Raw genomic sequence first — 1,050,262 nt, 5'->3', positions numbered from 1 at the left:
GGGTTCTTGAGAGCTCCTCTTGCACCAGAGACCCCCCAAAACCCCACTGCAGCCCGTGCAAGTTCAATGTCAAACAATCAGTGTTAGTGCACAGGACAGCATCTCCTGTTTCACCCCAAAAATCATGTCAAGCTGCAGGCAGGAGGCCAAGATGCCTTCAGGACTCAGCGTGATGTCCATGGAAGTAAAACCAATTTCCCACTGGACAAAGCTGGTCCTGACGCTCAGGAATCCTTCTCCAGAGGATCATGAACGCATTGAGGAACAATCTCCTCAGCAACAGTTCTGGGTGTTCTATTTCGCATTTCCCTTGACAACACTGGCACTCGTCAATGGGAGAGATCTTTTTACTACTTGGAGACACTTTCAGTGCCTTTGGCTCAGAAGCAAAGCAGAGATAAGATGCTGATTTGTGTTCTGCTTCCTCCTCAGATTTGTCTTCACTGCTCCTAGGAGTAACTTGTCTGACCTTGACATTTTAATTTTGCTTATCTTTTTTGATCCCTTCTGTGTCTTTGACCTGAAATGCCTGGTTATAGAATAACTAAACATTCAGGGGTGTTTGTTGTTTTTTTTTTTTTTTTTTTTCCATGTACAAAAGCAGAGTTCAAATACAGCAGGAAAGTAAGATTTGTGAGCTTTTTTTTTTTGTGAAACAATCAGATTGTTGCTTCCATTCTGCTGGAAAAATTTACATAAAAATAAATCCTCAGTTAAAATTCACATACACTGTGTCCAAGGCACAATACTAAATAATAGCTGTAATCTGAACAGTTGTATCAGAGCTGAGGATGAATTACTTAGGAGCAAATTGAAGTCCACTTCATAATCTCACTGCAAACGAAACATTTATTACTTCATGAGTAAGTCTCACAAAAGCTCAGCATGGAGTTTCAGTATTTCTAGGAGCCTTACTTCGTGGCAGAAGCAAGAATTTGTCTCCAGTGTTTCAGTCCCCTGAGCAGCAGCAGGTGAAGCTCCAATGACGTTTAATGCCAGGATGCAATATCTGGAAAGTAGCACCCAGCAGCAGCCAGATTTTGCATTTCAATTCCCAGTTTTTGGGTGTCAATACATGTGATATGTCCCTGGCCTTCCTGAAACGCTGCTGATAAATCCAGGCTTTGACCATAGAAGCTGCTTCTCTCCCGCACAGCACAGGACGGCTCCTTCCAGCAATTGCATTCTCCGCTTCTGGAAACCAATAATGTTTTTCAGCACCTGATATTACATGGCCAATTTTTTTTTTTAGCATCTGAGATAAGTTGTTAAATTGCATGGTGTGGAACGTTGCTTCCTCTCTTTTGGGGCCCAATACCCCTAAGTGGCTGTAATCACTTTGTTATCGTGCAACGACTAATTGTTCCCTGTTGCCAGCTCCTATGATAAGACAAACCACTCGCCTGCCCTCCTTCCCTGTCCGCTTTCCAAGATTAACTACACTGGTTGCTTTAATCTCCAACAGAAGCCTTTCCTTCATCCTTCTGACCCTCTTGTTTATATTTTTATTTTTTAGCACATCCTTTCACATCTGCACCCTGAGACAAAGCGGCTGGAATTGCACATCCCAGCGTGAGAATAAACCGAGGATTCTCACCAGGCTCCCCAACTCATAAAGAACTAAATTTTCTAGAGCGACTGATTTTTATGTGCTGATTCTCAGCTGCGAAATTATGTCGGATTTTGGTAGCGTATTCCCCTTTTCTCAGGGTGTAGGGATGTAAGGATCTCAGTTACGGTTGCTTACCTGATTTTTTTACCTTTAACCTCAGTTTTCCTTTGTTTCTACAACTGGAGAAGGAATCATCACCCACGTCTGAGACAAAAAAGCCCTAATGAGCAAAACAGGCGTGAAAAAGGGAACAAATATGCAAATATTTCACTTTCCTTAGTAGCCCTTCCCTCCTGTATCTGTCCAACATAAATTCTGTCATAATTCACAAGTTTTCACTGGCATATAGGAAATGTTTCCAGATTCGCACATTCCGTGCTTTAGAAATTCCTAGTGTCAAGGGCTGTAGGATTTACTGTGATTCAGATGCACAGGGAACTTGCGTGTGTTATTTGCATTAGATGAGAAGCAACACAAAGAAACCATCTTATTATGGGGGGAAAACAATGTTTTTAGTATGATGATAAAATATCTTTATTCTTATGTTATGGGAGAAGACAGTTAAGTGCTTATGCTGATCCCACAGTTTACAAGAAAACATTCCTTAAGTTATCATCACTGTTAACATCGTACACACAGGCAGACACAGAAATCAGCTTCTCAAAAGCTGCGCTGGAGACAGCAGAAAATCAACGGCTGCGGTGTCAACAGCCCTTTCTGCCCAACATTTTTCTGCCTTATCTTCACACTGAGGCAGAGCAGCCAATTTACGGTCAGGAGGGCCGCGGTGACGGCTCCGCTCGGGCAGCACCGAGGCTGTAGAGAGACAGAAGCCAGGACTGGAGGGTTCGCTGCCGAGACTGCTCGCCTTTCCCTCGGCGTGGTGCCGCCGCCTCAGCCCCTCGAACCCCTACCCGCGGGGCTCCGCGCTGCCCGGAACCCACCCCAGATACCGGCCGGCAGCTCCAAGGTGATGACACCGCCTCAGCCAGGGGGCGCCTGCGCGATACGCCCCGTCCCCCGAGGCGGGCTCCACGCGCCTGGTGGCGTCATCACGCGCGCGCCGGAAGCGCCGTGATGCGGGGCCGGCTGCTGCGCGCCTGGCGTGAGGGGGTGAAGGCGGCGCGCAGGGCGGCGGGGCTCGCGGGGGAGCGACCGCCATGGCGGGTCTTGTTCTTCGGCACCGACCGCTTCGCCGTCACCGCCCTACGGGCCTTGCAGGCCGCCAGGTACAGCCCGCTGGCAGAGGGAACGGGCCGAGGGGGCTGCGGACTGCGGGGAGGGGGCTGGAGGCGGAGCCGTAAGAGGAGGGTGCGGGGGGAGGCACCTGAGAGGGAATGTCAGGGACTGTGGAGGGAGCAGCTGAGGACGGTGAGGGAGGGATGGGGAGTCCTTTTAGCGGCCTTTCAGTGCTAAAAGGGGCCGGTAAGAAAGATGGGGACAAACTATTTAGCAGGACCTGTTGTGATAGGACAAGGGTCGATGATTTTAAACTAAAAGGGGAGATTCAGGCTGTATATGAGGAAGAAATTGTTGCCCCTGAGGGTGATGAGAGCCTGGCCCAGGTTGCCCAGAGAGGTGATGGATGCCCCATCCCTGGAGACATCCCAGGCCGGGCTGGACGGGGCTCTGAGCAACCTGAGCTGGTGAAGATGTCCCTGCTCATGGCAGGGGTGGCACTGGGGGAGCTGGGAAGATCCTTTCAACCCATACCATTCTGTGATTCTGTGGGAGCTGATGATGGGGTTCAGGGGCCATCAGGGAATGAGCTGGGGTCATGGGTGCAGGGACTGTGGTTTGGGCAGAGGTTGGTAGGGAAGTGGGGGGGGAAGTGGCCTTAGGGTAGGACAGGGACCATGGTGTTATGAGTGGGTCGATGGAGAGGGATCACGGGGGGGCAGAGACTGTGGGGCTGGGTGAGAGGGGGTCTTGGATTGAAAGGGGGAAGTTGGGGGTTATGGGGGGTAAGGGGTGGCAGGAGTGGGAGGCTGGGCACAAGCAGATGATGGGAGCTGGAGGGGTAGGTGGTGTGGAAAGACCCAGCAACACAGCGAGGGGTGAAGATGAATCATCCGTTGTCTCTCCCTTGCTGTGCTTGTGCGAGGCCTTCAACGCCTTGTCCACCACAGGGAGCCCAGCGAGGACTTGCTGGTGTCCAGGCTGGAGGTGGTGACGCTGCCCTCCCACCTGCCCGGGGACCTGCCCGTGAGGAGCTGTGCCCGGGAGCTCCAGCTACCTGTTCACGAGTGGCCAGACACAGGACCCGTGGGGCAGTTTGACGTGGGCGTGGTAGCATCGTTTGGACGTCTCCTAAGTGAGGAACTTATTCTGCAGTTCCCATAGTAAGTGAGCTGACAGAACGTCTGTTGCTGCTTTGGTAGCAAAACTGGACTCTGGTTTTGAGTCAGCATCTGTGACTTGTAGCAGACGGGATCAGCCTCTTTCCTGAGTTCATCTGCTTTGCGTGAGCCCCGTTTCTGTTGCTGTGAAGTTCACAGTTCCTTAACACATTGATGTAGATCTATGAATAATTCATTTACCTTTATTTCTCTTCTTCATTTCTTTGTTCACTGAGAAACTGAAAGTTATTTGATGAGAATTTTCCTTTAAACATATATTTAAACCAATAACATTTCAGAACATCTGAAGAGTTAATTCTTAAAGTAGTTGCGATATAATAAATGTTGCATGCGCATTTACATATGGGTTCAGCTTTATGTACTCTTCCTATTCTAACTTTAAAGTATTTGAATTCAGTGGCATCCTGAACATCCATCCCAGCTGTCTCCCACGGTGGCGTGGTCCCGCACCAATAATCCACACGGTGCTTCACGGTGATAAAGTGACTGGGGTAACGATTATGGAAATAAGACCAAAAAGGTAGGTTAGTTGTGCTTCCCAAAACAACTCATTGCTTTTGTTGCCTCTTGAGACTTTAAATCATCACCACTTATGTCATCATTTAAATCATTCTATGTGGTTACTATTTTTTTTAATATGTGAGTGTATTTAGTATTAACATTGGAAATATTTAGAAACTTTCATCTGACCATAGAAGGCTTGCCACAAATACAGCATTTTAGTGAGTGTGTAATTCTCACTCTAGACTCTGGACCTGTTCTCTAATTTTTTGCTTAATTATAAGGAGCAGACAGAGAACAAACATTCACACAGCTAGATGGGTAGACTTGGTATGACATGACAGAAGAGATCTGGTTTTCATATTTGCCTGAAACCTCTGTAAGTGAAACCTGACAGGAAATTGTTGTCTAGGCATGAGAGAGAAATTACATGTTTTAGTTTCAGCACAAACTCTGACTTAAAAGGCTTGTGAAAAGACATTACCATAGTTTTCTTTCTTAGGTGCTTGTCTGATAATAGATCTCAGGAAACTGTGAAACAAATTTCATGTGAATACTTCAGGCTGTTTCTTCTGAGATCTTACACTTCCAAACTGTAAATGGTGCATTTGGATCAGTCTTAGCTTACTGAGGTGGATCTTGCTTGCCAAGATACATCCTGATATTATTTTCCCCATGTTGTCTTGTGAACCAAACATTATTTGATAATGTCTGAAAAATAAACTTTTAGAGAGGGGGAAAAAAGGATATTTAGCAACTGAGTTAACTTATTGAATGGAGACTTTTGAACTGTTTCTTGAGTTATAGCTTCTCCTCCAGTGAGCTGGTGTGTTTTTGGCTTTATAGGTTTGATGTTGGTCCAATTATTAAACAAGAAGAGTTTGCTGTTCCTCCCCGCTGTACCGCAAAGGAGCTGGAAGTGATGTTATCAGAGATGGGTGCAAGCATGGTAAAGCATCACTTCTGATAAGTACCTTGCTTTTAACGTGTGTGAACAGATTTCTTCTTAATCTTGTTCTGAGTTGACAGCAGTTGGGAAGAGGAGAGGGAGCTGGGAGTGTTTGTGAGAGGAAAGCAGAGTGATATGTGATAAGCTGTCAGTGCTGGTCCTGCGTGTTGCCATTCTCTTTCTATTCAGTGAAAAACTCAAGTGCTTTGTATGGAAACAGTGTAGTTTCTTATTTTATTTAAATAAATATCTGTTTTTTCATCTTAATAATTAGCTTTCATCCTTTTCTAGGATTAATGGCAGAGAGGAGATCATCCATAAAAGAATACTTGGGTTTTTAATTGTGATTCAGGAGGAAGGATGCCTTTGGTGTATTTGTATGCATGATACAAATCCTCTGAATGCACTGACCCAGTTTTCTAAAAGTTCACAAGAAAGCTTAACTGATGAAAAATTAAATACTGTATTTCTGTTTTGTATTTACTGTTAATAAATGTTCTCTGCTTAGCTTTGCTAATATTCTGTACAAAATTTCATTTTGCAGCTGATATCAGTTTTGAAAAACTTGCCTGAAAGTTTAAAAAATAAAAAAGAGCAACCAAAAGAAGGAGTAACATTTGGTAGGTACATAGCATACTTAATGCAACTTGTTAGTTTTTTCTTTTATCAGCTGGAAAACTTTCTTCTTATTGTGCTGGGTTATACTTTTTTAGATATCTTTCTCAGTATGAGCTCTTCACTGCCTTCTCTGGCTTCAAATTGTCATGCAGAGGGAAAAATGCTTCAGAGTTCTTCTTTGGATGTACTGTATTAGTCTTTTTTTTTCCTCTAGTTACCCATATAATATCAAAATCACTAGTCATGTCACAGAATCTGAGTTTGTTATTCTTCATGGTTGTAACGCAGACAAAAGTGTTGCAGCTGTGCTTGTAAATACACGTTATCAGTTTGCAGTGCAAAGGGTAAATAAGAGCACAACTGAGAATAAAGTAGAAATGATCCAAACTGAGGTTTTTACAAGATCTTTTCTCCAGTTGTTTTCTAAGCTACCTATGGCCAGATGGTAAACCTGCCATTGGTCAGGATAAAATCAGGTTTAAATAAGATAAAATAATACAGCTATTTGTTTGCAAAAAAATGCAAAACAAAATATGAAGTCTTTTAATTTCTTCCCCCCACCAGCTCCTAAAATCTCTGTAGCTAAGAGTTGTATAAAATGGGAAGAACAAACAGCTGCACAAATAATTCAACTGCATCGTGCAATAGGAAGTATGGTAAGACAGCAGAATATTTTTAAACCCTTTTCTGTCATGTGGCACATCCAAGTTTGGTGTAGATATTTTAACCAATGACTAAAACTCAAGTTTAATTATTTTAGCCTCTAGAACCTAGCATGTGTTTTAAAATCCCAACATAGTTTAGCATTAGCGATGGAATTAGTGTGGAGGAAAATTTCCATGAACTTGATCCCAAGCGCAAAATCAGCTGGATAGTTTTGTATTGTTTCCTTAGTGCTGGGATTTCAACTGGTGCATCTGAGGGGGTTTTAGAATGTTGTAACGACATCTTTGTGTGACAGTCAAGAGTGTAAACAGCTGCAGCAGCTACTTGCTTAACTCATTACCACACATGCTAGTGATTTGCTTGTCAATGAGATGAGGAAGAACAAGGAAAACTAGATATAATAAGAAAATTAATAAAACTGTCTTGTCTGGACAGATACCTATTTTTTTCTCCCCTAGTCTTATTATCACAGGTATCTTGCATGAGGAAAAAAGAACACCCTAGGCATTCACCTGGAAATCTTAAGAATATTCTCAATGTGTCACCTGCTTCTGTTTCCAGTTCCCTTTGCAGACACTCTGGAAGGGCACTGCTGTTAAACTTCTGGATTTTGTGGAAGTGGATAATATCCCTGGTTTTACTGGTATTTGTTTTAAAATTGATTTCTGAAGTTAAATTTTCAAAGATTTATTTGTAGATGATACACAACTGTATTAAACAATAGCTTTAAGTAGTGCGTTCTGAAACTCCAGCAGAACTAAGTCAGTCTTATGTACGCTTAGAGCGCAGTAAGTTTCTGTGTGCCAAGATAAGCATAAATGGGTTTTAAGGACATTCCTGCTTTGTGATTATATTGAGTGAGCAGCAGGTTTAGTCCTGAGAATCCTTAGATTGGAGGATTTCAGTCCTCTCATTAGTTAGGAGATCTTGTCTGGGAGTCACTGAGGAAAACTGTCCCTGTGTACTATCACTTAAGCCATTTTCTGTGATAGTTTGTGAGTCCGAGAGCTTGTGGGCTGAGCAGTGTCCCCAAAGCTTAAAGACTCTTCATGGATCAGGTGGGGAGCAGTGCCAGAGAGCAACTGTTCTGATTCTCCCCTGCCCATTTGGGTATAATAAACCACAAAATGCAATAAAATATTTTTTAGCAAAATAGTGACTCAAGATGATGATTGTGCTTCAAAGAGACATAAGTGTTTCGAACTGTTTTGTACTTGTTGGGATAATTATACAATACAATTTTGCTTTGCTCTTAGATCAAGTATTAAATGATCATGGAGCTGTTCCTGGTTCACTCCTATACCATAAAGTGTCCCAGACGTTGATAGCTCGTTGCAAGGTAGGTTTTTCCCATTTGTTTTGTCTTCATTGCCCTAAAGATGAGGTTTTTAGCATTTGTGTTACATAATTTTTGTCTTAATTATTGATAGTTATTCACTAAACTGCTTTAGATTAGCATCAGTCTTTTTATTTGACACCTTGAAGAACTTCTAATTGCCACTAATTGCTTTTTCCTTGCAAGTGAGAATTTGACTTGTAATGTAAATGTGATTATATTAAATAAAATACATTCTGTAAGCCAGCCCAGTGAGAGCTAAAGATAATTTCAAAACATGGAAGAAGCTTACTGCCATTTTTTGGTTTTGTTTTTCTCTTTAGGAAGGCTGGGTTGGAATCAAAACAGTCGTATTAAAGAAGAAGCTCACAGCAGTTGACTTCTACAACGGATATATGCACTCTTGGTTCCAGCAGAACCCAAGAACAGTTCATCAGGAATGCAGATTTCAGACACTCAAACTTAGCATGGCAAAAAAGACTCTGAAACAGAGGGAAATATTGGCACAGGATATAAAGCAATAGATGTATTTTAAAATGTGGAAGAAGATGGCTGTAAGTTAATAATAATAAATATTTCAGTGCCCATCTGTAATATTCAATTTGGTTAAGGGATTTCCTCTCAAAGTGTTTGATATTACTGTCATATACCTGTCTTCATTTTGAGTTCCTGGTGATACTCATTTCTCTTTCCCCCATCAAGGAAGAGAATCTCTGTGAATGCTGAAGATAGCGAATAAATCCCTCTTCCCACTGTTGAGTAATAAATTTATTTTTATACAATGTTTTTAGTTTCTTTTTGAGGTCTTTCTGGTATAATTTTCTTCAAGCACAAGTTGTGCAGAGTTACAAAGAAGCACAGGACTTCATTATTACCAGATTAAAGTAACTCTGATTTTAGTGTTTGCTGAGACTCTTAGATAGTCTGGTTTGATTTTTCTCATGGACCTTTAACCTACCTTTGTATCCCCACAGTTTAGCCAAGAAGATCTAGAGAATCTTTTCGTGTCTGTGATTGTTTTCTTAGAGTCAACTACACTTAGAACAGAACATCCCTGATCTCACTGGAGTTTAATGCCATATCTTTATATAATCCCATACACAGAGCTGTGGTTATGTGCCTTTGTCGAGGTTGTTTGCTTGGTGGGGTTTTATTCCATCTGATCAATCTGTGCAATCAATGGCAGCTGCTTAATTACTTGTGTCTTCCTGCTTATTTTCCTAGTGTGGTTTCAGTCTACAGGTATCTGCTCCCAATGTGTTGGAATTCAGTTTCAATCAATCTTTGATTCAGAAAGGGAGCAAACAGAATATTCTTAATTAATTCTAATCCAAGATTGTCTCATCCATTTCTTTTAGGACTGTCAGGTGCTTTATTTGGGCCTGTTGACATTGAAAATGCTGTAAATAGTAAGTGCTGTTTGATATCATGCAGGAGTGCCAGTTAATTGGTTTTAGTCACCTGCATGTGATGTGAGGACATCATTTTTTCCTTTTAAATTCAGAAAAGAAAAATTTACTGTGAATGTTTGCTTTTCTATACAAGTGACTTGTTTTAATCTTATTGATTCTGTTTCTCATCTATAAACTTGTAATTTACCTTGTTCAATAGATATTTTTCTTAGATATCTTTAGCTTTTCTGACAAATTTTTGAGAGGGGTTTGTACCTGATGATGAGTTTTTAATCTAATCCAAACTCTTCCTCAACATACCTTTGGTTAATGACATATATAGAAAGGAACGCTTCATGTAGAAGAACCCCAAAACTGATGACTCTTACTTTATTTTCTTAGAAGTAATGTAGCACTGTGAGAATAATGGCAAAACAAAGACTGACAGCACATCCTCTTCCACATGTTCTTTTGGCTCTTCAGACTTTTCAGCGTATTTTTGCCTTCTCAAACAGCTGTGTCTGGAACTCAAACCACAAGTCAGGTGTTGAATTAATGAGATTTATATCAAGGTGACAGGAACTTGAGGTACTTGAGTGTGACTCACTGAATGAAAGCAAAAAATCTAGAAAAATATGTTCCATCACATGGATTAAAATGTTTCTGAAGAAACATCTGTTAGAGCAGATGCTGCGCTATTTTTCTTTAATTGCCATTCAATGATAAATCTGCCTCTGACAGGTTTTCTGGAATACATGATCCCCCCGAGAAACCCAAGCCTATGAATCAGAGTCAAAAACTGGAAGCAACAGCAAGGTGGAAATTGGGCTCCTGTGGAGAATTCCTTTTGTCTCTGGCCACAGACTCCCGGGTGCAGTTTGTGCTGCAGAAGTTACAAAACTGGCAAGTTTGCTTCCAAGTAAATGATCTATTTTTGTGCTTTGTTCCCACCTCCTACTCCCACCTGCAAGTAAAGGTTGTGAAGTCATTTTGCTGGTATATTGTTGAGATTGATCTATGGAAGGTTAGTTACCACTTAATGCCAACAGAAAGGAGGGTGGGCAAGTGGGATGTTTTTATGTGTTTGTGGGGATGGTGGTTGAACTTGGGGTTTGTTTTTGGGTTTTGTTACATTTCTGGTCTCAACTATATGGCTGCTTGCCTCGTGTTTTGCCTGCTGGAGCTTCTGGGAATTTTCCATCAGTTGTTTTTAAAGAACACTCATAGGCATCATTGGAATTCAATATTTGCTTTTTGCTGAGGATAAGGACATTTTCTCTAAAGCTCCTTCCCCATAGACAGTGAAGTTTTTGACACTAATCAGCTGCATATTGGGGTCTGGCCTCAGGCATGGATTATATCAGAATTGAATAGCAGTGGAATGACTATACAAAAAAAAACCCAAACAACAAACCCACCGCCAGAACTTACAGATAAGTCTAAAATGCTTTATCATTTGTACTTAAAATTATGGGAAGTATTTGAGTTATCTGTTAGCATGGGTCAACCCAACTGTTCAGATGTATCAGGTCCCCAGGCACTGGAAAGTGAATTGTGGTTCATTATGACCTGAGCAATATGAAGGGTGAGATGTGACTCCTACAGAAAGAAGACAGTATCAAAAGTTCAGGCAACTTAAGGTTAAAAGTTTTTAGATGACCAAACTGTGAAATCAGCTGCTTTGTTCCTAGGAATGACTTCTGAGGAAAATTCCTTCAAGGCTCTGTAACTCCTTTACTTTTGTGAACCTGCTCTGACATCACGAAGTTTTAGCGAAGAACTATGTCTCTGTCCTTGGCATCTCCAAAATGACATGGAGCAAAGCACCGCTGTTATGACTTGCACATCGTGTGAGATCTAGTGCAGTTAGTCATTGCAGGTGGTAATTTCAGTTTTAACTAAAACATAAAGCAACAGCAAAGAATTTCCCTGCGTCTTTGGGAGAGTTTGAGGTGGCATGTGCACAGAAACCCTGTAGATGGTGCTCATTGCGTCTCTTTTAGGGAAAAACAAGGTTAGCTGGGCAGAAAACCATGAAAATCTGGTTCAGAATGTCTTCAGTTTGTTATTTAATACCAAATAATGTCTAAACCATATTGTAGCCAGGATACATATACTTGTAACTTAATCTTTTGATCTATGCAGCATTTGCTTTAAGGCTTCTCAGAATTGCTTTCTATGCAAGATGTTATCGAAGATTAGGCAGTTCTTTGTTCCTTAACAGTTAATGTCCTAGCTCTGAATGCGCACAACATTACTGCAGTTGTTTTATGAAGGAAAAAAGGCTAAGATTTTCTTTTTTTCTTTTAATGGGGAGTATCTTTGGCATGCTATTTTTGGCATGGTAAAGAAGCTTTAAAGGGAATTGGTGTTCCCCAGGCAGCTCTTAGCCAAAATGTCTCTTTGGAAACTTTACTTTCACCTAGCTCTGCAGGGATTTAACTTGGTAGGCAAAGAAAATCTGATTATTTTTGCAGAACAGACAAAACAAAAAAGGGGTATTCACTTATGAGGTGTGGAATAGCATGTCAGGGTTGACTCTGGGACACAGACGTGGTGATTCAATCCCCAGTACCACTGCTGAGGTCAAGTACAGCCACCCTAGCAATTGGAAAGTCATACTAGCAAAATAAAACAGCTGTCCTCTTCTCGGATGAGAGAGGAGAAGTAGCAGAGGTATTCGTAGACCCAGAGTCCACTACAGCTCAGTTTAAGACGGCTGAAGCCAAATTGCTGGTAGAACTGCAAAATGTTTGGGCACCAGAAGGGCTCTGGTGTTGGATAGGAATGATGTCATCTTGGATTTCAAATGTTCAAGGGAGTGATATTTCCTAGGATGCTGGTGACTCGCAGTTGGATGCATCTGTTTCATAATGTGAAACCTCACTACTCCCCCTGCTTCCTAGGAAACCTTTTTATTCCTGTTTTCTGCTGAGTAAATTACAAAAAAAAAAAAAAAAAAAAAAACACACAAAACCCAAAAAGCGTGAGTGACTACTCACAGCAGTATTTGAGTCTTTTTAAAAAAAATTGCTTGCAAAATCCCTGAATAATTTGAAGATTGAGACAGACAAGAATACCTCCTCTTTTGTTTATCCTAACTGCTGGTGCCTGATAGCTTCTTGGAAGCAATATTTTCCCTTTCTTAAGAACAGGAGGGAAAGGTCACCAGATCTATCTGAGGGCTGGAAACTGAGCGACCTTAGTGGAAGATGCTTTGCCTTTAGCCCCAAACCTGCTGATGCTGAGGAGCCAGGTCTCCTGCTTTGGGCTGTTTCTCGAGGTTGGTGGTCTGAAGACGAAGGCCGAGGGAGGAGCCGAGTCGCAGCCTTTCTGCATTCCTCCAGCTGATGCTCTCCTTTGATATGTGGGAGTGTGGGTTTGGTTTCAGGTTGCAGAAAGGACACTGACCATAAACATGAGCTGGAGAAGTCAGAACTGACATTGAACTAGAGCATAAAAATTGTGTGAGTGCTGCGTGCTTGGACATGCTGTAGCTTTTCTCCTAGATAAGACTTGTGTAATGTAGTTGGCATGGTGACTCATCAGTAATGACAAAGTTAGCACTGAGTGGTAGTTGTTGAGCCAAGGTTGTTTTCTGGTGATAGTGCTTAAGCACCCGTGTTTGGAACCTCTGTCTTGCTCTGTGTCCAACATATTCTGCCAGCAGCCTCCTCCAAGAGCTCAGGGGCTCTGGGAGTGCGGAAATTAGTTTGTTCCTCCAAGTCAGAGTTAAGCTGCAGTGGGGGACAGTCTGGGGGAAACACAGAGATCTTCTTTCTGTTTCATGAACAGGCAGAATTTCAGGCTGTAGAACTGTGACCATTTCATTCATGTTAAACAGCCATTTCTCCCCAAAAAGAAGAGCCCCGTACCTGCTGTGTTTGGCTCTGGCAAGCCCACATGCGGCACAGGGACCAGATCCCAAGCCTGCTTTCATCCGTGTATGTCTTGGGCTGGTCTGCAGAAGTCATTTGTGTTACTTCACTCTCCAAGTGATGAAACTAAGTTGGGGATTTGGCTGGCTGGATGCAGAGGAGGAGGGGAACAGAGGGAAGAGACATTTCTCTGTGAGTCTGCAGCACAAGCCAAGAGCTCTGTTGGAAGGTCCCAGCTAATGCTCCCCACTGGCTGCCCTGGCGCCAGCTCATGCCAAGCCGTTGCAGCAGACTAAACACAAAAGAAAACAGAGTCTAGATTCATTGGTATGAAGGGGATATGCCAGAGTGTTCCACAGCTCTTCCTTTTCTTCTTCTCTTTGATAGCTGTCAATTTGCATAAAAACACAGATTACTAAGGTTTGTTTTGTTTGGGTTTTTTACATTTTTAAGCTTAATTCAGGCTTATTCCTGCACAGCTCTGTGTTTAATGCCTGGGATGCCCTGCGTCACACCCAAGAACCTGTTCCAAAGCTTGCTAAATGCTACTAAAAATTCCCCGTAACATTGATGAGCTGTAGGTAAGACAGTATAGACCTAAAACTGGCTTCATACCCATAGGAGGGGATCGGGTAGGGGAGATAAATCCATACTTGAATGTATGTTTAAATTCCAGTTTTCATCCAGTCACACTGCCCAGATTTTTGTGATCTCTCAGTGAAAATTTTGATGTTGGAGGCTTGCTGGCTGGTCTGCACCCCAGACATTTGCTGCGGGTGTTTGGGTGTAAACAAAGGATGTCCTCTGTGCTGGTGAGGTCCTCAGCTCTGCTCTAGAAGTGGTGGGGGTTTGATAGGGCCGCTTAATAAGTCACTTAGAGATGGATCACTGTCTGACCACTTCTTTGGCCATCTGTATTTTGAGCTAAGAGCAGCTTCTTGCCCAACAGTGTCCTGCTTGCTGCTGCTGAGTCTGGAGGGAAGCTTGTCTTCTCCCTGTCCCTGCATCTCCCAGCCCAGCTCTTTTTTGCCTGGTTTCTTATAATCTTTGAAGCTCTCTTCCCAGCCCTCTTTCCCCCCATCTTATCCCACCACGGGAGCACTGCTGCTGCCTCCTTAGTTCATCCCTTGCCGTGACCTTCTGCTCTGCTTCTTGCAACATTACCGCAGACTCTCTGCATCTCAAGCTGGGGGAAGATTCCCTGACCAAAGCACACCATGGCCAAGCCTTGGACCTGGGGAAGCACCAGGTACCCACCAAACCCCTCACCCATCTCTGGGATCAGTCTTGCGTTGATAAAGCTGTGACCTGTTTGCAAACAGACAAGTGAAATTTTGTGGGTTATTCTTTGGTCAGCTCTAAGCCTGGTTTACTTGAGTATGTCAAACACAAAAGCAATGTAGCATTGTCAAAGTTACAAAATTACTTTTTTTATTAACCTACCCTATAACAGAGCATGGATTTTCTTGGCAAATAATGCAAGAAGCAAGAGAAAACTGTAGTTTTATCCGTATGGAGCCTACAAATCCATGGCTTCTCTGTGCTGTTGAGCATGTGAGTTCTTAGAAATGCAGCTTCTGGTAGTTTAGCTTGAATACAGTCATTCTAAAAGAAGCTAGAAATAAATAAAATACTTACATTTCAAGTACAAAACCTTGCAGTTGAATTCAGTATGAGGAAATCAGTTTATTCCTTTTTGTGTTACTGACTACTGTACAGGTACTTGGGCTGGCAAAGTCTGCAGATGCAGAACGGAAGAATGTTTTATGTACATGACTTAATTGAATTATGTGTTTAGTCTTCCCTTTACACTATCCTGTGAAGCTGTTTAATGTCAATCAGAAAGAAGATTTTTATAGATGCATTTATTAAGACATGAACCCACTACTGCTACTGGCCCCAATTTTTTTGCCTTATATCTTTCCTTTCTGCTGGGGGAAACAAAAAAAGTGCACTTTAATTATGTCTCAAAAATAATGACACCTACCAGCTTTGAATTAGATAATTAGCAGGTAGATGTTACTTTCAAATTTTATTTAATGAAGTGCGAGCAACTTTACCGAGGCTCCTATACAGCTCTAGTATGAGGGAGAACGTTAACCTCTCGTCGGTATCCTGCTTTGGGGAACTCGGCGACTCGCCGGTTGCCGTCGGTATGTGGGGCTCTCCCCCGGCAGAACCAGGATGGACTGCTGGCCCGAGTTCCTCTGGGACTGGAAGATGCTTTGCTCCGCCGCGCTCCTCTCCGAACAGGTGAAAGTCAACCCAACGCCAACATTGCTCTTCATGGTTCTGGAGGTGCCATCAGACGTGCCGTCGAAACACCTGCCCAGGGCGATTTCCTTGGCAATCCTCGGGTCTTGGTCAGTGACGGTGTAGATGCCATAGTTGTGCCCCAGCGGGTCGAGAGGAGCCAGCATCGTGTACTCGCTGGAGTCGTTGTTGGTAGCCATGGGGAGGTGGTTCACCAGGTACTCGTGGAGCATGCTGTTGACGCTCTCTCGGCGGCAGCTGCCTTGGGGAACCACCTTCACAAGCGTGCGGTCCACGCGGTCTTGGTCGAAGAGCATGCCGCTGCACTTGAACTCCAGGCAGGCTGCCGACACATCCGGCTGTGTGGGGTCACGGATGCTGCGGACATCCCTGATGCCGTAGAGCTTGCCGATGGTCCGTGGGTGCGTCCCACCCATGTTACGAGACCTTACGTTCACCTCTTGGGGTCCATTTATTTTTACTTTAATGTAGCAGGCTCTAAATTCCATGGGCTTGGGCCACCATGCCAGGTAGTCATCAGTCCAGCTCATGAGGTCATCTTCACTGAAAGGAACGGTGTTGTAGTCATATCTGTCTCCCTCTATCCTGTAAAACCTGAAGTGAGCAGCACTGTGTGGAGCTTCCTCACACTCTCTTAGGTTTTCATAGGCATAAATAGGACCGTTGTTCTCTTCTGGGGAATTAGGGCTTGGCTTGGCCATGTTGATGCTGAAGGCTGTTTTCTTAGTGCTGGAGTCCTCGTGGTCTGTTCTCTTGTAGTTGAGCTTGTTGAGATATGGCTGTGGGACCCCGATAGCGTTAGGGTTGAGTTTGGGAGCAGACGACACAGCTTCAAGCTCTTCTCCCCCCATGCTTGCTAAAATATAAGCTGCGTAGGCCTCGGGATTTTGCTCATCGCAGAAGGCAGGCACACAGGCACCGTTGGGACCGGTGACTACGCTGTCAAAACGGCCCCAGGCTCTGGGGTTGGAGGAGTACCCCGGTGTTGGCTCCGTGTTTATAATAGAAATCACAACCCCTTGGATCTGCTCGCTTTGCAGGAACCTCTCACTTCTGTAGGCTCGGACTTTGACATAGCACCGTCTGCTCTCTGGGACGTCAAGGTTAAAAAGCCGCCTTTCCTTGATCTCCATGTTCCCAACCAAAAACGTTCTCTCCTCCCTTTTGCGTCGTCTGCTTTTCTCAAGGTTGAAGTCCCCTTCTTCTTCCCATAATCCTGTCTCTGGGTTCAGGGACCAAAGCTTCATCTCTTGCAGGTGCTCCGGCATCTTGACCTGAGCAGCATCCAAATGAACCTTCACTTCTTCTGCATTAAGAGACTCGGTGCCCTGTTCGTCTGTGAAGTCCACGGAAAACATGCCGTACGTGCGGAGTGGGAATACGTCTCCTTCCTCATCTACAAAATTCAGGTCACTTTGAGTCACAGGGGCAGCTGAGATATTTCTTGGGTCCAGAAATGTCACGCTGGCTTTCACTTTGCCTCTGTAGGCTTCTCCATTTTTCCTGTAAAACGCATTGGGAGGTATTTCTAATTCAGCAATTGGATCATCTTCTTCTATTTCTCCCAAAGAAATTACATTGGTTTCAGTGGATTCCAGTGTAACCGGGGCTTTTTTCCTTAGGAGCTTGATCTCATGAAACACAGCGCCTCCGTTTTCCTTGAAAGGCAGAACTTTTGTTGTGTTCACAAATTTCTGCAGCCGATCAACAAAAGTTAGAACCAGTCTCTCTGTGTCTGCTGGGATTTGGATGGAGAAGGTTCCCTTGTAGCCGGTCATACTTACTCTCTTGTTCCCCATGTAGATGTGGCCAAACCTCAGTGGCTCACCATTATCTGCTGCTGTGGCTCTGCCTCGAACTGTTATTTTGGTCTCGGTGCATTTTTTGCAGCCACATTCTATGACAACTTTAGTGGGGAGCGTGTACCCGTCGCAGGAGATGTCTCTGGTTTCCATCTTGGACACTCCGCAGCAGTAGGCGATGTTGTCCTTGCACCGAAGTCCCTTATCCAGCTTCCCAGCACAGGTCTTTGCTGGGCACTTGCCCACATCGTAGTAGAAGGAGTTTGTTGCTTTTTGGAAGCAGTCATGTGGAAGCCGGATGAGGTGGCTTTGGGGTTGAGAGTCGCAAGATGCCTCTTGTCTTCCTGTTAAATAGGATTTCTTAATGAACAGCAGGAAATAATTGTACAGTCATCACTCTGTCGTCTGAAACCTTCAGAGCTAAACATTGCTTCAATAAAGGGGAGGTTTTCACAGCCATAAACCAGATGTTTTGCAGGATTTTGGTTAGCTGTATTCATCTGGCCCCTGTTTTGATGAAGCAGGTGCTCAGCTGTATCTGTAGGTACCTGGTCAGAGTATCCCGGCTCCTGCTCACCCACCACTGCCATCCACGCCCACCTCAGCTAGATGTTCTAGATGAGGAATAAATTTTTTTATACTGTGGGTGGTGAGAGCCTGGCCCAGGTTGCCCAGAGAGGTGGTGGATGCCCCATCCCTGGAGACATTCAGGCCAGGCTGGACGGGGCTCTGAGCAACCTGGGCTGGTGAAGATGTCGCTGCTCATGGCAGGGGTGGCACTGAGGGAGCTTTGAAGCTCCATTCTAACACAAACTGTTCTGTGGTTCTGTAATTCTGCAGCTGCCTGGCTTTTTGGCTATGGACAGACTAAAATGTGTCCCAAAGTTTAAAATAACAAAACAAAAAACCTAACCAAACAGAAATATTCACATGTCAGGCAGCAAGTGCAGCGAGAAATCTGCTGAAAGCAGCAGATTGAGCTTGGCAGGTCACCTACAATCCAGAGCTCCAGTTTGAAGAGAGCATCTGGTTCATAACCAGCTCACGCAAGCTTATCTGCTAACAGATGCATGAAATAAACTACAAATATTTTTCCTGCAACTTTTCTTTGCCACATGTATCACAGTTTCTAGTTTCTACACACCACCGCTGCCCCAGCTCCTTGCAGAGCATCAAGAACATTTTCTCTTACCTATGACAGCAAGTTTGGCCGATTGAGACTTCACTGAGCCCCCGGCGCTGCTGGCCTTGCAGAAATACTCTCCAGCCTGGTCTCTGTTCAGGTTCTTCAGAATCAGGTTGTTTTTATATTTGTATAAGGAGGGATCCAGCAGTGAGCCATTGTGGTACCTAGAGGCAGTTAAGGGGACAGAGGTTCACCGCCTGGCCAGAGCAGAGCCATGACCTAATCCTGCATCTGGATTTTGCCAGACCTCTTGCCTCAGTTTCCCCATTTATAGCCTAGCTAGGTGGCATCACCAAAAAATTATTCCTCTTCCCCTAGCAGTGCTGAGATGTGGGTGCTGGGCAGTTGGCAGACAGGTAGAGCTGCCAGTCATGCCTGCTGAGGTTTTTCAAACTCTTATTTGTGTGTTTTTCCAGTAAGTCCCTTGACAGATGAAATTACTGCACCTGCGAGAAACACCAGCTCTGCACACCTCAAGGGAACCATCATTTGCAGCAATTGGTTCTTGGTGTATTTAGCTGTTTTATAGCTAAAAAAACCCCAACTTTATGGAGCCGGTAAGGAGATAAAAATTGAGTTTGTGGGACAGCTAAGACTTTTACCTGATCAAACTCAAGTTCCTTACCAGAGGTAGCGGTCAGGGGCTGGGTTCCCGAGAGCATCGCAGCAGAGCGCCACGCTCTGTCCTACTCTCCTGGCTTTGTCCTCAGGGCTCCTCAAAATGTAGGGTTTGCCTGTGGGAGGAGGAAAAGACCATCCTGTTATTCTTCCCCTCCTAAAATCGCAGTTTTTATTTCTGATCACTGCATAAAGTCTTCTGTGTTTTCCCCCCTCTTTGGGGCTACCTGATCGGTGCAGCTGCACTTGGATTGCCAAGTTTCTCCTGTTGCTCTCTGGCACAGTGACAGTCGCTGTTGCGTATTTAGCTTTCTTTACTTTAAGGGTGTTTTTGCCATCAGGACAAACGCCTGGGATCCTAAACATGCCCCTGTTATCGGCTGTTGTCAACAACTTGAGTTTCTCAGCTTGCAGGTAGACCCGGGCATCGGCAGCGGGTGACCCGTCCTCGAGAGAGACCTTCCCGAGCAGCGTCACATCCTCACACATGCAGGCATCGCAGTCGGCGTTGACACGGCCCATGGGGCAGGTGATGTTGCAGACTGCAAGAAGAGGTAATGTGGGTCAGAAACCAGCCCCAAGTCTCCATAATGCTCACGGCACAGTCTCACGTCTGCTTTTAACTTAGATGCAATATGGCAGATACCGCATAAGGAATAAATTGTATCCAAAACATATTTTTACTGATTATCAACAGCTGTGCTTTAGAAACATAGGGATGATGTCGTTTTGAACCTGACAATTAGTAGAAGGCAGCCACGTGGATATAATTACAACTGGGAGCTCTTATTTACCGTCCCCAAAGGGATGAATTTTGGGGAAACTTGAATGCAGATCAGCATGTGAGCTCTTAGCTCAACCATGGCAAAATTACCGATCCAAATGCCTTAAACTTTGTAGGGTTTTGTTATCAACTTGTGCCCAAACATCACAACTTTGTTTTTATATTAAAAGCTGTCTCCCCTTATTCAATGTTATCCTGGCTTGGACAAGGCGCGAGTTAATTGCCAAATGAGCGCTATCTGATGGGTTTAATGAATGGTGTCCCAGACAGTGATCCTGAAATGTTTTCATTACCTATAGTGATTAATCCTAAATAATCTGTCTCTTCCCAAGGCAAGGGCTCAGATCATTCCTTTTACAATCACAGAGCATCCCTGTACAGCAGCTACCTGATAATTTTCTTATAGCTGGAAATAAATGGCAAAAATCAGGGAAAATCTGATACAACTTTCCTGGAGAACACATGGACTGTTTTGAGAATGATTTTTTTAAAAGGGATTTACAAGAATAATATGATTAATTACAAGCCCCTTCGGCAGGGGCTGTGGCAATTCAGCATTCTCAACTCTTCTCCTTCCTGGGGCCGATTGCTTGGAGACAGTCGTTTGCAATCGCTGCTGTTACAACAAGATTAATGAGATTTTTCCTCTGTCCCCAGGATCTTTATGAGTCCCTGATGATTCCCTGTATCTGGATTTCCCCCTTAGCTTGCTCTTTTGCTATCAAATCCCTTAGTACTTCCCAGCCCTGCTTGGGAAGGGCACCAGCATTGTGAAATTCTGGCAAGGGAGAGCAAAATGGCAGCAAAGGGAGCACAGTGCCTACACAGCGGTGAGATCAGGACATCACCCCCTGCCCGTGAGCACCTGAGCAGTCATGTCCGATGCAGAGCCGCCCTTCCTCCGTTGCTTCGTTACAGTGCACACCCCAGAGATGCTCAGCGAGGCAGGATCTGGTACGCTTCTGCACGCCCGTTTGGCCACACTTCCCCGAACATTCACTCCATTTTGACCATGGAGACAAAAACCTTTTTGAATCTTGCACCAGCGGACCTTGAATAACATCAGGGGTGTGTTACTGAGACGCCTGTTACACGTATGGCTGCCCGAAAACTGGCAATTGGTTTCTTAGCAGCTTCTATATAGTTCAGACTGTGCATTTGGATATTATGCACCACACGAGTTAAACTAACTCAAAGCACATTGAGGGAGCTGGGAAATAAAGCATGAGAAAGCATCTGAAGGCTTCTGACTTAATTCCCCGCAGGCTACCGTTATTCAGGATGATTAAGATAAACTCAAGGGGAGCAAAGTGCAGGCAGCTCATGCTTAGACTTGAATAACTTTGGCTTAAAGGAAATCAGATGCACATTGTCATTTAAATGCTGTCTGAGGAGCAATGCTCACCTGCATTTCAAAAGTGGTTAAATTAAAAAAAAAAAAAAGAAAAAAGGGGGTAAAATTGTTGGTATGATCATGTTGAATGTCTCTAACCATACTCCAACATATGTTCCCTATAGGGGAAGTGCGTGTCCTATTGCAAGCACCATTTTTACTGTGTGCAAAGCTTAAGATGCTACTGAGCAGGTTGAGCGTGTTAGGGGCCAGCTGATTTGTAAAACACAAAGAGGGTTTATTGAGAGTTTAATATGCGGTTAGATTTTTAAAGGAATCTCTTTAACTGGGTTACTAGATGGTATTAATTTAAGCTGCTTTGAGTGGATGAGATCCCCCTCCAAGCCTCTGGTTTGGGTTTATATTTTTAATGACAATGTTCTAATAATGTTTATGAGGATGTGCCTGTGACTAAAGTTCCTAAAAAATTAGGTTTCTTGGAGATGTGTGCCATGTCATCTCCCACACCTAATCTTCCACTCAATTTAAAATAACCCAGGTTGGCTTATTTCCTAGAAAGACAGATGGACACATGGTTGCACTGTTTCAGTGATGGTCCAAAATGAACCCCTGGCCTCCAAAACCAGGTGGCTGGAAAAGATAATTTAAATGAGAGCAGCTACGGGAGCATCATGTCTGGTTTGGAGCGAGTGCTTGGGTGAGTTTTTAAATCTATTGGCATGTCAGTATCTCTAGTTCAGCATCCCAAGTAGTACGTCAATAAACCTTATTTAGTGATTTTGGGGAGGCAGGGAGAGGTGGACTTTGGGACATGGTCTTGTCCCAGGATACAGGCCTGTCTGTACTTGCCCCAAGCGAAAACTTAATGTGTAACAAATTGAAGTGGGGTCTCAGTGAGTTCCTAAGCCTGTTTGAGATCAGCTTCTTCAATCTGCAGGGTGGGTGGTAAGAAGGGAGGACAGTCCTGTGAAGGAAAATGGCACTATATGGCTCTGGGCAGCACCTCGACAGCAACAAAAGCAGAAAGTAGAGGACAGGGAGAAGCTGAGGGGTCGAGCGCTGGCAGGGACGCGGGAAGGGACAGGGGCACTGGCAGGAACGTACTGCGTCTGGCGTAGGTGAAGGTTGGGTTCCCCCGGCGAGAGCTGCTCCTTGTACCTATGGGTAGAGGATATGTGGGGCGATTTGGGCAGGGTTTGTGTGCATGCTGCCCAAGCACCCGTCCCTCCTGCTGGCCCAGCTGCTCAACCCCAGTAGGTCTGGATCATGCTCTCCTGGAGGCAAAAGCTGAGTTTGCGGCTCACTGCTGCTAAGGGCAGACACTTTAGTTTCCAATGTCATAGGTCAAAAACTCAAAATTTTGTTTTATTTCTCTTTAGAGAAGCCAGAGTCACCCCTTGCTTTGAGAGCCCCAGCATCATGCCTTCTGCTTTGAGAGGGAAAAAAATTTCATGGTAGTTTTCCTAAAAATACCTCTCAGTGAGTGGAGGGGTCTTCTCCAAGTGTCCATCTTTTCAGTGCTTTGATGTTCCCCAGCAGCTAAGAGAGCTGCTGGGTGTGGGACGGGAGGCTGGGAAAGTCCCCTAATCCCTGGGCTATGGCATCAGCACATCTAACCTTTTCAGCACCTCCTTGAATTTAAATCCCAAGACCTGGTCAGTAAAGCTCAAGGGGTTGGGGTATCTCCTGGGGATTAACAAGCAGAGCAGGTAATTAACGCCCTATGGGCTTTAATCCTAGAGCAACAGTGTCACAAACTGCCCCAGGCGCGGGGGCAGGCTGGGGACAGGCGGGTTGGGACGTGTCTTTGCCCATCCCTGGGCTCTCCCAGCCTGGCGAGGGGCCGCGCGTGCCTCCCGCGGGACTAGGGGCTGTGCTCATGCGCTTGACCTTCACTTTTCCAGGAGAGGAGCCAACAGCGTGTGTCAGCGATAGCCAAAACCCTACAGGAGCTTGTGGATGATTAATATTTATTCCATTGCCTAAATGTCCTCATCTACTCAAATAATATTATTTAGGTTGTAAATTAAGGCTGAAAAACAAAGAATACGCGTGCAAACACCCCTTGTCCCGGTGAGGGAAATAACTTACTCTCCAAGCTGAGCATCACCAGTGGGCTGAAGGTTTTCTGTCCTATCTGGATCCTGCTGAGGGCTGGTTTCAGAAGCCTTTGACCTAAGGAGTCAATAAATTAGAGATTAAATTAGATTAATAATGAATTCATTAGAGTCAAGGGATTTGGGATCCTTAAGGTCTGGCTTTTAGATTTCTCTTTGGGTTGTGGCTGGTGAGAGCTGTGGGAGCTGTACAGGAGATGCCAAGTGAAGTGTGTGACAGAGATGTCCCACAACATCACTGCTGCTCGGGGATGATGCAAATTTGCCATTTCCCTTAGCATCCAAGAAAAGCTTTTTTTGGTGCTTTCTGTGTTGGTGCAGCTGGGATCAAATAATCATTTTATAGCTGAAGATATAAAATATATCCTGCCTTTCCCTGTGTGGAGAGAAGTGAACCTGAGGTGGATGAGGTTGGTTGTCGCCAGGGGACATAAACTGCTTTCTGCACTTGGTGTGCCTGGCAGGAGTTGCTGATTGTGACTTGTTCCCAGGGTGCTTACTGGGACCTGTCCCATTTAGACTGGGGAGCTAAGCCTGAAGCTGCCCAGCTCCCAGGGGCTCATCCAAGCTTCTGGGCACCTCCCCAGTGGCAAACTGACTCTCCTTGTTCCTATCCCTGGCTGCCTGGCCAGAGCACTTCAGGGCAAAATTCCTCTATAGCCTTGGAAAACAAACCCAAAGAACCTGCAAACATTTTCTCTGTGAGACCCACCGGCGTGGAGGGCCGGATTGCTTATCACTCGATGCTTTGGTACGTGTGACCCACCAGTGCCAGCGGATCCAGTTGCTCCTGAGCATCTTCTCCTGGAGAAGAGCTGTGTCACTGGTTCTTGAGGGCTCAGCTTGATGCTGGGGCTGGTTTGTGCTCAGGAGATGGATACAGCACTGACCGAGGGGGTTTGCTTAGAGCAGAGGGGAGCGGGGATGGGAGCTGGGGTGTGCACTGGACACCACGGGGTGTCATAGACAGGAGGCAGGGATCACAGAATCATAAAATCATAGAATCATTTGGTTGGAAGAGACCCTTAAGGTCAAGTCCAACCATAGCCTGAATCTAGCACTAACCCATGTCCCTAAGAGCCTCATCTCTGCATCTTTTAAATCCCTCCAGGGATGGTGACTCCACCACTACCCTGGGCAGCCTGTTCCAATACCTGACAACCCTCTCAGTGAAGAAGTGTTTCCTAATATCCAGTCTGAACCTTTCCTGGCACAACTTGAGGATGGTGCCAGCACGGCCAGTCTGATCACCCTGGTCACCCGGAGGCTGGCAGATGGGCTTTGCCTGTGCTCTGTGGGCAGGATGGGCACCAGCCCTCATCTGGAAGTTGCTTTACTGGGTGAAGACTGTACTGACCCAGACATATCGGTGCCAAGCCCATGTCTGCTGGCCCAGTGGCCACCAGCAGATGTGCCATCGTGCCAGTGGGCAAGTGACAGTGCAATGATGGGAATAGAAACGTTTAACCTTCACCTAGAATGGATGTGGCTCCCAGAAAGAGGAAGAGGATCCATCCTTTTGCAGTGACCATGGTCTCCAGAGATGAGCAGGGGCTGCTTGGAGTATCCACAGCCGTCCTGTGCCTTCCCCAGACCTGTGGAGACAAGCCCGGCTGCGTTTGAGGCTCAACCAGGGTCCTGCCACCTTCAGGGAGCTTCTCCCAGTCTGAACCAGCCCCAAACATGCTGCGGGGCTGCTTTTGCTCCCTGCTCACCCCCGGCAGCCCCCCACTTACCCCCAAGAGGGGAGCAACGGTGGCTCTGCATCCGCGTTCGCATCCCCTCTTCTTCTCACCATCACATCTGAGCCCAAATCTATTCTACAGAGCGCTGCTTTGGAACGACATCTCCTTAAAATGTCTTTTAACAGCTTAAATACTTCTGCAGGGATGTTCCCGCAGCCCACGCGGCTCCACGGGCTGTTCTGCCCCCCGTGTCAGCAGGAACATCTTCGTCCCCCCAGCCCTCTGCCTGCACGCTGGGCTCAGCGCAAGGATCACATCTTATCCCAGCACATCCCGGGAGCACAGCGAGAGGAGAGGCTCCCGAGTGGCTCTGGAAGCGGAAAACCCCACACGCAAGCCAAGCCTTTGCTGCAAATATGAACAAGAAGCCAAATATTTTCCTTTTTTTCTGCATGCAGAGCTGAGAGACTGTGGCTTTGTCTTGCTCTTCCCCAACTCAGTGACTTCAGATTTTGTTTTTAAGCTAGCTCCTCAGCCCTGCAGCGTCAAGCGTTTAATTTCTGAAGGTACCCATGGAGCTGGTGTTATCCCAAGTGATATCAGCTGGAAATCCAGGTGCTTTATTTTGTACACTCCAAATTAATGAACTTGGGGGGAGTGAAATGCTGCCTCAGCCTCTCAGTGCCTCACTTTACCCATAAAAAGAGGCTGACAAAGAGCAGCCGGCAGCGGGAACACCCCGTTATTTGTAAGCGGTATTAACCATCCCCTCTGAGACCTGGGAATGTGGCACTGGGAAATACTTTGATTACGGCTCAGCAAATCCCAGTCAAGCAAAAATAACAAGCAACACATGAGTGGTGTTTTGTGGGCTTACGGTGGGGTCGTGAACTCGCAGCCAGACAGTAACCAAGAAAAATTAATCTAGCCTGAAAGCCTGTTTCCCACTCGGCAGCTATTTTAGGAGCCAGCTGGGACTGGTTCGGTGCTGGAGTCCCTTTTTCCCTGGGACACACGATGCTGGGAAAAAGGGGGTTTAAGTGGCTGGATCCCAGTGGGGTGGAGGGTTCAGCATTGCCCGTGTCCTCTCTCTGGCAGGGGCTGGGGAAGATCAAATAGCCCCGTCCCCTTCCCGAACCCCCCACTCCACTGTCTCCATAACCCTGCCCCAAACCCGTCAGCGGGGACACAGGACATGGAGAACCATGTCCCCATTGATGTTTTCCAGCCCACAGCTTTCATCTGCCCATCAATTAATTTCCACCTCGCTTGCAATCACAGCCTCTCTTAATTATGCCGCCTTAATAACACAGCAAAATTATATAACCGCAAGCTGCGACGAAGGGGAAAAACTTAGCAGGGTTGGTTGATTTTTTTTTTTTTTTTTTTCCCTCTTACAAAAACCCATAAAAACCGCAATTAAGGAGAGTCTCGTCCTCTCGCTGTGGAGCCGCCAGCCGAGCTGCGGTCCAGGGGTGAGGCGAGGGCTTGTCAGCCATGGGTTAAGGGATTTGCAGCCGGTTGGGAAGAAGAGAGAGAGTTTGCAGCTTACCGAAACCTCCCCTGTGCCGCCGCCGAGCCGGACTGCGCGCGAGCCTCCCCGCAGCCCAGGCAGCGAGGTCGCTTATATAGCCCGGCGTGTAGCTTAGGGGATGGCAGCGAGCCACCGGCTGCCGAGCACAAACAGATCGGGCGAGCGAGGAAACCGCAGCTTAACAAGGTGATGGTAAACACAAACCCTTGGCGAAACAGCAGCTGCCAGGGCTGGGACAGATGCCACGGCGTGGCAGGGTGCTGGCAGTGACAGGGTAGGGCATGGGGTGGGCACTGCATCCTGGTGTGGGTACCATGTCCCGGTGTGGGTACAACAGAATGGTGTGGGTATCGTGTCTTGGTGTGGGTACCACAGAATGGTGTGCGTACCTCATCCTTCCAGAGCACCTTTAGGGGCTTCCCCTGGGTCCAGATCCCAAGTAGATGCTGCTGAGCACTGCAGAAGGAGACACAGTGTACAGGTATGGGGTGCAATGAGTTTTGGGGATGATTTTTTGGCTCTTGCCTGATCTGGGACACCTTTACCCCGACACTGGCTATGGCAGGGATCAAATGAGAATGCTGTAGGGATGTGAGGATGTGGGACAAGCCAGATGGATCGGTTTGAACACTTGAGGTAGCACAGAGCTGTGGAAGCAGGATCATCCTTGCAAATGTGACTGCATCTCACTCAAGCCATGGGGAGATCCAACAAAGCCCCCTAATGAGAGCTCCCCGCCTGCTCCTGAGTCATTTCAGCCCCCCCAGATCCTTCCTCCCCCTGCAGCCGCATTTTTCTCATGTAATTTGTGGCAGCTGGTCCTGGCTTGGAGCTTCTGGGCTTTGCAGAAAATGTGTGACCATGTGCAAGCACATACCACCCGTGAACACAGCCACAGACATGGGGGGGCCGTGCTGCCAGTTTGCTGCTGGAGCCTGGTGTGCAAACATGGGCTTTACACGTCAGGAGCCATTCCCAAAGGCTGGGGACGTGTCGGGGCTGTCAGTGGCGTGCAGGATGTGCCAGCCGTGCCCTGGGCTGCCTCTTAGTAATCCCTGCTGGCCCAGCTGCCAGAGGAACATCGATCAAGGTGTCACATAAAAAGTAATTGGCGGTGGCCTGCACCCGCTCCTGTGGATGTTTACGAGGGAAAAGGAAAAGACACCTGAGATGTGCCCAAAAAATGGCAGAATGTTTATCTGGTGGGCAAGGAGTGCCGTTGAGCTGGAGGCCCCTCACCTGTGACATAAACATGGAGCTCAGCTGTGTTTCCCTGCTGTGATGAGGACAAGATGTGGGAAAGGTGCTGAGACTGAGAGCAAAGAATTCATCTTCCCCAGGCAGCACGTACATCCCACCACGGCCGGCCCGTCCCTGGCCCAGCAGTGACACCTCGGCAGGCGGCTCCGGTCCCACCAGCTCATGCTGGCATCGACTTCCATGGGTCGCTCTGTGGGGTAAGGAAACGTGCTGCTCTGCAAAAGGGAAAAGAAGTTATTCTTTATGTTATGGAAAACAGGTGATAGCTCTAGCCCAGCACAGCTGCAGGTGTTTCTGCACAGGATTTTGCAGCCTCCTTCACATGGGTGTCTCCTCCCCAGCGTGGCTCCTGCAAGACCCACTCAGGGGACACACATGCAGCTTCAGGAGCAGGTCCGGGACACGTGAGTTCATGCAAAACACAGGTCTCTAGAACAGTCCAGCTGCATAATTTCTCTTGGCTTGGCCATCCCTCACTGCAGCTCCAGCACGTGGCTGATGCTGGATGGAGCAGCATGAGCAGAGCCCCAGATATTTCCAGTGCTGAGCACCACTGGCTTCTCCACAGGTCCAGGACATACTCTTCTCGCAGATTAACCCCAGAGGCCCTGCCCCATCTCACAGGATTTCTCCATGGTTTCATCAACGACATGTAATTACAAAGCTGTATGTAATTAAGCTGCCATGTTTAATACTTCTCCTCCAGCAGTATCAAGGATGGGCCAGCATAAGAGGACTTGTGATAACCACCTCCCTCTCCATGCTCCTCCATGGTTGTCTCCACTGCTCTTCTCATATCCCACTAATAAATTCAGAGGAAAACAGGCTACTGATGCTCATCCCAGTGAAAAAGTGCCTCCCGCCCTTTCTGATATGGCATCAGCAGTGTGACTGTCACCAAAAGCTGACTGCACCGCACCAGGAGGGTGACATGGATGGTGGGGCTGCTCTCAAGGCTGGGGGGTCTCTGAAATGTTCTGTGTGCTCCATGAAATACCCTGTGGGGTCTATGAAATACTCTTGGGGTCTGTGAACTACCTTGTGGGGTCCATGGAATGCCCTTTGGGGCTGAGGCCATGTTCCCTTCCCCGCCGGCTCCCTCCCTGCGCCCTCTTCACTCCGCCGAGGGGAGCTGACGGTTATTTTTCCCCTGCTGCGTGTTTCTGGGCTCGCTCCTGTTTACGGAGATGGAAGTTAAAATAACTGATTGATGACTTTGTTCCATCCCAAACACTTTGGGGAAGTTCGCGTGGTTTCGGAGGGTGAGCTGGGAGCTGGGATTTCATTAAGCACTTGGCTCCCGGCACTTCTACAGCCATGCTCCAGGGGTGGCTAATGTTGTTTTTTAAATCCTGTTTTGCTATCCCAGGAGCCGGACTGGCGATTTCCATGGTTTGCAGGAGAAACTTGGAGATGTGGTGGGTCCCCGGGGTTCACTCTGAGCTCTGAACCACCAGCAAACTTCGCAGCCACTGCAATATTGTTTCACTTAAGCCCTCCTCCATCGCTTCATCAGCACAAAATCGTGCTCCAGCTGCCTAAAAGCTTTGGAAAAGAGCCCAAAAAATGAACTACTGGAGTTTGTTTTTATTGTGTGGATGAGGATTTACAGGCTGTGGCTGGGGCAAAAGGAGTGAGCAGACCTTTCCCCCCCTGGAAGGATTTGCTTAGGAGCTAAAGCCTCAACTCTGGCTCAGCAGTGCTCAGCTCCATGAAACAGATGCAAAAAGCAGTGCAGAGGGGGGACAACATGAAAGGCAGGAGCAGCGAAAGATTTGTTATAGCTCTGGAGCTCAGAAAGGCTTTTCTTTAGCCTTGAAAGAGCCGGGAGCTGGGGGAGAGCAAGTTGTGGCACATGGGGTCTGGCTATGGGGTGACCCTCAAATATCTGCTGGCACCAGCACAACATGACTGACCCCCCAACATGTAAAACTGGGGGTGTCCCCTTCTCTGTGGCCACATATGTCAAGGAAAAAAGCTTTTCCCAGTGTTTTTATCAGGCACGGCCGTGATCTGTGTGCCTGGGGACTGTTACCCGCATGCCTGCTGCCCCCTCACAGCCCCACATCCCAACGCATGCTGGGGGTTCGCTGAGCACTGGGATAACCTGGAGCACGAGAGGGACCTGCTGGGGTTTCTCCCCCGGGTGCCATGTCCATCCCCGCCGCCTCTCCTTCTGCATCACAGCTCAGAACAGCAGAGATGGGAGATGCTCTCAGAACCCCAGAAGTGTCTCAATAGCCAATTCCTTTTTAATTACATTGCTGAGCTGAGACTATCAAGATAAGTATTCTGGCTTGTTTAGAAACTCTCTGTGAGATGGAGAAAGCCATTATTTTTGAACTCTCCATGAGTAACACACATCCCAGGCTCTGTGCCTGAAGCATTAACTCTCTGGGGATACTCGCAGGGTAGCATCACCGTGTCACGTGTCAGTACAACACCAATATTTCATATAATCACAGAATAGTTTGATTTGGAAGGACCTTCCCAGCTCCCCCAGTGCCACCCCTGCCATGAGCAGGGACATCTTCACCAGCTCAGGTTGCTCAGAGCCCCGTCCAGCCTGGCCTGGGATGTCTCCAGGGATGGGGCATCCAACACCTCTCTGGCCAACCTGGGCCAGGCTCTCACCACCCTCAGGGGCAACAATTTCTTCCTCATGTCTGGCCTGAATCTCCCCTCCTTTAGTTTAAAACCATCACCCCTTGTCCTATCACAACAGGCCCTGCTGAAATATTTGCTGGGAACATCTTGCTGGCAGTTGTGGGCTGGTGGCAGGGCCTGAGATGTTGCACAATGTCGGATGGTGATAGAAAAGCGGTCACAGGATGAAAATGGGTGTGATGGGAACATGGTGAGCTCCGAGCCAGGGCAGCACCTCAATGGGGACATTTAAACCACGGAGCAAGAGCAGGAGCAGGGCTCCAACCTGCAGCCCAAAGCCTGTTTGCTTTAGCTCTGGACAGGGTTTGTTGGACAAAGACCGTCCTGTGTGGAAGAACATGTTGCTTTGGGCAATTAATTGCTCCTGAAGAAATCTTTAATTTATTGCTCTTATTTACCGGTAATAGCTTTGGGCTTGGGTGCACTCGGGGATGGTGGGGAGGGCAGCCTCCCTCTGTGGGATGGTGGCCTCTGGTCTCATCTGGGCCTTTTCCTCCTGGTGTTTTTTTTGCTGTAGAGTATATCAAGGTGGGCAGGTTTGCAACTGATTTACACCAACACGTAGCAGAGGTGTAGGCTGTACAAGCCTCACCAGAGGATCTGGCGTTGGCAGCAAAATTGGAGCATCAGGCTAAAAGCTGCTTTCTGGTGTGTGGATGAGCCTCTACTTGGGATGGATTGAAAACACAAGGGATGGAACCGGGCGGGTGGTGAGCACTCCTCGTTGAACCCTGCATGAATTTATTTCAGGTTAATTATTGCACTGAGCAACGTGGGGCTGAGCCTGGGCTGGGGTAATCGAGGCTGATCCACCTCCGAGTTTCAGCTCGGAAAGAGTTTTCCAGCATCTGCGCTGGCAGAAGAGGCCATGGAACCGCCTCCCCTTCCCGGAGCGCCTGTGGTCACGGGGTGACCAGAGCCATAAAACATTTCACGACCTCATGCAACGTGCCGAGGGCATGCTCAGAAAAGCTGGTTCTCTGCAGAGCTAATTCCGGAGCTGCTGGGATTCCCCCCGGGGCAGTCGTGTCCGTATCAGTTTTCACCAGGGGGTAAATGGGGGTTTGGTGGGGGGCAGGTGCTGCTGAAGGGAAGGGCTGGAGCAGTGTGAGCAACTGGGACCAGATGAGATGAAAACTGCCTGGAGCAGGTTGGGAAGGCAGCACAGGAGATAAATCCTTCCTGAGACAGACTCGGAGCAATGCTCCCGGCGTCGGATCAAGAGCTGCCTCCCAGAAACACCTCCCCAGGAGTCCAGATCTGGCTGGGGGGAGGTAGAATCGTGGAATCATGGAACAGTTTGGGTTGAAGGGATCTTCCCAGCTCCCCAGTGCCACCCCTGCCATGAGCAGGGACATCTTCACCAGCTCAGGTTGCTCAGAGCCCCATCCAGCCTGGCCTGGGATGGCTCCAGGGATGGGGCATCCACCACCTCTCTGGGCAGCCTGGGCCTGTCTCTCACCACCCTCAGGGGCAACAATTTCTTCCTCATGTCTGGCCTGAATCTCCCCTCCTTTAGTTTAAAAACATCACCCCTTGTCCTATTGCAACAGGTCCTGCAAAAAGGTCTGTCCCCGTCTTTCTTGTCAGCCCCTTTTAAGTACGGAAAGGCCACAAAAAGGTCTCCCTGGAGCTTTTCTTCTCCAGCTGAACATCCCAACTCTCAGTGTGTCCTCCCAGCACAGCTGTTCCAGCCCCGGATCATCTTTGTCAGCACCAATGATCATCCTAAGGGACACCTGGGCCCCCAGTCCCAGGGCTCAGCTCAGAGCAGGATTCTTGCAGGAGGGTAAAATCAGAGGGGGGAAGCAGAAATTATATTTCTCTTGTTCATTTAATTCAGCATTAATAGCATCTCTCCCCACCAAGCCATTGATCCGTTCCTAAAAGCAGACGTGTCCCTGCAAAAAGCTCAACCAAGGGTGTTTTTAAGCCTTGAGAACTGCTTGGAAATGCGAAGTGCAGGGTAAAGAGGTGTTGGGGGACGTTTTTGCAGCTTCTCACTCCTGCAAAACCCCCATAACACTGTTGAGGGTCCCATGGGGGTTTCAGCTCCCCCCACATCCAACAGGAGAAACCAGCCCTCAGGTCTGGCCTGTATCTGGGAGGGAGCATCCAAAGGGAGCCTGAAACATGGCTCTGGGGCACACAATCCAATTTGGGAGCACGGAGAGAGGAGGATGTTTGATGTTTGGAGCAGTGCAATGGGCAGGCAGGTCCCACAGGGAGTAAAAAAAAATAGCAGAGGATAAAAGGGCATGAAAGGCAAAGAGGAGAGCAACTAAAACCCATCCAAAAACAAGGGCAAAATTGTTCACTTCCAGGGGTTAGTCACAATGAAAATACTGGGATTTCATAATTTCTTCCAGCTCCAGAAAAATACCCAGTTAGGGCAGTGAAAGCCCTGGCCGGGTCAGCGTGTGCTGGAGCCAAAGGGGACCCACAGCCCCTCCATCGATCCTGTGGGTGATTTTCCAGCTTTACTGGGGACACGAGCATCATGGGACCAAGGTGCTGGGTGAGAATTCCCAAATTAATCCCCCCAGCTGGGGTTTCCAGCCTGAGCAAGCGAGCAAAGCTGCTGTGGAAAAGACGCACAGTGGATTGAGTGATGGTGCACACATTTCAGGTTTTATCACTTGGTGGTGAGCAGTTGGGGTTTGGCACCAAAACCCACCAGGTTTCCTGGAGCTTGACCTCAGGCTTTGGTGTAGGGTGATAAATTCATCCTTCTTTTCTTACTAGTTTAGAGATAGGGAAAGGGGATTTTGCTCTGGTTGAGATATCCTGGTGAAAGACAGAGGAAAGACCCCCAGAGCTGCTGCTCCACATGGGAAGATGGAAATTCGGTGAATCTCTGTGTGTGATGCTCTGGACATCTGGGCTGCCCTGCCAGAGGTGTCCTTGTCCTTTACACCATCCAGCGTGATGTCCTGGGCTCAGGAACACCAGGAGCACCAGCCAGGGTATGAAAACATGGGAACTGTAGTGGGTTTGAGCATCAAAACCAATTTTTTTTCTCAGCACCCCTGTCCAATGGCATGATCCCCCCACAGAAGGGATTTTATCAGTGAGGGCTCTGATATACAAAGCTGTATCAGAAACAGCGCATTATTTCACCAAGAAACAACCGAAAAACACAGTTTGCCAAAGTATTGAGCCTGCTGGGTAGGAGAGATCCCTCCCTCTGCTTTAAATGAGGACTTTTAGGAGGAGGATGGGGTGACCCAGATTATCCCAACGAGGGACGGCAGTTATCGTCCCTTCTGGCAGCTCGGCAGAGCGGCCAGGGCCGGGTGAGCAGACGGAATGAGGTGTTGGTTTATCCCCTGAGCTTTGCTGCTCTGCCTTTTGCTGCAACGATTTTTCGGGATTTAGGGTGACGCTCTGTGATGGGTGATGCCCGGGGTTACTGCTCCACATGCAGCCCTGATGCTGTTGGGTTTTTTTTAATGAGAAGGATGAAAACTGGGAGCTTCACGACTGCTTGACTTGTGAACTTTGGGTAAGAAGAGAAGCCGTTCCAGAGGTGAGCTCATTTCTAACCCCGGGAAATGACTTCATGGACGCTGGTATTTACTCACAAAAACATTGCATGTCAGATGTCCCTGACTAGACTTTCTGTTTCGAGTCCAGTATGAGATAAAAATTTCCTTGGACAAGCTGCTCCTGAGACAATTCAAGGCTTGGAGGAGGAGAAGAATTGAAGGGGAAAAAAATCAGCATTAAAAACTCTGAAATCATGAGGTTTTTCTGAGCAAAGGGCAATTTTTGGACAACCAGCGTGGCAGAAGCACCTGCCTGGGTGACGGTGCTGAGGGTGGTGGGTGCTGCTGTAGGATGGTTCTGCTCGAATAGGAGCCGTCATTACCCCCCTGCAACGCCCAGCAGCAGAAATTTCTTTCAGAGGTGAAAAGACAAATTTTTCTCTCTTTCATGAAGCCAAGACCCCGTCAGTGATTTATTAGGATAAACAACAGCAGGTTCCCTGCCCCACATTTGCACTGGGTTAATGGAAATTAAATCTCATGCTGCTTGCCCTGTGTGAGAACCCAATTTATGCGGGATGTCTGATGAAAAACCAAATGCTTGTACTTCTGTTCCAGGTCTGCTCGTGCAAAAAATTGCCACTGGGGCTGTGCTACGTGTTGTGGCTTTCTGGTGTCTGTTTTCTCCAGCATCCTGGGATAATCTTGATGGACCTGGGGAGAAAAGTCCTATTTGGGGAGCCTGGAGGTGCTCAGACTCCCTGTGACCCAGCTCCAGGGATGTACTGGGGCAGCATCCCAAAAGGAGGGGATTTCGGAAAGAGCTGAGCCGGGGTGTATGGAAACATGCCTGCCTGCCAATGCTGTTTCCTAATCCTGGGGACTAAAAAACCTCTGATGGTTAAACCAGCGTTCAGAGACTCAGCTGAAGGCTGCTGAGCAGACGACATCCAAGTTGACCTTTGAGAAGATGACCCAAAAAAAAACAAAAGGAGAGAAAACACACAAGGGGGTTACTGTGCAAATGCCGGAGACAAACAATCATTTTAATAAGGGTCCCCACCCTTAAAATAAGACTTATGGCTAACGCATGCCAAAGACATTTCTGCGTGATGGCATGTGAAAAAAATCCTCTCTGAACAGGGACCAAAAGCTTTGTTGTGGCATGAGCAAGGCTTACAGTTCCCAAGAAAAATCCTGTCCCTGTCTTGCATCATACAGTCAGGGATAGACGGGACATTTCTAGACAAAAAGGCAGCCAGCCGGGAAGGAGGACACACAGGGAATACATTCCTGACTTGCTATTTAATTGCTTTCGTGCAGGTGCAAAGATCTAAACGAAAGGAAAAATAAGGATGACCAGGTGGGGCCAAATTAATCTCGGCTTCAAGCAGTAGTCTAATGCCAGAAGGAGGCAGCTGCTGTAATAAACAGGCTTCCACCCAACTTCTTTGTGCTTTTTGTGGTTTTTTGCCCCCCAAGTACTGGGCTTGTTCCCTGCCAGGTAAGGAGGTGATGAGGACGGTCCCCTTCCGTGTGACAAGGGTGGCTGAAGCTCACTACTTTTCTCTTTCCCCTTGGATGTAAAACTCTTTGAATGCATAAATTTCCCTCTGTGGTTCTGAGCAGAGAGTTTCCAGTCTGATCCCTTACATGCCAAAGTGGTGGAGGGTTTTGGGAACTCTGGTGGACGGTGATGCCCCAAGGGATGACGTGGTCCGGCACCTGCAGCCTCCCTTGGTCTCTCTGCTGCACAATTTGACTCTTAAACCCACAAAAGGGGAAAAAATCCTCCTTTTTTCACTTGTGCCCAGGAGCAGAGCAGCTCCAGAGATGGTACAACCCGTCACTCAGATCTCAGGCATTTCTTCTTGAAAATAAGTGAGAATAGGTTTAATGATGGAAAACCTCTTCCAGAAAGTGGACCCCCTCCTCTTGGGGAACACCGCAGAGCCAACACCATCAGCCTGTGGTCCCCCTGTACGCCATGTACCTCTTAATTTAATAAACCGGGGGACATGAAGGTCTGTTGGCGTGTAATTAAAGTCTCTGTGATACCCCTGGGAGCATGTTTGCTGGTGCTGGCCCTGGCGGAGCTTGGGACTGTCCCTTTGTCACCCCTACAGCTCTTCTGCTGGCCAGAGGAATGGGGTGTCCTCAGTTTCCCTCCCTGCCCTTGCATTGCACATCATATTTTCTAAGCTCTTGTGAGCTCTTTGTCCCTCCCAGGGTTTCAAGCTCTCGCTACATTACACAGAAAGAAATACAAACAGAACAAGGTGGGAACTGTTAGAGTGCAGGAAAAAAAAAAAAAAAGTATATTCATTAAAATGGCAAAATGACCCAAGTTTCTCCTTATTAATTCTTTCCTTACAGCATTTCCAATGCAGGCACGTACCTGTGTTCATCTGGGATGCTCCCACGGACCCAGGAGCATCGCTGGGGTGTGTGTGTCTGTGTGTGTGGCGAATCTCACGGTTGTCTGAGCAACGGGACGTTCATCACTAACTCCAGGGATCATTAACTCATTTTTCCTGTATTTATAGAAAACCGATGCAGGGAATGTTGGCACTTATCCCTGATGAGGCCACATTTGTCCACAACATCTTGAATTTTGGCCGATTCTTGCAATACAGTGGCTTTGTCATCATCCCTGCCGCCTGCTCATTAAACCTGAAATCGGGCAGCTCGTTAAAGCTGTGAGGGCAGGGGTGCCAGCCCCTGCCCATGGGTACCCACCTCCTCCAGCCCCGCTCCTGGTTTGCCAGTGCAGGGGATTTTTTTTGCATCAGCACCTCCAGCTGCCTGCATACGGCTGGGCTAAAAACCAGCATAGCTCCCTGGGCTGTCGGCAAAGGGGAAATTTTGCTGCTTCCAGGGGTTTTGGTGCAGGGATGTGATGCAAAGATGCGCTGGAGCATCCTGATTCGGCACCGCAGCAGTAGGAGACCTGCGGGGAATGACAAGGAGCATCTTCTCTTTGCATGAGAAATGCATACAGCAGGTACGTTCCGATCAGCTGGGACTAAGCCAGACCTGGGCATGGGTTTCCTCTTATTTCTCCCAGACTTTTTAACTGTTTTTTCTTTTTGTTGCTTGTTTTTGGGGGAAGGAGAGGGGCGGCTTGCTGTGAGTTGTTGGCATCTTCATCCCGCAGAGCTGGGGAGGCAGATTTGATCTCTGTTGTTTGTGTTATTCCTGCAAAGGTGAAGAATGCTTTACTTGGGTTTTGGCAAACCAGAGGGTGCTTGAAATGGTAAGAGACCGACCCTACCCATCGCTGGGACTGTTAACAGCTCGTGTCCCTGAGAGTTGGAAGTATTTGCCCTTGAAATGTGAATTGTCCCCAGGCTGGTTGTGCTTGGGGGAAAAGGGCAATTAAATCAAGCTATGGTGGGAAAGAGCAGTAAAATCAAGCCGTGGCGGAGCACCATGTGGCTCATCACCCCCAGCTACCCCCTGTGTGGGTGAATTTCTTCCATCACCTCACCCTCCTGCTTCACCTCCCCGAGGCAAAGGGACAGAGGTGCTGAGCTGTTGCTCCTGGGTTCTAGGAAGGTCCGAGCTCCACAACACCACTGTGATCCTCTCCCAAGAGCTGCTGTCAGTCCCCGGACAGTGTGGGATTCCCCTTCTCCTCTCCTGTCCCCTCCAGGTGCTCCCACACACAGCCCCAAATCCATCAGTGGAGGTGGAGATGGACCGTTATGGTACAACACCTTAAAAACCATGGGGCTTCTAAAAAGCCAAGTCCTGTTTGCAAAACCCCTTTGAAAGGGCGAGTCCTTGAACTGAGCACAGCTGCCCCGGCACAGCTCCGGTGTGACCATTCCTGGCGGGCAGTGGCTTGTCCCGTGGTCCTGGCCACCACTTCCCAGCTGCTCAACCGCTTTGCAAAGAGCTAAAAATATATACGTCTGTGTGAGCGATTGCCATAGATACGGCAGGGGGTGAGCTAAGGAGGGCAGCCGGGCAGTGTCACCGCGACGGGGAGGTGCTGGTGCCTCGGCAAAACGGGTGACACAGAGGGGATGGGCAGGGACATGATGGGACTGGCAGGTTGCTGTTGATACATCCAGTGCAGATTGGGTTCAGTTTTGGGCCCCTCATGCCAAGAAAGCCCTTGAGGTGCTGGAGTGAGTTCAGAGAAAGGAATGGAGCTGGGGAAGGGGCTGGAGCACGAGTGTGATGGGAACGGCTGAGGGACCTGGGGGGTTCAGCTGGAGAACAGGAGCTGAGGGGAGACCTTCTGATCTCTGAACTGCCTGAAAGGAGCTTGGAGCCAGGGGGGGTTGGGCTCTGCTCCCAGGAACAAGCACCAGGAGCAGAGGAAATGGCCTCAAGTTGCACCAGGGGAGGTTGAGGTTGGATCTTGGGAACAATTTCTTCCCCAAAGGGCTGTCGGGCATTGGAACAGGCTGCCCAGGGCAGTGGTGGAGTCACCATCCCTGGAGGGGTTGAACAGGTGTGGAGATGAGGTTCTCAGGAACACAGGGCAGTGCCAGGGCTGGACTCTATGATCTTGAGGGTCATTTCCAACCAAATGATCCTATGATTCTGTCTCCTCATTTCTCCTTATACTGAAGCTGCAGCACATGACACAGCCCCTAAGGGCATTCACTTCTGTTTCAGCAGGGGATGAGTGACAAGCAGCTCCCCACATTGCCCCATCACCCAGCCATGGAGGGAGACACCAACATCTCAACACGAGGCTGCCTTGAGCACTGGGTCAAACCCCAATTCACGCAAGCAGCGAGGGTCCGGGTGATCATCACAGCCATCTTCTTCTTGCTGGCGGCCGGCAGCAACGCGGCAGTGCTCGGCAGCTTGCTGAGGAAGAGGAGAGAATCCCACGTGCGGCCTCTGATCCTCAGCCTGGCGCTGGCTGACCTCCTGGTGACGGTGGCAGTGATGCCGCTAGATGCAGCATGGAACGTGACAGTGCAGTGGTACGGAGGGGACATCTCCTGCAAGCTCCTCAACTTCCTCAAGCTCTTTGCCATGTATGCGTCCGCCCTGGTGCTGGTGGTCATCAGCCTGGACCGGCATGCAGCTGTCCTCCATCCCTTCTCCCGCGCTCGCCGCCGCAACGGGTTGCTGCTCCGTGCTGCCTGGGTTGGCAGCGTCCTCCTGGCTTTGCCCCAGGTGGGGCTCGGTGTCGTGCCCACATGGTTTGACCAGGCTGGGGTGGTTTTCATAGAATCACAGAATGGTTTGGGTTGAAGGGACCTTCCCAGCTCCCCCAGTGCCACCCCTGCCATAAGCAGGGACATCTTCCCCAGCTCAGGTTGCTCAGAGCCCCGTCCAGTCTGGCCTGGGATGTCTCCAGGGATGGGGCATCCACCACCTCTCTGGGCAACCTGGGACAGGCTCTCATCACCCTCAAGGGCAACAATTTCTTCCTCATGTCTGGCCTGAATCTCCCCTCCTTTAGTTTAAAACCATCCCCCTCTTGTCCTATCACAAGAGGCCCTGCTAAAAAGTCTGTCCCCATCTTTCTTGTCAGTCCCTTTTAAGTTCAGAAAGGCCTGAATAACGTCTCCCTGGAGCTTCTCTTCTCCAGCTGAACACCCAAACTCTCTCAGCCTGTCCTCCCATCAGAGCTGTTCCAGCCTCAGATCATTTCTGTGGTTTTAAAGAAGGGTTTCCCCATACCAGTAGCCCAAACAAGTCCATCGCAGTCCACAGGCTCTACCACCACCGGATTGGTTTTGCTAACAAATCTATGTCTTTGCTGTGTTGAGTGCTCATTAATGCTTTGCACTTTTCTTATAGAACCTTAAAGCACCTTTTCATTGCAACACCATCAGGGTGTTACTCTAAAGGCTGGGAAAAAAAATGTGTCCACATGATGCCCTGTTCCAAAGCCTCTCTGAGTTATTATTTGGTTCTCCATTTCAGCTTTTTCTCTTCCACCTGCACACAGCCCCGGGAGGGAACTTCACCCAGTGCGTTACTCACGGGAGCTTCCGAGCGCACTGGGAGGAAACCATCTACAACATGTTCACCTTCACCACCCTCTACATCACCCCCCTGAGTGTTATGATCATTTGCTATGTTCGGATCATTTGGGAGATCAGTAAGCAGCTAAAGATCAACAAAGGTAAGAAGGTCCCAGCCCTTTCACGTCCACCACGACATTATGACTGAGACTGCTCCAGCCTTGAGTGTTGTTGGGTCTGTCCCAACACCCTTTGAAGGGTAACTCAATCAAAGGGTTTTACACAGACTTCTTGACCCTCATGTTTGCTGTCTTTTGCTTCCTGTGGGCCATGGACTAGACCATGAGATGGTTGCTCCTCTCTGGCAGAAGTGCAGTCATGGGTGGTTATGTTCTTCTGTTTTTCTCCCATCTCTAGGTATCTTTTTCACTTTCTCTGGTAGGTTTGATAAGAAATCAGAATGACCACATCTCCAAGGCACGCATGAAGACCCTCAAGATGACCATAGTGATTGTTGCCACCTTCATCATCTGCTGGACCCCATACTACTTCCTGGGCTTGTGGTACTGGTTCCAGCCAGCCATGATCCAGAAGATGCCAGAGTATGTCAACCACAGCTTCTTTCTCTTTGGCTTGTTGCACACCTGCACTGACCCTGTCATTTATGGACTTTACACGCCCTCCTTTCGGGAGGATGTGCAGTTGTGTCTCAGGGGCATTGAAACAGCCATTACCAGGCATGAGAGGCACAAACCCACCTCAGTCGCAGAGAAGAACATCAAAGATGGTGCTGTAAATGGTGGGGTGGCATCAGGGGTCTCCAATGGGACAACTGTCAACACGGCTTTCTGAAGAGACGTACCTGCAAGGAGATGTGAGGCACAGCTTTGGGGGCTGCTATGTCCCATGGGATTGCTCTGGAGACTGTCACAAGGAGGTTTGTCACCCAGCTTTGGTGGGTGAGGGTGTCTGGCCAGAAACTGGGAATGTGGCTCTTGCCTGTACTCAGGGTGAAAAACATTTTGAGGGTATTTATGGTCATTCTTCCATGTTCTGGCAGCCCCATGGCAACTAGAAAACCATCCTTTTTGTACTCTACGCATGCTCTAGCCCTAATTCTGGGATCAGGCATCTGCCACACTTCCAGCATTAACCCCTGGGAGGAGACACACTGGTTCCTCCACGGTCCAGGGCCATGTCTTCCAGGGGGGTCAATCTAGAAGTGCCCTTTGCACCTACACCAACGTGTGGAGCTGCAGAGATGCACACTGCTACGTGGTGGGCTGCAAAGGCACCATCACAGTCTTTTGCTCCATTTTCTCCATCTGCTGTTGGAAATGCTTTCTGGAAATTTTTACTCTCCTGGCTTGGAGCCTACCTGGTTCTCCCACAGCCATGTGCGAAGGCTTGGGAAGGATGTAAATCTTTGGGAATGACTAATGCAGGGATGTTAGTCCCCACTGGGCTGCCTCTGTGGTGGCGATGAAGAAGGTGCTGTGGGGATGCAGGGGTCTGGGCAAGAAGGGTATGAAGAACCACAGTGGGATGGGATGGAGTGGGATGGGGTGGAACGAGGTTTCTTCTCTTCTCTCTTTCGGACACAGACAGAAGGGAAAACAGTCACTGCTGCCTTGTTCTGGCACACAGCGGGTGGTGGGAACACATCCTTACATAGCTGACCAGGAGAGAGAGTATTTGGGGTAACCAGAGGGTGACACAGCCCAGCCCCTCTTGACTTTCTCTGTCCCCAACTCCTCTCCATGACATGACCTGGCAGTTCTCACACCACACATGAGGCTGATTGGACCAAACCCCACACTTTTTTCTCATTTTTTCCCCCTCTCTCATTTATACACATTTTCTTTATCTAAACGGCTTGACCCAGCGCCAGCACCTCCTCTCTGCCCCGAGCCACAGGTGATGCTTGGGTTGGCCCAACAAGGAAGGTGATGGGAACCACCTGTGGGTTTATCAGCACTCATGATCCTTTGTTGCATTGTGAGGGTGGTTGCTGGAGGGGATTGACTGAGCTATGGTAAGTAAAATGGATTTTTTAGTTTTTCACCAGCATACCAGAAGTTGCTTATGAAGGTAGAGGCCTCTTCTCTGAGCATGGGGCAAAGAGGTGGATTTATTGAATTGTGTTGTTCCCTCTGTGTGATTAGAAACAGTGGATTATTTATTTGTCCATTCTTTGCTGATTGTTACTAGATGCCTTTTTTTTTTTTTTCGCTTTGGAAGGAAATTCAGCTTTGAGACAAGTGGTTTTTGGTTTTTTTTCTTTTTGTTTTGTGAAGTCCTTGGGCAGCCCAGGAGCTCTGGATTTGGCAGGAGGCAATTCCTTGGGCATTTCTGTGGTAACTGCAGTTTTGAATGAGCATCTGGATTTCATCAGGATGGAAGGATTTTGTTTTAAAAACAATTCTTGACTTGCTGTGGTTGTGTGAGTAGGAAAGCTGGGAGATCTCTCCTCCCAAGAAAGCAAATCTCCTTTGGGCACTGAGGGGGGTTTCTTGACCCTGTCTCCAAGAGGGGGTGGGTCCCCATCAGTCACAAAGGATCTGGACCGGTTTCCCAGTGCCCCAGTTAACAAATTATTAGTGCTGGAGGGGTGAGAAGTGGTGTTTGCAGGTTGGCAGAGGCTGGGCAGGGAGGATGTGGGAAGCCACGGTGCTCAGGGGGATGTCAAGATGTGGATGAGTGTTGGGCACTTGCCTTTCCCCATGTGAAGTGTCATTTATGCTAAACATGCTGCCCAAGGAGAAAAAAAATAAATCAATTATAGCTGCAGGAGCCCAGACTGGCTGGTGGGATCAGTGTGAGCCCTTTAGGAAGCGTTCAAACTCCAACAAGATGCGTAATCATTGTTTGGCTTTCCTGGTTTTGTTTTGCTCGCGGTTAATTACGCAATGCTAACGAGAGCGGGGTTTGCTGCTGTCAGGCTGGCTCAGCTCGACCGATGCATAAAAAGAGTTTCTTGTAAGGTGGTGGGAATGACTTGTGGTGGGGAAAGCTAATTTATTCATCAGACACTTTTTTTTTTTCTCTGTTTGTATTACTGATGATTGCTAATGGGAGGCAGAGCTTGGAGGTGTGTTGGTTTTCTGGCAAGCTTCAAACAAGCAGAGAAATGTCTTTAATCTCCTGAAAACATTCTTCACCTGCTTTCTGCTGAGTGGGGGAGAACAGGTCCAGCATTGCTTGCTCATTTAAGGCCACTCTTGCATAGCAGCAGGAGAGCTCAGAGACCTTCTATGAGGAGCGAGAAGTATTTTTTCCTTCTGGGAAGGAGCCCCATGGGTACAGTGGGCAGAAGCAGGTTTGGCTTTAGATGAAGAGTAGGAAAATTGGGATGCTGGTATGGATACCTTGGTCTTTGGAGGATGCATAGCATGTCCCTTGGGATGCTTGCAGGCACTCCTGCCCATCTCTTGATACCTTCCCTCCTGTTGCTGGTGCTCAAGGTTGACATTTTTGGGAAGCCCAGAGAGTGTGCAAGGTGCCCTAAGTGACAGCTTTCAGGATAGAAAGAAAATGTCACTAGAAGAGCGTGGTGCCAAGTGCTGTGCCCAATGTAGGCCGGGCTGGGGAGTGAGCACCTCCCCAGGGGATCAACCGTGGTCTGGGTCCTGTCTGAGGCGGTTTGGATGTTCCTGCATTTCTGATTCTGCATTTCTTAAATCTGGTGGTACTTTAGAGAGGGAAAAGATTTTTACATCACTCAGAAGGAGCATGAAAACCAGAGCCTCAGGGGTTTTCCTCCTTTTTGTGGTGGTTCCCACTCTTCCCCACGTTGCCTCAAATGCTTAGTCTTCAGCAGCGCCTGCCTTCCTCCTCAGCTGGCTCCTGAGATCTATCCATGTGTACATAAATATACACAAACCCCCCCTTACATTTATAGATATGTTATCTATTTCCCATTATGGGAGAAAAAATTCTCTCACTTCTCCAAAATCTGCCCATTCTCTGTGGGCAACAGCAGCTGCCACACTCCTTGCAGTCACAGCAGGATCAGATTTGTCTGACCCAGTTCCTTAATATTCACTGCAGTAATGTCACAAACATCTTAATAAGCCCAGGTAAAATACACTCTGTATTTTACAACTCCTCGACCTCACCCTGGGCTCCCTGCTTCAGACACAGCAGTCCTTTGTTCAGGAGGAAATTCTGATTTATTCCCCATTAGCATTTTTATAGTACTGTGCACGTTCAAAGAGCCATGCAAGTGGCTTAAGAGTTTAACGCAAACCTTGGGTTAATTCATAATATTGTTAGTTACGGAGCACAATACTCACGTTAATTCAGCTGACTGCGTTGCGTCACGTTGGGAAACACGCTGAAATCAGCAGGGAGCGCAGCAAACAACTGTGTGAGAAGGATATTAAGTATTTTGCTGGCCTGCTAAGGTAGAATCCAAGCACCTTAAATAGCTTTATTTTCCCGTCCCCTTTGAGGATGTCATTACCCTGCTCTGCAGATGTGGAGCTGAAGCACTTGAGACATATTTGAAGCTTTCAGAGAAGGGCACAGAGCTGGGGAAGGGGCTGGAGCACAAGTGTGATGGTAGCAGCTGAGGGACCTGGGGGGTTCAGCCTGGAGAACAGGAGCTGAGGGGAGAGAGGGACACAAAGAAACGGCCTCAAGTTGCACGAGGGGAGTTTGAGGCTGGATCTTGGGAACAATTTCTTCCCCAAAGGGCTGTTGGGCATTGGAACAGGCTGCCCAGGGCAGTGCTGGAGTCACCATCCCTGGAGGGGTTGAACAGACACAGAGATGAGGTTCTCAGGGACATGGGGTAGTGCCACGGGTGGTTTAATGGTTGGATGTGATGATCTTGAGGATCTCTTCCAACCAAAATGATTCTGTGTCTATCAGGACTCAGCCCCTATGTACAGCCACCTCTTTCTTGTGGGTTTATTTGAACTGCTGAAGCAGAAAAAACATATATTTTTCTTCCTGGGGATACAGCCTGAGGCAGCTGGTGCAGATCAGCTTCCTACATGGATGCTGTTGCCCCACACTTAGGGAGAGAACTCAGCTGAAGGGCTTAAAATTAAATAAAAGCCCAAACAGGTATTAAGAGATGGTGCTGAATGGCCGCTGGGCATTCATTCCTCGTCCTCGCTCTTCAGAAAATTTCCTATGCAAAGAAACCTGAAGAAAAGAGCCATGAAACCCGGCTGCCTTCCTCCCCATCTGTGCTGAAAGATGTTTTCTTTGCAGATGTACAAGCTTTTTAGCAACACAACACCCTTTAAACAGCCTCAGATACCTCTAGCTTTTCTGCCTGGCACATTACTTACCCTCAACTGACAAATATGTAATGTAGGTTACATATAACACGCTGAGGTGGCCCAAAAATGGGCAAATATTCCCAGGAACCCTGTGCATGTCTTGAACCACAAGTATCTGCATTGGAATATCAAGGAATAAACTACCGTAAAGTAGCCGAATGTGCTGTGCTATAAATTGTTAGTTTATGTATATTTTAATTGCGAATCAACACTATAATTAGCGCATACATTTCTTGGGCTGAGGCAATGCAATGTGCTGTAACAGCGAGCATTATTAATGGGCTGTAAAAGGCAATGGGGAATTGAATTATAATGTTCTTGTTTTCAAGCTGTATGGTGAATAAATAAATTTGTTCTGGCAGCAAAATTAACTGGAATAAATGCTTCTAGCTCCAGCCACCAAGAAGAGGGGTTGCTGTAAATGAACTTGTTCTCAGCCTTGAGCTAGAAAAACCTGATTACCAGGTCATTATTTCTGGCAATTAGGTACCAGAACATCAGAGAAAGATTTTCTTTGAAATATTTCATGAACAAGGTAGTGATCATAGACTCATTTGCTGGGAATATGTGATGAGGTTTTTTTGGGGTGTTTTTTGGTGGTTAGGGTTCACTGTACAATGAAAACCTGCATTTATTAAGTCTACTACTAAAAGGTGGACTGCAAGCTACACAAACCTGGCTTTTCTTTGCCTGGAATCTCTGGGTTATCCATAAGGTTTATCCCATGCCTAGCTGCTAATTTTAGTCCTTTGTTCCTCTTTCAGTCTCAGGTAGTTGTCAAATCAAAGGACGTAGACAGGAGGGGGAGAGCGTTGCTCTCTTCATGTTGCACAACTAACTTGCGCATACCTATATGTGTTTTCAAACAAATCCCCACCCAAATGCTGTTCTTTGAGATTAGAAAAGATGAATCTGAGAGAGAGCAAGGTTTTACAAACTAGTGCTAAGCCAAACGGTAAAACTGCCATAATTCTGACCATAGGAATCTCAGCCTTTTTGTGAAAATTTAGTGTGAACAATTTATTTTACAGAGTATTCTGCACATGGAGAACTAAGTGAAATCTACATAAAGTTAACTGTACTACAAATGTTCACAGACATAAAACACAACCCCACCAGCTCTACTGCCTTTTTACTCCACTCCTTACAAGTGTTTCAGGAAATAGTTGGTATGTTATTGCTACTTAGTCCATTTGTTTGTAAATGGAGGCTGGAAACAATTCAATACAGGCAAAAATGTTGAACCAGAACCCCAAATCCTGGCAGCCCCAAGCCCAGAAAACCTGTTGGGTGGCAGCACGAGTGGAACCCTTCACCCTCCCTCATCTGGGTGCAGAAAATAAAAGTGAAAGCAGTTTGGCAGGAATAAGCCTTATTCAGTATAGATGCTGAAGGGCCTGACACCATCTGCACTGCCCACTAACCAGGGACAAGACACATCATGGCTGAGAGCACAAACCTTGTAGATGTTTTACAGGGGAAAAAAAAACACTAAAAACCATTTAACTTCCATTTTAGTTGTTGTTTTCTTTCTTGTTGTTTTCTTACAGTTATGCTCAAACACAAAAACTCCTGGTCAAAGCCCAAGTTAGTTTTAAAAGTGATCCCATCTCCACTGATACATGCTGAACATTACTAAATTCAGTTTCTGAAGACAAACTGATCATACTCCCTACAGGCTGCTTTGTCCAACATACAGAAAAATCCTCCTTCCCAAGTTGTACAAACACATCTCAGCCTCACAGAAAACAGTTACACCCGAGCACTTCCACACTTAATTTTCATTAATTTTAAATAACTTTTTCCCATGGACCTGTAACGATCAGTTCATGCTCAGCTGCACCATCGTGATCCTTTTCAGCTGTGCTGGGCAACCTCATGAATCACAGGAACACAGAAATCAGAACAAATAGAAAGATGCCATGAGGTGACAGAACTGGAAAGCTCCAGGCACCTTTATTTCCAGAGCCCTGGAGCAGATGCAATGCGTTGCAGATTGGCTATTTTTAAGGCACGTGGTGAAAAGAAAGAGTTTATCAATTTATCTCTCTGAGTCAAACATTCTGTGCCAGTAGTAGACAAAGGTTGGCGAGTTGCTGGCCCCTATCATGATGAGCAGCAGGACGTATAGCATCATCATCATGGCAAAACGGTGCGTGTAAAACCAGGAAGATTGATTAGAAGGCCTGAAAAGGGAAAAGTGCATTAACTCCATCAGAGATACATGAATTAGCAAAGAGTATCTTAGGTTTGGTTATTTTAAATGCTTAAGCTAACACAAAAAAAAAACCAGAAAGTTGTTCCACAGTTCCTGTAGCTGCCAAAGCCCAATTATCTGTGCACAATCTTGTCCTTTCTCCCCATGTTCACATCCTTCTCAGCGGTTTGAAGCTGTGACTGCCTGGCCTGTGCACACATGTTGATTAGCTGGGTGAGTGTTGCCACTTGGGATAGATAAGAGCAGAGTTAAAACCGCCCTGGTATGTTTTAAGAGCTACTCTAATCAGAGGTTCACTCTTCGTCTCCTGCCACAGATTATTAGAGCTCTCCAAGATACTAAGTGCTTACATGTTTGGTGTAAAAGCAAATTTATCTGAGCCTGGGAGTGTCAAAGAGTGGAACTAAGGCAACATGATGGTGTAAACCCTATTTCACAGGAAATAGGCTAAAACCAAATCCTGGCAGTGCAGCTTTTCTTTTTTTATTTTTTCCTGTTTTCTGTTGTTTTTCAAAAATGAGATGTGTTTATCTGCCTATCTCATCACCACTCTTACTGTGGGAATGGCAGGATGTGCAGTTCCAGCTAAAGGGCAATTGGACAGATTACACAGAAGTATGTTTTTATGAGTGTAAGAAGTGATAGCCCAGGCCAGTGAGAATAATATCTCGGGTCAGAAAACCACGCCCCTATGTATGATGTGTGAATGTGGAGCCTGGGCATGTGAATGAGTGAGTCGGAATGCCGCCCACAAGATATGCATGGGAACGTGACTGAAAACAGTCACAACATGAGTGTGGTGTGTTTGGAATAACATTTTTTGAAAAAACATCCAGACCCACATCTGTAAACCTATAAACTGAGAACTGGTAGTAAAAGAGGGCTCAGCTCTGTCTGGATCTGCTCTCACTGCTAACAAGAACTCTGTGCCTATGCATCTCTGCGTCTGTATGAATTGTTCTCGTCGCCGCACTTACCTCCTATGCTGTTTCTGTGAATATACTAGCAAGTATTTAACTCGTAAAAGCTGATTATTTGTGACAACAAAGTATTTCTGCGGCACATCACCCCCTTCGCTGTTTTTCACTCTGGCTCTTTTTCTGTCTATTTCTTCTGAATCTGAAGGGGAAGAGAAGACATGTTTGGGTGAAACAGAGAAGAAAAAAAATAGCGCAACTTCAAGTAAAAGACCAAACAACCAACACCCCCTCACATACACACCCCCCCTCCACAAGAGTGGGAATGAGATAACTGAAGACCAAGTCTTGGTATTCCCCTGAACCCCTAAGCATCCCAGAATAGACTGAAAGTTTGCTTGAGGCTATACCACTCCTAGTCATCCTCGGTATGGATGGCATTATGGCCCAGAGCAGGGTGGTACGGGGGTGGGTCTCCCATATGGCACTTGAAGAGCTGTGAATATTAACAGGGAAAGAAAAACAACATGGAAGGACTGATTGAGCTCTGCAAGCAGGAAGCAAAGCGGAAGGCCACCCTGAGCAGAGGCTTCCCAGACATCTAATAAAGCTCCTTCTTGATGTGTTTGTGATGCTTCTGTTCCATCATCACAGGTGAAATATCAAGCATTATGGAACGTGATTTCATCATACTACTGAAACTAGGAAAAACAAATGATGCTACCCAAATGTTTTCTATCCCTTACACCATTTTAAGAGAAGCTTCACAGACAACAAGGCTGTTGTGTATTTGTCGAGGGATCAATTGAAAAACGAATCACAGAATCGTAGAAGCTGGAGCCTGCAGTTAGCTTCTGCTGACAGGTATCCACACCCCACATCCTGCGCTTTTTATACAACAGCGTGTATGCACAAAGCTGATATTTGAGAAGAAAAGATGTATTATATGAGGTTATTCTTGCAATAGACCCACCTTTCTTTTTCACCTGACACTTTACATCTGGGTGGTCAATGATCTCGCAAACAGCCACGCAGCTCAGCACAGTGCCCAACGCGCTTCGCTGCCAACCGAGCCCGTGCGGGCTATAAAGCAGAGCCAGGCTCAGGTCGCTGGTGAGATAGGTACCTTCCCCAAACAGGGACGTCTGAAACAGAGCAGAAATACACCCAAAAATTCTGCAGTGCTGACTATCAACAACATAGAAGTGTTCCTTACTTTCAGACTGGCAGTTCTCTTGCGGAAGGTAAATGAAAAAAGGTTTTTCTGACCCATGTTGGGCCTGGTCCCTGCACTTTTTTTTGTCCTGGCACAACTTCTGGGGTGGGGCATCCCATCCCTCAAATTAGCTGCTTGGCACAGCCCTTGGTGTGGACAGATTCATGTGTTCCCGGATTCAAATTTTGTTTGCCAGCGTATTTTATATCAACATGACTGTGCTGCTGTTAGAGGCATTTCACTGATTTATTGAGACTGCCAACATTCCAATAATCCAACCTCCAAAAACAAGGCATGGTTTACTCGCATTTAAATCCATGCTTTACTAGAAAGGAGGGAAGTACTTTTCATTTGTGAATTTTTTTCGAATGTAACCTATTTAATAACTTTGAAACAGAGCATTTTCCATGCTGGCTAAAATTATTAATCCAGTAAGTCTGCTGCACCTGATAAACCCTTATTCATTAAAAATGTGGAGGAACACATGGTCCAAGTTGACTGGAAGGTTAAGTGGCTGTTGCGTCAAAGCTGCTTTATAGATGATACAAAAAAACAGGAGTCCCAACTGCCTCTCTGTTAAAATTGGAAGAGGTATAAGTCCTATGGGATGTTTGCCCCCTTTAACCAGGCCATTTAAAGAAGGCTCCATTTGCAAGTAGCACCTAAAACTTGGTTGATCTAAACTTGAGGCCAGGCAGAAAGAGAGAATCTCTACATTGCCTGCGTCACTATCCTCCTCCCCTGTGCACTGGGACTTTCCAGCTGTGGGTCATCAGACAGGTCAGTATTTTCAGAGAGATTACACTTCCTCACAAAGAAGCAAAGGAAAGATATAATTTGTCACAGCGGACAATGGGGTTTTGTGCCACTTTCAGTTTTACCCTTAGTCTGTACTAGAAAATGCAACACAACCATCCTCAAAGGCCCACAATGGAGTGAAAATAGCAGTGTAAGAACATCAGCACATTTCAAACCCCTAAAGGAATTTGGGCCTATTTTTAAAAAGCGTCCAAGAGAGGATGGTGACACCAGCAGGAGCCTCACCCTGTTCAGATGGCAGTGCAGGCCGTTGTGCAGGATGGAATGGAAGTTCTCAAGACGGCTCCCATGGAAGGCATAGATGAGGTCCCGCTCTCCCTTGGTCTCTGCAAACTTGGTGTTCATTTGATCACAATACACGATCTCAAAGAGGTAGTCCGGAGCAGGAACTGCAGCCCCAGACATCCCCGTGAGCTCTTGGATCTTCTCGTACTTAAAAACAGAAAGGAACAGGAGTGTTGGTTTGTGGGATTACATTGTTTACTGACCCTTAGCATTTCACATTGCTTTATGTATTTTGATTATGCTCTCTGAGTTAGAATTCAACACTGTCATGTTTCAGAAGGAGTAAGTGGACAGCAAAATTTCTGACAGTTTCTTGCAATCAAAGCTAAGTCCTAAATTTTCTCTCCAGAAAAAACAAACAAACAAACAAACAAACTACAACTTGAATTGTGATTATGAGTTAACTGATCATGTAAGGACGAAATCACAATTCTACTTTGGCTACTAAGACGATATATTCATCAGCTGATCTTGGAAGAGGAAAAAAGTGAAAACAGAAGTTGTTTTCATCTTGCTACTAATCTCTACAACTATTTTGATCCCTGTTATGGAAGTACCTCAGTGGCCCTCAACCTTTCCATTTTTGGGGCAGTACGTGGAACTACAAAGTTGTCCTTCTCCATGAGCTGCAGGACCTATCATTGTGACATTTGTGTTGGATTATCTTGATCTAGAACATGCACGTATATGCTATGTTAATGGGAGTAACCAGCTACAATCACTGCCCATCATCAACTACTGACAGTAGTAACTATTTCTTCCAACTGGTGTTCTTGAAAATTTTATTTAAAAAATCAAAATCAACAACCCTCTACACAGGAGAAAAATGCGTTAATGTTGGAACTGTCAAGCTCGTGAAATAACCAACTGACTTCTGGCATTTGTACAAGTTTGCCTTAAACCACAATTTTAATCAAGGCTTTCAGAATTCAAAACTTACCTCCTGTTTCTTAGTACTTTGTATCATTAACACCTTAGATGATAAAATCCAGCTAAACAAATCCCAGGTTCTCTTCTCCGTGTTTGGCACAGACTCCAGAAGTTCTTTCAGGCTTGGTAGAGCATTGGTATCTGCAAGCTGACAAGATGGGCATTTAGGACAAGCTCCTTCTTTTCATTATGATTAAACAGAGACCTCTAGTGAAACAAAAACAATATTCCACCCTAATGGGCTGTAAACGGAAAAGCAGTTTCTGTTCTGAGATATAAATACTGGTATCCAGTTTGTGGGAAAGTTTGTCACTTGTCCTAAAAACAGGTACCAGACAAGTTATAAAATATTTATATTTACCAACAATATCTGTAAGGGACACAGAGGAGTAATCAAGCGAGCTCTTGAAAGAAAAGAACCTGTCACAAGGCAGTATCTGCTGCTGGATAAACAGAGGGGCTGTTCAGGCCATGCAAAACACAAATCCTTCCAAATTTAATTTGAACTTCGTGTAGTGGAAGCTCTTAAAACGCTCTGTAACCCAACACGGGATTTGGAAGTTTCCATGTGTTGCTTTATTGGTCAGAATCCCAAACGTACTTTAAAACCTGGTTACCTTGACCACACAATTAATTCTGCCTCATTCCCAACCCTCAGGTGCTGCTGCCCTCCCCTCAGGGGCCAACCTCGGCCTGGGCTCCCCAACCACCTCTCCCTTTCACAAGCTCTTTTCTCCCTCCGAAGGGCAGCACAAAGAGCCCCGGTCGGGCTCTAACACCCCCGGGCCGGGGTCCCCGCCACTCACCAGCCCCTCGAAGTCCTTGGTCTCGCCGCCCGCGTAGCGGCCCGGGAAGGGCCTGAGCGCCGAGTCGCGCTTGTAGCTCTGCAGCGCGGCGGCGAACAGGCTGCACCGCAGGTCGGCGGCCAGCGGGTCCCTCCCCGCCGCCTCCCTCACTCGGGACGACGCCGCCTCGCCGGGGCCGGGTGGTGACATGCCCGGCGGCGGCGGCTGCCGCTCCGAGGAGGGGAAGAGATCCCGCTCGGGCGGTGTCACCCCTTCCGCCTCAGGGCCGCGGCCTCGGCCGCCGCTCCGCCCCGATAACGGGCGGTGGCTCCGCCCACCCCGCGCCGGGGATCTCCGGCCCCGCAGGGGAGCGCTGCGTCGGTTCCCCCAGGACGGAGAGGTGGGAGGGCTGGGGGGAGTGGGGGTTCCCCCTCGGGTGGAGGTCTGGAGAGGGTACGGGGGGAAAAGGGGGAGGGAAATGGCGGCTTTCCCTCAGGTGGTGACGGGCAGAGGGGCAAGGTGGGGGTGTGGAAGTGGCGGCTTCTAGATTTAGCTGTGGAGGAACACATTTTTGGTGAAAAACACAGAGCTCCTTCTGCATGTTTTTCTTTTCCTCTGTATGAATAACATAGAATGTCTTCAGTTGTCCTGAGTTGGAATGGACCCACAAGGATCATTGAGTCCAACTCCTGTCCCTGCACAGGACAACCCCACAGTTCACACCGTGTGTCTGAGGGTGTTGTCCAGTCTCTTCTTCAACACTGTCAGGTTTGGGGCCGTGACACCTCCCTGTTCCAGTGCTCCAGCATCCTAATGTCCAACCTGAACCTCCCCTGGCACGTTTTCCTGCCATTCTCTCGAGTCCTGTCACTGGTCACCAAGGAGTTCCGTGCCTTTCCTTCCTCCTCCCCTCTTCCCCTCAGGTGGTGAGGAGGTGGAAATGGCACCTTCCCCTCAGGTAGAAGCCAGGAGGGGGCACAGGGAAACGGCGCCTTCCCCTGTGGTAGAGACCTGGAGAAGGGTACGTGGGGCAGGGGGTGAGGAGGGATATGGTGCCTTCCCCTCAGGTAGAGGCCCCGGGGGGACATGGTGAGGGGTGGGAATGATACCCACCCCATAGCAGGAGAGCAGGACAGGTTTGTGGGCCAGGGAGAAAGAACATGGAGGGGGATCCTGGCTCCCCAAGCCCACAACACCAGCACGGCTTGACTGCAAGAAGAGGGATGGCAGTGGGTGGGGATGGCGGCCCTGCCAGGCTTGTGCCCCATCCCCTCCTTCGTGTCAGGAGTCCCAGGGCCTTGTCCCCACCAGGTTTGAACTCCCAGCTTGGGCATTGTGTTCATGCAAAACAGCAACACTGATTAGCCAGAACTGCGAATCCAGGGAGACTGCTTTTTGTGTAAAATCAGTGTTATGTAGCTCTGATTTTAATGAACATGTGATAGTCAAAAGCACCAAGATGCCATTACTCTTTAGCAGTTACCTTCATCATCCAAGCTTGTAGCCTCGAAGAATGAACCCAGGTCGGATTGAGTCATTTCCTGCAAACGGGTGTTACAGAGTTAAGGGAGAGGAATTTCCTCTTACCAGTAGTTTCACCACATTGAATTCACTACACTGCCTGAGATTTGGGCTCAATCTTTCTGAAATACTGGCACAGTGTTAGTTCTCTGAAGCATCCCTCCAGTTCCAAGGTGTATCAGAAGTCACCATCAGCAGGGTGGAGGTCTCCTCAACACAAACTCTGTTGGTTTCCTGCATGCAAGTTACTTAGATTGGAAATTTTGGAAATGTGTAGCTATATTAGATGTCTTCTAGCCCCTTTCTTCATTCAGGAATTGCTGTAATTTGCGACCTTATAACGAACAGGAACACCAGCTATATTAAATACCATCTAAGAGCAAACTAATATCAAAGCAAACAAAATGTGAACTTCGTTCCTGAGCACAGACTTCATATTCTTACTCACCCACTTGAATGGCTTGGGAGTATAAAGAGCTTTTGTAATTCTGGACAGAATCAGATAGATCGTAGACTGTGTACAGTTACATTAAATTGAAATTGGTTTCACAATTATGTATATAAATAGAATTGAGATGTAGGTTTACTTACTTGCTTTTTACTGTTTTATCAAAAATGCATCTTTCAATAACAGCTGCATGAACCAACCTGCAATACGAGGCCATCAATTTTGGGATAGCACAAATACTTGCTTGGGTCTGACATATTTAACAACAACATGTATGCAAAATTATTTTAAAGATACCTTTACATTACCCAATTTGCTAGATGCCTATACATGTTTTTACCTTGACAACATTAACCAGCCTGTGAGGTCCACAGTCTTTTTTCTTTCTTGATATATTGGTAATGGTTTATTGTTGTGCAGGTTTTGGATGAAACCTTGAAAAATCCAGATTCTTTCTGCTCTTTGCAGAATTTCTCACACTGATGGAGGTTTGTCGGAGTGTCACAACCAGCGCATTTCCAATTCTCCACCATTTTTTGTGCTTTCTTAGGCCGGGTAGCAGCCACGCTGTGCTTGGTCCTGAGGTTCTCCCCCATGGATGGGCGACTTTTAAGAAGAGTTCTGGTACCACACAGAGCTTTTTCTCAGGAATTATGTAAATTGGCCGAGCTTGAAATGCAGCCAGAGAGATTACTTTCCATATTTCTATATTCTTGAGAGGATGTATTTCACTTTATCTGATGTGGTGCCTTATTCTGCTGTAAATATCTGATATCTCTGACAGGCTGTTAGCAACATCGTTCAGTGATTCAGCCTGGGACATGTTTATTATCTTGCATTCTATTAAATTGTTCTGTGTGATCCTTTTGAAAATCAGTCGTTGCTGTCTAATTGGCTGATTTCATTCACTAATAGATCATTAGATGTAATAATTTTTTTGGCACCTGCTAAAGAACAATATTAGAAAATGGTTGATATGTTTCTTTCAATACCTTCAGTGGAATTTACATTGTTATTCTGAACTCTTGAACTGGTGTAATTCCTGTGCTGTCATTTAAAATACTACTTATTGTGGTAGAGAGGAGAGGAAGGTGATGTCCCTGGGATGGGCAGAGACACTTCTTGTAGCAAAAGGCATGTTGTTGTCTGGTCCAGGACCTTGATGGGTCAGACAGAGTGCTCTAGCTTTTATCCAACAGCACCCCCGGGGCTGTGATTTTGGGGCAGGACACATACAGGGGTTCCACTCTTGGGGCAGAGTGTCCTGCCTTGCAATTAAAAAGGGGGGACAGGTGATAATTCTTAAGAAGAAGCTGGTGAAATGGGATGGGAGAGTGTGAGGGAAGGAGTTTCCTTGGAACCGTGACAATTCTGGAAATGCTGAGCTCACCGTAAACAAGCAAAGGCATTTTGTTGTCTTGGCGTGAAGAAATTAACCCAAAATAGATCTCAAAGCATCACTGGCATCATAATAGTTAATGGAGATTCTGAGACCATCGATCCAAAACTGCTGCCTACCTTTGGGATTTCAAATGGATGGCACTTCCATTACGGCAAGCTCAGCTGTGTTAGGCCATGACGGATATTGATGAGATAACAAGTTTGCTGTATTGATGCTGACCGAGAGCGCTGTCTGCTCAAACTCATCTAACACCGGACTAAAACCCTGTTTTACAAAGTGGCTGCTAAGCCAGAGATGAAGTACTGAAAGCTGGTTTTAATGGAGATATGCCTTTGTGTGCTGGTGATGCTGAACATCAACCCGCTGTAGACTCAGGCCTGCAAAACGCCTGAAGGTAAGCCAGGATAAACTCGTCACTCATTTGAGGGGAAACACAATTCCCCAAAATGTCAGCTCCAGCACATAAGATCTTCCAGCCTTCTCCTCATGGAAGCCCCAAACCCAGAAGATCTTGTCTCATTTCATCCCATCCCAACAGCTCTGGAGTCAGACAAAATACGTAGCAGCCGCTGTTTTAGCTTGTGCCTTGCCGCTTTTTAATTAAGCGCTGCCAGTATGTGCCGTGGGCTGGAGGCTGAGATTAAAAAGCATCTTCCTGGCCCTTTTGAAAACAACCGGATGAGCAGCCTTCGAACAATCTGGTGTGCGCCTCAGCATCTCCCGACGACTGCATCGCACACTGCTGAGCCAGCTTGCCTGCTTCTGCTCCGAGTGCTTCTCCCTTACCATGCCTACTGGCTGAGGGCACATGCAAAGAGCTCTTTTTTTTTTTTTTTTGATAGGTGCTCTTCATATATATTTCCCTTTTCCAATGTTATTTTCCTCAACATAAAATCTGTCCTCGGTGCTTTGCTCAGATGCGGTGCAAAGATGGTTTTGTAAAAGGTTCTGAAAGGGTCATTGCCAGTGGAAGAGGTTGAATAACGCAGCTGTACGGTTCCTTATGAAATTGAAGATGTGATTATTTAAAAGAGATTGTAATAAAAATAGTTTCTGATGTTGGTGGATGCATTTCAGCAGAGAAATGTGGTTTAAATGTCTTCATTTAATTCCAGTGTGTTTAAAATTGATCTCATGGACCGGAAAAGAGATTTTTTTTCCCCCCTTAACTAGGGTCTGTGAAGGAAATTAATATAGGGAAGGGAAAATAGAAATACGATACTACACTCAGTGAAACAAATGCTTATGACTGAGGGGTTCGTTACTTGCCAGCACCACTGGAAAAGCCAGCTGCATAAGGTATGTTTTATTATAGAATTAACCTTGACCCAGGGTTCAAAGAGAAAGGTTAGTTGGAAATAAATCAGTTGTATGGTCAGGTCACTTCAAAGAGTCTAAAGCTGAGCTCGAAGATTACATGCTGTTTATGTGTATCCAGTTGGAATAGAACATATGGTAAAGATAATAGAAATAAACTATTTATCTCTTCACCCCCCCTCTTTAGGATTTTACGCCTTTTTGTCCTTTGCGTATATATGCTGCAGGGGGATGTTTTTGTCCTGAGAGATTTATTGAAAACAGAAATGTGGAATAAAATGTTCTTAAGTCAGCTGGGTGAAATAGTCTCGCCTTTAGCATTTTTTCCAGTTGCTCAGATAAAAATAAGAACTGTTTTGGAAATAGTCACATGAATGTGATGAATCATGTTTCTCTGTCACTTGTCTCAGCGGATTCATATAGTCGTAAGAAAATCAAAACAAAACGTGCTCAGCTCTGAATTATCATAGATCTAATCTAAAAGCAGCGCCACATTTAATTGTTACATGTGAGTTCCATGGATTTTAGATCTTCCCAAACCCCAGATAATTTGTGCAATATCCCAGCAAAATGGGCATGAATATCCCAGCTGGTGTAGGGAGTGGGAAATGAGGTTGGTTAAGCAATTTAGCCAAAACCACTCCTAATCGGTAGAAAAACTCAGATTAGTCCTCAAGGCTATGGGTGATTCCAACTCTTTTTGGGGGAGAGGGCCAGAATCTCACCTGGAATTTCCTGGATGACAGTTTGCTGCTTCAACCCATGAGACAGCCCCTTAAATTTGGGCCCAAGTTCCGTTACTCTTTTGCTCTTTCTACTGTAAGACAGCAGGATGAGAAAGGTGACGTGTCCACCAGCTTTTTGGGTCCAAGTTCAGCTTTGTGTACGTCACTACATAGGGGAAATAAAGGAAGTTTTCACTTCATCGGAGGGTGCAAAGTGCTGTCAGTTAATTCCTCCTAGATGGCAATTTTCCAGAGCTTTCTGATGGCTTATGTCTATGTAAAGCAGCCAGCAAAGCCCTTTACAGCTATTCAGGTGAAATTCAGGAGCAAGTCCACGAAAACGAGTAGAGTTTTGACTAAAAAACCAGCATGTGAGGACAGCTGGGCTTAGAGCGCATGGAAAGGTGAAGCAGATGCAGTCCTGTTGTCTCACGCACAGGTTCTCCTGATCTGAATCGCTGTGGCACATGATGCACAAGGAATTTTGTGGTGCTTGTGGAGAAGAGCTGGGCTGGTGGCATCATTGGCGAGCAGAGGGGCTTCTTTTCCTAAAATTAAAACCAGCTGCTGAGCCCAGACATGGTCACTCGGTGACAGTTTTGCTCCACAGATTGTTTTTTTCTCTAATGTGATACACACAGTGTGCAGATAGTAGCTCGTTTTTAAGATTTATAGTTGCCTGGTTTTTCCCATTAATAGGGAAATCTGATAATTATCCATTTTAAAGCAATTGCTGAACAATAGGAAGGAGTATGCTCGTTAAAAGTAAACATAAAAGTGAGCCGGATCTATCTTAGGGTGCTGAGCCTTTGATAGATTTGCTCCTTACAGCAGGCTTTGATCTACCACTCTAGAAAATAAACTCAGTGGGCGACTGGATATGGGATATGGAGCAGTTCACCTCCAGGTCATGGGCTGCAGCCTGAGCCAGGCCAGGATCAAGACCCAGGGTCAGTTTTGGCAGGAGCTGGGGACGGTAGCACCCCCGACATAAGAAATTTTAGACACTGAAGGTGGTAAAACACTGTCCCAGGTTGCCAGAGAGGTGGTGGATGCCCCATCACTGGCGACATCCCAGGCCAGGCCAAAGGGGGCTCTGAGCAACCTGAGCTGGTGAAGATGTCCCTGCTCATGGCAGGGGTGGCACTGGATGATGTTTAATGTTGTATCCAAACCAAACCATTCTGTGATTCTCTGATTCTAACTCATCCCTCCAGCCGACCCTTGGCAAGATGGGGATAACCACAAATGCTCTTCCATCACCTGCTCACCATGCTGCAGATGAAGCAAAGAGATGTGATGAGGATTTGTCTATGCCCAGGAGATGCTGGATGCTGTGGGTGCCCTTATGGGAAATGCAGCTTTGCCATTTTGGGGCTGGGGTCTGCAAAGGGGGCTCACGGCCACCCTGCTGTCCACCATGTGTGACACTGCCCAGCTCTCCAGAGGATGCCATGTACAACCCAGGGTATTTTTTTTGAAGTATTGCTTTTCTGTGACACCGACACAAATCAGAAAGGGCTGTTATCTCAGAAATATTTGAGGCTCTTTATCTCCTCACCTTTGGAGGGCTGATTCCAAAGGGAAAGTTGTACAGCTTCATTTGGGAAGTGGCTGAATGCAAGTGACTCCACGTAAGAGGCACAGGGCACATGCCAGGTCACAGATAAACTGAGCAAGCACTTGCAGCGGACTATCATAAGGTCTTCTGGCTATGAAATTTGAATTTCTGGCTATGAACCTCAGTCTGGGCTGAGAAGGAACATGAGAGATAAACAGAAATTAAATGTGAGAACTGAAAAGCTCGTGGTTTCTCACTGTTGGGGAAGTCACTTGAGTTTCTTTCTGATGGTTTCAAAAAGAGCAGAAGCAGGGATTTTCTTGCACTTCAGCTATGTCAGATTGGGGAGCTGGTTCTGGTTTATCTCATATAGGAGACAGCTGCCAAGATTTATCTTTGCAAAGTGTTTTGCAGAAGGGGAAACAGAAGTGAGAAAGGTCTGGTATCTTGCATAACTCCGGCCAAAATAATATTATCTGAAATAACTGGTTATCTGAAGTTTGGCCAAAGCCCATTCTGCATGAGACTCTCAACACCAGACTTTTAATGCATTTTTTCATTATTCAAATCAGTATATGGCAGATGTGTATTGTGGAAAGGCCACAAAGCCTTTTGGATTAGAGGTGAGGGCAGGGGAAGAGCTGTGAGATGGGCAGCAATCTGCCCAGCAGGAACTGAGGGAACCGCTGCATAGATGCAATTTCCCAGGACACAAGCCCGTGCGAGGAGCAGCTCGGTACCGTCAGCTCCAGGGGACAGTAGCGTCCTGGGGGCCTTGGCAGGTGGTAGCAGAGGAGGGAAACTGGAAATTAGAATCTCAGAATCATAGAATCATGGAATAGCAGGTTGGAAGGGACCACAAGGATCATCTGGTCCAACCTTTCTTGGCAAGAGCACGGTATAGATGAGCTGGCCCAGCTCCCTGTCCAGCTGAATCTTAAACATGTCCAGTGTTGGGGAATCCACCGTTTCCCTGGAGAGATTATTCCAATGGCTGATCTCATAGTCAAAAATTTCCCTCTTGTGTCCAATTGGAATCTCCCCAGGAGTAACTTGTACCCATCACCCCTTGTCTTTTCCATGGGATGCAAAAAAAATCCAAGTGTACGCTCCATGAACTGATGAAGATGACCAAACCCGTTTGCTCTTAGGACTGTTTATTCTCTGTATTGAACAGAGTGTATAGCTCTGGTGCAACTTCAGCACTGTGTGAACACTATGTAGGGACCTGCCCGAGCAATCACACTTCTGAGCTCTAAAATACCCAGAGAGGCCTGTCCACATCCTCACTCCTTCCTTAAACTTCTGCAATTCTCATCTCCATGGTGCTGGAGAGAATAAAGCGGCACTTAATGGCGAGTTTTGCTTGGAGTGGTCCAGCTTTCCCCTGCGTCCGAGCATCCCGTCTGCTGTGTTTCTCTTTTTTGTGTGTGCTGAAGGATGCCTCTTCGGAGTGAGAAAAGCAAAAGGAGGGTTTGTTGTGTTCAAGCAGAGTGTGTTGTGCCCGGTTTAGCTCTCCCCCTCCCAGGGAGGGGATAGTGCCCTGTGCTGGTTTCCTTTTGCCGGCTGATGGCAGCAGCGCATCTGCGGAGAGGAACGGAGCAGGCAGGGACAGGCAGCTCTGCCGGCTCACCTACCTCTTCCCTTTGCTCCTCATTGCCCCAGATATCCCAATTAAGAGTTGCACTGATGCAAACTGGTCATTGCCTCATCAAATAATTCGTGCACAGAAGTGTTATTTCAGAGTGGCATGGGAATAAATAAGTCTGCTGCTTCTGAGGGAAAAACTGCAAGAAACTTTCCTTGTCTGTACAACAACGATTTTCTGCAGCAAGGGTGATGAGAGCCTGGCCCAGGCTGGCCAAAGAGGTGGTGGATGCCCCATCCCTGGAGACATCCCAGGCCAGGCTGGACGGGGCTCTGAGCAACCTGAGCTGGTGAAGATGTCCCTGCTCATGACAGAGGTGGCACTGGGGGAGCTGGAAAGGTCCCTTCCAACTCAAACTATTCTGTGATTCTATGATTCTAACCCACTTGCTGATTTGTCCCCTTCATTCACAGCAGAACCGATGAATCACCTCCAAAAAATAAATGCCAGGCAGTGAGTTGTTCCTCCTGTAAAGATGGGACTGATATTTCCTTGGGAGGTGATGGTGTGATTCCCTCTCCTTCAGAGGGGCTTTGCCCCCCTGTTACTCACTTCTCCCTGGGATGTGTCAGTGCGTGACATTCCATTTAAAGGAAAAGATTATTTCCTGCTTGTCTTAAGCACAACTGATGATTTTAGGGGGAGAAGGAGGACAATACACTATTGTTATGTTGTTCCCCATCTCAGCCTGGCACTGGAATATTTAAGCTCTCCCATGAATTATGCAGCTTCAACCCCTGAGCCTGTTTTGCACTTCACACTAACCGGGCCCATAAAACAACAGGATTGCTCCCGGCATACATTATACCGTATAGGACATCTCCCACCGAGCAAGCTTTGTCTGCGCTGCCACAAAGGCTGTTGGGATTTTTTTCCCTGTCTCCAAGAGGGATAATGAGCAGGAGAGCTCCTGGCTTTAAAATATTAGTGGAAACAAGTCACCTGTGTTTTTTTTACCTGGTGCTAACTAGCTGTCCTCACCGCATCTCCCACTTACAGCTGATCCCATGTAGTTTCCTTTTTATCACACTGCCATGCCCTATAGCAGGAGAGCTATACAGCACTTAATCTACAGGAAAAAAAAAAAACAAAACACCGTATTTAGCTGACAGACAAAGACAAAACGAGCCAGGTCAGTAGTCTGCACCATCACAACAACAACCGTATTTGTGTGATTTAAAGAAGAAAAACCACGCTGGGTGATTGCGTAGATCAAGCCTCTCTCTGAGCAGTTTTGCACGGGCATGATCAGTGTCTGCAAGTGAGTATTAGATCTGATTTACATCTAGCTGAGAGTGGTCAGGTATCGATGAATAACCCAAAATAGGAATTATTTCTTTCTCTTGATTAGGAGTTAGGTACCTAAGATGCAGCAATGAGCAGGAGCAGAATCCTATAATGGCTTGAGGCTCATACATACCCCATCACACAAACCATATCCCTTTCTGTGTCCTTGTAAGAGATTTTTGTAGCATTTTAATGATGCTGCTACTCAGAACAGAACCCCTTTGGTGTCAGGTTTAGTCACTCCCAGCCATGCTGTGCAAAGCTTTCTCCTCCTCAAAGGAAAAGGAAAAATGAGGCAAGAGGGAAAGAAAAAAAAAGGGCCCCCTACCCCTTTGCATGCAGATACCTTTACACTCACCCTAAACTACAAAGGTGAGGCTCTTGATGAATTTTGGATTAAAAGGAGCAATATGCCTCCCTGGACATCTGGTCTGTCGTCAATAATGACATTAGGATCTGTCACATAGGAATTGCCATCTGTGATCCGGTCAGGGGCCTTTCAAAGGGAAGGAAATGGGAGGGTGGGGATCAAGGAATGATTTGCTGCAGGGAAAAGCGACTTGCAAGCTCCGGAGGTGCCTGTGCCCTTCCTTCAGCTCTGCAAATCACTCCATTCCTTCATTAGGTTTGAGGACAAAGGTAGAAAAATCTTGCGTCTTTGGAGAAATCTTGGAAAACCTTTGCTGGAGGGAGGAGATGAAGTGGGGACACTTCAGATTGTCTGCAAGGAGGTTGGAAAAAAAGGGCTATACTGAGATCTGAAGCTTCATCCAAACAGAAGATGAGGGTGATGCTCAGATGAAAAGAAGAGCCAGAGACCTAAAAATGCTGGGAGAGGTTTTCCAGCTGCTCTGTGAATTTTTTTGCATCATCTGGGTTACACCACCTGCCCAGCCTCTCCCAGACTGGAGCTCTTTGGGAATATGGGTGTCTCTGGAAACCCACCTGCTGCCACGGCTGCAAAAGCAATAACATTAGAACCTCCAGGGACCCAGGGATGCTATTTTCCACATGTTTTGTTTTTCTCTTTATTAGCTAGGTATAAACTTTCCCCACGGAAACCTAAGATTAATCCCATCACCAGCCCATCAGCTATTTATTTAAAGAGGTACATCCTCATCTTGTATTTTGGCCATCAATCCCCATTAGTTTCCCTATCTGGCTGATTGAATAGTCCATCGCCTGTACTAATAAGCACCCATTAGTTGTTCCACAGAGCTTTGGTTTTATTAGAAACAATTCATGTCAGTCTAGGCCGGATGAAATGCTTTTAGCTGGATTGTTTTGATTGCATTACTTGGAAGGTGGCACACGAGTGCCTGGAAGGTTAGAGAGATGCAGCAGCTGACGGAGCTGCTTTTGCACATATGCGATGCAGGAGAAGTGCCAATGATTTAGGACAAGAGGTGATGGTTTTAAAATAAAGGAGGAGATTCAGGCTGGACATGAGGGAGAAATTGTTGCCCCTGAGGGTGGTGAGAGCCTGGCCCAGGTTGGCCAGAGAGGTGGTGGATGAACCATCCCTGGAGACATCCCAGGCCAGGCTGGACGGGGCTCTGAGCAACCTGAGCTGGTGAAGATGTCCCTGCTCATGGCAGGGGTGGCACTGGATGAGTGTGGAAGATCCTTCCAACCCAAACTATTCTGTGATTCTATGATGTGATTGTGAACAAGGCGAGGATTTGCTGCAAGCGCACAGGGAGTGTATTTAAATCTGCAGAAGTGGCTCTTTGGTTTGCACCGTTTGGGTCAGTCTAGAAGGAATCTCCAGCATTTTGAAGCAAATGTTCCCATCACCTTCTGTCTGGCTTGGGGCTTTCAAACTCTGGTGGATCTCAGGACTTGTCATTCCTTTTTCATTCTCCCTCTTCATTCCTTGCACCACAAGCCCAGAAATTTCCCTTTTTTGCAGCATTTTGAGCTACAATAAGCTATTTACAAGCATTTTGGCTCACTGCTCTGAAAAAAAAGAAAAAAGCGTGGACGGCAGGAATTGCTACAAATCACTGTTCAGCTGCTCTTCATCACGCCAGCTCTGGCTTCCATCTACCCGACAGCCCCGCTAAAAGGATAATAATGCTTTAAAAATAATGCTTTAAAAATTAGAGTCAGCCAAACAACTACTTCATAAATTCATGGCCTTGCCCTGATCCTTTCCAGAAGTTTTTCTTTCAGATTGAGTCCACAGCAGACCTTGGATTCCTTCTCTTTGGAAATGCTGCTGCTTTTCCACTTTCCGAGCGCTCGCTGGGTCACCCAGCTATGCAAAGGGGGTTACCAATTACGTGTCATTAGCTCAACAGAAACAAGCCTCCTTTCAGGATAATCTTGTGATCTCTCCTTCAGAGAACATGGGATAATCTCTCCGTGATATTGTCTCATTGTGGGATTTTTGTCCTTGATAGATAAATCAGGCCCGAAATCCTATTAAGAGCGATTCTGCTTCCCCTGAAAAGAGACAAACTTGCAGGTAAAACATAGTCTTGGAAAACTCAAAAGAGACCCTTGGCTTTGTCTACCTGATGGGAAACAGCTCAATTTTGCAGCACCTGTCTCCATCTGTGCCACTTCTGAAAGCGACTGAAGATCTAACACAACCCTGGCTTTTCTAATCCCAATATGAAAGCACCAGAGCAGCTTTTGCCCCATACCAGGGACATCCCGTGGGGACTTAACCTTGCAGAAACGGGGATGCTGGTGCAGCTAATGAAGAACTACCTGAAAGGAGGTTGTAGAATGGAGGGCATTGGTTTCTTCTCTCAAGCAGCAAGCAGTAGGATGAGAGGAAATGGCCTCAAGTTGCGCCAGGGGAGGTTGAGGTTGGATCTTGGGAACAATTTCTTCCCCAAAGGGCTGTTGGGCATTGGAACAGGCTGCCCAGGGCAGTGGTAGAGTCACCATCCCTGGAGGGGTTGAACAGATGCGGAGATGAGGTTCTCAGGGACATGTAACAGTGCCAGGGGTGGGGGAATGGTTGGACTTGATGATCTTGAGAGTCTCTTCCAGCCAAAATGATTCTATCCAAAAAGCATCTTGGTGGACAAACTGGGAGGTGAGCTCTTGAGTTGATAACATGTTGCCTTCTTTTTTTCGCATTAAAAAATGTGGTGACACAGCACTGCTGATTTCCCATGAATAAATAAAATGAATAACAAACAACCCCAACTCAGATAAAAACCACCTCTGTCTGTAAAGATACCCACATCTTCTTTTGCCTGGGATTAAAGTGGAGTCTTGCTGAGAGGAAGCTTAATAATACACGCTGGAGGTTGGGCTCCAGGGAACCAGAAAAGGTTATTAGAATCTACATTCCCTTGAAGCACAGTTTTGTACCCTGCTTAAGTCACGAGTTTATTATTAAGAACAATATTTTGCGTTACTAGAGCTCCTTGAAAGCTTTGGAGCCCTTTGTGCGATGCGTAGCTGGTGGTGTGGATTTTAACCCGGTTTCTCCTGTGGTTGCTCTTTCATCATGATGGGGCTTGTTTTGACCTTTTGGTGCCTCTTCTTAGAGGCACAACAAATAAATAGAGAAGTTATTTTTGAGTACCGAATCTGAAAATGGCAACGAGTTGGCTGGATTCCCATAGCAGGTTCATGCCTCTTGGTTGACATGTAAATTTTTTAAGATGCAAAGAAATCCTGTCTTAGTAGCAGCCTCCCAGACACCACTGCAATAAATACAGACTCTGTTTAGCAATCCCTGCATGCTGTTCAAATCTAGGGTCTTTATGTCATTAAGGAAGTTATGACAATAGAAGAAAAACAGATTCATCAGCCATGAAAGGAGTTTGAAAATGTTGTTTTAAAAAAGTATGTAGATTTTATTTTAAAAGGGTTTAAAAATAAAGTCTCTCCTTTTAGAAATCTGACAACTCCAGCAAAGTCAAATTGCTTCTCAAGGGATGTTGACGGGAAGTGGGATCCTACCCAAGTCTGGGATCGATAAAAAAGGAAAGTAGTCTGTGTTGTCTTAGATTTTGGGGGTTTTTTATTTACTCAGAGCCATTCAGCCATGAAGGACTCTGGTCCCTGCAGTGCATCTGTTGAGTTTGTGGTGCACGGACATCGGTGTCTCCCTGTAGCTGTTTTTGCATCTGAAAATAGTGAGGGTGATCTAAATCTCTTGGGTTCTTTTCCTTCTTGGTATTTTGCTTTTGGCCTCCTCTGGCTGTTGGGAAGCAGGAAGGTGCTTCCCCCATGAATCAGAGGAAGCTGGTGTACAAGAAAAGATCTGCAGGCTTCTCCAGTTTTGAATACTTTTTGGGGAAAGTATGAATATATCTCATATATTAATATATCTCATGTAATAAGGCCCCTTCCCTTCCAGTGTTGTGTTGCCATGTCCCACCCGTCCTACACTGCCCATCAGCCATTTCCCTTGGTGCAAACAATAAAATTTAATTAGATTAATTTTGTTGGAGCTGCAGGAGGGTCTGGCCCATCTGCTACCAGTGAAACCACAAGAAGCTGGAAGAAACATCTTTCCTCCTCACTGCCAAAACCACTGGGTCTGTAACATCTCCTGTGTCACATCCTCGCCCCAGGACTGGCAGGAACACGTCCGATCTTCAAAAATAAATCCATCACGGGGGCAGGGAGCGGATGAAGCTGCTGCAGATATAAAGGTCAAATTATAAAGGCCATGTTAAAATATGCTCATAGGAAATGACAGCTTATAAGTGCTGTTATATAATTACTTATGTCAGGCAGATAAGGCTGGACAGCAATTATTTTTAACCAAAATCACGCAAGCAACTGCTGTAGGAACTTTCCTAGTTCTCAGCATTTCTTTTAGTTATCATTTTTGGGGCAAAACACGGAGCTTTCCAGGATGAACAGCTGTCTGAAAGGGTTGGTTTTCACTTTCTTCAGTCTGAAGGTGGGGATGCTGCCTTACTTATCTTTTTTTTCTCCCTTCTCATACAAGTAAAACCTATGCATTGTAGTCCACTGAGTCCATCTCGAGCTGCACCCAGAGGGATGCCCTGAGATGACCCAAAGCAAGAACATGGGATGGGAAACCGCGTTGTCCTTTTGCAGGCGGGTGTCACAGCCTTTTGCTCAAGCCTGGCACACAAAATCCAGGTTCTGTTGGTCCAGCATCAGCTTCCAGCCTCTGCATGGTCTATAATCTTCTCTCATGTTACCAGAGAAGCTTTCTTAGCCAAATATATTTCTCTGTGCCTTATGGAGAGATCTTGGGACTACATATCATCTTACTTAGTGCTTCAGTCTTGGCTTTTTGACCCATGCCTGGGGGTGCTGCCCCCATTCTATCAAGGTCTTTTGAACCTCAGCAGAGACGTTCATCATCCTGGGGCCTCAAGGAAGGTATCGATCACGTATGATGAATCGGCGCATGTGTCATGCAGGAGGAACGATCAGTTAATGGATGAAAGATGTGAGAGCTCGTACTCTCACCTCGGGTCACTGCTTGTTCCTCTTCCCTGATGTGAGGATCTTCCTCGGTGGTGTGGGACATGCAAAGGAAAAGGGCTGTGGGTGTTGGTGGCACCTTCTCCTGGGGACAGAGTCTGAGTGCTCCTGGGTGGCACCGCCACAATTGGATTTGGAGTGGAAGGAAAGTTAAATGAAATGCCGCTTTGGTCCATGGTAGGGAAACCAAGAGGGCCTGGTGCAGCAGATGACACAGGAGAATATCTTGATGAAATAAAGTCTTCCTCCAGTTTTCCACCAGTGCCCTGGGGATTGAACAACCCTTTTTTCTGCAACGCAGCCTTGACAGCTCTGGCCAAACCTCTTACCACCGCAGTATGAGCAGGGCAATGAATGTCCTTCCGAATCAGGTGGATTAATGGGGTTTTTATTCCACACACAGCATTAGTGTCATTACACGAACAGAAACTGCCAACGAGCGGCATTGGTAAAGATCTACAGGTTTAAATTGAATTTTCCCTCTCTCTACCACTCTCCAAATATCTTTTGCTTTAAAGCAGCATAATTCATTTCACCTCCAAGGCTAAAATGTCACATTATTTTAGCTTCTTGACTTGATCGCTGCATCCCTGAGCAGCGGGTTTGCAGCATGGAGAGGTTCTGGGTTATGTGGTCCGTAGGGACCATGAGGGACATGGGTGGGTGCTTGAGGCACTGGCACTAAAAAAATTCCCATGGCAGGATCACTTTGGAGCTCCACAGCTTTGGAGACAAAGCCAGGAAGGAGGAGATGCCATGAAGCTCTCGTTCATGCTGCTCTCCAAGCCTGCAGGAATTACTGCAAATAGTGATTTAGTAAATCTTTGTAACCCAGCGCAATATCACGCATCCCCACTGAGAGCTCTTCTGCATGAGATGTTATTCCGAAGGGCTGTTTCCGATTGATTTTTTTTCACCCCCTATTTTTTTTTTCCCCCTGTATGAATGTTTTGGAAGAAAAGCACATTATTCCAAATGCGATTAAGTCATTTGGAAGAGGATTATGGTGTTTTGGAATAACACCCTCTTATTCTAGAATGAGATCAGTCACACGGGGAGTTAATCAGAAACAGCTATTTTTGCTGCTCTGGGAAATCTCCACCAGCACCATGAACAATCAGACAACTGGAGTCACTCCCACTGGTGCCTTCTTCCACCCGTGGGATCTAAGGCCAGTCACTGCGTTATGGCTCAGTAATTTAGAGGTATAATTTAATTATTTCTGGACTTCTTGTAGCAGTGAAGACCTGAGAGTCCTCCGTAGGAATTGCAACAAATAGGTATTTCATGGACTGAAAATCAAGACAATTTGTAAAGAGCTGTTGCCTGACAGAGATGTTCGCTTCCCCAAAAGCCTCTCGGTTTATTTCACTGGATCAAACCACCCCGGAGGCATCTGTTTTCATACCCACAGCATCGCTTTTCCCATCGGCTGTGGGGCTGCATCTCTTACTGGTGAGCTGCATCCCTCGGCCGTGGACACAACAGGCATGAGCATCGCCCATAATGCTGCATCCTCTGCACGCACACGGCTCTGCCATGATGCAACAGCCCAGGAACTGTGGGCTTGCATATGCCACAAATTATTTTTTTCATCCTCTGATATGTATTTATTATTGAAAATTAAAGGGTTTCCTAAATTTTTATTTCTGAGCCAGGCCAAACACAGCTTAGGCAGTAAGCAATGCATATTTATTTCCAGCTTGAGAAGGAAAAATATAACTTATTTCGTTGTGTTTTTATAATTTCTTTTCTGTGCATATGCAAATTGCTGGTTTATTTGTGTGAGATTTATGCAGCTAAATGATGGGGAATTATAGATGCAATTCAGCACTTAGAAAGGAGAGAGACAATTGCTGCAATTTGCTTGTGCCATGCGCTAATTCCTTCAGAAAATGCTTTTGCTCGTTTATTTGCACCAATTTCTGCACCCCTAAGCAAGCTGGGGAGATTTTCTCCAGGGTCAATATACTGCAAATGGTATATATTTCTTTCTGCCTGTGCCATCACCTCCCCATAATGCTTTCAGGCAATTAGTAACAATAATGAAATATAGCTGCGATTTCTCAGTGCTGGAGAAACACAGCCAGTGCTTGTGAATCAAGCACATTTTCTGATCAAATTGGCCATTTAAGCATGCTGCTCAGGAAGCTTTAAATCCACCTCCATGGATCACTATGCGCTAAGCTCCATGTGGGGGAACTGTTGGAAGCAGATTTTTTTCCCTGCCAAAACTGGACTAGGTCTGCCAGGTGACGCTTGTGGGATTGGGGGAACCTCTCACCTCGGTGAGAGATGATGGATTGTGGATGCTCATGAGCATCATTCTCGCTGATCATAGAATCACAGAATAGTTTGGGTTGAAGGGACCTTCCCAGCTCCCCCAGTGCCACCCCTGCCATGAGCAGGGACATCTTCACCAGCTCAGGTTGCTCAGAGCCCCGTCCAGCCTGGCCTGGGATGGCTCCAGGGATGGGGCATCCACCAGCTCTCTGGCCAGCCTGGGACAGGCTCTCACCACCCTCAGGGGCAACAATTTCTTCCTCATGTCCAGCCTGAATCTCCCTCCTTTAGTTTAAAACCATCACCCTCTGTCCTATTGCAATAGGCCCTGCTAAAATGTCTGTCCCCATCTTTCTTGTATGATGCAACAAGGTAGTGGTTTGCAAAGCCAATGGCAGCAAGAACTGGGGCATTTCCCAGGTTCTCCTCCATGTATCTCCAGGGTAAAGCTGAGCAAGGAAATCCCACAGGGCCAGGATGCAGGATGGAGACAGGACACAGGGATGGAGGATCCAGAGCCCCAGGAACCAACCTGGAGGTCCTGCAAAAAGGACTTGTTGTAGTTAAATGTCACAAGACAGCTGGTGCCCAGCACTTCGGAGAAAGGGAAGTGATTTAGGTTTGGCCATTATCAGAAAAACATGTGCGGAGGACGGGGCAATGAGAAGAGCAGCCGTTTTCTATTAGGATAAGAGTAGGTCAGGTGTAGTTAAAACTGGGTAAATGGAGCAGGAAATGTGGCTGTATATTACTCACCCAAGATATATTGCACACATTAGCTTTTTTTGATCGGGTTATTTGGAGATTCGGCACTCCGAGTGGTGTTTTAGGGTGGCCAAATCCAGGCTTTGTACTCTATTAAAATAAATATATTGCTAGTGTTTAATAAAGTCACAGAGTTTCAATGTAACCGAAAGTCTGGGAGCGGTCTTGTCTAGAAGTCTGAGGTCTTAATGAATCCATGCCTGCTATGGGCTTTTGAAGGTGGAAGGTGTGATTTTAATATTGTTTATGTAGGAAAATAATTTATGAATATTCATATGATGATGTTACCAGCTTCAATGTGTTTCTGCTCTTGGGAACTTCAGTGGGTTTTCTATCATGGCAGAGCCTGTGCAAGGGCTGCAGGTTTTGCTGCAAGTGCTTGTGGCTACCCTGGCCTGTAGAAAGGCTGGTCTGAAATTTGGGTATGAAAACTGCACCTTATTTGCACAAGATTTAGGAAAAGGCACTTTTTTCTGTTAAAAAGCCACATGCAGTGTGGATGGAATTATTGGTACTGGGCAAGGGAAAATGTGTTGAACTTTTTTTTTCGATGCTTGAGGAGTTAAAAGTGAGTTTTAATGAAGAATGGTGTGTCCTCTCAAAAGTGGAGAAGAAGCTGCTAAGGCAGACAGTCATTATACAGTAAAATTAACTTGCATTAGATGGTTTTCTATAATAGAAAATAAGAACTTTCATCTCAGCTGTATCCTGTGTACATCTGCATTTACCTTTGATGCATTTTGACCCCCCCCTTGGTGCATGGAGAAGCTCTTTATAATTTCCCTGGGGCTCCTTGGGAATCCCTGGGATAAATAAGTGAAAAATACGTGCTCCTGGCATTGCAGTGTCCCTTTTTCCTGTCAGTGACGGAGAGCCGAGTCTGGGTACAATTGAGACACTTGGATCCTGCTGATTCCCTACCTGAAGCCTCCCAAATCCTGTTTTTTGGAGAGGAGCTGCTGTTACAGCTGGGGCTATTACTGCACATGCAAACAGAATCATGGAATAGTTTGGGTTGGAGGGACCTTCCCAGCTCCCCCAGTGCCACCCCTGCCATGAGCAGGGACATCTTCACCAGCTCAGGTTGCTCAGAGCCCCGTTCAGCCTGGCCTGGGATGTCTCCAGCGATGGGGCATCCACCACCTCTCTGGCAACCTGGGCCAGAGTTTTACCACTCAAAATAAAACAAATGGGGAGACTTACCCAGCTCCCCATTCCTTGTAATGCCACAGGGTGACGGATGGTTCATCATCTGCAGCCTCCAGCCCATCTGCGGGCAGTAAATCCTGCGGAAGCGCTCGGGACTGACCGCAACTTCGTTCCTTCTTTGCCTCCGACAAAGGTTTATTGTTTCGGCATGACCTGCTTTTAGGAGCCCCCTGAGTTCCAGCCATATATCTGTCCTTGATGAATCCTGAAGGGCTCTGGGACCCCGGCGGGGTCACCAAAAGGGTACAGCACGGCTGGACGGCAATTATCCCCCAGGCTGGGAAAAGCCAGGGCCAAGGCTGCACTGTGACCTGGAGCCTCTTAAAAAAAATCTTTGAAGGGTCCCAGGCAAAGCTCCTGGTTGCTCTGAATCAGCGTGTCCTCCCCCAGGCATCCTCTGCAAATGAATAAATAAATTGGTGTTTCTGCTTGATGATGAGTTTATTTGGACATCACATAGTAAACAAAATGCTTTACCCTGTCCCAGAAACCCCTGGGCTGGTGGGGAACATCTTTTGACTCTTCGGTAGGTGCTTTTGGGTGAAATCCTGCAGGACTGAAGTGCTGTGCTTCAGATTTGTGAGGTCATTAGTTTCCTGTTTCCCGGCTCCAGGCAGCTCCTGCCTGGCAGAGCCATTGAATGGGGTTAAACCTGAAAGAAATGGGCAAACCGTGAGTGTGCAAACTGCTGGGTTTGTGTTGAATGGGAAATGAGAAGCAAAACCTGGATGGTAACAGGCAAAATAAAACAAGGTGGTTTGAAACGAGAGGAAACGGCCTCAAGCTGCACCAGGGGAGGTTGAGGTTGGATCTTGGGAACAATTTCTTCCCCAAAGGGCTGTTGGGCGTTGGAACAGGCTGCCCAGGGCAGTGGTGGAGTCACCATCCCTGGAGAGGTTGAACAGACGAAGATGAGGTTCTCAGGGACATGGGGTAGTGCCAGGGGTGGTCTTTTCCAACCAACATGACTCTATGATTCCATGATTTGTATTTGTCACAGCTGGGGAGGGGACAGCCAGAGAGGTGCCACTGTCCCCTGCCCGATGGGCTGGAGAGGAGGCAGCTGCTCCGGAGGGAAGCCTCCACCTGCCTCCTCTTGATGCTCAGCAGCACTTTCTTTATTTAATCTCCTCCAAGAAAAGTAGCCCAGTTCCCACTCCCAGCCACAAGCAAACTCTATCTCTGGAATCGAGCAGCAGCGCCTGGCAGCCCCTTCTCGAGGCTCCACTGGGAGCAAAGGCTGTTGGCTCCTGTCAGTCCGCTAAAATGAAAATCAAAGGCAAAAGGTGCTGGTTTTGGGGGGAAGGCCACTGTCACTCCAGGGAGATGCCAGTGTGTCCTGTATGCATTAATGAAACACTTTCCTTCCAGTTAGGACTTGAAGGATGCTCATTGAAAATCAGGCTGCCATGGAAACTGAAGGTGTTTAGTCTTTTGGGAGTGTGTTGGGCAGAGGCAGGAGAGGTGCAGGAGTGGAAGAACAGCCTCTGCAGATGAGGCATTTTAGCGAAACCCTTGATGTGCCATCAGTTGGTACCTGTCTGTTGCTTACAGCAGCTAAGTGTAGGAGAGGAGGGTTCGTCTCTTTGCTGGGTGTTTTCCCAGCCCTGGGAACCTCCCTGCTCTCAGTGTGTCCCTGCGTGGATGTGACACACGGACCCTCGTGCCCTCAGAGGCTTTTGCGTAGCACCAGCATGGTGTCTGGAGGGGACCAGGAGCTGCGGAGGCACCGAGCATCCTTCTTTAGGCACCAGGTGGGGGATCTTCAGCTGTCAGAGCCCCCCTGGTCCCTGTAGGACAGGTGTGAGCACCCCAGTCCCCTGCACCCCCTCTCCCCGTACCTTGAGGATAAAGGCTGGGGAGGTTCAAGCATGGAGAAATAATGGAATTATTGCACTTCTCCGCTCTGTCATGTACCATTCGTTTTAATTAATGCAGCACATCCGCACTGTGACAGTGGTATTAATGAAGGTAGGGAGGTTATTGTGGAAAAGTGTCATCTTCCCACACCTTGTCACTTCGAGAGCTGTCCCTGAAACAAAGTCCCTCTCCTTCCCCTGCTCCTTCTCCCCATCTTCTGGCTCTTGCTGGGAGCATGTGGCCATGGGCAGGTGCTGGGGGCACAAGAAGTACCTACTAATGCATGTTTAATTAGGATAATTAAATGAGTTGTACTGGGAAGAAGGACCGGAGCGTGTCCCTGTTGCACACATGATGCAGCTCTTCGAGGTGACTCACACAACACCGCGCAACACTTGGCTGTGAGCACAGATACCGCTGGAGGTCATGGTTAAGTCTAATTAATTGCAAAGATATCCAGCACTTTCTGTTGGGCACATTTTTGCTTGGGCCCAACACAGCGTGGGCAAAGCTGGGAGCCGTGCAATGGCTCCATCTGAGTTTGAAGGCAAAATGCAAAGAAATAGGTGAAAATAAAAAGCAAAGCAGCCACCTTCCCTCTCATCAAACGTTCCTGAAATCGGCACGTTTGTGCAGAAAACTACGACATTTTTCTGAGTGGGATGGAAAATCCTCAGTGCCAGAGGACAGGGCTGTGCAGGTGCTTCGAGCATCACCCACCTGATCAATTAACTCAGTTTGGATTTGGATTCTAGTTAACACACTGCCAGTGTTTTACCACCATATCCAGAGCCATAATTACAGTGATTGCACGGATCAATTAGCAGCTGCTTAAAGCCATTAGCAGCCTAGCCAGTATAGCTCATAGCAGCCCCGCGTGTGGTCAGACTTCATCAGGTGGGACCTCTCCTTCTGGTTCCTGCAGCGGGCAGCCCCTGGAATTATTTTAAATCTGAATTTTAATCTTGTTTTCCTCATTGCACATCAGTAAAAAACTAGTGATGTCCCCAGCACGGTCGCTGGGCATCCCCAGCGCTCGGAGGCATCGGTGCGGATTCTCCGATGTCTGATAAAATCAGCCTCTGCCCGCTAAGATGCACAGAGTCAGGCAGGATGGATTCGCGCTGGGATGGCAAAAACCTGGTTTTTAAGGAAAAAAATATTTCTTTTTCAAAGGAAAAATCTTTCCATTTGTGCCTTGTTTGGCTGCAAATGTTTCTTTTCTTTGGGATTTTGACATCTCTTCTTGGGCTTGGCCAAAAGGTGACACTTTTGCTTCGTGATGAGCTGTTGAGTCAGAAATTTGTCCTTGTTCAGCACTGGAAGAAATACCCAAATCCCCCAAAGTCTGAGATTATCTTGAAACATCCATTTTCAGTGGGAAAAGCAAAAACCTTTCCTGGGGCCTCATCCAGGGGGTCAAGCAAACTGGGGGGAGAAGCAGGGGAGGAATGTGGATGTTTTCTCATACCTAAAGCCATAAGGGAAGACAGATATTTTCTCTGTGCCTCAATTTCCCTGTAGGAAATGTAAATATTACCTCTGCCTGCCCACATCACCCACGGCAGCTCTGGTTGAAGGATGGAGATGAAGTTCCAGGCTCTTCATGAAACCGCCTTGATGTCCTGGTGAGCACCAACACCTCGAATACAAGGTTTGCATTCACAATAGAAGATTCAGTGAATAACATCCAAAATACTCCCCAAAGAGGTAATTTATTTCAAAATGTCCCCCAAAAGTGCAGGTTAAAAATGTCCCAGGAGAAGCTAGAGGCTGTAATATTAATATTAATAAGTCATATATATATAGTATATAATAGAATAGTAATAATTACTAATAATGTATATAATGTAATAATTATTTATGTAATATATAATCTTGTAATATTCAACATCTCACATGCAGGGATTTTTTTTCCCTTTTTCCTTCCTTTGATGAAAGGATTTGCAAGGTTTAGTGGTTGTACATCCCAACCTGTGTGGCCCTACGGCCAAGGTGTCCTCGGTGGCCTGTCTGTCCCCAATGGGGAAGAACCCTTTGCATTTTAAAAATGTGAATAAATGGAAAGATATTTTCTTTTTGGCCTTTCCCGCCCCCACCCTGGTTTATGGTTGGTTTGGTTTAGGTTGTTTTGTTTTGTTTTGTTTTGTTTTGCGTTTGTTTTGGTGGTGGTGGTGGTGGTTGGTTGGTTGGTAGTGGCAGTGGTAAATATTTCTCATCTGAAGGATGATTTTCTCGTTGGGAAGCGGATCGCTCTGTGTGTGACTTATCTTGTTTCTACATCGACGTGCATGGGGTTTTATAGACACAAGTGCCCTTGTATCTGCTTGTGGTTAGTTGATAATGCAAAAACATATGGGCTGTCATGTACTTTTCAATGTATTCCTGTACTATAGAATACAGAAATAATCTGAGGGGTTAAATAAAAAAAAAACCTTGAGGATGGTATTGTTCGTGCTGGATAAAATCCTGTGAACAAAGCAATTGGCATCATTTCACTTGCAAATTGAGCAGCGAAGCAAAATACCGTTTATGAAACTGTAATTTATTCTTGGAAAATCAAGCACTTACAATGTCGGCTTGTCGCAGGTTAAGTTACAGAAAAGGGAAAAAATAGATTAATGATGAACGTGACAACATTTCAGGGCAAATCATCACAGCGAAAGCCTTTGAAAAGCTTGTATGCTCTCTGCACAAACTGGATATACTTTTTTCCCCCGAGAACATTAAACCAGCGATTGCCTTGGGGCTCGGTGATGCCGGCTGCAACCAAGCAAGGAGCAGCAAGACCCGCTGTGCCCCTTTGCCCCCAACTTGCTGCATCCCATTTTGGGGACCCCTCACCACCTTCAGAAGCCAAAAAGCAAAGTCTGACTAATATTTTTTTTTCTCCTTTCTGCAATTAGTCCATCCCTTAAGTATTCTCTTTCTTGCTGGTGTGTGTATTATAATCTTATGTTTTGGTGCTGAACAGACAAAGTCACCCCTGCAGTGGGGACATCACTGTTGCCACCACAACAGGGGCATCAAACCCCATCATCAGCTCCTCCAGAGAACCACAGGAGATGCTCCATGAAGATGGGTCTCCCAAAGTCTCCTTTCTGCCCTGGATTTTCCTCCCCATCCCTCTCAGCCCTTTTTCTTCTTACCAGGAGATCACTCCCAACTGCACGAACACCCTGGGAGTTGTTCAATGGGGATGGGAAGAATATTAATATAATTTGCACAAGATGAGGACAGAGCTCATCAAAATAAGTCAACAGTGATTAGGAGGTCTGGAGTTTCTGGACCATGTAGAACTGTAAATCCCAGATTGAGATCTCACTCCAGACTTGTGTCTTATATCTTTATTAAGGGAAATACTAGAAAATATTCCCAAACCCAGAGATTTCTGCACCAGCATCTTTGAAGGTCTCACCCCAAGCGCTGGATCCCACCTCTGCCTTGGCAACAGCGTCTTGGCAGGGAGGGAGGAAATTCCTGATCATCCAAACAAAGTTTCTGATAAAGAAATTAATTAAACGGCCTCAAATGTATTATTACCGGTGGTGACCGAGTCGTGACTGGTACCCGACACCCCATGGAGGGACGGGGCGGGTTGTCATCTTGAGGAGCGTTTGGGGCTCCTGGGGTGATGCGGGCCTGGGAGAGGTTTCATTATAATAAGATATTAAGATTTAATTCTGCCTTTTAACACTTTCAGATAGGCAGATAACATCTGTGTGAGCAGAAGTGCAGGTTTTTTACACACCTTTATATCCCCACAATGAGGGTTTTTTTGGGGGCAGGAGCGGGATTTTCCATCATTCGGGCTGAGCCATCGCTCATCTCCCCATGGCACTCACTGAAGGTGATGGTAAAACGGAGTTCGTGACCCAAGGAGCTATTGCCAGTGGTAATAGTGTGTCACGTATTAAGGGAGCATGTTTGAAACCACGTTAGATTATTAAAATTCATAGGAGTGATTTATAGAGGTTTTTAAAAACCAGCAGCTTGCCAATATAAATTGGCTTAGGAAAGTCAACTGTAATCCACCCAGGTCCAAATAATGACATTTCCTCCAATACATCCAAAAAGCTGAAAAGCAGAAAATAATATCCAGGCTCCAGAGATAAGGCGAGCACCCAAGGGAACGAGGACGCTGAAATATTCATGCGATCGCAGATTGGATGGTGGAAATGGCCCTTCCCAGCGGCTGCGTTTAGGGACTGATGAATTTAGTTACTCTACCTTCATATTTATCGCTCAATAAACAAGACAAGCTCCTTCACGATGCTGAGCAAGACTAATTTAGCTATTTTAGCGCTAAGGAAATGGCTTTCTGGGCAAGATGAGGGTTTGATAGGAAGTGAGTTTTGTATGAAATTGGAGATTTTTTAAAATTTAGCCGAGGCAGCGAGTGTTGGTGGGTTCTGTGGTGTGACCCAGGTTTGAGGATTAACCCACCTGGCCCAACCCTTGATTTTGGGGGACCCTGCACCGAGATGAGGCTCAGCCTGTCGGGACCACCCCCATCCGCTGATGAAGACGTTCCAGCTCTTGATTTTTAAAGATTATTTTTCAAGGCAAAGCCCATTGCTATAAAGGTTTTACAGCAGCCGTGCCGGAATTAACCGTGGCTTCGTAAAAATGTCAGCAAATGAAACAGTAATGCCCGAGTGGTATTAGCGCTAAAATGACCTTTCAGATAGTTAAGGTTTTATGGGATATTATAAATTCTCCCTGCGTTGGCAGGGTTGTAACTAGGACATTAATGGTAACATCTTCTCCAGTGGCACCTGAGGCAAGAACCTGGCGTTCGGAGCTGAAAATATCCAATGCATTTTATTGTTAGTATTTCTGGAGCTAAGAGCTGACATGTTTCCAGAAGAAATTTGAATGTGCGTGGTCAAAAGCAGAATTCTTTTATTAAAGATGAGTTTTGAACATTCAGGTAAGGGTTTGGTGGTTTTTTTGAGACTACTAATATTTCCAACAGCAAAAAAAAAAACCCAAGGTGATTTAAACACATCGTTTGGATTCTTTTATTTCCTTAGTTTCTAAGGCTTTAGATTAATATTGTCAAGCCTTTTTTTTATTGCTGTGAAGGGAAGGCAAGACCTTTTTTAATGAAAACCATGAGCTTTATACAGTACCTTGACTCTGCAGCCACTATTTGAAGCAACATATTCTGCTTAACTTACACGAGTAAGTGAGCTCTGATTTTTTTCTAACCTCTTGCGTTGCCACTGGGAAACAAAATCAGCTTCTATGCTTGTATTTATTATGAAGTATACGTTTAGACAATCCGTGCTGCAATTTAGCAGTTTCAGGAGCTTCAGGGAGTTGTCTGAAACATCTTCTCACTCACCTGCTTATTGAAACCTCTTTGGAAAGTGCTGCTGGACTCGGTCTCACTCATTTATTCCCCACAGCCTTTCGCTTTGACCATCGTTTGGCATCAGGAGGAGAGGATGGGGGCTGTTTCTCCGGTCAACTCATTGATAAATGTTTTCCCAAAGCTGCCCTTGCGTTGGGGGTGACTTTCTGGCTGCAGATGGTGAAAAAGAAGCAAGAAAAAAAACCCTAAAATGATCTGGAGAAAGCCAAAGGCATTGCAATATTTTAATTTTGGCAATGAATTGATGCTTGGAGTGAGCTGGACAGCCAGGTCCTGCAGCTTGAGGTCCATGGAGAGGCAGCAGCTCCAGCTCCCTTCCCTGTCTCTGCACAGGTAATGCCTGAAAACGCAGCTGAAACAGTCAAAAAATAAGGGAGATATCGTAATTCAGGCTGCCTCGGTCCCTGCAGGGCTGTGGCTGTGTCCCCATAGGATCAGCTGGCCCCCCAAAAAATCACCATTATCCCCCTAACACGGTGGATTAAAGAAAATGGACCCAGCATCAACACCCTCCTGTCCCCAGGCAGCACAGGGGACAGTTGTGGGTCACAGTCCCGCAAAGAGTCACCAGGTAAATGATGTCCTGTTGGCACCCGAGGCGATGGGAAAAAGCAGATGGCAGCACCAGCTGAGCAAGACCCAAGATTAATTGGGAATTAATTTGCACCTCCAAGCACGAGGTGTCACCCCAGGAGCCCCTTGTCTCAACCCCGTCCCCAGCTGCCAAAGAGCCACCAGCCGTCCCCAGCGCTCCAGCTGACAGCTCGGCCTGAGCTTTATGAGCAAGCCAGCAAAAAACCATGTAAGTCCTCAGCCCTTAAAAACTGCATTTTGGAAGCTGCTCTTTGGTAGGAGCCAAATTCACCACCCCACCCAGAAAGCGACAGTACCCGGAGCCACCGTGCGGTCCCCACGCTACCACCGACCATGAAGAAACCACCACTCAGGCTGAGCCAATCGAGCTCATTTATTCTACCTTTATTTTTCTTGTACAAGTAGCCACAGGCTAAAATCTAAACAGAGCAAACTACAAAAAAACCTGCATTTTATTATTATCTTTTTTTTTTTTTTATACAGAGCTAACAATCGTAGGATCAGTGGGATTTCAAATATCAAGACAGTTCAAAGTAAGAAAGGTAGAAAATAAACAGTAGAAAAGTGCTTTGTAATTTGGGTTTTTAATATTACTCTTAACGGTTGATTCCCAAAGAGGACTGGGACAAAGGTTTAGCATCGTCTTCACTATTGTTATAAACACAAAGACATTGCAAGTTTTAATGATGGAAATACGATCAAAGGAAAATCCCTCTTTGCTTTGTAAGTAAGACCCTGATCCAAAGCCCCGTGAAATTCGGCTTTTCCCCGACTCGCTGTGCTTTGCACCGGCCCCGTCCCTTCTTCGTACAAGATGCCGAAGCTCAGACTCTGGTCTCGGAATAAAACTGGAGCCGTTTCCCCGATTTCCAGTGTTTTGGTGCTGGGGATGCTGGTACTTCACACAAAACCACCTCCCTGCCCGCAGCTCCAGCACAAGCATCCTTCCCTTTTTTCTTTTTAATTTGATGGGTGAAGAAAATAAATGAGCAGGCATCAAGTTGCTTGATAGGATCTTTACTCTGCCTTCACCGGGAGGGATAGATTTCCAAATGCTGTTTGCACAGATGAAGTCAGTAAGTAGCTCCCACCCCGTGCCGCCACTGTTTATTTTCATAAGCTTTTAATTTCCTCTTTGTTTTTAACCGATCTTCCCAGACTTAAGTGCTGTCAGTCAGCTCAGAAAGGGCTCAGACACAGCACTGAGTCCCCCAAAATGCCATGGGATGGTTTTCTTGGAGAAATACCCCCACAGGCAGCAAAAAAATAAATCATCCCTTCACCATCCAGGATTGACAACACTTCGTAGCTTCTTTCCTCTTTTATTGCCAACTTAAAAATGTACAGTCCCTTGGTATAATCTTGGGTGGACGCTTTAAAATTCCCAGACTGGTCCAGCACTTAAAAATATTTCAGCATCTTTACAAAACAAGGAAGAAGAAAGATACGGCAGACAAATAAATACCTGAATCCAACAGCATGAACATACCCTGTCACAGCATAAAACTATTCCCTGTTCAGCTAAAGACAATGTGGATACTGTCCCTGAGGTAGCAGCCATCTCTGGTAAATGTGAGAACTCCAACAAGAGGTTGTGCCCATTATGGGTTACCAAAAAAACCAAACAAACAAAAAATCAGTTTTTGGATAGTTTATTCCTTGCTGTAATTTCATCTCACCATCACCAGAAAAGCAAGAGGGTTGCTGTTGTTTGGGTGGGGTTTTTTTTTGACCTGCCCAGAAAAGGCAGTGAGTTGAATTTGTGGAGTTATTTCCTTGGAAAAAAAATGCTAGAGCATGATATTTCTACCCCAAATGCAGGCAGTTGCCAGTGGCTTGTGCTGGATCAAACACCTGCCCATTATCCAGCACTTTTATCTCTGGATAAAACTCTCTGACTCCTCCCACCAAGAAAAGAGGGAAAAGAAAAACTTAAAAGAAATGTGGTAAGCTGTTGCTTAAATGCTTGTGGTGTGTAAATGAATTATTGAGGTGAAGGGAACGCCAGCGGCACGGGGACGCACACCCAGAGCAACGATGCTCCTGCTCAACCAACAGCCTGGACAAAGCCTGAAGGTGATCCCTTTGAAGAAGCCTCTGATTCCATGAAAAGGGTATGTGCTCATGGATGAGCATTTTTGACACCTGTGAAACCGCATCCAGACCACTGGCAGCACATGGGGACCTGCAGCCCTACGTCTACCCAAGTACAACGTGTTTATCCAAGTACAACAGGTCTGCCCAAGCACAACATTTCTACCCAAGTACAACATGTCTGAGTAGAGCACGTGTCTACCCGAGTACAACACATCTACCGAAGTACGATGTGTCTACTCAAGTACAACATGTCTGCTTAAGTACAACGTGTCTACTCAAGTACAACTGTGCCTCAAGCACAGAATAAAAACCTGGCGGTTTCCCTCAAACATGGGCAGCACTTTGGATGAACCAAGAACAGATTTGAAGCTGTGCTCCACACTGAAACCAAACACAAGCTGGGTTGTTTGGGTTCTTTTGTTGTTCTTTTTTTCTTCTTCTTTCACAGATTAAAGGCCAGACATACACCAGGTGATGTTTTCCCAAATTTTTAGTCGGCACAGCTTTGCCCCAGCCCGGCTCAGGCAAGAGAGGCTGTTGATGTTGCTTCTCCAGCGAAGTGGCAGCTAGAGATACTCCACAGGCACAAAGCCAGAATGTGCCGTTTTGAGAGGGTTTTTTTGCCCAGTTTTGTGTACTTGGGAGGCTTGGATAATTCAGGGAAGACCACGCTCCCCTGCTGGGTCTCCAGATTTCAGCCTCATCCCTTCAGGGACTGACCTGCCACAACTGGCTGCGGCAGGTACCAAAAGTACAGATTGACAAGAGCGGAAAAGAAACCCCAAAAAAGAGGAAAAGCTAAATATCTAAAAAATAGTCTTTAAAGATTTACATCCATTTTTACCATCTCAAACCAAAACATAATCTGCATTGGTTTAAGCCATCACATTTCTGCATAATAAAAAAAAAAAAAAGAAAAGAAAAAGCTCTATTCTGGAGATACTATCACATTTCAACTAGTCAAATGGCACAGCATTTCCCTTTAATAAAAGGAAGAAGTGACAAATACTTGTTACTATTACAATATCACAATAATATGATATTAAATTAATAGCATGTTCACAGCTCCAGGAGTCTGAGCTGAAAGCTAGTCTAAATTCTGAGTTCACTTTGGCAACAGTACTTATTCAATGTGAACGTCGGCGTTACACACACACACAAAATAAAATAAAAAGCTGGGCTGGACTGGGACGGCAAGAGGAGACTGGGATTTCTTTGATATTGGTCTGACAGCCCATTTAGTCTCTTTGGTGGGGTGGGAAGAGGCTATTTGGGGATTTAATGCATAAATTTAACCCTTCACATATTTTCTGTCCTGTAAAATGTTTGCAGGAGGAGGAGTTTTAATGGGACAGCATTTAACGAATGCCAAGCTTCAAGAGCTCCTTGCTCTCAAGGTCAAAGCTGTTACATCTGGGCCAAGCTGGGTGATGTGGTTGGGAAGGACCAAGTCCCACTCGCCAGCCCAGCCCCACACCAGGACACCCCATAGGAGGAGAGACGTTTGCCTTATTGTCCCGTATATTGTATTATTTACACCATTATCAGTAGCATCCTGTTGCCAAACAGGAAGGTGATGGGGATATTTCTGACACAAGGGACTCTTCCACTGGTACCATAAAAAAAAAATACTTTTTTTTTTTTTTTTTGGTTAAACTAATTTCCTTTCACTTTTCCTTCTGAACACGGTGACGTTTGACTTACCACCACCTATACAAAGAGTTCAAACCTTCACATTCACCCAGTTTTAACCAACCCACATGACGGGGAAAGGGCTGCTGCCCTCCAGCACCAGCTGGCCAATGTCCATGTCCATGTCCCCATGGATGACACTGGTCACACACTGACTCACAAGGACAACCCAAAATCCACGGTGGCACATTGGTGGTGGTCCCTGGAGGGTGAGGATCATGCACGAACCCTCTCTTTGGTGTCGGGAGCTCCTCTGCCCACCCTGGGCATGGGGAAGGGCATCCTCTGGTGTGGGCCATAGTCACCTGGGAACCCTCCTTGCTTCGTTCCTCCCAGGGAAATGAGCCCTTCTCAGCTCAGCCCATCCTGGGATGAGCCCTTGCTTACTGGAAACATGCTGGAGGAGCTGGAAGCAGCTCAGCAGCATCTCCAGGGGTTTGGGAAGTGCCGTATCAGGGTTTCCTTGTAGGTGCTCCTGATGGCTTGGAATGGAAAAGATGGTGATGATCAGGTTCCCACCTCCCAGGGGTGCATGATGCTGCTTGTGCCCATGCATGCCATCAATCATCCCATGGGGAATCAGCCTTGGGGAGACGGACCCTGAATACACTCAGGTCGGACCACGGCAGCCAAATTTGGCCCTGCAAGAGCAACAGTGCCAGCGAGCCACAGGGCACCGAGCCGTGTGGCTGCGGTGGCCTCAACAGTCTTTAAAGTAAAACAAAAAACCCACGATACGAATCTCCACCACACAAAGATCCCACCGGAGCCCTGCTCCATGCCTAAAAGTAAAGCTCATAACACCAGTGAAGCATCTTGGTGTGGGGCTGAGTGGGAGAGGCAGGAATTGGGGAGAGGAGAGGACACACACGCACACAAACACACACACACGCTTGAGGTAGAACATTGCTTTCAAGGTTTGGAAGTGCTTTACATGGAAACGATGACAAGAAAACCACCGAGGCAGCAGGTACCGAGCGTGACTGCTGAGGTAGGACCAAGCTTGTACTGACCAAGTGCTATGCTACTTGTTTTTTTTGTTGAAGACGAAGGAAGACGCAGGTATTTCTGCTTCCCAGAAGACATTCATTCCGGTTGAGGTAGGTTCTGAGTTCACTCGGGTTGTCTGTCCAAGTCTTTCAGTAGCCCTCAGGCAGGCATCCTTTGACACACACACTTTTTTTTTTACTTTTTTTTTTTTTCATATTATTTTGAGTCCATCAGCAAAAAAATTATCCTGAGAAATAGTGAAAGTGTACAAAATCATCAAATCCATGGAGAGACGGCCTTCCCAGGCCTCAATTTTTGGAGTCAAGTTAGAAGGATTTCTCTGAATCCAGTCTTCTGGAAATAAAAAATAGATCCAAAAAAGTAGTCCTAAAGCTGCTGATCAGGAAAAAGTCTGGGATGCCAAGAGGAGGCTCCAGAGTATTCCCAGTCTGTCAGAGATGGGAGAGCTTGCCAAAAACTCTGCCAAGGAGTTTTTTACGTAGCAGCCGCAGGGAAAATGCATCATGACCAGTCTTGATAAAGCCACGTCGGAAAAAACACCGAGAGGCCCCAGAGAGGTCAGAAAGATAAACTTCACAAGAGTCTCCAAAAGGCTGTATACACATATATATATTTATATATATATATATATAAAAAAATAAAGCAAAACAAAAAAATAACAATCAGACCGTAGAAATCTTCAATTGACCTGAGATTGACGACTCGTTGTAAAGACATCACCAGCCGTGGGTTTGGTTTCTGGTAACTCCTACAAGAGGGTTCGAGTCTTGGCAGTTTTATCCTTCATTGGCAGAACCATTGTCAGGAGCTGGAGGGCTGCCGCCATGGGGGGGGGTTTGAATGGGGTCTGGCTGCTCCTCGATGATGCTGAATTCATCCAGAGGGAGGGTGGATATCTGGGTGTCGTCATGGGTGGCTGGGGGGCTGTGAGACACCTGGCAAGAGAAAGGGACAATGCAGAAGATCAGTCGCACCTTGGGCTGCATCAGGAGCGTGGGCAGCAGGTCAGGAGGTGACTCTGTCCGTCTGCTCTGTGAGACCCCTGCAGCGCTGGTCCAGCTCTGGTTCCTCAGCACAGGACACACATGGACCTGCTGGAGAGGGGCCAGAGGAGCCACAGGAATGATCCGAGGCTGGAACAGCTCTGCTGGGAGGACAGGCTGAGAAAGTTGGGGTGTTCAGTTGGAGAAGAGAAGCTCCAGGGAGACCTTATTGCAGACTTTCTGTACTTAAAAGAGGCTGATAAGAAATATGAGGACAGACTTTTTAGCAGGGCCTATTTCCATAGGACAAGGGGTGACAGTTTTAAACTAAAGGAGGGGAGATTCAGGCTGGACATGAGGAAGAAATTTTTTACAATGCGGCTGGTGAGAGCCTGTCCCAGGTTGGCCAGAGAGGTGTTGGATGCCCCATCCCTGGAGACATCCCAGGCCAGGCTGGACGGGGCTCTGAGCAACCTGAGCTGGTGAAGATGTCCCTGCTCATGGCAGGGGTGGCACTGGGGGAGCTGGGAAGGTTCTTCCCAACCCAGCCTACTCCATGATTCTACGATAACACAGTGACAATGGTGGATCACCGATGCTCTCAGACACGCCACTGCACCTGCATTCCCTGGGCGTGATCCCGTTGTGTGCTGCTGGACGTACCGTCATTCCCTTGTCCTGCTGCTCCTGGGATGCAGATGTTGGGAATAACCTCTCCAGCTCGTTCATATCCAACTGCTTTCCATTCAAGTCCCGCTCATCCCTGTCCCTGCGAGCAGCTCCGTTCAGAACGAGGCCCGTGGCATTTCGCTGGCTCCTGGGGATCTGCGGGGTTGACAGCTGCTCCTGCACGTTTTTGCACATCAGCAGCCTGAAAAATCAAGAGGCAGGGCCTGAAGGTGAGCAAAGACAGTGTCTCCCCCAATCCTGAGTCTGTGTTATCCCTGCGCTATGTTCCTTCACTCCTTAAATCCCTCCTATAAAGTCATATAGACACCACCTGTGCAATTCCATGCCACAGGATGTGTTCCCCGAGATCTGCGTGGGAAACAGTCCGTTATCACAAAGGCATCTAGATATAAGGAAGAAATTCTTCCCCACGAGGTGGTGAGGCTCTGCCACAGGCTGCCCAGAGAAGCTGTGGATGCCCTACCCCTGGAAGTGTTCAAGGCCAGGTTGGACGGGGCTCTGAGCAACCTGATCTGTCTGAAGATGTCCTTGCTCATGGCAGGGGGGTTGGCACTAGATGATCTTTAAGGTCCCTTTCAGCCCAAACCATTCCTTGATTCTATGATCACACTGGGGGTGCAAAACCCCTGCGGGGCCACCCACACGGCACTATGGACCACCATCCTTAGCAAGTAACCCCTACCTTCCTCTGTACCCAAACATGAGGAAGAGGACGCAGAATATGATGCATGTGACACCGATGTGGATCCCAATGATGATGCCAGTCGTGGAGGTTTTATTGTTCTGCTCGTCCTTCATGCAGTCGCAAGGGGGATTCAGCACTGCCAGAAAAAAGAGAGAGTCAGTGGTGCTCTTTGCCTCTTGGTCCTCCAGCTTTTAGGGGGCCCAGAGCAAAAGCAGGACCCTGGGCTGTAGGCAGGGGAAGAGGATAGCAGCATGGGGGCCTGGGGGGTCACCAAGGCAGCTCCCCTGCTCCTGGTACCCCAGGAAAGCGGTCCCAGCAAGCACAGGACTGGAAGGTCCATAGAGAGTCAGCCCCATTACCTGGGCTGCTCTTATTAGACGCAATTAATGAATAAAAACAAGTCTGATGTTAATTTTTACAAACCCCTGTGTCTGAGGTGAGAGGCAGCTATCAGAGCAGGCTTGTACCTGATGGAAAGCACTGAGTAAGCAGATGCCAACGAGATTAATATTTACTCCAACGTAGACAGAGAAGTAATAACTGTCTCTGGAAGATATTCCCACTGGAAGGCTTAAAAGGCTTCCAAGATCAGCAAGATGTTTTTTTTACACATAGATGAATATGAAAGGTGTGGTCAGTTAGAGATTCCCTCTAGAGATTTCCCCTTTTCTGCCATGTAACACAGTGCTCATGCCCTGCAGCCCCTCTTTCCAAAGCCACGTGTCCTCTCTTCCCAGCACCAGGGAAGGTCAAAATATCCAAGAGAGCTCCAGGAGAGCAGAGATGCTCAGTGTATCCCATCTTGCTCGAGGACAGCAGCTCTTAGCTTATACATGGGGATGGTGCAAGCCACATGGCAGGGAAACCACCCTGAGCAGCACCAGGTGGTCCCACCCCTGCGGAGTTTTGCTTCATCATTTGTGATGCTGAAAATAAATGAGTGGCTGAAGATGAGATGCAGGGTAGAGCCCCAGGTGTCTGGGGAATGTGTCTGGTCTCACCACACTCCTGCAAAACGCTTTTCACAAACCACCAATGTCCCATCTCACCTGTCCTCTCCACAGTTTCCCTCAAGGACACGAAGCGGACAGTTGAGTTTCCATCCCCATGCTGGTTATAGGCGAGGAGCTTGACTTCATACACCACTGACGCATCTGTTTCGATGGAGACACAAGAAAGGTATTTCAGGTTTAATCATCAGCGTTTTCTCCCCGAGTTATGCTTATTTAGAAAACGCACATCTTGCCAAATGCACACAAGATGCTGCAAACAAGAACTGGGAAAGAGCTCCAAAAACTCAGGGCAGAGCCGCAGCATCTTCTGTTTAATAGCCACGCAACCCGTCATAGAATCATAGAATCATTTTGGTTGGAAGAGACCCTCAAGACCATGAAGCCCAACCATTAACCAACTGTATCATTAAACCATGTCTCTAAGAACCCCATCTCCACATCTCTCCAACCCCTCCAGGGATGGTGACTCCACCACTGCCCTGGGCAGCCTGTTCCAATGCCTGGCAGCCCTTCCTGTGAATAAGTTTTCCCAATATCTGATCCAAACCTCCCCTGGCACAACTTGAGGCCGTCAAGCTGTCACTGTACTCACCCAGGTGGGTAATGTTATATGCCGTGACGTTGCTGGGCAGCAGCACCGGACCCGTGTACTGGGAGAGGTGGACCTTGCGGTAATACAGCTTGAAGCCTTCGTGCTGGCCCAGCTTGATGGAGGGTTCCCACGTAGCCTGGACGGTGGTGCTGTTAATGACTTTAATAAAGAGGGATGGTATGGCTGGGACTGCAACAGAGAGAAAGACAGTGGGTTGCGCATGCTTTTTGACTCTGTGTGATAAAAAATTCCCCAGGAGCCGTTCCCTGTGGTCACCGCACCAAAGAATGTGCTAGAAGAGATTGAGAAAAATATCAGATCAGACCTGATCCTGGTTTAAACAGCTCTGAACTTCTTCTGGGAGCTGTAATGAGTTTCTAAGGGTCTCCTCTGTTCAGTTCAGTAAGGTAAGAGGCTACTTTCACATTCCAGTTGCAATCTGATGCTCAGCCCCCTCAGGTCAGGGCAAGAATGCAGTGACTTTGGCAATGCATTCCCAAATTCCACTTTTCTGCCCTCGCCCTTAGGGTAGTGAGGACCTTTCAGAGTGATTAATCCCCTAGGGAGGAAGGAACCAGAAGGGATGGAGCTGGAGACATCCCTCTTAAAAGCCTGCTAGGTACCTGCGCTGGCTTGCAGGGTGTGCAGGAGCTTGTTCTTCCCATTATGAGGGAGGTTTGTGACTCTGTGCTGGGGATTTAGGAGAGAATTGGGACATCTTCGTCCACCAGGACACTTATTGCTCCAGTCAATGCCCCTAAACTCTGCCCTCATTCTCAGGGTGGGGGTGTCACAGCCATTTAATCCCCAGAAAGCTGCCTGGCCCCATCCTGCCCCATCAGCTTGGGCTGAGAGGCAAAGACTTGCAAACCAAAGCCAGTTTTCTTCTGATGCAGATATCTGGGGTTTCCAGACGTTAATTCTACACACGCCCTGTCCCTGTACAGCGCTGGGGCACACAGGACCACATTTCCCCCAAAATCTCCTTCCTTCCTCTCTTCTGACCACACCAGGGCAGAGATGTGTCACAGCAGGACATTTCACTGGTTATTTTTTTCACCTCATTTCCACAAAACTCCCCATCACTGGGAAAGAGAAGGGTCTTCAGGTGCTGCTCTACGAGCTCGGCTAAACCCTGCAGCAAAAGCACTGAGCAGAACAGACCTGCTTCTTCAGCAGCCTCCAGGCTTTACGGCAGAGCTATTGTTCCAAACCCACGTGATTGCAGGCTCAGAAGGTCACAAATATAAAGATTCCTGGGCTTGCCTTGGACCGACACTGCTTTTTGTCTTTTTTTTTTCCCCAAAGCATCTCTAAAGGATGAGCCATGCAAACCTGGCCTTGATGGTGTCCTTTGGCAGAGAGTTCAGCACAACCATTTACTGAGCGATAGTGAAATGTGGCCACGTCAGTCTAAGACTGACAAGCTAAAAAGGGCATTTCCTCCACTTAACAGCAAAGGTAAAACTCCATAGCACAACTGTTTGCCTTTTCCCAGGCATGGAGAGCCTTAGCTTTCCCCCAAGGAGATTTAGGGGAAGGAAAAACATATCTCCTGGTGATCAGAATGGTCTGGGCGACCCTGTCCCTTCCCAAAGTGATGTTCTCCTGCAGGTTTCAGGGGCTTTGCCTGAAGCCCACCATACACAGTCAGAGGAACAAAGCCCTGCTGACTGGTGAGAATCTCCATGGGGATTCAGGAGGAAAGACTCAGCTGTCCTGGGGCAGGATATCGAGATCCCATCCTGCCCGAGTGCTGCCAACGGGAAACAAAAAAGGGTTGAAGTACTTTCTTCTTGCTAGGATTTATTCTGATGAGCATTTCCTCAACGGGAAGGCCACACTAAGCACCTTCTGGGTGCAAAACACAGAGCAATTTCTATTTATACCAGAACATACCATTCTTCCCAAGGCTGCATATTTTTGCAATCCAATTAAATACTCCTTTTTTTTAATTTCTAATTTTCCCAGTTCTCTCTGGGGCAAAACCAGGGATTGTCTGGATCCCCACTCTGAGAAGTCGGACTCTTGCTTCAAGCATCATGGGTGAAAACGCCACAGAAAGGGAAATCACATTAACCCATGGACAAAGAAACACTGATGTGGGCCATCCTGATTTGTGAAGTTGGCTTTATTTTAGGGCTGCAGAGCCTTACATTTAACAAAAACCACAAGAATCTCTCTCCTTCAAAACATGGAATATATAGTATTTATTAAAACTTTGAGTATATATATATATGCATAATATTGATTATATGTATGCACTCGCAGAATGCACGTGCTGTTTATAATGTTATTACACAAATAAGTGTATACAAATGGAGTATATCTGTGTGTGTGTTTAAATATAGGTACACACAGCAGCGTATATGTGCTTCACAGAAGTATATATAAGGCACAATACAGATCTACTATAAGTAAGGCATCTCCCTCACGCTAAGGACTGGGATACTTGTTTTCCTCTTCTGTGCTGTTTGGAATTTTCCCCAGGTCATTTCAACTTTCTTCTTGAAGGCGTCTTTAGCCGAAGATGACTAAAGGAACAGTCTTCATCCTAGAGAAATGTCAAAAAGTCCTGGAGAAAATCCTAAAAAGCATTAAAAGACAAGAACAAGGAGTGTGTGCTGCTTAATGAAGCAGAAAGAGTTTGAGATTTAAAATACCATGGCATTTGTGAAATGGCATAAAGGAGGCGAGTACGGAGGAGACAGGAGGACCTTTCTAGCAAGAGAGGTTTATGGAGGATGAGGTTCACTTTGGTGGTTTCTCTACTGCATCTTCCCTTCACCTTTCCATCTAAAATTGTCCCCAGCACAAAGGAAGGAGCACCGCACTTCCACAAAGTGCTGGAGGCTTCAGCCAAATGTATTCATAAAATCATAGAATGTCCTGAGTTTGAAGGGACCCAGAAGGATCATCGAGTCCAACTTCTGTCCCTGCACAGGACAGCCCCAAAATTTGAGAATCAGAGAATGTCCTGAGTTGGAAGGGACCCACAAGGACCACCATCTGCATTCTCAGCAGATTCCTGGCCCTAAGAAGCTGAGCTCCCCACTCGGAAAGGAGCCTTGCTCCTCAGGACCTTCACCCTACTATCGCTCCAGACAGTACCAGCATAACTTAGACCAGTCTCCAGCTGACAGATTCACCCACCATGTCCTTTCCATGCAAGGCAGGACACAGCAATGTGGTAACACGGAGGGTCCAGCCACCACGGGGCTTCACACACATTTCTGTGCACTTCTCATGCACGTCTTGCTGAGCTGGGATGACAATGCCAACACACGCCATGTCGGGAAAATCCAGTCCCTTTCCAAGGCTCTTAGCAAGAGATCCAGGGGCTGCCCAAGCCCAGGGGAACCCCAGCACTCCTGTGCACCTTGGGAATCATAGAACCGTAGAAGAGTTTGGGTTGAAGGGCCTTCCCAGCTCCCCAGTGCCACCCCTGCCATGAGCAGGGACATCTTCACCAGCTCAGGTTGCTCAGAGCCCCCTCTGGCCTGGCCTGGGATGTCTCCAGGGATGGGGCATCCAACACCTCTCTGGGCAACCTGGGACAGGCTCTCACCACCCTCATGTCCAGCCTGAATCTCCCCTCCTTTAGTTTAAAACCATCATCACCCCTTGTCCTATCACAACAGGCCCTGCTAAAAAGTCTGTCCCCATCTTTCTTATCGGCCCCTTTTAAGTATGGAAAGGCCATAATAAGGTCTCCTCGGAGCTTCTCCAGCTGAACACCCCAACCCTCTCAGCCTGTCCTCCCAGCAGAGCTGCTCCAGCCTCGGACCATTTCTGTGGCACCTCTGAGAAGGTGCAGAGTGAAAAGCCTTGGCTGTGAGATGAAGCAAGTCTGCAGTGAAACCTTAATTTGGTGACAAAAGCCACTGCATCCTCTCTGACCTGCTCTCTCCCCTGGGAGCAGAAGGCAACAGGCACCCGAGTGAAGCAAAACAAACAAATCAAGCCAGAACTGCAGCTTGTAAATATCTTTTTATCTTCCTACAAGATAAATGCAAGTTGAGGTTGAGGGATCTCAACCAGGCCAGCTTGTCCATCCTGAACAGGGAGCTAATTGCTGCAGCTTTGTTACACAGGACAAACCTTTTTTTGAAGGATAGCAGAGCAGGACAATGATGCCTTGAAACTTCAGAGAGCTGGGAAATTTATGATCCCATTACCAGATACCTAACTATTTCTGTCATGATTGAAGGTAATAATGACAAAAAGTCCTCGCTAGCCTGACCCAGACTTCTGCAGAAACACCAAGCTCTGTGAAGCATGGCTGGCTTCTGGCTCCAGTAGCTGAACTTAGAGCACTGGGTCAAGGAGTTTCAAGTTGGGCCTTAGTCCATCCTTCTGTCTCTAAATTGGAAGGAAAAACAAACTCCAAGGGTGACCGGTTTCCTGCACAGTACCAAGGAAAACAAACTCACAGGGTAACGACCCAGCAGGGCGAGAATTTATTGTCGTTGTGGCTTAAATGCCGTAGTAAACATCTGCAAAAGCTGAAAAAGGAATGAAAAATGGATCCCCCACCTAGAGCCAACACACTCTTTCATTTGATCCTAAATAATATTCTCACACCAAAGGTCCTCTCTGCTGCAAATTCATAATTTCTGAGTGTTCATGAGAACAATGCAATGCTCCTAAGAAATTAGTATCAGTATGTGAGACAAGCCAGTATTCAGAGGCGCTGGAGAGGTCCGAGTCTCTAGGAAAATGTTCCTAAAATGCCAGCTGAGAGATCACACTGGGGCTGTGGTTTCTGCCTGGTGCCTGTGTCCAAGGGTCCTGCATTAGAGCACCCCCTTTCTTACTGGAGAAGCTAACTGGTGGCCACATCCATGAGGCCAAGTCAGGGAAAAAAGCGTTGGAGATCACCCTGACTTCCCACTGAGCCAGAAGGCTGCTCCGAGGCAAGGACTTGTAGGTCAGGACAACTCAGCTCCAGTGTGATTTCCCCACGGTAAAACAGAAAAAAATTGAAATTCAGAAAAATATTGTATCTATCAAGTCAGAGCTGTGAGTACCAGAGCTGCCTGAGCAGGGAATCTGCATTTAGTGAGTGGTTTAGGAAAAGCCCAGAGCAGCTGTGATGCATGAGACCAGCCAGACTCGCACCCCACCCCACCCCAACATCAGCTACGTTTGAGGTGATTCTGCACTTAAAGCAATCAGTCCACCTCCATCTAACGACACAAGAGCTTTACAACATCCCAGAGCATGAGGAGGAGCAGGAACAAGGAGCATCAACACCACAGGCTACGTGCCAAAGCTCTCCAGGGTGGGTATCAGGGTGACTGGCGCTGCTGCTACGCACAGCAGGTTTCAGCATCTGATGATGGTCCAAGCGCAAAGTGTTCCTTACCTTCTCCCAGCGTGCTCACCACGGTGACTTCTGAGGCTTTGCTGGCACCCCGGGAGGTGTAAGCCTTTATGTAAAAGCTATAGCTGGTGGAGGGCTCTAAATCAGTCACTAGCTGCTGGAAGGTGCTCTTGCTAACAGCCTCCTGATACTCCATCTCTACGGGATCTGAAGTGCAAAGAGAGAGAGAACAGAGTGGCGTTAGGCTTTGCAAGAGGTAAAGAGACTAAACCAATGTTGCAAGCGGTAATTTTGGTCCCTCCTGTGGATACATATCTGCCCACATCATTTTCTGCTTACATTTCTGTGCACTTTGCAGAGACCGAAAATGGGCAGCAAGATCTGACTCCGCAGCTTCACCCTCCCCGCCCTTTTGGTATTTACAGCAGCATTACTGCCTCATCTTTGTCCTTCAGAGACATGGAGATGTTGGGGAACATGGGTGGCAGCACTGTCTACTGTCATGCAGACCTGGTTTACCTCCAGGGCCATGTTGCTAAATTATGGGAAGGCTGGGGATGCTCCGGGCAGCAGGTAGAGGACTGTACCTGCAGCTTTCCGAATGTGCAGCACGTAGCCGATGATCTCCTTGGTGTTCTGCAGAGGTTCTTTCCAAGACACCTGGATGGTGGTTGCAGAGACCGTCTCAGCCTTCACGCTCTGCGGAGGGCCGGGCAGCCCATCGGCCCACAGGACCGTGAGGCGAGCACTGGCTTGCGTGGAGCCGGCGCTGTTCTCGGCGATGCACTGGTAGATGGCTTCATCCGCCTGGTTGATCCCGTAGATGGACAGAGTGCTGCGTGGTAACATGAGAGGGACAAGCATTTCACCAAGTGCTCACCAGCAGACATCCCTCCCCTCCAGCCATGTACAGGAAAGACACAGAGATGTAGGAGAGGGGCCAGAGGAGCCACAGAAACGATCCGAGGTTGGAACAGCTCTGCTGGGAAGACAGGCTGAGAGAGTTGGGCTGTTCAGCTGGAAAAGAGAAACTCCGGGGAGACCTTATTGCGGCCTTTCCATACTTAAAAGGGGCTGATAAGAAAGATAAGAAAAGACTTTTTAGCAGGGCCTGTTGTGATAGAACAAGGGGTGATGGTTTTAAACTAAAGGAGGGGAGATTCAGGTTGGACATGAGGAAGAAATGTTTTCCACTGAGTGTGGTGAGAGCCTGGCCCAGGTTGCCCAGAGAGGTGGTTGATGCCCCATAGAACGTAAGAATAGAATCATTTTGGTTGGAAGAAACCCTCAGGATCACCAAGTCCAACTAAAGCCTAACTCTAGCACTAAACCATGTCCCTAAATGGCTTTAAGCAGAGCAGTACGTTTTTTATGCCTTTAGTACTGACCCCAGGCAAGGCAGCACTTCCCTCAGAAGTGGGTCAGGCCTGCACATTGAGCCTTCTGTTCCCTTTTAGAAAGGAATCTCCTGCAATCACAACCGCCTTTTTTTTGCGGGTGCTGTTTTTGATGAAGGATACAGGGTCCCCCTGTCGCCTCTTATCACCTGATGAAGATGTCCCTGCTCATGGCAGGGCTTGGACTGGATGAGCTGTGAAAGTCCCTTCCAACCCAAACTCTTCTATTTTTCTATGAATGGTCCCCATTCTGGCTCTGGCGGCATCCCCCATGCTTCTGTTTCCACAGAAAGCTTCCAGGAAGCTGTGGGTTGCTGATTTTGCAGAAGGAAAAGCCCAGGAGGTGGATGCATCTTTCCCTGGACCCCATGACTGGGCAGATTGTCTCGAGTTACAGAGACTGTGGGTCAAGTACAGCCAGACGGGGATACAGGGGATGGGGAACAGAGGATCTGAAGCCCTGAATTCATGAAGATCCCAGCCACACGACAGAGAGAGCTCTGTGGCAAGTGCATCCATCCACCCAAACCAGCTTTAACTGGCTTTGTTCCAGTACACACCAGTTGAGACCCATCCAGGCACTGCACACGGTTGCTGAGCCAAGTCCAATCAAGCACAGCCAGAAAGCCCTCTGGTGAGGCTCTAATTGCATTATAGCACATTAGAGCAGTCTTAGGGTAACATCGGGATTAGCTGATTTACCCGGCAGGGTTACAGCCTCAGCTCCTGCTTCTGCATTTTCAGAAACATGATGAGCATGAGCCAAAAGCCAAAGCTTAGGAGCAAGTCACAGGTTTTTGTCTGCAAAACCTCTCCAGCGCTTTTTTGATGTTGGTGCCTCAAAGTCTGCCCCCCCAGGGCAGGCAGAACGGTTCTTCCAGCCTGCGCTCGGGGACCTTTGCCCAAGCTTAGGGGCTGGTTTCAGCCTCCAAGATAAAGACAGACACTGGCTACGCTGGTGGAAAACATCTCCAAAGAAGGGGAAAACCAGCGATGTACCAGCTTGTGTACAACCAGAGCAAGTTCAGGGCCAGGGCAAGGGTTGCAGCTTTAAAACAACACCAGTAAATATTGACTCAGAAATGTTTGTGCAAGACATTACCTCTACCTTGCCATTCAGTGTACAAAACAGCTTTTCTTAATAACATTTGTTAATAAACAAGGGCCCATCAATGAAAGCCCTGCTCTCCCCAGGGCTTGCGCCCTTCTTCAGAAACCAAGCCAGGAACAACATGGTTCAATTTGCGTGGACAAAATGCCGCGCACCACCGCCTCCGCTTCCATTTTTGAGCATCACCCATATGCGCACCATTCTGGATTAATCCCTTTTTGTGCATCTGCAGTTCCAGTCCTGTCCAGTTCATTTGAACTGTGGTTTGCTTCTGGCTTGACAATGTCTGCGAGACAATGATCCCCACAAGCTTCAGCATCATCTTTCAGGCTTACGCCAAAGCCCACATGAGGTTTTTGGTTGCTATTTTTCTGTAAGACATTACCTGAGCCTAACCAAATCTGCATCCACTGCGTCCTTCTAGGGAAAAGCAAATGATTTTCTTCTCCCGTGGTGAATTCCAGGTGGATTTGGGACTTGACCGCACATGAGTAAATCCCAAGCACCCCTGCTGATGCAAGGGGCACTTCATGGCTTTTTGGGATTCATCATCAAAACTGCCTCTTATGTAAATGAAAAATTGTACATGGGAAGTTGAAATGATAAATAACTTGCCACTGGCTGCCTGTATGTCAGAACAAACATTCCTTCTAATTGCAGCAAGATATTGGTCTTCCTATATTAAAATCTGTTATTGCTGTTGTTTTAACATTCATATTTGTGCCTTGCAAATTATCAGGGCCGTGGTGAGCGAGCAAATGTTTAACAGTCATCTATTTATGTCCTGTGCCTTTGTTTCCTTGGAAACACTGTAAATGGAATATCAAATGTGATGGTTTCAGCTGATACGGTGATTTTAGAGAATCAGCCCTAAGCTCCCCTCATAGCCACTGGGCTCAACGTATCTGATTAAATGGAAGGAGAAAGGCAGAGCTGGGAGCGGGGGACAGGGAGGAAAGACTCGATGTGTGGCTCAACTGTGTCAACAACGGCTGATTCCTGCGAGGACAGATGGCAGAAGGCAGGATTACGCTGTCCAAAAGCTGTATGCACAGCTCGGCACAAAGCAGATGTGTGGAAGGAGCAGCAATTCCTTCTGCCCCGTCAATGCCGGGATTATTTCCACCCGGCCGCTGTGCATCTGGGCACCCTGGAACAGCCTGGTTGGGCTGGCACGCGAGTCAAGAGCAGCGTTAAGCTGCCCAAGCACAAAGTACCCCAGGAACGATGAGTATTTAGGCTCTGCTACCTCCAAGGGTATTTAATTTCTCAGCGCGGAGAGAGGAAAAGATGGGGAGCAGAGAAGAGGGGAGCCTGGTTGGAACCAGTGGTGCAAGGAGCCTGATGGCAACAGCATGATTGCACAATCAACGAACCATTTTGGTTCGGAGAGACCCTCAAGACAGTCCAACCGTTAACCCAGCCCTGGCACTACCCCATGTCCGTGAGAACCTCATCTCCGTGTCTGTCCAACCCTCCAGGGATGGTGACTCCACCACTGCCCTGGGCAGCCTGTTCCAAAGCCCAACAAATGCTGACGCTGGGGTCAAAGTTGTCTCTCTCCTGAGAGGATGAGTGGCTGAGCAAAGTTTATCTTGTGCAATATAGGTGATGTACCGGATGCCAGCGCTCCTGGAGCAGGACAGCATTTAGCCACTGGGACCCAGAGCTGGGCAGAGCCTTGGACATCCCAGCTGCCTCTCTGCAGAGGTGCCAGGGCCGCCGGAAACACTGTCATGCACAGTCAACTCAGAAGAAAAGAAATAAACTAATTTTCTGCAAAGTGGACATGGCTTGCTTCAGGCTTTGAAAAGTTCGCTTTCATTGAGATTTCCAAGGCTGCGTTTGGACGTATCGAGCAATAAGAGCCTTGGCCACCCATCACCACGTTATCTGGAACGATGTGCAGATAAGGGGGTCAATAAAACACCTGGATTTTCAGCTGTGTCTATAAACCTGGGTATGGAGCAGAAACCAAGGGTGGAGAAGTTGACGAGCAGAATGCTCAGTATCTAAACACCAGTTTCATGAGAATAAGGGTTTTCTCTGTCTGTCAGTCCCTCTGACACCTGCAGGCAGACTCTAAAGGAGGCTGTGAGCTCCTGCAAGCCCCAGCGTGAGCTCGGAAGGATGCTGGGAGCTGCAACGAGGAGGGCAAGCGCTGGCAGAGAGTGACGTGAATCCCAGCATCATCCCAGCTGACACCTCTGCTGTGCATCCCTTTTTATCTTTGCTGAGAAATTCTTCCCACCTTCACCCACTGCATCACCCCATGGATGCAGATGATGCGACACCACAGGGTCAGCATCTGATCCATCAGCTTTCTTGGATTTTGCTGCTTTTTGTCATTTTCTTTTCTTTTTTTTTTAAGGAAGCTTAAACAAAAGGAAAATATGTAGTTGCCGTGCGAGGAGATGCAGAGCGTCTCTGCGCATCAACCATCTGAAATATGCAGTGTCCTTTTATTTCTTCCTGTCAACAGGGAGAAAAAAAAAATCTGTCACTTTGGGACATCTGCTGTTGGAAAACTTTCCCGCGGGTGCCAGACCGGCAGCGCCGTGAGCACGTCAGACGAGGCGAGATGCCAGAAGGTTTTTTGCTGGTCACCAAAGCTGCTCGGCGAGCCGAGGGCTCCATCACATCCCTGCACAAAGCCCTGACAGGCATTGATGGAAGTGGGGAGAGGAGCCGCTGCAGATTCACACCCGGCTGGAGCTGAAACGAGACGTCTCGGCCGCTCGAAAGCCGCGGTGTTCCCAAGCTGTCTCCTCGTTCAGAGGCAAATCAGGATGAGTGATCTGACTCGGGTCAGGGGTCCGGGCCGGTGACCGGAGATCGGCTTTCCAAAGGCTCCTCTGAAAAAAGTCTGAGAACTGAAGGAAGCCTCTTCATCGCTTCAGCCACACAAAGAAGAAGAGGGGCCCATCTGGAAGGAGATCAGCCTGCGCGCGCACACGGGAGCACAAAAGAGGGAGTGTGATGAAATTAATGTGAGGAGCAGGCTGCAGCCAGCAGAGAGGGTTTTAAGCACCAGAGAGCCACCAGTGCCACATTCAGATGTCCCATGACCATGCTCTGCATGTGTCACAGGTCACGTTGTGCCATCCTGCACCCAACAAACTGTTCCTGGGCTGCCGGTCAGTGCCGTGCTGGAAAGGAACTTTTTCCCCTTCAGTCCCAGTTCTTTGCAATTTTGCAGAAATGCCCTTTAATTTGAAGGTTGCCTCGTACAGGCTGAGAATAAGGTACAAAGCTTGAAGAGTGACACTCACAGGTCCAAGAGAACACTGCAGATCGTCCCCAGCCATCTGTAGGCATGTTCTTACACTTCCAGAAATGAAATATCCTGCAGGGTTTCCCAAGTGAAATCAGGTTGTGTTATGCAGCAGAATGAACTCTATCCATACAAACTGCTTTATATGGAGGGATGCAGTTTCTGGAGGGATGTTGCACGGTGCTGTGGGGAACCACTGGTATCAATGAAAGATCCATCAGATCTCAGTCTGCAGAGCTGCTGAGGGATGCAGCTCCTTCCCGTGCCCCTGGGAGAGGATGAAGTCCAGCAGGATGGAGATCTGGCTGTACGGTGTGTTTTCTGCAAATGGGATGTTGCAAATGGCGTCGCATTTGCTACACGAGGCTCAGCAGCAGCACCATTTCATCCCAGCTAACACGGGTTTTGTAGAAAAAAGCTGCCTTGTGAATGACAGGTTGTAGTTTCCCTTGGTTTGGTACCAAAAGGGTTGTCCTGTCCCAAGTGCTTGCGCTAGAATTAAGCAACATGACAAATACAAGAAAAGCAAAGATGGAGGAATATTTTCCCTGATGAACCTTGAGCATTTGTGGCCCTTGAAGTGAGTCATTCCCAGAGCACTAACACAAGTGCAAACCAGTGTAGAAGAATTTTAAAAGGAGACAGTTCATAAGCAAAGGTCACCAAGGAAAGCAAATGCCACCTGAGCCCAGGTTCTAACGAAGCCTTTTTCCGGTGGAACAAATGAAGTCTCTTAATTACCATTTTGTAAATAAAATCTTCTTGGAAAATCAATATTTAGAGCCTGCCTTCTCTGAAGATGTTGGCCTTTGTTCCTTGCTATTACAGCAATATAAACCCCACAGTGTGATCTACTTCTAGGCTGAAAATTACCCCCCTGAATCTGACTGGGTCAAAGGAAGGAAAGCAATAAACCTTTCAGAGCAGTAATTTGAGTACTATTTCATGCTTCCTGGTGAATTTTGAAGTAATAGCCAAGAAAGTATGATTTTACACAAGCCCACAATTAACTCGGCCAGTAACTGCAACCTGCTTTCCTGACGGGCTGGTGATGCCAGGTGAGAATTTTGCTGGAAATGCTCATCGCACCTCTCAGGCATTTGGATCATAATTAATTTGAATCACCGCACGAACAACACAGACAAAACAGCATCTCTGATCAGCAGAGAGGGACAGGCCCTGCAGCTGCTGGACACAGCGATGGCTCCATCAAAGTCAAAAAGGCTCCATCAGCTCCTCCATCTGAGATCGTGGTCCAGCACAGCGTCACCCTGACAGCGACCGGCTCTGTCCCCAACCTGGGGATTGCACGGCACGACAGCCCCATCGTCAGTTCCTTCAGCGGTTTTTATTCACAGCTTTTAATGGAAAACCCCACAATTCCCTATGCCTGAGCCCTCATGCATTTTTCATTAACAATTATCTGCTGTCCCAGAACTGCTTTTGATTTTTTTTTTTTTGCTAATCATCGATTGGATATTTTGTTCCCACACAGCTGGCATTTTCAAAACATAACAACCACCTCTGGAGAGGGCTCAGCAGAAGGCTGATCTTTAATGCTAATGTGCCCAGAAACCGTCAACACATCAGGTGATGAGAATTCACATCTGAGGGACCGTGAGGGAGGAGGTATTTATCGGATGCTGCCTGGGAGGCTGATTTTACTGCGCTGAAAGGCTGGAAGTTGCTTAGCAAGTGATGCTCCTATGTCGTACCAGAAGCCACGTCCAACCTGCGGTGAATCCAGTCCTGAAGCTGCTGTCCCATCTCAACAACAGTGGGTTTGTGCGGTCCCTTGATCCTGAGGGTTTGCTTTCCTTGGGTTTGTAGTTACTGCATATCAGAGACAACACAGGGTGGCTTAGATGCCAAAGGGACCTTCGCAACTTTGTGAAGCAGCAGTTTGATGGACGGGTCCTCCCATCAGCTGAGGAGCAGAGCAGCATCTTGAACACCCCATGTACTGCAGGTCTGGACCTCACTTCTTGCTCTGTTCGTTTACAAGAACGAAGTTGCTCATAAAGACACATTTTGCAATCAATTAGCACATGATATGATTTGGGATGATTTACTCTTTTTTCTAAAAATCCCTTTGGGGGCACTCAGACCTTTATTGCCATATTAAGCAGAGTTTTAATCCAAATGAATTTTTCTAGGAAACCATGTAATCTAATTAAAAAGCTCGTAGTGCATTTTAGTAGCTTCATTACTAGTAGATTTGAGATCCATCTTTACATGGACAAATATTTTCCAAGTGCAATAGACTGATAAATCCAAGGCATAATCACAAACTGATTCTGCCTGGAACTAAGTGGGTTACAGCACTTAGTCACGCCCATGAGAATGAAACAAAGGACAACTTGAAAAAGCTCAGAGAAAAAAAACAAATAAAACAGTCGTTGATCTGTTTCCTCCAGTTGATAGAGGACTCAGCTTTGCTGTACCAGCGAGGGCATTTTTCAGACTGACAGTTTTGGAAACCACCAAGAATGGCCACTTGCCTGGAGTTGGGGGTCAGAGTAGATCAACGCTAATGCAAAAGAAGCCAAAAGTTCACCATGGTCAAGTAGGATGGCCCTAGGGCTCAGGTTTACAATGGCATTACTATAGCTTGAGAAGATGCCACGTGTCAGCTGAGCCCCAGGAACCGGCTGAGCTTCCCCAGCCTGTGCCAGATGCAATGTAATCTGAGCTCACGGTGGAAAAAAATGATGCTAAATTGCATTAAACGATTGCCATAAGAAAACAATTACAGCGGCGTTCACCAAGTCACAGTTCACATGCATGTGTAGTGATAGCTCCTGGCACAGGGACCTGGTCAGGAGACATGACCATGACAAAAGATCCTACTTCTACTTTCCTCCAGCAGTGAAGAGCAATGATTTCACACGGAAGATGTCTGGGCGAGACGCAGAGCGTGAGTCCTGTATTTAATGGCCACTTTAAAAGTCTTTGATCACTTCTGACCCGCCTGGAGATACACTAATTTCCCTTCTCCCATTTCTGCTCTGTTCATAGGGTAAGGGCAGCCAGGTCTCAGAATCCCACGCAGTGAGCTAGAAGACCACGAGCCTGCATTGAGCGGTATCTGCACACACAAAGTTCCCTGGAGCTCTACAAACTTCCAGCTCAGAGAACACCTCCAGTGATTGATAAGATTTTACTACAACTCACACCTTATCCTTAATGCAACACACATCCTTCCCTCCTTCATACAACAAACCTTTAAAAAAACCTCAAACCTGAAGACAAAAAGCCCTATTATACAGAAACTTAGAAAACTAAACCCACTTTTCTCCCCTGAGGAACAAGCCATGGTGCCTGCACAGCACTTCCCAACAGTCTGAACTGAAGGTCCGGACCCTCCAGCGAGGCTGGGTAGTTGCATTTCATGAGACACCGTTTTTAATACAGATAGCAGTTCTATGACACCACAGAGTACAATTCTCTACCAATAATTCAGGTTTACAACACAGGTACTATTATTTTGCAGTATATTGTTCCATGCTATTTCCATAGAAACTATATCGTCAACTTGTAATTTTCTCACTAAGTGCATCCCACCGTATCATCGCCTCCATACAAACACCCCCACCCCCTTGCACGAAAATGCAGTTATTTAGTACTCAGCGAAAACACTCTTCCCTGGTGAGATAAAAGGCTGAAGTTAGTGGAAGTCAGCTTCTACGCAAATATTATTTCAAATATATTTGCATTTGCACAGCCAGGGAGGTCACTGTTTGGGGGTTAAAGTGTGGAGTGATGTGGTCCCTGACAAATCCAGGGACAACACGTGGTCCTTCCAGAAATAGCCAGATGAGGATCAGGACAAAACTGAAACTTCTGACAGGTTTCTGTATCATCAGTCAAAGTCTAACACTGATGTCCTGGTACAATAAAGCATGAAGCACTGAATTGTAAGCCTAAAAAGTGCAACTAATAGGACTGGTGCAATGTTTTAGAATATCAAAGCTCAAGTCAAATCCACTGACTGGCTTCTGAACATGATCACCTTCTCATCAGCTCTTTGCTAATGCAGAAAGGAAACCAATATCTCCCCAACTTCCCTTTCAACTAGAGTTCAGATTGTTCAAAATAATGGCTTTTCATTCAAAAGCTGGGCAAGGGGGCATTGCATCAGTCTCTCTGGATCCCTCATGCCCATCTTGGCCTCGAGCACATCAGCCATTGCCCAGCACAACGGGGCTACGGTGACTGCAGGGCTTGCCCAGCTCCCCAGGAGGTGCTGCAGACCCCACCGCTCTCTGTCAGCCTTCACCCATCGCTCCAAAATGAACCTCCACACGCACCTGCCTCAAATCCGCTATCTGCGCAAAAGCTGAAGTCTGTATGAGCTAATTTGCTCTTTCATAGAATCATAGAACCATTTCGGTTGGAAGAGACCCTCAGGATCGAGCCCAATCATGACCCGACTCTAGCACTAAACCATGTCCCTAAGAACCTTGTCTAAATGCCTTTTAAATCCCTCCAGGGATGGTGACTCCACCACTGCCCTGGGCAGCCTGTTCCAATGCCCGACAACGCTTTCTGGGAATAATTTTTTCCTAATATCCAATCTAAACCTCCCCTGGCGCCACTTGAGGCCATTTCCTCTTGTCCTGTCACTTGCTACTAGGGAGGAGACCAATACCCTCCACGCTACAACCTCTTTTCAGGCAGTTGTGGACAGCGATAAGGTCTCCCCTCAGCCTCCTTTTCTCAAGGCTGAACAGCCCCAGCCCCCTCAACCGCTCCTCCCCAAGAGGGAAGGGACAACATCTTCTGGACCATCAGGTAGGTCCCGATGGACCATCATGTCAGTCCTCCACGTGTAGTAACTCCAGATTGATGCTGGGGAATGGCACAACCCATCTGTGTGTCTCACACTGCCCTCCACCCCCTTGCTGAAGAACCAGCAGCCACCGCACCAGGACTCACCTGTTGTTATTCTTCAGCTTAATGTGGTCACTGGTCTCCAGGATCTGCCCGTTCCTCAGCCAAGTGATCTGCGGGGGTGGTTCCCCTTGGGCCACGCACGTGAAGATGGCAGTAGTGCCCACGGGCCTGGAGATGGACTGGGGATGCTGCACAAACTCTGCAGGGGCTGCAAGGAGGAAGGAGAGTGAAAAAGTTATAATGATCCCACTTTGTCCTGGTACATAGAGCTTGAACTTCAATAAGTCTTGTCTGCCTGGGAGCACAGGATACTCAGCCAACCCACAGCGCAGGCAGCAGGTAACTATGGTTCAGATGGTATATCTGTAATTTAAAGAGTGGCTACAAAGACGACGAGACTCCCTTTCTACAAGGAGTCACACAGGGCAATGGGTGCAAGTTACTCTTGGGAGCTTCCAATTGGACACTAGAGGAAAATTTTTCATGACGAGAACAACCATCCACTGGAATAATCTCCCCAGGGAAGCCGTGTATTCCCCAACATTGGCCAGTTTTAGGATTCAGCTGGACAGGGTGCTAGGCCAGCTTGTCTAGACCATGCTCTTGCCAAGGAAGGTTGGCTCAGATGATCCTTGTGGTCCCTCCCAGCCTGGCATTCCATGATTCTATGATTCAATGCTGCAATTTGGTTGCTGTATGGAGAGCAGAGGTGGGTTCTGCAGGGTTCAGGCGAACAGCATTAAAGTCTAAGCCCCTTCACATCACATCTCCCCAGTGAAAGCAACCTTAAGGGTGCAAAATAATCCATATCTGACAAAGGTTATTTAAAAATGCATCCTGCCTGTTTGGGGAGCAAGCTGGGAGGTCAGAACCTCTGGTGGTTTGCACATACATCAAATGGAAAGTATACAAACCATTTGTAGTGCGTGGCACCACATGGGGCCATCACCCGGCAGAAATGAGCCCTCTGCTACAGAGACATGCAAAAATCAGCACATATTGACAATACGAAGAGTGGTGGGGAAGAAAAGCTGCAGCTCCATGCAGCAATATTGTATTTGCAGTTGCGGAGATCTGCTGTTTCACTGATGGCAGAGCTACAGCCTTGCCCAAAGGACCCGTATGCCATCGGCAAGCTGCTCACAAATGGAAAGTAATGCATACAGCATACAGTTTGCATACAGCAACCTGGCAGGTTGTTCCTTCCCAAGTAAATACCAGGTTTGCTGCAGACTCTCCTGGTAGTAATAGATCAAGAAGGTTTTTTTACCCCAGATCTGCACCTGGGACCCTTGGGGTCCCGCCAAGCCTGGCAGAAGATTCCGCCATGGCTGTAACTACTGCTCACCTCATAACCAAGTGTTTTCACCTTTAACTGTAACACCTTTAAACACAAAGTGATTTCCGTCCTTCCAGCAGCTCAAAATAGATTTAAAATCATTTATCAGAATAAACCAGCATATCAGCCTACAGAAAGCAGGGCCTGAAAGACACTGCTAAATAGGCTGAGTTTATTCAAGCAGTTACGCTTCAAAGGGCAGAGTGATAAACATACTCCAAGTTGCTGCTGAAACCTAAAATCAGGTGGAACCGGCAGCCACCGCAATGAAGACAAACAGAGGAGAGGCTAGGGCCTGTAATGAATTTACCAACTAGCATCACGTAATGGATGGCTGGTGTTGAGTTTCTCCAACAAAAGCAAAACTACCCAGGGAGACACACTTGGTGCCACTTGCTGGCACCTTCCAAGGAGGGGTTGGTAGGCTCAGAGATGCTGGGATGGGAGAAAGGAGCAAACTGATCCATGAAAATGTCTCGAGGGGTGGCCAGGCTATGAAAGACCTGAACCTTGTGGTTCATGGCCAAAAAAACCCCTCAGGGTTTGCTGCAGGAGCTGTGCCTGGGCAGAGCATCTCCGCGGCTGCAGAGAGGCCAAAGCACAGGGCAAGGTGAGTGTGTGTAAGAGCGAAGTCATGCACATTGTAAGTCCTGCAAGCAGGAAGACAAATTCATCGCAGAGCCCATCTACCTCAAAGGAGCCCCCTTTTGCATTTTTAATAAACAAAGGGAAGCGCAGCATGGCAGGTCTGACTTATGTTAGTGGGGTGTCTGCTGGCAGAGTTTACTGTCAGGCCACTTCTGCTGGCACTTGGCTCTCTTAATGAATCTGATCTCAGCAACCTAACGAACATGTGTTCTCTTGCTAAACTTCCCCAGGTGCCAACTGATCCCCTGTCCTTTTTCCCTCCTACATTTTTTCCTCCCCTCTACAGTTATAAATTAAGATAAAATTCAGGATGGGTTCAATAAAAGTTGGAAGCATGGATACATGGGGAAAAAACCCTCTTCCCTCCAGTGAACGGTCCTTTTGTGGTGTACAACAAGAGCAACTGATTTTCAAGAATTTCTGAACCTCCCGCCCCTTACTTTGTGCTGGCAGAGTTTTGCAGAAGCAATTATTTTGCAATGGCTGTGCACATCCCTGCTTTCAGCTGGGCTCACGAGTTACACAAGTCATACTTGGAGGTGCAGACCCATGGTATCAAGGAAGGGCCCAGATGCCTTCCAGCTCCTCGTCGCAGCTTCATTAAACATCTGGCCACTTTGCTTCACCAAACCTCAAACCCGCTGTGTGTTCCAGCAGAAACAAAGTTTAAATAAGGAAAGAAGCATCCGGTGTAACCCTTCTGGAATCACTGGCTCTCCTTATCCTCATTAGCCTGTATCAAGAGGGAGAAATTGGGGCAGTGTCGTGTGGGGACTCAGGGGTAACGAAGGTGCAGCTGCGGCCATGGGCTCAGTGCCAGTGATGCTATTCAGGACCCCAGTCCCTTGGGTTCCTCAGGCCCCTGCTCTCCTCTGCCATCCTCCTCTTCGCTGTCTCGCTAAACACAACTGGATCAAAACCCTGTTTAACTTGTTTAAAGTCTCTGGGGAGCAGGCGGCTGCTCCTTCCAACGGCTCCTGTCTTGTGCTGAGCTGTCCCTGCTTGGTGGCATCTCTTGCTGCAAGACAGGGGATGTGCCGCTGCTGTTCCTGGCTCTCTTCAGGCATTGCTCTGTCCTGTTCAGGTCTCACCCTCCTGTTTTTTTGGTACAAAAGGTGCAGCCCATGCTGCAACAGAAACCCATGGAGTTAAAAGGCTCCTTGTCTCCATCACCTGCTTCCGACAGCATCAGAGAAAGGATATAGAATCATTTTGGCTGGAAAAGATGTTCAAGATCATCAAGTCCAACTCTTAACCCAACACTACCTCTAAACCATGTCCCTAAGACCCTCATCTTCACATCATTTAACCCCCTCCAGGGATGGTGACTCCACCACTGCCCTGGGCAGCCTGTTCCAATGCCCAACAGCCTTTTCTGGGAAGAAATTGTTCCTAATATCCAATCTAAACCTCCCCTAGTGCAACTTGAGGCCGTTTCCTCTCGTCCTGTCACTTGTTACTTGGGAGAAGAGACCAACATCCTCCATGGTCCAACCTCCTTTCAGGCAGTTGTAGAGAGCAAGAAGGTCTCCAGCATCTCAATGTCTTTCTTGTAGTGAGAGGCCCAAAAGTAAACCCAGGATTCAAGGTGCCATAGTCCGGATGCCACCAGGGTCTTACCACAGGGACAGACATGGACCAGGCTGTACATGAACTGGTGTTTGTACCAGTGTCCCCAGATAAGGTGTCCCTCACCCTTCATAATTAGCAGAGCATCTTGTCAGGGCTCATCTCACCCTGCACGGAGGCACCGTGGCCTGAACACGTCTCCCCCTTCCACCCTACTTGCCAAAATGCCATCAGAGGTGGTGCAAGGAAGCATCTCTCATTCCTCCATGAAGATCTTAATTAATTAAGAACACCATTCAGAGCAGAGAATTCAAACCTGGCGAGGAGGAGCCAGCAGGATCCAACCCTGGCTTGTGAAGGATGAAGAAACCAGAGCATTGATTATTCAGGACTTAATGGGAGGGAGGGGATCATGCAGTTTTAATGAATATTTAAAGGCGTGACATTGGTATCAAAAAGCAATAACGCTTAATACCACCCCCAGAATCGTTAATGAAGTGCTACAGCGCATTGTCAAAGGGGACATCTCAGCTCAGTAGTGACCGGCCACCAGTGTGTCCCCCGAGGTAACAGGAGCTTTGCTGCCCTTGCCATGAATGAGGTGTGGGGCTTATTGCAGCACCTGAAAACTCACAGAGAAGAGGACGGGGGAGCACGGAGAGCCAATGGACAGTGCCAGGTGAATCCTTGCCCCTTGCTCCTCAGAATGAAGCCATCATTAATTCTCAAATAGCCAAAGTGGCACAGTGAGAGAAGGAGGCTGGGGTGAGGAGAAGGAAGAAAAATATGGAACACAACCCACTGTTGTGGAGCTCCAGCTTGCATCTTGCTGGTACAAGAAGTTCTTGATCCCCACGGATGGCTGATGGACAACCTCCTTGAGAGCTCTGTGCCTGTTTCCCAGGGGACATAAGCCACTGGCGTCTTTCTGAGGGGCTCAGGTACCCTGACTCACTCCAGCATCCCAACACACTAGATCCAAGTCCCACCTGTCCCCTGAGAAGTATTAATAAAACGTGGGCAGGAAGGGGACTGTTCCATGGGGCACGCAGACCCATATATATGACCTACATCTAAGTGACAATATTCAAGAAGCAATTGTACAATGTCCCCAGACACACAGTGTGAATTTTGGGGTTGTCCTATGCCGGAGTAGGAGTTGGGACTCGATGATCCTCGTGGCTGCCTTCCAACCCAGGACATTCTGCAACTCTATGACATAGCATGTACTGAAGCTGGTTTTGCAGCATGAATTTAGGTTTAGGGCAAAACTTAAGACAAACCAAGTATCACAGAGCCGAGCCTAAAACACAGCAACCGCGATACATCTGGGGCTGAATTCAACCCCGCAGCCCAGGTTTGCAACGCCAGCGAGCAATAACGATGGAAGAAATATCACGAAACCCAGCAGTGGCCGGATCTGCTGGACCAAGGAGCGTTGCCCGGTTCTGCCAGCAAAAAGCAAGGCGAACAAGGCAGTCATTGTCAGCAGAGCCTTCCAAAACACATCCCTACGACGGGCACTCATTTATGAGATGGGATCTCATTTTTCTGCATAGCTTTCAGGAGGAAATGAAGCGTAGAGCAGAGAACACTGGTGACCATCTGGCCATTCACAGCCCATCAGTTTGTTATGACACCAAACACATAATAAAGTACAAAAGCTTGCGCAGGAGGTAGAGAGAAAGCACTTTGATATATATTTTTTCTTTTCTTCTTTTTTTTTTTTCCTTGCCACCAAAGCCTGCTCTTCCCTTGCACCACACGCACACCCTCCATTTCAGCCGGTGACACATTCGGCCTTTCGACAACTCCCCCCATGAGACTTTCATTTGCAGCCCTAGCACAAAGCAATATTCAAATGGCTGTGCTGCAGATCTGAAGAAAAAAATTGAAAGTTTCTTGTGGGAGAACCTTTACAAAAGAGATCAAAGGAGCCTAAATGGCCAGGGGAGGGCAGGGAGGGAGGGAGGGAGGGAGCGGGGGATCAACGCCTTCTCCTCTGAAGGGAGGAGGAATTCCCAGGAAGATAATAAGACTCCGTTAGATGATGTGAAGGAGACCCTGCAATGCAAAAGGATGTTATTGCCGGAGAAAGAGCAGAGCCCAGCACCAGGACCCCTCTGCTGTGGTGGGGACAAGGACCAGTGGTGGCAGTGGGAGGGTGGACATGGTCTATGTCCCAGCCTCCCGCTAACTTCTTGCCTTATGACAGGAAACATCGCCTTTTCTCCCCCACTTTCCCACCTATAAAACGTGCCTCCTTCAAAAGAGGCTGGCGCAAGTTAATTTGTGCCTCCAGGCACTTGAAGGACTCCTGTGTAAAGGCGCGAGTACCTGGCCTGGTATAGTCCTAGCCCTGTGCTAACTTCCTCTCCAACCAGGCTTTTGATTGCCCGCTCTTGGTTTTTCCTCACTTTAGGGATGTAATTTGCATTGCTGACATCCTGAAAAAGATAAAAACCCTAAGGTCTGCCATGTCAGTCATTATTGGTGTTTTCTTCCCAGACAAACCTGAACAGCAATCACTTGTACCTCTCAGCTGGAAAATCCAGGCAAAAAAAAGATTCGGAGGAAGGAAAAGCTGCTTCCAGAGGGAGGGTGAGCAAGCCTGGGAGGACTCCAGCTGCCTGGCCGCAGTCTGCCACGAGCTTCCCTGGGGCAGGACATCCCCATGAAAAACACGAAGCGTTTTATGGATGGACAACAGAAGTTGGGGTCCTGGACACTGCAGCTCATGTCTAAGGGCTACTCCAAGGACACGTTCCACACCACTGCCAGCTTCTCTGCTGAGGCTGCATGCTGGAGCATCCCCCTCCCACAGCAACACTGGGCTCCCATGGCTCTGTGAGTACCACTTCAGAGAAAAAATTATCATCTTGGTTCCCTGGGTGAAAACCCATAGTAAATCTACCCCAGCACTAGACCAGCTGCTCAGAAGCTGATGTTCGAATCTCCAAAGAGGCTGAAAACTGCCCATCCGTAGTGGTGACAAGTTGTGCTACCTTTCCCCTTCTCATCCCATTGCTAAAAGGAGCAGCCAATGGTGTCCAATAACTGTATTTTTACAGCTTCATAGATTTTCCAAGCATTTTCTCTTGGCTCTGCCCACCTGCCTCCTGTACGTCAGCTTTGGGTTTAGACCTCTGCTATACGCACCATGACCTGCAGCAGCTCTAAAGGGTTTGTATCAGTATGGCAGGGTTGTTCCTAATGCCTGGGTTGGTATTTCTTAATAAGGGGACTTGTAATTGTGCCAGGGACCGTGGCTGCTGCACAAGCGATGCAGTGCTGGGTCACCACCAGTGACAAAGGGACCCATCAGGTGAGCACCAGGGCTGGAGTGGGGCACTTTCCCCATGACCAGCATAAAAGGTTCAATTAGCTCACTCCGGCAAGAGACGTATAATTTTAGATTCAGGATATCATCAGTCAATAGTTAATGAGTGAACTGATGAGAGCCCGAGATGCTTTAAGTGGACGAGCTTGAAGAGGAGGTGAGTGCCTGCAATCAGGGGGGATTAGTGCCATTCAGAGCACGCTGCCAGCTGGGTTTGACTTGTGCAACCCTTCCCTGACTCCCCTCACCATGGAGACTGGTCACACAGAGCACATGGAAGGGATTTGTTTCGTTTCTTGAGTGCTGATCTCTACTCTGGGCTGGATCACCCTTCACAAGCAGCATTTCCAGAGTGTTGCAGTGGGGAAGGGGAGGAACCTGCATTTCCTGGGCATGGACCCCAAAGGGGGCTTCACTCACATCATGGCAAGGGGCTCAGATGTAGTGTCAAGTACTAAAGAAAACAGTCTTGCTGACTTTTTGGAAATGGCTTTAGATTTACTTAAGCCATTTCAATTGGAGAGCAATACTCTGAGTGACATCCACTGGGTATCACTGCAGGAGCGATATCTACCATGCAGAGGAGTCCAACATGAGGACAGTGCCCATGTATCCTTACCAATAAGAAACATGCAGGAGTGAAAGATGAATTTGGCCAACTAATTCAGCCCAGGCTTTCTACTGAGACGTACAAGTACAGTAACAAGCAACAAGCAGTGCCTGCTAAACCAAATACATGCTTATGATGGAGTGGGAAACCATTGCAACCTGTGCAGCTGAGGCCTCAGTTGAGTGATGCCTGGTTGCCACTGACATACACCCACTTGGAAAGCCACATGTCTAAAAGAGATGTCCTTTGTCTGATACCATCACAGAATCGAGGAATGGTTTGGGTTGGAAGGGACCTTAAAGATCATTTTGTTCCTATTCCCCTTGCCATGGGCAGGGACACCTTCCACTAGACCAAGTTGCTCAGAGCCCCATCCAAGCCAACCTTGACACTTGCAGGGATGGGGCATCCACAGCTTCTCTGGGTAGCCTCTGCCAGTGCCTCACCACCCTCATGGGGAAGAATTTCTTAATTCTATCTAATCTAAATATCCCCTCTTTCAGTTTAAAACCATTACCCCTTGTTCTATCACTATGTACCCTTGTAAAAAGTCCCTTGTAAAAAGCCCCTCTCCAGCTTTCTTGTAGGTCCCCTTTAGGTGCTGGAGGCTGCTATAAGGTCTCCTCAGAGATCCTCTTCTGCAAGCGGTACAACCCCAACCCTTTCAGTCTGTCTCATAGCAGAGCTGTTCCAGCCCTCTGATCATCCTCATGGCCTCCTCTGGACTTGCTCCAACAGGTCCATGTCCCTCTTATGTTGGTGGCCCCAGAGCTGAACACAGCACTGTAGGGGGGGGTCTCACCAGAGCGGAGTAGAGGGGCAGAATCACCTCCCTGACCTGATGGTCATGCTGCTTTTGATGCAGTCCAGATGCTTTCTGGGCTCCACACCCACATTGCTAGGCCATGTGAAGCTTCTCATTAAGAGAGAAGCAAAGTCAGGATCTGTCCAACCAAACCCATCCCAGCGCCCAGGTGACATGTGGAGCCCATGGAGAGGGCACAGTGATGTGGTCATCACTGCTTCCTGAGTCCCGGGCTTGCTCACCTTGTACCACCAGCCTGCCCTGCGCCGTCCTTCGCACTCGAGTGCCAGGTTTGTTGGCCGCGCACACGTAGATGCCAGAATGCTGCACGGTGAGGTCTGAGATCATGAGATTTCCCGTCCCCAGCACCTGGATCCCCTCCACGCCGATCGGACGGCCATCTGAAAGAAGAGGAAAAGGATAAGAATCACGTGCTGGACCTTTGTGTGAAGTTCTCTAGGGCACAGCCCTTACTGAAGCCAGTCTAAGTACTCATGGAGTGGTGCCACGCTCTGTTACAGGGATTTGCCAAGTCAAGTGAATAGGTTTTAGCTGATGCTCTTAGCAGAACTGCCTTCTGGACAAAACACATGATCCTCAGTCACATTTGCCCAAAACTGTACTTTGTGCTGCTTGGAAAACCAAAGTACCATCAGAAGAAATGTGAGAGCCTTCAATTACATGTTCAGATTAAGACGAAACACCCAGAACATTTTCAATAGAATGGTTAAACCATGTTAAATCATATCAGCTTCTGTGAGCCATTGCCTGCCTGGGTTCTCACATCAGATTGAGCAAGGATCCAACCAGACCAACAACCTGTTCCCAACAGAGATGCTCTGGGAAGCAGAAGACCAGCCAGCCTACAGCAGGACTTCCCTGATGAACTGTCCCCGCAATTATGATTTCAGAATATCCTGAGCCTTTTTGCCTGCTAACCCTTGATAGATTTTTGTTGGCCGGATCCATCTCACTGCTTTTGGAAACTATGCAAGCACTGCATTTTCAGTTCCTTAGCTCTTGAACATACAATAGCTTAGAGTCAAGGAACCAAACTCTGAGCTGGGTGGTTAGATCTGCTCAGCTGCTCTGGCTTGGAAGGGCAACTGGAAAGGGCTGACTTCATCCTGAGTCTGTGGCAGGCCAAACCAGCTCAGTATCAGGGAATTAACCCTTTTCCAACAAAACTTGTTTTCACTGGAAAATTCCCAGCCAGCTCTAAATATATTGTGTTTCATTAGTATCAGGCCATTGCTTTTTATCATTGTGTTGGTCTGTGTTTTAAGAAGGTGGTGAGAGCCTGGCCCAGGCTGCTCAGAGAGGTGTTGGATGCCCCATCCCTGGAGACATCCCAGGCCAGGCTGAACGGGGCTCTGAGCAACCTGAGCTGGTGAAGATGTCCCTGCTCATGGCAGGGGTGGCACTGGGGGAGCTGGGAAGGTCCCTTCAACCCAAACTGTTCTGTGATTCTATGCCTGACCTCAAGCAGGCTTCATGCTTCAACACAGGCACTCAGGACGAGTTAAAAGTTATCTTGCCATCACATGCTTTAGATGTAATATCATGCTTTGCATAATAAAGAATATTACGAGGATATGGGCTGTTCATAACCAACAGGTTCTGGAATAGATTGGGAAACATGAAGGCAAAGTAGCACTCAAGGAGAGGGACAAATTAAACATCAACCAGAAAATGCCACTTTGCAACCTGCTGCCCAGAAAGCACTTGGAACCACACGGAAAAGCAAGTGATTGGATGGGGAGCAAGCGTCTCTGTCAGCATTAATCAGAACAGCACAGGTTCATCAGCTCGCAAGCCTGGGATGTGGAAGTCAGGGATCCTATTTCAGATTAACAGCTGGGAAACACCAGCAAAACACGGCCTGAAAGCTACAAAGCTCTTCACAAATGCATCTCCTGCCATGCTCTTTATGTATTAGTTTTCAGGAAATTTTTAAACTTCAAGGTTTTCTTGCTTCATTAGGCAGGCAATGCCAGACCACTTAATTATTTGCGTTGCAAAGAAAAATGCTCGAGTCTTGTAGAGAGAGAAAAACAACGTCATTAAATGATTAAATGATCACATAGCTGGCCAAGCCACTGCAGCAGTAAATGTCTCAGTCATAAAAAGGACAGTAAAACATGACCTGTCCCACATTTAATGAGCAGTAGGAAGGAACCATTCCTTTCAAACATCATTGGAATTGAAGTGTAAAAGAGGCCTGAATTAAATTCAAATTAAACTTGATTTCATCTTTTAAATTAGACCTTTTGGAAGTCCACATTTACAATAGGCATAAAAATCAAATCTCTCTCTCCAGGGAGGGACGGGACCAGTGAAAGATGTGGAGTGGCCACCCCTGGATGCTTCATCACATCGTTGCCTCAAGAAATACCACAGAAATGTGACTTGAATGTCAGTAGTTTTATTGTATTATTTATAACGTGCTACATAATTTAAGCAGGCAAAGACCCAGCCTGCAGCAGGTACTCCACACAGGCCAAACCCCAGCATCGACACGTCTCCAGTTGCCTCCCTAGCTCTAACTATTAATTAGAGGTGCTGGTGGTCTGAAGAAACGTCTCCTGTCAACCTAGCATCCTTCATCTCCTAGAAGAACAAGGCTCTCCCAGCTCAGAAATCTCAGGGGATCTGCCATTTGAGTCAGAAATCGTGGCCACCTCAAACAGTCAGCAGAGATTACCGTGCCAGATCATCCCATACACACCTCTTGCTCAGTTCCTCCCTTCCAAAGAGCACTGGAAAAGAATAATAAAGAAATACCTCCTGCTCCATCCTCCTCCTCACTCTGCTGTGCCTCACTCCACCTGAGCCATCCTGTGACCAGCTAGAAGGTCTTCAGCTAATATCAAGCCCAACTTAGTAACACTGACAACATGCATAAATAATACAGAGTATTTACACAAGAAATTCCTCGCATCTTGAAAGCTCAGCACTTTGTAGAAGCACTGTGCAGAGGGACTGACATCTTGCACCTGCTTTGTAAAGGTTTCTGTCTATTTTAACCCTTTTCACTTACACAGAGACCTGAAGAGTGGCTTGGATCAAGGGATCCAAACCCTGAAAATCCAGACTCCTGGCATCACTTGCCATCATCTCTCCATGGAGGAGAACCGAAAGACTGCAAAATCTAACACTAGTGTTAGTGCCCGAAGCTCCCAGGACTCACATAGGTTTGAAACTGCTGCCCACTTAACATGACCCTGTACGTCTTTTTGTGAAGTCAACAGCAGAAAATTTGAGGGAATAAAACAAGCCAGTCCGGGTGGAAATGTCTGACATTCTCCCCATTGAACCCCAGTTGATGAGGGCTGAAAAGGGAGGTTCAGCTGGTTATGAAGAGCAGATGGACAACGCATGAAGAAAGGAGAATGTTCTCCAAAGGGGAGATGCTCTCAAGGGATATCCTGGCTATGGACAAGTAGAGGCTTCCAGGTTGCCCACAGCAGTGAAATCTGGATGAAAGAGCCCTGGGGTTTGGAAGCCACGTTATTTATTTTTCCAAGGTGTATGTGATGCTTTCTGGAGCCTATTCTCCGCCTGCTAACCAAGTGATTGGCACACCGGCACTAATTACGGAGACCCGTTAAAACGTGCCAGGCGATATGAATATGCAATGACACGAACGTCTTTCTTTTATAAGTAGCAAGTAGAAAGAAAGTAACAACTTTCTAATGTTGATCATTTAGCTCTTTTGTGAATTCTTTGTATTGTGCCACAGTAGCCTTCCACTTTTTAGACACATGGGTCTCCTGCTCCAGCGGACACTGGGCACCGTGGATTAGCATATTTAGAGTACATTGCAACAGTTGACTATTCAGTATGTGAAGTGGTGAAATTTACTCTATTATTTCTAAACACTTACGGGAACTGCGCTCCTGTCAACCAGTCAGCCATCCAATGCAAGCTTCTGTGTCCAATAAGTTACCAATTAATTGGCTCCTACAATTGTTGTATAGTTTACTTCTTGAATGGCTTCCTCTTTAGTAATTTCCTTCCCATTGTGCGCGCCTTTCTGACAACTTCTGTATAACGCTATCAGATAATCACTGTCTTTTTCTCTCTCGCCTCACTTTTCTATATCTCTCTAAATAGTTTATTATTCTGCCTTGGTACCTTTTATGGAGGCCAGCTCAGTGGCCTGTCACTTAAAAGGTAAAGATACATTAAAATCGTCATTCATTCAAAAGGCTTTGCAGTAAGTGCCCAGGATATTCATTTGTGCGCACATACAGGTCCAAGTCTGAAGTGCGTCGCTCTGAAAGGAAAAGCCCTATCTTCCCCGAACAAACCCTCAACGATTTTACATTTCTCTCAGAGCCTGCTCTCTAATGAATGTTGACATTTCATGCACGGCAAGACACAGGAATTCTGTTTGTGGTCAGGGGGGGCTACAACATATTCCCAAGGAAATTAAATTCAAAATTGATCATGTGACACTCAAAAACTGGCCCAGAATTGGAAAGATTTTCTTCAAGCAAAATATAGCTGCCTTCCCCACTGAAAGCCAGCCAGGTTTTAGCAAAGCCAAAGCAAAACGTGCAAATGTTGTTATGGTTTGCTTTCCCCTGCACCAGAAAGCTGTAAAAGCAAAATTGTTCTTTTGCTCCTTTCTGATAGAAGAAATGCCAAAATGGCAAAACTGTGAGCAAAATGGTTTGGTGAGACCATCTGAAATGCAAAGACCCAGCATAATGGCAATGTCATGACTCTATTTTGACCAGGCAAGAAAGATGTTCACATATAATTGACCTTTTTTGTTGTTGTTTAAATTAAGTCAGGTTTATTGCTAAATCAGCTGCATCTCTCTAAGACTTTGTGGCCACGGATGCTTTTACTTTCTGGGAGTGGATGAAAAGGTGGTTTTTTTTTTTTCCAAGTTGACTAATCTAACTGGTTATTTAAGCTGAACCAGCTCTGCAGGAGGAAACTCTGGAAGAAGACCCTCAGATGGGAGGAAGCCACATGTACAGACGATGGATGCTCAAGACCAGTCCAGCATCAACCCCTCTCCCTCCTCCTAATCACACAGACGCTGAGACATTAAAACACTCCTGAAATGGCTACAAAGAGACGACAAACCCACCAACTCATCAGACAGCCTGTAAGCCACGTCGCTGTCGAGATGTAAACTAAACAAGAACTTGTGATGCTTCGGACAGGAAATATTCCTACTGAAGAGGAGGGATAAAAACAGGATCTGTTTCCCATTAACTAGCTCTAATTCTGCTGCTGTGCAGCGTGGAGAGGGTATTTATTTTGGCAGAAGGCAATGCTGAGCCCAGACCATCCAGACAAACATCGCATGGAGCTATTACATCTTCATTATTGCACTGCTCTATAGAGACAAGTGTTTTGAAGAAGGTAATAAGCACTTATAATTAAGGCAATTATAAAGTAGTTTATTATAGTTGAGCGCTAACATAGAGGTGCCTTGTGTCCAAGAGAACCAAACTAGTGATACAGCCTATCTGGGGAACTTTTAAAACAGCATCAATCTGACGGTTATGGCTCTGGAGGAAAAAAAACCAAACCACACAGCTAGTGGCAGACACGAGCTGATTTTACAAACCATCGGAGGATGTGAGCAGGAGGGCAAAGACAGAGAAATCGTGCGATTGATGCTGGATACATGTCTGTGTCCCCTGGCAGATGGCTCTGGGGTGGGAAGAGCTCGACCCTGACCCTTGGAGAGCCACAAGGATGAAGTCCACCTCCACCCCAGCAGCCTGAGACAGGATTATCCCTGTTTCTTCACCTCGGGGGATGCAGGGAGATTAGGATCCCAAGGTTATGTTACCTCGTGGACCACGCAGGTTTGGGACATAACACATTGAACCCAACCCCACAGTGTGCACAGGCAGAGTTACAAGCTCCGGAAGGTAAAACAAAAGCTTTGCTCCGCACAGATTTCTACAGGGCAATGGAAGTGTTGCTCTGGGCAAAATAGTTTCTGAGCTACTATCGCCAAGTTAGGGCCTAAAATAACTCTTTCAGACTGGGAGAAACATGGCGCTTTGCTTTTCCTCGCCTGTCTGACACCATTAGATGCTGCCTCTGGTTTCCTTGTAGATTAAAAAAAATACCATGTGTTTGTTTTTTCAGAGCTTCAGACACGCTACTTTAAACACTCTCTTTCCCCTCAAGTGTTTTAAAAACTCCCTAAACAGGCAGCAAGTTTCTTTCAAGGCTCTTTTACATGAAAGATGTGTTTGTGTATGATTTTGCTTCTCTAGGCCAACAGTGGTGATGTTTTTGATGCAGCTGAAGAAGACGCTGTCACTTGAGGAAAGACAAAATTATCACCTTTCATGAAACGTCTACGAGTTTAACCAACCCACTTCTCTATCGGGTGAAAATAAGATCTTGGCAGAGAGAAAAAACAAAGCGTAGACATGAGGATAAAAAGTACTTCAAGCCTACAATTAACTTCAGTGGGAACGGAAAGGGTGAATCACTTGTTGCATAAAATACGCAGTGGCATCTACCTATCGTCTATGCGATAGCAATGGAGAGGAGGAGGAGGAAGAAATCCTGGTCATCCCAGGGCTTACCTAGGCGGCTCCAGGAGACGATGGGCCGTGGATTGCCAGTGGCGATGCATTCCAGCACAGCGGTTTGATGCACCGTCAGTGTGAGGTTCTCCGGACCGACAAGAATCATGGGGTCCTTGTAAACACTGGAGCGGGAGCCTGCAAGGACAGCATCGGCGTTAAAAGGTACCCAAATCTCTCTTGTTTAAACAGAAACACCAAGGGCTGTGTGCATCCTTGAAGTACAAATGATGCAGCCGGCGTAATCGTTGATAAATTTGAGGTGCATGTGAACAAAAGAGCATAATGTTTGTATGACAGTCACAGTACCTGATATTCCTGGTTAAAATGCCTCAGCCAGCCAACACGGCCACAAGCAGCCCTGTTAATACCCAGATATGGGCAGCATAAAGAAGGAACAGTGCTGGGAAATGCAGTGAGCAGATGTGTAGGAAAAACATGGTACACAGGGAGAAAATAACCTGCAGGGCCCCTCGTGCAGACAGGAATGCAAATAAATGGAGGAGTTGCTTTCTCTTTCAGTATCTCAAGCCATAAAGCAATCCATGTGGTCCACAATGCCTAAATCTGCCTCTCTGCCAAGATCCTCTGTTGCTGCTGGTGTCATTTGCCCAAAAGTCTTGTCCTGGGGCACGGAGAGTGATGGAGGTTCCAGTCCCCGGCTCCTGCTGAGGATCTTTTTGAGAGGAAACTCAAGGAAACTTCTCTAATGACTGCAGCCCACAGGGTGGTTGTAGAATCATTTCGGTTGGAAAAGACCCTCAAGATCATCGAGTCCAACTGTTAAGCCGATCCTGGCACTAACCCGTGTCTTCTAAATCTCAACTCCTAGTCTTTTAAAACTGTCCAGGGATGGTGACTCCACCACTGCCCTGGGCAGCCTGTTCCAACGCCTGACAGCCCTTTGGGGAAGAAATTGTTCCCAAGATCCAACCTCAACCTCCTCTGGCACAACTTGAGGCCATTTCCTCTTGTCCTGGCATTTGTTCTTGGGGAGAAGAGTCCAATCCCCTCCATGCTGCCCTGCCTTTAACAGCACCCCTGTCCTGACCCACCCTGGTGGAACTGGGTGCAGGGAGATGATGCATCCCATCGCTCTGATGTAATCACGATACAAACATCACTCATGATGCAATTGCTAACTGTTCATTTGCACTACAGTAGCACCAAGTGGCAGCAACCAAGAATGAAGCCTGTTGTACACAATGATGCACAGACCCACGATAAAATAAAGCACTGGCACAATGACACTGGAAACCAGACAGGTACAGGATTAGCAAAAGAAACCACATTTCACCAGCCAGGGTAAGACCACAAGACAAAAACATCATTCTGTGTCAGGTACAGCATTTCATCCCTAAAAAGTGCCTTATCCCTTGGCCAAAGTTGCCTTCAGCCTTTACTCAGATTTCTTAGGAGCAGGAGAGGAGGTAAAAAATGAGATATTCTTAGTTTCCCATAAGTAAACAAGAACACTGATAATCTCTGCATTAGTCTCCTCATTTCCTAGGAGAGCCAGGTGATTTTTCAGAAACGCTGAGGTCAAGCAGTGTTTAAGGAATTCCAACAATCTGACAGCTGGTGCTGGCAAAAATGTTCCATACACCTGCGGAGAGAAACACTTGGGCTGGTGTCTGTCCCCGAGCAGGAGGGGGACACGAGGAGGGCTGGGGAGCCGAGCTCTGCCCTGGGCCAGGCTTTGCTGGAGGGATCATCCCAGCACACGGACTTTCCAGTGTCCGAAAAGCTTGTTATAGAGAAGCAATCCACCAAAACCTGTCTGCGAGGGTTTTCTTCTCCAAGAAAAAGAAAAACGTCTTTTCTTCCTGCATTTTTAGCATTGCACTTTGACAGCAGCTCAGGGGCTGAAGTCGGGGCATTAGCAGGGGGATTTCGCAGCAGTGCAAGGGCAAGCACAGATCAGAGAGGCTCGTTTGTTAATCGTTCCTAGAGGGGCTACATGGGGAGTGACAAAGCAACTCAGGAGTTGTGTCTAAATAGGCAAAATCCAAGAAAAATCACCATGTCAGTGTGACTTAAAAGCTGACTTTTCTCACTAAATGCATTTCACTGCAAGCCATAAAATGCAGATTTTTTGATGAGAACCAGAATGCACAATAAATTCATATGACTGGCTGGTTAACCCCAAGAGATCTGAAAAACAATACCTCCCCCCTCAGCACCTCGGAGTGCCTTTAAAACCCATGTAGATTTATTGTTCTAAACCACAATACTAAATGTTCACGCTTAGAATAATACGATATCATCATTGTATTACGCAGTGATTTCAATATTTCAGAACATAGAGAAATGAAATGAATTGTCCAAGGTCACCCAAGAACATCCGTAAATGGGAGTGGAGACAAAAGCAGAATTTATACACTATTCTATTTTGGGAATAAGAAATTTAAAAAATCACAGTCTTTGATTCATACTCTGAGTCCTAAATATGCATTTGGGTTTTCAGGTGTGGGAAACATTTCCACCGCTGGTCACCTTCTGCTGCAAAGGCCACATAATGGTCCCATTGCTTTGCTGCTGAGCAAAACACCCACGGTAGTGGCAGCTCCAGGGACAGCAGGGACAGGGTCCCCGCAGGGACATGGTGACCAGACACCAGCATCGTGCAAAGGCGCTGATTGTTCCCAACCATTGAGGAGGAGGTTTCCTTCTCTAACCAGAAAAGCTCTTTGCTGCAGGGTCGGGAAGTGAGGAGTGACAAAACGAGGGACTCGTGGCAGGCGAGTGCTGCTGTAGCACGACAGGGTTCAGGGCAACGCAGGGGGGATTTGTTTTGAAAGAGGAAAAAGGCTCTAATGAAGCACATGGTCCCCAGGGACCCTGCCAGCAGCAATCGTGGCGAGGATGGGGAAGTCCCCAGCACCGCCAGCGGTGACAGGGACTCTAGCAGGGACAGGAGCGTCACCAGCACTGTCTGTTAGATCTTGATCAAAAGCACGGCAGCAGAGAGAGCCGCAGCTCGTGCTGGAAAGGTGTCAGTGCAGGGAGGCAGGCAGCCCCACAGGAGCATCTCCGCTAAGCAGGCACTTGAAAATAATCAATCAGTAGAGCCAGAAGACGTGTCCCTGCCGCTCGCTGCCAGTGAGAGGAAGGAAAGTGCTGCCAGCAGGTTCCTCCATCCCCAGCAAGCAGCCAGCTTCCTTCTCCTCTGTGAGTTATTGCTAGAAAGGGTTCCAAGAGATCAGTTTGGGTCCCACAGGGACAGCTGACAGAGGATGGGCAATGGGTAGTTCAGCGGAGGGCAGCACAGCTGTGGAAAGGTGGTATTTGCACCCTGATCCTTCCCTCCCTGCGCCCACAGTCATCACTCCCATGTGCCATCTTCTGTGCTTTCCCAAACCGGCCAAACCTGCACACATGCAAAACGTGGATGTGGGTTGCTTTGGTTTGCCCCTATAGCTCTATCATGTCCTACTCCTGCCAGCACGAAACCAAACAGCACTTTGGTTTGGCAATTTTGGTCCCTTTTTTTGGAGAGGAAACCATACTGCACCATTATTTCTTCAGCTGGAGCTTCCAGAGGTGAAAACCTGTTTCGTTCACTGACTTCAAATGCGGATGGAGAACCAAGTCAAACTCAGCCTGGGGTGCTCAGGGCTTCTCCTTCTCATCTTTCAAAGAAAAGTTAGCCCGCTTCAGTTGCAGTGCAATGCTAACAGCCTATGGAACATAATTCCCCAATTAGATAAATAATTGATCACCCTTTGTGCTGCAATTACTTCCAGAGTGGGCAGATCTCATAAGGAAATGATGAATCTTCCACATTTCCAAAATAATTTATTTAATGTAAAGCTGCTGTAACTCATTTTCTCACCGTCCTCCCTCTACCCAGAAACTGGCACTAATGTAAAGGCAGAGAGACAGATTTATTTATCTGCTATCAAATGGACTGATCTGGCAGGAACTAATAAGAATCCAGAAGAAGGAAGGGGCTATGGCTGGACAGAGAGATGCTTCTCAGTGCTGTCAGCCTGAGCCTCTCTCTAACTGTCCTGCTCCAGACCAGCAACAGGAAGAAAAAGATGGAACGACAGTCAGGACCGCATTAGTGGTACTAACCTGACACAGTGAGCCTGGCCTCCCGGCTGAACTTCACATTAGCAATATTGGTGGCAACACAGTGAAAAATCCCACTGTCTTCTGCCCTCAGTCCCGTAATCTGGAGGACGCCCTTGGGAAGCAGCGTGTACCTGTGGGAAGAGAAAGGCAGAAATAAAAACCTGCAAAGCTGGACACGATGCCAAAGAAGGCTGCACATCCATGGAGCGGGGTGCTGGCTCCCCACATCCCGGTGCAGAGATGCTGATCCCACCCCAGCGATGCTGAGCCCACACTTTTCACTGCAATCAGTTCTTTATTTTGGGCACTATTTGAGCCTCTGGTCTTTTTTTACAGGGGGCATGTTCCCTTTCTTCATTTTCTGATGCATCCTTGAGAAAGGATGACTTTTGCTGGAAGGCTACAAAGTAGGACCTTCTTAGTTAAGCTGTGGAAAAGCTTTGGGATGTGAATCCAGCTGATGTGGGAGTTATCGCTCATCGGCCAGAGCACAGTGACCATGGACAAGCATCAGGGTAAACGTCTGCTCTTAAAACCTCAAATGCGTGGAAATGCACGTTTAAAATAGCCAGCAAGTAGGCATACATTAATATAAATAAGTATTTTATATATTGAAAACGTAGATATATGTAAATCATGCATGCACACACACATATATGTATACATACATTACACGTTGCTTGGCAACTGTGTGTTTAAATTGGCTGGTAGTAAGTCATTACACTGTGATGAGTTAATAATCCATTTCCGCCTGGAAGATGAAGAATATCTTTTTTCCATATCAGCATATGGTTAAGTGCCTATAACCTGCTCCCCGCACCGGGTTCCAAATGCGAGGCTCAGTGTCGGCGGCAGCGTGGCAGCAATCAGTTTTACACGTCCCGAAGTTGATTGCAATCTCTCTGGGACTTTAAAATGCCCATTGTTTTGGATGAATTATACCACAAGAAGCCTTCATTTTTGTTAACAATCTGCCCACAGCATTAGAAGATTCAATTCCAAAGCTATTATTCTGCCTTCAAAGCCTCCAAGTGCAAGACTCGGCATACAAATTTATATGCACTTTATACACAGAAATGCACAAAGCGTGATTAATGCAGAAATCCAATTCAGTTTGAGAAGCAACCCTCATCACCCAGACCTGTTGGTGTCAGAGATTAATCTACTGAGCTGACAATAAAAACCTTCCCCAGTAACTTTACTGCTACAAAAAGCCAAATCTGTTAAAAATCAAGACACTGAACACAGGGAAACTGCTCTGAGCCCATGTTCTCCAGGGCTCGGGCAAGCTCCCTGCCCCGGAGGAGATGCAGTGGGTATGAGGATGACTTGGGGATCTCTGGGTTGGAGAAAAGTCTTGGTTCCTCAGTCCTGGGGGTCCTTAGCCTTGGAGAAAAGAAATCCTGCTCGCTCTCAAATCCCTGCCACATCTCTTACCATCTCCACACCTGTGACCCTGGTCTCAACTGGAAAGGGGCAATAATGCACAAAAGACTTCAGGGGAACTTCAACAGTCCTGCAGCATCTCATTAGGATGCACACAAGGCGTCGGGCCCAGTTCTGCACCCCTGACTTCTTCTGACATCTTCTGACCAGTTGCTCTACTCCACACATCCCCAGTTTAGCACTTGTGTGAGTGAGGAGCTGTCAGAGGAGATCAAGTTTAACAAATTAAGCCTGTGCTGGGCTAAAAAAAGCTCAGATGAAAAACGCAAGGAAAAACAAAACCTGACAGTTGCAGTTTTCCACGGCAGGGTTGGGCCTCTTGGGTCCTTCTACCGTAAGTTCACCGTAACGCTGAAAAGGTCAAGCATTGTTCCAGCCCTCGTGTTTTCTCCTGCTTCCAAAGAACCCAAGCGCATTCTACTGCACAATTGACATTTTTAAGAATAGAGGCTTTCAGGAAAATATTTACAGCTTCCTGCTTTCTCCTGTTCCCAACGCATGGACTTCAATTGCCCGTTGAGGTGTGCTGCCACCGATTGTCCCCCGCCATCAGTTGTGCAGCTCCCGAGGTGCAGCTGGGACCGCCGGAGGCTGCCGGCACGGAGCACACGTTTCCTGCCACCTGTCCTCACCCGAGCCCCACCGCTGCTCAGAGGATCAAACCGTGATGAGGACTGATGAGGGACATTTCCCACACAAAAGGAGCAGCTTCTCAAACACAGGAAGAGAGGACGTGCTGTCCAGGGGCTCAGCTGGGGAAGGGGGGCAGCTGGGGGTTCTCTTTAGGAGGATGGAATGGGAAACATCAGCCCAGGGCAGCGAGGGATGCTCTCTGTGGTGTAATTCAGTACCTGCAGGAGTTCAGGACCTATGTGGAAGAGGCTAAGTCAGGGATCTGTCTTGGAAAGCATTGCACAAAATAGAGCCATGCAGGCATGAAGGATGCCAAAGCTACCCCGGCTCTGCTAGGACTGCTGGGTGAGTTCTTCATGCTAGAAAGTAACCTTGGAGGAGAGTTGATCAAGGGGGATCAATGCAAGACCTTGCCCACTCCAAAATCAACTAGTGGGCTTTATCTACCTCTCCTGGGAGATCATAGAATCATTTTGGTTAGAAGAGACCCTCAAGATCAGTGAGTCCAACTGTTACCCCAGCCCTGGCACCACCCCATGTCCCTGAGAACCTCATCTCCATGTCTGTTCAACCCCTCCAGGGATGGTGACTCCACCACTGCCCTGGGCAGCCTGTTCCAATGCCCGACAGCCCTTTGGGGAAGAAATTGTTCCCCAGATCCAACCTCAACCTCCTCTGGCACAACTTGAGGCCGTTTCCTCTCATCCTGTCACTTGTTACTTGGGAGAAGAGAGCAACACCCTCCATGTTACAACCTCCCTTCAGGTAGTTGTAGAGAGCGAGAAGGTCTCCCCCTCAGCCTCCTGTTCTCCAGGTTATTATTTCTACACAATGTTTGACCAGAAGGAGCTCAGACAACCCACAACATTAACTGAAAGAGTGTTCCATGGCTGAAACACCGGCCAAAACCCTCCGCCCCGATCAGTTGTGTCCCAGAACAACTGTGAGAGCAAGAGCAAGCCTGGCCACCTTTTCTACCTGGAGAAAGGACAGCAGTACATGGTTTGCACATGTCCTACCTTTCGTTATCTGTGTTGACTGGCATGCGGTTCTTTTGCCAGAGGATGACCGGCTCAGGTAACCCATGGATCTGGCATTGGAATCTGGCTACACCACCTTCCTCCACCACTGCGTTCTGAGGGTGGATGTGGAACTCGGACATCGCTGGAAGACACAAAGAGAGATAAAAATATTTACACGTGAAAACAGATCCACTGCCAATAACTTTGCATGACCTAGAAACACCCCAATTTGCCAGAGACAGCAAATGGGATCACAATGCAAGAACAGAAGGTTGGTTTGTAGCCAAACCTCCTGCATGGAGAAAAAAGACTGGTGGCAAGTTCTTGACATATGTTTCCCTCTGCACATTGAACTGATTGATTCAACGAGGACAGGAGACAGTGCTTTGTGACACACAGGCTCCACAGCAAGGTCTGTGCAGGGAGCAAGATGCTCTGGCACTTATCGGAGGTCATTCTCAACAGCACAGCAAGCTTTGGATCCAAGCTCACATTAGAAAAGAGATGCCTATTCTTTCTGTTGCTGCCAGTGTCTTATCTGCTGTCAATATCCTTCTGATGTGCATGGTTTGACTCCTAAACTCATACTGCTCATGTCTTGACCGAAGTTGCTCCCAGATACCCCGGTAAGATTTAAAGCCCTTGATTTCCATCTCTGGTACTTGCTCCAGCTCATTGCACACTCTGCCTTCCAGCACCGCAGAAGGAATGGCCACATCCCCATCCCATGGACCAACAGGCTCCAGAAAGAGACGCTGCCAAGAGCTCAGCAGATGGAGGGTTTAGGGTTGGCACCACCCAACAGTGAATGAGAAACCTCAGCGTGCCCATGCAGGATAAATACAGACCAGCCCGTCTCTGCACAGCCACAGCTGTAACCATCGTGTGGGAAGACTTGGGCATGCTGTTAAAGCTGCATAAATAATACAGTAATTATTACTATTAATTAATTGGAAGGTGCTGCCTGTTGACTCTGCAATGAACATATTCAAGGATAATAAACATCCCAGTGGTTATTTAGCTCATAATTCATTCACAGTGCCACACCTGTGGAAAGATCTCACGTTATCACACAAAATAAACTCCAAGAGAGTCTCCTGTTCTGCTACCCCAGCCCAACAACATCCCCCTCCACAGCAAGAAAGCCTCATCCCCTTTTACATGCATCACATATAATGAATGTACCTCTGCTAAGGAATAAGCTGCATTTGTGTCAGGGCAGCTTAATCATTCATCTGCAAACTCCAGTTGGGCTCGGGCAGATGGGAGATGGCCATTAGCAATCATACATTAAATATGTGTTGCATTAACCCACGCTGCTCCCCCAGCCACCGCTCTCAACCCACTGACTGCAGATTTGTTAAGCTGATCGAGTAACACGCAGTGAAGCCCCGATCCCGCATGGGTGTCAGGTTGGGAAGGGCAATCAGCCCCACATCGGGATGCACCAATGGGAGCAGGACCAAGAGGTAGCCATGCAATGCTCCAGTGTGATGGGAACACACCAGCACAAGGTGAAAGATCACGCAAAACTTTATTTCCCTTTCCCAAGACAAAAGATTGCCCAGAGAGGTGGTGGATGCCCCATCCCTGGAGACATCCCAGGCCAGGCTGGACGGGGCTCTGAGCAACCTGAGCTGGTGAAGATGTCCCTGCTCATGGCAGGGGTGGCACTGGGGGAGTTGGGAAGGTCCCTTCAACCCAAATTAATCTATTATTCTACAATAATGCAAATATCCTCTCTGGTAAAGGATGAAGCCCAATGGTGGAACAGCAATTTACCCAGTTTGCACAGATTTAGCCTTGAAATGAGACTGTTCGTGCCTCAGAGCACTCGGTGATGTGGGAAGGAGCCCAAAGGTTGCTGGGGGGGTTCTACCACACCAGGTGATTCCTCTTCCAAGGAACGCTTCAAAAAATGGGGGGTCCAGAGGTGCCCATGGTGGGAGAGCTCGAGGGAGCCTACAGGACATTTCAAAGCTGCCACTGGGAGGTTCAGACAAGGGTGAGCATCTTGCAATCAAAATTTATGAACTCTCACCAAGAAATGAAGAAAAGAATTAATGAGAAAGACACAAAGCTCATTAATACAGAAAAAAAAAAAAAACAAAACAAAACAAAACCAAATTCAGATGCCTGCAGGAAAATTCCTCTCAAATGTACAGATGCTCAGTGCTGAGGTTTTTCGGTGGCTGACAGGGTTGATAAGAAGAGGGAGGTGTGAATGAGAACAGCCCCAGCACAGACTTTGCTCTGCTGGCTACAGAATTCATCGCTGTTCCTTTCTTTCAATAATATCACCTCTGATAGGTAAAACTGCAGCAATAACCTCTACTCTTAAAGACACTAGTATTAATATTTATCATGAATAAAACATGGAAAGTTATAAATAATTCAGTTATGAGGATGTTAAGTAAAATATTGCTCTTCAATGACCCTATAATGTGGCTCTGAAGCACAGTTTTATGTTAAATGCTGAGGAAACACTGCGACCCTTGCCAAGACCAGCTGGCTTGCAGAAGATGCATTAAAAATTCATGTGCTGAGCTACAAAATGCTATTTTTAACACAGGTTTACGAGTTTATTTACAGTTGCAGAGACAAAAGCTCTTGTAGCACGTCCTGTAAAACAGCAAGAAAACTTGAAGGCGAGTGATTACCTGAGATGCTGTTTTCAGCTGGGAAATAAATCACTGGGTGTAAGGAGAAGGATAGAAACTGCTTTACAGGACATCGCTTGGAGGGGCTAAATCTCTCCTGACATATGTGAGGTTTTTATATATGTCCCAGCTAGCCATAACAAACTCATATGGTGGAGTGCTTGCTCCTGTTTGTCACTTGTCACCCGTTAGCAGCCCGGTGCTTTTTGTTTCAGCCGCCACGGAGAAGAGCCCGGGTAAGGCTGGCCAGCAGCCAGGGAGCTGCAGCTCATTTCCATGCTAATGGCCATCATCATTTTAAAAATAAATACATGCAATCACAATATTCACCCGCCAGCTCCTAAGAGGGGAGGTACCCTCTGATCCATCTGCCTGCAGATCTGCCGACTGGCAATGCCGCATCCATGTGCCAGCGGAGGGACTGGGGCTGCCCCTGGTCCCTTTTTGCTGTCATGGGACAAGGTGAGTGTCACCCTGTTCCCATTAAACTCCCTTCTGCCATCTCCATGTAGCATGGTACCGTCCACACACACAGTGAACGTAGGGTAGTCATCAAGCTATAAAATGGCATGTAAATTATATGCACACTCATTGCTCCATGTTGATGCTCTAAGCCACAGTGCCTCAGAGCTTCTACTATCATCACACCTGGATTCTGGCCATTGGTACACACAGACCAGTGAATAACAAAATAAAATGGGCTCACAGCAGACGTGGAATGGTCCCAGCAGCTCTCTCATGCTGCAGGTATGGGCGCACCTTCTCCCAAAGACATTGGCCAAGGCTACATCCAAGCCAAGTTGTCTATAGCCACACTAACACACGAGGGAAAGCAGTTACTCTTCATTTCTTCTTCCCCCATATTTATCATGGGGGACCTCAACTAGGATGAGGCTGGGTGACAGGTGAGGCTCTTCTCTAAACAGAACCCCATGGTTGGGATCTCCCACCACCAAACCCTCACCAGGATGCAGTCCCTGATGGCATTTCCTACAGACACAGCCCAGGTGAGCAGCAGCTCTTCTGCTCATCCATATTCACCTAGGATTTGTTCTGGTAAATGAACTTGCTGGGTCTCCTCTAATCAAAGCGCAAACACTCTCTCCATCCTAACAGGCCCCATGGAAAGGCCAATGGAATAAAAATCAAAATAGGTATCGAGTGAAATTTTCTTTACTCCATAAAAAACTAAATTGAAACCATTAGTGGCCAATCCTTTTTTGCTCAGTACCGCATTAGTGCTAAGCTGGAGATTGACCTAGATTTGATATAGAAAAAGAAAACATTAACTTGTTATGTCAAAGCAAACCCTAGGTCTGTTAAAATAATTTAAATGCAAACATTGTTATCAGATGCAGGCACAAGGAGAGGAAGAAGACTTGAAAGGTTCAGTGCCAAGTCTGCTGTTAGAAGAGTATTGGGGAAGCCCAACTAGTTCTGTAATCATATTGCTTCTTGCTTTTAAATTACTTAGGGAGAAACAGATACCCAGGTTAGATCTGACACAAGAGGATGCTGGGGAGGAGCTGAGCATCCTCACTGACACCGACACCAGGCAGTTCACAAACAACAGCCCACAAGTGAAGACCCTTTCTCCACATTTCTGCCACCAACCTGTTAAATTCACACCTCTTCCAGTGCAGACACATGGTTAAAATGCCTCGAAGTTACCAGAGTGAAAGGAACAAGAGCTTAATGGGGACATGCCTCCAGTAGCTGGGCTCCCAGACACCCCTGCTAAGGAGGACAAGCTTTGTTAGCTCTTTTCCAGCTGATGAAGGTGAAGCCTGGGAGGAAAATACTTTGCCCAGTGCAAGAGAACATGCCATGGGCAGAGCTGAGTATTTCCAAGAGTTGCTCCATCTTGATGCTGGTAATAGCTGCCCAGGGCAGTGGTGGAATCACCATCCCTGGAGGGGTTGAACAGACATGGAGATGAGGTTCTCAGGGACATGGGGTAGTGCCAGGCCTGGGTTAAGAGTTGGACTTGATGATCTTGAGGGTCTCTTCCAACCAAAATGATTCCATGATTCTATAGCTACTGATTTTCATACTGAATTTTCTAACTTACTAATGAAACCAAATTTCCCCCTAGGTCAGCAGAAGTCGGGGTCGTTCTTAAAACGCAATGACCACCATGCCAATTTAACCCAGACCTAAACCACTCTCAAATCTGGGCTGAGAGCTCCAGCAGAACCAAACCTCAGTATCTGTGAGCTTTATTCAGCCGCCATCCTCCTTGGCACTGAGACTCCTTCCCAAACACTTTCCCTGCCCCAAAGCAAGCAGAGGGATTACATCTTCTTCAAGTCCCTCCTAATCTGGGAGGCTTTCACCATTAAATTAACAACTGGCCAGGGAATATTTTCAAGACGGACATGAGGTGAAGGCTTAGCAGACACAGGTCTTGTATTTTGCTCCTCTCTGTACTCTGGAAACGGAGGATTTCTCTGCAAGAAAGAGTCAGCACAAAAGACAAGGGGCATACAGACACCACAAATCCCATCCTCTCCTCTCTTCCCCCCTTGCTTTCAAGCAGGGATGCTTTCCCAAGTCTTTAAGGAAAAAAAAAGACACTGCACCTTCTTTCCCTACATTTTTTCTTTCAAGATGTATTTTCATAAAGATTTTTTTTTTTAAAAAAAAAGCCCACGTCACAACAGCCCCGGTGGCTCCTCCAGCTGCAGAGCAGCCTCTGCGCCCGCAGCCGGCCCTGCGTGTCTAATGATGCTTTTGTGCGAGGTTGTTGCTGAACTGCCATGAGCCCAATTTCAAATGCGAGTTGCTTTGTGCATAGTGAAGCGTGAACAACAGCGCCGCCCATTTATCTATTTAATTCTTCAGGAGTAGCAGGAGCGGGGGCCTTCGCTCACATCTTAAAGAAAAAAACAAAACAAAACAAAACAAAAAATAGCCTTTTCTCTCAGCTTTGGAAAGGGAGGGAAATATTAAAGAGCAGCCGTGCTTCTCCCAGCACAGAGGAAAATCCCTTCTGCCTCTTGCCCACAAATCATAGGGGTAAAAATCCCAAATCTCTATTGTCTACGCTGGGCCTCAGATCTCCAAAGAAAATGGGCTGCAAGACTCGGGAGGGTTTGAAGCAAGGAAGACATTTTGGAGGAATGTAGCTCATTTCAGAGGAACCAAAATAGGTGGTAAGATGAGAGAGGGAAGAAGCCTCATCTCAATCTGTGCTGGGCAGATGAAGAAGGAAAGAGGGTCAGCCCTGTATGCTTTTTATTTGCAATATTTGCAAATAAATGCTTATTCCCCTTTTGCTCTGCCTGTTGTTTTCTCCCTCTGGAGCTGACACAACTGCTCAGAGCGGGGATGAAGGAAGGTCCTGGCTCTGCAGCCCCTCTGCATTTTGCATCCTTGTGTCTGTGGTATCATCACACTCAATCAAAGCTGCATGAAGTAATTTAAACAAGACTAAGAAGACACCCCATGAGATGAACTTCTCTGGTTGAAGAGCCTGTTTTTTGTGCCCCCCCTCCCGCCCAAAGCCCCTGGGATGGGGACGAAAGGGAGAGAACTGAGCTAATGCCTCACACAGCAGCTGCCCACGGGAGGAAACGTGCAATAGATGTTTTAGAAGAGAAAGAGAAAAAACAATCCACCGCTTCATGACTCAGGTCCACCAGGAAGCAAATTGCTGCCTGATCTGGGACTACAGCTTCTCAATTTTTTGCATAAGATGTCAAATGACTGCGAGACAAATCCAAGCTCAGGTCACCTCTCCACTGCACTGCAACAAGCAGCGCCCATGGACTCCACCAATCCATGATTTACTGTTCTGTTTTGGTACTTTGAGAAGTGGAAAAAAGCAGAGAGCCCTGAGGGGTTTGCTTCTGCGTGGGGATGAGAAATATCCTCCGAAGGTGGTGAGCATCTCTCCCCCACACACAGACTTGAGTTGCAGGGAATATGCTCAGGGGTCCCTGGTTGCCGTGCACGAGGGAAGGACCATGGCTGGGAGGAGGAGGAGGAGGAGGATGGGTCCTAGCAGGGACTTTGTTGTGGCACCTGGAAAAACTTCGAATGCCCATGCTGCAGCTCCACTCCTCTTCCTGGACCATAGAATCATTTCAGTGGGAAAAGACCCCTAGGATTGAGTCCAGCTGTTAATCCAATGCTGCCAAGTCCATCTCTAAATCACGTCCCTGAGAACCTCATCTCCGTCTGTTCAACCCCTCCAGGGATGGTGACTCCACCACTGCCCTGGGCAGCCTGTTCCAATGCCTGACAGCCCTTTGGGGAAGAAACTGTTCCCAAGATCCAACCTCAGCCTCCCCTGGTGCAACTTGAGGCCGTTTCCTCTGCTCCTGGTGCTTGTTCCTTGGGAGCAGAGCCCGACCCCCCTGGCTCCAAGCTCCTTTCAGGCAGTTCAGAGATCAGAAGGTCTCCCCTCAGCTCCTGTTCTCCAGCTGAACCCCCCAGGTCCCTCAGCCGCTCCCATCACACTTGTGCTCCAGCCCCTTCCCCAGCTCCGTTCCTCTCTGAACTCGCTCCAGCACCTCAAGGGCCTTCTTGGCATGAGGGGCCCAAAAGCGAGCACAGTAAAAGTGAACTGAGGCTCCTTTGAACATGCTCCCCATCACCAGCACATCCCAGCCTCTCCTGTACAACCACATGTGCCTCCAAGCCAATCTCCTAGTCCTAAAGAACAGTTAGTAGATTTATGGTATTGATTATAGTTCACTTATTGGAAAAACAACTACAGCACCATCAGTTGTTGACGGAGGGGTACTCTACCCTGAGTGGGAAAGATTTTTGTCTGGATAAATGCAGTCTGTGCACCATGCATGGAAACAACCAGGGGCCACATGCTCCAAGGGCTGTTTTAAACTGAAATATCTCCCAATTCCTACGAAGCTCACGAAGTGCTCCCCCCCCACCCCCCAGAGAGAGACTGTGCCCATACTGTATTGGTGCATCATGCCAGGGAGCATCTCCAACACCCAACATCCCACCACCCTCGCTATCTTGACGTGAGAGGATGGAGAGTACCAGCAGAGCTGCCTGTGCCAGAGGAAACCCCTGAAGGCAGCTGGTATTTAACAGCACAGAGACATTGCCCAAAGCCTGCCAGCTCAGCCCCAAGACGTCCTGTAAGGTAGCTGCAGCCAGAAATCATCCCAGTCTGAAAATATGGAGCATCAAGTTCTGGTGCATCAGCACAACACCCTCTCCAAAGCCCAGCAAAAACCCAGGCTGCCTGAGCCTCCTCGAACCCTTTCTGTAAACAGATCGGTCATTTTACCTTTCCTCTAAACATATTTTACATTTTAGAGAGACAGGCACAGAAGAAAAAAAGTGCCATCCACAGTCACAGCCCAAATCCAACATCAACCCTTGAGTACCAATGGCATGCTCTATCCCCAAGGCAATTCTTCTCATAAATCCCTTCAAAAGATGCATCTTGGCAATCCCATGGACCAAATTTCTCAGTTCCCTCCATGTTCAGAGCACACGGCAGCATCCCATCGCGTAACCCGCCACACAAAGCAGCACAGCAGACAGCCCAAGGCGGTTATTCATCTTCCAGCACCCTCTTGTTTTGCAGGGGAATTGATTCATAAACAGCCCCTTTAGCGCTCTCAAATAGGTTTCAGGGAGAGAAGTTGTTCCTGGCCAAGAGGGAGGCAGCGCTGGGAAAAACCTTTATCAGGGAGCGCTATTGCAGTAATTTTTCAAGATAAAATTGCTCTCCGGCTCATGACAGCGTTTAGTGTATCCTGAGGCGACCATTTGTGAAGCCAAACCTGTGGTCCTGCCGCCCTGCTGCTGGAGGGAAGTGGGGAGTATTAAATGTCATAAACAACTCTTAATTTGCCTGGGTGGATGGCATATGGGGCCAGCGATTCTGCAGTGCAGGAGGAGGTTATCTGTCATCATTACAGTGCTCCGGCATAAAGGCTGATGCTGGCCGGGCAACACCAGCCGCTGTCACACCTGCACGGTGGTACAGGTCACCACCGACAGCTCCTGTGTTTCTGCGGGGTGACTTCTTGAGCGGGGGACAAACCCCAGCATCACCCAAGGGTCCCCAGCCCCAAAGTGGCATCTCCAGCATCACAAGAAGCAGCTCCCTCCTGTCGCATCCACAGCTCACCTCGCTTCAGGCAGCGGCTTCTTCAGGACTTTGCCGTCTCCCAGGCTTTCCTCTGAAGCACAGTTTGCTCTTTGTAAAATACCTATGAATCATCCTCCTCAAGCGCCCCTGCAGGCCCCTGAAATAATGAGAAGATAAAGGGCAAGTTGTCCTGCAAGCCTTGGCGAGAGGCAGGCTCGGCGAGGGCAAAGCGGAGCGTGCGGCACGTTGGCAGCAGGCAGGTCTGTGCTGCCAGATCCTCACCCACAGCTCCTCCTGTTTCTCCTACTCTGACACACACAATTAAGACAAATTACATAGTTACCATTTTGATTTGTTGCACAATAGTAATGTTTTCCATCCCTCTCCCAAATATTGATGGAGATGATACAAGAGGATGCTCCCGCGCAGCCGGTTTTGGCCCTGGACCACTTTGTTCGCAGCCAAATGCTTCCAATATTGAGTGCAGACGAGCAATTTTGCTTTTTATCAGCACAAGGCATCATCCTGCTCCTCCACAGCCCTTGCAACACCTCTAGGTAGAAACATCCCTGCTCAGCCCTCCCTGTTTGAAAATCCACCAGCCATCCCTGTCACCAACGAGCACCCGCTTCGTTCTGGCATCTCTGGAGGCAGCAGTGGGACACAGAAAGGTGAAGGAAAGGAAGCTTTTCATCACGACTTGCCCACAGAAATGCCATCAGCTCTGCTTTCAGACAGGGAGTTGTCCTGATTTGCAGGCTAATGAATTTTAAATGAGATGCATTTTTTAATTTTTTTGTTGTCAGTCCCCATTTTTCTGCTAGCAATCACTCCAATAATAGCTTTAAATTTTCAGCATCTGTTTTTACCAGCTCTCTTGTAATTAGTTTACTAATATATTTCACTGCGCCTTTGTTATTTTCAGAGAATTACTTCATTCCCAGCTATCAGAGATAGTGCACTTCAGTCTATAAGGAGTTTGGCCTTTGTTCCCCCGTGGTTATTCACATGGGGGAAGATGGCTCAGTGAATGACAAGCCTTTCTATCACCACACATTCTCCATTTAATGTCTTTATACTGGCTCATTAATTACCACAGAAAACTCCTTTCCAAATGGAACCTGTGATTTATAGAAGACTTGGGCAAGGTGCCACTTTTATCAGGGCCGACAGCGAATGGCATCAGTGCTGGTAATTCACTCGGCATTTTCCCTGCTCCAGCAGTGGGGTCAGCCCCGCCACGGTGGGAGTTTTGCCCAGACAACGGAGCTCAGCAAGCGCTCAGTGCCGCTGAGCTGTGGCCGTCACGCTGCTCCTGCACGACTGGGATGACCAAACACATAGAGAATTAGGCTACAGCCCATTCTGCCTGTGTACCAAGGTGTCCCCTGTACAGATGGGGATGAGTGCCTGGAGGAGGTGTTCCTGCCCCTGGAGCTGCCTCCAAGATGATGTCCTGCATCTTTTGTGGCCTTTCCTTACTTAAAAGGGGCCGAGAAGAAAATGGGGACAGACTTTTCAGCAGGGCCTGTTGCCACAGGACACGGGGTGATGGTTTTAAACTAAAGGAGAGGAGATTCAGGCCAGACATGAGGAAGACATTTTTTACAATGCGGCTGGTGAGAGCCTGGCCCAGGTTGCCCAGAGAGGTGGTGGATGAACCATCCCTGGAGACATCCCAGGCCAGGCTGGACGGGGCTCTGAGCAACCTGAGCTGGTGAAGATGTCCCCGCTCATGGCAGGGGTGGCACTGGGGGAGCTGGGAAGGTCCTTTCAACCCAAATTAATCTACGATTCTCAGATTTTTATCACACCTTGTAGTCCAAGGAGGTGTGGTGCACACAACAAAGTATCTCACACAATGCAGTGTCCCATTGCACAGCATGGGCTGGATGGCAGGTTTGAGTCTCAGCTGTATCCCTCAGACTCTAAAATATTTTGGATTTGCAAACCTGCCTGCAGCACAGGGGAAGAGCTGTGCAAAGACACATAGATGAGGTTCTCAGGGACACAGTTTAGTGCCAGTGTTGGGTTAATGGCTGGACTTCATGATTTTGAGGGTCTCTTCCAACCAAAATGATTCTATGATTCCAAGACACAAGGTAAATGCTCCATGTAGATCCGAGGCAGCCACAGTAGGGGCGAAAGGCAGCTACCCCGGCTTCATGAAGGAATAATCCGGACAACAGTCTCTGTCTGACAGAAATTCACTTTAAATCCTTCAGAACAGCGAGTCTCCCACCACATCCATACTCTGTGCCGAGCATGATAAACTGCCCTCTTCTTTATTAACGAATGAAATAAGAGATGCAAACAGTGCACACGTTGACTAAAGAAGTTACTTAAACAGAAAAACAGTCACAAAAGGGTGGATCTGCATTGCTTGACTCTGAGGAGCCATCTCACACCCTTGCAAGGGAAATACTCAGCACCCCCCGAGCACATGAGGACGAGAGGAGAGGCCAAAGAACCTGAGCGCAGCAACGCAGCAGGTTGGGCCCAGAGCTAGCATTACTAACGACTGCTCTAAAGCTCCTTTCTCTTCACTTTAACTCTGAATTTCACTCAAATGCAGGTGATTTTCCCAAATGTTCCCATCCCTTGGTGATGAGCACGGCCACTGTGTTATGATGTTACTCAATCCAGATTGAAGGCAATAATATCAAAAGACATTAAAAAGGCTGAACTGCTGTGATACTGAGAAAATGCAGCTTCCTCCGAGGTCTGCTTTTCCTCCTAGCAGCGGCTAAGCCGTTAGCTGTCATCTCGTCCCTGCGGCTGAGTTACAGATATAAATTCCTGTTCGCTCCTTGGCAATAGCAACAGCTTCCTATTTTGCTGGCAGCGATCCAGGGGAAATTCAAGCTGAATTACAGCCATTCTTCAGAAAATAGGCCAAATCCACGAAAGCAGGACACATGACCGCAGACGTCGAGCTCGTCTTTTCTTTTTTTTTTCTTCTATTTATTTCACGGCGAGAAGCCCTGTTGGCTGAAAATAGCTTATCTCTGGAAGTCCCCCTTTCCGTTCACGGCTGCCGCTCCTGGCTGCCATCCAAACTATTACCACCTCAAAGAGAAAGTTCATCGTTCCGGCATATCAGACTCACTGTACGGGACGTGTGGTTTGATGTTTTCACCGATCTCTCTCCGGGAGCTCTGGAAGGAGACGGGGATTGTATTTCTGTACATGAGCCAGGGGATGTGAAGCTTTTTCCAGCACCTCTGCTGGGATGGTTGTATTTGGGCTTGTACCCCAGCATCGCTTCTCAGCGGACACACAGCAGCATGTGTACACGTATGTGCATGTATGTGCGTGTATGACGCAGCACAGGGGTAACGCAGGCTGGACTCCGAGAGCCAGGGTCCCTCCAGACACCAATTCCCACCCTTAAATTTCAAGTCGGGTCCATGTGAAGCATCCAAACGCATGTCTGCACCCACAGTGAGTCCTCTCTCCTCCCCATGTACCCCACAGCACCCTAAATACAACTGGGGGACACATCACCATCCCAAAACACGCACACAGACGAACACAAGTGAGGACACAGGAGAATGGGTAAAGACAAGAATCATAGAATCATTTTGGTTAGAAGACACCCTCAAAAACATCAAGTCCGAGTGTTACCCGACCCCTGGCACTACCCCATGTCCCTGAGAACCTCATCTCCACGTCTGTCCAACCCCTCCAGGGATGGTGACTCCACCACTGCCCTGGGCAGCCTGTTCCAATGCCCGACAGCCCTTTCCAGGAAGAAATTGTTCCCGAGATCCAGTCTTAACTTCCCCAGCGCAACTTAACGCCATTTCCTCTTGTCCGATCACTTGTTACTTGGGAAAACAGACCAACGCCCCCTGGCTCCAAGCTCCTTTCAGGCAGTTCAGAGATCAGAAGGTCTCCCCTCAGCTCCTGCTCTCCAGGCTGAACCCCCCAGGTCTCTCAGCTCCCTGAAGAAGTGTGGGGACATGGTCACATAGAGGAAAGAAGCAATGGCAGAGTTACAAAGCACAAATCTCACCATCTTTACCTTCCTCGTTACCACCAGACCATCACCAAAGTCAAGGAGCGCGGATACAGTCCAGAAAACACAGCTCTTCGGGGAGAGTCGGTTTCTTGTTGATAAGAAGCAGGAAGGCTTATCACCCAAACTCACAGCGACACCTCACCCCAGGCCCAGTTTATCAAACTAAATTCATTACCTTGGTGACCTTGCTTAAAAGAGGTAGCAGGAGGAGAAAGGTTGGTGCTCCCACCACCTGCTGTGCTGCTCCCAGCTCCGCACACCCTCACCGGCACATGCCGAGCAGGGTGGTGGCCAGTGGGACAACACTGCCTGCGAAATCCCCACCAGTGCCAAAGTGTCCCCGAGTGTCACGCCAAGGAAGAAAAGGGACAGAAAGAAAAGTTGCACTGAATTATTGCACGGCCATCACATGGCTCTGCAGTTTACTGTGTGTATGGTCACATCAGGTCGGGCTGTGCTGGGTGTGTTTTCTCTGTATAAGATAGTTTACAACAGCAGGTTTCTATAGGGTAGAAAGATAACTTCACTGTGTTTACAAAGGAGTGATGTCTCGGTGACTTGCCATCATCCAGTCTCCATACTGTATTACAACCAAGTACAGCATTTTCCATTTGCATCTATTACCAGCAAGGAGAAACAAACAAATCCTTACCATAGGGAATTTTTAAAATGAGCAGTCAAGCAAAAACAAAACTTCAGCTTCAAACGTTTTGCTAAGGCATTTAGATATATACTTCAGATATTGATTCTTTTTTTTTTTTCTTCTTTTTTTATCATAGATTAGACGAACACCAGTAACCTCAGGTGGTGCCTCTCTTCTCAAAGACCTTTGGTACTGTTTATGGGAACAGGATTCTGGTAACACGAGGCAGCAGCGATGAGGCTCGAGAAGCCTTTGATGAGCAGAATTCCCAAGGGATGCTCCCGGGCAGGATAACTATGAGCTCACAGGGCTACAAGGAGGGACTATCGATTTGCTGGCAGGAGAAGAGATGGGAAGAGTCTGTGTTATTTCCTACGTGGAATTTGCAAATATTTTACCCCAAATGAGTTTTAGGATGCACAAACACATGAGAAGCACAAATGGGGCTGGTCGGGGTGGGGAGGCTGCCAGACTCCCCATGCAGTGGTCCCATGAGTAGGGGACACAGATTTTCCTGTAGGCTTGTGGCAACCATCAGATAAACCCTCTGCAGATGCACCAAGTCCCTTATGCCCTCCATCAGCACACAACCACACTTCCAAACAACCCCTGGCAGCAAAATCCAGCATCATGGACAAAAGAGAAGGGAAGACCTTGACAAGAAACCCAGTACCCCATGCCCAGCCTGGAGAAGGACTCGGTCCCACAGCTCATGCTGAAGGGCTAGAAGAAAGGTTGGATGCTCAAACAGCCATGCAATCTGAATTTAAATATCAATATTTGCCTTCAAAAGCTCTTAGCGATGGGAAAGCCATACAAACCTGCAACTGCCCAGCAATGTGGCCATGTCCCCTCTGCAAAAGGTCCCTGCAGCCGTGGGAGAGGGTGATCTCCCCTGGGACCCCTGCATCCCCAGCCCTGCTCATGCACCTGCTGTCCCCATTCTGTTTCCAGCTGTATTGCCCATCCACATGCCAGGCTGATAATATTTAGCCACATAAGCTCCCTGTCATGATTAAATTTCATTTTAGTTAAGGTTTGTTAAGGTTTTGGGATGCGGATGCAAGTGTGGAAACCTGCCCGGAAACCTGCTCAGTGATGCTGAGTGTCAAGGAATGGCAACATCGCAAAAGTGGTGCGGGTTTTAGAGATCAGGTAGAGGTCAAACGGTGTGTCAGAACAGTGAGGGGTTCAGAGGGACATTCTTACAGACTTTGAGCTCTGAACTCAAGCTTTGCCCCTGTGTTTGCAGCACACTGGGGAAATCAGAGCCAAAGCCCCGCCAGCCTCATCTCTGGGATCACCTGCAGGGATGTTCAGCCCTTCCTGCACTGAGCGTGGGGAATCAGCCCTCCCTCTCCTGAAATGTGCATCTTCATCACAAAAAACACTTGCACCCCAAACTCAGTAACAAACATGTAATTGTAGCATAGACTGTTAGAGACCTGAAAAACTGCTGGGACACCCGAAATATCCAGGACAGCGATTAAATCTATCTCAACAAAACCTTGTGGTACATAATGGCTCCCCAGGAGACTCATTATAGTACTCTGATAACTTGTTTATGTGACCAAATTATCCAGGAAGAGATTTCAGATTTGAACGAACATGGGACCACACATGCACATACAGGGGAATATACCAAAGCCCATAAGATGCTCGCGTGGGACAAGGGAGAAGCATCCACATGGATGGATCTGCACCACCAGCAACTTCACAGCCCTCCCCACCACGAAACAAAACACATAAATAAAGAGAGCTCCAGGAACTAGCTGCGAGGGTGATAGCGCTGACAGAAAATGAAAGCAGAAGTGGGGTGGAAAAAAAAATCCAGCGCAGCTCGCTTTTGTGTTCTCACACAATGGGGCACGTCAGCTCTGAAGCCTCCGCAAGCCATCACCCACCATCTGGCACTGGGCTGGACACTAATGGGAGGCCCCGGAGCCCCAGCTGACTCCAGAGCCACGGGGGAAATCAAGCTGACAAGCTCCCCACATTAAGCCATCTAAATTAATGCAGATGCGTGGCCCGCTCACAAGAAATTTGGCTGGTGAACAGCAGCAAGGAGAGAGGAGTGAGCCGGTTGCAGCGTGTCACAAACCCCGCGCCAACCCAGAGATATGGCCCAGCCATCGAATTCAGCACGAGCCATCCTTGCTCATTTGCAAGACGAATTGTTGGCAAGGGGATCTGGAAGCGCAGCCTTTTTCTCGACTGCGAGATGCGCAACGCCGGCCAGCTGCAAATTCTGCAGCAGCGGGGACAGCCCAGATTAACACAGCCTGCTCAATGCATTGCTCTCAAAAGCAGCCTCGTTAACTAATGGTCCTGTAATGGCCTAATGGAGTAGATCAGCTGGGAAATTGCTGTGCACAGGGTATATGCGGGGAAGGGGATGAAGATGTTCCAGGTTCGACAGCAGCACCTCTGCCCAGGAACAACCCTGCTGATTTTGGCAGGGTGGACCCCAGAGGGATCATCACCCCAGAGGAACATTTACTGCTGTGAAAATCTGATTTCTCTAAGCACTGTGCTACAGAATGAGGGTGCCAGAGCCTGGAACTGAATCTGAATGGAAAATTCAGTGCTGTCGTGGTGAAGCAAAGGGCTGGCTCGGCACCTTGTCGAGGACACGAGGTCCAGCTCCAGACCCTTCCCTTGCCAGGTGTTGCATGAAGAGTGAGAAGATAACAAGTCACAGGAAATTTAGGGTGCACAGCACTCCCAAGGCATGGGAATGGGTGTTGGGGAGTACATAAAAGGGGACGGTAAGAAAGATGGGGAGAGACTTTTTTGCAGAGCCTGTTGCCATAGGACAAGGGATGATGGTTTTAAACTAAAGGAGAGGAGATTCAGGCCAGACATGAGGAAGACATTTTTTATACTGAGGGTGGTGAGAGCCTGTCCCAGGTTGCCCAGAGAGGTGGTGGATGCCCCATCCCTGGAGACATCCCAGGCCAGGCTGGACGGGGCTCTGAGCAACCTGAGCTGGTGAAGATGTCCCTGCTCATGGCAGGGGTGGCACTGGGGGAGCTGGGAAGGTCCCTTCAACCCAAACTATTCTGTGATTCTACTTGGGCAGTAATAGAAATGTCAACCTTCAGACAGGAATTTTTCATTTCTCCTCTCCACCACCTGCTTTGGATAACTTATGGGAACCCAGCTCTGCAGTGGTCTGACCTGAGGATCAGAGACATCAGTGTGACTTCAGAGGCAGGCGAAGAAGAGCCTGGGAGGATCACAGGTCCATCACAGGGGTGCAGGACCACACCAGACACTCTCACTGCTGCGGTTTTGCTGCGGTGTGCATCACACTGTGAGCAACACTGCCTGCCTGCAGCCAGGCTCCACTCGCTGCCTTGCACCCCAGAGCGACAGAGCCAAATGATGTCCTTGCTGGCATTTATAATACCTCTGGCCATGACTGCTAGCAGTAGTGCCAAAAATAGCCATAAACCTCCCCAGGGTGAACCCAGCCAGCAGAGACCTTTAGGGAATCGCCGCTGCACACCTCAGGCCAAACAAAACCCAAATCTTTAACAACTGAGGCACATTTCAGCATCTCTAGGGCACATTTCAGCATCCGCAGGGCCCATTTGAGCATCCCCAGGTCCAGCTGCTGTTGCACAGCCCAGGGAACCTCTCGGGGTGGCAGCGATGCTTTGCAACAAGCAGGTATTTGGGGATCCATCACTGTCGCTGACAGCTGAGCTCCTGCTCACAGCACCAAGGGTAAACCCAGACCCTTTCTAATGACTTTGGATTCATAACCTATTCCCACAGATAGAAAATTTTGTTCCCAAATGCACAGAGACCCACTCGGTAGCAGCTTGAGTGATTATGACCTCTGCTATCATTTGCAGGGAGGCACAAACACCCTCATTTTACCTAAAGGGGAGGGTGTAGCATATGGTAAGCGTGGGTTACGCTCAGCACCAGGAACAATGCTGGAGCTCTTATGCAGCTCGTGCCACCTCCAAATTGCGTTTCAGGTCTGTAATGTCCCATCGGAAGAGAAGTAGAATTTCTGTTGGGGTGAGAGAATGGGAGAAAAGCTCTCCGTGCAATTAATGTGCCTCCAAATTCAAGCTAGGTGAAATAATCTGTTGGTAAACACAAAGCACCACTGGGATAACAGCTGAGCAGAGGCTTATATTAACCATGCATCTTCAGATGAAAATATCACTCATCTACAAGGCATCACCATTCATTCATGCTCAATAAAATACAAAATGGTTACACATAAAGCTAATGGAAAATAAGAGAGAAATGAAAGTAAAGGTAATGCTGCCAGGCAGGAAGCACAAGAAAAAAAAAGGAAAAAACAACACCTTGAAGAGGCTGATTTAGCATTCTGCTTTAGGAGAAATTTCCAAAGCAGGTTTTAATATCTGATAAAACTTCACTGCTGGTTGCCACGCTGCCTGACAGAAGCACAGAAGGGGACTAATAGCCCTGGCATACAACATGATAAAACATTTTAAACTGCATAGCTTTACTCGCACTTGCTACTTCTAAGGAGGTTTTACGGTTCACTGCTATCCCTCAGTGTCCTACCAACAACCCCTGAGCACGCACAGCTCTCATCTACCCACCAGGCAGGTAGTTTTTCTAGCTTGTTCCAGTCAAATACTAGCACTTGGCTGCATCCCTGCAAGGAATGGCAAGGGGAAGGACCCCCAGGCTGGTGGCTCTGGTCTTCCCACCTCACATCTGCCCCTTTTTGGGATCTCCAGCACCCGTCCCGCTATAACATGGTCCATTTGAAGCCCCTCGTCATGCAAACCCTCCATCCGACCAGCGCTCATGAGAAACACTGGGGCTCAGTTTCAAATACACTTCTGCTTTATAGATGATCCCCAATCTAATAAAGAGGCAAAACATTATCTGTCTTGTCTTCTCCTATTTCCCAAGGAACAATAAGGCTGGAAACATCTTTCTGCTTCACTAATAAAACTTTTATAACCCCTTTCCCTGACAGCCCCTGAGCGAGGGTCCTTTTTACAGCAAGAATCCTGGAACAAGCAGGGAAAGGAGCAGCCAGATCTGTATTCACAGCCTGTCCGAGCTCAGGTGGTAACTAGAAAAACAAAGGCAACTAAAATGGGGTTTGTTGGCTGGTTTGAATCCTATTTTGTTTATTTTTATTTTTTTTTTTTTCAGTGGTCTAGTGCCAGTTTTCATTTCCTGGCAGCTGTCGTGTCATTTTTAGTTTGATTGAGTCAAAAACAGGTAAATTGGGCCACGGGGTGGACAGGTCTACCTGCACATCCCTTTGCAGTCGGCTGAACGGCCATGCTGAGGCTGCTGCCAGGACAAACTGCTCTTGTTACCAAACCGACTGCATGACAGCAGGAACAGAGCTCTTTTGACCTATATCTCCGCATTTCCAGGATTTCTAAACTGATACAGGCGTATGGGTAGAACCGCGGAGCCTACAGAGCAGGCTGTAGATACCTCAAGGTAGAAGATACCAACAATTTTTCTAAAAAATCACAGGGCCATCAGCGCAACAAATAAACCCAACAGGTATCAGTATTTCCACACTGCATTTCCAGCTGGAAGGAGGAAAAATCAGCACAAATCAGGCAATAATCTTTCTCCCAGCCTTCCCCAGGATGCTGCCCAATGCAGAGTAAAACTTCATAAATAAATGATCCCTCCCCATGTGGGAGACAAGCAAGAAGAGGCACAAACCCACCGACTCATGTCACAGCTCTGAGAAAGGACACGGTCGGCCCAAGCAGATAATTACCGGGATGCTCTAATTAGGAGGATGAAGAGGAAGAAAATGGAAGGGGAAAAAATTATCCAAAGTTATACAGCTTAATCACCCTGGCGGAGCCTTCCCCGATGGACCACTACTGCCTGCATCCACACATGGGAATCTTCTAAAATCGTTTCTAAATGCAAGAAACCTCGCCTGGCCATGAGCACAGGGTCAGGAAGGGGAAGAAAGCTACGGAGGAGGAGGAGGGTAGAAAACCTCAAAAAATAAAGAAAAAAAAGAAAAAGAAAAAAAAAATCACATCAATCAAGCCATGGGAAAGATTCCATGCCCCAGAAACCCAAGGCCAGGTTACTCATACACACAATCATAAGCTCCAAGAAGGAGAAGTCTTTCCTTTCATTCTACAGTTTTTTGTTTAATGTCAGAAATGGTTTTAATTAGTGTGCCTGAAGTTTGTGAGCAGCTCTGGGAGCAGAGAATCCTGCCCTGATAAGGGAAAGCTGAGTATCCCAGCAGGATTCGTCCCGGCTCCTGGGGACATCTCATCCCCCTGGATCCACACCAAAGCAAGAAGCAGGTGTCCACAAGTTTGCTCAGATCCTGGCTTGGCACATGGCAAACAGCTGGAAAAAAGCTCCTTTTCGAAGTAATATTAACCTTTCCCTATAATCCTTTAGCCCAAACCATGATAACAACCGCTCGTTAAAGCCGAGTCTTGTTTAGAAGAGCACACACCACCTCCCTCTACATTAAAACAGCAACTTGACCTCAATAAAGTATAAAACAATTAACTTACTAATTAGTCAACAAATAACTGTTTCACCCAAGTAGGTACTAAGTTGTTAGGAAATCTATTAGCATTTCCACTGTAATTTCATGCTTTGCTGATGATGAATAAAACAAGGTTGAATGGGAGCTATTCACATCCAGAGCACAATGCCCAGTAGCTGGATGATAGTTAGTGGGAAACTTCCTCAAAAAAGTCAAATGTCAAGACCAGAACCACTGGCCAGACGGTGTCACCGAGGCCACAGCAGCACCAAAACCTGGCAGGGATGGTGTGTGTGGCTAGGAGGAAAAGCAATGGCTGAGAAGCTTATAGGATGGAAGCAAGTTTTACCTGAATTTCCCATCCAAGGTGTAGGACAAGCTCATGCACACAAGTGGACCAGGCAAAAAAACCACAATATTTTGCTTAAATTGATTGTTTGAAATTCTCCCAGCCAACTCCACCACAGGCAACAGAAATCTTATCAAATCACCTAGTTTTTTCACACATCCCTATGTGCCACTGGGCTGTGGTCAACGAGTAAGGCCAACAAAAGCCACCAGCCCACACACACGCCTTCTCCGCTTCCTTCCAGAGAAACCTCGAACACAAACCAAAGCTCGGCAGCCTCCATGACGTTCTCTGGTTTACAGCATGCTGCCACCAGCCTGTCCACTTAACGCGGGCAATAATTGATGTGTCTGTACCGGTCGCAAGGATGAAGACTAGGGTCTCACAGGTGACATTCATCTACAAGATCCTCTTTCCCAGGTCAGGACACGCTCCTTGGTTGCATTCTGAAGACGTATCAGGGGAAATTTGAGAGTCTTCCAGCCCTGCCTGTCTTCTCCTGCGAAAACCCGGTGTGCAAGCCAGGTGGGACCCCATTATGAGAAGGGGCAAGGACACTGCCAGCTCAAATTCTTGGACGAGTACACTTGTCTCCAAAGATGTTCAGATACAGTGATGATAATACCAAAGGCCACGAAGAAGGGGCAAAGCACATAAGCTGCTGTTTAACAAGAAGTACCAAGACTTCTTTGGGTCTGTGGTCTCTTTTCTACCTATGGATGAAAAACCTAGAAAATGAGTGTGAAATTTGGATCCAATGCAGGGAATCAACTGGTACATCCAGCACACACAACTGTTTCATAGCCGTTTGCTGGGAAAGGGAAGGTGGTTGTAGACTCCAGCTGTCCCATTCCCAACAAAACGCAGGGATTATCAAACCCCATCGTAGTGGCCTCGTTGGGAAAAAAAAAATGAGTCATGATGCTCAGATCAGTGAAATATTCTGCAGTCATACACACATCTCCCCATCCAGGCATGGGCTGCTGTTTGCTGCACTTAACCAGCACTTTATCCACCCAAAACCCAGCATCCTGCTTAGCATCACCTTGTGAATCTCTTTTTCAGAGACCTTTAAACACAATACACCCAAACAGAAACAGGTCGACACATCCAACTGCCAGCAGAGTCCCCGATTCCACCCATATAACGTACACCCACAGAACACAGCCCCTGCCTTCCTTTCATCCTAATGTATGCCAGCTTCAGAAAAAAATTTGCATGTTAGAACAATTAGACGTGAAACATTACATGCCTTATCTCAATGATATTACATAATTGGATTTGCGGCGTACACAGATAATGAAAGTCAGAGCTTCCAGCAGCCAGAAATATAAATCATACGCTGGGTTTTCCACAGTTAAAGTTAAAAATATTTTTTAAGAGGCCCCAGCAAATACGTTGTTTACATTAAGAAATCGAATCATGTTATTAGGCCCTCCATTTATCTAGTAAAATCTTTAAAAAGCTCATAAACTCGTTACTTTATTAGTTCAGACTTATTATATGTATTTGAAGCAATACTCAGAGGTATTGTTAAGCTACTGCAGGCGAGGGTTACAGGTCTTATGTATTTTGGTAGTACCAGATGTGTGGCTGTGCTGGGGGGTGTTGGGAAGCTCAGAGCAAGCCCAAGTAAACTTTTTTGTGTGTTACTGTTCTCCAGAGACCTGCGGCACATTTAGCACATGGGTAGCTTTGCTTTTTCCATGGATAATTCTTCACCTGCCTGCCCACCCCTCCAACCCATCCTCCCCCAGGAGGAAAAGGCCACCTGAGAGCTGTCTGTGCAAATGCAGCTGTAATGCAGCTCCAGAGGTAATGATGCCTGGACTTCTTGCACTAATTAACCTAAATGAGTTCCTGCTCTGCATCACCGGAGCACCCACAGAGAGCGTGTGGGACCCTCGTGCAACTCGCATATCAGGTAATCACTTCCAGAGCTGCTCTTGCAAGCAATTCATCCTCACCATCCTCTTGGATCCAGAAGATTTATGCAAATAGCTTAATGTGTTAATTTACATATTTGATGAATACGCATTGTCATGCCTCATCGAAGTGACAGCAAACATCCTAATTACCAGCACACAAGCCTGACTGGGCTGTGGGATGGAAGGAGCTGGTGAAGCAGAGCTGTGCTGCCCCTCGTCTCCTCACCCATCACCTCTCAATAAACGTCGTATGTCAGGGCCCTCGGCTTTCATAGGGACAGGGCAAGGAGCATCTGATCCCAGAAGCCTCCCGGTCTTGCTAACACGTGCTTTGATCTGCTGCCTTGCACTGGCTGGTGTTTCTCCTTGAGCCCACTTGTGGGGATTTGCAGGAGGATCTCAGCTCGGATTGGAATAAACAAACCCATTCTCAGCGGCCGCAGATAAAATCCTTCATGGGACATCCCAAAGTATCCTCAAGGCCCAGAGTGTACAGCCACAGAACATCAAAATAAGACAGATTTCCCTCTCTTTTGGCAATATTGTCATTTTTAACTCATTCCCCTGATTTTTTAGGGGTTGCATCTGATACTGGAAAGCAGAAGGCTATTCAGAGTAGGACATGGGACCACAAGCCCTGTTACCAGCCTCCAACATGAGCACCCCCAGCAAGCCAAAAATCATTCTCTAGGGTCTTCAAGAGTCTTCAGTCACTTCAGGTAGCACTGCTCCAAGGCACCTCCGCTTCTAACTTAGAGTCATTTTGGTTGGAAGAGACCCTCAAGATCACTAAGTCCACCATCATCCATCACCTCGGCACATCCTTCACACCATCATCCCAGCACCAGTGGGATGTATCCCTGGCACACAACCTGCACGTTGAATTTGGCAGCAGGGGGGCGAAGGGCCCCGACAGCATGGTTTTCCCCACCGCCTCCATCCCTCTGCTTTCCCCGGGCTCCTTCCTCCCGCAGCAGCTGCACACCAGGTGAGCCGGCCCGCGGGGGAGGCTGGGCCAGGGGCTCACAGCCCCCTGTGACCCCCTAGCTCCTCTCCCCCCTTCCCTGGTGCCTGTCTGCCTTTGAAGCCCTGGCTAATGACAAAATGACATCCTGCTCCCCCCACCTCCCCCTGCCCACTCGACGGGGCCCCTGGCTTGACCTGAAGGTGTGACGGCTCCTCGGGTTCAAAGCAAGAGGATGCTTGGAGCTGAGACTTCGGAGGGGGGCTGCTGGGGGGGGTGGAGGGGGCTGCAGCAAGCAGCCCCACATCACCCCCGCTTCAGCTCTCCCCTTTGACCCCCGGACGAGGGAAAAACAGCCATTTCACAGCCCCAGGGGCAACGGCGCTAATGGACGGCACAAACCACCACGTTTTATCTTGTGGCCCCAAAAGACTCAGGAAAAGGCTGATTTTTCTCTCGCCTTTTTTTCTTTTTCCCAACTGATGTTAGCAGATTCAATCACTACATCGGGAGCTTTTACCTGGAAATCGAGCCCTTTCAGGCAAGCGGTCACCACGGCTCCCTGTGCCACCAGAGTCTAAATACTTTATAAGGTCTAATTATTGATGCAAGCGGACGGGGCACGGATCGCTCCTTGGCAGTGTTTCAGAGAAGGATCGGATGACACCTAGCTCCATGTTTGATATGTCATTAAATCAGGTTGCCCTTACCTGTCCCTCAGCTCAGACACAGGCAAAAACAGATGAGACTATTTCTTAAAGTGTTTCCTATCTCCTTTTTTTAAACAAACAAAAAGAAAACTTGAACTAAACTCTCCCAAGCAGACAGGGAAAATATTTTTAATCTCTCCCTCTGCAGCTTAACATTAGCAGACACCACAGGCCTAGATTTATTTAACGGGATGTACAGTATGAACAAGCAACCATCTACTATTAGAAGCCGGGGACGCAAAACTCCATCACTGGCGGCTGTAACCATCGTAAAGGGCCATTAAGGGAACTCGTCTGCCTAAATGCACATAATCAGCAAATTTATGGACTGTTTCTTCTGTTCCAGTGAGGAACTGGTAGAGGCAACAGGGACATGTGATGCTGACAGCTCACAGGCTGGGCTGGTGTACAAGCTCAGAAACTCCGAAAACCTGCAACAGTTTGGTGCACAAACGTGCCACGCGTCGCACGACGGCTCCGTCGCACACACACACAAAGCTGCCTGCTGCCAATTAACTGATTTCCCCAAGGGCTTTGGTATGGGTTTTATAGTGCATAACTAATACTGATAAGCAGGCATGATAAGGGAGTGTTATTACCCAACTAATGGGTCACTTCATCCACAAACACTTTCTGATTTAATTGAAAAAAGGAACGCGAGTTGCAAGCAGTCAAAACCTCCAGTATCATCTGTAACCAGCATTCCTGGAAGGGTTTTTTTTGCTCTCCCCTTCTCACCTTCAGTAGCTGGTGAACCACGGTAGATGTCCCAAAAACCATGTTTTGTGGCTACAGATTCACAGGCGAAGATCTCTGGATTCAATTCAGGCATGCAGCAGGGAAGTACAGCTCCCAGGAACTTCAAAGAGAACGGCATCCATCACTTTCTGCCCTTTGCTTATACCTACCTCCCTAGGTCTGACCTGGAAAGGAAATTCCTGGAATAACTTTCATGTACTTAACCCTTCGGAAATGGTAGGCATTAATAAAGCCCCTTCTCTGCATCCGCTTGCGGCTGATCGAAAAGAGATCTTTCCCAGTCATTAGCAGAAAAACACACTTCCACATCATCGGCATTCTGCTGGAAAAGAAGCGTGTTTCCAGTCTCTCCCGATGACGCTCCTAAAGAGCACAGCTACCATTACGCAAATTGCTTTAACGAGAGTCCGGCCTCCTGTAATAACAGCTATGGGACCAGACAGAAGTATCAGATGAACTTCTCAGTTACTGGGGTACTGGAAGAAACGAAACGACTTCTAATTCACAGAGAATAAAATATTTTCTCCATTTTCAGTTGGTCTAGCGCTCAGGGGTATTTTTGGCCATTCTCACCAATCCTGCGCTCGGTACCACAGGGTGCTATCGCATTAGAATTGAGAATTACTGAAGTTTTGGGGATTACATCTCCCCCTTGTGCCTACAAACTCTGCGAGAGGCTACAAGCTCAAGTTCTGCCGCTGTTTAAAACAAAAAGGTTGGGTTTTTTTAACTGGGAGAGATGGATCTTAGAGCAAAACTGAGCCCAGTCCAGCAGAAGATAGCAAAGGCTCGATGTGGCCCGAGTACCAGAGCATCGCTTGTGCCATGGCTGTTGGAGAACACCGAGTTTTGCAAAGATTTGAAAATAAAATGCTTCCCAGCCCATTCGTGAGTGCATTTCCCTTCATTAGCACTACGATCAACAATTTAGCAGGAGGCAGCTAGGGGATAGCAAGACCAATCCAAACACTTTAAACTTGAATTCCATCTAAATGAACCCGGTTTTCTCGGCTTTTAGCAGCGGCGGGATAACGTATGGCTATTAAAGAGCATGTCAAAGCCCCAGTCACACAGTCTGGGCATTCAGTTAAAGCTCAGGTCACAGATCTGTGCCCTGGGGCCAGGGGAGAAAGGCTCAAAGGAAGAGGAGTGGCCATCTGGTCCCCCGCTTATGCAGAGGTCACTGCTTTCTGTCACCCCCCCTGTGGCCTCTGACTTCTAGGACTCAAAGGGGGGGGGGTAAAAAAAAAAAAAAAGGAAAAATAGCCAGGCATGATGAAAGAGGGGCCCTGATGTGCTGAGACAACTTGCTAAAAGAGCTCTAACTCAAACCAGCCCCGCGCTCTGCGCAGTTAAAGGGGCAGCTCTCCCTGTCCCAGCACTCACCGCAACTCCAGCTCCCCCGTGGAAAAGAGCTGGGATGAAATTCCGAGCGCAATCAAAACCTACCAAGCCATCGGCTGTAACGGGGAAGCCCAGTGTAATACACATGAATGCAAGAGCAGCAGGATGGGGATGGAAAAGCAAGGGGCCAAGCAGACGCGCGGCCCGTTTGCAAAGCTGTCTGAAGTGCCGGATGCTCGCACATGCCTGGCAATGAGATTGATGCTATTCATGCCCGACGTGCTTGTTTCCTGCTCAGCAATAGCATGTGCACTGAGTCGAATCCGCTAATTGTTCCATCCGCGCCACGATTTGCAAACTAGATCACTTAGGAGCCAAGAGAAAATAAATGAGGTGTTTATTAGAAGGAAGGCTGGTTCCATATTCTTCATAAAAGCAGAACAGCGCTGATTCTCAGCGCCGTTTCCAAACCGCCTTTCTTGTTGAGATGTGACTTTGAGCTGCCGGGGCTTTTATTCCTCCAGAGATACTCATTCAGCAATCAAAGCAGAAAGGCATTATAGTAACTCTGCCATTTATTTTCAGAGTAAACAGGTTTCTTGTTCATTAATTACATGGGTCTTCAGATAACACACACAATTTCCCATTACCTGGACTCTGGGCAGTTTGTTCCCTGCATGCCAGAGCACTGTGGACTTTTTATCGAGCAATTCTGCTTCATTTTAATCTGTGATTTATCTGAGGGCCCAGCATTGGTGCCTGAAGGGTATTGTTTAAGTAACAATACTGATGTACACATTCCCACATCAAATGTCAAGGGAGAAGGGGCCTGCTCCAGAGGATGCACGGACTCAAAGGAAATCATTAAAAGCCACTGGCCTGCAGAAACTAAATCGTGTTCAAAAAGAAAAACTAACAACAGACAGGAAGCTACTGGCAACCAGGCATGGCTTAGGAAAGCAGCTCTGGGGGGAACAGCTTGGTTTCCCCTTACAAACTCTCATCATGGCCCAAATTTCTTTCTTTTAGGCAGTGACAGACATGAATTTAAATTCCAGTTCATACACACAGCCTCGGTGCATGGATCGGTGTTATTGGGTTTAATTCTCGTTTTTCCCAAAGCGGCATCACACCATGTCCCTTTCAAGGCACCGGCAAATCTGCCACCGGCAGTGGATGGAGTTGGGATTTCATCAGCCTTCCCCCCTCCCCACCAGCTTTGAAGCCACTGGAAATTAGTGCAGCCCCATCAAAAGCAACAACTCCAATTAAAAGCTGTTGAGAATCTTTCCTACTTCATATCCCAAATGTGCTCCTGTTAAAGCACACCCTCGAGCAGGCGCAAATAAGTCTTGCAGAACGCCACCACTCTGTGACAATGAGAAAAGCGATGCCTCATATTTGCTGAATATTCTTGTGTTTACTCAGGGAAGAAGTATTTATTTGTGGGATGCAATCACCACTGCAATTAACCTAGAAGCTACTTTTAAATTAAGGGAGTAATGCTATGTAAAAAGCTAATATGTAAATAATAAATAAATAACAATAAATAAAGGCTAATATGTAAAAGCGCAATGCGGGGAGAAAGCAAACACTTAATTTTGTTAGAATAACTTTTAAAAGAGCTAATAAAGCAAGACACCAGTTCGGGGAACATCCCACCTAACAATGGCCAAGTCAGAGGCTCAGCCTGGTTTTAAAGGGGCCTCAGCCCACACCTTACTGCTGCCCTAATTAGGGATGCTTTCCAAGAACGATCATCAGAGGAAAAAATGTCACCCTGCAGCATCACCAACGTTTTGTTGTGGGACTCTCCCAGCTGAAGCACTGACAGCTCAAACCACGTGCACAACTCCCAGCTACTACTTTTCATAAAACCATATAAGAGTTTGGGTTGAAGGGACCTTCCCAGCTCCCCCAGTGCCACCCCTGCCATGAGCAGGGACATCTTCACCAGCTCAGGTTGCTCAGAGCCCCGTTCAGCCTGGCCTGGGATGTCTCCAGGGATGGGGCATCCACCACCTCTCTGGGCAACCTGGGCCAGGCTCTCACCACACTCAGTGAAAAAAATTCCTTCCTCATGTCCAACCTGAATCTCCCCTCCCTTAGTTTAAAACCATCACCCCTTGTCCTATCACCACAGGCCCTTCTTCCCCAAGGCCAAGGCCATTTCGCGTTGACATGAACCCTCATGTGCAGTCCCTGTGGGGTCCACCAGCCCTGCAGCAGCTGGCCCGGAACCAACCTGGGCCGCGAGGTCCTAGGGACACACGCTGCTTTCCCCTATGAGACTCTTGGTGACACCATGTCCAGAAAGCAACAGCATCACCAGAAACATCATTTATCACTCAGTAATCAATAGACGCAGCTGTGTGTAGAGCAGTTGCACTGTGAATTCAAACTGCGGCTCCAAGATAAGGTGGAAATGCAGCAGATCCCATGGATCTCATCTCAAAACAACACAAAATACCAATGTATTTAGGGAAAAAAAAAACATTTCCAGTGTACTTCACCATAAGGATGGCAAAGAGGAATGAGATGCTAATTCATCTGCAAATATAATTAAACTCTGCAACACTAAGGCTTCACTGTTAATTTAGTTGCATGTCCATGTCATACGTGCAACAAATCAGAAACAGGCCTATTAATTTACAACTTTTCATATAATATATTAAGAATGTAGCATAAAATGGCAGGAATACAGGCAGTTCCATCTAAAACTCTGCAGTTGGTAAATTAAATCTATTTGCAGCAAAGTAAATTGAAATACACACTGAACTTATTACTGTGTCTAGTTTAATATCTACGAATGGGCTGGATATCTCCAGGTGAATATTAGCCTTATGCAGTGAAAAAAATTCGGCTGTTTCCATCTTTCTGCTCTCAAAATTGGGGCTACTTAGCCCCGACTGGCACTGAGGGTTTGGGGTGGATGGTGGAGTTGCCAGCACAGAAAAGTTTCAAAATTTGACTGTCCTCTAAATATTAATAGGAATAAATATCGTATTTCCAAAACATGGCAGTATCTTGTAGTGTCCCTGTAAGATGCCAGATACACAACAGGAAAAAATATCATGGTGTTTTGGCCCTTCAGAGAAGCATTTAGATGTCTTGATGCCCAGGGGACCGTCAAATGCGCTCAGGAGGTCAGCGAGGCCCCACAGGCTGTTACAGCCAAGGTCTTAGGGCACAATTCAAGGTTGAGCAGAAATCTGAGGGGGAAGGAAATACTCATGTAAAATGTTTTTTCCACCCAAGACGATCTCCAGGATCCCTTTCCTCCCGAGCCAGCAGACTCAAAGACAGTCAAAGTGAACATCTAACCAGGACACCCAGCCGAAGCTCTGCAATGATTTCCTAACTCTATTTAAAGAAAATCCAGATTAGCACATGAGAATACACTTGAATTTAATTTTCAGGAAAAATAAAAAAGTTCCCCTTTCCCCCCCGCACTCCGCTCTGTCTAACACGCTTTATTTAAACAGGACTCGCCAACAGCTCTCCCCCCACCCCCCTTAGTACTTTCAATCCATAATGCCTGAAAGGCTTTTTCCCTGGACCTTGCACGGTTTATAGGGTTAATTGAATGCACGCTGATCTACTAAGTGTCCATAAGAAGAAGCACCATTCTTTAAGATGTCATTTCTCCAGCCTGTCCCCTCCCCGGCCCCCTGGACAATGCTGGGGGGCTGTGCCCAGCCAGGCTTGGCCCCAGCAAGGTTATTGTTCCGTGGCCAGGGGGGCTTTGGAAAACAAAGCAAAACAAAAGAATCCCTGACATGCCTAAAAAAGGAGACTTCATGCCAGAGCTAACCTTTGAAGATTTATTCCCCGCTGCCCTTGTGACCCAATTCAACCTCCATTACTCAGGAATTCCCCAGACAAGCCCCGAAAGGCAGAGTTGGAATTTCGGACTTTCTAACTCATTTGTTTGTGAAGGACAGGGTGGTCTGGCAACCCCATCCAGACAAGGAACTCGTGTGCTGGGAGAGGCTTTATATAAATATACATCTGTATTTATAGATACTTTAGGTATTATATGTAATTATCATGACGATTCCCTCTCCCTCCACTTAAAATTGCAAATCCCCACCTTGCACAATACGACCGGGTTGTAATAGGCTTTTGTGCGGTTGCTTCCCTCAAGCCTTAGAATTCACCGCCTACTTTTGGGGCTGGAAACTGGGGGGGGGGGGGGCGCGGGGAAGGAAAAGAGAGGCTCATCTACATTATAAAACTGAAGCATGTTTCTCTTGAGAATATCTCTAGTGGGGTGAGAACTTGGGAAAGGCTCATTTGGGACATCTGTTCCAAAACACCTCTTGCAACAAAGCCTTGTGGGGGCTGTGGGGTGAGCGGGGTCCATGATGTGCTGGGCTGGGCAGATTTTAATGCAAGGCCATGGAGATGCATCTGTGCCTGGCAAAAAGTCAGAGAAACCCTAAAGGAAAGATGCAAGAGCCATAAAGTCAAGACAGACCCACCCCCAGGAGCGTTATCTCTGCGTTATTCTTCTGTCTGCAGATGGTTTTCCCCACACTGGGGGGCGGGAGGTAGGAATCCAATTTAACACTAAAAACATGGAGGAAATAGCTTGGGAAGGAGTCATAAAAATGTCACATACGCCTAGTCTCATTAGTCCAGCAAGGGACATGCCCCCCTACACCGCACAGAACACAAACCAAGGCACAGGGCAGGATTATACCAGGTCCAATTCAAACCTCTGAACACCATCTCTCACAGAACCCTGCCAAGCACTTTCCAGGCTTTCCTGGGGACAAATGTCACAGCCCCAGGGGACAGTCACAACCCACAGGAGCCAAGTTTTTGCAGGCACTGAGGTCTCGGACAGAAGCTGCAAACCTCTTCGGAAGATGCGCTCTCTCCTCCTACATGAGGTTTTTGGCCTGTGTTTTGCTCAAGGCTCACTAATCAGCCATGGTCACCCTTGGACCCTTCCTCCAGGACAGCCAGGGAGATTTTGCATGCCTCAGGTGCTGGGAACAATGAGGTCTCGCACTCTGGAGGAAGGGGGAAAATCCTCTCTCCCCATGGGTAGCATTTGGTGACAAAATGTGGCTGGATGGAAAATAACCGCCTGGCACTCTAGCTGCCCATGTCCTGTAAAAACAGTTACAAGCTGCCTGCAGAACTCCTCAGCTTGGGAAGAGCTCAGGTCAAGGCATCTCTGCCTCAAGCCAATATCTCCCAAGGCAGAGGAGAACCTCCCCAGGGAATGGTCCTCACTCCAGTTCCACTGCATTACGGTCAGCGGAGAAAAAGTCTCACCGTTAGAGCTGCTGAACACCTCAGAAATCAAAGTTTATCTGCAGGAGACCTCGGAGACATTTGTGTCAATGAGACAAGGTGCTCCACGCTCCCAGGGCACAAAATACTCCCACCGTTGCTTCCCCTTTCCAAAAGGCATGATCCTGCCCACCTGGCAGGAGCAGAGAGCACTCGCAGGCCATCAGGCATAACATGGAAATATTCCAGGCCAAATGGAGCTTATAGATTGGCACAGATGTGGCTCTTTGGAGAGCAGCGGCACCACTCACCCTCACCCCCAGGCAAAATCCCTGCTCTTCACTGACAGTGCCAGAAAGATTTCACCAGCTCTTGACACTCACAAACACAGAGAGCCTAATCGCTGGAGCTGGTTAAGTGCACTAATTAATGATCTTACTGCCGTTTGTGTGTTATAAAGCACTGAATTAGAATGGGACCTTTTGATGTTGGCTTTGAAGGCGCAGAAATGACTCCAGCAGAGCGGGTCTGAATTATTCTCCGGGCAGGGCACGCAGCCTCAGCAAGAGACCGAAGGCTTTCACACTCCACATCAGCTCTGCAACGGAGCTCTGGACTGTTTCACCGTCATCCTACCCCTCCTACTCCTTCGTGTCCCCTCTGAAAAAATGACAGTGATAGCATTCACCTGCTCCGCTGGCCCCTCAAGAACTCCCTCACTAATCTTGGCGCAGTCCTTTGTAGATCAAGGGCTGCTCTCAGCTGGAGCTGTGCTGATACAGGCCACCTGGAGGTCTGTCCCATTAAGGGGTAGGTGTTGCTCTGGTCCATGTTCAGTACCTAGGAAACAGGCTTGAGAAATGAGGTTATGCACACAGCATGGTGCTGCATGTGAACTAGTAAAAAGAGCTTTACTTCTGCCTAGTTGACGCAGTCCTGAGTGACTGGCTGATTATTCCATCTATATACAGTAAGGCTACACTGTAAATATGTCAGCATCGTGTCAAACAAACCTCAGAAGTGGTAAGTACAAGGTGAGAGTCTGGAATGTAAAAACAATCCCATTTTTTTTGTTGATATCTGCTAAATAGGTCGGCTAAATGTCTAAACTGTTAGAGGAAAGAGCTTCAAAGTGACCATCGCTTAGCACAGCACATATTTCAGGGATGTACGCAACACTGTACCATGCTAGCCAGGGAAAAGTTGTCTGCAAAATTCACTATATCATTACCCAAATCCTTTACCAAGTCACAGCAGGCATACTAGAAAGTCTCCTGGATTTCTTCTAAAACCTCTCTCCCTAGGAAAGACTTCAGAGGACATCAGCATTAAATCCTATGTAGCCACACCACCCCTAAAAAGCCCTGTAGACACAAAAGGTAGAGATGTCTCTCAAACAAACATAGTGTAGGCTGAAACACCCTCACTAAGCAAAACTCCATTAAACTCCTCACCCTTCTCATTAAGATAAATGAGGTCTGACTGTCACTTCACCTTGCCACCCTTCCACTTAAAACTGAGGAGGAAGCAGATGCTTAATTAGCATCCATCACGGGTGTTCACAGGTCTCTGTGTAAGCAGCAGGTCTCTGCTGCTTCTGCTTAGAAATCCTGGGTGACATCCTCCACCCCCTGCAGCCAGGCGTGCTGCTGGGGGACGTCTGCGCATCGCTGCGGGGGATGAGGGACAAAACTCCAGGCGCGAAATTCAGGCTTTGCTAGAAGCTCATCTGGAACCTCTACGTCTCAAGGCAGCCAGATGCCCAAGACAAACACCTACAAGGTCTGTAGACCTTTGTATCTTAAAGATTTTTCTAGCTCTGAGCCAAGATAGCTCATACACTCCAGTTACAGACCTCAGAATGGAGTGATTTTTTAAATACCCAGGGTTTAAGTCACTTACTTGAGGACAAGCAAGGTGACTCTGACACAACCTATAGGACTCAAACAATAAATGATGTATATACAACTAGTGGAAAGCTCCAGTCTCTTTTCAACCCCACAAGGACAAGTTGGATTTAACATGGCCATGAGCACCCCTGGTCCTGTTTCTTGTAGGAGAGACACAGATTCTCAGCAAGGAGGCAATGGGAGGGAAGCAGCTTGGTCTGAGGACATGACTGCACAAAAAAGCCAGTCTCCTATAAGCTCTGTTCATATCCCTTGTGCTTTCCTAACATTTTGCAGCACTCAGGGAAATCACAGAATCATTTTGGTTGGAAAAGACCTTTAAGATCAACTCCAACCATTAACCCAACACTGCCAAGTCCACCACTAAACCATGTTCCTAAGTGCCAAGTCTATGTGTCTTTTAAACACCTCCAGAGATGGAGACTCCACCACTTCCCTGGGCAGCCTGTTCCAATGCCCAACAACCCTTTCAGTGAAGAAATTTTTCCAAATATTGTTTAAGCTCTCCTTATTAATTGGTCCCTTTGGGAACTGGTGCTGAGCCCAGCCTGTTTGCCCACTTGGCCCAACATTCATGGAGGTCAGTTCTGCTGTGCCAGACATGAGGACAAGGGCCCAGCCTCAGGTGAGCTTCAGCTTCCTGCGATTTTGCCACATTTGGCCATGGTACATCTCATCCCCATAGTCTCTTTGGTCAAGTTGCTTTCCCCAAAACACTGCAGCCACCCAGAGCTACCCAGCTTCTCCAAGGAAGACAGGAAGAGACAAAAACAGCTCTTGGAGAAAAGCAGGAGGAAAGGGATCCTGGAAAGAAGGCACCAGAGCTGGGCTGCAATCAGACCCCAGAAGGACGAGAGCTCCATGTCCAAGGTGGACCCCCATACTGTGATGCAGGTGGACATCTCACGTCACCTTCTGAGCCACAGCTGTATTGCTCCTGTGACAGGAACGCGAACCAGAGCTTGCATCTTCTACTTCTGCTCACCCAGATCTCATGGATGAATCATTGCATGCTAACGAGGAACAAGAAACCCCTCAGGTGCCAAGATTGTCTATAATAAATCACACTTCAAGGTGGGGTTCAGCCATTCTTGTTCCCACCTGACAAGACACTCAGCGACTTTGCTCCAGTGAAAATACAGCAAGTCTCCAAGTGAGAAAGAGCAACAGATTAGAGCCCTTAGGAAAAAGATAAAATGGACTATTGGCTGTCTAAGAGTCCTTGATTTGAGGAGGATGAGATTGCGGTTCAATTCTATCAGCTGCTCAGTAGGTACATTTAATGAACTATATCGCTGGCGGTCTCTCAACTCAGATGGGGATTAGCATTAAAAACTGGGAGAAAACAAAGCAATTTGACGGAAAAACACATGACTGGAGCAAAGTGGGATGGGGACTATTTCAACCTCCACAATGTCATGGAAATTTGCAGCTGAACCTATTAAAAAGTCCAAATATCCCGGATTAAAAAACCAAAACCCCCAAAAGTCATCTTTAAGCAATTCTCCATTTCTTTCCCATTAAAAAAAAAAAAAAAACAACAACTCATGGTTGTGCAAATTGGATTCAAATGAACGTATTTACATTTGCAGGAGGAACCTGAAGTCAAGCTGTCAAAATGTCATTCTGTCACTCATGTTTTCATTGCACCCCGTCACAACACTGAGACGTTCTCCCCCCCGTCGTCCTCCTTGGACACAAGGGAATGAGTGGCAGGGAGGAAGGATGGCTGTCTCCTAAGGATGCTGGAGTGGAAAAATGTGATTTGCCTGTGAATTCTGGCACGCTGGGCTTTTATTGTCATTGGCTCCCAGCCAAGGGCTGCCAGGACACAAAAAGTCAATTTATGTCGGGATTTTCATTGACTTGCTACCCCTTGTTTCTTGTGGGGTTTTGGGGTAACGTATTACAAAAGCTGGAACTGGCCATATGTGGAGTTTTCACATAAGGGTTCATCCTAATTAAAACTATTCCAGGATGGAGAGTAAATTATAGCAGGCCAGGTTTGTGTTCATTGTGAAAAATAGTTTGTCCTTAATCTGAGACAATCTATTGTATGTCAAGGATTACAAAATTCATCTTATTTTCCTTAAAGAAAGGCCCGGGGCAGGGTGGAAAACAAAACCAACACCACACCAGACTTTAAAGCCAAAAGGTTTAGAGCCATAAAATCCTGCTCTTCTACGTGAAGTTTCTGAAGGCAGTAAAAATCTCCAGAATGAAAATAAGTACTATGTAAGACCAAGATTTACCACTTGAGGCTAAACATTCACGGGAAAGCATCAGTAAGTTATTACTCTTTGCTTCATAATAGGATGCTAATGGTGCGGTGGCGATGAGGATTATGTCCGCATCCGTCCCCGCACAAGGACAGGGCAATGATAAAAGGACCTAATCCCATCCTTTTTTGTTTCTCCCCAAAAGAACTGCTTTCAGGCCTTTTGGGTAGCAGGCCCAAAATATTTTGGGACTGATTTTCTCCTGAGAAGACAAGCGGGAGCTGCACATGGGATGGTGAGAGGAGAGCAGCACTTTAGGGGAGACACCCACACAACTCAAACACAGGAATTAATCTCCTTTTTAGCTACTACCTGGTAAGATATTCTTGCAGGATCAGGGAACAAAATAACCACAATCTGATACCACTCCTAAAGAGCAGGCATTGCTAAAAAAGCTGGAAAGCAGATCTGCAGCTCTGAGCACCGATGACAAGGTACATGAGGTGCCGATGGAAGGAAGAATGGTCCAGCAGCCCACGGCACAGACACATCCAAGTCAACACACAGAGGCAAGAGCTAAAATGGTCAATCCCACGTTTTTTACTTGGCCAAGGTCCCACCCAGGCGATCAGCAGGTCAGCCTCTGGAAACAGGGAGTTTGTCTCACTTAGTTTAACATTACCTCTGGGAGGAAAGCCATGGAAATAAGACACTTCAGTAGAAAAGCAAAGCAAATGATGGCAAAGCTGGCAACTAACGCCACTTCCAATAAGCCACAGGAGATGGACTAACCCCTACAGACCATCCAGCCACGTGAAGGATTTAATCTGTAATGAGGGAGGAACGGTGCGATGGGAGATCTCAGTTGCCTGCCATATTCTAGTGCTGGGGCTGGAAACCTCCCTATTTTTACAAACCAGCCCCCACCTCTGCCAGGGAACACAACTGCAGTCCAACAGCACTGAGAAGAGCTTAAAAAACACTGCCAAGCAGAAAATGGGGAAAAACCCTGTGTCCAACCCACAGCATGAGAATTGCATCAACTATCCCAAAGGATGTGCTGGACCTTCTGGCTGTGCTGCTGCCTCTCGAGACGCAGGTTTCACCAGCTCCCAGGAAAAATGCCCCCAAAACCAGAATTGCTGGGATGGGGTAAGGTATTCCAGCTCCTGTCTAGCTGCTTACCATGCCAGGGCAGTCTGCAGGCTTTGCTGGCTCCTGCACTGTGAAGAAAAGCTGCACAACATGATGCCTATGGTATCCAAAACCAGGAGACAACCCAAGGTATCTTTTAGGAATGATCTGTAAGCCCAGATTTTGCTTTCAAAACATAGCTGCTCTCAATCCAGAGATGGAAGCACATTAGAACACCACATGTTTTACTAATCAGCATAAAAAAATAAAAACATTTATTCTCAATACCCACATCTCGCCCTTTTCTCTGAACCAGCTGGTTTGGACCCTGCCAGAAGACTACATTAACCAGAGCTGATGTACTAACCCATCACTTCTCCACTCCTCTGAGATGTTCTCTTGAAGCTCATTATCCAAAACTTAAATTGCAAACTAGATACCTTCACCATGCATACCAGCAGAAAAAGGGGAAAAAAAAAGGGGAAAAAAAAAAATCATATAAAATTCACAAGCACACAATCTAATTAGGAAAAAAACTTCCAGTCCTGAAGCGTTTGTCAGTTTTTCATCCTGCAAAACGCAGATTAATCCCCGTTCCCCCGCACGCTGCCTGGGACCGTCATTATGCCGCTTCCACAACATGCCAGAAGTGATCAGCATTAGCCCTTCCTAATGTGTCTCCGAAACAATAGCAATTACAGAGTCGACCATTCATATCTAAAGGCTTACCAGCCTACAACTTCCCTCAGGAGGCTAAAGACATTTTATCGAAGCAATTATATTTATGTAGCATTAAAGTACTTTCTTTAAAGCCACGGCAGTTACCTTCCTGCATTAGAAGCAGAGCAGTAATGAGGAGCCCTCTCGTTCCATCCCAACCCCTCCAAGCATAATTTTTTGCCTGTTTAAAGATTGCTAAAACACACATGTTGGGGTTTCGGTTTTTTTGATGCCTTATTTTTAATGTTATTACACTCCCTTACCCGAGGGATCTGACATGCAGATTGGAGCCTATTTACATGACAAGGGACCAAAATGCAAGAAGCTCATCAATTTATTCAGCTTTCCCAGCTCTCATCATGTCATCAAGGACCTTGTGATGTCTGGCAATGCTGCAAAGCCCCAACTTTTAGCGTTTCACAGCTCTGTCAACCTTAGCTCTCGTTATGCTAGAAACATAACCTTGGTGTATCATAACAGCTAAAAGTCAACAGACAAGCTAAAGGAACTGATATTTCACTACTTTTTTAATAGCAAGAATTCAGAACAAGTGTTGTGATTTTTGGGAAAGACAACTCGACTCGGGTTTTGAATGCTGGAAGCTGTCAATATAGTACATTATTTATCTTCTACTTCCTCCCCCCCCTTTTCCTACAGGAAGCCAAGCAGGTCTCTAGAAATATTCCACCTATGTATTTCACAGCATGCACTGAAAAAAATCGAAACGCGAAGCCTTGATGTGACATCTCAAATCCCTGCCATTCAACAGCTGATCGTATTTTCCCTTCGAGCTTCACCAGCTGCACCCAACCCATGCGCCTGGCTTGTGTGGGGCTGCCGGTGGCAAGTTTGGCAACTGGGAACCCGGCTTGAAAAGACATCTCCTTTAAAGCAAATGCTGCACCAAGCTCTGACACTCAGGAGGGATTTTGGTTTTTTTTAGTGCTTGAAGTGCTAATATGAGGAACGGGTTCTTCGTGCTTGACCGACATTTCCTTGTGTCTGGGCTCTCCATCATCCTTCCCGAGATCTTGGCATTGGAGGGCAAGAGTTATCAGTGACCCTGCACGCTCCTTCTGGGGTAGGAAACCGTCAGCCTGAATTTTGAAGCAGGAAGAGCATCTTTGCAGGCACAAAAACTCCGTCCATCCCTCCTGCCTCCCTGTGCCCTTCTGGGGATGCCGCAGGCTGGACCGGCTCCCGGCCGCCTCACAGCCAAATCTTGTGCTGGCCGGAGGATGAACTTGTTGCCATGGCAGGAGTCGAAGCACGCGTTTCGCTGCCGGCACGGCAGCCAGCGGCAGCACGGAGCGCCGGCTGCTCCTCCACAACGGCTTTTTGTTGTTCCTTTCTCACCGAGGCAGCCCCCACCACAATGCACCCGTCCGTGCCGGAGCAGCCTGGCAAAATCCAGCTGACCGTAACACACGGGAGCAGCGTGGCTGTGGGGCCAACATCGCATTTCTCTGCTCTAAATTCCACCTCTTTCCTGCCTGTTGCAGGGCACGGCATGGGAAAGCAGAGCCCACGGCACGGGGTGAGCCCTCCGTTGCAAAGATGGGACATCAGGGGATGCTAAAGTTTTGAGGCAGGAGCTCTGTCCTATACAGAAAAAGAAATTTTAAGTGAGGGGAAATAGCACCACTCAAAAAGGAGGCTGTCTCCAGCTAATGCATTTCCTCGCTGCTGCTGGGATGTTTGTCACAGGACAGGCTTAGCTCAGCCTTTTAAAACTCCCTTACAGCTTTGATTAGCCTTGCTAAAACTAAGGGCATCTCTCATTCATGCGCTAATTAACGGCAGACTCAGAAGAGGTTGGTATCCCTCATCGCTGCAGATTTTTAACAAGGAGAAATACAAAGGTAGACTTAAAAATAAAAGCAATGCTCCTTCCTGAGCAGCAGTTTCAGGGCCTCGGAGATTACAAACCAGCCCTGCTCTGCGTGTCAGCAAGCCTTTCCAAAATAATGAGCCTGCTTCCGTCCCAAGCAGCTCCTGTTGCACTGGAAAAATGAGCAGAAAGGTATTATGGGCTCACACTCACCAGATGGATGTCCTGCTTTGTTCTCTGCTTACAGAAAACCCTACACATACAGTTTGGATTATCTTCATTGTAATTCTAATCACCACCTCTCTGTAAGGGAGGGAGGGAGGGAGGGATCCTTGCCACGGTCAGGAGAGCTAATTAAAAGTTGTGAGTCATCCAGACTTCTCCACACACTGGAAATGCTTTTGGAAGATCAGGTAATCTCTCTTTCTTGGGGAAACCTTGTTAGCAAAAGAAAAATTAAGCAGGGTCCTCTTGAGCAGGGAGCTGTACAAGAACAAAACCTGTTTCGTGAATCGCAGAATCACGCAAGCCGGGCTTTAAAACAGAATGGCTTGCCCATGTTCCCCAGCACAGGGACACAAACACCTCCTGTGCACCTACACTGGCTTTTAAAACTTGTCTAAGAGAGTTTTCCATACAAATATTCAACGCAGGCACCTCAGCCTTCCCCTAAAAAAACTTCTGAATCCTCTGGCTGGTTCCCATGTGGTTGGGTACAACGTCAAAGGTCTCAGCAAAGCCAGACCCACCAGCCTCACAAAAATCGAGAGCCGACAGTGATTCAAGGTCCACACCAAGCCCCAACTCCTCAACCCTGATTAACCACAGAGCAATCAGCGCTGAGCAGCGTGCCTGGGGGGAACTGGCCTCCCCAGACCCACAGCAGTGGAACGAGCTGCCCATGCTGATATAACAAGCTCTGACAGCTTCAAGCAGGGTCAGGACCCCCACACCAGCTCAAGAAATGGGCCCCCCAACCCAAAGGGGCTGGGAGATGCTGGGGAGCAGCGGTGCCTCCAGCCCCCATTCCTGGAGACACAAAGACATCAGGAGAGTTGACCAAGGTCGCACAGGATGGTGGTGGCAGAGCCAGGTTTCCCAAGGCATCAACCACGCCGCTTCAGCCAAAACGGTCAAGTCTGGATCCTTAAGACTAACCCCAGGCTCTGTATTTAGGATGTGGACCAGTCCCTGTCAGTTAGAGGCGCTGAAACTGAAGGCCAAGCCTTGACGAAGGTCTGGAGCACCCACAGCTCTCCCAAGGGACAAGGAAGCTGTTGTCTCTTTGGTTACCATAAAAACAAAAAAAAAAATATTATTTTTGTTGACATCCTTTAGATGGCCAGTCCAGCATGCAAGGACTTTTTCTTCTCTCCCTACTGCTGACCCCCTTGGGGGCCTACCTCTCCTTTCTCCCCAGGCATCAGGATTACTAATGAAAGAAGTGCTGGGACTCTCCCTCCCACTTTGCACATGCCTGTGGGAAACCATGGTGAGCTGGACATGGACGCTGCTCCGAGCAAAACATGTGCCTCAGCAAGTACCCTCACCTCAGCAGGAGATGCCACGCTGCGGACCAAAGGTCCACGGCCACATTGCTTGGCCATTCAGGGCAATGTCACTGCAGAGAGCTTGGGATGAGAGCAAAGCCCTGGACTGAGGCTGAATATCCCACTGCTGTCTGAGGAAGATGCTGAGCTGGGGAAAGAGAGGACTGCCACTTCCACCTGATCGTTGTGGAGGCGAGCTCAGTTCCAGAAATCTGTTTGGGCTCAAATCCATTAAGTCTTTGCTCCATGGGAAGCCCACAGGCCCCGGAGAACCCTCTGGCAAAAAGATGCTCCAGTCCATGTTCCTGCCTTTCTGCCCCTGGCAAATCAAACCAAAAATAGACATGATGTATTTTCTACTACCAAAACGATTTGCAAGCTGGTTTTAACTGGCGCAGCTTGAGGACCTGGACATTTGCAACCAGCTTGTCCCAAATACACATTGATTTCTTGTTCTATGTTAACACTTTGGCAAACCTGAATCACGTTTCTTCAATTCTCAGTGAAGCCATGAACCCAGATTACACACCCTTGGCTTTTCCTTGTCCCTCCTGCTGCAGCCAGGACACCCTCCTTGATGAGAATTCACTGTCCCCTTTGCCTCTTTGACACCTTCTCCAAATCAGTGTCCCTCTGCAGTGTCAGCAAAGCAGAGCAATCCCTGGTAGGGTGAATTGTGGCCTGAGGCGAGGATGAGCATCATCCTGCCTAGAGATATGGGCAGGGCACACAACATGCTGCACTCAAAAGCACCAGCCAATCTGCGGTGCTGCATGGCACCAGGACGAGTGACTCAAGAAACACAAGCTCCAGCTCCCGGCCAAAAAACATCTCACAGGGATCAACCACAACTTGATCAGGCAGCTTTGCTGTCCCTGCCCCTCCTGGGCACAGCAGGCAGGAAAACACTCTGCTTTCCCTCGATGAATAAGCACAGGAGGATCGATCGCCTGCAGCAGAGTACAATGCTGCAGCTGAAGCGCGCACACACCGCAGAAAAGGTTTTTCTGCCACCGCAACACCGCCACTCATTTACACACCAGCAGCCTAAAACTATCTCTTTTGTACACCCAAATTGATCCTCACTCTTAATTAGCCCTCTCAGTTGCAGCAAAATTTCATTTGTTTCTTCTAAATGTGACCCAACCCATTGTCCCTCTCCCGTGACCTGTGAAAATGAGTCATTGAGCTCAGTGACAGTGGTAAGTGCAAAATGCAGCATCAAAGGGACATAATGGGGGCCTCTTAGGACTGACAAAAAACCACCATTAATCAAGGCACGCTCAAGAGGTACCAACTTACTGAGGCATGTGAGCGGTGCGGGTCCCGAGTGCAGAGACTGGAGGCAGAGGGGTGTCCCCACCGCCCCGAGGACCACAGCCACCCCTGGGCTGGTGGGCAGGTGTGGATGGAACAGTTACCAGAGCATCACTGCTCTCCAGGCAGATGGTCTCTGCTCTGCAAGTCCTGAGAATTTGCCAAGCTGCTCTCCAAAGGAGGTTATGAAGCTGTGCTTTTCCAGGCAGCTCCTTGGTTTGGAGAACAGGGATGGAGCTTGTCTCGTAGTACCCAATGTGGTGCTTTAAACACATCCGTGGACCCTACAGCAACTGGGAGCGATGTATGGGACACCAGAGCAGATCAGGTGCTGGAGCAAGTTCAGAGAAGGGAACGGAGCTGGGGAAGGGGCTGGAGCACAAGTGTGATGGGAGTGGCTGAGGGACCTGGGGGTTCAGCCTGGAGAACAGGAGCTGAGGGGAGACCTTCTGATCTCTGAACTGCCTGAAAGGAGCTTGGAGCCAGGGGGCATTGGGCTCTGCTCCCCAGGAACAAGCGCCAGGACCAGAGGAAACAGCCTCAAGTTGCGCCAGGGGAGGCTGAGATTGAATCTGGGGAACAATTTCTTCCCCAAAGGGCTGTCAGGCATTGGAACAGGCTGCCCAGGGCAGTGGTGGAGTCACCACCCCTGAAAGGGTTTAAAAAGCACGGAGATGAGGTTCATAGGGACATGGGTTAGTGCCCGAGTTAGGTTAATGATTGGACTCTATGATCTTGAGGGTCTTTTCCAATTAAAATGATTCTATGTCCATCTGTATTTCCAGAGCTAACATGAGAGACAAACACAACACCATCCGTCCACCTGCACTGACCCCCTTGTGCCACCCCAGGACCCAGCCAAGGGAGGAGGCACAAACAGCCCTGACAGACCAGAGCAGTACAGAATCTGCAGCAAAATCACCTGGGGAATTATCCCAGGGACTGAGGTCTAAGAGCCCTATGGACAAACCTGCCCAGGGATAAAGCCAGGGCAGCCCCAGCTAGCTGCTGAGACAGCAGCGAGGCAGCCAAAATCAGGGCAAGGGACCCAGTTTAATTGGTGGGGGGCAGAGAGAGCTTTAACATCAGAAAACCAAAGCAAAGACCTCTGCAAAAAAACTCTGCAAAATTCAAACTTCTGCAGCAAATCAGCATGTTTAAACCCTCTCCTGCAAATCCATGTCATTAAACAGAATAACTTGGACTCGGCAAATCCAAATGACTCTCACTTTCAAGGTCCTGCATTCAGAAGCCCACAATGGAGAACAATGAGGGAGAGAAAAAGCCGTGGATCTTGACGCTGCATTCAGAAGGCCATCTGGTCCGGCCGGCACAGCCAGCGCTGGGAACGGGCAGCATCGTGGGTTGAGATTTAATCTGAGCCACTTACTGAGTGACCTCAGGCGAATCATTTGACCTCCTTTTGCCTCAGTCAACCCAACTGTAAAATTGGGTTTAAAGCAAGAACCTCTCTGAAAACCATATGCTGTGCCTAGGAGGAGTGGGGAGCAGGATCCCTTCCCAGCAACAGGGCTGGGACGGTGGGTACAGCCGAAAGCGGAGGGGACGAGGTGGCGGACGGAGCATCCGGCATCCCTCAGTGTTGGGGAGCTCCAGCCAACAGTTCTCCTGGGTCTCATCCCACCAGCCCTGGGAAAGCTGCTTTGGCCCCATACAGAGACTCACCCCTAAGATGGGATTTGTGGGGTTTGCCCTTGATAACATCTCTACTGCACCCAAAGTCCCCCAATATTGCAAGCAGGGTCCCCAATCCCAATCTCACAGCGGGCAGGCTGCTGCAGGCAGTGATAAGTACAAAAAACACAGCCCTGACAAAGTCAGGTATCTTCCTCTACAGCTTCTGTGCCCTTTCATTTATTTATCTACATATTTCACAGTATTCAGTAACTTTGGGTTACAACCATGACCAGAGCTTCCAGGCAAATGCAGTGATGCATTCCTTTAACTTGCTGGTTGCCCACCAGATCAAGAGAATTGATTGCTCTGGTCAAATACCCCCGCAAATCGATTCCTACTCACAGCCTTGCCAATGAACAGCAGCAGAAAATCAGCCCCATCTCACCTGGGCACCAGCCTTTCCCTGGCCCTGCGCCCATCGCCTTTGGGTAGGTTTGCAGGGAAGGGATGGCGCAGATGAAACACCAATCCCTAGGTAATCTGGGCCCCCAAAACCACAAAATAGCAATTTCTTCCCCACCAGATGCTCACAGGGGTGTGCAAACAATGGCACTGACAGTAAACCCATATTGGGTTCAGAGAGAGTAAAGTGAGTCACAGCTGGTGTATGGATGTAACTCATTGCACCGTGGTCAGCTGGAACCCTTGTAGGGCAGAATGGGAGTGAAAAGACAAATATAACCATCACACCATCACCAGCCTGCTGGAAAAACAACCGTATAACTAGTGGCATGACAAATCCTTAATCTAAGACAAGCCTAAGTAGATAAAGAGCTGCTCTAGGTGACAGAACCAAAGAGATCATAGAATAGTTTGGGTTGGAAGGGACCTTCCCAGCTCCTCCAGTGCCACCCCTGCCATGACAGGGACATCTTCCCCAGCTCAGGTTGCTCAGAGCCCCGTCCAGCCTGGCCTGGGATGTCTCCAGGGATGGTTCATCCACCACCTCTCTGGCCAATCTGGGCCAGGCTCTCACCACCCTCAGTGGAAAAAATTTCTTCCTCATGTCTGGCCTGAATCTCTCCAGAGCAGCAGCCTGAGGAACAAGCAGAGAGCTGGGATGTCGGGCATCAGGTGTCTGCACCAGTACCAACAGAGCATCCCCCATTAAAACCACAGGCAGGGAACTCAGGAGCAGCCTCGTGTTGCAGAGATATCAGAACTTCCTCAGCTGTGCTCCAAGAGTTAATTGAGACAAATAACTCAACAGTGCTACCATTAATGAAATTCTTCTGATATATTTCCCCTGAGCTTTCTATAAATGACTAAGTGACATTACTGCCTGCAGTGCAAACCCCCTATATGAGAGATAACATTGCCGGAGCGAAGGTTGGTGCATCCACGTTAGAAGCCTTGCGGAGAAGTGCAAGATGGTATTTAAATAACTATCACACTGCTAAGAAATGAGCAGCCAAAAGAAATATGGTCTTATAATGTGCTCAAGTCTCAGGATGAATCCAGGCTGTTAGATGCAGATGCTAAAATGCAGTGGGTGGTAAGTGACAAACTCTTTTAATCCCACAAATCTACTAAAATTCCTAGTAAAATCTCTCTGATCTCCCCCCAGTGATTCCTATATTTGTATATTTGTTTTGCAGCACACACAGGGCCAAATACTGTGACAGTACAGATGCGAGAGGCAGCATCACGTGAAGCAGCATGTCCTAGAGGCAGCCAAAAGAGCTGATGGAGGGAAATAACCCACTCACCCATCATATCCATCCCCTGGAAACCTCTCACAGTCTTTTTGCCTGACTTAATTCATTTTTCTTTCCCTTTTTTTTTTCTTCAGTTTTTTCCCCCGCTGAGACGCAATGCTACAAGCCCAGATCTTGCTGAGGGCTCACCAAGAGCTGTAAGCGTTTAAAGCACAGACAGTAAAGAAACATCACTGGCATCAGGACTGAGCCCTCTACTGAGTGTTTGGAAGAAAGGGCATTAAATGCAAGCAGAACCACAAATGGGGAAAACAAAACAAAACAACAAAAAAATTTGCTTGAGGATGGAGAAAACCTGGCATGCAAAATCAGGGGTTAAACTGCAATAAAACGCAAGCAACCGTTAGCCAAAAGTTCCTGGAGGTAGCAGGACCATGTCTTCAGAGCTGCAAACCGAGACCAGGGCACTTGCTTTAAAAACACACACCTTTCCCTCCAGCACGTGTTTCATACCATAAAACGTGTCATCACCAAAGCATCCCAGTTCCACCTGGAGAAAAAACTTCTCTTGATGTAAGCACAAGCTATAGACAGGACTCTGATGGCAATATGGACACTGTACATGAAAAACCAACAGCTAACCCATGTGTTTAAGGTCCACCTCAATGTTTTGAGCCCAGACTCGCAATCTGCATCCAAACAGCGGCATTGCCTGGGAAATACCTTGGTGACACCTTATTTAAACCTTAATTTAAAATGCTAACTTCATAATGAGTGGAACAAAACTGTGTAAAAACATTTCCCACTCTAATCCCGGTTTGATCCCCCAGTATGGCCTTCTTTTGTAATTACATCCCTTTGTGATCTCACTCTAATGCCTTGTATTGTGACCCATAAAATAATCAGCCCCCTTTGTCTCATCCTAATCCTTTTAGACTTCCTTCTTGTCTCTACACTCTTATAAATGCTGCCATTCTTTGAGCTCAGCAGCTCTTCCCACCACCCCAGAGCCTGGAAAAGGGGGCTGCAGGTTAAACCCTGAATATATTCTGTGCAGAAGAGCTGAAACGATGGGAAGATCTTTCCTGCTTTAAAAAACCCCACAATTCTCAACCTCCTTCCCTAGTCGCACGGCTTGGCAGGGAAACCAACTTGCAGGCACACGTATGCACCAGACATCCCACCTTTTTTTTATATTTACCTCTCTTTTACCTCTTTATATTTACCCCTTTTTTTAAATATATATTTGCAGGTGACCTTGAAACCCTCATGTTTGCAGGGTGATGACACTGGCCCCAGGCTGGGTGAGAGGAGATGCCGCTGCTGCTGCTGTCTGCGAGGATCGATGCAGAGAAGGGACGTAACATCTGCCTTGGCTGGAACATCAATCCCGCCCTCCTGCATCGGGGAAAGCGTTGAAGATGGGCAAGCACAGTGGGATGGAGGTGTGGGATTTGGGGCAGGATGCAGACAGGAAAGGGGTAATGGAGGATAAAAGGGCACGGGGATGTGTGGTACTATGCTTGGCTACAAAACAGTCCCCTCAAAAGCAAGACATGACAAGGAAAACATCTTTACAAGCTCAGATCTCTTCAGAGCTATTCTCAGGTCCCACAGTATTTCAAATATTCAGAGAATCATAGAATATTGTGAGTTGGAAGGGACCCACAAGGATCATCGAGTGCAACTCCTGTCCCTGCATAGGACAACCCCAAAATTCACACCGTGTGTCTGAGGGGGAAATTTGAGTAGGTCCATCTCACCAAGTTTCAAGAAACCTCTTTGGTTCTACATTGCACAATTGTCTTACTTTCTCCATTTCCTTTTTTTTTTTTTAATAGTACCAGATCAAACAGGGAAAATTGCTGCTCTCAGGCTGCATACGTGCAGAGCTTGATCCGATACCCAGTTTGATGGTGATTTCCAATTAGCGGTAACTGCTTGTTATTGAGTGATATAATCAATGGGTCTTACTCCACTGGCCGGGCTGTGATTTATGACGACGTGGAGCCAACTCCATCAAATTACAGTATTGGCAAAAAGGGCTGGAAATGCCATGAGACAACACGATCAGAGTCAAGTCGGGCCAAGTTAAGCAAAGGGTGGTGACGAGAAGAAAGGCGGCTGTGTTTTGGGGAGCTCACCTGCCCAAGGAGGGGACTCCGGTCATTATTATTGCGCAGAGGGTATCTTCATCCTCAGACAAAGGTGTGCATCAGCTTCTGGCATGCACAAGGGAAATAAATACATCTCCTCAAAGAGACCCACGAAGACACAGCCAAGCAGTGCCCCCAGAGAACACTCTGCCTACGAAACTGATTTTAATTAAGACAGCTCGGAGTCACGTGAAATTAGGAAACTGTCACTAGGAGAAAGAAAATATCTGTATTCGATAACCTGATCAGATTATAAAAACATGTTCCATTCCGCACAACCTTTTAAACTAACACACCAGGGTTTGAGCAGACAGAGAAAGAGCAGCCAAAAAAATTCCAACTGGCACGTTGGGCAGAGGGTGGAAATGCCAAGGGCATTCGAAGGAAGGTTACACTGCAAAAATATTATCAATCTGTTTAGCACCTGATCTGCCCATCCACAAACCTGCCAAACCTGCTGCTGCGCATCTTCAGTTAATAACAACAACGTACAGAAATTCCCCTGAATGTTAGTTAAAGAAGTTTTAAAAGTGCCCCCTCCATGGGGAAACCGCATCCCCATCGGGGCTGCACACACCGAGGTCTGAGAGCCGCATATTCTTCCAGTTAAATTTCACTCAATGCCAAGTGTTGAAGTAAATTTGAAACATAAAAATACGATAGCCAGCCCACATTTCCTGAATGCAAATATGTACATTCCTCCGAGCCAAGAAGATTATATTCCAAGCAATAACACAAAGCCGGGGTCTGTAACGGTGATACGAGACTAACAGCCTGCCTTTGAAGACAGCGAAAAGCGCAGCCAAGCTCTCGAGGGGCTCTGCTCTGTCAGATCCCTTTTATTCCTTGGTAGCGTGGCCTTGATCAACTTTCAAGATTTTTTGTTTGTGAAAGGTTTTTATTTCTCCTTTGCTTTTGTGTTCAGATGTCAGGCTCAGAGGGAAGAGAAGATCAGCACTGGGATGCGGTTTTATCCACTGGCAGTATTTACTCTGCTTTGCAAAGGTCCGCTTAGCTCTTGGGTTTGGTGTTTTTTTGTCAGTTTTTTTGGTTTGGTTTTGTTTTCTTCCAGACAGTCAGCACCTATTTCTGTGATGCAATGGTCCCCTCATTTCTAAAACAGGGACAATTACCCTCCTCCTTTCGTTTGACTTGCTTATCAGGACTTGGGGCATGGAAAATCATTATTACTTTTGTGTAACCGCCCTGAGACGTGGGGGCTCGAGGGTACAACTGTGATTTATTCTTAGGAGATTTCATCTTAGTTTAAGCCAAGTTCTAAGTGCAAGTGTGTGCTCCCGCGGTTCAGGCACAGTGAGGGAGCTCGCCCCGAGCAGCAGGTTACATTTGCCCACAACATGCCGTTTTATTCCCATTATCCGCAGGCACCTGTGGCATCGAGGCCAGCTGCCCCGCATTTTGTGCCGGCTTCACCCAGACCTTTTCTCAGGGCTGGCAAGAAACCAAGCCTGAAGCCAGAAGAGAGTCCAGCACATTTTCAACACGATCCCTTTTTTCATTACGATTCATGCGAAACTACGGCTACAAAAGGAAATGCTATTGAGGGACACGCAGCACATCACATACATATTGATGCAGGAGCTGAGATAACAGTGTTTATTGACAATCCGCTATCCCAAAGGTAATTCCTCCAGTTCTCATGTCTCCTGTTTACGGGTCCAAGAAGTTTGACATTGTGTTTGCGCATCAGCCAGCTCCCAGCTCACAAATGCCAAAGCCCTTCACCCAAAGCGCTCCAAGGTTTAGCACGGCAAGACTGACAAGTTGGAGATCCAGCTGCTAATCTGGCACAGACCCAAAGCCCTTGGCTCCTGGACAATGTCACTCCTTAATGCTACTGAAAAGCTAGGTTTGCAGATGGCCACTTCATGCACTCAGGAATTGTCACACACAAGGGCTGGAGTGTTCCCTTGGGGAGCTGCCAGCCGGCCCCGGCGCTGCGGGGAGCAGCCCCCCAGTTTGGGGAGTGGAGCCAGGGGACTCCAGCCCCAGGCTTTGCCATAAACTTTTCCTGCTTTGCACCAAGAAAATAAAAATCACAGTGCAATTTGCAAATGCAACAGAAGTGGTGACAAACGGCTTGCACAGAAAGAAGATTGGTAGCCAGCTCCCAGACAAGTTGGAGAACCCTTCAGTAAACCTTATTTAACAAAGCAGCATTCAGCCAGGTCTCAGGGCTGCACCAGACACCCGTCCTCCCACCCAAACATAAATTACACCCAGCAGCAACTTCTGGTTGAATGCAAAAATGATTAGCAGCTGCACCTCCAGAGCCTGCAGACATGCTGTGAGCAATGCTGGCCACCGACACAACAAGGACAAAAGCCACCACGACACGTCAGCTCCGCCATCAGTCCCTGGACAAACTCAAACCAGCAACCTGAGCCGGCACAACGGAGCGCAGCAGCCTCTGTGGCTGGAGACCCAACGGGACCAAGCGGATGCAACAGGCTGAGTCACAGCCTGCCCTGTAATTCTTCCTCCCGCACCTTTAAATTTAATTCCCTCTCTGACATTTTCATCTCTCTCCTCCTCCAGGCTCCCCCAGCAGACAATCTGTCTGGTGTTGTTGGCCTTGCCCCCAAAGCCACCGCCACACAGGGTAGTAAATAAGACCTTGCTGCCTCTGCACTGCCTACCTTAAATAACCAAACGAAAGGATCTGCGACCTTCCCGAGGTCTTTGCCTATGGTTTGGAAAGCGCTGCCTGCCAAGCAGAGCCCAGCCATGCTGCACAGCAAAGGGGCTTCCAAGCCTGCTGCAGGAGACACACAAACATGGGCTATTTAATGTCATTTACCCTTCTAAGACAGGGCATTTCCTGCTAGAAGGTGGCATTTAGTTTTCTCCCCCTGAGAAGGCCGATTAGCTCTTCTTTCACATCTGGACAGCCACACGGATTAGATGCCAGCCAGATCCTCACACCAGCTCCAGGTTCTTTTTTCTCTTTTCCTTCTTTAATCCTCCCTTCCCTGAACACCCAGCACCCACCATGCTGCTCTCCCACTTCCCAGAAAAGCCAGGGCCCCTTGCGGGATTGTCCCATGAGGTGTGGTGGGACAATGCCTGTACTTACTCGCTGCCTGGATCTTCGCCTTCCGGCTCACCACCAGCCCGTAGAGGTTTTGCGCCATGCAGTCGTACTCGCCTTCATCCGAGGACCCATCTCCCCGGACCCTCTGGAAGCGGGAGACGTAGAGCGACCCGTTGGCCAACATGAAGGCGTTCTCGCTGTCCACGATCATCACGCCATTCTTCCGCCACGTGATGGTGATGGGCTGGATGCCCTCCACCTGGCAGTAGAGGATCAAGGGTTGCTCCTGCACAGCTATGTCATCACTCGGCTCCACAACGAACGCCAGCTCGGAGGAACGGCCAAAATCTAAAATGAGGAGAAAACGACAGAGTTGTAGAATCATAGAATCATTTTGGTTGGAAAAGACCCTCAAGATCATCACATTCAACCGCTAATCCAACACTGGCACTCAATCATGTCCCTGAGAACCTCATCTCCATGTCTGTTCAACCCCTCCAGGGATGGTGACTCCACCATTGCCCTGGGCAGCCTCTTCCAAAGCCCGACCCCCCTGGCTCCAAGCTCCTTTCAGGCAGTTCAGAGATCAGAAGGTCTCCCCTTAGCTCCTGCTCTCCAGGTTGAACCCCCCAAGTCCCTCAGCTGCTCCCATCACACTTGTGCTCTGGACAGCAGCGCATCCATGAGAAGCAGCAAGAGCCAACAGCTACAGCATTAAACGCAGGATGGTGAAAACCTTTCAGACAGAGGGGGCTACAACTGGGCTCAAAGGTGGAAGTGTTTTGGAGAAACAAGCTTCCAAAGGCACAAGCACAGACCTTCAAGGCTGCATCTGGAGACTCATGAGAAGGGGACGGGCCAGGCACAGCTCTCTGGTGGCTGCCAAAGCCCAGCCCAAATTCACACCCCCTGCAGATTCCTTCTTCACCTCCCTGAGCAGTGGTCTCTCTCGGGGTGTCTCAGGCAAAGGACGGGACTTTTCAGTCCTTAATGAAGAGCAAGTTAAGCACTTAAGTAAAAACACACAATGTCCTGGTTCAGTGACACAAAAGGTTTCTCACAAGGTGATTATGCTAAATGACGTCCACAAAAGATAAGTTATTGCAGAATTTGTACCAACAACAGGCAAACCCTCACTTCCCATCATACATATACATCCTAATTTACTACTTTTGCCAACAGAACGTTTAAACACTATGTCTTTGGCAGGTTATGCTTCACTTGGTCCAGCACACCTTTTTAGGGTATAATTCACCATCCAGTCATCATTAGACGCTACAGAAGATGACAGAAATAGAGCTATTGTTTAAAAATTAGCCCAAAATACACGTTAACGTGAAAGACAAAAAAACTACCAGGAAACAGGGGTCATATAAATATTTGAAGGACATAAATGCAGGGATGGATGCGAATATGTCTGGGTTTTTTTAAAGAGGAAAGTAGAAGAAATTGCAGCAGAGTAAGAAAACCACGATTTTATCTGAATACGGGGCAAGTCTTTTGAACAGTTCTCTTGTGCAACATCCCCTTGGTGGGTGGTGGTTTCCAGCTGCTCAAACCTGCCATACAGCTTGTCCCCAGTTTCACAGGCTCAGGGGGACCAGTTCCACCAGGATCCCACCCCACTAGGCTCAAAATAGGGTGGAGGGTAGATCCTTAACGCATGGTAAAAATAAAAGAGGCAGTTATCCTAGGGAAAAAGCAGGGGAAAAAAAAATAGTCTGTCTTTTCTGCTCTGCAAACCCAGTGAGATTTTTTTTCTTTCTTTCTGTAAATCCCCATAGCTTTCTATGGCAACTTAAATTGGATTACGGGGGATAAACATTGAGTGCAACCTGAGCCGAGGCAGATGGACGGAGCAGACAAAGAAGGCAGGGGCAGCGCACGGCAGGTCAAAGGTATTGCTGTCAAGGTATGAGTGTGTGCAGGGAATGGACAAACCCCACTTAGTGACAGACACCTAAACCACACACTTTATTAACCCATTAAGTCTTAAAATGTCAGGCAAGCTCCAGCCATCTCGGTGATCTATCGCTCACCGTGACTTCTTTTTTATGAGATAGCCCTGGGGTCCTCTCAGCAAGTTAGGCTACAGCCAGCCAAACCCATCAATTACTTTTTTTTTAACTTTTTTTTTTTGTGTGAAAATTAAGGAATTAGATGAATGCTCTGCATTTTTGTGCAAAGTGGCCAGAGTCTCAACACCAATTACCACACCAGGGCCCTGTTCCCTGCGTGGGCGCTCATGGGATGAGGTAGCATAAGGACCTTCATGTCCGCACTCCCCATTGAACCTAAGGGGACTTTTGACTCCAGAAAGATTGAACAAGATTTCAGGATTTAGATTAACAGGTAATCAGACAAAAAAAAAAAAAATAATCCCTAATGAAATAAATGCCCTATCTTCCCCCGGCTCCCCTGTACTCTTAGATAAAACGGCTTATTATTATATGTACAATAAAAGGAAGAATCAACATAATTACATGCCCTTCCCACAATAGCTGTCATTATAATAACCATCATTAAGGCCTGTGATTGGAGATAATCATGTTTACCTCCATAAACATTCGGTCTGCATCCGAACTCCAGGCTGCGTGAGCAGCAGAAACGATGACACTCGTAATTAGGATGCACAGACACCAGGGTGGGGACAGACAACGGTTGGTCCTGGGCTCTCCTTGGGCTGTACTGAAGGGCTGGGTTGTGCCTCAAGGTGTGACAGTGAATTGGCTTGTAACCTGCAGGCACCTCACAGTGCCAGGAACACCCCAAATTCCTCCTCAATGGATGCTTTTCTCATGAGAGGCTTTTCTGACCTTGAAGAAATCCCATCACCACTCTCCTGGGGCTTCAGGCCCAGGAGACCAACTAAATGAACACATGGGGAGAAAGCATGCCTACCCCATCTGGGGATGCGGGAGAAGACAGGTTCTTTCACCCCAATGTGGGCTTTCCATGCAAACTCGGCAAAGTCTCACTTCTCCCCAGCTACTTAGATGCTAAAATATGTAGAGAGGCATCTGCTGCCCTTCAAAAATCCCTCAACCTTTCCCTGGCACCATGGGCACATGAGACATCCTAAAGTTGCCCATCTGCATCGTTAAATGCATAGAACTGAAATTGCCTGAGCTTTGGTCCCCCATCACAAATGAGTATTGGAAACTGGTGCAAAACCAGCCCAACCTAAAATCCACATGGCCAACACAGAGATGCTCCTGAGAGAACTGGGTGCAAGGTTTGGTAGAAACTCAGCACCTTGCACCTTTTTGGTCCCTTACTAAACACTCTCCTTCATCCATTTGACTGTAACCATGCAGGGAAATTCCAGTCAGCAGGATAATTCACATTAAAAATGGTTTTCAAGGATGGAGCTTTGAACAGGGACACTGGGATTTGACCTTCTAAGACTGAGACTGTGGAGCTCCAGGTCTTCAAGGCAGAGTTCAAAGGCAGAGCGTTGCCTCCCTGGGAGGCTTGGGATGAGAGACAAAGGGACAGGGACACTTGCAGAGGAATTTTTGTGGTGGGACAAGAAGGCTCCTAGCACAGCAAGGAGTGTTTGCTCTAAAAGTGAGCTCAGACGGGCCAGAGGGAGCAAGGCGGTAAGGGAGGAAGACAGGGAGTCAGCTTTGTTAGAATAAATCATAAAAGAGTTTGGGTTGGAAGGGACCTTCCCAGCTCCTCCAGTGCCACCCCTGCCATGACAGGGACATCTTCACCAGCTCAGGTTGCTCAGAGCCCCATCCAGCCTGGCCAGGGATGTCTCCAGAGATGGGGCATCCACCACCTCTCTGGGTGACCTGGGACAGGCTCTCACCACCCTCCATGGAAAAAACTTCTTCGTCATGTCTAGAGTTACAACAATAGTTAGCAGCAAGGCACAGAAACGATGCTGCAGATTTGGAAGTAAACGACACTCTGAAGGCACATGGAAAAAGTAGAAGTGCAATTAATTGAGAGAGACAGAGAAGTGACTAAGGCTGTGTGCATTCACTTGGAGACTCCCAAAGCCCCATCCCTCCCCAACGGCTGCTCATCCAAACCCAGCTCATCCCACAGAATGTCCCAGGTATCTCCTGAATGGCCCGTGATGCAGCACAGCTCACAGCTACAGTCTGCTCAGGCAGGATCTGTAAAACTCGGCTCATGGCAGCTTGAGTTTGTAGTTCCAGGTCGGGGTGTTATGCTGGCAGCTGAACAGCTGGTTTCAACCTCAGAGTGCTGCGCTGGGGAACGCGCAAGGGAAAATTGCTTTACTTTCTGCAAAAGGATAGAGGGAGGAAGCGTTATTAGCTCTGGCATAAAGGCCACGAGAAAATTATTGGAATTCCCATTCTACAAGTCTCCTTTTGAGAAACATTTACCGTCTCCCTAAGCAATACAATATGTGACTATATGTGCAAATATTTAACAAAAACTACTTCCCCTATTGATCAAGCAGACAGGCATACTCAGAGAAACCAATTAGCACTTGTGCTTTTGAACCAAGAGATTTATTTAGCGCTGAGAGAAAGAACTTCGAATTAATGGGAAGCTTAAAAGACACTTTGAAGTACATTTAAAAAAAAAATAAGTTTAATTATTTTTTACTTGACACTGTGATTCATGTTCAAAGCTTCAAAAGAACTTGCTCATACCCTAGCATTGTCCTTTTCCATTTGGGAAACACGATTTTGGCTTCCCCTCCTGCGCTTCTGAAGAACACAGCAGCTAATCTCACCGCTCTAATTAGCGGTGACATCCATCACCAAAGACCTCGGTCACATCATGGCGCATCCTCCTGGAGCCCATCCAGACCCAGAGCCACCAGAGCCATCCCTGCCCCGGGAAAAACACCCTCCTGAGAGACGAAGCCTGTGTTATTACTCCCATTCGAGACAGGGAACATTAATCACAGAGAGATGAAGTGACTTGCCAAGGCTCTGAGCTCATGGCAAGGCGAGATACTGCAGGAGCTGTCTGGTCCACCCTGATCTTCTCAGTGCAGAGACCAAGGCAGCCCCAGCTCCTCTCTCATTATCCAACAGCACGACTCCCACTTGCAAACAGCCTCTTGTGAGCAGAGATCTGCCCTCTCCTGATTTACCGTGTTTGTTCCCAGCATAACACAGGAAAAATCAGCAGTGACCCACTGGCGAGCCTTCCCATCGCCAAGAATAGCCACCCCGGTCCTGCTTCAATGGAGCCAAAAGAAGATGTCCCTGGAGTCCCAACAGCCTAAGAACAGAAGTTTTCAAGGTAGGATGCAAGTTAATATTAGGACCAAAAAGCTGGGTGCAGGTTGGGGCAGCCCTAAAAATATGGCTCATGTTTCTTCAGTGGTTTTGTTCTGGGTTTGGTTGGTTGGTTTGGTTTGGGATTTTTTTTTTTAAACCCTTCTGCAAATGAGAGGACATGGAAGGAAGAGATACCTGGACCTGAAAGATCTTTTCCGACAGATTATAGCACGTTTCAGGCTGATGAAATTGGCAGCCTAAAGCTCCAGCTGGGGGCCCCTTAAATCTCCTTGAGGCTGACCCAGACCCCAAGGAGCAAAGCACTACAGTGCAGTAAAGTGCAAATTAGCTCTTTAGGGCATCCAGAAAAATTTACATTTTAAGAAGAGGAGAATAGGCTGTAGCAGGCCCAACATCTTGCTGGCAGTAAAGTTTACTAGCTCAGAAATTTTTATTTCCTTTCCTTTCAGACAGGAGGTTATATAAAGCGATTTTTCCATCAAGGCACATAAACCACATCCACTCGTTAAGTGATCACAGGAGGTCCTCGCTGAGGATAACGCAGCCTCTCAGCCACCTGATGCAGAGCCCAGAGATGTGCCCAGCATTGCTGCTCTCGGTGGCGGCACAGATTTTAGCCAAGGAAGGCAAACACAGCCCGGAGAGGCAGAGAAGGGGCCCCAAATAATTTTCAGATGTCAGAGACCAGACCGGGCAAGTCCCAGGAGGTCACTTGTGAAACACAGCGTGGAAGCTGGAAGCGTTCACAGCACAAAGACCCTTTTCCAGGATGAACCCCGAGTCCTCTTGGGCTCCCCCAGCTCTCAAGAAAGCAGGGTAAAATGTGTTGGGATCGTGGGAAAGGGCAAAGACCTTTTCTGAGTTAATTGCCCATGGATGCTCCATCCCTAGTGCATCCCAGTGAACACGGCAGCAATCCCAGCTTAGGATGTGTCATTATTTGCATTCCCCACGTGTTTCACAGTCACAACCAGATCATGGTCCCACCACAGAGGACGTCAGTGATACAAATACAGAGCTGGAAACAACTGCACATGAGAGGATGGCAAAGGCAGCAGCGCAGATGGGAAACGCTGTGCCCAGAGCCAGGGTCCCCGCAGGCTTCAGCTCAAGCGCAGAACGGGGTTTCAACCCCAGCTCTGCAGAAAGCAGCAGGGATGTGGCTGTCCCCTTGTACAGACCGGCCACGTGGTTTGTGACAATGCTCATGGATCAGAGACATGGCAGCTGGGAGAAACACGAAGGTATGAGGCTGTTGAGAGAGTCATGGACACCCCAGCATCACAGTGCTGAAGCCACCAGCCAGCACAGCCCCATCACCCAGACCTCGAAATTCAGCTGGAGTCCCTGGCAGGCAGCACTGGATGGTGTGCAAGGAAAGGCAAGGTCCTTCAGGAGGAAGAGTAGTTTCTGTGCACATTAAAACCTTTGAAACTCTTAATCGCATCCAGAGGATCTGAAGGAGACACAGCACTCTCCTCCCCGCCATTGCCTTTGCCTTATCACCTCCCACCCCAAAATCCAGGATGGAGGAAAGCAAAGCATTGCCTCGCACCGATCCCTGCGTGCTTCAAATTCGCCAAAACACCAGCACTCGTTTCCCTTTTCACGTACTCTCAGGTTTCAGCAGCAAAAATCCTTTTGCAAAAGCATCTTCACAACTCAGAATCACCCGCCACAACCCGCATCCTCCTGACTCGCCTGTAGCTTCATCAACACAATTGCGCGCGCAAGAACAAAAACAAATAAAAAGGCAGCAAATCCTTGACTCTGCTCTGAAATTCTGGTTTTAAATTACCAGCACAGGAGCAGGTCTGGGTTGTGAAGTGACCAGGCTCCTCTCAAGTGGAGGGTGCGATCCAACGGTGACATTTGATATAATAGCAAAGCCAGATCAGTATGCCGGGTGCTTTTCTCAATGCGCTCGCCTATTTGCCTCTCTCTTCTCTTAAAGTGCAATTATTGACATGTTCTCCTCCTTAACCATCAGTTTTATATGCTTGCCAATGACTCGTGAACATCTGTAAACAATTATTTTTATTTTCTTGCAAAACCAAAATGTTGCATATTCTTTTGGAATAACGGACTCAGGTCGATTTTCATGAGCCTTGCTACATAATTTATTAGTTTCTAAACTCTGTAAAACTAAAAGCTCCAGTAAAGTTCAAATAAGTTTGTGATTTCAAAGTAATTTTGAACGGACTATTCCTGCTCCTGCCCAGTGTTATTCGGTTGATTTAAATGGGAATTCTTAATCTGTGAAGGGGGGGCTCCTGCATTGTTTTGTTAGGTCAAGTAAAAGGACAATATCTGGGGTCAGAAGCCCAGAAGGACAAAGCATGAAGGGAGGGGAAAGGCAGAAAAGCATCTTGCCCCATGTTGGGATCCCTTCCTGCTCCCACTGGAGCCAGTTTGTGGAGCAAGGGGCTGGCATCACACGGTGTCACTGCTGGGCACTTCACACGCTGTGACGCGGGGACTCTCCAGAAATGAGGAAATCAGAGGAAAAAAGTTCAGGTGGACAGAAAAGAGGGAGAGGGACTTTCTCATTTGGGAACATAAAACGAGAGCAGTTTTGCAGCTCTCTGTCGGGCAGGGCTGCTGCCGAGCTGCTCCATGCTGGCCCATGCCTGGCTGATGGCACCAGGGTGCATGGGGCAAAACTGGGATTGAGCAGGAAAGAGAAAAGGGGGGAACGGGGCTGGAATCATGAATCTGGGACCCTCTGCCCAGCTCCTCTCCCTGCCAGGTCCTACAGGAGCATAGGAGTTTGTGCTGTGCAAGGTCTAGAGCCTGACAGGTATTAGAAGATGAAGAAGAAGGTGGTGGGATGGATCCAGAGAGGATCAACCTGCCCTATTCCCCCTTCTATTCACTGGCTTTTAGATACTTCCAATGAATTTAATTTTGGCACTGTGGTGGCCCCAGATGTTTGCGTGTCACCGGAACAGGTGGCCGTGCACTGGCACCCAGCACGGGTCCCAAACGTGGGGCACGAGTGCGGGGTTGTGAGACGAGCACCCCATTCAATGGGCCGCCCGCTGCATCCACCACGTGGGAAATCCCTCCTGAGATTCTCCTGTTGAACTCCCCAAGAGAGACAAAGCCCAAATGTGGGCTTGAATTTCATAAAGCTTCTCTGAGTGTTACTAGGGAAATGATACCTGATACCCTCTACGTATATTAAGAAAAAGAAAGATGGGGTATGACACCAATTTAGGAGAAAGCAATCCTATTTTTGCATCTAAAAAAAAAAAAAAAACCAAAAAAAACCACAGGAATTAGTGAAAGCTTATAGCTTCAATAATTTAGAAGTTAAGCCTACTTAAATATAAATGACGACGTTTAATTCCAAGGCTGTTACTGAGCAGAGCTGGAGAGCCTCTCGTATCCAATGCCTGCCTTTGAATGCCGGGCTCAGCAATAACAGACAAAAGCTGTCCACCACCCAGAACAAAGAGCTCCAGGAAATTAAAAAAAAAAAAAAAAAAGAAAGAAAATACTGTCTCGCTGCTGAGCCTGCTCCCGCACGCTGACCAGTAGCTCCCAAAGCCCGGGCTGCCGGTCACCAGAGCAGCATTTTGGGGAGTTGGAAAAGCGGAGCATGCCATTCCACGCAGGTCCTGGCGCAGCGTCCGTCCCCTCGGCCAGGCTTTCTGCTCCGCCACTGAGCGACAGCGACGCGGGAGGGTTTATTAAATTCAGCAGAGTGCAGAAACACATTACCTCGCTGTTAACCGCGTCTAGAGCGTATAAACCCACCGAGGGGGGAAAACTCAGAACGGAAAAACTTTCGAAGTGCAGCCAAGCGCTCTTTGGTGGTGCCAGCAAAGCACACCCCAAAGTCAGGAGCCACTGAGCTGCCAAGTCACAGCACAAACAGAACAATTTGGACAGCAGCAGGCGATAAGCTAGACACAAACTCGACTTACTAAAGTTTTAGTTTCAAAAATTCACTTATTTTCCGTTCCTTCCCAAGAACTTCTCCAGCTATCCTCATTGCATTGCTGCATACCCAGGAATGCCAACAGAGTAACCATACCTGCCTCGTTACATCCAATTTGTGGATAACTTATATTTTCTGCAAGTTACACTGGCTTCTCCTCCTTGCCGTGGCTGCTACGAACCACGTGGCGAGATTTATTGTAGGAATAGCCCACTGCCCGGTTTCCTAAACACCCCAGCAGCTAATCTCTGATTAATCTAACGCACGCTTTTCTCCTTCTGACCAGGCTAGGTTGCTTGTATGTTTTTTAAACAATTCCTATTTTTCCTTATCTTTAAGACTGGTAAGTGAAGAGGAGCCAGGAGGCACAGGGATATTTTGCTGCAGAACAGCATCTTTCTCGGATTAGACCCACGCTTAAGCAGCATCACCAGTAGAAATATTGCAATTTATCATGTGCACAGCAGGTCCAGGGAAAAAGCCCTTTCATGTTTTTGTAGTTCAGTCCTGGTCTGGCTGGTGGTGTTACGGGCTGCAGCTGTGTGACCCGAGCCAGAAGAGCATAATACTTGTAGGTTTAAAGTAGCTCACCGACATCCCTCCAGCTCGCAGCCCACCGGTTCTGTTCTGCCGCTTTGCTGACAAACATGATGCGCCCACGTGGGCGCTGCCTCCCGCTCGCATCGCCCGGTGATGATTTCGGGTCTGCTCCCTGGGCATGGACGCTCAACCACGCCATGGCCACGGCAGCCACCCCATCCCTCCCCAACACCCGCCATGGGGGCCAGAGTGGTCACAGCCCCTCAAACACTCCAGTTCCCTCCACGCAAGTGAGGTGTCCAACCGAAAACACAGCTCTGGGGACACGCTTCGGGCTGACTGCCGGTGAAGGTGCTGGATAGGCTGATGGAGGAGTCTGCAGCCCAAAGCCACGACCCCAACGTGCCTCTCCGGAGGGCCGAGCCCCCGCTCAGGGACGCCGGAGGTGACCGAACCTCCGCGGCCGCGCAGCCCCACGCCGCCCCCGTGGCCATACGAGTGGCGGAGCCGCGCTCGGTCCCCTCCAGCCCCCGGAGCTGCTCGGCCCCGTTCAGCCGCCACGGGAGCCCGATACCGCGGGTGGGAGCGACCCGGGTTGGGACCGGCTGGGGATGGGTACGGACCGCGGCGTGGGGAGGGACATGAGGGACCGGCGACGAACGCCACCCTCGGCCACCACGGAGGTGACGGAGGGATGCGGAGTGCGGGAGGGACCGCGTACGGGACCGACCGAACAACCGACCGAGGGGCGAGGGTGGCGGGCAGCAGCAGCGGTGCCGGGCTCGGCGACGGCAGGTCCGTCCCCCCGCCCGCTGCCCAACCCCAGCCCCGGCTCTTACCTCCGCGGCAGCCGAGCAGCAGCAGCCCCAGCAGGCAGGCGGGCAGCGCGGAGCCCGGCGGAGCCATGGCATCCCGAGCGGGCGGGCTCGCCTCCCTGCGCCCCACGGGGAGGGAGCAACCCGCGCAGGAGGGAGGGATAGAGGGAGGCGAAGCGAGAGCCGCCCCCCAGTTGTAGGAGGAAGAAGGAGGGGGGAAAGGGTTTTAAAAAAAAAAACCAAACAAACAACAAACAAGCCAAAAAGCGGATTTCAGCGCTGCTCCCCTCCGCGCGAGCACGCCGCGCCGGGCGGGCGGGGGCGGCGCTGAGGGAGCGGGGCCGGCGGCGGGCGGGCAGCGCCTTGCGCCATCTTGCGCATCCGCCAGGGCGCCGGCAGCGCCGCGCAGGGTCCGGCCGGGCTGCGGGGCCGGGGGCGGCAGCGGCGGGGGAGGGTCCCTGCGTGGGGGCGCTCGGCGCCAGGGTTATGTGGGGACTGTGTGAGCGGTCTCACCGGGGCTGCCCTCGCTGGGGCCACTTAACGGGGTTCTCCCCTCACAGGGTTTTGCTCATGGGTCTCACCTCACTGGAGCCCTGTAATGGTCCCTCTCTTGGCACTCCCCTCATGGTGCTCCCCTCAGCAGAGCCTTGTCACCGGAGCCCCAATGGGCTCCCTTCTGAGGCCACCTCACAAGTCTCCCCTGGCAGGTGCCCTGTTGTGGTTCCCTCACGCCCAGCCCTGTGCAGCACTGTGGAATCCCCGAGCAGGAAAGCCCTCCAGGGATCCAGGCTGGTCCTGGCTGGCCCCATGATGCCCCAGGTGACAGCAGCTGGAACTGGGCCTTCCCACGCTGTGGTGGTGACCCATGGAGAAGTTTTCTTGCTTTCTGCCCAAGGGCCTCTCTCCTGCCCGTCACTGCTCAGAGACCAGGTCTTGGCAATGGTGTCCGTGTCTGCAGCTGCAAATGAGGGCAGTGTCCTGCCCTGGGGCCCATGTAGCTCTTGGAGGGGACCCAAAACTTGCCATTAAAACAAGGGAGAACACTGGTGAGACAGCACAACTTCTGGTTGGCTCCACCAAGCGTTTCACTTTGAGGCTTTGTTTTGAAGAACAAAGGCACCCACCAAGGTGGTTGGCAATGTCCAGAGGTGACTGGTGTCCCTAGGAAGCAAGAGAGTGTGATCGTAGAGCCATGGCCATGAGGGGATCCCATGTCTGAGAAGTCCCAGAGGACAGGAATCAAGAACAGCTTGGCTTGTTCCAGTGCTCTTTTCTTAAATGCCATTGTAAGATGACTTACCCAGGTCAGTCACAGAGATGTTGGACCAACCAGCTTACCAATGAAGATGCCCTTATATCTGACCCTGTCTGGTCCCTTGGCCCACGTTCTCTGCAAACACAAGTCCCTGTCATCATCGTCAGCAAAAGTCATCTCTTCAATGACAGTTCCAAGTCTGTTTTGTTGTTTGGGAAAACAAACAAACAAAAACACACTAAAAAGATGAAAGTGAATCCGAACTAATTTCCTTTTTTTTTCAGAATAAAAACCAGTTTTCTACACCTTGTAACTGTGCCCAGAAACCTGGTGACAAACCCTTTGTAAAGACAAGGGACATGTGGCTCCCCTGGATGGTGCACCCCGAGCACGTTGGAGTCGGCTAACGAGGAAAGAAGACGTCACTACATCTGCTCCCCATTAAAGCCTCCCTCATTTAGCAGAGGGCTGAGCTGTATGATGTTGCTTTCAGCCTGGGGAAGTATTTGCTCTGGCTCCGTCAGCCTCTCGGTAACATCTGAATTTCTGCGCTGTCCCTGACCTTTTGGCACCAGCCCTGCTCCTGTTTCCCAGCCGTCTCCCTGGCTCCTGCCGTGGGGCCCCCACAGCGTTTCTGTAACGTTTGCAGCCGTCATGGGCTCGCGGCAGCTCCTGAGTCGTTGCCGGCACCAAGGATGGCTTGTGGGAATTAGTAACTCCAAGGGAAATGAAGCACCATGTGTTTTACGGGGCTCATTTTCCCGACACCAGAGATTTCGGGTGCTTTTGCTCCTGTGCCCAGGCCATGGCCAGTGTGGCAGTGGCGGTGACCAGAGGAGGTAGCGGCGTGTTTAGGGCATCACCAAGTTCAGCCCCATGTCTTGCAAATGACACCAGTGACATTGCTAGTGTCACATTCAGAAATGACAAGTACAGGGCAGTCCTGCAAAATAACAGGACTCCCATGAAAAGCCAGGAGATTTTTAAAGAAAAATGGAGGGTTTGGGCTCTCCTTAGAGCCACCTGAGAGCAGAAATGCAGAGCACTCGTGTTTTTCTGTGCTCCTCCATAACCATGAGGGCTTAAAAAAGTTCCTTTGTATTGGAGGCAGGAATTCGCTTATCACACTGCAAGCAGAAACCGGAGACTTTAGAAAAGCAGCAGGATTACAGGAGCAAACCGAGCCCTGAAACGCTTCCCTGCAGAGAGGTTGTGGGGTGCATCCCTCCTGTAGAGGGGCTCAGCGTCTGTCCGTCTGTCCTCCCCCTCCGTAAGGTTCTCCTCCACAAGAGCTGGTGTCGCTCACCTCTTGCACAGCAAATTTCCATCAGCCCAAATAGCGCTCCTGATTTACGCCAATTAACGGCAAACTGAGGTTCCCCAAGACACCGTTAGTAGTTTCAGCGGATGAAGTGGGAGATTAACTTGTCTGAATTCACTCCATTTATTATTCGCTGTGTAATTGTGGTTTCCCTGTCTGCTAACAGCTCGGGAGCCTTTCACTTACGTACATAACATGTGGGGTTTTAGCATCGGTTTCGCGGTCAGTGAGCAACAGGGAGGGAAACCAAAATCCTGGCACCCCTCGAGGCACAGAGCCAAGAGCTGCCCCAGCAGTGGTGGGACAGCCCCAGGATGTGCTCCTGGAAGCTGCTTTCTCCAGCAGAAACCCTTTTCCCTCCACTTTTGACTGCATAAGGGCCCCCCGCAAGGTCCGTCCTTGCTCATTTGTGGGGTTACCTGTTGTTAGGGGCGAGACTCAAGTTCCACAGTCTGACACAGTTCCCTTTAAACACTATCAGAGAACACGATGCTAAGTGGAGATTTATTACCTCTGTAATGCAGATAAAATGAGATTTTATGGCTCCATAGTCCTGGCAGCATAAAGTAATAATGGAAACGATCTACTCGAGTCGGGAATGCATCCTAAGAAGAAAAGATGCATGGGAGGTTAATAGTGTGTCCTCGGGCACTGCCAGATATCCTCTCGCCAACCTCGCTGGACACCAGCCACCGAGGGCCTCGGCCCAGCCCACGATCCGAGAGAAGTCTCACTATTTGTTTGTTATTTTCCACATTAAAAAAATTCCTCAGCCATATAAAGCCTAAAACTAGACAATTTTTTTTTTGTCTTACAGGAATCAGTTCAAAACTGAGAAATGAGCACGCAGCAAGAAGTGTCTAATGAATCCAAATTGTGCCTGCACCTGAAATTCCTGAAGAATCCATAAGGTACCAGGGACCCACCACCATCCCACCTTACTGACCCCCAGGGTTATGGCACAAGCATGGAACCTGGTTCCCGTTCCCACCGTGAGGTACAAACATGCTGTGGAAGACGCTCCATCGCAGGTCTGACAGCTCCAGGGACTTGAGATCCATCCCAAATCCAGGGGATCAGTGTTCCACAACGCCTTTCTTGGAGTAAGAGCTGTAATAGACTGAACTGTGAGACAAATTCCACTCGTTTTTAGAAGTATTTTATTAATAACCCATTAGTTAAGGAATATAAGGACAATGTCTTCTTACACTTTAACACTAAAGAGTATTTGTGGAGTAAGAACAGTCTCTGAAGAAAGAAAGTTATAATTAAGTACAGCATGGAGCCAAACACAGACACAGTCTTCTAAGGAGATAAAGTTCTGGTTACACATCCTTATACACTGTGTAGAAAATAAAATGAAATTTAATTTTAAAATATTAGCAAGGGAATACAACAGAACTAGATGGTGGGTTTCTGCTGGACTAAACACCTCTTTTCTAACAAAAGTATTGATTAGAAAAGACACGATGATCCCTTCAAAACATCTATTTCTAATGAGATCAAAACCATACATAGTGCTCTATGGAAATGGTTGTTTTCTTACACAGCATATTTCATGGGATGATCTCAGGACTGTTAGCTAGTAACGTAAAAAAAAATCTCAAAACCTAAATTATAAATTATCTCATTTGAACTACTTAAACCAGAACTTTGCTGTCTGTTAAGTATGAAATCAAATCAACTACAAGTTGAGATTTTTATCCAAGTCATGTGTTTCATGTAGCAAGGAATTAAAAGAAACAGCAAGGTGAGAACTGTGACTCTCGCAGCAGCACGGGGAATATACAGGTAGCCAAATGGTAACATTAATACTACAAAATTATGCCAGTGAGACAAACCTGACATTTTAACAATGTAAAACAATATACACCATCAAAAAGTTGAACAGCAATAATCTTTAGTGTTACTGAAAGGAAGAAAAGGGAGAAAGGAGCTTGATGGGTAGGAACATATATTAAGTATGACGGGTAATTAAAGGTATCAACAGTTTGTGTGTCTGTGAGAAATATGCAAGAAAGCTACTTATTTCATGATAAAAAAATATATGCACTGGTTGTTTCAGCTTTACACATAAAATGTGCACTATCTGTCTTCTTCCATTCATTTCTAGCTGGGACTAGAGAGGTCCCACGTGCATTCAGGACAGGGAGGACCCCGACCAGGCACAGGCAAGTTGGACGAGGACACGCAGCACTGCGTGGACACGCATTTGTCCAGAGAGCAGCTTTGCTGCTGCCGGTCGGTGGTGATTTCTCAGCTCCAAGGGAACGGCCTTGATTTCTGTAGCTTAGGTCTGCAATACCAGTCCACGGGCACAGCAGTACTTGGACATCCCAACGCTCCCAGTTTCGCTCTCTGGTACAATTTGGTGAGTTGTAACAAGATCAGAATGAGCCTCAGCATCAGGAGACAAAAGTATTTTTGTGATGCATTTGTACTCTACCGCATCTCCCCCAAAGCTCTTGGAGCATGGAACTAACTTGGTGGTTTCATGATTGGCCCAAGGTGACCCAGGGGACCAGTGCCACACCGTGCCTGCTTGTGTTGGCTTTGGGGACAGGCAGGGAGGGCTTTTAGGCAGATCAGCAATACACACCCCATGGCTATAGGGTTGCTAAAGTCAGTGTGGACAGAGCAGAGGGTGCAGAAGTTCAAAGTAGTGCCCCCAAAACTGTGGCACGCTCCTAAATCAGGCCCTGGACTAAGCCTCCATCCTCACAACTCCCCACATGGAAAGCTCAGGGCTGGTACGTGACCTGCCCCAGTTGTACCCACTGGTGGCCAAACTCCCCCCAGCAGTGCCCTCCGGCAGCCGGGGTGCTGAGCAGAAGCAGTCCCTGGGCAGCCTGCCATGCTTGCAAGTGCGTGACTTGGTTCTGGAGGTGAAGTCTCCAGGGTTCCTCTGGAGGGAGGGTCCTTCTCCCTTTCTGCACATCAGCAGTGGCAAAGCGGCGTGTGCAGGGTCTGTTCTGTCACTGGGGAAGGACAAGGACTCTTGCATGAAAACAACAGTGAACTGAGGTCCAGCTGCAGAAATCTGCCCCCGCCCTCTGCAGCTGGAGGGTTTATACCTCTGCGGCTGCATCCGCTCCCAAATAACTGTGAATTGCCCTCATTGCCTGCAATAACACTTCGCTGCCTTATCTGTAACCCTGCTAAGTCATCAGTTTCAAAGTCTTGTGGTGATGAGTTCTGGAGGTTAATTACGCATTTCCTCTACCCAGTTATGATTTCTTGCCTTTTTGGCTCCTCGCTCTGGCACTAACTCCTGCCCAGCCTGCTCACCAGCACTGATTTCCAGTCTGTGTGCCAAAGCCTTTCAGAATCATGGTGTTTTGGAGCACAGAACAGCATTTTTGAAACTCTTCAAGATACCAAGCAGCAGCTGCAGCAATGGAGTAAGTGCAACGAGTGGAATTACAGCCAGTTACCAGAACAGGGTGTCATGGTGGGAGGAGACACTGCAGGATAGGGAATGGTGGAAGTTCCAATATCCTTCCCAAAAAACACTCCTCTAATGAAGAGCTGGAGCTCGGAGGGTTTGAGCGAGGATTGCAAGGACACGGGCTGGTCCAGCGCAGCTCCAAATGCAGGGCACACGGTGACATGGCTCTTCACAACAGAAGCGGGAACAGGATGCTAGTGGAGCAAGGTTGTCCTTGCTGCAAGCTGTGGTATCTCAGTCCAGATTTCACCATAAGAAAACAAAGTCTAAAGTCTTCTACAGGGTCTCAGGTCAGCAAACAGCTCCCCATATAGATTTGGGGGAATTCCAGTAAGAAAAGAGGGAGAAGGGCATCTTTTTTCTCTCTTTTTAAACAAACAGCCCAATATCCGAATCCTCCAGGAAGGCAGAACATTCACCAAACACCCAATGAACAGAATTACTGGTGCTTGCTACCTCCCAGTCAAACCAGAGGCCAAAGAACTGGTAGAGAAAAGTTCACCCAACACCAGAAGACTGGGCTGAGAGAAATATCAGCAGCAAACAGTGTCAGCAAGAGTCGTCACTGGATGATTTTCAAAGCAGACTAGTAGGAGACAAAAGATTTAATTTTAAAGTTCTGGTAGTCTCTGCTCTTAAGAGAAAAAAAAAAAAAAACAAAACCAAACCCAGGACTCTCAGAAGTGACCGGAAAATTTCCTGTTCATCCAAAGCCTTCAGCAAGTCCAATGCTTGCAGAAGGCTGAGAGCTTCCCTCTGGAAACCAAAATCATCTGAGCTGTCTCCACTTGGGCACAAAAAGAGAAACAGATATCCCCAAGATCACAAGTTACTTTTGCAATCATTGATTCTTTTTTCCCCAAGATCACAAGTTAATTTTTGCAATTACTGGTTCTATTTTCTCTTCATTAGTATAAGCTTCTTAAGGAAGGATGGATCGACACCCTGCCAGCTGGAGCAGTCTCCTTTGGCCAGCTCCTGCAAAACAGTCCTACAGAGAAACACAGCCCAACTCTCCAGCTGTGAGGAAGGTGTCCTACAGCAATGCTTAGAAACAAAGCAAGAGACACATCAGATCTGCAGCACTATGCATTAAAAAAGAGTCAACAACCAGTGCAAACATATTCTTTAGAAAAAGGCAGTATAAGAATAAGTTAAAACCTGTAATGGACTACAACAAAAGAGTAGATCTACTGCTTTTTTTTTTTCTCCAACAGACATGAGGTAGTTGTGTTGTTAGGGAGGAAAAAAATAAAGAGAGAGAGAAGTAGTAAAAATGCTACTCTATACCACACACTACTCCACTTTATAAAATTAAATAATATAAAGATGTTCCAAGGAAATAAAAATACATGTTGTACATTAAAAGGACAGACGTGTACCTAAAATATTAGGTACAAGAACCTATATAAATCAAAGTCCAGGTTGGTGAAAGGACCCAGACACTGAAGAAGGTTCTATATAGTACAAGTTGTTAGAGGCACTCGTAGAGTGTGTAATAAAAGGCCACTACATCAGCCTGCTAGTAATAGTTACTGCGGTAGCGCACAGAGAGAGCCTTATAATCCTTTTAACCACGGGAGGGCAGAAAAGCCTGGTGGTTCCAGCTCACTGAAGTTGTTTCACTGGTGTCCACCCCCTCGCAGGACTCCTGACAACGTCCATCCCAACGCTGCCAGGCAGCAGGTAGTGCCAAGGTGCTCCCTGGTGAAGAGACAGTTGGGAAGAACCACTCGGTGCACCCTGGCTCTTCCCAGCCTTAAAAGGTGTGTTGCCAGTCGCCTCGAGGATTACAGCGAAGTGACAGCCCCAGTCTAGCGCAGAAGGCTCTGTTCTAGCCGTGGTTTCATGTCAGACCTTGACAGATGGCTCAATCCTGCTCCCACAAAAACCGAGTTACTCATCAGCTTCAGTGGGAAGAAGATGGGCCCCTACTGAAACCACTGTTTCTTGAAGGCGATATGTACAGCTGAGAGGTCCGAATCCCGCTCTGATGAGATGCTGCACTTTCTGAGTTCCTGCTGGGCTCAGCGGGTCGAGGGCACGCAGCACCTCCCAGGGACAGGCCCTTGTTAGTGCTTCCAGCTCTCCCATGATCAAAATCAGATTAGTTCACTCTTTAATGATTGTGGACACATGCCATGTTCTCAGATGCTGAGGATGAACTGGTTAAACCAGAGTTACTACAGAGAGGGGACTCCTCCGGGGCTGGGGAAAGCGACTGGCACTTGACTGGCTGCGCATCCCCCACACCGTCCTGGATGGAGTCCGAATCTCCACTTTCCACCGAATCCAGACTTTCCCCATGCCTGTGGAAGCCGTTGGTGAGCCCATGGGTGCAAACGGCCTCTGTTTGGTTCACCTTTTTGTCGCTACATAATAGCTCGTCCTGGGCCTGAACCTTAGAATCGCCCGTGCAGCCCCCCAACACTGGGCGAGCGTCCTGCTGGGGACTGGGAGAACTGGGAAGAGCCAGCTCTCCAGAGGGGACCTCCTCAGGTTCCTGGTCCTCGGTTTCTGTCTCTTCACTCTCCAGGGTGTGCAGCTGAGACTCGTAGTCTCTGTCAGAGGCTGAAAAATCAGAATGGACAATGACCTCTGCCTCCACTTGGTGGAGGGTAGCTGGCGGGTGGCTTTTCTTTGCTTCATTCTGTTATCAAACAGAAAAAAAAAAGGAAGGTAAAGTAAATGAAATTCAGATAATTGAGGCTGTGACCCAACCAAGCACTGAAATGTGTCTGGTTTTAATCCCACAGAGTGCAATGGGATGTACACATGCCTCTATTAAGCATTATCTTGATATGTTTCTCAGAGCTGAAGTCTTAAGAAGCATCTCAAATTACCTCAGGATCATTATTCTTGTTTTACATTTGGGAAAGCGAGTCCCAAAGGAGTGAAGTGATTTGCCCACAGTTGCTTGGCAGGCTGGAGCAACCATTCCTCCCAGCCTCTGTCAAAGACCACAATTTTCTACATTCACCCATTTGTTTCCATTTTAAGGACCAGATACCTAGAGGGCAAGTGGGCAGCAACCTAGAAAACTGGCTTGAGACAGCTCATGACATAGACCCACAGCTCGATACCAGGGCTCCCTTCAATTCCCAGGTTTAATTTTGGCTGCATTTCACAAAATGTTCGTTAGAGCCTTTGTCACAGCTTGCAACCGTTTGTGTAAATTCAAGCACTTTAACTCAGAAAGAAACCAACTGGTTCTCCTCCGCAGTGTTCAAGTGGAGTTAAAGGCTACAGCTCTCCACAAAGCTGGCTAACAAGCAGGTCACTCTGCTAGACTTCAATTCTGTAATTTAACAGGCAGATTATTTTGGAAGCTCACAAAGAGCTCTCTGGGCAACAAGCGCTCAGATTCTGGGCTGTGATTTAGCAGCAAGAAGACAATTCAAAGTGTGGAAGTGAGAGATATCCCACGTGTAATTTGCGCTTTCTGTTGAAGCCAACTTTGTGCATCATTTACATATTTTAACACTTTTCTCCGTTTGTTGACAAACTCTGATGGGTTAGCTGTGCCGTAAATGATGCCCTGTAACTGGGTTGTAAAACATTGTCTTTATCCACAATGTTAATTACATCCTGTGTATAATTGATTTTCACACTGCTATCTAGGAAGGAAACACAGGTAGGTTACTTAGAAGTATTTGCTGGGAGTGGAGGGAGGAGAGCAAACTTTTTAAAGCAATAACCAAAGAAATCTCGTGGTACAGTGTCAACCTGAGCAGGTGTCAGCTCACTTGGTGGCACAGACATCACAATCCTTGTACAAACCCTCCCAAACACCAGAGGACGTATTTATTCTAAGGAAGCAATTTCAGAAACAGGATTTCCTCCCCATCTATGCACCCACATGAAGAAGACAAGTGCAGTGGAAAAAGCTCTGCCCTATCGGGAAAAGTTTAAATCAACCCTTGACCTTTGACCCCTTAATAAAAAAAAAAAAAAAAAAAAGAAATAAAATAAAAATCAAACAGCTTTTACTCAAATCCCACCAACCTCCCTAGTATACACTCCTATACACAGGAAAACAAAAAAAGCCCGTTATCAGCCAACTAAAGCTAGCTCAGAGGAGAAAACAATTTCTCCTGTGCTGCAAAAAAAGAGAAAAGGTAACAGGGAGCATAAATAGAAAAAAACACACCAGAATACATGAGTCAATAAAGCACTGAAGACACCCACCATCATGGCATCGTAAACCAGAGCTTGTAACAAAAGCTTCTGCCCGGCACTGGATGGGAGCTTCAGTGATCCGTTCACAGCAGAGAGAGGCTCTTTTGTGATGCTCTCCCCGTATCTGGCGATGCTGTTTGTCCAGGGCTGGTTGGCTGATTTGTTCCACAAAGACTGCAGGAGAAAAACGGGAGGAGAAAAGATCCAGTTATCACAGATACAGATTCTGCTCCTTGTAAGCTTGAAATCAGCAGCAGCTTGAAAAAGTGCAAGTTGTGAAAATACCACGGTGTTAGAAGATGCGACTTAAATACAGAGAATATTTCTAATGGCATCAAAATAACGCTCGCTGCAACCGTCTGGCACAGTCACCCCACTACAATGGGTTTTACTGCTCTGTTTACGTGGTCTGATGCAGAGCAAACAGATGAAAGTTGCCAGATGGTTCAAAACTGGTCTTATAAGGGGCTTTCCACCACTTCTCAAATTTTGAGGCCAGCAGGTACATCACGGCACAAGACATCATGTACATCTCCACTGAAATCAACTCCCTGCAAAGCTGCAAACAATGCAGAGCAGCATGAGCCTCCTGCAAAACACTGCAAAGCTGGAAAGGAACAGTGGAAATCTGGAGCAGAATGACGGCAGGCTTTGGCACAAGCAATGCTCTGCAGCATGGAGAAGGACCCTTGCCTGCATCTACCAGCACGTGCGCTCTGGCAAGAGCCGAAGATGATGCTACACAGCTCGCCCGGCGGTGCAGACACATTTCCTGCTGTCAGCTAAGGCTTGGGTAAACACTCTGCCATTCCCCATCAACACAGAGGCATAAAACTGGGGGCTTTATTTACTTATTTATTTATTTTTGCAACAGACCACCAAGCAATTCTTAGTTCAGCTTTAAGTCCCCTGGGCAACCAGTGTTACCTTGTTTGTAGATCTAATTAAATTATATGGGCTGAACACAATTTGTTCTGGGTTCTCTCAGCTTCCCCTTGCAATAAACTGTTGAATGCACACCTCTGTGCATGGGAAATGTGTGCCTTTAAGAGCTGAAGTTATTTAACAGCTCAGACTATTAGTTCACAGGCAGAAAAGTCTTTTCTTTCCAGGTTTTGATTTTATTGGGCTGTCCTGCATCTACCTGAGCTCGGCCTTGCTACTGACTTATATATGTATACATACAAATGCACGTACGCATGTTCTGATTTAAGGGAGTTGGTTATCTCGGCTTGTTACACAGTGCCTGGATTACAGCGAGAGGAGGCCGCAAAGCTGAAGTGAAGAGAAAATCCTGATCTGACACAACTGCCAGTGTGCACGTGCATACAGAATACAGGTGATGTGACCACGATGGCAGCACAGCGTGCAGGTTTATGGCACATCTACTCAAACCCACTAACCACCTATTTCTCACTGTCGGGAAAGAGAAACCCAGGTTTCTGCTCCACATACGTGGCCGCTGCTCACACAGGCCAGACCTGTTCCAACAACAATCACCATAGCACGAGTCGAACCGCGACGGCAAGGAGATTTCTGACATCAGCCTGACCTTGCGTGAGTCATTTGACCTCCTCATACCTCGGTCCATCTGGCTAGAAATTAGGTAGAAATACACAACCAGATGTTGTGTGTGAGCCAGGCATTCCTAAGTCAGCTATTTAGCAAGAAGCAAATGCTACCTCGCACTGTCGGTGCCAGCAGAAGGCACGTTAAAGTGCTCGTGGATGCACTGAAGGGCTGCCTGAGCCTTTCGCCTCTGCCCGCCCCAACTCCAGCACCAAAGGGACTCAACCCATTGTGGGAGGTAGAGCAGAGTCCAGCACCAACCCCATGTCATTGGAGCTTTGGAGCTCAGGATCAATTCCCCCAAAACACCATTAGCAAAAGGCCTACAGAACAGTGATGTCCAAGCCCAGTGCTGTGGATGTCAAGCATTCGCTCATTTAGAAGTGGATGCTGGAGGCAGCACCTTTGCCATTCCTCTCTCCACAATCCTCAGCAATATATTCTGAGCCAAGAATATTCCCTAATTGCTCCTTTTCTAAGTGGACAATCATTAAACTACACTTTAATAGCAAAGAAATCAGCCAAGCAATCGCAGACAGCTCACAATAAGGGATATCGCTACATGTGAGTACTCGAGGAACGTGTTCAATTTGCTCCTGCTGCCATCTGAACGGCTTTCTGCAGCTCTGTCGCTGACTGATGGCTTCTGTGCCTTTTCCAAGGAACATACGTTACTGAGCAAATACTGCCTAGAAATCTCAGCGCCGAATCTACACAAATATGCACACAAATGTGTGTCCTGTTATAGATGCTTCCATGCGTATTTGCCATCACAGAGATCTGAGCATCATCCGCACACACACACACACATGCAGAGCAAACTTGAAAACCTTCTTGCAGGCATCTTGTGAATACCAAAAAACATGGAAAGAAACAGGCAGCTCTGCTGCGATCCCAAAGGACCATCTGTTAGCGGAAATGTCAATCTGCCATGTTTACATAGGTTTTGATGACTCCGGGAACAGCCTGTTCAGCTCTGGCTGAAATTGGCTGCAACGAAGAACAAACTTGTTTTGTACCAGTTTGCAACTTTTCAGCAAACAGAACAAACCACCAGCCACACAACATGGCCTATATCCCACATGTTCAAGTACATTATGTTTGAGAGGGAAAAGAAAATAAAATCCCTCTTGGGGCTTAGTCTCTAAGGTTGGGCAGCGGCAATTAACTCAAGGTCTGTTTTCATCACAGACCTGAAGGTTTTGCATGCCTGAAAGCTTCTGTTTTTTTAAAGCAGTATCTTTCGGTGTAATAAATGATACTATTTCTTTCTACTTGATGGGGGCTAATGAATGGCCGAAGGAAGACAAGGTAATGTTCACTTGGTTTTTACAATAGAGGAATGAACGCAAGGAGCGTCAGCCTAGTACTAATTTAAAGAGGGAAAAACCCCTTTGTCAGCTCACTGCAAACACAGGAATGAAAACTAATAAAAACATCTTCCAATAAAAGGTGTTTCCATTACAGCTAAATCCTTATCAAAGCAAACAAGCCTTTTCATTTTAGCCTTTTTATAGAAACACTGACTAGTAAAAATGTGCCTAGATCATGTTACCTTCTCAGTGACAAGTAATGATTTCACGCAAATATATGAGCTGAGAATGAATGCATAGGAATTGTTTATCTTGAAACCTTCCCTGTTTTATGAGGAGGTTATTTAAACTAGCTTGAAATCCTCTACAGAACAAGGCTGGGGACATTTCAGATGTGCCTAAATTTTAAGGGTGTCATAGCAGAGGGAAAGGATTTGTTGCTGAATGACACCACAGCCAGCAAAGGGAGTGGAAAAGCTCCATGTCATGCAAACATCCTGGCATCCCTGCCCGCAGCTGCACCTCGAAACAAGACACAACACAACACAGACCTCTCCCCCAGCAGATAAAGCAGAATATCTGCTCCCTGTCAACAGGAGCACAGCTCTCATCTAAGACTTTTCAAAAAACACTGGGACTTTTTTTTTTTTTTTGCCAGAAGAAAAAACTTCAATAGGGAAATGACAAACAACCCGGGTAGATCCAAGTTCCCTGATGCGTTACAGCTTTTGCTCGCCGAGTCACGGGGATCCTTCATGGGAAACGCAGTCTCCACGGACAGGAGGCCCACAGAGAAGGAGCAGGCAACAAGCAAGGAAGGTTCCAGCTTGCAACAGGTTTTCAGTCTCAGCAAACGTTTCCAAGCCAAAACACTTGGGTTTGGCTTCATTCAATGAAAAGCTGAAGTCTTCCATGGAAAGCAGATGCTTTTTAACATTCTCCCCCACCCCCTAAATTGCTTGGCCCAAAAGCAACAGTGACAGAGACGTCTGGAGTGAAGCCATTTTATCATCCTCAGTCCATCTGCTGGGGGAAAGAGAGCTGCATCCCCACAGCCTGTGCGTTACTGTGTCATTTATAACACAGGCTATGTCGGGCATCGGTCTGAGGGTCACTTGGGAAGAGAGTAAGAGAGGAAAATCACATGTCAGCATATTTACAAATCTTTGTGTGTGACCACTGGGAAACACAAAGAAAGAAAGAAAAACGGTCTGCTAAACAGTTGAGTGTATGGCTCTGCAACCCAGAGGGGCCCCGTGCCCACAGCTCGGCTGCAGCGCACCTTGCTGTCCTGTAACAAGGGGCACGGTGGCCAGAGAGCCCCTGTGGGCTCCCCAGCAGCACAAGGACTGTCCCACCTTCCACCAACCAGCACCCCCAGCATTACTTGGAAGGGCTCAAGAGGAATCACAGCCCTGTGTTTGAAGGAAATGGTGATCTTGACTTGAAAACAGCCAAGGGGACTTCTCAAAACCCTCACCCGCGATTCTTTGCAGGAGTCAGTTCAAACCGCAGCGTTGTTATTCCTGCCCTTGGTCTCACTCTTCTCCAGTCCTCACACCTGCAAAATGATGTTCACTCACTTCTGACTGCGTATGGAAAGGGACAGTCCCTTCTTTGTGTTTGTACCTCCCCTGACAAGGCAGAGACTCCAAGCTCCACTGGAACCTTGGGCTGCCACGAGAACAAAAAATTATGAAGAATCATCCATGAAACACTAAGTAACGAGCCGGCGTGTGAAGAGCCTGTAGGCACGGGAGCAGCTCTCGCTGCCACTGCTAATGGCAAGGGCCACCCAGCCAACACAAAACGGGTCTCAGGAGCATAACTTGAGGATGGTGAGGCAAGAGCGCAACTGGAGAAGGTCACACAGGCCTGGAGGTGCCAGTTCCTCAGCATCACGACTACACAGAGCTGCCCAACAGTGGCAGCAGCGTCAGACTACGAGTCTGTCCCAGCCAACACCCTGAGCTCTGCGGTGACATGATCTGCTGTTAAAAGAAAGGGATCCTTGAGACATTTCTCACTCCATTTCTTTATTGACTAGGGCTACAAGTGATAGTACGTGACCTAGAGCACCCTGGGGAGCTTCTCCTTGCCAGGCTGGACAAGGAATTCCCTTCCACAAGGATCTTCTCTTTCATGTGGCTCTACTACATCCCTCGCTGTGGGTTTTCACAGCCCCAACCACACACACAATGAGAGAATAAAAGAGTAGGTGACAAAGGCAGCTGGTAGTTGTAAGGTACAAAGCTCCTGGCCATGCTGAAGCAGGGTCTGGGAGGGTTTTGGAAGTCCAGCTGAAATGACCACTGGAAGAAGCTATTTGCACTGTACAAGACAACCCAGAAAATCTACAACCCACTACTGGGCCTTGATTAATACCATTTTGTCTACAAGCAGGGAGTACACAGACCCCTGGCTGCATCTCACTCTCATTTACAGCTCTCATGGGGACCAGGCATGTGTGTGCTGGTCTGGCCATGCTCAGGAGTCCTGCCCAACTCTTTGACCGCCCAGCTGAGTAAAAATCACATCACCAGCCAGACATGGGGCCTCTTACCAACTGCAGTATCAAGATGTTTTTGGCCCGAGTCTTTTCACCCTTGAATACACACGTGAATACAGGGTGGATGCAGTGGTGCTCAGGGCTGGCTCAGGTGGCACTTCCAGCAGGAGCTGGGCAGGGGCGGGAGCAGTGCGTCCTGCACGGGAGCATATCTCCCTCCAGTGCCCGCTCCCAGCAACAACAGCCTGTTGCTCCCACTTCTCCTTCACCTGTCAGGTCATCCTTGCCGGGCAGGACAGGTGACAACTCTGCTCTCTGGGTGGCTGCGTGCAGCTGCTCCTCAGTGATCCTTGCCTCTCTATCCACATCCATCAAAAAAAAAAAAAAAAATCAAGCTCTTTATTCTGCTGGCAAAAATCCACAGTGAATTTAACTCTCCATGACATTTCCCCATCCAGTTAGGGAGGCAGAGCCACTACAGCCAGAATCATGAAGCTCTGATCTCTGAACAGAATTCTGCTGCCGGACACTGCCAGCCTCTGCGACAGATGCTGGGGTCCCCAAGCTCTCAGGCTAAGCCCCCAGCAGCCAGGCCTTGGCTCTACCCTCTCCAGCCCCTGCACCATGAACATTAAAAATCTTTGTGTAAACCTTTGCTGCTTTGGAAGAGAGATCTGGATACACTGACCCCAGAAAGGCCTCCCAAGGGAGGGTTCCAAGGAACCCTGACCTGTTCTCAGGATAAGTCACCATCACTGAAAACATTTGTTCCTTATTTAACAGAAAGAGCTGTAGGAAATTCCTCACACTCCCCAGCTTGGGCCCAGACAGGCAGCTACATTCCACAAAATTCATACATGTGGCTTCGCTGCAAACTGCCTCTCCTTCAGCTGAGTGCTGAGCTGCCACAGTACTTGGGGATGGCCAAGAGCAACAACTTCAGCTCACAGGACAATTAAAGCCAGTGGAAGATGCTGTGTTTCCAAAAGCCTGGACCTGTGCTGCCATGAGCAGCAAGGACAGGTCTCACACTTCGCCAGGTCTCCTGGACTCACCTCCCCCCCAGTGACACACAAATGCATCATTGATGCAAACACTGAAATCCCATGTGCTCACAATATATTTGTTTTACTGAACCTCCTAATTACTTTACATGCTCTCCCTGGGCTACAAAGGGAGACATAAACAGATTAACTAAATTAGGCCAATTAAAGGTTCCCTAATGGAATGAAATGTTTCAGGCAAGCTTGAGAGAGGAAATGGGCAGGGAGGAGTGAAAGACAATGAATGTCAGGCAAACCAAGCAGGGCAGGAAAAGACTACTTCAAAAAATAAACTTCACAAATAAAACACAATTTCACATTTTCTATATCTTCAAGGCTATTCCAGCAAATACACTGTTTATGGACAAAGCTCCTAGGCAAAAGAGTATCCTGGAAAGCAGAGCATCTACTCTGGACGTCCCACTTTCTCACACCACCTGTATGCCACAGCAACAGGAACACCTCAGCTTTTGCAGCATTAACTTGGGTAATGGCTGCTCTGGGAATAAGAGTCACTGTCCCAGGAGACGAAAAGGGGTGGTAGATGACATGGGGATCCCAAACTTAGATCTGACAGCCAAGATTAAGCCAGTCAGCTTTACAGAGAAGGAAATTCATGGCTTCCCAGCCCAGCCTGCAGCCAAGACTAACAGCACCTTGCAGAGCCAGGACAAGATCAGACCCCAGCTTTCCAGCAGAGACAAACCAAGCAACGGCTCCTGCCCACGGTGGGAGCCCATCCATGGTCCTCACCTTCCTTTTCCCATGGATGATGTCCTCAGGGAGGCTGGTGTGGATGAGGCTGTGCACTTCCGTCAGCTCCGTGATGTCCCCCAGGGGCAGGGGCACATCTTCGGGAAGCGGAGACATGAGGGACTCCAGCTCATGTGAATCCGAGGTGGCACTGGGAGCTGCCACCCCTTGCCTGCTCCGGTGGTAGTACGTGTGGTTGCTGGTTGTCTGGGGATCCAGGCCAGGCAAGGCCTCCCTGCGGGAAAACGAGCAAGAGTTGACATCTCAAGAGCCTCACCTTCCTCTGTCCCAAACAGCCACGGGCTGCCAGAGAACGTGACCCCTCTGGGCCATTTAGCCTGCTCTCGTGGAAGCAACCAGGCCCCAGACTCGTGGCTGGAGTCAGACCCCTGGAACAGCAGCGGGATTTGGGCTGAGTCCAACTCTCCTTCAAACAGCCTGTCACTCCCTGGGAAGTCTTTCATCATTTTCCCAACAATCCCTTTCCAAACATGCTTAGAGCTGTCCAACCTCAGAAGCAAAATACTGCCCACACTAACCTTATTGCAGCCTTTCTGTACTTAAAAGAAGCCTATAAGAAAGATGGGGACAGAATTTTTAGAAGGGCATGTTACAACTGGAAAAGGGGTGATGGTTTTAAACTAAAGGAGGGGAGATTTAGGCTGGACATGAGAAAGAAATGTTTTACCCTGAGGGTAGTGAGAGCCTGGCCCAGGTTGCCCAGAGAGGTGGTGGATGCCCCATCCCTGGAGACATCCCAGGCCAGGCTGGACGGGGCTCTGAGCAACCTGAGCTGGTGAAGATGTCCCTGCTCATGGCAGGGGTGGCACTGGGGGAGCTGGGAAGGTCCCTTCCAACCCAAACTCTTCCGTGATTCTAACAGATGCAGGTAATAATGTCACAAATAGTGGTTTGTTTTTTCCCTGTCGTGTGGTGTTTTTGTTTTGTTTTGGTTTTGGTTTCTTTTTTCTGGTTTGTTTTTTTTAAATTTATTTGAAATCAAACCTATTCGTCTAGCAATGCAAATTAAAGAGAAACTACTGAGAAAAATAAATCAGTGAAAAGCCTCCACTAAAGATGTTCCTTAGCCAGCTAGAAATGCCGAGCCTCAATCTTTGTATTAACCACTGTCACACACCACGTCCCCATCAGCCCAGCTGAACACGGGAACAGCTCACAGTGTCTCTTGTCTCCTTCCATACCAGAGCTGACACCCACCTCTGCTTGCTGTTGCGGAAGCTGGCACACATGCAGAAGAGAATGCAGAGTAGCCCCAGGCAGACTCCCACAATGATTCCGGTTACAGAGTGGATGTCCAGAACATCTAGTAGGGGAAGGACAGACACATCATTTCAGCTGCTATCAGGAAGAAAATATACAAAGTGCCTTATGTTTGGAGAAGCACCACCTTCACTAAAACCAAGAGGTGAAGCCTCTATACACATGAAGGAAGAAGATACTTAACAGTGACAATTTACAGCAGCTTAAAGCAAACCGCCATTTATGTATATTCATTCATTTCACGCTGCACAGGCCTAACAAAACGGCAGCAAGATGCAGGTTGCATGTGCCCTTACAGAGGAGCTGGGATGGGGAAGGGAGATGAAGCTGGGCTGCGGAAAGGGTTCTGGAGCTGTCTGAGGAGCTGCGCATCTGAGGACTCTGCTCTGATCCTCACACAGCCGTATCCTACATTCTGCATGGTGACATCAGGCAATTCTTTGGCAAAGAGAAACACCACAGTTGACAAACCACAGTCTTCAGCAACACAACTCGCTTCCTGCAATGGGACACTGGATAAAATTCATACCAGACAACTTCTCCCGGAGAGTGTGCACATCCTTAACATTCGAATACGGACCAGATCCCACAACTGTCTTTGCTCCCATCTTGAAGAAGTATCTGGTATCACTTTCCAGGCCATGCACTTCAGTGCTGAAGATATTTCCTGATCAAAAACAAGTCACAAGAGGTTTAAAATGTGCAGCTTCAAGAGTATTCAGAGGCTACAGTAAAGCAGCAATGGAACTCTGTTGGACCCTCAGCAGAGAGGTGTTTTGTGTCCTGAGCTCTAAGAGGTAATTCATACACTTCTTTGGTATTAATGAACTTGCTGCTTAAAGAGCTGATGATACAGACTGCACGTGGTGTGGCTGGCACACGTTCTCCTAGGAATTACTGGCTGCCAGCCTGTATCTGCAGGATGTTTGCTGGATGATAATGGCTATTTCAGCCCTAGACATGTATGATCTCATATCTTTCAGGAGTCATGTCCCTGGGTTCTCCTGTATGACCAGAAGCAAGGCCCAGCTTATCTCCAAGAAAGCTGGCAGCACAAGCTCTTCAACGTTTATCTCTATGTGCTCAAAGTGAGGAAAAATCAGGCAAATATCAAAGCCGGACTGACCATGCAAGGCTCCACAGGCAGGGAAGACAGCAGGAGGAGGAGGAGGACCTGGTGGGGTATTACCTCAAGGATGCTCACCTTCTCGCGTCAGCAAGGTCCACATGTCATCAGGCTGCGTGTTGTTGGCATTGTAGAGAATGAGGTACTCCACAATGATGCCGTTGGGCTCAGCGGGGGGACACCAGTGCACCTGGACAGCATAGGGGTTGAGTGGGTGCAGCCGCAGGTCAGACGGAGGAGTTGAGGGACCTGGTAGAGACAAGCAAAGACCCAGCTGAACAGCAGAAATAAGAAGAGCATCATTCAATCTGAAGGGCATGATGTTTGCTTTACGCCTTCTGTGAATCCTTCTCCGTGATGGCACGGTCACATTTGCATGCATGGTTAATAGTTGGACGTGACGATCTTTAGGGTCCCTTCCAACCAAAACAATTCTATAAAATGCTGTCATGCAGCTCAGTTTGAGACTGTGCAATGTTGGTCATATTTAAAAGAACATTCCTAGCACATCCTTGCTCCCTGTTGCTTTCTTCTCCACCATCCCCAAAGCCCTGCTTGAACCACAACTAATCCCAGCTAGAAGCAGGACACAACACTTCTGAAGCCCATCGCTGCTGCTCTGTGAAGCTGAATACTGGAGCAATCGCTGATGAGTAGGATTTCTCTGAACGTAGAGATAATCCCACAGTAACAGCAACTGTTGTCCTACTTCTTATTACATGCTTGTCTCTGTTTAAAAAGCAGCACTCCTTCATTTGGCTTGGGAAAGCTACCAGGATACTTAGTGGCTTTCAGACTTTTATGTACTCAGGGACATCAGAGCCTGAAGGTGATCTGAGATCACCACATCTCTCAAAAGCACACCAAGAGGCATTTGAGAGATTCAAGAAAAGCCAGGACAAATCAAGATTCAACTCCCACAAATACTCACGGTCAGGAAGGGTGAACCGCTCCACCACGCTGCCGAAGGGCCCATCGATGCCAACGCCGTTGGACTGCACAGCAAACTCATACCTGGTGTAGGGCTTCAACCCACTAATGAGAATGTCTTCATCCGAGCTACCAAAAGAGGACATGTGCACAGGGCCATGAACACTAGATGGTTCTCCTACCCACTTGTCACCTCGACACCTTACCAGAAGCACCGTAAGAGATTATCCTAACTCTTGGAGTATTTGATATTTCACCTGAAGTTTCACCTCCTGCAGTCATGTGAACATTAACAGTATTCAGGTCTCAAATACAGAGTAAAGTAGGTTCCCAGCCTCCAGGACCTTTTCTGATGCACTTGCTGAGAAAAACTTGAAAACACAGCCTGAAAACCTACACTGGAATCCAGATTTAAAATACATCCCTAAATTATTTTAACTCCTTAAACTCTTGACAATTTTTAAACCAAACTTGTGAGGACCATCTCACAAAGCATGAATGCTTTGAGACTGGCCATAATTGCACCTGGCTTTGTTATTAACATGGCAACTAGCGTATGAGGTCCAACTGGAGCAGAAAAGATGCAGAGATCAGCCAGTAAATGATCCCTTGGTATTTAAGTCATGGACAAGTCCAAATGCCACAATTCACCAGCTCTGAATGTATCTGTGAGCAATGCAGATGTTTCTAGCATGTAAAACACTCAGGTTTTGCTCAGCACTGGAACTTCCATACATATTCCTCCTGGCCTGTGTTTATTCCCGACACGAGCAATATGTGGCAGATGAACCCTTAGCATCCTGCTTTACCTTGTGTAGTATGTAACGAGAGATGCGTTTTTCAGGCCCCAGGGGCTGAAGCGCACGGTGTAGTTGACAATTTTGACTGTGGTGAAGTCAGGTTTCTTCCACCTGAGCCATATGGAAGTTGAGCTGTTGGACTCTGCATAGACTTGGACCGGAGGCAGTGGGGGACCCTTCTGCACAGGGGGATCTGTGGTCCAGGACAAAAAGAGAACAGAGATGTGAAGACATGCACAACAGTAAGTCTGGCAGAGCTGAGGATGGAGCCTGGGTCTTCAGAGCTTTTACTTGCTTTATAACACTGCACAAAGCCTGGCATGCTGCTAATTCACATTCTTTAAACTTTCTAACATAGAAGATGAAACCCAGGTTATCTGGCATTTCCAAGACCATCCCTGAGCCACTAACAGGGCCACAGAGGACACTGAGAAGGGACTCAAGTTGCGACAGAGGAGGTTTAAATTGGATATTGGGAACAATTTCTTCCTGGAAAGGGCTGTCGGGCATTGGAACAGGCTGCCCAGGGCAGTGGTGGAGTCACCATCCCTGGAGGGGTTGAACAGACACGGAGACAAGGTTCTCAGGGACATGGGGTAGTGCCAGGGTTGGGTTAACAGTTGGACTCGATGACCCTGAGGGTCCCCTCCAACCAAAATGACTCTGTGATTCTATATTTTGCTCCTTTATCTCCTTCCCAAGGCAATTCCTCCAACGCAATTTGCAATGGTTGTCAAGGAAGTTCCCTTATATCAGGACCTTTCCCATTTTGATATTGTCCCTCTTCAAGTTCATCTTCTGTAACTTTATCCTTCCTCTGAAGCCACATGCCAAGCAGAAGAGACAGACAACAAATGAAGGGCATTCCTCACCTACTGCTGTTGCAGGTGCCTTTTCTGTTTTGCCCTTCCAAACCGCTGCATAACCATCTTCGTGCTTATTGAATGCCACCAGCTTCACCTCATAGAGTTTCCCAGGAGCTGGAAAAATCAACCAGGGTTTGTCCGGGGTTATTTTTGTTACCAGCCCTCCCCCAGTTACACATGTTTTCTTTGACCTGAGCAGCTTTTCTCGCCATCCAAGAAGGCAGCTTGAACAGAGTTATATTTGCTAAAACACAGCAGGGAGTCCCCCTTCCACTTACAGGCTTTCCACATTCAAATACTGTCTCACTACTGGTGATATCACAGCTACTCTCTACTTCTACTCTCATTTTTTACAGAAATTATCAGCAGCAAATGGTCTTGCCCCAGCCTCCAAGGGTTAACCGGCGTCATGGCCTGTAGCCCATCATCTCGGCATTTCCTGATCCTTCTTCCCTGCAGACGACTCAATAAACCTATGCATGGTGACTCCTCTCTTCCCCATGGAAGTGGATGTTCTGCATAGCTTATTCTTGAAGAGGACATCCTCTCCTCCCATTTCTAAAGTCCCTTCTGATTTATTCATTGCTGTGAGGATCCTCCTTCCAGCAAGTCTTCACACATCCTGTTAAGTCCATGGCAGCTTTTGTTGCACAGTGACTATTTTGCCTCCACAGTAGAGTTTCTTGATTTGCAATTAGAAAAGCTCACACAAAACCCACACCAGAAACCTGAGGGTCCTCACCACACCTGGACCCACACTGAGCTGCAGAACAGGGTGCTTTCTCTCCAGGCAGCGCTGCCCTACTCCCAAATTCCCTTCCCCCTTTCCTCCAACTTTCCACCAGCTGAAATACTGCCCTGCTGTGTTAAATAACATGTGAGGGGTTTTTTTAGTGGAGATGTTTAATGGAGGAAAAAATTTGGGAGATGATACAAAGTTTTCACATCAGACATTTGCCAGCTTCTCCCTTCAGCAGCCCAGACTGGCTTTGGTTGCCTTGGCTGCAGTGCATTGATGAAGTTCGTTAATTCAGGATGTGCCTGTTCATTCCCTGCCCCGATAGATCACAGCTCGCTTTGCCAGACAACATAAGCAGAATAAAACCTTTCTTATTGATGCCAATTTTATTATTACTGCACTGATTATGCTCCCAAAGGCTAATGGTACCAATTACCGAAGGCCTTCTCTGCTCCACAACAAATGTTCACGCTCGGAATATAAAAACAGTTCAGTCGCGTTTTTCTCCCCAAAAGAATCCCAAAAGCAAACAGGTTTTTTTGTCTGCCTCCGAGGCAGCCTGATCTCCATTTCCATGCTCTTCAGCCACAGGAAAACATTTCAAACCTGCACAAGGGGGATGGGACCAAAAGGCGCTCAACTTCCAAACGCCTGGGACCGTGGGCTTGGTGGAACAAAGAACCAATAGCCCATCTGTCTCCAGCACACACACTCCATCTCCTCCTGAGCGTTTGCTGGGCTTCACTGGGACACAGGCTCATCGCAACAATGTGATCCAAAATGATGAGGAAGAGCTCACAGATGCAAAGCAGCTGTGGGCAGTTCCTGTTGGAGAATGAAGGAAAGGACAAGTCCTGCATCCCCATTCCTGGGTAGGATCAATACAGCAGCCACTTACAGGTGGAGCCAGAGGAGCTTTACTACAAGATCGAGCAATTCACATTCTGAAAATAGGGTTATTTTGGATTTCTCAGGCAGAGGCTTGGTTTCAATTTTTATACACAGGCCCAGATGTTCAAGCTCTTAGAACATGCAGACATAAAGCTCTATCAAGCTGTCAAGAAGCTAGTAGGCAGCATGAAAACAGATGTATTTCACTGCATTCCATCATACATTAAGTATAAGCAGAATAATCTAGTCCAGATCATTTCAAATCACTAATCTGGATGACTGTGTAATGTATCCAATATGCTAAATATGTTGTTTCATTCAGTTTTTCAAGGTGTTCGTGTTGGCCCAGTGCCATACGCCAGACTTTGCTGTGAGTGGGAAAATACCCTGATCTCCAGGGAGTCGCGCCGCGAGGTATGCGCTCTTCCTTCATGGGAACGTCAAAGACAGGATCAGATCCTTACTGCTTATTTTTCATGTAAACTACTGCCCTGGTAGTCACACACCATTACAGAGACTAACTGCTAGAGCACAGACAGAAATCAATGAGAATTTCTCAGGAAAAAGCCCTCCTGGTGATGCAGGACAGCCTCTTCTTGATTTTGTGGGCTCAAGAAATCACTTTATTTCTTGTGTACCTTTGAACAGCTGCCCACTACTCTCATAGGATTTCAGTACGCAACTCTCAGAGGAGATACAAGGCTTGTCATTAGCGATATCACTCTAAGGAGCCGTGGTTTGCTCCAGAGGTCAGCACGGCTTGGGAGAAAACTATTATTTTATTTGAGATGGCTAACATGGAGGCAAAATCAAGAAGCCAGATGTTGGGGGTGAGACAAAGGATGAGGAAACCTGCAAGATCACCTGAGATACAGCCTTGTAGTCCCAGGGCCCAATGCTGGGTTCTCCCGACACCACTTCCAACACTGGAACAGGCTTCCTATGGTGGTGGCCGATGCCCCACACCTGCCAGTGTTTAAGAGGCATTTGGACAATGCCCTTAACAATTGGCTTTAACTTTTGGTCTGCACTGGAGTGGTCAGGCAGTTGGACTAGATGATTGTTGCAGGTCCCTTCCAGCTGAAATATTCTATTCTACATAAACAGAGAACATTCTACTAATTTTCTTCTTTCTTCAAGCTCTTGACCCAATTTGTAGTTTCAGCTGTGCCACCTCTTCACAGCCCATCTCCCATGGGCCAGCCCCAGCAAATCTCACTCTCCCCACAGGCAGCACCATTCACCACACACAACTGCTTACCCTGATGTCAAGAGATACCCCAAGAGACAGTGCTGGGTATTTTGTTTGTTTTTAGAACAGGATTTTAGGAGAGGTTTCCACTGCTGTGCTTTGCAGGCAGATATCCATGAGCTGATAAATCCCCCTGGCTGATTCCCCATCAGCTTGGGCTTCCAACCTCTCCCAGGACTGCTACCCACTCTGCCTACAAAGCCCTTAAAGCAGATGTAAGTACCTGCACAGGGGAGCTCCCTGCCATAAACCTAAACCCTTCTAAATTCCAATCACTCCTCATTTCATGTCCAGACCCCCTGCCTTTCTCCACACAGACAGATTCCTGATTGTACGCGTGCAGGAGCGTGTCATTCAACAGTGTAAGGGGGACAAGAGACAAGAACCATGGCTGGAAGAAACCAGAAACTCTCTTCCTGACGCAACGATAGCCGACACACCACCGCCAAATCATAAGGAAACCATTAGGGCTTGATGGATGCCCAAATTTAAGGAAGTAATTACAGAAGAACAAGCAGCCTTCTCAGCAGCATTGTGCCAGAGCATTTGGAACCAATTCAGCCCACTCCCGCGTCCCTCCGCTAACTGACTTGCCAGCGGTTAGAGCAGCACATGAAGATGTTCACATGTGGTTTCCTCCACGCAATAATTACAGACCGAAATTCTTCAGAGAAACTCGTAACTGTTAACACCCTCTCAGTGGTAGGATGGCTGCAACATAGCTGGAAACCTACTTAGCGATGACACCAACTGTCTTTCCAGGTGCTGCAGCCTGACCTTTACACCACGTGCAATATATACACCAGACGTGTAAGATGAACCAGCACGGGAAACACTCGCCCCGCGGTCTCAGCTCACTGGGCAGTAACGGGGATGAAGCATGAAGTGGGGGATGGAAGACCTCTAAGAAGAAGAATTCTGTTTCAAGGATGCATCTGCCACGACTCTCTCCTCTCTCTCCATCCTGCATCAATGGGCAAATCAACTAATTAGTACAATTGGATGTTAGATCCAGAGCTCCTTATGGGAAACGCCAAGCACAGTTAGCCAGGCAGGTAGGCCTGGCTGTGGTGCAGACATTCACTCCTCTGTCCCTCTCCCCTTAGGGAGAGGCGGAGGAGAATACTGACCCAAAATTAGCATGTTGTGAATTAACTCATTTCTGCATTTTGACAGACATATTTCAATAGTGTTCAATTATGAAGCTTCTTAGAAATACACAGGGAAAGAGAGATCATTGTCCTGACTGGAGATTTTCATCTAAGCACTCTTTATAATGACACAATAAAAAACACTAATAGTTTCAGATCCACTTATCAGCGTATACTAAGTATATTAGTGGCCCCTGGTTAAAAATACAATCCCTGCTACACTGGTGTCAGAAATTTCTGTGTTTTAAACTCTCCTTAGAACAAGAGCCCTGTTTCAGAAAGTATTCTGGGTGCTCTTAAAAATGCTCACACGGTCCTGGTCCTACATATCTGCAGCCAAGTAGATAACTCGGCCTCTTGGAAACACCCTGGGACCACTATGAGGTGCCAGAGACAGACCCTGTGTTTCCACACCAACAGTTCAGAGGATGTAACCAGCTAACCTAGTCGAGTCAGCTCGTACTGCTTCACTTTCTTCTTCAGTTTTATGGGTCCTACATCCCAGCCCTCATCTTCAGCACCATCCAAAGGGCTTTCGTCACTGGACTCCTCCGGGCCCACCTCTCGGTAGTAGAGTTTGTAGCCAGATATCTGGGCATGGTTGGCTGGGGGCTGCCATGTTATCAGGAGAGACTCCATCTTCGCTCGGACTTTTAATTCTGTTGGGGCAAAGGGAACTAGAAGAAGAAAAGGAGAAAAATGTTCAGCTGCTTGTCTCCATTTCCCTGTTCGACTGAATCCTCCCTGAGCTGGGCAGTGAGGGAGGGGCGTCACGAAAGGCTGTTCTGTGAGTCGGATGTCTCCACTGTCAGACAGTGGTGCAGTTATGCTCTGCTATTGATTTACCAGCTAGGTGATACCTGAAAAAAAAAGGCCCGAAACCACTATGGGAATTTCTCAATGTATGCTGAGATACAGCCATCTCAAGTTGTGCCAGGGGAGGTTTGGACTGGATATTAGGAACAATTTCTTCCCCAAAGAGCTGTTGGGCATTGGAACAGGCTGCCCAGGGCAGTGGTGGAGTCACCATCCCTGGAGGGGATGAACAGACGCCGAGATGAGGTTCTCAGGGACATGGGGTAGTTCCAGGGGTGGGTTAATGGTTGGAATTGATGAGCTTGAGGGTCTCTTCCAACCAAAATGGGGACTGCACGCTTGCTTGCTTTTCTTTCTTTCTTTCTTGCGAATTTTCACAGCTGCACATGGAGGTAGGAAGAACCCACTCTCCAGGCAAGCAGCAAGATGTACAGGGGCTGCTCCACAGAAAACTAAAGGTGGGCACTCGGGTCTAACCAAAACCAACAGTTATAATTTCCTAATGAAAGCAAACATCTGATCATGACTCAAGTTCCCCAGTGTCCTGCACCCCCTCCTCAAATCCCAGGCATCACCCAGCTCCTACCGTGCGTCTGGTTGTCTCTGTCCGGAGTCCGATGCTGGGTCCACTCCGAAGGGGCTCCGTAGCCCACACTGGTGCTGGCTGCGATGCGAACTTTGTAGACTTTGTTGGGATGGAGCGAGTAGAGAGTGATTTGTGTCTCATTTCCGCCCACTTCAATGGAAGTGACCTGATCTGCTGAAACCAAGGCGAAACCCTTGAAAACACGTTTCTTTTCCATAAAATGGAAACAGAACCGAGTAGCCACAAAGCCCAGCTACCACCACGTGGTCTGCACGCCCTGGGCTGGCTTGGCTTTGCCCAGTGCGATCTCATGCCACCAGTTAAAACTAGAACTAAAGACTGGGCAGAGCTGATATCCCAACTGACAACACGCATTCATAACTACAGGGTGCCTTAAGCACCACTGAGCCTGCCTGGAGAGGAGCTGTCAGAAACCCTGATGCTGCCGATGTGATGGCAGAACACAAGCACAGCTGATGGTAAATTCCAGTGCTTTCACTGCTGTATTTAAATCCCTGCTTTAATTTGAGCCAGAACTGTCCAGCAGCCCCACTTTCTGCAAAATTCACACCTCAGCCCATGTCAGACGGAGGTTTTATCACTCCCTCTTCAGCCCACCCAAGTTCATAAGGGAGATAACAGGAAATTTAAACTGAGAATGGCCTGGGATTTTCACTGTAACAACAAATTGGTCTTGCTGAAGATTAATATTGCCTGTTTGGTGAATGTAGAGGTCTTGCTTTTCAGCTTCACCTGGTGTAAACTCAGCTGGGAACACTGTAACAAGGTATTGCTGAGTGTGATCCCAGACTGCAAATGTTTCCAAGGTTTTACAACACCACAGAGCCATGTGCAGACTTCAGGGCAAAAAACCAAGAGCCAGGAGTCACAGCGCAGACTGCTAATCCAGATCAAACACACGGGAACATGTGCAGCACTTCATCACAGGCCCAATACTTCTCTTAGTAAGAATCATGACCCTGGGAAGTGAAAAGCTCCAGAGCTTTGACAGTTTTAAGAGCAAATACTCAGAAGGATTTGCAAAGCAAGCACATGTGGAACTGGAACATCCAGGATAGGGAAACTTTACCATCCATGCTGAGGGCTTTTTAGAGTGTCTGGCAGTATAAATAAGACTGGATAAAACTCAGCAATAGAGCAACACAGCCTGATCAGGATACTTGATTTTTTTTTCCCCAAGGATCACTTCAATTAGACTCTATTTGTAAAGGAATTGAATGCATTTACCCTTCTTTCCCAACCAGCATAAAGCTCTTCCCCCAAAATACACAGTGCAGATGGCACCAAAGGGTTGCTCACATAGCTGTGACGTGACCATCAAGAGCAGAGCCAGGCTAAGACTGAGCTGTTCTCCCCTGGGTAAAAAAGGGGCTCCCCTGTTTTCAGCCTCAACATGACATGTTGTTAACACTGCTGGACCAGAAGACACAACCCCCCAAATAGTGTTTCCCTCACCTTCCTTGAGGGTGCAATAGTCAATCTTGTACTTGGTTATCTTGCCATTACTCAGCTCTGGAGGAGGCGGCAGCCACGTCACACGGATGTCACCAGGAGTCATGCTTGACAGGGACAGCTGAGGAGCAGCACTAGGAACTGGGCAAAAGCAACAAGGAGAAGTCAGCAAAGACCAGGACAGTCATAGAATAGAATCACAGAATCATTCTGGTTCGAAGAAACCCTCAAGATCACAACCTAACTCTACGACTACCCCATGTCCCTGAGAACCTCATCTCCGCGTCTGTTCAACCCCTCCAGGGATGGTGACTCCACCACTGCCCTGGGCAGCCTGTTCCAATGCCCGACAGCCCTTTGGGGAAGAAATTGTTCCCAAGATCCAACCTCAACCTCCCCGGCACAACTTGAGGCTGATTCCTCTTGTCCTGGCTCTCGTTACTTGGGATAAGAGACCAACACCCTCCATGCTCTAACCTCTAAAGACACTAAAGGAAAGAGCTCCCAGATTCAGACTTCAGTCTGGGAATCCCCATTCCCTGGAGAATCCCAGCTCTGTGCTGCAGGCAGCTTTCAGGCTTTCAACTCAGCTTCAGACACACACACGTGGGACGACACAGTTCGCTATGTTGGGAGTATTAAAAGCACATCATGTAGCCTGCAGCACAGCAGGGACTTGCACAGGCCGGCCAAAACCTTCCTGCCTCTGTCTAGTAGTCTGTTGAAAGATCTACATGTCCCTGTTGGGCAGCTGTTCCTCTGGCCCTCTGCCTTTACTGCTCACAAAATGCTATCTGATAAATAATAAAATCAACATAAACTACTGGTTCTTAAGGGATCCAACCTCCAGGCTGTTCCCACCCCTATAAATTGCAATAGATGTCTTTCTTCAGAATTAAAATCAAGCCTGGTCTAGAGTCAAGAACGGAGCAAAATCACATTAGCTACGTGAAAAGCCCAGGGGAGCTGACTGCAGTTCCTACAGGATTCTCATGGGCCCTGGTGTCAGCAAGGTAATTTTCGTGCTCTTCATCCCCCAAGCTGACCATCAGTCCAGGGTGCTTTGGTTTTAGTTGGTTTGTTGTTCATTTATTTGATTTTTAAAGGGCTTCTGACAAGAAGCTCTAGAAGCAGCAAGCAGGTTTCTAGGAGCTGATATGAATCTCCATAGCATATTCAGCACTCACCATGAAACTGGCCAAGAACATTTTTTAGGTAACAGTACCCATCTAATTCAACGCACCGTCCTCCAGGGTCTGAACAACAATGGAAGAGGATGTCCGGCTGGCTCCGAGCTGAGAATACGCGACCACGTAGAAGACATAGTTGGTGTTGGGTTCTAGGTCCTTGACTTGCAGCTCAGTGGTATCGTTATTGACAGCAAACTGATATTCCACGTTATCTGTTCCTAGAGCCAAGGAAACACTGATCAGCAGGTCAGTGAACTGCCAAGACATTCCTTGAAAAGTCACTTAACTCACAAGAGCCATACTGTAAATCCACTTAAAAAAAACACTGTTTTCTCCAATTTCCCCAGCAACTGCAGAAAACCCATCTCTTATGTGAATGCTTTGTTCAGAAACACACAATGCCTCAATGTTAACATGTCCATTTTGACACAAGCTCCTTAATCCATGCTAAGGCAGCTGAAGTTACCAGCTTCGTTTTCAGAGGAGCTCTGGCAACAGTTCAGCAGGAGTACTGGCTTGCTGGCTGTTTGGGAAGAAGGATCCCAAGAGACCCGAGTGCCTCACTTCAGATTATGCATGTGAATAATTTAGTGATTACCCATGTAGACAACGTAGCTATTTAATATCTCCATTAATAATCACACCCTTTGCATATAAAATCAATGCGTTGGAGGAAAAAGTAAAGAATATAAATTAATTCCCAGAAGGGCCTGGTCCCACTAGAATCCAGACAGCTCAGCTATGCGGACACGCTGCTGCTGGGCAGCAAGTTAACGTATGATAGACAATCCACAGGCACTGTCACAGGCTGATGCTGAGACAAGAGAAAATTCCTTTTCCTGCAATGGAAAGAGCTAAACTAACTAAAATTGTCACTAGCCAGGAGAGAAAGTCAACCTGTGCCTTGTGTCTTGTACCTGCAACGCAGCTGTGCTGCACAGGCAGGTGACACCTACCCACAGCTCGCTGGTAGTGCAAGGAGAAGCCGATGATCTGCTCGCTGTTGTACTCTGGCCGCTCCCAGGACACGAGGACCGTGGTGCTGGAGAGGGACACAGCTGACACCTTCTTGGGAGCGCTGGGCAAACCCTCTCGTACAATGACCGAGAGCTTTGCGGTGGCACAAGCCATGCCCAGGCTGTTCTCAGCCACGCACTGATAGTAGCCAGCATCTTCCAACCCAATCTGATTGATGACGAGGCTCCCGCTGCTCTGTACCTTCACCCGCCCGTTGGAGAGGATGGTCTCGCCGTTCTTCAGCCAGTGAATGGTCGGGGCTGGTTCACCCTCCGCCTTGCAGACAAACCGAGCTGTGCTGGCTCGAGTGCGAGAGATGGTTTCAGGAGCCTGGGAGATTGTGGGGGTTGCTGGGAGGAGAGAGGACAAATTAATGCAGGAAGGAGGAGGAAGAGATAGCAGAGCAAATCCCTTCTCCTCCCCACTCAGTGCTATGTTTTATTCAGTAGCAGCTTTGCTTACAAGATAGGATTTGCCAGGCAGACTCTAGAGGCTTAATTTAGACTCTGTCCAAAAGGAAAAATAAATTCTGTATCAATCATGTGCTGCGTTCCCTGATCCTAGGCTGTTCTCCCTGCTGGCTTCCACGATACTGAAAGTTAATTGCTAATACAGATTTCCATGGGGGAACCCTGAAGAACAAGAATAAGGCATAAAATGGTTCAGTAAATACAAGGAACTAAACCCCAAATTGAAGAGGTAACACTCCCACCAAGAGCTATCCCAATCCAGGGCCTCCTGGCTCCCATCTTACACAGTACAGGCCACAGATGCAACCTCTTGGGGATCTCCTGGACGCTGGTCCAGGGAACCCACAGCTACCTGGCCAGCGTTTCTACCTGCAGCATTTATCCCGCTCTCTACTCACCGAGGACGCGGAGCTCAGCTGCGGCCGTAACGAACTGCCTGGTCTGGGGTTTGTTGGCGCGGCAGACGTACACCCCGGAGTGATGGGGCTGGCTGGAAGGAATGAGGAGATTTGTCCGGCCCAGCACAATCACGTCTGTGGAAACAGGCTTTCCATCTGCAGGCAGAAACGGGCACAAATGTGGGAGGGAGCCCCAAGCTGCCCTTTAGAGGTGCTTGTAAACAACACGTCAGCTGGGGAGCAGAGAGACCCCCAAATCCCAAACTGCAGCCCACAGGAGGATTCCTGCTGGGACACTCCTCAGTGCTTGCCTTAGCATCAACCAGCCCAAGCCAAAACTGAACCAAGGCCTAGTTTAACCTGTAATAACCAAAAAAGCTCTGCTATGTATCAGAAGAGTCTGTTTGCCTGCAATGATACCTCCAAGGAATACGCAGGTTGAAGGGAAAACTATGCTAACACACATTTTGGAAAGGAACCCATGGCCACCTCTGGCACAAGTTAGCAGTTTGGGAGAGGCAGCCAATTTGTGCAGTGCCTGTGCAACACCCAGACCTTGGCTCTCTCCAGCTGCACAGTCACAGGTGTCTCTCAGCAAAAACTCTTCAGCTTAGGCTTTATCTGGAGACAGAAGCAAGATGTCCACCTCCACTGTGAGCAGCTGCACCTACTTAGCACCATCAGCAGGGAATGCAGCTGAGATCAGACCCTCTGCCCCCTCTATCCATTTTGGGAGCATCTTCAAATGGCCACACAGTTCAGCAGCTGCACGTTCAGAGGAGGAGAAAATCTGTGCACTCCCTGTCTGCACTGGAGAGGTTTGAAAATCTGACTCCAGATGGTGGCAATTTGCTGACACCACCAAGGCGGGCAGGAGGTACCTGGAGGTATAGTCCTTGGTGTTACCCACTTGACTAATTGTCCAGCAACCCAGGCTGCTCCTTAAGGAAGTCTCGGGAAGAAACACACCGGTACAACAAAGAATTGCTAGCACAGTTAATCCATCTTTTCTAATCTGAAGAGTCCACACCAGGAAGCAGAGGGGGAGTGAGCAAACACTTTAAAATAAAACATGCAAGGAACTGTTTCACCAGCCTTTCCTTCCTTTTCCCTCCGTTTGCCCCCATCCACAAAACTTTCATAATGGTAGTTAACTCTAATAACATCTACTAAGGGCATCAGTAGCTCTCACTAAAGCAATGAATAAGTGATCTAGTACTAGAAAGCCAAGTATTCATGATTGTAAAGTGCACGGGATAAACCAGAAACAGTTCTGCCAGAACATCTAATCCTTGCTGGTTTGATTTCCAAAGTTGTATCCTCTGAGATTTTTTGCTCCTTTTTTGTGGGGAAGAGGAAATATTTGTATACACTAAAACCACTGCCTGTGGACACGTCTGGGCTGAAGACCAACCACAATAAATGGTTACAGGGGAGAGGAGTCTTAAATCATAACGTGGATTTATGAAAATGGCCAAGAGCCTTTTCTAGGGGAGATTTGACTCCTGAGCTGAAAACGCCTTCAGTTGGAGCTTCTGAAACACGTCTGACGGTTGTGACACTCCGAAGCGCCACTAGCACCCTACTCGTGACATAGGCTATTGGCCCTGGGTAACATATGTCAGTCTGGCTCATGTGTAGACCCCTGACGAGACGAAAGCATCTTCTCGATCCTTCCATTATCAATCTGACCACAGAAAGATTTTTGAATAAAAACCTCCCAGCAACACTCCCAGCCACTCCAATGATTAACAGATCTTATCTGGTTTTATAATCCTGCAAGATAATACAAGTTTTTTCTCCAATGCAGTGGCAGATTCCACAGAACCCCCACTAACCTTTGAGTCCCTGGAGGAGTGGCACAGACCCGACCCCATCTCATGACCTTCACTGCTCAAGCTCAAACAATGAGGATGACTAATTTAGATCAAAAGGCATCCAGGAACTAGAACTTCATATATTTCACAGGTCAAACAGTTATGAAGTGAGCAGCGTGCTTTGTAACTTTCTAGATTTAATTAGTCATTCCAGTTCAGCAAGGACACCCTACACTGTGACGCCACCTGCGTCATTAGGTACTGATGTGACGAGCATACTTCCTGTCCCACAGATTCTTCCTCCTTTTAACAGTATTTTTTAAAATAAACTGTTCACAGGCTCCTCTTGACAACAAAAGCTTAATTCTGTCCCTCACGCTCACCCTGTCGTATCCAGGAGACGAAGGGGGTGGGATCAGCGGCCGCCATGCACTCCATCACCACGCTCTCCCCGGCCACCACGGTGGTGTTCTCCGGAGCGGCGACGATGGTGACATCTCCTCCTGCTGGCTGGGAACCTAGTGCCAGAAATAAAAAGAAGAGTCTGTCCTTCTGAATTGCCAAGTCCTTAGAAAACCACAGAACGTAGAGCCCAGGCACCTCGGTAGTCTCATGTGTAGTAAAAGCCCCTGCCTAGTTGGAAGAGAAAAGTGTGTCTTATTTCTACATTACTACATTATTTTCATGAAAAAAAAAAAAAAGAACAAAGTGGTGCCCTGCAGATTTCCTGTAATATTTCCTATAATCATGCTGGCCCTAGGAAGAATTATGAAGATTTTCACATGGAAAATAAGTAGAGTTTCAACCTAGCAACCTTATCAACTGTTCCTAAATGGATGTTTGTTAACTAGATGAAACAGCATGGCTATCCTCAGAGCAAGAGCAACACAAGGCGCTATAACAGCTCAGCAAGAAGCTGGTAACCTGGCTAGGGACATTCTGACATCCAGGTGCTGTCCTGTAAACTGCAACAAAGAGAGGGGAAGCGTCTGTGTCCAGGCACAGAGACTAAATCAGTCATGACACATCTGGAGGAGAGTGCGCTATTCAGCTCCTACACGCACAAACAGCCAACACGTAAACCAAGCAGCGTTTGCAGGTAGATCTATAGGCTGCGTTGCACAATGTCTTGAGAATGGGATGGGGATTTTTTTGCTTGAAATGAACCTTCTGCCTGCGTCTGCCCACTGCTGAGCAGAGGTTAAGGGAAGGTTAAGGAAATGCCTTTGCAGCAGCCAAATTTCTGTTGTCAGATGAAAACAACCCAGCGCTCGTGAGCCGACCAGACTGTTCGTGACCCTCAACAGTAGCAATGCTGTTCTTCCAGCTCTCCCAGAGATGTTTAACTCCAGGGGACGCTTCTGTTGTTGTCCTTATGAAGGGAAAGATAACTGCAGAGGAGTCACGTAGTACAAGTAATTCTTAGGCCTGCCCCAGGGGCTTCCATGATCTGGCAGAGAAAGTTGTCAGCAGCAGGTCTCAAACAAATAAAAGCAAAGACCTTTTTGCACAATACAAACCATCTTAAAATGCTGCAAAGTTCAAAAACCAAGAGGTTCAGACAAGCTCATGAAGGAGACATTTACCAGGACTGTTAAATACAAAGGTCTCACTTCAGTCCCCAGCCTGAGATGCTCCCACATCTCTGTCAGATGCTGAGGGAGGTGTCCAAGGAAAACACCACATTGCCTCCCTGCCCAGCTTGCTGGTTTTGGTTTTTCTTTTATATGCTTTCCTCTAGCATCTGCTGTAGTCACTTTTGGAGATGGCACTGCACTGGCTGGACCTCTGGCCTCACCCACACCGGCCATTCCTGTGACATCCAAGCAACACCCATTCTTACTTGATTTTTTTGTGAATATAAACCAGAGAAGCTTTGGTTTCAGCACGGCAGGAGGCCGCACACTGCTGCACCAAACGCGCCATGCTCAGCCCATCCCCAGGCTCGTTGCCATTTACTCCAGCACAGAACTCTTGCCAAAGAGAGCTGGTTCAACACCAAAATCTTCTTGCAGTCCACACAGACGTGGAAGGGATTTCCATCTGTAGCATGACATGAGCACAACTTAAAAGGAGCTGGCAAAATAAATCCCGGAGGCATCAAAGGAAAACAGGAGGGAGCTGGAGCCGGTGCATGTCCAGCAGATGGAAGCAGAGACCGAGGAGCATCTGTGATCCCTGCCCAGGGCAAGGGCTGGACCCCCCAGAACTCCAACCCCAGCCACAGCAGAGCAAGGTGAGGAACAGAACAGGGACAAGAAGAAACAACATCTGACTACGGATTCAGGGGCCTTGTTGAGACGCAGATCAAAGTCCTGGACGCTCTTAACTGCAGCATCAAGGCTTAGCTTGACGACTACTGAGACAGAAAACGCACGTAATGTAAAAACAGGCACAAGAGCTTCCACAACAGACATGTAAGCTGAAGGATCAGAGAAACGTAAGGCTCTTTGGAACAGCAGCTTTCTTTTAACTCCAGCTCCGGTTCAGCAAAGCACTGAAATAAATCCACAGGCAATCATTAGTCCTGCAAAACAACCGAGTGCAGGGACTCCAGTGAGACCCAGCTCGACGGGAAAGGCTGCTCAGCACGTTGCTAACGCGAGGCCCCGACCCTTTCTCTTACCCAATGCGGCAGCGAGAGATGAGGCAACATCAGAGGAAGAACATGGAGAAGGAGCTTTTCAACCAGGATTTGGAAGGAAACACATAAGAAGGCACCAGAAGCAAAAGAAAAGGTTTTTATAGCAGCCTTTACAGGACAGCCACAGTGCTGGAAAAACCTAAGGTCCTGGGAGCAGGAATGTACGGGGACAGACTTCCAGTTCACCCCAGAAGCGAGCTTCTGTACCTGACACCAGCAGCTGCCAGCATACCTGCTGGGCAGGACATGGCTGAAACGTGGCTGTGTGTGTAAAGCTGTCCTTTTCTGCAGTGCTAGGGGAAAAACATAAATTTAGAGTAAAAAAAAAGAACACCAGACAGATGGCAATATATTCCCTGCCAGATTTGCGAGCAGCTTTCTCTACCAGGCTTAGGGCAGGGGAAGGAAAAAAGCTCCTGGAGCCTGACTTAAACACCCATCTGTTGAATTCAGCTGCGCATCCCCCAGTGCCGGCTGGCAAAGGCACTTTACAGGTGAAAGAAACTTCACATGAAGGCACTTCCCCACATCTGAGATGATGTCACTTGGTCCCTAGACAGCTGCCAGGCACTAGGAGAGGGGTTTTATGCCCTCACTCTGAAATGGCCCCAAGAGCCTTTAGCCCAGCTCTGCGATCTGGTTTAACAGAGCCACCAAGAAGCAATACCATAAACCACAGCCTATATATTCACCTTTCCTTGGGACCCTGCATTTCTCCTGGCTGGGGAAAGAGCGACAAAATGCTTCACCACCCTCACCCTAGGCAGCCCCATGTGCTCCCCGCTGCCCGTCCTGCACCCTGGGTGCTCAGGAATGCACCTGTGCTGTCCCTTCTGTGGCACTAAAACCTTTCACAGCACTGCCATTTAAAACTTGAGCTTTGAGATTTTTTCACCCTTCTCCCAGTTTGATTTTGTCTCTCCGAGTAGCAAAGCTGCTCTACAAAAAAGCTTTGCACAGCCCGAGGCGCAACCCATGGATTCGTATCAAACCTTGCTATCACTGACAGTCTTTGTGGACTTTTTGCCCTTCTCAATCAGATGGATCAATTTTACTCTCTTTTACTGAAAAAAACACCTGTAGTGTGCCAAACACGGCTCTGGGATGACTCAGAGCAGTGCACTAGGACTGAGAGAAATCCTTTGGGCATGGAAGGAATTAGAGATGAAGGTTCTTCTGCACAGTTCGTCAACCTGCACACACATTCATGTTTGCACAGGGAGACACAGAGCAAGAGACAAGACTTACTGATAACCTGCAGAAATATTTCAAAATATTCCCCCAGGTTTTATTGTTTATGAACAACTCACTACAGCAGACTTCTCAGTTTATGTGTTTTTCCATAGGAAAAAGGAAAGTTTGGGCAAATTCAGGGGTTCCACTTTTTTGTACTGTTGCTCTCAGGGGCATTTCTCAGCGTCAGGGCCAGGCAGTGGGCAGGCACAGAGGAAACACAACAAATTTCTGATGATCGAGTGTAGTATAAAACCAAAAAGAGGTGGGGAGCAGAGCACAGGGAACCTCAGGACAGCAAGCGAGCACACCAGACACATCTCAGCACACAGGCTGCCCAACCTCTAGAAATCCAGTCTGCACCATTTCAACGTGAAAAGAAACTGCAAGCAGGGATGTGAAGGGAGGCACCATGGGGAGCTGCTTTGAGACAAAGCTCAAAATGTTTATTTGAAGTTATAGCTTGAGTTATAACATGCACGAGCGACTCCAAACTCCAAGAGTTTATAGCTTGGGTCTGCATCTAACGCATCCATAATTCATCAGCCATCCTTCTCCTGCCTCCCTGCTCTTGTTAGCACGTAGTATCAGCAAAGAACTCAGGCGGTGCAACAGGAGGAAAACGTTTTTTGTTCAGCCAATTTGTGATGGTCGTTTGCAGCGACAAGAAGACAACTTCTTGGATGGGGACTAACACCTCTCTCCTGACTCTGTAAACATCCAGCTTCAGCGAAAGTGCTGGAAGGTTAAACATGACTTGCATGCTGACACATTCAGCTCTTGGCTGTCAGCAGTTCAAGATTTGGAGATATCCAACCATCAAGCAACGATCCTCTGTTCTGCGAACTTTCTCACTCTCTCTAGAGGAGGAGCATGAAACCTTATTCATCCCCGCGAGCCTCCTCGGGGAATAGATTCTAGCACCGAGCAGCCGTTCATTAGAGAAAGTCAATGCTGTCACTGCTGTTATTCTGCAGACAATAAAGGAGCAAATTGCCCATTGCAAAAACGCACACCTTCAAAAAAAGCAGGCGCTGTGGTTGCAGAGCATGTCCTGCTCTCGCTCCCCAGCAATCTCCCTTTTCTCAGACAACTCACAGACCTCCCGGGGCTGGTCAGAGAGAAAGCTGCCAGTAACCACAGAGGAGAAAAAACATCCTCCACACCTGCCTTCCTCCTCCCTTTACACTTTTCTGGAAACTGATTTACAATTTATTGTTACCTCTGGGCTAGACCCAGGCCAGGAGATAACTAGGCAGGACACGTGTCTGTGTCCTAATGCTTTGGCCCATCTGCTTTGGGACAAAATAAGCAAGGTCAGATCACAAACCTGAGCACAGTTAGCAACAAGTAATTCTTCTTTTGTAACTGTTCTCACCTGAACACAGCTGCAATGCTCAGCTTTGCAAACAGGACCAGCTAAGCAGCCAGGAAAGCACCAGCACTGGTGATTTTTCAGAAGCAGATGGAGATGTCAAGTGCTGCCCTCCCAATACTCAACGATTCAGGCCTCCCCAAAGCATCCCAAGTCAAACACCACCTCCTCTTCTTCCCAAAACAGCTCTTACAACTACTCATCCTTTCCAAAAATTACCATTTTCTTTTTTGGGTTTTTCTTCCACCTTTGCTATACCAGTCCCTGTAGCAGTTTGGATCCACGTTCTGTTTCCCTCCATCGCTGAGGCTGGGGAGGGATGACTTTCAGTTGCAGGATTTCACCAAACATCTGGTACCGCTTTGATGGTTGTCAGCACTGAAAACTCCTCTGCAGAGAACCAGGCTTTGGTTCCACAAGCCTTGCAGGAGCTTTTAGATGTTCCTCAACAGGAACTCCAGCACTGCCCATGCTTGGGCACCAGCATTGCAAAAACTGTCCCAGTGCGATCAGGTAGCACCACTGCCCATGGCCTTCGTCATTAGAAATGCTCCTTTTTTCCCTTTTCAGGCAGCTGCAGCTGCCCAGGTCAGCACAAGAGTCATCTTGGAAGGGAGGCTGAAAAGGAACCCGCTTGTATTGCACAAGTGAGATCACACTGGCATGTTTGGTTTGGCTTTTTCTGCCCAATAATATAAATTAGCTCAGTAAATCAGTTTTGTATTATCTTTTTACCTCACATCCTCCAAACATTTTGTAAGCAGTTATTTATTTGTCCATGCAAACATTTAATTGCAAAGCTGAACAGGGAATAATTTATCTTCATGTTTGGGAATGGGGACAGAGTCTCTCTTCCTAGTTACTACATTAGTGCTGCAGCAGAGCAGCTACACATCATTTGTCATCTTTAAAGCAGCATACAAAAACATGCATAAATGATTAAAACACAGAAGTTCAATATTTTGCTTAGCGCTATTAAGAAACCTACACCTACAGCACTAGTATCTCAAACTACTATCACAAAGCTCCCAACAAAGTCAGCAAACAGATCTCAAAACACGTGGTGCAACCTACACTTGCAACCTGCTCCCATGATGTCCACATATTTGGAGAATATGGACAAAATGGAGAATTTAATAGATGAAATACACTTCTGGGAGTGTTCATTTACTACCTGGACACACTCCTCAGACCAGCGCCTGACACAGCTTTTGGGGTCTCTCCATGGAACGTGTTACATGCCTAGAGTAACGCTCTAGGAACTGCTTCTGAATTGGCTTTAACAGCCTGTTAAACATTTTCCCCAGCTCTGTGCCTCGTGTCTGAACGCCTGGGGAGCACAGGGACCCCAGTCCAGACAGAGGGGCCATCAAGCAGCCTTCTTTCACTCCCCTCCACTTCTTCATACAGCTGACAGATTCCAGTTCAGAAATTAAATCCTTTAATGTACCAGCTCAGCCAGAAGCTGACACCCTGAACTACATGTAACCAGAAGCCCAGAGCGAGGCTGAGCAGTGGCAGGGCTCCAGAAATCGCCTTGGATTTTTAGAGGGCTCTTCCCCCACCCCCAAAAACCTTTGCTCCTTTAGGGAATGGAGTTTTACACATCCAGAGTACATTTATTTCTGCTGCAAAGCAGCCGGAGCGTGCTTTGCCCACCACTCCACCTCCTGCAAAGCTACGAACATTGGCTCTCTGCGTACATGCATTTGGAACTGCTCTTCATTACGCCAGGAGGGACGGGAGCCAGCCAGACTGCACGACGAATTCCGGCTCGCTTCTCCAGCAAGTGCTTGGAAGCGCCTCCGTTTGTACCGCTCCGAGTGGGAGTCTGGCAAAATAAACAGGAGGTGCCCCACTGCACAGAGCGCTGCTGCTTCTCGGGAGAGTTGGGGTTCTCCTGCTTTTCTGACAGGGGCTGGAGACCTCAGGCCACGCGTCTGAATCCTCAGAAGCTGGCAGATACACTGCAAAGAGTTTCTGGGAGGCAGAAGAAGTGCACTCCACAAGCTGGAACGTGGCAGAGGCAATACCCTGCTTCCCCAAAAATAAGACCAGGTTGATATTAATTTTTGCTCCAAAAGATCCTTACTTTTGTACATGTGTAGCTGCCTGGACACTATTTAAATCGACTTATTTTATGAACTGTAACTATGGCTTATTTTTAGAGTAGGGCTTATATTTTGAGTATCCTCAAAAATCCTGAAAAAATCATGCTACAGCTTATTTTCGGGGTAGGACTTATTTTCAGAGGAACAGGGTAGGAAGCTCAAACCAAGGGTACAGAGGACACAGACCCAACAGGACTGTGTTGGAGCATCACTGATAATGTCACCATTTGAGATAATTATTGATAAGCACGCCTTTAATGATTCTTGGCACACTTTCACAAATCTTAATGCAAACTCCTTGAAGGAAGGCCCTCTGGACAGCAGGGTATAAACTTCCAGATCAGATGAGATGCCCCCTCCAAACCAGTGAACACCAAATGACCCTGGGGACCTGAGCCTGCCAGCCTCTGGGATTCAGTGGGAACATCCCCACATTTTAACCATCGTTACCCCAGCTCTCTTTGTTGCTTTCCTAGGCCAGCAATCACCTGCCAGGATGATGCAGGAGAAATCTCCAAGAATAAAAGCTGTGAGGCAGGTAAAGATCCTCTGTTACCTCTTGGCACAGAAATGAGACTGAGATACGGTCAACAGACGATTCTTCTGGCTCACAGGTCACAAGCCCCGAAATTCCCCATTGCTCAGTCTCTCATCTTGTCTCTGTGCCCGGAGCCATTTCACTCCAGGAACTTCCTCCTTGTGCTCAGAGGCTGATGTTTCCCAGGGGCTGACACGTATTTCATCAGATCTATTTGCAATTCAGATTTATTTGCGACATCAGATCTATTTGCAATTCACGTACATGTAGTGACAGCAGAGAGGGAACAGGTTGAGGCCCTGGGCTGTGCAGAAGGACACAACCTGCTTGCTTTGTGACCAGGACTTGTGCTCTGCCCCATTCCATCTGCCAGCGAGGGTCATTCACGTCACTGTCACGCATGGCTTTGAAGAAAGAAACATTACGGGAAGCCACCTCATAGCGTGGTCTCCCTGATGCCACGTACACAGAATGCTTCCCACAAGCTAAACTTCGAACACACAACATGCCGGGAGCCCACAGTAACACAGTCTGGCAGCAAACGACGACTGCCAACTTGGAAGGAAGAATGAAAAGCAGATGGATGCATCTGCATTAACTCAGGACAATGCAAATCTGTTTTTCTAGGAAAAATCTGGAAGGAAAGCTGGGCTTTCCACAGGAAAAGTTCATTAGTGATATCCATAGATGCTGAGTGCTGCAGAGAGCTCTGACCACTTCCTTATCCATCCTTTTTCACTTTTCCTGCTTCTTGCTCTCATCCACAACCCACGTGGCATGGGCCCTTGGCTGCACTGGAAACAGAGCAGGGCAAGAACATCTCTTAGTCACTGAAGGCAAACTCCCAGCCATATCCTGAGTGATCCTGGCATCTGAGATATCCAAGCGAGGGCTCAGAGCAGCACAGCTCAGCGCTGACTCAGCCTCCCCTGTGATCTGGGCCAACTTGCCCCATTCTTGTTCCTTAGCACCTCAGCCTGTAGATACCTGTGAGTCTTTGAGACAGAGACAAGTTTCCTCCATATGTCTGTCCCTCATCTAAAGCAACGGGACCATGAGCTTTGTTGTTTTTCTCTGGACACTCGCAACATCTTCTCTCCAGCTGTTAAGATGTTGTAAGCACCGCAGGGCACCACTAGCCCTTGACCTCAGAGAGCTACTGAGGCTCTGCTGTGACACAGACGATTAATAATTGACAAGTGCCATCAGGAAACCAACCACATCAACCTTCCTGTACCACGGGCCGTTGCAAGCTGCTGACCCAATTATAATCTCTATTCTTAGCTCCCTTCAGCCTCACCGTGCAGACACGGCCTGTTCAACAACCTCCAGGAGAGGCCGAGTGTGATCTGGGCAATGCAGATGTGCCAATGCACCCCAGGGTTACAGCACCACCAAAATACTCTTGGAGGAAAGCTGAACATAGACCGCCGCCTAAACCCTGCTTCAGTCAGAGACTTACTAAACACCAGCTCTGATTTCAGGAAGCCTCAAAAGCTCAGCAGATCTGGATTAAGACAAGATGCACATAGAGAACACTGGAGTATCACAAAACGTCCGTGAATCCTGCCATCCCTGGTCTTCAGGAGTCAGAGGCAAAGCTGCCTGTAACACACGAGCCTGGCCATACCTGACAGCTCCAAATATCGTGCACAGCCAACGGCACGCGTGGGAGAGACCAGGTGCCCCTCAGGACCTGGCAAGGGCTCACCTGTTCCCAGCTGTACATCCCTTGTTCTGCTCTATTATCCTTGACACCTCTCTTGCCACTCACTTCGGTGCCAACCCCGGGCTTAGCTGTTCTGCTTAATGGGAGGTGAGGGCTCTGAATTTTCTATCAAACCCTCTGTCACCGCAGGCTGCTAGAGCTGTCAGGAGCGTGGCACATCACAGTCCCACCGAACTTCACAGACAGCTGAGCTGAAACTCCCCCTCCGGCTCCCGGGAAGAAGCTGCTGACACTTGAGCTACGAGAAGCTTTCCCCCGGCGATGCGAGCGGTGTGATGTGTGCTGGCCCTGTACGAACTCCAGCCGGGGAGAGAGCTGTGTGTTTGGGTGGGTGCCTGACGCATGTCTGCACCAGCCCTTCACAAGTTTCACCCAAAATCTGTGGTCTCCATCCTGTTCCATGCGTGCTTAAAATCACTGGCACCACTAGGCTCAGGAAAAGAGAGATGGAGTGAAGGTTTACAGCTCAGTGCTAGGCAGAAGGTCACTTCTAGCTTTTAAGATCTATTTTTTAAGCTAGAAATGCAGTGTATTTCCTCCTTGATCTTGCCATCCTCTGAATTCCCACTCACCACGGTTCACTTAGCATTCTCTGCCACAGAAGGGGATCAAGAGCATTTTTCACAACCCGGCAGATACATTATGCAAACAGCTTCAGCAGATACCTGCCACACAGGATACCGGAGCTCCAAAACACAGAGTCCTCATGCCTGAGCTTTTGGGATGTCAAGTGGAGATCAGTTCCCCAATTAACTGCTGGGAAAGCGAGAGAGCAAAGAAAAACAGGATGCTACAAGAAGAGAAGGAAAAGGGACAAGAGCTCTGTGCTCCGCAGAAGAGGCACAAGGAACAGGGACACAACAATTACAGGCTGGAACTGGGATGCTGCCTTCTCCAGAGGTGAAGCATCACTTGCTGGTTAAACTGACAGCTCACAGGAAAAACACAGCTGCTTTATCCTGCCCCATGTTTTCTCTCTCTACACATTTCCATGACCCTCTTGCTCACCAGCAGCAGAGAGTTAAACAGTGTCCCATGCCCACAAACCCAGCTGTAGATAGAATCATAAAATAGCTTGGGTTGGAAGGGATCTTCCCAGCTCCCCCAGTGCCACCCCTGCCATGAGCAGGGACATCTTCACCAGCTCAGGTTGCTCAGAGCCCCGTCCAGCCTGGCCTGGGATGGCTCCAGGGATGGTTCACCCACCACCTCTCTGGCCAACCTGGGCCAGGCTCTCACCACCCTCAGGGGCAACAATTTTTTCCTCATGTCTGGCCTGAATCTCCCCTTTTAGTTTAAAACCATCCCCCCTGGTCCTATTGCAACAGGCCCTGCTAAAATAACTCTCCCTCTACAACACCACAGGTTCCTGCTGGAGGAAGACCGAGCCTGACTAGGTGGGACCATCACCTCACTCTGGTTAACACTGCCCTTCACCATCAACACCCAACGGAACCAGCACCCAGGGAGGTCAGACCAGAGCAGCACTGACCCGAACCCAAGCTGCCCTGTCCCCGTATCACTCGGTACCCATGTTCAAAACTGCGAGGGGAGCCCAGCACGTGCTGTCAGGCGGAGAGCCAAGCCAGCATCCAGCACGTCGTTCGCACATGCAGGGACTGCAAATCCACTTGTGGTAACAGCACGTCTGTTTCTGCGAGGTGGTGGCCAACTGCGAGCGCTGCTCACTTCATCAGCACCTTCCCCTTCATCCCCAAAGCTCAGCCCATGCAATAGCTATATTTTCCTACAGCCCTCTGGAGCAGGAACCACCCAGGTCCCAGCACCCAGAGCCAGGCTCTCCCTTGGTACCTGCAATATAAGCACCTACAGAACAAAAAACGTGAAGGTGTTTCAGCTGCCTCCGAGCTCTGTCCCTGTTATCATATTTCATACAAATATTTGGCTGAAAAATACATTTCCTGGGACACTGCTGCAGCAAGCTGCTACAACTGTCAGCGTAAATGATGTTCTGCCAACGGCAATCTCGCGGTGTCATCTCTAATAACACTGCACTAAATCCCAGCTCACCGGGGACGTGCTCATCTGCTGGAAGACTCTTCAGTGGCAGATTCAGTCCAGACCTCGGCGCTGCTGCCCCGAGACCCATTGCCCTCATCTGTCCTCCCCGCTCCTGCATTTATTGGATCACACGGAGCATGACTGCAATAGCACCACACAAACATCCCTGCACAGACGTTTTGTCAGTGCTGGGGGGAGGCTGTTGCACATTCAGATTCTTGCCAGCCTGCTCTGCAGCAAAGGTTTTACCCGTAGACCAGAGCGACGTGTCAGGGCAGTCACAGCTACTCCCCACGCACGGATCAGGAACAGGGTGCAGATGACACAAGGAAGAAAAACCTCCCACCCAGGATCAGGTACGTACCTGTGTCTTCCTCTGCAAGCACACCTGAGCAGACAAACCTCCAGTACCAAATGCCCATTATCACTCTGCAGCCTGACCTATCACTTCGCAGAGGGCAACTGCAAGTCTATTATATTATTCCTATTTACAGCAGCAGAAATTAAAGTGTTAAGGAACTGATTTGTAGCCTGACAAACAAGAGAGGAAAGGAGAACCCAAGAGTCCTGGCTCCCAGGGCCATGCTGTGTTGACTCCTCTACAATGACCATCCTGTAAATGTGAAAAAATAAACACTGTAGGGTTTTCAGCCTACAGGAAGGAGTTGTAGGGGTCAGGATCCCAAAATGGATGGTCTTGTTTTAATCTCTTGTACTTCTCCCAGTCCAGTCAAAACTCTATCATATTCTAAAATTGTGAAGATCTTTAACTTTATTTAGGTCACTTAGGGGGCACCACATCACTTAAATATATTCAAAGGGATTAAAAACCAAGGAGAAGAATATTTTAAAAAGCCCAGACACTGTGCAGCTAAAGATAACAGGATGAACCGCAGGAAAATGAAATTTGGGTTAGCTATGAAGAAGAGAGATTCCAGCAACCATTCAATAGGGAAGATGCAATGGGAGGTAGGGGGAGCCACACTCCTTGTGTCATATAAAACCAGAATGGATTAAATCCTTACAAAAACACACTGTGCTAGCAGAAGCAAAGCCTCTGACGGTTATTTGTGCCACGCTGAGGATGCAAGTCCCACTGCACCAAATGTGGGGCAAACACATCACAAGAGGCAGTCCCTGTCCCCAAGAAAACACACAAAGAGCCAGCATGTGCATGACACGGAGGGGAGAAGTGAAGTGATAGGCAAAGCGACCTGCTGAGACCACACAACATCACATTCCCCAAGCTTTTCTGCTGCTCTTCTTCAAGAGCTGCTTCACAAAGCATGGCAGTGCTTCCTTGGGTATGGCGAGGACCTGGGAACACAACCAGGACACGCAGGGAATTAACTCATTAAATGCAAATTCAGATTAGGGCTCCAGAGACTGTTTCCAGAAAAAAAGCTACAAGAAACAAGACATGGCCTCGTTGCACTGTGCACAGATGGAGCGCCTGGGAAAAGCATCCTGCAGCCAGCTTCTGACGCCCTTTTTGGCAGAGAGGGCTGCGGTGTTCACCCATCATCCTGCCCAGGTGAGGAGTAAACAAACAGAGCTTCCAGATGCATTCAGTACTCCGTCCGCCGAGGAGCAGCAGAAAACCAAGGGGAAAACCCAAGTTCTCCCTATTTCAACAGCAGGCTGTGTTTCAGGGCTGTGTGACCGCTATTCCGCTCTCCGTCTGCTCTCTTCCAGCAAAAAAAACTCCATGGCTTCCCCAGGGAACGTCTGGAAATTTGTACCATGAAGTCTGCACAGCCGAAACATCTGCAGCGCTTCCAGCACCAGCGTGCCCTGCCCCAGCAAGGCCGGCATGTGTTCAGGCACCAGCACACAATCCAGCCTTCCCCATGTGATGGCGAAGTCAAATCGTCAAGGGAAACGACACTTCTGGTGGTTTTAGGCCACGCAAATACAGCAGAAGGGGGTCGCGCTAATTGCTGCCTCTACTGGGAAAAGGCCTTTAATAAGGGAGATGGAACAATTCCCAGTCATCGTATTGGGAACAAGGACGAGGGGAGGGTGGGGGAGGAAAAGGACAACTGGGCAGAAGAGCCACAGGGAAACGGATTCTTTTGCTATGCACAGCCAGCTAAATCCAGCCCTGTCTGGCAGAGGCATGAACACGAGATGTTCCCAGGTCTGAGGGCTGGCAACCCAGCGCACATGGAAGTGTTTGCATTATACCCAGCCCCAAAACCTGTCACGAGCACCCAGACTCAGTCATCACCACACGGTGCTGTCACCAGGACACCAAAGCTGCTGGTACAGCCTCTGAGGAGGCACTCGGTCCTGCTGCACAGACATTTTCCAGGAGCCTTGGCAGTGCAGCAGGACCAGGAGGCTGCACTCCCATCTACACCAGCACAAACAACTCAATACATCAGCGGGCGGGAAGAAGAAATAGTTTAGTTACTCCTGCCTGCAGATACAGGAGGTTTGGTCCCTCAAATTTCTAAATAAGCTGTATTTCAGGCTATTCTTCTTTTGCGTTTGTGGTTCTTTTCCCCCCCTGTGGGATTTTTTGTTTGGTTTAGTTTGGTTTTACTTTTTAAAACTAGCAAAGGATTTCTGCCTGATCAGTTCACTCCAACTATTAGACTATCAGCTGCTTCTGAACGGCAAGGAAAAGACTCTTCAAGCCAGTCTAGGCATCCAAAAATGTGCCTCTGACGGTGAAGCGTTGAAACAAAAAAGGATCAATACCATGCCAGTCACTCATGGAGGAGTTTGCAGCCTGCACAGGTCACTGCAGTTTCCCATCTGTCTCCGAGATATTTCTCCCCAATTATAAAAAGCCCCAGAGATTTAACAGGCATGTTTTTCAGCACTATCAGCTCAATCTGGTGAAAAACTCAACCTCGCATATTTGTTTTTGCAGCCAGCGGGTGGTGTGGTGCTGCAGAAGTGAGATTTGGGCGAGAACTCCAGGCAGAAATCTGCTCAGGCCGGCTGGTGCTCCAGAAGGAACGTTTCCCATTTAACCTCTTCCCTCGCCTCCATTTGCAAAGCAGATTAAACACTGAAGAGTTACGAGATACAATTATGCAGAACAAGTTATGATGCCAAGGACAGCATATTCACCTTTGTAGCTTGATCAATACTTATCAATAGAGCAAACCAGACTCAACGCAGGAGCTGTCTCTGGAGCGTGGAACTGCCCACAGCAAGCGCTCCCCTCGTCTCCGCGCTTCATTAAGCACACAGAGGATCTGGCAGGGGCTGGCAATTAGATACGGAGCATTCAACCGCTCACGAATTCTCTGCAGATTCCACACAGATTACCTCCACGACACAATCCATTGATCAGAGGTGTATTCTCAGGCTCCACAGTTAATTACGCTCCCTGCTGATGGATGAACAGCAAAGCCATTTCTGTGAAAATACATTGGTAGCAGAACGCCAAGCAACGCTATCCGAAACAAAGAGAAAAAGGCCGGGAAGGATTTCAGAGCTTTCAAGGTTAAAGCTGGCTACAAAATAAACCGGGGTCAGCATGAACAGGAAGACAGATGTGGCAAGAGGGCACTGTCCGGAGAGAAGGGACAGCTCAGCCAGACTGACAGCCCTGGTGGGTTTGTCCGCTTGCAGGATGGGGATTACACAGTCCTGGGGAAGCAGCCAGGCACGCTGGAGTCTAGTGACCCCCACTGCACCTACACGCTCACGTGTCCAGACTCGCTCACCGCACTCCCGGTTTACAGAGAAAAATGCACTCAGAGATTGAGGCCCAGATCTGGAGGCAAAGGGCAGCTCGCACCCAAAGCCTTGTTCCAACCCTCTGGGTCACCAAAGAAATCCCAGCTGCGGGTGTTCCCAAATACCACAAAAAGATCTCTGGAGCCTACCCAACAGCTCAGCAAAGAGCCAGTAATATGGACACAGAATGTAAGCTGGATATCACTGTGCTTAACTTCCTCTGGACTCCACTTAGGCAACCCGGGGTCAACACAGCCCTGGCAACTATTCCAGCCTCCCAACTATCTCTCTTGCCAGCATGGGCAAGCATCTTCCTCTGTCCCTGCCACCCTTTGCTTGTCTTGCCATCCGAGGCCACCGGAGATAGAGGCACAACAAGGCTGCACTTCCCCAAGGTGCACACAGAGGGTCTGACCCCTTCTAGGAGCCTCAGAGCATAAAGGAGTCTAGGGCTGTTAAAACCCACCTGCTGTTAGAATCCACCTGCAAAAGAAAATCCCTTGGCACAGCAAGAAACAACCCCATTATTATTATAGTTGTTGGCTGCCTAGTCCTGGGGCTGGGCAGAGCAGCCAGCTGGGACTCCCAGGCAGCAACATGTCCCAACCCAGCCTGTTTGTCCCATCAGAGTAAAGAGAAATCTTTAATAAAATGCCTCCTCTGCAAGTTTTAACCAAAGCCACACCAGAAGGAGAGACTGTCACTGATGTTTCTGCTCAGGTTGCCATCATACAATGGCTATCTGGCAGGCACATGTTGAGCCCAACACACTCCCGCCTGTGCCTCACCTTTCAGCACACTGAGGATCGCATCGTTGCTGTAACGTTTTCGGGCGGCATTGGTTGCCACGCAGTGGTAAGCCCCAGCATCACTCTCCTGCACATCCACAATTTGGAGGACACCATTTGGAAGAGTTATAAACCTGAGGGACCAAAAGGAAGAGTGTGAGATAGGCCACGCCTTACCTGAGCTATTCATCAACTCAAAGCCCTTTCAGCCATTTTTTATCACCTGCAGATGTATCGTGTACCAACCCTGGTAACCACAGCAGTGTGGGACCAACAGACTTTTGAGCCACTCAACTGGCAGTTCTTAAAAAGCAGAAGGTACAGATTTATCTGCACACTGGAGTTTTCAAAACACAGGATCTGCTTTTGGGAGACCAGACCAACAAGGCTTTGCTGATACAAGCCAACTCTATAGTATAAAACAACCATAATACATACATACATATACATTTCTACATTCAGATTTGTAGACATCTCCAAGTGCCTTCACACACACTGCAGCCAGTTTCACCACTTGTTTTTCACAAAGACTTGACAGACAGAGAAAAAAATACATCACAAAGAAGTCTGAGCATCATCTTTTGCCTGTTGCACCTCAAGTAGGTGAAGGGACCAACACAGCTACATCTCCACGGCCCAACGCAGCCAGGACTCAGCTGCCTGAAGCTGCCCCATTCCTGGGTGGTGTTGATTTTGTTCTTCCAAGAGGTTCTGGTTTTCACAAGCTGACAAGCCTACAAATTGTCCCACATATGCCCATGGGGTGCTGCTGGCCAACACTTCCACAGAGTGAAATGGCTACATAGCTCATAACATGAACGCAATCCTTGCTGCATTCTACTGAACAAAGCAGATGATTAGCAATTAGCATAAAAGTAGGAGCTGGCTGTCAGCATCTCCATTTTCTGCCTGGATTCCTAGATGGCAGCCTCTTTATTCTTGAATACAAGGCGCAAAGCCTACGTGATCCTTTTTAATTATATATGAGATCCATTTTTAATTGCAAACCTCTATAAACAGAGCTGCTGTGCTTTGACAAGCATCTCTGGGTTATCAGTCTTCATTATGAAGAGGACATGTTCAAAGGCAATTGCTAAGGGGAGGGATAGCAGCTATTCCACGGGAACGGCACAGAGACAAGTTCTAACCATGAATGTCAGTCTTTCCATCCACAAAGATCCCAATAAGTATATTCCGTAAGTCAGACTGTGGTTCTCCAGCTACTGAGACAGCTGGAATGACATGAGCGAGGGTCACAGAACCAGGAGGATCGCAGACCATCCATCCTGTGCTCAAGCTGTGGTCACCACCAGCACACACCTGCTCCTGCAAACATTTATCCTAAATCTCTAGTAATGGAAATGCCTGCCCCGCCCTAAGCAGTCTGTTCTAGAGATAAATATCCTTCCTGCGAGTCTAGCATCTACCCTGGACCTCAGTCGCTGCAATGAGAGCTCATAAATTCTTGTCCTCTTCACAGCTGATGAAGAAACAGAGCTCTTCCAGTGACCATATTGTCTCCGCTGGCACAGTACCACAGCCTGACTCATGGACACAGACTTGCTGAAGCTCCCACGCACACAAGGGCAACAGCCCCACACCCCTAAAGCCACACTCTTGCTTCTTACGAAAACACTTTTCTCAGGATCGAGCTCCAGAGACTTCAGAGGAGGTGGTAAGCAGAAAGCCCTCATCAGGATGCCTCATCAGGACTCAGGAGAAAGAAGACAAATATTTGCATCCTCTCAGCTCTGTGGAGGAAAGGCCTCCCACTGCGATAATATTTATTTTTGTCGTGCATCTGCTATTTGAGTCTGTAATTAATATCAACATATTTCAAACACTAGGCGAGCTACAAAAAGACACTCCAATTATGTAGTACAGATTCACTGAGGCTGGGAAAGACCTCTGAAGATTGTCTGTGGTCTTTCCCCTCTCAGAGCAGGCTCAGCTAGACCAGGCTGCTCAGGACCATGACTGTGGTCACGCTTGGCCAACACATTCAGCTTCTCTTGAGAGCAGAAAACAAGTCGTCGTGTTTCTAAAGAGAGCAGGAGCGGAAGGCAAGGGAGAGTGAGGAGACGCAATCGACATGTAGCTCAAGATGGTCCCTTTGGTGAGACCAGCAAAAGAGAGATCTGCTTAATGCAGTCTGTCCTTTGAAAAGCACAACAGCGGTGAACATCGCTCTCCCAGGGAAGCAAGGAGGGAAGAAACGCAGGATTTCTCTATCCACGATTCCTCCAACTCTTCAGGCTGCCAGCAGCCCTGAACGAGAAGCCTCCAGGCAGCCTGCAAGGGCACTTTGCTCTGTTCCCCAGCTCTCTGCAAGAAAGCCAAGTTTGCCTGATGATTCAGAGCAGACAGTTGGTGCTAGCACTTCTTCCACACATCATTTTGCCTGCTCACCTTCACTACAGACTAAGCAGAAAACAAGAAACAAAGGACAGGCAGACAAAGGCTCTGGGAGAAACAGAACTGCTGGAACCTCAGCAGTCTCAGGAGTTTTGCCATTGACAGCTACAGCGGCAGGATCTCAGAGGAGACTGCCATGAACGGGGGCAAACGGCAGCCCCCGCCTGCAGCAGGTTGCTGGTTGTAGGTGTTCCTGCTCCAGCGGGGGGATTGGACTAGATCATCTTCCGCGGTCCATTTCAATCCCTAACATTTGTGATTCTATGGTTACAGGACAGCACATGCAGACCAGGGCCCAGCTACCACGGGTCCAGAAGACAGGAAGACTCTATGATCTTAAAGGTCTCGTCCAACCAAAATGATTCTATTATTCTATGATTCTAAACTGCAAGAGCAACAAGGCACAAACATGGAGCTGTTCCCCTCTCTGCTCCTCCCCGAGCAGACTCGACATGAGCTGGGGCAGAGGGGAGTGGTGTGTGTGTATGGCAGAGAACATTTCAGAGTTAACAGTCCAATTCTCTTTCTTACTTTCTCCCCAACAAAATGCTGGCACATCCTTCCTCACAGCCTGCTGAAAGTACACAAAAGAGACTGGGGCGCCGGTTCCCAGGACAAGTCAAGAACCTGCAGCTTTATTGCTGACTCTGCAAGTCCTTTTGCTCCCAGCTCAAGAGCCCTGGACATGAACGTGAGCCATGTTAAGGCACCCCTGACATGTGACAGGAATAAACTCTTCACACAGATAAAACCCTCATGTAGCCAAAACATGAAAAAACAACATTGTGATTGCAGACTAAGTGATCTGTAGGGTGTTTATGTGCAAACCTCCAGTTCTTAGCAAGTGTTCATCTTGGCTCTAGAGAAAATAAACAGCTATTTGGAGCCTGGTGTGAAACCCAGCCAGCACCTAAAACAGAGAAGAGATGACGCCAAGAGATGCAGCACACACCCCAAAGCAATGGCAATCTAGAGAAATCCTGCAAGCCACTTCTCAGCAGCTGCTGCAGATTTAAGACTGTATTTTTTAAAAGTACTTCTGAGTCAGAATTGCAAAATACTTCTGTGCCTGGCTTGCGTATGAAAGTTAGACTTTGTCCTGAGCTTCAGCAGGGCAGGAAGGGTATTCTGAAAACATCAATAAGCACTTTGGGTTGTCTAAGTATTTTTTAAGCTCAGTCTTCAGCACCTTCGAGGTGGCACCATGCCTGAGCCTGTACCCATGGACAAAAGCCAAAGAGAGTGCCCAAAGGCAAGATCAACACAAAAAAAAAGAACAAGAAAGTAAAAAAAATAAAGGCAAAAAGAAAACAAAAGAAAAAACAAAACAAAAACAACACTATGTCAGTTTGCCATGATTATTCTATCTCTCTTAAAAGAAATCATAAACACTGATTTAATACCATTATCTCAAGGGCTGTATCTACAGCCCCTGATTTTGTACATTCACCTAACTCTGCTAATCGGGAATATGAAATCATCATCCTGACGCCCACCTATCCAAACGATTGCATGTTCACAGGCTCATCAGATGTGTGCACAGGAGGGAGTCCACCGCAATCAGAGCTGGCCTGAGATCTGGTCCTCAGGCAGGATGGGGTGAGGATAACAGAGAGCACTGGTTGGCAGCCAACATTTCCTGGAATTCACTTAATTCCTTCGAAAGCCGGTTATATTAAATCCAACAACAACTAGACAACAGCAAAAAATCAAATCCTTCTGAAAAAGCATATTAGCTAAAACATGATTTAAAAAGCAAGATCTGCAGCCAGAGATTATGGTCTGGCTTTTACAAGGAAAACAATTTTCAGGCTGCCGGTGTTGAAAGCAATCTCTGAGCAAGTAATTTCACAACATCCATCGAGTTGTCTCATTAAAAAGCCATTGCCCTATCTATGGCACACTTCTCTCTGCAATCCCTTTTTTTTTTTTCTCCTTTCTTTTAATTAATTATTTTTTTTCTCATTGCAAAGCAACAGCCTCCTAGAAAGCTTTAGATGCCACACTTTCGACGCAAGGATCTAAGTGGTTATTCTTACAGAAAGAGTCATTGCTGTAAAATTATTCCTAAACTTTACCCCACCCCTCCTTCCTTCCTCTTGGCTTAACTTCCCTGGGAGGAAACGACTCCTTCTGCAGAACAGAAAATGAGTTTTTAAAAACTAAAGGACAATGCAGGCACAAATCCCGTGCAGGAGTGATGTCTGCAGACCAACTAACAGCTCATCCTCTTCTCATGTCTGTAACTGAGTTGCATTAAGGAAACGGCATCATGCTGCAGGACTCTCATCTTCTCCCATAAGAAAAGAAAATTCAGAGTCTTTTACTAGATGACCTCTAAACATGGGAATAAAACAAATGGAAAGACCTCCTGGGTTACTGAGCACACACTCTAAAGGAATCATTAGCCCTGAGCACTTGGTCCATCATGGCAAAGTTTTCAAAACAAGAGATGAGTAATAAAAAAGGGCTTGGTATTTTTTTTTTTCTTTTTTTGGTGGATTGGATGATGTTTCAGGGAAGGTTAATTTTGTTCAGGTGTTCTATCATCTCTCTCTTCATTCTACCATTTTACAAAGGTTTTCCACGTTATAAAAGGTCAGGTTTTGACCCAGGAAAGCAATCAGGGAATCACCTGGGTTCTGCTGGAACAGCTTCGTGGTCCTTCTCCCACGTGATGACAGGGGAGGGCAGCCCTTCGATGCGACACTCAAACCGGGCCATGCCATTTTCTTCCACTGTCTGCGACTCCGGCTGTTGGAAAAAGCGTGATAAGGCTGGGGAAAGAAAAAGTGAAGGGAAGGAAAGTTAATAACTCAGTGTTTTTGCTGAGAAATGCAAACCTGTTATGATGCATGAGTTAAGAGGAAGGATTTCTCTCTTGAAGATAGCCCAAAATGTAATTTTTCAATTCCCATGTCCTACAGACTCTCTGCAATTCCAGTAACTGTAAGGTTTCAATGTGCAAATCTGCTTTTTGCCTCATTTTCTCCTTTAGGGCAACCATGTGAGAGAAAAGACAGGCAATAAGCCGGTGTCAGCAGCTGCCTTCCTAAATTGCTTCCTTGTCTGTTCACTTGATCCATTTGGGAAGGACACGTAGAATGAGCAAAAGAAGAAGGGAAATGCCACAACCCAGAGAGACCAGAGTTTCCCCTTGCCTTGTGGCGTTCCCGCGGCCACAGGAAATTAAAACCAGGCAAGAGGAAGAACAAAGCCAGATGTCAAGTTACTTACACAAAACAACTGCCCACAGGCTGGAGAGTGGAGCAAACCCATCAGAGTTATGATCCTCCTTCCCCACAGTGATCAGCTTTGCCTGCAGAAACCAACTTCATCCTGCTCCAGCAGACAAGATGCAACCAAGGGGACACAGATACCTTGCTAAGAGGATGGGTTTCATACATGCCATAACACTTGTTTGCTCTCCAAAGCTCATCCCTGTCTATATGCTTCTATACTAGAGAGGCTGAGCTTGCTTTGGACATCAAAGACATCTGTCCTATCAACAGCATAACCAAAGGCAACCCAGTCAAACCGAGTTTTGAATATGCATGCAGGCTCCCGATGAGGACAGATAACTTGTCGTCTTCTTCACAAGAAGCAGCAGCTCCTGCTTTTAATAAATGTCTGTTAAACAACCTTTTCTGTTAAATCCACCCTGCAGTACAAATTCTTCCAGCAATGCTGTAACACAAGTGCCAGAAATCCTCGGCGTAGCACAATAAACATAAATTTCAGCCAGAAAACAGGTTTGACTGCTGGGCCAAGCACAGCACCATGTGTATAAGGACCCCAAGTGACCTGGTCCTTCCACACGATTATGTGCTCGTCCCACCATCACTTCCCAAGAACATCCACCATTGCTTTAGGTTTTATAGGACTCCAAAACAGGAGTTTTCTTTGCATCACACACATACAAATATACATGCACGCACTTTATTGCAGCGTTAGCTTGAGAAAGGATGTCTAGTTTTGAAAACTAACTGCTTTTACATGACCCATTTTAACCCTAGCGTATTCTCAGCTGTCATTAGTGTTTTTGTTTAATTTAAATAGTTATCACATGTTTAAAGCAACTCATTGCTCTCCGCAGCAGCTACAGACTGAATTCTCCCACAAGCTGTCTGCCAAGTCTAGTTTTTCAATTCAATACAAACGGCAATGAAAAATGTTTTCCTGGAAAAATTTGAAAAAGACATTAATATGTAAGGCTCCAATTCAGCCAACGGCTTTAGTATTTTCAAATATACACTGCAGCCCACTTTAACACAGAGTAATTTCTACAGATTGCAAGATCTTTGAAGCGCGTGTTAATAAAACTTGTTGAACCCAAGAAAAAGAAAATCCGTCAAATGCCAGCGCACATTCGGGATGGCACCATCAAAACGACCTTCTCCTGGCAGCAGATAACCTTAATGATCCTTCCTGTTTTTCTCTTTTCATCCTACCAGTGTAAATGAGAACACTTTGGCAGGCTCTGAAGTGTCGTGTACCTGGAAAGGTCATGATGGGATGCAGGAATCCTGCTAAACAGACAAAATCTGTAGGCATCTCCATTCCCTCCACATCGTGTCAGGTCACCTGTCTCTCTTCTATTCCTTATTAAGTGGCATCATCTCAGCTGACATGATGAAGTCCCAAAGTTTACAGCAGCTTTAGCTCAGACTCCAGAGACTGAAGAACCTGAGTGGCACATAGTGTGTGCATGGACAGCAATGCCACTGTCACCAACAGCAGTGAAAAGGCTCTGTAAATCCCAGCGGGCAGCATCCTGCTCTCTTTGCTCTTCCTACAGCTTCATGCCTGTGTATTTTGTACAGTTTGGTAAGATACACAGGATGTTCAGTGAGCCAGGCTCTGCACATTTTGGCATCAAATGCAAAGGTGTAAACAGGTGACGGTGTCTCCTGGGGTCCCTGAGGTCACCAGACACTAACCTGTCCCAAAGTAGAGGGTTGCCAACTATTTCTCCCCATCACCTGCCAGACCCGTGCCTGCAAGACTGAAATTCCTTGCTGAGAATCTGATCCTGCGCTTTACCTCCATCCAGCCCCATCCACCTGCTGTGCTGGGCTCTGGAAAGGCTCTTCAAAAGCAAAGAGCCAAGAAATGCACCCGTGACAGATTCCTCATTAGGATGTGGAGGAGCGTGACTAAACAGCGACCCTGATTAGGGAGCGCAGCATCCCTCCTGCTCCAAGCAGTATGCAGGACCGGCCAAGGCTTCCCAAGCAGAGGCAACAAAGGCTGGGAGCTCAGGGGGTGTCAGAGGTTCAGCCCTGGCAACCCCAAGCAAACCCTGTTGTGTCTGTTAGTAGCTCTTAGGGTGGGATGCAGAGGCTGAGCAGCTCACTCATCCTTTTTACAGTCTCAGATTAGGGATAGCGGGAATCGCTGAGGACAGGCTGAAAAAAAAAAAAAATCACCTCTGCAAGCTATGAAAGAAGCAGCCTGCAGCCTCCAAGGTGAAGGAGAGGACAGGGAACATGACCAAGGATTTTTTTGTGCACAGAAAGCAACAGGAAAACAAAGTAAGAACGGTGAAAAGGTTTCTATGGTGTAGGAGCAAACAAGAACCCTGGATCCCAGCACCAGCAAGGAGGCTCACCCAGACAGAGACTGCCTGGCCAGTCTCATGACTGCTCCATGAGCATCCTCTGCACCAGCTTGGGGCCAAGAGCACAGCACGATGTGATCCTTGAGTCCCTACTCTCTCATCCCAAGGGGTACCAGGGCAGAATGGAGGAGGCAGAACATGTCCAGAACCTAGAGCATCACCCAACCTTGGCTCAGAGCCGCACTGCAAACAGCTGATGCTGGGAGGAAAGAAGAGAATCAGCCAGAGCAAGGCAAGCCTGCTGTGGGAGGAGAGGACTGGAAAGCAGGTCCTGCCACTCTGACACACTGCACAGACGTGCGTGCAGGTCATGGCGAGAGTGAGACACGTTCCAACACATCGCTCACCCCAGGGCCACAGGGATCCTTAGGAGGGGCTGTTCTCCTCTCTAAAACACCTTCTGATGGAAGGGACTCTTTGCAGAAGTGCTGCAAAGTGAGAGGTTTTCACGCAGGGAGGCAGAGAAACAAGATGCTTGAGGGGAAAAAGGAACCAAAGATGACAGACACTAACATTATTTTCAACTCCTCAGCTAGGGTTTAGCTTGCAAAGCCATCCTGAGCCACAAAACACCTCCCAGCCCTGTTGCACTGATTACCCTGAACACCTTAATAGGCCACTCGGTAAAAATTATCCACTGCAGGTGAGAAGGTGAAGAGCATTACAGCAAATTGCCTGCAGCAACACGCCAAAGCACCAGGCTCTCTGCACCCACAGGAACGGAGCACACAGCTCCCTCACTGCTGACACGTTAAGCCCAGCTGGAGCCAAGCTGTGCGTGCCAAGGCTTTTAGTCCCGAGCCCAGGGGTGAGTGCAGGATGGTGAAACACAGCACCATTCCCCTCTCCCAGCAGCCTGATCTGTGCAGGAGGCCGTGAGCTTGGAAAGACTGGCAGGCAGCAACACTACACCCCAGGCAGAAAATGCCGTCTATGCGAGGAATTCAGCCTTCCGAAACAGGCTTGCTGCTCTCTCCCACAGCGCTGTGCGCCCAGACTCTCCACGTGCACATCCCCTTTGTATCTTTTACAATTATCAGCAGGTATTTTTTAAGATGGGGGGCAACTACAGCCCCCACTGAGATCACATACACCACCCAGACAGCTCATCTCTGAATGGGCCAGGGTGGGAGGTGGAAGGGAAACACACAGAAAGTCACAGAAGCGATTTGCCACAGCCCAACAGCACGGTGGAGGCAGAGCCAGAACAGCACTGGGACTGCAGGCCCACATGGCAGCGCGGGCCTTGTGCTGCCCCACTAACCTGGACTGGCCTTACTCCTGCCTCAACCCCCCAACTCATAACAGCATCTCCGAAAGTCACATCTGCAAATGGTCCAAGGCCTGAGTGTTCATCTGCTATAGGTTTTCCTGCCCAGTCCAGCTCTGCCTCCAGTCACCGGTCTTCATTCACCTACGTAGCTAATCCACAATAGCATAAAATCCATGAAATAAATAGTTACAATAAGCGTAAGTCCCAAGTCTGCCTTTCCTCAAATACCAGGCACTCCGCGTGTCATGAAGAGATGCTTTCCTTGCACAGAGCGGATCAGGAGGGCCCGTGGCCGTGGATTTCTGCTGCGGCCCATCCCTCCAGCTGCAGCAACACACCAAACCTGTGCTGGCTGCCAGCAGCAATACAACGTGGGCCCATTCCCTCCAGGCACAGCAAACATCTTCATTTGACAGCCACAATTACTCTAATTTTCTAGAACCTCCCTCGTGCAAAATGTTTAAGCTAAATTAACAGCTTTAACAAATCTTCACAAATGTAGTTATTAACAGATAGAAAGCTACACCTTCCTACGACTAAAATAACGCCCCTGGTATTTCCACGTGGGTGCACACAGGGTTCGGAGGAACCCACAAACCTAATTTACCAGCCGGAGCAGCTGCTCATTTCACCGGCACATCACAGACTCGCTACTCCTTGTTCACCACGGCCACCACCGTCACCAGGTGTGGATGAGGGACTGTGGATGGTTCCCCAGCTCAGGGAAGGAAATCCGACTGCTGGGCAGGGTGAATATATCCCACCTGCTGAACAGGTTTTCTTCTGCTGCCCTGTACGGATCAGCAGTGCCCAGGGCAATCAGCACGCAAAATAAGTCCATCTAGACATAAACAGCCTCGGATAGATTATGGTATTCGGTGACAGGGATTAAAAAAAAGGCCTTGACAATCCTCATTTGCACCAGCTGAATGCTAATGTAGCAAGTGCTTCTGCCCAACCCACAAAACAAATGAAAGGGAGAGATGCATTTCATTAATCAACTCCCTCGCTGCTCTCCATTCAGAAATGAATATGTTATGTCAGGTACACGTAGAAGCAGCACTTTGGCTGGGCAGATGGTAATAAAAGCAGACATATGAGTACGCACAAGAAGAGAGTTCACCTGAAATTCCCCGTTTGTGGGAGAAAATCAGAATTGGATGGAGAGATGTGCTGCCTACATACACTCCTCTGGAAAAATCCTGGGGGAGGGAAGGGCAATTTAAGGCAGACTCTTGGTTTTGAGATGTCTCCACTGCTCTCACTTGTGAGACACCAAATAATCAACCCAGGTCCGTAACAGAGGCACAAATCATTGCCATCTGGCAAGAGCCACGGTGCAAACTTCATCACAAGTCAGCCCTAATAGTGAATATATCCTAATTCAGGATATCTGGGATTGAGGCAGGAGCACACAAATAAATCCTCCTGGATTAATGACACTTTTTCTACTCCAGGTTTCCCACCTCCTCAGAAAAGTATCTGTGTGCAGGATCCCTGGCTCCACTTTCACAGCCCTTAGGGGTCCCTTCACTTAATGAAATACTGGAGCCACTTATTTATGTATTTATTACAAATCACTGAAAGGAGGGATGGGTGACCAGAAATCTGTGGGTGCTTCATGCTAAACATTTTCTGAGCAGAACAGGAGGGCACATTGCAAAGGTCAAAGATATTCCCCTGATCTGCAAAAATCTTCACTGGCCATCAGGAGTGCTGGTTTCTGCAGCACAGTGCTCACAGACCCAAACATGCACTTGGCCCAACCTACTGATAATAGAAAGGCACCACTGCTCACTTCATAGACACTGTATCTCAAACTCCCTGGAAGGCAGATGGTCTGTATGAATATCAGGAAAGGGAAAAAAAAACACCAACACTTACTTGAAAGTCTGACTGCAGCTGTTTGACTGGTGACAGCCCCTAGGGAGCTGTGAGACACACAGGAGTAGTTGCCCTCAGCACCATCCCTCTCGGGGTATTTACTGTCTTTCGCCACAGCCTGGGATGAGATGAAGAGCGATCCATTCGGAAGGATGTGGAGATTTTCCTGCTCCACTAGTGGAAACCCATTCTTCTTCCACGTGACATTGATCACTTGCTCCACAGGGGCCAGGTTACAGTCCAAAACCACGACTTGGTTGGGCTCCAGTATCACCTTTGCAGGACCAGCACTACAGCTCAGCTCCAGAGAATCCCCTTCCAAGAGCCTCCCTGCAAAGAAAAGACAGCGTTGCAGTGGGAGTTGCATTCCTCGGTTAATCACACCCCAGTTTACACAGCGAAGGAAGTGCAGTTCGGCAGGAGTGTGGTTGGAGACAACTAATATCAAGCAACGGTATTGGAGCCCAGCTTGGTACCCCAGTGCCAATGATCACAACTTGGTGGGAGCAGTAAGAGCTCAAGCCCAGCCGGGAATCCAGGGAGACAACGTCTCCCATCAATGTTCATGTAATGGGAAACTCATTTCAAAGGAAAGACAAGAAAAACACGGCTGAAAAGGTGACCCACTGTCTCTTGAGCATATTATCCCATCTAGATGAATCCAGAATGCGAATGGATGGCTGTATTTTCCCCACTAGAAAAGGATATTCCAGCTGCAAGCAGACAGCACCCACAACATGCCCTCAGACAACCTGCTCGCTGCAGCCGGAGCAGTGACCAGCTCAGCGGAACAGGACTTGGTCTGGCCCATTTCCAAACCCACGTACTCATAGGAGAGCTCCACCTCTGAAACAAGGCTCAGCATTTCCTAAAAGAATATTGCCATTAATAAAATGCATTTGCCGTTAGGGTTCTCCAGAGACGCTAAGTCAATGTTAGCTGGCAGCGCTGCTTCCACACACCAGCAATTTCAATCTCTGCTGTGCTCAAACCATCACCATCCACTCTTTTTATGGCTCTGCTCCAAATTATTTTGTCACTGCTCCAATCAGAAATGTTTCCTGCCTCTATAACAAGTTTATCAACACTGGATATGAACCACATGGCTCCCTGCCCGTCTCCTATCGCAGAAGGCTACAGATTAATTTTATAGGAATTCAAACACCCTATTAAACCTGCTACTACCTACTGCTGATAAAAGGGCTGCGTTTTAAGAGAGCGTGTGTTAAGCATGCAATTAGGGGCAATGACACGCAAAATTACACATGCAGGGAGATGGAATTATTTCAAGGCGTGTGCCGGGAACTGCAGGTGCCCCTGAAAGGAAGGGCCTGACCCTGCCCATGCGTGGGGTTGATTTGGTGCCTGCCCGAGTCCGCGAGGATGGGAACTTGTCAGGTTTGCCGTCATTGATGGTTTGCAGAACGACCACTGAGAGGCAGGTGTCACTGCATTGCCAAGCGATGCAGCCTCCATGCGACGGCAAGAGCTCGTAACTCCGGGAGCATCAAAAAGCCAAGACCAAGAAGCCAAGTGAAAACTCAGATGTAGTCACAATCCTCAGGGCTCACACGGAACGCTTGGCAGAAAACCATGATGAGGCCAAACACATGTGACAATCCATCACTGTCTGTCACTTAATGCAGCCCAGGGAGCCTGACCAACATCAGATTGATCGGACCTGTCCTGAATCATCCAGCCCTCCTTCTTGCCTCTTCGACCCAAAAATACTGTGTTTTTTGGGGGCAAGCCCTCTGCACATACAGAGGTTGGAGCAGCAGGGTCCAGCACCCAGACTTGGCATTGCAAAAGGCCCAGTTATGACTCTTGTCCTAAGATCTTCAAAGAACTGTATGAATACTCCCTGATTGAGGAAAAAATACCTTCCAGGCTCTGGAAACGTAGGAGGAGGTCTGGTTCAAAACACCACACTAAATTAGCAAGCCTGACAATGAGATAAAAGCCCCTTCAAGGGAAAGGATCAGAAGAGAGTAAAATTACTCCAAGCGAGATCAAAGACAAATGAAATCAGGAATGTTAAGTGCTTACAGAAGCTGCTGACTATTTCCAACCTCCACTCTTCATCATATAGTGACAGAAATGGATCCAACGCTGTTTAAACACACAGCCAAAGCTCACACAGTCTCTTGCTCACCTTCACACTCCTACCTGCCGGAGGTAACGCTGCAAAATAAATGGAGTGAAGAATACCCAGGGCAGCCACTTCCCTCACACGGTAAATACATCAATAATAACACAGAGATGTCTTTCTAAGTCAAAAAGCCTGACCACATATCAGTTCAAGGCAGGTGTTTCAGCTGCAGATCCGGGCCTTGGAGCTGGAGAGCTTTTTGCCTTTGGCTCCACCTGGATGCAGCTTCACACATTGAAGACTGGCAGAGCTGGAAGCTTTCAGCTCACAAATCTCTAAATTGAGGCCAGGGAACCCTGTACAGTGGTGCCCTACAATGGACAACATCATATATATAGAGGAACAGTGTGGTCTGTGCCCACCCAGTCCCAGGGAACCAGCAGAGTTCATACTAAGCCCAGCAAACTGCTGAGCTGTTCCAAGGCAGGCAGTAGCAGCCTCAAGATTACAAATGTTATGTGCAAATACACACCTACATGTAGATATATACCACATAAATGTGCATTCACAAACCCAGTTCCAGGGGAATGCAGGTGTATTCAAACACAGAGCATGCCCTGAAATGGAGGGTCTTTGATGGAGCAAGCTAAAAGCATTTTGTTGCACGAAAATGCTGTTTTCTGACCCAGGCTCTGCAGGGGTATTTTACTGTCTCCTGTGTTGCTAAGCCCTAGGCTACATTATGCATAAACACAGCCCAGGAGAAAAATGGTCATTTTCTCCCATCTATTTCCTCACTTTTGTCAGTCATTCATCCATCTCTGATGTCCAGGTCCAGTGAAGTAAATGAAAAAAATCTCCTGTTGAGTGGCATAAAAAACAGGGTGTTTCGGATGAACAAAGGTTGTAAAATCTTCAAGGCACAAAGCTGTCGTCTGCCCTCCATGAAGCACAGCCCCTGCCAGCAGCAGGCTCTAGTCCAGACATAAAGCAGGACTCCGAAAATCCAGGTTAAACCAGCCAACGTCTCCCTTCCCAAACCACAAATATCAATGTACAACCAAAACCAATCCTCTCACTTCGTCTCCGCTACACCAAACAGAAGCAGGAATAGCTCAACTCACTACTGAGCAAGGGGAAAAAGAATCGATTCTCTTGTTTTGGGGATTTCAAAACTACAAATAACCAGGTAAAGTGTGAGGAAGCAAGACAGCAAAGTTTGACAGATTGCAGACAATGCAATTATTTAGAGGGAGGACCAAACGTTTTCATACCCAAGGTTCCAAGCCCACGGATCTGTTAGGAGCTTCTACTCTGTGGCTGAGAGCAGCACAAACCCCCACTTGTCTCCTTTTATATTGGGTTATTTCCCTTCACTGGGATTTAACCACCTAAATCAAGGAAGAAAGACTTAGACAAGGGAGATACTTGTCCTGGTGAAATTTTGGCTATCAGCAGTAAACATGCCCTTGAGCCCTATTCCACAGCACGAGCAAATAAAAGGTTACTGTTCAACGGGAAACAAACAGCTTTGTTCAGAAGAGGAGTTGCGGTTTAGTAATTGCTTTAAAACCAAAACATACAGGCATAAACCAAAAGGGATGCATTTCTGTGGAAGCCACAGGCGTATCTATGATTCTTTTGTTTGTGCATCACCCAGCACAAACTGGAATGCGCTGATCCACAATCCCTCAGTAAAGTCTGAGTAAACTCACTGCCTGCTCCTGAATGGTGCATCACCACGTGCCACGAAGTGCTGTCGTGATGGTTCAGCATGGCCCAGCTCCAAGTGCAATATTGCCATAAACTTGTCAGATAAACCCAGCTTGGCAGCACAACTCAGGCTCTTCTCTTGCTGGTGTGAGAACAGCCCCAGCAGCTCCCGGTCACAGCCACAACCTTGTCACCAACCAAGCCACCACCCAAAGGGGCTGTCCTGAAGGCACATGGAAAGGTAGTACTGGAAGGACATGTACTATCTTCTCTTCAACAAACTGATTCAGTTGGGGGAAGATGAAGAGATTTAGGCATATACAAGATCTCAAGGCGCAATCATTCCTACAAACCCCAGCCCATTCTTCCAAACACTCAGCCCAGAAATTACGAGGCTTACACCTTCACCTCAGGGCAGAGGAAGCCCATCTTTAGCACAGCTGAGCGAGGCCCCAGGATCAGCTCAAGGACAGGACACAATCCAAAGCAGCTAAACCACCGACAGTTCCCATTGCCTTCACGCAAAAACCCTCAAAACACTCCCAACACCAATCAAATAAAGCTGTACCAAGCCAGACAGGACCCATTACAGCACAGGCCTTGGGAGATTAATACTTCACAGAGAGCAAAGTACAAGGGTTTCTAATCTGACACACTTCCAGAGCTGACATCACTTCTAGTTCTTGGCAGCCAGAGGTTTTTCCTGGGGAGCCGCTGTTGTGCTGCAGGTCCCGCAGCCTGGAGCCCGGCCAGCGCGTTTCCTATTCTACACGCACACATCTGGCACTTTGAAACTGGCTTGTGCACCTTGCAGAGCTCCGGCCAAAGAAAACCTTCCTGGGAGCAAGGAAAGTGGCTCAGGCGAGCGGCGTGGCCGATCATCGTGTGTGTTCTGCGGGATGTTGGGCGGTGAGGGGAATGGGCTCCTCTCTCCCCTCCGCGTCCCACGGGAGGTGGCAGGAATTCAAACTGCAGTTAAGCCGCTGCACTGTTGCCTGTCTTAATTTATGTATTTATTTTGGACACTGAACTTGTAGAGCTCAACAGCACAATTAATCTCATTTAATTGGGAGTGAGTAGCGCTGAAGAAAAGTGGAGTTGCTACTTCCAAAGGGTTTTCCTACCTCTCAGCAAGCCAACTACTGTGCCATTGTTCTGCTCAATATAACCTTCTGCCGATGCTCTTCAGACACTTTTAGAGCTGTAGAAAATCTTTATGTTCTCATTGTCTAATTCAAAGAGCAACCATACTTCAATGTGTTCCCATTAAAGCAACACAAAGCCCTCTTTCTTCTTGGAAACTTTATGTATTGACAGTTAAAAGTCAATAGTTTGGTCTCAGCCTGTTTTTTAGGGCAACTGCACTTGGCAAGTGGTGACCCAGAAAGAAATGTGGATGGAGGTGTCTGACAAAAGCCTGCATTCTGGGTGCTCAGCAACATCGGCCCTGAAAGCAGACACAGAGGAGCTCTGGGGTTGGAGCACCGGATTCCTGTGATTTCTATAGCATGGGAGGCTGAAAGAAGAGCTGAGCACCTAAACCCTCTAAGTGCATCACATCTTCAGACCCTCCTAGCACAGTAAACCAGGAAACATTCTTCCACTCAACCTTAATGAGGCCTGTGAGATGGAGGGGTCAAGATCCCTACAGTGCCTTCCCAGATGTTGCTGCAACTTTCCACTTTGAAATGGCAACACGAACATGCTGAGAATAAGAAAGTTACACCTTCATCCTGCATTTAGCCTCTCTGGAACAGAATGCTCCTAAAACTGCGTCCAGGACTGCTGGAAATACTGTTTTATTAACACTTGACATCCACGTACAGCAGAGCAGTTCAAGTACCAAGCAGTGCTCGCCAGTGAGAACCAGGCTTTTTTCTAACCCTGCATACATACAAGCAAGATGGTTTATTTAATAATGCAGTATCTCCCACTGCTGCAGGAATACATATCCAGGTGGCAGCAAGGGACTCTCAGATCATCCCGTCACTAAGCAGATCTCAGCCTTTCAGGAGCAGCTGGGTACCCGACTGGCACTGTGTGCAGTAAGAGGCTGTGCTCCCACTGTCACACCGTCCCTGTGTCACCAAGTAGGATATGGTGACACACGAGGAGTGATCTCCTCGCTCCCTGCAGAGACCCAGCGCCAGGGAAGAGTGTGCAGTGTCCACTGCATCACCTAGGCCTGGCCCAACAGCTACAGACAGCTGTAAAACTGCATTTTAGACAGAAATACTTAGGAACATGCTCTCAGGATGACTTGCATTGCTCTAAAACTTTAGGAAGGTCATGGTCCAAACATCCTTCTCAGCAAACATCCTTGAGCCCTACCAAGTGCCTTTGTCCAAGCAGGTGAGCTGTGCAGCCCTGAAGAGGCCAAAAGGGAGCCCAGGTACTGCAACAAGACCAGTACAGGGACTAAGCTGCCAACACAAAAATATCCTCATCCTGCAGCTTGGCTTCACTTAATCATGAAGATCTCCGCATCTAACAAATCTTTGCGGCTTTGGGATATCGATCCAACCCATTCACTTCACAGTGATCCATTATTATATTTTCACATGTATACAAAGCCCTTCAATTTAGAAGTTAAATAGATCATAATTTATTGATTTGCTGCAGCATGCTCCAAATGTAGCTCTCCCCGAAGAATGATGCCGGGCAAGAGCCTCTTGCCTTTGTTCTGTTCAAATACCCAGTTAAAAACAAGACAGCAGAAGGGATGGCATGAAAGAAACATTATCTAAAACATGTGCAATGCCACATTGCTGTTTATAGGCCACATCAGAAAAGCTTGATATTATCTAAAGCTGCAATTAAGGTAAATAGGTTAATGACTAGGCTCACTTAGCTATTATAAAAGCAAAGACTGCCAAAGCCCTGGGTAAATGAATATCTTTATCTGCAAATATAACATACCAAGTACCAAGGAAATAAATCAAACAGCTGAAAAGGTCTCTCAGTCTTTTTAAAGACACTTCAGATGCTCCTGGTGCTGATGCCAATTGCAGCTGCTCATTTCAGCCACCCAAGACCACTGGAGACACCAGCCCATGGGTGGTGTAACCCTGGAGACTCCACCCCAGTTCCTAGGAAGGACTAAATGCTCTCATGCTTCTGTAAAAGCATCAGGTTTGCCCAAGCATCTTGTTTGTATCTATAGATGACACCTACCAGACCGGGACAAACACAAACCCAGCTCACAGGATTGAGTTCAGTTTCATTGAGATGGGTGTTATTCTGATGTATCCCCTGCAAACAAATGGTCTAGAAAGGTGAAAACAATCAATGGCAGTAATAATTTATTCATCATGCTGAATTGTCAATGGCAATCGTAACGTTAAAGTGCTTGATACTTTCACGAAGGTTAAGCCTTTGTACTTTCTCCTGACTGCAGAAAGGATCTGATACAGCAGCTGAATTCCAGAGCAGGCCAAGATCTAGACTTGCTAAACTTGGCTTTTTTCAGGTTTTCTTCCCAGGGTGTCCTGCACTCCTGAGAGCAGAAGAGGGAAAGTGGTCCCTGTGTACCAGAATATCAGCACCAGCCTCTCTTGAATTGAAGGATGCTTAGGTGACTTAAAGACTAAAATCACTGAAAACCTCTTCACACCCACGCTGCTTGAGGGAGGGCTGAGCTGTTCCCGTCCCTTTCCCACCTGCTCTGTGCCCAGCACACCCAGCTTCGGGCTCTGCTCTATAAAGGTCTCTGAAGAAGTCTTCATCTCCTTGTTGTCATCTTTGCCTTCTCACAAAGCCGATGAACAGCTGAGACGATCGCTGCAGAAGCTGCTGCAAGTGCGGGATGGGCACGGAACTCAGGACAGAGCCTTGGGTTTGCACTCATGAATTTACAGTGTGAAGGCATATTAAAATTATAAGCTTGAACAAGCACACTAGAACAAGAACACATCAGAGGCCTGTAATTGGGCCCTGAAATACACTTAGTGAAAAATACAGACCAGCTGCAATGTTGGAAATGCTCCTAATGCAATCCATGGTAATTATTGGTAACAGACCATCAAACAAGTGCATTAATATGCTCTGATAGGAGAGAGAATCAGATGGACAGTCTGGCAGAGCAGCTTGTACCTGCAAATTATGTAAATGATTGGAAAGAGCAAAGCCCTAAAGCCCTAGAAACACTAACTCTAATGAAAGTTATTAAATGCTATTTTTGTTATCTGCTGGTATTAACATTATAAGGCCCATTTGCTGCACTGACTATAATTTTGCTGCTGAGCAGTGGTCTGAGCTGAATAAGCCTGATATTTGCCATTTTAAAGGACCACATCACACTGAAATGACTGGTGTAGGTTTGCATGATTTCACGGACAACACTTAAACACGTAACTGCTTCCTGCATTTCTCACCGGTGTTGGAAAGGAAACCCAGTCATTTTGCTTTTGTTAGATGCAGAAGTTCTTGATTTTATTTCATGGATCATATACACGTCTGACCTGCACACAATACAGGAGAGTCTGAAACAAGATCTCCTGTTACATTACCTATTTTTGCACTTGAACTATTCAAGTTCAGCGTATTTTTAGGATAGAATTTTATCTCTCCATGCCTGAGAAAGCTAAAAGTATGCAATATGATGCAAACTTCAGTATTTTGCCTCTTGAGAACACCCACTTAACTAGAAAATAATATTACCAGATAAAATACACAAAGATTCTTCACCCGTGAGCTACACTTAAAACTTTGAGCATAATTTGTAGCTCTTTTCTGGGTTAGTGGCTTTGTATATTCCAAAGATGCACAAATATAAACACATTAAACTGAATAATGTTCAGCTCCAACAGTGAATATTTCATCTGTCAATTCCTCAGCATTGTACAAAGAAAAAAAATTTAAAAAGCATCATACCTAATGTCAAACCTTTGGAAAAGTCAAGGCACAGAGGAATGAAACACTGTCCCCACCGCGGGTCTGAAACAAGAAACCAAACTTCCCAGCAAGTAAATCTCATCCTCTCTACCAGACAATTCTTCAGCCTTTGCAAGTCAAACTTTTATTTGCAAAATGCAGCATAAAGCTCTGGAGCAAACTGACAGAACATATCTTGGGCTATGCTTTGTAATTTCCAAAGAAAAACATCACCTGTCGTTTTATGTCATTTTTTTCCACACTGCAAGGCTGTTGAAACAGGGATGAAGAGCCGCCCTGGGCCAGTGGGTAAATATTAACCCTGTGATATGCAGCCTGAGGTTGTGACAAAGGGATGGCTGCTTGAGCTATTCCTAACGAGACAGAGACACTTCGAGTTTTAACAAAGGGCCCAAAGACTCATCCAGCTCCAAGGCGCAGGCTCACACCCCATGAGATCCAGTGCCATCTCCAGCCCTAAAATCACCCACCACAGCAATATGCAAAGAAGGAAGGCGACAACAGCAGCTGCTCTAATTTATTAGTTGTCTCTGTTCACGCTCGCCAGCCCCACACTAGGACGCGCTGCTCCGTTTGCAAGTAGACGGCAACGGCGAGTGCGACTCGAGGCAGTGGGAGAAACACTGCTCCATCACGTGTATTTTCTCCTTCGCAGGCTCCGCTTCCAGTTGTCTTGCCTGTCATTAAAAGGAACTTACAATGCGCTGTTGAATGATGTACTGTAATCAATACAAACAGCCGCAAGAGCCCCCAAAAAGGATGTGGAAATACAGCTCGGCAGCGATATTTATAAGTGCAGGATACCGCAGACCAGAATGGTCCCAACCCTCCTGAGTATTTCCACTATTTACACTGAGATCAGAAAATTAAAATGATATTTTACGCTTAATGGTTCGAACAAGACCTGCAAAGTCCTTCTCTCGGTCCCATTTACAACACAAACGCCAATGACAGAGCAGCAGATGGTCAGAAACACTCCCCTAGAATATTCAGGCGATTCAACTTGAATCCGTGCCCAAATCATTTAACTTTAATGGATTCTTTCATTAACAACCAAAGAAAGGGAATATGGTTGCCAGGACATTAAAATCACTTTTTCAATTATACTGTTATAAAATCGAACAAATTAGCTGTAATTCTTAGCCGGAGCCTAAATGGAAGCACAACTTTATGAAAGAAATGAAAATTGATTTGGATTAGTGGGCATCAAGGGCTTTTTAAACATTAACAAGATTCTTATGACTTCATGGCATGGATGGATTAGCTGGAGGTTTCACTGCTCTGTGTTCGGTACCTGCCAAAGCGCGGCAGCTGGCTTCACAGCATTCGTTACAGCGGGTTTTAATTAGACTAAGGGAAGAGGATGCAAGGATTGAAGCTGGAAACAAAGTTCTGGAGAAGCTGGGTGGTGTGCAAATTCACCTTTTGGACCTGGCTCAGCGGGGTCTTGGCAAAAACCAGGGAAATCAGAACCTCTGAGCTTTAGCAGTATGAGGACTGCAGGTTGCAGTGTTGTGCTTGGGACGGTCTTGCTTGAATGCACAGGATGCTTCACAAATACAAAATCAAAATCAAGCCCAAGATGCTTCAAGATGCTTCCTGCAAAGAGTGCACAACTTTAATGGAGGCTATTAAAAAATAAGCAAACACACACCCCCCCCAAAAAAAAAAAGCCACAAAGCCCCAAACCAGGTAAGGATAACAATGGAAGCAGCAGAAAGAGCAATTCAAAAAGGAAATGGGAGCTGGAACACTTGGTACCACACACAAGAGAACTACAACACACAGCAATGGGGTCACACAACGAATGAAGAAAAACGCCCTTTATGTTTTATAATATTAACATAACGAAAGAGACACTCACTGAACACAACTTGTGTTGATTCTACAGACCAGAAACCCTGTGATACATTTTAGAGAGCCATCCCCTGCCAGGGATGGGAGTGATTGGAACTGCTGCCCAGAAAAAAAGAGAGACTGAAAAGCAAGCTGAAGGCTTTCATACCTGCACTGGACAAAACCTTTTAATTTTTTTTTTTTTTTTAAATAAAGGAACTACTTGGAAGAAACCTGTTTTGACCCTGTGAGACGGATGGGATGTTCTAGCACAGACACTCCACCCCGAACATCTCCAGGACGATGTGGGGCCGAGAGCACCTGCCAGCTGGTAGGACTGGCCTCTCTGCAAGGTAAATGCAGCAGAATATTTCAAAACCATTTCATGACATTTTGCAACACAAAGCACTTTCGATGACTCCCCTTTATGAGTCAGCATTTCACATTTACTTATTTCTACTCTTTATCGCAACACAGCAGTTGACAATTTGCATCAGTGAAAGCTGGCTTGAAAAGTTAATCTTTCTTTTGGACAATCATGAGTATTATTTCTTTGCCATAATCATGCTGGTCATGTCACCCTGTATCTGGTCACAGGGTATTATTTTCCAATAAACCAAGAAGAGCTGTACCCTTTGAGCCAAACCTTGTAATTGCTGCGTGTCTCCATGTGATTGTTAGCAGTTTTCATGTGTAAGAGAACACATTTTAATCCAGAACATTTTGAGCTCCACAGGTCTTAGTGTTCTTTTAATGATCTAAAAATCAAGGCACCCTCTGGTTTTCTGTTATAATTGATGACAAGATTTGGCCTAGTAGGGTAGCAACTACATAGGCAAACATATCACATGTAACCAAGAGCTTTATCTCATCCATGGTAGTGATCTGAAAAGCCTGGAGGTAGAGTGCTTTAAGGACACCCCCAGATAAGACTATCACTGATGGTGATATTTCTGCAAGGCAAAGCAGAACGGGCTTCTCCAAAGTGATACATTAGGATGAAGGTGACTTAAGCAACATCCTTTTATTTTTGCATCACTGCAATTGCATAGGAGCATGCACACATCAAATTACTGTGCTTCTGCTGAATGGCAGCAAATGCCAGGGTAGGGAACAGCAACTTCCAGCTAAAAGCTTCAGAAGTTCCTGACCCAAACTGCTTGACCCAACTGACCAGCACAAGCAAACACATCCACCTGTACCTGTGAAATGTGCCCTCCAGGCTCACACTGCTCCCCAGGACAAAACCAGCACTTCTCACCACACTGTACACATCCCACCACCAAGAGGGATTTAAAAGCACCTGTTGGGCTTTCTGAATATCCATTTTGACTATTATCTACGAGAAGAAGCTTATTATAACTATTAGTAACAATTATACAACTATTATTTATGTTAATATATGTCAACAGAATAAGAATACTAACATACTCTACAGGGTATTCCACAGAATTAATGAGATCTGGTAGTGAGCCTAACCTCTCTGACATCTTGCTGATACTTATTTCTAAGCAAGCTACTAAATTCAGCGTGCATCTGCTCAGATAGCGCACGGCCTTGCAACTCACTCAATACTTGTAGGTGAGAAGGACACAAAGGCTTGATGAACAGAGGTTTGTGCCTTGCTCAAGGCACTGATGGAAGAGGGAGACATGCATTTGCTCCTGCTACTCGTGTTATCCAGCTGGTATCATCCAGCTTCAGGGACAGGCAGCTCTGAGCGGCCAAGTCTCCAACCACCCCCGATGTCTGATCAGTCCCCAAGAGCTCTTTGGCATTGACATATAAGTTCAAGTTCACCGTGCGATTGTAGTGATCTCTTGTTCCACCTTATCTCAACAAATTTCAGGTTCGGCAGTGCTGCAAGAAGGCAACTCCAGCAAGGCTGCTGTTCATAAAAGTTTTGCTAGTGGTCTTAGATGGAATGCAGGGCTTCCATCCTCTGACACCTCCCCATCACCCTCAGGTGACAAGGAAAGAGAAATAAATCCTCTCCAATGCCCTGGGCAGTCCCTAAGACAGTGAAATATGCCCCAAGATCCTCAGTGCCAGACACAGTGAGTACATCACAGGGGCTGCCGAGGCAAATTTTGTGTTATTTTGCATCCTGCCTCTTTTACAAGCTAGTACTTGGGAAGAACAGATAAGTGCCATCATGTCTGCAGCAGACCCTAAAAGCCCTAATTCTAGCGTAGTGAAGTCAGCAGCAGAATTCCCACAGACAGAGCAGAGGATTTATTCCTAGAAAAGTTGAGAACAAAAGCAGCATCTGTGACTCACCCATGAGACCCACAGCACACAACAGTGTAAAAATTACATTCACATGGACCTGATGCTGCTTCATGGAAAACTCCGGAGCCCTTCTGTTCACAGATCCCATCTCTGAGCACGCTTCTTGCCCTCTTTTGTTCTTTAGAGGATATTTGCATGGAAACAAGCGTTCCATTTCTCAGTTGCTCATCTCCTCCTGCTGTCTATCCTTCCCCAACAGAAGACAGACTTCCCAGAGAGCCTGTTTTCATGCAAATAGCCCTGACTGATGGTTATGGAAGAACAGAGCACGATCACCTCCCAGAGCTGGATACCCCATGTGCACAGAAACCATCTCACCATTTTGCCAATGAAAGCTTCTGTGTACGTGGGAAGTGTCCACTGGGAGATTTTTTAGAGTACCTTCCACGGAAAGTAAGTCTCTTCCTCTGAGACCATGTTGAGAAGGTCTAACTGTGGAGGATGACAGATCAGTCACCTCTGGTGTCCTCAAACCCAGCACTAACATATGGCTCCAGGGAAGCACAACCACTAACAGGAGACGGAGACTCCTTCAAAAAAATAACACAACAGTTACAGGAGGTTCAAATTCTGCTCTTGCCCCTGAATCTTTCTGTGATTTTTACACATTTATAAGCCTATTACCGCGGTTCCAGTGGACTGGTTATGTGGAAAGTCCAACCAAAGCGGGGAAGCTGACAGTGACCTGCTCCAGGGAGTGTGAGCCATAAAGGGCTGTCAAAGGGCAAAGAATACACTCTGGAAACAAAACCTCTTTGTTCCTCTAATTTTGTTCCAGTTAAGTCAGTTCAGCTGTTCCATATAACCAGTCAAAATCATTCAGCATTTCCCAAAGTATTTTAAGACTTCAAAGTTGTAGGTTTTATTTTGACAGTTTTAAAGCGCATAGCTTTTTTTTTTCTTTTCAGATTTTTTTGCATTAAAAACAAGGCTGTTTAATAAATTAAGCTTTACAACAACCACTGCCGTCCTGCTTTTATCATGGCTTCAATTAAAATATTGTTTCTTGAAGACAGCTAACGGCTTCTGAGAAAAAAAGAAAAGAGGGTGTTTCACTGAGAATGTTTTCAATAGACTCAATTTGTTAAAACTTGTGATTAAAACCAAACTCCAAGTAGGGAAGGCTCAAAAACGGCGACATTTTAAATTTGTCCAAGTTGCTGAACTCAAAACTTCACAGCCTTGAATGAACATACTCGCCTAAAAAGTAAACTCTCCAACGCTCACCAATGAGGAAAATGTAGGAAAAACACTGTCCAGAGCAGTGTCTGCCAGCTCAGCAGAGACAGCTCATCAGGAGCAGGTTGTTCTGGAACAAAACCTTTCTACATAACCCAGGCAACAGATCTGACGTTTTCAGCTACAAAAAACAGTCAGCCTGCCACTGAACTCATTACTGTGGGAGATCTGCCCCTCAAAACTGTTTTGTTTTCAGTCTCAGTGTCAAACCTGCTCTGACACCGATCGCCTCCCGTCAGGAAAGTGCTGGAACAGCTTGGGGACGAGACCTGTCCTGAAACCAAACCTGTCTGAACTCTCCCCACGTAACATGAGCTTCACACGGTGCCGCTGACATTGTCACGACACCGAACAGGAGCCAGGAGAGCAAGCGAGGGACTTGTGTCTTCAAAAGCAAACAAAAGAGGGTTAGGAAAAAGAACCACCTAATTAGCTGTTCGCACTCACTACTGCACTCCTCTGCAAAGCTGTAATCACAGCAGTCATTGTGAAGCAAATACACCTCAGAAGGCTCCTTATGAACAGCAGTGGGATGGACTGGGCTTGGCCAGCTTCATGGTGTCAGCAGCCCAGGCCCTAATCCCACCGTTTTGAGGCCAAAGCTCCACTCGCATGGTTCACAGTGCAGCCCACAACCAGCTGTGTCAGCACAACTGAGAAAGCGGGATCAAGCAGCCGTGGGGAGGGAGCTTTTAAGCCCGCGACGCTGCCAAATGCTTCGTATCACAGCCCTGCCCATTTGCATTTTTTGCCTTGGGTCCATCTGTAGCTTCCCATCCATGTAAAAGCTGCCCCTGGGGAGAAGAAAGGCCACTGTCCATTTGTTCAACACATCTCTAGTAGGTGGTAAAACTCCTAATGCTGATTTTTTCCATGCAATTCTGAATCCCTTGTCATCTGGGGCAGGGAAGATCAGAAATGGCAATAACTGGTCCAGCAGCCTCAATCAGTCAGTGCTGGATACCAGTTCGGTTCCCAACTTCTGCCACCCAGCTCCCAGCCCTCCAAGGCAGCAGCACATCCTCACCACCTTAAACACATACACACGCTCAATTCTTTTCTCAAATTCCACTTCAGACAAAGTGATCTTACAAAACAGGTCTCCAAATGCAGTAACGGTTAAATCGCTTAGTAATAACACATAAAGAATAAAGTACCTTTAAAATATGGTTAAAGCCTGTTCCAGAAGTCTTAATGGGCCATATTTTTAGCCCAGGAACAACCTGAAAGCCAGCACAGACATAACTGCAGCACTGAAACTATGTCACTGCAAAGCTATTTCATTACAAGCCACAGCTCCCTTTGAAAAGACAATTTCTTCCAAGAGCCCAGTGAAGCTGCTACAAGGTTTTCCAGCATGAAAATGTGCAGGCCAGCCAGAAATGAGCCAAATATATCATGTAAAAGTTGAGACCAGGAGAAAGAAACCAAGAAACACAGGAGATCGGTCCCTTCTAACAGCCGTGTCTCCGCAGAGGTCAGTGCCATGACTCGGAGCTGGAGCCGGGCCAGGGCACCACACGTGCATCTGCTGGAGATCCCACCCAGGCATCCTCAGACACATGCGAACAGCAAGACTGGCGGGAGCGGGAGCTCAAGCTGAGGCCACCCGGACTCTTGTCCCTCTCGCTACCTGCAGTGACAAAGTGCCTGGCACAGCCAAGAAGGTAACGGCTGGCAGGGCTGCTCAAGGGGGCACAGATCCTCCTCAAACAGCCGCTGTTTTCAGAGCTTTGTTCACAGTCAGGTCAGCACAAGACTGAGCCACCAACACCTGAAGGTGATAGACACGCGGAAGACAGAGACAAGACCAGGCATCCAGCACCACGACTTGCTAGAGCTCCAGGAGAGAGGCTGTGGAAAGAAAAGGGCAGATGGGGTACAAACCTGGGCCTCAACGAGATCCAGAGATGTCAGTGCCAGGCACTCTGATGCCATTTCTGCTCATTCCCAGGGATTTGAACAATCCAGCAGCCCCCACAGCAGCTCAGCCTCAAAGCACATTATGCTGCGACCATCTGTGAGTCCGTCAGGGCTTGTGAGCTCAGACAGGGCTGAGGAGAAGCACCAGCACAGCCCCCACCACCCAGGAGGGGACCTGCATCACTCTCCTGTTCCTTCTAAACAGGTCACAGCGATGTTCCAAGCAAATGTTGGAGAAACAGAGACCGTGTAACTCTAAGAGGCAGCGTGAGGTTTCAGTGGCTCTCAGACCGCAGAGAGAAACTGCACATTGCTTTTTTGGAAGCTGCTCCTCCCTGCATGATCCTGGAAAAAAGCTGGAGTACAAGAACACTCATACAGTCCTCATCTCCCTCATTAAGAGGAAAAGAAGCTGCCCAAGAATCTAAACTTGGCTTCTCCTCTGAATCAGCTCCAAAGCTATCTCAGGAAAGGCATGTTATCTCCCACCAGCCCAAACCACTCCTATTTGGTACAGAATAATAACGTCATTAGTGCTGAGCAATCACACTATTACACCATTGTTTTACATGGCTATAATTTAACAGTTCCTCACTGTTTGCTTTAGGAAATCTGTTCTTGAAAGGTCTATAAAATTATGAACTCTTGCTCCAATCTGAAAACACAGGCACAAGCAGGGATTTCTGTTCTTCAATAAATCACATCTCCCTACTAGTAAACACCAGCTTATAAGAAACATCTTTTGTTTATTGAAAGTAAACGTCATGTGGACATTTTAAACAAAAAGAAGGTGGGAGGTTGAGAGGAACAGACAGATTATGTTTTCCACTTTCACTTGCCTTGTGTCTAAACAAACAGTTCTTAACAGCTTTGTTTTCCAAACTAACTTTCTCCCAGTTGCTATGTGGAACCACAGAAAGGGAAAGCAATACTCAAGATGTGCAAGGATTACTTGACTCTGCACTGTTCTGGATACACAAGCCACTGGGAACGTTACCAGGAATAAGCAGTAGCTTTGTAAAAACTGGTTGGCTTTACCTACAAAGCAGTATTAGGAGGGCTCGCTCAGACCCCTCAAGCCATGCAAGGGGAGATGAGCATTTTGCTGAGCTTTTGTGCCAGATCAGCTTGTTACAGGACCCCACCTATTTCCTTCCACTCAGACACAACTGCACATGAACTTGGAAGATGACTCTGAACGCATATAACATCAGCTAAGATAAAAGGCCAGAAAAAACAGCTCCTACAGACTCCTTGGTGACCAGTCACCTGTAGCATCCAAAACCAGAACTATTACCTTCAACTGGTTTTGTTCGTGGTCATGCCTGTTCCCATAAGGTAAGGGCAGCACAGCGGTACTGACCCAAAGAAGATGCAAGAAATTATGTCAGGATAGAGTACACTCTGACGTTTCTCAATTTTTCATCATCTTAAAGATCAAAGATCTTAATCATCAAAGGCCCTTCTCATCCCTCTGCCTTCAATTGATGATCAAGGCATCAAATATTCCTTTGCTCCTTTTCCTTGCCTTCTTGCTACATGCAGTTTAGTGTTACTTAGACTGTGTCTGCCTCAGAAGTTCCTTCCCTATGCAACAGATGTGGCAACACTTTGTTAAAGCTTCAGGATGGGAATAGCTAGAGTTAACAATATTTTAACACCCAAAAAGAGGGTCACAGTTGCCTTATTTTGAGAATATCCATCTTGCTTTTTCCTCATTAAGTTAATGTGTGAAACTGCTTTATGCAGCCTCAGCAAACACCTCATCTTCCTTTTCTGGGTATCTCTGTCCATCTGTCACAACCCATCAGCTGTGACCTGTCCAGTTGTTACTTCCAGAGGTGGCCTCTGGTTATGCTAAGAGGTTGCAACCCTGCGATGTGGTCCATGGACCGCTGCCCCCAGCACAGCTCCACATCTCCGTCCTGTGAGATTGAACTGAATAGAAAAAGAGGGAAAAACCCAGCTGGTCAAAACCCTTCATAATTAAGATTGTTGCTAATTATGTGAAGGTACCTAAAACTTCCTTCTGAGGAAGCCATTAGGAAGTCACATACACAGAAAACAGGTCTGAGCCTTCCTCAAGGAGACAGCAGATGATGTTCAGCCAAACGGTAGATTCTACATATCATTAATCTGCTTTTACAGTCCTGATGAAAAAAGAACTCAATCTTGCAACCCGGATCTTCACAAGCGTTACCCAAAAAATGCACTCGCACAGCCACAGATGGAGTCCAGACCACGGCACCTCATTCATCCCATTTGGGTCTTGCGGGAGGTCCTGCAGCACCCGCACGGCATTAGAAGGTGCACGCAGCCCAAGCCAGTCCGCGCCAGCAGAAACAAACCCTCCGTGCAAGCCCTTTCCTGAGGCCTTTTTCTCCCACCCCTGCACAGCTGGCACAATAGCTAAGTTGCTCTGACAGCACATAGATCTCACTGCTAGTCGCAGCACAAATACGATAATTAAGCCAGAAATCTTCAAAGCCCTGCCACTGCCGTTGGTAATGAGATTCTATGGTTCACCTGAAAACAAAAACGGAAGGAGGAGAGCAGGTAAAGCCACCTGAACTTTTAACGGTGAAGTCATCCATCAAACAGCTTAGTCCAGCTTCCATCAAGACGTCCTTTCTAGCAGCTGGGAAGTTCACTTGAGTACAAGCCTTAAAAAAGAGAAGCATTTGTACAGGGAAACCAGCAGCATGACATATTTGCCAGTAAAATGCAAGCTATGAGCAGAGAAACTGTGATGTTTTAGTCAGTGACAGCCCTTTTATTTTGCTGTGTGCTGGCTTTCTCTTCTGCAAAAGGGACGAGATCACATCTCTATTTCTGCCTGAAATGCTGTCTGCAAAAAAAAAAAAAGGGCAAAGAACCCTTCTGCAGGGGTGACACTGCTCTGACACACATCCCAAAACATATTCACTCCTCAGACTGAGCTGAAAGCTTTCACAACAAACGAATCCCCTGGCATGTGATTAGAACTATTTATTGTACATTTTTCTTTCTTAAAGTTAAGCAAAGAATCTCCCTTGTTTGCTCACATTTTGTTGATAGGCTGGGCTTCAAGTCTGGAATGTCTCTTCAGGGTGTAAAGTGCCAGAATACAGATCAGACACAAAATGTCAAGAACGGCTCTGGTTTCAGTTCTACCAGGTACCTGACAAATCTGCACGCACAGCTGCTCTCTCTGCTCCTTGTGCTTTCCAGCTCTCTTCAAAAACAGCTAACCTGTCCCGTAAATCCCCAGCAGCGAGGCCTAGGTGTGCAACTTGTCACTCCAAGACGACAAGAACCAATTCTCACATGCTGTATCACTACCAAGTCACCTACCCCAGAGAAGTCAGGTTCATCAAACCCCTGCCAACTCTCCTGCATTTCCCAGGTAATTGCACAAACCAGGAATTCATGAAAAATAATGAACCAGCACACAGGGGAAGAGAAGACAATTCAGAACAGCAACAAAGAAAGCTAATTGGAAAGTATGTTTTAATAGTTCACTGTAGACAACTGTTGCTTCAAGCCTGCATCACTTTGAGAGAGGCTTCACCCCCCTGGGAGGACACAGGGTCAGCAGAGCCACACACGGCCCACGCAGCAAGGGAACACAAGTGAAAGGTGAGAGTGGCTTAGACCAGGAGTTAATTTTGCAGAGAACAGACAGCGTGGGCAGTCCAGACAAAGCACCAGACTCTGCCACCATCCACCACAAAGTCACAAAACCCACCTATGCTGCACTAGCTGCAGTATCTGACACTGGCTGTCTCCACGGGAGCGGACTGCCCCAGCTTTAGCCGTGCTCCGCTCCTTTTCGTTATCACTTAACCCACAAACGTACATTATCAGTACAGCCAGCCAACCAGCCTTCCTTGGACAACAGCAGATAGATAAGAGGGCAGGTTTGACAAGGAGACATCAAAAAGAACAAAACAGGAGATGCTAAACTGTACAGTTAAAGGAATGCCCACAGCTAGAAAATGCAATGATCTTACCAAGGACCTGACCATCTCAGGACCTTGCATCTTCCTGGAATAACTTCTCACCTAGTCCAGTTTTTTAAAACAGTTATCTGATTGTGATCTGGAAACTGTTATCATTGAAAATGCAAAGTGCACTCTTACAGCTCAGGGATTGTGTTAGGAGAAATGCAAGATAACACACGTACCCATGGCTGCTGTGATGTACTCGAAGGTGGAGGGAACAGGGAGCACTACCACCTCTTGAAGGGGGTTACGATCTAGAGTCAGAATGGGTGGGAATTTGCCCCCTTATTTCCAAATTGAAACTTACTTCTATCATAGCAACAGGAGGAAAACATTTCATAGCCTATGTTCCAAAATCCCTCACACCTACTTGGCTGTTTAACTTTCCAACATCCACTGTGCATTTATCCACTGTCAGCACAAGTTTCTCTTCTGAGCACATAAATCTTTCCTTTTTCCAAAGCTGCAGCCAGCTGAAACCTGACAGTTTGAGGACAAAGCAGTAAAAGCGCTGGCTCTGCTTCCAAATGGTGAAGGACATGCTTTCAACGCTACAGCACCCAAGCAGCAGAGCATCTGCGCGGACCGTCACACCACTCCAGAGCCTTCTGCATCAGCGGGGTCCCGGTTCAGACGCGACGCTTCTCCCTGCTGTCTCTGGGCTTCTGCTGATTTCACAGGGACACATCTGAAAACAACACCTGGACTTATCCTGAGATTTCAGCAAAAATGCCCAAATCATTCATTTTTTTCATGGGGAGGAGGGGATTTCCTCTGTGCATTAGACTGCTAGATGAGCACTATAGATGGTGGTTGCTCTGGACTAGGGAACACAACCTCATTTATTAATAAAAAACAGATTTATTTCAATTAAAATAGACTAATTACTGCTGCTCCCCTTTTAAAGAGGTCATGTGTGGCCCAGCATACAATATCAGCACAAGAGAAATCTTCATCTTCACAACCAGGCAATTTTGGGGCATTTTGAATAGCTCCTTCTCTAGTATAAGAGAGAAACAATGTGAATGATGCCTCTTCCAGTGAACCGCTTTCATTTTAGAGAATGTTGTGTGATCATTCTCATGTTCAGGTCAGTAACAGCCTTGCAAAATCTCTCTGACTTTATCCAACTTTTACTACTGCTGAGCAGGGATTAACATTAATTGAGCCCACCCCGTATTAGCCAAGGATTATTTGTTAGTCACCAGCCTATAATCGCTTGCATTTTCCAGCAGAGACCTTCGCATCGCTCAGATAGCTAGCAGGATAATCCAAGTCACATTTTCAATGCAATCTACATAAAAACGCACATCCACACCCTTGTCTTCCCCCTTCCAAAATACCCAATTAGTTCAGCTTAGGAAATGCCATAAAAATTAATACTGTGAAATTTCCAGTCTAACGAGTTTCTGGTGAGAAGAAAATATTACCTATGAGGGCAGCATTTTTTTTAAACCCAAAAACTTTAAAATGTATCAGCAAATAATCAGGAATTCTCATTTACGGGCCTGTACATACCAGGTACACGTCTCTGTATTCACACTACACCTGCACACACTCAGTGTAGACGCACCGTGAGCAGTGAGGCACAGCCATGTACACTGATATACAGCACCTACTCTCCCATCTCTACAAGCCTCTGCATCTGAAACACACACCTGCAACACTCTGATCCACAGCATCTGGACACCTCCCCCCCAAATATATTCATGCTCAGCCCCTCAGACAGCAATTTTAATACGTCATTTTACAAATTAAAAACTATGATGCGGACAGAGGGTTGCCTGAAGCCACCCTTAAGTGTGTCATGCAGCAGGGAACCGAACGTCTCCATCCTAAAGCCCAACAAGTCCTAATATTGGTTTCCTTTGTGGACACAGCTGGGCAGAGGCTAGAGACATTTACACAAGAAAATGTGTAAATTTTACACAAAACAACGCATTGTGTAGGTAACATGGAAAAGGGCAGAGGCATCTTTATCAGTGGGAGAGGGCAGAGCTCCACACGTTCCACATGTACTTGAAGCGCTGATGGAGGGTGTGGCCGAGATGTTTAGTGAAAGCTGCTGTAAGACTAAGAGAGTATTTTTCTATACAAGCCTATCAGTGTGATTCCAGCTTAGGCAGCATCCTTTCTCTTAAAAAGCTACATGGAAGCTGCACATACATGCCCCATCCCAGTTTCTCCTCTGGTTTTGTGTGTGTGAGCATCCTGCTGCAACACCCAAAATCTGCCTCAGCAACAGCTTGGCTGCTCACCAAAGAGGTGCTCTCAGACCTGAAGGTTTCTTTACCTCTGCTTGGCTCCAATCCCATCACATCTGGAAAGTCAAGTCCAGCCCCAGCTGGCTGAGGTGAACGACAGCTCTGCGCTGAGCTGCAGGGATCAGGTGCCCCCGGGGACTCACAAGGTCCAGATCTGAAAAATCAGGCTCTGAATCAAAGTGCCTAAGAAATTACCTCTGCTGAGCAAACACCTTACTCTGAGAAAAAAAGAGCTTTTAGTAACACTAATGTTAGCTACAGAAGGCTGAGACAAAGGAATGGAAAACAGATGAAAGACTGAAGGATTCAGCTTGGTAAAGAGCAGGTTACCAGGAAATTCCATCAACAGACACATACCCACAGGGAGGCTTTTCACACCAGCGCCTGTCTTCACATACACCTATAAAGCACAGCTGGGTAAATTCAGACTAAACGAAGGTGCACATTACTGAGCAGGGACATCAAACCCATTTACCGAGGGGCAGTGACAGACAAACACCCACAGAACTTAAGCCAGAAGTGGCTGTTGCTCTTTAAGAGATGCTCTTGTTCAAGCACAACCATTAAACCCGAAACACGAAATGTCCTCAGCTACCCGCGGTACACAAGAAGCCAGCATAACCTCGCTTGCCTTAAACCTACAAACCCATCCAAGTGCCTTGACTGGCATGAAAAACACAGAGCAAGAAGAATTATTTGACAGCTCAGCCTCGTGCCCGGATGCTGAAGTGTTACTGAAGCCTTTCACCCTGCACTTAACTCCCTCTGCTGCTAAAAAGAAAATCCTGGCAGCAGCCACAAGCGTGAAGTAAATGGGAAGCTATTCTCTGCCAGCAGCTGGGAGAAACTTCCTTCTCTCCTCACTTTGCACGTAAAGAAAACCCCACAATAGTACTTGAGATAATGCTGTTGGCCAGATTTTCAACTGACAGACTCTTGAGGAAAGCCTCCAGATACAAAGTCTGCTCCTGACGACCCTCTTCAGGCAGATGACATTTGACATCGGGAACGTACGGCTCATCTCCTCGAGGAAAGGTTCACTTTGTTTTCATTCAGTACAGAGAAAAGAGTATAAAGGGAAGGAAAGAAAAGTTGCATTTACTGTGACCTAGGAAAAACAGAGCTAAATAATTTTGATCAATATTTTGATTTCTCTGACAAAAGCAACAATCAGCACTGACATAAACAACTGGTTAGCAAGCCTGGGAGAGGGGAAAGAGGGGTAAATCAAAACAGAGTTTCAAGACACTTATCTTTCCATCACAACAATTGCCACCAATGACAGTAATTTACATGGCTAATAGGCAGTATTATGTTTACAAAATCATTCTTGGGAAAGAAGGACCTAAACAATTTTTGCCAACCCAGCAAAGAAGCTGGCATTGGATCAGATGCTAGCTTTCTTTTTCCCCCTTTTATCTTCTATGTGTATTTTGCCAAGATGCCTTGCTATGGAACATCGCATAGTGCATTCGCCAGCGCATCCAAACCCGTGGAGCATCTGATCGCCCTCCCGCGACAACATGAATTCTCTGACAGCAGGGCTGCTTCAGCCTCTATGGCAGGGGAAAATACCTATCAAGGAGGAAATAATGGAATGATGCCGTCAGCTCCAGATCCTCCAGCCTCCACCACACTTCTCACCCCACTGCTGGAGACAAAACAAGCCCCAGCATCTCATACAGGAGCCTTATCTCCCATACAGCGACAGGTCCCATACCAACACTGTGGGCTAAACCCCCGAACATCCGCCTGAACATCTGTTAATCGCTGCCCTCCCACACCCTTGTCTTTCTTTTGTTTGTTTTTGGTCACAAAAAGCCTCCTGTATCCTTCTCATGAGTCTTCTCGAGACTGTGCCAAGAGTCCAACAGGTGAGCTGGACTGGGAGGGCACAGAAATGGGCTGCAACTGGTCCAGTCCCCCTGGGTCAACACGAAAAAAGAGACAAAAAGGGGACAAAAATTTCCAAAGGAACATAAAAGCCTTCTCATTTGCAATAATGCACAAAAAAATTAGCAAACACTTGACTAGTTTTCTTTTAATATCAGGTACAACTCCACTTTTGCCTGGAAAATACATGCACCCATTCTGTAAATCAGATCCAACTAGCCATCTGAGACACAGTGCAAAACCTCAGGTGATTTTAAAGCTGATGCTTTTGATGAAGAAAATTTTGCCAAAACCCTCAGTGTATGCACACAACATGGCAAGGGAAATCCTTTCCATTAAGTAGTGACCTTTCTGGTCACACCAATTACCTTGATTATCCATCGACAGTCAATTTAGAAACTATCAAGGATGCACATTTCCCAGCACAGACGGTGAAACGTAAAGCAAGGCCTTATCTCATTCTCATCCCGCTGCCCACCTGGCATTGCTGCTGCATCCCAGGTTTGCCCCACCTCTCCTCCAAATTCTACCATCCCAGCACCTTTCCCCGGAGCTCCGTTTTAACTGCTTAATTTCCCAAATTCTTACATTTAACAACGTGCTAAGCCATCCCTACTCCAAAGGGAATGTGGTTCAAAGACCCAAGCAGGAATGAGAGCAGGGAATTCAGTCAGAATTAGGGAAGGAGCCACAGCAGATTGAGCACAAATGAGCTTCACACGCTGGATTTTAATTCTCCCACCAATTTGGGCTGAGAGCAACCTCTGGGGATGCTCACGTTTCATTAACACACCTTTAATATTAAAGACCTGTCTGCAAGAAATCCATGAGAGATCTTGAAAAAAAATGACATACATCAAAAAACAAGAAAGCGTATAATAAACCAGGTTATTCAGCTCAGCTGAATTTCATGTGGCAGTAACAAGCAAATGTGTTTAAAATGCAGATACAGACTTTTAAATAATTTCAGAACATCTGATATGAAAGTTTCAGCGGAATACAGTAATTGCTTATCACAAACACCACAGAGGGTGTTTATTACCCATGGAGATAACATGCTGCATCTGCTGGACTTTTCAGATAAAGCAGCCTGTATCACAACAGCAGGATCCCACAGATCAAGAGGAGGAGAGGACCTGACTCAGAGACACCAAAGGGCATCGGTGACAGGAACAAAAACACATCCAAGGGAGAAGCACCAAGACCTACACGCTCACAGCAAAGTCTCTTGACACCTGCAAATAGGGAAGTGCTAGATACACTCACACAAGGTCGGCAACAAGCGTTTAGGTTGTCCCAGGGAATTTCTCAGCAGCTGCAACTCAAGTAGGTATTTGCCATCCTGGAGGAAACTGCTGACCGGTTCTTCCCCTCCCTGGGAAGGCTCTGTTATTCTTCAGAATTGGGAAAATGCAATGGTGTTTCAAGGATTACTTCAGCCTATCAGTGAAAGTCAGGCAACCTAGGAGCTCTGTGTGGGGTTTAGCATCTCTAGAAGGGCTCAGGAAAACACAGCTTAACTCTGCTTTTTATGAAGACAGCATATTCAGTTCTAACAACTGGGGATCCTCTCACTGAGAAGCTGTTAAGTGAGAAAAGCAGAAGCGGCACTTGGAGGTCACTTACTCATAGGATTTTAATAAACGCAGAAGTGTACTTAGAGTGATAGTGTTATTTAAATGTCTACTGCTTGCAACAGCATCTTCCGCCCAGCTGGAACAAACAAGGAAACTGAGGCAGAGACAGCAAGTGACAACAGAAAAACAACAGAAAGAGCCAATGTCACAGTAGCTCCAAGTCCTGTGTTTGGAAAATGCTTTCCCAATAAGAAAGGAAAACAAAACAGCTACCAAGCTCTGTGATGTGAACGCTGGTGTAATCACAAAACAACAGCACATTTTAAAGCATGAAAGACTTTAAAAATAAAATTTCAAAAGTGGATACAAGGACTTGAGATTGTGATTTCCTGCAGCTTTGTGTCTCGTGACTGGATTACCCTGTCCTACCCAAACCAGGTGCAAACTCTGTTCAAAGCTCTTCCTGCAGTTGAGGCGCTTTGGGTTCCTTCCCAAGGTGGTTTTTCCAGTCCCTCCCCCTCAGCCCATGCAGAAACTGCATCTCTCTCCTCTACTTGACCACTTCATTTAAAAACTCTGAATTCTCCATATCCACTCTCACTATGACTGACCAGTAGGTCTAAAAATTATTCGGAAAAGGAAAGAGAGATGGACAGACAACCTGACAGCATGACTATGCAAGTCTCTTTTCCCTACAAAACCAGGCTAAAAATACTGTAGACAAGTGGGTCCAGTTCTTCTCCAAAAGAAATTGCATGAGAGTTGATTTTGGCCCAACATGCACTTGGCAAATACTGATAACAAGGATTTACCATATCCCCTCTAGTATTACAGCTGACTATAAAGCAAACATTTGCTTCCTACAGATAACAAAATTACTGCGATCGCTCTGGGTTTGTAAAGGTTAGGATTTCTGCCATCACCTAAGGCAGGTCTATAATTCTCAGTGTCCAAGCAGAAAATCCCCCACACATAACACTGGTCTCAGTTTTCCCTCAGGTACCCCCTCACCTCACGCAAAGATACGGTTTGGGATGGATTCCAACAGCAAATTACAATCAGATTAAATATTAATTCCTATCTTAATTATATAACCATGACTGGGTTTAATGGCCAAGCAGCCATTTAAACAGGAGAGGAACATGTAAATCGTGCAAGGAGCATCTCTTATGCTGCAAATGCTCCAACTCGTTCACAAGCACCTGGATTTTTCCCTGAGAGAACAACCAGGCTTTGGGAAAGCAGCTCCAAGAGAAGTAGAATTCAAACCATCCAGTATGCAATACAGTATCAGGAGTCACAAATTCATGAGCCAACATGTGACAACACAGCACCCTGCCTATAGTTGTGCACTGTGGCGATGAAGATCATATATGTGCTGAATACTCACTGATGGACTTCATTTTCATTGATGGATTTTATCCTCTCGATACCTTCGACAGAGAAAAGTGTGCAGCATCTCTATTTTTATCAAAAGATGGGTCCTGAGGACACCAGAGCAGACAAAGCAGCCACCCCAAGATCACAGCGCGCACTCAAGCAGGACACTCCGTGTGCCACAGCAACACAACCCACCCCAGCAGCTCCAAACCCAGGTGGCTCTGGTGGCCTCGATGCAGAGCCCTGTACCGAACCCCAGAGCAGCTGCCTCCAGCTCCAAAACAAGCTCCAAGCCTGCATGCAAGGAGAATCATCTCCCTTCTTCCCCAGGGAAAGGCAGATTGCCAGACTTGTTCTCTTCAAATTATTACTTGTGCCACTCTGAAGCTGCTCGCGTCCCGCCAGCGATACACCCACCCCATATGGGGCCCCCGGCAGCAGATCAAACTTTCTACAGCTGCCGGGAGAAAGTCTGCTGAGGAAAGCAGGGAGACATCAGGAAATTAGCAGGTTCTGCATCACTTTGGACTTTGAGGTAGTGAAAGGAGAGGGCACAAAAAAAAGGAGAAAAAAGAAGAGGAAAAAGTTTGGGAAAACAAAAGAGAACCAAGCCTGAGCAGTTTCTCCTCCAGACTCACACACAGGGAAACACCAGCAAGAACGTTCCCTGCTTTGGAGCAGCCTTTGCCACCAGGGCTCGCAGACAGGCTGTGACAACAGCTACAGCACCGCGGCAGCCAGCTACCGCATGAGAAACTGGCCCCAGGAAACACGGCACAGCCCTGAACTCGCCAACACAGCGTGCACGGGCGTGCGGCACTGTCAGTGCCCCCGTTTCTTGGGGACTGTAAGAAATTCTCCCTTCCCTGCACCGTTCATCCCGCCTCCTTGCGGCTCAGCCCACAGGCAGGCGACACTGCAACACCACAGTCAGCAGGACAAGCGGATCTGCAGGCAGGTGACGTCCTGACATCCCGTGAAGCGCGGGTGACGGCGGCAGCAGAGACACGCAATCCGCGAACAACAGCAACACCGACTTCCCAAGCAAAGGAACCAACCGCACGGGGTCACGCCAGAAAGAGGAACACGACAGGAAGGGTAAAAAACCAAATCCGAACTAAAATTAGGTGATGTCAAAAAAGGAAATCTGTTCTGCAGTGAGAGGACTCGACCACAAATCTAAACGCCATAAAGCTCAGACAGATTTCAGCTGATTGTGTGGATGGAAAGCTCAGCCTGCTTCCCACCAACACGTCCCCTGCCGAGAGCCCCAAGGAGAGCAACCAGCACAACTCCCTCGCCAGCATCAACCGAGCAGGGGTTGGGGTTGGGTTTTTTTTTTTATTAAACCCTTTCCTGCTACTGCAGGGAAAACAGTCTCAAAGTTAGACACACAGAAGGCTTTCAAAACACCAGATCACATCCCCAGCTAGTGTAAACTGGCACAGCTTCCATCAAACCCACAGAGGGGGGGACAGTTTTCCAGCCTTCTCTCCGAAGTATTTCATACCCAGCAAGGCTTGAACTTTGGATCAAAACACATGGGCTGCGGGATCAAATGCAGACTTTTCCCAAAACCACTTTAACCCTCTGCCAAATTAACTTCAGACTGAAACAAGTCCATGTTTTTCTTTTCAGAATCAAACCCACCTGTTGGAAAGCACATCCGCATGTACCAAGCCGCACGTCCACAGGCTGCGCGGACACACTCGCTACCTCTACACAATACACGACCCGTTGTTAGAAAACAAACAGAAACAATTTTTACAAGTTGCCTAATTACTTGCAAAAAAAATAAAAGGCAGAGAAGCCACAACTGCAAATTCCCGCAAAGCATTTGAAGTTTTCTTGTTCGAGTGGGTTTGAAAAATAACATAAACTCATAAACTCCACCACTCTCCCTTTTTTTTTTTTTTTAATCATTGTTCTCCATTACAAGCCTTGGGATCCACTTGGCTGTTTGCTCAAACACGCAGGAGATGCAGCTCCCACCCACACCAGCTTTTCCCATTCGGCTGCTGATGTGGTCACAGGCTGCCATCCATCTAGAAAAACCCACCCGCACCGATGACAATGGGTCATTTACATGGACCGTTATTCATTTCCACACAGCCACTGTAACACCGTACCTATATCGAATGATAACCTACCCCTTATGGGAGCTCACAATGCTCCGAAAAAAAGAAAACAGAAACAACCCTGCAGCCATCCACCACACTGTAATCTTCCCAAAAAAAGCTATTTTTGAAGCCATAAAGACTAAACATCCATTGTGCCGTTATTATGATCTGCCAAACCTGAATGCATTGTAAAAAGGAATTAAAGCATACAACGACACAGGGATGGTTCTTTTAAACAAGAGCAACTCCATGGCACATAAACAGCTCACATTTTTCAGTGCAGCTCCACCAGCCTTCACCTTCCCAGCAACGCAGACAAAAGCTTTTGCGGGTCTACGCTCACATGGGGAACAAACCACGCGCCCCAAGGTCCGCAGCTCCGATGCCCCTTGGCGCAAAAACTTCGACGGCAAAGGCAGAAAGTCAGTGGGGCCGGGCGTACGTGTGCCCGCGCATGAAGCCGTTTGCGTAACCATTGCAAAACGGGGGATGCGAGGAGCACGGGTACTCCTGGGTCACCTTCTTGACCAACGGGACATGTGCCCACCCAGGTGTCCTGTGCTGGTGGGAGCGGGGCGAGAGGACACAAGGGTCCCCACCGTGGCCCAGCCACACACCTGGGCCTGCTCCGGGTCACACAAGCGCTTCAGCCCCAGCCAGCCAGGCACAGCAGCCGTCCCTCCCGAGGAAACTTGTCGCCCGGGGGGTGACTGCTGCCCGCTCCCCCCAGCCGCGCTGAGGGCGGTTGTCTCTGGGGTACACCCTCTGTCATCCCTAGAAGGTGACCCCAAAGGAGGCACCATTCAGAAATGGGTTGAAGCCACGAGTGTGGCCACTGCCCGACACGGGGGTCGAAAAGCGGCCGAGGAAGAAAACGAGATGGGGGGCAAGAGGAGGGCTGTGAAAAATGGCTACAGGGGAAGTGCCCGCTGAGGGAATCAGAGGGCGACTAGGGAGAACAAGTCACTGAGGGAGGCACCGACTCGGGGGGGAATGGCCACTAAGGGGAAGGCTGCTACGAGGAGGGGAGACACGGCTGGGAAGAAGGTCGGGGCCGGGGAGCGCATCCCCGCGGGGAAGCGGCCGTTGCCCCGGCCGAGCAGGGCGAGGGCAGGTGGCCCCACGCGCGACCGCCCGTGGGATCAGGGACACCGACCCCCCCCAACACACCACATCCCCCCTCCTTCCTTACCCACCTTGCACAGACAGGACGGCCAGGGCGGAGAAGCAGAGACAAAGCAGGTCCTCCAGCGCCATGTAAGCCCCGCCGGGCGCCGGGAGCAGGGGCCGCCGCGGCCGCATCTACGAGGGGAGCGCGCTCTCCCGCCGCCCCACCGCCATCTTGTGCGAGCGCCCCAGCCCCGCGCTGCCCGCCGGCGCCGCCGGGCCCCGCTGCCGGGGGCGGGGGACGGCCCTGGGCTGCCGCTGCTCCGCCTTTGTCAGCGGGTCCGCCGAGCCGAGCCTAGGGGGCTCCTCCCGCCCTCCTCGGCAGCGGCGGGACCAACAGGTTGCTGCCAGCCCGCAGCGGGGGGAGCGGCCGCGGTTCCCGAGGCGGCGCGGCAGGTGCGGGGCGAATCAGCTGGGCCGGCAAACGGGGGTTATAAACATTTTATGGGCTTTTTTTATTATTTTTTCCCTTCTCTTTAGTTTGTTGGTTTGGGTTTGTCGTGTTGTTGTTTTTTTTTTCCTTTTTGCCGCAGGTGAGCGTGGAGGACACGGCGCTGCGACCAGCCGTCATAGAATCACAGAATCATTTTGGTTAGAAGAGACCCTCAAGATCACTGAGTCCAACCGTTCCCCCAGCCCTGGCACCACCCCGTGTCCCTGAGAACCTCGTCTTCGTCTGTTCAACCCCTCCAGGGATGGTGACTCCACCACTGCCCTGGGCAGCCTGTTCCAATGCCCGATAGCCCCTTGGGGAAGAAATTGTTCCCAAGATCCAACCTCAACCTCCCCTGGAGCAACTTAAGGCTGTTTCCTCTGCTCCTGGCGCTTGTTCCTTGGGAGCAGAGCCCAACCCCCCAAGCTCCAAGCTCCTTTCAGGCAGTTCAGAGATCAGAAGGTCTCCCCTCAGCTCCTGTTCTCCAGCTGAACCCCCAGGTCCCTCAGCTGCTCCCATCACACTCGTGCTCCAAGGGGGTGCAGGCACACAGACACTGGTGACCATATCACCTTGAGTTTGCAGTCCCACTGGGCCCCATTTCAAAGCACAGCTCCTTCAGGTGCATATCATTCATGGGGCTTCACAGGTGTCAAGGTCTAGCCTGTCCTTCTTTTAAAATAAAGCAAATAAAATACACTCTGCAGCCTGTCTGCACCCCATTGCTGCAGAGAGAGGCAGGACCCATCTGCCAGCCAAGCCATGGAAATGAGGTGGGGAGCTGAGGGGCACTGAGAGATGGAGAGTGGAGCCACTGCCTCACAAGCTTGGCTGTGTCCCAGACACAAAATCACACTGCACGTAAAGCCGCAGGTGCAGGTTTGGTCCTAAGGGTAAATTAAATGACACCAAGCCCTTCTTTTGGCAGCAACTGCTGGCAGCAAGCAGAAGGGCAGCCACATCTGGAACGGGTAGGAAGGACTCTGCTTTGGCTTCCAAAAGGAGAAGAGGCCGCCCGGTGCAGAGGGATGTTTTATCACAGTGGTGTGGAATGCAGAGAGGGCTCCAGCTATACAGAATATGAAAAAAAAAAATCTCTTTAATCCAGACCCTCCTATATATTAGCTTGTATAATGAACTGTAAAAACTTAAATGAAACCAGAAAGGGTGTGTGGTGGGAAGCAGGTTTCCTGTGTGAGTTACACAGCTGTACATCAGCACTTGGCCCTGTTAGCACAGAAAATCCTGGGATCCAGCAGCCCAGCACCAGACAGGCATCTTGCTGGGAAAGAGGGGGAAATAAAACCACAGCAAACTCACCAACCCTGCTCCTGCACCATCCATATGCTTACCTCCCTGCAGAAGGAAAAGAGGACAGCAACAGCCTTGCTCCCTCCTGCGTTACTCCAGCGTGGAGCTGAAGAGTAACAACCTCCACAAACCCTTCTTTCTCTCTGGACCTTTCCCACCTGCTCCTTTTTTGTGTGTGTGAGGTGGTTTTAAAGGAGCTGTCAAATTGCTTTAACGAGGAAGCTGTAGAGGAACATCTCCTCATTGTGTCTGCCGGTGGTTTCTTTCAGGCACACCCCTGCCCTTTTCTCCTCAAATCCCAGACATTTCTCCCTCCTTTTAAGTAAGAACACCTTCACCTAAAAGTCAGGCATAATATAAATAATGAAAACTACTTGTGATCTGCAAAATAGTGCAAATTCTGGCTAATGGCACATGCCTATGTGAAGACCTCTACACAGCTACCTGCCAGCAGGTCAGGATTAGGAGCAGGGAGCAGCTTCAAAAGACCCAGGTCTAATTCTTGTCTTTGCTCGCTGCCTGATATTACAGCATGAATTGATTCCTTCGTGGCACCTGTCTGCCTTCCTCCACATCAGTGGCAACAGGAATTAAACCAACATTTTGACAAACTCAAGCTTGAAGGAGCAGATAACTCCCTGTCTGTGAGTGCACAAAGAACAAAGTGACAGCATATGTGCCAGCAGAAGGGACATTCCTTCCCTAGGTATTGGCATTTCTGCCCTGATACTTAGGGCAAGCAAAAGCCCCCATTTATGTGCCGCAGACTCCCCAGTGTTCCCATCCCTGTCGGCAAGGAGTTTCTTTTTACCTTTCAATAGCTGCAAACCTCTGATACTTTGAGCTGAGAAAGTCTGAATGGCAAAGAGTAGCAGCAGCAAGCGGCTGGTGTTTGTAGTTCGGCCTTTTGTTCCTCCTTCGGGAGACATTCTTTCTGTGATCCAAAAGAGAAAATCTTTAGTGAGTCATGTATATGGGCAGTATAATGTATAAATACACATCTCGTGGTTTGTATAAGATCCCAGCAATGAACAGTTCATTAGGGAAATCCAGCAAAAGCTGCTATAAATGTACCTCAGCAGGAGCTTTTCCCACAGAGCAGCCTGGAGCCAAGGCAGGACCCATGATTTGGAAGGTTGGTGTAGATGCCTCCAAGGACAGCAGTAGGAGTTACAGGGGTTTCTAAACCAGAATTTCTTCAGGATCAGAACCAAAACCCACGCTATGCAGCCCATGCCCACTTCCAGCTGTCAGCTGTAGGATTCAGACAACCATGATCCAGTTGTGCAAGGCAGTAAACAAATGCAGGTAAAGAACAACACTTGCTTCCAAAAAAAAAGAGCTCCCTAAAATAAACAAAACATGAAGAACAGGGAAAAGCCATTTCACAGAGAAAGCACTGAGGAACAAGAAGATTCACAGCGCATTGTGTGTTTTTATTAAATAGGCAGCGGAGAATGGTGCAGTTCTAGGTTCAGTGTGAATCCTAGCACTGAAAATGCTGCCTGGCTGCCTCCCATGGGCCAAGCTCAGAGCAGCTAAAGCAAAAGAAATAAATGAAAGCTAATTCAAAGGCAAGGGAGATAGCAATTTAAAGCAGAATAGCTCATCCTCACGATGAGGATGTTCTTATTCCAGGTGAAGGTTGCTTTATATTGTCTTAGTTGAATCCACTTCACACTGTTTAAATTTGGAATCGGCACTTTCTTTGCAGACTAAGCATACCCCCTCCTCCCCCCCGACCACTGCTCAGGAGTAGCTGCTCAGACACAAATCCCCACACCGCCAAACACTCGAGTTCTAAAGTTAAAGCACATTGAAGCCTTTATAGATCTCAAATCCAGCCTTGCTCTGGTTTCTGGCCATCTTCAACTCCAGACAGGTCTGCAACGCTGAGGTTGACATTTTATGACGGATTTAAGCTGCTCTAATTACCAGAAGAGTTGGCTGCTCTTTCCTTTGTGACGGCATTAGTGCCTGAATGAGCCCAGAGCCGGGCAGAGGAAAGGATGATGGTGCTGAAAACTTAATTGGCAACAACAATAACAACAAGATCAGTCCCCTGCTCCAGCTCCCGGTGCAATCACCCGAGAGTTAGTGCCAACACAAGGCAAGCAATGGAAATATATAGACAGAGGCACGAGGAAGCTTTCAACGGCCGCACAGAGCTGGATCAGCTCAAACTCATTGGAAACCTGCAACCTTGGTCTTCTCAGGAAAAAAGAAGCGTCTCTCAGGGACCTTTACCACCAGGACTGGCTTCATTGCCAGGCTTCTTCTGGTCTGGCAGCAACTTTGGCGCTTGACTTCCAGATGAGAAAAGTGACGGTACCTCCTGTTCTGTATGTGCGAGCAATGCCAAACAGGAGCAGCTGGTTGCACATAATAACATGCATTGTGTAAGTGAGCAACACAATAAGCAATTTGCTCGACAACCCAGGGACATCAGGACAATTCTGTGTAACAGAGAAGAAAGAAAAGAGTGAAAAAAAACATGTGATGACCAAACCCTAAGAGACCCTCGGTATACTACACATTCATTTCATTACGCTCGCTCTTATAAATATTTATTACACAGCCCATCTCATCATTCTTGCAGGAATGGGTGTTGTGTTATTGTTATACTCGGGGAGGGCTTTGCCTCTGGTCCTGCTGCAGGCAGTCAGCAGTTGCCAAAGATAAATTGGGAGCAAGAGTGTGACAATAACTATGGAAAATGCTACTTAAAATGGGGCTCAGGGGCAGATATTGGCAGGTGCATCGTTAGGAGAAAAACGAATGGAAGAGGAAAAGACGGCAAGTAATGAGATTCGGAAGCTTGTATTTATAATATGTTCACGGCAAAAGGGATTTCTGCAAGCAAGGGCCCTGGCCCTGCAGCCAGAGCCGCGAGTGAGCAGAGACTTGGGCACCCTGGAGAAACCCGCACGGGTCCAGGCTGGGGAGTCTGGATTTCAGCATCATCTGCCCCTCTACCCTTGAAAAGCTATCATGTTAATAGAAAAAATTCTAGCTTTGGTAAAGCTTTGCACATAAAACTTGGAGTGGTTTTGGTTTTTTAGTTTTTTTTTTCAATTTGTATCGCTCCCTGGACATCCCCTGTGCTCTGCTCCTTACTCTTACTGGGACTTGTCACCCAGGTGAAGCTTTGCAAAATCAGATGCTATCTTGCCTTACACAGAGACACATCGGCTGATCTGTTATCCAAGATGAGCTACTTGGGTTGAGTTATGACAGTCTGATTTAGAAAAATATGCTGAGACAATCTAAGCTGTGCAGATTTTAGATGAAATTCATCTGTTTCATTTAAGTTGGTCTCCCTTGCTGTCACATGAGTCTTTTTTGTGTGTATTTGTTAACCAGCTTGTTCACCATCAGCTATAATCAAATAAAGACCCACTAGAAGCATCCCGACATGTTATAACGCAGTTGCAGAAGAACATCACTGTCTTGTAAACAGTGGCTATGAAAAATAATATTTGCTCATAAACAACATCTGTGGATTTCTCCCTATAGCAGTTACCAAATACCAATAAAAGTTTTGATCCCTAAATAGTCTAAATTTTATACGCTGCTATGGTACCTACTAACTAAAGCTGGTTTTAAGCATAAAGAACACATGTAACATGAAGGAATAGTACACGGCCGGGGCTGCCTTCAGAAACCCCCATCAGGCTCCTTTGTAGTGGGAAACGTGTTCATGTGCCAAAGCCAAGGATCTGTTCCGAAGTTTTACGAGATCTCTGGAGCTGGCTGTAAAATGCCACGCTGGGAGCCGCCTGGTGCACATCCTCATGCCACCCTCTTGTGGTTAACCCCAGAAAACCGAGCGCTGCTCCTCCGAGGACACCAGATTATTTTCGTATATGCCATCAGATTATTTTTGGAGCGCCCTGCTCCAGGCTGGAGAGCACACACAAGTAGTCAGATTCACCTTTGATCTTGGTGTCAACCAAACCCAGCTTAGGAGCAAAAGGTAAAGGGCTGAATAAAGCCATTCCTGCACTTTGGAAACTTTGGGATCTGGAGCTGATCTGGGAATGGGATTTCATTGCAGGCCAATACGCTGAAGGTCTGCAGATGTTCATGGTGGACAGATGTTTGACTTCTGTATCCCAGGCTGTTTGCTACTCAGAAACTGGGATCATATCCCTGCCTCTGGAGGTAGTTTTCACTATAAAATTCCGTCCTTTGCTAATATTTCACACAGAGAACCTGATGCTTTTATACATTTATATTCCTGCATCAAAAACCCTTCGTTACTTTTTATGTTCCAGAGAGCCCCACAGATGGGCACCAGAAAGGCGACCAGGCAGCTCCTGCACCCCCATAAACATAAAGAGTTTCAATACTGGTACCCAGAAGCGGCCAATTTGCACCAAAAGCAGGTTCTGGCTTTCAGAGCAGCCCTCGCTGTACAATGCTGGCTATTCCCATCCATCAGACAGTTCTGCAAACCTAAATAGATGATGTATTTATTTATGGATTACCGACCACAAGAAAGAGAAGCTTTGCACTATTGTCAACCTTACAGCATTCGGTCTGCTATAAATAATGCATCATTGTTCCGTGTTGGTTTATGGTTTAAGTTCCAATGAACATCACGGACCAGCAGACTCAGCAAAGATGAAGGCAGCTCGGGGTATTAGTAAGAGAAACAGTACCATCTCATGAAGAGTACTAGAAAAACAAAGCAAAAATGTCATGTTCTCAGAGTCATTTTAATGTCAATTTGTGCAGCCAAAGACCTGCTCTTACCTATAATGGAGAATCACATGAATCTATGATTATCTGCTGATTTTCACTCTGCTTTCTCCCAATTGTGAGCTAATTCGATTTCAGATAAACACTAATTAACACAAGAGGTCACCGCAGTGGCCAGCAGGCACCATTGCAACGTGGCATTCAAACACACCAAGAGATCAAAAGAGCCTCCACTGCTTCCTTTGAACTACCCAATTAAAATTTTCACAAATAAAACTATTGTTTTACATCTGCTTCATCCGGGGGAGGGGAGAGGGCAGAGAGCTAAGAGATCATTGCCTCTAATTGGGCTGTTTTCCCTCTCTTCTTAGAGATTTCCTCCATGTGGGTTATTTTCTCCAGACCAGTAGAAGAAAAGGATGTTCAGAGCATTTGCGATGCAGCTCTTACCCTGCAAGGCTGAAAGCAAAGCCGTGGGGAATCTGATTTCCCTCTCATGAGCAAAAAGGGCATCAGTGCCTCTCTTGGAAAGTTTGATTGATAGCCCTTAAGAAGGACTCATAAAATGTGTCTGTCTCTGGCTATTTAGGCAATTCCGTTTTGAAGATGAAGGAGAATATTAGATTAAGCCAACTGCTATAATAGCATTATCTCCTGCTTTTAAAGAAAATGTATTTTATGGCATATGTGCCCGAATGGAAACAACCTGTGGCTGCACAAGCCCTGGGCTCATGCTCTGCTGCTAATCGAGCTATGGTCTCCTTGGAAAGGGTTTTTTTGGGGGACCTGGTGTAAATATCAGACTTGTGCCACTATCCCACGTGGACCACCTGTGGGTAACAGAGAAACCGAGGCTGGGGCGGACCATGGGGTCTGAATTCCACTCAAATCCATCGGGGAGCTCACTTAAACTCAGAATTAAGGCAAATTAGCAGGAGTGTAGGGAGAAGGCTGCACAGCAGCAGTCTGGGCTGGACAGACAGGGAACATCAATCTTAGAGCTGTCAGCCCAGGGCATTCTGGAAAAAAACTAGATGGAAACACAGGTTGAGTATGTGGTGTTACCCGCCTGGCAGAGGTTTAGTAACCCTGAGCGCCGGGAGGCAGGTGTGTGTCCCGCAGGAGGGTGCATCCCATCCTCCAGCCACAGTAAAATCCGCACTACCACCATCCAGGAATGTCAGCAGAGAAGAAATACCCGTGACGGGAAGGGAATTGCAGAGCAGGTTTGTCTCAGATGAGGCACGTCACCTCACCTCGGCATCAGCCCGTCTGCTCGTCCTGGTTGGCTCCGGGGAGCGAGGCAGCTCGTGCCTGGCAGGGACCTGCTCCCTTGGGCACAGAGGAACCAATTAATTGATTATTCACCGTGGGTAGGAAATGTTATCTCCTCTCAGCAGCGCTAAAGGGAGAAAAAAGTCAAGCTGGTGAGCACAAAGGAGATCAGGCTGTGGCTTGTACTCACTAATGGCTTAAACTCACCTTCTGAGGAGTTCATTTATTGGTGCCAAATGATGGAAGGAGATCAGGACTCCCCAAATCCAGAGTAGGTGCTGTGAGTTTGTGCAGTTCAGCTCCTCACCCCAGCAAGCTGCCCATTTTCACGATGTTTGAACGATGCGCAGCTGTGCAGGTCGAGCTTCTCCCCTTACACCTTGTGCTAGTTTTTGGGTTGCATCTTCTGCAGCTCCGCTCTTGTACCTTCATTCACCAGCTGAGCTGAGCTGACCCTCCACTGAAGCTGCATTACCTTAAAATACTGATTTTCCCCTGTAACATACTCCAGGATGCTGCAAACAGTACATTGCTTGTCCCAGGATTTAATCAGATTAATTAAGCTGCACTTGTATTAATTTAAATTACAAGTATCTGAGGGCTCAGCCAAATCAAGTGATTTATGGGCCATATCAATCTAATTAATACTACCAACTCTTAAAATAAAAACCTAGTAAATGAGTTTATTATACAGTTGTAAGATCAACTTATTAGCTTTGGGTCTCTAGTGACATGGCCAATTTGATGGAAGTTTTATATCCTTGTTGGGAAAAGGTCTTCTTTTTTTTCCTTCCCACTTGCTGTATTTTTTAAAAAGTGTCTTCTCCAGGGCAGGGGGAGGCAGAAACAACACAAGCTCAGTTATCAAAACACGACTCAAGCCAAGAGGTCCCCAAAGTCTTGCCGTACACAAATAGCGTGGGTTTTATAACTGCGAGTGCCCACAGGAGAATAGTTTATCTGGCTTCTCGCAGGCAGAACCTTCCCTGGTCTGTGCACTCCCTGTTAAGCAGTTTGCAACTGGAGTTAGCCAGGGGATGGGAATGGAAAATGAATAAGAAGATAATTAAAAGCTTCTCAGAAGCAAATCTGGGGCAGAACGTGCTGCCTATTCGGATGCTGCAGCTCAGCAAGGGCTGGGCGGTGAGCTGGGAAGCCAAAGTGCCCAAAAATGTCACTTGCACAAGGACAACTTGAAGATGCAACAGGTTCCCTTTGTCACCACCATGTGGGATTTCAAAATGTATTGTGGAAAAATTTTTAAGAAGTGTTTTCCTGCAGAGAAGCCAAGTGCCGCGGTGAAGCCAATCACAGAGTACAGGAGACACCTCCAAGTGCCATTACCCGTCTCCTGGTCACTCTCCCCATCATCACCCTTGGCATCTTGGCTTGGTGTTGACCGGCTTTTCAGTAAGATGCTTTTTCCTCAGTCACAGAGTTCACGCTCAATTTCCTGAGCCATAAAACTGTGTCCCTTGCTTTGCAAATCCCCTCCTTGGAGCAAACAGCCGCGTGATGGAAAAAGGAGCAGGCTCAATCTCTTTACCCTTTGCTTACAAAATAAGTTCTTCAAACACATTTGTCTTATTGTGTTCAGGATAACAACCTTCTCGAGAAAAAAAAAAAAAAACGGAACCAGGAGGGCTTTTGGGGGGAGAAAATAGAGCAATTTATGGAATAATTACATAAAGACAACGCCATCCTGTGTGGTTGTCGCTGTGATTTATTATAGTTACACAGAAAATTGGCTGATTGGACCATAAAAGCTGGCTGCAGGCAAACCTGAACCCCTTTGCTTTCCTGCCCACACGCACAAAAGCCAATGAATTAGTGACGTTTGTAACGCACTTGCAGAAACAACCCATCTTTGCTATTTTAAAGGAGGTATCAGAGCAAAGGTGCTGTAAGGAGCAGTTGATGGGACACGATGGACTCATTTATTATTCCTGCTGCCAAGCCGCGGGCTGGCTGCCTTCTCGGGAAACTTCTGCAAACCTTTTTAGATTACAAACCCCATCACCACGTTTGCTGATGTGCGTCAGGGCCTGGGGGGACTTTATTCCATTCCATCCAGTGTCAGGTGGGTAATTCCAAGGATTTTTCGCAGTAACCCCTGCCTCCCCTCTGTGGCTGTCACACTTCCTACGTGCCCCCACTATTATACACCCTCTTTCCATCCACTGCCCCCAATTATCATTTTGTCGACATTCAGCTGCTTTTTCCATTTACCAGCTCATTTGGCTAAAATATCCCCATCCCCTTTGTATCAGATCAGGTGGCTTCTAGTGCTTTCCACACACCACTCTCATCTGAGTCATTTATATTTATGCTAAAAAAGAAAAGCATTTAGCACCCAAAGGCACCGTTAGCTGAAAGAACACTCTGGTTAGGAGGGGACCAGACAGGAGGAAACGTAAACTTCCAGCTCCAAGGGGGACAGGATTTGGGAATTTTCATTCCTGTTCAAAATGTAGGAGTGTAGGTCATCCAGGACTGGGAATTCATTCCTTCCAGAGATGTCTCATCATGGGAAAAACTTACCCATGGTTTATTTGTGGAACTGACGGACCATTGCAGGGTGAAGCCCCTCGGGTTTGTGCAGGTCGTGGGTCACATCGGTACCTGGAACGGGCAGGCTGAAAAGAAGCTGGAAGGCAAAACAGCAACAGCCTCTGGAAAAAGCAAGCCACAGGGTGATTTGCAGATGAGCAAAGCCCCGTGCGGGGGGTCGTACTTTACACTTTCTGAAACACAAACTCCTCTGCAGTAATTCCTGCTCACCAGTTGTTAAGCCACCGCTAATCTTGCTGCAAGCAATATTAGTTGTTGCTTCAGGCTGTGGGTTGAAGATCACCAGCTTCTACTGCAAAAAGGAGTAGAAGAAACATTTATTTTAGCTAAAACAGAATAACCCATATTTATCCTTCCCATCGGAGGAAAGTTTCTGCTGACTTCTGTGTGCAGAACCGCAGTGACCATAGTTTGTGAGAATATGGCAAAATTACTTGTTTTATTTAAAAATGCATGAGCTGGAAGAGGAAAGAACTTGAGGTACAAATAGATTTTATTAGAAATAAATATGTCCAGGAAAAGCGTGGGTAGGTTTTAATTCAGACTGTGGTTCCAAGCAGCATTTCTGCGTGTGGGCAGGGTCATTGCAGCAGGTCTCTTGTAGAGCAACGTCTGCTGAACCTGTGGCCACTTATCACAGAGACATTTTCCCATGAAAGCCTGGGCTAACCCAGGAACAGTGTTAAAAGGTGTAAAATGGCTGGATGGCACGGAAACATTTAAATCTGTCCTTTGCTAAATGTTAATGGAGAAACTCTGCGTAATGCAACCAGCCTCCTGCAGAGCAATCAGGTCTGGCCAAATAAAAGGATGAGAAACAAAAACTAGTTTCGTATAAAGATAAAAAGTAACTTTAACTTCAATGCAGCTTCAAGTGGTGCTAGAAATAGTTGGGTTTCCTTCTTGGACAACCTATATACATAAATCATAGAATCATTTTGGTTGGAAGAGACCCCCAAGATCATCGAGTCCAATTGTTAACCCAACACTGGAACCAAAATAAAATCACAAAACAATTTAGTACAAGATCATAGTCTGGTTGCAAAGAAAACTAAACCTCGGTGTAAATATAACAATGAAATTGGGATAATTGAAAACAATAATCATGAAAATCCTGTCTGAAAGCAAAGACAACCTGAGGGGCCGATGCTCTCGTAGTGACACAGCACAGGTTTTGGGAGCAGATCATCCCCTCCAGCATGTTTTGCGCCCTGTTTTTTAGGGTGATTTTGGGTGCGTTTGCACCTGCACATGGGCACGAAGCTGCTCCGGCCAGCACAGCTGAGACAACCCAAGATGCGAAGGACACGGGGCTGGGAGCCACCGGGGCTGCAGAGGATGCTCTGCTGGGACGGGGGGGCTCTGGGACCAGGATTGTTGCCCAGGAGCAGCAGCAGGGTCGGTGCTGCCTTCCCCAGTCCTGACAAACACGATCCCCAGCGGGAGTGGAAATTCCTCCTGACCCACAGAGCACACAGCGGGGAAGAGCGTAATCTCCATGATTTACAGGCTGCAGCTCTAGTTTAAAACACATTAGGCTCCAACTATTTAATTACTGGGCACTACCAAATCACAGAGACAGAGGAGTCAGTCACGTCTGATAATGCCAACATTTATCATCCTATTTATCTACTGCAGCTTCTGAGACCCATACCGAATCACTTTCCTGTATTAGCTAATAACGTATGAGTTTATTCCTTGTACCTCAGGGTGGCCCTCGATGGATATTACAGCACTACTGGCAGCACACATCCACCTAGGGATGGATAAACTAGTTTAGAGCATATAAAGAATTGTAATCATCAGCCAAGATTCAGCTCCAAATCAAAGCCTTTTCCCCTGCTGCCTCCTGCCCCCAAATACTAACTCTCACCAGAGAGTAAATGCAAACAGCACTCAGGCTTTGTCCAGTCAAAAGTTTGGAAACCTTCTGATATTTCATTAAATATTTACATTTTATGGTACAAGCACGGAGACAACACTGGCTCTTGCAGGACTGTTAGATACCACATCAGCCGCAAAAGAAATTCAGTAGGTGAAGCAACTTTGTCCATGGAAACATATTGGGTGTGCGAGAGGAGAGTGAGGAAGTGCCAAGCGATGGGTGAAGCCGCTCCATGTGCTCAGCCTGTTCCCAGTAAAGCCCCAATAAACCCAGTACGATCTTCCCCTGCTTGCTTTTCCTGATGAAAATGATACGCCTTTCATTTTGCTTGCTTGTGCTGCTTCCAATAAGGAAAACAAGTTGTAATTGCTCTATTTGGAAACATTTGAGCAGACCCACGTTCAGAATAAAATACTCAGCATTCTCTCAGCTTCGCACATGTGTCTGTACTTGAGCTGGGCATTAAGAAGGAAGAAGAGAGGCTTTCCCTGCTCCCAGAGAGCCCCAAAATAGCACAATAAACTAAATGTCCTTTTATTCCACAGCAGGTTTTTTTTGCTGGTGCCTTTTTCTTCTGTAACTACGATGGTTATGTCATTATTGCTTATATATTACAGCCCACCATATATATATAAAATCTGGTGGTTTATTATTAACTCCTACCACCCTGTATCTCATTCTACTATCTTGCCTTTGAGACTGAAAATGCTTATTTTCAGTTGTTACTGAAAAGGCAGCTCGGTAACAAACAGAGCATTGCTGGGAAATTCTCTGCTGCTCTTCCCAAAGTCCTCTGGAGTTCAGACACGGATCTGTCTTAATTGATAGTGTGGCCACTTAGGGGAGCAGTATCCATAGAAACTCAGGGGCCTGACAAGATGACAAACAACACTGTGAGAGCCTAATAATAGCAGAAATAATGAAGTGTGGCCAAAAAGAAAAAAAAAACAGCAATAAAAACAAACAAACATCAGCAAGAAGCGTGGTATGATACCTCACAGCATCAAATGGGTGGCACCAGGCTAATAAAAGTGGCTGGAGGAAGACAAAGCACAGCTGGAGGATGGAAAAAAGAAAGAGTCACAGAAGCTGGATGGGATTTCTGTCCCGGGGAAAAGCCCCAAGGTGGCTGGGGACACGGATATGAGGCTCTGCTCTCTGCGTACAGCTGTAAATCAGAAACAACATCACCGGGAGCATCTCGGGAGCGTGGCAACGCAGTCACAGGAGCCCGCTCGTGTTTTGGAAGAGTGACCCCACAGCATGGCGTTGGGGACAGCGCTTTGGCCACCGGGCACGTCCAGACAGGCTGGAGCCCTTGGGAACTGTGGCGAGTGGTCTCAGCCCCTTTTCGGAGCCTCTCATCGGGTTTTAATCACCTCTTGACCCGAGTGCGGCTCTTTCCGCTGGGCAGAGATGCCCCTCGCCGCACAACTTTCCCACACGCTGCGGCAGGAGAGCCCGTCGGCCACCAATTTGGGGCTGCGGGGCTCCCCGGGCTCGTTGTAGCACCATAACTCATTGTTTGGGGAGACCTGACCTTTTTCTTAATTAGCTTAAAACTGCACAATTGGAACAAAAAAAAAAAAAAAAGGAAAAACGAAAGGAAAAAAAAAATAAAAAACCCTCCGAAAAAGCCAGTCGCAAATCAAAAGAGGCAACAGTGAGAGCAAGCAATGTGTCACCACAAGTGTCCGAGTCAATGGAAACCTTGTTAGGTGGGGAACAAGGGTCTCTGCTAACAAGCTCTTATCTGTGTTTTTGTTTTCTATTGAAGGTGCATGTCATTAGGAGGAGTGTTAACAAGAGCTCTCAATAGCTTCATATGGCCAATGGCCTCTGAATATTCATGAAGGTGTGAACAGAATGTGGGAAAGCGGTGGAAGAAAAGGCAAGAAAAGCGGCAAGAGGGCTGATTGTGCCAGGAAGAAAGGACCTGGGGCTCTGTGGGAAAAATGGATCCTGAATCCCTCAAACAAGAGCGTATTCCCCAGGCAAAACCTGCCCTTCAAGCTGTGCGGATGGTATTGATGGAGCAAAAGATGTGGGATTCTTCTGAGCAGTGCTGGCAGAGGACCAGCTTCTGTCATTTTAGGTGACAGTGGCCAGGTTGGGGTTTTTTTAAACTAAAATCACAGAGGTTGCTGTGATTTTAGATTTTAAAAAAACCCAAACCTGGAGACCTGAGTATGAACAATGTGAAAACCAGGCGTATTTTCCAGTCCTGCTTCTGTCTGTGCAGCAATGCAAAAGCATCTCTTACCCCACACATCTCGTCCGTCCTCCTGGGGATGAGTGTCAGCATCTCAGGACTTGCTGCAGCCTCAACCATGGATGGTACAACCTCGTGGATGTTGCAACCTCAATATCCAGTGTTAATATTAATGCGCAAAACCCAGCAACCAGGCTGGCAGGATTGTGCTCCCTGCAGATCCCCATCGCTTCTCACCTATATTTGGAGATTTGAAATCCTCTCTCCAGGCTCATCAGGTCCCAGAGGGTAATTTTTGCTGGATGCCCAGCGTCGAATAGGGATGTGCTTATGGGGGATGGAGAAGATGGGAGGCAAAGGAGCAGATGTGGACACTGCTCCTGCTCACCATGCAAGGGAGAACAGCTCATCTTCACCCAAATACCTCCTACCCAGCATCTGCCTCCCCACCCACGCCTCCCGCCAGCCCCATCCCTAGAGAAACCCCAAATTTCCCTCCGGCAAGAACCCAGCAGGGCTGCCCAGGGCAGCCAGGTGGGGAAAGCAAAGGTGCTTTTCCTAGAAAACACTTTTTTGCTTTCTTCCTATAAAACACCTCTGTAGGTTTCGCAGCCACGGCTTCTGCATGATCAGGGCAAAGGATTCAGCCAGGCTGGTTTAACACAGAGCTCTGGCTCTGCGCGCTTTGGAGCAAAATTATACCGCAGAGTTGCCTCTTCTTGAAAGGCTCCAATCTCGCCTGTCAGTCCCAGATAAATAGTTTTCATTCAACAAATCAATGAATAGAAACAAAGTACGGGAAAATAATGTCAAGTCATTTCACTGATAACGACAGCTGCTGGGCTGCACAGGAGAAAGGGAGAAGCAGGAGGGGGGTGCGGGGGAATAGATTAAAAAAATATAAAAAGCAATGAATCACAGCTGGGGGGAAAATCATAAAACCGCAAGCCACCACTGCTCACACACAAACACACACAGTATTTACTCATCTATTTCTAACAAAACTTAAAGTAGAATAGAAAAGGAAAAGGGAAGAGGGGGGACGGTGCAAGCAAATTGTCAAAATCATCCTCATTAGGAAAGCAAAAGGGCTTTTTTTTCTGGTGCGGAGACCTGATGCAGAATGCAAAGCAGCGTGGCAGCAAGCGCTGAGTGAGTGGATGCTGCCCCGGCCCTGCAACACTGCTCTTCCCTGAGTTTTTTCAATGGGAAATTAAGCTGGGGGAAAAAAAAAAAAGGCAAAAATGGGTTTTGCAAGTTGGGAAGGAGGAGTTTTGGCTGCTCTGGGGCCAGCAGAGCCAGAGCAAACGGAGCTTTTGTGGAGCTGCAGACGAGGTGCTGCCAACCACCCACCTCACGACATTCCCACCCGGCTGTGGACATGGGAGAAATTTCCTCAGGCTCAACACCCACCTTGGACACGGGATGGACAAACCACACCAACCTGCTCCGGGCACCTCACCCATGGGTGATGCCTCCAACATCTCGCTCAGGGTCAGCCACAGTGCCTCAGCTGCGCCGAACTGCCCCAAAATCACCCAAATTCCAGGGCGCATGATTAAGATGACGCGCTACAAAATCCGCCTTTTAAGTCCCGAGCTGCAGCTGCTCTTTGCTGCATGAAATCTCCCTCCCGGGCCAGCGCTTCGCACCCTGCCCCAGCTGGGCACCTTCCTCGGCTCTCATGTTTCTGCAAGCTTTTGTCTGGGTTTTAAGTTATGTTTTTCAGCAAAACGCAGCTCGAAGGCAATGAACAGCTCTGTGCAGCCCCTGGAAGGCCTTCTCATGGACAGGGCAGTAAAACAGCCCTTGATGAGAACACAGACACTGCTGAGCAGTGACAGGAGCCAAATCCAACACAAAATCCTGGTTCAAGGGGGTATTTTGACCCTAAACTGTAACCTGGGTCACGTTGTACAATATGCCTATGTAGGCAAAATTTTGCCTGGAAGACAGCGCAGAGAAAGTTTCCAGAGCTCTAAACTGCTCCATTCCTGCAAGTTTGACTTTCCATTTCAAACAAGCTTTAAATTTTCAACTAAAACGCTGTCAAACATCACCACAAAAGGCTTAATTCAAAGCGCAACATCTCCGATTTCCTCTTGCCAGTATTTCACCTGCCGGAGCGGTTCTTTGCTGTTTGCTTTTAAGAGAGGAAATCCTGAAATTGGGAATCCCCCAGGAAATGTGCAGCCTGGCTGGCGGGCAGCCCAGTGACACCATGAGCTCACGGGCACACGTGCGATGGCTCTTGCCTGCCCTGGGGAGCCCACGTGAAATTTCTGCAGTTCCTTGTAGGTCTGTTGGCGTGGGCAGCTCATCTTGAGAGGACGCTCGTCTTGAGAAAAGACTTGACACTGGGGAGAATATGCAGCCGTTTAATCCCAGTTACCATTTGCATTTTCATTATGAATCCCTTAAGGTGAAGAGAGGGTTTATTTTCCCCAGGCTGTAAGTTCTTACTGGGCAGATTTTTCCCTTATCCTGTCCCAGATCAACACTATGACGCTGAACATTAAAAATAAACCATGATCTTAGCCCCAAAAGGACTTTGCTATGTCTTCACTCTCTCGGGTCTTGGAAACCTCCGTGGGCACACAGACTAAGGATTGGGAATGGTGAACCTTGTGTAGCTACAGGGCTCCAGCTGCACCACACTGGATGTGATGCTGAAAGCTGTTACCTGCAGAGGGAAACAGCTTTTCCAGAGCAAATATCTCAACACCACGAACCCCAAACCGGGAACCTTTCTGCTCTTACACAGTGGGATTCACCTTGCGCCAGCCAGAGTGAGTAAAGGTGACCAATTTTGAGCGTCGCTGCAGGGATCAGCCACCTGGAACAGACTTTCAGGGTCACCATTGTGCTGTGGCCACATGAAGCTCAACAGCAGTGCAGGGAAAACCTCTCCGTGCCCAAGGCTGGTGCGGTGCAGAGCAGAAGCGAACACTTTCCCTGACACCCGGAGTATTTTCTAGCTCCCTCCAGCAGCGACCAACAGAAAGCACATAAGCCCGCCAGCTCGCCCAATTGCAAATAAATCCCCCTTTTAAAATGCGGTGGAAAACATGTTTTGTTCCAGCCTGAAAAGGCCGTGAAGCGCTGGGGCTCCGGCTGCACCGATGCAGCGGGAGGGATGAGTCTCCATGGGAACTGTGCGCTGGTTCATCTCCAACGGGCGAGCGAGCGGCCTCAGGAGGTGCCAGGGCCGACATCTCGCCAAGGACGGGGGGAAACTGGCACTGAAAAGCCTGATGGGGTGAAGGGCGACTTGTGATGCCATGGACATTTGCTCGCGCAGTCCCTTGTCCGGCAGCTGAGGTGGGGCTGATACTGGGTCCCTGCCGCTCCCCTGCTCGCAGCCACCATCACCACCCAGGTCACCTCTCCTGCATCTTGCTCCACTGCCCATCTCCGTGCCCTTCCTCTGCTGGATTCCTCTGTCCATCTGCACGTCCTTCCTTCGCTGAACTCCTCCATGAGCATCTAACACAAGGCTTGGTCTCCTGTGCTTGGCAGAATTAAAACTGGAAAATAAAAAGCCCATGGCCAGTAGCTGGTGTGACACTCATGTCCTGCCTTGCATTGCTGAAGGCTCCTGGGGAAACTTTACGTGTTATGGTAGGGCCTATGCAAATCCCAGAGGGAGACACAACGCAACAGATCAACAAACCATTGGCTACCAGCTTATTTCTGAAAGCCACCAAAACAAATGAGTAAAAACATGAATTGTGACTGTCCTGCGCACCTCCAAACCTTTTGGGGTGGTACCAAGCAGAACCGAGGCCCAAGAGACATCTCTTCTCTTGGCAGAGCCTGTCTGCTACACACGGGTCCTTCTGTCCTCCTGCCACCTCCTCCCCCGTGGCACTTGGCCCACCTTGAAGCGGCGGTTCTGATGTAGCCGGTGCGAGAGCTCCGGCTGGTGGCTGCTGTGGCCACCAACAGCATCCATGGGGAAACGACAAGGAGAGGAAACGGAGTTATGTCAAGAAAAACCCTGACCTTCCCATTCGTATCCATCTACCTAACCACAAGGGACACGAAAAATCACAGACGCTTTTGCCAAACACCCAACAAGGATATAAAACGCACACGCGCATTTTTCATCATTGCTGCTTTCCACAGCACAATGAGAAGGGATTTAATTACACACAGACTCTGCTAACTCATGAAGATAGTTGAAAATAGAAGGAAAAAAACCCATTTAATTCAATTTATTTAGCAGCATCTTTATTGCAACAAAGGTTTTGTAATAAAACGCAGCAAAACTAACATCTCCACTTTACATGATTAAAAGCCATGTAGCTAGAAAGGTGGGGAAGGAGGGAGACCAATAAACCCACTGGAGTGAGACATGCAATTTTGTTAACACAAACAGCAGGCACTTCATGTTCTAAAATTAAACACCTGAACTTGTACTGTGCAGAACATCCAAGTAAAAAACTGCATGAAGATCTCACTTCCCCTTCCAAAGGAACAGCCTGGAGCCCCAGGAGGGGCACATGAAAAGTCTTTACAGGATTCTGGTGCTCAAGTAAACAGGCAATTCAAGGCAGTGTCCTCATCTGGCTCATTATTTATTTATACCCTATTATTGCCTCGTCAAGAGTTTAGCGTCACACAGCCTGCCCTACACACGGACACACACGGCAGGAACACGACCCGGTTCTCCTAGCGGGGAATGAGGGTTGGAGACCCCAGGCTCCCAGTTTGGAATTTGGTGCGATTCTGGGTGATTTGCCACACAGGCTCAGATGTACGGTGCTCCGGGGTTAACACATCGCTACACCATCCCGCTCCGAGAATATTTCCATAGCCTGTGCCCAAACGCCACTAGTAAGCATTTTCCACTCTAATATAATGAAGTTAGTTGATTTTCAAAGCTTTACTCAGCACTTTGAACTCATTATTTCACTAACAAGTTAACTGAGTTTATAAAAATTAAGCAGTTCTGGGTAGTTACTAGTTCTGCTTTGTTCTGAATAAAAAGAAATAATTGAAAACAAAGGGCTGGGGTAAGGGGTGCAACTCCAGTGCAAAGAGTGAAACCCAACAGCTTTGTGCACTGGACACTTGAGAGGAATTGCTGGAAACTGCCTTAAAACAGGGTGAAAGAACGTCCTTCCACCAAAAACAACCACAACCAACCCAAACACTGCAAATAAGAAAAAAACGCCAGCACCACCACTCAACAACCTCAGTATCTCATAGCTCAGATCCCCATATTTCATATATATTTCTAAAAATATATTAACTTGAAACATTCATCTCAGACACCTGTGCCACTAACATCCACCATGCGCTGAAGGCTCAGTCCTGCTCAGAGCAGGTGTCCCGCTGGGCACACAGCAGAAGGCTCCCCAGAGGGACAAACCAACACCGGCTTTGGCAGCCACAGGATGGTTCCTCCTCATGCGTTTTTGCTCCACAACGTCCCTTGTATGTGCTCACCCAGGATCTCACCAGTTCTGCTTAAAATTATCATTAGCCAAGATGCTTTTGAACCCACAGGAAGGGAGAAAGTATAATCCCAAATATCAAACAGGCTGCAAACCTCTTTTAGAGTGACAGAACCATCTCCTGGATCGCAGGTGACTCCAGAAGGACAAAGCCACCACTCTCCGCTCTCCAGTGCCAGACCAACACTTCACCATATGAGGTGCAGGACTGTTTCTGCCCCCCCAAAATAGTGATGCACCAGCCCTCAGCACTAACAGCTTCCTACCTCTGCAGTCTCAGCGCAACGCGTTTTGCCCTCCATCCCTTGTGCTGGGAATGGAGCCGCTGACGGCATGGGGCTGGATCACACCTCAGACAGGGCATCTCTCACACCTTCACCTACCAGCAGGCGTCTTTTGCAAGAACTATAAACTCTGACGAGAAATCCTCCCAGCATTTCCACAGGATGAGAGCATGGGGTCTTAAAGTGCTTAACTACTGTAAAAATTTAAGAAGAAAACTGCAGGAAAGAAAGAAATACATAATTTATGTTGCAAAATAGAGTACTTAAGTATGTTGTACTTTAATAGCTTTTCAATATATATATTTAAAACAGTGAAAGGATGCATTATTAAAAAGTTATTTGTCAGCACTTACAATCACATCTTGTGCTAAATCAAAACCCAGCCTGGTTTGCTTGCATAACATCTAGTTCTTCAGTTCCTAAAAAAGCACTGTTTGATGAAGGCCATTTTTGTTCTATTTTTTAAACAAAAGGATCAGTTTTGTCTTAAAAATCATATACATTTACATTTGAGGGTAATCACCTCTAGAAAAAGAACAAAAATACCCTGAAAAGCAAGTCAATTTAATACTGAACAAAATATAAACAACCTTGGAAAAGGTGATACTATCCACGTGTAATTTTATACATATATGTATATATGAACAGATATAGATATATGTATATATAATACAGCATTAACACGTAAGGAACACAACGGAATTCCATAGTAATAGCTTATAATTGTCTCTATTCACTGCCATGGTGTTCTAGTTCAAATCCATCAGACACGTAGTCATCCCTCGGTTGCTTCAGTCATAATTAATTGCCAAGAAGACATTACAGGAGCTGAGTTCCTTCCCTGCCACATCCTTCCCAAAATAAACTGTGAGCCTGCTATTGACCTGCTAATGGTATTTTAACTGATCCCCTTCACAATCGCTGTGATCTGAAAACCAGAAAATAGCCCAAACCAAACATCCGCACCTCGGAGGAAATTTGCTGTTTGCTTTGGCTCTTTTGTGTAACCCAAAAACCAGATCCTGTTCTCACATGCACATTTTACAACCGTGTAACTGCACCAGCTCCCACAGCTTTGGTGCACATGCCCAGCAGCCTGACTGAAAAACGATGCGGTTTGATACAATACAGCCAGATTGTGTTAAATCCCAGAGTTTCGGGATCAAGCCGAACAGTACAAAAGCGAGGAAAAGACAAGGTTACAACATGTGGAGCACTAAGAGCGTAAACACTGAGAGTGATTCCAGATTTTTAGAAGATGAAAAGAAAATCATGCTCTGCTTCTTTCTAGCACCAAAACAGAAAGAAAAGGAAGTTCTTAGGTTTCTAAGAAAACCATTAAAACTTACAGAGTCTCAGAGACAAGCCCCAAGGGGAGAATTTCCTGGATTAAAGAGAATCATTTTGCTATGGATTTCTATCTTAAACGACCTTTTGCAAGTTAAAAGTGACTTCACACACTTCTGATGCTTTTTAGCCAAGCCTGTTGCTTAGTTAAAACCTCACTAGCAAAAACACAACTGGGATTGCACATCCTTGAGGCTTAGCGGGGTTACCTGAAGCTCTACAGAAGGGGGTTTCTCAAATACAGCATCATCATCATGCTACACAGGAGTGCTTGAAAGGACCCAGGAATGGAGGAGTGAAAAGAGTAAGAGCCTGGGCAACAGTCCCTCAGACAAAGCAGGAAATGCACTGAAATATTTCAGGTTGCCTCACATGTAGTGTTTGTAAACCCTCTGCAGACCTTTGAATTTGAGTATTGAATTTTAAAATCCTAACAGCCTATATCATGCTGATGCAAGAAAAGAGTATTATAAAACCAGCTCCACAATGAACATCAGGGAAAAATGTTAGTGAGAAATGGGTTGCACTTTAAGCTTCTTTAAAATTTACAGTTTCAGCTCTTTAAGTTTGCATCTCAGAATAAAAGGTTGTTATGTCCATATCACAGTAAAGTATAATTTCACTTCCCCACTGAAATCAAGTAGAATCAGGATAGGATCTCAAGCTGCTGAAAGGAGGAAAAAAAAAATAGTATAATTTATCCTGGGGCTAGAAGAACTCATTGAACCTGACACCGCCTGAATCCAGAATTTGAATTCTTTAGGAGGCAGTTTAAAAGTCTTTCCTTCTTGAAAAACAATTAACATCTAGATAGATGTGTGACCAGCTTCTAAGCAGTGAGACACATCCCTTTCATGAATCATAAAAGCCATATGACAGCATTTAAAAATGTAATGTAGGTTGTAATTATTTGGGTAAACTCTTGCTGTGTAGTGAGAAAATCATCTAGTATTATTACATAAGATAACAAGGAGCACACTGTAAAAATACATCAATTATGTCATAATGCTTTTAAAAAGTGAAAATCTGGTGCTGTAGAAGTACAGTATTTTCAGTTTCAGCTTCTCCCCCAAGAGAACACCCATGGTACTGCATTATACCACAGACATTTGATTTTATTTACACCTCAAGCTTTAAAGTTATTAGGTCATCGTACTTTAATTTCCTGTATGGCACCAAATTTACTTTTAAAAAAAGTGTCTCTGTGTGTGTGTGTACGTGTGTGTACATGTGGCAGGCACCAAAATGCAATGTTCCATTCTATTTTCTCTATCCTACATCTCCTGGTTGGGTAAAGCAGCCAGCGGAGCAGAGTTCTGCAGTCAGTTAACTGCCTTCAGGGCAGCGATCCGGGAGCCCAGATTCTCTTGCAGGTAATACAGCAGATGAAGTTCATAGTGCTCTCCCGACTCGGGTACCCTTATACTGTGTCTCTCCTGAGGGTAGATCTAAAATATGAAAGTCGTAAGTATTCACAAGAGTCACAAGCATCAATATTTAAACCGGTCCCCAGCATCACATTCAAAATGTTCATTTATTTCCCTGGATCAATTCTGTATTTAACCTAATACAGCCCATCTGTCACCACCTGAACCCAGAAACAACCCACCGCACCCGCTAATCCCGCCGGTGCTGCGCTGCAGGGGACCAGCCTGGTCAAACAGAGGCAGATCCTGCCCAGAGCCATCACGTATTAATACATCGGCACGTTCCCAGTTCTGCGGCATGGTGTGGGTTACCTGGGCTACATCTGCACAGAAACAGCAGGGTTTAATTAAATGCATAACCCTGTTTCGTGCTGCACAAACACTGCTGTTCTGCCTCCAAACTGCAGATCTCCTTGGGAGCAGCCTTATCTGCTTTTAACTGCTTATTTGCCTAACACATTTTTTTTTCTACTCATAAAATTTTCCTTTTAAAAGAAAATGTTAGGCTGAAATATTACAGTTTTATCCTAGAATTACAAGTTACCCAGCACAGCGATGTTGGAAGTTCCAATTTTGGGCTCCTCAGGCCCAGACAGACACATGACTTTTACACCCTGGTTCTAGCCTTACCTGTAAGTCATACGGTTTCCCAGCTCTCACTAAAAAGCTGAGCAAAATACTAGTGTGTGCAAAGTGAACATTCTCATCCAAGAATCCATGTAGCAGCAGCAAACGGTTTGGTCTGAGAAAAGCAAGAGACAAACATTTCTGAACAGCATCCCCAAACCTGCCAGTCATGTCACAGTCCACACACATCCCTTCAAAAAAAATCAACAGGAAAAAATACTTGAAGACAGTGATTTCACTATTGTAAATTGCTCTGGATGGACATGTCTCCCCAACCTATTCTTTCCTCTTCTAAAAGTTTTTCCTGCATATGCATATCATGGTCAGACCTTTTATCTGTGTATCTTCTTTAGCCTCAGAGTATTTCCTAGCTTGGACAATACAAAGGCTTAACACTTGCTCAAAATCACTGCTGATTTTCAGCTCTTTGGCAAGAAAGCCCATGGTCTCAGCCTGCTCTGCAGACAACTGTGTGCTGGTACAGCCTTAGAACAAGCAGAAAGCATCCTGATCAACTCTTTTTTTCCTAGCTTAATTTTGCTCTGAAGTGCTAATCATAATTGAAGATATATTTGTCATTTCTTCAGACATAAAAGATAGTCTTTAATTACGGCTAATATAAAAAGGATTACGTGGAACAGCCTGTAATCATGCAAATGTTCATTCAAGTACTAAGTCTATTAGTGTTGGGGTTTGGTCCTTTTGTTTGTCTCTTTTTAAAAATGATTATTTAATACTGGCATTTGTGATTCCAGGATTCAGTTGCCAAGAACACGGAGATAAAAATGTGCTCGTGGGGCTTGAACTTTCCTGGTAGGAAAAGCCAAGGCAAAAACCAGAACCAAACTTACTCAGAAGGAAACTTCTCAGCTTGCATGGCCACCGAACCTAAGTAATACCCCTGCTCGTTGTGATCTGGGTGGCCCATGTAGCGCTCTGTGTAACCAGTGTCGTAGAAAATCCACAGCGTGACGGGTGCTCCAGCAATGGCAACCTGCAAGTTCAACAGGGCTGTCGGCATGGGGAGGGAACGGCAACACCTGTGCCCCCGAGCTGGGGACATCCCTCCCTTCACAGCTCCATCCCAGTGCAACTATAATTGCCCAAAACACACTGAGAAGTTTACAGCCCACAACCTGCAGTGGAAAAAGAAAAGCAATCCTCACTCTGCTTGCAGAGAGGCTTGTGAGAAAAAAGATCAAAGAGAAAACAAAAACTACCAAATAACTCTTCGCAAGGCAAGTATCTTTAAAAGCAAAACTATAATGATCCTTAAGGTCTTGAGACAAGTGGTTATTAAATCTCCCAGGAATTTTCAGGTCGGATCGAACAAAGCAAGAGCAGCCACAAAGGTCAAAACACATCCCAACAGCAATGTCCCGCTCTTACTGCGTCTCTGCCTTTGAGACTGTCCCAACAGCTGTCTGACCATTTACTGTAGTGGTCTAAAGTCACGAAATCACAAGAACGTCTTTTCAGTACTTCTCCCTATCCCCAGGCTGCCCTCCTGGCTGCTTCAGAACACACTGCTGTGAAGCGGCACAGGCAATATGACCTGAGAACAGATCAGCCTGCAAAGAAACTGTTCTCTTAGGGCAAGAAAGAGGGGAGGAGGAACAGATAGAGGGGTCCGTTTTTCAGTAGGATCATTTCCCTTAGTTGGTTCACAGCACAAAGAGCTCGGCTGACACAAAGTGGGCAACAGCTGAGACTATATAAGGTACTTCAGCATAGGTGACCTGAGATTGCTATAGCTATACCAGCACCAAGTTAGTGCAGGCTCAAGAGTCCAAGAGTTTAAAGGTCTCCCACACAGTTCCAGAGAAGGAATATCCTTCTGTGCTCAGCTGAACAGGGTGAACAGTTGTTCCTCCTCACGCCAGCTCATGAGAACAGTCTTGGTTATTCCCGTAAAAGGATATTTCAGTAAAACTGGCCTATCTAGACAGCCCCATACTCCTCTTAGGTGCCAGGCTTCTGGGATAGCAAGTGTGTTCTGCTCAAATGCACCCTGCTCACATTAATCCTTACAGACAACATCACAGAATCACAGAATGTCAGGGATTGGAAGGGACCTCAAAAGATCATCCAGTCCAATCCCCCTGTTGGAGCAGGAACACCCAGATGAGGTTACACAGGAAGGTGTCCAGGCAGGTCTTGAATGCCTCCAGAGTAGGAGACTCCACAACCTCCCTGGGCAGCCTGTTCCAGTGTCTGTCACCCTCACTGAGAAGAAGTTTCTTCTCAAATTTAAGTAGAACCTTTTGTGTTCCAGTTTGTACCCATTACCCCTTGTCCTATCATTGGTTGTCACCGAGAAGAGCCTGGCTGCATCCTCGTGACACTCACCCTTTATACATTTATAACCATTAATGAGGTCACCCCTCAGCCTCTCCTCTTCTCCAAGCTAAAGAGACCCAGCTCCCTTAGCCTTTCCTCATAAGGGAGATGCTCCACTCCCTTAATCATCTCCGTTGCCCTGCGCTGGACTCTCTCTAGCAGTTCCCTGTCCTTCTTGAACTGAGGGGCCCAGAACTGGACACAATATTCCAGATGTGGTCTCACCAGGGCAGACTAGAGGGCAAGGAGAACCTCTCTCTACCTACTGACCACCCCCTTTCTAACGTCACACCTTCACATCAGGTCAGGGTTATGTCTGGCTCATTTGGAGCTCAGGGAAGCAAGCACAGTGATGGTGCAGTCACACTACGCGTTTTGGGGTGGTTACACTCAAATAAGAACATCACAGTCTCCTGGGGAGAAAAGCTGCAAATTTGTATGGAAAGTGCAGCACTTAATTGCACAAATACAATTTTCTGATTTGAGGCATCTCTGTTAGCATTAATTATTGGGGCTGTACTGGTATCCCTGTCTCTGAAAAGCCAAGTCCCATAGCTGTACCAGTACAGACTCAACATGAATACACCAGTCCCAGACACCTCCCAGAGCATGACAGTGACAACAGGCTTACAGAGCAAGAGCATCTCATCCCCATGAAACACAAGTAGAGAGAACTGAGGAGACAACACAAGGTCACCCAATAACTTATAACTGTTTCTGCAACACCCATTGATCGCTGGTTTTAGAAGGTACCGTGACTTGTTAGCAGGCACTCGCCTTAAGGAGTGAATAGACTTTCAGATCTGTTGTCTGTGAAGAATCAAAAAAATAACCAAAACCTGGAAGCCTAATTAGAAATACCATTGAAGAAACTATTGCTAGAAAAGCAACTTCTCTCTGAAGTCACCCAAATAGAAGAAAACAGCCAGAAGACTCTGTCCTGGCTTGTCTAGAGCAAACTCAAAAGTCTTTGTGCTGTGAACACCCATGGAAGGTTACATGATTAAGGGAAAAATTCTGTCTGTACCACCAGAATAAGTACTCAATGTATGAACATACCCTGAAGATATCTGACCTCTGCATTAAAGCCATAAGAGAGAGGTAGCCTCCGTAGGACCAGCCGTGAATGCCGACACGATCCAAGTCAATGAAGTCATACTGGGATGCTAGATACTGCAGCCCTTCCACCTGGTCATCAATTTCTATTTGCCCCTGGCAGGGGAGAGAAAAAAGGTAAGTTTTGTTAGTTCCAGACAAAAGTTACATTCTCAGGATTTCAAAAGGTAAGATTTTTCTGTATTTCTGCTCTTTGCTGTTACAAAAGCAAGGCTGCATTCTAGCTCTGTGCATGTAAATGCCATTCCCAACACACAAAGCTGCACTGCAAAGCCAGCAGAGCCTGGCATGGGCCCTCCCTGCCTGGACACATGGCCAAACACCCTCACCCTCTCCAGCCTGATGCGGGAACTGCCCTAAATAGTAACCACGCTGTGCATAAAACTACCCTGCTTCACATGAGCAGCAAAACGTATCTGGTGGGAGTCAAGAACCCCTTATAAACCACTTTGCGTTATGCCTGCCAAGCTGGAGCTGGTTTGAGTCCCAAACTGGAGTTGATTCGCAGTCTCAAGCCCTCAGGTTACACCTTTCCCGCATTGAGCGTCTTTCCTGTCTCAAGTTCACACCCAGCCGCATGCAGTTTTGCTCCCCAGGCCCAGGCAGCATCACACGGGCAATGCTGAGCATCTGTACCACAACAGTGCTGCAGCTCAGGCAATGCCGGGACTCAAACCTGTCTCTGGCTGAAAATGAAGAGCCAGACTCAGAGCTCCACTTACCATCTTGTATTTAAAGGCTCCTTCAAACTTCAGCCCTCGGTGGCAGGACCCTCTGTTGTCGATCACAACCACCACGTAGCCTAAAGATGCCAAAGTGTTCAAACGGAAATACTTGATTCCTTTAAAGCGATTGTTCACTAGCTGTACCTGGAACAGAAGAGCAATGACACAACCACATACGTAATGGAATGCAGAGGTCATCTCTCAATCCAATTTCAGATTTTACTTATATTTACCTTAATTTAAATGTTTTATATGTTTTTATAATGTGAAGTTTTCAAGATCCCTACTCTCTTCTGCAGGATTTTCTCTCCCTGCTTGTGGTCTGCTATGAAATAAACTCTCTTCCCCCAGTAACAAGCTGTTCTGTCACAGATACGAAGAGCTGAACTGAGCTCCACTGCGGCATCAACGGGCAGAGAGCAAGAGGGGTGACCACTGACAGCACAACCCAATCCTGAGACTGCAGCTCTGCTCTCCACTCTGTTTTTTACCAGGAGAAAATATTTCCCTTCACCAAGTCTCATTCCAGCTGCCTTGGACCACAGCAGAGCACAGCAGAGTTGGGGGAACCAAGGCAGGTCGAAAGGCCTCACCTTGTACTCATCAGTGGGAAAAGGACAACTGGAGAGCAAGCTCCACTCATACACACACAGGGAAAAGAGAAACAAAGAACAGGAGCCCCTATGGAGGAGGCGGAGTTAGAACAGGGAATAGGGACTATTCGCACTCCCCTTTCTCCCAATTCCAGCTCTGCCACTCCACACCTGTTCTTGGACAAGTGGCAGCACCTCAATCTATGACCTGGAAATGATGGCTGCTTACAGCACCTTAATCCAGGCAGCTTCTCAAAAAAGAGACAAAATGCTGCAGAGAGCAGGAACTGCTCATCCAGAAGAGCAGCACAGTGATCCAGGCCAGCCCACTGCTCTCTGACACACCGCCCTCACCTGAGGCCCTCCATAGATGAAGAGCACAGTCGGGTACTTCTTTCCAGGCTGCAGATTGTGAGGTTTGTACATCATCCCATAGAGTGTAAAGCCCGTGGAACTCTCAAAGGAGAACATTTCTGGGGGAATGTAATCAGGAAGGGGGCCTGCCGGAGGAGGGAACAGAGAGTCTGGTTTAACAGGGAATGGATGGATAGGGCAGCCTCTGCTCCAACCCTGCCCCACCACTGATCTCGCTGCGATCCCAGTGGAGCTCTCCCATGCTTTCCAGTGGATGTGGCTGGGATCAGGCAGAGACCAGGAATGCCCCAGGGGGGCTTTCTCAGTCCCATCACGTTCCCGTCCCTGCTCTCCTCTAACAGGAGTAACTTTTCTTTCCTGACACAGCCATTACAAGTATCCGATCCCTTCCCAACCCCACTTAGGACTCATTGCATTAATACATGGAAAACAATGCCTTAGGGAAGGAGAGATGAAAAGGGACAGAAACACAATGGAGAAATAGAAGTGTAAGAGCTGTCTCACAAGGACATGAGTAGACAGAGACACAGAATTATTTAAGAAGTGTATATACTCCCAGAGGCAAAGAAACATGGTTGTTAGCAGGCATACAGCACAGAGTATAGCACTTAAACCCCTCCCTGATGCTAAAATTGACTTTCTACAGCTTCTACTGGTTCTGGCTGTAAAAACTTGTTAATTTCCACTCTAAAAGCCTTCATGGCCAATTTATACCCATTTTCTGGTGAGCTGAAAATGTAACTCAGGTACTTCCAAGAACTCCTCACACAAGCATGAGTTCCAGAGACAAGTCTAGTCACCCCCAACAGCAAATCTCAAGCAAGCATATTCTCGGATATCTTTCATTCTGTCATCCTGGTTGCCCTTCCAGTTCCTCGTCCATGCCAATACCTGCTGAATCTAAGATGGTAGCCCAGAATTCCTTCGTCCTGTGAGCTGCATCATCTTCAGGTCCTGTCAGCCGGTAAAGTGACACACAGTGAGGGTTCTTCTGATTACTGTACTTGCTGATGAACATGTCACAATCCTAAGGAGAAAAAGAACATTACCTTGAACTCTCCAGTGCAAAGGCACAAGTAAAAATGATCATTTCTTTCTGCATTTAGATCTTTCAGAAAAGCAATTGAACTGGGAGGCCAAATCTCGTTTCAGGCCCTCACTGTACAACATACAGGAGCACAAAACTCAGTGTAAAATCTACTTTTATGATGTTCAAATTCAGCCTTGTCTGCTGACTGATGAAGGACAGGACTGGTGATGAGCCCCAGCACACGCAGGGCCTCACAAGCAGGTACCTGGCTGACACAGCAGGCGTGCGAGTAACCGTGTTCTGTCAGCCGCTTTACTTCGCTGGGATTCTCATAGTTAACAACATACAAGTGATGCTCTAAAGGCGAGTCCTTTGTGCCTTGAAAGTACACCAGTTTTTTGGCTTCATCAACATAGATCTGTCAAAATGAAAACAAACACATCGCTCAATATTGTTGCTTGCTAAAACAATACCCAGTTCTACCATCTCCCAGTTTCCCCCTCTGTCTCCCCTGCCCCACTTCCATAAAATTGAGTTGTAGTCCAACAATATGCAAGGAATAAGCCAAATGACTGTTGTTACTGTCCACAACTCTGTCAGTTATGATTTGCACGTCACACCTTGTTGCTCAGCTCTCTCATGCAATCCTCTACTCTTCCCAGTCTATCCTACTGTTTGCTATGCTAAATAACTCTGTCCCTCATTCTTTGTCACCTCCCAACTCTTCAGGCCCTTTCCCAAATCACATCAGATATGAACCACTCTAGAAAGAAATCAAGGCAGCAGCTGACTGTAAACCGCTGCCATGTTAAATATTCCTCAGCTGTCCCTTCCTTTTGAGCAGACAGCAGAACAGATTCAAATGCAGGTCAGCTTGTACACCTCATTCTCTAACCTCACTTCTAATTACCATTTAGGAAGGACTTTAAAGACCTTTACAAAATCCAAATGAGTCAGACAGCTCTCCTTAAACTGCTGTTTGATTCAAATGATCAAAGAATTCATCCAGTTCAGAGCTAGAAAAGCAGCAGTTTGGGGAACTCCTTGTGCAAGCTTACAAGCAACAGGGAACAGAAACACTGTGTATTGTAGCTAAAAAGAGACAGGACTAACAGATTTATGTGGATCCCTCCAGTGACCATCGCTTGATTCCAGGACAGCAGTTGGACACCATCATGACATCCTGCTGCTCAAAAACACTGCTGCCTTGTAGTATTTCTGCTCCCTTCTCCTCTTTAAACATTGAACTTAGTGGGGAAAACTCCTTGTTGACAAGGATCCACACAGGAACATGCAGGACAAGAGAGCCAACTAATGTTGCTTGCGTTGCTTTCCCACAGTCAAAATCACAACCTGTGGTCTGGAATAGCATATCTGAGGTAGAGAAGGATGCAGGACATCCACACAGCAGGAGTAGAGACTTACATTAGATCCATGTCTGCCAAGCACTTCCCATTCCCCACTAGTGATTGCTATCTCCTCTTTGATGGGGCACTTGAAGTCACCTGCAAATAACCAGCATAGAGAGATTTTACACTTTTACATCTTACAAAACACACAGTTGCAATAATTCTTCTTCCTTCCAAGTTTTGTCACTAGACTAAACCCAAGAGCAACTTGTCTTGCAGAAGCCCCACACCTCCACCAGCTCCCCAGACAAACACAGTTATGTCATGCACCTGAGCAAGGCCAAACTTTGAGTGCAGCTCAGAAGCATGTGGTCCTTGATTTTTTTTTTTCCTTGAAACAACTCTTCCTACATCACCCTTTCCAAAAGCTGCCAGTGATTTTCTCCTCCTAACATCTCTGTCTATACAGCAATACCATGATTGTTTTTAGGAGCAGAGAGGAATTCTCTGCATAGTTGTCATTTCATAGGTTTTGCTGCCAAGCACACATGTTCATTTTAAAGGGACTAACATTTGGGATAGGGGGGCCCTCTATGGACCTTTTTACAGCATGTTCAAACTGTGCTCTTTGTCAGCCTCTCTGCTACCAATCTGCATGTAAAGGCTGTCAAGGACTTGGGTTTATTTGTAAAATCACGTCCTGAATCAGTGTGCATCATGTATTAGATACGCTGGACCCTGCACATCAGAGGGAGCCGTGTTATTGGTATTAATGTAATGATTAACCTCTGGCAAAGTCAGCACACAAACAGTCACAACACTGACAAGGAGAAGCCAATTAAGTGCATGTCACAGTATCACAGGGAGCTTGCTTCCCAGCTGATTTTTTTAAACTTTTCCCTCTAGTTTGCAAGGAAAAAATCAGGGTTAAAACTAAGGCATGCTGAATACAAAATAATCCCTGTACAATTTCAAGAGGAATGACGATACAGTGAAGCACTTCCCTGGACAACAGCAGGAGTTTCCAATTAGACAATGACTCCTGCCACCTGGAAAGGCATTTATTTCCTCCCCAGTCACCAGCAAATGCTCCAAAAAAGTGCAAGAGAATAATTTTACTTACTTGGAGTGGGGAGGCCTCCACATGACCTTTTATACTTGCTCTCCTTCAAAACCGAGATGACTTTGTACAGGTGCCGGAATCCCGTTTTACACTCAGAAGCAAAAATGAACTCGATCTCATCTTCGTGGGTTTGAGGGAAAACGTAGAAGATATCGTGAATCTATAGAGGCAGAGCAGGGAATTGTTATTAGCAGGACTCCGGCACTGAAGTTAACACATAATAAGTTATTTTTGTTGCCCAGCACAGATAACACAGTTCACACTAGCAGAGTACAACACTGTCCCTTACTGGGAGAATCGGTTATGCTGACGAGCCAGGGGGTGTTTACACACAGCGGCCACAAACGCTGTGCGGCTCCAGGCTTTTTGCTAGTCTAACTCTAAATTCTGCCCACCAAACTAATTGAGTTTTTCTGCACCTGCCTTTCTAGCTTAGATCCAGAGGTGGGTCCCACTCTGCAGCCAGCATATGAGTCACCCAGAGAAGCCGGAGTTCAGTGGCCTCCTCTGTCCGCAGCTGTCCAGAAGCCCACAAGTGAAGAGCTATTTAAAGAAAGATGAGCTGACATAATCTTTCCACTCATGAACTTGCCAACTCTCGCTTCAAGGGACAATGTTTTGAAGGACTCGGAAGCATTTATCCGTACAGTATGAGCTGCCAGTCAAAAGCCATTCCAGCCAGTAAAAATAATGGAGAAAGGACAACTCACTGCACCACCCTGAAACCATGCACACTATTACTAAGGAGAAAACGTAATAATAGAGAGCACTTGCTGTATAGAGACCATTCACTGCAAGGCTTTGTACAAATGCTTTCTGCTGAATGAGCAGACTTTGAGAATTCTTCACCCAACATGATGTAGACAGATCTTTGTTGGTCGAAGAATCCTTCATCTGCTGGCACTGCTGGTAGTGAACGGGCACCAAGAAGCCAAAGGATGTCAGATGGGGGACACTGCAGGCAAGGGGCTGCCCTGGAACAGAGCCCTGCACCCTGCTCCTAGTTCTGTCTGACCACTGTGCAGCCTCAAGCAAAGCAGTTTTGCTTTCACAGCTCAGATATCTGCCCTCTACATACTGAGTTCTCTACAGCAGGAAGCACAGAACTTGCACAACAGGAACACTCTCCTGGGCAGCACAATAACACCAACATTGCTCAAGTACTCCAAATAAGGTGTTGAACAACAAACAGTCAGAAGAGGCTGAAATTCAGATTCTTACATTTATCCAGATGTCTGTTGTCTCTTCATAAATAATGAAAGGTGTAACAGAATCTGGTACAGCATCGATAAGTTTCTGTCTTTCCATTGCATCATCTTCTGTGGGAATGAATAATGCAGGAGGGATCAAGACTATCTGAAGTCGAGTTTGGGAGCGATCCAATAAGATGGACCAGATGCTGTTGAGGAGACAGACATTAGAGAAAATAACATGCAACCATGAGTATTAGACTGGTGTGAAAATCTCAACAGACACTCATTAGCACTATGAATTTTGAGGGAGTCAACAATATTCAATTTCAGATTAAGCACAAAGCCACATGTAAAATTTCACCCTCATAAACAAATCTCTTCCGTAACACATTTCACTTCATTTCAATATTGCGTAAGCACTGCAGGTTCAAAAGTTTAATTAATTCTTTTCTCCCAGATTTGAATTGTGCTTCAGGGGAGGAAGAGAAAAGAAAAATCAGAGGTAATAACAAAGCAGAAAATTTTCAACTGAAATTTCAGGATAGCTGTGAAAAATATTGTTTTAAGTCTATAGCTGGCAGAGGATAATACTGGCAACTAAATGGACTGGCAGCAGACCCTGCCATGCTTCTGATGACTTAACATGTAGCTCTAACAATAATCTCACAAAAAGCAAGATAATGGAGCAAACACATCCCTGCATTTCTCCCACATTTGGGGGAAAAAAAATAATTAAAAAGGGGAAAGACATCTTTAGATTCAAGAACTGGAGAAGTGCAAACCTAGAGAAGCTTCTGGTGAGTTAGAAACATTGTACTACATCATCTACAGGGTTAAAAATGACATGCAAATGTAAGTAGCACTTACAGCACATTTTCTGATCAGTAAGTCTGGTCAGCAAGGATGGTCCAGTGGTTAGGGCGCTAGCCTAGGGCTGGGGACCTGGGCTCAGTTCTCTCCTCAGCCACAGACTTCCCGTGTGACCATGGCAAGTCACTTAGCCTCTCTGGGCTTCAGTTCCCCATCTGTAAAATGGGGACAATAGCGCTGCACTCTCTCTCTCACAGGGATGCTGAGAGGACACATACATCAAAGGCTGCAAGTGCCCAATATTGAAGCAGCAGGGCCAGGTACCAGAGAAAGAGGTAAGGAGGACTCTGCTTTGTTTTTTCTGGAAAAATCATCCCCTTTGCATGAAGAAGTTTGTAGCAGTTTAAAAATGAAAGCAGGCTTAAGCTTGAAGAAGACAGAGGCCACTACGTTCTGCTTCTAACTGCATCACCCCAAACCCTCTAAGCAGAGACAGGATTAACATACGCACTATTTTCCTTCTGGCGTCCACCCAGCTCTAGCAATGTACTCTACTCCTTCAAAGAGGATCTCGAACGGCTGAACTAGCTCTTTATCCACAACATCTGCAATCTGTTGACAAAGCAGCAATTCAGTGACACTGAGATGAACCCCCGCAACCAGTTTTCATGCACGATGAGGGTCTGGACACAGAAGGCTTCTTTTGTGCAGCTCACACAATTCAGATTGTTCAGTCTTTGCCACACAGGGGATTCAACACCATCTGTAGCCAGACACCAGCAGAGTAGAGAGCCACAAACTAACAGTACAGACACATCTGGGACGTGAGAAATCTGGATGCTGCTCACAAATCCATCACTCACCTTGGACAAGTCCCCTGAACACTAATTTTCCCCATGTACAGGAGAGGTGATTTGTACTGAGCTATTTCGTAAGGTGTTTCCATCAGCAGATGTTGAACATCCTACATGACATCCAGTTATCAATGTGGTTCTAATTCATATTATGCAGTTCTGCAGCCTGTCCCTGCTGGGACCAGGAACAAGTTCCAGTGGCACACAAAGGGTCGTGACAGCTTTCCCTGCCTTGCAGGCTGACATCAGCATCACTATCCCAGCAGGCAACTGTTGATGGCTGAAGCAGCTCAAGAGTAGAGAGGATCCCAATAATGTATGGCTGTGACTCTGTTTGGTAAGATTAATCTCCCAACTGTCTGAAGATCTTGGATTGAGCTATGAAAATTTCTGCACGTATTACAAAAATGCCAGGGTTCATCTCTTTCCATATGTTAAAGCTTTTGGAAGGTGATATATTCTCTTTGCAATCAAATTTTCCCAATATCTGCAGCCCGTCGAGATAAGTCACACAAGATGGTCTAACTATCCACACCTAGAATATTCTGTTCTTCATCTGAGTTCATAAACCAGTGGTGGGGAAGGAAAGCACAGCCTTGAGAAATAGGGCTGCACACACAGACAGCAAGGATCTGCACAGGAATGAGCCAAGTGCACTGCCTCCAGAGCTGTCATTAAGTTATCACAACCAAGAAAGTTTATTTGTACTGAACTGGAAAATTAATTTTACCAAAGAAAGTCACAGAAATAAAATTTATCTGCAAAACAAGCAGAACATAGAACTTACTCTGCCTTCCGCATTGATTGTCACTTCAGATATCTTGAAAGTGACCTTTGGATTTGCTGTACCTATAAAAGAAGGATGTTAGCAGTCAGGCATCAACTATTTGCTTCCAAGAGGGCAGACTTGAATGGTGGATTATTGTGGTGTTATTCCTACATAACTGGAAAAGGCAAACAGCAGAATGCTCTTTGATCAAATAGCCTACTTGTATGTGTGTGAGACAGCGCAGAACCTGGCAGGGAATAAAGAAACTGCAAACACGAGGCAGACTCAGTGGATGTAATCTGGCAAACAGAACGGATCAAGAACCATGCTACTGTCACAGGTAGTCTTCTCTCCCATGGTCAAAGGATGCACGTAATATTTGGAAGTAAATGCTCAGGAGTGATCATGATAGCAAAGCAAGCTTTGGTTTACTATTTGGCTGTTTTTCTTGAGATCATGCATAAAAAGTGATCCAGTGCTAAAAAGCATCTGTGAAAATTAGAGCAACTCACACTTAAAAACCTATTGCCATGATTAGTAAAATGAAGATTTCAGCAGTGAGGAAACAGTGAACCACTGTTATCTGTGAGAATCATGCTCTACTGAAACAACAGGGAAATCTCAGAAGAACAACGGTTAGATTGTTCCAATTTAAAAGACGTATAGGTAAGACTCTTAGTGACATGGTTTAGTGCTAGATTTAGGTTACAGTTGGACCTGATGATCTTAAGGGTCTCTTCTGACCAAAATGATTCTATGATTAATACGTTTCAAGCCTGCCCTCACCCTTTTACTGCTGAACCCTCCAGATAGTTTGTTGTTTAACAACAGATGGTTTTCCTGGTAGGCTGTCAGCATGTTCAAAGTCCAAGAGCAATCATGGAGATCAGAGTCCTTCAGAACTTGAACTACCAGGAGCTAAACAGAAACCCTCCCCAAAAAAATCAAAAGGCCAGAATTCTGTAGTTACTCCCCGAGAGACACGGGGCTGCCATGAGAATCAACGCCTCAACAACCCAGATCTGCCAGGATCTAAGACAGCAGCTCCAAAACAGTGACAATCAGATGGGGTTTCTGCCACCCTGAGACACCCAGACTTGGAGCTCTTAGTAACTATGTGGCTGGAATATCAGAATAGTCACCAGTGACTAATCTACCCACCACAGCAGCAGTTCCACATTTCCATCACCCAGACATGCATTCAAAAACTACTCAACACCTCTCCAACAACACCCTGCTCTAATCTGGGAGTTACCACTGCCAGGCACGTGAGATTAAATCTGTGTCTCCCAGAAACAGAGATGTAAGGTATCAGGGTCTCACCAGTTTTGGGGTACCGGAAGGAATCTGTTCGTCTTGTCTCCAGCATGGGTGATGTGACATGAATAATTTCCACCTCTGACTCATCATTTTCTTCATAAAGAATTTGAAGAAGTTTACCTCCATTCAGTGCTGTAAATGAATTAACAAGGCCTGGTCAGAACAGCTCTCATTATCAGTTACTGCAGGTAGCAATATTCTCTCAGGAGCACAAGAAGGATGGAAGGATGAAGAAAACTCCAACGAAGTTTGTGATTCATGTTTCATTAAGCAACACATTCTGAGACTCTTACAACTCCTGTTGTGAGACGTCTCTTCCCCCAGTAATCTGTACTCACAAGGCCACTGTAACACGCCCACCGCTACAGATAGTTCAGAATGAGCTGTAAGGTTCATGTGTAAATAAATGTAACAGGAAAAAATAACCCTGCTCTGGGCAGCACAGTAGGGAGGCCACTACTTGTGTATGTCAGACAGACTTACCCGGCTGCGCCTTCGGGCTCCACCAGTAGCCGGTGTATCTGTCAAACTCCTCCTGCAGCACAAAAGTAGCTACGCCAGCAGATTTTGGGTCCTCCTCAATATTGGCCAGTTCTAAAAAAAGACACAAAAGAATTAGTTCATGATGTACCACAGAACCAAACCAGTTCTGCATTATCCCAAACACGGCCCAAGTTCAGCCCCTGGGAACAACTGCATGATAATAAATGTGACTTCTCAGCAGATCTTTTTCTGTTTCCACCCTGCTCTGTTGATTTATTTAGGGAGGATGTAATCCCCTCTGTCCTGGCAGCTTCTTTTAAGAAAAGAAAGCCATCCTCTCTTCTTACTGCTTCGTCTCTCAATTTTTTATGTACTAGTCCAAGAAAGAAAATGTTCTCTCTACACAATTTCAGTGAATTGGAACCACAACTTTTAAGAAAATCAAAGAGAAAAAAAAAAACAACACAAACTCTCAAACCTTTCTGATCAATTTATACTGAAAATATCAAGATTCGGAAAAATTAAAATACCAACTAGAAGCAACAGACTTACATAACATCTCAACATGATGACACAGCCTTAGGGCTTCAATATTTTTCCTGTTACCCTGGAGGTAATTTAGCAGTGCTCCATAAATAATTATCATCTGAGAAGGAGTCACTGCTACAGTTTATTTTTAATGTACTTACATAATATTTTAATAGTTAACATTTAAATAAGCTAAAACATTATTATAAAATAATAGAAATTTTAATTTAACTAAAATTTAAATTATATAGTTTAAATACACAAAGTATGAGTGAAATACAAAATGCAGTGGATTTTTTTAAAAGCCCTTTATCCACAATCTCCTATCTTCCTTCCTTCAGGATACATGTCAGAAACAGAGCTGGAGGGGCTAAAAAGCGAGGACTGCAGTTACTGAGTATGAGGGGTCCGCAGAAGCCACAGTGCTATTCAGAAACTGTCTGTACTGTTTCTAAAAGGCACTGCAGCCTTATTTCACTGACAGAAACTTCCCTCCTGCTCTATTCCACCCACAGCTCCTCCACACAAAAGAAGTCTGTTCCAGTAAAAAGGAACGTGCTGTATTTCATGGGAAGAGCACTTCCATGTGGATTCAACAACTCATTTTGCCAGATTTTACAGCAGAGGGAAAAGAATCACCCCACAATCACCCCAGTAGAGGAAACACGTAGAATGTGACAAACAAGGTGGAATAAGCAGTGGCCGTTCCTCCAGATTTCAGAAGCAGCCCTGGTGCTGTTGCTGAGTTCAGTCTGGCACGAACAAGTGCAGAGGAGGTGCAGAGATTTTACTTCAGGATGCATTACCATTGTGCACAAACGTCAGCCTCCTTTCTTCCCTGGTTTCTATATTAGATATCCAGATGTCATTGCTATGGATAAATGCAATCCAATTTGGATCAGCTGGACAAAGCTTGGGATCCATCCGGATATTTGGACAACTGGTCTCTACCAGAATGGGTCTTAAAGGCTGTTGCTGTTTGAAAGAAAAATGAAAAGCACAGTAAACAATGATAAAGCACGGGCACTTAGAGAAACTAAAGTGGACTATCAGAAGGTTTCTAAGACCACAGTAGTGTGGACGCTGACTTCAAATACACAGGTTTACAATAGAGGACTCTACAGAAAAATATTATGCAGATAATTTATAGGGAAAATTGTGCTTCTACCATGGTTGCACAGATCCCTCCAGGGCCTCTTTCACCAGTGCTGAGGATTAGCCACAAATCAGAAGGCAGGTTGCCTAGAGAAGACTGGCACGCTCTTAAAAATAGCACCCTAAAAAGGGGCTGGCAGAACATACAATCTTGTCCTCAGGGTACAGTAAATTCTCCCTGATAACAGGGTTAGACAAACATTAGGCATTCGTTATAATAATAAGAAATTATTTCAGCTTTGAAGCCCAGCTACAGCACCAGCAGAGCAAAGACTGCTTGTTCTGCAAGTTGTACAGCCAAATCTTGTAACACACACACAGCTTGGACCCCTAAACCGCAGCCTGGGAACAAAAGCTGCCTCTGATGTGACTTCTGACTATAGAACACATGCAGCATCACAGCTTTGTGTTGCTTTTTATTGGCATTACAACTTACGAAAAATCAACAAAATCTGGTGTCCTGCCGTGCTGCCATGGTTTCTACCATTTCTTGTAACTCACCTGAGTTTCCTCTGCCACAGAAGTGCATCCCTGTGGAGGACTTCTCCACATTTCAAGGGTTATCAAGGCTTATTGCCATCCTAATGCAGCAATAACTGACAATCGCGCTTTGCTTTCACCCCGAGCCAAAGGTGCTTCTAGCAGTGGTACTGCAGGAAACCGGAGAGATGAGTAAACTCACCGTGAAGCCATGAGGGCCTCCGTCTTTTACATGATAAATTCCACTCCCAGCCTGAAACAGAAAGGTGCCGCTTTCTCGATGGTAATCGTAAGAGGCAATCCCAATGGTGCCAATTCGCTTCCTCTCCCGGAGCAACTCCTCTTCACGAGAGTACATCCCATAGTCCAGGATGGCCTGAATATGGGCAGAGAAGCACAATTAACACCTCTGCAAGTCTTACTACACTCTCAGAGCGTCTCCGTATGCCAGGCTTCCAGGAGCAGATGGCTGTGCAGACACCCTCCTCCTCCAGAATCCTGCTGGCGGCTGGAAACATGCTCCTGCTCACGCCTCTGCCACCAGCTCTTGCAGGTGCAGGTCACGATCGGATCCTACCCAACTGTAGATGTGATGGCCACTTCGCCCATAACAAGGTGGGCACTATTTCAAATATACACTTGTAAAAGAAAGGTCAGATCGAAGGTCTGTTATTTCTAGAACAAGCAGGAGAGTCTTTGCTAACTTTTGCAAAGATACACACTGACTAGGCTGGTGGGAGGAGAGTATAGCATAGATATTCTATCTGGCTGACAGTATCAGGAAATAACATAGGAAAAACCACACCTAATTGCACATGGGGTTTGTCCCACCTCCTCCAACCTGCCGTGGGGTGGGACTGGCATGCAAAGGGGAGAAAAGGGGACACAGAGTCAGTGGGAGAGGCATGCTCAGCTCCAGCATGAGTCACAGAGCCACTGACTGATCCTCAGGGGGATTCATCACTTCCCCCTGCAAGACAGCGATTACTGGAGACTACAGGCTCCTTCGGCAACCCTCAGGGTCTCACATCAGAGAATTAGATGCAAATTAGCATTTGCAATCTCTGCCGGCAAAGCAGGAATCATCTAGCTCACACAGTTTTTATGACGCACAAAGGCTGTAGCTCCAAACACCGATGAGAAAGCTGTGCTTGTTTTTGAGATGCCTGCAGAGTCAGCCAAGTACAAAAAGAACCTTAAAATATTTAAGACAATAAACTCCAAATTTTAACAATGGCTTATAGATGCAACTCGAAAGCCTGTGTACTTGCTAGGCTGCAAAGAAGTAAGAAGGAAATCAGGACCCACCGGAAAAAGATCCAATAGAGGCTTCCAGGAAAGCAGCAGGACAGCAGCTTTGTTTATGGTTTTGGGAATTTCAGAGTAGAAGAGCGTGTTCTCTCTGTTCTCCCCGGACATTGCTGTTGTGAAAGTGAGAAGAAAAAAAAAAACATGTATTAGCTTTCTGTTAATAATCCAAACACTCTCAAAAAATAGAGAGGAACAGTTTCACGAGCCCTTCCTACCAGAGAAAGTAGACAGTGTCTGCACTGCAGCTTCACTCTGGGAATTCCCAGCCTCACAGAAATGCAAGTCATGGAGAAGACAGAGAACAAAAAAGTGCATCCAGGCTTACCCTTTTATTTTATAGGCTTTTAAAATCAAGGAAAGCCTTTCTGCTAATTCTCTTGGCTCAAACACAGCACAATGCAGCTTGTGTTTCCAATAAAATACATCTTTAGGAAGGTCTGAATGTCCCTTTCCTGCTTCTGTCCCTTGGTGCTATTCGGATTTCTGAAAGCTCCTGCCAAGGCACAGGGGGTCAGCCCAGAGGGAGCCACATGTGCCCCAGGGAAGGCCAGATCTGACCTACAGCTTAGGAAGCCACACACAGGAAACCAGAGCTTGTCTCAGCTGAGCTCAGCCTTAATTCACCCTCAACCGGCTTTAACCCAGTATCGTTCAAGGACTATGATCCCCATCCTCTGAAAAGCGGGGAAAAAGGGGCCAGATCGGCAACTTTCTGACTGCACAGCACATGCAAAGACTCTGTGAATCACAAACCAGAGCTTAAGCACTAGCCTGAGCTGCAAGCAATGTGGCTAGAACACTGTTCCAGCTCTTAGGCCTTTGCTTCTTCCCTGACCCAGTTTTTCATGAAGTTATGTTCAGCTAGTGCAGCTTTTGACAGAAGCATTCCTCTACCACAAGGCCTGCTCAAAAAGCCACCCAAAAGGTTGCTCACCACAGCACTTACAGTGCCAAGTCACTTCAAGCACAGCTGCATCTCAGAAATGCAGATATATCAAATGAACTCTAATTAGTAAAATAATGCAGAAGTGAGGCAGAGGCCAAGAACAATAAACGACATTAAGTTCTTCATTATCAAGACAAAAACCATGGAGGAAAAACATTTAGTCTTTAAGCTGCCCCTGCCCTACATTGCTATTTGTTCCCTCCAGAATCCCTGGAAAAACCACTCCATCACCAGCTGAGGCACAAAAGACTTTAAAAATTCCATTTCTAATCTCCGTTTTGGAAAGAAACTACAAAGGAGAAAAAGGTTCTACCCATTAGTTGTAACTAAGAAAAAGGAGATCAAACTGACACAGCCTCTGGAGAGGGGACACGGTATTTAGAGTGAGAGAACATGGACCAAACAAACTTAACCTGTCTTCCCAGCCAGGGAACATACACTGGAGGACACTTCACAGCTCTTTTCCTTGACCTAAGGGGTCACCTCCAACCACACCATTTCCATGGGAGTTTACATCACAAATTTTAATGAGACATTAAAATCATGATCATGACATTTGTCCAGCCAGTTTGGCCTGAAATCCATTCTGATTTAACTGCAGGAAACATTCAGCTCTCAAGAACAGGTAAACCCAAACAGCTTCTGCAGTTTAGTCAAGGCTGTCACAGCAAGCTCACCCAGATAGTAGATCCTGTCGGAATGAGGTCCTTCAGGATCATTTTTCTTCACAAAAGTGAAGTCATGAGGGGCTTTTGCCATCATGTACCCATGATACTTCCGTGTGTCTGTGAGCAGTTTCCGAAGTTGGCTCCAGGAGTGTCTCTCCACATAGAAAGGTTCTAGTTTCGGCTGCTCCTCTCTCTGGACCGGCTCCTCATGGCCTGCGGTTTCAAAGATTTCAAGGCCCGGCTGTTCAGTTTCCATGGCTGCTGCCATGTTGCATGTTTCTGGAAGGAAAGAATAGCAGTGGCTCAGCATTGCCTTCCAGCAGCCCAGCAAACATTCAGACTCCCAAAACACACCACAGCAAAACCATTAGCTCATGGGGGGGATAAAACAGTGGAACGAAAAGGACAAGGAAGGAAATTTCTGCTCTAGAAAACAGGCTGCAATCACTCAGCCTTTGAGAATGGAATAAGAACTTCATAGAACGACACGGATTTATTGTTGTTTGCCTCTGCCACCTCCTCACATATCAACTACTCATTTCAGTTCATGAAGTGGATAAATTATTTCCTGTTAAGTTCCCACCTGCTTCTGCATGAATATCACTTCACTACACTGATAACAGAACAGGGGATGATGTAGCAAAATCTAGAACAACAAACCCCCCAGAAGAAACAACACTGGCAGTTGGTCTGGAAGCACCTGGCCATACACAATGGGTCTACACAACCTTGTGACCTTATTCCCATTATTTTCCTAGAATTTCTGGGGTTTGTTTGCATCTCCTTTCAAATGAAGCTCAGAAGGTTGTTTAAAAGTTTGGTTCCACCTTTGACAAGATAAATACAACAAAAACGGGTCTTTCTTTCATCTGAGCTATTTACAACACAAAAGTACAGCAGCACGAGTTAAACAGCCCTGTAGCACTGGAAGGCAAGTCCAAACGCACACCCAGAACACCGCTCTGCTCAGACACTGCAATGAGGCCTCAATCCTGAATCAGAAAACTCTAATCCAATCTGCAGAATTCCAACGAAGAACAATCTCCTTTCCCACCTACACCCAGATGTTGGTAGGTCTTAACTCGACCTACTTCTTACTCTCCCTTGCCTCGTATCCGCAGGGTGCGCCTGGGGCAGGTCAGGCCGGAGCGGGGTGAACAACCACGGGCCTGCCCTTGCCGTCGAGGCCGGAGGAAGCGAGCAGAGCCCGGGAAGGGACCCCACCGCCGGGAACGGAAAGCCAGGCAGCTCCGGGTAAGCCCCCTCTTCCTCCCACTCCACGGAGTACCAGCAGCTCCCCCCGCTCCCAGAAAGGTCCCTTCCCCCGGGGAAGCCAGGTCCCACGGGGCTCCTTACCCACCCGGTACTCTCGGCGCTCCGCAGCGGCGATGCTGCCGCGCCGCCCCGCCGGGCCGCTTCCGCTTCCGCCAGGAGGGGCCGCCGGGCCGCGCTGGGCGTGGTGGCGCCCCCTGCCCGTGGGGAGGAAGCGGCGCCAGTCGCACCGAGCACTGCGGGATGCGGCCGAGGGCGCCGCCTGCCGGCCGGGAGGACCGCTCTGCGGGGAGTCGAGGGGAGAGACGTGCGACACTCCCCGCGTGCAGCGGGACACGCACGTGTCTCCTCCCGGGACACACATTTAGCCCGTGCACGGGGACCCGGGAAACCCCAGGTGACACATGGATCACAGAACAGTTTGGGTTAAAAGCACCTTCCCAGCTCCCCCAGTGCCACCCCTGCCATGAGCAGGGACATCTTCACCAGCTCAGGTTGCTCAGAGCCCCGTCCAGCCTGGCCTGGGATGTCTCCAGGGATGGGGCATCCACCACCTCTCTGGGCTCGAGCAATGACAAGAATATGCTTGAGGGACTGGGTGTCCTACACAGTTGAAAGCTGCCAAGAGGGCTGAAAGCCAACAGTGCCTGAAAGAAGTCACAGTTCAGTTAAAACACCTGATATGTTTTCTCATGGACTCTTAAAACCACGCTTTAAGGTTTTAAAAGCAGCATTTCTTATCCAGTACTGGGGCTGGACCGGGGATGTCCCTCCATAGATCCAATGCTGACCAGTTGGTCGTACATGGCCTATATTGGCAGAAAAAATTACATATTCATAACAATTCTTGACAACCATTAACATATTCCACACCTGTTCTAACACAAGCTGTCTTTTAAGTAATGCTAAGCAACATTCGCATGTTTCTCAGTTACTTCTCAGCTATCATTCACATATTTCTCAGTTAACTGTTTTAAAATAATATGTCGTAAATCTATTTCAGTTTTAAGGATAGGGTATGGTTACTAAGTACAAAGATTCCATGGTTACAAGCTCTGCTTATATGAAGACTCTATGGTTACAAGGTTGGTTGATCTTTAAAGGTTGCTACCTCAATATTCTCCTAAAGTATTACTTAAAATTCAGTCTAATAATTAGAAATACAGGTATCAGTGAGGGACAGGGACTGGAGGGAACACAGAACAGCCCAAAGGGGCCAAAAGGGAGACTGTGGGTGCACCAAACGACACCCAGGGCTGCAGAGGGAGCGCCAGGACACAGTGAGGCCAGGCTTGCCCAGGGAAGGGGGAGCGCAGGAACCGAACCCTGGGGGACCTGGGGGTCCTGGTGGACAGCAGGATGACCATGAGCCAGCACTGGGCCCTTGTGGTGAAGAAGGCCAGTGGCACCTGGGGTGGATTAGAAGGGGGGTGGTCAGTAGGTCAAGAGAGGTTCTGCTGCCCCTCTACTCTGCCATGGTGAGACCACACCTGGAATATTGTGTCCAGTTCTGGGCCCCTCAGTTCCAGAAGGACAGGGAACTGCTGGAGAGAATCCAGCGCAGAGCAACAAAGATGATGGAGTGGAGCATCTCTCATGTGAGGAAAGGCTGAGGGGTGATCTCATTAATGGTTATAAATGTATAAAGGGTGAGTGTCACGAGGATGCAGCCAGGCTCTTCTCGGTGACACCAATGGTAGGACAAGGGGTAATGGGTGCAAACTGAAACACAGGAGGTTCCACTTCTCAGTGAGGGTGACAGACACCGGAACAGGCTGCCCAGGGGGGTTGTGGAGTCTCCTACTCTGAAGGCATTCAAGACCTGCCTGGACGCCTTCCTGTGTAACCTCATCTGGGTGTTCCTGCTCCGGCAGGGGGATTGGACTGGATGAGCTTTCGAGGTCCCTTCCAATCCCTGACATTCTATGATTCTATGAACTCGCCGGCCATTCCCGCCCTTCTCCCGCTGTGCGCAGGCGCAGTAGGCCCCGCCCACCGTGGGCGTGGTGCGCAGGCGCGCGGGAGGATTTCCACCCCGCCCCGGCTGAGCCGCTTGGGCGGGGAGCGCGCCATGGCGGGGGTCAGCCTGCGGCCGCACGTGCACTGGGCGCAGCGGCACCGCGAGCTCTACCTGCGCGTAGAGCTGAGTGACGTGCAGGTACCGGCGGGGAAGCCCCGCCCACCGGGGGGGTCAGCGGGAGGTTCTGTGGGGCCTCGCACCGCAGCGAGGGGGAACGGGGGAGGTCTGGGGCGAGGGTGCTGCCGCCTTAACGCTGCTTCTCCTCCCGCAGAACCCCGACATCGCCATCACCGACAACGTGCTGCATTTCAAAGGTGGGGGCTCCGTCCCGCGGGCGGGTCTCGGTGTCCCGGTTGCGGTGCCCGGTCCCCATCGCTGCCCTTGGTGCAGCGGCCGAGCGCTGTGCTGGGTACAGCACTGCACACACCTACAACCGTTCTGTTCCAGTGCCAGTAACAGCAGCAGGTTGTCTCTTGCCTAATAAATTAAAAACAACCCTCCCCATATTTAAATAGTGGTGAAATTTCCATATGTTTTTCCTGTCCTGCCTCAGCTGAACCGCGCAGAGAACTCGCGGCAGATTTTTCCTTCCGCAAAGACCTTTGTTGGTGACTGTTACCAAACCTCTGCACGGGGAAGTAGCGCTTGCTTTGGAAGGTAAAGCAGATATTTTCCTAAAATATGGGTTTGTTTCAGCTGGACAGCTGCACATTGCAGCACCATGGAGCTCGTGCTGGTGAGTGTGTCCAGGTAGCACAGAGGACGTGCTGTAGCTGGTTTTATTTGGGTTTTACCATTTATTTGGTGTTTCTTCTCCAAGTTGCATTGTCTGGGAAATGCTGCCACCCTGCTGAGACACAGCCAGGGCCATTTGATAGGGTGTCATTGCACATCGTGTTTGCTTCAGGATCAGTTTACGGCTTAGAAGGGTGGAAATTAAACTCGACGTGCAGGTTTTTGAAGGCCTTCTGGGGACAAGACGAGAAATGGGAGATGAACACCCTCTCCTGCAAGCGAGGACCCTTTTCCAGTGCCGTGCAGAGTTGCAGCAGCTTCAGCTGCAGACTCCAGTGACTGCACCTCTAAGGAACATTTTGGGCGGTTTGTGTCTTCCCTGTATGTGTGTGGTTTTCTCTCACCTCTCAGCAAGGCAGGAAAAGCAACAACTGCTGAATATTTCTATGTATAAAGTGTCATTTGCACATGGGGTGTGCAGAGCCGGCGAAGACCTTCATGCTGTTAATTCTTGTCTTCCAGCTCGGGGTCATGGTGCCAAAGGGGACAACATCTACGAATTTCAGATTGAGTTCCTCGAACCGGTTGAGCCTAAAGTAAGTATTTGTGCTTTACTAACTCTTGCAAAGAAAAGGTAATTTTTGGAAAACTCGAAGGGAAAACAGCTGTGCATGAAGTTCACAATATGCTTGTTTTAGATTTTCCTGGTGATTCTGTAAATGAAAGGCCATGATGCAAATTGCCTCACTGGAGCTAGTGCTCACATGGGTCAACTTTAATAGAAACAGGGCCTTACAGGTATCGGTTATTATGGTGGATTTAAAGCAGCAAAATGTGTTGTCTGATGCAGCCTTGACTGGAGGACATGGCAAAACTGCTGGTGCAGATTTCTTAGGTTGCTAGGCTGTGGATCCTGTTGCAAAATCTTGTCTTAGTTGCTGCTGTGGTCCAATAGGAGCTTGGCTGGAAGAGCAGCCCCTCCGTGTTACTCACAGGTGGCTGTGAAGTCTGGCTTTACATCTCAAAGCGGTTGAAAGCACAAGAAAGCTCTGAGCTCTGCTCCCAGGGCAGGATTTGTGCTGCTTATTCCTGGCTGCCCATTGGGGATGCTGCAGTCAGACTGGGAGCCACCGTTCGTCGAGGGAGTCGAGACCACTGGAGGGTGAATTCCTAGGGTCTGTCAGTGGGTTTCTTGGGTGGCTCCTACCAGGTATTGAGTAGCAGAAAATCCCTTGGTTCCAGGATCTGGTCACCAGTTTGTCATCTGTTCTGTAAAGCAGCAGCTGCCTGTTCCACAGGATGGGAAGGGGTGCTCACCACCGCCTGTGCTTGTCCCCTGTGCTGGCAAACACAGGCAGTGCCAGGAGCCAGCCCTGGAAGGGAAGCCCTTACCTCTGCAGAGCAGGCTCTTTCCAAAAATCTGGTCACTCTGAGTCACCGTGGAGGGGCTGGAGGAGAATCAGCTTTCCAAAATGTGTGTAACTACAGATGGTTGGGAGTCCAAGGTTTTGCAGTCCAAGGTTTTCTCTTTGATGTGCACCCTGAGTGCCTTTTTCTGGTGCCAGGGTGGCCACCAGTGGGAGATGGAGGCTCTGACAGGCAAGGACTGGACGATGGTAGCTGTAAATCACAGCTGCAGCCTTCAAATGTCCTGGGAGCATCCAGGCAGCCTTGACAGAACAGTGCTGGTATAATGTGCACAGTTGAGAGCTCAGTTCATGGCTGTTATGCATCATTTCCAGCTGGTTTGAGAGGCAGTTCCATGCAGAGCAACCTGGCTTTGCTTGAGGTGCGGGGGGATGCAATGGTGGCAGTAAGGTGGACGCCCACCGTGACAGTGCTGTGGGCTGTTACGTGGAGTGTGGCTGTGACCACACTGCCAGGTCCATCAGCTCCCCATTGTTTCCAGGTGGTTCCTAAGGTTGTTAGATTTTCCTCTTGCTGTAGCACGTGTCACATGGAATCACAGAATGGTTTGGGTTGGAAGGACCTTCCCAGCTCCCCCAGTGCCACCCCTGCCATGAGCAGGGACATCTTCACCAGCTCAGGTTGCTCAGAGCCCTGTCCAGCCTGGCCTGGGATGTCTCCAGTGATGGGGCATCCACCACCTCTCTGGGCAACCTGGGCCAGGCTCTCACCACCCTCAAGAGCAACAACTTCTTCCTCACATCCAGCCTGAATCTCCCTCCTTTAGTTTAAAACCATCATCCCTTGTCCTGTCACAACAGGCCCTGCTAAAAAGTCTCTCCCCATCTTTCTTACTGGCTCCTTTTAAGTATGGAGAGGCCATAATAAGGTCTCCTCAGAGTTTCTCCAGCTGAACACCCCAGCTTTCTCAGCCTGTCCTCCCAGCAGAGCTGTTCCAGCCTCAGATCATTCCTGTGGCTCCTCTGGCCCCTCTCCAGCAGGTCCATGTGTGTCCTGTGCTGAGGAACCAGAGCTGGACCAGCGCTGCAGGGGTCTCACAGAGCAGAGGGACAGAGTCACATCCTGACCTGCTGTTCACGCTCCTTCTGCTGCAGCCCAAGGTGTGATTGGCCTTCTGGGCTGCCAGTGCATGTTGTTGGCTCATGTCCAAACATGACGTCCCCTGTTTTGGGCAGGAACCTATTATGTTTACCAGTGGCTTGGGCAGCCGCAAGACACCTGTGCCACAGCAGTCTGTGTCATCCCTGCTTCCTTGATGGGGAGAGCTCAGGTACCAACTCAGCCTTGGCCCATGTTTCTGAGGACTTCCGCTGATGTTGGCTATCGTGTCTTCCCCTCAGCCCGTGTGCAGGGTGACTCAAAGGCAGCTGAACATCACCGTACAGAAAAAAGAGAGTAACTGGTGGGAGAGACTCACCAAGCAAGAGAAGCGCCCGCTCTTCCTCGCTCCTGACTTCGACCGCTGGTTAGATGAATCGGATGCTGAAATGGAGCTGAAGGAGAAGGTCAGTCCTGTGGACGCGTGTGGCTTGTGCTGCCAGCTACAGAGCAGCGGCAGCTGTTCCCTTGTGCATGAGCTTGTGTCCGTCATTTACCTGGAGGTGTCTGGCATGCTGATTATTACTCCTATTCCATACAGATCCCATATAGAATTGGTGAAACAGCTCAAATTGTAAGGAGGAGTTCCAAAATAGGTACGCTTTTGGCTAGAAAGAGCAGCAGCTCCAGTCTGAACTGGTGGCTTCGCAGCCTCGTGTCCTTGTCCCTATCAGGATCATATCAATGTGCCGTACAGAGCCCAGAGATGCCAGACCTGGACGTTGCTTGTCTGGAAATCAGGGATTTTCTGGGCTTTACTGAGCTGCTGGGCTGGTCCTGATGCTGCATTCCCACCACCTGGTGAGCTTGAGTGGCTTATTGCAGCAGGGAGGTGCAAGACTGGCTTGGAAAACACTTGAACAGGTCACGTTTCTGCAAATCTTGTTTTACAACAAGCACTGCCCTGTTCCCCTCCTCAGACACTGAACTTACCGAAGGGCTGCTGCAATGCCAGGAGCCAGAAAACTTGGGCTGGATGTTCTCAGTTCCCTTCAGGTCACTTGGTGGGTCATGAAATGTTTTAAGGAACAGCTCTGAGCAATATTAATAACTGAGAATTAACACAGAAAATGAGGGTTTGCAGCAAAAGCACCTAATTACTAGAATAAAATACATTCTGAAGGCAGGATAACTAGTTAACACCCTCTAGCTTTTACCATACCAGAATTTCTGGGTGAGGAATGTGCTGTTTTATGCAGGTGAAAATTTCAACCCTCTAGCAACTGGCTGCTTAGCTGAGTTTTAAAGCCACTAGCTTTGCAGTAGTATAGTTAACAAATCACTTGCTAATTACAGTAACAGTCTTTACAACCTTATCCTTCATCTTAAGGAAGAAGAAAAGATTAACAAAATGAAAATAGAATCCAGAGTCCCAAAAGACCGTAAGTAACTGTACCTTTCTAATGTATAAAGTGGGGTTTAGAAAGCTGCTGTCATGCTTATATGCAAATTTCAGCTCTTACAGGGCAATTTTGACCAGCTTGGTGCACCTTGGAGGGGGATCTTTGTATTGTGAGCTATTTAGAAATTTAATAAAAATACACTGCAGTTTCCAAGAAATTTAAAACATCCGACTAGCAAAACTCGAGTTCTAGGAGATGATGATAAAAGCAGGCAGAACCCCCAGTGCACACAGCAACCCTTTTATCATGATCAATAGCTTCACTTTTTCTTGGAAGCTTTATTCTCCCAGGATGCCTGGTTTGCAGCTGTACTCTTTGCAGCAGTGTTACCATTGCCCTCTGCTCACCCCATGTATTTATTCTATGATTGTAGCTTTCAGACACCTGAAGAAGGGATACTTAATCATGTATAATCTTGTACAGTTTTTGGGATTCTCCTGGATTTTTGTGAACATGACAGTACGACTGTTCATCTTAGGAAAAGGCAAGTAATAATATTTTATTTACATTGGGTTTTATATTGTTGTTTTGGTTTTTTAGTGTTGTTTTTAATACTTTCTAAATAGTGAAATCTAGAGGAAGACATATTGAGGAAACAAAACCTTAAAAGCATCACTGAAGCATGCAACAAAAGCCTCTCAAAAGCCATCACAGTGTCAAGGACAGGAAAATACTGTCCTCTTGTAAATCACAACTGCATGTTCTGATGAATGCTCCTTGTACTCTGCCAGGATTACTGCTAAAGAAATCAGTTGGAGCAAAATATGTTGCTCACTGCAGTGCTGGTATTTTTGAAAATGCGCCAGGCAGAATATTTTGTTTTGAAGCAAGAGCACTGTATTCTACTGAGGTACAGCACTATTGCTTTTTTTGTAAAGTAATTACTGAAATAGCTCTTGATCCTTCTGTGTGTGAAACGGAGCACTTGAGCAGCGTTTCTGGCTTAACTGCTGGAACTTCAAGATAAAGCCTATAAAGAAGTTACGTAATTATGCATAATGTTTTGTGAAATACAACTAGAATCCTGTTATCAAGATAACAGCTGCTGCACCAGCTTCCTGCACATGGAAATTCATTTGTTCTCTCAAAATGGTTTCCTTTGTCTTACAGATTCCTTCTATGACACATTTCACACTATTTCTGACATGATGTATTTCTGTCAGACCCTGGCATTAATGGAGATCATGAATTCCCTAATAGGACTAGTCAGATCACCGCTCATACCTGCTGTACTGCAGGTAATATTTTAAAATTCTTCTTGCTCTTCCCGTGTTTAAAGTAAATCTCTATTTTCCACAAGTGTTGAGATGCTCCTAAAGTGAGTGATACAACCTCACTGGCACTGGACTAGAGAATATATTATTCTAGAGGCAGGAGTCTTCCCAGTCTTGGCTTTCTTCTTCCCTTACCTTGGTAAGATAGTTCAGAACAGCAAAAGTGAGAAACAGCTGACAAAAAGTACATTATTTTGATTGGGTTGCAGTGCGCTTTTTATCCTGCTTGTGGTTGTTGTGCATAAAAATGAGGATGGATGATTTAGGACTTGGATTGCACCTAAATACAGAGCAAAAAGTGTGCTTGTCAGAAGCAGGTCATAGCTCAGCTGCAGTTAGTTGTGTGCTCAGCATGTGTTTGCGGTGTGAAGAGTGGGTTCTGACAGCAAGGACTTGCTCTTTCTTTTGATGAGGAGTGTGACTGTTCCTTAAATTTGTTTTTTTAAACAGATATTTGGGAGAAACTTTATTTTGTTTGTTGTCCTTGGAAGCTTAGAGGAAATGCAGAGCAAACCCGTGGTGTTCTTCCTGTTTTATTTCTGGAGTATCATTGAGCTGTTCAGGTTTGTGCGATTTTTCTTCTAGCAGATGTGTAGAGACCAATGTGATTGTTCCCAAGAACTCTTTAAAGAGGATTTTGATCTTTGTACCTTTTGGAAGAGTAGGACTAGTCTATTTGTCCCAGAGGGTAAAAGTCACAGACTGTCACGGTCTTCCTGTGTTGCTCCACCTCCCAAAAGCTGGGACAAGGCTGGAGTCTGAAAATAATCTTGCCCTGAACCTGAGGAAACCTGTTGCTTTTTTACCTTGAGGGTTCTGTTGCTTTGAACTTCCATGAAGTGAGCTGCACTATTCAAAATAAGTATGTTGAATGTAACATATGGATGTTACATTCATCTATATGGTCAGAATAGCAGCATTAGTTCCATAAACTGCTAAATAAGGGTGTGCCCATCATGATCCATAGGAACAACTTGAAGATTATGTTGTGTGGAAGTTACGTTGACTCTTCTGTACAGCAGATATATGCAAGACTAATTCTAGTAGCAGCTTCCATTTTAAACTGTGTGTTTCTTTACATGCTGAATTGATCTTAGGTATCCATATTACATGCTTTCATGCATCGGTATTGAATGGAAACCACTCACCTGGCTTCGTTACACCACCTGGATCCCTCTCTACCCTTTAGGAGGCTTGGCAGAAGGTATGTCCAAAAAAGACAATTTAATAAACAAGGCTGGGCAAATAACTCAATTTTTTGGTTTGGCTGCTGGACTAGAAAATAATATAATAGAACAACAGATAGACATTTGCTTTGAGCTGAAATCAATGCAAGCATTTCTGTCTTTCTTACTGAATCAATTTTTTTTCAATTTGATGTGAAAAAATGTCTTCCTTTTGGGCACTGGAAAGTGAAGGCAAAAAAAGGTTACCTGACAAAGTGACCAAATGTGTGCTGCTGTCCAATGCTTACTTGCCTCTGCTGATCCAAAGCAGTGTTTTATTTTGTTTGCTGGACCTGACTTGGTCAGCCTAGCTTGGCTTCACACCAGCTCACAGATGTTGATGTTATCTTGTAAATCATTGCACAGGACAGGCAGGGGCCAATTTCTCCCCTGAAAGCAGCAGAGCCTCTTCTGAGACAGGCACAGTGCTTGCCAGGTAGGGCTCTGCTCTGTGCGGGGCTTTACAGCAAACAGGTCTGGATTATTTTTATTTATTTAGGAAGCATATCAACCCTTCAGCTTCTAGCTGTAAGTAACATGCTGTAATCTTACCTGTCAGAACCTGTTTCAATGAGGCAGGAGGAGGTTTGTGCATTGCCCATCTCCAGGCACAGGAAAGGCTTCTCCTGTGTCATCACTGTGGGTATTTCTGCATGGGAAATACTGTGGGCGCTGCAGGTTACAGTTGCTTGTGAGAACAGTGTTTCACCAGTCAAGTTCACTTTTACAGCTAAACCACGCCACTGCCTGAGCTAGCTGCTTTCCATCATACTGTGTGTTTGAAAAAAAAACCCAGCTTTAAAATTGTTATAATTAATGAGAGCTAGCAAATAAGGGAAAATCCTGAAGAAGCTGGTGAGGACTGGGCAATTGTATATTTGATATGTGTTTGCTAATGATGATGGCCTTCTGCTTTCAGCCGTCTGTATTGTTCAATCCATTCCAATCTTCAGTGAAACAGGGAAATTTAGTCTGGGATTGCCAAATCCACTGAACGTCACAATCCAGTTTTCATTTTTGCTTCAACTATACCTTATAGCCTTGTTTTTAGGTAAGATCCTTAATTGTATTTCTCACTATTGAAATAGAAAGGCCAGTTCCCTCTAAATAAGTATGTTTTTCAAAGAAAATTAAATTTCTGCATCTTGGGGATCACAGCAACATAAAATTGCTTGAGGTGAAGAATTATCCTTGTTGCTTTTATAAATTTGTCGGTGATGGAGGGGAACACACCTACAATTAGCACTGGGTAGCCCTCCAAGAAGGAGACCTTGGTAACAAGTTAGTAGCTTTATCTACTGATCATTTGGGTTAAGAGAGTAATTTTTACATGTATTTATAACTTCAGTTCTTTAACATCTATTTATAACTTGCTTTTTGAGTGGTGGTTTGTTTGTTTGGGACTTTTTGTTCTTTGTTTTAAATTGGGTACAGCCATCTAGTATTAAAAAGTAGCAGTAATGTCCTGCCTAAACACTTCATTCTTTTTTACAGGAGTATTTGTAAACTTCCGTCATCTCTACAAGCAAAGGAAGCATCACCTCGGACCAAAGAAGAGAAAGATGAAGTAAAGGAGGACTGCAATGCTTTCTTACCTAACTTATGACAAGATAAGCCTCTAATTATTACGGTTTTACCCACTGTAATGTAAAGAATTTTGTAAAATTAAATGATCACACTAGATTTCATGATTTCATAGTGAATTCAGGTAGCATTCCCACACACTGTATTTTGTTCCTTTTCGGTGCATGGCATTCACCATTGAACGGTAACATTTAAACTTGTATCCTGTCAGCTACCATGTTAGAAAGAAATCCTATTATCTGCATATAATATGCTTATAAATGGTGGAGCAGCACTACATAGAAATAGTGTTTAAATTGGATATTTGCTCTTTCAGTACTGCATGCAGATAGGGTGTCTGATGTGGGATACACTGTTTGCTGGCCTGGGCTGTTCTGGTGCGCAGCTGGATGGCAGGAGGAGCAGGATCTGAGACCACTGAACAGCATTTGGATGTTTATTTTGGGGCTCGGCACATACGCCTTTTCTCCTGCAGCATATTGATGCTGCAAGAATTAAAACTGGAAGTAACTAATACTGATCTAAATGCTACCGAGTTAAGTTTGTTTCTAGTTTAGCCTTACGGAACAGGAACACTGTGTGGATCCCAGCTTTCCTCTAGGAACACGTCCTTATTCAGGTGGTGGGGAATGGAAGCTGCCAGTCTGTGCCATGGGCAGAGATGCTTTTGTAGTTGGTAATGCAAGCACTGGAACATAATAAAACAAGGAAGCATAGGTACCAGCTTCCACCTAGCATGTGAGCCCCAAAAGAACTCCAGCCCTCCCACACAAAGGGAAAATGGGGACCTGTCATGGAACACTGGGCTCCTCTGATAATTCGTGGCAGGGCTGTAGCTCCTTAAATTCATTTATATTCTTCAGAAAGGCAGTAAATATTGCTTTTCTACTTAAAACTTAGGAGTGCAGCTGAGAATTTGGTGTATATGCTTTGTTGGCTGGTAGCTGGTGGGATAGAATAGTGGGCCAAATAAAACCATGTATTATTTTGATAGCACGTATCAGATCTCAGTAGGAGAGATCCCACAGGGGACTTAAGTGAAGTGACCCTTTCCTCTGCTTGCTTTAAACAACACCAAAAAAGAGGAGCCCCCCCTGCCCCAAATTTCAGGTCATCTACTCTCTTACCTGGAAACCTTTGTTTCAGTTGACTTGATTTCAACATGCTCTTCTTCGCACTTAGCGTCCTGCCGTTAATTCCAGCTCCCTCTGGCCTTCTTCATCCATGTACAAAAAGTTTGTTCTAAAACCGAATTGTGGTTACAAACAGGTTCCCTCCCAACAACTGCCACTGCCCCCAGGGCAATGCCAGCAATCCAGAACAGGCACTGAAGCTGAGATTAGCTTAGTGCTGTCTTAGTATTTATCTTTTTCTACTGTAAAACAATATGAATCCTCCAGAAAATTATTTTCTGTATTGAAGGTAACAAACAGCTTACAGTTTGTGATGTGAGCCCAGTGCTTGTTGCTGTAAAGGAAAGGATATAGTGTTATAAGAAGATTTTAACAAAGGACTGGTAGAAGCTCCACGCTGCATTTCACAATTTGTGTTCTGTCAACAAGAGGCGTGATGAAACTTCTCTTTAGGGATACCCGAGACTCCCACCCAAAAGAGAGCACAGCTGATTTTACTCAGGAGAGATGAGCATTATTTACACACTTAGTATTTCACTACAGCACACACTGTACCTATGTTTGAACTATGTCAAAGGATTGAATTAGCTGAGCAATGGAACAGCAAGGATCACTTTCATATTTTAATTTCTCCACTGGGCATTTGAACTTCTGTTAGGAAATCCGTATGTATTCCTACTTATTTCTCAGTGAAACTGTGGTACTTAGTGCAAGCTGTCATGGATCTTATACTACTGAATTTTAGTCCTTCAGAAAGAATGTGTTTCTATTAATAAAGATTTACAACCAAATTTTGCTTTAGTTCAGTTCTTTCCCTGAATCTGAGAAGTTGTATAATTTATTATTTAATTCCTGTGATAAAGAGGTGGGAGCCAAGCCTTCACCCAGTCAATGTTTTAGGCTACGCAGTCTAGTTGCTATGAAAATGGAACAAATCCAACTTACATTCATGAAGAATTACTTTTTATTAACGTTACACAAATTAAAAAAAAACATGTCGCACAAGATTAAGTTACTTTCACAAGTGTAAGCACTGCACCGCCAGTGATAACTCCCATTATGGCAGTACAGACTGGCTTTCAATTTGGGCATAAAATGAGTGACAATGCCCTGAAATTAACTGTCTATCTGATCCTGCACAGTGATTCTCACACATTTTCTTTGGACTAATCAAGTTGGTGTTTAAAGTATAGTAGCTGCCTTTTAGGATACCTTTACCGGTGAGTTCAGTTACGTGTAACCACATCTTAGGGAGGCCAAAAGCCAGGAGCAGTCTGCTGCCTCTGATGGCATTTTCTTTCACTCCTCACATACACTGAATAGCATCCAACACAGTAATTGATTTTGGGACACTTACTTTCCACAGTTTTCAGGTCTGACTAAAGCCGCCACAAACTACCTACATTTATTTAGAGAGCGCTGATGCAGGTAAGGGACCCTGTTTTGATAAGAAGTTCTCTAAATAATAACTAAACAGGCCCTAGAAAGTAAACAGGATGAGAACATTTGAACCACTTGTGTCTTAATCTATAGAAGTTCTGAAAATGGTGACTTCACATCCTTTCAGTGCTGCTACTGGAAAAGTCCGTCTGCAGCGGAGCGATATTGTGATCATAGGCAGCATATTCCGATGCTCCGGTACTTGCCACTTTGAGCTGCTGAGCAGCATGCGTGAGCTGAAACGCTGCGTCGGGATGCGCCGTGTCGGGAAGGAGCGTGCACTCCCGCTCCAGCATGTCCGCCACACCTTTGAGCAGGTCCAAAAAACCAAAGGCCAGAGCTGCCTTTCGTAAACGATTAAGTTCCTGCGAAGAAGGAAAACTCCTTTTAAAGCCACTATAAGGCTTTACATAAAACACTGTTTTCTTCTTTTTTTTCATGGCAAGCTTATTCACTTATAAGGAAACTAACCTGAGCAATCAGTACAGCTGATGGAAACCACCCAGCTGCCCATGAGATAAAAAATGCTTCAGGGCTGAAGATGACAGTGGCACAACTAACAGTTGATTTTTCCCTTGATCCCTTCCTATAAATCTCCACTTCTCCCTTTTCTCTTTTGGACATTCAGCTCTTGTACCCACCAGTTTTGTCTGTCTCAGCTGGGGTTGACCTCCAACTGAGGCTTCACTGACTGCTGCCTTTAACCACAGTGCCCAGCAAAACGTGTAAATATATATGTATATATATATATGTATATATATTTACACACATTTTTCTTCACTGTAAACTGACAGTGCTTATATACATTTAGGCAGGGTATTCATTCCTGAAGTCTCAAGGGGCCACAATAACAAACTGCATCATCACTAAGCTTACAAGAAAAACCATTACCTCCAGCTACAGTCTAGATTATGGATTATTACGATGTGGCCAAATGTGCCTGGAATTTTGTCTTTCTCTGCTTCAGTTGTAGAAAAAATGTAGGAGACATTTCCAGACTCAGAATGACATCTGTGTTCCTGTTCCCCTCTGATCCCTCAGTTTATTTCTGCCTGGACAACAGCATAAAATCTGTGAGGAAGTTCACCATGGAAGTGGCAGGGATCAGGGATCCTAAGAGGCGCCTGTAAATACGACACATCTATGTCACCCTGCCAGAGAATGAAGTGACAGGGAAACCAGACTCCCTTGTCTCACCTTAACTAGTCTGTAAAATGGACTCAAGATGTTTCCTTTACAGAATCATCTCTGGTTTTGCAGAGCCCTACAAGCCTGCACAGAACATCCCACAGACAGAGATGGGATGTGTTCCTCTGTTAATGCGCCACTATCAGTATGGACCAAATTTGGGCTGGCCTGAAATGTTACTCACTTTATAGAAGGTCTGAGTTTTTTCAGGGAGTTTCCGTGCATTTCTCAAGATCTTCTGTACATCTGTCTGCAAAAAGGAAAAACAAAACAAAAACTTGGCAACTGCTGGGGAAGCGGCAGAAAAAATCCTCAGCTATTTATTGAGAAATTATCCTGACCGTTGACAAGACCGCAGCTCACAAAGGCTGAAGTATAAATGGTAATTACACTAAATCAAATAAACTAAGCCAGATGCTACACTGGAGACGCAGCTTTCATTAAACAAGCTATGCTTTCTGATTGCATTTTAATTGTGATATTTTAAAGAGGCAGCATTTATACAAATGAAAGGAAAGCAATAAAGCAATTACATTAAACAGACAAGACACACATAGAGTCCACTTTGCTGGTAAGATGGCTACTGCTGATCAAAGTAAATCATCAAGTCCAAAACCCGTATCATTACCTGGAGGCCACTCGGTTTAATCCACACGGTAACGTTCTGTGCGTAACTGCGCTTGTTCTTGGGTTGCAAGGGGAAAGGGCTCTTATTGTCATCCTCTCCGTAAGGATTTTCTTTTGCATCTTGGGGAAGAAAAGAAAATAAGAAGAACTTAACAACTAAGAGTTTCACACAAGAAAACACTGAATCTGTAAGAATTATTGAAATTATTGTGATTATTACCTGAAATAGGTCCAAGCTGTGCCATCTTCCCGAGCCATGGAAGGGGCTCAGGGCCCGGTTCAAAGAGTGACATCATGAGGTTTGATTTCTTCTTGCTGTCAGCTTGTGAATAGAGCATTCCGTACCACTCGGGCCTGTGGAAAAGAGCAAATCCCAAAGGTTGAAAATCTTGCATCCCTCTCTGCCTAGAATTTCCCCCTCTCACTGTATGGAGGCTCACTATTTGCAATTTATACTGACAGAACCACGTCCTGAATTAAAAATCCACAGCTTTGTCTGGCAGTGCAGAGTTCTGTACAGAGTACAGATATAAATACGCATAATTTATAAATAAAACATAAACAAGCAAAGTAAGAGATTTCTTCAGGCAGACATCCAGCGCCATACCCCAACTGGACGACAGCCACCATGCCTTCCACTTTCAGGCTGCCATGTAATAAAACACAGAAGTTGGGGATTTTCCCAGCAATCTGATTAGCTGAATTCTCATCTTCAGTGTCATCTGTGATCCCAGGACCCACCTCATCACCTTCTGGGGAAGAATAAAAGCAAAGAAAGGAACATAAGAATAAACTCAAACAAACTAGTTCTGTTTCTATGCCACCACCCTGTATCTTCTGCCATGCAAGAGTCAATTAATACTCTTGTGGAACAAACAGCCGATAAATGAATTGTTTGGGTGAAGTGGCATTATAATGTTATACAAACCACCGCACCCTACTAACAAAACAGAGTTACCAAAAAACTGCAAATAAAACCTCAGCTTTGAAGAAACTAGAAGTGAAATGAAACAACACCAAAAGCCTGGCAATGAATACGTGGCTGCTTCCGAACCAAAAGCACCCTGAATTTCCAGTTCTCCTCTCCTTTGCAATTTGTGGTCATTATAAGAAATGCACTATGTTTTAGTAGCTGGAATACAGCTGTGATTTAACTGTTAGTATCTTCTAAGGTGAAAGGCCTAGCAGGATAAAAGTGTTAATACACAGATGAGAGCATTTCTAGAGTTTTCATTCTTTTTTACTCAGAGAAATGTCACTTTCTCTTTGCCCCACTCCAAAGCCGTGACAAAAGGAAAGGGAAAGTCTTTCTTATCACAGGCTGATGCACACAAGTAGCTGCAAGTCCGTAATGTGCTAACCATCCTCGATGCCTACACCAGACATTTGTATAGACACATACACACTTGGCCCCAATGAGCAGCAATTAATGCTCAAGTACAACTGAGTAATCTAGTTGTGATTAAGATCAGATTTTTCACAACAACAAATAATTCCAAGAACCAATTAGATGCAGGCATTAAATATTCATCTTGCACCACACATTTCATGCCCCATAACTATTTTTAGCTTTAAGTTTGGCATGTTCTATTAATAATGATGCCATAAGGACACCGTTCCCTCTATTAACTTTCAAAAGAACACGGTATTCAAAATTGAAAGAGCTTGTGTTCAAGTTTTAATTTTAATGTAATCACACAGACATGTCTTTAGAGACATCTGGCATTTTCATACAGCATAAAACCTGTGCTTCTAGTCTAAACCACCACAGACATTACAAGGGAAGTTTACAGCGGTTTTTGCTAAAAGAAACAAAACTTGCTCACCTCTGTTAAGTGCAATGGGCAGCACCAAGTGTCTGGACAAGACAGGAGGGCTGGAAATGTCGGCTATATCTACAAACCCAACAATTTCTAGATCTGTGGGAAAGCAACAGGTTTAAGTCAGATTTGGAAACAGCTGAAATGTATTCAGAGTCAATTTAACATTTCCACTTCTTAGACCACTCAGTTTTCTGAAGCAGTGACTAGAGGTAGCACAACCTTGACAGTCACAGATACAAACATTCACACATAATACCACAGCACTTTAAGATGAGAACACTGAGAACATAACTTCTGTCACACACGTACTGCTGTCCATGAACCATGTTGCTGGACAAATACAGAATCTTCCACATTGTTTTTCACACTGTACCCAAACCATTGCCATTTTATAAATCCAAAAGGAGAGAAAACAAAGGACTAAACCAAATCTACCAGCTTTGAAACACTTGATTAAAGCCATGGAGGAATTCAGGGGGTGGGAACACCATACACTGCATTTTAATGCACACAGAACTACATTTCCTTCCTAATGACTTCCCACCTTTGGAATGACAGGAGGAACTCTCAAAACACAACACAAAGCCTCTCATCAAGACACACTGCATTCTCTTTTTCTTGGCTTTTGCTATTTTGCTGCAGACATACTCACTCCTATTTAAACAGTGTGCAGCTACAAATAAGAAGTGATCACAGCCCAAATGAGAAATGTTTTTTTCTCTTGCATATTTAAAAAAACCCCAAACAAATGAAGGCAAACTTGGTGGCAGGAATTTGTGAGTTGCAGTTCACTTCCTTGCAGAATTTTACCACTATCATGTCCTCATTCACAGGTAAACTGTGCACATTTTGTTGATGAATACAGAAAAAAAAAAAAAAAAAGGAAGTCTACAGGACAGATCCAGGAAATGAAATTCCCAGTGGAGCTAGAAACTCACAAAAAAGAAACTATCTGAAAACACATCTGGGCATATGATCTAGCCAAGTCACTCTTTTTGTATTTCTTGAACAAGACGAAGCCAGCAGGAACTCCCATCAGGTCCCTTGCAGAGTTTGCCACCCTGGGGTGTCACCAAGGGTACCAACCTTTAGCCCAAGAGCCACAGAACTGCCTGACTGGAAAGAACAACGAAACACACGTGGCCAAGTGCAATGCTGAGGAGCTGAGAGCAATATTGGTGCTGTGGTTCAAACTACATTCTTAAGGCAAAGCAGTGAAGTTCAGTGTATTCTCTCCAAGTTGTGTAACTAGCCGTTTGCAAGCCATGGGCTACGTACAGCCTCCCTGCTGTTCATGGGAGCTGTGTCCAGGAGTGGGAGTGCTGAGACAGGTTTTCTTTGCACAGTTTTAAAAACCAATTTGGTATTTGTATGAAGCACCAGGATAACAAACTATAAAGCCAGATATTTCAGAAATCTCAACCTTTACTTGTGCTGCCCCACCAATTCTTCTCAACTCTGTTTCTGGGGGATTCCTTGAAGAAGCCTCCAAAAAAATGCCAGTCTGTCTGAACTTATAATACAGGGTCTTTCTGATAAAAGCAACTCTAATACAAAATGCAGCCTCGTCTCCAACATACCTCTTCTTTTCCCCATGAAGTTTATGTACGAAGATACTCATGGAAAGCAGCCTGTGACTCTCTGCCACAGTCCTTGCCCCCAGAAATCAGCACCCTGAGTTTTTAAAGTTCCTCAATCCTCCTCCAGCCCTTTTACCAGGGACATGTGGCTGCAACAGGACAATGCTCTTGTCCCCTGGTGCCACATACACCAACAAATTACAGAGTCAGTAACTGATCCTCGCAGAGAGAATGTGCATGGAACAGCAACTATACAGGAAAAGAGGTGGTAGTGAAAAGGTAGAAACTGAATGGATTTAAGCAGAAAGCAATCAAAGATTGGTTACCTGTATTAATTGCTTTAGGGATGGGGTCTATTTCCTCATCTATAATGAAAGGCTCTGGTCTGGGAAATACTTGCACATCAGACGTTAAGTGGCCACACTTGAGAACAGCATGGAATGGTGTATAAGCCAAGTCTATCAGCTTTCTAGAACACAATCGGTTATTATTAAGGAAAATATAATATACCTCAAATGAAAATTGTTTGTCTAAAGCACATTTTTTCCTTTTAACTACAGTTAATCCAGTAGTTCTAACATTGCTAAATGACAAAACAAAGCAGATTATTATCACACTGATGGCAAACTAACAATAAACCTGGAAATGGGCACCTTCTATCTGCCAATTGTAAACAGATGCTGTGGTTTGTTACAGAATGACCAAAATAAATATTGACCTTAACCAGTGAAGGTCAAGACGAAAATACAGTAAACAAAATCATAAACTAAAAGAAAAAAGGATGAATTAGAATACCTATCTCATCAGATTTCTTGTTATATTTGTTTTCTCTCACAGATACTATCTGGAAACCTTCACTAAGGCATATTATCTACAAATTTACTCACCCAAACATAGACTGTACATTCTTCAGGCAAAGGGGTCCATCAATGGTGAAAATTTGCCCTTCCCCGTTGTTCAAATCTATGAGTCGTTCCAGGCAGTCTAAGGAATCTGTGCTTTGAAGCTGTAAAAAAAGTAAAGTGAAACGGTAGGGGTTTTTAAAGTTTTCTTTTTATTATCAAGTATGTTTTCAGAAAATATACACAACAGCAATAAGCACCTGATTGGATGATAAAATGATTTTTTGTTATCTCATTACTTTCTGAATAAACCAATAACCTTGGTCTCCCAGGAAATATACTCTTTATGTTGCATTTATATTAGACCAGATGCAGCATTTGGCCTAGCAACAAATAATCAGAATATCTTGAGTTGGAAGGGACTCATAAGGAACATTGAGTCCAACTCCCAATACACTGCTTTATCATGTTAAATTCTGCTTCGAAAGCAGTTTCAAACAACCAAAAATCTCAGAAGCTTTTGGTCTTCAAGAGCACAGGAACACCTTACTAGCATAACAGCATTTCATCGGTAATGCTAAGTTTCCACCTCGTTCAGGAAAATCTTATTTTTAGGAGTGAATGCAGATACAATTATTTTTGAGAAGTTCTTAGAGAACGCCCTCCATTTACTGATAAGTTTAGAATGCTCCAAACTTACCAGTAATAGATCATTTATTTTAAACATTGTTCCAGTTATTCTGATATGTAAACAATGCTTCAATCCATCAGCTTCATCAAGAGGATCATTTCACCTTGAAGGTGAAATACCTATTGCATGTCTAAGTAGAAAATCCCTCTGTGTTGGACAGAAAAATACAGGTGTCGAGTTAAAAGCAATGTTATTAACAAAACCTAATCTAATGAACTTTAGTCTATATAGGCTTCTTTTTATGCAATTTTTATTCAACAGAATTCTACCTACTCTGAAGATTTTTAAAGTGGGTACTGAGATTTTCAAGGGTACCTGAAGAGAAAGAAAACAGTCACCTTCCCTTCAAAACTAAGGGAAGCTGGTTTGAACGTTGGCTTGAGGACTTCAGAATTTTACTCACTCACATTTCTACATAAAGCTATTGTTGTTTTAAATGTTTAGCATTTCTTCGCAATAGAAGTGATTTATTCAAGAATTTAACTGTAGAATAAGAAAAGCCCCCAAATGCAATCAATGTAATGAATGCAGAAAAATAAAAACTGAATAATATTCCCCAGGGAAAACCTGACACGATTTATAAAGATTATTATAATAATGCAATAATAATTTTTTAAAAAGATACTGCAGCTACATTCCATCAAATAACTAACATTAAGCACCGGAATGTCAACTAAACTTTATAACTAAGCACAAGAACATTGAAGTATGTTTTGTGCTGACCTGCTCATCAGTTCAGAGAAGAACAATAATTATCCAACGTAACAAAGAAGAAGGTATGTGTTAAAGACGTCACCTCTTCGAGATTTGCCATGCACATGACATACAACTTGGATGGGAACGGGAAAGGCAGCGGAAACCTGTTGCTTTCACTTCGCTGGTTGTGTGTAGCCAGGGAGTGTCGCAGGGAGCCTCTGCCGATCCCCAGGCAGCCATCGGTGACCAGGACAACCTCGAATGACAGGAGGAGAGATGAGCATTTCTGAGACAAGACACATTTCTATCCACAGAGGACAACTATATGCCAGCACATTTCAGCAGCCTTCCCAGCAGCATGAACTTCTCTGCTGAAAATCCATGCTTACACGGGGATTTCCTCTGCTGAACCGGGGAAAGAATTGCGAGTAAAATTTCCAGAGACAGGCACACAAATGAGAAATGGAAGATTTAGCCACTGCACTTTCAGTTATGTACATGGTAAATATACATATAAATTTCATGGCTAAAAACACACCATACTGTGCACAAACATGGCTGTTTTTAAGCGTACACTAGAACTACAGTGATCATACAGTTGAAAAAGCAGCCTGCTGCTGATGGACTCGAGAACTTCGGGTTTATTTTCAGATGGAAGATTAAAGCCAAGTGTGACCATTTCTTCTGCAGAATCTGGAGGGCGACCCAACTCCCACTACAAGCTACAGAAGCCATACAAAAGGTAGTATTAATTACCCTAATTCTTTGCAAATATAGCTGCAGTATGCTCACATTTTGCAGCAGAATTATTAAAGCAAAAATATACATTTTTCCATTCAGTTGCATGTCCAAAGTCACTCCTTGTACAAACCAGCACTAACAGGTTACGCTGAATAATGGAGCTATTTACACTCAGCTGAGACTCAGTCATTTCCAGAGCAGTTAAGACAGCTGCTCTTTCAACACTGCACAGAAACAGCAGGCATTATTTTTGGCTGAGAGGTAAGGAAAAACAAATCCAATTGAAACTCAGTGTATATCTGCTACCTCCAGACTTGTATTCTCTCTCCATCCTCTCTCTCATTTGCAGTCTGTACAGTTATCATCTGAACTGTTGCTCACCCATAATGTTTTCCACTATTACAAGATTCTGTACAGGTCATTCCCCACTGCCTTTCATCACCCCATAACGTGCCTGACACACCTTCCCAGCTCACTGAGCTGCACAATTACTGAACTTCAATCCTAACCCAAAAAGCAACAGCCTCCTTGGTGTCTCAGAAAACTGAGGACCAAAATCAGTTTTTGCCACAAGAGACAGTAAATTCAGAAGGCTGAGAGCTGCAATGGCTGAACAGAGCACGTGAGCAGAGAGAGGCCAAATGACTCATCAGGGAAAGAAGACAGTTCAAAACACACTCAGCAGCAGTTCCATGCTTCTGCTTGAGACCTGGAACTGTTACATGCACTGGAAACCATCAGGTACTGGGGGAGAAAGGTTATTGTGTGTGTGATTATACCCCTTCCAAACTGAGTGAGGCTCCTGGGACAGAAGATAGTATTCAGATCAAATGTCAAGCCTCCAAAATAACACTCTTGGGCCAGATTTTATAATCCACCCCACTACATTAACATACCAGACAAAAAGCAGCCTCATTTTTTGCTGCTGAATGTTTTAATACAGACCACCTTCTGCTCACATTCCAGCTACACCCAAAATAATAATTCTTTGTCTTTCTGTAGCACCAGCGTGCCAGAGAGCATACAAAGTTTCCAAATTATATTTACATTTCCATCTGCAACTTACAGGGAGTAGAAAGTACACGTCAGATCCTAAGAACAGTGAAATCAGTCGTACCTGGCAAGGAATTGCTGCCCCCCATTCCTGCTGGACAATGTTACAAACCCCCAGCAGCGCTGACTCCAGGCAGGTTTTGTCATAATCATCCATGTTACTCAGGGCTTCCTGGAAAGACAAACACCACTGTAATTGCTGGCTGAAATATCACTAACACAGAAAAGTTATTCACAGTTCCGTTCTAAGTCAGTATATTTGCTCTGTATTGTAACATAATGCAAAGTGCTGTGTTCTTATCTATGACCTGGAAAGTTAAAAGAAAGAAAAAAAATAAAGGAAACAGTGAATGATATAATAAGAAAACAGTTAAAGCTGGCTCTGAAGGAACTATAATATTATAAACAAAGTTCCTTGGGAGAAAAAAAAATCTTCTGCATGTCTCAAAGAAACAGTAAAAATTTGATCTAATGTGCAACATGAAACATTTAGCTTAAAAAATCTTCCCAGGTGTCAGAACAAATTTAACTTCTTAAAGGTTCAAAAAATAGGCCACGAGGAGGTTGTCTCAAAAACTCTTTGGCAGAGAGAATAACGGAATCCAAAATTCATACCCACACCCCATTTCTATAACCATAAACCAGTTTTTTCTCTTTAAAATGAAAACCTCACACTTAACACAGCATTATAAGAAAGGTGCAGCTATAAAACTAACATGCTAGAGGAGCTTGGCTGGATTCTTGGCAAAGAGAATGCACTGGCATTCATATGCTAAAAGGTAAACATAACAGAGAATATCTTTTAAAATCTGCATGTCCCACAACTGATAAACCTAAAGCATGGTACCCTTGACAGTGACATATCATTTCTTCTTGATATTATATACAATGACCAGACATATATGTACATTTTTTACTGGGTCCAGAGACTTTCAGTACCTTACTGAATTTGTATGAAATTTCCATCTAGGGCTTTCTCCTTTCCATTTTCTTTCCACTTCCTATCACATCTGCACTTCCTATCACCTTTTTCTCATTCTTGCCCTGCTTCAACTGCACCTTCTCTACCAAATCACTTGAATCAAAACCTTGCTAAGCAGTCCTGTTTGATTCATCATTTATCAAGAACAAATTAACAACTACAGACAAAAACATGAACATCACAGAACTACGGGTGTTCTTAAGAGCTTCACCAGGCAGCCCTTTCCTCCACCCCCACTTTTAACTAAATAACCACACTCTCGTGGTTACCTGTAAAGGTGTGATTTGCAAAATGTTTCAAACATATTGATTTCACCCATCCTTAAAATGAGGATAAAACACTCAATTCAAGACATTGTGCAGAGGATGACAGGAAATCGCACAATTTCAGTGTCATTCTGAAACACGTCATGGGGGTTTGAGGGTTGTGATTTTACCTTGTTGTGGTTTTTGTTTCATTGGGTCTTGTGCGCGTGTGTTCTGTTTGTGTTTTGTTGGTGGTGGTTTTTGTTGGTGTTTTTTTTTTGTGTTGACAACTCACTGTTTTGGTGCCTTGCACACCCTACCTGCAGTGTGTTGTAGTCTCTCGTAAAGGGCACCATCAGCTCCCACAGTGACGAGAACACCACCAAGGCCGTGAACTCCAGCTTGTAGTTGGTGGCCATGTGCTCAAACAGCATGGTCAGCCCGTGGACCGCCAAGTGCTTCCTCTGGTACTCCTCAGACCCCTCCACCGACACCGGCCGCGTCATGGAGAGCGACACGTCCATCACCACCACCGTCGGCATGATGAGCAGTTCCTTCCCCGCTACCGTCCTGGAGAACAGCGATCCGCTGCGTGGAAAGGGAAGAAAAAAAAAGCCGCGTGTGATAATTAAAGTTATGAGGCGACGCGCCTCATCCTCTCACGCTGACCCCGCTGTGTGGTGGGGGAAGCGGCAATTACCCTTTTGCCCCTCAAAAAGGCCGGATTTAGTGCAGATTAACTCAGTGGATCTGCTTCTGAACCACACACAGGCTGTGAAGGCCAAGGCCGAGTCTCCACGGGGGAAGGGAGCAGCGGGGACACCCCGAGGGCCGAGGAGAGGCCGGGGACCGCGAAGGGGAGCCAGACCTCCCTCTCAGCCTCCCAACCCCTCCAGCCCGGGGACAGCTCGGGGTGTTTCGGGGAAGGAGGCGAGAGGGGGAAGGGAAATGTTGCCGCTCACCCCCGTCCCGCCGTGCCGCCATCGGTCCGTCCCAGAAAGCGGCTCCCCCGGAACGCCGAGGCCGAGGCGGGAAGGGGCCGGGCTCTCTGCCGGCCCCGCTCCGCGCAGCCCAGGCCGCCAGCTCGCACAGCGACAAGGGGAAAAACAGTGTTTTCGTCAGTAAAAGGAGAAGTCTGTAATACTGCACACACTAGGGAAAGCAGCTCATTAGATGCCGGTATTGTGGCAGAGTACTGCCACGATTAAAAAAACAGAATTTGTGGAAAAGTGTCCCAGCTGGCAAGCAAGCCTCCTTCTTCCAGTTCTGTAAATGTGGGAGTCAGTGTAAGGAATCTTTAACAAAGGGATGTTGTTTCTACAACTGATCTGGCATCTGACCCCAGTGGGGGGTAAAGGACTGAGAGACATCAGACTATGAATCCTTAATGTAAAACAAAGTCCCTTCGAACTAATCCTGGAATGCAAACTGATTATTTAAAAAGTTAAGCTAGGGGGAAGGGTAACCAGAGAGCCAGCAATCCATATTTTAAATAAATCAATAAGGGGATGCGGTTGTTAGAACGTCATCTGTATGAGATGCCTCAAGATGAAGCTACGTGTAAGTTTTCTTGGGATTTACTCTGCTGCTGTCTTCCATACTTACCGTGAGAATGGTCCATGTCTCACAGCTGGTGCTTTCATGTTGTGGTTTATAACAGAGATAATCGCCTGCCCTCATGCTGAGAATAACCTGTAGTAAGAGACAAAGATATTGGCTTCAGAGATAGACCCAAATTTATACAATGCTATTTAATCTTCTTACGGGCTGCAGGTATTAAACTGGATTGCCTATTCCTCCAGTAATATGTCCTTCACACCTGACCCTCTTTTGTATTAGGGCTGCGCTAGCAAAGGCATCGTGAAAGTGGGATTATTTCCATCTGCCTCTCTCTGCAACAGCATCTCCCAACTGGCTGTTAAGTATCAAAGAAGCCTCCTGCGCCACGCTTGACTGCTGGTACTCCTCTTCCTCCTGGACAGCATCTTTGGAAGGTAAGCTGAGGAGGTGGGTTTGGTTGCTTCAGATCTCCCATGACTGAGACAGTACAACCAGTGAGAAAGGAGCTGATCTGTAAGAAATAAAGCCAGTTTTTAAACAGGGGTGTATACATGTGTCTTCTGTGTACTTCTTTTTTACTCTCTTATATTTATTAGGAAAGGTAATTTTCTAATAATGTGCAGTTTGTTATACATATTGTATCATGCAATTCTGCCATATGCATGTTCATAACTCTTTTTACATATGAAAAGCAAAGCTTATACCATCTATTTATCTAGGTACTCCTATGACCCTCTATTACTGTTGCCTTAGTGATCCTCCCAACTATTTAAAAGAAGATAATAATGCCTGTCTTGCAAGAAATTTAGGCTGATTACTTCGCTGGGTATTATGCAAGAGGGTGTGTGCTAACTTGCATGAAGAGCTTATCTGAGAATGGCTTACAAAACTGATTTGCATCCAGCTCAAGCATAAAATGTAACACTTGCACTCTGGGAAGAAAATTAAAAATCCATGAAGAGTGATATTCTAAGGTAAAACATTCAACCAGTGCTGAAAGGTAAATTCTGTCCAGCCTCAAATCAGTGTCTCCGTCCTGTTACAGGTACAGGCTCTGTCACTCTGGCATTTACAATTTCTCTCCCTTTCAAAATGCTGTTCAAATAATTGTGCAAGGTACGCTAATTACCTCCTAATAAAAGGTGTGATTACAGTTCCACTTTGCCAGTTCTGATTTCTACAGAAAGGCTTGAAAAGATGTAGTCATAGAAACAAATGGATATTCGGCACCCTCAGTTTTACTAGACCCAAGTCTTCCTCCTGCTCTTCTCAAAGGGAAAGAAAAAAGCTCACCCCTGGTTTGTGTTCTGTGGAAGTGCAGGGCTGGAGAGCCACAGAGCAGCATCGCTGGGAACTATCGAGCAGTTTTCATCCTCCTGTTGAGTTTATTTAGGTGCATAACTGGTGTTTGGAGGGAGGTTTTGACAGCATGATCTCGTCTTCAGAGTGTCTTCGTTTCTAGCAATTTAAAGTAGGTTCCTTGACAGAAGCCATGTCCTCTCCTCCTGCAGAACACAGAATTGTTAATGGGTAACAACTGGATTCACGTAAAGACACAAACCTTAACAGCTCCTGGAAATGGGCATTAGTTGGAATCAGAATTCAGCTCAGATTGGACTGTCTTGGCCAAGTCCTCTCTATATTAAGCCAAACCTATGATTATGAATCAGCATAGCCTACAGTCATAAATTTTAAAAAAGACTGGAGCCTGACTTTACTTGCTTATGTCCCTTTCTTTTTATTGAAAAGTAGAAAAACTGTCAGTGAGGTAATGTTACCACACAGTGAGAAGCTGCAGTACTGTATTTTTCACACTAGGTTTTCTTTTGCAGGGTTGTACACTTTGTGTCACGCAGTTTCACATCTGATGCTTAAGATCAGCTGGAAACCCCAATGGTGGATATAAGAGCAAACTGCTGATCAAGAGAAGTCATCAGTGGCTTCTGGACACGGCTCCGATTTTTGAACCTTTAGGAAATGCATTTACCACGGAGAAGGCGGCTACAACGGAACCGAATCTTTTTCTTGCTTGCTATAGTGTTGGTCCTCTCTCTCTACCAGTTCCAGTTCAGCCCCTCTGCCTTTCCAGCGCGCCACACAGCACCCCACCCCACGGACCCTGAGAAGGTGGTTTCCAGAAACAAGACTGCTGTCACAGGCAATGCCACAGCAGCACCCAAAATAAGGCACTGTATATATGTGGATCCTGAGCCAACTGTGCCCATCACAACATCCATGGATATGACACCGCGGCAAGAAAATGTCAGTGAAAGCTACCCAGGTGAAAAGCCACCATACGAGTCCAAAGCAGAATATCCCCAGGACCTTTTCAGTGTGGAAGAACGGAGGCAAGGGTGGGTTGTACTTCACATCTTTGGCATGATATACGTGTTTGTGGCCTTGGCCATAGTGTGTGACGAGTATTTTGTCCCTGCTCTGGGAGTGATCACAGAGAAGTTACAGATCTCTGACGATGTGGCTGGAGCCACCTTCATGGCAGCAGGTGGATCAGCACCCGAACTCTTCACCTCCCTCATAGGTGTCTTCATCTCACACAGCAATGTGGGCATCGGTACCATTGTGGGCTCGGCCGTGTTTAATATCCTCTTTGTCATTGGCACCTGTGCCCTCTTCTCGAGGGAGATACTCCACCTGACATGGTGGCCCTTGTTTAGAGACATCTCATTCTACATTGTAGACTTACTGATGCTCATCCTGTTTTTCCTAGACAGTGTCATTGATTGGTGGGAAAGCCTCCTTTTACTGACTGCCTATGCCACATACGTGTTCACTATGAAACACAACGTGTACCTAGAGCAATGGGTGAAGCAGGAGCTGAACAAGAAGCTAAACGCTGTGCAGGCAGCATCATCAGAGCATATACGGAAGGTTGGTGTCCTTATTGTTCAGAGGGCAAGTTGGAAATAATTTGTTCTAAAGTAAACCAGAAAGAAAATCTGCATCTCCGTCACAAAGTGCATATTCAAACAAACCTCAGGATACAGGTACTGGTGAATAATTATGGTTATAAAATTAAGGGAATGCAATGTAGATAGTAGAGATTTTAAGAAACTGGAGAACACTAAAAGGGAGTTCTACCCTTGCAATATTGGTTGCAACCGCTTAACTACTTTCAAAGATGTGTGGGATTTTGCTCACTCTGTTGTTGTAAAGGGGTTTCAAGGAAACCACTTACAGGAACACATTGTTATTCTGGGAACATGACTGGACAATTCTGTGTTAGAGACGAAAAGAGACTCTGACAAGAGGCACTGAAGTTGGGTGTGTTGCTGGGACACTGGTGGAATCGGTCATTACCCAATCTGCAGCGCAGCAGGGGATCTGGCAGCCTTTAGCGACCATTGCCACCTCTCCCAGTCAGCAGTTGGCACTAAGATTGAAACACCCAGGTCCCATTTCCACACACTGACTGCAGCTGCAGGTGCTCAGAGAAACAGTTCTGTGTGTCACTGCTGCTCAGGCAGGGAGGGTTAGGGCTGCAACTACACGTTCCAGATTTGAGACCAGGTTCCTTCACTCCTTGTCTTTTGAAGGAAGAGCTGGCTGCTTACACAGAGTGTCTGAAGTTGTCCCTAAAGCCTGTTACTCTTTCAGACTGGCAGATCTGGCCAGGACATGCTTTCCAGAACACTTGGGATTTTGTCTTCTTGGGTGTACCTGCCCACTTTTTCCTCCTCTGTCCCTCCCACCTCTTCTAATGCCTCTTTGTCCTCTTGACCTGTGCTACTGCCAACTGTCAAGCAGAAACCATGGCATTTCAAGTTGTCCTCTGGCTTTTGACATGCTTTTGTCACTGACACTCACGCATGCTTTGCCTCTTCTGGTCTTGCCACTCCCTTCACATAATTTAAGATAAGAAAGAAAGAGGGGTGAGGATAGCTGAAGTAGTGCTGAACTGAGAAAGTCTTTTTCTTTCCTATTCCCAGTCTGTCTTTCCATCAGGGCTTGAGGCTGGGAATTACATTCCAGAGGGATACATGTGCAAGATACTGCAGCTGTACACATTCATCACTGTGAACATCACAAATTATCACAGATTGAATCCAACCCTTCAGAATGAAGGAAAAAACCCAGCACTTTAAGCTTATGGAGAACTCTCACTAGCACATAGTAGCATGACTGAGAGTTGCCAAACCTAACCCAGGGAAAAATAACTTACCTATATGGAAAGTAGCGCTGATCACTGAAAGAAAATATCCCTTTGCACCTTCCCTTTCTCTCTGCTGGAAAATGAGTAAGGATGCAGATGTTTGGGGATGTAGTCAGGGTTACCTATATCTACAGGAATCAGATGGTAGAAAACATTTGAGTCCATCTCCAGGTACCTTCATCCTCATGGAGGAGCTGTAAGTAGAATCCTGCTTCTCTTGGAGGCCACATGGTTTTAAGGAGAGCACATGGCTTTAGCTCTTCAGTAGCATCCTTGCACAGTCACCTGCATTAACTGTCCCACTGTCTCACAGCCGGTAGCCTGAAGAGCTCTCACTATATCCTGAAAAAGCAGGTGAAATAGTAGTGGTGTTCAATGGTTTTTGTTCTTGCTTGCATGCAGAAAAGCAGTGGGACAGTTGCAGATGACGGAACAAAGAAGCCAGCAGATGGGAGGAAGCTGCAGGTAGGTCTAAGCAACTTTACAGGGACCTGTATTTATCTAAGGACGGGTTGGCCTGCTGTCTCGAGAGCATGTCTCTTGCTACAAACAGCTCATATGAATGGAACTGCACATGAATTGAATGCAGGGGCTGTTTAAAACCCATGCTGAAGCTGCTCCAAGGGTTGGGGAGCTCAGCCTCTGCATAAATGCATCCTTGGGGCAGAGAGGAACCCACAGTTGAGGTGTTAGGAGGAGGAAACTGCTACTGACTGCTGTGTTCTACCTTTCCATAGCCCTCATCAGCCTTACAGCGAGGCAGCAGCTCAGCCTCCCTCCACAACTCGCAGATGCGCAGCACCATCTTCCAGCTCATGATCCACACCCTGGACCCTCTGGCCGAAGGTGAGCGAATGAGCCATGGCTGGGGGACGGGGGTTTGCAGCACAACAGTTTAACTGGGAATTCACCTTTTGGATGTAGGGGTGTTGGGGCTCAGGAGCTCATCAGAGGAGGCCACAAAGGTGATCTGAGGCTGGAACAGCTCTGCTGGGAGGACAGGCTGAGAGAGTTCAGGTGTTCAGCTGGAGAAGAGAAGCTCCAGGGAGACGTTATTGCAGCCTTTCCGTACTTAAAAGGGGCCGACAAGGAAGATGGGGACACTTTTTAGCAGGGCTTGTTGCAATAAAACAAGGGGTGATGGTTTTAAACTAAAGGAGGGGAGATTCAGGCTGGACATGGAGAAGAAATTGTTGCCCCTGAGGGTGGTGAGAGCCTGACCCAGGTTGCTCAGAGAGGTGGTGGATGCCCCATCCCTGGAGACATCCCAGGCCAGGCTGGATGGGGCCTTGGTGATGGGGTCAGTGCTGTTCCTCAGCTTCTGCTGTTCCTCTGGCAGCAGGAGCAGCAAACATGAGTTACGGGCTTCCTCCATCTCTTAGTGTGTCACATCTTCCTTCCTCTTATTAGCTCAGACTTCACCCCAACCTTGGAAGAGCAGTATTCAGTACTGACTGCATTTCTGAGAAAGAGCTGCTCAACCTATCAGTCTGATTTATAATGGGAAAATGAACACGGGGAGAGCTCATACACCTCCCGAGCTATGTATGCAGCCCCTCACAAGACATAACCTGAAGGAGCAGAAAAAGAAGTTAAAACTCCTGAAGAATTACCTCTTCGACAGTCGTTAAAATCCTGGCTGAGAACTGAAACACACAGCAGGTTCTAATTATGATGGTTAAGCCAGCCTGTACTTAATTTAGACTTACATCAAGCACCTCTGAAAGCTCACCTGCAACACCACATTGTCCTCCCTGCCATGGTGAACTGTGCCCATGGCACTCTGCAGGCAATGGGCCAACTCCCCATGACCAAGGGCTGATCAGCTCAGGACTAAGACACCTTCTTCGAAACTGCCCAGGGTGCAGAGAAGCCACATCTCCAGACACACTCAGGGTCTTTGTACACAAACTTTTAATGTGCTGCTTTGTATCAACTTTCATACAAACAGAGCATGGAGGTTAATTTTTCCAAGAAATGATGAAGCATGTTAAAAAAGGATGGGGTTTAGATTTTCTTTCCTAGCTCAGCACACATCCTGCCCCTCCGCTGCCCTACTTGTTCTAAAGAGATTATTTCTTGTCCATTCAAAGAGAGATTGAAGCTAAGCAGATCAACACCTCTTGTGTCTATCACAGAGGTTACAAAGAGGACTCTCCAGATCAAAATCCCAGCTGCACAAAGTGATCGAGGGAACAAAGGAGGCTTGGTAAGGACAGCAAGACAGATAAATGTCTGCTTTGGTAGATTTTAGTGAAGGCACCCATCGTAATACTAACAGCAGCCCAGCAAGAGCCAGACTCATCAGGGTTTGCCCCCAAAAGGTGGCATCAGCATCCCAAGGATGAAACCAAAAACTTATGAGAGGACATGCTATTGCCTTTACCATCAGACCTGAGGGACTGCTGCCACACCAGCGCCTTGTCACCCTTCCTGTCACATCTCTAAATGTCTCTGTGCAGCATCTGTCCACCTCAGGGCCGCACACGCTTCTGGGATGGGCTGGTGTCCTCAGCTTGGTGACACTCTGGGACCTCAGCAGGAGCTGTGGGGGCCTGGGGTTGCCAACCCAGGCCAAGGAGAGTGTTCCAGCACTGCCACGGCCAGCTCGGCCCAGAATACACTGCTGGGGGCTTTCAATGCAGCTGTGAGCCACTGGCTTTGCTGAAGAGGCACTTATTACTGTGACTTGTGAATACTGAATGAATGGAACTGGGGGAAACAGTTTGGATCTTCTCTGAAAGACAACTGCTCTCATTTCAGCTGGGCAGAAGGTGAGTTACTGTCTCAGTATGCGGCAGCCACTAGATGGAAGTGTCACCATGTGTACTTAAGCAAGTCTAATATTCACAACAGGGATGATACGAGGATTGGCTACAGTCTCTCCAAAAGGTTGTTGTTTCTTACATCCTTTACTACAATAACATCTAGTTAAGAGCAAAACCTCTGCCCCACTCCACACAGTCAGAACAGAGACAGATCCTTAGAAAAGATAATGATAAAGAAAGTTTCTGATATTTCAACAGCACAGCACTCAAAATCAAGGAGACTGTCCTGGGTGCTGTGCATCTTGTAGGAGACACTCCTTACCCTGAGAAATTCATCGCTAGAGAAAAAGGGAGTCTGGAGAAAAGGAATCATTTATGTATAGACTGAAAAAACAAAGTGCCTTGAGTGGCCAAAAAAATGAAGTGACTTCCACAGGATGACTCTGACAAAGGGTTTGAACATGAAAAGCAAATCAGGACTGCAAGCTCAGCCTTTGTGCTAGTAGTGCTGGAGCCCTTTGGTACCCTCAGGCCAGCTGGTGCCTGGTTCCCACTCATCACCAGCAAAGTCCTTTTGCAGTATGTGCAGCACTCTCTGTCCTGGACACACTTCTGTAATTAGGTTACAACATAAAAGATGATCCCAAAGCAATTTATCTTTCCTCAAGGGTCCTTGTTCCTTCTTGCCAATGCCTGTAGCATCATCACTTAGAAGCTGTGGTAAAGAACACTCTGCAAAAGAAGAAAGTTGGCAATGATTTCTCAGCAGTTTCTAACTTAACCTGCTGAAATTAGGATCTCTGTATGGTTTTCTTCCTTATGCTGCAGTTACCTTTTAGTTGGACAGCACAGAAGCCTTTTCAGGGCAGCAAGAGACCAAAAATGTGGAAAAAGTGCCAGTGCTGGGACCTCCAAAACCGAGTTCCAGAGGCAGAGGTCTTGGAAAGAAAGTAGAAGTCTGAAATACAAACTTTGTTTCGCTGTTCCTAATGCAACATCCCTTGTATGAAAAAAATGAGCTGTCTACCCTCCGGATGTCTCAGTTAACAAGCTAATCAGTCTGGAAATTAGAATAGAGCAGCAGGCAGCGTTGCAGGCTGGAGCTGAGCCGGGAGACTGAAGGCAGCTACAGTTTCTCCTGATTTCATTAGCATTCAATCACTTGTCTTAAGAGAATCGTGATACTAAGGAGTAAAAGGACTCGCGATTTTTTTTTCCCCCTCTACTTTTAGACAGCAGAATCTCCAAATCCTCCAGGTTCTATCCAAATTTAAAGAAAAAAAAATCCCTTCCTGCTGTTCATGTTGTAAGCTAGTCCTGTTAGATTAAATATTAGAGCCAAAGAATTAATTAAACATAAGAACCAAACTCCAGGTAAGCGCTCAGCTGCCACCTTAAGTCCAGCCTGGATGTTGGTGATCCACGGGACGGGAATCTTTCCAAAGAGCATCTCAGGGCCCCTGGACAGAAGCACGTCCTGTGTGAGGGGCTCTCAGAGGGAGAATTCCCAGTGCAGTGGCTGCTCCAGGGAGATCAGTCCTGGGAAGAGGACCACACACCCCAGGGCAAGCATGCTGCCCTGCTCAGCTAATCCCAGCACTAGCAAGGACTGAGCTGACACATATCCCTCCTCCCCATGCTGACCTGCAGATCTGGCCAGCTTAGAGCCAGCTCTTCCTCCCCTCTCTGTCCATCCTGCTTGAAATCTGTGTCAGAGGACTTAACACCTTTTTTAAAGAGGCTGATCTCATGAGAACTGGATAGCAGGCTGGACCTAATCTGTTTAATCCTGACAGAGAGATGCTCGCAGGCTCTACTGGTCCTGGCACTCTCAGCCTGCAGCCTCGCTGAGGGTAGGAAGCCAGGAGCTTGAATTTGTTTAATCTCTTCCAGGCTAAGCCTGACCGCCCTGACCCTGCTGACAGGAGCTTTTCCAGCAGCTTCTGGGAAAAGCTGGACAGAAAGATGCATTGCCCAGTGCTTAGAGGAGACTGAGAGCAAGAGGTCACTTTTTCATTGCCCTGCACTGATGGGTGCGCTCTTGCTTGGCATCAGCAGAAGAGGAACAAAGCAAAGTGTTTCACATCCCCCTGGGAGGTTTCAGTGTTGACAAGGAGCACGGAAGAGTCAGGGTCTTTAGTCCCAGGCAGCTTCTCAAAGGAGAAAAGCTCATTGTTTCATCTCTGCCCAGCCATTCCAGTGTTCAGCAGGAATCCCGGTTGGTGAAAAATGTTTCTGTCAGAGGGTAACATGAATCTCACCAGAATAGGCCTTGTCCCCAGAGGTCTTAATGTCTGAGCTGGTCCCAGCTACTGGACTAGACCAGAGTTTACTGATTTTCACAAGGTTCATCTCCCCAGTGGCAGATCTGCCTGCATGGCTCGGGGCCTTGGACCTGCTATTTCAATATCGCAGTGATGAATAAGGTGTCAGGGCCCTGCCCTTGAGGCGAATGACAGCAGCACGTCTTGGTTGCACAGTCAACAGTACAGCAGATTAAATCAGTGTGATAAAACTTTCAGAGGAAATTAATTTCCAGCCCTGCACACAAGCCAACATAGCACGGCCAGTTTCTTGTGGCTGGTGTCCATGTGCAAACCCCGTGACCCTCGGGCTTGGTCAGCGGCAGCTCAACAGAGAATACAGATGAGAACAAAATGAGGTTTTTCTTTCAGCTAATAACTTGCTCATTTCAAGGAGAGGAGGAGTTAAGATATTTGAGCACAACACCTAACTATAGAGACACACACAGGTTCCCAGTTCACTGTAAAACAACAATAAAGCAGCTCACCTAAGCAGAGCACGGTTTGCAGGGGAAGAAATCCTCAGCAGTCCCAGAAATACAGTGCTGGGCACTGCACTGGTGAAGATGACCTCTTGAGCAGCCTGGGCCAAGTTGAACCTGGATACTGGGAATTTAGATCAACTCCTGCAAAGGAAACACTCATGTATACTTAGAGAAATCAATCCTTTTCCAGATAAATATAAAAGGTTTCTATTTTTCGTTACCATTAGGTTGCCAGGCTGCAAGCAGCACAGTAAAGCCTCTTCAGTAGCCATGTGGCAGAAGGAAGGTGTCATTTCTAGCTTGTGCATAAACTAGCCTGAAAAAAAAATCAAGTAATTTGGGAACAGAATTATATTGCATCGTAACTCTTCCTGTGTTCTTTCTGCATTTGCTTTCTATGAAGTACAGATATCCCCTGTATTACTGCACTGGAAATTATTTCTCTTCCCCTTAGATTCTCTTTTAAATATGAAAGTATTAGTTACATGTTGAATTACTGGCATAACTGGCATAGTACTAAGTATTTAAATATAACAGCTATAATCAACTAGCAACAGCCAAAACCTGGGGGTGCAGCCAGAAAGACAACTCACAAGTCAGCATCGACCACAATCCATGCACAAAGAATGGGGCGAGAGAGTCTGTGTGTCGGGGGGCAGGTAAAGGGGGCTTTGCAAAGCTAACAAATGCATCTTTCTCATCCACAGCAAAATTTAAAGACAAGGTTGATGTCCTGAGAAACATCACCAAGGCAGAGGCTTTGGCTGGACAAGGATCCAAACCAGAAGGTGAGCACACAGGAGTCTGTGCTGTTTGCTTTGCAATCCCTCACCTTCCCAGCACTCAGTGCCCAAGAGCTGGCAAAGAAACACTATAGTCCAACACAAATTTTCTGTTATTACTGGTCACAGATAGCTGCTAATCGATGTACAGGAACAGCGGGCAATAAAAGCCATCCCCACAGGAGCCTGGAAGCAGTTAGTGAGATTCCAGCCCAACATAAAGTGCTACAGGGATGGAATGGTGTAAATTGCCACCAGAGGGGTGGAAGAGGGGAAATGAGGCCATTACAGACAGTGGCTGGGTGCTGCTGTGCTCCTGAGCTTTGGTAGAACCTGCAAATGAAGTCTTCATTAAAACAAAGTACTTCTGATTTAGCTTGGAAATTTAGCACATTTACAGAAGAGCATGAAACATTCCTCCAGAGAGAAAACAGACATTTCTGAAAATCTTCCCTCTAGACTTGCTCCCTAGCACAGTTGTGTGGCTCTGTACCGAATCAGCACATCCAGTTCAGGATAAGATACCCTATAACCATAGAATCATTTTGGAGATCCTTAAGATTGAGTCCAACCATTAACCCACCCCTAGCACTACCCCTTGTCCCTGAGAACCTCATCTCCATGTCTGTTCAACCCCTCCAGGGATGGTGACTCCACCACTGCCCTGGGCAGCCTGTTCCAATGCCCAACAGCCCTTTGGGGAAGAAATTGTTCCCACGATCCAACCTCAACCTCCCCTGGTGCAACTTGAGGCCGTTTCCTCTGCTCCTGGCGCTTGTTCCTGAGGAGCAGAGCCCAACCCTCCCTGGCTCCAAGCTCCTTTCAGGCAGTTCAGAGATCAGAAGGTCTCCCCTCAGCTCCTGTTCTCCAGCTGAACCCCCCAGGCCCCTCAGCTGCTCCCATCACACTTGTCCAGGTGTGATTCCTGGGATTACACGATCCTACTGACCTGACTACACAGAGGGGATCCCTTCCCCTAAATGGCAGCAGTCCCAGAAGGGTCCTTGCTGTGATCAAGCACAGAGTCAGGCATTGCCCCTCACCTCTGCTCTGTGTTATCCACATTTTACACAGCTCTGTACAGAGGTTTCCATGTTCCTTTTGGGTGCGCAGGTTAACACAGGAGCAGCACAGCAGACATTGCAGTTATTTCCGTGTGTGTGTCAGCAGTTTTTTATTTGCATTTCAATACCTACCAAATGATTAGGGATTGAAGTCTGGCACCACATAGCCATGCTCTACTAGAAAAAAAAAGGAAGCAAAGCTTTATGTCCTTTCTGGCCTTTAAGGATGGCTTTAATAAGCTCTCTAGGCTGAAACCAAGAAATGTCCATCAGCTGTAGATCAGATGATTAGCATTTCCTTCTTGTTGTACATGTGCCTCTTGCAGCAGTTTCAGATAGGTCATATGAGCACCAAGGGATCATTCTGTGCCAGATTCTGCCCTACTTCTAGTCATCACAATCCACATTAAACAGGAGGATAAACAGAAAACTGAAGCAGTCAGGCTGGGTTTAACATGAAATGCCACATGTTTTTGTATGGAGGTCAAATCTCCCTGCTGATCAAGGGAAGGCGACCGGTGTGACTGAAACCGTGTTGCTTCTTATCCCTTCTAGCAGAAGAGGAAAAAAAGGCACCGGGCACCATTCAGCTAACTCCTGCCAGTGACTCTGAGCCCAGCAAAGACAAACAGAAGGCAGACACACCGCAGGATGGACAGGTATTGGAATAAATACCATTGGCAAGAAGCACTCAGTCCAGATCGGACTTCCCCTGCACTTTCCTTCTTCCCTCTGCAGAGCTTTTGGGGTAGAACCCAATTCATTTCCCATAACTGGCCACTATTAATAGACTGTGTGTAGTGATGAGATATATTAAAGTGTTAGGTGAAACATTTCAGATAACAAAGACAAATCAGCTCCAAAATACGACAGCGACTAACACTGTCCGTTTTTTTTTCTCCTCAAATTACTCTTTTGAGGTCAGAGGGGGACTCCAGTGTAAGGGAAGACAAAGCATCTTCCTGCCCTTTGCTCATCAGTAACATTTTCATTTTGCTTCCCGGATGCCTCCTTTCAATTGATGTAATTTGCTGTTCTAATGAGGAAGGGCTTTCAAGGACACACAATAAATGTTTGATTTGTGTCAGAACCCCGTCTAAAAGTTGGTTCTAGTTAACCGATACCAATTAATTACCGTAATACACAGGCACAGCGATAGGGTGGGCCTGGATTTTGTCCCACAACAGCAAGATGCAGGCTGCAGCTGCCCCCAGCCACGTTACAAACCTGGCAAAGCCATGGTGAATAAATCCTGTGCAGCTCCTTATGCGAAAACATTGAAAACTTATTGGCTTTTTTTTTTTTTTCTCCTGATCTACAGCACTCTTCAGACAGCGATACGTCCTCAGACAGCAGCTCCGAGAGCGAGGAAGACAGTGATGATGACAGCGCAGATGATGATGATGATGAAAATGATGAGCCGCTATCTCTTGCATGGCCAGAAACTAGGAAAAAACAAGCAATTTACCTTTTCCTCTTTCCCATTGTCTTCCCTCTCTGGAGCACTATGCCTGATGTTAGAAACCCAGTAAGAATCTGTTTTCTTCTGCTTCTGGATTCATTAACTGCACTGTAGATTTCTCCTTGCAGAGTCCCCAGTTCTATTTTTCCATGTTGAGAGTCTCTGCGTACTCCAAGTGCTGTTAGTGCTGCAGGGAGTGCGACAGGAGCCCCAGCTGCGGCACAGCGTAGTTCAGACACTTAATAAACCACAGAAGACTTCCATTACTGGTCATCTAATCAAACTAATACAATTAGAGACAACAAGGTCCACACTAAAGCAATTGATTGAAGTATCTTGGGTGAATAACTTCCTTCAGGGATTGTTAACTTTTCTGAAAATTCTCCATGTTTTTCCTTTTCAAACTTGATTTTAGGACTCAAAAAAATTCTTTGTCCTCACGTTTTTTGGATCCATCATCTGGATTGCTGCATTCTCTTACCTCATGGTGTGGTGGGCTCACCAGGTGAGGGTTTTATTTTCTCTCTGCAAATAAGACCATTTCAGAACAAGCAAATAGAGAGAACAGTGTCAGTATGGCATTTTATCTGATGAATTACAGCTGCACCCATCCATCAAAACAGGAGAAATTTTGTTTTGTTAGAACCCAAAAGGGAATTTTCAATTTCATTCTTTTTGATTTGACAAAGAGTCATTCTTTTTTGAGAGCTTCCAAGGGAGTTCGTGCATCAGTGAAAAGTGCTGTCAACATTTATCTTAATACTGCCTTTTCACTGATGAATGCTTCTGTGCAGAAAATAATTATCCCTTACCTAATTAAAATTCTAGGAAAATACCAGTTCTGGAAGCTGCTAAGTGATCTCAGCTCTTATTGCCTTAATATTCCCCTGGCATTCTGGGAAATAAGACTTCACATCTTGTAGAACCAGGGCCACTATTTGGATTTAGTGATCTATTGCACAATCACAGTAGAGTCCATCAAGCCATAAATCCAAGGACTGTCACTTCCCAAGGCTCTTGGATCACACGCAGCTGATGTGAAATTTGCAGAGGGAAAGGCAGAAGACACCAGAAGGGGTGAAATTGGGACAGAACGAGTCGTGCTGTAGCTGCCTCGACCTTGCTCAGTCTTGGGAACAGTGCAATCAGATGCCCTACACTATAGAGCAAATCTAAAATCAATGTTCATGACGAAATTCAACTTTTTATGCCATAAAACAAAAAAAAAATGCTACCATGTTTAAGAAGATTAAAATATTTTAACTCAAATATGGCATGAAGCCTAAAAGACTGAACAGAGCAATTCCATGTTCCAAACCAAAACTAACAACCATACCCAACTTTGTGGTTTTTAGGTTGGTGAAACAATTGGAATATCGGAGGAAATTATGGGGTTGACCATCCTGGCAGCAGGAACGTCAATTCCTGACCTCATCACCAGCGTCATCGTGGCGCGGAAAGGCTTGGGTGACATGGCTGTGTCCAGCTCTGTCGGCAGCAACATCTTTGATATCACTGTTGGGTGAGTGTCAGTTCAATGGTGAAAGATGCTTTTCTTCTGAAATACAAAGCTAACTGGTTTTATTCCAACCGGGTCTTAATTGATCTCATATTAGCTGTAAAAGGCAGCTGTGTTGGTTTTGTTTTGTTCTTTAAAACCTCAGCTAGTCAGGAAACAGATTTTTTTTTTTTTTTTTTAATAACTTAGCACAACAGAGTGAACATTAAGTTGCATAGTTCAGGTCACTGTTCTGCAGCTTCAAATAACGGTATGTAGCTCAAACCAGAAAGAGTGCCATCTGCACCTAATCCTGAATCAACAGAAAATCATTGCTTTTTCAAGAGAAAAATGCAGCAAAGCTTTGGCAAAACCCAGAGATGACAGAAAGGACACTTCCCCAGTCACTCAGATGTGCAGATCCTGCACAATCCAGGCTCAGTGTCTGAATCTCATCAATAAAGCACCAGCACTCAGTACTTCACAATAGCACGCTCAGATGCTTAATTCTTAAGTATTATTTGAAAATTGATTCTTAGATTGCATTATGATAGTGCAAGTATTATCCAAATGCAGTTTTTGACACTAACAACATCAATTTTCTATTCATGCTGCATTATACTGAATGCAATTCTGCTTTTTTTATTTTTCTCTGCAACAGTTTAGAAATTGCTTAGTTATGATGCAGAAAATGAACTGCCTTAAACGATTTATTTCAATTATTTTCCTTTTCTTGCAGTTTGCCAGTTCCTTGGTTCCTTTTTTCTCTCTTCAATGGACTCAGCCCAGTTGCAGTCAGCAGCAACGGGTTGTTTTGCGCAATCGTTCTCCTTTTCCTCATGCTCCTGTTTGTGATTATCTCAATCGCTGCATGTAAATGGAAAATGAACAAACTGCTGGGGCTCACCATGTTTGCTCTTTACTTCGTGTTTTTGATCATCAGCGTGATGTTAGAAGACAAGATCATATCCTGCCCCGTCTCTGTATGACATTTGGATGCTTCAAGATGCATGGGAACATATGCTAAAGTCAGAAGGATTTAAGGTAGCAATTGTTCTATTGGAAAAAAGCAATCAGAATTCTAACAAACTTACTGAGAATAAAATATCTTTAACGTACTAAAAAAAAATAAATAATTCTCCAGTGGTATAGCATCCTCTACTGTTTTTCTTTAGGATCAGAAAAGATCAGGTAAAGTGACAGATGTCAAATAACGTTTAGGCCTTCACACAAAGTTTTCAGTACGGCTGAACCCCTCAAGTTAATGGAGCCGATTTTCAGCACAGAATATTCATTCATTATGTATTTTCAGGAACACACTCTAAATTACTTAGTAAATTGCTCAAACTCACCGAAATCAATGAACTTCACGTCAGTGGGAACGGAATTCCCAAACCCTGCTTGAAATTTTTGTGCAGACACAATCCTGTGTGTCAGGAGTGAACTCCCTCCCTCCCGCTGCGGAAAAGCGCCAAGCACAGTGGGTCCCCAGGTTTGTGCTGCAGCTGCTCATGCTTTTGATGAACGCCACGACAAAGGATCCACAACAGGTACCATACACATACCTCAAAAAAATGTGCACAGAGCATGCGGTGCACATCAGGGGAAAAGTTTTCTGCCAGCCCCCTTAAGACTGTGGGAAATGTATTATAACACTAGGCTTTCCAGGGAAAAGGCAAAGCACTAAATTATTTCTGCATGCAGAACACAGGATTTGAGAGTTGCACAGCACACCTGAAAACTACCCAAACAGCTCCTTTTAAACCTGTCCCTCATCTTGCAATACAGACCCTAAAATTTACGGTAAGTGCCACCAATGATGTCAAGTGGATTTACATCTTATTGTAACAAGACTAAACAGACCTGGAGTTAGAATACTGCATTACCACTAATAAAAACTAAACCCAGGAATCAGAGATACAACAAGAAGTTGTTGAACTGCTTGAGTTCTGTTTTCATCCTGACGCTAATCTGAATTTTACAGATTAGTGTATCCAGGACTCATTCTTATTGTTCACAGTCTTCTACATAACCACTACAGAAAACACCAACATCAACTATCAACAAACCTGAAAGGTTTATTGTTAACAACACCTCGTGTGAGCAAACAATGAGGTTGCAGACTTTTCTGTCATTCTAATCCATCTAATAAAATGTTAATGAAAATAACCAGGAAGATTTTAAACTTTTTATTGACTCACTGTAAAACTTTTTTGGATGAGACAGAAAAAAAAAAACCCTTAACATTGTGAACACTGACTTGCATATTTTAAAGGAACTACAAACCAAAGCAAACATCCAACATACTGGTTTTTGGTAAATAAAATTTAAACATTACATATTTACAAATCTACAACCATTCATTTTAAAAGTGCTGCTTGCAGACTGACAAAGTACCATTTTTAAACCCCAGTGAGATAATATCCAGAAATACCCCTCTCTCGTTACCATTTGCATCTCCCATCTGTTATACAAAGATTTTTACATGCAGGAATTTTCTCTTTCTTGGGGGTACAAGTCATTTAATTAGCCAGTCTAATTAATCAGGCTTTGACTGTATCAACAACAAACCTTCTCCAAATGGGAAACAGCAGTGTCAGAGAAACAGCACAATTTCTATTCACATTTCAGTATTTCATCTCTAGTAATTATTCCAGTGGAACCATAAGTAAAGCAAAATATATATTGCACTGCAAATGTAAAACCTTTAAGGTTTTTGACATAAGCATTATTGAGTACACAAAAGGAGAAAATTCAGTTCATACAAAATTTTAAATTGAAAATATGTCTCAAATATTTCATTTATCCATCTTTGCGGTATTGGAAAATATACTCAAATTGCTTTTCTAATAAAGGACAGTGAGATTTGAAAACTTTTTCAACATTGAATTTTATGATGCTTAAAAATTACCCACCTCAGGACCTACATTTTGAACATTATGACTTGAATGAAGAAATTTTTCCATTTGAAGTATATCGCTATTCCAACTATATTTTATTACAGTATTTCTACAGTGGACTGACTTGCAACAGACTTTATAAAGCACTTCGTTAAATATAATGATTTCACTTGCTGAACTACAACATGATATTTAAAAGCACAGCCAAACCAAGGTCAGCAATGGCCGGGAGTGCAGGGACAGCCGGACTGTCTGAAGGACGCACAGACAATCGTTCTCACAGTACTGTATTAATATCTACTCTTCTGATAATACTGGTGATGTTTGAATGAAGTGGCAAACTTGCTGGTTTTACAAGTCTGAAGCAGCTGGAAGTACTGACAATGAGGCTGGGACTAGAATGGAGAAGGTGGCCCGTGGATGGCAAGTGTCACATCTGTTCCTGTGCCAGCACACCCAGTTGCAGCGTCAAGTCCCAGTAAGGGAGTGGTGGTTAGAGACCGGGCTCGGTCGCTTCTGCCAGACTAAAATCAGGAGCATGAAGCTCACGTCATAGCCCAGAACCTCTAACGCACCGCAGCAGCTCTGGAAAACACACCTGCCCTCCTTCATGGCTTGAAGGTCCTTTTAGAAAACAGCGGCTGCCCCAAGGGGTGAGTGACACTGGGAACAGAACTGCCAAGCGCTGGGGACATGGGGACACCACCTACACACAGAACAAATGTTTAGATACACAGCAAGTGCTGTGTGCAACTTTTACGTGGTAAATACAGCGTACGTACTGTACAAAGCAGAGCACACATGCACACTAATAGGTACTTACAATGAATATGTTAAAAAAATAAGCAGGTGGTTTTTTTCCATGCTAGCTCAGAGGGATGAAGGGGTGTGTATCCACCTACACCGATACACTGCTTACTGTGTACCTGGGCGGAAAAAACGAGCTGCAGTTCATGCGCGAGGAATACTTTACAAGCGTGCTAGTACAAAAGAGAGCGTCACAAATTGTTAAAATAAATTAAATGTGAAAAATGTCGGTAAGTGTAGCATTGCTAGCTCCACCTCAGAGCGGGGGGATACTTTCAAAAAGGTCAGCTACATAATTAGCAGCAAATTAGAGGTATTACCCAACGAAAGCTGTCTCCAACAAGACTGCCTCTTGCAATTAGCATCAGCATACACCTGCAGCTCTACACATTTTACATCCCTTCTCCTTAGGGTAGCATCTCCTGACTACTTTACAGAGGTCTCGGAGGAGGTTACACGGAGCTTCATAGCAGCATTACTTCTTTAAGCCTCCAAGAGGCTCACTATTTCATTTAACAAAGTAAATGCGAGCCTTAAAGTTTCTCTCCTTCCTGCCTAACTAAATATTGCTGTATTATTACACTTGCAAACTAAAGAGATTTTTAAAAATACCTGCTGGTAGGCAGATCAAACTATAAAATCTAATGTAACAGCTGAGTATTTAGAAGTATTATAACAACAAGTAAAAGAAATTAGAATTGGAAACCCATTAAGATTACTTAAAACTATTTGTTAAAGCACGGTTTAATTTGTTTGGGGTGTTTTATACAAAGCAATGTCTGTTTTCCCACCTCTGTACAAGACTTCTGCCATTTCTCTGTAGTCTGCCTTCTGATGCAGAGTTGCTACGTAACTGAAAGCACAGCACAAGTTTTTAAATCTGTAGAGCAAGACAACATGAGTCAAAAGCCATGACTCCACCACAAGGACTGACATAGCATTTCTTCACAGAAAAAAAAAAAAGTTGTTTTGCCTGTAAAACTGAGACCAAACATTCCAAGTACATTTAGCTATGCACATTATGCCCCAATAAGCTACATTCTCTACGTATTCCTGGTAGCGAGTTCACTGTATCAACTTGAGTTTAAAGCTTTGGATGAGCATTATGTACGTGCCACATTTAGTGTGTCTCAAACACACTCACCCAGACTCTGAACACTGTGTGCTTATGAAGAAATTCTTGCAGGGTATTTGCTCTGTGTTACATCGGTAACGAGGCCACATCAATGAACAGCTGAGATGTATTGGTTCTATAACAATCTGTAAGACTCTTCAATATACCTTCTCTTTCCTAGGGAGTGAGCAGTGAAGGGGAGAGGAAGAGATTTCTATTTTACAGAGCCAGCGGGGCGTGCATTAGTAGAGTTTTACAGGAGTTTACCAAACCTTCCTTCCAATTGCTGTGGTAACATCTTTTTCATGTGTGCATGGGAGAAATCCTGTCTCTAGAGCACTGTCTAAGTGAAGGTGAACGTTTTCTACTCTGCTCGAAAAACAAATCACTCTCCAAAAAGTAACTGGACAAGTTACTATAAATAGCAGTGTACTGCAAAAAAAATTAGCACTGCATTGCTTATGCAGCAAGTCCATTTAAAATTCACTCCAGTAATTTAAAAAAATTAAAAAAATATCAACTTACTATAAACAATTTAAAATATGTATAATACAACTTTGTATGCTCTTCAAAACATCATGAATATTCTATGTAAACAATAGATTTTGAAGAATTTACTTTGCTCACATTAGTTTCAGTGCATTGTTTCTGTCCACCTGTTCTCTAATTTTTTTTTTTTCTTTTTTTTTAAACGAAGGGAATTGTAATATGTTGTCCCAAGTTAAAGAACTGATTTTGTTTAGAATCTTCCTTTCTACACACTGATTTGCAGAAAGGACAAGGGATGGGGAAATACTATTCAGCCCATTTTTCACTCTGTCCGTTTCCACAACTGTAGACAGGCCTAATTCTTCCCAGGCCTTCCGCCACCGCCTGTTCATACACACGTTCTTGAACACTGAAGACCGAGATGTTCCTTGGGACCGAAGTGGTTATTTTACACAGGTACAGATCGTAGACACCATCTCTTTATCTTGCTATATTTAAAGATATGGTTCTCCAAAAATCTTTCTGCATTCCATCACTCCAGTACTTGGTGGTCGATCACAATTATGAGTGTTCTTCACTTGATTAGCTGTGAGTCGATCATAGGCCATTTTGTACTCTCTGTCAAAAGCATCTGCAGAAACAGAAAAGCAATTTCTGTATGCTGTGCTCAAAGCCACAACCCAAATACAATGACGGCTACTACGCTTATCAGCTAAAAAATAACTGTAAAGTTCTTTTTATCAGTATTTACCATAGAAAGACACACATGAAAGCTACAGATTTTTTTGCTGTTGTTTGGAAGCTGAAAAACTAGTTTGTGTACATTTTTCATCTATGTCTATGTGAATAACTTAAAAACTTACCTATATCAATGTTATCTCTTCCTAGGGCAACAAGTGAAAGAAACAGTATTTCTCTGTACAGGCTCCTGAAATTGTAAGAGAAATGTCAATTTATATAACACAATAATATACCACATTAAAAATACATCGAATTATCTAAAGGTAACTTTTTTTTTTTTTTTTAAGTGGCATTTTGAACATGATTCCTGATTGCCACCTCCAAAATGTTGTCATTTCTGACCTCTGGAGAATGCCCTGGACTCCCCACATCGAGGTCACCCAAGTGCCACCAGAGTGAAACATCCACTTAATATACTCAACCAAATTTCACCAGATTTGACAAGCAGGTCAGGAACCTGCTTTCCTGCAGTCCCAGCTTACCTTGAAAAAGCAGGCAGATGAGAAAATAAATACCTTGTCAATACTCCAGCTCTTGAAAAGGCTTCTATATATTTTTTTATAAACAAAAATCAGTAAATCCAGGCAAGAAATATAAATTAATAAGAAATAATTTTCACTAATTCCACTGCTAATGGAAAAAACACTTCTTAAATGAGAGCTAACCTCTCTTCTTAGCTCCCCTTCTCTTCTCTACTAGAAACGACACTAATACACATATAATATTTAATAACAAAATATATACACTCCCTACTTGATTTGTCATCATTCAAAGGTAAGAGCAAAGAGCTGGCTGTAAAGCAGAAAGGGAGAAGAAAAAGTAAAAAACACTTTCTCCATTTTTTTTTTCTAAAAGAAGTTTGTAAAAGTTATCACAAAGAAGAAGAATATTTACCAGACTGAGTGATAAATCTGAGAACGCTGCTGAAAAACAGTGCTATTTTTCTTTAAAAAAAACCCACACTATAAAATACAATTGATATTACAATAGCCTTACTGGTGTCTAACCTCACTCCAATTAGGCTTGTTCATGTCCTTACCTCTGTCTTTTAATATGTGGCCATTTGTTCAATCTCTCCAATATTTGACTCATTGGTCCGTACACATCATTCATCTTGATGCTTTTCACCATACTCCGCAAGAGCTCCTGGTTAAAAGAGTCATCATCTTTCTGCAATAAATGGACCATTGGGTACTTCTGGGCTGAAAAACATGAGAAATGCTGTAAGAATAAATATATTATTTGTGTAACAAGTAGAAAGTTGTTAAAAAAAAGGTGGGAGGCTACACAAACTGAAAACATTGACATATATGTAGTGAGCAAAGAACAATAAACCAAGCCAAATAATATCAATGTAAAACACTAAAAGCACATAGGAGAAAACTCAACGGCTGTAATGGGTCATGAGCTGTTTTCAGGCATATGATCCAACACTGGCAACAAAATTCTTAGCAAGCGACTTCTAAAAGTAAGAAAACAAGCTAAGCGGATGAAGTGTCAATGTAAATTCAGTGTTTCACTGAAATATATTCCCTCTTATTCCTCCCTTTCCAATGAAGAAAAAGCCACTGGAGGTACAGGTTAACGATTTGAAACATATAAACTGGAAAACTAAACTTGTTCAAGCAGTTTACATCCACCCTTCCTCCCAAAACAAATCACACAAGCTTAGAATAGCAACACCAAACTGAACACTCACTCTCAAACAAAAGAGTGCGATTTTGACCTGCAAGACAAAAAGTAATATGATCAAAAAATCAGTTATATATCTCACGTGAACTATTCGCAAAGACATGTTTTCAAAACACATTCTTCAGTTGCTCAAAATGAAAGTTATTATTTATTAAAAAAATCAACAAACACCAAAAACCACCAGAAACAAAGCTTACTCTGAGCATTCCACAAAATATACAGAGGCTGCCGTGGATCCTGATGCAACTTCATATTGTCCCATAGCATCTGAATAAGAACATATTTACTGTCCTCCGACATACAGCTTCGTGGAATCTGAACAGGAAAATGCATACATAAAGATATTTTATTACAAAGTCATGACAGAGGACTTACGTATTTAAAAATATAACTTCATGTCTATAGGCCTCATGGTAAAAAGCTCTAATATTATAACTGTTGTAAAACCTGAGAAAGCTAAACCTGAATAGTGACACAGCTAACAGGTATTTTGTGTGTCTTCCTACAGCCTTAAAAAATCGTAACTTTCTCCTCCTCCTACTGCTTAACTAGTCAAATTGCAATAAAACCAACTAGAAACTTATTGTCTGTGTAACTGAGGATCATAAATTACAGCGTGACTAGTAAGAGCTAAACATTTACCCCATGCAAGTCCTGCTGAGCCAGAATTCCAGACTCACACATATTTTCCTTCAGTTGACACACATCCTTTACCAATTCAGGACTGGGCTGAGCATATTTTAAGACATATTTCTAAGAGTTACTGAATTATCTAATGATTTCCTATATGGGAAAATAAGCATTTCTCACATATCAGTATTTCCTATCCGCTTCTGTACCTTGGAGTTTTTATTACAGTGCTCAGAAGAAAGTATTAATCCCGGTAAGTTGCTGGGCAAGTCCAAGCGTCTGAAATACCACACCAAATTCCAGAAAACAATAGGGTGATGATCTACGAAGTCTGCCACTGTTATTGCATGATCACCTTCATTTTCAAGTAAGCTCTCAAGTTCTTTCCATACCACAAGAGGACTGAGATAAGGAACTGTTATAGGATCGGGACTGGGTAAGCGCCATTCTAAGCCCAAGGAATCCTATGGTAAAAAGAAAAAAACATCATTAGTTGGAATGTAGCTATTTTTACAAAGTCTTATGAATGCTTTTGTTCCCCACCAGACACACCAACATCTAGAAGTTACAACTAATATTAGCTTAAATAATAAAACCTACTATTTCTCATAATTTGGGATAGTTAATTCTGTTCTAATTTACGCTGTTTCACATTTCTCTATCACACACTTTGAAAAAATAACATTTAAGGTAAAAAAAAACTACACACTGTTGGTCCTTGCAAAGTAGCAGGCAGGCTACCAGTAGGAATGATATGGCTGATCTTCTGGTTTTCCTTCTCATCTTCTTCCAATGGGCCAAAAGCGCTGATACTCCTTGCTACAGGGTGACCTGGACATTCTGACCCTGAGGGATTTTGTCTTCTTCCCGAGGGGATCTGGATACTTCTGGCACAAATATTGTCATGCTGCTTAGATTTGCTAGGGGGAAAGAAAAAAAATAAGAATCTCAGCTTTTTGTTTTACTCTGAGTGCTCAAACATATACACAGTGCAAGTTTTATTTCCCCTTGTACTGATAAATTAACACAAATATTCTAAAAGAGCTCATACAATTTGCAGAATTACAGATGCCTACACGAATTGTTACGTAAGGGATGAAATGGTAAACACCACGGTGAAAAAGCACTATGTGGTCAACTCAGAGGTAAGGGAGAGGCAGCAAGGAGATACACTCTGAAAAGGAGAAACTGATTTGAGAGAGGATCTCATTCAATTAATTTATGTTGATGAGGAATACATGCACATCCACAGAGTAACTAATTTCTACGCAGAAAATGCAGATTTACCTATTTGAATTCATATCCTCTTGAACAGACATCACAGATGTAGTGAGGCCAACACTGGTTGCTGTGTTACAGGATTTCCCACTCTGATTTGCAAAAAGCGATGGGAAATGCATGTTTTCTGTAGAAGGGCTGGACTTCAGAAAATAACTGCACAGAGAGCAAAAGCTTCACATTAGCTAAAGAACAAACAAAACCCACTTCACAATTATGAACATCCAAAATCGAGGAAAATTCAAATCATGTTATTACCGTCCAGGTCGCCGAAGATCTCTGATTTCTATGCTTAAAAAAGGCAGAAATAAATTGCCACAGAAAGGACATGTGGTATTGAGATTTGAATCATCTGCTGTCCACCCTGCCATGATTTCTTCATCATGAACCAAACAGTCACAAGTCCGACACCGTGAACAGCTGGAGATGAGGACCTGCATGCGGCAGATAACAGAACTCCACTATGACACATTCTCAAAACTATTCTTCTTTTACAAAGCAGTTAAAATTAGAGCCAAAATCTTTGCCCTTAGATGAATGCTGCTCTCCGCTTGCATACAAGTTCAGATCTTCCCAGGCTTTAAATTTAAGTATTTCAGAAGACCTATTAAATCATAAATCGAAACTGCAACAGCAGATAGCTGATATGGTAAATGACTGGAATGAGCATTGCCTGAAAAACTTATTAAGTGAAGGTCTTCGTTCTGCTGTAGCAAGTAGACTAGGATCTGGAACTATGCTTGTGAAATAAATATAATTTAGCTAAGTGGCTTAGGTTATCCTTTTATGGCTTCCCAGAGTAAAACCAGCCAGTTATTAAAAAATATTTTTATTAACAATACTATGTCATTTGTATTTGGTTTGCAACCATAATAGTACAGGGGTATTTATGCACCTATATAAATTATTCTTAGAACTTAAGCACTCTTTGGCAGTGACTGCCAGTATAATATAAATGAGGGGAAAAAAGATGAAAATGACCAGTCATTAATCCAAACCTGATGTTAACAGTCAGAAGTACAATGATCTTGCTAGATGCTACAAGAAGAAATAGTTACTTATCTATTTCATATTTTTAAATGTATAGTGCTATTTCAGATCTGGTATTTTCACCTCAGACAAATTTAGCTGCACAAGGGATTTAGATGCCTGAATTCAATGGTATCCAATTCTCAAACTCTGAGAACTGCAGTTTAAGGACCAAAAACGTGACTGCAAAGACATTTCTAGAGCAAGATCTGAAATTATACCTAACTCTGTCACAGAAATATTTAATAGACTAATTTTAAGCTTTGAGTTTTAACAGAGATTCAGATAGCATTTATATTTGAAGACATATGCTTTTAAGTATCAATTAAAATCAATAAATCATCCTGTACCTCCATAGCGTAGTTCTGAAACACACTGGTACTACTTGTACTGCAAGAAGATATCAGCTCTGATTTGTCAGGTAAAGGGAACTTTGAAAGAGACCCTATTAACAGAAAAAACCCCAAAGTATTAGTTATTCAGAATATGTATTTTTAGTAAACTTTTTCTAGTCAAATAATACTGCAGTTATAAAATGTGTAACGGAAGATGCAATAAATCTGAAGCTGGAGTGTGAGGCTGCCATCTGCCTAGAACCAACAGCAGCAAAAATAAAATCTACAAACATAGAATTCCCATATGTTCAGTTTTCTTTTTTCAACAATTGGTAGCTTGGAAACAAATTTAACAGATTAAGTAATTCATACTCACACTTATTTTGTCCGGACTAAAACTAGGGAAGGATAAGAGTTGCTGCTTGTGACCGCAAATATGCCTGAGACTGCTCTTTGCCACCCCTTGGCCTCAGGATCCCTGAGCCCCTGGCCACAACGGCCTCCACTGCCCCTCTCCAGTTCTTCCACATCCCACAAACCAGGAGGCAAATTTAGACATGTTCTTCTAGGTGCTAAGTGGTGGCATCTAAATAAACAGATTGTCCTTCCACCCTGATTCTGCTTAACACACCATGCTCTAGAATAACAGTAGTACAGAAATTGGTGTAACGGTCACAACCAATTATATTTTTTTTCCCCTAATCTGGGTTGGATAATACAAAGTTTGACAATCAGCTTCAACTGCAGCTGGTAGAAAACAACAGTTTTCAAAAAGGGATTTTTACTACTTTTAGAAAACAAAACCAGACTAATAAAGTTACCTTCTGAAAATTTTTATAGATGTCTTCTGGAGTTGTACAGCTTGCACAAATAAGATAATTATATGAAAACTGAAGTACCTAAAGGGTCTCTTATTTTCATAGCTGTACCATACCAAAACTTATTCAGGGACAGGATGTTACTGTGCAAGTTATTCCACAAGAAAGAACAACCAAACCAAGGTTCTACAATAAGAATATCCATAGATATAGACAGATCTGTATGAGTAATAGTTTGCAGGCAGGAAAAGAAAAATGTTCTTTTGCCACAAAAAGGACTAACAACTAGGATAATCCCAAACTGAGAATTATGAAAGAACAACTGGGTTTTTTTTTTTTTTTTTGTTCAGATCAGTGAACGCAATGCAAAAGTTGTTGCTTACCACACTGGTCATATTGTTTTGATGAGCCATCGTGGGAAGCTGAGCTTTCTAGGCTTGTCCTGCTGAGGCCAATTCTCTTAATTTCTGATGTGGTATTTTCCTGAGGAGAAGCACTTTCAAAATCATTGCAGACATCTTCATCAGTTAGAGAAGTGGATTCTGAGTCCAGAGCTCCAAGAGATGAAACACTTGCTCGGTCTGAATTTTGATCCTGAGAGGAAAAAAAAAAACAATTCCACTGAGAAAAGGAAAGCAAAATTATTTCTAAAAATAACAGGCAGACTTACCTCTGTAAATTCAAGGCATGAACTTCTCTCCTTGAAAAGTCACTCAGCTCAGGTCTCTACTCAGAACAAATGTTAAATAACTACATGAGGATTCTCTTTAAGAGATTCTCCAAGTAAAATGACCTAAATGAAAACTTAAATATTTCAGTCCTATAACTTTTCCCCATCATGGCTATAGAAGTTATTAGCAGCCATAGGAATGCATTAGGATAGGCAAGGTGTCATCAATACCTTAGACAATTAGTCTCAGATTGTTTTTAAGCACATGAAAACAACACACTGCCAGCAAATGGCACCGTTTCATCCCCAAGGACTGTAGGTAAATAAGGGAAGGCAGATCAGTCTCCTCCACCCTGTCAGTGATTAAACCCTTACAGAGCTTCTTCCTTAATCTATAGGTACTTAGGTTTTGTGATGTGGGGGAAAATAATTATAAAAATTTACCTTTGAGGATGCAGCATACATTGTAAATTTTGAGTACCACTTGCTGGCTTTCTCTGCAACCCCTTTTCCAGCAGAAAACATGCTGCTCTTCAGAACATCAAACTTCGGTGTTAACAGCGTATCCAAGTTGAAGGACGGTGAAGACACAAGTGTTAATGCACCAGTTGCATCCTGGAGCTGTTCCTTTGCGGGACTGTTTGGGGAATAAGCTGGGGAGGACCAAAGCCTGTCTCTTGGCCTTTCTTCACTCTTTGTGTGGTAACTCTTGGATTTGGTAAGCCTGGATGGCCTTGGGGAGTTTGGGGGAAGGCTGGACCTCCTACAGGGCTGGATTACTGTTGGGCTTTTTTTATTAGCATTTCTGTCATCATAGGGTTTTTGCAACTCTATGCTTGGGGCACGACTCGACAAAGGGCTGCTCATGTTGTTCATGTACATGACTATTTCTTCAGCTAAATCTCGCCTTGCAGATGGAGTAGAAACACTTCTGTCATCATCATCCTCCTCATCCTCTTTCTGCTGTTCTGTCTCAGCAACCAGCAGGGACAGCGGATCAAATCCAGTTTCAACATCTGTCTTTTCAACTGGTTTTACTGGAAAGCTGCTCTTTCTTTGCAGCTTTCTAGATTTGTCACTGGAGGATTTCACTGCTGTAGATGTTTCAGGTTCTGCATCCAAGTCTTCCAGATCAAAGATAACAGGAGACTCTGTTTTATCTGTAAAACTGCAATCGAAAGCTGCATCTTCATCACTCGAATCTTTCTCCAGGCTTTCTCTCTTAGATCCTAAAGAGGAAGTTCTGATATTAAGAGTTTTTGGCCGTATGCTTTTCTGTAATGCACTAGATAGGATTTTGGCATCAGCTCCCAGTTTTTCAACAATTTCTCCAGGGTTTGCTTCCTGATTTACTCTATTTATCATGAGTCCCACTAAGCCATCTCCACTCAGGTTACGGTTCCTGCCTTCCCATGGTATCTCCCTTAGGTCAGGTTCTACCGCACTTTTATGTCTCTTTCTTAAAGATTTACTTTTTATAACTCCTGCTTCACTGGCATCCTCAAAAGATGATGTAAACAGCAATCCTATGGAACTCTCTGAAAAACAGATGAAACACGGTGCTTTATTTCTTACTATGCAAGAAAACTAACCAAATTACAAAAGAAAGCAAATTCACCTCAAACGGTTTACAACACTGAAAGATGGAATTCACTATGTATTGTGCTAGGGGTTGAAACCTTGAATTGACCATGGTCACAACTTTCAGGAGGGATCAGATGATAAAACATTTATAAGCAAGTCAAAACACACAACATAATAGTACTTCAAGAGAGATCATCAAGAAAAGTCTTGGATGTATTTAGGTTTCTCTTCCAGAGACATACTCCATAATTAAGAGGTTTGAAATCTAAAGATAGTAAAGGTATCTAGCAAATGGCAAAAAAGTGTAACACTTTCTAACCTGATGAATTAGAGCCAACAAAAGGAGTTACTGTCAGAAAAATCTCCACTGTTTTGCCAGAGCATAAAGATGCAGACTTTAAGGTATGATATTACAGTATTTCAGGCACAGTTGACACTATTAAAATAATCACATTTGACATTAAAGACTTGTGAAAATGCCTGACAGTTTCTTTTCATTATACTGCACAGAAACCTCTTGTCCATCCTGAAGGAATGTATTAGTTGCTGAAGGATATAAGAAAAAGAAACAAGACCTGGATTTTGTAAGCAGATATTTGCTATAGGAAAAAAAAATAATCTGGAAATGAAGAATATGCAGACATATCTCCCTGACACAGCATATGCAGAATCTAACCTAAACTCACTCCCACAAGTTGCACTGGCTACTGCCATCACATCAATTACGTTATATCTTAAGTTTTGTGGACAAAAGAACTCAAGCATGATACATAGAGCTCTAATTAGCAATTATTTATACAGACAAAACTGCACAAGAATCAAAATCTATTTTCTCTTCCACTCACCTGTGTTGGCATCTGTTATGGTATTGTCCACTGTACCGTTGAGCCGCACTATGCTAGAAGCGGCTTTGCCATCACTCGAGTTCTGATAATTCAGTTTAGGTAGGCAGTCACCGCTCCCTTTTGTGCTCTCCACTTCAGACACTGTATATAGAAAAGGACAGGCAGTTCTTCAGAATCAAAGCAACTTAATTTACATCTCAAGTTTCCATTACCTATTAGATGCTTTATGGAGGATTAAGTGACAGCACGTTGTACATATCCCAAGATACATGGGCTGATATCTACTTGGGCAGAGGTTTTCAAGCTGGAACAACTGACCTATGGATATTTAATTCTCAGCATTACTTTTATAACTGGAAGTTAGACTTGCTATCTCTCACAGACCAGCAAAAATTCACCCATTCTCCTCTTATGTGTTTTATAAAGAAAACAGACTGGTAGGAAAGGCTTTCCTGTAGATTATGCCTGTAAAGTGATTTAATTTTTTTAAAAAGACAGAAACATTAAGCTGTAATTATCATTAAGTCTTTATGTTACTCTTATCACTTACTTGAAACAGAAGAGAGAAAAAAAGAACTGCAATTTTTAAAGTTAAACCATTAGACATCCAGAGAAAAGAACTTAACACATGGACATCAACTGTCATTACTACACACACTCACTGTGAAAAAAAAAAAAAAAAAAGCTCCCTCACTTAGCTGAAATCCCTATTTATCCACAATGAAGCAGTTATCTGTGTTCACAAGATACATACAAGAACTGGAGTCACTCTCTCTCTTGTCCTCTTTTTGTTCTTGTATATCTTGAAGAGAAGCTTTCCCTTGCTTGGCTTCTTCTTTGAGTGATGTGTTATTGCCCAAGTCTGCAAGTCCCCCTATTGCAAGAGGGCAATGACAGAAAAAGATGAATATGGTAAACAGAATAAATAAATATGATCATTTTAGATGATATACAGAACTCCAAACTCAAGGACTAGTTCTAGATAGCTCTCAACTAACATCAAAAAATGGAGTAAACAACAACAACAACAAAAAAAAGAGAGATTGGGCAGAAGTTTCTGCCATTTATGAAACTGGCTATTGTATGTACTAGAATAATTATCACACAAATTTCAGGTTCATATTTTGCATCCATAAAGAACTGATACAATAAACAAAGAGCAGACTATTCTGAAATCGAAGACCAAAAAAACAAACAGTTATTTTTTTAAAAATTGTGCAAGAACTTTTTTTTCTTGAAGACTGTTTTTATCATCAAATTCACAACAGAGAGCTTTCTGGAATAATTTTCTTATCAGCATCAAAATAGGGATGTGAGTACTTTACCAGGAATGGCAGTATGTGAGGTGCTTGCTGGTAGCTTTCTCAATGCTTTTTTAAACTGTGCTATTCCTAAAACAACGTTCCGTATTTTCATCCATAGGAAATAGCCACCTCGATTGCTTGAAGGCCATGTACTTTCCAAAACAGCCTATTTGGGAAATATCAAAGTCAAATGAAATAATTTTAAAGAACAATCAGGTGCAAAATCATTAATGTAAATTCCAAATTGTGTTAAATTTGTAGTTATGAAGTAGACTTTTAAACCCACAAAAACAAAGACAACACAATTATTCTATCTTGTATTTCTTCCACTTACTAGAAATGACAAAATTACATCTGAATTGCCCCCTTATTTTATTTGTTTCTATTTGCCTGGATAAAAATGTGTTGGGGTTTTTTTTTTTTCCCCTTTCTTTCAAAAATACTTACCTTATTGTAGTAGCCATAAGTAATGGCATTAGGGTCAATACCAGCTTTCTGCATTTCAAAGAGCACTCGCACTGCCAGCACCGGCTGACCGTACTGTCCACACAGCTGCATGAGGACTCGGTAGCAGACCTAAAAACACACGTAATTAGCAGTGGGCTTCTGTAGTCAAACACATATTCCATTCCGTAAAACCACTGGGCTATTTCTGGAATTCTGGGGTTGGTTTATTTTACCTCATCAGGTGGATCTATTTTTTTGGTATGCATTTTTTGAAGCACATCATATGCAGTTCTCAGGGCCCTGACTTTGGAATGACAGACTTTCACGTATGCGGGAAGGCAGATAAACCAAAGACCATAGCAGTGACGTAACAAACATCTGGACCACATCTGTGGTATGGATGAGTACTTCTTAGCAATTTTATGTGCAGATTTTATTTCCTGTAAAGAATCATAAATATTGTTTGTGGATATGTGCACACAAGTGAACATGTATCATCTCATTATTCCTACAGAAACTGCAACATTACTATAAACAACATATTCAAAGTGGGAAAGAAAATGAACGCAGAGTGATACCAAAAAGAGTTGCTGTCCAATACTGCCCTCCTAAAAAATTGCATTTCCTGAAATTTATGTCTATGACTTTTGGTCTGCATTTTTGTAAGAAAAACTTGAGAGCTGGAGCCCCTCTTAAAGCCCCACACTGTGAAAAACGATCAAAAAGTGGGTGCAGAAGCCCAACAATTCGTGCTCGTGGAGAACAGCGTGAAGAACGTGAAAGGTGTAGGGACAGCACAGCCAGTGACAATCTGTGTACAGGGGCTCTGTACGATACAGGGTAGGCAAGAAGCACAGGTAAACACCTAAAGAACGATTAGTATGGCTACTCTATTAATAAAGAATCATTAGTCAGGCTGCAGCCACTGCCAGTTGTTATAGCCAAACTCTAGATGAACGCAGCAAGTTGACACTTTACAAAGCACCTCATGCCATACAAATGCCTGCGAGTACCTGTTTAGTTCTTCTGAACATCGGCAACGGGCTGTTTGGACTACTGGCTTTTGCGGAGAGTTTGTTATTTGGTGTTTTAAGAAATCCTTCAGGTCGCTCGAACAAATCTAGTTTTAATACTGGAAATCCATTATAGCTGTAAAAGAAACAAGTCACTTAACTCCTGCAAGGCAGTTCCAAAGTAAACACATCAAATAAGAGCAAATGAAATCAATTACACAGTTGCACTAGAATCTACACAGGAAACAGAAAATACAAGTCAACCTTTAAAGAATCCATTGACAAAGCAGTTTACTAAACCATCTGTATGATTTCATAAGCCTGCACAGTCTCTTAAACTATTATTTCAGTGTGAGCAACTTAAATTGATAAATAAGTTTGCCTGTCTTGCATTTTCTTTAATTAATGTGCCAAATGCTTTAGTATTGATTCTAGCTAATAAAAAAATATCTGTGTGGCTTAGTCTCTAGGGAGCATGACATGACAGAGGTTTATAAAATCAATATGAACATCATCAAACTATCTAAAAGATTAAATTAGATTAGATTTAAAAACCTTTCTCAGAATTAATGAAGAAGCTAATAGATAAACTCATTTGACATAATCACTAAATCAGTAACACCAGTTTTCAGATACTCTCTTCCCAAAGAGTACCTGCAGCTTGTATCGTTATCAGCAGCAACAGGCCAACAGACTGGGTCTGTTAATGCCAATTTTAACCTTAAAAAGCGGCAATTGCTAGCACAACGTGATGTGAATGCACAGTCAGTTTTGTTGTTACTGCTTGTGTGTACACATGCACAAAATCATTAAAAATTCAAAAGAGTTGGCACAGGAGCCATTTTACATACACATTTTTACTCAAGCAACATACAGGGAGAGGAAAAATCCGCACTTTGTGGCTGTCACGAGAAACTTGAAACAAAACTCTGTGAGAGCAGCGGTTACAATTTTTGCCAGTGTCCTCCTGTGTCTTTAGGGTACCTGTATTGTAGAGGGTGTTCTTCTCCATTTGGCAGGTGAGGGATCTCAGGGGGTGTTATGAAAACCGTGTGCTCGCTCTTGTATGACTCATCCAGCTCTATAAGTCGTGTTTCCCCAGTTCTGTCCATATCTACCTGGAGAAGTTATTGTAAAAGAAAAAGTAGATACCAGGGTTATTGTATCTTCTGCCATTAAAGCTATATGGTCATGCAGGGCAAAGACAAGGAGAAATCTTCCCAAACAAATGCCCCTGTTCTAAGGGCAGCAGCAGAGACCTGCAGGATCAAGTGGGAGAAAACTGTCCAACAATTTTACTTAAAGAATTTCATTCAACTGCTTGAGACAAAAATAAAGAACCAAAGCAAAATTCAGTTACCTCACACAAGATTCTGGGAAACTATGAACTATTTCCCTTTGAGAAAAAGAACAGACGAGCCTTTAACAATATTACAAACTTCCTACTGCTACTGCTCGCATGACAGATACCACCAGGAACAGAACAAATATAACGTGTTACTATGTTCCACCTGAGAGCCTTTACTTGCTATGTGTGCTGGTATTTGTATTGCTTTTCCTCTGATCTTCTGTCCCCAATTGTGTCTCCTCCAATACCTAAGTGCTGCTTCTGCTTGTGAGATAAGATGCATCTCCATCTCAGAGCTGGCACTATCAAAAACTACTTCCTAGTACACAGAACATGCTGTTTATTCACATATTGATCGCCCCTGTGCTCAGCTCAAATATTGCCACAGTTTACCTTTATAGCCATTATTTAAATGGTTTAAATGGCAACCAAATTACAGCCAAATGGTGCATTACTTCAAGGAAATGAATAAGCAACCTGTGGAACACAAAGATGTGGGTTCTTCGTGACTTAAGAGTTTAGCAAGAGAGAATTAATGCACAAAAAGAAGCATATTCCACAGTTCTTGTCCTCCAGTGAGGTGGAAATATACCAAGTAGTTTCAGCAGAATTCTTCAATATTTAAAATTTGATAAACATACAGAGAGATGTTCTTAATTACATATTTTACTACATGAGACAGATGGAAAGTATTAGCAAATAGAACCAGCCAAGCAACAAGAACATATGGCTCCTGAAAAGTAGATATAAATGAAACCTTACTTAGCAATTTAAATACTTCTAAGGATGTAGAAACCCCACAGTTACAAGCTTCACCAGTGACACAGAATAAAGCTAGTCATTTAAATATGTATTGAATTCACAATTCTTGAATTCCTGGAAAAATAAAAACTTTTGAGACAATTGCACCACATCTTTCAGTAAACAAAATGGGCAACTAATTATAATTTCTGCTGCTGCTCTCTGGGATAAAATAACATGTTGAGGAGATTAGTCTTCAGCTTCAACTGTTCTTAACATGTAGAAGAGATTAGTCTTCAGCTTCAACTGCTTTTATAAATTATCTGAGGAAAGCCTTAGATTATATTTTATACACAACTAATTTCACAGCACATAAAATTTGTCTCAACCTAGTGGTCTGTAACTACCCATAAGAAAGTGTTGTATCATCTTTCAACCCGTGACATCACCGTTCATGCATTCCCTTTCAGGTACTGGTTCACCTAGTGAAAGACATTAATATATAATATATAATATTAATATATAATATATACTACATAAGCTATAAAAATACTTGTAGTTTTACCAAAAGAACATAATTCTCTGATGAAGAACCTCAAAGTTCCTACCTTAGAGTATTACACTTACCTATGGCTCAGTATTTCAGAGCCTTACATACAGGTGAAAATTAGCATTTCTAATTTGTGCTCACCGTATGCTATTTACACGTTCAAGAATCAGAAGCAGAGAATGAAGGAAAGCCCAACAAAAAAGTAAAATGGAAGGTTACCATGACTAGAAAAAAAGTAAAAGGAAAAACAGAAATAAACTTGCACTTGAAATACATTCTGCTTGTACTATATATCAGATAATGTAAGCAACAGCCGAAGTTTAAAAGCTATATGCATATGAAGTCACACTTACTTTATCTACACAGTCATCAAAAAATGCAAGGCTTGCGTCCTTATCACTGACAAAAGAACACTCTTCAATGAAGCGAATAAACATCTGAGTTTTGGTCATCAGTGTGTAGAACTTCTGATGGGAACGATCTCGACTTTTGAGGAAACCTATGAAGTGAAATCAGAAGCAGGTAAGAAAACCTAAAACAAAGAAGCCCTCATCAAAAGTCAGGAAGCATTCTACCAACAACCAATAAACTTTTCGCTTTCCTTGCCACTACTAAGCAATTTTTCTGCATTTACATTCCTACCATCACTCACAACTCTAACACTGCAAATATTTTTATTCTTTAAATAAGAGAGAATTTAAAATAATAAATTAATGCATATAAAACAAGTTTCTGACTCTTCACCTTGTAGTTCAAAGAGAGAACTTGCATCTGTGGCTGTTTCAGAGGGTGCCTCTGTTATTGGCCTGAGATAAGACCTGTAACCTTTGAGTATTGAGGCCATGAAACACAGAAATGCTTCCTGGATCTCCAAATCTAACAGATGCAGTTTCTTCCCAGAATTAAAATCATAGTCATTCATTGCCAGTTCCATTAATGCATCTTCTCTTGGTCTCTGTTGCACTGTGAACAAAACCAATATCGTAATGTTTCACTTTTTTCCATTAAGTTTGGAACAGATTACAATATATGCTATTAAACTCAGTCATGACATGCGACAATGGATTCAGGTTGACCTTGTACAACTAGTGCATCTCTGGATAATACCAAAAGCAAGACACATTTACCTTTTCAGCACATTCGTTACTAAAGCAACAGAGAGAACCAGTATGGACAGGGCTTAAAAAAACCCTCAAAGAAAGCTATTTATAAAAACATATGAAAATTTATACAAGAGCTGATTAAAGAAGCATATTTTAGGGACAAACACACAGATATGGTATTTTTTTTTCTACAGTGCCTTTCATTTCAAGGTGTTCCATACTAAGGACCTATATACACAGAGTAACCCCACTCAGATGCAAAGTGGAACCTTTCAAACCCAGCACAATGAAAAATGCTGATAGAGAGAGAAATCGGGTGGTTTTTTTTTTTTTTTTTTAAAGTTCTAGCAAACCCCCTGGTCTTAAAATAGACACTCGTACAAAGTGCCAAGGTGGTTTCGCTACCGTCTTTCCAGGTAATATAATTACAGCCAACCTTATAGTGATATTATGTTTAAGCAATTTACTCTGTAATAGAATTTAAGATCAATACCACTCTTTTTATATAGAGAGTATAAGGTTTAAAATTTTTTTCTAAGGAAATCCTCACAGTAAAATATGCCAAAATTATGAAGCAATAGACAATTTTCATCACACTTCACATTTCTATTTCCAGGTGTTTTGTTTTAAAGAATTTCACCAGTATCATCCCTGTTTTTCTGCTTTCTCACATCAAGGTTCAACATTCTTTGCTTTGCAATATTTGAGGATTCTATCAACAACCAATTTTTTTTTCTCAGAAACGTCCAGCAATTGTGCTACACATTTCAAACCCCGATGTTTCTAAAACACTCGTTATTTCCATCTTAAAATTTTCAGCAAAGTACTATCAGCTTGAGTGCCAAAGTCCTCTCAATTGTCAAGACTTGAGCAGGCCTTGAAGACAAACCAAAGGTCTTTATTAGTTCCTGGCCTACTCTTTGCTTACTATTCTCATACAAGCTCTGCTTGTTTGTTTTTATTTTTTTTTGGTACAATGACATCATCAATACAAAGATATTTCTGTTGAGCATCACCTTATATAGATGGAAGTCTACTCCACCTCAAAGGCCCCTATATGGGTTCTAATCTCTGGACTTAAAGCACAGATTTCCCAATTCTGTACAAAAACACTATGTTTAGTGTAATGGGTGACTTAAGAAGATATTTAATTAGCTATATTTATCTGTTAATGTGGCACGCTATATGCAATGTAAATCTTACTATGCACTTGCACTCACATTCTGCCAGTTGCTGATATAAATTACTTAAAGTGTTCATCAGATTTTTACAAGGTTTCTTTGGCAAGATCTTCCATGCAATAGCTTTTTTATCTCCAGTTCTAGAAGAAAAAAAAACAAAGTATGAATATACACTAGAATATGTGTGAATATGTGTGCAGACAGGACTGCATTCAGAGGATTTTTCTGTCCCACCAAAGAATGGGAGAACATCATACACAATTTGCTCCATTAAAACAGGACTAAGAAGCATTGAAAAACAATCAAGAAAGGTCAAACTTGGTTTACTATATGAAGATTTGATCACTGCCATCCAACCAATGTGCCGGATTCCAGGAGCCACACTCTAGCACTGAAACCAATCCACTCAGAACTCACGAAAGGCAGATTAACAGTATTAAGCATCTGCTGTTGCACAAACAGCCACCACAAACACCATGTTCTGAACTGCAATTACTTAAACTAGGATGGAGATAATGGCTAGAATGCTCATAGTAATCTGAAATCAATTTGATAACTGCTTTGTGGTTAGTGCATATAGATTTGGACTTAACTATACCATTATAATGACAAAAAAAAATTACAATGCCCTTTGTCAACAGAGGGCACCAGCATACCTCAAGACCTCAAGACCCTACTGGTCACAAAGTTGCAAAAATTATAAGCGTCTGTTTAATACTTTTTTCCATACGATGAAATGGAATTAATCTGTTCCAAGAAAAAGCACAGGAAAGTCAGAGGCTTAAAACAAACAAAACCCTGCAAAGTTTTGCCAAAAAGCTAGTTTCTGCCTTTGAAAATTAATGCAGAAGAAAAATTGTTAATAAATACTTACTGAGAAATTGTATTGGTATCTAGGTCAACACAGCTAACGTCTGGTGGAGGGTCATAGAGATCAAAGTATCTTGAATCAATTCCCACGATGAAGGGGCATGGGGCACTTAACACATCTGCCAGTGCCAGGGGACAGAGAGGAATATATGGGCAAGGCCAATGGAAGGGAAATATCATCTTTGAAAATGTGCAGAGATAAAAACATAGGTTAAACTTGTATAATAATATAATCTGTGCAAGTATAAACCACACTTCACTAACTGCCACTTCAAAAGTATTTAATATGGTAGATGACTATTAGTGAAAAATCTAAGTACAGATTATTAAATAAAAATGCACTAATTTCTTTAAAATTCAATGTGTTCAATCTGTAGGAAAAATAAGCTCTTCTATATAACAACCTGTATATAGTATATGTAGTAAAACAATGCCTATAGCGAAGACAGGCAAGAAAATAACACGCATTTAAAATTCTTCTGCAAGAGAGAATACAGTGCTATGTGGGAAAATGAAGAACTCGTTGCATTGTGACGGCCAAACAAGATGCTTATTTACAGTACTTACAGTCAAAGAACAAACAGTTATTCTTTCTCTTCTGTCTTCATGGATATCATTAGCAACATTATTTTTTCCTCCCTAATAATCTTTATTTTTATTCTTATTTTTAAGTAACCTTTAAGGCTAACAGCACTATTACTAATTTCAGATTTTATCTAAAAAGCATTATCTTTTCTACTCAAAGGTGTATGATTAAAAGAATGTTACTTACAGAAACTAATGCCTCTGTCACACTAGTAAGGACAGAAGGTCGCAATGAATGGATGAGAATTTTATGTTCCGTCACAGCAAAGACCAGTAGAGTTACGGCATTTTCAGGTCCTAAATTCTGGAGTAGTGTAGAAAACTTGCCCCCGCTGTTACAGAACAGAAACACGTTGGTGAGTTCCAGGGAACAATAAAAAAATTTCAATAACAAAACAGAAACCAAGGCATTAGAGTAGGATTTTATAAACTTCAATCTGTAAATATTTCTTTTAAAGAAGATTGCAAGGCAGACTACGTGGTACACTTCACTGGTCAGCGAAGAACAGTTACTTCCCAGTAGTCATTACTTAATCACTCTCAACTATTTTCAGGACATGTGCATGATGATTTTTCTTTTTGAGAAGCAATTTACAGGGAGAAAACATGCATTTCTTTAATCATTATCCTGCGAGATGCGAAAGTTAAGACAGTCACAGAACCGCTTCAATTATCTTTCAATACAAAAGCTGCTCTATCTCGGGAGCCCAGGTACCAACTCCTAGAAAGGGGATCTAACAACCGCTAAAGTTATTTGAAAAAACACATATATTGTTCATTAAGTATCTATTCTTGCCAGGGCATAGGTCTGCTCACATAAATAAACTCCAGATACGCTAGCTACAAAAGGCACCAGACAAGGTAAGTTAATGTGCACGATCACAACTAGAAATACTGATCTTTTCCACAATGTAAGCCATAAAACATTTCACAATTAAACAGCAGATTCTGTACTTGCCTCAGTGGAAGGGGTGATGACACAGGCTGGCTAAGAATCAAGTTATCATGTGGAGATAGCTGGAAAGAAATTTTAAAATGCATTATTTTTATTCCGAACTGGAAATATTAGAAATTCTGCAACTATAACAAAAAACCCACCTAAAAATAAAATCTAAACTAAGCCAAACCTTCTATAGCCCAACTGTATTGCACTGCAAGAAGTGGGTGTGCAACGCTGTGCATCAGTATCTTTTAGTAAAAACCAGGTAAAGCACATTCTTCCTTTCTTAATCAGAACTGAATACATTGCAGATTCATAAAGAAGAATTTAAACTAGCTAATGCTGAAAAAAAATGAATCTATCAACTACTGAAAAATGATGTCTTCTATATTTTAAGTGAAGACCCGCAATTCATCCACAGATTTCAAAGGGCAGGGGCAATTCAGTTTCAGTGTAACTGTTCTCCAACCCCTTTTCAGTAACAGTAATAAATGCCACTTCCTTAGAATATTCCAGTACACCAAGGAGGATGTTTAACGTTCCATACTTTCTATAAGGACATAACCCAAGACTTCACTAGTGCACAGGCTACTGCATTAAGACTTAAAACTGCACAGCGTTCTCCAACAGGGAGTAACATCAGTTTGTAACAACTTGTTCAAAACCACAGGATTGGTAGAACAACTACAACCAGAACAGCGCTGTCTTTTCTCAGCAATAAAGTTTTTACACATCTCTTCCTATTTTGCCTCTTGGGAAGAAAAAAGAAAAAAATAAATAAATAACAATAACAACACTTCTCTTAAGAAGTCTTTGAGACAGGGATTTCCTCTCTCCTACAAACTGTGACACGGGTAAAATTTCAAGTAACAGATAACCCAATTGGGTTCCCCTTTGGGGAAACCAGGTAATAATGAATATATGCTTCACAGCTGCTTTTAATTCTATTTATTTACTTCACACTAAGCCTTCATACAGTTGTAAGAAGAAAACTGTTCAAAAGTTGTTGCAAAAATCAAAACAGATGCCAACTTTGAGTAGTTTTCCTTTAAATTTTTTTTTCAGAGTATATGGGGAAATTAAGTCCCAAGCTCACTAAATGGTATCTTGTAATACATTATTAAAGTCCTTAACTGAAGTGGCATCAGAACAAGGAGAAATCTGTAAAAATCAAGTGTATGAATTTCGGAAAAAAAATCCTGAACAAACAAACAAACAAAAAGATGTAACAAATATTTTCCATTTACAAACCTGTTCAACAGCTGTTCTGCCTTCACTTAAAACATGGCAATTAAGAAGAAATTGACACTTACCTGAACTAGAATTCGTGGCCTCTGAGGGGATGGAAAAGGAACTTTATGCATGAAATGGGAAATGTGTCTAGAGAAAAAGAAGAATACAGATTTAGTAGAAATGAGAAGCTTAAACTGCTTTACTTCAAGACAAATTTTGGCCTGTAAATTAAATTATTATACAAAACCAGTAAATACTTATTCAGAAGACCGAGAGAACAAAAAGCCAAACACCAAAACAGGCCTCAAATCCTACAGGGATGTTCTGACCTTGAAAAATCTTTTCTACAAGTGACAACCAAAATGGCAGGCCAGATTATCTTTCAGACTACGAGCTTGGTTCATGACACTGAAAAATAAGTAGCACTTTTTTTTTTATATTGTAAAGTAGAAATATCAATGTTTGACTATCACAATACCATTTTACAATCATGCTTCTGGCTTGATAAGTGCTATACCTCAGAGACAGCACTGGTTATTTGCAAAAACACACTCAGAACTGAGTATTGAGTCCTTGAGTTAATTAATTTTCTCCATTTCCAAATACAAAATGTTATGCAAAATTTCTGAGGAAAAAAGTGTTAAAGTTTTTCCAAACATTACAAATACAGGGAAATGTATTTAAAATGTAAGTTCTTGGTTTTATAAACTGCTTTAACATACAAAAGGTCTAAAAGTGTAGGGGTTCTACATAATACACATTTTCCCATTGAAAGAAACCACCTGCAATCAGTAGACACTCAGGCAGAGGTAATCCATCAGAAACTGCACGCTACAGCACATCCTTTAGTGGGATTTTTGCAACTTTTACCATGATTATGATGCAGACAACCAAATTTTGAAGAAATTCAGAGAAACCCACAAACACACACTGATTTACATAGAAGACTCATTCTATGTTTCTGATTCAAAGCTATATATTTCATACATTTCGTACAAGGATGGTGGCAGGCATAAGAAACATAGAGGAAACACGAAGGGCAAGGTCAGCTGCTTGTGGATGCAGAAAATGTTCAAATACGCATGTACGGCACAAACAATTTTCATTAGTATTAAAATAGCTGAAGAAACCAGGCTACTTACTATTTAACTTCATGCAAGGTAGTGTAGCTATATTTAAATTATCCACAGTAAACTGACCAGTTATTATTATTATTTATTATATTTGCTTCTAATTAGTTCGCAAAACTCAAAAACCAAATATAGTTCCCAGGTTAAAAAAAAAAAAAATCTTTTCATTATTGGAAATTGACCCTATCAGAATTTTAAAAGAAGTATAGTAGATACAAAGTGAAATAATGAAGTAGATAAACAATAACAAAAAACTCACTTAATCCATAAAAACCAAAGTCACATGAAGTTTAATATTAAAGTTTAATCAGAATACTGATGTGTAATGAAAAAACCCAACACGCAACCAAACCAAACCAATACTGCACTTGAAGTCTGATGTACTGAAAAGCTGTGTTAGACTAGAAAATGTTAAATGGCATTACATATCAGTTACAGATATCAACCTCTCCTTGGATGTGAGGACTTCCTCTGCATTTTAAAAAGGGAAATCCTTTATGTAAGAATGAAATGAAGTTTATTCATCACAAACAGAAGAGGATTACTAATGGGGGAAAAAAAAAAAAAATCAAATCCACTTTATTATCTCTCATTACATATCAGGCATTTGAAAAAATTCAGAGCTAGATATTTTTTTCTTCTACCTTAATGTATTAAAAATTAAGAAAGGATTTATAATTTGTTCTCCTAATCACTATGATAAAGGGTGTAAAGCTAATTTTAAAGAGCTTTCAGAGATACCTCTGCAGGCACTTAAATCACAAATAAAAATCTGGGCTTTTTCAGGAAGTAAAGATACATTTAATCAACAGAGAAAAGTGCTTAATCTGCTGTAACCATTATATTCAATGTTTGACTGAAATAAAAAGGATATTATAGGAAACTTAGAAGTAAAACAAAAAGCTGTCATCAACTGAAAGCACTGTTATGAAGTACTTACTTCTCAATGGGTAGAACATGTGGACCAGAGATGGAGTAACGATACAGAAAGGTAAGAAACTTCTTGAAAGCATCAAAGAAAGGCCAGTGAGAGAGCAGACAGATGCATTTATTCGTTTGAACTGTTCGGCATGTGTCTGACTTTCCCTCGGCAGCAGCTGTTAGTCCCAGCTGAGATTTTTGCTTCTCTGTGAGATTCTCTTCAGCATACAGTTCATAAAACTGAATAGCAGCACCATACACCTGCAAACAGCAAAGCTGAAGTCAGCAAATCTGTCTCCATCTTCAAAGCAATCGAACAACACCCAAACAGGCGAGGAAAATCAAGTTGGTGTTACTGTTTGAAAAGTTACATTAATGTACCATCTTTTGAAGCCATCTATTCTGGAATATTCTTATGGCTGTGAAAATCCAGACTGACTATTATTCATTTAAAACACTTAATGTCATATGAGAAAGAGTAATTTATGAAACGATTTAAGTGAGAGAAAAATTATGATTATACAGAGTATATAGTCAACTGTTCCTACAATTGCTTTTAAAGCTATTTTAGGAATTCTTTATAAGCAACTCAAAGCAGTATTCCTTTGACATTCAATTTACTTTTTAGAACAAGCATATACATGCAAGGTTGTTTCCACGCTTGCAATAAAAATGGTATACTTGCATGTATATGCACTCAGAATTTTTACAGCTCTGTAGTTTCAAAGACTAACATGATTGGAAAGCAAGGGAGAACACGTTTATATGATCAACTGTCCAGAAGCAAAATAAATGCAAGTCACTCTTTAAAATAGTCTTTGAACTAAGCCCAAACAAATAGATGCAAGTTTGTGAAAATATGCACCCTGAAAAGATAAACACCTGCATTTTTAAACTCAAATTATAAACCATGATTTTTTTTTAAAGCTTTTAGAATACCTTTTCTGCAGAAGCTCCAGTTAGTACAAATGTAGAAAAAACTGGGAGAGGGTATTTACTGTTAGACGGCCAACATTCAATCGTTGCACCCATAGGTAGACAAAAAAGAGGCACAGATTCTGGTAATGGAAATGATTCATAATCTTCTTCAGGATATCTGCATATTAAACCTATAAAGGCAATTTGTAAAAGGCAGTTATGTAAGGAATAGCAGAAACACATTTGTAATAGCTCATTCCATTTAAAAAAATGCCCAGAGAAATTGTGTATCAGCATATACTGACTTCAATAAACTTCAGTGAAGTTGTAAATAATCAGGCACAGCAAATAGCTGGCAAGGGGCAGCGTGCTCCCAAGGCCTGATGAGGAATCACCCATTAAAACGCTGGGCTGAAGTGCCACTTACCATTCTAAGAACTCTTTATAACTAATTTATCTATTTCTGTTCGCAGGTTCTGTGCATCTCAGCTATTACTGTAATAGCTCACATTCTTCACTAGTATGAGTAAAGATTTAAAATTTAGTTGAAAAAATGGTAACCTGAATAACTGAGAAATTAGACTGACGCTTTCAATTATAAAAGTAAGTAGTTCTTGCCAACTAGTTTCCTGAAATATCTGATATGTTAGATATTAGACAGATAATTTTTTTTTGTTTCAATAGAATCTAACCAATTAATTATGCTGATCTACCTCAGCTGAGGATTCAGCTAATGGGCTATCAGACTAATGTGTTTAGATTTAATTTTAAACATAGCTGTAAAACAGGAAGTTCATACAGGTCTTCAGTTACATCACATGGTTGTGGCAAACTATCCGTGCTCATTATGAACCCAGGGGACTCCAAACTGAGAATTAATACTGTGTGAAGAGATTTAGGATTTCTCTGCATTAGAAAACACAATCACTACACATTCTAATCTAATATACAGTGAAATATTACTAAGCAACAAAAACCGGTCATCAAGAAGGGCAGTGGTTTGGTTTGGTTTTTCCTCCCAAGAAGCAATATTTTGTGTAGGCTACTAACAGATGTGGAGCTTTTTAATATTTGTATTTATTTACAAATTCAGTGTCCACCTTTTAGCTAGTCCCAAACTACTGTTATTTACAGAAAGCAGCATCTCAAAGGGATATAAGTAAATTAAAGCTTAAGCCTGAATCATGCTCATGACATGCATGCAAACAATATCAGAGTTTTTGTTGTTGATTTAAAAAAAAGAAAAGAAAAAAAACAACACATTTCATTAGAGCCATAGCAAATCTAATTCTGTCTTATAAATAAAACAAAATAAAGATGATACGCAATGCAAAACACTTAAGAGCTCAATGCCACTGATGTTCAGGGCAGTGTGGAAATCTGCTCTATTCCCCAATATCCTCAAAATGTTTACTGAAGAAAGTGATTGTGAAAATTCATCAAGTAATTTTTTTAGTATTTTCTTCTGCATATATATATATACACACACATGCATTCTTAAGAGACAGTTCTTAGCAACAAAAACAGAGCTGAGAGACACACAGGTTTGTAGAAACCTATCAAAACACAACTGAGATTCCAATTAAAAGCAATTTTAAAACAAATGGTCATGATACATAATTCTAAGGCTTATGTTAGGACACTTTTAAAAGGACTCTCTAGGGAAAGATTCCTTTCTGGATAATGCCAAGATAGTGTCTTTGTCAAGTAACTCTTCAATTAAAAATGTATTACATCACAAATAAGCTTGTACACCCTGAATTGAAGTTAAAGCTAAATAGTAGTTACATACCAGCTTTATATGATATGGTGTTGGTTTTTGCCACAGACTTTTTATAACATAAATATACTGCTGAGCCCCACTGTAAAACAAAAGAAATTATTGCATTACGTGCTGAAGTATAAGAAAATAATTTAACAGAAAATAGTGGAGGAAAGCCTCCTCTCTTTACAAAGGACCATAATCTATACACAAAAATATAGAGCTTTAAAATATTGGAATTCGGGGGCTGCTATGCCATCCTTTCAGACAACGGCCACAAACAGATCACTGAAAGCAAAGCACCACGTTAGCTCTGAGCCACCGATCCACAGCAGGCACAGCCTGACCTCCCAAACACAACTGGTTTCTAGACTGAGGCATGAGACCTATAAATTCTTCTCCAAAACATTTGTGAACATAACTATGGAATTTTAAGTACAACTGTCATCCATATAAATATTTAAGCCTTTCTCCATTCCATTAAACTTCTGGCTTAAACGTGTATATAGGCAGATACATATACATACATGCAGGTATTTATATATACACACACACAGCGCAATGTTTCTGCTATTAACTACATTCGTGTATTACTTTAATACTTATCGATTTTCTTTTGTGCCTGCATTTATATTTTAATCACACTAATCTTTAGGGCAAATTCCTTATTCCATCTGTGATTTCATGGTCTGTAAAACACTGGCATAAAGTCATAGTTTTTGCAGCTTCTAAACAACAACTTCTTTAATGTTTTAAAATATTTCTGAAGTTCTCAATTTCTGGACGTGAGAATAAAGAACATTGAAAGCCACAGAAAAGACCGGCACCTTTTAAGGGCGCAAAGCTTTTAGGGATGGGAGAAAGATACAGCAATTTCTGTAAGACAGCACTCCCATAACGCAGTCCACACAGGGACTGGTAGAACTGAAAAATCCATTTGTTAATGTCTACAGACATTTATTTAAAAATAAGTGCAGATCAATTTCCATCACGATCTTTTTCGCATCATACTATTGCCATATGCAGCCAGCATCCTTGCCAGCACGCTGACTTTTGAGTCCCCTAGGAAACCCGGTACATAGGGCTGCAGATTCCATTAGGAGACAAGAAGATATTAAGTTATGCAAAACAAAGTGCTGTGATGCCTGCGCATTTTAGCAGGTCTGGCTTCGGAACCATATTAAGCATTAAGTTGTTAGATACACAATTTCCATCACAACAGTAAAATCAGCATCAGAAGTAGTCACATTTGTAAAACCTCCAGTTACACACATGGTGACACAGCAGGTCCTAAGGACTAATCCTCCAACCAGTCCAAGATCTGATGTATCTTTGGAGAGTGCTTATCAAAATTTTTTACCAGGTCCTCTGAGAATTGTCACAAATACTCCACAAACATCACATCATTGAATAACAACTGTTCAAAATCCAGATTTTGAATCTTACCATACTATTATTAAGATTCTTGTCAACCTTGCAGAATGTATGTGGCGGGGTTTCTCCTTTACTTGGTATGATTATACATATATCCGTAACAGCCAATGTGTTTTGTGTCATGTTTTCGGATGCTCTTCGGTAAGTGATGTACACTCTTTGTGACGACGCGCTGCCACTAATATTAGCAGGCCGACCATATGGAGTAGTTTGAATTACTTCACAACCTTGCTTTACTCTTTCTTTCCCATCATATAAAACCCTAGTTAAAAATGGGAGGAACAAAAGTCAGAAGGCACATAATTTCCTTTAACATTTGAATACTAATGCTATAGTAAGAATTATAACTGAACAGTACTAGTTTAGCAGCACCTCTCGTCCCGATCTCCGATTAAAACATTTTTACTGACAAGTTCAGGTCATGTTGTATCAAACTGCATTCTAATAGAAAAGCTTTGTGATTAAATTATACTAGTTTTCCTCATGTATAATTGCTTTTAAATGTTTTGTTTACCATAAAATAGTATTATTTTCAATTATATTAAAGATTCATTGCCTGATCCTAAGAACATCATACAACTCACCACTTTTCAATCTGTATTAAATACGTTAGGCATGTTATCTCAACCAAAATATATACACTGAAAATTATAAATGGTTTTGAAACCTCCAAAATGCAAAGGTCTAGACTTTTCACTAAAATGCACTCAGCATGCATTTTTCCTACCATATTGGGTTACAGTATGCTCAAGTCAAGCAATATCCTCCTCTTCAGAGTTTTGCCTTATATTAGAAAAGCATGGTACTTCAATAAATCTTGTTAGTCAAATAAAACTGCCAAAATCACTTACGGGAACAGAAAAACCACTCACCCCAAATCAGTAAGCGGGGGCTTATCCCTTCCTCGGCGATAACAAAGGTATATCTGTGGTCCTACAAGACTGCCATTATTAAGATCTGCAGACAGTCCTGAGGGAGTAACATCTATGCATTTATATCCCTGAGGAACTTCCTCCCCCAGAGATTTATTAATTACTGTTACATCTGTAACAGGTTCTTTTGGTTTAGCAATTTTATGGCAAGCATCATTGAAGTGGATTTCTTCCTCCAGTGGTTTTGAAATATCTGTTAATCCTGCGACAACAAAGTAGTCAGCAACACGAGCCCCTTTGTCTTCCATCTTCCATTACAAGACGTTCTAACTGGTAAGAAAGAAATATATATCAGTATTTTTAAAGGAAACTTAAGACATCAGAAAGATTAAAATTATGTTTATTTTTTAAAAACAGAAAATTAGCAATAATATAAATGAAAACACAACATAAGAATACAAAAGAAATTAGAGATCCATCATCAGATCATATAACATGTTTCATTTGTAAACATGATCTTTCCAATTTGGGATTCTGAGTCACAATCATGAGAGCTAATTCTTAAATCTTCAGATGGAAAACCCAAGTGGCCTCTACTTACATGCTAGAGCAGCTGAATCAACAGGAACAGTAACAGCAAAACAGTGTGCAAAGTTTTGCAAAGAGTTCACTAATGAAAGCTCGTGGCTAAGATAAAAAGCAGTTCTTATGTATTTTGCATATAGTCTGCTACTGTGCTCCTTTCACCATGACAATGGATCTTTAAGGCATGATCTGGAATTAATTCACTTCCTGAATATTAAACATTTATGCAAAGCTTGTCGTGATTATTCTAAAGATATGACTATAATATTCACAGCTACCTCACCCTGTGGGATTTTACATCAGATACCAAGGCCAGATCTTCATGGAGTACTTTTGCAAGCTAAAAGTTGATACCATTTTATTTCACAGTGTTTTGGGGCTCAGATCCTTGATATGTAACACATCGACAGCCAGCAATACACCAACTTTTATACAAGACATTTAAACCAAGTCAGCTTCAATGGACTGCAGACCACTGTGACAGAAAAACATTTAAGACCACCTGAAGGTTTTCATAATGAAAAGGAATACGGTCTTGCTGTTCCAGGCAAACTGTGCTGGAAAAACACATTATTTCTTCCTGGAATATATTGATAAAAAAATTCTTTACATATGAATTCTTTCTGTACAGTGCTTTTTTGTAGTATTTGCTACCAAGGTTGTAAATTAACTTCAGCACAGGACAAAGTAAGATCTGTAGGATGAAAGGATGGCCTTGCAAACAACACAGCGCACAACATTATCAGATGATTCAGATTCCTCTCCACCAGAGACTCCTGAATACCTTTGTAAGTCACTTAAACCCCATGTCTCATTTAATAGCTTGATCTTTCAAATAAAGAAAATACTTTCCACTCTTTCATGGAACACTGAGAAATGGGCTAAAAATGTTTATCTAAGTCACCCATATGTGCTGGAACCTTGCTAAAGGAGCTTCAGAAGTTTGCTGTCATGAAGTTCCAGACTTTTTAAACCAGACAAGCTATTTAAGACTTTTTTGTTGAATTAATTTTGTTTGGGTGTAAAATTTGATTGCAAGAGAAACTGTTACAACACAGGAGTTCACTACCACTCAGGAACTCAAGAAACAGAATTTAACACAGTTTGAATAGCGGGTACAGGACTTCAGTTTTCATGCTACCTTTATTCCACTTGCTTTATCTATTTCCCTTTATTTTTTGCTCTAGGTACCAAGTTTAAGCCTTACCCAACTTCATATAATCATGATTCTTGGATTTTACCAAGAAACCATCATTAAAACAAGCAAAATAAATCTAGACATCTCTCATTGGTAACTACGGAAATTGTGTCCCAAATTGATACTGTGCATTTAATCAAATTGTTCCTAGCTGACCTCAGATTCCCAGCATCAGTCCCTGCTCAAGAGGAATGTCAGCCTGTGCCAGATTCTCCACTATCAACCTCATCCACCAGTGCAAGAAAGGTCATTCCACCTTCCTGCTCTTATTTTGTAGGTTGGATGTGTTCTGCTGGAGTAACGGACCTGACGAGCTTCTACAATTGCAAGGAAACGAGTAACAGTTTTTACTTCAAGGTTATTTACATTATTCAAGGAAATGCCAAGAAAAATCTCCAAACTATCCAACCTTTATTTCTTTCTGTATGTTTAATAAGCAATATGGGACACTTTAGAACGCACGATTACTGGGAAACAATAATCAATATATAGTAGTGTAACAGTTTGTAAATAACTGTTCAGCTTGTTTTCCAAGAGAAGAGAGAATGCAGTTACAAACCTAGGTCTAATTTAACCTACATGCAATTACTTCAAAAACATCTGGAATATGTTACTCAATAAGCAGTATATGAGAGTAATAACTACAAACTCAAACTTCTCTTTGAGTGATGTATCCAAAGACACACAAATTGAATCACTGCATATGCTGCCTACTATTTCACTGTACATTTGGCTCCATCAAATCCAGAACAGGCTAGCAATAAATGCATGGAGAGAGAAAGAAGTTTCATAAAGCATCTTTAAACTCTAACATAAGGCCAAACACTAGCATCTTTTAGCTAACACCACTGAAGTTCTAAATATTTTCTAACAATTTTAGCAATCAAAAATTATACAAACTGTGACTGTTAAAACTGCAAGTCTTAGAACTTCAGTGTATTAGCAGCACCTTATTCAAGTTTAATTAGCCAAGACAGCACTACAACTAAACAGAAATACATATATACATTATACTGAAGAATCGTACCTGTCTCACAATTTAAGCCTCACTACTAATTATTTCATGTCAAGTTTATACCAAAAGTCTTAAATTCAAACATACATTTATTCCCAAAAGCACTTTCAGGAAAAACTGGGACAAGCTCTCCTCATTTAGAGCCAGTTAAAATTAGAATCCCCTACATACAAACACCTGCTATCACACAAATATGCTTCCTAAGGTTATAGCAAGTAATACACAAGTCAGGAAGAGTTTCATAATCTAATGCAGATTTTACAGAAGGGAAAAAATAAGCCTGACTGATGATGCATCATCCCTCAGATTTCGGCCTTCTGATACAAAGGCGTGCTGCTAAAAATGGGATGAAATGCAGAAGATATCAAAACAATTCAGTGGCATTTTATTCAAGCTGACTTCAGACTTTACTAGAGCTACTATGATACTCAAATTATCAACATCTGTTTACCGTGAGAACAGATTTATGCAAACTTTGTGTTAACAGACCCCAGAAATAAGGTATATAATGTGAGCTAATTTAGTGACAAGTAATTATTCTGTGAAAAGCAATGCCACACAAACTGATTAACTTGAATAATTTCTGTAGAAACTCTTACCATGAAGGTGTATCAGTGCAACTTTGATCTCACCAGCAAATTCAGAAAGAGCAGCACATACGCTTAGTTTGCTTCCAACAAAGTTTTCTATTTTCTATGAACTACTCACAATTGTCATACAGAAAGCAAATAAAAATGGAGAGGCATGATTTCATATCAGCTCACCTATTTTCAGACAAAATAACTAACTCTGTGTCCAAGCTTTTTGAACAGACCACATTTTTTGTTCAAATACTATAAGATGGGTGTACAAATCAGCTTTTTCCTTACCACATGACCAGAACTAATGCAGATGTGGCTTATATTCCATCTGTGCAGCAGCATGAGGCACGATACTTCATGAAGTAGAGTTTACTATAGAGGCACTGCACCATTTCCAAGGGAAAAAAATACTGATATAATTCATACAACCTGCTCCTACCCACAGACTTGTAGAGATAACCTGTAAGCAGGCTGCAGACCAGAAGAACTTGCTCTAGCAACACCAGCTTCTTTCGAGAAGCCAGCTTTCCCAGATAGCAAAAAGGATTGACTTGTGTGCTTTTTACATGTGCAAGAGATCCATGATGTGTGAAAGACAGCAGTAAGGACCATCTGATTCTGGTAGAACAGCTTTGCCAGTCCACGGCTGGCAGACACAAATACAACTGCCTTGTAATCTTTTAATATTCCTCATCTTCATTTCTATTGCTTCCTGCAGTTTCCTTTGAGAACATTAAATAGCTTATTAATTTGAGTTCCTTATAAGGCCCATTTGCTGTCTAAAGCAAGTGACATTTTACTTCATTAGCCTGACTCCAAAGAGATGTTGTTTGTAAACAAGGAATGAAGGTCTCCTAGCATAGGTTGGAAACCAACGCAGGGCTCTGCAATGCACCTTTTTAAAAATGCTACAAAGCTTTAATAAAAACGGCCATAATGTCTTTTTAAAGCTTTCTTCATATAATCACATCCCAAGAACCTCTTTCCTTTGAAGGCACCCAAAGAGTAGACAATGGACAGACAAATCAGTGATCAGTTTTTAAAAATTGCCAGTAAAGTTCTAACAGCCCCTAGCATTTCAGTCTCCTGTGTACTGCTGCATTATCCTGTTCAAGTGTGCTGCCAACACACAAATGTCAAGGCTAGCCATGCAAGAATAAAATGAAGTTAACTGGATCAGTCAGTCCCACTACAGCTACTCAGAACCATTTCTCAGCCATGACACTGCACAAATCACATGAGAGCTCAACAGTCTCAGGAACATGTGAATAACTGCAGTTACACAGGGAAAACCTTCACCCCACCCCTGTACTTGCAAGTTGCCTGTCAAAAGTGACAGAAAAGCCATTTTTCCTCAGTATTTTCTTCATAGTGAGCAAACAACTCCAGGAACAAAGCAGAAGTGCCTCAAATATTACAGGAATTCTCCCAAGTCTGAACACAAGCTTCTTGGAAATTCTACCAATGTTTTCCCTACCTTTTCATCAGGGCATTGCTTCTACACTTTGCCTCTCTTGCTGTCAGCCAGGCTTTAACATAGACTTCTTGTTAAAGTTTCATTCCCTATAGGAACAGTGAAAACAAAAATTAAACAATATACAATTTTGTTGAAACTTAGCTTACTGCACATTGTGCTGCACCAGCCTCATTAAATGAATATTGTGAATTGTTGTAGGAGTAACTTGCTAAGACAAGGTTACACGTCACTTAACTATTTTAAAAGTATTTCATGAAACCAGATTTAAAACTTCAGAAACAAAATATGAAGTTTTATGCTGCATTGATATTTTTAAGAAAGTAAACAACATGTAATGCTTAATACCGCCCGCCTGCCCCCGCCCCCAATACATTAAAGAACAGGTGAGCTAGCCACTTGGAATTATTTCAACTCTTCCACTATTTTCAGAAGATAAATACCTTCCATGTCTATTCAGAGGTGTCAGCCAGCTATCAAAGTGCTCTTTCAGCTCAATAACCTTTCAAAGTCCACCTCAAAACATTGTTCCTCTTTGCAAGATTCTGATATTTAAGCAGATCCTTCTCACTCCACCATCAGCAATACACATGTACTCCATCTAGCCACCTTATTCCAGTTTCCATTCTTGCCATTTACTGTCACAATTCACTGTTTTCCTTCAGATATGGCAAACACCAGTATAACCACTTTTAAACATTGACGTGACCACAGGCAGCTTGAGCTTGTGTTTTATACCCAGGCATGTGCAAGCCAGGCAGCCTGTGCTGCATTTAACCATTTTGAAGCAAGTTTTGCCCCATGGGATTAAGAACACCTCACTGGAGACTCGCTCAGACTTCCATCTCCAAGAACCACTCATTAGCACCAGCAAGACTGTAGTCAAAAATAAACCTTGTCTAAATGAGGCTTCTATTTGCCAAGACTCAGAGAACACTCCTAGAAAATTACTGTGAGACGACTTCAGAAAGCAAAATGTAACATAAGCAACACTGGGAAGAAACATCTCAGGAGGGTTTGTGCAAACCATGAAATATTTGCTTCCATTCCTGAAGGTGAGGGGGAAAATCCCTACACTAGATTATGAGAATTATATTTTTGGAAGCACAAAGTTCAAGGTTGCGTTCATAACCCCAAAGTACAAGACAACTTGTTTCAGATGATGCAGAAGCAATCAGCACCATTAGTTCATGACTCCTAGAGCAAGGAGATGGGATAAGAGCCTGGTGAGCGAATCGAGCCCCTGCTGCACATCCTTCTAACCCATACACCACTATGGACCAGTACCACTCACAGGCAGTTACTCTCCAGTAACTGAGTTCATACATTTTTACACACAACTACAAAGAGAATATGCAGCAGTAGCACTACATATTTCTGTCCAATGACTTGATCTGTAATATAAAGTTTCAAGGAGTGTCATAAATTATAATTTTAGGGATCACCTGCAGACCTCAAGTACAGCTGCAATACATCTAAAAAATAAGCAGCACTAATACATTAATATTTTCCCCATGGACACTTCAAAAACCATCTTTCCTAGTCAACTACCTGGAAAGACATTGAGGAGAGTTAAAGGAAAGAAAAATATATTTACACATCACAGAGAACACAGCGAGAACCACGGCCAGTGTACTTGCAGCTCTATTCTGTAGTACCTGCAGCTGGGGCAACATATTTACAACTAGTTTGTTGTCCTCCATCTATCAAATAAAAGATCTACTTGTTCAAGAAGAAAGGCATGAAGGACCCACATTATTATCCCAATACAACTAGGACTTCTCATAGCATTTTTATTTTTCAGTAGGACACTGCCTATACTTTCTTCACATTTCCTACCACTAAAGTTAAACAAATGGCAGTAACAGAGAAAGTTGCTAACAAGTAAGTTTAAAGTGATCAATTGCATTACTTTTTAGACTCTATTGCATATATCTGCACTCAATAATGTTAAACAACACAGTAATTAACAAGAAATCACTTGCCTCCACTAAGCTGCCTTCTGTGTTGCATCAATAGCAATACTAGTGCTAAGAAACATAGTGGCATATAAAAATGACAACCAAAAAAAAAAAGAAAAGCCCCAACATTATTCTGCTCCTGCAACACTAGACCAGAATTGTTATCAAGTTTTTTGCTGGCCCATTCACAATCATCTGTACTGACTCATGGTTAACCTGAGATCCAAACAGCTGAGGAGATAATCAAGAGAGCTCAGAAAACACGGTAACAAAGAGGTGCCTGGGAAACAGAAAAGTGCTGGATAAGAGCGCAGGGACAGAACACAAGACCATGAGTTTGGGAGCAGAAAATAGGCATGCAGGCCAAGAACTGCAATACCTACGAAGAAAAAAATAGGCCTAAATTCAGAGGCTAATCTAGATTCAGTGGGATGGCTGCAGTCAGTGAGCGAGAACTGGCAATCTAGAGTGCCAAAGCTTAGAGGAGGCAGCAGAATAACTGGCAGAGAGGGCGCGATAGAGCAGAATTCACCCTGAGGGAGAGATCAGGCATCTTCTACATCTTCTGTACCCTCCACCAAATCTTCCATTTGTTTGTTCTTTGTTGCTGGTTTTAGTCTCAATAAAATCAAAGCATTTACTAAGAGGGTCTAACAAGGCACAGGCTGCTTAGGTGATTGTTACAGTTGTGGCACAGCACAATCCCATGATATTCAACCCTAACAAAACAAAACAAACAAACAAAAAGAATTAAAAAAAAAAAAAAATCAAGTAAGTGATGTTCAAGTATCCCATGAGATTCATGGCAGAGACAAATCTTAAGAAGGCCAGTTTCAAAACTTCCACTTTCCTTTTTAAATTACAGTATTTATGGTCAAAAAGCACAAGCAAACAATGGAAACAATTCCTGAAGTACAATTGTGTTTGTAGGGAGGGATACAAAAACAATTTATAGTAAATGAGGGGGAGCGAAGCCAAGGTAAGCACTATAAAATGTAAATATTACTTCACCCAAAACACAGTTCAGGAGACCAGTTAGTCCGTGTTTTTTGTACAACCAGTTATTGTACAACAACTTTTTAAACAGAGAAGTGCCCCAAACAGAATGTTCTGTTTTCCTTGGTGCAGCAGATAAAAGCAAATGAAAGCAGTGAATCTTCCAATATTGAGCTTCAAAAGCAAAATCTGTCACCAAAAATATCAAAGTGCATCAACCAAGAGTGACAGAAGAGGACTTGTTTCACCCATCCACATCTGGACACACATGCCAACCTCAGTTTAGTTCTGAAGCCATTCTCTACCCAAATAAAAGTTTTGAATTCATGGTGCGGTGGAAGGAAAGACCCATGGGAATTGTTTCTAACACGTTTGTTACATTTTAAAATACACTTTAACTGCAACTTGGAACATTTGACATTTTTTTCTTTCTCCGTCCAGCAAAAATGTCCTGTAAGGTAAGAAAACTGAGCAGATGACATGTAGAGACTGCAACTGCCATTTGCAGATGATCTACAACACACTGGAAAGGTTTAACGGTGAGATAACACTAATACCTCCTGCATCTAGTAAATCTCTACATCCAGTTAGCAAAATGCTCATCTTCTACAGAAAAACAAGGGTGGATGTACTGCTACCAGTTGAGCTACAAATACATCTATCTACTAACACACATTGTTGTGAAAGTTTCCTAGCTAGGTTAGCTAGGGAGCAATATAAGGCAACATTAAGCTAGTGTTCTCACCTGATAATCACAGTAAATTAGTGTAATGACATGTTAATAGAACTTACTGCTTCAGGATTCCAGTGCCAGCTCAAAGTATCTCTTTGTAACAAACCAGACATATCTTAAGCCCTCTTCCTCATCTTCTGGAGCAAAATTATAAAATAATCACAGCCTTAAAAGAAAGGCTGGATCATACTGAGTTTGGAACAGTCACTTTATGTGCTAAATATTAGGAGAAAAGTACTCACAGAAGGGTTTGCTCCTGGCACTCTACGTAATGAAGTCTTCACTGTCCTGAATAGGAGTTCAGCGTACAAGGCAACTGTACAATTCGTTAGAACACTGCTCCAGTATCAGGGTTTAACTGGCAGTGCTGTGCTGAGCCTGATTACTTCTGCACTTGCAGGATCTGACCAGCATCACTTCTTTTGCTCTAATTTTACAGTCAAAATATCATGCAGACAAACTTGCTGACATACAGAAACTATGGGAGCTGGATCAGATCCTGGTTTTACTTGTACAGCTGAGAATCACTTCTTAGGCCCACAAGTTTCTTCTGAAGCTCAAGACAAAACCAAAAATCAGGAGAGCAGCTCACAATCCCCTTCTCTTTGTATAATGCTTGCACACAAAAAAAGCGGGGGTTTCCTCTTGGGACTTCTTCATTTGCCTATCTGTTTGTACAACTTACACAACACATAGCTTGTCAACTTTTACTTCAGATGGCTAAATTGAAATAATTTGATTAATTAGGATTAATGATTTTTTTTGACCCAAATTTTTAAAAAGCCAAATTTTTAAGTAAAAACCAAATAACGAGGATATAACTAGCTACCTTCTAACAGTCCTCCTTACTCTTCGCATCCTATTTTTATACCATAGTTCCTTCTTCTTTCACTGTCTGCCCCATGATTGTTTACTGCAATTTTTCTACCTCTACAGTTACTGTATCTAATACATGAAAGCACACTTTGAAAAGGTAAAAAAAAATACCACTTTAAAAAGTAAGGCCCACACTTTCTGAAGTCTGCCATTTCTACTTCTCCTCCACAGTTTCCTCCTGGTACTGTTTCTGAGCTCTTTAGGGAACTACAAAGGACTATTTCTGCATCATGGACTGCTACGAAAATGACTGCTATAGATCAAACCTCTCACCATCACTGACTCACATAGCTTTTCACTGTACATTTTAATTTTGACTCTGAGCTCTGTGGAGGCACTTTATAAGCATATATACATCAGCAGAGTATCTCCAAATCAGTCACAGACCAAGATTCCAGACCAGACATAGACTGAGGCTGGACTGAAAGACAGCAGAAAATATCCAAGGTTTACTATGCAATACAGCTAAGAACTGCATTCACTTTAAGTAATTACTTGGTCAGTGCCACTGTTAGAAATGATCGGATTTTAAATAGCTGAACAACTGTGATGCATTCACTGTTTATACATATTCATCTCCAACCTGTTAGCTATCCTCAGTTTAAGCAAGACATAACTGGCTTTAGCTTTGCTGCTTTTAGTATGGCATAACATTTCTATCACAATTTGTGCTTGCAATAACACTTATTTCTATACAGAATTGCTACATGAGGGAATTGATGCCTTTTCTGTGCTCTTGTCTAAGACCACCCAGCGAGACTACAGCAGAAAGATGAGAGACAAGAACAAGTCAGCCCTCCAAACCACATCTCTACCCTTGCTTCTCATGCAAGCTCAACATAAACTTTCTTCAAATGTGCTGCATCTTGACAAGGTTTGATTCTGGAGAGGAATTGTGGATTTCAATACATCACAGAGAAACCTGATGTAAATACTTTCTCTAACAAACAAGAGAATCATACTGGAAATACACCAATTCACATAAATTGCATCATATTTTGTTAAGGCACTTAAATAGAAATTATTTTGGTGTCTTTTTTAGTCCTTTCTCCCTCTTTTTAAGTAGTATTACAGTTTTTTTCCAGGAAACTTCAGAACAAATCCCTTAAATCCACAGCTACAGAAGTATCAATACCTGAGCTACTGGAACCATCTGTCAGACAGCAAGATACTTGGAAATCAACAATATCTCAAACATTATGTTTAAATAAGGTTACATTGACTCCTCTCTTTTAAAAAAATTCAATATAAATTGTGCAACCTTTTAGCCTCCAACTTTCTGGTCATACCGACAGCATATTTAAACAATAAGGTCAAAGTTGAGTAAAGGACAATGAATAGAAAGCAGACTTCCTACAAGTCTTTGTTTTGGGAGATATTTATGATTGAGAAAGGTTTTGACTAAGTAGTCATAGTACTATTCCCCTTCCACAACCTGCTGGCATTCCATCATAAGCACAGCTCTTTCTACAGCCAGTTATAAAAAACATTTCAACCAACTATGACTTGCAAAATTAACTCCAGTTGCTCAGAAGTATGATGGAAATTGAAAAGGGATGTTAAATATTTCAGTGACACTGCAAATTTCTTTTTCCACTTTTGAAACCTCAATATTAACAAATCCCATTATTATTATTTCAGCTTGGTCTAGATATCATCTTCAGTGAAGAGTCACAAGACACTTTCCTCTAGCTATCACACAACAGGAATTTACCTAGAAATCAATAAACTCTTCAATGCAGATTTAAAATTACCAGACTGGCTTCTGAACAGTGGTGCAGACAATTCCTTTGCAAGAGTGACATAGAACAGCAGTATTAGTGAGACACCTTCCTGAGACAACCTGATTCTCTTCAGAGCACCAGCTGGGCTCTGCTCTCTGCTTTCCCTTTCAAGCCAATAGCTTAAACAGGACCAGGTTATTTACATTGTTCCTAACGTTTGACCTGAATCAGCTACACTCATCTGAGCCCTATAGTATGTGCCAGGCTATGTCAATATTTATGCTTTTACTAACTAATAATTAACTCTGGCAAAGTAACTACAATATTGCTAATATTGCCATTAATACATATAGAAATTCCATTAAGCTCCATATCGTTGTTATATCTAAGTAAAAAACATAGAACAAGTCATTCACCAGAAACCTGCAACCACACAGCTACATACTCAAGCGTATGAACATCATCAATACCAGAAAAACATTTTTAACCAAGCCTGTATTTAAAAAAAAAAAACAACAGTCATAGTGCCTTTCGGCTTACTGGTTGCAGAACCAGACTTTTGTGTTAGTTTCTAGTAAATCCACTATTTAGAAGAGGCCATTGGGTAAAAGCCTGTTCTGTTCCAAAGGAGCAGAAGCTGCTCATAAATGTGAGGCAAGCACCTCATGCAGTTGGACCCTAATGCTCCCAGAATAAATAAAACATGTATATCACATAAGCTCTTAAAGCTATAGAAAAGCTAAATCTTTTTTGTTCTGTTTCTAAGCCTCCATGCAATTTTCCCCTTCCCCAAAAGCTAACCACAAAAATCTTAATGCTCTATTTTTGATAATTAAACCATTTCAATGCCAAGTAATTATTATGCCTAAAAAACTTAGCTTAATTTACCAGAGATGCAGCTCCACATCAGCATTCATGTTAAATGAGCTTACAGACTCCTCAATACTCTCAAAGCAAGTCTGAGTTAAACCAATACTCTAGATATATGACTAAAAAAAAAAAAAAAGGTGGGGGGGAGACTCTTACAAAGTAAGACTTGTATGCTAGACACAGAAACCAGAAATAATCCATTTACTCCCCCTCGGCCTTCCTTGGCTAGACTAACTCAATTAGTTCTCCTAAACCACCACAGATACTTGCCAAGATTAAATATTTGCATTTAATCATTCAGAAAGTGAAATATTACGTATTGTAATGTAACACTCTTTACGGAAACCTCTAGTTGAGCAACAGTTCCAGAAAAAATTGTGAAATGAAGTAAAAAGCTCCCCGTAACACCACACTTCTACTCAGTTAATTCAACAAAATATTAAACTTCAGAACTAAGTGCCAAATCAAGACCTCATTTTTAGCAAATCGACATTCTCAGAGACAGCAGATTTTTAAACACAGCCTGGTTGAAATTACTCCAGAATGGCCACCATCGTTAGTAAGTTATTAAACATTATCATCCCCTGGCCAGCAACTTATGCTACGTGCAGACGTCATGACAGAACTAAGATAAAAACGAAGTTTTTACCATCACTTCCAGCACGCCGCATTAACCCAGGTGCACATAACCCAGACTTGCGGGAGCCAAAAGGGCACAAGGCTGAACCCCACCTGTGCAATTCCAGCTGACGCAGCACACGTTGCATATTAAAATTACACATTTATTTGGGGAACACACACACACAGACACACCTCGGCCGGGTTCTCCCCGAGCAGCTCCTGCCTCTGTAACATGGCAGGTCAGCCCGCAGCGCTCCGCCGCCCCCAGGGCCGCCCGCCTGCACACGCCGGGCAGGGGCTGAGCTTCTCCGGCCCGGCCATCGCCGCGGCGGGGCCGACGTGGAAACGGAGAAAGTTTCCCCCCCGCCTCCCACCGCGGCCCAGCCGAAAGTTCCAGCCGCTCCCGCGCTCCACTCAGCGCCTCACCCGCGGGGCCCCCGCCCGGCACTGACAGCGGCGGGCGGGCAGACGCCCGTTCCCCGCCGGCCCAGGCTCGCTGTAGCGCCTGCTCCGCGATCTCTCCTCGGAGAAACGCGCACGCACACACACACGGTCCTCCACCCCCTCCCCGGCGCCCCACCGCGCTGACAGCCCGGCGCGCTCCCTCGCCGCCCGCAGCCCTCACCTCAGGCGGGGGCCGCGCTCCCCGGGCCAGGGGGCACGGCCGCCGGCGCCTCCTCCCCCTGGGGACGAGGAGCGGGAGGGTGAAGGGGGGGCAAAAGGGGATAAACGCGCTTGGTCCTTGGGCCCTTATCTCATCCTAGCGGAGCCCAACTCGCCTTCGCCGCCTCCCCGCCGTGTGGGCGTCTCAAGCGGGATCCCCCCTCCCCTCCGCACCGCCTCCTCGCGCCGCCATTTTGGCTGTCACGGGGGTGGTTGGTGAGCGGAGCGGGGCGGGCGCCGACTCGTGATCGCGGGAACGCGGTCACCCGGTCCTGCTGCTCCGCGGCGGGAGGCGGTGAAACCTCAGCCCCGCCGCCCCCGCGCTGCTAACGGCCGTGTGCGGCTGTCCCGCTCGCCTCTGAGGGCTCCCTCTGACAGGGCGGGCCCGGCGGCCAGGGGCCTCGGTGTGGAGGCCGCCGCCTCCCGCCTTCCCTCCTCAGGGAGCGGCGAGGCGCCGGCGGCTCCAAACCGTGAGGGGGGAGCGGGACCCCCTCAGTGAAACCTCCTCAGCACAGACCACGGGCTCGGCTCTACCCCCACACTCCGCCCTACAGCGTCTCCCCCCCCCATCGGCACCACCTTTTAATTTAAACACGAATTTAATATCCTGCCCAAATATGCCGGTTTTTTCGCTCACCTGCGGCGCCCGTCGGCAGGACCCGGAGGAGCTGTCGGCTGTCTGGAAAACAAGGGAGGAGAGAAAAGGAGGGATTTTCTGCAGGCTTGATGCAACCCGCACCAGGTTGTTGCATCAAAGACTAGGAGAGAACCCGAGACAAAAATAATCTTTTAAGAGCGTGGGGCTAAGATTAGTGCAGCGTGTCAAGATGTTGCTGAGGACAACAAAATGAGCCCTCCTGCTTGTACCGACACACAAATACTACTTTTCTGGAACTCTGTGTGAAACCCTCTCTTTCAAAGTTTTATACCCGTGTGCTATTTTTGAAGTGATGTTTAGGGATAGACTCCGACCATACAATTTTGGCTTTGAATTGAAGCTTCCCTAGGTTCTGGATGCTTGGCTCAAGAGCTTAAATGTGGCTCATTATGAAGAGACAAAAAATCATATCCAGTTCTGATTTTGGACTGTAAGTGCTTAAGTATGTTAAAACCTTCTGTATTGGTTTACCTCATCCCTCTGAAAAATCCAACCAAATATAAAAGCAAAAAGTACAAAATATGACCTTTTTTTCTCCTCCTAGGCTCTTCTTAACATGACTGTTTATAGCAGAAATCCTGCCTCCCATGTAGAAAACGGAGCAGCTGACACAAGCCAGTGTCTACCCATGCGGGAGCACCCATGTGCAAGCCTGCACATGCAGACACAGCTTCGTGCTGGCAGGTTTGATATTTGTGAGCTGAGTCTGTCTCTTTTTTTCTCAACAGACAGCATACTGACTAAGGAATGTGTCAAAGCGCCGTCCCAGGCAGGGACTACAGGAACAACATTGCCCATTCCTCGTATTTCTAAGTAAAAAGTGTTTCTAGCCACACCCATAACAGTGTTTTCTCCCTCAATATACATTAAGTGAGAGATCCAGAACCTCAGTATTTTTTTTTGCAGCACACTGCTCTGCATTCCGTAGCGAGCCCTTAGATTATATCATATACTGGTAGAAACTTTTCTAAATTCTTTGACAGTTTCTGGTATATTTTAACCCTGGAAATGTTTTTCAAATAAATAACAATAATTAAGTCCATCTTCTGGGTTCTGTTAGTAATTTTGATATTCAAGCTATTCTCTGCTTTCTGCCCTCGCTAGTTTTTCATGTAGGCATAATTTTTAGGCTTCAGTATTAACATCCAAGATTAATGGGTCTGTTCCTACTTCTGAGAGTATTTTTTCAGCTGCCTGTAAAATCTCCACACTGATGTACAAATAGTTCACCTCACAGAGTTTGAGTTCATAACCATTAAAAGATTCTTGACTATTTATAATGGAAACTTTGGTTTTACAGAAACGTAATTCTTAAACATTCTGTGGTGGTTTTAATACTTTTCAGATCATGTCATAGGTAAAACTTGGTGTAGATGTCTTTGATTTACTGTTTGTTCATAGCCCAACCTGTTTATTTCCCTCCACCATTTCTGTCCTTCTAGGACTTATCTGCATTTAATTGCTTATTGTGTCAATGTCAACAAATAGCAGTTGGGAATGCAGATCTCACCCTGCAAGGCCTGATACAAACACCAAACAAAATAGTTTCAGCCCAATCCTGCCCTCACAACTAACACAGCAGTTATCTCTGTCCTGTCTTTCTTGTTCTTACATCTCCCCCTTCTTCCCACCCTGTCCCACCAAACCTCGTCTGCTTTCTCTTGCTGACCTACCTGCTACTCACTCTCTCTCTCTCAGCTGTGCAACACCTTTAATTGCAATATTAAATTTCATTATTAGCTTGTCATTACCTTTATGAAGTCACCTTTCCTGACTTAGATCGAGCTGCAAAGCCTTCCTGTGTAAGGTCTGGAGAACAAGTCCTGTGAGGAGCGGCTGAGGGACCTGGGGGGTTCAGCCTGGAGAACAGGAGCTGAAGGGAGACCTTCTGATCTCTGAACTGCCTGAAAGGAGCTTGGAGCCAGGGGGGGTTGGGCTCTGCTCCCCAGGAACAAGCGCCAGGAGCAGAGGAAACGGCCTCAAGTTGCACCAGGGGAGGTTGAGGTTGGATCTTGGGAACAATTTCTTGCCCCAAGGGCTGTTGGGCATTGGAACAGGCTGCCCAGGGCAGTGGTGGAGTCACCATCCCTGAAGGGGCTGAACAGCCATGGAGATGAGGTTCTCAGGGAAAAGGGGTAGTGCCAGGGGTGGGTTAACACTTGGACTTGATGTTCTTGAGGGAGTCTTCTAACCAAAATGATTCTATGATTCTATGATCAATAAGTATAGTACTGTATTTACTCCTCAATAAGGGGCAGCGCCAGTGAATAGTGTTACTGTGCAGATTTACTGTGTACGCAGCTCCTGCAGGCTTATTGCACAGAAATGTGTCCATGTGTCAGTCAAAGCCTTTCCCTTCATGGGGACTTCAGCCCCACTTATACTTCAGCCCCATGTATACAGATACCAGCCCCAAGATCATTAAAACAACAGCAGTCTTCCCCTTAGTTCCAGGTAGTGTTGGATCACATTCTTCTTGTGCACAGTAAGTTAATTAAACAAGTTAACAGCTGCATCAAGCATGCTAAATGTGGTATTCTGCAGCCTGGTGAGTGCAGGGTGGAGCACCCTCAGCCAGATTTAGCTTGCCCAGGAGTGCGGCTGGGGAGATGTGCAGGGTTTCTATGGCCTGGCAACCACAACCTTTTTTTTGTTCCATGGTGCAACCCTACATTTCCAGCTTGTGGCACTAAAGCCATTTTCAAAGTATTGGTTTAGCTTATTTTAAGTGCATTTTACGTATGGGTAAACTCAAGCAAGGCAGAGGACAAGTGGCAGGTGGTCAGTGACTAAGCCAGGAATGGAACAGAGAACTTCCCTGTCCCAGGACATGGTTTTAGCAGACTTTGTCCCAGGATTGTGAGATTTGACTATTTATCATTCGTAAGGCTTCAGCATTGCTGAAAATCCCAAAAAAGCAGATATTACTATTTACAGTATTTCCTGGCAGAGACTGGCTTCCATAGGCAAAACCACTTCTGTATCTTAAGTATGCAATTTGGGGCTTAATCTGTCCATTTTCTTACCAGTTTCATTCCTTTTGAACGCTCTTGGCTGTGCTATGTGCACTGTTCCTTTACATCTATGGGAGGCAGAATGTGGCTCCAAAAGAACCCAACAGAACATCTTTCAAAGAGATATGGCATATCTGTAACCCGGGTAAAAATAACCCTAAAGGTAATGATAATGGATAATTATAAACCATGTAACTGGCAAAACAACACTGCATTTCAGAGCACGAATTGCTTTACCCTGACAGTAACCCACTTTACAGTGCAGTAATGGATTGACATCCGGAGGGTTACACAATGAAATGGAGCCTTTGGCAAGCTGGAATCACACTGGAAATGAAGCAACATCTTTGTGGGATTTTTTTTAAATATGCATATTTGAAAAACTGGAACTTATCCCTTTTGACATAAAGAGACCGTCCCTGCTTGGATTGATTAAATTCTAGGACAGATTACGAAATAATAAAGTACTTAAATATTATGATGCAGCAGTACAACAGTGCAGTTACCCTTCCTTTTACTGCTTCAAGTATAGTATTTCTGAAAAGGTTTTTGCACTCCAGGGAAACTACTGATTATAAATGATAAAAGAAGTAATAGAATATAACGCATATATGCAGGGAAAAAAAAAAAATAAAAAAGGTTTCAGACCCTCCTCCAGATAAAGAACTTACTGGAGCAGCTAAAAATATGGGGAAATGAAGTGAACACAGGGCCTGATCCACAGGCCACTGAACGCAGCAGAAGCTCTGCAGAGGGGATCATGAGGTGTCAAAGTCATGTATGTCATGAATTACAACTCACAAAATACATATAAAGAATACTGTTGTATGTGAGTAAGGATAAAGTCTAATTGCAGTATCTAGGCATTCCACTTGGATAAAATGAACAGATTTTTCTCCAGCAGGTAGATTTCCTCAGCAAGGATTTATTGCCAGTATTTATGTGAGAGTTCGTAGTCTCAGAAGCACAGAAATGCTGGGAAACACAAAGGAAATACAACGTGTCCAAAGAGAAGACCCAAACATCTCCAAGTAATTTCTATAAATAAAAATCTGATGCAAACTTGTCATCATTTCCCTTTCCAGTGCTGATTTCTTCCTCAGGATTTCAGACTGTACATCTGAGAATTTAGACTGTGCATCCTGAAGTTTCCCTCAGCGAAGGCTAAAACTATTCACAAGGCATTGCAGCAACTATCAGATATTGAATGATAAGAGGTGGCTGTTGGTATTAATTGGTGAGAAAACAGTTAACATTGTGCTTTGCTGCATTGCTGCATGTAAGGTTATCAAGTAAGTGATGCCATTCCTCTTCTGTCGTCAGTAGGCAAATAAATATGTACAGCTGGAATTTCTGGAATAGCTCTCCCTGTAGATACTGGAAGTTCCGAAACAAATATTTGCAGCAGACTTTTTGGGAAGAGATTGCTTGTGGATGGCCCAAGTCCTAATGCATGTACCAAAACCAACCTGTTGTTCCAGCACTGACCCATTTCAAGCATTGCTCTTATCGGTAAAGCAAAATAACAAAAGCCTCTCTTTGCCTCTCTTTGTGGAGTAATATCAGGAAGGAAATTATGCATGCAGATTTGCCAGCAAAAATACCAGTCTCGGGCTGTAAATGTACAAATACTGCTGCTTTGTTGCTGTTTTCAGCAGCCCTTGGTACCCTTAGGGGTAGGAGTAAGGACTGAACTGCTATTGCTGCTGCTCGTGCGTCAGCTGTAACAGTTCGACTTGGTCCTGTGCTCTTTGGCCTGTCTGGAGGTGGTTTCTGCAAACAGCAGACTTTTCTCTGGATCCGTCCCATTCATCATCCAGAGTCACACCGCCTGATTCTACGGTGCTGTGGGTACCTTCTCTCACATCAGATAGAAGCCCACTTGCCTTCACTAAATTCCTTAGTTTTTGCACTTTTATTTATCTTCAAATAATGCCTAAGCCAAGTAATTGCACTCCATGCATCTAAACTTTCCCCGCAGTTTTATCTGACTAAGATACTTCAGGCTCTAAACTCTTGTGTAGTCCTGCTGTTTAAAGTTTTTGTATTTTGTTCTAGAGATCATTTGTATAATGATGGGTTAAAGTGAAGTATATCTATCAGTTAACCACTTCTCAGGAATACTATTCGGCTTAATTAATGTTTATAGAACACCACTGAAATTCTCAAGAGAAGCAGCTATAGAAGTGCAAAGGATTACAATTACTTTATCTCACTTTTGAGAAAATGGCTAACAACATTTAAGATGAGATTCTCCAAGTAAAACTGATTTATTTGATTCTTAGACAAAAAAACATTCTGAAATCTGGATTTGTATTTACTGCTACCACTGTATGATAAAATTTCATTTTTATTTTCTGATATCCTTTGATATATCCAGGTACATAGCTTGCTTTAGTTCAGGAAACACTGTCTAACATACGTAAGTCAGGTTAAAATAAAACAAACCACCAAAATAACTACATTAATAAACTCAAAGACAATCCACATAACCATTTGCCTTTAATATTCTAAGTATTTGATCCATAAAGCTTGTAATTAAAATTATGGGATGATTTCCGTACTTATTTATAAGACGTCTCATTTACATAAATAGTCATTATCTGGAAATAAACCCAGGTCATTAAAATTCAGAAAACTGCCATATCAGACTGAGATTAGTCAAGATGTACCAAAGAGATTTGCGAGACTCCCTGTTTGAAACTGTTCTGAGAGAAAAATCTCTGCTCCCAAACAAGCTTAAACAGGACACCGCTTTGGAAACACAAGCAGGACTTCATCCACATGACATCACCAAACAGAACAGTTATTTTGGATGGTGAGAAAACATTGGGTCACTCCTCTCACTAACTGCCATGGAGGCTTTCCAAGAAAATGCATCTGACACGTCTGCACTGAAAATCTGACCCAGATTATAGCTGGTGTTCTCATAACACAGCTTTTCTGAAACTCTACAGCATTTCAAGATACATTTCAAAACAATTCTTTCTTCCAAAATACTTTCAGTACTTACAGTACTTTCAAAATTTTGCATCCAGCCAGAAAACACATGCAGAAAAGCAAAAGAAGAAAAACATGGCACTTCCATGTTTCTATTTGCAAGCTAGACCTGTCACTCCTCAACTATTAGCTAGAGAGCCACAGGTCTTTAAAAATACACCCTGGTTAACTAAAAGAATGCATCTCAGGCCCTACTGTCAGTGCTTTTGTTACTCAAGATCCAGAGTGTTCATTATTAGAATTTTTTCTGTGTAAACATAAAAGCAGCAATTTTTAAAAAGCAATAGCTACAGAATATATTTGAAAAATTCTGCAATTGCTCTGTTAAGTCAGACTTGTGTCTGCCCTTTTTCAGCACAAGATACTTCTTTGAGGTGTAAGTGAAAGCCTGCCTGAGTAAGGCAATACACCACAATCTACCCTGTTTGGACAATTTTCTTACTAATTTCTAGAAAATGGAGGCTGGCTCGAGTACTGAGTCATGAGGATTTCATCTCAATGTAGATATTTTTAGTATCTGTTATTTTATCTTGGGTACTCTTAAAATCTGTATCACTGCCCAATTCCTCTCCTAATTATCTGAAATTCTTTTATTCTATAACTACTTTGGAATGTTCCCTCATATTATTACAACTCCTGGCCTTATTATTTTGGGTCCTAATTATGCTCATCTATTGATTAGGTTAGGTAAGAGTGTGCTTGTTTAAAATGTGAGCAACTGCTGAGCAACAGGGACAAAACAAAGAAATGACATGAAATCTCACCGGTGAGTCACTGTGAATATAGGTCAGACCGAGCTTCTGCCCTTCTCTGAGCTCTCTGAGGGTTTGGTCCAGGGAACCCCGAACCTCAACACACCCCTCGTGCAGTCAGAACTCAAAATGATGTTTTATTCTTTTGCTGTAACAGCACTACCACTTCAATGTGAACATTTGGAGATGAACACTTTCATAGCAACTGCTGCACAGCCTGGAGGTGATGGAGGAGATGAGAGTGGGCATGAACCAAAGCACCTTGAGAATAAAATACAAAACCTATTTGTTTAACCCAAGCTACTCCAAATCATACTATGGATCTGGTCAGCTTCATCCGCTCAAGTCTCAAAATCCATGTGCCGATAGCAAGAGGGAGAGTGACGTATCTGATTAATACCTGGGGAACACCCTCCGCTGCAGCAGTAGGGAGCCCTATATGAGGGAAGAACAGTGGATTAATTAAACTGTTTGATCACCTCCTTGAAAAAGTATGACCAAATGTTGATGCAATGGAAGCAACCCAAATTATTCTATAATTCACGTAACCAAGTTTGAATTTGACTCATAATGACAGCACAAAACTATCTTAATATATGGCAATTTTTAAAAACTACGGTCTGACTCTCAACACAAAAAAGAATACTTCCAGTATAAATAATGAGACTGGAGGAAATGTCTCTGGCAAGTCAATTTGTTCCATGCTGCTGATGGTTCCTGTTAGTGACAACTTTTTTTTTTTTTTTTCAAGAAGGAAACAATGGGAAACAGATGCAAAAGCATTTACCAGAAGGCCAGGGAATGGAAGCTTTTCCAAATTGTCAAGCATGCAGAGTAGAGTCAATTTAAAGGAGAATTAATTATTTAAACTGAATTAATTTGACTAAAATGAAGCCCTGTAAAGCCATTTCACCCATCCTGCTTCTTCCTGTGTTACCTCTTACAGTCTAAATACTGATCTCTGTTTTCAAATATTTCAACTGAAAAAAGGCCTTACCCAGTCATAATAACAATATGTTGCTTTTTTAATATATTTACTGCATGCTTTCCAGGAACCTGCCCAAAGAATTTTGCTCACCACCTCCACATTCCCAACCTCACATCCAAACTCATACAAATTTAATCTCTGGGTCCCCTTTTTTCTTCCAGCTTTGTACTTCTTGTGATGTTTTCCCAGGTGCTTCAGGCAATTTCCATCGCTGCATTCATCAACTCAATTTTTGCCTGCAAATCTGTTCTTTGCATGAAGTCCCTCACATCTTCATTTGCAACTACTTTTCTCTTTTGCTTCATATGTTGCCGTGTCATCGCTTGCTTTTGGGTAAAGAAAGGTGACTGAATTTTAGGTCTACAACTTTCATATCGAAGTTCATTTTCTCAAAAGAATACATATATATATATATATATATATATATGTATATATAACCTACTTCCCCTGGAACCAATTGTCCCAAAGTGCTTCATTTCCTGTGAGGACATGGGCCTTAATGTCATAATACCCCAGATTTTTACCAGTAGAACAATGACTCAAGGAACCACTGTGCTCACTATCTGCATTTTCCAGGTCAACGCAGATTTGCAATGCCATCGACATCTTAAAAGTGGCAATAATGGTTACTTAGTGCTCTTTTTCCTTGAGAGCATTAAATGAAAGGAGGCAAACACCACAGAGCCATTATTGCTCTGAAACCTTTTGTTTCCCGCAGGAATATCTGTAACCATGTTCACCAGTGATGGGCCAAAACTGCCACTTTTAGGTTCCAGTGTCAACAGGAATCATTCCCAAACCATCCTTTTCTGTTGCTGCTAAGACCTTAGAGCACAAACATCAGTACTAGGATTTATGTAAACTTCTTTGTTTCTTCTATTTCATGGAGGAAAAAGAACTGTCTATTAAGCAATAAAGTTAATTGCCTTGGGTCCTACCTGGACTGGGAATGCATATAAATTTAAATGCATCAGTGTGAAAATCAGTCTCATGAAACCAGCTCAAAACCCTGAAATAGATTTAATAATGTTTTAACACTTGCATATAGTCATTCATACTAAAATTATAATTTACAGGAGCTCATAATGAATATAAATAGGAATTAAAATAGCTGAGGTGCAACAAAAAATGTTTAGGGTAAATGATTTTTAAATTGGCAGTTAAGAACTCTCTTCTGTAGCGTATTCAAGGCCTTGGAGGAGTAGAGTTGGTTGAGATATACCCCTCCTTATTTCATGGTGTACTAGAAAAAACGTATAAAACTTGAACACACAGGGGCCAAACTAACATCTTCACTCTGTCTGTTATACAAAGGGATGTGAAATGGTTGGTGAAGAATTTCACCACAGAAATATTAACGCAGCAGAGGCTAATTCACCTTTTTTTTTTTTTTTCCTGAAACCTGAAGCTGGCTCCTGACATCACCACTGGTGTAAAAGAAATGTGTTGCATGGACTCTCCCTGAACAACCATCCCAGTCAAAAGGGCAGGTCAAACTGGAAAGGCCAATGGCCAACAATTCATTAATGATATTTAAGTTAACCTTTATAGAGCTTCAGTAATGTAGCACTTCTTGAATTATTTTGTACACTGTCATTTTCTTGTCATGCAAGGAGAATGACTAATGTACATATGGAAAAAATTGAGGGAGTTCTTAGAAACCATAATATTTGCTCAATCATTCATAACCAAATACGTAAAGAACGACTCACCATATCGCTATTGCGCAGCTTGTATTGGATCTCCATAGTTACCCTTGGCATAACAAGTACAAAACCGAAGTGTCTTTGCAGGGCTGATAAGCAGACAGGAAGCAAATGAACATCTGCTACAACTTTAGATGGTTTTGCCTTCAGCGACCACTGAAAAACTTCAGGCTCTGCATTCCACGTACGCCTGGCTTGGCCTTTGACACCAACAGCTGCTGCACAGGACATGTAAAATGTTATACCTACAGAAAAGGAGGTGCATTATTTTGTAAAGGAGTATTGGGATATTTAATGGGATTTTTTTTTCTTTCTATTTTGTCTAGAAACACTGGATAGCAGACGCTGCAGATGGAGTTATCTCCTGAAAGTCAACCACTTCCTATTTTACAATTACGTTTTTTTTCGAACGTTCTGTTTTCCTTTCCAAAATGGCTTTGTTTTGCTTTGTTTTGTTCTGTCTTAAACACCAGAAATAATTGCACCATATGCTGAATAGCAATTACAATCATCATCATCATTGTAAGGAAACCATGTACTTCCCTGAATCAGGGCTGGGGCTTCCAGTCTGGACAATCTGTCTTCTTGTAGCATAACAGCATTTCTATAGTGTGGACAGCCAAAGAACAGAGTTATACAAAATAAATAGCAAACAATTTAGAGCCAACTATTTCTTTGTTTAAAGAAAGAGCTGTCAAACATCGTGTTTTAAAAATGACAGTGCAGATTCTCTGCTTGTGTACACACAGGAAACCTCTGCTCCAGTCATTTCAGCAGTTCTGCACCTACATCATATTTTTATTTGCATGGAAAACCACTAACAGAGAACAACTGATAGCAGCACATTTCTTAGAGTATTGAGGCCCATGTACTGTAAATGCTTCTTTAGGTACTTCCTCTGAGATTGTAAGTTTGCCTAGGAAATTACAACAGTTGTGATGAAATCGGATTTATCCGTATATGGTAGATCCTTTGAGCCTGATGCAACGAAATGAAAATGGGTTTCAGAGTAAAAACAAGAAAGATGAAGACATTACTTCAAGCTTACATAAGTGTAACCAAGAAGAGAATTTTGTGCAGAAATTCTGTGTTCTGTGCTTTGGAGTCATATGCAGTTTTTTTATATGCTCTATTCTTACACTGCAGATGGATGCTGCTTTGCCAGAAAATAAATGAAATACAAAGATGACTTCAAACATTTGCAGGAGCCATGCTGACACTCAAAATAAACATCAAGTAACTTTCCTAGTGAGATCATAAAAGCGGAGGCACAGTGATCAAAGCAAATGAAAACAAGACTCTTACTCTGTCCCTCATACAAGATGATTTCTCTATCTAGGACCAGGAGCTCACCTGGCACAGAGATGTTCTGATAGTCCATAAATGCAGTGTATGAGATGGATACTTCGGCAGTATTTAGTTAGTTAAATATGGGAATATCCACAAAGGCAATGGACTTTAATCCTTGAGACTGGAAAATTACTGTCTCAGGTTATTGTAATTGTAATGTAATAATAATGTTAATAATAATAGTAGTGATGGTGATAGCATATTCATTTTGGTAGAGCCCTACCATAATCCAAAGCATATTGCATTTGCTCTGAAGAGTGTACTCTAAAACAGGTTAAGAAAAAGAAAAATACTGAATGAATTTGTACTAGTGGCAAATATCTTAATAATTCTGTGATTTTGGAGGGGATTGATTGTATTAAGCCAAAAAGAGGAGCTGAGCATGAAAATAGGCTATATAAAGCAGGAATGGCTGCATTATTTGCAGGATCATAATGCTTCTGAATTTCACAGGGAACTGAATTTTTTAAACCGTATTCATATTAGAATAATTAAATATCTGTCTCAAACTGTGTGCGCATTGCATCTAACCAGCTTGGAAACAGGCCAGAACTTGAAGCAATTTTTAGGAGAACTGCAGAATCAATACATCAATTCCCATTAATTCGGTGTCAGAGGAAACAAATGTGTACCTGGCTGAAGTGTGTGCATTCCCTGCAGAGACTTACTAAACCAGGCATCTTCTCTCTACCTTCCTTCCCTGTGCCCTCCAAACATCAGAAACCAGGGTCAGGATGGCGGAAAGCTGGTCTGTCTCCAAAATCTAATTAAGCCAGTTTTAGTAACCCAGTATCCTGGCCGAGTTATACACAAACTCTAAATCCAAGCCAACCCATCCATGCACCAAGTTCCTTGTTGCCCCTGTGGTGCTCCAGTCCCTCCAAAATACATCTCTAGGGCTGAAAACATCTAGGCAAGCTGAAATGGGCCTTCTTTCAGTCTGTCAGAGCCATAAGATGTAGCTCTGCACAGTGGTGAGGCAGTATTAATGACTAATCATAACTGAGAGTGCATTTTCAACCACCGAGCTCCATCACATGTGCTGTACTCCAAACATCTTGCACATCTTGCTCACTGCACAGCTGGCTACTGAGAAAAATCTTGTCCCAGAAGGTTTGATCAAGCACAAAAAAAGCATTTTTAGCATCCAAAAGGTGCACGTGCTCACAGAGCTGAGAGTGCAACCTGTCTGACCACAGCTTTCCAGAGGAAGGAGCAGAAAAGAGGCACTGAGTGATGGGTTTAGCTCTCACGGAAGGAGATCCCTGCTTGGAATACCAACACATCTTTTCAGTCCCTCTCATTGTGACTGTTTGTGCTTTTATCAGATTTTCAGTTTGCTTCTTAAGCTACGGGACCAGATGGCTCCCATGCATAATGCACTGAATCATGGCAAGGCTTGAGGTATTTGTTATGTATAACAGCAAACGTGCTGGACCACGTTGAACTCACAGCATATGGCGCACGCTACATATGGATGGTACTACAGCAGGTATCTATATATACATGCAGTCAGAAGACTGGAGTATCTTTTCTTCTTGCAGGTTGTCAGGAAAATGACTGTCATACCTTCAACACAAATATTAATAGCAAGAAACAGAGGCAGCGCAGTGACACATGGTGCGGGGCAGATGCTTGGCGCTTCTCGCAATGCACGATGCCTGATGGCGAGGAATCCTGATGGGCCAAGGACAGGAGGCTCTGGTTCCCCCTCTGATTTCCCCTTGCAGCTTGTGATAAAACTGGTGCCCAGTGCTTATTGACACAGCCAATACCTGTGGGCAGTACTTCTGGCCATGAAGCACCTTGTGAAAAGGTGATAACCTCATTGTTTGAGAGCGTCTTTGCCTCTGGCATTGTTTAAATAGAAAAAAAGGTGATTTTCTCTTCACTTGCTTCACGTGGGTCTGGGGTAAATTCAAAATGTGGCACCCCTGTGAAAGCAGAGCCAGCAGAAGGGGTATTTGCAAACGCAATGATCGCTGCTCAGCGGAGGGTAAGGCTGTGGGGTTTATACAGAATGTGGTTTGTGCTTCAGTGACAAGACCATAAAAATCAACCTGTAGTTGTCCCTCACTGATATATCCTGCAAATACCCATTTCTGAGCGCTGAAAGACACTGAAATAATCAAAGATGGAGTTGAGATACCCGGGACACGGCTGTTTCAGAGAAGTCTGGATTGCTGTGCTGGGACTTGGTGCAGGTAGCACATCCCAGGTGGATGAGGAATGTCCCAAATAGCACAACCTGACACGGCGTGTGTGCCCAGGGTTGCACAGGGAAGGAGCACCCGGGCAGCTGGCCGCTTTCCCATGGCCAAGCTCCACCCCAAGTATTTTCTGAGATGAGAAAATTATCCTCTGGCTATTTTTCAGCCTGTTTTTCTTGGTATGTATTTGACATGCCCTCTGTGTTTGGAGCGACAGGACACCTCATCCTGGCCTTTGTAGACAAGCACAAGCACTGGCAAGCAGCAGGACACTCATCAGGAACTGGAACAGGGACCAGGAATGTCAAAATCGCAGCCTGATGAAGGTTAATGCGTGTTGCCACCACCTTTGAGGTCAGCATTGGGCTCACTTTAGCAATCCTATAAATAGCTGCCCCAGGTTGACCGAGAAGAGGATTTGGCTCTGATGGATCTTGTTTAGCATTCCCGAGAGACAAAAGCAGATTCTTTTTGTTTTTTTCTTCCAGCCTCTAACCTTGAGTCGGTCTCTGTGGGGAACATTAGTGGCATTTGCCACAAGAGCTGCCACTGTGAGACAGATGTCCTGCTGTGTTGCACAAACCGTACATACACGTTTCTCCACCCTGCAAACCCAGACATAATTCCACTAAAGACTCAAAACTAGGGAAAAGCACTCAAACCAACCTTCAGCCTAATTGCTTGAAAACAGTAGGACACCTAGTGGATTTATAGGGAATACCTTTGGGATTCTGAGCAACATTTTGTCATTTTCCTGGCAAAACCAACTATGAACATATTTATAGAGGAATCATTGAAATATCAGGGTTTCTGTTTAATAAATTAATCTTGTTATAGCTGCTACAGCCTCCAGTTTGCCTGAAGAAGTTATTGCACCCTATAAAAATCCAACGAGTATCATTTGAATGACTTGGAAAAAAATTATTACAGGGAACTGGATGGTTCCCAAACTCTGGGAACAGGAGGAGGGGTGTTCTGCCAGATCAAAGCCATCCCAGTTGTTCCATCTGACAGTTCTCTAATGATCTTAATGAGCAAAGTTTTATAGTCTCAGCCTGGCTCCCCGGATAATTGTGGAGCTTCACGAGGAGCATTGCCATGCTGAGCAGAGCCAGCCAGCCCGCTCGTTGGTTCAGGAGTGAATGAACTGGCCACTGAAATCAAAGTGCCTTCTCCATTCCCTGGGGCTGATCTTCTGAATCCAAATTGGAAGATGATGGGATGTGTGATGATGCTTGCACTGCTGTTGACATTGTCTTTGTCTGGTAACAACACTCCCATTAAATACACCAACATCAGGCAGATTTTGGCCCTAGATAGGAAATAAAACCCTGTGGAAGGGTGTATGAAGAGGAAGAAGATTTTGAGCTGTGCCTCAGAAATTCTATCTTGGCCAGCAGTTATCATGGAGCTGCCAGTATTATCTTGCTAATATGTCTCTGGAGGCAGCAGACACAGACAAGGAGATTTGTGTCACATCCAAAATGGATGCAGGAAGCCGATGATGTCATTTTGACAGTCATCACAAGAAACACCAAATCATCAGGTCTCTCGCATTTGATTCCCGCTCCCAAAGTGTGCTGCAAATCTTCCTTTCTGCTTACCGTCATATCGGACTAGTGAAAAAATGACTCCAGAAGATGGTTAATTTTTCTAGAGTTGCTCCCTTCCCACTCCTTCTTCAGTGCTAGAGATGCCTAGAGAACAGCAAAACCAGGATGAGGTTTGATTTTGGATAGGTCCCCATTCAGACCCAGGTATTTTTTTACTCCAGCTCCAGGGTTAGCAAAGAAAAGGCTGATTTATAGAAAATAATTTTGATTTGGTCAATTTCTTCTTATTTATTTATCTATTTATTTTCCTTAAAGCTGTAGAACTAGATAAAGGACATAGTAGATGCTGGAATTCAAGGGAGTTATAAACAGAAAAATTCCAATTGACTCCATGGATTTTCTTTACTCCTGCCTCTGTCATGGGATTACTTGAAAAATAAAACTTGTTCTACATCGTAGATCCTTTAATTTGATCAAGGGTTTTTAAAAGAGATTTTTTTATTTGTTTGTATTTCAGTGGATGGATTTTACATTTGAAGTTGTTTTGGTTTGGTTTGGTTTGTTTTTCTGACTGACATGTCAAGCTGGGGGCAGTGAATGCTAAGAGTGAGCTTTTCTCTGATTTAGCAGCTGGATTGGAAAGCTTGAATTACCTCTGCATAATTGCAATGATTCATGGATTGTTAGGAAATTGCAAAGTATTGATTGGATTTCCCCCTCAGGAAATATCTCTCCCCTAATAAAGCAGAGTATGTTCTGGGGCTTCACTTTTGCCCTTCCTGCTTTCTGCCCTGGAGAAGCCAGTGGCTCCTTTTCTCTGGGAAACAGGAATTTGGGTCAACAACCATTCAAGGGCAATTTTGAATTATTGCAATTTCCAATTCCAAATATTTCCCTGAGCTTTGCAAAGTTATGGGCTTTGGAAGGTGTGAACAGGGAATTCAGTGCCAGAAAAGCTTGGACCAGCAGCAAATACTGACCATACCTGTTTCATGTTCTTCTGTTTCCATGTCAAATACCACTGGTGTATTCTGCAAAGAGACCTTGTTGTGGGAATGCTACAACCATCAAATTTGGTGGCAAATTTTCCTTTTTATTAGGCCAGGATTTCTCTCAGGAGTCAGTGGCAGGAGAGAAGTAGAAGAACTAAGAATCAGGCGTGGGCAGACCTTGATGCTGAGCAGCTCAGAGCCAATAGCCCTGACACACATCTGTACATTAATGGTGCTGCCGAAGCAAAAGCTGGGGCTTTTTTTGGCAGCTGCTCTATGAATTTCGAGAACAGAATCATAAATACGCAGTTATGAGTGTGACCTCGGCTTCTTTTCTTCACTAAATTAGACATCAAAGCGCCAGCTGAGTATCACTCCCTGTCTCTGCTCCAGTTGCTTGGAACGTGCTCCCTCTGCAAATGGCTGTGTTGAAGTAACAACCGAAGAATTATGAGAGTGTGCTAATTCAAGCTTTGCAATTAATTTAGTGTTCCTGCAAGGATGACACTAATGGCAATTAATGCAGCAGAAATGCCAGTGCCGAATGACTGTTCTCACATTAAAAGCTGTCAGTTCCAGAGCACATGGTCCTCTGTTATTTCAGGCCTGGCCTCTGCTTTTTTGATCATGTATCATACGTACGGGAGGGGTCCCTGGCCATCCCATAACCACAGATGCACACGCCAGGAGGGGACACAAAGGAAGAGCAGGGCAGCCAAAACCAGCCCGTGCTGACAGCGACATTTCCTGAGGGTTTGCATATTCTCATCTGGGGTTTGCCTGAACAGGAACAAAATTAACCCAGGACTGAACAGAATATAAGACTTTAATTTCTGGAGCTCCCTGCTAGTCCAGCGCTATCCTCATGCCCTGCTGTTGGTTCACTCATGTTTAGGTGCAAAGTCCTTTGTGCCGTTCCATTTCTCTACACCATGATGAACCCAATTATAGATGATTAAAAGCATTTAAATGGGCTTAGCTAGAAATAACCTCCGCTGCTGCTCATATGCATGGCAATCTGCAGAAACTTCTATGTTACAATGCATGGTTGGTAAAAATACCTCTGCTTCATAATGTCTTAAGTTCAACAAGTGGTAGCGGCATAGCAATAAAGGGATTGTGATTTTTAGCTCGCCCAGCAAAGGCATTGTCCTCACTTTGTGCCTTCAAGTCTTGAGTAGGATGAGCCAGTTCCAGATGAGGTGCAAGAGGAAGTAACACGTATAGAAAAGATGTAAATAAAGAGTGTTTCCAGGCTCACAGAAAAATCCAAAACACAAAAAGGAGATCAGCTATTACAGGAGGATAACTAAAAATGCTTATATCTGTGTTATCTTTATTTTTTTTCAGAACTAATAGCATTTCTGGAGGATGAAACTTAGGCCTGAGAAATGTCAAGTGAAAATGAAGAGCTTTTTAACAACAAAGTTCAATGGAGAACTGCAAATAGGATGTCAGAATGAAACCTGAACTACAGGGTTACAAATATACTCCAGCCTCCACACATACACGTATCCATTATCGATTTTAGGATAACTTATGAGAAGGCTGGCAGGAGCAGGATGAGTGTTTTCAGCCTCAAGGTTTTGGGCGTTCTGTGTTCCTCTGGAGATAAAAAGGATGGATCCAAAGACACCGCTGACTCCTCCAGACCTTGCTGCTACACTATCAGAGTGCTTTTTGCTTCTGCGAGGTCTGGCCTCACACTGTCCTTATGGAACTGTCACATTATTCCCACAGGACATATAGAATAGCATCCAGGGATGCTTGGTGGGCTCCCGGAGAGTCTTTGCCAGCAGCGCCGTGCCGTGGTGCGACACATCACGGTCACACGTTGCATGTCTTTTTTATTAGTGCTGTTTTCTTTACTCAGAAGCTCTGAGGCGGTGTGAAGTATTTATTTTTAAACGCAGAGGATCACGTTATGGCTCATTATCTTTCCAGCAGACGGTAACTGATGCACAGCGGTGCCGCCGATGCCAGGGGGCATGTTCCCCGCACAGAAATGATAATGCAGCCGCTGACTGCGGTGATGACAAACAAACTGCTGCTGCTGCTGCTGGTGGAAAATGAGCAGTTTTAAGGGCTTTGGTTTAATCAGCTGGACACAAGTGCTATTTTTATCCTTTTCTATTCAGGTCTCAAGCCTGCGCCGAGGGAAGCCGATGACAAAGCTGGTGTCTCCACGGCACGGGGCCATATGAGGCAAACCAATCTGGGGAGGGAGATGTGGTTTGGCAGGCGCTCATGGCCTCTTTCACCTCAAGAGCCTGAAGAGCTCGTTGACATCTCCAACACCTCCACCTCCAGCGCCATCGGCTTCACTCGCCCCTCTTGGCTTGGTTCACAGGATGGGCCTGGGGGGCTTCACATGGAAGTGCAGGGGTTGCGGGCAGCCCTGGAGTAGGAGCCATCGCCTGGGTGGGGGCCCCCATGCTGTGGTGGGGATGGTGTGCGAAGTGCAGAGGTGAGGTGTGGTTGTTGAACTTTTGTGTGAAGGAGCCCGGGGGGGTTAATTTGGGCAGAGGAGGTCGTGTGGAAGGGAAAAAAAAAAAAAAAGAGGAAGGGAGGAAAACAACTAGGTTCCACCGAGATTTGAACTCGGATCGCTGGATTCAGAGTCCAGAGTGCTAACCATTACACCATGGAACCACGCTGCCCTAACATCCTCCCCGGCGGTACTAGTCGCTTCCCCGCCCGCCCTGTCCCCCTGCCGTGGCCGCCGGACGGGTGACGGGACGTGTCCGCGCGGCCTCAGCCCAGCCGGGCCGGGCCGGGCCGGGCCGAACCGTCCTCCCGCTCCGCTGCGGGCCCCGTCCCTTCGAAACTGGGTGAGCAGCACGGGCGGCTCTAACACGGAAGGAGTTTTTTGTCACCGCGGCGCTGCCCCGGAAGCACCTGCGTGTGGGCGGGCAGAGCGAGGAGGGCGGAAGCGCTGCGGCGGCTGCAGGGAGGGGCCCGGCTCCCGCTCCCAGACCTCGGCGCTCCCACGATGGGCACCCGCGACGACGAGTACGATTATCTCTTCAAAGGTAACAGCCGTGCCGCCTCATCCCCACAGCAACCGGAGGGGTCGCGTTCCCGCGCGGGGGGAAGGGGGTCCCGGCTATGGTGGGGGGTGCGGAGCGGCCTCCTCACGGCGCGACCCCCACCCCACCCGAGGCCGACCGCTCCCCGCTCCGCCGCCGCTCAACCCCGGCAAACGAAGGGGAGGGCGGGGAGAGGGGCCCGGGCCCACAGGCGGGTCCCGACTCCCCAAGGCGCCTGCGGGTCGGGGGGTGCTCCGAGCACCCCGTGTGGGCCTTGCTGGGCCGAATATCGCCAAACTCGCCCGTTTCTGGAGCTCGATCGGCGAACGGAGGCCCCAAAGTGCCAGATTTGGGCGGGTTTCATTGCGGCGATCCGGCCTGTGTCTTGTCCAGGGTTTCTGCTCCGGGAACAGGCCCGGGCTGGGCCGGCGAACAGAGGTCGACAGTGCGGATGCCCAGGGTTGATAAGGGCTGTTTCCTTTTCCAGCTGTTAAATGGGGCTGTAAAGTCAATGAGTTATATGCTCAGCGTTGGTAGATGATGCAGCTAATTTAATAAAGTGGCGTTATTTGCTGCATTCTGTATTCTGAGCCCTTGGTGAGGGCTGTTTCACACCCAGTGCTCTCGTCCTGTCCTGGCACCTCATCCCGCACCCAGCAGAGAAGGTCAGGAATCCCTTATTTTATAGGCCCGGTGTCCCTCTGTCAGCTCTGCAGCAGCACCCTGGGTTAAATTCTGCCCTGGCAACTCATCCCACACCAAGCAGAGAAGGTCAGGAATCCCTTATGTTCCAGGGCTGATGCCCCTCTGTCATCTGCGAAGCACTCATTTGGGTTAAAATGTTGCAGGTTGCAGTTAAGGACTCGGTTTTCACTCCCTGCGGAGTAAAACACCAGCTTGCCGTAAAGGTTCATAAAGCGTATTGTGAAACATGTACAGAAATGCTGATGCTTTCAAGTTGACTATCCAATTTTTTAAATCCGTTGCTGCAAAAGCAAGCAAAGCATTGTAAAAAATAGCTGTTTGTTGCAGTATGGCATTGTAAATTTGAGTTTAGGCTTTAGAGTATTGCTTGTTAGGTTGTGATGGTGAGAGACCCATCATGAAACTTGGGTAAAGGAAAGCATCACTGGTTTTATTTTTTTTGTACCCTTAAGTTCCTGTAATAACTTTGAGGAATTACCTTTTTTTTTTGTTGTTGTTGCCCATTTTATCCAATTGCCATGTGGAATGTGGTATTATCTCTAGCTATAGATCAGTTGCCTGTACAGCTGTTAAAATCAAATTGGGAAGTACCAAGAAGGGCCTCTCTGCTCAGCCTGCAGCATTGACCACTAGTTTAATTGTGTTAAGCAACCTTATTGTACGTATTTCATGTGTACAAGTTACCAAACCCATTGCGTTACTTGTACTTGTTCATGCAGTTCTGTCACTTTACTCATAATTAATGTTTTAGCCTGTGATGCAGAGTTTGTTGGGATAGGTCGTATCTTTTATTAGACCTGCTTCCTTATACAATTGGGAAATAATTGAGTTGGGATCGAGTTATATAGAAAAGTTCAAAGCTTTTTCTGTTTAGACTAGTTTATAGAAGCTCTTGGGAGTGCAGGGAATGGTATGAAAATGGTGTTGCGCAGATGAGCAATCTGGGTTTTGTAAAGCCAGAGTCGACTGCAGGAAGTTGATGCAATGTCACATAACTGGGATTAATGTGGCAGCTGAAATAACATAACAAATGCAGACTAATACAAATTGTGGAAACTTTTGCAGCTTCCCAAAGGTGATGGTGCTTCTCAACAAGCTGTCGCTGCTCTGGAATGATCTTGAAATTATTGTGCATCAGTCTCTGGAATTAATGCCTCATTACCAGAAACTCGTCAAAAAAGGGAAGAGGGAGGTAAAAACTCTTGGAAAAGGAAATGAGAACTCAGGGGGGACATTGAACTGATGTTTGAATCTGAGATAGAAACATCTTGGGGCGTGAGGGGAAACGTAGGCAGGACAGGCATACTCATTTTGAAAGGGATATTGTAGAATTAAGAAGATGGAGAAGGATATCACAATCAGAAGAGACCTGCTGGATTCATATCCCTTGTACTGATGTGATGTACAACTTTTACCAGAATTAAACCAGTGAGTGATAAGGGCAAATAGAGAAAGCATCGACTGTTTGTCATGATTTCTCTGGGTATCTGCAATGCTGCTTTTATTGAGCAGCAGGCAAAACCAGAAGGACAGAAAGTTCCACAGATGTATATGCAAATTTTGGAGTGGTGCATTGCCATAGACACTATAAATGGGTTTGAAAGGCTACACAAATTTATAGAGGAAGAAAAATGTCCATCAGGCTGTTTCAGTGCGGCGATTACAGTGGCAAGTCTGCAGTTACTGCTTGTTTGAAGATGCTGGGCTTGCTGGGACAAAGATTATCCTGTTTGTTCTGTCACACGTAATGTTTCCCAGACATCAGTTCATGACAGTCAGGTTGGGTGTTGGTCTGTGCAGACACTTAGCTCTCCTGGTTTTGTGAACTTGAAGGGACACTGTAGGTTGGGGGGACCAAGTTCAGGGTTTGGCTTGGGTTTAAATAATTAGGTGATATTCTCTAGTCTAGCTGTCTTTTGCTACTCTTAAGCTAAACTACCACGCATCTGTTTATGCGAGACCCCTGGTTTGGTCCTGTCAGCCACTGGCTGACTCTGTTGGTGGGAGTAAGCTGAGCCCACCTGTGCTGCTGGACAATTGAGTCTCAGTACCTGTTACAAAATACCTCTCTCCTGACGCTGTTGCAAAACTTCAGCATGTACTAGAGCCTAAGCCTAGCTTGTAAAAAGATAATTTCTGGTGTATTCTTCTTGTCCAGCTACACATCTCTGTGTTCTTCCATACTTTGGGGATTTAGTTGGGAGCAGTGTCTGTTGTTCCCAGCACCGCGCTTGAGGAAATGCAGGACCTATGAAGTCCAGTTTGTAGAAATCTTGCTCTAGTTTTAATGGGAGGAAAATATGATGGTGACATAAGGAAATTACTTTATTACTTAATAAATTAAGCCTGGCTTAAATGCAGGAACTTTTAACTCTTTTTGATTAATGTAGTTGCAGCAGATGAATAGTTATCACAGCAATGGCACTTGTAGATGTTTTCTGTGGACAAAGCTTCACAGGATTATGTCTGCACCTTGACCATCAGGAACTCTGGGTTTGGGGTCAAACTTCTCATTTCTGAACGTGTTCCTGACTTGTGGTGACATTCACCGTCTTGTTAGAAAAACTCCGATTCCAGCCATCAGCTTCCTACTTTGTATCATCTTCATTTCTCCAACTTTTTGCTTTGATATTGAGGAAAGGCTCTGAAACCGAACAAACTTATTGACTTGGCTTTTAGAAAACACATTTTTTTCCTTGAGTGTTTTGAGAAATTTGTGGGGAAAAGAGGTTTCATGACACCTATTGATTTTTGCAGAAGCAGCAAGCCCTGTGCCTTTGCTGTGTTAGATGTGTCCAGGCTCCTCATTTAGATGCCTCTTAATAGCAGAGCTCAATGCAGAGAGACAAGATTTTTCAGATATTCTAATCCCCTAGTGCTGGTGTACTTATTTTAAATTGTGGAATATGCAACTTGTGCGATAACTTTTACTGTAGACAATACAAGCCCGTTGTGCTGGACTTTCTATTTTCAGTCTGATTAGGTTGTCAGTAACGTATTTCATGAGATAGCTGAAATTTTCAGAAAATACTTTATGTTAGAGGTTAACAGAAGTAAAAATAGGATGAGTGAGCTGGAATGTTGGTGAAAAAATAATAATCCTTTCTTGACATAGTTCTCTAAATTGCTTTTCGTGCAACGTAGAGAATTGAATTCTTAGTTTGGTCTTCTACAGAAATAAAACTGGAAATACAGAATGGAATTTATACAGTAGCCTGGACTTCATGCTCTTCCCCCTTCCTCCACCAAATTCTTATCTTAAACCTTTGGGGTGCTTGATGCTCTGGATACTCAAGTGCATTGATTTAAAGCACATGCTTGTGAGTGCTGAACTGGCACATCACTAAACCAGTAAGAACAACCTGCCTGCTAGTGGATGGAAAAGAAATGAGAGATGTTTGGGGAAATGGCCAGTCTGTTTATAAGGAAACATTTGAGAGGTTGGCATACTTAGCTAGCAGAACAAAGCTGAGAGAAGATGTGGTTGCTTTCTGTAAATACCCCAGCATAAACACTGCTGGGAGGAGAAACTAATAAGCTAATGGACAATGCTGGCGCATGAACACCACCATCAGCTGACTGCTAATTTCTTCTGAAAATTAGAAGGCAATTTCTAACCATTAGGAGCGAGTTTCTGGAAGAAAAGCCCAATTCAAGTGTGTGCACAGGAACAATTAGCTTTAATATGGTACTAGATAATGTCATTTACCCCTCAGAAACTGCCTGGGAGAGTTTGACTCAGCCATGCAGGGTCACTCCTGTATTTCTGTGCTAACAATATGATACATGGGAACATTGTGTAGTATAAAATATCAAAATGAAGTTTTTGATAAGGAAAGCAACATTGAAATTAATAATATGAGTGGCTGTTAAAGCTGTTTCAGTTTGTAATTGTGTTCGAAGAGTGATACTTGCTCAGACTGGCAGAAATGCAGATAGTCTGAGGAGTCTCAGGCGCCTGCTGACATCGCAAGCTGCTCTTGTGGCTGTGTTCAAGAGGAGCTGCAGTGGCCTAATTAAGTAGAGGAAATAACTGACTTCAAGGAGGAAAGTCTAATATTTTCCCCTCTTAATTGGGACATATTAATCTGGTGCTGGAAACCATTCCGAATGTAAGCAGCATGGGATTCAGACAAGGTAAGGAAAAAGCCTGGCAGGAGAATGAAAATGATCAGTCTATTATTAAATGATTTAAAACTGTGCTTTGAAATATGCACTGAATGACAAAAATGTTTGAAGGGAGTACTTAATAGGTGTATGATGCAACCTGTTAAGAAAAGGAAATTATGTGTGTAGATTGCTTTCCTTATTCAGAGAAGATTTTAGCCACTGCCAAAGATAACACTGGGTGAGTGCAGGACCGATGTGTGCAAAGGGAGTTGACAACTCTGGCCTCCTAGGAACTTGTTAGTAACACATCCCAGGGAGCACAAATATGATGTCATCTCAAACTGTGGCCTAAACCTGCCAAAATAGCACTGCAGAGCTTGTTTGCCAATGAAAGACGAGAGCTATGACAGTTTGCCAGGTGGTGATGATGCAATTAGGTGCCCTGTCCCCTGCACTAAGTTTGTTACAGTTTAGCGTCTGTGCCAGCAAAGCTGTTGAGCAGTCTCAGGGCACTGCATGGTGCTGACCTGTCACCTAGGAAAGCAGAATCCTGTTCACATTCAGCATCTGTGCTTGTCACCTGCCTGCGCTTGTGACCTTGGTGAACAGAAGTGGTTAACAGAGCCACTCTCTGCTTTATGCAACTTGTGTAGCTTGGCTGGCTGCGTGCTGAGTCAGCTGGCAGAGGAAGCTGCAAAGATGTTTATTTTGATGAAGTATTCTCTACAAGGCCATGCTTGAAAACAGCATTTGCTGCAATTTTTATTTTATGGAGGGTGTTTAGAAGGCGCTTCTTTGCCCTTACAGTCAGAGAAAATCCCATTTGTCAGAATTGTTTTGCATTATTTAAATAGGAGGTGATGTCCAGAGGGCTGCTGTGTGGCGCAGCAGCAGATGGGAGTGTTTGTGCTGCTCGACTGAGACTCGGTGGGGGTTTCTCATGTGATTGAAGTGTGTTTGCTGGACTCATTCCTCTGTTGTACCATACAGCATCTTTAGCACTGTGTTGCAGTGTCTTAACTGTTAATGATGTATGTTACTGAACAAATATTTCTGTTTTTTTTCCCCAAACATGCATAGCCACAACATGTTTTGTCACCTGAGCACACACTCTTTTGCTTGGATTGACCTTGATTCACCACCAAACTCAAAGGTTATCAGCCTTTCTTCTCAAGGATCTTACTCATCCTCTTTTCCTCCATTTCCTTCTGTTTCCAATTCAGAACTTTATCTTTGAGGGTATAAGATCATCCCAAGAGGCTCCCATTGGTGTGGCTCAAGGGTGTGAATGTGTATCATCCGGTGGCCTTGGGTGTGAGTTTCAAGTTACACTTAAACTTGCACCTTTCAACTCAGCATTACAGGATATTGCAGCAAATCCTCGTGATGCTTCTTGCAGGAACTGGACTTTAGACCTTCTGTCCATCTCTCATCAGGCATAGCTGAGTCCTTCCAATTAGTTTGCTTGGCACTGGGCCGAGTCAGGCTGATCAGGGGAAGGGGGAGTGGATGGTGGTTCTAATTCAGAGGCCCAGCGATACCCTGGCATTATTTTAGAGTGGTTTTAGGCTCTGGCCTAAAGTGGCTGGGAGTGTCCACAGCGGTGATGGACTGCCAAAGGGCAGAGTGCTGTGGCTAGGCTGACATTTTAAACTGGCCATCAGGGTTATGGTGGTCTTGTGTTTTTTGGGGGTTTGATGGTTCTTTTTTCCATTTTCTGACTCTTCTGCAAAGGTATGAAGAGTATAAAACACAGGCAGGGTCTGCTGCCTGCCCTGTGTTTTGGACTTCTTCAACAAAGCAGATTTCAGTTGTGTGGTGTGGGGTTTTTTGGTTTTTTAGTTCTAGTGCTGTTACAAGGAGATGAAATCCAAACTGTCCCCAACTTTTGCAGTGACAGCTATGTACATTCTTCCTGGAGGACGAATGTTCTTCCATGTTGGGCAAAGGAGACTGAAGTGTAACAAGTAAAAGCCAAGGCTAATGTCTCTTCAAAATGCTGGTGAACGTGGCAGCTCTGGTTCTCCAGAAATGTCAACATTTGAACAGTAAACCCACGACAGAGGTGGCGTTTTTACCATTCTTTTATTTACTGTGTCACTCTGGAAAATAAATGTTTATTGCAGATGATTGTCAATATATTATCTACATTTGGAATCTAATTCTCATGTCATTTTTGTCTTGTAGTTGTACTTATTGGAGACTCTGGAGTAGGCAAGAGTAACCTTCTGTCTCGCTTTACTCGCAATGAGTTTAACTTGGAAAGCAAAAGCACCATTGGAGTAGAGTTTGCAACAAGAAGCATTCAAGTTGACGGGAAGACAATAAAGGCTCAGATATGGGACACAGCAGGGCAGGAGCGATATCGAGCTATAACATCAGCGTAAGTGAGAGCTTGTGTGGCTGAAGAGAGACTTTTGCTGAGGAGGGTAATTTTGAACACCTCTGATTCCTCAGAAACTGCAAGCGGGGGGTGTTGTTATTTTATCATGTAGTATCCACAACCTATGGGGGAAGGAAGATTAAATATTATTCAGTTCAGAAACTTGATATAGTGTGTCCCTGCACAAACTGATTTGCCTTTCAGTACTCTCGTGATGTGTAACTGGAGGCATTTCAAGCCTAGAGTGCAAGAGCTTTGAGAGACGTATTTCAATGCAAGTGGTTGATAAAGTAATATCAGTGTTCATGGAGGTGTTACCAGTGGTAACCTGAGACCAACAGTAAGGAAAGACTGCTCATTTTGCTTGCTTATTTAATCAGAAAAAAATGGCATGGCAAAAGTGGGATTTAAATGAAGCTGGAGGTACTTGTGGGGTGGGAGAACACAGCTTGGTTCTTCTTGAATGTGTTACTGTGCCTCTCTCTGGCCTGAAAGGAGGGCAGCTGTGGCCTTTTGTAAAGGGAATAGATGAGGTTGACGGTTTTTATGATCCAGTGAGTCATTCTAAAGTCTATCACTATGGGCCGTGCCTGTATTGCACCCACAGTGATGGGTGGGGGAGACTTCTCCGGGGTGGACCAGAGGTTGAAGGTGACAGTAGCTCCCGCAGATTCCAGAGCTTCATTTTTGGAGTGCAGGGTTCTCTGCTTACCCCCTGGACTCTGAGCTGTCCTGGCTGCTCTGGTGATGCTGTGCCATAACTCCAGCCAGGATGCACTACTTCACTGCTTCACCTCCCACCTAGCCTGCTTCTGGGTATTTTCTTGTATTGCTGTCTTAGTAATAGCTATTTCCCATTATTGTACAGTAACTTGTCACTTTTAATAATGTTTCTTGCCATTCTCTAATACGTCTCTTCACCCACAGGTACTATCGCGGCGCTGTAGGGGCATTATTGGTGTATGATATTGCTAAGCACCTTACTTACGAGAATGTAGAGCGATGGCTGAAGGAGCTGAGAGACCATGCTGACAGCAATATTGTCATCATGCTCGTGGGAAACAAGAGTGATTTGCGCCACCTGAGAGCAGTCCCTACAGATGAGGCCAGAGCTTTTGCAGGTTAGTGAACTCCAAATAAGTTCTTAACGTTAACTGTTTAGGGACCTGCCTCCTTGGTCTAAAAGAGTGCTGCTGGTGATGTTCCTCAGTGGCACATACTGGTGGTTGCCTCTTCAATTCAGTCAAAAAGGTGGTCTTGTAGAACATGCACGCTGATGTGGTTTCATGAAGCAGCTAGAGGCACTTGAAGATTTTAAACCAGACTTATTCTCTTGCCTGTGCATTGCTTTTCTCGCAGAAACTGTGCCTATGGCTTTAAGTTTGTGTTTCTTGTATCGTGGTAGTTTTGCCATCTTTGTACCAACTGATCTGGACCCCTATGCAGATGCCCATGGCTGAACATACTTTCATTAAACCAGCTTTCTGACTCTTGTTATGCAGTTAACATCTGTGAAAAGTAATTCTAGTTTTTGTAAATCTTACCTTGTTTTAGGCCAGATTTCTTTAATCCAGGAGTGTACCTGGGTTTCTTACATTAAGGCTTTGTTGTAGCTGCATTTGCAGAGTTTATGGTCAGTGAGGAGCCCTGTCTGCAGGTGAGGGATTGTCATGCCCCAATAGGGCTAGTCCTGCTAAATAAGCTGTGGTGACATACCAGCAGGTGGGAGGTGAAGCTCAATGAGGTTAGAGAAAATCCAAGAAGCTTCCTCACACAATTCTGGAAAGTGCAACAAATTCTCACTTTCAGTCATGCAGGAAGATGTGCCTCAAAGTAACACAGCACTGCCCTGATCCCTGTGCTTGAGGATGAGTGTAAATTCTAGTGGTGGTGTTGGGTGGTGTTGCTTTCAGATAATATAACGGGGAAAAACCCACAACTTTTAATACTTTTTCCTGTTACTTGTGTGTCGAATCAGGAGCACCACAAATATAATCTGGTACAGAAGCTCTTCCAGATGGGAAACAGATATGTGATGTACCCCTCTAATTACAGTATTTCTGTCCACACAGAGAAAAATGGTTTGTCATTTATTGAGACGTCTGCTTTAGACTCTACAAATGTGGAAGCAGCTTTCCAGACTATTCTGACAGGTGAGTCATCTAGTGCTTTGTGTTTCAAGGGGGAAGGGCAGAAGGCTGCTTGGATATGATGCAAATAGGCATTTCTTTGCTTACAAAGTGTTTAAATTTTGGTATTTAATAATTCTTCAGAGCCATAAGATTTGGAGTCCAGTTTTAAAGTGTGACAGTTGAAAGACCAGTCTTGGACTCAGGAGTGAATCCTTGTTCCCTTTGATCCGTGCCAGGTTTCTAGTCAGCCTCGTTTTTCACCCATTTGTGTAGGGTATAGGGAGTGCCCAGAGGATAGACTGCTCTCATGCAAACATCAAGTTAAAAGAGATGTTGTTTTTCAGAGGAGAAGTCAGTCTAGTTGGTTCTGTCTTTAATGGTGACCATAGCAGTTGCCAAGGGAAAACGGATGAAAGTGTGGAGTTCCTTTGAACAACATCGCTAGTCTGAGCCGCAGTGACTCCTGAGCTGCAGGGCAGCCACTATTACTGCGTTTAATAGTCCTGTCTGGACTTATGGCCTCTGTAACACGTGGTAGCAGTGGGTGCTGCATTTTTTATGCTATGTGGATAAAGTACTTTCTTTTTGTTTAAACCATTTTTAGATAGGTGAAACTTGTTGGAGAGTCTGAGACATTCAACTACAGCTACGTGGGGGAGCTTAACTGTGCTTAACAAAGGATAGGGTAGGAATTCACATGTTGGCGTGGAAATCACTGGCTGTCCTGTATTGCTGTCCACCCCACCAGCTGCAGCCAGGGCACAGCGGGACAGCAGTGCTGTGTGGGGGTTTTGTGCTTTTGTCATTCCCAGCTTGGGCAAATGCCTCTCCAGATCTCTAGTTTGGGTCTTCAAAACACCTGAGAGACTCCTCTGTTCTGGGATGTCTCTTAGTTCTAAGTGTGCCAAGAAATCTGTTTTTTTTCTGACTGTATCCAACGTGTTTCCCGGTTGCAAATTAAAAATCCTCCATGCCAATGTAGCGTGTGCCAGGCTACACAATGTGCTTGGTGTGAGCAGCAGCCCTGCTGCTAAACTCTGTGTCTCCTTTTATCAGATCTCATTGCTGTGACATTGGCACCTAGTTAGTTTTGAATATTTTTTTCTCTTTGCCGGCTAATTTAGACATTCTTTTAAAAACACACCAAAAAGGACTCATTACCCTTACTGCAACATGTAGGTGGAGAATCAGCTAGGAAGTTATTTACTGTAATGAAAGTATATTCTGTAGCATTTCTTGAGTCATTTGAAATGCTTTATGAGCACCCTAGCAGTGGAGCTGTTAAGCTGCTGGAGTATCATGTGCCTGTGTTCATTTGTTTCTTGTCTTATCCTTAGTTATAAGAGGTCTCCAGTAGGTTCTGTTTCTGTTGTGTTTTTTACAGTGGGTTCCTATGCAATAGTGCTCCTGTGCATATACTAGCAAAAAAGCGTGTCCATGTTGGATGAATAAACAGTGCGTGGGGATGCTTGTCGGCTTGGACTAGAACTCGAGTTTGTTTCCTCTTTAGCTGAACCACGTGGTTTCCTTTTAACTTCAGCATAGTCATTTGGTTGTAATTCAATATTGCACAAATTAAAAAAAAAGAGAAGTTATGTTAGCTTATACATTTACTTCCTACATGACTAACTGCTGGGGGTGGATGGCTTAAGGAGTGGCTGCATGCGATGGTATCTGGGATGCCTGCTGGATTTCCTCTTTTGTCTACCTACCTAAAGGCAACCTGTCAAAAATGCTCATGAATTTGGGCATGGATTTTTCAGGAGCAGACATTTTTATTGCTTACTCATAACTGCTAAAACCTGAAACTTCTTCCTTTCTGTATGTGTCCTTGGTAGCCCCTCTCAGACTGAACTTTGAGGTCAGATTCTGGATAAATGTGCTGTGTGTGGTATAGAACAGCCTTGCTTTCAGTTTTCAGTGGGAATCAGGGCTCTCAGATGAAGGTTTGTTGATTAACTTTCATACTCCTTCAGCACCAGCACTGATGAAACAGAACTAGAAATGAATCAGACATTGTTTATCTCCTCCCAAGGTGACTGTTGGGCTACCATAGCCAATATAAACCAGTCACCTGATTGTCCCCAGCTCCTCTTGGACCGTTCTGTTCTCTACCCGTGACAGATGAGGAGGTGGAAAGTTTCCTATGTGTCCTGGGCTCTGCTGTATTTGCACAGAGCTGTGTGACACCCAGCCGATAGATACGCTGCTGTCGCCATGGGGAAGCAGTTCCCCTCTTGGGCACAGGCAAGGCTATTTCTTTAGCTCTCCTCCCATGCCTCCAACAGCACCTTTTATTCCAGAAGTTATTTTGGATTCTAATTTGTGGATGTTTGTTTTTTTCTTCCTGGTTTAGTATTTCTGTAAGGGAGAGCAGTCTGTAATGGGAGAATAAGCGATTAAAACTTGTCCTTGGTGGACTCTGACAGATGGTTGAGGCTGTTGCTTTTCCACAAATGTCAATGTTCCCTGCATGTCGCTGTGACAGTATTTTGGGTAAAAAGCTCTTGGGTATGTGGACAGGATCCTTGTCCAGGAGGGTTTGGTTCAACTGTGCTGGAAGAAACACTTGTGCTGATTAGTGGGCATGTGGCTGGCTCCAGACAGGAGCTCCTGTTTCAGGGAGATAAAGATGAAGTAAATAATGCATTAGCAGCAGGTTGGCTCCATTTGGGCTGTGACTGGCATGTTAAGGACGAATGTTCTGCCAGTAAACTTCTCGATAACACTTCACAGGTGGCTTTTTCTGTTAATGATTTGCTTTGAAGGAAGGAGGGGAGCAGTCAGCTGAGGAATGTGGTTTCCAGAGTGACCCTGAAGAATCGCAGATAGTCTGTACAGGGCAAGGCTGCCACCAAGCACAATGCCTGCGGGTGGAACGCTCGCTGTCCTTTGAAGAAAGAAGCTGCTCAAGCCACCGGGCCTTGCCCCAGGCGTCGAGCGGAGGTGGCTGACAGAAGAAGGGGCAGGGCACGCTGCGGCACCAGCTCTGCCAGTATTTGCAGCGCTGGGAACGGCACCGCAGAGACATCCCAAGCTGCTCCCGGTGCTTTTCGCACAGCTGCTTAGATCTCTCCTGAGCAGGTGCTGCCACCAGGGGCTACAGCAAAGCTCCCTTCCTCTCCGTCCTGAATGAAGCTGGTCTGGTTGGGGCAGCATTGAAACCTTGTAAGAGAACTTCTCTCGGAGGTGTAGCAGGGTCTGCGTTAAGCCTCACCACACCAAAATTCTCACATTAAGCCCTTTTGAATAGACAGCTTTGGGCATGGGGAATATGAGTGCATATATAACCCTGATAGTTAGCACAGCCTAAGTGAGTGTGTGATCTGCTGTTGTTATAGGTGGAAGAAAGGGGAGAAAGCTTTTTCTTTCCGTATACCAGATGAGGTTTTGGGGACCTTTTCCATCTGTGGCTTACAGCAATGGTCACTATCCAAATTCTTCATCTGCAAGATGTCTAGACTTCAAGGGCTGATTGTTGTGCACACAAAGCTGCTTTGTATCATCTGGAAAATAGGAGAGACTGGTATTATAATCCTATCTACTCTGAGCATTCACAGCAGGATAAAACATCCTTAAAGTAAACTGGAATCTGGTTCTGTTCCCTGCCCAGCTCTCCGCTGTATCTGTTCCCACACTGCATTCTGCCATGGTTTCATCTCTAAGGAATCCCATCTCCAAGGAAACAACAGCACAGAGCATTAATGTTGAAAAATCTAGGGATTTCCTCTTCTGTTAGCTCTGTACACCTGAAAATGAACGCAACGCTAGTGCAGGCTGAGCAGACAAGGACTGGGCAAGCTCCTCCTGGCAGCAGTGTCACTTTTTCCCAGCCTTCTTACAGTGCAAGGCCTGTCTCGCGCAGTTACCAATTATGCAGTGATGCATTCTGCTGACTGTGTTCTTAATAAGGTCTCATTCAGTTACTGAGCAGAGCATAAATTGTGGTGTCTTCATTAAAAAGTGTGTGTCTTCATTAGCCTGGCATTCCTCCGTGCAGACCAGTTTCGGAGTAGGCTTTGCTGCTGGGCATTTTGCCCTGCTCAGAGCAGATCTAAGCTGCTCCTACCTCCCCTTTCACACCAGTCAAGCTGTGTGTGGTTGAAGAGGGTGCAGCCGATCAAGGGAAAGGCTGGGTTTAGCTGTTCAGGCTTTAGTCTAGGGCAGTATGCTGTGGCTGCACAAAGCTTTGTGCTGCAGAGGAGGTAGAAAGGGCAGCGAGCAACAAACTTGGGGCTGCTGCAAGTTGATCCAAGCAACACAGCTGGTAAATGTCCTTGCAGGACTGCTGGGCAGGCTGGGGATCACAGAAATGTACTCCCAGAGTCAGAAGGGATAAACCCTTCATCAGTAGAGAAATCAGTGCTGTTGAGATTGTTTTTAAGGCTTCAGGGCTGTTTACTGAGGGTCTTTGCTGTAAGATGAGGGTGTTACACAGAGGGCACCCTGTTCCAGTCCTTGCTTGGTGATGGACGCGTGTGACAGCTCATTTGGGGACTAGTCTGAACTTGTGCAGGAAGTTCTTTGGAAAAGCGAGAATTGCTGCTGCTGAAGGTGTTACTGGGGAGTTTCCAGTATCAATGGTAGCAAGAACCTTCTCCTGCACACACACACACAGGGCCAGGCTGATCCTCCTCTGCGAATTCCCACCTGGGGTTGCAGGTGGCTTTAAAGATCTGGTTGTATGGGATTCACTTAACCTGTGAAGTTGTTTATGTGTTAGACTGTTGGAAAGAAGAGTGAACTCGAGAAAGGGTGAAATAGGAAAATCCTTTTACGTGTGCAGCTCACTTGGTTGCCTTAGTAACTTGATCTGTAACAATGTGTGTGTAAAATCCAGGTTTTTGAACACTTTCAGTCTGAGCTGTCAGTTCGGGAGGCCCAACAGGCACATTTTTTTAATTGCCACTTGCGAAGACTGATGTTACTTGTCCAGTCCTTACATACAACACAGTATTTATGTGCAAGATTTTTATTTTGCCAGTGATCCCGCGGATGTGCAGCGTGCTCGGCCTCTGTTTGCGTTGGCAGCTTAAATCAGCGCAGGCTTGTTGCATCAAGGGCAAGGTTTTCTTCTTAGCTCCTCAATGCCATCTCTTCCTGATGTTGTAAGAGCGGGCACTTGGCTGCGTGCTCGGCCTTTGGCAGCAGAGATGACCTCTCCATGCAAGGTTGCTCCGTTTCCAGGACTGAAATGATGTCAGGGTGTGCGCTAAGCAGCAGCTCATTAAAATCCTGAACAAGGGCTACTCGCTAATGACAAATTTATAGGTGGAAAACACGTGTGTTGGTTTGGGGTCAGGCGAGGTGTGTGTTTGGACAGTCATTATCCAGCTGAGAAGAGACTTTTGGAGAAAAGCACTTGGACCTTTGCTTTGTTTGGCTGGAGTTGTTTGTGAGCTGCGCTCTTCCCCGCGTTGCTCCGCGATGAAGTGCGGACACCCTCGTCCTGCCCAGCCGGGGCTGCAGCGCTGCTGGCTTTGTTGCCAACGCGCTTTTCTGTTGTGCAAAGTAGAAGTTGTCATGTTGTCATTTCAGTCCGGCTTTTTGCTGAATCTGAAACTCTTTCCAACTTTTGTAAAACTGAGGTTTAGCATGCCTGTTTTGGGTTTTTTTCAACTTTAATGGTTTAAAACTCAAATTTGCAAGTAAAGTTCCCCATGTTCTATTTTTGGTGTGCTTTATTTCCTTTCTGGGGGTGAAGTGCTACACATACCATACTCTTCTGTGCAGCTGAAGTAAGTGCTGCTGTAGCTACTCTGAGTTTATGTACAGCACATCGGCGACTAACAAATCCCAGGCTTTTGGTGCGGCGTTCCCCACTTGGCAGCATGCAGGGAAAGGCGCAGGAGTTTAACCCACGCCCTGTGATTTATGCTGGAATTCCTTCATCTGGAGTCCATATTTCTTCTCTGTAGTTTTGAAGTTTAGCTACAGTAACACAGCAAATTTTGTCAAGGGTTTGTGTTCTGCTTAAGGGGCTGGGTCTCCCCTTTTGGGCCTCAATATTCAACCTTTTTTGACGATTTAAAACCACTTGGATGATAGAGAAGCTACTGTACATGCTGGGGATGCTGAGAGAGAAGAAATTGCCCTTGGAATCCTGTCAGAAAGAGAAGTTTTGATTGGTTCTCTTTAATCCTGTTGTTTGTGGATACAACAGCAAACGTGCGACTGCTGTCCTCAGAGCCTTAGGAACCATCAGGAGGAATTGATGGGGTACATAGTTTCTGATTCCCAGAAAACAAAAAAGGTGAATTCTATCCATTTACTAACTCTTATCGCTTGAAACAGTCATTACAAAATAATTTCTTTTGAAAAAATATAATTATTTTCTTTTCTGAACATAGAAAACATCACAATTGAACTTCTTGTGAATGTTTCTGTGCATTACCTGTACATTTCCAAAACTATGGGAAATCTTTATATATTTTATGCCTAGTTTCCCACCACTTTAACTTCCTGATGGCGTATTGCTGGTGTATGCGTAATGACTGGCTCTTTCTCGTCTTCCAGAGATCTATCGTATTGTTTCCCAGAAGCAAATGTCCGACAGACGTGAAAATGATATGTCTCCAAGCAACAACGTGGTTCCCATTCACGTCCCTCCAACCACTGAAAACAAACCAAAGATGCAGTGCTGTCAGAATATATAGAATTGTTCCTTCTTTCCTAAAAGGCTGTGTATATTTCCCCAGGTCGAAGATTTAAATATATTTGTAATTCTTGTGGTTACTTCCTTGTGTTTAGTTACTGCTTATTCCTTCTGAATTTCTCCATGTCTTGAACACTTTGATTTCAGTGTTTAGAAATCTATTGCTTCTGTGTGGCTGCAGTATTTTCCCAATGCCGACTTGTCGGTTTTGGTTCAGTAAATTGTTCGGAACTGATCTGATCTCTCTCCTACACGATGCCCGCTAGTCAGAGCACAGACACCTGTAGTGAGCACTCGACGATGTTATTCTGCTCCTTGCTAAGCAATTACTGTCAGGTTAACTAGGAAAATATCTCTGGGCAGGATAATCTTTCCTTGTCTTAAGGTGTTGCATACTGCATCTAAAGCTTGATGAAATGCCCGTGGCTCTGAAGTGCAATTTTAATGTAAGTTAATGTTTTTGGCTACATCTTCAGATTGTCAAGGATTTTTTTTTTTAATAGAATATTATGGGGGAGAAAAGAGAATTTCTTGCAAACAAGCAGCAGGGTTCTTGCTACCTGTGAATGAGCTTTTGTGGTTTGTTGCTGCTGCCGAGGAGGTGTGATGTGCGGTGGAGCCGCTGGTGAAGGACCCAAAAGCAAGAGCTGCGGAACCGCTGCGGGGTCACTCAGCCCCCGGAACCTGCAGCAGGTTTGTGCGCAGAGTTGGCTTCCGCAGTGCTGGTGCTGTCAGGATTTGAGGATTTTTCTTTCGTGGTGCACAGACCTGAAGGGTGTTATCATGTCTTACATATCACGTTTATTAATCCATGCCTTGGATATTAATACAGTCAGATGCTTGAGTTGATGAATCAATAACTTCCACAACCTGTTCTTAGTTTTCAGTTCTGTTCCATCCGATATTGTTAAATTATTCCAGTCTTTTGGGATATATTCTTGAACAAAACCACCTGGAGTAGTTTTCTCGCTGGATGCCTTCCTTCCGTGATCTGTCACTCAGTACAAATCATTGTTCGTTTTGCTTGTTCAGGACACGTGGACGGTGCCTTCTGTTGTATCGCTTGGTACACGCCACTCCCAAACAGTCATTGAACCCAGATCTGGGGGCTACAGGCACTGCAATTCTACACTAGTTAAAAGAACTGTTTGTCGTATAAATGCCTACAGTTATTTATACAATTACAGGGAAGTAAATTGATTGTAGGGGACGTTTCTCAAACCCTGATATGACTCACTGGGAACATCCAAATCTGGGTAGGCACAGCCAGCTGCGTTTCGTACCCAACCTTTCTGTCTTGCGGTGCTCATGATGTGTAAGGCACACGGAAGGCATTGCTGTAGTCGGTCACTTGGTTTTTTTCTTTTTAATTCATTTCTCCTCCTGGTATTAGTTCTGAAGATGCTATTTTGATCTGTTTGTAAATTACTTTGTATTTTATGCATGTACTGTACCTTGATTCATTATTTTTTTAGATTGATTTAAAATATATTCATCCATGATTCTAATAAAGAATTACAGGGGACGACTCTGTACGGTGTTGGGTGCACTTTTTGGGAGAACTGGGATTTGAGATGAACGTTTTTTACTTACTGGAACCCAGTAAACTTCTTGCAGCAGGCCGGGAGAAGATGCCGAAGTAGAAGTACCACCAGAAAGGGAACCGAAAAGTTTGTAGAACACAGTTGCTTTCTTCTCTTAGACCAGGCTTGCAGCGTTTTGGGGCTGCTGCTGTGGTTCAGAGCCAGTTTGGCAGCTTCAGGAAGCTTTTACACTCTGGTAAGTGTGTGGGTTTGCTTTAATCAAACCCCTGAGTGGCTTTTACAAACCTGTTTTGGTGGTGGCTTTTTGTTTGTTTTCCACATTGCTGACTGCGGGAACTGTTCTTGCAGCACTTTCTCCGGTCAGGCTGGAGCATATTTTGGAATTAAGCAAATTTACCACGGCAGCCAAGTTCTAAATTTATCAACTGGAAATGCAGGATGAGTTTCACTTCACTTCGTTTCTGATTCACTTAAGCAGGCAGCTCAACTCTGCTGTTGTGAGAGGTTTGGATTTCACACGGTTTAACGCAGCACGCTTCCTCTGCACAAAGGGCTGTGGGAGGCCGAGGCCGCGCAGCGTTTGCGTGTCGGACGTGCCGCTTCCTTCGCCTCACAACAAACAGGCCTGTGTGTAAGTCCTGAGCAGCTGTGAAATGGCCACGTGTGCTGTTAGACAAAGTAAGAACTCTTTTTTTTCTTTTTCCTCCACCAGATCTTTAAAATTAATAATCTTAAAACAGGCCTTAGAAATGCTGTGTGAAAATATTTTGTACTCACAAACTGCTGCAACATGGGAAGTAAAGTTTCCATGCAATAGTTTGTAAAGCCTTCATGAGCCATTGGCTTTGAAAACAAAATCAAATGGTTTATGTACAGAAATGTCACTTCTTACCTGTTCAAGCCTTTGCCTCCTGTTCTGGGGTTCTGTATGGCTTTTTCCTGACCAGGCAGTGTGGATCCCGGCTGTCCCTGCGCTGGGTGACACTCCTGGGATGAACAGGGGCTTCACCAACCACTTTGGGATTTTTACTGCTGGTTGATCATCTCTTGTGTAGTTGGCGTCTCTTCTCTGTGAGAACTCTGTATAATGCTGCAAAATTGGCTTTACTTGCCCAAAGCTTTCACCATCATTTACATATTTGAAAGTCCCAGCTTTACTGCAGAGGCTGTGCAGTGAGCAGCAGTGGTTCTGGTGTCTGGTGGGAGCTAAGGTTCTGACTTTTAAGTAGAAAGGACATGGAATTGTGCTCATTTAAAGACATTTTTATTAAGCCAGAATTATTTATTTTATCAGTTCAAACCTGATGAATTTCCAGACTTATATAGCTTTAAAAGCCTCAAATAAGATTACATGCTGGGCTTTGGTTGACAAGATTTCTAGACATAAGAAGGACAAGCAGTGAAAAGGTTTCACCATGTAGCAGTCTGCTGCGCTGCCTGGGCATCGTTAATTCTGAAGGTGTTTCTGTTGCAAATCTGATGTATTGCTGAGGCTCCTGGGCGCTGTCAGGCCTGCTCAGGTGGCTGCCACGTGTCCTCATAGTGGGGGCACTGCTGCCCTGTATCCTCCACTGTGCAAATTTCTGAGAAATCCTGTGGGTTTTGTTTGGGGGGCAGCCCCTTTGTGACCAGCCCCATGGCCTGGAGAACTAAGAGCTGAACACAGGCTGGAAGTTTAATCTGCAAATGAGTATGTTTGAGAAATACACACTGAGAGAAAGTCAATTTATTTTTGTACAAGGCAGAATACCTTTGCACAGTGAACAAATATATTACAAATCTGTCTTGCCTTAAAAAAGTATTGCCATTTTGGTGCCTATTTCCTAAGCTAATATACAAGAACGTACTTTGCTTGCTTGTTTTCCTGTTAAGCTCTATGCACATCAATGCATTTGGTTTGAAAAATCCAGCTTTGAAAAAAAAAAACTGAGCACATCTCTGCTCTCTGGAGTCTCATCACCAACTTTACAGCAACACACACACAAACATTGGCCAGGCGGCAGCAGAGCAGCTTGTGCTGGGTGTCAAGGTGGGTCCCGATCAAGAGTATTCCTTAGTGAACTGCCTTTTTCTTGGTATTTTTGAGGTAAGTCTTTCTAGTCACGTACATAAAATATATTCCTACTGGTGCTAAAAATAGACTACTTACATCTCAAATAAGGCTTTCCTGGAAAAGAAAATTACAGTTGCTGATCGGCCACTGCCCCCATGCACACATGCAGCATTTGTGTAACTATTGGTGCGTTATCCTGCAACGGGAAAAGCAGCTGCTCTGGGAGCCAGCGAAGCTCTGGCCTCAGCTCCACTGGCCCCTGCAGAGCTCAGTGTTTGCACAGAGGAGTCTGGACCCTGGCGAGGTCCCAGCTCCTCCAGCAGCCCCTGGCCCGAGCGTGTTGCTGCAGGGACACGGATGCTGGGAGTGATCCAGCACCTGGGCTGAGCCTGAGCCAGGATCAAGCTGCTGCCGCCAAGCTCCTCTCCACAGTCCCCTGGACCAGCAGCTTCCATGAGCGATCATGCTTTGAACAAATGTATTGGTGCTGGTTTCATTCTCTTCTGTTTCCATCGGACTGGCAAATGTGCAACAGATTTTTTTTTTATATTTAAGAGGCAATCAACTTGCTACTTCCATGTTTGCCTAATAAAATTACATATTTAGAATCAATATTACTTCATGCTCAAAATCTACAAGGAACAGCTTAACAGCAAGTATTCTACTTTCTAGGTCAATAAAGATTACTAAAAAAAAAATCATGGTGGCTTAGTCCAAAACATTACCATGGGCAAACCCCTTGAAAATTACTTCACAAACAGCTGCTGAAAAGGAAAACCCAGTTTCAGTCAATTTAATGACATTGCAGGTAAAAATCATCAACAGATAAAGTTGCACTACATGGTAATGCACATCAAATTAAAGGGTGTCACCAATGGCATGCTGCTGAGTGAGGCGGGATGAGATGGTTTGTAAGGATGGTCTAGAGAAAATGCGTCTCAGCTTTAGGAAAGGAAACTTAACCAGGGCGAGTCTGTGCAAACCTGCAGCGTCCCAAGGAAGTAAATGAAGTTTACAGCACCTAGATTTATCTAACAAAATAGAAGGTAAGCGGGGTGAGAGAAACTCAGGTTATTAGTAAAGATCAGTGGACATTTACCAAGATGTTCCGTTTTTAAGAACTGCACAGAACATGTTTCTGGTAATAGTCCTCACCACAAATACACTGGTACATAATATAAAGATGAAAATCTCAGTGCTAATGACCAAGCATGATCTGCACGTTGCATATGGTGATGGCAGCAAATGAGGTTTCTAGAAAGTGACATGGCGAGTTTCCCTGCCTTTGTTCAGAAAAATGTCCATTTCCATGTAAATTATATTCCCATGTATTCCTAGTCAATGCATTCCTAACAGTAAAAGGTTTCTTGATGCAGTTGGTAGAAATGTACATCTGTAAGTCCTTCTGCTTAGCACGTTTTTGTGTTTTACGTTACAGCAAAGCCAGGGTTAGAATACATGCCACGGAGAGATTTTGCCTGGAGCCATACAGACACCTTCCTGGGTGCTGTACTCCAGTCACACGTGGAGGAGGGTCTCGTTAGTTCCCATTACCCATTAAAAAAAAAAAAAGTCTTTATAAATAACCTCATGCAGTAGCAGTTGGCCCAAGCTGATGTTGTGTTATGTCAGGTCCTTGCATAAGAGAGTCTGAAGTCCTGTCAGCATCCTGCAGCGCAGAAAAGGATTGTCTTCTCTTTGCGTCCTCAAAGTTCATGTTTGCAGCACAGCGCGCCAGTGAAGTTCATCCTTTTAAGACTGCTTGTCCCAAGATGGCCCGTGCGTTGGGCTGTGCCTTACGGGGAGGAGGTCATAGTGACTAGGAATGTGACTGTTCCTAGGCAGGTCATATGGATTTTGGAGGTAACTGGCACTCCGACTGCGGGCGTCTTGGACCACACTGACAGTGGGCTCTGGGGAAGCAAGGAAAACAAGGTTACGGTAATGAGCAGCACTAACCAAACTAGTGAAGTGTTTTGGCACAAGCCCGGAACATCTGCTTTCCAAACTATCTCTTCCCCTCGCAGCGTTACTGGCAGCTTTACTGGCAGCATAGGGATAAAAAACACCAAACAGACCCAAGGGCAGGTAGTTCCCAAAGCCCTGCAGATGCCTTCAACAGACCAGCACTTATCACAGAACCATACAATACCAGGTTGGCAAGGACCACGAGGATCATCTGGTCTAATCTTCCTTGGCAAGAGCATGGTCTAGACAAGCTGGCCCAGCTCTCCCTATCCAGCTGAATCTGAAAAGTGGCCAATGCTGGGGAATCCACCACTTCCCTGGTGAGATTATTCCAGTGGCTGATTGTTCTCATTGTGAAACATTTCCCTTGTGTTCAATCGGAATCTCCCCAGGAGCAACTTGTACCCATCGCCCCTTGTCCTTTCCATGTGTCTGCTTGTAGAAAGGGAGTCTCATCATCTTTGTAGCCACCCTTTACAAACTGGAACGTGGTGATGAGGTCTCCCTTAAACGTTCTTTTCTCAAGGCTGAACGTGTCCAGTTCTCTCAGCTTTTCCTCTTATTGTGGCTGATCAGTCCTTGGATCATCTTTGTGGCTCTTCTCTGGACCCTCTCCAGCCTGCCAACATCTTTTTTTCATATAGCAGGGACCAAAATTGACCACACTATTCCAGGGGCAGCAAATAAATCACAAGCATAAGGAGGGAGCCTCAGGCCCCATCCGCAGGGGCTGGAGAAGCAATTTGGAGCTGTACCCGGCTCACAGCCACCACCCAGCACAGACCCCTTCCCGGACTCGCTCCCCAAATCACACTAATGCACAACCCTCCCCCCAGCCAGCACCGCCCTGCACCGTGCCAGGTCCCTGCTACTTGTGTCGGGAAAGGGGAGGGAGGAAGGGAATATATAAATATATATATCAAAATACATATAAAATATATATATACACAAATATATATAAAATATATAAATTGTCATCTACAATAAAACACAAACTGTTGGAATAGACCCTGTGCTCCCCACCCCGCTTACCAACTTCATAGATGTTTTTATTGGCAGTCGATGAAGTTGGCATTTCTGAATACGGGGACTCCCTGTGACCAGGCGATTTCATTTCCACGTAGCTGCTCTCGGAGTGTTTGCATGTTAAAATGGGGGGGTCTTTAATGGTGGCGTATGGGTTTTCACTGCTGTTCAGAGAACAAGTGCTGGAGCTGCACACAGATTCTTTCATATAATCTGCAAAACAAGAGCAGAGTGGGCATGTTAGGGGTGTCAGCTTGCTGAGGTTCATCACACTTGAACCTGTGCAGGAGGGTGGGGGGACAGGGGGCAGGGGGGCAGGCAGATCCTTGAAGCATCCAGCAGACACCCGCTGCGTGTGCTCTGGGTGTGTCCAGCCCATCGCATCCACAACTCACTAGCAGGAAAGAAATGAAAACCTGCTCCATACTGAAGGTTTTCCTGTAAAAGGTTCTAGTTGTCATTTACGGCAATATTTAATTTGAGGTGGCAATCCTTTCCCTCCCTCCCCTTAACTCCTACGGAGCTGATTTAAATCCCGCAGCCCCATGCACGTGGCCATGGCACGTCAGCTCTGCCAGTTCCTGGCCTGCTGGGCCAGCTACAGGGTTAGTGTCCCAGGGGCTTTGGCCAACATCAAATGCCTTATGTTTGAATGCAAAACATTTCCAGCAGGCTTAGAACTGCACCAGTGCAGCATATGCACGTACATCCCCTGAGAGCTCCAGTTTCTGGGTTTATCCAGCACCAGGAAAAAACAACTCCTTCACATTTCCTCTGCCATTAAGACCAGGAGGAGGCTGCTCCTACAAGCAGGGAACACTTGGGTTTCCGCAGCGGGGTACAGGCCCCCATCTGAGCCTTGATTTTGTTTTGCCTTTCCCCCCCACCCCCCGCATTGCTGTACATCTCCTGCTCCTCTCCCCTAGGCTGGAGAAAGCAGGAGATGGTGACGGAGGTGAACACAGGGAGTACAAGGTTGGCTGAGAGCTGGAACCACCAGGCTCGCCTGTCCGTCACCCTGGCTGGGGTTTGCCAGCCTGCTGCAAGGTACAGTGCCAGTCTTGCTTTAAAAATAAAAAAAGAAAACAATAGAGAATAAATAGGTCTTAACATTGACATTCAAGAACGTGCCATTGCTGCTGTGTGCATCCTGCTGGGCAGTGCCATTAATTTAGAATTAGAGCGATGCAATGAAAGATGAGGCATTTTCTTGTGCTGGGTTACAGTACAAAGGCAGATCCTGGTATATATGAAATACTCCCGGTGAAATAGCGGGACTTGCAAAATAGCTGCAATCCCAGCTGCCCCCGCTATCTAGTATGGGAGACAAAAAGAGAAATTCAGGTTAAGAAATAGACAGACAACAAGATATCGCTTCTCCTTTACAAACCTCATCTCTGTTCCTATCTGCCCCATCCTGCTAACTCACTTGTGTTTGCTTCACTCTGTGGTGCAAAACTCAGCTCTGGGGTTGTGTCTGTGTGTCCATGCGTCCCTGTGCCTGGTGCCCTCGGCTCAGCTGGGGGATGGTCCCGAGCAAGGAGTTGGGTCCTGCCCTGCGGCACACTATTGCATTTCTGTGTTCTAATTTCAGCAAGACAAACAAATCTTGAGAGGCCTCAGCTGTCTGGGTGAGCAAAACCAGCTTAGTAGGAAGCTCCACTGCAAACCAAACCAGCTGGACCATGCTGGGACCTTTGGGGACACGAGGGCTGGCAGAGGCCCTATCACCAGTGCAACCTTTATATAAAATGAAGAAACTCCTTGTCTGACTTCAGCCAGGGAGAGATTAACAATGCCTTGGCTTCAAAACAAAACACATCTGTTTTGGTACATTGCAGGAGGCAGGAACCAAAGCAACACAGGCTTTCCCAGCTGCTGGCAGCAGGTTTAGCCTCCAGCTTCACCAGCCCCATCCCAGTACAGGCAAATCAGTGAATATCTGTCCCGTCCTGTCCATCCAACAAGTGATGGAGCAACCCTGCAAGACCAAAGGTTCCACAGGTGAGCAAGCTCAATGTCATTAGCTTTTGCTACATATATGACTTCAATTAAGGTGCCACACAGCTTAGGATCTGTTAGCACTTAAAGGTGAGGAGAAACCAGACAAAAACTAACAAATTCTATAACAAAATTTAAATCTTTAAGCCAAAAATACCTGTGCTATATGGACTTCAGTCACTGGGAAGGTTGTACACGGGTAAAGTGTCTCATGCTGGAACCTGCTGGTGCTGCCAGAGCTGATACCGATGCAGGAGTATTTACTGCTTCAGGGACATCGCCCTGATGACAGAGACTCAGCCTTCGTTAAAGAAGGGATCAGCTCCACCTGCCAGCAAGTTTCACCTGCTGGTGGTTACTAGCAGTAGGTGGTACTCGTTAGGAGAACCTGGGCAGCACTAAAGTTTGGGGTGGGAGGATAGGGGGGCTGTTGCAAACCCGCTTCTCTGCCTCAAGCCATGTTGCTCATGGGGTGAAAGGCAGGAGCTCACCAAAATGGGTAACGTGAATAGGGGTGTGTGGCTTTTGGAGCTCTCAGAGTCCCCCACAAAGCACGCCCTGTCAGCACCACAGATGGGAGGGAACACATCAAAACAGAGCCAGCCAGAGATTCATAAAATGTAGATTATAAAACACCACTGGCTACTACAGCAAAAAAGAACGATGAGTGAGACATCCTGCTCCTGTGGTGCTGTAACACGCAGGTAAATGCTGGATTGGTTATGGGAGTGGGCACACCAGAGCTGGCACAGGCGAAAATACCAGCACATTCTATATTTTATTAAGTCCAGTTCTGCTACTTTTATCTGCCCAAGTTAAAATTCACCTGCACTGCTGCGAGCACCTCCCAGGCAGCCCCAGCCCTTCCCTCCCCAGGGAAAATCAGTGACATCCCACTGGTTCTGCCCAGACTCATTTGGCCCCTCCCAGCAATTGCCTTTCCCCAGCAGATATTGAGAAACAGCACATATAAGAGCCCGTTCCCGCTGACGTAAATGGGAACTCTGTGTCTAGCCAGAGATTAGAGCCTCTGCTCTAGATATAATATAATTTACGGAGCATCAGCGTATGTTTGGTAACATGCGATACACCAGGGAACCATTAGCCCACAAGACACAATATGCGCGGGATCGCAGAGAATTTAAAGGATGAAGAGGCATCTGAGTTACTTTGTTATTAAGGTAATTTGGGGATAATTAAAAAGTCTGGCATCAATTGCCGAATTTCATTTCATGAATTAACTGAACCCAGAGCGATGTGTTTAGACGTTCTCAGCCCGTTCACCACTAGGAGCTGTGGCGATGTCGCCTCTTTGTCCTCCCGCGTCCCCGCGGGGTCGGGCTCTCCTGGCGCTGCAAAGCTCAGCCCGAGCCCTGGTACAGCCACCAGCACCGCTGGGCCTCGCTGTCTCCTTCATCAGCTGTACTCACTACAGAAATATAGGGAATATGCTCTAATTTTGGAGTCCCTGTCTTCTGTGTTGCCTGGATACCAACCACCAGACCTTTGGAGGAAATTTTATTTTTGTTACTGAATGTCCCTGTCCCTTATAAAGACCAGGTTCCTGTCTCTTGCCCTAAATTTCCTCTGGCACGTTAATGACAAGCCTTGGTACCTACTGCCACATTTGAAGTGCTAGGGAAATATAATGTACACAGGTAAAACACGCTTTCCTACTGGTTAATCACATTTATGCATGGTGTTCAGCGTAGCGTGCCTTTCTGGCTGCTTTCATTATCCTGGCCAACCTTTGCTGCTGCAGGAACAGTCCTATGGCAACAGCTTATTGCTGCTTTTCAGTGTGACACAGTTGTGGGGACACATTCTTGTACAACAAACAAAGGAACCACACTGAACCAAGCCCCTGAGGTGAGTGCATTAGTGTTTCTAACTGCTGGGGTTTTGCTGGGAATCGCGCAAAAGGTTTTTTTCCTTAAAATATTAGTGCCTGAGGTCACGTTATTCCACCAGTGCATCAGCATTCATTTTAAAAAAAACCCTAAAAAAATAGAAAAGGACTCGACTGCAAGAAAAAGCTCAGAAGTGGTATCATCACTGAACACCACGCACAGGAAAGAAACTGCTCTGAGAACCTTGTGACTGTTCAGTCAGAGCTAAGAGATACTGATGGGAAAAGACATCATCTTGAAAATGCACAAAAGTCTATAAAAACACAGCATCCACCTGCCAAGTCTTTTTGCTGACAGAATCCAATTGTTTGGGACTCGGAGCTCCTTTTATCATAGAACTATAGAATCATACAAACATTTTGGTTGGAAGAGACCCTTAAGATCATCAAGTCCAACCATAACCTAAATCTAGCACTACCCCATATCCCTGAGAACCTCATTTCCACGTCTGTTCAACCCCTCCAGGGATGGTGACTCCACCACTGCCCTGGGCAGCCTGTTCCAATGCCCAACAGCCCTTTGGGGAAGAAATTGTTCCCAAGATCCAACCTCAACCTTCCCTGAGGTCGATGCCATTTCCTCTCATTTTTCTGAATAGCCCAGCTTAGGAGATGCTTCATCTCCATCATTCAGATGAATTTGGCTGGTCAGGGCCAACACAAATCCTTGCAGGGCGAGCATCGGCACATTGCCTGGCTCCTTCTGCTGGGACGCCCACTTGGGACTGAGAGCGCCCACGGTGCCATCAGAGCCAGAAAATCACCTTCAGACCAGGCTGTGGGAAACCTCAGCTGCCCATGGCAGATGCTTCTGAGAAATCTCAGCTGCTAAGGACCTGCAGGTGAGATACTGAGAACCCCCGGGGAGTGTGGGGTGTCCCTGGCACCCCGTCCCTGCCAGCGCCAGCCCTGCCTGCGGCTGAGAACACATCAACTTGTTGGAGTGGCTCTTAGGCCTGATTTTTCAATTCATAAGGAGATGTCAAGAAAATGGCTCAGGTCCTAAATAAAAACCAAAATATGCAGCAGCAGCAAATACATTTCACAGTTCACTGTCACTGTGATTCTTTTTCTCTTGTTCACACTGGTACCCACTGTCAGTGGGACTGTGTCTATGGATGGGAATTCCTACCGCGTATGTTTAAAGCAGCTTTTGAACATTGTCAACACAGTAATTTCGTTTAAACTAATCTTGAAATTAATAGTTCCATGTAAAGAAAACAACTAGCTACACTATAAGATTTTTTTTCTGAATAAGAGATTAATTGAAATAGCTGAAACCAGTGGATTGAGTCAAATATATATACATAACCCTTTAAATATTTTAAATTCAGCTTTATCAAGAAAGACTTGGTCCTGGATATTTGGTTTCCTTTGGTGATTCTGTGTGGTAAGGTGATATTTTAGCAATCATTGTATCACTTTGTTTTGCAAACATGAGCTATGAAGTTATTAAGTGTTTTCTAGGCCTGGCTATGAGCTGGTTATTGCTTTTTATATAGACTATCTTTCAATATTCCCTGTTAGTTCAGATAAAGGTCTTGCTCTGTAACACCTCGGCAATAGCAGACCAGTGGGTGTCCGGAAACCAGCTCTGTGTGAAGGTCCCATTTTCCCCGTAATTCAGCCAACAGCAGCTCGAGGATGTCACGGAAAGAGGCTGAGCAGCATTTATCCCCTTGGCAGCTGGAGGGACATTCCCAGCTGAAGTGTCCAGACACAAAAGCCTTGAATTCAGATTGAGGGCCTGAAACCTGCCTGTTCTGAGTGAGACAGACCCTTCGTTCCAGCTTCTGGACCACAAGTTCCACATGGCAAAGCCCAGCCTGGTCAGTCTGGAGCTTATGGTGGGGGAGCTGTGCTGACTCTATATGCAACGGGAATATTTTGCACATAAACCTGGAGGACAGCTGAAATCTCAGATCATTTGGCCTTGTGCTCATGACTCATCCCTGAGCCTTTTTTGGAACTGCCCTAGAGTCAATGCCATTAATTGCTTCGTGCTGGCGTGACGAGTTAATGTACTGAGCGAGGGCTTTTCTCAAGCTCTGCTATAAATCTCTTTCAGCACAGGCCACAGAGCAGGGTCAGCTTGTTTGCTAGAGCTTTGTTTAAGCTCAGGAGGACCAAGAGCCTTACAGAGCCATGACTTAGCAGGCAAACGCACCAGTTTATCATCAGCAACTGCCGCCAGAAAGCTGAGAGGTCCTAAAAGAGCTTTCCTTGGCCAGAGTGCTCCCCTTGCACCTCCTGTCCCCGCAGTTTCATACGCATACACAACCCTCCCTTTGTGTCTTCTGCTGCTTTGTTGAGGCAGGAGCCTACAGCCTTGGAAAGACTCAAATCCGTAATTTATGGGCCCCAGACATGTGGCTCGGAGTCAGGAGCGCTGCCAGCTGAGCCGTGCGGGCGGGTTGTGCCGGTAATCGCTGTTCTGTCCCTGCACGGCCGCGCTCCCGCGTGCTCGAAGCTCCTATCTCACCTCTTCTATGACACCCTCCTCAAACTCTTTGCCAGGGTGGCTGCGGGCACTGGATACCATACCTTTGAAGCTTTTTTCCATTATGTATGTGTTCTGACGTCTATCCATCCCACAAGCACCTGCATGAAAATGATATATAATGGAAAACAAATAAATATTTATGTAAATTGGATTGCTTTGACTACTGAGCAGCACATATTCTTTCGTCTCAATTGTACATCAAGGCCCACATTTAAGGAGGCTCTTAAGCACATCCTCAGCCGTAAGCATGCACTCAGGCTTAGTGGGGATTCCGGGCATGCCTAAATTTATGCATATGCTTAAGAGCTTCCCTGGATGGGAGGGCTTTCCTGACGCAGGGTACTGCTCATTACCAAGAACAGCTATCCATCAGGAGAACAGAAAAAAAATCATCTTCTAATATGTTTGTTACTGAAACACCAGGGTGGATTAGTAAAAGAAGCCTAAAGCACAGCCTTTCCAACCTGAGTCTGCAGGTTGCATCACATTAGTCTGTGACTAATTTTAGGCTTTGATTCATTCCTAGGTAGTACGTTACTGAATTCACAATCTTAGATTCCGAGGTGTGTACAATCACCTTATATAACTTTGCTGATAAATTCGCACAATTCAATAACTGATGTGACAATAGTCTGTAAGTGGCTACAACAGTCTGAAACTGCAGCAACCGAGAGCTCAGAGCCGACAGCAAAACCTTCTGCCTTCTGCGGCTCCATAAGGACTTGCCGAGATAGAATGGGATGGGAACCTTTTCCATTTTCACTCCTGCAAATTATTCGAGATACCAGTGAAAAGGAAAATCTAATATAAGCCTTTAAATCTTTTTAAGTATAGAGTCTAACAGTTCTTATTGACTAGCAAAATCAACACAAATTTCATTACTGAGATAGAAATGTCATTGTGGCTTATGGGATTCCCAATCGAGTAACTAAGTCATGCTGGTAAAAGAGCTCTGCAAACAGTATGTCCCGGAGGTCTCCCAGATATTTGTCCTTGCTTGTCCTCTGGTCTCTACAGAAAACGCTGTCACCACCACTAGCGATGCTGTACCGGTCCCTTTTCCATGACAGCTTCGTTTTTTTGCTAAATAAGGAAAATCACTGAATTAGATGAGAAGTGTCTTACAGGCACATCAAAGACAAACCCCTTTGATTCTCAGTGTCCAGCCCAGAGTGGAGGACAAGGGCTGGCAGTGCACGACTGACTCTGTGTTGGGCTCTTTCCCTTCTGGCCACAAATGAGCCCCCCAAAACTATGTGAGCACCTTCTGATTTGTTTTTCACCACTTGTTCTGAGCCACTTCCAGACTCAGCCCCTGAAAGAAGGTGTTTTAGTTTGAAGCTAAATTGTCTGCTGGGGTGAAGTCAGAATCTCAGCTGGAAATATTTTTCCACACCTCTTGGCTTTGAGAAAAATGCAAAATCAGCTCTAAATCAAACTTTGTGGCTTTGGTCCTCTGGAATAAATGCAGCTTTGAGACACTCAAGATGTGCTGCAAATCACACTTCAGTTTCTGCATTGAGGACTGCTGTTAAAAAAGACATTACAGATAAAACCAGTTTTGTCTGCAGCCCACTGTGCCCAGCACTCAAGCTATAAGCAAAACAACCTTTTCTAAACTCAGTAGATGGTTTAAGATTTTTGACTTGCTTGGAATATGAGCAAGAAGCTGGACTGTGTGATTCCTTAATGCGGACTGGACTTGAGTAAGAGAGATGAGTCATGGGGCAAACAATTCTGGTTCTGCAACAAGAGAGAGCAAATAGAAAATGCAAAGACAAGCCATTCCTGGGAAGGAGGGGGATTTGCACTGAGCAGGTAGTGACACACAGCAAAGGTGATGAAGCTGTCTCTTCTTGGCGCCACAGAGTCCCCAAACTCTGCTCTCTCAAACACACGTCCATGAGAACTATGGGTGAAAATGTGCTCACCACTAGACTCCAACTCCACCGGACAGATATCATCATCTCTCTGACAAAGCTTGATAAACTAATATTTGAAGCCCACAAGCAAATGTGCCAGCAGGAAAAACACAGGCTTTGTTCTGCTCCTTGCATTTCCCGGCTGGAAAGAACACACACCTGACAACTGAAGGCCTGCAAAACACGTGCAGTCTGGTAAGATCCACCCTGTGTGTATATACAGTGGATCTATATGTGTATGCTTGTATCTATATTTAGTATATATACATAGACATGCCTACACATATATAAGACTCATGTTTTTCTACACAATTTCTTCCTGTTAGGCTCAAAGAGAACCCCAGGGATCCCAGAGGGAACACACACTATTTAGGAGTTACGTTGGGTCCTCAGTTAAGACTAACTAGTTTTCCTCAGCATCGGGTACAGCAAGCAGCCCTGAGCCGCGCTCTTCCTGGGAGGCCGGCGCTGGATCAGGCGTGTTCATTCTCATCCTTCGTTTGCTCTGTCTCCTTGATCTGTGCGGCTGCGGCTCTGCATCTGGAGTAAGGACCACGGTGGGGTTTGAAATGGGCTGTCCTTCCAGCCCTGAGCCTGCTTGGTGTGAACAGCCCTCTCTCTGCTCCCTCACAGAACACATTTCTTTAATTTTCCAAATAAGATGTCTGAGGAATGACTCCTGGCTCTGCAAAGGCCAGTGATGCAAACCATGAGCAACCAAAAGGTGTTTCCCAAAGCTGTAAAAGTGCAGCCGGTGAGAGCGAGGAGAGCAAAGAGCAGTTAATTAAAGCACTTGTGTGCCCTTTACCTGTGTCATTGCCTTGACGAGATATACAATCAAAATAAATTACATGGCATTTCCAGAAAGCATCCTCTTGATCCTCTTTTAGACACAGATATGGAGATACATTGCTTGGAAGCGAGGAGCTGTGGTGCCAAGCAGACAGAAAAGGGCACAATGCCACCGACTGGCTGAGCAGTGATGCTCAAGAAACTGTGTCGGGCTTCTCCTGAGCTGCCGGCCACTGCTTCCGAGCAAGGCAGCATCTTCTCCTTGGGAGCAGCTGCTTCTGCTCTCCCTGAGCTGGGAAATCAAAGGGCAGTCTAAGCCTGGAGCCAGTGTGGCACTGGGAAGCAAAGTTTTCCCCAGCAGAAGAGTCCCTGCATCCTCACATCCAGCCTGGGCGCTGCCACAACCCTGAGCACGGATGCTTTGCTGCAGCTCGGAATAGAGAAGGTGCCAGCCAGGGACAGGTCTGCAGAGCATCCAACTTCGATCAGAAACACATTGCATAGGTAAAAAAAAAATATTACGAAAACTCCTTACGCTTGCAGGTTTTAGAAGATGACTGTCAGAGTTCATTTTCACATGCGTATTCTTACGATTTCCTTTCCCCTGATTATAATTCATATTTATGACACTTGAAACGTCTAATAAGCCCACAGATATTTTGGCACCACGGTCTCCGCTGGAGGAGTCGCTGGCTGGAGAACCAGGGAGGGTTTTCCATCCATTCTGAGTTTCTCTTCAACTTCCCTTTAAGTCCCTTTAGCTCACTGACACATCTGCTGTGTAACATTTTGTGGGGTCGCAGCAGTTGTCCACTGCTGGGTTGACTATTTTTAACTGAATCGAGCTGTGCACAACACTTGGCTGCTGTTCCAACGCGTGAGCTGGAGCATCTGTGCCGTAAATGCCGAGGCCGACAGTGGGATGAGAAGGTGGAACGTCTCTTAACTCTTCGGTACTTTCATGCCGTATGTGACCTTATTAGGCTTCACTTATATTTTATGTTTACAATCAAAAATTTAAATTTTTCACTTCCTTCTGAAATTGTCCTATATAAGTGCAATCTGTAGCTTTTACTGCACAGAAGTAAGACCATGAAATGAAAACGCTTTACAGATTCATGTAAAAATTGCCTTGATCTGAGCAAGAATTCAACATTATGAAAGTCAGCATAAGCAAGAATTTTTGGTAGTGAAAGGGGAGAAAAAATATTCAGTTTTTATCAATGGGTGTGAAACAGGCATTTTGCAAGAAACAAAGAGAAATAAAAGGAAAAAAGTGTCTGGGATGCAAAATGCTACAGAAAACATTGTGACTGTTTTGCTGGAGACCACTTAGCTGAAGTATTTATCACTTCTATGTCATTCTTACTGCCAAGGCGTTTAGCATCGCTTCTGCTGGTAAAATAAAATGCATGAACAAATGTGGCACACAGGGAGTTCAGGACACCGCAAGATAAAACCAAATAAAGCTAGTGAGCAAAGCAGTAAAACAATAAAAGGAAAATTAACTCGATTTAAGAAGAATCTGGAAATCCTCACCACCCCCAAGTCTCCATGTTACATACAGATAAGCACAGCAGCACTTCTGCAGTTTATTATAAAGAAAACATCGATGGCTGATAATGATGGCAAAGGCTTTGCGTGGAAGCTCGACAGTTTTGTGATTTTCCTGATGCAGGGAAGATTTGATCTGTGGTGTGTGACCAAGAGAGCAGTGACGAGATGTGATGCCTGGTGGGGCCTCACATTAATTCCTTTGCCGCCTGAGCTGCAAGATAAATGGCCTTAAAAATCCCATAATACCACTTAATACTGCACTTTCCCTCACAGTGCATATTTTCAGTAAGATATTAGTAATCCCAGCAAAGGGCAAATGCTTTCTGCCACTGACAAGCTAAACTTCAAATGCTTAGATAGGAAAACAAATAGCGTCCAGAGCACTAAATCTGGATAGGTTTTGAGATAAGAGCTGCTGAAAACCCTCTTAAAACTGAAGCCAGGGAGAATAAACTCAGAAAGGGCAATTAGTCTTCAGCCCTGGCTTGTTTGCACTGGCTGGTGGCTCAAAATTGCTTGAAAAATGGCCACCATGTCATTAACTGGGAGATAAGAGGGCGTTTCGCACACTCCAGCTCCTGCCAGAGGCTCCACAGTTCCATCAAGATGCCAGTATTTAGTGCTAAACTTTATTAAGCATGAAAAAAAATCCCAAATTTGAAATGTTAATGTTCTAAGGTAGTCCTTAAAAAAACATTTATAGAGTAGATGGTAATTCAACTGAGCAACCTAGGAAGGGAGACTGGAATGAATATTGACTCTGCCTTCCCAGTCTGTGTTTTATGGTAAAAGAAACAATTTTCAACTCCTGATCTTTCACTACTGGCAACGCTGATTGTGAAATAAAGACAACACCAATATTCTTCATTTATTGTCAAGGCCTTTAAAAAAGGCTGATTTGGATTTGGAATTGCTCTAAAGTTTACTAAAATGATTAAATTGTTTAAAAATTACTGACCTAGTTCATTCAGATAGGTGTAGGGTCTCCAGTCTGCAGTTTCTCTGTCAAGGATTTTGTTACTGAGCTGTTCAAAAAGTATGATAATGGGTTAATGCTGGAATAAACAGACAGTTCCCACCCCAGCCTTCAGCCCAATGGTGTCATGAATAAAAGTGGGAGATGACTTTTGCCTTGGCCTCACCATTTCAGTTCGTTATCTGTAGGAATTTGACAGCTGTTCACTAGCATTAGGGAAAATCACAAAGGGAAGTCACTTCACCAAGCAATGAACACAAGCATGCTGGAAAATACAGGATTTCCCAAAGTGACCAGTGACCACAACTTGGCTGCCTGTGTGGATGGAGTGACATGATGGCAGCTTCAAAATAACTGACGAAGATGGATGGAGCAAAACCACCTATAAAGCATGCAGACAGGAGCTGTTCGGAATAAAAAGGGGTTTGCCAATACATCTGGATATTGAGATAAAAGAGATGTAATGGCTACAAGAATTCTTTCAATTCAAGGAACTCATGGACTCCGCCGTGACAGGCTGGGGAGCCATCCAGCCCCTCTGCCCCTTGGTTCAGGTGGTGACCACCCTGAGAAGGCTTTAGGCTCAGGACATCTCTGGCAAAAGTTCCTCTGTGAAGTGGGCAATGGGAGCAGTAGGATGCCCCAGCCAGGCAGATGTTCTGGTGCAGCTTCCCAAAGCTGGGCCATGGAGAATAAATCTAGAAAGCTCTGCAGCCTCTCCCTGAGCTCTAGGGAAAGCATCTGTAAATACTCCTCTCCACCAGGAGCTTAGGACAACTACACTATATATTACAAGTATTGACATTTAGAAGATTTTATCTCATCGCAGGAACTGGTTTTCACTTTGGTGAAGATTCGTAACAAGTAGAGGCAAAACCCTGCCCTCATTGACCGAACCCTGCTGGTTGAATCCCACTGATTCAGGCTGCAAAAAGTGGTCTGATGTGCCTTTTTTTTTTACACCAAATGTAATCTGCCCTGGCTTAAACAGACACAGGAGAAACCACGGAGCACTGCACAGAGACACAGGAGAAACCACGGAGCACTGCACAGAGACACAGGAGCCGGCGCAGACGAAAGGCCTCTGCACAAACACACACACAATGTTGGGTCTCTCTCTCTACAAGCAAATGTGCAATATTTTTAGAGCTATTCAGCTGAAGCTTTTACACAAATAGGTTTCATTGTCTGAAAAGCAGGGAACTGTGCTCCAAATGGGCTGAACTCCAGCCTGGCAGAAAGATTCAGGACACAGAATAGCGCAAATACACCGACCACACACATGCACGTAGATGCGTGTGTATATATACACACATGTATATACATAGAATCATAGAATTCCATGTGTACACATATATAAAGTATACACACAGGCACACACACAGATGAATGCCAGCACACCGAGAGGAGCCTGTTTCACAGGCTCTGGCCCACTGTGGAGCCACCAGCGCCCACCTTGGCACAGACATTAATTCTGAGCCGTTCTGTGCCCAGCGCTGGGTGGGAGGTGAAGCCGGATGATCACAACGGTCCCTTGTGGCCCCACAGCACATGAATCTCACATCAGACACACCAGCAGCACAGCGACAGCAGTATCGAGTGCCTCGTCCTGCTCCTTCTCATTTTCTGTCTCTATATATTCCTGCTAAGGTAACGTGTCATCAGCTCATTAGGCACCTCTGCACCCGCTGCTCTCCTCAAGGACGTGCCCAGCGCAGAGAAAAACTTGATGAAGCTGGTTGCCAGCAATATTTCTCAAGCAATCATTGACTGAGAGCAGCAGCTGTGACTGCACATCCTCGCTGCCAGCTCGGGCTGTATCTGGTGTGTCCCCATTGACAACACTAGAGTCATTTCTTTATCATCCAGCAGCTCCCTGTACTCCCCCAAAACCGAAACCATCAACACCAACAGCAGATACACGGAGGGTGGGGCAGTCGGAGCAAACAAGAAACACAATGGGATGAAAAGCAGATCGGTTTGTGATGTGCTGACTGAGGAAGGACACAGATGCTCCTGGCCCCACACCTGCCGTGTAAATCAGCTCAGCGCCACTCACAGCACCGTCAGCAGAGCCCACGGTTCTTTTCTTCATTTCAGAACTTGCAGCAATACCATGAATGATGATTTTTTTCAATCCAGCTGCACCACTTAGATGACATTTATGAAAGTCTTTGAGTTTCTATTAAAAGCTGTGTTTTTTGCAGGATTTATAAATCAGCTCACGACCTAAAATTTGGCATGAAGAGCTATGGGCTAGAATTGATTTTTTTTTTTTTTAATGAAATGATTTGGGGACATTTCTGAGTTTTTCAGAATGCAGTAATTACAAAGAAATATGATTATAGCTGTCTCTTTGTGCTACTATCGTTTCTCAACACACTATAATTTGCTAACTTTTTTTAAGATAGAAGATACTTCAATTGTTAGTGTGAAGCAAAATTGCTTTTCTGGAGGGAAATAATACTTCACAGTAAATTTACCCAGTAAAAATCCAAGCTTGTAATTTTAGTGACTTGGTTAAACTACCTCACATTTGGCAACTTTTCCTTTAAGATCAATAAGATACTTGCTTGAGTAAAGCAAAGTCATTGTCTGCCCATCTGAAAGCCTGGATAGATCACAGCGGCGATGCCATTTGTCACAGCTCATGTTCCCGAAGCAGCCCTGGTGACGAGGGAAGTGCTGGCAGTCACTCCATCACACCTTCATCCTCCAGGAGAGCAACTGAGAAGAATTTTCCCATTAACTTCCCTGACTACAGGTTTCCATGGGCCAAGCCCATGTTTCTCAGTTTAAAATGCTCATCCTGAACACCCTGCAGTGATTCTGTAGTTGCTGTCTTCCTTTTCCTTGGGAATGTTTTAGTCACAGGTAGTCTAATGATGTTTCTGTGGTTGAATTCCTTTTTATTAGCTGGGTGACATCCAGTCAGACCATTTCCAGTGACCTCTCTTTTGCGGTTTCTAATTTTATGTGAAGTCCTTGGCAGAATTTAGAACTTCCTTTAATAGCTGTGAATCTACTGGCTTTAAAAATTCACGACATCAAATAGCAATTGATTTTTATGATGTGCGTAGACACCAGCAACACCCGGGCTCCAGCTGCGATGCTCTTCTCCTTTGGCAGGGAGTGAAGGTGGAATTAAGAGCTCTGCAAAAGTGCAAGGTGAGAATCCTCCATTTGCTTGTGACACACCAGCGTGGCAGCCTCATGCTTTATACAGAGTATTTTTCACATATTTTTGCAGCCTTTTGTGAAAGTGAGATATATTCCTACATCCATGCACAATTCAAAATCTCAAATACAGAGCTGGTGTGAAGTGCTGAGAGTGGTTCTGTGAATGGTCCCACTGAGCTCCCTCTGAGCAAAATAGGACCCCAGCAGCTGAAAATCTGCTCTTTAACTCAAGCAATGAGAGCTCTGATGTGAAGATACAGGTATGGAGGTAAGTGCGTATCTCTATTTGTCACTTTGACAAATATTGGAGCAGTAATTCTGTGGCACAATCTCACCTGAGATCAGGTATGATACCTTTGGTAACGTCTTATTTGCTGCTGCGCATATAATAAGAACAAAGGCCAAACCTACTTGTGGGACTTAATAGGCAAAGGTCAAATTTTGGCTTCACTTAAACTAATAGCATAATAAAATATTGATTGACTCCAATGTGGCCAGCATTTCACCCAAGCTGACTTTGCAAGCTCAAGAGCATTTACTTGTAGCAAGTGTTGGCAGTTAATATCCTGCACTGAGATGCAGGAGCCTCAACCCCAGAGCTGTTCTCCTGGACCTTGCACAGAGACAAAGCTCAGCTCTACCAGCTCCTGCTGGCAGCTGAGTCGGGCGCTAGGGACACAGGACTGGAAAGGCTTTGATCATTCAGCCCCTGAATCCAGCCGCCTTCTACTGCAAACACCCATGCACGTAATCACTTCGATAGCTGATCAAGCTCCATTTCAATGGTAATCAGATTTCTTTGTCCCATTAGTCTTGCTGGGAAGCTATTCCAAACTCTCACTGATCTGATGTTAGAAATCTCATTTCCAGCCTCGCTGCATTCATGGCCAGTTCATCCTCATTTTTTCTTGTGCCAGCTCTGTCATCTCACTTAAACAGCTCTTCTCCCTCCTAGTGTTTACCTCGTCGTATTTATAGATGGCAATCATACTCCCTCTCAGCATTCATTATGCTAGATAAAAGAAGCCAAGCCTTTTTTTAGTCTCTTCTGATATGCTCCCCCTTATCCTCCCACTTGCTCTTGCCTGCGTGTGCTGCAGCCTGAGCGCTCTGCTGGCACCGCTCACTGCTCCTGTACACAACAGGAGGATTTTAATGCCTCTGTTCATAGCTGCTGCTCAGCAGCTTCAAAGTTTTTACCTCCAGGACATGTGTAGGGTCCTTAGAAGTGGCCAAATGTCTGTCTGGCAGAGGGGGAAAGAGGAGAGATACCTTCCCCCTCATCCTGGAAGAGATGTGGGAAGGCTTGGCACTGCTCCCTTGTCTCACAAACCAGTGCTCAGTGCAATGCTGGACCTTTGAGCTGCTGCTATCGGCCATCTTCGCCCACCTTGCTCACCGCTGTGTGCACCCAGAACAGCGGCAGGGGCTGTAAACACAGCCAACAGTGCGGGACGGCTGCGCCTGGTGTCCTGACCCCGCTGAGCCATGACCGGGCTGGGAGAGGAAAGCAGGGAGAGCAGGGAGGAAAACAGAAAGAACAGATAGATGGCTGGGTGAGAAAAGAGAATAGGAGCACAGAAATGGGAGGAAAGAGGAAAGATAACAGAGTGGAGAGATCACCAAGGGAAAAGGCAAAGACACAGGAAGAGTGAAGAGGACAAAAGGAGCATGGGGAGCATACCAGAAAGTTTCAAACTGGAGCAGGGCTGCACATCCCCTGGCCCTGTTTTGCATTGTCCCTCTGCCCGAGCTCTGAAAGAAGTCCTGGAACAGCTCCAGCCCCTTGCCTCAGGGCACCATCTCCTTTGAGCACAACATGAATACATCTCAGGCTCTGGCTCAGCAGTTCAGAGATTCCTCTGCCTTTTTTTTTTTTCATTTTGCATCTGTGCGGGTTCCTTTGTGACCCCAGCTGGCACGATAAAGAAATGAATCCTCCAAGTACAACGTGTGCACATTTCCCTGCAGAAAGTGGGAATGGCACCAGACAAACCAATTTGGAAATGAAACTCGTTCAGAAGGCCATTAGGGGTTTTATATTCTCTTTTGTCTTAGTTGGCTGGAGAACTGCATGGACAGAAGCAGCATATTTTTGGCCATCCTCAGCTATTCAGCACTGCAAAGTATTCTCATGAATAAGTAAGGTGGTGAAAGATCTTAAGGAAAAGTCAGGCCATATATTTTGATAAGTGCCCTGAAAATACCAATTCCATTGGGTTTTCTTGTTTATATGTCAGGACAGACTGCTGGCCGACCACTGACAGACAGACCTACATCAGGGTGAGCAGCTTCCAGGTGAGTCCAAATGCATCACTTGGGTTTTAAACCTTTTCACCGGCTTAATATTTGAAGTAGCACCATGACAAGATGGCACTGCAGGCTGGGAAACCAGGAGAGGTGCTTGCTTTGACCTTTTCTGAATTCATTTAAATTACTGCAACAGGATTAGTGGTCCAGACCCACACTCACGGTGTTCATCCTACATTTGACATTATGAACGTTTGCACTTTCAATTTGGGGACCAAAAATGCACGATGCAAAGGGACCATCTACATCAGAAAGCATATTTACACATCTGTCTAAACTTCTGAGAAATCTCTGGAGCCAGCCTTTTTATTACATTTTAATGAGATTTTCTTTAAATAACCGAGAAATTACTTACAAGAGCACATGAAGACATATTTTTGCATACCCCATCTCGTAGAATAGTGTCTTTTTTGTCTTTTGTTCTCATGGCTTTCCCGTTAGCAGAGCTACATTTGGATTAGGGTGACACACTCTGCAAGCCCCATAATTTTTAAAGCTGACAGCCTCGATGAAATCAATTTTATTTCCTTTTTCCTCTGCTCCTTATCCTTTGCCCCACCTCAGCTTGTTAAGGCTCTAAAGGAAGAGCGGTCTTACCATTTACCGTATCTAGATCTATTGCTAAAGTGGTGAACTGAGTCACAGTGTAGTCCATGAGTGGTCCTGGGGAATCAAGAGCAACATGTGATAAATGAGGTACTCCTGGATGTTCGAGCAAGATGGTCTGAAGAACTCTGCTGGAGAACCATAAATAACAGCAGAGCTCTCAGAAAGCTTTTGGACCAGAACAGTGCTCAGAAGCACCTTGGATCCCTTCTTGCATCTATTTGCTTGTCTAAAAGTAGGAAATTTGTGTGGCTGCTGATCTGGGAAATAAAGATGTAGCGAAGTTAGATTACTGACTTAATGCTTCATCGATTTACTTTTGTTGTATTCATGCATAATGACAATTATTTAGTTATTTATCTTTTCTGAGAAGCAAACATACTTCATAGTTGCTAAGACACCGAGGCTTATTGACCCAGACAGGCATGTGCTGCAACTCCAGTGACCACGCACAGATTACGAAGACACACACACAGGGGAAAAGAGACTTTTTGTGTCTGTTAGAGCTGCCATGTCAGGAACTGCTATGCTGGAGTTTTAAATAATGCTGGCAGATAACAGGATCCAACAGGCATCGCTTTGGCTGATTTCCTTGAACTGATAAGAACATTGCGACAGCGAGGTGGGATAATATCTACCTTACTGGAGCTGTTTCCATCCAGATTACTGGTAAAGAAGCGTGAAGTCACACCACATGAGAGAGTGTGGTAGCTTGGATTGGAAAAACAATGTACACTGCCGCTACCTTGAGATATATCTGGGAAGAAAACAAGTCATCACAAAATACTTTGGCAGCCATAATGATTCTTAAGAAACTGAAAACATGCTAGAGATGATCAAGGTTAGAAAACCGAGTAATGGGTGTTATAGAGCATCTCCAGACGAAATCTGTCCTACATTATCATGGTGTGAAGCTCTTGACTATTAGCATTAAATATGAGATAAAAAAGCAAAGTATTTAATTAATACAGTGTTATCTTTTTGAAGATCTTAGAAAAGTAATTCCTAGCAGTCCAGCTGCTTTGCAGATGAGGAAAGAAACGCAAAACACAAGAAATGCACTGTCTGTAACCCGGTTTCTTCCTTAAACACACATAAGAGCTACTGATGAGAATAACCCCTGTAGTTATGAAACATTTAATTAAAACTTTGTTATAAAAAGGTAGTTAATATTAGAAATCAAGGTGCTATAACCATACTGAGGAGTCCAAAACATTTTACACAACTTTTTTTTTGTGCAAAGGCTTAGCAAAACAGAAAGCTGTAGCACTGAAAGGCAAACTCGGGTGGTCACATTGTTAAGTTTAGAGGCATTTCATCTATTTCCTTACTTTTACTTATGAACACATTTACCAAACAAAATAATTTACCAAGAAATGCATCATATTTATACTGGAAGTTCTAATGAAAACATCAATCCCAAGCTGGTTCCAGCTTAATAACAAATTGACAAATATTTCAAAGTAGCATCACAAGAAGGGATGAAAAATTTAAACCGAAACCGCATCATTTAAACAGCCGAGTCCTGTAAGAAGTAAATAAGTGGGTTAGTTTTATTAAACCATGGGCTTAAATTGTAGGCAGAAAGGTTAGTTATAGGAAACACCTTCACATGGCTAGGGTAACGAAGTGCTGGGGTGGCGTTAACAGAGATGGTTAACGAAGGCGGGCAGGAGATGGGAGAGAAGGACAGGACCTGCTGGCACTCCTACCCACTCACCATTCCTGCTTCTTGCAGTGCCCTCTGAGCTTCCATCCCTGTGAACATGCACTTTGCTTTGCTGACATCTTGTGGAGATCCAGATTGAGCTTAATTTACTGCAAAATATCCTGTTTTGAGTGAGTGGGTTTATCTGCAGGGTGTCTGTTACACAAGTGCCACAGCAGAGGGAACGGCACACACGTGCATGTCTGACCCACTATTTATTTTTTGCTGAAACACACAAAGCAATTTTTGAGGTCAGCTCTATTTTGTAGTAAGTGTAGAGGTTTTTAGTTCTACTTATTTTCTGAGGTTATTGCCAACAAAGTACCTCAGATCAGGGTGCGATCCCTCAGCTAAAATCTTTGCATTTAACTTCTTCCAGCACAGCAGCCAGGCTGCCAGGACTTTGCCATCTCCTCTAACTCTTGTGATATTTGCAATAGAATTAACAAGCAACAGATAACTCTGGGGTCTGCAAATGAGAACTGGGGCTGGAACCTGAGCACAGTGATCAGTGTCTGCCTATCACAAACACAGCTGCTCACACAGAGCCAGGGGAGCAGAACTCATCTACCCTTCTTACAAAATTAACTACAGACAGTTGAATCCACGTCTTTCTGCTCTGGGGGTGAGTGTTGACGGCTGAGTCACACCATTTCTCAGCTCTGCCTTCTCCTTCAGCAAAGAAGCAGAGGGACATTTCACTGCCTTGGCTGTGAGATAAGAGGGCACAAACTGATGGTTACCGAGAGCCAGCTGACATATTACGAGTTCACACCCAGCTTATCTGGCCATGGCTTGTTTCTTGCACCCAAAATGAGCCAAAGGAAAAGTCTGCCAGACTGCCCCGCTACTTAACATGGTGCTGAATTAATGAATCTGAGCTCGGACACAAGTCTGCATCACCAAAAATCTTTTCTTCCTTCACTGCATGCAGCACCATATACTCAGAATTACTCCTTCTACAGAGTTCCATTTGGTCGATACGTAAGTACCCGCTGAGGCTCACTCACCTTGATAGCACAGTTTGTTTTCTACACATCTACTCACGAAGCTCTTATAACTGTTGGCTGTAAATACATCAAATTCAAATCTAATGCTATCTCAGTTAAAAAAAAATAATCAAACAAAAATGAAACCACAACCTACAAAACCCCCTCTCTTCCCAAATATGGGAATTTTGTTCTGCTCTGAACAGTAAGCAAAGCCTTCAATGCCTAAAAGAAAGGGAATTATTTAAATTAAAACAAACCCCAAAGGTTATGTTAAGGTTAAGCTCGAGCTTCTGCCCTGAGCCAGGGCCGTGAGGTGACACCAAGAGCCCTGGTCCCTATCCTGCACAGGACAGCGTGGTGTGGAAACTAGGCACAAGGCAAACCAGGAAGAAAGGGAATAAGTAAGCACTCTGCAGTAAATACAAACCCAGGAATCTCAAGCTACAAAATGGAATGGTTTTCTTCTTTTTCTGTGCATCTTCTCCACCCACACGGAGTGTTGGTGGGGTGGCTGAAGACTCCAAGCAGGAGGGTGCACTCTGACACCTCCTACTACACCTCATCTGCAGATCATTGCTGTAAATGTCTTATCCAGGCTGCAGGATCCACAACACTTTATTTGTACCAAGCTTTGCTTAGGTTTTCGCTCTCAGCATAGGATTCACTCATACCAGAAAGTTCATGAAGGCTTCGAGGAGACCTCAAGCATCACTTCAGCCCACAACCAACCCTGTGTGAAAGTCCTGAAAGGAAATCTCTGCTGCTCTCTAACACTATGGGATAGTTTGCCCTTCTGTCCTCACCTCCTTGAATTAAACAGTCTGCACTTTAAAATCTTTTGTTGGATGCAATGTACTGTTCTCATGGTGAGGAGCAGCATTTTGATTCCAGGCTTATTTGGGAAAGTCTGCTCTCAGATCCATTTGCTGTGGTTAAGCTCTCCCAGCATGGGTGGGTTTCTTGCCCACTGTCTGCTGGGCAGAATGTGTGTTTTGCTGCCACATCCTTCATCCACAAATGCGAAAGAGTCCAAGGGCTGCCCAGGGGGTTCCCCTTTCTTATAATCTCTCTCCCACATATGAATGGATTAGCAGCATCAGAAGAGCCAAAGACATAAAGAGCAAAAACAGCCTCCAGAAATAAATTAATGTGCTGGAAGAAATTACTGCTGCCAGGAGCTAGGGATCCGTGTATGTGACTCTATTCAGAAACAACAACAGGAGTAAACAAGAAAAACAGCAACAGGGGTGATTCAGGTTAATCACAATTTTACACCTCATATAGGGCTGGATCCTGCAGTCATTGTTCAGGTGGAATTCCTGCCAAAGTCCATGGGTTTACATGGCATTATAGTAATTGGGTAAGTACACCCGCATAGTAGTCTGCCCTTAATCCACATACAGAACTCCAGGTGAAGGTTGAAGTCCCTGTTACCTCTGTGTAATACCACTACTGTCCTTCAGCATCCTCTGCAACGTCCAATTGCACACGTGCACTCACACCCCCATGTGTGGTTCTTGCCATCCAGCCATGCTACAAGTCTCTATTTCTTATTCAGGATCTTGTCCCCGTTTCCATCTCCCCATTTTCTGCTGGGGAAGATGCACATCAGCATCTTTTGCTTTTTTCCTGCTCTGTGGAAGTGAAGGGCTCAAACCAGCTTCGGTAAGGCCCAATATGAAAGAAATGGATTGCTGAAAAGTTCCGAGCATCTTTCCATGCCAGCGGCTGCGGTCTGCTCCCTTGGAACTCGAAGCCCCGCAGCCGCTGAGATGTGCCACGGTGCTTTTGCACGTTCACGGTCTGGCTCTTCAAATGATGTTGAAATGACAAATTTCAGGCCAAATAGTCCTGGCAATGAGCCAAGGAACAGACACGCCCTCTCTGGCAACACTTTCATAAGTTTCTTACATAAATGGGACAGCTTAAGCACAAGCCTGCAAAGCTAAAATTTACAAATAAGAGGCAACGGGAGGAGGTCCAAGGGTAATTTTTCTTCCCCATCTTGTAGCTATCAGAAGAAAGAATGCTCTAGTACAGGCCTGAGAGGTCGAAATATGACTTCAGGCAATGGTGTGTCCTGGGCAGGGAAGTCCGTCCAGGACGAAGCTTCCAGCTCCTGACCCTGAGCTGGCACAGAAGCCGAGTCAGAGGCAACAACAACTGCGTGGGCCTGGGGCATTCAGATGAGAAAGGAGAAAGAAAAAGGAGATGTGGGACTGGGACAGCAGAGCTGCAGAGCCAGCCTCAGCCTGTTTTGCGAGCTTGTATTTTGTATTCAGGAGGTTGTAACAAGGTGGGTTTGGTCTCTTTTCCCAAATAACAAGTGATAGGATGAGAGAAAATGGCCTCAAGTTGCCCCAGGGGAGGTTTAGATTGGATATTAGGAACAATTTCTTCCCCAAAGGGCTGTCGGGCATTGGAACAGGCTGCCCAGGGCAGTGGTGGAGTCACCATCCCTGGAGGGGTTGAACAGATGTGGAGATGAGGTTCTCAGGGACATGGGGTAGTGCCAGGGGTGGGTTATGGTTGGACTCGATCTTGAGGATGTTTTCCAACCAAAATGACTCTATGATTCTATTTACTCAGACTTACAGTTTCAGCCATTTAAAGGGAGTGAAGAAGAGAAGTGTAGTCAGAGGGCAGCAGCCCTGAGGAGATTCCCACAAGAGACAGGTCGGAGGAAACAAGAAGGAAGTAAAGCCATCTCCTATCTGGCATCCTATCTGATATTGGCCATAGAGGAATGAAGAGGAATGGCATCATTAAAAAGGACACCATGTCCTCCAAAGTTAAGCCAATCTGTCAAGAAAATCTGTCCTCCATAACAGTAGCAGAAGACAGAAAGAAGCAAGAAATGTGATCTCAGTATTACTTTTTTTTAAATCTTTAAGAGCTTTCCTCTTCCTCTCTCCTGCTTTCACCAGCTCCTGTGAAGAAAATTCACACCAGCTGTCTAGACGATGGGGACTGGTCTGCACACAGAAGTGAGAATGAATAGGAGGCCTCGAATCACAAACTGCAACATAGGCAGAAATAAAACCTTATGATTGACCCAGTCGGCCCCATTCCTCAAGCAAAAAAAGTCATCTTCTGAAGGCTTCACTAACAGAAAACTTGTCTGCACTGCAGTAGGAAGGCAGCCGGTTTTAAAAATAGAGTTGATGTATTCCATGCAGCATATTCTTGCCTAGGTATATCCCATATCTTGTTAACTTTCATATATAAAGCAGCTTAAACCAGTTTTAAGTTACATATGCTTTCCTGTCCCTGTTAAGTGTTAAAAGACCATGGTATTCAGGGGAAGAATTGTCATCATTTTTGAGGCTCAGTACCACATGTTATACATCACACAAGCTTATATTTCCCCAACATATGAGTCTATATTTGATTAACATAAAAAGACCCTTACCAGAAAGTGAGTAATCTGTATTAGTCATCCTCATGGCTGGAGTATAAGATACACTTGGCATGTCATGGCCCTTCTCCTTCTGTTTCCGTCGATACCACACAAACAGTGCCAGCAAGACCATAATAATTAGAAGAAGAATAATAATTCCAATGATTGCTCCCACTGAGTGCCTCTCTGATCCAAGAGCAGGGCTAATTTTAGTATAGGGGTTTAATTCTTCCATCATAAGAGCCGCTGTTAAAAGTAATTCATAACACACTGTAAATTGAATCATGCATTTCATTTCTGAATTACTATATTTTCAAAGCAAGTACATCATTGGAGGGTAAGAGAGAGAAAAAGAGAGAGAGTTTTTACAGATAGAGTTTCACTGTACCTTGATCACACCGGATTCCTTTGAAGCCCGGACTGCAGTAGCAAGTACCTGTGACATGGTCACACGTGGCATTATTCATGCATTCACACAGTTGTTTGCAACCATAGCCAAATGTTCCTGGTGAGCACTCTGGGAAGCCAAAGAAAAAGAATGTAAAGAATTCTACTTGTTTTTTTCTTTTAATGGCTGAAATCCTTGCCATGGAAAATCAGTAGAAAAGCCTCCCTGGTTTCAGTGTCTCTAGGATGACACCATAGTGTTAGATTATTATTTTAAAGCAGGAGATAAATGTATTTCATGTACAACTTGGGTTATTACTTATTAAGCTGTAACTTTCTGGAAAAGTTATATGAGACTTCACAAGGGTGAAACCAATAATATGTACAGAGACTTTAAAAGGCTTGATACATATTACAAGTGTTCAGAATTTAACAGAGCATGAGTTCAGAAGCTGCAGACAACATCTTGAAAGACCCCAGTGTTCTCCACCAGCTCTGCGTATCTTTTTTCATGGGGGTAGTTGCAAATAAAAGTTTTAATGTACCTTTATATGAAAACAATAGACTTTTACCAGACAAATTCTGTGTGCTTTTATACTTATCCCTACTAGTGCTAGAAGGTGAATATAACATTGTAGGAAGAACTACAGAACTGAGCATCTGAATGGTCTGATTTGCTCTGCTTCTGTACTAGGATTCCTGATATAGGAGGAATTTCTATCCTGTCTTTGCACTTCTATCAAAGACAAAATGATTGAATGTCCAGCTGAGAAATTTATTCATACAATTACCATGATGGGCTATTACAATAAATCTGTAGGCAGCTTACTATATGTCTTGAGGCACTATTGAATAATAAATTGAAAGAAACAACTTCTGTCAAATCCTACTTATTTCTATGGAGAAGGTGCGTTATTGAACGCACACACACTTGCTATGATTCCTTAGAATATATATTGCTTGTTTTAAGATATGACTTCTTGTGTGTCACCGCAAACGTTTGGCATAGCATGGCAATGTCTTCCCAATTTCAGTCTCTAAGTAACTTCAAGTAGCCAAATTTTAATATTAAGTAATGAACAGCAGCCAGCATCTGCATAAAGATTTGCAGTGTGTATTAAAGTTGTGCCTCTTTCTTTCATCTGCAGGTCCCCAAACAAGGAAAAATAAAATTATTACAATTAATGCTCATTCTGATATTAACCTGTAGCCTATTTAAAATGAATCAGGCCTAAATGTTGGGACTGCACTGCAGAAATGATGTCTGCATGTAGGCATTTCATCTACAGTGCAGTGAGTGCCCATCCAACAGTATTCTGAGAAGGAAGAAGTCTGAATGAAGAGATACTTTCAGACTAAATTGGAAAAAAACAAACAAATAAATACATTTATAGTCTGGATGGAGAAGAAAGCCTCAGGCTTTGTACAGAGGTCAAATTACAAATGTAGCTTGTTGTATAAATCTGCTATGATGCAATTCTGGTGTGGAACTTCTTAGTTTCCTATTTTATTTATGGTTGCAGAAAGGGTGTACACAAATTCACAGTACACTGGCCACTTACAGAGTTAGTGGTGCCATATGTAATCCCCACATGAACATGAGCGTGCAAATCTGGTCCTGAGATACAAGCCTTGCTGAATGCAAGTGTGCGCAAAAAGAAAAGATTTTCCTGAATTTAGGTACATGTACAAATACTCTCCTAAAGATCCATGTAGTAAGCTACAGTTAAGAAGCTTTCACTTGCAAATCTAGCAGGAATGTTACTGTATTACCTTCCTGCCAAATAAAGGAACAGAACCCTGTGGAATTAATGCTTTGGTAAGATGAGATGGATTTCACCCTGCATTTAGAACCCAAGTAAGTGTGTGAGAATTCTCTTTTGATTTACTATACTAGACAAACAAGTAATTATTCAACTACAGCACATACAGTTTCCACTATCCTAGTTCTTTGTTCTTAAAAAAAAAATGCGTTTGGCACAGCGTGCTAAATACGCCAGCAAGACATTGACACCAATTACAGTAAGATATGCCAGTACCCTTGCAAGGTAATTGAAGTTCATTGTTAAACACTTGTTCACTGCTCAAGTTAAACACAGATCCTTCCAAAAATGGCAAGCAAGTGGTTTTCCTTGATCTGCTTTCATTGTAAAGACGAATCTTTATTTGGTCCACACCTATAGCATAACAACTTATGCAAGAAAACCCCTATATTCCTAGGAAAGTAGAGAGCAGAAAGGACTTTTTGCTTCTAACTCTTTTGTCTTCCTTCATACCTAGGAGAACCTGATGCTGTTGCTCTTAACAGTGTTAGCAAGCCATGATGCAGCTTGTATTTTTCTATTAATTAGGTACAAGTTGTTCAGGAAGGCTACAAACAGTCAGGAGTGAGTGCTCTGACTTGTTTTTATCTCACCTAACTTTAGGCTAGGAATGAAAAGGTCTAATTTGCAGAGGATTCACTGTATTTCTTTACACTTAAGCAGCCCAGCCAGCTTCCCAAAGATGCCTTCTTCTCCCTATGGATTATACAAGGTGCCTGGGGTTACTGTCTTGCTGACAGCTCATTTAAGAGCCTATTTCTGCAAAGAATTCTCAAATATACCCTCACCGTAGAGAAAGAGAAAAATGATGTCATGCTGCTACTTACTTTGCTCACACTGTTTGCCTGTAAATCCCGTTCTGCAGGTGCACTGGCCAGTGATGTGGTCACAGTCCGCTCCATTCTGACACTGACAAACATTGGCACAGTTTTTTCCATAAAATGCAGCTGGGCAACCTTTCAGGAATCAGAATAAGGAAAGGCGAAGAAATCAGCTGAAACACAAACTCAGTTGCGTTATCAGCACACAATCTGTAGGCCTATAAATCTATGGATTTTCAGCCTCTGTATATTTAATAACATTTATTTGATCATCTAAATGCAGAGATACTATGACAGCCAATTTTCTTGAAGTAGTGTTTCTCATATCTTACAGAATTGCCTCTTACGTGCTTCAGAAGAACAAAAATTTGACCCATCTATACAAAGTACATTTTCAAGAAGTCAAAGAAGCTGGCTAAACAGAAAGTCTCTACAAGGCCAGAGATTAATAAACTACTTGTGAGTGAAAGAGCCTTCTTAAAAGGCTCACCAGAATTTGATCTCCTCTTTCATACAGCGCTGATAATTTGGCACTAGTAGGTTGAGAAATCTCCAACATTTTCCTAAATCAGACCACATATACTGGGGCTTTAACAAGCAGGGACATAGACTGTGTAAATTCTGACAATGAATCAATAATCTAAACGATCCGTTCCTCCTTTATCGAGTGCCAAAGGCATTAAAAAACCCTTGAAAAGCTTCAGGACTATTTTCTTTGGGGTGATGTGAAGTTATCACAAGAAGCGGGTGGTTTAAGAGAGAAGATTGCAATACTGGGAAGAGACACGAGGTAGCAGCACATCCTTGGACAGATGCCCTGGCACAGCAGTGTCTCAAAAGCTTACGCTGAGTGCAGTAGAGCCCGGTCCAACCGTGGGTACATCTACATTCTCCATCGTAAGGGCTGCACATCGCTCCATTGTGGCAGTTGCAAGAATGAAAGCAATCAGGGCCCCAAAACCCAGTGGGACAAGCTATGGAAATAAAAAAAGTTCATCAGCTGACCAAAAAAAAAAGCAATAATACTGTGTTAGTGCTGTGGAGGAACAACAATAACAGGAGAACCTGGGAGACAGCAGCAAAGGCAGAACTTTGCATTGCAGAGCGACTCCCAAGCAACGACAGGTTCTGCCAAGGTGGCGATCGCTCTGCAAACCTGGGTGCCAACCTGCAGCCTCACCCGTGCTGTCAAGTCCTGGCACAAGGGAGCTCTGCCCCATGTAAATCGGGTGTCGGGATCGGGTTTTTGCTGCATATGGGCACTGAGAACCTCTGCAACAGCAACTCGACACCACGCTACTCTAAACACCACTCTCTCTGCCTCACTGGCATTACCTATGAAGATAATTTTCTCAGGGTTTTAAGATATGGAGGTAATATAATTTTCCTTTTGATATTCTGAAATTCTTGCATAATAAAGCACAGCTATTCGTGGTTTACCTTTGCTATGCAATCAACTACTAAAATTATCACATCCATTTGAAGCATAGAGTGCTACTCAAATTACATAAAAATGTAAAGAAAACTTCTTACAGTGTGAATTCCCATCCACAAAATCAGATTGCTTTTGTTGATGGGGCTAATATTAAATTAAAATCTCCAGGTCTATTATATATTTCAACAAGTACAATATTAATACATTTTCAGAAGTTATTTTAAGCCTCCCTCCAAAAATGAATGCAGTAAGTTACAGTCATTAGTGCCAGACTAAAAGACCCAAAATGATGATAACCCTTCAATATAACAACTATATTTTTGCTTTAAAAAGCACTTTCCATTGCTTCCTATTAAAGACATGAATTAATAAGGCATGGTTCCCAGGAAACCTGAAAGTACAGAAACCGTGCCTATTTCCACGTATGCCATTGGCTCCAATTCTGATGATAAACGCAAGTTTCTGGCATGTGACAGACATCTCTAAAGCCAGAATGAAAAGCAAGAAACCTTCCCCCCCACCATGACGTAAATCAAACAAAAGCTCACTGAACTCACACAATGTAAAGCCGAGCAGGATTTGACCTAAAGTATACACACTATAAGCAATCTGAAATATTTTAACAATCCCTTTGTAAGCCAGAGCTGCAGGGTCCGTTAGCGTCTCCAGGACTGGCTCTGGAGCTAAAATTATTAATGTCTCCTTTGCAGCTCCGTCTCTGGGTCGTTCCAGGTTAACTGGTGCGAAGAAGCCCAGTATGGGACTGGGACAGCGAGGCCGGTTCCGCAGGAGCCTGGTGCGAGGCCAGGCTTGCGCTGGGAGATTTACACTCGCTTTACAAGAAGGAAACAGTCAGGTTCCCACTTTATTCTTCCAAAACACAAAATAGCTATCGCCAGGTCCTTCTGCCTGCTAACCTGGAAACTGCTGCTGCTGAACTGGCCTGCCTCACTCTGTAAGAAAAAAACCTCTTTTTTCAAGGTTAACAGAAACCAACAGTCATTTCCCAATTACACAGCTAAATATAATGAGGAATCTGTGGAGCTTTCTGTGTTATTTTTAAAATTTATTATTTATTTTTTATTTTTTTCCTATTTTTGAGCGACAGCAATATTCTGCCTGTGGAAGACACACAATAAGAGCAAAATTACAGCCGTCTGTTTTTATCCGATTCCTACTTTATCACTTGAAGTTTAATATATTTTACTCTGGAATGCTGTCTAATATGCTAGTTGTATCCTGAATATGAAGTAACATTTCTGAATGATAGGATATTGCTTCCCTCTGTGATCTATCTTCAATTACGGGATGCTCTCAGGAAATGACACTTTGGGATCAGCAAATGCCAATCTTCTACCTGGGCAATTTTCAAGAAGAAATCTCCATCCCTTCAAGCCCACATTGACTTTTACAATTAAATTACATTTAATAGAAATATTTCAGCTGCCTAATTTCTCAATTCTAGGGGCTCGGTACATGGAAACGTTTACTGGTTAATAATTTCTAATGTAATAGCTGAAATAAAATTATTTCAAAAAATAAATAAAATAGAATCCAGCTAGAAATTAAAAGAGAGCATGGAGTTTTCTTTTCTCATAAGAGCTTGTGACCTCCCTTTCCTGTAATAGAAGCTAGTAACAGCTTCTGCACATTCCAAATGCAGAAACTAATTCAAGCCAGAGCTAACTTAGAGTAATTAAAAGAAACAAGCTATAAAGTGAGTAAGGCACTGGCTACTGCAATACTTCAGGGATTTCCCCAGAATGTCTTTAACTCTCAGAAAACTCTGAACAGAAAAACATGTTATTTTAAAGCACAGGGTGGAAAAAAAAACTAGCACTTTGCTTACTCTGAGAGCAGTCGGTCCCTATCCAGCCTGGGAAGCACTGACACGATCCATCCATCGGATTGCACGTCCCGTTCTCGGTGCACTGGCACACCTCAGCACAGTCCTTCCCGTATTTTCCACTGGGGCAGACTGGGAAAACACAAGGCTGTTTACTGAAGGCTCTTCATAATGAATATGAGGAAGTTGTCGGACTTAACATTTAGCAATTACAGATAAAAATAATTACGACATTTTTCTTTGCTGAAGCCAAATGGGCAAAATTCTTCCAGAAAGAAGGAAAAGGCAGAAACTAATTCAAGTTCATTTTGTTTGCTTACATCCCAGGTAGAAGAGCAAAAGGAAAATGTCACCTCAAAATCTATTTTTCTGCTGGGAAATGAATGTACTATGGTTAGGACATTACAATTATTAAAGGGCATTATGGAAGGATGAAAGGAAGACAGAAAACACAGAGAAAAGGGGTTATTGGGAGAGGAAGAGAACAGTAAAGCTGAGGAGAATCCAAAGAGTAGAAGTAAACACAAGTAAGTGGTGGGAGGGGATTGATCTGGGGACTTGGCCAAGGGGATCCCTTGGTGCAAACCCTGACATACGGGTCTGCGCCCGCTCAGAGGATTGCAACCTCAACAACAAGAACAAAAGTAGGAAAGAACATTTTAACCTAAATATCAGCCTAGTGAAGAAGTCTCCAGCAGATGAAGAACAATGGGGACTCTTACTTTCAGGTCTGATCCCTAGAACCTGACTCCTTTGCATTGTACAACTGATAATGACAGTAATAACGGACCAAAAGCTGCAAACCTTAGTGCCTCATTTGCTGGCCAGACATACCGGCCATGGGTTTTGTATGGGGAGGCCGGCGCCCATGGAAGGGCTGGTGGCAGATAAGCTTACAAGAAGAGGCTGAAGGAGCCGTAGTCCTTTACCCTGCTGTCCCACGAGCACCACAACACACACCATGTGACACTGCAGAACTGGCTATACCAGAGCTCCTGCTGCATCCCTGTCCTGATTCCTTCTGCATCAAAGGGTGGTGAGTGAGGCAGGGGCCTTTGCTACTAAATACACTTGGCTTTGCTGGAGATCAGCTTTCAGCAGTCTCCCAGATTCAAATCATGCAAGTAGAGAGTAAAGCAGGAGCAAGACTGCCACTTCCATAAGTATTTTTACCATATAAACCTGGCAGAAGAGTGCTCCCACAGACAAAGTGCATCTCCAGTTGCTGAAATGTCACGCTTGTCTTTTGGCACCCATCCACCCACTCCTCTCCAGTACCCCTTGTTGTAGTAAGTGTTCAATAAGGTTGCAAATGTCGTTTCCAAGGATTATATATATGTTTGATAGAGAGCTGTCAAACAGATGTGCTGCATCCTAACAATATCAGTGCCTATTCCTGTTTGTCCACCTCACTTTCTCCTGAAGTTGGAAGAAAAGAAACTCTAAACCTTTTTCAGAGTCATCTTCTAACAGCCTAAGCACAGTGACATAAAACTAATAGACACGCAGATCTTCAGGCACCCACCAAATTATTGGAAATCTTTAACGTTAAAGTTGATGGAAAGCTCTGCTCAGTAATGAATGAAATGCTTAATTTCTGTGCTCTTATTGGCTGTGTTCCCTGACAAAAACAGATGTATTTTCAAAACAAGATAAAACATACGGTCCATCTTTGCAAAGAATGTAACAGATGGAACCGGACTTGTGTGCTGCTAAATAATGGTGATGTCAAAAAAGTGATTAAGGCACCTCCCTGAATTATGCAACTATTTTACCACTTCAGCCACTCTCACTTCCTCATCTGTAGTCTCTACAGGTGACCTCAATCTATCCTGACTGTGAATCAGTCTCAGATTGAAATTCTGAGCTGTGATTCATTTACTTTTGTACAATATGCCATCCTCCAACTATGGCAGAAACCTAAGAACGTGCATACTACGGTTTTCTGCATGAATTTCTATATACTACAGACTTATCTGTAGAAGTAAGTAAAGCTGGTTTTGGCTCTAAAAATTACGTACCAAACAAAATAGTTCTCTAACTGAAATGAGATAAAACTAAACACAATACACAGACACAATGAAAATAACAATACACAGACACAAAGAGAAAGAATGAGAAGGAAAGAAAAGCCCTCATATCACAGAAAGAGCAAAAACTGAAATGATCTGTCAGCCGAGCCTCTCATACACGCTACGCCATTAGTCAGTTCCAATGCTCTATACAGAGCAGTTCAATGCAATATTTTTATTGCATCTTTAAGATGGAGATAAATAACATCACTTAAATGAAGGCAGGATTTTTATATGTACAAAAAAAGTAGTTCCCAAAAGACTCACTTAAAATAGGAGCTGATATGCACCGCAACATGGAATACTAATGAACCAGGAAAGGATTTGTGATCCAAGCACCAATGCTGACAAAGGCAACAGGTCATATTTCATAACAGAAATGTTTTGGTTCCGCACAGTGTGAGCTACCAGAGGGGTTCCTACCATGTGAGCACCTCCTGTCTCCATGAAATATAAGAGCATCATGCCCTCCAGAATGGCAGCACAGAGAGATTACAAAGCCAGTCCTGCCCAAATTGTTGTTTCTGTTAGTTGAAGTCACCTGTTGTGGATTGACACAGGGACTCTCTTGTAAAGATGTGAGATCCAAATACAAGTACTTTTTCAAATGTCTCAAACGTTTTTAAACAAAGCTGTAAAGTAAGGACTAACACGGCTAATTCTCTGCGAGCAATCTCATTGTACAATGCAGATAGCGATGCTAATTAGCTATAAAAGCTCTGAAGTGGGGCCCCGAAAGCCCCTGTGGGATGTCAGGTGTGCTCTAGCAGCAATAACAACTTATTATCAATCCATCTTGCTACATGATTGTGAAAGATATTAATAAAACAGCTGCTTGGGTGTTTGATGCTCAGAATCCTTAGCACAACCACGTCAACCTCTGCAATTTCGGGGGTTGCACAGCTCCTCGTGTTCACGTGCTGCTGATAGAAGAATATTCCTGCTGCCAGAAAACAGACAGCACAAGGAGATGAAAATCCAAAAGTGAAATCTTCGTTTCACGTTTTTCTAATGGAAAACATTAATTAGCATTTTTCTTTCTACAAAATAAAGTTACATGCTAACTCATTATGACAAACTGCAGCACAAATTGATTTTAATTAGGACATGAATATTTTAAAATTAATTTGCTGGATAGATCAACATTTCAAAGTAAAACCAGAAGTGCTGAACATCTGAGCAAAAATAAAATAGTTTTCTTTAGAGGATAATTAGCCCTGCTTATGCTTTGAAATTTGGCTAACTTTTCACATAAAATGGACAAATTCACTGAAATATGTTCATTTTAATAAATTAATTGGTATAATGTTTAGTTGACTATACGGCACGGGAAAAAGAAAACATGCTTATATTTAATCTATGTTTAATGATTTTGCATAAGTGCTGTCTGCAATTTCTAACTTACTGAAAAGCAGGTCATTAAAAAGTGTCACTTCAATTTTCACAGGGATGGTGACTTCACAAGGGCAATAGCCACTACAAATAAGCTCTTTTAAATCTGTATGTAGAAAATACCCCCGGTAGTACACAGTAAATGAGAGCCTGCAGAAGACTCTAATGATTTTGTGGGCAGTTTCAGGCTAAGACTGAAAATGGAACTTGTGGTTAAAAGTGGACCAACTTTCAAAGGTACAGAAAGGGCACGGACATTAGGGGGAGTTGAAGCTACTCTTCACCTGTGAAAATGAATTCACTCTCACCATCTCATTGCAAATTTTTCTGTCTCCTGCATGTGTGTTTGGGTGTGCATGATTTTAGGTATTCCAAGTCAGGGCCCAGACAGTTTAAATAAGGTTCTGTGCATTTACTGGGTGTTTGGGCTTGTGTATCTGAGCTGGCCTTTACCTTAACCAGTACCTACATCTCCCACTGAAAAAGAGTGCCACGAAGGTACCATCGACATGTAGGATACGACAGGCTTAGCAAAAAGGAAAATGAAACCATTGCATGGCTGATTATTTACAGCAGGTGTCTCATTCCATATTCATTTCAATACAGAGCAGCAGACTTGTTTTATTTATGAAAGCAGGAGCACATCATATTTACAAAAGGTTGACTAAGTAACTATTTGCATTTTACCTCTGAAGTAAAGAATTTCTTGTGATCTAGACTGCTGCAACAAGGAAAAAAAGGCAGGAACCTTGTGATCCATCTCGCTGCAAAGTCACAGACATGGAAACTTAGGAAAGGAGGGGGCACTTGGGGGTCTTGGGCTCAGTACCTTGGTTGCAGAGAGCGCCGAAGAATCCAGGCAAGCAGTCGCAGTGTCCCGACACGTGGTGGCAAGGGCCGCTGCTGTGCACACACTGAGGGCACGGCTGGCTGCAGTGGTGTCCGTAAAAGCCGGGGGGACAAACTGAAGGCAAACCAAAATAAGCTGTCACAGGTTTTCAGAAGATTTCTCATTGCTGAGAGCTTTCTGATTCTCCCTCTGTCTTAACCCCAAACCAATATTTCTTCATTTATAAAAACACAATTTTTTGAACAGCTGAAATTATGAAGCCTGTTGAATTATTCCACTTCTAATAAAGTGCAAGCCCTGAGTAAAACTGCTCCTGTGGTTCAAATATTCACACCATCCTAACTCATTTAAGTCCCTGGCCATTTAATAATACAGCTGAGCTCTCTCAGCAGCCGTTCTCTCTCAAGACACTAATTTGAGTCTCTCTAGCCTGCTTCAGCTAAACTCTTTTACAAAACATGAGAGTTGAAGATGGTTCAGACCTCACAGCCCACTGGCAGACACGGTTAATACCTCATAATGTGTTCCACAGGCAGGAAAAGAAACACACGTGCACAGACAACAGAAACTCAGATGTCATTTTCTTAGGAAATTAAGCTAGGAAATCAGAGAAGGTGTATTAAGAAATGCTCAAAATTTTATGTCTAAACAAATATGTCAAAAGCCGATTTCTAAACATATTAGGGGTAATACCTGTGTGCAATTGGGACAGTTTATACATGCCAGTGCAGGAGCAGCACCCATCAGTGATGAACAGAATCTAAAAATGGTAATTACAGTAACAGCATACAAAATCACCTAATTTGCATCAGTAATCACACCAGATAGCTGAGTAAATTGGTCATGAACTGTGTGCTTGATTTGCTTAGAAGCTGGATTGAAATTATTATAGAATTTGTCCATAAAGTATAGGGCCAAGATTATGCCTCAATATCTCTTATAAACGTGTGTTGTTGCTTCTAAGCACATGTAGAATGAAAAACCACCTACCATCTAAACATTCACTGCTATAGATAAGCACAAAGAAATGTTAAATTGCAGTAACTGTAAAAATAACTCTATATGTTTTTATTTTTACTCCTGTCATTCTCTGTTATATAGTTCTGGCTCAGTGGTTACTGTATCATTCCGTTGTATTTTTTCACCAAATGACAATTCTTCCCTTGGTCCCCACGTTCACAGAGGGTGTCAAGTTCTTACACTACTGCAGCTTTCCAGCTGGAACTCAGCCGACAGGTTTGTCGATGACGCACTAGGTACAGAACAACCTGGATCATTCCTGGAGACACTTTGGCAGGCCTAAGAGTAGTAAACTATCCCAGTGTCTCACGGAAGCCTGATTACACAGAACAACCTGGCTGAGTATTATCTTCAGTACTGCCCTTTATAGGCTAAATTCTGTTTCTAAATGAATTTCCAAGAGAAAAAAGGGAATGATTCTGAGAGCAAACTTAGCAGGCTAAAGCTACCTTTACCTGCAGAAGTGTCTTGAGCCCCAGTCTCACAGAAGAGGTGGGAGCAAGCTGAATTCCATGGCCATATATTCAGAAGAGGCATTTCCCCAGTCGGGAGGAAGATTTCTCCCCATTAGTTCCTCAGCAAATATCCTCAGGGAGCATCCTGCTGACTGGAGTTGCAAGCTGGGGATATGGTTTGCCCCTTGTAGCCTACTTGACATCAGCTGATAAAACGAAGCTGGTTTCTGTCATCTCAGAAAGGTCAGAAACTATTAACTTCTGGAAGTTTCTCACTCTTAGGGTTTCAAATTTGTAAAACAATTTCTTCCTCAATTCCCTGAAGCTCTGAGCACCACATTTTAGCCTTGGAGAGAGGTTTTACAGCTACCTAGATATGCTGAAGCACCTGGAAATTGGGGTTTATAATGGAAATGCTTATAGGCCATTAACTACAGCAGTGCTAGAGGTCATCGTTATAATGGCTTTAAATAAAAACTGTCAGCTACAAATTATTTTTAGAGATGAGTGTGTTCTAGTGTCAAGTGTAACTGGTGAAATCAAAGGGGATATATGAATTGGGCATGCATAATGTCTTACAGGAAGAAGAGCTGCTGCAGAAAAGGAAGACAAATCCATTTCTTGTTTACACAGGAAGAAGGCCACATGTAGTGGATCAGTGAATAAGGGTCCCTAAGGGGCAAATGCAGCTTCCCAGATAAAGCAAATGAGGGGATTTTTATGTCCTTGGCACATTGTAATACGTAGCAGCAGAGCATCTGACAGGAGCTGTTTCAGGCTGCTGTGTTTCTTTTTCTGGTATAGAAGAAAACAGTGTCTTGTTATTTTGATAGCCAATGCTCATCCACCCGTCATTAAGTGATGGGTCATAGGTGGGTGTTTAATAGATATCTTATAGTTTACCACCACTTAATTGTAAAACTGTTTTTGCCCAGATCCTCTCAAGTTTGGTATGTAAAGGTATTGCTCCCTTCAGGTCACCTGTGACCCCCAGGTGCTGTGGAAGACCAGAAGAAGAAACACAAGGCACAACTCAAGACAGTAGAGTCTCAACTTCTTGATCAAGAAGCATTCTTTCAGGCCAGCGTTTGCCCTTTGGAGGTTATAGCCTAAAACAACTCAGAAACCTGTGGCTCTGTCTGGTGTTATAAATGAGCATTTCTACCTGCTTTCCTTTTAATACCCCATTGGGTGTTACTAGTTTAAGAGGAAAATCTTACTTCTCTGGCACAAGGGTCCTCTGTATCCTGGTGCACAGTCACAGGTGCCATCCTCAGGGGAGCAGGATCCCCCATTCTCACAGTTGCAGGAGATGGAGCAGTTTGGTCCCCAACGGCCCTGGGTACATGTATTGTCACAGTGGATGCCTGAGGATGGAGAGGGACACGTCAGATATCACACAGCTCACTCTGCTCAGTGATCAAAGAAGCACTTGGCTGGACTGATACCTCACAGTACATCACAGAGCAAACAAGGGAGCCTAGAAGGAAAAGAGCTATCCTTTTATCTACTTAACAAGTGAAAATTAAGAAAATGCCAAACAGGTGATTTCTGCAGGTGTTAGTAGGCTCCTGCTCAGTCCTTAGCACCATTAAAGAAACTCTGCATGTCATCTGAGAGATGAAGGTCAGGAATTGCTTTAAAGTCACAAAATATCTCAAACAACTGGTCTGGAAATACGCAGTTGATTGAAGACTGATTACTTAACTGGAGGACCAAAAAAAAGCAAAATCAGGGTTCTGCAAAAACCTGTCCAGTGTTTGGGTTCTTGAACATATGTAAATTCAGATTAAAGCAGGCTTAAAACACAGTGCTCTGAGTTATTGTGCACAACCCACACCCACCTAGAGCTCTGAGTTCCACGTTAACGAACCAAGTTCTGATGGAGTGAGTGGCCATATGTGAGCACCAGCACCGTTTGCATATTCGATAGAGACCTGCCAGTCTAGCTCTCAGTGATTCCTGGGGTTGTTGTTTGATATTTATTGTTATGAAAAGCCAAGCTTGGAAACACTGAAAGAAGCAGACAGTCAGAAAGCTTAACGTGAGGCTCCTGGCATTGTTTCAACTGTTTGTGTTTTAACCGGCGACTTTTATAAACAACTTTGTGCCATGACTTGTCGTGTACGCATGTAATCCAAGGATCTGATCCTGCACACCACTACTTACATCACAGGGTAAGACAGTACCAATACCTGCAATTAGCAGAGCTATTTGCATGATCAAGGGCTCCTCAGATTGAAAAAGCTTTGCAGGACCATGAACTAACAGAGACATGAAGCAGTGCCAGCTGCAGGGAGCAGTGTTAGCAGCAGCACGCTGCAGATACTGATAAATACAGCAAAAATGAATCACAGACCGGCTTAAAAATCCTCCTAACAACATTACCACATCGGGTGCCTTACAACTGTGCTGCCAAGATGTGATGGGATGTACACGGGCCCTAGCTAGACTTTCAACATGAAGATGGTTCTTTATCATCCATGCACATGTTCCCGCTGCATAATGGGATAAATGCAGACAAGGGCTCGGCCAGAGGTTGGATTAGTGCACAGCTAAGGAGAAATACAATCCCGAGTAATTTCCTCCACCTCTGATAACTTCATCTGGATGCTACAGGTAATGGACTGTATTTGTGAAGCTGTGATCTGTACAGTCACCAAACTTTGAGGATTATTAAATCAGCTAAAACTCATTATAAACACACTTACGGTGCAGTTTCAAGTTGGTTTTATAAATCTCTGAAGTTAATACGTAATAAATACTGCAGAGGCAAAATTTCCCTTTTCTGAAGATTAATCACACAATTATAATGTCCCTTTCCTAGAAAATCTTAACTGAGTCTGGCAAAAGTACAGTTTGAAATGGGTTTTCTAGTAATACATGATCATAGCTTTATTTATAAAGAGGCATGGTCCATGCTGTAGAGCTTAATAAAAAACACATTAAAATACAGTAAAAACATAATACAAGCTCAATTTCTTAGTATCTCAGTAAATAAATCTGAAAAAAAAGGCATGCAAAAAGAGACAAGGAACATCTGTACTAGTAAAATCAAGAAAAACAGTTATTTTAACATATTACTCCCTACTCCCTTTGAAATCAAATATACACTTGGATTACTTAAACAGTAAATGTTGTGTGTGTGCATTTATGTAATACAGCAGCCACAGTACTCTGTAATTAAAAAGTCATACAATAAATTGTAAATAAATAAATTTATTTCATATTTGTGTGCATATATATTTATAGTTCTGAGAGTTTCAGCACAAGCTCCCAGAAATGAAATTCAGACACAAATGTAGAAAAATGTGTATCTTCTCCTCCTGACAGCAGCATTAAAAATACAATTCCTTCATTGTGAATGAACTATTTATAAATGGAGACAATTAAACGGCATTATTTCTTGTCTTTTTTGGCAAACTTTGGGGAAGAATGACATTGCCTCCTTTCTCTCAGAAGGTGGCTGCATTAGAATGCCAGGGCTGTTCTTTGCAGCAGCAAAGTCCTTCCTTTAGTAATGAATAATGAGGGATGTCTTCCTGCTCCTAACGAAGGCAATGAGTCATTATGAAGCCGATTGTTGTAACAAAATGTAAAAGGGGGGAAAGAAAACCTTCTAGAAGACACCGATACCGATACCCATTACAGCAGTTATTTATTTATAAATTTTCAGAAGACAACTGAGAAAGTGCCACAATCAAGTTTTATTACTTTATATTACCCTAAGATAATTCTCATGCAAGACTTCATTTTTGGAGGTTCCTACACCCTATTGAATTGCAAATGTAAATCAGAAGTTAAAATTACATCTGGACATGTGTGTCTTATGGAATTGTACTATAAAAAGCACCTTAATTTTACAATTCCCTAACTTGACAGCATATGAAGGGGGAGTCCATCCCTCCCAGCTACTTTACAGTCAGAGTCAGCGAACCAGCAAACTTCTTTCATGTAAAATTTTAATATTTACTCACAAATTTGCTGATGAACATTTCCGATAAACAATTAGTTTTCAATTTTCAGAAATATAAAAACATGCTGAAGTTGACACATCTCTGTATTATTCCATGTTACAATAACAGATTCCTAATTTATGAACAAATTCCTTGTTTCACAAGCGTGCTGTAGAAATTAGAAAGACAACTATCAGAAGTCCTTGAAGCTGCAGGGAGAAGTTCTATACATAAACTCTACTGCCTAGATACCAGGAAAATTATCTTACTGCCTGAGGCTGTGGTTCACAATTGCAGATACTAGTAGGAAATTACACTTCCAAGACCTTCTTAAACAATGTTCTGGGGGTGAATTGTAAATGAAATTCATATAACATATAAAATTACAGTTATCCACTGTGCGTGGGCAAAGGACATTGGCACTTTCATGCAGCGAGCCAGAGCCAAGGTAAGAGCAGGATCTGCTGTGGGTTTTAATTCAGTTCATGAAACAGCAGCTGCAAAACTTCATGGATTTGGGCTACTGGATTTCTACAAACACTGTCTGCTCTCGGTAGGATTTCCTCTGGACTGCTCTGGACATGGATTTAACTCTGTCCCAGGAGCAGCTTTGCTCCCCCTTCCCCACAGGATCTTCCTTTGCTCACATGCTGGCTAGGAAAACCAGTACTAAGCACCTGGATTGCTGCGTATGGTGTGAAAAACACAATCTGGAACAAACTTAACCCACCAGAGCAGCCATGACTGCACTCACATGGGTTGTATGGTAGTAATATATATCATATATTGTAGTCTGGTTCTGCTGCATAATGGCTGGAGAAGTGTGTGTCTGGTGACCCCGATATAAGTTTGTGTCTGGCTTTCATGGAGCAGTGTAAAATTTTACCAGATTAAGTTGGTTCTGTGGATTAGAATTCACAAATCAGTCTGTGATGGACTCAGCCAACATCCATACAACCCTCATGAAAAGGAGTAAGAAAAAGGAAAAAAAAAAAAAAAAAAGCAATCAACAAACCAAGCCACACAACTGGGAGGTAAGGCATCTATTGAAGAGCTGCTTCATATACTGCTTCCATAATAATCTTTGATGGCTTCAACGACAGCTTGTCAAAGTAATGCAGATTTAGTACTGCCTGTAACTACATCACACTGAAGGACTTTGGAGGGTGAAATTCCTGAAAGCCAGACATCAGCAGAATTCCCTTTTTCCCCTCTCCAGCTTACTTGTGCAATTGCACTCGTGCTTGGGGATTACATCTCTAACTCTTAATAAAGCCCACCATTGTTTTTCTGCTTTGTCTCTAGACAGTTGGAAACTAATACTCCAAACACAACAGAAGAGCAAAAATGGATGGAATAAATAAGAAGCAGTGGCCTATTTTTGACCATTGCTATCCCCTTGACAGCAGCCTCTGCAGCAGGCCCTGCATGCTGCCCAGCATCTCATCATTTTTCAGGGACAGAGAAATTTGATAAATTATAGGATGTAGCTTCCTTCGTCCATGTACTTTAATTTTATATCTACCAGTGTACAACTGTAATTATTTCTCTGAATAAGATCTTGTGCTTTTTTTTTTTTTTAATAGTCACAATCTAAAGACAGATGCAACATCAATTAGCTATGACAGGAATGATTTCAGCAGACATTTGAATCCAACACAAACACTGTGCTCTCCTCCACCTGTCTTTCAACATGACGTGAAGTCATAATAAACTCTTATTTCTGGCATTCGAATAGCTTTGGAAAGAACTGCTTTTTGTGCATAAATAGGCTTTGGATTTATGCAGGCAATACCATGGAGGCCTGAAGTTTGGTGAGTCATGCTTGGCTTTGATCTGGAATGCCTGGTGGCTTTTGTCCCTGGCACTACTAATCATTAATGGTGGTTCCTCTACCTGTTGACAGTACATGGTGACAAAACCACAACAGTAGCAATACTGCTTCAATAGCAGAAAACAGCTTAATGATCACAACTGCAAGGCTGTTCTGATGAGTAATTGTGGAAAGGGGGCCAGCAAGCACTTGGTCGGACTGAAAAGAGGTTTGGGAATGCACCACTGAACGGGATCTCAAGAAGGGACGGCTCCCTCGTGCCACTGCCCCGCTCTGGTGTCCCTCACGAGGGACGATCCCTACAGCAGCTGTGGCACATCTGTCACCAGCCGTCAGCCCGGGGGTTCCAAGGCCTGCGGGTGCCAGGCCACGGGCAGAGTCCACTGAGCTCACCTGGATATCTTGCCTTGGCCTCCCAAGTTGTACTTTTATTTCCAGTAATGATTTCTACAATCATACGTTCATGTTTTCTTCAGCCTTATTCCCTTCTCTTTCGCCAGTACTCTTATTACACTCATGTTTTCCCTATAAATTCTATTTAAATCAGGTTTGTACTTGAGATTAGATCAGAGCACCTTCCTAAGTAGTGAATAGTTTGCTGCTTCAGCCTATAAAAGGTAAAAGAACACTGAGTAATAACATAAGAAAGAACTGTCCGATTAGCTCTGGATCCAGCTGTTCAGAAGGAACTACAACAGCATACGAACAAGAGTTCACAAAGAATCCTTGATGCTTTTCTGCCACTTTTTGCATCTTCATATTTATTCCCACCTGAGGCAAACCCTGAAGTATTTGACTCAGATCCAGTCAGAAACACCACAGGACAATTTGTGACAGCTCAGCATCTAAGGATGCTGAAGAACAAGAAAATCTGCTTGGGGAGGGCAGCAGAGAGAAGAAAACATAAAGGAATCTCTCATAAAATTAAATGGAAACATTAAGAACTGAAGCTGCTCATCTGGTCTGCAAAATAAGCTATGTTTTTATACAGCAAAACTATTCAACAGACGTAACAGCAGCCACATTCTCATTATCTATGAACTTTTGTGGTGTTCTCAAAAGGCTTTTAGAACAGTGAACTTGTTTTCAATTTGATGTGGAGGAGCCCTTACTTACCTTGCTAAGCACCATTCACTGGTGGGCTTCAGAGGGGCGACTGCGTGTAACACCCCTCAGTCTAAATGAAAGCTCCATGATCTGGTTCTAGATAATGAAGAAAAAGCCTTTCCCCGCAGCCAGTGAAAAAATTCTAAATTCTCTCTTCTCTCATCATGCATGGGCGATTTATGCACCCATTAATGTAAGTGTTTTTCTGAAAGTAATACACTTACAGCCTAATGCACCTCTGTGGAGCACTAATCGTACCCCTATTTTTAATTATCTAGAGGAAACTCCAGATATGAATCATCCAACTCAGGGAATTTATGCAATAAAAGCTTTTGAGGCAAGAGACCTACCTCACAAGAAACTAAGTCAAAATGTTTGCTAAAATTAAGGATCATCTGGTTCCCTTTGCTACGGGTATTCTCCAGGGTGCACTACTGCAGCAAGCAAAGTTGTCATTAGCAGAAAGGGCAGATCTTGAAGAAAACAATACGAAAAGGAGTCAAGTCCTATGTTTCAGACCAAGAAGGAAGAGAAATCTGGGAAAGGCAGATGAACAGGAGGGAGGAACTGAAAAGCAGGAGCCATCTATTGCTTTCTTGGCTTTTAAACGTCCAAGCCCTCAAGCTAAGCCACCAGCTAAAAACAGAATATCAAGAGTTGTTGTACAACCAAATGTGTGGGAGCCTTTCGTGTTCAATAACATCGACTGAAATTCAACTTTTTCTCCTTTGCGTAGAATGGGAAGGAAGATATTTACGACATTTGTCACTGCAAACGCTTTCACCAAGAACATATACACACCACGTTTTAGCTTGCTGGCTGTTTACTGAATGATCTTTCTTTTTTCTTCCCTCACACACAGCATGCCAGCATCCAGTATGTAGTCTGCTGAAATGTTCACAAATAATTTTTCACTGCTTCTCACCCACATTTATTTATAGGTGAATGTATTGTACACACAGCCAAGGTTATACATAGAATACCTCTGTGTTAAAATGGAAAATGGTTGAATATCTCTATCATCAGGTTTCATTTTTTAGAAACCATGAAATTAATATAAGCCAGGATGTCATCCAAGCTATATCTTTAAATTTAATTTAAAAGCTGTCCTTTAATAAGTGAAAATAACCCCCAAAATAAATACAAAGATAAATGAACCCGTATCTCTTCGGTGTTTATAAGACTAATACTGCAATAATTTGCATGCATGCTTAAGTTTAGCAGTAGGCTTACTGCAGGTTCTAATTATAGTCTGAGGGTCTGATCCAACTCCCACTGAATGAGTGGCAAAAATCCAGTTGATTTCATGAAAGGTGAAATATAGACTGAATCTGGCGCAGGACAAATACAACCAAACCTCTCTTAGATGAGAATCTGGAGCCCCCTAGATATCTGCCAAGGAATGCACAGACATAATTAATGTCAGGACATCAATGAAGTCTTTGATATAACTTCATAATTCATATTTTTTGAAATTAGCCCTATATCAGCGGGAACCATACTTAAAGGCTCCTGTCAAAGAGAGAATTTTTAAGCACAGCCTGACATTAAAATCTTATCAACTCACTTGAAATTAAGTCAATGAAAAATTAAAGCTAATTTCTAATAAGCTTATGTTACATTCATAGACTAAAGGGCACTTGTCGAATCCAGAGCATAAGCATACCTTTTCATATGGAAAAGCTTTTCACATTTGAAAGGCAGAGGCCAGAAGAGAGGCTAAAATGCACCATTTTAGACTGACTCTAAAAGTGTCTAGTTTTTCTCTCTGTTTAAAGCTAATGTCAGGATACAGAATAATCACAGAAATAAATTATTAATTTAAAAATCTGGGATAAGATTGCCAAAAGTGATAAGTGCAAAGTGTAGTTTTGATAAGGGAATTAGACATCTAGAAACTGCACGTTTAATAGGAACTTACTATTGCTCCATTCTGATACTTTAGGCTTTGTATTAGAAACCGTGAGAGTAAGAAACAGTCTGATTTTAATAAAAAGCCAACCCACAACACTATGAATTCTAAAATACTGTGGATCTCTCCCGCTAAAAACCCGTAGGTGCATAAAACAAGTCCTAGATTTTTCCTCATTTTAAAGATGCGTGGAAAAGTCAGCTACCAACTATATCAGTATGTTTTTGGAGCTGATCTATTAACGGCAATATTTTGCCATGGAATTATTTTGGCTTCAACTCAGTACAGCTGCAGATAGGATCTGGCCCCAAGATTATGAAGTGCAATGGAAGAAAAGTCATAGTAATGCAAACAAAATGCATTTTATGGGAAGCTAAATGGATTTATTTTTTTTTCTCAAAAGACAGACCAACTTTTGGCAAAGAACTCAGAAAAAGTCAAGTTAAAAATACCTTAGAGCTCACCGTCAAAGTGGCCACTGTTTCTTTAAAATTCAAAAAGGCCTTCCCTTGAGTAACAGGCTTATCAGTTTTACTGAATTAATGTGTCCACAGGAGGGAAGAAACATGTTTCTGTGGTTGAGTGACAGTGCAGATGTCACTCGCAGCCTGCAAATTCTCCTGAACGCGAAGGCTCATTCCTCAAAGCTCACCTTATCTGTGACCAGCCCAGGACTCCTGACCCCGTTAACTCGCTTATACAATCACTTGTGGAAATCCCTACAACTCGAGACCAGCACAACTCCCGCACAATATTTCTGGACATGATAAGAGACAATTAGGGTCTATGTTGCTCGCAATATATGAAAGTTATTGAGGTTGTAAAGGACAGCGCAATATATATTTTGATTTCCCGTATGTAACGGCAAAGAGGGAGGGTGCTCTTATGAGACATGAATGAAGCCCAAAGGTGAAAAGTACCAATGCAATAACAAGATGTTTCTTCGTTACCAGCATATATTATTATCATACCTGTATTTGCCGTCCTGCGTAATTAAGGAAAATCTATGAGGGGTTCTTTTATAATTAACTATGGGATGCACACTTCTCTATTCTCCATCTCACATCTACAGTACCATCCTATTTTCCCCACACACATTTAGGATGTTAAAATCTACTGAATAAACTTCAGCTTCAGATATTCAGAAAAGCTACTGAGTAAACTAGTTCAGCGGATAACTGAGATAGCATCGTGTTATGTAAAAAAGAATGTGATACAAAAAAAACCCAGACAGAACTAAGATTCGGATAAGACAGCATTTCAGATTAAAGGAATTCAGATAAACAGGATTTTCACTGACCTTAACATTTACAGGAATGGAATATATCCCCCTGCAGATTGCTTCTTATTTAATCCCACTGTAATATCTGAAAGGTTAACAAAATACACACTGCCACAATTAACTTCAAGCACATTGAGTCGTTCCAGGGAGGAAATGAGTTTGCTGTGCATAGCAGCCAGGCCTGCAGCTTTCCTTTCCGTGATCTGTCTGCGAGCGGGACGTCTGACTGTGCAAACGGACGGACTCGGGTCTCAGAGACAGGATGAGCAATGGCCACATCTGGCTCACCAGAGTCCTGCTGCCTGGCTTAGGTTGAGCACAAAGGCAGCACCTCCAGAAATTAGAGGACAGATCAGCAGCTGTGACCGATTTAATTACTGAGGGTCACAGTGAGTAACCCAGCTAAAGGCTATGGAGTAATAACTAGTTGGTATCTGTGAGGAAGGCATTTCTGGTGGGAACATGCTGCCTTGAGGAGACAGAACCCACCTGTTGGGGTTTGCAGTTCAGTTGGACCCCACACAGCTCAGCTGGAGCTGGAATTTCCAGAGCCACGCAGCCTCACACCTACCAGAGGAACGTCACCTCCCCAGCGTCTGACCCACCTCAGCAAGGCTACAAGGGCATTCAGTCCCTTTCTGTCCAGTTTCAGGTTATTTATTAAGTAAGAGGAGCCTAATTGAAATTTATGACCTTGTCACTGTCACTGAGCATCCAGGAGACGAGGCTGCGCCTGGGCAAGATGACACCATACCCACATCTAGGACCTGTTGGCTTGCACACTACTTCCAAGCAATGCTCCACCGCGCAGATTTCTGCACTTGCATTCTCTTTGAGGAATCAGTGTGTGCCAGGTCCCTAATTAACCAAATGCAATTAGCACTGAAGCACTCAATTTTCAAGCATTTTCATTTTAACCTGCGTGTACACAAAATAACACCTCTTCCACAAATGACTCGTGTGTCGGGAGCTTTAAGGCATCTGTGTGCACACATACACAGAGCTGCAAGCACAGAAGCGACATGTATCTAAAATGCATGGCAGATCTGGAGTAAGAGAGACCCTTATTAATCTTTAGAGAATAATCAGCCTAATGAGTCAAGACTTGATCCACCTGTGGGCTACATTTTTTCTTTCTAACCTAGCAATAGATATGAACATGTCTTCTTTTGATTTGAAGAGCACTATTTCTCTTATGAGGACATGCGTACGCAGCACTGGTGCAAGCTGGAGAACTCCAGTCGGTGCACGGCTGAGCCCTGATTGCAGCTGACATTTCCTTCATGTGGAAGAGAATTCAGCTCTGCACTGTGACAACGGGTCACAGATCTGATTTATCCACATTCAAACATGTTTCACTTTGCTTGTACCGCATGAGAACGTTTTACCAACATGGTTTTGGTCTTTTATGTACAAATATCATGCTTGACATTCTGTCTACAAAGCCGTTCGTGATACAACGTGCCTGTGTACCTGGCACTCACGACAGGGCACAATCATCCTTGGATCAGATCTAACTTCTGCCTTTGGCTGCACATGTGCAGTTCCCCACTGAACTGAATGGAAACTGTACATGTATGTCTCTAAGCAGCTTGTTGCCAACGTGCTTATTTATGTATGCAGCTGGTTTGTTCAGCTTTGTGATCTCCTGGTTGACATGTGGGAATCTCTTCATCATCTTCCTCTCTGCTGGGTGCACCCAGCTCCTGAAAATTACCCTTCCCCAGCCATAGACACGGAAGGGCATTGTCCTGAGTAATAGTCTCGATGGGTGCAGTTGTAACATCATAAAAGGACGGCACACTGCTATTAATGACAATGTATGCTACTCTTTATATGTCTTTTTGATTCTTTTTCCAATCTTCCTCCACGCTCTTACCATCTATCAGTCTCTGAAGGTTTATATCGGTAACATCTTGAAATTCACTTTAAAGAAAATGGGTTCAATCTTCTCCTTGATCTTTACATAGAACATGACATCAAGAGGGGGTCCCACATGTGGGATGAACATACAGACTATGCTATTTCAGATGAAGTTTTGTGGCTATTAGGATCAGAAAGCCACGTGAATTCTCTGTCTGGTGTGAGTGGGCAGGAAAACCTTCAGATGTTCCATGATCCTGAACTTTTCTGATCTTTTTCAGGCCATGCCTAATTAGTACCAAATTCAGAAAGCAAAAATTTAAGCCTGAATTATTTATCATGTCATATTTATAAAATGCACCGCAATACACATCATGGCCTAATTCACAACAACTACAGATAAGATTAATCTTTCTCCAATGCCACACTCCTTAGTATGAAAATATAATTATTTAGCAGAAGAGTTTCTTAAATTGTGTACTTTCAAACCGGTATGAACAGAATTTCTCCTGGTGTCTGGAGCTAAGTAAAGTGGAAAAAACTCTGGAAGCAGAATTGACAAAACACATGTTGGTTCTGTCTATCAGCATTTCCAGTGTGCACCTTACATGGCCCTGTCAACATCTCAACTCCAACCTGGTCTCCAATGCTAAAGTAATATTGTCCTCCCTAAAATGTGATCCTGAAGAAGTGAGTTCCTGAATTGCAGGGACACATGGAAGGATAAAGTGGTCAGTTTGCACTAAATCCCTTACAAGTTAATATATATTTATCTTGCTCAATATGGAAATTAAAAGATGGATATCCGAGAAACTATTCTTACCTTTACTTGGAGTAATTTGTATCTGCATTTGATGTACCTTTATAGATGTGCATGGGAGTAAGTATAGGGTATTTGTTGCAAATGCTTTTGAAAAAAAGCCACGTCTTTAGTCTGCATTGTCTGCGAAGTACATGTTCTGCAGTTTCTTCTGGAATGTTACATCCAGAAAGATGCATAATAAACTTTTAGAGTGTATAAATATATCTCTTTAATTTAGCATACTTTTAAAGACCATTTTCTCCCTTAAAGAAACTCACAATCACTACAGGAAAGCCTACCAGCTTTTTCTCTGATGAACATCAAGAATGCACAGTAGGGTTTTAAAGCCTGATAAATGGATATATTGATGGTAAAGAGGCTCAGAGAAAGATTAATGCAGTCCACTGAGTGAAGAATGCGAGCTGGAGGAGGAGATACTAGTGAGTTTATAAATTGGGTTTTCTTGTAGGAAAAACACCCTTCTTGGGGACACATGCCCAGTATCTTTGTAAAATAGCTTTGTTATAAGCAGTGTGTAGAACCTCCTATTTTTGTGTTTTATTTAATTCTTAAAAGATTTTTTTCTGTTGTACATTCTAGGTATAATTTCATGGCTTTTGCTTCATGCTTCTCGGAGCTGAGCTGCTGTGGTGATGTTCTCTCCATCAGAAATGGAAGGGATGCATTGGGTAAGGTGACCGTATCCCAGCTTTGGCTGCCTCATCAGCCTGCCTCACTCCACACATTCTTCCAACTTGTATTAATTCTTCCAAATGTATTGCTGTTAATATAAATGGATTTTGATTGTCAGTGCCACTGGTGGTTCTGGAGTTATGGGCAAGAACATGTTTATTTCCCTCCAGAGAGCTAAGGAAGACTAACCAGTATTTTAGGCAGCTAAGTGTGAAATACCGGTTGAATCAATAAGTTGTCCCCACTGCTGTTATGTGAGCTGTCAAAAGCTGGCAAAGAGACATATCGGACATACTGGTGTGGAGTCAAGTACAGGTCTGACTGTACTCCAGCCTGGACTCTCCGACTTCACTGAATATTCCTCTTTTCCTTTGTTCAATCATGAGATCTCTTTGTCAAATCAGCACTAATCTCCTCTCCATAACCACCCTTCTGTGTGACAAGAAGCATGGGAAAAGAGGAAAAGCATAAAGACAACGTTTTGTGCCAAACACGGGGTTTGTGTGATGGAGCAGCTGCAATAATGACTCTTTGCATTCAGAAAACTCCAACCTGCACCCCAGGTGTGATGGTCCCAGGATTCACTGTATCCCAAATGAACCCTTGCGGAAAGGGCTACTCAAGGAGAAAAGCTCTGCAGGATTTCCAGATGATCCGCATCCCTCCTGAGGATTCTTTTTACAGAAGGCTAACATCTGGCTCCACTTTTGGAGCCATCTTCAGCTCATCTGAATATAAATTTAATGAGTGTCAATTATTGTCACCATCATGAGGGATTTAAATATGGGTAAGTTCAGCTGATCTTGTCTCAATCTATTATTTAAAAGTTTGCAGTTACAAGTCCAGTGTTATAACTGATGCAAGAGCAAAGCAAAACAACCTACCAAACCCTCCCAAAAAACCCCAAACAACAAAACACCCAAAGGTTTACAAAGGTAATTGCTAATTTTACCTGTCCAGCCTGCAAGGCAGCAGCAGTAACCAGTGACAGGATCGCACCCATCTGCGTGGCTACAGTCACAACGTTCGCTGCAATTAAGACCATATGTTCCATCCTTCCAAAAAATATAAATACAAAAGTCTCTCAGTAATCAGTTTTTGTTCTAAAATGTGCAAAATCATCTATCATGTCCCTCTTAATGCTGAGTTGCATTTTTAAAATTAACAGAGAGAGGAAGACAGAAACAACTGAGTGCCTAACATTTCTATATAGTACCAAATGAGGAATCACTTTAAAAAATGATGTTCAAGAAAATGCAGATAACATGGCAATAGTTCTGGTAAAATATAATGCAAAGTATAATACATCTGCTTGACTGCTAGAACCCCAATCTGTTATTTAGACGTTATTTCCTTCAGATATCTGCAGACAAATGAGATACTGACCTACGGCACATTTAGAAGAGCTATGTGGGCTATGGCTTTACAGGGGATGCCATACCACCCCAGCTGCACTTACGGGACATGGCTGGTCACAGAAGTCCCCTTGCCAGCCAGGTGAGCAGAGACAAAAGCCATCAGCCGGTCTGCATGCTGCTCCGTTTGTGCAATAACACGTCTGGTTACAGTTAAGACCCCAACTTCCACTGGAACACGGAATAGAGCAATCCACTCCTTGCCACCCTACAGAAATGCAGGAGAGAAACAGCATTTGGGATGTTTTCTTGAAAAAAGCAGGGCAGAGATGGCAAGAAAGGCTGGTTGTAAACTGCAGCTCTTTGATTTAAAGACCAAGACCTGATCTTGGTGTAAATATAAGATTGACCCTTTAATTATGACCTCCTGACTTCATCCACCAGCATCTATATGTACGGAATGTTGATATAGGTATCCCTGTATTGGTTGTTTACCACACTCAGGTGTCTGGTGCCTCTCTGGTAATGCCTGGCAGGCTGGAGGCCTCCTGATCAACAAGAACGCAAGAACCCTGGCCTTCCACGCTGCCTGTTTCTTACCTCATATTTTTTTGAGAATGCTCTTTAATATAAAGAAGCTATTACATCTATAAAAAGACCAAGGCCATCATTTCTAGCCATTAAGCCTCAAATCTTAACTACCAGCCGCACAATGGCTTTCATTACACTGCAGCTGTACGTAATGGAGTTGAGCAGTAACTCATGGTTTATACATGCTCATTAAATGGAGTTCTACTGTGATCCATTAACTCATGTTTGAAATGCCAGATTTTATTGTTATTTGCCTCACTTCTGTTTTAGGGCTTATGTATGCCACACAGCCATAGCTCAGGTTGGTATTCTGTGGGAAGGTGCTGCTGCATGGGGTACATAAGGGACACTGTGTCATGGAACAGTACAAGGTTTCTCAGGTGATTACTGGATACATGGGCTGTGCTCAGTTCTAAGCACATACAGGAATTATGGACACATGTGGGAAGAAAAGAGGTTTGTCTTGCAATGTCTCCGAAGCAGGCAAGTCGTCTTCTTTCCCCAGATAAAGACACCCACATCCTGCAACCCCGTGCTGGCTCAGGGGACAGGAGTCCTGCAGAAATGGGGCAGCAAAATGATAGAGAAAAAAACCACAAGAGTCTGGGCATTGCTCTGCATCACTCTGGAGAGGAGCTGTGGCTCTGCCAGCACACTTAGTTCTGTGACCTGTTCTTGCGGCAGAGCAGTGAAGTCTGGCCCCTGTTCAGGGCAGAGACAAAACAGTCAAGCCGCTGTTGGGTTTTGATACTTGGGCAGATTGTTGAATTACTGACAGGCACAAGAAAATAGTGGAGTTACTGGCTGCACAGCTGTGACACTGGAAAAGGGGAGAAGGGTTGATGCCAAATTGCAGACAATTGTTAAATCTGAATTTTGTTTACCTTCTTTGCAATAGCACAGACCATCCACAGGGGAACACGCACCATCATTTTTGCAATTACAAACTGATGAGCAATTGGTTCCGTAGGTTCCTGCCATGCAGGTAATGGTGCAGTCATCTCCCTGCAAACCAAAAAAGGACAGAGTCAGCTGAAGGAATCCGAATTGCAGGAAATTCCCCTCTCTGCACAGGGAGGCTCTCTCTTCCAAAACAGTGAGCAGGGTGTTATGAGTTGATTGCTGAGTCTCAAGCACTTGTGCAGTCACCGCTGCTTCCCATGATTACGATGTAATTAGCGCTTTGATTGACTTGGGGGGAAGGGACAAGTTTCTGGCATTCATTCAGCAGGAGGTGGGGAAGTTACAAAAACAAACCTCCTAGAACAGATGTTAGATCATTAAGCAAAACATCACTTATGAAACACTAATCACAAAATATACAGTCTGAAACCATGCAAAGATTGCTCTGCATTTCTTGGAAAATATATTCTAAGAATCAGGTTGTTAAAAAGCCGAAGGATCTTGTACATGCTCATCTTCCACGGACTGACAGAGAGAAAAACTACATGGCAGGTGCATTAGACCTTTTTGAAGTGTAGCTGGTACCTGCATTTGTTTTCAATGAATTTGCATGAGATTGTGACTTCAGGAAGAACACCGAACAAGGAACGATGCGTCTATCAGAGAGAGGAGGCACATAGAGCAGAACACACAAACAGATCGCCTCACGCCTCTGTCTTATTTCTCCTTTAGGCGTGGGGAAAACAAGGGAGAGTAAATACTTATATGATACAGAAATATAGAATATTTCAACAATAAATTATGGTACGCTGTATGCACTGATGAGCTTGTTTGGCTGAGAGACAGAGTTCTTACTAATATTGTTCATCTGATACAACAAAGGAATTAAAATGTGAGCACAATTCTTTAAACCTACTTACTGTGTCCCATAGTCAGGTCTGCATAGGGTAGCACACACAAGGTTTTTTTGCTTCTTTTTCTGTGTGTAGTCCTGGCTTTCACATCACAAATTAGGTCCTAAATTTACTTCTTCAGTGAGTCAAACCTTAATAATTTAGTTCTATGTCAGAGAAAGCTATCCTACTCCAAAGTTAAATAGTAACTACATTGTACAGTGTGACCTATACCATAGCTCAGGGGAAAAGATATTGGTCAAAATGTACTTCTGCAGGTGAGAGGCTTCACTGTCTGATAGGAGGATCCATTTATCAGGAGATAAATGCACAAAATGTCAGGTTCCCTATGCCATGGCAAGTACCTCCAGGAGCCTGTATATCACAGCATCCGACACTGAGACAGTAAAAGGAAATATGAACAGATTTTTGAGCACTATGAAGCCCCATATGCTTGCTGTAGCAGTTCTGCCTAGCACCAGTATGACTCATCCTATTTTATACTAAAAACTTTGGTTTAGGGGGAAGTAACAGAAAAGGTTAAAATAAGTACCGCTCAGAAATAAATCCTACGAGTCTGTGATTTTTGAGTGAAAGCAGTGTTTGTAAAAGATGCTATCTTTGACCTTGGCAGAGTAAAACAAGTTCCCCTGAAAAGGCCTGGCAGGAAAAGGTGCTGTCTCGACAGCCAGAACATCCGAAGGCGGCTGCCCCTCATTACCCTGCCAGCACGGCTCCGGAATGAGCCGCGGAACCTCGAGCAAGCGGGACGGCAGAGGGACATTCAGCCTCCACGCCTAATCAATCCTCCGCCTTTCTCCTGCCTGTGACAATTAGACAGCCAATTAGCAGCACTTAGAAAGCTGTATCTTGTGTGAATGGAACTCCCAATTCATTTAATGTACAACACACAAGTGCTGGTATCGCTAATAATTTCTATGACAACTGACCTTTTCTGGATTTGAACTAGAAGTAAAAAAAGAAATTAAAAAAAAAAAAAAATAAAGCAAAGAGTAGAACACATGGATGTGGAGCTAAAATATCCCCTTGGGAACCAGATGAACTAAACTAGCATCTGGGCCCTGGGTGGAAGCAGAAGGCGGATTTCCAGCTCCTCGGAGACTCCCTGGGACCGCGGAGCAGCTCGTGTGACGTGTAGTTCTCCCTGGCCGTGTGCGCGATGGTCTGGTGCGGATGCACTGGTTTTCTGTAGGCTTGCTCTGCGTGGAGGACAGTTGGACACTGGGTATCCCAAAGAAAAGCTACAGTACACAAGCTATAATAAACATCAGTCTCTTTCATCCTTATTCAACACATCTTCTGGTTTTGGCATTTGCTTTAATATACTGTACTTTATGGACTAGCAGAGGTTGATGACTTTGGCTGTCCACCTTACAAGCACTTACTTTGCAAACAAACCTTAACTGAAAAAATAAGTGGCTTAATGAGATTTGTGTCCCTGGTTTTGACAAGTAAGACTTTCAGAGCTCTCTGAGCGACAACTGCCAAATACAGTTAACTTCTTAATTACATAAGAGGAAAATGCACTTGAACTATAGCACTGGCTCTAAGATTTTATTAATTATAAATGCACACCCCGTTATTAACATTTTGAACTTGATTTGGGAGAATGACCTATGAAATTAAATGCATTCTGGTACTTTTAAAGATATGTAAATTCACCTTGCTCTCACCACCTGCCCAAGTGAATAATGCTGCAGTGTATGCCTATGCAGCTGTTAATGAGTTATATATTCTGTTAAACTGATTTCAAATGTTGTGTATTGAATCTTCACTCTTGCAATATGGTACTTTATATTTCTGTCCTATTTAGTAAAATTAATCAACAGCTGTGCTCCTTATGTTGATTATTCTTTTTTCTATTAAGATTGGGAAGTTAATGAGAGTAGTGGAATGTCTGGATGTGGTATACATGATAGGAAGGAGTAGCTTATTCAATCAAACACATACCCATGAAAATGTTAAAGCTATATTAAGAAATCTAGCTATAAATAACTTGGTATTTTACATCTCTGTTCTCCAAGTCAGAGTGATCCATGTGAACATCACAAATTTTCAAAAGTGCTTAATTTTCTTCATAATTTTCACTTAGAAGGTCCAGTTTATCAAAATATAGCCCTGAAATCTATCCAATGTATTCCTTCCTGATTTCAGGGGTCAATTCTAACTTTAACATAACCAATGGAAAAAGTCTATACTGGATGTTGTGTCAGGGTCAGTGTCAGTAAAAGCCCCTCTTTGTGTTGAAGCAGGATGTTCCTGTTCTTGGTTTTGCCTTACACCTTCCTGGGCCCTGATTGGTGAGATGACACCTCCGTCCCACCCAGGACAGGGGTACCACATCTCCACACAGCTGCTCAGAACCTAACACAAGTGAGCCTTTTTATGCTTGGAACCCAAATCTCCTGGGAGTATCCCAACATAGCAAAGACACAGGATCCATGGCCCCTGGGACCCTAAAAAGTCATCTTTAAACCAAAATGAATGGTAACAATAATGCCACCAACACCACCTATATGACCTTCTGTACCTTTAAGTACTTCAGAAATACTACTGTCGCTGCAACTAAATGACAGACCATTCTAGCACCATGAGAGGTTGGGGCATATAGTTGTTATTGTTAATTCTCCCCTATGTATTGAGGGTTAGGTCCAAGGAACCAAACTCCATTAATAACTCAGGCTGCAAGCTCACATCCATCAGCATCAAATATTAATAGACTCACGAGGGCCAGAGCATACATCTTCCCGGCTGGCAGTCAATAATATGTCTTGTTTCTGTTCAGGGAGAGAGGAAGATTTTCCTCCACAAAAATTATTATGGTACAATATTAGTAGGGCTCAAAGACACACTGCTGCCTTAGGTGTTTGTTGTGTTAACAAGCTCTGGACGCTTCAGAAAGTGTTTTCCCTGGCTTAATGTTGCCCTAACAGATTAGATTTCTTGTTTCTGTTAAAAATGCATTCATGCTGTAAACAATATCAACTCTCTTTAAAATTATTTTCTGATGTTCAATACCAAGATTTGTATTTATTCCTGTGTGTTTTGTATCAGACCTTTACATCTCTGAAATGCATTTTTGAAGGAAAAAAATGGTATCCCAGACCATAAGGGGAGTGAATAACTCAGCAATGATCAACACCACCGAGCGAAGTCCGCACCCCTACCTGATCTGTCTCAAAGTTTGACTATTTAAAGATGTGAAATTAAGGATTTCAGAAGTCGCTACCATCTATGGGAATAAATTTGCCTCAGAGGGCTAAAGCCTGGTTCCACTGAAGTCGGTGGCAAAACAGAAAATCAATTTTTCAAGGCCTCTGCAATGCAGAAGACTAACAGGGCTGTTATTGAACTTGGCCTCAAGTTTGGATGCTAAAAACCTATGTGACGGGTTTGTTCGAGTGTTCTTAAGGTTTAATCTCTCAAGGTGCTGAAAATCCTCAGCTCTTGTGCAGATTATTAGAGGGGACTGACAACACTGAAAGGCAACATATTTGGACCTCTGGTAATCTGTAATGTGACTCCAACTAATCTGAGATTTTTAACATGGTTATCTGATCTCCTCCCTCTCCCCCTCCTCACCTGTTTTTGTGCCAGGCGAATTAGAGGTGCAACACCTGCCACCCGAGCAGGGAAGCTCGATTTTCCATTCTCAGAGCTCACAGTGCAGACATTAAATAGACGGGCATGGTGTGGCGCCATGTGTACGCAACGATAAACAGATCAGAAAGACAAAATGCAGCTGCTGTTTGTACCTGCTGTCTGTGTGTCCGGATAAGCTGATTGGTATGGATTTAGTACATAAAAGTATATATTTATAGGTACACACATTACCTGGCACACCAGTGTGCTGGTACACTGTGTCTGGGCACTGATGCAGATCACAGATACAGTCCTGTATATTTACTTATTTAATTGTGACATTTACAATTAACCCAAAGTGGTTCTCCACAAACATTCCCTCAAGGTAAACATATGGTATCCAGCCACACAAACTGTCAGAACAAACTAATTTCCCTAATGGTGTTCCAGTGGAAATTAACGTGCTCTTCACAAGCGTATTAGCCACAGTAGGAAACTTCCTACTTTTACTGGTCCTCTCCTCCACCCTAGAATCAAACAATTTATTCACGACCTTACTATACAGCATCTTTAGTTTTCCAGACATAATGATGTCCTCTGGCAAAATTCCTTTCTCCTCTGGGTGTTACTAATTACTCCCTGCAGATGCTATTATTGGTGCTAATGATAAAATGCAGAAAAAAGGTTGGGGAAGGATCTTGTGCCCCATACAACCCAAGTTTGCAGGTAATCACTGTTACTAAGAACTGACAGTTGTTCTTTTACCCACTTTGTAATGTTATACGAGGCAGCTGTGCTGCAGTTTGATATACATCTAGAATGGCACAATTAAACCACTGATGACCTTATTCAGTCTCCTTTTCCATTGTACTTTTTATGGGAGAAGACAGGATAAGGTGGAAAGGATGGGAAAGAGATTTCTTACGTTTAAAAAATTACTTTACAGCTTGTGACTCAACCAGATACACAACCATTGGTGCTCCTGAATGCTGAAGTCTTTCATTAAATCATAAAGCATTTCCAAGAGCCACCTGCAAAGCTTTCCCCAGTCTGCACCTCAGTGGCATCGCTGTCCCCGATCACCCTGTAAAACCTGGACATGCCAGAAGGACCGAGCACACCTGCCCATGGGAGCAGGGGAACTTACCGCTTTGTTTCCTATTGTCTTACAAGGATTTAGGAACATTTAGAAATGGATGTCAGCATTTTATTTCACCTCCGACTTTGTGCAAATATGCTAATTCCTACAGTAAAATTCACAGTAAATGCCAAGTTCAAAATTAGTCATCCTGCTAAAATTCTTAAATTTGGTGTTTGATCAAAAGTATGCAGCAAAACATTCACACACAAATAAAACAGAGACTTTGTTATGAAGAGATTAGTAAGTAAAATTACTATAGATAATGTCAATTTCAAGTACTTACAGTACTTTATTGAATACGATTTAAATTCATTTTACTGGTTATAGTACAAAAGCAAAGCTGAGAGGACTGACCGTGAGAAGAGTAAAAGTTACCACAAAGTAACTGTGGTTTGTTGTTTTTCAAATTGTTTGTACAACATCTGGCCAAATTCCATGTATTCCTATTTTATAAACCCAAATACATTTGCTGTGGCCGGTACTGGTGTAGCATGTGTTAGTCCCTCAGCAAAGGCACAGAAGAACCTGGGCCAGATTCTCATTTCTGGCCCATTGGGCCTCTGGAGCCTCATTCCCCGACCTGGGTTTTTCTGTTTCCCATTGCACAACCTCACAACAGTAGCAGTAGCAGTATATTTAGGTTATTTTTATTTCTAAACTAGGAGTATTCGGCCTATGGTCCCAAAGCTGTAGGGGCTTCAGAGCAAAAATTATCCATCCATCCATCCATCCATCCATCCATCCATCCATCCATCCCTCCATCCATCTCCCCCACCACATTGACCAGGGAAGCCTTTGGCCACAGCTTAGAAAAGCCTTTGCTTAGGATTTGGCTCCCTGGAGAATAATTTGTACCTATCAACACTGAAGAACTTGTGCAGCCCTTCAGCCTGGACACCGCGTATGCATGTATAGAGCTGGAATCAACTGCACAGAGCTCATGGTCTCCAGCACAGAAAATCCCAGCTGTGAGGGGTTTACTGAGCCAGGTGCAATGATTCTGTGATTCTACGATTCTATGAACTGTGCATCCGAGGAGCCAGGCATTGCACGTTGTCCTTTCAAACTGGGAATTCTGCAAAATTTTGCAAAAACTAGGTGTGCAAATCTCACCATTTCCCTGCCCTCCAGCATCTCACCATTTCCCTGCCCTCCAACATGCTCCACACATCCAAAAAGAACAAAGTTGCAGCACAGTAAAACTGATGATGAAGTGGACCAGTGCTCTGTAAGAACAAAGGTAGCAAATTCCAGATTTGTGAGGTTTTTTTGTGTCCGTGAAATCAAGTGAAGACAAATACAAATAAAATTTTCACTAAAAAAAATGGATTTTGCCTACTAAAACTCAGCAAACCTGAGTTGGATTTCTGTCAGTGAGCACTATAATCCCATCACCACCAGGGAATAGTTTTTAAGTTTGCAAGGAAAATACGCCCAATATCAGTCAGTTATCTGCAATTAAAAAAATCCATTCCTGTTTTTCAAGCCACCTAAATATGGGCATTAAAAAAAAAGAAAGAGAATTCAATAAAGACAGCAGGCAAGAGAGAGCACCCTGCCTTCCTATAAATCAGTGCAGCACTGTTGCTGGCAAAAAGATCCAGCCTAACTTTACAGCACTTGAATATCTGCCTGGTTTAGTACTTAGGACTTAACTGCAGAGCACTTTAGTGTCAGTGAGGCAATGAATACAGCATCATATAATTAAACGTATTCAGAAGGAAAGCGATGTGGAGAGTAAAAAAGATGATCACCAACCTCTGAACAAGATTTTTTTTTTATACAGTCAGCACTTTTCACCTAATAAAGTATCACAAACCACATTTATCCAGGAGGGACCTCTCCAAAAATAGGAGATTGAATTTAGACGTGGTAAAACAACTCCTACATAATTTCCTCGGGACATTTCATCTGGTGATGGCGCCTCATATCTGAGAGATCAGCCTCCCCCCACAGCCGCTAATGGAGTACGGGCATGCAGCCGTGTACGGTTCAAAAAACATGACGAGGTCGGTGTTCAGCTAAATTGGGTGGGTTTGCGAAGCTCGGCTACATGAGGCAAGAGACAAAAACAAACTCCTAATTCTGTTCACAGTGGAGCTGGGGAGACAGGTTACAGAGCAGATATTTCAGGTGGAAATGAAAATATCTATAATACATGGGTTTAGATTTGGTAAATGGGAGGATAGATTATCAAGGCAGGTCAGAATATTTTAAACTTAACTCTGGGGAAGCTATAAAGAGTCAAACATCTGTGGGGCTCACTGCTGTTACTATAATCAACTTTGATCAGTTCCCATTCGTAAATGCTGCAAAAAATATGGCTATATCACAATTAACTGGCCCAGGCATAATGTGTATTATTGCAAGTCAGTGGGAAGTATTTACATGACTGAGAAGTATACACTTTGTACATGTGCTCTTCGTGACGTACTCAACAAGCTGCTTCTGTCCAAACTGTGGGACAGAAACCAGCTAAGCATTAATATATCCAAATGCTAAATCACAGTCCTTGAATGCTGCTGGTAAAGATGAAAAAAGCTGTTTTCTTCTGCTTTTTTTTTTTTTTAAATGAAGACATCTGAATTGGAGCTATCACTATGGTAAAGGAAAGATTTTAACATACTGTGTGCAGTTCCATAATTTTCTTTCCCAGATTTGGGTGGAATAGATCAGTGGCTAACAGCAGCTGAAACCATTTGGAAATACAGAGAAGCATTTTGATGCAGTGCAGTGTACTTCAGAGTGGGAATTCAGAGCTGGCTATGACAATTCTGCACCCGTTATTCTATGGGAGTGTCTTTGTCTGGAAATCAGAGATGTTTTCTGTTCTGTCCACATAGCCCGAGTGCCACAGTCCAGGATCTGCCTTGTAGAACAACTGTGGCCTCCTGACTTTTTGGCAATAATAAATTTGGGCTCTGGCTGACAAGTCTGAACAGTTCTGCAGAAAGGACACTAGTAAAAACAGACAATAAAAGGTATCATTTATACTTTCAGCCTCTATGACGTCCTCTGGCAAGAAGATCCATGGTTTAATTATAAATACAAAGGAGAAAAATTAACTTTATGTTTGCTTCAAATTCACTGCCTGATTTTTAATTGGGAAACTTCTTACACTGTGATAAATAGCAAACACGCATTCCTTCTTCCCCTTCCTTCATGGTGTAAGGGACTCCTCACATATCTACCCTCAGTGACCCCTTTTCTAAGCAAAATCATGCGCTCTCTTATTCTCGTTTTATGGGAACCATTTCACAATTTAATTACACATTCTGTGAAAAGCACTATCTCTGTCTTTAAAACTGCTGTGCAATCATTTAATTGGTTGCCCCTTGTTCCTGTGTTATTAGAAACAGTAAATAACCATTTCTCGTTCATATTCTATGCACCATCCACAGTTCCATTGATCTCTGTCGTATCTCTCCTCAGCCACCTGTTTCCTGAGCCGAGTTCTAGCTTATCAAGTCCCTCTTTGTATAGAAGCTATTCCATATAAAAGGTGATCTCTGGTACCATTCGCTACTTCCATTATATCCTTTGTGAGCAGGAATCCGCCAAACTGTGCGCAGTAATTTGAGATTTAGATATATTATGGATTTATACAATACCACAAAAATGGTTTTTCCATCCTGTTTTGTTCTCTTCCTGATCATTCCAACTATTCTGTCTGGTGCTCTGGGTTCGCTTATTTTTTGACTGGTGCTGAGAATTCATTTGAGGTTTTCAGAAAACTATCCACTGCGATTGCCTGATCTCTTTCCCTGAATGGTGGCAATTAAATTAGAACTCACCTTTTGTCTATTTACTTCATGTTATTTTACTTTGCTCTATTACTCTGCATTTTTGAACACTGAATTTCAACCTACCCAGTCATTCCGTAACACGAAACCTTCCCCTTAATTTGCTACTAGCTTTGCGTTTGACAATCCCCATAGTTTTGCACTATTTGCAAACCTTCTTTTAGAATTCTCCTACAGCTGTACTATACAATTAAGGATAATGTCCAAGCGTAGGCTCAAATCTAAACTTTCCTATCACACAGACCGTCTGCGCTCACCAGCCTGGTCACCAGCTGCGACCTGCAAATTTCTGTAGCAGAAGCTGCCAAAAAAGTTCAGTACATCAGTGTCTGAACTCTTGTTCACACGGATGGGATGGCTGGAGTCCAGGAGGAGTTAAACGTGCTGCACACAGCAGGTCTCCTCCACTGCTCTCTTGCTAAGAGCCCTGGGGCCACAGAAGCAGCAACGTGGATGGCAAATCCGCAGGTACGGGGCTGAGGATGCAAACACCTGCGGTTGAACTTGGTTCTGAGCTGCATGAGCCACGTGTGAAAGGATCAAAGTGGGAAGAAAAAAAAAACACAAAAAGAAAATAAAGCATCTGAAAAAATAAATGTCAACATCAAGTTAATGGGGTTTGCGATGTACCTACTAAAAAGCTGGTAAATAACCTGGCAATCATACAGAGGCAGATAAACAGATATCTTGTCAAACTTTCACAGATATTCCTAAATCCAAAAACATGGTAAAATTCCAGTTGCTCTTTGGCACAAGAAAACACACCAGGATCTTCTGTTTATATACGTTTGATTGTAAAGGACAAAGTATTTTCCTCAGAAAAGCCAGAAAATAAAATGAAAAACAAACCTGTGACTTAAATCTTATACTTACATGGTTTTAATGAAGTCAGTTTGCAATTTGAACTACCAGGAGAGGCAGGTACCAACACTTTTATGCTCAGATCCACAGACAGTGTGGATAAAGATACACGCATTAAGAAGCTTAATAGATGAAAAGAGACACTGCTATTGGCAAGCAGTTTATTCCTCTGCAAAATTCAGAACAAATAACTCAGTATGGACAGAATATTGAACTCCACTGATTCTGAATGAGGCTACAGGAACAGAAATGCAATTTGACATAGCCACATTGCCAATTAAGGATAAAATACAGGAAATGTGTCAACTAGCTACAAAGGCAGAGGCATTCAGGATTTCTGTATGAAGTTGGTTCCTTTGGACCCACTTACGAAAACTTTGGAGTTATTCAGGTAAATAAAACTGCGGCAGAGCCCAGAAGTAAAAGTAAATATAAGAAGAGGGGGAGACCTGAGACTTGGTCATGGTTCTTTTAAATTATAGACACTGTGTGTGACTGAATAAGTTCTCATTAGTAGAGGCAGCTGGTGAGACAAACTCCACTCTTGTATGTCTGGGACCGTCCTACCAAAGATAGTGGTTGTGTTCAGGTAAACTTGGGCTGACAAAGGAGAATTTGAGCTGTCACAGAAAATTTCTGCAGCTTGTACATCAGTAAGAGAATGAGCAAACAGAATGAAACAGAAGTTGTTCATAAAAGGGTCTGAAAAATCCCATTGAATTCAAAGAAAGGGATACAGTTTCCACAACTGAGGGCGACCCACTGTGTCTCATGCACCCAGTGACCTTGTTAAATACTCCGGTACAATAGTTCACCTGCTCAAAAGCGCATGACAAACACTCTGAAGTGAGAGGAGAGCCTTCATTATGGCTCACGCAGCCAGACATCGCCACGGACACCGTCAGGGTTTAGGAAAACACGGGCTCTGAACGCTGCGGCTACCCGTGCTCCAGCAGAAAGGTCTAATTGCTCAGTCCGAGCGCCGGGGGGAGAGCACCAACCTGCCTAATGGGCAGCAAGAACCTGGGACGTTGATATAAAAATCCATAGGGGAGCAGCTTAGGCTGAAAGCCTGGGAATACCCAGGAGGCCTCCCCATAATGGTCTTCCCTGTCGGTATCTGAACACAGGAGATCTTCTGTAACATCGCAGTGCCAGAGGAATCCATTTGTGAGTTATTGAAATACCAGCTTTAGCCCACATCCAGTTTCTTTGCATAGAGGTGATGTTCATTGTTTCCCAGTCTCAGCTCAGAAGTGGATTGGCTTTTCAGAAAGGCACCTGCCATTTCAGAAAGACACAGCACGATCTGGTGGCTTGCAGTGCTTCCCAAGGGTGCTGTTCTGAAAGCTCTGACTACCTGTGCTGTTTGTCCCCACAAAAAATCCTACAGGGCCTTTGAAATGGATCATGCAGCCATGCAACCAAGCTCGACCTGAACCAACGGTTTGTGAAGGTAAAAATGGTAAAATGGCTGAGTCTCTCAGCAAATTTGCCAGTCACTGCTGACAGAAAGGGGGTTTGTGATGTACATACTGATCCATAGGGAGCTGGACTGAGATCAAACTCATTTCTTGCAGGCCGCTGCAGAGCCAAGAGGAGATAATTTCCAATTTATCATGACCTGGCCTGGTTCAGGCCTGGCAGCCTAGGGATGCAAAGCTTATAGTCTGTTATTAGTCCCAGTGGTCTACACACACACACAAAAAAGTACAGCCATTTTACACACATAAATACGTACTTTTGCATGTGTAGAGAAGTAGGCAAGAAAACTCAGAGGTCATCAATGAAAAGGGATATAAAGAAGCAACTCAGAGGCTGTTTTATTCCAGTCTATGAATATGCAAAAATCCTGACAGGTACAAATGATTCCTGACCAGCTCTATTTATGTGAGGAATATACCAAAACCTTGGGAATGAGACGTTTTGTTTTATGTTAATAAACTCAGACCTTCCGACATGCAGCCCAGCTGACAGAAAAACTTCTGTACAACTAGAATGTGACAGTTCTTTCATTTCAAGAACAATTTTCCAGCTCACTCTTAATTAGACTGTGTGGAACAGAGTGGTTTTTGTTGCCTACTTGAGATCCACTTCTTGTTCCACATCCACTTGTGAAGTAATTTGTAAGCTTAAAAATGATCAGCTGAGTTTTCCATCTAGATGAGTTATCTCCATCCAGAAGATACCAATAAAATGCATGTTTGAAGGACAGTGGACTCCTCAGGGACCAGAAGCAGCAAAAGGGGATCTAGGGAAGAGTTCAAAGGCTGGGAAACAATTTCATCCACGTCATGACTTAATATTCAGCACTTGTTCAGGCAAAATCCTTTCCTTTTCAGGGACTGCAATGCACAGTACTGTTAACCTGGTTGTGCAGGGAGGGGATTATGTGAATTTGAGGTCCACGAGCCCATTTGAGTGCCCTTTGTCAGCCTAAGTGTCAGAGGAGACGTGGCAGAGAGAGACAGGGTTACTGCAGTGAGGAAGGGATAGAAATCTGTGGAAAACAAGGCTCTTTTAGCTCCACTGCTTACAGGACAACTTGTTTTATTTTTATTATTAATGAATAATTCACTTACTGCCAGCTACAGCCTACACTGAAACCCACCTGCACAGTATGGATGCCTTTTTGCACACCCACTGCCACAACCGCTGGCCATTCACAGGGTTCTGGGACACGGGATTATGAATATAAATAGGAAACCTGTGAGAAGAAATGCATCTTCCTTGTGCATCTAGGTAATTCATGGAATGAGACTGGGCAAACTATTTCTGTTGCCTATAATACTCCAGTTAATTGGACAACTGCTGTGCCAGAAAACCTTCTCCCCACCTACAGCAAGTAAAATTTATACTGGTGGTTGATAACAAGAACATCTTGATAAAATGGTTGGATTTATTTTACACCTATAAATGAAAAGAGCTCTTAACAAAGGGGGGTAACTGATATGCTCAGTAAATCAAGGATAAAAGGACACAGGCGCTATTGAAGATTTTTTCCCCTCGTCTTTTCTTTTTAAACCTTTTGATGAGGTGCCCTGTTGCTCTGAGATGTGCTTCCACTGAAGTACTTTTGGAATTATCTCAAAGAGAAACAGATCATTTAAATAAGTTAAAGCCCCCCAAACAGATCCACTATCTCCAACCTTAGGTTCATTTTTTATATTAAGAGTTTTGTGAAATTTATAAAATAACTTTACTACTGAACCAGGGGCTTATAAGACAAAGAAGTCTCGTTTTCGCCTGCTTCCTTCTGAAGTAGTGAAGAATGATATATTCAGAATAAAGATGAAACCAAATATGTAGAAGAGAGCGAATATTCTGATACGTTTGTATTTATCAACCTTGAATGTTTAGAAAACACCTATGGGCAATGATTCTTCAAATTCCTCCAGACCTACCTGGATTTTGGTCCTTCAGGGAAAATTCAATTGAAGATAAGATAACGTGCTCCTTTCTATTTACTTTTTTGTTTGTTTGTTAGACAAGACACAGAATTTTAAAGCTGTAGGACAAGAGAGCAGGCTTTTTTTTTTTTTTTTTTTTTTTTTAACACAGAGGGAAGGATTGTTTGTTCTCTCCTGTATGTTTTCTTCAGGGAACAAGAGATGCTGCATGTGCCAGAAGGAAGCCAGTTGTGGCTGGAATACTCAACAGACTGGACCTGTAAGTTTCTTATGACTTCTATACATACTACAAAATTGTGGTCCTCATTTCTCTAAAAGGGTAAATTGGTCATTTTACTCCTGGGGTAGGTGTGGGGCAGACTAAGACTGGCCTGAGACCGTGTGCGTGGGTGTTTGTACCGACAGAGATTGAATAGCACTATAATAAACACTTATTTCTATTAAATGCTTGAGCTATTGTTTATTGTGTGTTACAGACGCTCTTACTCCAATGCATAGGCACGTATTAACACATGTAAACCTTGAAAGTGATTTGTACCCCTGTGGCAGAGAAAGTATTATGTTGAGAAACACTGGCATGCCAGACAAAATTAGGGACTTACAGACCCAGATTTAGTCTGTTTCAGTTCTTAAGTGCACAGATTCCCACTGAGCTCAGTTGGAGATATATATACATAAGTACTTATATAAGGATATATTTGAAAGGCATTATTTTCTTATAGTTTTAATTGCAATTTTGATGCAACGTCAACAGCAGATGCAAATGCCACAGATGCACAGTACTGGGATATATCTGGGAGAGTCTCAGGGAATCCAAGTGACATTCCAAAAGCTCAAAAATCTTTTAGTAAGAGGTCACCACAGCTATAGTTCCCATACTTTCCTGTACTGTGATTGGCTGTTATGGGATCTACCAATATAGTCAAGGAACAGAAAAATGTCAGAATGAATTCTTTCATTTTGGTGATGAAGTGCTAGCTTTGCTTGCCAGCATGCAGAGTTCAATAAAAGCAGACAGGTCTTCAAAAAATTGCAGCATAAATAGATGAACTCTTTAAAGTAATATAAGTTCTGTCATCTGGACGTGAAATATAGACCTAAGTGCCCGCCGAAGTAAAAGCTGACCACACATTCCATAGATAAGTGTTGAAGTTTTCTCAGAGTGTCTGGGGCTGAGAAATGTTTTAACTACATCTCTCCTTGCCACAATAGGCAGAGTGAAAGCATTTGAAGTTAAATCCATTTTTCAAAGGAGGAAAACAAAGCATTCATATAGAAATGAAGACATAGCACAGGATGAGGTCTCTAGATAGCCACTGTTTCCAGGAAAGTCGCAATTAGCTATGCAATGGAGAAGGTGAACTTAGTTGTATTTCAATAGCATTAATAATGATCTCAGTAGCTAGAACGCTGATAGGGACGTGCAGGGGGTCGGTTTCAAGATTTCCTTGTGAGACAGAAGGTCAGGATTCCTGTGGTCTCCTGTCATATTTAATTCATATCCTCTGGCCTTCTTCACCACATTTATTGAATTACAGAAATAAAATTCAATGAGCCAAAAACAAAAGAAGAGAAGACAGGGCAAATTCTGATTTTTTTTACATCCCTCCTGCACAACTGACTTCAGTGGGCTTGTAACAGAGCACCTGAAAGCAGAATTTAAAAGGAGGGGAAAGCATAAGTTGGTATAACCCCTCTCACCACCCCCATAATTGCATCCAAGTAATTTATTGCAAACAGTGGCTATTTGCATGTGGGAGCCAGGATCCAATTTCTACCAGTCAGGAATTTCCCTGTACACTTTTCAAGGCTAATCTTCATGTACTCGCTGTGTGTTTAGCAGATTCCTTCTTGCCACAAATGAGATGGCAGCAGAATGGCTTTTCAGAACCATTCTTAAGAAAAACATCACTGGCAATTCTTCAAATGGATACTGAGAGGCAATTCTTAAATACGTTACAAATACCTGTTTCAGGGCAGTGCCCTGTTGGCATGTTTATCATGATGATTCCCTGCAATCATCTTAATGAAAGGGATACAAGCCTATATCCTCCCTTCACAAAGAGATGCAACAAGCACAGGGTTTCCAACAGACCAGCAGCCTGGACTCCACTGCTGGAACACATGAGGAGCAGCTCTAGACGTGCTCTGTGTTTTTGGGGAAGATTTTGTCGTGTCTCCTCTGCTCCTATTATCCTATTTTTATTGTCCTGTTTGCTGCCTCCAAGAACTGAGCTGTTTTGGGTATGATTGTGGATCACTCAGATTTCTGAGCTACCTCTTCAGTCAAATCCACACTGTGGTTTAAGAGTTAAAATAGTGCAATCCCCTCATGTGAGCACAGTCATATCAGAACCTCACACAAATCACCTGTACCAGAGCCCAATAACATCTTTACAACAGTGTAATTCGTTTTCAGAGCTAGGTATGTGCAAATCCGGTTGTTGAGTCTGACCCAAAATATTCATCAAAAAAACACATAAAAAGTTGTGAAGTTCCATTCAAACCTGCAAGCTCACCAATATTTATCTTCGGCATTTGAATTTTTGGAAATGTCACAGCTAATAAATAATGTATTATTTTCTGATCTACAAGGTACATTTTTATTTAAAAACTTGAATCTGCTTAACTTCCAAAAATTAATTGCCCAGCTCACGTACATGTCCACCTATGGCATAACTGCCTTTCCACTTAATACATTTAATAAAGGTGACCAGATGCTTTGTGTTTTTAATGGCTTGTTCTGCATCCCAAACAAATGTCCCTGTTTTGGCTGCGATTGTAGATGATTCATTCTGAAAACCTGCCCAGCTGCCCTGACACAGCCAAGCCAGGGCACAGTAAAGAAAACAAACCATCTGTGCAAAAGAAGTGGGCTGGGGGAGTGATTTGTTCAGAAACAACTGTCATTTCTTGGTCACTATGTTTTCTAGGCATCCAGCAACCCAAAAGTCCTATGGGCCCAACCTTTCTGCCTTTGCACTTAGAACTGGCAGGTACATCCCATGTCCCATCATACTCCCTTCATTTCCCCATACTCAGAAACCCTTCAGCCTGCTCTGCTCTACAAAATTGTGTGTAGATCAAACGCGATTTGACGTAAAATGTAAGACGTTGATCCTGCTTTCATTTTTTCCAGTCATATGGCAAAATTCCTGACCCTGTAGCTGCACCAGCCAAGCCTCATGCTAGAAAAAGCAAGAGGGATGCATTGATGGCTTCTCTGAATAATTAGCTCTGCCTGGTTCTGTATTAGCATCACTCTGTTGTCAGCGCTGCCAAAGAGATCCTGCATTCAGGAACAGTTGCTTGCAGGCTACCCGAATTCAAGGGCAAAATCCTCCCTGCAGGCAAAGCTCCCAGTTGTCTCAGCAAGGGGCAGAGACATGTATTTGAAGGCAAAGCCTGGTCTTGAGAGTGTCATTGACACAAACCACTTCTAGTCTGGAGAGGGTTCTGGCCCCGCAGCACCTTTCGCACGTCCCGCAGCAGCATCGTGCGGCAGCACCGACTCCTTCTCCTGCGCAGACGATGGAGCAAATGGCACGGGCAGCTCGGGAGGACGTCGCCAAGCCGGGGTAGGAAGAAAAAGGTTCCTGTCAAGTTTTCTTTACAGCCTATGTTCTCTAGCATTTGAAAGAACCGTTGCAACGCAAGTCATCTGGCATGCATACGAATGACAAACATGCTTCAGAGGCAATAAATTAGCAATTTCAAGGCTTTACTTCCCCTCATGGACTAATTGCCAGAGATTATAGTATATTATGAGAGAGCAATGATACTAATGCCTAAATATGCTTCAGTGATTATAGAGCTATCCTCAATAACCAAGCTGTTTAAATGTCAATGCAAGAAAGCTCTTTATTATGAGATTAAATATTATTTTGAAGCAATGCAATAGGAACTTCCCAGGCTTCATGTCTGCAATAATACTGTCTTGGAGCAATATATATTGGGCAAACCATGCTTTTTAAAGAATGTGTACAGTACAGGGTCCCAAAATATTTTTGTGTTGCAAAATTGAACAATATTCCCGATAAGAAAGAGGATCTTGGTATCTTTTTATTTTGCATTTGTTACTAACATGCTGTTGCCTTCATTCCTTCCTCCACTTCATATAAATACTTGTGTGTTGCCACTGTATAGAGATGATAAATTCTTGTTAGTGTGAGTGAAGAATCAAACCCCAAAGCCCTTTTTTGTATATTTTCTACATCTCTAAGTACTAGTGTCTCACATAGATGCTTTTGATAGTCCTGCTCCTCACACCTAAATAAATCTGTTTATACATGGCATTGAGAGAATGCCTGGAAATCAGATGGAAGCTGCAGCTTCCAGGTTCAGCTGTTGACACACAGCAGAGGACAAAAATTTCCTTAAGCCAAAACTCCAGTTCCCCAGTTCTGGAGATGGCAGGTGGTGATCACAAACTCAGGTGTGGTTTTAAAAGGGAGGGAGGATAAAAACAATAGAGGGTAAAACTCATCTCGGAGGCTGCACGTTTCAGTTGGCTGCTAAATGTCAGTGGAAGTTCTTAAAATATTGGGAGTGTCTTTAAATTTGAAGCCAGATTTCTAGTAAACTCAGTAATTATAACAAATAATTACTCTAATGGTACAGAAAACATATAGATAAGCCTGTGGGGACAGATCATGTAAAATTAAGGACACAAACTGCAGAAAAACAACTACTAGTGAAGTTGTGGTGGAATGCTGTCTTGAAAATAATATTTTTCTTCAGGAAGTATTGTTTGTCAAGCATAGCCTGCAGATCTCTTCCATGGTGTGCTCCTGATGTAAGGAGGTGCTTCATATATGGATGACCAGAGAATTTACTAGTACGAATTCCATTATCCCCAGCTTAAGGAGCACACCTGGATCCATGTCCTAATGCTTTCTGCTGCAACCTGGCAATCATTCATTCTGAATTTTTTGTTGTTTCGTCTTGGCTGATTTCTTCAGCCATTTGATATCTCATCTATAAAACATGATGCTTGTTTACCTCAGAATGTCTGAAGCTCTTTCTGATGCTCGGGTAAAAGACACCTGCCATATATGTTCAGAAAAGGCATAAATTGCTCTATCATTTGTAACAGTTTAAAGGATCTTTATCTATTAAAGTCACAGTGTGACTGACAAGGAACATGCTGAAAGGCCATGAGAATTATTTTTCTGCTCTTCCAGGCAGACAATAATCTGACACCTTTTTTGTTACATCTTGACTTAAAATATATGACGGGAAACCACGTTTTTATCAAACTTAAAACACCAATGTTAAGTAAATAACCAGAAGTAATAAGTTGACACTGCTCCAAGAAGAATTATGTGGACTCAGAATGGAGAAAAATTACCTGCATTTGGCCACTTTTATGCAAATATTATTTGAAATCAGACTAAAGTCACTTACCATATATCCCGGTGCACACGAACACTTCCCTGTGACGCTGTCGCAATCTGCCCCGTTGTGGCAGGGGCAGGTGAGCTGGCAGCCCTCGCCATATGACCCCGGGGGACAGGATTCATTGCAGTAGAGTCCGGACCAGCCAGCCTTGCAGCTACACTCTCCAGACAATGGATGGCAGCTAATGGAGACAGACAGACATCAATGAGATGTGTCCCTAACCAGCTGTAGAACATTTCACAGGCAATGCCAGCAAGAGGCACACTAAGAACAAAGTAAACCTGGAAACTGTTGAGGACGGTGACATCAGCCGCCATATAACTTAGGAATGAACAGGGAATATGGTGCTAAATACCAGCTTGGCACATCGTTTCCAAACATCGGGAAACTGCCACAGCACTGGGAATTTTACACCTTGGAAGTTTAAGCTTTTATGTTCTCAAATCAATGTGACTTGGGTTACTGAGAATAACCACAACATGATTAATCTGTATTTTTGTATGGCATTTGTGTGTCATGTTACTTGGCTGTAATACAGTCAAAGATGTTTGGGGTTGGGAGAAATTCCAGTGGCTGGAGGAATGCAATCAGGAGAGTCGTAAGAGGAACTCGAGTCCTGTAGCACAATATTATCTCTATTCTATTCCAGTCTAGTCTGGTCTAGTCTCTTCCAGTCTAGTCTAGTCTAGTCTAGTCTAATTGTGTTTTAAAAGCGAGTGCCACTTTAGCAGAACTTTTCAACAGGGAGAGGTAGAAAGACAAGTGCTTTGGAAGTGAAAAAGCTCCTTGGAAAAAGACTTTTGCAGGGAATATTCAGCCATGGTGACCAGAACTGATCACTACCTGAAGCTTTGGGGTTTATTTGTGGCAGGAATCAACAGAAGCCCTGGGATTAAATTCCAGCTGTGGAGGGAAATGGGTCAAGTTCCTTTATGCTGCATAGTGAGGCAAAAAAATGGAGACAGGTCCATAGACAGGGGCCACCAGTGCCTCACAGAAATTTTATTTTCCTTTATGATTATTTATTACTATAGTTTAATACTGCAGACATGAGTGAATGGGTTTCTATAAAACTAATATCGTATATGTTAATTTTCAAGGTAACCTCATTAAATGTTATTTCCAAGTATGTTTCTGGCAATTACTGGTAGGAGAGGTTAGTCACATACTGTTGTGACTAAGAATGACCAAATTTTGTGAGTGTCATATGTTTCATCATAAATAGTGTTTTACTGACTAATTAAAACAATTCATCAGCTTAACAAACTACCATCCATGAAATTCTTCTGACGAAGCAGTCCCTCAAATTATGGTTGTTCACAAAGCACCTCTTAACATTCAGATGAAAATAATAAAAGCTCATTTTTCCCCCTCTGCATCTATTAATCATTACCTAATAGGAGCAGAAAGCTGAACATTAAAGAAATAGTTCAAAGTGGATTTGTTGTTTCTCTATTTTCACTACTACTGCATGTATCATATGGTTCCATGAGAACTGCATCTGTTGGCTAATTTAAATCTTTCAAAGGCAATATATGATCATGGCAGTTGAAATCAGTCTGTGACAACTCAATTGAAAATACTAAGTAAGAATTTCTACTCCAAGGATCCTTTGTCAAAACAGACAGCTTTTATGCATGGGATGCAAGCTATATATTAAGGACTAAAAGTCATCCTAACACACACTAAAATAAGAAGCAGGAACCAAACAGTCTTTGCAGAAGAGCCTGCAGGAGACAGAGGGCTTGGACTCCAAAACAAGGTCCAGTAGAAGGTTGAGACCGTATTCTGTCCCCTATAAAGCCCTTTTCCACTCTTTCGTGAGGCTATGAGTTAGCAAAAGTCCAATGCAGATGTTTGGATCCCTGCACCTATATAATCATCCCAATGAAGCAAGAACAATTTTGTTACCAGCCTGAGAAGATCAGAGTTTTGTTTTTCTCCTAGAACAAGCATTTGTAGTCTTCCAGTCCTTTGAAATACTTCAGAGTTAGGGTACACATAACAATAGTTCTGAGTAGGTAGAAACAACTGATGAAAAAGCTACATCAGGGGAAGGATAAATCTTCCCAAAGCTTTTAGCAAGGTAAACATTAGCACATGCCATAGTGTTATCGTAGAATAACAAGCAATGGACCTCAAATGTACACAGCTGGGTTTGAAATGAGGGCCCAGGCTGTGCCCAGCCAGGGGACACAGGAGGCTTGTCTCATACAAAGAACACAATGCCCTAAATCACAAACATTTGTTTGACAATTAAGGCACCTTGATGTAGTGTTATCTTGAAGATGGCTGAGATTTAGATGCTTAACCAAAATTCAGAAGATAGCTGTTCTCTTCCCATCCTCCCAGTAACTTACTCTTTCTATATCCATCTTTCCCATCTGTAAAATGATGTCTTTCTACCTTTGGAAACCCTTTAATGATCCGCAGCTGACATCACTAAACAGTACTTAGTTTTTATCTTAATTTTTTTATTATTAGCTTTTTCTGTTCTGGTGTCTATGAACTATTCCAGTAACTGAAGTCATCTGAGTTACACACTAAGTATATTGCAGCTCATGATGTGGAAATCGTATGTATATGCATGTGTGAGTTGAGAAAACTTCTCTCTTATATAGGTATTCTGTAAAAATCCATTCTGTTTAAACTATGTGCCTAGACCTTGGAAACTCATCTATCATCCAGCCAGCCAGTCATATATCCACTCTACCTAGTGAACTAAATGCTTGCTGCAGTGAAGTTAGAAAGTTTGAGGCACTTAAAGGCAAAGGTGTTAAGTTGAAGAACAGGAAATTCAGCTAGCAATGTGAATTATTTGTATAATTCCTCCCTTCCTTTTCTGAATGCACCTTTCAAGGTCCTGAGTGCATGTAACATTTTGCCAGCATGGGGTGCAGCATGTGTAAGGCGCTTCTCCGTGCCACCAATAAACTGAAATTAAGAAACTGAAACAATTTCTCTAGAGAAGGATCCCTGGATGCTATCAGTGAGAGAATGTGAGGCCTCCAAAGGCTCGCAGAAGGCAGACCCACCAACATCTGCCTTCCAAGCACTCGGTGTGGGCAGGAAGGCAACTTTAGACTCCTGAAAGCATTTGGCTGTGTTACACATTAGTATTTTGCACTGATTCTTAACAACTTCTATTTCTTCAAATCTCTTGTGTAACAGGAATAGTGTAGAAAACCCCAAACGAATGCAGGCAAGCATTCCTCTGGCTCTAGGCCAGGCAGAGTGGAAACTGGAAGGTGTTGACAATGCACAACATGCCTCGCGCTGAAGTTCCGAAGCTACTGTACACTCCCTGGCTTTTGAGCCACATTTACAGCAATAAATGATTTATTATTTTTTAAAATTTACTAGCTGAACTGAAAAACAAAAAGTCTTTGTGACCTTTAAATTTTTTAAGCATCTAATTTTGAGGAAATCTGAGGAAACTGGGTAATTTAACTTTCTTAAGGCAAACTGGGAAAAGAAATGCTTTAGACAGCACAGTCTGTTCCAAATTCTGAATTTGTTCTCCACACATCTTTCAGCCAAAACAACTTCTTCCCAGTGAGTTTCCTGACTTTCTGTTTATACACCAGCATCCGTCATCTCATCTTAATTAACAGCAGCCCTACTCCTCTTTTAACAGCATTTTCTGTCTTTTGGTGTTGCTACTACATTCAGTCTCCCTTATTAAAATGCCCTCTTGTTTTTAAAGAAATAGCCACAAGGAGACTGTAGGGTCACTTCTTCATTCCAGCACATCTTCTGAGCCAGCTTCATTCAAGCGCTTTATTGATTTAGGTCAAGACAAAACTTCATGTAAGGTCCATGGGGTTTGGTCCTTCCAAATTTTTGAGTGTTGAGGCAATAATTAGAGCCTGTGGATCTTCATCCATTTCAGGTGATGTTGTCACAGTAGGAAAGTGTCATGGCTTAAGAGGTCACTGTGTCTTCCACCCCTCCTGACGTCGTCTGTGACCTGAGAAGGACATTGCTATGTCCTACAGCTCCACACACCCACTCCACACGAGTATTCAAGAAGGGTGAGTTGCTGGGATTATTCCAGCTATTCATTTCCCTCTATGCTTTTCAGAAGAGTAAGCCAGGGTAATGCCTTTCTGACTTTTGTGGACTGTCTCAACATGGGCTTTTTGCATAGCGGAATTTTTTACAGGTGTATCCTTTCCTGCGGAAGGACAGTCCAAGTCACCATTGCATTCCAAATTACCTAATTCTGGGGTTGCTCAAAAGTCCTGTACAAAGTGCCTTTCACTGTGCTTTGATGCAGAAATTATTGGATGATGTTCTTCAGCTGTTACCATGCAGAAGGTTAGACTAGATGATCACATTGGTCTCTTCAAACATTAAAACAGATCTATGAAAATAGAAAAACTGATTGTGTAGCTCTTAATGTTTCTCCATAACCTGCTTCTCAAAGCCTCCAGAACTTTCTGTTCCAGCCACCTCTCCAATAACTAGATCAAATGAGTCAAAACCACTGACAGAAATAAGGAAGCTTCCCTCACCTTCTTTGAAGTGTTTATGTAATTATCCTGCACACTTAGGTATCGCCACAAGTAGCCAGAAGTTTAAACTGCTTCAGGGGAAAATAGATGGCTGTCGGTAAATGAATCACTCTGCAAGACCACTATTCCAGTAATGATAAAAATGTAGGAGAGGAATGGGAGGAGGTGAATGGGAAGAGAAGGATGCTGTATGGGACTGGTTCAACAATCATTAAGAATTGTGCAGAATATGGAGTGTCTCTGGAGAAGGTCATTTTCCATCAACTCGGACAGTCCTTGGCTCAGAAACGGCAGCACTCTGAGGAGCTCACCGTAGAGCAGAAAGCTGAAATACCACAGATGAATGTAAGAACATCTACAGATTTACAGCTTGCTGATAGCTCTTTGTTCCATAACAACAGTGATAAGATGGAGGAAAAAGGGAGATTTTATCAATGGAGAGACTAGACTCATTTATTAAGGAAACAGAGATACCATCTGAGCAGAGGATGCTGCAAGGAAAGCTGACAGAGCAGTGATGGGAGGGAAGGCATCAAATGTACCTGTCAGACAGCAACCAGGCAAAGGTCCAGCACACAGTGTGCAAGAATGACCACGTGCCCTGTCAGACAATTCGATCCTCCACCTCTTGGAGCTCTTCTCAAATCTGGAACCTCATCTTTCTTCACAGCTGGATGGTGCTAGTCTGTTCTTCCAGGAAGGATCTCCTAGCAAACCCCGGGAGCATCTCCCATGCAGTTCTTTGAGTAACCCAGGATGAACTCTTGCACCCTCAAACCCACACTCTTTCCCCACTTAAAATACTCTTAACAAATCAAGTGCTAAGCCGAGAAACAGCAGCCAAGTTCAGCTTTGCCTGTGTTCTGCAGTCCTTCCACTCTATTTCCACCTTTCTGGGAAAACGGGCACGCAAACATGCTTCTGCAGGCTGAGAGGGCAGTGAGGACACACTGTCAGATACCGTCCAAGAGCACATCCTCCCCCTCCAGTACACATGAAGAACAGCGTTCACTGAGGAGCAGTTTACTTTGTATTTACCACGGGTTTAAGTCATGCACGCTGGCAAGTACTGCACAGCAGTGCGACACGCAGGAATTTATACCTTAGCTCACCCTGCCGTAATTCTTGAGACATCTCCCATCCTCAGTACAACACAGCATCCACCCTTTGTGTGTAATGCTCAGCTCATGCCTTAGGGATGTTATTTTTTTCCAACAATTTCATAATACACAAAATGATCCAAAAAGATAGAAGCCTGTTATACAGAGCTACCTTGAACACTTTGGATCCTGGCTGTCAAGGCTGGTGGAGTTAGAGCTGTCTTTCTGTAGAGGACTCGTACCATCAGAATTACAAGGCTCCACTGTGAGCTCTGACTTCCAGTTAAGCAAAACCTCACCACTCCCAGTTGAACTTGAATTTGCAAGAAAGTTCACCTGTTTATTTCCAAGACTGAGACAAACAGAGTCTATCTCAAGCCCACAAACAGATTTGCCTGAAGTGTTTGTGTGTGTGTGAGGGTGCGTGTGTGCACGCACACAAATTAGGTGGTATCTCTTGCATACAGAATCGAGGAGAGTGTTTATATTTCAGCAGGCTGCAAGGGAGGTTTGTCATCATCAGCAAGACAGTCAGGTCCCTACCTGTCTGGTTTAAAATTGAAGAATGTCCGTATCAAGGGCATATTTTCTTGGGCATCAATTATCCCCACCTCTCTCTGAAGTAACAACTATGAAAATAGGGAAGAGTCTTAAATCCTTCCTTTTTTAAGGTTTATTCGAGGCATCAACAGGAAGGTAAATTCAACCTGTCTCATGTTAGGTACTCAAGTCTGTTTGTGACTCTAGGTTTTAGTAATGGGAACCTCAAGAATCACATCCTCAATAAAGCAAAAGGGAATAAAACATCGAAACCTGACCTTTTAAGTGGCGCTTATTCCAATTTAGGTATACTTCCCTGATATTTATTTTCCTGAATATTTCACACACACACATACTGAATGAAGAGCAAAAACAGGCACACGAGAGGAGATGTCTATAGTGACAATGTGAACTTCATTACAGTCCCATAGACTGACTTGGGAATATTGATTTCAGTCTATTTATACATCTGTCTCAAGTGTTTTCAACAAGGTAATTTGCCACAAGACATAAACTGAAGCAAACTAGGTTTCATTTTGAAAGTCCCCTTGCTGTCTATAGAACTAACAAGAAAACTCATGTCATAAAAAGAGCCAAAATTATGGATTTGAGTAAATATATCTGTATTTTCTAAACTTCAGTGGGTTATTATGCATACATATGGGCATAATATGATAGTTCTTATTCCTAAAAGACTGCAGTTACAAGACAAGGCCGTATGTCAGATTGTTTCAGATTTTGGCAGAACTGTTCAAATAGTTAACAGATTAGTAGCTGGCTGGACTGAGACTTATGGTTCCAAACCTGAGGTCATTTAAATCAAAGATTGTAATCTAGAGGAGTAGTCTGTGTTCTTAATCAAAACTACAGAGAAAAAGGAGTAGGGGTAGTTAATTGAATTTTTTCCTACTGCTTTTTTTGACCAGTCGCTGCACTAGTATATATAATATAATTTACATACCTGAGAGTGTTGGCAATATTGCAGGGACATCTCTTGTTGCATTTGAGGCCATAAAACCCTTCTGGACACATTCTTTCTTGACAATAAATCCCCTTAAATCCAGGGTCACACAGGCACGCCCCATTCACATGATAACACTTTGCACCATTTTGGCAGTCACATCTCTGCGTGCACTGAAAGCCGTATGTCCCGATAGGACACTCTTCTTGACACCTGCAACGAAATATGTGAGACAGGATCCAATTAAATCCCATAGTCTAATCTGCTTATGACTTTTACATGGGAATGTTTTTGTTAATGAATTAAGTACAAAATCATTGCTCATTTATTTAAGTAATAAACTGTGAACTGATGATATCATCGGAGAGATGTGATATCTTGGGCATGCAAATTGCTGTTAACTGAAAGTCCATTAATCTCTGTTCAATCATATCTTGCAAAATTTGCATTAGTTAATATTACCTTAGTTAACAAAGTGCATTCTTGTTTCCTGGACCTTGACAATTCCATTCATCAAGCATAAGAAATTGATATGGAATAAGATACTTTATTAAAAAAAAACCCTCATCTGTTTGTTTACTCTTTATTAGAGAAGGATTGTGCACCTCCTTTAAAAGCATACGGTCCTCTTAGTGATAACGAGGATTAAAAGAAAATGTGGTCTATAAGCAATATTGAATAAGGTGTTCTCCAGCAACCAATACTTTTACCTTCCCTCTACGTTGTCATTGCACCAGCTTCATACCAACTAGGAGCAAATATACTCCTTCGTCTTTTGTGTGTGTTCTAAGTAACTAAAGCTCGAATTTGCTTTTCATCTCTTACTCCATGGATGCTCAGTAGTGTAAAATCTCAAGATAAATCTCTTTCACGCTCCTTAGTGTAGTATCTTCTCCAAAACTGCCAACATTTTTAATATTTGATACACATAAAAATGGAACCTGCAAACACTACACACAGATTGCTTTAAATTGCACCTTCCATGCACCGTTTAAAATATTTCCCTACTGGATACACTATAAAATCTGCCAAAAAGTCTGTTTCATTGTCCTACACATCCAGTTTAAGTGTTCATATTTCCCACTTTGAAAAGCTCAACTAAGGTCCTAAAGAAAGCAACCGATTCTGTGCTTGACATAATTCAGTGGTTTCAAAATTCTGCAATGAGTCAGTACTACAGTTTACATGATCCACCGTGAAATACAGATACGCCTTTTCAGTTAATAAAAAAAGAAAAAGAAGTCCAGAAAAGCCCAATTCCCTTATCGCATGGATGCCAGATATTGGAAATTGCCTATCAGCATTAATTTAATCCTGAGCATTGATTAAAGTCTATACTGTAAACTCAGTGGATAGAGGCAATTGTTAAATGTCTTTCCGCAGGTCATTTCACAGCTGGCAGGTGAGAGTTAATATAATGATCAGTAATAAAAGATTAATGTGTGATGCAAGCCAGGCAAAACTGCAATGAACACAAGCAGTATATAAGAAGAGCATTACTTTTGCAGCTTCTGATGATCATGTTTTACTAAAAATAAATGCACAAAGCAAAAGGCCTAGCTAGTGATTTAGTTGCAGCAAGCATCAACACGGTTACTAGTTACACAATCCGTGTTCAAGAGTTTATAGGAGATGAAAAGAGAGAAAAGCATGTGACAAACAGGGAAGGAGCCCAGAGAACCCCCAGTTGGTGGTCCTGCAGCTCTGGGGGGTTCAGCTGCAGAGGAAATAACAGCAAAGAGTGGTAACATTAGGACTGAAACACTTAAACAAATGAAATGTGATGAAGAAGATATTAAGATGCCTTATGTCTTCAGCGCTGGATACAGCTCTACTAGTTAGCAGGAGAGCTCTGTACTCAATGAGATGAATACTTAGTCAATAGTGCACTATATCATTCTATATTTATAGAAGATGAAGCATTACCTAGCAGGGAGAGAAGCATCTGGAAATGAAATATTGACGACCTAATCCATTTACATAATTAGCCTTTTTCTACTAACAATTTAACCAACTTATTTATTTGGAGATCAAGCAGCTACCGCTAATGAATTTTATACAAAGAATACTAATAATGACTTCTCTGGAACAGAAGAATAATCACAGCAGGAATTAGCTTTCTACTTAAACATCTTTCCTTTGCAACATATCAATCTAATGTGTCCATAGCACCATTAACAACCAGATACATTGTTCAATTAAATTACAAAATGAGCTGCTAAGCCCTAGTTATGTTTCTTGTTTAATTTACATTGCTTTCTGCCTGTCTGGGGAGATTCGTATTATAATATCCACTGAACTTTAATATGTACTATAATTATTTGGGTTGGGATAGGATAATATGGCTGTCACCTGTAGAATTAATGGAAGCAATTTCACAAAATATCAAACACAAGACAGCCTCCTTAAAAGATGAGGTTAGTACATACACCTACATTTTTTCCAGCCAAATTTTTTTCATGGAATAATGCTGTAAAGTGTTTTAGTCTTTTCTGTTTGTTTGTTTGTTTCCTTTGGAAGCAGTGATCACATTTAGGTAGCACAGACAAATGTTAAAAGCCATTCAAAATACACCAACGTGGAGATTGCCATTCTGTTGATAAAAGACGCAGATACAAACACAACAGGAGAATGTCTGCTCATATTGGTATAACAAATGTGGTATTTATTCTGTTAAGATTCAATCTTTATGTTTAATGGCAATATGGCAAACAAAGCTAAAACAGTATGTTCGCTTTTCCTCTCAGCCACTGAATTCTTAGACACCCCATTCTCAGCTTCTAACTGTGCTTCTGCTATTATTCTTTTCTAGTTTGCAAAATATACATTTACATGACATATCCAGTCATTTCAGCAGAGCACAAAGCTGCCTGGAGGTATTAATAGTTCTTGCCAAGTTCCTGGATATTTAGTGCAGTGTCACGTCTTGGAAAACATGTAGGGAACAAAGTGTGGCAATTACACTTACGTGGAACTTTATGACCATTGCATCTCCACAAATATTTATCTAGCTATTTGTTATTATCTTCTACACAAGACGATGAACTGTGGAATTCTATAATACTTGTTGAAGATTTAAAAAGATGATCATAGATAGTGTGTTTACATTTGTATTGATGCTATTCACAATATCTGTTATTATTAGGAAATTTTTTTCAGTGCCTTGTAAAAGGTATAAGAAAACAAACACTGTTTTGCTGTGCAGCAGCACTCTGCTGTTATACTCGCAATTGTACTGTCACACTGCAAATTTGCACGAGATCCAGAAAGTAAAATAGACTTTAAGCTAAAAAGGTGCTGCCTAATCTGTCCCATTGTCCACGCTGTATGAGCACGTAACTAAGGAACTAAGGAAAGCAATTTAGACTTTTTAAAGATCTTGTGCCTGCTCCTGCCCTCGCTGAAATCAACAGGCAATCAACCGTGAGCTGGTGAACACCAAGGTAAGGGTGTGCACATTGGTTTGGAACAAACCATCAGAATACAGACTGTCTTCTTGCAGGTGGGACACAACTGCAGCTGAACAGAATGGGCCTGAGGTTTCACTTGTTGAAGGCTGATTAAAGGCTGATGGATAAATGCGCTTTAACTTTCTCAGAATCCGTTTGAAAGGGTGGAATTTCTGAGCTAATACAGTATTTCTCTGCTTCTAGAAAAGCTTTCTGAACCACCCGTTTATTTAACTTTCTCCTGTTGCAATTCTTCCTTCCGCACACTCGCACTTCTGCTCTTCTGCCTCTCCCTTCAATGCCTGGTTTTTACTTCCCTGCCCAGGAGAGGGCAAGTGAGCCATTCCTAAGGGTTTTGCTTGTGTGCAGACCTTCCCTTGGATTCTTTTCCACCTCTTCCTGCTGATCACACTTTATTTTCTCCCTGTCTCTGTCTTTCCAAGCTACATCTCTCTTTGGAGTCCAAAACTCTCCTATTTTTTTCCAAATATAGATCTAAAGAGCCCACACTCCCTTTGCTCAAGGACAATTCTTGTGAACGTCTGTGAGATCTGCCCTGTAGTGGCTCCTCTGCTCAGCCTCTCCTCAACTCACCTTAGAATGACAGTCACAGAACAGTTTGGATTGAAGGGAGCTTCCCAGCTCCCCCAGTGCCACCCCTGCCATGAGCAGGGACATCTTCACCAGCTCAGGTTGCTCAGAGCCCTGTCCAGCCTGGCCTGGGATGTCTCCGGGGATGGGGCATCCACCACCTCTCTGGGCAACTTGGGCCAGGCTCTCACCACCCTCAGGGTAAAAATGTCTTCCCCATGTCTGGCCTGGATCTCCTTCTCTAGTTTAAAATCATCAGCCCTTGTACTATCACAACAGGCCCTGCTGAAAAGTCTGTCCCCATCTTTCTTATCGGCCCCTTTTAAATACAGAAAGGTCACAAGGTCTCCCCAGAATCTCTCTTCTCCAGGCTGAACACCCCAAATCTCTCAGCCTGTCCTCCCATCAGAGCTGTTCTAGCCTCTTCTCTAGCCCCTTCCTAAGGGCAATCAGCAGCAAAACCCTTCACTTTTGACAGCAGGCAGAACTAGGTCTTCTGCTTTCTACTTGCCACCTCCTTTTCTCATCTCCAATGGTCCTTTCTCTACTTTTATGGCTGGAGTGGGTAAGTGTTGCTGTTCGGCAACTCCCCCACTGCCCTCTCCCTGTGCCACAGGCCTGTAGCAGCGCCAGCTCTTCTGCCACACGTCCTCCCTCGCGGTGGAGCAGGGACTCTGGCTGAGCTGCAGGCTGCTGGCTGGAGCTCCTGATGGCTGTAATGGCGTTGATTCAGCAGCAGCCAGAAATCAATCTGGCTGTGCAACAACCAAATGCGGAGACCCAGATAAAAAGGGCCTCTGTCAGCCTTCCTGAGCATGGCCAGGACTGGGGACTGGAGTTTGGCACCAATATTAGTGTTCAGGCTGCAGAGCTGCTTCCTTTAGTGAAGTTGTCTCCAAAAGGAGAGAAAGAGAAAGCTTTGGTTAGGAACAGTAATTATATGGTGCCCTATGGCTGAAATCGCTGTCTTCAGATGGAGAACGGAGAGACACACTGATGTCTTCTTCACTAAATTAATTTGAAATAATTAGTATTTCCATCATCTTCATGACATAATATCCAGAGCCCACTCCCATTACCGCTGTCGACAGAATGGAAACAAGGAACTTCCGCATTTAATCATAGAATTGTTTTGGTTGGAAAAGACCTTTAAGATCATTGAGTCCAACCATTCACCCATCCCTAGCACTACCCCATGTCCCTGAGAACCTCATCTCCGCATCTGTTCAAACCCTCCAGGGATGGTGACTCCACCACTGCCCTGGGCAGCCTGTTCCAATGACCAACAGCCCTTTCTGTGTAGAAGTTTTTCTTAATATCCAATCTAAACCTCCCCTGGAAAGAACGCAGCCTTCTGAACCCCAGCACATGCTGCAGGCTGGGCTGTGTGTGTGCTATGAAGACTTGTTGATTGTACAATGAAGCAAGAAATGCAAAATTCCAATGAGCTTTACCGCATAAAGGTATAATTGTAGCACACATCACTACACTGATCCCAGCTTGTTCCAGCTAATAAAGAAGGGAAGACACATGAGAAATGGCTTTAGCCCAGCAGATACAACGAGCTGTGCCCAGGGTGTCTGGAATCCCTGGTGACACTGTCCATCCCCAGCAAAAACCGCACAGAAAACCTTGTTTAACTGCAGCTTCCCCCCCAGTGTCAGCCCTGCTGGCAGGACTGGTTGGAAGGCTAAACCAACATGTGTTACAATCTCACCTTCATTTTGCTCTGCAGTCATTTTGCTAAATCCATGACACCTTTGTAAAACAATATTATCATCTTTTCTGATCGATTTATGGGTGGAGTCTCTCTTTTATAAATTTTGAGGATTTATCACCTTTTGTTGGTGTCTGAGATGGATCAGTGCTGCAGCAGCATAGAGGGACTGAAGGAAACATTAAACTGCTGCATTGCTTACTCTTGAGGATATTAATTTGTATAAATATAGTTCATTTACATATCTTGTAAACATGTAATGCTCTCTATTAAATTTATCACCGTAAATATCTAAATTAAATTTAATCCATTAAATTTTAAAAGTTATATTAAAAAAACCTGTAAATGGAGAGCACTGCCGATAAAAAGTAATGACATTGCCACATTTATAATGCCTGAACTGCTTCAGAAGGATGAACCTAATTGAAGCAATAGAAACACAACACCATTTTCCAGAGAGTAAGATTGTCCTAGAAGGGCTAAACATATTGCCAATCCACAGTTAAAACGAAAAGCTTTGTGGTTTTGATTTTTACCTGTCTCCTATGTAGCCAGCTGTACAGATGCATTTTCCTGTCACGGGATCACAGTGCCCTCCGTTGTGGCATGGACAGTCCTGGCTGCAGTTAATTCCAAATGTTCCAGGAGGACACGGCTGCGCACACACCAGCCCCTGGTAAGGTCACAGAAAGAGCAATATCTCAGTCAACATTCATAATGCAATAAATTTCTATATGCAGCTTGGATATTTATCATCCTTCTTGTGAAAACTAGACCTAAATATAGCGGCAATATTTCTTCTGTTTAAGATGGGCCAAACACAGTCTCAAAATTCTGCTACCAGAGTAAATGCCTGTGTACCCTACCTCCAGAAGGGATTTTTCTCACGGCTGTACAGTCGCTGCTAATTATTTTCTTTGGATCTCTCCTGTAAACTGCAGCTGGTGTGTCAGAAAATGCAACGGAGAATCTGCCTAATTCCTGAACACTGGCTGAATGCATCATCCAACATCCTCCCAGCTCCTTATCCCCAGCCTTGGAGATACATCTCAGTCCTCTTCTCTGCTGCCGCTTTACTTCAGTCCACCCCAAATCCTCGTTGCAAATTCCCTTTTAGTCCTCTCCTTCATCCGCACCCAAACCTCCATATCTGAGGTGTTTCCTTCTTCCCTTTGCTGCTTAACCACCCCTGAAAGTGAAGACAAGCCAGGCTGTTCATCAGGAAAATGGCTGGGCATGGGTTGTGTGTTTGGAGAATTTATCTGCCAAACTCAGGTGGTTTTGCCCCAAGTATCACATAAAGTCCCCTGCCAAGCATTGTGGCCTTACAAGGATTTCCCTAGACTTCCTTAGAATCGCTATGAATTTTTTTCTTTTTTTTTTTTAATGTGAGCAAACATAAAATCTGCGGCTGGCATCCAGCTGAGTTACTTGAGCCAAAACAAGTCTGGCAGTGCTGGGATCTGAAGACGGGGTCCTAGAATGGAAAAGGTTTGGCAAACTGCAGCAAGTGGTGCTGCTGCCAGAACCGCACAGTGTTTGATAGAAACGGTGGGGTTAGTCCCTATTATTATTTTTAAAAAGTCTCTCAGAAGGCTTATTTCCCTAACCCAGCCCCAGGGGCTCTGAGTTTTGAACAAGGTGCATATTAGACACAATTTATACAAAACATAAACCAGGAATGTAATGGCTGTTTGACTTCTTGGGGTTCTCGCTCAACAGTTTGGGAAGTTTAGCAATATCAACAACCCCAAAGTGAAGAGGCTGCTCTTCAATTTAGTAATAAAACAGATATTTCAAGCCTTTCCCAACCAGTGATAGGTGGTTCCTTGGCTGTAAAACAGACAGGTTGGCCTCAGTTCAAGAACTTTCGAATTACAGCGTTAAAAACTGGTGTCTCTGGACTTGAGTAGTACACAACACTATATATCTGGAAATGTAAGTATCCATTTATCTTGATAATAAATACTTTCTCTCTCCACATTTCAAAAAGAACAGGATTTCTATCAACAAATGATGAGAAAGCAATACTCTGTGATGCATCCCCCTGGAGCCAAGAGAATCTTTAGGCGTACTTCTTGCATTAATGTGTACTAAGGGAATCCAAAACATCCCTCTCTGGAGGATCAAATGTCAGACCAACGTTTCCTGCTGCTTATACATCTAATCAGCAAAGTTCACCCCATCAGCACCTTTTTTAAGGTCCTGAGCTCATCAACTTCTGCTTTTGACATTGTTTGATGTATTATTACTGGTTTGTAGTATAGAAATTATATTTTCCTGCTCCATATTCTCACACACCCCTATGTTTAAAATCCACAACAGAAAGAAAAATAGACAAAAATACAAATTACAGTTGCTTCATAAAGCCCAGAGGCAATGAGAAAAAGCGATTAGCAGAACGTGTTGTATTGACATGGCACTATGATGCCTGGAGAACGGGATCGGGGACCAAACAGGGTGTGTTGTCAGTGACGAATGTTCTGTCACCTAAGGAAAGACTGCTGAAGATCTAGGCCTTCACAAGTGTTTCTGAGAAGCATTCTAAGTGCTAAATTTAACTTTTCTCCCTACTTCCTAAGAGTTCTTGGAGAATTTAGTACTGCAAATGAGAAAGATGTATAGAATTAAACCCGTAAATTGTTAATGAGGCCCTAAAGCAGCCACCCACAAACACATAGAGTGGAAAAAGTCCAACACTGCGGTGTGCTGCAAGCCACGTTTTCTTGACTAGTTCAACAGTATCTGCTGTTAGCCATCATCCTCTTGGAGAAAAACCCACGACACAGTAAAATCTCACAGGATTCAGTTCGTATAACTTGTGCTTCTGGGAGAGTCTGCACTGGGTGGGAGGAAAGAAATATTACAAGTAATAAAAGAACCAGGCTTTGAAGATGGCAGATCCAAGGAAGAACCTAGGAACCTGAGAATTTCCTCCTATTCAACTTCCCCTTTCATATCCCATGGGCAACCAAGCCCCAAGGGAGCTGAGCTGCTGTTAAGAAACCTACCCTAGGAAAGGATAAAAGTCTCAGCTCCTCCAGCAGCAACAAAATGCAGGTGGATTTGCACTTGTATAAATCCAGGGAGAATTCTCTCCTTCCAGAATGATGGTATATTCAATACCAACGTGCAGGTTCAAGTCTCAAAATCAGCAAGTAAAATTCCTGATGTCAAAGAAAGACTATCCATGGTGTGAAATAAAATGAATGCTGTCTAGCAATCTCATCTCGCTTGCTTGTTTACAGCCCACTCATGTCTCACTTCCCAAACCATTCCAGACACCAAGAGTTAAAGATATAGCATGAAAAAACACAAGATTTCTCTCTCTGTGTACTGAATTACCATCTTTTCATTAAAACCCTGGAGAGACCCTTTATGCTTAAAATCTCAACATTTACAAGCTGAGTGCTTTTACTTATAATTTCAGTTTCTTTCCCTGGAATACTTGATGTCGTTCTTCAATTTTAAGTTATGCTTGTTTCAAACATCAATTGTTAACTCTAGGGTTTCTCTGGGGACAGAACAGTCAACAACACAGTTTTCAGGAAGGTCTCTCTGGGCCACTAAAAATGCAGAGAAGAAACTCCAGGCTGTAGGGACCAGGGCAGAATTGGGCCTGAAGACACAACCACATACTGTGCAGCCCCAGTGCTGTGCTTCTTCTTTAGGGTCTACACTGCCTCCTAAAAGACCCCTAAAAACTTCCTGCTCTATTCTGATATTCTTCCGTCAGTGATTTTTGAACTGTGCAAAAAAGAGAAAACTAATAAAATACAGGTAAGAAAGAGTACAGCAAAACAACTCAGATCCTCAGAAATATTGGCATGTAGAAGATAAGAGGAGGTGAAAAAAACAGCCTGAAAGCAATATTTTTGTTAATCACTTTATCGATCACTTCTCAGGGATAGTGCCAGAATGGATTCACAGGATCTCAAAAATATTTGAATTGCTTCCTTTATGCTTTAGCTCCGGTACCCTTTCGGAAAGAACCTTTTCTTTGTCTCCACTGAATGCCAGCTGAAGGCAAGGTGCCATATGCTTACTTAAGTTTCTGAAAAAATTTGCCTGTTTTGTCATTCGAAATGGAATAACATCAGCAGCACCTTTGCCGTGACCAGCCAAGTTAGGGAGACTCTTCTTCTCCAGTCAGAGAGAGACTTTCCACACGTGTCTGCCACCAAAAACATGGGAAAAAATATGTTCTTCTCCCATGTTACTGCCTGACAGCCACCAGGATCTCATGGCTGGGACTTTTTAACTAAAAGCAGCTGTGTGATCAAATGGAGGCAGCATTTGCTGTACTCATCTAAAGGATCATAAACATCTCTCTCAGCCTTTACACGTTTCAACAAGTACAAGGTCCACATCAGAAGTCACAGTTGTGTGATGATCTTCAGGGCCTTCCACTTATTAAAAGAAAAAGTCACAATCCTTGCGTATGTTAAAATCCTGCAATATTGCCAAGAGACTAATTGTCAGATACAGGAAAAATGCCAGGAAATTTAGTACAGAGAAATGCTATGCAGGCCTGTGAGACTTGGCAAACCCCAAGAGAGTTAATTATTACATTATTGATAAAGATGAGGACTTTTAAAATGTTTGGCCTTGCTTTCTTGACACGAAGGATTAAAGGTTAGGGCAATTTGCTCTCTCCAGTGCAATCCCTGATGCAAGCAAATCTCTTGCAATCAATGGGAATTATGCTCGAGTAAGGACAGGACACTGAACTGGTCTCTGTGTCTTTTGTATAGAATCACAGAATCACTCTGGCTGAAAGAGACACTCAGTATCATCAAGTTCAACCATAACCTAGGTCTAGCACTAAACCATTTCCCTGAGAACCTCGTCTAAATGCCTTTTAAACCCCGCAAGTGATGGTGACTCCACCACTGCCCTGGGCAGCCTGTTCCAATGCCCGACAGCCCTTCCTGTGAATAAACTTTTCTCTAATATCCAACCTAAGCCTCCCCTGGATCAACTTGAGGCTGTTTCCTCTCATCCTATCGCTTGTTACTTGGGAGAAGAGACCAACACCTTCCATGCTCCAACCTCCTTTCAGATACCCTGTTTGCCCAAAAATAAGATCTAGCCCGAAAACAAGCCCTAGCATGGTTTTTCAGGATTTTTGAGGATGCTCAAAATATAAGCCCTACTCCAAAAATAAGCCCTAGTTACCTTTCACTTAAAAAAAAGTCAATTTAAATAGCATCCAGGCAGCTATACATGTAAAAAAGTAATAAGTTTTGGAACAAAAATTAGTATAAGACCTTGTCTTATTTTCGGGGAAACAGGGTAGGTGTAGACAGTGAGAAGGTCTCCCTTCAGCCTCCTGCGTTAACGACTGCTCAAACCACTTGAACTCCGCTGGCTTCTCCCTCTCCTGAAGGAGGAACAGGACAGAGCTTCTCACAACACTGAGCTGAGCTTTGAACTTTCTGTCCCATTTGAGGGCCATGTCTAAGGTTACAAGGAATATTCCAAGGAACTGCAATTCAGAGGCAATTTTTCTTGGCTCTTCTCCCACCCAGAAGAGCGACGAGCAGTCACTGCCTGGTGTACTGCTGTTCGTTTAACTCGATGATGGGAGAGTCACAGACTGGTGGCCAAGTGCTGTGCACACAAAAACATAAGTGGCCCCACTTTCAGAACTGTTAGAGCCTCATGACAAGAAATTGCATCACAAACACACAGGAAAGGCGCCTGCTGAGAGACTGAACAATTAACTTCCTATTCCAACCTCTAAATGAGGGATGAGCATGAACAAAGTACGCACCATCCATCCAGGAGGACAGGAGCACTCTCCGGTGATGTGGTGGCAAACTCCGCCGTTCTGGCAAGGGCAGCGCAATTCACACTGAGCTCCATGGCTGCCTGGGGGACAACGCTCTTCACAGCTTTGTGGAGAGAGAAGAAACAAAAACCAAAGAGATCAGTTAGAAGAATTTACATGAAACAGTAAATGAAGAAAATCCACAACACAACTCATCCTGGGAGTCCTTATGCAAATTATGAAACCTCAATAAGCCTCAGCTGGCATTACCAATTAGCCAAGATTTCTTTGCTTTCTGCTAGAGTTATTCACGTGCCATGGATCTGGCCCTGTAAGGCTGATGCGTGTGTGTAATCTTGATGCACGTACCAAATTCCACCCATCTCAACAGAACAAGTCATATCCACTAAAGAGCCCAGGAAAGTAAGAGTTGCAGGATGAAGCCCTCAAAATGAATTATGTGACACGGCAATAAAAGAAGCTACAAATAGGATAAAAGGATGGGATTAAAATGCTCAAGATTTCTCCAGTCTCTACTAAATGTTAACATTTGCATAGATAATGGACTGGCAAGAACTCGGCATCATCTAAAGGCTATTTAAGCTCATTGGGTGTCTCTCTGTGTTCCTGGGGGGCCAATGCAAGGCTAGTTCCTGCAAAAAACAGTGTCTCCTACATGTGCACACCGGTGCTTTCCAACATCGCTTCTTTCTCTAATCCCAGGTTCTGAAACTACAGCAAGTTCTTGCCCTGAGTATCCTCTGATGAGGATGTTCATAAAACCTATCAGGGGTTGGCCCTGCAAGTACTTACTTCTGAGAACTGACATACTAATGGCAACAGGACCTAACAGTGAGCAGAGTCTATAGCAGTGAGTGCATCCAGGACTGAGGTCACAAGTCTATGAGGAAATCAGGTATTAAATAAAATATTCAAAAGGCATATCACTTATTCATGAGGGTTAATATTGTCTTTCTTTTGTACTTTCCCCTTCATGCAGGTCAACAAATAACATTAGACTGCAAAAGTATTAAGTCACCTATAATAGATCTCCAACCAAATGCAGTGACTAAATTCTCTTTCCTCTTAAATAATTTTGAAAAACATAATTACTTCTGAAACTACTGAAAGATCTCTAATGAGAACTGATGTTACACTGGGGGCAATTTTAAACAGGGAGCTATTGCTTGCTGTCCTAAAATTAATATGCAGATTTTGTGAATCCTACTGGTAAACTTTCAGGTTGGTGGATGGGGATTTAGCTACATGATTCTCGTTAAAGTTAATGGGAGTCACACTGCTAAATCCCTGCTCACTATGCTAAAAATTTACCCCCTAGATAGTAAGCTGATATAGTTAACAGTAATGCTTCCTCAGTTAGATTGAAAGTCAAATAAATTGGGGATGGTAAGTCCCATTCGATACCGCACTGGACTGCTAATGAGTTGAATGTCCAATTGGTTATAAAAACTCAACTGTAATTTGGATTGTATTCACATACTGAAATTATGAACAGGTACAGTTGTTGAACAAACTGGAAAATATAATGGATTTTTTGAGTTCAATTTAGCACTAAATTCTATTTATTATGCAGACAGGTATAATTAGCAGTAAAAGAGATCTCCTTTATTTAGTCTCTCTGAAATTGTGTTACGTGATTTCTACAAAGGAAGGTGTATAATAATACAGAGATATAGCTTTAGCAGGTGGGTTGGACTAGGTGATCTCCAGAGCTCCCTTCCAACCCCAAACACGCTCTGACTCTGTGAAATTTTGCCAATTACTCATTACACGAAAAGCAGTCCAAGCAAGGCTGTGAAATGATGCAGAATAAAATACACCTATCCATGAACTTACAATACCCCCGTGTATCCGGGAGCACAGTGACATTCTCCCGTTCTGTGGTCGCAGGTGGCTCCGTTGTGACACTGGCACTGGAACTGGCAGCCCTTGCCGTAGCTCCCGGGGTCGCAGAGCTCTTCGCAGCGCCAGCCGCGGTACCCGTCGGCGCAGACGCAGGCGCCCGTGATGGGGTTGCAGAGGGCTTCGTTCTGACACTGGCAGCGGTTGCTGCAGTGGGGTCCCCAGTGATCGCTGTCGCAACCTGGGAAAAAAACACACAGTCGTTTACTAAGATAATTAGGAAAATGCACGGCAAGCAGCTCGTCTCAGCCCCCCCCTGCTCGGGTTCCAAGCAGCAGAGGCACCGTTAATGCAGGAACTTGCTAAAGGGTCCTCAAACTACTCCCCTGATCCACCAACGTACTTTAGCATGCAAGGAGATAACAGCACTGGTTATGCACCTGAATTTGAGGACTTGTTTAACACCCTTATTGGATCAGGACTTAAATCTTTTAATATCCTGTTTCTTAGTGCTCTTAGATAGCTGGAAGGAACAAATTTATAGCGGAATTAGATGCAGAGGATCGCATCCTGACTGCAGCGTCATTAACAGCTGGTAGTACTGCCAAGGAAATCCCGTCGATTTAATGTCATCAAATGTTGTTTCTTCGCACTGTTCCCATAAGATAATAAATATAATAATCTAAAGAAGGCTTTCTCTTTTGGTGTTGTTCTTTTTTTTTGTTTTGTTTTGTTTGTTTTGTTTTGTTTTGCTTTCTTTGTTTGTTTTTTTGGTTTTTTTTTTTTTGCTGGAGTAAAGAGATGGTAGAGAAGAGAATATTGTTTGTTCTTAGAGAGCTGGTTTCAATTATACCAACAACAACTCTTCTGCCAGTGTAAAAATGCACTGCCATGTAGAAAACAAGTGTGTAATCCCAGCAACAGGGCTGTCATCACAAACTCTTCTATTTGCAAACATGCAAACTAACCCCCAGGTGACACTGGCTGTTTCTCAGGCCTGGATCTCTGATTCCAGACTCAGCAAGGCAAATGTAAAGCCCACTTATGCCTGAAGCTCATCCTAGAACTTTCATAGCCCTTCTCTTCTACAGCACATGGTTATAAACCCACACCAGACAAGTACACACATCAGTTAGTTTTGGCAATCTTTTTGTCCCCCTCCTTGAGAAGCAGGATACACATTGGTCAGTCTGAGGATATTCAGCAGAGAGATTTCACTCAACTCGCACCGCTGATTTCCAATTTACAAACTCGTGTTTCTTGAGCAACAGTGTAAAAGGCCAAAATAAACCCTTGAGAAGACAATTCCAAGGTCTTCAAAGGGATCTGCAGGGTTTCACAGGCTGCTTGTGCAGAGAGATGGTTTCTTGTCCTGCGGAACACAGAGCGTGCAACATGTCCCTGCGCATGATCCTGCTTGTGTCTCACACAAGATATTTTATCTCTTTGCCTTATTTTTCCCACAGCTGTAAACAGGCATGATAGTTCCTCACTAACACTCCTGGGAGCCGAGCAAACAAAATCTTACTCTTTATAAGACTTAAATTATTACTGAGAATCTGTGGAAAGAGATGATGTGTCTTTATTTCCCACAGACGCTCACTAGGACTCCGTGATTCATCTGGAGCTGATGGAGCTTCCCAGCAATTCCCGTTCCAGAAACGCTGATTTGTTTTCCGCAAAACCTGAACACCCAAAAAGGGTGCAAATGTGAACCTCACAAGCAAAATGCTGAAGTAAAGAGCAGAAATTCCTTTAATTGCTTGTAAAATCATAAAAACCTCAAATCTGGGTAATAAAAGAAACCTGCAGTGACCAGAAAACCAGCTGGCAGTTAGACAGATTTTTCCAAAGGCTTCGAAGTACAAGGCATCAGTAAGCACACATTGCAACATTCAGTATGTTTAGCCCAAAGTAGCTAGCCAAAATGTCTTAATTATATATGAAATAAAACAGCTTGGCATAGCAGAGAGCTACTAAGAATGTGAATTTCATGGGGATTTATTAGGGAGAGGACATAAAAACGAGGATTAAAGTACATCTGAATGCTCATGGAAGACACGGAAAAAAGAATTCTACATCTACAAAAAGATGAGGCTTGTATCGTGTCTCATTTCCAATGGCTGACACAGCCGCTGCACTTGTTCGGCTCCTTTTGACATTCCTAAAAATACACACAGGTTTTCAGAACAGTTCTCTAAATGGTTTGAAACCAAAGTAATAATGTGTGTGTATAACCCGAGTACACGTCTGCAACCAAGGTTAACATCCTGTTGTCTCTCTAGTGATGGGGTCATATCAACGCAATGACAATTTGGTCTCTTATGGATTTAAGTCTTGACCTTAGATGACAAAGATTTTCTGCTATTAGCTATCAGCGCAAGCCCTGTATACATCAGAATGACCAGAGGCATTTAATACAGTATCAGTTAATCCATTTCTGACTAATTGCAAAGGGAATTGAGTGAAATTCATTGGCAATGTGTTCGTGTAAAATTTGTGACAATGAAACATCATCTTCACCTGATTTTACATTGCAGTAATCTCACATGAAAATAAGAACTTTGTTGCTCAAAGTTCACCAATTCCTGCTGGTTTTCTTTGCCCCTTTCCTTCAAGTCCCATATTGCAGTGACAGACTGTGGAGCTGCAAGTAAATTCTTTACCTATGTGATTTCACTGGGACATTACATAATATTTATATTGTAATAACTCACAGATCTGCACTGTGGGAACTTCTGTACCTTTACAAAGGTAGGCAGATACCGAGTTGATACGCTAAATCCAAATACTTATTCATACAATTCCACCGAGCTCAAATCAGACCACTCGTGTGTGAGACTACTCAAGTGTGTAACTAGCTCTGGGATTGGGGTCTAGTAGTTCCAGCTAGAAAACTAAAAAACAGCAGAAATGAAAGACTTTGGCAACCAAGACATATTTTTTCTATATACATCAGTGTGGCAAATCCCAGCTGGTGTGTGAGAGCGATTCCAGTTTCCGAGATACCGGGCAAAGCAGCCTTGGAGCCGCAGAAGCTGCTGTACTTGGGGATCGCCAGCATCATTTCTCCTATAGGCACAGAGAGGCCACTTTAAAATACAACCCAAGCTGAGCACAGACTGATCCTGCTCTTGTTGATAGCCTCTATGTGCTACCATAATAGAGATAAATAACAATAGCAACAACATGTGAACAGAAAGCTGATTAAAGCTTACACAAGAGCTCCACTGTAAATGCATACACCGTTAAAAATGTCAAAATGATACAGAGACTTTAACCATACCATCAATAAGAAAAGCAACCTGAGCATGGTGAAGTCGGGGAGGTACAAATGGTCCCTTTAGACTGCACGTGTGGATGTCAACACCAGGAGAGATGAGTCTGAGAAAGCTACTGCTCTCTTGGGAGATGCTCCATTAAAGGCAGCTGTCATATTTCAGCTCACGTGCTAACACACCCTTGCAAACGTGCTAACTTAATTCACTTCTTCTCCTTCGAAAACATGACTAGAGATTAATTGCCACCAGCAAAAATGAACATAACTCTGTAAAGGATGACACTGGGTACCTAAGCATAATTACGGTTGTCTGCACAGGGCAGCCTGACAGGAGAAGGAATCACCCCTTGCTGGAAAGCTTCTCAATACAGCAAAAGTGTTTTTTCCTCCCCGCAATCCTTCTCACACCTCGAAGCCTCAGTGGCTGGTTGAAGCGAGGGCTAATTAGAGCAGGTTCTGCCTTTCCACTGCTATAGGTGTGTGTGACATCCTACTACTGATCCTGTTCTGTTAAATACACCAGGAGGACACATTGGGAGTGCTGATCACTCCCCAACAGCTCTTTTCCCCTCCAGGAATGATGAGTGAATCACTGTGTTCTGGGTCAATAGAGCTACCCAGCATTTAGTGCTGCAGCACAGGTCAGAGAACGATGAAGTAAAAACACAGGTTTGAAAATTTAGCAGATAAATAAAAGGACTCCCAAGGAAGAGATGACATTTATCAAGTCATTTATCTCAACAAGACAGAGTCAAAAGGGTTCTTCTAGTGCTTTTCCATCACTGCAAAGACACACTATTAATATGAAAACAGTATCTTCTATCACAGTAACACAAGAATCTGTGGTCTTAAGGTGTTTATTTTGTTCTCATTAGCATAAGCCTGCATGTGTCTGTGTTTATAGCCCGTGCCCAGTCCTGCATTCTGGGTGTGCAGAGTCAGTGGGACACTCATCAACATTCTGCAGAAGGCACAGCTGAAAAAAATCAAGTGGTTGCTTCTCTTAGCCCAAGGGCTCAGGCCCATGTTTGGCTGATGGTGATCTTCAATTCATCCATGCTTAAAGGAACTTTCTGCAAATTTGCTAAAGCACAGAAGGCAGCTCATAGTAAATAATCAATATTCTGGAATATTTCCGAATTCAGTTTGAAATGTTTAAAGGAGATACTCTCCTTTAAAAAATGCAAACAGCAAATAAAATTAACTTACTAAATCTAGGACATAGTTTAAGACACATTCTTTCATAATTTATTTTGAAATTAGGGCTAGATTCTCCCCTTAATACAACCATACTGCTGTAGAATGATTATATGAATACCAATTAAGGTGAAATGCAACCCGAACTCTGGGTGGGTTTTTTTTGGATCTAATTCAGTTTTGGAATCTGACTGGGTTTTAAATGGATGGCCCAGCTAACACAAAGCAAGCAAAGAAACTGCAAAAGCTAAAACATATGCCTGGATGCAGTGAATAAAAAGCTAAAATAATCAATTACCTTTTTATTCCCTGCACTTAGCTCAACAGGAAAATTATAGTTCCTGTATTGAGCTGATGTCTACTCACTGTACAAACATGATTCATTTTGGCGCAGTTCAACACCTTTGGAAACAGAAGCCAAACCTGCAACAGGTTGGAAATGGGGTCCATGAAGAAGGAATCCTCTCACCATGGAGTTCACATCCCTTTGGGGGTGGCTCTGAGCAGCGCTGGGTCCCTCCCGTGCTGGCACTGCAGGGAATTCTGATACACTCCTGAAGGCAGGAGCCCGTATATTGAAAAATCACCCGCTGCTCTGCTCGATTCTAAATCAATAAACTGTTCATAAGAGTGTTTTGCCTCATCCATACAGCAGACACATGTACAGGCAGATTAGGCCTCACTGCTCAAACTGCAACTGATTTTCTTCTTCATAACCATATGAAAATACTGCTAATCTACCACGCAACATGCCTTGCTCAGGTCTTACAAATGGCTGAGGTCCTATAACTATCAAAGCAACAAATACATTGGATTTCTGTAAATAAGTACTTTTTTTTGGGGAACAATGAAGTTAACAATAGATTTTAATAAATAATCCTGCTCCAAATATAATTCAGATTATCTGAATTAAGTCACAAGCAGTTGGGTGGTAGCACTGGAGACATCCCAGACCAGGCTGCATGGGGCTCTGAGCAATCTGAGCTGGTGAAGATGTCCCTGCTCATGGCAGGGGTGGCACTGGTCACCTTGAAAGGTCCTGTCCAACCCAGACTATTCTATAATTCTGCGATTGTTCATTTTCCACTGTAAGATGCTTTGTCCAGTCCCTGATATCTTCTCAGAATTTACAGTCTCCAGTTTTAGCTTCAGCCTCACTCAGTCTGTTGGTTTGAGGAACAGACATAAGGGAATTTTAGCTTAAATCAGTAAGTTAAAGCGGTAGTTTTTGCTTGTTAAAGTACATTTTTATTTCCTTTTCACTGATGAGCTGGGACAGCTTCAATGTACAGAGCAATAGTTTGAAATCTGGCCGAGCACTGTCCCACACGCAGGGGTGTGCTTCACGTGCCCCCAGTGAAAACCCACCTGTACTTGATCAGACAATAAAAAAAAGCAATTTGCAGACACTCAGTGCCACCTCTGGATAATTCATAACCTACATTCCTCAAAGATTTCATCTGTATTAAAAGCAATCTGCAATTAAAGGCTTTGGGGGCTTAGCAGGACTTCTCTCACAACTGCTCCTCGTAGCAGCCATGGGCCACTGGCTGGTTAATCTCCATGTAGTAAGTGGTCCCCAGGCAGGGTGACAGCCTTCTACTCAGTACGTTACCCACATGTCAGAGGTTTGTTCTGCTCCATGCTGATGAACTGTCTGTGTATCAGCTTGATGACATTCTTGAAGGGATTTTTCATATTCTCCATTTGCTTTATAAGGAAAAAACAAACAAACCGGGGAACATCACACATAAATAAGGCATTTGACTTATGGATTTGGTGTCACAAAAATAAGAAAATGTCAGATTAAAGCCTGGAAGTTCAGGAGTAATTCAGTACTTGAGCCTATGAATGATGATGTTTTCTTTAATTATGCGAGCACAGGCTCCTGTTTACATGCCCTGGCATTTTCTGTCTTCTGAGATTGTTGCTTTGCATCCTTAAGGTTCTCGAACATGGGTTTCTGTGCTACGGTGTATGCACCAGCTTTTTTATCTCCAACGCCAGACTTTCAGTCACAGCATACACAACTATAATGAAGAAAATGTCAGTCTCAGTGTTTACATCCCTAAGACTGCCCAGAGAATATATTTTGCATAGGTAAATATGCATTTGTAAAACTATCCACCTGAGTGGCAAAAACCTGCAGTTAAACTGAGGCTGCCAGAACCTGCAATCTCATTTTCCGGGTTTATGGATCGGTCCTCATCAGATGGAAAGGGAACATCAGCTAATTTTTCCCAAAATGGGTAGATTATTATTCACTGGAGGAAATTAATCTAATCTCATGTTTGTTTTTTTGTTTTTCTTAGAGACAGGAGAACAGATTTTTCATCCTTCAGAAAAGATTGTACTGATTCTCTCTGAAGTTCATTGTCTGAATCAGATAAGAAACATGTGGCTGATTTAAGCCATGATTTAATCTCGAATGATGATCCCATTAGTCATTGACTCTCCAACATGTGGTACCTAATTCAATCGCAGCACTTCAGAGACCTTGCAGTTTATTTAGCATCCTCTGAGGAAACATTTTCTTTCCAAAGTAATTCTTGTTTAAAGAACATTCCTACAGTATTCTGTAGAATACTTAGCGCAGTTACCTAGCTGTACATTTTTATTTTGGATAAATGAAAGCAAAATCCCTCTAAGTCAAAGAACAGTTGACTATTTGGATGTCAGCCTCCTCAAATCCTGTAATGAACTCAATATATTTTGGAAGCACTAAAATGCGAGAAACATCTTCTACTTCTGACAGATATCTAAGTGTTGTGTTTTCAGATTTTCCATCATGAGTTATTTTGACAGAGGCTTCAAAAGAAGTGAAAATTAGAACCCAAAAATATCTGAGAATATTTCCTATTTCTTTTTGTAGAAATTACCACTCAGTTTAATGAGCCTTTGACTCTACCGACACTCTAGATGTTTCAAGGAGTTTAGAATCTTGAAACGCTTCATAAGGGAGTGACAACATTCTATACGACACTGGCGGTTTGTCTTCTTGTTATAATTTTTTTTTCAGAGAAGATGCTGCATTCTTTAAAATGTTTTTTTAGTGTTATATTAATGGGAAGCAAAGTCTGTTCTTTAATTAGAATTTTACTGTGGTGAATTAAAAAAAAGCATGGGCAGAGTATCAAGAGTCTAATAAAACTAAATTAAGATACTATCTTTCCTCTGTATGAAACCCAGCAGTCTTTGCTCTGGCAAAACTTCCATCAACAATTCATTATTATCGTCTAGGACAGGATTGTAATAAGATCTGCAAGTAACTTACTTGCAAATTCTGTCTTCCAACTGGGTACAACATTCTATCTCTCTCTCTCAACATCTACAATGGACCTCAGATGTTTTCATTGACAATATAACGACATTTTCCCATAATGCCTCCACACAGAAGTACTACCAGTTTCTCCTGCAAGAAGGGGTACAAATACCTGTGGATATGCCTAAAACACTGCAGGACAAGTACAGAGGAAGAGATGAAGCATCCTTCAACAACCAAGGGTTGGAGAGGCCACCAGAGAGACTCAGGAGTGGTGGCGGCACCATCGCTCTGAGGAGATTCAACGCAAACTCCATAGAAACAGAGAGAGGCCTTTGCCACCACAGATCAGGAGCTGCCGATGCACCATCTGTGCATGGTGTGCAACAGTTCAAAAGCTTATAAAAAGCTAAGTACAAGTATCTACGTAGGGCTACTTGCTATTCTAAACAGCGTATAGTCTTCAGCATCTGGGCAGGAGAACACTGTCCCTCACCTGAGGAACCCAACACGCTGACAGGAATCCGACCTGAGCACTGAAGTCACCTTCCTGCCTTCTGTGACTGCACAGGACCCGGTGGGACCGGCCCCGTTTGGCAAAGCTCTTGAGGAGACGTGCTCAGCTCTTCATTTTTCACAGCACATAAACTGAGCATTGGAAGGTCACCCTGCTGATGTTTTGCCAGATATGCAATATACCTTTATCTGCAGTTAAAGCAGCGCTTAAAGAAGAAGAGCTTCTGTCACTAAACAGCAAGTGTGTTCCTTCTCATTGGGGATGTGCGTGTGCCTTCACCTCTGACTGCGTAGGTCAGCAAGCAAATTCACATGAGCAAAAAGGCTGGCTGACCAGTGGATAAAATGGCACTATCCAGATAAGCATATGGAAGAAATGCTACAGCTTGCTAGCCAGCTTCAAATTATACCACAAAATTCACCTTCAAGGGGATGTAAAAGCACATCCCTCATGCATAACATAACACACAGTACTGACCCATCAGTCATTTTAAAAGTGGTCAATAAGCGATTTATTTTATTGCATTGATATCGAAACCCAAAGTAAACACTGTGGATTGTGGGACTTGCTTTTACTTCCCACAGTGTAGCTGTGGCATTAAAAAAACCCCGCTTCTTCCCCTTTGCCCCAGTCCCATCCCAATGTCTGCCACCTGTGCGCTGTTTCCAGCCAAATAAGACCAGCTTAAAGGATGTTCTGCCCCAGTAACTGGATCTCAGAATAATCTTACCTTCTCTGGTGTGAATTCGCTTACCTAAGACTTTGGGAGAGAATCAGAGCAGCAGGAGGCCTGGTGGCCTTTGAAATGGGGTTGTCTTTTATATCTAAAAGAGTTCAAAGGCTTACAGAAAGCATCTGCACAAGCTACTTGCTGTTCTCTTTTCTTCTAGGCATACTTTAATTCTTAGATGGCTCTTTAAGTTACCTAATGTCTTCAAGATATCTTAAATACACTGCAGCCTTTCTCTTACAACCCATTAATAGTAATGCCCCTTTCAGGCACATAAAAAGAATCCATTTTTCTAAAAGTCTTGCCCTGTGTAACCCAGTAAAAATGAGAATGTTCACTCATCAAAACCACATTGAGAGACTCACGCACAGTCCCTGCAAAACCCTTCTTGTATTTACCAGCAGAAAATAGCAAGTTCAAAACTATTGAGGGGGAGGGGGGAGCAAAAATACTGAAATACTACCATATTACATCCTCTTTTCACGTCACTCAGGCACCGATATGTGGGCTGTTCTGTTTAAAAACAGATAATCAGGGAGGTAGACAAATACTGCGTAGCTTAAATACCAGGGGGCAGAGCAAGGCTGGCGGTGGGTGGGCAGGGGACGGCAGAGGACACACAGCCCAGCACCAAGAGCTTTCTGCAGTCAAATCCCGGCGTCCCTGAGGCGGCTCCTCGACCGCACCGCGGCTGCAGCTCCTCTGCAGCGCTGCTGGGGATGCGGATGCTGAGAGAGCAAAGCAGCCACAGGTCTTGGAACCCGATCCCGCAGTTTGCGCTCACATCCCAAGCCAGCAACACAAAGCACAAGCTCCAGAGCTGAGCAGAAAATAAAGACACCGTTCCCTGCCTCCCTATGGCTTCCTCTGCATGTTGGTGGGGCTTTGGTTTCATTCTGGAGAGCTACGTAGGAAGATAAAGTCTCATAAATTATTGAGATTGGTTGTCTAAACCTTTATCTTTTATTTTGACTTCCAAACATGCTCAAGTTTTGTTCACAGAAGCACAAATTAATGCCAGTTTCTAAACCAGAAGTTGCTCTAAACTGGGAAATGAAACTTTTTGTTATGATGTTAAAAACAGACAATTCTCAAACTGTTTTACATTTTGAAAAACAGGCTGATCAAAACTGTTCATCCCCACAATCAGTTACAGGTTTGCCGAACTGAAATGTTTTGACAAAATCACAACCATATGGAAGCCAGTGTTTTCGGAAGAGTTTCACCCATTGTGGATTACTGCATTAAGCCATCACATGCCAGGCAGGCAGAAAACAGCAAATCATCACTCCACATGTTTTTTCCTCATTGTTTAGAAACAAGGAGTTAATGCCTCCAGCATTATCAGTGGGTCAGCTTCAAAGAAACCCGGAAAATTTCCACAGCGGCTCAAGTTCCCGGCTCTGCTGTGTCAGTTCCTGAGGTTCAGTCTCACTTTCAGCGGGCCGAGAAGCTGCCTCCGTGAAACAGCTTTCTCTCTGGATTAATTTAATTTCTCTCTTTTTTAGTGACAACTGCCAGTGAAAAGTGAAAAGTGAAAACAGACAGACGTGACTTCCTGGCTGGATGGCAGCGGGGAAGCGAACGGGATTGTGCTGGAAGAGAACACAGCATCTGTGCATTAAGGTTTTTAAATGCCAGGTTCCCTACAAGGTTCAGACATCTACATTTTCCTAGTGGCAGCAGCAGCAGCGCTCTATTTCTAAAAGCCACAGTGAAAAAGAGTGGTTTTCAAATGAGACCACCATCACAATTGTCCACTGACCATGGTGCCCATTACTTGGATTCAAGCCAGTGCCCTTTGCAGCCGGGACATTTGTTTCTATTGACTATAAAGGTCTTTGAGAGGGGCTGGCCACGGCAGGTTAAGTTAGTGTCACCTGAAAAATGACACTGATGCCACAACTTTTACATTTCCTTTGCTGAGCAAGGTTCTCTGCTCACTGCTGAATATCTGTGCGGAGCAAATGCTGCATGCACACACCAAATATTAAATGCTCAATGAGAAAAAAATGACATGACCTCAAAGCAGACCGTTTTCCTGGCTAATAAACAGGAACCACCCAGGGAAATGCTCAACAGCGTCTGATGCTCTGTAGCTGGTGACTGTGCAGTGGATGGTGATTTAGGAATGCTGCTGACACGCAGGCACAAATCTGATGACACAGGAAATTACCATCCCTTCATCTCCCCCCTTCAGAAGAATTTACTAAATATAGCTCACCCTTTAAATATTTAAGGATATCTGCAGAATGTTGTTGTTTTTGAAAGGGTTCTTTCCTGACTGGATTTTCCTCATCAGGTTTAGCAATCAAGTTGTTTTATTTGGAAGGGATAATTATTAGCTGAATAATTAATTATTCAGAGTACCTTGCTAAATGAAATTCAGAGTACGCTGGTATAATAAAAAATGACAATATGCAACAATTTGGGTTCTAAATTGTGTAATAAGATCAAAATGTGTAGGGTTTTTTGCACATTTAATAGAATTGCCTCCATCATCAAAGTCCCATACAAACACTGACTAATTCTCATGCTCCATTTATGAGCTAGAAAACATATCTTATCACCATTTCATAGAGGGAAACTGAGAAAGTCCAATTACATTAAACTACAAAGCTTCCCAAAAAGTAAGTGGTAGCACTGAGACAGAACAGCTCCAAGTTCTAAAGTCTAAATTTATGCTATAAATACTTTAAAGTATATTTCTTCTCTACATTTATAATTCTGTGCTGAATTAAACATATGAAAAATGATTCTTTTATGTATATAGAGATGAATTTGTATAGTATTTTTCTGTCTCTTATCAATAATAGTGTTTAAACTCGGTACAGACAACATCCCTGGTGTGCAGACAGAAGCTGCGTGTGGCTGGATGAGGACTTGAGGACCCTGGGGAAGGTTCCCAGCCACAAACTCCTGTTACCTCCCGACCAGCATCATTTCAGCCACTTCTATCTTGACAAGTGACACTCAGTGACATTCAGGCAATGTTGGGAACTTCACCGGCAAAAGCCCTCGCTGCCCTCAGCTTTGCTGCTGGGAATTGCCAAGGCTGGGTGGAAATAACAGGGCTGTCGGCTTCAACCACCCCTCTGACTGCAAAGTGCATGCAACCTTAATAAATGCTTCTTCAGCATAATGAGGTTCTAATTAAAGATGGCTGAAACAATAATCACTTCTTCATTTTCTCTAACTGCCATCCCGAGCATCCCGAGTCAAAGCAAGAGGGTTTCTGGAAGCTCGGGGAAGGGACACCCCGGATCCCCGGCCTTCTCAGCTGCGGGAGTTCTCCCGGCTGGCACCAGAAACCCATGGAAGAGAAAAGGAAGAAAATCTGAAAGTCTTTCCTTTACACAACGATATACAGCAATTCAATAAAAACGCTCTGCTTTATATATGATTCTCTCTCCTGATTTTCCAGGTCCCGGCTCTCCCATTCTCTTTAAGGAAACGCCAGATTCTCTGGCCACAGTTTGTTTCTCTGTGTTTTCTTCCATCACCATTATCACTGACACTGGTTTTTACAGACCTGTGCAGCTCTCCACACTCACTTAGGCTCTAACAAAACAAAACCCCAGATAAGTGAGACAACATTTGCTGCAAGATTTTCCATAGACGGCACCGGACCGGGGATGTTTTGTTGCCCCATTGATTGCCATGGTCGCAGAGTTGAATTTTTGCAAGGCAAGAGATCCAAAAAGCAGTAAAACTACACACACACTGTTGGAGCTTCTTCAAACATTTGTTAATTAGAATTGTTAAATGTAAAAAGAATTAAGTTTATTTTGTACCAGAAGAAATTGTCCTTCTAGAGACCTCATAGTTAGAAAAGTTTAAATGCTTTATTGTTCTGTAACTCACATATATGCAGACTCCTCTATTTGGCACATCCTTAATTTCTGTCAAACAAAAAGAATTTTGACATCTTCTGTCAGGGAGCTGGTGTAAATCTTGAAGAAAGCTTAAAAAAACCTCTGCTGTTGACTCATTTCCCTCATTCCTAGGCAGATCTGAAAGAAGGAAGACTTGAAAGCAACATTATGAGCCCAAGAATTATCCTTGACTCTTGAAAGGCAAACAGAAAATTAAATTGGGAGATCAGCATTAAGGTAGTGGAAATTATTGGGTTTGTGCACTTAAAAGATTAAGAAGGTGACTTCCCACTGAGACTTGAGAACACAGGTGCACATAATTTTAAAAATCTGCATTTTTAACCTTTAAAATTTGCTAGCAAAGCAAGGAAGTTGTTGAGGAATTGCAGTAAACATGGCAATTCAATCAGCTTCTTCCAAACTGTTTATCACAACCTTCCAATTCTTTAACCTGCCAGGTCAGTCAGTTATGGAAAGACTCTTTGGAAGCCAGAAATCCAGCAGCTAAACAGAGTCAAAAGCAACCCGGGAACGCTTTATTAGGAACCGCATAACGAAATCTGAACTGACTGCAATGGTGGTGTTGAAACCAATGTCCTGTTCTCTGCTCGCCCTCTCAGGAACTGCAAGAGGACCTGTATAAAAGACCTAAAGCCAAGTTTCTCATAGCAGTCTGGAAAATAATTCAATTTTTAAAAGCCTGGTATCAGTTTCTGTACATTTTTTAAATACAGGGCTCTACAATCAACAATTAACGGGTGATAATGCTATTTTTTTTTAAAGTTTCTAAAGCATGTCAGAGGTGAACATAGGTTTTCAGTATTACTTTTGTCTGCTCCAGTCAAGAGATTTCAGGCTAACTCTTACACCTATGGACTAAAACCAATCATAATAACCTCGCAACGCAAATACTCTGAAATTCATTAAAAATCAAAATGCCACTTGACTGCCAAGCAGCAACAAGCATATTTCATGTATAAGCTAACTTATCCCATCTTCTAAGCCTTTGAAAAAATAGCAATTGTAGATCATCATAGCTACACCTAGAAAGAGAACCCTGCAGCTGACTTCTGTCTGCCCTCTAATGACAGGCGAACCACCCCGACGACAGTTTACGTGTCACTTATGGGAACAGGACCCAGTTGTGGAGCTGGGCTACCACGCTGACAGCACTTCTATACACAGAACTAATGTTACAGCAAAGATTCATCAAACAGATACGCTAATTAAAACCCTGATCCACAGCCCACTGAAACGAAAGCAAAAGCCACCACCTGCTTTCCAAGTGTAGCCTTATAACCCAGTTTATCCTCAGATTTGTTCTGGCAAAAGACCATCTAGTTGCCACCCACCAAATATTGCCAGGTTGAATCACAGTAAAAAAGATTTGAAATTGTTGATTCTAGTTGTCGCTTTCTCAAGTCTCAATTATCGTAAGACTTTCCTTGTGGGAGATCCTTATCACAGCCCATGGAGTGCAGCTCGCCCAGCGCAGTGCCAGCATCCCTGCTCGCAGGTCCTGACACTTGCGTACATCCACCCTTATTTTACACTATTTACACTAGCGCTGTACAATTCTATATCGATGCCAAGGTTTTACAGCGAAATTTTAAGTCACTCAACAGTTGTGCTCAAATAGATTTGAAAGACCCTCCACTCTACCCATATGTTCTCAGCTGTCGGTGAGGTCAAAGCTGGCAGTTTGCTCAGCACCCGAGATACAACTGTGAGTCTCCAGGATTAGGGCTTGGAATGATTGTGCAAACCACTCAATCTGTCTCACCATTTAAACTAAAGACATTTTTATTTGCTGCTACTCTTGACTGTTCCTGGAAATACGCTTCAATGAAATACTGTTATTGTAAAACACCTTAAAAACCAGACTTAGGTCCAGAAAAACTATATGAATTAGATCATATTAATTTTTTTCACTAGCACATCTGGCAACGATACTTTGATAATTAGCAATGATCTAAATAATACAGCAGTTAAATCTACAGACCAGTTAATTTTAACTGCAAAACCCAGGAATGTTCAGAACTGTTTTCCTATCAGCATTTCATCCCACTAAAGAAGAAAATACTTCCTGCTTTACAAAGGACCTTACCCAAATTTAATGTACAGCAATCATAATCAAATAGCTGAGGGCTTTTTTTCCCCCTAAGTATTTTAAGATAGACATAGTGGAGCAGTTAAAACTTTTATTAGGTTTTGATCTTGCATTTTGGGAAGACTGTAGGAATTATTTTTTACTGAGATGGATTTCCCAAGTTACTTACTACTTCCCGCACTCTAACATAGGGAAGGTATTCCTGAGAAAAATAAGGAGATTGGAAATATAATAAGAAAGGTTCCAGAGCTTACACAAATAATGTCCGTTACAATTCACGGTGGGTAATGAAAAGCCATTGTGAAACACTTGGCAGCACGTTTTGTGTCAGGAACCACTGCAGAGCCTGACAGCAAAGAACAGCAGCAGAGCTTTTCTCTGGGGAACACCTGCACGCTCCCATCTTGAATCTCACCGGGCTGTACAAACCGTTGAGAAAGGCTCAAAGCCATTCATCTTGTACAGCTGGTTTTAAAAGTTTACTATTCAGAAGTCAGCATCTATAAAAAACCTAAATAAATGCCCGAGATATCCCAAAAATAAGCAGAGATGAGGTTTATGTTTGCATGCACGGACTGGCTAAGGACTATTTACAGGGTAATCACCTTGGATCCCTTTATTACACATTTGCCCTCCCCTAAGGTTTTCCACAGATGAGATTTTCTCTTGTAAGTGACCTACTCTCTTTCACAATCAAATCATCACAAGCTGGATATAATCTGGACACTAGTTTACCACTAATGATTATCCTGTTTACCACTAATGATTATCCTGTTTCCCCTAAAATAAGACCTACCCTGAAAACAAGCCCTAGCATGATTTTTCAGGATTTTTGAGGATGCTCGAAATATAAGCCCTACTCCAAAAATAAGTCCTAGTTACAGTTCATTAAAAAAGTCAATTCAACTCGTGTCCAAGTAGCTACACATGTAAGAAAGTAAGCACCTTTTGAAGCAAAAATTAATGCCGGCCCTTCTTATTTTCAGGGAAACAGTACTAAAAGTGCATTATATTATAGAGCACCGTGGATTATCAGTCACATGTTTACCCCAACCTGTCATCCTTTTTGCCCTCAGGTCTTTCACAGGTGTGAAAGCTCAGGGAAAATCTTTGGCTGTAGGTTGAGCCAAGCCCAGGAGCGAGCAGACCCCAGGTAGCCCTGCTCTTTGCTGCTGCTCTCCCCTACTGAACGTGTGCAAGAACACGAGGAAGAAAGCATGGGACGGGAAGGATTAGACGGAGGTCTAATCATTCAGACAAGGAGGAAAGAAGGAGAAAAGGTATGTAAGGAAAGAATAAAGAGGGAAATAGGTTAAAAGAAAGAAACTAAAACTTGTGTAAAATCCAGAAATAATAGAGAGAAAAACAAGCAGCTGAAAGGAAAGAAGACGAATGTTCCTACTGCCCTTGCTTTAGTGTCCCACATCATGTGTCCCTGAAAATAATGAAGGTCACCAGCACATTATGGGAAGTAGCCAGCAATGAGTAGCCCATTACAACCACCGCAGAAATGATCAATTTGCTTATCCTCGTTAACTGAAAACAGAAAACAATGTAATAAGAGGATGGGCCACATCTTGCTCCCCAAGGCTTTCATTCCCTAGCCGTGTCCTCTGCCCGGTGACACGCACGGGATTTTCCTCCTGGGCAGGCAGGGAGTAATGACTAACGGTAATAAAGCGAATAACTGCTTCTTGCACATGCTACACCTGATGTCGGACTCCCTGGGAGCTGCATTAGCAGAGTTTTATAAGTCAATTTTTAAAACTCAGGACAGCATTAAAAAACCGTCAAATGCCACACGGTCACGTCCGTGTTGTCACAGTTATTGAGGCCTCTGGAGAGACTGTCAAAGAAATAAAGCAAATTTCTTTTTGGCTTAATTTGTGTCAATTGATTTCCTATTTTTAATTAATAATTCTAATTATGATGCAGCAAATTTACCCAACAGACACAACTAGTTTAATCAGCATGTATTGATTGTAACAGTAGAATTATCCCAATGTTCCTGACACCATTGATTTTCTGTTGCGCGACTGTAAGAAAACACAAGCTGGACTGACTCTGTTGTCAGCTCGTGTGCTGCTGATCCTTGAGCCAGGAACTGGCGCTCCTGACCTCACAAATACAAATATAGACATTAGCCACTGCTTCAGCACTCCAGAGGAGGAATCTGGTGATTTAGTTATGACACAAATAAGGGGGTTCACTCAACAACACCAGCAGGGAAATAAAGCTGGTAGTCACTGATTTGAAGAAAAAAGCAAATGGTAAGAATGCGCTTAGAAAAGTCTTTGTAAAACTGAGCTAAATCGTTTGCTGCAAGTTCCTCATTTGTACTCATTTTGGACAGCCTCGAAACATCTACTCGACTTTAAGCACGTGCTTAAATATCTGTAGTAAGCACTTCAGTACATTTTTGAGCCTGAGTCCAGCATTTTTCCCCTTTTTTTCTTTTTTTCAATAGCTCACCTATGAAGGTCCTTGTAGAGGCAGCAGGGTGGGCCCTTCTCAAATCATCAAGCTCCAAATTCTGCAGAAATGATGCAAAAAGCCTAGTTTATGGTGTGGAGCAACTAGTAGTGTTCACCTAGGATTGCCTCACTTAACAACAGATTTGTAGTAAAAAAACCAAAAGCATCAGAATCCAGGGGAAAACCGAATATAGCAATATATCCCAGCAGCACAGAATACAGGTTATAATGGCACAGACTGAGATGTTTGAATTGAACCTCTGGAACCAAGCTCCTCCCAGGTTTGCTTGCAAACACGCAATGAGACCTGCAGGCTGGGCCAAACCAAAGACTGATAAAGAAAAACCAGTGTGGATGCTACTGAAGGCGAGGGGACAGCAGAGATGTCACCAATGTCACAATGTCCCCGCGGCAACACAGGTCTGAGTGTTCTCTTGCCCCAAGTGCAAGGAGGAACAGCCTGGGACTGGGACCGGCGTTTGCAGAGCAGAGTGAAAGGAAAATCGTGATTTTTAATCTGCTTTTTTCATTGCAGAACAAATCATAGCCTAGCAGAAGATAATTTACCAAGTTTCCCCTTATTTGGTTTCTCACAATAGTTGACAATGCAAGTAGATTAAGCAGAAAAGCTGCTGTGGTAGAGGTGAAATCACCAGTAATAGAAAAAATGCAATTTTTCTATAGCTGTTAATTCATATTAAACATTTTCTTTTTCTGCATACTCAAACCATAATGTGTCAGTAATAAACATGTGATTATACCAGTTAGCTTTTTGGCTAAAATATTTGGAACGGTAAAAACCGATAGATAATTGCAGTAACAGCTATTTGTTCGCAGCCAAACCTGCAGTAAGGCAGGCCTGCCTGCAGAGCTATGTCTTTTTAAGCACAAAAAGATAAGCAGTACACATCATACACTTTGAATAACGAGAAAGATTTCCTATGCCCAGCATTTCAGAAGTGGAAACAGACTGTAGTTTGATACAAACCATATCTATTTATGTAAAATGGGATTTTAATTGGAGCTACTTATCCCCATGATATAAACGAGGCAATGAAAAATGATTGATGCACTCTGGTAATTATTGTTATACCACCTTGCAAACTACAACAAAAAAATCTTTCATGTACATAATGGCTGTTTAAATTTTAATAAGATACAGAACTGCACTTCAGTAGGCAAAATATTAATGCTACATTTTGGGCAATATTTATATTTAAATACAAACAATATTTAACTGAAAAATCAGAATAGACGAGGAGCACTGGCTGGATTTATTTAAGTGATAAATAGATCTATTTTGGCAACACACAAAAGAAAGTTAAAAATGCATTAGCGAGATATTTTTTGCAGCGGGAAAGTACAAGCATGACACAGCATAAACTCCTTGTGTCCCCAAGTATAAAAAGTGGCAGTAAGTAGGGTGGTGTAGATACATAAGGTCTCATAGCAGTCACTGTCGCTGCTCCTTTATTTCTACCTAACAGCAAAGGTTAAGAGTGCAAAACCAGTTTCTGTTCATTATTATACAGAATGAATCGCAATATAAATTCTTAATAATTGTTATACCTAGGGGGGAAGTAAAGCAATTCTGCTCATTTAAATGAAATGAAAGTCGGGCACTAAAGCCATCCCTCTCTTCTTCTCCAGCCATGGAATGAGGCCCCGGCAGAGTGCAAAACCGCACCAGTTCTCTCCATCACAGCTCTGTCAGACTTTCCGGAAAACTGAACAGGCAATAAGGCTCAAAGAGGCTATTAGAGAGTAAGAGACTCAAACAGCACAGAGACACCTAATGCAATCGTCCTGTTATAGGTAAGTCTTCTACAGACAGAAAAAAACTGCAGAAAAGAGCCTGTCTATACAATCAACTAATGTATCATTTGTCAGAAAAAAAATGGCTGGGCTATCTCAAAAAAAGAATGCCAAGAAGTTGCTTGTAACGGAGAAGTGTATTGAATAAAAGACCAAAGCAATCAAGACCTTCTGTGGTTATAATCTCATTTGTGCATTGACAGTATTTCAGTCAATAGACTGTCATACACTAGCTAAAAGTTGTATTGTAAATATGTTTGGGCCATCATATCAAATTTCATAGCTGGTGCCCTTCGAGGTCAGGAAGTAGAATCATTGTTCTTAATAGGGTGATTGATCAAGCCATAAATCCAGCAAAATCAAATTTTACTTTGGTGTCTCCTATAAAGAAAAATGAAAAAAAAAATTCAATTCTTATGAATCGTCATTTCCTAGCAAGCAGATCACATTGCATCAGGAAAATCAGTGGCCTGCTCTGCATTGAAAGCATCATCTCACTTTTGTTGCAATGAATCTCAAGTCCTCAGTCTCTCTTGGGGAAGCCAGGGAGGATGGAGGGAACAGTCAGAGTTTGCAGGGGCTCGTCCTTCATTCTACACAAGTCTGGATGCAGATTAGCACATCCTGAATGGTACTGTTGGGCCAAGCAAATGCAAAAGCAGCAAAGCAAGTTAATTCCCCTCCTTTTTACCATTTGCCATTCAATCTATGCAGTGAGAGTTTTTCAACATATATGCTGAATATACATCTTCATGGCAGTAGGGCCACCAGAGCTCACGGGATGGCTCAGACTCAGATTGTCCCTCAGGGATGTCAGTCCCAAGATTTGTTTATTGAGCCTCTCACAGAACCTGAATCAAGTATGAGAAAGTGAATAAAACCCTCAAATCACATCATTTGGTTTCAGTTTGTATTATTCCACAACTGTGCTGTGGAATAAAGGAGAGAGTAGCGCTGTTGAGTAGGGATCTGTAGTTGGTCTTCAGCCACATCAGGAACCCATTGCACTGCACATTTTTGTATTGCAGGCTTCAGGATGTCATTGGATTGTTTGGCTTTTGAGCCCCTTTCCATTGTAAATGCAACATTAATGAACCATATTGCACTTCCCCAAACACTAACAGAGATACAAACAAAAAAGCCACCCCAACTGTCCTCATGCTACATGGACCTTCCTAACCCAGGTTCATTTGGGCACCTAAAAAGAGGACAAATACAAAAAGTAGAAGACATTAACAGATTGTGCAACATGAATCAAGGACATTTTTCTAAAATCCCTGATTTGATCAGTTCAAAATATGTCCCTCTCATATACCTACAATCACCTGGGTACAGGGTTTAGCAACTAACTCTAATTATAGAGATGTTGGGCAGTGATTTTTTTTAAGTGAGAGTTAAGTTGAGAAGAGCTTCTTGACTAGAAGCCAGTGCACTCAATCAATTAAATCATCATAAGAGAAGAAGAATCAGACCAAGGGGGGAATGCGAATGTGAGGCTGATCATTAGTACAACTGAACTGTCACCCCAGCGTGGGCTGGAACGTGGCCAGAGGAGTAGATTGATGGATGAATTTTGCTCAGCAGAGAGCAGCCCACAGTGAATTGCTGATAAGATCTCAAAATAAATCTTACAATATTACAAGTCAAGGTGGAACTGCAGCCTCCGCAGCCTTGTGGCAGCTCACAAGTGAAGTGGGTCCCGTCTGTCCTGCCTCTGGGGGCTTTCCTGGGCTGAAGGAGGTTATTCTCCTTGTGTTCCTGGGATGTCTGCATGGTGTTGGTGTGTTTACCGCAGTTCAGGAAAACTGGGAGTGAGCTTAACAAGCCTGGAAAGATTCGGATGAGTTCATGTGACTCAAAGATGCTAATTTCCCCTGTACCTACCGTTTTTCTAGATGACGACTTAATGTCTGCCAGTTAGAGGAAGGAGAGACTCTGGAACCCATGCAAGTCAAATCAGAAAGGCAATGGTGTGATGTGGGGATTAACTGTCTGGCAAGTTGGTTTCTGGGTTCATAGAGATTATGATAACTATTAACCTGCAGAGTACATATAAAGAGGAGATGGATGTCAGCCAGCTCACTGATAAAGGTTCCTTCACTGTGTTAAGCTGTGTAAGCCCTCAGTATATGGGGGCATTTTGGTTTAGGATCCCTCTGTAGAAGGAGAGACAAAGAACTGCTGATCTTGGCACATAGAGCCAAACCCCAAACAGAGAGCAGAAAATGCGTAGTGACTTCTATAGGTGTCCATAAAATCCTAAGATAGAGGAGGCCTGGACTGCCGTCAGGATCTTCTGGCTTGCATGCTACAGGAATGGGACTCCGGAACCAGAAACCGGTGTATAATTCATGAGAAGATCTGTGAACTTCCTTCATTCCTCACTTGGAAAGGATGTTTGTGCTGTAAGAGACACCAGGCTCATTCCTGACTATTACACAACCAAGAGAATGGCTTTACAAATGATTATAAAAATCATTCTTTAACTCCTGTGGGAGCTCCAGGACTCACAGATCTGCAATATTCTGAAAAGGCATGAGCTGTGGGACTTGAAATATCTCTATTTGTCACTTTACTGCAAACAGATGTTTATTGGAATAACACATCCAAACAGAGTGAGTTTTTTCCCCAAAACTGTGTCCTAGGTAAGATTTATACCTGGTGATTTCAGTCTGGCATGGACAAAGCTCCCACATTCCCCTTAACAGTACAGTGCACTCTAATTAACACTGTGGGTAGTGAGTTGTTTTTTTTATAGCATGTAATATCCATAAACCAAAGCCATTTATACAGCTGCCCACTAAACCCTGCACCCCTTTAAAGGCAGGGCAAGATATTCCCCAAACCACTGTAATATTTTTCTTCCAAGAGTTTTCAGTGTTGGTGATAGATGGCTGACCTGAGAGCTGGAGGAAGAGCAGCTCTTAACTTATCCATGAAGCCTGAGCTGGCACAAGGAGAAGAACAGAAGAGTCCTCACAGTTATGGGTCTCCCTTAAGGATGGCAGTTTCCATTCCATTGTGTCCTTAAGCTGCAGGACAAGAGAAAGGTTTGTGGCATGCAGATGCAGAGGGCTGCAAAGCCCAATGTAAACCTCACAAAATAAATTAACATTGTTCCACTGACCTAAGCTGGCTCTCTGTTAAAATCAAAACACTGAACTGAATTCAGATGCATGGAAATGAGATGCTGTTGTTGTTGTTTTTTTTTTTTTCTGGAAATCATGCTGGACTCCCTTGTGCACTTCTGGGGTGTTAAAGCATTTGTGCCTCCTCGCTTGAGAGATGACTCCTCAGCAGAAAAAGGATCGCGTTTCTTCTCCATCACTTTGTTCCTTAGAAATTCTGCTTTGCCGTGGCAGATGAGCAACCTGGCAGCGGGGAGGCAGCAGGTGTGCAGAACGCTGCTCTCATCATCCCTCACGCCAACAACTCGGCCTCATTAGTTACAACAATATTGGTAAAGCAGGTGGGTGTGGGGCCAGCACCGCTCTGGCTGCCCAGAATACTCGGCTGATCCCACACAGCATGAAATGGTTTCTTCAAACCACGTCCAGGTGCCACGCAAGGGCTAGCAGAGCCCACGGACTCATCCTGGTGGACAGGCTGGATGCAGCCAGTTAATTTATTTGAGAAAATGCAAGATTTGAGCTGTATGGACATGACCGAGGCTGTGCCAGTTCACCTCAGGGTCAGAGAATCACCTGGGCCGATGGAAACCCAACAGTTTCCTTGGATCCCTCTGTTCAGCAAACCCTCCCTGTTGCCTCCAGCCCGGTACTCAGATCTTTCCATTCTCACAGTCAGTAAAGTGCCTATGGAAAGAAGCTCAACCCTTTGCAGATCCTATGGAGACAAATGGCATCATCCATCTAGAAATGCTAAAATAATTTTTCAGATGGTTCGGATCCCTCTGTGTGAACACTGCACCCTCATCAATACTCACCACTCTGCCAGTTTTTCTGCCATTTGCAAATTTTATCTGCAGTGATTTTATATTTACTTCTACATCATTAATGTAAATATTGATAGGAGTGAGTCTAATACCAGAAGCCCACCCAAAATACATTTTATGATTATTCCACATTGACAGCTGCTTTTTGAGATCTGTTATTTAGCTAAATTTTCATTGTATATTAATGATACTTGTACAGTGCTAATTTTTTAATCAGAATATCTTTCAGAACCGAATCAATCATGTTACAAAAAATTATATTTGCACAGCTACCCTAATTAAACCAGCAACTAAATCTGTGATCTCATCAAAGAATGAAATCAGGTTTGTGTAGAATGACCAATTTCTTTTGAAAAACTAAACTTCATTTCAATTCCTGTCTTTTAATTTTTCATTGATTGAATCCAATTAGCACCATAATTTATTGTTTTTCCTCCTGGAGTTAACAACATCTTGTCTAAAATCTGCTCAGGATTGTGAAAACATATAAGGCTTCATTTCTTTTTTATTAAAGGCATTTTCTAAACTTAAAGGACACTCTGGAGGAAAAAGCCTGAGAAGTTGAAAATGCAGCATCCGGAGCGGTGACTCGTTGCTGGGCTGGTACATGGAGAAAGCCCAGGGGAACAGGGAACATCTGAGTCATCCTCCAAACTCTCCCTTTGCCAGGTCTCGAGCACAAATCAAAGAGCAACAGGGAATTGCTCAGATGCTATTTCAGCGCAGGCAGAGATTGATTTCGAGCCGCACAACATGACCCAGGGCTCGTGCTTGGCCCCGGGGCTTGTCGGGAGGGACAGGACAGAGAATCCACAGCGCAGGTTTCTGGCATCTATAGTAGCAGCCAAACAGTTATTGCTTTTTACTTCAGCTCATCCTCACTGAACACCCTATTCTCACAAAGGAATACGATCAAGATGTAAGTTGTGTAGATTCATTTTTAATATCTCCTGATCAAAAGTGGAAGGTTAAATAGCATGTAAGAAATGATTTTGCTATCAAAGGGAAGAGAAGGAAGAACAAATAGTTTAATTTGCTTCTTGTCTTTCTTGGCTGGGGATTTTGAAGCAGATGTTCACAGGCAAACACAAAAAACCCATCTTCAGCCCAAGTCTGAGCACATCCCGCATGGCTCAGTGAGAAGATGCGTAGTGAGGACTACAGGAGCATCCTCCCTGCTTGTAGTGTCACAAGAATGTCACAGGCATTGACCTTTGTAAATTGCCTGAACATGGGACACAAAAAGAGAGACCTTTAAAAGGCAACAATACACTTAAAGCAAGTAATAAAATATGTGTAAGTAATGCTATTTCAATTCTATCCATAGACGTGAAAAGAGGAAAAACACATATTATTACAGTGAGATTTTAATGATGACCTTAAGAGATGAAGAAGCAAGTAATGTTAAAATAAAGGGGCTGATTTCTGGATCTTAAACTGATGAGACCATGGACTAGCACATGAAAAGCCTCTGATTACTCATAAATAGAGGAAACAGGGTCCTTGTATCACACAAATCCAAAAGGGCTGAGATGTCAGATTTTCAAGAGGGTTTTGACTCTTTGTGGTCTGTGTGCGTATTGAGAAATGAGAGGTGATGGCTGAAGTGTGGGAACCCAGGGCAGATACCGGGGAAAACACCATCAGGATTCCAACAGAAGGATGTGTGATGTTTCGCACTTCAACGTATAACCCAGGATTTTCTATGCGTTTATGATTTCTAAAATGCTCTCCACACATTTAATCCCCATTTATTTTACAAAACCTCGGGAATACTTCCATAAAAACTTGCCAGCTGTTTGTGTCGAAGATGGAAGAGGAAGGGGAAGTACAATATGAATAAGTAAAAAGACAAGGTTTGGATATAAATCGGAGATGCTTGATCCCACAACAAGACAGTTGTTGAACTCCTACCATTTCAAAGCCTGTTTGTGTAAGCACGCTGGGGATCCAGACCACACAGGCCTGAGCTCCACATGTGCACGTAACACATCCTAATGATTCCTTAGGGACTTTGCCAGACAGTTCTCTCTCTGGCTGTATTTCTGTGGATGCCAAAACGTGTCATGGGGACTTTTGTATCTCACAGGGTGCAAGAACATCTCATGCACTGATGTCCTTAAAGCTGAGAGAGGTCTAGTCACAGCACCTGCATTCCCCATTGTATCACATTATAGGCCAAACACCTCTTCAACACTTGCTTTTAAATATGTTCAGGCTTCATATGGGAAATAGAAACATTTTAAAATGTCTCTCTGTGCATAGACTTGTACTGGTAGGTCAGAATTTGCTATGCATTAACTGAGGATCATCTGAGGGCAAAATGTGGCCCTTCATACAATGGGATATTTTTGGCATTGGGAGCAGATAAGAACAAAAAAACCCACCCAGTTGTCTGAATTTAATCAGCTTGTGTTAGCTGGCGGTGCAAGAAGTCTTTATGCAGGTATTTATTTGTCCCAGCAATAACAAGAATATTGCAATTTCTATCCAGGCGATAAGTAAGTCCCTTGTCACTCAAGCACAGCTAACAAGGGAATCACTGTTTGGTACACACACGTAAATGCCAAATTCTTAGTCTGGTTATTATTGTAAATTCCATTTTATAACCTCTCATTTTACAAATGGTCTCTTAATTGATTTTTAATTATATTTTTCAGTGACATTTAACTCCATGTGCTTTGTGAATATACCCACACATACGAGAAAATATATTAAAGGAGCAAATACACTACGTCTTCAGAGGCTGCACTAAGAAGAAACTCTAGTGCTCTCATTAGATGTTTTGCACGAGGAAGCGAGATCAGATTTGTTCTGGGTGTAAGTGGGTGCGGTGCTACCACAGGCAGCTGGTGCAGCCAGTTCGGTCCACAGAGGGTTAACCATCCATGTCACCAACCCGTCATACAGGGGTGCCCCGCTCTCTCCTCACAGCCATTGAATGATCGGGAAAGTACGGAAAACCATCACGGTCACAGGGTGATTCAAAGCAACTCCTGATCCAGCTCAGCACAAAGCAGCTGGGGAGTCAATGGATGCTGAAAACACCACGTTATAACATTTTTCACTCGTACAGTGTGTGTTATTACTAGGGGCAAAATACAATCCAAAGTATTTATCCTAAAACATAATATGGGGATTCTTAACAAACGAGTCACAGCTATCTAACTCGTAGATCGAGACAGCAGATCAAACCTTAGGAATGGTAAGAGCCTTTTTTAACTGAATCTGAGAGCTATGCCTGAGGAAATGTAAATACTGTTACTTGGCTCTTGCCTAAATAAGGAGTGAGAAAAAAAAAAGAGCGATAACTTCCAAGTCTAGGCCCTGAGTGATTATCCACGTTGAAATGCGGCCAGGACATGGCAACCAAATGCTGGTTTAATACACAGTTCCACACGGTCAGAAGAGCTCAGGACATCTCTTTTACCTCAGCAACACCATGGCAGAGAAAAGCAGAAGGTGACGCATCTTGTGTCACCAGTGTGGTGGTTTGGAGGTGTCAAACAGCCTGTGCATGGGACAGGACTGCAGCACAGGTGTTAGAGGACATCGCACTATAAATTGCATCCATCCAGTTGCCTAAAACACAAGTTTGGGATGGGTTTAAAAAGTTAACTCAACGAATGACAAAACCCTGGGAGGCCTGAGGCACTTTATGAAGCTCCCCAATGAATTCCCTTGAGTTTCTGGGGTAGCGCAGGGCTGAGCATCCCTCGGGTTTGGAGTCCAAAGGATTATGTGCCATTCAAGAGAGAAACCTGGACACAGCACCCACGGATCCCACCGCCCGGCACCTGCACCAGCTGTGGACGTGTTGGAAACCACTCACTGTCGGAGCTGCCGTTCCCACTGGTCTCGGCCAGCGCGGCGCTGGGCTCCCCCGAGGTGGCCCCTCCTGACACGGAACGGGGAGAAAACACAGAAAGAGATGAAGGAGACACGGGAGGGGAAGAGACGGGGAAGGGAACATCTGTAACCAAACCGTCCCACCAGCTCCATCACACACACGCCGCGGCTGAGCCGCCTGTCCAGACCTGCCGGCACAGGCGGCTGGAAATGTCAACAAAGCTGCACTATAAAAGGATTTTCTTCTTTTCTCTTCCATTGAAAATGCCTCTTTGCATTGAAAAAACCAAGATTTCTGACTGAAAATTTCTATTTCTTTTTTTTTTTTTTTAACAGTAAGTCAATATTTTTCTGCCTTAAGTTGATTTTTTTCCCAAAAATCCAATTCCACATAGAAATAACACTACGGCAAAATTTGTAAATGAGTGCTATTGATGTATTTAACAGAACATCAACATTATAACTTAGAATTGCAGAAGCTGAAAAATTCCACTTCCTGCACGTTTTTGAAAACTCTGGTTGAAGTCGGCAGGATAAGAACAGGTGAAGACCTGCCCATTTCTCACTCAAACTTGCATTTCCTTGCAATTCACACATACCTTTTACACAGACAGGGTGTCCTATTGTTATCAGCAAGACTGTAATTTCATTAATGGTTACAGAAGCAGTGGAAAACACTGGAAAAATGGGATTTAGTATTTATCCAATTCCCAAGTTTAACAATGATGGCAGAGGCATAATGCTTTTATTGTGGAAGCACCTGATTTCTTTACATTGTAGAACTCATAAAACCCGCAGGACTGGGGAACGACTATATCGATCTAGGATGAGATTCACTCCTGTGCAGAGATCCAGCACAAGCCAGTATAGCCCATAAATTTTGTTCAAGCCTCATACTGGGGAATAAAGTGGCACGCAAATCACGCATTATTGTTATAATAATGTTTTGCTCCTAAATATTGCTATTCCTGAGTAGACTATAACATTCTTTCAGAGATTAGTAAAATAACACCCATTCTGCAGACAGGGAAACCGAGACAAGGACAGGAGATGGGACTTGTCAAAGTCACCCAGCAGGGACACAGAAGAGCTGGGGCCCATCCAGGCACCAGAGGAGAAATCTATTATATCTTCTGTCTGTTGTCCTTATATGTGGGACAAATGTACAGTCAGTGACAGTTTTTGCCCCACAAAAATATCTTAAGTGCCTCTGGTAAAATCTGCTTGCACAAGGGACCTGGGTGTTCATCACAAAACGCATTCATTAATTCATGCTATTTAATTTCAATGAAACCTGATTTAATTAGGTGTTGTATATGTTCTGCATAGAGGACTAACACTTTTTTTTTTTTTTTCCTGTGGATATGTATTTTACGTGCTCTCTTTTCTTTCAGCAGCAGTTTTTGCTCACCCATCCTTCCTCCTATGGGATCTGAGGAACAGAAACGTAACTGGCAGCCCTTTCCACCCTTCAATGAAACCAGGATTCAGATAACTGTCATCATGTCATCATGTGAAGACTGGTAAAACATCTTAGCTGACAGTTTTAAAACTTCCAGAACACAGAAGTTAAGCAAAAAGGAATTGGAAATCTCCGAGACAGGTTTCAGTAGACAGCAATGCACACTCAGTTCATTAACGTGCTCTGGAAAAATGCAAGTGCTACATTTCCTAAGTGTCACAAACCCTTAGGAACAATCAAAGTGTTCGTTAACAGACTTTTTGGGGACAAAGCTAAACCAAGATGCAGTGCACGCTGCACTTTGGTGTCACAGGAAAAGCTGGGTGCAAAATAGAGTAAACCGAATATATTGCAGGGAACTACTAGTATAGTTTAAGATCGGTCCACTCCTGAACTTGTGCTGATGCTTGAAACAGTAATGGGAAAACAACCCTGCTAAGGTTTCTGGCATCAAGGAGAAAAATCCTTCCTTGCTCACGAGTTGGCCTTCTTGTTTGCTGGGGAAGCAATGACGTGGTTGCACTGGGGATTCAACAATTCTTTGTTGTTTCTTTTTAAGTAAACATAGATTCACCTGTATATATGAATGGTTACTTTTTAATTTGGCCATAAATGCCCAGGTAGCCATTTAAGCATTTCATTCTTCACCTAATTGCATAGCCATGAATATTCATGTACGAATTGCAATTACATGTTCATTGTGCATGTACAGTCACTGTTTTACTATCCTTACCTGCCAAAACACAAAAGGTTTCAAAATATAATGAGCTGTTGGATTGTGTTTGCAAACTGCCTGCTCGAAGGCTGAACACTAATAGAGATCCCAGCCCAAAGAAATGTGTCATTCCACTTATTGCTATGAACGGCTAAAGCCAACGCGGATCCCAGCCTCGCTTTCCCAGTCCTCGCACATCCAGAATCCCACTGGTTCCCATTTTATTGTGCATGTGAGCACAAGACAAATCATACAACAAACCTCTGAAAGGATTTTTGGAATTCAGGTTGGCCTAAGAGCAGGTAAGAGAGAGAAATCCACTTCTCTTCAGACGGATGAAGTGATAGAAATGCAAGGTAAACTGAAAAGAATCAATTTGTCATGACCAGAAAAAGAGAGCTGAAGCTTATGTTTTCATTTCTGATACCTGAACTGGCAAAGCACTTCAGAAGCTGACATTTATTGATCATGTAGCCTCAAAACAATATTGGTGAAGTTCAGAGCCCATACAGGCAAAAGACTCACATTTAATACAACACAAAAGTTCCTAAAATTGCCTTTGATAACAGAAAAAATGAGAAATAACTTCAATTTACAGACTTGGCAGGTGTATGGGAAGCATACAGCCACTTTTACCGCAAGGAGGTGTTGGGATTTTGCTATTACATGGCGTTTTCTCGCATTTCAGATCACCGTTTTGAGATGCAGAGTGGATGTTGTGCCTGTTAATGTCACTGGCCTCAATCATGCAATCCTTAATCAAGCAGAAATCCCTGCAGCTTTGCCCATAGAAGAATTACAGACTTAGTTATAGGTCTTCTGGGGCAGATTTGACCCCTGCTGCCTCCCTGCCGCAGTAAAACTCCTAAACCCTTTTGGATCATTACTTCTACAACTTGCCAGAGGGTATGGGAGTGCAGCATTTACAGGGCTGCTTTCTGGTTTTAACCAAGAGCTGAGGCTTCATCCAGTGACAGTACCAGCCAACACACAGCAAGAGAAATAACCTACACCAGCTATAGGACTGGTAGGGATCCCCTGTCCCAGAATAAACCACTTTCTCCAATTCTGCCCCATGTGAAACAACAACTTGCTAGTCCCTGTTCAGCCATCGCCAGGATGCCTTTTCTTAGAATAAAGAAACAGGTTGCCTTAATAGTGTAAAAAAGGTTATTAGGATTGTTTATTCTAAGCTCTGAAATACGTATTGAATTCTCAATTTGCTTATATGTCTTTTAATTATATCGATTTTGGTGTTCTTTGTAGTGGTAATAGGAATCTGATACAAAATCAAGACTAGAGAACATTAAGCATTGCAGTGACTGGAGCTGTTTTTCACGGCATTTATCATCTCACTGCTTGTTTTTCAGAATTACATTTCCAACACAATTCTCTTCTTAACATACAATATTAGCTGAAAATATTAAACATGCTCAATGGCAAACAATGGCCATTTATCAGAGAGAAGCACAATAAAAGCCAGACCCTGTTAAATTCTGAGTCTGCAATTCCCTCAATTACACAATCCAGCATTAGAAGGGAAGGAAAACACACACCTGGGAGATTCTGTGCAGAAAGAATCTGGAAAAACTTTGACATAGCCTGGATGTGAATGTATAGGGGACTAATGCAAAGAACATCCTGTTGTGTGCTTGGGTGACAAAGAGAATGTCAGTGGCGTCCCCCACCATACAGAGGTAGCAGATGGGACACAGTGAGAGGACAATGCAAATATTAATAATATTAATACTTATGTTCTGAAACACAAATCACTTGAGCTGTCCGGACAGACCTTTTAGTTAGATTTGTTTGTTGACATGAGATTATGTGCAGGCAAAGACATAGACAAATGAGATAACCATAGATAACTGAAGATGAACAGCCATGAGTACAATAAACACACATCTATATGCACACAGGCACATACATGCAAATATAAAGACACATAAATGTACAGGTCATAAAAATGTATATTACATATGTATGTATAAAATATGTAAAACATACAAATTAAATATATGTAGACCTAATTAATATACAGTGAATGTATAGTGTTTAGTCAGAACTGAAAAAGTCAGGTGTACATATGTGCGCTCAGATATGGGATACGTACCTGGATAAAATTCAAAACTTTGTGGAATCTGTACAAGATCCCTATGATGTTAGTGGCCCAGTTGTACACAAAGGTCATGATTTAGACTGAACTTAAAAGCCTCATGAAATAGACAATAAAATTTTTCTCGGCTCTCATTTCCCAATGAAAAGAGGAAACAAATGTTTAAAATTGTACCAGGAGGCATTAATTACAGACTAATTGAAAAGTGGTAGAATCCCCACACCATTTGACCTCAATCCCAAAATAACGCCTGGTGAAGTGTGTTCTCAGGTGCTATCAAAAGCCAATTTCGGGATGAGGTTTCAGAGCCCAAGAGATCTCTGGAAGCTGCTGCACATCAAAGCCAACTCAAGACAACTGAAATTATTCTCCATTGAAATCCATCGAATATTTCGATAATGACAAATGCCTTTACATCATTAGAGTTGTTTATTCAAGGTGCACTTCATGCTTTATTTACTATATTTTATTAGACACTAATAATCGAGTGATAAATGGAGAAAAATACGTTTTTTGTTGCCTTTGTTCAGATTTCTCAGTGTGAGAGAGCAACATGTGTCTAATTTTTCGTATCTCCTTGAACAGCCTGCAATGACAGATTGCCCAGAATCTGTTCTAAAATTGCAGTGCCAGAACACCACAATAGGCAGCCCCATGGAGTGTCCTGGTTATCTCAAAGGGAATTATTTAACACTCACCAACAGCACGAGGGTGACCCAGTTCAGAGAGGCCTGGAGAGAGGGACATTGCTGGTGGCTCCAGCCATGTGCGGCTCCATGTGGGCGCATTTAAAAGGCAGATTAATAGGCAGTCAGGTGTGAGGAAAACAGCCAAGGAGCCCCACTGTGGGACACACGGCATTTATCCTCTTTGTAAAGCACTTTATGAATTAACCTAGGCTGGTCTTTTATAAATAGCGAGCATCCAAAGATTCACACCAGCGTTTCTCCAGCCTGATCTGTATTCCAAAACAGTGCCGCTCACATAAATCTCAGTGTTGTTTTTTACTAGGGAGTGAAAGGGAAAAAAGAAAAGCTGCCATTAAATCAATAGGCTGCATTGCACAGCGCAGTATATGAAAGTAATAGTGCTGTGCTTATCGTTTGTGCTGCCACCAACTAATTGCTGTAACTTGCACTTCATTATCCTCTGTAATATGGTTACAATAACGGAGAATGACAAATACGAACTCTTATCTTTTCACTGGCCAGTCCTTACTCGCAGGGCGAGTTCTCATTCAAATGCATCTATCCAGATGAATAAGATCTACCAGATTACACATTGACTCAAAAGGTTTAATACGAGCGGTGATGGAGAGCTTAGGAAATATTTTCACAGGCCCACTTTTGGGATGTAGCACAAAAAAAAAGACTTTACTGCTGCCTTTGTACCCACCATGATGTCCCGTCGCTCTGCCTGCATTTCAGTCAGCAATGCTGGCAGACAGAAAATCCGATTCCTATGGAACACTTAACGGGCCTTATGTCTTCCCTGAATTGGGTCTTCCAGTCATTCACACACTAGAGAGGTGCTCTGATTCTTTTGATTTTAAATTAGGTACCATAACTATAAAACTGTCCACATTGATTATCAAGCAAAAAGAAGCAAAGAATATTATGGACAGGAGAAAAGCCTTTGGGCTCTGGCAAGAAAGGGTAAAAGTATCTGATCATTAATGCGTGCTTTAGTTAAAGAAAATCCTTTGTTGCAACAAAAAAAAGGAACTGTAGAAAATCTGAATGGCACATCCAGTGCCCCCGTTCTGGTGTCTGGTGGGGTTCAGAGGGAAGAGGAGCCTCCCAGGCCTCTTCTGTGGATTCAACATCCTCTGCAAGAGCTCGGCTTTCCCCGTTGGATGGAAAGGATGTGCAGTGTCAGAAGGAAGGAGAGAATGGGGAAGCCATCATTACAAAGTCTTTATTTATGCTAAAGATCCCCAAAGTGTCAATGCTCCTATGCAAAGACATATGGACTTCATGAGACTCCACAACGAAAACTCAGAAGTTTCACTAATCAAATTGCTGCAATTATAAGCTACGTTTTTTTTTAATCCAATGGTAGCTTGGCATGCAAGTGTCACAGAAGTCAGAATTCACCCTGCACAAAATTCACAAATATCACTTATATTTGTCTACAAAAAAAGGCATAATTGCATTAAGGCATGCATATGCATAATTAAAGACATCTATAGCTGAAGAAGAATTTAAAAAGCAGAACAAAGAAAAATGTTGTTTGATTATTTCTTTTCCAAAGCCTTCCAAACCAAATCTGAGGTCCCTAATTCCCAGTTACATTACTACAGTCATTTTGCACTAATGGCTGGGACGTAGTTCCCATTCTCAGCTTTCCTTTGAATTTCTGAATTTTCCTAAATCCTCTGGAGATTTTGGTTCTTTTTTGTTTTAGGGACCTAAGATGCTCTTTTCTTTTTTTTTTTCCTTGGTTACAAACCAGTTTCGATGAAGAGTCTCTCTTAAAAGCCAGTACTACATGAGTGTCCATAATTATGTGCAAAATAGGTCTAAAAATTTAAGGACCACAACAGCACATAAAAGAAAAACTAAACAAGACCATGAATCAATGTCTCATTTGTATTATTTCAAATGCTCTGCTAGTTAATGATGTTTTGAATTGTTTTATGATTATTATAACCTCTCTGATAGCTAAATCAATCAAATAATCATTGCTGTAGTTCATCAAATACACATCTCTGGAAAGATGGTACTTCCCTTGCATGCTACTAAGGAAAAACAACATTTCTTTATCACATATGTGATTTGTTAGTCTTAATATTTCAGAAATGTCGCGAAATAGCGTCTTAGAGATAATAGTTAAATATTTTTGCACGTGTTTACAGAGATTCTCTCTTTATTAGAAAGAAAAAGACATAAATTATACTGCACACGACTGCGTGGTTAATGCCATGTATTGACTGCAATGTTACTCAGCGATGCCTCAGACCAGGCATTCACACACACTTCGAGAAATTCATCCAGCATTTTTTTTCTCCACAACTACACTGTGTAACATTGATTTTCCTTTTTAATTTCATTAAACCAATCTTTCAGAAGCTTTTCTACATGTGTGTGGATACCAGCTTTTCTGTGAACAGCATTAAAAGGAACTACTTGTCTTAGCGCTGCATTGACATTATCATGGTAAATTGCTTTAAAATATCACTTGTAACTGCAATATTAGCACAATAAAATGTTTTATATTTGCCAACTGTGTCTCAGAAATGGCTCTGATGTTGAATTACTTCTCATAGTACATTAACAATTATTCTGATAATTGTCAGGAGCAGCGATGGACATTTTGTTCTCCTAAATGAAGGGAGATCGCAGCTCCAAGGACACAGGCGGTTTATTAAATTTCATAACTCTTGGCTTTCAGTAGGTGATGTGGAAGACTTATACCTATATATCAATTACAAGTTTATTGTACTAATAGCTTGTAGGCTTAGAGCATCTGCAAGCTGCAGTTTTATGCAAAACTCAAGATCAAGGCTTCCCATTACTGCCTAATAAAGATGAATGCGACCCAGTGTTGCTCAGAAAGCCCGTTAGCTAAATGAAGAAAGCAGCTCAGTGAATGTGGGATCTGTACGGGAGCCAAACCCAACTCCCTCGTACAACTCAGAGATGCAACATTTGGGCAGCTGCCCAAGGAAGGAAAGGGAAGAAAACCCAGCCTGCCTGCGTTTTTATTTTGCGCTAACTACAAGTCCCTGGTTATAAGATCTAACTAAATTCTTGATTTCTTTATATGCGTTGTTCCAGACTCTTTAACCCACATATTCTTGTTTATATGAATGTAATTGATATGCAGGCCACGTTAAATGCGTTATGACAACTTTGCAGTGAGGGATATAACATATTCTCACTAAATTCCAGTACGATGCAGCCCAAGTGGGGTTTCACAATCCTCAGCATGTGCGCAGCTGAGATCCAAATGACCTGGACAAATCTGCATGAAGTTTTTTAGAAAACAAAAATTAATTCCTAAAGTAATCACTCCATCAACACATGGGATTGTATCTCCACCTCTCCCACTCTTCACTTCTGCTCGCAGTAAAAGACTTGCATAATAAGTAAAAACTGCATTTGCAATGTACTATTTTTTGAGCCTTTAGGATGAACACTATTCAACCTGACTACCTGGTGGATGTATTTAATAATGTATCAAAACCGGGTATGCTGGATCTGATTCTAAGAAGAGAAACAAGGAATGATAGTCCCTAAACATTAATTTGTCATATAGGTGTGTATGAGATTTAATGCATTTTGGTCAAGGACCTTCTGTAAATTCAGAAATGGAAGTCTGAGATGTAAGTATTGGTCAGCTGCAGAAAATCCACATATATCACATAGTAGAGATCAAAAAGGTGACAAACCCAGGCCTAATCAAATGTGGCATGGATAAAAGTGCCAATGTTTAATGCTAATAAATTCATTACAAAAAGCTCTTTCATCAGTAGGGGCAACACAGACATACAGTTACTTGCAGATTTGCCATCATATTGACAGGCAGAGAAGGCTTTAACTATAAAGTCTTAAAAGTCTTAGTTGTGTTGTAAGCCACAAATCAGAAAAGAAAAACTAAGAAATGAGAAGGAAAGCGTCCAAGTATTTCTTCAAAACCCTGTTACTGCAGTACTTTCATGTATCTTGATAACTGCCCAGTATAATAATTCCATAATTTGAACTGTTGACTGTAATTTTCACTTAAAACAGAGTTAAGCTTGTACATTTCTGATATAGTGTTTTTTAAACCATAGGTCATTTGTTCATGATAATTAGTGTGTGACATCACACATGCTAATGTTAAACATATGGTCAAATGTAAAACTACATTATTTACTGCTGCGTTATGTTACATAATCCAAGCACAAAACATCCAGAAAGCCAAGATGCTGAAGCCTGCACTTAGTCATGTTAATTTTCTCAAGTATGATGATATTTCGTTGCACCTCTTAATAGACAAACCTTTTCAGGATCTCAGCTGCTGCTTGGCAGGCTGGGGAGGGAAGATGTGGGTGATCGGCTCCTGTAGCTGAGATCTCACCCTGCCTGCGAGTGCCTCACCAGATGGGCAGCATATTGCATTTTCCCCTTGGTAACATCCTTTTTTCTGCCTGCATCTGGAACTCAAGCAGGAAAATACTTCTGTTGTTCCACATAGTGCTGAAGGTGGGGATGTATCCTCAGCTCCTGAACATTTCAGCTCCCCATGTCTATACAGTATTGTGCTTTGAGATACATCTAAATTTTGGATTTCACCCTCTCGCAGTCTGTTGATTCACCAGGCAGGTAACTACTGTCACTTTGATAAAGAATTTCTACTAAACAATTGCTCATTTGATCTCGGGTGCTTGAAGTGTTATTCATTTTATTCCAATGCTGCTTTGAAACGGGCTTTTAACATTCCTGATTTCCATCCTGAGATGCCTCCATTAGTTGATCAAAAGGTTTTCTTGACCCCATTTAAAACTTCTGGAGCTCTCCCTGCCTGTTGTCCCCTAATTAGTGCCAATGAAGTCCTGAGATGACGCTGTTTTTGAGACAGGCTCGTGTCTGAGCAGAAACCCCTGACTCACACAGTGGTTATTGGCAGCTTTAGCAGCTGGGATGTACCACGTCCATGCGAGGTCACAACTCCAAGCTGATGAGATTCTATTCACTTCATTGTTTCCTTGCTCTGAGCACCAAAAGAATGCAATAGCTTTGTAAAAATCCCGTGTTTGCATTAACTGATAATGTGTTCTGGATGAAATGACTTTTTTATTGTAACATTTTAGCAACAGCCTCAGAGCTTTGAAAAGGCGTCACTTTAATGCGCTCAGTGTTCACCTCCCTGAAGAGTTGATACTTCTGAGCACTTTTGAAAGAGTTAAAAATGTTCCTGGTAGTATTTTAGGGGTTAATTGCCAAGTGTTTTCCATCTCCTTAAAAACAACATCCCGAAATCACCAATCATTCTGGAGAATACACTATGAAGACAGTTTGGCAAACAGTGAGTTCAAACGTGCTGCCTTAAACCTGTCACTTTTTCAACTGGCCACAGCAGTCAAAGGGAAGATCCATCTAAGACAGGGACGCAGGAGTTGTAGTATGCAGATGACTGCCACTTTGCTTCATTTCTATAACGAAAATGAGTTCCAGGAGAAAATCATCAAAAACTTTTCACACCAGGAAACTAAATCTTAGAACAGAATATTTCCATTGGAAGGGACCTATGATGATCATCTAGTCCAACCGCTTGCCTTACGTTTCAGCAGTGATAAAAAGCTTAAAAGCTGTAGTATTACTGGCTTGAAGCACCTAAAATGTTGATGCTGTGACTCCCGAGCTCCTGCTCTGCTGGTGGGGATCAGGCACAGCTGGCAGAACACACGGGGCATCGACACCCAACACCGACTGCCAGGGCACCCGATGAGCCTCGTCTGCATCACCAACAATGGCTCAACTCAGCAGGTGAAATCTAGTTTGTTTATCTGTACTTGTACTGTGATCATATGTAGAGACGGATATATCCTACATCGATTTGCAAAGTGCAATTTAAGACTTTTGAGAATTTCACCCCCAGTTACCCTTCGTTAATGTCTCTAGATGGGGTCAAATTCCTTTTCCACGTTTACAAATTTCTAATACTTTCTTTTCTCTCCAGACCAATTTTGTTTTGTCTGTAAAGCATTAGTGTCTAGGAACTACTCCAGAGTAACACCAATGTGTGATCAGAATACAAACCAGAGGGAACTGCCTGTGTGTGTTCTCATCTATACCGTTCTACCATTCTCTCCTTTTCCTTTTTTACCACTCTCTCCTCAGCATCCCTCTCAGGCATCTTCCAAATCCCTCTATTTGGTTTAGTATTTAACAAAGAAGCAATGAATCCACAGAATTCTCCCTTCACTACTAGAGCATTGTAACAGCATCTTGCTTTACTCATAAATAGTATTTCATCACCATATCAAACTTGTTCCTAGGGAGGAGTATAGCGTCTATATTTTTATTTATGGATAATAAATAATCATTTGCAATGAATTATTTTTAACTCCCATCGACATGAACACCAGCACCTGTAACTATGCAACTAGCTCACACGTATCCTGAGAAAGTGAATGAATGAAAATCCATACCATAAATGAAAAAAGAAAAAGAAAAAGTCCAAGTCCATGCACCCGAGTGGTGCCGTGCCCACTAATCCACCTGCCCTGTACAGAATCAGACTTTGCATTTTAGATCTGCTGCCATCTCTGAGGTCATCCCACAGAACTACCATTGCCCACCAGCCAGGCTACAGAGTCCCCGCCTCCATCGCTTTGAAGCTACACCTGGGGGCAAAACCGCCCTTGGAACAGCTCCAGGGTTTCTATAGGCATGGAGAATTCCAGCTGTGAACTTTCTGCACTGTGAGAAGGGAAACTCTTGGATTGTCAGTGGCCTCAACAACTTATCAGCTCAGAGACTTGCTAAACTCCAGGCTAAAAGACCTTACAGTCATGCAGTTTTTGCATATTCAAAAGTACAACAATATCTGGAGAGCCTGATTTGCTTTGAGACATTTAAGATTCCTCTGATCTTTATTCAGAAGGACCGCCAGCATACCTAAATAAAATTTACATTTACATTTTCCAGGATATGGAAAATTGTTTCAAAGAACATGAATTTAAGCTTCGCAAAACTTACGTAAAATGTTTTCTCTGTAAATCTATCTAAAATAGACAATTTGGCAGTACATGGCGAAGGGTTCATTTGCATGCACTTCAGATGACCCACTTAATTCTTACCCGGCTTCTCTACACCACTTATGCGTTCACCTCAGAACCACATCACATAAAACCTTCAGACCAGCTCCCTTGTCTTGTGGGGTGGCTCTTAAGGGGGGCCTCCTAAGGAACAATAACTGGGGTGCCACAGTCCGCTATCATTCCATAAATTAATTCCCACTGAAGTCAATGGGATCTCTCATAAAAATCAGTGTTGGATATGTTTTCTTCAGCCACAGGTTACATTTTTGGTGATGGACATGAGTTCTCATTACTGTTGACAATTTTTACATACCTAATTAATTCCCTGAGCTCCCTGTTAAAACTTCATGCAGAGTCCAGACACAATCTAGAGGTGGCATTTTTGCTGCAAAAAATTCAACCTCTTTGATATGTGTTCCTATCACTTTTTAATAAAACAGGAACTAACCTTGACATCTGAATCAACAGGCATTTCATTCAACAAGAACAGGATAGAGGTGCCAGGTTTTGATGGAAAACAGTGTTTTTTCTATACAGCACATGGAGAGCTTGCAGGCCAAGACGGTGTCATTGTATAAAAGCAAAGCAAAAACTTGCTTCGTATTAATCTAGACAATAAACTAAACAGAATTCTTGAAGGATAAATGAACATGTAAGACACAGTGATACAATTCTCTGTTATTGATGACGATTGAGGCTGTGAATAAAGCCACAAAGTCTAGGTCCCCGGGCTCCCTTGCTCCCAAACAGAAGTGCTCTGTGTTGGGACACACAGGCGTCACGCACACGTCTGATGGGCTTTTCAAAAGTTGCTCATAATGACAGCACTTATTCCAGACAGACACTTACCCATATGCCTCAATTTAAACATGCTTAAAACCATTCCTGTTCAGCAAAGTATACGACTAACTCTAAGCATGTGCATAAGAGCTTGGTTGAACTAGGTTCAAATAAGTAGACATTGTAAGCAAGGGAAACAGACGGCCAAAGCCAAGCAGAGTTGGGTCCCAGGGCCTGGAGGAACGTGATGTTGGCCAAACACAGACTGTCCCCAACACCGACTCAGTTTTCATGCAAACAGGACAACAGTAATGAAATGTTACAATCTGTTAGTTTAATGATCTGATAATATGACCAGCTGCTTTTCAGGCAGCAGTTCCTACTGTAAACAGTATCACAGAGGGGTCCGAAGGAGTCATAAACATCTTTGGAAGAGGATTCAAAATGCAAGTTTGTCTCCTGTCGGCATGAACCCTCCCCCCGACTCTGCTTGCCCCCTTGTCCCGCTTCCCTCTTGTCTGTGTGTTCATTAATGGTTCATCTCTGATTTCAGAGACATGCATGCTACCCAAGATTTGTTTAAACCCTGACTCGGGGCTTACGGTGCTTTCCCCTTGAATCGAAGACATTTTCAATCTTCAGTTTGGATATGGTTTAGAGCTGGACTTGGCACAGTTAGACTAATGGTTGGACTCAATCTTAAAGGCCTTTTTCAACCAAATGATTCTATAACAATATTCTTCCTGGAAAGTCCAGGTGACACCAAGGTTGAGGCAGGGCCTGGCAGAGGCCTGGTGAACACCCCAAGAGTTTAGTTAGTTGGTCTGTCAGTCTGTCCTAGGGATGCTGAAGGGACCAGGGACAGACTGGATGCTCTTATATGAAAAGTTGCTGCAGTGAATAAGAGGTTCTGACTTTTGCATTTCTTTGCAGGGAACAAAGAGGGGCATAAAATCTTTCCCTCAATTGCCGAAGTCTCCATTGTTGCAAAGATAAAGAAGCTGGAGAGGAGCTGGAGCCATTTAGCAATTAACTGACATTTTAAAAACAAGTCTTTTGCAACATTCAGGCAACTCTTTTTATTATCTAGTTAATGGTAGCACTTACCGAAGCTAATTTTATGTGTAATAAAACTTCATGACTATCCTTTCTTCTGAGAGAAGGGTGCAGAGGACAATTGGAATAAGAAACATATGGTTTCTTATACTTTATCGGTCATATATGTGTATGTGACGCATCGCTGCTATATGAAACATTCTCTTTTTTACCCCTTTTTCTTCCTTTTTCTGGCTGTGTAACTGCTGCACTTTTTCATGTCAGAGGTCACCTATCAAATTCTACTCTTCTTCTTTTTTCCCAATCACAAATCAATGATGAGGACAACAAAAGGTCAGATGCATTTTAAAAATAGCACTGATGTTGCTCTTTGCTTATTCAAGGTCTGCCCAGTCTCTCTCAGGCAGACTCCAAAGCAGCACGTTCCAAATCAGCAAAACTGTGGAAACGAAGGGTGAAGAGGAAGCACTGTCACAGGGAAAGGTGACAAGATGACGTGGCTTTTAACCCTTTTTCAATCAACAGAGTTTTTCAGCCAGCCAATCTCAATTCAAGTGCATCTGTTTTTCTATCAGACATTGTTTTTAGCTTGATAATTGTTATATTCACAGTCTTAAAAGTGGACAGATTGATACTTCATATGGTATAGATTTAAAAGCATAAAACCAAGACTTTATAAAGAAGTCACAGATTTGCAGAGCACTTCAATTATTTTCCAACACAAAGGAAGGACAGAGCAACAAACCTGAACTGGCTGTGCATAATAATCTTTAAAGCACGGTGACTTCCTTGGTGGGAAAATTTCAGTCTGTATCAGATCATTGCATAGTTTCGGTGCTTTTCATAACTGTTCTGCCAACCTCACCTCATAGTAAATGATGCTATTTTCTACATGTGAAGAGCTACAGGTGTTTAAGTTTCTGCTGGAAGGAGTTGGACACTGACACCGCTGAGGCTGCATCAATGGGCACCCGCCCAGGATCCGTGCGAATCGCTGCTCTGCAGGCTCACGCAAAAGGAGCTGGACGGTGTGGAAAAGGCACTTACTAAAAGGCAAACACTTCTGTCACAAAGGAAGATCATCTGGAAAGCGCTGCAAAAATGCATTTTGTTCTCTCCTTTTCCTATTCGTTCTAGCAGGACAAGCCCAACTCAGCTTTGCAATGCTGCAAACAAAACAAGCTGGTGTAAACTGAGGAAACTCCATCTGGGGCTAAAAGTGTTGATTTCCACCAAGTGAGGATCTGAGCCACTGGCTAATTTTACTGGTGTTGCTCGGCTACAACCCAAAGTAGGATTTTTCTCTGTATCTTTCGTTTCCGTTTAAGTTGAAACAATTTTATGAATATGTTTAACAATGAGCACCCCAGGGACAGCTTGGCAAGCCAAGCAAGAGAGAGAAGAAAGGAGCTATAGATCTGTTTTTCAGACATTACAGTGTATGCCCAACGCAGCGATTGTCTCTTTATGCACAGTGTATCCTCCCTGTGAGAGGGGAACAGACACCTACAGCACTGCAAACTCAAAGGCACCCAATGGAGCAGTGATTTGAAAAAAAACCTTGTGATTTGGACCCAATTGTTTTCCATTCTTTGTAATTACTTTAACTTTCAACATCAGCTTTTTCTGAGAGTAATTCAGTAAGCAAATCAATTTTCCCTTTTCCTAGGAGACATTCTGCCTAGGTTTAACTTTAGGAAAAAAAATGCTATGTGACGGGGTATTTCGGATGAGTGTTTTTCATCTGAAAACAGCTACATTCAGTATTTCAGCTTCAGGTATGGTCTGCATCTCTTTCCTTCAGACTTTCAACAGACAGCGTATTTACTCCACTGTATATGGGAGTGATATTCTTCAAGAATCCCAGCTTTTCACTGTGATATACAGAACTTTCTCCAAATCACAAGATGGTTTAAGATACAAAATCTTACATGGAAACCACTGGAAGCAGTCACAAACTATTTCAGGCAGGCATCGCTACTATCGCAGCGATCTGCACTGGCGGATTCACGACAACTTCAGGATCTGTAGTAATTCTAGTAAAACAACACGGCGGGGCTTCGGAACAGCTTTGGAGACACTTTTTCTGCAAAGTGTGTGGCACGTGCAGGGGCACATGTGGGGCACAACAGTACCAAGTGTGACAGCTCTCGCCTGGGGCAGCCAGAGGACGGATTTCATGCCAAACTCACCCTGTTGTCTTTTAGACCATATCGTAGGACTGGATGTTCCTTCACGCTAATTCGGTGCAGCCTTCGAGCATTTGCTGTGCTTTAATCACATGCATATGCATATGTAAACTTGGCCTAGGATGTGCTAAGTGCTGTTCTAAATATGGATGAACTTCTGAATCGGAGCCTCATCACAGTCATATTCCCACCTTTGTGAAATGTAAGAAGCAGTGGGAGGTGGGTTTTGCTTCGTGGTATCATAAAAATACAACGTGAAAACTGGCTTTGTGCCCATTGTACGGGAAATGATCTGAGAGCCGAGCACTTAAAGAGAAGTGGCCGACCTACTGGGAAACATGAATAATGTCCCACATTTTCACACCTTTCTCTGCCCATCAGAGGCCTTCGCTGAGGTTTAAGTGTTGTTTTTATATTTCCTCAGGATTTTCAGATGAAAGGTGCTAATATCCCAAACATCATTATTAACTGAATAGCATAGTTGGAATATCTAAGAGCCTGACGTTATCTGAGACACAGAGAGCTGTATTACTTCACAAAGTAAAGTAAGTGTATCACACTTCACAAAGAATCTCAACATTTATATCGCTGAAAGAATGATTTTTAAAATACATTTTAAAATTTAAATTAGACTTTTTAATCAAAGTGGTAGATTGCAGCAGCTACACCAAACCTAAATGGGTGACTCAGTTCCTACTGAGGATGTTCTTTAAAAAAATGAGCAAAGTTTCAGGCTGAAAAATGTCCTTAAAATTTAAAGTGCCTTCTATAAGTACAAACGAGAAAGGAAACCTCCTCAGGAATGTGGATTTAAAGTACGGGGTGTTTAAAAAAGATGGACCCAATCTGAAAGCAAGAATGCTTTGAAATCGGGTCTTTTTGAAACATCCTGTATATTCTTTGCATCAAATGGTGCTGATTTGTTTTTCGTCTTCTTTGTCTTCTGCTTTTGCTGGACATCTAGAACCCCTCTAGTAAGTGTGTTTATTAATTTAGTCTTGACTGTTTTGGTTTTCTGGCTCTCAAAGGGGTCAATAAATGTTGGTTTGGTTTTTTTTTCTGTATTAGTTTTCCAGTGAGGCAGAGAAAATAACCTTACTCGCAACAATCTTACACTCCCTATTAGTATATTTTCTATCAGCCCACTATGACGTCCTTCCCAACAGACAGGAGAATTCGCTGTTCTGGCACTATTACCACGGAGACCCCACACCACCTCACTCACATGAGCTTCCACTGATTTCCAGCACCCAACCGGGTCCTTCTCCCGCCCTCTTGCTTCTGCCTCTCAGCTTCATGTGCTTTATTTTCTCCTCTGTATCATCAAGCATTTGTTCACATATCCCAAGAAGAAATTATTGAGCTGTTACTCTGCAATGGCAGGGCTAAGGAACATGAACTCTGTTGCACAGTGTTTCTTTCTAGATTATACAGCTGCTGTCATGATTAATTAGTTAATGCTATGAAACGCTTGGAAAATGAAGATATTAATGCAAGTATCCATTAATTATTGTTATATAATGTCAAGCAGAGGGTGACTCGGGTAATAGAACCAAAACTCTGATATGTACTTCCAAACATGGAGAAAAATTCAACAGATAAACCCCAATTTTTTATTTATTATTTTCACTAAATGTATTCAGATTTTATTTATGTTGGGAAACTATAGAGCAGCTTTGCAACTGGATCGCTGTTCAATAGTGTCCTCCAAATGCTAACTTTAAAAGTGCTATTTTCCTCTGAGCAAAACTTTGCTGATCCAGATATTTCAACATTTATGACCCTACTAGTCTCTGTTAAAATCATAATTGTTAGAACACTAAAGATTTCTATTGCATGCTAATGGAGAGAAGGTAAGCTGGCGCTGGGCATCTGCTCCTCGATAATAATTATCACAGTAATTAAGTTTAGCCATAGCTGTTAAAATAAGAATCCAGTTTTGACATTTATAAGAGTGGCATTATGAAAAGCTGAACTCAGAATTATCTCTTTATCATACGACTAAAACAATTACAGATGTTCTATTGATGTATGCTGTGGTCCTCTTCTCAGCACAATAATTATCTTTTAATGAGCCCACATTAATGTAAATTGGATTCATCAGGAAATAAATTTCACAATGGATGTGAGGCACTCTACAGATAACCTCTCGTGAAAGCAAAGCAAATACTCATCTTGATCATTTGTGGACTAGAGATCTCCTTTTGGGTTGGAGACAAGTAAAGAAAACCATTGTGTCCTTGCATTCCAGGCACCCTGAGGGTTTTGTGGAAATAACATAGAATTTATCACTTTAGTAAAATTTTCTTTTAGTAAAGGATGGATTATGATGCATATTTTATCTTGGTTCCTGTTTCCATCATGCCCCTATTCACCTCAAAGAGTCACTTGTGCCACGGTACAAATAGTGGGAGGCTCGGCGCCAAATTTTTAAAAATATTACAGATATACAAAAATACTATATTACAAATATACCACAAGTAATTCTGGTGCTCACAGCCACTTGACAATCTTAAACAAGCGAGGGTTAACAAATCTTAGAAAATCCAAATGTAGGTCCCTACCTAAGGACATTCTTCAATCTGTGTTTTCTGCTTTAACTTCAGTGGAATCAGAAGATCACCACTTTGCAAACCAGCCAGTTTCAAAGCATTTAAATCTCAGTTTTGAACGATGTCCTGTTCTCTTAAAAAAACTGATATAGCCTACTGTTAAATATATATAAACGAATTGTGTTCCTGAAGTTGATGCACTATTGAAAGAGTGAGCTGGAGACCAAGGAACTCCCACTACCCTTCAACAGTTCGGCTTGTGGTTCAACAGCTGTCTCATGTTGACAACCAAATATATAATACATCACTTTTGGAAAAGGCTGGATAGTTTTTGCTGTAAATCCTCCACCATAATGAGTAACTAACCATGAGTATGGACAAGAAAGTGTGTCAAGTGTGTCTACTGTGATTCACTGGGATGGAACATGATTCTGTCCAATCTTCTATTCTCTACCTTAAAAAACCAACAATGACACAAAACCAACACAACAACAAACTACTGAAGGAAAAGCCCCAGTTAAAGCTGAGTTTGTAAGAGAATATGAGGGCAGCAGCTCGTCAAGGATTCGGTCTGGGGTAGACAAAGCTTTGCTCAAATTGGGCAATGCTGAGCGTCCTGATTGTTCCCACGGCCATTAATAAAGGTTAAGTAAGATGAGGGGCAGCTTGCCAGGGGAAATTAATCCCATCGTTAGTTGTGTTCTCCTGTGGCACCAGGCTGTACACACCGAGCTGAACTGCCATCTCTGCCACAACAAAGTGACAATCCGAGGCACGAGGCTGGAATCTGTAGGTGTGAAGGCAGCCTGCCCCAAAATCTACAGGTTCCTGCCCAAACTTCAGCCATTAATAGCACTGTTGTACCTCATATCGAGCCTGTGTGTGTTCAAGCAGCTCATACTGAAGCACATCCACCTTCTGCCACCCCGGCGGGCTGGGACAGGCACACGTCCTGTCCAAGGCAGGAGGCACCAGACGGCTCAGCCCAGAGAGAACAAAAGGGAAGAAGGAGCCGATCCCAATCGGTGACAGGCTCACCACTAAACTAGATACATAACCATCCTCCGGCCTTTTGTGGGCCTTATCTCTGTGCTAGAAGCAAACAAAAGGTCTATGTATTACTTCAGGTCTATTTTGAGGACTGAAATGTGATTTTGTAGGTATACAGGCTCATCTTGGCCTTCTGCAGAAAATGATTTTCTCTCACATTAGAATATTTAAAATAATATTCATTCAATTATGGTGACTGTAGTGGCTATTTTTCCCCCTGAATAAAATGGCCCACTGAAATTCATCAGGATATATATATCTTGAAATGCATGCAAATTGTGTACATACATTTACACTCTCACAGATACGGCAGAAGTCTCCATTAAAAAAACATTCACTTTCTTACTGCAGCATTTGTCTGCAGATTCTAAATGTCAATACTATCCCCAGTGAGAAGAGGCAGGAGGTTGAAAGGTTGGTAGTTTTAGAAAGCGAACTGCTGTCCGTAAATCGGAGCTGGAGCAGCGGTGCCTCTCACAGCAGCGAGCGCAGGAGCGCTCCAAGTTTAGGTCGAGTTGTACGACCCATGATATACAGAGGCACGCTCTGCGTTACCACTGTCATCACAGGAAATGAACCCATGCTAATGAGAAGGTACATAAGTAGATTAAAAGAATATTCTTAACAATTTATTAATAGCTGCTTTGAAATAAAATGGAGGAAGATCCCTGCGTAAAACCGACTTCTACAGATTGTGCCCTGTTTTCGTCAAGGACTTGGCCAATAACATGTAAGCGCCCAGCACTAAAAGACAAGCTTTAAGTGATTTTTTAAGATGTCACAAATAAGAAATAACACTCTACTTGAAGCAGCAGTGATCACCAATTTGGCTCCATATGGCATTTTTGTTGCACACCAAAAATGGATGTTAGTCAGAAACTCCCTCCCCCATCTCCAATGCCAGGGAAAACTGAACACTGAATTTTCTTTGGCACTAAGACAATACGGTGGATGGAGCAGTTCAAAGGTTATGCATTAGATTCTCACTGAATGCCACCTGTGTGAACAAAACAAAGTCACAGAAATGCACTGGATTTTATCCAAAATGGGTACGCTGTTCCCTTTAAATATAGACTTTTATCAAAACAGCTTCACAAGGACATTTAATAGGAATTAATTTTGGATCTTTGATACTTTCTAATATGTCACTCTTGCTTTTAAAGTTTGGCTTTTTGAGTAGACTGCCAATAAATAAGTGATTTTTTCCACCAGCAGGTTACCTCTTGAAGACAGTCTTGTCTGCATGAAGGAGAAGGGATGTGTTGACAGTCACAGACACCAGGACCATATGCTGCCTAATCTCATCTTGAGCACATGCTCTGAACCTCATGAAGTCTCTGTGATATTTAAATGTATCTACACTACACAACTCCAGATCCATCAGATCTCTCGCTCCACGTTCTTGCTCCACACATAGATCCACTTTGCTAAGGGTTCTACAACATGAGAACCTGAGGGGTCGGTACTTGAAACAGTTTTCCTGGTGGTTTCAGTGGGCTTGCTGAGGTTTTCTGAAGTCCTGCTGAGATCAGTTTTGATTTATCTTCTGCAATGTTATACAAAACGATTCCAACAAGTTCAACCTTGTCTTACCAAAGCCACTGGGCATTCAGACAAGAATCTGAGCTGAAAAGACGCTGAACTGAAAACACTACTAATGCAAGGTCTCTGGTGTAAAAGTTCTCTTTCGTTTTCTTCTTGAAATAAGATTTCCACTGTCACCGTGTGTTTGTGTTTGCCTGCCTGCCTCCCACCCTCACCAAGAACTTGTTTTAACCCACTTGCCAATCACAACAGCCTTTAGCAGGCTGGCAGAATATCCAAAAACACTATAGTTCTCTGGCTGCAGACAGACAATGAGACAGAAAGGGACTATTTTATTCCTGTCCTGAGGAAAAGAACCCCCTTTTTAAGCATCAAAAGAGGCATATGGGACTAATCAGCTGGAGGCAAAGGTTTTAAATTTTGCCTCCTGATAATACGACACCTATCGGAACAAAGCGCCAGTTCCTGACTGGAGCTGCAAAACACTACTCTTAAGTATTAATATCAACATGTTCTTCTTTGTCTAGGAATAGTAGAGGTGTGGTATCATTCAATAAAACAGCCATTCTATAATTACAGAGGGATCACTGCTACAAGTGCAGCCCAGACAGCGAATCCGTCTTCTGCCTCTGCTGAGATTACAAGTGTGACAAGCGTGATTTGGAGAAACACACCATGATGTTACAATTTCATGCTCAGTTTGCCATGCTTACAATCAGGCAACAGGAAAAAAAGTCTTCAGCTGGTAAATGGAGTAAATTTGCTATGGAAATCACTGAGAGAAGATAAATATAGAGTCCTACAATGTCATTTTTACAGTCAATTTTCTCTCTGTAACTGAAGTTTATATCAAAAGAAAGGAAATTACATAAATATCTCATCTGGACTGTAATAGTACTAAATTAGGTGCTCTAGAGATGATTTATATAATGTAGATAGGCTGTCAGTGGCAAATATGAGAATTACAGTAACACTGAAACAGAATCCGCCCTAATTCATGTGCAGTAGTGAGAGCTTATGCAACTTCTAAGTAAATATAAGCAAATATTTTTAACAGATATTTAAACCAGTTCCAGCTGAGCAGTGTGTTGAAACAATATAGGAGTTCTTTCCCCTCATACAGAGACATTTGCTCCAACTAGGAGAGACGTTCCCTCACAAAACAAGGTACTGGGTGTATGTATGTGCCTCAGGATCCAGATCTCGTCCCCCAGACGTGCAGCAGAGAGATCAGCCACTCAGTTCATCTCTCACCGAAGTCACATTTGGTTGTTGGGATTCTGAATTAAAAGCAGAGATAGAAGGTGCATTTTTCTCTTTGACTTACTCCCAAATTATAGCTCTGCTGGAACAATGGAAATGAAAAGCTCTCTGAAGATCCTTACCAGATACATTCTGTTTGGTGAAGACACCAGCAGACACCAGGGCACTAAAGCCAAGGCCTCCTGGCCCTGCAAAGGGACATTTCTGGAGCAGACTATGAAGAGGGAAGGGACAGCATCCAAAGTCCACCTCCAAGCGATCTCATGGGAGTTAAACTCTTGCCTGTGTTCTGTGAATCGTGATCCCAGAGCTGCCCACGCACCCAAGTCCTCCAAGCAGCCTGGAAATGCAAACACAGCCACCCTGTCCCCGGGACGTTCTGGTGTTGCGGAGCCATGGGAGGAGGGAAGTGTTTTCCTGGATGCTCTTTCTTACAGTTGATAACTCACCCAGTGAAAATCAAACCAACTCACTCAGTGAAAATCAAATAGAAACACATGATTCTATGATTCTACGAAACCAGCTGTGAAGCTCCAGAGTCTCCCTTTGGTGGACGGGACTACGAAATGTTCAATCATTATTCAGCAGGAAAAATCAGGAGTTCTGTTACCTGCAGCCACAGAAGCAGCAACAGAAAAATCCTTCCTACAGCCTACGAACCACCAAGACAAGTTCTTTTACATTCCTAAGTAACATCTAAAACATCTTTCCCCTATTAGCTGATATTGCAGTAGTGGCAGATGCACAATAAATAATACATTATACAACCGTACTTCAAAGGCCTGAATAGTGCAAGTGCAGTATCTTTCTTAGATTCCGTTTATTTAATGCTTGCCATGAAAAGGGTGTGTGGTATTTATTTATTTATTTTTCAGCTGTGTGTTGTTCCAGTTTTCATTCCACTGCTTGGTGACCTGGCTGCTCCAGTGAGTACAAAGGCCATTTGAGAAATAAAATGGATAGAAACACAGTTATTAATCAGCAGAGTTTACTGAAAACGAGCACGCTGCACAGGGCCAAGCCCCAAGGAAAGGAAAAAAGTCATGACATTTCTAGGAATGTCACTGGGAGCTGTGTGGCAAATGCCTGAATAATTACATGAGAAGGTAAAATGAATGTGGTCTGGGTGACCTAAGGAGTTAAAAAACCATAAAACCCTGTCTGAGAGGGGAAACTTCCACAGGACTTAACTGTGCATTCATGTTTGTAAGGGAGTTCTCACAAAACTCCTCTGTTTCTATTCAGTTTTGTCTTCTACTCAGACTTTGTCTGAGTCACATCCCATGCCCACGCCACAGGGCAGAGGGGAGAGGGGAGGGCTGAAGGCAAAGCCCCAGTGCCTCAGAAATGGGCTGCAAGGACGAGACACAGGCCAGCCCAAACCAAACTGCTAGAAAGGGACACACCGGGGTCACCACAGCCCCATCCACTTCCATCCCTGAGTGAGATGGCACAGAATTGTGCTTCCCAGAGCAATGAGCTGGATTAAATGGGTTGAATCCGTCACCAGGGGCTGCACTTCACATTTCAAACCAGCTCATGAAGTGAAATGACCCAGTGACAGGACATTTAACTACTAAGCAAAGAACTTGGGTTGCAACTACCCAGAGTGTGTCTCTAATTGTAGAGCCACGTCGAGCCCTGAGCAGCACATGCGGTTGTTATCGCCACTGGGTGCACATCAGTGCAGCGATTGTTTCTTCAGCATCAGTCCCAGGGTGCAATACGGAACTGATGTTGGACGCGGTCCTGCCATCGCCTGCCGGGAGAGGACATGTCTGAACAACCGGCTGCAATTACAGACGAGTAACAATTTCAAATGAACAGGCAACTGACGCGGCAAATCTCGTCCCTACAAGACTATCACATATTCGAAAGCTCTTGGAGGCCTGCGTATCTATACACACATAGAAAAATTTATTCCAATATTTAAACAAGTTAATTGGCTCACAACTTTAATGCACAGTAAATTTCCTTTACTGTATCAACTGTACATTGCAATGGAGATTAAATTACAAACATTGTAGCAAAGCTTAGACCACAGTTTATAATAGATTTATAAGCACTGTGTGGACATGTTTGTCTTTTCTTTTATTTTCTCATAAGCAATGCCATTATGGCTGCCATCATTCTTATTTACTCTACTTCTAGGCTGCTGGCAGTAGCACAAAAAAAGATTTTGAGAATTTATGTCATACATGCATCATGAGGAGGCAACAGAATAGCACAGGTAAGATTTATTTAGGCTTAGAACCAGTGTTTCATATTCATTTTCATGCTAACCCTGTCTTCCCAAAGAGAAATTCAGTCGCCTCCCAAGAGGCTGAGGACCTGCAGTTCCCACCAAGGCAAACAGGAACTGGACTGTAATTTTCTGTCTAACTTTGGGCTTAGTTTGGATGCAGAAATCAGAAGATAGTACAAATAAATTCCCACAGAAACAGTATATTCTCTCCCAAAACTGAGGAGCTCATTTCTAACTCAAAGTATAATGCGTGTGACAAGAGATTTCCTTCCAACTTCACCCAGAGTTCATCTACCAGCATCCACAGACACCAGCCCTGATTGTGAGAGGGGATCAACCGGTACATTGCTGAAGCCACTGGAACTGTACCAGTGTGGGTTCCACACACCAGAGCTGACAGAACAAAATTTCAAGTGCCATTTCACAAGAATAACACCACAGGTTATTGTTCTACTTGTGAAGAAGTCTTGCAAGGACTGAAATCAATTACAACCTCTTTTCAAGGGTGTCTATTTTCAAAGGTACGTCTGTTTTCACACTTAGGCACAAAAATGTGCTCTGATGACACTCAGGACATTCTATGATTCTGTTTCTCGGTGGTGCAGGCAGGTCCTCTGCAGAGGTCTACAGAGCTATGGACATTTGTGCAGGTACTGCCAGGGTGCAAATCCTGAACCGTCCTACCCGTTTGTCCTTTCATGTGCACCTTTGTTTGTTGAGTGACAAAGCAGGAAATATTCATTACCTTCATGTTCTGGGATGTTTGCTTTGAGAGGACTTTCCTTCCACCTATTATAAATGTTCATAAATCCAGAGTGAAATATTCAATAAAAAAGGGAAGATTTGCAGTTATAGAGAAGAGCTCAAATAAAGTTCATGGTTTCTAAGTAATGCAGCTTTCAATTACCATACCCTTTTTAAACTGTGAAAGATGTAATGTTAATCAAACATGTAATTTGCAAGTGTTTTTCTTTAGTAAATGTCATGTACAAGTAGATATTTAGGATGTAATGCACAAAGTAATTGCAGTAGGATAACTTTCCATGGTAATATTTATTTACATTAGAGCAGACATGAGTATTCCTGAAAAAGGAAATTAATATTGTGCTTGAAATCCATACCCCACTGCTGCCAATTCCAAACTCTCATTGGTTTCCAGGACTAGGATTTCACTCTTTATTTAATTCAGCATGTTAACTAATTCCTCTTCTCCTTATTAAACAAGTGTTAAAATGGACTTTGCATAATGGAGCTCCATGGAGCTGAGTTGAGACTCCCTCCAAGGCAAAAAATACCAACTATTAATGATGTAAAGTGCCTGAAAACTAGAAGAGTGGTGAAGTCAGACATGAACTTTGAAGGCAGAATTTCCATTCCAGGCCGCAGCTTGGTGGTTTCAGGTGTATCATGCCACCTTTCAGGGTCCGAATGTACTGATTCCCAGGATGAGGTTTTCATGGGAGCTGATTCTTCTGTTCAGGCACCCACATCAGGACTAGAGCACCCAGAAACTTCTGTTGGGTCATGCCAGCCCAGATATTTAAACCGTTGTCACAAGTCAGTCCTCACCTTGCTGGGGTACCCCTCCCACTGCCACGAGGTATAAATGATAATGAATTGTTTTATAAGGCTAATAGTCAAATTCAGTTTTACAAAAATTTACATTGCTACTTTTAATAAAAGAGTGTTCTTTACAGACACCAGCTAGAAACTAAGTTCTTTAACATGCAGGGGTCAACAGGAGAGTATTTTAAGCTGAAATGCTGACTGACAGTGATGCCTATCAAGAGAATTGGGGAACTGTCAACAAGATGAGGAATTGGATGCACCCAGTACAAAAACAACGTTCACATTCATGGGAAGAGGTTTAATAATGGGACATCCTGCACTGGGACTGCAGACTCTCAACCCACCCACAGAGGTCAGCTCTGTAGCTGAGTTAATAGTTAAACGTAACTGTGTAGACCTAAATAGGGACTTTCATCAGAAAACAAATGTTCTTTCAGAAATTCTTTGCCAATGGCACATTTCGAACTTCTGCAACGTCTTCTCAGGAACACTAAAGGCTCTGTTCTGCTTCCTGCACCCACAAACACAGACTCCCCAGCTCCACCACCTTTGCCCTTCCCATATGTTTTCCTAGAAGACACGTGCAGTTCATTAGCTCCAGAGCAGTCAGCAACCACGAGTGCCCAAGATGAGCAACAAAATCCCACCCATGGGGCCAAGGTTCAGGGGAGGGCCAGACCCACCTCTGAGGAACACGAGTTCCTCTTCCGCACACAGCGCATACGGGAGAATGCTGTGAACCCCATCCTGACCATAGAGCTCAACTCGTATTCAGCAAAGAGGAGGCAGCTCCAACACTGCGCACATGATGTGGCCGGCTGCCTTGTACACGTTACGTGGTTCATGCTGATGTTTTCATAGAAATAAACTGAACATCATTTTTTTCTTAATGTACCACAAGCTACAGAATTCATGGCAAGGCAACATTTACAGTGGACACATCAGCCAGCAATTTGCCTCCACTTGTTTATGTTTACAAAGCATTTCCCACTGTCCCCTTTGCCTGGAAAATTGGTTATTTTATCAAAGATAGCTATCAGCTTCCTTTAGTACTATCTACCTTAGATAAATATATGTTGTATTTTATTCCATTTTTCATTTATTTCTAGGCATTTGATTTTCTTATTTCCTTCAAAAGGTATTCTATGATGTTTGTATTACTGAGATTGGAAAACCAGGTCTGTAGCTACACGTGTTATTTTTCTGCCTTCTTAAATGTATAACTATGTTTGATTTTCTTCACATCCACAAGCCTGTGAGCAATCAATGAGCTGCTGCAATGGAAGAAGACTCTGCAGAGAGAGGCAAAAGCTGCACGTCCTTGGGGCTGGGGATGAATGAGTAAGTGACTGACCACAACGATCAGAAAATGGAGTCCAATTTCTCTCCACAGAAAGGCAATCGGAAGGTGGCCTTTTCTCCAGAACAGCTGGCTGCATCAACCGAGGATCAGCCACCTGTATAAGTGCTTTTCCCTGAGTTAATCAAAAGAATGCAAATATAAGTCTTCCTCAGTTAGTTACGCCAGCATGGGGAGTGTATACTGGGCTCAACATGGGGTATAAAAAATAAACAATGGAGAACTTTGATGAGAGCAATGGGCTTGAGCTGGTTTCAACCCACACACTCCCTCCCAGCAACTGGGGACGCAGGGCATCATGATGGCGAATGCACAGGAATGAAATTCGTGTTTGTGTTACGATTCAATACTGCAACTGCTACACACTGCAATTTGCACTTGTACTGTAATTTAAGTGCATTGCTGTAACCCTCTGCTAAATCAAAATACTGTGTCACTTCAAATAAGTAAACTCTGTGTTAGGCATTAAACGCCCCAACGTGTGCAATATCTGCAAGAAGCTGGTCAATACATGTTGGCCTCTGGCATGGAGCCCTTTTGCCTTGGCAAGATCTATTCCCGATGCTGACAAGCAGGTCACACTCCATCCACCATTGTTTGAGGACGCGGCTGGCAGATTATCTGGTTTCTCTTACGTGAACATATGAATGTCTTCACATTTTGCTCCTACCTAAGTTGTGGTTATTTCTTTCCCCTTTACTCATTGTTCTGTTCTGCAAGAATCACCATTCTTGCAGAAAAACTGGCAAACCCTCTGTCTAGTTTTGGTGACACCAGTGTCCCACTCCATTGCCACCAAAGCAGGACTCCCCCATCCTTCTCTTTTCACCCACACAGCTGCTATTTGTTTAATGGCCCGTGTCGGCTTCTGGCAAATCTCACTTTATCCCTAACACAGCCTGACTTCTAAGACATGGTTTTGTTTGCTGTTCAGTTCCTTCTTCTATTCCTTACAGATCTCTACTTATTTCTACTGTCCTCTCCTTTGATAACTAGCATGAAATTGGCTCTAGGGTCTCCAACTACAAGTTTCTGCCTCTTAAGTTGTTGATTCCTGACAGTTTTCTTAGAACCTGAACTTCAGGGCATCTATCATACAAAATTTCCTGAATGTTCCAGGCCATAAAACATTCCAAATGAATTTCCTTATTTTTGAATGTTTGTTTTATAGAGATGTGATTTTTTTTTTTCTTTTTACTTCCCTTGGATTTAAACGAACCAAATGGTCATTATTCAGTTTGATGTTATTTTCTATGACTGGGTCATTGATTCTGTCTTCATTATCTACCAATACTACAGCTGAAATAGTATTTTCCTGGTTCAGTAATCTGTTGGCAGGAATATCTACTATTTCAGTAACGCTTGTTCTCCAAAATATATCAGAGAAATTAAAGCTTGGAAATGATTCAAGTCCTAGACGTATTTCTCTCTGTAGTAACATTTGACAGGCCTCTCCATACAGCCAAGTGCTAAACCTGCAGAACAGATTCCTCACACAACACCGCTCACAACTTTTAGCAGCTTTTCCCGCAGAGATCTTGACCTAAACAGATGTTGATGTATCGTTACTGTCTTTTATTTCTCTTAAGCCGATCATAACCCTACAGCATAATGCTACCCTGTCAGCTTAACTGTCTTTTATATATAAACTATAATAAAGTGGCTCTGTGCATTTTATAATCATATAATTACAGAATTTTGTAGAAGAGGCTATGCTCTCACAGATAATGTCTCTTTGCACACAGCACGGGATGAAACCTTTAAAACCACAAACTGAGTAAGAACTGAAGGAGTTTGTCTTCCTAAGCATTCAGGACTTCAAACAAGAGCTCTCTGCAGCGTGAGTTTCACACAAACAGAAGGAACTGATGGGATCCACAGGCACAGCTGAATCACGGAGCTTCTTCCAGGCCAGGAAATTTAACTCTAAATTCCTCAATACAGAAAAAGTGATTTGACTTGTGCGGTCCTTCCTTTTCCTCCCCAAAACCCCATCAGGTGCAGGGATTGTATCTCACCGGCTGTTGACAGTTTTCCTAAAGACCCCGTGGATCAAACAAGGACAACATCCACGAGAATGTTTTGATCAAATTATACCCAATTTACACAACTGCATAGTTCAACTGTTTATAAACATGGCAGGAAAGAATATTCTCTTTTTGTGAATGTAAGCAAAACATTTCCATTAAGCCTACGGGAGATTTGCATGCACATGAAATACAAGATCAATCTACTCCAGAGTTTTGACACAGAAGGACTTTGTGTTTACGCCTTGGCTGATGTTTAGCATGCTGCAGTGCAGCAAACAGAAAAGTGTAGTTGAGCTGTCATGTAAGATAATTGATTTTGACAAGACTACAAGTTAATTCGTCACTATTTTGCAACTTATTTGGAAATTCTTTGCAGCAACGTCCCAGAGGACAGCGTGTAATCGCTTGTAAACTGAAATTAGGTCCAGAGTTAAATATCATTAAATCTCAGGTACAGCCAGAGCTCAGCATGTGACTACTAATGCGTTACCTTCCCTATTACAGCAAGGACACAACTGTAGCAAAGGTTATGAAGATTATTGCTCAACTTGCAAATTGCTTATAACTAGAGAATTAAGTTGAGATAAATTCCCAGGCAGCCTACAAATGGGTGTAAGAGAAAAGCCACTGAACGGACACCCGAAAATCACTAATGTCCCCACACACTCACATTTTCCTCCATTTCTCCTGCACATATGCACAGACAAAAACCCTGAGTAAAATAAAGAAGATTATTAAAGCTCATCTTTGTACTAAAATAACCAAATTAAATCACTGCTCACATTAGCCATTCTAATGTTTTATTATAATAGAAAATGAAGGATTGGTAGATATTTTAAAACTGTATTGCGAAGACCATATTGTTTGACAGTTTTATCTGAGATTGTTAAATATTAATTGCTGAACAAAAGAGTGCATTAAAAATTATGTTGGATACAAATAATTCAACTCCCTGCAACTAAAAAGAATATTTGCCTATCCACCTTTTCTCAAGCCACAGCTTTGCCGCCGTACAAAGGAGGCAGCAGAAGCTCCAGGCTCTTCTTCCCCGAGGCACGACCTTGCTCTACATGTGACAAACAGAGACCTGGCCACGTGTTTTTTGATCTCTGACACGTAATGTAAACTGCTCTGCCAGGAACTACATTGAGACTTTTCACCAAAATTCATCTTGTTTTCAAAGAGACAGTACAATCCAGTCAGAAGAACTCCTTAATTTCACTAATGACTTTTTAATGATCATAAGCAAACAAAAGACACTAGGTAGGTGCCATGTGCCAGGAGACTCAGTATACGGTCAGAGTCAGAAAACTTAATCATCCTCACCTGTTCTCCAAACCTGCCAGCAGCTGAGATCAGTTTGGGTTCAATTTCTAAAGAAATGGAGACTCTGTTCATTCTAATTAGTCTTTTGGAGCTGGGACACCTGTATTGAACAGCGATCTGGATGGAGGCTCAGGTGGGGACTGTGATGCCTTTCAGCAACAATCACTGATTTTGCAGAAACAGTCCTCTGCCCATTATTAAAGTGAATACAAATCCTCTTGTATTTTATGGACTCTTCCTAAATTTTAGAAAATGCCTCATAAACCTCTCTCTCTCTCTCTCTCTCTATATATATATATATATATATATGTGTACATATATATATACACCTTTCCCGTCTCCCATCTCTATTCTCTCCACTTGATGTTCAAATACAGAAATACATTGCTAAGTCCCCTGGGTGCCAGCCTGGCATCCTTTGCTAACGTTGAATTCACATAACACAGATTACACTAAATAAGTGCTCCTGATTGCCTCTCTCTGTTTTCCACTATTATGTGAGAGGGAGACCACGACGTGACACTGGTGGCACACTTGGCAGTTTCCACTTAAATAGTGACTCAGCTAAGAAAGTAACCACACTGAACAGTTGTTATTTGGATGCACAGCCTGAAAAGGCAGACTGTCATTTTGAAACACATTAAATGAAACTTTCCAAGATATAAAATGGTGTTGTAGACTCTTAGCCAGGCTACCTAAGCAGCACCAGAGCATCCCAGGGAAAACACGGAATAACAGAGAACTCAAGGTGATAAAATCTGCCCTTGCTCTGCTTGAGAGCCATTTTGCTGTTCTGTCACAACATCTTACTGTGGGTTAAACAGTAGGCAGCTCCTTGAAACCCACTTTACTCCCTGCCCGGTGGATAATGCAATCAGGACCGCAGTTCACCATGCGGAGCCTCTCCACAAACAAGCTTGTGGCCTCTGACTTTCTGAAAGCAGCATGGTGGTGAGAGTGAGGGTGTTGGACTCGCTTCCCACCCTGGAGTTAGGTGGTAGTGAGGGCAATAAGGGAGGGGAGTAAAGGAAAAGAATGGATAAGAGCAGGCAGCAAGAGAAAAATGAGACAGGAGATGGTAAGAGACAGAAAGGAAGAACCATGGGGACAGAGGGCAGAGCCTGGGGCGTTTACAAAGGATCATCTCTTCACTTCGGCCTGCTCATGACCAGGGCATTTTAGGAACGGGTGATGCCAACCACGTCTCAGTACAAATCCCAGCTCCCTTCCCAGTAAGATACCCAGGCAAAAAACTTAGCCTGCTTGCTAGCCTGTATTTACTTGAGACACAAAAAAGTGTTAGTAATGTGGCATTGTTCACTGTTAGTTTCTTTAATGAGATACAGGACTGCACTCAACTACTGAAACAAAGGAACTGATTCATGTTTAACGTGTCCAAAGAATCACTGTGTTGAAAGCCTGACATGAAAGGGTGGATGAGGCAGAAGAAGCCAGAAAGTCTCATTTAACGTGCAGGTCTATATTTACCATTAAGCATCAGATGTCCCTTTGTTAACAACAGGGCATTGCATGTGAAGTATTCTGGTGAGAAAGACTTTGGACCTTGAAAAGTCTGGCAGCATCATCACCAGGAGCTGCCCGAGTTGTCCCTTGTGCAGAACATGAAACAATCCCGGCTCCATGGGAGTTTCTGGGATGGTTTGGGTGATGCCAGTGGGAAAACTGCAGCAAAGGACAGGGAGGGAGCCCTTTGTTCACGGGTTTGAAATGCAGTTTCATTAACTATAGGTTGGGTCGGGGCTACTTCTGCATTGATGTTTACAAATTTAAATAAAAGTAGAACAACTGAATTGAACCCGTTTCCTTAAAACAAAAAACAACTCAAGTGTAACTTTCTCTGTACTATACAATTTTTTTCGTGGAGTTTTGAAATCTTGTACACATTTACAGAGCTCTAGTAGCCTTGTAACTCTGACCTCCTGCGGAGGTTTTTGTTCTTTAAATCTTATCAAAATGGCAAATATCTGCAATTCCTTTCAGAACTGTCCTCTGCATTAGGAAGTTAATGTACTGATTAATTCACCTAATTACAGCAAAATAAACAATCCTGCAACTGAGGTCGGTCTGTTCACTTACTTAAAATGCAATTACACACGGCCAGGGCACAGACAGGATTGGCTGCTGGGTATTTGATGACTGGGCTAAAATAACATTCTAAACGCTGCTTCTGGTCATTCTTCTGTTTCTCAAGTCTGTCTCTTCTGAAACATCAGAGATGGGTTTGACATTTAATTTCCATTTCTCTATTGAAACAGGGAAAATATGTGGCTCTAGAGGAAGATGCTGAGGGAGAAGCAAATATAAGCTAATCAGTCATGGAGTTGCTGGATGATAATGAACATGTTTCCTATGCGCAGGTACAGGGAAAATTCAGCTTCTGTGCAAAGAACTCACATCAGATCAATTAGCTACTGAAATCTCATTTAGGATGGACAGGAGTTGGATCTGAGCCCCATTCTGAGATCTTCGGTGAAATGTAAGTGATAGTGCAACCTCAGAATTCTCCTGGCAAAGGAGGGAGCAGCACTGTAAACATCAGTGGACAGACTTCCAGGGACAAAGCCATTTTTTCACAAAGGTACTTATCCCAAATAGAAAACGTCAAAACGTGTCCCTCCTGAATCCCATTGTAATGGGAGTACAAGAAGAAATACTCAATGATGAAGAAAAATGGGATTTTTAACCTGATTTACTGTAATTTTAACTTGCCTTTCTTGATGGTTTTGAAACTCTGAATTTCATATACAAGAAGCATGACTCAAGTACCTGTGCTGATCATTGCTGATTTTATTAAAGAAACTATTCAATTTCAGTAAAGAAATGTGGAAATTCTGTGTTGTGCAACAAGCACAGGAAGCATCAGGGAAAATGATCCCAACAGAGTCAGAACGTCTCTCCATCACGACTCGTACCCAGCTCTGACACGGAGCTTTAGCACTTCTGTTTCACTTTAATACACTTTACTGCTACTCCTGCTTTTTAGTCTGTGAAAGACATACAGAAAAGGTAAAATTTGGACTTTTCTCTGCAGCAGAGCACAGTGTGTCAGCCTTTAATCACAAATTAAGAGGGGAGACATCCTATATCTTAATTTGGGGAACTCTCTGGTTAAAAGACAACTGGAAGGAGCCTCTTCTCAAGAGGTGGTCTTGTTACCGGACTAGAAACTGCTGATTTTTCACAGAAAAAGTAATGAATATTAAAAAGCAGAAACTTCCCCCCTCTACTCTTCAACTTGAGAAAAACATTTATATGACAGTTTGGTCAGTCCAAAATTCCTGTGTCCACTCCAAACCTTTACTCCTTAACTCCCGCGTTAAGATGGCAAATATTTGATAAAAATAAAAGCAGCCCCTGTAACAAATTTCTGGTAGTACTGTCTGAATAGGCTGCTCTACGCAGCAAGAGAGAATCAATGATCTTGTTATCGCTGGCACATAACATAATAAAACAATTAAGGAGTTTTCTCCTGAAAAATTCAAAAGGGAGGAAGAACTGTTCGATAAACTGATACCAAGAGAAGACAAACTTTTCTTTACTGGATATTATTTTTTTGAAAGTATTTAAAATTATTTCAGTTTAAAATGATATTTTAAAGCCCAAAGAACTTGCACAGGAAATCTAGCAGGGTACAGAATAAATTTCTAAAAAAATTCCTATTGAAAACACAGAGAGAACTAAAACGATATTTCAAGAATCAATTAAATGAAAGAATTAGTATTGCATTCTAAGAGTTGTCCTCAAAAATTGTCAAGACAAATACAAAAATGATACAATGATAGAATAACAGTTACAAGTCTAATGCACATATATAGAAAAGGCAGCACATTTAAATATTCATGAACCAAATATTTATTAAAGTTGTCCTAAGCAGCCGTAGCCCCAGAACCAATTCAAAGCAAAGCACTGATTTGGGTGATTGGTGAGTGAAGGAGAGATGACAGGGACACATCAAAGTCTCCTTCTGTAATCAAATTAGAAGAAATTTCTGATGAGAACAGTTGTACCTACTACAAAGACACAACTCAGAAACATTAAATATTGAACTTAAACATTTGACAATGGCTGAGTTTCTGTTGTCACTTATAAGAATCCAGAATAATTCCACTTGTGTCGTTCTGTATGAACAAAACTGCGATCAAAGTGTGACCCAGTGCTCTCCCAAGATGCAACATGTTCTTTACAACAACAAAGCAAATGAAGCAAAAGAGAACGAAAAGTGAATTAGAAAAACATTGATCTTGCAGATACAAAACAAAGTTGGGATAAATATTAGTGCTGATGATTTCCTTTCCATTATCCACAATGTGTTTTTTCTCACAAAGAAGTGGTTTAATACCATCTATCACTCATGCAATGGATGAAGCGTGAAAGATGCCTTCAAGCAAGTTAGCAGCTTGGCTGGGCCTCCATTTGTCATAGTCACACACAAAGAAAAAATGCACCTCCTAATCCATTCAAACATGCTGCATCCTGGAAGAACAACCCAACATCTGGACATCTAGAATACAGACTGCAACATCACGACTGCATGTCAAAGTAATTAATTATCATCATTTCTTTCTGCCAGATAGAACACATACATTCACTACAGAACACACAACATTTGATTGTACTAATTTAATGAGAACACCTCTTTCTTCTGTAGCAGTTTCCCTGCAGAAACTCAAGTATCCCACACAAAGGAGGTTAGACTCACCACCTCATAAAACAGCAAATGAAATAAAACATGGAAACGATACATCCAGACTGACACAGCAGTTCGGAAACAAAAAGCCAAAGTTATTCTGGATTCCCAAGAATTCATCAGGCTAAAATTAATCTCTCCCTGCCTCACACCCCAGCAGGAAACCCTGCAATCCCTATGGAAAAATGGACCTTCCCTGCCTTTCATGTCTTGCCGCAAACCTGTCTCCTTCTGCAGTTTGTTTTCAGGCTTTGATGTTTATTTTGGAAACTATCACTGCAATCTGAGTAAGTGAGGTGGGGTATCAGACCTTGGTCCTTGGCTAAAAACTGTCCTGCAATCAATTTTCATGATCTACTGATACTGCTATATAATTAGATCACAACAACTCTGGAGAAAGGGTTCATGAAGGTGAGATTTAAGCAGGGTAAGACACTCTTACCTCTATTACTACCACAAATGTCCAGTGTTTCACGTTTTAGCTATTTCTGTAAAAATCTGAATTTTGTAGGTTCATTTCACCCATCTAACCTGCATTTGACACATATTTTTAAGTATTCTGGACAGGGCTTCTATAGCCTCACAGTCTCTGGCCTTTGCATGAATAGGCACTGCATGAGAGGCAGAAAACCTATTGAAAATGATGAACCGCAGAGACTTTTTTGTTGAATGACCACCCTCTGAGATCAAAGAACGAGTGTTTTACCTCTCTTCTTTCTGGTTGATGCCCACAAAGATCTTCCTGATATGAAATACTCTCAGTAATAACACACACATCATCTCTATCTGGCGTTTACTGTTGTTGCTAATGGGGCCTAAATCCTTCTTGCACAACACACACCAAAGCTATCAAAGTGGTTAAAACTTACTATTACAAAGTAGCTGTGGATGGGAAACTTTCTCACATACTCTCCCTTTTCCAACTTTCTGCAATGAAGTCCCTACAATTCTTTAAACATGTCTACATTTAGCAGTAGATCTCTTTCTATTTTACTCCACAACCCAGAAACTCAACGTGCATTTTTATTATGTGATTCTACTTGTCTTTTAGGTCACCACTCGTATTTCATGAGTTCTTGCCATTGCAAAGACACAGACATATCTGTGACACCTGGGCCTCTTCCCTGGCAAATGGCCTTCACGCTTTTGTCAATGAGATTCAGGGCTCTTCAACTCTCATTTTCACTCCCCAACTTTCACATATTCTGCTGGGTTAACACAGGCATGTTTAATAAATAAAATGCTGCAGTTTCTCTGCACCAAGTCAAGTCTTTTTGAGCTGTAAAGAAATGACAGGAGGATGTGCTTGTTACAGACCACACATTCAAGACAATCAAATGGTATAAAAAAAGGGTTAAGACTGAAGGTCTAAAGTGTTTTCATGAGTACACCAATACAAGTGAACTCTTGACTGTAGAAATTTTCTGTAATATGCAGAATTTCTGCTTCTTCTTTTGTAAGTGACAAAATAAAAACTGACTATTGCAAATTGCACTTTCTTTCCTTGCACTACCCTTCCAGGCCATGAAAAGGCAGTTTTGACAGCTGAATGCACTGTAACTTCCATCATCCCTCTTCAACACACCATGTTAAACATTAAACAGTGTTTATTGAAGCTATAGTGCTGATGACTACTATAGAATAGATGTTTACATCACTTCATAAACACTTACATGGGGTTCTTTGCCGGCACCAAAAAAGACAAATGCCACTTCTTCCAGAGCGCTTCACCTGTAAATCCTTCTTCTGTCAGGTTATCACCACTGGTTTGCAAGCATTAGATCATTTCTCACTTTTTAAACTGTTTGCATGATAAAAAGATGTTCTTTCAATATCTCAACTTCAGCCATTCCAGACAATTCCTCGCCTGCTGAAGTTTGCATTCCCTTTATCATTGCCATTCCCTTTGTCTTCTCAAATGCATTGTCACCTTCACCCTCACTGACCTGGCTGTGGCACCTCCCACCATCGTTCTATCCCCTCTCCTTCCACTGCACTTTCTTACTTTGACAAAATCTGTAATTTCTACTTGGCAGAATCAGCCAGTAACTGTCTGCTCACAAGTGTGAAATCCTTAGTGCATCACATGCAGCAGTGTGTTCATTTTGCAAAACATCTAAATTCAGCTATTCGCTGTCTCAAGTCCAGTTATCTGTACACTGAGCTCCTTTCCCATCCCCAGCTGCTTCTGGCTGCCATCTCACCTTGCTTATTTTCCCATTTTTCCCTCCAAATCCCTCCTCTGTCATGTCTCAATCTTCCTTTTGCACTGCTTTCTATTCCATGCTTCCATGCATATCACCTTCCCCCAGCTCTTCTTGGATTTGGCCTCTCTTAATGACTATATGTTTGTAATGGGTGGTTGTGCTACAACAGTCTCCTCTGGAATGTCAGGTAGGATGCTACGCACCATCTGCTCATTTATTTCCTTTGGTCACAACACATTTCCTCATATTATATTTTTTTTAACAGATAACTATGAGTCCCCCAGATTCCCTGCCATGTCCAGATGATCAGTCAGAGCGAAGCGCTCACCTGCGCGCAGTGGTGTGAAGACTCCGTCCTGCCAAACCCTGGGTTTATACTCGGATCTACACTTAGTGAGTCCTCCGCTATTCCATTATTTCTCTCCACGTCAATGAGGCAGACAAGCTGTGTCAACAAACATTCATTTCATTGGGAAGACAAGATATCTGCTCCTGTGGCAAACTCTTTTTCAGCATTTTATAAGGACTACAAATAAGTGTCGGTGTATCACTTGAAGGGGCTAGGAAGGATTTTCATGAGAACAGGATTTCTCAGAGCAACTTTTTCTGAAAATACTTCACTTCGAAAGTATGCTATCACACTTCCAATAGCACAAACACTGAGTAAAACAAAGAAGAATCCTCTCTAAAACTATCACATTTTACGCAGAGTGATTTAAGGTCATCATGGCCTACTCTTGGCACTGAGAAGTTACTAGAAATGCAAGTGATTGTGAGGTTGTGGTAAAAAGACACTCCGAAGAAATTTTTTACCTGAGTTTACCTGTACAATGGCAAACTCGTCTCTCGGTTTTGCTCTAAAAGAGGTCTCTTATTCATACACAAATATTTTACTGACATGGAAATAACTTTTAAAACCATAAGTGACAGAAGAATTCAACATACTGTCATATAGGTATTGCCATTGGGCAACGGAGTAAACCGGCGTTTTAAACTGTCATGTCGCATCACTTCTGCATAATCTTGTGCAGATCTGATCATCACATCTCTAAAGTCAGTAAAGCTGCCTCCAAGCTGTATTTTAAATACAACCCACCCAGCCGCACATCACCTCACTCATCTTTAGCAAAGATATTAATTGGTGGCTGAGCTCGGAACCAGCCCCACTGCAATCTGCTGCCCTTTTTCAGCTCCAATACGGGCCCACTTCATCCACATGATGAATACACCCAGCGCCATGGAAATGAAAAAAGAAATAAGGACTCCTCACCTTGTGGAGGCTTATCTAGGATCACACAAAATCAGGGTGAATTCTGAGGAAAAAATCCTGCATGTAACACTTTCCTTTAGCAAAACACTGCCTACGTAACCATCAGGTCAGTGAGAAGGCGCAGGAAGGGAGGAGATAGGAATGATATGGATTTCATTTCGGAAAGCTGTTCAGTAGAGCAGTCAAAATATAGTTGAAATATACCCAGCTGCTATTTTTTTGAAATAAAGTATTTTAGTGTCTTTGTGATAGACGTTGGAATTTACAGCTAAGCAGGGAAAGATGCATCTCTACATGGTTTGTTCCTGCAACCTTTGCTCCCGTGCTCGGCCATGCTCACTGATGCTGTTCAAATGGATTTCCTGGCTCTGCCCCAGCTCGCGGGTATCAGTACATGAGAAGTCTTGTATCTAATGCTAGGTGATGAATGAATGCTATTTTCTAACAAATTTTACCTGCTGGGGGCCTGAGGGAAATGTCAAGTCTTATTTCTGAATGAAACCTTTCATTTCTCTTTTTCATTTCAACCTTTCATCACTGGTCATTAAATTGTGTTGTAATGGGAAGAATAGTATCTTTCGAAAAAATCCTGAATGGGGCAGTAGGGCTTTTCCCAGCCGTAGCAGATCTCTGTGGAGACAGTTATTCATAACACAGAAAAAGTCAGAGCTACTCCAGGTTCAGGTGCCTGCAATAGCTCCCAGGGGATTTTCTGATGCCTTAATGCTGAGCTCTGCCCTCTCCAGGCATTCCCTGGAACACCTCACTGTGCCAAACACAGAGACAGGTGGTTTGGAAGCTTTCCCAAGGACACTGTACTGCTTGATCTGTTTGTCAGCAAGTGAAAATCCCGGGAATACTTTGCAGTGCATGGCCACATCTGAGATTTTCACCTACTTTTTGGGAGAGGGAATTCTGCTCTTTTCTCCAAGTGACAGCTCCTTGGTGACCAGGCCATAAAATTATACCAAGGGTACTTTTAAATTGATCTAAAGTCTGTTCATGTGTATAGTGCACATTTAAAGTCAAATTATTGTAAGATGCTCCCGCAATGAAATTTAGCATCAGCAATTCAGTTCATTAAAAAGCATATTTTAGTAGGTTCTTTCTTTTATAGCTATTACCCTGTCTAAAGTGAGAAAAACCTCAGTGAAATTAATAAAACTAGCAACTCGTCACACATACGCTGCCTTTCGATGAAGTTTCCTCTGCTCTCACTGGTTCAACAGCCAAGGGAACATGTGTGTGAGCCAGATTCCCCCTTGCATAACCACATCAAACCTGCATGGGAGCGCATCCAGCCTATTCAGTACTAGTAACCATGGTTTCATTTACTGAAAACTATCCTTAAACTGTAAAGTTTTAGCCAACCATCTAGCCATTCCCCAGAAAATAGAAGAGCTACATTATAAAGTTCATTTCCAGATGTGGCAGATGTGCTCCAGGTTCAGTGGGGCTCAGCTTTGGGAGGACTGGTCACTCTGTACTCTCAGTTTCAAAACCTCATCAACACCATGGCCTTGCTTTGGTAGAGAACTTCCACATATATTCCTGCTTGCTCCCAAAAATCCACACCCACCTCTCTTCTCTAAAATCTAAGTGTCTTTTTATACTCCCTTTGGAAGATTTAGTCCCTGACGTACTGCCCTCATGACAGGTTTTACACAACAAGGTTTGCCCACGGCTTCCCTTCTTGGTTTTCAGCAAGAATTCAGTGTTGTATTCAGGGTAGCAGCAGACTGATCTTCCAGGGATATCCAGCATACAGAGGCGCCTAATGATTTGGTTACACAGAACACAGAAAGATGATATCAAGAGAAAGAGGACGAGTACAAAATGGTGCTGTCACCTCAGGCCAGTTTAGAAGACAAACTCTTAGTATGCAGCAGCCTCAGCAGCTACTACTCTGGGTATAAATGGGAAGCACGGTTTCAACACATCATCTGAATTTCATATGAATATTCAACTCCAGCACACAACTCATTATGGACTCACCTCTTAAACCAAAGCACCAAACATGGGAAGAACCAAATGCTTCAACAGAGGAGATGACTGTGGTACTATAGCAATAATTACATATAATTGTGCAGACTTATTCTGATAACATTTTACATTTGAAAAAAAAAAAAAAGATCTTTATTAGATAACTGGAGGCCTGTTACACTACACACCTAAACTATTTTCTTATCACACCTCTATCTTCTGGTACTTGCCTATGTGCTGGGTTAAAACATCATCTCTGTCTAGAACTATGGAGCATATATGGAGCATATTCAGATCACTGACCCGTGTATCATGTTCTCTGCAGGACACCTGGCATTAAGCTTTTGCCTCTTTTTCTTGATTCTGGGGAAGCTGATGGTGGGTTTAGTTCACTGAAAGAAGTACCTGCTGTTGTGCAGCCTGCAGGATACTCAATAACTCTCGGTCCCTAAATGAGATCCTCATCAACCTGATTTCCCCCCTCATCTCTTAAGTTCTCATTCAGATAACGACTTAAGCATTTATCTAAAATAACATCAGTTGTTCGTTATTGACTTGAAAAGGACTATTCATATGCATGAAGTACGGTGCTAGACCAAGCCTTGAGAGCAGCAGCACACCCTGGAAGTCAGAACCCAGGGACTGGAGCAGAGTCGGGTCAGCTCAACCGACTCTTCAAAATCATTCAGAAGAGACGTTCACCAAGGAGGGCTGGGACTGCGGGGGAAATAACCTGTCACTAGCTTGGCTTTAGACGTGACCAGCTGATTTGAGGAAGGAAGTCCCTTCGCACACTCTGACAGGGAGCACGAAGGTGGAGGTGGGAAGTAAAAGGACACAGGGTGCTGAATTTCTATTTTTCACTCACTTTAGTACAAGACTTAGAACAACTGGCAACTGATCTATTCATCATCGATGAATCACACAAAAGTGTAGAAAGAAATTTATTCTCAAAGTAAATCTTGGATCTACTTTACTTTTTCTTCAGAATTAACTGTTGCCTTTTGCTCAGCTCAGTTAATACAACTGTTGTATCTTTCTATAAGCTTGCAGCACCTCCAGAACTCACAGCATCTTAGAGGATGCTTCATATCTCTAACAGATCAAGAAGAAACCGCCACAAATAACTGAGCAGATATTAACAGTTTCAGCAAGAGACAAAATATTCCCACTGAATGAAAAATGATGGATTAGCCCAGTTTAATGCAGCCAAATTATCTGTGTAAAAATATATACAGGACATGCTGCTGTGCTACTAACTGCACTGAACAGCAGCTTGTGTTTACATTTTGATTCCCTGGTTACAGGCTGTCCTGCGTGGGCTGGGCCCATGAAGATCTGCTGCTTAACACATGAAACCTGGGTACGGCAGCCCAAGTGCGTGGGCTCACATCCAGCCGAGGCAAAAATTAAACACAAGCTGTTTACCTGATTACACCGGTTCAGCAGTGGTTGAAGGGAGCTGGAGATTTTTTATGTTTAAGGAAGAGCAAGTTGTTAGAACTGAAAGAGACAGAAATCAATTCCAGCCTGTAATTGCTACGGAAAGATCCTTGTATGAGCCTCACTGGGGCTTGTTTTTATACATTTGCATCTCTTTGCATGATGTAGTTGTCACTGAGTCTGCAAATCACATCAAAATTAAGGTGCAATTTGAGCTTGGCTTAAATGAAAAGTGTATGAAACTTTAACATCCACATGCTATGGATATGAAATTCTGTTTCAGCTAAAGCATTAATTAAACCTGGATCCAAACTGAAGTTTCTCAGGTTTAAAGAGATCTCTAGAAACTGCACCTAACTCAACAGTTGGAGTAGCAAATGAAATACATGAGCTTTGGGAGAAGCAGAAACATTGTGCTCGGTTTTGTCACCTCATTTGGCACTTAAATACAACAGTCACTGTGATAAAACCCACGGCATTGTCAAATTCCCATACAAGAAAGACAGACAGATATCCTTTAGGGGCTGAATCTAAGTAGTGGCCACTAACAGGTGAGAACAGCTGAGGTTTTGCACTTTGGCAGCTCTTTGGTGGATTTTGGTGGTTTCCCAGTCAATCCTGTCCTAAAAACCTGAGGACAAAAAAAAATAATGATTCCAGTAGATCAGTCCCTGACATTAGACCAAACTTTGGTTGAGCCTTCATTCACAAACCAGGAATCTTCCCTTTGAACTTGATTTCTTCTTTGGAAATAGTTCAAAGTATTTTGAGAACATGGAAGCCAAAATCAAGCCTGAAGAATACCACAGACTCACTTTAAAATACTCTGTTTTTCTCCTGAGATTTCTACTGTTGCTTTCCATAGCTTGTCCCCTTTCAGATTTAGCAAAGTACCTGCAGCCCTCATTCATCACTGGTCTCAGAACTGAAGCACTCCAGCTGCTCTAGGGCTATACCCTATAAGCCTGATCTTGCTGTGATGTTACACTTGCTGGTTGTTCTGACCTTGGCTATTTTTGACAAAGAGATAAAGATGAAATATGCTCTTGTTCTTAATGACAGTTTGTACAAAACATCCTTTCCAAAGGAAACCACATTATCCATATGTGTACATTACCCATCAGCCTATGCCAGACAGCAATATTATCATCTCTCTCCCCAGGTGACATCACATGAAGAAAGATGGTTTGGCATCATTACACCAACATCTCTTTAATTACGCTTTGGGCAAGTACTAAATTTTCTCCTGAAACTAATAGCAAAGCAAACATTTTCAAAACCACTTTATTTTTTTCATTACAACCTCTGTGTTTGTTTCCTTTGCAATTTCTCAAACTGGCACACACACAATTTTGGAGGGTTCTTGCTTTTAATTCTGGGCTCTTGCCCTGAACTTTCTTTTTCCTGCCTGTTGTCCACTGTTTTGTGAATCCCCTTCTAATCACAAAGATTTTTGTTAACTTCCCCACAATGAAAAATGCTCATGAGAGTAAAAATGGTCTTAAAAAACATTGCCTGATGAGCTTTAGCATTTTTAAAGAAAGATCACCTTGTAGGCCTGATGAATTCAATGAGAGGTTTGTTATGATTTCACTGAGGTCTTTTTAGCTTTTTCTTCAAAATTGATTCAGCAACATCCTTAAACACTTGCTTAACTTAAAGCAGATGAAAAGTCCTACTCGTGTGTCAAGTGAAGGATCTGCTTAAGTGCTTTGCTGGAGTGGGGCCGAACGGCTTGTAAATACAGATGGTTGTTCTCGAGACCCAGAAGAGGCCAGGGAACCACCAACAGTCAATTATATTCCTACCAGAACCTCCAGCCAGTATATCATACTGTTTGAAGTTAATTGCTTTGAAATAATTGGACAGGTGAGCAGGTAGGTTCATACAGAGCATTTGCGATTTTCCTTTGTATTTAAAAAGACAACACTGCAGATTGCACGGACAAAATGGGCATGATTTTAGTAGAACAAGTTAAAAGGGAAGGGAAAAGCTATGGGTTTTTTTAAAAGACTTTTCCTTTTCATTTTTAGCATCATTAAAACCTTGAAAACATTTTATTCAAGAGCTTCTTTAGTTAATACCTCATTACTTCTCTTTTTATTGTTATGGTAATCAAGTCCTAATATATTGCAGCTTTATAGCACAAAATCAAGGCTGAGCCTGCGGGCAACGACAGATGTCCAACAGCATGCAGTAAAAGACAGGTATAGAGGCATGCAGAGCTGAATATGGCACAGGGTTTTTTTATAATTGTTTAGCAATTCATCTGAAGTGATTTTAACCTTGACAACAGATGAACTCTAACATGTACCATGATTAGTCAGGGGGAGGCCGCACTGAACAGCAAGTTTTGTGATTGTAGCTGTAACTATTCAAAAGATTAAACTGAGAATATTCTAGCCAAGGGAGAATGGTAACACTGGGAAACTGCAAACACCAAAACCTTGCCCCCCATAGGAAATCTGTGCTCAGTGTTGGAATTCCCACCCCCTCCTGGCACAGGCAGTCTTTGTGGTGCACCAAAAAAGAGAAACACTTGGATCTGATTTCTGGTTTCAAAGTGACACTTGGAACTTGTGCTGGAGCTCTGCTTAGGGTTGGATTTCACCCATCAAACGAAATGAAATTTAGACATAACTTTTAGAAAACTATAATGGTCTCATCTGCAGAGTGTTGAAATACCATCTCAAAAGGAGCAAGTGCCCTCAGAGCTTTTCCATGTAAATGGTAACAGATAACCCCCGGTCTCAGGTAGGTTCCATTTCTCAACACGGTTTTCAGGAAACAGCTCCTGTGAGATTTTCTAAATTTAAAATGGGTGTTTTGCCTAGCAATCCATTTCCCAGTAAAATAATTTCAAACGGCCAACACTAAAAGCAATATGCCTGTGATTTAACAAAATCACCGAGGACCATATAGAAAGTCCTGTGGCCCCACGGGAGCCGCACATCCCACCAACAGCTTCAGTTCGTGCAGAGCACAGCCCAAGGGGCAGCTGTTCGCAAACGCCCAACAATTCACAGCTGTCATTGCAAACATGTAACCTGCACAGCAGCTGCCCAACGTGAATGAAGAACAGGGAGAAAGTAAGAACAGGTAATATATTATTGCAGTAGAAGTGAAAAACGTTTTCCAGATTACTCCCAGCTAACAGTACATGACTCAATACGTAGATCGCCAATGTGTCTGAAAATCCCAGTTAACCTCAGCCAGGCAAAGGCTCCCAGCTTCTCTCCTGGAAACAGAATAACAACTCTAGTGGATTCAGCTGATATCTGTTCTGTACCTTTTCATTTAAAGAAATTATTCCAACAATAAAGAGACCAGTCATCCAAATTCCAGTGTGAAGCATAAAGGTGAGCAGCACTCGCAGCTGCAGGAAAAGCCTATTTCTCGGGGGCTGTTCACACTTACAAGCATTACACTGGACAATGCTTGTCAGAGCATACCTTAGGACAGGAACTCATGTTGTCCAGCTGATAACAAATGGAATGAAAGACAATGGGCACTATAGTCCAGCAAACACACTAATTATATTAATAAAATGAAAGCTTAAATTTTAAGGCTAATCCTGGGCTATCATTTATAAATGTTAACAGGGCATATTTAATTTAGGAATTGGCTAACTCTTCTCTTTCCACCGCTGAAACCTCATAAATGAAATATACTGGATTGCTGCCCAGTGCGGAAATAAAAGTTATGAATAATGTTTCTATCTCAATCATTGTCAGTGTTTTAATATTCCTAATTACTTTTAAAAGCTAAATATTCAATATAGGAAAAACCCTCTTTTCCTTTTATCTTCACTTGCAAGAGGAGTGCAGTTTAATAAGAGTCACTGGCTACTTTTAGCCCATGAGACCATTCTGTGCCCTGACATCTTATCCTACCATGGAGTGCTTGTTACTCTGTGATCATGTGTGTATAAATGTATACAGCTCTATGTGTGTGTCCATGTTGTCACAGTATTTTAAAAATATCATTATTATTTTTAACTTCTCTAAGTGCACATGCACTGTATAAATACTCACTGGCTGTTCAGATAAAATATCTGTTACTAAAAATAACCAGAGGATAAAAGGATCTCCTGAGATTCTCTACAATTTTTACACCTGAAAATACTATTTCTGTTTAAAAAAATATTGTTATAGAGAGATATTCAGCGTGTTAGGCTGCCCAGTTTTTCCATTGCCTATATGTCAGGTAAGGCTGCACCAGGCCCCAAAGCTTGGCCTTTCCTTCTGTCCTTCCTCCCTGCTCAGTCCGTTGCCTTTACTGCTGTATCTGAGGAGACATCAGCAAAGCTGTCGACAAAACACCAGTAACTTGGCCAGAGACCAGTCTGCCCATCGACCTCAGGCTCTGGGGGTGTTTGTTCCCAGTCACATTTAACTCTGTTCCAGTGTCTCCCTTTATAGATTCCTTTTCTGTTATCTTTTTGCCTGGTAATGATGCCTCTTTTTTAAGATCCCAATCAATCTGGGAGAAAGGAAGTAAAGGCAAAATGAAATGTTCATTCAGTAAATGACTCACAGCATCTTTCTCGATGCAGCTTTATTTACTTGCCTGACGCACAAATAGACTCCAGTTAACAAGTTTATATCCATTCTGCCAATAATGTATCGGCCCTGTGTTGCAGAACATCTCTGATGTTTGTCCTGGGAAGAATGCTGGCTGTTTCATTCCAGCATGAACCAATAACATGGACTCAAACTTATCATTACCAATTAAGAGTGTCTGACATAGAGAGCTTCCCCAGTTGAAAGAATTGAAAGCCTCAAGAGAGAATTAGTTTCCTAGGAAAAGATGCAAACTCCCACCTCTGCCATTTAATTTAAGGAGTGGATTTCATGTCAGATGGTAGAATCTGAGCTGTGCGAAGAGTCAATGGCAAAACTCCCACTGGCTTCAACAGGACAAGGACTCTGTCTAAAACCAGTGCTTTCCAAACGACTCCAAGTGCTCACAAAGTATTTAATGAACAATACGTTGTATTAAAGATTAAAGAGAGAAAGAAATCATAGTAGAGCTGTATTATCTATACCAGTATCCTAATACCAGGACTGAAAGCATTAAGAGCATCCTCCATTGCATTTAACATTTCTTTGTAAAAACAAGCAAAAAAAAGGTGAAAGTCATTATCACAGGATGGGTTATTATCACGTATTGTTGCAAAATAACCAACAGACAACCTTTATTTTTCCACTTAAAGCATCCAAGTTCTAAGGTCACTGCTTTATGTCAGGTCTTTTTTTTTTGCTAAGAGCGGCATGTATCTTCATCACATTTTTGTAATCTTTACTCACCACTCGAGCAATCGGTGCCTCCCCATCCTGGTTCGCAGTGACAAGTGTCAGGAGAAACACACCTCCCATGCACACACTCCTCTGTGCACAGTGCTGTTAGGAACAAACAATACAGGGCATTGTAAACACATTAGGTGGTTGGTAAACATACACTGAACTATGCCTTCAGGAGCAATATTTTGTTCAAAAAATATTAAACAAAGCAAACACCCATACAAAAATTACTTGCAATATTTAATTACTACTAAGAGACCAAAATAAAATATAGGTCTCTTGACAGCAATAAACTCGTTTGTCACTTCAGCTCTTTGTAATGAAAAACCGTAACACCAGAAATCACTTTGCTTAGCAGTTTTGCTTCATAACAACATTTTTAGCAAACTGACACTTATTATTATTGTATTACAGAGTACCAGCTTCTTCCATTGTACTCCAGTTGCTACTCTTCATAAGATGGAAGGGAGCTCAGTTTTGAAAGTATATTAAGATCCAAAACAGAAGTGTAAAAAACAGCTCAAGGAAAATAATTTTACTACATGATGCAGCAGCTCTATGTGCAGCCTTTTCTTTTCAAGGCCGTCAAGTTTTCCGTAACTACAGTGTTCTATATCTTACTTGTCCACTGTTGGATTATTGAAAGTCCAATATCCTCAAGGTTCAAACAATGAAAAACTGGCTGGTTTTAGTGTCTTACTTCCCAGCTGCCTAGAGATGTACATGGTAGAATCTCCTTTTCTTCTCCCTGAGCAGGAGCAGCTCATGGTTTCAAGACTTTTTTCTCCTGTGCTGTTTTGGTATCTGACTTACTTTCCCATATATGCCAGTATGCTCATCGCACACACAAAAACTTGGACAATACTGAATAACTACATTAAAGGCTGAACTTGACTGCTTCCTGCCTTATCTCCATTTTACTGCCCAGGACACCACCAAAAGCTCAGCCTCTCAGTGATTCAAACTGGATGTTTAAGTTGGAACATATAATTTCCATGTAGACTAACATATGTGATTTATCAATGAATATGATGTAGTGGCAATGATATCATTATATTGACATATATATACAGATATATATCATATATAACCTGTGTTTGTATATCCTATGTTTTTATATCAGATAGGAAATGGGGGTATTGTGTTTACTTAAGAGCTGGCTGAAGCTGGTTTACAAAAGACTTTTTCCAAGACAAAGATTATTTCATTCCTGTATAAAACAAGGCCAGTAAAGCTGATTTGGGAAGTAGTTTTGTGCTGCTGTACTGCAAACCGCTGATTAGAATGCCGCCTCGTTATAACAACCACAAGATCTCTCTGGATTAGTCATTTCCTTTCCTGGTTCGCTGCATGTCAGAAGTGCAATTTATTCTTATTTCATATCTTGTGTTTAGACAGTATTGCAGGGGGCATGAAATATTGATAGCTAATTCTCTAGTCACTAATTGTCCTAATCTTCTGCACATTTATTTTTCTTGAGTTAGGGATTCTGAAGACAGTGAGGCCTCCTAGGCTACAGCTGTGAGATGAAGTTGAAGGTAGGGTATTAGGAAAACAGGATTTTTCAATAAAGCAATGCATACCTTCATGCAATCATTCAAAACTGGCTAATTATCTATGACAAGAAGTTCACATCCAGAACAGCCACAACCTTCTAATTTGTTATTAAAAGTGCAGTGTACTAGAAGATATACGATATGGTGAGGTAGGGATACTTAGAAAATTCTGCCCTGTATGGCTTTATCTAAAAACATGTTTCTCATTAATAAAACACATATTATTTTTATAAGAGGTATGGAAATCAAAACTGAGATTTTTCTGTTCCCTGTATGGACACTTACAATAATAAATAATTCTCACATGTAAAATATGCAACTTTTTAATTCTTTTGACTAGGCCAGGTTCCCAGCTCAAGGCACAATTTGTGAGCAAGAAGATCAATGGTGGAATATTCCTTTGCTCTTCCAGATAACAAAACTCCTATGCATTACCTGTCTAAATGTAGTTGATTTAGCCATACAAATATATCACACCTTAACTATGCGAACATAAATATGAAATAATAATCACTAAAGAAGCTAATAAAGTCTACTGACTTCAGCAGAAATGCTCCAGTCCCTAGGGAGGAGAGCTATGCGAGACTCAGAAGCAAGTCTCAAGATATTATTCCTCATTCCCAAGTGATCAGTGGTATGTAAAATATAAAAATGTATCATAGAGAACTGCATCTTTTTTTTTAGGTGTTTTGAAGTCCCTCATAGCGGAAGATGACAATGTTTAATGAGTAATTAAAGAATCAAGTAAGGTAAGGCACTGCTTGGAACTGCGAGTTCTCTCAGATCTGGTTTATTAACTTGCTAAACAAGCAGCTATGAGCTCGCTAGCTTAGAGTTATTTAAAGCTGTGAAATTACACAGGACTAATCCCATACGTGGGGGTCACAGAAATCCCCCTTTTTTTAAAGGTGAAGCTTTAATATAAGCCATTTTATTCCATCAGCTTCCTGTACCATCTGATTTGAATCAGCCCTATAAAGGTCCATATAAAGGTCACAGTAGGATACTACTCTAAAGTTTTACCATAGCAAATAAAATTTCAAATTTCCCCTATAAAAAGGAGGTCTTGCCTTGCTCTAATCTTTAGAGTTTAAATTAATTTTTCATTCTATTAACATTCAACATAATAGGATACAATGGTCCCCAAGGCATTCTTCATAACATACTTTGTACAGTGGTTTGCAAATGATCTTACTAGTTAATGGAACTATAAAAATTACTTGCACATAAAGGTCAAGAAAAATAAAGATAAGTGTATACTTTCTGACACTGTCCTGTTCAACACTCAGGTAAAGGCCCCTGGGGTAAAGAAAACTTGTACTAATGCAAGGAATATAATTTCCCTCAGTATAATAGCCCAAGCAGCTCAGCCTTTGGAATTCCAGACTTTTTATGTCTGCATTTTCCCTCGACCAATTCTCCTGAACAATCCAGCACCCCATTGATCAGTTTATTATTAGCATTCTTGGCATGAGTTTAAGATCAGTTTGTAGTTTGATTCAGGCTGGTAATAAAATGACCTACATCAAAGACCTGCCAAAACGCCATCTTTGTAGCAATGCGTTTGGCATGAGTTATTTGGCCGTATTCAAGGTCACACAGCAACTGCTCCTTATCACGGAATAAAGTCAACAAAGGGGTTCTGTAGCAATTCATTTGATGCTTATCACTTACTTTATAATTAAAAACTGTGATTTTTGAAACATATAAGGTCAGTCCTCTGTGAAACAGACCTAAAGATTAAACTCCTTTCACACCTGAAATGGCTGCATATATGTGTCTAACACTAGCACTTATTTTTTAATTGTCCTGAATATGAACTTAAATATACTAAATGGGTTCCCTGTGTCTCCCATCTACAAAGGTATGGAGTTGCTCTGGTTTCCTTGCTGTTGTATTCCTCTGTGTGGATCCCAACCAGGACTGTGCAGGGTTTACCCTGCTGTAGCGCGCTGGCTTATGCGCTGTTATATCCCATTACCAGCATATTAACTTCTTGTATCTATTAAGCAAAGTAACTAAGACCTGCCACAACCACCTTCTCAGCCTCTTTCCTCGAGGGGAAAGTGCATTTAGAGAAGAGTTTCATTCTAGGAGAATAATGATGGGGTGATTTAGCTTGGTAAAGATTTGTTAGCTTGTCCGAAAATATAACTTGTGTATTTATTTCACAATGGGCAGAGTCATAAAACCACATCTTGTGCTTGTGATGGAACATGGTGACATTTGTAGAGGCCCTTTGAACCCGGAGGGGTTCCCAGCCACTGCCCCAAGGTCCACCTCTCTCCCGCTTCAGTGGGACTTTGTTGTGCCAGACAAGGAAAATACCTTCAAAACAAAGATCAGGATAATTACAAAGTCTGAAGGAACCCAGCATAGAAAGCAGAGAAGGGGTTCGATGAACTGCACTCATTCATAGCAGCGTGTGCCGCTGACGAGCCGTTCTGTATAAATTCCAGTTTCCTGGGTTCTGCGGGCGCTCTGCCCAGGGATGGCAGCGCAGCCAGGAGGTGACGGAAAACATAAATAAACGTACAAACAATATCATAATGGAAAACATTGCTAAATGAAGATACAGATGTTACTCTATGAGAGCACAGACACAACGAGACATTCAAGGTCTCTCCCAGAGCTACACAGAACGAGCCGCTCTATTCTGACTGCGCACGTGGCTAAAGAACGCTGCCCCATGAGTGCAAGTTCTTCAAAATATTTGCATCTTGTCCGCACTACCTCAGGCAGTCTCTGCCGGTTTTTCTTCACTATACACTGTTTTCACCCAAACTCAGACCAATTTAATTTTCTTGCTGTGAACCAAAAGCAGACCTGCATTTTTTTTTATATGATGTTGGTATTTTAACTTCAGATCATCTAACCACTTTGCCCCATGCTCGATAGTTGTTGGGCTACATAAAGCAGAAATTCAATGGTAAAACCAGTGTTTTCTTCCACTATTTAATGTGCATCTCTGGAACAATTTGGGCCATTTTAGCACATTCCTCCAGCCCCCCATGCCTCTTTTAGGGGAAAGAATAATTTGGTCAGGTGAAATAGCAGTTATCTCGTGGCCAGTGGTTTCAGATAATGCAGAAAGGTCAAAGAAGACAAAAAAGGTGAAAAAGATGCTTGTCCCTTATCCATTAGGATTCTATTCACTCAGGGCCACTCTGGTGTTTCTATCTTAATGTGCTGGCCTGAATCCAGGTTGTGCTGAGTCTACGATATTGGCTTCATTAGATAAGCCTGTGGTCAGCTTTTGGCTGGGTTCTCCTCGAATGTGCTCAGAAAAGGGAGGCTTGATAGTAAAAGAAAGATGACTAGAGCTAATGCATGTAGGTAGGTTTTCTTTATTCTTAGATTATTGCTTATTTGTGGAACGGAAGATTCCCTCTCTAAATCACTGCCTTTCTGTCAGGAATCATGCTGATTAGGTGGTTTTCTGCATAATTGTTTCAACGAAGTGGGATAATAGTTCCTTGCATTGCTTAATGTCTATTTCTGTGGTCATCACTCAGGATACATCCATTAATTTATCACCTTGGAAAGCACTTTAATGCAGGGTTTAGTAGCTTTAATAGATGAAGATATGAAGAGATATCAAAGTCTGCTCAGGCTTTGAAGAATTTATTGTTTCAGTGTATGGCATCCCTTATTTTTCATCTCCCTCTTGGTATCCAATGAAAGTACTAATAAAAAATAGTACAAAAACAAGGAGATTCATGTGAGCAAAGGGAAGATGAGACTGATACAGATCATATAACAAAAATGGGTGGCAAGCTCAACTCCTTCTCCCGTAGGTGCAATTCCATTGCATTTTTTGGCAGATTTGGAATTAGAGACTATGCATCAATGCAATCAGAACAGGACCAACGGTCCTTTTTGTCTCCTGGGACAGGCGCAGTCTCTGACCGTTGCCTTAGTGAGCCATTGATCTGTTCCAGAGAGCAGCCGGGTTGTGTTATCCTCAGTCCTGACACCCTGCCAAAGCTCAGGGAGTGGGCTATGCCAGAGAGACTTGGGAACGTCTCAAGTAAAAGAAGAGATATATTTTGGGGATTTTGTCTTCTCCCCGGAGCAGAATCTGACATATGTCAGTGTCATCACTGACAAAATATCAGTAAATCCCTATATGAATCACTAGAAGGTGAAGATTTGTTAATAAGCATAAAATCTATGATAGGTTCAGCTCAGATTTCTGTAACCAGATAAATGGCAATCTAGGGCTCTGGTGACTAACGAGCAGGTGAGCACAGGGACTCCCACACTCGTCACGGCTGAGTGTCCCACGCAGAGCACACGGACAAGGGTACAAGTCCTGGGACAATTCCAGCCAGAGCTCAGGGTTTCAGGCCCCTCACAGGAGGAATCCTCACGGTCAGCACTCATTGGAGGATCTGGCACTGAGGGGGATCTACTTTGGTCCATATCGCAATCTATCACCTTACTCCAGGGACTGGCTGGGGAAGTAAACTGTTCCGGGGAAGGTCATGGCAGAGAAGAGACTGTCACATTTTCTGCATGCCCGGAGAAAAGTAAGAATCAACGGACATTTTTTGGACTTGCAATCTGGTTGGTGCTGAGCTGGAGCAGCATATCCCTGAGGCAGGAATGGCATCGCATCAGTGACCATAAAATAGTGCCAGTGACAGTAATAGAGGAGAAGGTTAGAGCCCTGCAAAAGGAGAGGTCAAAGGGAGTCACATATTTATCAGACTCTCTGTGTCATTTTGAAGCCCCATTGGCTTCATTGGCTCTGGAAGAGAGAAGGAATGGGAGACAGTACTCAACATTTAACAATGTCTGAATGAGGGCTGAAAAGCAGCCTCCTTGTAGCAGCAAATGTCAGAGGAGCAGAACTGGGGTCAGTAAGCTGAACTGCTTTGTGTCTTTGGCTGGGCGAATAACTGAAGAACTCTCCAGTATTTCAAAGCACAAAAAGGGAATTTTGGGAAGGTGTTGCAGGACTCTGAGCACTGAAGTGCATCAGCCCTGCAAAGTGGACAGGTTATGAGGCTGGGTAAAAGCAGCACTGATTCATTAGTCTGCGGATAAATCACAGCCAAGCTCCGGCATGAGGAATTAGTGCAAGGGCACGAGGGAGTTAAGAACCAGGGAAATTCTGCAAGACACAGCATCTAATGCCCGATTTCAACAGATCCATGGTTAATGTCACGTATGAGGGGAAGGCCTCAGCCCAAGGTCAGAGGTGACAGTCCCCACAGGGAGGTCTCTTGCTGACCCTCAGTGCTCTGTAAGGATCAGGAGATCCACGCACCTGGGCTTGTTCTGGGGGGCAAAGAGAGAAATTCCACCATCAGCTGAAATCCTCACCACTCTAACACGTCACGTTCCTAAACCACTTACAATCTCTAAGGCTCAGTCTTTCTGACTGCCACCACAGAAACTGAAGCTGAGACCACAGAAAATTATCTGGAGATCAGCTAAATATTGATAATTGTTGATCATTCAAGGCCTGCAACTGATTTTATGCATTTTCTGCCATTGTTTCAACTAGAAATAATCATTGCGTTCTGCCATGTTGAGAGGAAAGACTTATGCTGAGATCAATTCTGCTGATCAATGTTCTAATACAATATTATTCTCTGGGATAATTTCAGCATTTAACTTTTTCTGGTAAACGATTTCCCATTTCCTCACTGCAGGGTTCAAAACAATCATTATCACTAGTTCAAACTGTTAATGAGGTTAAGAGAGATCCTGAATCAGCAGAGCAGAATCTATGACCCAGGAAAGTGTTTCCCCTCCTGTGCCCTCTGCCCACTCCTTCCATTTTAGCAAATTGACCAACACTTTCTAGCAATTTGTAGAAAATACATTTTCACTAGCTAATTTTCTACTGGAACTTGATTCATCCAACCAGCAAACTTAACGACGATTTGTCTGCAAATTGTGCTTTATACTGCACCTTTAGAAAAGGCACTACTATTTTTCTCTAAGTAATGTAGAAATATTAACATTTACTCTTACACATTGTCTTTCATTCTCCCTGCATACAATCTAGCAGACCTCACTCCACCAGATTGCATTTGCCAGCAGCAGGCTCCAGGTTTTTTGAGGAGAGAAGAGGGAAAAAGCAAATTATCTTGTAACAAAACCCAGGGGAAGTATTCCCCAATCATTTTGTTCTTAACCTTACAGGAATTTTTTTTTTGTTGCCTGAGGGAATCAAATTCTCGGCAGGGTAGGGAACAGAGAAATTTGTACCTAAGATCCCTGGTCCTTCCAGCTTTCCTGCCAACCTATGGAGAAGCAGCCAAACCTACCAGAAGAGCAAACGTAAAGTGATCCACCAAAGGACCTGTGGCGGCAGGGAGTGTCAAACCACACTCGACAGGGGAATGAACAGGTACTACTTGTATCACACATGGCAGAGCTGCGTGAAGCTCAGCAGGTGTGGGATGGCATTTCTCACTGTAGACATTTCACTAGTATGCTACCACTGCCTTGTTCATATCACAGCCACATCTGCTGTCTTACTATGACTGTATCCCTCAGATCAAGAATTTATGTATTCCAACACTGGCTGAGTAGCAGTTCAATTTAAGCAGTGATAGAGGAAGCATGTAGGATAATGTCAATGCAAATGAACAATTAGTAAAAACAAAACCAAACCAAAACCAAACACAAACAAACCACCAAACCCTTATAACAAGGGCAAGATTCTCAGAGGTGCTGTCGCAGACAGGGAGAGAGACGTGCACAGGAGTTTGGCCTAAAGAGTCTGGTAAAATAACCAAGTCATCTTGCCTTGTTCTCTGGAAATCACCTCAAAATTACAGCACTTGCATATTTTGCGAGTTACCCACTTACGGCATTAAGCGAATTTTTTTGTGGACAAATTCCATCGTATCACTGTTCCTGTGAAATATTTATTTTTGGCTCTGGTAGCGTTCCTACATGTCCATAGTTCTCTGATTACTGACTTGCCCTGAATTGCGGGTCCCATGCCAAGAAAAATCCATTTTCTGTCAGTAAATGACACAGCTCCACTGCTGATTGATTCTCATAGGCCCAGAGTATGTGCTGTGTGTAAGATTGAGGATGGGTGCATCAAAAATGTTGTTCCTAAAAGATGAAAAGTAGATAGATGAAGGCATCTGGACTGCATGATACTCCTGGCTATCTTTGCTGAGCAATGCAACACCCAATAAAACTAAATTACCCCGGTTCTCCTAGATAAATTTGAGTCCTGTAGCACATTGAATAAACTATTGATTTTTCAAACAAAACTTTTCTTCATTCCTATTCCAAATTTCATCAGGCCAATCTAACAAAAATATTTTGTTTCTCACCAAAACAGGATGAATATGGACAAACTTCAAAGGGCCAGCCCGTCGCTGGGGCCAGGCTATTAGATGGCACCGGCCCTAGAGCACCAATGCATTTCTGTTTCCATTAAACATCAAGCCACAAAATGTAAAGGAAGGTCACCCTGCTGAAACTGAGGAGAGAATTAAAGTCTGCTTGAAGATCATGTTAATGTGTAAGCTGCACCAACCGGGGATGGACTATTAAAATGCAGACACTTTTCACTTCTCTCACATTTCAAACGGAACCATAGGAATGTGTTTCACAGCATCTTACTGAAAAGAACTGCACAAAAAGACCCAAGGAAACAAGTTATTTTATAATTACGGGTGCTGACTCTCATCTGAAGCCACTAGTTTAAACTTTCTATAACCAAGTCCAGCTTGCGGGAAGCCAGCTGTTTCAGGACCAAGTCCAATTTCTTAGGAATATCTAAGTGCCTAGAGAAACTTTCTACTAATGAGACATGGTAAAATGTACTTTGCAGTTCCTGTGATTCACACTGTTGCCTGAAAATAGCAAAAGAGAGTTGGAAATCAAAAATTTCACCTACACTGTCAGAAACTATTGAAGATGTCTGCTTCTTGCTGTAAGGTAAACGTTAAATACAATTTACATAAACAAAACTACTACATAGTATTTGGTGGAAAAAAAAAAAAAGACATCATTTTGGATGCTTTTAATAATTTTTTTAAAAGAATTCCATTTAAATTGCAGATTTTCCCAAAACATGACACCTGTGAACGCAGATGTTGTGATCGCAGTGACATGCACCGCGCTGCTGTAACCAAAATCCACCTTTTGTTGCTTGCTACACTGAATATCAGGTTTAATTTCTTTACAAGTATGCGTATCACATGTTTCATACACAGTTTCTTAATTTTAATCAGAAAAAAATGTCTTTATTCAAGTCGATTTACATACTTATGTTGTAAGCTTTTTAAAGTAAGGCTATCTTTTAGTGGTTTTGCACATGGATTTCTGGGCATTGCAGTAATAAAAGTAAACCATAGTATTCAGAAAGGAAAAAAAAACTTGATAAAAAGGAAAGCTTTGGGATTAAATAGGCTGAAAATATCTCTTGACTTACTGCATTAGAGAAAGTGAGGTTTGCAAAAGTGAATACCTATGTTAGAAACACTGAGCTTGAGATAAATCATGCAAAAATATTTTGTGATCAAATCTGCAATTGACTGAAGTTTCACAAAAAATTTCCCTGAGGAGCCTTAAAACACCTTTATTAAAGTGAAAGGCATGTGCAACAAAATACAAATATGAAGTAGAATGCTCTAATCCTCTAACAGAAAAAAGAGAATGTCTGTGTAAATAGTCACAGAGTATCTGGTTCTCGAGGAAGCAGCCGTGGCTGGTTAGAAAAGCTCTGTCTCTGATTAGTCTTTTTGATATTTGATTGATACTCTTGCACTGCACTAGAGTGTGAAGTGTTAACAGGTGCTTTTCAAGCCATCAGTTGACATTGTCTTCTTTCACTGAGAAAGGTTAGGGAACCAAAAATGAACAGTGATTCATCAAGTGGCTATTGCAAACCTGAAACTGCATCACGTGCACTTTGGGCACCTTTAGTTCACTCCTACTCACCATTTTGTCCTATCCTAGTGGGTTTTTTTTCCCCCATAAAGAATTTGTGCTGTTTTCCTTCACTATCACCCACTTCACTGAAGAAACTCATGCAAATGTCTCAGGAAGGTGCTTTGCTATATAAAGCTACAGAAAACATTAGTATGTCCATATGAAAGCACAACTCAGTCTGCAGATCAGTTGCTACTTCAGCAGCAACAGCTGACACTTTATTGTTGAGGTGTTAACACCACTTAGAAATGGTGCATATCCATAGTTTTCAGCCAAGTTGATGGAAACTGTAGCGTTCAACACCTTGGAAAGCCAGGCTCCTGCTGCAGAAGTATCATTGCAATAAAAGTTGTTACTTCTCTTCTGAAGTCACACAGTGATCTTCTGCAAAATATGGCATCTTAATATTTTTTACACTTTGGTCTAAATGATTTACGCTTCAGAGTTGTAAGTATTTTTGTATTTTACCATATGTGATCACTTACTACAAATTTTGAAGACTTGTTTCATAACAGAGTACTATCTGTTTGCATTTAGCCACAGAGCAGCTGGCCTATTTTTCTGGGCTATCACACAATCACCAGAAATGGTTGCAGTTGCAAAAGTAATTGGAAATCCATGGATTTATTCTACCATGAGGCATAGAATACAAGCCACATCAGACAAAGCTGATTGGGAGTGAGGGGAACTACAACCTCTTTAAACTCCCGCCCTGTAAAGTCGTTTCTATGTATTACCCAGCATTTAAGAAACCAACATCAATAAACCCAATTAAGTTGGTACAGTATTGCATAGTAGCAACTGACAGGATGAGAGGAAATGGCCTCAAGTTGTACCAGTGGAGGTTGAGGTTGGATCTTGGGAACAATTTCTTCCCCAAAGGGCTGTGGGGCATTGGAACAGGCTGCCCAGGGCAGTGGTGGAGTCACCATCCCTGGAGGGGTTGAACAGCCATGGAGATGAGGTTCCCAGGGACATGGGGCAATGTCAGGAGTGGGGGAACAGTTGTACTCAATGATCTTGAGGGTTTCTCCCAACCCAAATGATCCTATGATTCTATATGGCAGGCTCATGTGATATTCCTAGAGTGAATGTCACTGGTATTTTTAAGAGGGACTGCTAAAAGGGCAGAATAATTACAGACATGTCCCAGAAGTTCAGAAACGTATATTATGCACAGGAAGATGCTGAAAGCAGTGTACTTAAGCCTAACACAAAGCTTTTGGGCCAAATTCCACCTGTCAAGTGTTTTCAGACTGTCTCATTCCTGTGACAGAGGAGACGAGGAATAGCTGAACTATAAGTAAATGCACTCAGGTAGCCAAATGACCCCGCCTGCCCGCAAAGGCTGACATATTCAGGGCATCCAGGGCTGTTGCTATAAATGGCCAAGAGACCAGGGGGTGGCAGGGACAAGGGACAGACCCTCCGCCAGCTCAGACAACTGCCAGCACGGGCTCGTTCTTTCTAAAGTTCTGAAGTCGGTAGTGGTTCACACCAGCTTTCAAAGCAGTGCCCTGTCACCACTGAAACTAAGAGGAGGAAAGACCTAAAAAAGCCATAAGGAGATTTCATGAGGATCATATCACTGAGTGTGTTTTATCAGCTATGGCTGTGTGTACTGGCTCTGCCTGGGATGGAGTTCATTTCTTTCACAGCAGCTTGGATGGTGCAGGGTTTTAGATCTGTGACCAAAGCAAGGCTGATAACGCCAACATTTCAGCTATTGCTGAACGGAGTTCACACAGCACCAAGGCTTTCTCTGTTTCTCACGCTGCTGCCCCACTCAATGAACAGATTGGAGGTGCCAAAGGAGCTGGGAGGGGACACAACCAGGTAGATGACCTAAACTAACCAAAGAGCTATTCCATGCTTTCAGTAACATCATGCTCAGCAATAAAAAGGGAGCGAAGGGGGCTTCAGATAAACTGCCTTTTGCTCAGTGACTGTCAGGTATCAATCTGCCCAGGGCAGGCGGTGAGTGATCGCCTTTCCATCCTTTGTTTTGTTTCTTTCTTCTTCCACTTCTCTTTTGCTTATTAAACTTTTTTTTTTTTTTTTAATCTCGAACCACAAGTTTCCTTTCCTCTTCCCCTGTCCCACCACAGCAAGTGACCGGATGTCGTATCTACATCAGAAGCTCTTTTTAAAGGCCACCTCGATTATTTAAGTGAGCTCTTTTCCTCTCTGTATCTCTCCCTCCTTTTCTACTCAGCTTTAAAACTTCTTCAGAGCACAAGGGAAATAAATCTATCAAATGGGAAAAGGATGTAAAGGAATGGTCAAGAAAACAAGTTCAATTTCAAACATGTGTTTCATTTCACACATCCATCTTCTTTCTGACCCTATTGATTTTGGTGAGTTAACCCAGCTCTCCATATGTCTGGACTATTAATGAACTTCAACTTCTTTTGGAAGGAAAACATCTTCTGGAGTTCTGTGCCTTCATACTTTGATAAATGGCAAACATCCTGCATGTGTACGTCCTCAAAACCAGCTCTTTCATATATGCGATGGACAGGATCTTATTATAAGTGCATGCAAGGGAGCGGATATCAGCACCACAGGAAGGACTGAGCCACAAAGCTACTGTGGGTCAGCACCGGTGCCCTCCACACCATTCTAGATCAGCATAACACTGAAGTGTATTAAAGCAGGAGAAGGAAGGTGATTTGGAAAGGGAATCAAAACATGCAGGAAGATGTGGAAGTGAAATGAAGTAACTGAAGATGTCCATCCAACCCTGGTGGATCTGTGCTGACTTACAGCAGCTGGGGTCCAACCTGTCTTTGCTAAAAGTAGGCAAATTAATGGATTAAATTTTGCGTGTCTCCTTCTTTGTATTCAATGAGCTCACATCTATGATTCTTGTGCCTTTTTTCTGATCCTGCTTCTGATCTTGCTTTCAGCTTCCTGGCATCCAGGCCATCAGCATGAACACTCTGAGCAGCTCCAGATCCAGCATCTCCTTCTGTGTCTGCATTCCCAGTGTGCTCCATACTGATCCAACCGAGACTGCCTAAAGCAGCCAGAAAAGCTTTTTTACTGCTACATGAGCAATAGTCTAAATCTTTTTCTAAGTATAATGCCTGCATAATTTTTCCTCTGATATTTATTAAGCCCTTTGAGACATTATAAAGCTCCAGCATGCTCTCCCTTTCCACCTTTATGCTATTCTCATTCCTCTGTAGGAACATTTTGTTTCTCCTCCTTCTACTGCGTTTCCTCCACAAGTCCTTCCCTTATTTCATTACTACTCCCCACCAGCATCTTTGCAAATCCATCAGCATCCAAAAGCTGACTGCAAATATAAAATGATGGATGTGAGATGAAAATTGATTTTTTCACCTTCCCGTCAAAGAGGTCTCTCCATTACCTTAGGGCTAAATAGTGTCTTTGTCTATGCCACAAAATGAACCAACCTACTTATAAGGCTGGTCTCCCCCTTCCTACCTGCAAGCACCTGCCTCGCAAGATGCTCAGGACAAACAGGCAAAGGCTTCTGCTGCTGGCAGAGCTGGGGCCTGGTGGTTTAAAATGGTATTTTGGGTATGAGTGTATGGCCCCAGGTTCCACCCTGCAGTGCACGCAGATAATCAGATCTGTCGCAGGCTCCTTCTGGTGCTTTTCCATCAACCCACTGGCTCATTCCACAGAAAACAGGGATTCCTCCCGGTCAGCACGCAGAGCTAAGAATCTTGCTGCTACTATGACTATGACTATGGCTATTTCTTAATTCCTCTGCAAGTTTTCCCTCAGATGGGAACCAAGGACTCCAATTATCTTCCCTGTATTCTTCACTGGGAAAAGATATATGGAGTCATCTCAAATGTTTATAAAAGGACAAATTTCAAAGCATCACCTACTGTCATTTCGACTCCATAATTAATGACAGTATATGCAGAATGGTCTTTCACACTATTTTCTCACACTCAGACATCCCAAACCAGAAAGAGAAAAATAACATCCCCTGATACAAAGTATCTATGTACTGCTGTATCAGTTCCCTTAATTTATGTTGCATTATTGATGTACAGAACGCTATACTTGAATAATGTAACAGTAAGGCTCTTACAGAAACTACTAGCACCAGCTTTAATGTGTCTATAAAGATAAGAAAAATGTATTTCCTAAGTCCAGCAGTTTTCAAACAATATATTTTCAAGTTACAGGAACCCTCACCATGAGGAATTTAAAATTGAGGTGAGAAGGGGGGGGGGACAACATTTCTTCTAAAATGTTAATGAAGTACTGACTTATAAAGTGAAAATAATTCAACAAATCCGATGTATGAACAAACATTATGAATATTCAGGAACTTTAAGCTGCTGATTCAACATTTTCTAAGAGTGTACAACTTTTGCACCGATCACAAAAGCTATTATTTTCCTTTTCATCACTAGTATGCTCTACTGCAGTGTCAGTGTGGTGTTGTAACATACGCATTGAATTGCAAGTATTGTAATTCATCCAGATGGCAGGAAGCTTTGGAATTGTTACTCCTATGGTACAGATGTTTAACAATCCAGCCATATGGCTCCAATAAGGCAGCCTCTTCAAAGATTAAAAATACTACACTAGGCATGCAGCCTCGTAAATGTGAGTGCGATCCTGAGGTAGGAATGTTCACATTGCTATAATGTAACAGCATACATCATACCATGAAGCTGGCATGTTTATTGGAATTACAGAATTTATGAAACATTATTTAAAATCCTGAAAAGAATCAGGTCCAAGATTGGCATAATTTCACTGTCAGCTATTCAAAGAATGTTCCTCATTTGTTTTTGAAATTCATTAAGGGTGTCAGGCATGGTCTAGCTCAAAAGATAGGTAAATAACTACATGCAAATATAACAATGTCCCTGACCACTGGCCTGAGTGAACAACTGCTCCAGGTGATGAACTGAAATTCAACTGGTGAGACCAATACAAAAAGATTTGCCAAACTGAAGGAGCCCTTATGATGGCTGTGGCAACTGTAATGTGGAAAGCTGAATGGTGAGAAACAATCTGAGATCAATAATATCTTGGCAAAGGAAGGAAAGAACTGTTAAATGGTCAATCTATAACTGCTAAATTTTGGCAGGTTTGAATGACGGATAAATGCCAGTAAATAAGATTGTTATATCACTAATCCTGTCATTATTGCATCCTGTCACATTGCATAGATTTATACATTAGAAAAAGAGTGGAAGGTATGAAAGTGAAAAATAAAACTGTTAAAAGCTAAAATATCTCAATCGATGAAGAAAATATGAATTCTCAACTTTGTGTTTCATGGTCGTTTTTTTCTGCCAAAAAGTCAGATCTAAGTAGATGCCGCTTGCAGTCCCATCTTCCTTTTCTCTGATGCTTGGGTCTCTGACCCTTTGTTACCTAGAAGAAATGTCTCTTTTATATAAAACTGTACTGCAAGAATAAGATTAAAATGGACAGACTGAACAAAGCATCGGTCTCTCAGACAAAAATGTATCCATTTAGTACATGCAGGATCTTTCTGCCTGACATATTCTTAAAGGGAAGTATTCAATTACCATCTACTCAGAGGGTAAAAATCACGGAAGAACCATGTAATATTTCGTTTCTTTTTCTCATTTTTTTGAGCAGAAAAGAATTCAGAGATGCTTTATCTACCACAGATATTAATCTAGGCAATATAATTTTAAAACATCCTTATGAAAACCTTGAAGGGCAGTTGAACCCCGTGGTTGTTTAAGAAAAGATTTTCTGCGGTTTATGCATTTGCTCTGCCAAAAGCTTACCTTAGCATACAAAGTACAGTAAATCATAGTTGCTGTGATTTACTACGCAGACTATGCTGTTTGTTTTCAGGGACAGCTCAGTGAAAAGCTATGTCATGTAGAAGAACATTCAGAGAAGAGGAATCATTTTGCAAAACTACCAGAATGGTAGCAACCATTTCGAAGACATCGATGAAAAAAAAGAGCAGATGTGTATTTGCAGCATTTTTCAGGTGGTATTTTTTGAATATCATTACAACCCCAAAATATTCCAATACATTTATAGGCACAAAGAAGACAATTTCATACCCCCAAACTGCTCAACTTAGGTACTAACAGGCTGGCAAGGTGTATAACTTACCAGTCAACAAGTAAATTATTTGACCTTGTGCCTGAATTTCACATTTTATGGGGCAGCAGCATATGAAGATCTCAAAAGGGCAAAGACCACATCCGATAAAGAATGGCAGAGCAGAAGGCTCTGGGTCAACCTGATCATTTAGAACTGAGATTTTATTAGATGTAATCCATGTAGTAAGTCCCAACAGGAGGCCGAAGATAAAAACATGTATCTGACATTCCTTTAAAAAATAGTAAATGAGAAGGGAAAAGATCAAAACAGTAGCTGAAAGCCTTTACTCCTGTTTTAAAATCCAAGAAACATTAATAGAGATCTAAACTCAAGTTTTCTCTGGTTTAAACATGTCACTGTTAATTACAAAGCTATTTAACTTTTGCAAGAAATAAAGACTGCTATTAATGAAAGAAGAACCAATTAGCCTTTAATCTACACAGTGTTTTTTAATCAAACTTTCTTTTGATCAGCAGGCTCACTGCGGGATGTGTTCTCTCCTCCCCATGCCGTAGTGGCTCCCACCATCGCTAATGGAAAAGATTTTCAAGAGCTGGCTGAGTGGGGGAAACTTGCTCTGCAGGGCTGGAGCTTCTGCCCTTTGAGGCGGTGGAGCTTGGTGGAAGGACGTTCATCTCCAAACCACGCTGCCCTGGGACTGCACGGCCAAGGGGAACCTGACCTCTCTGTTAGAGACGCAGGCACTGAATGTGTCTAGAGAACGTGGGGCAGGAGTATTGCACTACCTTGTGAGGAGAGCAGAAAATACCGGTTTAAAGGAAAGAAAGAAATGGGAAAGAGAAGGTAAAGAAAGAGGTAAAAGCAGGGAGCTGTCACCAGGAACGAAAATATAATTCACTGCTGACTACAAAGAGTGATGAATGGGAGAATTTGCTTGTTGGCACAAGAACATATTGTGGAAAAAGAAAAGCAAAACAAAACTAACAGAACAGGGCTTGATGTGTTAGAAACAAAAGGAATGACAAGAGAAGGATCCCATTAGTTAAATATTGTTGTGCCTTCAAACTGCTGGTTGCAGGGTCGAAGAGTTTTGATGCGGCTTTTTGTTTGGGCTTTTTTTTTTTTCTGTTATGTGGCTACTTGTGGTATCAAAACAAAGCCTGAGTGTCGGGAATCAGTGACAGGGGAAACTTCTCCCTTTACATCATTTCCCTCTCAGCTGCACTTGCTGCTGAGATCTCCCAGGAAGGACAGACAGAAAACATCCCTGAGGCACTTGGTATTTATGACCATGCGGACAGTGAAAGAGAAGAACCCGACTCCTGCACTTGTAAATAACAGACAGAATGTATAATCTGCGCTGTGTCAAACACAAACTCCCGGGCTGAGCAGGTACCTGCTGCCCATTCTGCACCAGCAAAACCTTGGTCTATGGTGAATGCTGTTCTTTCTCCATAGCAGAAAGACAACATGTGCCTGGCAGCCATAGAACTCTTGAGTATTAATACTGAAAAAAAAAAAAGCACTTTAAAAGAAATCTTCATATCCTCAAAGAATCAGAAAGTCTGCAGGGATCTCCCGTTGTTGCAACCAGCACGGCAATTAAAAACTAAAAACTAGAAAAATTGACAGATCACAGAGAGAAAAGTGAAAATAAATATGTTCTGTGCCAGACAGGATTTTGAGTCGCAAAACTCCAGGTGGTAATAGAAGTATGCGGAACAACTGCTGAAATGATATTGACACTTGAGAAATTTAAAAGTAAGTACATATTTATCATAGGAAGGATTTTAGCAAAGACAATAGGTTGCATTAAATGTTTTTCAGGACTTGAGTAACAGCACTTGACACTTCAAAAGATCAAATTATTACTCTCCCTGTAAATAAGGCTAATTCTAATGCCTTGTCTCAAAGGGTTGGTCATTTTTCACAGCCCAAAGCCTCTTCAAAGTAACTGTTTGGCATAGAGGTCGCTTAAAATGAGATTTGGGTCTATTCATGTTTTTGAGGTGCTCATATGTTACAGTATAAGTACAATATAGGTATTTAGCTAAAAACATCAACAGAGCTAAATAGCTTTAAAGCACTGTGTCAAGATACTTCAAGTTAGCTGGATAATTGTATCATTTTCACATTTAAATTATTCTATGGCACTCTAAACCTGTCAATAAAATTTGGGTTCTGATGCTGTTCAAAACCTCCTTGGATTTTTCTTGTGTCATAATCTCATTCTAACAAGATGTAGACAAGAGTTCCCCAGCTCCAGCCCTCGTTTTGAGCAAAGTACAGCAAACGTGTTCTGTCTCAGAGCACTCAGAAAGCTGCAATACTGAAAATGCATGACATGTATGTACAGGACATTTTTAATTAACAAAACTCAGGTGTTGCTGAGAGATCCGTTTTGTTTTCTGTCACCCTCAGACTGACCTGACACACTCCAGAGCTTTTTATTTACTTATACGGTGCAATTAGGACAAAATTCTTCTGACATTTGTGAAGCTTTAGAAATGGCAAAATTATTTAGGGGGCCATATGAAACACAATGAGATTTTAACTGTTCTTACCTGGAGAAAGAACTTCCAAAATTAAGAGGCAGAAACTTTACACTGCTTCTAAAACTATGTAATACTTCATTCTCAAGAGTGTTCTCAGTTCTCCTAATTCTTTACAATTAGCGCATACTTTTGTAAATTACCCCCCAAAGTCAGGTCTGATTCAAGGAAGCCCTTGGGAACTTGATCAACTCCCTCTCTGATGATCTCAGCAAAATTTTATTTAGGTGCTTGAAATGCACAAACCTGAAAGGACCTGAAATCTTCTGTATCTGCAATTGTGACCAAAACCAGCTCTGAAAATCAGCCCTTAATATTACTACTGGAATACATCTTTAATTTGTCTCCAGCTCCTCCAGAAATGACTTTTAATTGTCACATCTAAATCAAAGCTCTGTACGTACGTATACAGTAGTCTCCACTTTCGTAATATCCAGGGCAGCACTGAGATCTTCGCCGATACATAGTTCTTAGCCCTCTTCGATACGCTGTTTTATAACTTATTCTAAATTGCAAGACAGAAAGCCATTTGACAATATTGAAAATCAATGCTTACTGGTGGAATTATATTTCTGTTAAATTATAGTAAGGATAGCATTCAATAATTATTTTAAAATGCATGAAAGCTTTTGATATTAAAAGCCACAATGAAAAAAATCAATACTTGTTTTGAAACTTGAAATATAACTTGTATTATAAACACAGTACTCATGACAGCCAATGACCACAGCCCTTCCTAGGACTGTTATTTTAAAACATTTCCCCAGTCCTAAAGCAAGGGCAAGGAGTTTCTTCAAGAAGAAACAATTCATTTTGCATATCAGCAAGGTCAGCGATCATCGATGGAAGGAACAGAATCCTCCACGGGGACCACTGTGCCAGGGTGTGCAGCGGAAACTGCTCTCGATCCCCAAGTGATTTCCTCCTCCTTGCCAACCCTTCCAAGGCATCAATGCCTGGCAAAATGACATTATAGTCCCAGGTCAGTTTTTAAAGCATGTTTCCCCATCACGGTATGTAGTCCATGGAAATTAAAAGGTGTTAAGCATTCTGTAGCTTTTCTAGACTTATTCACAGCATTAACAATGATACCACATAAGAAAAGGAATATGTAACAGAGAATATTTAACAGCCGACACTGCAAAACAGCTTTGGTCATGTTTGTTTATTTGAAACTACCTAAACTGAACAAAATCTATTATTCCTCATGTTAGATAAGCCAACTGATTTACTCTGCTGCATTCCAAGCTATACAATAGCCCAGAAACTTCTGCATCTCCCTTCAATTCCATACATTGTAACACAGAAGCTAAAAAGCAAAACCCACAGTCAGACGAGGATGGTGCTGAACAACTTCTTTGCTACTGACTGTGTGAAAGTTAAGGTGCCAAGTAGCGTTCTAAAACCCCCTTGGAAAAGTGAAAATATTAGTGGATATTTATTAGGATACTTTTCTATCTGGAATCAGAATGAATGTAATAGCAATAACATGCAGCCTGGGAGAAATGAACTGTTTAGTGTCAGCTTTCATTCAGTGCTAGAAATGGACACATCCTCATTTTACCTGATTTTCAATACGGATTTGGGTGCAGTATTTCAAATATGGATCCATTTGCAACTATCACTAACCTTTAAGTGCCTGATTCTCCAAGATTTAGGAGCTGCAGGGACTTCCTACCATAAACCCGGACACACACTGACCACTTGGAAGGGACAGCTGGTCACGTTTGGCATGTAATAAACACTTCAGTCACCTGGCAGGGTGGCTGGCAAGAATATACACTCCTGAACGGCCCATAAGCAACTGACACTTCCACCGATCTCACTCCAATTTCATGCAAAAATCTCAATACTTCAATCAATGCCCTAGAACATCAAACAACCCAGTCATCCTACGTATCTCTATCAGACCACCACAAAAATCCGGATAAATAAAAGCTATGTGAGGAGCTTAAAAGGCAAAATAAAACTAAAATGCCTGGGGATCAGCTCTTACCGATGTCTAGTGCACTTGAACCAGTTCAGTATGTCCGTACATCTGGTATAGTAGATCTGATCAAAAGGATGAGCGTAAGATTCCTGCACTGTCACAGCGTAGCTAGGGGTAGAGAAAGAAAGGAAGAGAAAGGCTGTTTGTTGCAACATGAAAAGCTTCAGTTCCCTGTATGTGCTACTCATCTCACTCCAGTAAGAAAAATAATTAAATCAATAATCTTAGAAACTTTAGGTGTTATCAAAAAAAAAAAAAGGCTTCCTTCAACCACAGCTCTTCCTGAAAATTTTGGAAATGCGTGAGCCTTGGGCTCCATAACTGAACTAGGGACAGAGATTGCAGGCTGAGCAATGAACCGTTCCCTCCGGAAAATAAACCAGTGTTACTAAAATCCATGGTAGTTTAAAAGGTGAAAAGTGCATTCGGTTAACTTGATAGTGCAAATTTTCAGAGAGAGGAAAGCACCATGTTTTTAAAATGTCTCAGCTGCTTTCCTGCCTAGGACTGTTAATTTTTGCTTGTATTCCACCATGCTAATAAGAGCTCCTATTAACTCAGCACTGCTGTGTTTTGCCAGCACGATGGGATGCTCACACTTCATTTTATGATGAAGCAGCATCATTACTTCAAATATTAGGGGCACCAGTCAAATGGGATCATTTATAAAAGGTTGAAGAGTGTTTATTTTTCTGCTGCACAAATTTAGTCCTTTTAACTTGTAGCAGAAATAACCTCAGAACTATCTGAAAATTGCAACAGGAGTGAACCGGTATCTAGATTTGGAATGCTTTGAAGTGTGGTTAGAATGGGACTGCCCCCTTTGTACAAATGAATGGACAGGAACAAAAAATGGCCAAATTTATCAGAAGGAAGACTAAAAATCCAGCAGTCTCTTTCCCAAAACACTACTTATTCATGCAACAGATACTATATTTATTACTATGATTATATTGAAAGTGTCTTGGCCTCTCACATGATATAAGAACACATCTCCTTGACTTGTTAGTGTCACTTTAGAACGTTGTGAGCCCTACAGTGAGCGTGTACACTGCGTAAGAGACTCAGAATCTCAGGTTCTGATCTGGAAACAAGCTCGACTTTATCAGATCTACAGTATCTTTGGAGAATGATCCTGAAATCATTCCAGGCAGGGTCAGGACCCAGGAATTAGATCCTCCAAGTCATTCATTATATCGATCGTCTTAATCACCCAAGTGATTTCCTTCCCACCAATGGGACTGCTGACGTGATTAAGCCCTGTGAGGCTGCACCCGTACAGGAATACCAAAATATTTGCTTGGAGGGTCTGATTGGCTTGAAATCGAAGACTGGACTGTTTCTGCCTTGCTTGTCATGCCCCTTCTGGACAGGCCGAGATTCTATCAGATGTTGCTTTTGTCCTCTATCAAAATTTGCTGGGTTTGGCAGTAATGTTTTTAGTTCTACTAATGCCAAAATGTAGAAGATTTACATTGTACATTATTAATGTTAAACAATAACACTCACAAATCTTGATTATTATTTTACGATCCCGTTAGTTATCCAGCAATTGCCCTAACAATCTTTTTCCTTTGATTTATTAACATCTAAGTAACAAAGTCATCTTGGGCAGTACAACCAATCAATTTTGGTATTTAATTTTTGTTTCTCCTTGATTGGGTCTCTAGGTTGCTGACTTTCTTCAGACAAAATCAATATTTTATTCCTGTGCTCTGAATGCACTTCACCTCACAACACAGACTGCAAAATCCTACTCCTGTTTGGTCTTTGCTTTGCAGCTGCGTTACCTACAGTTAGTTCTCTAATTAAGATCTCTAAAATCAAAACACAGTGCCTTTAAAGGAGGATTCCATTTTTGCTATTGTTAAGGGGTTTATTTTGCTAGAGTGTAAGGTAGTTTATATTTGTGTGGAACTGAACCACAGAACAGAACTGGAAATTTAGCAAGTTAAACTTAAGAGTTCAGGAACTTTAACCTCTGCAAACAGACCCTGTGTGAATGTGAACCCGATCAAAGGCAGCGGCTTTCTGCGTACTCGTAAGAACCGTCTCGCAAAGATCCACTTTTAGGACAAGGACACTGTAACAATAGGAAGAACAGAACTACCAGGGCCTTTAATTCTCCGTGCTTTTATGCAGATGCTCTTTGATGCTGACACGAATTTGGCAGATCTGGCCACAAAGTTCACAACATACACAGCAACTCCGCACTTTGCAGCAGGAAGGGCTTAAAACTTAGTCAGAATCTCTAATAGTCTTGCTTGGCAACAAGCAGAGAAAAGCAAGACAGAACAGGGCCACCGTTTTTCTAGGTCTCTCCATGATAAATGACAAAATGCCCCTGCAGTCCTCTCGCAGGAACTCTGGAGGAGCTTTCCAAAGTCGAGCTGAGCAGATGGGTAACACAGGGGTCTGTGGGCTACAGCTCCAGCTTTAGAACCTATGCTTTGGGATCATCCAAATCCTCAAAAGCACTCAGAAGTACTATTTCTGTCATGCAAATCCATGTTCTTCTGTGAGGCAGGGTGGTATTCAGCAAATCATGGCTCTTATTTTGCCTTTTAAATGTAAAAATATGAAATGGCTAGTCAAAAAAATTAAAAATTGGTATGTTATACATTACCTTTCCCAATGACTACAAACATTTGCATCATCTGGGTTTAGGGACAGAGTAGTTTTGAGCAGAAAAGGCAGAATAAGCCCTTTTAGAATCCACTTGAACAGGATCTGTGCCACCATTGTTGTGTCTAGACAAAGAAAAGAAAGCATCGCCATTAAAGATAATTTTGAAGAAAACATCCTTCTAGGCCTTTTCATCTTTGCTTCTGTGCATATCCAAATACTGTGCAGTTATTCACACACTGAAATACTTGCAAAAGCAATCGGCTAAACAGTAACATTTTTTAAAAGTGCAAATGCATTGTAAAAGGAATTTATATGTTTAAGCCTATTAAAACTGACAAATTTGATGATTAAGCCACCCAAGATATCCATAGCCCCAATGATTCTTCCAAAGAACATTTCTGGTACTGATCACGTTTACAACTGTCTGCTTGGACCAACAAAATAAATAACTGAGGTATTAAAATAATCTATTCTCTCATCAACCTGTAGACAAATGGAAGAATATCCAGATACCCTCTTTGATTTATGTAAATGAGTTTTACATGTGTCAATATAGTAGGTTAGATCTGAGACATATGCTTATTACATGACTGAAGAAAAATCAATCCGCTTCTCAACTCTCAGCTGGGGAATCACTCAGAACGACAGAGGTCAGCATATTGGGTCACATTATGCTGAACGCTAAACATGAAATAAAAACATTTGCACCAAAGCTGGAAATAGATTGTATAAAATTCAATAGGTGTGGTCTCTTCATCATCTTACAGTTCATCTGTTAATTGTGTTGAATTATACCTACTTATTGCTCACTTGGGGCTTTGAAACCGAAGTTGTGGTGTTTGCCTAGAGGTCCCTAATGACGTGAGTGAAAAATATAAAATACATAGGAAATTTGAAGCTCCTTTTAAATGTAACTGCATCAGAGGTGTTAATCTGTGAAACGTTATGTCTGTAAAAATATTTTAAAATACCCATTTCAGGCATTTACATCATCACATAATCCACCACTCAAATCAGAAGTCTCATAAATTATTCCTGGCAACAAGATCTAAAAATAGATTGAATCTTCATATGATCATCTAAAAAACACATGGCTCACTGCCTCATGGTCCGGAACAGCAAAAGAGACATTAAGTGGCTTGCTCTGCATGGCGCTGATATACAGCCTGGTGGAAAGAGTCATCACACAGCAGAACGAGCGGCAGAGGGACAGTCAGCAAAGAGGCACTGAAATCACCTCCTGACCCAGGACACCCATTGCCTTCAGTGGCTTGCAAGGCAAGGTCTCAGTGGGAGTAATAGGTCGTCTTTTAAATTACTCCTAGAGCTCTGCTAAACCCAAAGAGAGGTCTTAAGCCATATAAGTCATATTAATGTTAATTAACATGATTTAATGTTAATGTTCCTCATGAAATGGATTTAAGTCCATGAGTGGCCTTCTCTACCTGCAGGGTGCTTCAAAGTCCCGTGGCAACAACGCAAAAGTTCACTCGGGAAATTAAGAGAACTGAGGAGAAAAGGGCATGAGAGAGAGCTCCATTTATCGGAAAGTCATTTGCCACACTCGCCCCAGACACCCCCTCTCCATGGAGGAAAAGTGTCTTGGATGGCTGACCTGCAGGTGCCCGTGGAAAACAAGTACAACAACATGTTCAAAAACTGAGAGCTTGTTTGAGAGCAGAATTGATCTCTTATCATAACATGTGCCAATAGATGCGAATTGCTCAAGTATCAGGCTCAACAAAATGACAGACCGCCCTTTAACAAAAATACCTTCAAAAGATGCCTTGAACATGTTACACTAGCTAGCACTTGATTAATACCAAGTTACAGAGGATGAGTTCTACTGAGCACGGTATTTCGGGCTGCGGTTCCCCGCTTCGTTCATTCTCTACACCGGTACATGGACTAGAGGAAATCCTGCTTCTCATCGACAGGAATGGTCAGAGCAAAGCAAAACAGCTTAAGGAAATACAATCCTTAAGAAAGGCGTTTTTTTGATCAAAACGTAGTTCTGTGCTCAGTGTGTTAACGTCTTGAAAACATCAGCAGTCCAGGTTTACCCTTCAATTATTTAGAGGCAGAAAGACAGTTTGAGTTCTGCCTACAGAGACTGAGCCCTTTCACAATTAACTTGAGCACCTCTTTATTTGAATTCTGTAGTTCTCAGAGACCTCAGCTTGTTCTTAAGAAAACAATGCATTGGTTTAGACTTAAACACCAAAGAATTATTTATAATCCCTAATAGCACACAGAATATTTGTTTACAATGTATCTGAAAGAGGTTCAAAATTATTTTCTAAAGTTTGACTGCTAATGCTGTTTTATTATATATTTAAAAATGAACTGCTTTGTGCAATTAATTTTCTAACTTTGTATGTCGGATTGTGTATCAGAAACATCCAACTCTCCAAACACAGCAGAACCTCATTCATCTCAAGTGTCTCTTTTTCTAACTCAAATGACACATTTCACTTTGATCAGTGTTAATAGAAAAGACCTCATACCAAAATGGAATGGTTGCTAATACAAGATTCAGAATAAATGTCTAAAAATAGGAGCACATATATTAAAAACCAACATCAAAAAGGAATCCAGAAATTACATGTAATATGGGGGTTTTTTTCAGCTTTTATTGCTCAGCATAATATACTCTACATTCCTGCATTGCATTTAATGGTTGGAACATATTCTACCAGGAGGCAACATGAGCCTTTCAGGGGGATGATGCCTGTAACTTCATTAAAGATACATCCAGATGATAGAAACCTTTCCAGTGTCTGCCACGGCCACTCTCCCGAGGCCAGGCAGCCTTTTGAGCTTAACAAGAAAATAAATGACACGCAGGTCCTCTGTGCAAACCCTAAATGGACTCTGATTTTCTGTCTCTCCAGGCCTGAATTTTCTTTTTGGGAGCAAAAGAAGTCAATTTAGGTGCAATTCGGCGAGAAAAAGGGTCTTTCAATCCAAAACACAATCAGGGGATTTTTCACAAGCGTCTCGCTCTCTGGTAATTATAACTGATTAGGTTAGGTACCTGCTACTCATTAAGCCATTTTCACAGACCTCGCTCCTTTTGGAATAAATTTCAGCTCTTCACCTACAATATTGATACAGCCACTGGTTCCATCACAAAACAAAGGACACACACTTTCACCATTCAGCCCCAAATCTTTGCTATAGAAAAACTAGTAGGTGGGGAGTCATCGGTTTATCTGTCTGTGGATTCACTTTACAGAAACCTTTGCTGAGGAAACTGCGCACGGATTTGCCAATAGACCAAAAGATGCAGATGGTCATTTAAATTGGATAAGTATGTGAGAATGTGAATGGACAAAAGTGGGTCCTTGCTCTCTTTTGCAGTTTACACAGCTCAAGCTGAGGACGACGGTGCCCCACAAGATTGGGACCTACACATAAAAAAAGTAAGAGTCCAGAGAATCTTTGCTGGGTGAAGCAAATATCTTCTAAAGCCTTCCCTAGGTGCCAAGGACGTGGCTTTGGTAATATTCTTGTGAAAGAAGACAGGTCTATACTTCAAGTGGCTCAGAGAAAAAAGAAAAGCAAAACCAAAACCACAGATCACATTTCTCCTTTGCTTCTTTGGCTGACAGACCAGAAAATATAACTAAAAATGACCATTGAGGATTGGCTGTTCAGGGGCAGAAGTAGTGAAACATTTCAAGTTGACATATCTGTCATAAAAATATTTCATAACATGACTTTGACATGAAATTCAGATGGAATTTCCACCCCATGACAAAGTTCTAAATTAAATGTTTTTCTCTCAATTTGGGATGAAGTGAGATCTGAATCAGGCAAAAACCTAATTTGGTGTCCAGCTGCAATGAGAGAAAACATTTACAGAAGTGTCTTTTACTAGCATGCGATATCCTTCAATCCTTATGTATTTTTGAAGATCATTCATTCAGATGTCTAAACGCATACGTAGTCAAATAACTGAGCCTGATTTTTTTCTGACAAACTTCCATGCAATGAAATTAACAAAGAGCCATATTAAAAAGTCTTACCTCAAAGTGCCTTCCTAGTGAATCCTGGTTTTTTTGATTATCAGCACATGGAGACACACAGCACGTGAACAGGAAAGCTCTTCGGAAAAGGCTTGGCCCTGTGAGCAATCGATTCGAAAAACAGAAAACATATCAAAAACATATCAAAGAAAGCGTGTTTGGGGGAACTGGAACAAATTAAGACAGAAATGAGATAAACCATTCTAAAAAATTACATACCACAAGATAATTGTGCCTAGGAAAGAGTGTAAGAATGTGGCTGATAGTCACACATCCCTTTAAACCTTCCAGCCTCCAGCAATTTGTAACTTTGCAACTTCCTCAGCCATTATTGGGTCTTTGTGTTGGATACCACTTAATGGATTTTATTCCAATCATTTGACTAATACTTTTTGATCTGTGAAAATCTTAATTTCAATCCTCTAAATTTAAATTTTAGCATAAGCAAAATCCTGTGATGGTCTCACACTTTGCCGTGTACTGTAGGAAACACTTCCTTTGTTTTTCTGTCCGTCTCCTCAATTTCACTTCTTGCTCCACTGTTAGAAATCAGCCATTGATTTTCAGATTTTGTTTCCTATCATCTCCTACCACATAAACAACATTTTGTTCATATATAGACTTTTTTTTCTGTTATATCCCAGAAAGAAAATCCAGTTTCTTTCAGGAAGGTTGATGAAAGATCTTGCAAAAGCCTTCTGGATACTTAACTGGATCTTCTTGATCTTGCTACAAAAGGCTTTAACAATTTATGAAGCTTTTACGAAGCCCTGTTGATTCTTCATAAACGTATTATATTTATCAAGACGTTCCCTAATTCTGTTCTTAATTATAGTTTCTACCAAATAAGAAAATCTGGATGCATTAAAATTAAAATCTATTCTAGTATTTATATGTAAGTGAATAAGGAAAATGCAAGAGAATAGTTAAGCCAGGAAACAAAAAGCTGGATTTCACTGAAGAAGCATTAAAGTGACTGAGTGTTTGCTGATTACGCTATTTCAGTCTCTAAGTAGTAACAAGCTTCCACCAAGCTGCCCCGGGTGGCGTTCCTCCTTCTCATCCGAGTTGAAATTTTCATGATAGTTTAGGCAAGGGATCATTTAAACACACACTTCATTTGGCTCTACATCAGATTTTGTTAGAAACAAGCTGTTATGAAAGCTAAATGAGGCCATGAGTTTCAAAACTCATCAGGATTTTTTGGATGCCTCCATTTATGATTAATAACTTGAGATACCATGAAAGGGCTGGATGATACGCGGAGCTCAGAATGAATGTGAAGAAACAGGTTGTTTTAATCTGGGCAGTCAAGGACTCGGTCGCTTGAACGCAGTGGTCACCTCTAAAAGTTGCGGCCATGACCAACAGAAATATTGCAAATGACAAGTTGTAGGTTTGTTTTGTTTTTTAATGAAAATTTAAAGCTGTTTTAAACAGATAAACACTTCCAGGAAGGAGCAGGTACTGAATATAAAAACACTGAGAATATGACTCTTATCACCTGAACACAAAGAAATTCAAGTTATAGAACTGGCAGAAACCCCGTGTGCTGGGTTCCTTCTACGGCCGCCTGACACCATCAGCACGGGAAGGCAGCAGACAAGGAGCTGCCCCTGTTAACAAAGATGGTATTTCAGTTAACAGGGTCTATTTAAGCCTCTAGGAGACATCGTACTGACCGCAAATTATTATCCCTCACATGCAGTGCAAAACTGGTCTATAATTTGGGCTACAAAACACCAGCTGTCAGTCATGAATTCTGCTTTCCACGGTCTCTTTCAGCACTGCTCACTTGGAGGTTTGTGTGTCTGTCTGCCTGCGATTTCAAGAGGCAGTTGAACAGCTGGAAATACTTGGAGTAGATACAGAAATCATGACTATTCAGCAATATCCCTGATACCATTTCCAGACTCAAGTCCCCTGTCACCTGGAGGTGACACAGTGAAGGGGAGGGATGGAGCTGAGCAGGACAACACAACGGTTTTGGACATTCCTGAGAAGGCTCAGCATGTGGGAGCAGTTTGTACCGCTCAGTGTCTTGGAGGGACCAGTCCCAGCAGTGGTACAAGCTCGGAACAGACCAACAAGATGTACAAAATCAGGACATTTCTTACCTTACACTGGAATTCATACAATGGAGAAAAGCTTGTTGCAGCTTTTTTCTTCTAGCCATAAGGGTAATGCAAATAAATGTAAGTAGGAAACTCAGCTTTTCAGGATGAAAGTATTCTATGCTCTCTTGTTATGAAGGTTAACCATGCTCCTCTGCTGCTCAACCGAAGTTCATGGCTGAAGTTACAGTGGATGTTGGGAATGAAATAAATTAAATGATTCTGTGGTATTTTCTGTAATTAACATGACTTGAAAAATAAAAGAATAAAAGTAAAATTTAGAGATCTTCACAGTTTGTGGAAAGGAAAAGTATGAAGAGCTGCATCCTGAGTCCTGTCTGCTCAGTCTTGGCCACCCCTGCTCCATCACTCAGCAAGTAGATGCTGTTCAGTACAAATAAAGGAACTAATTCTGTTTCCTGAGATGTAGTTTTAGAGGCTTTCTTTGAAAGACCAGATAAATGCACCAAGGTCCTAACTGCGAAAGTGCCCTCCTGACTCTCTTATATTCTTTGAACCACAGCTGCTCAGTTTTCCAAAACTGGGCGGGGGGCTGATTTTAATGGGAACCGAATGTCCAAATCTCTTTAACTTACTTTAAATTTCTGAGTTCTAAAATATATCAGTGTGAGTTGCAATTGCTACAGTGAATTTTGTTATAGTTCCATGGATATGTTATGAAGTCTGAAAATCTGTTTCAGCACTACATACTCTTATAAGCTGACTTCCACTGGAGTCATTGGGAACTTGGCTACAGCAAAGCAGAAATAAATAATGAAATAAGCTCTTCTCAATCTATCAAATGTTATTTTTGGAAGCTCAGGATTGTTCCTTCAGTGCTCTCAAAGGAAAACCTGGTCAAAATACCACAGTGACGTGGCACTAGAAAACAGTCTAGGCAATTAGTTTAGTTATGGCTGATGAAATGTTTATCAAGACAAAGGCTGGTGTTTGCACCTAGGATTCTGAGGACCCGAGTTTAAATTGCTCTGTCAAAGACTTCAGGTGTGACACGGGGTCAACAAAGTGGGCTGGACCGAGGCAGCTTCAGTTCTACCCACGTTCTGCATCCAGCATTTTCTGTGGGCTTCTCTGAGCCTTCAGAGGCACCTCCACACCACCCACCACCGGGATCCGAAACTTCACGTGACATTCAGGACAAATTCTCAGAGTCTCAGTGTCTTCCACAGGAAACAGGGGAAGGGGACTGACCAACCTGCCAAGTGTCTTAAGAACAAGCATATTCCAAACTGAAAAGTGATTAGACACTGAAGTAACAATGTATAAACACAGTTGGCATTATCCGCATAAACACATCTGGCATTATCCATCCACTGTATGAAATCCACATCAGCACACAAAGAAATGAGGATGCTCTTATTTTATCGGTATTTAGATAAACTCCATATTCATGCACGCTTGTGCAAGGCACAAGTACTGATCCAAAAAGCTATTATTCATTATAATACTGAATTTCTTTTTCTTAAATAATTGAATAGTTAATCAATAGTCCAGGCAGAAATATAATGAAAATATTACATTAACAACACCTAAAAACATTGCTGAAACGATGCCCAAATGCAGATAATTGTTGGCTCCTTTTCAGAAAGGTCAGCTTGGCAAAAAATTATCTGTGATTTTCTGCCCATAATTTTGTACATGTACTCAGCTACCAGCGCAGAATTGGAAGCCAGCCCTCTGAACATTTGGCCCTTCCAGTTATTAATCCAAACTCAAGTCCACTGCAACGTCAGTGCTCCTTGTAGCTCCCGACCTCCCAAGCCCTGCCGGGCAGGACAGGGGACGGCTGACGTTCCACCGCACTTTCTGCCAAAAGCACGCTGGCGCTGGCAGGCGGCAAAGGCAAAATCTGAGGACCCTTCAGTATTTCAAGAGAAGACGATCTCCTGCAAGCTAAGAAACCCTTCTGGGGTGGTTATATCTGAACCTTCTCAATTAAAATATGGTAAACAAATCAGAAAGAGCCACTCTAAGCATTTGTTTGCCTCACTCTCCAGCTCTGACCTCACCACGCAAGCGCTGCCGCGAGGGGATGGCAGGAAAAGCCACCAGGGCCACGGCATCCCTGTCCCCACCAGAGCTTCTTGCACTGCGGGATTTTAAAGCTGCTGAAACCCTGTGGGGAGTCACATTCTCTACAGTATATTTATATTCGCTATCCCATGCATATTTCAGATATTCCTCCACATACGTTACTTCAGAAAAGCAAGGGAGCTGCCACACATCAAACCCATCTCCGAGAACCCAAGTTATCTTGCTTACACACAGCCGCCCACCTCATCCCCGTTCAAGATGTCAAACAATTACAGCATATGCTTCCTTAGACACTTGGAGCAACAAAGACCTTGTATCCCCAGAACACCCAGGATAAATAAAGCAACCCAAGCGTTAGAGGCACGCACTGATGAGCAAGAATATGTTTCTAAGTATTTAGCTTGAAAAACCCAACTAGTTATTCCAAGTGAATTTTTTTACAGCATTAAAAGAGTTCACATGACGTTGACCTGAAAATGGGAGTAACAAGCAATGAAATATAAGGATGTTTGATATATATCCAATGAAATAAATAAAGTCTGATTTTGTGAAAGTCAGTAAAGAAGCGCGCTGTTTGAAAATGTATAATATCCTTTACTGTTATATTTTTAAAAAATTACTTCTATTTGTCAAGAACAACTGGCCCCTTCTTTTTGTCTTCATTTATCTCAGAGGAAAATAAAATGAAACAAACAGCCAAAAAAGTCCCAAGTACAGTGAACAGCTGAGCCAGGGACAAATTAAGTAACACAGATTGATGGCTGTTGATCTGCGGCACCACCACAGCCCAACGCTGCAGCTCATCTTTCATTTACAGACCCGTCGCTGCTTTTCCAGAAACGGTGCAGTATTGATGGGAGGCGGCTGACTTGCAAACCCTGGAGCTGCACTGAGAATCCAGATTCAGTTTTTCCAGTTTGGGTTTAAGTTGGTGAATGCCTTGAACTTTGGAGATGGTAATCCAGACAAAATTTAACTGAACACTGGAGTAAAACGAACACTGAAACTAAACATGTATTTTCAAGATACGATGCAGGCAGGGCACAGCTTTTTATCTTCAGTTTCCTCATAAGAGAGTAAGGAAATAATGTTTGTTTCTTCTGCATCTGTACCTTTATTAACTCCACCGGTCCAGTACCATAGATCTTCATCTTTTATGCTTTGGATTTTCCCAGTGCTTTCTCCTCCCAGGCATTCTCTGTCACAACAGTGCTCAGATGTTCTCTTCCTGCAGTCAATTTCCCTCTCAGGCTCTTGAAATCTTACTCCAATTTTTTTTAATTTCACAGCCATTAAAAACATTGACTGGCCCACACAGAATATAACTTTTTCTGTGAATGTCTGCTACATGTAAGATAAATGTTAAATCAATTTTTAGATTTCTAATGGCTTAAGAATTAGAGTAGCCACTTAAAACCTGCCAATTTTACTTGAAATATGAGAGGATTCTTCAGAAACTGCAATAATCTTTTGTGCTTTCCTGTGCTTCTCACAGGACATATCTGGAACACTATCAATACTGGAGGAATGGTATTTGGTTCAATCATGTCAAAGCTAAAAGCCTGAAGTTAGGACTCCATGTAATTTATCTGATTTTTCAGAGCCTGCACAAATCTCTGCCTCTCTCAGAAGCAGGCTGGTTACTTGAGCACCTGGAAATGGCTCTGAGCTCTTGGGTTTAGGCATCCAGCATGGAAAATGTGCCGAGCAGAACTGCCTTTCTCCAGGAGAGAAAGCTGAAGCCCCGGAGAAGGCCATGTTGTGTGAACAAGGTCTTTTTCAGAACATCCAAGTCTTACACTTCTGTGCCTGTTTTCTCCCCCATGCAGAGCAGAGGGAAGAGGAGATTGTGGCCAGAATTCCCAGCAGATCCAAACAGTGTCCTAAAATACCCCCACCTTTCCAGGAACCATCACACACACTGTTAGAGCCATAACTGGAGAGATAAATGAGAACACGACCCCAGCCTTATTTAATTTAACATCACTATGCAAAGCTCTTGACTCTGCTGTCTCCATGACCTACTTTATCTATTGTTTATTTCTTTTTTTTTTCCAGGAAATTGTTCATTAAGGATAAAAGCACCTGGCTTACAGTAACAGGGCACTGTGCAAAATATCTGTCATACAGCCGAGAGAAGAACATTCATAAATACATCAGGCAGAGCAAATCCACAAAGAACCAAGGGGCTGAAGAGGAGTATTTTAGGTAGAAGACAAAGAAGACGGAAGGCCCAGAGTCTCTACTGGTATAAATGGTTGAACTCCACTCAGTTCACTAAGCCAACATGAATCTGGAGAGAATTTGGATCTACCAGTTCAGTCATCAGATACAGACAGTACTGGGATCACTCAGGGTAGAGCCAGGATTTTCCTTCTGGCAGAAAAAGAGTAGCCAGAAAAAATCACTATGGACCAAAACAGATCCGAATAACTGGTGCATACAACTACCTCTTTGCCCTTCTCCTGAAATTGGCACTGAAAACTCATTTAACTACTTTGAGAAAAAAGGTTAACAAAAATTATAAAAAAGAGGGAGTTTGGGGGCTAATTTTAGGACTCAGCTTCTGTCGTTTTACAGATGTGCTAATTAAGTTTTTTTTTCCTACAAGTTAAGGCAAGTACAGTTTTCTCTCTGTATTCTACCCTCATCACCATCCTACATGTTCCATCTGCTCAGTTCTCTTCCTGAGCCCTCTCTTGTGTCTTCTTCTCCGAGCCACAGTGCTCAGACAGCCCAGGGAAATGGTCCCCTATGGTGCTTCATTAACCCCTCTGCAGAGGCACAAAAACAGGAGCTTAAATTTGTTTAAACATATTTTAACTTAGTGTCAACTTAAACTTTGAGCTTATGAGGTATCTGAGATTATTATGAGATTATGTGAACAAGTCTTCCTTACACGTCTCCTACCAAACAAAACCCAACGTAGCAGACACAGGTAATGGCTGGCAGAAAACAAGCACGTTCCCCGTTTTCCTCTCCTCTCTGACACAATCTTCAGCAAAGTAAAGGCAGCATAAGCTTTGAGACTCTAGCACTGGTTAGCACCAAGCTTGTGGAAAATTTATATTTATAAAGATGAGGTGATCTTGGTCTCCCTTCCAGAGCTCAGCATTAGTGAAGGTCTCCCAGGCTCCCCCTGACTGTTCTTTAGGTGCACCCAGTGAGTCCCATTTCCCTTGTCAGTTGTTTTTCTGACTTTCTCATAATCGTCTAGGTGTTGTTACCTTGCACACTGCTGTCCAAAAGTTGCTCTGAAGAATCCATTAAAAATTATATGGAGACTTCTTCCGAAGATCAAGAGCCACTTTCCAATTCCTTACTTCAAGCAATTGTGTCTCTATTTATTTAAACTGCAACTTAGGTAAGTCTGTCTCCAAGGGAACCTGTGCTACAAGTTTCAGCATCTGCTAGGACACCAGGTATGACATGTCTTGCAGTGTAAAGTGTCAAGATCTTATAATTTTGTGATCCATTCTTTACCACAGAAGACACAAGTTTCCTCTGTGCATGAAAATGTTTCAAGTTTAGGAACACTGGAAGCAAGACTGGTGACTCTAAACTCTCTTCTTGCCACTCATTAGAATCTCACTAGCCTGCACGTTGCTTTTCTCTCTTACCCACCATTTCCTCTTCCCCCGGTCTCTCATCACACACGGCACTGTTTCCCTTCTTCAAGCCTGGAGAAGCTGAGCTACAGCTTCTCTCTCCATAAACCAACACTGGACATGATTAACTAGTGTTGTATGTGTGACAAACTAAGTTGAACAGATACATATAAGCCAGTTCCCTGGGACAGAGAAACAACAGATAGCCACAAGGATAAATAGAGAAATACAGCACCAAAGTATTTGAATACATCATCGATTACTGTTTTATGTCCTGGACTATCCAAATAACTCCTGAATTGCTCCTTTCGGTGATTCTTGAGGGCTGTGTTGACAATACACCTTGCACTATCCTCTGGATTTTCCGCGAAGCACACAAGATGATAGAGTGTGTACTGGCTTTCTTCCACACAAAGATGGGACAAAAAGCTCAACCCCCATGCTCCCTGGCTCGTGATCAGTGCCCTGTCCTGAGTCCTCCAGCAGAGCGGCTGCAAGGGAAAGCACTTCACGTGGCTGGACCTTGGCCTTGCATCTGCACCTTGGAAATCAGTGAGTTTATTCTACCTCAAGGCATTCCTACTTCACTACTCATTTTTAAAAGTGTCTCTGATACAAAGGAAGAGAAAGCCAGTCTTGCAACCCAAGCGCAAGAGCAGGAACCAAGAGTTTAGCTCGCGAGTGTAAGTTACAAAAGTGCTAAATAAACTAGTAGAAGAGAATACAGTAGAATGTTATTCTAAGAGCTTGAAAATCCAACATTTGGAAGTTGATTTAAAAAAACTATAGTAAGCAATTCTCATTTTTTCAGACACTTAAAATACCCCTTGACTCTGTCAAAGTATTTTATTTGCCTTTAAGGTCTTCCTCAGAAGGATTTGGTCAAAATATCCCCTTCAGACCTTGTAACAGCTGGAAATATGGATATCGGTCTAGTTCTAAAAGATCACAGTATCGCAGTATGTTTGGGATTGGAAGGGACCTCGAAAGATCATCTAGTCCAATCCCCCTGCTGGAGCAGGAACGCCTAGGTGAGGTTGCACAGGAATGTGTCCAGGCGGGCTTTGAATGTCTCCAGCGATGTTCACATTTTAGAATTTAAACAAAATATTTACCAGTAACATATCACCTTATTACCACAAATTGAGAGTAAATTGAAATTTCATGCAACTGAGTAGGCTAATTACATACACAGACACATACTTTAAAAACTAGGCTTTTCATGTTCTTAAGTATAAGCAATTAAGAGTAAGAGTAACATTTCATAATTATGTCATTGATCTAAATTCCTTTTCATTTTTGGAGGAAAGCGCTATACTTACATAAGACACGTCTGAGGTTGTTCCTGTTGCTCAGAACTGCATTTGTTCTAATCAAATATTCACCTCATGACTGCGTTTTTTTTCCAGTTTCTGCCTTTACACGAAATTAAAATTTTGAAGTCTGAATCTATCATTAACTTTGAAGAAAGTACTAAAAACTCACTTTTTTACAAACAAGTCATAGGGAGCTGTGGGAAATTCTGCATTAGGTTGGCCTACTAATTAAAATCAACTCTGCCGTATTACTACCACTGTTCAAAAGTATCCGCCTACAGATCTAAAATCTTTGCAGAATGATTAAAATCAGTAGCAAAAAATCCCAAATCTCTTTCCTCTTTCATGTGGAGCCACAAAGAATACACTTGTTCAGATTTCAGAGTCCATTAAAACATCACCTTTGAAAACAGACGCCCAATCAGGCCCAGCAGTGATTTATGCAGCCGAGATGCTCCAAACTGTTGGTGTTCAAAGCACCCCCAGCAGGCGCAGAGACCGCCAGTGTGCATCACATATAATTAGGATTCTTCAGACCATAAAATCAATAATATAATTAGTAAACGATATGTTATTTCTCAGTATCTTGCTACAACTTAATCTGTCTTTGATCAAGCAGAGCTGACTGCTAACAACATTTAATGGTAATTAATGAAAATGCATGTGATAAAAAGTTCTTTGAAGAGTTATCTAATTATGTACCGTAAAAATGAAGTACGTAATAACTGTAATTTACGTTTACATCAATGACTATTGTTTAGGATACTTGAAGATGACGTTAGGATCACAAATCCTCTTTAGCTACACTTCCTCCTGCCTTACAGGAACATTTTCTTGAGCTGGCGTGTGTACAACAGACAGCCCCGTTCACTAACGCCTTCCATCTCATTATAATACCAAAGTCTGCAGAGAAATCTTCCTGGGCTGTGGGACAGCACCAAGAGAATATTTTATGAAATTCACTTATCTTTTGACAATGGATGATTGACAGCAAGCCATCATGACTGAAATTACTGACAAAATATATAACAGAACTTGCAGAGATTAAGCACGAATTTCAAAAGAATTGCTACAATCCTTAGAGAAGAGTGATTACAGATGGCCAAAGTATTTCATAATCTCCTAGGAATGCACCATGTGGCTACCAATGACTTTGAGTGTCTGAGATCCCAGTTATTGATGGGCATTTATATTTAAAAATATTCCAATTCGATGGAACACGTCTAAGTAACTTTTCATGATTGCCAGGCACATGGAGAAAGGTGGGGGGGAATTCTTCATTATTATAAAACGCCATGGGATTCACCAGAAACAGTGCATCAGGTTTAATATGTCTGTTTCTAAACAAGAAAGGAAGGGTAGAATAAATGCATCATATTAACATCATAAGGCAGCTTCTATAGTTAATATGTCATGTCAGTTAGCTCCCATTTCCCAAGATATTGGCTTGGATAATAAACATCTTAATGCTCTTGCTTAGTTTTAACTACATACAGTAAATGAGACCCTGGGTTCGGTCAGACTATTCTAATACCAGAATCTGAGCAAACATCTCACTTGCAACAACTTCTTCCAACACAGATTTGTAAAAAAGGAACACTCCTCATATTATCACATTTTTTCTCTCTAATAAATATGCAGAGTAGCACAATAATATCCAGAAATGTTAAATATTCTTACAGCAGCTCTATTCATTCCATCTAGGCCATGCTCCATTGTTCAGTGGTACATTATTGTCAGTACGAGCAGGGAACTCTGAACTTATTATAAATTAAGGTTTTCAACAACCTAAATTCCTAAGACAACACAGGAAAATAATAATAATATTATTATTATTATTAATAATAATAATAATAATAATAATAATAATGCACCTCTAGCAGTTTGGTTTAGTTTAAAGACCAAGTGTGGAAGTGCTGAGAGCGGGATGCTGGTTAAACAGGTGCCACTTGTCCTGGCCCCAGCTGTGGAGCTGGCGTGCGGCTCAATGCACCGTGATTAACGATTGCTACAATTAGCCCCAGAAATCAATTAGCATGGAGTGACACAATGACCCTGTGACATCATGGAGCTGCACATCTGATCCTTGTGCTTGGGCTCATTTCTCCCCGTGCTGCCATTTTTGGTGCCGTGAGTGGGCTCGAAAAAAATTATGGGCTTTATGATGTTCATGAACAAGCAAGTTTCCACACGAGAGAGATTTCTATTTCTTTCTGCCAAATTTTATTTTTCTGTTCACTCATGACCACTCTTCAGCATGTCAAATTCAACTACACAGGCAGTGCACAGGAAAAGTTATTTAAGGTTGGTCCTTTATTTCAATTAAGAATTACAACAGACTATAGGAAAAGCATATAAAGGAGAAAAGGAAAGAAGGTGCTACTGCTGGTAGAACCCTAAATGCTGTGAGCCACATAAATCTTTTTCTCAGTTTCAACCATACCACTGTTGCATGAGCGGACCATTATTTTGTCACTATTTTTGGCACTATCAACAACAAGCTTTTCCCAAAGCGACTGCTCTAAAGCAATTAATAATTTTAAATGACCTGCAATGCCCAATTCCAAATGCCTTTCAAGATGTTATGCATTTAAAGAGTGACAGAAACTGAGGAAACAAGGGCAGTTCTTCAATTTCTGTTTACATGTGACAGGTTTCTCCCTGCCTTAATGACCATATTGGCCTTCTCTACATTTTTTCAATGTTTTATTTTCTTTAATAAGGGGACAGCAGTGGTACATCACATTCTAAATGAACTTTCAACACAACCTTGTACAGCCAGTCCACCTTGCTAGTGAGAAGCTCCTTAGTCCCCTAGATGAAATGGGGAGTAACCAGAACCCTGCTGGTAAGCAAGGAACAGCCAAGAACTCCAACACCTCATGGCTTTCCCAGATGAAAATCCCATCACATAACCCATGAGCAAAACCTTGGTACAGGGTCGCACATAGTCATTTAGTGTACAACTTAAACTATATAAATTCAAGTACTCAAGTTAACAAATTCTTCTTCATCTCATCCAGTTGCCTTTTATCACCAAAACTTTACACCTAGTAAATGGAATCTCTGGGGTCCGCATTCAAATTAATTATAAGCTAAAGAGTATGCATTTCTCCATCAAGAATTAGCTACATGCTCGTAACTGAATATATAGAAGTGAAAGTAAGCTCGATAGATCTGCTCCTATATTTTATTATTTGCAGTTTGCTTCACCAAGTTTTCCCAATATAGATGACAGAGAATAACACCTGCATGATAAATAGTCCATGTGCTTGTGGTTTGTTTTTTGGGTTTTTGGTTTTGTTTGCTTGTTTGTGGCTGTTGTGGCTTTTATTTGTCTGTTTTGTTTTGTTGTGTTTTTGTTTTGTTTTGTTTTTTAATCTCAGAAGTTCTTTGGTGCAGTTTGTAAGGTTCTTTCAGTACGTTTGCACATGCCCAGCATTGAACATCAGCCACCACAAACAAGGAGCAGAACACAGGGCACCTCGTGCTGGGAAACACGGCAGCCATCAGTGCTCTGGAAGTAAATGATACCCGGAGTCTTAGGAAAAGACAGAACAACATCATAACTGTCAGAGCAATTTTCCGCATCAGTAGTTTAACACCTGAACTATTGCTTATTTTTGCAACTGAACTATTTATTCCCAGTTTCTACCTGTTCTCCTCTGAATCAACATCAGTTCTGAGATGTGTCACAAACAGTGTTTGCCTGAAAGAGCCAAACATCCCACTGTGGAAGTGGAGACTTAATGAGGATACAGTAGTTCCTCAAAAAAAAAAAAAAAAGGGTTGGTTCGTTTTCTGTAAACACCTGGGTTGTAAATAACTGTAGGCTTCATAGACAGCATAGCATTAGCCTGTCTCTGATTTAACATCATAAGGATTGAGTTACTGGTTTTAATTTAATGCTACCACAATTTTCAGCTTTGCATATGAATAGAATCTGATAGTCCGTTACCAGTTACCTCAGGAATGTAGCAGAAATGACAACGCTGTTGTGTCTTCCACTGTTCACGGGAATAACTGGCTAAACGTCTTCACTTGTCAGGTGTTTTTAAAGGTTTCCATAGTTCAACAGCAGCGCACAAAGAATGTTCGATTTTGAAATGAAACAGGCAACTGATTTAATATACTGATTTTCCAGATTCAGAACAGTTTAATTATTTCCACAGTCTAAGGAAAACAAAACAAAACAAAACAAAACAAATTGTGAGATGTAGAAGAAAATTTATTTCCAATGGCTAATCCTTCAAAAAGCCACAGGGAAAGTGACTTAGGGTGCAGAAATGATTAATGGAAGAGTGGTTGCTGACCTGTGTTCCTAGAAAAAAGAAACAGGTTGAAGTGGTGCACAGAGCAGGTGAGCTCGGGCTGACCTGCCGGGACTGTTGTTCGCACTGCGGCTCCAAAAAGGCTCCTCCAAATCTATTCAAACTGCTCTTGTGGGGAGGATGAAGTTGGCCCCTGCAAAAAATACCAGTGGGCACAAGGCAAAGGAAGCACCAACTGCCAATCCAACCTCTATGAAAACAAGAAATAAAAATGACAGAGGCCTAAAGCTTCCAACAGCTGTGCCACCTAGAACCCAGTGACTCACTACCTTTATTCCTGAGACGGAAAACTTGCTTACTCCAGGAATTTGAAGCATGTGGATCCTAAAAGAGAATCTTAAGGACGCTGAACATCTATAGATTTGTTTGCAAAATATTATGCAGAAGAAATACAGCTCTAACACTGGTAATATTAACATGTTTTCTTTTACCTTACTAATAAGGAATCCTGCAGAGTACTGAAGACAGCAAACCCACATGTATGAACCGCTTCTGATGTGGGTGGTAAGAAAAAGGTTATTGGGCTGCAGGCCAGCAGGAAAAAATGGGGACAAATAAATGAATGAGAGTAGAGGTAATCGTAGCACCTACTAGGATTGGACGTAGATCACCAATGAACTGTTTTGCCACTTACTTTCTCCTAAGTGAAATCTGACTTTCCAAGCTTTAATAATAGGAAAAAATATATCAAGTATTGATTATAACTAGAAACTAAAGTCTTCTACAAGCATGTACACATTAACACTATCGCTCAGACATGACCTGGAAGAAATCCTCTCTTTGCCTTTCTTCATCTTGATTCCCACTTCTTCTAACAGATTGTCTGATACAGAACAGCATGTTCAAACTTGTGAACATCAGTTTTGGTGATGAAAAAGTCCAGGAGGGAATTTGTTAAAACCATTACACTTCTGCTGCCTGTGAAGCTAACAGACATGTCTTCCAAGCAGCAAAGCAGAACACGATACGGCCTTGGAGAAGTCCTGGGTATGAACACTGACATCAACTTATTGCTGCTTGACATAATACTCTAGTCAAGCCTCAAAGTAGGAGAATTTGGCAGAAACACTCAGAAAATTCTAAAATGCTGCTGTTTTTCATGACCCTTGCGAAATAAAAGAAACAAGTGAACACATCTACAAAGCATTAGATTGCAAAGCAGGAACAGGCAATGAATGGATGGCAGATTTCTCCAAATGAGCCTCTGCCACCTGCTCCCATCCTGCTCACCCTGACCACACTCTGCGCTTCGGTATTTTGTCTGTTCCAGATCACATCGATGTCACAGTTTGAAATGTGTCAGTATTACAGAAAGGCAATATGTACTTTCTCTCCTGTAAAACCATTCTGTTTACAAATACCATTTTCAAATATAGCAACATTTTCTTTTTCAGGATGTTGTTGCATTTTGCAGGTCATATCATACGGCATTTTTTGGCTTTATCTGCTTCCCTATATATCTGCAAGTCACAAGACTCTTAGACCAAACTCAAACAAAAACCAACCATGTTTCCAGAACCTTGTTCTGTTGAACAAAATGCCAACATGTGATACCCTTTGCCTCATGAAAGATATTCAACAGCATAACAGTTCTAGTTTGACCCAATCTGATTATGATATTCTAGTCCTTTTCCAAATCAAGATGCAATCTATGTAGTCCTAAAATGCTCTTTATTATCCAAGTTTGTTGTATTTTCTTATCAAACACATTGGATAACAAAACCAGCACCAAAACGTTGCCCCAAACACACAAAATAACAAACAGCCACAATCACATATTCTGATTATACACAGACATACACTTGCTGGAAACCTCCTGGAATAACAAACATTTTTTTCTTCAATCACTCCAGTCACCTGCAAGAGGAAGAACTACAGAAAGTTCCTGAATATTCTGCTCATGTTTTTGTTGTGAGTTACTAAGTAATGACATTGTTCGAGCACTCAATGTTACAGCTTCACTGCTTCTCTAGCACCTGTCCAGTCAGGCTCTGACAGAAGAAGATAAATATATTTATAATACACACCAAAGTGAATAACAAAGAGTTTATATAGTTGTCTCTGACAAACCTGACAAGTCGTAGCCGGCAGCTTTAATCAGCTCCCAGCTGAGCCCGGGAAATTGGAGGGAACAGAGTGCTGACCTTTCTGATGAATCACTGAGGGAAGGTTAAAGATTTGTTTACTTCTTTAATGCGAAGAGGTATCAAGTTCTAAGACCTTTGGATAAAAGCAAGATTCCTGTGCGAGAGCACTGTACACCAGATTTAACAAAGTAATTATTGGTTTACAACTGATTTTTTTCAAATAAAGGGATCTGGCCTAATGTTACATAGAAGAAAATGCTCATAAGGTTTAACACTACAAATCACTGCCAGATGCTGAAAATGTACTAGATATGATTTTCATGTCTTGGATGTGAAAAATGCAGTAGAATATGGTTTAAATTTAATTTTCACAGTTCAATTAAAGCCACTGATTTTTTTTTTTTTTTTTTGCAACAAGTACTTAGTTGTTTCATAAGGAAACTGATTTTCCACATCCATTTGCTTAACTAGTACCAAGAAGACAAAGGCAAGTCATGACTAATTATTTGATCAGATATTTCAAAGCAAGGTATAATATATTATTTTCCAGCGCATACAAAATCTCTGGCATTGGTTTTAAAACTACTGAACGTCTACTCTCTTAAAATTAAGCTCCTTTGAGTCACGTCTGAGGACTGAGCGATCCAGCAGCACTTTTCAAATGTTTCACCTTATGGTTTATACCCCTCTGCAGCCACTACCCAAACTGACACCACGGGGAACTTTGTTCTTCTAAAAAGCCAAAATTCTTTTCTGGTTAACAGCATCATGGCACAAAAGTATCTGCTCACATTGCCAGCTCAGGTGGCTGCTCCATACGAATGGCTGACACAGGGAGTGCACAAGAATTTAGGAAGGCAGGTGACTTGTAAATCAAGAGCAATGAGAGCTTTGCAGTGAACAAACTGCAAACCTTTTGCTTTTCTATAATCTAATTTACCGATCAGTTTCTGTCCACTAACTCATAAAAAATGAACTCATAGCTTTAAATCACCACTGCACATACACTCACACACCTCCAAAGTTGTTTGCTGAACTAGTTGCTGTATATGTCACTGTACAATTTTTCAAACAACGCTGAAGGAACTGGAGTATTGATTTTTGCCAAAATAGTATAGGACACACCTGAATGTCTATCAAAAACACTTGCACCAGTAAAGTAGTTCTATGTTCTAGTTTGTATTTTACTTTCTCTACACTTCTACTTCAACAACTTCTACTTGGTATCAGTGGCAGACATTGAAGTTTGGTTTTAGGTCTGGGCTTTCAACTTACAGACACTGTTCATATAGCATTGTATGAACATTATATACACATATAATGTATATACATAAACATGAGCATGATATAACCAGTTCCTTCTGATTGCCACCAGTGGAATCATTCAACTAGACCATTCATTTACTGGGAAGGTGACAAAGCACCTCACTGACACAGGAGCGTTTCCAGAATTGTCATAATGGAAAGGCACCAAATATAATTGTGTCTTTTCTGACCTCTTTGGTTAAGAAATGTTTCAGAAATGTGCTTTAATGGTAAGGAAAAATTGCTTACACATCCCTTACAAGACAAGGCTGTGCTGTGTTCTCACAGTGAAGGGACTGAGGATCAGGAGGTAACACCACACGTACTAAAGCCAGTCTCAGAGAAAGGCTCTGCTACTTCAGCAGCAGCAAACAGCAAATGGATTATATCCTTACTGTGGGCATGAGAAAGCCCACATGCTGCTAAAAAGTTTTTTAAGTTGTGATGGATGATAATTCTGTAGCTGTTTTTGTCCACTCCTCCATGCTCATACAGGATCAAGAAAAAGCTTTGGAAGCACTTGGAAAAGCTTTCCTGTTGTAGTCACAGAACAACCTGGTGGCTTAAGACATTATTGTCACCAGCTTCTGACTGAAATAACCTCACTGACTGGAGGAGTGTTCCTTCTTGGTTAATGCAATCAGAATCAGCTTCCCGAATCTGAATGTGTGATGTACAGGTCACCTCGTTTTTTGCATGGAGAGCATATTATATATAATCACTCTAGTGGCAGACTCGGAGAACAAAAGCAGTAAAATATTTCCTAAGGTAAAATATAGCTCCCAGGAGACACCAAGCCTGAAGCAAAAGGTTATTTTACCGAAGACATATGCTGTATGTTTTATTATTCTTGAGAGGATGCAGTTGTCTTGTTCCAATATTCCAATACGTGAGACTTCACCCTACCTGCCCTTTGCAGATCTTGGAAGCAAAACGTCCTTAATGCCACTGATGGGCAGAAAGGGAAGCGAGACAGAGAAGTCAAGACCCCAGTGCAGAACCACTTCATGTTTAGTGAGCACAGTGAAGAATGATGGATCTAGATAATTACCTGCAATTTGTATCTGAGACAATCTTTTCGACAGAACACCAAATAAGGTTTTAAAAGTCCAAGGTGAGATTCCGGGTGGTAGTAATTAGTGGAAGGCAAAGTGGTCAGCAGCCTAAACCTCTGGGGAGCGGAGCAGGCAAGTGCTGGTCAGTATCTCAGAGTTATCTGTGGCAACAGAAGATGAGGATGAGTGTCTCAGTACAGGATCCAGCCTCCCTCCAGACAGCTCACGAAAGTCTCTTTCTGCTTGAAAGCACAAACAGCAAGGACGGAATAAATCAAGAAGAAATTAAAAAAAAAAAAAAAAAGAGAATACTGAAATGGAATATTAGTGGAAGCATTCTGACAAGAAGATCTACAAAATGTACGGCAAGTTTATATAAAATAAACAGCACAGGCGCCAAGACAAACCAACAGAAAACTCAGCAGAGAAGCAGCCCACACTGGCCACAGAAAAGTCCAATAGGATCATGTTTCTCTACTACCTAAAACTTCTATATGGAAGGACACTCAGAATCCCAGCTAAGTTGATTATCCACAGCACCAGGTACTGCATGGGTATGTATGAACACAGGCTAATAACTACTACTTTGCCAGTAAAAAAAAAAATAGATTGAAATATTGCTATATTCTTTTATTATGTCTAAACATAATGAACTCTGGCATTTGCATCTGTGTTCTCGTACTTTGCAGCAGGTATTGCTGATAGGAAATATGCTGAATATTTTGGAAGAAAAGTCTGAGGAGCTGAAGCAAAGGGCAAGCCCAGGATTTCCAGTCTGACTTCAGGCTTCAGGAGCCTGAGAGGAAAAACATTTATAGGCACAATTCAGTGCTCAAGCGGCTACACTCACCATGTGCTACAGCTATAACAGATCCCAAGGCATGGTGTGGTGCCTTTGGCTCATCGAAAGTAAAGAGGAAGAATCCAAACACTGTGATAGTGTTTTCTCTCTGGGGAAATTCACAAAAAAAAAAATCTGTCAGGGCAGAGGAGAAAATAATGGCCCAAAAATTTCAACCTTGGAAGCGTCCTATTAATGTATTTCCAGCTTCTCTTTGTATGGAATGACTTGCATACAAATCCAACAGAACTAGATTTAGCTGCTTCTGAACACGTAGATAGAGGTTTGAGGGTTTTTTTCTCTTTTTGAACAAAAGTCATGAAAGGACAAGATTTCAAAGGTTTTCTTTTTTTTTTTTTTTTTCCTTTTTTTAAATAGAGATTTACTTAGTGCTGCCTGCAAAGCTTCTGCCAGGGTCACTAGCATGTTCAAATGCAGAAATCCAACTCCAGGCAGCAACAGGAAAACATGGACTTGAATGCTGAGACAGGAATCACACAGGTTCCCAGGAGCTGAAGGATGGAAGAATTTGATGCAACACTTAGAGATGACTTGGGGTATAACCCACATAAGGAGGCTTAGCCAGGATTAAATGCATTCATATCTTCTCTTGTCTTACTAATAGTCCTCATTCCTGGGACGCTGTACATGACAAGTGATACACAAGGCTTAGGAAAACATGCTGAAGTGAGAGAAGATGCTGAAGTGAGAGAAGATGCTGAAGTGAGAGAAGATGCTGAAGTGAGAGAAGATGCTGAAGTGAGAGGCTGAGATCCTATTTTAACCAGACCATAATCAATAGACTTATTCCTACTTCATTATTATTTATACGGTGTAGTGCACAAGTTAGAGGGAGGGATGGAGAACTCCTGTGCTATGCAGTAGGCACAAGCACACTCATGAGCACAGAGAATTCTACTTTGTCCATTTAATATCAGCATGTCTTATTTCAAATGGCTAAGTCTGTGTTTACAACTACGTAACAGAGAGAAAAGTCTATCTGCATCAGCGATTTTAACAAGATGGCTCAGTTCTCCCTTGTCCCGTCCCAAGGAATGCAAATTTTAGTCGGGGGGGGGGGGGGGGGGGGAGGGGGGTAGAATTTAATAAATAAATAAATAAATAAGAAACCCAGGAGCGGGTTGCAGAGTTTAGATGCTTCTTTAGCTTGTTACATCCTCTTTCAATAGCCATGAGAAACTGAGGGCACCTCATGGCCGCAGAAACTAGAACACAGGTCCCCGATCCGTGTCATTCTGAACGTGGAGCGCTGCAAGCAAGGACATCTCCAGCTCTCAGTGAGAGCGTTTTTTTTGTTGAAATATCATTCCTCACTGTTTGGAATGAAACCCATTATTACCAATTAACCTGCTGTGAACCCATATCACTGGCTGAATTGAGCATAATTATTCATCCATGGTAACAGCTAAAGTAAATTCTGGCAATCTCGGCTAACATTGACTTCCCCTTTGGGAAAATTTTCAATGATGCCATGTCCTTGGTTTTGTTTTTAAAACCTTTTTTTGTGTGTGTGTTAAACTGCAACTGAAAATGTATCATTATGACTCATATCTTCTTGTTTTGTTATGTTGATTTCTTTTTTCTTGCACAAACATCTATAACTCTATTATCAATGGAAAAACTACCTCTATGTGTTCAGAAACCTGATTCTTCTTAAACAAAGTTTTAGCATCAGTAGCCCATGTAGGTTGTCTAAAAATAAATTTTTAAATTAGTTGTTACTTTTCATAGCTTTTTAACCACACAGTCTGATGAACCACAGCCCTCTGAGCAAATGCAGGCATAAATCTTGGTGTCAATTTATTTCAGGTTGTCAAATGTAATTTACTAACAGAACGTCTGCCAAAAAAGAATCCAGAGGCAAACCTAAGTTGTCATCTTAAATTAAGTGTGGTTCCTTTTTGTTAATCTTTCTACATAAATGGTTGTAAAGTAATGCATTAAAGATGCAGCAGTTCTCTTTCCTAATAACAAGGCAGAGGTTGAAAAACAGAATAAAGACAGAAAGTTTCTCTAGCTGAGGGAACACATGCTCAAGATGATTAAGTAAATGCTCCCTTACTCTCTGAAAACTGCAGTATTGTGTTTATTCTTAGGCCACATACATGTGGGAAATGAACAACCTGAACACTGAGGAAGAAGAAGAGCAAAACATCTGCGTTATTTTTTTGCAAAGAAGAATTATTCAGAAGGGCAAGAAATAAGTACTGTGATAGCCCAGCTGCCGGCTGGACCTATCATGTGCCCTCCAGACTGTACTGGATCTACGGAACTAATGTCATTAATGACAGGCTGGATTCCGGCTCTCACTGAAGAACTGTTTTACTTTCGTACTCAAGAAACTCTGAATTATTAAACCACGTCAAAACCTTTGAAGCTTTGCACCGGTACCCCTCCACTCACCACAGTAAAGCTGTTCTTGCCTTATGGGCCTGAATCGTGCAGTTATTGCCTTATTTTATTTTTTTTTACCCTATTATTTCCTCCATATCACCTATGTCTGAGCTGTTCAGCTTAACCACTGGCACCTCTTTATATTTGCTCCATAACCTTTCCGCTGTGTAAAACAGTCAAAATTGATCCACAAAGTTTGTGCCTTTCAGGTCCTTCAGAAACCCTTCCACCACAGCTCCTTGATCATGTTACGACCAAGGCAACCTGCAGTAGCAAGGAAAAGGTCCAGGCATAAACCTGGAGCAAGCAGCACCGTGTCAATTACACACAAATGATCCAACCGACATTTGAAAAATGAGAAATAAGCAGCGTGTGCATAGACACACACGTGTTCCAGTCATAGGTTTATTCGTCAATGTAGGGCAGAGCTCCAGCATTGCTGGAGTTTGTGTTTGGGGATTTTTAAAACAGCATCAGCTTGACTTGTCACCAATTGATGTGTCTGTGTGTTCCAAGGCCTAAACATTTGTGTGGAGCACGATAATGCTTGGAAACTGGATGTACTTTAACAACCACTCCAAAAAACTCAAACCTTAAAACTTGAGGTGAGTAACATATTCCAGATGTGGCTGATCACCACCTGAGCTACACAGGTATTTTGCCTCCCTGATCTACTGTTTTGTTTTCTAACATTGAGTTTTCTTCTCCATTTATACAGTGGCGAGCATTCTACACGGCAACACCAATAGACGTATTAATAAATATGAACTGAAAAAGCACAAATCAGTTTGACAGCCTTGCTGGCTAATACATTACCATGTCCCATTGCCTTCACATGATACCAACTTACATGGAAATAATTATACTCTAAACTATGTGACTAAACATTATTTAATGCAGTGTACCTTCAATAACACCTCTTTGGTGCAGATCAGGATTTGTGACTTTTTGATAGCCCATCAGTTAAATTTTTTTTCTTCCACCTATTTTGTGAAAAACAATGAGGTTTGCTGGATTGACGTGTACAATACTTTCCTTTAGGCCTATATTCCATGCCCTAGTACATTTAATTCTTTCTGGTGAAGGTGAGACCTCCATTTCAGCACGACACCTCCCACCAAAACACAACTGTTATACTCCCCTCTTTCTGTCTTCTTTCTGTCTTCTAAACTAACCCAAAGAGCTCATTTCCAAATGTAGAATTTAGGGCCTGTGTACAAAACAGGTGAACTGATGATCTGCAGCAATGCCTTAATTGCCCATGCAAATTGGGTATGTGCGTGCTTAGTTAAAACCTAATTAATCTGCAGGCAGGTACATGTCACTTCGGCAAATCGCTCAGGTAAACTTGGATACAACTGGGCTGGGAAGCTGCCTTATCAGTTCCTACTATACACTGTGCCTTTCTCTGTGCCCAGTTCTCAGACTTGAACCTGGCCTCAGAATTCCTAGGGCTGAAGAAACTTCCAACAGGCTGGTGAAAGGTCATCAATAAAAAACAAGTCCCATCATTTGACTTATATTTGCTATACAGAGCTCCATACCTAGACTGGGAAACGTCCAGGATTCACAAACTGGGCTCAATAATGCAGACTTGTTGAAGCATCTACCTACAAAGCCCAACTTTTTAGCTGAAATTCATGAAATGTGTGTTTTCAGGCCCATAGGTCACTCCTTTGGCCTTTGATGTGAGTGTCAGACATACCTCTTTGCTGATCCAGCCCCTCATTTCTCTGAGTAGAAGTTAGGGTCTCTGTTTTTGGAGACAGGACCTTTCTATATCCCTTCTGTGGACAGAATATTCACTAACACTATTATCAGTCACTGGGGAAAAACGAATTTCCAACAAGATTCATATACATTCTGTGGTCTAAATCCTGGGCCTAAGCAAGTGAGAGGCACAGGCACTCTGGTTTTAGTCAGATTTATATGCACCTCTGCTATACCCTTGGCACTCTGCATAGATTAAAAGACAATATTCTACACAACCAATTAAGATCTTATCATATTAATTGAACTGCCATTATAACATTACCACAAGCCATCTAAGTAATCACTATATGATAACTCCTCACAAACCAGTTCATCGACCTACCAGCTGCCTCCAGAAAAGGTGGGTTTGGCAGTGTGCCTTGAAAGCTCAGAATCTGACAGATAATTCCTAAAACAAGAGACCTTTTCCACCTAAATGAAGCCTCCAACTTATCTGAATATATTATGAGGGGAAAACAAACAGGTTTTTTTCTTTCTGAAAATATTTTTGAAGGTTTAAATAATATCTAGACACTACAGAGAGGAAAAAGAAAAATATGAAGCATCTACATTTCTTATATACATAATTATCCATCACCTCAGATCAAGAGGAAGATTGTTTTTATAAGCCAAAAATCCAGGCTCTTACTTAGGATAGGAAAACTTCAGGTACAAGCCATAGATGTGAATCAGGGTTTTGACTCTTGATCCCTCCAATTTGAGACAAATGCTTTAGTCACTCTGAAATACTTTTTCTCATGTTTTAACCTTATATTCCAGGAAACAGCATTTTCCTGTTTCACCGTTCAATTCCCAATCAGCTGTAACAAGACTGACCAACATGATGTTAAACCTTCCCTCTTTTCTTCCCTTTACATCCTCCAGTTGTAATGTACTTTTGGGTAAATTGACATATTTGTTCCGAGCTACTTCTGTCCATTTGTCTCAGACACCCTGAATGAAAAGGCCCTATTGATACGCTTTGCAAAATGATAGCTGATACGATGGGACTAAAAGCTCTTTGGTATAAAAGCAAAGGAGCCTTTTGAGAACAAGTCAGAATACAGGAACTCAGGAGAAAGTTCTGGGAAGGAAGAGATTTCCTTTCCCCAATAAAAACAGCAGGACATTGGCATCAGCCAGAAAATCCACCCTCATTTCGATATAACATGAAGTTCTCTTTTGGAGGAAGAGACTTCGGAAAGAATATCCTGGTGGACACAGCACAGGAGCTGTTCACCCTCTATTTATCACAGTTTTACAGTTTAAGCCCAACAGTTCTGGGAACACCTGGGCATGTACTGACAGTAACTGCAGAGCACCATCCATGCTGCAAGGTGGATTACAGGTGTAGTGCAGCTATTTTCTGCTGCTTCCAGAGTTATGCACATTTCCAGCAACCCCTTGTGATCGCTACTTGAATTTAACGGTAAAACCAAACACTAAGGATAATTGTGAAAAGCCCAGCATAAAAAAGAGACATGCTTTGAGAGCATATAGAAAGCAACAGATACTTTGATTCTGTGGGTTATTCCCCGCTGGGTTATTTCAGAACCACACCAGGTGAAATATTTTATTTAACTTACTGATTAATGTACAGTCTTTTAATTTTTGGCATCACTAAGTAGTATTTTAAAAAATACAGGATGGTTTCAAACATACTCCAATGGATGGCTTGAAGGTTTCTAAAAGCTGTTTACAGTTCTCTTACAACAGACTGAGTTCCTGGGAAGACTCATGGAACTGAGACAATCTGAGTACTTCACGCTTTCCAAGACTGTGAACCTGCACATTTTCTGTCAAAATCCATTGCAGCAAATATGTCAGCAGCTTCCTTCAGTTTTACCTCAACCACACATACTAAATGCACAATCTTTTTCTTCTTTTTTCATGCTGAACCACCAATGTTACTAATTCTAATGTACAAAGTCAACATCCAACTAAAAGTCTTCAAGAAACCTACCATCTGATTGGCACCATAACCAAATATATTCCGAATGTCATCTTGTGATAAGTAAAATGAACACGGCATTTGTCTCCATCCCAGCTTGTTTGTTGGTGTCTGGCTTTTCTATTATTCATAGAATGGCTATTATCTGAATTTTTATTTATGCAGTACCAAATCTTAAGCTCCAGTCAAAAGCTGTTTAATTTACAATCTCAAGTCTGAGCCATTGATTTCAGGTCAAGTACTCCTGCTGAATAAGCCCCTCTATTACAAAAGTGACACACACAAGACTTCACCAATAACAGATGGATAACACCAAGATCTATAAGGTCACAGTAATAATGCTAAAGTGATGCAAATCTCAAGTTTCTCTGACAGAACATAGATCAGGCTACTCAGACAACCTGTTTCTTCCCACCATCTCCTAACATAACAGCTTTTGCCTACATCTCTCCTCTCGTTTTCTGTTCTTTTCCTTTTCCTAGCCCTGACTTTGCACATTCAGCCTGTTTGACTCGTTAACCTCACAGAACACTGGACACACTTTTTGTTCTCCTGGCACACGGTATTTTCTCAGTGCTCTATCATCTGTGTCATCCACCTGCATGCAAGGGCCCGTACACCGAGCCTGCGACGCACAGGGACGTCCTGCTCACCTTCACGTGCCAATCACAGCCCTGCACTCGCAGCGTGTTCACCGCTGAGCACAGTGTTGACACAGAAAGTATTAATAACTAAAAAACCACAGTTCTCAAAGAGGGTATAAATTACAGAGGATTGAACTAAAGATTAAGTATTTCCTTTTCTTACTATAATAATTCCTGGTTTTCTGAATAATTTGTGGTCAAACTCTACCCATAGCTATGGATATACCAGCTACATTGTCTGTGCCTCTGTGTGCCTCTTGAATAGAGACTTTAACGTGAAAGTTCTATTAACACTCCAAGTTATTAAACTTGATTTATTTTTTTTTTTTAATATGTGTACACGGTAAATCCAGTAGCACTGAGCAGAACACAACTATCGTTCATCTCAGCAGTTCAGCCTGTTATATGCCATGACAAGAGGTTTTCACAAGCTCTGAGAAAACCTTGAGACTGAAAGAAAACCACAGATTGAACAAGGTTGCCCATGTTTTACTGGAAAAAAAAGAAAAATGTTTTTTCTGGTATAACTTTATCTGAACCCACACCAGCGACAGAAGACAAGCTTGATGTGACAAGAAAATGTTCAACCTGCAGCTGAAACAGAAAGACCGCTAGTATGTTATGACAATTGTAAGAAAATTTAAGATGTGTAGTCTCTAGAAGACAATGCAATACCTAAGTCCTATAATATAAGTCACAGGTAACAGCTAAATTCCAGCAAGGTTTGTATTTCATTTTGTGCAGATTCCCCTTTTCCATAATACATGCTGTCAGCAACCATCCCCTGTTCAATATGCATAGCAATTCTTCTTCTGTGTCACTTACTCAATAACTTGTCCCTTTCTACCAAAGATCTTGCTCTGGGTTGTGCAAGTGGGAGGTGGGAAGCCAAGTCAACGTGTCCTCTACGGAGGGAACCCAGGCAAGCGGAACGTGCACAGAGCAGGAGCTGCTTCAAAGATCCTCACAGGCTGCACTAGGTGTAGCAGGACAGGAGAACATATGCAAGGGAATGAGTTATGTCTACAACTGGTTGTCACCATCAAAGTTATGAAGCATTCATTACTCTTTACTCACCTAAATTTCTACGATATGCAGCCACACTTTTCTTGAGTTCCTCAATGTTTCAGCACATCACCTACCTTTGGAGAGACAGGAACTGATGCAGGAAATTTTCATATTTATTCGTAGCCTCATGTCAATACTGCCTGACTGCAAACATGAGCTGCGATTCAATTAGATACTAAAATACATGCCAAAGCACAAGCTCTTTAGTAGAAGCAATGAACCCATTTAAGTCAGGCATACAGCATGACAGATACACTGAATTCAGCCCAAGAGCAGAAATTCTATTTCAGTTCTGAAGGTCATGGCCATTTCAGTGATACGCTGCATTTCCTGCTTTGCTTTCACAGCTGATATTCTGGCTTACTTCTGTTAAAATAAAACTTATGATACTATGGACTTAAGAGGGGAGTTTTTATTTCAAAAGCCAGGATGCCATCAAAAAGAATGTGGATTTTTCAGTTTGAATAATCTTTCCTGTTGGAGGAGAGAGTTAACATAAAAAATACCTTCCAACTCTTCCATCTGTACATAACAGATATTAGTAATCATTATTGTGCCAGTAAGCTAATACTTGCAAAGATAATGCAGAAAAAGTTGCAAAGCTTTACCTGAGGACTGTAGGAAGCAAGAGAGAACTGCAGCACAGAAAAAACAGCTATTGAGCTCAATACTTTCCTTGCTAAGAACAGCCATGATGGAATTTTACCCTTCCCCTTCTTAATTTTTTTACTCCCATAAATCAAAGAAGTCTTACATTAAAAAAATTGGCAAGCAATCAGTCAGAGCAGACTAATTGCTTTTGCTATTTAAAAAGAGCCTAATTTTAAATGGCTAAAGTGTTGTGGTTTAAAGTAGCTATTGTACATGTGCATTAATTAATTTCCTAAGGATTTTTATTACATCTCCATGACACAGTCTAATTATCTGATAATGCTTTTTCCCCATGTATATGAGAACGACATTGCTACAGCATGTACTTCCATTGTACTCAAAGAGCCTGCAAAGTGGGAAACCAAAGGACTCAAGGTCTGTCTCCTCTGCTAAATAACACGTCAGGAAGCCTGACTGCAAAATCGTTTCCTTCCAAAGGGATACAAGAGATAATCTGTCAAACATCATTGCCCAACTTATGCATTTCTCATACTCTTTCAAAGATGCAAAGATAAAGTGAGAGAAAGAGTGCCCACGGTATTTCATTAAACATTTCCCTTCTTCTTGAATGAAAAACAAACACTGCTTTCTTAAACTGGTCAGCATAAGGAATGCAAACAGCACTGGCTGGCAGTCTCCCACCCTCTACTTCCATCTATTTCTAATGCTTAAATTGCCTTTTTGGTAAGTCTAACTCCACATCACTGGAGGAATGTTCTGTCAGGTTGTTCTCAAATTCAGGCCTAGCAGCCGGCTGTGAAATTTGTTACACACCGGGCACACCAACTTTCATTCCTAAAATCCTGAAGCAGTTTTCAGAAGCTGAAGAATAAGTCTCACCACAAGTAGGAGAAATACAGAACATAAAAATGTAGCCTAGTCTCTGGAAAGTATAATACCAAATAGATTTGACCCACGATATGCCACAGAGTTTGCAGATTTCCTCTGTGCTGCTGTCCCACGATGAATCACAAGACGGGTTGGATGCCACCACAGCAAGACCCATGGCAGGGACAGGTTCCAGCGGGACTCCCATTCCTGACACCGCACTGAGATGGGTCTGTTCTCCATACTGCAGGAGAGATGGTCCCAATTTGCAACAAACTGGAGGGTGTGTACGTGTGTACCACACCCAATTCACTGCCCGTTACCTACAAGGAGAAGCCAAAGCCTACCAATATCAAAATGAGAAATATATAAATGTCAGGTTGAAAATAAGGAATAGATAAAGGCCCAGGAATCTGCTCATTGAATAAGTTATTGCAGCTGGCAAGTGAAATAGCTTGGATCTCAACTATAGCAAAGGCAATGGGGAACCTGGCAAAATGAATGAGAAATATGTCACAGGAAAAAGAACTTTTGTGTGTTTTTCTTAATTTTCATTCTGTTTAGGAAAAACTCCAGTGAACTCAAATCTTGGCAATGACTTAGACTAATGTCAAATTAATTTTGACTAAATATACTAGATAACAGTAGTGGAGGGTTTCCCTGTTACAGTAACAGTAATTGCTACAGTAATAGGTATTCATCTGGGCAGGTTTCAGCTACCAAATAATAAGAGGCCACTCTCACCTCAATATGCCTCATGTTAAATCATTAGCATCCTGCATATATACTGAGAGACTCAACACTAAAAATGTGATCTACTTGCTTTAGACTAGAAACCAAGCCACAAATGAACATACCAGTGTTGGCCTAGGCACTACAGAGACGGCTTCCCCGAGTTTGTGTGGGTACAAATCAAACAAAATAATGCACAGCATATGGAATATAACCTGGGGGAGGGAGAGCTGGGGAGACAGCATACTCATTTGTAGCGTCTAATCTGTGTTTGATGCATACAAGTAGCTCCCATTAACATGAAATCAAGTACTATCGCTCCAAAAGCGCCTCGCTGCTGCCCACTAACCCCGCTCCTCCGCAGTGTCTGCTGGGGCTCTGCAGTAGCACAACCTTCTGCTACTGAATTTTACTAGCGAAGCTTGTGCCAAAGCCTGGCTTCAGGGTGAGCTTGGCATCGTTACTAGGTGAAAAATACACACGAATATTCAGACACATTTCAAGCTTAGTTCTTGGGCTTCTGGGCCCTAATTTCCAGCTCAAAGAAACTTTGAATCCAGCAGACAGGTCAGCAGATCATATCCCCAGTGCAGTAGCCCAAGGCCATTGCTCACTCGTCGAATTCTGCACCTCCTTCCTCCTGGTCAGCAGCACAAGGACACCACGTTGTTCTCCGCAGCTCTCAGGACGCAGCAACCAGGCTACGATCACATATCGCAGCAACCTGGAGGGTATTAGAGCCTCTTGAAGAAGATGCTCACACTGAGTAGACGCACTCAAACCCACTTGTCTGCTGCAGTAATGTTGGTTAAACAACACCCACAAAGTTGAGGTCCAAACCTTGCAGACACTGAATCGTAGAATCATTTTGGCTGGAAGAGACGCTCAAGATCATCAACTCCATAACCGAAATCTAGCACTAAACCATGTCCCTGAGAACCTCATCTAAATGCCTGAGTACTCATAGAGAAATTCCTGCTCTCTGGGGAGATAAAGAAGCTCAGAACTTTACCAGAGCAGGACGGAAAACACAGAAAGCAAAAAGAACATGAACTTCATTGGTATACATTATCTTTCTGTATCCTTGTACAACGTGTGCTTGGCGTGGACATGTGTCCTCGCTGGCAGAGAAGAAGCTGCAGAGTGAAAATGTGAGAGCAGTAAAACATTGCAGCACTTCAGGGGAAACTGCAAGCAGTTCCCATTCTATTGATCTGCTCTGGACATCAATGACACACTGAGCTTGTTTGGAAATCCTAAATTCTAGAGCCTGTTGCATGAAGATGCTCTAGTTAAGCCTGTATGACTGACTGAATAAAATGTATTTACATTTATTATTGCACTCTAAGATACAGCAAGGAAATACACATTCACAGCTAAATAAGCATCTAAATTGCCATACTTTGTAAATGTAACACATAGATATAAAACTTTGGGGTAAAAAGGTGCATTCACTTTCAGTGGTTTATAAGATTAAAACTTCATTGTAAACTATTATCAAAACTATAGCATTACAAAATTAAATTTTACCTAAGTTAGAATTCCCTCAATTGCAAAACCACTAGAATTTGAGCACTTAACTCAAGCTGCAGCTTCAAATGCCATACAACACTTGCCAAAATATTTCCCCAAAGTAACCAATAGAAAAATTGGTATTTAAAAAAAAACATTATGTAAAAATAGATTTTAATACTGTGTATCTGTAATACGAAACTTCTGACAATAGTAAAATCCAGATATTAATTTGCTTCTTTTCATAACGTATATTGCTGTTCAAGTAATTTTTGCTGACAATAGAGGTGCCAAGGAACTTTCATACAAGTCTTTTTGAATGAAGACAACCCTTATCTAGCTCCTTCCCTTGCTTATAAACAAGGTAACACTGGCAGATGTACCGGGTGGATCAGCAATATTTGACAAAAGTGCTTGGACTCCCTTGCATGGAGAAACGTCATTATGGCACAGGATTATCTGGTGGGGGGATTTTGTCACTCTGTTCACCACTGTTTGCAAAATCTGTATCTTAAAATAGTCCTGCAAAAAAGCCATTCTGCCCTTCCAAGTATGACCCAAGAACCTGAATCGCCCCTTCCTGTAAATGCACATGTTGTTACACACCTGCAAAGCATCGAGACTGTTCTGCTGCACCCAGGGTTACAGCACTGGGTCCTCAGTCTGCAGAACTTGCTTTCCAAAACTCTGTATGGACCACCAGTGAGCTCTGACTCATTAACTGTCATTGCAAGACTTTGTTCCTACTCTGCGGTAAACAGATTAATTATCTAACATTCTAGTTTTCAATCATGCATTTTTAACAACTTTTAAGAGAGCTCCTGTCTTCTGAAATATGCTCAAAATATTTCATTGATTCTTCCTTCAGACTCCTGAACATTGAGAATATTTTTTCTACTTTTTTGTGAACTTCTCAGTTACTTTCTTGCCCATTGCAGGGAGATCCATATAAAGTACAGCAGCAGCTTCCTGTTCCAGTTCTGCCCCAGATTCTATTGACGATCCAACACGGCATTTGCATGCTCGTGAAAAGATCAACAGCCCATCCCTTTCTTGTCTTGCACAAACACGTGTGCATATCGGTTCTGCTCTTCTGCTTCTATTATAATGCTCTTCAGATGGCACATTTGCAGTCAGGTACGCAGGGGCAAGTGAGGATTCCCAGCTCTACCTACAAACCTGATTTAGGAAGCATCTTGAATTCATATTCTCCATGTCCTGATCTCTCCAAGTATGGCAGAATTTAGATAAGAATGCATTAAAGATGATGTATGAACCAAGGTCCAAATCCTTCAATAAGTATTGTTCAAGATGAGTGAGCTATTTAAATGGATTACTTTACAGAAGAAAAGACTTAATGCTGTGTTATCATAAATCTATATTTCCATGGCAGAGACACTGTAATTTAATAATAATGTTGTTTAGCTTCTATAGGTATATGGTGAAACCTTGTCTCCTTTTCAATCTATATGGACAGACATCTTTTCAACCTCAAGGAATATGCCATGTAAGTCAGAGAGGTACTGTAAAGGAAATAGCAGAAGACTAAGCAGCAAACTGTGAAGGAAGTGCGTTTTACTAAGAAAAGGATCAAAATAAATGGCCAGGAGGTACTTGACATGACAAGAAACAGGCACTTCAAGCAAGTGCTGTGATTTTTGTAATAATGCTATTTGAACATTAAATCAGTTGGCAAAACAAAATCTTACTGATTAAGAGCTGCCTTAAAGAAATAGTCTCTTTTTAGCCATTTTTAATTATCCATTGCTGCAGACAGCCTGTCATATGCTTTAAGCCAAGTGTATTAAGAATATTCAAATACTTAATACAGTATGGTGTGGAAAGACCCCTCACTGAAGTCTCCACAGTGGGAACGACACATTCTAACAGAACATTTTCACACTGTGTTAAAACAAAGAGGCAGAATTTCGCTCAGCATAGGTTATTTTTGTGAGTTCCTCAACTGCCGAGCGCAGTCTCATTGCTGGAATACGAGCAGACAAACGGAACAAGTGTCTTTATCTGCTTGACTGCAAAACTAAACCCATCTCAAACCACCAGCTAAGCTGCCCGACTTTCCATAGCGTTAATACTAAATTAACACTAAAGAGTACGACTTCATCCAGTTCTGCTCAGTGAAGACGGTGTCTTAGAGAGAATATGCTCAACTACTTCATCTAGAAAGAAAGTCTCTCCATGGCCTGAAATAAGTGGAAAACATCAGTCAGCTGATGGAACCTGCACTGACAACCTCGTTCTTAAGCTGTTTATCCAAACCGAGCCTCAACAAATCCCAGATTCAATAACATTATTCGCAACTTAGTGAAAGAGAATAAAGCTGTGGTCATCATAAAGCCGTTGTCATCATTAAGCCATGCAACTGTGCTCAATGTAAACCTGGGAAAACAAACAAACACAGGCACACACACAAACCAAAAAAAGCATAATAACCTTTTTAAATTAAAAAAAAAAAAAATCCTATTAAAATGTCACAATCTGAAATAAATCTTTCTCTACTTTATTCTGCTCTCTCATCTGAGGTCTTTCTCAAGGCACCCGCAGGCTCAGACGGCGCACACAGCACGAGCGCCACTGCCAGTTTATGAGCAGAATTAAGCCTTTGACTGTACCCGACTCAACCATCCTGAGGGTGGGAAACATGAACCTTTGCTCAGGGAGTTTATCACTCTAATCATGTTGCCTGCTGCATTTTCATTGCCTTTACTGACCAGCAAAATGAGCCATCATATTTTAAAATTAAATTATTCTAAACCTAGCTGTATTGCAACTTGCTAATCTTCTAAACAAAAATATTAATTAGGTGCCTAATGAAAAATCATTGAAGAGACTTTCAGATGGGATTTGAAAATGTCAGATTTCACTATTTTCTTTTTATTGCTGTTTGGTTGGTTTTCTTTCCTGTTTCCTTCAGAGTTTCTTTCATTCCTTTTAGGTAGAATTCCCGTGGGACAGAAGGGAGAACTCCAGCCAGGACCTCAGTCAGCACAAGGCCCATAGCACTTGGAAATCGTAATGTATTTTTTTCTCCAGTCTTCGGAAAAAAACCCCAAGCCTAAAGCCAAGTCTTTCACATTTTCACACTGTCTACTTGTGTCAGCAGAATTCACTGCCGAGGAACTTAGAACCTGTAACTTTTTCTTAGCAAGTCTGGCTAACTGCCATCAGAAAAAACAGTCCCACCTACAAGAGAACTAACAGTAAATTGCTGACAAGACAGCTGAGGATTAATGATTGAGAAGACATTAGAATGAAAATGCCCATTTCAAAATTTAATCAAAGAGTGACTTTTTTTTTTTAATATGGTATTGGACCGGAAAGCCCTCTCCACAGCACTATCCCATGCTCCCAATGCCTAGAGGTGAAAAATACTAGATATTAGGGATTTTATCCAAAACCTATTGAAATCAAAGAGAATTTGCCCATTGATTCCAACTGGCTAGTAATCAAGCCTTTAAGACAGTTTCTATATGTAAGGGAAAGTGACATGCAAAAGGCAACACACTATCTGTATATTAGGGCTGACTCTACAGATGTGGAGCACACACACGTGTGTCTGTCTGCCTAAGACACTCCTGGCAAAAAGAAGGAATCTGATCCTTCTGGTGGTCAATGCTAAAATGGAAATTTCACATTCCCTCCATGCATAGGAAAAGGTCAAAGAATTGTGGAGGATATAAGGCTCCACTGACTGATTCATTTTGCAGGACAAGATGCAGAGAGCAGCTGCAGTAAATCTGCATTTGAGGCACTGCAGAGATGCGCTCCAGGTAATCCTTCATGCAGCCAGAGTCCAAAGTTAGGTCATGAATTCACAGTCTCTGTTCTGTGAGATCTGTGCAGCAGTTCAAACACTCATTCTACTACAAGCCTCAAACCAAAGCACATCCGAAACACAGATTTGCTTCGAACCCTAAACCTGACAATTGAGCTTTTCATACTGTGTTCCTAGACACAAGATGTTGAGGTGTTCTTACTGTCTCCAAAATTTTTTCTTAGTCTTTGAATGTTGTACATGTGTGGCTACCAGATCATCCTACTCAAAAGGAGCTCGTGGTAGTATTTGCAGAAGAGTTGGGTCTCAAAAACCCGAGAAGATAGTTTTTGTCTCCAGGAGGAAGAGGGAGAAGTTTACGCCACATGTCATACCTGGTCAGCGCTTGGCAGGGGCCTCTTGGCTCCCTCTCTGCTGTCACTGGCACCTATTTGAGTCTGGGGCATTAAAACCTGAGAAGAACTGAGGAAAGCTTGCGCCCAGACAATTCCCCATGCAGAAGTAAACCACAGAGATAATCTTTTTGCTGCTCAGAGAATCCATTCTAAGGTATTGGCATTTGATTTAAATAAAACAAAAGCTCCTTAGGATTCATTGTTCTGTCTGCTGAGTAATGAACACCAACATGATAATTACATCAAAATTGATTGGTTTAGAAATGTCTGCTTTAATTAATTTATTATAATACTTATAGAACAGTTTCAGACAAGGTTTGGTTTAATGCACCAAAGATTAAACGTCATTCACTTGCGATGCCTGGAGGATGGACACAGCCATTTGCAAAGAACATTCCCCATGTTAGTGAATGCAGAACATGTTTGTGAAGGATTCTTCCCTTTGGGCACTGATGTTGCTTCATGTGCCGCATACGCTCAGCATTACAACTTTACATTACATTCTATTGTTAAGATATACATGTATTAAAAACAATTCCTCCAGACCATTTTTTATGGTGTTTTAGACTCAATGTTGGAAAATCTATAAATAATTACAGTTCTTTGTCTCCCAACAAGTTTAAAAGGAAAACAGAAGTACACTTCAATAGGAGTGATGAAAAGACCAGATCACCCATCTGAGAGCAGTACTTTATTTTTTGCCACCTTGCCTTAGCAAGGCAATAGTTTGCAAATCCCCTTCCAATTTGTTATCATTTGCTAGCAGGGGTTGTGGTAATCTCAGTCATGTCGACTGGTGTATTTGGGGCATAAGGAGGGTCCTTTCTCCCATTTTTCATGAGTATCCAGTGCATCTGCACACAGAGGAGTCACAGCCAACCATGAACAAAGGACACAACATTTCCCTGGGAAGGTGATGGAATAAATAATCCTGGAAACCACTTCCAAAGAGAAGAAGGACAAGAAGGTGACTGGGAGCAGTCCACATGGATTTATGAAGGGGAAATCATGCTTAATCAACCCAATAGCATTCTGTGATGAGATGACTGGCTTGCTGGCCGAGAGGAGAGCAGTGGTTGTTGTTTATCCTGACTTTTGTAAAGCTTTTGACATTCCCAGCATCCCAGCATGAAGTTTCCATCCTTGTAGATACTGTAAACCCAACCAGACAAGCTCCTGAGCAACCTGCTCTAGATGACCCAGGGGCAGGGTTGAAGTGATCTCATGAGGACCCGTCCGACCTCAACTATTCTATGATTCTGTAACTTCATGAATGGCCCATTTAAATCCACGCAGAAGGATGGATGACATGACCTTTCCATGCCCTTTCTGTCTCCACTGGCTATATCAATAGCTGTACACAAAGCAGTATCCACAAAGAACATCGCAAATCTTTTTTCCATTCCTTCCTTTTTGCCTGGACAAGGACCTATGACATTTTCTAGGCACTAAATAGTTAAGAGAAGCAACACTAGTTAATTAAGGCTGCTACCCAAGATGTACCAGTAAGTTTGTCCCCAAACTAAATCACTCTCTGATCCCTTCAGAGATGCCCTTGAGGAGTCTCTTGCCATTTCCCTGAGCCAGCAAGACTGATTTGAGCACCAATGTGTCTTTCCAGGCTCACACCAGTTCCTTCCAGTTGTGTGTGACACTCTCTCCAGTCCTGGGAGCAGGAATCAGAACCAGCGGCTGTTACAGCAGATCACGGCCCTCACCTCAAAACTGCTGATGTCTGGATTTTTCAAATCCCTCCAAACCACAATTTTAAGCACAATTTGCTGGCTGAGTATACTTGAAGTGAGAAATAACTTAGATGTTTAACATTTAGAAAGTGCTAAATGCTTATAAATGATGGCAGATTTTCCTGTACAAGCCACGTCAAAAAAGTGAGCTGCCAAGCAAAAGATCCCAGTTGAGGAAATCCTTCGAAATCTTGCTGCTTAGGCCAGGTAGAAACAGGAGGGTCACTAAAGCAAAGCTGCCATTCTTCCTAGAAGGATGAAAAATAGGCAATGTTCTCCTTTGCAACAAGCCGTGAACACCACAGGTGAAGGAGGAAAGATTTTTTATGATACTTTCAATACGTCCTCTTACAAGAGAAATATTCTTATTTGCAAATTTCCTGTTTTAAAGAAATATATATTTCAACAAGCCAATCTGATAGCATGAGAATTCATTGTGCAAGAACACAAACTAGTTTCATTTGTTTATGTCCGAATCCTTATTTTCTTTACTCTTAGTATTATGCAAATGTATTTTATATTTAACTTTCTCCTTTGTTACCTTTTTCTTATTTTTTCTGCCAGACTTCAGGGACTTCACTGCTTATCCAGACTGTGGGAAGGACACAAATCATTTAGGCCACAAGAACCAGTTTTAATTTTTGCATTAGCATTTACATGCTTCAGCTGTGACTTGATCATCCTGAGCGAGGCTCTTCATAAACAAATACTTAATTCTACATCTGAGTCATCAGGCCACCCATCTCAGTTGCTGACAGCATAAAGTTTCATTTACAGAGTATAAATATGCCCTTCTACTCAAATTTCTTGGCTGAAAAATATCAGGCAAGTGTTTTAACTATAGGTACAAGAAAAATCAATTAATCAGAATCCTCAGAATATTTGACAATTTTTCAGATTCTTAAAATCAAATTGGGTAACCTCTGCTCAGTCTGGAAAGCTTAACTGCGCAACTCACTGTGAGAGCAAGAGTTGGCTTTTCAAAGAAAGTCAGTTTACATTTCATCAGCTGAACACAAGCTTTATTTCTTTTTTGTTTAAAAGCAGGAAAGCGTAATGCCACAAAGACCAAAAGCCCTCTGTTGGTATATAAAAAACTGCTGTGCTATTGAGTAAAAGCTTGGCCTGAGTTGGAGTCCATTAATAGCTATCTGTACTAGAAAGACATTCATGTATTTTTGTTTGTTTCTGTTCTCCAATTCCTACCCTCCTAAAGAGAGCCAAAGGCTAAATTGTGCTGCTTCTAGTAAAGATTAAATAGCAAGTAATTCAACTTCTGGCACTACACTTTCAAATACGAAAGGGGTTATGTCATGCAAAAAGAAAAGGGTTTTCTCTGGAATTGTGCATTCTTCTTTTTCATTACATAAGGACAGGGAAGGGCTGCATTTTAAAGCTCTGCAACATTATCAAACTTTGCTACAGTTTGCAAGAAGCCCAGTACATCACCAAAGCTATGTAGATATTTAAAATTATGCCGAAAAAATAAGCTACAATTACTCACATAGCCAGTGTATATTACACCCATCTACACAAACATGTGCACAGATCCGCCTCATAGTATTGGGGGAAAAAAGTCACTTTCACACACTGGTTGTGTACTATCTAGAGTTATTCAGTGAATAGTATGAAAAATCTGAGGTACAGCAAGTCAGCAAACAAATCACAATGGGCAGGTTTTTTATTCAGTCACGCTGTGGTAAATTCAAATAATTGTAATGAAGTCAACTGTGCTGCTCCAGACTGACCCACCATGAAACAGAATGGGACAATCATAGCATTAATTTAGCAAACTGAAAAGATACACTGAGATATTTTTGCAGATATGGTGATATATAACTTACATTCTTCATTAATAGTTTCCACTCAAGGTATTTAATTAGCATTATGATACAACTAACCAAACTGCATACTGTGCAACACACAATCTAAATTGACTTTGCTGGCTGAATAGTTAGAGCTCTCTGACAGCTTTGTGACCACTTGCAATTCTAACAGCTAGTCTAGCAATTAATGTTCTCTCATTAATCACTACTAATTAACTTCATTGATCCTTAACACTGGGATTTCCACATCAAAGCATGCTGCAAAAAGCATCACATTTGTTATGATATAATATTCAGAGGAAATGAAATAAAAGAAGCGCTGTGTCAGGGGACAAAATATCATTTAGGGCAGGATGTTAAGTTACACCTAAACCTAGGTATTGATCTTAGCTTTCTGTTTTTTAACTATGCCTGCTCTCTTAAACTGGAAGCAACAACTCTTTGTTACATGGATGTATGATATTAAAAAAAAAAAAACAAACCAAAACCAAAACCAAAAAAAACCACACACACACACACAAAAAAAAACAAACACAAAAAACCACAAAGTTTAATGAATGACCGGCAATGTTGCTTTGCAGATACACTACTCTTGCATAAACTCTATATCTCTTCAACTACACAGCCCCACATTTCCTGAAGTTGTTATTGCAAACTATTGACATTGAAGTCACCCTGGGCAGGGCTGAGTGCATCACTCTGAGGTACAAGAGTAAGCAGCAGCTCCACCAGGGTCACTGCCCTGACCGCCACAGTCCTCTTGTCCTGCAACAGACACACAGGTTTGACTCCTGGTATACCATGAACCTCCTCACTCACACACGGTTGACTCCCAGCCTGGCCAGTGACACGCGGCAATCCACTAGAATGGCCATGTTGAAGGTTTTTAAGTAAGGATTTAAGAGATGTTAAGGTTCCACATCTGTCAAATCTGTAGGAATAGAAGGAGCAGGGAAATAAATATTTTGGACACTTTCTCTAACAGGTATCTGAACTTCAAATCATAAAACGTATCTGAGAAGAGAATGCAAGAATTACAATAGTAATCAGGCATGAAGACTGATGCTCTGAAGATGGTGCAGCCGGTTAAGAAAGGGCAAACTATCAAAAGGAATTAAAGTTACACTGTATTGTTAAACTAGCTTGTGCAGTTGGATCAATATGGCATTGACAACATATTTCTATGCCAGGAACGTACAATAAAAGCACAAGTTTCCATTGTAGCTGGATGTTCTCAATAAAATGTAAACTATCATACTGCAAAGAAATTAAGGAAAAATATATGTTTATTTCTTAAAACAATATTTTAATAAACTCATGACCTGAACTGATTCTACCTAGGGGATCAAAGTGGTCCTGCTTGTCACCTGGCATTGATTTACTGTATGAACTTGAGCAACTCATATTCCGCACACAAGTCTCAGGCTTTCCTCAGGCTTATAAATTTGAAAACTGGTCTTAGAGATTTTTCTTTTTATGAAGAGCTTGAGAAGGGAGCACGGTATCCCAGGGTGCAAATGAGGCCATATTACAGCATCATAAATCATCAATAAATTCAAAAATAAATTGGGTGATAAAAAAGTTCTGTATCCAGCAAACTTTTTGATCTTTTTCCGCAGGCTAGTTACAGATGGTTTGAAGGTGATGCCATAAAGCGCATAAAAGAACACACTTTCTCCTGAATTTCAGCTTAAAACACTAACGGAAAAAGTAGCAAATTCATGGTGCACAGGAGTCACCAAAGTTCTTCCAAAAGCTCCATGAAGGCTCTGCTTAGCTTTCTGAATAGGGGACACATGAAGAGGATGCACTACGCACCGAGCAACTCAGGGCTGCTGCGGCAGCCAGAAAAGCCCAGTATGAATTCTGTGCAAGCAAACATATAAGGATTTTCAAGATCAAAAGTTGTTCATTTGTGAAGTAAATACCCAGTACTGTCTCTCAGCTTCCTGCCTCGTGCCTTCGGATGACACAACCAACAAGGCTGCCTTTGTAGTTTAAGTTCTGCTTGACTGTACATCAATGAACTAGATAGTCCTGAATCATCCCTTCTTGTCTGCAAGTGGTGCTGAGGATTTATAGCTCTACAGCGGGAAGTCAGGAGTGACATGTACAGGCAAAGTTGAAAAGAAGAAAGACAAGGTCACCCACAAACAGCAGTCCTGAGAAAAGCAGAGTAGTAACATTTTAAAGATAATTATTTATGGGAAAGATATTAATAAACATATCGCAGAGTTTCCATTATATTCTGATCATTAAAACTATTATCAGACATGGAATAGAAAGGTTTTGGTCTATTATCACTTAGCTCAGTACTTGGTGCATAATTTCAGTGTTAATTTATTTCGTGTCCAAGGACTAAGCCATAACATGCCCTCCTTCCCAGCAGAGGCTCCAGGACTCACTGCTGGAGGAGTTCACAGCTCCGGGTTGGGTGTGGGGGGATGCAGGGGAGCTCCCCACAGCTCCTGGCAGGGTACAAGGCACAAAACATGGACCATGTCAAAACAAGAGGAATGGGAAGTCACAAATTAATGCCCTTTCCACATAAAGAGAGAGATTTTGCACAAAGCTGCTTTTTATCATATTCTGCTCAAGCAAGCCAAGGGAAGATCAGATCCTGAGTACCTGGTTTTTGGATACTGTGTGTGAAACCAAAGATAAACAACCTTCATAGAATCATAGAATGCCCTGAGTTGAATGATGCAGTTGCCATCATTCAGTTAAGATTCAGATATTGTGATTTTAAAGCTCTATCTTCTGCAAATCTTCTCTGTGGCCTTGGGATTTCCATATGCATATCAGATGGCTCAGCTCTCTCTAAAGTTAGCTGCTGTATAAATCAGAGATCAGTTCAGGAGTTTGCTTACAACAATCTTTTCCCATTGAAATCAATGGGACCTTTGGGTCTAATTAAAAACAAACACATATTAAATGCTTTCCTGTAGACCTACAAATTGCAAAGCATTGCCAAAACTCCACCTCAGGAAAGTCCCCTTGTTCAGGTTCAGGGTTCACACTCCTGTTTCAGTCACTCAGACTGGGCCCTCCTCAGAACCTGAGTGGACTAATCTGGGAGTGACTCTGTATTCCCCATTTTGGGATGGAGAATAAGGCTGAAAACAGCTGCTGAAGAAGATAAAGAGGAAAAAAAAATTAAAAATCACCAACTCACTTTCCTCTCTGGTTTTTCTCAGTTGCATTTCTTTCCCTGAGCTGCTGCCTCCGTGCAAGTTTTGCCCCAATGGAAACAAAGACCCACTAAATCCATTTTTTTCTATTGTCTCAAGATAAAAGATCCTCATGGAACATCCTATCTGAAGTCTCATCCCAATCTCAGAGATTCATGTCGCATCCAGCCTCGTATGTCATATCCACGTTGCTTTGGCTATTCTTTTGTTCTCAAAGGCACTTTGTGGTGGCTTGTACTGCAAAAAGAACTGGAACAATGGTGTATCTTTGCCAGACTGGAACACAGCAGAGGGTGGGGTGAGCAATGCCTGCGAGCTGGAGAGGTGGACAAACAGGGAGCTTTTGCCAGTTGTACAGAATGTGGTATATTTGCCCCAGGAAAAAAAGATGCTTTGCAACAACATAGTGCAATTTTTGTTGTGCGATGAACCAAATAAAGATCTGATCTCCAATGACATTCCATCAAGAGCAAGAGAAGCAAAGAATTGACTTAACCAGGCAGTGGCAGCTCAGCTGTCTTAGTGAGCACCAAACACCCCACAGTGATCCCCATCAGACGAGGTATCTTTCTCTGATTAAGAACAACATAAACCCATCAGCTGAATATAAATTCTTGCAGGTAGCCTTATTCTGCCCTATGTCCATACAACAGTGGGTGTCACATTCTTCATGTAAGTGCTTGAGGGCTCACCACAAAACCTTGCTGGGTATAGTGTCCAAGAGACACTGATAAAAAATGCTTTAGATATTCACCAAATGCAACTGGAACTTCAAAGAGGGAGCTTTTGGTAACAAAAGAAACATTTTCAAGATCATAGCACAGCTCTGTGATACAAACATTCTCACTTTGATCTGAAATTATTTAACAAGGTTGTCATAGGCAAATTCACCTTTGTAACACACTGTTGCTCGAGAAAAGCACAGTACAAAGGCCATCGGTTCCTGAGCACTAAAGAGACACGGATGCTAAAAAGGTCTCCAAAACCCAGCAGATTCCGACTGTACGCCAGCACTCACCATTTAAATTACTGGGCTTGCACCTGATTTCATAAGGTTCACAATCCAAGTCTGTATTTCATATGCATATTCCAGTATTACTTCGTGTATGTGGAACACGAACTAAAATTGTTACGATTTCCAAATGTTAGAAACAGAAGCTAAAAAAATAAATAAAACACATGCCCAAACTTCGTATCCTTCAATCTGTTCAGATAGAGTTTTTTACCAGCTTCTCATTAGAAGTAACTACATCTACATCTTTAACATCCACAATATGCAACAAGAATTAACAATTTGAAATCTAAATCCAATTTGTACCCACCAAGCAGACAATAATAGCTGCCCATAGCTACCAAGCACTGGGTTTGTAACTTACTGCAAATTAAATCTATCACAGCACCTGGAATTGGTGCTGCCATCAACATTTTCTGCAGCAGAATTAGTTTTATTGAGGCAAGTGGTTATGAAGCATTTAGAGTAAATTTTTTTTTTAAAAAAAGAAGTTTTACATCACTGGAATAAACCAAAACATTTTATAAAGTAGAAAATAATTTGATCATATTATAATTGTTAAAAGTTTCACTGCAAAAACATGAGAATTGTAAAGTACAGATCACTCACTATGGAGTCCAGTGGAATAACTGAAAAAATCCACCTGACAGTCATTCCATGTTAGAAAAAGAAATAATCTTCCTTGGTAGAAGTGGAATTCTATTATTTATTTGCATTTGTTCACCTCAAAAGTGGAAGGATACTAAGAATGTTTGAGGTAAATCACAAATACTGCAGCAAATTAAGACAATGCCTGTCAATAAATGTACACTAGTTCTGTGCTTCGTTAATAAATGTAGCTTATATTGGTGCCACATAACACAGGAACAGCACAGAAAACTGGTGAGAGAGGGACATGAAGTCAGATAATTCATGATGCATTTAAAACTATTTTGATTCCAGTTGGGTCAAAAGAGTTTTACACCAATTATTTTGGCCCAACTCCAATATATTCGATTGATAGAGGCTCAGAGCAAATGAGCATGTGATTTATAAGTGAAATATACAATAAGATGCTGATTTGTATCTATGAGTGATACAAACTGATTTGTATCTATGAGTGACATTAATTTTTTTGTGTGTGTTAAAAGCAAATCCTCACACTCAGCTAGCATCTCCAAAGAGCAAACATGACAAACATCTTGTATCCGAAGATATTATTGCCATTCACAATCTTGCATCTAAGTCACCAACCGATTTCATTTCTATGCCAGAACAACCCTGCAGGGAGGAGGTCACTGGGACTTTAAAAACGGTTGGACAATATTGATTTCACCAGCTCAGAGTAGAAAGCTCCAGAGTTTAGGAAAAATAAATGAAGACAAAAAAAGACCTTAACTTCAGTTTACATTGCTTCATATTGGAATGGTGACCAAATTGGGTGTGTATTGTGATAGATGTTTAACGTTATGTACTAATTTCAATACTTACAACAAAGTCTTACATGATGATCACTCATTATCAATCCCCTGTGGTTTGCTACCAGAACATTAACTACAGCTGGGTGTAATATGTTTGTAACATGTTTGCATCAGGGTGAACCTGAACACAAACAGCCAACAACATCTAAATTGTAAGACACCTTAACATACCAATATATTTATTAATCGCATATCTTGTCAGTGAAATAAAAATTCGTCACAGAAGTGACTGTTCAGGTTTCTCAGCAAATTTTACAACGGCAATACTATTGTTTATATTTAATTAATAGTTCTAGTTTTAACGCCGCTGTAGGCTAATAGCATCAAAACATTCTTTTAACTTCCATTCATGAAATTAAAATTAATTAAATCAAACTTAAATGAATTAAAAACCAACATGCGTGCTGATAGGACACATTATGTCATCAGTTCACAAACAATGTTTGCAACCATGCACAAAGAGGTGACAAAACAAAGCATCATCACTGTAGAATATTTACAGGAGACATTCCAGTAAAACTTGGCATGAGCTGACCCGATGTAGTTCGCGAGGAGTTCACTTCAGTGGTCTGAGCATTTCATGAAGACAATTAACACACCTCGTCTAAACTGGTTACTGGTACAGCACAGATAGCAGTGAAAACTAACCATCCTTTTTATTATTGTTATTATTTTTCCCAAATAAACACAATGGTCAGTATGAAGAATACATATGAACACACTTGTGACTGGAATGAGCTGCTGCAATTATTCCTTCTAGTGATTCCTTTTATTGTATGATCAGAACCAGCTCAAGTAATTAATTTATAGCTTTCTCTGCAACTATGAATAGCTTTCCTGTGATATTCTTCAGTAATGTATTCTGCCTGTGCTTGAGGCATGTTTCCCTCAGATAAATGGCCTGATCTCACCTGGAATACACACAAGGACTTGGCACAGAATAAACATCCTGTTCCCGTAATCAATAAGCAATATAAAGTAGAAAAATCTTTTGATAAACACAAATATTTTATATCAGGCAGCCTAGCCAGAAGTAAACCCAATGTCCCTTTTGTTTTCCAGATTATTGTGCCTTCCATAAAGCTTCCCCTATTAATTAATAATATACATGTTCTATATTCTTTTCATTCTCTTTTTCTATTTCCAACTTCATTGTCTTTTTTCTACAACTTCTGAAAATGGTTTGGTACTGACAAATTTTATTGCAAGGTCTCATGAGGTAATTATAACTTTATTTAAACAGGTACTTTTAGGTATTGGTGTGGTTTGGGGTTTTTTCATTCTGCTACTTGCTTAGAAAAAGACACATGAATTTACATTAATCCTACAACTCCCATTACCTTTGCTACAAAGAGAATACTGACCCAAAGATCTAAAAGAAGCTTCTGATATTCTACTTGCTGCCATGTATGCTGTGCCACCTGATATACCTATCTAAATATATACCTACCATGAACACTTTTCTCAGTAATATGGAAAAAACCCGACCTTTCTTTAACCAAATGAAATACTCGCAGAACCAAAACCCCAGAAAACAAAGTGTATTGAATATTCAAATTTATATGTATGCACACAAGCACAACCACAGCTTCTCCTATATTTATGTGTGTGTATCTATCTCCTGTTTTCTCCCTAAACTCCCACACTCACAGACCTTGAGAACCGTCCTTCTAATTACATGAAGAACTACACAAAAGTGTAATTTGCCTTGAGATTTCTCTCACATAATGGAGGATTTCAATATTAAATATTTCTTAACGATGACCAGGACAGCATCATTTAAAGTACTCTGAGGTTTCAGATGATGGTTCAAAGATAATCCACTATAAATTATCCCTACAAAATATGTCCTCATTTTCAAAAGGGGATATAACTGATGTAAATCTTACTTGTCAGTCAATTCTACGCTTATATCCAAATAACCAGTTGTTTCTTAAAAACATGAGGGTCAATGCAGTCAGCAAGTATCAACGTACATGATTTGACTGACATATTTTCAGTGACTTGAAAATATGATTTTCCATGTTCTGACAATGGATACATACATGTACACCTGCTACAGGAATGTATATTTTAGTATTCAAGCTCAGGCTTTGAGAACACCAAGTGGTATATGTTCTTCTTGATGTACTTATAAATTAAAAGGAATTATGCATGTAAACTTGGCCACAAGAAGGAGAGACCTTATGTCTTATACCAGGCTCAATTTGATTATTCAGATAAAGTTTTTACTAAGATGAAAGCAGTGTCAGGTGAAGAAAAAAAAAGGTAACTCCAAAGCAGAGCAAGATCTTCAGTAATTAAGTGTTTCCACCCAATATCTTACACCAAAAGCAATTCGAATAGTCAATAAACTGCAGCTCTAACTAGCTCCTAAAGAGAGCAGATGTAAATGCCTTTCTTTGTTTTGCCCTAGTATGGGCTCACAGGCATTGCCGTCATTGACCAAAAGAACTAGGGTGCTGGTATTGAGGGGGACACTATTTCACCTCAGCGTGAAGGAGCCTGACAATCACACATCACCCACCAAATTAAAATCCTGGTCCCACAACACTACGGTAAGGGAGGCGGAGCTTCCGCCTTCTCAAAAACGGTAAAACACGTTTAACATCTTCATTGCAATGAACATTCCTTATTTTTCATCCTAAATGCTCACGGCCCGTGTGGCACTGAAAAAGTCAGTGAAGCAATAAAGTCTTCAAAGGAGATCAGGACGAAATCTGTCGTACAGAAGGCTGGGGAGCCGGGGATGTGGGACACGAGGTGCCAGAGCATTGGGAGGAAGAGAACCTGGAGACACAAACAGTGTAGGAATATGTATAATTGATTTTGACAAACTTCCTGAAATAGCCCAGGAATTCATACAAAATGAGACTAATATACAAGCTAAAAATTAGAAACACTTAAAATGCCTTGCAAGTTTCCATGAGGAAGTGAATTAAGAGAATTACTCTCCAAGTTTCAGATTAAAATGAGTGTATTTTCTGTGACAAAGCCACAGTAGATTCTTTTACCAGTGGCCCAAAACATGGCCCTTGTGTGAGGCACCAAATTTCCTCCAGGCACAGGGCATTCAGGGGAGGATATTTCTGGCTCTTTCTAAGTTAGAAGTTATACAGTTGAACCAAGATTTTGTATTTAATTTGAAGCTGACTGGAAAATGTTATTGAGTTATCTCCTAAACAGATTGAGAATACAGCAGCAAAATCAAATCATGGGATGAGTTTCATGCTCTCTTACAGTAGTGGTTTAAATTTGCTGAAGTTAATGGTGTCTCTGTTGAATTACATCAGCTTTTTAGCTCTAAAAGAACATACTAGTATAAACGAAAATATTATCAACTTCTTATCAGCAATCTGCTTTTCAGTGGCTGCAAGACCAGAAAGGAAAACTTGTTCTAGACACAGTCCAGTAAACCAAGGGGACTCCTGCACACTCGAGAAGCCACAGCTCAAAGCTACCAAAGGGCCTGAAATCCCACTGGATTCCTTGATATTCCTGGATGTAGTAAACAAAACCCAGGCACCCAAAACAACTGCTTTTATCTCCAAATCTTTTGAATCTTCTTAAACATATCACAGTCTTCTAAAATCATATACGTTCTATTTTCCAGCCTATTGCTCTGACTGATGCTGAGCTAAAAGATCCTTCTAGAGCACCTGGTATCTACCCATTTATACACAGAATAGACTGAGACCAGCAAATGTCTTGGTGTGGCACTGACTGTCACATTTGGATGGACGTCCCAAAGCCACTTTTCGTGGTACGAGCCCTCAATAGTCCCACCTGCAGGTCTCTCGAACTCTCTCTTCTGACTCAGTGCCATAAATCAGAGAATGAAGGGCTGGGGATCAGTAAATCTCTACATTTAGAATTCAGCTTTCTAGAGTTCCAGCCAGCCGTAAGCTCCATGAGCAAATTATTTGCATCTCTGCTTTCCATTACTGGCAAGCACAGGTTTTCCCTGGGATTCATCCTTGTGTTATCCCCAGAGAATCAGGTAGGCTGCTGTGGGATTTGACTCGTATGGATGTCTGTACCCCAATCGTGGCACCATGCTGGTCTTGCCAAAAGCAGAATGCCCCTGGCAGTGGAGTGTGGAGGGACTAACAAATGGTAACTAATTACCTCAAATAAATGGCTCTGGCCTGAGTACTAACCACTTTGATTATACAACAAATATAACCACTTTCCTAGGTGGTAACCCAATTAGTGAAGTTGGGCAGAAAAAAAATTGATAAACAAGTTCTTTGCTGTCCTGCACTCTTCTTCCTTTTGAATTTTATATCAGCCTAAGGCTTTAGTTGATTTCTACACGCAGATAGACAAAAGCCAGCTAAAGAATACCCAACTTTCCCTCCCCTTGCTGCAAGCCAGAGGGCAGCAACGTGGGAAGCAATTGCCTTGAGCCTTCAAAGAGGAGACAGAAAGATGCTCTTTCCCTTTGCTTGTATTTCACAACAAAAAAGCTTGTAGGAGTGAACTGACACAAAGGAGAAAGCCAAATTCTTACCCGTTAAGAAACTGGTTGCTGTTGCAGGTATTTGAAAATCAGATGAACAAAAGAGGCAGTGGGGATTGGGTTTTGTGCAATTAAGATGGAAACTGAAAGAGTTCAACTGTCTGCCTCCATAGGCGTGTTGTTAAAAGGGTTATTTAAACATCAGGCATCCCATAATTCATGTATAGTTTGGCCTCCGTCACCAGCTTCCCTGGGGTTTTCCTGATCTCTAATCTCCAAAGCATGACAACACTCTAACCTGACCATCCAAATGCCATAGGTCATGAAATTCAGTCAAGACACCTCTGTGTCCAAGGTACCGACCCCTGCGCTGCTGCCCCGTGTCCCACGGACACGGCCGCACTGTCCCAGGTGTCACTTCAGCATCTTCAGCACCAGCATCTCCCAGCCAGACAAAACTGCAGAACAGAACTCCTGACACCTCCTCACCACTCCTGCTGTTTTCACCCACACGATCCCAGCAAAACCACTGAGCGCACTCAAACTTACGTAAAACCAGAATTTGGCTCCATCATTTTCTTTTCTATTGAACATGTTTTGTTTGAGCATAACAAATCAACACAGTGTGATGTAAACTAGCTGGTATTAATCAGAAGTGTACTAAATACCCATTTGACATCTGCATACATTGTTAGGTTCCTGCCTGCTCCGCGTGCACAATTTAATTAGATGAGTAATAAATGTGTCAGATTTATCAATGGCGGAAAACATTTGACTGCAGTGAATTTACATCCTTGATTCGTATTGTTCACAGATGGCTTATTATGGCTGTTTACCTATTTACCCTAAAAAAAAAAAAAAAAACCCAACCAAAAATAATACTCTTCTTTCATTTGCATTCATTTGTCCAATTTTCCAGGAGGGAAATACAATTAACCACAAATAAGAAGAAATAATTCAAAGTTGACTGATAAGATGCTGTTTTAAGGCACTTCAATTACACTAAAAGCATTCTCTTTTTGTTGCAACAGCACTTTGAAAATTGCAACAGGAATAACATGAAAACTGAACCAAAAGTTTGAGGAAGGATTTTCCACATATTGTAATTTCCTCTGTTGAGCAGTGTGAGTTTATACATAGCCAACAGAAATTACCTGTTAGAATGGTTTCCTTGATACAGTAAGGAAAAATATTGAAAAAGGAATATACGAAAGCAAACTCCAGTCTGCAAATACTGGTCAGCAGGATTACACGCAATCTCAAAGCCGATCTTCCCTTTCAGCTCAGCCACTCAAGCAGCCTCTCTTTCTCGGCACCAACTGCAGAAAGAGCCCAGGAAAACAAAACAAGGAGAATGTTGGGGGCAGTGTTGCTGTGGGTCTGGCCCTGCTACAGCTATAGGCCCAGTACTGAACAAGAAGAGTTTTTGATCTGCCCCAACACTGCCAACACCATTTTCTTATTGCACATTCCGGTACTGAGTTCCTTACTGGGAGAAAGTCTCAGTGATTTACTTCTTTCCCACCTCCCCAGGTGCCAAGTTGTACGCTGATGTGTTTGAACACCTGTGCTCAGGTTCCTAAAATGTTGATCCAAAATGCACTAACTGAATAGCTCCTTTGAATTGAATTAGTTGGAATCAGGCCAAATAAACTTCTCTACTTTCAAAAATCCTAATAGAGAATAGAATTGACTAGCACCAAAGTTTATTACACAGCCACTAGACACAAATGCATTCAATATAATCAAGTTGCTACTTCTCATATTTTAATTATAGGAAAAGCATTGTAAAAGTCATACTTCCATTAAAAATAGGCAGTTTAACAAGACCTAATAATAAAATTTTTATCAATAGGAATATTCAGAATTAACTTTCTGTGTACAAATTAGATTTTAAATAGCAGGTTCATTTCTCTGGTGATCTAATTTAGGTTTTGGTATCAAACTGTTTCAAACACATAAAAACCTCCTATGGTAAATTTTTATTCCTAATGTTTTCCAGCTGGTCTCTAATAACTATTCCTAATTGTACTTGTTAAAAAGTGGATTTATGAATCTCAATTAGACTGGTTTTACTTGGCCTACAGTAATTTGCAGTACCAACCAAGATCATTTCAAGACAGAGAAAAGTTTTATGTGGGTAACAGAATAATTATGAAAATAAAAAAGAAAATTCCTTTTATACAACTTCATTCTCACTAATTCTATTTCAATAATCCCAAACAGAAAAGACAGCATGCAATAATCATTTTGGGAACTTTGTTCATTTTGCAAGTTACAAGGTACTTTTATTACAAGGATATTCAGTTTTGCTCATGTGCCCTAGTGTGAACATAAAGATTTACATCATTCTCAGTGAATCTATTTTAATGTTCTTTGCAAACTTCATATCCTGATTCAGCAAAGTCCTGAGATCCGAGCTTAATCTAAGCACACACTCAAGACCCCGGTCCACGTAAATTTTCCTGAAATTCATGCAGAGCAGCTTCAGCAAAGTTGTTCAGTGTATGCTTATCTTTAATGTGACTAAATCTCCAGCAGGCACCCAGTTAGCCAGTTCACTAACTATTCTGCTAAACCATGTCCAGTGTTGTGAAAGAAAAGTTACGATACATCCTTGGAAAACAACAGCTTCCCTCCCATGACTAACACATGAATACCAGTTCTCATTTGGCCTCAGTATAAACATATGCTGTACAAAATTTTCTGTCATCTAACTGAAACGTGTTCTTCAGGAGCCCCTTTACATCACCTGAGCTGCAGGACTTGCAAGAGGGCTTTGGAATCAGACATCAAACAGTATCAGCGACATCTTTGAATGAGTGTTATCCAGCACCCCCAGAAACTTAGGCAAAAATCAGGGAACGTGACTATGTGCCCGCCCTGCCGTGCTTACAAAAGAGAAAAGCTTCAATGGTTTCATAGGAGAAAAAGACTTATGACTGGCATAAACTATTCCATATATGTGAAGAATCTTCTGCTACAAACCCATTTTTATTACAGTCTCCTACAAGTTTCCCAGATGGCCAGGTAGTGGTAGCCCTTGGGGGTCACCATATGCTCTGCAATTAGTGAGCCATGGCTCTGATCAACATTCAGATCTCTGACAAATGCCCAGGAAACCAGTGCTGGAGACCAAGACCATTATGCATTGAAGAGGGGGGAAAGAGGCTCCTCTATGGCAAATTCTGAAAGTCAAAGTTGTTCTATCTAACGTAATAGCCATGAACATTCTCCTTGAATGCCACTTCTGGCCAAAACAACAGACCCAGTTTTCTTATTTCTGCAAGTTTCTATTCATTGCTAGGCTGAACACAGACACAAGAACGCTATTTTTACATTATATTACAGCATTGCCTGTTGTTGCAGCCAAACACCTTGGCTTGAAAATGTGACTTCAGATATGTGTTAAGTAATGCACGATATATTGTCATCCAAAAACAAAAAAGAAGAAAAGAAATGCTGGAGTACATGCAAAGCTCAGCTGTGGGCAGAGAACAGTTAACACATGCCTGCTGTCCACTCGACATTTTTCTTAAAAGCTGCTGTGAAAAAAAATCTGATTTCTCCCCAGAAATACTATGATTGAAAGCAGCAACTTGAAAACAGCAATGTTTTTATGGGCTCCTGTGAAGAGGATTCTCCAGCGCTCAGTAGGGCGAATCCAACCTTCTCAAAAATACTGATCCCATTATTCAGTTTTGGTAATTAAAATGTTTTCTAAATGATTGTTCCCCAGCAGGAGGAAATTGATTAATTTTAATGCATTATTGTATTTTTGCATGGAAAAACTTTTTTTTTTTCCTTTTCTCCTCCTCTTGTTCCCACTATTTGCAGATGAATTATTTAGATGGGAAGATTTGTCTACTGTATTTGACACGAAGCTTTAGGGAGTAAGTGGAGAAACCCAAGGAGTGCCTCATCATTTGCAAGTTCAATTTCTTTCTATTTGGATATTGATTAGCAGAGCATATATTGTGAGGAAGTGGCTTGACTAAGGGAACATAGATCTAGATGTGACTTTAACAGAATTTACATATTTAGACATTAATTTAGGGGTTTCATTCACACGGTTTTTAAAACAAGTTGGAGGGGTTTTGGAGTTTGGTTATTGTGTTGGTGGTGTTGTGTTTGGTTTTGTTTGGTTGGGGTTTTCTTGTTGGTGGTTTTTGCTGCTTGTTCTGGGGTTGGAATTTTTGTCCTTGTGTTCTTTGTGTTTTTTTGTTGTTTTGGTCTGGGGTGGGTTTGGTTGGTTGTTTTTTGGGGGTTTTTTTTGTGTGTATTTTGGCTTTTTTTTAATCAGGCCACAGAATCTTATTACATGTTAATAACACTATGAGTACCACTAACAAACGTAGCCTCTTATTTAGGCTCAAGTTCTGAATCCTTTAAAACACACCCTTAGTTGGTTTTGGGTTAGGCTGTTGTTCACTCCCATGAGCGTTAGAAAAGTTTAAGCCAACTTCAAACACTGCTGCAAAACCAGGTCCTGTCCCATTTGAAGCAAAGAAATACATGTATCTTACAATTGTATCACAGCAAGCAATATTCTAAGTAATTAAAATTATTTTGTGTTCATCTTTTGCAGTACTTTAAGTAGAATCAACGCTGCCCCAGCTGGCCTAATATTAGTTTATTGAAACAGTGTTTCTCCCACTCCCAACAACTTTTTTCCTTTTTACAAAGGCTTCTGCTTGTTCAGTAATTAGAAGGAAAGTCCAATATTATTTTACCAGACAATAAAAGTGTGCTTACATATCCAGTTCTATTTTCAAGAAGACTCCAGATAGATGAGAAAACTGATATATAACCACGTCTTCTAGTATCAAACTATCATCATCCAACTGCACAAAATATAGCAACAACTGGAACAGAACTAATTGGCTTCAGACTCAGTGGCAACTGACAGCAGTCACCTCCATAAAATTAAGAGAAATGAGCAAGGCAGACTGGTCTATAGCTAATGCAACACTAATTCGCCCAGGGATGCATACAGTACTCACTGGAACTTTGCACAGGATCTTGGAGTATTCTACAAATGTGTTAAGATTAAAAAAAAATATCAGGAGCATTAGTATTCCCGGAAAATATAAGGCACTGATGTTAGAGACATTCTTCGACAAAGCCAAGAACAGGCTTTACCTTCCCTGATTCTGCAACACATCTTTTTCTGGCAGTAGATTTATCCAATAAACAACAGTAACCATAACACTTATTACTTAATATCAAATTTAGTAAAGTGCTTGAAGGTTTCAGGCAGAATGAAGGCCTATATATTATATAAAAACATCTAAAGAAACTGTTTGTCCTAAAAGACTTCCTGTCCTACATATTCCTGATGAAAGTCTCATCTCCAAAAGAACAGCAATACTTCCATGCAGTTGAAAATCCCGACTACTAGACTGCCCACCATTGTGGGCTTGGTTTGAGTTCAGGTTTGAAACTCAACTCTGGTAGAGACTGAAAACAACAGAATTATGTCCTTCACACAGCAAAGTTGCGAATGTTTGATACAACGCACTAGTGAGCGATACAGAGGTTATACTGTATTTTTGGCATATGTTGTACAGATGTAAGTCTTGTGTACAACTGAAAAAAAGAATATTACAGTATGAAGTAGAAAGGCATGAAGATCACCTTATCCTATTTTCAAACAGCCTAGTATCTGATCCCTTTGAGTAATTCGTTTTAGCTGGATGAGAAGAATTCTTTGTCCATTATGAACTCATACATAATGAATAACAAGCTATTATGCTAATGCAAGAAAATACTTTTATCAAAGTTGGCTTGTTGGTTTTTGTTTGGTTTGGGGTTTTGTGGGTTTTTTGTTTTGTTTTTTTATGACATGCAACTTGCAACACAAGACTTATTTTAATTCATACCCAGATGTCCAAGATGTCAGCTGGAAAGACAGAAAGAAAGAGCCTGCCTACCAGCTGGGGCTTCAGTGTAGAATTCAAACACTCAAGCACCGCTCGCTTTTGGAGCGGGGCAGACGGCCTGAACAGAGATCTGCTCCGAAGATCTTTCTCACTGTGGCTTAAGAATTCACCTGAAGTGACATAACTTTTTTAAGACTGCATTCTTCACACTGCTAACAAGAATGATTCATGAGAGCAGATGGACTAACCCTCACACACAGGGAGTCAAGCTCATAATTTACAACATCGCCTCCTAACAGTGATATTTTTATGCGGGCTGACTTACACGATTTCTTCTCCAGAACTCTAATGCAAGAGTGAAGACTTTATATTACTTTATATTTTTCCCACACAATGTAATAAACAAATTGTAATATGGAAAAGAGCTACTTTTAAATTAAAAAAGTAACCTTGTTGTAAAGAGAGTCAATGTTCCTAAATGTGTTCACTGAAGTAAATCCAGTGCTAACAAATGTATAATGTTCTCTGTTTGCAATGGCAAAAGGGAAAAAAAAAAACTCCAAAACAACCCAGAAGCATTAACAAGAACTCTAATAACTTCTACTGAATTCAGACCTCAGTTTACACAAATCACAACATCTGCCCTGAAGTTTATCATCCAGTGCTAGGTAAGCAGCGGGTGGATCCCCCCCTGCAACAGGTAACACCATGCCAACCAGTCTCCTTCCAACTGCAGCATAACACAAATCCTTCTGTATATTAGACCATCATCATTTACTATAAATGAATATTTTGTAAATATAATTTACCACTGTTGTAATTTCTGTGGCTTATTCCCAGTAGCCCTCACTGCAGTGACTGCACCTAATCAATCCTCAATTACTATGCAAATACATCCTATAGGTACTGATGTCCTTCCTTTCAAGCGCATAATACATAATTAATAACATCTATAACGGCAGAAAAGACTCCAAGAAAACTTCACACTGTAATTTACACTTACCACCACTAAAGAAGACTGATTTGTTGGAGAACTTTTCAAGTTCCTTGCAGTCTTCTGGAACAGTGATTATTGGTAGTTCAAGTCAGTGACCGCAGTTACTAGACTTTGCTCCTCAAAACGAAATTCTACATAACTACGTACAATAATATTTCCTGTTGTAACATTACCTGGTAATAGTTGGGGCTACATCCAAAAATCCTCCTTCAGGTAAAGATACTGTAAGATACATGCATAGTTCTGTCCTGCTTTAACACTACAGCTATCAAAACCCATCGTCTCTAAATTAAAGCTCAGAGTAACAAATGATAATTTTCACATTTGTTCACTCATTCTTTGATAATAAAGCTTTTAGTCTTTTTACTGTTCTTTGCAAGTGAAATGGAAACTAGGCATTATTATGAAAGGGTGGGATTTATCTCACCACACCTGAGTAATCCCGAAGTTCAACGCCCGGCCTGCTCTGACATTCTGCTCTGAGGACCAGCAGGCTACCAAGAACGGCCTTGACATCCTTGGATGGAGAGAACAGGCATCATATTCAGAAGGCAATTCATCCTAAAGGTGATACCAGCTGCAAAAACAAGCCCGCAAATGTCTCACCCTTCGCAAAGAAGCACTGGTATAAAACTCTTCTTGCCCTGGTGTTTCAGTGCACAGCAAACCACACGGCGTTTTGTAGAAGGCAATGCATTATAACATTGAGAAGTAAATTTTCTGATGCCTGAATTGTATCTATAAAATAACTGATTGGCCCTGTTTGGTTGATAAAATGCCTGCCTGAAATACGCAGAAAAAAGGAAATTAGAAGAGGAGAAGGGATGAAGAACATTGCTACATTGGACATTTTTACTAAGTTTGAGAAATGGTAGGTGTTATAACTTTAATGGTTTTCATTTGCCTTATCCATTTTAACACAGAGAAGTTAATATGATTTCAAATTAATCAGCCAGCACTTCTTTAAAGTGATATTTACAGCTTTTACATTTAAATGAAGGCAAACAAAAGTATAATTTATGCTATAATAATGACACATAAAGTATCATTGTTTTAATTCTGTAATAGAATTAAGCTAGCTGTGGCAAGTAGATAAAACCCCTTTGAATAGTGAAACATTGCCATAGTTTGTCTTGTCAAGGCTCCCGCTTCGAAGAATATTTATGATTTTACCGTTCCTTGAGAACCATAAGTGACACAGCATGTCAATGAGACAGTTTCAATCTCAGCCTGGTTATTTCCATCCAGAACTAGAATATCATTCAGTCTCCATCCCCAGATAACCCCAGTCTTTCTCCTTATATTGCTAAAAGAGGGCTTAATACTGGACTTCCCCCTGAGAAACAAACTCTGTACCCTGTGCTACCCCCACGACTTCGTCAAAACTGTATGAAATGAAAATAAATGCAGCATTTCACTGAAGTAAGAAAGCATGAACCAGACTCCGGTGTGCAAATTGCAACGGCAGTTTTCTGGAGTGACTGCCTGTCAAGTAGGTACCAGACTACGATGCACAACTCATTCGACAAACTGAGTGCCAGAGAAGTCACCTACCAATGTCCTACACTGCTACCAAAAGCATGTTGGCTGCTAAATGACTTTACATTCTCTTTTCTTTTTCTACCGAGCTTATTTTAGAAAGGTTGTATATCAATCTGGAAAGTGCTGTGAACATGATGTTATCATAATGGTACCATATGCCAGTCGACTACTTACAAATCATCCCTGCTTCCCTCGCTTGGGAGATTTTAAAAGCATGATAAAGAACTTGATTCTCCTCATGCTTACACCGGCTTTATATCAGCATACTCCCATGTTTTACGCTGTTTAAAAAAAAAAAGGGGGGGGGGATAAGTATTTGCACCAAATCCTCTCAAGACCTTTAAGGGCTCTCAAAATGGCTCTGTCAAATGACAGTTATACTCTTCCAGTATTTGTCTCAAAAATGGATGTGAGTATTGAAAGATTCAAACCCTATGAAAAAGTAGAATATGCTCTGAAAACACCTTATCTGGCCGTACAGTCTATAGAAACGGGTTACATCCTTTATCCAAAGGACTTCGGAGTTTTTAATTTACCTTCCTTTTTGGCCCCTTAAGGAGGCAACTGTGAATTCCAATACTCTACCCAGTCATTTTTCTATAGCTTTTTCCTGCCTCCTTTGTTCCAGAGAAAGCAGATTCTCATGTGTTCACAACACTCCATAAACCTTGTACCATAAGATTAGTGATGAAAACAGGAGGTTAGCAAAAGTCTAGGTCATAACAAGGAATTCAAGAAAAAAGGCTAAACAAGACTTCAGCTCCCTATCTGAACTTAAGAGAACCTGGATGCGTTTCCACTCGTATCTACCAGTTAAATTAAAAACAAGAAAAAAAAAAAAAAGGATTTGTTCACAAATTTCACACTTGGCTAACCTTTAAGATGTCATATTCTGGCTGTCCTCTGGTGCCTTTTTAACCCTTCAAGGTATTTTTCAGAGTGACTATTGGTGCTCATCAAATGTTTTGGGTTGAAAAACCTAGAAAATTAAGTAGAGCACAGAACTATTTTCACTCAGCTACTGCATCTTACTCCTCTTCCAGGCAGAGCATCTCTCCAGCAGTGAATCCGATTTCAGCCTCATGCCTATTCATTCATCAGCCTTTATAGTCAGGCTGTTATCGGCAGAAATTCCCAGTGCCAGCTCTTATTGCAAAGGAAGAAGTCAGGCCTACCAGTTCTGGCCTTGTTTGCAATCTGGTGCAAGTTGGAAGCGCCCTTCTCTCCTGCTGCATTTCTGTGAGCAGGCTACATGGTGACCTTCATCTTCTACCTCTCTCCCTCTCTCAGAAAGCAGCTTTCACAGAAATTTCAATACTTCCCCTTTAGAGCAGCAGACAGACCGGAGAAACGGCCTGAAGGGCTTAGCACTACTCTTCACATACAAGGGCTTGTAACACACTTACCTTGGAGAATTCTGGACTTATCTTTGGACACCCTGACTGAATATCTTGGAGAATCAGGGCTGTAGCCCAGTGTTTTACAGCTACCAAGTCTGATCTTCACAAGGGCATGGAATATTGTCTCTTCATTAATTTGGTACATAAACTTTAACTCATAAGGTAAGGATCACATTTTGTAAACTCTTAAACAAAATTCCTCCTCTCTGTATGCATGCACTGATCATAAATCACTCAAAGGAATCACACAGAAGTATCATATGGCAGAAATTATCTGGCAGCCTTTAAATCTGATTCTATCTGGGATTTGTCTCCTTTGGGAGTAGCTCTTCTAATTTTCTACAAGCTTTTCATCTCCCCTTAACATACAGAACTTCCTCACTGAGGTTTCAATCAGTTTTGTGCAAGTCGCTGCTGCAGTACAGTCAGCCTGCATGGTACAGAACAATGAGGTTGAATTTTTTTCATCTTTTCCATTAACATCTGAACAACCCTTTCTAGGGATAACTCATTTATTCACAACAGTAATTGTAACTATTTCCTTGATCCCAGGTTTTACATATTAGTCATATGTGAGACAGCCAGGGAAGGACTCAGTTACCTAAACAGGGATGCCAAGCGCTATTTAAGACACCTGAGGAAAACCAAAATATCTGCATTGGGCACCAGATATGACTTGTGTCTCCCAGGAAAACTGAATGCTGATGGAACAGCAACTAGGGAACAGGTAGGACACCCTAGAGAACCCAAGATGACTGTGAGACCTGAATCCTACCTGCAACTAGTGTGGTGTAAAGTCCACCACCATCAGTGGAGAAAATCCCCGTGACTTCAGCTTTGAATTGGAACTAGACTGTGACTCTTGGAGTGTCACAGATATGCAAGGGGAGAGGGGCAGTGGAGGTGACCCCATGTGTCCCAGCGCTCCTCTGAGAGGCACAATCAGAACTGACATATTTGCATAAAATTACAACAAGACCAAAGTGTTTAAATAAGTAATTCAAACCCAAAGTGGTACAGATGGATAGCGTGTGGGAACCCACCATACACTCTGTGCACTGGAAGTACACAAAGGCCAATGGCAACATACACATTGCAATAATTAAACTGTAAAAACCAATGTAGGCACCATGCTTTCACACTCCCTGATGCCTGCAGCCCGTGTTTCAAGAAAATGAGCTTATAGCTTTTATATAAAGTAACTGTGAACTGCATAAAGTCTCCATTTAAACTCCCGCCCCAGAGACTTGCACAGCAGTGCTGCAAAAAGTAGTAATTGTACAGAAGCTTTTTAGTATGCAACGGTATGCAGCACTTCTCTTTTTAAGCTGAACAACCAAAGTACTATCATAAATATTATATTTAAATAGTACCTCAAACCACATGGTTTTGAAAACAATAACCAAGCACATGCTTTGCAGGAGCACAGAATTAGAACCGATTTCACAGACAAGGATAAAAGGTTTGCAAGAACTGTGATAACACTACAGAGAAATAGTTTCTACAGGCTGTACATGAAGATACATTCACAGTTCTAGTATAATTAACCGTTTTCAGAGATTTATAGTTTTGCTGTATGCATTCGCTTAAATATTAATTCTGCTGCCTAGCATTTAAAGGACGATGGATTATTCAAAGCGAAAATGGCTGAATGCCCCATTCATAGTAAATATGCTTATACACAGGCAACTTATTAAAAGACAGCATTGGCTTCTTTTTTATACTTTCAACTATTAATTTACATTTAATTATAAAAATAAGGGATCAAGTTAGTCCTTTTTCAATAAGTAAAAAACAGAATCAACATAATGCAATCTAATGTTGTGTATTTTACCTCAGCCAATTTTTGCCTAAAATCACAAAATTATATAAAGTAGATGACTGACTGGAAAGAAAGGCAACAATGAAATTCTATTTTGAGAAACAGACAGTGACTACATGACCATTTTCAATGGTTCATATATTGAAACATTTTCACTATAAATCTTCTGCAATTCTGTAACAAATTTACTCAGGTATTAAGATGCAGAAAGAAAACTAAGTTTAACAGTTTGAACACTGAAGAAGTCTCCATTTTTACTGATAAATAAGAACTCATGAACTTGCATTGAAGCTAATTTTGCAAATGTATATAATTATCCTTGAATATACGTCCTTATTAGTATGTATTGTCCTAATGCAAAGCCAGTTCAGGTGCCTCACATTAACTTTAATAGACTCCAGACCAGGTCCCATGAACATAAATTTGTTCATAAGCCTTTGCAAGACCAGATCCTCAGCCTATAAAAGATCACATAAAATCAGATCCTATGGTGAACCTGTTTAGTTGGTTTACTCACCTTTATTTAGCACTACTATAAGAAAGGCAATACACCTGAAACCATTCATCAGACATTACTCTGAGAAGAAAAACTTGTGGGATTTAATAACAAAGTGGACATGTAAGGAAGGTTCAAACAGAGAGAGGGACAGAAAAGCTCTGCCTGCACTCTAAGAGAAGTCTAAGCACGGGAAGGATTCGCACTGAGACTCGGCTGTCCCAGGAGAAACCTCCATAGAACTAGTAAGCTCCATATGTAGTAGTTTATTTGGAAGTAAAGAGACATAACATCCAGTCACCTGACTGCTGTTACCAAAATATAGAGTGACCATGGTGGGGGGGAAGGGGCTCCCCCATTTAACAGGATAGGGATGGGAGACAGGCTGCTACATTCTAGATAATTGATACATTACGTATTTATGTTCTAAACCAGGAGGTCATACAGATATGAACTGTAGACTTCCTTTTAGATAACTCTGGACCTTCTTCCTGCTGGGGTGGAGAGCAAGGTCTAACTCCAGCCTTCACAGTATTTTGTGATCACAGGGCTTATTTAAATCTCCCACCCCAGTGACACTTTGGGAGATGGCTGCCTTGGTTTCACAAAACATTGACGCTTTGCCCACCCCCCTGGGCCAACCAGCTGCCAAATGCTTGCAGATTAGTATTAATAAACACATACATCAGAACTAAGTGCCATCACCTGAGGAGCTCAGCTGAGCATTGAATTTGGGAGCTGATGTCCTGACACTCCCAAACTTCTCCCTCTTTGTTAAGAACCATCTGGCAGAGTCCTTCCTAGCAAAAGAAGGGAATGTTTGGCAGCAGTGAGTAGCACCAACAAGAGTGAGATTCCACGAGCTCCTCAACCTCACAAAATTGAGGTGTCACTGACACATTGCATCCTGCAACATCTCCCTTGTGCCTCTTCCTGCCCCAAAGTTCCCGTTCATCAGGAGTCCCGTTAAAACAGGTCAGGGAAGCCGCTCCACCCCGAGCAGCGAGACACCAGCCCCGCACTCCGCTCGCCCGTGCGGAGCAGCAGCCCGAGGACGGGGACACGCGGGGACCAAATCTGCCTCCTGCAAACAGAAGAAAGTTTTTGCCGACACAACACCCCAGTAAACCATGCGGTGAGGGGGGTGCAGCTTCTGAGAGCAGCGTCGATGGGGGAGAGTCCTAATAAAGCCATAAGATCTCACCCACGCACATATCTCCTAGCTAAGCACTTCCAAAAACACCAACGAGAACCCGAATAAAGATCGAGGAAAGGAGCAGAAAGGGGAGGCTGGAGGGAGATTTGCCTTTCCCTGAGCTCGTCCTGGACGCCTCGGCAGCTCCAGGAGGAGCGAGGAAGGGGTTTCCTCCCCTGCAGGCAGAGGGTGCAGAGGAAGCTCCTTGCCCCGCAGCAGCAGCGCCAGGAGCAAACGGGGCGCGGGGGCCGCCGCTGCAGACCCCCGAGCTCCGGCACCGCGCCCCTCGCAGCGCCCGGCTCCTGTCCCGACTCGCACCTACCTGGGCAGGACCCGGGGCCGGAGCCCCCGCAGAGGGGCCGGATCCGTGGGGCTGCGGCGGTGGCAGCGCGACGCTGCGAGAGGAGGCGGCGGGCGGCAGCCCGGGCTGCAACTGCCGAGCCGGGGCCGCTCGCTCGGCTGCACCGCGCTGGTGCTGCTGCCCAGCGCGGGGAGGCGATGCTGCTGCGGGGGACTCCGAGCGCCTCTTTGGCTCTGTTAGCAAAGTTATCGCGGCCACACGACCCACCTTAAACCCGCCTCCCCGCAGGACCCGGGGGAGGGGGAAGGAGGAGGATGGAGGGAGGAGACGGAGGTGGGGGCTCCAAGCCGCTCATTTCCCAGCGCAGAACCAAGTCACAGCAGCATCTCTCGGGCTGTCGCTCCGGGATGCAGGGCTGGGTGCAAGCCCCCGGGCTGGGGCCGCGCTCCGCTCCCCCTGGATTCTTGCGTTACCCGCGGTACCACAGGGGCAGCTTCAGCGCGCAGAAACTTTCCCGTTTCCTGCGGCACTGACGCTGATTTTTTGGCTTATTCGTTTGGTGATGATTGGTTTGGCATCTCGTTATTTATTTAACCATTTGTTGTTTGGGGGGAGGGAGATCTAAACCTGAAGCGTTGGGGTTTGTGTATGAGCTTTGTTTTTGTTTTGTTTGGTTTTTTTCTCCACCCGATTCAATTAAAATGCCTTAAACAGACGAAAAGGACAAAGAATCAGACCGACACCCCGGCATCCCGAGGCTGCCGCCCGAACCGTGATGAGGGAATGAGAAAGCAAACTCTGTAGCTGAGGCAGCGGGCAGGAGATGGGGGAAACCCAGGTCCACTGCCCCCCGCAGCTGCAAGAACGGGATCACCTATCAAACTCCTCGGATGTGCTTAGCGGGAGATCATGCAAACTTCTGGACCCGTTTCAAGGCGGCTCGGTTTACAACTCCACACCGTGGCAGGGGCACGCAGGCGTGAGCAAACCCAGGCAGCTCCGAGCGCCCAAAGCAGCCCCTGGATGGCGAGAAGCTGGCGAGAGCTGATAGCAGGAGGCTGAGGGGATGCTAATAGAGAAAAGCGCGACAGAAAATTTATCTCTTCTCTAGCATCCTCTACCGTCCAGAGCATCTGCCCTCGCATTGTCGAATCACTGCACTCCTGCTGCTTTTTTGGGTGGTTCGGTGCTGCTGGATGCTCAGAGGGGTATCAGACAGGGAGCGAATTGCACCCCATCGTCGTCATTTTCTTCCTGAAAGATGTACCAGAAGTTACAAATGTATGGTGATTTGAACAGCCGCACGAACTTAGCTTTTAGCCAGTAATCTCATGCTTGCACAGTCTTTTCAAGATAAAATGCTCTATTTGTGTTATGTACTATTACTGATTATTTTCTAATTAGAAAAATGTTGGCTGAGTTTCTGCTTTTTTATCATTTCAGTATGTAAGAAACATAAGACCAAGTCCCTTTTTGATAATGTACCAAAATGGCTCATGGAACTTTTTTGTCATTGTAGCCACACGATGAATCCCCACATTGTACACTATTTTATGTACACATGGGGCTGCCAAAATCCTTTGTCCTGCACTGTGTGTTTCTCAGTAATGTGCCAGCACATGACCGCAGGTGTTGGCAGAGTTTCAAAATGGATATAGATACTTTAGACCAGAATTGGTACCATAAGAGACTCCGTGCAATCCCTGTCTCCCAGAAAAACTTCCCCAGGTTCCCAACCTTCCCCTTGCTGCGCTGACCCAGTTTGCAGCCTTCCGAAGATCTGGCATCAGCCACCTCAGCCAAGAGAAGTGGCCAGTAGAGAACACGTGTGTGTTGGCAAGAGCTGCTGCCATCCTCCCCCTTCTCTGCAAACTCAGCTCTCTGCTCTCCCCCCAGCTCCAAAATGCTATTTTTCTTCACTAGCTATGGGTAAGACAACCTAACCAAGATCCACAGCACTATTGGGCCCTGAAGTGAATTCATCCCCATGGTTCTCACACTGTTTTTCATTATTTTTACAAACATCCTAGTAATGAATATCAATAATAAATTAGCAATTGTGTTTATTTATTAAATTAGTCTCAATATTTAATATAATTTAATAGATCAAATTTGAACTAGATTTATTGAATAAATAAAGATAATTAGGTTTTGTTGTTTGTATAAGAATATTAAAAACACCAGTTGCTCTATACTGATGTCATTGTTTATGACTCAGTTTTGTCACCAGTTTCCAGTTGGGGAACTATTTAGCCACCCCAATTTTTTCTTCTTGAAAGGAAAGATGCTGCCTGAAATGCATGGAGAACAAAAAACGACAAACCAGTCTGCTTAAAATAAATTAGGCCAGCTTGCTGCTATTTTTTTTTTTTTTTTTTTTAATCCTTCAGAGTTCTCTTTAAAACTTTCAAAAGAAGTATGCTGTCAAACTATGACAGCCCTGGACATCAAAAAAACACCCAAATTATATTGTTGCATGACTGTTTACAGATGCTTGTGACAAACATTCAGCCCTGTTCTTGTTTCTCATGTAAAATCCCATCCAGCTCAGTAATTTCATTTGGAAACCAAAGTATAGTTCTGGTATTCTCTGCAATATGGTTGTCTCCTTGAAGGATAGTAGATGTTAGTAAATGTCAATGAATCTGGCTGTGGATGTATTTTACATTTGAGGGTGACTAATAGCCATTTATTATTGGTCTCTGAAATGCAACCCCTCTCTAAAAAGAAATTTAGGATAAACAACATTTAGATTGCATCACACTGATTCTAGTTCAGTGGTTCTCTTTTGAAAATGTGCAGTTTACAAATAGAGATATAAAAAGATGGTTTGGCTCCTTTCTTAATATTGTTGACTCAAGGAGTCTAGCCTGGAGTTATAACTCTGTAGACTCAAGCTGAATCTTCAAGCATAGCTGGATTCTTCCATAAATCAGAATGAGTTGTTGAAGCTCTGAAGGACAAAATAACTCTCGGTTATGGGTGCACGGCCTCAGTTTGGTGAAATGATATCTCTGGTTATCTCCATGCAACCTGAGCACTAACATGAAACTGAGAAAAGGGTTTGAGGGAGGAAAAAAAAAAAGGTAAGAATGCATTACAAGAGTGACTCTGCAACAGAAAGCTGCTTAATAATTCTGCTGATAAAGTGTGAGCCAGAGAAGAATTCATTTCCCTCTCCCAGAGCTCGGCTGGGGTGACAGGAGTTGAAAGCAGCACAGCTCTTTCACAGAGGTGAGCAGGAATGTCCTTCAGTGCAGCCAGACAAGGGAAGGTTGAAACCACTGAGGTCACCAGGACCTTTGCCATCGGCTGTTGGGGGAGGCAGAATTTTACTCTGGGAGGAGATCTGCTGAGTAAGACATTGCCACTTGGACATGCTTCCTCTTCAAAGGCAAATCACCTTTCAAGAACATTTTTACTGCTTTCATTTACTTGCTTTTACATGTCCAATTCAAAACTAGGTCCTGTCCACTTTTTCATTTTCCCTGTGTTCTTTTTTCTTAAAGAGGGAATTTGGCCTCAGAGAACAGCAGCATACTGAATCATGTTATTGTTTGTAAAAGCATCGGTTTTCAGCATTCTAAAACTATTACAGATTTAATATTAAAGTTCAAGAAATTAAATATGCATAATTTGTGCCTGAACAAACAAATTATCATTGAAAATAATGCTTGAAAAAGAACAACAAAGCTTTTCAGACATAACATGAATTTTAACGTGTTTTTTATAAAACCAATCAGGGTTTCAGTTTATACATCATTCTGTTCCCTGCAATAATACGCTGTCTGTGCAATCAGTGATGATAAATGGTACATAATTGTAAACTTGATATTGGTTTTCAATATTGAATTCATCATTCTGTCCTCTTAACACATATTAAATACTTTAAAGAATTTATATATTTGTTTGATTTATCTGTGATTTTTTTTCCCAATATGTAAAATTTATTAGTTTTCTAGTTTTTGATAAACTAGGAGTAGACAACATCATTAATAATACTGAATAACAGTGTTGGCCTCATTCATGCATGACTCCCTTCTACCAACAGAAAGGGCCCAAATCAAATACAAATGTATTAGTTGTAGGCACTGTAGAAAATGCAGTCTTAGCCAGAGCCAGCTCTGTGTATGTTTTGTTTGACTTCCCTGATCTACCCAAAGAATGACTGTGAGAATTTACTCTCATTTAGAAAGGTAATTCCTGCATTCATAGGACTTGCATTTCACTTTATTCTACATCAAAACTGTTGACTAGCTACCAAGTTCAGGCAAGCACTACAACTCAATCCAAAGGGTGAAAAAGCCTAGACATCCTTCAGTATTTGGGTTTGCTCCAGAGACAACATTAATTTACCTTTTTCCATATCATGGACCCATTCTTCCAAGTATGAAGGTTCACTCAAATTGCCCCAGTACTCTTAATGAACAAATAATCAAAAACCAGCAGAAAACACGAATCCTGCATAACACTAGGAAAAGTATGCAGAAGCTATTAATCTAATTCAAAGAGACACTAAGCATAGAGGGCCTGATTCAGTCACATCAATTGGTTTTTCCATTAACACAACTTTTAAGTCTGTTCCCCGTACACAATATAAAGGGCACTCAAAATGAGTTAAGAACTGGCCACTGACTAAGGGGGTTGTGTCAATTTTTTCCTATATGAGGTCAAATTCTGCTCTTAATCATGTGTATATGACCATCATTCTTAGTAACTGCTATTTTTCTTAATCAAGGTACCTGCACTGGACTGAGACACAACATTTTTCTTTGTTCAGTATGATGGAAATTTCAAAATAAAATCAGGATTTGGTAAGGCTGAAGAAAATATGCAAATGGAAGAAAGAGCATTCATTCAACTGAACTACAGCTGATTAACTTCAGGGAGAAATTTGATCTACTAACAAAAACAGCAAAAGGAAGTCAGTTGTATACAGCTATTACTCCTTTTATCACAAAGGAACTTGATAAAAGACCAGTCTTTCACAAAATTTACAAGTGGAATTCCCTGCTGCAGGATAGCTGTGACAGCTTTGTTGCATAAAGAGATCTACTATTTTGATGAATCAGAATAGCCTAAACAGTTAAAATAGTTTGGGTATATTACAGTCTCCAAGGTTCATAGCACAAATGGTTTGCTATCCAGAGCACAGAAAAACTGTTCATGTGTAATTCTATTTGAAACATATCAGGGTTCCCGAGTACATACTAGCAACAAGGATGACATTCTGCCTTCATTTGAATCACAGGAAACTGGTGAGTATTGGAGAACATCAAAATAGGTTGACAATCACCCTGGAACACCTAAATTTTTATTAATGTTAATGAGTGTTATGAATATGAGCTGAGAAGCAAAGAGGCCCCTCACAATGAAAAAAAAATATGAAAAGCTGCATATATAATGCATAATTAATAGAAATGTCATATAGGTCAACAGAAACTATTGTCTTTTTAGTGAAAACTCGTACGTAAACAGCCTCAAAGACTAGATTTTTTTGAACCAAGAAAACCCATACAGCAACTAAAGCAAGAAACCTATTGCTTCCAACCACATCTTCACCTTCTGGTTTTGAGAATTAAAGGACAGTTTATCTGCCAGGCTCCCACATGTCTACAGGACGTTCCTCTTAGTGCTGGCTGAGGTAGAATCAAAGGTCTGGGAGAAATGGAACCGATTCCCAGCTTCACACCAAACAGGCATCTACAGGTTAGGGAACATTATCAGTTGCGTTTCTAACGGGGTTAAAAGCTGCAGAGACTATTGCCAGTCTCTGGAGTTTGTCCAGTCATTCAGAGAGCCATTATTTAAAGACTATTCATCTACATTTTCTTGAACTAAGGTTGGACCAAATTGAAAATCTGCTGGCACTGATGTAAAGCAGTGATACTGCAATAGGTCTTCTGTGAAAAGATGTAGTGATAGTAAGCACCACAATTTCTCCTTCACTGAAACTCAAAGGCTAGAGCAGCCATGAACAAACACAGACCAAAAAAGGGGCATAGAATCAGGAGCTAAAGAATAATGCTGATTAACTTCATCTGCCTACACTAAGGCAGTGAGGTCCCCCAAATTTCTGCTCCTTCACACAGAAACTCAAGACACTGCTCTCCTTTAGGAAATTCTCTGGAGAAAGTTGACCAGAATTCCAAGCGACAGCAAAGCAGATAATGAAGTTAAAATAAGCCCTGAAGCAGACAGAAATTCATGTGGCTGGGATTCTGAAACATGTCCATACGATATCTTCATTTATACTTGATCTACAAGTACTTCCAAATATGCTGGGGCAAATTTATCAGGTGTAGCCAGTTTCTTCAAACAGTTGTCTCCAGATAGACATAATATTAAGGACAAAACTTACATCTGTATGAAATGTACTGTTACAGCAATTGGCATTATTTGGACACGCTGTGCAACACTCATTGCTCTGTTGTGTTTCTATCAAAAGAAATTTTGAGTTCACTAGTGTTGTTTTCAGCAACGAATGGATTTTATTACAGAAAGAAGAGCCAAGCTGAAAGAAGTTGTGAATTTATCTTTATGATAGATTTCTGTGTGAATTTTTACCCTACAGTTTTAGGAACTAGTTGAATGTGAACACTGAATATTAACATTCCCTTAACTGTACCCCCTTTTCTACGACCATATTTATCTTCGGCCATTATAATATATTTGCATAAAGATAGTACTCAGAGTTCTTAATCAAGACCAGGATTTCATTCGATTCCCATAAACTCACGGTAATATAGAACCCCCACAAAAAAACAACCCGAGCAAGAGTGAAGGCAAAATAGAAGAAAAGCGACTGCCTACAGCTGCATTGACAAAGCAGGGAATAAAACCTCGGAGTCCTGATTTCCAGTCCAAAACTCGGCCAACTGGACTTGCATATCTTAGTGCTGCAGCCCACTGTCTTCATGGGCTCAGCATGGAACTTTTGCAAAGAGGATAATCTGAATTTTTATCTGCTCTGGGATTTTTTATTACTGCTTTTATCCATCATTGCAGAGATGAGCAGCCTACAAAACTGGTCCATTCTGCAGAAGACCTTATCCTGTTACAGCGAGATCTTTTTGATATCATTTTTCCTACCTGACAAAACAGAAATAGCATTCCATGTGCTGATTAAAACGAACTCATGTACAGAACCTGGGTCTGTACTGCATATGTTACAGATATGAAATTATAACGGACATTTTCTAATTCTGGAATTTCAAGGAATTATGTTCATTGACATTTTAAACGTAAAAAGAAAACAATTGAATCCCGATACAAATTCCCGTAAATTTTATTTCAGTTTTCAAAGAAAATCTAAGAACACTTGCCTGCAAAAATTTCTTTTTGTTTTCATCGAGCTCAATAGGCATTCATAGAATTTAAAAAGTCAGGATCTGCCTGAAGTTTATTCGTAAAATGACAGCATGTCGCAACGCATTTATTTCTCTGTTTTGCCACTTCACAAGTGAAAAAGCTATATTTCTAAGATATTTTTGGTAACGTATGACTAAGTAGCAAAATTAAACAAGGAAATTAATAACTACATGGCATTTCAATCCCATCAACTCTAATCAACATAAATCCATTCTAATTAAAACCTGCAAATCCTAAGGATTCCAAAGAGATAGCCCTCTGTCATGGGGGGGTGGCAACAACAGGCACATTACACACAAATGGCAGGTGTGGAAATCTCTGAAAGAGGCAAAGATGAAGCAGTGCTAAAAGTATTCCTGTGTTTTTAGAATACCATCAGTCCCATAATCTCTAATTGGCAAAAACAAACATAAATTTTGTCCTCTAAAACTTAAAAACCAGTTTTACAAGCTAAATTAAGGATCTGAAGGAAGTGTACAGCTTCACAGGCTGAAAAAGGTCACTAAGTTTCTCACAATCATCAAAGCAGAAACAGTACAGTGACACAAAACACGTTCTGATCAGCACACATCAGTTAAAATGAAAATAACAGAAATTATGTCATTACACCAGAGTCTTTGTTTCAAAGTCAAAACATCTTAAGTCTTGAGTCTGTCTTTAGGACTTGATCAAAAGCCTGGGAACATTCACAAGAATCTTTGTGCTGAGTCCCTCCCTTAAATCAATTCAGCCAGTTCCTCACCTCTCCTATATTTCATTTCAATTCTGCACTTAAAACTGGCATCAGCACTTAAGTACATAACTCTGGAAGTAAAATCTGATTCTAGTAAACTTTTCACATTATACCAAGATCAGACATGGTTTAGTGCCAGATTTAGGTTACGGTTGGGCTTGACGATACTAATATTTCGGGGTTTAAGGGCAGAAGTCATCTTCACCCAGCTCCAAATTACCTTTTTAAAAGAACACTTATTTTGTCTATTGGCAGTTTTTATCCACAACCAGCAGAGATTAAACAAATGCATTTGCTTGGCAGGCAGTGACTGTCACCCTGTTGAGCTCCCTGGGCCAGCAGCCCCTTCGAGGGAAACACAAAACTGTAGGAAGGGCTGAAGCTCAGACACTTGTTATTGTCATATATCATCACAAACTTACTCTACCATTGCCCTGGAATTACGGCAACAGTAGAGTACCACCAAAGTGCAAAGCTGGGGGCAACCAAAGCCATCGTTATGTCTAGTGGTTTCCAAACTGTCATCTGTGAGATCACAGCAAGCATTGTCTATATTATGTTTTCCACAACCACCAACACTAAGGGGGCTGGTGGTCTGTAGAGAAGTCCTGGGAGCTGACAGTGGTTCACTAGACTAGACAGCCAGCGAACCACTGATTTGACTGCTGCAAGGAGCAAGTTAAACCTGGACCACTCCTAACAGATGGTTACTGAACTTGCTCTCACACACTTCCAGCAAATGATTTTGCACAATCTCTTTATGCAAACTCTGCCAGAATTTAATACAATGGTGTTGTTCAAGAATATTTAAAGTTAGCTGTAGTTTCCTTTTCAAAGCCACAAGTTATGATCTGGTTTTTTCCTTTTAATGAAACAGAAGAAAAATGGAACATCATATACTTGGACAGCATAATATTTACAAAAGCAAGACAATAAAACTAATCATTTTTCTTCATCCTAGCCTACTGTTACATCTACTGGTACTAATTTCGTAAAATAACTACTCCTTCTATGTTTTCAACGTGAAGCAACAGTTATATTTAGACCTTGCTCTAATATGGTCTGCTCTGGAAGCAGTACCTAAACAGCGCGAGGACTTTGGTGCCTATTGAGGACGGCAGTTTTGGGGAGGTTCCTCACAGACTCTTCTGGTGCAACTTTCATCTAAGTCTCTTGTGCATGTCAGACCATTGGATCAAATAAACAGGAGATGCTGAAAAGTAGACTGAAATAAAAATGTGTTGGGACACAGAAAGATGCTTTGATAGATAAAGAGCTACAGTCTCTTTTAGAATGGATTTTTCCACTTTGTATTCCTATTCTCTGAAATCAGGCCTGAATAGAAGCAAGCTAACTTGATAAAATACAGGGGGAAAAAAAAAAGGGCATATAAGAAAATAATGGAAATGCTGTTATGTACTTTTGTGAGTATAAATAGTTTTGGAAATGAAACTGTCAAGCCCAGCATCTGAAAAGCTGTAGAAATAAAGTCATTTTAATGGTCAGCCTGCTACAATCACATAAACATTCTCTAGTTCCTTTCATACCCTAGCATCTTGTAAATCTTTTTGTTTAATCTGACATATGGGGAGACATTAGTTGAAGACTCAAGGGGACAGAATCTAACAGAGAAGCAGAAATGGATCAAGGGAAGATAAGGAACAGAAATCATCAGTGTGAGATATTAAATTCCAAAAAATTAAACTGAAGGGACAGGACATACAAGAAGAAGAAGAAGAAGAAAAAAAAAGCTGGAAAATAAGAGGTTAAACTCAATTTTAAGCAGAAATAAGAGACTGAAATAATCCAAGATTGTCCCTTCATCTTCTTACATATTTCTAAAGGTACAGGCTGTCATATCTGAAAGTGTTCATGTTACCTGACTCTAAATCCAGAACTGTCCTGCCACAGAACTGGGTCTGGTCTTTAGCCTTCAGTTTGCACCAGCAGAAAAGCTTCTCTTACCTGAAGCTGCACTCTGCAGTCCAACATGTGGGACGCCTGCACGCAGTGGCCCTCTGCCCTTCCTCAGCAGCACACACTGCATACTGGAATGTGGAATTGGGACTAGAGAAAAAGTGGAAAAAAATATCTAAAATAAGCATCAGTAAGAAAAATGTCACCCATTTCTAAGCACAACAGTCTTTCTCCTTGTTCACTAGAAAGAAACTAGGTCAGCCTACCTCCTTAACTTTAGGTATCTGCCTGATATGTTAAAGTTAAGTGATGTATCTTACAATATCCACAGTGGATTTTCGCTTTGGAGGTCATGGGGACAGCCACAGGTGATGAACTGCCTGATTGTGCAACTCATACTGGTCTGCCCAGGAAAACCCTGTATCCTAGTCCAGACTAACAGAAGAGTCAACTACTGGTGCAGGGTTTAATTTCTTCCTCTGACAATATTTTTTTGTATCTTTTTTTTTTTTTTTTCTTAATTTTTATTACCCATTAGACTATTTCCTCATTTAATGATGGCTCAGTCTCTTTCAGAAACTTATAAAACATTATGCTACCTGGCTAATATCTTCATAAACCAGAATAAAATCTACTATTTACAGTCAAGAGTGATGAACCAAGAGAATGGATCTTTGGCTGAAATCCTGGCTGAGCCACTCAGTTGGCATGTGACCCCAGGCAAATAATTTGATCTATTTGCTTTAGTTCAAGCAGTTATAAATTTGGCTAAGAAGCAAGACCTTTCTGAAAAGCATTAGGCCTTTGACCTCAGCTCGCATGAGCAAAGGCATCTCCAAAACCTCAGGCTGAATGATGCAGCGGATTCTTTTTCAGTTTCTGCCACTAGAAACCAGGCACTTGTTCACAGAACTTATAATTCCCTGTTATGTTGGAGAGTTAGACACATAAATGTTGTGGTGTCTAACTACAAAACACAGCTTATAGCCCATATTTTTACACCTTGTCTTCATTCAGAAATTACAGTAAACAAAGACTACTACTGTAGGCTCATATGCTAAGGCCATCGCAACTTGCTTTATTTAAGAACAAACCACCAAAAAAACTCATTACATTGTTCTTTACCAGTGGGCTTCAGATCAATTTTCTTTCTATATTTATGTCAATCTGTCGTGAAAACAATTCCTGCTATCCAGGAGAACAAAACCCCCAAAAATGTCTTTTCTCAATTTCATTTCAAGTCTATCCCTCCGGCAAGTTCTAAGAGGTAGCTTAACATATAATAATAGAGTAGCTAGGACTTTTTAGTCTTGAGAAGAAAAAGCTCAATGGGGATTTTATCTGTGTGTAGATACTCCCTCGGATGAGAGGGAATAAAGAATAAAGACCCAGACTCTTGTCAGTAGTGCTCAGCGACAGGTTAAAAAGCAACGAGCATAAATTGAAAACCAGGAAATTCCACTTAAAACTAAGAAAAAACCGATTATGAGGGTGGTCAGGCATTAAGAGGTTTCCTGGAGAGGCTGTGGGAACATTCAAACCCCAACTGGACATGGTCCTACTCATCCTGCTCAACAAGGAGGGTCCAGAGACCTCCTGAGGTCTCTCCAACCCTCAACTATTCACAAGCAAGGGATGATGATCTGAGTTTCTTCCACTCTACCTCATATAAACTCAGGAGTCAGTATCACAACAAATAAGTTTTCAATTAAATTGAAAAAGGAGCAACTGCATGGTGAACATGTTCTCACCTAGCATCACTTTAACAGGGCCATTTTAGCAAAATCATGAACAAATTTTGCACAGTGACTGCAATATGAAGTCATAACAGAACTATCTAACATTTGTGATGAAAGCCTTGAGGACAATAACAAAGGCACCTATTAATAAGACATTCCGCAACAGAGTATACCCAGTAGAGTTGGTCAAATACTGCGAGCCATTTCCCTTGGATATTCATTTGAATTTTTAAATGGATTTCTTTTGACTGTTCACATCCCTTTTATGCTCACTTTCCTTGAATAGCAAATGGGCTTTAATAAGGGGAATAATCATGAAAAACACATTTTAAGCTTGAACATTTGCCAAATGAAAAGCTCAAATTGCACAATCAGTGGTTAGCAGTACATATGTCATTCTATGACTTTTACGCTAAATTCAAAGTATTCACTGTTGGTTAGTTTTCATACACTTGCAGTAAGGAAACAAATAATATCATTATGTGCAGAACTCAGCAGCATAGCTTAAAGTATTACTGTATACAACTAGGTACCCCTGAATTATTCACTGGTTAAGACATAGTTCTTGACAATATTTATGATAAAAGAATCTATTTTGAAATTTTGCATTTTTTTCCCTTGTAAAAATCTTTTTAAAAGTAGAGTAATAGACTGTTATTTACCCACCCCTGTTAGGCACTATGATTTGCCAGAGAATAGAGCACTTATGGGTATTAAATCTTTAGTCATAGCCTTTAGTGAGAAACATACAAAGCCCCTAAGATGCAAAGCTGCAGACACAAAATACAGTAAGATATTTTCCTTTGGTTTCAATATACATCTCTGAGATCAAGGAAAACCTTTTCTATCTCATTTGTACAGCGAATCACAACAGTGGAGTTCCCCACAGGTCAACCCCATTTAATTTCTTATGAGAAAAGCCTAAGAGGAAATTAATTAGTTTCACTTCTCCTTGTGACTTTGAAAGCAGGGGTAAAAAAAAAAGTCACCCTTGCAATTCTGATTTCTATTTACTGTGACATATAAATAAATAAACCTTAGAGCATTATATTGTGCAGTACTGACCCCAAACGTGAGCTAGAGACACTATAGGGAGCAATCTCAATTTGGTGGTGGGTGGGAAAGGTGACCTGTGAGGTCTCTCCATCTCTAACCATGATTATCCTTTGAACCCACACACGAGCTGCTCCAGGGCATCACTGCAATGGAACAACTCCAAACACATCCAACTTGTTTTGATGACAACAACATTCATATGGTGCACTTCCCCCTTTGATCTATCTAAATTGTTTTCATAATTTCTAGTATAATGAACATAAACATATTTTACGGAAGCAGAATTACTGGAATCCACCAAATCATCACCATCTACAAATAACCTAAAGTTCCTTAATCAGCTCAAGCTTAACATTCTAATGATGTTAGTAAAAAGGCTCTTTTCCTTGGATTAATATTTGAGAACTCTCATCCTTCAATATATTTAAAATGCTGGAATGAACAAAGTAAATGTACAGAAAACAAGTGAAACAAAATACTACACAATTTTGCAATTCAGCCATGTAGTAAATTTTTGAACTGCATCCAAAGACGAAAAAGGCGGTGCGAAGAAAATCAAATGCATACTATAGTAAAAAACAGGTACCGTGGTAAATAAATTGCTTTTATGCTTCCAATAATTGTAAACATCAGGTAGTTTCATATTCCTGCCATGCTCAAAGAGATCTGCAAGCCTTTTTTTTTTTTTTTTTTAACTTGTATTACAGAAGAGCATCAGTTTCTAATTTATTTTGGAGCAGAAATTTGTCTAGTTATGTTATAAGCAACTCAAAGCAGTTTGTTCACAGAAGCTGAAAGGTTGAATTTTAGCCTATTAGCCACGGTAATGGTAGCAAAAGTTACCATTTCAACCCAAAAACAATTAAATAGTGTCTCCCAGTGGTAATAACCGGTATTGCAAACCTAAAGGTACTAAGATGGTTTATGACTGACTGAAATCCAGAGAGAAAAAAACAACAAACCAACAAACAGAAGTCTAACAATGCACGAATACAAAATCATTTTCTGTTAACTAAAAATAATATTAGCAGGTTCTGTGTCATGCTATATAAAATAATTTTTAAAGCATAAATGAGATAACCCAGGTAATTATAGGCCTGTCAGTCAAAGTGCAATCCCAAGCAAAGTAACAGAAAGTCTAATTAATATGGCATTCGACAATAATAATTAAAGGAGGGTTATATAATTAATTCCAGTTGACACAATATTACAGTAAATAGACCTTGTTGAAATAACTTGGTATCTTACTTTGAAAAGACTATAGTTTTGTTGAGCAAAAGCAATATTGCCACTATAATAAGAATGCAGCCAGCACTTGCAAGGTTTTGGAAAACGAGCTGTTTGTCAGCATATCCACAGCTGCTCTGAAAGCTGCAAACCAGCATGGCATATATCAATTTGACTAAGGGAAATTTAACTAATAGGTCTTATCATTAAATGCTATTTTCAGATTACCTACAAGTGTCACGATGGAGATTTCTTTTGCATATTTTTGTGACTGGCACGCCTGACAGAGCACAGGTCACCGACCTAGATCACTTCGTAAACCGGGGCCCAGCAAATAACATATACAGGTATAAACAAATTAAAACTTCTAGCTTTGAACAAGAAAGTACGTAAGCCATGCTCACACAGCAGGAATCCTGCCTAGGAAGTGCTAATTCTAAGATGCATAGACAAGGGAACAAGAAGTAGGAAGTTTTTTTACACAGTATCTGTTGCAGACCATGGTGCACTTATCAGTTCTAGTATACACAACACAACGAGGATTTAAGCAATGTCTTTCTCTTCAGAAATAAGACACGAAAAGATTAAAGAGTTGCAAAACAAAAAATGAAGAGTTTGACCTGTTCCAGTTTTCAAAGAAGAAAGCAAAAGAGGTCATTAGATGACAGTGTAAAAACAGGAGAGGAAAGACATTTGATAGAAGAACTTTCCAGTTCTATAAATACACCATGAGGCAAAAACATCAGCAAATTCAGACTAGAAATGAAGCCAGTTTTTTCCGACAATAAACATTATTAACCTTGGTACAGCTCCTTTAGTAGAAAGGGATTTCCAGCTGGGAATATTGCTGATAAACAGAATAATATAAGAGCATGTGCTACATCAGCTAAACTGAGCCTCACTGGCAATCTGACCATTCTGACCCAATAGAATAAAATTCCCAGACCTTCAGCTATAACACCACCATGTATTTTGTTCCTCCTGCTAACAAAAGCAGAGAGTTTTTATATGCTTTCTCACAAATGAAGGCAAAGAATTCTACTTCAGAAATGTGGGAACACGTAATAAAACCATGGATACTGATCTCGACTTTACATTATTCTGTTCAGAAAATAAAGGCAGCTTCTCTGATCAGCTGCTTATCTCTGCTGCATAGTAGGAAGGAGACTAAATCTCTAAAAGACACTAATTATTGGCATCCAGAGTGCAACTGGGCGAGAACTGCGCACTACGAGTGCAAGGAATTGGATATTAATCCTCAGACCATTCTAGATGCGGGTAGTATTTTTACAATGTTTGGCTTTTACTGAGCCAGCAATCCAGGAGAAGGAATCTCTAAGAGAAAAGACAGCTTTTATTCACTTTTCTATGAGCTAGAAGCAGATGCTGAATTGCCAGTTGCTTCAAAATTGCTTTAAGAATGGAAGAACCACCTTTAAAGATATGCTATAAGATAATCAAATCTTGCATCCTCTACCACGGTGGTGGAGTTCTTGGAGAAATTTTAAAAAAGGGCCATTTTCAAATTGAAAGATATGATTTCAATTGATTCCATGACTGGGTGTATCCCAGATTTTAATATTCTCTCTCTTTTTTTGTGTTACTACATCTTTTTTTCCTCAAACAGCCTTTATTAGACCCTTACATAACCCCATCTTCAGGCTGTCTACTGCAGAGCTGTTCATAAGCACAGCAGCAGACCAGAATATAATTTGCTATATATACTTTTCTATTTATTTTTCTGTCACCATCTTCAACTTGTCTAACAAAGCCTAATTTATCCATGCAGCCCACCTCACAACAGGAGGGAGGGCGGAGGGTATAATAACAGTCTTTACAAATCCAAAAAGTCCCTTTGCAAGAAGAAAACCCAGTAGCTGTTTTGCCAGGGCAGAATTGAGGTGTTTCAAAAGATGTATCTGTGTGGTGCCAAATGATTGCTAAGCAGGTCAACATTAAATGGTCAGCAACATTGTGCCTTTATTTGAACACCTGTTCTTACCTTGCGTACACTCCATTTCCACATATAGATGCCTAATAACCTACACAATAAACTTCTGCATTCAAAACGAGTCTCTTGGGTCATGTTGTTTCCAGGCATTTGTCAGCTCAGTTAGGCTCCAAGCTTGGGAAACTCGAGCCAAAAGCTGGTATTGTCCAATGACCCAAGACATTTCTTTGCCAAAATATTGAGCAATTTCTGTCAAAAGGTACTACATTGAAATTCTGCCCTGCATCTCCCAGTATGTTTTTCCAAGCAGGGAGACCTCCTCAGAGGCTTGCTCTTCCCAATATAGGCAAGAACAAACGTGTAACAGAACTTCAAAGAAACTTCTCTCACTCCTTTAAAATAAAAGCTTCTCTAGCGCTCACAAGCATTAACCAAGGGAGCACCATATAAAGTTAGGAATAATCTACAAAAAGAATATTTGTGCTGCTTTCTTTCTGTTCTACCATGTTTTTTCTCAACCACTTAATGAAGGAAAACTGCATGAAGAAATGTATGTCTCACCATTCTGCAGCTGTGCTGCACTCCACCCTCATTCTTCAGCATTTAATGAGATCTTCTGGCATTGATACTTAGAACTGTGCCGCTATTATTTTAAAACAATTAAAGATGCTCTTGTTATCCTGTTAGTTTTGGCTCTCCCTGTACAAACTCCTTGTCATTTATAAAACCAATTACCAGATGCACATGAAAGTTTGTCTCTGATTTCACTGAGAGAAACTCAGTTGTTAAGGTGTAAACAGTTCTATTTGGTTGTAGTGACTCAACCTTAGACTTTTCCTTATATGAGGTTCCTCTCCAAGAGTAGAAGGAAGGGAGGGGGTAAATTTTCAGAATTCAAAACATTTTCTCACTAGAATATTAGAAATAAACATTCAGCTACCCAACGGTACCAGCAATGCACGAACTTAGCCCAAAGGTCTTGGATACTTCTCTGTGAAAGTGAATAAATAAGAGTAGTTATGTCAATCACTTTCATTTAATTAACCTTCATTTTATTGCAGCCATTGAATAACACCAACTAGGCACATTGGTCTGTGTTCTTCACTATGTCATCCACTACATTTCAAACTGAATTACATGTATTTTTTTCCCCAAATATTGTGGTTTTCTTCCCTTTTCCATCACCACTGGTTATTTAATCTTTGCTCCTCCAGCACAAGAATTCCACCATTTTGATCTCCATTTCCCCTTTCCTCTCACATTCTCCTTACATAACATGTCTCAAATCATCCTGACTTCCAAAACCAAGTCTACACTTCAATCGTCTCTCACCAAGTTATAACACCTCCTCCTCCTCATCTGTTTGAGAACTTGGCTTCTGCAAATCAGTTCCTTACAGATGGTACTTCCATTTACTGGCACCAATGGGTTACTTAGAAGTATTAGTCATTGGAGATACACATTTTGTAACACATGTGAAAATAAGAAAGTAGAATAAACAGGAACATACAGTGACATACTGCCTTGGCTCTTTCCCAGTCTCTTTTCCTCCTAAGGACAAACACTAGATAGTTTGCACCATGCATTTATGTTCAAGTTAAATTATGGTGTAGGCAATTAATATTGAGAAAGTACAAATGCTTTTCTAACAGTCAAAATAATCATCCCCCAAATGCCATACTTACAGCATTACAGCCTTATTTACAGGGCACTGACTCAGACACAGAAACATTTGGGACTCAGGACCTTCTGCTGCTTTTCTGTTTGATCTTGAGCAAGCCTTAATATTTCAGTGCCTTTATCTTCCCCTCTGAAAATATGAAGAGCAATATCGGTGCATAAATTAGCTGACATCAGGGCTTTCACGCACTCAACCCCTCGACCCCTTTCCCACCTCAGCTCCCCAAGTGCTGGCAGGTGATCACGCAAAACCAGATGGTACGAGAAACAGGCCCAGGATTTCTCCTGGAAGATGCCGTGAAAGACCATGGAGACATATACATTTATGTGGGACTACAGCTACTTTTTCAGCACTTCTCCAGCGTCCCAAACCTCTCAGTTTTCCCTCACTTTCAGGGAACCTGTCCTCTCTGCTCCCCCAGCCGCACAAGCTCACACTCTCTCAGGGCTCAGCACCTGCCCATGGCCTCATAGAATCATCCCGCTTAGAAGAGACCCCTAAGATCATCGAGTCCAACTGTAACCTAACTCTAGCACTAAACCATGTCCTCTTCAGCCCTCACCCGGCCTCTCTGTATCCTCTTAGCTGCTGCCCCTGTTCCCGCAGCTCGTTCCTGCTTGTCTCTCAGCGTTTCCCCTCAGCAGCTGCCCCGGTTCCCTCAGCTCACTCCCGCCCGCCCCTCATCTAGCCCGGCTGTGCCTCACAGCCGCCCTTCAGCTGCCGCCCCGGCTCCCGCAGCTCCTCCCCTCAGCAGCTGCCCCGGCTCCCTCAGCTCGATCCCGCCTATCCCTCAGCTGCCGCCCCGGCTCCCTCAGCTCGATCCCGCCTATCCCTCAGCTGCCGCCCCGGCTCCCTCAGCTCGATCCCGCCTATCCCTCAGCTGCCGCCCCGACTCCCCCAACTCCCCCGCCTCGCCCCAACAGCGCCGCCCCCACCAGCACCAGCCCGTTCTTTTCCCGCCCCTCCACCGAGGCCCTGCCCCATACGTTCGTACCGCCCCCCGCACCACGCGCAAGCGCCCCGGGAGCCGCGGGCCTGGCCGTGGAGCCGCAGGTTCCTGCCGGCCCGATGCTCCGCACGGAGAAGGTGCTGCAGCTGCGGGGCCAGCACGGCCGCTCGGTGCGCGTGGTGCGGGAGCACTACCTGCGGCCCGACGTGCCGTGCCGGAGCGGTCTGTGCCCGGCCGCCTGCCCGCGCGGTGAGGGGGCTGACGGCGGGAGGCGGGAAGAGACGGGGGGATCCGGGCTGCCAGAGCCGGCAGCGCCCGGGGCCGAGCTGGAGCGGTGGGCGGCTTGTCTTGGGAGCCGTTGTGCCGCAGCTCGTGTGGGGCAGAGCTGGGTCCAGGGGGTGATCCCCGGGCAGAGGGATCCCTGGGCAGAGCGATCCACACGGCCTTGGCGGCTGGGGGTGCCGGGAGGCCTGCCAGGAACCGGGTGTGAGGGCAGCGAGCGGGAATAAAGCGGTGAATAAAAGAGGAAAAACAGCGGGAGGGAGCTGGGCGCTGGTTGGGGTGCGGGCACCGGGGGCTCGTCCCGGAGCGCTCCTCAGCCGGCCCGAGCCGGGAGCGGGCGGTGCCGGACAACAGCTTACAGTGAAGTCGTGAAAAAGCCGAACGGTTCCAAATCAAGGGTACAGCCAAAGAACTTCAAAGCAAAATCGTTCAGAAATAAACGAGGTGTTGAGAGAAAAAGGAATGATAAATTGATTGTCACAGGATTTAACTGTGGAGCGTTTACAGCCTGAAAAAAGATTACACAAGTTTCATACTTCCCTTTATTAAAAGATCTTTTAAAATGCGTTAATTTCTGGAAGGTAGTGGTTTATAGCGTGGATTAAGTTGTGTATGAACCTGTGAAGAGTTCTTACAATGGGGCCAAGCCATTATCTTGTAGTTCTGTATCAGCAGTCATTTCTGTTCAGTAATTAAATGTATTTGCCTGTGTTATATCTGGCCATTTCGGGCATGCAAGCCTCTATGATATCTAGATTTGTTGTTGTTTTTACATCCTGTGGTGCTATTATGAGCATCAGAGACCATCATGTGACCTGTTGTTGATATTTCAGGTGGGTTTTTTTTTGTAGTTAAATAGTGCTATTTATTTGGTGCAAGAAACTGACAGACAACTAACATAATATCCAGCCTATTTAAATTGACAAAATTATTTGCTTGCCTAAAAGAAAAGGTTGAGAATTTTAACACTTTTTTTTCCTTTTTCTTCTGAATGGTACTTGGTACAAATGTCATGGTTGCTTTTAGTGCCTGTTGCAGTTGAGGGCAGAAGTAGAACAGTCTATTAGTGCTCTCTGGGAAGTCAGGACTAGTGATAGTTGCTGCTCCCTAATGTATTGCATTTGGTTATGAATTCTTTAAGGATAAATTACAGACTTGTACCATAAAAAGGTCTTACCTCTCCTGCTGTGCCTGACTTGCCCTCTTCTGGACATACATTTCAGTTGTGCTGTAGAGAAGTGGCAGAATAGGCCCATTATAATAATTCCAGGTAACGGAGAGATGAGCTGGACATTTGTTTTCTGCACAGTGTGCTGGGCAAACTTATTTCATATCCTGTGAGCGACTGTGTGCATAAATCACATCGCAGATCCTCGTGATAGTGTGCTGTGCCTGCTTAGAAGCTGTTCTGATCTGGATGTGTAGGCTAGGCAAGGATAGCTTAAAATGGGCAGACTACATAAATCTTCAAGTGACATTTCACTTCTAATGCACTTCTGAATTATTAATAAATATTAGCTTTCTTGGATGCATTCTGCCATCATCCATTATGTGCCTCAGTGCAACATGTATCCATGGAACTGTACACAGAATTGTGCCTATTGGATACACACTTCTAGCGATCACAGTGAATAGACAGATTGTCCTGTGTCATCTTCTAAGAAATACATGAAAAGAACCTGACTTGTCAAGATCTATATGCTTTTATTATATATAATTTGCCTGCACTGCGATAGGTTCAGCAGTTCAGTGTTTATAATATCATAAGGGATACGTAGGCATTGAGAGAAAATACAGTGATCACCCCCACCTGAAAGTTTATTGGGTAATCTTTGAAAGATTGAAAGCAGTCCAACTCATTAATTTTGAGCTGCATTTTAAAATGCTATCTGTGATGGGTTGGTTGTGGTATTTTGACAGCGTATTCCTGAGAGATGGAGTCTCTTTAGAGAGAATGAGCAATTATGGTTAATAGTTTAGATTCAAGAACATCTTCTCTCTGCAGTAGCTGTTCTCCACGTGTACCCTTACCTGTATTCTTTTATGTAAAAATATAGAAAAAGAGCCTGCTGTAAATGGATAATGTTGAATAGAGAGGTCTGTGGCAGCAGTGTGACAGAAGTACCCATCATTCTAGAAACTTTGAAAATTCTATGAAAAGATTTTCTGTGGCAGATGTACAGTTTATTTTATTCATATGGAATTAGAGAAAAAAGGACTGTTACCTGCACTCTTTAAGTTACATCCTCTTCATAATGAAAGTGGATCTTTTTCACACATTTGGATAGAATTTGCAGTAAATTTTGGCGGATGCAAAAGAGTGCTGTCACAAATCTTACAGAATGTACCACAGAATTGTAGTCATAATTCTGTTCGTCAGAAAAAGAGATATGTATATCTTTGAGGATATGCAACTCTAATTTCCTGGCATCTGAAAGTATTTTTAAGGAACCAGTATTGCAACTGAAAGGCTAAACCTTTGAACTCTGAATTATATTTTAGATGGCAAATTGTTATCAGATGATGTTACACATTATGTTGTCCCTGACTGCAAGGTTGTTCAAGATTACCTTGAGATTCTCGAGTTTCCGGAGCTGAAAGGGGTTATTTTCATGCAAACAGCATGTCAAGCTGTGCAACATCAGAAGGGACGCAGGTACTTATCCTATAAAAAACTTATTTTTAATTTAGATTGAAGACACTAACTTTGTAAAATGTATATTTAATCATGGTAACCCAAAGTCAGCAAATGTACTGGGCTTAATTTGGTTTAAGGTCTTTCAAGTATCTTAATCTAATTTTAGAGAAGGGAAAGAACTGTGATCTTTTGAGATCCATAGACTTCAATGCCTGTCATAGTTGTCACTTGATAGGAGTGATATTAAACCTGTAGCATTATTAACTAATTAGATGGTTTGTGACAGGAATTAAGGGGACTTTGCAGTAATGATATATCGTGTCACAACCAGATTATGGACATATTTTTGGTTTGCTGTATTAAAGACTGAGCACTTGTATTGTGTGGTACTTAAGTTACCAGACATTAACCTATGTTTTGCCATAACATACGTTTAATATCAGAAGTGTTCATTAGAAGGGCTTGCTTGCAGATCATGTTTTAGGTTTTATCATCAATGGTGTAATCGTGTTAGTGCATTTCTTTGTATTTTTCCTTGAGTTTTTCAGCTGTATTTTCATCTGGAGTTAAAACAGTATTATCAAAAGAAAACACAAGATTATATTTATATTTTTGTGTTCCAGACAATACAACAAGTTACGAAATCTAGTAAAGGATGCCCGTCATGACTGTATTGTGTTTGCTAATGAATTCCACCAGCATTCTTATTTGCCAAGAGAGAAGGGAGAATCTGTGGAGAAGTGGCAGACCAGGTTTGTTTTCACTTGTGTAGTATTATGGTGGACAGCATCATGACACTGTATTTAGGAATATTAGCATGCATTGGATGTGTTAGAGTTGATACTCCTGCTCTGCTTAGCTCTGGAACAGTTCACATAACTGAGAGTCCAGATTGTCCTTTTGTGATTAAGAGACCATCAGCATTGTTGTCTGAGGAAAACAGACAAAAATGTACTTAATTAAAAGCAATAATGTAAAAAAAAAAAAAAAAAAGCTGGATCATTTTAAAGTTACACGGCCATTTTAAAGAATGTTTTTGCATAACAGATCGCACACACCTTACTAGAATGTTAGATGCAGAGTTTGATAGCCTGCAAACACCATAGCGTTGGTGTTCTGGCACTTCCAACTTGCATTTACAAACTTTCACTCAGAGGAACAATATGTTATGTTGCAGTAGGGCACAAGTCAATGTATTGGAGAGGAAACATTTTATTTTCCTCTGTTCTTTCGGTGCTTATGTATGGCACATAAAAATTTTTTGATATATCAGATTTATGTAGCTTGGTGTATATATCTCCAAACTATGTGTGTTAAACCAAAGTCTGCTTTATACAAAGCCTGCAAATGTCTTGCAAGTGGCAAATGAGGTATGCCAGAAATCTTATGTCAAACTTTGCTTTCCTAGGAGTATTTACAATGCAGCAGTCTGGTATTATAATCACTGCTTGGGTCAGATGCCAGTTGTTATGGTAACAGAAGATGAAGATGCTATTGGGCAGTATGGAAATGAAACAGAAGGAGTGTTTGTGATTTCCTTCAAGGTAATGTGCCAGAAAAACAGAAGCAGCTTTCCTTTATGCTGTGTAAAAATGGTGAAGCAAGTACAATAAAGCCCAATGTATAATGCATTGAAAGAAAACTATGATGCTAACTCACGTCTTCATTTATCAAAGAAAGCAATGATGTCAGTCATGGGAATGTCATAAAAAATGGTGGCAGTGAGCAAACTAGAGAGCTGAAAAGAAAACCAGCAGCATGAAAGATAGAGGTCATCTTTCTTATGAGGTCTTTTCATTGTTTTCCTTGTTTTTCAAGAATTTGGCATTGATGAACAATAATCAGTTACCTCAGCCAGCTGTCTAAACCTGTAGTGCAAGCAGTCCATAAAGAGCTGTAGCCTGAATATCCATCAGCATTATTCTGCCCATTTACTTCAGCCTTGACTAGTTAGGGTACAGTGATGCATGAGAAGACAATTCATTTTTCATTTAGTTGTTGATCTCTGATACCACTTGTATTCAGCGGTATATGTGGATGGGATTTTTATGTTTAGCCGTGAAAGGATGTTGAGTAAAATGAGGAGCAAATGGATTTACCTTAAAGCTATATAAAAATGATGGTGCTTGTTTTTTGTTTGTTTTTTTTTTTTTTTTAAATTGCTATGAGGCAATGGAAAGTGGCCCAGATGTAGCAAACAAAATCACATAAAAAGTGTAAATAAAATAATAAAAAATAATAGCGGGTTGTCAGTTTGATTTTTCTGTTGTGGCACTTTACAAGAAGCATGTAGCCTGGGTGGGGTATATTGGTAGTAAAAGTTTGTGAATCTCTAGTCTAGGATGCTGTCTTGACAGTCACACCTCTGTTGTATTAGATTTAGCAAATTTGCTTGGTTGAATCTCACACAAATCTGTGGGGCTTAGAGCAGAAACATCATTACCACTTGGAAATGCTGTTTGAGTACAGCATATGAGACGGTTCGTGTCCATTATGGGCTTTCCAAAGGAAGTATTCGTAGAACAGTGTCCTCTAAATATTTTCATTTTTGTTTCTGTATGCACACACAGAATTACTTGGATAACTTTTGGCCTGACTTAAAGGCTGCCCATGAACTCTTTGACTCTATACTTCAAGCTCGCCGTGAACGGGAGAGTGAAAGCCAAGAAAACAGCGGAAAAGAATATCCTGAGCATTTACCTGGGGAAATATTGGAGGCCGGAATCAAATCTGGAAGATACATACAGGTAATTTGCTATATCAAGAGCATGCACAGAATAATGCAGTCTTGTGCTTGGTCCCTTTAGTTGCATGAATTGACTGATAGATAAAGAAATAACGCTATCGTGGGAAGAGGGAAAGAAAACAAGAAAGCAAGAGTTAGAGGATGGAAGGGATTTGGATTATAAAAATATTTCACTTACTTCGTCTTGTGAGCATGTGGGGGTTTTTTCTCTTGGAAGAGTTAAGATGAGAATTGCTGGTGAGGATCTTAAATTTGCTCTGGATTTGTCTTTAGGTTGATATGTGATATACCTGTAAACTGAGAAACTAGGCATGATATGAAGCAGCTAGATCTCATTCCTAAACATAAATAATGCTGCACAAGGGCAGCATTTCATACTTCATTTGCACTGAGATCTCTCAGTCAGTGAAATTAATTTATGGGTTTATGGCTGTTCAGGGCCTTAATATGGATTGTTGCTGGACAAGTGTCCTGCTCTTAAAAATAATTTAAAGAATCAGAGGTAGTAATTTGTTCCTCTCTTGACAATTTCAGGAGTGAGGCAGAAATAGAATATGAACAAAAAGAGTGAGGGTTTTCTTTCTTGTAGGAATAACTCCAGGTTCTATATCAAGGCAGACAGCAAAAGTAATCTTACACTGTCTGTGCTTTGAATAAAATGACCTTTACCATCTTATAATTAAATTGAGCATTTAAAAGAACTTACCATTCTTTTCCAGAAGTGAGTACTTAAGGTTCTGCATCGTACATTCTTCCCCTATAGAGAGAACAGTTGTGTTCAAAATATCCTACATATCAATAAAAACTACTAATTTAAGTAAAAATAATTGTAAAACCAGAAATTTTGTACTTTAAAGTTGGCTATTTAGAGGTGTGACTGTTTCATTCTATTCATTGGTTTGTTATTTTCTTGTAGGGAACGCTGAATGTCAATAAGCACAGAGCACAACTGGAAGCTTTTGTTCGACTTCAGGGATTTGGCAGCAAAGAAACAGGTGAAAAGACGCCGGTATTGTCTTTCTGGTATGGGTTAGTAATAAATCCCTTTGAAGGAACAGCCTGTTATCCTTGTGCAGATATAGTGTCCCAGCTTTCACTAATTAGTGCATTCAAATGTTCCTGTGACAGACCCTGCAGTCAAACCACTGTTCAATGTACTTATATATTTTTTTTAACTTGTTTTCTTCTGGACCCTGCCCAGAATCCTGTGGCAATGGTTTCCGCAGTTTAACTGTGTTGTGTGTTTTTAAAGCTGCTGCATAAGAACAATGAACTCAGCCTATGCTGCTTTTTATCCAAGAATTTGCTTAATATCTTCTTAAAAAAAAAATGAAAAGGTGTAAATTTTTTTTGCAGTATTAATTACTTGCCAGTAGTCCTTTTTGGAAGAAATCATATTGCAGACATCATTTTCTGTTATTTCAGTGGAATGCTGCCAAGAGTGGAGGGATTTGGATTTTTTAGCAGTTTATAGTTCTCTTTCTTTTAATTTTAGAACTTCAAAGTGACATCCTCATTTATGGGGCCAAAGCTCGAAATCGTGCAATCCATGGTGATGTGGTAGCTGTTGAGTTACTGCCTCCGCAGGAATGGAAAGGACGGACCGTTGCCCTTTGTGAAAATGAGACTGAGGACAAAGCACCTGCAGACACCACTGGTGACCCAATGCCCACAGGTAAAACAGACGGTGTGAGGCGACGGTTTGTTAACATCACCTCACTCTCGTGGTCCAAGCTCTGTTGTACATACATTACATTAATTATATTCATTACATAATCCCTACTCTCCATTTCTGTCATTGTCACTTTTTTTTTCAGCACAGTAAATTTGATGTGATTATCCCAAATTAAAGCATTCTAACATATCCCAACAAGATTATTTCTATATGCAACCCCCCTTTTTTCTCTTTAATTTTCTTTTCAATTTATTTTTCAGAAATAACTGTATTATTTTAGTTATCTTCCTGAAATACTGAGTTTGGAATACTTTGCTACCCAAATGCATGCTGTCATTCTTCACAGCTCTACAACACATGAACTGCCCTTCTAATACAGACCAATTTACCAGGGTCCCCCACTATCACTGGTGATTATACAAAAGGGTAACAGCATCCTTTTAATTCCTTGATGACAAATAATGCTCAAGATGAACATGTTTTTGCTAGGTGAAGAAGTATCCAGCTTCCATTACAATGTGACATGCCTGTGTGCCAGGAGAACTTAGAGTCTGATTTGAAAATATTACTCTGCAGATATAGCTACATCTAAACAAACAATAGGTTGCTGAGGTCAGAGTTAAATGTTTTAGGATGTTGATTCTCTTCCTGCAAGAAAATGATGTTTGATTTTGATTTTTGCTATTTAAAATTTTCTGTATTTTTTACTAGAATTGGCCACATTGCAGTAGTAGTAGCAATCTCTGAATAATTTATGTACCATTGATTGAAATCTATACAATGAAGTTAGTTTCCATATAAACAAAAGCTCATTGAAATCTCTATGCCAACAATAATTTACAACAAACTTGTATTGCTGGCTGCATACCATATGTTGTTAGCAGTTGTTATGCACATTTCTGGACATGTTCATTCATATTACAAAGCACTGAATCTTCTATATCTCCCACATATTTGCTTTTGTGTTCCTGTTTAACTCTTTAATGTACAGCCAACAATATTCCTTATTAAAAGGTAAAGTTGTTGGAATCATTCAGAAGAACTGGAGGGATTACGTGGTCACTTTCCCCTCTAAAGAAGAGAGCCAGTCCCAGGGCAGGAACGCTCAGAAAGTCCTTGTTACACCCTGGGACTACCGAATTCCCAAAATCCGCATCAGTACTCAGCAGGCTGAAGCATTACAGGTAATTTGAAAGCTGTGTTTCACTAGTCTGTGTTCCTACAAAATTGTGCTCTAACGATGATTATTTTGGCAAAAACATGGGTTAAACTATTAATAAAGCTACGTCTGTGAGAGAAGTTCAGATTCTGCCTTGAAGGAATGTGTTCAGTTCCTGTCAAAACTGCATCACCTTCTGGCAATAAAGCTTATTTGAGTTCTGAATTTGGGCCACAGTCCAGGTACCCTGAGTATTTATATACTACTTGCTGCCTTTTTTTTTCTTTTTCTGATAAATTAAATGTCATGTTAGGGGTTTCAGTTGCAATAGCCCTTGTGGCTTTGTTGGATCTATGACTATGTATGACTTTGATGAAAGCAATATGAGCTTTTCAACAAATAATGAATTGTGATGATTAGCCTGGTGTTACTGGAGAAAGAAGAAACGTGGATTTGTTCATTTCTAGCTGTTTTTACCTGCAATGTTAAGTACTTCTTCACAGCCAGGAAGTAAATTCCAGTTGTGTTTCTTCTGGTGTATTTGTGTACATCTTGGTTTAGCTTTTATATTTTATGCTCTAAGACAGAGATTCTCTGTATAATGACCCCGAATGGGTCTTGGATCAGGAAATAAATATTAATTCTCAGTATTTGTTTGGATGCTTCTCTTTGTGGGTTTCTTTTTCCTTTCTCTCCAGTTTTTAGAGGTGCAGTCTCTGGAGAGTGTTGTTTGCCCCTGCAGGAGTATTTCTGCTGATGGTTGGTTGGGAGCAGGTTGCTGTTCTAACAGAGTTGTCTTGCTGCAGGATTACAGGGTTGTCGTGCGTATTGATTCTTGGGAATCAACATCTGTATATCCCAATGGACACTTTGTGAGAGTTCTAGGAAAAATCGGAGATCTCGAGGGGGAAATTGCAGCTATTCTGGTGGAGAACAGCATTTGTGTTGCTCCTTTCTCAGAAATCCAGGTTAGTCTTTGTGATTCTTTCTGTTGATTTCCAGGGTCTTGTTTCTTGAAGGGAAGGATCCCCTCGCAGCTGAACATCTTGGTTGCCAACAGGTTTATAAAAGCTGAAAACTATTTATAGATTAGTTTTCTGGAATTACATATGGATCTGTGGTTCTTTACATACAACATATTCTCAAGTCCAGAGCGTTTTTAGGGTAATCTGTCTGCTGTGAGAAGATAATTACAAACTCTTAATTCTAATTTGAGGTAGATTTTTAAGATATTACTGACTTGAATGTGTGTTTATGGTACTGATCCTAAAGGCCGAGACCTACTGAAATCTTTTTCTTAAATCCTTGTCTTCAACCAGGAGAGCAACCAGCTCTCATAGATAAGTATTTTGATTATACCTACCGTTAATTGAAAGAAAAATAATGCAAAATATATATATAGATATATACAGTGGTGATATTTGCCAGAGCTGCAGTATCACCACAATAATACCAGTTGTTAATACCGTGTGTAACATTCTTTTCAATTCTGTTCCATACTTTTTGTGAAGTAGATGTGGTAGACTGACTTGGAAAATGCAAGAAAGGAACAATTTGTCTGGGATAAAAAGCACACAAAATAATCAACAGAGTAGAAAAGGAAAAGCTAATTAAATCTAATTTGTTTACATCACTTTGTAGTGATGTTCATCACTTTTGTTTGTTTTGTTTGTTCATCAATAATGTTTGTGTACAGATGAGTGAAATGCCTGTGAGTTCTTCAACGAATCCATGGAAAGTGAATCCAGAGGAGGAAAAAAATCGTCTCGACTTGAGAGATACGCACTTGATCTTCAGCATTGACCCAAAGGGCTGCGAGGATGTGGATGATGCACTCTCCATTAGATCTCTGCCTAGTGGGAACCTGGAACTGGGTGTCCACATTGCAGATGTCACCCACTTCGTGGCAGCAAATTCTTACACTGATGTTGAGGCCAGAGCAAGGTAAATAATTTTTTAAAAATTAGAAGATTAATGGAGCTTAGACATTTGTGATGCTGCTCTAAGGAAACACCACTTGTTTGCATTCCAAGGGAGCTGGATCTTCACACAGAAAATAGAACACCCACAAAATGGAATTAAATCTTACATTAATTTAATTCCAGGAATATTTGGCAGGCTTATGCTTTAATATTCAATCTTGTGTTTTAATATGCCAAATATTCTGTTCTTTTTTTCCATTTTTGCCACTGTTTTGAATTTGAACTGCTGAATCACTTTATGAAATGTATTCTTTGTAGATGCAAAGAAATGTAAACTGTAAAGCCAGCAGAGATGTTTAGTACAGCCATTAAATGTCCTCTTCTTAGTTGAGCATATTTGTGCAGCCATAATGCTGGCCTTATTGGCAGCTGAAGGTCTCAACAAAGGCAAAACTGGGCTTATACTGTGCAAATAGTTATTTAAATAATTTGACTTCAGTATTGCACGTGTGGGTTCTGTAAGAATAACCTTTTAAAATCATGCTGTGTGTCTTGGTTTGCTAAGTTACGCTTATACTGCAAACTGCTTGGGAGATACACACCAGTGAGTCCTTGCGAGAAGAATAGTAAATGTATTTTATTCCTCAGGGCAACAACTTATTATTTAGCGGATCGTCGCTATGACATGCTGCCCTCCGTCCTGAGCGCTGACATCTGCTCTCTTCTCAGTGGACTTGATAGGTAAGATTTGGTGTAGGAACTGCTTATGCATTTGCTCTTTGAATTATTTGTTACTATTTGTAAGCAAAGTAGTAGAGAGTCACAAAAACCTGAAATACATTATACAGTGACTATTTCATCCTTCAATAATGTTTACCTATACCTTGAGCAATTTGCTTTATGTTTAAACAGCAGCCTAAAGGTGAAGGCATCTTTGTTTTTCACGTGTTTTTTCGGATGAGTTTCAGTCTGCAGTGCCTGCACCCATGTGAATGGTCACTGCTTTCACTGTTGTCCCGTTCCTCAAATGTGCTGTTACCCCATTTTATTACAATTTACAGGGTTAGTTGCCTGGCTGGTATTAGGATATGCAAGGTGCAGATATGTTCATAGTGGATGCATCTGACTAATAAAATCAAAAGCATAAAAATAGCTATTTAAGTGGAGCTATACTTTAAAATAGATGTGGCCTTGTGTAGTGGTACTCTGCCTCAACAGGTGGAGTGAAAATACTGCTGACATAGTTGGTCCTCCTTTATTAGGTTGTGATAAACGACACTGAAAGGAAAGTGCTGTAGTGGCATCGCTGAGCCATTGGTTTGTTTTATTAAGAAAAAGGTTTCCAGTAAAAAACAGAATGAAACCTGTAAATTTGTAACAGTTGGATGCACTCGAAATAGTAGTTTAAGTCAACCTGAACTATTTCTGGGATTGTGATCTTTTCTTTAAGGTATGCTGTAAGCGTCTTGTGGGAATTAGAAAAGGAATCATACGAAGTGCTGAGAGTCTGCTACAACAAAACCATCATTCGGTCTGCGTACAAGCTGGCTTATGAAACGGCACAGGGATTATTAGATGGAGACACAAGTGCTGTTGGTGATATCCCAGAATTGAAAAACCTGGATGAAAGAACTAGAGAGAAGAAGCTGGCTGAACTGGTCTGGGCGATATCAAAACTCACTGATATAGCGCGACATGTTAGAGCCAAGCGGGACAGCTGTGGGGCTCTGGAACTGGAAGGGGTAGAAATCCGAGTGCAGCTGGATGATCAACATAATATCCATGATCTCATCCCCAAGCAGCCGCTGGAGGTGCACGAGACGGTCGCGGAATGTATGATTCTTGCCAACCACTGGGTGGCAAAAAAGATTTCAGAAAATTTTCCTCATCAAGCTTTGTTGCGTCAACACCCTCCACCACGACAGGAATTTTTTACTGAACTTCGAGAGTGTGCCAGTTCCAAAGGTTTCTCAATAGACACACGGTATCTTTTTTTACTTAAGTGCTTTAATTAAAGTTAAGCAATCAACTGTTTGGTTATGCTACTGTCACAAAACATTACACTTCTCAGTATCAATGTTAATAGACACTGTATGACAATTCTTAAAAAAAAATTACCTTAACCTGTCTGTGAGCAGTAGATGATGCTCTAAACAAGAGTGCCTGCCTGCATTCTGCTGACTGGACCGAAAATGGCAGTATCTGAATGATTTTAGACATACCCCCAAAAAATTTGTTTGGTCGGTATGTAGTGGTTAAGCTCTGTTAGTGTAAGGGAGTACTTGTTTAAATACAGTTAATTCTGTGCAATATAGTAATTTTAAATGACTCAAAATAATTCAGAATTTCTTTGTTAAGATAGTAGGAGAAGGCTGTGAGCTTCACAGCATTGGGAGGCATCATTTCTGGAAATGGAGTGTGAAGGGCATCATTGGTTCCTCCTTTTATTTGGATGTCACCTTGTTCTGTCTGTGCTCTCCTGTGCAGAAGTTTGGGACCAGCTCACTGTCTGTTCTGGGCTGCACAGAATGGGTTTTGCTCCAGCCCTTCTTAGTTCTCCAGGTTGGAGGAGAGAGCCCTGTTGGTGAAAAGAGGCTTTTTTCTAAACATTTTCCTAGAGCAGAGCTGTTCTTAAACTGTGCTGAAAGTTTTAATATCATTCTGCTTGTCATTCCTATTTTTAAATTAATAACTATTCATAAATTTTTATGTGCTTTTGTGTGCTATTTTTAACTATAACCTATTATGATCAGGGATAGCATAATGTTCTTCAGAATTAACACTTTTTTGACAGGTCTAATAAAGCATTGGCAGAATCCCTGAATAAAGCACATGACCCACAGGATCTAATTGTCAATAAGCTGCTGAGATCCATGGCCACTCATGCCATGTCTAACGCCTTGTACTTCTCAACCGGCTCTTGTCCTGAGGAAGAGTTTCATCATTATGGTACCTTGGCACTTTATTTCTTATGCTATTCCTGTTATTATTTCTGAACTGTTGGGTGGGAGGCAGTTAATTGCTTTAATTGCTTAGCACCACTTTTTTTTTATTGGTAGGACTTGCCTTGGAGAAGTACACTCATTTCACATCACCAATTAGAAGATACGCTGATATTGTTGTCCACAGACTCCTGATGGCAGCGACTCTGAAGGACACTAAAGGAGATATTAAGGAAAATGTATTCAGTAATAAGGATCTTGAGGAATTGTGCAGACACATTAATAACAGAAACCGGGTAAGATGCTCAGTGTGTGTGTGTGTGTCCGCATGTTTGTATCCTGCCCAATGGAACAGGATACCAGTCCTGTCTGTGGCTTTTGGGTACTACAATGACATAGTATAATTTTTTTTTTTTTTAATTAAATGTCACTTTTCTTCTGCGAGTGGTAATAAAAGTGACCTCAGGCTTCACCTGAACTACATGTAGGATTTCCTTGTAGATGTAATTTTTCTAGGAGACAGGTAAGGGAGTAAGTAATAGGAAAAAAAAACTATGGAAATCAAAGCCAAAAAACCTTGTTGAAATATTTATCTTTTTTTTGTGGGGGGTGCTTGCAGGCGGCCCAGCATGCTGAGAAGCAATCTACCGAGCTCTTCCAGTGCATGTACTTCAAAGACAAAACCCCAGAAACAGATGAGCGCTGCATAGCAGATGGGGTGATTTACTCGATTCGAACAAACGGTGTGCTTGTTTTTGTACCAAGGTGAGTTGATTTGAACTTGGGCTGAGCTTAAAAATAAGACCTAAGAGTTACTAGAATGGCACCAACACACCTCTGGTCCTTGAGAAAGAAATGTTAATGGTGGGGCCTGGTGTTGACCCATGACTGCGTTTTAAGTTTTGTTGTAAATCCTAAGCAGCGCTTTTCTACACATGGACTCTGAACAAGAGTTCCTGTGAGGGCATGATGAGACTATGCTGCACAATATGGATTTATTTCTAACCATTAAAAGGCCATTTTTTGCCCAAGTAGCAAAGGACAGGAATAATTTGCCTTTTTTTTTAACCACAGGAAGTGCTTATTTAAAGGTGGTTTTAAATTTGCAAATTGTGAAGCCATGTGTTCCTCAGTGCTTTTTTTTCTTCAGTACAGACAGGTTTACACAGGGCAGGAGCGCCATCAGAACAGCTGCTCTCACAGGCAGCAGGGCAGCAGCAAAGGAATGTTTCCATGGTGCTGTTAAGGCAGTTTGGCTTATCTCATCTCTGCCTCTGGTCTATCCAAGTAGAAATTAACTCTTTGCATGAAGCTAACAGTATGTTTTAATTTCTGAGCTTTTAAATCTGTATTTTAAAGTATACTAACTGCATCCTGCTTATAAGTTGGCTAGTGAATGATGTAAGGAACTGCCCACCAGACAACCAGAGAGGGTTCCCTCTGCTAAGACTCAGCCAGCTCTTCAAGCTGGAGGGAAGAAAAATACGTTTCCTCTCCCTTACTAGTTAACCTTTGTGGTTTTGTATTACTGGTAGCAACACTGTCTACCCAGCCACTACAGGTACAAGAAGTGTAGGTCTAAGAACTCTCCTTTAAAAAAACAGAAAGAAACAAACCCCAAAAGACGTTCTCCAGGGATGATGGGTAAAGGAACTGTTCCATGAATCCCTGGACTTCACAAATACAGCCAGGGGCTGCTTGATCCCTGGATATAAACCGGCTCGATGGAGGCCCGTGGTCTCCAGCACTGCAGGTGAATTGGGTGCATGGCTGAGGAGCCAGAACACTCCCAGGGAGCCCAGTGCAAGCACGCTGCTGGTCTGGCAGTAACAACTGTTTCCTCACCTGGGCTGGAATAACCTGTAACACAGCTCTGCTTTCAGCATCCGCCCATTCCAGGCTCCACCCAACATCTCAGATAATGGATCACTGACTGTATTTTACTTTTTCTGCACAGTCACCATCTTTATGCTGTTTTCATGTACTGTGGGGGTGTCTTTGACAACACGCATCAGTGTGTCCCTGCAGCAGGGTTATCAGGCTGGAGTGTTTGCCCCTTTATGTTGCTTTTATATAATCCTCACTCACATTCTGTTGATCTCAAAATCAGAACTGATAAGGGTGAAAATTGTTAGAACAGCTTCTGTCTGCTCACCTGCTTTTTTTTTTTCAGATACGGAATCAAAGCTGCTGCATATATGAAAAACAAAGAAGGCTTAGTCATCTCCTGTCAAGGTGACAGGAGCTGCGAGTGGAAGCCTGGGTCACTGCATCGCTTTCAGGATAAAATTACTTCCACTACAACTACTGGAGAATCCATTACTTTAAGCCTTTTTGATCATATTACAGTGAGTATTTCATCTGAAGGAAGTAAAAGGAAATAGCACCATCAGAAATAAAATAATTTCTGTATTGCTTTTAAGGTAAAAATACTTGTGCAGACTTCCCGCTGCCATGCTGATACAATCAAGCTTGAAATAATCAGGAACGCGCCGTACCAGGCTCCCGCCACAGAAGTTTCCCAGAAGAATTTTCACGTGGTGAAATCTGAGTTGGTAAAAGCCGTCAGCCAGTCGGCAGAGGCAGCCCAGCGCGCCCAAGAAAACGCAAGAGCTGAAGTGATGGCTGAAGACTACCAGGAGTACTGCCAGAGCAAGGGCAGGAGTCTGTACCAGCTGCTGGAGGAGATCAGGGAGTTGGCGCTGTTAGATGTTTCGGCTGACATTAGAACCTGAGCCCTAACCCAGCGACAGCTGCTTGATGTTCTGCTCCTTTCACTTAATCTGATTGTTTTTTAAAAGCGATCTATTTAAATATTCAGAAGTCCTTTTAAGAAGAAACTAAATGTCTATTTTCTATAAGAATTATTTTTATCTGATTATGAACATGTATGAATTTTTACAAGATTTTATATATGATAAACCTCATCTTCCAGACTAAAGACAGTGTGTTGAATTCTTTTGACTATCATTCAAAAATGTATGGACAACACAGGAAAGTACTTAAAACCTAAGTATTTCCTACAGCTGTTGGCTATTGTGCACTATAGCTACAAGGTTATAAAGAAACTCCTGCACGCTGATCTAGAATACCAAATCTATGTTTACTGAAATCCCTTAGCTGCCTATCCAGCCTAAAATAACACCCATTGACATTAACTTATTTCATCTGCTGTCAGTGCTGCTCTTACCTTAACTCAGTTTCCAGAAATTCAGTTTCTGTTAGGAACAACAGCCAACACTGATCTTACGGCTTTACCACTGTGGTGCTTCTTATTCATCCCACAAAAGGGAGAAGTGATTGTGCGAGTCGGAAAAAAGCGAGACTGTAGCAAGAGGGTGAAACAGAGCTGAGAGAACAGAGCCAGCTGAAGGAAGACAACTGATGCAGTCAAAGCCAGAATGTGTCCCTGTCTGAAGAGATGTTTGACTGATACAAGGGATGGGGAAGGTTGGAGGGGCTGTAGCTGTAACAGCCTCATAGAAGAATTTCAGGTTTGACTGCTGCAATTTAATAGCTTCCATTTTATAAGAAAAAGATACAGGTACTTGCTAAGCAAGTTAAAAAAATCCAGGACAGCTGTTCAGACATAGCACTAGCTGCTATTTTACATACCCTCTATTAAAACCCAACTTTAATAGAAAATTCACCTGTCAATATCCCAGCTAATTCCCTTTGACATAAGTTGTAAACGAAATTCAAAGTAGGTAAAAAACTTGTTAACATTTCCTAAAGAACGCTGTGGGAGGTGGAAGAGATGGCTCAAGTGCAGATGAGGATCTTTGTTGTGTTTTCCAAAGTACAGAGTTACTCATCTGCAGTTTCAAAAGACAATACAGATGTCATGGTGAAGACGTCTATGAAGCTTCTGGAGTCAGAGCAAAGAGCCAGCAATGTTTCAATATCAAGATAGTACTTAACTATTGGGGTCTTTTGGTCAAGAAAGTCACTCAAAGCTGGGGGAACAGTCACTGCTTTTCGCTGGCACATTCCAATTCTCCAGCTTCAGCTTCTGTAACAGCTACTTTGGTTGTGGTAACTTGAGTGTCTTCAATAAGGTCAGAAGGATCCTGAGCAACTGGAGTAGTAAACTCCTCTTCTGAGTAACTAATGGGGAGCTCTGTTGAAAAACAAAACAAAACCAATTTCCTGCCATGAGGAAACATTGTTGCTGTATGTTTAACTGCAGTTTCTATCACAAGAATCAGAGTTTGCAGGAAAGCTAATGCCAGAGACAACCAGCAATTTTGAATTTCATTTCATAGACAAAGCAATCACAACTTGGTGTGGCAGCTAGGAAGAATAGTTCTGACTTAGCTTTGGAGGAGTCTGACTACAGGAAGAGAGTTTAAATTTGAGAGTTACGCATTTTGCTACTTAATAGTAAAGCCAAAAGCCATCACTACCATTTCCTTTAACTGCTTAGGCTACTGTTCCCAGCGTTAGGGCTGAAGCTCAGAGCTGATTACCGGTGTGCTGTGGCTGGCTGCCGCACTGCATCTTCGCCTGCCTGCGCTCCAGGGCCAGCTGCCTGTTCTTTTGCATTCGCTGCTGTTGCTCCTCCGTGAGGGTTGTGCCAGGCAGAGAAGTGAATTCTTCCACGTTTTCAGAGCAGGAATGTGCATCTTCAGTGGCTGTATCCAGCCCGTTGCTTTCCCCTCCACCATCTAGTTAAAAATGAGGAGGTAGGAGGGGCAGAAATTAACACTTCGAACCCAGAGAGAGATCTACTGCTAAATATCTGTTGCGAGAACACTTTAAAAGCATCTGCATTCTACATTTTGAAGTTGTATTGACAGCTAAAGGTCATTCTGTAATTTAGTTTCAATGACCAATTTTCTGCCTAGGTCCACATAACCTGATATTCAAAGTACACAACAAACGCTTGGCAGAGATCCCAGACACCCAACAATAAATACCTGAATTTAGAGAGGCATAGCTCTGTGTAATAAGTGTGTAATCCTGAGCTGTGCTTTTAGGTTAAGTGAGAAGGGTAAATGTAGACATCTTCACTGAAGGGCCACATAATTTTCTTCCCAGCCCTCCTAATACAACACTGCCCTTTGGGAGGTGGAAGGACCAGCTATGGGAATCAGAGGTTTGAACACAGACATTGAACAGTCACTTCTGAATTTGTTGTGCTACTATTATGGAATATTTACTCATTTGGCAACAATAAAAAATGCAAAACAGAGGCATCCCAGCTCCATTAGACAAACAACCACCACCAGAGAAGCAGAGCACTCTTGAAAGAGTGCCCAAGGCCAAGTACGCTTGTGCCTCTGCACCACTTTGAGCCTGTGAACAGAGAATGACCTGATTTTTCAATGCAATACCATGGCTTCAGTTTTTATTGCAAAACTGTAAGATACCCACTCACGTTTTTCAGCTAAAGACAACCAGTTATAGCAGAACACTCATTAATAGGTTCAATAACCAATCAGCACTGCATTTAACTACAAATGTATGGAACCATCGCACAGAAAAATCTGATAGCTTGACAGACACTGTCGGCAGGAACCATTTGCTTTACTGTTTGTGGCTGCTTACAGCTGCATTCCACTTCTGGCAGATGCAGCCAGCGCTGAAGACAGCCACATGTCACAGCCCAGACACTCCTCAGAGCACAATGCAAATCAGTACGTTCACAGAATAACTGCAGTTTTGTTTTGTTTTTGTTTTTTTTTAAAGAGTATTTCTAACAATGCTGGTAATAATACCCATTTTCCATTTCCTTTCAGTACAGCCCACACTTTTATTTTTACATATATATATGTAGCATTTTAGTCTGAGTACCACCGAAGGCTTGGTTTTAAAACAGAGGACCACTCAACAATTTCTTCTACATTACAAAAACATCAAAACCATTCATTTCTGAGCAGTAAGAGTGGAAACAATTAAGCCTTGAACAACTGAAAAGACAGCATAACGCACACACCTTCATTGCTTGCGAAGTCTTTGTGTAAAATAGGAAGATCAAGTCTAATTCGCTTTAGGCAGGTCTGCAAATGAGAGATTAAAATACTGCTATTTCACTTGTAACAATCCTTTGTGCAACATTGCTGAATTTTTAATACTACTCTTGATTTTTTTTCTTTATACTTGATTAAAAAACACATTATTTTCACAACATGTCTGTTTGACCCACACATTCTATTGCTGTGGATCTTTCTCCTAGTCCTTCATCTATCACCTACCCAGATGAAGCAGCGTTCTTCCACAATTTAGGTCTTCTTTTCTTGCATAATTGCTCTCCTAAACCTACCTATAACACCACTCAGTTCTGCATGAACCCAGTAAAAGCCATACACACCTGAACTTCCTTCTTGCTTCCCAAAGACTCTACTCTGTCAACAAAATCCTCAAATTGCAATTTTGGAAATAGTCTATGAGCCCAGTGTTCCATATGTCGTATGAGGGTCTTCAGGTCTTCTGCCTGGATTGTAAAACAAGACATCCAGCTAGTAAAAGGTGACAAAGTCAACAGACTGCAGAGGGAAACACCGCAGTAACATTTCTGAAAATAATAAGCATCTGCAGCTTGAAAGTCTCTAGAAAATTTAAGTAACATGAACGCTTGGGTGGCCCTTCCTCGCACAATCAATCCGTAAGTGCAATTTCAAGCTATCAGAACAGCAACGTGAGTTCAGGGAAACTATCTGCATGTACTGTAGAACATCTGACAGGCTTCTGAGAAGTTGCCCTTCAGCAACCCAGGTCTGAACCCAAACTGAAACAAAATCCACGGGCTCAGCTGGCATTTATTGTGAAATTCAGAACACAGAAAAATGTACATCTAGATAACCTTATCTAGTAAAGATTTCTGCTCAGATGAGCAGTATTGCTTAGGTGTTTTGTTTGGTTCTTTGTTTTAATATTTGCAACTACAAAACCCCATCAGGGTAAGTTCAAACACTGGTAGAAAGCTGGCTAACTGGAGTGTAATATCAATTCTCATCATATCAGATGTGCATTAACCTATCAAATCTAGATTAACCTCCCAGGAAACCAAACAAGAGCTCACTGTGTCTTACCTCATGCCCCTTACCCTTGAATTTTACATTGTCAAACATGTGTCTCAGGGCTGGAAGTCCTCTTTCTGAAATTAACCTGTTATTAGGAAATGGGTGAAGTTATTTGAACCCCCACACTTTCTTTTTCAAATTAAAACCAACCAAACAATAAAACAAAAAACCCATAAACCACACAACCAAGCTCATATTCCTTTAAATAGCGTAAAGCCTCAGAGCTCTACTCGAAAGATGTACAGAATTAGAAGTCATTAAGAAAATGCACAAAATAGGATAAAGACTCTGCAAGACCAAAGACTTATTTGGAAAATTCACCATACATATATTTCTAGTCCAAGGAGCTTTTTTGTTTTGATTACATGGAAAGTCAGTTCCTGTATCTATACAGGTCAAGTAAAAACTAGTTAGATGCATGAGCAGAGCATCCACCTGTGGTATCACTAACTTCACCAGTGTATTTAAAACAGAAGAAACTGAAAGCTCAGATTCTTTCCATTGCTTATAAAGAATTTACACCAGTTTTAGTGAAAAAAATATTAAAATATATATTAAAATCCTTTATACAGAGTTTATCCAACTTGTACAGAAGCCAGGTGTAAGTGTACTTTAAGTAGTAACTTAAAGTCATCGTTATATTGAGATTTTATTTTGAAGCACACTTTTATTAAAGAAAGAAATCTATAACACTATGCCTGAAGCAAAATAAAAAATATTCAGCTGGAAGATTCCTATGTATGAATAAAAAAAATATTTTAAATTATTAGTCACATACTAAATCCCAGAGAGACTTCAAGTCTTCAAGTTACAACTAGTAACAGCATTACACAGGTAAGCAAGGAGTAAAAAGCTGGAGATACAGCATGCAAGAGGAACTTTCATCTCCAAAACTCTATGACTTGGCTGTGATCAAGCAGGGATCATGGTAACCTTAATCATTCCCCACAGCCATATACCGAATTCACCACAGAAAGAAATATTCTGTAAAAAAATTACCTCTGGGCATCCAGTTTAGGCATCGGTCGTTTAACTGCTCTCCGTGTAGCTACAGCAGAATCCTTCGTTTGTGACTGCTGGTTTCCATCTGGTTCTAATAAAACAAATAACATACTTCTAAGTCTATAATGCAATTGTCATCAACTACAATTAAATCATATAAATTTTAAGTTTTTACCCTATCAAAAAGGTAACAGTTGTAAGTATTCCATTGCAGGTATAGTACTGCAAACAAACGTCTGCTTATTTCACCTTGCTTCTTCCACAAGACAGATTAGAAATAAATCAGTCTCTTCAAAATATACTGAGGAATCAACTTTTCTAACAAAGTAGGTTCATTGAAAAGGAAATGTCCTGATTTTAGAACTTCTGTGTTGTATTTCTGATAAGAAATGTACTGAGAGCAGGTGCTGCTTCTAAGTTACGAAACCCAAATTATCAATAAACATTATTTGATAAGTGTGTCCCAAGATTTCCGCTGATAGATCTGAAGGACAGACCTAAAACATTGGCATCACCTTCAAAAAATGGAGAAAGAAGCAATGTGTGACCACAATCAATGTGTCTTTTAAGAACCAAAATGCATATACTTTTTGATTAGGGCCAGTGTGTGTTATTTCACTGCAACAGCCAAGGCACCACTGCCCATCTCATCTCCGAACTAACAATCAGTTATCGTGCTGCTTTCTCATTTACGTTCCATTACTTTGAAGATCGTAAATTCAGAAATTGTCCTTTTCACGTATCAAGGAATTAAACCTATCCAACATCCTATTTTCTAGTGAGCAGACAGAGCAGGGATCAATAAGAACATATTTAGCATTGCCTCTACTAATATTTGCCTATAAACAATAGCTAAAATAATTTTCTAATACTTTCTATTAGCTTATTTAGTATGCTGGATTGCAGTAAGATCTTTTCAAATACAAATAATTAAGTTTTACTGTCCTGACATGTCTTGGATTTTTCCTAGGTCATATGTTCTACAAAATCTACCAATACTTCCCTGGAATATTACATTCAACACTATTTTCTGAAAGCCAAGTCATAAAGGGTAACTGTAGATCACCACTGTATAATTATCTTCACTGACATTTTGTTAGAAAAGCTTGAATTTTGTAAAAATTTATTTGTGTGCAAATTTTCATGGCATCTACAAAATCAAACTTTTCCCACAGGCTTGGAATCATAGGATCAATAACAATTTAAATTTATGAATTGCTTTCTTATCTACACAAGACTCTTTTCATGCAGTAAACGCAAGATGGTGAAGTACAGTGCCAATAATATTGATTTCACAGCATTTCATTGTCTCTAGTGCAAAATGGGATCTTTAGGGGTCGCAGGGGTTCACCTCCGTTTGCTTGAGCCCATTCAGCATCGTCTCTTCCGGGAGAGGCAGGAGGTGGAAGAGGTGGGAACGTTTCATCTTCTGTATTCTCATAATCAGGAAGATCAAACAAGTTGTTCTCCAAAGGGTCCATCATTGCCACAGATGAACTTGTTCCCCTCCTGCAGGAAACAGCAAATGCATTTAAAGAGAGGCAGCTAAACATCAATTACATACAATGTGTCGGCAACTTTTATAGAAAAAAAGATTTGCCAGCCAGAAAAAATGATGTCACACAAATTAAGAAACAGTACCATGCAGGCGGATGACAGAATCTGGCCTCAGTAGGCCGAATAATATAAGGGTTTTTCATGTTTCAACTCATCGAAGTCACTTGGGAGTGGTGGATACTGGTCACAGGAACACAACAAAAGCACCTATCAATACGGCTGTTTGCCACTCACAGCCTTGAATATCAAAGGCTACGGGGGGGTTGGGCGATAATTACTGTGATTTATTGCTTACCCACTTCAAAATGCAGCCTGGAGGATTCCCCTATTCCGGTTCCTTTAGCAAAGCCAATTCCGGACACTCCAGCACATCAGCACAACCGGGTTCAGGTTGACCCAGTCTCACCGCGGCTACACTCCCAAGGTTCCAGGAACTGCTCTTTTTTATGAGAACGCTGTTTTTCAGACGGTTTTAGTGACACCTCCAGGCAGCTCCGTCTGCACTGACCTTCGGAGGGGAGATCCCGGGCTGCGAAACTCCCACGGAGCCGGAGGGAGTCGAGAGAGGCCAGTGAAGGAACCCGCTGAGTCTCCAGGGCCGGACCCCACAGCCACAACCTGCGGGTGCCACAGAGGCCCCACTCCCTTCACGCCGCCACAGCGGCCCCGAGGCTGCCCCGCTGAGAGAACAGGGCGATGCGAGCTCCTCACTGCCTCCTCAGGGGAGAGCGGAACGAACTCTCAGCGATTCCTGAGCACACCCGCCGAGCGGCTCCGTGGGCCCCGCCAAGCAACCGCGCTCAGGAAGCGCCGCGATGAACCCGGATCTCGCGAGAGCTCCGGGAGGGGTCGGCTGAGGAAAGCGGCGCGCATGCGCGGGAGGGCGGTGGCCACGCTTTTGGCGCCAAAAGCAGACGGGCTGGGCTGGGCCGCTGAGGCGTCTGGACTTAGTTTTTCTAAGTGATACCCTTCAGGTAAAAGGACAAGGAATTATTGGACGGAGTCCAGCGGAGAGCTACAAGGATGATGAGGGACCTGGAGCATCTTTCTTATGAGGAGAGACTGCAGGAGCTAGGGCTGTTCAGCCTGGAGAAGCTGAGAGGGATCTTATCAATGTGATCAGTATCTCAAGAGTGGACGTCAAGACGATGGATGAGACTCCTTTCAGTGGTGCCCAAAGAGAGGCTGAGGGGCAACAGGCACAGACTGAAGCACAGGAGGTTCCATGTGAGAGAAACTCCATATAAGGGGAAACCTCTTTGCTGTGAGGTGCCAGAGCCTGGACCAGGCTGCCCAGAGCGTGTGTAGAGTCTCCTCTGGAGACATTCAAACCCACCTGGACACATTCCTGTGTGATCTGCTCTGGCGACCCTGTGTTAGCAGGTAGATTGGACTGGGTGGTCTCCAGAGGTCCCTTCCAACCCAAATCAATCTGGGATTCTGTAATTCTGTAAAAGTTACTGGGAATGAGAACTTTATTCGAAGTATCCAAGCTTGCTAGGCCCCACGATGAATCGCTGCCAGAAATAAGATTTAAAATAGTGTCTGTAGAGCCCTTTTCTCACTTTTCTCTGAGGAAAAGGACACCTAGGACAGGTAGTGACCCCAAGACACACTCTATACATATAGATGCTGCCTGTGAGCCTTCTGGTAGCTTAAATCTAAATAGTTCGCAGTTGTCCAGGCTGTAAAAAATACACTGAACCCTCTGAGATTTGGCAGCTGTGCACATAAAATGCCACTTAAGGACTTGGGCTTCAGGAACAATAAGACAGAAGCTCCATGCTGTGATCTCCAGTGCTGTTCCATCTGAAAAATGTTGGTGTTTTTACAGGTCACTCCATAGAAGTGTATCTGACTTAAATGGTAGGCTTGTCATTTAAGCAAAATGGGCTGAATTAATGTCAAATACTAATACATTTGATGGGTTTTTCCCTTATTTCTCTATTAATTTGAATTTGACAAATAATGTTTCTGGTAATTTAATGTACTCCTTCTAACATGACAAAATCAATTCAGTTAAAAAAAAAAAAAGTATTATCCTTTAGTCAAAATTATTTCAACAGTTAATGTTTAAACTGTATTCCCAAATGCAGCATCATCTTTTATAGTAAAAAATACATTAAATATAGAGAGAATGCATTAATGGATTTGTTAGCATTGAATCAATTTGTCTTAACTCTTTAGATATGGTCAATTTCTTTAATTGACTGAAATGCATGATCTATGAAAATAAACACAAAGATGTATTAAAAATTATAGATCAAGTGCATGCTATTTTCCAGCTCCAAACACTGCAAAGATTTGTGTCTTAGAATTACTGAAAATCAAATGATGAGTTCTTTGCACTGAAAATAACAGTCACTATTTTATGTTAAAAAAGTGCTGGAAAAGTATAAAAAAAACTATAAAAAGATTAATCAGAAAATCATAATGTCTGCAGAGCAATACGGTGTTATGAAACCTACCACATTTATGCAACATTGATTAATCGATATTTTTTGAAGAGCGTTTAATTAGAGACTGGGCTTGATGACCTATGTGGTTCTTTCCAGTCCTGTGTTCCTAATTAAATGAAAAGCACAACCTGGCAGGCATTGATTATTGTTTTTTCCTCAGGAAATGAATAACCAGCCACATGCTGATAAAGTAATAAGTTAGGAAAGAAAAAAAACCAACACAATCCAACAACATAGCTTGCCTCTCTTCTAGAAAACACTTGTGGTTTCTAGTTCAAGTGAAACTGAGATATTGCTTGTTTCTGTATCAATAATGTCATTTCATTAGAAAAATTGCAGAAAAATAGCACTTTATGTTATATTTCTGTCTAATTTTCTGTTTTATTTTACATTTAATATATGGCAAAGAAAATCTGTAAAATGGATAATCGACTGCCTCTACATTGGAAGGACTTTACTCCTATGGGAGTAATACTTGTTCTGCAAAAGCCCTCTAAGTGTTGTGTTGGCAAAGCTGTTCATGCAATAAATCCTTGGCAAAACTGGTACCATTGCAACTGTGTTAGTAGGAGACCACATCTTAGGGATTTAGCAAACTTCAGCTATTTATGATTTTTACTTTGCTAATCTAATCTAAACGTTACACTATACAGTCACCTTAAACATTAATTTCTAAGCTTTTTAGTATGTTACTAAAAAATTAAGATTGTGATTTGATCTACAGTGTTTTATTCAATACCTGTTTCTTGCAGAAAAAGTGTGCAAGAAAGCTTGTAATCGCTGGCTGTTTGAAAGCCAGTTTGTCTGTCAGCCCCTTCTAATGATTTTTGATTCTGTTGGCCGATTTCAATCAAATTGGAATCAGACTTTTTAAATTCCATTACTTATGGTAGTAATTATTTCCTTAAATTGCTCTGCTAAATACTAAAAATATTAAGAAGGATTAAATATTACAAATAACATTTGATGTGCACGTTTTGTCAGGAATATATGCAGCTTTATGTGGCAATCAAGTTTTACAAGTTGGGTTAATTTAGTGATGCAATTAATGTATCTAGTAATGTTTTCCTTTTCATGCAAGAAACTAGATAAAATTCAGTTTTCCATGAGGGGAAAAAAGTGGTAATGAAGATAAGCCTACTGGATCAATTTCTATTTACAGGGGTGTATTTCAGTTCTGTTTTCCCAAGCAGTGGTGGAATCAAAAAATCAGAAAATCACTCTGCTTAGAAGTCTTTCATAGAAAATACACTACCTTTTATTTTTTCTTTGCCTTTTCCTGCATGATTCACCTTCAGAAACACCCATTCGTAATGCAAAATGCAGTTCCTCCCACCGAGAATGTTGAAATTCTCAAAACACGTGTGTTGTTTGGGTGGGGAAAAATCCTTAATTTTCAGTTGTGAATACACTGAAGTTAATTCTAATTGTTTTACAGACATTCAAGCCACCCTACAACTACCTTGAAACATTTTAAGTGTGCTATATAATAATATAAAAGAAAACTGGTCGTTCCATACGCTTACATAAATCCGTGTGACAGCCGTTACAAAAAATAAACAGCCACAAAATAAATAAAGTGCCTTTCATGTGGCTTTGAGTGAAGCCCAGAGGCCACCCAGCTCTTGGGTCCCTCTGAGGTTCCAGGGGTACGATAGTGGAAATTCAAAATACCTTTGTTTTCGTGCTACAGTTCAAAGGGGCTTTAAAACAGCTGAGTGAATTCAGTGATTTTTCACATTCCCCATGTTCGCAGTGCAAGTGTGAAGTGGCCCAGAGGAGGGAGCTGTCTCGTAGTAGCTGGAACTGGGTGGAGGGAGCGTGTCTTTGAGCGGCAGAGCTGGGAAAAGAATAACTGGAGCGTTTCTACTTTAGAAATCGGAAAGATGTTAGAAAAGATACAGCGTTTTCACATAATAGATAGGGAAGTTTGTCCTTCCTTTCAGTTTCTATAAAAGCATCGATTCCTACTTTGGTTAAAAACATTATTTTACTTTTGCAAACCACAGAAAATTAAAACATATGGAGGTGAGAGTGGTTCTTTATACAAAGTATTTACAGTTTAATTTTTATTATGGACTTTACTCTGCAGTCAGTGTGATCCACGCTTCTTTATTGCTGTGTTTCAACCATTCTGCACACCAGCCCCACAGTTTTCAGCAGGTATGGCCAGTCATTCCTCTGTGCAGGTTTTTTCTGATGGCAGAAACCAGTGTTACAAGGAGAAAAATAATTCAAACTCTATATGCAAATTCACAGTTCACAACTAAAATTCTCGTTTGCTCAGTCCAAATATTTACAAGAAAATAGAAACTTCCTTGTGATATTTTTTCAGAGGAAAAGAGGCCAGACTTTGCAACATCATAGAGTCCAAATAGTTGCATAACTCTTGTGGGCGATTATGGCATAGCACAACTGCAATTATATGGGGCATATATAGTAATTGTGCCTTCAATACCTGCCTAATATTCACGTTTTCTGTGAAGGAGTTCAGTGTTCCAGACAAGAGAGTCCTTGCATTTCCCCACACACAGCTGTGGGAAGACAAAAACAACCTCAGCTGCAACTCAGTGTCTTCTTCAGAAAAAAGAAAATTATTTTCGCATAGAAAGACTTGATACTTGATGACTTACTGCAGATGCTAGTCATTCAGTTTTACTCCAGTGCCTTAATCCTGTAGAAAAAAAGAAAGGAAAATAACACGAAAGTAAAAATTCTCAACTAACTATAACTATATAAATTCTGATTTCTTTCTTTCTTTCTTTCTTTCCCGGAGCAGGGGAACAGTTCCCAGCCTTGCTCAGAGACACAAACATGGTGCTGGAGCTGCCTCGTGGGGAGGAATGGCGTTTCTAGGCATTGATCTTTTTGTGCTCTTAGGCAAAAGCCATAAAGCACAGAAATATAATACCAGTTATAATGGTCAGTGCCAGAACTGCCAGAAAACCTGATTTTTCGTGCTTTGACTCAGCCCTGAGCCATTAACCACCACCTTAGCACCGAGTCGTTCTGTTCTGCTTCAGTTCTTGGCTAACTTATATCTGCAAGAGATTTAATTTACCACTTAAACAAATTTATGAGTAATTGTAGAGTCTTCTAGGTGTGTCACGTTTGTTGAGAGATTAGAGCACTGTACAGTACAAAAACTCACAGTAGTAGTGGTAAGAGATTCCCAGCTGTGTCAGAAAGCAGAAGAAATCTGCTTAATGGATAACTTCTCAGGGTACAGGCCTTTGAGTTTCCATCTTTACCAAATTTCTTTGCAGATGTCCGCAGTAGAGGCAGGATTGCATTGTCACTCTTCAGAAAAGTCAAATACACATAACTCCTTTTATCTCCTGAGCTGTATCATACGATTTGCCTAGGGATGGCATTGTTTTAACTCCTGTGCGTGTGTAATATCCAGATTTGCTTTGTTGATCCACACTCTAATACGGCAGTACTCTAACATTGCATTTTTAAGCTCTACAACTAAATGACAGGAATCTTTAAATGTAAATTCTCCTGCTCAGAACTGGTATGGAGGAACAACTGCTATTGATGGAAGAAAAAGGATCTTTATTACTGGGAAAGCCATGTTGCCTGCCCCAGAAGAGCTGACAGGAGCAAGGCCACGCGGTTGTCCCCAGCGGTGAGTGACACATGGCGCCGCATTGTCACCGGCTGGGAGTGCGTCAGGCTGACTGCTCAGCACTGGTGCACAGGCCCAGCTGAGCCGCTGTAGGACATTGTCACCCTGCCTGTTTGTCACCCTGTCCCCAGGGGAGTCCATCTGATTCCACCACTCCTAACAATGTGGTTCATACATCCCCCAGTGCTGCATGGCAGACTTATTTTCTAAAAACTCAGTAGTTTGGACATGTGTGGAGGCAAGTTGATGTTAAAACAACGTAGAGTTCAGTTTAAATCCAAATGTGGCTTTTTTTTTTTAGCACTAAGGTAGTTTTTTACTCTGAAATTTTAACCTTAGATTTGTGTTTTTCTCGCCACAGATACCCATATAAAAGAGGCGCTGTGCTTTCCGTGGCATTGGGTCGCAGCCTGGCTGCCTAATCATTCAGGACTTCTAGGTCTAACCCTAAAACTGTTAAATAAGGAGCGGCTTAATAAAGTATAATCTACTATATATAACATTGATTTTTAAAATTTGTATTTTATAATTTTATTTTAATATAAATATTATTATAATTTAATCAACCATATTTTCTCAGCCATACGTTCTTGCTTTTGAATCCCAAAACATGGAGAGCTCCCAGAAAATGAAATTTTCTTAGTTATGTTTTTAGGTTCAGTAAAATAATGTGATTACAAAAAGCTAGAGAGCCCCAAAATCGTAGCGATGCAAGTGAAAACTTCACAGAAATGTGGGCACATAAAACCATCATCATGTTATATGTGACCAAATCTGTCCATTCCTGGCAGCTGCAGCAAAGATTTAGCAAGAGCAGCTCAGGCATTTCATTTTCATGCTCATTTTACTATTTATAATTTGCAGTTTTGTAACCGTAATCCTCCGTTTCCATTTTTAATTCAAGCATTTACTTTGGGAAAAATTTAGCAGCCGTTAGTACCCCAGCTGAGGCTCGTGTTTTAATTATAAACACAGGAGCCTCCACATCGGGGGATGTTAATGAGGGAGGGGAATAAGCAGCTCCATAAAACATCGCTTTAACGATCGGGATTTCTCTGCGGAGAAAGCGGCGTCGCCTGTCGGTAGCAGCTACTTTAAATAACCACTAACAGAATTCTCAGACAGAAAACTTTAATGAGCCATGAACCGTGTGAGGCGGTGGCGGTACCGGTGCCGGCGCCCGGAGGGAGCGGCTCCCCCGACCCGCGACGTGCGCGCCCCGCGGCTGAGGGCAGCGCGCGCTGCGGGCAGGGCTTCAGCCGGGCTTCGCTCTCCCCACTGCGCATGTGCGCATCCACCGCGCCTGCGCGCGGGGCGGGCCGGGGCGGTGCGCGCAGGCGCCATTCCCAAGAAGGGCACATTTTGAGCCTGGGCAGCTTTCCCCGTTGGGAGCTGCTGGAGGGAGTGCGGTGGTGCTCTGCCAGGGGAGGCCGGTGTTGGGCGGGAGGGGCAGCGCGGCACGGCTGGGGTCTGGTGGCTGTACCACCGGTACCTGCCCGCTGAGGCGCCTGCCTACAGCCCGCGGGGGCACCGGCGGCGAGAGGAGCCCCCAACTTTGCTCCGCCGCAGGAAGTCCCTCGAACCTGGCCGGAGTGGGGCCGGGGCTCCTCCGTCCCTTCCCCTCCGCGCCGTCTGGAGGCGAAAATGCCGAAGAAGAAGCCTGGACCGATTCAGCTCAACCCCACTCCGGATGGCTCCACCGTCAACGGGACCAGCTCTGCAGAGTGAGTGAAGCCGGTTTGGGGGTGGCCGGGGCTGCCCCGTACCCGCTGTCCCGCATCCCTGAGGTGACGGGCGCGGCCGCCGCAGCCGCCGCCTTCCCGGGGACTGGCCCCCGCCGCCGTCCGCCGGGAAAACCGCGGAGCGAGGCGGCGAACGGGCCCCGGCGCTGCTGGGTTAGCTTCTGCTTAAGCCGTCTCATTTTCCGCCGGCACGGCCTGATTTCCAGAAAAATCAAAGTTATCGATTCCGGGAGGGTGCGCGGCCCCTTCGTGGTGGCTGCTGAGAGTCTCCTCAGCGGGTTAAGTGGGTGATGTCTTCGGCAATAAATAAGCTTCTGTCAGATATGAAAGGTAAATAAACTGGGGAAAAATGATAGAGCAAAACTTGTATAACTCTCTTCTTGTAGTCCCTAATGGTGTTTGCTGAGTTCTTAGATTATGTGATTATCTAATGAGTGTCAAATTATACATTTCTACCTGTATATTTCATAAATATGTGTGTGAGAAATAATATTGAAAATCCTAGTTTTGTAGAAAAGGTGTTTTTGTTTTCCTCCTCCTTGGCTTAAACCGAACTAATGCTAGTTTCAGTAGATCTGTTTTTCAGTAATTAGCATGTAGCTCTAGGTGTATCGGATGTGTGTTTGGAGAAAATGCTTCTGAGCATTCCTGGGTGTAATACAAACACTGTACTGTATAAATGTGTGGAAGGGAGGTCTGAGCTAATCACAGGTACACTTGGGAGAAGAAAAAAGGCAGAATATTGAATTGTTATGTGTTGCTTATGAAGCCTCTGAGCTTATTGATCTGTGCGATTCTAATGACTTCAGTCACACAGACACAGTGCCAGCACCCTAAAATACTGAAGGGTTATAAAAGGAATTTCTTTGAGATTAGCAGGTCAGTGCTCACCACTTAATTTTTATCTTAAGGTGATGGACTAGCTCTTAACAGAGCCTTGATGCAAAGATGCATCTTGGCGGAATGGATCCCTGTCCCTGTATGGTCAGTTCAGCATTCTCTTGGATTTGTAAACTGAGCTCAGGTCTGCTCATGTACCACCCTTACACACAATTGTGGGGAGACCTACAAGTCTTGGGCTTTAAAGTGCTCTGCATGTATCGTTGTTGCTGCATTTTTCAGACAGACTCAGATCTCCTTTAACCACCCAAACATCTTTTTAAATAAAAAAATAAAATCAGCATCTAGCAGCTCCAGCTGTGACATTTCTAGCAAGCTCTTTTGATGGTTAACTGAGAGATGAGCTGTTTAGAGAGTATTCTTTGGCAGGAGTTGCTGATTGTATCTAAGTGTTATGATCAGAATATAATGTAGTTTTTGTTCTGGATTGATGGGAGAAAATATTTTTATATTTACCTGTACAGCACCTTCCAGTTGTGGGTTTTATTTTTTTCAAAGTAGTTGTGGATATGCTGATTTACTCCTCAGGGGTCCATATGGCATATTAGTCTTGTTTTATAGAGTAAACCTGATCCACCTACCGTTTGCTTGTTTGGCTACCTAAAGTTAACCGCTGAACATGCATTGTATTAAGTATCCTGTTTCTTCAGTATTGATTCACTCAGTAAATGGCATTAATTTTAAATTACTTTTACATGTCTGATCTTTGTCAGGAATATGTGGATGCTCATGGGAGTGTTGAATCTTGTTTACACCAATGAAACCATCTTGCTTCATTTTCTGTTTTGTATGTTGATTTGTTTGGTATGTGTTTCTCTTAGACTTTTTTCTCTGTTGTATATAATAACTTATACCCAGGTTTTGCCAGGCTTAGAGATGTGTCAAGTATTTTTAAAAGAGGTAGCTTAGTGAAATTAAACCCAGCAACCTGTTGTTCTCTAAACAGCCAGAAATGATTAATTATGGGAATATCCCCTCATCCTGCTAGTATTAAATCCTCATTGTGAATGATTTCAAATGGCAAAGAATAGTTGCATCAGAATTTGGAAATGGTTTTGGAATTAGATTTAAAACTTTTTTTTTCCTTCACTTGTAAGATTGTTTCTTTTTTTTCCTCTCTGTGCTTTTCTTTCCCCTTTGGTTACTGCTTGAAATCAACAGTAGAGCTGTTTGTCAGCCCTTGTACATTGTTGAGCGTTTCAAGTATGCTATGCATCCGTAGACAACCAAATTAACACTTTCTAAAGCTCTATTCCTGGTATAATGGAATTTTGGTTATGTGAGTCTCCAGTTTCTCATTTGCTTCCACCATATACAAACCTGTCACTTTGCAAATGATGCTTCCCTGTTCTTTTTCAGAGAAGAGAACCTCTCAAAGAATGAAAAGAGCTCAAATTACTTAGCTAAGTGCAATGAAGACTCAGAGCGAAGTGGTATGATTGCTGCCTGTAAATGCATGAAGGACCTAAACATCTATAGGAAGGGAATTATTTAGGCCTAAAGGCAATGTTGGCACAACATCAAACGGGTATAGATTTGCCATCAGTAATTGTACATTGGAATTCAGAAACTTTCTAGCTGTCAGAGGTGGAAGGTTCTGTAGCATATTCTGGTGGGTATGTGACCCCCAGAATCTCTTGCTGGTTTTAAAATATTGAAGCTTAGTACTTGTAGGAATGAGTGTATATGACATGTTGACTTCCTGACAGAAAGGAAGGGGAGAGGGAGGAAATGAAAGAAGAAGGGGCTGGATGATTCAGGACGTCCTGCTTTCCATTCCTGTCTTGTCCTCTATATTCATCCTTATTTGGTGATGGGAACTCATTGATGGGAGCAAGAAAAAGCATATAGCATGAGGTGTAGGGCTTTAACAAGTGTGAGGAACATGAGGCCTGGTTCTCACTTGGATGGCTTTTTATTTATGTATGTATGCTGGCAAGGTAGGGTAAAGGACAGTTGAAGTACTGGCAGTTTAACTATATGTATACTGAATATTTTAATGGAAATTTCACAATGTTTTTTTTCCCTGACAGCAGTTTTTGTTATTTGTAGCACTTACTTTAATTATTTGTACAGGATGTTGTGGTTCTCTCTTGGGCCTTCCAAATCCCCTGCTACCCTGCTGGACAATAGAGACAACTGAATAAAAGATTTTCCTGTACTGTGAGCTTCACTTCTGGTTTTGACACTTCCCACTGAGAAGCAATTGCAGAGAGGGAGTTGAACCTGCACTGCTGTTCTTGAGCTCCCTGTTGCTTCAGATCGTCAGAACGAAACCAAGATGATGTTGGCCAGCTGCGAGTTTAATTTCATTCTGGTACTTTTGGAGCTGCACAGCTAGACCTGTACGACGGTTTTGCAGGGAAAACGGGGAAAGCAACCAAACAAAAGTGAAAGGAAATTAACAAAAGAGAGTCTTCTCTTATAACTGAGCATGCTGGGATAGTTGACTCTCTTCATAGCCAAAAGAAACAAGAACAAAATATCCACTTTCTGTTCCTTTCAAGCTTCTGACTCCTTGTTCTTTTGGATATCTGGCAGTTGTTATCCAAATTTGGTGTTTCTCTAAATCCAAGGTGGACCCAGAACATGAAGTAGCACCTCTGCAAAGAAGCAGGAGGGAGGGTTTCAAGATCATTCCCCTTTCTGTAACACAGTAAGTTTTTTGTTCACATGAAAAGAAAGTTACTTCATGTCATTCTTTAATTACATCTTTACAAAAAAAAAAAAAAAACAGCAGAGGGAAGGGTTATATTTCTAATGAGAAAGTTAATTTGATATAGCATGCCAGTGAATATAAGATACAATTAGATTTTTAGCATGACAGATAAGGGCATGTCTGATGGTCTGTACAAACTGGGCTGAAACAGAAGTTCCACTGTCTTGTCTCAAATAAGATTTTTATATTGAGGTATGTGTTTTAGGTGTGGATGGTTGTTTGGAGTTGGTTGGGGTTTTTTTCTGCGCTGGGAAGACGGGGCCAAGCAAACCTCAGGCGGGTCATAGCGAGTGTAATATCAGGTAGGATGAGCAGAGCGCAATTATACTCTTAGCGAGGAGGACTAAGAACAGTATGAAAGAACACTTCTGGTTTGTGTTTAATTAGATAAGAATATAAACAAAAAAGCAGGCAATGGAATTTGAATCTTGAATATGCTGTGAAGAACTAGATCTTTGAGAGGAATTTAAGAAGATTCTGTCTGTAGGTCTTTTCAGCTTAGGAACTGTATTATTTTTAAGGGTACGGCCAGAGAGGCTGAAGACAAGTGGGGGTGGAAACGGGTCAGCAGGTGTGATGCTGTGACTGGTGGGCCTTGTGCCCATGATGAGCTGAGCAGTTCTGGGTTTTCTCTCTTTTTTTTTTTTTTTTTTTTTAATTCTTAATTATAGTACATCTGTGCCCTAGAACCGTTCAAACCAAAGAGGAGTTTTGTAAAAATGGATGACTGGCAATTCCAGGCATAGGCTAAAAGCTGCAGTATTAATTTGTAATCTTTTCTGTGTTGTTTCTTGCTGTTTATTCTGTTCAAATTGCATTTAAGGAAGCCTCTGTATAGCTGGCATGACCTCTGAGTACACCTGCCTGTATTTGATAGTCAAAGGATAATTTGGGAATTGTGCAAAACTAGTTTTAGCTTCAGTTTGTATTACAATTTGCAAAATAAACAGTTGCTTGCTTACCAGGCATCCTGCAGTTTTCATATTTTTCAATGCCTTTCTCAAGGGAACTCACTTTGGGCTTTGTAGGAGTAGAAAGGCAGATGATCTCCCATCACCTGTAGTATGGGTTTGTGTGGTGGTTGGGTTGTTTTTTTGGTGTGGTTCCCCCCCCCGCCTTAAATTTGCATTGTAAAATGAATCAGCAGGAGGGTGCAGCAGAACGACTGGGCTGTTTCCAATAGACCTTGTTCTGAGAGGCTTTGTCTGTTTTCTTGGAGGCGAGTTTAGAAGAAATGGAAGGAAGATTTTCAAGAGTTGTTAATTTTAATGCTTTCTGGGTTGCTTCTGCTGTGTTCTGTGGGGACTTTTTTTCCCCCCCTTTGTTTCTAAACCCACAAAGTCTCTGAGGAGGAGCAGCCCCTCTGTGGAATTTCTTGGACTTTAGGGGAGCTTTGTGCCTGTGTGTGGTGTTCTGGAAGATTAGGTCCTGGAATTTTGACTGATGTGGACAAATAGCAGTTGCATTGGATTTGTATATGGAATTACCGCAAGCTTATCAATATTTTTAAGGAAAAAAAAAAACACATCAGAAACTTTGATTGTTAATCCTTCATTAGTAAGGGATGAAAAAGCTTACAAATACATGTGGTGTGAGAGAATGCATTTTAGGCAGGCAATCATAAATGCTTTATAATTCAAAGAAAATGATGAGCTTTTTGTTATTCCCTGTATTTTCCACATTTAGATTAAAACATACTCATAACATTTTATTTAAATGTGCATGAGCTTGGCGTTGTCCTTCATTGAGTAAGAAATAGCATTTTAATAATACTTAAAAAGCTAACAGAACGTGTGTTCTCTTATAATAGTGGAAATTAAGAGCCTGCATCACCTTACTAACTTCTTGTATTATTTTTGATGTGTATACTGAAAATACTTATAACTAAGTGTGCACTGCTAGTACAGAACTTAATGCAAGTGGCAAATTGACTTGTGCTGGTCTTAATAGGCAACTTTTAGTTTATGGACATAGGAAATATTTTAAGATGCTTAATACTGAGGTGACAGTAACTACCAAGTCTTGTTATATACTTACACTTAAATATAAGTGTGATGACAGTAATGGAGGCATACTTTAGTTATTATAATGATGTCTTTGATAAAAATGCATAAATCGGTTTAGGAGAATTAAATAAAAACAGGCTTTAAAAACAGGTGTTGCGTTCCAGTGGGAGCAAAGGTGAGGAAAGTGCAGGCTGTAAATATGGATCCAGCCACTTTTCTGTCCTTTACAACACCAGTTCTGCAGATAATTATGGAGGTGTGATTTCCCAGTTCAGCACATACAAGATCCTGCTCCCTCTGAAGTCCTGTCCTCGCTGTGCCCGAGTCATCCTAATCCTTCTCTTCCTGTGTCGGCTCTGGTGAGTCAGATGTGCATCCTGATCTGATGGAGAATGGGCTCACCAGAGAAGCCCAGATGAGTTCTTGGAGGGCAGCGCTGATGGTGTTGCATGGTGAACTTAATCAGGGAAATACTCCAGCTGAAATTTTGCCGTACTTTTTAATTAATTTTTAAATGGATCTGTTACCCGCGTTGGTTACTTAGGAATGAATGGCTGGGGGCAGAATGAGGCAGAGCCATCTCCTCTGGCAGCAACCCAGGCTTTGCAGGATTAAATGACTGTATACTCAGAGCCTGAGAGAAACTGTTGAGATACGTTGAAATTCAGTAATTACAACAATTTCTGAGTAGCAGATCTTTTAATTGCATAGTCTCAGGTCTGTCTGGAGAGGAACAGATTACCTCTGAGACCTTCCTGTGTTACCCAGTAGCCAAGGAAGGCTTAAAAAAAATGAACTAAGTAAACCCAATATGCAGTTGAATTATTTATTTGGCATAACAACAGTGCTACTGTTGTTAATCTGGGCAAAAGGTCTTTGCTTCAGCACTAACTGAAAAAAAAACCAAACCAAAACAACAAACAAAAACCACCCAGCAAGATGAAAGCTGTTCGGTATTTACATACGACGGGAAATACATCAGCCAGTTGAGTGGGTATTAATGTTTCAGTGTATATAGGAGAAATGTTTGGAAATGAACTGATGAAGTAGTCTTATGTATGGTAAACCTAGATGTTCCCTTTAAATGATTAAGTTCTAAATTTTCCAGTAAAAAAGCTTCCTCCCCACCCCTCCTTGCCTGTGTTACCCTTTTTGCAGCTGCATTTGTTCTCCCATCATTGCCCTGGGGATTGACTGGGCTTTATAAAGTGTACGGGTTCCAGTGCCAAAACACAAAAATGTCTCTTTGAGGAAGCAACATTAGTTGGCAACATTAGTTTCCAGCTTGTTGAATTTGGGGGAAGCAGATTCTTTCTTCCAAAGACTTCTTAATTATTTTTTTAAAGGAAGGAATGTTGTGGGTTATTTTTTTTCTGAAGACTTATTAATGCATTTCTAGAAATTAGTAATCATATAATTTCTGATTTGATATATGTTCAATATTACTTAGACAAAATCTCAATTGCGCTTTGGAATGGATGCCCAAGGCTTTCTGCCAGTCAGTGCCCACAGGAAGTGAACAACTGGGAAAGACAATTCACTGCTCAGTATCTGCGGGAACATCTGTTGAGAAGCTGTTGTCATCCTGAGTTTTGTCTGAAGAACAGGAGAGTGGATTTCAGCAGAACTTCTACCTTCTGGTCTTTTGCCTGGATTGGGTCACCTCCCAGGCATCCAGCAGACGGAAGGACGAAGTGGGTGACACGTGCAAAAGGAGTAAGAATGGAAGCAGATTATTTTACTTTTCTGCAGCCTGGGAACTAGGACAGAGATATTCCAGCAGTGTGGGATTCTTTGGATGAACAAATATCATCTTAAAAATCTATTTACGGGTTTTTAAAGCAAACCATTAAAACTTCCTGGCAACAATTCTTTCTTTCAGTGTTTTTTTTACAACTCAGCACTGTTCTGTGCTTTTCTAGAACTTTTTGCAATGTGGTCGGAAGATTAGTCAGCAGATTCAATGTAGCAAATATAGCAATCACAGAATGCATTGTTTGGGGAAAAAATATTCGGTCTGGATATAGATGTGTGTATTAATATGTGAATATTTTTATATGTATACAGTCTATACATCTATTAAGTAAAAATTACGAACTTCTCCCACTGAATGGCTATACTGCTGAGTGTTCTGTGTTATACACTCTATCCATTTGAAATGTAGGCAAGATCTAAACCTTCCATCCAGAGCTTTCTCTCAATCCCAGTTGTGGGGTTTTTTTGTATGTTTTCATCTGTACATTCTGGCAGTTCTTCCCTGGTCTCTGATGTGTTAACTGCAGCTTTGGTGAAATTTGTGCTCCTCCTTGTTCAGCTCTTGCACAGAAGGCATCTCAGTTCTAATCCTGGCTTTTTCATGGGCCTTGTAAACCAGTACTGTAACTTCATCTTTTCTATTATTGTAGTGTCTCTCAAAGGCTGTGTATCTACGACATAAGGGAGTTGTGAAGATACTGTTACCATTACTATTGCATGTATTTACCCCTTGTTTTTATCATTAAATTTAACTCATAGCTCAGAGGCATAAAACAATGGAAAAGCAGGACTTGTGTAAATACATGTTGGCTGATGATCGGAACTTTATAACTTCTATTTTCTGTATTGTGTTTTAAATACATGATAAATTCCTTTTTCTGTTCATAAGGCAGTGTTAATTGCCCTCGGCTTGTTTTTTTTCTGTTTGTGTGTAGTGCTGGCTAGGAAAAATCAGTGGTAGGTGCACAAACATTTATGAAAGGGAGATTGAGAACTTGAGTTTCTGGTTCTGGAGATTCTGTTCTTGAATATATTTGAGAAGGCAGAATGTGAATTCAGTGCTACAGTAATTCCTGGGGAAGTCTTTTAACTGTTGGGGGAAGAATAAGGAAAAAAACCCAAACAACAGTTAGATTGTTTTGCCATAAAGCTAAATATGTGAGCGGGGTGTCTGAGTCTTCCTGGCAGCTGCTGCCAGTGGGAGAAAGGGCTGGAACTGGAGTGGGGCTGGAGCAGCTGCCAAAAAAACTGATGGGAAGAGGCACCCAGGGCACAAATCTGCTATCTGCCCAGTTGTGCCACTGTTTGTGTCTGTCTCTTGAAGCTCGGTTTTCTTCAATTCAAACATGTTGCTTGGTGTGCCTTGGCTTATTTAAAAAAAAAAAAAAAAGTCTTGAAATGTTCAGTGGGATATTGGTTGGGCTAAAGGAAAAGCAGGAGGAAGCTTAAAGCAAAGATTTCTGCCCACCAGCTCAACCTGTAAGGAGTTTTTGAAGTTAAGTTGTCCCCTTGGTAGGAGACTTGAAGTCATATCGCATATTTTCTTTTCAAAATTTGAGGCTTTCAGATTTACAGAAATGAGAATTCTTCCATTGAATTAGTCTAGCAGGATACTTTTTGGACAGAACAATACTTTTCTAATGGTTTAGTTCTACATACCTTTGACTAAGAAATAGATTTTCATCTGATAGTCTGCCTCTTATTCTTACTGGCTAATCTTTTTCTGGCAGTATTAAACCTCAGAATACACCCGACTGTGTCTGTTGCATTATGAAGGTGGAATGGTATTTTCTGATGTTGAAGTTCATGCTAGAAATATCCCACCTAAAGGGTAATTTATGATGCACCTCTAACATGTTGTAGGAATCAAAAGAGTGTGTTTTTTTTTTCCCAAACAAGGCTCCTTTGCACTTACAGTGAGTTTGGATCTTTGTGAGTTGTTGGTTTAACTGCAGGGTTTATGAGGCTGCACTGGAGTGAACCCAGACAGACACACCTGTGCTGCGAGCTATGTGGCTACTGCAATTACTTTTATCTTCCATGTGAACTATTCTTTGTTAAAGGAAAAGTTAAGTAAAAATTTGTATGATTGCCCAGGTTTGGCACAGTCATGCAAAATAGTAGTCTGTCTTTTCAAAACTGCAGAATATCTTCGTGTTCCTAATGCTGATTTCAGCTCCCTGGCCGAGGCTGTTGGTGGCAGTGAAGCAGTGAGCGAGCTGCCTCCTGCCTTCTCTGACAGGTGTGTGGGCTTGGGGAAAGCGTCACTGTCACTGTTCTGGAAAACAACCCCCGAGCTGTGTCCTCATGTGACAGGAGATCTGAAAGTGAATGTACTTCTTTATGCTTTCACTCACACTAATTGTTCCGCTTGCAAAGCTGATAGTAATAACTTTGAACAATTATTTGAGAAATTACTGTTAAAGACTGTCAGACTTCTTTTTTCCTCTACAATTTTTTTTTCCCCTTCTTTCTCTCTCAGGGTTGAGTACAGCTTTAATTCAGCCTTTAGGACTAAGTATCTGATTAACTTCTCACTAATGTGAATTAAAAAAAAATGCCATAAGATGTTAAGGCATCTCTTCCAGGAGCGCTTTCTTCAGTGCTGGGGTGGTTGCCCCTAAAAGCGTGAACTGAGGAGTCTCCTCTTGCCATCTGCCCATTTTTGTGTACAGGGGGAGAGCGCTCAGCAGAATCTGTTGTTCTTCCCTGCCCAACCTATGTGTAGGAAATTCAGGTTTACTCTGTATCTCCTAACTTAGTAATATGTATCTATGGTGTTACAGGCACATGTTTACAGTGGTTATAAATCATGGGGGCTCTGATCTTTAAAAAGAAAGTTATTGTGAAGAAACCTGTGACCAGACTCAAAGGGAAAAGTATTATGGGCTAAAAAAGTGACCTGGGAACCTGGTGGAGTGATGGCATCTGTGACACATCTTGTCCATTCAGGAGTTTGTGGATAATGCCACATGCATCCCTGGGAACAGAGAACAGAACATTTAATCCAGCGGTAACCAGAGGTGTTGCTGTGCTCTTTCTTTTGTTGTTATTGCCACCCAGTATTATTTTTTCGAATCATCCATTTTTGGCCATTTTGTGGAGGTGAGAGACTGGGATACATGAGGCAATTCTGAAAGTTCGAGATGAGCTTCCATATAGGTGAGGTGGCATTGAGTCTGAAAAGCTCCCAGTATCTCTGTGATGCTCCTTGGAAAACCTTTCTCACCTCTGAAATTCCACAAACTGTCTGCAGAAGGAGTGGATGTGTGTTCCCCCAGGATGTCCCGTTGCTGTTGTCTTCTGGTCTCTAAAATGGGCCTTTTGCAAAGTGCAAATTGCAGTAACAGAAGTTTCTCTGTGTGCAGAGGGTCACTGTTTTGGGGGGAGATGGGTGTGGTTGTGTGTGTTTGGTAGGAGATCACACTCTGAAATTCTGTTTTGCATTCTTTTTAAACTTTTGAAGTTACAGAAGTGCTGCATGACTAGGAGAACGCTGTACTGCCAGCATATTCCTTGAGTAAAAAGGAAGAAGTAATGTTGACTTAATAGAAAGGATCCTACCTGACCAAGTGTGGATGGAGGTAATTCCCCCTCTAGAGCACCTGGTACCTGGTGATATACTTGGAGGGGGTAAACAAACAAACAATTCCCCCCGAACTTGCCCGGAGTGTATATATTTTTGTTTTTTAGCTTTCCATTTAGTCTGGAAGAGGGAGATCTTGTAATAATTGTATCTGAAGTAAGCAGATTTTCTGCTGTGGTGTCATCTGGTAGTTATACAGCTTATTTATCCATATTTATCCATTTCTGCTAGCCAAGTAAAAATATATTTATTGATAGCATTCTGTGAAATTACACTGTCTCTTTAACAAATGGAGAAAACAGCATTGACCTCCCTGTGGCTTCATTCAGATGATCACGTTACAAAAGCTGGATTCTTTCCCTAGTGCGGTATGTTTAGTATGTGCTTGGCTTTAAAACTGATCGCAATAAATTAAATGATAACCTGTTGCTTTAGAGTAGTGCTTGGAACAGTGGAGTGCTGAGGTGGTTTGATTTCCCCTCTGGCAAAGGCGTAGTGCTTTGACAGTGAAAAAACAGCTCCAAGACTGCAGCAGGTAATGGTGATGAATTTTAATAGGAATCTTTGTCTCTGAATAAAAGTTTTATAAAAGATTAAGTAACTACTAGTGCTCCTTCTGGAGGCAGATGTGAGCACAGTAGTGTGCTGCTACTTTTAGCTACCAAAGCCTCCTTAACATTTTCGTGGTGTCCTAGTGATGAACTGACTTAAATATTCCCTTTTCTGTTTTTTGTATGTGTTGGTTTAGTTTAATTTGTAGAACTTCATATGCAATTATTTACTTTTCCACCTGTTTCAGTCTCTGCTTCGCACTGAGACCTGGCTGGAAGCTTTTCTGTGGTGAGGGTCCAGATAGCAGTCATAGTTATCAGTCGGGGATAGTTTTCTTACGGTAGTTCAAGTTCAAAACTGAAACTACTCAAGTCCTGCCTCTTAGAAATACCGTGAGTAGGTCGCCACTGACAATTTCAATGACATAAATCCTATTTTTTTTTTAATTTATCTATTTACATTTGAAATTGATTAATATTTAGTGCTTCAAGCAAAGGACGAGAATGAAAGACATCAATTCTGTTCTGTTTTGGAGCAGCATTGACAAATTACACTGGCCCAGGGTGAGTGTTTGGTGAAACTTGCTCCCAAGCATTGCCTGGTAATCTCATGCTTGGACTATTAAAGTGTCAGAATAACAGACTGACCAGAACTCACCTTTCCATCAAAGGGCTCGTTCTGCTTCCTCTGTTTAATTCTTCTAAGCATTATCACTTCCTAAATTAGCTTAGCAATTGCATCCTGTCCAACATATTTAAACTGATAAATGAAGTAGGAGTGTGTCATTGCTTGAACTGTCAGAGCAATCATGTAGTAAGGAAGAGCTGTGAATATTTATATTATTTTTATTCACCTCAGTTAAACTTTACATAGAGTCAGACCAAGGTTGTTATCCTGCCTGGGAGTGCATTGAGGGTTTCATCTCATAATTCTGTCGTTCTGTTGAGTCTGAGGGTTATTTGTTGTTGCTTCTTGAAGAATAAACCTTGTATATTCTCAACTGTCCAGCACCTTGCAGGGCATTTGGGCAATGTCACTTCGTACAGCATGTTTTGAAAGTGGACATTTTATGAAGTGATAAATAAAAATAGCTTTCTGAATTATTGGTGAAAACTTAGTTTTTTTTAATGGGAAGTGGTTTAAGCTCTGAAAAGGTAGATTGTGTTCCTCAGCCTTTTCATCATAGCAACACTGTATCCCTGGGAACATGACACTAAATTTGGCTAAACAAATGAGGTATTTGCTGTTAAATATTTACTCTTGCAGCAACTTATTGTTGCAGTTGGAAACCGGGAATTTTAAACGATCCTTTAAGTTGTTATATTATTGGAATGAAGCGCTTTCATGGGATCTGGAGTTTTTAAAAAAGAATCTTACTGAGAAACAGAACTTGTTTGTAGTCCCAAATTTAACTGCTGTTTAAAGTTTTGTATTTCTATTTTGTATTGCTTGATCACGTTAAACCTAGATTTCTAGTAGATGGGTGCTTAAACAAAAGACAAAGCTAGCTTGAAACCTTTGGGCTGTTTCTTTTCTGCAGTTAAACCAAAAAAAAAATTGTATTTCCAGTGGCTGTGTTTTTAATGTATGTTTGGCTGTGTGTGCTGACTTTGTACTGATGTAGAAATAAAAAGCTTCTGAAGTAGGTAAAACATTTAGACAAACTCTGTAGGAGATTACAACACAATCTTTGAAAATGCAAGACTAAAAATAGTGTGGAATGATGTGCTGTGATTCAGGAGATCTGCTGAGTCATTAAGCCGCTCCTGCAGGTAGCGAAACTTAACATGAGTGAATTTGGGCGGAACATCAAAGATGGGGAAGCTGGGTATCATCTCTTTGTTTATGTCATTGTTTTATCTGGAATAAAATACTGCTTACTTAAAATCAGAGTTACAATAATATCTGTCTCTCGTGGGGATGACTGTACAAGTCAGGTCCTTCTATATAATGGATATAGGTGCAAAAATGTAGTGGGTTTAGTCTCTGATCTTAGTGCTTTTCCTCTTGCGCCACTGCTGGGTAAGCTCAAACAGCTTAATAATCATCTGTTCTTTCTCTGCTGTGCAGGACAAATTTGGAAGCACTTCAGAAGAAGCTGGAAGAACTAGAGTTGGATGAACAGCAAAGAAAGCGCCTTGAAGCTTTCCTTACCCAGAAACAGAAAGTTGGAGAGCTGAAGGATGATGATTTTGAGAAGATCAGTGAGCTGGGAGCAGGGAACGGTGGTGTGGTCTTCAAAGTGTCTCACAAGCCTTCTGGTCTCATAATGGCAAGAAAGGTGCGTGCCTTAAAAATAGGAACTTAGGGATGATTTTTATTAAGGAGGTTGTCTTATAAAATATAGTGACTTCATTTGGAGGAGTAAGTGGTGTTGAAACACACACAAAAGACTTTTCTATGCCAACTTTCAGAGAAGCTGATGTGTTTCAAAAAATAGGAAAGATGGCATTTGCTTATCTTAAACTTCCCAGGTGTAGTGATTTTTTTTTTTTTTTTTTAAATAGTGTCCCATGTGTTTATAATGAAAGGATAGGCATTAATTATTGCCCCCCTCCCCCCTTTTTTTTTTCCTTTCCCATTTTGACAATTATGATCTCTTCAGCTGGGTATATATCTTGCAAAGAAAATGTGGTGGACTCACTCACAAGACGAAGGCCCAAACGTTACTGAAAGGTATACGGTAGGGAAAAGTGCCGATATCCTGTATTCTGGGCCATAAGTTTAGCGGAATGGAAAAGATGCGACCTGTCCTAAGGTCTTCCTTCTCAGCTGCAGATCAGAAAAGGGCCTCTGGATGATACTGGAAAACATAACTCCAAAAACTGATAATGAGGGAATACACTGGAGTACAGTGACATCCCCTGTTTTATAGTTTCATCATGGGGTGCAGGAGGTGGCTTCTGCGCAAAAAGGTACTTGTTCTTCTGGCAAGAGTATTTTTCAAGAATTCAGCTTTGTGCTTTACAACCATTAGCAGTTGTGACCTAGTTTGTAAGACAACTGAGTTTTGTTGTTAATGGAACTGGCTTGATGTTTCGATTCTCATTTGGTGTATGTGAGGAGCTTTCACTTCCTCTCAGTATCCCTGGGAACCAAATACGGAAAGGGAAATGCATCTGTGATACTGCCCAGTTATTTCTGTTTGGGCACCTTGTGCCGTTTTTCTTCCAGGAAAAGGTTCCTTGTACCGCAGTGGGTGGGATGGCAGGATTGGGAAACAGACCCTGGCCTTGGAGAGGGATAAAACACAGATCACGCTCAAATCCCAGATTCCATTATTACACTACACTGAAAACTTCCATTTTTTAAAATTGACAAGTTGCAAGACTTCAGTTTTGGTGGTTTTTGTAAGAGGAGTCCGCTGTCATCTTCAGCAAAACTAAAGGAAAATGTGATTGTACTGACTTTTAAGAGTAACTGTGCTCAGTACACTGGTGGCTGGGAGAGAAGCAAAGAAAAATGCCTGCTTCTGAGGGGGGAGAATTACAAAATACGTAAATCTCTGAAGTTTCCTTCAACTAAATCAATTTAATTGATTGTTTTTTGGTTTTTTTTTCCACCTACTGTGGGTTTAACAGGAAATTTTGCAGCAATTCATTAACATTTGATGCAACTGAGATGTTTTCTGAACTGCAATTTTTCTTTCATATATTGACTAATGTCTCTTAGTCTTTTTCACAAAAGAAACAGACTTCTTGTTTTGTATGAGATAAACAGTCTAGTGGCACAGAGTATTTTACAGTCTCCCTCTTGCATTTAGATTCAGATTGGGGAGTTTTTAATGTGAGGATCAGCTTGTTTCTTCCACTAATGGCTTGAAAAACACCTGTGCAGATATTTTTCAGCAGCTGCTTCTGAGTCAGTTTGGCTCTGACATGTTTCCTTTAGATGTCTGTTCATGGCTTTTCTTCAGCATAAAGGGCTTCAGTTTCTAAATGATGAAAAGGAAACAGATACATGAAGGAAATGTGCTGGAACAAAATTTTTCTGATGGATAAGTATTTTGTGAAGAGATAGAAATCCCACATTTTGTAGCATAAATAACTTGTCTTGAATAATCTCTTATGCTGTGATGAGTATCTCAAAATAATGTTATTGCAATTGTATGTTTAGGAATTTTGGTAATTTTAGTTTCTTGTCATAATCAGAATTTGAATTCTTGATAAAATAATAGTTTTTTCTGTCCTTCTGAGTTGAGAAACTGTACAATCTCATCTGTTTTGTAATAGATGTTTCAAAGTTTCTTTTGGTTGAATTTTGAATTGAAGGAAGAAATTATCTACAACTCATTTGGAATGTTCCTATTGCTGCTGTAGCTTTCAAATATGAAAATGTATCCTCTTAGAAGAAGTGCCTTTGGTAAACTTGCTGCTTCCTTGTAACTTTTTGTAGTCCATGACATGTCACTGCTGATTTTTTTATTAAATTTAAAAAGTTAGTGTCCTAGATGTTCTTTACATTGTCGGTAGTTTCAATAGATTATGCCTTAATAGGTGTCATTCATTAACACCTTGCCAAAATAGGAACTTTTTGGCCATTTTTAACAGGAAATAGTTAAAAGGGTTTAGATGTTCTCTTTGAGATGATGTGGAGGCAGACTGCTTGGGTAACATGGAAAACCTTTCTTGGTTTATATAATAGAGTTTATTTTAGGGATAACTTCCCTTTTTTTTGCTCTAAATCTGGTATCTTTCATGGGCCCTGATGTTTCAGCTTTCTCATGCTGTATTGTAGTGTCGTCTTTTCCCTTTGCCACTAAGAAAATAAGGATGGATTACTTTACAGTTAAGTCATGGAATAATTCTGGTTGGAAGGGGCCTCAGGAGGTCACGTAGTCTGAGCTGCCTGGAGCGATCTGATACGAGACTGCTCAGGGCTTTATCCAGCCACCTATTGAAAACCTCTCTGAACAACCTGGTCCCTCTGAATGGCCCTCTGCCTCTAAGAAAATAATAAGAGTGGGTTATTTTACAGTTAATTCATCTAGAGATCAAGCCGGCTATTCGAAACCAGATCATCCGTGAGCTGCAAGTTCTACATGAGTGCAACTCTCCTTACATAGTGGGCTTTTATGGAGCTTTTTACAGTGATGGAGAAATCAGCATTTGCATGGAACATATGGTAAGTACATATAGAACTGTCTTAACCTGAACTTATTAACAGACCATGAATGCAAAACCAGTGCGTCAACAGGATTTAAGTTAACGAAGCAGACCTTTCTGCACTAACAAAAAATCAAATACTGTGTTTCAGATTTGCTCTGCGCATCTGAGGTTGGGATTGATATGATCCGTTCTATCCCCTTCTCCAATATCTGCTCTTCTGTAGGGGTGTAAGGTGTACAGTTTGCTTCTCCTTTATCCATGATCTGTGTTGTTGAAAAATATTGACCCAGTTCTGCTACTTGTTCTGGTTTGGGTTTAGTTTTGTTCTTATACAGAATGGACCAGATCACTCTTATACTACAGCTGTACAGCCCTTGGTAGCTACGATAATGAGAATCGAGTTTAGTCTTATTTCGATGAATCCATATTTTGTCTCCTTTTTTTTTCTGCACAATTTTACAGAAAACACAATTATAAACACTAGTGCACATGAAATGAACAAGGCCAGAAGGATCTAGTACGCCTGTGGTGGGTTGACCCTGGCTGGACATCAGGCACCCACCAAAAGTGCTCAGTTCCCCACCTCCTCAGCTGGACAGGGGAGAGAAAATACAATGGAAGGGTTGAGATGAGGCGAGGGAGATCACACAGCAATTATTGTCCTGGGCAAAACAGACTTGAGATGGGGAAATTGATTTAATTTATTACTCATCAAAATCAGAGTAGGATAATGAAAAAATAAAAACTAAATCTTAAAACACTTTCCCCCTTCCTCTTCCCTTCCTGGACTTGACTGCACTCCCGATTTTCTCTGCCTCCTCCTGTGAGTGGCACAGGGGACAGGGAATGGAGTTGTGGTCAGTTCATCATGTGTTGTCTCTCCTGCTCCTTCCTCCTTATGTTCCTCCCCTGCTTCAGTGTGGGTCCTTTCCATGGGCTGCAGTTCTTCATGAGCTGCTCCAGTGTGTGTCCCTTCCACGGAGTCACAACCTGCTCCAGCGTGGGCTTCCTATGGGGTCACAGCCTCCTCTGGGCATCACCTGCTCTGGTGTGAGGCTGCAGGTGGAGATCTGCTCCACCGTGGATCTCCCTGGCTGCAGGGGACAGCCTTCCTCACCACAGTCTTCATCACGGGCTGAGGGAAACCTCTGCTCTGGTGCCTGCAGCACCTCCTCCCTCTGCTACTGACCTTGGTGTCTGCAGAGTGGTTTCTCTTGTCGTTTTTTTATCTCCCTTACCTATATTATCACAGAGACTGAGCCTTGGTGAGTGGTGGATCTGTCTTGGAACCAACTGGAATTTGCTTTATCAGACATGGTGGAAGCTTCTGGCAGCTTCTCAGAGATCCCACCCACGTAGCCCTCCCCCCCCGCCACCCCGTTACCACAACCTTGCCATGCATACTCAACACAACAACTTCTTTTAATGCCAAAAATATTTTAAACTGTGTTTCATTTTAATAGAAAAGTACACATTCTTCTTGACATCTGTTTGCCTTTCTCTAGCCATATGGAACCAAACCCTAAAAGTAAATTTTCTGTAATTTTAATTACAGGTCGGTCAGATTTTTTGCCTCGCTTGCTTAGTAGAGGATGTTTGTAACAGTCTGAAATACAATAAATCTAAAGACCTTTTCATTATTTCCCTGACAAAACTTCAGAGAGAAACCTTATTTTTTTTTTCTGGAAAGTACATGGGATTGTGTTAATGCTGGTCTAGTCTTAGGGAATTTTTTAGAAGAAATCGATGGTTGCCTAGGAGCGAGTGATCATGATGCAGTTTTTAAGCATGTGCTACCTGAATGGAAAGCGTGCATACCTCAAAAAACAAATGACTATTGGGAATTGTAAGGTTAGTTTCTCAAAATTGAAAACAATAATGAAAAATATGAAGAAAATAGATTTAAAAAATGACTGTCTGGGCATTGTTTCACAATGCATCATTAAGTGTCACCAGTGTGCACATCTGCAATTGCTAAGAGTGTGCGTGTTGACACATGCTGCAGGAGAGATGGTGGCCTTATAGAATTACATGGAGAAATAAAAAGCCTAAAGAATCTCAGCTTCTTTATCAGTGAAGAAAATTGACAGGAGTGATCAGGATTTGTAAATTCCTACACAGGGAATGACCTATCTGACAGTAGAAATCTCTTCAATTTAAGGGAAGGCAGTGCAAAATCTGTTTTTTCGGGGCTGAATCTGGGCTAAGTCAGCCTGGATACAAGATTTTTAACACACAGAACAATTGATCAGTAAGATATAAAATAGAAAAGGTGGATTATTGAAATTGTAGTCTTAATTAAGCCATTAAGCTATTGGCTTAATGTGGATCGTTAGGTGGAAGTTTTGGTCTCATTCTGGATAAAAGATGAGATGTGAATCTCCGCTGTCTTTTTCTGTACTTATCTTTCTTTCACTTATTGCCAGGCAAAATTCTTATTTTTAGCAGCGAGTTACAAAACTTAAGTATGAATATGAACAAAAAGTTGGAGGCTGAACTTGAAGATTGAAGTGGTTTATATTTTTAGGCACATAAGTCCAGAATCAAATACATAACTTTGCTTAGCAGCAGGTATTTAGCAGGCAAAAGGACTGGAAACTGCTCTTGGAAGACACTGAACGTTGCGGCCAACACGAGGCAAGTGAATCATGTTCAGCCTCTCCCAGGGTTGGATCTAGTCCTTGCGGAAGGGAAAAAGTGTTTTCCTGTATGAGATCTGTTAATATACTGGTGTCCCAGCTTAGACAGCTGCCCAGAAATGCAGGCTGGTTATACAGGAGATTTATATAGACTTTTTTCTGTTGGTATATTTTTAATTGAGTGTGGTGCATGTGGGTGTGTTTTTTACAAAAAAATACATGACTAAGTATTTATATACTTTCCTTCTCATAAGGGTTTTAGATTTTACTCCTCAAATAATAAAACTTGGCATAGATTCTAGTTTTTTTCTTTACATGTATAAATGGTGATGAAGATTTCCAAAGGATGGGTGAAGGCAGAAAGTAATTACTTTCTCAAGATGGATTTTTGTCTTGAGTACTGGGAGGTGTTAAATGCAGATCCAGACAACAGAATATTGTTTTTTAATTTGAGAGATAAATTAGGAAGTTATTATTTTGATTTTATGTTCTCTTTTCTAGAGGATCTAGAACTTATGCACAAGCATATTGTTGAATCAGTTACTAAATATAATTTTTTATGGTTTTCCTTCTCAGAAGCCCTTAGCAACAGAGGAATATATTTGACTTTGCTGGGGATGCGTGTGCATGCATTCAATTTATTTAACCCAATAAGATTAGCAAGGCTGTTACTTACCATGAAAACTTTAGAAACATTTTTTTCCTGTTTTGGTATTTTGAGAGCAGTTCCATATCAAGCTTCTGTCCTTGGAAGCTGGGGGAGTCGCCCTGGATGTGCAGAACTAAGAGAACGCAACTTTCCCTGTGCAGGATTTTGTTGGGGGATGCGGGAACAGGGGTCTGGGTTTAGTTGTCGTCATGGGGTGGCACTGGCACTTGTTATATTTAGGGATAAAACATGGTCTTTTCCAGTGTAATGAATTTTTATCCCCATAATCAGGCTCACAAAATCTTCTACGCTGCTTCAATCCTCCTCGCTCTATCTTTGGAGGGGGAGAGAATCTCATGTGATGGCTGTGACAAGGAGAAAATGCACATTATTGCGTTGGTCTGAAAGTTACAGAAATCTATAAAATTGCTAATGCTTGGTGTACAGCTATTTGTGGACAGTACTTAACAAGAGCCAAACCATGGAAATAACAGTATTGAGCATCATTGTATGAAGTGTTTATTTGAATGGATGTTGTTCTTGGCCAAATGTTTGTTTAAAATAAACATAAAGCTGACTGATTCCTACTGAGGAATGATTTTTTTTTTTTTCCAGGTATGTACCAAACAATATTAAATCAAACGTGAAAACTGACTTTTTTTTTTTCCTCACCGAATTAACTTTGGACCTGTTTTATAATGTTTTAGAGTAATTTGATTAGAGCTTGACTCTTTGAATATTTATTATTAGGATGGTGGCTCGTTGGATCAAGTACTGAAAAAGGCTGGAAGAATTCCCGAGCAGATCCTGGGCAAAGTCAGCATTGCAGTAAGTGTCTGGGTCGCTCTGGGGGCCTGGAAGCGGGTACATTTGTGTCAGTGGTAATGCCAGATCCAGGAAACAGCCACTTCAGGACTGAAACATGTGGGAAAGAGCAGTATTACCGGATTTTTAAGTCTGGTGCTTTCTTTTAAAAAGCAATCTTTGTACATGTCATTATTTGGTAGCTCAGGGCATTGCGATAAATAACACATTTATTGTCTTCACTCCGATTTTCCACTTTGCTATCAGCTTCTGCTTCTGGATGGGAACAAAATTAACATCGTTTCATTAAAAAACTTTAAATAATACCTTTTCATATCTATTGTGCAACAAGCTTTGTATGCAAAACTTCCAGTAAGGGTTCAGTTGTTTCTGTGTTTCTAGTCTGAGCTGGAGGTACAAATGAAAATATTGATTTGCAGCGAGTACGCTTTGGGAGTTCTGTTATGTCACATTCAGTTGAAGTTCTTGTACAGACAAAGCATGCAATTATCTTTGCTGTTTCATAAATTGAAAATTTTTCTTTTATTTGCCTTTAGGTAATAAAAGGACTCACATATCTGAGAGAAAAGCATAAAATAATGCACAGAGGTAAGATAAAATTTTGCATTGTAACTTTCCTTGAATATAGTTTTTATTAAAGTTAAAATACATACTTTTCATATGGTCGGTTCTTTAAGGTTCAATATGAATTAAGTTCAGAGAGCTTTTTTAAGTAGTATAAAGCAAACTTTTTTTTAATCCAAATCTTTCACTATGGTTGTTGTTTATCTTTGACTTCTGCTGTCTTAGTGCAGTTTATCTGGGTTTATAATCCATGCTTCAACCTGGTATGTGCATGTATTCTGTTGGAAAGCATGCACACAGAATTTCTGCCTGTTGGAAGCTGTTTGTTACCAGAGTGACTTGCCTGGTGGGGAGGATATGCTAGAGGTGGAAATGTAACTGCAGACCGCAAGTATTCCCTTTGCAGCGAAGACAGGAATGTGTTGAAGCACCTCAGTGATTCAGACTCTGTTTCCTTTAAATACCAAATGAGTCTTCCCACATTTTCTGGGAGAGAAGAACACTTTTCCAGTATGAAAACGGTACGTGATAAGCTCCTGGGTGAACACAGGCACAGAAGCAGAGGCTCCAGTCAGGACTGTGCTGTGCATTAAAGATGCTTTTGCAGTTCTACCTGCAGCCGTGGCACTTGGGCTGAGTAACCATTGCCTGGTGTAGCTGTAGTGAAGATAAATCCTGTGTAGCAGGGTTGTGGGTGGTATCTTTCTTAGAAATGTCAGCGCTTGAAATGAGGCAACACATAGTGAGGCAAACCTTTCGTGTAGTTTCCATTCCTGCCCTCACTTAAGAGGGAAAGAGAAGCAGAAGCCACTTAGATAAGACACCTATGAATGGGTTTGTGCAATGACATAATTAACTGTTTGTGAAGAAAACTCTATTGCAAAAAGCATTGTCCAACTGTGTCCTTTTCTTCATCACAACTGCTAGTCTTCTGGTGAAAAGATCTATGAAGTGCAATGACAAAATCGTTGGAGAGATTCACAATCACAACCTCTGACCTGAAATTAATTTGACAATTCAGTGTTTGTTATTGCCATTAAAACTTCTGAAAGCAAGTCACTACTTCTGTCAGCTCTCTTATTCATGCTATTCATAGACATCTATCATACAGAATTTCATCTCTCTTGTACATCAGGGGTTTTAAAAACCCAGTAAAGCCACATAAAATGTGTGTGTCGCTCCTACACTTCTGGGGTCTTTAGTTAATTTAATGTAAAATGAATGCCCTGCCTTATTTTCAGCTTAAAGTTGCCCTTTTTAAAATCCATCTCTTTCTTTAGGCTGTTGCATGTTCCATTAAACAAAAATGACACTTGATATGTTAAAGTAATAAATGCCACTATTCCTGACGTGAGCGTAAATTGAAGACTAGAGATGGAGTATTTCATGTTTTTGTTTGAATGGCACTGTTCATCACAGCCATCGTGCAATATTAATCAACCATACCAACTGTTTGTGGAGTTTTGTACCATATAAGATCAATCTTCAGATTCTAAAAATATCTTCATCAAATGCTAATATGTCTGAGTTTATATTTGTTGGCCAGACCAAAAGAGTAATTAGCAATACTAATTTACACAGTCTGTTGTAGGATCACCTTCCACATGAAGTAAACTGTTTATTACATGCTTCCCTGTGTTGTGGGTGTGGTGTTTTTTGTTTTTTTTTAATGCAATATAAGGCTACAAAATAAGGTTTGCAGGGGGAAGAATCGATGTATGGGATCCCTCCTTTGAATCTCATAGGCATCCAGCTTTATTTTGTTGTCTTGTCTAGTCTTGCACATTAGTGTAGATTTTATAAATCAGGTGTTCACATAACTGCTTTTGTTGTGCTGTGTATAAATCTGGGGAAGAAAAATCAGTTTAAATGGAGTTGTCAGGAGCTTCAGGTAATGTCTAGCGTTTAGTGTTCCGATGAACTGCTCAGTGGACTAAATGCATACAGAACAGGTTAAGATGACCTGTTGTTTTTAGGCTGTGCAACCTCCAAGTGCTATTTTGAAGATAAGAGGTTGAGCACTCACTTTGAAAGTGGTGGGACGTCCGTGATGGTGCGGGTTGATGGCAGCTGAGGATGGCTGGTACAACTGAGATTTCAGCATTAATGCAGGGCAGTAAAACAAGGACTTAAAACATCACCATAGGGCAAAAATTCACAGAAGTGTCTTGGATGGTAAGGATTCTATAAAATATTAATTTTTCCGTAATGATCAGCAGCATGCAGCATTCTGAGTGTGAGAGGCTCTGTAAGACCAATAATAATGCTGACCTGAAAGAAAGGAATGACAAATAAATAAACAAAACTGGTCAGTGCTGCATTCAGTTGGATTGATCAAGAAGTAACAACATAAATGACTGGGGGGGGGAAAAGAAAAGGAATATGGTGGCTCCTCTACACGAGGTTCAGCTTAAGCTGCTTCTGTGCACAGATCTGCCCTGGATAAACTGTGACCTCTGGGGAAAAGTATTCACTCATCGTTACAGGCAGCTCAAGGAAGAAGTCACAAGGGCTTGTTAAGGAAGGAATGGTAAATACAGTCTTTTTATAGACCATTAGCTCATCTGGACCGCCGTGCTTTGTTTTATTCCTCTCTGAAAAGGCATGATAGAAATTGCAAAACTTCCAAAAGACGAACTGGTGGGGTACAAAGCAGGCACAGAAAAGGAAGGGGCAAGGAGTGTGACCATGGTAGATAGTTTCATTATTATTTCCTATTTGGTTAAATAAAGATACTTGTAACAGGGTAGTACCAGAAGGCACTAAATGACAGTGAAAGAAATGTCCTGTAACTAGTTACAAAGTATATTGCTACAGGCTATTAAGATGCACAAACTTTTTTTTTTTTTTTTGCTGTATTTTGTCTCTGGATGAATAAGTGAGTTAATCAGAACATAATTTTACGTATTTTTGAGCACAATCTGGAGTGTAATTCACTCTGTAAGTCTCCTCTTGCATAGAAAATGCTTTGTGAGGTGCTTGAGCTGCAGTTGCATCCAGGGCAGGAGGTGCCACAGAGCAGGGATGCTCTCAATGGTCTGTTCTGGTGTTGGTTCCTGGAGTCTTCTCATGAGATCCCACCTCAGGAAATCAGAATTGGAGGGTGCCAATAATGTGCTGCAAGACAAATATGTTCTCAAATCTCTGGCAACTCGGTAACCTCCACACGGAAGAAATTCTTGCCTTATGGTGTTGTGATAATGTCCAGGGCCACCTTGGTTTCAGAGAGCAGAGCTTGGGCAGAGGAGGCCCAGCTCTTACAGAAGTTCCTGTAAGTCCTGGAAACTTCTTTTTATTAATTAGCTCCTTTCTCAGTGTCATGTATCCGTCCCTCTGGGCTGGCTGAGGACTTCTCTAGAATCGCACAGCTGTTTCAGGGTTGTCTGGGATGATATTTGAAATATCCTTTCATTTTCTTTAAAACTGAAATACTTCACGGATGTAGCACACTTGGTCTTCCTCCCTAGATTTGTTCATCTCTTGCAAGTTAGTGCGTGTATTTTGAAGGATGCCTTGGTGTTCCTGTGCCGTTTGGCAACACAAACCTCTAGTTTCCAGAGAAACTGCTGAAGCGCTCAGGCACTCTGGAATTAAAATAGCGTAGTGTGCTACATTTAGAGGGGCAGAAAGACAGCAGCTTTCCAGACATGGCACTCTGATCACACTGGGTGCCTTGCAAGGAAAATGAGAATGCTCAGGGAAAGGCAAATTTTATATAAATCTCCAGCGAGGAGCAATGATTTGCTGTGTTATTGTAAGAAAGGTAAAGTGTGGGATTATCAGCTAGAGAAACACTGAAGATACAAGCAAAGTCTTTGAGAGACCAGGTGGATTCTAGATCATGGAAGATGCTTATAAAGAGAATGTCATTCTGTTCACTGACAGTGGAATGCTAATGTTGGTTTTTGCCATTTAATTATGAACATGAAGTATTCATGAGCTGTAGAGATAAGCGAGGATTTATGTCTTTGTTCTGAGTTGAACTAGTAGACGTGCACAGATAAGCAGTACTGATCCAGGGGCCATACCTATAATTTGTTCAGGCTCTGCAGTCCTTCCAGCATATTTTGCAAACATAGTTTTTTCCACCTTGCATTTTTACACAGAATTTAGGTGCAGATTCCTGTGTAGCCGGGAATCTCTGATCTCTGCTGCCTGACTCACTGCACCATCTGCTTGTTCTTTGATTTTGTTTGTTTGTTTAGTTGGTTTGGTTTTGGTTTTCCCTGCTGGAATTTTAAACTGAAAGGTCAAGCTCCTATTCCTTTTAGTTGCAAAGTGTACTTGTGGTGAGCTCTCTACAAGTAGTTGAAACTCACACAAAGGAGGCAGAACTTGCAGAAAGTTCAGCTGTCTGCCCAGGAGGCCTCTGAAACCTCACTGTACTGAAACTCTGCTCAGTTAACCGGTGTGCAGCATTCTCTTTGCTCCTGGTAAACAGCTCCACAAACTGCCCAGAACCTCTGCTGCTCTTATAGGAGGAGAATCTATTGAGGAGACCAATGTTTATAAGCCAGTTACTTTCCTAGGGGTGGAAAATTCAAAGTACTACCTACAAAATACCTGCCCATATTCTTCCCCCTTCATAAGGAGGAAGACTCTACCTGGGAAAGCAGCTGGGATTTTCTCTATGGGAGGAGGAAAATGTCCTCAGGCCCAAGGGGTGGTTCCTGTTGATCTCTGGGTGGGTTTTTGGGGGCTGATACTCGCTTCAAGCAAACTGGACAAGCTGTAGACTTGCTGTCCTGCCACTGAGCCTGGAAGAACTTGTGTAGACACAAATCGTTACAAAACGTTTTTTCCAGTGTGCCTGGAGAGCTTCCCTTTCCTAATACGGTGATGTCAGGAACCAGAAAATGCAGCTGCAATTTCCAGAAGTAGATAATTTCACTCAAGTTTTGTTTTCTTCTTTAAAAGGGGGCTGGGGGGAGAAACAGCTAAAATAGCATTTTGTCTTCATTTCCAGTCTCTATGGATGTTTTTCAGTGGGGCATCACCTGCATGGGGATCTCTTTCCAGTGGGAAGGAGTCACATCAGTATCATGTTTCCAGTGACATCCTCTTGACATCACGAACTAAGATCAGTTCCACAGTCACTGAAATGGAAACTACCTGGAATTATCCATGTTTAAAAGTGAAAAGCAAATGAAAATATGCTACAGACTCTAGACTGCTGGATGTGCTTCTGAATAGCGGAGTCTAAAGTGAAATTCTGACAGGCTGAGCTGCTCTCTTTCCTCAGAACCAATTTACAGTCCCCTTTGTTCTGTAGCATTACTTTGCAGCTGTGAGTTGTCGTTACTTGTCCCGATAATGCATTAGTAATGACCAGCTAAGCCACAAGATACGTTAAAAAAAGTCTTACAGCTATAAAAGAAATGCTAAACAATTGTTCTCTGTACCTTTGCATTCTCAAATAGCTGTTATTAGTTGCTTAGCTACCAGTGACCCTTATTAAATTTCCATTTAGAAAAAGTGATGAATGCAAAATCATAAGGGGGTTCTATCACAGGTAAACAATCTCCAAGTATTTTAAATGCAGCATGTCAATAGCAGAATTATTTTTTCAGAACTCTTAAACTCAGCAACCAACCAACAACAAGGCCACCCCCCTCCAACAAAATAAAATAAAAACCAAACAAAACCCAGAAGAGCAAGAACACGCTTGAGAGCTGTTTTGCTATAGGATGATTTCTGGTTATTTACGTGCAAAGGCCAAGTTACGATGACGGTGTGGCTGCCTTAGTTCATTAAGCTTTGTAAAATAAATATGTAGGGCCTCGTTATTGATTATTTCTGAGCAAACGAACATCAAAGAGGAAATACACTGACACACACTTTCAATGATCTCAAATGTTAGTCATTACAAGGAGGATGTAGATACCCAAACTTAATATTTGAAGGCCAGGAAACAGGGTGAAACTGAATCTTAAAACTAACAACTTTTTTGCACTTCTAATTTAAAAAAATGATTTTCATTTATCTGTATTTAAATAGAGTGCCTGTGAAATGGGCCTGGGTAGGGAACCAGGTCTCTGAGTGTTCCCAGAGAAGGGGTTGAATTATATCATAGTTAGAAGGGAAACAAAAGGAGACACCTGCAAACTCTGACCTTTCGTGTTGGTTTCATTGTCAGTTTTCCCATTTTGTCTATTATAAATATAAATAACTAATTCACTTTTTTCCAGATGTTAAGCCATCTAACATTTTGGTAAACTCCAGAGGTGAAATCAAGCTGTGTGATTTTGGTGTCAGTGGACAACTGATAGATTCTATGGCAAACTCATTTGTTGGCACACGCTCCTACATGTCTGTAAGTACAGATTTTATAGTTTTGAGTTTACTGTACTTTATGGGAAAGTCATCACAATTCCAGTAACAAAATAAGAAACCAACTATTGCTGTTTCCACTACTGTTCATAGTTCAGTGCTTCCTGCATTCCGGGAATATTCCAGTATCAGATCGTGGAGGGGCGGGGGGGAAGTAGTCTTGCAAGAAAAACCGAGCAACTTGGAATATTTTATAACGCTACAAAAGAGATGCAATTGCATCTACATTACAGAATCCAGGTTGTTAATGCATGTATATGTGGGTCTCCAGAAAAGCCCGGTATTTACAGTTTGTTTTCTTTAGTAAGTGTTGTTCTCTTTCCACTCCAGCATTTTGCTGCAGTCTCTCAGGTGAGTGACTGCATCGCTCGTGATCGTGTCGCTCCTGAGAACCCACCGCGGCTGCAGCAGCAAGAGAAAACACGAGCGGCTGCTGCGGGCAAGGCGTGGCAGCTAAGCCGAGACTAGTGACAGGGTGTTCTTTATTCCTCTGAATGAGGAATACCTTGAAACTCGCACTTCAGATGAGCTCTTTGCATTATGTGAAAGTCACAGCTAATGGAAATAACAGGTCTTTTATTCTCATGTACTCGCCTCGTTCAGCATACAGGCAATTAACTCCTACAATCAGAGTGCTCAGAGATCCTGCTGTAGGACTGAAACTGTGTGGGCTTAAACTTAAAGGAGAAAAGCATAATAATGCTGCTTTCGGCTCAGCATGCGACCTGCGTTTCAACATCGAAGGCAGTGTTATTTTTTAATTTTTTTTTTTCACTTAATGTTGGTAACATACTTGAAATAAAACTGTGGCTTGTGTTCCCACATACATCAAGAGGCCGTTGCTAATTAGCAAAAAACCAAAATCGCAGCTCTATCTCTTCTGAGCCCTTGACATACTATTGGCTCATCCTTTCTTCAAGTAGAAGGAAAGAGAGCAAAGTGCCATCCGCTTTCAGTTTTCTTCGATTTACTGTTTTAACAGACTGAGATTTAGCTTTGCTTCCTGTCATCAGCTGAGGTTGGACACTGGAGAAAGCTCAAATATAATTTCAGTAAATGTTAAAAACTAATTTAATAAGTCTATCACCCATTATGGCAGAGGGAAGAGGCTTTACAGTCATACTGCATTCTTACAATCTATGATAATGTTTCAAATTACATATGTATTTTTTCCAAAGTATCCATATAGTCAGGCAAGAATGTGCACCACTCTGGTAAAATATGAGCTTGATTTTTAAAAGAGAAGAAATAAGCAAATCGAACATTTTATTTAAGAGGTCTTAATAAAAATGGATCCAAGGATTATCCAGATTGATACTTTATTGAAATTAAAGAAACCACGTTCAGCACTCAACATGGTAGTGATAAAGCAAGTGGAAAAATGAAGCAAAAAGAATTAGTTAAGGACTAATTTTATGTTGTAGCTCTTCAGGCAGAAACAGCAGATGGGTACGCTGGTGAAAACAGAGGATCTTTGGAGCAATCTGACTGGAATATCCAACAGTTTTTAATAATGATTCAACTGACTGAAGAACTCCACCCTAAGTATCTGGCCACTGTTTGAGTCTCCTAAAGATAATACAAAATATATTTTTAGCAGAGTTTGCCTTACCTGCACACATTTTTGTAATATTTACATTAGCCTGTGCTTTCCAGTTTTGTTTTTTCTACGAAAAATTTAAGCCTATTGTATTTTTGTTTGTCAGACCATAATGTGCGAGTGATTAAGCTGGCAGCTTAAGTCTATCTTACTATCTTGTGTATATGTATCTATATCTATTTCAATCATTATATCTCCAGGAAAGGTCTGTGCCCTGCATACTACTTAAACATAACATACCAACTGAATTATATTATCATTTCAGTGGATTATAGACCTGAACAGTTTTAGAAATTGAATATCAATCTAAATCTGCCACATGCACGTATATAACAGTCCTTGCATAGAAGCGTTTCCGCTATAGGGAGCGATCAGAATGGTGTCAGCTGAGAAGTGTCACAGACCACAGGATTATTTCTGGAGGCCCAGGGCACTTTTGGACCCATGTAGAATCAATAAAATTACCTTTCCTCTCCTTCCTAAAGCAGCAAACCAAGACCAGCCTCTCAGGGAATCTTCAGATGCCCATACTAGTTTAGCTTTCTTGCTCTTTAATTATCCCATCATCATTAATAGTTGTAACACTTAGATATGATGATAAAGAAATAAAACAGCAACACAAATAGCATCATTTTTAAAGAGTCTCAAAGTTATTTGCAGTGGTGTTATGGAATGTTTGTGGAACTTCTGGAACTCCGGATGAGATTATTAAAGAAGATTAATAAGTCACTCATTGGAACGTGTCATACTGATAAGTTGGGGTTTCATCCATTGTTTTTATGCAGGCTATTGCAGAATGCAGTATTTTTCTTTCTTGTTACAATGCTGTCTTTCCTCCCTATTTTTTGTTTTTGTACGTGTAGCCGGAAAGACTGCAGGGAACTCATTATTCAGTACAATCGGATATTTGGAGTATGGGGCTGTCCCTGGTGGAAATGGCCATTGGCAGGTACCCGATTCCTCCTCCGGACTCCAAGGAGCTTGAGTTAATGTTTGGCTGCCCAGTCGAGGGGGATTCTCCAGTCACAGAGACCTCGCCCAGGCAAAGGACACCAGGGCGGCCAGTGAGCTGTAAGTTACAACAACCCATTAAATTCTTCTCTGGTACTCTTCTCCACGAGCTTAAAGGTTTCCCTTACCCGATACTGGTCTGCATAGTGTGGCTCTGAACTTGAAAAAATACCAGGATTATGTGTGTTGGCACGTGGCTCAGTCTCAGTGTGAGGAGGTACCTGAGAATCACGGACCAGAGATGCTTTTGGTCATAAGTGAGCACCACTAAGATCCCAGTGAAGTTAATGGCTTGGGTCAGACCTGAAAACAATGTCTCCTTGTGTGAAAGTATTACCCTGTTGCTCTTCCACTTTTTTTTTTTTTGTCCCCATAAATCCACTAGATGCAGTGTAAGAATAGTGTGTATGACTTAGCTTCTTAACCCCCTCCCGCCACAGAAGGAGCGTAACACTCTGTTTTTCCACTTCTGCAATTTATTCTTAGCCTACGGACCAGACAGCAGACCCCCTATGGCCATCTTTGAACTTCTTGATTACATCGTCAATGAGGTAATCGACTCTTTGCACTTGTACTAATACAACTGTAAATTTTTAAAGCATTCCAGAATTTGAGGGTGTGTGGGGTTAGTGTTAGGATAAGCCAGGGCTTCTGATCTCTTACTGCTCCAGTGTGACAGACCTGTCTTTCTGATATTTGTGTTGGCTTGATTTTAAATTATTCCCAGGAATATTCTAGTTCAATTCTCTGCATTGTTTAAGTAGATTTATGTGTTTTCCAGCCTGCATTATGTAACCTGTTAGGACAGTTAATAGCAAACGTATAAAACTATTTTTTAAATTTATTTCGTTTTAGTCTTATGAACAGCTTAGTTTATAATACTGTATCTTTCAAATAGCTAACCTACAAGGCTAGTTAATAGAGATTCGTATTTTAGAATTGATAATCTGTTTCCATTATTTTCACAAGTGCTACTGAAACTCCTGTGACTCCACTGCCTGTGCCCTTCAAAAAAAAAAAAGCATGCTCATGTTGGCTATAATTTGTAACAGCTGGATAACATAATTGTTCCAGGTGAATAACTTACAAAAAGTGTCTGAGACATGTATTTAAAAAGCACAGTTGGTGCCTAGGGCCCTGCAAAGATGAGCATTGCTTATGCTACTGTACATGTACTGATAAATTGCTTCTGTTCCTCGTCTGCATGCACAATTCTCCTCTCACATTAAACCTGTTTTGCATATTATGTAACACTTTAATGTGACAGCACTAACTTTGAATAGAGTTAGTGTTGGATTATTTAAGATGCTGTGGTCCTGCTCCTGTAGCATCCCTGAGGGCAGTTGATTTGGATAAAAAGCTGCAGTAGTTGAGAATTTGGTGAATTATCTGCTGCCCCCTCTGCAGCACAAGCAGTTGGTGGCAGCTGCTACATCCAACAAAGTTACACCAGGGAATAACTGAATGCATACTTGGGTGACGTGTTTACAGGGTTAAGTGCTCACAGGACCTTTGGTGTAAGAATAAAAACTTAACTCTCATCCCATAGCAGATGTCATGGAGAACAAGACAATAAGATGCAGGTTTTATATGGTACCTCTTCTGTAATTATTGGAGTTATTTGAGTTCAGAACCTGAATAAACTCGTTCCCTGGGACAGAATATTTAGAACCAAAGGATTATGGAACTAGTGATGTGCAGGGCATATTCTCTTCCCCAAAGTGAAGATCAGTAGTGAGGAGAATAACTGATAATTACTGCCAGCTGTGCTGAGCCCTCGTTAATGACAACTCAAGGCTGTGATAACCACATTCAGGTGTGTGTATAGAAGAAGAAGAAAAAAAAGAAAAGAAACCAACCAACCCAGAAAAAACCACCCCACACCATAGAAACTCTGGTCTGATTTATGATTGAAACACCTAAAAACCAGCAGCTGTGAGGGCAATAACAAAAACTAGTGAGTGATAAGCTCAGCATCTTTACTTTTATGAAACATAGGACAGCACATCCTTTATCGATGTGGTTGGAAGCTGAAGTCTGCCTGGCATTTGTTTCAGAGCTCAGCTTTGGAAGGAGGCCTGGGCAGTGCTGAGGGTTCTCAGCTTTACCCAGATAGAGGACATGTGGTTGGTAGATTTTGCATAATCATATATTAGTTATGCTGAATGACTGCTTATTTTTCTATTTATTTATTTATAGCCACCTCCAAAACTGCCCAGTGGTGTTTTTGGTTCTGAATTTCAAGATTTTGTTAACAAATGGTGAGTATTTTCCCTGTGGCTAGGTTACAGAGGAACACATTTGGGATCAGCCTGGTTGTCTTGCTGTATCAATAACTTGGTAATCAGAGTCCCTACTTGTAGGCCATAGCAAATGTAATTTCAATCAGCATAATCCTGTTTCTCTGACTGTTAATGTGCCTAAAGCTCATTTTACAGACACCAGATGACAACATGTGCATCCCAAGAGAACCCCAGAGCTGAGAGATGTTCCCCTTTTAGATACAATCTCTGCTGCTGGGTGCAACTTAAATTAGTGATTAGTGCTTCCTGAGCGTTGAAGTATGTGGGGACTCCGATCACACAGACATTTATAAAGGACTACCCTCACTTTTCAGAGTAACCTTTCCAGCATTCTGCACTGACCACTCCATCTGATGCTGAAGTCTTTGCAGGCTCCAGATGCTTTTTTCTTTCCCAGTGCTTCACTAAAATAACAGCTTCATCCCAGCAGTTGTTCTCTCATGTATTTCCTTTTCCAATTGCACTTCAGTGACACCTGCACTGAACCAGTGTATTTAGTGCCAAAGGAGGCAGTTCATTCCAGTTTAGATAGTTTGTTTATTAAAAGCTGTGTAGGTATATTTATCGTTTCCAAAAGGAAGAACAGTAACACAATCAGTGTGCTTGAGCCTGGGAATACTTGAGTGAAAGAAACTTGAGAGATAAAGTGGTTCACGTTGTTGAGGTTGTTTTTTTTAAATGAGAATTTGATTTCTCCAGTTTGGTTAGAGACACTCACTCCTGCCCCCATTGAACCCAATCACACAACTCAGGATTTCATACCTAAAACCAGAGTTGTGAGACCTACAGAAGGGAATTGTTTTCAGACCCAGATCTATGTTTGGAGGCGCTTCATTACCCAGTGCTCTTATCTGGAGTGGCATCTTCTTGGGACCAAAGCAGTCGACCAACATTGATGTAACTTGATCTTTATTTTAAAAGATAATAGTGTGTAATTTGTGTAACGCTTTCTGTTTTCCTAGTTTAATTAAAAACCCTGCTGAGAGAGCTGATTTGAAGCAGCTGATGGTAAGTGGAAGTTCTTAACTTGAACTAAGAGCACTTTTCTGTGCAGGTTGGGTCCCTCAGCTGACCCAAGATGCACAGAGCACATGGCCCAGGGTGCAGTTTGTGGCCCTTGACAGAAGCAGCTCAGACAGGTTGAGGAGGGGCTGCTGGGACAGGGACTGGCAAGGAGAAGCAAGCTGGTGGTTTTTGGAGTCTGCCACTTGATAATTACAATGAGTATATGACCTAATGCTATTAAATTAATTAGCCAAAGAGCTCTCTCTTTCTCTGGTTTATTAATCATCTATATACTTTATTATCAACAAAAGAATAAAATTGCACGTACCTTATGGACCAGTTAAAAATCTTTTGTGAAACACAAATTTGCCTTTTTTTAAAATCAGTTTTACCTTGTAAAACCTGTAGAACTACTAGATAGAAACAAATCCCAAGTTGTGGGGGTTTTTTTCTGCGTGAAATGACCTTACCAATTTCAGTGGATCTTTTAACAGTCTTAAGTATAATGTTAGGACTTAAGGGTGCAAAATACCATCAGGCTCTTGCTGTTACAAAAAGCCTTTCTGTACACAGGCAGATATTTTCCAGAGTATTATCTCCAGTGGCTGAGTCACATCCTTATCACATCCCGAGGTGTAAGTGTTCCGCAGTAGGCGCTGTGTAGGCAGCATTCTTCTGGAATACTTCGAGATGTCTACATTTCATCTACCGGTTATTTCCGTAATCCTGCAGCAAAGCTCTCCTGGTCACTTCACGTGGCTTGCCAAATGTTCTAGCTACCTTGAATACTGAAGATAAAACCACATTTATGGTAGTTCGTGTTATTCAAAATCATGATTTCACGGGTTGAGCGCCGGGATAATAATATTCTTTCTCCTGTGCTCAGATTCACGCTTTCATTAAGAGATCTGAAGCAGAGGAGGTGGATTTTGCGGGGTGGCTCTGTTCGACCATCGGCCTTAACCAGCCGAGCACACCCACACACGCCGCTGGGGTCTGAGGGGAGAGCAAACCCTGTCCTGCGCATCTGGTAACAACAATGCTATTTTGGTCCTGTTTCCTCAGCTTGTACCTGTTCAAACATGTGTTTCACCCCTTAAGGAAGAATGTCTTTATAGCATGTGCCAAATGGTTTTAAATTTTGTCATAAACTAATTGGTATTGTATTGGATTACGTTTGTTAACTGACCAAAATGTAAGATGTTTAAGTTCCAGTGCTTGCTGATTTTAAGTGATTATGGATATTCTTTCTTAATGAAAACATCCCTGGGGGTGTTCCCCCCAGCTTGTTTGAACTTTCTTGAGATTCTTTGTAAACTGTTGGTACTCCAATCATGCTTACCTGATCTCCCACGCAGCGAGGGGTGGGGATGCTCCCAGACTGGATGTGCCCAACGTGCTTTTGCTGCTGCCAAACCGTATCTGAAAGTCAGGCCTAGCGGTGCCGGTCTTGCTGTTGTTTAGAGATCTCTCTTTCCAGGTGAAGAAGGCAAGAGCTCTGCATTTCTTGGAATGTACAGGGCAATATTCTAATTGTAGACTTGTTCATATTTCTATATTTATTTTTAAAACATATCATACTTGGATTTAGTGATGTATGTCTTTCTAATTGATTTTTAAAAGTTAGTTCTTGGAAGTGTCCTACAGAATCAAGACCACGATCCAGGCAGTTTGCTTTCTTTTAACCTAAAGATTCATGACAACTGTGTTAATGTCTAAAGTGTATGAAGATTCTCTATTGTTTTATTCTCTCAGATGTTTAGCAATGGATTCTCTTAATAAATATATTATCAAGTAAATTTTGAAGCTTTTTTTTTTTAAAACTCAAAAACTTAACCGAGCCATTGCTGCATTCCACACCCTTTTTTCTATATATTTTTCCACACAACCATGCAACACTCTTAGCTGCAAGAGGTACAAGTTGTGTCACACCGTCGTTTTACATACACAGGGCTCAAGTCAGTTGCCATCACAGTGCATTGTTATCCTGCTTCCCAGGTTTGTGTGCAATGTCTGAGGGAGGTGTGGTTGCAGTTCTTGTCTGTTGTGCTCACACCAGGTGCTGTAACCCCTGGGTGGCTGTGATGGGTGTTTTCCCAGGACAAACCAGCACCGTGGCACAAACTCCAGGACCAGGTGATCCAGGAATGACCTGCCTGTCTGTCATTAATAGGACTACACTGATTTCTTCAGCTTATTTTTCTTCAGAAACAGAACAGGGGGAGGTGGGTACAGCTACATGTCCTCAGCACCATGTCCTGCTCTCAGCAGCGCTGTAAGAAGTTCAGCTCCTTGAAAGGATGTTTCAGACACAGAAATAGCTGCAGTTCTTTCCCAAAAGGAATCCCACTCAGTCTGGTCATGAACTTGCACTTGGCCAACAGTATCAAGTATGAGAGAGAGAGAAGGAAGAGCCTCAAGCCACCAACAGCAGGAAATGAGTCATTGATGCATCCAGGGCCTCCCCCAGCATGTGCTCACGGAATGGGACCAGCTGTGTGACAAGGCTGTGCAGCATTTAATTACAAACCTGTCCTGAGCTTTATATCTGAATTACACACACTTAGACACAGAAAAGCTACACTAGTACTTTCTACTATTCGGTAAAATAAACATGCAGTACATGAACAGCAAGTTTTGAGAGATTTAAATCTCATTTTCCTTGTTTGCTCCACAGACAGCAAAAAGTGAACACTGCAAGCAGAGTTACGTGTATTAAGCCATCAGGAAAAGTACTTTATTGCAAAATACAATTGAACTGGTCCATTCTAATCTAAAAGCAAGCAAGGGACCCATTTGCGGAAGGCAGCAGGAAGTAGATCCATGAAAACTACTCCAGACCATGCTGGGGACAAATCAGCTTTTTCAACAGTCAAAATGACTCTGAGCTGGAGCACCCAAAGGAAGGGGAGGCTGGAGCTCCTCACTGCCCCAGCCTTCCCGCATTACTCACGCAATTATTTGAACATTTCCAGCTCAAACTTTTTGGACTTTATTTTACCAGTCAGGCTGGGGAAAGCTTTGCTAAATCTTCTGCTCTCATGTTCTAAGCTCCTTCATTAAGACATCAGGCTTCTCAAAAAAACAATTAGTCTTTAGTAAAGAGGATAAAGCTGCATTTACATTCCAAAATTCAGTTTCTATTGCTACAAACCAAATAACCAATCTCTCCTCAAACGGTGGCAGGAAGGTGTGGGAGGTTGAATTGTTTGTCCTGACCACACCCTGGACACTTTTTCAAGTTCCTTTCCTGCTCTTGAAAGCAAACTCCAGAAGAGTCTTTATTCCATTTTCTCCGATTAATGCCAGAGGCAGAGACAGCACCATTAGATACTTTTTGTGCAACGAAAAACCCTGGATATAACAATTTTCCTGGTAAGAAAGTGGCTCAGTTTGAATATGACTTTTACTGTTTGTTTTTAATCGGCTTAACAGAGTTTGGTTTTCTGTCCTTTAAAACAAGTCTTTAGATAAAATAACCAGTGCAGTGCATGGTGTCTGCACTTCAGGAGAAAGAACGGGTTGTCCATTGGTTAGAGCAGCACCAGCTCGTTACCGCACCATTAATGACATTGTGGAGGGGACTTCACATCACTTTCTGTTTTATAACAAACTTAATGAACTCCTTATCCTCCTCCTTGAAGGTCACTTGAAAGCAGAAGGTGGACTTGCATTGATCTATGAACTTAATAACGCTAATTTTAAAATATCAGTTCATTTTTACAAGTAACACAGACCAATTCTTACTGTACAATTTGTGGACAAATAAAAGGCCCCGCACTCAGGATTAGGTTCATGCTGCAGAACCGATTTTCCTGATGCAAAACTCCAGTGTCCCCGGCACATGGACAGGGAGCGTCTGTGCAACAGAGAGCACGGCACAGAGACACCGTCCCAGACACATCTTCTCTTGTTGCGTATCCTAAAATTCCCACTTTAAGCAAATGAGGTTAATAATATAACACTGGTTCAGTAACCAGTCTCCCTGGCCTGGTTTTATTTTTCAGCATCAGGAAATAAAAGTAAATGAATTATTGCTTTTAGTGTACATTAAATTAGGCTGATTTGGTTAATGACTTCTCCCAACAACATACAAAGCTACATTAGGTTTTAAATGCAGAACAGATTATGCTACATATTTCTGCAGCAAATTTTCATTCTTTTAACATTTAAGTCAAGATGTGCCAAGCTTGTGACACTTGTGTTCAAGCAGAACCTCCCCAGACTCCATGAGTCTTGCAAATGAGCTATTTCATATCCACATACAGGGCAAAATGAAAATCAGTTGGTGAATTTTATATAAATGAAGAAGAAATTCCTGAGTCTGTATTAAAACACTTCTCTGGGTTTTTTTTCCTCTCAATCAGATTCTTCCTCCTCTTCTTCTTCATGGTCTTGAAGACTCAGGTGTAATTCCGTTTGATTGATGGCAGCCTCGTTGTCCATCTGCCCCAGAGTCTGCTACAATGAAAGAGTTTATCTTGCTAATTATCAAGACCAGCAGCGATACTGAATACTTCTCAAATCACTATTAAAATTGTTTCAACTTGTTCAGGCTGACCCTATGTTTAGTGAGAAGTTCAGGTGGTGTCTGGACATCCGTCCCCCACCATCAGCTGAACCAGCTTGGCACAGTTCCAAGTATTAGACACAGTGTTTAATAAACCGCGAACTGAAACCATGCAAATATAAATCAGGTATTTCCCACCCTCCCTGAAAAGAACACTCTGCCTTCTTGGGTGGGAAAAGGCAAAATCATTGAAAACACAAACCAGATGGATTTTAGAGCTGAGCTTTTCTGTTAACGAGCAGCACAAACAAGGTCACCACGAGAACGCAGATGAAAACCACCCACAGGAAGCCTGGCAACCACTGGCACCAGCACAGCCCCCCTCTCCCTGCCCTGCGGTGACAGCCGTGACACTGGGCAGGCCATCCCATCACCAGGTGGCCCCTGGGTGTCCCTTACCTTGCGAGTCTCCTCCGCGGCGGTGGCTGAAGAGACGGTGTCGTTCCCCTCTCTGGACCTGATCATGGATTGCAGGGCCAGCTCCTCCACCTGCCAGCAGGGAACAGGGACAGCGCTGCACAGTCACTGTTCTGGGGCTGTGTAAAGGCTTACACAGGTTCTCAGGGACATGAGCCAGTACTGGGTTAATGGTTGGACTCGGTTATCTTGAACGTCTCCAGGTCTCGTCCAACCCAAAAAAATTCTATTATTATATTTAAAATTTAATTATTTTCGAATAATCAACAGCAAAGCTTTTAAAACTCGTTTCACGCTGCCCCAGCCGCGCAGACACCGCTGTTCCCGGAGCCTTTCCCGGGACGAGGCTGCAGAGCCGCGCTGAGCTCAGCGATAATTCTGCGAAGCAGCTGCCGCCAAACGACTAAAAGACACGGAGGCCGCAGGAAACAACCCAAACCCCTTCGGTTCCCGCTCGGTCGTAACTCAAGAGCATGAGAGATATTAACACAAAGGGACGTGCGTGGCGGTGCCGGCCCTGCCGCTGCCCGTGGCCGCGCTGTCCCGGGGCCGCACGGCGAAGGGACCAGCCCGGGGGTACCCGTTCCCCTCTCACCCCCTCGGCCCCGCTGACCCTGAGGCGCCGGAGCTGGTCGTGCAGCGCCGCCTTCACCCGCAGCAGCGTCTCCTCCTCCTTGCGCAGCTCCTGCAGCCGGCTCAGCATCCTCCGCGCGCGGGCCCACCGGCGGGAAACGGGCGGCGGCAGCGCCCCCTGCCGCGCGGGAGGAGCCCGCGCCCCCGCGTGACGTCACGCCGCCGCCACTGGCGTTTCCCGCCAGCGGCCGCCACCGCGTGGCCGCTTCCGGGCACGGCCCCGCGCGCCGCCGTTTCAACCCCGGAAAAGGTGAAGCGCGGCTCCCCGGTGCACTGAACAGGACAGCAAAGCTCAGCCCCGCCGGTCACTCCTCGGGGAAGAGTTCCCCCTGTAAACCCGCCCAAAAAAGCCCATCGGAACAAAATGAATCGGAAAAATGACACCATTTCTCTGTTCCAATAGAATTTAATAGTTGTCGATCCGCGGTACAGTTGTCTCAAGCAAAATGGATGAAGCAGATGAAATTTACGCTTCAGCCTTGGCCTTTGCAGCACCCTTGGCAGCCTTCTCCGCCTCAAGCTTGGCCTTGGCCTTCGCTTTCTTCTCCTCCTTCAGTTTATGCTAAAAAAGAAAAAAAATACATCATTAACCTGTAAGCTGAAGCGCTAAAGCAAGTTCTATGGGCTCCCAGCTGGGGCGCTCACTCACGTTTTGCGCATGGCGCAGAATGGTGTTGCGGCGCATGGTTTTGGCGTACGGGTTCAGCTTGATCATGATTCTCAGGTTCTTCAGTGGGTTCTTCTTCAGGACCCTGCGGCGAATCTTCTTCCTGAAAAGGACAGACACGTGTCACCAACTCTTGTCACAATTCTGCTCAATTTTCCCTGAAATTTTCAGTTGGGGAACTATAATTCCCACTATTTACACCCAAAAGCTGAAGGAATCTCAGCTCTGCCACCCCAACAGGTTCCTGATCTTGCTACAAAGCCTTACACTTGGCAATTTCGAGAGACCGCAACTCAATGTTCACTAGATAAATAATTACTTGGGAGGACGCAGCGCCTTCTGGATCTCCTGGCTTCTCATGATTCTCCCAATGTCCGTATTGGTCATCTTGTGCATCGGCAGGCTGCGAAACAAATGTTCCTCGGGTAAGTTAGATGATAAAACAGTGGCTAACTCAGTGAAAATGGGCATCTAGGATAAAGTCCCGGTGATCACTGTCCACCTCACTCCCAAGTTCTCCTCCCCAGCCCACTGTAACCCATTAGTAACTCCGCACTTACTTGTAGTCGCTCTTGAGCGTGGCGGGTTTGCGCCAGGTGCCGTACAGGTCGTCCAGCTTGCGGAACGCGCTTTCCGTCCAAATGCAGAAACGCCCAACGTGGCCCCCGGGAGCGAGTCTCAGCAGGTTCAGCTTGTTCACATCGAGAAGAGTAATTCCTGTAGAGAGACAGACAAACCCACCCCTTTGTGATTAAAATCAAGGAATGCAAGACTAAGCAATAAACAATGAGAAAGTATACAGAAACAGATGTGGGCTTAGAAGCTTCTACGCTACAAAGTTACATACACCTATGTATGAAAATGTATTTCTTTAAAAATAATACTCATCTTTTATGCATCAACCAATTTGACAGCCTTATTTTTAACACCTCTAAGTGCAGTTTAGGGTTGGTAACAGCTCTAACATTCGTCATAAACATCCTCAACATCAGCAGAACAGATTCTTAGAAAGAACCAACATTAAGTACTCCTTCAGCAAGTCAGAACTTCCACCAAATCATGTGTTTCAGAAACACGGACCAATGAAGTGGAATCTCATCACTCCAGCCAGTTTCCCAACCCAACAGTGAGCATGTCCTGAGCTGCAGTCACCTGGGATGTTCCGGAAAGCTCTGATGATGCCGTTGTCCTCATTGTAGATGATGCAGGGTCCCCTCCGCTGGATGCGGCGGCGATTCCTCATTTTGCCCTTTCCAGCCCGCATACGCTGAGAAGCATAAACCTAAAGAAAAATTAAACTTGTCATTATTCAAAATAGTCCAAATCCCACTAGTAAGACACAAAAAACAGCTTTAGTCAGAACTTCACAATCATCAGTGCTGATCGGAAACACGGACCAGTGAGAAGCTCATCATTTTAAGGGTTGGAAAAAAGCTATTAAGAATCACCAAAATAAAGACAACTAAACAGAGAGTAAAGCAGCATAGTAATAAATTTACTTTGCTTCAACTCTTTTTTTTTTACAGTTTCTTGTAGTTTTATTACCAAGCTATTTCTAGTGGCATCAAATCAGAACTGGAATTCCTCCTGTAACCCTGGCAGAGTCGGGTCACCCGGGTTCCGCTGTGAAGAACACATTTGCAGGACTCACCTTTTTGATGTCGTTCCAGGCTTTCAGCTTCTTCAGAAGGAGAACAGCTTCCTTGGTTTTCTTGTAACTCTCCACCTTGTCCTCAACAACCAGAGGAATTTCTGGAATCTCCTCGATGCGGTGGCCTAGTGAGGATTTGACAAGACACAAAGTCACCCGCTGATCTTGGCTGTACGTGTTTCTCAACGTCCTGCCTTGTATATTCAGAAATTACGCAACATCAAAACAGCGGAAATTAAATCTGTGGTCCAATATGCTGACATGGTGGTGACAGTAATGACATTGCAGGGGAGTCTTGCGGGTCTGCATCAGATGGTACCTTCTGTACGTGAGTGAATACTAAGCAAATTGTTGGCTTCCATGAATAGAAATGAAACCCAACTGCCCCATGATTCAAAATTCAATCAGTTTCCATGAACTGCATTGACAGCATTTGTGTCAGCAACACACACAAAAGCACCTCAGCATCACCAAACTTGCCACAAAATGGCAAAGTACCTTCCTGAGTTAGACAGAACCAGTGAGACAGCCTTGTGAACTCTTTCAAAGAGAATTTAGTTACCAACAAGAAACAGCTGGAGTAATCACACAGTAACTGGTACTGCTTGGGCAATAAAAACCAGCAGCAAACATTTCCAGGGAGCGAATTCCCACCTTTCGACATGACCAGCGCAGGAAGAGCTGAGGCTGCCAGGGCGGAGCAGATGGCGTAACGCTTCTGAGTCGTGTTCACCCTGCGGTGCCAGCGCCGCCACGTCTTGGTTGGGGCAAACATGCGGCCTCCGCGACACATCTGTGCACCCGCAGTTAAGAACAACCCTTCCAAAGCTTTTTTTGTTTAGTGGGACTTTATAATCCTTGCTCAGTGTTAACTGTTCGTCAACCATCTGTACCAGCACATCGACAGCAGGCAACTGTCACTGAGCACAGAGTAAGACGCAAATTACGACATCATGGCAAGACGTATGCATCACCAGATTCAGTATATCCCACCACTTTTGCACTGAAAAAAAATATTGAAAAATGAAAGCTACCTGAAGAAGATGTCATTTCACATTTAGATACTTAAATATAATTTTTCTGCTCGATGAGTTCAGCTTCACAGCCGATGCAAGTGGCAGTGATGAAAGGATACATTTCCAAAGGCACCCTGGCCAGAGCGGTGGGTTCCACCACCACGGACTCGAGGAATACGAGCAACAGCTCGCCCAGTGCCCCAAGATTCAGCACTGGTCTGATGACCTGGAACAGAAAGATTTCAATTCAGACCGAGACAACATTTCAGTTTTCATAAAGTCACCGACAGGCAGAGTTCAGAACCAGCAATCAGAACATCCACTGTCATCATGTGTTTCAGAAACACGGACCAATGAAGTGGAATCTCATCATTTCAACAAAACAAATCCTGATCAGGTAATTCAACTCTTACCATCTTAGAGATCTGCTTAGATCAGAATCAGATACGTTACCACGCTCATTTCTAAGCTCGATCTTTAATCTAGAGGCCTGAATTGGCACTGCTGCCCTAATGGATTAAAATGTTTATGTGAAAGTATCAGAAATAAACTTGAAAATGGGTGTTCCTAGCACGGATCTCTTGGGATGCAGTAGCTGTTTGCTCCTGAAGCAAGTCCAGACTCCTGTTCACACAGGTTTTGCCTGGGCAAGCACCCAAGGCCAGTCCCCTGTGGTCAGCATGGAGCAGTGATCACAAAGTGCAGCTTTTCATCCATTTTCTGTTTGAGACACTTCCAGACACTTTCTGTTCTTCTTGCAAAAAATGTAGATTCTATTTGATGATGTAGGTGCCACAATACTTCCAGTGATGCACATTTCAGGGAACACCCCAGAGTGCACCAAAACTTTCACAACACTTTGCTGTTCTTCAGAATAATAAAGTTCTATTTCATACAATTTTGGATCAGATTATGAATAATCAGAACAGATGCCCTGCCTTCTATAGAGAATCCTGCTGAGCAGTGCTTCTATCATTTCAATTCTAAATTTGTTTCAATTTTAACCCACCTATATTAAACCCAGAGGCTAACACAAGCAGTTCTGTCTGTACCTGCAAGTTCACTGACAGCATAGGGCTGCCTGTTGTTCTTGCGCAAATTGGTGTGAACGAAGTTCACGACATCGGGGCGAATGGGCGCCTTGAAGACAGCAGGCAAGGTGACATTTTTGCCTGATGCTTCCCCCTTCTCAGAGTAGACGGATATTAACGGTCGAGCGCAAGCCTGAAAAAGAAAACAAACTCTTAAGCACAAGTAAAGTAAATTGTTGGGTTTCAAATCCATCGACTATTGCTCAGAGTGAAGGGGTCTTCAGCTCAGCAGTGCCAGCACGCTGACAGCAGGCAACTGTCACTGAACACTGGATAAGACGCAAATTACTTCATCATAGCAATAATTTTCATTTGAAATAGCGCTTCACAGCACAATCCACATTCAGAAAACTACCTGAGGTTTGAAATTCAAGAGTCCCAAGTCAATTGGGCAAAACTAATTCAGAAATACATCTCTGGACTCTTTAGTAACACTTTCTAAACTGCTTCTCATCTACTATTAACAAAGACTACTTAAAACCCACCTGTGTTCATTCAGTTTACCAGAGGCTTGGCAATGTTTAGCAGTTGAAATGCTGTAACAAACTTCTCTAATACAATCTAGAGACTCACAATGACTACAGGAAAGCAAAGGTAGCATCAGAGTGCAATTTTTGTAAAGTCTGAGCAGTCCCTGGTGCCTCACAATTCATGAGGTGAAAAATCCAGCTCCGAGTAGCGCCAGCTTCCTTTTCAGAAAATGAGAAGATGTCAAATAAGGGCTTGCTGGTCTGAACAGCAGCCTTTAAAAATAATCTTTCAGCTTGATGCTGTACTTTTTGTTCAACTAAGAGCTCATGGCTATAACAAGAGGCAAAGACTCTTCCTTCTCTTTCCTAGACACAATTAATCTCAGAGGTATTAAAAATACTGCACAACTCAAAACTAACCAACTAGCAGGGCCACAAGTGCTGTCTGTGTTTTGAACGCTGGTTACTAGTGAGGCTCTGGGTTAGTGCAGAGGCTCCAGCACAAGTACAGAACAAACTGGCTCAGGCTGAAGGAATCAAGTGACAACTGAAATGGTATTAGCAAGAAAAGTCACTCATTTGCAACATGGCTTCAGACCAAGGCATCTTAAAGTCTGTTTCAGAGTAACAAAAATAAATTTAAAAAAATAGAATGGGTTTTGCACATATCGTTCTTTTAGCTTTACATGAGCTCAAATGCTTCCGTGTAGTTTTGTTTTGCTTTAGATATGCTTCAGAGAAATAGAGAAAGCTGAAAAAGCCAGGCCAGGCCATGTGGGCCCGACCTCCCCCAGTGCCCTAAGAAACGGTAAAGAAGTGACAGGGTGACTCTTCCAGCAGCCCAGGCCGAGCTCTGGGTCCCGATCTCCCCGCACCCCGCCCGCTCCCAGCGCTGCCGCTCCTCCGGGCTCCACGCGGCAGCCCCGGCGCTGACGGCTCCAAAATGGCGGCCGGCGGCCCCCACGCCTCCAGCCCTCGGGCTGCCCGCCGCACGGCTCTGCCCTCCGGGCCTGGCTCCCGCCATCCCCGATCCGCTGCCCGCCCCGGGTCACCCCCACCCCTGGCCCCTCCAGTCCCGCCACGGTCCCACCGCCCGCCCCTCACCATGGCGGCGGCGCCAGAGCCTCTCGTGCTCCCGTCCGCCTCCGCTGCAGCCCGACCGGAAAAGGAAAGACTCGTTACTCTCCCGTCGCTATAGACCATGTTCTTCCGCACCCTGCCCGCCGCCTTCTGCCACACTGGCCAGGTAGATCCCGACCCCAGCCCCGGCTCGAGCTCCTTCGCGTGCTCTGCGATCCTCGGTACCGAGCACTCTCCCCCTGGGCGGCTCCATCACTCTCGGTTGCCCCCCAAACCAGGGGACTCTTTTCCGGCGGAGGGATTCTCTGGAACGAGTCACTCCCCCTCACAGGAGATAAAGTGGCTGTAGTGCCGACGCGCGAAGCGCGCGCTTTGGTTGGGCGATGGCGGCGGCCGGGGGGCTGTGCCGGGCGGCTCTGGAGCTCTACGGGCGGCTCCGCCGGTGAGGCTGCGAACGGCGGCGTCTGCGCCGGGGGCCGCTCCGCTGAGGGAGTCGACCCGGCCGGGAGGGGTCGCGGCATGTGGGGAGGCTGTTGAGGCGCTGGGTTTACCCATGGTGTTTATGCAGTTCAGTTTAACTTCGTAAACTACAGCAACACAGATCTGCCATCGGCTAATTGTTTAATGGGGAATACAGAGGACAAAACTTAATGTACCTTAACTTTTTTTATTCTCTCAGAATATATGAAGAAAGGGGAAATGTCTCTGAGGAGCCGTACCTGTTTGAGGTAAATGCGTGTGTAAAAATACAGCTGAGAAACCCGAATGAATATGTGTTTAAAACACACAGCCGCTGGCAATGGCTGAGATGTGCCCGTGGTTGCAATAGGGTCGGAAAACAGTTTGTGAACTTAATTAATTTTGCAGCTTCTAGCATTGGTAAAATGCTAAAATCTAGTAGTTATGTATACATATATGCTGTATCAAAAAGTTGTGGGGTTTTGGTTTTTTGTGCTTTTTTTTTTTTTCCAGACTGATGTAGAGATTTGTTTGATTGATGACAGCTGCAAAAGTCCCGTTGAAAGCTTTTGGAATGGAAGCAATACGATGTATGTTCTGCAGAAAGCGGTAAGTGCATATGTTCAGTGCTAACGTTTAAAATGTAATTAAGACTTCTGAATTCTTATCAAATATTTTCACATACCTTGCATTTTTACTTACCTGTGCATTTGTCTTAAAGCAACACCATGAAGACAGTGACCCAGTTGAAGAGTCAAACCCAGGTGATATTCTTGAGGCATCTAAGCTTGTACCAAAGGAGGGTTCTGGTCCAATGGCTCTTCCCATCACAAGAGCAAGGTAAGTGTCAAAGATCTGCCTTCCCATTATGATGCGGTTTTATTTTGCAGCTTCTCTCTCTCTTCCTAATAATCAGAACCTGTGTTATTTTCAGTCCCCCAAAACTAAATTATTCATTAGTTTAGTGAAGACATTTGACTGTTTTTTATCCCTGGCCAAAAGTATTCCTAACAAAATAGCTAAAGTCAAGGTACTGGAAAAGCATTTGTGAGCTGTTCTGTGGGGTTAATAGGACTGTCTGGGTGTAGGTGAGCAAAGAAAGGTTATGAAGACTTCAGTGGTCATTTCTGCAAGGCTTCTCTTAAAAAAAAGAAAAAAATTAAGTCTGGTTGAGGTCTGTGGCTGTTATAAAAATGTCAAGACCTGGTACCACAACATGGTGACTAGTTTGTTTAACTAATCCTTTTAATATGCTGAAAATGTAAAATTCAGTTATGATTTCAGAATCTTTAGTCTAAATTAAAATATTACTTATATTCTGAGTTGTTATATCTTACCTCCTCCTTTGTGACTTTGTTGTTCTACCTGTAAGAAGAGGATTGTAATACTGTGTGCTTTTTGTAAAATAATTTTATGTCTGCTAGTGAAGTGTGGTAGATAGGAACTAAGGTTTTTGTAAGAGAGATATAGCTGTACTTGCTGGTATCTTTTTTTTTTTTTTTTCTTTCTCCTGCTATGGCTCTAGGTGGTTGAATTCCTTATATGCAATGGTACAAAATCCAAACATGACCCACTTGAAGATAAGACAACTGGTTGTGCTTCCTCCCCTCTGGATAAGGTGTGACAGTGCTGATCCCCAACACACTTACTGGCTTGGAGCTGAGCCTCTCAAAGCTGGACACAAAATCACAGGGATCAACTTGTATACAGTCACATGTAATGGTAAGGTGATAAGGATACACATAAAATTGAATGAGGAAGGTTTAAAAATGTGGGAATATTAATGTAGTGAGGGCATCTTTGTCCTTTGTGTGATGTTGGCTTGGTGCTGCTTGATATTCCTCACTTCAAAAAGCAAGAAAAAGCAAAAGAGAGAGATGTTTTTAGCCTATGCCCTGAGGGGGAAATAACTTTTTAATTTACATACTGCAGCAGTATTAGTGCAGGCCTACCTTGACTCAGGTGTGATAACTTAGCAAATTTAATTTGCTACAATTCAACTTCTTAGATGAGCACTGACTCTTACAAAACATTTATATGTTAACACCAGCTCTTATTATCAATAGGACAAATGAAAGCACGATGTCTGCTTTCTGAAGGACAACACGAGTTGTACTTGACCAAATGGAGTATTTGAGAATTAATTTCAAGTCCCAAATTTCAGTTGTGTCAAATGTGTTTTGTTTTGGTTTTTTATTTTTATTTTTATTTTTTGCTTTTTTCCTTTCCTAGGTCCTACAGCTGATAAAACCTGTTTTCCAAACCTGGAAGAGCTCAAAACAGAACATAAAATGAGACATCGTTCATCTACTGTAGGTTTTTATGATCTGTAATGCCTCCAATCTATATTTAGAAACTCTGGGTTTAGGTTTGTGGTACTGGTTTTGGGAAGCTTTATAGATTCAATTTAGAATCTCATCTTAGTATGATTCTATAGTATAACAGTCTCTTGAAGTAATATTTGAACTCCTTATATTTTAATGTATTTGTCTGATACTAGAATGATTCATGTGTGTGCAGAATGCTTTCAAAAATACATTGTGTAGGTACAAAACAATGTTGCTTTGTTCTTCATTCTTTTCTTAAAATGTGTTTATTCTAGGTAATGACGAAAGGATTTGCTCAGTATGAGCTTTTTAGAGCTCCTTCAGTAGAGGACACAATTGGAGACTCTGGAAGCCGTGTATTTGTTGATATGACATGGAAAACTGTAGATAAGATTCTGGAGACGCCCCCTCTAACTTCAACTGCCATGCTAGTAAGTCAAGAAAGAAAAACCAAACAAACTTGAACTGTTTCTGCAGCTTATGTCATGAATGGTATAAAGGAGAAAAAATAAATTTGACTCTGGACTTATGTGCTTATTATTCTTTATATAAGCAGCACAATGTGTTGATCTAGAAATCATGCTAATGTGTATTTTGCTAATGAAAATTTTAGGGCACTTGATATGTAAAGTTTGAGACTGACATAAACTTCTGAAACTTTCAGAATATTATGCTGGAGTCTGGGGACCCTGGAAGTTCTGTCTATCGGGTGTACAGAGAACTGCAGTTGCTCCTTGTAAGTATGAGTGAGAAATTCCAATTTCAGATTTTTCAGGGGATGGTGATTTTTTGGTGTGAATAATTTTTTTTTAAACTTTATCAGATATTTCAAAGATGACTTAACTTTCAGTTTATTCTAAACTTTGAGTTCAGTTTTAGGCATCTTGAATACAAAGAGGACAACTCATGAACACCGAAGCCAGGAAACTCAAGAAGTTTCCAAATCCATGGTTAGCTCTGAGCCATGTGGTTCTCGGGGAAGTAAACTACATTTGGAAATATGACATGTGCAGAACTGACTTGTGGTGTTTGGATTTTGCTGCTGCCTTTAGACTTTAGCTGAAGGTTTGAAGACGGGTGTGACTGAGTGGCCTGAGCGTTTGGAATCTGAATCGGCTGTTAAACTGGTCCAGGAATTTCTGACTGGTAATTGCTGCTTGTTACATGGGGGGAGATGGGTTTCACAGGAGCAAAAGGAAATTCCGCTTGTTAATACAATTTGTAAAATATTCAAATTTGACATGTAATTTTCTATGTTATGACCACCTGCACAGAGTGTTTAAATCGGTTGGTCTGTACATCTGCCATTTGATTTTGTGCTGACATCTTGTATAAAAGTAACAATTGTTTCTTCATGAAATAACACAATTATGTTTAAGAAGCAATTGAGAGAGTTCTGGATGTGCCTTGCAAGTTATCTGACATGCACATGAACTTCAAAATGTGTTAAGTGTCCCTTTGGTAGAAAAGAATACTGACATCTTCAAATGAAGCATTGAAAATTGCTGATTCCTTCTGAAAACTGTTGTAAAAGTGTGTCTTGTCAGAAGTTTAAGATATTAGAAAAACAATCTGAAAAGAGAATTAGGAATGCACCAAGAGATTTTTCAAATGGAACTATAAACTTTTTTTTCAGTGTGTAGGTAAAACCTGGAGAAACAGACAAACTCTGACAAATAGATGTGGAAGAAAACCAGAGACACTTGTTAGGCCGCCTGCTACCCCTTAGTGGTTCCACACAGGAACTTAACAAGTTAATGCTTAGGTAACAATGTAGTAAGGGTATCTGGGGAAAATGTGTAGTGTATAATAAAAAAAGTTAATAAAGTATCCTTTCTAACTATATGCTGTAAAAATAATTTCTGAATTGATGAATTGTCTATTAGCCATCCAGTCAGTGTATTTGTCAATTATAATGTGTCTGAGGATTTATATGTTTAGTCTGATGATAATTTTTTTCTTAAATTAGTGAAATTTGTTTTTCTCCTCTACTAGATTTAAAGAAGATGATGTTTGGATCTTGTACATCTGGAAACGGGAATGAAACAGAGGTATATGCAGTTTCCTACTAATTGCCTTGTCTTTTTTCCCTTATAACTGTAGTTATTTCAAATTTTGACTACATCTGGTATATTTTTTATGTATATATGTAAGTACATGGATATATAGAGAGATCTTTGTTTCTGTTGTGTAAAAATAGTGGAAGAAAGGCCTTACAGGCCAAGTTAGGAGTTCTGTAGCTTATCCTCTGATAGAAAGTCTACTGTCATTTTTTTTTATCTTTAGAAAACCTCCCTGTTTTTTTTTTATTGTAAATGGTCTACCAGCATCCAGGGCACTGCTAGCTATACATACAGATACTTCATCATCTGAGTCAGTGTAGCAGAGATAATATTGAGTTAGCACCTGCTGGACTGTGTTCTTGTGATTTACTAGCAATCTGGGTGAAAAGGCCCGGACCATCTTGAGCCAAATGGTTGGTTTTTACTGGACTGTCTGGTTGAGCTACAATCAGGAGTCTTTCTGATAGTAGGCTTCACTTCCTGATCCAAAGCTAGCAATTATCCAGTATGATAATTATGAAAAGAATTAATCTCACTTTTAAATAAAAATATGCTTCCAAATTACTATGCACTAGTAGTTTCTGTGTGGTAGTTTCACTGAAAAAGGGGAAAAATTAGTGATGGACCAAATTTTATCTCTGGAGTACACTTGAATTCGTAAGATCTTTGTCTTAGCCATCCTTTTTGACTTAAAAAAAAACCAAACTCTTTCAGGAAATCAAATCTGATTCTACTGCAGCGGAGAGTGCAATAAAATCAATTTTCAGTGAGCGAGGAGACCTGGATTTTGCTGAACAAGTGTGGTGCAAAATGAGAAGTAAGTGTATTGTGGTTTGTTTTTTACCCTACCTGTTTTCCTTTCATTCTTCTCTTCTATGTATCTAGCAGGCTGTAAGTGAAGTGAATATAAATTTCTCTGGGTTTTAAGGACTGATCAGCTCTTCAGAAACTTGTTATCAACAGGCTTTTTCCAAAAGAGCTAATTTGACGTATGTAAGATTAAATCCTTTCTTATAACACATAAAGGTAGACCAACAACTAGCAGGAGATCTGTTTCATTTCATTGTAAAAGGTACTAAGCAATCAGGAGTATTCATCTGCTCTAAACTGGAAAATTTTATATATAGGTTTTCTAGGTCAATCTTAAGCTGATAAGCTACACACAAACTTTGTCACTCTAGTCGTACCACTCATAGTCCTTCAGTCAAATGCTTTTTTATTTATTACTATTTTTTCTGGTTACACATTATTTTGTTAAACTGTTCCAGAGATGATAACTCCTTTCTGTTTGAGGGATGGAATGTGTAACTTCTTAATGCCTTTCATTCCTATTAGTGCAACCACTGTTGTTTAAATCAGAACTCAATAGCTAAAATGTCCTGTCATGACTGCAGCTGTGCAACATGTGGAGGTTTGTTCCTCGCTTAGGAAGTGGTTAGTTGGATAAATGGATGCTAATAGTCCACATTCTGGATAGATGCTGTGGAGTTACATTTATCAAACATGTTGAGCTGCAATGTGTGTAATGTAGCCAGAATGTGTGATGTGACAATCTGCCTCTGCCAGGTGGTGTTCTCTTAGAGTCCTGTGCAGTTCTGTGGGCTATCTTGATCATTGTTTCTGTAGAGTCACCCTTTTTAAAGTCATGATACGACAAGCTTTAACAAAAAAGTGTAATCTGTCATTTCAGCTGTTGTTCTTTGAGGGGTTTTGTTCTTGCAAATATGTGTTGACTTAACAGCTAGAGAGAGATTGATAAATAAAATATTGCATGTTTCTTTTCTTCAAGGTGTCGGTTCCTATCAGGAGGTGGTAGAGTGTTTGTCACAGATCATAAAATCCTTGGCATGTGGTGATATACAACCATGGGTATGTATTTGTACTTCACTATAAATTACATAATTTTGAGTTGTTTGAAGTAGTTCTTTAAATATAGTTTGTCACTTTACTACTCCTCATTTTTGTGGTGTTGTTTTTAATTTACTTTTTTATGTCACAATTTGCCTCTCTTTCCTTGGTGTTGTACTTCTAAAGAATGTTTATGATGCCCTGTACACAGTTACATCATAAGAAAACTTTTCTAATTTTTAGATTCATCAAGGCAGTAACAGTTTGCTTAGTAAATTGGTTCAACAGTCTTATCATGGAAAGATGGAGACAGTTTCCCTTAGTGGCATCACTCCAATTCAAATGCTTTTGGAGATTGGTTTGGATAAGATGAAGAAGGATTATGTCAGTTTTTTCACAGGTAAGCCTGATACAAATGAATTGGTTTCTAAATAACTGTAGTTTGCACAACTGTATGTTTCTTTTTCACTTTTAAAAAGCCTTTAGGCTGAACTTCAAGTAAAATAAATGCCAGATTAACATAACCGTGGACTGTGTGGTTTTCTTACCTGTTTACTGTAGATGAAAAAATAAGACCTTCCTCTTTATCTCTTTATGATCGATGTGGGTTAAAAGGAAATCAGGCAAGGGTGTTGATATGTAATAGCTGTGTTTGTACATTCTGTAATATTTTGAAAGATTTTATACTATTCCTATATATATTATATTGGAAACAAGCTGCAGTGGAAATATTTTTGTGAAGTACATTTTTTTCCTTGAAAACATTGTGCCTTTGTTTCAATATTACAGCTGTATTTTTTTCTGAATCTGTGGGAGGGATTTGTTTTCCCATTGTTGTTGCCCACTTGCTTATCCTTCACCTCTGCATTTCTTCATTTCTTTTTGCATTGTTATCCTGTCTTCATTCTTTGTTTCATTTGCTCTTTTATTTTCACTATTTGTAAACCTGTATGTCCCAGGAGGGTGCTTGTCTCAAGGTATGTGATAAGTTTCTTTGTTGTGCAGCCTTGCTGGCAACTAAGATAATGCCTCAACTGTGGCACTTTACAGTTTTTTTCTTGTTTTGAATGAGTAACCATGTCAATAAAGAGCATCACAGTTTTAGTGACTGTGCTTTTCTTTGATGGAATTTCGTGTATGATTACCTGAATGTTGCTTGTATTTAATCTTATTTTTTTCCCCTGTTCATTTTACAGGCCGCGATCTTGCAGCATTAACCGACATGGTGAGATGCTTTGTGTTTTTAAATTCTGAAAGCAGTATAAAGTAGAGCACACAGCTGATGTTGGGATTCAAGTCATATCATCCCTATAAGCTGAGAAACTGAATTGCAAATCATGAGGAGGGGACAATATACTGCAGAAATGTCATTGTGTTGCTTTCTTATATGTTATTTCCTAGGTATGTTGTACAGGTTGCTGTTGGACAGGACAGTGAACCATTGTTCATACTTTGGTAGCAGGAAACTTTGTTCTGACTCTGCTGGGCCATTCTTAAAATTTTGGGTTCTCAAAAGAAGCAGGAAAATTATTTTAGTATCTGAGGATATGTTGTGTGTCTGTAGAAACTGAGTGTCTAATTAACAGTAGAAGCTGTTTGCTATTCCAGGAGTACTTCATTTCCACATCAGTTGATCTGCAAGAACAAGTTCATCGTGTTCAAAAGCTTCACCATATGCTGGAAATAATGGTCAGCTCTACAGTCTTTCTGTGTCTTAAACATGAGAACATCTACCTTTTGACAAAGTAATTATTTCAGTTTTACTACTTGCTCTTTAAATGACGAAAACAAATAGGTTCTCTTTGACAGTTGTAAAGAAACTCTCCTAAAAAACCAAAACAAAGAAAACAACCACCAAACAAAAAAAACCTTCCTTAATGTAGATGATTGCAGAAGTGGCAGTTGGATCTTCCTGTTAAATTTTGCTTTGTGATTAAAAATGAAAACCAAAGGAAAACAAAGTCTGACTATAGTTAATTTTGCACAAGAATTTCCCCAAAGGAAGTTAGTAACTGGTTGATTCTCATTGTAGAATTTGCATGAAGTATTATAAGGAAAACCCTCTAAATGAGAAGCACGTGTTTCAGCTGCCCATCAGACCAGCACTTGTTGAGAATTTCTATCAAAAGTAAGAGAAACTTCAATCTCTGCAGCATTAAAATTCAAATGTGACTGAATACCTGATTGAATTTTGACATTTCTTTGATTATTCTCTCAGTGATCACCCAGAAATATGGAAGGTGGACATAATTAGTGGGCATGGACCAAAGGAAGTTAAAACAACATGGCGAGTTAGTACTAATCCTCCATTTGACCATATGACATCAAACAATACAGGTAAGGAATATGAAATAATTGAAGTACACCTTTCAAACTCAGTCTTTTTTACTGAGTTCAGTGGATCTGAATGTTTTCTTATGTCTTCAGGTGAGATGGTATTTATAGAATATAAAAGATTTTCACAAAGTGGTCACTTTCTGCCTTCTCACCTTTGAAGCATGACATGACTGTTAAATATTCTACACAGAATCTTATAACTTATTTCTAAAAATCTTTGCTGATGTATCTAAGAATGGATTTGAAGGCAGGTCAACCTGTTGAATGCTGGCCTCTGGTCAGAGGTGCTAAGGAGGGAAGATATATCTTGCTGCAGTCAAGGACAAGAGAAAATGCATGAGAAGAGAGAAAAATTAAGCCTATGGACTGGTATAGAAATAATTTGCCTTTTTTGGGGTGGGGTTTGGGACAGGGCAATGCTTTGGTAAAGCTTTCCTGTCGTTCTCAATTTTTGTCATAAGCACTCCTTGCATTAAAAGTGAAGGTTTGAAACTGGTTCCTGAGGCTGCTCCAGGAACTAATCTCTACAATTTCTCTTTCTAAGGATACTGTCTAATCACATCTTTTTCTTTTGTTTGTGCAGGTCTCTTTTTGAATTCCACAGTTAAGGGAAGCCATGAAGAAAGAATGTATTTTATTACACTGGCCCAGTGCAGTCAGGTGCATTTTGTGTAGCTGTCTGTTACTCTCCAGGCAGGCACTGGATGGATACAGTAAAGGGGAAAGATTAGTTTTATCTGTGTCCCAACAGTACATCTAGAAACACTCTGTGGTTTGAAGAAACAGCACATCTTAGTGAGTTATTTTCTTCAGAATGCTTGAAGTGTGACATACACAGCCGTAAATCAAAATGCATACAGGTGACTTATAAACATCATGCAATTATGAATGTACAGTATGATTACTTTGAAAATATCATAGATACATTTGTATGTTTATAAGCATTCAGTAAAGTTCTCCACTTTGGGGTTTGAAATTTTATTTTTATTTGTTAGGAATGCAATTAGACACTTTTCAAAGTGAATTATCTCAACAAAACAAGTAATTTAGTTTTATTTTCCTGGTGTCAAGACACATATCATTGAGACATATTTGGAAGACTATTTATCCAGAACATTGTGGACTTCTGGAAATAGATCAACATTGAGAACTGGTAATGAAAGTGAGCTCAGCCTGCCTGGCTCTGCTCCTGCTGCTAACAAGAACTCTGTGCGTCTCTCTGTGTCTATATGAATCATTCCTTATCACTGCAGTTATCTGATTAATCACTTAAATAATTATTTTCCATGCTTAATTAGCAAGGCATATGTTATCCTAACTTTAGATGCGAAATAATAAGTTAATATTTAAGCAGTGCTCTTGGAACATTGAAATCTTTTTCCACTTAAAAATTATGTGTCTACCTTTCTTCAAGTAGCAGTTATGTGCTAATTAAAAGTCTATTGATGAACAGACTGAAATCAGAATTTGCAAGCAGCTTTTAATCACTTGAAATTTCTACTGTCAAGATTTGAATCACTTTAATATTAGCTAGCAATTTTTTCTGGTGAACAAAATGTATAATAGTTTCCAAAATAATAAGCAGCAAAATCTGCTACTTAAAACTAGTAGAAGGTAATGCAGGAAGAAAATGTTCTTTGGGTTTTGATCAAAAAATGTTGGGAATTGAATAGGAAAAAACTCTAAAAGTGCTAGGTGGATTGGTGAAGGAACAGGTCTTTGCAATGGTACCAAAAGAGGCATTTGTGGTCAGCTTTAACTAATACAGTGAAGCAGTTACGTTTTATTTATTATGCAAAATGAAGATATCTGTAAGTATGTGACCTTAATGGTGACTTCGAAGGTGGAATATTAGCAGGACAATACTGGTGAGGATGCAGAGTGTGAGAGCTGTAGGAAGAACAATCTCTGTCAGCATTTCCATGCGAGTGAGCAGGGAGTCTGAAATGTGGAACATGAGTAATAGGTTAGAAACTCAGTCTTCTGGAGTATATTCATTGTTAGCTTAGAGTTATCATAGATTTTTTGAACATTTATGGCTAAAATTATTTTAAATGTTGACATTGGCATAAAGAGCAAACAAAACAAAATTTCAGAAGTCTGAGAGCTGGAGGAAATTCACGAGTTTTCCCTCTTTTTTTTCTCTCTAAGGTAATTTTTTTAAAATATGTCAGTGCTCAAAGGGCTGCAAGAATTGTATTTGCTATGAAGTAGCTTCAATGCGTTAGCAATATTTTACTGTTCCTTTGATTATTTTATTTTTTAATTTTTTTTTTGTTTTTATTTCCCTCACCACAAAGAAAAGGTAGAAAATTGTCAAAAAGAAATCCTTGGGAAGCACTTTAGCCTTTTTATGATTATTTTTCAGCTCTTTGGAGCAGTAAATGGGTTTTGTTTTGTAGAATTTTACTCCATGGGTAAGCCTCCAAGAATTCAGTAAACCCAGTTAATTCCCATGGAACATGGAACTCAGCAGCTGAGGCTGAGCAGGATAAACTTAGGTTGACTGCTTTGATGTTGTCTACCATGTAGAATTTATCTCATCCTTCTTAGAAATTTATCTCATCCTTCTTAGAAGACGTTAAAATACTTATCTTTCTTGAAAGCTTCAGAAATTTGCTGCGGTAGACCATTGTCCTAGTTTTGGAATTGTGAATGGTCCTGGATTATGCTGGGAAGGATTTAAATGGGACAGATGAGCCCAGCACTGTGGAAACCACAGGCAAAATCTCTATTTCTGTGTTCTCCAGCAGCTGCTGCTACTTGTGCTGGTTTTGGTCTTGTTACCAGGATTATAAAAGAGCAGAAATGTGACTTAATGCTATCTTAGGCCAGGGCTTAATTGTTTTGTTGTAGGAAGAAGCCAAACACAGATTTTTGTCTTGTTTTGCTTGATGTTTGAAAGAGCATTTAGCACTTTTATTATTTATAGGGTAAGGGTCATTCCTGGACTTAATTTTAACTAGTAACTCTTACAGTTTGTGTTTACCATTAACATCTAAAGTTGATCAGTTTAGCAACAGTGACTTTAGTTGGAGAGAGTAAATAAAGACATTTGTCTTCAGAGGCTTGTTGTACTTCAAAGCCATTTTGCTTTCAAGGAGAAAATTCCTTTTAGGAAGCTGACAAATCTGAAAGTTACACAATATGCTTTTATAAAACAGAAGAGACACAATTACCTGTAGCCAGGAGCTGGTGTGTGACAGTGCAAGTGTCCATGGCCTCCTTATGCCAATTTTCCACCTGAGAAGGTTGACATGCAGCAGTTCTGTTAGACTGGGACATTGTGTCCCTGAACGTTTGTCCACTACCGCTGACTTGGAACTATTCTGTCAACACATGATTTCCTGCAAGCTTCTTTGTATATTTGTGATTTTTAATTGCAATATATTTCTTATACTTGTTTAATAATTTTTTTTAAGCACATATTTTTCAATAAGGTAGCATGTATGCGTAATTGTCTGCCTAGAAATCTGGCAGAGCATTGGTAACTTACGATTTTGAAGGGGTTTATTTTCACATCAGTAAGTCCACTTAGAGTTTGTGAAATGCTTTAGAAACAGTAATTGAGCGTGTTTCCCCTCTTTCTGTCTCTGGAGGCCGGTGTATTTAACACATCCCCTATTTATGATATCCAAGTGTCAAATTTCATGTACCGCATTCATGCAAGTGGTTTCATGAAATTCAATGTGATATTTGCCCATATATTGAAGAAAAGAAAAAAAGAAAAAATAATCAAATTAGCAATTGACATCACCTCTCTTGGATTTAGGAATCCATTTGCACTGATAATATTTTTGTAATAGTCAACCGATGCTTTTGGGTATCGTGGTTTGTTCTTGTTTTTAAAATCAACATGATAAAATCCAAATCTTTCAGAGAAGCCTTTGTTCCATTCAAATTTATCCAGCAAGGACCAGGCAGTGTAACCTTTGACATTAACACCATCGTTTAGAGCTGTCAACAGAATACAAATTATTCTGTTAAACTTGTTGCCTTTGTCTGCCATCCTTAAAATATGGTTCTGCAGGTGGTTTGTTTTACACCAGTGAGAGATGGGGAGAAGGACAGGAAAGGAATTGAGATTCTTTGGAAGTGTCTTTAGCCTAGATGTACTAGAGCTCTACAAGTATGGTAACTAGGGGCAGTTTCTCCTTTCTAAAAGTAGAAACTGTTGATCTATTCCAGGACTGAATCTCCTGTAGGTTATTGTATTTATTAGCATACGGATGTTTGGCCAGGCTGTCATTTTTGTCAAAAATTATTAGTCTAGCTTGCTGTCCATTTAATCTGTCAATATTTGATGTAAATTACAAAAGTAAAAGCTAATTGTAACGTGAAAAAGCTCAAAAAGCTTGTACATTAAGATGTTTTTAAAGTTACCTTTCAGTATTTCATTAATATACCCTTTCAGATACTCGATCCGCCATTCATCACACAGTTGAGCATGCTGGACCCTTTCAGAAACTCCATTCTCTGTCACATAAATAAGAGGGTTCCCATACTGTGTCTGCAAACAAAGATGTTTAGACCTGTTCATATCAAAAAAATCATCTTGTTTTGACAGAACATGAGATTCTTAGTAAAATACATTAAAAGCGACTTTCTAGATTTAGTTACTTGTAGTAAGAAAAATGTGTAACTAGGAATTTAAGTTAACTATGGTGTGTGGGGTTTTGTTGTTATTTTTGTTTTGTTTTTGTTTTCATTTGTTTGGTTTTTTAAATAATGACCTCTCCACCTCCCTGTACTTAAATTAAGGTGTGTTTTTGGCAAAGAAACTTTCCAGTACAAGAAGACAAATGCAGAGGTGAAACTGTTGCATATCTGAAATGGTACAAGTGCAGGTCCTGAAGGGCTCTGCATGAGACCAGATGTTTTGTTCACTTAAAGTTTTACTCTGTAATCACCTTGATGAAGTTGAGTAATCTTCTGAATCCCCAAGGCACAGAATATAACCATGAAGGTCCTGCAGCTGCCCATTTTGGGTCCACCAGTTCAGCGCTATCCTGGTCACTGTGGTAACTGGACACTTGTAGAAAGGGGAAACTCTTCTGTATCACATAATGAGTAGTAAAATGACCAATTCCCAGGAAATCCGATGTGCCCTTAATATAGGTTTTCTCTTGCACTGAGAAAGTTGGTAATCTCGATGTCCCCAGGCCCTGCTGAGCACTCTTTCTACCTAGCAAAAGAATTACAGGAAACATACTTCTGAGCAGCACAGAAATTGCTTTTCTTTACCTCACCACCTGTAATCACCATTTTCCTGAGCTTAGTGTAGAGGACAGTTTAGTTTGATTGCTTTTTTAAGATGAAATAACATTTCATCTTTTTGGTTTGGAGAAGTAATTTGGGTACAATAAATGGAGAAGACAGTGAATTAAAGTGTTTGGGTTTTTTTTCCAAAGATGGAGATAAATGTCAACTCTCACCTGGGACCTTGTGCTTGGCTAAAAGACACGTTGGTCAGGGCTAATCTGGTGTAATATGCTTGAACTATGTCATTTACTCAAGTTATAGTCGGATACTGGGGCTTACCTACGTAATTCTTCAAAACTTCTGGGTAATCTCCTCTGTAAATTGGATTTGCAAACCATCCCAAATGAAACTGTACGTATCTTTCTGCAGCGTCTCTGTCTGTTTGGCTGTGAGGATCAACAGGTTCACCCCAGCTGCTTGTTAGGGAAATTCCAACCATACCTTAAAACACAAAGTGACAATTCTGCAGTTTATGCATAATCTTTAAGCCCTTAATATAAATAGAAATGTGATTACAGAATGAACCCTTGTTACCTTGCTGCTCACTATGCCACGTGTTATTGTAAGAGTGCCATACCTTTGCATGAGTCTGTAAGTTAAAAAAATAATCACATACATGTTTTCATCTACTATGCCATAGTATAGAAAGCCAGTGAAGATCAAGAGTGGTTTTTTGCACTAAACTGTGTCTGAAAATACCATCTTTCTTTTACGTATATTGTGGAAGCTTTCATTACATGTAAAATGTTAAAAAAGCATTTATGCAAGATTCCTCCTCTAGATTCCCAGAGGTCCCCATGAAGGTAATATGCTGTATGGAGTACGTTGTTCTGTCCAGTGTCTCCAGGCTTGGGATGTCTTTGCCTAATTTATTCAGGCAAGTGGAAGTTTGAGAGCGAGCCTTACTGAGTTCACTTGTAAAATTTCCATTTCAACAGGCCAGGATTTTGCCCCTTGTTTCTAGAGTAACCTGGATATTTTCTTATACAACCAGTTTGAAATGTACTGTAAAAGAGACAAATTATGAGGAAAAAGTTGTTGCAACAGTCACATCAAGCACCGAGTATCTCATGCTACATCTGAATATGCATTGGTGGTTTAAAGTCGGGCTGTAATTTTGGTGTTCTAGTTGGAAATGGCATCATTCCAACACTCCATTTCTGTTTAAAGAGAAAAATCAAAAACCTTCTTCATGCACGCATAATTTTTAAGGCAGGATTTTAATTTTACTTTAATGATGTGGTGCGCTGCTTTGTATGCTCCACATCCACCGAGCTTCAGTCCTGGTGCATGTTCTCCTGTTTCATAACCTTTTTCAGCGACCGCCTGCAAACACACGCAGTTATTGTAATGAATTTGCTGCTGTCCTGTGGATTTAGATTCTGTATTTTCTGCAGAGTCTGTTTCTCAATCTCTACCCTCTCCAGTCCCCTTTTTCCTTCCCCTCAGCTCCCATCAGTTAAAATTGATTTCTGTGCCTCTTTTTTCTCCAGCTGATGATTTTTCAAAACTTCGCTGGAATTTCACATCTCGAAACTCTGCTCTTGTGCAGAATCTGCCCACTGAGATTTTTGGGCACAAAGATTAATGGCAAAAGTCTCTCCCTTTCCCTCCCCAGTTTTTAAACCTGCTTTCCTGTAATGTCAGCATTTGGGGAGCGGAACTGTGTAATGGGAGTGATTGGAAGGAAAGCGTTGGCAACTTACCCACGGATTGCTAAAAGTAATCCAGTGTTTCACACGGTCGCCAAACTTCTCAAAACACAGATTTGCATAATCGTTAAAATAATTTACCATGCTGATATTTTGCCAGCCACCGTACTTTTCTTGGAGAGCCTTTGTAAATAAGAATTTCAAGAATCAATAATGTCATTTAAAGTTCAGTTGCTTATTAACAAAGACTTCTATTTCCATTTCAGTAGCTCAGAAGGAGATTTTTCAAAACTTCAATGTAGATAAACTACAATGTATATAAAATGCAAGTGAATAGAAAATAACTATAATCACACCTAAAACCATGCAGGCATATTTAAATATTTTTCTAAAGTACACATAATCCTTAAACTTAGACATAAATTTCCTACCAGGTGCCTCTATGTTTCAGTAATTTAAATATTGTCTAACCTGTGGAAGATCCCAGTGGTAGAGGCTCACGATAGGGGTAATATTGTTTTCTAGAAGACTATTAATGGTGTCATTGTAGAACTGTATTCCCTTCTCATTCAATTGCTCTGCTGATGAAATGCACAGACAACAGATTAGCTGGATTGTTTTTCAAGTAACTGGAAGAATAGAAATCTAAAAACATTAACCAAGGAGTTTTACATTACAGCAACAGGTGTATGGTAATGCAGACAAAGAGAGATATTTATTTAACAGTGATGTTAAACAACTGTGCTGTACTCACAAGTAAAACTGTTTGTCTACTAGTACTGGTAAGGATCTGGGAAATTGTTATGCTTACCTTTGATGCCAGTGGGCATAATCCGAGGCCACGAGATAGAGAAGAGATAGTGATTGACTTTCAGCTCCTTCAGTAACTGGATGTCAGCCTGAGAAAAGGAAATCTAACTAAAATATCCCAAGTCCAAGCAGAATAACCCTTCAGTTACTCATCTGTCTTACACAGCACTGAATGCAGAAAATCTGTAGGCGAGTTGCACAGGAGAGGGTCCCATCAGTTATTTCCTGCATTTGTTTTGAGAGGGTGGCTCTGTCTGCTCACAGACTTTTAAACTATTTTTTCTTGACTCCCTAAAGAAGTCCTGTAATGTTTTTTCCACCTCAGTGGAATACAACTTTTATCAAACCAGTTGGAATTCTAATATTGGCTTATCACGGTCATTTGAATTCCTCTTTCTGTGTCTGTCTTTTCTCCAGAACTGTAATTCTAAACCCGGTTTTGATAGTTTTAAGCTTGTAAACCTATTGCTAGTAGAGCTGCATTGATTAGTTATTTGTTATCCCTTCAAAAAAATGGAAAATATTCAGACTGAATTTTAAAACTGGTGTTATTATTCTTAAATACACATAGAAAACATTTAAAGCTGCTCAAACACACACAAAAATGATGTTAATTTTATTTGAAGCTCAAATGCTGCCTGTGTTCTAACCAAGCATTTGGATGGCCCCAAAGTTTAGAATATTTCTTTGGACACACAAATCCTGAAAAACTGAGATGTATTTGACAAATACTGTGGTATTATTAATTCTATGAAGTTATTAAGAAGATTTTACCGAACTAATTGAAAATATAATCTCTTGGCTTCCTAAGTTAAATGAGCCTTTAGAATAACTAAAGCTTTTAATTTTTGCTGTTATTTCAAAATAGGAAATCAGTCTCATGAAATGGCTCCAGAATGTTTCTGGAGGGATAGCACCTCTTTAACGATACCTTCACTTTGTAGTAGCCATCGCATGCAGAATCTCCTGTTTCATTTCTAAACACTTTCCCCTTCCTGTGTGTAAAAGCATCCCAGATACTTGGTCCTTTCCCATCCTTGTCCCAGGCCCCTTCGGTCTGATAGGCAGAACTTCCAACACCCCATAAAAAACCTAAAGGGAAAAAGAAGTGAGTTACAACTGCAACGTTTTTCCTGCAAAACTGGTCTTTGTGCTGAATTTTCACATGACAAAGTAATTGATAGACCTTGGCAGACGCGTATCTGGTGTGAAGTGCGTGTGCTTGCGCGTCTACTGAACCAGAGGCCGATGTTTCCCTACGGGAAATTGGATCAGTGCATAAAAAGGAACAGCCTGGAAGTGTGGTGTAGACTAAAGGTATTCTTTCCTGATGCACTGGAAAAGGAATCAAAGTCTTTCATATATTATATATTGTTACTGTTACTTTACAGTGACAAGGTCGTGCGTGGATAGTGTGGCAGAAATGTATTACTGTGAGAAAAACTTAGGTTCCCACATTGTTTCTGCTTGCTAATTTACATGGGGTTTTTTTAGTGATTACAAGTTAGCTGCTATTACATAAAATATATAGAGAAGTGCTGGACTGTTTTCCTAGTATTGTACAAAAGGAAACAATCCATTTTATAAGCCACTTAAAAACTTGAGCGTAAAAACACATCAGTGCCTATATCTTTTTAAGTTTTGGTCGAATGAAATGTGTGAATATATAAATATATGTTGAAGAAAGGACAAAGTTTCATAAAGCTGTGCTGAAGAGTGAATTGGATAATACTGAACAGCTTGAAACAAACCCAACACAATTATTTCACTCACACTGATTTCTTAAGTTAGCTGCCTAATGAAGGACATTTTTAGTTTCTAATTATTTGTTAGTGGTAGATAATTTATGGGAAAGGAGAAGAGTTCTGAGGTGTGATTTGTTATACTATGCATCTTATTCAATCACAGACAGGAAAGGGAGATCTGGATATGAAATATTAATCTATTAACCTCTGACTTCAGTGTTTTAGGTGACAATATGAAGTGTAGGGTTATGTGAATCCTTGTATTTCCAGGGCGAGGTGCAGAAGATGACATTAAGTATGTCTTCTGCAAAAACCTGCATTTTTTTTTCTGCTATTTCTCAGGAAGGCGAAGAAAAACCTTTTGGCAGCTTTCTTGTGCAAACACACAAGTAGATCCAGAGTGTTAAACCCCACAATCAACTGTAGTTCAAAAGTACCAGCTGGAAAAGTGCCGTAATAGAAGGAGCCTGGATTATTCTTTGCCCACTGGAAATCCTCAGCTGTGTTCAGCCGTGTTATCGGCACAAGCACACACCATATTCTCAAAATGTGAGTCTTCATCACTGCAAAGTGTTCTCTGCAGGTTCCCACCTGACAAAATAGAAGAGCGTTGTCAAGTTTTGCCACTCCACAACATAGGCTCAGGGGGATCAAATAGAAAAGCTTATATTTTCTGCTGAATTAGGATTTTCACTGACAGCTAAAAGTGGCGTCTGGGCTAAGTGGAAACGCAGTTAAGCTTCTGGCAGGGTGATGAACATGAGAGAAGAATGAAGTACAAAATTATAAATATTAGAAGCGCTCTCTGCATCTTTTCCATAATGTTCCTTATCTTTAGTATATTCTAAAAGTCTCTTTGTCTGTAGGTGGTTTGTTCTGGGTTTCAAACTATCCCAGAAACTAAAACTCTGCCAACAGGGATTGTGAGTGGAAGCAAGAAATAAAAGTGATTATGCTGCCAGCATCTTGCCACCTGAATATGTAATGGAAACAAACCTTGTGAAAGTTGGAAAGGAAAATTAATACTTGCAATTGTTACTGTTTTAATAATTGTAGCTTTTATCTTGATGATGTCCCTTTTATCCAGTTCCAGCATCAACTTAAAATGCTACTATGTATGCACTGTATTTTTAACTGCTAAAAAAAAAAGGCATTCAACTATTTTAAAAATCACAGGGTTTGCATACTCTATAAGTATTTTTATTTTGAATATAGAAGGTTGCAAATAGATGTGATTTTAATTTAGATATTGACAGTCAAATCTAACTCTTCAATAAGTTAGTTTAAATTTAGCGTTACCTTTTGTATTCTTATTTGCAATGACTGACAATCATGTGAAAAGAAGCAAGGAGAACAGAAAAGGTTTTCTGTGAGGTTTATCACTGGTTTCTGTAGCTGCTTATTATAGTTTTAGACATTTGTAACTACCTGATTCATATCTTGGTTAACTCATTTGGAGCTAGGAGTAACAGTTGAATCCAAATATTTTTTCACTCTTCGGTGTGATAACTGTATTATAAATAATTTCAGCACTTCAAGAATTGCTCAAGGGCAAGAAACACATCTTTAAACAAACACGATTTTCCAAGAAAATAGTCTTAATTTACGCACAGCTCATTGTGGAATATTCTGTCAAGTAATTTCGTTTTCAAATGAATACATACTTTTTGGAACTCTTAATTGCTCTGTTTTTCTGGCAAATACCTTTACAAATACAGCAGAAGAAACAGCTATTCAAATAGTGCAAAAAGGTTCATCAGGTTTAGACTGTTTTCTGGCTTCTACTCTGATTATAGATTGAGTTATACTATTTTTTCCCCATTTCTGGCTTACCTGGTGGTCTTTGCAATGGATGTGTCCCAACGGGGAGATTCCTGTGAACTGCCAGAAATTTACCAGGGCATTCAGAATAAATTTACTTTCATGGAATAATCGCACGGAATGAATCCAACTGTCACAAAAGCTTGGGGGAAACATCTAGTTGAAAACAGCATTATGTTCACTTACAGCCAAAACAAAAAAGAACAATCCTTTTGTATTCACAGTCAATGCTGCAGGAAAAGGTTTAGCTTAACTATACGAATCTTTTAGCAATGAAGTATTTTCCTTGGTAAGCAAAATTAGCTTTTTGAGTGATCTATACATTCATAATTGCACTTGCTCTTGAATACCAGGGTATTAGTAGACACGTTTCTCTTAATGCAAATCTGTGTCCTGGACGGTGTTTGGCACTGGGTGATTTCATGAGACCAAGGGTTTGTTTTTACATGGCGTAACTTTGAATCAGATATTCAGGATGCGGTCTTGAAAAATAATATGGCTTTTCTTTTCTCTTGTTGCTAGAAGGATTCCTTCTGGTGATGTCTTTGTGGAAAAAAACAGCTCTCCCGGTCTTGGAGGTCAGCTGTCCAGCTTGAGCTGCTCGTTCTTCTAGTTCTGTGAGTTATCATTCAGTTCTCCCTCATAGATTATATACATTGAGAAGAGCAAACCCATTGCTAGGGCTTGGAACCTGCTATTCTGTTCCTCTGAAGCTATACAGTGTGTAAGCAAATTTCTATTTATTTATTTAGCGACTTGGTTTTGGGTTTTGTTTTTAGAGCAGTACTGGTGCCCTCTCGTGGTCAATGTCACGAAAGAGCATTAACAAAAAATGCTGCCAGGTAGTGTGAAATCAGTAACCACACTGTAGTTCATATACTGCCTCTGATTTCAGAAGTCAAAAAGTGTCTTACAGCTACAGAGGGAACACCGTCAGGAGCTCCCTGTTCGTCCTTGTGGGTCTCTCGGTGCTCTTGCTTGACTCATCAGGATGGACTGTTTGCAAGCACGGAGGAGGAGATCCTTGAAAATCACCCAGCTTGTGCACTTTGTGATTTATGGTGCACGTAGAGTGGTATTGTATACATAGGTCAGGTGCTGCAGATGAGTTTTGTGCTTAAGGCACATTTTTAAGTACCTGCTGTACATTTGGCATGCTTTTCTCCAGCAGCATACAAGGATCGCTGCGGTGCTGAGTGATGCTACAGTAGTTGTGATGATTAAAGGTGTGCGTTAATCATTCCTTGTTAAATCGCAATTGCACCTAAAACCACAGCAAAACCACGGGCTTTGACATGCCAGGAGAGAGACTGTGACTCCCTCTTTGCAGGTGAGAAGCTGAGGCCCAGGGAGGTTGGACAGAAATGGGCCAGGGGGTTTGTATCCAGTGGGGAACCCCACTCAGATCTCCGTCTCTCTGCCCAGTGCCCTGTGTACCAACCAGTCTGCTGCTTCAGGGACTGGCTCGTGTGTCACTAAAGCCACTTGGTGAATTGTCACCCACTTAGATGGTGAGGAGTAAGCCCTTGGTGTGCACAAAAACTGCATTTAACACGGGCTGCTAGAAACACAATGCTGTTCCACTCTAAGTTGTGCTTACAGGGGTTTTCTTCTCTTAACACAATCTTTTCCTGTGATGTTGTTTCCCTGTTTCCTGTATAAAAGCTCAACTCGACCAAAAAAATTTAAAAAAAATCATGAGATATTTACATTGCTACAGCTTGGTCATTTTTTCCTCTTGTTTCATCTTGGAAAAGTTTTATAAGTGGCAGTTTCTAAAATGTGCCAGAAGCACATCAAGGCTATAAAATCTTTTATTTTGTTTTATTGGTAAAAAAGAATGTTAAAAAAATGTACTCAGTGGAGCCCATCCAAAATTGCCCAATGACTCCAGTAAAATAACCTGGAAAGTAGGTTATGTGACTGGCGCAGCGCACTGGGGGGAAAGTCAGGGGAAAGTCACAATTGACTCTCCACTTAAGGCTTATCCGCTGTTTTGCTTGTCTGCAGCCTGGAGTGGATCTTTATCCATGAACGATGTAGGTATTTCAGTGTTGTCTTGCTGCAGAACTGCTCTGTGACCACATCACAGAGACTCTGGTACAAACCCTCTGTCTTAAAGGAATTGATGCTTATCCTCCCACTTGATTTTCTATCTAGGCTATGCTTCATGTTGCAAAACCTCTTATCTCCAGATAGACAATCAAAAATAGAGTCATCCCTAACAGCAGATACTGCCAAACTGGTAGTTATTTGATTTTTGCTTTTAACCCTTATGTTTTGTCTAGGCTGATGAAACTGTAGAAGCTTCCTAATTCCCTGGCAGCTGTTCAAATGAGACCAAATCATCCTCACTCAATTCTAACTTCTCTCTCCAGCTTCCTGATTCTTCATTCTTCCAAGCTGCCCTCCCGTTCCAACTCCAAGTTGGCCTTTTCTGTCTCAGAAAGAAAAATCTTATTATACAGTGACCAGAAAACCATGTAATTTTTCCAGTGTGTGGTCTACTGCAACTACCCTGAGATACTGGAGATTTTTCAAAATCAAAACAAAACCCACTTACAATTGTTCTTGGAACAAGAACACTTGTATAACTGTACTCATATTTTTCTGTGTTACAAAATGACTTTCATTGCATTATGTTAGCTGTTTTTGGAAACTTTGTCTAATGCTCAAATGTACTGATGGCCTGGCCTCGCTTTTTAGAGAAAAAGAGAAAATTGGAAGTAATTGAAATGAGGATGCCTTGTTGTACAATCAGTCAGGCTGCTTTGACTTGAAGCAGTTGGGGGAATATAATGGAGATGATGTTCGGAAGTGTTTCTTATGACTAAGTGAATTCTGAAGGCAGAAAGGAGTGTTTGGAAAAGCAGGAGATGCATTTTATTGCCTATGAAAAGAGACCAATGACACTGAAGACACTGCTCTAACAAACCTGGTTTTGAACTTGCATATATACACCGAGGTTGCCCGGTAACTTCAGAATAGAAACTGCCAACTTTTCCATGCTTAGAGCCGTTTTTATTTCTTACATAAATGCTTTTAGCCAGACTGATGTGATCATATTTGCACAGCTCTGCCCTTGACCCAATAAACTCTGCTGGACCTGACCTTGTGATTTTCCTCTTCCGCAGCTCTTTATGCCACCACCGACCTGCTCTGCTGACAAACCTGCTGTCGCTTGGGCTACCAGGAGGCTCCTGGTGTCCTGGGAGATCTGCGAGCAGCTTCTGAGGATGGTCTTTGTCTGAAGACAAAGACACCTCCAGATGTTTGGAAGATCTTGTGTTTGAAGTGGGATCCCTGAGATGAGATTAAAACAGGTAAATCTGAAACTTACACCATGTTTATTTAGCAGTGCCTACACTATTATGAAAGCTACTGCTATCATATTTTATGGCCATTGGGCACACAGAATAGCTGTTATCACTAACTGCTGTTTTTTCTGGGGTAATTTTTGGAAAAATTATGATATTTGAGAATCCACCATTGCTGTTTCGCAGATTGTAAGGATTGGTGAGGATAGGGTAAATCTGCAGAATCTATTCTAGTTGTACTAATAACTCAGACATTAAAGGTCTCATTTTTAAGTAAGCTCCCAAATTGTACGTTCTTAAAAGTGCTTCTTGGTGCATGTAGAGAGGTGCAGAAACTTCCCACTTTTGTGGAATGCTGTTCTCTTAAATGGTCAAAACTCATGAGACTTTGCACTGATTCAGTCAAAGGTGTATATTAGGTTTTTGAACGCACAAGCTCAGTGGATGGTTGAAAATCCAAACCATGATATATATTAAATGACACATATTTTAGATACTCTTGGGTGCAATGAAGAAGGTCACAGAAGTTTACTTCTCCAAATCAATTTTAATTTATCTTTTCCTGCTGACAGCTTCATGCTAAGAGTTGGCCTCCATGTGATGTGAACGCTGAGACGCTGCTGCAGGCTACTGCTGATTGGAATTTACTTGTGTTCGTCCAATTGCATGCTCTGCCATCATCTGTTTGCAATCACAAAGAGGAAACTTCTGAAGCTTGAGAATGAGAGAAAACGAAGTGTCTTGACAACTACAAAACACCGAGAAAGCTTCTGGAGGTTTTCCCATCACTGTTTGTGAGTATGAACAAAAAGACACAACTATATTTTGTTTCCACGTTGGTCTTTACACCGCACCCAGAACAAGAATTTGTATAACAAGTAGGAATACTGCTAGTTAACGAAGATCCCCAAGAACTGTAAATTTATAATGAACAAGAATTAATGAATTGTTTTGGAAGGCATTGAATTCATTCATTATTGAATTAGTTGAATTAGCTCATTAGTAAAATCATACAATTGTTCTCTCTATGGATACTCAGCTTATGAAACTTTCCAGTTCAGTGCTCTGGTTGTCCAATTTAACCACCAGTTTTCCAACATACCCCTTGGACATTTCATCTTTACTGCTACCCTCGAAGGGATGACGTTTGGCCTTTTCACACGGATCAGGGAGACACAACTGGCAAGGAAGGGGACAGATAAACCACCTTGATAACTAAAGACACTGAGACCACGTTTGCTTCTGTTCAGGTGAAGAGGTTTCTTTCCATCTGGCCAGTACAAGTGGAGAAGTGCAGCAAAGGGATATAAAAGGTACTTAGCAGCTTCAGGATAGCTGTCAATGGGACTGGAGTGTCAAGTCTGTCAGGGAAAGGATGACTTTCCTTACAGGAGCACAACCTGAGAGCTGCTTTCCAATCTGCCAGGTTCCTTGTTTCCTGGGGAAACTGTCAGTCTTCATGGGGAAAGTGAGAAGGCAAACTGGAATAGTCTCAATTCGTGTACAGCTGGGGTGAACTATAGTGACCACTGTGTGATGCCATTGCCTGGTACTTGTATTTTCTGTATTCAAACAAACAAAAACCTACACAAAAAAAAGCAATGGCTTTTACTTTTGCTTTTTCAGGGATAAATTTCAGAGATGAGGCCTTAGTAGTTCTCATTAGTGACTTTTACTCCAGTAGAATACCTAGTGATGCCAATGGAGATTTAATGTATTAAGTGAAATATCCGCCGCAATCCTTCGTTGTATCACAGCCCCCTTGTTGTTTTGGGGACAGATCGAAAGCTAGGTCGTTAGAAAGTGTAGCTAATTACAGCATGGCTTGGATGAGGTTCTAAGAGCCTTTGTCACTTTTCATGTGCAGGATTAAAATTTCAGGCACAAAATGGTTTTGATCCAGTGCGGGTTGTAGCAGTGCCAGTGTGCCAGGTAACTGCATCCTAGGATAGCGATGGTGGTATTTTTAAAGATGCTGCTAAATGATACTTGAGATCATCTTTCTTTTTGCTACAACAAAAAAAAAAGAATCTTACAGTCATCGTTGAAGTACTTGATTTTCAAATAGTCCAAGCTTATTTAACACATTTTAAAAAAGAAGAGCTACATTCTTTACAATGAATCCTCCAGTTATGCCAAAAATACAAATTCCAAAATATATTTGTAATAATAATAATGCTGAAGCCTCCAGACATGCAAAATCTCGGTCTTGTGGATATAAACTGTAAGCATCACAGGTTTTTCTTTCAGCTGTCAGATTCTCTCCTCTGAAGAAAGTATCGTTGAGGGACAGTTTGAGATCAGCAATATGGAACAGAAGAATAGAAAGAGATCCTGATGGCTGCCAGAACAGTAAGTCTGTTTCCTTTTTGTAAATATTTCTAACATAAGCATTTTTCTTTAAGACTATAATGTCAAACAATTGGTATGACATAGGGAATCATAAACTGATTTCTCTGAGAGATTGTGCAGGTGGGATTGCAGGATTGCATAAACCTGAAAATTGTATTTCTCAACTGGGTTTCACACTGATGGAAGAACTCAAGGTAATGTTTTTTTCCACAGAGACAATGTCTCAAAATAAGAGTTACTTCATTTGTAGCTTAGATCCAAATCAAAACGGTAGATGTAAATTGTCTTGTTTGTGAGAAGAATGATTATGTAGTTTCTGAATTAAAGTTTATTTGAAACTTTGCTGATGGTTGATTAGCAGCTGAAAAAGAACTTTTTTGACTGTTGTGTTCAAACAAAAATCCTACAAACATAAAGTTGTGTCAGTTTGTTTGCAAGCATTTATGGCTACTTTTTTGGTTATGGGTTTATAATCACATGGAATCATAGAATCACAGAATAGTTTGGGTTGAAGGGACCTTGACAGCTCATCCAGTCCCACCCCTGCCATGGTTGCTCATGCACGTGTACTTCTAAACAAGGATATGGAAACAGAGGTAGGGAGTAATTTCTTTTTTCTTTTAAATTGCATATTTCAATGGGAATTTTCCAAAATCAAGGGAGCTAGGAACGATTTAATTCTAGCCTTACTGTGCTACATCACGTGGCTCCTTGCTTGTTGTTTGCCCAGGGCTCTTAGAAGGTGCTTTAAACCACAGAAAGCAAGGTCTGCAAATGCTATGGATGGCCCTGAAAGGAAACAGATGGTTTCTCCAACAGGACTCACGGCAGTGGAAGTTTTGGAGCTCTGTCTCAGAGAAATGGAGTTTTGTTACCATCAGTTTGCTCAAAACAAGAATATATTATATGCTATATTGCATTTAGATGATCTCATACTAATCAAAAGAATATTGTGGGACCTCTGGTTCTGATTAAGCACTTGAGCCGAAGGGACCTCACTACCATCCTACCTCCTTGGCAGGGGTTTTGTCATGAGACATTTGTTATGTTTTTGAAGCAAATATTTCTGTGATAAGTGTTATATTAAAACCCACAAGGATATGAATAATCCTGTTTTCACTGAAGAGTTTAAACTTCATGCTATAAATAAAACCAAGGCCACACATTGACTCAAAAAGGTAAAAAAAGAAATACTGAATAGCTCTGTTCATCCTGCTCGCTAAATGGGGTGAGGCCATGGGGAAAAAGATCTTTTAATTGTATCACGCAGGAGAAGTGAATTAGGATTGTACAAGGCAACCTCAATTCATGGTGTTTCCAGCTCTTGAGTACTTGACTTTTCAACCTTAACATAGGTGGGTGGAGAGGTGGTTATTTTTTTTTGTTTTGTTTGTCGTCATGCATCTGAATTCCACTTGAAAATACTTGGTGTTTTAAAATTTATTCTGCTAGTACATTCCATCTACTTAGTCTCAATTGCTGGTTTTCAAACTGAGATAGGAATGAGAAATTCTCCCCTAAAAGGATTATTTTACTCATTGTGAAGTGAGGCTCTTAGCTGCCACCTTCATTTCTTTCTGCTCACAAAACTCCAGGCATTAGAGGACAATCAGCGAGTCTCCTCAAATGAATAGGCGCCCCAAGGAAAACTGAAAAGCCTCCAAAATAATTGTATTGCAGTGACATCAGCGCTCAGATATTTTCATCTTGGCTATTCCGACAACATTCAGTCAATAACAGGCAGCGGAGCCAGTACATGCTGACTCTTTATTGCTTCCCACTGGGAATACGTCTCTTTGCAAGAGACCTGTGGAAAGCATTGGTCCAAAAACTAAACAACTTTGTTCCATATTGAAGGACTTTCCTCTCTCATCAGGAAGTTCTCTGAGTGCTGGGCAGCAGCCTTTATGGATCTGAGAGACTTTTTAGGTATTGTGTGGCCGACTACCACCTGAAAACCACTCCTGACATTGGTACTGACCCATTCTGAGAAGATGCAAAAATAGTTCATAGAATCCCAGAATAATTTTGGTGGGAAGAGACCCCTGAGACGGAGTCCAACCATCTGTTGAACTCAGTTTCCCGGTGTGGGATATCATGATGATCATGCTGATCTCCACTTCTGAGTGTCCCAAGGGCTAGAGGTTAAAATGACCTTTAGCAGCTGGTAATTCTCTAAGGTTTTTCATTTCTTTGACACCACCTAAAGGAATTCTAGCACTATAATCCGAACTTTACCTATCAGAAGTGGGTGCACCGGGCAGGATAAGAACTTGGTTTGTGTTTTCTTAGCGTGACAGAGGTGTGATAGGAACAGAGGATTACATGTATGTTCCCAAACGCGGATGCTTTCACTCTTCTCTCCTGGGTTGTGTCTTCTGGGGAGAAAGTACTTTTCCCCAACCTTCCCCCATCTCCTTGCCAATGTCTTTCTGTGTTGAAATAATATTTGGAATCTGAGATTGTGCCTTCTGAAGTGTCTTCCATCTTGCTGTCCTCCTAAGAGAACTTTAACCTTTTTTTGAATCATCGTGTTCAGCTACATATAATTTCAAATCCATAAAAACCCAAATCCCCTTGTATTTATGTACATGGCAGCAAAATGTACCTTTAAGGAGAAAACATTGCTTCACTGTGACTATCTGAATTTATTGGCTATTAGCAGTCTTATAGTGTGTGGCTCACATTTTAGAACTCCGATTTCAGGCTTAATGTGGTCAGGAAATATAAAAATACATTTATTTATGTCATCTACTAAAAATCTCAGCCTATGTTACTGCTAGCCTAACCAAATCTGTGTTTATGTTGGAGATGAATGATCGGTTTGTAGCTGCCTGTGTTTCTAGCCAGGCTGAATGGAATGATTCTGCAGCAAACGGTGTGCATTTGTTTTTAAAAAACTTCTTTTTATTTACTCCATGTGGCAGCTATTTCCTTCCTCCCAGAACCCGCTGCCCTGTTCTCCAGGGCACTGCAGCTGTCTGACTCCTATCAAGCTGCATACGTGGAGAGATGTGATTTACTGAATTGTTATAGGTCATCAAAATTCAGGCAAATATTTAATTCCTACTGATACCTGTTCCCTGTTGCAAACTTGGATGGGATTTGCTTTGCCAAGTCTTTGGAGCCTGCACATCAACAGCTACTTTGGCTGATATTTGCACAAGCTTTGCTTGTTATTAATCTTTAGGAAAATATCTTTAATTTCTCCTCAGACATTTGATAACCAGAAGTTCACATGGGATGTGAGATCCCGTCTATCCCTTCGGCAACAGCTGGTAACTGAAGCTGCCAGAACAGCTGCCGAAGGAGAAGCAGTATCAGACTTAAGACATTTTCCTAAAAGATAACACAGGCTTTTTAGGGTGCGACATTCAGTGGTCCTCAACAGCCACAATGTGTCAGCGAAATGATCCCCTGGAAGGTGTTTTCCACCTTGAAGACCAATGGGCCTCATTGCTCTTTGTTCTCAAGCACCATGTATTATTTTGCTGCCCTATCCAGTTCAGTCTGTATTAATTTCTGTCCCGATGGCAAGCTGCTTCCTCCAACATTTTACCTACCTGACGTGCGCTGAGCCGTATGTAACCAAACTGACAAGAAGCTGCTTCTGCCACAAAGCAGGAAAAGGCGTCTCCACCCCTGTTGTGTTCCACCAGCTTTCCCGAGCACTCCAGCAATTAATATGAGGACTCTTAGACTAAATTAACTTAACATTCATTACCGGTCATGCCTGGCAGGTTCACGTGCTAAGAAGGTGCTGTTTGTCATCAGAGATTCTTCCAAAGAAAAAAAAGGCTTGGAAACAGATGAACTTTGCACTTTCAGGTTGTACTCTAAATTGAAAGATGAGAAGAAAAATGATGCAGTGAATATAAATAAAACTAGAGAAGGACAGTGGGAAAGGACTTGGAGGACCTCTGGGAAGCCTCTTGGAAAGAAAATTAGGGGTTTTGAGTCTTTTATCTAATATCAGATCAAACGTTGTAGGAAGAAAAAAAAAAAGTCATATTGTATAAAAAACTGACTTGCAATCTTTTTATAAACTGCAGGTGCCTAAAACTCTCCAATGGAGAGGGCCACATCCCTGTAGCAAATTGTAGCCTTTTCACAATCAGCTTTTCTGTTGTGGTGCCATTTCACAGATTCTTCAGAAGTAGCCCCAGCCTCCAGCTGATGCTGTGACCACAGGCTGGGAAGAACTGTCCTGCACGGTAAAGAACACAAATGCTTTTCTGCAACAGGCACAAAGAACTCTTGTATCATTTTTCCATTTCCCTTGATAAACACTTTGCAGGAGGACATTTCTCTGTTGATCTAAAGTGACATATTTGAGTAAACCGTGTCAGATGGACCGCAGCAGCCGCCCTTCTGTTACCTCCTTTCACTTGAGCTCTATTTTTGTTGTCGACACACTCGCACTGTTCGTGGGGTGAAATAATCCACGCAGCGATCTCAGCTGACCTTTACGTGTAGTCAGCAACAGGTCTGGCTCCCCTGAGCCATGAGCGCAGAGGTTTTTGGATGCAATTTCCTGGAACAGGTACAGCTGAGACGCTTTCATTGCTGGGACCAGCTCTGCAGTGGGCAAATCCTCTTGGCGTCAGCACACTTAACCTTTTTGTTCAGCAAATTTCCCATCCTGTGTAGGTGGACAACGAATACTAATATGATGCAAATGATTTCCTCTTAAATGTGAAGGCTCTCTGATTAAAAACACACTGTCCAGGAACTGTATTCCCATTAGAATGCCATTTTTGCCTTTGACTTTAGTGATTGCAGGATCAAATGCTTAGTTTCAAGTAAGTTGTGAATAGCACTTTTTTTTCCCCTCTGAAACGAAGGGTGAGTTAATGACTCAGTAAAGGAGGTGGAAAGAATACAGAGCAAAAAAAAGCCAGGAGGACCTGGGGAAAGAATTCAGAGAAGGAAAAAAATAGTGTTAAATGTCTTGCTTGAGAGTCCCCAAGGTTGTCAAAAAATCAGAAGCTGAGGTTGGTGGAAGGGATCATGGGACTTCTTTTGGTATAAACAGGAGGAGAGTGATGAAAAGCTAAATTACTGTGTCTAGGAGAATGCTGGAACTTCCATGATGTCTTGGGCTTGATATGCTCTGAAATGCAGTCTTGACCATGTAGCTCCTGTCCTACCTACTGAGGAATTTATACCTTGGCATTAGTCACCCAGTGAGAAAATAAGGGTTTATATATCTTTCTTTGGGTTCCCATAACTTATCTACATTTCTTCTCCCTTCATATATAAAGTCTCTTAAGACACCATTAATAGGTGCTACAGAACTGATGTCCATGTACAGAGCTGGGTAGTTCTTTCATAAGTCTATTTTTAATTCATATTAGCACTGGTTTAGTTAAAAAAAATAATATCAGACCTCTGCTCATGCTGTAGTTTTGGTATACTGTTCTCCTAGTTTGTTTTTACTGAAAGAAAGAGATTGTAGAATTATGGGAGAGCACTGCTCCTCCTCTTAAGTATCCTATATTTCTAATTAGGATTTCTCGTAAGTGCCATGTCCCAGCAAATAAGCCTATCGCTCTAGTGGGACTGGAGTGGAACTCCAGTTTGCTGTAGGAATTCAGCCACCTCTGGGGTAGAACATCCCATTGTTTCCACAGTATGCATCAAGATCAGCAGCCAAGCCTTGTACATCTCAGCTCCTCGTGCCAGCCCCTAAAAGCGTACAGTGGGAAAAAAAAAAAAAAAGGGGGTAGGTCTTGTTTATGGGTGTGCTTGAAAGAAAAGCAGCCAGCAGTGATGCCCACCCAGCAATTCCATGTAGAGAAACGTGACAGTGCTGGAACACGAGGCTTTAACACCAACAGAAAGGGAGGGTCTGTTGTTCATAATGGGCTGTCTCTGGAGTATCCACTTTATGAAAATTCTTTGAGTTCTGTAAGGATTTCTGTATCACTTAGCTGTAAAGTAGACTGGGTCTCCTGGGCTCCTGTGCCTTGTCCTGCCACAGCAACCTCAGCTAACAGCACTGGTTTGGGAAAGGAGCCATAAAGAGAAAAAAGAACAGGCTCCTTTTGTAGCTAATAACTTCCTTTCATTGGTAATTAAGCTGCCTGCTACTTATAAATGTCAATAAAGGTCAAAATATTTAGAAGCAGAATCATTTTAGCGGCTTCCCATTTCTCATTGCATAAGCTGCCTGCTCAGACCACACACGCGCACATTTGAAGATGGTTAAGATTTCAGAGACCTCATCTTCCCACCAAACCATTATATAAATCGGCCCAGAAGGGGACAGGGCAGCTTTAGTCAACAGGAGGGAGGATGTGAACTGAGTTTGCCGGGTGAGCATTCCTCCCATTTTGGAACAGCCCCGCAGGCGCTGGGGCTGCAGCAGATGGGGGGGCTGGCCAGATGGTGCGCTCATTTACTCGGTAATTCAGGGAAAGGGGCTTGTATCGCATCCATGTGCAAAATGACTCAAGGAAAAAACGCCTGGTAACAGATTAAATGACAATTGCAGCTTGGAAATGAGAATGAGTAGAATTCCTGGTATTTCTATCAGAGAAAAATACAGACGGTTCTCTTGATTTTGTTTGCAGTCCCTGAGTTAATATGTATGGGTACTTATTTCACTGCATGAATTTGCTGATTTTGTGAGCAGATTCTTTCTGCTGAAATTAATCAGTTTACATGGGGGAAAGTGAGGGGACATTTGGCTTTGAAGAGTACGGAGAACATACTCCCAGAGGGATCTTTGATCTTTTTATGGCGTTTTGTTTTTTGAAGTATACGTGTCGTGCAGGGACTTGGCATTTTGGGAATTAGAGCAATAGAGACTAGATTTTTACATTGCACTCTGAGAATATGGCCTCGTTTTAATGCTTTCCCAAAACATCTTCAAGGAGCTCAGAGTCTAATTTACCATTCCGTGAGTCTGCTGGAATGGCTTGGTGACAGAGTTGTCGTCACAGTCCCTAGGAAGAAGTCAGCTTGATGACTGATCTCTCATTTCTTTTAGAAGAAAACAAGAGCTCTCAAGTCCTCTTCCATATTTCAGTACAGTGGCCAAGGACTCCATAAGGATTTTCCTTTGCCTCCCACTGGCCATATAAAGGGTGAGTGTCAGGAGGATGGAGCCAGGCTCTTCTCGGTGACAACCAACGATAGGACAAGGGGTAATGAGTACAAACTGGAACACAAAAGCTTCCACTTAAATTTGAGAATAAACAACTTCTCAGTGAGAGTGACAGAACACTGGAACAGGCTGCCCAGGGAGGTTGTAGAGTCTCCTACTCTGGAGGCATTCAAGACCTGCGTGGATGCCTTCGTGTGTAACCTCATCTGGGTGTTCCTGCTCTGGCAGGGGGATTGGACCGGATGAGCTTTCGAGATCCCTTCCAATCCCTGACATTCTGGGATTCTGTGGCCAGTGGGAGGACCATGCAAAGGTGCTGTGTTGAATCTGGAGGTGGAGATGACGTGACCAGAGTGTGTCAGGTAGAGCTGGGAACAGGAAACCAATGATCCTCTGGTCGGTCCTTCCTGCCAAAATAAATGTGGGATATTGTTGAGGGCACAGCTTGCACCCATCTCAAGTTTATTCTGGGTGGCAATACCATGACCTTAAAATTGTCTGCAAGGGATGATGTCCCGTTGGCACGTCCATCCTGCCTGGGAGCTTCACGTTCGACCCACCCACCCCAGCCAGGCACAGCTGTAATTAGAAGCAGAGATTCCACACAGCCTTGTGTGTAAATAACATCATCAGCCAAGCTCAATCTCTGTTTTCTTGGGGCACACATGCTTACTGGCTGCACTGAGTCATCTGTGTTATTGGTTAACAAATAAAGCGTTGCTGGCTTTACATACAAATGTGCTTATGCCATAAAACCAGCAAACTGGGGAAACACGAGGCGCTCATGCTCTATGTGAATCTTGCTTCCTTGTTTGCTCTCTGTGTCAGTCACACAAGTTTTCTGCAAAGATTTTAAGGAAATGGCTGTGAAGAGCAACATTACGTATCCAAGCACTAGTTTTCAAGAGTCAAAAATACTCTCCGAAGTCATGGGATTGTCTTAAAGACCATGAGCTTAAAATGGATAAGTACACTTTCCAAATTTGTCATTCACCTTGTGTTTTTGAGCCATTAGACTCTTTTTACCTAATTTCTTTCAAACTTTTATTCTGTAACTGTGAGAAGCTTATTAATAAACCTGAAAACAGCACTCTGAAAATCAATTGATGACTTCAGAAAATGCTCATTTGCTAATAATAACATATAATTCTGCCAGAAGAGCAATATAACTGTTTGACCATCATGCCAGAAAAATAATATCTATTTCGATATTAAAGACAGAAACATTAATTAAATAGTATTTTGAGACTTATATGTACACTTCATGTATGATTCACACAGCTTTTCCACAGCAGGTCTAGAGCTCAAGATCTCATAGAGTGTCAAGAGAGTCCTCCAAAATTATCTTTTCTTGAGCAGTCTCCCAGCCCTTTCCAGAGGTCTGGTTTACAGTGGGGTCCCACAGACTGTTGCATTAGCACGAAGAAGGGGTGCTGAGCTTCAGCAGTGGCCTTAACGGTACTTCCATTGCCCCAAAAATGCCCCTTGTAACTGCTGGCAGGACCCGGAGGTCTCGGCTCTTCCTTGGTTTCAGTTCATATTGCTTCATCTTTCATAAATTCACTCATCATTCAGCTGGGGGTGGTACTGTGTATACATCCATCTTCTTAAACGGCCAAATATATACAAATGAAGATAAACACTCAAGTAATTTAAACTTTCATTTTCATCTTGCAGTTTCTGTAATGCGATCAGGGTTTGGACGGATCCTTCTGAGGAAGTTGTTGCCCAGCAGCAGGGCAGCTCTGCACCACGCAGCCGGGGAGCGCCAGACGCTGCCAGGCCGGACTGCTGTCTGCGCCTCCCTGTCTGCCCCCATCCATCCCAGTGGCCCACAGCGTTTCAGCTAATAGAATTTGCGGATTATTGGAGGAGGAATAGAGGAAAGGGAAGTGTGATTTATTTCTTACATCGTGATCCTGTGTATCTTCAGTGAGACTGAAGGAAGAAGTAAAAAAGATGGAAAGGAAGGCAAGCAAGATTAAAAAATAAAACAAAAACCCAGAAAGAAGATAAAATAAAATAATTCTGAAGTGTAATTCTAGTCCTTATTCTTATCACTCCAAAAAAAACCTATATATTTCCCTGGGATGTATGTAAGAAGCTGTGAACGAATGAGGAGGAAGGTGTGTACAGAACTCCCATACAAACCATATTTATTTCCCCTTTGTCTGGGCTTTCCCAGTTGGAAACCTGCCTTGTGTGTGCCCTTGGCACAGAGTATCCAGCCCATCATCCCTCAAGCACGTGCCGTACAACTGATCTGCATCTGACACCTGAACACACGCTACAGAGCTGTGAACGCCAGTGGTCATGTGTGCAGAGCAGCTCCTATCACTGAGCTGCTGGGTATTTGGAGGCCCCTGGCATTTGGTTAGAGCTTTAAACTTCTGTCCAGACAAAATCTGCAGCCAAAACAGTTTATTCAAGACCCGTGGAAGCCACACACCTGCCAAAATTATGTGAGGATCGCTGCCTAGGGACATGCTGAGATCACAGCAGCTTTTGCAGGGTTCATAAAAGTGCATTTGAAGGTGTTCTTTTTTGTACTCAGTTCATCTTCTACCTGCACCAGTACAGTGGAGGATAACAAAAAAATAAGTTACAATAGATGAAGGTGGGAACCTCCTTTAGATCATCAGTGCTGCTTAGCATCATACCTGCTATCTGCCCTTCTCTTCAGATGGACACCCCAAAAAGAGCTGGGATGCTCCAGGGACCCTCAGGACCGGTGGCATGAACTCATCTCTTTGTTTGCCTCAGCCCTCCTCATGTTGCTGCAAGATTTTGTTTAGCTCAGGCTGTGGCGGGCGGTGTGGAAACGCTTGCAACCACTCATTAGGAATTCTTTCCACAGTTCCTTTTCTAATTCACATACATATTAAATCACCGCTGTCAATTATGTAACCCTGCGCATCGGCAGCGCAGCTTTGCTCTCGCATAACACTGAGCAGTGACAGCTACAGTCCACCAACAAATGGTGCTGCACATTTTCCTACGTGGTTTCCCAGCACTGCGTGTATGATTTAGATTCCTCAGCCTCTAAAGTACTCCACTGGGTGTCCTTTAATATTGCATTATATCGCTCATGATGCATAGTCGATTCCATTGCTTCCATTTACTTTAGCAATGATAAATGTCAGAAACTGTACAAGAAGTTTATAAATTTTAAGTGCTTTGCAGGCAACTGTTACCCAGACAAATTTTCAAACTGTTTGTTACTGGTGAAGTGTAAGGGTCATGGAAAAACTCCTTCCAGGAGCTTGGTTAATGACTTTCAAAACAGGGCAAAATGCATGAATTCTTTATAACTAAGAAGGATATTAGCGTCAGGATATTTTCTTCTGTACTCATCAATTCTGCACACAGTTAATATTTAAAAAGAGTTACAAGACTTTAGCAAAAAACCTCCGAACCCAAGTAACTCGCAACTCAGCTTTTCTCACTGTACCGTTCTCACGATGAAGTGTAAAGTCCCTAAAAACTTTCTGTCCAAGCGCAGGAGCTCCCGGTGCTGCACCGGTGGGGTTTGAGCGGCCTGGCCCAGACCATGTGCGTGTACAGAAAGTAACTGTAGAGGCAGCCGGCGTGAACCCGTGCGTTGGTCAGGCTGGTGTTAATACGAGTCTGCGTCATCCCCGTTACTCGTATTCGCAGTTTCGCAGCGTGGAGTGAGCTGGAGGCTGAGCATTGTGGTCTGGCAGTGCTTTCTTCACCGGCAATGATCTGGCCAGACTGTGGGTTACTAGTCCCTCTGGCTATTTGTTGGCCATGGATTAGCCACACTATAGGATGTAAATAAGTCTCCCGGCCTGCTGTCTCTGCTGCTGAAAGTGGTAAACAGCAGCTAGTAAAGCAGGAGGACAAAGAAAATTGGGAAGGAGTTGAGGAAGCTTTGCGCGATACTGTTCTCTCCGTTTCCCACAAACAGTGAGGTAAAGCATTCCGTGAGAGGAATACAAGATGTTTGCTTTACTGCACAGAAGTGCTAAACCTTTGGGGATGGAATACACTCTGCCGAGAGACATTTGTCCATATTTAACCATTGCAGGAGGGCCCATTCACATCCTGCTGGCCTCGGAGAGCTCACGGTCTGTGAAATTAGTCCTGAGAAGTTGGGTTTGCCCAAGTCCCTGCAGTGCTTATTAGAGGGGCCCAACTTCTACACTCAGACCTGTAACCTGGGCATTTGTGTTCACCTTCCACAGAAGCTTTATCACCTTTGAACTCAACTACTACAGTGTAGGGTTAATTAATTTATCAGTTGCTTTGAAGTACCAGACACAGCCCCAGCTTCTCTGGAAACCATGGAGAGCTTCTGCACATTGCTTTCTGAAGGTCCAAGAGCTACATGTTCTTTGCAGAGGTAACTTCAGCTCTCTTCCCGTGTTGAAGCAGCCTGAATGATAGTGGTCAATCAGCAGAACATTGCTGCAGTGGCACAGGTTCATTGAATTACCGACTGATGAGCTTTGCCAGCCACTCTCCTGCTCCTGGCCTGACCCTTCCTGCTCTCAACCAGTCGCTTTCAAGTAACAGAGACACGTAAAGCACCCCCCGAGGTGCAGAAGCAGGCAGCACGGATGATAACCCAGGCACTGCCAGAGTGGAGATGATTCAGGTGATTTTTATCTCCAGAAATGCACAGGTTTTAATGGCATGGTGGGCGGCAGGGGCTTTCCCATCTGCATTGGGAGAGAAGTCTTGGTGTTAGCCGGGGCTGCCGTTTGACACCCTTATCCCCTGAGTCGCTGCATCGTGGGTGCCCCACCAAGGGAGAAGGTGCTCGGTGCCCCCCCGCCCCGGTGCCCCCCCCGGGGGCAGGTGCTCGGTGCTCCCCGGTAAGTTGCCGTTGCCGCGGCCGAGCGGCCGCACGGTGGCAGCGCGGGAGCGGCCGGTGCAGCCGAACCCCCCGGGGCTGCCGGGGCGGGGAAGGGGCTGCAGCCCGGGCAGAACGCACAGCACCGCCGTGCAAGGTCACCTTCAGCTCCCTGCCCGGCGCGAGCGGGGGCTGCCGCAGGTCGGGCTGATTTGAAATGAGACTTTTGGACATTTTGCTTCCCTTTGTTCTGTGTTTCCCACAGCCTGCCTTTGGGAGGGGGGCGGGGTGAGAGAGGTGGGAGCCCGAGCGGTAAATATGACCTAACGGGTTTGCAGAGATTCATTTGCTGCAAGGCATATTGAGACTGCTTGCAAGGTGGGACGAATCCACAGAGAGACAGTGTGAGGCTGGAAGTAAACGTGCAGTGAATGATTCTGTGATTTGTCCCGGCCTTCCCTGTGCAAGCGTGTGAAAGATGGGTAGGAATGGAAGATCTTTGGAAGTCTGTAACAAGAATAATGCAGAGCTGCTAATATCAGATCCATATGGCATCTGGTACATAGCTGTATAAAAACATCAATCTAGAATTTCTATTCATTTCAAACCATGCTTAGATTCTGTACATTGTCCCCATTGTGTATGGTAGGGGACGGCCTCTTTCATATGCCAGCGTGTGCTGGCTTTCATTTGCTCACAGACCTCCCACTAAGTGGCTGCTGATTGAAAACCTTTTTACTCTTTTGCCAGGTCTAGCAAAAAGGGCTTGGTGTGCTTAGTGCCTTTGATCTGCCTAGGATGAACATTTTCATTGAAAGAGGTGGATGAGTCATTCTATATTTGACATGGAGGTATCTTGGAATACCTCTGGGTTTGCCTTTTCAAGCTCTTTCATATATATATATATATGTTCGGGTTTTTTTCTATTTTTTTTTTTTCACATGTGGCTATAAATATTTTGCTCTGTGAGAAGCATGAAACCCTTTTTTTTTTTTTGGAAATGAAAGAGCCCTATTCCAAATAGGAAAAACACACTTAGCTAAGGTTTGTGCAGTGCGTATTTAGTGGTAGAAGGTGCTGCGTTGGGCCTGCCTTGCTTTTCGATACAATATCCTGCAGTGTGAAATGAATGGCAGTATTTAGAGGTATCTGGAAGTGATGACTGATGTTTGGAGAAGTTACAAGGCTTTTCCTTTTCCACATGAACTCTCCAACCTGGCATTTCCACAGCAGTGAAATACTTCAGGGGCTGAGATCATCTGATTATTATTTCCTGTGTCATGTGCTGAATTTATTATTTTGTTGAATATTACAAATATATTCTTGAGTTGCCTGAGTTTTGGATTCTTCGGCAAAGTTCACTGGCATAACAAGGATATTGGACTTACAAAACCAACATTTTGTCCTTGGGGGTTATTTAGTTGTGATTAGTGAATGAAAGTCCCACATGAAGGAGGGAAAAAAATAAAAAGAGGGAGGGGTAAACTCAGTAAAACTGCTATTCTGATATTCTGACAGCATATTGTAGTCAGTTCAGGAAAAATTAGTTTGTGTTTCTGTACTGAAAACTGTTGAAGCCAGGAATTTGGACATTTTATGCTTTAGTGTACAATTTTTGAATCTTCTTTGGAAAAAAGTGGACACATTTGTGATAATCTGGGGTTATTTCTGGTCACACAGTATCACAGTGTTGTTACTGGGAATTGCACAGGCCAGTAATGGGTTCATTGCCTCCGAAATATTTGCATGGTGATTTTTTCAATACCTCTAAAAACCAAAACAGAATAGAGACTAAAATCTAGTAAAAGCTCTTCATGGAAGGATCTGTGTCCCTTTTGACATCAAAATGTGCATGCACTACCTGCAAGACCAGAAACTATAAAATGAGGACAGCAGAAATAGTGAGACCCGTCTCATATCTAAATGTAATTGTTTAAAACTGGATATAATTGTCTACAAAAGGGACTCAAATGCCACGTAGGACTCTCGAGCTTTCTGGTGTGTTGCTCAGATCAAGGCCTGTTCAGGGACCTTCTTTAGCTTAAAAATGAGGTGTGGGAGAAGAAACAAAGTTTTTAAAAAAATACTAATCTTGGCATCTGGATTCTCGTGATTTGTCTGTTTGTAACATTGACCATGTTTTTTCCTCACTTGTTTTGGAAAATTTCATGGCATGCAGGTCTTCATTAAGGGATATTTTGTCCCTTGGCTTTTTCTACACAGGATTACACAGTAGCCATCCGTTCCCAACATCTGTGTTTATTAAAACCTTTCCAATGAATCTGTGTAGAAGGGAACTGTCCGCATTTCCTCTGAGTTTTGCAAAAGATTTTTCTTAGTGATTAATTGGTTAAAGATTATCCAGCTGAGATGTTTGAGTTTTAGCTAGATCTTCACCGTTACTAATCATTGCCCCAAAAGTTCATTAAAATGGCGACTTGGTGGACAAGCTTTTCTCGGACACCGAGTGCACCCTTCTGACTGAAATCCCATTAGGGAAGGCAGAGTTAGTAATTGTGTCCTGTATAAAACGGGGCCATTCTCAAGCAGATTGTGGCCTTGTTTTTCTAGTCCCGTGAAGCTGAATGTCTCTGTGGTCTCGGAACTAACGCCTCACCGACCGTCTCGGTGTTTTGCAGGGACCGTGTGGGAAGCTCTTCAGCAGCACATAGACCAGAGACAGCAGCCGTATGGAGCTGGATTTTTTTGGCTGGGCAACTTCCCTCAACTCACACACTGAGTGTGGTCTGTGGCATATTTATTATAGACTAAATTCTCAACTTGATAGGTCACACCTATCATCAGAACCATATGTCTTCTATGAAAGATTTGCGGAAATGCAGGCTGGTGCCCTCCAGACCACCAGATTTAGGACTTATCTACTTTTTTCTTTGAATAGCTTCTGATAACATTGACAGCAGGGCCAACATTAATTTATGTTCGGATTAGGAATGTTGGACAGTTGTGAAGACATGGGGTTTCTGGGGTGCCTTTTCTTTTGCTCTCTATGTTGAGAGCGTCTTGGCCAGATGCAGGGATGTGACTCTCAGTGCTGAGGAACTGGGACTGTTTTCAGAGATGTTACTTGGCCTGAGAAGCTGCACAGAGATGCATGAATCAGGAACTGCTCACCATACAATTAAGCTCAGCGAGATGGTGTCAGATCATAAGCTGTGATTCTGTGGTGCTGAAAGCACCTCCAGTTTTTCCAGCTTGTGCTCACCAAGGGAGTAAAGAGACAAAATCTAAACTACAGACCTAAACGTATTGATGTGTGTTTCTGTACATCCATCCTTGTGACACCACAGGTCTGCCCCTGTGTAACCTTAAAAGATGTAATCATTTACAATCAGAAAAATAGGAGTGTCCACTGAAAAGTGGCAATTTACTGCCAGTCATGGCAGCCAATTTTATCATTTGTGAGAGCGGCATTCTGTGCTGGTCAAGCACTACACCTATAGTTCTGTTAGTATCTTATCATTCAACCAGTACAACCAAGACTCCAGTAAAGCTTCAGTTCAGGTGTTCGAAGTGTAGGGGGACTGAGAGGCTTTTTGGTGCAGTCAGTAGAGAATGGACTGTGATACAGGACTGAGTGAGACAATAGTCTTGGGGTTAAGGCACTGAAAGATCAAGATTTGCTTTCTGGTTCTTAGGCAAAGGATTTATTCTCTCTGGCAGTCACCTCCCCATCCATAAAACTCCAGTATTTTATTTCTAATACCAGGGAGAGCTGGTTTTCGTGAAGATAAGGGAATGTCTTGCTCTTTTCCATGACTGTTGAGGACAGTGTGTTATCATCTTCAAGTTCCTGGAGCTCTCATTTTCCTGAAATAAGCAGTCTTGAACTGAAACTTTCCTGGGTATTGACAAACAAACATTTTGTTCAGTTTATCCTCCAAAGTCTAAGGAAAGTCAGTGGCAACAAGGCTCAGGCCCTGTTTTGAGGGGGTAGGTTAGAGATGTTATCTATCGACTCTCTTGAAGCTCCATTGCTGGGATTTTTATAACATTGTTTTTCTTTTCTTCTCATTTGTGTTTTACATACAAGTCCTGGTATTTTGGTTTAGCCCACAAACAACACGAAGCTGCTTTGAATGCCTTAATTTTTTCTGCCTACTGCAAACCAGACTTTTCCCCAGCTTCAATTACCCTGAAGGGAACTGCGTATGTAAAACCACACCAAAAAGTTTGCAGCCCATGTAAATGTATTTTCATTTCTTATAAAAGACTGCGCTCCTCCCTGTGTGTTGTCTTTGGGTCACCTTGTTTTTCACAATCGCTGATGACTAAGTTGGGACAGAGGTACCGTCTATTATACCATATTTTTCCATACAGCGGGCATGTTGGCAAACAGGAGGAGATTTAGCAGTTGCCACTGAGGAGACCAGAGCTGTCTAGGGCTTGTGCAGAACTTGTCATTTTAATTCATGCCTTGGAAACCCAGTCTAGAACTGAGGTTCTGACAAACTATTTGCACACAACCCTCTCTTCTAATGACCAGCGCACTAATGCTTGGTTTCCAGGGAGAAAATTTTTCCAAGAACAGGCTTTGTTTAGGGTGATAAAAGTGTGTCTGACATGTCCAGGCAGGTTTAGCTGGGATGGCTGGTGGGGACAGCAGGGACAGACCCTCCGTAATTGCTCTGTTTTACAGCCCAGCACTTCAACCTGAACTGCTCCCGATTTCAGTGTGTTATGACACAAGGTTGTAAAATGGGATGAGTCCAACCCATGGGCTGTGTCTGGCAGCAGAGCTGGAGCTGCCTCAGGTGATGGTGTCTGCAGTGATGAGTTAGGACTTCACAGGACAAACCTCCCCTTGCTCTCCAAAGCTCTCTCTGAAAAAAGCAACCATGACAGTGTGGCAGCACAGCTGATAGGGACTGAGATGCTCAGTGGAATTTAGATCTCTCTGTTATGCCATAATATCAATTTTAATTTCTTATTCTTCATTTCTTTCTAAGCTGCTGGCAGCAGGAAGCAGAAAAAACATAGTTGGGAAGGAGTTCAGTGCACACATGCTCTGATGTTTGCATTTTCTCCCCCAAAGCATTTGCTACTGGGAGTCACTGGAGACAGGATGCTGTTCTATATGGACTTCTGATCTGATGCAGGTTGACTGTTTTCCTGGTTTTAAATACTGTAGTACTGGATGTTGGCCAGATCTCCTAGGGCCTATATTAAGATAACAAATCTAAATGTCTTCCCCAAGGAGCAAACAATTTAAACATAAGACAAGAAAGACACAGGAACAGAGATGGTCTGAGGAGCGTTAAGAATGAGTTTAAAATTTCCAGCTATTAATGAGAAGAGGTCCTTCATTTTTCATCCAGCTCTGGGGAGGACATCTGAAGAGTTTGGATTTCAGTTTCACGGTCTGGGAAGTCATGCTGGCAGGTTTGTTGTTTATCTCTCCTGAGAAACAGCATGTTTCAAGTTGATTCTCTATCGAATAAAGGTTTTAAAAAAATATTTTGTTTGCTGCTTTCTCAGCTGTGCACAGCATTTGTCTTCATCCTTTGCTGGTATAATATTATAATAGTTTCTTGTAAGTGCTGAGCCTTTACTGCTGACAGCTGCTGAGAAATGATGCTGTCATGAATCATGCTTGCAAACACAGTTCTGTGATGTGACCAGTTCTCAGCCCCCATAATTAACAGCCAATTACTTCCTCTTGGAGAAGCCAAAACTCAAACAGATGAAAGAAATAGTGTTGTGGAAGCAGTGGGAGCAGATGTGCTCTATCAGTTCCTGTGTTCTTTACAAACATACACAATCCTGCCGACCAAACTGAGCGTTCGTTTACATGGACGTGCGGCTCAGAAGAGCAGAGGTTCCTAATTCCGAGCCTGGCTTTGGCCATCTGTGCTGAAAATGTATGAGGAGAGCGAGAGGGAGGAGGGAGGGGAGGAAAGGTTTGTTACAGCTTCAAGATGATATGGTTGCAATAACAGTAGGTCACCACTTTAGAGTTTTTTGGCTATTCCCTAAAGGTAATAGCCCAGATTTATTAATGGGTGTGTGTGCACATGCAGCAGCACATGTCTGAGAGAGCTGTGTGCTGCACATGCCAGAAACCTGAACCACAACGTTTCCATCCCTGGGCAGCAGCCCTGCCTGCTCTTGGTTGAACCAGGAGACCCAAAGCTGAGCCCTTTCCATCTGGAGTTTGTGTGGCAGAAACCGATGTGGTTTAGGAGCCAGAGCTGGGGCATGGGAGCCAGAAACTCCTGACCAGAGCCTGCAGTTAGTAATTTACTGCATTTTTTTCCTCTTTATAGATTATTTTTTTAAACAGAATTACATTTTTGTTGGTTCACGCATATATACTATGCAGGAGTCATTTCCTTAGAACAGATTAGAGTCCATAAGATGTTCTTAAACTTTTTGCTTCCTTTTTCTTTCATAATTCGGTATTTGCAGTACTGGATTAGGGAACTAAACTGCACAGGATTCCCTGGATCCTGTTTCCTGAATGGCTGACTGGGAATTTGTAAGTGGGAAGAGTTAAATCAGGATTTCAAAAGAACTCTTTGCTTTCGATGTTTCATTATCAATCCTCCACATAGCTTTTGGTTTTGTCAGCATAAGATGCATTGTCAACATTCATTAATATCATGAGATGTACACAGAAATAATGAGTATCTAAAACTAACTAGAGATTTTTCTTTTATTTGCTTTATTATAGCTGGTGTGAAGGTGCTGAAGGTGCTGCCACAAACATGTGATAGAATTATATTTAAAAAAAGTAATCCCCAAACTATAAGAATAAAAATGAAAGTTTGATTCCAGAAGCATGCAGGTTTTGTGAAATGTGTGTTCCCTGGTGGAAGTTGCCAGCAGAAATACAAAAACCTGCTGACCCAGGTCAAAAAGCACGGTGAGTGCTGCTGAAGTAAAACTGCATTGCCGTGACTTATTAACCTTATTAATGTTTATAAATATATAAAGGGTGAGTGCCATGAGGATGGAGTCAGGCTCTTCTCAGTGGCAAACAATGATAGGACAAGGGGCAATGGGATCAAGCTGGAACACAAGAGGTTCCACTTAAATTTGAGAAAGAACTTCTTCTCAGTGAGGGTAACAGAGCACTGGAACAGGCTACCCAGGGAGGTTGTGGAGTCTCCTTCCCTGGAGACATTCAAAGCCCGCCTGGACACCTTCCTGTGCGACCTCACCTAGGCGTTCCTGCTCCAGCAGGGGGATTGGAGTAGATGATCTTTTGAGGTCCCTTCCAATCCCAAACATACTGTGATACTGTGTGTGTGACTTGAGCATTCTTCATCTTGTGTGATATTTTTAGCTCTGGATCTCTTCAAAACTGCTACTGACTGTTTGGCTTTGGAGGGAGCGACTTTTTTTTTGCCTCAGCTTATTCTATAAAATGTGTTCAGAAAGTTTACAGGGAGGCTGTACGAGTTACTATTTCTATAATTCTCTAAACATTTGGAAATGTAAAATATTTGCAGATGTAGTGCCGTATGTAACTACCTAGTGAATTTTTATCCCTTGTCTACTATATTTCTGAATAGGAAGAGACTCTTGGCTGGCTGTTTCTCAGTTGTGAGACATTTAAAGGTCTCTTTTTGGGGAATGAGTCATACAGACTGTGCTCCCAAGTCACAGCTTCCCCACCTCCCAGCCTGTCTGGCTGTTGTTTTCAGATCCATAGCAGTGCAAAGGCAGATTCAGCTCCCGTCTCCATCCCAGCGAGCGTCCTGTGTTCAGCAGTTCTGTGATTCGTGCTCTGGGATCAACCACAGTTCAAAATGCATCAAGGAACAGCCTCTCTTTCTGTTCAACCTGTTGTAATTTTGTGCCAGTGCTTTTCTCTGCAGTTGCAAAATATCCATGTGTATCGAAAGTATTGCCCACCTGCTGACTCCATCAGCCTGACCAAAACTGAGTTTCATAACGTGTCATTGGAATTATTTTCCCCAATACTTTCCTTAAGCTGATTTGTTCCCTCCTTCCCTCCCCACCACCCCTCCTCCACAGGATTCTGAAAGTTTTATGGAGTTTAACATGGCCTCTCACCCTTTGTAGTTGCATAATGCTCATGAAATAACAACAGATCATCAAAATTATCAAAGTGGATTTTATGGAGCATGTGGCATTCAAATTCAGTCTTTCTACTGAGTAGAAATCCCCCATGTCTAATGAAAAAGTAGAATGTTTTTCAAGGGGAGAAATGTTTTGGATGAATGTGAGAGCTTGAGAAAAACCCCAAATTCTCTTCTGCAGTTAATGTGCCTGTTCAGAGAGTAATTGCCCTGACTTCCTATCCCAGGGCTCTGGAGAAACTTCCAAGCGCCAGCCCAGCCCCCTTCCTCTCTGTCTCTTTTTGCAAGTGTGCTTCCTTCCCATTGATCTTCATCTTTCTGCCCTGGCAACCCAGAAAAGAGTTTATAGAAGTGAGGTCGGGTGGCAGAGCTGCAGGGACAAACCTGGAAGTGCGTTTCTGGTTTTCGAGATGGCTTTGGCTTTGTGTTTCTCTTGATTTTTTTGTTAACTGCTTTGTCAGTCTTCGGTGAGAACTCGCTCTTTAAAGTCTTTTTCTGAGAATCTTGTACCTGCGAAAGTCCCAGTGCTTGCCCTGAGGCCACTCACAGCACTGCTAGAAAAAAGGGCTCGTAAAGCAGAATTGCTGCTTTAAACCTTCTACATGCCTGGTCTTTTAAAAATTATTGTGATCAGTCTATTTTAGGACAAGCTGTCCAATGACATCCTGGTCATTAAAAAAAAATCAACAGGAAATTCTGAAAGTGAGTCATGCCTTTGTCTTAATGTTTTTCAAGGATTTTTTTGGGAATTGATTAAAAAAAAGAAAAAGCAGAAATCCTTGATGCTGACATAAACAACCACAGAAAGCCTATGTATTGAGAAGTCAGTCAGCAAAGAAAGTCTGTGATCTCCAAGTATTTACTTGACATAAAGTCTTTCTAATTAACAAAACCCCCACAGCTCCCCAAAACCCAAGAGTGAGACTGAGACCTGGCAGACCTGCTGTTTTTCTTCGACATGAGAAATCTGGGTTTTATCATTGGGTGGTAGAAAAATTCTGCATTGTGGGACACTGCAAAACCCCCAGATGTTTGTGAATATCAGATGCTTTAGGAACCACATACACGGATTAATCCTGTGCTCCCATCTGGAGTTTACAAACTCCCAACAAATGCATTAAGAATCACTGCCAGCTCTTGGAGTTCCAAACTGCTGTGGACCAGTATAGAAGACAGAAGCACGTCAAAAGGAACCAAGACTCTGCAGAAGCTCAAGCAGTGAAGAAAATCCCCATTCTATGAGTTCAGGGTGTTCTCACCTTTAAACTGAACATTGACTTTATTACAGAAACGTGAATCCTCCAAATGGTGACTGGTCAACAACTGTTAATTTGTGATTACGGGTTTTTTATCTTCATGACTTAAGACAGGGTATTGTTCTAAATCATGCAAGAAATACCATGGCCTTTAACAACAAAAAAAACCAAACTTGTATTAAGATTGTGTTTAAAATTTGTAGTAGTAAACTTTATAATTTTCTTTGTCCTCTTCATGCCTGTAATTGAAAAGCAACAGAAGTTAAACACTGGGATGGAGATGAAATCACAGAACCTGAAGTCCTTACCCAGGACTTTCTGGGAAAGCCCTCGTTCTCAGAAGGGGCATCATCCATTTTCCATGTGAGACCAGGCTGCTACGTTTTCATCCTGAAACAATGGACTTTTGGCTTATGAAACATTGCAAATAAAAGCAGAGCTGAATTCAGACTGGTACAGAACACTGTTACCAACACCAGCCCCCAAAGACCAAGTCAGACTCTGACACTGCAGCACTGCTTTAAGAAACGCTTCAAATCTGAATTACAAAGCTCTTGCAGATACACCTAGAGTTACCTTACTGTGGATGCTACCCCTGAGAAGAAGATCTGGCTTGGTCAGTTGGCTGTTCTCGATCATAAAGCGCTGCCTGGTTGCTGTTAAGCGATGCAGAAGGTGGCTCAGCAGTTGCTGGGGGGGACAGAGCCCTTGTCCTCCCTGAGGCAGGAGCGTCAGGCTGCTGCAGTGCAGGTGGAGGTGGCTATACAAGGTACCAGCAGATGGTGCTCCAGAACACGGAATGGCCTCCTGAGGTTTTGAAAGGCTGTGGAGCCTTTGAGGTTTTTGTACTCCAAATGGCTGCTCTGTGCAGTGCTGTCACTCAGCAGCTTTGTCAGCCTCCCCTCCAGAGGAGTGCAAATGCAGATTGGCTATTCTGGAAGTATTCTGCATTATTTTGCATTAAGAATTTAAGAAAACAAACACAAGAACATGTGGCCTGGGCACAGATCCAAGTCAGAGTGCTGTGACAGGACAGCCACCCGCAATTGGTGCTTAAACAGAAGAATATGAGAAGCTGGGTGGTTGAGGCCCATTCTTCTCCTGGTTGCCACCGTAAGTGGCGACATGGTGGGGAATGTGGTGGAGCCTTTGCCTGGTGCTGCTGACAGATTTCTTCCAAAAACACGCAGATCACGTTTACTTTTGTATCGTTCCTAACACTTTGTTTACAGTACAAATGACTCTGATGTGCGGCGATGGAGTCTGTCCAACATAATATCTTTGATCAGGTCTTGTTGCAGTTGCTTTGCAAGCAAGTGAATTTTTTCTTTAAACCCCTACTGTATACTTGAAAAAGGAATCCTATGCCCCAAGTCAAGTGAATTAATGTTTTGTAAAGGGAGGGTGTAATCACTTATTAGCATTGTGCTGGACAAAGTTCTTTGTCTTTGGAGATTTGGCCCAGTTCCCAGATTCAGGCAGCCTCTGACTTTTGCTTTAGTCTCCGAGATAAACTCTCAATGAAACAAGGCTGGAGCTGCACCAGCTGACACGGATCCAGGGAGCAAACCCTGTCAGGAGGAACAGTCGGGAGCAATGCCAAGCCCTGCAGAGGTGGCAGAACTTTTTATAGACGTTCGGGTATTTGTGGGATGAAGGGAAGAAGGGATCTGTTTGCAATGTGAGTCTAGGTTCTGCTCAGGTTTTACTTATTTGAAGGTGATTTGCTCATCCCTATGACCAGATTGTATTAGAAGGATCAGTTTCCTATTTTTTTTTTCCTATGGAGTATTGAATTTACTACTGTCTAAATATCAAAATGTTCCTGGCTTGTTTTCAGCATTTGGTTGTGTATTTTGTTTCCTATGGACACGTCCTCTATGGCTGAGTTAGGCTTTGTTTGAAAACACCGCCGACTTCAAGGGTAAACCCTTTCCAGGATGAATGCAGTTAATTTAGTATGAATGTCACTTGGAGTGTTTTCCCAGCGTAATCTCTTTAAAGGTTAATCATAAAGTGAAAGAATGTGCTCGGGATTCTGACACAATGCCTGACAAATATTTTCAGCAGGCCACTGCTAAAGAAACACAGGTGTGGTCTCGCTCTTAATGTCACTGAAATAGTGTTGTATCTTTGGAGAAACAAAGATAAATTGAGAGCTTAACCCATTGGCTTCTTGGCATTTAAAAAAAATTATTTAACTTCCACTTGTTCTGGTTTTGCTCATCCATAATTCCCGGGGGGAGATCATGTTTCAGAGAGATGAAATACTCTTGATGTCTTTATGAAAAATGCAAACAATGTGTTATTTCTAATGATGCCTTAGACTTTCTGTTCTGTTGAATTCAGCAGGATGCTTGGAAGCCCAGTATATACACAGTAAGCTTTAAACTGTTTGGGACTTGAAAACAAACAGCTTAAGGAGATTAAATAATTTTATTGAAATACGTTCATTTCTGGAAATAATCCTGATTTTCTTTTTTTTTTTATTCAGACAAATCTATCATTCGGTATACTTGTTTAAAAGTAAGCTGAAGGAAAAAGGAGCAGTACTAGAATTGTTTCAGTTTTGCTTCAGCACCAAAGGGGACACGTGTATGTGCTTCTAGTATTTGGAGATATATTTATTTTTTTTTTTTTTTATATTTCTTTTTTAAAGTGCCACTCTGTTTTTCCTAGTATAACTTGTCATTTCCTTCTTTAGTCTTAAAACCCAGAATTAATAGACTTTGTTTTGTTTGTTTCCTGACATAGGATTGTATAGAGGGAAACGGGATGTTTTATGGAAACATAGTAAAGCTTTCCAGCTCCTGTCCTGGTTATGAACACGTCTTCTACCTAATTATGTCGCATCACTGTCTGCTTTAGTAGACTCTCTTGCATTCACAGAGTAATTGCATTTCAGGAGTTGATATTTTAGTGTGGTGAAGCTGAAGGAATAAGAGGTTTGGGTTGCTCTGATAATGCTTCTTGCACGAGTTGTTGGAGAGATGAAAGAAAGCTCAGTACAAGGTGTAAATATGCTTTTACACAGCAGCTGTTTTATTTGTGCAAATAATTTTTAGTGTATCCTGTTAATTATCACTTTAGGATGTTCTCACTCCAAGTATGTTCCTTACCCTTTCCCCGAATGTTCGCATCAGGAGAGAGAAGGAGGGACAGAGGGAGGCCGAAGGGCTCCCTCCTTCCTTTGAGCCAAGTGCTCAATTGGATGTGTGGCTGTGAGGCTTGATGGAGGAAATGATAACCCTGGGCTTTTGTTACCTTTGTTTTTCCCTCCAAGGAAATTACTGCTTGTATTTATGAAGCAAAATGCTAGTTGGAAGTGCTCGGTATTGTGAAGATGGGTCCCTCCGCTGCAGTTCTGAAAGCAAGTGTGTCCGACAGCACCGTCTGCAGAGCGTTAGGGTCTTCTAACCCTTTGGCAATCGCTCTTCTATTAGAGGCCTAATTTCCCTGAACTCTTCAGTTTTTATCCTTTCTGTATCTCTGTGAGGGGAGCCTGTTACCTCCATTTCACAGCTATGAAAATAAGCTACAAAAAGACAGAGACATGCCCTATGTCTCATGGAAGGCTGCAGCAGCGGGAGAAGGGCAATTCCAGTTGCTAAAATCCCAGGTTCCAGCACTGACCTCCAGCCCTCCTGCCCTTAATTGCATCGGGAGGTCTCCAGCTGACGGAACATGTGCAGAAAAACTGCCCAGGAATGCAGGTTTTAATGCCATCGTTTAGTCCATTGACTTTCACTGAGGAATTCCTCCACTGAGACACACAGTCTGGGCTCGACATGAAAAACTGATTAAAGTACTTGATAAAATAGAACAGGACTGTTCCAGTTTCCTCAAATATCATTTCCATTTTCCAGTGTTTAAAATCTGGTCAAATTCAAATTTAGTCTTTTGGAAGTCTGAGGGGGGGCAAAAACCTTCCTACTGATAGATATTCCTTCAATTTGTGCTGCAAACTGGCCATTATGATATTTCATTTGTCAGCATGTACTACAGTCACTTGTTCTGGATCCCTCGGGCAGACTGCCTTTCAAATCAATATTAATTATGTACCACTAGACAGTAGCTGATCTGAAAGAAAGACCAGGTTTCATTTAACAGATGGCAGATGGTTACTCGCTTCCCCATGAGTGTGGCTTTTGGGTTTTATTCTGGTTTCTTTTTATTTTTTTTTTTCCTTTTCCTTTTGAACAATCAGTGCTCAAGCACTGATTGTTTTTTGCTTTGTTGAATTAAAACAAACAACTGTCGCCGTGTTTTGCGTAAATCTAACATCAAATTCAGAATTAACACTCTTCTTATAATTGAGATTCCGTGGGATCCGTCAGTGTGTAAGTTCGGCTCCAGCACCTCATGCCCTCAGAAACCTCACCCCTGGGGAACATCTCTATTCTTTCTGGCAACTGCCCAGTGAACAACCGAGGGACCTGACAAAAGTGGCTTTGAAATGTTTATTTATTGCATTGTCGTCATGCCAGAGCTAAGCAAAATTTGTAAAAACTGTTCCTCATGATAGTCTGAGTTTCTGGAGAGTGATCTGTAATAACCATGAGCTGGCTGCTCTGCTGGGATATCTGAGCCTGACAGGGAATTTCTCTCAGATGTGTCTCTGCTTGCATCGCTGGCAGTGTGAGCTGAAGGATGGTTTGTAGATGATGTTGGTAATCAGTGAAATTGAGGATGTTAGATATGTATTTGTTATTGTAAAATTAGGTGTAGAAATAAGATTCAGATTACTATGGCTGTTGATGTGAAAATGCTGATTGAATTGGGAGAGTTGGAAGTTTCTCCGAAGATCTCGTCCATTCCTGTGATCACCGACACCAGCATCACTCTTCCAGTTCTTCACCCAGCCCCTTCTCAGACCGCCCGAGATCACAGCCCGTGACATCCCCACCTGAACCACTGAAGGTTTTTGCCAAATGTCTGAGAGGCTCTGGTGGCTCCTTGGCAGCCGGCAGAGCTGGGACCTGCTCACAAGGGCTTCCCTTTTTCTGGAGGAACCAAGATATGCGGGTTTGGAAGCAAAATGTGCAGTACAGACTTACAGTGTGCCGTATCAACAGGCAGAATTTTGGGGGGGAAGTTGAGCCCTGAAACTGTAGAACCGAAAAAAAAAGAGAGAAGCCTAACTAATTCTTGTGCCAATGGGTTCAAGAAAAAAGATATGGGGCAATGTGTTATTTCCATTCATGCTTCTGGTCAGTACCTCAAATCCATCACACACCCTGCGGTGGGTGCAGTGTCCTTGCAGCTTTGTCTCCATGCAGCTGGAAGTGCTGATACTTAGAATTTTTCTAACATGGGTTGTTCCTGGGTTTGCAAATAGCAAAGTGCTACTTGAGCTGGGCAGAGCATCACTGATACTGCGTGTTGCTGCATCTCTGGTTGCTGCTTTAACCCTGACCTCTCGCTGTCCGTGATGGCTGGAATGGACGTGAATTTTGGTCCTCCACTCTGTAGATTACAATATGTATTAATCAAGATTCTTGGGTCTTCCTTCATCACTGTAACTCACTTGAGCCCCTTAGCTAGAAGAAAACTCTGTCAACTCTCCATGTAAACTGAGACATCACTGCTGGAATTTTATTTATTAAGTCGAGACTCTTGGATTTCCAGCTTTTGCTTTGGAATGGCAGCTGTGAAATATGACCTTCCCCTGCCTGTCCCTGGAGAAAGGGAGCCTGTAGCAGAGCAGGCAGTTCAGGGTCAAGGTCAGGCTCATGATATAGGTGGCCTAACCACAGCTGTGTAGCAAAGAGATGCTTTTGAAAGGCAGGAACATCTCCGTGGGACTCAGCACAATGTCCTCCAGGCCAGCAAGGAACCGGGTGCTGAAGGAATCGTAAGGGAGACACACCATCCCTGCTGTTCTCCTCCTGTCATTGCCATACGATGGACCTTTAGCCTGACTGCCGGGTATGCTGGAATCCTAAATAAATCCATTCCAAAAAATATTCAGTATTAGGTGAAGATACAGCAGAACCTCACTTTGATTTTTGGGGCTTCCATTTTAAGTGGCAAACTGTAAACACTTTGAAAAACGTAATGCTTATGACTGCAACCTGAACAAAGTCTTAGAGCACTGTGGTTCTTGGTTTGGTTTTGTTTTGTTTTTTTTCCTTGCTTGTTTTGCCATCCATGTCGATGGGAACATGTTCTCAATGAGAGGGTGACATTTTCATTATCGTATATATTTCTTTGAAAATTGGGGGAAAACAAAACAATGCAGCAAATAGTGTGAACACCATCGAGAAACGCTTATCTTTTAATTCTCAGTGCATTAGGAAATATCTCTGGGGAAGCTGTGGGAGGGAGACATTAGAGTCTCCAGACATTTAGATCAGGGAATTTAAGAATTTAGGGAAGTCTGAAATAAAAAAAAAAAATTGGAATGGGCATAGTGTGCTTCTTGTAAGTAAGGATATCTAACATGCTCTCAAGTTACTCATTATTGCGTATAAAAAACCCTTTAAAATTAATCTTTGCTATCATTATGTGGGCCACTTTCTTATATCTTATGGTTCTCAGTTGAAAAACATACACAATTAGGAGCACAATTGACTTCCTTTTTTGAAAGGGCTCTTGCAAAAATAGAGTTATGTTCTTCCACTTGTAAAGGCACAGAAATAAGTACAATTGAAACATAAAAGCAATAAACAAACGTTCACAGTTTGGGCTTCTATTTTTTTGTTGTTGTTTTTTGAAAAAAAAGTTTAAAACAAACTAGGCAGCACTCCAGGAAATGATTCTTAATGTTTCAAATATGTTGTTTTAAATGTAGGTGATCCTTCACTTTATTAAGCGGGTGGGGGGAATAAGAAACATTGTTATATGTTACCTGTTTATAAACTCTGCCTACTGTTATTCCAGAAATAACCCAACAGCACAATTCACATAAGCACTATCGGAAAACAGATCATCTAAATCAAAGCTTAAAGCTGAAATTCTTGTTTACCGTTTTAGCTTCATCTCATTTATTGTGTTTCTGTTCAGATAAAGATGTAAATAAGATATAAAAAAGAAATTGTTGTAGGCCGGATGTGAACCAAGATGCATCGACCTTTTCCAATACAATTTTTGTGGCCTGGTTTTGACCTTTGCTTGTGCAAACAACGGCCTGGGTTTGCAGGAACTCCCTCCTCAGGGTGCGTACACTTTCTGCTTGGTTCTTCACGATGGTTTAACATCTTCACCATGTAGGGAGGTTGAGCCCCTGCACATTGGATGTTCTATAGGGTGATGGTGGAACTGGTGCTTTGAGGTATCTGGCTCAACCTCCTGCTGACTCCTGGATTTGGCTGATTTGGGATAATGAGGTTGGGTCGCCAATATTCCGTTCCTTCTGAGTTGGAAGCACTTCTCTGCCTTCTTCTGCTTCTTTATATCCGTGTCTTTTCCCATTCCAAACGCAGGCTTTGCGGCCAGCACTGTCATTTTGTACAGCACATTTGCGATGCCTGGTTTATGACCAGAGGTAATTATGTGTCATCGTCATGAGTCCCAAGGCTCATGGATTTGAATGTTTGAGGATCTGGGTCTATGAGAACCCGAAGGCATTATAGTCATTGTGGGTGGCAGTAACATGAAAGTACAAACAGCGCTGGGGTTTCTACACAACCTTCTGCAGACCCAGTTGCTTGATTTGTGCACTTCTATCTGCAGACTTTGCAGGATATTTGCATTCTTTACATGTTAAAGCTTTGGCTTTTTTATTGAATTCTTCCGTTAGAAAAGCATTTTACATTCCACTGACATCTACAGTCTCATATATAAATCTGGATTTATTGGAAGTGTCTTTACTGATTTTTCAACTTCTTTTGGAACATTTATGGGATAAGATACGTTTAGTGTGATAGGCTGTGATACAGCACAACTGTGTTTTATCGAGTGCTGTTTTTGAGAGAGTAGGTTCCTCTAGAGACACACCGTTATCTCCAATGAAGGTTTACTGCCTGGCACAGCTGGGTCCAAGCCTGCAAACCCTCTGAGATGGAGACACTGCAAGGCTGTCACACACAAGGCCACAATTCTCTCCCTGTCTGGGAGAATTTTTAATCCAGGTCAGCACTTCATTTTGGGGTTTGGCTCAGTAGTGGACGCAGAGCTGCTCTCTAATTTCTGAATGTTAGACAGTGACCCGGTTATTGGATGTTTACTGTATGGATATGTTGTTTTAGTTTAATAGGAGGCTGCCAGTAAAAACAAGCAGCGAGGAAACAAATGTCTTGGGTTGAAGCACCTGGGTGCTGCGATGGGACGATGGTGGCACCAGTGGCTTGGAGGAGTCTGGCTTAGCCTCAGCCTACGTTTGTAGAGCTGGGGCGGGTGAGCCGGAATTCAAAGAACGGAGCAGCTCTGGCTGGATTATAGGGGACACCCTTTCTCCAGAAATTTAGAACTGTTTAAGAGAGCTACGTGAACACAGGTGTCAACTTGAATGTTTTGAAGAAACCAATACTGCCTAGTCTACTTGTGCATCCTACCACACCTTTGTACACAAGTAGTCTGCTGTTTAATATGTTTTTTCTCTGTTTAAAAAAAGCCTTTCTCATAAGCTTGTTATAACTGATTGAAAACCAAAGACTCTCTTAGAATGAAGGATTGCTCTTCTTGTCACCATGTGAAAACGGGAAGAATAGTAGCTACCAAATTCTGGTGAACATTTGGGGTAAGCAGGGTTTGCATGTAGAGCACAGGACTTCAGAAGATGGTCTGATGCTCAGAAAATCACACAATTTCCAAAGAAAAGATTCCAGGAAAGACTTCTGAGGGGGCATATGAATGAAATAATTATGCAGCTAGTACAAAAGTGAACTGAAACCAGCCTGTGACTGAGGCCTGGTAGAAAGAGGAATGTTTTTTTCCTAAACTCATACTGTTGCAAGAAACTTTCTGGCTCTCCCAGTGCTGACTCTGTAACTTGTTGGATTGAACATCGCAATTTACACACTTCAGAAGTCCCACTGACTTCACTGGAATTTCTTCAGGTGCTCCTTAATCACATGCTTAAATTTTCAGACTGTGGCCTATGGTACTCAGCCTTTGATTGTTGACTAGTATAAGTTAAAACCTCTAATTTGCTTTTAGCTGTGACAAAGCTTTGTTGTAGCAAAGGATTTTAACAGAATGGGACAAACTGGGCATTATATTTAGAGTACATTCTCTCGATACAGGCTCGTGCTTCATCTTTTGGCTGCATTACCCTGCTGTGGCATGATATGTTGTCCATGTGACATCTTAATTATCAGGTCTATTTTATACAAAGCGGCATCTTACCAATAAGTCTTGTGTACCAGTTTCTTAAACCCTTAATTTAACACAGCAAAAAGCCGAGCTCTGAAAGAAACATGCAGATGAGGTGTCTCATATCTAATGAGATCTTAGTCAAGTAGCCCTTCCCAGACACTTGTAGCTTTTTTTTGTAGACACGTGCTGCTGGAACCCTTTAACTTGTCCCAGAGAATGCATATTAAGAACAATTCTTTATAGGCCACTGAATGCTGCTGGATTATTGGTTTTACAGATGGATTCCTAACAGTTCCAGACTGGCTCCTCACACTGAGCTTATAGGACTGAGATAGTTGGTGTAACCTGATGGGAGAGAGGCATCACCTTTTTCATGTCCAGTCCACCTCCAGGTATCTTTTCCTTCCTGGGTCACCACCATCTAAATGTGTCAGTTAAAAAGAGGTGCTGCAGAGCTGGTTCCAGCCGAGGAAGCCTTCTGCCATGAGTATATAGCATCTGAGCGGCCTGGGAACCCGAAAGCATTGATGAATGGTTTTCCTAAAAGCTGCCCAACAGAGCTGAAAGCTTGGTACAGTGCCCTTTGGCAACTGTTTAGGTGGGAGCATGATTTACCCCCTTGCAGTGATACTAAAGCTGTAACCTATATCTACAAATTAAAGTCAAGGATTTATGAACCTTGGAATATTTTACCCATGCCTCTGAACTGCCAAGTGTAACTATTCTGGGCTGTAACCCAAAACATAGTTTACTGAAATTCTACTGCTTTAATGATGATTTTTTTCTTTTTTTTTTTTTCCCTCTAGAAAACAATATGTAACGTTCTGCCATCCAAACATAATTACATTCTGCATCTGGAATTTGTTGATGTTTCCTTTTGCTGCTCATATACATTCAATCCCATGAAATGGTTAGCGGATGCCATCGTGTCCTAGATCTTGGTTACTGTCGGTTGTTATAGCTCTTGTGTTACAAAACAGAACTGATGGATGGCGAATTCTGGCAGTCCTTCTATGGAACGCTGCCCTGTCCTTTCTCTGAAGAAAATGTGAAGAAGTAGGTCACTCAGGCTGAAATATGTCTTGGGAACAAAGGTGAAACCATTTGGGTGTATGTGGCTCGCGATGGTCCGCATCCTGTGTGCACAGGCAGTGAGCTTCCCATGGCTCTCAGTCAACAGGGATGCTGGAATCCGAGTGGAAGAAGCACTTGGATCTGCTCTTGATGGAGGTAGGAGTGTGGATTTCTTACAAAGTGCTCGCTGGTGCTGTGGATACTGAAACAGCAGGAAGATGCTACAGCCTCTTGCTTGCCAGCACCCTCAGGAGAGCTCTGGGCCTTCTCTGCTCCCCTTTCTCTCCAGTATGTAAGTGGGCTTGGACTCAGGGCTAAGAAAATAGCTTGTTCTGCATAAGAATTCGCGTTCAGTCTTCAGAAGTGAGCTGCTGCTTGTTCTTTGTTTCCAGATTTAAACATATGGTAGTGTACATCGTGAGTACTTTCATCCCAGGATGATCTATGGCAACTGGAGAGGGTTAAAAGGAGGCACGGCTGTCAGGGATGGAGGCACCAAAGCCTTCAGCACGTCAGGAGTTGTGCTGTGGAAGCTCTCTGGGGGCAATGGCAGGCTTGCAGGTAACGACAAAATGAGCTCTGAAGCTGCCTTTAGACAAGGGCAGAGGTGGAGAACACGGACAATCTGATTTTCTCTGGTTCCTGCTATGGTGGGCAGAGCACGTGGATGTTTTCCAGATGTTTGGAGAGATGTATTTCTGAAATCGTGTGATAGGAAAACAAACTACCACATGAAAGGACACCAGTGCCAGGGAAGTGGAGGAGAATGATGTGCATTAACAGTGTTTAATCCTTCACTTTTTCTGTTCTTGTATTCTGAGAAGTGGAGGCTTGTGTGGATCAAGAGAACTCCTCTGTACTAAACCTGAAGCTTTAGATATTGTCTTCTGGTGAATTTTCATCATGTGGATTTAAGTAGGTTATGCTAATACAGCCTATGGGCAGCTCTACTGTTGGGGATGCCACAGAAACAGCTGAATTTGGGATATGGATGTGTTTTATTTATTTTTTTCATTAGCCTCATCCCCAGAGCATCTCCAGCAGAAGTCTCCCATTATGTGGATGGTACCAAAGCTGTGCAGAAAGGGGAAGGTCATTAGATAGCCACAGTTACAAGTCTGATGACTTGATCTTTGAGCAGCAGTTGCGTTTAAACAGGAGGAATAACATGGGGGCAAAAGTGACATGATTCAGTTCCATGGAGACATTTTCACTGCTTGCACAAATTTCAGCAGACCTCTAGCTCCGACTTCAGTGGAATTTAGGATGGCCTTTAGGTCAGACTGTGTGCAGGTCCTCTGTGAAGGGCATTTGCTCTGGAACACATTAGACTGATGTGCTCATCAGCTGAAAACGAGCAGTTCTGTGAGAGTCAAAACCCAGACTGTTTCCTGCTTTTTGCTTGTGCAATTCAGCAGTTTCAGGGGTTTCTCTGTGTGTGTGTCTTTCAGCATTTTACAATGAAGATCCCTTTCAATCACAGCTTTTCCTGAAAGTAATTTGGCAAAGTTTAGCTATGTGCTTCTTACCTGAGAGCTTGGTTTCTGAAGGCGCGTGCTTAGCTCTGTCTGTCATCAGCAACCACTTTAACCTGAGGTGAGGATACAGGCTCCGAAATGCCCCCCAGGCTATATTTCTTAAAGCAAGATGGTGAAAGGTGAGGGAGGCAGATTACAATGAGTGGAATGAAGCCCAAAGGAAGAAATGCATCTTGAACTTCTGCTGTGCTCTTACAAAACCTAGAGTCGATTCCATACTCACCTGTTCAGCAGCATATGTTTATATATTGGCCTTTACATCCAGTCAGTGGAAGTTTAACCAGAGCTACCTGTCCAGCATTAGTCTCTTCAAGGAAGCACAGCAGGAGTCTCAGAAGCAATTCCAGAAAATACAACATATTTCGGTAGGGCAGTGCTCGTCTCTTATCCCCAGAAAATGCCCCTGCACTGGGTGAGGGTTATTAGGAATCTTTTTTTCATGGAAAGGGCTGTCGGGCATTGGAACAGGCTGCCCAGGGCAGTGGTGCAGTCACCATCCCTGGAGGGGTTGAACAGATGCGGAGATGAGGTTCTCAGGGACATGGGGTAGTGCCAGGGTTGGGGTAATGATTGAACTTCATGACTTCATGGGTCTCTCCCAACCAAAATGATTCTATCACACAGTCCTTCTCGCAGCTGCCATGCTTTACAGGATAGCACCTTCCCTTCAGTCCACTCATACTGGGGCATTTGTGATTGCATCCCAGCTCAGCACTTAACCCCTGTCACTGTGATGTACAGTTAGGGCATCATTACGTGGGCTGTCTGGCAGGGTCTGGAAGGTGGGCAAAGGACTTACTGAGCAGCCCAATAGACATGGTGACCTGTTCACCTGCATCTGCAGCATCTGCTGCAGAGCCAGTGATGAGCCCCGCATAAACACATCCAGCTCCCTATGCGATCACATCTTACTCTCTGAGAACACACCTACAGCGTCTTTTTAGTGACACCCTTGTATTTCATGGGAGTTAAACAAGTACCAGAACATGGCCCCGGCTGAAAGGAAGGGTATTTTGGGGAACATGAAGCACAAATCCAGGCTAAGAACTGAGAAAGTCCAGGTCCCAGAGTCACAGGTCACTATGTCCTCTCATCTTTGTGAATTTATAAACAACCATTTTACAACATAGTAACATTTTTGTGTGGTTTGTGTTTCTCCCATCCTGTTGGAAAGCTGTGCCAGAATCTTTCTGCACCTTTTTCTAATTTCTAGCAGAAATTTATTAATAGCTGGCTTATATCCACTGCTTGTTGTGCGAATGTTTTCCTTCAGATTAGATGGCTCTTCCTGCTGTTTGCCCTTCCGATTTACTTACAGAGAGCCTTGTGTACCTCCTCCCCCCTCGCTTTGGCTGCATTTTGAAAGGTGCATCTTTGCAGTGCCCAGAGAGCGGTGCAGAGACCTCTGTGCTATGATTCCAGGTGATGTGGAACAGGCTTGGTGTGGGGTTTTCAGCCAGGTCTAAAGAAAACGTTCGTCCTCTGGTGCTTTGTAGCTCGGGTTCGCGTCCGGAAGGATTACAGGTGTGTTCCCATCCGTCTCAGCCACGGCGCTGGAGTGAGTGGAAGATGAAAACATTGAGGTTGCATCCTGAATCTCCTCCTGCCATATGACCTCTTTGGTTTGGCCGGGGTGCCTCAAAGCTTTGAAGCAAATGGTCACCAACCCCCTGCTGCCTCGCTGAGGCTGGAAACACTCATCTGTGATCATACTGAAATTGTTAATTTGGCTCTTAGACTTCCTAGTAACTACTTGGTGTGATGTAAAACATGGAAGTTATTAAAGTGAAATAACATCTCTTTCCATTCTGAATTTTACTAACCATATGGGAAGTTTCCAGGAATAACTGCTACATATCAGTTTAGTGCTTGCCAGGAAGACTGTTTCAGAAATTCAGGGGACAGTACAGCCCTTACCCTGTCCTTCTCACACGGAAAGATTTTCCTCATGTCCTTTACAAGCACTTGACACTGAGAACAGTGCACTCACAGCAACAATTACACGTTAATGCAGGTTAATAGAAGTTCATGTGTCTGAGTCTTGAAATGCTTAGCTCTCCTTTTCTGGGTTGCTTGACAGGTTTATTACTGCAAGACCTAGGGGAAGCCGGTTCAATATGCTGAACACTATCAAAAGATTTTTCTTTATGGTCTTAAGAGGGCTTATCTGTAATTCCTGGCTGCACAATCCTTGAAAACTATAATGTTACAGACAGTGGTTTTTCTTTAACACATGGTTTATTTTTAAATAAAGGCATTCCAAAACAGAATGGGGTCATTGTTAACTCTTTTTTTTTCCCCTGAAACTCTTTTAGGGAAACTGCAGGTTTGACACAGTTGCTTTGTTTTGTCAGTCTATGGCAATTTCATTGAATTTTGATTTGAAAAACTGAGTTATTGTTACTTTTGTAATTTGCTAGTTCTGAGGATTTGCAGTAACAATTTGCATCGTGAAAGACTTCGTTTTAATTTCTCATCCTCTTCCAGTCTGACTGTCCAAGCTGCTTCCATCACACCCCTCTCTGGAGCTCCAAGTAAATGGGACGCACTGCTACTCCTGCGACAGGGGGAGAACCCATGTCAGGGATGTGACTCTGCTGTGGAAGATGCTGTCAGTCTGGCAGCAAGGGAATGATCCCGGCCCAAAGGTGTTCCCTTCCCTTAAACCACCCACTTAGGAAAGGCATGAAGTAAACTGAACCCAGTGAGACTGAAGCATATTCCCCTATTTTACTCTGTCCTCTGAATAACCACCAACTTGAGCATCTGCTCACCTCGCTTATTGGAACATGGGAATGTGACCACGCGTCTAAGCACTCCCAGGGGACAATTTCAATTGCCACTTTGCCAACAAGGATGCAGACCGTTTGTTCTCAATCAAAGGGATGCCTGATGCAGCATCCAGCTGCCAGTGCTGAGTCAGGCTGTGTGCGAGCAGCAAAACCCTGTTCCCGGTGCTCGGGAGCCGTGAGGAATCCCCAGCAGCCGAGCGGAGCTGCAGGGCAGGCTGGCACCCCGACCGGCTGCCTTTGATCCAGCTGGAGCAAGGACTAGACCTGCACATTATTTGTCTAATGCTTTCGCCTTCATCTGCGAAGCTCGAAACCTGTTTTTGAACACAATACTGTTGTTACAAAAAGTGTTAACGTGTTGCGAAGGCCAGTTTTGATCTCTGAATTTTTTTTCTTTGAAAAATTGAAGTGCTTAGCTTTTAATGTGAATTTCTCTTTTTCTCACCCCTCTTTTTGTCCTCTTCAGTTTCACTCCTCAATCTCTAGCATGTGTGGCTAGTGCACAGTGATGCCGAATGGGCAGATCTGCAGGCCCGTGTTCCCACCACGGGGTCCTGCCACAGCAGCTCCCAGTCACGTCAACACGTCGTGCTGAGACATTTCTCCATCCCAGCAACTTTTTCACTCACAAGACAGGATGACTGCTACTGGGATCAACCCATGTTAGATATAGCAACTCATATGCATGTGAGCTTTTTAAAATTTAAAGTATATTTGCCCTTGCTGCAATATTGGGACTACTCGTCCCTGTTCTATGGCTGCAGTTATATCCATATCGAAGCATAGATATTACATATATGTTATCAATCACCTGCAGCACTGTTCTGCTCTTGAACTGTATCATGCATCTTGGCATCGCTTTTTTATGCTTTTACAGCTTTACTCAGATTTCATCCCTAGAAGAAGAGAGAGTGTATGTTATGTATAACTGCAAAAATAATGAAGTGAAATAGGAAAGTCTTTTAATTGTATACTGATACAACTGGGACGTATAAAAAAAGCTTTGGCTGTAAATGTATTTATAGGTAACCAGGTTTCTGTTAACAGGCACTGGAAATGTTTGGAGATCACTGTGGGCAACTTGGTTCTGCGCTGTCTGGAAAAAGGTGATTTGAGAGTTCTGTGTTCTCACCATCTGAAAATGTTAAAGTTCTTCAAGGTGTCTAAGATGAGCACCTGGTAGCCGAAACATTCGAAATCAAGCACTTTCTGTAAAAATGTAGGGTTTGGTTTTACAAAATGGCTGCGCTGATCTCAGAGTGGCTGTTCAAAAGCAGGGGATAAGCGGGAGAAATGAAATGTTGCAAAACTGACTGTAAATTTTTCTACCTAATCTAGTTTCAAAGAATATTTTAGATTATCTTAACATCAATGGGAAAAATGCATTTCTGCTTTACACAAAGTTCAGTGGAGTCCAGCTCACAGCCGGGAACTCCTTGAGCCAGGGATTATATAGGAACTTTTTCAGAATTTCAGTTCACACACAGTTAAACCCTCTGCAAGGCAGCGGCTCCCGCTGGGAAGCTCCCGCTGCGGAGAGGGGCAGTGGGAGGAAGATGGTGGGGAGAACATTCTGTTCTCCTCGAGTTCTGTTTCTGTTGACCAAAAAAGTGCAACGTGACCTTAAGTATATGAGCTGGGCAGTTTCTATGTCTTTTGCAAATTACAGAATTGAAAGTATCAAAAATCCTTTGTGTATATTTGTCTCATTTTAGATTTGGTGAACTGAAGGGCTCTTTGCAGAGAGGTGCTGAGTGCGTTGTCTCTTTCCAGACCCAGGGTCTGCATGGGGCTCAGCCAGATTCCAAATCCATCACAGCCTTGGAATACGTTGACATCTTTTAAAAATAACTCTCCAAACTTCTTGTTTTCTTCCTCTTCCAAGAGCACGGGCATCAGTACTTGCTGAGATCAGGGCTGTAGCCAAGTAAATACTGTCTTTCTATACCATACCTCTCTTTTGAGATATGATGTTCCAGAAATGGTAGCAGACTTTTCAGAATTGGTTTTCTTTTTATTTATGCTTCTCTGTTAACAAATGCCATTGTTTACTACTTTTAAATGGTGTGTTTCTGGAATGAAAATAGAATACTGGCTTTTAACTCAGACTTTTAATTCTGTATGCCTTATTATTTGGGCTTATGAGAAGGCTGAGAGTTGAGGGGTTTTTGTTTTTGTTTTTTTTGCAAAGAGCAGATTGTTTTAAGATCATTGTAAAGCCAAAGGTTTGAATAGTGACCATTTTGACTTCCAGTACTCTGCAATAATTGGTAGAAAGCTTGAATCTTTTTCTATGACTTTTAAAAAGCTCCTTAGTTGATGGAAAAGTTTTATGTCAAAAATCTTGGCCGACTATTAGAACAGTGCACAAGATCCTGGTGGAAATATCTTGCGTTCTGGGATTTTTCTGACTTGTGATGTTGCTTTTTAGCTAGACCAACTTTTCTGATAGTGAAATGAAAAAGCAAGCACTAGATGATTTCCTTGCCATGAAGCCATGCAGAAAGAGGAGTCAGGATTTGGTTATATTTTGATTAACGGCTGTTTTACATGGCTAATAAAAAAGGTTATGAGGAGGGGGAGTAGATGTCAGGAATTTGTCTAGAATGGTCTGAGAAGTGCCTTGGATCTGAATATTTCTCTGAACTTGGTGAAAATGTAAATCTCCACCTGAAGTTCATAACCCCAGCAGGTTCCGTCCATGCTTTGCAGTCAGCCCTTTTCATGTTGTTGGTTCACCAGGACCCTCATCTGGCACCAAAATTTTCTCAGGATCAAAAAATCCCTCTACACTTTTCTATGGATCTAGAGTTGTCTAAAAGGAACTTTTTATCTATCGCAAGGGTTGGCTCGAACAGTTTTTTCAACTTTTTTTCAAACTGCACTAAGGAGTAAAATCCAATTTTCCATGAAGTGAAGCCTAGCTGATAGTGGATGCTGCGTTCTGCTTTTGCACGCCTGCAAATATTTTTGAAGTGGAGTTTTTTCTAAGATGGGTTTTGCATGATCAGTTATAAGAAAAACAAAGGTATTTCCATTCCTACTCTGCTTTCAGATCTTCAACTTGTCCCAAAAGTTGAGTTTGTTTTTTTAATAAGTATTTTTACAATTGTTTGAAAAGCCTGAAACAAGGAATGAATTACAATTATACATCAGACCGGTAGTTTTTTCTGTGCGCTGAAAAGAGCTAGAAACCTTTGAAAAAATTTGACCAAAACTTTTAATTGGTATTTGAATTGTTTATCACTACTGATAATTAGTGTCTAAACTGGTCAGCTCATTCTTAGGTCAGAAATACATTCTGTTTTCTATCCAGCTGGTTTCCTGTAAAGTGCTGAATTATTCTAGCTTTTATGGGTCATTGTTAAAAATGGCAGGAAGGGTCATTGTTAAAAATGTTTTCAGAACTTTGATAACCAGTTTATCAACTGATTCACATGTTTAATCAGTTAATAGGTTTTCCTTTTCAGCCCATGGGAATTTCTTTGTTTATCTTAACTGAGTAACTGTTTCTACAGTGGAAAGAACTGTAGTTGACTGATAATCTTTTCAAATATGTGGAGTTTGCTCTCGTGATGCAAGTTAGATGGCCAGATCCTGCTCTCTTACACTGTCTGTTTTTACAGGGAATAGTCCACCAAAATAAAGTCCAAGGATTTGCATGTGAATGAAACTCCAGATTGGTCCGGTATCCTGGGGATACAGAGCATAGAGCCATAATTATTAGGCAGTTTATGACAAGGCTTTTAAAGGCATTTGGGTATTTAAAATAAGTGTTTCTAAGAATTTTCATGGTGGTTAAGTGCCAAACATCCATGGTTCCTCCAATACCTTGTGAAGGATTTCTTAATATGATACTTTATCACTGAAAAGGCCGATGTGTCAAAAGGTGCGTGTTTAGCATTAAACGCCTCCAAGAACTGAGATCCTCTGCTCCGGGCCTGCACCACCTTTCTGCTGAAAACGTTTTTCCTCGCCTCTGATCTGACCTGCCAAGACGTGCTTTTTTAAATTACCCCTTGTTCTATCATCTATCTCGAGAAGTTGGGCTCTGTTGTCACTATAATTTCCCTTCAGGTAAGGGAATGCAGTGTAGGCCACTATTAATATTACACAGCCTGTTACTAAATCACCATCTCTTCCTCAGAGCAAACAGGCCAGGGCCGCGCTTGGGCCCAAACCGGTACGTTCTTTGCCTTACCTGCTAAGAGCACACTTTTGGCTCATAGTCACCTTGAAGATAGTTTGGTTTTTGTGGGTTTTGTTGTTGTTTGTGTTTTGCTTTGTTTTGTTTTGTTTTTCCTGCCATTCCCATTGTAATAAGGCCAGTCTGCTCCTGTGTTTAAAAACACAAACTTCAGGCCAAGCAGAGCTGTAAACTTTCTTTTGCTTTTTTAAAAAAAATAAATTCAATGACGTTTGTTTTCTATGTAAAGGGCGACTTGGCATGAAGTAATACACAATGCTAAAGTTGCAAAATTTGAGTTTACATAACATTTATCTGCCTTGAAATTGCAGATGCTCAGAGCCCTGCAACACTCAGTTGGGTTCGTAAGAGAACCATATTCACATAGTCACAGCAGCTTCTGGCAACTGGCATCATATCTGCACATGTGAGAAAGAGTTAGCAGCTTGTTTTATGTGATCTGGTTTCTTTTTAGATATGTTCATTCCAGTTGCTGCATGAAGGAGAAGTGTTTTAATGAACCCAAGCCATAAGTGAAAACGCAAGTTACGCTGGAAACCCAGACATGGGAATTTTATTAGTATGTCTGGGACTGAGGAAGACACAGATAAATTAGTAAAAAGTCTGCAGGGATTTCATTTTTCCTGCGGCCACCAAAAAGCAGGAGGTGATGGGAGGGGAGCAATAGGATCTTGTGGGTGTGGGTGAGAAAAAAAGCAGAAGATTGGGTTAAGCCACTTGTACAACATGTGTTGAGTCAGGCGCTGTTTCATATGGAGCATTAATTCAGTGTTTTATTTGATAAAGCAAAATTTCCTGAGACTCGAGCGGGTTCTGTCCATTGAGGAGCATTGCTCCATATTTGGCTGTGGGTATTTAACGGTGGATGTTGAAAAAAAATGATACCGGTTCTGGTTACAATGTTTGAATAGTTACCTGCTTTAAAAAATATTTTGTAAAAAAATATTTTGTAAAAAATATGCTTATTGTAAAAATACTGCTCTGAAATGCAGTGAAGATAAATGGAGCCTGGCGTTTAAAACCTGTTGTGTTTGTTTTTTTTTTTTTTTTTTTGTTTGGGATTTTTTAGATGTTACTTTTCTGTTCCATTTTTCTAAAAAAACTCCTCTTATTGAAGGGACAGAAACAAAAAAGTTCTTCCGATTTGTTGCTGAAGCTTTCTGCAATTTAGAACCAATTCATTAGGTACGAGTTAAGTGTAGAGCGTAGGCAATTATGAGGATTTCAACAGCAAATAATGCAACCCATGAAACATTAGACTTATTTCCTTCTCGTTTATAACATTGTAATGCGTTTCGCCCCAGCTAAATGTGCTCTTGAGCTTTTATGTCAAAGTGAATCATGATCTAATGCTCACCAGATTAAATCTGAATGTTGCAGTATTTCCTTTCTAATTCTGGCTCTTCCCACTATGATAATATTATTTGTCTAGTCAGTTATGTGCAAGTGTGAATGAGAAGATGTGATTTTTAGATGTATGCAAACACGCGTGGAAGTATTGCCCAAGGAAATTGTGCTCCGTCGTGCTCAGCAGAACCCTTAACTGCCTTTTTCAGATACAGAAAGAAAAAAAGCCGAGTTGGTAATTAGGTAAAAAGCATAATAAGATCCATGTCTATAAGGCCGGCGTGGCCCAAAAGACTTTTATTTGTGTGAATTTCTGGTACAAATGTTAAGGATCCCAGCTACTTAATTGGTTGCTAAGCTACAGGCCGAGAACATTTGGGTTAATGACCGGCGGGCCCGAAGCCGCCTGCTCAGCCGAGCGCGGCCTGAGTGGAAGGGACAGGCCTGGCCGGGCGTCAGGAGCCGGCCACGCCGGCGGCCACCTGCACCGCCGGGTTATTAGAACATTTCATGTCAAAGTGTTTGTGGCGTTGGAGCAAACAGACCCAATTAACAGGCCTGAAAGCCCCTCTCCAGCCAGCCATCACTAACACTCCAGATAAAATTTGACATCTTCGCCGGCCCTCCTCCCCCTGGCCCAAACTCCCAATTAATTTAAATGGTTTTACTGAGGGACTGTGGCACTGCTGAAAAGGCAGAGGACTTTGCTTGGGTAATCAGCTTAAATACCCGTCCGTTTCCTGCCCTTGCTGCTCCAAACTTCCCATTTGGGAGACATAAATACTGTTTTTATTTTTAAGACTTTTTTTATCTCCTATTTCCTTCATTTTTTTCTGATGTGCCTTGTACAAGACTCCATTTCAAAGGGCAGGATGGTAAAACCTGTAAACTGGATGCAGACGGGAGCCTTTAAGTTCAGTGTTGATTTTCTTTATTGGAAGGAAGGGGTAATGAGGGAGTTCAAATGGAAAAGGTACATCTCTGACAATCAGAAACTGGTGATAATTAGGAGGAAATCCACACTTTCATTTATTTTTATACTTCTTAAACACTCTTACCTGAACAAGCATTTTGCATCTCCTGCTGTAGCAGAAGGTCAATAATTTTAGAAATTTAAAAAAATGTAACAGCTTGTTGCGTACATTTTTGTTTGTATACCCACCTGAAGACATGACAAGGTCTGTGTCAGTTGGAAGACAAGCTTTGAAATGCCGATATCACAAGACCATGTATGGACAGAAGTTATTAGAGAGGCATGTGTGAATTCAGTATGAATATACAGTTCAGCTTCTGCCAGTATTGAATTCTTCGCTGTCATTACTCAAGGGAATTGCCATCAAGTGGAAGAGCGCTTTGCAGGGTCAGGGTCTTTTCTTAGGTGAAAAACTTGAGTATGTTTAATTTCAGGAGGGTGAATAATCTGTGCAAACGTTCCTATGCTTCAAATTATGCGTGCACACAATTTTATTCCTGTATTCACCAATAATTTTTTGTCCATCATACCCTCCTTCTTGCAGCTGTGCGTGTGCACACGGGGTGTGTTTGGCAGTCTCTGTCAGGATCTGACCACAGTCTCCTTAGAAATGTTCAGAAGCTACTCTGACATTAAGGAGAAGTGGTCTGGAGGAAAACCAAGCTTTTTATTCCACCATTGTAACAGATCAGTCTTTGTTTCGAAAGGAAGGGGCTGGGTGGTGCTGCTATTAATCATATTAGTTGATTGGAAGTGGCATCAGGTTCCACATCCAGAGATTTCCTTGATGTTTTGCGATCACAGCGCCTGGATTCAGCTCAGCTGCTACAAGGGCACTAAAATAAACTGGCAGACATTTGCAGGACTGTCGCACACAGCACTTCCAAAACTAAGCTTAGGTAGCTAAATAGCAGTCAAGCTCTCTTAAATGTTAACATGTTAACAGTAATGGTAAAAATGTGATTTTCTTGGGGGGAAGATATTGTATTCTTCACCTCATGTCAGCAAAGCCAGTATTCACTTCCATCTATCCCAACCAGAAATGTGTAACACCTTTTCTTGAGTGGATTTAATGGGAAAGACATACTCTGTTCACAGGTGTTTGATAATTGAACTGTCACTTTTAAAATATATTTTATTGATGTCAGTTTACACATTTGCTAGCCCTTTTTTTTTTTTTAATGTTATCCTACTGTGCTGCTCTCTCTCTAGTGCTGTTTTTCTAGTGTTTGATGATGAATCATGAACATTAACTTTATATATGTGTAATGCTTTATATATATACGTGTGTATTTATATAAAAATCTGGGTGGTGGCAGGGAGAGACTTACTCTGTCTGCTCCATCTTTTGTTTTGATCTAGTTGCTATAGAAATACTAAGATCGATTTTGACATAATAAAATACTACAAATTACATTGTCGGATTACCTCATTACAGAGGGCTGGCACTTTGGATTGCAACATTGCTGAAATGAAAAGCGTGAACACTACAGGAATTTCTGCTCTATGGAAAAATGTTATTTTTGGATTCTTCAGGAAGGCGTGCACATAAAACCGCTGGTTCCCTGGTGAGTGACTGGTCACTGAGACCAGCAGAACTTTCGTCTTAATTTTTGGTTGTGGTGGGTGATGTCATATTTGGCCATACGTTTCCTCTAAGCTGCAACTGGCATCTCACTGACAAAAGCCTTCATGTTTTTTCTGTTAAACACTTATGCAACTGGTTTCTTACAGCAAGAATGATGGAGTGAGTCTTTTCTTCCTTTTTTTGGTGTCATCAACTACCTATGTGCCTTTGATACTGACATAACTAACATTGTTTTAGTGATTTGCCCTCCCTGATCAAATAGGGAATATTGCACTATGCTTTATGGTCTCAAAACCAGTTGAAGTTAGAAACAACTAAACAAAGTTTAGTTCATCAGCAGTAGCGAACGTGCTTTTTGAACAAGCAGCTTTGGGCTGGAGTCTCCCTTGCAGGGGAGGTGTCTGTGCCACATGGAGATGACTGTGAAATCTCGAGTTGCTGTGGGTTTCTGTTTCATGCTGATATGAATTACACAAGTTTACATGTGGATATGGGCCTTACGGTTTTGCGGTCTGACTCAGGAAAGTGTCTTGTGCTCTAACTACTGGTAGAATTTTATTGCTGTGTTGGTAAAATACATGTTTAGTACTAGGTTTTATTTAGGAAACCATTTATACATTGGTATTATTTGTACGCAGGGAGATGATCTGTGTGATTTGGCAAATGGTTTAGTCATTCTGTTTTTCTTCTAGTCAAGAATATTCCTCTTGCTATATCTAATCTAGAGCTGTAAATTGCAGCAGAGGTACAAATCCAAAACAAACATTTTCAAGTATTTGAATGGAGTAGAGCCCCAATTTCCATTTCAGTCCTTTCTCTGTTGTCCAATTTGTTAAACTCAAGTGGTCCCATGTGCGAGTAGCATGACTGCCAGAAGCACTCTCCAGCCATCTGCTTTTTTGGTAAGTCTTTGATTATTTCTCTGTCCATTTTTCTGTCCAAAATTAGAACTGGCAACTCAATTGGTTGATTAATATTGTATTTTTTATAATTTAACATTTCCAGCTTATGGCTAGGAAATGGCAGAAAGGTAATAAAAAGCACAAGAAATAACCTTTCCTGTTGAAGTCCAACTGTACTATGGTGGAGCTTTTTTACCACGTTGTGTCAGCCTTTCAAGAGTAGTGAGAGAATTAAATAGGAAAAGTTTTACCATTTGTGGGTAATGTCAGACTGGAAGGGACATGGCAGCCTGCATTAACTTGGTAAGCTGGCTTGGAAATGCGAAGAACTGCCAGGCACTGATAGACTCACAAGAGAGCTGAACTTAGAAGCTAAAACTGCGTTTAAACCTGAACCAAACCATGCAGTAGGGGAACAAAAGTTCATAAAGCAGGAAGCTGGTTCAAAACATGATGGGAGAGGCTCTGATCTGTGTCCTACAACTGGATGGGGCATGTGCCTACATGTCTCAGCTGAAGCTTAACTTGAGGTCCTGGGATTCTTCACCAAGAGGGGCTGAAGCCTGGTCCTGGGCTGGGATCCCAAGTGGACACGGGGAGGTGCTCCAGCCTTTCGCTGGCTCTTCCTCCTGGTTCAGGGCTTCAGAAGGAACCTCTAGATCTTTCAGAGCCCATGGTACGTTTGGGCTGACGTGTAGAATTTAACACTGTGGTGGTGAAGGGAAAGTTGACTTTAAAGGGGGCGGCTGAGAGGACTCCAGAGTTTCAGTGCATGTTGTGGGCAGAGTTTTCTATATTTCTGTGGCTTCACGTTTTCAGCTTCAGTTCACAAGTGGCATCAGTTGACAGAAACTCAAAGATTTTAAACACTTAAGATATTCTCCTGGACAAACAAATGCTGCAAGAGAAGCAGAAGGTAAATGAGAACTACAGATTGTTACCTGTGTATTTGCTGTGTTTAACTACCTAATGCATGAAGTGGTGCTTTTGGGTCTGAGCATGCTGGCTCGGCTCTTGATGGAAGCCAGAGAAGATACTAATGGACATGCCCTGTAATGCAGAATTGGCCAGGGAGATTGCATGATATAAAACACAACTTACTCATTTGTTTACTGGTGATTGTTTGTTTTCCTGTTTTTAAAGAAATTATATCAGAATTTTGGACTGATCAGCAGCATCTTGTGAAAGTGCAACAACTTTGCAGGATAATGATTGAAATCTCATGTGCCACAGGCAGAGGTTTGGTCCTTCCAGCAACCACTTGGAAGTACTGTGCTGACGGGGTGAGAAGGAAAAGGGCTCTTTCTTTGGTGCAGTCCCACGTTGTAAAATGTGCCGTATTCAGATGTTACTGCTGGGGAGAACAGCCGGTCACAGGACACAACCTCTCAGTCCGTACATTCATCCTTGTCCTTTTGTTACTGCGTAGACAAAGGGAGAATGTTCCTTTTGGAAAGTGATATCACTCTGGAAAGTGATACTGACATAACTGATGCATTTCAAGAATTGTCCTCTTATTGTGTAGGCGACCTTGGTTTTCATGGTATTATGTGGAAAATCAGAAGTTCACATAAATCAAGTATTTTCGGGGATGCTGTTGAGGGTGGGCTGTTCTGCTTTGGTCTATCTGGCTGCTCTGCGTCTCTTGATTTGCAGGCTGCTAATGGCTCATGGTGCTCAGAGCTGTCAGGATGGAGAAAAGGCAGGCACCATTTCCAAATACACAAATGCTCAACACATAAAAAATATTTTTGTTTTAAATTATAATAAGGGGGAGGGATAGGGAAAGGGGAGTAATTTAGCGAGTGGGGATGTGGTGGGAGCCAGCCAGGCTAGGGTTTGCTAATATCTGAACTAGGCTGCTGAAAAATGTTCTAAATCTGTCGGAAGGCCCTGAAAGCTCAACTGTGCCCAGTTTAAGTTAGCGGTGACAGGATTGGTCCCTCTATTACTTTTTTATGTGGTGTTATAAATTACTTTCCCATATTTCCAAAGACATTAACGAATCTTTTCAAAGCACATTGTGAAATAATTGTACGTGTTACTTAAACTACTTATCCATATGTACAGTAGGTTAATACAATATATGGGCTTTTTCCTTTTGTTTTGCTTTTACAAAAAACTGGCAAACTAAAAATCATTCCTCCCCACTTTGATTTTTTCCAGGTAAAATGATGGCAGATATACTCACCTCAGTTTCATATAACATATTGCTTACTGGAAGAACAAATTTAGCTCTCTTCCCTTTTACTATAAGCTTGGTTTTGATTTTTTATGTATCTCTAATTTCCCTTAAACTGTTTATAAACAGATTACAAATGCATTTTTTTGCCATCTGACTGTATTAATAATCAGAGCTCTATGGGTTCTTTAGAAATCCATCAAGTAGGAACAAACTACATGGTAAACAAACATCTCCAAACTCTTCTTGCTGCACGAATATTCACTGCATTGTTTAGTTATTCCTTAGAGCATTCTGCCTTTACTTGGAGTGTCAGGGTTTTAACCGCTAATTGTTGTTTCCAGGAAGAATATTTTATTTTATTCCTTTAGGGTATAAAAAGACTCAGCTCACTTCACCTGCAGAAAACTAACCTGGGGGAAAAAAGTGAGGATTTTCTGTGCAGTTAACAGGTTGAGTGTGTTCAGTGAAGCTCCGGTAAATGTTGAAACCATAAAGGAGAAGTAGGGATGCTGTGATGGGGAGTTCTGTCGGAAAAGAGAAGAAAAGGTTTGTGGGAGCATTGAGCTGTTACACCAGCTGCAAAATGAAAAATTGCCCATAGCATCAAGAAGATGAAAATCTGATCAATCTGAGTCTTGGCTGAAAACAGCTCCATAATGTTCTTCTCTCTTTCCAGAGATGGGTGGGTAGAATAACCTGGAGAGATTTTTGCTGCATGGGTAGTAAGAAAAGGCAAGCAGAGAAATAATTAAAGACGCGATTTTTTGGTGTGGAGGGGCAGACCTTGGAAGGATTTGTGTGTCCAAGTTACAGATCTTCAGCGCAGATTGTGAATTACTTTTCGTTTTGGTGAGCAGTTGCTCACATGAGGACTCAATGACCTCCAGTGGGATCTCTCGTGATGGTCAGAACTTCTCAGTCAAACTTAATTGCTCACTAGGTAGAGCACGTTTTCTGCTTTGGTTTTGAATGTGGTAGTTTACTGCCAACTGGTAAAACAGTCTTCTCTTGTAAGGAAAAAATAGAGTTTATTTGTACAAATGTTCTACAGAAATTCTGATTTCTAATACTTTTTTGTGTGTATAGAACCATTCGGAAGTTAAATGTGAATCAAGAGACCCCTAACATTGTTTTTGAGCTGTAGCCTTGTTGATTAGAGTATATTTTTTGAATTCTAGCTCTGTAAGGTGGATTTTGGACAGACAGTTGGCTGTTCCCAGTCTTACACCTCATGCTCTCTTTGCGTTGGGATGTGAACCACTGCCAGGTCTCCACCTCAGGAACGTGCCATTGTCACTTGGATATCAGATGGTAAAACGGGCTCTGGTAGGACAAGAGCTGTGGAAAAAAAGAAGCAAGAAATCATTGATAAACTTATTTCTGTGAACAGTGACAAACTTTGTTATTCACTCTGCAGGATGAATACACTGGGTTAAAGGTTTATAATGTGAAGTTAAGAGGTGACTGAGAGCAAGGGATGATGGTGGGATTTGAGACCTTAATGTTTTTGTTATCTGTGTTTGCTTTGGATGCATAAGGAACAGATAACTTCAAAAAAAGGAAAAAAACCACGATGTCCATCCCAAATACTGTTGCAACATATGACTGCCTTGTGACAACACTGCAGTGTCGGCTGGTGTCACAAAAGAAACGATCTCCAAGAAATGGAGGGCTTCAGAAGTGATGAACATGCTTCTAATGCTTTCTTCCATCTCAACATAAAATTCAGGCACTTTTCTTCTCGGTTATGTGCTGATCGGTGATAACCTTTTCATGAACTGTCCTGGGTGTTATGCTTTCACCTGTTAAAATAAATGACATTTATTAAAAAAACCAGTAACAATAACACCAAACCCATATTGTTTTAGGGCATAAATCTACCACTTCAATTGCATGAACCTGTCAGTGAATTTCTGACACCGAGTTATGTTATTTAATGAGTGCTATTAGGTAGTTCTGTCACTTAATAGGATTGAGGGTTGGAAATGCCATGTAATATCACTTCACTGGAGAAAAAATCAACAAACAGCCCTCACTAAAAACCTCATGTCCCCTTTGATGTCGGTCAGACCTGCTGTCACTTCAGAAAGGAACCCGCTGGGGCTGTTTTCACAGGGCTACAGCTGCCATTTGAGGAGAGGCAACAGTTATTCTTGGCAATTTTACATTAGGGACACCCAAAAAAAAATTTCTCCCACCATCTGCCCAAGAATGAAGAAACAGAATAGTTATGGCAAAAGGCCCTGAGCAGGCTTATGTCCATAAAACATCATGTAGTTCAACGAAATGGGGAATATAGACTCTGCACATCAGAAAAATGCGAATGGCCACTATTGTCACGTGTTGTTATTTACATTCAGGTATCTCCCAAAATCCCTGGGTCAGTTCTGGGTTACTTTATCCACCATAGAATTAGAGAGAATCGGTTTTTGTCCTGAAGAATTTCTGGTGATTGTGCAGTCGTGTGTCTCCAGGTGTCCATCTGGTTGCCCCATACATGAGCTGAGGCTGCATCTTCACAGGAACAAGTGCCAATGTGTCATGGAGGAAAGTGGAGAAAGGACGATGGAGACTCATAGCAGAAGTTTTATTTCAGATATTAGTTTGCAAACTCATGTCAATGGGCAGCTTAAAGCCACCAGAGCTTAATCTCTTGGTGTTTTCCCCTGTGAGAAAAACTGTTTTCTGCTGAGAAAATTCTCCACCTCACGTGGAAAATGAACATCAACTACGGGAGCTACCGACGAGTGCAGAAAGAAGGAATATCCTCCACTTAATAATCCTTGATGAACACTCGGCATTGAGTGTGGTTGGTGACACTGTTCTGCTTTGATCCAGAAAGTCACATTCTCATTTTGATGCTGATGTCCAAAGTGCAGCAAAGGAACTAATTGCCCTCTGTAGCAGTTGAGCAATTTAAGTGGGGTTAAAAAAGGGAAAGTTAATTCCCCTCGGAAAATTAAATGGAAAAAGGTGTTCTCCCATGAGATTCACTTATAAGACCCCATGAGGGTTCAGGGGGTAACCACACCTGTAATTGGTCCTATGGTCACATGTGTCTTTAGATCTTTTCTCAGCACAAGCTGCATTTGCTTCTGACCTGGGCAGAAACCTTTTCTTTAAATTGCAGTTGCACTTCTGTGTGATTGAGGTTATGGAGTATTTTGTCTGTATGAGATTGCTCTGGGATCCTTGTTTGAGCGTTTGTAGGAGACAAACTAGCAAACTGATCTCGGAAAAGGGATGGGCAGGAGCCATGTCTGCATTTCCAGGCTGTGGATGGTGAAAAGGATGAGTCTGTGTTCTTTGAACTTTGAATTTCCCATGGGTACAGCACTGTGTTATGATACGCAGGACGCAGTCAGTACTTTCTGACGCCTGTGTGCGATGAGAGATAAACTCCCAAATCATTTGGAATAAGGGGCTCTGTAGCATTATATCCAGATCAGTTGTACTGGTTTGCTTCTGCTAAACCTACCCACGCAGTGGGCAAAATGAAAAATGCTGGATAAATGGTGAAATAGATGTAACAAAATACCAATTAAAGACATCAAAACCTTTTAAAAGCTAGGTAGGCTGCATGTAAGGTATGGTAAGTGCTGCGCATGTGTACCTAAAGTCAAGGAAAATTCCAGAAGTGAAATACGGCTCCCCTGAAGTCCCTGACAGAAATCTCTCTCACTTCAGAGTGGTCAGGATTTCATCACAGATCCCAGTGAGCCCATTTCAGACTCGACGTGCTACATACAGTGGGAATGAAAAAGTCATGTGCAAGAGATTCAATTTTTAGAAAGAGATCCGGAAGCTTGGTAGTGGGTGTTCTTCAGTCCCAAGACGTACTTACGGGGTTAAGGTACAATCAACCTTTTCCTGCAACAAATCAGATTTGTCATTACTTGAATAAGTGCTGATAGACACCTGGAGAGAAGTTAAATCCTCAGCGTAACTTGGTGAGATAATAACAATGACAATGCTTAAAAAGTGAATTAGGCTGTAATATCCCTATTTCTTCCTGTATGATGACTGTTTTCCATATTCTGTGGCAGATTTTGGTAATACAACTGGATCAAGGGACTGAGGGTCTTTTTGTCCCTCTTTTTGACCCTTTTGGACTTTTTCCGTTTTATTCTAGATCCTTCAGTGTTGCAGATCTTCAGGTGCATTTTTTTATTCAGATTGTCTTCTGTCTGTTAATGAGTATGTGTCCAATTCAGTGTTTCCAAGTGGGATTTGTGACTTGAGAAGAAAGTGGGTTATGCAAGAAATGGCTTTGGCTTTGTCAAGACTATTGAACAGTGTGTGCTCTATTGCAGCCAAAGACAGGTTGCATTAGAATTGTCCTGTGGATCAAAATGATTTATGCATGTTGAGAAAGAAGGGCAAGTCCCAGGGTTTGAATCATCAGTATAAAGAAGGTTTATTAGGGATTTTCTGTGGAAAAAAATGCAATGTCTAATCTCAGGGAGAAATCGTTGTAGCATTACGCACAAATATCTCCACTTCAGGCATATCCAGATTAAACATACACCTATTTCCTTTGATTTATTTAATTTATTTTTGTTTTCATGGACTGCTGAAACCTTGATGGCGAACACTTTCCCATTAGTTAGATGCTTAGACATGGAATAAGATGCAGAAATAAGTAAAGGGGAATGTTTGCGTTTGTTTCAGAAGGCGGCTGCTTCAGCACATCACGTAGCTGTGCTTGCCGAAGAACTGCTGGCAAAATATTAATATTTTAACACTTGTTTTGGTTCTTTTACATGAGAAGGCATTTAGTGTGTCCAATAAAACAAAATCACTGATATGCAAGACCTCACCTTGACCGGATCACCTTGATAAAACCACACTTAATATGACTTCATTCCCAAAATACATTTTAATAAGGAGATGAGATTTAAGTGTCCTTTGTCATCCTTGTACATCAGAGATTTCGAGCACCGTATCGGTGCCCGTACAGCGACGTGCAAGGTGATCTCTCCTCCTGGGCAGGGGGCGTCTGTGTGGGAAGGCATGAGGGGGAGCCATCTGACAGCGAGTGGTGCCGAACCCACCAGGGCTTTATTCCTGGCCTTGCCCTGGAAAAAAACATTTATGGGCTTTCAATGGGATTTTTAAAAGCGGGAGCTAATGTAGCAGAGGGGACCAATGGGAATTTGGGAGGAGGGAATATAGGCATATTCTATTTCTTAAGTGAATAAGCAAAAGCTGTAGAACCAAGCACTCTGGAACACAAAATTATTTTATTTTGAATCCCTACATTTCCGATGTTACGCCATTTCTCTTTAAAGTCTTCTATTTCTTAAAAATACATATTGCTTTGGAAAAGCAGTAAAATACCCAGAGTGTAAAATATATTCTTGCTCCCTCACTCCCACTGGTACATCCATGAAAACTCAGGGGCACATTTTGCACAGAGGAGAAGGGTCTGTCTGGTGTCTTCAGACTGCTGGACACCGAGGGAACACGCTCTGCTCATGTTGATGTGTTCAAAAGCCATCTAAAACTGCACAGGAGATGTTTCTCAGATACAATTACACTCGGATAGTTTCACAAGCAGTGGAATTGGTGCAATTTGTGGTGGTGTGTCGGGAAGGTGCTCATAAAAGTGAGCGAGGAAGCTGTTATATGGTCACTTCATCTTCAAATAAGTGTCAGCAAAGGGGTATTCATGTCCCTCTCTCTTTGAGCCCCAGGTGTTTGTCCTGCTGCCCCCTTGCTCCAGCACCAGTCTTCATGTCAACGACCTGCATGAGAAAACTGATCCAGCTATAAACTAGCCAGACTATTAATAAATAAATACAAAATCCCCAACTTAGGCCAGGCTGAAGTGCCTCTGCACTTTGCAGCTCGTAGGAGTAAAAGTCAGGGCAGGACTCCTAAAATTTGCCCATGAAAATCTAGAAGGGAGACATGCTAAGAAATGAATCATGCAAAGTTCAAAAGCCCCAAAAGAACCTTCTCACTGCATCGGTAACTTTGCCAAGATGAACATCGGAAGTCTGTGTGCACGACCGTTCCCTGGTGCAGTTTCTTCCATGTGGGAGCTTCTCCCTGCTGCAGTATATTAGCATTTTTTTCCATGGGCACAGGCTAGGAGAGACAGGTTCCTTCACATTGTAGTGCACATGCACGAGAACAGCCTTCAGGAGGAACACCGAGACACCACAGACTTCAGTCGGAACAGCTTTGGTGTGGGAACCTTGATCGACTGCTCCGTAAGGCTTTGGCTGCCTGCCCTGTTCTCTGCTGCTGCAGTTCTCGGGGTGGCCTTGTGCAGAAGTTGGTGACAATTTATAGCTTGTGTGTTGGGAAACAGCATTTGTGTAAATGGTTTTTTTCTAGATAACTGGGAAATTTGGAGTCTTCTGGGACTTTTGGGTGGAAACACTTCAGATATTTATTTTTCCCTTTGAAGCAACAAGGCAATGCTCCTACTACTCGTATCCTAAGTAGGAATCATATATGTTTTGGAAGGCTTTTGTTTCAGACATTCTGTATAAAAGGAACAAAAATATGAGTTTAAACCTTCATCTCTTCCCAAACATCATTGATGGAGCGTATTAACGCACAGTGATCTTTTGAGTTGTGCTTTAAGATGGAGGTTCTGGCTACTAAAAATGCAGCGCTGCTTCCAGATGCTGCCACGCGTATTGATCCCTGGTACTGAGAGACCCCGAGCAGAGCAGAAATTTTCGTAAGAGCGGAGCTGTTAGCGTGAGATTCCTGGCTCCCTTCCAGGCCGCCTGCGTGATATTTCCTCTGCAGTTTCAATCGGATTAGATATTCATCTTCTCTTCCTGTTCCAAACCGTTGTTTAGTGTTGATGTGTCCTCTTAAACCGCTGCCAAGTTCCAGCGCAGTGGTGGAGAAGCTGATCCTACATCTAGGCTGGGATTTTTAGACTTTTGGAGAAATTTAACCCTTTGTCTCCATTGGAATCGGTGGCACGTATGCACCTAAATCTCTTGAATAGTTTTGAAAATCACGGCACTGCAGCTCCAAACCCAATTCCAGCCTGTTCCCCTCTGCGAGCTGCAGCCCGAGTCTTTATATAAACTCTTTGGGAATGCCTGCAGCTTTGGGCCCATCTGAACAGGGTACAGAGAAACTTAGAAAATGCTAAGAGAGGCAAAAATCTAAATATTGTATTAATAAAAATTAATATTAAATGTTATAGTGCATAAGTGTTTAGCATATATGCTTTTGATAGGTTACTGTATATATGATTAGGTGTATAACATCTAATTAAAAACCTAGGGTATATGAGCTGGGGGTTAATTTTTCCCTGGAAATGTAAGTGGCAAAAAGGTTTCATAAATGGCTATTGTTTTCTAAAAGGATCGGATTTCTTGTGCTGTTTAGTTTTTTTTTTCTAAATCCTTGGAGATACACTATATACATACACCACAGTTAGCTATCCACATAGATTTCATTTATTTCTGTTTGCCTGCTCACTGCAAACTCATTACTTGCCAGGAAAGTCCTCTGTTGACACAAAAAGGCACTGGGGAAATACAATTTTTTTTTACAATAAGGTCTTGTATTCATACGAAATGTTTCTCATTGGTAAAACAAAATAAAGAACCCAGAAACACTAGCATGCAGAAGTTCACAGCTTCTTACCTAGCACATGTGCCGTAGCACAGGGGACCTTAGAGCCACATAATGAGGAACAAAATACATTTTAAAAATGTAATGACAGGACCAACGGTGTGATGACTTGGAAAAACTTTTAAAAGTCATTGTCTGCGAGTGGGAAGGTGAATAACTCTAATAAGCTGTGAAATTTACCTTTAGAACAACACGTTTTGTTCCTTTAAGCTTGAGCCTTTGTTTCATTGAAAGGGCTCTGCTGGTTTCTAAGGCAGGGAGTTAGGAGGCAAAACGGAATTCAGGCTTAACTTGGTAAGGGATCTGTATCTACAAATGCATGTAGCAATAAAAAACCTCTCAAAATGCAAACAAACATGCAAAACCTTCCCCTGAATCCTCAACCTTTTCTATAGAAGAGATGTCAGCTTTTCCTGTAGTTGTTACAATGACATTTTAATTCCAAATAGGGCTGCAGCCTTCTGTTCCTGTTGCTTGGGACACACCAGTGTGGGTATATTCTGCAGTGGAGAAAAAAAGAAATCTGTGCTGATGTAGCTCTGGTGTCAGTGTGTAAAACACTAGCTGTGGATAAAGCTGCTTTAATCCTCCTTTTCCCAGCCTCAGAAAGAGCAGACTCTTCTGTTTGTTTCTGCGTGGCTGTGTGAAGAGATGACCGTGGAGAGACATATGTCAGTGAGTTTCACACAAAAATCAAACCCAGGGTCATTTTCTTCTCTGGCAGGTCTGTGATTTGAGGCCAGCTTTGAAGAAATGCTGTCTTCTGCATGTAAGCGTAAGTCGCGAAGGGAAGCATTTCGAACAGAGGCATTTTTTCCACTGAAGTAAATTAAAGCCTAAATTAAAGCAGCCTCAAGGTGCAGCCGTGTGCTTAGTAACACCTCAGAAAGGCTCAGCGATCGTAAACTCACAGAAAAACTGAGTTTGGAAAGATCTCTGTAGGCCTGGACTTGAACCATCTGCTCAGAACTAACTTCCAAGCTAGATGAAGTTGTGCAGGGTATTACTAATTGAGTTTTGAAAAGCCAAAGCTGGAGGTTATTTTACAATCTCCCTGGTCCCTGTTCCAGCGCTGAGCCACTGCCATCATCAGGAACTTTCTCCTTATGTCCAGGCAGGATTTTCTATATCATGTCATTGCCTCCCATCCTTTTGCTGAGAACTGTCAGGTTCCATCACCTCAACCTCTCGGGCAGGTGAAGAGCAGTACGGTGTCACCTCATCCTTCTCTTCCTCAGGCTGAACAAGCCCTCAGCTTCTCCTTGTCAGCCTCAACCATCTCAGTGGCCATCAGAGAGAACCAACCCTTCTGTTCTGATGATGAACAAATACATCACATGGTATTCCAGAGGGCCCAAATCTGGCCACAGTGCTGGAGTAGCTGAGTAGTGCTGAGTAGGGGAGTAATGGCAATTCTTTCTGTGTATTTTCATCCTCTCAGTGTCTGTGTGCTTGCAAGTAGCATGTGATGGCATGAGAGGAGATGGCTTCAAGTTGCACCAGGGGAGGCTGAAGTTGAGTTTGGGATTCTTCCCGAAAGGGCTGTCAGGCATTGGAACAGGCTGCCCAGGGCAGTGGTGGAGTCACCATCCCTGGAGGGCTTGAACAGACGGAGATGAGGTTCTCAGGGACATGGGGTAGTGCCAGGGGTGGGTTAACAGTTGGACTTGATGTCTTGAGAGTCACTTCCAACAGAAATGATTGTATGATTTTGTTTCCTTCTGCCACAGCCAGTATAAAAGCTGTGTTGCTTCTGCTTGGTGGCTGCTGCAGCTTCTCAGCTGGGCTGTGGGATCTGTGCCTGAGGATGCTTTAGATCTGCAGATCGAAGTGTTTTATTCACGTCACATGCATGGGGTAAGTCAGAGAGCTTGGCGTGATGACCGTTTGCTGGGAGTCCCATGATCGTGGTGGGATTAAGGAAACACACCGGGGTGAGAGCAGCCCCGTTGCAGGCAGAGCTGTACAACTCGAGCATTCGCTTCTTCAGGGACCTGAAAAAAACGCCATTCAGAAGAAAGTCCTCTCTGTCTCGGAGGATTTTTCTAGCTGTTGGACTATTGTTACTTGTACACGAACTGCGCGTAGCCTGAAGATAGAGCATTAATTCAACTGCTGCCTCAAAAGCTTTGGATCGCTCAGGAAAATTAGCAAATATAAAAGAGATTGGTCTTTTCCTCCCTCATCTTCCCCCTTGAGCCTGTGGCTGACAGATTAAATGATTCTCCAGTCCTTGAGCATCCTTTTCCAACTCTCCTCAAAGCCAGAATAAGCACTGTACTTTTAACATCATTTGGGAAATATACCCTTAAAACAGAGTTTAGATTCTGGCAGCAAATAAACATTGTTTCTGTTCAATTCCCCACGTTTATTTTTTGAGTGTGAACCAGGTATTCCGACTCAGCTGGGAGTACCAGAGTGAGTATTTGGTGACCGATGCCCAAGTTCACAGCCCCTTTCTTCTGACTGAAACTGAGTTGGGAGGATCCACATGTAATATAGTGCATGCACTGTTCTGGAGCTGAGCATGCTACTCACTGCTAAATTTACAGAGAAGAAAGGCACTGCGTGCCAAAATTACATAAATTCCACTGGTTTCCTATAGACTAAACCTCATATTCACTAGGTGTGATTACCTCATGCTCACCTCTGCACCTGGGGAGCGCACAAGGCCAAAAGACAGACAGGCCGAGCCAGGAGAAAGCTTCCTGGTTCCTGAAATCGCTTTGCTCACTCAGTGAAACGGCGTGTGCGCGGTGCGTGGGTTCAGGGCAGGGGCACACGCGGTGATTTGGAGCTCTGCCTTTGTGCTTTGTGCAGGTTCAGCCCCTCCAGCACCCACTGAAATAAGCTCCTGAGCGAAGGGGCGAGAGCCGTTGTGTGTGTCCCAGCTTCTCTACCACAAACACATGCGGTGGAAACCTCCTGTTTTGCTACCATGACTCTGTTATATGCTGTTATGGTGGTGCACAAGCTCTTCTTCCTTTTCACATCTCCATCTGCACATGTTGGTCCTGTTCACGGGACGAGACATGAGGTTTTCTGCAGTGAAGGTGGCAGGTGCTGGTAGAGAATGACCAAGTCAGGCAAACCTCACTAGTTACAAGAAGTGCTTTTTCAGCCCAAACAGGGTTTTTCGCAGTCATTTTTTGTTTGTGTTAAAATTTGTTTTTGCAAATGAAATCTTGATAGGTTTTCTTTCTGAATCAAGATAACTCTTCAAGAAAAACAAGAACCCATTTAACTTCTATTAAATAAAACCTACTGTCTTTCTCAGCTCTCCTGAGAGCTTAAAGGTGTGACTGCTCTTTACATGGAACAGAAAGATGATCTGTAATAAGGACCGCTGTGTTTTCATTTCTATCTGCTCCATTTTTGCAAGGTATTTTGAGCTGAGTGATGTCTGAGACAGCGGGAAATCAGGTCAGGCTGCAAGACTTGCTGTCTATAGGGGAAATGCTGCAAGGCTGTTCCTGAAAACACCAGAATCCGCTGAGGGTACCTGTAGGTCCCTAAATCCAGGTGGCATGTATCTCTGGAGCCTGCAGCTTGCCCAGCCACGCTCTGGTGGTGGGTGATGAGAGGATGCACAGTTCCTTCACACTCATGACACCGGTTCTCTAATGGAAAAGTTGTTTTTTCCTGGTCTCGTTTGTCTGTGTATCCGTCTCCCTCCCTCTAAAATGCTGAAGCTGTTCACCAAAAAGAATGTATCTCTCTCCAGGTTTTGCAGTACAAAGAAACTGCACTGATGAGGGAGACGCCAGAAATGTTTAGGTGATGACGTGGTCTCACACCTTGGTAGACACACAAGAATCCACCCGTGCGTGAAGCACTGTAATGTCTCGACCACAGGCTGTGTCATAAAGCAAAATCCATCCAAGTTTCCTTAATTCCAGTGTTCGTGAACTGTTGGGTTTACTTTCGCTCCTAAACATTTTTGCCACACCTTCCTTCTTTATACTCTTTTCAGTCCTTCCTGGAAATATAGCTAAGCCATTAATTAAATCACTTAATGGGAGCATCAAGATAGTTACAGGATATAACAAGTGATCCCATTACTGTGACCGTTGTCCTGCCTTCCCCAGTCCCCACCCACCTCTTTCATTTTCGCTCCCCTGGCCTGTTGTATCACGTCTCCATGGAAAATTACCATTTCAAGGCAAAGACTGTGCCATTGTTTCCTGAGAACCACCCAGGATAGCTAAGGGAGCTCAAGTAATAATAACTGTTATTAATAGTGTGGTAGAGGGTGGAATTTGGCTGCCGGATCCTTTTTGTGCAGAGGGCCTTTCTGAGATATGTTGCTGTGCTTCAGTGTGTTTTTGCCCTTGGAAAACCTGGAGCAGATGGGCTTCTCCTCAGTTTTTAATGTTCCTCATCCTGAAAATGTTTTTGAGCTTGAAAATTTCATTTGAAGTGAACTCCTGCTATCTCTGTGGCAAGTACGTTTGTCCATAGCTGGATCTGCCACCAGGTTATCACAAAGTCCTGGGAAGTCCTGGCCCAAGAACTGCTGAATTATGATTGTTCAGAACAAGTGTATTTTCTTGCTCAGAAACTGCTTGAGGATCAGTGAGACTGAGTAGAGACACAGAGGTGCAGGTGTGTGTGTATCTACCGCTGCTCTGCAAGTCTTGCCTACCTTGGCAAGCAAGAATATTTTTACATAATTGACTTAATTAGCCCAATGGAACTAGCGATTGTGCAATAAACTGAATATACAAGCTGTTTTCTAGAAGAATGAAGCTGGATATGTTAACTTGGTTAACAGCTTTTCTTTAGTCATCTGCCAAACACTTGACTTGTTTTATATCGTGATTTGATAAAGAAATGACATCATGAATACAATAAAAACAAATAATTTCTATGTAAATCAGTGGAGCTTCTACCTGGATCATTTTAATGATTGCCCTCCAGCTCACTTTTTCTTTCAAACAGTGTCTTCACATCTAATAGTAACTGTTCATTCATTTATTTAGGATTGTTTTGGACTTTATAAAGGAAAAAAAAAGGACAAAACCTTCCAGAAGCTTAAGAATCCAGACAAATCAGTTACTGTATTGCCTTTTATCGGGTTCTTGCAGTTTTGTTTACTGTTTCTCATTTTAATTTTTATCCTGAGTTTTTGAGGTTTGGAACACAAAGTATTCTTTTATCATTGTTAACATTGTGCAATACCCCACATATTTTACGCTTTCAATGTCTCTCACAGTTCACATTATCTGTTCATTAAAATGTGAGGTTTGCATTATCATCTGAAGTCAGATGAAATTTGGCTTGAGCTCCTATATCCATCAGAGAGAGTTTCCTATCAACTGAGAATGGAACTGAGACTTTTGACCTTTTTTCCTGACTATGCCTGTAAGTCACTATCTGACTCTTGTAATTTAATTAACTTTTTAGCAGTTGCTGCAAAACAGGGATGATTATTTTATCCTCACAAAGGAGTGTTAAAAAGTTTAACTGAACTGTGCCTTTAAAGTACTTGCCTTAATACTCTACAAAAGATGTGTGAATGTATCTCACATGCATTGCATGTGAGTAGCTTTATACCAAGAAGTGAACCTATACTTTGGAAAAGGCCTTTGTGTGCATCTCCACTCATGGCAGTATTTTATGACAACTCATTTCTTTGAGTCAGAAACTTAAATGTGGCAATTAATGGGTTTTTTTTGTGCTTGAAAGCCAAAGCTCCGCAATTAACAGTATTGTGCAGGCAATAATTAAGGTTGTTCTATATTGTGTGTCTAGTGGCTGATAATATGGACAATCCAAGCTGCCTGGTCATAGCTGATATTTCAGGCAAGGGCAGTGAGGGAGCTTGGACGGTTTAAAAAAAAGATGATGTAGTCATGCAGGAATGCAGTCATCTGAAAAGTACCTATGATAGATGGGGAAAAAATGCTTCATTCTTCCATAACTCGGTCTGTCTAATGGTTCCCTGTGATCAACATAACACATGTCAAAATCTGAGTTTACGTGGACCAAGACTTGGCAGGTTTTACTGCCAAAGCATCAGCCATCTAGTGATGTGAAGAGCTGGCAAGATGCTCAGACTGGCACCACACTTAGGTGGTAATTTATGGCTACCTGTAATCTCCCCTAAATAGAAACCGGTCATATTCTCACTAGGGAAGCTAGAAATGACCAGACAATGTGAGTTCAGCCAAACCAAGACTTCATATAACTTTACAAAAGACAAATGCTCTCTGGTACTGACATTAACAACGATAGGGGCTCGTAGAAAGTGTTGGGCTTTAGGTTTTATTTCTTTTAATGTTGTTTGCTTGTGTAATTTCAAAAACTGGCAATTTATAGGACCTGAAACAGGGTTTTAACTCTTGGACTTTGATTCTGTTTACTTCAAGTATAAAAAAGCCTGAGGAGCAACCCAAGCCGGCGCGGTACCGCACAGCAGTGTCGGTGCACGGGTGGCCGCTGATAACCCCCAGTGTGCGCCATACTGGAATTGTCAGTCACTGGCGCGATCTGTGGTGGTGCTGCCCAGTTCCTGCAGACACTCTCGTGCCGCACCCTGTGGTTTGGCATCGCTCTGCCCGTCCCCGGCTCCACTCTGGGAGGTACGTGAGAGTTTGCAGGGTCTGGTCACAGGCCACCCCACCACCCTGGGGATGCTTTTCCATCTCAGCACAGGGTTGCAGCCCATGAGAGCAGGAGGTGCTGAATCTGGGGAACACTTGTGCTTTGGGAGAAAAAATCTGGTGATCTTAAGTGAGAGCAGGGATTGATCTAAGTCCTGATACTGGGACTATGCCACCTTACATGGCTGAAGTCTTCCAGGAACATGTCTGAGGCTTTCGGTGAGATCAGATAAGGTCCCATGGCTGTCAGCAAGGAGTAAAAGAGAGTTCTCTGTTCAGAGGTTCTTGATCTCCCCGGTCAAAGATTTAATAGTCCCGTAGCTGGCGGTGTAAAGAATGCGAACGTTGTTGCCTGCCTGTAGTCACACACTGAAGTAAACAGATCCAGGCTGAGAATCTCAGTTTAGATCTACCTTTTCCTTGAACCTGATTTATTCATCTGCTGAGGTCAAGGATTCCACATGAAATTTTCTTAATTCTGTGGGTGCTGACGTCTAATTTTGGTCTGAGCTGTTCTCCGCTCTGCCTGTCGGTCTGTATATGCTGTTTATCTTTGCACATATGCATAGTTATACCTTATAATTTATGAAAGCTCTTTGTTACCCTCTGAAGAGAGTGCAATGCTGTGAGGAAGCAGGGTCTCTTTATTGTCTATATACAGAAGTACAATACATACTTTAGGTATCACTGAAACTCAGATCATTAATTCCATGAAGTTTAACCAGTGAGGAAACTGTACTTGTTTCACAATTCTTCGTGTTTTATTAACTTCTCTTTTGTGGACCAGCAGCTTCAAGTCTTCTCTCTCTCCCTTTTGTTTTTTAAAAATTTTCTTTTCCTCTTTTTTTTTTTTTTGTGGTAACTGTTAAGCAATTCCACCTGGAGATGTATAAAGCAAATCCTGCAAATCTCCCTATCCAATATTAAAAACATTTAAAGGAGGGGAGGCACCGTTGAAATATTTTGACTTATGTTTAGGAATGAATGCAGAGATTGGATTTCTTCAACAAAATAGTCTTTGTAGTTTTAGGAGTGGCCCAATGGATGAATCTCAATGCAATGAAAGTGTGGAAAATACATTTTACCAGGCAGTGGAATGAAACAACTTCTTTAAAACTGGTAGTAGAGTTAAAGCCATGTGAGAAAGATCTTAAAAGCAGAAGGGACAGTGGCAGCTGCCACTGAGTTTGTTAATTGCGGAAGTTCTTCTCTCCCACTGATGACCTTTGAAAAGATGCTTTTCCTGGCAAAAGGGGAAAAATCTGTTTCTCATGTAAGTTAATACTTAAACTAAGATACACAGTAGAAACACTTCATCAAAAATAGGATCGAGGCAAGGGGTAGAAAGATGGGCTTACGCATCCATAGTGGAAACAAGGTGATACTTTTGAATCAAGTAGAATGTTGATCTTGGGTTGAAGATATTGTATAAGAAGCATGAGATCATTTGTGTGTGTGTATGTAAACCTATATATGTACTTAGTAACTGTTTCTAGTACATTATGTTTTTGGCAATGCTGGCCTTGGCATTATTATCCTCATCCTCATTTATTTAAGATGCTTGAGAGGGTAGCCATGCTACATTCATTTTAGTACTTGTTTCTTGTTAACTTGTGGAAAAATGCTCTAGTTACACTTCCAGACTCCTTTGTACTGCACCTGCTGTCCTATCAGTCCTACAGCGCAGTGCTCCTGTGGTTCTTTTTTAAGATAAAGATGGAATGTTAAAGCAAAGAACTATCTGAAGCAAACCTACAGAAGAGCCTGGCTGATATAGGTGGCTTATATGTCTGTTTGATGTGCAATGAAAACTGAAGTCTGATGTCATATGAGCATCGTCAGAGGAGTGAAAAGGAGCAGGTGAGCACTTAGTTGTACTATTGAAATATCACCATGTCTTTGCTGAAATGTAGGCAGTATGCGAAGTTCTGTGGTTCTTTGTGCCTTAAAGGAAAACCTTATAACTTGTTTTCCTTCATGTTGCCATAACACTTTGTATCTTAGCAATAAATATTGGGTAAATTTAGTGTTATCACAAGAAATTTGTGCTCTGGAGATTTACTATTCCACTCCCACAGTACCTTTAAACCCCACATCACTGGTAGGACAGCAACTCCTGGCCTATGTTAGGACCAATTTACCTCATTTCCTCTGCTTCAGCAAAGTGAGATTGAAGAGGTTAGAAAAATAACAAACATCAAACCAGGAGGAAAGCTGTTGCTAACCCATGTGTGTAATAAGTTACCCTGCAGAACCAGCCCAAAGGGTTCTGCTCAGAGGATGTGAGGGGAAATCGTTCTTCTTTATAGTGCTAAGCAGGACCCTCTTAAATCCATGTTTGTCACTGTTGTCGTGTCTCATCTGGGTGTCTTTAACATGAAATAAAACACCGCCATGTTAAGGACCAAAAGAAGCGGAAAATGCGCTCATTTGCGTCCCTGACTCGTGCCAAAGAATTTTTCATTCCCACCTCAGCTCAAATTTGAGATGTGTTAAATAAAAATCTCCAGGAGAGTATCCAGAATAGATAGGCATGTTTAGGTCAGTGTACTACTTGGCATTGCTGTGGACCTCATCTCTAATTACTAAAGAAATAGTGAGTTAGTGAGTTAAAATACACAGCGACTGTGACCTAAATCATTTCCATTCTGGATACTGGCCTGAAATAAAGAGGGCTTTTCATTAGCGTGGCACAGATTTAGTGTCGTGGGACATAGAGTTTGTGCTTCGGAGGAAGTGCGGTCAATGGGCCATTAAGTTTTGCAACAGGAGGCTGGCATCTTCTAATCTCAGTGTTGCTGACAATAAATATTGGGGAATAGCTTAATATAGATTCATGATAGCCATGCTAAAGTCATTCGAGTAAACTCAGACTTGTAATACTAAGAATGTGCACACACTGCATTCACATAATGGAGGGATCATTTGCAGGTCCCAAAGGAAATCTTTCCTTTCAGCCCTGGAAGATGAGAAACCGTCTGGGAACTCTAACCCAACGAATAGATTGAATGGCAATTACTTGTGTTGTGGGAATTTGCCTTTCTCCTGTTGAAAATCAAATGTTAAAATTAGAAAACAGTTCCTGAATTTTGGCAGTTCCCCATTTAAAAACAAGTAAGCAAACAAACCTCCAAACCAAGATTTGCACCTTCTGAAACCCTTCAGGGTGTGCGTGCTGGAGGAGCAGCCGGCAGGACGCAGCAAGCGAGGCGATGGAGCAGCGGGGTCCCTGGAGCAGGGCTGCGCTGTTTAATGTTCCAGGGCCTATGAATCGCACTGGAGTGCGTTAGGTTGCCACTTTTGGGGCCGTCATTTGAGGTGGTTATATATTAATAACTCCACAGGGCCGTACGGAAGCAACCTGTAGCCTGTTGGTGCGTGTCAGGGTGGCAGTGGCCCTGCAGCCTCCTCCTGCCCGTCTGTTCGTCTGTGCATCTGAGGGAAGCCACACAAAACGCAAGAGAACTGCTCATTTAACTAGACACGTGTCTTTTCCACAGTACTAGTATGCTCTTATTTACAGAGTGCTCTGGAGAGTGCAGTTGGGCGTCCAGGTCTGAGGGAGAAGCTTTGAAAGCCTTTGCCCTCACCGCTAAAAATCCTTCACATTTCTTTTCAAATTTTTAACCTTTCTTGGGGAAAATTTTCAGGTGTGTCCATGCAATGTTTGCTTGCAAACTTTTCAGCTGTCACCTCCCTGAAGCACACAAGGCCAGCAGAGGTGTCATTCTGTGGTATTACAGCTACTGGGCTGTTTTGGGCTGCATGAACAGTCTCTGCGGTGCCAGGTACCTGACAGCAAAGCTGTCAGTGGCAGCGCTGCTCCCTGGTTAGCAGCTATGCAGAATATTGTTTCTTCCTTTTTATTCTCCATATGGCGAAGGTTGTACTTGCAGCATGCTGTGAAAACCCTAATCCAGAGATGGAATGATTAATTTGCCATGTGTTTTTGTGATTTTCATCAGATTTTGATCTGAATGCTTCTCTGAGTGTTTTTTCCCCACTGTCTTCAATCAAAAGGGGTGTGTTTTTACTCTCAGTTAAAGGTGCAAGTTATTAGCTCAGGATTGTCTTGTAGAATAAATATATTAAAAAAATAAAGTAAATTAATAAGGGTACCTAGGCTGAAACAGCTAAAATCTGAATTTTTGCAATTTGTATCATTGAACACTTTAATACAGTGGCATGTGCTTGACAGACTCTGGACCAGCCATCTGTTCAAGGCTAGGACCAGCCTCTCTGTTTTCATGAAACTTATTGCTTTGTTCACTGTGCGTTTTACCACTTCTTCAACAAAAATGCTTCTGTGGACACCAGTTTGCCTCACTCGGCTCCTGGAGCCAGACCATCCGATGAGCAGGTCCTATGGAAAAATAGCATGTTATCTTGTAAATGGACTGTGTCATAACGGACACACTCTAAGAGGTTAAATGGAGGTTGAGCAGGCAAAGGCAACTTTATTTCTGTAATTTCCTTGGGTTTGACTTTGCAGCCTTATTAAATGCTCTTTTCTCTGTTTCTATACACAGTTGTGTCAGGCGGGTTCCACCTATTCCGTGCTGCCCGAGCACCAGTGTTAGTGAGGATATAGGAGTGACCTGCACAGGCACCAACTGCAATCCAGGCTGCGTGGTAATTTCTGCCTTAACTTACAATGTTAAGTGCCTTAAATGATGTTGCAGAAATCTGAAGTATTTACCAAAGCCTTATAATCTAAATATGTCTGGAAGATAAGAACAATAGGCATAGAATCCTAGAATCACGTTGGTTGGAAGAGACCTTGAAGATCATCGAGTCCAACCATAACATTAATCTAGCACTAAACCATGTCCCAGACCACAATTACTTTTGCACCAACGTGAGAGAGGTTGGAGGGGGCTGATAAAGTGACTGGAAAGCAGCTGGGCTGGAATGGTCCAAGTCCTTGGTGACCGTCCTTGCTGTCACCGTTACAACCAGCCTGGCCTCTGCAGCAGTGGTTGTATCCAGCACCTTTGCCATGTACTCTAGATACCTTCTTCATGCTGCAAAGTATGTCAAGGTTATTTTTTATACACGTGAGCTTCTCAGATTGTGCCACACTGTTGGAGAATTCTGAAAATAGAGCTGTAAGGCATTAGCTGTGTGGCTGTTCTAACAAAGTCTCCTGGACTTTGCCCATGTGAAAAAAAAATTACTCAAGAACACACTGATGGTAACAGGAATTAAAAAACTGAAGCCAGGAGGGTTTGCCTAAGTAAGGGCTGGGTTGGAGGGAAGAGCCAAAATGTAACAGCATCATGTGAGGATGTGGCACCTGAAATCCCATCCTGAGAGAAACATGCACAACACAGGCTCTCCCGACAGGCCTGCAGAATTCCTGTGACAGTGGAGGCATCATGCGGCACGTGGAGCACGGGAGCTGCTTTTGCATCTCCTGCCTTCCAGGGCGTCCATACTCGGCACACGACCTGGGAAAATATAAACTTGGGGACCGTCCTTGGCAGAACTGGCCAGGGAGAAAACTCAGAGTGCTGTCTGAGAGCTGGAGGCTGCCTGCTGAGCTTTCAGGTTTTGGAACAACAAATTCACCTTCAAAAATTGAAAACCGAGAGTGCGTTTCAACCCAGGGTGTTTCAGTGCTTCTATGGAAAATAATTTTATGCTTACAGTATTGATATGTTTGGAGCTCTGTGCAAAGAGTTAAGTTATTGTATATTTTAGTTTTCTAATTGACTCCATATCTCTTGGCAGCAGAATAGACATTGATCTGTTTTTTTCCTTTGCTTTATTTAGGAAAATAGAGCACATAGTGTTTACTCTGCCTCCATACAGCATTACATTGTAGGGTGAAAGTGAGGGCGAGACCACAGTGAAGAATTCCCTTATTGTCAATTTTAAAGGCTTCATAATAAATGGTAGGCTTTTTTGGATGGGAATCAGAAATGTTTTCATGACAGTGTTTTGCTTAACATTTTGTATTCGGATTTATAAACTCTTTAAAATTTGCTGGTTTGATCATTTAAACATCTCTTTCTGGGCACCAGCTACTTGATCAAATTACTGCAGTGACACTGTACCCGACATCTATTAAGAAAGAATTTGAAAGATGAAATTGGTGAGTGTAAACTAAAATTCATCTTCAGTGGCAAGAGGCATTGTTCTCCCTGAGGATGGCATCCAGGCTGCCTTTCGGTGGGAGGGGAATAAGAACTGGACCCATAATTCTGTATGGAGAGAGCCAGAACTGTCTCTATATCAGAGTTTTGACTGAGAAAGTGCCACAGCATTGAGTCCAACCTCAGGAGGAGATGAAAAGGAATGAAACGTTAATGAGTGGCACTTTGCTCCTTGTGACTTTCCCTTTTGAATTAAATATCTGTGTCTGTGAAGCTGCATTCCAGGATCCTCAGCAGGAGCTCACTGGTTTCTGTAAAGGAGTGATGGTTTGTGTTGCGTAGGGACTGCAAGCGCAACAGGATTATATTGATTAATTTTTATCCATATTCCCCAAGGCTTGAGACAATATCAGTTTATTGGTGTCTTCACAACTACAGATTTGCCAGCAGTCATGTAATCCTTTTAAGGGTTACTCTTGGTTTCCTCTGAAAACCGTCCAGGCTCTTTGTTTGTTTTTCCTTTTGCCTTTTTAAATTTCAGTAGTGCTTTGTTCTCGGAGGTCTCCATGCCTGTTGCAGTCTTCCCTGTGAACATTGTATTCAAACAACTTGTGCAGTATTGCTCAGAGAACGTGCTTTGGCGCGGGCCTGTCTTGCTCCTCACGGTATCTCTGCTCGGTACTTGCTCACTGAAGAATGTCCTGAGGAGCAAAAAGCTTTGAGTTCAGGAACCCCTTTGGAAGGCATCTGTATTTTCCTCATCTCTAATAGCACAAAGCACAAGGGTGCGATCGTTGTGATGGATGAGCAGCTGAGGTATCAATGCCTTTTTCCATAAAGTCAGTACTGAGCTCATGCATCTCCTAGAATGACCACTTGCAATGCGTGTTTCTTTCAGTTCTTTTTAAATGGCAAAACTTTCTTTGAAAAAGAAACCTTGTTGTCCTTAGTGCAATGCAAACCACCCACAGAGCCTCTCGGTGCAAGCTGAGGAGTTCTGGGGTCCTGCTGTTTATTTTCACCAGGATCACCGACAGTCGCAGCACTATTTTGCTTGCACTGCTGAAAGTTGTCATGGAGATCTGTTTTATCATCTCGGCACCATAAACTGCTTTCATTCTTTCAGTCCTCTGGCAGAGTAGCACGTGAGTGGCAGGACATGTCCTGCGTAGGGGAATTTTTATTAGGCAAAGCTTTACTTGGGAGGTTTAATGTACTCCCAGTGTTTCTGATTGAGTAACACTGTTGTGCTCCCAGTTCTGTGGTGGACTGAGCTCATCACTCACTTGTCACATTTAATCATTAGCACAGACTACATGTCGGTGAAGACCATTTTTGCTATTTCTCCCTGTGCCTGGCGATTTGGAAGTTCTGCTTCATCAGTGCATTTTCAGTTTAAACTGTGTGGCTTGGAGCAGGCAAATCTTTAGTTGTCAAAAAGTTACCTAGGCCTACTTGAGGGAACTTTCCCTGATCACAGCATTTGTGTCAACCTGCTGATCATCATCCTCCAAATTCCTATGATTTTGTGGCAGAAGAATCCCATGGGGTTATCCAGCTACATCAGAACCTGAACTAGAGGTTTAATAATACAAATGCTTAAGACTCTGTCCCCCCTCTTCCCCATCCTTATGAATTTGGGGTGTCCTTTCCTTCTTAAGAAGCTTTGGGGAAGGGGGTGGTCAGCAGTAATGAAGTTTATATTGTTTTTGCTTCCTTTCCTTTTAGATAGGATTCTTTGCTTTGTATCTTTTCCTCACCCCATGAGATATGTTTTTCTCTTCTCAGTGAATGAGAGTGTTTTCCCTTCCCTGGCATACAAATAATATACTCTAACATGCTTCGGTACAGGAAATCCTATATCCAGCACGGGGAGGAAAGGCCTTAATCAGTAAAAATTCCATTATGTTTATATCAATCCTGACCCTTGATGTCATTTGGACAAAGCTTTTTAGTCTGGGCCCCAGGCACTGGTTGGTGCTGCCAGCTCACAGCCATGTCACTGCACGTCCACGAGGCCCAGAGGTGCCAGATTTCTGCTCTAGAAGTTATTCTTTATGGCGATTGCCCGGCCTTGCTATGGGAGAGGCTGAGATAAGGGGCAAATACGCAGGGAGTTCCTCTTAATTGCAGGCTTTTCCCTTCTTTGGATAAAAGGTTAATCCCCCAGTATTTCCTGAATATGAAAGGCTTTCAGGAGAGAAAAGAGGAGAATTTAGGAGAATTTGCAATCTATTTCACAATCCCCATCCCTATTTTCTAGCCCATGCTACAAGCTGCCTGCATCATGGCATTACAGTGATGTTCTGGTCTAGAGGGAAAGAGCCTGGTGAAGTCCTGGTCATCTCTGGGATTTCAAAGGGGTGACAAGTGCCCCCGCATGCCAAGAGGAAAGCTCCGTGGTGTGGCCCATAGTGTTTAAATTGGAGGAAAATTTCCAACCTGACTGGCCCATTAGTGAGAGCTTTAAATAGAGGATTGACTCTCTGAAAAAAGAGCCCTGCACAAATAAACATTCTAGCAGCACCTTTCCTTCAGCTTGCAATGTGGTTTTTATCAGGCTTTGAATTAAACCACTGTCCAATTATTTGAAGGCACGATTTTCAGGAGTCGTCCAAAGTATAACTGACAGCAACTCAACACATTTTCTGGGAGTGAAAGGAGAGAGTCTTCCTGCTTTAGTTTAAAGAGGCAGCTCTGTGTAACTTGTTCGTGGGTGTCTGGGCAAAGCATCCCGGCTGGGCATGGACCCGATCGTGTGTCTGCCCCTCTCTCTCTGCAAGATGGGAAAGGTGACCGAGGAGCAGAACGAGGCTGTACACTGTCTCCTAGTCTGATACTGGGATTGGGGTTGGCACAAATCCCTGTGGCGTCTGTGGGCAGTGAGCAGAGGCTGCTCCCTTGCTTTCCCCTCCGTTTCCCCCCCAGCTCTCTTTCTGCAGACCAGCAGCTCCCCAGGGCTCCTTGCTGGCTGTGGGAAGAGCTGGCCCAGTCCAACCCTTTTCTTAAAGGCTCAGCCCAGCCCAGCATGCTGGTCTTATATAGTCACAGAATCACAGGATGTTTTGGGTTGAAGGGACCTTCCCAGCTCCCCCAGTGCCACCCCTGCCATGAGCAGGGACATCTTCACCAGCTCAGGTTGCTCAGAGCCCCGTCCAGCCTGGCCTGGGATGTCTCCAGGGATGGTTCATCCACCACCTCTGTGGGCAACCTGGGCCAGGCTTTCACCACCCTCAGGGGCAACAATCTCTTCCTCATGTCTGGCCTGACACTTCACTGTGCTCCCTCCTGCCCTGGCTGTGATGGGCTCTGCAAGCTCTTCATGTCGCTGCTTTTCTCTAGGGAGAAGACTGGGGCAGTCTCATTGGGATCATCCCGTTGCTCATGCCAGGATTTGCCAGTGGTTTTTATTTGGGAGGCATCTGTGTCCCTTTCCTGTGCATTTCCACACATGGCATCTGTGGAACCTCTTTCTTTGTTTAACATTTTCATCTTGTAGGTAACGAATGAAATTAAGTCATCTCAGCAGCAATTTTCATAATGTTTAATTAAAGCTGTGCATTTATGGGAGGAAATGAGAGCCAGTATTTGACCTCAGAAATGTTTGTATAATTGATATATAGCTTTTGCTTACCTCATCTCATGTTTGTGTTAAAGATACTATGTCAGTACATTCCCAACATGATGCAATGCTTTGTTGTATGATAGACATTTAAAATAACAAACTGTTTTTTCAATAGTCATGGGTATGTGCTGTAATTCTTGGACTGGGAAATGGACTGGCCGGAATCTTTTAGATGCAGATGGAAATAGTTCAGGTACTAGTATTATTGTTATTTTTTGCCAAATAACCAAATTAACATTGAGCAGTTTGGCTTGATGCTGAAAAATTCACTTTTGGAGGAGAATTAATTTATTTTTTTCCTTCCAAGTCCTGGCACTAGTTGCAAGGGCCTCAGCATTGGAAGAAATAGATTTGGATGGTCTTCAAAGAACTCTGCTGTGGTTCTGCCGTTTTTAACTTTTTACCTTGCTGTTCTTGCTCCCCACCTCTTCCCTGGGGAATCGAAGGTAAATGATTGATACTCTGTCTCTCCTGCTCACTTTCTTTTTTTAAATCTCTTTTGGCTAGACTTCTCCAATGTAGAAATATTTACCAAAAGGAAAATCGCAAGGGCGGGGGAATGGAGAGAAAAAAGCAAATTGAGAAATAAAACATAAACATTCAGCGGCCTAGGATGGTGACTTTGTTGGGGAAAGAGGCTGAATTGTTTGTAGAACCTAATGAGATTTAGGATTAGATTTCCTGTATCAGTGGGCAGCCACTGGGGAAAAGTAAATTCACTGCACTTAATGGACTTTGCAAGAGAGGCATTTATCTTACCGTGTTTGTGTATGGCTCTACCTAAGGGGTCCCAGCCTTGGTAGGTGCCTTCCCCCAAAGAAATTCCAGTCTAAAACAGACAAAGAAGAAGAAAGGAAATAGGAGCGTGGAGAAAAGTGGACACTTGCACTTGAGATAGTGGCTGTTCCCATAGTGCCACAAGCCCAGCTCTTGCCATGCTGCTTGTGCCAGGAAGGCAAAGAAAACCAGGCCACTGAAGTGGCACGATGCAAAATATAGCAAAATGTGTTTGCTAGAAAGCATTTATATGTGGGGTGAAATTTTTGTCTGTTTTGTGCAAATTTTTCCATCAGTCTGAGACAAATATTTATTCTGATTTACAGTTCTATGGGTCCAATGTTATGTGCCAAAGTGACTGAACGTAGTGGGAGTTTTTCAGTGTCTGGTGGGTGACTTTGCAGGTACACAATTAAATTTTGCCTTTTTTTGTGTGTGTGTGTATTTGACAGGTGTCCATTGTTCAGCTTGAATAAAGGTTTCTAGCTGTTCTCCTAGAGCTTTCTCATAAGGACCAAAGCATTTGGGTGCAGGAACTAACATATAATCTAGTCCAGTTTGCACTTGAATTTGTCTTGTACCACATTCTGACTCTGTGTAGAATCAGTGCCCAAGAAAAAATACTTTCCTAGCCAAAAAGTGTCAAATTGGTGTGTGCTTTGGGTGAAAATTTTTGCTTTGTCTCCTGTTTTTGTGGTTTGTATTGATCGTTAGGTTCAAAGTATCTTCTAGAAATTAATTCATAGGATAGAAGCTGGGTCTGTAAGAGAAGGAAATGCATCCCCAGGCAGTGGGCACGGCACTGTTGTTTCTTCAGAGGCTGGAGGTCTGGGCAACCACCAAAGGCTGTGACCCATGGTGTGGCCTCCTCACTCTCCCAAATCCAGCCAAGAAGCTTCTGGGTGATGCTGCTGGGACCTGCCTTGGAGGGACCTCCCAGTACGTGTCAGGGCTGTATCTACACAAAATTCCACCTAAACTCAGGCCAAGCTGGGGTTCCCTGCAAGGCTGAGCAAGGACAATACCCTACAGAGTGAAACCGTAAGTTTTAATTCTTCAAAACTAGGCTGCATTTTTTTTCATCCAGGCAGGTGGAACCTCACTCGAGGCAGCCTGACCTGGCAGGCTGAACACTGCTGCAGAAACCAGGTAGCTGTTAATTCTGATTCCCTCCCTGGCTCCTTGAAAGACTGTAGACAAATCATGAGTCACTCTGACTTATTTTTCATATTTATAGCAATATATGTATTTTTTTTCCTTTTCTTCTTCTAAGCCACACATCACATTCTTGCGTCTTGGCGTCAGTGAAGGTTCTGTTTTTCACATCAGCATGTGAAAAAGGTCTTGCCAGATCAACTCTGGCAGCTGTCAGCAGCCTAAGGTGCAGGAAATTCTTCCTTTCGGGAGACCTGGCTCAATGAAATGTCATCTCTGAGGTTAAGGTAGATATGCAGAAGTTTCAGTAAAGGGGGGCAGAACTTGTAAGGCTCTGCTTATTCTTCATCGCCAGCTGAAGGTATGACCCCTTGCTAGGTGCACAGTTGAAGTGTTTAGACCTCTGACTGGAGAAGGAGGATGGGAGGGGGACTGATGTTTGATTTGTAGGGTGAATGTTTCTCTCTCTCTGCCTCTATCAGAGGGAACTCCTGTGCTCTCACTTGAAAAAGTGGAGCCGTGTCTCCTTTTTCCATACACAACAACTGGAGTCAGATGGTTTGGAAAAGGATCTACCTCGTATCGGTCAATGGGCTGAGGAGCCACATATTCATACTTTTGTCCAGGAGGTAAAAAACGCTCTGAGGGCAGGGGAATGCATCTAAAGCCCAGCTTCTTGTGGGCTAAAACGATACCCCACAGTTAGCACAGACCTTGCTAGGAACACACACGTATTTTAATCCTGAGCGAAGTTGTACCAGACCATTGTACTGAAAATGTCCTCAATGTCTTGTTTGTTTTTTTTAAGCTAACCTCTTGTTTCCCTTTGTGATACAGATCCCTTTTCAAACAATCGTCCTCCCTCGCCAAAAAATTCTCCCTGAGACTTAATAACACTTTTTAATACATACGCATAAAACAGATTTCCTTCCCCGACCATTTAAATCATTAAGGGAGTTTCCCCATTCTGTGATGTCAGGAGTCACTCAGATCAAAGCCTTTACTGATATTACAATTAAGCACTCTGCACCATTCAATTCACTGTCCACACTGTAATTTTTATAATAGGTCAGGAAGGAGCTTCACGGTTTGATTTCATTCCAGCCATGGCGCCAGATTCTGATTTCTCATTAGCTCTTACACCATGGTTTGTGAAATACTGGAGTTAACAAGGAGTCGGAATTAATATTGGACTGGCATCTGTCCAGCTGAATTGTGTTCAGTGGACTTGGTGCATATGAGATGAGAGGGAAATGAGATGTTATGGGCAAGAGAAAGCAACAGCTTCAAGATAAGGACAAAGTAATCCCTCTTGCTTCCCCCAAAATACATTCCTGCATAAACTGAGGTTGTATATAGCAGATTCGAGCAGTTGCTTCAGTTCTTCATCTTTGCATTGAATGTATAATGTAGAGAAACTCAACTTGAGGGAAGAGAAAGGCCAAACTGCAAATGGATCTTGCAGCAAAGGCGAAGAGGAAAAGGTGGATCTCTTTCTTAATTGAGCGATAATGGAATAGTTTCCCCTTGCCTTCCTTGCAGGTGTCTGGAGGGAGTGCTAAGTGCTCTCAAAATGGGATATTTTAGATAAACAATAAAAATGTAGGTATTTGCTTCTCTTTCTATGCGGGGAGGAATGAAAGGGGAAAAGCATCCATGTGTGCATGTGTGTGATGCTTGTGCTCACTGCTGGTTAGAGGGAGCTGCAGGAGTGCAAGTGTCTGGGTTTTGAGTTCACTGAGGCTGTCGCAGACCTGTGAGGACGTGGAGTTTTTGCTGACAATTGATACCAGCCACACTGAGAATCAGCGTCCAGCCCTTCGAGAGGAGAATATATTGTCGGAGAGTTCGTAATCTGTAATCTTAGCCTGCATGACTTTCTCTGCATAGCACAATAACTAACGCTGGGTGGGTGTTTCTTGAAAACTATTCAAGCAAATGTCAGAAAAACTGATCCAAAGAGAGCGTTTTCAGGCAAATATTTGGAGATACATAAGCTAGACTTGTGCCTCGAGCCATAGAGCTGAAGCGCTGCAGTCCTGCCAGCGCTGAGGCACTCGGGTGGGAGTCGTGCTGGGTAATTTGTAACAGATGATGTTTATTACCTGAGTTTCTGTGGAGAGTCAGATTTGGGAGGAAAGGGGGGAAATATTTGACCAAGTTGGGAGCCAGTGATAAATTTACACAAACTTGTCCTAAACCTGCAGCACATGCCACCACCTAATCTAATACATTCTGCTGAGCTGGAACAAGGACTTGGTTCTGCACCAACAAGATTTACTGTCTGAGCGTTTTGGGTTATAGCTGCAGACTTTGTGCTGAGCTATGAATCCTGTATATATATATATACATATATATTTTTTTTTTTAAAGTGTTGTTTAACGTGTCTTTCCTGGAAGATTCCTCCAAGAATGTCCCCATTCCAGATGCAATTTCAAACTGCAGCCAAACAGCTTTAAGGTCTGCCCCTGAGTTGGGGTTGTGACAGACGATGGCTGTGACAGAGTATCGCTCCAGGACGTGTCACGTCTTTCCCCATCCCGGTTGTGACAGACCTGTCCCTGAGCAGCCAGGGGACACAAGGACTGTGCTGGGATGCACATGTAGCCACAGTGACTGGAACTCGTCATCCTGGCAGTTAATGGGCACTTTACATTGTCACAAAGTCAACAGAACAGTCATCAACTAGTTTTGCAGATTTTTTTTGGACTAAGCTGCAGACTTAGGAGCCTTCATAATGAAAACACACTGACATCTGCCAAAGATGGTTCCCCAAAGTCCGAGTCTATGTCCCGCCATGGGCTGGGCCAGGCCTGGCCTCTGCACACTTGGTGCATCAGACAAGGGGCTGGGGCTCAGCTCAGAGCTGAGATTTGTTTCTGCACTGAGTAGAACCAGGGCCCAGCTCTATGCATGTCTACTTCAGCTTTGGAAATCTGGTCCCTGCTTTGAAGGAGCTGGAAGCCACCTCTGCTTCTAGGAGTTTCAGGGACTCATGATATTGAAAATAAAATCAGGTTTCTTTTTAGACATCCTGAGTTCGTAAACCAAAAAAGGAGATACAGCTATACCTTAGATGAGTTACCTTTGGCAGACATAACATGGATAATAGTCTTAATTCAGTTTTGGTGATACTCTTGAAGGCTTAATAATCCAAGCCTAATTTAGCGTGAGCAGCTACCGCGCACAAGATGCAGCTTGTTGGTGAATCCGAGTCACGCTGACCAGCTGCATCGGGCGCGTAGGATCTGGCGTGAATAAGAACTCCTGCTCTGCCCCGGGAGCCTCCGGGGGAACGTGAGGCGGGGGGCGAGAGAACACGTCCCGTGGGGGATGCACAGGTCTGGACACGTGGCTACATTCACTGCTTTCCTTTACAGACCTCTCCCTCTCTGCAGATAAACCTCATTTGAGAGAGGAGAAAATGCGGAGTACGTACACGGCGTTGTGAACTCCATGGTAAACCTGCAGTGCTGCTGAGACACATGATTACGTGCAGCACTTTCTCAAGGGCTGCTCACACAGAACTTCCAGCCTCCTCCCTCCTTTACCTCGTCGCTCAAGTGTGGGCTCCCCCAAGCACGTCCTGGGGCTCTCCCCTACTTCTGAGCAAAGAGCAAATCTTCAAAGCAAGAGCCCGGCAGTAAATTTTCCCTCTAGTGTCCAAATTTCTGTTTGGCCAGAGGCCAAATGCCAAGGTGTGGCATCGCTCCTTTTGCTCTTCAGCAGCCGCACATTTTTCCGAAATGCTCCTGTGAAATCTCCACAGGTTCATTCCAAGATAATCTTCCTGGGGCAGAAAGCAGAAGTGCTGGTTCCTTAAGCTGGTTAGGAAGAAGAGATTTTTGCTGGAATACCTCTGTGTCAGATTTCGTTGCTGCTCTTTCCTTTTTTTTCTTTTCTTTTTTTTCACTTGAGGCTCATTTGGCACCTGGCTTAAATTAGAGGCATCTCAGTTGCGTGGCTGAATACAGAAAACGAGGACCAGAGATGCAGTGGGCACAGGACAGAGCCTGTCATTAAGCCACCTCTGTACCCCCATTACCGCCCCTGGGATGGGTCCCCAGTTGAGCTTTGGGACAGGATGTGGTGACATTAGGGGGGTCGTGGCCCTGTTTCCCCTGCTGAGTTTCAGGTTGAAGCCTGAGAGGTTTGGAGCAGAGGAACGAGCTCAAGAAGCTGAAGCAAGGGGCTGTTACATTTATGGTACCTATCAGTGACTGTAATACATTGCAGGCTTGATAACAACACACTAGCACTTTCCAACAAAAAAGTCTTTTTTTCCTGTCCTTCAACAGAAATCGTCTGGAAACTGCAGAACAGCTTCTAGCTTTTTTTGTACACCCCCACCCCCTGCACATTCCTGCAAAAAGTAGGATGAAACTCCCTCTGTTTTAGGCAAAATATTTTGCAATTTTCCAATGACCTTGCCAATAAGAAAATTATTACCCATATATCATGGGAAATGCCTGCTTTCTCACAAAGCTGTAATGTTAAACTATCACCAGTAAAAGACTGTGCTGGCTGCAAGTTTGGCAGGAACACGGAGATCTTCTGGTATGGTACATTACATGAACTATTGGCTTGAGAATGCCAAAAACTTCACCCTATTTTAAATGAGCTCTATTAAAAAAAAAATAAAAATCAGCATATGAACTGGATGTGTTTATTCCAGCAAATAAGAGTATCAGCCTCTGTACCGAGTTTACATCGTTGCCATTTTTATAAGTGGAATCAATCTTGAGTTAACGGTTGAATTGCTTAATCATCTCATCAAACAGTTTTGTTGAACTCTGCGGTCCGGGGGACAGTACAGTGACCATTTTGTAACTAAGTGTTAATATTGTCTTGACTGAAAGTGTCCCTTTCCCTGGCCGGTTGATGGGATGTGCACGCCAGGAGCTATTCATTATGGATGAAGAATGGTTTTGTGGTTAAAGTACTGGACTGTGTTGTGGGAGATCTGAGTTTAATCCCAGATTCTTCTTCAGTTTCCCTCTGTGACTATGAGCAAGTCATTTAATCTTTCAGTGCCTCAATTCTCTTTTGGTAAAATGGGAATAATCCTATTTCCTTTCTTCCACCCTTCACTTTTACAATATTTGTTTTCACTGTTGCCTGTTCATCACATCTGTGGGACATAGAAAACAGACCAGTAATGGGCGTGTTAAAACACTATAAAACCACCAATAATAATTTAGTGTTCCACTGTATTTTTCATATTCCTATTTTAAATTGGGGAAGATAACAAAAGCTTGCTGGCAGTGCTGTTTATGTGCAATGACCTACTTGTCCCGGAAAGCCGTATGGCCCAGAAATTGAAACAAGATCTCGTGAAGTGCCATTGCAAATAAATCTGCTCAACTTCCCTTCTGTCACGGCGTCTCACACTAGGCAAGGCCACTGGGAGTCAGTAATTCTAGAATGGATATGTTTGATTCTTCGAAAGGGCTGTTTGCCCAAAGATTAAAGCAATTAAGAGCAAAGTGGTTTGGAAAAAAAAAACAAAAAACAAAAAACAAAACAAAACAAAACAAACCCCACCCTAAACCAAGCAGTGTGAATGATAATTGGGAATAGTTTAGGAAAACTGCAGCAGATGCCATGGAAGTCACAGTTCTGCAATTCTGGAAAAAGACTTTGTCACTATGACCCAAACACCCCCTTCAGCCCAGCATAGAAGGGATATGAAAGATACTGTACAAATATACATATGAAAACATACACTTGCATGTATATGAATGAAAATAAAAGGAAAATAGGGCTAGAAATTATTGGTATTAATGAAATAAAGATTGCTGATGAAGGAAAGTAAGGAAACTCATTAAAAGTTGTTGATCGGGTGGTAGAACTGGCCACAGTGACACAGACAAGAGAATTCCCTGTTTTTATATCCAAAAAAAAGTTACATGATATTTTTAGAAGTTACAGGAGTACTGAAATGGTTCCTATTCCCACCCCCAAGATGTTGAACAGCTCCAGCTCCAGCACTTCCATCCGCGACCTCCCCAAGTTCAGCTGATGAGCTGCTGGAGCCAACACGGACAATCAAATCATCTTCAAGTACCGGGTTGGTCCCGGGCGCTCAGGAGGTAACGCAAATATTGGGGCAGCTTTTACAAAGGGTAAGGGGGATGAGAGCAGCAGCAGCGCCCTATTTAGCTGGATAATTAATTAAACAGAAAAGCATGTGATCTTACAAGTGATATATCCAATAAATATTCTAGGACAGGAGCAAAATTAGCATTGATCAAAGGATTCTTAAGAAAGTAGATATTGTAAAAAAAAAAAATTGATACTGGTTTTCAATATTTTATTGAAGACAATTTTTCCAAAATGTGATTTCTGCAAGGTGTAAGATTTCATATAAAACTATCTTTTATTTATGAAATCTAAATTATACAAAATCAATTAGTGCTTACTAAATATGATAAAATCTGGTTAACTGGCATTTCTCAGACAAGTCCTTGAAAATGGCGAAATGTTATCCAGTCCGAAGGGTTTCTGAGAGTGTCTCAAAAAGCAGGTTTTTTACTGCTGCTGTTCCTTACATGCTTCTATTCAGTATCTTGATTTTGTCATACAGAAGAAATGTTGGTAGCATCTGGTGGTGTTAACTGCAAAAGTTTGTGGTTAACAAAATACTAATGAAAACTGAACAGCCCCACAAGATGAAAAATGTTAATCTCAGATGAATTAAATAATGTAGGTCACATGTAGTGGGCCCTTATTTAGGTAAACAGATCCAAGTGATTAATCAACCTCGTTCAATAATTACCATCTGCACAGTTATTTTGGGGAATTAATATGACTTTTGTGGGAATACCAGTGGATATATGGAGATTAGGTTTCAGCTGCTGATGTTGTAGAGACCATGCTGAAATATTGGTTTCATTTTCGATCAGTGATTACAAAAGAATGGACAAATTGGTGTAAGTTCAGAAGTGAGTTATACGAATATTTTGTTGTTCAGGAAAACCTGTCTCAGAGTGAGGAATCAAGAAAGTTGTGGATATTTAATTTCTGTGAGAGGGACCCAGCTTGGTGGATTTTAGGCACGTTGTTTATTAGAAAGAAGGGGAAACAATGTATAGACTAGAAACTGGCTATATTCTATCTGTATGGTGCTTTTTATTTTATTTTCTATTTCTTAATCCCTGAGGACAGGTAACCACTGAAATGTCTGACACAGATAGGTGATTGATCTCTGCTAAGTGCACTGCTTAAAGTTCAGAAATTCCTGTGCAGGTACAGAGCTAGAGGTTCTGGTCCTCATTTACCAATTGCTTGAGGAAATTCTAATTTTTGCATCTGTGGGAAGTCACAGTAGATTATCACAATGATTCCTTTTACCTTACAATCTCCCAGTGAGTGTGGTGGCCTGCGCGCTGTGCCAAGAGACACTGTCAGTATTTGCAGACACCACTGCTGTGCAGGAACAACAAAAACCGCCAGTGAAGTTCTTCTCTGACAGCCCCTGTGGGCTTCACCCCTGAAGTACCTGAGCAGGGCCCTCTCCTTCCCAACTGCAAAACTCCTCCTGCAGCTTGGTTACGTGTTGCAGTCAAAATATGATGGGACTGTGAAGAAAATACATTTTCTTGATTTCATCAGGAAACTTCGGAGGTGATGGCATGAACACCATGAGCTGATCACGCAGCATAAGACCTTTCATCCAGTCCAACCCACCTGCTAACACAGGGTCACCAGAGCAGACCACACAGAGTCGCATCCAGGTGGGTTTGAATGTCTCCGGAGAAGGAGACTCCACGCACGCTCTGGGCAGCCTGATCCAGGCTCTGGCACCTCAAAGTAAAGAAGTCTCTCCTGATGTTCAGATGGACCCTCCTGTGTTTCAGTTTGTGCCCGTTGCCCCTCACCCTGTCGTTTGGCACCACTGAAAGGAGTCTGGTCCATCTTCTGACACCCACCCTGGAGATATTGATCACATTGATAAGATCCCTCTCAGCTTCTCTTCTCCAGGCTGAACAGACCCAGCTCTCTGAGTCTTTTCTCATAAGAAGGATGCTCTAGACCCCTCATCATCTTCGTAGCCCGCTGCTGGACACCGCCTGGTGTCTTATCACTTGCTTTTTCTCACTTTCTTCTTGTTGCGGGATCATCCCAGGGCTGAATGACGAGCCCATCTTTCACTCAGCAGCTGAGCAGCGGCTTCACCCCTCTCGGGTGTCTCAACGCTGAACTGCAATTTAGGTGCCTGTAAGCAGAATGATTACTTTGCACCAGCTCTGCCAAGTGAAGAGTGACACAGGCCAGCAATTTTCAAGCAAAAGTAGTTCAAACTAGAAGCTTAACTTTTAATGACCAGTTGTTCTTTGCCCCTGTCCAGTTCCCAGAAATATCAGAGAATAGGGGAATTGTGACTTGTGATCATGGTCTTCTTGCAAGTGTATTTGGCAATTTAATGAAGATAACGACACTTGAAAGACACACTTAACTGAGCTAAAATTGTAACTTGACAGATAGCACAGCTACACAAGAAGTAAGCGAAGCTTCAGTTAATACTAAAGCAGATCTAGTTTTTGTCTGGAATCAAAATAATACCATCTCGATTCAATGAAAAAAATCAGCTCGGAAGGGCAGTAACAGACAGTTCCCTGTGCTTGCAATGCCTTCACTTGGACATCAGTTCAATTTGATAGTTTGATTTGCATAAACAATTTCTTAATGTTCATTCATCTTTATTTCTTGTATATAAGATGTGGCTTCTGAAACCCATATTTGTGGATGGTGGAGCCTGGGTTCCTGCCTTGAATTCCTGCCATAAACAAGCGGATACTCCCTTTAGAAGAGTAATAGTGTGAAATGCATTTTCTTGAAAGCAAGATCCAGTCCCCTGATAGTGTAGGGATATAAAGCGACTCTTAACCTGAAGAACCTGTGCCGCTGCACATGATCTTGTTAATTCTTTTTTGAAAGACGGCACAGAAGTTATAATTAGCTTTTGCAAAATGTTTTGAATGAGCAAAGTCTTTCATCCTGTCTGAATGCCTTTAGAGACACGGCAGCGAAACTCAGGAGCTCATGTGATGGGCCAGCAAAGCAAATCTGAGTGTACACTTATAAAGGAACTCATTACAGCAGCCTGGAGTGATTTAACAACTCCTGAATTGTATTTATATGGTGACTTTAATCTGGCATATGTCTGCTGTGTTGCTGAAAAGGGTGGTTCCATCCTCCCAGCCACTGCCTGCTGTTGCTCTTCATCCCCATTCCTCTCTCTTGTGCTGACGGTACCATTTTATCGGTTCAGTTATTCTTCAGCTGGATCGGTTCCCTGATCTGGATCACAGCTCCGCTGCAGAGCTGCAGCGCTGGCACGGCACAGGCAGGAGGAGAAGCGGCTGTTAGGAGGACACGGTGCCAGGAGCGACTTACGCCAGATTTAGTGACCCTGTAATCGCACCAAGGAGTTTTCTACAGCTCTTTTCCACCCCTTTATAGAAGTTGAAAGTAGGGTGGAAGACAGAAGTTAGAGAGCAAAAAGGTCATTTGCAGAATTTAGTTTGGGTACTGTATTTACAAGACGCAGCAATAAGTACTGTTTGATGCACAGAGATACATACTAGTGTACTGTGGCTGGGTCAGGGTTGGGGCACCCCAAATCCTGCTCTTTTTTTACTTTTGTTCCTGCCTGTTGAATTTGAAAAACTGACATGAAATTTTGACATCTTTTCTTAACCCTCTTCTTATAACCCTCCAAACCCAAGCTGCAGCCAACCTCTGAGAGGTGGTGACCTACTTGTCTCACGAGATCTGCCCTTACCTTTCTGTGTCGGCATTGGTTCCTCGTGTCCCCTCTGCCCTTTGAGGACTCCCACAGCAGAGCACACTCATCTTTTACACCTTTATGCATAAACCACCAAAAAAAGAAGACAGTGTAAACGTGAAATTGTACATCAATTGATAATTCACCAACTGCAGTTGCCTTCTTCCTTTTATCTGGCTTCCATGTGGAGAGCGTCCACATCTCACAGAAAGGTCTGTGCTTGCGTGTGCAAAAGTTGTATGTTTGCATTTTGCTGGATTTCATTTATTCTGTCAGTTGCAGCTGGGTGTGAATGTGTGTGAATGAATGCTCAGCGCTTGGGCAGGTGCTTATTTTTTGTTACACACAAACATGAGCGCTCTTTACAGGACATGGTTATTTTTCTGCAAAGTCAAGTGCTTAGATGTTCAGAAATGTCACAGTTAACCCACAGCTGATCCTTGGCACATGTATTGTGTTATCTGTCTTTAATGACAAGTTGCTGGGGTCTTTTATTCCTTTTTTTTTCTTTAACCTTTTTCCATTTGGTTAGGAAAAAAAATCAGTACATAACACGGAAAGCTTCAGCAGCAATGGTTAAGGTTTGGCAGGGTTACAGGAAATAGTAGGAAGGATTTCTTTTTGGCAAGCTTGGACAATCTTGATAAAAAGTAGGGTTGCAAACTGTGTGTGAGCTAATAGCTCCTACACAATTGTCCATCTCCAAGTAAAAGCAAGGCTGAGACCACTATTTATTCAATAAACAGGATACATTTGATTAACCAGAGAAACAATTTGGCAGTACCGTGATTTATGTAAAAAGTTATTGAAAGTACAACCGAATTTAAATTTAAAAGAACACATCATCACCACGTTTAATATTTTTCTGTAGCCTCGTTTTGAAAACCATTAGTAGTAATAAACTTTCCTCCCATAAAAGTTCTGCCATTTTAATTTCCAATTAGAACTTGCAAAAGATATATACGTGGCAGTAAAAGTAAAGGAATTAAGTCTCAGGCCATGCTGCAGCCTGACACAATGATGCCCCAATGCTCATAAATCAGTTTCTGTTTGTTGTGAACCTCTTAAATCCACACTGGTAAGAGGTGTAGAGGTATTTGTCTCCCATGAAAACATTCTCCCACACCCTTTGTAATTAAAAGTAATCTTAAATTTCATCTAGTTCCATGAGAAAGAGCTTTCATACAGTAATTTGAGTTGGACTCCAGAACGATGGAATGTGAGTTGAAAGCTTAATGAATTTACTCTATAAATCTTTTTCTCTGTTTTTCTTGTCAGTTATGTCGGGGTATTACACATATTTTTCCCTACATTGCTAGCTGGGGAATTTTTTTAAGAGAACCTCAGCGCACGTTTTTCTGTGGAACCACGTCTGCCCAAGCTCGTTTTATTAATACTGTAGCACGAGTGCAGCTTTTGGGGATCAGAGACGAACGCCGTTCTTCTAATGAAACAAGACTGGGAAAGCTCCTCTTGGTTAAGTGATTTCAGGAGTGTTTTTTTAGTTTATTGGCTCTCTAGTGTGATAGCACAACAGAGCTTTGGTTCTGCTTTCAGCAGCGTGATTGAACCGGAGGGATTTACTGACCGCAGCCCTTGGGCGCTGCTCTTCCAGCTTCTAGAAAAAGCTTCAGAATGGAAACCTGCTAAGAAGGAGTTGCTGGATATTCTTATTTTTTGTAGTTCCTCTGCTCTTGGAAATAATGATCTGAACTCTGTTTTGCTATAATAAAAGGTGAGAAAAGGTCTTCTATTCAGGACAAAATGCACACTGAGCGACAAGCAAAGCTTCTTCGGTGCTCAGACTCGCCACGTGCTTTTCTTTGAGTCTCTGTTATTGTTATTTGGAGTTGCCATCACGCGTGTTTCCTTCCAGGTGCACTGAAATTAGTATTAAAATGAATAAAGGAACAAGCGGAATGACAACGGGACAGAGTGGGGACGGGGAGCAGAGGGGTGAGGACAAGGAGAAGCTGGGAGAGGTTGCCAAAGGAGTTTGGCAATGAGGACTTCAGAGTGACCTCACTGTTCTCCCACGCAGAACAATTTTCTGAAACGAGACAGATTTATAAGGATTATGGGAAAGTTTATTTTGTGCTACCTACTGCATTTTGTTATATGGCTATATATAAACCGAACTGATGTTTCCTTAAATATTTTTACAAAATGTAGTTCAGCAGCGTCCAGAAAGATGAAAAAAAAATCACTGAGGAATTTGTGTACATCTAATAAAACATTAAAAGAAAAGGAGTTTCTCAGGGACAGCTGAGGTAGGAACACCCCAGGGGTGTTACGGGGAACACGTGCAAGTTGAGATCCTCTCTGGGGGAGAACAGGAGGGGGAATGAAGGACAGATCAGAGATTTTCTGTTACCAGAGCCTGTTCCTTTTCTGGTGGGATGTGCAGGCGTGGGAAGTGAGGGTACTAATCCACCATTCTGAGCTGGCAGAACCATCAACTATTTGTACCAGCACAGGTACCTCACGTTAAGTTAAAGAGAAAAGCTTGGCTCGAGCTTTCCATAACCTCAGATGCTTTCATTTTGTGTTCATTTTGGGTTTTTTTTAGGACAGAAATATGAAACATTAATAATACATTAAATGCCTAAATGCTGCTGTGTAAAGCAAATAGAAGTGCTTATTTTATGTTGACATCTAACCATGAGCTTTGTGTTTTGTAATAATAAAAAAAAGATCATAAATGTTCAAAAAAAAGCGTCAAAACACACAATCATAAAGGGCAATTGTGTGTTTAAACGGAGAGACTCGTTGGTTTGTGTTGGCCTTTTGTGCGAGTGCTCTTGCTCCTTTAGCTTCGTTCCTCCAAAGGAGGCGCAGCACAGATTGACATCATTAGTTTCTTCATTCATCTTTCAGTGTGGAAGAACGCGGTCTGTCACCTGTCAACGCTGTCTTTATTATTTTGGAGAATCTCAGCGGGGGAAAATGTGCCTTGGGGTGTTTCCATATCAGTGGATGTTGCAGTGTGGTCTCTATAGCAAAAAAAATGTTGAAATATCACAGGTTTTTCTTACCACTACTCTCCGTATTTCATCTACAGCAACCTGTCTCTCAGATGGGACTCAAAGAGACATCGCGTGTTTTTCTTTTTTAGCAGACACTGCCCGGGATGAGCTCTCAGACAAGTTAACTTCTCCATTTTCATCCAAAAGAGGTGGCAAACCACACTTAGGTACTGGTGACACTGGCCAATCCATTTCACAACTTACAGCAAAGTCCACTCAGATGGCCACCCATAAACAACTTCAACAATACCGAGGCCAAACTCAGGTTGCTTTGTGGGAAAAAAAAAAAAAAAAGAAAAAGAAAAAGAAAATTGTGATGATTAATGCAGACGTCACATGGAAAGCAATGGGTATAAAGGCCTCTTCATTTTTGACAGGTGCATTGTGCATTCTGGGCTCCCAGCCAAGGCACATTGTCATCAAATGTTAATAAAATCTGCAAATAATATACAAAGTATTAAATTGTGCTTATTCTTACAGTAATTTGAGATGTAAATTTATCAAACCGTGCTATACGTTAAGATTTCTTAAAATGAAGAAAATCAGAAATATGCAGCAGATAAAAAGATTGTGACGACAAAGGGCATTCAGTGAGCCGTCACCCTGGGTTAGGAGAATTAAGCCTTTAAAACCTCTTAGTATTTTTGTTCAGAAGCTGTTCTAATGTCAGCAATTAAATGCAGAAGTAGAGGAAAGTAGGGATGAGAACATCAGAATTTTCCCTTTTTAAGAAAATAGTAATTTTTCACTCTTCTGCATGGGCCTGTGCCCTTATTTCTAAGGACAAAGGCTACAGGTTTCCATCCACCAGCCGTTCGTGTCTACACCTGAGGAAAGCACGTGTATGTTAAGAAAAACCTCGCGTTTTCAGGCAGGAGGGCTTTCTGCAGCTGTCTGCTCTGTGCGTTTACCGAGTGCCGGGATCCGTCCTGGGTGCAGCCTTTGGTGCCCTCCCAAAGCTAATGTGCACGGCTAATGGAGCTTGCTAACGACGTTTTCTCTAGTGGGTTTTGGAGAATGGAGTTGTTGTCCTGTTTATATCAAGCCTGGAAACAGAGAGGGGCTGGCAAAGAGCTGAGCCCAGATCCTGCATCTGCTGGGCTGCAGCTGTTGTCCACCCTTCCAGCACCCTTGCTCCTGCCACTTCCAGCAGTCTGTACTTCTCAAGGATATAGTTGCTTTGCATTCTGTCCCCTCAGCAGAGCAGAAATAAAGCAACCAAAACTCTTCCTCCTCAAGAATGTGCCTTGCCAATGGCCTTTGTCAGGGCCAGGTTGTTGTCAGGATAATGCCTGATGTTTACTTTTCAGTGCCAGTAAATAAATCTCAGTCCTGCTTGACCCTTCGCTCTCCAGCCTCCCCCAAGTTGAAAACAAAAATGCTGTTCTGGATACAATCAACCAGTTTGGTTCAAGTCCTGCTTTTCAGGACCTGAGTCTGAAACTGGTGGTCCCTGAGTCTCTTAATGCCATTAAAGCTCAGATTTCAAAGATGTGTGCCTTGGAGCTTTTGGGTTTGATTTAAAGATAAGCCACTCAAGCTATGTTGATCAAGGGAGTGTCTTTATGTGAATTTTCCTTTTCAAATAAATCCAGGCCAAGATTTATCGGATCCTTCTAAAGGCATGTGTTACTGGAAGACATTCCTGGCTGCTTCCAGCTCTTTTTTTTCTTCCTTTAAGGAAGGATCCTGAACTGGCCCTTTCCTTTCTCACCATATCAGAAGCTCTAAACTGGGTTACAGGCAGTTCGTAAAACTGTGACGTGCTCTCATGTGCTGGGGGCTTTGTGTGATTTGTGAAGCCTCCATAACAATTCCTCATTTTCCTACTTCTTCTTTCCTTCTTTAAAATTTATGAGAGTCTTTCTCCGTCTAGCAAAGCAGTGCAAATAGCCGGGAAAGTGAGAAGTCCTGGTAATTAAGGGCTTCTCACCTATCAGCTTAATGAGAATCAGTGGAGCTGGCTCAGCAAAATGCCACTAAAACGCTCCTCCTCCATCTGCAGATATCAAGGTGGCTCCTCTGAGCATCTTCAAACTATCTCAAAAAAAATTTTGCAGGAATGATCCGATTGTGTTAAACATTCAGACATGTACAGTTTACACTTACTAGTTATTTTGACACTTCTCCACAAACTTCTACAGAATCAAATTCAGGCCTTTCAGGATAGGAGCAGATTCTGTTATTTTGGTAGAGATGGTGCTTATGGTTTGCAGATTGTCATCATGTTTGTTTGTAAAAGAAAGGCCAGGTATAGCTGGTAACGGGGCAGCTCTGACTGCCAGATCCAAGGCAGAGATGTTGTTGCTGGGCTGTTGTTGTATGGAAAGGCCTGAATCCATTCTCTTTTCTCATTATTTACCCTAGACTTTTTTTTTCTTTCCCTTTGTTTTTGTGCTTAGTTGGTTCTATGCTGCTGGTTTGCATTCTTTCATATTTAAAACACTTCATAAATCCATGTGAGGGTAATTTCCTTTGCAGAAAATTCCGAGTGTTTTATGTATTTTGTATACATGTAATAGTTACAAATTGAAAAACAAAACACCACCTTATGGTTTTTCCCCTCGCTTTGGATATTGGCTGAAAGATCTGGTCCGAACCCCAGACACGGGTGGTTTGGACTGGATTGTGGGGATTTGCGGGCTGGTGTCCACACTCATGTCCCGCGGCTCCTCCAACGAGGCAGGTCCAGGTCTCCCCTGGGGAAATCACCAGGTCTCCGTTACCCATTTTCCAGCTGTACCAAATCACCACCGTGGTTCTCCCAACAGTTGTCCAGACATCCCGGATCTCTTCCAGCGTGTATGAGACAAATCTTACTTTAAAAAAACAGAAGAGCAAAAGCGGCAGCATCCGTCTAAGACAAAACAAACCCTAGAGGTCTCTTTTCACTACAAATACCCTCTGAAGCACAAAAGCAAGTACCATCTTTCTCCCTATCTCATTGTGTTTTCCGATCTGTTGATTAAGACTGTTCTGTTTGGTTTTTATCCCATCCTGACTTTAATGCTCACTTTGGTTTAGCTCTGCCCCTGCAGAAGTCCTGCCAATAGGAATCCCACCCAAAATCATTCTCTTTGCATGGCTTTAGTTGATTTAAAAAAAATAAGAATAATAATTTATCATTTTAAATATTTGAAAGGTGTGCAGAGTCCTGAATCCATCTGGAGATGTGAGGGGGGAGCAGCAGTGTCTCCGTTCAGGAGGGAAAGGCAAGAGGCCGGGTCTGGGGAGGGTGTTTGTACGTGAAGAGCCTGGAGAGATCCTGTAACCTGAGCCTGGGCCATTGATGTAGTTTAATGCAGCGGTTCTTTTCTGTAACCGCTAAAATGAGTCCAACACATGGCATGTGTGTACTCTGGGGTGCTGACTACCTCCATAAGAAAGCGTGTTCCCTGCTAAATAATACAAAAGCTGCAATTCCTGGGGGTCTTTTAAAAAGAATAACGTGTTTCTGATCAGCAGGGACATTTTTATCCCCTTCTGTTTTGAATACTTCCCAGCACCAACGTGTGTTTATATATACAGATATATGTGTGTGTGTACCAGTGGAAATGCTGTTTTCTGCCTCTTGCCGAAGGTGCGGGAGCATGGGATGGAACAGCTCTGCTGTGGGACGGGCTGAGAGAGCTGGGCTGTTCAGCCTGGAGAAGAGAAGCTCCGGAGAGATCGTATTGTGGTCTTTCTGTACTTAAAACTTCCGTGCTTCTGTACATTAAAAAGATGGGGACAGTCTTGTTAGCAGGGCCCGCTGCAATAGGACAAGTAGTGATGGTTTTAAACTAAAGGAGGGAGATTCATGAGGAGGCTGGACATGAGGAAGAAATGGTTGTCCCTGAGGGTGGTGAGAGCCTGGCCCAGGCTGCAGAGAGGTGGTGGATGAACCATCCCTGGAGACATCCCAGGCCAGGCTGGACGGGGCTCTGAGCAACCTGAGCTGGTGAAGATGTCCCTGCTCATGGCAGGGGTGGCACTGGGGGAGCTGGGAAGATCCTTACCAACTCGAACCATCCTGTGATTCTGTGAGGTGGGGTTGCGAAGCACTGAGAGCAATGTGGGCAATCATCCTCTCCTCGGGGCCACGGGGTGATACAGATTTTCCCAGCCCTAATCCTCATGTAAACATCCAGCTTGGTCTCATCCCCTTTCCCTTCCATCTACTTCCCACCTCTAGACCTTCACCCAGGTCCAAATTATCATTTTCTAGAATGATATCTGATTTCAGAATAACATTTCTGAGCAATGGTGAGGCTACCTTTCCTGAGAAATTGTTCCAGTATGTCATTACCCGCACAGCTAGAAGATTACATCTTAATTTAAGGTTGAATATGTCTAGTTGCAAGTTCCAGTCATTAGATCTCATTAAGCAAGGTTGAAAAGTCCCCCACTATCAGATCCCTTTTTGAAGTTCCTCTGTGTAGTAATAAAATTGTCTCTAAATTTTTTGAGAGAGAGTCTTTGGAGAGAAGCCTAAACATAGCACTGAGCATAATAAAAAGTTTAAATTGGCAGAGAAACAAAAAAAAAAAAAAAAGAAAAAAGAGAAAAAAACCCCAACCCTGAAGCCCATCCCTTCCCTCCAAGAACTTTAAGGAACTGAATTGAAAATGAAAGCTGGGAATTTCAGGTTTGTGGTTGCATCCACCCACCTTGGCTGCTTGTGCTGCAGCTGTAGGAGATACCGAGAGCTCGCCCAAGAAGTGGCGTTTAAATTTACCAAATAAAAACTGCATCATTCTTATCTCACATGCAACATGCACTGACTTACGGTGGGGAGAGGAGCTTTGGAGTATTGCCTTGGTTTTGTGGGTTTAAGCTAGATCACTAGTGTTAATTTAAAATAGATCTTTGTGGTTTAATAGTTCTCCATTTGTGGTGTGGTTATCTGAAGAACACAATTCTGCCTCTTTAGGAAGACAGAGAATGGGAAAACAAAGAGTGTTGTGAAAATACTGTACGGAAAGAGCTGCCGCCTTCTCAGACGACACGCGGAGCTCGGGACCAGCTCTGCTGTGGGCGTATTGCTCCCGTCATCCCTCGCACCGGAGCGGGGCTCCTGCGATCCCGTCCCTTGGTTGGGTTCCAGCTCAGCTAATTACCCTCTGCCCACTGAAGTTTCTTCCTGCAGTTTCAACTGAATGTTATTTTCTTACTTCCGCCTTTGAAAAGAAACCGATAGTTAGCATAATTGGCACAGAGGTGGCAGCAGTCGTAGAGAAAGCGATCTGTGTATCTACTACAAGGTATTGTTTAATATAATTAACCACAGCATGGATTTGCTGCTTCCCTCTCTGGATTCAGCTCCCAGCTCAGACCCAGGTTCTGTGCTCCTCATTTTAAAGCTGGTTCTTCAGGTACTGTAGCAATTTTTGACTGTACAGGTCTGATCCTGTATTCTGCTCAACAGCCTCAACTCCTATTGAAACAAATGAGAACTGAGATAGTTCAGCATCTCCCATAAGGAGGGATTTGAATGTGAAATGAGTTGAGGAGATGGTTTTTGGATCAGCAATTGTTTCATGACTCTGGGGTTAAGGGCTTAAAATAATTCTGCTATGAACAGGCTTAGAGTTTAGCTACCTTAGAGCTAAATATCTGAAAAGATGCCTTACAGCAGGAATCCAAGCCCTCACGAAGTTTGTCTGAGGGCCGGACCACAAGTGGAAGTCATCTGAAATAACTTCTCAATAACGGTTCTGGCGCAGGCCTTGCCAGCACAGCGACAACTCTGAAATGGGTTGTGCTGGACCAGCACCAGCACTTCTGTCCACATCCTCCTTATTTCCAGAATAAGGCCCCATCTGGCTAATTAGTCCGTTTGGTTTTCAGTTGTGATTTCTCTTTCCATCTTGCCTGATGTGCCAGTGCCACCGCAGCTGTATTTCACCTGCATGACGGGAGTGAGAGAGTTCTGCCAGCATTTATAGACATGATGTCAAATCTTCAGAAAGATGGTTTTAGTTTTCATCATTTCCGCTTTATAACTTAAACTTTCTGAATTAGTTAAACCCCCTGGTATATCAAAAGCTGCTTCTAAATTGATTTGTCTGTCTGGAGTAACATTTTTGCTAAACCAGTGGAATGTTTGACCAGGCTCATATAAGAGTCAATAAGAGTGATATGAGTGATAGAATTAATATTCTGACTCAAACAACGAGCTAAAAATATGCAGCCCAGCATCAGCAGAATTGCTTGCAGGACCTGCGGAGAAGGATCATCAAGAGATGCCACCCACAGATCTGCAGAGGGTGAGCAAACCCCAGAGGGGGAGGAGGATCTGGTTTGATATACGTCCAAGAGTTGCTCTAGAAACAAGGTTAATAACAGTCTTCTGGGGATGGGCTTTTACTTGTGATGTCTTTGGTTCTCCCTGGCATTTCACGCAGAACCAGGAAATGGAGAAAGGTGCACCAAACATCAAAAAACTTTCAGCTAGGCATTTTTGCCTAATATTCCAAGGAAATGAGGCTTGTATCATCACACTGCCTCTGGGTGAGTATGTGTGTGTCTAACAGGTTTTGAATTCACTGGCCAATTTCAACCCAATTTAGCGAAAGGGTGAAGATCTCAAAGAGGGATGTGTTCCTACAAGTCTGGAGAAAACAGGTGGCAGGGGAATGAATGGGAGAGCCCCTGTTAGCACCATGCTGAGAGACGAGGACAAGGAGCTCACCTCCTATTAAACAGCAGAGATTCACATGGGGAAAAAGGGGTGAGGAAAGATGGGGAGTCAGACAAGTGAAAAATGAGCCATTCTTAATTCTGCTTATCACAGATGTGCTTGCTGAAGCCCCAGAATTGATGAGTTACTTGTATTTGCTGCACTGTGCTCTTTATAAATGATAGGAGCCCAGAGTTGCACTTTTCTTCTGCTGTTCCAAGCGGTGGTTGTATCCCACCTCTCATCCCAACCTGGAAACTTGTATTCATTGTGTTCTGCTAAAGAACTGCTGCTCCTCTGGAGATTTGGCACCTATTTAGTACCATCTAGTCCCTTCTCTGTGGAGCTTCACAAAAGGATAGCAAGTGTTAAATAATGATTGAAAATGCAGTACAGTATCAGTCCATACCAATATTGTTATTGTTCAAAGCAGTCTCTTCCATCCCTCAGCTGGGCAAGAATTAACCTCATATGAGATTCCCCAAATAACCTTCTGGGACAGCAAAGTTGGTTGTCAGAGGCTTTAAGTAGCAAGATCAATTTTTAGTTCTTGCTCTACTGCCTCTGGGGGATGCAGCCCTTTAATGGTAAGAGAACATATGGAATTTTAAAGGGCCCAATGGCTTTCTGAATTGTATTTATAGTGACTGTACTCTCTGAGCACAAATCTTTGATTCTATTGATCCATCTGGCTGTATTGCTAACAGAGCTTTATATGCAGAATTTAGCAGAGACACCTAAACTGATGCTTTTCCTCCAGAGAAAATACTCGGGAACACTCAGGGACCCTCACAAGTCCGCTTGGTCTCCCAGCTTCAGGAATGCTTGCTGGACTAAAACTGAGGGTACTTGCTGCTGGGATTTACCATCTGGCAGAAGGTGGTTATGGAAACTCTTTGTTACTGTCTGAGGGACTGTCTGCTCCCCAGCTGCCTCTGCTCAGTCTAGGGAGAATTTACTTTGTAGATGGAGCCCCTCACCAGGTTCAAGTGTGTCACTTGGTGAGGAAGGAAGGCAGGCAGGCTACAGCAACACTTGTCATCACAGCAAGTACTCTATTTCGTGTTGAGCCTGTAGAAGGGCTGGGTGAGCCTATTCCCGCGGACATTTTCCTCTTTTTCACGTGTGCTTTAGAACCCCCTGTTGCCTGTTGGGCCATTCAGGTGCCAGTGGCTGCAGTGACCTGGGTCCGGGGGAAGTTCTGCCACTTCTGTGCGGCAGACCTGGGGACAGCCGGGGTGAGAACCATGTCTGAACCTGCACCCAAACAAACACCTGCCCAGTGTGGAACTGCAAAATGGCTTGATTTGAGTGGCTATTTTTTTTTTAATTTGGGTTTTTGCAAGCTTTGGTGGCTTAGTTGGTTTAACATAACCAGGTTTCTTCACAGACCCAGTTAGTGTGAGGCCACATGGAAGCTGGATCACCCAGAAAGAGTCTGAGAGCAGAGGGATCACTCAAGCCAGCTCTGCTATCAGAACCCCAGCCCAGCACCGAGCTGGCCCAGAGGTATATTTGCAATGGGGAGGAATGGATAGGAAATCCCGCTTTTAGTTGTACCTGTTCTTGGAAGTATTCCGGTATTTCCTGGTAGGCTCTGCATCCTCGTAGAGCAGAGATCTTTCACACAGGCTCAGAAGGAAATAAAACCGTATAATTATAACATATACGAATTCCCAGCCTGCTTGGTTGTGTTGGGCAGAGCAGTTTCAGCCCATAGCCAAGCAGTGCAATACTTTGGTTAAAGGGCTTTGGACACCGAAGTGTAAAGCCCTGGGTTAAAAATATAATAGTGTTGGCAAAGTGACTGGCAAATGTAGTTTGCATTTTACTGGCTTGACTAATCCAGCCACTCTCCTGAGAACGGCTTTAATGAGCTTCCCTCTGACTTACTGCTGCAATGGATGGATTTCAGAACCTGCCATCTCCTTAGAGGAGAAAATATTTGTCACAGAATATTAGACTGGCCCATTTTGATTCAGCTTTCGCTGACTTTTGTGCTGAGATCACAGATGTGGTTCAGCTGTAGAGCTCACTTCCCCATGGTTCTGTGGATATACGCAGGGACACATTGGGCTCCATTCATTTCTGTGGCAGCCACTTTTATTTTTTTTAATGAGAAGTTAAATAGTGAAAATGATGGTTGTGACATAGTGGGTGGGATTCCCTCAGGGAAAATGTAGTAGGCAGGTTGGATTTCTCCTCTGAGTCCTAACAGATATGGCATTCACACTTGTTAGTGTTTGAAAATTAGTAATGAATAATGTTAATGTGGCTGAACAATCCACTGTCAGTGTTGTTGGCCACATGCAAGGAAGGAGTTTTGAAAAGCGCGGGTGGCTCAGAGCCCGCGGTCTCAAACCTTCAAGCTGCAAAGCAGTTTGGCCTTGATATGCAAAGCACTTAGGTGCATAATTAATGCTAATTATGTTGTATAGTCACATTGATATCAATGAAACTGCTTGCTAGCCTAAAGTTAAGTGTATACTTAAATTCTTCCCTGGATTAACCGGCGATGTGCGAGACCCTGGCGCTGATGCCTCGTTGCCTCTAGTAGCTCATGCTGTCAAATTCGTCAGCTTTATAATTACTGAGCCTAAGCAGTGTTAATTCATACCAGTGGGATGAAGTTCTTGTTCTACTCAAATTAAAATCCAGGATTTTACTTCACTCTCAAAAAAGCTAAGCAAGGAAACAGTATTATAGTTCCTTTTCTCAAGGATACCTGCAGTTAGCTGAGAAATAAAATAGCAAACCTCAAAGGAAAAATAAATGCAAAGTTGTCTCTGTTCTGCTCTCTATATTTGTAAAAACATTTCACAACTGTTTTCTGTTGAAAGTAGTGAACAGCTCTGGAAAGGATTGTGGGCAATTTCCATCTAGTGGCCTTTTTTTTTTCTATTTTCAGCAATCAAATAATTCTAATAAGGTAGATGGTTGCAACAAAAAGCAATAAAAAAAGAAAAATAGTCATAGGAAGTGATGAAGTTGGCAGTTGAGTGTAATAGAAACAATGTCACTTATTTTTCTTAAATGCCTTTTCAATAAGAAAACTGCTTTTGGGGGTGTTTCAGCTATCTCTAATAGGCCAGAGTAATCTCTCACCATACAGACTCATTTGAAAAAAATTTGTACCTCTGTATAAACTAATTTATTCCCTCTCATCCAGGAAACAAGGGTGGAGTGTACAGAAAAAAAAAGAACATCTATAAATCATGTCTTTGATGCCAGATTAATGAGATACAAGTTATGAATCATGTATTAGGCTGAGAAGGCTGTGACTTCCATTATCACAACTGACCAGTATCTTAGTTTGCATTAACTATTCTCATTCCATTAACACATTTTAAATTAAAAAGTTGTACATCTGAAAATATCACACTTTGAGGTTTCTTTGAAATGCCTGTTACAACAGGCACTTGAGGAAGAACCAAAAGGCTTGAAAGGCTTCACGTGTGTCGCCTTTTGTGTTAAGGGGTTGATGTTCGTACATCGAGTCCATTGGGGTCTCAAGTATTTCTTGCTTGAGAATGAGTGGTTGAGGGAAGGGTAAAGTAAGCAAATATTTCATTTCTTTCATTTTTCGTACAGGCATGCTTGGAATCCCTCCTCATCAATAGAGGTTTTGCTGGATGTTGGCAACGTCCCTCAGGCAATGCACAAGATTAATACTGCTCCCTATCTAATTACAGGTTTACTGACGGATATTACTAAGGCCCCAGCAATGCAAGTTCCTTATGTTGCACTTTTCCCCCTATGTGGAGCTTACAGAAAGAAAAGAGGAAAAAAAAGTAACCTTAGTAAGGTAGAAAGGCATGACTCAAATTCTGTTTCTGCAGTGATACATAGAAATGAATATTATGCTCTTACAGCAGGAGCAGTTTAGAGGTAACTTGTTTTTAAACAAACCATCTAAGGTTTATGTGAGAACTAGATGGTTTGTAGCCTGGAGACAACAGTAGTGAGCAACAAGAGTTTTCTTTGGCAGTTTGTGCTCAGTGGCAAGTGGCTTTGATCAGATAATGTCTAGTCAGGAATGTGTATAGGCAGAATTTTACCCCTTGCTCTAGCTGGAGCTTTTTGGGTAAAGAATTCAGGAATTAAACTTATCCATAAACAAAAACAAATATCCCATTCCATCATTTGGATATCAAAATTAGGGGTAGGAAAATACCCTCTCTGTTCAGATTTGTAGCTATAGCAGATTCTAGTGATTAAAGCAAGAGCTTTACTATGATTTTGAGCCATGGGACTCCCCGTATCCAAAGGGTGTCAGACCACAGCAAATAACCAGAAGAAAACAGAATGCAAAGGTTTATTATGATTTGACTTTTCCGTCCTTAATTATTGTGATCACAGTGTCTTTCTGATCTATTATCTCCTTTATTGCAAACATTCTATACAGCCCCATGTGCAGGCAGTTTTTATTCTGCCATTGTTGTGGTGACTTGTGAGTATTTCCCTTCTAGGTGCACGTTGGTTGGAAATTTAAATACTTTCATTCAACTATCAAGTCTTTGTAGATGGTTTTCTTTCTAGGAAACAGCTTTTTCTGACAACGTGACATGAAACCGTGACTTAAGACTCCTTGCCACATTAAAAGGGTCCTAGAGGAACTTCTGATTATTGTGGAAATGCCGATTTAAGGTTTCAGGGTAATTTCCGTGAACTGGCTTCATGGCGCTAATTTTCATTTTACATATTTTCCCGCATAATTAATTGGGTTGAGGCAATTAGTGGAATACACCACTGTTTTTTATAAGTAATAGTCCAGTAACAGAAGTTTCAGCTTAAGACTGTGTTTTATTGGACAGGGCTGTGCTTTACGCAGGGCTGTGTGAAGAGATGGTGTTTGTATGTTCAGGACGAGGTGTCATGCTGGAGGAATTCCCTGTCCCCAAGAGCTTTCAGGGCAAATAGACGCAACAGAAGGTGGAAACCGTGTATTGTAAGGCAGTGTCACCGATTAAAGCTTAGCAGATCCATCCTTCACATCCCCAGCTCCTTTCCTGCACTGGTCGCCGAGTAGGGCTGGGAGCCCAGCACAGCCCTGCTCCAGTGGCCTTCTCACTCCTTTCCTCCCCTTCACGCGTGTTGTCTTCTAATAATACCGTCTCTATGAATTCATCGCCTACAGCACAGGCCTTAGATAAACAAAGCTAGAGCGGGCCCAGCGCCAGACTGGGTTGCATAAATATACTGAAATGTTGAGTAGTTAGGCTTTGCTTGCTGAGATAGTTTAAGTACTGCTCGTTACTGGTGCGGGGTTTCCTGACAACTGGAGGAGACTGAAATGGGAGGGCAGGAGGAGGGAGGGGGTGACGGACGGTGCCTGGTTGACCCTGTGTCCGTCTTTCCAACAGCGAAGCAGTGCGTTTCCTTCTCCCCACTTAAATCCGTGCTTCACTGAGGTGGATGCAGTGACGCTGAACCTTCAGTCTCTAAAAAAATAAAGATGGAAGGGAACAGGTAATCCACAGCCAGAGAGCTGTGCCATCTCCTCTCCATGGGTAGTCGTGCCACTTCTTTCAGAGGCACATCAAGAGCTGCAGGATTTAAACAGGGGACAGGGATGAAAGAGTGTGAAGGGAAGAATTAAAGTGCCTGTAGCTGTCTGGGCTGAAGATGGGGAAACCTGTTTGTCTGGCTTTGGCTGTGTGAGGAGGAAGGCAAGGAGGTTCAGAGATGCCTCTTCTTTCAGTAAAAACTGCACACGTCATGGGTCCCCACAGCACAGCTCGGGGCGAGGGGAGAGCTCTGCTCCCTGCAGTGCACGTTGCTGCCGCCTCTTCTTCTGCTTCTTCTTCTCCTTCTTCTTCTTCTTTTCTTCTTCTTCTTCTTTTCATCTTCTTCTTTTCTTCTTCTTCTTCTTCTTCTTTTCTTCTCCTTCTTCTTTTCTTTTTCATTTCTTTTCTTCTTCTTCCTTTCTTCATTTCTTCTTCTTTTCTTTTTCTTCTTCTTCATTTCTTCTTTTCTTCTTCCTTTATTATTTTCTTCTTCTTCTCCTTCTTCTTCTTCTTCCTCTACTTCCTCGTCTTTCCTTCCCACCAGGGACAGCAGGTGAATTATCTTTCCATTTGTTTCTAGTCACTTAGCCAGCTCATGCATGATTGGGAAACACAAAAGATGTTGCTCCAGATTTTCCTGGGTTTTCCCTGAGTATTTTTTAATTTCAGATGTCTGCCATCATTGAAGTTACTGTGTTCTCAGATGTTATTACGTTCATACATCATCCAGGCTCCAAGGCTTTTAATGATACACATTTGTGTCTGACTTCAGAAATGCTGCTGCTCCAGAGACACACCAGTCAACAACACGGCACCAGTTCAGAGCAGATACTGGTGTGCTTGGTTGCTGTGGGTCAGCCCTTCTTTTGGTGTAAGCCAGCAGAGCTCCTTTGCCAGGCAATGTGGTGACTTACACCAGGTGAGGATGCGGCTCTCATGGTCCTTCGTGCTCTTAAATGTGAGAAACTGATTAAAAAGAAAATAAACCTTATTATCTTGCAGCACAAGGCAGCTTGAAGCCATTATCCTGGCAGGCAGGTTAACTGAGACCAGTGCTGTTTTGCCAGCTCAGTTGTGTAACCCACATGTCAAGGAGCTCAGATCCGACCAGGCTCACTTGGCTTTGGGCTCCTTTTCTGCCTGTTTTCAGCTCCCGTATATTTGGGCAGAAAGGACAGTTGTTTGGAAACACTTGAATTGTGCTGAACGCAAGTGTCCTCCCCAAAAAGGGTACTGAGGATGGAGCCAGGCTCTTCTTGGTGACAACCAATGATAGGACAAGGGGTAACGGGTTCAAACTGGAACACAAGAGGTTCCTCTTAAATTTGAGAAGAAACTCCTTCTCAGTGAGGGTGACAGACACTGGATCAGGCTGCCCAGGGAGGTTGTGGAGTCTCCTACTCTGGAGGCATTCAAAACCCACTTGGACACCTTCCTGTGTAACCTCATCTGGGTGTTCCTGCTCCGGCAGGGGGAATGGACTGGATGAGCTTTCGAGATCCCTTCCAATCCCTGACATTCTGGGATTCTGTGTGATGAACCGGCACCTTTATAATGAGCTTTCTGCTGCGTTACTTCACTCTCTGCTGACTCCTGCATTTCTGTACTGAGGCTCTGTAAAACATTTTGAAATGCCAATAAATTCAGAGTCACGGTTTGGAAGCTGTCAGATGGAATTTGGTAGTTGTGTTTAAACAAGCTGGGCATATCTGCTTACTCCCATTTTATTTGCCTAGATGTAGCGAGAGCATTGCAGGTAGCACGGCTGCAGGTTTCATAGGGAAAGTTTGGGAAAGGTGAATCTCTAAGGAGCCGAGCTAAGGTTGCGTCCCTATCCCCACTGCTAACACATTTGGGTCACTTTATGTCATGTTGTGAGTAGATTGTAGGTGACCCTAAGGACACTTACATGTTGCTCATTGGATATATTCTTCAGAGTCACACAAAAGTGGCCGTTTCACTCATTGTAGTCGTCGACTGGTTCCCAGCTGAAGCACAAAGCCGAGCTTGTAAGCTCTGGAGGGCACCAAGGATCTCAGACAGCTTTTTGCAAATGTAAGGATATTAAACCCAAAGGCTTGGCTACACCTCACATGGAGGAGTCTTATTCTGAAACATTTAGCTTTCTCCTACACTCAAGGAAGTTTAAGATATTTTGTACTTGTCTTAGATCTCACATGATCACAAGTGACTTACCCAGGTCACACCAGAAGTCTGCTGTGGAAAGTGATTTACATCTCAGTTTTCCCACTTCCCAGAGAGCTTCTGACCAGATGGAGGGATATGCTGCATGGAGATGGGCTGAGGTTCAGAACAAGTAACTCCCAGAGCGCCCCTGAGCTGTGGGCTCCTGGGGAGCACACATGGGGCTCTGCGGTGGTGGGAGAGGTGTGAGCCCGTGCTCAGCTTCCGCTTCTGCCAAACGGGAAGCAAAAAAACCCTGTTTTCTTTACCTGGTGGTTGGTTTTCATGGAACTTGAAAGATTTAATACCTCTGAAGCTGCTGTTAATGTCACGGAGATGGGCCGTTACAGAGTGTGACCCTGGGGACCCAGCCAGGTTAGATGGAAACTGCGGTGCAGCGAGCACAGTGGCGGGGTGGCCTGTGCTGCCTCCACTGAAACCACAGTGATTCCCAGCAAGGTTTGTGGTAAACCAGGCCTAAAGAGCTGATACAGATCTGTCTGTGGGGACACAGGTAGCACATCTCTCTTCCTGGAGGCATGTCACCCTCTCACAGATATTGGGAGATGCTGATGGGACCCTCTTAAAAGCCCTAATGGTACTTGAGAACCTCTGGTTATGGTGCTGTGACGTGCTGTGGATTTTCACACTGGCACCTGACTCGTCTTGTGTAAGGAAACGCATAGTTTGGCTAGGGACAAAATCCTTAGAGGCACAAAATCACGCAGTGCTGCCTCTGACACCTCTGTTCAGCAGATCCAGGTCCTGCTGCACTGGAATCTGCAAGATCTCCTCAGCAGGAGCCCAGCACAGCTCTTGGCCTTAGAGCGGGGAAGCAGAAACATTGAAGAAAGATTTGCCAGAATGCTCTCCGTTGTGTGGGAGTTTGCGTGTAGTCAGAGAGGATCCATGGGTCCGGTGGTGTCTGCATCATACCTCTGCAAGCTGTGTTAGCAGCCCTGCTAATTGCTGTGATTTGTAAAGTGAGGGGCTCAGCAAAGCACCTACAGGAGAAGAAACGTAGATGAAATACAGACCTTGATGAAGTGTGTCATTGACAAAAAAAGCAGCAATTTCTAGCATTAACCCACGTGTATGAGGCTGGTTATAATGTCTTGGCAAATCCACAATAAACAGACGATCAGAGTGCACCTTGGAGCGGGTTCAGGTTTGCGCTACTCGTATTTTGTGGGGCTGTAACTCCTCTGACATCCAGCTAGGGCAGCGCAGCAGATCACGATTCTGGCTCTTCTCCCCAGCTTCTCCCGACTTCGTGCCCTTTTCTTCCTGTGCACTGAGCTCACAGTGAAGAAAATAGAGATAGGATCAACTTGAACCAGGGCAAGAAAGGTGCCGTCTCTAAGGATAGCAGAGCTCAGGGAGGCAGGATCGATTATCATGCAGGCAATGAGCGTTGCCACATAAATCTTTGCTTTGAGCATAACTTCAGTCATTTGGTAGAACAGATTCAACCTGATTAAAACTGACCTGTTTGAGTTTTGCGGTGGGGAGGGTGGCTGGAGCTGACACCTAATGAAAGACACCGGGATTCTCTTTGGTTTTGCTAACAGAAAGGAAAACAGAACAACCTCATTTCATCCCTCTGAAAAAGACTGTAATTACCACTCCTAGAAATTATTTCTTATTTAATGAAATGTCTCTTTAGGCTGAACAAAGGAATTTCCAGAGAGGAGAGCACTGAAGGGCGGAACGGATAACACAGGCAAGAACACAGTTCAATTACAGGGAATAAAATCCTCTTGACATTATGACGCAGTTTGTGGGAGATCTTATTAGAAACCTTGCCAGGCCAGAGCAATGTGTGCTTTTTTATACAGATATTCTGTATCTATTTATACTGACCTTACCCACTATTGATAGTTCACCAAGAGGCGTGAGGGACACAAAGCTCATTCCTGCCTGCAAGCTTTGAAAGGGATCTGCTTGCTTTTCTACCAGCAAAACTTACTGAATTATGCCCCCCCCCCTTTTTGTTGTTGTTTGTTTGTTTTTGTTTTGTTTGTTTGTTTTGTTTTGTTTTTGTTTAAGTTCCTCTCTTGGATAACAGTGCTGCTCATATATCTCTCTATTGCTTTGGTTAAATGAATACTATGCACTGTAACATACAGTCAAGTCAAGCCATGTAGGAAATAACAGTGGATTCAAACTCTAGCACTGCCGTAACAGCAGCCTTAGTAAAATCTGAGGTAAATAATGAAGCTGTGGAAATTACCTTTCTCCAGTTTATGCTGGTGGAAAAAAAAAAAATCTCCTGTAATTAGGTAAGACACTTAGTCTTTGGTGTTGTTTCACAGGCAGGTTGAGAGATGGCACGTGGGATCATTCTAGAATAAACCCCTAATAAAAGGTGCTTATGATCTGAAAACAAGAACACATAATTTCTGAGTCTGACCATCAGATCGGGTCATAACCAGCTGAGTGAGGTAAAAGCAAGAAAAGGGACAAATCTGGAACCCAATTACATCCCTCAGTAAGATATTAGAGACCCGGTGAGCCAGGTGTGTGCATGTCCCATCCTTTGGCAGGGTGAATGCTGTGGAAATGTGGTGTTTGGTGGAGACAGAACATCTCCGGGTGTTCCTGCAGCACCAGGTGCTCCTCGAGTGCTCCTTTTCCAGTCAGCTCGCTCTTCCCAGAGCCTTGGACTCAGCTTGGGCTCCGCATCTCGTTGAAGTAGGACAATTTGGTGGCCCTAGGTCTTGGGCCAGTATTCTGGGGATTGTTGCTGATACCAAGAGGTGGGTTTTGAGGAAGAAGAGACACTGTGCTAAACTCTGACAGTCAAGAGCCCTTTCGAGCTCTCACAGCAGAACCAGCAGCTCTAGGCCCATCTCGTCAAAGCTCATCAATGTGGGCAGGAAAACAGGCAGCTCATTGGGATACCAGATACTTAATGAGGTTGAGGAAACGGCTGAAATGTCTGGTTAAAACTGCAGATGCTGAACTGCCACTACCCTCAGGCCCATTTGAGAAGCTCTTTGCTGTTAGGATTGTTGCATGCTGGCAATCACCCCAACATAATTAAGTAGTTTATTCTATCGTGTTTTGAAAAATTCCAACCTTCACCCGCTGGCTTACCCTGTGAAGGCTTTGGTCCGTATGCTGTCTAATGTTTGTGGTATACAGGGATTTGTTTCTGCTGTTCATTAATTCTTTCAAATTAAATGTACTGGGAAGGAAAAATATTGATGGAAAAGTACAGAGCAACTTTCTCACAGAGGGCTGCAGTGCATTCTGCCTTGAATCCTGATTCATGCTGAGCCAGGTTTTTCCAGTTTTGTGAAATCATAAGTTTTCCTGCCACAAATTGATAAAACTTACCTGTTTTCATTTTAAAACTGATATGCAGGTGCAGCACATTGCTGTGAAAAAAGCATAATATGACCTCAGCAGTATTCGGCTTTGGGTTTGCTGGTGTCTCTTTGTCATTTGTTAGCCAAAGCAAATGCAAATAACATGCTGGAATGATTAAAAGTATTCAGTCTTTGCCTTAGCTGATGTTTTGACTCTGCAAAGTGGGTATAACTTGCACTTGATTCTCAGTCAAAAGCAGTTTCTAGCAGCAATTCTGGCCAGAAGAGCCAAAAGTGAGTGGGAACCGAATATCCCAGTGCTGCCAGCCTGCAAAGTTAGTGGGAGCCAGGCCTGGGGTGCAGTCCTGGACATGACCAAGGGGGATATTTACTCAACTGTAATTAACTTAATCAGCCACTGGGTATCAGTATTGTCTCACATCAATATATAAAAAAGGATATTTTTGTGGAATGTCAAATTGCTGAGGATCAAGGTTTCACAGGACCGTGAACATGATGGTCAGAGGGTGAATTGCCTTCAGCTTTTAGATACCTCTAAAATAAACGTGCCCCAAACCACCGCTCCCCAAAACCTCGTGTCCATGCAGCCGCAGGGGAGTGAGCGGCAGCACAGGGACGGGGGAGGATATTTGCCCCCCAGGGAAATGCTCCCGTGACGCTCCTGTCCCATGCAGACCCTGGAACGCCGGGCACCCTGCGGTTTGGGATGGGCTTTACCTCACAGGAGAAGAGCTGTGGTGTGTTTACGTATGTGGACTCTGTTATCCGTGTCAGGTGGGGTTTGGAGACATTAAGCCAAGGCACGACCTGTGCCTGAGAGTGAGAGCAGCACAGCTGCTCATATAGGTGCCGTGCGATGTTGCAATGACCTTAGTGCTCCCCCCTGGCACAAGCAGATGGAGGAAGAGAGAGATGTGACCATTTGTCCAGCCAGATTCCTTTGTGTGGTGCTGCTCTACTTGCCTGCCTGCCAAAACAGGTGGTCGGGTTGGTGTTTAATGGGGTGCTCCAACCAGGATGCACAAAAGGTGCTGCTGGTTACTCCATGAACATCCCTGGGACCCCCCTGTGTGCTGGTTTAGCTCTCACACCTCTATGGAGTGCGCTTGGAGGCCACCAGCTTTCTTCGTGATGGACACAGGAGTGAAGACCTTGTTGTGGCCTTTCTGTACTTAAAAGGGGCCTGTAAGAAAGATGGGGACAGACTTTTTAGCAGGTCCTGTTGTGACAGGGCAAGGGGTAACGGTTTTAAACTGAAAGAGAGGAGATTCAGGCCAGATATGAGGAAGAAATTCTTTCCACTGAGAGTGGTGAGAGCCTGGCCCAGGGTGCCCAAAGAGGTGGTGGATGCCCCATCCCTGGAGACATCCCAGGCCAGGCTGGACGGGGTTCTGAGCAACCTGAGCTGGTGAAGATGTCCCTGCTCATGGCAGGGGTGGCACTGGGGGAGCTGGGAGGGTCCCTTCAACCTAAACCTTTCTGTGATTCTATGAAGAGCTGCTGCCCCGTGAAGGAGAAGCCCACCCAAGCAAGGTGCAGAGCCCTGGGTGCAAGGACAGTCCCACCACCTGTGCTCCATCAGGAGGGGATGCTGGCAAAGGCTCATGCAGGATTTTCTCTTGGGGCTCTTGTCTTCTTCAGGAGCGATGGGACTCCAGCACTGGTGGGATTTCTGCCCGAGCTTCCATTCAGTTTTGGCTCCAGGTAACAGTTGCTTCCCTTTCTGCTGCCTTACAGGCTCACTTCCCTTGACAAAATCCCAATTTAGCCCTTCAGCTATGTTTAAAAATAATAATTAAAAAAATCCTGTACATCTCAGGGTAATAAAAGGCCAAAAGGAATATAAAAAGTTCACCAGACTGGTCAGTTCACTCCCCACTGTGTCTTCCCAGGGCGTTGCAGCAAAAACACCAGCACGAAATCCAAAGCAAACAGGTTCCCTGGCTCTCCCCTGGAGCCTCTGCCTGAGTGCCCAGCTCCCCCTCCACCCCGACTTCTCCTCTGTGCCTTGGCCAACACCAGCATCTTCCTGGGCATCTTCTCTAGCTTTTCAGCCAGACTTGGAGGCTGTTTTTGCAACACCTGAATCATTTCTATTCTTGCTTTCTCCTGGCCTGAAATTTCCCCACCAACGTGGAGGCTGTTTGAGCACAGACCCACCAAAGAGCCCCCACAATAGGGATTTTTTCCCCTCTAGTCCCTTCTGGAGTGAGATAATATATCCACGCCTCCCTGCTGTTCCTGCCATTCCCAGGCTACCCCGCAAAGAGATCCTGCCAGGCAGCAGGACTGAAATCCTCTGCTCGGCTTTATTTCTGGTTTGGTTCCAGATGTGGCATCATTGGAAACTGTAGAGGGATTTATTTAAAAATACAAACAGGATTATGGCAATGCATTGGATTTCATAGAAGCTCTGTGAGGCCAGTAAAACTTGTAGGATCACAAGATTTGTATTTATTCCTACTTAGTTAAGGTCTTATGTTGTAATACAGGAAACTCAGATAACTAGAGCACAAAAAATGGTTATTTGAGTGGCTGAAAGTTTCGGTGTTTGTTGATCTGGTGTGAGGTTAAGGTCTCATTTCAAGCCCAACTAAGAGAAATAACAAGTGCTCACCACACAACTCGCCAGTTGTGATTTCTTTCAGTCTGTGCTGAGAACAGCTGGCAAGGGATATAGATCTCCCCTCCATATCGCTCTCTCTTTTGTCGTGCCTTATGAGAACAGGGAAAAATGCCTCCTAACACACTAGGAATGAAAGAGCGTCCTGCAGTCTGAGAAACCTCCCAGGAACACATCACTTAAGGCCTCTGAAACGTTAAATAAGAGCAGGTGAACTTTTGGAGTTGTAACTGTCTCTGTAGTCACTGGGTTCTGAAAAGCTTTTCTTCTTTTATTGCAATAATGTCTGTGGGCTTGTTTCCTGTCTTCAATACTGGTTGTGACGGGGATGCTCTGCTTTAAATTATGCTATGGGTAGGAATTGGAGTTCCTGAATTAGATCCTTTTCTTCCTCAAGTTTTTCATATTTCACCAAGTACAGCCATTTCTCTCCTTAAAATGTGAAGAGGCACCACTTTGAAGCAGCCACGGAGAAAGAGAGATCTCGTTTGCATTACTTTCTGTGTTTGGGGCAGTGCCTGCTTAATTTTAGAGCTGTTTGCTGTACGGAGAGAGACGTAATTTGTTTTCTTCAAGATTAAATGTCATTTCACAGAACTGATTAATCACTAAGCGACACAAGCTGTGCCTTGCGTCTCTGGATGTGGAGCTTCAAAAGGCTGAGTCAGCAAAACACGGTGCACAGACCCCGGCCCGTTCCTGGGATTAACCCCCGCCTCAGCTCTAAGCACACGCTGCTGTTCTTGCTGTCAGCCCATTATAGTCCGTAGGAATTCAGCAAAAGCCATTGTTATGGAATCAGGACCAGGGAGGATCAATAGCAGAGCACCACACCGATGCCGAGGAGCACGCCAGCGTTTGCTGTTTGCTGCTATGGCACCAGGAACCCAACAACAGGGTGGGAAATAAAACTGGAAAGGAATAAAATACAGTGGGGACATGGAAACAAGAAAGGGGAAATGTGACTTCAACACTTGAGCAAAAAGTGTGCAACTAAATCAAGTAAAACCCCAAAATAACATGCCCAGTGACCATTATTCTGCAAAGGCATATTTTAAAATATAACAAATATTGAGGCATTGAGTTCAACCCTTTTTCACAGCAACACATGCATTTTTTTCCTTAATGTTTATCCTGTTCACATCAGTTTTACCTTTTTTTCCCCCCGTCAAATATCGTTTTTTCCTGAACAAGAAAGACCCTAATCATTTCAGGGTGCCTGCCACCTACTATCAGTGGTTATTTTGGGGATAGCTCAGCAAAGCTTTAAAATGTCTGAACTGCATTAAAATGAATTGTTGGCATTCCAGCCCAAACCTCAGGAGGCAGGAATCTGCCATGAGAGCGTGGAGGGAAGCGCTGTTATAATAAAGCCGACGTGTAATGAGGTTTGATGTGCTTGAAACTCAAAGTCTGGTCCACATTATGAAACATTCACTGGTTTAACTAAATCAGTTTCAAATTGATCTAATTAAACTCCTAGACAGCCCCAGTGTAGACATCTTCATAGCGGTTTTATCCATTCTTAAACCAGTTTAGCTAAGATGCGTTAGGAAAATATGTCCAGGAAATCCTCAGAGGGGGTTGCCATTTCAGATTTGTTCTCACATATCTCGCTTCTTTAGCTTCTTGCAAATCTCATGTTTGTTCTTCTCTAACTTTGAACCCTTGTTGACTTTGGACACCATTAACTGGCCCTGAAGTGGAGCAAATTTAGCAAAAGCCATTTCGTCTACAGAGGAAGAGGAGGATGGCCATCCTCTTAATGTCACGTGCAATTACCAGCAAACCAGGAGCACAAGTGGCATGCTGTGAAATCTCTTTGATCTCCTTTTATGAATATGGGACTTGAAATTGTCCTCAAGGCTGGGCATTCAGTGTCCCGAGTTCCTGTATGTGGGCCTGGTTGGGTTTCCAGTCTGGGATCCACAACAGGATCAGACCTGACATGAGGAAGAAATTGTTGCCCCTGAGGGTGGTGAGAGCCTGGCCCAGGTTGCCCAGAGAGGTGGTGGATGCCCCATCCCTGGAGACATCCCAGGCCAGGTTGGACGAGTCTCTGAGCAACCTGAGCTGGTGAAGATGTCCCTGCTCATGGCAGGGGTGGCACTGGGGGAGCTGGGAAGGTCCCTTCAACCCAAACCATCCTGTGATTCTATGACAGAATCAGATCCATGACAGATTTGCAACATGTGAAGAACTGCAGATCCACGAGCAACACTGGGCTGGTAGAGTGTACAAACAGAAGCAGTTGTCTTCTGTGTTGTTTTCCTCTCCAAAAAAAAGTACAATAAACTTACGAGTCCATCCAGGGAGATTTTGTTCTCCCCAAATGAAGTGCAACAGTTCACGTCTCAGTCCCCGGAGTCGCCAGTGGCCTTCAGAGAGGCCACCCTCCCACTTGGAATAACACGGTGGCAGCCTTCAAATTGCCACAGGACGGTACCGAGGGATGCGACTGAAAGAATCCCTTCTAGTGGGAAAGAGAGGCTCAGTGTTGAGCTCGCTTGGGTTTTCTTTGCAGGAGAAGCAGCGATGATGCCAATTCTGAACTCAAGCATGGACTTTTGCAGAGGTTAATGTACCCCTGGAGATCGTGGAACAAAACTGTCTGTCAAACAAAACTGTTTTTTAGGGCAGGGAGACGGAGTGCATAAAAGTACATTATAGTCTGTTGGTCATTAATTGTATAAATAAAACACCACTAAGAATGTTTTTATATGCCACTCTGTTTTCTTATAAAATATAGGGATTCCATAGTAAACAGAAAATCTGGCAAATTATATCCATCCCATGGAACGTGGACAGATATTGGCAGCTCTCTGCAGGGTAGCAGATTCACGCGAGCAGGAGAGGCTGCAGGACTTTCCCCAAATGACAGGGACAGAACAGCAGAAAAGTCCTGCAGCTCCCACGTGCCCTTCCTGGGAAAAGGAGCTGTTATTCCCCAGAGGCTGGGGAATCCCTCCTGCTGGGAGCAGCGCGGGTGATACTTTGTGAGGATTGGTGCTTTGAACATGATGTTCTGGTTTTAAAACCTTTCCAGAGGGCAGGAGTGGTTGCAATTTTTCCTGCCTATTTAGTCTGGAGAAATCAGTGCTTTGTTCACATTCGTGGTCTCCTGTGTCGTGTGGTGCCCAGCAACTAGGGGGCATTGATATGTGTTTTGGAGAACTTTTAGGGCACGTCTGAGTGATTCTGACAGCAGCTGCCTGCCTGTGGCTGATGAAAGGTTTTCACATTCCTTTCCATATGCTTTGAAATGCCAGAGGAAATGTCCTGGTGACTCAAATTATAGGTGTTACTTGGGAGTAACTGCTGCATTATTGTTGAACACCTGGAATTGGCAGCAGGCAGGCTGCATGCTGGAAAAAGAAAGAATTGGGCACTCTTAGCTGCCCCTTCCTACCTCCAAGAACAGGTCGTTAGGTGGCCCTGGGCTTTGTTCAGCTGAAATAAGTACGAGGGGCTGCAAATGGTCACTTGACTGAACCTCCTCCCATTGCAACCCTCTGGTCTGGTTCTGTCTCTCAAATCTTCCTGTTCCCCTCTCAAACAAAAGAGAATTTAATTTCAGGGTCAGATCATTCATTCCAAAAAGTGAAGCCACGGATGGATTTGGCTTGGTATCTTTGCAGATATTACTGGATGTTCACAGAGGATAAAGCATATCTGTGTTCCATGGAAAAAGGCAGCTGGGGATGTTCTGCAGTCCCCCTGCTATTTATTTAATTTATTTAATATCTTGACAGTAAAACTGTTGGAACCAGGTTTGCCAAAGATTCTGCTTTTTCTTCCAACTTATCATCTCCACTCAACCTGTCTAAGAAGAGCATTCTTGGCATGGCAGAGGCAGCTGTTTATCCCACTGCTTTGCCCTTGAAGTTGGGTTCTCCAACACGATTGGTACATGGCCAGGAAAGAAAAAACAAAGTCTGGTACTGCCAGCTGGCTGCATATTCATTGCACAAAGGTGGTACTGAAGGAAAAACCTCAATTTCACTGAAGAAATAGTAGGAGGAGAGTATTGTTGTTTCTATTTACATTACCTGATGCAACACGGAAGCTGCGTTTGAGATGAAGGCCCAGGTGTGCTCTGTGCAAGCTCATGTTGGCAGCCAGCTCCGGCACTGACGGATTTAATACCACAAACAAGTCCTTGCCACAGCCAGGGTTCTGCATTTCTTAGCCCAAGGTGAGATCTACCATGAGTGTACCCTGGCAGTGTTGGCTTCATCACAGAAAATACCTGCATCTTGTTTCCTCTCTTAGTCAACCAGCTGAAAAAAAATCCCCTGACAAAGATAACATAGTTTGTACATGTCAGCTTGCAAAGTACATGTTGTCGAGAGCTGTTTGCTAATATTTATATACCTATGATTGCCTTATCTAGATTGGTTTATACTGTTGGTGAATTAACATCTGGTAAAAAAGTGATTGAAATTGGTCTTCAGAAGTACCAGTGTGGTTGTTCCAAAGTATGAGAAAGAAAAAGTACCTGTGAACTGGGATCCAGAACCACTTACCCTGGCAAGAGCTTTGAAACCCCATCTGTGGTACCAGCATTGATCCATCTCGACCATGGGACAGACTGATCATGGGACAGTCTCGCTGGCAGAGGGACTTGACTTGTGGGCAAGAAACAACCAAGCGAATGGCTGAAAAATGGCAATTGCAATAAGGCAGGTCTTACAGGTATAACCTCTTTGAGAGATCGATGGCACCAGCTTAGCCTTGTCCCTGCAAGGGAATTGTGGGGCTTCAACTGGTGTTGGTTGGACTGGTGTCCTGCTCTGTGGGTGCGCTGAGAGGGACTGGAGTGTGTCCTCTTTCCATGAGGTGCTGCAGGAAGGATCTTTTCTAAGTGCCTTATAATGAGAAAAGTCACATCTATTGCTTGGAAACCACTCTTGCAGTGATCTGGTTAGACTGGTACAAATCTGTTTTCTAGATAAGGCTCAAAAATTCCCAGTGTTCAGCAGATACAATCTTAAACAACCCCTCTGTATTTGGTCTAAATCAAATTTGGTGAGGGCATTTTCATCCACAGGGCTCAAATACTAAAAAGATCAAATGGCATTTTTCTGTAATGGTGGCAACCTTTTTGTTCCTTCTCCTGATTTATGGCAAGGATTCCAATGGGCTTCCACAGTCTGATCCAGAGGAGTCTGAAGCAGTATTTGCGCCAGCATGTGGTTAAGCGCTGCTCAGTTCTTGACCAGAAGCAGCAAGGTTTTACTCAAACTTTGTTTTCTAAACATTACCTTTGCTAACTGCTGTGCCAAAGCAGTTTGGTTGCAATATTAAGAGGCTACGAATCGTTGGTGTCCTAAACCTACCACTGAAAATCTGTGTTTTGGGACTTACGATGAAGTCTTCCAGCATTTAGTGGTCTTGATGGCCTTTTTTGTTTCTCTGTGGTTTAAGTAGGAGGCTCCAAAGTGATTAATCGTAGCACTTTTATTAAGATACCTCTGCCATGTGAGATGCCAGAGCCGCCTGTTTCATGCAAAGACACTACGTGGGTAAGTCAGCGGAAACATTATATCTAAACCACAGGCCTGGGAGTCCTGTGTGCTGTCCTCAGTGATTAGGAAATGTATTAGTGATGAGCTGAATGTCAAGCTGGCCCTTCAATCGGTGTAGCTCAAGTCCAGAGGAACGACTTTTCTGGAAGCGAAAAGAACTGTAGCCATTCACACTGAGCTTGCAGAATATACAAATCCTTTTCTGTGAGCACTCAAAAGAAAGGGAAGAACTCGTTAAAAGTAGTTATTTGGGTTTACCAGCCATAGAAATCTGGAGCTGAGATGGGCTCCAGCCTGCCAGAGTTCTTAGAAGTTGGGATCTGTGGATACATCCATCTGCCTGTTGTGTTTCAGTGTTGGTTGTTGAGCTGCGCTGCTGAACTCCTCCTTCCAGCGGGGGTTTGTCACCAGGCTCCTGAGAGCAGGGAACCCGAACAGCGCTGTCTTCAAACATTTTGCAATCTCCTCGTTGTCCGTGTCACAACCCACCTCGTCAGGAAGATGGTAACCCCTGCTGCTGAGGTTTATTCTCATCTCCTGACACAGAGATCTGGTTCTATGGTGGTGGAGCCCTGTGGAAGCATCCACATTGCTCTGTATGGGGAGTGTGCTGCCTGCATCTTGAGTTTTTTGGGGTTTTTTATTGCTTTGTTGCACCATTGCTACTGTGCTCTATGGAAATCAGAGATCTGTGCTTGAGAGAAATAGGTCTGCCCTTGTGTGGTGTTATTTCGCATGCTGAAGGAGGTTCACAGGCACAGCAGCATTGTGGTGCTTGAAAACCCATCTGGGATAAACGCTGCTTTGGATCTGTTGTGAATTCTGACTTCCAGCCTAAAATGAAAAATAAGGCACTGGGGAGAAGTGTCTGGGTGACATTTTGGATTGAGCTTGTGAAGTAGTGGGAGTAGAAAATCTGTTAAAGACCCAAGAGGCTTTAATGGCTTGGATGATGATTTACAGCTGTTTTAGTCAGTGACTTATCGACTGCTCCTTATCACAGAGGCAGGATACAAATACTGAATTTAATAAAAGCACACAGTTCTCGTTTCTTTCTCAGAAACTTATAGATGGAAGGGACATTCCACAGTAAACAGCAGTCTCTTTGCCTCGTCTAACCATCCCCTCACACAAAGATTTGAGACTACAGAGCACAGCAGCCCTGCCTGGGCATATCTCTTCCTGTATAATTTCCATAATACACCCTTCCCTCCGACTGTAATGCAGAATCCCTAAATATACAGCCTGTTACCATAATGCTACATTCCTGCTCCCCTGGTCTGCAACAGGCACTTCAAAATAACATACAAAGATATAACTTTCAAGACTCCCAAAAGAAAAGATTGGGTTTTTCTCTGGCAGTGGGAGCTCCAGATCTTCGCTCACGCTCCAGTCAGCTGGATCAGACCAAGATGGGGTTGTCCTCATGTGGGCTCCAAAGGCACCGAGGAGCTGATGTCCCATCAGGGCTGCCCAGGTGCTGCGCTGATTCAAAGTCCATATCCCAGACCATTAGCAATTGCCTCAATGAACTTACAGACGGGTGAGGAAAGTGAGCTGTAGATGAGGGGAAGGAGACAGCTGAGGCCACCCTGACCTCACGCTCTGCCTGCTCAACCATTCTGCTTCCTCACCACTGACCAGACCCCTTCTTAGAAGCCTCCTTCCCTACACTACAAACGATAAGAGAAAATCTGAAGTCTCCCAGTTGTGGTGACTGATGCTACATCCAAGCACGGTTTCTGTGTGCAGGTCCCTCCCCAGATCTCCACTGGCGTTGGTGATCAGCTCAAGCACAAGTCGTGCCAGCACCAGCACCATCCGCTAACAGAAAAAATAAACGCATTTCCACGTGGTATCTCTCTGCTGGGAAGCCTAAAACACTGTGTAAACAGGAATTAAGCGTGGATCATCCCAGTGTAGTGAGTCATTTTTATTAACCCTGTTTTCAAACTGATACGATTTGGTTCAGAGATGTTAGATGACTTCTCCAAACACATTCACGAGAGGGCCAGGATGAGACCCCTGATGCTTCCATCCCTGCTAGAAGGTGTCTCTGCCTTGGCCCCTGCTCCTGCTAGGATAAGATAGCCAAGAGGAGGTGGAGGGGTAATGCTGTTCCTTTCCTAAATATCGCTGTTGCTAAGTATTTCCCAAGTGCTCTAATCTTTCCAGCTATATTGTGATTCTTTGATTTCTCCTCCTTGTCCTCAGTAATTGTTTTTTGCAAGTAGAAATAGCCCGAGGCGGAACTGGAAAGCAAACAGGATCACACCGAATAAATCCATCTTCACAGTTCTTCTTTTTTGTATACGCCTTTGTATCAATTAGGTTCAAAGAAAGTATCTCCTTACTCTGCCTGGACTGTTTAGCACTTTTTATTAACAAAGTCCTCTTTTAGGCTGTAGCCCGTTGAGGTTCATTAATCAACAATTGCCATGAAGTGAAAAATTCTCAAACTTCCAACAATCTTTTTCTTGGAATGAGTTAATACTAACAATGAAGTTTTCCTTGGCTAACTGTCCCCTGCTTTGATGTGTCTGGGTGAGAAACTAAGAGCCACAAAGGTGTTATAAACTGGGCACCGATCACAGATTTAGGCTGGTATGTGCTTTTAACCAATAAATATATATAGTATTGCAAGAATTAGTATTTGTTTTCCGTGAGAGAACTTTTGGCATTTCCAAGATTTTCTTATCAGTTTTTCATTAGTTGAACTATTTTATTTTGTTGGTTTTTTTTTAAAGAACAGCAAGTTCTCCTCAATGTCCTGAAAATGGCACCAAAACTACTTACCCAAACCCCATTCCTAGAGTAACTTTCGTTTACGTTATTTCTGGCAGCAGCGATAATACAGCTCTTCTTAATTTTGGGAGCAGGCTGTTATTGAAACACAAACCTCGGCAGGTTTGAAAGCTTTGGAGAACCTCTGGAAGCCCTGGCGCAGGAGCTCTCTTGGCAACCAGCAGACGTGACCCTGTTCAAAGGTCCATTCCTGGGGCCAGACCTGGCAGGAGAATGTGCTGCTGCCCTTCGGACGGGTGCAGAGCTGATGTGTGGGGATTTTTCATGGTTATGACTTGAGTAGGTTATAAAAACACAGGCAGAGAAAAGCTTGGGGGTTAGTTTTGAGAGTGTAAAGTCCCTAAACCTACTCGAGGTCACCTCCCCAAATAGAGCTTTGCTCCTGAGGGCAGTTAAATAAATAGGAAGACTCTCACAGCTTTCTACGGGCCAGTGAGTGGGAATGAAAGACCAAATAGCTTCTGAGAACAGTCAAGCTGCTGCAGTGCTGTTTCAGACTCGCCGGATCATAGAATCATAGAATCATTTAGGTTGGAAGAGACCCTCAGGATCATCAAGTCCAACCGTAAGGTCAGGGGGAGGCAGAGCATTCCGCAAAACCAAGATTGCAGAAGTGTGAGCGCTGCCCTTCCAGCGCCTGCAAACCGCAGACTCCAGCCGTCCTCTCCCTCCAGCCCAGCACAGTGACAAGTTTTGTACTTCGCCGACATCTTCCTCGGTTTTGCCTTGACTGCTGCAATTGTTCTGACAGCGTGAAGTTATTGCTTGCGTCATCTTTCCAGAGCAATATTGGTATTTTTTAACCTCCTATAAAAAGCGAGCAGAAATAAGAAAATAAGAGGTGCTGCTCTGTCCTGCATAAATAAGATGTCGTGTTTAGTATTGATAGTAGTTACCAGGGTGCTTCTTCCTCCAGTGAGTCTGAAGTGGACAAAATCATCCCTCTTTGTTTCTGTTTTTGTATGCGCCTATTTCTGTTGCTTACATTTCAAATTACTGTATTTTCATAACAGTTAAAGACTGAGTTTTGCACGCATAGCACATTCTATAAAACCCTTGGAAAAAAAAGAAAAACTGGCAGTGTGAATTCTCTCTTTAGTGGGGTTGGAAGGATTTTGAAGTCTCACAAAGGAATGGCCATGCCAGCTTTCTGCATACAAATTCTGAAATAAGGGGTGGTGATCAAATAGCTAATGTACAAGTTTCATATGCACACGCACACATGGAGAGAGTACCAGCTGTCGGAGAAAAACAAAGCTCATGAACTAGAGCTTGTTTCTTATCTCACACCAGCTTGTGTTCAGAGTCAATATTTCACTGCAGAGAGGGCTAAAATTTGTGGGGTTACCTGAGCGTGTCCCGTACGTTTAGTGTTCAACAGGGAGGTGGGACGGGGGTTCACCCGCCAGCTCTGCTGATTCTTCATTGCGTGGAAGTTGCCGAATCTCCATGGGCCTCATGGTGACCCCTTGGAGATCCACGGGAATCTGTTGGGGAAACAAGATGCTCGTTCCTTCTAGTTTTGTATGCTCTGGTAGGGCTGGTTTGGGGAAAAACAAGTAAAAATGAACAGGAGTACCACTAAGTACTGTCCCATCACTTGAAAACTTATTGCTGAGATATAAGCGGTAGTCAGCTAGTGATTTGTACTGATTTAATAATATTTAAAATACACTTCATAGAAAATGGGTGGAAAATCTTCCATAGCTGGCGGAGTAGCTCTAGCTTTGTCCTTATTTTTATATCATTTTAATGAGGCTGTTTTTCCACCCTGTTTCCACTCTGTTGCTTTGCTTTCCCAGAAGAGAGTAAACAGCTCTATGCAGGAAGGTGATCCGAGTTCCACTGTTAATAATTTGGGGCTTCAATAAGTGAGAAGTGCTGTTTAAAAAGATAAAAAAAAAAAAGATAAATACAAAACTCAGAATCTCTGTTTGGCTTTGCAAACAAAAGTAGCCCCAAAATAAACAGGCCGACCCAGCAGAAAAGGGACTCTGAGGGGAAGTGGATGCCAACTGAAGAGGCAGATGTAAAGAGCATTTCCTATTTGGTTTAGCAACTGCAGACTTTTGTCTCCAGTCTGCGTGCATTTCCTCCAATGATTCATCATAAATGCGTATTTATAAATAAACTCCACCTTGGCTTGGTACATTGATTGCAGGCTGGTTACTTAGGGGAAAAAAAAAGTCATACTCCCCATTTTTGAATGATACCTGTGTGGCAATATGTTTTTATAAAACTGTTTCCAGGCTGTTTATTTTATTTATGTTGAGGGATTGTGACTCTGAGAGATGGGACCTGTGGTTTTCTCATTTCATCTGAGTAACGATTCATTAAAGAGCTTATTTAAGCCAGGCCCGTGTTGTACACATCCAGGGATTTGGGTTTGGAAGCCGCTCCCAAGCCTTGGGCTGAGATGTCGGGAGGCCGAGAGCGGCCGGGCCGGGTGCCTTTGGGGGCTGGAGAAAGGTATCATTCAGAAGTCTGTCTCTTCAGTGGCTTCCCCAGGGACATGGGGCAGGACAGTGGCTGGCAGGATGGCAGAGAGCAAGAGCTGAGCAAACCCACAGTGTTTATCCCTACGCGTTTTTTATGTTTCTTCAAAACAACAACCCGGGAAGATTCCCATGGCGGAGTCCAAGAGAGACCCCAGTCTAAGGCTCCTTGTAGCAAAGCCAAGTTGCAAGTTGTTTCTCCTTCCTTTGAACTCCAGCCTTGAACCTGGCCTTGCAGCCTCACCCCCATGGGAACCTTCCCCAGAATCACCTAGAAAAGTTATAAGAACAGGATGAGTGGTGTTCAGGAACCAGGGATCCCTAAAATTCTTCTGATGGCAGTACCAGTAGTGGCATCGTTCACACAAAGCTACGGCTTTGCCATTTGGCTATTTAAATATCTCTCATTTGGAGTGAAGATGGAGAGGTAGTTAAATAAATGTAAATACTTTTTAAGAACAAGACCTAGTCAATAGTAAATATTCTTAGCTTTGTTTTTAATGTGTCTAATCCTCAGTGTTTTCAGAGCACTCCTGAACTCTTACTGACTCGTGGAGCCACAGCGAAATCTGCAAACCAAAGGGCTGCTTTCTCAGCAGACAGTGTAAAGGTGCAACACGGAGAAAACAAAGGCAAAACAGCCTCCGACTCTGCACAGCACATGATTCCCTAATAAAAAATGTTTGGCCTCTTCTCAGGAATAACATGGCCATGCTTGTAGCTCCAAAAGAAGCCCTGAATGATATTAATACATTCATTAGAACAAGTTCAAAGAAAATCATGTTAATTAGCTTGCCTGGCTGAAACTGAGGTTCATTAATCTAAAGTAGATTAACCTGATGGTAATGCCATTAAAGCTGGCTGGAATATTAATGAAATATATGCAGTTGCAGAGAGCCCATGTGTCCTCCTGCCAGTCGCGGACTGATAAAACTGCCGGTGTTTTCTGCAGTTCGGGCTGTTTTAAGGAAGACCAGCCTATTTAAAGCCACCACACTCGTTCTGTAATGCAGCCGTGGCTTTACTTTTGGGGCACATTAAAGGGGGGAGAAGCATCCCACAGAGAAACTTGGGAAAACAACTCACTTTAGCCTTTTGTGCGAAAAACTTGCTAGAGCAGAGCATGCATGTGCACGTTTGGAGCAGGTAGGGATTTGTCCACACAGGCTTTTTATACGGCAAACCGTGGTGCAGGACTTCGAAAATTCGACCTGCTTTTCAGTTATATGTTGGTGCGCAGTCCGCAGTAAGGATCTAAAAGCTTCCAGAAACCCAGCGAAGACCCAGAGGGCTTAAAATGGCCTCCTCCTTCTCCCCAGGCTCCGGTATTCTTAATCTCAACTCTTTTTAGTCTTTGACACATCATTAAAGTGACAGTTCAAGAACAGCTCTGAGATCAAAGGCCTACAGAGCTTCTATCATGTTGCAACGCTTTCGGCAACTCTTTCTCCAGCCCTTCTTCCTCCCAACTCCCTCCCTGCAGCCAGGAGGTGGAATCTCTCTCGCAGAGGGCTGGCAGGAGCCGGCAGTGCTGCCCGCGTCCCCTCCCTGCATCTGCCTGGGGCTCTGTCCCTCCGCCAGGTCAACCAGGTGTCACCGGACCCAGGCTCAGCCCAGCCGTTAAACATGGTGTGTTCGCTAATTGAGGCGTACGCGCGCTACCGAAACAACTTCAGGTTTGGGCACAGCCGTATACAAATATATACAAATCTGAAATGCAAAATCAGCTCTGATCCGGAGTGCCAAGGGGAGTCACGGGATGGAGCGCGAGGTGGGAAGTGGGGAGATGGGGACTCCTCTTCCAGTTCTTCCCTTGGCGTGTGGGTTGACTACAGGGAAACCTGCTCATCTCCTGGAGAGGCTCCTGGGTTTTGCCATATGTACCTTGTGGTACCTATACATTCATGCTGTAAGCGCACAGCGTGGGGCACCGTCAGTGCTGAGCAAGGGAAGCCCAGGCATCCCTAATTTCCTATTTACATACCCCCCACTTACATAAGTGTTGAAGAAGTTTTGCAGCTTCATTGATCTGTGTTTGTAGAAAGCTTTGTGATACAGAAGTAAAAGGAAATATATGTGCATACGCTATTGTTCTTAGGGCAAGATCTAAAGACCTTTTTCCCTCTTCTGTGGCTCAGACATGGATTTTCAGACAGGGAGGACTGGACTCCGCCAACCTCACTGTATTGCCTCTCCCTAATGCTGAATATTTGGTGACTAAGTGTCTTTCTCTTGTTGCACCGTAAAATGCTGGGTTGGCGCACAGCTATTTACAAGGTAACACGGTGTGATGTATCATAAAGACACTTTTGAAGAATTTCTGTTATTAAAAACTGCCCATGGAAAGAATTAGGTCAGGTGTTTACAAGTCAAAGCTTTGGGGATAATTAGGTGGAAGGCAGCAACTTTAGAAAAGAGAGTTATTTTCCAGCCCTCCGAGAAGCGTGCAGCAATGTGTGTGTTTGCAGGAACCTCTCGTCAGTGAGCTTCCCACCTCCTTATTGCAGGATCTGGTACAGCCATTGCTTTGGGGATGGGGGCAGAAAGCGGGGCTTAGAAGAGTCTCCAAAAATGCCAAATCCCTCGAGCAAACCTGTTGATGTCCGGGCATTCTATAAGCAGCCGTCAAAGTCCTCTTAAGGGGGTTTCTTGTAAATACAAGCTCTACCTTGCTACTGCTGTGCAGCGAGGGGGAATTCTATACTACCTTTGAGGGAAGAAAGTGGTTTTCTTTTTTTTTTTCCTAAAAAAAAAAAAAAAAAGGCCACTTGTTCCTGGAGTGTGTGGAGAGGAGGGACGGGACAGGGCGCTGGCTGTTTGTGCACTTCAAGCAGAGCGACCTCCTTGAACCCCACCATGCACAATGATGCTTTCCATGGAAAGTCTGGCTGTATTACCTTTGGCAAGGGCTGAGGGAATATTTTTGGAAGCTTTAAAATCCTCTGTGGAACATGCTTCATTTTTGTTCATATACAGTATCTTTATATTTATGCAATAAAAAAAGGTTTCTGTTTTGCTGCGACCGGCTGCCTGAGCCTTCCCCTTCAGCTCTTCTCCAGCAGTGCCCAGGGTGTCGGCAAGGCTGGTTCTCCTGGGACGGAAAAATAAGATCAGGCCTAAAACATCAACCCCTGCCATATTGTCCTGGTTAAAACTTTCCTAAAAGTTTGTTTAAAGTGGTAAGAATATAACCTGTTCAAAGTGAGACCTCCAAGGGCCTGGTTCCCATTTGCATTTAAGCCTTTATGCGATGCTGGAGTTGGGTAAAGGGGCCCTCTGTCCTAAATAGGAATCAGGCCCCACATCTGTGTTTTTCAGTGTCCTTCCTTTCTGCAAGCAAAGCCAGGAGTTGTCTCTTGAATGAGAAAGGAACAATTAAACAAAAAAAAAAATTGCAAATCAAGGTTTGCAGGGCCAGATGGCACCTGCAGTCTTACCTGGCGGTAGATCCAGGCTGGGTCCCTGGGATCTCCCTGCAGAGAGACTGAGGTGTAAGTACAGCAGGCATTAAACCCAGTTTTAGCTTTGGGGTTGCATTTGATAGCTGGGAGGAACAGGATAGGAGCACTAATGTGGGAAGGTGAGTGAGTATTAGGGCATCCTATGAGGAGTTTTCATAACACTTTATTTTACTAGATTTAGGAAATAAACACGATCAGCTGGCTCTTCTTCCCTTGGATCAGCTGCGATGGCTAAACTGGAGTGGTGCCAGGAGGGGATGGTACTGGGTACCACCAACCTGAGCATCCCGAAGCAGGACAGGGACAGGGTGAGGCTAAACACTGGCTGGGCTCTGACCCGGCTCACCCTGCTCTGACCTGGAGATATTTTTCCATATGTTTTGGTGACAGCAGATGCAGGCAAAGACAGAACTTTTAGCAGCTCCTTCAGAAGTAGCTATTCTTTTATGTTATAAGTCCATTTGGCAGTGCTTTAGGAAGCAAGGGAAGTGTTTATATCCCCATGATGCAGATACCAAGAGCGGGACAGAATCGCAGAGGTGGCTGGATCACCACTGGGGCCAGATGCACAATCTGCTGTTCCTGGCTCCTCAGCTGGCGGGGTGTCTGTACCTGCGCGGTTCCGTTCTCCCAAGGAGTGGGAATTGAGCAAATTGTCTCCTGTGTGACAGCCACCATCCCCGAGAGGGGACAGGAGGATGATCCTGCCTGCTGAGCCTGTGACCCATGTGCTTTCCAGCCCCGGTCCTGGCTGAGCCGGACTGGGGCCGCCTCTCCCTGAGCCGCAGGACGCTTCACGTTGCTCTGCCTGACTCGTCTAGACTGAGCGAGAACTTGGCCTTGTGCAGAGAGTTTATAACCTGGATGATGGGCGAGTCTGGGCTTGACTGTGGCTTGTAGCCCTGCAGACTGGATGTCTCTTGTGCAGAGACCTCTAATCTGCAGCGGGCTGGTAATGGCCCTTTGCAGGCGATAGCACAGACTGATTTGTGAGGGTGATGGCCAGCATGCCGGTGACGTGGCTCTGCTGCTGTCCTCGGGGCAGCATCACGGGGTGTGTGGGTTAAATGTGCCTTGGAAAGGCACTTGTCCATCTTGTCCACTTGTCCATCCCCACCACAGGACACAAGTGCCATCTGGCACCTGTGGGTCTGATACATTCTCACAAACATCCTGTGATGGAAATTGTATCTGACCCTTGTAATCCTTTTTATAATTGTCCTCAGATCCATAGTGGATCTTCTTTGCTGTAGTTTTCCTTGTCCTACCTATCCTGGACATGGAAGAGGGAGTCACCAGTTTTCATGAGCACAAGCATCTCCTTTGTGCCTATGCCAGTTTTGAGTTTGCAGGTTAAAATCACCAGAGTTATGTCTTCATAAAATTTGGTTATAATGGCAGAAACCTCTTCAGCTTCACCAAGTTTCAGCCCCAAAAGAATGTGTGAGGAAGAGTTAAACCCCAGAGAATTGGGATCTCTAGTAAAAACAAACACAAACAGCCTCTTCGCTATTGCAACTCCACTATCAAAACCCGTTTTCAGAAAATGTTTAGTTAAAGATTTAGTTTGGAACAAACATTGTTAAAGCATGACCATCGGGCTGCTTATTGGAGCCAGATGTTGATTATAAAGACATTTGGGTCCATTCAGTGATTTTGCATGCCCTGAGAGGCTGGGGTGAGCAGAAGGATTTGGAAAGCGGTGACTCAGATCCTCAACTTGCCTAAAAATGCACGACCCCACTGAAAGTGCCTTACCCTGTGCCATTACTGGGAGATATTCCATAATGGCCAGCATCCTTTTAGTCTTTATTTTAAGATTTATATATTTTTTTAGGAATGACTGGCTTCTCTCAAGTTCTCCCTCTTGATTTTTCTGTTAATCCTGCTTACTTCTTGAATGGTCTTTCAGGAATACTTCTCCCTCAGGGCTGACTTTCTTAACAATTAAAAACTGAGTATCTGCTGACCTAATCCTGCAAGCTGGCTGGGTGTGACCAGCCCACGTTAGTGAGTGGAATGGTGCCCTCAGAAGACGTGCAGAAATCTGAACCTTGTTTCTAAACCCGAGGCCAGCAGAGCCCAGCGCCCTGCAAGCTGCGTGCACGTTTGGCCACACGTGCCGAAAAAAAACCAAAACCAACAAAAGCTTTGCAAAGCTGATTTTATTGCTTCTTTTTAGAACTGCTTTCTCCTTTTTTTTTACCACTTGAACGTTGAGTGCTGTCTGTTTTGTGGATGGGAAGCTGGGTGGAGGAGCTCAGTGGGAAAAAAATAAAGGTGCCAATGGATCAAACTGTCCTTTATTTCCTCCAGACCAGGCTTTCCTGTGCTTTGGGGACCTGATCCTTGATGGAAATGTTGTTTGGAGCACATCACGGTGCTGTGGGCCTGGCTGAGGTTTGGGCTGAGGTGTAGCCACTAGGCTTGTAACCATGTGGCTTGTCCGTCCCTGTCCCCTCTGCTCCTGTGCGGGGGAGGATATGACAGCATCCAGCACCTCAAGGAAAACTCGAGGGGCTGCAAAGACCCTCCAGGGCTGTTGGATCTTCCCCAGGAACAGATATTGTCAGGAAGAGTGCTGAAGGATTTGCATCCTTGGCCTGATGTCCTGAGCTCCATCAGTGCTCTGCAGCGGAGGAGGTACATGCCAGCAGGCAGTGGAGGTAGGACCAGGCTTTGTTAGAGCTGGGTGACAGGACTCAGCTGGGGTTTATTGCAAGAAGGGTTCTGATGTGCAAAACCGCGTGATTTTTTTCCATCTGAACTTCCTTGAAGTTAGAAGGGAGTAGAACAGGAGGAAGAAAGCAGAGGATAGCAGGGCAGATCCTCACAACCTCTTCTCCTACCCAAATGATGCAGTGTTTGGGACTTGCACCCATTCACACTTGTAACACATCTTCTGCAGTCTGCTCTGAGCGGCAAACCAAACATGGCAATGGAGCAGAACTGGGGGATTTGCTTCACACGTGCATGCTGTAACTAAAACACCATTGCAGGAGACGCTTATTCTCTCTCCTATCTGCCTCGGAGGGCACAGGATGGATCCTGCTGTGTCTCCAGAGCCAAAAGCTCCATGCTGCAAGCAGGTCTTGGCCTTAGTGTTGCTGGAAGACACAGTAGCCTTTGCAGAAAACATCACAGAATGAACAAGGTGAAAAACTAACTCTGTGATGTGAAAAGGAGGTTGACATTGCCGGAAAAACATGAGTTTCCTTCTAGTAGCAGATCAGCTATTGAAATGTTCCTTTCCCTCTTTCACACATCCTCTTTGCCCATGGTCAGGGGTGTTTTACAGAGATGTGTAGCTCCAACTCATCCAGTGGAAAGACACCAATGTCCACCCAATGGGTGAAAGATTGATGCTGTTTACTGGGAGGTTTGGTTCCTTAGAGCCAGGCCTAGGCAGCATGGCAAACTTTGCTCAGTAGGACAATTGTCCAAAGCTCATAAGACTTTCCACTGCCTTGACATTCTGTGACGTGACTCAGAGTTGTAAACATTGGCACCAGCTGCTCTTCTCACTGAAACCATAAACCCATTAAGGGAAATTTGTTTTCTAAAAATAATCTGATCAATGAAAGGACTCTCTCAGCCTCCCCAGCCCCTCTTCCCCGCCTCCCTCGTAACGACTTCCTCGTAAATATGTTCACTTAGAGCAGTATGATGCCTCTTACCAGTCTCCCCATTGACCCAGCTTCAGTCCTCCAAGTGAAGATATTTAAGGGATAGTGTAGGACTTCAATAAAAGCTATTTAGCTCTTTGGGGTGTAACAGGGAGAAAGGAAATGAAAGGAAAGGCATGACTGCAGCACAGTTCTTATGGGGAGAGGTGAACATGGCCCTGGTGCATGGGAAGATTTGTCATTTCTGTGTCATATTTATAATATTGATGCCTACAGATGGTCAGCACTGTGCAGCTGGTGAAGCCAGGCTGGAGGTTTGACAGGTGCTTTTAAATGAATCCCGTGGCATTACACGCCCTGGATCAACTCTGCTTTTCTTTTACTGCATCACAAAAGGGAGTCTCAAGTCATCCTTCATGGTTTAAGGAAATCAAAGGAGCGTCTCCATATTGTTTCAGATGTCAGGGCAATCTGGATGACGGCGCGTTGAGCTGGGAGTCAGGCGGCTCTGTTTGCTAATCCAGGCTCTTCACTTTGTACTCGGGTCCTCTGTCTGCTCTCGAGCTGTCAAGTGAGGATCAGGCTAATGCGAGGCCATCTGGCAGGCGAAGGCGGATTGGTTGGCTAATACTGTGGAATGCCAAATATTGCTGCGTGCATGCTAGTAATTTGGGAAAGCCAGCAACAGTCAATCTATAATTTGCTCTTTGCTTAAGTAATACTCCACTCTATTCATGCAGCATTGCAGAAGGCTCTGTTCAGATACTGCTGTGATTGGGTTGTGCAAGACTCTACTAGAAAAGATTAACACTGGATTCTGCACCAAGATGCATGGCAGGAACAGCTACAATGGAAGTTGGATGTGATTCTGAACCTTCCTCAGCGTGGATGCTGGTCTCAGGTGCCTCCACCTTCATGAGAACTGATGGGATGATGGTTTGGAAGGGGAGAGTTTTTCTGGTCTATAAAGTCTGTGACTTTGTATGTCTGGTGTGAGCAGAAGTGGACTAGAGCCCCCAATGTCTGTTACGACTTATGGACCACCCAACTCCACAGCCCTTCCCAGACTTGCAGCTGTACTCTTCCTGAGAAACAGTATTACCAGTTCAATGACTGTCCTTACTGCTGGAGTTCTGGGTCACAAATCTTATCTGTTACCTTTCAAATGCACTGATATAGTTTCAGAGTCACACATTTATGGTCTAATCCGCTGTAGATAGAAGGGAGGGGCAAGGTGCATTGGGCAGCAGCAGGGTTGATTACAGCAGCATGGTTGGTGTTCACCCATGTAAAGGTAACCTGCTCTGCTGACCCAACAGCTGCCTCGAGGGGTGACACTCAGAGATCCCACTGTTCCCTGGGTGTCCCCTGAACATGCCCATGCTGCTACTTGTGCAGCCCCGATCTGTCTCAACAGCATCCTCTGGGTCTCTCACAGAGAAAAGAAAAAATGTGAAGACAAGCTGGTCTAAGCCATCTTTGTTTTCCTCTTTGCTCTTCCTGATGTCATTTCCTCTCTCTGAATCTGCCCCTGACTTCTGCTGAAGGATCAATATCCTTTTAAATAAATGGAAAGTGGTCGCCTGGAGGCAGAATCCCTGCAGTCACCTGTTGGTGGCTGCAAGGCAGTGCCATGCCGTCGTTTCCTCCATCAAGTACCATCCCACAAAGGTCACTTGGTGCTTTCATTCAGAAAGTACTGAATTCCGTGCCATCTGCTGCTGACCATACTATTTGTAAACTGCAGGTATGAACCTGCTTAATCTGACTGTTAAACAGCAATTTTGAAATAACACAGAAAAAACTGCCGGCTGAGGGGAGAGATGCCAGCAATGTATTTGTGACCACAATGGAAATTCCTGGTGCCACGGGCTGATCTTTTCACAGGGAGGCTTGCAAGATGGCTCTCAGACTTCATTTTTGGCTTGGCACAGACACTTAGTGACTGGACAGATCTTCTCACCTTTTATCTGATCACGCTGCCCTGTACTTTGCTACTTGACACACTGGGGGTTTATTATTTTAATAAACTTAGCTGGTTTTGCCTGGGGCCAGCTTTGAAACAAGCCCTGCCCCTGTAATTGGGGTCTGTGGTGGTTTGGGAGTTTTTCGTGCTCTGTTCTTGTTTGACAGATGCCTGCAGCTCACTCACGTTATCCTGAAGACCTCACTTGAACCAAGGTGCAGTTTTTCTCCTCCTGCCTCTGGGCCAGGGAGTTGCCCACACCTGGGGTGTCAATGCATGTTCCTGTGGGTGCCATCAGCGACCCACGGGTGCCATCTCCCAGCCAAGTACTCTGGGGCAGACAGGAGCTGCCACATGGGTGCTGTTGGCGGTGAAGCATGTCCCAGTGTAACTGGGAGAGGTGGGAGGCTGGTGGGCAAGCGAGGGAGGTTGTCCAGGCTGGGATGGGATGGGGGAGGCAGGAGAGCATCAATATTGCCATATGAAGGCTTGTGCTCCCCCTGTATCCTGCCCCACAGATAAAGGACTGATGCTTTGGGGAAGGGGAAGAGCGTCTGCAGCCAAGCAGGAAGGAAGGAAGAGGGAATATGGAAAAAACAGTGGAGTTTCCAAGAGAGAGATGGGAAAGGAAGAGATGTCTTGAGCAGGGGAGAGGAGGAGCTGGAAGATATGAGTGTTTGGAGCAGGGTGGCCTTAGGGCCTCGGGCATGAAGGGGTTGATGGGAGGAGGACAGGACTCCTGAAGTTGGTGGCTGGGTGGAGAGGCCCCAAAGCAGCACCAATGAGGTGCCCTCAAATCCTTGCATATCTTCCTGGAAGTTTCCATTGAAAATCCCGGCCAGGTCCCTCCATTCCATCCTTTTGCATCATGCAGGGGTGACCTTTGCCATCCCCAAACCCATCTCTTGAGTGCACTCTCAAAACCAGGCACCCCAGCCAGGAACGCAGGTGCCGTCCTGACGCATAAAGGGAGCATTTCCATATGAGTTTTACCACCACTGTGGCACTGTCGCTGTCCTGATCCCAAGTCTCGCCAGAGATAATTAGTTTATTTTTAATGAGTGCTGAGATTCTTGCACAATCAAATCAAAGGGACTTTAAGATAAAGTTTAAAAGTTACTAAATTAAGAAACGAGGGCTTGTAGTCAGTGGAGACCTTTGGAAAGCTAACATAAACGCATGCTGGGGGGGAGTTAAAAACAAAAGAGAAATAAAGAATAACTCTATTATTTTTATTTTTTACTCTGCTGCTGCTGCTAGTAATAGTAGAAATCATAGTATGAGCATTTGAACTCATGCCGGGACTGGCTTGGGTGCAGCTCCCAGACTGTGCCCCGGCCTCTCGGTTGGTGCTGCTGTGAGATTTGAGTCGTGCTTTACCACGAACAGCCGCAGCCTTTTCTTCTCTAAACATGTGTGCTTTGAAAGGGAAAAGGTTGTTGCCAGCATGTCTGACTCCCTCGTCCTGACAACATCCGACCATCCATGTTATCAAGCCTTACTGGGACCTATCAAGAGACATAGTTAAACAAGCTCATGTTTATCTGAGGGAAGCTGTATTAATTGTGCAGTGGGATAAAGAACTGGCCGGCACCAGGCAAATCTCTCGCTGGCATGGGAAAGGGACGGCAGGCCCCCGTTTAACAATGGGCTGCCGCGAAAGAAAGTCGCTTAGTGCTGGCGGCTTTTTTTTCTTTGCAGACTTCAGTATTTTTTTTTTAACTGCTCTTACTCCTGTGTTTTCTTTGCCCATTTTTAAAGTAAGAAAACAGTAATGGCTCTGCTGGTTTTGGGCTGAGCGGCTCCCTTAGATGTGGCGTTGTAAGAAATGCTGTCTCTCCAGAGCGTGGCTGTGGAGTCAGGCCAGGGCTCAGGTTCTGCGACCTCCAAATCCTGTCCCCACGCCTGCTGTCACCCCTTTGCCATCTCTGTTGCCTTTGCTGGTGACGGCCATGTCTCACGGTAAACCATCCTGGCGTCACTTTGAGCAGAGAGCTGCTGAGCTCTCAGCCAGACATTTGCAAAGGCGAGACCCTTAGAAAATATGTTTGGGGCTTCATCCGTGCTGAGGGGCTCGAGGACAGTGCTGGGTGTTGGGTTTCCATGAGGAATGTGCAGGATGGGCTGGGGAGCCGTGGGGAAGGCTCAGTGGTCCAAAAGGACCTTCTGAGCGGGAGTCCTTGGAAAAGATGCTGGGTTTTCCCAAGGGATCAAGCCCTGTTACCCCTGTCTCGGGGCAAATATAAAAGGCTTTGCAGTTAAAGCTGATCAAATAACCTAACAGCAAGGAGGGAATAAGAACACTGCATTCAGTGTGGTTTATGGGCTTATGCTGTTCAGCAGGTACCTAGAAAGCTAGGATGGAAATATTCCCAAATCCCCTTGCTTCACAGGTTTAAACTTGAAAATTGGTACTCAAAATATGTGGCTTGCTTAAAAACAAACAAACAAATGAACAAACAAACAAATGAACAAACAAACAAACAAACAAATCTACCCTCAGCCAGTTGGAAAATCACAGCCGCATGCTCGCCACATCACACGCTCCTGGCTATTGATTAATTCTCACGAGTAGCCTTTTGCAAACAGCCAAGAGCCATGGAAATGACCCGCCTCGCCCCGCCGAAGGGAGAATTGCTCCCTGATGGCAGAAACTGGTTCAGTTTGGGCATGATTTGTTTATCAGCTCAGGGGAGCTGGCTTAGCTGGGATGGTGGGGGGAAAGCTCAGCCTTGCTGTGCCACCAAGGCAGGATGGTGACCGACCGCACCGGCAAGCGGGACAGACCCCAGATCATGTCCTCCGGTGAAGAACCAGGCTGGCATCGATTGCCAGCTTTTGTCTGACCATGTTTCACTCAGAGCAAGATGTAAGAAAAGGGGAAACTACCAAATGAATCACATCCCTTTTCTAATCTCATTTTCTCTCGGGGGTGGGTTTGGGCATGCTCCAAAGCCACAGCCTAATTTGAATCAGGAGACATGTGGCTGTGAAGAGTGGAGAAGCAAGAAAGCTGGGAAAAATGGACAGAAATATTTGTCCTTCCATGAATGAATATCTGTCCTGATGGGAAATGGCCACATCTGGTGATAGAAAACAGAGGTTTCTTCTAGACGCTAATCGCTCGCTTTTTATCTGGGATTCACGAGCCATTTTAAATACTGCGTTGTGATGTGACTGGAGGCTTAAGAGGGGGGAATGGTTCCTGGCTTCCCCACGTCTGCTGCCCTTCCTCGGGGATGCTGACAAATGTCTTGGGGAGATAGCGAGCAGCTTGCAGGAAGGAGCCTCTTCGAAGTCTTCTCTCCCTTATCTCCCCACTGGCGTTGTTTTGACAGCGCGAGTTAGAGACAGGAGCCCTTGCTGGGATCAAGTCAAGACTGCAAGAAAGAAAAAACAAAAAACAAACCCAAGAGACGGCATCGGCAGCACACACTATAACTCTGGTTGGGAGCGGGCAGATGGAGACGGTGTGATTGCTGCTGGGCCAGGGAAGCTCAGCCAGTCTAAATAGTACGAGAGGTAACGGGAAGGGTCACTCCTGGTATAGTTCAGCGGGTTTGTCCTGCTAGAGCTCAAATTCGTGTTTCAGCTCTGAACAGGCTCCCAGGTTCATGGTGGTTTTTGTGACAGGGACAACAGCAGCTCCCTGGTTTCTCATGCCATGCCAGCTTGCTGAACGGCTCAGGGACATCCTGGGGCACGTGGCATGGAGGTGACCCCCACATGGCTGTGCAAAGGGCATGTAGCCACGTAAGCATGCCTCCAGATTCTTATTTTGGCTTCCCAGTCACATTTTCTGACCAAAGCCATGCTTGCAAGCAAAGCCAATGCATGCCAAGCCTAAAGAAATCCAGTTTTGATAAAGCTCTGATGGCTCTGCTGCTTCTCTCACCACCGTCTCTCCTAGGTCTTCAACACATGGGTGAAAGGCACCTTGGCAAAAACAACCCATGTCAGGCAGGAATGGGGCTTCATCCAGATTTGCTGTCACCAGCTGGGTCCTACCCTGACACCTATCTGTCATTTCCATTTGTCAGTGCAGTGAAAAAAAATAAAACTGTACCTCTCTTTTTAAAGCTTTTGTCAATATTTTTAGCCCCTCAAGCTATGTAATCACAGCTCCATGACACAGAGAGATAAGCTGAGTATTTAGGAACACAGCCGGGATCCGGGATGTGGCCCAGCTAGTCCTGTACCCTCTCTGACAGTAGCCAGCAGGAAATGAATCAGAAATTTTTGCAAAAATGGCTGGAAAGATGATAAGCTTCTATTCCCAGATGCTCTCCCATGGATTATTTTGCTGCACGTCCCAGTGTGGCTTTCACCCCTTGTCTCTGCATATGGTGGTCCTGGCTCCTATGGAGCTCTGAAAATCAAGAAGTTTTGCCTCTTTATGGAGACTTCTGAAGGCAGCCAGTTCCTCCACCTTGAGGAGGAACCCAGAGGGTTGGTAGCTGTGCAAGTCTCAGCTGTTTGCACCTGGGCAGCTCCCACGGCTCTCATGATGCTCTTGCTCAGTCACCTCCCTCCTGAGAGGTTCAAGTGCAAAACTATCAGGCGAAGTTCTGCAGAGGTGGTTGAAGACCCTTTGTAATGGATAAAGATCTCACTGTTTCCAAAATCCCTGTGATTTTTTTACTTCGGCCCAAAACGTCAGCTGATGGCCCTGAACTTGTTATTCCTGCTAGAATATTTCATATATATTCATATTTAAATGCAAAAAACCCTGTCAGATGCAGTTACAGACAGAGCTCTCCCTCACACCTCCTTTGGCCCAAGTGACTCTGCCTATGAAATTGTCCAGATAATAGAATTTCTACATTCTTCACTAGGATCTACACCCTGGGGGGCCCTCTGGAACCCCACTTCCAGAGCCTCAATCACCCTCTGCCAGGAAAACCCCTTCCCTGTGCTCCCCCCTTTGCTAGGGAGGCCATGGGATTGGGCAAATCTGCTGAGGGCCAAGGGGCTTTGGTGGTTTTCTGAAAGCCTAAACCTTGGGGTTCAACACCTCCAAAGTGACTTTCAGCAATGAATGTTCATCAGAAAACCCAGTGTGCAAACACAAGGTTTGCATTCAAAAAGGAAAAGACTCTGCAGTTTTTTGGCTGGTTTAAAGTAGCATTGGAGCATCCTTGATGTGCCTATAAATCAGGTACTATTATTTAAGGGAACCTTTGCATTAGTGGTTACTATGGCAATGAATCATTCGGTCTCTGTTGGTGCCAGATTGAGCGTTATTGTCTAACATTCATCCAAACAATATTCAGTCATGGCGCAGTTAGTTAAAGATTTAGCAGATGTCGTAAAGTAAATTCTGTTCAGAGCTGTGTGTCCTGGCAAAATGCCATTTTCTAATATCTATACTGCATATGTAAAGACTACTGAATTTCTCTGTGGAAAAAAAAAAAGTTTGTTAATTGTCTGTACCAAGCCTGTCTAATTAATTGCACATGGATCCACCCCAATACGCAGGGAGAAGTGTAAGTGAATCCATTCTGCCACTATTTCCAAAAGTATAATAAGTACATGTAAAAGCTGTAATCACTGGCTGTAATGGCTTCCTAGTTGCAGGCTGTTTCGTAGACTATGAAAATACGCTGTGTGGAAATAAACCATTTGTGCATTGGACTGAATTAAAACCAAATGCCTGAACTTCTAATTAACATTTTTCTTCAAGTCAGGGAAAGGAAAGGCTTAATTACCACCAAAATGCTCTCCTTTTCTTTCTTTTTTCTTTCCTTTTCTTGTTTTTTTTTTCTTTTCTTTTCTTTTTTTTTTTTTTTTTAATGTTGTTGTTCATAATTTAACTGTGTCCAACAGTTTTTGGTCCATCTTGCGTTACTGCCCAAGCAGACACTGAAAGGCAGGTTCGCTTTCCAGAATACCTGCCCATGTGGTCCTCGTTGGCTCTGCTTTCAAAGTTTACTGCAAACACATGGATTGCTGCCTGCACATTCCAGATGCTAAGGAAGTTTTAGGAAAATGAAAAAAAAAGGAAAAGAAAAAAGAGGGGGAAGTGTGCATGGGGTGAAGGGGGGAATAAACAGAGTTAAAGAGAGATACCGTTCCTGGCAGAGACAGAGATGCTAAATTCCATCTTGCATAAACGGCGGCGCTGGAATCGGTTGGTTTTGTTATTTCTCCCTATCTTGTACACTGTATAATAGAGGGCTTTTTTTTTTTTTAACTTTAGCATTTGGACTTCTTAACAGACTGTTCTTTAGTGTGGTTTGGGAAGGACAAAAGAAGACTTTTGTTGATTTGGCATAAATTATACAGTGGGTATTTTTGGCAGAAATGTTGGAGTTTGATGCTTTTTTGTTGGTTTGGCAAAATATACCTTGAAAACACAAAAATATGCTTCTAATTACAGAATGTATGTTGCAGTGATGTGGGACAGTGAAGTAAGGAACCTTTCAGTATTTATATTAACCGTATCTAAAAATTAACCTCTTCCTGTTGAATGTTTACAGCTGGAACCCAGTCAAAGAATCTGAGGCTGGAGCTAGTAATGCCTAATACGTTTCTGCCTCAACAGCAAAGATAAGTAATTCATTATTCAGATGTTGAGCCTTCAGCAGACCAGTCCCGGCAATTAGTGTTTAGACTTGCGAGGAGAACTGGCAGGTACCGTGGGCCCCACATTTAAGCTGGGCAGTAATGTTTTATGAAACCTTACATGAGTAGGAATCTTGCATGGAAATAAAAGGGTAAAAATGCCATGAAAATGGGTTCTTGTTTAGACCGAAACCTCCTTCTGTCGCGTTTGCCTGCAAGAGCACGATGGGCAGAGAGCAAAAGTCTTTTCTCTGCCCAGATAGGGCAGAAAGCAAACAAACAGCTTGCACAGCTCGAGCTGGTTTGGTCGAAGATCTCAGTATCCACAGCCCTTCAGCAATAAATAAGCAGGAAGAAAAAATGTTTTATGAACTCTGCAAACTGTCCCGTGCGTCCCGTCACCGGAGCGGGTGGCAGAGCGCTGACTCTGCCGCCGTCCTCGATAAGGATCGTTCCGCAGAGTCAATGACCCTAATTAACAGCGTATGTAATGTTTTGCCTGAAGAGCTTCCTGTGAGTGGCTCTCCCAACATGCCTGTCTTGTTCAGAGATGCTCTTTCTGGAATTACCATTAATTTGCAGCGCTGCGTAATTGCTCCGAACGGTTGTAAATCTCATTTAACCCTTCTCACCGCGCAGGTTGTGGAATGTGAGTGCCGCGGAGCATTTCCAAGGCATTGGATTTGAGTGCACTCTTTATATAGCAAGAAAGACTTTTCTGTGTTGTTTTTTTTTTTTTTTTTTTTTAACATATATATTTCTCCTGAAGGGCTTTTTATGGAGCCAGGCAGAAAATACCAAGCAGAAGTGCGAGAACAACTAATTTAGTGCGCCCTAGACAACTCTGAAGGAGATTGCAAAGGTTTACTTGACAAAACAGGCACCAAACATGTCAACATTTGGGAATGTTACAGAGAGACTATTATGGTTTCAGGCTCTTCAAACACCAGCAGTAGGAAACTACCTCGCCCTGCAGCGTATAGGCAGCAAAATGCAAAAACAATGAGTGTGAAACCCACTCTGGCTGTATATGTGCAACCTCAACTTCAGCAAATCATATCAGCTCTCACGTCATAAAATATAGAAAGGAATAAATGCTTTCCCCTTTCCGTTTCTTTAGGAATGGTTATACAATTCCTGTGGTAAAATCTGCTTTGCTGTGCTGGTTGCTAAGATAATATGATCGTGTTTTGAACAGAGGGGGAAGCAGTCTTTTTATCACTGTATATAATGGCTTTTCCTGTTTCTTGGTCATTATAGTTATTTTTTTTTTTCTTCCTTTTTTTTCCACCCCTGCCCCCCCCATGTTTCTCTGTCCTTCTGTGAGATGTCAGGGAAAGACTGAAGTTTTCTAAGGTACTTGATGGTTGTAAGAACAGCACTCCAAGGAAAATCAGTAGGATGCATGGAGATGAATTATTGCCACTCTGGGAAATCTGTCCCCTCAAAACACCTGAGAAAGTGATAGCGGTAATTTTTCTGTTCTTAGTGTCCTTTTCTTAAAAAGAAGCACCATCAGGAACCATGATACATGGGCCAAAAATGCCAGTTTTACCCCTGATATTCACTGGTGATGATTCAGTCGGAGAGAGGTTGAGTTCTCCCAAAAATACTGGTTCCCCATTCTCAGGCAGTTTTCTGTATGATAGTGGGCAGGAGGTGGCATCTCTCTGGGCCTCTCTTTCCTTCTGTACAATATGGAGATAAGGAAATTATAGGATGCTGAAAGGACTCGATGAGTTGGTGTTTTGTAGTGCTGTATATGGGCCAGGGACTATTTTTCCTAATAATCAACCAGAATCTTTTAGAAGTCTCAGTTCATTTTCCCCTTATGGTTCTTCCTGTATATTCTTAATTTTTTCTCAAATTAAAATGAGGAACAGGCTTCCGGGGAAGTCTTTGGCCTCATATAATTGCCATCAGCATGGGTGACTGACAGCAACTCTCTGAGCTCCTGGTACCCAGTTGCGGGACCTCAGCTTTCCACTGATTTCTCTACTTGAGATGATTTCTCACAGAGATCTGAAAAGAAGTGATACGTTTCCCATTCTTTGAAGAGAGACCTTTAACTTCCGTGGATAAAATCATGTGTAAAACAATGTTTGGCAAAACTACCAGGGGGCTTGTTTGGGCTTTACAAAGGAACCTTCCACGTTTGAATCCTGATGGGAAGATAATTCTCCAGCACTGTTTAGTTATCGCATGCGGTATGAACAGCCATCCTCTCTTCATCTCCTGAGAATGCAGTGCTCTTTGGGAAAATACTGTTAAGGACAATCAGAATAACTGGAATAAACTCTCTATTCCCCAGGAGATCATGGACTCTGTCCTCATCTCCCCTTGGTGGCTGTCAGTAGGGCTGGAGATGTGGAGGTTGCTCTTCTTATCTCTTCGGGGCAATTTGTTGAGGTCTCTAGATTATTTTAAAGTAACCCAAACTTTCATTATATGAGCAGTCATTGCCATCAGATCTCTTACGGGATTCTGTTGGCCATTGCAAACTAGGACGGGGGAGAAGGAACAAGAAGGGGAGACGAACCCCACGCCTGCTGCGGACTTCACAGCGGTGACAGAGCTGTGACAGGGCTGTGACAGAGCTGTGACAGCCGTGACAGGGCTGTGACAGAGCTGTGACAGAGCTGTGACAGCCGTCTTGGCAAAAGCAGTTTAAGCCTGTGCCTGGCTCAACATTTCTAGCATCTTGGAAGATGCTGCTGGTAGGGCAGCATGGCATGGAGAATAGGAGGGGTTGGGGCATGGCTGTGGTGGGACATGGCTATGGTGGTTTCTTCTTCATGGGGTGTGGTTTTGCAGCATTGGGATGGGAGGGAGCTCTGCTGGGCTTTTTGCTTTCCTGTAGCACCAAGCCTGGGAGGCATCAGTCATTTCATTTGTTTGCATCACATTTTGGACATGATTTTAAAGGGAAAACCTTGCTCTGTGGCCCAGGCGCAGTCAGAGGTACGAGCAATATGTCCTGCCCCTTATCTAGAAGTTTTCACTAATGAGTTTTAAAGTACTTTGCGGAGAGGTCAGAGGTATTATCCTCATTTAACGAGAGGGGAACTATTACTCATTTTGCTCTTGACATTTCTCTCCCTTTGCTCTTTTGTTACTCAAGGCCCTGTAACAGCAACGAGATCCCTTCCACTCAGATTTATCTGTGGGGAAGGATGCTGGAGCAGTGACAAAATGACAGTGCTGGCTGGAGACCTGTGACTGGAGCAGAGCAGCAGTTAAGTCAGCCAGAGGAATGTTTTGTCAGTTTGTTTCTGTTATTTTTTGTTTGTTTGTGTGTTCAGCAGAGCACTCTGTTATCTTCCGTCTGTCCTGACGCCATGCTTTTCCTGTTTAAAATTCCTACTTCTGATTTTCCCTTTGGGTTTTGTTTTGGCTTTTTTTTTTTCTTTTTTACTTCCCCAATTGTTCAAGTTTTATGTTCCCAGCACCAATGGCCAAACGATATCTAATGAAAGCATTTGAGGACGTAAGCATTCGATGCCTCTGCCTCCTTCTAACGTCTATTCCCTGTGCAATTCTTGTTTCATGTCTCTCAATTGCAAGACCGGCTGAACATTCCTCCATCTCATTAGCTGAATTTTTACCTGATAATCCCTCCTTGCAAAGGGAGATTATAACACAAATGCACAGAGGGGAAATCAGTGTCACAAATTAAATCTTGCACTGAACTATAAAACTGGGGGTAGAAATTTGGTGCCTTATGTGACAGACGCTTATCCCACCGCGGGTGCAGTGCGAGCTGCTGGTGCTTCCAGCAGCCTTGCCTCAGGTTGTGTGTCAGACCAGGCACGGATGTCGGGGTTAGACAAACATGCAGAAGTGGTCAGGGAGCTTTTCTGATATAGGCTCACTCTAAATTAGGAAAAACCATTTTTTCTGTTACATCCCTGCATGACTCTTGTTGCTGTTGAGTGCATTGAATAGTCATGAAGGTGCTTTCAAACTTGCAAGTAAAACTCTGGAGACATCGAGAACTGGTCTATGCAGCTGTGAATTTGCATGGTTGGTGCTTCTCAGGGCTAATCTTTGTGCCCGTTGTTGCACAAAAACGTGGAAACTCCTTAAAGGGCCAAACCATCCCAAAATGTCCAACGCTGAAGGCTTTGCAGAACCCTCAGGCCATGAGGACATCATGGAGAAGGCACGTGAGAGACGTGGGCAGGGCTGAGAGCTTCTCAGTTGGTGTCCAGGATAACCCACAAAAGTTGTTTACCAGAATATTGGGTCCTCCCTCCAACAGTGTTCAGAGACTGCAGATTGCAGAGATTGGGCAAAAAAAGAGCTGGTACCTGAGTTTTGAGCTTGCCCTTCAGCACAGAAGATGGAGAAGGACTTTAGAGAAGCTGCTGTGATGATGGCCCAGCACGGCAAGGACATTATTGTGTGTGGGGTCTGCACAGATCATGCAGAGGGAAAGGACAGTATTTTCCTAGTTGATGAATCTTAAATTTTTCATAATCAGCTTATGATACATTTTACACATCATTTTTGGTTTGTATAGAATAAGATTGCAAAGAAGAAATGTTCAGTAAATGTATTTTTTAGTACAGAGAGTGAATTTAGAGGGTTACTCAGAATGTGCAATAATAACTGTGGCTACAAAGTTATAGTACTCAAAGGTTTTGTAGAAATGCCTGGCTGCCAGAGGCAGTAATGATGCACCTTTATGTAGATTTGATGATCCCTGTGACAAATTTTGGGATAGTTTGTTGGGAATAGGATGACAGAATTACAAGATAGTGTGAAAGAATTGAAAAATCAACTGTCTGCAAATGACGCAAAGTAGAAGCAATATTGCTTTGTTGAGGACTGAAGTAACGTAGGTTCTTAAAAAAGACAAGTTACCGTGGTTTGGATCTCTGTGCTATGAATACCAGCAGGAATGTGAAGGGAGCAGTTCTGTGCCTCTCTCTCACACGCACACAAATACACTCAGTATTTTGTAAAGATGTTCTTTTGTCCCTCTCTGCATGGGAAAATGTGCTTTCCACCCAAACATAAATTAATGTGCAAACTGCAGCTTAGAATTCAGAAGTCTGCATTTTTAGTGGCACACTGTGCGGATCATTTTGGCAACAGCTCTGAGCAAACACACCAGAAAAAAAAAAAGCACTTTGGATGAGTGGTGAAGAAGCAAACAACCTGAATTCACTGTAATGAACTTTTTTGGAAGTCCTGAAGAACATTATCGTGGCAGGGACTATTTTAAAATACATTCTGGGAATACAGAGCTTGAAGAAACAAAAACCCTCCCAGCAAAACCCAAACCCAACCCCCTAGACAACAGCAGAAATCCAGAAGCTACTCATGCCTGTTCCCAGATCATGAATTAATGTTGGGGAGTAACAACCAGAAGGAATCATGATCCCCTCACCCAGACAATCCCGGATTTTTCAGGCTCCCTTAAAGGCTCCTGTTCCAGTCTAGTCCCTGATTTGTGGCGTTTAGCTTTTTATAGTTTTGCTTATCCTAGCATTTAAGGTATTTTCAAACTTTCATACGCTTTAATTTGTTACATTTGGAATGAGACGCTGGGTTTAGCACATAAAAAGGGTATTTTCCTTGGAGATGTGATGAACGGTTCAGTGAGGAGGAACTTGTGACCGTGGCGACCTGCCATCCCACAGGTAGAGCAAAGCACAGCGGTGCTCGTGGTGCCGCTGTCCCACAAAAAGGCTCATGTGGACAGGGGGCACCTGGGACCACTGACAGAGCTGAGCCCTTTGCTGCCGAAAAGCCCAGTCTGCCCAGTCGCTGGGAGCCAGCAGACTGGGAAGGGTTTCCAGCTCGGTTCAGGAGAGCTCACGGCTCAGTGGGATCTGAATATTGCACCTGGGGTCAGTTGTGGGCCCCTCATGCCAAGAAAGGCCTTGAGGTGCTGGAGCGAGTTGAGAGAAGGGAATGAGGCTGGGGAAGGGGCTGGAGCACAAGTGTGATGGGAGCGGCTGAGAGACCTGAGGGGTTCAGCTGGAGGACAGAAGCTGAGGGGAGACCTTCTGATCTCTGAACTGCCTGAAAGGAGCTTGGAGCCAGGGGGGTCGGGCTCTGCTCCCCAGGAACAAGCGCCAGAATGAGAGGAAATGGCCTCAAGTTGCGCCAGGGGAGGTTGAGGTTGGATCTTGGGAACAATTTCTTCCCCAAAGGGCTGTGGGGCATTGGAACAGGCTGCCCAGGGCAGTGGTGGAGTCACCATCCCTGGAGGGGTTGAACAGACACGGAGATGAGGTTCTTGGTTTAGTGACAGTTAGGTTAACGGTTGAACTCGATGATCCTGAGGGTCTCCTGCAAGCTAAAAGATCCTATGGTTCTATGATTCTGTGATCTCATCCACTTCTCGCTGAGCTGCACAGAACAGGGAAGAAGCTCAAAGATCTTCTTGCAGGATAAATCTAGTAAAAGGTCAAGTTCAGAGCACATTTCCTTAGGTGAATAGCTGACCAGGGTATGGACTGAACCAGCAATGGTTGGTAACAAGGGAGAGTGTGGCTGAAATGGTGCAAAGAAAGGTGGCGATGGTGCTTGGTGTCCTGCACTCATCACTGGAGCATCTGGCACCCATGGGCACTGGAACGTGGACTCTGCAGAACATTAATAATCTGATTTTTAAGTGTTTGGCTTTCCCCTGTTTCTAAATGATTCTGTGGCAACTCAGGCCCTGGGCTAGGAAATGGTGTTTGAATGTCCCTCTCTGTTTGTATCATCCTTTTACACCTAATATTGTCTCTGATAGAAGGATTCAACCTGCTGTTTTGGAACAACAGAACGATTTCAGAGGGACAAATCCCAAGTGAATTTGGAAGGTGTTGTGAAGGAGCTCCATTTTACCCATTCTGTCATGTCAAATGCTTCAGTGCTGTGCTTCTCCCAAGAGAATTGCCCTAGAAAGTTCAACAACAAGAAGACAAATCGCTGCAAGGAAAGAGGCCAAACTTGGGCAATAAACAAAGTTTGTTGCACAGTTTTGTGCTTCTGTGGGCTCATCCCACACTGATTTGGGCATTTCATTGCATGGGATGCCTGAAGTAGAGGTGTAGTTGCTCTTGGCTCCCTCTGGAGTGGAGGAATGCAGGTGAACACCTCCAGGGATTAATTAAGATCTAGGGTGTAATTAAGGTCTTAGGCAGTGCCCACTGGAGATGCATACAGTTCCGCACTTACTGTGGAGGGAGCCTGAGGTGACCAGGCTCATAAACTCGTTAAATGTCTGTGTAAGGTGGGTCAGATCTTGGCTTGGGACTCACTCACATACCCTTTCTGGGTTGCGCATCATCATAAAAAAGAAAACAAAAGTTTGTGGTTTGTGTATTTCTCCCACTTTACAGGTTACTGTATAATTCTCCTATTCAGGTGGTTCACAGTAAACAAATATCCAAATAAATCCCTACATTAGAGAACAAGACCTGTTAATACTCTCTCAAGGGTTATTCTACAATGACCAGTTTTTTCTCCTACACTGAAGAAAACTGTGTGTTCATGTGTAAAAGCCAACTTTGAAGAGGCACTTCACGTGTGTCTCCTCAGCCCCTGTGGTGATGCCACAGGGAGTTGCCACCAGCAGAGAAGACAGCCCAAGGCTTCCTGGACAGGCTTCTGGATCTGCTGCAAGGTGACAAGGTGACAGCTTCAGCTTGACCTGGAATCAAAGTTGAGCTGCCTGCGGGAGGGGGTGGATGAGAGCTGTGAGGTACCGGCGTGGTCCTGAGCTCCAGGACACCTCTAGTACCTCACACCAAGTCAGAATAAGTGGCTGAATCCTCTGGGGGACAATTTCTGAAAATGATCTAGTGCATGACAGCAAAGAGAAGGCAGACCTTCCTGCAGAAGGCTGAACCTGCAACGCTCAGATGTGTCTTGTCCATTTAGCTGAGCGTGTTTGCTTGGAGACTCAAGACTGCACAAGTCAGCAAGATGTGGTTTGGAAAAACCTCTGCTGTACCACACTGCTCCTTGTCACCGACCGGGCAAGCATCTGGCAAATAAGAAGACAGGTTACGCATGGAAAATGATGCAGTGGGACCCTCGTTGCCTGGAAGGGGACAGTCTCACCAGCATTGTGCCAACTTATCTCTCCTATGAATTTTTGATATAGTGCAAATTTCACATTACACAGCTGTTGCAATACTCTAAAAAGAGGTTGACAGAGTGTCATTATATACAATATTTGTTGGATAAAGCATCCTGCCAAGATCCAGGTTCAGTCAGTGTTTTGCTTCTTGCCTCGTGGCTCTCTAAAATTCCATTATTGGGAGCTCTTTTCAGGAGAGATTCTGCCATATCTGCATCAGGACAGCTTGCACAGAAAGCCATCACACCTTTCCAGTAAAACATTCATTATCATGTTTGGTGAACACAATGCCAGAGATTGCAAAAACAAACAAACAAGAAAGCAAGCCTTTAAAGTGGGACAGGGAGTGGTGGCTCTTGAGAAATGATCTTTCATGAGATTAGGAGGTTGCTGCATAAAAATGAAGCCTTCCCTATAATATCATTAAAATGCAATGCACCTCAGGCCAAAAAAACCAACCTGTGCAGCTATTTTTAGGAAGTGTGTTGGTTTGGGAAAGTCTCAGAGGAATTCCCTTACTCTCTGTCCCATCTAAAAAAATTTAAAAAAAATTGCAGATCCAAATTCCAGTTCTGCACAAGTGTAGCATTGGGGATGAGGTCAAAAGAAGTAATTTCCCATTTCTTGATTTGCATTTTCTAGCTAGAAAACAAGTAAATAAATAGAAATATGTATGAGATTACCTATATTCATGAGAATTCCTTCTGAAGATTTGGTGGAAGATCAGCCCCTGAGGTGCACAAAAACTTTAGGTGAGGATTTGGAGGAGGATCGTGCTGAATGGGCACAGAGCAAGGGGCCAATTGTACCTCTGGGGGGACTTGTTCACTCTTGGTGACAAGGTTTTGGGGACAGGACTGGGAGCAGTTCAGCCCTGTTCGTGTTAGTAAAAGTTTTGCCATAGGTTAGACATAACATAATCTTGAACTTTGGTCTTTAAAAAGAATTTTCACTCGAGGAATAGCTGCCTCCCAAATAGTACCAGGGACCGTATCTTTTATCCAGGCACTTCAGGATTATCCAATTCTGGATCCTTTGGCAAGTGCAAAAACAGGAAACGTTACACACAGCTGAACTTCCACACACTTTGTTCCGTCTATCTGCAAAATGTTAGCTAGTGCTTGTGGTATCATTTTGAATGAAAAGATCTCCTTGACATTTAATTATTATCAGAATTAGTCATTGGTGCTGTCGTCATCACAAGGAGTTTTGCCGCTGCTGTAGGGCCGGACCTTGGAGCCGGGGTCGGCTCAGCACTTTGCACGGGATTGCAGGAAGGCGTTTGAGTTTGGGATGTAGTGTGTGAAAAATATTGTCTGTGGAACACTTTAACTGAGGAAATGTATCAATGCCCAGACTTCTATTAGGTTCCTTTCAGAGAATTTGTTGGCCTTTCAGGAGTGTCCAGGAGCCCATCTTTAGTGAAGGATGCTCAACCTGGGATGAAACCTGTATGATTACTGCGCTATTAGAATGGGAATTTGTTGCCCAACTCTTTGTTGGGAAACATGAAATCAAGAAAAAACTCTCACTCTCCAATGGACACTGGATCACTTGAGCATCTCAGCCCCTGGCTGTGCTCAGCTGCTGGTCGCAGCAGCATCCTGTGCTGATTGGTTTGACGCTGAGCACTGTAGAACCTTTTTTTTTTTGCAGCAATCGCCATTTGGCACAGCAACCCAGGGCCAGCAGCTCCTGCTCAGCTTGCAGAGGACCTCACACAAGGGCATGATGCTCTCCCAGTTCAACCAGTCCTCTGCCATGCTGGTCGGCCCCAGCAGCACCCCCAGCCCTGGGGCTCGGGAGCAGCCGATGCCGCACACAGGGCGAGCTTCCAGCATGGCCATGTGGGAGTCGGGGGCTCCCAGCTCCCCCAGATCTCTTTCCCCTGCTGCGGGCACTGACTTTCCCGACTGAGATACCAGAGATTGGATGGATTACCTACTGGCCATTTCCAGACTGCTGTTTGTTTGGAGAAATCATATTGGAGATAAGATGTTAAAATGCAGATAATTAAGTTTCCTTGATATGAGTCTAATTCTGAATTGAGATTTAAATAGCCTGCTTTGAATTATGCCTTACATGCCTTTCCATGGCTTTGCTCTGGGTCTGTACTGAAGGAGACGAGGGGGAGAGTCCTACGTTGTTGACTTTTGCTCTACAAAAACATTTCCAACTCTTCTTAGGGCCTTTTTCAGAGAAAGAAACCAGTTTAACCACTTCCCCATGAACATTACGTTCTTTACCCAGCCAAAGAGCAGACTGTGCTGCTGAGCTGGCTGTGATTCATTCCTTCGTGTTTCTCTCATTAACACCTCTTCGTCTCGCACCGGGAAAATGTGGAAGTTTCATCTTGAACAGAGGGTAAATTGAACGGCGAGGAGACCCTCCCTGATAACGTGCAAAGCCCTTACACACAAACATAAAAGCCAATAGAAGAGCTTTCCAAACCTGAGGGTCCTGCTGTCAATTATGGCAGCCGTGAAGTGTCATAAACTTTTTAAACAGCGCTGATTGATGCGGGATTCTGTTTACTCTGTTGCTTCATCAATAAACGCTCTGTCACGCCAGCCCCTCCATCGTGTCATCGGGATAACGCTGAGATGCAGAGTTTGTGAGCTGAGGGACATGCTGACAATTCAGGACCTGCTCCTACCCTGGCCAAAATGCTCCGTGTCGTAAGCAGAAGAAACAGTTTGGGGGAAATGAATAAGCAACTGAAAAGTCAGTTCAAAGCAGAAAAGTTTGGGCAATCAACCAGTAGCAATTATCCCCAATCTGCCGGAAACTGAGCTGTCTCAGACTAATTTGAGCTTTCTGAAGATTATTAGTCTTCTGGTTTGAATCATATTTCTGAAGCTGGGTAAGAGGCAGCTAAATACTGGGTAACTTTTAAACCCAGGGCATATGAACACCGCAGCATCCTGATCAGCTCTGCATGGTGATGGCCTGACCTTTGTTCACCAGAGCTGGGGATCAGGGCAAAGGACTTGCCATCTTCTGAATCTTGTTGCCCGCATGTGGTTGGCATCTGTGCTGAGCTCTGGGTCTACCCTGAGTCTCTGAACACGCCGGGTCGATGCTGACAGCCAGCAAACATCTTCTTGTGCTTAGGGCATCGGGTCAGGGAAATATTTCATAGGGGAAGACATCGCCCCGTGTTCTGTTTTCCACCTCCGTTTCAGGCTGTCGGACTGATTACAGAGATTACTTGGAGAAGAGGCAGAACAGCACTTATTGACTCCGGTTTATTGTTAGGCAGAAGCTTTCTTTTCATTGTCATTATAAAAGTATGTGCGTCTGTGTGTGTGTGTGTATGTGTGTGTGTGCAAAATACTGAGAGGCTGGTGTAGCTTTGAAATTCGAGTGGGCTCCTCTAGGCTATGTTTACACTACGACATAATTTGTGTGTGTGAAAGAGCCTCTACTTCTATTTCAGCAACATTACAAGGATGGAAGTAATACCCTGTGACAGCCTCTCCCCGGACACATTTCTAGGGTGTTTGTTCTAGAGAGAGCCCTGGCTAAACATCATGGCACGAGAGTGTCCTGAGCAGATGGGGAAACCACCCAAAAAAGTAGCTCTTGCCCCAAATTCACACACAAACCCCCTTTTGTGGTCATTGTCCTGGGCAGAGCCTTGGATTGCTGAGAGCTCCAATCCCTTCCTGCTTATTTCTGTCCCCAAAGTGTCATGTGTCACTTGTCCACTCAAGCCTTGGTCACATCAAACCATCCCAGACATTGGGGAGTCTCGGCGCAGGAACGTTACCCACCTGCTTCCCCAAAATATCTTAATAGAGGGAAGATGTAAATATCATTGATAAAAATGAACTATTATCTCAAGCAGAGCTTTATAGTGCTATAAAGCAATTTCTACACTGTCAAAATCAATGTGTCTGTTGTGAAATGGAAATACTGTCATAGTGTAAGAGAGACCTAAAAACACGGGTATAACCATCCTGATGCCACCGACAATTTTGCTAATGGTCAGTTGTGCAAGACACAAAATTGCATCTGTCCCCAAATGGGAGCTATCTGAAAATCTTTGTCTCCCCCACCTCCCTGAAAGCACATGCAGTGAGACATGGTTAAACATATGTTTAAATACATTTAAAATTAATTAATGAGAATTATTTGAGCTCATTTGGAAAAAAAACACGATGTGAAAGCTCCAGATTCCATTGAAATGTTATCCATAAGAGGGAAAAAGAAGAGAAGTTCCATGAATGCCAATAAAGTTCTGGCTTTTGCGCATGATTTGATGAAGAAGGGATTTTGGCACCACAGTGACGGGCAACAGTGTAAACACCTAAGATGGGTGGAAAGCTTGAAATCCTTGTAAATTTAGGAGCAGCCACAGAAGTCCGTTCCCATTCAGCACTGACCACCTTCCAACTCTTCTTCCCTTTACAGCAATGGATTTGAGGGCTTCCAAGTGTCCTGTGCTATTGATCGGAGATTTTAATGAGCTTTAAATTACCAAAGGGATTTATGGGTGAGGTAGAGGAATCATTCGTTGATACTGGGACTGGGGTTCAAACACTGCTCCCAAAGCCACACAAGCGGGATGCTGGAGTCTCCGGCTGCCAAGCGCCTGAGTGCCCTTGCCTTGCCCTACTTATCTGAAGAGGCTGTCAGCATGTTCTATAACTAGTGGAAACCACTTTAGAGCTGGAGCCAGACACCGAGGTGCCGGGGTCCACATTTCATTTCTGTGCCTGGGAAAGTTTGGAAGCAGATACGGCCAGATCCTTCTCCCAGCCACATTCTTTTTTCTGCCTATCTAGTTCTCAGCCCCAAGCTGGCACATCTGCAGATTGACATAGACCCTGCTGTTTGTAGATGTATTTTTTTTTTCTAGGAAAGAGAAAAAATTTGCCATCAAAAAATTGTTGCAAAAGGTTAAGCTGTAGCAGTTTCTAGTGCAATCTGGGAATTTTAATTGTATGTTTGCAAAGAATTCAAGCTCTACTGTGGGAAACATGTCCCAACACACTCTGTAACCCAAAATCCAGTTACAGGGTGCTTGAAATTCATCCTGTTAACAGACCTGTTTGGTTTAATGACATCCAAGAAACATATTGGAGAGTTGTTCTAAACTGATTCATTTTCAGCTGTGTAGTTAAACAAGATATTAATCAAGAAATGGCACTAATGAAGCGTTCCTTTCAGTTATTGGAAACTGGACTCAGAAGATGTGCGAGGAGGGACCAAGAGCCTTGCAAATGGCCGTGCAAGGTGATGATGTCTTTAGCAGGCAAGAGAAAAGCTTGCTCATCCCTAGGGATGCCTGGTGATGCCATGAGCTCTGTGGGAAGAGTTTTCACATCTCAAAGCCAACCTCCTCCTGCAGACAGGTGGAGGTGCCAGCATTATGGCAGGGACACATTCCCAACCCAAGCACTGCACAATTTCTCACATCCTTGGAGCCCTCTCATCTCGGCACCCGAGGTTCCCATGGAAGCCAAGGGCAGTTTGTCATTGACAACACAACAAACAGCCCTCGGTCCGTGGGCTCAAGGCGACAGGTTATGCTGTCACTTGAAGTAACCAAGGTGTATGTTCAAAATGACTGCTGACTGCCCACCATGCTTTAAAGAATCAGAAATGTAGCAGTATTAGCATCCCAACTTCTCTTTCTGGATTCATGCATCGGATAAACCCATCTCTAAGTCTTACTCCTGGGATGCTGATGCTCCATTTCTTCCTCCATTTCCTTAAAATTTTGGACAAATAAATTATATTTGCTTTGTTTTCCAAAATGTAAGCAGGACCGGCAGCACTTCCCCGCTTTGCAAAGATGCTGTGGAGGTGGGTACAGCAGGGCTTTGGGGGTACGCGGGTGCAAAGCAATCACAAGATCTCACCTAAAGATGGAATAAAACAGCTTTGAGCCATGAATGCTTTGCCAGTGCAGACATTTGGAGTTTCTTTGTCAGGCGAAGTAATATTATTTTAAGGGAAGGAGAATGTTTTCCTAGGGACAGGTTATGCTCCTTAAGAAACACTTCAGATATTATTACTTAACACAGATTCCTGATCAGGGAAAAACAGAGTTTAAAACCAACCAGAACTGTTAAAATTTATGGTACCAAAATATATTCTGTCAAAATATTTATACCATGAACTAGTGTCGTTAACTGTCCCCTCATACTGCTCTTGGGAAAGGAGGGAGAGGAATCTGAGATGTCTGATGTGTAAATTCCTTCATTTATCGCTGGTTTATTGCCTGGCATAGCAACAAAAAGTGGCTTTAGAGTTTGAATGAATACGGATCTGAAGGAATTCCTGTTGTTGAACGGTGCTTCTGTGGGCTAAAGGGGTGTTTTCTAAGCGACATATTTCCAGAGGCACCTACACGCATACTTAACGTCCCAGCCCACATGCCAGCACATGTTATTAGCCTGCAATTACTCTTCAGGAGTTGAGCAAGCAGATTCTGCTCCCACCAAATTGTGTGGCAGCAGAAAAGGGACCTGGGCTTTTTTAAATACAAGGCCAAAATCTGCTGAAACCCTGATGCTTTCATCTTCATGGCTTTGCCTTTGGTGTAAAGCCGTGTGAAGTTTGTGTAAATCCAGATACCGATCTTCGATACCAGCATCCAGCACACCCCTATGAAATGTCCTCTCCACCTTTTCTGTCCTACGCAGTTGGATTAGAAGGTCCCAGGGGTGTGCCCATTATTTTACAGGTTTGCCCAATGTGAACAGAGTTGTACTGATGGAGGGACAGGCACCCTGGGTGTGCAGGATAATATTTCTATTCCTGGGGGCTGCAACAGGTCTGTAGCAAAGTGACCACCGATCCCCAGTTCCCACCACCACCCAGCAGCAGCAATGAACTTTTCACTACCAGATCACCCTAGGGAAAGAAAACAGTACCGCAGTCCTTCATAAAAATGAATTGTTCTGCTTCCTGGAATTATTACTTTCTGTCTTATCACTTATCTATTAATTACCAGTGCTTTTGGATGGAAAGCAGCAGATAGACAGGAGTGCATTACACACATGATTGAAGACACAGGGTTATAGTGTCGCCTCCTTTTATTATTTCACAGAAGTTTGGGTCTAATGTAGTGGTTGTTAATATTTGCATTCGTTTGACTGTGAATGCCTGCAGAAAAAAAGGAATCTATGAGTTTATTTATCTTGGCAAAAGCAGCCCGATACATACAATGCGTCTTTAGTTTTCGTAACAAGTTGAAAAACAGCCTGGAAATGGTGATGTGTGGAAGCCGTGGTGAAGTTCTTCCCAGGGTAGGAAGCCCAGCGGGATGTGGGTGTTGCACTGGACCCCATTTCCAAGGCAGGTGCTGGAGTGGGGTCCTGGGCTGCCTTCCCAACTCTCTGCCAACCCCAGCTCATGAGATCCCCTTAAAAATCCAGCAAATGCATATTCTTTTAAATCAGAACAATGCTGTTATTCTTCTGTGCCATCTCCCTTTTTGCATTGTTTGGGTTCTTGGCTTTTATGCTTTTCTCTGTAACCGTGAAGGCTGGAAAATGATTTCTGAAAAGAAAAGTTGAGATTCTGGTATATTCACAGATCTCCCAGGACCAAGCCCTTACAAAACCCATCAGCTATGAGGATACGATTGTAAGAGTTGGCAATTACAAGGTTTTTATGTCCAAGTGTTTGTGCAAGTGAAAGCCCAGATTTCCATTTGTCCAAAAATTATGTGGTGTGATAAGGAACCAGAGTGCACGAAAAATATGGCCAAGAAAAAGCAGCCTGCAGTTCCAAAGGTGGGGTGAAGGCCCTGTAAAAATGCGTTCCATTAACTCAATGAAGCGATGGTCTTCTGTGTAATGCAGGGGGTGGTTCAGACCTTTCTGTTCTCTCAAATAGGAGCATGTGAGGAGACACCTTTTCTAGCATGGGGATGTATAGTAAGGGTATGCAAGAGGCACCTGTCAAGGTGAAAAAAACCTGACTGTCTCAGATCAGTGCCTGCACAAAGGGGTGATCTGGGCAAGTTTGTCTATACTATTAAATGAAAGAAAAAAAAATCTGCGGTTTCTTTAAAGGGCAGATGAAATCCTGCAGATTTTAAGGGATTATTGGGCATTTAGGGTTGCAATCTGGCAACCGCGCTGCAGCATTGCTGTGTTCCTGCGGGTTGGAACAAACCTGTGGCTCATCAGAGGTGACAACAATGACTACGTGTCCCATCAGAAAATGCTATCGCTGGGATGATTAACCTCAGAAATACTCAAAGATGGGCTTTTTGTCAAAGGCCAAAGGTAGTTCCAGCACTGGGGAGAAACAACTCATAAATAGAGCTGATGGAAAAAGGCACAGGCTGTGATCACTGCTCTCCGGGCTCTGGGCCAAGAGGCGGTGGGCTTGGCTCTCTGCTATCTTGTTTGACCATTTACACCAGTCCTGTGGGGACAAATGAAGCCACTGAGGCTTAATAGCATGCTGCAAACATTCTGTTCTTATTTTGCAACGTGTCGGGCTTTAAAGACACAAATGTGTGGGGTGCAGGGCGGTGGAAATAAAACATCCCTGCCATGAATAGCCCCCAGTGCAAGCAGGGGAAATGCTCAGAGGAGTCTCTTCCAGCTCTGCCTCTCCTTTTCTAGCACCTTTATTCACCCCTTGCTTTATAAAAAAATAAAACCATCCAGCTTAATCCTTGGATCAGTGTTACACTGTTAGCATGAAGTCCCTATTAGTCTCCTTTCTCTTAATAATTTCTTTAATTCCAACTTGAACGTGGATAAATGTAGTAGTTTCACCTATGCTGCAGTTCATATTAATGAATATACTTGCTTCTAAATGTTCTCTGCATCATGACGTTAAAAGCAATTTAAATATCCTGCGTAACAGGGGCTCTAAAATTTCATACTAGTGGACATGGTAGCATTGAACTTAAATTTTTGTGGAAAGTTACTAAAAGCTTTCCAGACAAAAGCCACCATTTTCTGTTGAGATCAGGCATCATCTTTCTAGTAGCTGGATATGAAGACTGTTAAAAGTTGGACTTGATGATCATAAGTTTTTTTCCAACCAAAATGATTCTATGATTCCTTTGCACTGGGATGGCACCACCTGCTCCTTTACGATCAGGATAAGCCTGGGGCGTACTAGGGACAAGCCTAAGGATGAGCCCAGGATAAGCCTTCGGTGTGACAGCATGTGGGGATGGGGGTCACCAAGCCGCTGCCTGTGCCTGCATCCCTCTTCCCGCTGTGCTTCCATCGCTTCATCCTTCTGGTACTGGGAGACAAAATCCCAGTGTTTGCTGGGACAGGACCAAGAGAGGCTCCAAACCCCAAGTCATCACCTTGCTCCTCTGCAGAGGTGTGAGGGAGCAGGTTTGGCAGGCGCAGAGGAAAGGAGAGGTGTGCCAGGATTTGCTGTTACTGATACACAAGGCCAAACTCTTCCTTTTTTTCACTCAAAAATGTATATAATGGTTTACACAGGCAGGTTTGAATGTCCTCAGGCAACAGATGTGTCAGTAGTTAGTGATCGCTTGTTACTTTCTGGCACTGACACAGGAGCGGTGCCAAGGCTTTGGTTGTGAAATCCAAACCCACATGAGCCAAGTGTCACCGATGTGTGAAAGAGGTCAGGTTCAGGGAATCTGCAGAGCATGGGGGCTCAAACCCAAGGATGCCTTGGCCAGCCCCGAGCTGTTCAGCACCAGGTCTCAACTTGCCCACGTTTCCGAACCGTTTCTGCTTCCAGTGACTGACATAAACCTGTGTTTTTTTTAAGCTGGGACTATGACTGGGTTTTGAGAGGAACTGTAAAAAAATGCCAAGCGTGTGTAAAACAGGAGATCCCAGAGAAGTTGTCTGGGATCACAGGAGCACTCCAGGAACACTGGCAGAAGATAAACCAAGCTTGCAGAGCATGGCCAGGGCTGTTCTGCGGGTGCAGCATCACCTCACTGTGACCACCCACAGGACCCAACCCTCAGAGACAGCATGCTGGAACCTCCAAAATGTGTGGGCAGGTTCCTTTCATAGAATCACAGAATAGTTTGGGTTGGAGGGACCTTCCCAGCTCCCCCAGTGCCACCCCTGCCATGAGCAGGGACATCTTCACCAGCTCAGGTTGCTCAGAGCCCCGTCCCGCCTGGCCTGGGGTGTCTCCAGGGATGGGGCATCCACCACCTCTCTGGGCAACCAGGTTGGACACAGGTCGTAAGAGGCTTCTCCTGCAACTAGGATGTTTGTCCCTCTGTGCTTGTAGGATGTTGGTGTTAAGAGGAAAGCAAATCTCTTTGAAAAGCTCTGGTCATGAGGTGAGCTCCCATTTTTCTTATGAAGAGGCTTAGTCTAAGTCTAAGAAGAGGCTTAGTGGTACCAAGACAGCCCTTTGCAGCCTGAGATATTTTCTGAAAGGATGTTTGAGCATAGATAAGAGTTTCCGAAGCTATTTGTGTCCCAGCCAAAGGGCCCTGGAGTGGGAGCAGACCTGAATTTTATCTCTCAGTGGGAAATGAGTAAAATTAGTTTTCTGAAGGGACAGGGTGACACTAGATGTTTAATAGCCCAGCCCTTGGAGTTACAGATTGAGCTAGCTTAAAAGTGGATCCCACTGGCCCAGCTTCTCCTAAACTGTCCCAAAGAAAGTTTCAAACACAGCTGAGCTAGGCACAGATCACAGATGAAGGTCTGAAGAGCTCATTGTGGTATTGGGATCAGGAGGTGTGAACTATAGTATAAAAAAATCCTCTGAACATTCACGTAGAGTTTTCACTGGATTTAAATCAGATGTTTGTGGAAGGTTAATCTCATTTTTCTGTTATTGTTTTCCCTTCTCAGCACCAGAAAGAGGAATTGGGAAACCATGTGGCAGTGCACGACACTGGCAGGGCTTTTAGCTCACCTGCAGAAACAGAGTGGGTATGGGAGGAACCAAAACCTTTATATATAAGCAGGATGACCCAACTGACCTCCAAATAAAACCTTTTATTATAAAACCTTTTATTTTCAGAAGCACTTGAGGCAGTTGTGTGTCCAGATCTCCAGCCAGAGGGATTAGAACATCTGATTCCAGCTTGGAGAGCTGAGTCACGTGAAGACTGCAAATCTGATTCTCCGTATGTGACCAGACTTCTTGGCTTTAGTGGCAGGCGGGATTTGGCTTTATCCGGTCATCCCAAATACATCTTCTTGTCTCATGTGAAATCTAATTTGGCACTTTTTTGAGATTTGGCCATCATTAATTATGTGTGCAATTAATGGCATAATGTAGGCTCCGAGAGCTGATGAACTTGAGTGTGCTGCAGAGTCAGGGCTTGGCTTTAAAAAATGTTTTGTGATGCCATTCTTACAGAAGACGTTTTACCAGGCTCTTTATTTAGGACAAGTCTTAATGGGCATTTGGCTCAAGAAAGAACTAATAGTTACACAGGCTATTTAAACACGACCTGAGAGATTATAGGTTGGTAGTGTGTATTAAACAAAACTATGTACTTCTGCAAAATTGCAAAGAAATTTAATCGCACAGCCAAACCAATGCACCAAGAAGCAGCAGAGCATCAAGTTAGCAGAGAGCTGGTAGCTGTTGTTTTCTGTCCTGTTATTAACTCTGGTTTGTTACTTTAAAGAGCTGCCTCTTACTTGATTTTTCTAGTGTGATCTTACAAAGCATGGCCCTCCTACTCCTCTTAGAAAAGCAGGAAAGCATATTAAGAGCACTGATAAAAGGTAAACAAACCAGGAGACACAAAGTTTCTTGATATGCTCTAATTGAGCTAGTTTCCTTACTTCGGCTTTGAAAAGGAACAGCCATAAGGCATTCTTGAGAGAGCCAAGTGAACTGTTGTTATCTCAAAAAGGTCTCCTGAATGTCTCGCTCATGGGGGCTCCAAGTCTGCTCCGGCCATTGCCTGGAAGTCTAAGAAAAGAAGTCTACTGGCCGCTGTGATAAAGCACCCATTTTTAGGCCTTGGGAAGGATGGGGTTGTTGACAGTTCATTCCTGCGAAAATTCAGTGCGGTCCAGTCTCCTGATTGTAAAATGGAAGGAGTATATGGCAGCACTAATGCAAAAGGTATGTGATTAGATAGTCCTGTCTGCTATCTGCCCCGGCATTCTCCTGATAGGCAGCCCATGCTGGTGCGAAATGGGAGCCATCAGAGTTGCCAGACTGACGCCAGGCCCTTCATCAACTGCCTCGCAGATAAGGGGAGAAGGCTGCAATCTTCTCGTAACACAACGTTTCCCCAGTGGGTGAACTTGGGTATTCGTGGCTGCATCTTTCACAGACATCTCATGGAGCCAGTGAGGGGATAATACATAGTTTTGTACTGTAAGGAGTCCAAAAGTTCAGTGTGAGAGATCCTGTCGCAGCCACGTGCGGCTCATGGTTATCTGCCCAGGCTTTAACCTTCTCTTGAACAAGAGTAGATATGGTGCCGGCAGAAGAAGACAAATCCCTTGGACGGTGCCGGTGCTCCGGGCTCCGAGCTGCCCGGCATTCCTGCGGCACACCCCGCACGATAACTCACCTCGAACCTCGTGCTCATGGTAGAAGCAAAATAGAAAAAAATTATGTGCTCTAAAGGACCCACTTAAGCTCCGTGGGGTTTCTCTGAGAAAGTGTTGACAGGGTCCCCATGGGCTCTGCCCTGGCAGATGAGCAGCTTCAGTCACTGTTGGTCTGAGTCCTGAAAGGCCATTGCAGGGCACAATGAAGATGTCTTCATCACGTACACGATGGTGTCTCCAGGTTGAATATTGCTCCAGTATGCTCTCTGAACTTCGTGTATCAATGTAAGGTGGGAGTGGAGCAATTCCTTGCTTACCTGAGACTTTGTGTAGCATTGGTAGGGTTTGATTGACAAACCTATTGCGCAGACCCAAAGAGATGCTCTTCCATAGGCCTCCCATCCACATAACACCCAAGTCTTTGGAGATGTGAGCCAGCAAAATCAGCTCTCTCAACCTGTGCGGCCACTTCTGGTTTCTGCTACTGCCTGGGAGCTGGAATGAGGGTCACAGCCCACCTCTGCCCTCTGCTCGGGGCATGGAGCAAGTGAAGGTTGATGCTCCTGATGCCACAGCTGTCTCTGCAGATCTCCAGGGATCTAGGTAGGCCCAGCAAAAAGTTTTGCACCATTAGCTCCAGTGAATAACCCTTCTAAAGGCTTATCCATGTGGTTGTTAGGACTTCGGCAGTACATTAAGACCTTCATAAAACCTGTAAACCCTCCACAATGAGGTGTCTTGCAATAAGGATCTCAGGTTCACTAGTTTCAGTTAGTCCAGAAAATTATTTGAATGCACCTATACGTTATACCATCAAATTCCAGCTGTTTCTAGAAATGTGCTGGAAGCACTAGGTAGACCTGGAAGCTACAGAGACAATTGCATTTCCTCCTTAAGCCTTATCTTCTTTCCACACCCTAGAAAAATCTTAAAGCTTATTCATTCATTAAAACAGAAAGGAACTTTCCTCTAATCTTTTCCTGGTGACTCATAGGCTGGGACATAGCTGCCATCAGCGGCACAACCTGGATACGTGTATGTTGACCCAAGTTTTCTCTGGTCCTTTCAGCCTGGGTGCCTTAAACAAGTGTTTTCATGGCAGGATGGATTTCCACACTGGTTGCCTGCCCATGTGCATGCCAAGCAATGGGGTAACGCTTGCAGCCAGTCCTGAGGCTGTGTATGAGTTCCTTAGAATATGAGTTCCTTAGAATCACATTCTGTGATTCTGTGAATCATGGAATAGTTTGAGTTGAAGGGACCTTCCCAGCTCCCCCAGTGCCACCCCTGCCATGAGCAGGGACATCTTCACCAGCTCAGGTTGCTCAGAGCCCCGTCCAGCCTGGCCTGGGATGTCTCCAGGGATGGGGCATCCACCACCTCTGGCCAACCTGGGCCAGGCTCTCATCACCCTCAGCATAAAAAATTTCCTCCTCATGCCTAATCTGAATCTCCCCTCCTTTAGTTTAAAGGCTGAAAGCAAGCATGTACATGCCTCCCTTTGGTACAAATCATCTCTTAACCATGAGGCAGCCATCCCCGTGGCCAAACACGGTGGGACATGGCCAGCCGGGCAGCTCGCAAGGGATGGTGAGCACCCTGGTGTGCTTGATCAGAGCTACGTGTGGGCTCCTTTTAGTCATTGTTTGCAAGTATTTGAGCGATGGCCAAGACTGATAGAAATGTCTACAGAGCCTTGAAGATTCATAACTGTCGGCACAGAAGAGCCTCCTACTGAAAATCCTTAACCTTAAATCCTTAAATCCAGGAGTTTGGGCTTTATTGGCAGCTGTTTGCTGGAGGCAGTGGGGCTGGGAGGTCCGGCTGCAGCCCAGCGTCTCAGCCGGGAGTTCAGACAAGCCACATAGTCAGACATTTCAAGTAGTAGGTGTGAAACTCAATTGAACTGAACTGATCTGCAAACAGGAAAAAAATATATAGGGGTGACATTTGCAGCAAAAATCACACACAATTAATCACATGCTGAGGCTCTTTGTGCTGCAGTTATTTGGTGCTTGTTTTGTTCTCCTCTTGCTATGTGCTTTTCTCCCTCTCTTTTTAAAACTGTCTTGTATTTGTATTTATTGTATTTTCCATTACTGTACACCAGTAATTTTGCAGTGAGATTACTGTGAGATTTCACATAAAGTTTGTTTCTGATTTCTTTTGGCTTGCCATTTAACAAGCTACATGAAGCTGGAGATCATTCTGAGCGGTTTCTTAACATGCACAACTCAGGTGCAATGCATTGCTTAGTATATAAAAGAAATGAGCAGCATTTGGGGGAACGGCTGGATGGCACCAGCTCTAAGATCCAACAAATGGTCATCTGGGTCTGGTGCATCATCTCATCCAGCCAGAGGAGAAAAGCCAAAAGTGTGTCCAGAAAGGAAAAATAAATCTAAATGCACTCCTTGCATCCCCGCTGGCAGCCTGTATTTCCGCATGTGTTAGGCCAGGTTCTAGAAGCAACTTTAGAATTTCAGCTTTCATTTTCACACCTGAGAGAAGCAGAGACACACATGCTTACCAAAAGAAGCTATCTGATCAGACATCCCAACCACCTCTGTGTTATGGAGTGTGGGCCATTTATTTCTGGGAGCAAAGTTTGAAAGCCAAGTTTAAACACGCAGACCACTGTTTGTTTCAGTGAATCATGCATGCTTAGGACCTGATCCTGCTAGCTGCAGAACATCTCCTGGGAGATCTTGAGAAGTCTCACTGATAATGCAATTATCTCTTTTCAATTGGAATACTAAGGCGGCAGCTCTGTTGCTTGGAGAATTGCAAGAGAGGGCTCAGTGGTTTGGTTTCTGCTTATGAAAACCCATTAGGGGCAAGCTTACCCTGTTAATTGCCCAAGTGGCATCTTGCAGCGTGCGTAGATGTGCACAAACAAGTGGTTACATGAACAACAGATGCAGTTAAACACAGACATAGGTGCAGAGCCGTGGGTTGTTTCTGCTTGTTTGCTTGCTGCTTATATCACAGAAAGAGCTGGTAAAATACTGGTCCAGGTCACCCAGAGAGGTGGTGGATGCCCCATCCCTGGAGACATCCCAGGCCAGGCTGGACGGGGCTCTGAGCAACCTGAGCTGGTGAAGATGTCCCTGCTCATGGCAGGGGTGGCACTGGGGGAGCTGGGAAGGTCCCTTCAACACAAACTATTCTGTGATTCTGAGAATTTAAGAAGTTGACTTCCAGACCATCACCATTTCAAGTAGCAGAACCCATCTACATGGGAGACAACCAGAGCCACCACGTTACAGTTTCTGCCATCACGTTGCACATTTCCAGCCTGGTGGAAAGCTCAGAGCTGCCTATGGCAGAACTCTCAGGGGTTTGAATCCAGCCCTAATTCACTGTAAATCATTCATCACCTTGTTTCTCTTCATTCAGAAGAGCCGATCACGGTGCTAACCATTGGGCAAGATCTGATAAACCCAGCACAAGCAGAGTCCATGATGAAGTAGATGAAGTGTGTACCTGTATTTAGGAGGTTTTATCTCTTTTTTTCACTGTACCTCCTGCTAGTTGCTTGGCAACTAGAATAACATTATTGCACACACACGTTATACTAGATATTACCTGCAGTTAGAATTTATTTATCATTTTCCTTTAGCAGATTCAAACCCTGACATTTTGAAGACTGCACAAGTTGCCATATGCAGCAGCTGCCAAAAAGGAGGTAGTTCACAGCGTTAAAGGAGTGAGTCACATTCTTACACGCTCGACAGGATTAGACATTTCACTCCTTAATGTTTAAATGTAAGGTCATTAAAACAACCCTGTGGTTTGGGGCGGATAGCAATTCCGTAATATGCTTATTTTGGTGGCAAGCAAAAAGCTTGGTTTGAATCTAAATCGGTTTGCACTATATCATCGCAGAACGGAGCAGCACTGGCTCTGTTTTGTACTGGAGGGTGCAGATGGTCTTTGCTGACTCTGTTCTTGCTTCGTGGTAGCCAACCGTGTCTTGGAAAAGCAGGGATTTCATTGAGACTATTTGTGATTTATACCGTGGTCCTGGCAGGGTCCTCCTGGAGCTCGGAAGCTGGTGGTGCCACAGGCAGGCACACGAGAGCCCCTGCTCCAAAAGCGTGTAGTCCATGGGTCAGACAAAACAGGAGAAGTGGGAAACACCAGGGAGAGATCCAGCCTCGAGGGAAGCTGTGATGTTTTACACAGGGTCAGTAGTCACTGTGTTTTCCAGAGGAAGATTTTAGAAAGCCATTGGTAGTCCTCCACACCTCTGGAGATAGAGTCTTTTTTGTTCATTATGATAATAAAAATAATTTACTTCATGAGCACTAGAAATCATGAAGCTCTAGTTCCCTGTGTATTTTTGCCTTGTGTTAGATTTCTGGTAACAAAGAAAGTGCAGCCTTCAATTCAAGCTTTTCCTGACACAGTATTTCCATCCTGCCAGTGAATTCTTTGGTGTCGCATCTTCTGAGCTGGCGGCTTGGTCTTTCCCTGCAGCGCTGCTCGGAGTCTGTCCTGCTCCCGGCTGCGATGTTCACCGAGCCCGGCACGTGTGGTGCAGCTCAGCCTGCCATGCTGCTGCGAAATTAGGTGGTGATTGACCCCTGATTTAAAAAAGTTCCTGCCATGGTTGTGGGGAGCATGTCACTGTGCACATCCACTGAGAAAAACTACATAAGATTTTGTTTTCTTTGAAGATTAGGTTAAAATACGAGAGTTGTATAGTGGATAAGGCCATGTAAAATGTTGTCTTCCCAAGTGAGGATGGAGAAGGTCTCGGGGGAGGCTGGAGCGGCAGCCATAGGGCTTGGTGCTCTTACAGGGTACAAAACATCTGCAGCAGCTTGAAGAAAAGCACCATGAAAATCGCTTTCACACTTAAAAATCCCCATATATGTGAAATATGTCAGTCTGTGTCTCTATCACAGATACTGACTGTTGCTTCAGTCTGATGCAGTGATGAGCAATTCATAAAACCAAACGCCTTTCGCCAGGGAACCAGCCTTCTAATGGGGTGGTTGAAGCTGGGGGATGGATGATGAAACGTGTTTCTCTTTAATCTACCTGGATTAGGTACGTTTCATTGCTCACTGGGAAGAAACTTCAACGGGATAAGTGATGTTAACAGCAACTAATCTGATGGTGCCAAAGCAAGTTCCTACAGATCAGTCACATGAAGCTGGTGGAAGAGGCAAAGCCTTGCTCTGCGGTGAGCAAGAGGAACGCTTTCCCAGTCCGCCGGCTGACATACATGAACAATATGTTCCGAAGGCCAAGGGCAAATACAAATGATGGTGGTAAAGGTACCAGCCCTGATCCCTGGGCAAACAATGATTTCATTTTAGAACAGGGAAGAGAATTGAGGTGACCTACCACAGTGTCAGTTCTGGGGGTTTTTAATGCCAGGGAGAGGCAGTTAATATATCAAAATGAGGCTGCTGTGCGTTCTTGATGGTGGAGATACTAGAAGTAAGTGAAACCTGTAGTTATTTGGGGATTTTGAGTGAAAAACGTGTCGTTTTAAAAATTACTGATTTTTAGGCTCAGGTCTATTTTGAGAAGTGGAGCGAGGGGCAGGTGCTGTTTTATGGTTTGTCAGTGCTTGGAGTTGAACACTTGGCTTGCGCCGTTTCTTGTTTCACCAAGATTATTAATTTTGTGAATTTTAAAAAGGAAAATAACTAAATCCCTCTGTTCTTTCATAGAACCATACCAGAAAGGCATTTGTACTCGATGTTCAACCTTTTCTGTTGTTCTTAGAACTGGGTGTCATTTTTGCATGCATCTCGTTCCAAAATTGGTGCTAGATTCTGGTTTTGGCTTCTCTAGCTCAGATCCAGAGCAACTCCATTGGCTTCAGGTATCACTTGGAGCAACGTCTGTCACACAGTCATCTTTTCTGTTTTCTTGGGCCTGTCTGTAGGTTGGATGTTGTAGTTGCCTTTATACATTCTAAATATCTTCTCACCCACTATCAAAGTAGCTCTTGGCTGCTCCCTGTGATCCCAGTATTTTGCCTGCTGCTGGACACCCTTGGTTTTATCAGAAGTGGCTTCAGTCTGAGAGTCTGCTCCTGTGCCTGGAGTGAGATTTAAAGGTGAATGGGCAGCAAAGACTACGACTGTCCTTTCATCCATGTTGGCTGATTGAATTGGACTGTAGGCTCCCAAATAACTGAACTCTTTTTTCTCTCTAAAACCTAGAGCTTATGTTCTGCAGAATGTGATGAGGCCAAGAGAGGAAATGTGGATATTGAATGACTGTCTCAACCTCCTGCCAGGACTCCTGACTTCCAGCTCTGTGCCCTGACCACAGGGCCACCCCTTGTCCCCTTCGACCATTTATTTGTAGACCAAAAGGAAGCTGACGAAAGCCACCGAACAGCATCCAACTTAGAGAAAGCATCTGCTGTATGTACAGACCTCTATTCAACCAAGCATCAGGACAGGCAGACTGGCCCGTTGTGTTGAACAGCCCCCCTGTGCCACCACAGGGATGGTGGTATTCCAGCGGTGGATAATCACTGCATGTGCTTTGGAAAGCTCTGAGGATGAAAAATCTCTATGCAATTGTAGATTTTTTTTCCCTCTCTAAGGCCAGCATTTGGCTTGGACTATCCAAAGCAGTTAAGTTTATTAATAGTCTGCTTCTGGAGCCGAAGTGACTCCGTAGAGGGGAGTTATTCTGTGCAAAACAAAACAGGAAAAGAAAACAATGTCCAACTCCTCCGTCCTGGAGGGTCGCTCAGAAAGCAGCATTGTTCCACCTTCTCCCATGGAGCAGAGGAGACTGGAGACAGCGCAGCCGTTGCGGGAGGAGGGCGATGTGGTCCAGCACGGAGACGCTCTGCGGCGCGAGGGACATAGAGAGAGCATTCAGGGATGAAATGTGACTGCCACTTTTGAAAATGAATCTGTTCTTGGCCAAGTCACTGGCTTAAACATTCAACAAGAGAATCAAAAGGGGGGAAAACTCACAGGCATCAGCACAGGCTGTTATTTGATGGGATCCAAGCGCTCAGACCCTTGGAAGGCAGCGGGATGCGCCTCACAGCATCGCTAGCGAGGTGTGTGCTGGACAGTGAGACTTGCTCCATCTACAAAAGTCCAGTGCAGCTTCTAAGTGTCTCTGAAACCTAAGGGTTTGCATGGCTTCTCTATTTGGGAACCAGTTGACTCTTTTTCAGCCTTCTGCCATTGGTTCGTGTTTTTAATCAGCACCGCTGGTTTCTCACCCTGCACACAGCCACCGGCCAGGTGTTCAAGACACAGGGACAAAGTGGGGCAGGACATCCGAGGAGATGCAGGAGACCCAGGTGAAGCCAACCATGGAGGAACAGGCGGACAGACGGCTGTTCTTCCAGAGACAGGGAATTAAAGAGAGCCTCTCGGCTCAGGAGAGCTGGGGAAGACGAGGTCGTTTCTTTTTGCGACTGATGTTGTGTTTGGGCTTTTTTTATTATGACTTCCATGTCTTCCCCTCCTGGCTAATAAAGCTAATTAGGCTGAAAAGGACATGGGGAGAGAAAATAGGTTTGCTCCAGCTCTCCATAGTGAGCAACCTGGTGTTGTGAAACACTGGAGACAGTCGTTTGTTAAGAAAATAAATCGTAAAACTTTTCCCATGGCAGGGAGTTCTCCCTAGAAATGTTCTTCATCACAAAAACCCCAACATCATCCGGCTCTTGCCTTTCCCTTCCTCTGACTAAGTATAAAATAGTCTTCACATGTCTCGTTCCACTGGGATTCTGCAGCGGTTTGAGCGTTACTGGCTTTTTTCACTGCCATATTTCAACATATGCCCCTCATGACAGACAGCAATGTGCCTTTCATCAGTTTTAGCTCTTGGGTTAATTTTGCCTATAGAGGAAGAATAAGCTGTAAACATCCCCTGGACAGGGGCACTGAAGTTTGAGATGAGTTTGGCGAATTATAGCATTACAAAATGGCATAGATTTTAGTGACAGTGCGAGGTATCCACTTAATGGCAACTTCAAGTTCCAGCAGTTCCAGTAAGGAAGTTTTATAACAACATTAAATCTGGGATAAAAATGGATTATTGGCAGTTGCAAGGTTTTGGGGAAAAGGTTTGCTCTAGTTCTGAATAAAACAAATGGTTTGCAACTTTTCTGGGAAATGAGGATTTGAACAAAAATGTTGGTTTGGTTCAATGCATGGTTGGATTCGCTCTCAAAACTTGGTAGCATTTTAAAAATAGAAAGAAATGTCATTTGGAAATGGAGATGATTTCAACTCGATGTGTCAAAATGCTTAATTCTGAGATGCTTTGAATTCCCTTTTAATGGAAATTCAGCATCTATATCATAAGGAAGTGACCCACCTCGGGCTGGCGCACATCCGAGACAGCTAATTTTAAATCTTTAACTTAAAATCACTCATCTGGGTGGAGAAGCGCATGACCCATCACCGGCGACGTCTGAGGGAGGGCGAGCTGGGCACCAGGTAGGCTGCAAGGCAAATTAACTCGTTAGACCACAGGCTCGTCAGCTTATTTTGCTCCCTTTGAACACCACAAAATTCCTACTTGTTAGTCACTATTTATACAGTTGCACATAGATTCTTTCTTAAGCATTCACATATTCACAAAAGACTTTTAAGAGGCAAAAACCCTGATGTTTTAAATGAGTTTAACAATAAACAGGCAGAGACTAAAGCGTGCGTAGTCCTTAGGTCAAACCCGCACCGAATTTCCACTGGCCTCAGCACAGAGCAGCTTCAAGCCTGAACTTTCACTTCCAAGTCATGCTGGGCTGGTGAAAACAGAGTTTTGACTGATGCTTCACACATAAATGAAGAATTTTGGAGTACAGGGGTCACTAGAAGCTTGCTAACAGCTAATCGGCGTGTGCTGGGTGCTGCTGTGTTTTATTTTCTGCAGAGGAACTCTTTTGTTTGATGTGTCCTGCTGGAGTCAAGCACAGCACAGTGCAGAACTGACAGCAGAAAACTTTCCTCACATCCCTTTACATTTAACTAAAGCAGCTTAATTGTTACTCAATGGAACCAAATCTGCAGCAGAAGCATCGCAGTCACTCCAAGGAGAGGAGCTCAGATTAAAGAGCTGGCAGGGAAAGACCCTTATGCAAGGGCAGAAAGATCATTCAGAAATATTCATAAAACACAAGCCGAATCTTTAAATATTTATTAAAAACAGAGTTTGAATGTTAATTCCCCCTCACACATCACCCCTGAATGAGATTCTAGAGATGAGGAAATGAAACCACAAAGCCAGTAAGTGATTTGCCGGAGGCCTCGGCCATAAATCAGGCTCTGAACTTGAGCTCAGCTCTTCCCGCTCCCTCCGTCACCTCTCCTGACTCCGTGATGAGGTGACAGGCTGAGCTAGCGTCCATGTTCCCCCAAGTGCCACCCAAGAGTGATGCTCATCGGGGTTTCAGACCTGGGTTCTGCAGCAAGGGATGGACTCTGCAGCTACTGCCATCCCCTCACATCTCCCAAATGTTATCACCCTCTTTATAACAACTTGCCCTCCCCCAGCTTGGGAGTGTTTTCAATGAAAACACACCTGAATTTAGTTTGGTAGGGTATTCTGTGTAATTAGTAGGAAAAATGATTGGTGTTGGCGGTTTTGTGCTGAAAAAGAGTGTTTAAGTCTCTTTTTAGAGTCTTTCTGCTTTTGCCCAACTTCTCGGTGATGTCTGACTTGTGTGGCCCACGTCCTACATGTGCAACCATGAGGCCACCAACAGACCGGGAGCTTCGGTCCTCCTCCCAGAGACAAACCCAACTACCTCGATTCCCTTTTGCAAGTTAGCGGAGCCTTAGCCCGCAGCACCCATGAGCAGCCGGGCTCCCCAAAAGCACTGGGGCTGTGTTACCATCCCCAGAAGCACCGTGGCTGGGTCACCGTCCCATGCTGTGCACAGCGCAGATGTTCCTGTGGAGCCTTGCACCAGCTGCGCTTCCTCCCATTGGTCTCTCCAGATAAGTCGCTTGTGTCTTATAAGTTGTTTACTCCATTTTTTAACGCAGGATGCTTTCCTTATCTGCAAGCAGAGTAAATTCCCCCCAGTGCCTCATTCCTGGCCCTCTCCTGACTCCGGAGCTCGCTCAGCGCTGGTGGTGGCTCTGCCTTATCTCCGGTCTGCAACGCAGACAGACCCAGCCTGGAGCAGCCTCGGGGCTCTGCAATACCAACACCAATGTCTTCAAAGACTGAAAATTACTCTGTAATTTGAATCTTTAACAACACACGGAAAAATCTACAGGAACTGGCCTGTATCATGTCTCCGAATGGCTTCATAAATATAACACTGAAGAATTTGGACACTCTCGTGTGTGTCCATGATGGATGTTTGTATTCTAAGAAACGCACTTTCTGCCTTTCCCTATCTCTCTGAAGCAGCTCAAATCCACTGTGCAGCATTTTTTCCTGTCCCTTCCTTACCTTCAACCCTTGTCCCATGTCACTGGCGATTGCACCACAGCCGAGGACAGGGTTTAGCCTGTGTCATCGATTCCCGAGCCAGCAGGCTCCAGTGGTTCCTCCTGGGCCACCACTATTGTTGTCAATCCCCATTCCCATCTGCCTGAGATGCAGAAGCCACATGTAGAAAGTTCAAATACAAAAAAGCTCGATGGAACATATTTATCTGAAAACAATAGTGTGTCTGGATGGAAAAATCAGTGTTTTACACCAATCATGTGGTTGTTATTAATGCTTTCCAAAACACCCAGAGGTACCTTGAGTGTTAACTAGGAGCAGCCTGTACTATTTTGCTTAAAAATCAAAATGTGCATCTCTGCACCTAGAACTGCTCTTGTATTTCAGCCCTGTATCGATGCCCAGATGGCTGCCAGAGGAATTTCCCCCAAATCTGCAGTCACAGGGCTTGATTTCAGCCCAAGATGCTGCAGCAAATATTTATGGTCGTGTTTCAGTGCTTCTTTTCCATTCCTTTCCTCAAAGCAGGATGGTGTCCTGTGAGCAGGGATTGAGCCTGACCTGTATCCCCTGCATAGAATCAGAGGGTGGTTTGGGTTGAAGGGACCTTCCCAGCTCCCCCAGTGCCACCCCTGCCATGAGCAGGGACATCTTCACCAGCTCAGGTTGCTCAGAGCCCCATCCAGCCTGGCCTGGGATGTCTCCTGCCCTGCTCTGCTTTCTGCTGCCCTGCATGGGCTGAGATTCTGTCCCTGGTGCCAGTGAGTGCTATGGCCATGCCGGGGGTACACAGGGGATACACCGGGGGTACAGCAGGTGTACCCCAGCAGGGATGATGCTCACAGGCAGCACATTCTGGTACCATGGGCTCCTGCCAGGTTTTCCACCCCGTGCTTTAACCACACGAAGCAAACCCAGCACAGAGCTGCAAGCAGGAATTGTTTAAAGCATCTCCGGCAGCAAAGGCTGAGCTGGAGGGTTCATTTCCTCGGCTGCTGCAGCCCCAGAAACCCAAGATCCACTGATAGCCATTGAGCAAGGATTTCCATTTTTGGTGCGAGTTCAGACTTAAAATAGACAAGTCTTGAGTGAGGAAGAAACTCTTGTTGACAGAACATAGGGAACATTCCTCCAGTGTACTTTTGCAAAGGACTATCTCTGTCTTTAATCTCCGCGCCGTTTCCTGCAGGTCTCCCGGGCCCAGCTTCCCTCTCATTGTTCCTGGCGCTTTTGGAAATGACCTCAGGCGGTTTGCAGTGACTGGCGACCCACGGTCAGAATGACTAACCCAGTCTGTCTCCATCCCTTGGACATGTCCCATTGACTAAATAAATGACAGGCACTGACATGTGAATAGAAACAAAAACAGCCTGACAAGTGAAATCTTAACTCTTTGGAGCAAAGAAACGTCTGGACGTGTGTTCTGCCTGCGGAGGGGAATTGCGGCAGACAGTCCTGTCGATGGTGAAAATACAGTGAGCCTGCCCGAGCTGCTCAGGACGCATGCAGATTGGGTAGACAAACACCTCTAATATTATTTTTAATTGTTTAAAATTGTTTTCTGAAGCTTTTTATCTCAGCACATCTTTAATTAAAAGTGCAGCTGGGTGTTTATATGGCCATTTGTGTGTCTGGGTTCGGCGCGAATAATTCCACTGAACATTACAAGCAAGGGTTAATGACGTGAGTACCTGTTGAAAGATCTCAGCCCTATATTGTGTCCATATCAGCAGCTATATAACCTGCCATAGGTGAACCTATAGGTGCTTCCTGATGTTCATGGTCACACCTACTGCACATAAACACCCGTCGGACAGGTGATCCTAAAATCAGCCTTAGGGGCCCTGTACAGGGAGATGTAAGCTGTACGGGGGATGTATATATTTGTGCCTCTGCTAACCGCTGCGGCTGCTGCATGACATCAGGTTTCAAGGACTGAATTCCCCATCCGGGTCCCCACTAACACTCTTTACCGCGCTCCCTCCAGCCCCCAGCCCGGGTAAGCCACACCAGAGTCTGAGAACAAGCCACGCCATCCCAGCGTGATAGATTTTTTTAGGGCCCAGACTAGCTGCCTTTGAAATCTAACAATAGTTTTACCAATAAGAATAGAATTAGCGTTAATAAGCTACATTTGTGGATTTTTTTGGGTTGGAAAAGCAGGAAAGTATTCTCTTTAATATAATCAAAATATATTTTAAATGCTGTAATTACAATAATTAATAATGCTGCTTAGCAGTTATTAGCACTCGGTGCATTGTCAGGATGTCTGCATTAGCTAAGGCTTAATAATGAGGTTCATATTAATCCAGAATAAGAAAATAATGATATGGGGAGTGGTTACAGTGCTGTGGTCTGATGGCTTCTTGCTTTAATGTAAGTAACAAATAATTCCCCCTGGCTCTCGGCATTTGTGGATAAGGCCATAAAAAAGGAGGGAAAAAAAAAAAAAAGAAGGAAACCTCAGCTAATAAAAATGCCACCCTTGCTTTACGACTCAGAGAGAAACGTTTGTTGTTTGGCTAAAGACGATATTAATAACTTGTGTTGGGATGGCTGATGTCATTCTTTGGTCCTGCGCATTTCACATTTGCATTGAGAGTCCAGGGACCGTGAGCCGGCGTTTGGCAGTGTCCTGGTCTTTGGTGCATGGCACGGGTGATCCAGTGGGTCATTGTCACAACCACTGACCGGTGTCACGGTGAGGAGACGTGGGAGCAGCCCTCAGTTGGAGGTGGCGTCAGGAGATGTTGGCAGCTCTTGCAGCTGAGACAGGAAAATGATGTTCTAACCTGGCTTTTGGGGTCATTTTAAATGCAACACTATTTATTGTCTTTCCTCCCACATGACTCTTGCCTCTAGCTTTTGAGGACCAGCTGCTGTCCCCTACCACACGGCTGGGTGGAGCCCAGTGAAGAGAGGACCAGTCCCATGAAAGGTGGGACTCATTCCCTCAGATACCTCAGCCAAGGTCTTCTGCAGTTGCTTGCACTCCTCCTTTCTCTCTCATTGCTTTTTTGGTCTCAGTTCACCACCGTGCATTAAACATTATTCACTCACTAGCTAAATAAAAAGAGACTGAAAGCTGAACGTCACTCACCTTATAGAAAATTTGTTTTCTATCTCATATTGTCACCATGTATCTGCTCTGGTCAGTGCTCCATCCTTTCGTTCTCATCCCAAATTATTCCAGTGCAGCCTGACGGGCCATGGGAAGCTGTTTCCAGACAGCCAGATGGTTTTGCCAGGTCAAGCTGGACTTTGGGTAGGTGGGTGAGAGCCAGCGTGTGGGGTCAGGCTTGGTCCCAGGCGATCACCCACCTGAAAAGGTAAATAAATGGTCAGATTTTGGCTGGGACCTGTCCCCTGATAGGAGCTATGCCAGTTCACACCTTCCAAGGGCCTGGCTGCTACAGACGGCTGGCACCAAAACACCAGTGCGAGGGCTTAGTGTCAGAAGTGCAGGATGAACTGTGGAAAACCCCAGTAGTGGCTCTGAAAGGAGATCAGGGGTCTCCAGAGGAGGTGGCTGGTGTTTCATCCATGCCCAAACCCACGGGTCTGTGTCCATGTGGCCATACCGGTGGCCAGGGCAGTTGCCCAGCAGGGAGACACGCTGGTGGCACCCCAGGTGCCTCAGGGAAGGAGATGCTGCTTCTGATCATCTCAAAAGAGCCTGAGATGTTGGAGCCAGAGGTTCCCTGGGCAGAGATGCCTTCTCAGCACAAGTTCATGGCACGGTGGGACCAACCCCTCTGGATCCCTGCTCAGAGAGGGGTTTTCTCACTCCATGGTGTGGCAATGGAACAGAGAAGATGCCCTGGAGACCTGACTGGCTTCCAGCCAGCATCTCCTTTCTAAGCAAAGCCACTGTGCTTCTGCTGGGTCAAACCGTGTCCTGGTGTATATTTTAAGGATGATTTGCTCTCAGTAACACCAGCAGTGCCAATGACTTCAGGGTCAGCTCCTTTCTTCCCTAATCCTGCTTTCTATTTTCACATCCCCCTGCATGAGCAAGCCCTGGAGATCCTGCAGCCAGCTGCCAGCAGAGATACTCAAAATACAGTTTCAACACAAAAAGAGATGTAGTCTTGATACTTTAGCAATGATTGCCTCTGGCTACCTTTGGTCCAAACTCAAACCAGAGAAGACAATATTCTCTTTTTCCCTAATGATTTTCATATCCCCATTTTGAGGTTGCAAGAAATTTGGGGAAGCATCAGACCAGTGCATGCTGGTCCCACAAACGTGTCCTGGAACCAGCTTTTGAAGCTTGCTCCTTTTTTCTTTTTTTTTTTTGTCCTTGCTGCGTTCAGCCTCTCCAGCCAATGACTCAGTCACTATTTCTGTTCTCTTCCCACTTCTGTTCTTGCTTCTCTCAAGTTTTGGTCAGTGGCAGCAGCTTTTGCTAATGTCTTGTGGCTGCTTCTCTCGGAGTTATTATTGGAGATGAGGACGAAATAACAGTGCTGCTCTTCAAGACGCTACTGCAGCACTGCAGAAAATATTTACCAAAGATGTGGTAAGCAGCTCTTTACTGGAGTGACTGGCGTCTGCTCTGGAGCGGACCAGACGCCAGTCGGTTCAGCAAAGAGCTGCTGCAACAGAACAAATTGCCCAGGGCAGCAGATCTGGGGAAGGGAGAAAAGCCAGCAGCCCAGTCTGTCTGTCTTTGTGTTTTCTAAGGGAGAAAAATTATCTTTTTACAAGCCTGCCCTAGTTGGCTCTCACCAGCTCTTCCCAGAAAATACCATCGTAAATAGAAGAGCAAACTATTGCATAAACGGACAGGTTGCCATTTATATCTGACCTTTCTCAGATCTGCTTTGATGTCTTCGTCAATCTGTGCTTCCTTCTCATCCAGCCCCACTGTGTTTTTAGCTCCGGCTTCTAGGGGAGCACTGCTGGACACCGCAAACCTCAATGAAAATCCATTTTTGACACATATGTATACTCCCTCTGCTTTCTGGCCCAGCTCCAAATAGAATAATCCTTTTTTTTTAATCCTACTGTTCCAGAGAACTTCTAGTTTTATGTTTGCAAATTGTATGAGTAAATATGGATAGGGGTGTATTTGTTTTTTTTTTTTTTAATAAACTGGGCTTGGCATATTATGCATTTTGCTGCCAGCTCAGCGTGGTGGCGGCACGCAGCGCTGGGCTGTTTTTCTTACTCTGATAGACCTTTTCCAGCTCAAAAATGACAATTCACCAAATCCAAGCCAAAAAAAAGTAAAGGGCAGTTTCAGAACTGGGTGTTATCTGCCTGGAAAAGGCTCCAGAAAGGCAGACTGTCTCCACAGGCTGCTGAACAAATGCTGATAAAAAGGACAAACTCCTGTGTGTTTGTGACGGGTGGTGTGGTTTTTCGATGTATTCTCTGGTGGATGCGGACAGTTGTAATTCCCTTCCTATTTGAACAGAGCATCTGTTTTACGTGATGTTACATGACTCCTATAGCCAGAGCAGGAGAGGAGGAGTTTCATGGCCAGTCCTGCTGCTCTGCCTGCAACTGGGGGAGTAAAGAATTAGGCTGAAGTAGATGCTACAAGTTTCTCTGGGCCTAGAAATCCCCAGACTGCTCTGGTGCAGACGGACGCCTGGACTCAGCATGTCCATCTCTCCCCCACTGGAGTCACAGAGGCTGCAGCATCCTTGGATTGGCTGAAGGTGACTTCTCCTCCCCATCCACTTCTCCATCTTGCACTGATACCTCCTCGTGTGAGTCCTGGGAATCCATCACTGAGCTCATGCTGCTGTGGGATCTGTTGGGGGGTGGGCGCTAATAATTCACCACATGGTAGGATGTCCTCCTGGATAAAGCACCCAATGAAGGCTCAGGAGTCAATGTCTTCATCCTCTCCATCCACATGACTCATTTTATTAGATCGTCAGTTCAAAAGAACATAGAAAATCTCTGTCCATGGCATCAGGGAAGACACCGAAAGGTTTGATGGCAGGTAGATCTCCCCCTGGATCAGCAGATTGGTTCCAGAGCACAGAGGAATCGTGATGCCTGTTATGTGCTCCTGTGCCGCACGGTGGTCAGGAGATCTACGTCCTGCAGCTGCCCAGAGACTCTGTAAAGTGAAGGTACGGCCACAAGACTCTGTTGCTTTGAGGAATTGTAGCTTTGCTTTCCAACCCCAAGAAGTCCTCAGAAACCCATGTTTGGAGGAGCAATGACCTAAACCCCTCCATCTTCTCTGCAATGCTTGTTGAGTGCGTACAGTGCTTGAGGACCTTCTGCCCTTGCTCATCCTGCACAGAAGCGCAGGGTCAGAGCAGTTTTGGGACATGGCAGCTGGGGAGCCTCCTCAGAGGACAGTCCTGTCGCCATGGGCCATTTGAACTCTCTGAGATGCTCACACCAGGGCCCAAACTGGAACTGTCAGCTCTATTTCACAGAGCATCCAATGAACAAAACCAACTCGTAGCTACTGGGCGCAGGACTGGCAAGGTTGTGGGAAGCTTGTGGTCACTTGGTTGCCACCAACCTCTTGAACGAGCAGCAGTTCATAGCAGTCGTCGAGCTGAATCCAGTGCTCTCCGTTGGGGAAAAATGGAAAAGGACTGGTTTGGGGCAGAGGTTCCCTGGCTGGTGGATGCACGCAGGTGTGTGCAAGACCCAGTGCAGCTCCTGTGTCCCAGCACAGTCCCTGTCAGGCGGAGAAGGTTTTTTGTCCTAGATTTTCACATGAGCTCTGTTCCCTCCTCTGGCACAGACTCCCCGTTACCTCAGGCAAGTCACTTTCTCCCAGACAGCAAAGGTAATTAGATCTCTGCATCCCACTGGGCTCCATGGGAGCTGATGTGCCTCCAAGGATGCTTTCTGCTGCAAGTTCTCCAGATGGATTAAAGAGGAATTCAACAAGAAAAAATATGGTGCAAGTAAATTAACAATGCTTCCATGGGATCAAGAGAGAGAGCGTAAGGGGTGGTACATGGAAACTCCAGAGGTTTGAGAGTTGGGTTTGATTAGGCAGCAGGAATCGGCTGATAAATCAGATTTTGGCCAGTTTGAGACTCTGCCCGGCTGTCCCGAGGACAGGCTCACACGGGACATGGCGGCGGGTGCTGCCGGTGCTGCCTGCGCTCAGGAAATGTGTTGGTTGCTGAAGGAGGAATAGAAGTTATTGACATGAAATTTGCTGAACCTCAGCAGAAGTGTGGCTTGGGTTCAGTTCAAATCAAATGACTTCTCCTTTTTCCCTGCCAGGTTTGCACCTGCCCGGTCGGACCAGCCGGAGATGCAGCCGGATGATGGGCTGGCGACCCTGGGATGCCCGGTGGCACAAACACACCGATCCTCTTCCCCATAATGCCAGCAAAGGGAAGCCTTGGCACGTTCTGTGGAGCTCTTCATCCTTCTCTGCTGTGCTGGATTTTTTGAAGGTGCTTGAGGATGCTGGGAGAGAAGTGATGTTCTCAGCCTGGATTTTCAGCACCAGTGGAAAAAACAGGAGATGCCTCTCCTCCATGTTTCACCACACGCCCTGCGACAGACACGAGAGCCAAGGTGTCCATTTGCCTTGCTCTTTCATTGCAAAAATTGCACTTTAGCCCAGAGGAAAAAGCAGATGCAAATGGTTTGGAAATTGTGAGAGGTCTGTGTTCAATGCTGGGATATCTGCTGCTGTTTCTTCCCTGTGGTTGGATCCCTTGGGAAGCTGTGACCTACAGCTCTTTCAGCCTCAGCATCCTTGGTCTGCAGTGACATTGGCAGCAAGTGACCTTAGGCTGTGAAGCCACTGCCGGTCCAGCCCAGGCAGCTTCTCCCGGGAGAGAGACGCAGCTTCTGCTACATCCCCAAACCTTCTCTTTTCTTCTTCTGTATTTTTCAAACGAAGAAAGTCTGTGAATATTCATCTCTGGCTGGCTTGTGAAATTGTAATGATGAAATTGTGAATGGTCCCACAAGGTAGCGGACCTAAACAAGGTCCCTCCACCTGTGTTCGAGGAGAGGAACATCCCGAGAGAGATGCAAATAGAGCTTTTATTAAAGGGAAAAAATCACCTTTCTCTGCTGGGGGGCTGGCATTAGGGCTGGGTCAAGGCAAACATTGTGTCCTACAAAATCTGACACACCAGCGCTTTCCTTGGATTGCAGCAGGACCTTACTGGGATGGCTCAAGTTTGTTTTCCTACAAAATGAAAGCAGCAGCACAGGGGATAATCCTGAACTCACAACACTGGCCTGACTTGTGCTTCAGTCCCCTTTTGTCCTGACCCAAACTGGGGAATGGAACCGTATTTCCCCATATCTCAGATGGGTGCTCTCATCTCCATCATTAAAGTCAGACCTTTTCTCCCTAAATAACTGATTAATTAATTAATTAATGGTCCAGCTGCAGCCAGAAGAGATTTAAAGAAATCAGGCCGCATCTTCTCCTGGGATGGGATAGTCCATGTCCCTGCCCCAAGGCAGTCTTCTCCTGGGCTTGGGACCACTACGGGGGACCTGTTGGGAGATGACTTTACTAGAAATGCAGGTTTGAGCCCAGGCAACCTCTTCAAGCAGCACTTCATGGAAACTCATAGTTTACTACCAAAAAAAAAAAAAGAGGTTTGGTTTTGCCGAACTGACACAAGAAAACATGTTGTCAAAAAAACTTCCCAAGCGCTCTGCTGGGAATGTGCTCTTTGCCATCAGTCCCCAAGGCTGGAGCGCTGGGGTGTTGAAATGTTACTACAGCCCTGGAAATTGTGAGTCAGCTTCTCCCCACCCACAGCAGATACTCGTGGGAAGGGCCTTGAAAAGCCTGGAAACTCCGCAGCTCTTGCCTTGTGGAGTTTCCATTAACCCATTAACATTAATTTCAGGTCTGGTGAAATGCAGAATTTGGCGAATTTCTGTTGGACTTTGTTCTTTTTAAACACATTTTTTCCCCTGTCCCTTTTCCTGATTCTGATAATTTTACAGGATATTTAGTTTCACCTCGTCCCTAAGCAGTTTGGCTGCTGTGGCCACAGTTCACGGCCCCAAGTCCCGTGGGACAGGCTGGACCTGGACCTGGATCTGGTGGGAATTTGGATGGTGCATGGTCACACACATCCTTGGGTCACACATGTCCGTGGGTCACACACATCAGTGGGTCACACACACCAGTAGGTCACACACTTGAGCTGATTGGGGTCGGGTGCAATGCTGTGATGTGTGCTAAGGCTCTGTGAGCAAACCCTGCAGCCGTAGGACATGCAAACCCACTTTTGAGACATGCAAACCACTTTTGGGATGTGAAAACCCACTTTTGGGACCTGCAAACCCACCTTTGGGACATGCAAACCCACTTTTGGGACCTGCAAACCCACCTTTGGGACATGCAAACCACTTTGGGACGTGCAAATCCACTTTTTGGACATGCAAACCCAGTTTGTGACATGCAAATCCACTTTTGCGATGTGCAAACCCACCTTTGGGACATGCAATCCCACTTTTGGGACATGCAAACCCATCTTTGGGATGTGCGAAGCCACTTTTGGGACGTGCAAGCCCACCTTTGGTACCTGCAAACCCACTTTGGGGATGTGCAAACCCACTTTTGGGATGTGCCAACCCACTTTTTGCTGTGGCCGCAGTGCGTTGGGGATGGGGACACACACCGGGCTGGGGATGAGATCACACCTTCTGCATGAAGGGTTTCATGGTGCCGAGGTCTGGGAGCTGGAGTCCAGTGGTTGTGAAATTCTCCATGCAGGAAAATCCTTCAAACATTTTCTTTTTTCATTTTGAGTTTATCAGAATGCCTTGGTCTGATTTTAGCTTTTTCCATTTTGAAGACGGTCCAAAGTCCTATCACAGTGCGTTACCACGCAGAATGTAACATTTGCAAGAGTAAAACGAAAAGTCGGTTTGAACTGGAAAATCACGGCAATGTCATTAAAACAAATGAAATGGGACATTCTGATGTTGTCAAAACTTTTCTTCTCTGGTTCCTTTCAAAATCAGCTTCCAGCAAAACCAGCCTGATTTTATGAGGCGTTTTAGTTTTTGGCAGAGCCCCTCGCTGTGGCCCAAGCAGTTTTGTCATGATTTCTCAGACTGGGTTCATACGCTCTTTGCGATGTGTCCCCAGCCTTCGCTGTCCCCCCAGCATTGAGCAGGGTCCCCATCTCAACCCCGTTTTCAAGGCATTAAAATAACCTCCAGACTGAGCAATGACAATTATTAATTTTGTGTTTTAACCTCTGCATCCTTCTCTTTGACCAGAAATGTATAAAATGCTAGAGATAAAAAGAGCAAAAAATGATGAGATTATTTTGGTTTGTTGCTTCCAACCCTGGTGGTGCGGATGCAATAGCAGCTCTGGCCCCTCTCCCATGTCCCCCCACCCTGGCTGCAGTTTGGGAAGAGGTTGGTGCCGGTGCCCCCCCGGCCACCCACGGTCCTCCTGGGCCTGAGAGGATTTATTTGGCTTTATATAGTACCTGGGAGATCCACGTCTGATAAGACTGGCAGGCTTTCAAAAGCTTCTCTCCAGCTTCTGTGCCAAGACCTATAGGATGTGTTCCAGAGCATCTCCCAGGAATGTCTGTTATTATGACACGCCAAGAAAAAATGGGGGAGGGGGGAGGAAAGGCAGTGAAAGAGCACATTGCTCTTAATTACTAGAAAACCTTTAATAACCAACATTACTATAAATTATATGTGCATTATGACAAGTACAATTGAGGGCTCTGTTTTTCTCGCCCCGCGTTAGGGCACAGAACAATGTGCTTTTGTTGCGAGAGCTGAGATGGCACTTTGGGGGAAATCGGGACTTTTCCATCGCGTACCTGTGCCCTCAGAGATGGTCGGCAGCGCTGGGCCCCAGGAAGGCTCCGTTGTTCTTCATACCATATTGCACACACCATGATTATATGGCGTTGGTCAAGCAGTAATATGTCGCCTGCTGAAATAATAACCTATCCTTAGCTTAAACAGTGCTATATTTAAGATTTATATATATTTAAATGTTGGTAATTGTACATTTGTGACATATTATAATATGGATGACCATTTGTAAATAAGATATTGGGAAGAAAAGCATCGGATGTATTTAGGGAGGTAAATTTTGGGGTCACGCTGGACAGGTCGATTGATGTGGATTTTAAACAAGCGTTGGAGCCTCTCTGGGGATGGGCAGGGATCTGCCTGGCTCCAAGATCCAGAAAATCCCCATTTCTGCCTCCACATCTGACGCTGAATCTTTTTTGCAGCCCTTCCATGCCATTTAACTTGTCTTTATTCCCTAATGCGAAAAACGCTCATAGCATTTTCCTGCCCCAGTTGGATGTTGGCTGCCTTTGCAAACAGCCCTAAACCAATATAGGTGTAAAAATGTCGCTGCTCCGCGGGTAGGTGACAGCGCAGGGTTCCAGCGTGGCCATCGTGGGATGGTATTTCCATGAAAAGTGAGTCAGTTCTCAAATAACATCATCTGGTTTTGCTCCCAGTTTGGTTTCTCCGCAGGGAGGGAGCTGATCGCTGCTGCATGCGGCCATCAATCCCGTCAGGAAACCCAGCAGCAGAGGCAGCAGGTCCCTTACAGGATTTATACGATTACTTTTTTTTTTTTATACATTGCATTTTTTACAAGGCAAACTGCACATTTCCTAAAATCCACCCAAAAAAGGCCACAGAAAAGGAGCTTTGCCACTGGTCCCACAGGTCAGTAGGGGCAGAAGTAACCCCAAAGTCTAAAGAGCTATTTACATATTGTAATTATATCTGATTTTAAATGGAATATTTTGGAATCTGTTAAGCTGATACACACAGATTGAGTCTGCTATTAAAAGCTGTACTAAAACAAGGGTACTTAAATCCCGTTCTTAGGTATGTAACTGCAGGTTTGGGGAAACGCAGACATTAACCTTCAGTTATTGCAAGAGCTACTCAAAAATGTGAAGAGGAAAACTCTGAACATTCAGGTTGTCTCAAAATTGTTGGATGAAATATATTTATTGGTTTGGGGTTTTTTTGGGGGGGTTGCTCAACTGCTGGGAAATAAATGGCCAAGGTTTCTTTTTCCTAAGTGAAGTTCCCCGGTCGGGTCCCAGGCTGATCTCTGCTCCTGCTGGGTTCAGTAGCAGGTTCCCACGCAGGACGGCCCCTCTTCCACCCGCGGCGTGGGGGCTCCGGACCCCCCGGGAGCTGCCGGAGTCGCTTGGTCCGGAGCGTGTCCCGGCCCCGGGCAGCGGCTGATGCGCCTGGGGAAATCCCACGTGGGGGAGTGAGGCCGCCGGAACTCCCGCTGCAAGAAGAATCCCCATTTTACGCGTTTTTGGTTTTTGTTTTTTTTTTTTTTGGGAGGGGGGTCCCATTCCCACGCGGACCATCCCTCTGCCGCCGTTCCCCCGCCTGGGGCGGGACGCGGCGCTGCGCCTCCCCCACAGGGCCGCTGTCCTTCCCCCGGGTCCGCCGCTCCCCCCCGCGCTGCCGGCGCCCACCCGAGCCCCCGGGACACGCCGCCTCCCGCCGGCGGCCGCTCCCCGCCGCCCTGACCCCCGCGGCGGCGGCGGGCGCTAGGACCCGGGGCGGCGCGGCTCGCGGAATGTCTTTCATTCACGGGCACGCCGCGCCGCTCGAGGAGGTGGGGGGAGTGGGCGGTGCCGGCGCGGCTTCCGGGCCAATGGGCGGTGGCGGGGCCGTACGTCACGCGGCGGCGGGCCAATGGGCGAGCGCCGGGCCTGAACTTTTGCCACGGCGGACAAGTTGATACATCGCGGGGGTGTGTCCCGCCGCGGCGGCTCCGGCGCGGGGGGAGCGGCCTTAACCCCTGAGCCGCCGCCGCGCCGCTATGACCTACTTTGCCCCGGGGGTGGCCGCGGCGGGGCGGCCCCACAGCCCCTTTCCCAAGGGGCTGGGAGTGTGGGGGAGAGGGAAGGCGCCTCGTAGCGGCGGGGAGCGCGGGGGCTCCCCGCGTTGCCGTAAGGGGCCACGGGGGTGCGTGTCCCTTTAAGAGCTCGGAAACTCGAGCCGGTGTTTGCGCAACGCCCGGTGCCGCGCGGAGCCGCCAAAGTGTCTAGACTGGCACATGATGGGCGGCAGCCAATCGCGCCGCCGCTCGCGAGGGGCCCTGCGCGCGCGCCCCGGCCACACAAAAGCCAGCGAGGGCGGGCGGGCGCGAGCCAGCGAGCGCGGCGGCGGGAGCGGCGCGCGGGGACCCGGCGGGAGCGGAGCGGGAGCTGCGGCCGCGTCCTGGGATACGTACAACTCACGTGCTGACACCGGCTCCGCTCCGCCTGCTGCTCTTGGGCTTTTCACTTCTTGATTTTTTAAATTTTTTATTTTTTTTTTTACTATTTTTGGCCGAAGGGAATCGATACCTCCGAGCGCGGACCCGGCGCCAGTTCCCCGCGCCGGGCGGCGGCACCTCCGCACCATCCTCCTCCCTCTCCCCCCCCCCGCGCTCCCCGTCGTATGGTGGAGCCGGAGCGCTGCCCTGGGCTCTCCCCGTCCCGCTCCCCCGCCGCTCCCCGCCTGGCCCCGCGTTGGCAGCCGATGTAGGGCACGGCGCGGCGCGCCCGAGCCCCAGCGCCGCCACGGGAGCGGCCCCGCACGGCCGCGGGCGTCGGCTCAGCCCCCGCGGCGCCGTCTATGCCCGCACCGCGCTCCCGCCCCGCCGCCTTCCCCCATGCTGCGGCCCCGATTCGCTGGGCAGGGCCGCGGGGAAACAAACCGCCGCGCCGGGCGCTCCGGGCAGCCTGCGAGGGCGGCGGGTCTGAGATGAGATAAAGCCGGCGGCGGAGCGAGGAGCCCCCGCGGAGGAGGGGCGGCGGGGAGCGGGGGGGAGGTGGCGGCGGAGAGCGACGCGACCCCCGGCCGCCCGCGTGTCGTATGTTCAGGTCCAAACGCTCAGGGCTGGTGCGGCGACTTTGGAGGAGCCGCGTCATTCCGGACAGAGACGGCGGAGATGGGAGCACCAGGAGCGGTCACGACCTCGGAGCCACCGGCAGTTGCAAAACCCCGGAGAAAAACCCCTCGGCGGAGATCCGCGCGGTAGCGCGCAGTTTGCTCCGGGAGGCGGAGGAGCGGCGCGGCGGGGCGGCGGCGCCCCGCGGGGACCCCATGGCGGAGCGGCGCGGGGCCCGGCTCCGCACCCCGCCGCGGAGGGAGGGCGCCGAGGGGACGAGCCCGCGGCGGGCGGAGGAGAGAGACAGCCGCACGGTGACCTGCTGCCTCTTCAAGGAGCGGGAGCCTGGCGGCCCCCAGCCCCACGGTGCCGGCGGGGTCGCCCCCCCCAGCCCCGACGAGGCGACCGACGGCGGCTCCCCGGAGCGGCGGGGCCGGGAGGCGCGGTCGCGGCTGCTGCTGCTGGAGCAGGAGCTGAAGGCCGTCACCTACTCGCTGCTGAAGCGGCTGAAGGAGCGCTCGCTGGACAGTCTGCTGGAGGCGGTGGAGTCCCGCGGGGGCATGCCCGGCGGCTGCGTGCTGGTGGCCCGCACCGAGCTACGCCTGGGGGGCCAGGCGGCTCCCCCTCACCTGCTTCTGGGCAAACTCTTCCGCTGGCCCGACCTGCAGCACCCCGCCGAGCTGAAGCCCCTCTGCGAGTGCCAGAGCTTCGGCGTCGCCGACGGACCCACCGTCTGCTGCAACCCCTACCACTTCAGCCGCCTCTGTGGGCCAGGTGAGGAGCGGGACGGTGTGAGGAGAGCTCGGTGTCGGGGTCTTTTTCCCCCTCTCCCCGATTTAGGGGTTCGGGGCTTCTTATTTGAACCCTCTCTGGCAGCGGCGGGGATGCCCGGCCGGGATGCGCCTGGCCCGGGGTCTCCCCCCGGGGCCGGCATCTCCCCCCCAGCCAAGAGCCGTTCTCAGTTGTGCTTAAAAGCCTTTTTATTTTTTTTTCCCTTCCCGCGGAGGTCCCCCTGCTATTTAGGTGCAGAAGGGGCGATAATATGCAGTTTGCATACTGCTGGCGCCAGCCTGGCTCGCTGTTTATCGGAGCGGCCGGGGAGCCGGGCAATTACCGCCGCCGCTTAAAGCCGCAGGGCCCCGCCGGGAGGGGCGGGGGGGATGTCCCAGCCACGGGGGAACGCCGGACACGCGTGGAACCGGGGGGTGCTGCAGCTCATGCATTTCTCTCTCTTGCTCTCTTTTTGTTGTGGGCAGAGGGATCCTGGAGGACACCCACCTCCTGCTGACGGTCCCTTTCTTGGCAAGAACTTCTGATTTTTTTCTTTTTTTTTTTTTTTTCATTTATTTTGCAATCCGGGATCCTGCCTCGCTTTGCATCACTTCTTTGAAAGAAACTTCTATGCTGGGCGTGCTTCCCCCGAAGATTCCTAGAGGCTGGAAGCAGCTTTCTTTTTTTGTTTCAATTGGAGTAGATGTGCGTTTGCAGGAGCTGTGCATTTATTTCAGAAATGGGCAAAGTTTCCCAGTTGCTTTCCTGCAGCCGTAGTTGTTTTCCCGGGGGTGTGTGGTTGCAATCCCTGTGCAGGGACTAATGGAGAGCAGAGCTTTTATCGGGTGGTTCCTTATCATTTTGATAGTGGGTGATGGTGCCAGGGCCCCACCCGCTCCAAACGGGCACTGGGGACGGCAGCAGGAGCCCAGGAAAGACCTTGATGTCCCTTTCCACAGATATTTCCGTGACTCCCTGCAGAGACCATCCGCGTTTGTGTTTGTCACCCACTTTACTGTGGGGCGGCGTAGCTGAGTGGCGCGTTGAAGAAGGCTCTGTGGTGGCAGGTCTGGCTCTAGTGTGGGACCAGCCCACTGTGCGTGGCGCATGTTGGGCCGTTACATCCACATTGGGATGTTCGCAACATTATTTTTTGAAACTGGTAAGCAGCTTGTGAGAAGAGCATCTTGCTGCTGGGCAGCTTGCTCAGTTAGGGGAGATGAGGAACCTTTTCTTAGGGGAGATGAGGAACCTTTTTTCGGCAGCAATAAATGACTACAGACCATCCCAGAGCCATCACACAGGGCATGCTGAAGTTGTTCTTCATGAACTGTCGTGAGCTGAGCTGCAGTCGTTGAGCTGAGTGCTTTGTCTTCGAGTCTGTGTGTGAGCAGAGGAGCACACCTTTGTTTTGGTAGTCTGAGGTCAACCTGATGCCATTGGCCTCTCGGGACAATTTCTTACAGAAGTCGGTGTCTGCTCAGTGCTGCTGCCATGACAGAGCTGCACGTACCTCAGTCTTAGAAAGGTGTAATTCAAGAAGCATGTCACTGCTGTAGTTCAGAAGGAAAAGAAACCCTCTAGCCAGTGCACGAAGATGATGGGAGACCTTTGTCAGCCTTTCACATGCTCTTGACTCTTTCAAGCAGAGAAAGCGCCAGTTAGGTGACCTGATTCAGGAAACACTTCTAAGAACTTGGTTAACTTCAGGCGCATGACTGCTGATGTGCTGCTGCTTAAAGCTGAGCAGGAGCTTTGCAGGATCAAGGTCGGGCTGAGCAGGATCACAGGGGCCTCTGCTCGTGTGCCACGGGCTTCGCTGGGATGGATCCAAGTTGCTTTGGTGGCTTGTTGGCTGAAGCCAGCCTGGCCCCTGTCTTCATGTCCCAGGAAAAGTGTCTTTCCATCACCTGGCACCCTTTTTCAGTCCTTGTCATGTATTTGGGAGGCTCTTGTGAAGTCCAAGTGTGTGCTTGAGCCGTGGGTGGAGGGCTGTCTCCCAACACAGATGATGGAAACATCGTTCTTTGGGAAGAACATGCCATTTTGTGTGGTTTGGGTCACAGGTGCCCAGGCAGGGATTTGGGTGGGGCTGTTGGGGAGAACTGCAGCAGTTTTGGCAGTAAAGCCCGCTTGGAAAGGTCAAGGTGGAACCACCATTCTTCACAGATTTGGAAAACTCCTGGTCTCGAGTTGCTCCCGAGTGGGTTTTTTTCCACTGAGTGTTTATGGCCTTGCAAGAGTTCCCACCCTGAAAGAGAAGACCCGAGGGTTTCATTGATAAACTGAACACAGCACTAACATAAAGTTTTGTTTTTGCAGAGTCTCCACCACCTCCCTACTCTCGGCTGTCTCCTAATGATGAGCAAAAGCCACTGGGTACGTGCTTTGTGTCTCTTGATCTCCCGGCACCTCTCTTGTGTGGTGCAGTCCTGGTGCTGGTTCTGAGACATCCCAACATGGCACATCAGGCAAAAGCCAGCAAGTCAGGACTTTATGGCTGCTCGTTATTTCTGAGCAATCATCAGCTGACGGGTTTTAAGAAGTAAATGGATGTCAGTTTATCATACCAAATTATGGTGTAGACACATGCATATTTTCCAAAATAATATGAAGTGCTATTTTTAATGAAGGCGTAATGAAAGGTTACCAGACGTCATGTTTTGTCTGTGTGTGTAATCTGCGGGATGACAGAGAGGGGGGGAGTGGGAGCTCCCGGGTCCCATTTCCATACAGCCCAGGCTGCGCAGCACTGCGAAGCAACCAGCTATTACCCTTCCTCTGCTTATTAAAATGAGACGTAAACTCTTTGAAACTCGGCGCTGTGTAATTTCTGAATGGCGTTTCACTTTTCCTGGTGAATCAGAAAAGCTTTTTTAAAAAAAGGCTGGCAAAAAGCGGCTTGGGAGTGTAGGCTGGGTATGGAGCGGAGTCTGCTGCAGAGCCTGGCCCAGCGCAGTCTTGGACCCTGGTCCTGTGTGATGCATGTTGGCTTGGAGGTGTTTTGGATTGGCGTCACTGCATCCTGACTGTCCTTTCTGGGCATATTTTTTTTCCTTTTTTTTTTCTTTTTTGTCAGGTATGGCAAAAAAAAAAATTGTCCCTCCCCATGGTTCCCCTTCCAAGTTAATTCCTTTTAGAAAGTGCTTGTGCTGCAGGGAGAAATAATAGTGAGTGACACGTGACTTTATTAAAACAACAGCCAGGAGTTGAAATTTGCTTCACTGGCTTGTTTGATTGGAAAAATAATAGTTAATCTGTGAGCAAACAGTTGAGCACTTAATTAGAGGGGTGTAAGCAAGAGAGAATAACAAAGACTCTTAACTTGTTAAAACAAAGTTTCCTTCGCTTCAGCAAAGAGGAAGGAAGGAAGGAAGCAAGAATAAACAGCTTCAAGAATTTTAATGGTGATAATTAAGTATAGTAACTATGAATTGTTTAGAGGCTTAATGTAACTTTATCCAGTAAGCACCAAGTTCCTACTTGTTTGATCAACTCAACTGCAGTTATTTTTGTGGTCGAGGCAATTCAAACTTTGCATTTGCATGGTAGAGGTACAAAGTTAATCACTGCTTTCTGGACCAGTGGAGGATTTCTCTCAGGGAGATGATGAGAAGCTTAAGAGCCATGGGTGCTCACATAGCACTTGCAAAGGCAGGAGGACTAAAAATACTTATTTTTTCTTTTTCTTTTTTTTTTTCCAGATCTATCAGATTCCACGTTGTCTTACACTGAAACAGAGGCTACAAATTCACCCAACATCACGCCTGGAGACTTCTCAGGTTGGCAGACGTTTGCACCTTCCTGCACGTGTGGTCTGTGCCGTGGCTGGGGCAGGGATGCAGGGGGAGGCAGGGGCTTGTGGTGCTGCTCTTCATTTACACTCTTGGTGTGAAGAGGGAAAAAAAGAGCAGCTACTTGAGTGGATTGTTCAGAGATGTCTGTGCTTCGCATGTTGTGATAAGATGCTGTTTGTGGGATGACCGTGCTGGGACAAGTAGGGACATTTGGGAGGTGGCCACAGGGCCACGTGTGTCCCCTGTGGAAGCTGTCTAGGCCTGGCTGGAGCCACGGGCTTGTAGGCTGGCGTGGGGCTGGGCTTTACGCCATCACCCTTTTCATGGCAGGAGTGATGAGGCTGTTTCAAATGATGCTGCTTTGTGGTGGTTCTTGCTGAGTCCGTCCAGCTTGTGTTACCTGTTAGGTGCTGGCCCTGCGGTGCAAACCTGACTTTCATGAGCAGAGCTCCCAGCTATGATGCCATTGAAGCTCCTGAACAAAGCTCAGTGTAATTAGGTCCTGTTTTTTACTCTGCCCCACCCCTGCAACCTTTCATTCATTTAATGGTTCTCTGTGAGGCCCGAGGCGGTTTTACCTGTAAGAAGGGAGAGAGTTGGGGGCTTCATTTGATGGCGTTGGGCTTTGGCTGCAGTGGTGGTGTCACATCTTCCCTCTCGGGTGTCCCCCAGGCTGACTGTGTGAGGGGCAGCAGGGACCCGTCTATAGGACCAGGTTTAATTTTTGTGTAAGAAATTACCTAGTTAATGACCGGAGAGATGATGAACGTAGATAAACCTTCATCCTGGTGAGGTCCCATGTGCCTCGTTGTGGTGGGACTTGGGGACCTCAGTGCCGAGTTGCTGGGTTGCTGAGCACATGGACGGGGTTTGCTGCTCTCTCTGGGGGATGCTGTGAGTCCGTGGTGGTGGAGGGGACCCTCAGGTACTGCTCCATTAGCTGTGGCCTTTCTCTTCTCGTTCTCCACCTGCAAGACTTTGTGGCCAGTTTGGTGAGACCCGTGACCTCCTTGGGATGTTCAAGCCCATCCTGACTCCGCAGCACTTTGAAGAGCCTTTAAACAACCCAGCACCGCAGTGTCATGGTGTGACGATGTATTTCTCCCTGGGATTTTCCCTTCTCCTTTCAGGTTCTCCTGCCACGGGTTGTTTTTGCTGCGGCACTGCTGAATCCAGCCCGCCTTGCTTTTGTTGTGCTGCCAAGTGTCCGTAGCAGGGGACGATTGATAGCCAGGAGTTGGGTTGTTAGGGGTTCTGCTATAATAAATATGTGCTTGCAATTCTTAACAAGCATTCCTCGGGCTGGATACGCGTCCGTAAAGCTCCCCATGCCCGTGGCTTTTATTGTAACTTGATAATTACCATTAATTATAGCAGCCGAGTTTGAAAACAAGGGTTCCTAAGGATGTAATGTTTTAGCTTCTCTCACAGCAAAGTCCTTTATGGCACATCTGGTAGATTTTCTGGAAGAGAAGTGAGACTTGAACTTTTACTTGAACAATATAATGATAACATGTGACTGAGATTGCACTGAAATCAGATACCTCCTCTCCCCCTGTGTAGTTTCCAATGGTGTAACTTTTAATAAGAGTCTGGGGCTATGTGATTTATTTCTCCCCAGTGCTCATGATTGCTGAAAGAGGATAAGAGCTTTACTGAAGTTAACCCATACTTGTCATCACAGGGAAGTAAAAGAAAAAAAGCCACTTAGATTCTAGTCTATCTGCCATATTTCAGTTTGTTTATTCTCCATTTCAACTTATTTAGTAGGTCTGCTTGAAATGTAGACCTGTGTAAATTATATACAAAGCACGTGGTCTTCCCTGCCTTTACTTGTGCGTTTAACTCCCGTTCCAAAAATAAGTACATTTTGGATCTAGCATCAAGCCACGACTATTTATTCCTTCAGCTTTGATCATCAAAAAGGCTTTTCCTACTAAAACCACAAAATTCAATTTTGGATAACAAAGAGAACCATTCTTCTACTGTTACTCGTTTGCTTGATGAACTTTTAAACAGGAAGTTTTAGCATGAAGTCAAAAGATCATCTCTGTCATATATGTAAATTTAAAACGAACAAAACCCCACAACCTTTCTTTTTGAAGTAGACCTTTTCATGGCTATAATACTGTTCTTAAAAACAGGAAAAAGTCTTCAATGAATAAATAGGCTCACTATCAAATTCAGAGTAACAGTCAATGCAAACTGGAAACAGCAGTTGTGAGCAGCAGTGCGGATGTGACCTTCTGTGTCATGAGCTGGATCGATGGATGAGACCCCCGAGTCCTCTTCTGAGGTTCAGAGCGTTTGGGGCATGAAATGAAGTTGTCTGTCCAAGGATCTGTGTGCAACCACAGCATTTCCCTTGGGTTGGGAATGCTTCTGGTTCTCAATGAGGTGCAAAGGCTTGGGAAGGTATAGGTTGGTGGGAAAAGGCTCTTGGAGATGTTCAGTCGTGAAGTTCCCATCTTCTGAGCTCAAGCAGTGTCACACTTGGGTTTGAAGAAGCATGAAGAAAGGCTCTATCTTTTCCTTATTAGATTTATTTCTGCAGCCATGTGTGTCTGGGGAGCAGAGGTGAGGAAAACCTGCTGCTTTGGGAGTTGGTAGTTCCCCTGGCCAGGGCTGTGCCCGTCCCCGGGTGCCGGCGGAGCCTTGGCCGCTATCAGTGTCCCCGCGGCTCCCCTGGCCGGAGCTGGGGAAATACCAGGGAAAGGGCAAAATCCAGCAAGGCAGGAACAAAAGCTCAGCCTCGTGACTCATAATTGGTGGAACATTTGTAGTAATTTTTTTTTTCCCTTCCCCTCAGACTTGGCTTCTCCAGCACATGCCAAGAAGCTGCTGTACCCGTTAGACTTGCCAGGCATGTAGAGGGCTGCGCTGCAGGAACTGGTTCAGTACGGTGGGGACGTGCTGGAGCAGATGTTGTGGGCCATGGGCTTTCGGATTCCCTTCTCCTAAATCCCACAGGGCTATCCCTCACCTTCCCTGGGAAGGACCTTGTCTTAAAGACCATGAAATAACCTCACTTCTCAGCGCTCCCTTTGCACAACATGCTGCATCTGTTTGTATTTCTGGCTAAAAAAGCCCCGTCAATTTCTACAAGTAGCAATCAGTTTTCTCTTTAGTGATGGGATTAAATTCTGGAGGTCCTAAGGAGGGAGAAGAGTTGGGCTCCAGTAGGAGATCAAAAGGTGGTGGTGCTGCTCAGGAGCCTCCCGCAGGTCTCCCTGCTCACTTGACCATCGCTCGTGGCCGCTGCGGGTCTGAAGCAACTTGTCCATCCTCTAGAGAGTGCAGAAATGTTGGGGCATTTTTTTTCTTTAAGGAGTAATAAATAAGGGGGAGTAATTAGCTGTAGGAGCAGTGATGGGTGCAACTCACTGACCCCTCGCAGCAAAGTTCCCAGTTGTGGTGTGGAGGTCCCACACTTGCTGAGCGTCCGCTCTGAAGATACTTGAAGACGATGTCTGCAGCAGTCAGTGCCAAGCTCTTACGATAGCTATTTTTCCTCAAAATGAGCCACTCATCGCTAGAGCCTGTCTCATGTGTCCCTACATGCCTGCTCATTACTCCATGCTTAATCAGGAGTCATACCAGTGTTTGCACGGAAAGTTTTATTGTTCGTATGGAAATGCCTTTGTGAACCGACGTGACCCATGGGGCTCGGACCCTGTGTGTGGTGGGATTTTTTCGGAGGGAACGGGCTTCTTGCCAAGCGTTGAGTGTCCATGTCCAACCCACCTCCCTTTAGTTCTGCACGGTGCCGGAGAACCGCGTCCTGCACCCGATTCCCTGCCACGGTGCTCAGAGTCAGGGGATGCTCAGCCCTGGGTGGGTACAGGAGAAATGAGGATGGTTTGGTGCTGGGTGATGCACCTGAGCAGAGAGATGAGGAGAAATAAGTGTTACCAGGGGAGAAGTGAGAGCTGAGAATGGGAGGACAGGAATGGAGTGGGGACAGCAGTGGGGTTTGTACCAGCAGTGAGAGCCTTTGCAGGAGGCCAGAAGAAGAGATGCTCCTGTAGATTCTTCCAAAATACTTTTTTTTTTTAATTAGACTTTGCAATCAATTCACTTCCCATGTGCTAGTTCAAGAGCTTCAGCTCTGGTGAACTCACTTCTAGCTGGGTATGTGCATTCAAAAGAAGGAATTGTGAGTCCGTGGTCTGTTGGAGGAGTGTTCAGTTCAGTTCAGTTCCTCTCTGGAGTGGTGGGGACCTGTACCCTGTACACATGTGGGTCTGCTCTGAGCAGCTGTGCTGAAGTCTAAAAGGTGATGGACTCCATGTAGAGTTGAGCTTTGCTCAGTGATTTATTCTGTGTTAGCTCCTCTAAAGTTGGTGGAGGATAATAGTGAATTAATAGAGACAAGAGAAACAGAGACTGAATGGGCTGGAGTTTATTTAAATTATTTAAGATTTTTTTCTGAGGCCTGGAAAAGTGGAGAAGTTGCTTGCAGGGCGATGGTGGGACTGGGGGTGTTGGATTTGAAGAGGAGGGTCCTCGTACCCTGAAGGGAAGAGGAAGGAGGGAGCGTGTCTGTCCATCCCAGCTGATGATTCAGCCCAGCCGAGCTGATGCCACAGCTCCAAAGCAAGAGCCGGAGGGTTTTTTCTGCTTCCAGCAATATTTAGGATGAGCTTCAGGAAGCATATTTTAAAACCCACTGAATGGAGAAAGTGAACATCTCTCTTCCTCTCCACCTAGAAATAACAGGCTGCAAGGATTTATGCTAACAAGGAAGTTTATGAAGATCCTGTGTGTTAGGAGTAGGAAAAAAAAAAGCCTATAAATATGTAAGGCGGATATGTGTGGAAACTGGGCAAACATTGCTCTTTCCAGACTTGGGGAGAGATTGTGAAATTACCTGTTAATAGGGAAAAAAAAAAAAAAGATATTTTTCTCATTATTAGGGTGGCAATTTCTTCTGGTAGTGAAATGTTGGTTTTGCAACTTTCTGATGATCTCTGGCTTTGATGTGTCCCGCTGTGGGGCTCCCCACACCACGCCGGGTCGGGGTGGCGGTGCCGGAGCTGCAGGATGGGCCTGACCAGCAGCTCCGTGGAGACTTTTCATCCTTTCTTCCCCCCCATCCTATTGCAAAAACATAAAGCCCTTAAAAAAATAAAAGGCAGAGCATATCTGTGCATCCAGTTTAATCACAGACAGATGTTTATTTGGACCAGTAATGGTTTTGCTTTCCTTTTTCTTTCATATTTAAGTTCACTGGTGTGTCTTACTCTGCACGGTCTATAACGATCAGGGTTTGGCTAAAAACTTTTCTTGTTGGAGGAGTGAGCTGGTTGCCAAGAGCTACTTCTTTGATGCAAAAAAATACATCCTGGAGGAGCTTTGTCAGATGTTTTTATATTAAACAGTTTTCCTCCACAGTTTCAGTTTGCCAGTGGGAAATAAAGTGCATCTATTTTCCAGTGTACTTCAGGGAGGGATTCTTTGCTCGGTGCAAGGGTTTTTCCCACGTGGCCATGGATGGCCGTGAATGCTGGAATCCCTGTCGGAGAGCGTGACCACACAGCAGCATCCTTCCCAACAGTTGGGAGAACATCCAAAGAATAACCTGCCTTTGCTCTGGGTTTGCTCGAGCGCAGTTTCTGGTCCTGCCTGGGGCTGACATCAAAGGCAGCTTTGCAAACTATGGGGTGAATCACGGAATTAATCCCCGAAAGGGAAGGTGGGAGACAGTGTCCCTGGGCTTTCAGCGCCCGTCTCTTTCAGAGAGATACAGGTGTGCTCTTTTGTTCTACAGCAAATGTCTTTCTGGGTTGATGCTAAATCTACCAGGGTTTGTTGGTTTGGTTTTTTGTTTTTGCATTATGTTTGTGCTTGCCACAGTGGGTGGCTCAGGTAGCAGCTGCTGGGGTTCAAACATTTTGTTCTTTGGAGCACAAGGGAAAAGGGAAACGACCATTGATTCTGCAGCCGGGTGGATTCCTCGTTGTGTCCAAAGCCTGTTGGTGTTAATGTTTCCTCCAGGAGCAATGTAACCCAGCAGAGAATACATCGCTTGAGTAGATAATATGCAGCTGAAGATGTTGTCCTGAGCATTGAGACTGAACAAATACACCTCTTACTTACCAATTGAAGAAAAAGCATCTCAGCTCAAGGCTGGGGAAGATACTCTGTGCACACGGTTGTTTCTGCATTAAAACCCTGCAGGGCAGCTCACGTTAGGCCATCAAACTCAACATCTGTGATGCTGGGATCTGCAGGAGGTTGCTCTTGTAGAGCTTGTGGATGACCACGCTTGGGTGACAATACAACTTTGTGTTGCCACCTGTACCCAGCATCCTGTTTGGAGAAGCAGGAGAGGTGCCAGTGACCCCATCCATGCAGAGCATGGGCCTTCAGGAGGAGGATGACATTTCAGCAGTGGCCATGCAGCTGTAGAAGAGTTTCTAAGGCATGCAACACCTGTTCATAAAAATATCCTACAGAGCTCATACAACAAGCCTAATTCAGAGCTGAGCCAGTTTAGTAATATGGGGACGGGGAGTTAACTTGGTGAAGGACCACTGGGGAATCTGCTTGAGATGGGAAAAGAGATGATTTGTGCTGAAGATCTCCTGAAGAGGGAAATGAAGATTGTTTTGAGACTTTTGCACCTGTGCATCAAGAGAGCATCATCGCCAGCCTCTCAAAATACTGTCTTCCAGGAGGGTGGGTATCTTCTGGACTGGGAGATGGAGAGAAGTCCCTTTGTTATTAGTCATACAAATGTTTTGCAAGAGCAACCGTGTTCCCCAGCGTGTTGGTGGTTCTGAGCAGGGGAAATGGGAAGGAGCTCCCATAGCATCATGTGTTTGACCGGGGCTGCTGTGTCCCAAGGACCTGCCTGCCCTGAGGAGCATCTTTAGTTGAGACAACTCTGGTGATGTTCTCTGTCTGAACTGATGAAGCCGTGGTGGAATCCCTTCTTCCCATGTGCTCCTCCCTGCAAGGACCCAGGGAGTCAATGATTTCCCCAGGGTAGATGGGGTGGCTGTGGCAAGAGCTGTGAATCGAGCCAAAATCTCCCCTGTTGCCATGCCTCGCTTCATGTGCAAGAGCATCTTTCCTCTCTGATTATTACGACAGCTGATCCTACTGCTTCAACCCTCCAGCATTTAGGAAAGTGCAGACAATCAGAGCTGTCCTTAGTCCAGAAGAAAGAGGGAAAAAAAAGCAAAAGTGGCTGTCAGAACCTTAGGACCATCCATCTGGAGTTACACAGGCTGCCTCTTGCGCAAGGGGTGGAAGAAGGTTGGTCCTGTCAGTATCTGGCCCCGTGCCTAATGCAGGGATTAAAGCTGCTTTGCGAATGACACCTCTGCATTTGTGCATGTGTATGAGATCCATGGCTCCAAAGGAGAACTTGCGGGAGCTGGGCAGGATGATGCCCTGAAACGAAAGGTACCACGGATGTTATCTGGGAAGAAAATACACTGAATTTCTCAGTACATTTCTGCAGAGAAGGAGAGAGAGTTGCTCTTTTTCTCCCTTCCTTACCTGGAACTAGGGTGGCTTTTCACAGCTACTTGGGATGTTTTCAGCCTAAAAGTTCTTGGAGTAATTACAACACCCAGATAAAATATGTTTTGTCTGTGGTTCATTGAGTAGTTATGATGTTTGGCCTCGAATCACAGAATAATCTCACCCCTCACTTCTCCAAGCACCTAAGCATCACACTTAAAAAAAAAAAAAAAGAAACATTGGGAAGTAAGCAAGTTACTTAAAAGTAAATTAGTTTAATCTTTGTAGCCAAAACATTACATTCTTGCACCCTATTAGGAGTTGGATATGGCTTTCTAGGTAGTAAAAGTTCTTTTGATGTAACTCCGGTTGTGTCTTTTAAACAGTGCGTATCTGGTGGTACGTCTTTGTTTGAACTTTTTCTCTGTGCCTGTGTTTTGCCTTTTAAATGGATTTGCTGAATACTGGACATAGTGTATTTATGACCTTTGAAAATGGTGAATGTTTTGAAGGAGGAATTTTGGCTTCTCACAGGGACCTGTGGAGAGAGGCTTGTATTCACAGTTACAGTAACAGATTTTTTTTGTGGCACTTTGATGACTGAGAGGTGTTTATAGGCTTGATTCATAACTGAGTTACCAAGGTTTTCCACGGAAATAACTTATTAAATCTGTGGCGCTCACAGGAACGATTGAAGTCTGTAGATTTGCTATTCATCAAAGGCACCTCCTTTCCTGGACTCTGATACCTAACTCAGCATTTTAGCTCTTGGAGGATGCTCAGACCCAAAAGGGGTGTGTGGTGTGGGAGCCCGAGATGTGTTTTAGTAAGAAAGAAAAAAAAAAAGTACTCTAACACAAACTGGAAAGGAGAAGGAAGGAAAAAAAAACCTTCAGAAAAAACATCCCCCGTCGTTTGGAGCTGCTGATGGTTAAACCTGGTTTTCTGGAACACTGCTTATTTGTGTGGATTTTACTTTGCTGCTCGACAGCTGAAAAGTACATCCCTTTACTGCTGCTGGCCGGGCTGCTGCCGGCTTTGAAGTGCCTCGAGCCCCTGGAACTGCGGGTTCGATTTACTGGCAAAGGAGACTCGGCTCTTTGTCCTTCCAAAGTGCCGAGGATCGGAGGGGATTAGGCTGTGGCTGCTGGGATTCGTGTGCGTCTGTCCTGCCGTGCCGGGGGCTCCGGGAGGGAGGAAAGGAACGTGCCGCCTCTCCAACCTGTGTGGGGATCGAGGGCTTTGGTGGCGATCGAGGATGAGGAGGGACATCAGCTCCTCAAGGTCCCACTTTGCTCATGGGCCATTGGATTTGGATGGTGCTTGTCCCAGCAGCAGGCTGCACTCCCTCTCCCTCCTGTTTTGCACCTTTCTCTTGGTTGATTTCCCCCCAAAAGTGGGTGTTTAGCCTGGAAAAAAAACATCATTACAAGGGTTGAGTGCTTGGAGAGGGGAGGTTGATGAGAAGTTGTGCAGTGCACCCCCAGCCCTGGGGTCCGGGCTTCGGATGGTGAGAACTGTTGAATTCATGTTTGATTTTTTTTCCCTCTTCTGTAAGGGCAAAAACATTTCACGTGGAAATGCCTGTCGTGGCTGACCTCTTCCAGAGTTGCTAAACACTGACTTGAAACGACCTTTGCAGCTCCATGGGCTGTAGCAGGGATTAAATGGTCTCCAGTGATGAAGTGCTGGAGCACGTTGCTGCTGTGCTGCCCCGTTCCTGGAGACGCTTTTCCTTCGGTGAGAAGCTGAGTGTTGCTTTGGTTCATCATCTTGGGCTTTGCTTACGGGAAAATACCAGCAGCATCAGAGGATATAGGTGTGATTAAAACCGAAGCCCTGTTCCTGGTGGAACATCACCTGAATCATCCTTTTTCCAGCCGTTTCAAAGCAAGCAGCTCGTGCTGGGGCTGTGTGGTTTTTTCAATGCCCAGGGCATGGGGGTTGAGCCCATTTTTTGGGGTGCAGGGATGTCTCGTGTTGGGTGGCAGCACAGGGAAGCCAAACCATGGCTGGTGCTGAGCCACATCCATCCAGTGTCGTGTCTAGGATGTGCAGTAAGTGGTGATGGTGAATTAACTCCGACCAGACCTGAATTCCCTCGTACAATAAAACCTGTTCCTGCCTCTCCACGGGGATGCAGATTTTGGCTGGGAACAGACGGGCTGTGATGCTCCTCTGTGCTCTCAGCATTTTGCATTTCAGGTTATAAAAGCCCATGCACGAAACCTGCCAAAAAGTCAAATTCCCAACAGTGCAAGAGAGAGGGATCAGTAGAGAATTTGTTTTGTTCTTCGCAGCAGTTTTCTGTTCCTGGGGGAGCTGGAGGCCTTTCCTGATGGTTCAAGAGCCCCTTGCGGTGGAGCCCACATGGTCCTGCCCTGCAGCATCCCCAGCCCTCCCCATCCTGCTCCAAGTGTGGTTCCCAGAGGAAACCTCAGACCAAAACCCTCCTCCCTCCCCAAACAGCAGTTCGTGCAAGTGCCCTTATGTCACATTCACTGTCCCAGCTGGACACCGAAGCTCAGCTGGATCCATTGCAGCTTGGCCATCTCCCTGCCTGGGCTTTGAAGAGCAGTGCTGGTTGCTGCCCTCCCCTTCCTCGGCCTGCCTTTGGGTTTGATGGGTTTGGAGATGTTCCTCATCCTAGGTGCTCTTTATCAGCTGGGAGGACCAGGCTGCTCTTCCCTTGGCTGGTTTACGGGCTGGAGGAGGAGTTTGAGGCTCCATCCTACTGCATGAGCAACTCCTGATGCAAGGAGGACCACGCTGTGGATACCAGGACAGGATTACTTGCGCTGCGGAAGGGTCTGAGACACAACTGTGTCGGTTTTATCTACATATTCCATTAGCAGGAGCAAAATACGCCAGCAGAAAGGCTATTTTTCAGCTCTTTCCATTTATTAAGGTCTCATTTGCTAAGATTTTTCCATTTGATGAGCCAAAGAATGTTAAAGACTTTTAAAAAAATGCCAGCTGCTTTATGTTTTCACACATAGTGATGCAAACCTCTGTTGTCTATTTAGTAGAGAAAAAAGCAGCAGTAACTGGAGGATTTGAAAAACAAAAGCAAAACCAAAAACATAGATACCTGCACAGAGGTGTAGTGTTTGTGTGTCTCTTTGATGGTGATGATAGTGTTGTGTTGTCTTTAGGTTTATTCCACCTGTCTCCATAGGATCCCAGGGGGATGGGCGTGCTGTTCGGAGCATATCACTTTTCTTTCCTTTATTTCCTTTTTTTTTTTTTTCCTCCTTCCTTTTGGCTATTAGAAGGCATGGCCTATTCCAGGGGCGAGTGCCTGGTGCTGTGCTCAGACAATGGTCTGTTTGTGAGATCCCGTGCCAGCAAAATGTGAGTTTGTCCACTTGGAAGAATGAGGCGGTTGATTCGTCTCCCCCCGCGGAAAGGCTGTGGGGTCTCGGAGCATCCCTGCCTGCACAGGGAAGGCAAACATGGACACTGGCAGCTGGGAACTCCTATTTTTTTTGCCCTCCCTCTTCTTCTTCTTAAAATCCAGAGAAGCCATAGCATAACACAGCTTTTTGCAAAAAGAGAACTGTGGAATTACCCTCAGCAATTGCTTTGTGCTCGGTGCTGCAGGGTTCTTTAGGGTCCAACACTTGGAAGAGTGAAACAAATGTGTAGGGAAGGGTCTTTAAGTCTAAGGAATAAGCAAAGTATATGGGAAGTGCTGCACTAAGTGTTAAAGACATTTTGAAATATCACACAGAGATAAGTGATGCTGGGGGAGGTGGTGCTGGTACCCGTAGCATCCTCTTCCTGGGCTTGACTTGCGTGATGCTGTTCTCAGCTCATGCCCAGGAGCTGTTAAATGGGTCTGTGTTGCGCTGTACACTCTGATTTGGGGTTTTTGGTGGAGTAAAAAGTGTTGTGGCCCTCAGTGTTCGCAGGGAATATCACTTTGGCTGTCTTTGCCCGTCCGAAAAGAGGAGGTCATGTCCATGGCAGGCACTGAGCCAAAATCAATGGGCAAAGCTGTGCCGAGTCTCACAGCTGGTAGTTGCCGGTAGTTATAAAAAGCTCAGGCTCCGAGATTAGATCTGGTTGGGTTTGTCTAGTACAACTTGGCGCATCTAGCTGTGGAGAGAGAGCAGATAGAAAAACGGGGAGTTTAATGTCTCAGACCCAAACCATCCCTATAAATTGTGTCTGCAGCTGCCATTGAAGTCTCCAGCTATTTCTGCCACAGGGCTGATAATGGTAAAACCGGAGTCATGAGGTTTTGATTTTGGCCTGTTCAAAACCAGAGGACTCTTTCTAATAAGATTTTATGAAGTCTTGAGAACAAGATGTTCCAGTTCTGGGGGGAGGTGGATGCCTGGGTGCAGGAGCAGCCCTTCGTGAGGAGGCCAGGGCTTGTTTATCCCCAAGTGTCTCAGGAATTACTTTCTGAGATCTGCAAAGAAACCCAACAGAACAAAAAAAGCCCAACAAAACTTTATGAATCAACTGGGAAGCCAGTAAAAATTAGTAGTAACAACCTCATTTCAATAGAAATGGGTTTGTTGCTCTGCTGGCTGCCAACCATTTATGAGACTGGCTCGATGCCGGTGAGCAGGGTCCAGCACACTGCATCCTTCCACCCTCCTGCTGCTGGAAATAATTTGTGACTTAAAAAAAATAAATAACACTATTGTGGAGCTTGTTTTATAGTTGGGGCCTGAGTTGGGCAAGGGTGACAGCTCTAGCTAGTTCCAGAGTTTGCAAAAACCTGGTTGGGGGCTTTATCCTCTGTCTCAGGTGGGTTTCTGCTGGATTTCCATGGGTGAGGGCACTGGATGGATGTTACATTCACGGTGCATTTGATCTGGGCCACCAGTCCACTGGGCTGCTCTGATTCTGTGTCCCCATGCCCGATGGGGATGGGCCTGGCTCTTACTCAGTCATTCAGTCCCCGTCCTCCTGGTTCAGCCAGAGCCATCGGTGGTGTGTGGTTCTGCGGGATGGGGTGGTCCTGGGATGCGAGGTGGGCAAGAGGAGACTCCCAGGCTATTTTATGTCACTCGGTGAGCTGGTGATACACTATGTGCTTTTCCTTCCAAGCCCGTGCCCATGTTGGGGACATCCCGGCCTCACCAAACCCCAAAATTGTTTCCCAGTGAGCCAGATAATGGCTCATCTGGATGACCAGATCCCAGAACAAACCCTTTTCTGATTTCACCCATCTTTAAATATAGTGGGAAGTTCCCATTGTGGGAATCCATCTGACTTTTCCATTTGCTCTGGGTTTTATTTCAACATTTGCACAGAGGGCTGGTCTGTGCTGGAAGTGGGTGGGTGTCCATGCCACCCGTCTGCCACCTCTGTGCCCAGTGTTGGGGATGGTTGTTGGTATGAGCATAGAGGGGGGCAGTTCTTTGCACCCCATTGGCAGCACATCTTCTCTTAGCCAAGCTGATTTATACTCAGTCTCAAAAGATTTACGTCCGCCTCCTGGTAAAAAGGAGCAAACCAGTTCCTGGGAGGCAGTGGGACACTTCGCTAAAGCCACTCGCGTGTGACTGTGGAAACTTCCACCCCAGAGGAGAGCAAGGAAATGCCTTTGCGAGTACAAAGTAAGGTAAAGATCCTATGTGCATGGTGAGTTGCTCTTCCCCCCATTGTTAAGCTATTTTAATGAAAGGGAAATGTCAGCAAAAGTGTGGTTTTTTTAAAAAAAAGTCACTGGCGCATCACTAGTTCTAGAATGGGAGTGCTCTGGGCAGCTGCTTTGCCGCTGAAATGAGAAAATTAGAGTAGTTCTTTTTATTTCCAGGTAATTATGGCCACATATTTTGAAATGTCTCTGGTCTTTTCCACGTTGAATCATTAATATGGACCTTTAGAACTGGATTGAATTCAGCTGTGCTTGAAAGGGTCGGTCATTTGAGACTTTTAACATTAAAGATCTTTGCAAATTAGTTTTGCTCTTGCCATGCTGAATTTGTTTGCGTAAAAAAAACCTCAGTGGATTTGGTACGTGTCTGTCTTTGAAGGGCTTTGCTTCAAAGGCTACTTGCATTTGGTATTTTATAATCTCAGCTCCGCTGTCTGTGAAGCTCCGCTGCTTCAGATAATGACTCTGCTAAAACCTGCAGGAAAGGGCATTTTGGCGTTTTGGAGGGTCACCAGTGTCTTACTTTGCTGCAGTGTTCACCATAGCTGCCAGGCTCACCTCCTCCTGGGGCTTTGGGTGGTTACAGCCACCTTGGGTTTGGTCTCCGTGGCTGAAAAATGTCGTTCCCTCCCTGCCCCTTCCCCTTTGCTTTGGCTGCAGATGAAAGGAGCCCACAGGTGACCTGTCTGGTGTTTGGAGGTTTAGAGACAGTTGGTCCCATAAAATTCAACTGAGATCTTTGCAGTCAGAAGCCAATTGCAAGAGGTGCAGTTGGACCATAGCTATTTAAAAACAGGTAAACATTGAAAACAATAATGCAGAGTTTACCAATTCTTGGCTCAAAATCTGTTTTTTCAAAGAATGATGTAATCTTGAAAGCCAAAATGTGAGGACCTATCTAGTGTTTTGCATGTTTGTATCAGATCTGTCCCCATCCAGGTTTTCCCTGTGGGGCTGGAAGCCTTTTCCCATCCGCCCTGACAAACGTGTGCACATCCCAATGTGCTGCAAATTTTAATTGTTACTTTTAAAATGCATAAGCAGCAGCCAAATAAAAAAAAAAAAAAAAGGTGCTAATGGAAGGGCTGTCAGGTCCCAAAGTCTTGGGCTGCGGAGGAGAGTTGCTTTCAGAGCCCGACACAAAACCAACGAAGGTTCAGGGGAGCTGAGAGTGCGTTGTGCACGTTAAATACAGAGGCTTCGTTCCCGGTGATGCTTTTGGGCTGAACGGACTGCCCTGGCTGGATGTACACGATCTGATCAATCAGGGTTTAAAGGAGGACAAACTGGCCAACACCAGAACATTTCTGAGAGCCAGAAGATAATCCTGGATCAGCCACAGCTCAAATCGCTGCGGCTCCATTGCTGCCTTGCAGAAAACTTTGGTTTCTCCTCGCTTTCCCCCCTTTTCTCCCTCTCATTAGGATTTGTACACAATATTATTTTAATCCCCATACTCTTGCCCCTCCTTTTTCCTCTCCCCTTCCCTGCAGGCTCTCTTCCCCCCATGCAGGCACACAATGAGGAACAGCTGGCTCGCAAAGCCAGTTTCCCCTCGGAGGCAGGAGCAAGCTGCGCGCAGGGGCCGGGCGAGGGCCGAGCTGGCACCACGGCTCAGCCCCTGCTTCTCCCTCAACCTCCAAAATGCTTGTTTTTTTCTCCCCTTTGAAACGCGTGGTATTTTTACTCCTGAGGTTTGGGCTGACTCCTGAGCCGTCCCATGGCGGAGCGTCGCCTGGTTGCCTGTGCAGGCGGTGTGGATGCAGGACCGGGATGCAGGATGTGCTGTACAGCTTTCCAGCTCGCTGCCTAGGCTCGGCCGCCCCCAGCCATCGCAGCACAAGCTTGTTTTAATTAGAGGTTCGTTAAGACATGGTGCTTCTTTATTTCTGAAGCTTTTCTGTGGATTGGGCTAGCTTGGTACAGATCCCTGAGTCTGAGAGCTTGTGGCGCGGTGAGCATGGGAACCCTTCGCTGGGATTTCAAGCCGTGTTTTCCACCCTGTTCAAACACCCAGGGAGGTCTTAGGCATTCAGAGGATGCTTTAGAGGGCAGGCAAGCAAGTTGAGGATTTAATTGCAAGTGAAATTGGTTAAAGCATTAACAACTCACACCTCTCTGCTTCATTACGTACCAAAGCACCTCATGACCACCCTTCAGTGCCCGGTTGGTGCAGGCAGCACAAACTGGAAAACGGGGGCTGTAGCTAAAATCTACATCAGGATTAACAACTTGGCTTGGGCTCCTCACCTAGGCGGGGGTCTCTGATGGCTGCACAAGGCCGTGCCCTTCGGTCGAGCCCTGCGGAGGGCAGAGGGAGCTGCAGACGGGAGTGGTGGTGGTTTATTGCTCTGACAGAGGGAAGAGCCTTTCTCCAGCGCCGGGGTGAATGTATTGACCTGAAGGAAAGAACACGGGCTTATCTTGGAGCTTTTATTACTTATTTCTCCTTTGAAGTTGCATTTAATGCTGGTGCCTTGTAAATAAGCTGAAGTATAGCATAACGTGCAGGCAGCAGAAATGGTTTTCCAAAGTGTTGTATCTTTATCCTGTCGTAACTGAGGGTACAGGGGTGGGCTGAGTCTCCTCCAGTGCCGCTTCTGTGAGTGGAGAATTTTGTGGTCTCCAGGTTGACTGGGATGGATGCTAAAAAGGCAACAGTGAGCTTTAAACACAGATGCACTCCCAGACTTGATAGATCAAGTCACCTTGATACCTTGAGTTATTTTCCCCTGGTGTGATGAAGCAGGGAGAAATTCTCAACAGTTCAACATTTCAGAGCTTCAGGAGTGTGACTTTTCTGGCTAAGCCCAGCCCAGCAGCTTTCCGCGAAAAGGATGAGGAGAAAAACTTGTCTATGTGTGCCGGGATGCCCGTGTGCCCCTTGGAGTGCTCTGGCCATCGCTCCCTTCCTGAGGTACCATCCAGCCCAGCAGAGTCCTGCAGCTGGAGGGGAAAAAATCAAGGCTGGGTTTTTTGGAAATAAGGCGGTTCAAGTGCTCCCAGAGCGGTGCCTCTCTGTTTTGAGTAAGGTTGTGGGTGTTTATTTGAGGGAAGAGCTGCTCAGCCAAACATCCTGCTTTTAAACTTGACTTAGCAGCAGTCGGAAAGATGCCTGCAGCTATATTTGTGTGCAGCCTCCGACTGCTGTCGTCTCTGGGCACAGATGGGATTTGCAGCAAGGGCTTACGAACGAGCTCCCGTCATTTTGGGGCTTCCACTGCATTAAAAGCTGTAATTGCCATCTCTTTGCACTGGAGAAGCTCTGTCCTAACACACGTCCGTCAAGACATCCAACATGAGCTGGGTGTCTCGCAGGGCTTTGAAAATCCCACCCCTTCCCAAAGGAGGATGTTTGAGCCCTGAGTTTTGAGACAAAATAAAAGGCGGTGGGAACTGCCAAGTTTGAAGGGGGAGATCTTGGGTTTGGGTCAAAACCACTGTGGGTTTTTTCTCCCCTTGTTTCAGTCCCAAATGCAGCCCTGCCAGAAACTTGGCTCAACTTCACCAACAGAATTAGAAACATATTTATGTTTCAGGGGTTGTAAGGAAACCTGAAACCCAGGTGAGTTTGGCCAGGGTGGGCATGTGGGGCTAGGCGCTGCTCACCCTGTCCTCTACCATGTCTCTGTGCTGTGAACAAGAGCAGAACAAGGTGTGCATAACGTGTATAATATATGCCTTTCTTAGCATCAAGGCTGAAAAAGAGTTGACGTTCTGCCTTTTACATTGCACAGAAGAGGAAACCCTTTTTCCGCTGATGCAGAGAGACCCTTTCATGGCTGGGATGGGTCTCTGCTCAGCCCGAGTTTGGCCATCACAGAGTCCTTCAAGCTGCAGGAGAATTTAATAGTAGTTCTTGTATTATCAATGTATTCTGAGATGGGGGATGTGTGGATGTTGTAGCTTTACCATCTCCTTCACATCACAGCATTGGGCTTTTTCAGCCCGCGGTTCCTCTGAGTAGTCCGTTTAATCTTACATTGGCCACTTTGATTTTTGCAGAGCTAGAGCATGCACGTTGTAGCTGTAAGAGACCATCGGGGTATCTCATTTACCTTCTTCAGGACATGGGGGTGTGCTTTGTTTTTAGCAGTACTGAAAAACACTGAATTTTGAGGACATGCTTTAGTTACACAGGTGCAGCTAAATGCCACATTGCACATCAGTTTTGTGTCTGCAGGTAGAAGGATCCACTAATGTATTTACATTCACAGTCCAGTTTCCAGCTTGATTTCACATCCAGAGTAACTTGTGAGGATGACAACACTACCCATAAGATTTGAATTACCTTAGTGAGATATTGCTTTTATATGTAGTTAAAGAGCTGTTAATTTTGGGGGTCATTTTGATGCCGTCTAGGTAGCAGTCCTCACACTTCTTAGGTTAATACAAATGTCCACATCTGAGCTGTTCTTCTAGATACTTAACTGCAGTTGACAGAGAGAAAAAGCCACTTGTAGGGCACAATTTGTCTTCTCTGTGAGGGAGAAGTCTGAAAGTCAGAGGAGTTGTGCCCCAAAAGTGCTTATGTCTCATCATTTGGTGCTGGGGAGTGCAGGTGAAGGTCTGGGCTTGTTCACATGGACCCAGGATGCTGTGATTTATCCTGGTGTGAGCTGGGCCAGCGGAGGGGATTTGTGTGGTTGTGAGGAATGTGAAAGAAAAGAAATATCTCTTTTTAAAAGAGAGAAATGTACCGCGCTGGCCACTGAAACAAATAGCAAAGTTCTCCTCAACTTCAACAAGCGCTGGACCATCTCCATTGTTTAATAGCGGTTGGGAGCATGATGTCATGGGCAGAAAATAGCACCTGTTGTTATCAGAGTAAAAGTTTAATTTCTTGTAATCTTTTCCTGGGCTGCCGCCCCTTCCAGCCTTCCCCGCGGGAACCTGCGAGCAAATCTCCAGCCCCTTCCTGATTGTTTTTCCAGCTCCATTACACAACGCGCGTTTGTTTGGTTTTGCAAATTGGTCATGAGCAGTGTCAATAGCTGGAGATACACAGAAAGGAGAATGGACTTTATTTGGGTTTTAGGACCTTCTAAATGAATAGTGCCAAAATAAATACGGAGTTTTATACTGGGATGTGCAAACTAAACAGGCCTGCGAGCTCGTGGGGAGAGGTTCAGTGGAGTGCAGCGGGGATGAGACCGTCAGGGTACGCTGAGCATCGAGCAGGACTCGGGATTCATGAAGGCTAATGTCCCCTCGGGTCTGGGTTGTTGTTGCTTTTTTTCTTTAATGATGGATTTACAAGGAAGTAAGAATGTAAGGGCTGGTAACAGCACACTGGGTGACTTAGCTCATTTGCCTTCTGTCTTTAGAAACTGCATTAGGTTTTTCAAGGTCTACCATAAAAGAAGTTATTCCTCTGCTACTGTTGCGTTGTCCTGCAATAAAAACATTTTCAGTGTTTCTACTTTGAATTGACTTGTGGCAAGTTTATCTCCATTTATTCTGGTTTTCTCTGTAGTTGCTCATTCCTTTAAGCTTTGTAGCATAGTCTGGGGGAGGGCAGGTTAGACTTTGTTGCATCGCAGGAGTTGAGCATTGTGCTTCATGGGTGTGAGAGTTGTATCTTCTCAACAAACTCAAGGACTTTAGATGACACCTCGATGAATGAGACATCCCAGGTCTGAGCATGGCTCCAAAGTCACATTGGCATTTGAAGGCTTTCCCAGTATCTCACATCACAGCGGCATCAGGGCGCTGGTTTCTTCAGCATCAGTGTCATCTGCAAGTGTGACCTTGGTGAGATGCCATTGCTGGGAAGCAGGGGATGACCAGAATATATGTGGCTGGACCCTTCCATCAGATGCATCATTAGAAGGAGTTGCACACAAATTTTGGACTCGGAGCTGTTTCGTGGCACTGATGGCAGAGCCATACGCTGTGTTTGGATGTGTAAGGCTGACTTCACCACTGACAGCACACTGGAATGGCCTGAGCGTTTCTAAAAAAGACAGTTTGAATGCCCAGGCCAATTTCTGCTCTGAGTTAACAGCTGTCTAAATACAACCATGGTGAAGTCAGTGGAGATACTTGGAACTTCTGGTCAGTATTTGGAGCAGAACCTGGCAGTCCCCAGGTGTGCGGTTTGGAATAATGTATTTGAAGGAAAGAGGAAAATATGATGGTGGTTGGAGAATAAGAAGAGTCAGTCTACCTTGCTTATCATGGATTCTTAGTGTCCTGCAAGAACTTTCTCTTTAGGAAATAGGTTGCCTCAAATAGCCGTAGTGGCTTGCTGAGGGCACTGGGTTATGAAAATAAATAAAAGTGAACAGTGCTTCTAGAAATGCAGGGAATGTGAAAATGTTTAAATGATTTAGTACGAGAAAACTTTATTCAAACATTTAATCAAAGAGCGCGCTTTCATCTTCAAAACATTGGCGTCTGAACTCCCATCCAAGTTTTTTCCGGACTTTCTTTGCACTTCATCGTATACAACAGAAAACCGTGCATTGCAAAGTGAATAAACTTCCAGTTCCTCATTTCCATTTGTTGTTGTCGTTGCCTCAAACACACCTAAATTACAGTAAAGAGGCTGTTCTGGGGAAAAATTGCTTAACGTGTTATTTCCTGCATTCGGAAGATGTGCATTTATTTGAAGAATTCGAGCTGGGAAACACCGTGTACAAGCAAATCTCGTAAAGCTGCGTGGCTTTCCATAGGCTAAACACCCTGAATACAGATGTGTCAGTCAGCACTTTTGTTTTTTTCCCCTCTAGTGCAAGGGAATATTCATCCCTGAGAAGTGAATCTCCCCATACAGCACCTGCAAGAGTGACTACGTTGGATGGTTCGGTTTGGTGAGGGATGCAGAAGTCAGCAGTAAGGAATTAGGCGTTGTTTCAAACCTGCCACATGGCATTCGGGAAGGAAAAAAAAAGAAAAAAGATGTTGAAATGGATATGTATTAGTGAATGTTTTTTGGACTTACATAATTTTTGCCTGTATGACGTTAAATCTGCTTCTGCATTTCAAAGGGAAAAATCTCAGGACTTGTATCCATAATGCTGTCCACTATGCAGTATCTGTAAGCAGATTTAAAAAAAAAAAAACAAACCCAGTGACACTGGAGTTACGCTTATTGCAATAACTTGTTGCACGTAACCGTGCTCTGTTTTGGGGTGAATGAACGGGATCAGCTTAGTAATTATTTCCGTAGGATTGTGACCTTAGGGGCCCCTTGGGTCCAGCATTAGCATTGGAAATGTCCCTGTTTGTGTTCTTAAAACCATCTAAGCGTGCGCCGCTGCGATGGCCTGCCGTGCTCTGGTGGGAGATTTATGCTTCCTAAGTACATTGTAAAAATTTTATAAAGTAGCTTAAATATTTACACAATAAGCATTTAAGGAAACAGTTATGTCTCTAAAGGAGCTGCTGATCCTTTAGGTCCATCAGACCATGGACTCGTTTTTTTTTTTTTAATCTGACCTTCAGGAATTTCTTTTTTTCACCCAACTGTTTTTAAGCAGACAAACAAATGGAAACTCATACACAGGAACCTATAAATAATGTTAATGACCTGGCTTGTATCCTCAAAAGCCAGGAAATTTCAGAACATGATGGCGAGCTGGCCCTTTGCTCACCCAAGGGTGGAAAGCGTAGCTGGGAGGAGATGGTGGCAAGGACAGCACAGGTCCTGGGGTGACACATGTGTCCCCAAACAGGGCGTCATGATGACCAAAGCCAGCTCCAGCAGGAGGCACCTTGCTGGAGCTGCAGCAATTGCAAGGGCAAGGTCTTGTCTTTGCACGTCACAAATCAAACCCCACACAGCCTCGGGGGTCCTGTCATGAGGTTTGGGGGTTTGGGCAGTGCCAATGTTGTGGTTTGTAGGTGGCTGGTTTGACATGGACGCTCTTTCTGACTCGCAGGGCATCCAAGATGCAGGCAGTTGTTGCACAGCTGTTCTTGGGGAGGCCTGAGCATCTCTAGCACTTTCACCCCATCCTGCACCCCAACAGCATCCCACTTGCTGCTGGATGCTGAGGTTGACTCGTGCCACATGGCTGGATGTGACTTGGAGCGAGCTGGGGTGGCAGGCAGGGGTTTGCCTGCTTTGCCTTGCACTTGCCCCAGGATAGGCACCTGTCTTTTGCTCCCAAACTCGATTTTACAAGGCTCCAGCAATGCTGTATCTGTAGCATGCCGATGAGGTGCCCACACAAGTTTTATTTCTTCCTTCCCCTGTCATGAGTGCCTGTTGTTCAGCCTCGGGACCTGCTGAATCCTGCAGTGAGACGGTGGCTTTGCAGCTGCTGGTGACAATGAACCGAACAGCCTTTGCTTTCATGGATGTGTTAAGGAAGATGTGAGAGTCCAACCATCAAGGAGAGCAGCCCAGAGCCTTGGGGGCAGCCATTCCCAGTTATTTAGGGATGGTTTGGGATGGATTTTCCCTTGGATGGACATGGGTGAAAACATTGCTGAGCTGGCTAGCAAGGGGTGGGTGCCTGCGTGATCCCCCCGTGGGCACCCACCCCCCCTTGCTTTGCTCTTCCTGAGATGCACAGGTTATTTTTTTTTAAATTTTTTTCATCCTGCTCGCACGGCAAACGGATGTTTAGATCAGAAAGGAAATAGGATCGCTGTTTTCTCGGCTCCGCATGCAGCAAACAGCCCTTCAAAATAACTCGGGTGTCGTAAGTGCCAGGAAAAATAGTGAAGCCAAAATGTTGTAAGCAAATAATTGGTCTTTCTGTTAGAGGTCTCCTCTTCAGCTCTGAGTTTGTATATCGGACCAGTTGTTTTTAGGTTTTGTTCTGAGCTTTTGCAATTATTTTCAAAGCAAACATTCAGTATGTGCTGGACGAGACATTTTACTGACCCCAGAGTGCTGTTCCCAGGTGATTTTCCTAGGACAGCTCAGCTTTTGGGTGGGAAAAATGGTAATCGCCTTCATTCTGGAGCTAATATTTGGACCCCAGGTGCCCAGTGCTGGGTGTCACCCCAGAGGAGGTAGCCCAGGGAGCCCACCCAGCCAGGCAGAGCCTGTCCCTGTCTCCTGCCGAGAAGGCTCCTGGAGAGGCTTTTGGCCAGTGCTGTGGGAAGAGCACGGCCTCCCCATGCAGCCTGGCCCGGCTGAGTCACCCTGGCCAGGAAAGGGGAAAGGAGCTCGGCAGGTTTGGAAAACCATCTGGAAGGGCAGGCGATGCCCTGCCTGCTCTCTGCCTGCTCTCTGCCTGCTCTCTGCCTGCTCTCTGCCTGCTCTCTGCCTGCTCTCTGCCTGCACCCTGCCCACCCTGAGTGATAAACACACCTCGGGGTTGAGTTCAACCTAAAGCCGTGGGGCTGGGGATGGTTTTGTCCCCCAAGTTTGTGCACATGGTGCCATGACTGCCCTAAAACACCAGTCTCAAAGGGAAACCCTAAAAGTGGAGAATCACAGGATTGTTTTGATTGGAAAAGACCTGTAAGGTCATCGAATCCAACCATAACCCAAACCTGGCATTACCACATGTCCCTGGGAACCTCATCTCCGCGTCTGTTCAACCCCTCCAAGGATGGTGGCTCCACCACTGCCCTGGGCAGCCTGTTCCAATGCCCGACAGCCCTTTGGGGAAGAAATTGTTCCCAAGATCCAACCTCAGCCTCCCCTGGTGCAACTTGAGGCCGTTTCCTCTCATCCTGACACTGGTTTCTGGGGAGCAGAGCCCGACCCCCCCTGGCTCCAAGCTCCTTTCAGGCAGTTCAGAGATCAGAAGGTCTCCCCTCAGCTCCTGTTCTCCAGGCTGACCCCCCAGGTCCCTCAGCCGCTCTCATCACACTTGTGCTCCAGCCCCTTCCCCAGCTCCGTTCCCTCCTCTGAATTTGCTCCAGCACCTCAAGGGCTTTCTTGGTGTGAGGGGCCCACAACTGACCCCAGGATTTGAGGTTTGGCCTCCCCAGTGCCCAGGACAGGGGTTCCCTGTGGGTGAGCACTGCTGTCCTGTCCCTTTAGGGACCTTTTTGGAACATCCAGGCCAGTAGTGCAGTCTCTGAGGCACCTAGACCTGACGGGCACCCTCGTTGCTCCACACTGCCCGCTGCGTTTTGTGGGTTTGTTGGGTTCAATACGGAGGATGCGGGGCCAGGAATGGGTCCTGCTCCCTTATCATCTCAGCTCGTTAGTGTAATGACTGCAGGCACTGTGGTACACTAAAGTGGGGAATGGGGAACAGGTACTTTTTTTTAGACTTTATTTTATTTTTTCTTCTGGAAATGCAGCCTCTTGCAGTCATGCTTTCAGAGTTAAAATAAGGTTTAAATTACGGGGCTGGCTGTGGCTTTTTCCCTTTCTTTCAGAAATTTTGCCAACTTGCAATTTACTTAATGAAATCCTGCTATTTCGTTTAACAGGGATGTTTTTTGCAGATGTTGATTTAACCCAGCTTTATAAAATATGTGAACTGTGCAGTTTCTTCCCTATTTTTAACAATTTAAAGATTCTAGTGCAGTAACTTGACAGAGTTTATAACGTCGATATGTTGGTTTGTTTTTACCCTGCAAATACTGAGGTTGAACAATGAGGCTTCCACATCATCGGCAGCCCTGGCAGAAATAGTCAGAAATGTTGCAATAATGAGCAAAAGTTGTCCAAAGCGGGAACTGTGTTGCTCGTTGGAGCTTTGTGAATGTGTTTCTGCAAAATAGCTGACCCTGATTCTACACTCAGTTGTTCTTTAAGTTTTGTACAGGGATGTTCTTTGCATCCATGTGGATATTCTGTATACGTGTATATATAACCTACAGGAGAATGGAGAAGAGGAAGGAGTCTCTTCTAGGCTGCCGACAGGCCGCCTCTTTAATGTCTAATACTAGGCATATTTCCCCCCAATATGCCTTTATTTTTTAAAATCAATTTCCCTTGAGGAGAGGGGAGGAATTTGGCGTTTCTCTTTTAGCGCTCAGCTGTGTTGAGTGTGTGCAGTCTTGAACTCGTTAGCCATAACGAAGCGTTCATATGCTCCGTTAATCTCCCTGTCCTTGATTTACAAAGAGCCCGACCCGCTCTCCTTCCATTTTCCTCTTGATGGGAAAGTCGTTTACTTTGGTACTTAATTTGCAGAGTTTATAGCTGCAGCCTGTGCATCCCCCCTCCAGAAACGTCTCATGGAGGAGTTGCAACCACGAACCCTGAATGAGCCGATCCTGAAAAGGTTATTTTTAGCTTTAAATTTCAGCTGCCCTCCAAGAAAGATGAAAGGTTGTCCAAGAAAGGTGGGAGGGTGTTTAATCTGAACTGAGACCCTTCTTGAGCTATGCTCATACACCCACAAATTATTTTATCTGGGTTATATTGAATGAGTGTTACTGGAAATCAGGAGACGTGGAGCTAATGCTGGCAGCATCTCTTGCTGTGTCCTTGCTATAACTCATTAATCCCTTTGAACATCCCAAGTGAAGCTGGATTATCGGGGTGTCTGGGATTCGCATTGGTGCAGCAGCACAGGATGTGTACCATGGAGTTGTGTGTGTATTTTGGTATTTTCCTTCCCCCTCCTTTTAATAAGAAACTGTGGTTTTCAGAAATGAAAACAAGCCCTTCTTGGCCAGGGAGGGTAATTAGCATGAGTCACCTCTACTCTCCATGTGCAAATACAGGGTTAGGAATTTCATCATCTGGGAGATCATTGTGAAGATGCTTTCGGGGACTTTTGGAGGCCACATGTCACCGCCTCACTGGGCTGCAGTGATGCTTGCGAATGTTGTGGATTTCATGCAAACACATTGGTTTTCATCCCTCGTCCCTTGCAGAAATTTTCCTGCTCTTTATCTGAACTTTAACAGATCTACAGCACTGTTCCAGGGAGTATAAAAAGAAGACAAGGTATATTTGGTCTTTCAGGGAGATCTTATCCCAGGCTAGCAGAAATGCAAGCCTTGTGCCACCTCTACTCCTCTTGGTTACTGATTTGTGGATTTTAGAGAAAAAGTGCCAGGAGACCCCTCCCGGTGCATCCACCATGACACACAAGTGTCGCAAGGGTGGTTATCCACCATGGTCACCGTGGTCTAAGAACTCCTGCAAAGCAAAAACTGCCACCGCGGCATCCTTGCTGCTTTGACTGCAAATGTGAGGGACCAACTATGGGGCTTAAATCCTGAGATGCTTAAGTCATTGTTTAGTCTTTGCTTTAAGTGGGAGTAAGCCCGTGGATGCTGGCCATGAGCCGTTGTCAGTGGAGCAAGCTGCTTGCTTGGAGCAGGGGCTGGAGTAGACCCAGAAGATGTTTACACATAAATACAAGAACTAGCTATCGGAAAATCTGGCGTGTGTGGGTGCACACGCATGCACGCATCCCTCTGCACGTCCCTCCTGGCCTGGCTGCGGCCGTGCAGACATATATGTGTGAGTAGGAAGGCAGGAAACATCCTCATCCTCCCTGCCGAGGGGAGGGCCGAGGACTTGCCTCTGCCTTGCTGCAAACAGACTCCATCCCCATTGCTTTTACTCCTCTTCAACAGATACGAGCGGCGGGACCTCCCCATACAGGTTTATCCTTTTAGCGTGACCAGCTTGGCTTGCACACCTTTGCAAGGATTGTTTCCTTGCAAAGGCCATGCTGGCACCCAAAATCCTTTAATTCACTGGAAAACTTGGGGCAAATCCGCCGCGAGCGAGGACTTGAAGTGACCACAGATGATGTGACATGCAGTGGTAGCCATGGAGCCGTGTCTCCCCAGCTTGCTGTGCTTGCTCAGACAGCGAGTCTTGGGGAGAGCTTTATTGGGAGAAGGCTCTTGGGCTTTGACCAGCGACAACAAAGCCTGAATTTCCATTTCAGCCCATGTCTGCTTCCCGTATATGCGAGGGCACTGATACCACGCTGGAAGAAAAAACAAAACAAAACAAAAAAACCCCAACAAAATTGCTTCTAAGGATGCTGGGGGAGAATTATCAGGCAAGGGGAGGCATCAACAGGAGCCCTTTTGAAGTGCAGGGGATGAGTTGGGTTGAGGGATCCACAGCTGATGTGGGTGCCAGTTGAGGATTGGGGTGAAAGCCCAAGATTTTTGTTCTCCCAAAGGTCCCAGGCTGGGGTCTTGCGGCTGCCTGGGGCTGGACTCTGTACCCATCCAGCCAGGGAGGAGCAAAGCAGCTCGTTCCCAGCCCATATGGAGAAAAACATTTGATGGGCTCCTGCTTGTGGCCCCCAGGGAGCCTCCCCAGCCTGGCACTCCTCCGTCACAGCTTGTTTTCCAGGTTGCTGATAGTTTCCTAAACTTTCACAGTCCTTGATATTTGCAGTGGTATTGGCATTGAGCCGACAGACATCTGTCCAGCGCCTCGGTCTTCTCTCAAAGGTGCTGCTTGTGGCTGCGTGGCATCCTCACTGCAGAGAAAACAGGGTGGCCTTGGGTTTTTTCAACCCGCTCGCTGCTTCTCACGTCATCTGCCTCTGCTGCGAAACCCTGCGGCTGGTTCTCAGGCGTCAACCCGATAGAGGTGGGATAGCAGGGCAAGGCTGGCTTTGTGCTCACTCTGGAGGGGACAGGTTTGGCTAGAGCTCTCAAAATATATCCGATGGTGACATTTGACTTGGTTTTGCTCTGGTTTTCCACTTGGGGAAGCGTCTCCACTCATTTTCTGGTTAGTAAAAACAGAAGAGCGCAGCAAAGCTGCTGCACTTGCAGCCTGCTTCATTTCCCGTGCCATGTATGAGCTCTTAAGCCCAAAGTTTCCAGCTTTGCTGGTGGTTTTGGGGAGCAAATTTTGCATGACCAGCCAGGGACATCACTAACGAGGCTTCGTGTAGGGGAACCGCTGAGCATTTGCCCTCTGAAAAGGGCAAGTTTTGGTTGTTCCTGGAGGGAGCTGAGCTGTGATTTGGGGTTGGGGCTGTGCTTGGAGCAGTGTGAGTAGGTGACAGTGTACTGCCCGGCTGCGTGGCCTTTGCAGGACAGCTCAGAGAAGCTCAACACCCTCATATTATCTAACAACCAGAGGAAAAAAAGCCCCTCCCCCTTTTTTTCTTTAATCCACTGCTTTTTCCAGAGGAGGTACCTGCGTGAGGCATCCTGTGCTGTGTTCGTGGTCCTGCGACTGGGGATGCTCAGATGCTCTTCGCAGTCGTGGCAGTGGGGAGGCTGGAGCATCCTCAGGAGCATCTCTGCAGCCATCTCAGCGACATCCTCACCAACTCAGCATCTGGCTTCCCAAAACAGCCCTACCACCTGAGTGTCTCCTCCCCCCCCAGCAGAAATCCGTTTATTTGATGCTGGTGTGAGCTTGGCAGGGCTTTGTTTCAGTTACAGCCCCAGCCTCGTGCCTCTGGACCAATGCGCTCCGTCCGGTGATTCCCAGTAGCCGTGATGAGGCACAAAGTGGTGTTACTCCTGTTTCTCTTCAGAGGGACCTACTGATTAGTTTCTGCTTTTAAAATGCTTTGAAGCATTCAGCTGAAACTCCTGTATAAGTGAAAACTATTATTATTTATTTATACCATTTTCCAGAATCTCTCCTCCACCTTGGGATGCTCCCATTTGCCACAGCTCTGGTCATTGGGCAGATAATTTCCCTCTCTGAGAGCATCAGTTGGGATTTCTAAGAGCACCAAAAGTTGCTCTGCAAAGCTGAAACAGGTTAGAAAAGCAGAAGAGAGCTCAGGAGGTCCCATGGGATTTGGCCAGCCCCAGCGTCTGCCCACCAGCTCAGCCCAAGTCGGATGCGGTTGGCGTAGCCAGGATTGCAGCCGGCGGCCCCTGGATTAATTAATAGCGAGGGCTGGCAGGGCTCCAGGCGGGAAGGGAGCGTTGGACGTTGTGGCGGCGGCAGCTAAAAGGGAAATCTGCCATTGGGTGATTTATGGGGTGATTTCTCCCAGATTCTCGGCGTTTTTCAGGCTCTGGGAAAAAAGAAAAAAGGGATCGCATACATGGTTGTTTGGAGGAGCTGAAAATGTACAAGTTCTCAACCTAAAAATGAAAAAAAGGCTGCAGAAGGCACTCGGGGAATGAGCCTTCTCCCCTCTAAGCGCAGTCGGTGCCTTGCCCAGCTGGCAGTGGGAGACAGAGAAAAAAGCCAACCCCAACTGCTTGATGCTCAGAAGATTTGGAGCAAACCTCCGAATTTAACAGAAAATCACTTATTGGATACCTTCCTGCCGTCCTATCCCCTGTGTCTTTCACCATCTCATTTATTTTCTCATTTTTTTGGCTGTTTTAGGTGCAGGGTGGGGACATCCTGGGTGCTCACGGAGATTCCGAGCATGACCCTGGGATTTTTGCCGGGCTTGGACTTACCCAGGGCTGCTTTCCAAGAGTGGAGAAGTCTCAGCCAAATTCTGGTTGATGACAGGTCTGGTGCTTTCATAATTGGCAGCCAGCGTAGGTGATTACGTTTTGGGCTCCTTTTGAAGATGTATTTACATTGTTGTGCTAACTTTTACGTGCCAGGGATAAAGCCAGGTTACATGCGCAGCCCGGGAACTTAAAAGCGATGAATGCGCCTGTGAAAGCTGTGAGCAAGGGAAGCTGGGATTATATGGAGACTGTTCGACTCAAAAAAGAAAAAAAAATCACCTAAATCTCTGAAAACATTGGCCTTTAGAAGTAACACATTAAAATGTCTGTGAAAAATACCTTAGTTGTGCTTTTCCATTTTTTTTTACTTTCTAGGACTTTTCACCCTAGGCTGAAAAGACCTTTGTAAACCATGAAGGGAAGCTGGGGAAAAAAAAAAAAAAAAAACAAAAACAACCAAGCTTAAATACCTTAAAATCATGTTCTGGATTGTGTATTTAATGGCCAGAGAAGGTACATGAGAAACAAACTCCTTGAATTTAGCTTGAAAATAAGCTAACTGATGATGGCTTATGAATTTCCAGGCAGAACTAAACATGGCGTGTGTTTTTCTTTGGAGGATATAAAAAAATTAGCATGAGCTGATGATTTTGCAGAGTGGTTTCTTTTATGCAGGGAAAATTGTTTTCATCCCAATTCTTGGCATTGGCTCCTGTCCTGTGTTGCTTTTGTTTCTTGGGCTGCCATGGAAATGTCCCCCTTTCCCCCCAGACCTCTCCACGCGTCTCTTTCACCGGCTCTGTTGCCCGTCAGACCTTTTTTTTGAACTAATTTAATTAATTAACCCAGCGCAAGTGTTCTTCTGAGTTAATCATCTACTGGGTTAACGAATTAAATGGGCTCACGGAGGAGGCTGGGAAGCGCCAGGGCTCTGCTCCGAGGGAAAGGCTGGAGGAGGTGGAAGATGCCTCCTCCATGGTGGGTACGGTGGCAGCGAGGACTTCCTTGGTGTTGGTTTTTGCCAGATGAACGAGCTCTGTGGTTGCACAACAGCCACATCCAAGGCGAGGAACATGCCAGGAACTGTGCTGGGGTTGGAGGAGTTGGGACCCTTTTGGCCGCAACAGTGGTGACACCAGGTTAATCATGATGTGCAGTCACGCTCTTCATTCTATAATCGAGGTGTGAGCTGGGCTGAACGTTTAAGTCTCTCTCAGCAGAGCAAACCAGCAACCTAGAGAGAGTTTGATGGTCTGCAGCATGGGGAGGGTCCGCACTGTTGGCTGTGGCTGACATTGGTCACTAGCTGGGGAGCTTATCACACACCTTTTAGGGCCTCTGAATCAGGGAGCAGTTTTGTCTTTGTCACAGCTGGGACATTAAATGATTCTCAGTTGATTCTGGACCTTAAAAATCCAGAAAGAACCTTGAGCTCTCCAACCTCCTGCTTCTACCCAGCTGCCATCCCCTTGCACAAGCTTATTGTCTTGCTGTAACACAGAGCTTCTTGCTTCATTGGAGAAACCCAGAAATTATTAGAAAAAGGGACTGAACTGTCCTTGTGAGGACTTTCCCTGACCTTAGCTGGGACAACAGCCTGGAGAACCTCCTGCTGCCTCTGCTCTTCCAGTGTCCCCAGGGCCACCACAGGACAGCAGCCTGGGCCCTTCGTGTGCTGGTGCACATAGGACATAGCCTTAAACGTATATGGTGGACCAATGCTGGATCAGTCCCATCTGCTGACAGAGTCACCAAGACATGGTTCACCAACACCTCCAGCTCCTCCAAGGGCAGCAAAGTGCTTTCAAAGTCCCACCCCACAGCTCCCAGTGAGATGGACAGACCGACGGTGGCCACTTTGTGGTCCAGTGTCCCCAGGGACATCTGCACTGGGGAGCCCTGTGCTGGGGACAAGGCACAGCTTGTCCCCCACCCCAAGGGCCGGGGCTGGTGCTGGGGGTGGCTGCAGTGCAGGGGCTCTCAGGGGGCCACAGTGATGCATTCCAGCTGCAACTTGTAAGGCAGAGGTATTTTAAGTATATTGGCTTAACGAAAATGGTTGTGAGCTTTACTAGGGCAGATTGACAATTAATTTTTTTTTTTTTTTTTTTTTGCAAGGCCATAAAAATTCCATTTCTGCTCTGCAAAGTTTTAACCCCTTCCTTACCCTGGAGCTTGTTTCTAAGGGGATTAATGGGGGATTATTTTAACTGATGACTCCCCGGTGAACTGTTAAAGATTTTTGGGAAATGTGCGTGTTCTTTTTTCTGAGCTTTTTATCTGGACTTTGCTCACAGTAACCCATGTACAGCTATAACCATCCTGCTTCCATCCCTGCGTATTTGGTAGTACAAGCCTATGTCTGTGCTGTGGCAGAGGGCAGAAAAAAGGCTGAGCATGTATCTAATAGAGTCCGAAGTGTAATAAAACTGAATGGAAAGACCTTGGCGATTGAGAAAGGATGTTGCTGAGCTCTATGCTGCTCCAAGATGCAGGAGTGTGGGAGAGTAGGACATGAAAATGGAGTATGGGCTGAGTTGTGGGGACTTTTCTGAATATCCCACTCCATCTGTTCAGGTGCCCAGATGTGCATTTGAGTCCCTGTCACAGCTGGAATGTGCAGTGATTTGGTGGTTGTTGTTGTTTGGTTGTGTTTGTTTGTTTGTTTTTTACATTCACGGTCTTCCCTGTGGGCGCCTCTTCAGTGTGCTTTGAAAAGCTCATGGGATGGTTTGGGGCTGGGTGGGGAAGGGGGGACCGGATCACCCATTCCTCACAGAGGACTCTGCTTGGAAAAACAACACAGAGCCACTTGTGACTGTTTCCTCAGGAGTCCGTGCAAAAATGGGAATATTCCTCAAAGCTCTGAAGAAAACTTCCCTTCTCACCCCCTTTTCCTTTACGCAGCAAGATCTTACTTGCAGCCATATATCGTGTGGGGGGTTGACCTGCTGAGAAGAGGTTTGGTGGCTTCAGAAGAGCCAAAGCATGAATCAGAAATATTTTAATTGTGTGTTTTGTGATCTGCCCATGTTTTCCATCATGCTTTTAAGTGCAACATCAAGCAGTGGGACTGTGCAGCGTTCTGTTTTGGAAAAAAGTGTCTTTCTTTTCTCTTTTAATGCACTGCTTTGAACTTTACTGGCATAAAGTACTGTCAAATCACAAATCATCTGAAACCTCAAGTTATTTTCTTTACCTCCACGCTCTGCAGGGAGCGAAAGCAGCCGTGCTGCTAACGCCGTGAGGATTTACAGTATTTGCTCTTTGCATTTATTCCTGTACCTGAATTCCTTTCTCCTGAGCCATGCGAGATTCTTCCCATTAAGCTCTGGGTTTGACCCTCTGTCTTGCCTTCCTATCATGTTTTTTTATCTTAAATTGTTTGAATTTCCTTTTGAATGTGTCTGCTGCGAGGCATCGGTGCAGCGGAGGAAACGGCGACTCGAGGAAGGAGTAAACAAGAGCCAGAGCTTCAGCCCATCCATCTGATCAATAGAGGCGGCTTTGATGGCAGAGATAGCCCTGACGCCAGCCAAAATGTAGCTGCTAGGAGCTGTAGCTGCCTACAATGATAGTTGTTAAAAATGTGTCCTATACGATCGAGGGAGGCACCGCAGGACTAAAATATTTTTCTTTCTTCAAAAAGAAAGCTAACAAGCCTGCCTCTGTTCCAGCAGAAAGGCAAAAAAAACCCCAGACAAACTGGGTTTTCTTGTTTATGCATAAAGGGCAGCGTGGAAAAAGGGGAGGAAAAAACGGCATATTTATTTAAAAGGCAGAGGACATGCTTTTCTGCCGGCCGCCCCTGCCGTCTGCTGAGTGGTAGCGGCTAATAGCTGGAGGCGAAACTAATACTTGGCAGGGGATGAGACACAGCGCAGGCCCCTCATCTTCGGGGCTCGCTGAATTGCTTGCTTTATGTCAGGGCTGCGAGATGAGTTCATCTTCTCAAGATTTGGTTGAGTGCTCTGGGAGATAAAAGGAGGCAAAGGAACCCACTGCGGCATGGGGAGCCAGCAATGGATGGGGCTGGGGGCTAGAGGGACCCCACCGAAAGCTTTCCAGAGACACAGGCTGTTCAGATGAGCCTTTTCACCGTCTCTTTTCAGGGTGTTTTATTTGCCTGCAGGCCCTGGGCAGGTTGCTTTCGCAGCTGGTTGCATGGATTTTTAAAGCCTTTCTTTACCCCTGGCCAGGAAAAGCAGAGTGGAAAGGAAACTTTTAGCTGCTTGATCTGCAGTTACCTAAAGCTCATGTCCTTATGCATTTGAAGAAGCACAGGACATCTCCAGGAGCTGTGACAGGCTGACAGAGATGGCACGTTGGCAGGGGGGTTTTACCCCCAGAGGTGTTCACATGGATGGAAGGACTGAAGCTCATGCCATTAATTGCACAGAAGTGATTTAAATAAGGCTACTTTGGATGCATCAAAGCAAGAGGTGTGAAAACACCTTCCCCTGTTTTCAGCATGTGTGTCAGTTGGTGACTTTACCAAAATATTTGCTGGTTCCTGAAAAGCCGAGATGGCAGCAGGGATGGTGGCACCTACAGTGAGATGTTCTTGTAGAACAGACACTGGTTTCCTCCTGCTCTGCTTTGCCCCACTAGGTATGTTAATTTGCAATAAACTGTAGGAGAACACCTATTTAAATGTTTATTGCTGACTGTTCTCCTAATTAATTCAGCTGATGGGGAAATTTGAGTTTTGAAGTTATCCCGTTCTTAGTCTGTAAGGGAAATTCAGCGACTGAGTGGTAGTTTCAAAAAAAAAAACCGCGATAACAAAACCCACTTACCTAATGGGCATGCAGGGCTTTGTGGAGGTTGGGAGGTTAAACAGATGCAGAGCTCAGTAATTGCTACCAGCCCCCAGGCCCGGCAGATGAAAAGCTCTGCGCTTGTCTGCAGCCCCCCAGCATCACTTGAGTGGGACAACAGCAACATTTAGCATTTGAGAAGAGTTTTGGAAAAGCACTGGGGGCTTCTCAACTATATGTTGTCCCGGTGGAAACTGGGTGCTGTGGAGTACGGACCTGCACATGAAGCTCAGTACCTCTTTCTGCTGTTGTGTCATTTATGAACTACATCTTGTCTCACCTCTTAAAAGAAAATAAGAAATTACTTGCCATAGTGCACTTTAAAGAGCAAAATATGCTCACAGTCTGCATGGTGGTAGACCAAGGGATGATGTAGAAGATAGAATGATTTTCATCCATGCTGAGCTGTTGATTCCAGGGCTTTGTACAGATGTAGCTAAGGATGGTTTTGCTTCAGTAACATTCAATTAGATAAGAGGTTTGAGTCAGATTTGTGTTAATGCCGTAGTACTGCGAAGAAGTTCTGAAACTTCTTATCACCAATTTCATCAAAGTTTGTGCTCTTGGTGCATTATATTGGTACTAGGCACCTGGGGGTGGGGATTCTAACCCAGAATTACATTTTAATCTTCTCTGTCTTCCCTAAAATATCATGTTCCCGTGTCTGGTGCTTTGCAAGGCATCATAAGATACTTCAAGAAGAGTCAAGTCCAGTTGTCAGTATTTGTAGTGTGCTTGAGTACAATTTATTCATCATGTACTTGCCAATGGAGTCATTACCGTTTTGGAGCAAGTTGGGTTGTTTACCTCCTGGTGATTCAGGTGCAGTAGGATCATTTGAGATGGCAAAGGCAATACAGGGCATCAGTGAAGGAGTAATGGTGTTTCTTTCCCACTGGGGCTGAGATGTCTGGTCATTGCAGGGTTTCCTTCCCAGTTCTGGATAAAATGTGCATCAAACCAAAAATGGGCTGTTGGTGGCTGTGCAGGATCCTAAAAATTTAAATTTAAACAGGTGATGGAAGAGAGCGGGGCCAGTCTGGCATTTTGAGGGTGGTTTAGACTTGCAGTGGGTGAAGGGATCGGTGCAAGATGTTGAATGCTGCCCTCAACAAAGGGCATCCCGCCGGCCCCGCCACCTCCCCTCTTGCCCAATTATCCCCCATTTCCCCTTCTCCCCCTCTCCCTCCCCTTAAATTTGTATAGTTACAACTCAAGTTAAACTCTAACAAAGCTGCTTAATTCAAAGATCGTTAATGGGGAGGAGAGCCGTTCTCCTCTGGGGTAATTTGAGCCCGAAAAGAAACGGGGCTGTAGAGCTGCGCTTGAAATCCAGTGTGTCAATGGGGGCTGTGAAGCAAAATAATGGCATCACCCTGTGTGTGAGTTAATCGGACTTGATGGCACGAAGGCAGAGGGGTCAGCAGGCCACGGGCGCATGATATATTGTCAGGGAGCTTAATGCTGGGCATGGAGCAGGGCTCACTCGATGCAGAGCTCCTTGCTTGAAAGCCCAGGGTGGTTTTCTGTTAACTGGTGTGGTAGGAATGGGAATGATGTTCAGCAAGAGGTTAATTCACCTGCTTTGGGGCTCTTTTAGGGCTGAGAGTTCCCATCTTCCTTCTGGAGGCATCATAAACTAAACAGATTTCTAGCAGTCTGCATCCCTCCCGTCTTCCTTGAACGTAATTCCTAGAAAGAATAGGTGTTTCTCATTTTTCTGGAAAGAGTTCCAGTGGCTTTGCAGGACATGCGTAGTTCATACAACTACTCTCCATTGGCATGAAATGCCTCCTCAGATTTCATGTTCCCCATGAGAACATCACTATCACAGTGAAAGAATATTTCACAGCAGAGAGAACTGTTGGGTTGGTTGTCTGAGCACTTCATGGGCAACCTCTGTGTTTCAGTTAACCTTTAAAAATGGGGCCATAGCACCACAGTGATGCTGGAGGTGCCTGGGGACCTGCAAAGCTCAGGACTGGCTGTGGTGAGAGTATTGAGGTACCGAGTCCCCACATGCTCTTGGTCATAGAAATATGCATGTCTTGAGTACACAGGGTCGCAGCTGCTGGACACAGGTTGAACATAAAGCTAGAGAGAAGAAGAGATGTTGAGCTCCACAGAAGCTGGTGGGTGGCCTGTTGGATCACCAGCCTTTGCTTGAGCCTTCTTTCTTGGTGGTGTTTGACATAATTGATTGAGGACGGGCCTTGGGTTGAGGATGAACATTGGGTTAAAAGCAAGTTTTGGGTTGAAGATGGGCCTTGGGTTGCGGACGAGCTTTGGGTTGAAGGCAAGTTTTGATTTGAACACAAGTTCAGTTCCTGCGTAAGCAAAGCCGATGGGTGGGAGGAGCCGTTTGCTTACCCTCCATACCTTTCTTCTCCCAGGTGGTCACAGCAAACCTCTTCCTCTCCTTTCCCCCACAGATGCCAGTACGTCGCCCGATGCCGTGAAGAGGAGCCATTGGTGCAATGTGGCCTACTGGGAGCACCGGACGCGCGTCGGCCGCCTCTACACAGTGTATGAACAGTCTGTCAGTATATTTTATGACCTACCTCAAGGAAACGGCTTCTGCCTCGGACAGCTAAACCTGGAAAACAGGAGCGAGACTGTGAGAAGGACTCGAAGTAAAATCGGCTATGGGATTTTACTCAGCAAAGAACCGGACGGTGTGTGGGCTTACAACCGCAGCGAGCATCCCATCTTCGTCAACTCCCCGACACTGGACATCCCCAACTGTAGGACTTTGATAGTGCGCAAGGTGATGCCAGGCTATTCCATCAAGGTCTTTGACTACGAGAAGTCCTGCCTCTTGCAGCACACGGCCGATCTGGATTACACGGACGGGCCCTACGACCCCAACAGCGTGCGGATTAGCTTTGCCAAGGGCTGGGGGCCGTGTTATTCAAGACAGTTTATCACGTCGTGTCCTTGTTGGCTGGAGATTTTACTCAGTAACAATCGATAACAGTCAGCCTCTGACGAAAGGAAAAAAGAAAAAAAAAAGACACAGACTATCCCAAATATCATCTACCTAGATTTAATATAAAGTTTTATATATTATATGAAAATATATATTATACTTGTAATTATGGAGTCATTTTTACAATGTAATTATTTATGTATGGTGCAATGTGTATATGGACAAAAAACAGAAAATGCACTTTGGCTTATATAATTCTTTCAATACAGATTTTTTTAAAAAAGAAAAATTATACAGCAAAAATAGGAGAAAGCCCTAATTTTGATGTATGGTTTTTTGAAATATTATTAATACCCAGACAAAAAGCTAATACCAGTCACTCATTGATAATAAAGTATTCGCATTATGGGGGGGGGTTTAATTGTCTATTTTTTTTTCTCTCCCCTGACCAAAGTCCACAGCAGTGTCTGCTCGGGCGTTCTGAAGTCAGGAGGGGTTTCCAGGGGGGTGACCGCTGTCTCCATCTCAGCCAGGACCATTAGAAAAACACTAACTTAATTGCTGGAACCACTGCAAATTAATGGTTATCAGTGCAAATTAATGGTTATCAGTGCTGGTGGGAAGAGCAGAATAGACTGTGGCCCTGCAAGCTGCCCAGTAGGACCAGTTTGCATTATTAGCTTTAAAAAGGGTTCTCTCTCTGAGTCCAGTACCCCCTAGATATGTTTGATGGTTGAGAAACAAATACTGATTTTTGGACAACTCCTGGTTGGGTGGAGCCTCAGTTGGAGACATTGTAGTGTGGCCTGAATTTTGGGAAGCCCTCCAGTAGCTTGAAATAAGGCGGAGGTGAGTTGGATGAGCCATGCACAGATTTGTCCTGTGGCTCTCCCAGTCTGTTGCCCAGGCAATAAACTGATACAGAATTGTTTGGGAAGAATATATTTGCTCTGAGGAGCAGTTGCAGCCAGAAGAAGTCCTGGTCAGATGAGCTTGTCTCAGATGATTTACTCTTTCTGGAAATCCTGGCTAAAATCAGGCAAAAATCTGACTTCTGCGTGAGCTTCGTTGCTGTCAGCGCTGTAGCACCCATGTGTCTACACGGGCAGGTTGCCTTCACTTGTTTAGTAAAATTATTTATTGCCAGTGACTGGTGTGGAGCTCTATTACAAATCCCTGTATGTCTGATTTTCATAAAGACCCAGCCTCTGCAGTCTTGTGATTGCAGAAGCACCTCAGCTTTCGATGTTATGGGATGTTTTTGTAGCCCTCATATTTGCCGAGAAAAACATGGAATGAGACCTTCTTAATGGCTCCACACCCAGACTGAGAGTAAAATAGGGCATAAACTTACTATTTAAAAGCCCTTCTGATGCGTGTCAGGGTCATGCATGTTGGCAACTGGACTTGGTGTTTGTCCAGCAGCCCTGAGCGAGGATGGGGCACGTGGGGACCACATCCCACCCAAGAAGGGGACAGCATCTGCCCAGGGGAGGAGACCATGTCCCACCGGGGAAACACGCAGACATGGGGTGAACATCGGGGAGAGACATGAGCAAGGAATGTCGCAATGACATTTCCACAGTCGTTTTTCAAATTATAACCATACTTGATATTTAATTGGGACCACATTGGTCGAGTTCATGCAGCATTAGTATTAATGCTTGACATCATTAATTTTTGTTTGTGTTACAACCATTGTTGTCAGGGAACTATGTCAAAACATGTCACTATCGTTTAAAGCCAGCTTTCAGGAGCTTTGCAGGTTTGTTTTTTCTTTATCCCCTTTGGCATAGATTTGGTGTGTCCTGCCACACCACCTACATCACTCACTGTATAACTTTTGTGCAGTCGGTCAAGGCTCCGTTTTTATGGTTTGGGGTTTTTTTAAAGAGATTTTTCTTAATACCATCCTCATTTTAACTGGGAAGAACCAGCCAAAAGCTGAGTTGCTTCTCCCCATTTCCTTTTCTCTTTCCCAGCATTTCCCACCACCACCCACAAGGTTTTGCATTCACATCCCAAGGTGGTGCTGCCTTCCTCCCTACCCTTCTCCTCCTCACATGCATAGATGCAGCAGTGCTGTTGTTTTCCACTTTATACCAGCTTCTTCCATCTTTTGGGCAAAGGATGGACATTCTTGTTTGCTTTCATACCACCCACATGGTATAAAACTGTACTGTTGATTTTTCCTGACTTAACCCTTTGGCCAGGCTGGTTGGGCACCTTTCAGCTCAGTTTCTGGTTTGCATCGGCAAAAACATTTTTGTGTGTTGAAGTCTGAGGGTTAACTTTGGGGTTTCCCTTGTGCAATCCACTCATTGTGCTTAATTTTTCTTTTTCTTTATTACTCATGCACTTCCCCAAGAATAAATCTGGAGTTTTATTTAAGTTGACAGCAAGGCTTTAAAGGGAATGAAAAAGGATTTTATGGTGAGGCAATGAAATAAGACATCAAGTATTTTCTGTCCCATTTCTCATCTTTAATACTTCACTGTAATCATTCAAACTTAGGGCCCTTTTAAGAAGCTTTAGGACTTCCAAGCTATTGAACTCCACGCTACAGCCTTCCCCGTGCGATCCCCCACACCAAGTCTGAACCCCAGGGCTGTTTATCGACTGTAAATCAGTTTTCAGAGCAGCCCTTGGGGTGTCTGTGGAGGGCACTGGTATCAGGGAATGCAGAACTATTGCCCTGCCAGGGTTTGCAGGAGCAGCTGGGCATCGTTAGGTTTTGCTAACGACCCCAGGGGTCTCTCTTGGCCCACAGCTGCTGGTGTTTGCTTGTCTGCCCCAGCCCTATAAAAGCAGGATGGCCACAACCTCCTCTCTTTTGTGCAGTGTTCTGGGGTCTTCTGGATGTGTTTTCTTCTTATTCATGGAGCAGTTGTGGTCTTCTAAGACCAGAGGTAAGTGGCACGTTGTGTTTACTCATTTTTTTAAGGTTTATATGTTATTGCACCATTTTAAGGGCAGAAATGAAAGCATTCCCTTGGCAGGAGGGTGCTGGAGTGTTTCTCCCTGGGCTATGCTTGGACCAAGTTCCTGGTGCTGCTTTGGGTGCCCTGATACTGGGGTGTTGCAGGGTTTTGTGCTATTATTTGTGAGCTGGAGCTGGTTTGGCTTTGTTCTGGAAAGGTTGTTTGATCACCCATGTGCCTACATTATCACCAAGTGGTTTTTTTGGAGGTATGTGTTGGGCAGTGCAGCAGGAAAGTGTTTTTTTGTAGTACTGCTGAGACACCCATCATGCAGTTACAGAGGGTCAAACTCTGAGCTGGATGTGCCATGGTAGCACATCAAAACTTATCCTTGGTCAGAAGAGACACAGGGGCAGCAAATCCCTGAGCAAACACAGTTTTCCACCTGTGCCGAAGGGCTTCAGCAATGCACTGACCTTGGA

General features: G+C 43.8%; 21 protein-coding genes, 3 long non-coding RNA genes and 7 other non-coding genes across 63 annotated transcripts; 10 read left to right on the top strand and 21 right to left on the bottom strand.

Annotated features, from left to right (window-relative positions):
• The first annotated feature begins 2,653 nt into the window (after nucleotides 1–2,653).
• On the top strand, nucleotides 2,654–8,824 carry MTFMT (mitochondrial methionyl-tRNA formyltransferase). The gene is made up of 9 exons (XM_065847384.2): nucleotides 2,654–2,841; nucleotides 3,742–3,954; nucleotides 4,370–4,492; nucleotides 5,320–5,422; nucleotides 5,967–6,042; nucleotides 6,605–6,696; nucleotides 7,268–7,349; nucleotides 7,963–8,045; nucleotides 8,366–8,824. Exons 1-9 carry the CDS (start codon nucleotides 2,690–2,692, stop codon nucleotides 8,564–8,566), a joined length of 1,125 nt encoding a protein of 374 aa, XP_065703456.1. The 5' UTR covers nucleotides 2,654–2,689; the 3' UTR covers nucleotides 8,567–8,824.
• A 5,892-nt stretch (nucleotides 8,825–14,716) lies between these two features.
• On the bottom strand, nucleotides 14,717–26,768 carry CILP (cartilage intermediate layer protein). 2 transcript variants are annotated; one of them, XM_065847870.2, is made up of 9 exons: nucleotides 26,684–26,768; nucleotides 24,921–25,041; nucleotides 23,421–23,504; nucleotides 22,434–22,487; nucleotides 20,841–21,026; nucleotides 19,419–19,733; nucleotides 19,199–19,307; nucleotides 18,580–18,737; nucleotides 14,717–17,731 (listed from the first exon to the last, which is right to left on the bottom strand). In XM_065847870.2, the coding sequence occupies exons 2-9, from the start codon at nucleotides 24,976–24,978 to the stop codon at nucleotides 15,408–15,410; spliced, it is 3,288 nt and encodes a 1,095-aa protein (XP_065703942.1). In that variant the 5' UTR covers nucleotides 24,979–25,041; nucleotides 26,684–26,768; the 3' UTR covers nucleotides 14,717–15,407. The 2 variants fall into 2 exon arrangements, with proteins under 2 accessions (XP_065703942.1, XP_071670070.1); XM_071813969.1 differs by lacking the exons at nucleotides 20,841–21,026; nucleotides 22,434–22,487.
• A 10,271-nt stretch (nucleotides 26,769–37,039) lies between these two features.
• LOC136106615 (gonadotropin-releasing hormone II receptor-like) lies at nucleotides 37,040–40,874 on the top strand. Its single transcript, XM_065847007.1, has 4 exons — nucleotides 37,040–37,084; nucleotides 38,713–39,225; nucleotides 39,982–40,183; nucleotides 40,465–40,874. Exons 1-4 carry the CDS (start codon nucleotides 37,040–37,042, stop codon nucleotides 40,872–40,874), a joined length of 1,170 nt encoding a protein of 389 aa, XP_065703079.1.
• A 5,949-nt stretch (nucleotides 40,875–46,823) lies between these two features.
• PARP16 (poly(ADP-ribose) polymerase family member 16) lies at nucleotides 46,824–52,787 on the bottom strand. Its single transcript, XM_065847677.2, has 6 exons — nucleotides 52,508–52,787; nucleotides 51,712–51,849; nucleotides 50,712–50,918; nucleotides 49,425–49,596; nucleotides 48,512–48,653; nucleotides 46,824–47,502 (listed from the first exon to the last, which is right to left on the bottom strand). The coding sequence occupies exons 1-6, from the start codon at nucleotides 52,694–52,696 to the stop codon at nucleotides 47,358–47,360; spliced, it is 993 nt and encodes a 330-aa protein (XP_065703749.1). The 5' UTR covers nucleotides 52,697–52,787; the 3' UTR covers nucleotides 46,824–47,357.
• Nucleotides 52,788–80,280: 27,493 nt separating this feature from the next.
• On the bottom strand, nucleotides 80,281–188,077 carry IGDCC3 (immunoglobulin superfamily DCC subclass member 3). The gene is made up of 14 exons (XM_065847679.2): nucleotides 187,776–188,077; nucleotides 177,256–177,561; nucleotides 126,757–126,901; nucleotides 123,659–123,789; nucleotides 119,579–119,716; nucleotides 113,246–113,404; nucleotides 104,735–104,900; nucleotides 94,602–94,849; nucleotides 94,057–94,221; nucleotides 88,689–88,877; nucleotides 88,133–88,237; nucleotides 87,081–87,219; nucleotides 86,372–86,579; nucleotides 80,281–85,660 (listed from the first exon to the last, which is right to left on the bottom strand). The coding sequence occupies exons 1-14, from the start codon at nucleotides 187,840–187,842 to the stop codon at nucleotides 85,502–85,504; spliced, it is 2,325 nt and encodes a 774-aa protein (XP_065703751.1). The 5' UTR covers nucleotides 187,843–188,077; the 3' UTR covers nucleotides 80,281–85,501.
• Nucleotides 188,078–191,470: 3,393 nt separating this feature from the next.
• IGDCC4 (immunoglobulin superfamily DCC subclass member 4) lies at nucleotides 191,471–279,870 on the bottom strand. 4 transcript variants are annotated; one of them, XM_071813967.1, is made up of 20 exons: nucleotides 279,677–279,870; nucleotides 249,276–249,605; nucleotides 243,134–243,275; nucleotides 238,084–238,217; nucleotides 222,328–222,462; nucleotides 220,128–220,283; nucleotides 219,160–219,609; nucleotides 218,296–218,460; nucleotides 217,056–217,193; nucleotides 215,580–215,753; nucleotides 214,621–214,854; nucleotides 210,151–210,258; nucleotides 209,288–209,471; nucleotides 208,480–208,607; nucleotides 207,627–207,797; nucleotides 206,952–207,089; nucleotides 206,360–206,465; nucleotides 205,142–205,376; nucleotides 197,964–198,128; nucleotides 191,471–196,425 (listed from the first exon to the last, which is right to left on the bottom strand). In XM_071813967.1, exons 1-20 carry the CDS (start codon nucleotides 279,780–279,782, stop codon nucleotides 195,895–195,897), a joined length of 3,930 nt encoding a protein of 1,309 aa, XP_071670068.1. In that variant the 5' UTR covers nucleotides 279,783–279,870; the 3' UTR covers nucleotides 191,471–195,894. The 4 variants fall into 4 exon arrangements, with proteins under 4 accessions (XP_071670068.1, XP_071670069.1, XP_065703605.1 ...); XM_071813968.1 differs by having other exon boundaries at nucleotides 215,580–215,750; XM_065847533.2 differs by having other exon boundaries at nucleotides 219,199–219,609.
• LOC139829011 (uncharacterized) lies at nucleotides 258,464–259,564 on the bottom strand. The gene is made up of 2 exons (XR_011741168.1): nucleotides 259,396–259,564; nucleotides 258,464–258,650 (listed from the first exon to the last, which is right to left on the bottom strand). It is a non-coding gene; the product is annotated as an uncharacterized lncRNA (long non-coding RNA).
• Nucleotides 279,871–298,244: 18,374 nt separating the features above from the next.
• DPP8 (dipeptidyl peptidase 8) lies at nucleotides 298,245–323,784 on the bottom strand. Of its 2 annotated transcripts, XM_065847351.2 has the most exons (20): nucleotides 323,714–323,784; nucleotides 322,363–322,632; nucleotides 320,737–320,849; nucleotides 319,631–319,804; nucleotides 318,600–318,768; nucleotides 317,266–317,376; nucleotides 316,786–316,914; nucleotides 315,481–315,542; nucleotides 314,351–314,451; nucleotides 313,058–313,235; nucleotides 311,837–311,996; nucleotides 310,790–310,869; nucleotides 309,630–309,782; nucleotides 309,226–309,361; nucleotides 308,314–308,459; nucleotides 307,364–307,510; nucleotides 306,585–306,737; nucleotides 304,037–304,179; nucleotides 303,189–303,300; nucleotides 298,245–302,579 (listed from the first exon to the last, which is right to left on the bottom strand). In XM_065847351.2, exons 2-20 carry the CDS (start codon nucleotides 322,619–322,621, stop codon nucleotides 302,454–302,456), a joined length of 2,652 nt encoding a protein of 883 aa, XP_065703423.1. In that variant the 5' UTR covers nucleotides 322,622–322,632; nucleotides 323,714–323,784; the 3' UTR covers nucleotides 298,245–302,453. The 2 variants fall into 2 exon arrangements, with proteins under 2 accessions (XP_065703423.1, XP_065703424.1); XM_065847352.2 differs by lacking the exon at nucleotides 298,245–302,579 and having other exon boundaries at nucleotides 306,601–306,737.
• A 1,852-nt stretch (nucleotides 323,785–325,636) lies between these two features.
• On the top strand, nucleotides 325,637–336,317 carry HACD3 (3-hydroxyacyl-CoA dehydratase 3). Of its 2 annotated transcripts, XM_065847140.2 has the most exons (11): nucleotides 325,637–325,783; nucleotides 325,917–325,959; nucleotides 326,903–326,976; nucleotides 329,149–329,313; nucleotides 330,237–330,288; nucleotides 330,683–330,793; nucleotides 331,420–331,547; nucleotides 332,034–332,146; nucleotides 332,681–332,787; nucleotides 333,729–333,860; nucleotides 334,304–336,317. In XM_065847140.2, the coding sequence occupies exons 1-11, from the start codon at nucleotides 325,697–325,699 to the stop codon at nucleotides 334,378–334,380; spliced, it is 1,089 nt and encodes a 362-aa protein (XP_065703212.1). In that variant the 5' UTR covers nucleotides 325,637–325,696; the 3' UTR covers nucleotides 334,381–336,317. The 2 variants fall into 2 exon arrangements, with proteins under 2 accessions (XP_065703212.1, XP_071670067.1); XM_071813966.1 differs by lacking the exons at nucleotides 325,637–325,783; nucleotides 325,917–325,959 and adding an exon at nucleotides 326,212–326,302.
• Nucleotides 336,318–336,467: 150 nt separating this feature from the next.
• On the bottom strand, nucleotides 336,468–348,492 carry INTS14 (integrator complex subunit 14). 2 transcript variants are annotated; one of them, XM_065847138.2, is made up of 12 exons: nucleotides 348,397–348,492; nucleotides 347,755–348,022; nucleotides 346,272–346,379; nucleotides 344,514–344,669; nucleotides 343,072–343,190; nucleotides 342,511–342,653; nucleotides 340,608–340,700; nucleotides 339,389–339,533; nucleotides 339,002–339,135; nucleotides 338,783–338,901; nucleotides 338,339–338,404; nucleotides 336,468–337,331 (listed from the first exon to the last, which is right to left on the bottom strand). In XM_065847138.2, the coding sequence occupies exons 2-12, from the start codon at nucleotides 347,974–347,976 to the stop codon at nucleotides 337,080–337,082; spliced, it is 1,557 nt and encodes a 518-aa protein (XP_065703210.1). In that variant the 5' UTR covers nucleotides 347,977–348,022; nucleotides 348,397–348,492; the 3' UTR covers nucleotides 336,468–337,079. The 2 variants fall into 2 exon arrangements, with proteins under 2 accessions (XP_065703210.1, XP_065703211.1); XM_065847139.2 differs by lacking the exon at nucleotides 348,397–348,492 and adding an exon at nucleotides 348,135–348,343.
• A 2,403-nt stretch (nucleotides 348,493–350,895) lies between these two features.
• SLC24A1 (solute carrier family 24 member 1) lies at nucleotides 350,896–364,664 on the top strand. Its single transcript, XM_065847671.2, has 9 exons — nucleotides 350,896–351,883; nucleotides 353,568–353,630; nucleotides 353,903–354,011; nucleotides 359,429–359,509; nucleotides 361,123–361,226; nucleotides 361,889–362,095; nucleotides 362,445–362,534; nucleotides 363,385–363,551; nucleotides 364,267–364,664. Exons 1-9 carry the CDS (start codon nucleotides 350,972–350,974, stop codon nucleotides 364,514–364,516), a joined length of 1,983 nt encoding a protein of 660 aa, XP_065703743.1. The 5' UTR covers nucleotides 350,896–350,971; the 3' UTR covers nucleotides 364,517–364,664.
• A 921-nt stretch (nucleotides 364,665–365,585) lies between these two features.
• Nucleotides 365,586–410,827, bottom strand: DENND4A (DENN domain containing 4A). Of its 10 annotated transcripts, none has more exons than XM_071813961.1 (33): nucleotides 410,746–410,827; nucleotides 401,668–401,753; nucleotides 396,812–397,141; nucleotides 395,952–396,201; nucleotides 394,536–394,605; nucleotides 392,765–392,934; nucleotides 391,845–392,086; nucleotides 389,855–389,921; nucleotides 388,560–388,618; nucleotides 387,789–387,933; nucleotides 387,021–387,196; nucleotides 386,186–386,286; nucleotides 384,607–384,825; nucleotides 384,216–384,361; nucleotides 382,208–382,341; nucleotides 381,224–381,359; nucleotides 380,444–380,650; nucleotides 380,211–380,339; nucleotides 379,785–379,929; nucleotides 379,214–379,333; nucleotides 378,460–378,600; nucleotides 376,475–377,568; nucleotides 375,744–375,954; nucleotides 374,558–374,652; nucleotides 373,437–373,612; nucleotides 373,188–373,334; nucleotides 372,610–372,820; nucleotides 372,110–372,364; nucleotides 371,468–371,585; nucleotides 371,278–371,304; nucleotides 370,618–370,780; nucleotides 369,701–369,765; nucleotides 365,586–369,468 (listed from the first exon to the last, which is right to left on the bottom strand). In XM_071813961.1, the coding sequence occupies exons 3-33, from the start codon at nucleotides 397,117–397,119 to the stop codon at nucleotides 369,332–369,334; spliced, it is 5,664 nt and encodes a 1,887-aa protein (XP_071670062.1). In that variant the 5' UTR covers nucleotides 397,120–397,141; nucleotides 401,668–401,753; nucleotides 410,746–410,827; the 3' UTR covers nucleotides 365,586–369,331. The 10 variants fall into 10 exon arrangements, with proteins under 10 accessions (XP_071670062.1, XP_065703056.1, XP_071670063.1 ...); XM_065846984.2 differs by lacking the exon at nucleotides 410,746–410,827 and adding an exon at nucleotides 410,071–410,433; XM_071813962.1 differs by lacking the exon at nucleotides 410,746–410,827 and adding an exon at nucleotides 410,071–410,433 and having other exon boundaries at nucleotides 396,812–397,137.
• An 18,084-nt stretch (nucleotides 410,828–428,911) lies between these two features.
• TRNAQ-CUG (transfer RNA glutamine (anticodon CUG)) lies at nucleotides 428,912–428,983 on the bottom strand. Its single transcript has one exon. It is a non-coding gene; the product is annotated as a tRNA-Gln (tRNA).
• Nucleotides 428,984–429,220: 237 nt separating this feature from the next.
• On the top strand, nucleotides 429,221–446,876 carry RAB11A (RAB11A, member RAS oncogene family). The gene is made up of 5 exons (XM_065847257.2): nucleotides 429,221–429,363; nucleotides 436,363–436,558; nucleotides 437,486–437,679; nucleotides 438,631–438,711; nucleotides 445,207–446,876. The coding sequence occupies exons 1-5, from the start codon at nucleotides 429,324–429,326 to the stop codon at nucleotides 445,344–445,346; spliced, it is 651 nt and encodes a 216-aa protein (XP_065703329.1). The 5' UTR covers nucleotides 429,221–429,323; the 3' UTR covers nucleotides 445,347–446,876.
• A 1,288-nt stretch (nucleotides 446,877–448,164) lies between these two features.
• MEGF11 (multiple EGF like domains 11) lies at nucleotides 448,165–726,648 on the bottom strand. 11 transcript variants are annotated; one of them, XM_071813949.1, is made up of 29 exons: nucleotides 726,554–726,648; nucleotides 725,996–726,120; nucleotides 718,386–718,487; nucleotides 646,533–646,630; nucleotides 642,500–642,623; nucleotides 639,880–639,981; nucleotides 638,288–638,388; nucleotides 618,806–618,898; nucleotides 570,861–570,926; nucleotides 543,808–544,054; nucleotides 541,954–542,074; nucleotides 536,714–536,850; nucleotides 530,421–530,633; nucleotides 523,309–523,483; nucleotides 504,173–504,293; nucleotides 502,802–502,965; nucleotides 502,295–502,397; nucleotides 489,114–489,260; nucleotides 486,398–486,532; nucleotides 482,108–482,236; nucleotides 479,669–479,797; nucleotides 478,830–478,958; nucleotides 476,181–476,309; nucleotides 475,805–476,038; nucleotides 470,331–470,449; nucleotides 463,579–463,645; nucleotides 458,391–458,447; nucleotides 451,943–452,149; nucleotides 448,165–450,855 (listed from the first exon to the last, which is right to left on the bottom strand). In XM_071813949.1, the coding sequence occupies exons 5-29, from the start codon at nucleotides 642,613–642,615 to the stop codon at nucleotides 450,695–450,697; spliced, it is 3,402 nt and encodes a 1,133-aa protein (XP_071670050.1). In that variant the 5' UTR covers nucleotides 642,616–642,623; nucleotides 646,533–646,630; nucleotides 718,386–718,487; nucleotides 725,996–726,120; nucleotides 726,554–726,648; the 3' UTR covers nucleotides 448,165–450,694. The 11 variants fall into 11 exon arrangements, 10 of the variants coding, with proteins under 10 accessions (XP_071670050.1, XP_071670051.1, XP_071670053.1 ...); XM_071813950.1 differs by having other exon boundaries at nucleotides 726,205–726,641; XM_071813954.1 differs by lacking the exon at nucleotides 448,165–450,855 and adding an exon at nucleotides 453,068–453,250 and having other exon boundaries at nucleotides 452,027–452,149.
• Nucleotides 726,649–726,997: 349 nt separating this feature from the next.
• On the top strand, nucleotides 726,998–743,245 carry DIS3L (DIS3 like exosome 3'-5' exoribonuclease). Of its 2 annotated transcripts, none has more exons than XM_065847027.2 (17): nucleotides 726,998–727,189; nucleotides 729,725–729,878; nucleotides 730,484–730,612; nucleotides 731,269–731,404; nucleotides 732,431–732,607; nucleotides 733,523–733,601; nucleotides 734,102–734,281; nucleotides 735,296–735,465; nucleotides 736,247–736,408; nucleotides 737,137–737,384; nucleotides 738,011–738,103; nucleotides 738,813–739,346; nucleotides 740,157–740,311; nucleotides 740,422–740,600; nucleotides 740,924–741,069; nucleotides 742,478–742,652; nucleotides 742,728–743,245. In XM_065847027.2, exons 1-17 carry the CDS (start codon nucleotides 727,060–727,062, stop codon nucleotides 743,037–743,039), a joined length of 3,159 nt encoding a protein of 1,052 aa, XP_065703099.1. In that variant the 5' UTR covers nucleotides 726,998–727,059; the 3' UTR covers nucleotides 743,040–743,245. The 2 variants fall into 2 exon arrangements, with proteins under 2 accessions (XP_065703099.1, XP_071670059.1); XM_071813958.1 differs by having other exon boundaries at nucleotides 727,108–727,189; nucleotides 729,778–729,878.
• LOC139828939 (uncharacterized) lies at nucleotides 730,438–733,365 on the bottom strand. The gene is made up of 3 exons (XR_011741046.1): nucleotides 733,313–733,365; nucleotides 732,785–732,903; nucleotides 730,438–730,790 (listed from the first exon to the last, which is right to left on the bottom strand). It is a non-coding gene; the product is annotated as an uncharacterized lncRNA (long non-coding RNA).
• A 547-nt stretch (nucleotides 743,246–743,792) lies between the features above and the next one.
• Nucleotides 743,793–750,710, bottom strand: TIPIN (TIMELESS interacting protein). Of its 3 annotated transcripts, none has more exons than XM_065847031.2 (8): nucleotides 750,397–750,710; nucleotides 749,683–749,840; nucleotides 748,329–748,422; nucleotides 747,339–747,414; nucleotides 746,618–746,740; nucleotides 746,243–746,306; nucleotides 744,774–744,971; nucleotides 743,793–744,424 (listed from the first exon to the last, which is right to left on the bottom strand). In XM_065847031.2, exons 2-8 carry the CDS (start codon nucleotides 749,813–749,815, stop codon nucleotides 744,273–744,275), a joined length of 840 nt encoding a protein of 279 aa, XP_065703103.1. In that variant the 5' UTR covers nucleotides 749,816–749,840; nucleotides 750,397–750,710; the 3' UTR covers nucleotides 743,793–744,272. The 3 variants fall into 3 exon arrangements, with proteins under 3 accessions (XP_065703103.1, XP_065703101.1, XP_071670060.1); XM_065847029.2 differs by having other exon boundaries at nucleotides 750,184–750,709; XM_071813959.1 differs by lacking the exon at nucleotides 746,243–746,306 and having other exon boundaries at nucleotides 750,184–750,709.
• Nucleotides 745,766–745,902, bottom strand: LOC136107094 (small Cajal body-specific RNA 14). The gene has a single exon (XR_010652228.1). It is a non-coding gene; the product is annotated as a small Cajal body-specific RNA 14 (non-coding RNA).
• Nucleotides 750,711–757,324: 6,614 nt separating the features above from the next.
• Nucleotides 757,325–793,071, top strand: MAP2K1 (mitogen-activated protein kinase kinase 1). The gene is made up of 11 exons (XM_065847422.2): nucleotides 757,325–757,702; nucleotides 771,309–771,519; nucleotides 774,216–774,362; nucleotides 778,385–778,462; nucleotides 778,996–779,047; nucleotides 785,212–785,336; nucleotides 787,817–788,024; nucleotides 788,451–788,515; nucleotides 790,164–790,225; nucleotides 791,230–791,275; nucleotides 792,159–793,071. Exons 1-11 carry the CDS (start codon nucleotides 757,623–757,625, stop codon nucleotides 792,270–792,272), a joined length of 1,188 nt encoding a protein of 395 aa, XP_065703494.1. The 5' UTR covers nucleotides 757,325–757,622; the 3' UTR covers nucleotides 792,273–793,071.
• A 907-nt stretch (nucleotides 793,072–793,978) lies between these two features.
• SNAPC5 (small nuclear RNA activating complex polypeptide 5) lies at nucleotides 793,979–797,034 on the bottom strand. Of its 2 annotated transcripts, none has more exons than XM_065847800.2 (3): nucleotides 796,873–797,034; nucleotides 796,242–796,331; nucleotides 793,979–795,730 (listed from the first exon to the last, which is right to left on the bottom strand). In XM_065847800.2, the coding sequence occupies exons 1-3, from the start codon at nucleotides 796,960–796,962 to the stop codon at nucleotides 795,632–795,634; spliced, it is 279 nt and encodes a 92-aa protein (XP_065703872.1). In that variant the 5' UTR covers nucleotides 796,963–797,034; the 3' UTR covers nucleotides 793,979–795,631. The 2 variants fall into 2 exon arrangements, with proteins under 2 accessions (XP_065703872.1, XP_065703871.1); XM_065847799.2 differs by having other exon boundaries at nucleotides 793,979–795,733; nucleotides 796,873–797,028.
• A 244-nt stretch (nucleotides 797,035–797,278) lies between these two features.
• Nucleotides 797,279–803,016, bottom strand: RPL4 (ribosomal protein L4). The gene is made up of 10 exons (XM_065847854.2): nucleotides 802,892–803,016; nucleotides 801,279–801,450; nucleotides 800,346–800,452; nucleotides 799,865–800,003; nucleotides 799,211–799,335; nucleotides 798,712–798,841; nucleotides 798,120–798,276; nucleotides 797,879–797,962; nucleotides 797,542–797,662; nucleotides 797,279–797,454 (listed from the first exon to the last, which is right to left on the bottom strand). Exons 1-10 carry the CDS (start codon nucleotides 802,988–802,990, stop codon nucleotides 797,359–797,361), a joined length of 1,230 nt encoding a protein of 409 aa, XP_065703926.1. The 5' UTR covers nucleotides 802,991–803,016; the 3' UTR covers nucleotides 797,279–797,358.
• LOC136107096 (small nucleolar RNA SNORD18) lies at nucleotides 798,596–798,666 on the bottom strand. Its single transcript, XR_010652230.1, has one exon. It is a non-coding gene; the product is annotated as a small nucleolar RNA SNORD18 (small nucleolar RNA).
• LOC136107097 (small nucleolar RNA SNORD18) lies at nucleotides 798,912–798,979 on the bottom strand. Its single transcript, XR_010652231.1, has one exon. It is a non-coding gene; the product is annotated as a small nucleolar RNA SNORD18 (small nucleolar RNA).
• LOC136107098 (small nucleolar RNA SNORD16) lies at nucleotides 800,070–800,169 on the bottom strand. The gene has a single exon (XR_010652232.1). It is a non-coding gene; the product is annotated as a small nucleolar RNA SNORD16 (small nucleolar RNA).
• LOC136107095 (small nucleolar RNA SNORD18) lies at nucleotides 800,533–800,604 on the bottom strand. The gene has a single exon (XR_010652229.1). It is a non-coding gene; the product is annotated as a small nucleolar RNA SNORD18 (small nucleolar RNA).
• LOC136107091 (small nucleolar RNA SNORD16) lies at nucleotides 801,518–801,618 on the bottom strand. Its single transcript, XR_010652226.1, has one exon. It is a non-coding gene; the product is annotated as a small nucleolar RNA SNORD16 (small nucleolar RNA).
• Nucleotides 803,017–803,206: 190 nt separating the features above from the next.
• Nucleotides 803,207–812,877, top strand: ZWILCH (zwilch kinetochore protein). 3 transcript variants are annotated; one of them, XM_065847617.2, is made up of 18 exons: nucleotides 803,207–803,309; nucleotides 803,547–803,595; nucleotides 803,840–803,935; nucleotides 804,048–804,166; nucleotides 804,852–805,048; nucleotides 805,559–805,638; nucleotides 805,929–806,084; nucleotides 806,318–806,389; nucleotides 806,706–806,799; nucleotides 807,649–807,704; nucleotides 808,431–808,533; nucleotides 809,506–809,585; nucleotides 809,808–809,964; nucleotides 810,761–810,789; nucleotides 811,173–811,309; nucleotides 811,597–811,692; nucleotides 811,783–811,901; nucleotides 812,485–812,877. In XM_065847617.2, exons 1-18 carry the CDS (start codon nucleotides 803,251–803,253, stop codon nucleotides 812,574–812,576), a joined length of 1,791 nt encoding a protein of 596 aa, XP_065703689.1. In that variant the 5' UTR covers nucleotides 803,207–803,250; the 3' UTR covers nucleotides 812,577–812,877. The 3 variants fall into 3 exon arrangements, with proteins under 3 accessions (XP_065703689.1, XP_065703688.1, XP_065703690.1); XM_065847616.2 differs by having other exon boundaries at nucleotides 811,783–812,877; XM_065847618.2 differs by having other exon boundaries at nucleotides 803,229–803,309; nucleotides 803,872–803,935; nucleotides 811,783–812,877.
• Nucleotides 812,878–813,726: 849 nt separating this feature from the next.
• On the bottom strand, nucleotides 813,727–971,354 carry LCTL (lactase like). Its single transcript, XM_071813681.1, has 14 exons — nucleotides 971,228–971,354; nucleotides 969,379–969,411; nucleotides 820,557–820,717; nucleotides 819,627–819,714; nucleotides 819,287–819,396; nucleotides 818,870–818,998; nucleotides 818,394–818,489; nucleotides 817,698–817,752; nucleotides 817,443–817,604; nucleotides 816,812–817,086; nucleotides 816,285–816,411; nucleotides 815,659–815,858; nucleotides 815,081–815,144; nucleotides 813,727–813,842 (listed from the first exon to the last, which is right to left on the bottom strand). Exons 1-14 carry the CDS (start codon nucleotides 971,352–971,354, stop codon nucleotides 813,727–813,729), a joined length of 1,743 nt encoding a protein of 580 aa, XP_071669782.1.
• A 26,170-nt stretch (nucleotides 971,355–997,524) lies between these two features.
• Nucleotides 997,525–1,002,277, top strand: LOC139828938 (uncharacterized). Its single transcript, XR_011741044.1, has 2 exons — nucleotides 997,525–998,098; nucleotides 999,597–1,002,277. It is a non-coding gene; the product is annotated as an uncharacterized lncRNA (long non-coding RNA).
• Nucleotides 1,002,278–1,005,467: 3,190 nt separating this feature from the next.
• On the top strand, nucleotides 1,005,468–1,047,267 carry SMAD6 (SMAD family member 6). Its single transcript, XM_065847556.2, has 4 exons — nucleotides 1,005,468–1,006,986; nucleotides 1,009,306–1,009,362; nucleotides 1,010,688–1,010,765; nucleotides 1,046,363–1,047,267. The coding sequence occupies exons 1-4, from the start codon at nucleotides 1,006,197–1,006,199 to the stop codon at nucleotides 1,046,902–1,046,904; spliced, it is 1,467 nt and encodes a 488-aa protein (XP_065703628.1). The 5' UTR covers nucleotides 1,005,468–1,006,196; the 3' UTR covers nucleotides 1,046,905–1,047,267.
• The last annotated feature ends 2,995 nt before the right edge of the window (nucleotides 1,047,268–1,050,262 follow it).

Source organism: Patagioenas fasciata, chromosome 12 (assembly GCF_037038585.1).
Source record: "Patagioenas fasciata isolate bPatFas1 chromosome 12, bPatFas1.hap1, whole genome shotgun sequence".
Lineage (NCBI taxonomy): Eukaryota > Metazoa > Chordata > Aves > Columbiformes > Columbidae > Patagioenas > Patagioenas fasciata.
This window is presented reverse-complemented; position numbering and strand designations above follow the sequence as displayed.

Bases quoted from the DNA above. Each gene is read 5' to 3' on its own strand.
- DENND4A (XM_071813961.1), bottom strand. From the start codon at position 397,119: ATGGAAGACAAAGGGGCTCGTGTTGCTGACTACTTTGTTGTCGCAGGA. The intron at 379,334-379,784 runs GTAAAGTACTCA...CTCTTGCAATAG, and splicing joins CTCACATACTGCCATTCCTG to GGGGACTTGCAGACTTGGGC. The intron at 375,955-376,474 runs GTAAATTTTTAT...TTTTCCTCTCAG, and splicing joins TGTATGCTGCATCCTCAAAG to GATCAAAATTCAGACCGAGC.
- RAB11A (XM_065847257.2), top strand. From the start codon at position 429,324: ATGGGCACCCGCGACGACGAGTACGATTATCTCTTCAAAG. The intron at 429,364-436,362 runs GTAACAGCCGTG...TTTGTCTTGTAG, and splicing joins GTACGATTATCTCTTCAAAG to TTGTACTTATTGGAGACTCT. The intron at 438,712-445,206 runs GTGAGTCATCTA...CTCGTCTTCCAG, and splicing joins TTTCCAGACTATTCTGACAG to AGATCTATCGTATTGTTTCC.
- MTFMT (XM_065847384.2), top strand. From the start codon at position 2,690: ATGCGGGGCCGGCTGCTGCGCGCCTGGCGTGAGGGGGTGAAGGCGGCG. The intron at 2,842-3,741 runs GTACAGCCCGCT...TGTCCACCACAG, and splicing joins CGGGCCTTGCAGGCCGCCAG to GGAGCCCAGCGAGGACTTGC. The intron at 8,046-8,365 runs GTAGGTTTTTCC...TTTTCTCTTTAG, and splicing joins CGTTGATAGCTCGTTGCAAG to GAAGGCTGGGTTGGAATCAA.
- ZWILCH (XM_065847616.2), top strand. From the start codon at position 803,251: ATGGCGGCGGCCGGGGGGCTGTGCCGGGCGGCTCTGGAGCTCTACGGG. The intron at 803,310-803,546 runs GTGAGGCTGCGA...TTATTCTCTCAG, and splicing joins CTCTACGGGCGGCTCCGCCG to AATATATGAAGAAAGGGGAA. The intron at 810,790-811,172 runs GTGAGATGCTTT...TTGCTATTCCAG, and splicing joins TTGCAGCATTAACCGACATG to GAGTACTTCATTTCCACATC.
- LCTL (XM_071813681.1), bottom strand. From the start codon at position 971,354: ATGGCCATGCTGGAAGCTCGCCCTGTGTGCGGCATCGGCTGCTCCCGA. The intron at 819,397-819,626 runs GTAAGCATAACA...GCATTTCATCAG, and splicing joins TATGCCCACTGGCATCAAAG to CAGAGCAATTGAATGAGAAG. The intron at 818,999-819,286 runs GTTAGACAATAT...TTATTTACAAAG, and splicing joins ACCACTGGGATCTTCCACAG to GCTCTCCAAGAAAAGTACGG.
- TIPIN (XM_065847031.2), bottom strand. From the start codon at position 749,815: ATGATGGACCCTTTGGAGAACAACTTGTTTGATCTTCCTGATTATGAG. The intron at 748,423-749,682 runs GTGAACCCCTGC...TTGTTTTATTAG, and splicing joins ATGGGCTCAAGCAAACGGAG to AACCAGATGGAAACCAGCAG. The intron at 746,307-746,617 runs GTGTGTATGGCT...TCTCATTTGCAG, and splicing joins GAAGCAAGAAGGAAGTTCAG to ACCTGCCTAAAGCGAATTAG.
- SNAPC5 (XM_065847799.2), bottom strand. From the start codon at position 796,962: ATGCTGAGCCGGCTGCAGGAGCTGCGCAAGGAGGAGGAGACGCTGCTG. The intron at 796,332-796,872 runs GTCAGCGGGGCC...CCCTGCTGGCAG, and splicing joins ACCAGCTCCGGCGCCTCAGG to GTGGAGGAGCTGGCCCTGCA. The intron at 795,734-796,241 runs GTAAGGGACACC...CTTTCATTGTAG, and splicing joins CCGCGGAGGAGACTCGCAAG to CAGACTCTGGGGCAGATGGA.
- MEGF11 (XM_071813949.1), bottom strand. From the start codon at position 642,615: ATGGTGGCACAGATCCTGTTCAAGTGGATTCTAAAAGGGCTTATTCTG. The intron at 638,389-639,879 runs GTAAGAGCTGAT...CTTGCAATTTAG, and splicing joins TTCAAGTGCACTAGACATCG to AATAAGTTATAAAACAGCGT. The intron at 458,448-463,578 runs GTCAGTAATTTT...ATTTTCATGCAG, and splicing joins CACCTATCTGAATGAACTAG to GTGCTTGTGGGATGGATAGA.
- RPL4 (XM_065847854.2), bottom strand. From the start codon at position 802,990: ATGGTCTATAGCGACGGGAGAGTAACGAGTCTTTCCTTTTCCGGTCGG. The intron at 800,004-800,345 runs GTATCCTTTCAT...GCGGGTGCACAG, and splicing joins GCCAGGGTGCCTTTGGAAAT to ATGTGTCGCGGAGGCCGCAT. The intron at 798,277-798,711 runs GTGACTGCAGCT...GTCTCTCTACAG, and splicing joins AGCTTTCCGGAACATCCCAG to GAATTACTCTTCTCGATGTG.
- MAP2K1 (XM_065847422.2), top strand. From the start codon at position 757,623: ATGCCGAAGAAGAAGCCTGGACCGATTCAGCTCAACCCCACTCCGGAT. The intron at 779,048-785,211 runs GTAAGATAAAAT...ACTTTTTTCCAG, and splicing joins GCATAAAATAATGCACAGAG to ATGTTAAGCCATCTAACATT. The intron at 785,337-787,816 runs GTAAGTACAGAT...TTGTACGTGTAG, and splicing joins GCACACGCTCCTACATGTCT to CCGGAAAGACTGCAGGGAAC.
- PARP16 (XM_065847677.2), bottom strand. From the start codon at position 52,696: ATGTCACCACCCGGCCCCGGCGAGGCGGCGTCGTCCCGAGTGAGGGAG. The intron at 51,850-52,507 runs GTGAGTGGCGGG...CCATCTTGTCAG, and splicing joins CCAAGGACTTCGAGGGGCTG to CTTGCAGATACCAATGCTCT. The intron at 48,654-49,424 runs GTGGGTCTATTG...CTTCCCCTTCAG, and splicing joins GTGTCAGGTGAAAAAGAAAG to ATTCAGAAGAAATAGACAGA.
- IGDCC4 (XM_071813967.1), bottom strand. From the start codon at position 279,782: ATGCGGCCGCGGCGGCCCCTGCTCCCGGCGCCCGGCGGGGCTTACATG. The intron at 238,218-243,133 runs GTGATTCCCTGA...TTGGTCCCTCAG, and splicing joins GCTGTTCCAGCAGAACCCAG to GTTTATAACTCTTCCAAATG. The intron at 222,463-238,083 runs GTGAGGCACAGG...TTCTGGCACTAG, and splicing joins GATCCTCAGTGTGCTGAAAG to GTTCCCAGCCAGCAGGAGGA.
- SMAD6 (XM_065847556.2), top strand. From the start codon at position 1,006,197: ATGTTCAGGTCCAAACGCTCAGGGCTGGTGCGGCGACTTTGGAGGAGC. The intron at 1,006,987-1,009,305 runs GTGAGGAGCGGG...TTGTTTTTGCAG, and splicing joins CAGCCGCCTCTGTGGGCCAG to AGTCTCCACCACCTCCCTAC. The intron at 1,009,363-1,010,687 runs GTACGTGCTTTG...TTTTTTTTCCAG, and splicing joins TGATGAGCAAAAGCCACTGG to ATCTATCAGATTCCACGTTG.
- IGDCC3 (XM_065847679.2), bottom strand. From the start codon at position 187,842: ATGGCTCCGCCGGGCTCCGCGCTGCCCGCCTGCCTGCTGGGGCTGCTG. The intron at 119,717-123,658 runs GTTAGTACCACT...CTGTCCTTGCAG, and splicing joins GGCCAGGCTCACTGTGTCAG to GCTCCCGCTCCAGTGTTTAC. The intron at 104,901-113,245 runs GTGAGCAAGCCC...TCCTCCTTGCAG, and splicing joins GGGCAGGCTGGTGGTACAAG to CCCCTGCAGAGTTTGTGCAG.
- CILP (XM_065847870.2), bottom strand. From the start codon at position 24,978: ATGGTCACTGCAAAAGGATGGATCCTCTTCCTCTTTCTGGGAGCCACA. The intron at 21,027-22,433 runs GTACGTTCCTGC...ATGTTATTCAAG, and splicing joins CTTCACCTACGCCAGACGCA to GTCCGCTGGTGCAAGATTCA. The intron at 19,734-20,840 runs GTGCTCACGGGC...CTCTTCTTGCAG, and splicing joins CATCGGACATGACTGCTCAG to TCTGCAACATCACCTGCCCC.
- DIS3L (XM_065847027.2), top strand. From the start codon at position 727,060: ATGCTCCGCACGGAGAAGGTGCTGCAGCTGCGGGGCCAGCACGGCCGC. The intron at 737,385-738,010 runs GTAAATAATTTT...TTTATTCCTCAG, and splicing joins GATGTTGAGGCCAGAGCAAG to GGCAACAACTTATTATTTAG. The intron at 741,070-742,477 runs GTGAGTTGATTT...TTTTTTTTTCAG, and splicing joins GTGCTTGTTTTTGTACCAAG to ATACGGAATCAAAGCTGCTG.
- LOC136106615 (XM_065847007.1), top strand. From the start codon at position 37,040: ATGACAAGGAGCATCTTCTCTTTGCATGAGAAATGCATACAGCAG. The intron at 39,226-39,981 runs GTGGGGCTCGGT...TCTCCATTTCAG, and splicing joins TCCTCCTGGCTTTGCCCCAG to CTTTTTCTCTTCCACCTGCA. The intron at 40,184-40,464 runs GTAAGAAGGTCC...TTTCTCTGGTAG, and splicing joins GCAGCTAAAGATCAACAAAG to GTTTGATAAGAAATCAGAAT.
- SLC24A1 (XM_065847671.2), top strand. From the start codon at position 350,972: ATGCATTTACCACGGAGAAGGCGGCTACAACGGAACCGAATCTTTTTC. The intron at 354,012-359,428 runs GTGAGCGAATGA...TCTCATCCACAG, and splicing joins CCTGGACCCTCTGGCCGAAG to CAAAATTTAAAGACAAGGTT. The intron at 361,227-361,888 runs GTATTGGAATAA...CCTGATCTACAG, and splicing joins ACACACCGCAGGATGGACAG to CACTCTTCAGACAGCGATAC.
- DPP8 (XM_065847351.2), bottom strand. From the start codon at position 322,621: ATGGCAGCAGCCATGGAAACTGAACAGCCGGGCCTTGAAATCTTTGAA. The intron at 317,377-318,599 runs GTAATGCATCCT...GTCTTTTTTTAG, and splicing joins GCTGACGTTTGTGCACAATG to AACTGGCCAATATTGAGGAG. The intron at 309,362-309,629 runs GTACCTGCTTGT...TTTTCTCCTTAG, and splicing joins ACGCCTGCTGTGTCAGCCAG to GATTGTGACATGTTCATCAG.
- HACD3 (XM_065847140.2), top strand. From the start codon at position 325,697: ATGGCGGGGGTCAGCCTGCGGCCGCACGTGCACTGGGCGCAGCGGCAC. The intron at 325,784-325,916 runs GTACCGGCGGGG...CTCCTCCCGCAG, and splicing joins TAGAGCTGAGTGACGTGCAG to AACCCCGACATCGCCATCAC. The intron at 325,960-326,902 runs GTGGGGGCTCCG...CTTGTCTTCCAG, and splicing joins CAACGTGCTGCATTTCAAAG to CTCGGGGTCATGGTGCCAAA.
- INTS14 (XM_065847138.2), bottom strand. From the start codon at position 347,976: ATGCCGACGGTGGTGGTGATGGACGTGTCGCTCTCCATGACGCGGCCG. The intron at 339,136-339,388 runs GTATGGCGCTGG...TCTTTTCCACAG, and splicing joins GTGGCTGTCGTCCAGTTGGG to GCCCGAGTGGTACGGAATGC. The intron at 338,902-339,001 runs GTAATAATCACA...TTCTTCCCCAAG, and splicing joins ACAGCTTGGACCTATTTCAG to ATGCAAAAGAAAATCCTTAC.